Here is a 1,082,546-nt window from a genome sequence, read left to right on the forward strand (position 1 = left end):
GCTTTTTCGGCCAAGTTTGTTTTTTGGACTTGGGCTGTCCACCTGTTTCCGAAGACTGCCCCTGGGGTTGCTTCTTTTCTTTTTCCAGAAAAACTTTCGCACCCCTTGAATTGCGGCCAACCGTTTTATAAGCCGCCACAATTATTTTTGCCAGCTGACGGGGTTTCTCGGCATCGGGTACTAACGCCAGACCATTGGCCACCTGAAAGTTCATTGCATCCCCTTTTACATTGGCAAGGATAATACCGCAAACTGTCTCAAATGAACCGTTCAGGCGCATACCCAACTCAACCGCCGACTCAGGTCCGTGATCATCCTGAACACGCTTGAGGATCGCAGACAGGTTCGAAACTGACGGTGTGCCAAAGCACCTCGAGTAAACCGCTGCAAAAGTCTTACCCCATGTCTCACAGTCAGCAAGGTCCGGGGCTATTTCCTTCGGTAAACTAAGCGTAAGAATCCGGTGTTTTTCACTCGGAGTCGTATTAGGAAACACAGCCTCTAACTGGTCGAATTTCTCGGCTAGCCAGTAAGGAAATTCATCCGTACTATCTGGCTTTCTGCCCATAACGGAATTCACCAAGACAGGACTGATTTTCAAACCAGCCTGTTCTGCTCGAAGCTGCGCACCTGCGGGGGCTGCGCCTTGAATATTACGACTAATGTAATGAACAAGCGCTCTAATCACTTCAACCGAGACCTCATGTAGACGTCTCAGGTCGGCTACGTTACACGTGGCGCGATTAGGATGAGGAGTAAATCCACCCAAGGCGGGCCAATTTGTGCCCGGAATGGACAAAGGACCTAACCTCGTAGCGTTCAAAGAATGGGGTAGGGCGCCACCAAACCAAACACCGTGCTGCCAAGCGTCAATAGGTACTTCCAGTGCCCTGTACGGAGCGTAAGCTGCCGGTACTGCTGAGGCAGTGTATGTGTGATAGACACCCGAATTAGCGTCTACTTCCGGAAATGTCACCCAGGAATAAAACAATTCGTACGGGTACGCATGTTCCGCACTCACAACCAGAATCACAGCTAAGCCTTCAGCGGGTACATTATATCCCCGCAAGTGATCGCGAACCGCGACTCGGCTATGCTGCGCTATTTCCACTGCCATGTTAGCACAGGAAGATTAAAGACCAGACAAAGAACAGTTTGTAGCACAACTGGGTAGTAATTCAAAGAAACCGTTTTTAGAAGAATTCAAGCTTGAAAATACCTATCATATCAATAGGTAGGTTTTTCCGACACCACCGTTTTCCGGAAACGGGAATGAAGGTGTCAAGGTCTGAATGATATACTACTCGAGTGTCATGAAATACGGCCAACCAATCCGTTGGGCGCCATGTAGCAGGGTTTCCGTTCTCCCACAGAACTGTGCATAGAGATCTAGAACCTTAGTGAGTTAGGATGATCCAAAAACTCATCTCAGTGTCAGAAATCTAGTTACCTAGCTAGCTACAGTGTCTCATGGATCATTATGGAATGATACATGTATTAGACAAACCAGAACATGATCTTTAGAATACCTCAGGAGTCGTGGAACACATGAACACTCTTTCGTTCTATAATCATTTCAAACCAAAACTGAGAGTCAAAGAACACAAGTGCAAGTTTGAAATATTTATTATTCAATGCAAAGTTCTCAAACGCAGTATCTTGTATAATACCAAAATGCAGATTATAAAAATCAGAGTCAGCAGCATAGTCACTAATCCATAGTAAGCAAAAGGTGCTAGCATGTTATAATGCAATTTCTATAGAAATCTATATCACCTATATTTCGCGCACCCTATCTAGCATATTATATTATATCTAAGAAGGTCTCATTCGGGCTTTAGCAGGGCGACCCCATACCTCTCAATGTCAGTAGGAGCAGTTCACATCAGCATCTACCAGTTCTCTTCATGCGCAGCACCAAGTGTCTGCGTTCATTCCGTGTAACTCTATCTTAAACCCGCGTAGAGCCCAAAATGTTGGCATCAACATTATTTGTGTTATGTCTAATGTCTAATGTGGTGCGAGGATCAGACTTCCCAGCAACCTTGTGTTAGGTTAATCTTAGAGTGTGCAGCTCTCAGTGTGCAGACAGTTGTACCAAGTGTACAAGGCAAAGCTGATAGCTTAGGAATAACATATTATTCTCAAATAAAACACCTCACCACTTCTAGGCTGAAAGCTACAACAACAAGTACGTGTCGTGTGCAAAACTGAAGCCTGAAGGAAAAACGGCTGTTTAAACATGTAATACACTCATGCTAACTTAACGCAATATATGTAATGAAGTATCCATATGACAGTACCCTTAAGGAGCGCTGTAAAACTCACCAAGCGCCGTGTGTCCCTTCAAGCGCTCACCTGCGGTGCCGGCGAAGCGCCGAGATTGCCCCCGGGCGGCCCTCGGTGCCAGGAGAGGGCCGCCACCGTGTGCGTGTGGGCCGCGGCCGGCCCAAGACTCTGCCGTCCCTGCGCCGGCCTCCGGAGCTCTGGGAAGGCCGCTGCGACCATCGGCCAGGCTGTGTCACGACTGGTGGCCCCAGCCCCCGGGCCTAGTAAATTCCTGTCAGCGCGTCTGGGAGAAGGCCGCACTAGGCCCTGAAGCGGTCATCTTGCCTCACGTGACGGGGGGCTGCCAGACCGCGTCATTGGCCACGCCCCCTGCCATCAGTGGCCGTGAAAGGAGGAGAGGCTGCCTAGCCTCGCAGGCCGCGCTGTCATTGGCGGCTGCGGGCGCACCTCCCCTCCGCCTGCTGCGAGTGGTCCGCGGCCCGGGGAAGGCTGGGAGAAGCCCGGGCCTGTCCTGCTGCCGCCGCGAATGCTGCAGGTCCCCGACTGGTTCCGAGGCCCGGGACCGGTCCGTCGAGCAGCGAGGAGACCGCGGGAGGGCCGCAACCTCCAAACCAGCCTCGGGAATCACTGCAAGGGGCCCGGAGGAGGCCCGAAGAGTCCAGGTAAAAACCCAGGTGGAGGGCGGAAGATCATGGTAGATGCGGGGCCTCTCCGGAGTGAGCAGGAGGCCCCGGAACCGTCCCTCCCCTCGGGGAAAACTGTTGTTAGGCCCGGTGGCCATCATTAACTGCCGCAGAAGACAGAGAATTGGTGACTGGGCCCCGTTGGCCCTAATCTAGCCAAGGAAGGCCCTGAACTGGGCTAGGGCCCCCAAAAGCCACTGTGGGTCCTCAGCTAATGAAAGTTAACCCCTGGCTAGGGGTCTGGTACTGCATAGGAAAGTACTGGCTCATGTTGCCTGATGCCTGAGTTAATTGTTGAGTTAGGAAGTACCTTTGCTTGATGCATTATTTATTCTTAATGAGGAGCACATCGTACCTGATGCTGCGATGATATGAGGAAAATGTTTCATGCCTGCTAACCGAACTGTTAATTGAATGCCTTGTCCTGAATTTCTTGCAGGGGCGGGCTTCATGGAATAATTACGGAGATGTGCTATATTGCTTATTGACTTAGCCCCTTACTACTTCAATGAAATGGTTATTCTGGATGAAATGATTTAATGAAATGTTCTGCCTTTGAGTAATGCTAAGGTTACGGCGACAGGTTATATTGAATACTAAATTGCTCTCTGGATGAAGGAATCTAATGAAATGTTTATCTTTGATGCACTGCTCTAGATAAAATGATTTGATTTTTACTCAAGCTCACTGTTGTGGTCTCCATCCTTGCGTGTGCACTTATTGTGTCAGTGGGTGTGTGCTGTGTAGTCACTTAACACCTGAGCTTTCGGGTGCCTACCTGCTCGTGCCAGGCTACCCCCGGGGAATTGGTGACCCCAGTTCTTACATTGGTGCCGAGCGGTGGGATCCAGGACCTGTGACTATAGAGCACCCTCCAGTGGGACAGAGTGCGCTGCAATTAGATTGGACACCTATCATGCCTACAAGCTTACTCAATTGACCCCCCACTGTCTAGCCTGCAGAGTGTGTAGGGACCTATGTTGACCCAGTATTGTTACCTACGTCCTAGTATCTTTCCTTGATTTTATCTGGGTCCCCAACTGGCAAAATGGAGATCCAGCTAGCCGACCTGGAAGAGTACACAGTGGTGCAGCTTAGGGAATTTTGTCAGGGGATGGGAGTGCCGGTTGGGCGGAGAGCCGCAAAGGAAGAACTCCGCACCACCTTGAGAGCATGGGTAAGGGCCCACCCAGGGGAGAGAGAGGATGCGGAACAGGAGGGACAGGTCACACAAGGGGAGGCGGGCACTCCAGAAGACCCAGGCCTGCTCAACATTGATATGTCTGACAATGTGTTGCCAGGAAGACGTTCCGGGGCAGGGAGTAGTGTATCTTAGGGGAGTGCGTCGTCGCAGGAGTATGAGGACAGGAGGGAGGAGAGGCGATTGAAGTGGGAGCTTGCCAAGCTAGAGCACGAGAGGGAGAGAGAAAGGGAAGATAAGAAGTTTGCTTTGGAGAGAGAAAGGGAAGATAAGAAGTTTGCTTTGGAGAGAGAAAGATTAGCTATGGGGGAAAGGAAATTGGCGCACGAGCTCCAGCTGAAAGAAATGGAGCTGCAAGCATTGCAGTTGGGTGCGCCAGGAAGTCCTAATGGTGGCAGCATACCAGGGGCTTAGCAGGAGCCCAGATTCTGGTTACCCAAGGAGGTGATAGCGAGCTACACCAAGGGGGATGATATTGCTAGGTGGTTGAAGGCGTATGAAGTGGCCTTGAGCGCCCATGGGGAGCCTGAGAAACATTGGGGAGGTGGCCTGTACCGTTATATACCACCCGACGTCAGGGACACCCTCCTGTACTTGGAAAAGGCAGGATAGTTCAGGTATTCCCCCATGAAGGAGGCGCTCATTAAAAAGTTTCGCCTCAACCCCAAAAGGTATCGCCAGAAGTTCCGTGGCAGCCATAAGCTGTCCACGCAGAATTGGGTGGATTTTTTTGACTATGCCCGTAAGGCTCTGGATGGTTTGGTGCGTGGCAGCGAGGTGCATGATTACGAGGGCCTGTACAATATTTTTTTGAGAGAGCACCTCTTGGATAAGTGTTTTCCGGAGCTGCGCCACCATCTGGTGGACCGCAAGCTTACTGATCCCCGTGAGCTTGCGGAGGAGGCGGATACCTGGGTTAGCACCCGGGTGTCACACAAGGGCCCCAGGGGAGATGGCCCGAAAGGTGGACAGGGCGCCCGCAAGAAGAACGAGGGTGGAAATAAAAAGACGGAGTTCTCACGAGGCCCAGAAACTAGACAGTTTGGGAGAGGAGTAGGTACACCACCTCAGTCCCTTTCCCCAAAACCCACTTACCCCGACAAGAGTCAGCAGCCAAAAGTGGTCCGGTGCTATGAGTGCGGAGAGGTCGGACACTACAAGGGAGATGTCCAGTGCCGCAAACGACCCCCAGCCCCCAACTGGTGGCAAGAGTCCCGGGGTGGCTAGGGTAGCGCTTGGGATGGAGCTGCCCCTAGATAGGGAAGGGGAGTGGACAGGCCAGACCCTGGTTTCACTTGGGGATAGAGAGATGGTCCCAGTGACGCCCTTACCATTGAATACTGCTAAGTACCAGCAGAGGGTGAAGGTCAATGGGGAGGAGGTGGACGCTCTGAGGGACACAGGTGCCAGCATGACCACAGTAGTAAGGCGGCTGGTGTCCCCTGAGCAGGTAGTACCTGATGTGTTCCATCCGGCCGTGTTTGCTGATGGCAGTATGAGCTACTATCCCATGGCTCAGGTTCCCTTTGAGTGGGGAGGAGTTCGAGGCCCGTTGAGAGTTGCGATAAGCCCTGCCTTGCCTGTCTGCTAGGTAATGACCTGGAACATACCGCCTGGAAGGAAGTGGAGTTTAAGGCCCAGACTGAGATGCTAGGGTTACCAGGGTGGACTTGCATGGTCACGCGGTCCATGGCTGCCCGGCAAGAAGCTCAACCCGGGTTGGAGCCTGAGACAGAGGTCCAACCCAATGCTGGTCGTGAAGAGGAGAGTGTTGTGGAGGACACACCCCGTGTGATGGATGGGGAGCCCGCGGAGGTACCCCCGGAGTCCGTGGAGGTGGATGTCGTTCCCGTGGGGGACTTGCCGACCCTTGCCGAGTGGCATGTGGAAGGAAGGCCTACCCGGGAGGAATTCTGTCGGGCGCAGAGGGAGTGCCCCACGCTTGAAGGCATGCGGCGACAGGCCGAAGCCCAAGCGGCTGATCAAGAGACTGGCAGTTTTCACGTGTATTGGGAGAATGGCCTCCTTTACAGTGAACCTAAGGTTCCAGTGCATGGATCCTCGAGGGCCTTAGTGGTCCCCCAATGCTACCGGGCCTTTTTGTTGGAATTGGCGCATGAAATACCCTTGGCTGGACACCTGGGCCAGGACAAGATCTTTGCGAGGCTAGTCCCACATTTTTATTGGCCCAGGATGAGAGTTGCCTCTGACACCTACTGCAAAACCTGCAAGACTTGCCAGGCGAGTGGAAAGACGGGGACCAAAGTAAAGGCCCCTTTGGAACTGCTCCCGGTGGTTGGGACCCCTTTTGAGCGGGGCGGAATTGACATCGTTAGGCCGTTGGACCCTCCGACCTCTGCGGGACACAGGTTCATCTTGGTGTTAGTGGACCACACCACTCGGTACCCGGAGGCTATTCCTCTGAGGACCGTTACTGCACCCATGGTGGCGCGGGCCCTGATGGGGATATTTACCCGAGTGGGATTCCCCAAGGTCGTGGTGTCGGACAGGGGCACAAACTTCATGTCGGCCTACATGCAGGCCATGTGGAAGGAGTGCGGAGTGACATATCGGTTCTCCACTCCTTACCACCCCCAGACTAACTGGCTCATAGAGAGCTTCAACAAGACCTTGAAGGGGATGATCCGGAGCCTGCCAGAGGACTTGAGGCGGAAATGGGACATCCTCCTCCCTTGCCTGCTGTTTTCGTACCGCGAGGTACCGCAGAAGGGAGTCTGGTTCAGCCCCTTCGAACTGCTCTATGGCCATCCCCTTAGGAGACCCCTCAGCCTTGTCAAGGAGGGATGGGAGGAGACTTTGAAGAAGCTTCCCCGTGATGTCGTCAGCTACATGCTGGCATTCCCAGCCAGATGGCCAAGCTGTGGAAGGAAGCCTCAGACAACTTAGAGGCTAGCCAAGCCGTCATGAAGGAGTGGTTTGACCGCAACGCTCGGACCGTGGAGTTGGACGCTGGACAGAAGGTGTGGGTCATGGAGACTGGGGAGCTTAGTGCCTTCCAGGACTGGTGGACTGGTCCGTACGAGATTGTGGAGCCTGACCACCTACGTCGTGGATTTGAAGACCCCCCTCGTCAGCCCCATCGGGTGCTCCACGTCAACTGCCTGAAGCCTAACCATGAGCGATCAGAGCTTGCTCTCCTCATGGTGACAGATGGGAGTGAGGAGGAGAGTGAGCCTCTACCTGACCTTCTGGCGGCCCAGAAGAAGGATGGTTCAGTGGAGGGAGTTGTCCTCTCCCCATCCTTGACCCCAGAGAAACAGAGGAACTCCCACCAGATATTGGCGCAGCACGCCTCGTTGTTCTCCCTCACGCCTGGAATGACACATCTGTGTACCCATGATGTGGACACAGGGGACAGTCCGCCAGTAAAAGCTAAGTCTTACCGGCTGTCCGAGAAAGTGAAGAACAGCATCCAAGGTGAGGTGACCAAAATGCTGGAGCTGGGGGTGATCGGACCCTCCAGCAGCCCGTGGGATAGTCCGGTCATGCTGGTGCCGAAAGCGGCCCCACCGGGCACCACACCAGAACTTCGGGTTCTGTGTGGACTATTCGGGCTTGAACTCTGTCACCAAGACAGACGCTCACCCGATCCCATGGGCAGATGAGCTGATTGACCGGCTGGGAGCAGCCAAGTACCTCAGCACTATCGACTTGACCTCAGAGTACTGGCAGATTGCTATGGCTGATGGAGCCAAGGCCATACCTTTTTGGCTCTCACTTCCTAATTCAAACCGACCACCGACCCCTTCGCTGGCTCATGCAGATGAGAGGCGAAAACCCCTAGTTACTAAGGTGGTCCATTTCCCTACAGGGGACGGACTTTAGGGTGGAACATCGGCCCGGAGCTGACCACGCCAATGCTGACGGTCTTTCCCGGTTTTTTTTGCCTTAGTGACGAGAACTCCCTAGAGGCTGGGTAGCTCTCCCCTCTTTCGGCTGGGGGGGACGCATCTTAGACCTGTCAGCCCTAGAGTGGTCTTTCCCTATTTTTTCTGCCCTTGCCTCATTTTTCCCACCTTCTTTTTGTTGGCCCTTAGTCTCCGGGCACCTTTCCATGGCCAATCCATGTTAAGGTGCAGGTGCTCTCTACTCCAAACATGGCTGCCACTGGCCCCTGCTACTGCAGCGTGGTTTTTTTCTAGTAGCACCCTAGTTGCCAGGAACTGGCTGGGACCCCAGACATTGTTGCAATGCCAGCCTGCCATCGCCTGCCCATAGGAGTGGGGAAGCTTCAGGAACCTTCCAGAAGAAAGGCGGAGCCTATTTTTGCCGCCTTAGAGAGTGGTCACTTGACCTGGGTATATATAAGCAAGGGAGGGAACTTTTTGTAGTCAGTTGGGGCATTACTGACCTGGGGGACCCACGCAGGAGATTTAGGCGGTAGGGCCTAGTCAGGGACCTATGCCACTGGGAGTGACAGGTCTGAGGTGCTGCCTCCCAAGTAGAGTGACCTGAGAAACCTGACAAGCCTTCAACTCAACCCCCCCCCCTTTCTTAAGAAACAACCCAATAAGGGCACCAGCTTCACCAAGCACCAAGAAGACTACTTGCCTGTACTTCAGAGGACTTCTGGGGGATCGACCAGGTACTGGACTGTGCTGCCCCTGCGCACTCCCTTTCTCCACCTGGGCTGTAATCTGCCCCAGCTGAAGAGACTGCTGGGCGCTCGCCCTAGAACTGCCTCAAGCGCTTCCCGGCTGGACCCTTAAGGAACGCTGTCAACCCCCCAGGCGCGATCCTCACCAAGCGCCGTGTGTCCCTTCAGAAAAGGGGGTGGGGGTGGGAGATAAATAATGGTGATGGATCAAGCCCTGATCTTTGGACTGGGTAAGAGTGGTCTGCTTAATTCAGACACTCTGTTCATCACCACCCCCTTTTCTGAATCGTTTTTGGCCACTATAGGTTTGGCAGGGTATACTCAGACATGAGTCCCTTTCTCACTGCACCATCAGGATTCAAGCAAGCCGGGCCGAAGACGGCTGCAATGCCAGAAACCGGTCCCCGGTAGCTTGTCTCCTTTCTGGTGAAGAATTGGCTTGGTAGTTTAGTCTGCCCTGTTCCCATGATGCACTGGGCCCGGGACAGACTGATTTGCATATAGCCAGGTTCTGAGCTGGGATGTTGCAGTGAGATAAATAATGGTGATGGATCAAGCCCTGATCTTTGGACTGGATAAGAGTGGTCTGCTTAATTCAGACACTCTGTTCATCACCACCCCCTTTTCTGAATCGTTTTTGGCCACTATAGGTGTGGCAGGGTATACTCAGACATGAGTCCCTTTCTCATTGCACCATCAGAATTCAAACAATCCGGGCCGAAGACGGCTGCAATGCCAGAAACCGGTCCCCGGTAGCTTGTCTCCTTTCTGGTGAAGAATTGGCTTGGTAGTTTAGTCTGCCCTGTTCCTATGATGCACTGGGCCAGGGACAGACTGATTTGCATATAGCCAGGTTCTGAGCTGGGATGGTGCAGTGAGATAAATAATGGTGATGGATCAAGCCCTGATCTTTGGACTGGGTAAGAGTGGTCTGCTTAATTCAGACACTCTGTTCATCACCACCCCCTTTTCTGAATCGTTTTTGGCCACTATAGGTGTGGCAGGGTATACTCATACATGAGTCCCTTTCTCACTGCACCATCAGGATTCAAGCAAGCCGGGCCGAAGACGGCTGCAATGCCAGAAACCGGTCCCCGGTAGCTTGTCTCCTTTCTGGTGAAGAATTGGCTTGGTAGTTTAGTCTGCCCTGTTCCCATGATGCACTGGGCCAGGGACAGACTGATTAGCATATAGCCAGGTTCTGAGCTGGGATGGTGCAGTGAGATAAATAATGGTGATGGATCAAGCCCTGATCTTTGGACTGGGTAAGAGTGGTCTGCTTAATTCAGACACTCTGTTCATCACCACCCCCTTTTCTGAATCGTGTGTCCCTTCAAGCGCTCGCCTGCTGTGCCAGCTAAGCGCAGAGATTGCCCCCGGGCGGCCCTCGGTGCCAGGAGAGGGCCGCCGCAGTATGTGTGTGGGCCGCGGCCGGCCCGAGACTCTGCCGTCCCTGCGCCGGCCTCCGAAGCCCTAGGGAGGCCGCCCCGACCATCGCCCGGGCTGTGTCACGACTGGAGGCCCTACCCCCCGGGCCTAGTAAATTCCTGTCAGCGCGTCTGGGAGAAGGCCGCGCTAGGCCCTGAAGCTGTCATCTTGCCTCACGTGACGGGGGGCTGCCCGGCGGTCTCATCGGCCAAGCCCCCTGCCATCAGTGGCCGTGACTGGAGGAGAGGCTGCCTCGCCTCGCAGGCCACGCTGTCATTGGCGGCCGCGGGCGCGCCTCCCCTCCGCCTGCTGCGAGTGGTCCGCGGGCCCGGGGAAGGCTGGGAGAAGCCCGGGCCCGTCCTGCTGCCGCCGCGAACGCTGCTGGTCCCCGGCTGGTTCCGAGGCCTGGGACCAGTCCGTCGAGCAGCAAGGAGACCGCGGGAGGGCCGCAACCTCCCCACCAGCCTCGGGAATCACCGCAAGGGGCCCGGAGGAGGCCAGAAGAGTCCAGGTAAAGCCCGGGGGGAGGGCGGAAGATCCTGGTAGATGCGGGGCCTCCCCGGAGTGAGCAGGAGGCCCCGGTACCACCCCTCCCCTTGGGGAAAACTGTTGTTAGGCCCGGTGGCCTTCATTAACTTCTGCAGAAGACAGAGAATTGGTGACTAGGCCCCGTTTGCCCTAATCCAGCCAAGGAAGGCCCTGAACTGGGCTAGGGCCCCCAAAAGCCACCGTGGGTCCTCAGCTAATGAAAGTTAACCCCTGGTTAGGGGTCTGGTACCGCATAGGAAAGTACTGGCTCATGTTGCCTGATGCCTGACTTATTCTTAATGAGGAGCACATCGTACCTGATGCCGGATATGGGGAAAATGTTTCATGCCTGCTAACCGAACTGTTAATTGCATGCCTTGTCCTGAATTTCTTGCAGGGGCGGGCTTCATGGAATAATTATGGAGATGTGCTATATTGCTTATTGACTTAGCCCCTTACTACTTCAATGAAATGGTTATTCTGGATGAAATGATTTAATGAAATGTTCTGCCTTTGAGTAATGCTAAGGTTACGGCGACAGGTTATATTGAATACTAAATTGCTCTCTGGATGAAGGAATCTAATGAAATGTTTATCTTTGATGCACTGCTCTAGAAAATTGATTTGATTTTTACTCAAGCTCACTGTTGTGGTCTCCATCCTTGCGTGTGCACTTATTGTGTCAGTGGGTGTGTGCTGTGTAGTCACTTAACACCTGAGCTTTCGGGTGCCTACCTGCTCGTGCCAGGCTACCCCCGGGGAACTGGTGACCCCAGTTCTTACACAGGGGAAAGGCAACTCCCATGAAAAATCTGAAAATACATTTAATAAGGTAAAAGCGCCCACTGAATAACTGAGTTCTAGATGAGCAGAATAATTAAAGGGGTTTCTTCCAAATTAAAAACTAAGCGATACAGAGTGAATTCCACGAAGGTTCTTAATGAATAGGGCGATACAGAGAAATTAAATCTAAAAAAGTCCCAAATGGCCAGCAAAATCAAAAGAGAAAAAAATGCACCCCACCAGCATCTCGTCTTCAGAAAAATCTTCTGCCACACCTCTAAATCAAGACGTTTTAAATCTTATTTTGCGTATTAAATTAACAAACTGCAGAATTACTACGTTGAGATGAAAAAATGTTAAAATCTCAGGAAATCAGAGCACAATTCTAGTCAACGTCATATTGTCTTAACATCTAAGCACTATCCCACTACATGAATGATTATTCTACCCTCTATGCCAGTTGAAAGGATTATGGGGCTACCCAATAACCTTGTGTCCTGGGTGGGACAATAATTCAAAACAGAAATTAAGAAGGGAAATATAACCTTAGACTTCCAAGGCAATAGCTTGCAATAGTTACAAACAAACCTTCATTAAAAAGGTTGAATTTAAAGAAAATCATTTATTAGAGAAACCATCTTATTAAAATCAGGAACTTAATTGTAATTTGGTTCTCAGTTACATACACACATCAGGTACTTCTAAGGTGTAAAGATCCAAAAAACTGTTTAATTAATGATCCTATATGTCTGATGCGATACACTGCTGAGAATGACTTACTAACCAAGGTAAGTCACCACCACCGTCCAAAGATCCATGCGGAAGGCGCATATCCTTTGATGTAATGGAGTGGTATAACCTCTAATGCGATGTGCAGTGAACACTTACACAAGGTCAAAACACTAAAGAAAAAATCATATGTCTATTCCCAATTTGGTCATTTCAATGGCGCTGTGAAGAAATAGGAATGTGTCTTAGTGTTGTTATTATTGTGGTAACATTCAAACAGTGGTATCTACGGGAATACCAATACCAACAAGAAATTCAAATCATCTACAAACAAAAGAACAGTGTGAATACAGTAAGTCACTAAAAGGCAACCACTGGAGCTGCTGATTGAACACTCATCTGGCCATTTAAAATCCTATAAATTGCGCCCTTAGGCATGTGCCTAACATGTATTAGAACATTGGAATATGGAGCACTCTAATGAATACAATGGAGTGCTCCGTGCTTCTATGGCCCGCAGAGCAACATTCCAATGTTTTTTTAACAAAGGCCTCTCGGAGCCTGAGGGGATTTCAATCCCCTCTGGCTCGAGAGGCCTTTGTTTTATATGTTAGAACATTCTGCCCTCTAGTGGCAGAATGTTCTAATAGCCTCATAGACCTTCGTAGCTGGGCTATACCGGCTATTAAAGTTCCACTTTATAGTTAAAGGCCCTCGCCCTGGGCTCAGACATTTAAAGCTGGAGAGGGCCTTTAATAGCCGGTAAGCCCGCTACAGTGGGCTATAAGGCTACAGTAATGCAAATGCGGGGTAAAATATCTAATTTCATCTCTCAAAAAAATAGCGATAAAGCAGCCTTTGTGACTGGAACACTGCCAATAAACAGTAGATGTGCTGGCAGCTCATTCAACCAGGAAAACAATGTTACTCGAGTCTGATTAAACTTGTGAGTCCCAGTACTGAGCCGATACATGATAATTTCAGCCAGCGCATCCCAATGGAACCAGTATAGCCATGTGTCTTGAAGACTCTATACCCAGGTGACATGGGCTAATGCTTGAAAGTAAACAAAGAAGCTATATCAATCACTTCACTATAACCTCCAACAATAGAAACATTTTGTCACAGGAGCTCACCTCTGTTGGCAGAAAAGCGGTGAATTGTAGAAAGAATCTAAGGCCGACTATACATGAATTCCACAAAGCCAGGTTTCTCATGCATTGACTCAGGTATGCAGGCCTTATGATTCCAAGGCCGACAAGCATGCATGTGAGGAGCCTACCTTTTTAAATCTCTACACATGCATAGTGACGCCCGCCCGAGTCTTTTGTTACTAATGGCCTTTCAAAATTAGTTACCCAATACTAAATTCATGGTACCTAAATTATTGTGATAAATACCGGAAAACATAAAGAAAATAATTGACTAAGGGTGAAAAAGGCCTTTCAGAAAATGTCATAAACAAATGTATGTACACTTAAAAAATACTATCACCTCAGAAAACAAATGAGTCCTGTAAGGGAGGTGTAGTATTGTATTTACATTGAAAAAACACTGAGTATTAGGGGTATTGCCTATTGGAAATGTCACGCATTCAAAATCTGTTCTACGTGAGATTATGCAAACCCATTTGTCAATGTTGACATAAGTTAGAATCAGGAAGAACATAAATAATGCATGCTCTATTATAAAATACACATATAAAGGAATATACTGAGGAGGGAGCATAGCATAAGTGATGACCAAATGACCATCACTTTCAAAGGATAAAGCTCAACATTCAAAAAGATTGAATTTGTAATAACAACAACTGAATTTCTGTCATTGACCATTTTATACACTGCAATATTACAAATAATTTAGAGGATAGAACATTATATATGTTGACATTAGATGGCAAAACCTTTCCAAGGTCAGACTCAATGATCAAAAAGATGCATTTGTGAAGACAGAGCCAGTGAACTACTTTCAATAACCATCATATACACAAAGATTGAAGCATTCAAACGCTGCCTCCCTCCAATCTTCTATTGTGTTGAGGCAAGGAGTGATTGACTCCAGACACTTCTGCACAGCCAGAATCCTGCTCACACACCTCTCCCACATACAAAGAACCAGCTTTCCCCTACCTCGTGTCCAAAGCCTGGAACAACCTACCCCAACACATCTGATCTGCCTCCTCAGTACTTGCGATATGCAAGAAACTGAAAACAAGGCACTTCACCCAGAACAAGTCACAGTTACAGTGACATAACCCCTACTTTCTCAGCACCACAGTTCACAAATACCCTGAACATAACAAAGTTTGCCTTAGCATTATTGTTTAGGTGTTGTTCATAGATCTATCACTGGTGTCTCTTGTTTTATCTCCCTCTCTTTTCTTTTCCACCTCAGTCACACTCTCCTCATTTCTTTCTCATATTTGAAAATATGCTAAATTCTCTTTCACTACTATCTACCTTGTCTTTCTCTCTCTCGCTCTCTCTCCCGCTCTTTCTCTCTCTCTTCAATCGCTTCTCTCACTCCCGCTTGTCTCACTGTCAACCTCCCTTCCACCTTCTCTTCCTCACTCCCTATCAGGAAGATTAACCAGGGTGACAGACGTGTGATACCCCAACAGAATATTCACTGGTCCTGGTTCTTAGTCTCACAGAACCTCAGGTTTTACATTATAGGAATGAATGCCGAAAGAGTTCAACTCTGGCTGTGAACTGGCTCACAACTGTCTGCAATAGAGCTCAAATGCATACTTGGAAGGGATCAACTCTGTCTGCCCGGGCTGCAGTACTATGTATGCAGGAACTGAGCTCCAGCTCAATGAAAGAAATGACCTATTGGTATACAGTCTCTGATCTATTTGTGAATGGCTTTAGCACTATGTATGCAGGGACTTGGTCGCATCTGTGCTGGAGCCCAGCTCTATCTACAAAGGAATGAGTTCAGCTCTACAAGATGATAAGGTATTTTTGAGGCCCTAGCTCCACTCTCCCTGTATGCACAAGAACGTACATTTATCAGTGGAATTAATTTATTTCTTCTAAGTGTTTAACCCATCTCCAGAAGAACAGCCACTTCCTCTCTTTAATTTAAAAAAAAAGCACTGAAATGAGATTATATTTATAGATTCATACAGTGCACAGCTACCCAACAGGGTTTCCCGGCACTGAGCAGGACAATACACAAGCCACAGACTGCAGAAGGAGCACAAAGCGGGTTATGCTTATTACTAAAGGAAAGTCTTTAATTTCTTATAGAAGGCTTAAAGCGAATGACACAGCCTACGTTGCAACGGAAGAGAATTCCATAATTTGTGGCCAAGATAGGCGAACGAGCGACCTCTCAAATGAATTAGACGGACTCTGGGAACAAAAAACAGAGAAAGGCTCATTGAGCTCAGCTGTCGAGAGGGCACGTAGGGTTTGACCAGACTTTGTACGTAAGGGGTCATCAAACCATGTTTGATCCAGAACATGTAGCATAGGGCCTTGAACTCAACAGGTTTATTCACCTTGAGCCATTTGAGTTGATGGAGCAACGGTGAGACTGAGGCATGTCGAGGCAGCAGAAAAAGAAGGCGAGCGGCTGCGTTTTGAATGAGCTGTAAGCGATGGACAGAGGCTTTATCAGAGCCCAGGTACAAAATATTGCCATACTCAAGTCTGAAAATCACCAACGTCTGCATTACTGTTCTCTGGGCAGCAGGTGGATTTAACCAGAATATTTCTTTTAGCCACTTGAGAACTGCAAAGCAGGTTGTGGTGACCTTGGAGACCTGACTCTAGGGAGAGATTGTTGTCAATAATAAAACACAGGTTCTTAACTTTAAAGATCGGAGCATGTAAAGGTCTCAGAGTGTCAGGCCAATGGGTACTTCCCCATTGTTCTGGGTTGTTTCCCAGAATGAGGACCTCCATTTTAGAAATTTTCAGCTTCAGGGAATTTCTTGACATCCACAAAGAGATATTGCACAGTAGGAGCTGGAGAAAGGAAGAGTCCTGATGCCGAGCAGCTGATAGAGAGAAGATGATCTGGGTATCATCTGAGTAGGAAAACACTGTCAGTCCCGACTTCTACGCAATGTCCGCCAGAAGGCAAATGTAAAGATTAAAAAGCAGAGGCCTTAAAATCGAGCCCTGCGGCACTCCTGAAGTTAGAGCTACTGGATTTGATATAGTGGTATGTAAGAGGACTTAGAATGAGCGATCTTTAAAAAAAATTAGATCAGCCACCTCAAGGGCACACCCACAATGCCTGAGGCTTCAAGACGATCAAATAAGATGGAATGTGAGACAGTATCAAATGCTGCGCTCAAATCCAGTAAAAGGAGAGCTGCTGTGCCACCACGATCAAGCTGTAGCCTGAGATATTCAGTGACCCAAGCAGAGCTGATTCGGTGCTGTAGCCAGAACAAAAGCCAGATTTTGAGGGATGAAATAGATTGTGAGCAGCCACGTGAGAGGAGTCTTGGGAGTTGATATGCCTTTCCAAGACTTTATAGAAGTCAGAAAGGAGGGAAATAGGACGATAACTAGACCAGCAGAGAGGATCAAGATGGATCTTTTTCAGTAGGGGGAGCACCCGAGCGTGTTTCCAGTTCTGAGGATCTAGATGAGAGCTTAAAGAGGTGTTGAGAAGATTAAGAATCAGGCTAAGGGCCGAATTGTGAAGAAGTCTGAGCTTGGATGGGGTAAGAGGGTCAAGTGGGGAGCCAGACTTCAAAGTTCCCAACAAAGATTGCAGAGTAACCAAGTCTAGAGGGAGCCAGATCCCGATTTTTCGCGTCTCATCAGGTGAGGTAGCCTGAGGGAGTATATCAGCCTGATCAGCATGAAAAGTAGCAGGGAAGGTAAAGTTGACTTGATGGGAAGAATCTGAATCAAGCTGGCGGTAAATAGACTCTACTTCATTAACAAAGAATAATGCTCACTTGTTGCACTGATGTACTGAGAGTGAAGGAAAAGGTAGAAAAGTTCTAGATGCTGAAAGTTCTTTCACAACCTTAAATAGGGTTTTCTGGCAGTGTTGGGAATTCGTAATCCTTTCCGTAAAGAAAGTGGTGCGAGCTGATCTACACAGAGCATGGTATGTGTTCAGTGCAGTCAGGTAGGCTAACTTAGCCTTTGGTGCGTAGTACTTCCACGATTGTCTTTCTAAAGCTTTGCAATGTTTTTTATCTTGTTTGAGGGAGTCTGTGAAACAAGGGCGGGAGGATGTTCTCTGACTTGAGGTTTGGCTGATAGGGGGAGGGTAGATTCAATAGCCTCCGAAAGCCAATGATGCACAGAAAATTGATCAGGCTCGGGTTTGGATATGAGTAAGCCTGGGCGGAGTGCAAATAAAACTCTGACACGCTACGCGGAGCTCAGCAAGCTGCAGAGTGCGTTAGATAGATGCTGTTTTCAATGATTTTCAGTGCCAGGTGCTTGTACACACTGTGCAATCATCGTGAACAGCACCATGCACTGCGCAAGCGGGCACTTCTTCCTTTCTTCCGCTTGATTAGATTTTTACTCGAGCTGCAGCTTTCTCAATGTGAATGGATGGTTTCTCAATGCGAGTGGTTGCGGGCATATACCATCAATCACAATGAGAAATCTAACCTCCTGCGTTGAGAAATCTCACAGAGAGGTTGATTTTCCAAGCTCACACTCGCCAACTTGATGTTGACATTTGTGAATGAGGAAATATCTTGCCATGAAGTGGAGTTTTTTGGAACTCCACGTAACGCAGAGTGCGGAAAACTCTGCAAACTCCACAAGCCGAATGGAGTTCACCGGCCAGACTTAGATATAAGGCAAGGGATTGTGCTGAAGAGCCGCTCGAGTTTGGACCAATTCCTGGATTATGGCGATAAAGTTGGTCGAGTAAGAGAGACCAGGACAGAATTGATTATAAAAGGAACAGCAAAGTGGTCAGACCAACTGAGTTGAATAGGAAGTGCAGCAGACAAGGTAGACAGATTGGAAAAAAGGGGGTCCAAGAGGTGCCCGCTGAGTGAGTAGGTAAGGAATCAAAAAGCTTGAGGTTAAGAGTCTTCAAGTCTTCTACGAGAGCTAATGCCAATTTATTATTAGAGTCCTCAAGATGAAGGTTGAGGTCACCAAGCACTGGGAAATATATCACTCAGAGAATATGGGGGGGCAGTGAGTCTGCAAAAGCTGCGCCCCTACTGTTAGAAGGCTCAGCGGAGTGATAAATAAGAGCACCCGAAAAGGTGAATTTGGGGGAGAAAGGAATGGATAAGAGCATGGCTAGAAATCTGGAGTTCCACGATTTAACAATTGTGGAATTTCTTAAAGACAATGGCGATACAGCTGCCTATTTTATATCTAACAGCTCAAAGTTGTCAGGGAGTGCAGCAATCACATCAGGTAAGGACCCATTATGAAGCCTGGTTTTGTTTAAGAAAACCACATCAGGATCAGTATCAACAAGAAAGTTGATAGATGAAGCTGATGTTTGGGAAGAGAGCGGCAGTTGAGGCTGAAACAGCGAACTTTGTTAGATACCTAATAGATTTTATCCTTTTGAATGGTGATTTTTTTATTGACTTTGTGCTCTAAGAGTTTGGACAGATGGTGGTGATCTCTATTTAGCCTGTCTTCTTATCCCTTCTCAACAGTGCACCCTCTCCGTCCCAGAGTGCACTTTGTTGTGAACATCTTCTTAATATTCATTGCTTTTATATAATTTGGTATGCTGTTTTGATCTGCATTTGTTCTGAGGCAATTTAGGAAAAGCAGGAAAGACCAGGCTGCAACAAGGAGACAATGTTCATTATGGAACAAGACAAGGGTGGAATATATGGGGTGGAAATGAGCAGGTTGAGAAAAATTAAAAGGGAGGATGGCAGAGAATGGGAGAGAAGGCAGTGACATGTGGAGTGATGGTCAAGAGGGACACAGGCCAGGATGAACAGTGCTGAGGTTTAGGTGACTATCTATGGGACATGCAATGGAAGTTAAACTGCACTCTAGCACATGGGAATTAAAGAGTGGGCCTGAGAAGAAAAACAAAGTAAAACTCTTGTCTTGTGAACTCTGAAAAGACAGGAATCAAGTAGACCATGTGTCTGAAGTAGGTGTGTTAACCCATGGGACTACTCTTACTTGTTTGGATCCTTTGAGTTGTGAATGTGTCTTGGATTTGGAAGAGGCACTGTTCTCCCTTTCGCGTAAGGTTTTCCAACCACCAAATACCACATGCGGAGATGGTACAGATGATCAAGACTTAGAACAACACGAGGGCAGAGTTATCTGGGGAAACCATGCTCCTGTGGCAGAAAGCATCTGTTGTTCACAGATATACATGCATGCATTTGATAACAAGATGAGGTCTATACAGTGGTAGAAAGTTGTGAATGAGAGGAAAAGCTGGTAGCTGGTAAGATAGAGAGATTATTAAAGTAAGACGTGGAACAGTAAGCAGAAATTGGGAAGGAGGTCTAGAGAGAGAGCCATGTGTTTGTGTGAGAGAGAGACAGACGGTGTGAGAGGATTTGATGGAAGAGAAATAGTGTGAGAGGTAGAAAAAAGAGGGTAGCCAGAATGCAGCAAGAAATTTAGAGAGTTGAAGAAAAGGGAACAGAGGTGGACCAAGAGAAAGGGGATTTGTAGGTGTGAGATTAGGTACTGAAAGAGCAAGGTGGGATAGAGAGTGGTGATATATTGAGATAGATGCAAGGTGGAGAGAGAAATATGATAGAGGTGAAGGAGATTAGTTAGGTAGAAAAGGGACTGAGAGAAAGGTAAGTTAAACATGGAGAGAGAGGAGAGGTAGAGACATTTAAGGTTTTGTGATATGTGAAGCAGATGGAGGTGAGATAATGGGAGGTCAGACAGAAAAATTGTAGTGAAGGGCAGAGATGATGACGTGCAGAGTGTTGAGGTAGAGAGAGAGGTTTGAGGCACATAGATAGAGGCACAGAGTGTGATTGAGAGGGAGACAAGGTCATAAGAAAGAGGTAGGGAAAGATGAAATTGAATGACTTGGAATAAGTATACTTAGAGAGAAGGAGATAAATGTGAGGCAATGAAAGCAAAGCTAGAGAGAAAGGGGATGCGGGTATGTAGAGAAGTTAAGATAGACTAAGAGAAAGGCTGAGCAACAGAGTTAAGGTAGGAATAAGGTGAAGCACAGGCTTGAAGATGATCTTGGGAACTGGCAATCCTTTAAAACAACGCAGGAAAAGATGTCAGAAGATCTCCAGTGGAAGATGGAGGATTTTGAAAATCGTCAAAGGCGAAACAATGTCAGACTTTTGGGTGTGGCTGAGAGGCTGGAAGGGCAAGACATCAGGCCTTTTGTGATAAACCTACTTGAGGGTGCGTTCCCGGAGTCCCAGTGGCAGTGGGACAGGGCGATTCAGAGGGCACATAGGTTCCCTTTCACGCAGAAGAAAGTGCACGGCGCAGAAGGAGGAGGCCAGGCATCCTTTCCTAGAGCTATTCTAGTTTACGTAGGGAACTTTTTGTTACGACAAGAAATTATAGACAAGGCAAGACCTGATAGGAAGAGATCTTTTGAGGGTACCACATTTTTTGCCAGGCCAGATTTTTGCCATGTGACAGTTGAGAGAAGGTGGAGGTTGAGGCAGATGATTTCGCAATTTCAGGCACTGGGATCAGAGGCCTATCTACTGTTTCCTGCCAAACTCAAAGTAGTTACGAAAGGGAGAGTCAGAATGTTCTTATCAGAGGTTATAGCACAGAAATATTTGGAAGACTTGAAAAAATAGGAGGTACAAGGAACAGTTTGAATTGAATTGCTGGTTGGGTAGAGAAGTAGCAGCATTAAGACGCATCTGGGGCCAAGTAGGGTCATCGGTTGAGGAGGGGGAATTTCCCCTTTATTTATTTTTTTTCCTTTTTTTCTCTCTTCTTTTATTTTTTTTCTTCTCTTTTTGCCCTTCTTGAGGGGGGCTACTAGATGGCGGGTGATGATGGGGGAGGGGGGCGACCGACGCAACCCAGAAACAGTCACATATAGGTCATCTCTGACCTATTTGCCTGTAGCGGGGGGAGGACAGAAGGGGAGGATATGACAAGGGAGGGGGGTAGGGGTTTTAAAAACGGTTAAAATTGTTGGTTTTTCTAGTGTAATAACACACATTTTCACTGAGTGTCGGCTATACCATATGCAGCACAGGCATCACCACCGCTATTCACCTATTCCGATCTAGGATTGTCGAGGGAATTCTTGTTGCCGTGCAAAGGGTCCCATGTCCACTGCAATGGTGTGTTACATCCCGGCAATTGGCATGGCCCCGTTTGTTGTATTCGGTGTCGTACGACGCTGACCCCTGAGCCCCCTATGGAAATATCTGCAGATTCCCCTGTCATACGGGGCGGGTTAATTAATGCACGATCTCTCTCCAAGAATGCCCAGAATATTCATGACCTTATCGTCGAAACTAATCTTGACTGGCTTCTGGTCACCGAAACATGGTTAAAACCGTGGTGTAACCCCGACTTAGCCATAGCCCTTCCGCAGAACTTTCTTATCCAACATTTGGATAGACCTGAACTACGGGGAGGGGGTCTTGCTATCATTTACCGTAACACTCTTAAGTGCTCCACTCAAGAACTGACGGACATTAAGGGGGCAGAGGCGCTAGAATTTTCTTTGGGGATTCATGACTCCTTTGTCTTTTCCGGGGCTCTCATTTATCGCCCTCCGGGACCTCCATTGAAGTTCCTGGAAACTGTGGGCGATGCTCTGAGTGAACTGGCACTTAGATTCTCCCATTTTTCAGTACTGGGTGATTTAAATTTGCATCTAGATTCCCTTAAAGAACCTGGAGTAGGCTGCTTTATGGACATCATTGATGTGCTAGGACTTACGCTTTTGAATCGGGAACCCACTCATCAGGCGGGACATTTGTTGGATTGCATCTGCTCTAATTCCACCAGCCTGAGAGTCAAACCCCCTAGCCCTCAGACCTGGACCGATCATTTTTTTATTCCTTTTAACATCGTGTGGAACTCGACATCCATCGCCAACCCCATAATGAGCACAAAATATTCCAAAGCTAAACCCATTCCTAATTGGAAATCACTACCCAGTAGACCTGATGTGGTTGAACAGCTAAAAGCCAGTATACCAGCCCTATTTGACCTCACCTCTGTAGATAATCAGACTTTTTGTGACTGGATTGCTGGAGTGGGGGCCCTGTTAAGTTCACCCAGAAATAATAACTCAAGAACCATTAAGACCCAAAAAAATGCCCCTTGGTTCTCAATGGCCTTGAAACTAGAGCTGGGCGAGGTCAGAGCACTGGAAAGGAGGTGGCGTAGAAATGATGATGCCACCGCCCGTAATATCTATAGGGCAGCGAGACGGAAGTACCATGCTGGAATAAAATCCGCAAAGAAAACTCATTATTTACAGGCCCTATCCATGGCAGGCCAGGAACAAAAAGAAATCATCAAGATTGTAAAGGACTTTATGAATCCATCAGCTCTATCGCAGGAGATCCCTCCATCTCAAGATCTTTGCAATGCGATATCTGATTACTTTGACAACAAGATCCTTACCATCGTGAAGACTTTTCCACCAGGACCAATCGTGCTGGTGGTTTCTGAACAGACAGTGGAGATGAAGACCTCCACCCGTCTGGAGGAATTTGTCCCAGTATCTCTTAAAGACACCTCTAAGGCTATTTTGGCCAGCAAATCGGGATTCCCTTTTGACCCCTGTCCTCCTCCAGTGTTACACACCTTAGTAGAGATGGTTAATCCTATAATCAATAGGATCATTAATTCCTCTCTAACTACGGCAGACATTCCCAATGACTGGAAGCTTGCAGCTGTCAAGCCTCTCCAAAAAAAGGCACCTGCTGACCCTACCACTCTTTCCAACCTGCGCCCTATCTCCTTGCTTCCTGTCCTGTTCAAACTGACAGAAAAGTTCGTCAACAGTCAACTGACAAACTTTTTGGAGAAGAACAACATCCTCCATCCTAACCAGTCAGGGTTCAGGTCAAAACATTCTATTGAGATGGCCCTGCTTTTTACAGCAGAGACCCTACGGGCGGCCATAGATCAAGGAAAGAAGGCTGTCCTTATCCTACTTGACCTGTCGGCAGCCTTCGATACCGTCTCACATAACATCTTAGTGGACCGATTGGCTGCCGCAGGGGTAGGAGGGCAGGTCTTGGCCTGGCTTAGGAATTTCCTTAGCAACAGACGCCAAGTCACAGTGTTGGGTCAATGCCAGTCTGAGGCTAAAGCCGTCAGCTCAGGGGTCCCTCAGGGCTCGAGCCTAAGTCCCGTACTTTTCAACCTGTACATGGTACCCCTAGTGAAACTGATCGCGTCATTCCAGATCAGTTCTATTTCATACGCTGACGACACCCAACTCATTCTGGTGTTGGATAGGGAACGGCCAGGTGCCGAGGAAGATCTTAAGGAATGTCTAGCAGCAACTTTTAAATGGATGACCAACAATCATTTAAAATGCAACGCAGGAAAAACAGAAATTTTGCCATTCGGGAGTCATAATCTGTTTTCCCCAAAAATGTGCTGGCCGGTGGATGCAGAAGCCCCTCCCAACACAATTACATCTGCCCGCAATTTGGGCATCAAATTTGATGATCAATTATCTTTTAAACATCAGGCTTTGGCAGTAGCTGGGACGTGCTTCCAGATCATAAAAGCTCTGAGGAAGTTTTTTGATCTACTTCCGTTGTCGGCTAGGAAAACAGTTGCAGTGGCCTTAAAATAAAAATACGAAATAATAAGTTCCAGGTTGGACTATTGTAACGGTTTATATGCTGGAGCTAACAAAACCGTTCTCCACAGGTTACAAATGGTCCAAAATGTGGCGGCCCTCCTCGTACTGCGTTGGCCCCGTAGGTCTTCAGCCTCAGCAGCACTTAACACCCTCCACTGGCTGCCAATAGGTAAAAAAAAATTGTTTAAAATTCTCATAATTACCTTTAGGGCATTTCATCAGAAAGGCCCAAAATACCTATGCAATGGTTTCAAAAGATATCACCCGACACGTTGTCTGAGGTCTGCCAGTCAGAATTTACTTACACCTCCCCGATTCAAGCTGGCCACAAAAGGTGGTAAATCCCTTTTTGTGTTAGGTACTAAGGCCTGGAATAAGCTTCCGCCCCTTTTACGCTCACTATCCCAAGAAACATCTTTCAGGAAGGCATTAAAAACCTGGATCTTCTCTTTGCCCGATGCGGCATGTAGGGCGTTGGTGTAATTTGTGGTGTAGAGTGTAAGTCATCCTTTTCCCTCCAACTCTTCCATCTGGGTTGGGTGAGCACCAAGATACTCCTTGGAGTGAAAGTAGCGCTATAGAAATGTTTCTTACATTACATTACATGGTTTATGAGCAGAGACATGTTTGAAGGTTCTTAATGTCTTGTAAGATTGCTTCAATTAATGTATGTGGTCTTAATGGTTCTAATAAGAGATCGAAAGTTACGGGTTTGTTGAGAGCTCTCCAACTAGATCTGGCATGTCTTAAGGAGACTCATATTGAGGCACCACAGGTATATCTTTTGAATCACTTGGGGTTTGCAGTATTAGCAGCAAGCAAACAAGGACTAGAAGGGTGGCAATTTTGGGGAGGCACAGAGATGTTGTGGTCCATAGGAAGAAGGAGGATCAATGGGGTAGGTGGGTTATAGTGGAAATATGTTTTAAGGGGGTGAGGTTTACTTTAGTTACAATATATGGTTCCACCGATGACGATCCTGATGTTTGGCAGTTTATGGATACGGAACTTGCCCAGTGGCCAGAACCCATAGTATGCTGTGGGGACTTCAACATTCATGATCCAGATAGCTCTTTTACACAACCGGGGGGGTAGATATGTAGGGAGAAAGAAAAAGACATACAGTGCATTAGCCAATATGGTTCAGAACAACTCTTTAGCTGACCCTTGGGTGAAGCAACATCCCTTTTTGGATGGTAGTACTTTTTTTTCCGCCCCGCATAAAATCCTGGTTAGATTGGATTATTTTTTAGTTTCTAATTCTTTAATTCCGGGTGTGCAAGTGGAAAACAACCTAGGATCATCTCAGATCATAGTCCCCTGGTGTTAACTTTTAATATGCCTATGGTTCAGAGTAGGAACACACAGTGGACTTTTGAACGTGTTCTATTAAAAGATGGGGCTTATCAGAAGCATATTGAAGCTTGGATAAAGTTTTTCTGGGATATAAATAGAGGTTCGGCATCTCCAGGGGCGGTTTGGGACTGCTTCAAAGTTCGTATAAGAGGGGAGACGATGAGTTATGTGTTGGCAAGTCGAAAAAGGGAAAGAAATAAAATTGAAGAAATTCGACAAAGGCTAATTGTAGAGGAAGAAAAACTAGCCACAGCTATAAGACAGAATATCTCATTGGAGCCCTTCTTGCTTCAAATTATAGCCCTCAAAGGGGACGCTATAGAAGGCTTCAGTAGGAAAGCAGCTGAGAACTATTTGGTTAAAAAGCAGAATGCGTACGAACTGAGTGAGAGAGTTGGTCACATCCTGGTGGTGCGAACCAGGCAGCGTACAGCTGCAACCGATATAAAGGAGATTCTAGATTCATAGGGGGCTTCTGTTACAGATCCAGACCTGATAAAGGAAGTTTTTAGGAAATTTTATGATGATTTATACTCTCAATCAATTAATCAGGAGTTTGTTAAAGCGCGACTACTCACCCGTAAGGGTCTCAAGGCGCTAGGGGTGGGGGTTGCAGGTTCCATTCCATCAAGGAGGGGGTCTGTCGAAGAGCCAGGTTTTGAGGTTTCTTGCGAAGATGGGGAGCGATGTTGTCTGTCTGAGGCCAACCGGAAGGGCGTTCCATGCTTTGGCCGCGAGGAAGGAGAAGGAGCGGCCACCCGATCTGGTCTTTCTGGTGCGGGGGACCACGGCGTAGGAAAGCTGGGCTGATCGTAGGGTCCTTTGGGGTGCGTGGAATTTGAGTCGGCTGTTCAGGTATGCTGGTCCGGTGCCGTGGAGGGCCTTGTGTGCGTGGGTGAGCATCTTAAAGGTGATTCTCGCCTCTACGGGGAGCCAGTGGAATGTGCGCAGGTGCTGGGAGATGTGGCATTGTTTTGGCAGGTTGAGGACCAGTCTTGCGGCGGCGTTCTGGATGTTCTGTAGCTTGTGGATGAGGTTTTTGTTTATTCCGGCTTGGGGTGCGTTGCCGTAGGTGATGCAACGAGTCAGAACGAGATAGATAGATATCTTAGCCATATTCCTGCCCTTTCTTTGTCTTCTGAGGAGAAGGAGCTATTAGATGCCCCACTGCGTTTGGAGGAGCTTGCTGAAGCTCTGGGTAGCCTCCCCTCGGGGAAAGCAGCTGGGCCTGACCAAATCCCGGTTGAATTTTATAAAGTGTTTCAAAAAGTTTTACTGGTTGACATGTTTGATATTATGTTACATACACAACGGGGTGGGTTACCTCCAGAGACCTGGGGTGGTGCGGATATTATTGTCATGGCAAAAAAAGGGAAACCTGCAACACTTCCTGGTTCATACAGACCTATTACTTTGATGAACTCAGACGTCAAAATATATTCAAAAATGTTGGCAAAAAGGCTTGCAGGGAGTATTGAACAGCTGGTAAGCTCATTTCAACACGGCTTCATACCTGGGAAGGGCACGACCCAGCATGTTAGAATGGTTGTCACTATGTTCGATGCTGCAGGGGGCTTGGGCGACCCTATCGCGGCACTCTTTTTAGACGCCGAAAAGGCCTTTGATAGGGTCGCCTGGGAATTCCTATGTGCAGTTCTGAGGTGGAGTGGTATTGGTGAAGGTTTTATAACAGCTATTCAAGCCTTGTACAATGATCCCACCGCAAAGATCAGAGTGAATAGGGGACACTCAGAAGCAGTTAAAATTTTAAGGGGGACGAGGCAAGGGTGCCCGTCATCCCCACTGCTCTTTGCACTATATCTGGAGCCACTGCTACGAAGACTAGATAGAAATGAAGGGATTCCACCAATCAAACTGAATGGCTACACAGTCAAATCTTTAGCTTACGCTGATGATGTGGCTCTACTAACTCCGGACCCAGACACAGCTATCGGGGGGGGTAGACACAGAAGCTCATCTGTTTGGCCAAGTCTCGGGTTATAGCTTAAATAAATCCAAGACGCAAATTGTCATGAACAATTTCACGAGGAGTTTTGACAACAGGGGGGTTAGTTCAGCAACATATCTGGGGATTTTAATCTCCGCGAACTTGGATACTGTGGTTGAGTTCAATATGGCTCCGTTACTGGCTAAAGTTAAAAAAGATTTAGAAAGGATGAATAATTTGCATCTGTCTTTGGTGGGGTGTACTAATGTTTTGAAAATGATGATTTTACCTAGGTTTCTTTATTTATTTAGATCGATTCCCCCTTTTTGTTTTTTTAGACCAAATGGTTTAATATCATGGAAGGCACCTTAAATCGGCTTATGTGGGCTCATGGAAGAACTCGGAGGGGGTATAGATATATGTCTCTACCAAGAGAAAGAGGGGGTTGGGGCGCGCCGGACTTTAGGCTGTATTATCTGGCGGCTGCACTGCAATATATGCAGGGATTGATTGTAGGGGGTCGTCAGCTGCAGAAAATTACAACTATGTCCACAGAAATATATGCAGTAGTGCTAGGGCAAGAGGCAGAAAATTGTTTCTTATATTATACTGAGTTAGGTTACTTTAGAAGGAATCAATCTAAGACTATTAGTGCTGCCCTTAAAATATGGAATGCCTTTTTGAAAAAGATGGGACTGGGGAGACACAACAGGTATATTAAATTATATAATAATAAATCCTTTCCTTCAGAAATCTTCTCTGATTCAGTAATGGCTGCTTGGGAGGTTAAAGGAATTAGACAGATAGGCGACTTAAGGAATCATGAGGGAATAATGCAGTTTGGGGATCTTGTAAGTAAGTATAGTGTAGACAGAAGAGATTTTTTTAAGTTTCTACAGGTTAGGAGTTTTTTGAGCAATAAACAGGGGGGCCCAGCAGGGTATAATTGCAACGATTTTATGGACAATATAACTCGGGTGGTGAGTCTACGATCAGGTCAGCGTATGCGTTTTTAGTAAGTGGCAAGCCGGATGATATGGTTAAATACAGCAGTAAGTGGATAGAGAAAATAGGGGCTGAACCTGAAGCCTTTAAGGAGTCATTGGATCTGGGCCACACTATCCTGTGTTCATCACGCCTGCAATCCCAGCATTACAAGACCTTATATATTCACTTTACTACACGCCATCCAGGATTGCTAAATGGGGGGGCTCTGAGGAGACGACTTGCCCCAGGTGTAATTCCTCTGATGCAGATATTTTTCACATGTTCGCCACCTGTCCGCAACTTCACACTTTAATTAAAGACATAGAGGGGTTCCTGGACAGGTCATTAGGGATACAGATAATTTTAACCCCTATTTGGATCCTGTTGGGAATTGGATCAGAAGGAAGTAATTCTGCACAGGCTGACTTCTTGTTCTTAGTTATGGCAGTCTACAGATTAACGCTAGCAAGGGCTTGGCTTGACAGGATCCCCCCGACGATGCAATTTTGGTTGGCTAATGTAATAGCTGCATACAATTTGGAGAAACCTATATATGCTAGGAAGGGTAGCATAGGGAGAGCCCGAGGAGAAAGAATTTGGGAGCCTTTAGCTCGCTGGAGGCAAGGGATAGGGTAATATGACTATGATTAGGATTCTGTTTAAATTCTGATTTTGGTTTAAAAAAAAAATGGTGATTTATGAATAATGAAAAGTATAATGGTGTGGTTATCATTTTTTTTTTTGTTTTGTTTCTTTTCATTTCCTTTCTTCTTGCTGTAAACTGCGTGTGCTGTATTACCATAATGAATTTGTGTTTGTGGAGTAAACAAATTGTGGAATGTATAATGTGTGTGAACAGAAGTATAATAAAAAAATAATAAAAAATAAAAAAAAGGAATAAGGTGAAGCAATGAGGGAGAAATGATGCAGAAAGATCATCCTTCAATTTACTTGCCTTAATTTGTGAGGGTTAAGGCTAAGCAGGCTCATGGCAAAGGGCAGTTTTATTATTTTGTAGAGTACCAGAGCACAGCAACCAAAGTTGCCTTGTGCAAAATGGAGAAAGCAGCTGAAAGTTACATTTGTTAAAAATGGCCTGCTACTGTTCACTACTGCTATGCCTTGTGCTCAAACAGGGTGCCTATTGCCACACACAAGCTGTGCATCATGGTGCAGTTTTTTGCGTGGCTGTTTAGCATAGATGCACTCGAAGTATACAGTTGCAGTAGAAACTCTTAAGAGTAGACACATTGATAAACTTTACACTCATTGTGTATGTGGTGTACAGTGCACCACACGTTCAATGTAAGGAAATTTTGGCGAAATATATTTTTTTTCCATGTTAGTGCCTGTTTCAAGAAGGCATTATTGTTTTACCCAAAACCTGTTCTGGCTATTTAACTAGATCAGAGTTTGCCTCAGAAACTATTACTACTTGTGCTAATCTTATAAGCAATGAGACCCCCTTGACACAAATTGAGGGCAAATCAGTGGAAAGTGTTATTTGTGCAGAGAAAAAGGCACTTTTCAGCACAGAATACCTTTTTTAAAGTAAATACTGTTACAAAATTGTGTGCTGCTTTCCTTCACTTTGCTGGACTTTGCCTGGACACAAACCCCTAGTAAATGTAGCAGTAACTTTCTGTTAAGCTACACTCTGCTCACAAATTAGAAAAAAGCCTGCTTCTTTTTTATCAGCAATGTTTTTGAGGGATGATTTTTGACTGTAACACTCACTTTACCAGCGGCTCCTTGAAGGTTTGGGGCCCTGAGCTATTGTCCACTTTTCCCCTGCCTCAAAATATTTCTGAGCATAACATTTCACATGGACCATCAACACAGGATTGCTCCCACCCTTCTTCAATTTAAAAAAGAGTCAATTACACACTTCTATAAGGAACACTACGATGCAGTATATATTCTACAAGCAAAACACACAAGATGATGGACGGAATGTTGCACATTGGCAAAACATTCACCCCCAGTCACAGATCTGGGTTTAATACATTGTTATTTTGCTCACCACGCCACCCCAGTTCAGACATGGCCATATGCAAATCAGTCTTGACCCTGTGCATCATGGGAACAGTCCAGCCCGAACTGCCAAGCCATGTCTACCCTGGATTGTAATCAAGCATCCTAGGACTGGTTTCTGGCTATCAGCCGTTGTTAGCCAGGATAGCTTGACTCCAGTGGTGTAGTGAGCACGGGACCCACGTCTGGGCCTACCCTTCCCACATAGGGCAAACAGAAAAACAACCAAGATGATGGATGGAATGTTGCACATTGGCAAAACATTCACCCCCAGTCACAGATCTGGGTTTAGTCCATTGTTATTTTGCTCACCACGCCACTCCAGTTCAGACATGGCCATATGCAAATCAGTCTTGAGCCTGTGCCTCATGGGAACAGTCAAGCCCGAACTGCAAAGCCATGTCTTCCCTGGACCATAATCAAGCATCCTAGGACCGGTTTCTGGCTATAAGCCGTCATCAGCCAGGATAGCTTGACTCTAGTGGCATAGTGAGCACAGGACCCAAGTCTGGGCATACCCTTCCCATATAGGGTGAACACCAAACACACAAGATGATGGATGGAATGTTGCACATTAGTAAAACATTCATCCCCAGTCACAGATCTGGGTTTAATCCATCGTTATTTAGCTCACCACGCCACCCCAGTTCAGACATGGCCATGCAAATCAGTCTTGACCCTGTGCTTCATGGGAACAGTCCAGCCCGAACTGCCAAGCCAATGTCTTCCCTGGACCATAATCCAGCATCATAGGATCGGTTTCTGGCTATCAGCCATCATCAGCCAGGATAGCTTGACTCCAGTGGCGTACTGAGCACAGGACCTACGTCTGGGCATACCCTTCCCACATAGTGCGAACAGCAAAACACACAAGATGATGGACGGGATGTTGCACTTTGGCAAAACATTCACCCCAGACACAGATCTGGGTTTAATCCATTGTCATTTTGCTCATCACACCACCCCAGTTCAGACATGGCCATATGCAAATCAGTCTTGACCCGGTGCCTCATGGGAACAGTTCAGCCCGAACTGCCAAGCCATGTCTTCCCTGGACCGTAATCAAGCAACCTAGGACTGGATTCTGGCTATCAGCCGTCATCAGCCGGGATAGCTTGACTCCAGTGGCGTAGTGAGCACAGGAACCACGTCTGGGCATACCCTTCCCACATAGGGTGAACAGCAAAACACACAAGATGATGGACGGAATGTTGCACATTGGCAAAACATTCACCCCACAGTCACAGATCTGGGTTTTATCCATCGTTACCTTAGACACTCTTCCATGCTATCTCAGATGTTCTTCAATAGATATAATACCTCTGTTATATAGTTCTCCTTAGTTACATCAACTGTGTTGAAGGCTAGTTTATGGATACATGTATATATACGTTTTTTTATAAAGTCTGCCATATGGATATACCACCTTTGCTGGGAGTTGCTCCATGCAACACCACTTCTGCTAGGAGGTATTCCAAAGACACGGTGTCACGCACCATCCTTATCAGGAGCCTACTTGAGATAGGCATCCAAGAACCCACACTTTGCTGGGTCTGTTTCTTCATAATGGATATCGCACAAGCTGTCATCCTGGCATCTTACTTCTCTGAAGCTCGCAAACTCCTCTGCAGAATGCCACAGTGTTCACTGCTCAGCCCTACCCTCTTGAATGCATGCATGATCCCTCTGGTCAACTTCATCTGTGCGCACAACACCAACATCCTCTCCCACACAGACAGTGTGTAACTTTTACTCTCCCTCTCAGGCAAGACTTCCAACACAAGAAACAAGTTTACCGTCTGCATGACCCAAGTTGCTAACTGGTCGAAAGCAGTTGTCTCAATCTAAACACTGGCAAGACAAGAGTAGTGATCTTCAGCAAGAACACCTCACCATGGCATTCCAATTGGTGGCCGGCAAAACTCAGACCCACACCAGGAACCCAGAAATAATCATGGACAGCAAACTTTACATGATGACCACACAAGTCAACGCCGTCAATGCATCCTGCTTCCATATCCTGAGGATGTAGAAGATGATCTTCAAATGGCTTCCAAGCAACACTAAAAAAATTGTCACTAAGATTTTAGTCACCAATAAGTTGGACTATGGTAGCACACTTTATTCCGGGATCACCAATAAACTCACCAGAAGAAGACTAATCATCCAGACCTTGGCAGTCAGACTCATCCTCAACCTCCCACACAGAATGCACATCACACCACACCTCAGGAAACTCCACAAGCTCCTGCACACAAAAACACTCAGTACAAACTCTTCACACACACGTTCAAGGCACTACACAGGTCTCAGCTACCTGAACAGTCACATCTCTTTCCACCAACCACCCAGGCACCTCAACTCAGCAGGACTTCTACTCACACACCCCACACATACACACAGCCAGATCAGGAGAACAGGACTTCTCTTGCATTCCTCCTAAAGCATACATTTCTCCTATAGCGTGTAACAGCCTCACACTCCCCATGAGAGCCTCCTCCTCACTTCTTGAAATCTCAAGAAGCTGAAGACTTGGCTTTTCCATTAACCAACCAACCATAGGCAAGGCTAGTCACATACACCTGCTCAGTGCCAGGATACCCCCTCTAGTGCTGGCGCGCTTTACAAATACATACAGCACAACATGTCAGCCACAAGGATGAGTCAGTAATTTGAATGCCAGCCACTGTCAAAATGCAGTGCCTGGAGATCATGAGTTCAAATCCCAAAAGGTCGGATTAGCCTTCGATTCTTTCGTTGGTCAGTAAATTGTGTAATGATAACATATTTTATTTAGTGCACTTAGAAATGGAAGAGCTGCAGTATTTAGCACTATTTTTGACACAGATAAATATTATTTCTGAATCTTGAATCGTAATCAACTCAGAGAACAACGTACATATATGTTTTACCACAATATTGTTTCAGTGATCTTTTGGTGGAAAGTCTAACAGTGTTTTTCCCCCAAAGTGGTTTCAAGCCTTTGCAGCAGAACCCACGTTATGAGAAAACCTCCCTACACTGCGGGAGCTGTATTTGAATATAAGGGACTTTCTTCCACAAATATGGTGGGTTCAGGGACTCTGCTAGACTAGAGGATTGTAAAATTAAATAAGGCCAGAAATGATAAAACAAGAAAACAGAGTTAACCTACCTGAAACAGGTGTTTCATGGTACAGACACAGCACCAGCAGTGAGAAGAGTCCTGGCAGGCACGGAAGGGCCATCATTCTGTGAGAGGAGAAAGAACAAATCCCACAGGTTTCTCATAGAGATCACAGTGATGAACAAAACAATGCAATGAATGAAATAACTACACTTCTCACTAAGGGTTTAGTGTAGAAGGCTGCGATATTTGCTAAGAGTTGCCATGCTTATACTGGACCACAATATGGCAGATGTGCATTACCAAACACATCTTTACAATAAAAGTTAAAAAATACATTAAATTTACAAAATTAAAAATGAAACAAAATGTGAGATATTATTGTATGCAATGTCTGAACAATTTAACAAAATGAACAGAGATAGAAATTCATACTATTAGTTCAGATCACAATAATTTTATGCTTAGTATACAGCTCCCCAAAAAGCTACTAACTACACCTCTACTATTTTGCTTGAACAGATTCACTTAATTGTTACTCCTTAGTATTAACTATGGTATGAACTGCATATTGATTATTCCTCAGGATTCAGTCTAACAATAACAACACGTACAAGGTAAGGGTCCTCCCCACTGGGCCTGCGTTCAGCTCTGTTTATGGATTTGTAGAGTGCATGGCTGCCCAAAGGCTTCCCAGCACTAAGAGAAAGTTGGCATTACGGATGCAAGGATATTAAAGGAAGAGACAAGTTTTAAGTATTTTCCTGAATGCCAATTCATCAGTCAACAGATGCAGTTCCATAGGCAGGGCGTTTCACAGGCTAGGAGCTAGTTGCAAGAAGAATCTACCGCCCCACTTAGATCTCTTTATCCTAGTCTGTTTTGTGAGTAGATCTGCAGAGGATCTCAGGGGTCTGCCTGGGATATAGTGTGTGACAAGCTCTTCGATTAAGGCCGGACCTTTGTCATTCTTAGCTCCAAGGGCAATACTTAAGGACTTGAACTTGACTCTGGCCTGGATAGGGAGCCAGTGTAATGTCTTCAGGGCTGCCTTAGCTGACTTTTGTCTTGGGATGTGCAGTAATATCGTATTTGGGTGCGCCTAGATACAGAGTTACCATATTCCAGCTGCGACACCACTAGGGCCTGGACCATGGTTCCGCGAGTATGTTCAGGAATAAGAGGAAGGATCATCCGGAGCATGCACAGAAGTCCAAAGCATACACCTGATAGTTTCTTGACTTGAGTTTCCATGGACAGACTTTCGTCTAGCCATATTCCCAGATTTTTAACAGCATTCTTTGGGACAGGGGGTTCTTCCAATTCTGGAGGAGAGCTGATAATGTTGCTTGAGACCGCCTTATTGCCCAAGAACATGAGCTCTGTTTTTCCTCCATTCAGCTTTAGGCTACAGTTATTCATGCAATATGCTACTTGTACCATGCACGGTGCCAGGTTGTTGTGCAGGTATTGGGGGCCTTCCATCACTGATAGTATCAGCTGGGTGTCATCCGCATATGACAGTATGGATAATCCAGATTCTTGCACTATCTCTGCTAGTGGTTGCATATACAGGTTAAATAGTGTCGAGCTTATGCAGATCCCTGTGGGACTCCGCACGAGATTTGGAGGGTGTTAGATAGGTGCCCACCTTCCAGTAATTGGAAGGATCTATCTTCTAGAAATGAGGGTATACACATTAGCACAGAGCCTGTAATACCCTCTTCCTTTAGCCTGTGGATCATGGTATAGTGATCCACTGTATCAGACGCAGCGCTAAGATCGAGAAGCAGGATAGCTGCTGTGTACCCCCGGTCTAGGACTCCCTTTAGTTCCTCTGTGACCACCAACAGGGCTGACTCTGTGCTGTGTTGCAGTCAGAACCCATGTGAGTGGTATGCAACATCTGATTCCCTTCTAGATAATGGACAGGGTCTGATTGATGTGTTTTCCAGTTATTTTGCCTAACAGTGGCAAAAGTGATATTGGTTGATAATTCCCTGGCTCTTGCGGGTCTAAATGGGCCTTTTTCAGCAGTGGCTGGATTATGGTGTGTTTCCAGGTTTTTGGGATAATCCCTTGTGTAAGAGAGAGTGATATGAGTGCTGCAGTGGTAGACCTAGATCTTTTCCCTACCTGCAGCAAGATGTCTGGTGGAATCGGGTCTTGTGGAGAACCAGATTTAATCTTCTGCAGGATTGAGGTCATCTTCTTCACTTAGATCTGTGAAGTGATATAGGGCCCGATGTAGGTAAATGCCATTTACCGATTTTAAAATACCGAATCCTACCGATTCGGTATTTCAAAATCGGTAAATGGTATGTAGGTCCCAACATCTGGATTCGTTACCGAATCCTTAACAATTCTTTAATTACCGATTCGGTAAATACCGAATCGGTAATGCCCATTCATTCCTATGGGCTTTGAAGCCCATAGGAATGATTAGGCATTACCGATTCGGTATTTACCGAATCGGTAATTAAAGAATTCACAAGGGTGCAGGGGGTGTCACTTTGACACCCTCTGGCACCCACAAAACAGGCACAGGTGCCATGTGGCAGGCAGACCTGCCCTAAGGGCAGGTCTGCCTGTCACATGACATAGGTGTGCATGCACACATGTGCATGCACACCGGAATCGGTATTGTACCATGGATTTGTATTCCATGGTAAAATACCGATTCTGTAAGCCATGTGCAGAAGGTACATTGCCTACCTACATTGCATTTTCGGTAATTTTACCGAATCGGTAAATATTACCGAATCGGTAATTATTTTACCGATTCGGTACATATTACCGAATCGGTATATTTACCGATTCGGTAATGATACCGATTCGGTAAAATTACCGAAAATGTGCCCCTACATCTCGGTAGCCCTTTACCGATCGGAAACGGCCAAAAATCAGTATTTTCGGCCGATTCGGATCGGTAAAGGGCTACCTACATCGGGCCCATAGTCTCTGTTTTAATTCTCATGTTATCATTGATACTAGGATGAACATCAGCACTGTTTGGACTACTGTTTCTTTGCAGGGAGTTAAATATTATTTCCACCTTATTTTTGAAGAGTTTCGCCATCTGATTACATCTCTCTTTGAATGAGGAGTGCTTGTTTGTTTCCTGATCAGTGGAGGTTAAGGAGCGCACTACCTCAAATAGCTCTCTTGAGGAGTTACATGCTGAATTAATTTTTCCATCAAAATGTTTGGCTTGGCAAGTAGAGGATCTATGGTTAAATTATTTCAGTCTCTTATACAAAGCTGTTAAACCTGCTTGGTTAAGACACTACCAGCTCTTTACACTCCATCGGGCTTACCTTTCCCCCCAACGGCTTTCTAAATTCCAGCTAGGAAAGTGTTGTAATAAGTGCCTCCTCCCAGCAGCTTCCGACTTTCATATGTTTTGGGACTGTTCTGCTATAAGTGGCTACTGGGAAGAGGTAAGGGTCACCATGGAGTCAATTCTCAAATCCCTGATTTTCATTAGTCAGGCACTAATTATATTTGGACTCGAGGAAAGTATTAAGGGGTGAGAGAGGACCTTCCTTTTCTATGCAATTCTCCTTGCAAGAAGGCAAATTTGCAAACACTGGCTCGATTCCAACCCTCCAACCCATGCAGAATGGCTGTCATCCCTTTATGAAACATCAAAGATAGATACAGCTAGGTCTGGTAGTCCTATGAGTCTTGCCTTCTGGAATCTTTTAATCAATTGGAGTCGTTGAGTTAGTCGGGCCTTCGTGGGTTTTTTTTTTCCCCCCGAGTACGATGATTATGCCCTTCTACTCCATGGTCTAGAAGGGGTCTGCCAGACCACGACGAAACAAGGGCCACAGGCTGTGATAGGCCTTGATGGAGTTCAATCTCCCTGAAAGTACCTTCCGCCAAAGTCACATATCTGTCCGAGTACAGGAAGAGGTCATGTCTCTACTGCTCTCTCCTGGAAGGACAATAAGGTGGTTGAATACTTCTTGGACGAGGATACGGCAAATGAGGACAAAAAAAAAAAATGTTTGGCTTGGGCTTGGATCATCTCATTATCGTACTGTCTAATAGCCAGCTTGTATTGGCTTTTGATATCGGGATCATAGTTTTTCCTCCATTGTCTTTCTAATTTCTAATGCTCTCTAAACATAAATTAAATATTTACTCGCTGACTGAGTACAGGCAGTGTCATCTCTTTCAAGCAAAATCCTCTAATCATCTGTCTTTTTCACTGTGTAGATTCACATGGTCAGTATAAATATCCTTCACAGTTGTACAAAGATCAGCAATAGGTCCTACAAATCAATGCTTGTTACATAAATCTTTTCACCAAACTGTAGAGTACTTTCACCAGTCGCCTCTGCCTAGGCTCTCATCACACAATGTAGCAAGGCATTCACAGAATATAATTTGGAAATATAAACTACTTATTTCAATACCAAGTTAGTGAGACAAGAAGTGTAAACTTAAATAATGTGACTTTCTCATTGCTATAATCTGTCCTTGCATTCCCACACAGAACAAACTGAAACATTTATATTTTATTATAATAAAAAATCAGTCAATCATCTTTAAAAGATCATTAACACCGCAATGCTTTTACAAGTTAAAACATTCTGTGTGTGATATCTTCTAGAATGGATTCCAAGGACTTTGCCCTCAACCTGCGCTTGGTGCAAACACATATACGTTTTATCATTCCTATTGCTTACACGTTTCACGTATTCCTTAGCAAAGCTTGTTGTGCTTCTATTGAAAAAATCCTTGCAACTGTGCAAACATTAATTTTGAAGGAGGGAAAACATATATTTGTGGAGAAGTGTGGCTCAATGATTAGAGCGGCAGACCCTGATGCAGAGTTCTGGCCAGAGACCAGGGTTCGATTCCCGCCTCGGCGGGTCTCGGGCTCAATTTCCTTGGGCCTGTTAATTCTCGCCTCGGTGCCTATTCTAATCATGGGCGCCATGCTGCAACTCTGGGCAATAGCTTGCTTAGCCTCCACACCGGCCCCGATAGCGCTAAGGAGGCCTGGCTTCTCCCAGGAGTGGACATTTCACATGGAAAGCCAGGAGGGGTTCTACAGCGGTATGAGTATCAGCGCCAGGAAACCGAATAGGCAACACTGCAAGGTGACCGTCTGGGGACAGTGCGCTCTATAAGTACCATGACATTTACATTTACATTACATTTATATTTGTTTTTTTCTCCCGTACCAGCCCTAGAAGCAGCCACCAAGGCAAGCATTCCTAATGCTCATGCCATATACAAGAGATGGGTACAGTGGATGTAAAGTTTCAATATGATCCAACTCTTTGCACACAAGCTTTCCTTCTACATGCACAAGAAGTTATTCTGACTCCTGCTACTTTACCCATTGAGTCTTACCAGAGCATTTGCTATAATGATGGTTCTGCCCAACCTGCATTTGGTATGAAGTACAAAACTCCACGGCCTGTGCGGCTCTACAAGCTGTAGTGCATGATGATGAGTTCATCCCACAGCACACTCACACTAAAATCATAGGTGATAGCACTGCACAACATTCAGAATTACATGTCCTGTTACTTGCATTCAAAAGGCTGACTCATCTGTTCCCACACTTATTGTGTCCAATTCATCCTTTTGTGTGCAGGGTTACAAGGATTATTTCCAGCATTAGTGGTTGAATGGAATCAAGGATTCAAAGGGAAAACCTATAAATATTAAATAGCTCTGGGGAAGGAATCTATCTTACAAGACGAGCTTCCATTGGTCCATGTAAGGCACCATTGAGGCCATCAGTGTGAGGGCTTTCACGCTAAATGAAAGCTAGTGGCAAAAGCTGCATTTCAGACCGTCGGTGTAGCAGTCTTAACCAGATCTTAAACAAAGATCAACACAGATATTGAACAGCCATAAATGCAGCCAAGCAAGCAGGGAAGTCTCCTAAAGGCTTTACTCTAAAATACTCCTACAGCCTCAATTCAGATAACATTTCTGTGCTCACAATACCAGCAGTGGGAGACGTAATAATACCTAGTAGTCTGTCTAGTTTAGCTTTCATCAAAGAAGCAGATAAGCGGTGGGCTTCTGCCCATGCAGTAATTAAAGCAAATTTAGTAATGCTACAACAACCACACCTGGTAGCCCAGTTTATATAAACATATTATGGTCTATGTTAGACAGTATGAAATTTGTTAAAAGATTAAACACTCCACTGTAAAAATACTCTCGCCAATTCTCCTCATGATTTCAAATAGCCCCTTCTGCGTGATTTATTTGACCACATCGGTCTCTCAATCCAGCTAACCCATTCAAATATATTTTTGTAGCGAGTGATTTATGTTCTGAATTCCTATAGGTTTGGCCACAGAAGAAAGCTCTTCAGCAGTAGTAAAAGATTTGCAGTTTCTAGTGTCAATGGGGGCAGTTCATTCATTTTATTCAGATAACGGTCCTGCATTTGCCTCTAAGGCTTACATGGATTCAATGTCTGCTCTGAGAGTTTATCTGCAATTAAGCAGCCCATTCAAGGCTGAACCGAACAGCATTGCAGGGAGAATTCAACAGGCGATGACTGCTGGGAGCTAAGTTCAGGCTGTAGCTGGTACCACAATCTGCATGGAGTTCAGAGAGCATTAAATAAATTGCCTAGATGAGTATAGGGAGGATCACTTCATGTGAGTTTCTCTTCAAAGTTCCTATCTATGTGCCTGGCTTAAATAATTCTGTGAAGGTGGCAGTTAAAGATAAATTTGACATGGAGGAGCGTTTGGATGCTTTACATAGTATCCAAGACATCAGAGACATGCTGACTAATACAAACCACTCTGACGTCTCCACCTGTGAAGAGAAGGTTATCGGTGCTGCTGACGGTCGGTTCGCCAAAGTTATGGACTTAGGAGCATATTACCAAGCAGGGCGATAGGCAATTATCACCGCTTTAGCGGCCGTTTTCAGCCGCTAAGTGGCAATAATTCTATCGCCCTATTAGCAAGCTGTCGCTAACTGATGTTAGCGACAGCTTTTAGGCGATAGCGAGCGGTTTGGGGCCCGCTTTACATGTCAGCGATGTTTATTGCTAATAACATGCAAAGTGGGTGTACCCAACCAGTTAGCGACTGAAAGCAGTCGCTAACGTCGCTATCGCCTATTAGCAAGGCAGGCGTAGAGATGGAAATATTCGCGGTAAGCACGAATATCTCCAAATACTAACACCTGCCCAGACCAGTTCTTAGCCAGGTTATCCAATGGGAGGTGGATAGCATGGCTAAGAGCATTTCGTCGCTAATGCATAAATATCGCTGTATTCTCAGCGATATTCACACATTTCGCCGCTATCGCTGGATATTTTAGCACAATGGAGAAAAACGTTGCTAATAGCATGTTTTCTCTGCTAACATATCCAGCGATATGCAGCGATAAAAAAAAATGCGCTAAGCGCCTTTTGCGATAAATATCGCTATTCCTTGGTAATATGCCCCTTAGTTCATGAAAACCTCCATGGCAAGCAAGCTTTTGAACTATTCTACAGACCACCTGTCTCTGTTCTTGGGGGAAAAATGTAACAGGACTGTTATACTGCCTCCTTCGCCTGGATCAAGAAAAACCAGACAAGCGTCTATTGATCACGTTAAAAACACTGTTTGGCCAGTTCTCTACAGCAGACCACTGAAAGGCACCAAGAAAGGTTCAGAGTAGTGCCTCACAGCCTCTTCCTACTCTGAAGGCCTTATTCCATGGACAAAACATTAACATGACTGGCTTGATTTCCCGGCTGGGGATAATTGAGTGCAACACTCTACGCAAAACATTAAGTTCAACAAACAGAGATGATGCTGACAAAATGGCGAGTGTCTACCCTAATTCCATGGTTTTCTATGAAATTCAACCTGATGCAACATCATTTGAACTGGTACCCTTACAAGAGCCTCAAGAGACCAACAATATTTTAAATGACTCTGGATATTTCACAGATTTTTCAACCCTTTATACAGTCTCTTACCACCAAAGACTGCTTTGCATTTGTTAATGGTTTTTGGACAAGTTTTTGATTTCACTGTGGTCCTGCGCCTGGATCGCTTTGGGAAATGTTATTCTCCTTTTGTGGTTGATAATGATACTCATTGTTTAATGGACTTTTTATCCCTATAAGGACAGTAGCCTCACTCTTTATCTCTCAGAGCCCAAAGAAGTTGTAACATTGCAAACATTGCAGCTTAACCTGTGTCCCAGGGAATAGTATGGGAAAAGATTCCGTAACAGATTATGGAACCCTCTTAAATATTCCAATTGCCTTATGTGATAAAAGTTTCAATGAATGATGTGATAATTTCCATTTCTATATGAGATGATTGGGACATTGAGACTGTTAAAAGAATGATTTCTGATTTACAGGCATAAGCTACTTTGAATAATAAAGATCCTTATTTGAATTCAGCTAATTATAAGGAAATTGATTGTTATGACTACAACACACATAATTTCACACGTAGGTTATCTATCCTAGAGTAATTCACAAATGCACACAATAGGAACATTGTGAGGGGGAAACATCCTTTACAACGCAACTTTTACCACGCAGTGCTATTACAACGCAGGTTTTACAATGAAAACCATTACAACGCATTGCGCTGGGGGGCGCTCTAGGATAGGGAATAGATTTAATTTACTATCCAACACCTTTCCTAGTGTCCACGGGGACTGGAGTTGAAATAGTAAATTAAACTATTCACTATCCAGCACCCCAAAGGGCTATGCGTTGTAATGGTATGCGTAGTAAAACCTGCGTTGTAACAGCATGCTTGGTAAAAGCATGCGTTGTAACGTCATACATCCTTGTGAGGCCCTGCTTCCTGATAGTCATTCTAATTTCTTAAAGAAATCCCCCTATTTTCAGAGTGTTGACCAATCACATCCATCAGCCTACCATTTCACACAGAGACCACAACATCTTCCAAAAAATATAATCACTACCAACAAGCTGATTTACTCAACTGAGTATAGTCAAAATCTGGTTATTCAATGATGTGAGTCTTGAAAGTAAATGTTGATAAAAAAAGTATTTGGGGAACCACTTTTCTGCAGGCATATCTAATGCAAAAATGCCTCATTTTTGGCCATAATGATTCAGGAAGAAACAATCTTTCTAAACAAAACTATCCAACAGACTACCTGTCTGGGATGTGGAGCAATGAGGAATGTGAAGAAACCTTTTTTTTGTCTTTACCAAAGTCAACTTGACCATGTTGAATAATTGGCATCTCCAAATGAATATGTCTTTCTCTCACATAAATGAGATGATACAAAATGGAACCTATAATCCCACTCAATTGACTATTAAAGAATAGACTATGGCCTTTTGATTCTGACAGCTGTATGCACCATTTTCTTTCTAACACTCCTGGAACTAAAAGTAATCATCCAAATCAATGTTATCATGCACAGTCAGTCAGTCATAAATCTTTTATTCGGTTGCCACAATTTTATAGGAACCATAAAAAGTACAGAACAACAGACAATATATATTAAAAAAGGGGAATCACAAATATAAATGATGGGGAGGCTGATAATAAAGTGCAAGTGCATTAAAAACCAATTAATCCAGGTTACGACAATATTTTACACACATTTTAAGAAAGCATGCTACACATTTAGCGACAAAGACAGAGTCCAAATTTTGCAGCGCAAGAAGAGCAGGACGGCAAGTTCTCAAGCCCATGAATGAAAGTAAGGGGACAATCCAACGCTTGCGAGGAGATTCATAGAACCTGCAAGAAAAGATAACATGAAGTGTGGATTGTTCTGATGAATCATCACATGGGCATTTAACAATAGATTTAGACCAATCCTGCTTTTTCGGAAAAGAAATCATACGGAAAAAAGAATTAAAACGAAACCTAGTAAGGAGAAGTTTTTCAGAGGAATTCAAATTGAATTTCAGATAAGGTTGGATACCTAGAGTAGATTGTAAGGTTAGAATCTGAAGGTTAGTTGGCTTGCTAATTTCTTGGATCAAACGCAACTCTCTTAGATGTGAAAGACATTTAATTTTCAGATGTTTCCTTGAGATATTTAACAGGGAAGATGGATCATCGAAATACAGGTGCAAATCCAAATCCCTTAAAAATTCTTCACATAGACAAGCCAGGGAATTTGAGTCCAATATGCCAAGCCCAAACAATCCACAATAAGGGAGCGGGTCAAATGGCACTGCTCCGTGGTCCAGACCCGGTGCCATAAGAGAACGGGCTGAATTTTTATGTTGTCCATAATATAATCCATGCCCAGCTCAATATGTGTACCGTAAGATGGAGCACTTTTAGGAAGTGCCAACACATACTTGATAAAACCATTTTCAACAACCTGGAGTGCGTCTGCAGCAGCATAACCCCATACGCCAGCACCATAGACTGCCACGCTATGGCATATGGCGTAATAGATTTTCAAAAGTTCTCCCGGGGGTGGCTTGCCAAGCTTCCTCGAAAAAGCAATCAAAGCAGTGGTAGCTCGTAGAAACAATAATTTTCTACTGCAAATAGACTGTCTCCAGATTAATTTACTATCAATTAAGATACCCAGATATGGGTAAGTGTTGGTACAATGCAGCTTTGCGTTGGCAATTACAATCGGTTTAGGCTTCTTCATCCGCTTGCCCAGGTGCATAACAAATGTCTTTTTAATATTACCCAGGAGGTCCAAAGATGACATAAACTTACAATAGTTATTAAGAAGTAACTGCAACTGATTGGGGGTCCTAGTCATTAACACAGAATCATCTGCATATAATAATGCAGGAATTGGGCGATGACCAATTGTTGGGAGGTCCTGGCTCCCTTCCAGCATTGCCGGCTCTAGGCCGTTTCTGTAAAGGTTAAAAAGGAAGGGAGCCAGCACACAGACCTGCCTAACACCCCTAGTGACGGCACATGATGTAGTAATCTCACCATGGACCCCATATCTCACCCTCGCCGTGGCGTCCGAGTACAGCTCACGGAGAAATGTAATCAGAGGCTGGTCAACACCCAAATCTGTTAGGATAGTCCACAATTTTGAGTGGGACACGCAGTCAAATGCTACAGAAAGATCTACATAAACTAAATGCAGATTACCATTTTTTGCCCCCACATATTTTCCTATAAATAGGGAAAGATTTAACGCCTGCTCTACAGTGCCCAGGCCCTCCCGAAACTTTTATTGCAGGTCTGTCATGATTTTATTTGTCTCGGCCCAGTCGTGTAAACGCTAGAGAACCAGCCGACCTGCCACTTTGCCAAGGGAATCAAGGAGGGATATGGGCCTATAGCAGGCAGGATCATTACGATCACCCTTTTTGAAAATGGGGAGTAACGTGGACATTGACCATGAGTCGATTAGCCCAAATGTCATAACAGCCTCAAAAACCCGGGCCAAAATCAATGACCAAAGCTCCTGGTGATGAGTGAAAATGTCCAACGGTACCCCATCAGGGCTTTGTCAGGTTTTGAGGCTGCCAAGGCAGCGTTGACTTTGTTGTGGTCAAAAACCAAATGGATAGGGAATACTTTAGGTGCTGGAAAAGCAGCCACCCTAGCCTGCCCACTATCATTTGGTATTAAAGTTCCCCCAGAGAAAATTTTTGAAAAGTGCGTGACCCAGTTCTCCGCAGGAACTGCTACTTCTATACTTGGTGCTGAGATGGACTCTGAGAGAAAGGGAGATTTAATTACACGCCAAAATGCAGAGCTATCTTTGGCGCGACAGCTTTCATGGAGCTGTTCCTATAGATCCTGTTTTAGTTCACGCCTACGATTTTTTTAAGCCAAATTATATTCTTTTCTTAATTTTCTCACCAAAAGTAAATCCCTTTTAGGGTTATGTAGGGCCTCCTTCAGTGACGAAAGAGCCCTACGACATTGGGGGTTAATCAAGCCGTTCTTATTGGAGGGATTACGTTTTTGCTTACGAAATAATTCTTCTCTAATTATTTTGATAATCTCTACAAAGCTCAAAGGTCAAAACCGAATCTAAAGGGGACTGTAAATCTAAACAATTTTCCAGCTGGGGGAGGGCTTTTTTGATTATCTTTGATGACAGATTATTAGGGTCAACTCTTGACCATTTAACCGTGTAACCGTTCTCCCTGGCTAAGGTCAGGGCCTCTTGGTTAAGTAAACTGGCAATCCTAGGTTGGCAGAAAGTGTCTGGGATAGTGACTGTAAAACTGATCGAATAGTGATCACTACAGATATCTGTGCCTGTCACAAAATTTGACAAGTGAGGTTGCGAATTGTTGGTACTTAAAATAAAATCGATAACACTTGACAGTCCTCTCCCGTGGAAAGTGGGAGAAAATTCTACAGGGGGGCTACCAACTCATTAACAAAGCCCAAATCTAGCGAGAATAAGAGTTCATTAAGACTATTCCCTGGAATGGAATGGGTAAAATGGGTTATAGGACTCCCACTTTCGTCTATAATATCGCACTTAGTTAAATCATAGCTTGCACACAGGGGAATATTAAAATCGCCACCCCAAATCAGGTTAAAAGATGTTTTTAAAAGTTTTCCCTGTTGCTCCAATGAGAAATGTGACAATTCTTTTACGACATTAAGGAAATCCGACAAAGACAAATTATTATAAAAATTAACCAAAAAATATGTAGGCCCATTGGACACAATAAGTTTTAAAATTTGATAATTCACAGCTAATATCATTGCTGTAATATCCTTTAACGGAAGATCATCAGATAAATATGTAATTAAACCTCCTTTAGGTCTACCAGAGATGGAGGGACAGGCACTAGAGTAAAACATTTTATATCCCTGAATATGAATGGGAGAAGTCAGCCAGGTTTCCTGAAGACAGACTACAGAATGTTGACGAATTATTTCTGTCCAGGAAACCAAGTCGACTTTTGTGCGTAACCCTGCTATATTCTAGTAAATAATATTTAATGGTAGCTCATGGGGTAGAGTAATGGTAGAAGGGGAGGAAGGTACAAGACCTTCCGTTACGGACAGAGAATCAATGATAGGGAAATTATTGGAGGGATTAGGAAGGATCTCCTCCAATTCTAAATTATCTGCATCGGACACTTTAGCGGGGAAATGATAGGGGGTTTGAGTATATGAGCCACCTTGGTTGGGACCTCTAAGTACCCACCACTGTTATTAATAGGGCTTACAGGAACCTCCTGAGTTGTTTTGAACTTCGGGGACAATATATCCTCCTCCTGAAGTCAGTCTACCCCCTCTAAACTCGATAAGGCTGCAAAGCGGTTAGCAGTAATGATGTTAAACGATGGAGCAAGATTATTCAACGAGGTCATAGGTTTACAGTTGTCTACAAGGGGTCTCAGATAGAAGTAACTTAAAGTTTTGGTGGATAAACCTCCCTCGTCGCTGCTACTGTACCAATCTCTGATAAAAGAGGTAGCCCTATGATCTTTGAAATGTATGATTATAATGTCTCCATACATGTCCTTTGGTCTTTGACCCAGCCAGGGTAACCTCCTCACATTTAAAATGTTACCATCTATGCTTGCTGGTAGAGGCCTATTTATGCTTAGCCAGTGCATAACCTTGTTTTTTAGGGCCAGATAACTTTCAAGTTGGCCTGACTTCCGCTCCGGAACCCCTGTGAGCACTATTACATAGGGTTCTGCTTCCGGCGGAAGATTTACATGCAACACCTTCCCTCTTGAGTTTCCATGCACGGTAGGCCTTCCCCCAAGTGGATTATCCAGCTTCTGGTCAGGAATATTACTTTGATCTACACAAACACCTGCAATAGTTACCACATACAGAGTAAGTAAGCTGTGCCAATGATAGCTGTAAAGGAACCCTTTTACTTAATTAAGGAAAATATGGATTTTTCTGATTTCTTTCTGACCATGTTCTAAAAGAAATAAATGTTTCCTCACCACAGGAATATACACTATTTATAATGAATTAAATAACAATGCAGAAAAAGGTGCTGCAGAAAGAATAATGCAGTTAGACCAAGAAAACTACTGAATGCACACACTTTCTAAGAGAGTGCACTCATTAAACCAGATTTTGTCCACAGCCCTGTTTCAACCTTACAAAACTGAAGAGGCACCATACAGTTAGTGACACTCCAACTATCACTTGGCGTATGCATGTCTATGAATATGACTTTTTGCATAGCAGCACAGCAAATTACAGAAATCCTCTTTGATGCTCCCTTCTATGAGGCACCATATCCTTACACGGAATGTGTAGTGCTATAATGCCTGGGTTAAGCTGTGTTTTACCTGTTTCCCCATTGCCTCAATTCCTACTCATAAAGAACTCCTGAATAATGGTTCTCATTTATTTCTAGCAAATGTTACCTGCTGTGGGTTGGAGCTCAGACAGCGGTACCTGATAACAGTTACAGAAATTATTCAGTGTGGTGGAATGACCTTGTATCCACTGCCTTAAAAAGTATTTGGGTTTTGATAATTGAAACATGCTAATGACTGTTCTCTTGCAAAAAGATGTTCCTTTGACTTTAGAGACTGATGTTTATAATCATCTGCAGACAGACAGAATTGTTTCAGCAATGCAGGGGCTGTTACACATGCCAGAACCAACACATTTCGCAGACATTGTATGAGCAATGATTTATTCATCAGTGTTGTGCATCTTTTTTAAGAACATTGGATCTGGTTTGGTGACTTGGTTTGATGCAGTATCTGAAATGATTCTGTCATTTTTTCATTCTTTGTCCTCCAGCCTTCTTGGACCATTTCCGATCACAAGCTGTTAATCAGCTGAGGTATCATCATCTTTCTCCTGTTCAGACAAGGAATCAGCAACATGGAGTGCACGTATACACCTCAACTAACCTGCAGAGAGAGTCTAGCATGCTACTTGAGACATGCTTTGCTATCTGAACTCAGCGAGCACTGGATGCTCACCTTTTGCAAAATAGATCCTGCACAAGTAAAACCTGTGTTCTGGTGCATAACCTCACTGAAATAATCTTTGACTTTCAACTGGAACCTCACCCAGTGGCTTACCTTTCTATAGAAACAATCATTAAACCTCTAAATGAGCACTAGAGACAATGTTGATCAATTCACCTGTCCCATCTACAATATTCTATTTATGACAGAGCAAAATCACCAGTGGTACTTTCCGACGCAGCTCTTGATGAGTGGCTTGACTCATTGTTATGCTTCGAGCCCAATGGAGAGGAGTTTCAATCACCATTGAGTACCTCAGATGAGCAACCAATTTCTGGTCCATCATAAACACAAATTGTTAACAATGAACATGTTCTACATGGATTACCTAAAGACAACACGTATGCTACATGTGCACCTGACAATGTCGACATATCAACTGATGAGGAATTAACTCAACAAGTGAGTCAGCCAACAAACAGCAACAATATCAGTCTTGTCAGGCTTAGCGTGGTCTTCCCCAAAAACCTTTGCCTCTCGTACTTCATTTTGATGCTCTTATTTGAGTTGGCATTGGGACTTTAAACCATTGTGAAGTGCTTGTGATTCCTTCCCTAAAACCTAGTTAAATCGACTTATACCCAATTGGCATGTTTAATTTATTTGTTAGTCCCATGTAGAGTAGTATACCATGTACCCAGGGTCTGTAAATAAATCCTGCAAGTGGGCCTACATCCTTTATTGTTCCACCCACTTTAGTAGTACTTTAAAAACATGTCCCAGGCCTGTCATTGCAGCCTGAAAGAAGTTTTGAGATGCCATATTGACTTGGCATTAAAACACCCTTTTCAAGCCTTAAGCTCCCCTTCTATTACGCATACCTCACCCCTAAGGCAGCCCTTACGTAGTCCTTAGAGCAAGGTGCTGTGTAATGAAAAGTTTGAACATGTACTTTTAAGTTTTACAAGTCCCGGTAGCGAAAAACACCTAAACCTTTTTTCTCTACTGTATGGCCTACCACTACCACTCCTATAGGATGAAATTAAGGATTCCTTATTATATTTAATAAGTTATACATTCCAATTGGATGCAGGTAACTTGATGTCTATGAAATTGCAATGATAAACCATCTTTAGTGGTAAAGTCACATTTTTCATTACAATTTTGAAAAGTGAACTTTTAGAAAGTTGGCATGTTCCTGCCTTTACCCCTTTTTGTGCCTGGTTTGGGTCACATTACTGGGAGTAATTAACAGACTGTGTTAATGCCTCTCAGGCAGTAACACAATAAAGGGATTAAGTGTGCCTGGGTGGGCCATCTGATAGCAGGATGGGGCGGAGCTGAGCACAGTCCTATTTGCAACTGAATAGCTTATACTTTGCCAGGGCAGGGGAGTTAAGAAATCCCATGCACTTCAAAGCCACTGTCTAGAAGTGTCTCCCTCCTTCCATTACAAGGGCACACAGGTAATAAAGTAAGACCTCAGGCTCCAACTATTCAGTGCACTGCTGTGGATACTATGCCAGGAAGAAGGACTGCTGTGCTGCTAATAGGACTGATACTCTGCTGGACCGCTAATCTGCTGCTTCTTTGCTGTAATGTTTTCTTTCTGCCCTGATGTCCTCTTGCCTTGGGGAGAAGAAGAACACAACCTTCAACTTCATCCTGAACCCAGGGCTACCAGAGTGACTCCAATGTCTTGTCTGCTGGCCTCCTGCACTGAGCCTCAGAGACATAAAAGGCTTGTCAACATCATGCAGCATCAGCTGGACTAACCTAAAGTGAGTTCTTGACCCACAAGTTGTGCCCCTCAGGTCCTGGATGCTTGGTCTGGCTCTGAGAGCTGTATTCAAGCTTTTGGTTTCAACATTCATCCCAAGGGACATCGCTGGGATAGGATAGATGGAATAACTGTTTAGAATGGGATGTGGTAAATACTAGGTATTTAGGATTTAGAGCTAAAAAATCAGGTGTCACTACTTGAGTCCTGAAAGAACCACGTCTTCAGTTTTTTGTGAAACTCACATGATTTTCCATGAGAAAAAGTACTAGCAAGAGGTTGTTCCAGTGGGTAGCTCTAGGATAGGTGAAGGAGCAACCCCCTGTTCTGACTTTTCTGATGTGTGGAGTTTTGGCTAGGACGAGGCTGCCGGACCTAAGGTTGCGAGAGGGAACATAGAATTCCAGTTTGTCCTGCAATATTGTAGTTTATACCAACACTCTCTCTGTGCACATGGCATAGGAGCTTAAACACAGCTCTTTTTCTGATAGGAAGCCAATGTAAATCTTTCAGACAGGCCGAGGCTGAACTGTACTTAGTTTTGTTGCAAACCAGTTTGGCTGCTGCATTCTGAACAACCTGTAGGCAGGAAAAAATATAGACAGCCAAGCCAACATAATGCGCGTTTCGGTAGTCTAGATTGCAGGTAAGTAGGACCTGGGTAATGGTTTTCCTCCACTTTAAAGGGATCCACATGAAAAGTCTCCTGATTAGTTTTAGAGTAGCAATGCTTTTGCCACAGAGAGCTCGGACTTCGTCCTGCATGTTTAGTACATTATTTACCAGGATTCTCAGTTCTTTCACCACATATTTGGGCATAGGAACAGTGCCAAATTACTTGGGCCACCAAGTTGTGTCACAGACTGAAGATGCATAGCAGTATTGCTGATTTGTCTGCATTTAATTTTAGGCGGTGGGCTAACATCTAGTCCACAGTTTCTGAGAGGCAGTGGTTCAGATTACTTTTGATGGTCTCATAGTGAATGCAATCAATGACTGGGAATCATCGGCGTATGACCAGATGTTTAAATTCCATTTTCTACCAATCGTAGCCAGAGGAGAGACATACGCATTAAATAGAGATGGGCTGAGGGAGGCTCCCTGCGAAACACCGCATTTGATAGTTTTGGGGTTGGAGGAGAAGGAGCTCATTTGTACTGATTGGGTTCTATTCAGCAGAAAAGAGTTGAACCACTGAAAAGCCTTAGAATGAAGCCCTTTATTATGTAAAGTTCTTAGCAGTTGGTCATTTGAAACAGTGCCCAATGCCGCTGAAAGGTCCAAAAGGATCAAGGCAACAACTTTACCCTGATCTAGCAAAGGTCAGATGTTGTCTAATACAGCCAGTAGGGTAGCCTCAGTGCTGTTGGAATCACTAAAGCCAATCTGAGTAGGATCCCATAGCTCATTTATCTCAAAGTAGTTGATTAGCTGTTGGTTTACCAAATTCTCGAAAACTTTGGACAGGTTAGGAAGTTGGGAGATCGGTCTATATAATATTAGTAACCTCTATGCCAGCATTTTTTTGCCAGGGGGATACAATAGCTAGTTTCCAAGACTCAGGGAACATGGCTGTATCTAGTGACTGATAAAAAATGTGTGTAACGTAGGGGCAAAGAACTGGTATAAGACACACAATGATAAAATGTGGACGAGGATCGAGAGGAGAACCCGATTTGACCTTAAACATAGCTTTAGCAACTTGTTCCTCCGTGAAAGAGACACCATTTCTTAAGTGAGAGCAGGCACCAGGATGGGGTTCCAGAGATTCTCTGCCAGTCTCCTCAGGGGAAGGTTGTTTATTAAACGTAGAGTAGATTTGGATAATTTTGTCAGAGAAAAAGTTGCTAACAATCTCGAAGTTGTCTGTCGATGGGGTCAAATTTTGTGCCAGGCCCACTGGATTACATAGTTCCTTCACAATTTTGTACAGTTCCTTGATTGAATTGCTATTAGCTTTAATTTGTTTCAGAAAGTATGCTTTGTTTGCTTGTTTTAAGGCTATGTGGTAGTTCCTTAGTTCTGTTCTATAAGATAATTTGTCGTTCAGATCTTTACTAGATCTCCATTTATGTTCTAGCGACTTACATTTCCTTTTATGGAGCCTAATGTTAAGTGAGCAACACCTTTTGGAGCCTAATGTTAAGTGAGTAACACCTTTTGGAGCCTAATGTTAAGTGAGTAACACCTTTTGGAGCCTAATGTTAAGTGAGTAACACCTTTTGGAGCCTAATGTTAAGTGAGTAACACCTTTTGGAGCCTAATGTTAAGTGAGTAACACCGTTTGGAGCCTAATGTTAAGTGAGTAACACCTTTTGGAGCCTAATGTTAAGTGAGTAACACCTTTTGGAGCCTAATGTTAGGTGAGTAACACCTTTTGGAGCCTAATGTTAAGTGAGTAACACCTTTTGGAGCCTAATGTTAAGTGAGTAACACCGTTTGGAGCCTAATGTTAAGTGAGTAACACCTTTTGGAGCCTAATGTTAAGTGAGTAACACCTTTTGGAAGGTGATTTTCTTGTAAACTTATTTGCTATCTTCGGGGACACATACATCCACTGTCAAAATAATCACAGAGTCTAAGGTGTCGACCACTACCTGGACTGGAGGAGACCCTAAGAATGTCTGATCTCTTAGTGGAAAGTGTGAGGCAAACAGTTCAGGAGTGATAAGGTTCCAAGATCGCTTTACCCCTGTCGAGGGAATACCTCAGTTAGTTTTATTTGCCAGCAAAAAAATAATGTATTAAATAATGATCATTCCAAATGAGGGGCTTACTTTCTGTGATCATTAAAGACTCAATGTTGGAAAATAAAAGGCCTATGGTATGTCCAGCAACATAGGTGGGTTCTTTGACCCATTATTTGAGTTGTAAGATCTGCATATCATCTCTTAGTTGCGTTCGTAATGGATATTAAAGACAGCAATCACCAGAAAGTGGATTTGTTTCAGGCAGGAAGGATATAGTTGGGCTCGTAGGTTGGTGGTGAACTCGGGTTTATATCCAGGGGGGGGGGGGGAGGGGGGGGGAGGTTGGTGGACAATGGAATACAAATTATAAAATAGAAAAAAAATAAAAAAAATAACTTACCTACAGCTGGCCGTGTCACGCTCATTTGCAGGCTCCCAGATTCCACTGCAGCCAATCCTGATGCTGCTCTCATGTAGCTGGAAGCAGTATCAGGATTGGCCTGAGCACTCCGAATATAAATCTGGGCAGCGTCAAAAAGCAATGTGTATTGCAGTGGAGCACCCAAAGCAACAGCCGTTGCACGCATACTGATGCTCGTAAGGGGGCGTATTTAAAAGGCGGCGTTAAGCCACTTTAGTGCAGCTTTGTAAATATGGAGAGCGGCACAGTGCCACTAGAACGTTAGTAAAAGTGATTATACCCCCTAGTATTTTTATCTTGTGTACGTTTTCTTACTTCTTTGAAATAAGTCTTTGAGACACTCAGCCAGTCCAGATCCTGGGCATCAACCCTATTATTAGTTTAATTGGAGCATCAGCACTCTTATGTGCATTTTTATTTAGAGACCCAATTTTGAAAACGCTGCCTTCAAAATTGCCCACACTTTGCTTAACTTGTTATTCTCCCTTACATGGCATAATGATACCAATTTCAGCTCATGAGAAAATCTTGCTTTGCCAGGAACCTTAAGTTATGCCTTTCCTATCTCTTGATCCTTCTATTTTTGGACACCATGGTTCACATAGAGTTTGGCAAAGCAGTTGAATTGCCATAAATTTTGTGTTCACCTGCCCCTCCAAACTTGCAACTATACCGCCTAACAGAACATCGAGAAAAAACAATAGAACATCCAACCCCCACAACTTACAGCATATACAGCTTACACCAAACGAAGCCGAAAATGCGAACACTAGTACAAAAGAAAAACATCTGACCTGTCTACTACTCAACTGTCGATCAGCAACCAAACATGCATCGGACATAGCGGACCTCATCCTCAACAAGGACATTGACCTGGCAATCCTTACAGAAACATGGCTTACGGAATCTTCATCCCCAACCATGGATCTGTTAGTACCACCGCAATTCAACATTTTGAGACTTGATAGACCCATAAAGCTAGGGGGAGGGATAGCCTGTATTCATCGATCTGACATAGAGGTTAAACAAATTCAGGCTGACCCGCTAGAATCCTGTGAGTATCTTGGTCTTAACATAAGATCAACTAACATTCAACAATGCAACCTGCATACATTTTACCACCCACCAGGAGATAACGAAAAGTTTATAGTAGAGTTAATGGAGATCATAACAGCCAACTCTAACAACGCTGCCAATAACATATTTCTAGGCGACTTCAATCTTCACTGGGAGAACTGCAATGACAAACTGGTCAACATGCTGAAAGGCTTCCTCACTGAACTAAACCTCACTCAAGCGTGCACACTACCCACACACTCTAAAGGAGCGACGTTAGACTGGATTATCTCAAGAAACAATGCTGCAACAATCCACTCCATAACACCATGTGACTGGTCTGATCATCATGCCATAACTTTCATGATACCCACATTGAGAAAAGGTAGGACCAGGCAACCTTTCAAAGCCAAAATATGGACCCGGGACACAAAAGAAGCAAATATGGAACTACTGGTCGAAAGCTGCGAAAGAGACTTAAAGCCACCCAACAACCTGGAAAAAGTTAACGAGCTGACGGATCACTACATAGCAGCTGTTGAAACAAGGCGAGTTGGGAAACATTCGAACTATATGACCAACACACGATTGCTAAGACGCTCTCAGGAATCAAACCTAACAACCACTACCAAGACCCTCTGCCTGCAAAATGCGTAAAAGAAATCAATCACATCCTGATTCCAATATGGACCGAAATAATAAATGCGTCACTTTCACAAGGGATCCTTCCCGACTGCCTAAAAACAGGTCAAGTCGTTCCCATAATCAAAAAACCCACAGCGGATGCATCAGATCCAAATAACTTTCGCCCAGTGACCAACATCCCTTTACTGGCCAAGCTGATTGAGAAATGTGTGCAGAATCAACTGAGCCAACACATCACCAAATTCTCCTTGCTAGACGAATGTCAATCAGGATTCAGAGCAGGGCACAGCACGGAAACAGCGATTCTCCATATTATTGATGACGCGCTACAGGCCCTTGACCAAAATCAAGCATGCTTACTGATTCTCCTAGACCTGTCATCGGCATTTGATACGGTAAATCATGAAGCATTACTGACCAGGCTACGGGACAGGATGGGATTATCGGGAATTGTGCTGAAATGGTTCGATTCCTTTTTACAGAACAGAACGCAGCGCTTCCTGGTTAACCAATCAACCTCACTTCCGTGCCCTATCTCAATTGGAGTCCCTCAAGGATCGACACTATCCCCAGATCTGTTTAACCTATACGTCGAACCACTCACAGAAATTCTCCCAAAATCTCAAATATCTTATCACATGTATGCTGACGACACGCAAATATACTTAAAGATCGCATCCCTAAAAGATTTGGAATTAATGAATGAGACACTAAAAATGGCACTTCAATGGTTAACCACAAACCACCTGAAGCTGAATGCACATAAAACAGAGTTCCTACTAATTTCTCCACCAAGGAGCCATACAGAAATAAAGGAATGGACGAAAATCGTGACTGCTCTAAACTGCACCCCAACCCTTGTCAACTCAGCTAAATCTGTCACCCTAGACGAGAATCTAGACATGAAAGCCCACATTAACTCAATGGCGAAAAGTGCCCGCTTTCACTTGAACTACTTAAGAAAATTGAAACCATTCATCACAGAGTCTGACCTCAAAGTGGCAATCCAATCCTTAGTTATCTCGAGGATTGAATATGGTTGCACCACCTTGGCTGGATTACCAAAAACGTCCACAGCACCACTGAAAGCCTGCCTTAACACTGCGGCAAGACTTATCACCGGAACCAGGAAATATGATCATATATCCCCGCACCTGAAAGTATTAAACTGGCTACCGTATGAAGCAAGAATCCAAATGAAGATAGCATGCATCACACACAAAGCATTACACGACAACACCCCAAGATATCTAGCCAAGAAAATTCAGTTGTCCGGTGGCAACAGACCAGCTAGGAGTGCTGAGGAGTTGCTACTACGGCCAGCCTTCTTCCGAAAGAAAAAAACCTATGACAGAGCGTTCTCAGAGCTGCCCCCAGAATTTGGAACTCACTCCCTCCAAACATCAGGAAGATCCAGAATCTGGTAACATTCAAGCGTGATGTGAAGAGCCTGCTGATGAATAGATACATTACTTAGTACACTGTTCTTGGTTCGGATTTACTACTGCCAAGTACTGATTTGTACGCCATTAGAAAGGGAGGCATAGGCAATACTATAATGGAATACGTATCCCATGATATGAGAACAACCTAAAGGCCACTAGTAATGGTTATTTTGAGTGAACAGGAGAACAGCATCTTTCATGAACCTATTTCGAGCTACCTCATATTTGTGACATATACATGCTTTTGTTATTAATTTAGTCATAGCATATTTATTTACGCTAACGTTCACAGGTGTTACGAATATATATATCATCTACCTCACAGCGGTTGCTCGCTAACTGTTTATATATATGTTAACCCTTTTCCTCTCTCATGTTAAGCGCTCTGATACCCACGGGTCTTGTTCGCGCTATACAAAACTTTATAATAAATAAATAAATAAATAAATAAGGAGGATTTCCACTCTTAGAGCCCTTCATTGGAATCTCCAGCTGAAACCCTTGACCTAAAAAATAAAACATGGGCAAAAGGGTCACCCACCAAGCTTGTTTCTACTGGACCTGTTCTTAAAGGCATTTTAGGGTCTCCAGGGATTAGCAGAAAGTTGCAGCCTCCTTCTCTTTTCCTGCACCTGGTCTTAGAGATTCCTCCCTTACAAGTATTTAATTTAGGTTACATATGACTGTTTGCTCAACAATTCTTTACATTATGCAAACTAAATAGGTGCACATGTGTCAGATATATATGTATTTACTTTTATATGAGGCCTCCTTAGGTACCCCAAAACTTGACCTTTTGACCAGACTTATTGGTCTTTAAATGTTATCCTTTATCTAAAGTATTTTGTCTTTGTCCAGAATCTGATTCCAAGGGAGGTGGCGACCCTGGCCCACAAGTTTTGAAGAAGCTGCAACTTAGGGTCTGGTTACGAGTTTGGCAGTGCACAACACCAGACCTTTGTGCCCATTGCCCACCACATTATGAGTTTCCTTGTTTCTTGCATGCTTTTTTTGGCAGTCCCATGGCGGTGCCCCTGAAAACGCATAGTGCACTGGGAATGCTAAAAAAAGGCCTGCACGGCATGGACTGAGGCCATGCCTTGCAGGAACTGGAGTGCATGCACACAGGGGGGCACATGTTGTCTCCCCCCTGAATGCATCCCCACACACATGGGCAAAAGGGGCCCTGTAGGATTTCCTTTGTTTTAGGACTGTCAACGTTTTCATGGAGGAAAGACCGCCATGACACTGCGGGCAGTCTTGAGCCACAGCAGCACCACCAGTATATTACTGAGGCCCTGACTGTTGCACCACCGACAGGAAATGGCGGTTTCCTGGCAGCTGCAGTGGCGCAATGTCTATCTGACTTCCAAACTTGTATTGGGGTGGTGGGACTGCCTGTCTGGCAGTGGCTGGACAGCCACTGCCACGCCCACGACCTTGCGATTCTGACGATCTTCGAGAATCATAATTAGGGCGTTAGTATTGATGCACAGCTCATTTTAATGAACCTGCAACTCACATGCTGCTTCACAAGAGCTGTGCTGTTGCTGGCTGCACATGTGTCCTGCTGAATGGGGACGCTAATAACACTCACTGCCACACCAGCCTGCTGCTCCATACCAGCACAGTCCACGGGGGACTGCCACGCTACCCAAAGCACCCAGGACTCCATTTCCCAGATTCCCTGGGGGCGCCTACTTGCCGCATCATCCTTCTGTGCCAGAGGCGCTTTAAATCTCCTGCAGGACTCCCGCAGTGCGGGACGCGCGCGGGCCCGTACTTGCCGTTATCGCCTGGAAGAGGCTGGACTGGGCCACCCCTCTAACTTCTGGATTTTTGGGCTCCATATAAATACGTGAAATATAAGGTACTGTGAGTTTTTTAAGCCACTTGGTTGGTCCGCTGTTTGTGCAACTATTTTTTTAGTTTTTTTTGTGATGGCTCCACCAAATCCCCCTTTACGTACCCTGGGGAGACGTGCTTGTGCAGTCCAATCCACCTCCACCATTGGTGCCCACAGCAATTGACTTAATGATCCAGAAGGCGATAGGAGTTGTTACATCCGAAATAGAACTGACTGAAATACGTCATTCAATTACGTCCGATTGCTTTCTTTTGACCCCACCTGCTTTAACTGATCCAACAAACTTTTTAGAACAGAGTGATTGTCAAAATGTGGTTCCATCTAATAATGAACATATTTCCACACCAAGTATTGAGTCTAGAACTGAGGGTACTACTGCTATGGCCCGTAAATCTAGAAAAAGAAAACAAGGCAGTAATGGGGGCCCTAAAGGGAAAAAAGCAAGGGGAGGGTCTGCTAGAGGTATTGTGAAGCCAACCAATAGTGGAACTCCTCTGATCAATTCCTCCAAGTCCCCGCTACACCAGACCTATCCCCCCGGGGCCAAGTTCTAATGGTTGATTTTTTAGCCCAGTGTAGAGTGATCGTGAGGGAAGAGATTGACCCATTCTTCAACACCTACAGAACCTTGCACTCATTAAGAATCTACTGCAAGACCACCCTTACCAGGAAGTTACTGCTAATGCTACATCTCTCCTACATAACAATGGGCTTCTTATTATACAAGAATCACTTCCCAGTCGGGTATTGTGGCCATCTAAAGTCAGTAAATTGCCCCAAGATCGAGCTCTCCTAAATCTTGAAGTTAGTAGTGTAAATGACATTGGAGGGACTCCAGCCTGTGGACACGGGCCCGTCCGATCACCATTCCAAAGTCTGCAGGAGAAAAAACCCAATATTGTGAAGGCGCCCTCTATCCGCAATCCAACCATAGGCAGAAAAGTGTACTGTTATTGATACAAGTGTCCTGCCATCTGCTATAGGGAACGCAGGGGGAGGTGGTTGTGTGACTCAACAATCCTCTCTTCCTATAATCAATCTCCCCCCTGAGGCTGTCCCCTATGTAATTATTCTGGCAGGAAAACCGGAACTTAAGAAAGGGCATAAAGAATCACAGTTAGAACTACGCAATAAGATTCTGTTTCGGCTGGCTAAAAATAAGCAATTCTCATATGATAACGCAGGTGAGATTTTGATAGTAAGGAGGGTTGCTTGGGTGGGCCCCACACATACGTCCATCTGTGGGGATTGTGTGATTATTAATTTTAGACACCCAGAAATTCCCCAAAGATTAGCATTTCAATTCTTGTTCCCTATGGATCATCCCACGACTATCAGAGCCCTTACCCTAGATTGTTTCTACCCATGTTCCCGGAGGGTCGGCGTCTCTCAGTTTTCTAATGATTATGAAAGACGGGGTATGAATTCTTATATCACTCCTACTAGTTCCCATCAAAATTTTCCTTTCTTTAGTATCCCTGTATCTAATCGATATGCCCCACTGGAGGACGTAGATTGACTGGGAAGGCTGGATGCCTTAAATACAGGTAGATGTTCATCAAGCCCCACTGATAATCCACCCATAATGGTCAGATCATTAGTATCTCTGGGACTGGAATCAACTCACATAATAGGGATACTCCAATACATTTGGATGTAATAGGGCATGGTGCAACTGAAGGATTACATCAGTCATCTTTTGCTTTGCCTATATGGCCACACAGATAATTAAACTATCAATTCTGTTAGTGAAAATAATATTAGTCCTCCCATTGGACCAGCTACGATTACAAGGGTCTCAACTGATATTGGTGGAGTGCAGATGACATTTGACAATAAACTCACTATTCTGTCCTGGAACGTGGCAGGGCTCTCTAATAAATTATCCTTCCCCGATTGGGGACTTTTTATAGATCAGTTTGATGTCTGTCTGTTCCAGGAGACCTGGGCCAGGGACAATTTCTCTAGGCTGGGCTTTTTTTTGTAGAGTTTTATATAGCGCGAAATAGACCCGAACCGAATCAGGTATCAGAGCGCTTTACATAGCACAAGCTACGTTTTTACATGAGGACACACACTTTCATATTTATAGGCATGGGGAGATTAAGTGATTTGCCCAGAATCACAGGAGGTTTTTGGCTTCGTTACCGAGACTGGAACTCAGTTCCCCAGGTCTGAGTTCGAGCACCTTAGCGGTTAGGCCAACTCCATTTTGTCAGTCAATAATCTGGCTTCGATTTGTGAGAGGGGTACACCGTTTGGGGGTTTGTCCATCCTGATTGGTTTGCACTTAGGATGCACAGTAACGCAACTAGATACCCCAACCCTAGATCTTCAATGTATTAGCCTTTCCTTCTTGTCCAAATTTAGTGTGATCCTTATTAACGTCTATTCCCATCCCATTAGGTTGAGAAAAGAATCACCAACATTGGATATTTTAGATAATTTTATTTCTACAGTACAGGGGGTGAGCACTTTGAATGTCGCAGGGGATTTCAACTGCCAATATGAACCACTGCCGGTCATCATAGAATCTATTACTAGTGAGGAGGATTCGCTTTGGTCCATTCCAGATCTTTAAATACCTCTGATTAATGCATGGACACCACTAGCTCTTCAAATGAATTCCATCACTATGGCTCACTCTTTGAGAGCCTGTAATGGCCGTGCCCAATCTGACCTGGAGGGTAATACTACTTTCAACCGCTCAGGTCAGTCTTCCCGCATAGATTACATCTTGGTAGATGTAAGGACTTGGACTAAGTTCATTGACTTTGTGGTTCTTCCATGTCATGATAGTGACCATAATGCTTTGGTACTTGGCATAAGCCTTCCTGAGATGGGTTTAAAGATGGGGGATAGAGTGGATAACCGAGGGACACCCCTTCTTTCAAACGACAGAAGAAGGCTTAAATGGCAAATGGTGAAAAAGTCACCAGATAAAATGAGTTCTCTTTACCAAGTTGTCCATCAGGCGTTCTTTGAACTAAGTGGTCATATAATCCATGGGCAGGAAGTGTTCTTTAATCAAATTTATAATATACACACAGGTCTAGTGACTGCCCTCACTGAATTATTAAATCCACCAATGGTTAAACTCAGGAAGTATAGGAAGGCCTCTACATGGTTCGATTGCAACCGCAAGAAAGCTAAGGGGGCCCTCCTGGACTCAATTAAAACCCTGAACAGACCACTAATAAAATGCAGGAGGTTAGAATACAAGAAAGTGTTAACCGAGGCGAAACAGAACTGGGAAAATAGCAAATAGGATGCAATAAAAAACGCCCTGGGGAGTAGGGATATGAGGGAATTCTGGACAATAGTACGATCTGGCAGTAGGGACGGACAAAAGGCTGATGATCCAAATATCGCACCAGAGAGATGGGTTGAACACTATCAGATGCTGTATGCCCCTCTGGTAGAAGTCAATCCCTTTTATGATCCTTCTGCACAGCCATTGTCACAGAATACAGATGAGGCATAAAATTGTTTCCTCTATGATCCTCCCTTAGTCTATACTAACAATGAAAAATTAGATATTAAAGTAACATTGATGGAGGTCGAACTTGCTATAAAAGGCTCCCAGTAGGTAAGGCGCCTGGCCTCGACAAAATCCATGGAGATCTTTACAAGGACCAAACAGAGATATGGGTTCCATATCTCTGTTTGTTGTTCAATGCTATACTTCAGGGTTCTAAATTACCTGATACCTGGGTGGGTGCTGAGATTATACCAGTGTTCAAGAAAGGATCCCCACTAATCCCGGCTAACTATCGTGCGATCAGCCTGATCGATGTAAGTCAAAAACTATTTGCACGTATCATTCTTGATCAGCTCTAGAACTGGATGGAGGAACAGCTGATCCTGAGCCCCTATTAGGCCAGTTTTAGGGAAAAGACATCCACGGTCCAGTTACTAAGGCCCCAACTTTTGAATTGGAAAATTGTGAGAGTAGAGGGTGCGAGCCTCTACTTAATCTTTGTTGACCTTAAAACGGCCTTCGACTTGGTACCCCGTCAAATACTTTGGGCAGTATTGGAGGATATGGGGATGCCAGCATATCTTCTTAACATCATTAGGAGACTTAATTCGGATAATTTTGCCCAAGTTAGGAGTGGTAAATGGGGAGGTTTAACATCTAAATTCCCAGTCAATAGAGGAGTAAGACAGGGGTGTGTGTTGGCACCCACCCTATTCTGTCTTTTCGTCAATGCACTGGTTGCCCACCTCAAGGGGGTCAAAGACATCTATTGTCAAAATCGCCAATGGGAATCCAACGTGCCCTAGACAGCTTTGTCAATTTTTTTCATAAAGGGGGGTTGGATATTAACACACAAAAGACTAAGTTTATGGTCTGCAATCCACCAAAGACCAGATGTGCCAATCCCTCCCTGAATGGCATCGCTTTGGACAGGGTAACTGTATTTGAATACTTGGGTATGACCCTTACCAATAGAATGGATTGGGGCACACAACTTGCTAAGGTTAAACTCAGACTTGCTCAGACCACAGGTAGTATTTTAAAACTCCACAGGGAATCCACCTCTAAGCCAGTTGCTTCCATCAATGAAATATATAAAGCACAAGAACAGGTAGCAATTTTATATGGGGCAGAACTGTGGGGTCACTGTCCGGTAGAAGGTATCAGTAAGACTAAAAATCTATTTTTAAGATAACTGCTGGCTCTTCCAACTAGTACCCCTCCTATCCCCATGAGAATGGACATGGGTATTAGACCAATAGAAGAAGAAGTGGCTCTATGGCCCTTGACCTATTGGCGCAGGCTTTGGGTAATCCCTGAGCTGATGCATTTTAGATCTGAAACTGAAGAGATATTGGGCCTCCCTGGGACTGAGAAATTGCCCTGGTTTGCTTTTATAAAAAATGAAAGTATGAGGCTGGGTCTACCAGGTCTTTGGTCTAATACTGCAGTAGGCTGTGCTGAGTTGTCGCGCGCTGACTGGGTCAATTTGTATCGCCTAAATAGAATCACGGATACCCTTAGTAATTCTGGCCTGGGTTCACTTACACTTCAGTTTTTTTAATATAAAAGACGAATATAAAGTGGAGCCGTTCCTAGACGAGGTCCTACCCAGTGCAGTGAGAAAACTTTATTTGCAATTTAGATATGGCACACTCCCGCTTAGTGTCTTCACCTATAAATGGTCGTCCAACAAGTCAGTAGAATGTCCGGCTTGTGGGGCCAAGGTAGAGACTGAGTACCATGCTTTCTTCTTCTGCCCAAAGTATAAATCTGTTGTAAATGAAGTAACGAGGCGGCACACCAGCAAAGGGCGAATATAACAAAATCGCTACGGCAACGTTGGCTTGTCCAACTTTGCAGAAATCTGGGGTTTAGATATCATAATGAGGCCCTCAGAATACTTAAGTGTAACACCTCTACTCCTCTTGTATTCTCTGTTTCGCGCTTCATCGATGCTATGTGGCGCAGGAGAAGATCCTTTTTATAAAAAAATATTTTTTAATATATGTTCACCTCCCAGAAACTGACCAAGAATTAAAAACCTGTGTCCTTTTTAATGTTTTTATATTTCTTAAACTTTTAATATTTTTACATATTGTAACAATGGATTGTGCTCCTATTTTTAAGAAGTTGTAAATATTAGTAATGATGTTGATTGTATGTATGTATCTTTTATGGTCTACGACCGAAATAAAGATTATTAGACTGACTGACTTTACATTTTTCTGTAGCAGCAGCTCTAATTCTGCTATATGCTTTTAGTTATGCACACAATGGTTGCTTCCTACTTAGGCAAACTGTTGGACAATGAACTCTTAAACATAAATTGGACTGAATAAACTTTCTTATTTATGGATCACCTATTCATTTGTCACTACTTACAATACCTGTATGTATTTTAAAGCGCTGTATGTATCAGCTGTTCCCTCTTATCAAGCTTATTAATGGAGCATTGTATTTCCTCCCTATAAGTATTCACTTCTTCTTTGAACTCATCTGGCTCCTTCCTCAGGTGTGCCAACTGCTCACGTTCCTCCTGTTTGTTTCTCTCTTTTTCACTCAGCCCTGAATCCTCCATTAGACAAAAAGTGAAAGTTTGGGCTGGTGATTCAAAAGCATGTGGCATGTCTCTTTCAATTGATAAGTGCCCATTCAGGACTAGTATTCTAAAACTCCCTTCTCTGTTGCTAGTTGGCATGTTAGATACCCTAGTTAAATCACCTTCCAGAGATATGTGGAAATAGGAGACATGTGATAAGCCTCGTTTTGGAGCCAGTGCCTGCTTGTGTGTGTTATTTTTTTTCACAGTGTAAGTAGGGACCTGAAAGTGATAGGTAAATTCATTTTGCTGAAGGATGGGCTGAGAAATGAGGTGTAGGAGGAAGAGGCCCTGCAGAATGGATGCTTTGTCCTAATGTTGGGTGGCTGTTATCATTGCTGTCTCTATCTGTGCCCCAGGAATTAAATTCACTATTTGCATTCACTCTGTGTTATTTTCTTTCTTCCTCAGTAAACAAGAAAAACTCCTCCTCAGTCAATGTGCCACTGGTAATTTGCTCACTGTCTGCTCCTGCCCCCAGTTTGACATAAAGGCCTTAGAAAGGTAGCAGCGCAGCCCCATGGCATGGTACGCAGCCCCGCGGCATGAGACGTGCCCAGTCTGTACCTGAGCGAAGCCTGTGCCAAGGGCGGGCCTGTGCACACCCGTCAGAGCCCATAGGAGGCCGGGCTGGCCTGCCCTAATGTGTGTACATGAAGGAGGTTCATTTGCTCCACACTGTCGAACGGAGCGCCCAAAATGGGTAAGCGAAAGGCAATGAGTGAACTACAGGGGGGGCAATAGTTAATACCCTTGATGCTTTTTATGAAGGGCTGCAAACATTCTTTCTCAAGAGATAGAGCTTACTGAGCGTCGCCTCTCGTTGGAAGAGGGGAGGTGAAGCGAAGGCTTAACTACACTGCCATATGGTGAAATTAAATCTCCAAACCTGGCAAACCAGTGAGCACAGACAGTACAGAAGTATCAGGATCTGCCTTTGCTAGGAGGTACCCTGCCAATTAAGGCAGCAGAAGAGGACTTTGCTTGCTGTTTCACAAAAAGGATAAACACTTAGGGGCTGGTTATGAAGTCAGTCAGAAAGGGTCCAAACGGCATTTGGATTTCCCTAACCCGTGTCTGAAACTAAGTTTCCGACTGACTCGGATACATTTCAGACGGACCAATTATGATGGAAAGGTAACCATTATGTCATTACAAATAGGTTCTGAGTGGCATTCGGAGACTCTGAGTCGCAAGGAGTCGAATCATACAGGTCTATGGACTGCGTTTCCGACTGACATATTACAATGGCAGATTCGAACAGCCTTTCTGAATCAGTCTGGCTGTCACGGAATAGCTGTCGGAAACTGACTTTGGGGGCCCCTAGCAGGCCTCCCTTCACCTGGTGGCCTCCGGTTCAACCCTGTGGGGGTACCCATGGGACCCCTCTTTCCAACTAATGAGGAAATAATTATTAACTTCAGTGAGCTCTAGTCAGCATGACAAGACCTTAGCCTGCTGCTCTGACAATCATGATTTGTTGCAGAATAAAGGTATGTTTGTTTTATGTGAAAAAGCTTTTTACATGCTTCTGTGTTTTTCCATTGCAGAAATCATCAAAAATGAAGTCTCAACTCTTGTCTCTTTATAACAACAAAATGTTTAGTATTTGTACTAGTCCAAGAGTGAAGCATGTCTTTGTGTAACATGTTCAAGGCTGTTCAGTTTGGTCCTAATGTATTTGAATCAATTATTGCTCTCCTAGGTTTATTCTATGTTGACTCATATCCTAAATTAATTATGCAATGCCTTAACAAATTGGCCTATGAAAGGAAGTATGTGTCCAATGGGGCGTCAAATAGTATGATAAAATGATTTGAGAAAACACCTAAAAAATTGCTCAGCCAAACCTTCTACGTAATATAATGTAATGAATACTAGCGACTGGTGTTGTTGTAGAGGATTTGTATTTGCATTTTATAAAGCTCAACATTCATCCCAAGGGACATCACAGTTCTAGGATAAATGGAATAACTGTTTAGAATGGGATGTGGTAAATACTAGGCACTTCGGATTTAGAAATCAGAAGGTGTCACTACTTGAGTCCTGAAAAGAACCACGTCTTCAGTTGCTCTCTGAAACTCACATGCTTTTCCATGAGACAAAGCTCTAGCCGGAGGTTATTCCAGTGAGTAGCTGTCAGATAGGTGAAGGAGCGACCCCCCGTTCTGACTTTTGTGCTGTATGGAGTTTTGGCTAGAGCGAGGCTGCCCAACGTAAGGTCACAAGAGGGCACACAGAATTCCGGTTTGTCTTGCTGTATTCTGGGGCCAAGTTTATACAACGCTCTGTGTGCTTGGCTCCTTGTCTGATAGGTAGCCAATGTAAATCTTTCAGATAGGCCGTGGCCGAACTGTACTTAGCTTTGTTAAGAACCAGTTTGGCTGCAGCATTCTGAACAACCTATAGGCGAGAAAAAAGATAGTCAGACATGCTACTTAATGCGCGTTTCGGTTGTCTGGATTGCTGGTCAGTAGGACCTGGGTAATGGTTTACCTCCAGTTTAAAGGGATCCACCTGAAAAGTCTCCTGAGTATTTTTAGCGTAGCAAAGCTTTTGCCACAGAGAGCTTGCACGTGGTTATGCATGTTTAGTACATTATCTACCAGGATTCCCAAATTTTTCACCACACATTTGGGGAAGGGGACAGTGCCCAATTACTGGGGCCACCAAGTTGTGTCCCAGACTGAAGATGCATTGCCGAACAGCAGTATTTCTGATTTCTCTGCATTTAATTTTAGGCAGTGGGCGACATCCAGTTCACAGATTCTGAAAGGCAGTGGTCAGATTGCTTTTGATGGTGTCATAGTTCTCCATGAACGCAATCAACAACTGGGTATCATCGGCGTATGACCAGATGTTAAATTTCTATTTCCTACCAATCGTAGCCAGGGGAAAGACATACGCATTAAATAGGGATGGGCTGAGGGAGGTACCCTGCAGAATAACGCATTTGATAGTTTTGGGGTTGAAGGAGAAGGAGCCCATTTGTACTGATTGGGTTCTATTCAGCAGAAAAGTCTTATTTTGTAAAGTTCTTAGCAGTTGGTCTTGTGAAACATGGTCAAATGCCGCCGACAGGTGAAAAAGGATCAAGGCAGCAGCTTTACCCTGATGTAGCAAAAGTCTGATGTCGTCCACTAAGGCCAGTAGGGTAGCCTCGGTGCTGTTGGAAGCCCGAAAACTAGTCTGAGTAGGATCCAATAGCTCATTTATCTCAAAGTAGTCGATTAGTTGTCGGTTGACGAATTTCTCAAAAACCTTGGACAGGTAAGGAAGTTGGGAGATTGGTCTATAATTTTTTAGATCAGTGACTTCCATGCTAACTTTTTAAATGTGTATAACATAGGGGCATAGAACTGGTATAAGATGAGAAAAGATTAAATGTGGACAGGGATCAAAAGGAGAACCAGATTTGACCTCAGCATAGCTTTAACAACTTGTTCCTCAGTGAAAGAGACAACATGTTCTAAGTGGGAGTGGGCACCAGGATAGGGTTCCAGGGATTTCTTGTCAGTGTCCTCGGGGAAACGCTGTTTATTAAATGTAAAGTATATTTGGATAATTTTGTCAGAGAAAAAGTTGCTAACACTCTCACTAATGATGGGGTCAAAGTTTGTGCCAGGCCCACTGGATTACATAGTTCCTTCACAATTTTAAACAGTTCTTTGTTTGAATTGCTATTAGCTTCAATTAATTTCAGGAAGTATGCTTTGTTTGCTTGTTTAAGGGCTATGTGGTAGTTCCTTAGTTCAGTTCTATAAGATAATTTGTCATTCAGATCTGTAGTAGTTCTCTATTTATGTTCTAGCGACTTACATTTCTTTTTTTGGAGGGAAGGGTTAACTGAGTACCACCTTTTGGAAGGTGATTTTCTTGAAAACGTATTAGCTATCTTCAGGGCACATACATCCAGTGTCAAAGTAATCACAGAGTCGAAGGTGTCAACCACTACCTGGATAGGTGGAGACCCTAAGAATGCCTGATCTCTTAGTGGAAAGTGTGAGGCAGGCAAACCGTCAGGGTCAAGATGGCGGTCTGAGGACGCCACGGAGCAGTAGCTAGGCAGAGGTTCCCCATTTACCTTACCCGGTAGACCACTGAGATGCTCCCTTTCTCCCCGACGAATGGTGATTGGTGATTCTGTGGCTCGGTGGTTCTGTGGGCTATACAGGAACTGCGAGGATTCGACAGGGGAAAGCATTTGGAGCGGAACGGAGAAAGCGCTCTGATCCGAGCACTGCGATTGGCAAAACCTAGTACGGACCGGTGGAAACAGCGGCGGAGAGCTTCAGCCCGAGTGAGGGAGATTAAGCACGGAGAGAGGCCGCGTTGGGTTTCGGACCTGGATATCTGGTGAAAAACTCACTGTTCACTGCTTGGTTGAAGGTGCCGTGGGGTTCTTTATTTATCAGGATAACACCTAAAACTTTGTTTTACTCAGTCATGTTACAGCAGCTACTGATTTCAACCTGACCCGCACAGTAGATTCCGCGGATGCAGCGGCTGCATCGAGCTCCCTTTTGGACTGCACGGCAAATTATACTGTGGCTGGTCAGTAGCTCGACTTTTGGCTGGTCCGGGTTGTGGTGCCGACCCGCCTTGATCTCGCCTTCTACAACAAAGCGTACCGCACAGGCCATGTGGAGGTTACGGATATCAATGGCTCCTAAGAATGTGCCGAGATCCACCCGCGCCACTATTAAAAATGCAAAAGTGGAAGTTGAAGCGGTGGCACAGACCACGACCATCTCAACAACTGCAATCTCAACGAACACGACTCCATCGAATGTAGCTAAACAAATCATCGCTGCTCCCTCCCATTCAGTGGCTCCAGTGAACGCACTGGGAGGGTCCACCGTTACTCCATCGGGTAAGCAGATGCTTCAGCCACCCGTGCTTGTTGTGTCTGGGGTCTCCAGTATTTCTACAAGCAGGTCTATTAAGAACATTAAGAATAACAAGAGAGGGGTGGATATTGAGACTGGTGATAACACTGATGCAGTGGCAACAGCTGAGATAGATACCGGCATTGATACTACTGATTTGACAGTGGTCCCCGATGCAGAAAATGGTACTGAAACTCTCCAACTAATTGAACCAGCGCCCTCCGTACCACATGTTTTTGAGAAACTTACAGATCATAGTAGTCAGCCAGGTGTCGCCCCTCAGTCGGAGATCATCTCTGATGGGCTTTTAAACCAGGAAACTGAGAACACTACACGTTTGAACCTAGCTGTGGACAATGTAATCTCCGAGGCAACAGAGGTGCCCGAATCTGCTGTTATACCTACTGACTGCCTATTAGTTACCGAGGGAGATGCCTCTAATGGGGAGTATGAGGATTTAGTGGATACAGGATCTCCATCAGACACCGCTAAGTATCTGACTGACAGAAGATATAAAGCCAAACTAAAATCCAAGACTAAGACTAAGAATAGAAGAGGGAACTCACTTGGCTTAGTAAACGTACCATCTTTAATTTCCGCTCCACCTATTAGGAAATTCCATCCTGTAGAGAAAAGCCCCCTTACGAAATGGATACAGGCAAAGGGGTTGGTGAAAAATATGACTCTGAGACTGTCCGGTACGAGTCCATCAGACCAATATTCCACCAGAGACTCTTCGATTTTATTAGAGGATACTTCCCCCATATCTAATATCTGCCTGTTTCTTCCACAGTATTTATTGAGAACTCAGCCGCTGCACCCCCTACTAGTTTAACCATACCCACCTCTCCAACTTCATTTTTACCAACTCCTGTGGTACCACATTCTCCAACCATTGCACCTGGATCAAGTATACCAGGAGCACTAGGATCACAAGAGGCTGTTAGCTCTTCTCTTGACATTATTCTGCAGACTTTAAGCAACCACAGGCAGGAAGCACAAGAACATTTCCTATATTTGCGAGATGATAACAATAAGCTGCAGAATTCTCTGCAAGAGATTACACACAAGATGGGGGATATCACACGAAATGGAGGATTTACAATGCAGAGTGGTTATTATTGAAGAAGGGTCTGCTCGTACCGAAGTTACGGTGGATCAACACGAGTCCCAGATTGCGTCTTTACAATAAAAATCTTGAAGATCTAGATAATCGTCAAAGACAATCAAAACTGAGGCTTTTTGGTATTCCGGAGGGGGCAGAGGGAGCTTATCCCAGGGCTTACGTAGTTAATCTATTCCAAAAAGCATTCCCGGATTTAGCTGACTGGCATTGGGACTCCGAACTCCAGAGAGTCCATAGATTACCACCTGTTCTGCGGAACAAAGAGAGCAAATTTCCCCGCCCCTTTCTTATTTACTTCGGAAATTTTTTACTGAGACAGGCTGTTTCATTTAAGGCTAGGCCTAACTCACCCGTTAAAACTGAAAATCTCACTTTTTTTGTATGGTCTGACCTCAGCAAAGCCACTATGGACAGGCGCTGGCAGCTGCGTAAGCTTATTGATCCGTTTAAATCCCTAGGCGCGCAAGTGTTCCTACAGGAACCTGCACGCCTAAAAGTTATTAAGGGAGGTCGTACGCAGGGGCGTAACAAACGCCCCCGTAGCCCCCACATTGCGGGTGGGCCCACCAGGCTTCAGTAAATTAAGGGGGCCCCGGGGCCCCCCTCAGCTCATCTGAGAGCTGCGAGAGAGGCTTGCGCTGAAGCCTCTCTCCCTCTGAAGCAGGTGCAGGCTATCTGCAGCCTGCTCCGAGCCCCTCCCGCTGACTGAAGAGAAACAATGTTTCAACTGACATTGTTTCTCTTCAGTCAGAACTGAAGGCAGGCCCGGAACAAGGGTAGGGGTGGGGGCCGCAGAGACAGCATTTCCCACAGGGCTCTGCTCCTCTGAGAAGTATCAGCTACTCTCACTTCCCACAAGTGCCAGCTGCTCACTGCACCAGTCTCTCACACTCCCACCAGTGCCTGCCGCTCACTCTGCCACCAGTACCAGCCACTCACTCTGCCACCAGTGCCAGCCTCTCACTTCCCACAAGTGCCAGCCACTCACTCTGCCACCAGTGCCTGCCTCTCACTCTGCCACCAGTGCCACCTCCTCCCACTTCCCACCAGTGCCAGCCTCTCACTCTGCCACCAGTGCCAGCCTCTAACACAGCCACCAGTGCCAGCCTCTCACACAGCCACCAGTGCCAGCCTCTCACACAGCCATCAGTGCCAGCCTCTCACACAGCCACCAGTGCCAGCCTCTCACTATGCCACCAGTGCCAGCCTCTCACACTGCCACCAGTGCCAGCCTCTCACACAGCCACCAGTGCCAGCCTCTCACTCTGCCACCAGTGCCTGCCGCTCACTCTGTCACAAGTGCCTGCCACTCACTCTGCCACCAGTGCCTGCTGTTCACTCTGCCACCAGTGCCTGCCGCTCACTCTGTCACCAGTGCCTGCCACTCACTCTGCCACCAGGGCCAGCTTATCATACTGCCACCAGTGTCAGCCCCTCCCACTTCCCACCAGTGCCAGCCTCTTATTCCATCACCAGTGCCAGCCTCTCACACTCCCACCAGTACCAGCCTCTCACTCTGCCACCAGTGCCAGCCTCTCACACTGCCACCAGTGCCTGCCGCTCAGTCTGCCACCAGTACCAGCCTCTCACACTCCCACCTGTACCAGCCTCTCACTATGCCACCAGTGCCAGCCTCTTACACTGCCACCAGTGCCTGCCGCTCAGTCTGCCACCAGTGTCAGCTGCTCACTCTGCACCAGTGCCATCCTCTCACTCTGCACCAGTGTTAGCCTCTCCCTCTGCCACCAGTGCCAGCCTCTCACACTGCCACCAGTGTCAGCCCCTCCCACTTCCCACCAGTGCCAGCCTCTTATTCTATCACCAGTGCCAGCCTCTCACACTCCCACCAGTACCAGCATCTCACTCTGCCACCAGTGGCAGCCTCTCACACTGCACCAGTCTCTCACACTCCAACCAGTGCCTGCCGCTCACTCTGCCACCAGTGCCAGCCTCTCATTCTGCCACCAGTGCCAGCCTCTCACACTGCCACCAGTGTCAGCCCCTCCCACTTCCCACCAGTGCCAGTCGCTCATTCTGCACCAGTGTCAGCCTCTCACTCTGCCACCAGTTCCAGCCTCTCACTCTACCACCAGAGCCTGCCTCTCACACTGCCACCAGTGCCTGCCACTCATTCTGCCACCAGTGCCAGCCTATCACTCTGCCACCAGTGCCAGCCTCTCACACTGCCACCAGTGCCAGCTTCTCACACCAGTGCCTGCCTCTCATTCTACCACCAGTGCCACACTCTCACACTACCACCAGTGCCAGCTTCAGCCACTACCCACCAGTGCCTGACTATTACACTCCCACCAGTGCCTGCCACTCACACTACCACCAGTGCCAGCCTCTCACACTGCCACCAGTGCCAGCTGCTTACTCTGCCACCAGTTGCAGCCTCTCACTCTGCCACCAGTGCCAGCCTCTCACTCTGCCACCAGTGCCAGCCTCTCACACTGCCACCAGTGCCAGCCTCTCACTCTGCCACCAGTGCCAGCCTCTGACTCTGCACCAGTGCCAGCCTCTCCCACTCCCACCAGTGTCAGCCTCTTAAACTGCCACCTGTGGCAGCTGAGCTTTTCAGACTACCCACCAGTGCCAGCTTCAGTCACTACCCACTTGTGCCAGACTCACACTCTGTCACCAGTGACAGCCTCTTACACCACCAGTGCCAGCTGCTCACACTGCTCATGTTTGCTACACTCCTGCCCAGTGCCAGTTCTTGTACAGTGATGCCACCTATACCACACTGTGCACCAATGCTTAGCAGTGCCAGCTCCGTGCACTGCCCTCATGTGTACGTCAGTCCCCCTCAGGTAGTTGATGGAAAGGTTTAGACTCCTTGGCCAGCACTAATATTTGTTCACTGTCTCGCAGCTTATCTTTTTTAGCCTACGTTTTCACGTGAAATCCCCTTAACTCAGTGCCCAGAATGCATTTGAAAAGGTACAGTCAAAGCACTATAGCTTAAGATGCCTACTTCATTCCATAAACTTCTCACTACACAAAAGCCAAAACAATTATCTCCATTAAGTAGGGTTCGATGAAGCAGTTGGAGAAATTAAGACAATAAGGCACGCGGCTGTGAAATTCATTGGGGCCTCTTCGCAAAGGTAAGTTTACACATGTACATTTACTCAGGGCACATGTCCTAAAAAAAGAAGAAGGGGGGGTGCTGTCGTCATGACAGGAAGTGACGTCACGAAAGGTGGCTTGCACCATCAGACTCATTGCCTCCCCTCGCTCACCCCTTAGATGCGATTGCATCAGAGAAGCCAGCGCATGAGCAGTGTTCTGAATGAGCTCCGAACTCGCCCCAGAGAGGCCAAAAAGTAAATGTGTGGCTCCATTTGCTCCAGTTATCGAGATCCCGGTAAAATAAGTGGGGGGGACGCTGTCCACACGTGTGGTACCCCGACTCGAGCCCTGCATTTACTCCTGTAAACCCCTGCACCTAGGTGTAAATCTAAACCTTTTTGCCGTACAGCATTTCCTACTGTAGCTTTACACCTAAGTGTAAACTTACATGTTTCCACCCACTAGTGGACTTTCCTTCAATAGGATTTATGAGTTAAAATAACTACTAGTAACTTTTCACTCATAGGTAGTGATTTCCAACACTGTAGTGGAGATCTCCCTATGATGAAGTATAGGGAAATTATTAAAGCTTTTTTTTAATTTAAAAAAAAATGAAAATATTGAAATATAAAATATAAATGTACATTCATTTAGGATATTTATTATAACTCTAGATGTAATAAAATAAAATGTTGCAGGTGGAGAGACAGTGGAGAGAGTGGAGAGAGAGACAGTGGAGAGAGAGTAGAGAGAGTGGAGAGAGACAGTGGAGAGAGAGTAGAGAGAGCGGAGGGAGACACTGGAGGGAGAGTAGAGAGAGAGAGTGGAGAGAGAGAGTGGAGTGGCAGAGTGGAGAGAGAGTAGAGAGAGAGTTTGGGGAGAGAGAGTGGAGAGAGAGTGGAGAGAGAGAGAGACAGAGTGTAGAGAGAGAGAGAGAGAGACAGAGTGGAGAGAGAGAGAGAGAGACAGAGTGGAGAGAGAGAGAGAGAGAGAGAGAGAGAGAGAGTGGAGAGAGAGTGGAGAGAGACAGTGGAGAGAGAGACAGTGGAGAAAGAGTAGAGAGAGAGAGTGGAGATAGACAGTGTAGAGAGCGTGGAGAGACAGTGGAGAGAGTGAGCGAGAGAGAGTGGAGAGAGAGAGAGAGGAGAGAGAGCGTGGGGAGATAGTGGAGAGAGAGAGAGTGGAGAGAGAGGGAGTGGAGAGAGAGAGTGGAGAGAGAGTGGAGAGAGAGTTGAGAGAGAGTTTGGGGAGAGAGAGTGGAGAGAGAGAGAGACAGAGTGTAGAGAGAGAGAGAGAGAAAGAGTGGAGAGAGGGAGAGAGAGACAGAGTGGAGAGAGAGAGAGAGAGAGAGAGAGTGGAGAGAGAGTGGAGAGAGACAGTGGAGAGAGAGACAGTGGAGAAAGAGTAGAGAGAGAGAGTGGAGATAGACAGTGGAGAGAGCGTGGAGAGACAGTGGAGAGAGTGAGCGAGAGAGAGTGGAGAGAGAGAGAGAGGAGAGAGAGCGTGGAGAGATAGTGGAGAGAGAGAGAGTGGAGAGAGAGGGAGTGGAGAGAGAGAGTGGAGAGAGAGTGGAGAGAGAGTTGAGAGAGAGTGGAGAGAGAGAGTGGAGAGAAAGAGGGAGTGTAGAGAGAGTGGAGAGAGAGTGGAGGAAGACAGTGGAGAGAGAGTGGAGAGAGAGTACAGAGAGAGAGAGTGGAGAGATAATAGAGAGAGGGTGGAGAGAGAGTGGAGAGAGACAGTGGAGAGAGAGAGACAGTGGAGAGAGAGTAGAGAGAGAGAGAAGGGAGAGAGGGTGGAGAGAGAGAGTGGAGAGAGAGTGGAGAGAGTGGAGGGAGACAGTGGAGAGAGAGTGGAGACAGTGGCGTTACTAGGGTTGGTGTCACCCGGTGCGGATAACTCTTGGTGTCACCCTCTCACGACTTACCGCATGGACCTCCTCCAGTAGCCCCACCTAGTAACCACCGGCTCAAATTAAGCACTGCCCAAAGACCCGTAAAAGGTCATTAAGGAGAGCTCTGTTCTTCTACTTCCTGGAACGCTTCTGTGAATCAACCAGAGTTGTCTTTTACATTGTTCATTAAACGTGTAGAGAAATGGATAAATACACAAATTCTAGATAATGTGATCTATATATATGTAACAACATCTTGGAATATCAGGTTTAAGGCGGTAACAGTGGTTACCTAGAAAGCAGCAGGTGCTCGGCTGTCTGCGGAGGGATTATTTGCAACTGTGGTTTTGGCTAAATGTTGACAAATATGGTCTTGAGAGAAGTCACAAAACGGATAATTACTGCCTAAGCATTGTGAAGACAGCTCAGGGTCAATGACAAAGACATGCCAAGCACCAGGGCCGGTCGGTACAAAAGGTAATTCGTCTGTCCATCCCATCTCGACCAGCAGCGCTGTTTCCAAGGAGACTCTCCCACGGATCCGAGCGGCAGTAAATACAGACAATGCCGCAGTAAACCCAACCCTGAGGAATTATTGTGCTAGTGTATTTTCCCTTTCTTGCTCTCAGGAAATGCCACATCCCCAAAAAAAGAGGGCATTGTCCTACACCAGCAACCACCGGCTCAAATTAAGCACTGTGTACTGATTGCCAATGATCTCCACAGGCAACAGTGTGTGGACCTTTAGGGCAGGCATTCCTATGATCAGTTGTCTCCATAGGATTTGCAAGTCTTGGTTGACCCAGGCAGGAAAAAGAAAACACGCCCGGGGTGCGTTGAAAAAGTTCCCTGCTTGTCCAGGGACATTTGTCTTTTGTTTCTCAGAAGCAAACTCCAACGTTTGCGGTTTGCTACTATGAAACAAAAAAGAATTGTTGAGCAGTTGACCATGACGAAGTGGTGAAAGAACATCAGTTATGTCACTGGATGCAACGTAATCCTACATGTCGAGCCAGAGGGGCAAGGAACCAAAATATGTCAGGATGAGTTGAGTTTTGTACAGCACCAGTGGCCTGTAAACCTTCCTCAGGTCTACATGACCCTCTAAGAGTGACTTGCAAAGTATTTATTATGCACAACCATTGTGTTAGTCTGACACAAATGCAAATAAATTGTCCAAAAAGCTGCAATTTGTCTGTAAACGTGAATTGGAAAAGCTAGCAAGCTTCACAACGTTTTCCACAGACCATTGAAAAGGTTGAAAGAAACTTTGAACTTGACTCAACCCTACTCTGATTAAGAGGCAGAAGGCATATATATTGGGAAACCTTTGTTTATTTTTCAATACACTGCAATAGACTGTTGGCTTTAACAAACTGTGTCTGAGTAAAGTTTTATAGAGTGTCCCATCTGCATAGTCAAGGGAGGTGCTGCGAGGTATTGTAAGGTATGTGCCCACACAAGAAAGGTGTGCTGAAGTATCCATACTAAGACTGAGCCTATTTGTATTGTATTGTACTGTAATTGCATTTATATAGTGCTTACTAACCCTGATGAGGCGATAGAGCGCTTTTCAGCAAGTAGCACGCAAACCCAAAAAGGATTAGTGGATCAGTATAGTGAAATTTGTGTAATAAGAAAGAGCGCAACACGTGCCCTGGCAATCGGACTGTAATAATAATTTTACACCACTATAGTTACAGGTGTAGTGCCAAGTGAGAGAAACAGTGAGCTTTGTGTCATGGGTTTCCCGAACAGGGTGAGGTGGAGGTGTGGTGAGATCGCGCAAGCCATGATGATGCAGAAGAATCAATTCAGTGGTGTAGCGCCGATTTTCCCTAGCACCACACCAGGAGCTACACAGAGGGTGAAATAGTTCTAGATTATTACATATTATTCTAAGAAAGTAGGCTGGGAGAAACCGGGAGAAACTGCAGATAGGAGCTGCACGTGCTCTGGAATACTGCAATAAGGGTCAAAGACTGTAAGAGGTGAGGGGCCCTGGACATTTGAAGTGTCCAGCCCTCCCACCCCTATCACGAAGCAGTGAAACACAAAGAGTGATGTAAACGCATGACCCCCTTCTTGCTCTTTCAGTTAAGTGCCACGACACAGAAACCTTTGTGTTCCTAAACCAGGGCTCTCTGCCCCTCTTCCTCAGACACAAGGCGTTTTCATTGGTTTTTTAATATCACGCATCAGGAAACCTACCTAAAAATGGGCAAACTACCCTGGACTACTGATGGCAGGGACCCTGTAATGAATGGACCACCACCTATGATAGCCTGCTGGCAGACTAAGCCCAACCTTTAACTCCACCATCCAGTGTTACTTATAACAGCTGGATTGGTGACAGAGGCGTAACAATAGCCCCGCATGCCCTGCAGTATGGCGGGTCGCTGGCCTGACAGCTCTAGACTGGCACGGAGAATGGGAGGGGGGCCCCCTGCATGTAGTTTACAGGGGGGCCCCCTCAAGTTTCGTTACGCCACTGGTCGTACGTATTTTATTACTAACGAAAAGGAGGCTGAGAGTGTATTATCTACATTTGCTTAATTCAGAGAGATTGAGAATCTAGTTATTTAAACTTAACACCCATTTTTTTTTCCCTATTTGGGGTTTTTTATTTTTTGTTTGACTGGTTATTTTTTTTGCCTATTTATTTCTCTGACCACATATTTCCGGGTAAGGTAATGGGTTGAGCCCCCTGCTGCTCCCTAGGGTAGCTAGGAGCTTTGATGGAGGCACTAGGGAAAGGTTTATCTGTTTTAATTTTGCAGTATGGAAAGATACGCGTGAATAAAATTTTGGAATGTTACAGCTAACATGTTTGCCATGGAATGTTGCAGGTTTAAATAATAGGAACAAAAGACGCTTGGTTCGTGAAGAGTTAGCATTGCACGACCCACATTTTGTTTTTTTATCTGAGACTCATATCGCTTACAAAGATAAGAAACTATTGGGACAGCTAGGCTATGAAGTTATCATTTGTTCTTCCTTTATTCAATTAGGGGGGTTGCCATTCTTAAAGACCGACGTCGCAGAGTTGAAATTCATAAAACTATTTGTGATAAAAATCAGACGATGGGCTATTGTGCAATTATCAATTGAAAAATGTAAATTTGTATTCTGTGTGTTTTACGGTTCTAATTGTGATGATTATTATGTTTTTGACCAGCTGAATATTGAACTTTTGGATTGGGAGGGAGAATTAGTTATTATGGGTGATTTTAACTGTATTATGGATTACCAATTGGACACTACCAGACACGGTGCGTTCCAACGCATGCGCAGGTCTCGCGCTGCTATCTTAGAAATTGGACGAATTCATAATATTAAAGATGTCTGGCGTAGTATTCACCCCAACGATCCTGGTTACACTTACTATTCTGCCCCTCACAAACTGTGCTCTCGTATTGACATGGCCTGGGCATCTGATAATATATTGAATACTGGCTTTATAGCGTTATGTCCACGAATTACTTCCGATCATAATCCTATTTCTCCTTTATTTAATATCCAGCAAATTCAATAAAGCCCCAGGATGTTTTCTTTTCCTAGACATTTACTCACAAATCCAGTGTTTATTACTCAACTCAAGGCTCATATCACAGATTTTATTTTAAATAATCTTAATTCCACTTCTTGTATTATTGTGTGGGATGCTTGTAAAGCCAGCATCCGGGGGTTTACCCAGCAATATCTTTTTAGACAAAACTCTGAGCGCCGTACAACAAAACCTTAACTAATGATATTCTCTCTGCTGAACTTTTATTGGCCAACGCGTTACTCACATCTTCCCCTAATGTCATGGAACTGGGGCTTAAACTTGGACATTTAAAAGCTACTTTAAAATCATTACTTTGGGAAAAAAGCAACATCAAATTACATAAATCCCAAATTGCCCAGTATGAAAGCGGAGACAAGGTAGGGAAACCTCTCGCTTATAAAGCAGCCGACGAGAGAGCTAACACTCTGATTAAATACTTAAAGGGCCCTAATAATGTCATATTTGATCAACCCTTACAGATACTGGAACAGTTCGTACAATTCTATAAGAAACTGTATACACCGGAAAGCTCTCCTACTTTGGCTAGTATCCAGGCTTACCTGGATTGTCATATCTCTGAACAATCTGACCATTTTGAATTTGATCAACTGTCCGTACCTATCAGCCTTCTAGAGATACGGCAAGCCATTCTCTCTCTATCATCTGGGAAAGTGGCAGGGGAAGATACTCTACCCCTAGAGGTGTATAAGATCTGCATTGACGAGCTATTGCCTCTCTTCCACCAAGTTATTAGTTATATTGGTGAGAATGGGAAAGCTCCGAACTCTTGGAGCACTGCTAAACTGATTTTCTTTTTGAAAAAAGATAAGCCGGCTAATGAACGTGGCTCTTTTCGCCCTATCTCGCTTATAAACACGGATGCAAAGGTATTTGCGAAAGTGCTGGCCATGAGACTGGCCCCTTTGATACCCAAGTTAGTTAATCCACAGCACCATGGATTTGTAATTGGGAGAGATACCCTAACTCATATTAATATGACAAATACTGCCTTCGATATAATAGCAGAGACGAATCCCTCCCCACTCGGTATGATTCTTTTGGATGCTGAGAAGGCGTTTGACCGAGTGGGGTGGGATTATCTCTGGTCGGTAATGACAACTATGGGCTTTAACGGTCAGTTCTTAACATGGATCCAGTCTTTATATGATAATCCCACTGCGAGAATCAGTTATGCAGGGTTGATCTCTGCTACCTTCCCCACATCCCGGGGCACCCGTCAAGGCTGTCCTTTGTCACCTTTATTATTTGCTCTCTCAATGGAGCCATTTCTTCATGCTCTGCAATTGCAATCTTGTATAATACCTTTTTACACTGGTCCTCATTTATTGAAAATTACGGCATATACCGACGATATTGCTATTTATTCTACGGACATTGTAAAGGCCTTACATGGAATAACTATGGAAGCTAACAGATTTGGCAATGTCTCCGGCTATAAATTAAACATAAATAAAACCCAAATCATTGCTAATTATACACCAATAGCTACAGTACCGGGGCTATGTCACACAGCCACTTACTAGGAGTTAAAATTTCAGCAAAAATCACAGAGATAACATCAATCAATTACGATGCATTGATTAAAGCGACTTCCACTCAATTAAAGAAATGACATAAACTCCCCTTAAATATTATTGGTCGGATTAATTTAATTAAGATGAAAATACTTCCCAAATTTCTTTATTTATTTCGTTCCATTCCTCTTTCTCTTAGCAACTTTTTTTTTTAAAAACTAGATGGAATCTTTAGTAGTTTTATTTGGGGATATCGCAAAGCCCGTCGCTCCATGTTACTACTTAAAGGTTCCCTAGATAATGGGGGACTTAATTTCCCTGATTTCAAGCTTTATTTTTGAGCAACTTTTATTGGTCGTTTACGAAGCCTACTTAATACAGACAACCAACTTTATTTTCAAATTTTTATGATAAACTCGGATTCTAATATGTTCCTACTAAGAGTTAATGACCCTAACGATTTTAAAAGAGTCAAATTTAAGACTGCCAGGGATATGGTTAAGATATGGTTTAACATATTGGCTTTTTGTAAAACCTCTTTCTTTCATCCTAAATTGGTATTATGGGGTAATCCTGGACTTCCTGGGATTTTTAGCGATAATTTGACAAACATTTGGCGCACTCTCGGCATAAAGACATTGGGGGACCTATTCGGTACTCACGGTTTTCTGTGTTTTGAGACACTCAAAAATGTATATAACGCTACAGAATCAATGAGGTTCAAATATAGGCAAATTTATGATTTTTTTTTCGTAAGATGAGAATACGAGAAATATTGGATTCTGAAATTTGGGACTGTTTCTATTCATCAAAGAGTAAATCTATAATCAGCAACACCTATCGGTGCCTTACCTCTTATAAAACCAGTGATTGTTCAAAAATAGCAGGAAAATGGAGTGCTAAACTCAGGTCTAACATCACCTCTACCATGATTACTTCATCTTTTCATAATATTAATCACTTAGTTCACTCTTCAAGTCTAAGGCTACAGCAATTTAAAACCACCTGTATGCTTTATCATACGCCCGAAAGGATATCCAAATGGACCACCAATGTTCTGTTTAGTGACAGGACCAAATGCCCAAAATGCGGACTAGTGGCCGCGGATTTGGAACACATGCTATTTTCCTGCCCAGTTTTATCTGATCTTTGGTCTTCTTTGGATAAAATTCTGAAATTAAAACTGATTTGTCCCCCCCTCTCACAGTAGCTTCTGTATTACTCGACATTCATTTGCTACTCAACCCGCAACACGCAGTAGTCACTATTATATTATCTTGCGCCAAATTAGTAGTTGCACGTGCCTGGATCTCTCCTAAACCCCCGTATCTTATGGAATGGTGGTCATTGATAAATGCCATTTATTCCATGGAATTGGCCCTGGTCAAACTCAGAGGTACTCATTCTTTAATGAAATGTGATAAAATTTGGGGTTCTTTTTTCAATTGAATGGATTCTGAGACTTATTTTGCCGAATTTACTTGCAACATTCTTTGCTTTTTTGCTTTCTAGTAATTGTGCTTTATAATTGTTGTACTTGCCTCATCTTTGTGAATTTTGTTATTCCTTTTCCCTGTTTGCTCTGTGATACTTGATTTATAACTTTTTCTCTGTACCGAGTTGCGAAATAAAAATATATACAAAAAAAAAAGGAAAGTGAGAGGCAAACAGTTCAGGGGTGATAAGGTTCCAAGACTGCTTTACCCCTGTCGAGGGAGTACCTGAGTTAGTTTTATTTATTAAATAATGATCAGTCCAAATGAGGGGCTTAATTTCTGCGATCTTTAAAGACTCAATGTTGGAAAAAAAGGTCAAAGGTATGCCCATCAATATAGGTGGGTTCATCGCCCCATTGACCCATTGTTTGAGTTGTAAGATCTGCATATCGTCTCTTAGTTGCCCTTAGAGTCAGTCCTGTCTTTGTAATGGATATTAAAGTCAGCAATCACCATTAAGTGGTTTTGTTTCAGGCAGGAGGGAAATAATTGGGCTAGTAGGTTGGTGCTGAATTCGTGCTTATAGCCTGGAGGATTGTAAATGATTGTCCCTCCAAGCGTCCTAGTGGCTGGGCGTGGGGAGAAGGTTGGTAGACAAAGGAAGAAAAATGGTAAAATAGAAAAATAAATTTAAAAAAATAATCACCGACAGCTGGCTGTGTAACGCTCTTTTGTTTTTCTCCTCTGCAGGCTCCCAGCCTCCACTGCAGCCAATCCTGACAATGCTCTCATGCTGCTGGAAGCAGCATCACGATTGGCCTGAGCGCTCTGAATGTAAATCTGGGGCAGAGTCAATAAGCAATGTGTATTGTGGTGGAGCACCCAAAACAACAGCCATTGCACGCATACTGATGCATGTAAGGTGGCGTTAAGCCACTTTAGTGCAGCTTTGTAAATATGGAGAAGGGCACAGCGCCATTAGAGCATTAGTAAAAGTGATGATACCCTCTAGTATTCTTATCTTATGTAGGTTTTCTTACCGCCTTGAAATAAGTCTTTGAGAGACTCAGACAGTCCAGATCCTGGGCATCAACCCTATAACTAGTTTAATTGGAGCATCAACACTCTTATCTGTTTTTTTTATTCAGAGACCCAATTTTGAAAACGCTGCCTCCAAAACTGCCCACACTTTGTTTAACTTGTTATTCTCCCTTACATGGCATAATGATACCAATTTCAGCTCATGAGAAAATCTTGCCTTGCCAGGAACCTTAAGTTATGCCTTTTCTACCTCTTGATCCTTCTATTTTTGGACACCATGGTTCATATAGAGTTTGGCAAAGCAGTTGAACTGCCATAAATGTTGTTGTTCACCTGCCCCTCCAAACTTGCAATTCTACCTCCTTGTACTGAAGGTGGCTTTCCACTCATAGAGCCCTTCATTGGAATCTCCAGCTGAAACCCTTGACCTAAAAATTAAAACATGGGCAAAAGGGTCACCCTCCAAGCTTGATTCTACTGGACCTGTTCATATAGGCATTTTAGGGTCTCCAGGGATTAGCAGAAAGTTGCAGCCTCCTTCTCTTTTCCTGCACCGGGTCTTAGAGATTCCTCACTTACAAGTATTTAATTTAGGTTACATATGACTGTTTGCGCAACAATTCTTTAGATTATGCAAACTAAAGAGGTGCACATGTGTCAGATATATATGTACTTACTTTTATATGAGAAGACTTGGCCTCCTTGGGTACCTCTAAACTTGACCTTTTGACCAGACTTATTGGTCTTTAAATGTTCCCCTTTATCTAAAGCATTTTATCTTTGTCCAGAATCTGATTCCAAGGGAAGGGCTGCCCTGACCCACATGCTTTGATGAAGCTGCAGCTTAGGGCCTGATCATGAGTTTGGCCGTGCACAACACCAAACCTGTGTGCCCATCGCCCACCAGATTATGAGTTTCCGTGTCTCTGGCAGGCTTTTTTTGGCACTCCCGTGGCAGTGCCCCTGAAAATGGGCAGCACACTGAGAATGCTAAAAAAAGTCCTGCACGGTATGCATGAACTGGGGTGCATGCACACAGGGGAGCACGTGCTGTGCCCTCCTCCATGCATCCCTACGTACATGGGCAAGAGGGGGCCCTGAAGGATTCCCTTTGTTTTAGGACTGTCGACCTTTTCATGGAGGAAAGACCTCCATGACACCGCGGGCAGTCTTGAGCCGCAGCAGCACCACCAGCATATTTCTGAGGCCCTGCCTGTCGCATCACCGACAGGAAATGGTGGTTTCCTGGCGGCTGAAGCAGTGCAATGTCGGTCTGACTGCCCAAATTGTATTTGGTGGTCGGACCGCCGGTGTGGGGGTGGATAGGCCGCCATCGCCACTCCCTTGTGATTCTGATGATCCTCAAGACTTGTAATTAGGCCGTTAGTATTGATGCGCAGCTCATTTCAATGAACCTGCAACTCACATTCTGCTGCACAAGAGCTGTGCTGTTGCTGGCTGCGCATGTCCTGCTGCTCAAGAGCTGTGGTGTTGCTGCTGCACATGTCCTGCTGCTCAAGAGCTGTGCTGTTGCTGCTGCACATGTCCTGCTGCTCAAGAGCTGTGCTGTTGCTGCTGCACATGTCCTGCTGCTCAAGAGCTGTGCTGTTGCTGGCTGCACATGTCCTGCTGATTGTCTTTACATTTTTTCTGCAGCAGCAGCTCTAATGCTGCTAGATTTTGTTTATGATGCACACATTGATTGCTTCCTACTTAGGCAAGCTGTTCAACAATGAACTCCTAAACATAAATAGGACTGAATAAACCTTCTTCTTTATGGATCACCTATGCATTTGTCATCACTCACAATACCTGTATGTATTCTAAAGCAGGGGTACTCTAGACAATGCCACCCGGCTATTCGCACTCCCAAACCCTTTTTTCTCAGATACCTTCCCTTCTCCGGACTTTCTTTCTCTCATGCCAACGCTAATGTCACCATTTCTTATTATTATTGCAAGTTGTCCTTGTTAAATCTAAGGGGAAATCTGCTTTAAACTACTTTCCTTGTGTTTTTTTCAGTCTGTTTCACTCACACCCCTTCACAGGCTGCACCCTAAATGCAGGTATTTTAAATTATATAATTTTGAAGAGTAAATAATTAATTTTGTTTGACCTAATTTAGCACTAAAGTGTGTTACCTGTAAATATAACTCTCCATTTATTTATTTATTTTATTTTAGTTTCTTATATCGCGCTGGACTCAATCCCGTAAGGGTATCTCCGCGCTTTGCTGGTCAGAGCATTAACAGAGTCAGAAGGAGAAGATTAAAGAGTCTGAGATGCTTCCTGAAAAAGAAAAGTTTTTAATGCCTTTCTAAAGGACAGATGGTTGGTGGTCATTCTCAGGTCTGTTGGAAGTTTATTCCATAAGGCAGGGCCAACTGAGGAGAATGCTCGGTCTCCCTGTTTGATTTTTTTTGTTGCAGGGGGTTTCAAAAGAGCTTGGTTGCTTGAACGGAGTGACCGGCTGGGTTGATACAGCTCCAATGATTGAGACAGGTATTTAGGACTATCCCCATATAAGCACTTGTGGACCGTACAGCATATCTTGAAGCTGATACGCTGCCGTATAGGGAGCCAATGCAGCTCATCCAACGACGGCTTAGAGGGAGTCCTAGCCGGTGCACTCATGACCAAGCTGGCTGCAGTATTCTGAACTACCTGCAAACGGCCTACTGCATCTGCATTTGCTAATGTCAGTATCTTCAATCGCTGTGCTAAGCAAGACACCATATAAAGTCCAGTGAGTTTATAATTATGTTTGTGATAAAACAGCATAAACAACGTTTACATTGCTGGTTATTTCCATAAGTCTGATTTATTCTGAAAACCTGAATTGATTTTTCTATTCAGTGGCTTAGGAAGCCCTACCCGGCATCCCGGCAGATTCACTGGATCTTAAAGCACTTTTCAAAGTGAACAATGAAACCCATCTCCAATCATCAACAAGAGCTTTCCAGCAGAGGCAGCACAGGCCAGTAGGTGCTGCCCCAAGGTCGCCAGTCCCGCAGCACACATTAAACCGTGCTCTAGGCCATCATTTCTACATGAAGCTTCCTGGGAGACTATAGACGTCTTCATCTTGGGGAGGGCAGGGCGGCTGGATATAATGACAGAGCATTACAGTCACAAGAGCGAAACATTACCGTGTCCATCATGGGCTGTTAAGCAGGAGAAGTTAACAAGCAGCACCTCCATGAGGAATGAGGGAAAGGAGAAATTCAATAAATAAAGGGTGGGTTAAAGGCACAGTTTGCCCTCCTGATCATCCCTTTCCTCATCAGAATCCACACATTTAGGGCCCGATTCTGATGCGGTTTGAAGAGCTTCCCAACCAAATTGGTTTGAAAATGGTTTCCGACCCACTCAGATCGGGAGAATCCGACCAACCGAGTACGATGCATCCGGATACGATTTGGTTGGACTCCCATTGACTTCGATGGGAGCATATGTTCCTAACTGCATCGTAATTGGGCCCTGGATAGGAAAGCTTTCCTAACTACATCAGAATCAGTCCCTAATTGTTTGGGTAACATTGGCCTTGGACTTCATGAAGCAGCATTAGATATTTCACTAATGACTGCAATGCTGGATAGATAGCTCAGTGGGATAATGCATTATTGGCACAAATCTGTGTGTAAGGTGAAAGACACAGGTTCAAATCATTTTGTCGAGTCTTCTAACACTTTCATCCGTGCAAGGTTGCTAAAATGAGTACCATTTTCTTAATACAATAAGTACCATTTGCTTGGCTAATAAATAAATAGCATTAAGTACTACATACATATGGTCATTATGATTATAATAGCATTATAATTGTGACAATGCTGCTAATGTGTTCTTCCTTCGAGAGTGAGATCTAGGTCTCTCTAAGATGATCCATTTTGATAAAACAACAAAAGGTGTTGACAGATTGGTCACAGGTTCCTATACGCTGTCAGGGACAAGAACTGTTCTGCTAGATATGTCAATAACTGCATTGCCTGAGTAGGAAAATGAAATGACTTTATTGAGGGAAGAAGGGTGAGTACAAAGCAGATCTAAATCACTAAGAGATGCCTTATAAAATTCTATACACCTGCATCTCTTAATCTCTGCATCTATCGCTATATTTCAAATGCATCTCCATTTGTGATGCAGCCTTCTCTTTTTCCACTGTACCTGCATCCCTTGTTCTTCTGCACATTTTTACATTCTTTGTGCTGAAAAAAGGTAGAGTGCAAATGAAGGTATCAAAAGTAGTACAGAAACAAATATTTAAATCTGCACCCCGCGTGTACCACAGTAAAATGAGGCTAACACGCAGACAACCTATTGTCACCAAAATAGACGAAGCAGGTAGCTTGTGAAAGGAATTATTTAGACTCCTAAACATCTTTGTCAAACACCTAGCATTTTCTTCTGTTATTTCTGCCTCCCAGACTCTCTGGGACACCTTGGCAAGCCACTTTCAAACTATAATGGACAACATCTACCATAGTTTTCATTCCATGATTAACTCTTCAACTGACTGCAGCATCATTGATCTACCACAAAGCACTGCTACTGTGGTACTCAAAAGGTTTAAGCCTATTTCTTTAACTCAGATATTTGACTTGCTAGCTAAAGCAAAATCTGTCTCTCCTTCTAATCTGTGTCCTCCTGAGATCATTGCAACTCTATCTCCTCTTCTTTAACCTGTTACAACAGCATTGTGTAACCGGTCCCTGACCCAAGCCACTATCCCACGGCTCCTGAAAGGAGCTCATGTGACATCTATCCAGAAAAAAACAAATGCAGACCCTAAGGATCCAACTAACTATTATCCCATATCGTTCATCCTTCTGTTGGGTAAGGTTTTGGAGGCCCACGTCAACAAACAGCTCTTCACTTATTTGGAGAGCAATAGTTAGTTGGACATTTCTCAATTGGGCTTCAGACCTTCCCATAGCACCGAGATGGCTCTGCTTTCAGTGATAGACATTATCAGGTTACAGTTGGATACCAGAAACCCCACCACGCTGGTCCTGCTTGACTTATCAACGATGTTCGATATGATATCCCATTCCATCTTGGTGTAGCATCTTTAGCAGCTCCCTAGATGCACTAGGCTGGCTGATGGATTTCCCTAAGGACAGGGCCCAAACAGTTTCTATAGGCATGTTCCATTCTAAAATTATCACCTTGGAAAAGGGGGTTTCTGAGGGGTTCTACACTTTTCAACATTTACGTTTCCACCCTAGCCCAATAAGTTGAGCCCTGCTGGTTTGAAACTTTTTCTTATGATACTCAGTTGGTGATCTCATTTGGGCAAAACACTGAGAATGTCAAACAGCGATTTGTCACCTGCAGGAGAAAAATTGCCATTGGGATGTCCCTCAACTGTTTCCAACTGAATGAGGAAAAACAGAGATTATTCTGTTCTGCAAAGCCCAGCTATTGTGGACCGAGGATTGGTGGCCGTTGGAACTTGGCCCCGTCCCATTGTCCAGTAGAATTGCCAGGAACTTGGGCATACTTGTAGATGACAAACTATCTGTGAGAGGCTAGATCACCTCTGTCTGCAGTACCTGTTTTTGCACAATGAGCCTCCTCAAGAAAACCTTTCGGTGGCTTCCTTCGAGCTCCCGGATGACACTCACCCAGGCATTAACCATCAGCCACCTGGATTATTGCAATGCCCTAATTCTCGCTTTTAATACATCCTTTCTATCAGAATTGTAGGTTGTCCTAAAAGACCGCCACCCGTATGGTAAAGAACCTGCCTTCAAGGACACTGGCAGCCCGATGCTTAGAACCATACATTGGCTCCCCATTCGAAGCAGAGCACTGTCCACACTGCTCTGCCTGACCCACAAATCTTTGTCAGGCTGTGACCAAAGTACCTTTAAGACATATACACTCTGCACCTCACAAACAGGAATTTAAGATCTAGTTCTCAATTTCTTCTATGTCCCAGGCATATTCACTGAGCTATAATGTGTGCCCAAGCCTTTTGCTATCTTGGCCCGCACCATTGGAACAAGCTCCCCTGTGCATCAGTGCATGCAGCAGTTGTTGTAATGCTGCCTCCACTGCATCTAGCTGCTAGTCACAAGCTCCCAGATATCCCTTTGGGGAAGAGTCATGCGCTTTATCAAGACCTTAATAACATAACATTCCATTCTCAGGTTCCTCCTATACTGCTGCACCTGCACCTCCTCTCTTCAGCTGCACCTGCTGTGTCTCTGTTTCCACTGCACCTGCATCCCTTGTTCTGCTGCATCTCCATCATTGCCCCTCACCGTCTCAGCTCCTGAATCCCTCATCCTGCTGCACCTCTTGACATGCGACTTCAGCGGCGCTGTACGCCATTCTCTCAAGGCAATGGTGAACCTGTCAACCATGCGCTCTGTGACTCACTCACACATCCATCTAAGCATTGACTCAGCTGCACATTCCCCCAATCACATATTCACACAACTCACCAACCAAAAGACTTTCTTTAAAAAGGCCAGACGTATTATCTTTGCCAATGATTTTTATGTCTTTCTCCATGATCCTGTTGCAGAAACAGGGACTCTTGTCATGACTGTGTATAGTACTTTGCTGCTGCATACATACTTACCTCTGTCTAGACTCACCCTCTGATTCTGTCTCTGCCTTCCATCATATATGGTGCTCCTGTCTTTCTGCTAGAGTCACACAAACAACACACACTCACATACACAGCCTCTCCCATCTCAGAACCACCCGCCCTGCCTTCAATCATGTACGGAGCTCCACTGCCTTTCTGCTAGAGTCACACAAACACCCTACACTTACGTACACAGCCACCTCCCATCTCAGAACCCACCTACCTTCTTTCAAATATGTATGGTGCACTTCTGCCTTTTGACTAGAGTCTTTAAAACTCAGTAAGCGTATATCCCATCACTAAAGGAGAGGCCAAGGACTGAATGGGCATTGACCACTGGTTTAATCACCCTGGGTACAGAGGAGTTAAAGATTACTTGGTGGTGAAGTCAGAATACGTCTGTTTGTTGATTTTTCTTTCCGTCAGTAAATTTGTCTAGCTACTGAAGCCTGCATGTGTGATTTGTGACTGCCCTTGTGTGTTTTGGATCCGTTTGTCTATAGGGTTCTCTCTTTGAGCATTAAAGTGTTTGTCTGCATCAGTCAGTGACTGCATGTCTGGTAGTGGCTGCGTTCCATGTGCCCAGATATTTGTAGTGAAGTAGTGTGGCTCACTGGTTAGAGGCGGCAGACCCGAGAGCAGAGGACGGCCCGGGACCAGGGTTTGATTCCCGGCACGGCAGGTTTCTGGACAAGGGTCAGCGGACTTGATAATTCTCTCGCCTCGGTGCCCACTCTGATCAGCGATCACACTCGGCAACTCTGGGCATTAGCTTGCCTCATCTTCACTAACGGCCCCACCAGACCGCTGGGGATGCCTGGTCTCACCCTGGAGATACCCATTAAGGGACCATCTCCCAGGGAAGCCAAGAAGGGTTTCGCAACGGTCGAAGCGCCTTGGGACCCTACGGGTAAGTAGTGCGCTATATAAATGCCAATACATTTACATTACATTTAGGTCATGTGCGCACTGACACGTGTGTGCCTGGACTGTGTGTGCTTCTGTCTTTGTGGTGAACTGTGTGTGCATGAATGCATGCAGGTGTGCTGCTATAGGTGCGCTGTATGTCGATATGCATGTTCCTATACCTTTATATGGGTGTACATGTGTGTGATCTATGCCAATATATGCATGCACAGAACAAATGTCGGAGCTGTTGGCTTTGTCGATGCTTGTTAGAAAAGGCACTATAGATCGCGCTAATGGTTGCGAGGTCCATTTGTCTCCTGCTTAAGCATGGGCGGAAAATCCGTTTCGCTCGCGGATTTTGCGGATTTTCGGTAAATTCGCAATCCGCGAGATTCGCGAATCTCCCGCAAAATCCGCAAATCCGCGAGCAGCGGATTTTATGGCTTGCTCGCACTGTTTGCGTGAGTTCGCGGCTTCCCAGTACAACTTCGCGCCCCGCGAATAAGCGCTAAATTGCAGAAATACGATCTTAGCAAAACTGAAACTACTTACCAGGTTCAAAAGTTCAGGCTCATCATTAGTAGCCATTTCCTGTAGTGCTTCCTGAGGGGCCCCTCCAGAGTTCAGTTGCCTACTTGCAACTATTATGTGACCCAGCTCTGAACCTCAGAATAGTTACACATATGCCACAAAGGTCCTGAATTACAGCTAAGGGAGACAAGCAGGAGCCAGGCTGGAAGTTCAAATCCATTAATCAGCCCCTAATTCATTATTGTCAGTTGGGGCAGGGCAGGTGTTGTAACTAATTTTGCAACAATGAAAGCACTTAGCAAGCGCAAAAGATCACTAATCAGGAAGCACTAAGGAAGCAGGTGCCAGCTAAAAAAATATTCTGTGACACATTAATCAGCCCCAAATTAATTCAGGTCACTTGAGGCAGGGAAGGTGTGCTTTGCTTTGCCACAATAATGTACACTGACTGGACAACCAGAGGGTGCTGTGATGAAACAGAGGGTGGCATGGGTGGGCCAGAGGGTGGCATGAGTAGTCAGAGAGTGGCAGTGGTGACAGAGAGTGGCAGTGATGAAGAAGAGTGTCCCAAACAGGCTGGACACGTAGAAACAACAAGTTTGCAAAACTTGCGACCCGACAGGTAAGTTCGCGTTTTGCGAAATTGTACAAAACCCTCGCGAACTGGCAGAAACACGCGCGAACACAAAAAAAAAAATCCGCAAATTTGCGAGAATTCGCGGATTTTGCGAATTGCGAGTTCGCAAATCCGCAAAATTCGCGAACGCGAGATTCGCAAAATTCGCCCATGCTTACTCCTGCTGCCGGTATCCTTCCAGATTGCAACTCCCACTTGTTTTACACTTTGTTGCAGGGCCCGAGGTGAAGTGCTTTGCAGCCACAGCATGTCACGAGCTTGTCAGACTGCAGTTGGCTCTAAGACTCGTTTAGCAAAAGAAATGAGCGTGGCCTGGGAGGGACAAAAGTGCTCTGTGCTATTTTCACAACAGGTTTAAATATGCGCCATGAGATGCTTAAAACATGTAGGACATGCAATGAATGTTGATAAATGGTTACTCACCTGCCTGAAGACAAGAACCTCTCTGGGCTCAGGGACCAGGTGCAGCAAAGAAACTTCCCACAAGAGTGGCCAGGCTGCAGCTTTGGAATAAAAGGCAACAGCTGGGATCAAAGTCTGAATTCTGGCCTTGGGGGTGATTTCCACATGCGGACATGTAAACAGGGCAGTTTAGAGGAAGCAGGGTTAAATACACAGAGGGGCCGGGGCAGCCCCTGGAGTTCATGCCAGCTTGATTACAGCTTGTGTCTCCTCACAGGGAGGGATGGCTGTGCCCTCTGTGCCCTTGATGTGCTGAGGGGCTTCAGCTGCTGACCCTTCTCCAACAGTGCACCGGGAATGGGGCACATGTATGTGCATGTCCATGCCGCCTTCTTTCAGACCCCCCCCAGACCACCCCAGCCCCCACTGATTACAAAATGATGAAATCTCGTTTTCAAAGACTGGGATGAAATGAGGAATTACTGGGTGAATCAGACCCCGGATTGCTGTTTCCATCTCAATCCCTCGTGTCTTTGTGGCCCCTCAGGCTCCGGTTCATCAGGGATTCGATTTCCCTCCCCCTGATTTACGCCCCCCCTTATGGGTAACTCCAGGGTATGGACGGATTGGCCTGTTTTCTGAGTGACTTGTAACGAGGGCCTTTATTGTCAGAGTGAAGTCCCTGGCTGTGGGTGTCCTGCTGAGCACCGCGTGCCCCCCGGTGAGATGGAGGCCATGTCCATCAGAGAAAGAGAGAGTTTCCTCCTGAGCCCCCCTTCCCCCCCCCCCGCAGAATCAGAGATTACGGGGAAGTGATGCTTACCTAGGGGAGCCTATGATACTGGAGCTGCTGTGGTAGCTGCATCTGTCTGCGCAAAGGATTCAGTGTAAGAAGCCTTGGTGGAGTCTGAGAAGGAAATAGGTACCCCAGTAAACAAGCATTGGCAAAGCCAATAGGTCTGGCACTGGCTACCTAACTATTAGCTTTTCCACTGCTTGTTCCCTTTCAATCGTGTTTAGCAAAGTGTAACAAACATCATTCAAAGATGGCTGCATGCAGATGCACAGGTAGTGATCTCTGAATAACTTTAGGTTCCTAGATTTAAAGATTGGTGCTGCTAATAGTGCACACATGGGCAGGGCCACGGTGCAAGCACCAGCAAAGCTTGGTGAGTCTCTGACAGTCTTCAGAGAATAGAACAAGCCCTCTAAAGGACATTAGCTGTGACGTTTGCATGAAAATACACCCATCAAACGTAGCACCTTAATTTAATTATTAATCGACTATACTGAAAAACTAGTCGCAAACATTGAACACATTTTCATGCTGAGTGCAAATCCAAAATGCAAGGACTAATTGATTCTGCAAACCTTCCCATGATTTTATAATATTAGCCAAACTGTCTGGCTTTTCTGTAATGAAAGTTAAGTGACTTCCAATTTTTTCTATTTTGTATGTGTGCTGGCGCCATTCGGCCATCTAGCGGCCTGCCATGCTCTTGAAGCTGGCACCATCCATTGTATGTACCCTCTTGGCAGGAATAGAAGACATCTCTCTTTGTTCGTGTTTAGAAATAATGAAAGAATGATGCTACACCTGCTCCACACCCCCTCCACCAAGCTGTGTGAGTACAGTGTGTTAGTGGCTCAAACAGGATGTTGCTCATAATGCTGCAGAACTCCCCTTTACTGTTAGGGGGTGTGGTAATCAATCAATCACAATCGATGAGATTCAAAGAAGAAACTTACTTGCATTAAAAAAAAACAAGTATGAACCAGCGACAAAAGGTACACAATTATAGCATAGTTTTCCACTCGATATATCTTAGAAATGTGAAACAGCAAATATTTTATGGATTACTTTTCGAGGAAAAAAAATAATCAATACATCTTTTTTGTCCATATTTCTTTCTTGGCATCTAATTTTCCAGGACTAGAAATCCATCAGTAAAGGGATGCACTCGCATGGAGTTCCTTGCCTTCTGGGGCCTCGCACTGAAAGGAATTGTGCGCTTTTAAAATTCGTAAAACTCAGACTATGACTCAAGTGTCACCAAAAATGTACTGAGAATTAAAGGACATTTACATTAATCAAGATAACAGGATGAAACAGAAGAGATGCGCTACTCAAAGGCCACTTGAAATACAGTGGCATAAGAAGTGCCTCCAGCAATGGAATGTATGTGACACCCAGACACAGGCCAACACTCACATGCACTGGCCCAACAGGCCACTGCGCTGCGTCCTACCTAAGTATGCACATTTAAAGTGCCAATGTGGTACACAAGTACCAAAGTGACATCCCTTTGTGGTCACTAAGCACTCTTCTGGAGTTCACTTTTAGGTGTTAATTTACAACATGTGTTCAGAATATCAGAGTTCAGTTATGGGTTGTTGGAAGTTGTTTTGTTATGTGTGATTGATCTGCATTTACTCTGGGTCCGTCAGTTTGGCGGCGTGGAAGCGGGCTGCCACACCGGCGTCCGCTCCCACACCGTCAAACAGGGCTGCCGGACGCCCACCAGATTCTGAGTGTTATCGTGGTCTGGCGGCTGGAGTGAGCGGCACGCAGCAGTGCAGTTTAAAGGCTCATATGTGAGCCTTAAACTGCACCGCCGCGGGACCACCAGTGCACGCTTCTACACGGCATGGACTGTGCATTCGATGCCATGCAGGAATAGGGTGCATGCACACAGGGGGGCACAACATGTGCCTCCCAGTCTGCACCCCCATGCACAGGGCCAAGATGGGGCCCAGTAGGTCTGCCTTTCTTTCCTCCTTGCCAGCAATTTCATGGAGTAAGAACCTCTGGCGGTGAGGAAAGTTGTAATATGACCAAGCATATTGAAGTCCTCCTGGAGGTGGCGGCTATTCCATGGCTGTCCGGCCCCCCAAGTTGTAATCCAGCGGTCAGACTGCTGGTGCAGCGCTGGCTGGACCACCACCGTTGCTCCACCATGAGTTTGATGGTGTTGGGGTTGATGGCCTGCTGGGGTCAGCAGACCACCACGTCTATGTTTGCTTTTAAATAAAGCAAATTCTTTTCTTATTCACCCCATTTTTCTTGAGACCACTGCCTGCTCTTAAAAAGTATTTTTTCAACTTTCTCAAAGGGGAAGGGGTCCTTTGCGAGCGGATTACCACCAACTTTGAGTTGTTGGTAAAGTGAGAATGTTTTGCATCTGCATTTCGGTTGCAAAAGATTTGTGCATAATAATGTGAATTGGTATTTGGAAGGGACACCCTAAACATGCCCCTTCCTGATACCGAATCGCTGACCCAATTTGTGATTCGGTAATAGGTTACTGAATCACAAATAGGGCTGTGCACATTTTAAAATGCCTTTTTGCATTTGTAAATTGCCTGATTCTTCAAATTGGGCATTTGCAATAGAAAAAAACCTTTGTACATATGGCCCAAAATGAGCCCGGAAGCAGGTGGCCCAGGAATGTTGACCAGTATGACTGTATTTTGAACCTCTCTGCTATCCAACACTTTCCCTACTGTTGCACTCTCTGGAGTGAGAATAGTGTGTTGAACCCCTCCGCTATCCAACACTTTCCCTACTGTTGCGCTCTCTGGAGTGGGAATAATATTTTTTTTTCTTCGCTATCCCACACTTTCCCTTATGTTGCACTCACTGGAATAGGAATAGGAATTGTTATCCTTCGCTATCCAACACCTTCCCTACTGTGGCACTCACTGGAGTGGGAATAGTAATTCTTACCCCAACGCTATCCAACACTTTCCCTACTGTTGCACTCTCTGGAGTGGGAATAGTATTTTGAACCCCTCCGCTATCCAACACTTTCCCTACTGTTGCTCTCACTGCAGTGGGAATAGTAATATTTACTCCACCGCTATTCAACATTTTCCCTACTGTTGCACTCACTGGAGTAGGAATAGTAATGTTTAGCCCTCCGCTATCCAACACTTTCCCTACTGTTGCACTCACTGGAGTGGGAATAGTAATTATTTCCCCTCCGCTATCCAACACTTTCCCTACTGTTGCACTCACTGGAGTGCAAATAGTAATGTTCACCCCTACACTATCCAAATATTTTCATACCCTTGCACTCAATGAAGTGCAAAATGTACGTTTAAAAATGTATGAATATTTTAACAATTTATTGTATTATGTAATGTTTTTATTATTAGATTTTGTCTTATAGGTGTATGTATACACAAATATATATTTAAACATTAATTTTTATATATTTAAAATATTAAAAAAAAATAAAGTTATTAGTTTATTGTTTTAAAGTAAATATATACTTATACATTACATTTTATATATTTATGTTTACAGTTTTTCAAATAAATTTGTTTATTATATTTTTGTATATGTTCATTACACCTGTCATATTTTAAAAGAAAATTGTATTATTGCATTTATTTAACATGCTTTTATATATAAAAATGATATTTTTTACATCGATATTTTTACATCAATATTATTTTTTCAATACTTTTGTAATTTACCTTATAAGAATAGGATGTCGATATTTTAGCTATTGATATTTCTGCATCGATATTTGTGTAGGTAGATATTTTTGTGTTTGATAATATGTCAGTGATTCGTATATGAGTTCTCACCCTTTCCCTTTAGTGCCTGTGTGCATGACCGTGTATGTATCAGCCGTTCCCTCTTCTCTAGCTTATACTGGAGTTTATTAATGGAGCGTTGTATTCCCTCCCTATCAGTGTTCACATCTTCTTGGAACTCATCTGCCTCCTTTCTCAGGTGTGCCAACTCCTTGCCTTCCTCCTGGTTGTTTCTCTTTTCTTCACTCAGACAAAATGCGGAAGTTTGGGCTGGTGATTCTAAAGCATATGGCATGTCTCTTCCAACTGATAAGTGTCCATTCAGGACTGGTGTTCTAAAACTCTGTTGCTAGTTAACTTGTCAGCTACCGTAGTTAAATCACCTCCCAGAGATATGTGGAAATAAGTGACATGTGATAAGCCTGATTTTGTAGCCAGTGCCTGCTTGTGTGTGTTATTATTTTCACAGTGTATGTAGGGACCTGAAAATGATGGGTAAATTGACGTTGCTGGAGGAGGGGCTGAGAAATGAGGTGCAGGAGGAACAGGCCCTGCAGAATGAATGCTTTGTCCCAATGTTGGGTGGCTGTTATCATTGCAGTATCTATCTGTGACCCAGGAACTAAATTCACTATTTGCATTCACTCTCCGGTCTTTTCCTTTCTTCCTCAGTAAACAACAAAAACTCCTCCACAGTCAATGTACCACTACTATATTTGCTCACTGTCTGCCCCCTGTTGGACATGAAGGTCTTAGAAAGGTTGTAGAAAACAAACCAAAATTGATGCTGGAGAGGGGCCGAGAGCCATGCCAGACACCCAGACCGGTAGGGACTACATCTCCCATCACCCTCCAGCAGGTTTGACCTACAAAGGAAACAACACAGCCCAGCACCCTTTGTAGTAGAAAACAAACTGAAATTGACGCCTGAGAGGGGCTTAGAGCCATGCCTGACACCTGCATTGCTTGAGACTATATCTCCCATCACCCTCCGGGAACCTTGATCTACAAAGGACGCAACAAAGCCCTGTGGCATGGTACGCAGCCCTGAGGTGTGGAACGCACCCAGGCTACACCGGAGCAAGGCCTGTGCCAATAGCGGGCCCGTCCACACCCCTCGGAGCCCAAAAGAGGCCGGGCTGGCCCGCCCCTAACGTGTGAACTTGGAGGAGGTCCATTTGCTCTACACTGTCAAAAGGAGTGCCTCCAAAATGGGTAAGTGGAAGGCAATGGGTGAATAACAGGAGGGGCAATAGTTAATACACTTGATGCTTTTTTAACAAGGGCCGCAAATGATCTTTCTCAAGAGATAGAGCTTACTGAGCGCTGCCTCTCTTTTTGGAAGAGGGGAGTCAAAGCGCGTGCCTGCTGCGCTTTCGCGCGGTCTCCTCCATATATGGTGAAGTGGGAGGGAGGAGCAGCTGGGAGGCGGGAGCGGGGCGGCGAATGGGCGTCGGGGAAGCGGGTACAGAAGGAAAAAAAAGGGGCGGGCCCCCAGGGAGCAGCGACGGGGATCAGGGGGCAAAAAGCGGGAAAAAGAATCACTGGCAGAGCAAAAATGAATAAAGATACAGGCAGAACAACAGTGGTCTCAAACAAATGCAAAGGGGCACAGAACAGCAAAACACAAAATACTTAGGACGCAGGAGCAGCGGCAAACTCGCGGAAGCAGCGGTGGACTCCTGGAAACACACGGGAAGCTTTGCGGTGCATGGAGCGACCGGCCCTGCAAGCAGGGTCAAGGGTTACAGCTCACCACCGCATGGTCTCCTCCATATATGGCCAAGTGGGAGGGAGGAGCAGCTGGGAGGCGGGAGCGGGACGGCGAATTGGCGTCGGGGAAGCGGGTACAGAAGGAAAAAAGGGACGGGCCGCTGGGGAGCAGCGGCGGGGAGCGGGGGGGCACCAAGTGGGAAAAAACTATCACGGGCAGAGCAAAAATGAATAAAGATACAGGCAGAACAACAGTGTGCACAAACAAATGCAAAGGGGCACAGAACAGCAAAACACAAAATACTTAGGGCGCAGGAGCAGCGGCAAACTCGCGGATGCAGCGGTGAAGTCCTGGAAACACACGGGGAGCCGTGCGGTGCGTAGAGCGACCGGCCCTGCGAGCATGGTCAAGGGTCACATATATGCTGCCACTGTTTAAGAATTGGTAGGGGTTTTTCTGTTAATGAGGACAAATGAGACTTTAGTTTGCTGACACACAAAAGACATCAGGGCCCAGATTTACTGAGCGCTTGTATTGCCTTTGCATTGCCTTTGCATCATGCCTGACAACGCTAGGCATTGCAAGGGTTGTATGGCAGAGGCATGCATGGCTAAACCACACGTGCTTCTACTACGAGGCCCCATCAGTGAATGCGTATATACAACGCATTCCTTTACCACTCATGTATTTACCATGTATGCCTTTACCATGCAATTTTGTGGTAAAGGCATGACTGGTAAAGGGATGTGTGGTAGAGATCACACCCCAATCCTCCCGCCTTGAGCCCTAAACACTACCCCAACCCCTCTCAAGTCCAAAACACTACCCTGACCCCCCAAGCCCTGAACACCACCCAACCTGAGCCCTAAACATTACTCTGACCCCACCTGAGCCCTAAACACTATCCCAATACCACGCTAAGACCTACACACCATCTCGATTCCCCCTGTGCCCTATAAACTACCCCCCAATCCCAGAATCCAACCCCAATTACCTCACCATGTCCTCTCCTGATCCTTCCTGCTCCTGGGCCCTTCCATCCCAGCATCAAGACTGAGCACTACCTTAACCACGCATATGCAAAGGTAAGGCATATGCGTAGCTAAAGCATATGCGTAGCTAAGGCATAGCGTGGTTAAGTCATATGAGTAGCTAAGGCATAGCGTGGTTAAGTCATATGCGTAGCTAAGGTATATGAGAAGCTAAGGCATATGCGTAGCTAAGGCATATGAGTAGCTAAGGCACATGCGTGGTTAAGCCATATGCGTAGCTAAGGCATATGAGTAGCTAAGGCACATGCGTAGCTAAGGCATATGAGTAGCTAAGGCATATGTGTGGTTAAGTCATATGATTAGCTAAGGCACATGCGTGGTTAAGGCACGAGTGGTTGAGCTTGCGTTGTTACAGTCGTTTCCCCAATGCAAGGGCTTCATGATATTTCCTGAGCCCCTCAACGCCACCCTGTGTGAATTAGTGAATCCAGAGTGCGCAGGGCAGCGCCGTATACTCTCTTGCATAACTGTGCATTGCGAAGGTGTTCCATGGGTTCCCACGCAGCCACGCATGGATTTTGCACATTCCTAGAGTTACTAGGTTAATCAACCTGGGAATGCGACAAAATGATTCAGGATCCCAAAAGGCATAATGAGGAGAAGTATGTAATGCAGACACACTTGTACCATGGCGCCGGGGTGCCTGCATTGGGGCGAGGCAACACTCCGTATCTTAGGAACTACGGCCCATTTCTGCTCTCTCAATTTGACGTAACACAGCAAAATGTCTTGATGCGTTGCGTTGTGGTGCATCAAATGTTAGTAAATCTGCCCCACATGAATGATGTCCAGACAGTATCAATTTTTAAGGATGTTAATAATTTAGAACACTTAAGGTATATTTAGATTTCATCAAATTATTGGTGGATGGGTGATTTTTGTGGGCTATCTGGCACTTCCAGAGTCTCAGTGGAGAAGTGTGGCTCAATGGTTAGAGCGGCAGACCGTGTTGCAGAGGTCTGGCCCGGGACCAGGGTTCAATTCCCGCCTCGGCAGCTCTTGGGCTCAATTTCCCCGGACCTGATAATTCTCGCCTCGGTGCCTAGTTAAATCATGGGTCCCACTCTGCAACTCTGGGCAATAGCTTGCTTAATCTCCACAACGGTCCCAACAATGCTAGGATGTCTGGCTTCACCTTGGGGGTAAGCAGGAGTGGGCACTTCACAGGGAAAGGCCAAGAATGGTTCCTCAGCGGTATTCGTACAAGTGCCGAGATGCCTCATGGTGATTCGTGCGCTATACAAGTACCATTACATTACATTTTACATTCAATGTGCAGGAGAAAATGGGTAATAGCTCCCCAGCGAATACCAGAGATCACAAGAGTAATGAGAATATGGTGGATTTGATCTGCATCAAAACTCTCCTGCGATCATTAGTCTTTCATCATTCACTGCTGTCACCTAGGCCTTTCTGGGCTTTCCACTCCAAATTGGACAGCGCACAAGGGTTTAATGGGTTCTACTGTTCAACATCCATAAGCACTACCACATCCATCACTGATGCGAAAGCACCTTGAGTGCACCTCTAGAGAGTGTAAAAATGAGGTTTACAAGACACACAGGGGCATACACGGGCAGCGTAAATAGGAGCCAGCGCCATAATTTAGATTAGGGAAAACCAGGCCTTAAAAGTTGAAACAAAGAGTAAGGCTTTATTTCTCCTCGTTTTTGCTGTTTCCATGTGTGCCGCCTTGTGCAGCTCACATAGAAACTGCAAATTGCCTATGATAGTTTATGTGGAGGAAGTACCCTCTTCTACACATAGACAATACTTTTTTAAAAATTGCCATTTTGCAACTTCTATGTGTGCTGCATTAAGCAGCACACATGGAACTACAAAACGACATTTAACCCCTTGCATGCTCATGGCGGAGCCACTCCGTCACGAGCCGCGGTTGCGCTGTGCTCATGACGGAGCGGTTCCGTCATGGCCCTGCCGCTGCGCCTGCGCGGCGCTGATTTCGCGCCTGCGCGGCGCATTCTATTATGCGGGCGGGGCCATGACGGAACCGCTCCGTCATGAGCACAGCGCAACCGCGTTTCGTGACGGAGCGGCACCGTCAAGAGCATGCGGCCGCCGCTCTGCCCCCTTCCCCAGCGCTGCAGCGGAATTGCCGCCGCAGCGAAGGGGTTAATGATTGTTTATGTGCAGCAAGGGGGGCATTCCTGCCTATAAACAATCTTCCCCAATGCAGACACCCTTGCTCTACGGTACAAGGGGGCCTGCATTGGCGACAGGCAGCTGAACTCAGAGCCAGCGCTAGAGAGAACATAGGGGTGCGCTGCATTCTTGTGAATACAGCACATCCCTGTATTTTCAGAATGGAGAAGCGTGATGTTAGCAATGTTTGTGTTTTACGTGTATTTGCATGTTCGCTCCAACTTTCTGATCTTAAATAAAGATCTTACCTGTTACAACCCCATCGGACTCCCCTTCTTATTTCAGTTTGCCTAACACCACACTCCTCCATTCTGCCGTAAATATGCCCCCGTGCACTCTGAGTCTCCCTTTACTTTGCTTCTATTCTTTATTCCTTGATCAGGGAATCAAAAATGATTCTCAAAGTCAGCCTGTATGGTTCTGCTTGGCGCCTAGATACCTGCGGGTGATTGTCGCGCTTTATGAAATCTGTTTTCATTTCAGTACATTTAGAGTAGACTGTATCTTTGTGCTGTGTTTACAAAAGTGTTAAATAGAAGGACTCCGGCACCCGTCTCTTTCAACACGTCAATACATTTTTTCCATTTACCTGGTCTGGGAGACTTTGAATCCCAGTGAACAACAGATGATGTTTACCTCAGTTTGGAACATATGCGGCACCGTTCACTGTTGATTTAATGGTAGACAGAAGAAATGTGGCCAACCCTTAGCTGTACCAGCCAAGTAGAAACTCTATGGTGTGCAGTCAATAAAGGGCTGAATGGTCATACTGGGGGGGGGGGGGGGGTGCATTAGGTAGAGTAGGAATTCACTCACTGCCAGGAAATGATCACGTGACTTCAGAAAAATGAGCACGCATCTGGTTAGAGTTGCACAACATGAGAATGTTTGCCTTCCAGATAAGAGAACTCTGTCTTACATCAGTTTCTCTTTCAGGGTCATTATCCTGGAAACTATCCAGTAACTAGTTTTATTATTATTATTATTAAAATCTATAAGGCGCACAGCTACCCAGAGGTTTCCCGGCGCCAACAGACACAATACGAAAGAAAGAACAACATCTACTGATTAAATAGCCAAGTTTTAAGGCCCTTACAAACGTTTTTGTGACTGGTTTTGTGACTGAGAGGTGTGGGTAACGAACTCCACAGTACGGGGCCAGATACGAAAAGGACCGTCGGAAGATATGAATGGGCTAAGGAGCTCAGGTATTGGGGTGCTGTGCCCAGCTTGATCTTATGCATATAACATAAGGCCTTAAATTTAATGCGATTCTCTATTCTGATCCAGTGGAGGTCACGGAGAGCGCCTGAGGTAGAAGACTTTTTCGGTACATGACAGAGCAGTCAAGTCGTAGAGTTCTGAACAACTTGCAGTTTGCGAACGACCTCCTTATTTGCTCCTAGGTATAGGACGTTGCCATAGTCCAGCCTGGACATAATCATGGCCTGGATCACAGTTCTTTGTGTGGGACCAGGCAACATCCAAAGTATTTTATGGAGCCATTTTAGGATGGTGAAGCAAGTTGATGTGACCTTGACTGCTTGCTGCCTCATAGATAGCTGATCATCTATGGCAGGGGTCTCCAAACCGGTCCTGGAGGGCTGGATCCATGCCAGATTTTTGGGATATCCCCATTGAGATACATGCAGTTATTTTAAAAATCTGTCATGGATCCGGCCCTCCAGGACCGGTTTGGAGACCCCTGATCTATGGACACACACCTAGATTACGTGCTGTTCGCACCAGTTGAGGCAGAGTGCCCATTTGGGGGGGGGGCAGTAACTAGGGTCCCAAAGGTCTTTGTGGTTCCCCAGGATCAGAACCTCAGTTTTTCCACCATTTAACTTTAGCCAATTAGTGTGCATCCAGCTAGCTATCTTTTGCATCCCTACCTGTAAAGATGATACCGTTGATGGCTCGTTGGAGGATAAGGAGAAGATAAGCTGGGTGTCAACCGCATAAGAAAAGATAGACAACCCAGCTTTTTCCGCAATTGTAGCTAGAGGGCTAACATAGAGATTGAATAGCGCAGGGCTAAGGATCGAGCCCTGTGGTACACCATAAGGAGACGCATAGGTCTTAGAGCTAGTTTCAAACAATCAGACGTTATTTTACTGAACAAATCAATTTCCATTACAGACCAGAGACTATACATTTAGGTGCACATGCATCAAAGAAGTCAATAGTGATTCTTTAATTGCAATTTTTAAGGAATCACAATTAAAGAATCGCTATTGCCGATGTATGTTGGAATCGCAAACAAAATTGCGATTTCTACGAATTCCTTAATTGCGGCTCGCAAATTGTGAGTCAAAATTAAGGAATTGCTTCCCTTTCATTCATGAATGGGAATTGCACGCCTAATTTGCGAGTACTCAATAGGTACTCACAAATTGTGCATGCAATTTCAAGGGTGTAAGGGTGCCAAAAGGACACCCTGTTGCACCCCTGAAATTGTAATGTGAACACATGTTGCGCACACACATGCCCCAAGGGCATGTATGTGTGTGTGTAAGCAGGAACTTTGAAAAATACACTTTAGTGCATTTTTCAAAGTTTTTGCAAATTATCGTCAAGTTTCATTTGACGGTACTTTGCATCCCCTAAAAGTGAAATCGCTATTTTCAGTGGCATCATGCATTGCATCTGAGGCATCGCAATTTGCGACTCCTTAAATGCAATCGCAATTTAAGGAATCGCTACTTTTGCGATTCCTTAAATTGCAATTTTTTGCATTTGTGATGATGCATCCCAAACGCAAAAATACCGGTCACAAAGGGGCAGATTCTGAGAATCTGCCCGTCTGTGACCAGTTTTTCTTTTGATGCAAGTGGCCCTTAATGTCAACGTTTTTTTAGAATTTTTGATGCACAGAAGAGATTGCCTACATCCATTAACCAGCAAGTGCAACATTTTACTTTTATTTCCATGAAGTAATTGGAGTAATTTTGTTAATTTCACATTACTATTTGACATGTATTTACTTAAAAAGTAAGGGCCATATGTATGAAACTCAGATTTTACTAATCGCATTTTGAGAATTGCAAAACCCGATGTAATTAAAACTTGGCAAAAAGTTTGCGTTTCCCATAAATGTGCGAAATGTTATGCAAATACCAAATTTGCGATTCCTTAATTGCGAAATCGCAAATAAGGAATCGCAAATCGGCGAATCGGAAACTCAGGTGCAGCTTGATGACCAGGAACTGTGACTACCCATGCTGCACCTGATTTTCAGAAGCAGAGTGGGAGGCTGGAAGGATGGCTGAGGCACCAGTGCACTGCTACAGAGACGGGAGAAATGGCCACACAGGATAAGCAGCAGGGTGAAACAACCAGGAAGAGAAAACAGAAGTTCTCTGAAAGGGAGCAGGAGGTGCTTATCCAGGAGAAGGTGGTGAGCCATGAGCTGCTATTTGTGAAAAAATCCCTGCGTGTGCCAGAGACCCGCAAACGCAGAATCTGGGCTCACATCCAGGAAAAGGTCAACACAATTGGTGTCACCCACCGCAGCGTAGAAGACCTGCGAAAATGCTGGTACGACTTGCGCCAGCGGTCTAAAGAAAAGGTTGCTGCCAGGCTGGAGGGGGCAAGAAAGACCGGTGGTGGGACGTCCACTGCCACTGATTCAACGCCACTGGAGGAATTGGTCGAGGGGACCCTGCTGCTGGAGAGTGTGAGTGGCATGGCAGATCTTGACAGCTCTGAACCCCCAGACCCTAGACAAGGTAAGAAGCATGCCATCACACTCCTGATACCTCCCTACTTCACCCACACACCCAGGAGAGACCCAGGCACCCAACAGAAATGCATGTCAAGTGCATGCACACAAGCACACACAGCAATGCATTATGGGAGATGTAGTCACATGCACCAAACTGTGGAGCAGTGACAACCAGCAAGGGTCGATCAGTATGTGTGTATCACGAAAAGGCAAAATACAGACAATTAGGACCCATGTAACTCCAAACAGTGTGATTTATTGCATGACAAAAGCAAGGCAGGACACCAAATTAATGTGTGCATTTATGTCCACAGTACACCCAGAAACACAGGGACCAATGGCAGGAGGGGAGGACGAATCCCACAGGGCAGAAGTGTCACAGTAGCACCATTGCCACCACTGGAGTCAGAAACACCCAACACAGATTGAGGATGGGGAGCAAGTCCAGGACCAGTCTGACACACAACACAGAGCACAGTCCCCTGCACATCCCATTCCAGCTATTACAACCAGGCGCAGGGCACATCCTTACACAAGCACAGCTGCCACAGGAGAGGGCACAGTCTACTGAGGGCTTGAGGGCCACATGCTGGAGGCAAAGACAATAAAATCAATTCAGCGGCAAATGAGGGTGAGCTTCAAGGGCCTGATGGGTGCCCTGGAGGTACTGTGCACTGAGATGCGAGAGGACGTGCAGCCAGGTGCAGGGAGAGACAGCGCCTGCACTTACATACAAGGGCTGTGAACCGACTTGCCTCTGCCACCTCAGTGATGTCACGTCGCTGCATCAGCATGCAGCATGAATTGGCACACTGCAGCAAGGACGTGGCCAGGGGACTAGTACAAGCCACGTGCGGTGGACCACCTGCGGGCAGCAGCCACTGCTGGCACAGGAGCCCTCAGCTCACTGGAGGAGGAAGGGCAATTGAGGCGTAGCAGCATCACTCCACCCCTCCCAGAGGACAGGCGCCGTAGTGTTCCTCAGGGTAGGGCTGGCGATGCTTCAGGAAAAGGCACTGTGCACTCTGAGCGAAGGGCTACAAGCCGGCAACGCCGACTTTGAGGTGCCCTGACTAACACATGGCAATGGGTGAGTTAACCCATTGCACACAGACCCATGCTAAATATGATTTTTTTGCACTGTGTATTAAACATGTGCGGGGCATTTAAAACTATATAGTGTGCAACACCGGGTGTGATGTGAACCTCCCTGTGTGTAAGGAAATTAAAACACAGTCATAATTTCTCACCTAGAATTAGTTCTGTGTGATCTCATCTCGCCTTTGGCGACCACCAGCGCTCCAATGACACCAGCTGGCCTGCATCTTGGAGCTGGCCCCTCCTCATCAGATTATTCGGAATCGGTGAGCTCCTCTGGGGTGCCTTTCCTGGTGGCGATGTTGCGCAGCATGGCAAACGGAACCACAATCTTGCAACAGATCTCGGGGTTGTACTGTAGTGCCCATCCACTCTTGTGTAGGCAGCGGAAACAGCTCTTGAGTATCCCAAATGGTCCTCTCAATGGTACAGCGGGTGGCTGTGTGGGCACTGTTTACCTCCGCTACTCAGCGGTGACAGGATTCAGGTACGGGGTCAGTAAGTAGTCACGGACAGCATACGCACTGTCACCTGTAGGATGAGAAGAATCAGGTCAAACACTGTCCTGCAGCTGCTGCGCTTCAGTGGTGTGACCTTGTTACCAATGTGTTTACCTAGTAAGTAGCCATCAGCAAATTCACCATTTGTGAGTTGTCGGTGAATCCCACTGTGGCGAAAGATTAATGAGTCGTGGGTGCTGCCTGGGTATTTTGCTACAATGTCAGTGATAATATGCTTGGCATTGCACACTACCTGTATGTTCAGGGAATGGTAGGACTTCCAGTTCCTGAACACATACTCGTCTGAGAGGGGGGGTATATAGCAACATGGGTCCCATCTATGCAGTCAATGACGTGGGGGAATTGTGCTATCTGATAGAACTCCTGCTTGGTTTGGTCTAGTGCCTGTTGTGTGCTGGGGAATTGGAAGTGGTGATGCAGCCTCTGTAGCATTGCCTCAAGGAATGCTGGGAAAAAGTGCGACAGCGCACTCTGAGACACCCCTCCTGCTGTGGCTATCACACCCTGGAAACTCCCTCATGCCAGTATGTGTGGTGAGGACAAGTCCTGTACATAGGTGGGGCTGGTGTGTGTGTTGCGTGTGGGGTGTTCAAGTATGGGTTTGAGCTCCGCTATTAAGTCCAGGATGCTCTATTCATCCAGTCTGTAGTTTACATGGATCTCCTACACAGTCCACTGGAACAGGGTCATGCGCGGTCTAAAGATATTTTCCTGGTGTCTCCTTCTCTGTGCATCAGCTCTGATTCGCAGCCTCCTGGCTATCACATACAGCCCAGCCATTAAGGAAAAGGCCTGTGGCATTGTGGGCCTCTTTAAATAGGTTGTACATGGTTACCACCTGCTCTGACTTGGTGGTAATTGCGATTAGCAAAATTTCGGATTTCGGGAAATCGCAATTTGCGTTTTTTGATGCAATTTGTTTTGCGAAGTTGAAATATAGGATTTTATTTTTGCGATTTTCCCTGTTTGCGTGGCTGAGATAGCGATTCAGCAAATTTATTTGCAGAATCTTTTTCTCACAAAATTGCTAATCGCTAATTTTGAGATTGCAATTTCGCAATCACTATTGCTCTCATACATAGGGTACCACTGTTTTGCGATCGCAAAAACCTTTTTTTGCGAATCGCAGTGTTTGTGATCGCAAAACAGCTTCATAAGTATGGCCCTAAGTGATTACACAGGTTTGCATGATTATGAGTAATTTGGTACAAAGATCCTACTGCACAATCACAGGGCTAACGAATTTGGTGAATGTGAGCGGCTTCTGGCTGCTGCTGTTCATGTTCTGCTGCAGTTAGTGCTATTGTCTCAGCCTAAAATGCATCCTTTGGTCAATTTTAGATGTTAGGGTGCATTTTGTGCTAAAAAAAATAGTGCAAAATTTTTGGTTATGCTGTTCGCATAGTTCCATGTAATTTCACATAAATTTGAAGTAATTTTGTGTATTTACTCTAGAGCAAATTATGCAAGGAATGCCCACCCCTAGAAATTATTTTCCAACCTCCCCTATTGACGGTGTTACATGGATAGCATTCACCTATCACTTTTTGGGCCTCTCAGAGTGTTATTCTGCAGGCTGAGGCAGTCTGCTGTTTGAGGCAGTAACCGCACTATCTCTTAGCAATGAGGTTACATGACCTAAGGTATCTATGCTTGCATAGTTACTATATTCAAACATATATATCGGCCCAGTTGATATCGTAAAACTTGTGGCATTGCGCAATATATTAGTTTTTTTTTTTTCCATTGAGAGAGCATTCTGTAGCCTGTTGATCCAGTCTTAATAAGCTGATGGTGTAGGTATCTGCTATAGCTTGAGTTTCCCCTCAAGGCAGAAGGAAGAACTTCATTTGATGTGTTAAAAATAAGTCACTGTTTTTCCTTCATTGATTTCGCAGCCCCCCACATTCATATAGGTTTTGATTGCTGGCAAAGCATTCTTGATGTTGACTGAAGTTTTGGCTAGAAAAATAGGCAGATCATCTGCACATAACTTAATTCCTGACACGTAAGGTAAGGGAGGAGCTATCTTTGGGTTGGAGTGATGTATTGAGTGAGCGGTTCGATAAAAAGGGCAAAGAGCAAGGCGGAAAGGGGTCCGCCTTGCCGTGCGCCACATCTCAAACCAATTTGACCTGCAGAAGAAATATTAATAACAAGCAGTGCCAAGGCTTCTTGAAACAGTAGATGAATAGATCTCGTAAACAGAAAAGAAAACCTAAACATATGTAAATCTTAAATAAATACCTCCAGTCAACAAGGTCAAGGGCCTTCTCGGCATCAATAAGCATGATAACAGCAGGAATGGCATTCGTTGGGACCATCTCAATATAATCATTCATGAACTGTGTGTTGACATAGAGTCTCTGCCCACTGATGGAACCATTCTGATTTTTGGTTATGAGAAAAGGAGCAACCTTATCAATCCTATTAACCTAAACGTTTCTATAAATCTTACAGCCATACGATTATTGGTCTATAAGATCCCAGAGCTGTTGGTAATTTGTCTAGTTTCAAGAAATTCACCAAGGCCTCCATGCAGACGTAAACCAGAACCTTTACTCCCTCTAGCAATTGCTTAAAATGGATGTCCAAAGGGGATCTAAGAGTTGAAACAATGGTTTTGTAAAATTTGGGGCCAAACCCATCTTCTCCTAAGACTTTCCTGTTCAGGAGACATTTTATGATGTTTCCACCTCCTCTGTAATGGATCGGAACAAGACAGAGCCCGCTTCCGCCATCAAAGCAGGCAGTTGTATCTTTCCAAGGAAATCTGTCACCTGCTGAACCAGTGTGTCACTCCCTGCAAGTTCATCCTCATACAATCCCGAGTAATAGTTAGGGTAGGCATGTTTCATTTCCTCCAGCATTTCAGTACAGTGAGCCTTGGGATCGTAGATTTTAGAGATTCGATTTTGATTAGTCTTTTCTTTTGTCCACCAGGCTAAAAGGGTCCCATGGATTCCCTTCCTTGTACACCTGTTGTTAGAGGGTTTTATCATTGACTATTTCCCATTGAACGTAATACTCCCGAATTTTATCTTTTGACATTATACCACCCTTTATATGTGACTTCCAAACTATCCTATCCTAATGCTTGATAAGCTCTATCCACTTCCTTCTGTAGGGCTACCTTTGCTAAGCTAATTATATCCAGAACCTCTGGTTCCTCCACAATGATTTTATCTATCACCCACCTCTGAGTGTTCGTGGGTAGGGAGGCGTCACTCTATAAGATCACCCTCCGAGGATCAGTCAGCCCAATAATATGATGGGAAATCTCCAGAATCAAAAGAAACTGGGATCTCTCATTCTCTTTGTACTTAAATTTCAAAGACTTTCTCCAATTTTGTCAGAACGTCATCCCAGTATCCCCCCAAATGTGGGGCAGTACCACAGTAGATAAAACAGGGAATCTGTTGGCCCAAATCCACTCTAGCAGGAACCCTGTTTGGTCTTGTCCCACGTGGCTATTCTCTGAAGAGTGCTGTACCAATATGTTGCTATTTTACATTAAATTTCCCTCTCTTTGCTGTTACATGCAGCAACTAATGCCATCCGACATTGCAGCCAACCTATAACAGTCTGCCAAGAATTTATTTGCCTTGATCACCAATTGCACATATAGAGTCGCCCCATCAAGCTCGCCAAACCCAAACGTATCTCCAAACAACTGCATTGACCATGATGCCTAGGGGCCAACCTGCTGGGAGGTGAAGCAGTGTGAGCCCACATTTATTTCCTGTTTAAAAGGCTCCCTTGAGCCATTTGGGCTGACGAGCTCATGGAGAGGCTCCTCCGCACCTTGAGAGTTACTGAGAACCGAGAATATTTTGGCAGCCTGCTCAGCAACCCCTTTCATTCGGATTTCCTAATCTCTACTGATGACGGATAACAATCCAGAAACACATGTTTAGAGATGGCCAGCACTAATCTGCACCTACCTGGTGAAACACGCGAGAGACTTTGCAAGTACACACACTTGTCGACTGCATTGACCATGATGCCTAGGGGCGCACCTGCTGGGAAGTGAAGCAGTGTGATCTCTGACCCCCCACGAAGCTGCTTGGTGCCAGCGCATCTCTTAGCGGGAGGCAGGAAGGGGTACTTTTTACTCAAGCGTGCGCTATGAGACCATTCTGCAGCACACAATTTACAAATACCCTGTCAGAGAAGCATTCTTGAGTGCTTTAGCCAAATACTTGTACGCAAGAGCCGACGCTTCCTCGGCAGAAGTTTATAGTAGACATAAGGCTTCTCAGGACGCGTCAGTGATGAATGTAGGTGCAGCAGAGCTCGGTGATGGATCCCGCAGAGACAACCTACGGCCATCCGATAGTAGCTTTAATACTGTGCAGCTGGAAGACGTGGAGCCTGATGTAAAGGGGCTCCCATGCACATCCCTTCCATGGTTATGAACGCTTCTTGGGTTCTAGTATGGGCCCGCGTGTGTTTGGAGATGGCGTTAAGAGCAGGGCATTGCTTACACCGGCTGCGCCTCACAGCAGCAGCCCCGCCAGGCCCCTCCAGGTGTAAAGTCGGTTGCATACGCAGACTATTTAGAGGAATTCTTCAGGTTGACAAATTCACATCTAAAAGACACTTGCTCGGTGCTTTGTGGTGGTGACTGGCTTTGGTTTTTAACTTTTCTCTTCTGATTCCGGGGTTCGACCTGGCAGTGCCAAGCATCTGTACTTTAAAACACTGTTCACATTTTCACTGAATGCATTTTTCATGACAGTCTTTCTGGAGACTCCATGGATAGCAATAAAAGGCACGCTTTGGATTATTAGACGGTCTTTTACTTAAGGTAACCCTTGTCCTATAAGTGCAGCCACCTGCGGGAACATTTTCCCTCACATTTGTGCTGCCGGACATTGAGCTGCCTGACAAGGAAGGCGCACCACTGAGTGCAAAATAAAGAAATAGCAATTCCACCCGAACTCTCAACTCTAAAAACTGAAAAAAACTGTTGGAATCAAGCATTTGTGGTGCAATAGGTCTCACATTTGTTAAAGTTTGAGCTGTTGGCTTTGAAAAAGACAATGTTTTTTACTTGTGTGTTTCTGGTAGCAGTTAATTAATCATATTTGCATTGTGGAATTGCCATTGGTATACAAAGTTATTGAAAATGCTTGTTTTTTTCTTTTCACAAATGTAGTACTGACTGTGTCCTTGTCGCGCCTCTTTCCATCTCACAGCAACCCCTATATATCCCAGCAGTGCGGCCTCACCCTCGTCGCACCTCAGCAGCCGGAACACACTGTGGCTCAAACATCCAGCGCAAGGGACGGCTTCGGGGAAAACTTTATTCCCCATCGATAGGAGCGAGTGAGTAAAAAGCCCAGAATCATGTCATGCATCTGGATGAGGCACAATGACGAGTGGGTTAAACCTGGGCCTTTTAAAGATTGGCTAGTGTAGGATCAACTAGCCAGCCAGAATAGGACAGAGCTCGAGGCGTCTGAACAGATACTGAGTAAAAATAATAATTACGAAGAGTGAATTTTGACTAATTTGCTTGTGTTACAAATCATATTTTACTAATTAAGTGAAGTTGTTATTTTAATCCTGTGCACAAATGTCATAATCTTACCAAAATCTGTGTGTATATGCTTTTGTTATGTCTAATTGTGGCAGAAATGATGGAGAATGGTGAGTAAACCATGTTTATATGTGGCTAAATTGCTAGGTAATAACTAACAGCGTGATCTTAGAATGGGGGGGGGGAGGTAAACACAAAATTAATGTTTAATTGTGTTTGTTTCTATAATAGTTCCCATTATGGCCCATGCGGCCTCCAAAAAGATTGGGGGTTTCGAGACTCTGAGATTGTGTTGATGTGCGCATGCGCGACTGTGCTCGAGAGAAGTGCAAGCAGCCTGTGCCTGTACAGCGTGGGTCAAGGTCAACGTGGCCTGGACGTTCGAGCTAGTGCCAACAATTTTTATGTCCACATCATGAGCATGGGAAAATGATCTTAAATAACAATTTAAAGGACACAAGTGGAAATAACTGTTAAAGGACAATTGAGACTTTCTTTTTTTGTTTTAACAGTGACTTGGCGGAAATATGGACAAAGAGGAGAGGAGCTTATGCTCATCCACCCCTTAATTCGACCAATAAGAATGAATGAGGACCCTAAAAGTTTTGAATCTTAGATAGATAAATTAGGGAAAAAGGGTATAAAAGTGGACGTTTGGAAGTAAGAAAAAAGCTTGCTTTTCGATTTTATTTCGCACCATGACATGCTGTCAGAATGACAAACTTTTACTATGGTGCAAAGACTTTGACATTTTTCTAGACTTTAACTTTTGAAGGGGTGCGGAGTCCTGATGGGAGGTGAACATCAAGAAAGAATGGAAAGGTGGTTTTTGGGAACTGTTCTGTCCTTGTACTGATGTCCGTGTCCTGAAATCTTGGTAATATATTTTCAATTTATTTTCTGAACTGTTATGCTAATAAATATAAATGCTTGAATTTAACTTCTCTTTCTCTCTAGGTTATTAAATGTTTAAATGATTATTAAAATAGAGTGAATAAAAGTAAGGTCATGCTAGGAGATTTAATCTCTAAATAAAAATAATTAAATACATGGAGAATTAATCTGGTTTTATTGTCCATTAGTTAACTTTTACTAAGAGATGAATTGACATTAATAGTTTGGTGTTTAAATGTTTCTAGAAAATAAAACCATGGTAATATCGATAAACTGCAGATGTATAGTGTATACATTTTTAGTATGAAATAAGACACTCCGCTAAAATCCAGCAGCTCTCCTCTAAGTCTTCACCAATCCTGGGAGCAGGGTGAATGTATGTATACAGATGACTTGCAATGTTATTGGCCCCACTGAGTAATGCGTGAATATTTATTTTATTTATTTATTTTTACCATTTGTTGAGTCTGCTGTTACCGGGCGGTGTCCTGGCGCTGAAACGATACATTATCTCCAAGAGGCAAAGAAAGTTACTGGAGGTTAAAAAGCCATGTTTTGATATTTTTCCTGAAGGTCAGGAGATCATTGCTTTGTTTTAGGGTGAGAGGCAATTCATTCCAGATGTTAGATGCTCCGTGGAAGAAGCTACGGCCTCCCCAACGGGCTTTCCTAATACGGTTAGTCATGACCAGGCTTTTATTAGCAGATCTTAGTTGTCGCCCTGGTTTGTACAGTTGGAGGTGTTCTTGAAGGAAGGATGGACCTATTCCATTTACTGCCTTGAATACCATACAAAGAGCCTTAAACATGATACGTTTCCGTATTGGAAGCCAGTGTAGATTTTTTAATTCCTGAGCTACCGATGCAAACTTAGGTAGACCAGTAATCAGTCGGGCAGCAGCATTTTGTAGCGTTTGCAATTTGTTCAGAACTCCCTGCTGGGCCTCCAGATACATGCTATTGCAGTAGTCAAGGCGAGACAGCACAAGTGCTGTCACCACCGTTTTCCTGCTATCACTGGAGAGGAAAGGAAGGATTTTCCAAATAGTTTTTATTATCCAGTGAATGGAGGATGATAAGGCATTAGCCTGTGCTTTAAAGGAGAGTTGGGAGTCAATAATTACTCCCAGGTTTTTTACTGTAGTGGCTGGAATGGGTAGGGCTCCCATTTCGTGAGGCCACCAGTCGGGGGTCCAGAGATTGGTCACATTTCCAAAGAGAAGAACCTCAGTTTTAGAGGAATTCAATTTAAGGCAGTTCTTAGCCATCCATGAACTTACTGCCATCATGCAATCCTGGAATCTGGCCGCAATTCCTTCCTCTCGCCCCGGGAGCAGAGATACCACAATTTGAGTATCATCTGCATACGATGTTAATTCGAAGTTAATTCGAATAGCTCCTAGGGAGTATGGTAACGGATTTGCAGGGTTTGTCTGGAGCCGCGCTGGATCAGTAATCCTTGGTAGCAGAGTATTGGTTGCTATAGGTTAACTAGGATAAGTAATGTATAAAATGAATAGGGCAATGTATATAGAATTTTGATGAACAGAAATTAGGACTAACATTATATGTTGAGTCTGTATTGCGTTATATGTAATCCGGAATTTGAGGCTTCTGGGAAGTAGGAAGCTGGTTACTCTGCCTAGGAAGAGGAACGTGTGTCATGTAAGTCGCACTGTGTGGCATGTAAGTCACACTTCACATCTGTTTCAAAATTAGGACCCATGTAACTCCAAACAGTGTAATTTATTGAATGACAAAAGCAAGGCAGGACACCAAATTAATGTGTGCATTTATGTCCACAGCACACCCAGAAACACAGGGACCAATGGCAGGAGGGGAGGACGAATCCCACAGGGCAAAAGTGTCACAGTAGCACCATTGCCACCACTGGAGTCAGAAACACCCAACACAGATTGAGGATGGGGAGCAAGTCCAGGGCCAGTCTGACACACAACACAGAGCACAGTCCCCTGCACATACCATTCCAGCTATTACAACCAGGCGCAGGGCACATCCGTACACAAGCACAGCTGCCACAGGAGAGGACACAGTCTTCTGAGGGCTTGAGGGCCACATGCTGGAGGCAAAGACAATAAAATCAATTCAGCGGCAAATGAAGGTGAGCTTCAAGTGCCTGATGGGTGACCTAGAGGTACTGTGCACTGAGATGCGAGAGGACGTGCAGCCAGGTGCAGGGAGAGACAGCGCCTGCACTTACATAGGAGGGCTGTTAACCGGCTTGCCTCTGCCACCTCAGTGATGTCACTGTCGCTGGTGGGCGCCAAAGGCGAGATGAGATCACACAGAACTAATTCTAGGTGCGAAATGATGACACAATGCTGCAGATTGTTGTAAGACTGTGTTTTAATTTCCTTACAAACAGGGAGGTTCACATCACACAGCCTGTGTTGCACACTGTTAGACCTGTCAGCCCTAGGGTGGTCTTTCCCTGTGATTTTTTGCCCTTGCCTAATTTTTCCCACCTACTTTTTGTTGGCCCATAGGTCTTCGGGCACCTTTTCATGGCTAATCTGTGTTAGGGTGCAGGTGCTCTCTACTTCAAACATGGCTGCCACTGGCCCCTGCTACTACAGTGCGGTCTTTTAGTGTAGCACCCTAGCTGCCAGGAGCTGGCTGGATCCCTATACAATGTTGCAATGCCAGACACCCATCCCCTGTCCATAGGTAGAGTGGGGAAGCTCCTGGAACCTTCCAGAAGGAAGGCGGACCTGATTTTTGCCGCCTTAGAGAGTGGTCACCTGACCTGGGCATACTTAAGCAAGGGAGGGAACTTTTTCTAGTCAGTTGGGGCATCACTGACCTGGGGAACCCACGCAGGAGTTTTAGGCGGGAGGGCCTAGTTAGGAACCTATGCTACTGGGAGTGACAGGATTTAAGTGCTGCCACTTAAGCTGGGTGAGGTGTCCTAGACTAGCCCCCTGATCTGGCCCAGCGGTAGGGAACCCCAGGGTCCATCTGCAGTGACTGAGGAAAACTCATCAAGCCACCAAATCAACCCCCCCCCCCCCCTCACTAACTTCAAGAAACAAACATCTTAGGGCGCAGAACCATCCAAGCGTCAAGAAGTCTGCTTTTCTGTGACCAGAGACTGCTGGGGGATCAACCAGGTACTGGACTGTGCTGCCCTGCGCACCCCCCTGCCTGCAGTGGGCCCTCCTTGCCCCACTGGTCTCCCCCTGACTGAACTGCTCTGCTGTCCCTGTTGAACGGTGTGAAAAACGCTATATCCTGAGCCCCCCTGATCAGTGCTGTGGTTGAGACTGTCTGTCCTGTCAGGAGGCTGGAGGTCGCCTTCCCTCCTGCTGAGTGACTGTGAGAGAAACGCTCTATTCTGACCCCCACTGCTCAGCGCTGTGTCCGAAATTGTCCCTCGGGCCCCCCCCTGGAGACCCGCGCTGTGAAGCCCCAAGGGCTTCCCGGGACCGGCGCCCGCGCTGTACCGTGGCGCCTTGAGGCCCTTGAGGAGAGTTGCCCCTGCGGCATCAGCGCCGTTCATACGACGCCTCAGAGGCGCTGCTGGCCTGTCCTGTGGCCGCCTGCCCCGCGCTGTGACTAGCGCCGACATTGAGCCCCCTCGGCGGCCCCCGGTGCCAGAACAGAGCTGCCACATCGAGATCGCCGGGCCGCGTTAGGCCTGAAGCCTGCCTCGGCCCCGTCACATGAGCGGGAGCGCCGCCGCGTCATCAGCCGCGCCCCCTTCCCAAGCTGCACCACCATTGGCTGTTACCGCCGGGCCCCCCTGACAAGGCATGGCGCTTGGGGGAAGCCGCACCTCACCTCGGAGAAGCGTCGCGGATCCAGAGAGCCCCCTCCGGTTGTGTCCCACACGCTGATCTCGCTCCGGCCCCGGCGCTGGTGCCCCGAAGTCACCCCTGCACCACGCCGGGCTGAGTGAGGCACTAGGAGGGTCAAACACCCCTCCCCTTTACCGGCGACTACGCAAGGGCCCCGGAGGGCCGAACAACACAAGGTAACTCCTGGGGAGGAGGGCGGTAGGCCAGGTAAGGCCCCAAGGTCACCCCTCCCCCGGGGAGAACTGAGACTGGGCCCTGTTGCCCCCCCTTTTCATGTGCCTCGATACTTGGGAGGTTTGGGGGGAAAACAGATACTTTCCCTACTGAATGGATCTGCCTGCCAGTTTAGGCCTGAAGCCTGTCAATGGAACTGTGAGCTTATACTTGGTGATCAGGTATCCCTCATCAATGACTGTTGGTGTTCATTGGCCTGCATAGTTCATACCTATTAATGGAATGGTGATTTACTTCACTGTACTGAATTTCTTGCAGGGGCGGGCTTCTACAGTTCCTGATGGGGTCTAACTGAGATACTTATTGATTCATTGTAATGTTATTCAGATGATCTGATTTTGGTCGCAAGACCGTTGATATTTTCAACAGGAAATGCTCATGGTTGCTTCCTACAGGGTCATCCAGGGTTTATGAAAGTACCCTCTTAGCCTGCTGAAGAGTATAATGCGACAGGCTGTGTTATTTTATGTTTCACTGCTTAGATGAGCTGGTTATTACTTTAATGAAAAGTCTTACAGAAACTGCCTAATGAAATGCTTAAATGAAATACTAATGACTGTGTCCTCTCCTGTGGCAGCTGTGCTTGTGTACGGATGTGCCCTGCGCCTGGTTGTAATAGCTGGAATGGGATGTGCAGGGGACTGTGCTCTGTGTTGTGTGTCAGACTGGCCCTGGACTTGCTCCCCATCCTTAATCTGTGTTGGGTGTTTCTGACTCCAGTGGTGTCAATGGTGCTACTGTGACACTTTTGCCCTGTAGGATTCGTCCTCCCCTCCTGCCATTGGTCCCTGTGTTTCTGGGTGTGCTGTGGACATAAATGCACACATTAATTTGGTGTCCTGCCTTGCTTTTGTCATGCAATAAATTACACTGTTTGGAGTTACATGGGTCCTAATTGTCTGTATTTTGCCTTTTTGTGATACACACATACTGATTGACCCTTGCTGGTTGTCACTGCTCCAATGTTTGGTGCATGTGACTACATCTCCCATAATGCATTGCTGTGTGTGCTTGTGTGGATGCACTTGACATGCATTTCTGTTGGGTGCCTGGGTCTCTCCTGGGTGTGTGGGTGAAGTATTGAGGTATCAGGAGTGTGATGGCATGCTTCTTACCTTGTCTGAGGTCCGGGGGTTCGGAGCTGTCAAGATCTGCCACGCCACGCCACAAATTTCTGGCGAAGATGGCGGCAGTGGTAAATCTGCTGGTGAATCCCCTCCTGAATCTCTCTCTGAGTCAGGGGGTGGTCCCACCGGCCTGGAAACAGGCTAGGGTCATTCCCCTCATTAAGAAGCCTGGCTTAGGCCTATTTCTCTCCTTCCTGCATTGGCAAAGATCGTGGAGAAGAACGTGCACACTGTGCTTTCCAATTTTTTGGAATCACACGATCTGCTTCATTCCACTCAATCGGGCTTTCGCCCTAATCTTAGCACTGAGACGGCGCTGCTGGAGATGTCCGGGGCCATCAAGGAGACGCTGGACTCGGGTAGCAGAGCCATGCTGATAATGCTTGGCCTGTCGGAGGCCTTTGACACCGTCCCCCATGAGGGTCTTCTCGTCAGACTTCATGAGATCGGTCTGAGGGGGACGGTGCTTAGCTGGTTTAGATCTTTTTTGGCTGGCTGCCGACAAACGGTCTGGGCCTCCTTTAGCTCTGCTGAGATGCCGCCACTGGGAGTCGGAGTCCCGCAGGGCTCTGTGTTGAGCCCGACTCTCTTTAACATCTTTATGACCCCTCTGGTGGCATTGGCTGAGTCTTTCGGGGCCCAGATCGTATCCTATGCCGATGACACCCAGTTGCTCTTTACCTGTGGGAAAGGAGAGGATTTTGATGGAGAGAGTATCCGTGAGTGCCTTGGGGCTGTTTTCGAATGGCTCCAACTGAACAGCCTCAAGTGCAACTCAGATAAGTCGGAGGTACTCTTCTTCGGTTGTCAATCCGATCCAGACTGGCAGGTATGGTGGCCCGCTGACATGTCTCCTCTGGTGCGATCGTCTCAGTTGGCTAAGAATTTGGGGATCAAAATTGACAACGGCCTGACTTTAAGATCTCAGATCCTTGCCCTCACTGGCACCTGTTTTGGTCTCCTTCGTATGCTTCGGAAGTTTTTCCCTTTGCTATCTGAGGACCATAGGAGGACTACGGTACAGGCCTTAATTGGTTCAAGACTGGACTACTCCAACGTCCTATATCTTGGCCTGCCAGAATATCTCCTGCAACGGATGCAGGTGGTCCAGAATGCGGCAGCGCGAGCCATTTTTGGCCTGCACAGGCGAGTCAGAGTTTCTGGCTTGTTGCAGTCTCTTCATTGGCTGCCTATCCTGAAGCGGATAGTTTTCAAAACCCTAACTCTTGCACACAAGGCCCTCTATGCCTCCGGGGCTAAATACCTTAAAAAGGAGGCTCGCCTTCTATCGTCCGTCACAAACTCTGAGATCAGAGTCGATGTTTCTTGCCACTGTTCCTCGTGTGAAGAAGGCCCGTATTGGAGGTCGCTCCTTTATGTCCCGGGCTCCACAGCTTTGGAACTCTCTGCCCCTGACACTGCGCAGTACCTCAAATTTGCTGGCCTTCAGGAAGGGCCTGAAAACTTGGCTTTTTGCCTCTTACACTCCCTTTTTCTGCTGACTCCGTTTTCCTTTAATTTCTGTGTTGTGTTTGTCTTTTTCAGGCTGTCAATAAAGCGCCGGGACACTCTTTCGAGTAGCCGAGCGCTATAAAAGACATAATTAACATAACATAACATAACACTCACACTCTCCAGCAGCAGGGTCCCCTCGACCAATTCCTCCAGTGGTGTTGAATAAGTGGCAGTGGACGTCCCACCACCGGTCTTTCTTGCCCCCTCCAGCCTGGCAGCAACCTTTTCTTTAGACAATTGGCACAAGTCGTACCAGCGTTTTTGCAGGTCTTCTACGCTGCGGTGGATGACACAAATTGTGTTGACCTTTTCCTGGATGTCAGCCCAGATTCGGCGTTTGCGGGTCTCTGGCAAATGCAGGGATTTTTTCACAAATAGCAGCTCATGGCTCACCACCATCTCCTGGATGAGCACCTCCTGCTCCCTTTCAGAGAACTTCTGTTTTCTCTTCCTGGTTGTTTTCCCTCTGCTGCTTATCCTGTGTGGCCATTTCTCCCGTCTCTATAGCAGTGCACTGGTGCCTCAGCCATCCTTCCAGCCTCTCACTCTGTTTCTGAAAATCAGGTGCAGCATGGGTAGTCACAGTTCCTGGTCATCAAGCTGCACCTGAGTTTCCGATTCGCCGATTTGCGATTCCTTATTTGCGATTTAGCAATTAAGGAATCGCAATTTTGGTATTTGCATTACATTTCGCACATTTATGGGAATTGCAAACTTTTTGTGAAGTTTTAATTACATCGGGGTTTGCAATTCTCAAAATGTGATTCGTAAAATCTGAGTTTCATACATATGGCCCTTACTTTTTAAGTAAATACATGTCAAAAAGTAATGTGAAATTAACAAAATTACTCCAATTACTTCATGGAAATAAATTTTCACCAATGACTATAATTACATTTGGTTGATGAAGTAAATGTTGTACTTGCTGGTTAATGGATGTAGGCAATCTCTTCTGTGCATCAAAAATTCAAAAAAAACTTTGACATTAAGGGCCACTTGCATCAAAAGAAAAATCGGTCACAAACGGGCAGATTCTCAGAATCTGCCCCTTTGTGACCGGTATTTTTGCGTTTGGGATGCATCATCACAAATGCAAAAAATTGCAATTTAAGGAATCGCAAAAGTAGAGATTCCTTAAATTGCGATTGCATTTAAGGAGTCGCAAATTGCGATGCCTCAGATGCAATGCATGATGCCACTGAAAATAGCGAGTTCACTATTAGGGGATGCAAAGTACAGTCAAATGAAACTTGACGATAATTTGCAAAAACTTTCCTGCTTACACACACACACATGCCCTTGGGGCATGTGTGTGCGCAACATGTGTTCAAATTACAATTTCAGGGGTGCAACAGGGTGTCCTTTTGGCACCCTTACACCCTTGAAATTGCATGCACAATTTGTGAGTACCTATTGAGTACTCGCAAATTAAGCATGCAATTCCCATTCATGAAAGAAAGGGAAGCAATTGCTTAATTTTGACTCACAATTTATGAGTCGCAAATAAGGAATTTGTACAAATCAAAATGTTGTTTGCGATTCCAACATGCATCGGCAATAGCGATTCTTTAATTGTGATTCCTTAAAAATTGTAATTAAAGAATCACTATTGACTTCTTTGATGCATGTGCACCTAAATGTATAGTCTCTGGTCTGTAATGGAAATTGATTTGTTCAGTAAAATAATGTCTGATTGTTTGAAACTAGCTCTAAGACCTATGCGTCTCCTTATGGTGTACCACAGGGCTCGATCCTTAGCCCTGCGCTATTCAATCTCCATGTTAGCCCTCTAGCTACAAGTGCGGAAAAAGCTGGGTTGTCTATCTTTTCTTATGCGGTTGACACCCAGCTTATCTTCTCCTTATCCTCCAAGGAGCCATCAACGGTATCATCTTTACAGGTAGGGATGCAAAAGATATCTAGCTGGATGCACACTAATTGGCTAAAGTTAAACGGTGGAAAAACTGAGGTTCTGAACCCGGGGAACCACAAAGACCTTTGGGGCCATAGTCACTGCCCCCCCCCCCAATGGGCACTCTGCCTTAACTGGTGCAAACAGCACGTAATCTAGGTGTGTGATCATAGATGATCAGCTATCTATGAGGCAGCAAGCAGTCAAGGTCACATCAACTTGCTTCACCATCCTAAAATCGCTCCATGGATGTTGCCTGGTCCCACACAAAGAACTGTGATCCAGGCCCTGATTATGTCCAGGCTGGACTATGGCAATGTCCTATACCTAGGAGCAAATAAGGAGGTCGTTCGCAAACTGCAAGTTGTTCAGAACTCTATGACTAGACTTCTCTGTCATGTACCGAAAAAGTCTTCTACCTCAGGCGCTCTCCGTGACCTCCACTGTCTCAGAATAGAGAATCACACTAAATTTAAGGCATTATGTCATATGCATAAGATCAAGCTGGGCACAGCACCCCAATACCTGAGCTCCTTAGCCCATTCATATCTTCCGACGGTCCTTTTCGCATCTGGCCCTGTACTGTGGAGTTCGTACCCACACTTCTCAGTCACAAAACCAGTCACAAAAAGTTTGTAAGGGCCTTAAAACTTGGCTATTCAATCAGTAGATGTTGTTCTTTCTTTCGTATTGTGTCTGTTGGCGCCGGGAAACCTCTGGGTAGCTGTGCGCCTTATAGATTTTAATAATAATAATAATAAAACTAGTTACTGGATAGTTTCCAGGATAATGACCCTGAAAGAGAAACTGATGAAAGACAGAGTTCTCTTATCTGGAAGGCAAATATTCTCATGTTGTGCAACTCTAACCAGAAGAGTGCTAATTTTTCAGAAGTCATGTGATCATTTCCTGGTAGTGAGTGAATTCCTGCTCTACCTAAATCACCCCCCCAGCAAGGAATACACAAGGCATGACCATTCAGCCCTCAAAAAGGCTGCACACCATAGAGTTTCTACTTGGCTGATACAACTAAAGGTTGGCCATGTTTCTTCTCAACAGTGAAGGGTGCCGCATATGTTACAAACTGAGGTAAACATTATCTGTGGTGTACTGGGATTCAAAGTCCTTCAGACCAGGTAAATGGAAAAAATGTATTGACGTGTTGAAAGAGACGGGTGCCGGAGTCCTTTTATTTAACACTTTTATAAACACAGCACAGAGATACAGTCTACTCTAAATGTACTGAAATGAAAACAGATTTTATAAAGCGCGACAATCACCCGCAGGTATCTAGGCACCAAGCAGAACCTGACAGGCTGACTTTGAGAATCATTTTTTAGACCCTGATCAAGGAATAAAGAATAGAAGCAAAGTAAAGGGCGACTCAGAGTGCACTGGGGGCATATTTACATCAGAATGGAGGAGCGTGGTGTTAGGCAAACTGAAATAAGAAGGGGGAGTCAGTGGCGTTGTAACATGTAAGATCTTTATTTAAGATCAGAAAGTTGAAGCGAACCAGCAAATTCATGTATTACACAAACATTGCTAACATCACGCTTCTCCATTCTGAAAATACAGGGATGTGCTGTATTCACAAGAATGCAGCGCACCGCTATGTTCTCTCTAGCGCTGGCTCTGAGTTCAGCTGCCTAGCGCCAATGCAGTAACCCTTCCACCATAGAGCAAAGGTGTCTGCATTGGGGAAGATTGTTTATAGGCAGGAATGCCCCCCTTCCTGTACATAAACAATCATTAAATGTCGTTTTGTACTTCTAGGTGTGATGCTTAATGCAGCACACATACAAGTTGCAAAATGGCAATTTTTTAAAAAGTATTGTCTAAGTGTAGAGGAGGGTCCTTCCTCCACATAAACTATCATAGGTAATTTGCTGTTTCTATGTGTGCTGAACAAGGCAGCACACATGGAAACAGTAAAAACGAGGAGAAATAAAGCGTTTCTCTTTGTTTCACCTTTTAAGGCCAGGTTTTCCCTTATCTAAATGATGGCGCTGGCTCCTATTTACGCTGCCCTTGTATGCCCCTGTGTGTCTTGTAAACCTCAGTTTTACACTCTCTAGAGGTGCACTCAAGATGCTTTCGCATCAGTGATGGATGTGGTAGTGCTTATGGATGTTGAACAGTAGAACCCATTAAACCCTTGTGTGCTGTCCAATTTGGAGTGGAAAGCCCAGAAAGGCCTCGGTGACAGCAGTGAATGATGAAAGACTAATGATCGCAGGAGAGTTTTGATACAGATCGAATCCACCATATTCTCATTGCCTCTTGTGATCTCTGGTATTCGCTGGGGAGCTATTATCCATTTTCTCCAGCACATTGAATGTAAAATGTAATGTAATGTAATGGTACTTGTATAGCGCACGAATCACCATGAGGCAACTCGGCGCTTGTACGAATACCGCTGAGGAGCCCTTCATGGCTTTTCCCTGTGAAGTGCCCACTCCTGGGCACCCCCAAGGTGAAGCCAGGCATCCTAGCGTTGTTGGGGTCGTTGTGGAGATTAAGCAAGTTATTGCCCAGAGTTGCAGAGTGGGACCCATGATTAGAATAGGCACCGAGGCGAGAATTATCAGGTCCGGGGAAATTGAGCTCAAGAGCTGCCGAGGTGGGAATTGAACCCTGGTCCCCGGCCAGACCTCTGCATCAGGGTCTGTCGCTCTAACCATTGAGCCACACTTCTCCACTGAGACACTGGAAGTGCCAGCTAGCCCACAAAAATCACCCATCCACCAATAATTTGATGAAATCTAATTATACCTTAAGTGTTCTAAATTATCAACATCCTTAAAAATTTATACTGTCTGGACATCATTCAAGGGGGGCCAGATTTACTAACATGTGATGCAACACAACGCAATGCATCAAGACAATTTGCTGTGCTGAGTCAAATTGAGAGAGCAGAAATGGGCCGTAGTTACTAAGATACGGAGTGTTGCCTAGCCCCAATGCAGCCACCCTTGCGCCATGGTACAAGTGTGTCTGCATTACAGGCAGCTTTGTTTTTGTGCAGCAAGGGACGAATTCCTGCACAAAAACACTCCTCAGAGGCATTTTCCTCTTTCTATGTGTGCTGCCGACGAGGAATTCGAGAGCGGAAATAAACATATTTCTCCTCATTATGCCTTTTGAGATGCAGGTTGATTAACCTAGTAAATCTAGGAATGTGCCAAAATACATGCATGGCTGCGTGGGAACCCATGGAGCACCTTTGCAATGCAACGTAATGCAAGAGAGTATCGGCGCTGCCCTGCGCACTCGAAATTTACTAACTCACACAAGGTGGCTTTGAGGGGCTCAGGAAATATCAATAAGCCCTTGCATTGGGGAAATGACCTCAACAATGCAAGCTCAAACACTCGTGCCTTAACCACGCATGTGCCTTAGCTACTCATATGCCTTAGCTACGCATGTGCCTTAGCTACGCATATGCCTTAGCTACGCCTATGCCTAACCGTTGCATATGCGTGGTTAAGGTAGTGCTCAGTCTCGATGCTGAGATGGGAGGGCCAAGGAGCAGGAAGGATCGGGAAAGGACGTGGTGAGGTAATTGGGGTTGGATTCCAGGGGGTGGGGGTAGTTTATAGGGCTCAGGGGGGATCAGTGTGTAGGTCTTAGGGTGGTATTGGGATAGTGTTTAGGGCTCAGGTGGGGTCAGAGTAATGTTTAGGGCTCGGGTTGGGTGGTGTGTAGGGCTTGGGGGGTCAGGATAGTGTTTTGGACTCAAGGGGGGTTGTGCTAGTGTTTAGGGCTCAAGGCGGGAGGATTGGGGTGTGATCTTTACCACACATCCCTTTACCAGTCATGCCTTTACCACAAAATTGCATGGTAAAGGCATACATGGTAAATACATGAGTGGTAAAGGAATGCGTTGTATAGACTCATTCGCTGTTGGGGCCTCATAGTAGAAGCACGCGTGGTTTAGCCATGCATGCCTCTGCCATACAACCCTTGCATTGCATTGCATTGTCTAGCATGATGCAAAGCCAATGCAAAGGCAATGCAAGCGCTCAGTAATTCTGGGCCCTGATGTCTGTTGTGTGTCTGCAAACTAAAGTCTCATTTGTCCTCATTAACAGAAGAACCCCTAGCAATTCTTAAACAGTGGGAACATATATGTGACCCTTGACCATGCTCGCAGGGCCGGTCGCTCCACGCACCGCACAGCTTCCCGTGTGTTTCCAGGACTTCACCGCTGCTTCCGCGAGTTTGCCGCTGCTCCTGCGCCCTAAGTATTTTGAGTTTTGCTGTTCTGTGCCCCTTTGCATTTGTTTGTGACCACTGTTGTTCTGCCTGTATCTTTATTCATTTTTGCTCTGCCCGTGATTGTTTTTTCCCGCTTTGTGCCCCCCCGATCCCCGCCGCTGCTCCCCGGCGGCCCGCCCCTTTTTTTTCCTTCTGTACCCGCTTCTCCAATGCCCATTCGCCGCCCGCTCCCGCCTCCCAGCTGCTCCTCCCTCCCACTTCACCATATATGGAGGAGACCGCGCGGAAGCGCAGCGGGCACGCGCTTCGACTCCCCTCTTCCAAAAAGAGAGGCAGCGCTCAGTAAGCTCTATCTCTTGAGAAAGAACGTTTGCGGCCCTTGTTAAAAAAGCATCAAGTGTATTAACTATTGCCCCTACTGTTATTCACCAATTGCTTTCCACTTACCCATTTTGGAGGTGCTCCTTTTGACAGTGTAGAGCAAATGGGCCTCCTCCAGGTTCACACGTAAGGGGCGGGCCAGCCAGGCCTCTTTTGGGCTCCGACGGGTGTGGACGGGCCCGCCATTGGCACAGGCTTTGCTCCGGTTCAGCCTGGGCGTGTCCCACACCTCAGGGCTGCGTACCATGCCACAGGGCTTTGTTGCGTCCTTTGTAGATCAAGGTTCCTGGAGGGTGATGGGAGATATAGTCTTCGGCGATGCAGGTGTCAGGCATGGCTCTCAGCCCCTCTCAGGCGTCAATTTCAGTTTGTTTTCTACTACAAAGGGTGCTGGGCTGCGTTGATTCCTTTGTAGGTCAAGTCTGCTGGAGGGTGATGGGAAATGTAGTCCCTACCGGTTTGGGTGTCAGGCATGGCTCTCGGCCCCTCTCCAGCATCAATTTGGGTTTGTTTTCTACAACCTTTCTAAGAACTTCATGTCCAACAGGGGGCAGACAGTGAGCAAATAAGTAGTGGTACATTGACTGTGGAGGAGTTTTTGTTGTTTACTGAGGAAGAAAGGAAAAGACCGGAGAGTGAATGCAAATAGTGAATTTAGTTCCTGGGTCACAGATAGATACTGCAATGATAACAGCCACCCAACATTGGGACAAAGCATCCATTCTGCAGGGCCTGTTCCTCCTGCACCTCATTTCTCAGCCCCTCCTCCAGCAACATCAATTTACCCATCATTTTCAAGTCCCTACATACACTGTGAAAAGAATAAAACACACAAGCAGGCACTGGCTACAAAATCTGGCTTATAACATGTCACTTATTTCCACATATCTCTGGGAGTTGATTTAACTACGGTATCTGACAAGTTAACTAGCAACAGAGAAGGCAGTTTTAGAACACCAGTCCTGAATGGGCACTTACCAGTTGGAAGAGACATGCCACATGCTTTTGAATCACCAGCCCAAACTTCCACATTTTGTCTGAGTGAAGAAGAGAGAAACAACCAGGAGGAAGGCAAGGAGTTGGCACACCTGAGCAAGGAGGCAGATGAGTTCCAAGAAGATGTGAACACTGATAGGGAGGGAATACAACGCTCCATTAATAAACTCCAGTATAAGCTAGAGAAGAGGGAACGGCTGATACATACACGGTCATGCACACAGGCACTAAAGGGAAAGGGTGAGAACTCATATACGAATCACTGACATATTATTAAACACAAAAATATCTACCTACACAAATATCGATGCAGAAATATCAATAGCTAAAATATCGACATCCTATGCTTATAAGGTAAATTACAAAAATATTGAAAAAATAATATTGATGTAAAAAATATCGATGTAAAAAATATCATTTTTATATATAAATACATGTTAAATAAATGCAATAATAAAATTTACTTTTAAAATATGACAGGTGTAATGAACATATACAAAAATATATTAACAAATGTAAATTGAAAATCTTTAAACATACATATATAAAATGTAATGTATAAGTATATATTTACTTTAAAACAATAAACTAAGGGGCACATGCATCAAATTCCAAAATCACTTTTTGGGATGCATGAAACTTTTTTTTAGAAATCGCAATTTTTTGCGATTTCTAAAAATGCGATTGCATTTAAGGAATCGCATTTTTGCGATTCCTTAAATGCAATGCATGAATGTTTTCAAAAATGCGAATTTCCAAATAGGGGGAGCAAATTAACACAAGGGTGAACCCCGTGTTAATTTGCGAAATCTTTCAAATATGCTCAAAAAAGCATTTTTGAAAGTGTCATGTTACACACACACATGTCCTATGGACATGTGTGTGTGAGACTTGCACTTAAAATAACATTTCAAGGGTGCAGGAGGGGGTCCTTTGGACCCCCCTCAGCACCCTTGAAATGTATTAACAAATTGCGATTCGCAAAATGAAAATCGCAAAATGTTAATGCCTTTCCATTGATTCCTTTGGGCCTTTTGGCCCATAGGAGTCAATGGGAAGGTTTTCCTTAATTGCGATTCGCAAAATGGGAATCGCAATTAAGGAAAGTTAAGAATTTGCATAAATATTTGCGATTTTTTTGATGCATAGGAATTTGCAATTCCTAAATTGCGATTCCTTAATTTTCGCAATTTAGGAATCGCAAATTCCTACAATGATGCATGTGGCCCCTAATAACTTTATTTTTTTTAATATTTTAAATATATAAAAATTAATGCTTAAATATATATTTGTGTATACATACACCTATAAGACAAAATCTAATAATAAAAACATTACATAATACAATAAATTGTTAAAATATTTATACATTTTTAAACTTACATTTTGCACTTCATTGAGTGCAAGGGTATGAAAATTTTTGGATAGTGTAGGGGTGAACATTATTATTTTCACTCCAGTGAGTGCAACAGTAGGGAAAGTGTTGGATAGCGTAGGGGAAATAATTACTATTCCCATTCCAGTGAGTGCAACAGTAGGGAAAGTGTTGGATAGCGGAGGGCTAAAAATTACTATTCCTACTCCAGTGAGTGCAACAGTAGGGAAAATGTTGAATAGCGGTGGAGTAAATATTACTATTCCCACTGCAGTGAGAGAAACAGTAGGGAAAGTGTTTGAGAGCGGAGGGGTTCAAAATACTATTCCCACTCCAGAGAGTACAACAGTAGGGAAAGTGTTGGATAGCATTGGGGTAAGAATTACTATTCCCACTCCAGTGAGTGCAACAGTACCGAAAATGTTGTATAGCGTAAGTGAAAACATTACTATTCTCCCTCCAGTGAGTGCCACAGTAGGGAAGGTGTTGGATAGCGAAGAGTGACAATTCCTATTCCTATTCCAGTGAGTGCAACAGTAGGGAAAGTGTGGGATAGCGAAGGAAAAACATTATTATTCCCACTCCAGAGAGTGCAACAGTAGGGAAAGTGTTGGATAGCGGAGGGGTTCAAAATACTATTCCCACTCCAGAGATTGCAACAGTAGGGAACATGTTGGATAGCAGAGGGTTAAAATGTATATTTCCAAAATAATAAATTCTACATAAAATGAAACAAAATATACTACAATACAACATTGGTCAATAACACAAAAATAAAAAATATATATAAAATACTAAAAATTTCAAGAGGTAGAAACATAAAATGTTAAAAATACTAAACATTAACCACAAACATTAATTTATAAAAAATATTTTTAAAAAAACTATATTTAATATAAATTAGTTATAATCAAAAACATTAATTATTACACAAAACAATACTTTTTATTTCCCACTCTATAACCCTACACTTTTCATAACACACATCTACATTTCTATCAAAGTGTAGCCCTATAATTAATATAAATAATTATCAAATACACAATTATAATTAATAAGACATCTATTTTAAACATATAAAAATTAATTTGCGCACCAAACATTACCCTTATAACTTCATAATTCTTGCACAAAATAAAAGTAAACATTTAGAGTAAACATTTATAAATTAATAAATCAATAATAATTAGCAAATATGTTCTAATTAATAAATCTTTAAATAATTTCCACCCTCTACCAAACACACACATACAAATTATTACACAATTTCCATAACTAATTTAACACTATTACATTATTATCAATTAACAACTTATTAATTAATTAAAATTAATACACTCCCCACCCTTTACTACTATAAACCCCACAACACACATCTCTAATTAATTACACAATTTCCATATTTATTTTCAATCAATTAATTACCATTAATCAACAAATAATTACTAATTAATTTTAAATAAATAACTTCACACCCTATTCCCCTATAGCATAGGTCTTCAATCTATGGGGCGCGACCCCCAGGGGGGGCGTGGAGTCATTGGAAGGGGGTCGCGCATTCACCTGCCTCACTGCTGCCTACAATCCAAAACGTTTCCGTTCTCGCTTTGGATTCAAAATAATTACATCTCAGGATATCTCTGATTGGAGGACAGGGCAAAATAGGCCAATCATAATGTGAACACGTCAATAATGCCTGCCCTCCAATCAGAGAGAATGCAGCCAGGAAATGCCCACAAACTTTGTCCATAACGATGGAGCAGCACATTCGTAAAGCAGCGCCTTTACACGTTACTGCTGCCTTTCACTGGATCCAGTTTTTTTTTTCATGGCCGTTGCTGCTTTCACCTCTTAGAAAATATACTGCATGTTTTTGTTGCTGCAAACATGAAAGTGATGTTTCGAGACATTTTTCTACGAGTGCTCTGTGAAATGCGGCTGGGAGGGGAGGTGTGTGGGAAGCAGGCGGGCGTTTTTGTGCTGTCAGACAGCGGAAGGCCAAGGAGGGATCTTGATCTATTCATGTTATTTCTAGGCAGGTAGTGTTTACTGGCCCAACATACATGCATTCAAGTGTACTGAAAAAAACGGTTAGAAACGGTTTCAGCAATTGAAATCAAGGCCATATCGGTGATCCTTTCTGCAAGGCCCATCTTTCCTACTGAGCTATGGTTCACTAGACATGCTGAGGCAGCAGACTTTCGTATTATCAAAATAAAGGCAGTGATGCTAATTAAGATTTTTTTTAAAAACTTTCCGAGGCTGATTTGTCAGGGCTGTCCTTCATTAAACTGCCAGTATTACCCGTTATTGCTTAGAAAATATACTGTTTTACAAATATTTATAAAATGAGAAAGAGCCTATCAGCATGGTGACACTGTACTTTTTTGAAATGTATGTACACATAGCTTTTCAAGAAGAAACGGGAATCAGCCATGTTACAAGCTGCTCTACATGGCATTGCATGTTCAGTTTGATATGGTAAACAACGATAGTGGGATGATATAAACCTAATTTGGCCTCAGTGCACCTTACCGAAGTTCCATGAGAGCCCAACAGTGTATCTGCAGCCTTTTGTATTTACCCCTCAGTTACATGTATCAATACACACATTTCATAAATATTTAAAAGCAACGCCAAGCGTTAAAACTAACAGTTCTCAGCAGCAGTGGTTAGTTGCTCTCCACATGCCATATAAAATACATGTAAAGAACACAACCATGGGACCCAAATAACTGTAAACCCTTTCCTGGTTTGCACACTGCTTTGCTCATTTCAGATGCATTTTTTTACTTATTTGTAGATGGCAGAGTGCAAGGTTTTATTATTTGACTTGGATAGGGACAGCCACCTAATTTTGCCCAAGGTTATCTCAACCACGATGTATTGGAAGTGTAGTCATTTCTTCTAGGGAGCATGCTGAAAACTCCAATAACCTGCTACCAAACTAGTGTCTATGCAAGCCCAATACAGGTAGGCGCTATCTGGCATCAGTGGAGCTACGTAGTATTTGGCATGACTCACCCTTTCCACTCTGAGACATCGGCCTATTAGAGTTTTTTGGTAGGTTTCCCTAGTGGGTTAGACTGTCTCTCCACCAGTGGCAGTTCATATTGTTTAGGGGTTGGTACTGTGTAAGACAAAAAATATTTGCACAACTGTACATTCTGTCACAGCATCCACAAATTATCTGAACATAGTAAAAGGAAAAACAAACTTCTGAATTCCTTCATAAAGTAGAGCTTGCTCCAGGCATGTCATAGTATTTTTCAAGCAGCAGAGCTATCTACGTGACCTTGTGCCCCCAGCCACATAAATCTGAAGCATTCTTCTCTGCACATAACAAACACATAAGGGCAGTAATAATGAATGGATGGCAGATGAGAGACCATATTGCATATCTGATTGGACTTTACCCTACTCTGCTTTTAGAAGGAATCTGACTTATAACCATCCATTGCCCGAGCAGACCCTCCCAGTCTCCCCCAAAAACAAATTGCAAAACCCTTATTGGAAGTACTCAGGTGAGGCGAGAAAAGTGGGGTCTCTAAAAAGAATCTGGCCAACAAGGTTAGCTAGGAATCCTTTACAAAAAGTGTGGCCTGTGTGCTTATGCGTGTAGCCAAAAAAAGGTGACTTTGAATCCTATGCTTGTGCATCCATCAGAGTTTTCTGTTAGCGGATCTAGATACACCACAGCACAACAAAACAATGTTTGTTAGCCATGATTTTTATTTTTATTCAATATCACACAAATCTGTAACAATTCCCATTCTTCCCTCCACATCTTTTTCCTCTGCAATCAGCCCTACTCATACCAATGTCAGATGTTAGAGGATTTTACAACCCACGTACAGGAAATATTCCATAAGAAAATAAGGACTACCAGGTGTAGGAGTCACATGTTATCCATTCTGGTAGACATTATATTTTAAGAGTGCTTGATCAGGAGAAGTTGCAACTCACAATTTAAAATATTACCCAGTGGTTGGGGTTGGCTTTACTAACAATAATTTATTTGCAGCCAAACATGCCTTTTTTAGCAACCGTAGGGTAATGAAAGACTGGGGAAAACAAACCTATGTCTTGCATGCAGTGGTTTGTTGTCAGTTCATAGCTCACTGTGCTACATTAGGATCTTAACTTAGTAACAAACAGATCTCTGTGACAAAGGCAGTAACCCACTGAGCTAGCTATATACAGTATAATTCTGTGATCTGCATGGCAAATAACCAAGTTTACTCTTATCCAATTTCATAGTCCTCAATATACTGACCAAAGAAAGATGGAATGCAAAGATGTTTCTGCTCGTTAGCAGGTGCATGTCATCCACCTGTGTTATTTATTGCTATTCATACGTGTGCGTTCAGGGCAATGAGAATCATGGTAATAGCTCACACGGCCTGTCGAAAATTTGCGGTCAAGACACTTCTGCCTTTTAGCTCGTCATATTTATGTGAGATTGGGTTCTCAGCACTGGCAGTATTAAAGACAAAGTAAAGTTCAAGACTTGAAGTGGAGCACAACCTGAGGATGGCAGTAGCTTGGATACATACGCAGATTGACCGTCTCTCTGGAGAAAAACAGGCACACCCATCACACTGAATCCGAAAGGTGTTATCATCCAATTGAGTCAATTATGTTTTGCTTGTTTCTTAAAAATAAAGTACAGAACCATTTGTGCATTTTTGGGCAATTAGTTTTGGAGATTTTGTATTGGAGATGTGTACTAAGCCTCTGACACAGAAACACAGACACCCACAAACCTTTGATTTGCTAAACACGGTTTAATACTTTTTCCCCACCATGAAATGATTTGCGGTGGTAATTGGCGGGGCTTTTGGTTGTCTATGATGAGGAGTATGAAGTTCTCGAATTTTTTGTCGGAGGGGGTCCTTACCCCTAACATTTTTTGACAGGGGGGTCTTGGCATCAAAAAGTTTGAAGACCTCTGCCCTATAAACCTGCAAAGGACTCCTACATAATTGACACAATTAACATAATTACCAATTAATTATTAATAATTATTAAACAATTAATAGCTTATTAATTATAAATGAAATACCACCAACAACACTATAAAATATAAATTAAATAAATACTAATAAATCAAAAAAAGTAATTACTTTATTAAAACTAAATTAGTTCCCACCATATTCCCCAATAAACCCCAACCCGCTCATAAAAAATTACTAAAATTAACATCATTACAATTAATTATTTAATTATTTAAAATTAATAACCAATCAATAATTAATTAATACAAAATTAATTATAAATACTAATAAATAACAATTAAAAATTACCTTATTAGAATTAAATTACTTCCCACCCTACTCCTCTATAAACCCACAACCTGCTCCTAAATCAAATAACACAATTAATTTAATTATCAATTAATTAATAAAAACTAATAACCAATTAATAATTAATACAAATAAAAATATTCATAAATACTAATAAATACAAATTATAAATTACTTTATTATAATTAAATTACGTCCCACTCTATTCCCCTATAAACCCACAAACCACTCCTAGAAAAATATAACACTATTAAAATAATTATGAATTAATTAATTAATATATAATAATAAACAATGAATAATTAATGATAAAACATGATTTATGAATACTAATAAATAAAAAATCTTAAATACCTTATTATAATCAATATACTTCCCATCCTATTCCCCTATATACACACAACCCGCTACAGAACTAAAAAAAGCTACATTTCATTAACATAAAATTATTCACTTATACAAACAAATTAGATCACATACTTTTAAAATACAAACTAAAATACATAACACAAACATACAAATCGATATTATGAACAACTATATTTTTACAAACGTTATTACTGACTTCGATATTTAAAAAATATATATATTTCTTACCTTACTGTCGATATTCTGGGCCGTGACATTCTTGCAGTCGATATTCTTGTATTACGATATTTGCAACTTGATATTATGGTGGTTCGATAATCACAACTCGATATTCTGTCTCTGCACCCTCATATACTGATGACATATTATTAAACACTAAACTAACTGCACCAAGCTGGGGAACATGGCGGCCGCTAGTTAGCAACGGTTGCAAGCTCTCCGAAGCTGATGGTGGACTTGGCTAGCTAGAAGCAGCAGTTTGTGCTTACTGTAACTGATTTGGCGATGTAAACTTGGCGTGAGGATGCTGCTGGGTTAAATTTCTCTTTTTTTGGCAACATTTGGGTGTTTTTCTCTAGTTTCCTTGCCACGCTAGCCCCGTCATTTACGGCGGTGCTGCGCGGCGGAGGAGAATCGTTGGTGAGAAGCGGGGAGGAGTGTGGGCAGAGGCGGCAGCGTGGCTTGGGAGGAGTCGCTGTGCTGCAGCAAGGAACGGTTTCCCGCAAAGGAGCACCGACGGGCTGGGAATACTCAGCGCTGCCCAAGACTACGCAAAGGAGAAATGCCTTGAGAGGTGTATGCTTAAAAATCCTGCTTTGATCTCAAATCAGAAGGCGCAGGGAAATGCAAGTGGAACAACCCCGGTAAGGAGGCGTAGCAGGTCTCACCAGAGGATTCTGGTTCTGGAAAGTGGGCAAAAATTCCTGGTATGAACACAGTTAAAACAGGGAATAAGGTAAAACAGGTGAAAAAGGATAAGAGAGGGGAGTTTAAGGTAACAATAAGTAACAGTAATACCATAAACAGGTATACACTAAGAAGTAGAGGGGTTTGGGGTAGGGAGGATCTTACTTCAAGCATTGTGAATACAAAATCAAAAATCCAGGTGATCTCCAACCACGCAACCCGAATTTCTTCCAGATAACTCAGCTGCGTTTGCATCTGCACCAGACGTGAGTAAAGGGGCTGCATAGAATCAAGGACATAATAAATTCAAACAAACAAAGAAGGAGAAGCCCTGGAAAGTTAAAATCACTCCCTGTCTGCGTTAATATTTTAAGGTACAAACGAAGGAATCATCAACAAAAACAAGAGACTACTCCAGTCCAGGCTCACAACAACCCCCTAAGGCTGCACCAAATAGCCAGCAGGTGGAGGAGAGTATGGCTACTGCTACAGGCTCCAAGGAACTATCCATAATCCAAATAACAACAAAAAACAGCTTTAAACCATTAGTAGGTCTTGAAGACGGTTCAGACTTGTGTTCGGATAGCATAACTCCTAGGACCGAGCAGAGTCTGATCACTTCACAATCCCCTCAGGAACATCTGGCACCGGCTATGTTAGGAGAATCAGAAACGTTGCCAGCCCAGCCGAGTTTCCCCAATGTAGAGAACTTAATGACGACAATGGGAGAGGTTTTTATCTCTGAAACTAATCAACAAAAATTACAAGGGCATTGTGAATCAATGGAAGAAAAAAATCAATAGTTTAGTGGAACGAGTTGGAGCTATTGAACTCGCACATGAACAGCTCTCAACGAAGGTGGCAGATAATCAAGAGGAGATTCTGAAGTTAAAGAAAAACTAACAAGAATTGAGAAACAAGTTAGAAGCCCTTGCAAACAATGCAAGATGAAATAATATAGGAATTCTGAATGTTACTGAGGGGTCAGAAGGTGGGGATATTAAGGCCTCTGTAGTTTCCCTAATAATGGAGCAGAATAAGGATCTTGATCAAGCTTTACTGGAGGAAAATATACAGAGAGTTCATCTGGATCCCTTTGTACTGCGTATAGGTAGGAAGGCAGCGAGAAGGATCCTAGTAAACTTTAAAACCTAGATACTGAAAGAAAGTATCCTTACAGGAGCACTACAAGTGGGATCATACAGGAAAAATGACTGGTCATTCCGTATAAGGTCGGATATATCCCGTACAACACTGGATAGACAGTGGGAGCTTGGCCAATATATTCAGGAACTAAGAGTTCTTGGCGCCACTGTGAATATCCGGTTCTCCACAACCCTTAGGGTCATGAGGAATAATAAGATGCATAATTTCCGTGATCCAAATGATGTGAGAGTCTTTATAGAACAGATTAAAGCCCAAGGAGAGCTCAAAAAAGAGGTGTAACCAGTATACCTCAAGTTGTGAGGGAGGGTTACCCAGGGAGGGTGGGGTGGGTAATAGGCATAAAATCGAAATGTAGGAAAAAGCAAAAAAAATAAGAATCACAAGGTGGGGGAGCACGTGGGAAAAAAGTAAAAAATCCTCAAATGTCATTTATGTTTAATTTTTCTGTTAGTTTAGATGTCTTATGGCTGTCTTTATTATTTGAATTTTTACTCAAAAAATTACAGGAACGTTACCCATCTGAATGGCAGATTTAACGAAGTCTAGATGTCTGAAAATTCTGACATGAAACGTCAATTGGTTGAGGGTGATACCAACAAGGAGAAGGATATTAGAGTATTTGAAGTTGTGTGATTCAGATATTATTTTTATTCAAGAATCACATCTCTTAAAAGAAGAATGGTCGGAAATTTTAAATAGTCATCCATGGATAGGCCATTATATTTGTACCGCTCAAGCAGGTACAGTAAAAGGGGTTGCAATTGTGTTTAAGAAAGCTTCCCAATGTATTTTAAGTGAAACTTAGGTTGATCCATTAGGTAGATGGGTAATAGCAAAGGCAAATATCCAGGGAAACTGGGCCGCACTCGTAGGTTATTATGGGCCAAACCTGGATGACCCGACTCCCCTAAACACATTATTTTTTATGTTTAATTGAGATAAACAAACCCTTTATCATGGGGGGGATTTAATGTACCCTGTAACCTTGCGCAGGATACAACGTCTAAGAGGGCGGCTGTCACTACACCAAAATTGAGAGCGACCCTAACACAAATAATCCAAGACCTAGGTTTTGTTGTTATTTGGTCCTTAAAATGCGTAGAGTCGGGGTCAGAACCGGGAAGATATACTTTCCATAACAAAAAACACGGTCTCCGATCGAGGATAGATTTTTTCCTGGTAACAGCCGCTATTAGTGACCATCTTAAGAGTGTGGTACATATTCTGGAGCACTTATCCGATCATTCGGCAGTTTCACTGCAATTTTTGATGAAAGAAAAGTCAGCCGAAAGGTGCTGGACTTTGAACCAATTGCTGCTTTTAGATACTTTAATAATTGACAAATTGAAAACCTCTACGAACAAGTTTTTTTCTTTTTAACCTGGACTCAGCTCCCTTAAATGAGGTATATGGGACACATATAAAGCTTATATCAGAGGCACATTAGTTGGTTGTAATTTGTCACACAATAAAAAGGTTAAGAAGGAGAATACATTTTTAGAAGATACAATCAAAGCAATACAGAGGTGTAGCTCAAATCCAACAAATGGATTGGGTCTTGAAACAGAATTAGCAAAAGCGAAAATTCATTTAGTCTATTATCTGGAGATTAAGGTATAGCAAAAATGTGAAGCAAGTAAACTTGCTAACTATGAATATGGGGAAGGATGTGGCAAACTTTTGGCATGGAAATCGAAAGCAGATCAAACCAGAAATGCGATTAAATAAGTAAAATGCCAAACTACCGGGAATAGAATCACTGAAGATGGGGAGAATGAACAGGCGTTTGTCCAATTCTTCCAAGAACTCTACACAGAGGATACAAACCCGGACAGGGATTGAATAGCAGCCTTTTTTCAAGATATTGATCTTTAGAGAATTATCCGCCCCCTTCACAATAGAAGAAATTTATAGCGCAATAAAAAGCCTAAAGAAAGGCAAGGCTACAGGGCCTGATGCTCTCCCAAACGAAATCTATTCCCATCTGAAAGAAGAATTGGCTCCCATTTTGTTTGATCTTTTTAATTCAGCATATATTTTAAAACAAGAACTCCCTCCATCCTGGGACCTAGCCACAATAATCATCTTATTAAAACCTAATAAACATCCAAGGTTATGTGAATCATATAGGCCGATCTCCTTCTCAACAGTGATTATAAATTGTATACTCAGATAATTACGAAAAGGTTGGATCGGATGGTTTACCTCTTGATTCACAATGATCATAAGGGTTTTATAAAGGGTAGGCATTTACATGACTTAACCCATGAGTTGTTAGGCGCAATTGACTTAGCAATGGAAAGTGCCCGCCCCTAACTGTGATGACATGCGACGCAGCCAAAGCTTTTGATAGGGTTAGTTGGCATTTCTTTCAAGAGTTGATTCAGCGTTTTAACCTAGGTCACAATTTCATTTCTGCTATTAAGACTCTCGATAAAAATCCATCAGCCCGAGTTTTAGTAGATGGCACTTTATCTAAGCAGTTTACAATAGGCAGGGGTGCCCACATTCTCCCCGATTGTTTAATTTGTATATAGAGCCACTCGCCAATAAATTAAGGGCATTTAAGAATATCATACCATTCTCCTGTAACGGGTGGGCTAAGAAAATTGGCCTTTATGCAGATGACTTGATGATATTTACCAGCCATTTACAAGCCTCAATAGTAGCCATTTGGGAAACGTTAGAGAGATTGGGGGAAATACCTGGATATGCTGTTAATCCAGTCTAGACAGAGATTATGCAATGGAACACAAATTACAGGTGTGTCCTAGTCAGACATAGCATCAGGTATTTAGGGATCGAGGTGGTCAAGGGACTTGATTTATTAGCAAAAACAAATTTTGATAAAGTTACTTCTAAAGTCAGGAAACAATTACAACAGTGGGAATAGTTACCTCTATCTTTCCTAGGCAAGTCTAATCTCCTGAAAATGGCAATTGTACCTAAATATACCTTTTTATCATGCAAGGCTCCTGCATGAGGGCGTATGGGGCGGAGCACCACCAGTCTCGGAGGAAGGAGATTGACAGACTGGTCTGAGGCTGCAGCACTTATTCTGTCTTATAGCAGTGCAGTACGGCCGTGTACAAACACACGCTGCGCATGCGAGATGGACAACTTCAATATCGCCCAAATCACGCATGTGCAGTGTGTGTCTGTGAGGCAGTGGTGAGGGCAAACAGGCGCTACCTAAATCAGTTGTTTTTCCAGGACTTCGGTCAACAACTCGGCTCGCCCGGATATCTGACATAGCTCAGGACATTCTGCTAACATCCCGCCTCCTCCTCTGACTGGCTGACCCTTGAGATGGTCACCCTATGACAATAGGAGGCGGGATTTCAAGTACTGCTTCCTGTATTCTGTTCATATTTCCCTCCTTGCTTCAGCCCGGCCCGAGAGAAACCTCTAGGAGCAATGGCGTAATCAAGCTGAAAACACTGAGTACAGGTGAGTGAGCCTTGCCTCGTTAGTCAAACTGCCCTAAAGGCCTGGCGAGCGTCATCTCCATTCCATGGCTGCCACATTTACAGTCTGCAGTGAGCATAGGCGATTGTCCCCCCCCCCCCCCCCCCGTCTGCAGTTTGAGGGTTCAGCTTCAGTGAAGTGTCTGCGTGGCGAGGCCGATCTCAGCTGCGACTCTCTGCCCAGCCCAATAAAACGAACCACAAAACACTGCTGACTGTTTGCACCTCCAAAGGAAGAAATGCAGAATGCACTCCGACCTCAGCAACAGGAGCACAACCCATTCGAGCTGCCTTTTCGGTTGACAGTGTGTTAGCAAACTCCAGCGTTGGTCCAGGCAGAAACACTGCCACCCCCACAATAACAGCAGCCCTTTCAACCCTCCAGCCACCGCTTCTTGCAAACAGACATCATAAACAGTTATCACAAATTAACCTTAGGCACTTCTTTTAGCCAAGCACAAAAACCGTAAGTGCAACACTTCATCTTTCCAAAGAGTTTTTTTTAATATCAAACGAAAGCTAAACAAGTTCAGTTTTCCTTGTGTCTTTTTAGCATTGATAGACGATGCAAAAAGAACGAGAACACGTCATGAGCATAAAAAAAGAAATAGGGTTTGAGGTTGCAACAGCCCAGTTCTTTATGCAAAATAAAAACTGAAAGACAAGATTTAAATGAGATGCAGTGTTGGCAACCCCCGGAAACACTGCGACTACATTGCATACAAGCCCCAGTGTGCACCCGCTCTCGAAGTTAATCTGTTTCCCAATACAAAATAATGTTTTTTAAATCACTGGTCACCTCTCACTGAGACTTTAACCTGCACAAGCACACCTGTTGTGCACCTTTCGTTTACGTTGCTCTCGCAGAAATGGCAGAAATGGTGCCCATTTTCCAAGGAAAGGTGCAATTAAAAAATAAAAATCCCAACAGAAATTCATAAATAAATGTGTTTATTGTATAGCAGCCATTCAATTCCAGGTTTATGTTTTGCCTACCAGGTGGTTTCAGAATGTAATTGTCCCCATGCATTGGGTGTATTTTCCTTTCCCAACAGCATATAGATATGTGTCTTTTTTTAAATCTCTAGAACAAAACAACAATAGTAAGTATCCGTTTGACTCCATTATTTAGTGCACAAGGCCTCGTTACCTGCCTCTGTTAGATGCGATACTTGTTTGAATATTTCTTGTATGCTGGTAATACATACAAACTATCATCAAGACGTATTGGTTTGTTTCTAGGTTGTTTTTTCCACTAAACTCCTGAGCTAAAAAAAAAGTAGCCCTCTACAAAACACCGCAGGGATGACGCTTCAGTTGGAACAGGCTTGGATATAGTCTCCTGCTTGCTTCAACGCGCTACATTCATTCTCCTTGCGAGCCTCGCTTTCACACTTTCTGCTAATTGATTCCCACCAGCCTCCCCACTGACTCCCATCTCCCATCTCCCTTCTTCCATTTTCTTGCTTTGCTGGAGCAACACAGCTACAGAATGTGCTATATTATGCCACATTATTAGCTTTTTCTTGCCGCATAATAAACAAAACGCCTCTCCACTCTTAAAGTTCACCGGCCGCAACTGCTTTTTATTTAACTCTATTCCATTAGAGTTTAAGAAGGACTGGATAAAGAAAGTGCAAGGCGTTTTTTCTAGTTTCATATGGGGGCAAGAAAAGACCTAGAATAGCTTGGCAGATATTCAGGGAAAAAAAGGAAAATGGTGGAGTCCCAGACCTCCTTCAATACCAGAGAGCCTTCCATCAAAAAATTTCAGTCAACTATTAAGAGACACCGCTGACCTTTCACCGTTTTTTCAAGCTCTTACTTTCAGCCCTTCGGACTGATCCAGCTTTTTTCTTTTTAAATTTGGAGACCCGAAACTTTTTAAAAAGGTGAGACTGAAAATTCTTCAGGCACCATGTAAGGTATGGTTCCAAACGCGGGGGATATTGCATATCCCGTATTACCGCAACGACGACCCAATCTGGAAATCGCCTGGAACACAGGTTTGTTCACAAGACTCTCTTGCGGTTCGAATTAAAGAATAAGGAATTGACAGACGGGGCCAATTGTTAGAGGGCTCGGAACTAATTTCATGGCAGAAAATACAGGACATTACAGAAGGTTCTGTCTCCAAATCCAAATATTACCAGTTGCTAAGCTGGGCCAAAGAGTTGAGAAATGTGGAAAGGTTAATAATTTTTTTTGAGTCAAAATTAGTTTTGTCTCCACCAGGTCGAGAGGAAATATCAACATGGTACTGGATGTTGATACAGTCTCATGAAGATTCACAGCCTTGGTTTAAAGCACCTTGGAGGAAGGAGCTGCCGAGCTACGATTTGGACATACTATGGCAAGTATCTCTATCTTTTTCATGGCACAGTGTTAAGTTTGCACCTCTAAGAAAAAATCACATATTTATTATCCACAAGGCATATTGGACTCCGCGAAGGCTCTCCTAAAGGGGTTTACAAGTCATGAAGAAGTGACTAAAGTGCAGCAAAACAAATGCAAACGAAGCACATATGTTTTGGCCGTGTCCTTCCATCCAAGTCTTCTGGAAAAAAGTAGGTGCAACGATTTCCAGTATTGTGGGGCATGAAATTAAAGTGAGTCTAGCGCTGGTCATTTTCGGAGTAATTCCAGATGAAGACCCTATAATTAACATAACTAAACAATATAAAACCCTTATTTTTAGTTCATTTTACTGGTGCATAGAGAACTGTGCATTAAAAGGATTTCACCCGTTTCACCTTTAGAATGCAAATGGCTCAATTCTATACATAGAACTGCAAAATTAGACAGGGCAACATATAACACGAAAAAACAAAACTTTGGAACTTATGGGATAATTGGTGTAAGAATACACCTCCTTAAGTGGAATTTCTACAAGTATTCTTTTCCTATTTCTCTTTTTTTGTTTTTTCTCTTCTATGTTTTTTCCCTTTTTAGCTTTTTTTGTGTATATTATTTAGTCATATGATTAAGTAGCAGTAACGCAGGTTGTCAGGGACTGTCCAAGATGGATTGGTAGCCCTGGACCGGAAATCCGTATATACTTGTGGTAATGGAGAAAAAAGGAAAGCGGCTAGGCCAATAGAAGGTCGGAGATGTTGTACATCCCCTCCGTAAAGGAGAGATGGGACCCCTCATACATTTTTTGCCCAAAAAAAAGTGGAAAAGCTAATTTCTCATCTCCAAAATTTAACAATGACAAATGAGGAAAAAAAATATATAAAAACATAACTGCACCAAAAAAAGTGTTGGGGGGACAGCCATGCTAAAGCCATGGACCCAATGGAGACGACTTAGATGACTGAGGACTTGCTTGACCTGCTAACTGCCAGTGCGAAATACTATGAATGACTTCATAAAATACGTATTGCCTATATCCCCTCCCTCGAGATGTAAACATTTTATTAAAAAAGCATGTGGTTACAGATGGTCTTTGTTCTAAATTCCACAGGAACGAGATTGGACAATACTGACTAATAAAATAGATTGATAAATTGTTTAGAGCCTATCAGGGACACAAATAATGGCCTAGAAGTTAAACTTGGGGATTTTTCTCAGGTCACGGCCATGTCGCAGAAGCCTGGTGAGTCAGTGCCTGATTACATCTTAAGGTACAATGAAGTATGGGATAACAGTGCAGGGGTACCACACACAACAGAGGCGTATAAATTATTAGCTACTCAAACACTTATGAATGCATTGTTAGCTTCGGTGCCCATAGTTGTAAACTGCGCCACCCTGATTGGTCCACTAAAGAATATAAAGAGTTGTGCACACTTCTCACAACCATGGAAAGAGATATTGGGGCATATTCTCAACGGCCAGTGATAATTATCGCTGGCCGTGCTCACCGATAATTTTATTATCGCAGGCTATCTCTGGAATTTATCGCTCTGGTAGCGCATTATTAACAACGCGTTTCTCCAGGACGATAAAAATTCCAGAGATAGCGAGGTTATCGCCGTTTTTTTCAGGGAACATCGCTGGTTTTCCAGCGATGTTCCCTGCAAAACGGCAATAACCTTGCTGATACGACCCACAGGTTCGTATCAGCATAATCCACCCCAATGTTGGTGAGAGGTAAGTCTGTATTTTAGCAGACGTTAGTTTTTGGATAATACAGCGGTTTTCTCCAAAAACTAACGTTTGCTAAAATGTTGGGGCAGCCTTGTAAATATTGCAATGTGTACATCAGCGATATTTACAAGGTTGTCCATCTGGGGTATGCCCAGTGATCCCCAATGTGCATCTCTTTAGAGATGCAAAGGGAGGCATTGGGAAAAAGGGTGCTAACATGTGATTATGCATGTGAGCACCCTCTTGTAAATAGGGTGATATTTTAATCTCCGCTTTTTATAAATCCCTTGTAAATATGCCCCGGTGTTTTAAGGATAAGGAAGGGCACCACTAAAAATGACAAAAGAATGATGTTTCAGCAAGAACAAAGAGAGGAGGAGCCAGAGGGAATGTGCTATCAGGGGGCACAGCATAGACAGTATAATGGACAAGGACACCAGAGAAGAAACAAGAGTGGGGCTCATTGTTATGTTTGCCAAATATTCAAGCCCGATGCCAAGCGTCACCTACGGTGGAAAACAATGCCAAGGAAAATGCATTTCCTGCATGTATAAAGCATCATACTTAAGACATTTAAAAATTAGCATTTAAAAATTAGCAAGTGAACTGACATATTAGAATTTGATGATACCACAGGTAATTGTAACATAAGGGACAGACAGTTAGTAAGTAGGAACTGGACAGCTAAGGTACAAGGGAAACAAGTGAACTACACTTTACATTACTGGAGCATCATTGTAGATGGAGAGACACTATTAATAACACCTAATGGTATTCTATATATCCAATAATTGAGCAAAAGCATGATTATGCTAGGGCACCAAATGTGATTTCTAAAATATTAGAATATCCATCGTGGTCAGCTTGCTGCTTACACATGGCACAGTGGACAAATGTTACGCTTATAAATTCATCATGGAGCGGTTACAAATGGTGTGATCAATTTCAAAACACTTTTCCTGAAAGGGTATGCCTTCCTCTCAGTAAATATCTCACATTGGACACACAGTTACAGTGCGGTATGCAGTTTATTTGTGGCCCATGACGCATTAAATTTGGGGTATTTTGCTCACAGATTTTAAAGAGGCATACATGCGCCTATTCTGAAAGCTAGACAAGTTCTATTCTTTGAGGTAATACGTATATTATTTACTGGATATGGGGTTTATGATTTAGAATTGGCCCATGTTAACGTGTCTACTGAGCCAGCTTTAGCATTCAGTGCAACAAGAGATGCATTTCACCAGTTCCAGATGGAAATAAATTCTGTGGCTGCCATGACTATTCAACATAGAATTGCACTTGACCTCCTAACACAACAACAAGTAGGACTGTGTGTTTTATTGAATTCCTCTTGCTGTTATCTATACTACTATTATAAAGTAAGAACTTGCACCTTTGAGCCAGGTAAACTCGAAAACTACACCACCAATCTGAGCAGCCAAGACATCTTAGAAAACCTTAGGGCAAGCAGAAGGACATAGGCTACATAAAAATAAAAAATATACGTTGTTAACAAATTTTGAAAAAAAAAAAAAGTAGTCCCTTGCAAGTAGCGCCGGCCGTGACATCGGGAGCGCTGGGAGGAGCGGCGTTGAGGCAACAGGAAGAGCGTCATGGCGGACAAGCTGTGAGGAGCAGCGCGGGGAGGAGCGGCTGGTGAGGTAAGTCAAGCGCCACGGGTGCGCACCGAGGGACGGGCGGGAGCCGTCCAGGGGTGACAAGGCACGGGGGGCTGCAGTGTGCTTCAAGTCGGCTGCCCCCAGCCCCCTTCCGCCCCAGGCAACGCTGGGGCGGGCTGCTATCTTTAATAAAATGCTGACTCCCTGAAGCGTGGCCTGGCTGATAGTATTTATTAGAAGGTGTACCCTTTAGTTTCACTGCGTCACCACCGGTTGTTATTACGATTTGTGCATCCCCTAGCCTGGCTTTGCTACTTATGTTTATTAAAAGATGTGCTTCTTTTATTCCGGCTTTGATGTCTGTAATTATTAAAAGATGCGCATCCTTTGGTCTGAAGGTGTCATCATGATTAAAAGGTGTGAACTTTCTATCGCGGCCATATGAAAGTGGTTATTAAAAGGTGTGAACCTTTTATGCTGACTACACGTTTTATCATCAAAAAATGGTGTGCTGCTTTCAGTTTGACACTGCTCTTTGCCATCAGTCGGGGCTTGCTGCCTTTGAGTATTCAATGAAGTGCACTTTTAAATACAGCCTTAGCGCCTACTATAAATCCACCGGCTTAAGGCCGGAAGTCGGGTGTCCACTACCTGTTGACGCACAGGGTTGAGCGGTGCACCGCCAGTGCAGCTAGATCTGCAGCTGACACTACGCACTACTTTTGAGGTCTGGCACCACCAAGGCCTTTCTATCTGAAAACAATGCATACGAGAGGCTGCTACTCCACAAATACGTGCTGCAGTGCATTTAATGGGTGTCATTGTATGGAGTAATTTAGGGTTCAGGGGTGGGTGGTGCATAGGGGTAGTAAGGAGGGATTTAGGCTTCAGGGGCGGGTGGTGCATAGGGGTAGTAAGGAGGGATTTAGGGTTCAGTTGTGGGTAGTGCACATGGGTAGTAAGGGGTTTTAGGGTAAGAATGGGTGGTGTGTGCAGGTAGTAACGTGCTTTTAGGGTTCAAAGTTAGGTAGTGCTGATGCATAGTTGAAGTTTGCTTTCTTTAGGGAAGGTTAATGTTTGGGTCGTAAAGGGATTTTAGGATTTGGAAAAGTGCAGTGTTGATGAGTAGATTTAATTTATTTCTCTATCTCTACTTAAATGTGTATGCAATATTATGCGTTGCAAAGTAATGTGCAGTCATAGTTTGTATCGTGATGGCAAATTTCATTGCGGTGAATGAGAATGAGTAGTTGCTGTGGTGAGTGCGTGGTAAGTGTAGAGCGTGGTGATGGTGTTTGTTTTAGTTACCTATTTTCCACAGAGAGTTCTGGGTGGGAACATTTCAGCCTATGCGTCATCTGGGACATTAGCAAAGGAACAAATGATAAACGGAATACTGCACAATGCAAACATTCACCCCCAGTCATAAAGATCTGGCTTAAATCCATCTTTCTTTTGCTCACCATTCCACCCCAGTTTGGACCCAGCCATATGCACATCAGTCTTTATCCTGATCCTCATGGGAACAGTCCATTCCGATCTGCCAAACCAGGGGGCATATTACCAACAACTAGCGATATTTATCGCTAAATGGGCATAGCGAGTTTTTTTTTATCGCCAAGCCTCGCCGGATATTATCGCAGAGATAACGTGCTATTAGCAACGTTTATCTTTAAAGCGATAAAATATCCGGCGAAATGCGTGAATATCGCTGAGAATTCAGCGATATTCACGCATTAACACCAATAGGGTCTTAGCCATAATATCCACCTCCCATCTATATCTATACTACTATTGTAAAGAGAGAACTTGCACCTTTTGGCCAGGTAAACTCGGGAACCACAGCGCCAATCTACACACCCGATACATCTATGAAAATGTCAGGGTGTGTAGAAGGACATAGGCTATATAAATTTAAAAAAAAGTAAATTAAAAAAAATTAAGTTTGAAAACAAAGTAGTCCCCTGAAAGTAGCGCCAGCCGGGACCTAGCGCTGGCCGCGACACGACGTGCGTGATGACGACGTAGGAGGAGCGGCGGTGCAGTGACGAGCGGCTGTGCAGTGAGGAGCGGCGGCACAGGTAAGGAAAGGGAAAGTTTTCGAGCTTTTCCTAAACTCTCAGTGCGAGACTGTGTGATGCAGGGGGAGGCGTCCCAGGGGGTGGTGAAGTGAGGCAGTCGGAGCGGGAGTGAGTCGGGCGGGAGGGGAGCGGGAGTGAGTCGGGCGGGAGGGGGGCTGGAGGGAGTCTTGGCGGGAGGGGGGCCTGGTCCGTGTCCGTGCATGGGCATGCACGGACAATGTCGGGGCGGGCGGGGGCCTGGGCGGGTGGTTGGCCCTGAAGCCTCATTGCCCCCAGGCAACGCTGGGGCGGGCTGCTAGTTTTTTATATAATAGTGAACACATAGCAAGGGATGTGGCATGCAGTTCAAATATTCTGTGGAGCAGAGAAATTGACTGATTCTGATGATTGGTTCTGGCTATGGTCAGGGCTACCAGCAGGATAGTTAAAGAGCTTAGAGGCCTATTAGCATAGTGGGCGGATCACCACCGCCAGCCCGGCGGTGGCAATCCACCCGCCAAATTACCCATCTTCGCCCCGCCATATTAGCCTGGCGAGGGGCACCGCGGTAGATGGAAAGACCATGCAGCGCTTTCCGCCGGTTGGATTCCCGGCCGGGTGGAAAAGGCCCTCAATATGGTTGCGGTGCCTTGCAGGCACCGCTATCCATATTAGGATGTGTCGTTTTTAGGACCTTTCCATGGCGGAGACTCCGCCATGGAATGGCCTGTGGAGTTCACTTTGTGGGCCCGTTGCGGGCCCCCAGAGGGGTGAGGGGCTGTACTGGGGTGTACCCATGGTACCCCCCCCAACATTGGCATACACAAGGTGGCAGGTGGCAGGCACTACGTGGTTCCTGTCACGTTGTGCATGCCAATGTACAACATGCATATATTGCATTGTGGTGGGTGCTGCTAACAGCACCGCCCGCCAAATGTAAGATATGCGGGATGCCACCTCCCGGGTGGCATCCAAATTGCCATGGCAGGACCGCTACAACTCTGTGTACCACTACGTCCGCCTGCCATCATAATGAAACCCTTAGGGCACTATTACGATGTCCTTCCGCCACCGTAACAGTATGCGGGCCGCCCGCCAGGGGTGTGGCAGCCCCGCTGTGCACATTATGATGCGTCCGCCGCACTGGCGGGCGCAAACATTACAGGATGTAAAATCAGCATGTTGTGCATTTGCATGCAAAACATGACAGGCACCACGAGGTGCCTGCCACCTTGTATATGCCAATGTTGGGGGGTACAATGGATGCACAGCATATAGCACGGGGCAATGACTCAGCCTACTTGCACAATTGGCTTCTCTCCGGCATGTTTTGGTATATTAAATACCAAACTAATATGACTCTACCCTGTACGTCTTGTCTTTGTCCTTTGTGTTATCTGTAGTCAAGCTTGAGGGAATCCACCTCTAACAGTTATAGCGCCTTAGCGTGCGCTCCACTTAGCCAAAAGACAACACAACCACTTAAATTAAATTTTATTAGTTAATCTGCACGTTTTCACATATTAAAACGGTCCTGAGGAAAGCCAGCTTAAAATCTACAAGGCACTGGCTGAAAAATGTAGACCACACTAGACGCTGGAGGTCATAATTAGCACTCCAATATACATCTACCTGCCTTTTATCCGCTAACAGAGGCCCAGTTCATTAAAATATTTTACCCTCGGGTGCTGGGACCTACATTATAGCTTTTAATCTTCACCTTTCTCACCCTATTCACTGCACACTCAGCAACATACCAGCTCCGCAGTCACCTGGCGTTGAAGCACACCCGGGGCACATTCGGTGCCACTGTGGTGGGCCCGATGATGAAGCATGCCACCGACTAGGTCGGTGGGTGAGGGCTTTATAAGGAAAACAACGTTTCTCCTTATTTGACGTACTAACCTGAGTCTTCTACTTCCCTTAAACTAGCTAGTCCTTATTGATATACATACATAATCCAGGGGATACGGTCTAGCTTATCTAGTCCTCTCTCTCTCGTTGATTTAAGCGTAATTTTTCCCAAAAACATTTCTTCTTCCTTTACCGTTTTTTAATCTAGCAAGACTGGAGGGAAGGCAGCAGCATTGGCCGCATGCGTAGCCTGATTGTTATGAGCAAACAGTAGAATTACCCGACTGTATTCATTAGAGTGCCCACATAGCGAAGGACAGGCCTTGAGCATCTGCACTTTTTATTCCATTGCCATAAGTTGTTGGTTAATACTTGAACAGCTCAGCTAAATCTGACATAGCAAGGGTTAAACTAAAACATGTCAGTCATAGCCCCCCCATTACCACACTGACACATTTAAATCACCAATTCTCTGCTTGTTAGAATTGGGGGTCTCTGGTTGGCGCAAGTATTCACTTGTGACAAGCAGGGACCCTCTCCTCTAAGTCAGGGCGAAGGATGACCCCTTAGAATTACCCTTGCTCACCCTCTAGGTGCGTGGCGTGAGCAGCCAAGGCTATTCTTCAGGCATTATTGGGTTAAGCATTTGTAATCAAACACACAGTAAATGTACCAATCCCCCCACAAATGGACACCAGGCTGTGAATATGTGAAAATAGAGAAGCTGTAGGAGCGAGAAGCATATTCACAGAGAGGAAAATTTAATCAGACAACAGAGGAGAAATTTGGCCTGATCTTGCTGCTGGGCAAACGCGCTAAACAAGCGCTTCTCACCTGGGCACCTCGTCCCCCCCGCCGCCGCCTACAACTCGCGGCCGCCGAGCGGGGGGACTACATCCCCCAGAGTTCCCGGCGGACACGCCCACACACACCAGATGACGCGCACGGAGGCGTTCAAATCACCGGCGCTCCGCTGTAGGAGCGAGAAGCATATTCACGGAGAGGAAAATTTAATCAGACAACAGAGGAGAAATTTGGCCTGATCTTGCTGCTGGGCAAACGCGCTAAACAAGCGCTTCTCACCTGGGCACCTCGTCCCCCCCGCCGCCGCCTACAACTCGCGGCCGCTGAGCGGGGGGACTACATCCCCCAGAGTTCCCGGCGGACACGCCCACACACGCCAGGTGACGCGCACGGAGGCGCTCAAATCAACGGCGCTTCCCCCACATCGCGGGACGCGCGCGGGCGAGCCGGGCGAAGCCCGGGCAAAGGGCGGGCTGTCTGTGGCCGTCCGGGGACGTACAAGGACGGGACGGGCCACCCTATTAACATCTATGTTTATAATCCTCACATACAGGGCAATCCTAAGACAAGGAATACATCCGAATGCAAAGGCGGTAAGTGAACAATAAAGTCACTGAGAGTGAGGAAAAGGGTCACAGTGAATTGCGCTGAATTTACAATAGCAACCACAAATAAATTGTCTTGGAGAAAGCATTATTACTGATTACCAACAGGCCTACTCCAGGAAAGTGAAATGGGTTTCAAAAAATTAAGATCTCGCACAATATTTATGAAGCGAATGGGCACAGAGGAAGCAGTCAGGAAATCCTCTGATAAAGCAATAAAACATGGCCGGATAACTCGGACCCCGGCAATCAGCAATTACTTTTCTGCCTTACCATCAAAAAAGGAATCACTTACTAATATTCCGGAAATAGAAAATAACCTTGATCCTCTTGGAAGTATGGAGGAAAAATCGTTCTCTCCTATGAACCTTCAACCGACCCAAAATTTAAGCGAACTGGAATCAGAACTGAATAATAACATAAACCACTCCTCACAGGATTTACAATCCCCAGACCACGAGGCAAATCTTTTAAAATCCTCAACCCCAATAAAACGTTTTGGGAGCTCACATCACACCGAGGATTCCCGTGGAAACAACCTAAAATCAGTGGAAAGTAAACTAGAATTAAAGCTAACTCCAGACAAGTCTACCAATAGTCTTTCGAAAAAAACATTAGATCAAGATTTAGTACTTGATTCCTCTCTGGATCCTTTTTCACTTAAAAACAATAATTTTGCTAACTCTGTAACACCAATGTCAAAGGCTCTTTTCTCTTTACAGGAAATCTTGGAATCGGTTCTTTCCTTTTTAGGTCACATTTTAGAAAATTCTGATCAAACTTTAGATGTTCAAATTGGTATACTAAAGTTCTTAGTAGAAGAAAAAAGGAAAAAAGAAACCGCCGAAGCAGCGGAAAAAAAACAAACATCTGATACGATGCAATCGCAAAAGAATAACTTAATTAACATCAACAATATAATACCGATGCAAACAAAATGTGATTCTAGTACTCAGACATCAGAAACACTAAAAACAGAAAAACTAACAAAGGAAAAGTTGAAAATCCATAATGAATCCATAACATACTCCTTAAAAAAATTATTCAGAGGAGAACCACAAAAAACTGCCAAACAGTACCCAATGTTTTCATTTTTTTCAAATATGTGAAAATAGTATTTATATATATATATTCTCAAGAAGACTTATCACAAGACCCAGTAACGTTGTTCAAGTGGGCCACAATACTTATAAAATAAAGAGTTCTTTTAAAACCGTTCAAGCAGAGACCGTGCGATGCGGCAGCTAAAATGGCCGCTCCTTCGTGAGCTCCGCAACCTCGGCGGCGCTTCAAATACGGAGGACTCGCTTTTGAACGGCGTATCCTTCAAACAACGGTGGATTCTGACGTCGGAAATTCCCCTGTGACCCAGGGTATGCTTGCTGCTCTCTGCGCTTCTTTTTTCACGAAGAAATATGTGAAAAAGTAATTTCTCCGATAATGGCCGCCATTTTGTTTTTCTGTTCTTACTTCCGCTACCTCGGCGGCGCTTCAAACATGGAGCACTCGCTTTGGAACGGCTTATCCTTCAGACAACGGTGGTTTTAGATGTTGGAAATACCCCTGTGAGCTTGCTGCTCTTTGTGCTTACTTTTTCACGGAGTAACATGTGAAAAAGCGATTTTTCCGATAATGGCCACCATTTTGTTTTATTGTCCTTATTCACACTAGTTTTTTTAAACAATCAAGTGACTTTCTACTCCCATTCTTATTGCTATAGACTTTGTGCTCTCCTGCTCCTCTTTGCTGCACCTATATCTCTGCAAGTCCTGTTCTTTTGACTCCAGCAGCATATGAATTGCCCACACCTGTTTTGTCTTAGCCTCTTGTGGTGCTCTTTGTCATTGGACTTACGGAACAGTAATTGACTCTGCCATTTTCATGACCTCTTTGGTGCTGCTGCTCGATTTACATGTTCACACTGCTTTTTAAGGCAGTTTTTTTACTTTTTGCTGTGGCTCTCTTGGAATCTTCTGTCATTGGGGCATTTGTGTGAGGTGCTCGCTCATTTCTCTGCATTGAGCCCCCTGCCTCACCTGCAATGGACCATACGCAGAATTCAAAGGCTTCTTCTGCGACTCCAGCAGCGCGCAAGGACTCTACCTCTTCTGGTAAGCGCCTTAAAAAAGACCCTCCTTCACCTTCCAAGTCTCCACTTCCTGTAACGCTTGAGGATATTATGGAGGAACTTCGCCTTATTCGCCCCTTCATGGCGGATACCACCACAACTCTGCAGAGACTCGATGAAAAATGGTCTACCTTAGACAAAAGGATAACTGATGTTGAACAACAGATTAGTGATGTTCAGGATGTTGCCGCCAAGGTCGTCAGTCTCACTAAAGAAGTTGATATGCTTAAGAAAACTTCTGAGGACTTGGAAAATCGAAACAGGCGCAATAATCTGCGAATTTATGGTGTTCCAGAAAATTCAGAGGGGTCTGATATCATCCACTTCTTGTAGTCTCAAGTCCTGCCTATCACTGGTATCCCTAAACATTTGGACGTCAACATTCAGAGGGCACAACGCCCTGGCCCTAAAAATTCTTCTGCCTCCTCGAAACCCAGGGGTATCATTGCATATTTTCTCCTCTACTCAGACCTAATGACCATCCTTCATTCTGCTAAGCAGCATAAGCAGTTATTATGGTCTGGTCACAAATAATTTTTCACTCAAGATGTATCGAAGCTGACCGCTGCTCGTCGTAAAGAATTTTTGGACTTAAGACCCACGCTTCGCACCATGAATGCTAGATATGGGCTCATCCATCCGTGTTTCTTCAAGGTCACATATAAAGAAAGATCATTCAGCTTCGACGACCCAGCTGATCTTCGCAAGTTCATTAACACTCATAAGGAGGATACTATGGAACACAGCGGCTCTTAATGTTTAACTGTTTCTATTTTGTTGTCCTATGAATTTTTTTTTTTTTTTGCTGCAACTTTTCTTGTTATAACGTGCTGTTGTTCTCTTCCCTTGTTTTTTAGATATGTCTTCAAGTGTTTGATCCCACCTCTCCTTCGTTGTGTTGTCCCACCGTGCGATGTTTCTGTCACATCCCAGTATGCTGTCTCCCCTCATGGTTGTCTGGTAAGTCACCTTCGATTGTATTACATTGTCGGGCCTAGTCTCATTTTATTTGTCTTAGTTTATTTTACTTCTATGTTCCTTTTATATGGGGCTTTGCTTTCGACTTTCCCTTTTGTTGTGCGGCCGTCTTTCCCTGTTGCTCCTGCTCTCACTTTATTGTCTGTTTTGCTCTTGTTGTGTATGGCTAGAACCCTTTGGTTTTTCGCCATTCTGTTTTTCCCGTTTTACCTCATGGGAGTTTCTGTCTCCCGTTACTTTTTCTTTCTCTCTATCTTTCAGCTTCTTTCCCACTCTTTTCTATTACTTATGGCATTCGTTACTCACTTCTGCTTTCCTCTCTCCATTTTCCCTTGGCTTTCAATTCTAAACTCTGCTTCTTCCTTTCTACTTTCTTTATTCCTTACCTATTCTTTCTCTTTTTATAGTGGTAGTTATGTAACCCATTTTTTCACAATTGTTTCTCTTTCTGCAAGCATTTCTCCTTCCTCCTCTAAGCTTCTTATCTCTGGTCTCAATATGTCTTTCCTTTCCTCATCTTTCTTTATTTCTGTGCTTACTTTTTTCTCCAATCTTTAAATGACTGGTCTTCGAGTAATATCTTGGAATGTTAAGGGTCTCCGCAACCCGGTGAAAAAGCAAAGAGTTTTATCTCATTTAGCAAGATTAAAATGTCAGGTTGCTTTGTTACAGGAAATGCACCTCTCCCAGAAAGACCTATCCTCTTTACGTAAACAGTGGGTGGGAGAATTATTCTGTTCACCTTCAGTTAATAATAAGAATGGTGTTGTGATTTTGTTCCATAAGTCATTGTCTGTTCAGCTTACCAATGAGATATCAGATTCCAATGGTAGATGGTTGTACTTAGATGTATTAGTTAATAAGTCTGCTTTATCTTTTTGCAATGTTTATAGTCCTAATGGTATAGACCTTACTTTTTGGAATGATTTTTCAAAATTTTTATCCTCCCACTCAAGTGTTGACCTACTTGTGGGGGGTGACTGCAATCAACTAAAGGACCCTTTCCTGGACCGTAAATCACAGACCAGATATATTCCTAATAAGATGCAAAAATCATTTTCCAAAGCAATTTCTTCTAGAGGATTAATCGACTCCTGGAGGTTGTCACACCCTGATACCTTAGAATTTTCTTTTTTTTCCCCTGTTCATGCTTCTTACTCCTGAATTGATTATATTTTCCTTACTCAACATACTTTTCAATTCATGACAAAAATTGAAATCGGTTCAATACTTATTTCCGACCATGCTCCAGTCATTCTTGATATGGATCTTCCTTCTCACGCTCCTTCTTCCCGTCGCTGGCATTTTAACAATTCTCTCCTTCTGGATCCTCAATTCATTGATCAATTTACTCTTTTCTTGGATGAATTCTTTCATAATAATCTAAACTCCTCTTCCCAATTTCATTTTGTTTGGGGTGCTTTTAAAACCTCGGCTAGAGGATTTATCATTGACTTCGTCTCCCGTAAAAAGAGGCAGGCCCTATCCAAGTCCTCTGCTATACTAAAACAGATTAAAGATCTCGAGCACCTTTTTTATACATCTAACTCCCAAGAAGCCCTTGCCTCTCTTATTAAAGCTAAACTCCAATTTAATAAATTCTCTTGTGAAGCGGCCTGCAATCATCTTTTAAAATGTAATTCTAAAATGTATGGCGGGCGCAATAAAGCAGGTTGATCTCTTGCCAATTATATAAAAATCAAGAATTAAAAATCCAACATAGCTGTTATTACTGATTCGCATGGTACTCGCCATAGTACTGAATCGCACCCTTCCTGCTCTCAAATAGACTCTTTCTTTCTTAATATACCTAAATCTTCTTCTACAGATCTTGATTTCTCCCCGCTAGATGCCCCCATCTCTGAACAAGAAATTTTACAAGCAATCACTCTTTTACCCAAGGATAAGTCTCCTGGCCCTGATGGCTTCACTGTTCGTTTTTATTTTCAATTTAAAAAACATCTTATACCTCACCTCTGCTTCTTGATAGCTTCCTTCCTCGCCATAGGAGAATCCAAAGGCTCTTTCACCCAAGCCATGTTATGTTTACTCCCCAAAAAAGATAAAGATCCCTCGCTTTGCAAAAACTATCAACCCATTTCTTTAATCAATACTGATTGTAAAATATATGCAAAAATGTTGGCCTCTCGATTAAATACTGTTGTTCCAGATCTCATCAACATTTATCAATCCGGCTTCGTCAAAGTAGATCCATTACAGATAACTCCAGAACATTTCTCAATATTATTCACCTGGCTTCCAAGATGAAGGACCCCCTCGCGGCCATCACCCTTGATGCGGAAAAAGCCTTTGATAGAGTGAATTGTGACTTATGTTTGGGGCTTTACTATGGCATGGTTTCAGTCCTCACTTCATTAATCTAATTCAACTACTCTATTCTGCCCCCTCCACTTCCATATGGGGTAATGGCGCTCAGTCTTCTTACTTTCCCTTGCATAGGGGCACCAGACAGGGCTGTCCTCTGTCTCCCCTCCTTTTTATTCTAGCATTAGAACCTTTCCTTGAAAAGATCCGGCGCTCTACCTCTTACTCCGGTTTTGTTTATAAATCTTTAGATATTAAGTTTACAGCATATGCTGATGATATTTTACTTTATATTTCTAACCCTTCTACTTCCCTGCCTGCCCTATTTTCCTTACTCAAAGACTATTCCTCTGTCTCTGGTTACACGCTAAACATCGATAAATCCGAAGTTTTGCCCGTAAATAAGCACTGTCTTCCACATATGTTTCAGGATTCGGGTTTTGAATGGAATCCTATTAGTATCAAATGCTTGGGTGTTTTGTATTCTAATTCTATCAAAGAAACTATTAAGATGAATCCCAAAGATATTCTTTCCAAGCTCTCTGCTCTTATATAACGTTGGTCTCCATTATTTTTATCCTGGTGGGGAAGACTGTCAACTATTAAGATGATGCTTCTCCCTATTGTTAACTTCTACCTCTCTATGTTACCTATTTCCCTTCCTGCCTCCTTTTTTACACAAATTAATCTCATTCTTGTTCGCTTCCTCTGGAATAACCGCGAATCTAGGATTTCTCTCTCTCGTCTTCAGCATCCAAAGCACATGGGAGGGGTACATTTTCCGAATATTGTTTGTTTTCATTCTTCCTTCACTTTAAAACAAATTTGGCCATTTCTATCTGATTCGCTCTCTCTTCCTATTACTGCATGGAGTGCCTTGGAGTTGGCGCAACTCTCACCCTTCACCTTCCTCGCTGCCACTCATTTATCTCAACCCCCTAAACGCTTCCTTTCACCCACTTTCAAACTCTCCAGGGGGCTTTCCCTCTCCCTGTTTCGCTTCTCTTTTTCTCAAGCTCATTTGCATTCCCTCACACCGTTATGGTACAATGCCTCCCTTAAAATAAATAATAAAGCTCTCTTTTGGAAGGAATGGATCGATAAAGTCATTATACTTGCTGATCAGCTTTTATCACAAGGTTCTTTCATGGATTTTTCTGATATTTGTTCTTCTTTTTATCTATCTAATAAGTATTTCTCCCAGTTCCCAGCTTTTAGGCTTGCTTTATCCTCTCTTATCTCATACCATAACTCCCTCTCGGATGACATTCCATCACACTCTATTCATTTAGACTTTACCACCCCGCACAAAGCTGCTACTATTTATAAGATCCTCTCTCGTTCTATACCCGATCGCTCAAAATCCAAAACCGAACTTGCTTGGGAGAAGGATCTAGCACATGAATTTTCTTTTCCTGTCCGGGATTCCATCTGGTCTGGGATTCACTCTGTGTCCCGTTCAGCTAGCACTACTCAGACTCTGTTTTTCTTTTACAATCGACTTTTTCTTACCTCTTCTGACCTTCATAAGTTTAAAGCCTCAGACTCTAGTCAAAGCTGGTCATGTACTCATCCTGATAGTAACCTTTTCCACATGTTCTTTCAATGCCCCCTAGTTAATTCCCTATGGAAAAACATATGGTGCAAGCTGAATGATATTTTGATATTGCGCATATTTTTTTAGGTGGTTCCTCTCCTATATGGAATGTTTCTAATATTGTTCATAAATTTATAGACTTGTTTATAGCCATTTCCTTGCAGATTATTACCACGTACTGGAAAGACACTTCTAAAATCTCTTATACTGCATGGTGGAACCTGTTATGTCATCGCCATAGACTTGATCATGCCCTTGCAACGACTATCTCTCTTTTGATTAAAAGAGATTTGTTATGGTTACCATTAACTGAATTTCTTTCCAGATGTGTAACATAATATGCCTTACTGTTATTACTATGTTATATTTTTTACTCTAGTTCTCTTTTCTTTTTTTTCTCTTCTTTCTCCCCTTTTTCTCTCTCTCTCTCTTACTCATAAAAATTCTAAAAAAAAAAGCATTTTCTCTTAGTATAGGTATTAAGTTTTCCCTTCCCTTGGGGATTTCTAATCTTTTACACTTCTCACTTATAATGTACTTATTAGTTTTTTTTCTTCTTCATCCTTTAATATCTTTTCATTTTCTGTTTCTCATTGCTTTGTGAATCGTAAATTGTACTTATGTTTTACTTCGTATATTTGATCTAATAAAGCTTTTTAAACTTAAAAAAAAATAAAAGTTCAAGCAAGTGCAGTTCATTCAGCCATGGGGTAGTTCCTTTAAAAATCGTTATTCACAGGTTTCTAGATACGTGGTGCCAGCCTTAGGCCCGATGGATGGTTCGTAGCGCTTCTGGACACCTAAAACGGGAGTAATCACTGCACCCTACCAAGTCTCACGCATCTCGCGTGAGTCGCGTACACCGAGGCCCTACCAATCCTCATGCATCTCGCGTGAGACGGCGTACGCGGCGTACAGCTTCCAGGCAATGCAAAACAATGGTGCGAGCCGTACCCAGCTTGTGCGGCTCGTACTGCGGGGTGATTGCAGCGTACTTGTGAGAACTACAGCGCGCACAGCTCACAGTTCTCAGTGCACTCTTGTGAATGCGGAGCGTACAGGTCACAGCTAACCGTACAGTTCGCTTCCTTAACTGCGAAGCGCTCAATCTTTTCAATGCGCACCGTACATTGGTTCTGATGATATTGGCGAAGGTGAATGCGAGGCGCACAGCGGCTCCTAGGCAGAGCGAGGCTAGCGCCCGAGGCGTCCAGACTTCAGGGGGTCTGCTCTCTGGATCTTTGGGTCCGGTGGGGGCTTCAAGGGGGAGCGTGGGGGGCACATCAGCGAGCCTCCAGTGGCAAGGTGACAGGGCGGCCTGACACAGCGGGGGAAGAGCGGCTCAGGAGCGGGGCTCTTCCTCGGCAGGAACGGCCAAACAGCAGCAGTCACGGCCTCAAGGAGGGGCTGGAGGGTACCAGGGTCACGGCTCCGGTGGAGCAGAAATCCTCACAGTTACCTGCAGACGAGCAGGGAGCAGGTTGAGCCAGATGGTCCTGTGGCTCTGGTCAGGGGGCAAGCTCTCTTCCAAGCCCCTGGAGATAGTTGAAAAGCACAAGTTCTTTGTAGATAAACAAGATGCTGCAAGTCTTTAAAAGTTCCTCTCTGCTCTCCTTTGGCAGCAAGGTCACCACTGCTGGCCAGTCCCTAGGAGAGGGACAGTCTTCCTCCTTATAGCTTTCCTGGCGCCTCCTCCTCAGGCAGAGCTTCTTCTTGGCTTCAAACAGATCTTGTTTGTTAGGAGCAGGGCTCCTATATTTATACTCAGTTTCTTTTGTCTTTTCTGGCCAGGGGGGCCTTTGCATAGCCCATTTCTGTTTTGAAGCACTCTGTTGTGCTGTTCCTGGCTTTTCCTTTCAGTGTGAGGGGCAGGCACATCAGATGCTCCACAGGAGGTGGAGCCAGCATTGTGATGACAGGGGCAGCCAGGAGTACTCTGATGACAGTCCTCCCTCTTCCTGGGTCAGGTGTCGGGCTGAGTCATCAGTCGCTCCCCAGGAGGCAGAGCCAGCATTGTGGTGGCAGAGCACAGCCCTATTCAGAGTCCAGGGGTACTCCCACCTCCCACTAAGGTGTAATCCTTGCATTCACCACCTGTCATACCCCAGCCCTTTCACTCACATAACCCAGACAGTCAGATACACATCCTAGCAGAGGCGGGCTGAAATGGTTAGGCAAGCAAATGCTAGCTTTCTAAAAGTAGCATTTGCAAACACAGGATATTAAAATAACTTTAGTAAAATAAGTATTTTATTATTCTGAGTTCAGGCATACTAAACTTGACTTTCTACCATGTTCCCTGAGCCTGCTGGGATTTTAGGGTGTAATAATTCCAGCAGCCCATCTTGGCCTGTGAGAACAGGTAGCCTTACAATAGTGAAAAACGAAATTGGCTGTAATTCACTATTAGGACATGCCACACACATCAGGGCTTGTCCTACCTTACACTTACAATGCACCCTGCCCCAGGGCCTACCATAGGGGTGACTAATATGAAGCAAAGGAAATGTTTTTAGGCTGGCAAGTGTGTGCACTTACCCAGCCAGCATGACAGTACCAGACTGCACGCAGGTTCTGCAATGGCAGACCTTAGACACATTTTAAAAGGCTGCTTCTGTGGGTGGCGCAGCCAGCGCTGCAGGCCCACTAGCAGTATTGGCATTTACAAGCCCTGGCACCACTGGTGCACTTTACTGGGGACTGACAGTAAATCCAATGAACCAATAATGGACATCAATTATAGGTACACTTTGCACAGGGAGAGCATATGCACTTTAGCACTGGTCAGCAGTGGTAAAGTACCCAGAGTTATTAAACCAACAAAAACAGGTCAGAGAGAATATTGGAGGAAGGCAAAAAGTTCAGGGATGACCCTGCCAAGAGGGCCAAGTCCAACACAACCCTCTTCCAGCCAAAACGCAGGGTAGACCAATCAACACTGTGATGGACTTCCGGGCTTTGGGCGATAGAACATGGACCTGGCCCGCAACAGCAGGGGCACATTCCAGTTCTACGCCAATCTGAGCATATCTCAAATCCTCTGTCCATACTCTCAGGGTCCACCCAGCTAATCCATGGTGCATCCTTCTCTTCCTCTGTGGACACCACCTGTGCAGCATCTAACCTTAACTTGCTCATAGGTGTGTCCCAACAGATAGCCATCAAATCGCAGTGGCCACTGACAGTAGTCAGGGCTGAGACCCAGGCCTCATGCCTCTCAGGGCTCTCAAGCCTCTGTGGCCTCAGAGAGCGGGGAGCAGTAGCCCCAGGTGCTTGGCACCCTTTGTCCACTCTCCCTCCTGTCAGGTCAGGTATGTCATCCTGGCACTGATCCACCAGCCCCAGGCCTGTAGCTGGTGGCTGGACCAAAGACTGGGGTGGGCTCTCCCACACCCGGTCCTCCTCCTTGGGGCTCTGTACCCTCCCACCTGGAGTGGTACCCCCTTCCAAAATTGTCAGGTCACCTGTGGCAGGTGACCTGCACCATTCGCCCACCAGTTCAGGGGTGCTATCCTGCAACTGGGGCACCAGGTCAGGGGGGATACCCTGCAACTGGCCCTCTATCCTAGGATCTAAACCCTCAAACTGCACCGGGGTCAGAGGCAAGGACTCCCTCCCTCTGCACCCCCTTCCAGAGTACTGCCCACTCTCCACTGGAGTGGTACCCCTAGAAGTGACATAGGTCAGGACACTGATTACAGTGGTCCCGCCCTCCAGGTCAGACAACACTTGAGCCTGGCTCTCCAACTCAGGGACCCAACCCTGCAGTTGAACACTTGCCTGGCGCACCAAGACTTCCCGGGGAGCACCCATGCCCCCCCTGAGGGTGGCACGTAGCTAATGTGTCGTGCGACAGTCTGCCTGGCTCAGATCTTCCAACCCCTGTCCCTCTGACAGTGTGGGAAGATCTCCCAGGACAGAAGTGGTGTCCCCCTGGTCATTCACTGGGGATGCAGGCCTGCTGGCTGGCCCCTGACCCACTGGTTCTTCCACTGGGGACTCTTTCCTCCTCTCGCCCCTCTTTCTGGACTTCTGCACCCTCCCAACTGGAGGGGTATGGCCAGACACCAGAACTACTGGAGCTCTGTTTACAGAGTCTCCACGTTCTCTAGCCACTGGGGGATCCTCCTCAGCGGGTGACTCATCCGTACAGCCTAGGCTCGCCACCTGGTGTTCCCTTAAAGAACAATCCAGGCTCTGAGACTGAGGTGGGGCACTACCGGGACCAAACCCATTCTCACTCCTTCCCCTTAAGGACAGGACGTGAGGCCCTTCACCCCTCTCACTACTACAGGACCTAGCTGGGCTACTCTGAGCCACTTCCACCACTCTGGGCTGGAAGATACCTGAGCCACTCCCCACAGGATCACACCCCAATGCCTCTCCAGACCCTCTGGAATCCACCACAAGGTCTGCCTCCAGTGTGAGCTCCCTGGGGTCAGAGAACTCACTCTCTAACAGGTGTTGGCATAGCTCTGGAAAACTGGGACTTAAAGTGTGCTCGCCCACAATTGGATTACACAGCCCGCTAGCAGGGTTAACCAAACTATCCTTCACCTCTCCATCCAGTGCCTCACACACATACTCCACACCATTCTTCTGAGACTGGCCAGACAGTAGCAGACTGCCTCTGTCACACAACCCACACTCTTCTGGGCGGTCTTTACACTCACCCACCAGGACCTCAACCATGGGGGAATCCCTCCCATGACTAGGACCATGAACTCCAACGCCAGCTACCCTATTCCCTTCAGGGACGCTGCGCACTACTGGAACTACCTCATGCCCTTGAACCTCCTGGTGTATGTTAACCCCCTCCAAGTCAGGTGCCATATCTCTAGGTGTGCGCATTATGCTGTCAGCACTAGATACCCGAGTGTTGCTGCCACCAGCTGAGCTGGACTCCGCCTCCGACTCAGCAAAGCTCAATCTATTAGCTACACAAATCTCTGGATGTTGGGCTGAAGCCCTCCTGGCTTCAAGCTCCTTGAGCTCCAAATCAAGTTCTCTCATTTTCAAGTAGTGGTCTCTTTGGCGTTTTTGCGCCTCCATGGCTAATCTCTGTTTCTCCATTTCCATTTGTGCCTTTAATCTTGCCATCTCCATTTCATGTGCCCTGGTTGCTGCCCTGTCTGCCAACTCCTCTGGCGACAGACCTCTGGTTGCTGCCTTTTCCATCCTCACTGAACCAGGCATGACGTTTCACAAGCACATGGAGATCTCCCAGCAAAAGTTAAAAAACAATAAAATCTGTGGCTGCGTTATAGGTCTGCTCTCACTATGTGGTGATCAATAATTCACTGTATGTTAACTACAAATGCAAATTCGCAAATCCTTACCGCTGCGTCCAATGTTAGAATTGGGGGTCTCTGGTTGGCGCAAGTATTCAATTGTGAAAAGCAGGGACCCTCTCCTCTAAGTCAGGGCGAAGGAGGACCCCTTAGAATTACGCTTGCTCACCCTCTAGGTGCGTGGCGTGAGCAGCCAAGGCTATTCTTCAAGCGTTATTGGGTTAAGCATTTGTAATCACACACACAATAAATGTACCAATCCCCCCACAAATGGACACCCGGCTGTGGATATGTAAAAATAGTATTTATATATATATATTCTCAAGCAGACTTATCACAAGACCCAGTAACGTTGTTCAAGTGGGCCACAATACTTAATAAAGAGTTCTTTTAAAACCGTTCAAGCAAGTGCAGTTCATTCAGCCATGGGGTAGTTCCTTTAAAAATCATTATTCACAGGTTTCTAGATATGTGGGGCCAGCCTTGGGCCCGCTGGACGGTTCGTAGCACTTCTGGGCACCTAAAACGGGAGGAATCACTGCACCCTACCAAGTCTCACGCATCTCCCATGAGCTGCGTACATCGAGGCCCTATCAACCCTCACGCATCTCATGTGAGACGGGTTACGCGGCGTACAGCTTCCAGGCAATGCAAAACAATGGTGCGAGCCGTACCCATCTTGTGCGGCTCGTACTGCGGGGTGACTGCAGCGTACTTGTGAGAACTACGGCGCGCACAGCTCACAGTTCTCAGCGCACTCTTGTGAATGCGGGGCGCACAGGTCACAGCTAACCCGAAGCACACAGGGCTGCGAGATGCTTGCCGTACAGTTCGCTTCCTTTACTGCGAAGCGCTCAATCTTTTCAATGTGCACCGTACCTTGATTCTGATGATATCGGCGAAGGTGGAGGCGAGGCGCACAGCGGCTCCTGGGCAGAGCGAGGCTAGCCCCCGAGGTGTCCGGACTTCGGGGGGTTTGCTCTCTGGATCTTTGGGTCCGGTGGGGCTTCAAGCAATAGCGTGGGGGGCACACCAGCGAGCCTCCAGTGGTGAAGTGACAGGGGGGCCTGACACAGCGGGGGAAGAGCGGCTCAGCGGAGCGGGGCTCTTTCTCGGCAGGAACGGCCAAACAGCAGCAGTCACGGCCTCAAGGAGGGGCTGGGGGGCACCAGGGTCACGGCTCCGGCGGGGCAAAAATCCTCACACTTACCTGCAGACGAGCAGGGAGCAGGTTGAGCCAGATGGTCCTGTGGCTCAGGTCAGGGGGCAAGCTCTCTTCCAAGCCCTTGGAGATAGTTGAAAAGCACAAGTTCTTTGTAGATAAACAAGATGCAGCAAGTCTTTAAAAGTTCCTCTCTGCTCTCCTTTGGCAGCAAGGTCACCACTGCAGGCCAGTCTTCCTCCTTACAGCTTTCCTGGCGCCTCCTCCTCAGGCAGAGCTTCTTCTTGGCTTCAAGCAGCTCTTGTTTGTTAGGAGCAGGGCTCCTATATTTATACTCAGTTTCTTTTGTCTTTTCTGGCCAGGGGGGCCTTTGCATAGCCCATTTCCGTTTTGAAGCACTCTGTTGTGCTGTTCCTGGCTTTTCCTTTCAGTGTGAGGGGCAGGCACATCAGATGCTCCACAGGAGGTGGAGCCAGCATTGTGATGACAGGGGCAGCCAGGAGTACTCTGATGACAGTCCTCCCTCTTCATGGGCCAGGTGTCGGGCTAAGTCATCAGTCGCTCCCCAGGAGGCAGAGCCAGCATTGTGGTGGCAGAGCACAGCCCTATTCAGAGTCCAGGGGTACTCCCACCTCCCACTAAGGTGTAATCCTTGCATTCACCACCTGTCATCCCCCAGCCCTGTCACTCACATAACCCAGACAGTCAGATACACATCCTAGCAGAGGCGGGCTGAAATGGTTAGGCAAGCAAACGCTAGCTTTCTAAAAGTAGCATTTGCAAACACAGGATATTAAAATAACCTTTAGTAAAAGAAGTATTTTATTATTCTGAGTTCAAGCACACTAAACTTGACTTTCTACCATGTTCCCTGAGCCTGCTGGGATTATAGGGTGTAATAATTTCAGCAGCCCATATTGGCCTATGAGAACAGGTAGCCTTACAATTGTGAAAAACGAAATTGGCAGTAATTCACTATTAGGACATGCCACACACATCAGGGCTTGTACTACCATACACTTACAATGCACCCCGCCCTAGGGCCTACCATAGGGGTGACTAATAAGAAGCAAAGGGAAGGTTTTGAGGCTGGCAAGTGTGTGCACTTACCCAGCCAGCATGACAGTACCAGACTGCACGCATGTTTTGCAATGGCAGACCCTAGACACATTTTAAAAGGCTGCTTCTGTGGGTGGCACAACCAGCGCTGCAGGCCCACTAGCAGTAATGGCATTTACAAGCCCTGGCACCCCTGGTGCACTTTACTGGGGACTGACAGTAAATCCAATGAACCAATCATGGACATCAATTATAGGTACACTTTGCACAGGGAGAGCATATGCACTTTAGCACTGGTCAGCAGTGGTAAAGTGCCCAGAGTCATTAAACCAACAAAAACAGGGCAGAGAGAATATTGGAGGAAGACAAAAAGTTCAGGGATGACCCTGCCAAGAGGGCCAAGCCCAACACTGCTCCTTTAGCTAGACCCCTCCTTTTAAATCAGATTCATGTCATGTGGAAAATGGCAGTGGGCACTTATTTGTGCCCCTGACTGAAAGCATTAAGCAGCTGGGCCCTTCAAGATCTCCTTGTGATTAAAGAAAAGGCATGCATGCCAGGATAACTGCTGGGACACTTGTGATGTGGAGATGACCTCTAATCGAGAAAGTTGCTACTGCCTCTTGCAACTTCCTGCAGTCAGTGTCTGATTCTGATTGGTAAGTCATACTGGTCAACATTCCTGGGCCACCTGCTTCTGGGCTCATTTTGGGCCATATGTACACAGCTTTTTTTCTTTTGCAAATGCCCAATTTGAAGAATCAGGCAATTTACAAATGCAAAAAGGCATTTAAACTGTACACTCTATTCGTGATTCAGTAACCTATTACCGAATCACAAATTGGGTCTGCGATTCGGTATCAGGAAGGGGTGTGTTTAGGGTGTCCCTTCCAAATACCAATTCACATTATTATGCACAAATCTTTTCCAACCGAAATGCGGTTGCAAAACATTCTCACTTCACCAACAACTCAAAGTTGGTAGTAATCCGAAAGCAAATGGAAAGGGGTCCCATGTTTTTTAAGAGCAGGCAGTGGTCTCAAGAAAAATGGGGTGCATAACAAAATAATTTGCTTTATTTAAAAGCAAACGTAGACGTGGTGGTCTGCTGTCCCCAGCAGGCCTTCAACCCCAACACCATCAAACTCATTGTGGAGCAACAGTGGTGGTCCAGGCACCGCTGCACCAGCAGTCTGACCGCTGGATTACAACTTGGGGGCCGGACAGCCATGGAACAGCCGCCACCTCCAGGAGGGCTTCAATATGCTTGGTCATATTACAACTTTCCTCACCGCCAGCGGGATCATGGAGGTTCTTACTCCCTGAAATTGCTGGCAATTAGGAAAGACAGGCAGACCTACTGGGCCCCATCTTGGTCCTGTGCATGGGGGTGCAGACAGGGAGGCACATGGTGTGCCCCCCTGTGTGCATGCACCCCATTCCTGTATGGCATCGAATGCGCAGTCCATGCCGTGTAGTAGCGTGCACTGGTGGTCCCGCGGCGGTGCAGTTTAAGGCTCACATATGAGCCTTTAAACTGCACTGCTGCGTCCTGCTCACTCCAGCCGCCAGACCACGACAATACTCAGAATCTGGTGGGCGGCCGGCAGCCCTGTTTGACGGTGTGGGAGCGGCCCCGGTGTGGCAGCCCGCTTCCACGCCGCCAAACTGACGAACCGAGAGTAAATGCAGATCAATCACACATAACGAAACAACTTCCAGCAACCCATAACTGAACTCTGATATTCTGAACACATAGTGTAAATTAACACCTAAAAGTGAACTCCAGAAGAGTGCTTAGTGACAACAAAGGGATGTCATTTTGATACTTGTGTACCGTATTGGCACGTTAAATGTGCATATTTAGGTAGGACGCAGAGCAGTGGCCTGTTGCGCCAGTGCATGTGAGTGTTGGCCTGTGTCTGGGTGTCACATACATTCCATTACTGGAGGCACTTCTTATGCCACTGTATTTCCAGTGGCCTTTGAGTAGCGCGTCATTGCTGTTTCATCCTGTTATCTTGATTAATGTAAATGTCCTTTAATTCTCAGTACATTTTTGATGACACTTGAGTCATAGTCTGAGTTTTACGAATTTTAAAAGCGCACAATTCCTTTCAGTGCGAGGCCCCAGAAGGCAAGGAACTCCATGCGACTGCATTCCTATACTGCTGGATTTCTAGTCCTGGAAAATGAGATGCCAAGAAAGAAATATGGACAAAAGGATGTATTGATTATTTCTTTTCCTTGAAAAGTAATCCATAAAATATTTGCTGTTTCACATTTCTAAAATATATCGAGTGGAAAACTATGCTATAATTGTACACCTTTTGTCGCTGGTTCATAATTGTTTTTCTTTAATGCAGGTAAGTTTCTTCTTTAAATCCCATAGATTGTGATTCATTGATTACCACGCCACCTAACAGTAAAGGGGAGTTCTGCAGCATTAAGAGCAACATCCTGTTTGAGCCACTAACACACTGCACTCACACAGCTTGGTGGAGGGAGTGTGGAGCAGGCGTAGCATCATTCTTTCATTGTTTCTAAACACGAACAAAGAGAGATGTCTTCTATTCCTGCCAAGAGGGTACATACAATGGATGGTGCCAGCTTCAAGAGCATGGCAGGCTGCTAGATGGCCGAATGGAGCCAGCACACTTACAAAATAGCAAAAATTGGAAGTCACTTAACTTTCATTACAGAAAAGCCAGACAGATTGCCTAATATTTATGAAATCATGGGAAGGTTTGCAGAATCAATTGGTGGTTGATTTTGGATTTGCACTCAGCATGAAAATGTGTTCAATGTTTGTGACTAGTTTTTCAGTGTAGTCGATTAGTAATTAAATTAAGGTGCTACGTTTGATGGGTGTATTTTCATGCAAACGTCAGAGCTGTTGTCCTTTAGAGGACTTGTTCTATTCTCTGAAGACTGCCAGAGACTCACCAAGCTTTGCTGGTGCTTGCACCGTGGCCCTGCCCATGGGTGCACTATGAGCAGCACCAATCTTTAAATCTAGGAACCTAAAGTGATTCAGAGATCACTACCAGTGCATCTGTATGCAGCCATCTTTGAATGATGTTTGTTACACTTTGCTAAGCACGATTGAAAGGGAACAAGCAGTGGAAAAGCTAATAGTTAGGCAGCCAGTGCCAGACCTATTGGCTTTGCCAATGCTTGTTTACTGTGGTACCTATTTCCTTCTAAGACTCCACCAAGGCTTCTTACCCTGAATCCTTTGCGCAGACAGATGCAGGTACCACAGCAGCTCCAGTATCACAGGCTCCCCCTGGGAAAGCATCACTCCCCCCTAATCTCTGATTCTGCAGGGGAGGGGGGGGGGGGGGGTCAGGATGAAACTCTCTCTGTCTCTGATGGACATGGCCTCCATCTCACCAGGGGGCACGCGGTGCTCAGCAGGACACCCACAGCCAGGGGCTTCACTCTGACAATAAAGGCCCTCGTTACAAAGCGCTCAGAAAACAGACCAATCCGCCCATACCCTGGAGTTACCCATAGGGGGGGGGGGGGCGTAAATCAGGGGGAGAGAAATCGAATCCCTGGTGAACCGGAGCCTGAGGGGCCACAAAGACACGAGGGATTGAGATGGAAACAGCAATCCGGGTCTGATTCACCCAGTAATTCCTCATTTCATCCCAGTCTTTGAAAACGAGATTTCATCATTTTGTAATCAGTGGGGGACTGGGGGGGTCTGGGGGGGGGGGGGGGGCAGAAAGAAGGCGGCATGGACATGCACATACATGTGCCCCATTCTCGGTGCACTGTTGGAGAAGGGTCAGCAGCTGAAGCCCCTCAGCTCATCAAGGGCACAGAGGGCACAGCCATCCCTCCCTGTGAGGAGACAGAAGCTGCAATCAAGCTGGCATGAACTCCAGGGGGGGCTGCCCCGGCCCTTCTGTGTATTTAACCCCCTGCTTCCTCTAAACTGCACTGTTTACATTTCCATATGTGGAAATCACCCTGGAGGCCAGAATTCAGACTTTGATCCCAGCTGTTGCCTTTTATTCTAAAGCTGCAGCCTGGCCACACTTGTCAGAAGTGTCTTCGCTGCTCCTGGTCCCTGAGCCCAGAGAGGTTCTTGTCTTCAGGCAGGTGAGTGACCATTTATCAACATTCATTTCATGTCCTACATGTTGTAAGCATCTCATGGCGCATATTTAAACCTGTTGTGAAAACAGCACAAAGCACTTTTGTCCCTCCCAGGCCACCCTCATTTCTTTTGCTAAACGAGTCTTAGAGGCAACTGCTGCCTGACAAGCTCATGACATGCTGTGGCTGCAAAGCACTTCACCTCGGGCACTGCAACAAAGTGTAAAACAACTGGGAGTTACAATCTGGAGGGATACAGGCAGACAGGAGACAGATGGACCTGCAACCATTAGAGCGACCTATAGTGCCTTTTCTAACAAGCACCGACAAAGCCAACAGCTCCGACATTTGTTCTGTGCATGGATATATTGGCATAGATCACACACATGTAGACCCATATGAAGATAGCAACATGCATATCGATATACAGCGCACCTACAGCAAAACACCTGTATGCGGTCATGTAAACACAGTTCAACACAAAGACAGAAGCACACACAGTCCAGGCACACACGTATCAGTGCGCACATGAACTACAAATATCAGGGCACATGGAACCCAGACACTACCAGACATGCAGTCACTGACTGATGCACACAAACACTTTAATTCTCAAAGAGAGAACCCTATAGACACACACGGATCCACAACACACAAGGGCAGTCACAAATCACACATGCAGGCTTCAGTCTCTAGACAAATTTACTGACGGAAAGAGAAATCAACAAAGACACGTATTCTGACTTCACCACCATGTAATGTTTAACTCCTCTGTGCCCATTCAGTCCTTGGCCTCTCCTTTAGTGATGGGTTTGTTGCATGTAAGCATACTGAGTTTTAAAGACCCTAGCCAAACGGCAGAAATGCACCATACCTATTTGAAAGAAGGTAGGTGGGTTCTGAGAAGCGAGGTGGTTGAGCATGTACGTGTGGGGTGTTTCTGTAAGCCCAGCAAAATATGTATGATGTGTATGTACATGATAGAAGGCAGGGGGTCGGAACAGGAGAAAGATGATGATACCTCAGCTGATTAACAGTGTTGTGATTGGAAATGCTCCAAGAAGGCTGGAGGACAAAGAATGAAAAAATGAAAGAATCATTTCAAATACTGCATCAAACCAAGTCACCAGACCAGATCCAATGTTCTTTAAAAAGATGCACAAAACCGATGAATTAACTATCGTTCATGCGATATCTGCTAAATGTGTTGGGTCTTGCATGTGTAACAGCCCCTGAACTTCTGAAACAATTCTGTCTGTCTGTAGATTATAAACATCAGCCTCGAAAGTCAAAGGGACATCTTTTTGCAAGAGAACAGTTATTAACATGTTTCAATTATCAAAACACATAGACTTCAGGTTTATACTAGGCAAGGGATGCGACTAGTGCTATTTTAAGGCAGTGGATACAGGGTCATTCCACCACACTGAATAATTTCAGAAACTGTTATCAGGTACCATTTGCTAGAAATAAATGAGAACCATTATTCAGGTGTTCTTGATGAGTAGGAATGGAGGCAATGGGGGAAACAGGTAAAACACAGCTTAACCCTGGCATTAAAGCACTACACATTAGCTGTAAGGATATGGTGTCCCATAGAAGGGAGCATCCAAGAGGATTTCTGCAATTTGCTGTGCTGCTATGCAAAAAGTCATATTCATTTTCATTTAAACATATGTGAGAAAAAGGAAACTTCATTGAATAGAACAATTGTGCATTGTGCATAGTTTCAAACCAGCCAAAGGATTTATATTTCTGACCGTCATGAAAACAAAAGGTTTAAATGGGTAAGGAAATAAGCATGCATAAGCCAAGAGATAGTTGGAGTCTCACTAATGGTAAATGGTGCATCTTCAGTTTTGTAAGGCTGAAACAGGGCTGTGGACAGAATCAGGTTTAATGAGTGCACTCTCTTAGAAAGTGTGTGCATTCCATTGTTTTCTTGGTCTAACTGTCTAATTTCATTCTGCTGCACCTTTTTCTGAATATTTATTTCATTCATTATAAATAGTGTATATTCCTGTGGTGAGGAAACGTTTATTTCTTTTAGAACATGGTCAGAAAGAAATCTAAAAAATCCATATCATATTTTCCTTAATTAAGTAAAAGGGTTCCTTTCCAGCTATCATTGGCACAGCTTACTTACACTGTATGTGGTAACTATTACAGGTGTGTGTGTATGATAACACTGATCTGGATGATTGAATTTAGTTGGAATGAAAACGTTGCATATAGCGGTCAGAATCAAAAGGCCATAAATCTGTTCTTCAATAGTCAATTGAGTGGGATTATAGGCTCCATTTTGTATCATCTCATTTATGTGTGAGGAAAGACATATTCATTTGGATAGGCCAATTATTCAACACGGTCAAGTCGACTTTGGTAAAAAAACAATAAAAGGTTTCTCCAAGTTCCTCATTGCTCCGCATCCCAGACAGGTTGTCTGTTGGATAGTTTTGTTCAGAAAGATTGTTTCTTTCTGAATTATTCAGGCCCAAAATGAGGCCTCTTTTCATTAGATCTGCCTGCAAAAAAGGGGTTCCCCAAATACTTTTTTCATCAACATTTACTTTCAAGAATCATATCCTTGAAAGATTTTGACTAAACTCAGTTGAGTAAATCAGCTTGTTGGTAGTGATTATATTTTTTGGAAGCTGTTGTAGCCTCTGTGTGAAATGGTAGGCTGAAGGATGTGATCGGTCAGCACTCTGAAAATAGGGGGATTTCTTCAGGAAATTAGAAAGACTATCAGGGAGCAGGGCCTCACAATGTTCCTATTGTGTGCAATTGTGAATTACTCTAGGATAGATAGATAGATAGCCTATGTGTGAAATAATGGGCGTTGTGGTCATAACAATCAATTTCCTTATAATAAGGATCTTTATTATTCAAAGTAGCTTATTCCTGTAAATCAAAAATCATTCTTTTAAGAGTCTCAATGTCCCAATCATCTGATATAGAACCGGATATTATCACATCATTCATTGAAACTTTTATCACATAAGGCAATTGGAATATTTCAGAGGGTTCCCTAATCTGTTATGGAATCTTTTCCCATACTGGGGCACAGGATAAGCTGCAATTTTTCAAAGTAAAACCTTCTTTGGGTTCTGAGAGATTAAGAGTGAGGCTACCTACACTTCAAGAACCACAGGTGAGGCAATTGTCCTTACAGGGATAAAAAGTCCATTAAACAATGAATATCATTGTCAACCACAAAAGGAGAATAACATTTCCCAAAGTGATCCAGGCGCAGGACCGCAGTGAAATCAAAAACTTGTCCCAAAACCCTTAACAAATGCAAAGCAGTCTTTGGTGGTAAGAGACTGTATAAAGGGTTGAAAAATCTGTGAAATATCCAGAGTTATTTTAAATATTGTTGGCCTGTTGAGGCTCTTGAAAGGGTACTTTTCCAAATGATGTCGCATCAGATTGAATTTCATAGAAAACTATGGAATTAGGGTAGACAGTCACCACTGTCATGTTGTCAGCATCAGCTGTATATGTTGAACTCAATGTTCTATGTAGACTGTTGCACTCAATTATCCCCAGCCGGGAAATCAAGCCAGTCATGTTACTGCTTTATCCATGGAATACGGCATTCCGAGTCGGGAGAGGCTATGAGGCACTACTCTGAACCTTTCTTGGTCCCTTCCAGTGGTCTGCTGTAGAGAACTAGCCACATAGTGTTCTTTAATGTGATCAATAGACACTTGTCTGGTTATTCTTGATCCAGGCAAAGGAGGCAGTATAACAGTTCTGTTACCCTTTTCCCCCCAAGAACAGAGACAGGTGGTCTGTAGGGTGATTCAAAAGCTTGCTTGCCATGGAGTTTCTCATGAACTAAGTCCCAAACCTTGGGAAACTGACTGTCAGCAGCACTGATAACCTTCTCTTCCCAGGTGGAGACGTCAGAGTTGTTTGTATTAGACAGCATGTCTCTGATGTCTTGGATACTCTGTAAAACATTCAAACATTCCTCCATGTCAAATATATCTTTAACCGCCACCTTCTCAGGGACATACATAGGAACTTCAAAGAGAAACTCATATGAAGTGCTTCCTCCCAATACTCATCTGCAATTTATTTAATTCTCGCAGATTGTGGTACCAGCTACGACCTGAGCTTCTGTCCCCAGCAGGCATCGCCTGTTGTAAAATTCCACTGGCGCTTTCTGCAATGCTGTTCAGTTCAGCTTTGAATGGGCTGCTTAGTTGCAGATAAACTCTCAGAGCAGACATCGAAACCATGTAAGCCTTAGAGGCAAATGCAGGACCGTTATCTGAATAAAATGAATGAACTGCCCCCATTGACACTAGAAACTGCAAATCTTTTACTACTGCTGAAGAGCTTGCTTCTGTGGCCAAACCTATAGGAATTCAGAACATAAATCACTCGCTACCAACATATACTTGAATGGGTTAGCTGGATTGAGGGGACCGATGTGGTCAAATAAATCACCCAGAAGGGGCTATTCGAAATCATGAGGAGAATTGGCAATGGACAGTGGAGTGTTTAATCTTTCAACAAATGTCATACTGTCTAACATAGTCCATAGTATGTTTATATAAACTGGGCTACCAGGAGTGGTTGCTGTACCATTACTAAAGTTGCTTTAATTACTGCATGTGCAGAAGCCCACCGCTTATCTGCTTCTTTGATGAAAGCTAAACTAGACAGACTATTAGGGATTATTACGTCTCCCACTGTTGGTATTGTGAGCACAGAAATGTTATCTGAATTGAGGGTGTAGGAGTATTTGAGAGTAAAACCTTTAGGAGACTTCGCTGCTTGCTTGGTTGCATTTATGGCTGTTCAATATCTGTGTTGATCTTTGTTTAAGATCTGGTTAAGACTGCTACTCTGACAGTCTGAAATGCAGCTTTTGCCACTAGCTTTCCTTTAGCGTGAAAGCCCTCACACTGATGGCCTCAATGGTGCCTTACATGGACAAATGGAACTTGTCTTGTAAGATAGCTTCTTTCCCCAGAGCTGTTTATTCTTTATAGGTTTTCCCTTTGAATCTTTGATTCCATTCAACCACTAATGCTGGAAATCAACATTGTAACCCTGCACACAAAAGGATGAACTAGACACAATAAGTGTGGGAACAGATGAGTCAGCCTTTTGAATGCAAGTAACAGGGCATGTAATTCTGAATGTTGTGCAGTGCTATCACCTATGATTTTAGTGTGAGTGTGCTGTGGGATGAACTCATCATCATGCACTACATCTTGTAGAGCCGCACAGGCCGTGGAGTTTTGTACTTCATACCTAATGCAGGTTGGGCAGAACCATCATTATAGCAAATGCTCTGGTAAGACTCAATGGGTAAAGTAGCAGGAGTCAGAATAACTTCTTGTGCATGTAGAAGGAAAGCTTGTGTGCAAAGAGTTGGATCATATTGAAACTTTACATCCACTGTACCCATCTCTTGTATATGGCATGAGCATTAGGAATGCTTGCCTTGGTGGCTGCTTCTAGTGCTGGTACAGGAGAAAAAACAAATATATATTTTCCCTCCTTCAAAATAGATGTTTGCACAGCTGCAAGGATTTTTTCAATAGAAGCACAACAAGCTTTGCTAAGGAATACAAATGAAACTTGTAAGCAATAGAAGTGATAAAACGTATATGCGTTTGTACCAAGTGCAGTTTGGGGGCAAAGTCCTTGGAATCCATTCTAGAAGATATCACACATACAGAATGTTTTAACTTTTAAAAGCATTGCAGTGTAGATGATCTTTTAAAGATGATTGACTGATTTTTTATTATTATAACATATAAATGTTTGAGTTTGTTCTGTGTGGGAATGCAAGGACAGATTATAGCAATGAGAAAGTCACATTATTTAACTTTACACTTCTTGTCTCACTAACTTGGTATTGAAATAAGTAGTTTATATTTCCAAATTATATTCTGTGAATGCCTTGCCACATGGTGTGATGAGAGTCTAGGCAGAGGCGTCTGGTGAAAGTACTATACAGTTTGGTGAAAAGATTTATGTAACAAACATTGATTTGTAGGACCTATTAGTGATCTTTGTACAACTGTGAAGAATATTTATACTGACCAAGTGAATCTACACAGTAAAAAAAAAAAGAAAATTAGAGGATTTTGCTTGAAAGAGATGACAATGCCTGTACTCAGTCAGTGAGTAAATATTTCATTTATGTGTAGAGAGCATTAGAAATTAGAAAGACAATGGAGGAAAAACTATTTTGATGGAAAAATTAATTCAGCATGTAACTCCTCAAGAGAGCTATTTGAGGTAGTGCGCTCCTTAACCTCCACTGATCAGGAAACTAACAAGCACTCCTCATTCAAAGAGAGATGTAATCAGATGGGGAAACTCTTCAAAAATAAGGTGGAAATAATATTTAACTCCCTGCAAAGAAACAGTAGTCCAAACAGCGCTGATGTTCACCCTAGTATCAATGATAACATGAGAATTAAAACAGAGACTAGATCTAAGTGAACAAGATATGACCTCAATCCTGCAGAAGATTAAATCTGGTCTCCACAAGACCCGATTCCACCAGACATCTTGCTGCAGGTAGGGAAAAGATCTAGGTCTACCACTGCAGCACTCATATCACTCTCTCTTACACAAGGGATTATCCCCAAAACCTGGAAACACACCATAATCCAGACACTGCTGAAAAAGCCCCATTTTGACCCGGCAGAGCCAGGGAATTATCAACCAAGATCACTTTTGCCACTGTTAGGCAAAATAACTAAAAACACATCAATAAGGCCCTGTCCATAATCTAGAAGGGAATCAGGTGTTGCATACCACTCACATGGGTTCTGACTGCAACACAGCACAGAGTCAGCCTTGTTGGTGGTCGCAGAGGAACTAAAGGGAATCCTAGACCGGGGGTGCACAGCAGCTATCCTGCTTCTCGATCTTAGCGCTGCGTTTGACACAGTGGATCACTTTGCCATGATCCGCAGGCTAAAGGAAGAGGGTATTACAGGCTCTGTGCTAAAGTGGAAAACCTCATTTCTAGAAGATAGATCCTTCCAATTACTGGAAGGTGGGCACCTATCTAACACCCTCCGAATCTCGTGTGGAGTCCCACAGGGAACTGCATTAAGCCCGACACTATTTAACCTGTATATGCAACCACTAGCAGAGATAGTGCAAGAATTTGGATTATCCATACTGTTATATGCGATGACACTCAGCTGATACTATCAGTAATGAAAGGCCCCCAATCCATACACAACAACCTGGCACCGTGCATGGTACAAGTAGCATATTGCATGAATAAGTGTAGCCTAAAGCTGAATGGAGGAAAAACAGAGCTCATGTTCTTGGGCAATAAGGCGGTCGCAAGCAACATTATCAGCTGGCCTCCCGAATTGGAAGAACCCCCTGTCCCAAAGAATGCTGTTAAAAATCTGGGAATATGGCTAGACGAAAGTCTGTCCATGGAAACTCAAGTCAAGAAACTATCAGGTGTATGCTTTGGACTTCTGTGCATGCTCCGGATGATCCTTCCTCTTATTCCTGAACATACTCGCAGAACCATGGTCCAGGCCCTAGTGGTGTCGCAGCTGGATTATGGTAACTCTGTATCTTGGCGCACCCAAATACGATATTGCTGCACATCCCGAGACAAAAGTCAGCTAAGGCAGCCCTGAAGACATTACACTGGCTCCCTATCCAGGCCAGGGTCGAGTTCAAGTCAATAACTATTGACCATGGAGCTATGAATGACAAAGGTCCGGCCTTAATCGAAAAGCTTATCACACACTATATCCCAGGCAGACCCCTAAGATCCTCTGCAGATCTACTCACAAAACAGACTAGGATGAAGAGATCTAAGTGGGGCGGTAGATCCTTCTCGCAACTAGCTCCTAGCCTGGGAAACGCACTGCCTGTGGAACTGCGTCTGTTGACTGATGAATTGGCATTCAGGAAAATACTTAAAACTTGTCTTTTCCTTTAATATCCTTGCACCCGGACTGCCAACTTTCTCCTAGTGCTAGGAAGCCTTTGGGCATCCATGCGCTCTACAAATCCATAAACAGAGCTGAACGTAGGCCCAGTGGGGAGGACCCTTACTGTAGGAAGGTACATCCTGACTATGGTTGCCCCCAACTTTTTGCCCTGTGTTTTAGCTGGTTTTGGACATAGTCGACCTGTGACCCTGCCAATCAGGACCCCAGGCCTACTGCTCTCTCTTTAAAATGGATTCCATGTACCCTAGGTGCATTACCAATTGGTACTGGGCCACCTTATCAGACCCCGTAACGCAGGGCATAGGTGTACCCAGGGCCGCCAGGGGCTGCAGCATGTATTATGCCACCCCTGGCTGGCCTCCTAAATTTGACACAACTGGCTGCATGACAGCTGGGGCAAAGTCGTGTAATCACCCTTTGCTTTAGGTATAGTAGCTCTATATCTAACCATACAATGGACACCCGAGTTCCTATCAGTCACTCCTATGGCAGGCCTTGACAATCCTGAAGGCAGAGTGCGTGGGCTCGTGTGAACTAGGTTCTGGCCCGAGCCGAGCCCGGTTGCAGCTTGCGGAATCAAGACCCAATGGCTGTTCCATGATAACGCGTACCACATCGGTAACTTCGGTGTCGCGTTATCAAGGCATGTCGAGTAAGGTGTCATACGAATCGGGGTGCTGCCCTCTCACCAATGCTGGCGACGAGGTTAGCATTCCACCTTTCTAGAGGGACACGACATGTACGTAACTGTGAACCCCGGTTAAAGTTAACTAAAGCCTCAGCTCCACAAAATGGATGCTGCCACCACAGACACGAGTCTGACCTCCTGCTGCTGGGAGTCCTTCCAGCGAGGAGCGCTCGGACAAAGGGTTTCCTGTCAAGGGCGGTGTTCGCACCGTCCCAGACAGGGTTTGTGTATTCTGGGTAGGTAGGGCTTTTGCGAGAAGGTGACTGCGGAGTGGCACCCCGGTGCTCACTACGCATCTGCCGGTTAGAACCAGTTCCAGGGGCGACAGCCCTGGCCTGGGGAAAGTCCGGCAGGGGAGAGGGGTGTAACTACCCCCCTTCCTGGTCCCACCCTTAGGGCAGGACCTAGTCATGTACCCACCCCTTTCTTTAGGATAAAGGCCGGAGCGGGGACCCTTCCAAATTAGATCATCTTTGAATCAAGAATACTTTCTACGAAAGGACTTCAAGACTCTTCTCAAGATTTCTCCCTTGTGACTAAGGAGTAGTCACCCTGCATCAGCGGGCACCATCTAAGAACTCTGCGGTTTGCTGCAAGTCCTTCCTCAAGGATCCGACGGCCCAGCTCGACGAGAACCGGCTTCCCTGGCACCTCTGACCTCTACCCACGTCATCAGCTCAGCTGTGATCTGTGGGTGCGACGAGACCTCGAGGGACCGGCCATCATCAGAACCTGCACGCTCTTAAACCAGCACGACCATCGAGGTAACTCTCTGGTGAGTGCTCTGGGGTCCGAGAAGCCCCGACCCTGAGCCGCTCCAGCACCGAAGTGCAGTCTCCCAGCATCTCCACGATCTGCGTGGGGCCCTTCTGCTCGCTGCTCAGCACGTTGTCTGGTCACTAGCCGCTGGCTTGTGCCCGTCCTCGACGACGACCGACAAACAACTCTGCTGGTCTGGTTGCTCCAGACTGGCCCTTGCTTCCATCTTTGCGAGAAGCACCCCGGACCCTCCTGGTCCACTCAAGACGCCATCTTAGGCCCACCACGTGGCCCTGAGATTTGCCAAGGCTTGTTGCCCCATCCTGGGCCCAGCGACGCCGACAGCATCATCCTTCGTGGGACAGCTCGCACCTCCACCGTGGTCGCCGACAACGCCTCCTGGTCCGAGAGACTGCAGAGCCTAGCGTCGCCCACTCACCTGGTCGAGGTGACGGCCAACCGGTGCCCTCCTGGTACCCTCTGACTACTGGCTAGTAGTACGAACTTGGTCCCCTCTGCTTTCAGGTGTCAACGATCTCTGATCCAGGCTTGGATCTCTACGAACTATTCATCACTGGTCGCCGGCCAGCAACTCCTTTTCTTCCGGCTCCTGGCTCGTCAGCGAAGACCCCGACGCCTGTAAGACTTGTGCAGCCGCAGCCCTCGTGGCTAGGTAACTCGGCATTTCGGTGCCTGCATAGCCTCTTTACTCTAGGGTCCCGTGTCCCTCGCTTCCGACTTGCCTTATCGGGTCCGCCCGAGACCTTAAACTTTCCGTGTCCTCGGACACTTGTTTTAATTGTGCACTTGAAGTATTTTCCTAAGAGATTTGGTTTGTGCTTAGTACCCTGTCCTCATAAAGAGTACAGGGCTGTTGTGATTCTTAATAAATATACTGTTTATTTTCATAACACTTGTGTGGTGTCCTTTCACTGGGTGTTCAAGGGGTACATGTGTGGTAAACAGCTGGCTTAACGCGCCCTCTCGAGTCTTTAGCCTTAGACTGCTCGTATCCACGCTACTAGGATAGCTGGTCTATAGGTTGACTTACAACCAAACACCATAAGGGTCGTTGGAACGATACATAGCGGTCGCTAGAATAGCGAACGTTGCATATCGGGCCAACTTCTCACACTTACCTTGTATGTGTTGTTATTGTTAGACTGAATCCCGAGTAATAATCAATTTGCAGTTCATACCATAGTTAATACTAAGGAGTGACAGTGAGGTGAATCTGTTCAAGCAAAATAGTAGAGGTGTAGTTAGTAGCTTTTTGGGGGTATGTATACTAAGCATAAGATTATTGTGATCTGAACTAATAGTATGAATTTCTTTCTCTGTTCGTTTTGTTAAATTGTTAAGACATTGCATACAATAATATCTCACATTTTGTTTCTTTTTTAATTTTGTAAATTTAATGTATTTTTTAACTTTTATTGTAAAGATGTGTTTGGTAATGCACATCTGCCATATTGTGGTCCAGTATAAGCATGGCAACTCTTAGCAAATATTGCGCCTTCTACACTAAACCCTTAGTGAGAAGTGTAGTTATTTCATTCATTGCATTGTTTTGTTCATCACTGTGATCTCTATGAGAAACCTGTGGGATTTGTTCTTTCTCCTCTCACAGAATGATGGCCCTTCCGTGCCTGCCAGGACTCTTCTCACTGCTGGTGCTGTGTCTGTACCATGAAACACCTGCTTCAGGTAGGTTAACTCTGTTTTCTTGTTTTATAATTTCTGGCCTTATTTAATTTTACAATCCTCTAGTCTAGCAGAGTCCCTGAACCCACCATATTTGTGGAAGAAAGTCCCTCATATTCAAATACAGCTCCCGCAGTAAAGGGAGGTTTTCTCATAACGTGGGTTCTGCTGCAAAGGCTTGAAACCACTTTGGGGGAAACACACTGTTAGACTCTCCGCCAAAAGATCACTGAAACAATATTGTGGTAAAATATATATGTACGTTGTTCTCTGAACTGATTACGATTCCAGATTCAGAAATAATATGACTCTGTGTCAAATATAGTGCTAAATACTGCACTTCTTCCATTTCTAAGTGCACTAAATAAAATATTTTATCATTACACAATTTACTGACCAACGAAAGAATCGAAGGCTAATCCTACCTTTTGGGATTTGAACTCATGATCTCCAGGCACTGCAGTTTGACAGTGGCTGGCATTCAAATTACTGACTCGTCCATGTGGCTGACATGTTATGCTGTATGTATTTGTAAAGCGCACCAGCACTAGAGGAGGTATCCTGTCACTGAGGAAGTGTATGTGCCTAGCCTTGCCTATAGTTGGTTGGTTAATTGAAAAGCCAAGTCTTCAGCTTCTTGAGGAATTCAAGAAGAGAGGAGGAGGCTCTCTGTGGAGTGTGAGGCTGTTCCACGCTATAGGAGAAATGTATGCTTTAGGAGAAATGTAGGAGAAGTCATGTTCTCCTGATCTGGCTGTGTGTATGTGTGGGGTGTGTGTGAGTAGAAGTCCTGCTGAGTTGAGGTCCCTGGGTGGTTGGTGGAAAGAGATGTGACTGTTCAGGTAGCTGAGACCTGTGTAGTGCCTTGAACGTGTGTTTTTGTGTGTCAGGAGCTTGTGGAGTTTCCTGAGGTGTGGTGCGAGGTGCATTCTGTGTGGAGGTTGAGGATGAGTCTGACTGCCAAGTTCTGGATGATTAGTCTTCTTCTGGTGAGTTTATTGGTGATCCCTGAATAAAGTGTGCTACCAAAGTCCAACTTATTGGTGACTAAAATCTGAGTGACAATTTTTCTAGTGTTGCTTGGAAGCCATTTGAAGATCATCTTCTACATCCTCAGGATGTGGAAGCAGGATTCATTGACGGCGTTGACTTGTGTGGTCATCATGTAAAGTTTGCTGGCCATGATTATTTCTGGTTCCTGGTGTGGGATCTGGGTGTGGGTGTAGTTCTGAGTTTGGTGAGGTGCTCTTGCTGAAGATCACTACTCTTGTCTTGCCAGTGTTTAGATTGAGACAACTGCTTTCGACCAGTAAGCAACTTCGGTCATGCAGACGGTAAACTTGTTTCTTGTGTTGGAAGTCTTGTCCGAGAGGGAGAGTAAAAGTTACACACCGTCCGTGTGTAAGAGGATGTTGTTGTTGTGCGCACAGATGAAGTTGATAAGAGGGATCATGCATGCATTCAAGAGGGTAGGGCTGAGCAGTGAACACTGTGGCATTCTGCAGAGGAGTTTGCGAGCTTCAGAGAAGTAAGATGCCAGGATGACAGCTTGTGGGATATCCATTATGAAGAAGCAGACCCAGCCAAGTGTGGGTTCTTAGTTGCCTATCTCAAGTAGGCTCCTGATAAGGATGGTGCGTGAGACCGTGTCTTTGGAATACCTCCTAGCAGAAGTTGTGTTGCATGGAGCAACTCAAAGCAAAGGTGGTATATCCATATGGCAGACTTTATAAAAAACTTATATATATATATATAATTAAACTAGCCTCCAACACAGTTGATGTATCTAAGGAGAACTATATAACAGAGGTATTATATCTATAGAAAGAACATCTGAGATAGCATGGAAGAGTGTCTAAGGTAACAATGGATAAAACCCAGATCTGTGACTGTGGGGTGAATGTTTTGCCAATGTGCAACATTCCGTCCATCAGCTTGTGTGTTTTGCTGTTCACCCTATGTGGGAAGGGTATGCCCAGACGTGGTTCCTGTGCTCACTACGCCACTGGAGTCAAGCTATCCTGGCTGATGATGGCTGATAGCCAGAATCCAGTCCTAGGATGCTTGATTACGGGTCCAGGGAAGACATGCCTTGGCAATTCGGGCTGAACTGTTCCCATGAGGCACCGGGTCAAGACTGATTTGCATATAGCCATGTCTGAACTTGGGTGGTGTGATGAGCAAAATGACAATGGATTAAACCCAGATCTGTGTCTGGGGTGAATGTTTTGCCAATGTGCAACATTCCGTCCATCATCTTGTGTGTTTTGCTGTTCGCCCTATGTGGGAAGGGTATGCCCAGACTTAGGTCCTGTGCTCAGTACGCCACTGGAGCCAAGCTATCCTGGCTGATGATGGCTGATAGCCAGAAACCGATCCTAGGATGCTGGATTATGGTCCAGGGAAGACAGTGGCTTGGCAGTTCGGGCTGGACTGTTCCCATGAGGCACAGGGTCAAGACTGATTTGCATGGCCATGTCTGAACTGGGGTGGTGTGGTGAGCTAAATAACGATGGATTAAACCCAAATCTGTGACTGGGGATGAATGTTTTACCAATGTGCAACATTCCGTCCATCATCTTGTGTGTTTGGTGTTCACCATATGTGGGAAGGGTATGCCCAGACGTGGGTCTCATGCTCACTATGCCACTAGAGTCAAGCTATCCTGGCTGATGACGGCTCATAGCCAGAAACCGGTCCTAGGATGCTTGATTACGGTCCAGGGAAGACATGGCTTGGCAGTTCCGGCTTGAGTGTTCCCATGAGCCGCAGGGTCAAGACTGATTTGCATATGGCCATGTCTGAACTGGGGTGGCGTGGTGAGCAAAATAACAATGGACTAAACCCAGATCTGTCACTGGGGGTGAATGTTTTGTCAATGTGCAACATTCCATCCATCATCTTGGGTGTTTTTCTGTTTGCCCTATATGGGAAGGGTAGGCCCAGACGTGGGTCCTGTTCTCACTACGCCACTGGAGTCAAGCTATCCTGGCTGACAACGGCTGATAGCCAGAAACCAGTCCTAGGATGCTTGATTACGGTCCAGGGTAGACATGGCTTGGCAGTTCGGGCTGGACTGTTCCCATGAGGCACAGGGTCAAGACTGATTTGCATATGGCCATGTCTGAACTGGGGTGGCTTGGTGAGCAAAATAACAATGCATTAAACCCAGATCCGTGACTGGGGGTGAATGTTTTGCCAATGTGCAACATTCCGTCCATCATCTTGTGTGTTTTGCTTGTAGAATATATACTGCATCGTAGTGTTCCTTATAGAAGTGTGTAATTGACTCTTTTTTAAATTGAAGAAGGGTGGGGGCAATCCTGTGTTGATGGTCCATGTGAGATGTTATGCTCAGAAATATTTTGAGGCAGGGAAAAGTGGACAACTTTCATGGAGCCGCTGGTAAAGTGAGTGGTACAGTCAAAAATCATCCTACAAAAACATTGCTGATAAAATGCAGCAGGCTTTTTTCTAATTTGTGAGCAGAGTGTAGCTTAACAGAAAGTTACTGCTACATTTACTAGGGGTTTGTGTCAAGGCAAAGTCCAGCAAAGTAAGGGAAAGCAGATACAATTGTGTAACAGTATTTACTTTAAAGAAGGTATTCTGTGCTGAAAAGTGCATTTTTCTCTGCACAAATAACACTTTCCACTGATTTGCCCTCAATTTGTGTCAAGGGGGTCTCATTGCTTATAAGATTATCACAAGTAGTAATAGTTTCTGAGGCAAACTCTGATCTAGTTAAATAGCCAAAACAGGTTTTGGGTAAAACAATAATGCCTTCTTGAAACAGCCACTAACATGGAAAAAAAATATTTCGCCAAAATTTCCTTACATTGAATGTGTGGTGCACTGTAAACCACATACACAATGAGTGTAAAGTTTATCAATGTGTCTACTCATGAGTTTCTACTGCAACTGTATACTTCTAGTGCATCTATGCTAAACAGCCACACAAAAAACTGCACCATGATGCACAGCTTGTGTGTGGAAATAGGCAACCTGTTTGAGCACAAAGCATAGCAGTAGTGAACAGTAGCAGGCCATTTTTAACAAATGTAACTTTAAGCTGCTTTCTCCATTTTGCACAAACTTTGGTTGCTGTGCTCTGGTACACTACAAAATAATAAAACTACCCTTTGCCATAAGCCTGCTTAGCCTTAACCCTCACAAATTAAGGCAAGTAAATTGAAGGATGATCTTTCTGCATCATTTCTCCCTCATTGCTTCACCTTATTCCTACCTTAACTCTGTTGCTCAGCCTTTCTCTTAGTCTATCTTAACTTCTCTACATACCCGCATACCCTTTCTCTCTAGCTTTGCTTTCATTGTCTCACATTTATCTCCTTCTCTCTCAGTATACTTATTCCAAGTCATTCAATTTCATCTTTCCCTACCTCTTTCTTATGACCTTGTCTCACTCTCAATCACACTCTGTGCCTCTATCTATGTGCCTCAAACCTCTCTCTCCACCTCAACACTCTGCACGTCATCATCTCTGCCCTTCACTACAATTTTTCTGTCTGACCTCCCATTATCTCACCTCCATCTGCTTCACATATCACAAAACCTTAAATATCTCTACCTCTCCTCTCTCTCCATGTATAACTTACCTTTCTCTCAGTCACTTTTCTACCTAACTAATCTCCTTCACCTCTATCATATTTCACTCTCCACCTTGCATCTATCTCAATACATCACCACTCTCTATCCCACCTTGCTCTTTCAGTACCTAATCTCACACCTACAAATCCCCTTTCTCTTGCTCCACCTCTGTTCCTTTTTCTTCAACTCTCTAAATTTCTTGCTGCATTCTGGCTACCCTCTTTTTTCTACCTCTCACACTATTTCTCTTCCATCAAATCCTCTCACACCGTCTGTCCCTCTCTCACACAAACACATGGCTCTCTCTCTACACCTCCTTCCCAATTTCAGCTTACTGTTCCACGTCTTACTTTATTAATCTCTCTATCTCACCAGCTTTTCCTCGCATTCACAACTTTCTACCACTGTATAGACCTCATCTTGTTATCAAATGCATGCATGTATATCTGTGACCCACAGATGCTTTCTGCCACAGGAGCATGGTTTCCCCAGATAACTCTGCCCTCGTGTTGTTCTAAGTCTTGATCATCTGTACCATCTCCGCATGTGGTATTTGGTGTTTGGAAAACCTTACGCCAAAGGGAGAACAGTGCCTCTTCCAAATCTAAGATACGTTCACAACTCAAAGGATCCAAACAAGTAAGAGTAGTCCCATGGGTTAACACACCTACTTCAGACACATGGTCTACTTGATTCCTGACTTTTCAGAGTTCTCAAGACAAGAGTTTTACTTTGTTTTTCTTCTCAGGCCCACTTTTTAATTCCCATGTGCTAGAGTGCAGTTTAACTTCCATTGCATTTCCCAAAGATAGTCACCTAAACCTCAGCACTGTTCATCCTGGCCTGTGTCCCTCTTGACCATCACCCCACGTGTCGCTGTCTTCTCTCGCATTCTCTGTCATCCTCCCTTTTCATTTTCTCAACCTGCTCATTTCCAAACAATATATTCCACCCTTGTTTTGTTTCATAATGAACATTGTCTCCTTGTTGCAGCCTGGTCTTTCCTGCTTTTCCTAAATTGCTTCACTACAGATGCAGATCAAAAGAACATACCAAATTATATAAAAGCAATGAATATTAAGAAGATTTTCACAACAAAGTGCACTCTTGGACGGAGAGGGTGCACTGCTGAGAGGGAATAAGAAGACATGCTAAATAGAGATCACCACCATCTGTCCAAACTCTTAGAGCACAAAGTCAATAAAAAAATCACCATTCAAAAGGATAAAGTCGATTAGGTATCTAACAAGGTCCGCTGTTTCAGCCTCAACTGCCGCTCTCTTCCCAAACATCAGCTTCATCTATAACTTTCTTGTTGATACTGATCCTGATGTGGTTTTCTTAAACAAAACCTGGCTTCATGATGGATCCTTACCTGATGTGATTGCTGCACTCCCTGACAACTTTGCGCTGTTAGGTATTAATAGACCCCATAAAATAGCAGCTGTATTGCCATTGTCTTTAAGAAAATCCACAATTGTTAAATCGTGGAACTCCAGATTTCTAACTGCCGAGCCATGCTCTTATCCATTCCTTTCTCCCCCAAATTCACCTTTTCGGGTGCTCTTATTTATCACTCCCCTGAGCCTTCTAACAGTAGGGGCGCAGCTTTTGCAGACTCACTGGCCCCCCATATTCTCTGGGTGATATATTTTCCAGTGCCTGGTGACCTCAACCTTCATCTTGAGGACTCTAATAATAAATTGGCATTAGCTCTCATAGAAGACTTGAAGACTCTTAACCTCCAGCTTATTGATTCCTTACCTAGTCACTCAGTGGGGCACCTCTTGGACCCCATTTTTTCCAATCTGTCTACCTTGTCTGCTGCACTTCCTATTCAACTCAGTTGGTCTGGCCACTTTGCTGTTCCTTTCATAATCAATTCTGTCCTGGTCTCTCTTACTCGACCAACTTTATCGCAATGATCCAGGAATTTGTCCAAACTCGAACGGCTCTTAAGCACAATCCCTTGCCTTATATCTTTGTCTGGGCGGTGACGTCCATTCGGCTTGTGGAGTTTGCAGAGTTTTCCGCACTCGACGTTACGTGGAGTTCCCAAAAACTCGGCTCCATGGAGCAGATCGTAGTTTTTTTCCTCGCTTGCATTCGTCAACATCAAGTTGGCGAGTGAGGAAAATCCACTTCATGGCAAGATGTTTCCTCATTCACGAATGTCAACATCGAGTTGGCGAGCGTGAGCTTGGAAAATCAACCTCTCTGTGAGATTTCTGAACGCAGGAGGTTAGATTTCTCATTGTGAATGGTCGCATATGCTCGCAACCACTCGCATTGAGAAACCATCCATTCACATTGAGAAAGCTGCAGCTCAAGTAAAAGTCTACTCAAGCGGCAGAAAGGAAGAAGCGCCCGCTTGCGCAGTGCATGGTGCCGTTCGCGATGATTGCACAGTGTGTACAAGCACCTGCCACTGAAAATCATTGCAAACAGCATTTATCTAACGCACTCTGCAGCTTGCTGAGCTCCGCGTAACGTGGCAGAGTTTTATTTGCACTCCGCCCAGGCTTACTCATATCCCAACCTGACCCTGATAAATTTTCTGTGCATCATTGTCTTTCGGAGGCTATTGAATCTACCCTCCCCCTGTCAGCCAAACCTCAAGTCAGAGTACATCCTCCTGCCCTTGGTTCACAGACTTCCTCAAACAAGATAAAAAAACATTGCAAAGCTTTAGAAAGACAATGGTGGAAGTACTACGCACCAGAGGCTAAGTTAGCTTACCTGACTGCACTGAAAAAATACCATGCTCTGTGTAGATCAGCTCGCACCACTTTCTTTACGGAAAGGATTACGAATTCCCAACACTGCCAGAAAACCCTATTTAAGGTTGGGAAACAACTTTCAGCATCTAGTACTTTTCTGCCTTTTCCTTCACTCTCAGTACATCAGTGCAACGAGTTAGCATTGTTCTTTTTTAATGCAGTAGAGTCTATTTATCGCCAGCTTGATTCACATTCTTCCCATCAAGGCAACGTTACCTTCCCTGCTACTTTTCATGCTTATCAGGCTGATATACTCCCTCAGGCTACCTCACCTGATGAGACTCGAAACATCAGCATCTGGCTCCCTCTAGACTTGGTTACTCTTCAATCTTCGTTGGAAACTTTGAAGTCTGACTCCCCACTTGACCCTCTTACCCCATCCAAGATCAGACTTCTTCACAAGTCGGCCCTTAGCCTGATTCTTAATCTTCTCAACACCTCTTTAAGCTCTTATCTAGTTCCTCAGAACTGGAAACACGCTCGGGTGCTCCCCCTACTGAAAAAGATCCATCTTGATCCTCTCTGCTGGTCTAGTTATCGTCCTATTTCCCTCCTTTCTGTCTTCTATAAAGTCTTGGAAAGGCATATCAACTCCCAACACTCCTCCCACGTGGCTACTCACAATCTATTTCATCCATCACAATCTGGCTTTTGTTCTGGCTACAGCACTGAATCAGCTCTGCTTGGGTCACTGAATATCTCAGGCTACAGCTTGATCGTGGTGGTACAGCAGCTCTCCTTTTACTGGATTTGAGGGGGACATTTTCCAGCAGCGGAGCAGGACAGCAACAACCAGTCTTGGGGGCACTCACCTGCTCATAGCCTCGCCGCCTCTGGGGTGCTCACGCTGCAGCTCTCTCCCGCCGCAGTGGTCCAGCGAAACCTGTGGACGCCGCGGGGAGACTACAGCTCCCAGAGTGCTCGGCAAGAACTTCCGCCCACTTCCGCCTGCCAGCGCGCCCGGAGGCGCTTCAAAGGGCGAAGGCTCCATCTTCGGAGCGGTGACATTTTCCAGCAGCGGAGCAGGACAGCAACAACCAGTCTTGGGGGCACTCACCTGCTCGTAGCCTCGCCGCCTCTGGGGTGCTCACGCTGCAGCTCTCTCCCGCCGCAATGGTCCAGCGAAACCTGTGGACGCCGCGGGGAGACTACAGCTCCCAGAGTGCTCGGCAAGAACTTCCGCCCACTTCCGCCTGCCAGCGCGCCCGGAGGCGCTTCAAAGGGCGAAGGATCCATCTGAGGAGCGGGGTCATTTTCCAGCAGCGGAGCAGGACAGCAACAACCAGTCTTGGGGGCACTCACCTGCTCGTAGCCTCGCCGCCTCTGGGGTACTCACGCTGCAGCTCTCTCCCGCCGCAGTGGTCCAGCAAAACTTGTGGACGCCGCGGGGAGACTACAGCTCCCAGAGTGCTCGGCAAGAACTTCTGCCCACTTCCGCCTGCCAGCGCGCCCGGAGGCGCTTCAAAGGGCGAAGGATCCATCTGAGGAGCGGGGTCATTTTCCAGCAGCGGAGCAGGACAGCAACAACCAGTCTTGGGGCACTCACCTGCTCGTAGCCTCGCCGCCTCTGGGGTGCTCACGCTGCAGCTCTCTCCCGCCGCAGTGGTCCAGCAAAACTTGTGGACGCCGCGGGGAGACTACAGCTCCCAGAGTGCTCGGCAAGAACTTCCACCTGCCAGCGCGCCCGGAGGCGCTTCAAAGGGCAAAGGCTTCGTCCGCGTCGCGGGCGAGCGCCGGGCTAAGCCCGGGACAAGGGCGGGGCCGTCTGTGGCCGTCAGTGGACTTTAGCGGCCGGGCGGGCCACCCATCTGACATCTCTCATTAGGTGAGTGGAGTCCCATTGAACATGGAAACTATCACCACCATGCCCGCACCTGATGACTTCCCATTTCCGCCCCCCTCTTTTGAAACTCTATTAGAAAATGCTTTAAACATGGTGTCCAATGAAATCGCCAATACAGAAAGGAGAATGTCAATGAGCAATTCTAATATAAATCTTAAGGAGTTACCAACCCCTATTATCCCTATTTCCCCTGTGGTTTTGATTACAAAATCTATCTCCGGCTCTCTGCCACAGGAGCCATTACCGGACGAAACTGGCCCTGCCATAATTATTGATTCCCAGACTGACACTATTTCATCTAACCCGGTGAATGGAAGCACTAAACCGGCAGGGGAAAAACGTAAAAGGGCTTCCACCAAACCTTTTGCTAATAAAAGGAGACAACCCACTTGCAACAAGAACCAGCCCACACCGCAGAGTATGTGGTCTAAGCAGAAACAACAACCCTCCAGTGGGCCAACAATCTCCATAGCTGACTCGGAACTTGTTGATCTCGATGTTACTTCCACTCCTACTGACATTCCTATTGGTAACAACAATACAATATGGACACAGACTGCCCCAGTAGGGGATAATAACCCCGTAACTAAACAAAATGGGAACCTAATAGAGACTATTGTGGACACTATTTTTAAACGTTTAGAGAGTCAAATGATCGTACAGTTTAAGAATGTTTTTAAGAGATTGGATAGGTTGGAAAACTTGGTAAAAAATGAAGAAGCGAAAAGAAAGGGAACTGTTGCCCTTGATCAGATTAGGGGTGATCGTTTGCTGAAAGACTTGGAGACACTGAGTAACACCTTATCCACTGGGGGGCCTGCTACCTCTTGTACTAGCACTAAATCTGTCAGTGCATCCAGCACTGGCGGCACCCAGACACCTAGCCAACCACCCATCCCTCCAGTAAGAACTAACAGTGCCGGATATAATAAGGCTGCAACTAGTTTGCAAACTAAAACTATTACACCTAATGTCTCGAGCACTTCACACAGTGCCTGCCCTACCACTAGCAACCTGAAAGACTCTCAGACATCAGCAAGATCAGGGTCTAACTTGGCTAGTACTAGCAACATGGGTCGGTCCAGGGACAGTAGACCCATAAAACATCAGGGGCCTGCCTTGCATTTGCCCCCTGATGCCTGCCCTTATGTTTTGGTCTTGGCAGGCATTCCATCACTCAGAGAGGGACAAGGCGAATCATGGGTCCAGTTAAACAACAAATGTATTGACTGGCTGACAAAGCACAAAGGGGTTGGCTATGATATATCAAATGAGATCGTCTCAGCCCGTAGGGTTTCGTGGGTAGGCCCCATATTTAAAGACATTCAAGGTGACTGCATTGTCATTAACTTCAGGAACCCCGGCACAGTTAGATTTTTGCTTAACACAAACATGGCACGTCCAGGCCCATCCACCGTCGTAATTCCACTTCCTTTAAGTTATTTCTATAGACCACCAAAAAGGCCACTACATCCAGCTCTCTCTCCCTTTGGGTTATATAATAGGTTTGCACCTCTATCAGATCTGGATACTTTGGACTGACCACCAGTTGTTAAACTAGTATCCACCACAGTGACTGATCAGCTACAGTGCTAGCGAATCAAGAATTAGTACCAACGACCCCTGTGACCGTCTCACCCACTGTTGAGAATAAATTGTCATGCATCACAGAAACGTTAGGGCAGAATTCTGACCTGTCTCTTATGAGTTGGAATGTAGCCGGCCTTAGGTCGAAATTAAAAATCAAAGAATGGACCGATTGGATAAAAAGCTTTGATATACTAATGATGCAGGAGACCGGGTGTACCACCCCATTCACACTAGAAGGGTTTTGTTGCCACAATCAAATTGTAAATGCCCAGCATATGGGCCGACCAAGCGGGGGTCTTTCAATCTGGGTGAAGATTAAAGCTGGTGTGCAAACCAAATTGATTAAGAGTAATGCAAAGTGTTTTATGGCCTTGAAATATACCAACAGGTTAACGTTATGTTTAATTAATTTTTATAATAATGATTTTACATCTCATCCAAATAATTTTTTTTTAATATTGTTCAAATTTATTGACGATGTGATTGTCGGGCAAAAACATGGAATTTTTGATGGTATTTGTTTCGGTGGAGACTTTAATGCTCATATGCATCGTAGCAATTACACGTGTAGGAGTGGAGAAGAATTGAGGGACCATCTTGCCCCTCGTGCCTTATTAAATGCTATGGAAATTGCAGGTACTGAGGGGAATAGTGTCTCTACCCCCACATATATTGGTCAGGGGAGCCCCTCAACTATAGATTATATATTTGTCTCTCCAACATTGTGTGACATCTTGGAAAAAGCCGAGGTCGTTTGCTCTCCCTATAGTGACCATTACCCACTATTGATACAACTAAAAAACCATGGGATTAATCAAGATGAAATTAATAGGTTAACTGGAGTAAAAAACCTGGAAGCATCCACAGATGGGTTAAGGGTTGTATGGAAGGGAGTGGACAATAAAGGGCATTTTAGCAAATGTGATTCATAAACATCTCACACTAATTATGAACTGCCTGGCCTGTGACAAACCGGGGCACGTTATTATTGATTCCTTCTGTGAACTCTGTACTGCCATCAAAAGAGAGAGCTCTAAACCAGCACGGGCTAATAGAACTAGCAACCCAGCTGGTTCGATTTGTCGTGCTCCCGGGCTAACAGAGATCTGAGGGACGCTATTAAGACCATACCGAGAGATTTGGCACTTGTAAGAACATTGAGGGCCAGGTATAAGTCCACATTACGTACCCGCTCTGAAGCATTATTGAAGAATCATTGGGAGGCCCTTGTACGTACTGCAGTTTTAAAAGACACTACTGGGTTTTGGAGGGAGGTCAAGGCCCTTAGATTGCTTGGCTCCAATTTAACACCTATTAATTGTAATATCACGGGGGATACATGGGCCGAGCACTTTTCTAAAATGTATGCGGTATCAGGGCTCCCCTCTGACACTGTCTTCCCTGTCAGGCCTTTGAAGATTGAATTACACGAGATTGAGGATGCCATATCAGAAAGTGCGGGCAATAAAGCCCCTGGCCCTGGTGGTCTATCAATAGATCAAATCAAATCAGAAATTAGTTTCTGGGCACCCCTCCTCTGTAACCTTTTCAATAATGTATCTGACAACTCCATTCCAGATTCATGGTCTAACAGTGTTATCGTGCCAATATTCAAAAAAGGAGATAGATCAGACCCAGGCTGCTATCGCCCGATATCACTGATCGACAACACTTTAAAGGTTCTTGGGATGGTACTTTTTAAGAGGATAAGCAGTTGGCCTAACGATAATGATATTTTACACCAATGTCAGCTCGGTTTTAGATCTAACGTGGGCACTGTTAAACAATGTCTGAACTTGAATCTGTTAACAGCAAAATATACTATTGTAAAAAAGTCCCCCCTGTATTTTGGTTTTATGGATTTAAGTTCTGCCTTCGATTTTGTTAACCGTTCACGTTTGTGGTCACTGCTCCTTAAATATGGTTTAGATGATTCCTTGGTTTATTTTCTTTCCTACTTGCACAGGGACTTAATAGCCCGTGTTCGCATCAATTGTGAGGGTGAGGTCTCCAAGGACATTTTAATTGGCAGGGGGGTCAGACAGGGCTGCGTGCTCGCCCCCCTGCTTTTTATTTTGTATATTAATGAGCTGAGCAACACCCTATGCACTTTAACCAATGATGTTCCAATTGTTAATGGCACCCCCATCCCCGCCCTATTGTACGCGGATGACGCAGTGCTAATGGGCCGCACACCCAACGCCCTACATATTTTAATTTCAGGCTTTGTTTCCTTTATGGCAGATTTGGGTTTGTCGACCAACTTTAATAAATCGTACATTATGAGCTGCGGCCCTAAAAGATATAACATTACTACAATTAAATCTGGTGAAAATATTCTAAAAAGCACTAGCACTTTTCCATATTTGGGACTACTTTTCTCAAATTCTGGATCCTGGCAACCACATGTCGCTTATGGGAGAAATAAGATTGGCAAAACTATCAACTCGGTTCTCTCCCTTCGTCAACCTAGACATGCAGATGTTGTCTCCTCCCTTATAAAGATTTACCGCACCCAATGCCAACCTACTGGTACGTATGGCTCAGAGGTGTGGGGATATTCTAACTGTATCTCTATCCAAACTGAGGAAAATAGATTTTGCCGAAAGGTATTGGGGGGAGTCGTCTCTGCGGCAACATACATTTGCCATAAAGAACTTAATTTACCCTTCATAGAAGACTTCATCCGTTCAAGACCAGCGCTTTTCTGGCTAAAAATCTGGCTTAACTCTTCGGCCATCCTAACACGCAGCATACTAACTGACTGCCTTCAAAGTGATAGGTCCCACCATATTCCATGGTTGAACGCGGTTGAGAAAAGTTTGACTAGCGTGGGGTATGGCTCTTTATTTACTTCCCCTAACACCATAGACCACTCCCATAAGAATAAAATCAAAGGGGCCTTGTACAACCTTTATAACATGGAACGGACAAGACTTGAATATCTTAAGCCATCAGTTATCAAGTACTCTACCCTTCGCGACCCTAATGCTGGTTCATCAGTGTCACCACAGAGATATCTGCTTACTACATTAGGTAGATGGAATAGGAGTCTTCTGTTCCGTCTTCGGGACGGTAGTATTGATCATCTTGATAAGCTGGACTGTCCCTGTATGACGGGTGGTAAACAAAGCCTGGTACATTTCTTCTTTTTCTGTGGTTTTTATAGGCTGTACACCACTCGCTACTTAATGCCGTATTGTCGTAGATATGAACTTAGAGACTTTAATCTGGCATTAAAAACTTTTCGAATGTTAAGGTCGGACGAGGAGATATTCTGTGCAAGCAGCTTCCTTAAAGCTGCTGTCCGTTCCCGTGCTTCTATGGATTCACTTTGATGGAAAGAGTGAAATTGCATCCTTTGCACAATTTCTTTTTTGCACATTTTGATGGCTGTATGTTTACGATTGGACATGTGGAAGCTCTCCTCTATATGAAATGATATTTTAACTTTATATAACTTTTGTACTAACCATTATTTGGTTTTATTAATTGCACTAATATGATGTACCTGTTGTCTTAACTATGATCATTTTTAATGTATACTGTACTTTTATGGATGTATCTACTCCGAATAAAGATCATTTAACTTGACTTGACTACTGGATTTGAGCGCAGCATTTGAGACGGTCTCACATTCCATCTTGTTTGATCGTCTTGAAGCCTCAGGCATTGTGGGTGTGCCTTTGAGGTGGCTGATCTAATTTCTTTTTAGTGATCGCTCATTCCAAATCTTCTTACATACCACTAAATCAAATCCAGTAGCTCTAACTTCAGGAGTGCCGCAGGGCTCGATTTTAAGGCCTCTGCTTTTTAATCTTTTCATTTGCCTTCTGGCGGACATTGCAGACAAGTCGTGACTGACTGTGCTTTCCTACTCAGATGATACCCTGATCCTCTTCTCTCTTACAGCTGCTCAGCATCAGGACTCTTTCTTTCTCCAGCTCCTACTGTGCAATATCTCTTTGTGGATGTCAAGAAATTCCTTGAAGCTGAAAATTTCTAAAATGGAGGTCCTCATTCTGGGAAACAACCCCGAACAATGGGAAAGTACCCATTGGCCTGACACTCTGGTACCTTTACATGCTCCGGTCTCTAAAGTTAAGAACCTGTGTTTTATTATTGACAACAATCTCTCCCTAGAGCCCAGGTCTCCAAGGTCACCGCAACCTGCTTTGCAGTTCTCAAGTGACTAAAAGAAATATTCTGGTTAATTCCACCTGCTGCCCAGAGAACAGTAATGCAGACGTTGGTGATTGGCAGACTTGAGTATGGGGATGTTTTGTACCTGGGCTCTGATAAAGCCTCTGTCCATCGCTTACAGCTCATTCAAAACGCAGCCGCTCGCCTTCTTTTTCTGCTGCCTCGACATGCCTCAGTCTCACCGTTGCTCCATCAACTCCATTGGCTCAAGGTGAATAAACCCGTTGAGTTCAAGGCCCTATGCTACATGTTCTGGGGCAAACATGGTTTGATGACCCCTTACGTACAAAGTCTGGTCAAACTCTACGTGCCCTCTCGACAGCTGAGCTCAATGAGCCTTTCTCTGTTTTTTGTTCCCAGAGTCCGTCTAACTCATTTGAGAGGTCGCTCGTTCGCATATCTTGGCCCCAAATTATGGAATTCTCTTCCGTTGCAACTTAGGTTGTGTCATTCGCTTTAAGCCTTCTATAAGAAATTAAAGACTTTCCTTTACTAATAAGCATAACCCGCTTTCTGCTCCTTCTGCAGTCTGTTGCTTGCGTATTGTCCTGCTCAGTGCCGGGAAACCCGTTGGGTAGCTGTGCAATTTATAAATCTATAAATATAAGCTCATTTCAGTGCTTTTTTTTTTAATTAAAGAGAGGAAGTGGCTGTTCTTCTGGAGATGGGTTAAACACTTAGAAGGAATTAATTCCACTGATAAATGTACATTCTTGTACATATAGGGAGAGTGGAGCTAGGGCCTCAAAAATACCTTATCATCTTGTAGAGCTGAACTAATTCCTTTGCAGATTGAGCTGAGCTCCAGCACAGAGGCGGCCAAGTCCCTGCATACATAGTGCTAAATCCATGCACAAATAGAGCAGAGACTGTATACCAATAGGTCATTTCTTTCATTGAGCTGGAGCTCGGTTCAAGCATACATAGTACTGTAGCCCGGGCAGACAGAGTCGAGCTCTACCAAGTATGAATTTGAGCTCTATTGCAGACAGTTGTGAGCCACTTCACAGCCAGAGTTGAGCTCTTTCGGCATTCATTCCCATAACGTAAAACCTGAGGTTCTGTGAGAACTAAGAACCTGGACCACCGAATATTCTGTGGGGGTATCACACGTCTCTCACCCTGGCTAATCTTCCTGATAGGGAGTGAGGAAGAGAAGGTGGAAGGGAGGTTGACAGTGAGCGAAGCGGGAGTGAGAGAAATGATTGAAGAGAGAGAGAAAGAGAGAAAGACAAGGTAGATAGTAGTGAAAGAGAATTTAGCATATGTGCGAATATGATAAAGAAATGAGGAGAGTGTGACTGAGGTGGAAAAGAAAAGAGAGGGAGATAAAACAAGAGACACCAGTGATAGATCTATGAACAACACCTAAACAATAATGCTAAGGCAAACTTTATTATGCTCAGGGTATTTGTGAACTGCATAGCTCACCCTGGAGAGTATCCTGGTGCTGAGAAAGCAGGGGTTATGTCATCTGTAAATGTGACTTCATCATCAAAATGATTTATTCGTTATGCAGTGCACGACCATATAAGCAGATACAAATACACATGTTAAAATCATCACAGATACATAGATATTGATAATACTGCCAAGTTTGAAATAGAAAAGATGAGGAGACAAAACATCTATCTCTTGAGGCTTAAAGTGGATGTTATCACTAAAAAAGGATGAAATGATTTCATTATTATCATCAACTAGCAGCCCGCCCCAGCGTTGCCTGGGGCAGAAGGGGGCTGGGGGCTGCATTTTTACCCCGGGGCAGAAGGTGGCTGGGGAAGCATGTTCTCCGACTCCCCTCCCCCCCGCCCGCCTCCTGCCCGGACTCCATAAACATTAAAGCCCGCACTGGGCACCCGCCGACACCTCCCCCCTCCCGCCTCCCCCCTCCCCCCTCCCCCCTCCCGCCTCCGGCCCTAGCAACGTACCTCTCACTGCCACTGCTCCTCCGGTTATCCCAGCTCCTATCGGCGCTGTTGTCCTCCGCTCTTCCTGGTTCTGGCACCGCTCCTCCCCTCACGTCGCTCATGTCGTCGCCGCTCCTCCCCTCACGCAGACATTGCGGCCGGCGCTAGTTGCAAGGGACTACTTTTTAATATTTATTAATATTTTTTAAAACGTTTTTTTTTTTATGTAGTCTATGTCCTTCTGCTTGCCCTGAGGTTTTCTAAGATGTCTTGGGTGTGTGGATTGGCGCTGTAGTTCCCGAGTTTACCTTGCCTAAAGGTGCAAGTTCTCTCTTTATAATAGTAGTATAGATTGAAAGGTGTTCTCTTTAGTGTATGCACTCGGGCTAAGCATTGAGGGTGGTAACTTCAGGAAAAAGTGTTCTTTGCAGAGGAGGCTCATGAGTTTAGTGGGTAAAACAAGGCAAGAAATACAAACACACCAGCCAGCATAGGTCACAGAAAAATGGAAACCTCTAAATGCACCACTGACATCCATTTATGTGATTAATTTGGCTACCATACGTTGGAATGTTGAGCAATTGGTCATTAAGAAAGCACTTAAATGGATCAATACGTACTATTTCTGCACACACGTTCACCTCGAGAAAGGAACTACACATTATTGCTTTATGAAAACTGATTGGCTGATCGAGTTTCATTATGACGTAAACCAGTTTTAAACAATCCATTGGAATTCTTGTGCTTCTGTTCACAGCGCTGTGGCCTGCAGAAGTAGAACATGGCTATTGTGCATTAGCAAAGAAAATACCATTTAAGTATTTGTGTAGTTCTAAACTCTTTACATTGTTGTAATAACAGCAGCATGATTGCTTCATCTCGTTTCAAGCTCTTCTGCATCATCCCTAAAACAAAAATATTTAAATGTATTTTCCACAGGGATTACCAGTTAATACATTGGGAAGAGCTAATCAGTATAAGGCAGAAAAGAAAGCAGCCTCGGGGTGCCACCTAGTGGTTGCATTCGAATTACAATAAAAGACCAGACAACTATCTGCATATCATTGGGGAGTGCGCCAACCAAATTGCCTAGAATGCTGAAAATGCCTCCGCCTTTCCGTTAAGTCACGCTGGAGTAAGCAATGTTATGATCTAACATGCTCACATTATGGCACCTGGAGTCGGTGATTCGCCTCATCTTAGAACAGACATTAGTTTCATAACAGCAACTTTTGCTTTTGTAATTTGTTCACTTGTAAGGCCTCCCCCCTCCCGCCCCAGCAACGTACCTCTCACTGCCACTGCCCCATTGGTTATCCCAGCTCCTACCGGCGCTGTTGTCCTCCGCTCTTCCTGGTTCTGGCACCGCTCCTCCCCTCACGTCGCTCATGTCGTCGCCGCTCCTCCCCTCACGCAGACATTGCGTCCGGCGCTAGTTGCAAGGGACTACTTTTTTAAATTTATTAATATTTTCAAAAACGTTTTTTTTTTTTATGTAGCCTATGTCCTTCTGCTTGCCCTGAGGTTTTCTAAGATGTCTTGGGTGTGTGGATTGGCGCTGTAGTTCCCGAGTTTACCTTGCCTAAAAGTGAAAGTTCTCTCTTTATAATAGTAGTATAGATTGCAGGAATGACGGATATTCTTAGCAGGGAACATCGTGTGGAAATAGCAATAAAGTGCATTAGTCTAGGCTCAGCAATGTGCAAATTTCGCTTTTAGATACTTACAAAAGGTGCAAAATAAATATCTAAAAATAATTTAAAATTCAAATAAGTTGCATGAATGACAATTATTCTTAAAAATGAACGTCATATAAAAATAGAGGAATACAGTGCTTGAGGCATAGCTCAAAGATGTGCAAATTACGCTTTTAAGTGCCTACTGGAGATGAAAATTACACTGATTGCATCATGAGTGCCCCGCTTATAATATATACTGTGATATATAAGTTTCTCTAGAGACTTTCTTTAGTGACCTAGTAAAATTCATTAGAAGTTTTCCTGCTAGATCATGAAATACAAATTGCAATAACCTCTTAAAAACATTATTAGTCTGCTTTCTTAAAATGTTTCTTATCTAAATGTAAAGACATAATGTATAAAAACAAAATTTGTAAAACTAAGCTCAGACTACAGGTCAGTTCGATGTCGAATACAACATTTTAAAAACCTTGCCATATTTGTAGCTATAAACTCTGAGTCCAGCATTTGAGCCAGAAAGGCTGGTCGGCATTTACGTAAACCCATCAGTTTCAATAGCGGGATCAGCCAACGTTTTCTGGGTTCAGAATAAAATTTACAGAAAAGGGTTACATGGAGAAGAGACTGCACTGAGATACCATCACACGGGCATTGGATTAGCTGCTTTGACCAATCGTTTGTGGATGGAAAAGTTATAAGACGATGGAAAACATTTAGTCTAAATCTAGTCAGTAGGAATGTGTCGTAGTTAGATACTGTAAATGTGACTTGTTCTGGGTGAAGTGCCATGTTTTCACTTTCTTGCATATCGCAAGTACCGAGGAGGCAGATCAGATGTGTTGGGGTAGGTTGTTCCAGGCTTTGGGCACGAGGTAGGGGAAAGCTGGTTCTTTGTATGTGGGAGAGGTGTGTGAGCAGGATTCTGGCTGAGCAGAAGTGTCTGGAGTCAATCACTCCTGGCCTCAACACAATAGAAGATTGGAGGGAAGCAGCGTTTGAATACTTCAATCTTTGTGTAAATGATGGTAAATGAAAGTAGTTCACTGGCTCTGTCTTCCCAAATGCATCTTTTTGATCATTGGGTCTGACCTTGGAAAGGTTTGGCCATCTAATGTCAACCTATTTTATGTTACATCCTCTAAATTATTTGTAATATTGCAGTGTATAAAATGGTCAATGACAGAAATGAAGTTGTTGTTATTACAAAGGCAACCTTTTTGGATGTTGAGCTTTATCCTTTGAAAGAGTTGACGATTTGGTCATCACTCATACTATGCTCCCTCCTCAGTATATTCCTTTACATGTGTATTTTATAATAGAGCATCCATTATTTATGTTCTTCCTGATTCTAACTTATGTCAACATTGACAAATGGTTTGCATAATCTCACGTAGAATAGATTTTGAATGCGTGACATTTCCAATAGGGAATGCCCTTAATACTCTGTGATTTTTCAATGTAAAGACAATACTACACCTCCCTTACAGGACTCATTTGTTTTCTGAGGTGATAGTATTTTTAATGTGTACATACATTTGTTTATGACATTTTCTGAAAGGCCTTTTTCACCCTTAGTCAATTATTTCCTTTATGTTTTCCGGTATTTATCACAATAATTTAGGTACCATGAATTTAGTATTGGGTAACTAATTTTTGAAGGCCTTTAGTAACAAAAAACTCTGCTCTCATCGTGCAGGCGTCACTAGGCACGTGTAGAGATTTAAAAAGGTAGGCTCCTCACATTCATGCTTGTCGGGCTTGAAATCATAAGGCCTGCATACCTGAGCCAATGCATGAGACCCCTGGCTTTGTGGAATTCATGCATAGTCGGCCTTAGATTCTTTCTACAATTCACCGCTTGTCTGCCAACAGAGGTGAGCTCCCGTGACAAAATGTTTCTATTGTTAGGAGGTAATAGTGAAGTGATTGATGCCGCTTCTTTGTTTACTTGCAAGCATTAGCCCACGTCACCTGGGTATAGAGTCTTCAGGTCTCATGGTTCCATTGGGATGCGCTGGCTGCAATTATCATGTATCAGCTCACTACTGGGACTCTCAAGTTTAATCAGACCCGAGTAACATTGTTTTCCTGGTTAAATGAGCTGCCACCACATTTACTGTTTATTGGCTGTGTTCCAGTCACGAGGGCTGCTTTATCGCTACTTTTTTTGAGAGATTAAATAAGTTATTTTACCCCGCATTTGCATTAATGTAGCCTTATATCCCACTGTAGCGGGCTTACCGGCTATTAAAGGCCCGCTCCAGCGTGAAATGTCTGAGCCCAGGGCGAGGGACTTTAACTATAAAGTGGAACTTTAATAGCCGGTATAGCCCAGCTACGAACATTCTGCCTCTAGAGGGCAGAATGTTCTAACAAATAAAACAAAGGCTGCTCGAGCCCGAGGGGATTTACAGGCTCCGAGAGGCCTTTGTTAAAAAAAACATTGGAATGTTGATCTGCGGGCTTTTACCGGCCCATAAAATCACAGAGCACTCCATTGTATTCATTAGAGTGCTCCACATTCCAATGTTCTAATACATGTTAGGCACGTACCTAAGGGTGCAATCTATAGGATTTTAAATGGCCAGATGAGTATTCAATCAGCAGCCCCAGTGGTTGCCTTTTAGTGACTTACTGTATTCACACTGTCCTTTTGTTTGTAGATGATTTGAATTTCTTGTTGGTATTGGTATTCCTGTTGATACCACAGTTTGAATGTTACCACAATAATAACAACACTAAGACACATTCCTATTTCTTCACAGCCCCATTGAAATGATCAATTTGGGAATAGACATATGATCTTTTCTTTAGTGTTTTGAGCATGTGTAAGATACTGTAATATGACTTGTTCTGGGTGAAGTGCCATGTTTTCAGTTTCTTGCATATCGCAAGTACCGAGTAGGCAGATCAGATGTGTTGGGGTAGGTTGTTCCAGGCTTTGGGTATGAGGTAGGGGAAAGCTGGTTCTTTGTATGTGGGAGAGGTGTGTGAGCAGGATTCTGGCTGAGCAGAAGTGTCTGGAGTCAATCGCTCCTTGCCTCAACACAATAGAAGATTGGAGGGAAGCAGCGTTTGAATACTTCAATCTTTGTGTATATGATGGTTAATGAAAGTAGTTCACAGGCTCTCTCTTCCCAAATGCATCTTTTTGATCATTGAGTCTGACCTTGGAAAGGTTTGGCCATCTAATGTCAACCTATTTTATGTTACATCCTCTAAATTATTGGTAATATTGCAGTGTATAAAATGGTCAATGACAGAAATGAAGTTGTTGTTATTACAAATACAATCTTTTTGACTGTTGAGCTTTATCCTTTGAAAGAGTTGACGATTTGGTCATCACTCATACTATGCTCCCTCCACAGTATATTCCTTTACATGTGTATTTTATAATAGAGCATCCATTATTTATGTTCTTCCTGATTCTAACTTATGTCAACATTGACAAATGGTTTGCATTATCTCAAGTAGAATAGATTTTGAATGTGTGACATTTCCAATAGGGAATGCCCCTAATATTCTGTGATTTTTCAATGTAAATAAAATACTACACCTCCCTTACAGGACTCATTTGTTTTCTGAGGTGATAGTATTTTTAAAGTGTACATACATTTGTTTATGACATTTTCTGAAAGGCCTTTTTCACCCTTAGTCAATTATTTTCTTTATGTTTTCCGGTATTTATCACAATAACTTAGATACCATGAATTTAGTATTGGGTAACTCATTTTGGAAGGCCATTAGTAACAAAAGACTCTGTTCTCATTGTGCGGGCGTCACTAGGCACGGGTAGAGATTTAAAAAGATAGGCTCCTCACATTCATGCTTGTCGGCCTTGGAATCATAAGGCCTGCATACCTGAGTCAATGCATGAGACCCCTGGCTTTGTGGAATTCATGCATAGTTGCATGTTAAATGAGCTGCCAGCACATCTACTGTTTATTGGCAGTGTTACAGTCACAAGGGTGGCTTTGTCGCTATTTTTTTTGAGAGATCAAATTAGATTTTTTACCTTGCATTTGCATTGATGTAGCCTTATAGCCCACTGTAGCGGGCTTACTGGCTATTAAAGGCCCGCTCCAGCGTGAAATGTCTGAGCCCAGGGCGAGGGCCTTTAACTATAAAGTGGAACTTTAATAGCCGGTATAGCCCAGCTACGAACATTCTGCCTCTAGTGGGCAGAATGTTCTAACAAATAAAACAAAGGCTTCTCGAGCCCGAGGGGATTGAAATCCTTCAGGCTCCAAGAGACCTTTGTTAAAAAAACATTGGAATGTTGCTCTGCGGGCTTTTACCGGCCCATAGAATCACGGAGCACTCCATTGTATTCATTAGAGTGCTCCACATTCCAATGTTCTAATACATGTTAGGCACGTGCCTAAGGGTGCAATTTATAGGATTTTAAATGGCCAGATGAGTATTCAATCAGCAGCCCCAGTGGTTGCCTTTTAGTGACTTACTGTATTCACACTGTCCTTTTGTTTGTAGATGATTTGAATTTCTTGTTGGTATTGGTATTCCTGTAGATACCACTGTTTGAATGTTACCACAATAATAACAACACTAAGACACATTCCTATTTCTTCACAGCCCCATTGAAATGACCAATTTGGGAATAGACATATGATTTTTTCTTTAGTGTTTTAAGCTTGTGTAAGTGTTCACTGCACATCGCATTGGAGGTTATACCACTCCATTACATCAATGGATATGCGCCTTCCGCATGGATCTTTGGACGGTGGTGGTGACTTACCTAGTTAGTAAGTCATTCTCAGCAGTGTATCACATCAAACATATAGGCTCATTAATTAAACAGTTTTTTTGGATCTTTACACCTTAGAAGCACCTGATGTGTGTATGTAACTGAGAACAAAATTACAATTAATTTCCTGATTTTAATAAGATGGTTTCTCTAATAAATGATTTTCTTTAAATTCAACCTTTTTAATGAAGGTTTGTTCTTAACTATTGCAAGCTATTGCCTTGGAAGTCTAAGGTTATATTTCCCTTCTTAAGGAACATTTCTGTTTTGAATTATTGTCTCACCCAGGTAACAAGGTTATTGAGTAGCCCCATAATCCTTTCAATTGGCATAGAGGGCAGAAAATTCATTCATGTAGTGGGATAGTGCTTAGATGTTAAGACAATATGACATTGAATAGAATTGTGCTCTGATTTCCTGAGATTGTAACTTTTTTTCATCTCAACGCAGTAATTCTGCAGTTTGTTAATTTAATATGCAAAATAAGATATAAAACGTCTTGATTTAGAGGTGAGGCAGAAGAAGTTTCTGAAGACGAGATGCTGGTGGGTGCATTTTTAGGTTTCGACTTTTGGCGAGGGGCGAAGCCCCTCCCAGTCGAAATCTTTTGTCTTTAGTAGTGAGGTTAGGACAGCCTCTGTTTCCAATTGGCTAGCTCCATAAATGGAGGCTAGCAATTGGGAGGCAGAGGCTGTCAATCGCGCTTTCTCACGAAAACGCGATTCGGGGGCGTTTCTGGTGCTTTTTTTAAGCCCCGCCCCTTTGTCCCGGGCCGCGCTGCGATTGGCTGCCGGCCCGGGACACCCCCGTGATGTCATTCCCGGGCCGCGCTGTGATTGGCTGCCGGCCCGGGACACCCCCGTGACGTCAGCCAATCACAGCGCGGCCCGGGACCTGACTTGTTCTGATTGAGCCGTTGCACTAAAAAGTCTAGAAAAATTAAAGCAAATGGCATCCGCATCATACTGCTGGTGAACGTTTGTGTTCGAATACAAGAATCCGTCATAGGAAGGATGCAACTGCCTCGGCTCGCTCGTTTTTTTACGGTGCTGCAGAGGGTCCCAATGCATGTGGCAAAGCCAGTAAGTTCCAAAGTCGATAACGATTGGATTTGCAAATGCTTGCTCTAATTCGTGTCTCTCACAGTCTCTGCCTCCCCGCCCTCCCCGTAGCCCACTCCTCTTAGTACCTGCCCCTGTCCATCAGCCCTTCATTCGCACGCGCCCCTCCTGCTCGGGTCAGCCATTTCCATCACTTCATTCAATTCTTCTCCACATCACTCCACACTCTCCTGAGCACCAGTTACATCACACTAGGACTCCTTTCCATGTTTCCTCCTCAATATCCCCTCCGTCTCGCCCTCCGTCCCTTTCCCATTACTCTCTCTCATACCCAAGCCTTTCCATCCTTCTTTCTCTCACTTTCCCCTCTCCCACCTCCTCCGTGCCCCCATGTATTGCTCCTTACCCCCTCTGAGTCTCTATGCCTCCCCGGAGCTCAGGAGACCTCCCCGCCTCTGGTTTCACGCTGACCCCGGGGCCTGCTCCCCAGCCCTGTCTCCTGGATGTGTTTTGTTTCCTGCTGTCTGTGTTTGCAGAGTCGGGACGGGAGCCCGTTCCCCACGAGCATCATGGCCGGGCAGCGCCAGCATTGTGTGGCTGTTTATTTTTCTTATGGATGATGCATAGGTGCTTTCATTCCCCCAGTCGCTGAGCGCGAGCCGGAGGGGCTGCGGCATCGCCGAGTGGCGTTTCCAGTGCCTTGAAGACACTACCGCCTGGTTGCCTCGTTTTGAGACTTGCTGCAATATACGGAGCCTGGACTCATGGAGGCGGCTGTAAATCCAGAGACTACGGGCTACTGCTTACGACGCGGCACTTCATGACTTGTCCCAAGGCTCCTTGAGTATTTACAACGTGAGGACCCCTGGACTGACGCATTGGTCCTGTGATACGCTCTAGTCGTGCTCACAATGCTGGGGCACTTCCACAGTGTCCGTAATGCAGGGGTCACCGACCTCTTTCAACACTCTTAAAAAGCACTTTAGTGCTCACGACTCATGGACGCTTCCACGATGACCATCATTTAGGAGTGTCTGCAGCGTCTCAAGAAATCTAGGAAGCACTTAGGTGCCGAGAAAATGCGTGAACTCCTGTCCTGTTTCATGTTTTTTTTTTTTACGTATGCAGTGCTTCACATCGCAGACGAAATTGGACTGTACCAACTCCAAGACTCCTATGAAACCTTCAGGTGCCCACGTGCAATGGAGCTTTAAAATTCTTCAGTACTCACAGTGCAGAACCCACTAACCTGTGCAATGGTTCATATAATTTTTTCAGTGCTCACAATGAAGGGCCCAGTGCGGCATCTCGCCGTTCCTTTGAAACACGTTAGTGTTCACAGTTTCTAAAGATGTCCTATTTGTAAACTGCAAATCTACCAGAAAGATGGCGGAGTGCAGGTAGGGTTGCACTGGCCTATGGGGCAATCTAGCAGTACCCGAAAGTATGGTCTGAAAGTCAATGTGTGGGCCTATTATTTTAAGCATTTGTGTACCTGTTTCTGTTAAGGTGAGCAAGATTTTACTGTTGATTTCCCTGATAGTACTGCAAGCATTGCCTTAAGCAAGCACAACTGCATGCAAAGCACCTTTACAGCAGATCTTTCGAAATTCAAAAATGGCCTCATTTGCAAATATAGTCCCCAATTGTAGCTGTCCGGTCCGCTAATGAGGGCTAATTTTATTTTGGAGCTCATGTCTAGTTTTTCTCTCAGTCTGACCCTGTGTGTTGGGGAGGGTCATAGGCAAAAGACAGAATGAACTAGTGATTGGTGGATAGCTTGTTTTGTTTCCATAAGCATGAGCGGAATGTAACTGCATTGTCATATAGTCGTCTTAACCCCTCCCATGCTCGTGACGGAACCGTTCCGTCACGAGCCTCGGGTGGGTTGTGCTGGTGACGGAACGGTTCCGTCACGGCCCGCTCGCCGCGCCTGCGCTGATGTTCTAAAGAGCAAGCGGGGCCGTGACGGAACCGTTCCGTCACAAGCACAGCTCACCCGCGGGCCGTGACGGAGCGGTTCCATCACGAGTACAGGAGCGCCGCGTGGCCCTGCCTCCCCCTTAGCGCTGCGGCGGAATAACCGCCGCAGCAAAGGGGTTAAAGAGGCATGTCTTCAGCTGTTTCCTTTATTGGATTAGAACTGGGGAAGTCCTGATGGTAGTAGGGATGTTGGTCCAGATTCTGGTTTCATGGAAGAAGTGCATCTCTTGTCTTGTTTTTTAAACTTCTTTGTCTACAGTCTGATGTTGTTCTTGTCATTGGTGTCCCTGGAGCAAAGCTGCTGTAACAATATTTGGAGTGTGGGTCCTGCCTTCAAAACTCCCGTCCAGCCCCGTCCTGTGTGTGCGGGGGTGTTTGGCTGTGTGTACCTCCCGTCCAGCCCCGTCCTGTGTGTGCGGGGGTGTGTGGCTGTGTGTGTGTGGCTGTGTGTGTGTGTGTGTGTGTGTGTGTGGCTGTGGCTGTGTGGCTGTGTGTGTGGCTGTGTGTGTGTCTGTGTGTGTGTGTGTGTGTGGCTGTGTGTGGGTGTGGGTCTGTGTGTTTGTGTGTGGCATTTGCGAGAGATTGGCATTGTAAATGACAATGCCATTTATTTATCTATTTTCAAAACCAGCACAAAAATAAAAATTTTGTCATTTACAATGCCAATAGCTCGAACTTTTTTTTTCTTGGTACAAAGAGAGAGCGCGGAAGGGTAGGAGGAAGATCTAGGACAAAGAGACAACACTACCTCAAAGGTGCCCTGTGTGTAGCCAGAAAATAGATTACCACTTCTTCTCTGATCTAGAGCTGTTTGACTTCTTTTTCTTTCCCCAGTCTTATTTTTTTTTCTTTAAATTTTCAAGCTCCTTACTGTTTATAGGCGCCTTTTTTATTCCTTGAGTTAGTCACCCTCCCTCCCCACCTCTGGAGGTTTTTTTTATGTCTGACAACAGTCTTTGAAGATCCTCGACTTCAGAGTAAGCTACTGATGGGCTGGTTGTACTACAGAGGGAACAAGTGGCGCTGCACGGAGTGCGACCAACTGCTCCCGCCAAAGGCGAGTGCCGGCAGGGAGGATGTCGCTCCATGAGACGACAGGACGTGGATGATAAAAACCTGGTGCTGGCCATGCCCGGCTGTGCTCTCTCTCCGCTTCATCTGTTACGCGCTGGCTTGGCTCGCTTAGTCGCTAAGACTCTGACTCATGTGTTTGCTTCTTCCTCTGCTCTCACAGTTGTACCGTTAAGGCATGGCCTCTCTCTTGTGTCTCCCTTCTGCCGTCTTCAACCAGCGGACGTAGCCGCTCCGGGATGCCGGTTTGAAACTTTCGAGTTCGTATATTCCTCATGTAATGTACCTTTTGCTACCTCGTGTATTTTGTTTGCTCACAATTGTCACTTTTGCCTCATGTAACTTAACGTCTGCTTTTGTAATTTGTTCACTCGTAATCTTCTCATGTATCATTTCTGTTTCTATTGTGAAGCGCTGGATTTAGTAGTGTCACTGTTGTGTTATAGAACTCGTCTGCAAGTAATTGCTGTCTGCTGAGCTCGTCCAGTAGGGTACAATAGGTCTCACATTTGCGAGAGAAGAAGCTATTGGCAATGTAAATGACAATGCCATTTATTTATCTGTTTTCAAAACCAACACATAAATAAAAACAATTTCATTTACAATGCCAATAGCTCTAACTTTTGCAAAGGCGAAACCGTTGCATTGTAAATGCTTGTTTCTCTTTTGATTTTGCTGCCCATTTGGGACTTTTTTATATTTAATTTCTCTGTATTGCCCTATTCATTAAGAACCTTCGTGGAATTCACTCTGTATCGCTTAGTTTTTAAATTGTAATAAACCCCTTTAATTATTCTGCTCATCTGGAACTCGGTTATTGAGTGGGCGCTTTTACCTATTTAAATGTATTTTCAGATTTTTAATGGGAGTTGCCTTACCCCTGGAACACATTGCCTCATGAACTTCAGGTTTAGGACTGGTTCTGATTCATCGAATTGTTGGCGTTCTCTAATGTAAATTTGGTGTGCCATAATTATGGACTCGCCATACCCGTCCACACTACCTCACATTTTTCTATTTACTTTTCTGTTGTCCCTACCTCCTGTATGTTTTTACATACTCTTTATTTCTAACTCTTTTTCCCACTACTTTATATCTCTTGCTAAACTGTTCTATTTCTGTGTTTGTCTGTCTCCTCTATGCTGTCCTTCCCATTTCTCTTACTCAGCAGGGTCACAGGTGACTGTCTAGCCAGAGAAGTGCACACATACAAAGGGAAGAAGGAGGAAAAGGTTGGTAAAGAGAAATTATGAGAAAGTCATTAGATTAATGGAATAGGGAATATCCAGAGAGCAGTGCTTTGATTTTCAGTGTTTCATTAAGAATGCCAGGAGTGAGGGGGAATGTATTTGTGGGTACAGATCCTCAGAATCTAAAACTCCATTTCCAAGCGCTGTGGAATATGTTCTATTTTAGCATCATGCGCTAATTCACTAATCATTTAACAAGTCACCCTAAGCATATTGTTTTCTACATAGGGAGTAATAAGCTCGACACTGAATTCCAAATAAAATGTGGTGGTTGCACAAAATATTCTAGATCCAAACAAACAAAAAAAACACATAGCTCTATTTAGTTCAAGATTTAATTGCTACTGTTTGGCTGGCAGACGCAAGGCAGGTCGAGCTTTTGGCTGTTTTGTATATCCCATTTTCTACAGCTTTAAAATATCAATATTATTTGCATCAAAAGAGCTTGAATGAGCTAAGAAGAGGCAATACATTCAAAGTTGTTCAGAACAGGGGTCCAAAATATTAATTGCCCAGACCCCATAAATCCTTCAGATGTAGCTGGTTATACTGCACCAAAAATGGGCGATAGAGTAGGGTCTCTCTTGATAGACGAGGGTTGATTCCTCTCGCCCACGCATCGCTAGCTCACAGCTACACAAGTAGGAGAATGGTTATGTAGAACAGCAACATCTCTGAAAATAATACCCTATATTGGCAAACATTCATGCAATGCACAGCAACAAATAGAGTTGCTGCACTGCACTGCATGAACTGAAGATAGTTGGAAAACGATATATGTACACGGATACGGCGCTCTTCCGCTCTCTACAAGTGCTAGGAAACTTGTGGCTGCCTTGCACCATTGCAGGCCCCCTCGCACCATGGTTCAAAGGTGCCTGCATTACGGGCAGGATTTATTTTGTGCAGGAAGGAATACCTTCCTGCAATAAACATAATTCCAAAACTATCCAGAGACATATTCTTCTTTCATTGCATGATGCAGAATGCATCGCACATAGAAAGTGGAAGTAATGAGGAGAAATAAACATGTTTCTCCTCATTATCCCTTTCTGTGATAGGTGTACCAATTTCACTCAATTCCAGAATTGTAAACTTTAGTGTTAGACCTGACAGGCTTATGGTGGTCTTTCCCCCAACTTTTTGCCTGCCTCCATCTTTTTTTCTGATCTTGTTTATGCTGGTACTAGGAGTCTGTGCACTTTACCACTGCTTTTGCTCTCTCCCCTTAACATGGTAATATTGGCTCCTCCCCAGTTGGCATAATCAATTTATCCATAAGCCCTAGTAATGTGGTACCCCTTGCACCAGGGTCTGTAGATGAAATTATACTAGTGGATCTGCAGCACTAATTGTGCCACCCACATAATTAAACCTTTAACCATGTATCAGGCCTGCCACTGCAGAGCCTGTATGTACAGATTACACTGCCATTTTGGCCCGGCAAAACAAACCTCCTACCAGGCCTAAACCTTCCCTTTTTGTACATGTACTTTTAAGTTGTATATGTCCTGGTAGTCAAAAACTCCCAAAGTCCATTTTAACTCTTTCTAGGCCTATATCATAGGGTAACATTGTGATTACCTTATTATATTCTATAGGTGTCATTTCCGATTGGGAGGAGATGAGAACCCCAAGTCTAGTGTCTCTGGAATCACAATATAAAATCCCAACTCATAGTGAAGTTAGATTTTAAATTGCAATTCTGAAAACACCACTTTCTGAAAGTTCAAATGTACATATACTATACCCCCTCGACCATAGATTGATATTTCACTTTGTTTGATGTGTAACCCTTACCCGTACCATAGGGCAATTAAGGCCTCTGATCTGTTTCTTGATGTTCTCTTTCCCACTCCTCACTCTATGCCACCCATCACTCTCTAAAGATTCTAGTCTTTTAGTAGCATCTATATATATATCCCCTATATTATGTCAAATTAAATCTATACAATTAGGAGCAGTGAATGTGGTATGGCAAAGAAGACATTTGTTGATTTGTCACTGATTATTTTATTAAGGTTATTACATGTATAGAATAGTGTTACAGAAAGAAAACATATACTCATCTAATGTTTTTACAATTCAGACACATCTTACAACACGTCACTTACATATATTGTGTCTTTGCATCTATAACACTTAAACACACGCGTCCAACATACAATTCACAAACAATAGGTTTGGGGATGCATTACACTCCCTCAGACATTTGATCCTAAAGGTATCTTGTGGCCCTGTGTGGTAGGGGGAGACAGGGGTGGGGCTCTCCTAGCCTGTTTCTAGAATATATATTTTTTTCTCTTTATTTTTCACATATAGCATTTAATCTTTTAATGATGTTATTCCCCTCCTGACCACTTATTATAATATGCCGAAAAGTTTCAACCTTCACAAGGGGCCTCCTGGTTTGCACGAAGCTCTTCCTCAGGGCTGGGTAAGTGCTTTGATTTGACACAGTGTTCCATTTGGACTGGTCAGTATGTATCTCTAATCTTGGAATGCCTAGGCTGCCTCCTCAAGGAGTAATTAGTTCTGTACTTCCTATCTTAGGGCTGTTATCTTCTTTCTGTATTCACTTTGCGTAAAAACTGTTTTCTGGGAGTTACTCCCTCCTTGAAGTGGCAGTGAAATATCACTCTATGGTGGAGGGGGTTTAGTATAAGTACAATTGAGTTCCCCTTTACACTTCAAAAGGATTTTCTCTGTGTATGTTAGACTTTATGAAAGTTGGCAATTTCCTTACTAGCTATTTAGTGCCTGCTGCCTGTCTCTGTTTAGTCTGAGCTGGGAGAAAGCTGGGCTATGTGTATTCACTCTAGACAGCCACACATAAAAGGAGTAGGTGTGACTTGAAGGGCCATCCTGAGAGATATCAGGGGGGAGCTGGGTACAGCCTTGCACTTGCACCTGAATAGGCTGTGTGCTCTCTGCACATAAAGGGCAGCATACCCCGCTGTAGTGGGTCTGCAGCCAGAGCAGGAAAGGAGGACCTTTGTGGAGTTCAAAGACCATTCTTTGAAGTCCCCCCCACTTCAGTGGGACAACTGGGTATAAGTACTGGACCTCTGATATCATGACTTCAGTACACTTCTGGACCAGTGTCCATTCTCCAACGAAGAAGAATTGCTGAGATGCTAAAAAGACTACCGCTCTGCTAGACTCCTGTTTGCTGAACTACTGCTGTGTTGCCCAGCTACCTGCTGCTCTCTTTTGCCTGGGTGAGAAGGACTAGACTTGCATCATTTGGCTAGCTGACTGGCCACCTGATCTGAAATCTCAGGGACAAAAAAAACGTTCAATCTGCCGGCTCCAGCACTTGGACTCTACAGTCTGTGAGTCTGCTCTGCCAAGTGGTGGCACCCCAGCACTAGACCCTTAGAAGTGGGCCAATGTGTTTGCTCCACGGGAACGGTTACATTATTTGCTGCAACAGCATAATTGATGCAACAACACTGTTGCGGGAACAGGACCAGTGCATCGTACTTGGAACCAGTGCTTCATCATCATCATCATAAGCGCATTGTCACTATTGCATGGAGAAGATTGACACACCACCTCTACTGCGTGGAGTAACCTAGAGCATTACCTTCAGAACTGTCACATCTCAGAACCTTGGCATTGCCTTCTAAACATTTCACATTGCCGTTCTTGCATGGAGAAAATTGATGCATCAACCCGCTTGCACAGGGAACACAGACATATCGCATGACTGCACCGCATCCTTACCGATGCAATGCAAGGATTAAGGTACTCTTGTTCAGCAGGTCTCACTGGGGCGCTGCATCCGGCCCGTGCTCCCTCCTCAGCCAGCCTGAACTCTTGACTTTGTTTTGGTCTGACATGACCAGCTTAGTGCTCCTAAGCACAATTTTGCAGTTTATTTTAAAAAATATTAATGACTCTTGTTCTATTTATTTTGTTTTGATTTTGTTTTATCTATTAAATTCAGTTAGAGTTTTCTAACCTGGTGTGGTTCTTTTGTGTGTGGTGTTTTCACCGTTTTACTGTTTGAAGTTTTGCACAAATACTTTACATAGTGCCTCTAAGTTAAGCCTTATTGTTTTGTGTCAAGCTACCAGAGGGTGGGCTAAAGTTAATTTATGGTTGCCTGACCCTTACCCTGAGTCAGATTGTGGTTGCTGTTTGACTTAGGGTTACACCCCCAGTCAACGAACAACCAATTTGTAACACTTAGCAAATCTGGAATTGCGTGAAATCCATGGGTGGATCATGCTCCACGCATTAAACGCCTAAAACTCAAATTATAATGCAACACAGCTAAATCTGCTGCATTGTGTTACATTTCTTTGTAAAGCTTTACAAGCCCACACAAATTTGCCATTGCCTTGTAAATCCCAAAGAAGAATTTGCATTGCCCTGTGTCGCCTTGTGGGATGCAAGGGTGATGCAAACGCTTAGTACATCTGGCCTTAATGTCTGGTTATATTGTGTGCATTCCTTTCCCCTGCTCAGATTTTGTGGCAAATGAATGCTCCTGTGAAAGGCAGGGGTAGAAAGCCATTTATATAGGGAAAGTCAATATACAAATGTGGATTGCCATTGGGGTGTCACTATGGCAATGCCCACCACTGCCAGTGGCGGAAAATGATGTCTCCTTCCTGCTAGGGCGATATTGCACAGCTACCTGTTGTATAATGAAACCACCGTTTTAAAGAATTACCACTCAGGTGCAGAGAATATCAACCAATACATTTCATTTGGTTGTTGAAGGTTCAGGACACACATTGATGCGTTCAATGACACAATCTGCCTATAACAAGACCTATTAACGTGAATGAAAATAGGAATTTAGCTTAGATTTGTAAGAGTAGAAACTAAAACCCTTACAGAATAAAACATGCCGGGGCTGGCTCCTTCCAGTGTGCACCCTGTGAGCAGCACCACCTCTGCTTTATCATTGTGCTGATAGTTGTTATCTTCTGTTTTCCTTGACAGGTGCAGCTGTGCAGTCTGTGGAGGCGGTTGGGCCCAGTCAGCCCATGTGTGCCATTGTTGGTGGGGAGACCACACTTTCCTGCCATCTCAACCCCCCTGTTAGTGCAGTGGAAATGGAAGTCTACTGGGAACATCACAACTACGATGTGCATCTCTATGACAATGGGACGGAATATGATGATAAGCCAGATGAGCCGTATAAAGGGAGGACAAAAATGATAAAAAAAGACATTGCACAGGGAGGCGTGGCCGTGTCATTGACCAATCTCACCCGCTCCGATGCCGGACGATACAGGTGCGCCTTCAGAACTCGGGACATGGACACCTATGCGGAATTTGAGCTACAGGTAGCAGGTCAGTGCCCATGGAGTCATTTGTAGTTTTGTAATACTATAGGACTTGAAAATCATATGTACAGAATAGGATCCTTTGATAGAAAAATGTTGTGCTAATCTTCACATTGGCAAGAATGTCCCCCCCCCCATGCTCTTGTATTATGTTTTGTCATGGTTTTGTTTTAGTGCAATGTGACAATTCAGAGAAGCTCTTTTGATTCCACCATAAGCTTCCATGGACGTATAGTACTGTGATCTGTGTTAAAGAGTGATTGTGGCACCTCGTATGAACTCATTCTAAGTGTCAGAACTGCTCTGGACGGTTCCTATGAATGGACCAGTTCATGCTTTTTCATTCTTTGCCAATATGCAGTTTTTAATATATGTATGCATGTATGTGTATATGTGTGTGTGATGTCATTTTATAGCATAAACATAAGCAGAAGGCAGTAGTTTATTTAGTATTATCCTAGATTCAGTGTGACGGAGACTTGTGCCTGCTTTATATTCACTTCCCATATGGAGCCATTGCTTGTGGTAGGGGCAGGGGCAGGGTGGACTGGGACAAAAATAGGCCTGGACATCAAAATAAAAGCAGCCCCTGTTAGAAAAAGCAGATGGCTAAAATAGTGAACGTAGCAACGAAGGAGTATGCAGTTCCTATAGGGGAGGGATGCAAATGCCGGAGGCTGGATTGGTCAACACCCCTGCTCTAAAGCAGAGTCCGGGTCGCTCCCAATAAGGGATGTGGGGCCCTCACACACCCGGATGAGTGTCCTGCTTCATCATAGGGCTTGCTCCTCGTCAAGCTGGCGCTGCAATGCCTGACGGGCACCCTGTGAGGGGCTATTTGGCAGAGATCTTTTTCCCAAGCCGTATGGGTGAAGTGTGGGTGCGGGGCCTTGTGGTGTAGATGTGATAGGAAAATGTGTGGGAGAATAAAATGGGGTGAGATGGTGCTCCAAAATGAGTTTAATCTGCGATCCCACTCGTCTCAATAAAACAACATTGTATGCTGGACCTACAAGCGCCCCTTTCCCTTTTTGTACAAAAGCTAAAATAGTGACCCACATTTTGAATCAAGACCATTTAGAACTGTTGTAGATGCGCTGTATGGGTATTTTGCAAGGGATTGGACACTGCATGCATTTGTGTTTGATGCAGACAATGTTTGTGGTAATATCGGGGAAATCAACAGTCAAAACTGCCCCCTTGGTCATTTGGCCAAGAAACTACTAAATAAAAAGTCCCTACTGTAGAGGTGCTTCATGAACTACACGTGACACTAACCGTTGCCTCCTACGTGTGTAGCTTTGTCGTTGCATTGTTACAGAGTGAGTATTTGCTGAACAAGGGCTTTCTTTCTTAGTGACTGATTCTTTCTGTTTATTCCACCCATATACGGAGTGACTGAGACAAGTAGAAATCTTTCTAAATGTGCCTTTCCCAGACCCCCTTTTTCCCTATTTCATCCCGTGCCTATCTGGAGTTGTTATGAGTGGTTGAAGGGCTTCCCAGGCTTTCTATGTCAGTACATATTATTTATTTCTACGTTTTCTAGAGCACTTCTTGAATCAAATTGGTGTTAGTGTGCTTTACATAAAACAAAGTCATCTAACATGGAGTTGTTCTGAGTTTTAGAAGCATTTCCCATACTTCCCGTGCTAGTAACCTCTTGTTCCCCCTTTATCTGGTACCACTGTGGATGTTGGTTGTTACTGATGCGTTTTATCCCACGCGTACAGTGATTCCTTATGGGTAATAGAAAGTGCTTTCCATACTTCCGGTGCTAGTAACCTCTTGTTCTCTCTTCATCCGGTTCCCTTGTGGATGCTTCCTGGCACTGATGCTCTTGACCTGCCTTCTCCTATGTGGACACTGATTCCTTATGAGTAATAGAAAGTGTTTTCCATACTTCCCGTGCTAGTAACCTCTTGGTCCTCTTTATTCGGTACCCTTGTGGATGCTTCCTGGCACTGATGCTCTTGACCTGCCTTCTCCTATGTGGACACTGATTCCTTATGAGTAGTAGAAAGTGCTTTCCATACTTCATGTGCTAGTAACCTCTTGTTCTCTCTTCATCCGGTTCCCTTGTTGATGCTTCCTGGCACTGATGCTCTTGACCTGCCTTCTCCTATGTGGACACTGATTCCTTATGAGTAGTAGAAAGTGCTTTCCATACTTCCTGTGCTAGTAACCTCTTGTTCTCTCTTCATCCGGTACCCTTGTGGATGCTTCCTGGCACTGATGCTCTTGACCTGCTTTCTCCTATGTGGACACTGATTCCTTATGAGTAGTAGAAAGTGTTTTCCATACTTCCGGTGCTAGTAACCTCTTGTTCCCTCTTCATCCGGTACCCTTGTGGATGCTTCCTGGCACTGATGCTCTTGACCTGCCTTCTCCTATGTGGACAGTGATTCCTTATGGGTAGTAGAAAGTGTTCCCAATACTTCCGGTGCTAGTAATCTCTTCATCCGGTACCCTTGTGGATGCTTCCTGGTACTGATGCTCTTGACCTGCCTTCTCCTGTGTGGACAGTGATTCCTTATGGGTAGTAGAAAGTGTTTTCCATACTTCCGGTGCTAGTAACCTCTTGTTTCCTCTTCATCCGGTACCCTTGTGGATGCTTCCTGGCACTGATGCTCTTGACCTGCCTTCTCCTATGTGGACAGTGATTCCTTATGAGTAGTAGAAAGTGTTCCCAATACTTCCGGTGCTAGTAATCTCTTCATCCGGTACCCTTGTGGATGCTTCCTGGTACTGATGCTCTTGACCTGCCTTCTCCTGTGTGGACAGTGATTCCTTATGGGTAGTAGAAAGTGTTTCCTGCAGTTCCTGTACCTGCATCCGATGATTCTTGCTTCATCCTCAGCTCAGATAGGGCTAGATGTAGGTAACCCTAATTTACCGACTCATAAATACCGAATTTTACCGATTCGGTATTTATGAATCGGTAAATTAGAAGGAGGGAGATGTAGGTAATTTTTAATTTTTAATTACCGAATCGGTAACATTCGGTATTTACCCAATGGGTAAATACTGATTCGGTATTGCCCATTGATTCCTATGGGCCTTGAAGCCCATAGGAATCAATGGACAATACCGATTCGGTATTTACCAAATCGGTAAATACCGAATCCTGCAAGGGTGTAGGGGGTGTCACTTTGACACCCTCTATTACCCCAAGTACAGGCTTGTGTGACATGTGGCACACATACATGCCCTAAAGGCATGTCTGTGTGTCACATTGCACAGGTGGTAAAATACCGACTCTTAAGGGCCTGTGGCACTCTTAGGAGTATCAGCTACATATGGATTTACCGAATCGGTAAATATACCAATTCAGTATTTTACCGATTCTGTATATTTACCGATTCGGTAAATTTAGAGAATCGGTAAAATATAGGCCCCCTACATCAGAAAACCCTAATACCGGTTGGTAACGGCCGAATTCGGCCGTTTCCGACCGGTATTAGGGCTCCTACATCTGGCCCATAGCTATTTACACAATGGATTCCTTGTGCTCCCTGTGTTGCTTGTCTGTTGATGAGAATGCCTGTGTCTTTAAGAATTTGTGATTGACAGGTTGTATATTCTGACTTGCTCATTTTTTGATGTGGGACATATTGTGCTGTGTGGAATGTTGGGCATTGGAATGGCATGGGCACGTGGGTTCGAAGGTGGCAATAGGAAGTGATGTCGGTGGATGTCGGAAGGTGTCTGCACCGCTCCTTATGTCCACATCCAATGTTAAATAAACGTTGTATGTACCTAGACTTACATGCATAGATGCATTGACTTCTTAACAATGGTGATGATGGTGGCTTGGTTTGCAGTGGCATAGGTGGTCGTTCAAGTTTTCAGGTGTGCGCACCTTTACAGCGTTGTGTGCTACTTCGCACTACAGCTGCATTTATCGGTGATCAACTGCACCCTTAATTTATCTTCTGATCATGTCTGTGATAGGGAATGCAATTGTAGAGAATGGTAGTGAGTGTGAGTGGCTTTCAATTATTATGAGGATGTTGTATTGAGTGAGGGAGAAAAGTATGGGCAAGTTGTGTCTGAAACAGAGTGGATGCAGGAAATGGAAAAGGACATGGGGGCATATTACCAAGGGCCATTATCGCTGCCTTAGCGGGACTTTTTCCCGCTAGAGCGGCGATAATTTTATCGCCCTATTACCAAGCTGTCGCTAACACCAGTTAGCGACAGCTAATTGGAGATAGCGGTCATCTTGGCTCGCACTTTGCATGTCACCGATATTTATCGCTAATGACATGCAAAGTGGTCGTGCCAAGAGGTTAGCGACTGGAAACAGTCGCTAATATCGCTATCTCCAATTATCAACAAAGCCTTACTTTTGGAAATATTTGCGCTAAGCGCGAATATCTCCAAAAGCTAACGCCTGCCCAGAGCAGTTCTTAGCCATGTTATCCAATGGAAGGTGGATAACATGGCTAAGAGCATTGTCATGATAATGCATGAATATCGCAGATTTTTCAGCGATATTCATGCATTTTGCAGGATTTTTACCGCTTTTGAGATAAACCTTGATAATAGCAAGGTATCTCAGCGGTAAAATCGTCGGAGTGCGGCGATATAATTTTAGCCGCTAACCATGCATAGCGATAATTATCGCTAGTGCTTGGTAATATGCCCCATGATTTTGAAAGTGCTAAGAGAATATATTTTTCTGGAGGTTGGCCAGGGAAATCTCAATTGGGTGGAAAATGCAGTGCATTTTGGAAAATTAAAGATGAGCTATCTGTGGGCCATAATATTGTGTTGAGAGGAGACAAGATTGTACCCCCGAGTGGTGTGCATGAGAATATCATTAAAGAAGGTCGTGAGGGGAACGGAAAACTGTCGAGCACAAAGAGTATGCCATGATTATCATTGGGTAAGCAACTGCACACCCTGGCGTGCAAGGGATAGGGCTGTTAAACCACTTCATTTTCCCTCGACAACAGTGGAGTTAGCGTATGCACCATGGCATAAGTTGGCTGTAGACTTTATGGGGCCTTTTTTGAATTTATCTGCCATAGAGACATATGCAATTGTACTTATTGATTATTATTCAAAATGGCTGGAGGTACGTATGGTGAGCAAAATTACAACTGATGTAGTATTGAATTTCTTGAGGATGTCTTTTCAAGGAAGGGACTTCCTGAAGTCCTGGTATCTGATAATGGAGTGCAATTTACATCATAGAAGATGCAAGTGTTTTAAAAATGTCTGCAATTAAACATGTAAAAGTTTCCTTGTACAACCCAGACGGAATTGGTCAAGTGAAACACTTTAATCAGAGGTGGTGGTTGGAAGTGACTCCGGTAGATGTCGAAAGGTGTCTGCGTCGTGCCTTACATCCGCATCCAATGAAAAATGAACGTCATACCAAGAATTACCTGCAAGGACCCAAGGACTTCTTAACATTTGGCCACACTCAATTCTTCACCTATCTGGACTTCTCAATTTGTGAAAATGTCAGAATTGTTCCCTCTTCTAGGTGACACACTTAACCCAGAAACAAGTCACTCTAAGTCCCAGCAGGGTGTTCATCATTCCCAGTGTTCTGCACTTCTAGAACCTTAGTAGCTATGACACCAGGGACCGCGCATGGTAGCCAGAGAGCCCAGCGCCCAAGGTTCCATGCCTGGGATGATGCTGACATAGAGGAGTAAAACCTTGATTTCAATAGATCTGATCTTCATTTGCTCTTCCTGATATCGCAGGTAGGAAGGACCTTCAAAGCCAACACCTTGCCCCAGTAGAGCTTGAACATTTTACAAATATTCTTGTTTCATTTTACTCCATTCTTTCCCAACATTGCTCAGACTTCCTTTTCTGTGAATTAATCTTAATGTGTGTGTTTTTAATACAGTTTGTTGTGTAGCCTTGCTTTCATCCACTCTCTCTTTTAGGGGCTACTCTTTAGCTCTGCCAGCACCACCACAAAGAGGATTTGTAGGAAATGACTTTGCTTTGAAGACTGATAGGATGTTTCCTCTTGCAGGAAATTGTGTCCTGATAGTTGAGTTGCTATTAAATGGATCTATAATGGAATGCGCCGCTGTACATAGCTGCCAAGTTTTCAGAGTGCTCATGTGTGGCATTTTCATGGCTTCCGTGCAGTTACGAGTGACATTCAATGACCAAATGAATGACACTTAGGATGACATTTTTTCGCATGCAGCTCTTTTAAGGCTTCATAGCTCACTGTGCAATATTAGGATTGTAACTTTCGAACTGCAAGTACCAAAAGGAGCTCTGTGACAAAAGCAGTAACCCACTGAGGTATCCACATAACATACAGTTCTGTGATCTCCGTGGTACACGTACTTTGCAGCAGGCATATTAACCCACTGTGCTACCTTAGATGATTATAAACTGCCACTAAGCAAAACTCTAATCTCTCTCCAGCAGCGACATTTATCACCAGCGTTATCTTGAATTTTTAGGTCTCGGGCCTAGCGCAGCGGGAGCCTTTTCCGGGCGATTTGAAAATGGACCTTGGATTCCACAACGCTCGTGCCGTTGTGGAATCCAAGGTCCAATTTCATTGGCCTTCGGGTGCTTGCTGTTTTGAAACAGAACACGCGATAGGCCATAGACGGTCACGTAGTTCCCCCCATGGCCTATTGGTGTCTGTTATGCGCACCAGAGGCCTTATGTTTTGAATTATCGCGGCTGTCATTCAAAGCATATGCACGCAGTGGCGCGTGCGCACGCACCACTAGCGGGCATGTTTTGTGGGGGGTTTTTCGCGATCGGTTGAAGTGCCGCCTGTTTTTTAATATGACAGACCTTTCCGAAGAAGGGACAGACCGCAATAGTGCATTACGAGGGTGAGTGATGATTACGAAGAGAATTTGGATTTGTGGGAGTCACTTGGAATAATGCAACATCGTGTTTGTCACTAAAAAAAACACTTGCACGTCTTAGCACTGCACTCTTAAGCATTCATTGGTACGTTTAGTATATCAAGTGACACCGGTTAAAATGTCCAGTGGAGGTGCCCTTTGTAGACTCGCATCTGTTTGTCATAGCGCAATTATCCCAAGAATGAAGCGGGGAAGTTAGCGAGTGAAGGTGGTTACCTCTTTCTTACAGTGCAATTCATACTGCGCAGTACTTCGGATGTAGCCTCAGCCAAGACCCAACAAAGCAGGCATATAAATATTGATGGGTCCTCAGTGATCGGGGGGGGGGCTCAGGACCGATGTATGCCCCATATAGGTAGGAGGCTGGGCGCAGTGATAGGCACTCAATTCAATTCAATTAGACTTTATTTCGGATATATTTCAATCCATAAAAGCACAAAATCAATGAACATTTCATAATTAAAATAACCGTTACATCTGGACAAATAATACATATTTCATAAATCATACAATTTTCTTTGATGAGTAAGTAGGCAAAATCAAAATCACAGTTAAAGTGCAGGTAATACCGAAGTACAACAAAGTGCGTTAGTCCATCATCCTTCAGGGATATATAGTCACTCATCAAAACATTTTCTTATTCTCACAGTTAATTTTAAAAATTCTATCACCTGGAGGACACTGTCGCTGTGCAAAAGCGGTAAATGCATGAGTGCAGGTCTAATTTGATTAAAATTTAGTTTCTTTAAAAGGGTAACAAGATAGCGTTTACGGGGGTATTCATAAAATCTACATAAAAAAATAAAATGCAGCATGTCCTGTGGAGACTTCCCGTCGCAGCCACAGGGAGCTGCAGTTTTCTTAAAAATGTCCAACTTTGGTCTGATTAAAAGGTGATGAAAGATGTTAAACCTGAACCGTGTCAGCAAAAATTTTCCATGGGAAGTAAAGGAGCATGTTAGGTATAGTTCCATAGTATCACAAGTTCTTAACATGACATATTTCCTAACATTAGGTTTCAGTAGCTCAACTTCTTCTCTTTGGGCCCTTCTGTCCATATAAAAAGCCCTCTTAATTGCTGCCACATCACCCTTTACTATCTCAATCGGGTTTTCAAACATGTTCAAGCGTCCAAGCTTCAGGAATTAGGACTTCAAGTATTTAAGCCAGGGTACACACATTGCATTATCATGCGAAACAAGATCTTTCACTATCTGGTGGGTTAACGGAATATCATGATTTAACCATAATTTTACCCAACATGTCAGTGGTCTTAATCCAACGATGTCGGATAAGTATTGACTTCCCAGCTCTTCATTTACCGCTAAATTCGATGTACTGGCTGGGACACAGAGCAGACGCTTTAAGAAGTTGTTTTCAGTGATCTGTAGCTGATCGCCACTTGCATAACCCCATATCTCACTTATATAAACTGCAGTAGCTATCGATTTAGCGTTGTATAGTTTCATCATGGCAGCGTTTGGCTTTTTCCCCAGTTTAGTAGCAAAGTTAAAAATGGAGGCATTTACTCTAGTCATTTCCCCCTTCTTTCTTGCCACATGTGGGGCCCAACTGAGCTTTGTGTCAAATAAAACACCGAGATATGAAAATGTGTGAGTGATGGGGATCAGGATATCATTTTTGATTGACGGCCAACATGCATTATATATGATTTAGAATTGTTGACCTTAAGGTCCCTATTAGTCATAAAGTTGTTAAAAGCATTCAGGAGTACCTGGAGACCCTTTTCTGTTCTTGAAATTAAAACCGCATCATCTGCGTATAAAGGTACAGGAATACCCCTCCTGCCGACTCTAGGACAATCTGATTTTACCTCCTGTAGCACGGCATCTAAGTCATTGATATAAAAATTGAAAAGAAATGGGGCCAGGATACAGCCCTGGCGCACTCCCTTTTTAATACTAAAGTTTCCCGTGGTTTCCCCGTTGGATGAGAACCTAACATTGGCTCTGGTATCGCTGTGCAAATCCACCAAAAAGTCCACAATCCCCCTGTCAACACCTTTCTCCTTCATGGTCTGCCACAGCCTTCCCCTGTTAACACAGTCGAAGGCCGATGACAGATCCATGAAGGCAAGGTGTAATGCTCCCTTCTGTACAACAGTATATTTATTTAATATGAGAAACAGGTTAAGGCACTGTGTTATAGTAGAACGGCCTTCACAGAAGCCGTATTGGGAATTTGACATAATATTATTATCGGCAGTCCAATTTGTTAAACGCTGCAGTAAGATTCTCCCCATGATCTTAACCATAGAATCTATTAGTGATATTGGGCGATAGCAGAGAGCACTTCCGCTATCTCCTTTCTTGAAGACAGGGACAATAGTTGACAGTCCCCAAGATGTTGGACAACCCACTAAAGTGGCAGAATTAAATGCTGCCACCAGAATGGGTGCCCAAAAGTCTGGATCTGATTTATAGAGATCCGGTGGGATTCCATCAGGTCCAGGAGCTTTATTTGCTGTGAAACCCTCTATGGCATCCAATACCTCACTTTTGTCAAATTTAATATCGCCTCCCCTATCAGAGGAGGCAACATCAACGGTTATAGGATCCGCTGTATAGTACAGGTTTTTGAAATGACATTCCCACTCCTCCTTAGTTATGCAGCAGTCAAGTCCGTCACCTGGATCATCTACCAAAAAAGGTTTTTGACCAGTGCCCAGAACTTGGTGCTGCAATTCAAGGTGGAGGGGTCAAGTATTTCATCCCAGGCCTCTCTTCTTAAAAACTCCTTACGGGAAGCAATGACAACCTTGTATTCCTTTCTGCACAATTTTACATCCTCCCGGTTCCTCGGGGTAGCTGAAAAAGCAGACCTAAGTTTGCGTGCAGCTTTAGTGCAATCGTGGCTGAACCACCTCGGACCTACTTTCACCTGGTTCTTATTGGGGACAGATAATCATTCTGACACCTTCTCCGATATGTTTTGATAAGCAGCTAGGACCTGCCTGGGATCTCCCCCCCTCAGTGGTACAGTCTTTGATATCCTCCGCACAACTTTCAACAATGTTTTTATAGAGAATATCCGCAGAGACCATTGACCATTTAAGTCGCCTCCTCCCATCTGTTGTTCCCAGCCTACCTAGGCTACTATTCTTATTCACCTTTTTTACCCAGGAACCTTTTCAACAGATTATTAGAGGATTATGGTCACTGAATTCACTTGAGTCGATGCTGAACGAATCTAAGAAAGTTTGCATCGTCAGAGAGACAAATAGGTGGTCTATGAAGGTACCCCTGCCATGCCCTTTGAAAGTAGGGATATCAAAACATTTTAACGGGTCCCTGAGTGTCATAGCCAGGGAAAGGTCAAAGTTATTCAGCAAATCATTACATAATTCCCCCTCCTTAGTGTGTTCCATATGGAGACCACCCATACGTTCACAATACAATTCTGATAAACATTTCTTCAGCGGATCACCACAAGGGTGCACATTAAAATCCCCCATAATCATGAGGTTATGGCCCAGATCTTTCAAAAATCTAGAGACAAAAGAATTTTAAATAAAAATTTGATTCATGCCTGCACTATCTTGGTTAGCATTATAAAAATTCACCAGGCCAACCCGGCAGTTACCTCCGGATAAAACTAAGCCCATCACGCCTGTATGCTGTCATTCAATTCTTCGTACTTCACAGGATATTAAAATAGAAACAAAAATTACAAGTCCCCCCTTAGGCCTACCCCTTATCAAAGGTGTGGCTGGCACATAGAAGGCCTTCTACCCTTCCAGAAAAAGATCACACCCCACCACCCATGTTTCTTGTAGGCAGATGATCATAAATTGTTTTATATAGGTAACCCAATTTTCATCAGACATTTTGGCAGCCAGGCCTGCAATGTTCCATGAAACAACATGACATCCTGACACTATAACCTGAGGGTTTTCTATATGGATAGATTCACCTGTAGCCACAGTGCCCTGAGCCGCAGGTGCCTCCTGTCAGTCACACAGCTCAAGCCCAGATAGCACTTCGTACCTGTTCTGTGTGTTAACATTAGACTCATACTGATAGCGGCCAGCACTATTAATCCTGTTGTAGGTTTCGTTCAAACCACCTGAACCACAGGGATTGGTGATGTTGTATATAAATTGTGCATCCTGGACTGGTGTCTGTGGTTCAAACACCCGCCTAAGTAGTCTTTGTTGGGGTGTGGGTTTGCATAAATGTGCATAGAAGTATCCCAGTGGGCGCACGCAAATGCTATTCTCATTATAGACTAGTGAGGAGGCTCTCAAAAGGACAGTTGCCACATGCTGGGGATGTTTAAAGTTTATAACTATTCAATCCCCACTGCCTGTCTTTTTGGAAGGGCCTACCCAATTTACACGCCTTACTGCCATTATCTGTTCTGAGTAGGAAATGGGAAAGCCACAATTTTTATTAAGCCACGCCACTGCCTTATTTTTTAAGGAGGCGTGGGATTCATCATAAGGAGAGGCGGGATGGGTACCACAAGGTGGAACATTGGTCAATACTGCCACAAACGGTGCACAGTCAGGTGGTAGATTCAGGTATCGATTATACCTAGGAGGTCTAAGGGCTCTGCCACTTTGGGGGGCTATATTAGGTTGTGTCCGCGGAACAGCTGCCACAGGGGCGGCCGATGGATTTGATGCTTCAGTCCCAATGGCAGCTGTTGCAACAGTATTCCCCTTCCCCTTGTTCAGCTGGTCTTTGGCTTTCACTACTTCCTGCCCTTTTCCACCCGAATATGTGCTACCATTAGTTGGTGCACTCAGATGTGTACATAACAAACCACCAAACCTGGCCACTTCTGTGACCAGAGTCTCAATCTTGTTGGTTAGTGGTTTGATTAATTCCTCTATCTTCGTAGCTAGTTTTGCTTCTAGATTTTTAATGAGAGAAGCAAACTGATCAGAGTTCAAGTTAGGACCATTGTCATTATTTCCTGTAAATACAAAAGGGGTTATGGCAGGGCTATGAGGTACCTTCCCATCCTTTTTTTTTAGATTTAGCGTTATGCTTCCCCACCTCTTTTTGATGAGCTGTCCTATAAGTTCTCATCAGCCTGATTTTAGGCTGGGCCTTATTTGGCACACCCGCGTCCTCGCTTAGCAGGGCGTGTTGATCTGAGTGAACCTCAACACTCACTATAATGGGCAATGGTGGTTTTACTTCAGTAACACCACTCGAGTTTGCCTCAACGTCTAAGGTCATACTAGTGGGAGACAATTCTGGTAGGTCCACTATCAAAGTGCCCTTCCCTAAAGAGGCACGTCTTTCATTATTTATCTGGTTTACTTTCCTAACCAAATAGTTGTCCAGGGTGGCGGGACCCACTACAGCTTTATCCATTTTGGATTTAGACATTTTAGACAATAATGGCACACAGCTCACACACAGGAATAACCACTACTTACTCATAAGAAATGTCAGAAATATATGAAATAAAGTCTCACGTGCTGCAGCACAATGAAGGTCCAATTAAAATGGTGTAGAGTCCCTGGCCCAGTCCAATCTCCTTTGGCCTCTGAGGGCCACAGAGGGCCCGCCCTTTGCCCGGGCGTAGCCCCGGGCGCTCCTGCGCGCGTCTCGCGGGCGAGAGGCGTTCCTCTCTTTTGTGGCGCCTCCGGGCGCAGAGGTGGCGTCACGGACGTGATTCTGCCGCAGGGGCACCTGGAAGGTGTAGTTTCTGGGCCCCCCGGTGGCTGAGGTCGAAGTTGCGGCGTGGCCGCGACAGTCGTTCCCCTCACGGCGTCTCCCTCGCGCTGGTGGGGCAGCAAGAAGCAGCAGCCGTTCCCCTCACGGCAGGTGAGCAAAATTATCGGCACTCAAACGTTTTCCTCTCCAGCTTGATCTAGCATCCACAGCAATCTTACCCAGCTACAGATAGATGTCAGCGTGGCCGGTGGTGGGCCTAACATCCAGACTCCCTCCCAACAGCGCCACCGAGCCGGGCGCAACATGCCCCTTGTGATGTCAGTCGTGCGGAGAGGGCAATTAGGTGAGCACAATCTTCACTGGTGTCCAGCGGCGTCCACTGTCCCAGCCAAGCTCCTGCAGTTTCTCCTGTCTGGTCCTGGCAGCACCTTGCAGGTCTGGCTTTTCACGGCATCCGCGGCCGCACTCCAGCAGCATGCCACACTTGAGGAAGAGAGGCTGTTTTTTGCGTACATCGAGTTGTGAATACTGGCACTTACGAGCCGACAGCTCTCCCCGCCCAAACCCGGCAAAAAGGGTCACAGAACTGCTCCCTTGCTGCACAACGAGCGGTGTAAGCTGGGACTTTGCAGCCAAGGGCTCAGGGCACGTGCCAGGGCATGTCCAGCCACCAGCATGATCACAGGTGAAGTGGTACCGTCCAAAAAGGAAAAATGCCAGGGCGGGGGCAAGGACGCGCTGCTGCTGCCAACATAAATATTCGGGTTTCCTTTTGGCACACAGGGCTTTGGGGCACGTCTGTCAGCTGAGCTGCAGTTTGCATTTATGCAAACTATACCTGGGCTTGCACAAGATGAGGGGACTCCACGGATCAGGCATTGGAAGAGACGATGCTATCATACCACCCATGTCTCGTGGCATTCCATAACAAGACACCCACGAAGCGCATTCCCGGTCTGTTCCCATCAAACAAGCACGGGGACTCGTCTGCCGTCGCCCACGGTGCGCCGGAGAGCACACAAGGAGAGAGAAGGCAATACACGATTGTTATTTGTAGAGCAAATTTACCACAGTGCTTCACATAAAACATTTGCATACAATTGTGCATCACTGGTTCAAACCCTTTTTATCGACATCCAGGATGGCCTACCATTACACTAATCTGGAGATTCAAAATCTAGCTCTCAACTCACTTAACCCTCAATGTGGAACGGGTGCTGAAGTGCATCACCGCCCCGCGCGTGCCTTATTCCAAAATCCAGTCACACTTTAGTGCAAAGACGGGGGATTACCATTAATCGAGAAAAGTTTCATGTCTTGAGAGGCATCTGTGCTGTAAAATTGTGGTTTTACTATGTATCCAACCAACACATGGGGCTAGCAGCTTTTCCAATGCTGTCAACCTTTAGGAACGTGCTACTTTGAGCGACTATGGCTACACACTTGCCAGGTGCCCACAGGGGCATTGCTAATACTACTTTCTGTGTTCCATTCCTGTGCCAAGCAAAACCCCTACACAGGAGGCAGTTCTGATGCCATTTGCTTTTATAATCCTGCACCATGCGAAGCTTGATGGTTTCTTCCAAGTCTAAGTGACAGCATGAGTGACAGCAGAGTGAGTGTGACTGCAGAGTGAGAGTGACTGCAGAGTGAGAGTGACTGCAGAGTGAGAGTGACAGCAGAGTGAGAGTGACAGCAGAGTGAGAGTGAGAGTGACTGCAGAGTGAGAGTGACTGCAGAGTGAGAGTGACTGCAGAGTGAGAGTGACTGCAGAGTGAGAGTGACAGCAGAGTGAGAGTGACAGCAGAGTGAGAGTGACAGCAGAGTGAGAGTGACTGCAGAGTGAGAGTGAGAGTGACTGCAGAGTGAGAGTGACTGCAGAGTGAGAGTGACAGCAGAGTGAGAGTGACTGCAGAGTGAGAGTGAGAGTGACAGCAGAGTGAGAGTGACAGCAGAGTGAGAGTGACAGCAGAGTGAGAGTGACAGCAGAGTGAGAGTGACTGCAGAGTGAGAGTGACTGCAGAGTGAGAGTGAGAGTGACTGCAGAGTGAGAGTGACTGCAGAGTGAGAGTGACAGCAGAGTGAGAGTGAGAGTGACTGCAGAGTGAGAGTGACTGCAGAGTGAGTGTGACTGCAGAGTGAGAGTGACTGCAGAGTGAGAGTGACAGCAGAGTGAGAGTGACTGCAGAGTGAGAGTGAGAGTGACTGCAGAGTGAGAGTGAGAGTGACTGCAGAGTGAGAGTGACAGCAGAGTGAGAGTGACTGCAGAGTGAGAGTGAGAGTGACTGCAGAGTGAGAGTGACTGCAGAGTGAGTGTGACTGCAGAGTGAGAGTGACTGCAGAGTGAGAGTGACTGCAGAGTGAGTGTGACTGCAGAGTGAGTGTGACTGCAGAGTGAGTGTGACTGCAGAGTGAGAGTGACTGCAGAGTGAGAGTGACTGCAGAGTGAGAGTGAGAGTGACTGCAGAGTGAGAGTGAATGTGACTGCAGAGTGAGTGTGACTGCAGAGTGAGAGTGACTGCAGAGTGAGAGTGACTGAAGAGTGAGAGTGAGAGTGACTGCAGAGTGAGAGTGAATGTGACAGCAGAGTGAGTGTGACTGCAGAGTGAGTGTGACTGCAGAGTGAGAGTGACTGCAGAGTGAGAGTGACAGCAGAGTGAGTGTGACTGCAGAGTGAGAGTGACTGCAGAGTGAGAGTGACTGCAGAGTGAGAGTGAGAGTGACTGCAGAGTGAGAGTGAATGTGACTGCAGAGTGAGAGTGAATGTGACTGCAGAGTGAGAGTGACTGCAGAGTGAGAGTGACTGCAGAGTGAGAGTGACAGCATTGTGAGTGACTGCAGAGTGAGAGTGACTGCAAAGTGAGAGTGACAGCATGAGTGACTGCAGAGTGAGAGTGACAGCATGAGTGACTGCAGAGTGAGAGTGACAGCATGAGTGACTGCAGAGTGAGAGTGACAGCATGAGTGACAGCAGAGTGAGAGTGATAGCAGAGTGAGTGTGACTGCAGAGTGAGTGTGACTGCAGAGTGAGTGTGACTGCAGAGTGAGTGTGATTGCAGAGTGAGTGTGATTGCAGAGTGAGTGTGACTGCAGAGTGAATGTGACTGCAGAGTGAGAGTGACAGCAGAGTGAGAGTGACTGCAGAGTGAGAGGGACAGCATGAGTGACAGCATGAGTGACAGCAGAGTGAGTGACAGCATGAGTGACAGCATAGTGAGTGACAGCAGAGTGAGTGGCAGCAGAGTGAGTGTGACTGCAGAGTAAGTGTGACTGCAGAGTGAGTGTGACTGCAGAGTGAGTGTGACTGCAGAGTGAGTGTGACTGCAGAGTGAGTGTGAAAGCATGAGTGACAGCAGAGTGAGTGACAGCAGAGTGAGTAACAGCAGAGTGAGCATGCAGGGTGAGCAGTGTGTGAGCATGAAGGGTGAGCAGTGTGTGAGTATGCAGGGTTAACAGTGTGTGAGCGTGCAGGGTGAACATTGTGTGAGTGTGTAGGGTGAGCAGTGTGTGAGTGTGTAGGGTGAGCAGTGTGAGAGTGTGTAGGGGGAGCAGTGCGTGTGTGTGTAGGGTGAGCAGTGTGTGAGTGGGCAGGGTGAACATTGTGTGAGTGTGCAGGGTGAACATTGTGTGAGTGTGCAGGGTGAGCAGTGTGTGAGTGTGCAGGGTGAACATTGTGTGAGTGTGCAGGGTGAACATTGTGTGAGTTTGCAGGGTGAACAGTGTATGAGTGTGCAGGGTGAGCAGTGTGTAGGGGCAGTGTGTGAGTGTGTAGGGGCAGTGTGTGAGTGTGCAGGGTATGAAAACTCGAACTAAGTCCACCACACACACACATAAGACCACACACATAAGACCACAGACACACACACCACACACACACACCACCACACACACACTCTCACACCACACTCTCACCACCACACACTCACCACCACATACTCACCAGTGCATGCTTTCACCAGGCACAAACACCACCAGCCGTCAGTGCATGCTTTCACCGGGCACAAACACCACCAGCCGTCAGTGCACGCTTTCACCGGGCACAAACACCACCAGCCATCAGTGCAGGCTTCCACCAGGCACACACCACCAGACGTCAGTGCACGCTTTCAACAAACACACACACACCACCAGCCATCAGTGCACACTTTCACCATGCACACGCAACACAAGCCATAAGTGCACACTTTCACTAGGCACACACACCACCAGCCGGCTGTGCACGCTTCCACCAGGCACACACACCACCAGCCATCAGTGCACAATTTCTACAGGCACACACCACCAGCCATCAGTGCACACATCAATTGTTAACGCATCCACAACTAACTATTGTAGCAAACGCAGTATGGTGCACTTTACTTTTAAACATATTCATCTAAAGCGCAGCATGCCACCATTGCTACAATTCCAATCCAACCCACATAATTCCACTACACACCACATGCATACCACATGGCTAAAAGACATTCCCATTTACAATGCCATTAGCTCTAACTCAAATAAATCCGAGACCTATTGCATTTCTAATGCTTGTTTTATTGTTGCCTGAAAACAGCTGGACATGCAAGGAACTCTGTAGCAGGATCTGTAAAGCCCATAAGTTATTTCTAAAGAGCACCCCCCTCAGCTCAGCGCCAGGTAATGCCAGTGCACTGCTGCTCAGAGACTGGTCTTTGCCATTCTGGAGATCACAGATGGTGCTCCTCTCAGCTGGTTAGCGCTTAGAGGTCCGGTTAGAGCCGTCCATCATAGCATGGCACCTGCCTTCAGAGCAGTCCATCATAGCATGGCACCTGCCTTCAGAGCCGTTCATCATGGCATTGCACCTGCCTTCAGGGCTGTCCATCATAGCATGCACCTGCCTTCAGGGCTGTCCATCAATGCATGGCACCTGCCTTCAGAGCTGTCCATCATAGCATGGCACCTGCCTTCAGGGCTGTCCATCAATGAATGGCACCTGCCTTCAGAGCTGTCCATCATAGCATGACACCTGCCTTCAGAGCTGTCCATCAATGCATGGCACCTGCCTTCAGAGCTGTCCATCAATGCATGGCGCCTGCTTTCAGAGCTGTCCATCAATGCATGGCGCCTGCTTTCAGAGCTGTCCATCAATGAATGGCACCTGCCTTCAGAGCTGTCCATCATAGCATGACACCTGCCTTCAGAGCTGTCCATCAATGCCTGGCACCTGCCTTCAGAGCTGTCAATCAATGCATGGCACCTGCCTTCAGAGCTGTCCACCATAGCATGACACCTGCCTTCAGAGCTGTCCACCATAGCATGGCACCTGCCTTCAGAGCTGTCCACCATAGCATGGCACATGCCTTCAGGGCTGTCCATCAATGAATGGCACCTGCCTTCAGAGCTGTCCATCATAGCATGACACCTGCCTTCAGAGCTGTCCATCAATGTATGGCACCTGCCTTCAGAGCTGTCCATCAATGTATGGCACCTGCCTTCAGAGCTGTCCATCAATGCATGGCAACTGCCTTCAGAGCTGTCCATCATGGCATGTCACCTGCCTTTAGAGCTGTCCATCATGGCATGACACCTGCCTTCAGAGCTGTCCATCATAGCATGGCACCTGCCTTCAGAGCTGTCCATCATGGCATGGCACCTGCCTTCAGAGCTGTCCATCATGGCATGACGCCTGCCTTCAGAGCTGTCCATCATGGCATGGCGCCTGCCTTCAGAGCTGTCCATCATAGCATGGCGCCTGCCTTCAGAGCTGTCCATCATGGCATGGCACCTGCCTTCAGAGCTGTCCATCATGGCATGACACCTGCCTTCAGAGCTGTCCATCATGGCATGGCGCCTGCCTTCAGAGCTGTCCATCATAGCATGGCGCCTGCCTTCAGGGCTGTCCATCATAGCATGGCGCCTGCCTTCAGAGCTGTCCATCATAGCATGACACCTGCCTTCAGAGCTGTCCATCAAAACACCTGGCCTGTGCCGCCCGGACCTTCTCAATCCAGTCAGCAGGCAGCTGGCTATACTGCACAGTGGTGCAGTGACTGACTGCCATGAGGGATAGCGCGGCGCGTGCATCTGAGAGGTACTAGCCCCATTCTCTATCAGCGGACTCCATGAAACAAAGTTGTGCCCATCAGAATGCCCGCTACAGTAGGGTCAGTGACACTACACCTGTGGGGAGGCACCAGTTGCCGGAAAAACAATAACAAACAAGTTTCCATCTCCCGGATTCTCGCCTAAGGGCACTGCTGGGGTAATGACACTAACTTCATATCCATCTTAGGATGTCATACAGGCAGGTCAGATGACACAGGGTGATGACACTGACTACATATGCGTCTTATGATGTCATACAGGCAGGTCAGATGACACAGGGTGATGACACTGACTCCATATCCGTCTGATGATGTCATACAGGCAGGTCAGATGACACTGGGTAAGGACACTGAATGCAGATGGGCCATACAAATAGAACAGAATCTTTGTTGTGTATCTGGCCGAAGGCTAAGTTGGAGACCTGCAGGTTGATGGGCAGCCAGAAAAATTGTTTGAACGGCCGTAACAACATGGGCTGAGCGGAACTACGCTTGCCTTAACCACGCATGTGCGTGGTTAAGGCAGTGTACGGTCTAGATGCTGAGATGGATGGGCAAATGAATATGAAGGATTGGGAGAGGACGCGGACAGGTAAGTGGGGCTGAGGTACTTTTTAGGCCTCAGGGTTGGGGGTTGGGGTTAATTTCAGGTCTGGGGCAGGGTAGTTTTCATTGCTGGGGGAGGGTGGGTTGTTTTAGGGTCTCTGGGTCAAGGTAGTTTTTATGGATCAGGGTGAGTCGGGGTAGTTTTTAGGGCTTAGTACGGGGTAGTTTTTAGGCCTCCGGGGGGGGGGAGGGTCAGGAAGTTTTTGGGCTCAGGGTGGTTGGGGATGTTTTTAGGGCTCAGTGTGGGTCGGGTAGTTTTTTGGGCTCGGGGGGTGGTCAGGTTAGTTTTTAGGGCTCAGGCCTCTTGTGTGATCTTTACCACACATCCCGTTACTAGTCATACCTTTACCACGAAATAGCGTGGTAAAGGCATGCATGGTAAAGCCATACGAGGTAAAGGAATGCGTTGATCAGACACATTTGTTGTTTAGGCAGCTTAGTAGAGGCATGAGTGGTTTAGCCATGTGTGCCTCTGTCATACAACCACCTTAAAATGAAGCCTAGTGTTAGCACAAGGCCTTCCATAAAAAACAGTTACACTCTCAAAAATCATCAAAAAATACATCCTGAATAGCATCATGAACATAGAACTGACAACCTCTTGACAGGCCTATATAATTTAAGCTTTGGTCATAGCTCTATGTATTTATGCATATACAGCACAGAAACAAAAGAAGATAGACTCAATTCTATCTTTTTGAGCTATATTTATTTGTACAAAAAACATGGTTAATTTTTACTTTTTTTTAAATAAATGTATAAAAACACTTTTTATGAAAACATATATCCATTGGAATAATTTTGACTTTTTATAAACAAACAATTGAATCACAAAGTTTCTAACTAAAAAACTAAATCGGCCCCCACTGAAAATTGTATGAAAATCAAAAACCAGTCATTCTTGCAATCTCTCTCTCATTCATTCTGCTCATACATTCTAGGACTCATACTAAATGGGAAGTGTAAACGCAAAACCACATCTGAGAGAAACAACACATTCTACTATGTATTATTTAAACATGGGAGATCATTTTTCTATTTCTCAGACGTGTGTAGGAGGCCTACGTGTGTTTCGGTGAAAGCTGGATGTTGTCACCTTCATCAGGCACGGGTAATTATGGGTTCCAAAACATAGGAGATGGGGGTCTCTAAAAACATCTGGTTCTAACAGTGCAACATCACTGAAGGGTAGGATCTTAGCCTCTTAATGCCAGTTGGTCAAGGGGCAAGAAATTATTGAGTATCTTAATAGAAGAATAGATCGTTGGGGCCGCTCTTTGCAAAGACATTTTTCTGCACCTTGTACATAGCTACAATAAAAGATTAGATGGTGCCAAAATAGCCACTAGTACCAGGAAACCAGGATAAGCAGGACAGGGACTAGGAATTCCCAGGGGACCTGTACCAAGGGCACCCAGAAGACCAGAGCAAGGAGGACTAGGTTAACTAAAAGGATCATGACCAGGAGGACTGCCAAGTGGGGAAGAGCAAGGGGACTGGAAAGTGGTGGCCTGGAGGAACAGGTCTAAAATGACTAGGGTCAGGACGACCCGAACAAGAAGCACCTGGATCAATGGCTGCAGAATTACTAGGATTAAAATTACAAAGAAAAGATTCAGGACAACCCAAACCAGAAAAACAATGACTAAGAATGCCAGGATATGAGAGGCCAGATGGACATGGACCTGCTGCCTGAGGGCTCGGAGGTTCTGAGTGAGAAGAAGCAAGACAAGTTGACAAAGGTCAAGAGGGCCAGAAAGGAAAAGAGGGAGATGGGCCAAAACTGGGGGAACCAAGAAGGGCCAAGATGGCCAAAAGGCAAGGAGTTTGATAGCAAGCACAATAGGACAAGAAAGGCCAAGATGACCAGGACCATGGGGATTAAGGCAAGGGTGGTTAGTGAACCAGGTCCATGAGAACTAGGCACAGAAGACACCAAACTATAAGAAGGAGGACCAAGTGGAGCAGGACCAACAGGAACATAATCTCCAGCAGGACAAGGACTGTTAAAGACAAGAATAGCACAAATATTTCCAGGAGTGCTAGGCAGGTGAGTCCAGGGACGCAGTCAACCAGAGCCAGAAGGAAAAGTTATAAGAGGAACAGGAAACAAAGGACAAGGGGGGGAACGGAAGATCAGGGCAAAAAAGATCAGGACCTTGAGTACTAGGGTTAGGAGGTTCAGTACCAGGGACATCTGAACAAGGATAATCACAGCCTGAAAGTCCAGGCCACAGGGCTAGGAATAGGATACCCAGGAAGATACAAAACAGGGTGGCAAGGGCCTAGAGAACCACATAAAGGAGGACCGTGATCAGGAGCAGATCCAGGAAGACAGATCAAGGCTAATAGGACAAGGGGGCCAGAATAGGCAAGGAAGACGAGGATGGCAGTACCAGAAATACCATGAGGGCCAGGACTAGAGCAAGTAGGATTAGCAGGATTAGCACCAAGAGGACCAGGAACAAGCCTAGGAGTGCCAGAGTGACCGAAACCATAGGACTTTGACCCATAGTACCTAGTGGGGCAGAAAGACCAGGGCCTGGGGGTAGCAGGGCCAGGGAGAGGAATATCAGGTGGACCAGAGAAGTCAGATCCAGGAAGACTAAGGGAATTGGTCATGGATGTCCATGAGAACCAGGACCAAAATGACAAGGCTCTGAAGGACCCATACAAAGAAAACCAGGATCAAGAATGCCAATACCATTGGGTTCAAGGAGGACCATGAGACAAGGTTCAAGGCCAGGAGGATAAGGATGTTCTGAACCAGTAAGACAAGGGCTAAGTGGGCAAGGCCTGAGAGGGCCAGGACAAAGGGGACAGGGAGACCGAGGAGACCAGGTGGACCAGGAACTGATATACCTGGAATCAGATGAGCAGCATGAGAAGGGTCAGAAGAACCAGGCCAAAGGGTCAGGAAAGAAAAGGAAGAGCAAAGGGAAGGGGGGCTGTAGGGATCAGGATGGGCAGAAGGAGTATTAGGCATACATAGACCCAAACAAGCTGGGCAGAAACAAAAAGAGCATGTCTAGTGGGCAAACATCCAAGAAGAGAAAACAGACTGTTTCTGAGGACCAGGAGTAGGAAAACCAGACTGAGAGTGAGGACATTTAGGAGAACAGAGCCTGATGAATTAGGAGATGGCCAGGCAACTAAAGCCACCTTAACAAGGGATAAGAGGACTGGGGCAAGAATGACCAGAGGTCCTCAATCAAAGGGAAAAGGAAGTTCAAGTCACGGAGGCCAAAGGGTTTTAGGACCTGCCGTACTAGGACTTGCATGACCTGGGTGTGGAGGAAAAGGAGGAGACAAAGGATTTCAGGATGATAGGAGCCATAATGACCAAGCCGATGGCTAAGAACAAGATTTCCTGAACAAGGAGGATGAGGACAAAGTGGACAAGTTAGTCCAGGATGATAACGAGCAGGTGGACCAGGGCCAAGAGTATCATGACATAATGGAGGAGGACCTGGATAACTAGTCAAGTCAGGAGCAGGTGGGCCAGGGCCATTAGGACCAGGGACCAGATTGGGGAGGATTAGGTGACCTAGAAGCATCCGAAAAAGCAGTAACCGGGTTAGGAGGACCAGAGGGGTCAGAGCCAAGGACTACCACATGGAGCAGTAGGACTTGGAACTTAGGTATTAGGACCAGGCTGGAGAAGATCAGGAGAACTAGTACAACCAGAGCCAAAAGGAACAATGGGACCAGACGAGGACCAAAGTGACTAAGCCCAGCCCAAGAGGACCTAATAAAGAGGACCAGGACCACTGGATGCAGCACAAGGTGGACCAAAATGGCCAGTCCAAGAAGAATCATGGTGACCCACACCAGGATCACTAGCAGTGCTAGTTCTAGTAGAACCAGGTAACAGGGCTTGGTGGATAAGTTCCCAGCATCCCAGAAGGATTAGGGTGAGGCTCAGTAGTAACAGGATCAGGTGGTCCATGAAGGGCTAATACAAAGATGAGCCAGGAGTGGCGCCAGGCAGAGCAAGGTCATATAGGACTGCAACCAGGAGCAACAGATTCAGGAAACCAGTACCAAGGTGACCACAACTAGTTAGATCAAGGTCAGGATGATGATCAGGAGGACTCAAACATCCCAAAAAGGAGGACTTAGAACAGGGATGGATTGTACTTACCACCGGAACATGATCACAGGGAATCCCACACTGTTTTGATATAAGTGCAGTCAACCTATTTGATACACAATTGCCTACCTTGTAGCTTCCTTGCTGTTTTCAGCCACAAACCTATGTGACTATGCAACTGTATTGAGTGGAGCCCATCAGCCAAGACTGCAACTGAGTATTTTTTGCTTTTTCCAGGGGACTCCAAGAAAACTCTTAGATTCTCTATATCTTCTGGGTCAGTGAAACTTTAGATGCCACGGATTGCCAAACTGACTCCCAAGTTGGATTTATCAACGGCTGCTTCAAACTGAGCTGGAAGAGTTCATGAGAGGTCATTAGCATTCAGCACTGCATCCTGCAGATTACAGGTCACACACCCTAGCTTGTTTGTAAGCTTCTCCATTGCCTAGGTGGTGCGTCTACTCGCCAGATTTATAAATGACCATTAAGTTGGCAAGCATTTATAATGCATTGCCAGAAACTGCCGCTACAGCGGTTTCTGTCAATGTAATTCACTGTTTGGAGTTCGCTCCAATGGCAAGGGGAACGCATAGCAGTTTTTAATGCCTATTATAGCCAGGGATTTCCTTGCTGTGACAACTGACCTATAATTCTCTGCATCTAAACCAATTGGGCGGAATTCAGTATCTGCCTCCGACAGCCCCACTCTGCAAGGCTGTTGAAGGATTTAATAAAGGCGGAGATGGAATAGCCTCTGCTGTGATTAAACCTATAGTCTGCCTGCATCTTAATCAGGGATACAGACCCTTATCGTGGCAGGATAGATACTCCATTGCCGTTCAACTCGATGAATTTTATTCAAGATCTGGACCTCGAATGAGGTCCTCAGGAAAATAGACCGGAAAAGCAAATTACACTAATAACATTAACATACATTTAAAAAGCAATTTATAAAATGTAAACTTTTTGACAAGTTGGCAGATTTTTAGGAGAAAATAGAAATTGCAGAGCCTAAGTTGCAGTTTTAATATTACTTTTGAAAAACGTAATAACGAGCAGGTGGACCAGGGCCAAGAGTATCATGACATAATGGAGGAGGACCTGGATAACTAGTCAAGTCAGGAACAGGTGGGCCAGGGCCATTAAGACCATGGACCAGATTGGGGAGGATTGGGTGACCTAGAAGCACCTGAAAAAGCAGTAACCGGATTAGGAGGACCAGAGAGGTCAGAGCCAAGGACTACCACATGGAGCAGTAGGACTAGGAACTTAGGTATCAGGACCAGGCTGGAGAAGATCAGGAGAACTAGGACAACCAGAGCCAAGAGGAACATTGGGACCAGACGAGGACCAAAGTGACTAAGCCCAGCCCAAGAGGACCTAATAAAGAGGACCAGGACCAGTGGTTGCAGTACAAGGTGGACCAAAATGTCCAGTCCAAGAAGAATCAAGGTGACCCACTCCAGGATCACTAGCAGTGCTAGTTCTAGTAGAACCAGGTAACAGGGCTTGGTGGATAAGTTCCCAGCATCCCATGAGGATTAGGGTAAGGCTCAGTAGTAACAGGATCAGGTGGTCCCGGAAGGGCTAATACAAGGATGAGCCAGGAGCGGGGCCAGGCAGAGCAAGGTCATGTAGGACTGCAACCAGGAGTGACAGATTCAGAAAACCAGTACCAAGGTGACCAAAACTAGTTAGATCAAGGTCAGGATGATGATCAGGAGGACTCAAACATCCCAAAAAGGAGGACTTGGAACAGGGATAGGAGGAGAAAAACATCTAAAGGCACAGAAGGGCCCGAAAGAGAAGAACGGGAGCAAGAAAACACCAATGTGAGTCTTGGCCACATGCATTAGGGTATCTCTTTTGTAAATGGTTCTTCTTCACGCTTCCTATGCAGCCAATCCTAAGAAACACCCCACCTTTTCAGCTCACGTAGTAAAACTGATAAGAATATATTGAAAAATCAGAGCATGCAAAGGGAATAAAAAGCCAGGACTATTACACTTTGACCTCTGAGTGATAGAAGATAGAGTTTGCTACTGGTACAGCATTCTGGGGGTATTTCCGAGGACATAGGGACTGAAACTTGACAGAGGAGTTTAAAGGTGAATGAGTAAAAAAGGAGTGTGGTCTGTGAAGGATGGCAGAAAGGGTTTGAGAAGGTCAGATGGCTGAAGTCAGGAACAATGGTTAATGGCTAACATATTGCTAAAAGAGCTGGGGAAATCACGAAGGTGATCTCAGGATCAACAGAAGGTTCTGGTGAGCGTGGGGGAAGGAGGCTCGAAAAATGTGGTCTCAGATGGCCCAAAGGACCCCAGATCTTTACACTGATATTCTAAGTATGTTGTTGTGAACATATCTAGGATCCTAATTAAATATTCCCGATTCATGCCCTTATGTGGTTATAACAAATCATGTCCTTATAAAGGCATAAGAATCATATCTATATTTAGTCATAGCCAATGCAGTCCAAATGCAGTCCAAATCCCATAGTCTCCTAGAAAGTACAACGCGTTCTTTAAACAAACCAAGCCTCCAGCAGCCGGGAATTCCCCCTGCTTCTGTTTTGATTTGTCCTAGAACTCCTAGAGTCCTGAAAGAACTGCAAGTTCTTAGTGACGTCTTATGTCCAACCTTATGTCAAACTCGGCACCTTCCAGGTTCTTAATACCAGGTATTTGCACTATTTCTACTTTTTCAGACATGGTCCAACTTTCACCTACTGTTGTAGACCAATTCTTTTCACACCTATCTGAGATAATGTTCTCTCCTAACAACGAGAATAACTTTTAGAAGAAAAAACGAGCACACCCTGAACTCTGAATTCGGCCTTCAATTTTTGATAAACAAAACTTCTGAAAACATTTGAACAGTTTTTCTTCCAGAAAGCAAAATGTCTTCCCCATTTCGAAAATATTTACCTTTTTTTTGGCACATGAAACTCTGCTTAAAGTAGAACTATTCTTAGAGAACAGAACTTCTATTTTTAGAGAGTCTAGAGACAATATTTTGACTTAGTGTCTAGCACATGTACAGTCTTATATAAATATGTGATGAAATGGCCTCGACATTCTCTTCTGTATTAAGAGCCATTTCATGAATGTAATTTTCGCAAATCATTCAGCCGATATTTCATCGCACTATATATGTACTATCTGAATGATACCACTGCTTGAAAGCGTATAGTATAATACTCATTTTCGTGTATATACCATTTCAAATCTATTTTATGTATTTTGGGGGGGCTGGAAAACACATGCTTCGTTATATGTTTAGTATTGCTTAGTATTTAGTAATGATGGACATTATACGTGGAGTGGGTGTTGTGAACATATCTAGGATCCTAATTAAATATTCCCGATTCATGCCCTTATGTGGTTATAACAAATCATGTCCTTATAAAGGCATAAGAATCATATCCATATTTAGTCAAAGCCAATGCAGTCCAAATACGGCAAGGCTACTCCCAGAGACTCCTAGAAAGTACAACGCGTTCTTTAAACAAACCAAGCCTCCAGCAGCCCGGGAATTCCCCCAGCTTCTGTTTTGATTTGTCCTAGAACTCCTAGAGTCCTGAAAGAACTGCAAGTTCTTAGTGACGTCTTATGTCCAACCTTACGTCAAACTCGGCACCTTCCAGGTATAAATATACCAGCATTTGAATAAGCAAACACACAGTGGTTTGAACCAGATCGGCTATCTACTTCCCTGACGCCCTGCTGAAACGAGTGCTGAAGGAAGCCGACCCTCCCATTGACGCACTGAGAGAGACGCTGTCTTTTCTCCTGCCGAGAAATCCAGCTCCAGTGTTTTCCGGTCACCCTTGCGGGTTGCTGGGAGATCGAGTCCTGAGAGAGAGACACAAGACCTCCTTCATTCTATAACCAAGGTACGGAGCTGATTAGACCCTTAGAGAATTCTTGATTCAGATTCTTGGCAAAACCTATCTTGACTAAAACTATATCTCCCTTACTCCTTCCCAAGTACTAGGCTTAGGTTAAGGTACACCGGAGTAGGCGTATTTTAGAAACACCAGTTGGAGTACTTTTAGTCAACTTTTATCATTGTATGTATTTTATCCATTTTAACTATCTTATGGCTCAGAAACCATATCATTGCTTGTACAGTATTATTTCATAATACTCTTTCTTCTGTACGCACTTTACTTTATGACAAGTATTGCAGTTGTGGCAATCCACTTCTCTTGCATGAGAAAGAAGACTGCTCAATAAATTACAACTTTTATTGAAAACGCCTGTCTCTCTATTTCTCTGCATTCCTGGTGAAACTAAGCATGCACGATTGACTGAGTGAAATAAGTGTCTTTTGTTTTCACACGACTCTGGAGATATACTCCCTATTCTGGAGGGAGCAAAGTTGTCATGTTTATGCGGTTGTCAGAAACAAATCCCTTCTTGTCTATTCAGGAGAGTTAACCCCTTCCTGTTCACTCGAGAAAGTTTCTAGTGACCTCTGAGCTAGCTGACATTCATAATTAAGTCTAACATATTCAATAGAGACCTAGCCGACCTCAGTCCTACATCTAAACTATCGTTTGTTATTCCAATGCGCAGAGCCTATTGGGAATATTGGAACTACACTACATGGCGCCCAACCTTTGGTAAGGCAATAATCTAACGCAAGACATTAGAGTAACTCAGTCGTGCTTTTCACACAGACCCCCTTTTCCCGTCAAAAACTCCAATAGACGTCTGGAGTGGGTAAAAGGTTTATATCCACCAGAACTTAGTAGGAAGAGATTCCTATGTATTAGTTTTTGGTTTAATCAACGTTGAAGGATACAGTGTTCCAAAATATTGTGCACCTAATCTTTGTTTCCTTGAAACCTGTTATGCAAAACTCTCAAAAAACAGTTTCAGTCCAGAGGAAGGTCTCCTCAACGGAGAGATAGATCTCCAGAACGAAGGGACAAGTCTCCACAAAGGGAGCCCTCTGAAAGAAGATACAACCTTAGAAATAGGGACAATTTAAAAAACCTGACATATCAAAATAATGATACACGTCCCTCTCGATCCCAAGTATGATGGTGTTCACTCTTTTCAAGTGTGTCTTCAGGTCATCGTCTGTAAGATAGATGTCATCGACATATGATAGTGCCTCATCATCATACATTTGTAGTAACTCTGTTACCCTGGCTGAGAATAATCCTGGGCTATTCTTGAATCCCTGTGGGAGACGACAAAATTGCTTTTGGGCCCCCATACTGGAGAAAGCGGTCAAATACCTGCTTTCTGGTGCAATGTTTTGACAGAAGAAGCCATTTGAGATATCTAATGTCGTTTTATATTTTTTGTGCACAATGTTATTCATTAGTGCTGCACTGTGTGAGTTTTGTACTGCAAATGTTTTGCAACAAGAGTTTAGGTGTCTGTCGTCCAAAACTAGACGATATGAATTGTCTGGTTTGGAGACAGGAAACAAAGGATTGTTCATTTGTGAGGTGCATGTTTCAATCACCCCCTGATATTCAAGTTGATCTAAGATTTCCCTTACTTGCTTTTTAGCTTCTTGCTTAACAGGATACTGCCTTTGTGCAGTAGGTTAATTTTTTAACTGGATTTTGTGGCGAGGAGAATCTTCATCCCATCCTACATGATTTTTATATAATGCAGGTGCTTGGGCCACTGCCCATTTTCTTGCATATGTGTATTTTTTATGAATTGGAATGTTATTTGAGAAGGCAGGCATAATTATTTCTTCGCCACGCGGGCACTCCCTGACAAACTCCGGTACCCAGTCTTTTTCTGCTAGAAGGATGTCATAGCCTTCAGATAGGTTATCCCAAAAGAGACCCTTTATTTTCCTAGTTCTATCCCCCTCTATACGTAATGTTATTTCATATAATTTATGGGGTACACTAACCCTGGTGTCTGCAGTTTCCACTTGAATGTATTCATTCCTGTCCACTGTCTTCAGAAGATTCATCAGGATCTTGCGAACTATGGTCACGTCCGCTGCACTGTCTAGCATTGTCTTGGCCCATTCTCTATTTTTCAGTTGTGTCCTCAGAATCCTCTGCATGTTTTACTTTAATACTAGCTACCTTCTTTTTGGGAAATTTCAATTTTTTACTTTGATGAGCAGGTTCCTTGTCTTTGGACTTGACGCGCTCTTCTTTATGTTCTGACCGTCTTCTTCTTTCTGATTTCTGTGTGGAATTCTGAAAAGATTGAGAGGGACGTGTATCATTATTTGGATATCTGTCAGGTTTTTTCAAATTGTCCCTATTTCTAAGGTCCAGCCCGAATTGCCAAGCCATGTCTTCCCTGGACTGGACGGCTGTAATGACAGAAACAGGTCGTGGGAAGCTTGATTCCGGTCCAGGGAAGACATGGCTTGGCAGTTCGGGCTGGACTGTTCCAATGAGGCACAGGGTCAGACTGATTTGCATATTGCCATGTCTGAACTGGGGTGGCGGAGTGAGCTAAAGAACGGTGATGGATTAAACCCAGACCAGTTGACTGGGGGTGAGTGTTTGTATTGTCAACGCTTCGTCCATCATCACCTTTGGTTTTTCTTTGTTCGCCCTAAGTTGGCAGGGTATGTTCAGACGTGAGTCCCTTGCTCACTTTGCCACTGGAGTCAAGCAAGCCCGGCTGAAGATGGCTGTAATGCCAGAAACCGGTCCTGGGAAGCTTGATTCCGGTCCTGGGAAGACATGGCTTGGCAGTTCGGGCTGGACTGTTCCCATGAGGCACAGGGTCAGACTGATTTGCATATGGCCATGTCTGAACTGGGGTGGCGGAGTGAGCTAAAGAACGGTGATGGATTAAACCCAGATCAGTTGTCTGGGGGTGAGTGTTTGTATTGTCAACGCTCCGTAAATCATCAGCTTTGGTTTTTCTTTGTTTGCCCTAAATTAGCAGGGTATGTTCAGACGTGAGTCCCTTGCTCACTTTGCCACTGGAGTCAAGCAAGCCCGGCTGAAGACTGCTGTAATGCCAGAAACCGGTCTTGGGAAGCTTGATTCCGGTCCAGGGAAGACATGACTTGGCAGTTCGGGCTGTACTGTACTTTTGGTTTTTCTTTGTTAGCCAAATTTACAGAACATGATTATTTACAAGGTTCATCGAATTAAGAGGAAATGTATTGTTTTAATCATTATGGACATCACTATTTGCATAAATGTGCTAAACCTAGAAATGTTTTTACTTATAATCAATGGGAACATTGTCCAACACTGCCAAAAGGCAGTTCAAAAACATTTTATGACTAATTCCCATACTTCTCTGGGTTTATTAGCACTGATCCAGAAGCGTTTTATTTTAAAATAATGAATAAGACAGGAATGAAAAATATTTTGACAAATATTAAACTGATTTATTCTGAAAAATGGTATGAAAAAATGTCTACATTTGGTTTTGAATTTTGGAAAAACAACATTGAGACAAAAACAATCTGCTGTACAAAAGACTGGCAGGTACAAGGTCTAGAATCATTATTCAGAGCCTGCATGATCCCAGAACAGATAATATTCCTGAATGACACCATTCAACAAACAACCTGTCTTGGCCTAGCCAAGATAAAAGACTTGAATAAACCGTCTATTCCAATGCCCATACCTGATAGTAATAGAACTACAGAAGTGGAGATAGACGTATCCCATATATTACACCATAACAGATCTAATACTGATTGGAAAAAATGGTTGATCTGGCCCACAGACACTAATAACTGTCAAGATAGTTTCCTGGAAAAAACAAAAGGGTTCAAACAGACCAGGCCAAACCCAAGATTAGCATCCTTTGAAGCAGTCCTGAGCCTCTTCCCGAATTTCGTGCACTCTGTGTTCGGCGGCCTGCCTCTCATCTTGGGACTCGTAGCAGGAATTCTTTTTTTGTTCCTTCTGCTCCGATATGACAAGTCATGTCACAGACAAAACTCCGGCAACAATGGAAGACACGATCCTAGCAGTGAGATACCGAGAGCGGATCACTAAAGTCCTCGGCTTGGCTCGGGTAGGAGATCTGAATACCACCTGGTTTCTTTCATTCAGACCAATCTGGCAGGATTGCATCTTACCTGTTCTACGATGCCTGCTATGCGGAGAAGAATGCGTGTTGGACATCTGTCTTGCACTACCATCAGCAGTACCTATGGATATCAATACTTTGCTTGGTTCAGTAATGGCTCATGGGAGCCATTACTGAACTTGGTGGAGTTCATGGGAACTCCACCAAGGAGGAATCAAGATCCCTTGTTCCCATACACTTCAAAGGCCATGGCCAAGGCTGTCAGTAGACAATTTGTCAACTGCTCTCGAAAAATCTGCTCCCCCCACAGAATCCGATGTTCTTCAGGCAGACATAAATTTTCGAGACTGGCTCACTAACTCCTTGGATTCGGTTCTGCCTCTTAAACTCTGTACAAAAAAGAGCAATACGTTCAAATCTCCCTGGTTCTCGCCTGAACTAAGAGAACTCAGGAAAGAGTGCAAAAGAGCCGAGCGTGCCTGGCGCAAAGACTGGGCACCTATTCACAAAACCGCATACAAAGCAGCCCTTAAACTCTACAAACTAGGACGACAAAAATCTAAAGCTGCCTTTTTTGAAGAAAAAATTTGTCTCTCTTCTAATTCCTCCAGAGAAACATTCAAAATTGTGAACATGCTTCTTAAAGTCCCAGACCCCCCTTTGGTCCAGAATGACCCAGTACTGAGATGCAATCAGCTATCAGAATTTTTCGACACCAAAATTCGGAAAATCCTAGATAGCCTCCCTCAAACCTCCATCACTGAACTTGTCGAGATCCCTCCCCCTGACCCTACCTGTCCAAACTAGAGGCTTTCAGCCCCATATCCAAAGAAGATTTTTGTAATATCTTTTCCACTATTAAAAGCGGCTCTCCCTCAGACCCAGTCCCGATGCACATTCTTAAACAAACTTTAAACATCATTGCCCCGGTAGCCACGGAGTTACTCAACTCGTCGCTATCTTCGGGCATAGTGCCCCCGAGCTGGAAACAGGCCAGAGTCAAAACACTTTTAAAGAAACCAGGACTAGACACGTCCGATCTGGCCAACTTTCGCCCGATCTCGCTTCTACCTGGACTAAGCAAAGTGGCCGAAAAAGTGGTGAATAAGCAGATCTCCGAGTACCTAGAGGTTAACCATCTCCTCAGTGACTCTCAGACTGGTTTTCGTCCGGGTCAGGGCACAGACACCGCCCTTTTGGCGGTGACTGAAGAGGTAAGATGCATCTTGGATTCAGGGGGATCAGTAGCTCTGATCCTCCTGGATCTGAGTGCTGCATTCGATACTGTGGATCATGCTGTCCTGGCCCAACGCCTGGCCTTGCTGGGCATTTCAGGATCGGCCCTCAAATGGTTGCAGTCCTACTTGGAGGAGAGATCCTTCAGGATCTGGGAAAATGGGTCCATGTCAGAGCCCTTCCCTCTTCAGTGTGGGGTGCCGCAGGGCTCCTCCCTCAGCCCCACACTGTTTAATGTCTACATGGCCCCGCTGGAGAAGGTGATAGCCCCATTCGGGGTTAAAGCTATAAGTTATGCTGACGACACGCAGCTTGTCGTCTCACTGTCGCAACATGAGGGCAGCTCGGTTGATCTCCCAGATTGTCTTACAGCCATTTCCTCCTGGATGTCCAGTTCAAAACTTAAACTAAATGGATCTAAGACGGAGATCATGCTCCTAGGCAACCAATTCACCTCTCTGCCCCCTGAGATGTGGCCTGCCTGTATGGGAGATCTTCCCCCCCCTAAGCAGCAAATAAAAAGCCTCGGGATTTGGTTCGAACCCCAACTGACCTTCAAGACCCAGGTGCAGAAAGTGGTTGGAGGCTGCTTCGGCTTGCTCCGGGCAGCCCGGAAGGTACTCCCTCTCCTTCCGTTTCAATCTAGAAAGCTGTTAATCCAGGGCTTGATCTTGTCCAAACTGGACTATGGTAACTCCCTTTTCCTCGCAGCCCCTCTTGCTACCATCAAGACTCTTCAGCGAGCTCAGAATGCCGCAGCCAGGTTGCTGATGGGGGCGCCGAGACGGGCCTCAGCCAAACCATTGCTGAATGCCCTGCACTGGCTCCCCATCCAAGAGCGGGTCTCTTTCAAGTCTCTTTGTATTGCACATAAGACCCTGCAAGGTAAAGGCCCTCCAGCCTTGAGAGGTTTGATCCGACCTTACAAGTCGACCAGGGCCCTTCGCTCGGATGGAGAAAATCTGGCCATTGTCCCACGTGTGAGGGAAGCACGAACAGGAGGCCGACGGTTCTCTCTGAATGTGTCAAACAAATGGAATGCTCTCCCTAGAGAACTTCGAATGGAACCGGATCACTTGAAATTCAGGAGAGCACTTAAAACCTTTTTGTTCCCTACCACCCTCTAACCTTGCTTTGCTTGAGTTCACCAGGTTCAGATTAGGATTAGCGCTGGGACGCTCCAGGGCAGCCATGCGCTCTACAAGTCCAAATCAAATCAAATCAAATCAAATCAATCAACGTGTTGTCCCCAGCGGCTACCTATTCTGATGACGGCATTCGTTGAGACTTCACCATTACGATTAGGTGGCGGTGAAGTACGAGATGAAAGCGACACACAGGTACAACCTTCTGTGACCATTGCTGATGTAGACACCGATGACGGCAATGAATCTCACATTTGCACTATTTCTACTTTTTCAGACATGGCCCAACTTTCACCTACTGTTGTAGACCAATTCTTTTCAACCCTATCTGAGTTAATGTTCTCTCCTAATAACGAGAATAACTTTTAGAAGAAAAAACGAGCACACAGCGTTCCCTAAACTCTGAATTCGGCCTTCAATTTTTGATAAACAAAACTTCTGAAAACATTTGAACAGTTTTTCTTCCAGAAAGCAAAATGTCTTCCCCGTTTCGAAAATATTTACCTTTTTTTTGGCACATGAAACTCTGCTTAAAGTAGAACTATTCTTAGAGAACAGAACTTCTATTTTTAGAGAGTCTAGAGACAATATTTTGACTTAGCGTCTAGCACATGTACAGTCTTATATAAATATGTGATGAAATGGTCTCGACATTCTCTTCTGTATTAAGAGCCATTTCATGAATGTAATTTTCGCAAATCATTCAGCCGATATTTCATCGCACTATATATGTACTATCTGAATGATACCACTGCTTGAAAGCGTACAGTATAATACTCATTTTCGTGTATATACCATTTCAAATGTATTTCATGTATTTTGGGGGGGCTGGAAAACACATGCTTCGTTATATGTTTAGTATTGCTTAGTATTTAGTAATGATGAACATTATACGTGGAGTGGGTGTTGTGAACATATCTAGGATCCTAATTAAATATTCCCGATTCATGCCCTTATGTGGTTATAACAAATCATGTCCTTATAAAGGCATAAGAATCATATCCATATTTAGTCATAGCCAATGCAGTCCAAATACGGCAAGGCTACTCCCAGAGACTCCTAGAAAGTACAACGCGTTCTTTAAACAAACCAAGCCTCCAGCAGCCCGGGAATTCCCCCAGCTTCTGTTTTGATTTGTCCTAGAACTCCTAGAGTCCTGAAAGAACTGCAAGTTCTTAGTGACGTCTTATGTCCAACCTTACCAAACTCGGCACTTTCCAGGTATAAATATACCAGCATTTGCCTTAAGCAAACACACGGTGGTTTGGAGCAGATCGGATATCTACTTCCCCAACGCCCTGCTGAAACGAGTGCTGAAGGATGCCGACCCTCCCATTGACGCACTGAGAGAGACGCTGTCTTTTCTCCTGCCGAGAAATCCAGCTCCAGTGTTTTCCGGTCACCCTTGCGGGTTGCTGGGAGATCAAGTCCTGAGAGAGAGATACAAGACCTCCTTCATTCTATAACCAAGGTACGGAGCTGATTAGACCCTTAGAGAATTCTTGATTAAGATTCTTGGCAAAACCTATCTTGTCTAAAACTTTATCTCCCTTACTCCTTCCCACGTACTAGGCTTAGGTTAGGTACACCGGGGTAGGCGTATTTTAGAAACACCAGTTGAGTACTTTTAGTCAACTTTTATCATTGTATGTATTTTATCCATTTTAAGTATCTTATGGCTCCGAAACCATATCAATGCTTTTACAGTATTATTTCATAATACTCTTTCTACTGTACGCACTTTACTTTATTCAATTGTGGCAATCCACTTCTATTGCATGAGAAAGAAGACTGCTCAATAAATAACAACTTTTATTGAAAACGCCCGTCTCTCTATTTCTCTGCATTCCTGGTGAAACTAAGCATGCACGATTGACTGAGTGAAATAACTGTCTATTGTTTTCACACAACTCTGGATATATACTCCTTATTCTGGAGGGAGCAAAGTTGTCATGTTTATGCGGTTGTCGGAAACAAATTCCTTCTTGTCTATTCAGGAGAGTTAACCCCTTCCTGTTCACTCGAGAAAGTTTCTAGTGACCTCTGAGCTAGCTGGCGTTCATAATTAAGTCTAACATATTCAATAGAGACCTAGCCGACCTCAGTCCTACGTCTAAACTATCGTTTATGTTATTCCAATGCGCATAGCCTATTGGGAATATAGGAACTACGGGGAGCATCGTTTACAACGCGGTGTTTATGCCGCAGTGCCTTTACGACGATGCCATTACAACGCAAGTCGTTACTACGACTTGCGCTGGATGGCGCTTTTGGACAAGGAATGTTGTAATTTTATATTCCAACACCTTCCCTACTGTTACGGGGACTGGTGTTGGAATATAAAATTATAATATTCCAAAATCCGCGCCCTCCAACGCAAGTCGTTGTAACGACTTGCGTTGTAATGGCAGCGATATCAAGTACCGCGATCTGAAAGATCGCGTTGTACCGACATACATCCAGGAACTACACTACAATGTGTGCAGCATGTGTAGCATGTGTGCAGTAGTAAGACTTCCTATGTGATGTAAGTCTAAGTGCAGAGAACATCACCACCAGATTAGACCATATAAAAGAAGAAGCATGGTGTGTGCCTGGATCAACTAGAAAGGCAAGTCTTTGTGGTTGAAGATGCTCATACAACCACTAATGAACATCTTTGAAAATGGAAAAAGTTTTGAAGCTCATAAAAAACAGAGACTTGAAAGTTAGATCCAGGCGGAACAACATCTGCATAGTTGGACTCCCTGAAACCACCACCATGGACAAAATTGACACCTGGTGGAAACCATGCTGTATTCTTTGTTTGGTGAACACTTGTCCCCATTATTTCCAGTGGAATGGAGGAACCGATCCGTAGCCTTCCAGAGCTCTGGTGCAGCTAATAGTGGCCTGCCTTCTGAACTATAAGGACAGGGACAACGTCTTAAAAATGGCCAGGGACCCCAGAGACGTGCAATATCAAGGGAATGCAATATCTCTCTATCCTGATTTTACATTGTCGGCTGTCAGTTGAGTGTTTCTTACAGCCAAAAGGCTTCTCCAGAATGCTGGGCTGCCACATTTTTAATGATTTTCTCGACCAAACTCTGTGTTCCCCTGAATTTAAAATTTTTCATCGATCCCAAGGTTGTCTTAAAATTCCCCTACAATCTTGCCTCGGCTCAGAAAACTCATACAACCATGCCAATCCCTGACACAGAGGACTGACAACATCTTTGTCCTCACCTCCCAGAAACTGTTACATGCTAGTCCAGGCTCTAAGTGCTGGTGGCCTGCCACTCTTCGCCACCGCAGGCCTCTACATATATTTTCAGTTCTGGTCCAAACGGTCGGTGCACAGGCTGGATTGTACTTACCACCAGAACATGATCACAAGGAATCCCACACTGTTTTGATATAGGTGCAGTCAACCTATTTGATAGACAATTACCTATCCTGTAGCTTCATTGCTATTTTCAGCCACAACCCTATGCGACTATGCAACTGTATTGAGTGGCGCCCATCAGCCAAGACTGCAACTGAGTATTTTTTGCTTTTTCCAGGGGACTCTAAGAAAACTCTTAGATTCTCTATATCTTCTGGGTCAGTGAAACTTTAGAGGCCATGGATTGCCAAACTGACTCCCAAGTTGGACGTATCAACGGCTGCTTCAAACTGAGCTGGAAGAGTTCATGAGAGGTCATCAGCATTCAGCACTGCATCCTACAGATTACAGGTCACACACCCTAGCTTGTTTGTAAACTTCTCCATCGCCTAGGTGGTGCGTCTACCCGCCAGATTTATAAATGACCATTAAGTTGGCAAGCATTTATAAAGCATTGCCAGAAACTGCTGCTACAGCGGTTTCTGTCAATGTAATTCACTGTTTGGAGTTCGCTCCAATTACAAGGGGAACGCATAGCAGTTTTTAATGCCTATTATAGCCAGGGATTTCCTTGCTGTGACAACTGACCTCTAATTCTCTCCATCTAAACCAGGTGGGCGAAATTCAATATCTGCCTCCGACAGCCCCACTCCACAAGGCTGTAGAAGTATTTAATGAAGGCGGAGATGGAATAGCCTCTGCTGTAATTAAACCTATAGTCTGCCTGCATCTTAATCAGGAATACAGACCCTTATCGTGGCAGGATAGATACTCCATAGCCGTTCAACTCGATGAATTTTATTCAAGATCTGGACCTCGAATATTCGAGGTCCTCAGGAAAATAGACCGTAAAAGCAAATTACACTAATAACATTAACATACATTTAAAAAGCAATTTATAAAATGTCAAACTTTTTGACAAATTAGCTGATTTTTAGGAGAAAATAGAAATTGCAGAGCCTAAGTTGCAGTTTCAATATTACTTTTGAAAAAAGTGGTCTTAAAATATGATGGTGAGGAACGTACAGCGCAGAACAAACCTAAAATACATGATTAAGATCCTGAATATTGTTACTCCAAAGGTTACACAATGCATCCTTAACTATGGAGTTAGACTAGTTTGCTGTTTTGTCCAAAAATGATTGATTCCATGCTCTAGGTCTCAAGATAGATATTACTGAGCTTTGCGTCACTGACAGGAGGCGGTTAACACCTTAAATATTCTCCTTGATTCCCGCGCTTTAAAAAGCTTCAAGTTTAATATAAGAGAATTAGCCCCGCTGTTTCAGCTTTAGATCAGATTGATTTAGTGCAAAAAAATGAAGATAATATGTTCCTAACGTTGATTCAAGTATTTCTAAGTGCATAAAAAGACTCAGTGAAATCACCTTACCTTTCATAAACTGGTATCTCCACCAGATCACACTAGCCAGCCGTTCACATGATAACTTGCTAAGCCAATTTCTTCACTTAGTACATGTACCGGGCCAGACACTTTTTCGATCATGCCTAGCATTTTCTTTTTTTTCACAGGGTTGGACGATCCACTCTCAAATGCTGTGGAAAATTCTATGAAGGCAGCGTATAGAAGGGGCTCAATATAATGTTGGGCAGATCACCACCGACAGGCCATTGGTGGTGATCCGCCCAACAATCAGGGACGCGGACCAACTGCCTCATTACAGAATATATGTCATTATAATGCATGCGTTAAATCACATGCCATTACAACACGGTCGTTACAACGACCGCGTTGTTACATCGCAAATCATTACAATGACTTGCTGTAGGGGGCGTGCTGGATTTAGGAATAGAATAATATACTATTCCTACTCCAGATTGTACAACAGCAGGGAAGGTGTTGGATTGTAAATCCAACACCTTCTGCCCCCTACAGCAAGTCGTAGCAACAACTTGAGATGCAATTTGATGCGATGTAACAACGCAGTTATTGTGACGACCGCCATGTAATGGCATTCGATGTAACGCATGCGAAGTAAACAATGTCTCTCCTCATGTTGATGCCGGTGGTTGCAACAGAAACTGTCGGGGGAAAGACCACTGCTTCCGACAGGATCTACGATCCCACCGGGGTGACGGTCGTAATCATATTCCCTTAATGGCTGCGGTGCTCAGCAGACACCACCATAGAGATTATGATTACCATTTCCCAGAGCCTTTTCATGGCAGTCCGACTACCAAGAAAAGGTTGTCGAAAATGGTATTTGGGGGCCCCAAACAGGGCTGAAATGTGGCCCTGGGGACACATGTAGTGCCCCCACACACAAACATGCATGTGTGCCATGCACCACATGGTCATTCACCACATGGTGAATGGCACACGGTGCATGGATGTGAACATATTGTCCTTTTTCCTTGCGACATGTGCTGCAGCCTTTAAGCTGGGCCTCAGCACAAGCCACATTGGAAAAGAACAATTTCTCACCGTAACACCGGCGGTCATACCACAATATGCCTGCATGTCGGGCAATCTTCCGTCCGCCGTGATGTCGGGCTGCGGTCCCGCTGCCCGAAATCATAATCAGGCCTTAGTTTCAGCATAAAGATGCTATCTAGCATGCTGTAATTCTTCTCAAACCCCGCTTGTTTAACAGGGAGCATCTTTGGTCCTCAACCCACACTGAAAGATAACAAAAACATACTGAAATGGCAGTAAGGGATTTATCTGTTGCACCACCTGACTATACACTAGAGGTTTTTTAGTGAATATGTAATGTAATGATGTCTTGTAAAGCGCATGAATCACCCCACATGGGGTATCTCCACGCTGTAGACCACTGGGGAACCCGTCCTGGCTTTCCCTGTGAGATGGTCCCTACTGGGTATCTCCAAGGTGAAACCAGGCATCCCCGGCGTATGTGGGGGGCCGTTGTGGAGATGAGGCAAGCTAATGCCCAGAGTTGCCGAGTGTGATCCCTGGTTAGAGTAGGCACCGAGGCGAGAATTATCGAGTCCGCTGACCATGGTCCATGACCCTGCCGCGTCGGGAATTGAACCTTGGTCCCGGGCCGTCCTCTGCTTCCGGGTCTGCCGCCTCTAACCAGTGAGCCACACCACTCCACAAATGCTGCCCCCCTCGCTAGTCCACTGCCACAGGACTAAGCAATTATGAACAAACCAAAAAGCACACAGAGAGGCAGCAATAAAGATACTTATACAATGCTTAAATACATCCAATGAGACACATGTCCTTCTTTTGATATGAAAAAAAGTCCTTTTTATTATTGATATATCCTCTTGATAAAAGGATGTACAGATCGACAGCCGATATTCTCAATAAGTGAAAACCAAAGAAACAGCCAATGCGTTTCGCCCGTAGGCTTCTTCAGGGCTAATCCTCAAGGTAAGCACAGCTAGACTGGTTTCCACTTGAGTAACTATTCAAAACGTATCTGTTAGTAACAGAAACGATAAGGATGAAACGTGAGATCACAGGGCCGATGCTTCCAGTTTATTATGCCTCAATGGTACTTTCTAAATTCCCGTTAATATTTCACTGTTTAACAAGCGTATCGGCATTTCAGGCATATTTTTGGTTAGTACTATGATATGTACCACTCCCGTAGATCCAGTATTACTCAGACCATCCCAATGTGGTCCGTGGTCTCACAATTCATCAGTTCCTCGTAACAAATTTTGTGCAAAAAGATGACCACGTATACTTCTGTCAAATATTTTACTACCGCACCACCTATGGCAATTTGACTGCAACTAGAGGGGCGATTTTGGGACCCTTTTTATGTAAATGAACTAGAATGCTCCAGGCCAGAAAAGGGGAATTATGCTATGGTGGTAGCAGTGTACAACAAAAGGAGTAAGAAAAGTAGCCCAAAGTGAGTTCTCTATTTTAATGACGGAGAGGGTAATCTCATGGGGCACCATCTTCTCATCTCCCTTGAGACTCTCAGTCTCCCTATATTAGCCGCATCTCCTTTGTTTGTTGATTCAGGGCCAAATGCTGCTGCGGATATAGGAGGAAACGAGAAGGGCAATAGGCAACTCTACATCATAATTCCATGCATAAAGATCACACATGTAATGTGCCATTCACCTTCCTTAATTGGATTTGGAAAAGATTTTATTCTAGAACCAAAGCAGCTAGAAATGATCTCCCAAAATCTTTCTGTGTTCTTAAGGGAGGCACCTTCTTTTAGCTCAAACCATTTATGATCATACTTCTAAGGAGCAATTTGTAGTCTCTGCCTTCATCTTTTCAGGAGATTAATTAAGACATGAATTGACTTCTCACTAGTCTATGCATCTCCCTATTTAGGTGGCCAAAAGGATTATAATGGGTTCTTTGGGCGGAAAACAACGTGTTTTTTTTTTGGTTTAGCCACCAGGGACTTTTTATAGCTTTCAAATTCAAATAGTGGCTCTCTGTGCAGAAAATGGGACTCTGCAGTTAATGCGATAAAGATTCCTTCACTTTAGCAGTTCGCTTCATATTTCAATGAGTTCTACCATTTGATTTAGCAAATTTGACTGTTGTTTCTTTGAAGAGCCCTACTCCCTTTTGAACTAAATTGATCATAAAGGAGAGTGCTTTAAGATCACCAAGGGATTTATCATTGACATTCATATCACAAATAATACCAAAAGAAGCAAAAGGGACAGCTACATAGTCATTGAGCGGACAGCAAACAGTAGATTTAAGTGTAAAATGTGCAGGAATCTCATTCTCAATTCTTCCATTGAGTATTACGCATGACTTTTTTCATGGTACTTCAAAAGGAGAACACCTCTTTTATGAGTTTTACTATTGGTAGGGACGATTGAAGGGCTAATTTTTAATGCTATGTCTTTGTCCTCATTTGCAAATAACCTAAGGGCATGGGTGGATACTGTGGCATAAAGTCACCTACCAATATTACATATTTACATTCCTTTCACTCCCTAATGCCATAGATAAAGGTGACAAATGTGGTTACTGGACATGCACCGAGTCAGTGGGGATATATGGGTTCACCACCATAAGATACTCGTTGGTGTCTTGATGTCCTTGAAGTAGATTTTTATGGCAAGGATTACATTCCAATCATGGATGAAATGACTGCAAGTCAATTGTAATTATTGCTCAAAAGACATGCAGCACCACCCCTTGTATGCCCCCTCTTGGAGGGGATTGACACACAGTTTACAGCAAAGTACCCTTCTAGCACAAAACAGCTAGTTGACCAAGTTTACTGGGTGCTTGTTGTATCGGCCAGCAGCCTGTTCAGAAACACCATTTTATTACCATCACTCTGGTGTTCTGCTGTATTTCACAAAAGCAGTCTTTAGTTTTGACCATTACTAGGTGTGTTTATTGCTGTTTAACCCCATGTCACTCTTAGAATTAAGAATAACTGCTATACAATAGCGCCTCCCTGTCTCATCTTCTGTAGCCAGAGCTTCCCACCACCCCTCCTTTCCTGGCAGACATACACTCCTACCCTCTTTACCAGAGACAGCAGCAAAATTGTTAGATTCTCATTTAGCATGCATTACAGTGATGGTGATACTGTGAGGTTTGAAGGCCAAAATGTCTCACCAAGAGTTTTCTGGAGAAGGAGACTCTGCTATCCTCCTCCTAAAGGAATTACATCGATGACTCGACTGCATAGCGTGTCATAACTTCATAGAATTACATTTGATACCACTTTTGAATTGAAAAATACTCTGGCCCTGCTAGATGCACATGGGTTCTTAATTTGCCTGAGGCAAATAATAATTCTTTGAGCCATCTGCAATTCATCAATATTAGTAAAGCACTCTTAAGATTTCTTGGTCAAGATGCCAATACATTTCAATGAAAAAGGCAAATTCAAAACATTATAAAAGATGTTGGCCCCCACTTTTGCTCAACTATAAAATATATTGTGCACCAAATTGTAGGAAAATATCTTAACTTGTAGATTCAGGGAGATAAAGGAGACAGCTGGGGGAAGATATCCATTTGGAGAGGCCAGGATATCCTCAGCCTGTTGCCATGATGAATGGCTGGCAGCCTATTTTGGGGAAGAAACAACCACCCTTTCCAACATTTGCACATTGTCTTTTTTCTTAACTTCCACACCAGCATTGGCATTTAAGTTGAAGCAAAGTTTTTAGGGTTTAGCATGTTTTCTGCAGATGATACAATGTCCTAAGCTGTTTTATAATCCTCTTGTTTCTTTGTTTTTTGCCCCCTCTATTCTTCAGATCTTTCTTACCGCCCATTTTGTAGACACAGGCGCTTCTTCATTCACAGACATTAGGAAGAGATTGCTCATTTTACCCTTAATAGGGAGAGACGAGGGCCCAATTACTGATTCCATTGAGGAAGGCTCTAAGAGACTTTTCAGGGTGAAGAACAGCTATTCTCCTTCAAAATGTGCTCCAAACTCCCTGAATCGAGAGCTAGACAGAGGTACCCTACTTGATTTACCATGTTGGACAACTTGTTGTGAGGGACAGCAAAAGATTCCCTCCCGCTTTCTTTACTTGGAAGTGGTGGGGGGGGGCAGATAGTATTATCCGAAGAAACCCTTATATCCTGGGTCTAGGACTTTAATATGGTCAGGAGAGAATCTAAAATAGGATCTGAATTGCTGACAGATTTTTTCAAGTGAGCCGAATTAGAGGGCAGAATTCTCTCTAAAACCTGTAATGATTCAGAGTACTTTATGGATTAGAGCAGATATAACTCAAATGATAGTAGCAGACGTCTTTCAAGTGGTAAAGAGATTCTCACCGTACTATTAAAGAGCTGCATCCTAGGCTGCAGGATGTGGCCCACAGGAGTGCTTACCTCACAGGTGATGCAGTTGATATGCAGTGGCGTCTGCTCACGAGAAGCCGCAGTGGGGCGTGGATCGGGGAAAAGGGGAAGGCGGGTAAAAAACAAATGACTTACCTGCCAGCCGTCCATCCGGCCGCCAACTCTCCACCGTCCGCTCCGTCCACTTCCTGGCTTCTTCTGTGGAAACAGGAAGCACCCGAGCTCCCAGGATCCCCATAGCCAATCACAACTCTGCAATGCAGCGTTGTGATTGGTCTGAACGCTGTGCTTCGGTGCTCAGATAGGGAATGAGGGCCTGAGCATGTGCTCCATGCAGGGTGTAATCCAGCCTGCATAGAGAACATGAAAGAGCGCATAAAAGGCCAGTAAAACATTCATGTGCACTTATATAGTGCACCCCACTCCTCCCACTGCTCTGAGAGCAAATTCACCCCACCCCTTACTTAGAGTTCTTATTAGTTTCTCTTTCCTTTTTTTTCACTGCCAAAAGCAGTGGGGCAACGCTTCACCTCCCTGGCAGAGGAACCGCCACTGATTGATATGCGATGATGCTGGTTAAGGTCAATAACTAGGTCAAGGAGAGTAAAGTCTCCTATGGGAGGTGCTTGTTCCATGATCTCAAGGCTCTTGGAGTTCATGCACGCACCCTCGCCATCGGATAGCTCTTTGAGTAGATATGATTTCTGTAGCCACTCCACGCCGCACCGCCGGCTCTGCTTCCCAGTACCAGCATCCGCTCAGGTATGAACCTGGCATTAATAAGGTGCCACGTTGCCCAGATGTTAAAAATACCTGTTAAGATGGCAAAATAAAAGACAAAAAATACAGGAACATTGCCACTGTCATGTAAATCAGTCGTCCCCGCCACATAATTCTAGTGGCCCTGGATATACACTAACAAATATCACTCAGACGTACACTCTCCATTTTAGTGGTCCTAGGGTGGCTTCAGCGCATGATTCAACATTATGTTCCTGTAAACTGAATTTCAGCATATACTTTATATCATCTCTGGTTCTCATTTATTGGCTTGGGGGAGAGGGGGGGGGAGATAAAATTGTGCACATATGAACAACATATCACTATAAGTAAAATCATTTCCCAGAGTGCTGTAAGGTCTGTGTAGGCAGGCAAAGCCCATGGTACTCATAACTACTCTAAAAGGATTGGAACACAGGCAGATGCCAATGGAAACAAAACAATCTGTTGAATGGAAATTACTACTGAAAATGACTCTTTGCAGTCTTCTAGTTCATGACGTGGTGCTCATTATATCATTAGAGATAACAACCAAACATAGGCAAATCCTTCCTAATGCTTAAACAGCACCCCTAAACTCCCCCAGACACACTTTGACTTTGATGGGTCTATCTGTTGAGGTGCAGCATGATTCTGGGGCACAGCTGCATGGCCAGTATCGGTCACACCAGGACCGCTTAGGAATATGCTGCAGTGATACTTCCAATAGTCCTTTCTTCTGGTTTGCTGTTGGGGAGCTGTGAGCTTTACTCTTGTGAATTACATTTCAGTGTCTGGTGTCTGTTGTCCATGGTTCTCTTTTAACTGTGGGGAAGAAGAAGGGTGATGATGACTCGTATATGTGTGAATTCAGTGGATGCTCTTAGCGTTCACCCCCAAATGGGGAAAGTGGCCATGCATCTAATGTGAATGTTGTGTTTGAAATGTACCAGTGTGTGCTCACGTCTTCATCATGAGATAGAAACATTCCAAAGTAGATTGTGTCTGATATTTCTCTTCTCCCCTCAGGAGCCTCAGCCTGTGACCTGAAGAAGGAAAAAGGTAAATGACATATTAGTGAATTTGAATATTTATTAGCTAAATATGAAATCTGTGGAGATGGGGTCAAGTGTAAGCACATATGTTTTGATATGCTTCCACACTGAAGGAAGGAGTACATTTTAGAGGTGTTAGAAACTCATTTAGTTTGCTTTTGTGTGAATAAGTGACATTTCATAGGAATCATGCAAGATTATGCATAATTAAATGATGTACAAATTTGCACTAAATGTTAGCACAAAATTATTAATAGCGTAAATTTTTTATGTGAAGGAATCTTTTGTGCCAAAAAAAAGTGCCAAAAAAAGCACCATGAACAACACCCATTGTGTTCTGTTGTTCCTGTGTTTTCATTGTATATTTGAACCTGGAATGGCATAAAAAAAAGTGATGGATGGAATGCTTGAATTACTCTCACACAAATAGCTGATTTTCTCAAAACCAATATATTTAAGAAAACTGACAAACTACAGAAAGATTTGAAGTATTATTCGAAAGAACGAACCTATTCGTATCTGAAAAAAGATTTTTTCCAACAGGGTCAAGGACAATCACACTGGGCACCAAAACATATTACCTTTTCTGATACAGCATCGTCCAGTTCTGACGAGGGTGGTAGTAGAGGAAATAATCCCAACCAAGGGTTCGGAAGGGGTCAAGGACAGGGTAATTTTTTTAGCGAGAGGCCAGACACCACCACGGGGACGAGCACACACAGCCAGGAGGGGTTGGTACAGAAACCAATATACCCCAGGATTTCGGCAAACGAGGAACAATTACTACGAATGGTAGACGAAATAGACACACTACCAGATATCATGGCAGACAATCCCTCGTTGGAAGTAGTTCCTATTTTTAATCTCTCTAAACACGAGTTGAATAGGCAGGAACTAGAACTCCAAAGCTATGGATTATCCTTTGTTCCTACGAGTAGAAATGATCATTTCACCACCCAAATGGAAATCCATAGATTCTTCAGGACTCTTCAGCTTAGACACTATTTCAATAAAACCCCCACACAAAATCTGTCGTACAATGTCACAGGCCTTCGATGTCCTTCTACATTCTATCCAAGTAACAATCTTATGCCAAAAGATGTATTGACCTTTGAAAATGTAGTTCTAATTGAACTGGATCAGTTATTCAAAGGGAAAAGAAAATACGTAAAATATAACTTCACTAAAGAGCAACACCTAATACTTGACGCTCTAGCTAAACGTGAAGATATTTACATAAAACCTGCCGATAAGGGAGGTAGTATAATAGTGCAAGATAAACTTGATTATGACACGGAGGCCTTGTCACAATTGAACAAAACCCTATACTATACCAAACTTAGGGGTGACCCCACTGAAAGAATAAGAACAGAAATAATGACTATCAGTAAAGAGGGTCTGGATGGAATGTGGTTAAGCCAGAAAGAGTTTGACTATCTGAATAAAAAAGACTTCACGATTCCTGCATTCTATACACTCCCAAAGATCCATAAGAGTGCAGAACACCCCCCTGGGAGACCTATTGTGGCGGGGTGTGGATCTATATTGCAACCCCTGGCGGAGTATGTGGATTATTTCATAAAACCCTTTGTAGCGCTGACTAAATCTTATACTAAGGACAGCATTAGTGTGATCAATGCGTTGGAAGGGGAAGCTTTTGACTCTAATAATAACATCCTAGTGACAATGGATATTGAGAGTTTATACTCTAATATCCCACAAAATGAAGCCCTACATATCATCAATAAAGTATTGCAGAACCAAATTCTCCCTATGCAAGTTCCGGTGGAATTTGTGATCAAGTGTGCTAAGATAGCACTGGAACGTAATTACTTTATATTTAATGATGATTTCTATGGTCAACATAAAGGGGTGGCTATGGGGGCGATTTTCGCCCCTGATATAGCAAACCTGTACGTGGCAGATTTTGAGGAGAAAGTTATTTTCAATAACAACCCTTTTGGCACACAGGTCAAAAGATATCTGAAGTATATAGACGATGTCTGTTTAATTTTGGAAGGCCCGGTGGATCATCTCAATGAGCAAAACCCTAACTTACGTTTCACGATTGAGTACAGTAATCAGTCCATAAATTTCTTGGATCTGAATATCAAAAATGACAATGGTTCTTTGGTGGTGGACCTATATACGAAGCCCACAGCACGCAACACCTTGCTAAAATACTCGAGTCATCACCCGAGAAATCTAAGAGATAACCTCCCTTTTGGACAATTCTTACGAATCAAACGTAATTGTACCAAGAGGGAGGATTATTTCAGGGAGGCTAAGATTCTCCAACAAAAATTGAGTGCCAGACAATATCCATATAGGCTAGTTAAACGAGCACTCAAACGTGCGTGGTATTATGACCGTACGGCATTGCTGGATGAAAATAAGAGGAAGGAAGGAACAGACAACACCATTGCTTGTATAACTACTTTTGGCACAGAATCCAATCAGATCAAGAAAATTATTTCAAAAAATTGGCATCTGATACAAAAAGTTGAGCCCCAACTAAATCTCCCCAGGTTTGCGTTCAGGAGAGCAAGAAACCTTCGGGACCATTTGGTAAAAACCTATAGGGAACCCAAACCCATTACTCTACACAATCAATGGGGGCTTCCACCTATTGTAGGACATTACCCGTGTGGACAATGTGCCGCATGTGACACTACTACACCAACTAAAACCTGTGTACTCAATGGGAAACAAATTGATTTCAAGCATCATTCCAATTGCCTCACAAAGAATGTCATCTATTGCATAGAATGCCCATGCAAACTGTTGTACATAGGCTAAACCACTCAAGAAGTGAGGAAAAGAATAATCCAACATCAGTCCCGCATCAGGTGTAAAGTACTAACAGCCCCATTAGTTGAACATTATATACAACAATCTCATGGTCCAAGAGATATGAAATGGTATGTAATGGAGGTTGTCAAGGGCTTTAAAAGAAGAACCAATGTGGATCGTCTACTTACATTAAAAGAGAACAGATGGATTTGGACAGGAAAGACAGTGGAGTATGGTTTAAACCAATGTGTGGAGTGGCATAATTGAGCTACCCTGTAATGATGTCATACGGGAATAGTGTGCTTGATAATATGAATTTTGACCTTAATCTATGATATATAAAGCAACAATGACATTTTAGCGAGCTGTAGGTATTCTTTGACTGGTTCTGGTTTTGATGTTCACATATTTTGTTACTCCATCAAAGGACCTGAAGCCCTGTATTATTGTTTAATGTAGTGGTAATCGCATTGTATAGGGGGATTGAATCCCGTTTTATATGGTTATTTGATTATATTACACTCCTTTCTAAGATGGCCGCCATACGTGGGTTATCGAGTGCTACCATGTGCGCATGCGCATAGACCCGAGAGTGTTTACTGACGCTCACGAGCGAGGCATACGAACGCCGACGGAGACTTGAGTGATACGGTCACGTCTGTAGAGAGAGCTTTCCAAGTAAGTCCCCTGCTCATGGTCAGTCTCGGATATTATCGTGGGCTTTCCACTAGATGGTTGGATAAACTGACAGGATATTTTACGTTTGTTCCCCCCGCAGTTAAGATGGTTTGCAGGCTATTCAAGAGCCGATGTTTGCCCGTGTACACGTGATTCAAGGGCTATAAAAGAGAGTCAAAGTGAAATTACGGTGGAGGTAAGCTCCACACCTAATTTTGCTTAATATTATTGTCTGTAGGGTAGGACTCCAAACTTAATCCGTGCAATGTTTACCTAGGAGTGGTGTCGATAACCCTGAGAAGTAGTGGTGGATTGAGACTTTGGAAGACATCTTGTCTAGTGAGTATAGAGAGACACATGAAACCTTATACGAGGTGTTAAGGAGTTAAGGGTTGTATATATGTATATATCTAGTAAGGCTTTTGGTCACACTGGGTGTGGTGGTGGTATTTTAATGTAAGCAGACGATCATATATTGGACATAAGTAGATGGATCCCTTATACTGAATGTGTATATATTGTATACGTTTTTGTAGATACCATGTGCAACGCTTAGTCCTGAGGATGGTCTCGGTGAAAAGCATACAATAGAGACCGAAACGTCGACGCACATACACCGTTTGGTTCATAATCATCCAAGCAAGGATTTGTATATATTGGATTGATGGATTAGCTGACTGCATGTACAGGAGCACCCTATGTATAAATCTGTATATTACATATTGTACCAACGGTGTATCACACTACAGGAAATGTACAGGAAATTGTAGTGTTGTTTGTGTTGCCTATCATTTGGACTTCTAGAATCTTGTGAAAAACGAAAAGGATCATTTTCTAAACAATATAAAAATTTTGGAGATACCATGTTTCTTATGTTTTCTTTTGAAGTGAAGTACTTATATAAGACTTAATAGAAATTGTTGAGATATTGGAAATAATTCCTCAAGGAGCCTTCTTCTATTTAACTTATGTTACCCAGTTCCTTGGGGACTATTGGGTTGTCCTGTTTCTAGTGTATTAATTACTCTCAGGCACTGGCGATCACTCTGGGCCACATCCCAATCCACCATTTTCCCCCACCATTCCACCTCAGTTTGGACCCACTCATATGTAGATAATCTTTTACCCTCATCCAATCAGAACAGTCCAGCTGGACTGTGAGGCTAGGACCTCCCTCAACTGGAAAACAAGCGGCCCAGGACCGGTTTTGCCATTATTATGGGTTCGACCGCCAGGTATAGCTTGATTCCAGTAGCACGGAGAGCCCTGGACCCATGTCTGGGCATACCAGTCACACTTAGGGCATCAAAAGCAAAGCTTTGGATGAAAAGCTTGAATTCATTTAAACCACTGGCGATCTCTCTGGGCCGCATCTCAATCTTTCATTTCATGCCCGCCATGTCACTCTCATTTTGCACCCAGCCATTTGTATACCAGTCTTGACTCTGCTTCAAACAGTCCAGACCAAACTGCCAGGCCAGTTCCTCCCTGCAGTGGAACTCAGGCAACCCAGGACCGGTTTCACCTTTATTATGGGCTCATCAACCATGAACACCTTCATTTCGGTGACACAGTGAGCACGGAACCTCGTCTGGGCATACCTGTCACACTTAGGTCATCACATAACAAAGTGACGTATGGAAAGCCATGTCCAAATCCATAATTTTTTACCCACCGTGCCACCTGAGGCAAGACCCAAACATGCAAATCAGTCTTGACCCTGCTCCAATCAGAACAGTCCAGTTCCAAGTACCTAGGCAGGACCTCCCTTAACTGGGAAAAAAGCAACCGAGGACTGGTTCTGCCTTTATTATGGGCTTGTCAGCCAGGTATACCTTGATTCCGGTGGCACAGTGGGTACTGGGATCCAAGTTTAGGCACCCCGGTCTCACTTAGGGTATCGAAAAACAAAGTGATGGATGGAATGCCTGAATCAATCTCAGCGACTGGTGATCGCTCTGGACTGCATCCCAATCCATTGTTGATCACTTACCATGCCACCTCAGTTTAGACCCAGCCATTTTCAAATTAGTTTTGACCCTGCTCCAATCAGAACAGTCCAATCAGAATAGCGAGGTCTGCACTTGCCACAGGAAGGCGTTCCATGGTTGGAGTGTGGGTGCCTGCGTTGGCGCAGTAAGATAGCAGTGATGCGTCTTATCTTAGTAGATACATTGCATTCCTGTCCTCTCCCTGTCACACAACACTGTGCAGTAAGGTGTTGCGCTGTGTTGCGCTGTGTGACTTGTTAGCAAATCTGGCACTAAATACATAAATACATACAGGCTAGGTATATAAAAAGAAACCTAGGGATTATAATCATACAGGTTAGGGATATAAAAAGAAACCTAGGTATTATAATCATACATGCTAGGGATATTAAACAAAGCCCAGTTATTATAATCATACAGGCTAGGGACGTAAAAAGAAACCTAGGTATTTTAATCCTAGAGGCTACGGATGTAAAAAGAAACCTAGGTATTATAATTATACAGGCTAGGGATATAATTGTTACTAGTCCCTCAGGCTACACATACGTAGTTTTCAATGTGGGACAGACAACTCCTATAGCTTAAAATTTGCATTTGTATTCCGCAGTCGAAGCCCACTTCATTCTCATAAAGAAAATTATTATGTAGTGCACATGGCCAAATTGAAGGAGTGCCTTTGGCACAGCGGAAACTAATTATCATATGTCTCCTGTTCCTACACTGAAAGCGATGACAAAAGCAAGTATACCTAATCTTTACACTTTTTACCAGCAGTGGGCAGTTCACAGTTCACATTTGCAGTACTATATCAAAAATACTGATGGAAATAGCTACCTAAAGAATCTAAAATGATATGCAGCAACACGATATTGCAAACAAACAAATGTTGCCAACAAATAGACCTGCATAGAATCTTCTTGCTGGCTCTGAATAGAGGTTTGGAATAACTTGCCTTGATCATATCATATCAATCACAGCAGTAAACCAATATGCTAGTTGCTGCTGATTCATGCTCCAGATTCATGTGTTTGACCACAAAGAACTGCTGATGCCTGAGCAGTCATAAAAGACTTGCTATGACTAGTCGCAATTGGCGCACTTCATTCAGACAAATGTCCTGTGTTTGCAGCAAAGGCATTCAGGGATTCCATGGGCCTAATTCACAAAGCTAAACTTACACTTTTGGAGTAAGATTGTACTTGATCTCAATAGATCTGAGCCGGCAGAGAGAACATGTTTGACCTGTACACTCACTTTTATTGCAAAATGTCCAAGAAGTCAGAACCAGCCTATCTATTGTGAAGCCTTCCAAATCCACCACTGGTGAAGATAAGGTTTCTAAAGCGGCTGGAGGGTCAATCCCCAAAGTGGAAGTGCTAGCTCAAGAAAAGATCCCTGAAAAAGAAGTTTACATACCATCTTACAGACCACCCTTTCTAGTTCTTGAGGTAAAGACACAAATAGTAAACCTGCTTCGACTGCTTGGTTCAAAGAAAAACAGGAAGGTTCCATCTACCACCTCAAAAAGCATTAAGTGGTCGATTCTATTCAGCAGACCCCTCTTGACACCAAAATGTCTTCAGAGTAGAATCTCACAACGTCTCCCTCCCGCCTAGAAAAGAAGCACAGCCCTGTTGAAATTCTGAGTCTCATTCCGGGGACTCCAAATCCTTCTATGTCTCCAGCTTTACTCCAAGTGCCAGTTTCCATGGAGGGCCTTGATGCTGCAATTTCATCAATCCCAATGATTTAATCTACTGCTGTAGTTTATTATGAAAACTATACATGAAACTATCTATGAAATGTTCTATGAAACAATAACACACTCCAATGTGGGCCCAAATAGATTGATTGACTAAGGAGACATTGCCAAAGGACTATCAAAAGTCATTCCTATATTGACTAAATATTACTGTTCTCTGTATGTCTGTTTAATGGTTTGTACATTCAAGTTAAGTGTGTGTATTCATTTGGACATGTCGTCTTTATGTGAAGTGATCATTCTGTTTTCATTTGAAAATGACTTGTTGAGGCATATGGGCTGCAGACCATGATTACACTTTGTTGTTGTCTTGGAAGAGTATTTGTCTGCTGGATGACTCCTCCCTTAGATCGATCGTAGTGCTCATGGGCATCGACCCCATCTTCAGATTGTTTTTTTCCGCCATCGGGCTCGGATGTGTTCATCGTTCGTTCCCGTTACCGATCTCTTTTCGAATCCATAAATCAATCTACAAACATCGACATCGTCTTCGACACTGATTCCGGTTACCCGCGTTGAAGAAATGTTCCACTTCTCGATTCCAGCGTTCATCGGGGCCGTCGGGTCCAACTGCGCCATTGGGCCTTTGGCACATGGAAAGAACACCCTTCAAGAAGTGCCCTCAGTGTAGACACAAATTTCCCCACACTGACCTGCATGAGGTTTGCAACCTGTGCTTGTCTCCAGAGCACGAGAGTCGAGACTGTGAGGCCTGCGCTTCGTTCCGGTCCAAGAAAACAATCCGGAACCGTTGAGCTCGAAGATCCATGGAAAAGTCATTGTCGTCGACACCAGACCTCATCATCGACGAGAAACCGATCGAGGTAGACGCCGAAGAATAGCAAGAAGACGTCGCTTCCGAAGCAGAGGATTCAGCTTCCGGAGCCGAGGATCGATCCGAAGATGACAATCTTCTTCCAGCTGGTCAACAGGTCGTGAGTAAGAGCGTCGACCCTGTTTACCCCACCATACCGGGACAGGCTTCGGTTCCACCTTCACCTTCGGGTCCAGGTGCACACCGACCAAAACCTTCCGGCGCCCCGCCTTCAGGCTCAGCAGCGAAGAGTACTAAAAAACCTCCAGTCAACTCGGGCTCGAGTCAGTCTGTCGGTCCCGAAAAGCAGAAGGTGCCTAAGCCAAAGTCAACACCGGCACCAAAACATCCATCGGTACCGAAAACGGGCGAGCCGAAACCAAGTTCGGCGGCAAAAGATGTTCCCAAAGTTACCGAAACGAAAATAACCCTGGTTCCGAAAAAAGCAGACCCGAAGACAGTTCCAATACCGAAACATACTTCGGCTCCAAGAGCAGGTCAATCTAAACACCCGGGAACAAAACCTTCGGATCCAAAAAGCACAGATTCAAAGAAAAGACAATAAAAGTCTTCAGAACGGAAACCAAAAACCGTTCTTTTTTTTTTTTTTTTTTTTTTTAAATATTTTTATTGTAACATTTTTTTTAAAAAAAAATCTCCCCCCCCCGTATTACAGACATCAAATTTACAACACAAAATGCATATATTATATAACCTATATAATATAGAGTAAATTAAATACAGGGCAATGCATTCTTGCAGCAGTACTCCCCAAAATTTGTACTTAACAAAAAGAGAAAAAAAGAAAAGGATAGGCCATTCCTGCATACAACTATTTAGCCAACCCCTACCCTATTTTGCTTATGCTTCCACCTCGTAATGGGTTGCCATATCTCCTCTCCCAATTTTTTGCTCTTTTCCCCTTTCTCTCATATATAGCCTTCTCTAGGTTATATGACACTAGTAATCTAGCTATCCAGATTTGAAATGTAGGAGGTGTCTTATCAAGCCAAGCCTGTGCAATACAAATTCTATATACAGCTGCCACCATAAACAAAAACTTTGTAGAATCATTTTCTTCTTCCTCGGTCTTCACCCCCAACAATAATATTTTGTTGCTTAATTTTATCTTAATATCGAGAGCGTTCCCCAGGAATTCCCCTATGGCCGTTTTCAGGGTGTACAACTGTGGGCATTGGGCGAACATATGTACTATATCAGCTTCCGTAGAATTACATCTAGAGCATGTAGTACCTTCTGTCCCACCCCACTGCGCTATTTTTGCCGGCGTATAATAAAGACAATATAATGTTTTGTAGTGCTGTGACTGCAGCGTGGCCGAGCATAAAACCGTTCTTCCAAAATCTAAAGACTTCTGAAATCCTTCCGGGGGGGTCCCAACTTTTTCTGTCCATTTTTTTGAGAATTTCTCTCTGTCATCTACTTTGTATGCATACAATTCTGCATGTAGCTGCCGTATCTTACAATGTTTACTTTGTTCTATACAATCCAATAGCCTACAATGTTTAAAACCTATCCGTCCACCCTTTTTATCCCTCAAGTAGCTCCTCACCTGTAAATACTTAAAGAAAGTGTTAGTGGGTATTTCAAATCTGCTTTGTAATTCTACAAATTCTACTATTCCTCCTTCTATATCCAGGAGATCTCCTATTTTCCTGATGCCCCTCTCATTCCATATCTTCATCGTTCCATCCCTGAAGATGTCCCCCGGAAGGGTTTCATTATCTATTAACCTAGTATATCTGCTAAATCTGCCTATACCCACTTTTTTCCCCACAACTTTCCAGATCATGTATACAGCTTTTAGTGTTTTAAACCTGGTGTTCTTAAAGAGTCTATAATCAATTGTATTCAGAAGACCATCAACCGCGGCCTCCCCCATTATGGTTCTATACACATTTGTGTATTCCCGTCTCCCTCCGATTAGTCCTTGGAAGTATTGCAGAGCTGCGGCCCAATAATACGATTTGAAATCCGGTGCTCCCCATCCCCCTTTCTCCCGTGTAAGTGTCATATGTCTGTAGGCCCTTCTAGTTTTCCCTTGTGCCCATACTAGTCTATTGAGTATTTTTTCCAGCTTAGTAAACCAGAATTGTTCAAAAAAATAGAGGTATAGCCCTAAACAGATAAAGAAATTTCGGTAACGTGACCATTTTGATTACATTTATGCGTCCCAATAGTGTCAAGTGCAGGTTGTGAATTCTTTCTGTGTTGCTTTTTACCTTAGTTAATAACGGTTCCATATTTATTTTAACTAACTCCGCCAAGTCTGCTGACACTCTTACTCCTAGGTATACTGCCCCCTTTACCACTCTGGGATCCGCAAAGGGTGTATATTCATTCAAAATGATCTGGGTTTTCCCTTTATTAATTGAGTATCCTGATAAGCTCCCAAAAACTGCTGCTTCCTGCTCTATTTCCCTCAGGGCCCTTCCTGGTTCCGGAGTTATCAGTGCCACATCGTCTGCGTATGCGAACACTTTGTACTCTGCCTCCTGTATCACTGTTGGCGAGATGTTAATGTTACCTATTAGTCTCCTGAGAAACGGATCTAGATATAAGGCAAAAAGTAGGGGTGATGCCGGGCAGCCCTGTCTAGTTCCACGTGTGATCTTTACCGTTTTAGTATATGTCTTGTTTATTTTCACCCTCACCTTTGGCTGCAAATACAACACCTGTATAGCGCTAATAAAACCCTTTGCCTATGTCAAACCAGTCCATTACATTCCACAAAAATTGCCAGGAGACCCTGTCAAATGCTTTTTCAGCATCAAGGAATATGGCTGCGACAGGGTCTCCTGCTACCTCAGCTGCATCTAGTATAGTAATTAACTGTCTAGTATGCTGAGTAGTCCCTTTCCCGGGAATAAAGCCATGTTGTGTCTTGCTTACTAGTTTCTCGATAACTCGACTCATTCTTTGTGCTAAGGCTTTGGCATATAATTTTGCATCCGCATTCAGGAGAGTAATAGGTCTATATGACCCTGGGTCTAGTGGGGGTTTGTCCTTTTTCAGTATCACAATGATATTTGCATCATCCCAGGACTGTGGTGCTGATTTTTGCATCTGTGCCTGTCTAAAAGTCTCCAGCATATTTTCCCCAAGCCTTTCCCAGAATGTTTTATAAAATTCAGCTGGTATTTGATCTGGCCCTGTAGCCTTGCCTCCTGGTAAATTATTCACTGCCATTTTAATCTCCTGCAATGTTAGCGGTAGGTCTAATTTGTCTCTTTCTTCCCTGTCCAGTTTCTCATGTGGTATCCCTGTCAGATAGTCCCTGCACCCATCCCCTATATCCTCTGGTTTCTGAACATATAATTTCTCATAAAATTCTCTAAATGCCTCCTGAACCTCTTCTGCCTTGTTTACCACTATCCCATCGCTATTTCTAATTTCTTTGATTTCCCCTGCAGCCAGATTTTGTTTAATTCTAATAGCTAAGAGATGTCCTACTCTCTCACTGTACTCATAGCACTTTTCTTTCTTAGCAAGGTAATTCCCCGCCGCCTTTTCCAAAAGGGCTTCTCCCGTCTCTGCTTTCTTGACTTCTATTTCCAGTATAAGGTTCTCTATTTCAGTTGTGTTTTGTCTCCGCACTGCGCAACTTAATTGTTCTTCTAAACTATTCATCTCTTTTACCCATCTGTCCATCCTTGTTCTCTCCATCTTACTCTTTTTTAAAGTGTAGCTCAGGGTTTCCCCCCTTATTCCGGCCTTAAATGTATCCCAGACGATCTTAACTGGAGCCGATCCCCTATTTATTTCCCAGAACTGTGTGATCCATTTGTTCATCCTACTAATATATTCTTCCTCTTTCAGTAATCTTCTCTCAAATGTCCAAGTACAGGGTTTAATACTCCCTCTATCTATCCTGGGGATGGTTATTACCAAGATATTATGGTCCGAAATAATTCTCGGCAGTCGCTCTATCTGGCCCCCATTTATTATATCATTAGACACTATGATATAATCTAATCTAGCAGTCATTTTGTGGGGTGCCGAATAAAAGGTAGCCCCTGACCCGAATGGATTGCGTTTAGACCATAAATCTGAAAGAGCATTATTCTGCAACATATTGGTTACAGCATTACATATTTTCTTTTCCTGCCTACGTATCTCCCCCCTCCTAATCCCCCCAAACCATGCAAACCGTTTATATTGAAATCACCGCACAAAATTACCGGCTCTATCCAAAAACCGTTCTAAAGACAATAGACACTGCAAAGTCTAAGCCTGTCGGCTCCAAACAAGAAAAATCGGCGCCGAAAAAGGATTTAACAATAGAAGAGCTTTTCCAACCTGATTCAAGGCAAAAGACTCTTAAAATTCATCCAAAGACTGGACACATATACACAGTGTCTGAAAAGAGGAAAATGGACCAGCCTAAACCATCGCCAGTTCCTTCAAAAAAGCATGTTCAAACTTCCCCTATAAGAATTCCTTCACCTAAAGTACAAATGCCAGTAGATATCTCTCTTGTATATTCACCAGCTAGTACACATAGTCTTATACCTCAAGATGAGGATTATGGAGATACTTACTCACAAGAGGTAGGGAGAGAACATTAAATGGATGATATTAATGACCCAGATGATATGGCTGGGCTATCAGGTGACCCATGGGAAGATTATAATGCACCAGATGCACCAGATCTACCACAAGACGAGGCATACCCGTTTAGGCCATCTCCCCCTGATGATACCATTGGATTCACCCAGCTCATTCATAGAGCAGCCACTTTCCATGGAGTAGACTTACATACAGATCCAGTAGAAGAAGACTTTCTAATGGACACACTGTTAACATCACATAAGACCACAACCACACTGACAATACTTAATGGAGTGGTAAGACACGCACCACAAATATTTAAAGACCCAGTCAGAGCCAGGGTATTTAACCCCAGACTAGAAAAGAAGTACAAAGCGGCTTCAACTGATCCAGCATATATTAAAGGACAGTTGCCACTAGGCTCAATGGTAGTGTCAAATGCGAGAACGAGAGCTAACTCAGACAACAGGGGATGCTCCACAACCCGACAAAGAGTCTAAGCTTTTAGATGCCTCAGGAAAACGCACCATCTTACAAGAAGCCAATATATGGAGGATTGCTAACACTCAAGCCCTGTTAGCAAGATATGACAGAGCTCATTATGATGAGTTAGAGTCACTCATGCAACACTTGCCAGAACAATATAAGACTAGGGCTTCTGACCTAATACAAGAAGGCAAGGTTATAACAAATACCTCTATAAGATGCGCACTAGACGCTGCAGACACATCATCTAGAGCAGCAAATACAGGGATACTGTTGCGTTCAAACCAGAAGTACAGGCTAGTATCCTTAAGTTCAAAAGGATTTTATTGAAGTATTTTGTAGACAAAAGAAATAGACAAGTACAATACAAAAAGAATAAATCTTACATGCGTAAATGATTAAATGATGAGCATGAAATGCAGTAAGCCAAAAATGAAGAGTAAGGGAAAAGGGAGAAAAAAGGGGGGGAGGGGCGGGGGAGTGAACATATCATAGAATCATAAAATCATAAAATATAGAGTCACAATTAAATTGAATACAAAAAAGATGGTAAATAAGGAGAAATTAAGCACCAAAATTCATAAGAGAATACTTAATCATATCATTGCATAACATATGAATCAATAGGAGACCAAAAAGATTGAAATGACTGTGAATTGTGAATACCGCCTTTAAGAGACAGCTGAGCACCTCTTCTTGTAAAGGTAATCCACGACCACCAAGCATGAACTGAAAGAGAAGAAGCATCTTTCCAAAAAAAAGTAATGGACTTTAAAGCAGCTGTAATTAAAAAATTAAATAATTTTGCCTCTGACTCACTAAGAGGATGGGAAAGGGCAACCGATTTACATATTAACATAGCATAAGAAATATCATCATGTAAAGGCAAAATTTTCAAAATGACATTCCAAACATCCGACCAAAATTTCATAATAACTGGGCATTCAAATAACATATGAGGAAGTGACCCAGAACTTGAATTGCAGTGCCAACAAACATCAGATGGTAACAATTTTGCACGTCTTAATCGAGATGGGGTCCATAGAGCGTTAAATAAAATATAAGCATTAGTCTGATAAAGAGACACCGGAAGCCAACCAGAGATACTGTTGAGCCATATTGAGGACCATGAGTCATCTGATAGGGAAATGGAAAGTTCATTATTCCAAAAAGATGAGATTGCACCAACATTGGAGCCCTGGGAGGTGGTACATTTTTTATAAAAAACAGAGACAGCTTTGGGGGAAGACGTAACAGCCGTAAGGTAAATTAATAGGTCATTAGTGGTGGAAGAGGGAATACCATTGGGAAAAGAGTCCAAAATGATTTTAGGACTCTATATCAAACCAAATTGGATGTTTGACCACATGTGAATTTGTAAACCATAAGGAGCTTTGTTTTAAGATAAAAGCTTTATGGTAGAGGTAAAAGTCTGGAAGGGCAAATCCCGCCTGGGACGTTTTAATTTCCTGTAAGCAATACGAGGAACTTTGTTAGACCAAAGGAATTTAGATAACAGTTTATCAACATCTTTATAGAATTTTAGAGGAAATTGAGGGGGAATCATAGCCAAGGAGTAAAAGGTTTTTGGTGCAATATTCATTTTTACAGCCTCCATTCTCCCCCACCAGGTGAGATGAAGGGAAGACCACTTGGACGTTTTGTTTTTGATATAATCAAGTATAAAATTGCTATTTCGTTTTAATGTAGCAGGCAACGAGGAGGCAAATAGGATACCTAAGTACTTAAGCTTAATGTTTTGCCAAAGAATATCTGTGTTTGGTAACATATCCGAGGTACAAAAAGCATTCAAAGGAAAAAATTCAGTCTTACTTACATTTAATTTATAACCTGAAACCACAGAATAATTTGCAATGATGTCTAAGAGGGAGGGAACAGAGGAAAGAGGATTACTAATAAACAATAAAACATCATCTGCATAAGCTAAAATTTTAACAGTGACATCATTTATCGCAATACCCTGAATATTGTCACAGCAGCGGATATAATTAAGAAAAGGCTCAATTCCTAATACAAATAACAGTGGGGAAAGGGGACAACCCTGCCTAGTACCTCTAAAGAGAGGAAATTGAGTAGAAATTTGACCATTAATAAACAAACGAGCAGTAGGGGCAAAATATAAAGCAGAAATCATACGAATAAAATGGGCACCAAAATTAAAAGATAATAAAGTTTTAAATAAAAATTGACAATGAATTTTGCCAAATGCTTTTTCTGCATTAAAAGCCATCACTCCCGCAGGGGAAGTAAGGTAAGGGCTCTGTTCAATAACGTGTAAAAGTGTTCTGGTACTATTAGCAGAGTACCTATTTTTCATAAAACCAGATTGATCTGGATGAATGATGGAGTGAAGGACAGGAGCTAATCTAGTGGCAAGGATTTTAGCATAAAGCTTACAGTCCTGGTTTATTAGGGAGACGGGACGATAATTAGAAACCAGGGTAGGGTCTTTATCAGGCTTGGGCAAAACAATGATTAGAGCATCCGTAAAGGACCCCGAAATAGTACCAGAGGAACCAAAATGGGAAAAAAGTGCACTTAGATAAGGTAAAAGGTGAGACTGAAACTCTTTGTAAAATTCAGCTGGGATACCATGCGGGTCTGGGGATTTATTCTTAGGAAGTGATTTAATAGCAATTAAAATCTCATCACAAGTAATTGGAGAATCTAAACCTATTCTATCTGAGGGTGAAACGTGAGGTAAATTACACTTGTTTAAAAAGCAATCAATTAAAGAATCATCACAGGGGACTGGTTTACTATATAGGGTAGAATAAAAATTTAAAAATTCTTGAACGATGTCATTATGGGAAATAGCAACTTGGCCACGGGAACCGCGTATTGATGTTATTTGAGTTTTATCCCTCTTGATCCGTAAATAGTTTGCAAGGAGTTTCCCAGATCTATTGGTATTAAAGCAAAATTTAGCATTAGATTTTGCGAGTTGGATTCCTGCTCTAGTACTAAGTAAAGCATTGAATTTATAACAAAGCTTTTGTAGTTTAAATTTGTGTTGAGGGTCATTAGAAGAAATAAATAAACGTTCATATTTAGCAATTTGTGTTTCCAAATGTTTAACATTAGAGTTAAATTGTTTGTTCTCATGGGCCATAATAGAAATTGTGGTACCTCTAATGTAGGCCTTAAAGGCATCCCATCTATTGGCAATCGAAGTTGAACCTTCAGGGTTGAACAAAAAATAGTCTTGAATAGCTTGTAATAGTTTAGATTTATGCGTATCATTAAGTACAATCTTCATGTTCATACGCCACCTACTTTGTTTGGTAAAAGTAGAGGAAATGTTTAAAACAAAGGAAATTAAGGCATGGTCCGAAATATCAATATTACCTACAACAGGGTTGGTGGCTGATTGAAGTGATGAAGGCGAAAGCAAAAAATAATCAATCCTTGAATGAGAATTATGGGGATTAGAGAAAAAGGAAAACCATTTATCAGTAGGAAAGTGTAGCCTCCAAATATCAGCCAACTTGGTTGTGCGAAGGAAAGATTTAAAGGTATGAAAAACTTTAGGAGGTCGGAATTTTGTAGTGGAAAGCCTATCTAGCAACGGATCAATAATCACATAAAAATCCCCCCCAACAATCAAAGGAACTTGCCCCAACTTTAGAACTTCGGTAGTTATAGTAGACCAGAACAAAGGGTCATCAGCCGTAGGACCATAGATATTAAGCAAAAAGAAGGTTGAGTCATGAATTTTAACCTTAACCACAATATATCTACCTTCTGTGTCAGTGAACTTACTAAGAATCTGACAGTGCAACCTTTTAGCAAAGAAAATTGCAACACCATTTTTCTTCCCCAGCGCAGGAGAGGAAACAATATTATCTACCCACTTTTTCCTCATATATTGTAAAATTTTGTCATCAACATGCGTTTCTTGGAGAAAACAAATGTCAGCGGTGCACGCACCCAGGTAGTCCAAGATTTTAGTGCGTTTTACTGGATGCCGTAGACCCTTGACATTAAGTGAAACAATTTTAACATTATGAGTATTAGCCATTAGGAATTAGAAAGAAGAGGATAGAAAAAAGAATCAGAGGAAGAGGAAATGAAAAACAGCCATGGAGAAAGAGCAACTCTATGTAGAGAGCAAGAAAAGGAAAGACACAATAGGGAGAAACACAAAGGGAAGGAAAAAGGACAAACAAGAAACAGAACCATAAAGAAGAATATAGAGACGCACACCCGTTCCTCAAGCATGGCCATAAAACCGTTGGAGCCCGTGAAGAGAGAAATATTTAAATGCCAGGATAAATCAGACTATAAGCGTTCAAGTAACAGGATCATGAGTGTCCATTGACGGTGAAGCTCGTTGTTCCAGAAAAAGTCTTAGATCTTCAGGACGATGAAAAGATTTAGAGAAGGTGTCTTTCCAGACCCTCATCGTAGAAGGATCAAATAGACCATACTTAAAACCAAGGCTTCTCAGTTGTGGGCGATAAGAGGAAAATTCCTTGCGAATAGCAACCGTTTCCTTAGCAAAGTCTTGATGGATAAAGATTTTACAACCATTCACTGAGAGTGAGGGAATGTCTCTTGCTGCTTTCCTGATAAGGACCAAATGATGGTGTCGCAAAACCTTAAAAATCATTTGCCTGGGTTTAGTGTGGCGAAGATTCCTATGTGAGGGAATTCTGTGAGCCTTATCCACTTCAAATTGTTCGGGGAATTTGATATTTAGGAGGCCAAGTAGCAATGACTCCAGATATAAGCGACAATCAGATCCCTCAATCTCTTCAGGCAGATTGAAAATACGGAGATTGTATTGTCTATTACGGTTTTCCAACTCCAGCAATTGAGTATGCATTGGTACTATTTGATTCACCAAAGGTGTAAAAGAGTCCAACTTATTTTTATTGTTCTGAATTTTGATAGTATTATCAGACACTTTCATGGATATAGAAGCCATATCTTTGCGAACCTTTTTCACTTCAGTCGCAATAGTATCAGTATTCATGCGCAGCGCTTGAATTTCCTCCAAAATTAGAGCAAGTGACGGCTCGGAAGATTCAACAACGTTAGACTTAGATGGAGTAGGCGATATCTGCTTTTTCCTTTTATTAGCAGCCAAATTTTTATTTTCCATCTTGAGGTGAAAAAATACCCTTTTGCGTCAGTGAAATGTAGAATATGAAAAAACACCTCAAAATGTAATAAATATGAGGGAAAAAGGACGTAAAATTCCCCAAAAGCTCTTCAAAAGGACTGGTGCAGCAGCTAAACTGGGTCGTGGGTGTGGCCAGCCCCCTATGCAGAGCAAGCCGGCAGAAGCTGAAGCAGAGGCAGGGCTGAGGAACCAAAGAGCCAGCAGAAGCACTTCCCCACAGAGAAATCGTTCAAAATTCAAGCACAAGGTGGGAAATATGTATAAAATGCAAGCGCCGCCACAAATTGGTGATTCCTGACAGGAATATCGTCGTTTATCGGCTAATTGGGCCGATACACTTACGGAGCTCCGGTGGCGGCGGCCATCTTGGTCGACGCACTCGCGCGACTCTACATGCTAGTATCCTAAACCAACCATTCGACCAACAACATCTTTTCGGTCCAGCAGTGGACAGTGCACTAGAAAAGATGAAGAAGGATACGGACAAGGCAAAATCAATGGGAGCTTTACAGACGCAAGCCCTTAGACCTTCCTTTCGTCGCTCCTCATATAGGGGCGCCTCTAAAAGTTTCTTAACTGATAACACCTCCTCTTCTTACAAAGATACCAACCAAACTTCGCCCAGTAAGGGATATTATAGAGGAGGGTATAGGGGAAACAACAATAAGGGTAGCGTTAGAGGCAACAACAATCGCAACACCTCTGCCCCCAATAAGTGACTTCCCTTCCAACCCCCTAGACCATTCCACTCCTGTCGGGGGGAGATTACAACTGTTCCTACCTGTCTGGAACTCCATCACCACAGACAGGTGGGTGAGACAAATAATTCAGTCAGGTTATTGCCTGGAGCTCACTTCCACTCCTCTAACAATACCACCCAGACTGTGTCCCATGTCACGGGAACACCTCATACTATTAAGACAAGAGGCGGAATCTCTACTGCAAAAGAATGCAATAGAACCAGTCCCAAAACAGCATCAAAACACAGCGGTTTACTCTCTTCATTTTCTCATACTCAAAAAGGACGGATCCCTCAGACCTATTCTAGATCTGAGACCCCTAAACCTGTACACACAATCAGACCACTTTCATATGGTCACACTACAACAGGTTCTACCGTTACTAAGGAACTTCCTTGCCACATTAGACCTCAAGGACGCCTATTTCCACATTCCCATTCATCACTCTCACAGAAAGTACCTACGGTTCATACTAGAAGGTCAACACTACCAATTCAAGGTACTCCCTTTCGGAGTAACTACAGCACCTCGAGTGTTCACAAAGTGTCTAGCAATAGTAGCAGCACACTTAAGAAGGGACAACATTCATGTCTTCCCATATCTGGACGACTGGTTAATAAAATCCAAGTCATACAACCAATGTGTACAACACACGCATCATACAATCTGCCTGTTGCACAAATTAGGATTTACGGTAAATCAAAAGAAGTCACATCTCAAACTGTCCCTGTCTCAGCAGTATCTAGGTGCCACAATAGATACCTCCAAAGCAATAGCGTACCCCAACCCAACAAGAATACAAGCTATGCAGAATCTCATACAAAGATTCCAGCCACAACACTTGCTACAAGCTCGAGTGTTCATGCAACTAATAGGAATGATGGCATCTTGCATTTTCATAGTACCACACGTAAGACTACAAATGCGCCCCATACAAGAATGCTTGGCAAGGCAGTCGAATCGGCTCAGCAACAAATAACAGATCTGGTGGTGGTAGACGACCGGACACATCGCTCTCTGCAATGGTGGAACACCAAAAACCTTTCCACGGGTTGGCAGTTTATAGAACCTGTTCCACCAATGATACTAACCACAGACGCATCTCTCACAGCAGTGGTTCCCAAAGTGTGCGCCGCGGCGCCCCGGTGCGCCGTGATGAGAAGCCAGGGGCGCCGCCGCGCAGGATGTGGAAACTGCAGCCTAAGAAATGTTACATCCCTTCCCCTGTGAAGTGTGGACGGTGCACCCCGAGTGTCTTGATTAGGCCATAGTCTATGTTCCCTCTAACCTGGGCAGCCGCCACAGTGTAATAATCACCGTGCAGGGGGGCCTTAAGGAGCGCACAAAACAAAGGAATCTCCTGCTGACAGGAGAAGCGCTCTCGATGGCCTGCTAATTAGTAAGTGTGATGTTTTTCTCCTGAAGGTGCGACTCCCCTGCCCCACCATCGCCATTCTCTGAAGAGAATCAAGTGACAAACTGTTTTTGAGACGGCAATAGCAGACAAGATTAAAACAGGTTGCAAGCATTTTTGCGTATGTACTACCATTTTTATAATAAAAGCATAAGCTTTTACTTGATGCTTGTATTTAAAAGATGTTGCTGCTAAAAAAAAGCCTTGGCCGTTCCAAGAAAATAGTGTCATGTTCAACATTTAATTAGGGATGTAGAGAAATACCAAGCTGGAAAATGAGGCCGGTTGAAAATTACTGTCATAAAATAATCTGCCTCTCATACATGCTGTTCTCCACCTCTAGGAAACACATTTCCCTACTTATATTTTTAAGCTATCTGATACAACTGAGCAGTGTGCATTTTGAGGGGAAGATGAGCAGTGTACCAGTTTCAGTGTAGGGGGAGGGATGCAACTTTGTGAATTTACAGTGAGAGCAGGGTTAGTAATGGGCATAGTACACGCTGGAAGGAGTGAGAGTCATCAGAAGTGCATAGTGAAGTGATTGGATAAGTGCAAGGTGAATTGTGTGAATGTAGGGTCAGCAGTGTGCCTGTGTGAGAATGAGGAAGTGTTCATTCTGTGCAGGGTGAGCAAAGTATGTTTTGAGTGCAGGTTGAATAGTGTGTATTGTGAGTGCAGTGTTTGGGTGTGGCTTTATGACTATACAATGAGTTGTTTGCCTAAATGAGTGCAGTGAGTAATGTGAGGGCAGAGTGAGTGATATGCATAGGGAGATCAAGGTGAAAAGATTGCTTGCAGAGTGTAGACTGAGTGGTTTGTCTGTGTGAATGTATTGTAACTCGTGTCTGTGTAAGCGTGAAATAAGCAGTATGTCAGTGTGTGTACAGTGAATACAGGACCTGCCCATTAAAAAAAGCTTCAATTAGAACATTGCCTCAAAACATGATAAACATAGTGGCATGCCAGTTGATTGCCAGGACGTATCCTTCAGTACATCATTAGAGCAGTTGCCTTTGTATATATGGGATGATATAGACCAGTGGTTCCCAAAGTGTGTGCCGCGCCCTGGTGATCCCCCCTCCCTCCCACCGGCCCACCGGTAAAAAAAATTGTGGGGAGCCACGGCCAACTGCCAATTAGGTCAAGGGAGCCACGGGTCAAAAAAGTTTGGGAACCACTGTCTCACAGGATGGGGAGCGCATTTACAAAGACACACAGTACAAGGTACATGGACACTGCAACAAAAACTACTTCACATAAATCCTCGCGAGTTACTAGCGATTTTTCTAGCTCGAAAATCGTTTCAACATTACCTATCAAACAAAGCTGTACTAGTCGGAACAGACAATATGACAGCAATGTACTACATTCAAAAGCAAGGAGGGACTTACTCCCTACAGCTCTCCCGGCTGGCGCAGAGCATATCGAGGTGGCCCATTCCTCAAAACATGTTTCTGTTAGCAGAACATCTACCAGGAGTTCACAATCAAGTGGCAGATCTGTTAAGTCGTCAGAGACAACAGATACACGAATGGGAACTTCATCGTCAAGTTCTTCAGCCATTTTTTCAAAGATGGGGTCAACCAGAGATAGATCTGTTTGCTACACACCACAACTCCAAATGCTCAAGCTTCGCCGCCAGATATTACACCCATTATCCGAAGGCAATGCGGTATGGATGAACTGGTCAAACAAATTTGCGTACGCCTTTCCACCTCTCCCTTTAATTCCATTAGTGGTACACAAGCTACAGCAACATTCTCTCACATTGATTCTCATAGCACCAACGTGGGCAAGACAACCGTGGTACACCACGCTACTAGAGCTCTCAGTAGTACCACATCACAAACTAAAACTCTCCCCACATCTACTGACACAGAACCATGGAGAGATTATGCTTCCAGACCCAATGCAGCTCAATCTAGCGATCTGGCTCCTGAGGTCTTAGAATTTGGATATCTAAATTTACCTCCTGATTGCATGAATGTCATTAAAGAAACAAGACGTCCTACCACTAGAGCATGTTATGCAGAAAAGTGGAAAAGGTTAGTTGTGTTTTGTACAAATAACAACGTCAACCCTTTAGATGTTTCCATACAAAACATCATATGCTACCTGTTACATCTGCAAAGATCTAACTTAGCGTACTCCTCAATCAGGTTACATCTTGCTGCTATAGCGGCATATCTCCAAAACAGACAACATTTGTCATTGTTCAGAGTACCTGCAATCAATGCGTTTATGGAAGGACTCAAAAGAATAATTCCTACCAGAATACCACCCTCTCCAGTATGGAATTTAAATATTGTCCTCACCAGACTTTTGGGTCCACCTTTTGAACCATTACATATGTGTGAGTTACAATTTCTTACATGGAAAGTTGCTTTTCTTGTAGCAGTTACCTCACTAAGAAGAGTTAGTGAGATCCCGGCATCAACAATTCAAGAACCATTTATACAACTTCATCACAATAAAGTGGTTCTTAAAACAAATCCTAAGTTTCTGCCAAAGGTCATTTCACCGTTCCACCTCAACCAATCTATTAAGTTGCCAGTATTTTTTCCCCAACGGCAAACGGTTACAGAAAGAGCTCTACATACATTAGAGGTAAAAAGAGCACTTCTCTACTACATTGATAGGATAAAACCATTTCGGAAAAGTAAATAACTGTTTGTGTCCTTTTCACCTCCACATAAGGGCAATCCTATTTCTAAATCAGGCATTGCAAGATGGATTGTTAAGTGTATTCAATTTTGCTACCAAAAAGCAAAACGCACTCTATCCGTTCCTCCTAGGGCTCATTCTACCCGTAAGTTAGAAGCATCTAGGGCATTCTTAGGGAATATAACATTAGATGACATCTGACATCTGTAAAGCAGCTACATGGTCTACTCCGCACACATTTACAAAACACTACTGTGTAGATGTGCAGGCAAAACAACAAGCAAGTGTGGGCCAGGTTGTACTAAAAACATTATTTCAAACTATTGCAACAGATGCGGGTGGTTGCCGCTAAGGGAGAAACTGCTATGCAATCTATGCAATAGTGTGTGGTCTGCAGCACATATGCCTTGAATGGAAAATGCTACTTACCAGTATGCATCTGTTCTTGGCATGTAGGGCTGCAGAACCACACACGCCCACCCGCCTCCCCGGCTACCTGTATCTGTTCCAGTATTATCTTATTTAGATACACAACACATGGCCATCTTTATCTGTACTCATACAACTCCATCATTTGCCCAATGGCGAAAACAATCTGACAACAACAAAGTGTAATCATCCAGGCCCACCAACAGATGGTGATCTAATGCAATAGTGTGTGGTTCTGCAGCCCTACATGCCAAGAACAGATGCATACTGGTAAGTAGCATTTTCCTTTTGCATTTTTAACCTATATATATGTTCAGGTTACCAAAATATATGTTGATGCCGTGTTCTCTATCAAAATAAATAATAGGATAAGTAGAGAGCAAGTGCAAGCACACAGGGCTGTTTCTTTGTGTTTTACCAAAGGTTCAAGGGGGATTTGTTCTTCACGGTGTTGCTATTGATTATTCCACCTCCTGCCTTACAGGACCACACCCTTTTTCTTGTTTAGGTAGTGTAATATGAGCCATCCACTTAGCCAATGCCACTTCAAATGATGGCACTTCAGAAATTGCATGAGAATGGCATTGATACAGATTTTGCATTAAACATCATACACACACTCCACAGTTACTCAACGCCACCGAAGATTTATTGTTAGCTACTGGTTTTGAGATGGGTATGTCATTCCACGTGGTCCTATTTCTGGATTGCTACGTCTGGAGTATTTTCCACTTATTGTGGATTATCATGCTAATTGCAATCTTGTTGCTAATGAATGGAATTTACATTCCTGATAAAAATGCTGTTTACCATGGTTTAGGAATTGCAACCGCATTCTTCTCACAGAGCACTTTGGGATCATCTTGCTGTGAACATTGCTGCATAACCTGTGCTGGACGGTGTAATTTGGGGCAAGGTTCCCTATCTGATCCTGGGATCCACTGAGTTTCTTCAGATTTTATATGGTTCTAAAGTACATCTATATGATTTAATAACTCTTTCAATTATACACAATGCGAGGCGGTAACGTGGGCTTTGTGAATGGGAGCACTGCTAGGTTCTACCCATAAATAGCTATCGAAATGTTCGAGAGATTTCTTATTTCTGTGGTGCTGAAAGGTCAAACTCATCCGCTTGTATTGTTCCCAGAAACCATACATACTTTAAAACCACAAACTGATATATTGTACCCAGTTTCTTGACAATCAGCTATAAAGGGATATGAGAATTGAAAAGAAAACATTAATGAGAGAAAATATTTAAGGTACAATTTTGTTGTGGAGGCTTTATTTAGAACATACATATTACCCCCAAAAATAATTTTCCTGAATGAAACAGTTCAGCAGACAGCCTGCTTGGGATTTGTGTCTATTAGAGATTTGAAAACACCCTCTATTACAAACGTCAATTCAACACCGTTTTCAGGTTTGCAATGAAGACAGAAAGTTACAGATACAGATTTAAATGAAAGATCCAAAATAGCACTTATAACTTGACAGTGTTCTAGTCTAAAGGAAAAGCTCTGTGGCCAATTGATATGTGTGTACTCATTGGAGGCTGGCTTAGTATATGGTGTTCACTTATGTAATTGTAGCACCCTGCACTAATCCAGACAACCCTTATGGTGATTTTAGTTGTCTTAGAGAACAGAAGGTGTAGGTTAAACAAAAAATAACCACACAGTGTAGTTATAAAAATATGTATTTATTATCAACACTCACTTACACATTGCAATATCTCCCACCTGGTGATATAAACATCATACACAAAAATACTTTGGAAATAGAACACGTAAGTAGCATACATACACAGTGGGCTCCAGGAAGAGGCCAAACCATATACTAAAATAGTGGAATGTGAACCACGACTTAAGTCTAGACTGGACCCAGAAGACGGAGAAGAGTAGGGGACCCAAGGAACCACCCAAGGTGAGTATCTAGGAACCTCACGGAGGCTGTGTGCAGTGTGGGAACAGGACTGCGTGTTCAATGCTAGTCAAAGGGTAAGTTGCATTGCAGTTTTAAACAAGAAGAAGGCTTCCCAGCAGACCCTGAAGAAACCCCGTGGAATATGGAAGGTTGGAGAGTCACCCCATCTGTGGATACACCAGGAACCAGAATACCTACAATAGGGAAGCCGGGTGCATAGGTGCGAAGTGACGTCAGAAACCGACGTAGAAAACAATGGAGGACTTCAGAAAGGATGCCGCTGGAGAAGAAGGTGAAGGAGTCCGTTGGAACCCAAAGGTGGATTCAAGATGAGAGGTATCTCTAAGCAGAGGGGGCAGAGTCTATGCCATTTCAGGATTGTCCATGAGGCACGGAAGACGAATGCTCGCCAATGTCGGAGATGCAGGAAAGTTGACGGTGCCCTTGAAGGTGCAGCTGTGGGGACCAGGAGCCTTTCACAAGCTGTCCCAAGTTGGGTCTCAAGAGCCAAAGGGTCAGTATCCCGCGGGGGCACCAACAAGCCTTAGCAACGGCAATCAACATAGTCATAGAAAAAGGTGCAGTGTCGGGACCAGCAAGTTTCTTGTGACTCACCATGAGCAGGTAAGTAAGAGCAGGTACCGAGCAAGCAGGGGAGCCCACTGGAGCCAAAGAAGACCCTCAAGAGGACCCACAAGCCAGAGGAACAGGAGTTGCAGGAAGATGTGGAGCAGCTCAACAGAGGAAGAAGGACCATGGGGAAGAGGATGTGGTGCGGGCGGAGATCTTGACTGCAGGAGATGCTTGAGGTTGGAGCTTCTTGGAGCCTGAAGGTCACTGGAGTAGAGAATCAGCAGGCCTTGGCAACGGCAAGTCAACGCGATGCACAGGGGTACTGCTCCAGTGGTTCCAACAAGGGATACTGGCTTCAAACTTGCTGTGAAGACAGGGTGGGCCTTGAGGGAGTTGCAGAACTACAACCTGTGTTGTTGAGCCTTTTGGAGTCCATGGGAGCCCAGGATCAGCAGGCCGGTCAGCTGCACTGCGGTGCCGGCAAATGCAGGTGATTGACTGCTTCACTCCAAGGAAGATTTCTTTGCAGTGTCTTGGATGGCCACAGGCCCTGTGAAGAACCTGTATGGAGCACAGGCACAGACTTTGCAGAAGACTGGCAGGATGATGAGACCAGGAGCAGCAGGAGTCTTCCCAGTTGGGCGACTCGGTTCCCAAAGCGAAGTCCAGAGTACCCAGATGGTTGAAGTTGAAGTGGTTTCGGATCTGAATCTTGTCCCACATCGAATCCAGGGTCCCACCCACAGGTAAGCCCTCAAGTACCCTAAGGAAAGGGTTGGTATGATTCATGGGTCTCTCCCAGAGGAGGGGCTAAATAGTGGAGAGGATAATCCCATATAGTCGAGTTTCGCACCAGCACTGGTTTCAACTAGAGCATGCAAGGAGGGCACCAAATGTGCTCTTCAAAGCAGTCTTGTGGCGTTGGCAAGCGCCCCACCCTGCCCTAATACACTAACTCCTGTCTGGGAGGTGGTCACACCTCCCTGTGACAGGAAAACTGTTGTCCTGCTTTCCCCTGCTCGAGCTTTGCTCAGCAGCAGGAGGGCAGAATCGTATCTCTGGTCGGCAGCAGCCATAGCTTGCTGTCCGTGTCTAGAAGACTGGTAACGGGTGCACTGAGGGCCTCCCGAAGGGGCTTTACAGTCCACCAAATCATACCTCCAACACCATTTACAGTATTGGTGTATGATTCCAACATTTACAGCCAGTTTAGAGATAGCCATCCTGTAATGACGCATGGCCACTCAATATATTGTAATGGCTGATGCACTTACAACCCGGTAGAATGGACTTCGAAGGATGTAGGGGTGTCCTGCTCAGGCAAGGGCACCCTCACACTTAGAACCGAGCACCCTGACTTAAGGATTTAAAGGCCCTCCTTAGGGCTGACTCATAGGTTTTAAGTGCACTGAGCTCAGAAATAAAGAAACTTATATGTGTCATAAGTGGTGCTAGCACCAGCTTACACAGGCTGCAATGGCAGGCCTGTAATCACAATTTGAGTGCTCTCCCATGGGTGGCATAATTCATGCTTCAGCCCATGGGGGACCCTTAGTGTACCTATGTCCTGGGTACCTTAGTAACATATACTAGGGACTGACAAGGGTACATCAGTTGCCAATCTGGAGGGTACCCAAGTACTCACCATGCCCAATTTAGGAAAGAAACATCGAGAATGGGGCCCTGATTAGGAAGATCCCAGTCAGACTAGCCAGAAACAGCATAACACCAGGCAAGAAAGTAGTGGTAACCATGCCAGAAGGATCCTACCTTCCTACAGTACTTATGAATCTAGTTCTTTCTGAGACTCCTGGTCCAAATCACCCATTCCCCAGATATAATAAATACACACCAGTCATAAATACAGTGTGGGTCAGCTGTGCCAAAGATGACAAGCACACTAATGGGAATACATTGATTTGAATGATTATCTATACTGTCCACATCTTGATATAAATAAATGCTTTGCGCTGTTCTTAGGTTATGCCGTATATAAGTGCAGACTTATTCAGAAATAGAAGTGCTTGAAAGAATTAGAGAAACCGAATGAGCGATAATGCAAACCACATCTAAAGTTATTGAAAAAACTTCTAAGCATTGTGAAAATGGGTGTAACTATAAGCACTATAATGCCCTCACCTCTTAATCTCCTAAAAGAAAATGTAAGTCTTTTACAACCATTACATACTCAGATTACTAGGGTAAATTGGGCCTTACAAACGTTAGAATCTGCCAAGTGACAAGGCAGCTGATAAATCAGAGTGCTGTGTTTGAATGTGATCTTGTACGTTTTACCCAAAGGACAATGTCTACGAAAGAAGCCACCTACAACCTTTAAAGTATTGTAGTCGCACACCGACTAATTACTTGACTACACATTGGGTAATCCCCTTACGCATTACTGCGTTTCACTTCTGTGAGTGTCAAAACATAGGTCCTTGGGTTTATGAAAATTATACAACAATTTCCTTTTGCAGACATTGAAGTTTCTGTTCGAATTCCACTGTCCCATCCATTCCAATGCAGTGTCCATAAATACAGCTATATGTACCAAACCTCTACATCACTCATTCCTCTACAAACCCATCACTCTGCACGGAGCCTGTAACACTTTGACACGTTTAAGTTGTAAACTGCTAGTCTCACCTATTCCGTTAATCCCTTCCCTTAATACACTCCTAAGTAATGGTGCTTATTTGATAATGACAAATGAAACATGCTGCAGCATGGCCGCTGAGTTCTCCTGTGTGTTAACTGTACTAGAACATTTTGTGGTGTAATCTTGTATCTTCCCCCATGTAGGGTATTTGAAAATGCTCCTTGACCTCAAATAAATATGGAAGATATGCACCTGATTAATTAAACAAACTTGCATTGTATTGTTGTATTGCAGCATTTATCTAGTTCTAACTATCTCTTTGTGGGACATTGAACCACTTGCCCTCATGAGTATCAGGCTGCAGGGTGTGAGGTGTGTTGGTGGAAGGATGTTGTATTGTTTGGATCCTATCTGTGGAGTGTTTCCATGTCATGCGTGATGGCCGCCAAGGTGCAGTTCTCGTGTTATGGGGCACAGCACGCAACAGGGTGTTGGATGATTAAGTGTGAGAGACCGACCCCAATTGTATGGTTTTCAGTGTGCTGGTAGCTTCAAACGCATCTGGAGATCCCTTTAGGGTATTTCATGATATAGTCTGCTTAGCTGGTCCCTTGCACTGGGTTGTCCAAGCTGAGATGATGTGTATAGTTGTGGTCCCCAGCTGTCATGGTTGGAGAAGAAAGAAGTGGAGAGATCTGTTGGGTTGGGCATCATTTGATATCTGAGTGTCTTTGTGAGATATAAAGAAGCAGTCAGATTGTACTAATATTTTGGACCTGCAGTGGTGGAATATATTAACTCCTCAGATTTGTCCAGAAGTGGGAGACAGAGCTCTTGTACAATGCTGGTGATGGCCAACACCCATAAGAGATCTGCCTGTTTTTAATTTAAGGGGAAAAGGCTGACAGATGTGCATTATGGTTTTAGTATTATTGTGAGCGATAACCTTTTTATATGTACGTATAGATCTATATATAATGCCACAGAAAATCATAGTTCATCTCATCTCAGCTGATGGGCATCAAAATCCGTTTGCTGATTGGGTGCTGATTGGGTTGTTTTGAATTTGTGGGTTGTAATCTGAGGATTGCGTTTGAAGGTGCTTGACTGTAACTTGTAGGTATACCGGTTCTTTCCCTTAGGAGACTGGATAATGCAGAACTCCTTGAGCATTGCCCTTCTAGCTATAGGTAGTCAGTGGAGTGACTGCAGGACTGCAGTCAGGAGTTCTCTTGGATGAAGGCAGAGAAGAAGCCTTGCAGCAGCATTCTGGATGAGTTGTATTTTGTGTATAATGAATGCAAGTTCACCAAGGTATAGTCTTTTAACATAGCCAAAATTAGAGATTATGAGTGTGAGGATGGCTTGCAGTTTATGCTGGTGTGCAAGATTTAGGAAAAGGCAAAGTAATGTTTTCATTACATAAGAGGCACTCTTTGTGACATTTTTAGCATGTGGTATCAAGGAACGGTCCTAATTCTTGGTTACTATTAGGCCTCTAACTTCTCTTGATGTTGTTGGAGGTGCTTCAAGTTCCTTAAGCCACATGGCTGTAGGCTGCTGCTTTTTTTGTGCCATTGACGTTAGGTCATGATCTTTTTCTTGAAGGTTATTCATCATCCATGTGTTTATGAAATGAAGGCAGTCATTGAGCTGTGGATGGGAGAGTACTTCGGTGCTATATATTTTTTTACTGATTTAGGTGTCATCTGCATAGTTGAAACAAGTCACGTTGTATTATTTGATCAGATTAGATAAGGTGGGTAGGTAGAAATTGAATAATAAAGGGGTTATGATGGACACCTAAGGAACACCACAGTGTTATGTGGGAGGAGGTAATGTGAAGGCGGTAGGTAGACTACACTCTGCCCATCTGTGAGATAAGAAGCAAACCATTTTACAGCATTTTCATGGATTCTGATATTGTGAAGTCATCTGGTGGTGGACAATTTCAAATGCGGCTGATAAATCCAGAAGCAGCAAGGTAGTACTCGGTTATTGTTCACTGTAAATTCTAGATCATCTCGGATGGATGTGATCGCTGATTCTCTGCCTCTACCTGGTCTGAAATCAGACGGTTGGTCTGACAGTATGCCATAATGTTTGATAAAGTTAGAGAGTTGAGTAAACACTTGTTGCTGAAACATGAAATACCTTGAAAAAACAAGATAGAAGGTGCATTTGGCAAAACAGGAAAATTTAATTTAATTAAACAATGTGGTTGGGAGAACAGTAACAAGCATAGGGTCTGATGACTGTCCCAACTTGCAGCGATCTGAGATCTGTTTATATACAATTCATTGGATGCCATAAACAGTTCCGGCTATCCCTGTATGGTAAGTAATGTGAGTTGCTGCCTCTGGAGTTGTAAATTAATTTATTTGATGGGGAATCGAAGTGGGCTTCAACCTCACATTGACAGAGCATGTGATCACTGCATGAGCTGGGTCCTGTTTGGCTATATGTTCCTAACTTATGTGGCATCTGGCTGTCTGGTGTTTTGGGAGCACGCGCACCCTCTCACCCATGTGTGCTTTATTGGGCCCATCTCCCTGGACCATTGGGATGTTGCTGCACCCATCTGTGGAAATCATCTGGGGTTTCCTATTCGTGCATTTTTCTGCCACCAACATGCCACACCTGTGACCTGTCAATCAGTGACCTCCGACCTAGGTCTCAGAGCCTTCCTGACTATATATTTTCAAGTTGGTGTTGACGTGGAGCTCACAATAGGCACATTTATAAATAAAGATGTGATTTCGTTTTTTAAACATGAATGTATCGTTCTTCATATTGACATCCACTTTCTCAATATTAGCATACCTCCCCTCTAGTTGAATTTTTAACTACACTATCTAACCCATACTTCGTGACAGTTACTTTATTGGGGACCTGTTGTGATTTAAGCTTTAAGCTCGCTTTTGACAAATGCTACTTTCTTAGGTACTTGTAATCTGCCCAGTTTGAGGGCTGTGTTTTTTGTACAGATCCACACAAAAACAAGAACACAGTGAAAACCAGCAACAGTGATGTGCACAGGCCAGAGATCTACCAGGGTAGCCAGGAGAACCAATATGACAACCACTACTGCTCAGAGGCACCTACCTCCTCACGCATTTCTCTTTATAAATGGTGCAGTGCTTGGATGCTAAAAATCAATGTTCCATTGTCCATATTGTTCCCTGGAATAAATGTGCAGCAGGCTGCATCTATCTTGGCACACACCCCTTCCTCCATCACCCTCGTTAAGTCTAGCACATATCAATGCTGCATCACCATGAGGCAGTTTGCTCTCAGTTCTTCCTTGATTAAACTAAGGCCAAGCTCAGTGCTATTCATAATTTTAAGCATCTTCTACCTAGTTAATTGTAACCAGCGAGCGTTCACTTTAGTCTGTACCCTTAAGAAGAATAAAGCCCCTCCTGCCGATACTTGTGTGTCTGTAAACAGCCTGAATTCTCCTGAAATGTCCGTGTAATGAGCCCAGCGATAATAATACAGTGCTTTTTTCATGAGCCTGATCCAGCAAGGTTGTCTTCTTCCTTAGCGGATGCGGGTGCAATTCTTACAGTTTTTCGCCGGGAATGACCAGGTTCAAGGTGTGTATGGTTACAAGGAAGACAGAGGGCCATATTCTCACGGAGCTATCACCGAGTTATCGGCACTTTATCGCAGCCAAAGTCGAGATACATTTATCACCCCATTCACAAGCAGGTGTTAACAGCCCATAACACCAGTTTACCAGCCATAGCAGCTGCAAAAAACATTGCCACAAATGACCCCCGCAGCTATCGCTAATGAGATGCAATGTAGGTGTTCCTGTGCAAAAAGCAGCGAAAAAACCACACCGCACCATTCTCAACAACCAGCCAGATTTGAGATGAGAACACAAAACAGGCGATAAGGCGAATTAGCATCTGGAAACTAACACCTGCTCTTACCTGGTGTAAAGTCGGACAACAACCGGCACCAGACAAAGGAGCACAGCCCATAGCCAAACATGAAGAACAACAGATGCCATGGAGCCACTCATCATGCAGGCCGGAGCCCCAAGAGGGCAACAACACACACCGCCACCACCCCCAGGACCACCCCTCCCCACATCCCCTCTCCAGCTAATGACATGCAATATCAACTACATGGAATCACGTACCAAATGATCCTCCTGATCTCGCACAATAACATTTGTTGACATGCATGTGTCGTCACAATAATAAGCATCACCGATTCACTATCGATGTAACAAATGAACATTTATTCAAAGAAACACAGAACAGAAATGAAGACACATGTCGTCTCCCCTCGGGACAATCCGTGGGTTACAGACTGCAAGACAAAAACCATGATGAGAAGGTGTGTCTTGCGCACATCAAAGGACAGAGAGAGAGCAAAGGAGAGAAAAAGAGAGAAAGAGAGGGGGAGCGAGAGAAAGACGGACAGAGAGGGGGAGCGAGACACAGACAACAGAAGAGATGGACAGGGAGAGAGAGTGCCAACAATGTGCAACCAGGCCACACTGCTCACCTGCTGCCACTGGTGTGTCTCCTCCACGATCCTGTATGTAGTGCAGTACACCAGGTCACACATCTGAAACAGATCCGTCATCTGAAACATAGTACAGATACATGAATGGCCCTGCGTACCCGGGCAGATGCACCCCAGCCCTTCCCGCTGCCCAGCGGTGCATGCCCGCCCCTGCGCACCCAGGCAGATGCACCCCAGCCTCTTCCGCCACCCTGCGGTGCATGCCCACCCCTACGCACCCAGGCCTCACTTCTAACCTTCTGCCCTTATCGTGTAGCAACGAAGGCCCACCACGTGCTGCTGCAAGCCACATGCCCGGGGCCCACGGACATGGCACCGTCCACACCACGCAGCCCCGCTCCACAGGCCACCAGGTCTCACATTGGATGCTGGATCTTGATTGAAGTCCCACAACATGAGCAACATGGATGTGAGGTGCAATCATTGGCCCTAGATGCATTCATGCCTCCACACCTGCAAGATCATAGGCATGACACATCATTGTGAAAATTAATGTTTAGTGCTCTTTCAAGGTAGTGTTGTATGGGGATCAGTACAGAGACATGGAGAACCCACCTTGCAGCGTCGGACCGTGGCGGGCAAGCCAAAGCCCTTCTGTGAATGACATGTTCCTCAGTAGTGAAGGAGTTCAGTCCGCAGTCTGCTATCTGTGTCATGGGTGAGCAAAACGTCTATGGCAGTCCATGTCAAGGTCCGAGGTGAGTGTCGCAGAATACATCGGGGGACACTAGAAGAAGATGATGCTGAGGGCAGGACCAAGCAGTAACAGGCCAAATGACGGACATGGATGCTACAGCTTCCTTCTGACCATGAGGCCAGATTCATCTGCATCTTTGTCCACTGCTGTTTCAGGCGCCTCACATTTGGGTGGTGATGGTCTTTTTCCAGCACAGTGTGGCAGTGACACCGCCGGAGCTGGAGGCGAAATGTCCGCTGCACTGAGTGGCACTGACACATCAGGGACAGGAGATGTGGATGGAGCGGTAGCAGCAGCATACATCGGCGCCAGGCCTTGTGGCAGCAATGCCATGAGAATGTTCTTTGTCATTGAGGGACCCAGCCACCTCTCACTCGTGCGCAGCTGTGTCAGTCATTGTTTCCGCATGCTTACACCTGCTTTCCTCCATGTACCTCTGGATGAGTCCCAACTCCCGGGTGAGCTCGCTGGAGGCACTGTGACTGGACAGTAGTTCTTGCCTCTGAGTCAGGACCCTGGCGATGTCGTACATGGTTCTTTGAAGAGCATGGTTCGGACTGTCGGTGCCCGCCAAGGACTGTGAGTGGTCCCTGATGGGACTTAGACCCTGACGAATGTCGTCTAGACTATCTGCCATGCGGTCGAACCCCCCCCACCTGCATCTGTTTTGCTAGCTTCTCCTGGCACCCCAACACACGGAGTTGGAAGGCCATGTGTTGGTCGTGGGGGTCCTGGGAGGCAGCCGTGGTGGTGGATGCTGCCTGCTGTGTGTACTGTGCAGGGGGGTGGGTTCTGCTCATAGCAGCTTGGCTGCCCTGCTCCTGGGGGTGTGCTGCGGAGGCTGTCCACGAAGTGTTGGTGGGCGTTGGAGTCGAAGGTCTGGTTGTCCTCTTCGTCATCAGAGAAGAGAGGTTGAGACTGCCCTGCAGGAGGTGTTGAATTTCCCTCTGCAATGTGAAAGGTAGATGCAGTTTAACATTGTGTTCAAATGTATGTTGATGCATTGAACATGTTTGCATGACAGTGTACATTATGACTGTTTGTGGGGGCTGCCTATGTGGTGTGGGACAGTGGACATTTCAACCACTTCACGGATGTGTGTTTGTACTTGTACATTGTCAACTCACATTTCCCTGCAATGCCATATGTGATTGGATTGGCCAGGTACTGTACACAATTGGGACCAGTGGAGTCCACAGTGGTGTTGTGGACGTGTCGCAGATTGTGCCACATCGCTGTCAATGTTGATGTGCTCTGCATGTAATGTGTGTGCCACTTTTTGGGGGAGTTGCACCTGCAGCTCGGAGTTGGCTGCCCCTGCTCCCTTACATGCAGTATGCCTCTGCCTTCTGTGCTTCTACAGTGCTGGGTTGTGACATTCGTGGGTACAATGGTATCTTTGTGGGATTTGGGCGTCTGGGGCATGGTTTGTCTGATGATGTGCTGTGCTTGTTTGTGCATGTGTACCATTGTGCCCATCTCCCACTGTCCCCCTAGTCCCTGTTCGTTACTCACCCTGTTTCAATTGTGTCCAGTCCTGTTGAACAGTGTCCGGGCCCCCGACTCCTGCCACCGTCTCCCCACTGATGACTGTGGACACCAATTCTTCCATCTCGTCCAGCTCCTCCTGTGGCGCTGGACTGCCACCTCCAGTCTGCATTCCTGCCTTCCGGTTGTTGGAGAATTTCTGCTTGGTTTTGCGCTTGACATAATTTGAGCGCCTCTTGACCTCTTCCATTGACCTCTTCAGCACTCCGACTACATTCACCTTGTCCACGATGGTCTGCCATATTCCATTTTTAGTTGTCAGTGACACAGTGAAGGTGACGAACAGTAGTTGATGGTGTTCTGTCACCTCTGTTATCAGGATCCTGTTTTCCTGCGGACCGAACTTCACCTTCCTCTTCTTCTCCTCCTTGCCCTTCCCTGACCCCGAGGTTGCAGGCTGGTCCTCCAATGGGCTTGTGGGGTCCACCTGGTCCTCTGCACTCGGTCCTGGTGCATCCATGGTGCTACGCAGTTCATTGTTCGGTTTTTTATGTTTTGACTGCTTTTATTGTGCATTTTCCCGCATGAGACGTGGGCATTGCATGCCTGTCACTGGTTTTAGCTGATTTTTGTATTGCGATTGGTGTAATCACCGCTTTTTTTGCAATGGTGTTTTGCAATTGTTTGCAGTGTCGCATTGGATTTAACGCAGTAATTTGTCGCGTTATGGTGGAACTATCGCATGGTGCCGCCAGGTTGAAAATTCCACGTTTACACTGTGTTTCTTTCTTGCGATGTACTGCGATGTGAGAAGTTGCGTTAAGCTAAATTTGTGAAAATTAACACACGTTCTTGAGAATATGCACCAGAGTTTGCACCATCCAGGAAAAAGCTGAGTGTAGGCAAACTCGGCGCACTGCCAGTAAAAATTGTTCAGTGTGAATGTGTCCCATTGCATACCTCTGTGGTTCCCAAACTGTGCGCCGCGGCGCCCTGGTGCGCCGTTATCAGGAGCCAGGGGCGCGGCGCACGATGTGGGAAAGAAAGTGTGAAAGTCCGCACTAAGCATGTGTCACTTTCGCCCCTGCCCCCCCCCCCCCCCACCCCCCCGCCTCCGTGATGAATAGGTTGCCCTACCCCTAGTCTCTGCCTTTTCTGAAGCAGAGCATCACGGCGGCGGGGGGTGCACAAACAGCAGGAATCATGAGGCTAGCCAGCATTTGCAGTATTTTCTGCAACAATGTAGGTCTGCAGATTCTTACAAAAGTTGTGAAAGTGAATACTGAATCTACTTTCCAGCTCCCTTTTACAAATGCCACCAGGTAAAGAAGCGGGAGGCAATCCTACCACCCCCCCCCCCACTCCCCCGCCGCCCCTCCCCACCAAGCAGAAGAAGGTCTGCTTCACTGACCAGGCCATTTGCTGAACAGGTGACTGGAGAGTAAGAGGTTTCTTTTTCCTAGATCTATGGCGCACAGTGAGGTTTCTACTCTTGTCGGGGGAGAAAGATCCATTCAAGGAATCCGATCCTAGAGGCAAATACGTTTAGAAGAAGGCCATGACAATTATTATTACTCATCTACGGGGCATTTGAGGAATACCAAATAAAGGATGCAATGCCATTCTTAGAGGCAGACCGCTATTAGTGTAGTGATGGAAGCTTTCATCCAGGAAGTGAGGGAAGCTAACAAACTGATAGTTCGGGAACTTAAGGAAGCCCTGCAGCGTGATATTTTCTGTCTATCCTTCTAGAAAAAACAACTGTCACAACTGGGCTAGGTAAAAGTTGGTAGCATTAAGGAAAACTAAAATAAATCATCTTAATGTTTCTTCGCAGAACTGAATGAATATAGAAACAAGTTAGGGTAAGTAACAGGACATGGAGGCAATATCCCACAGAACTGAGCACCAACTTATATAAACGAGCCAGGAAAATGCACAGAAAACATCCTAAGAAACTATGAAATCTTCTTCAAATATTGCATTGTATTGTTATTGTATTTATAGAGCGCTTACTACCCCTGATGAGGAGTCGAAGCAGGGGCGAGACACAGGTCCCTGCAGCCCCCGCGGTGCGGGCGGCCCTCACCCTCCAGGGGGCTCGTCAGCACCGCACTTCTGCTGGGGAGCTCTAGATTGAGTCCGGAGGGGGGCCCTTTACGTACCCTGCAGGGGGGCCCCCTCAAGGTTCGTTACGCCACTGAAACAGCGCACACAGGACTCGGCTACAGACATAGCTGTGAGGTAGCTGTGAATGAAGATCCAGGCACTTCTTACTCAAAGGCAAAAGATGATGCCCATAATCCCGCATTTTGGCGCCTGGCAGTTCTAACCATTTAAAAAGGCAATCAACTCTTTCAGCTGCTGATGAGCTGTGAAAGAGATGCTGGTCAGTGGCAGAAAGGAAGGTGTTGCAGCACAGGAGGGGATCATGCTCCTTGTGGAGTCACGACCACCTTCGGTTATTTAGATGCAAATAGCATTGAAAGAGTAAATGAAACTAATTTTTTCATTTTTTTCCCCCTCAGTTTTTATATAGAGCATACCCAACCCAAACATATATGAGCACCAATGACATTTCATAAGGACATGTTCCTTTTTTAGATACGGAGAGATTAAGTGATTTGCCCAGGATCACAGGATGTTGAGCCAAAACCAGACTCAAACCTGATTCCTCAGTTCCAAAGTGGGTAGCTCCGACCTCAAGCTCCATCTTCTCCCCTCCTCTACCCATGCTCAGGACCTGTCCAGGGAGTACACTCTTAATATCTATGTCATACATGAAGCCTGTTTCAAAGTGCTGCCATATTGTCAAATCAGTAGATGAGGCACATGGAAATAATTATTTGCCCAGGATCAAACATTTGGTGGTTACATTAGTAGACCCATGAACAGCATTGCACTCCTACTTTGGGGAAAGGCTACAAATGTACCACTGAATTGCGTTTACATGACTATACCATGCGACTGGGCACCCTCTATTGTCTAAGGCAGTTGTTCCCAAACTGTGCGCCGCGGCCCCTGGTGCGCTGTTATCAGGAGCCAGGGTCCCGCGCACGATATGGCAAAGATAGCGTCTGGCCGTGTGTATATTATGCATTTTTGAGGCCCTACCAGGGCCTGAATGCAGGATGAACGTATTGCAGCTTATCCGGCACAAGATATGCAAAGTACAGGGGAGTTACAAATGCCACCTGCTTAATGCGGGTACAATGGTTTGTGTTTTCACAGACGTAGCCCTTGCCAAGTGCTTTTGACTTTTAGACTTTAGGCCCCCTGTGCAGCGATGTCAGAAGTGGAGAGGGCCAGAACACCAGAGTAATAGTGCACTATAAAAACAAACATGATCACACGCACACTCATGCATGAATAAACACACAAACGCCGCGCACAGGCTTCATTTGTAACAATCGAAGCCCCATTTTCTTTCTTTCTTTTCCCACCCGCCCACCGGTAAAAAAATGGTAGGGAGCCACAGCCAACTGCCAATTAGGTCAAGGGAGCCACGGGTTAAAAAAGTTTGGGAACCACTGGCATACCTGGAATGTGCACAATTTATTTTTTATATATTTTGAAAGCTTATAGAGTGCCCGAATCACCCCATAAGGGTATCTCTGCGCTAGGACCACCTAAGGAGCTGATGAAGGATGATAAGAACAATTATGTTTTCAGTAGTTTTCTGAATGCTAGGTAGTCTGTGCAATGACGCAGGTTCAGGGGAAGTTCGTTCCAGTAGTGTGGGGTCAGATGGTAGAAGGCCTTTCCACTTTTGCTGTTTTTTTGAAGCACGGGCCTTGGAGCAGAGCTTTGGTTCTGGAGCGGAGGGGTCCGGAGGGAACATTGTTAACAAATTTTTCATTTAGGTAGCTGGGGCCAAGTCTGTTTATAGCTTTGTATGCCATACAGCAGATCTTACATTTTATCCTTTTCCTAATTGATAGCCAGTGTAGTTTTTGAAGCAAAGGGAGGGAAGTGGTTCTTAGGGGGCATTGGTCACTAGTCGGGCCGCAGTGTTCTGGACCATTCGAAGTCTGTTTATGGCACTTTCTTTAGCTGAAATCAGTAGTGCATTACAGTAATCTAGGCCATTTAAGATTAGTGCCTGGATCACGGATTTATGGGTTAATAAAGACAGGAAGGGGAATACTCTTCTGAGCATGCTGAAGCTATGAAAGCAGGCTCCAACTGCGGAAGACACATGGTCTCCGAGCATGAGAATGTGGTCCAATCGGACCCCAAGGTTTTTTGCCACTTGTTTTGGACATGGGGTAGGACCTAATTCCTCTGGCCACCAGCTCGGTGATCATTTCACGGTGGCTTCGCCAAATGACATTATCTCCGACTTCGCTGTATTGAGTTGGAGAAAATTGACTTTCAGTCACTCTGCAATGGCCTTCATTCCTTCAGCGAAGGTGTTCTGATTATTGGCAGTTGGCTTTGTCAAAGGAGAGGAGTAGTTGGGTGTCATCTGCGTAGGATATGGGGATGAATCCCAGTTTCCACAACAGTCTTGCCAGGGGAGTAACGTAAATGTTAAACAAGGTGGGGCTCAGGCATGAGCCCTGTGGTACTTCCTTGGTCACCTTGGTTGTCTGTAAGTGGAATAGGCCTAGGTTAATGGTCTGAGTTCTGTTGGACAGAAAGTTAGACAGCCATTTTAGTGCATTTCCTGTGATGCCTATGTCTTCTAGTCTTCTGAGCAGAGTTTGGTGGGAGATGGTGTTGAATGCTGCGGAAAGGCCCAGCAGCACTAGAAGCACCGCTTGACCCTTATCCAGCAGCATCCTGATGTTGTCTTTGACTTCCACCAGGGCGGATTCAGTGCTGTATGTGGGACGGAAACCTGATTGTGAGGGGTCTAGGCAGTTATTGGATTTCGTGAAGTCTGAGAGGTGTTTGTTAAAGTGTTTTTCCAAAATTTTGGTGTGAAGGGGAAGAAGAGCAATGGGGGAATTTTTAGGATTCTCTCTAATCGGTAGGATCTGCACAGCTTTCTAATCCCGGGGAGGACCCCTTCCTGCAGGGAACTGTTTAAAATAGAGCAGATGGGATCGGCTAGTTGTTTGGACAGAGTTACAGTAGTTTTCGCAGGATTGAGGTCAAGTGGGGATCCGGATTCTGCGCATCTTAGTAGGGCTTCTCTTCCTTCTGGAGTGAGTAATCGGAAGTTCTCTAGCTTACGAGAGATGGGCGGGATAGGTGGTAGAGCAATTTCTGGATAAGTTGGAGAATCTTTCGTAGAGGTGATTTTATTATAGATCGTGTCAATTTTCGAAGTCAAGTGGCTAGCTAATGTCTGGGAGCCCACTGCAGTAATGTGCTGAAACCACGTGTTGTGCAAGAGGCGCTGTGTAGTGCATGCGGGATGCTAGTGCTTGGTGTAATTGTAAGTGACATGGGAGAGATCCCTGCACAAGCGCTGTGACAGTTTTTAAACAGACTTCATTTGCCAGGCAGTTCTTAAGCCTTAGCAGTATATAGGTGTGGCAGCCCCCAAAAAAGACGGAGGGAAAATAGAAGTGCAATAATATATAACTTATTGAACATTGTAGGTCCCTGTATGGATCCAGGAGAGGTGTCTGTGCTCCTCTTGCTGAGGAAATATAAATTTTATGGTCAAGTTGTGTTCCCTAGCGCGTACCCCACCGACTCCATGTACCAGCTTAAAGTGCATGTAACTTCCCTCCTGTGTCAGCTATGAAGACGCAAACACATTTGCGTCCAACGTTAACATGTCCTCTTTCAGATCCACCCTGAATGGATTGGATAGTCCGTTCCTAAGTATGCTATGCCAACGTCTTTTTGTAGTGTACCTTTTATGTTTTTCCTGCCTTGGCAAGGTAGGCCCTGAATCTCTGCCATCGAGCCACTTTTCTGGCTTCTGACTCTGACAGCCTCAGCCCAGGCTACCTCTGTACCCGTGAACTCTGACTTACTTCCAGCGCGGCCCCTCGCGCTCAGCTCAGCCTGCTGCCTGCCAAGACCGACTATAACCTTCGAGTTATCTGTTCCGCTCCTCGAAAATACATTCCTGCCTACTAGCTTCAGTAAACATCTTCCTCAGCTGCAGGGCCAAAAGGGCCGACCCGTCCCAATGCAAATGATTCATAGCTTCTGTTGCTATGCTCCCATGGAAGGCCCGTGCCCCCACGCTTCTCATGCAGACACTCAGGCGCTTATACACGCATCCACAGTTAGTATAGAATAGCTTCTGCCCCAGAGACCTTTCCGTCCAGATAATATGGTTCCTAAACATCAGATATCAGATATGATAGAAGTACAAGTTGATCTGACATGCCAGACTTCTGTCTCTTTCCGTCAGTTTGAATGTCAAGTCCCCTGCACCCCTCCAATCACACGTCATGCAGCTGCGCACGCATCCAAGCTTCCGATTTCTGCTGACATTGTAACAATTCTGTTAGCACCACCCCTTGGTGCCACCCACTTGCGTCACCTATCAGTGACGTTTCTAGCACACACCTCCAGTTCACGCCTAGTTCACGCCTTCTGATTACGTACTAGTAGCACGTGTATACTGTTATCTTGTCTTCTCTCAGCTGTTACGCCTCCTGCACTGTTTTATATGTCATGAATTAAGTATATAAGCTATGTACTGTTAATAAAAAGCGCTCTATCCCTTCTGACACCCTTGTGGTGGTCAGAATCAGATATCCTGGTCATGACCATTCCTTTTTAAGGAATAAAAACCCCTAAGAAACTCTAACACCACGGACTCTGTCTTCTTTCTCCGATCTGAGTTATTATTGATTAAGTACTTACCTGCATAGAAATTAAGAGAGTAAATTAATTATTTACGTCATTTTGGCGCCCGAATAGGGACCCCTCCCCCACCTCACGCGCCGGTTGGCGCATTGCAAGCTCTGTCCCCTGCCGTCAGTTAGACGGAATCTACGCGTACCGGCAGGATTTCCTGCATCTCCCTCTGACCCAAGGAGGTGACGAAGACTGCGATCAGTGCCCAGACGAGGCGGTGAGGAGTGCGGAGGATCCCGACCAGAGCCTAGCCGAAAGAAGCAAGGTCCGAGGTGTCAAGAGGCCCACCAGGTTTCCGAAGTTTTCCGAAGTTTTCCGAAGTTTTCCGAAGTATCGAGTCGAGTCCAGTCGAGTTTTCCGAGGCCTTCTATTTCCGTGCTTCCCGGTGAGTACCGTTGCTGGGACGTATCTAGACGGGTTTGGGTACACAAGTCCGGTCTGCACTGTTTTTAGGCAGTGTATCTGTACTGTTTAGCAGTATATCTAGTATTCCGAATTTCTGAATTTCTGCACTGTTACACCAGTGTATCTGTACTGTTGAGCAGTACATCCAGTATAGGGGATAGTCATCTATGTCTCAAATGTTTTTTATGTGATTAATGTCGTGGTATGAATGTGACTGTTTAAATGTGTATTATTGTGTTTCTCATATAAACTAGCTGTCAGCAGTATTAAGGAGTAAGGATTGAGCATTCAGTAATAAAGTAAATAAGATGCCGTTTTTCAACAAGTTAAAGCAGATAGGAACTAGGAAAGGGATACTGGAGGAAGAAATTCCTATTCCCCCTAGGGATACTCCAGGTAACTTTATGTACCACAAGCATGGCATAGATGCCATATTATATCTAGATTTATGGGCCGATTACACCAAGCATCTAGACGAAAGACACAGATGGCCCACTACCGGAACATGGGATGCCGAGTGCATCATGAAGGTAGAAGAAGCATTATGGAAAAAGAAAGCTAGACAATCTCAGAAAGACGCCATAGAATTTTGGCGTAAGGAAGCACATAAGCGTGCAGAGAAAGCACTCCGTAGAGAAGACAGACTTAAAGAATCAGAAAAAGCTCAAGAAAATGAATTAGTTATTGAGGGGATCCGAGTAAAAACAGAACAGATAGACCGTGCCCGAAACAATCTCGTAAACGGTATGTATCTCGCAGCCGAGGGTACACCTGAGGCCCTATCAGCAATACCGAAGAACTTACCGCCACCATTAGTTCCAACTAAAATAATGCATAAGACTACTAAAGACATATTCCTAAATTCTTATCTAGAGGATGTAGCACCGGCTTACACCAATCTGCCTGTTCGTGCCTTGTCTACTGACGGGGATGGGGGTGGCACCCCACCCCCAGACCATGTTCCGCCGGTACCGTGGCAGACCTCCCCCGTTCCGCCAGCCCCACCACTTCCCGCACCCAAAATAGACCTACCGAAATCACTTCTACCTGATCCTACTAAAGGACAAATTCAAGTTCAGGTACAGACTCCGCGGAGAGATAATGCCCAAGCTTCCGCCTCAGGGGGTGCGGAAAGGGGTTTCCAAACACCGCCGTTAACACACAGGTTACAGCTCGGGGATCTGCGGAACCCTTTTGCGTCCAAGTCACCTCGCCTTGACGCACTCAGAGAAAACATGTCAGTTTGCAGGTATGATCCAGTACCCGGAAAAAACGATCTAATGATATTGGCATCACTACGGTTAAGATCAGCTACTGATAGCTTGCTATGTTATGTAGGAATGAAGGACCGTCTAGATAGAATATATGAGTTTGTTCAGACAGGGAAAGACCCTGACAGTATTAAGGACGCCATGGAGAAACAGAAAGTTGACGTTCAAGCACAGATACTACGATTTTTCATAAATTGTCTAATAAGAGAACGAGACAGGCCTGGAACAGATCAGAGTGAATTAGATGCATTGAACAAGTGGGGTCAAAATATAGCTGAAGGAAAACATGACAAGGGGACTTGCATAGCCAGTATGTACAAGAAAATTAGAAAAACAGTGATAGCAGTACACCAGAAAGAGAAAGGAAAAGCTTCCTCCGAGGAGGAAGAAGAACTTGAAGAACCAGAAAGGACTACAGACACGATAGTTTTTCTCTCTGCTTTAACCAATCCGAATTCTTCTGAACATCAGTTCCAGGAAACTGATAAAAGACTTCGAGACCGAATGGGGTACCATGTACTCAATTCTATGGATGAACAAGAACTAGCCCGGTCCGCCATACTATGGGCCGAAAATCCAGACATGTATAATGATGATACATTAGCGCAGACATTCCTGAACCTTTCCCCAGAAGAGCAGAAAGTGGCAGGTGTATACATGATTCAGCACCTCCTCATCAAATACAGAAACCATCATTCTGATCCAGGTCCCTTACACGAAACATTAGAAGCATTGCTTATGGATAGATGGAGAGGTTTCAGTACCAAGTTAATACAAATAATTCTAGAACAACGACGTAAATATAACACTTTCGTAAGCTCTGAATATGTTCCCGCCCCGCCTCCAGAAAGGAAAATGTACCACATGCAATGTGGGAGTGGCATGGAAAGTCAGAACCCCTTACGAGAAGTACACCCAGTTATGGGTACAGATCATATCTTGAAACGTGTATATGTGCACACGCCACTGACTAAGTTAGAACTGTTAGAAATGAAGAAACTAGTCCCGTGTCATGATAAAGACCCTGCAGGTTTTCACAGAGAGCTTAAAGACATGTTACTTATGGGGGACTACACGTATGACGATATCATGAAAATGTTGAAGGTACTGTTGCCCACGGGCATCTTCGAGAAATTAAAGGAAAAAGAATGGGAGGTGGGGGACACCAAGATTGCATGGGCAGAAATAGAAGACGAAGAAAGGAAACGGGTCCCAGGGGTAGGCCTTGGGGATAAGACTAAAGCATTACCCGGTTTGATAGTACAGGTTCTGCCACGATTATTGGCAAGTAGAAAGGAAGATTGGGACGCCATCTCGTCCTGTAAACAGAAACACGATGAAGATACTAGTGACTTCTATTCAAGATTCGAGAAATGTTTCATTATTAATAGTGGCCTCAAACCAAGTAGCGAGTCATATCCGCATCTTTTTGTATCAAAATTAGTTGAGAATTCCCTACCATTAGTTAAAAACCGTGTGTACAAGGTTGAAAGTACTTGGCAGGCAAATACGCCATCCCAGATGTTACAAATGTTACAATACCATCAGAACAGAATTAGAGAAGAACAAGATCAGGAGCAGAAACGTATGAAAGACACAAAGATGAAAATGTTAGTAGCTCAGACGGTCCCAGCCGACGGTCAGAGGAAGGGTGGGACCCAGACAAGTCACAATACAGCTCCCGTTAAAGGGACATGTAATTACTGCAAACAGCCAGGTCATTACGTACATGAATGTCCCGTCCTGAAACATAACATAGCAACAGGTAAAACTAAAGAAAGACCGCATCCACCTAGACAGGACCATGGGCATCAACAGACCTCACAGAACGAACAGCCTATGCAGAACACACAGCCTATGCATGCTCCATCACACACAGCACAGACAGTAGCGGTACCACAGCCACAGCCCATTGCCGCGACTCAGCAAGTTTCACAACAGATGTACCAGTATGCCCAGTCTGCATATCCGGATTACCCCCGATATACATGAAACAGCCTAGAGAGGGAAGGTGGCTTGCCTCTTATTGAAATTCCTGTAGATCAAGAAGGTCCTTATGTACACAGTCAAGTATTGGGAAAAGATAGAAAGTTTTTAATTGACACAGGGGCAAGTCGCACCACAATCAGCCATGACGAAGTCCCAGGGGCACCCCTCTCAGGCTCACAGAATGTTTCCCTTGGTTTTTCAGGACAGCCCATTGTAAATGAGGTATTGCAACCCGTTCCCCTGGCTGTGGGTCCATTATCACGTATTACAGACTTGTTACTTACGAAATCATGCCCAGAAAATCTGTTAGGAATCAAAACACTGAAGGCTCTAGGAGCTATAATATGTTGTTCCCCGGAGGGGGTTAGACTCTTTCTGCGGGATTTCAAGGGTCATTATGTTTTACGAGAATTTGATGTCAGATTGAAAAATGTACCGGATTACTTATGGGCAAAAGGCCCAACAGATGTAGGTTGTATGCATATCACTCCATACCGTGTCACACTCAAGGCAGGTGTTGTTTTACCCAGAATCAGACAATACAAGTTACCACCCGATGCTGTAGTGGCTTTACTGAAAATCATTGAAGAGCTCATTGCCCAAGGAGTGGTCGTAGAGACCGACTCCAATGTCTGTAATTCGCCAATCATTCCGATTCTTAAACGTACAGACCCCAATGCACCGCCAGTATATCGGCTGGTGATTGATCTTCGAGAATTGAATAAATGCATTGTACCACAGTACCCTGTGGTCCCTGATATCTCTTCCTTATTGACTGCTATTGATTCTGAAGCGACGTTCTTTACTGTAATCGACCTCAAGAACGCCTTCTTTAGTGTACCTATTGACCCCGACAGCCAATATCTATTCGGATTCAGTTTAAATGGACGAAGTTTCAAATTTTCCCGCGCACCTCAAGGATTCACAGAAAGCCCCAGCATCTATAGTCAAGCACTGAAAAGACAACTAGATTGTATCCAAATGCCAGTTAACACCGCTTTACTGCAATACGTCGATGATCTACTGATCACCGCACGAAGTGAGCCCGAATGTGAACAAGCATCACTGACAGTTTTACATTTCCTGGCTGACAAGGGACACAAGGTGTCTCCTTCGAAGCTACAATTCTGTGTTCAGCAAGTTGTGTACTTGGGTCACTTGCTGTCCAAAGTGGGGAGACAGCTCACTCCCGATCGCATTCAGTTAATTGTAAATATGCCACGACCCCAGACACAGAAGGACGTGCGGGCCTTCATAGGCCTCACCTCGTACTGCAGACAATGGATTCCTCAATATGCATTTCTAGCTAAACCACTCATTCAGTTAACAACACAGGAGGCAGCAACTTCGATTGCCCTCCCTTGGACTCAGGAACATACACAAGCCTTTGAGGAATTAAAGAAAGCATTATGTCAAGCACCAGTTTTAGCGACACCATGTTACAGCAAACCGTTTACACTTTTTGTTACAGAACGTGATGGTACAGCGCTGTCTGTCCTCACTCAAGACCAAGCAGGTTCACATAAGCCTTGCGCTTATTTTTCAAGTACATTGGATTCAGTAGCCCTGATGGGCAGCCCTGCGTGCTTAAAGTCAGTAGCTGCAACAGCGTTAGCAATAAGACAAAGTGATTCAATTGTTTTAGGCCATCAGTTGACAGTACAAGTTCCACACTCTGTAGAGGTTCTTTTAAACAGAACCCAGACTCAACACTTGACTATAGCTCGACTGACAGGTTACGAATTAACACTATTCCAGCCACACATAGAAATCAGACGCTGCAGTATCTTGAACCCAGCAACACTGTTACCTACAAGTATGACAGATCCAGCCCCGCATGATTGCATAGAGATCATTAATGCAGTAACAAAACCCAGACGAGACTTAACAGATGTTCCATTGACAAACCCAGACCTGACACTTTATGTAGATGGTTGATGTATGAGAACAAGTACAGGAGAATTAGTGTCCGCGTATGCCGTGACCACTGAAACTGAAGTTAAAGAAACACATCGTATTGACACACTGTCCGCTCAAGCGGCAGAGCTTATTGCTCTGACCCGAGCTTGTATTCTAGCCAAGAACAGAAATGTCAACATATACACTGACTCCCGTTATGCGTTCGGAGTTGTACACGACTTCGGCATGTTATGGCAAGAGCGAGGTTTTCTGACCTCTCACGGTGCCAAGATCCAACACGGTCCCCTCATTCAAGCATTGTTAGAAGCAATACATCTGCCTTCAGCCATATCCGTCATGAAGTGTAAAGCACATACTAAAGTCACAGATTCTGTTTCCCAGGGTAACGACCTGGCAGATCAGACAGCAAAACATACAGCACTGACTCACACTCAGACAACTGATACGACAAAGACAACAGATCCGACAAAGTGTATGACAGTCAGGGATCCCACACTAGATGTAATCGATATTCAGACACATGCTACTCCAGAAGAAATAAAGAAATGGATTGAACTAGGAGGGATCCAGACAGATCAAGGTTGGATGACGAAGGGAAAATCTAAATGGTTTCTCCCTGACTCTATGATTCAAGTCATGATAAATACAGCACATAGCCCAGCACACCTAGGAGAGAAAGCGATGTTAGACAGTTTACAAAATCTTTGGAACAATAAACACTTACGAGCAGCAGCGAAACAGAAAGTGCGTACTTGCATGATCTGTTGTCAGTTCAATCCAGGAAAAAGCGTCCCTGTAGAGCAAGGTGGATTTCATCCTCCCGATCACCCTTTTGAAGTCCTCCAGATGGATTATATCCAGATGGACCGTTGTAGAGGATTCAAGTATGTCCTTGTAGTTGTTTGTGCTCTGTCCCGTTGGACCGAAGCATACCCAGTCCCAGATTACACTGCTCCGACCACTGCTAAGCAGCTGGTTCGTGAATTCTTCCCACGATACGGCTTGCCCCGTGTCGTCTACTCAGATAACGGACAGCCATTCTCGTCCGAGCTAATGAAGCAAGTTTCTTTACTGCTAGGATACCAGTGGAAATTCCATTGTGTCCGACATCCCGAAGCCGCAGGCCTTGTAGAAAGGCATAACCAGACACTAAAGATACGCCTTGCAAAGATATGTCAGGAGAAAGGGGTCGACTGGATAGTCGCCCTGCCCGTGGCACTATTCTACATGAGAATGGTTGCCCATTCGAGATCAGGGCTATCCCCGTACGAGGTGGTCTTTGGCAGACCACCGAATATGTGGGGGACGCCCATTCCTAAAAAGATCACTGATGTTGATTGTAACATGTTGACAGATTACCTTGCCTCCTTGATGTCTGCACTCCAATCATGTCGTTCACAGGTTGCCGCAGCCTTCCCCGACAACACTGATGTAAAGCCACACGACGTCCGTCCTGGCGACCTAATCTTGGTGCGCAACTTTGATAGAAAGAGTCCGTTGGAGCCCCGCTGGAAATCTCCGAAGACCGTTCTTCTCACCACAAGGACAGCCGTGAAGATCGAGGGGAGAAAGGGGTGGGTCCATACGAGTCATGTGAAGAAATTTTCTGGACTGAAACCTGATCGAGACTCGTCCACCCCCACCAAAGACTGTGTCGAGCCAAAAGACTTTACAGAATCTGAACGAGAAAAAACTCCCCAAGAAGAGTATCGCAAGAAACTCCGATCTAGCAAGTCAGACAGTTTAATTGTTTAAGTCCTCCCCTAGGTGAATCGGTTAAATAGTTTCTGACATGTATCCCCTAGATCGAGATAGAGAGAGAGAGAGACAAATTAAGAAAAGTGCATATTGCAAATCACTTCGTAGTCACTGTATAGTGACCCTATTAATAATGTTTATTTTGAGTATTTTAATTATCGTTGCCAGCATCGTTTTACCTGTCTACTGGCCTATTTTCAAGCGTGAACAATATGACTATAATGTATCTGCTGAACACACTTTTAGTGAGTTACCTTCACACGAACTCTCTTACAGACTTGCGCTGCGCAACAACACATTCATTAGTATGCTACACCATTCCCATCAAACTAACAATGCTACAGACTGCTGGATATGTGGCCGACTCCCTCCCTACCAGAATTACAAGGGAGCCCTGCCCCTTTTCCCGTATCCGTTCACTCACAATGGCTCCTGTGGTGCATGGTTTAAAATAATTAATTCCTTAGATCCTGATATTGCTGTTTTCGATGGGGGCTGGGTTTGGGGAAACCTGAACTTGGTTTTGCTCGACGTCTGTTACCCTGACAAGGAGGGCCTCCCCACTAGAATAGGAACTGATCTAGAAAATGAAGTGTATGGATTAGGTAATTACACAATTAGCCTTATGATTCTTACTGTTGAATCCGAAGCCGCACCTGTTATACCCACTATGTCAGTATTGCCAGTGACTGGTGAATTATGTATCAAGAAGAAAGGTTCAGTACACTTAGGTCATAGTAAATGTACTACTGTGGTCGAATTCAGTGATCATGGAAAATCGTCTTTTAAAGCTATTCGTCATTCTTACTTTGTTTGTGGTCATACCGCATACATACGTCTACCTCCAGATTGGGATGGTACCTGTTACATTGCATTCCTTCTGCCACCTGTTTTCCTAGCTCCCCCTGATTACCATAGAAATACCAATCTAGTAAAGAATAGACCCAGAAGAGATATCCCACTTGTCGACTACACAGAAACGGCATGGGAACAGTACACCGATTTTAATAAAGGATTCTTTTTCTTTTTAGGACCTGTTCAGAATAGTAAATTAATACGTAGATTAACTAGAACTCTTGAAGCAGTAGTTAATGAAACTACCTCCGCCTTAGGCAACTTAACAGAAGAGCAATCCGCTATGCGGGTTGTTGTCCTTCAGAACCGTCTTGTTATTGACGTCATCTTGGCAGATAGAGGTGGAGCTTGTAAGGTCATCGGGTCAAGTTGCTGTGTTTTCATCCCACAAAACGCACCATCTGTATATCAAGCTATTACACGTCTCCATAAAATTGCAAATCAGATACATCAGAATCCAGGCACCTGGACTTGGTCCGGTTGGTTCTGGACAACGTTAACTGCTTGGGGATGGAAGATCCTATCCTTCCTAGGCATTGGCCTAGTCCTAGTATTCAGTTGCTGCCTGTGCCTACAGTGTGGGCCAGCGATTTGTGGACTGTGTGCCACCTCTTGTATTGAACATTCCAGTTGTCTCTCAAAACGTAAACGAAAGAAAGAAGAACAAATGATGTTGCAAGAACAAACTGATCGATTCCTAAGGATAGATATATCATGAAGGGTCCGTAGGGAACAAGGAGGGAATGAGGAAATATAAATTTTATGGTCAAGTTGTGTTCCCTAGCGCGTACCCCACCGACTCCATGTACCAGCTTAAAGTGCATGTAACTTCCCTCCTGTGTCAGCTATGAAGACGCAAACACATTTGCGTCCAACGTTAACATGTCCTCTTTCAGATCCACCCTGAATGGATTGGATAGTCCGTTCCTAAGTATGCTATGCCAACGTCTTTTTGTAGTGTACCTTTTATGTTTTTCCTGCCTTGGCAAGGTAGGCCCTGAATCTCTGCCATCGAGCCACTTTTCTGGCTTCTGACTCTGACAGCCTCAGCCCAGGCTACCTCTGTACCCGTGAACTCTGACTTACTTCCAGCGCGGCCCCTCGCGCTCAGCTCAGCCTGCTGCCTGCCAAGACCGACTATAACCTTCGAGTTATCTGTTCCGCTCCTCGAAAATACATTCCTGCCTACTAGCTTCAGTAAACATCTTCCTCAGCTGCAGGGCCAAAAGGGCCGACCCGTCCCAATGCAAATGATTCATAGCTTCTGTTGCTATGCTCCCATGGAAGGCCCGTGCCCCCACGCTTCTCATGCAGACACTCAGGCGCTTATACACGCATCCACAGTTAGTATAGAATAGCTTCTGCCCCAGAGACCTTTCCGTCCAGATAATATGGTTCCTAAACATCAGATATCAGATATGATAGAAGTACAAGTTGATCTGACATGCCAGACTTCTGTCTCTTTCCGTCAGTTTGAATGTCAAGTCCCCTGCACCCCTCCAATCACACGTCATGCAGCTGCGCACGCATCCAAGCTTCCGATTTCTGCTGACATTGTAACAATTCTGTTAGCACCACCCCTTGGTGCCACCCACTTGCGTCACCTATCAGTGACGTTTCTAGCACACACCTCCAGTTCACGCCTAGTTCACGCCTTCTGATTACGTACTAGTAGCACGTGTATACTGTTATCTTGTCTTCTCTCAGCTGTTACGCCTCCTGCACTGTTTTATATGTCATGAATTAAGTATATAAGCTATGTACTGTTAATAAAAAGCGCTCTATCCCTTCTGACACCCTTGTGGTGGTCAGAATCAGATATCCTGGTCATGACCATTCCTTTTTAAGGAATAAAAACCCCTAAGAAACTCTAACACCACGGACTCTGTCTTTTTTCTCCGATCTGAGTTATTATTGATTAAGTACTTACCTGCATAGAAATTAAGAGAGTAAATTAATTATTTACGTCATTGCGACTAGGAGTTCCCTTTTAATAGTTCATAATCTTAATTCGTACACTTTGGATCCGTGCTGGGGTGTTGATGTGATAGCTGAAAGATGGTGCACTTTGAGATTATGTTGTAGACCTATTGGAGAAGCATTCTGTTCATTTTAATAATTCAGAAACATTACATGTGTGGCGTATTCAATGATTTTTCTGGGGTTCTTGTACTTCCCTTGGGGGTGTGCTCTCCCCACTCCACTAGTCACAATTTTAGTGAGGCACCGGAAGGAAGCCCTGGTAAGGGTATCTTTTTGATGGTTTAATATTAGATGTAACTTACTGGTAATCAGGTGGATTATTCTCTTTTAGGAGCCATGAGCACCCCCTTTCCTTCGTATTGAACTGGGCACTTTGACTAGTGCAAAATATTTATGGAGTGGTCTTGCGATCTTAGGAATGGATAGCATCAGTTTTTAGATAGGGTTCTATGGGCTCCACCAGCTTTCCAAGAACATGTCTGTCCTGGTGGGTGCCTGGAGGCACAGTCGGTGTGGGCTACGTCTTTCAACCTACACCTGCGCAGCACTGTGCAAGAAATGGGCGTCACTTTTATGTGTTGTTGGTTTTTGCAACGTGCCCCAAGATCACATGTATGTATCTCTCAGTTCCTGGCATGTGGTTTGCAGTGTGACTCTTCCTTGTGGTGCCTGATATCTCGACTCCCCGTCTATTTAAAGACTTCTTTTTGGGCTAACTTTTGGCTTCTTTTGTTGTTTTTAGGTATTTCCCTAGGTCTTGCAGGATCAGCTACCTTATTTATCGTGAGGCGGATGGGGTCGGAAATTTGATCCGTGGCCCAGTTGAACCCCTGATTATGCCATCTTGTCGTATTCAAGGTCTGGGTCTACTGCTTTTCCCAGATGGTGCATTGGAGGCTGGGTACATTGGTTAGTTGCTAGACCTGATATGGGATTGAGCTCATTTTGTGTTCAACTCAAGCTGGGGTGGACGCTGGGGATGCCTCATCCCCCTGGCACCCCCCTTTCCCTCGGTCCACGTGCTGCTTCCTTTTAGCACATTTAGACCAGCTGTTTCTGGCTTGCTGCGAGGGACTTCTGACAAGCGGACATGCTTCTGTTGTAATTGAATTGTGGAGGAGTGTGGTACGGTGGTCAGACTTGGAAAATTGTAAAAACCTGAGAAAAAAGAGAAAAAATAATACTTGGAACATAGAATGGGAAGAGCCCGGGGCTATGGTCAAAAACCTTTTGCTGAAGTCTGCCGAATATTGATGATGAACTGCTGCAGCAATTATGGGATGCCTAACTACTCTGTAGAAACCCCCCACCTAAGTGCTTTGACTTGACATAATGTGGACACTTTGCAGCTTATTGGTTCTTGTGCGTGCTTTGGATGGTGTAGGGCCTTCGTTATCCTAGGCGTACAGGAATCCTGGCTCCCGCTACTGGAGGACAGTTTCATTTTAGAAGTGAAATGGGGGCTTCCATTGGGTGGAGACCTCTGGTTTTTGGAGTCGCTGTTGGGGTTACGTGCCACAAATGAAACTTTGGTCCTGGGTGGAATGCCTGGGAATGGGGACACTTCGACTTGGTGCTTGGAAACTGCCCGTATCGATTTTTGTGCATGGGGACCTGGGTGCCTGTGTTTTGAGTACTTAATCTGGGAGCCACTCAGTCCCGATGTCAGACTGCCCTCCCGCTGGGGATCAGCAGCAGAGGGGGGTCTTGGCTCCCGCAGGTGCCCCTGAAGGCTCATTTTAGTGAGGATACCCGGCCGACAGAGCACATACAGCAGCCCTTGGTATTTCTGAATCCCTGAACGCAAGTAAAGGTTTGCATTCCCAGTGCTGTCTCATTGGTCCTTCTTTTGTCTTGATGCAGTTTTTGGGGCTGTGGGTGAAGTGGTCCTATTTATTCTGGGGATTTATCTTACTGCACATTTAGACCCTGCGCTTGTGTGAAGGCTTACCTCCCCAGACAGTAATCAATCCCTTCCGAGGTTTTGGCCCTGGTCCCTGTTGGGCTGAGTTCCCTGTCTGTGGTTGCTGCTGCCACATGTTTGTCCAACTACCTGATCTCCTCTGTGGGGTACAGCGGTTGATGAACCTCCCTTTGCCTGAACATAAGCTGCATTAGGGTGTCCTTCCACTATATCCATGTCATCTGGTTCGAAGTTTCCTTCCTCCGGCCAAGGTCTATCGTACTAGATTCTTTCTTTGATCCAGCATGCTTACAAGTGGCAGAATGGGCTCCCAAAGATCTTGCCTTCCTCTCTTTCTACTATCTCCCTTGTGGTCAGTTTATCCTTCCCGTGTGTTCGGGTGGAGCAGCTTAGGTACTTGTTGTTGCTCCCCACGTATGTGCGCTAAGATGCCATCTTCATTGTCCTGTGTCTTGGTTGGGTCAGTACCAGGCTGGCCTGCTCTCTTAATTCCCAGTCAGACCGTCTCCTAGGTTGAATGATTGGTGAGGCTCAGATCCCTGCCAGAAGCTTCCCATCTAATTCTATCTCTGATTTTTCCCCGATCGTTGCTCTGTACCCTGTATCTACAACGCTTCCCTAGGTGATAGGTGTGCTGCTCTGTTTTCTCTCTGTGCTTCTTAGGTGCAAGCTGTTCCTCTCTCTCTTCTTAGCCTGCACTTTTCTTCTTCTTCTCGTCTAGTTTGCCTCCTTCACTCTGAGCTATGCTGTGTTCTTTTTGGTCAGAATTCACCCTCAAATTAACTCTCTGTTGTTTCCTTGGCTACCTGGGAAAATCCTGTAGCCTCACCCTCATCATCATTTCCCGGGGGACTGGGGCTCCCTTCCTCGCCCACACTTGCTGTATCACTATCTAGAACCTCCACAAATCTCCATGTCACTCGTGTATGTTTGCCTGAACCAGTGGGAGTGTGTGCTCTCCATGCTGCTGGGGTTCTATGTGTCAGACACAACAGACAGGGGTATTTACTTTGTTTGTGTGTTCTCATATGTTCAATTGTGTTAGTTCAAAAGTTCCGTCCTTTGGCCAGAGAAATGTGTGTGCCTTCATGTGTGTGTTCCATTCTTGGTAAAACATATTCATTTTTTTAGGCTGTGTGTGGAACCTGGTTTGCATGTGTTTTAATGGGAAATCCATGATAAGTCTGGTAGTTTTAGTGGACAAAGTATGACTTAGCTCCTTTTTGGGGAATCTTTGTTTTGATCTAATCTTGGGGGAAAATGTGTGTGGTGCACTCTTATAATTTTGTTCTACGTGTTCAGCACTATCTACAGATGCATCAAACAATTTAGTATGAACACTTCAGCAACACAAATAACAATGCTTGTCAATGGTTGCAACATAGGTAAACAAGCATTTACAATGCAATACGTATCGCAGTTGCAGAGTTTGAGCTATTGGCATTGTAAATGACTATGCCTTTTATTTATGTGTTTTGAAGATCTGCAAGCGGTGCGTAAACATGCACTTTGTACCTAAAGTCGTTGCTTACGAGAAGCAAGATTGGAAGTAACTGAGCGTCTTTTACTGTCAGCCTTGCTTCTCGTATGCAACTACTATAAAAACAAATTGCGTGTTTAAGCACCGCTTACTCGTTTTCAAAACACATAAATAAAAAAAGTTGTCATTTACCATGCCAATAACTCAAACTCCCACAAATGCGACCTATTGCATTGAAAATGCTTGTTTTCTTTGCAGCATTTGATATCCTCCGTGTAGTTGGTGATCAAAAGCCGAAAGAAAGCGGGCGCAGCTGACAACTAAGACAACAGGTACAACATGTGAGTCACATCTGTAACTTATGTTCCAGCCCAACAGAAGAAACATGTATATGGCTCTTAAATAAACTAGTGGTTTGGACAGATAACCAGGCTTCGATTAACATGAATAAACTTTTCATTGTGAGATTTTAAATTATTACACATTTTATGTCCACTACAAAATGCAAGATAAATAATTAAATAGCAATAATATAAAAACACCCAAAGTCACTATATTATACGCTTGTCTTCAAGGAAGATAATGTAAAAAATATATATTTTGGACTTTTAAACAAAAAACTTTGATTTTCTCAGAGGCTACTGCAGCTGTTTTTACTTTGTTCAGTTCATGAACTTTAAGAACTGGGCTGGCAATGTTTTAATTTAGCACAAAGGAAAAAAAATTGTTTAGTACTAATTGCTGTCTCACAAGATTAAATTCTAGCTGAAATTGCAACAGATTTGTGCAATCTGAATAAGAGGAAGAGTTGATGAAAACAGTTGCCTTTCCTGGCCGGTAGTCAAATTTATTTTTTCAATGTGATCTCCGTGAAAGTCAATGATGGCATCAAGTCATAATCAACTACCATTGTCAGAGCAGTTATGTTTGGAGAGTTCAGAATCTGTAATAAAGTTTGAAAAGCAAAAATCTGAATTTGGGTGCTGCTCTTTTGACCTTTCACATGAGCTGTGGATTGACCTCTTACAGCCATCCAAACTCCTAGACATTTGTAGGAAGAAGCCCTCTAGAGTTTCTTTGTTTAAAAACCATGAGCTATTTTCAGTGGAATCTAATACAGCACTTGTGATGTCTGAAAGACCTGTTGTAATCTCTTCTGTAGGTTGTTGGCACACCCAGTATTGCCATTTGCTCAATGCTGGGCCATTCAAAAATACTGCCTTCTTATTGGTGCATTTGTTGTACTTGTCCCTCCTTTGGGTGTCTGGTTGACGCCCAGGTGATTTCACTCATTGTTCTTCCAGGTGAACCATCACTACGGGAGAATGGTTCCTCCTGGTCGGCCATCCCTTCTCAGGTGCGCTGTTCACTTTTATTTCGGCAGCTCGGCATCCGTGTGCATCATTTTGTAGTCCTTTGTTTGCTTCGTTTTTTGATGTTCAGCTCTGGCGCGTCATTCCGTAGTCCTTTGTTGGCTCGTACACGATTCTGGGCAGAGCTGGAAACACCGCACGGTACCAGGAACTGATACTTCGGCCGGCTAGATGCTGCATTGCCACACGCCTCTCTCTGACCCAGTCTCAGTCCCAGCCACCCTCTCCATGGGGTTCCTGCGAGGCCTCTCTCTGACCCCGTCTCAGCCCCAGCCACCCTCTCCATGGGGTCCCTGCGAGCCCTCTCTCTGACCCCGTCTCAGCCCCAGCCACCCTCTAAATGGGGTCCCTGCGAGGCCTCTCTCTGACCCAGTCTCAGCCCCAGCCACCCTCTCCATGGGGTCCCTGCGAGGCCTCTCTCTGACCCAGTCTCAGTCCCAGCCACCCTCCCCATGGGGTCTGTGCGAGGCCTCTCTCTGACCCCGTCTCAGTCCCAGCCACCTACTCCGTGGGGTCCCTGCGAGGCCTCTCTCTGATCCAGTCTCAGTCCCAGCCACCCTCTCCGTGGGGTCCCTGCGAGGCCTCTCTCTGACCCAGTCTGAGTCCTAGCCACCCTCTCCATGGGGTCCCTGCGAGGCCTCTCTCTGACCCCGTCTTAGTCCCAGCCACCCTCTCCATGGGGTCCCTGCGAGGACTCTCTCTGACCCCGTCTCAGCCCCAGCCACCCTCTCCATGGGGTCCCTGCGAGGCCTCTCTCTGACCCCGTCTCAGCCCCAGCCACCCTCTCCATGGGGTCCCTGCGAGGCCTCTCTCTGACCCCGTCTCAGTCCCAGCCACCCTCTCCGTGGGGTGCCTGTGAGGCCTCTCTCTGACCCCGTCTCAGCCCCAGCCCCCCTCTCCGTGGGGTCCTTGCGAGGCCTCTCTCTGACCCAGTCTCAGCCCCAGCCACCCTCTCCATGGGGTCCCTGCGAGGCCTCTCTCTGACCCAGTCTCAGCCCCAACCACCCTCTCCCTGGGGTCCCTGCGAGGCCTCTCTCTGACCCAGTCTTAGCCCCAGCCACCCTCTCCATGGGGTCCCTGCGAGGCCTCTCTCTGGCCCAGTCTGAGTCCCAGCCACCCTCTCCATGGGGTCCCTGCGAGGCCTCTCTCTGACCCCATCTCAGCCCCAGCCACCCTCTCCATGGGGTCCCTGCGAGGCCTCTCTCTGACCCAGTCTCAGCCCCAGCCACCCTCTCCATGGGGTCCCTGCGAGGCCTCTCTCTGACCCAGTCTTAGCCCCAGCCACCCTCTCCATGGGGTCCCTGCGAGGCCTCTCTCTGTCCCAGTCTGAGTCCCAGCCACCCTCTCCATGGGGTCCCTGCGAGTCCTCTCTCTGACCCCGTCTCAGCCCCAGCCGCCCTCTCCATGGGGTCCCTGCGAGGCCTCTTTTTGACCCAGTCTGAGTCCCAGCCACCCTCTTCATGGGGTCCCTGCGAGGCCTCTCTCTGACCCGTCTCAGTCCCAGCCACCCTCTCCATGGGGTCCCTGCGAGGCCTCTCTCTGACCCTGTCTGAGTCCCAGCCACCCTCTCCATGGGGTCCCTGCGAGGCCTCTCTCTGACCCCGTCTGAGTCCCAGCCACCCTCTCCATGGGGTCCCTGCGAGGCCTCTCTCTGACCCCATCTCAGTCCCAGCCACCCTCTCCGTGGGGTGCCTGTGAGGCCTCTCTCTGACCCCGTCTCAGCCCCAGCCCCCCTCTCCGTGGGGTCCTTGCGAGGCCTCTCTCTGACCCAGTCTCAGCCCCAGCCACCCTCTCCATGGGGTCCCTGCGAGGCCTCTCTCTGACCCAGTCTCAGCCCCAACCACCCTCTCCCTGGGGTCCCTGCGAGGCCTCTCTCTGACCCGTCTCAGTCCCAGCCACCCTCTCCATGGGGTCCCTGCGAGGCCTCTCTCTGACCCTGTCTGAGTCCCAGCCACCCTCTCCATGGGGTCCCTGCGAGGCCTCTCTCTGACCCCGTCTGAGTCCCAGCCACCCTCTCCATGGGGTCCCTGCGAGGCCTCTCTCTGACCCCGTCTGAGTCCCAGCCACCCTCTCCATGGGGTCCCTGTGAGGCCTCTCTCTGACCCCATCTCAGCCCCAGCCACCCTCTCCATGGGGTCCCTGCGAGGCCTCTCTCTGACCCCGTCTCAGCCCCAGCCACCCTCTCCATGGAGTCCCTGTGAGGCCTCTCTCTGACCCCGTCTCAGTCCCAGCCACCTTCTCCGTGGGGTCCCTGCGAGGCCTCTCTCTGATCCAGTCTCAGTCCCAGCCACCCTCTCCGTGGGGTCCCTGCGAGGCCTCTCTCTGACCCAGTCTGAGTCCTAGCCACCCTCTCCATGGGGTCCCTGCGAGGCCTCTCTCTGACCCCATCCGAGTCCCAGCCACCCTCTCCATGGGGTCCCTGCGAGGCCTCTCTCTGACCCCATCTCAGCCCCAGCCACCCTCTCCATGGGGTCCCTGCGAGGCCTCTCTCTGACCCAGTCTCAGCCCCAGCCACCCTCTCCATGGGGTCCCTGCGAGGCCTCTCTCTGACCCAGTCTTAGCCCCAGCCACCCTCTCCATGGGGTCCCTGCGAGGCCTCTCTCTGTCCCAGTCTGAGTCCCAGCCACCCTCTCCATGGGGTCCCTGCGAGTCCTCTCTCTGACCCCGTCTCAGCCCCAGCCGCCCTCTCCATGGGGTCCCTGCGAGGCCTCTTTTTGACCCAGTCTGAGTCCCAGCCACCCTCTTCATGGGGTCCCTGCGAGGCCTCTCTCTGACCCGTCTCAGTCCCAGCCACCCTCTCCATGGGGTCCCTGCGAGGCCTCTCTCTGACCCCGTCTGAGTCCCATCCACCCTCTCCATGGGGTCCCTGCGAGGCCTCTCTCTGACCCCATCTCAGCCCCAGCCACCCTCTCCATGGGGTCCCTGCGAGGCCTCTCTCTGACCCCGTCTCAGCCCCAGCCACCCTCTCCGTGGGGTCCCTGTGAGGCCTCTCTCTGACCCCGTCTCAGTCCCAGCCACCTTCTCCGTGGGGTCCCTGCGAGGCCTCTCTCTGATCCAGTCTCAGTCCCAGCCACCCTCTCCGTGGGGTCCCTGCGAGGCCTCTCTCTGACCCAGTCTGAGTCTTAGCCACCCTCTCCATGGGGTCCCTGCGAGGCCTCTCTCTGACCCCGTCCCAGTCCCAGCCACCCTCTCCATGGGGTCCCTGCGAGGCCTCTCTCTGACCCCGTCTCAGCCCCAGCCACCCTCTCCATGGGGTCCCTGCGAGGCCTCTCTCTGACCCCGTCTCAGCCCCAGCCACCCTCTCCATGGGGTCCCTGCGAGGCCTCTCTCTGACCCCGTCTCAGCCCCAGCCACCCTCTCCGTGGGGTCCCTGCGAGGCCTCTCTCTGATCCAGTCTCAGTCCCAGCCCCCCTCTCCATGGGGTCCCTGCGAGGCCTCTCTCTGACCCCGTCTCAGTCCCAGCCACCCTCTCCGTGGGGTGCCTGTGAGGCCTCTCTCTGACCCCGTCTCAGCCCCAGCCCCCCTCTCCGTGGGGTCCTTGCGAGGCCTCTCTCTGACCCAGTCTCAGCCCCAGCCACCCTCTCCATGGGGTCCCTGCGAGGCCTCTCTCTGACCCAGTCTCAGCCCCGCCACCCTCTCCCTCGGGTCCCTGCGAGGCCTCTCTCTGACCCAGTCTTAGCCCCAGCCACCCTCTCCATGGGGTCCCTGCGAGGCCTCTCTCTGGCCCAGTCTGAGCCCCAGCCACCCTCTCCGTGGGGTCCCTGCGAGGCCTCTCTCTGACCCCCTCTCAGTCCCAGCCACCCTCTCCATGGGGTCCCTGTGAGGGCTCTCTCTGACCCCGTCTCAGCCCCAGCCACCCTCTAAATGGGGTCCCTGCGAGGCCTCTCTCTGACCAAGTCTCAGCCCCAGCCACCCTCTCCATGGGGTCCCTGCGAGGCCTCCCTCTGACCCAGTCTCAGCCCCAGCCACCCTCTCCATGGGGTCCCTGCGAGGCCTCTCTCTGACCCCGTCTCAGCCCCAGCCACCCTCTCCATGGGGTCCCTGCGAGGCCTCTCTCTGACCCAGTCTCAGTCCCAGCCACCCTCCCCATGGGGTCCGTGCGAGGCCTCTCTCTGACCCCGTCTCAGTCCCAGCCACCTACTCCGTGGGGTCCCTGCGAGGCCTCTCTCTGATCCAGTCTCAGTCCCAGCCACCCTCTCCGTGGGGTCCCTGCGAGGCCTCTCTCTGACCCAGTCTGAGTCCTAGCCACCCTCTCCATGGGGTCCCTGCGAGGCCTCTCTCTGACCCCGTCTTAGTCCCAGCCACCCTCTCCATGGGGTCCCTGCGAGGACTCTCTCTGACCCCGTCTCAGCCCCAGCCACCCTCTCCATGGGGTCCCTGCGAGGCCTCTCTCTGACCCCGTCTCAGCCCCAGCCACCCTCTCCGTGGGGTCCCTGCGAGGCCTCTCTGATCCAGTCTCAGTCCCAGCCCCCCTCTCCATGGGGTCCCTGCGAGGCCTCTCTCTGACCCCGTCTCAGTCCCAGCCACCCTCTCCGTGGGGTGCCTGTGAGGCCTCTCTCTGACCCCGTCTCAGCCCCAGCCCCCCTCTCCGTGGGGTCCTTGCGAGGCCTCTCTCTGACCCAGTCTCAGCCCCAGCCACCCTCTCCATGGGGTCCCTGCGAGGCCTCTCTCTGACCCAGTCTCAGCCCCAACCACCCTCTCCCTGGGGTCCCTGCGAGGCCTCTCTCTGACCCAGTCTTAGCCCCAGCCACCCTCTCCATGGGGTCCCTGCGAGGCCTCTCTCTGGCCCAGTCTGAGTCCCAGCCACCCTCTCCATGGGGTCCCTGCGAGTCCTCTCTCTGACCCCGTCTCAGCCCCAGCCGCCCTCTCCATGGGGTCCCTGCGAGGCCTCTCTTTGACCCAGTCTGAGTCCCAGCCACCCTCTTCATGGGGTCCCTGCGAGGCCTCTCTCTGACCCGTCTCAGTCCCAGCCACCCTCTCCATGGGGTCCCTGCGAGGCCTCTCTCTGACCCTGTCTGAGTCCCAGCCACCCTCTCCATGGGGTCCCTGCGAGGCCTCTCTCTGACCCCGTCTGAGTCCCAGCCACCCTCTCCATGGGGTCCCTGCGAGGCCTCTCTCTGACCCTGTCTGAGTCCCAGCCACCCTCTCCATGGGGTCCCTGCGAGGCCTCTCTCTGACCCCATCTCAGCCCCAGCCACCCTCTCCATGGGGTCCCTGCGAGGCCTCTCTCTGACCCCGTCTCAGCCCCAGCCACCCTCTCCATGGAGTCCCTGTGAGGCCTCTCTCTGACCCCGTCTCAGTCCCAGCCACCTTCTCCGTGGGGTCCCTGCGAGGCCTCTCTCTGATCCAGTCTCAGTCCCAGCCACCCTCTCCGTGGGGTCCCTGCGAGGCCTCTCTCTGACCCAGTCTGAGTCCTAGCCACCCTCTCCATGGGGTCCCTGCGAGGCCTCTCTCTGACACCGTCCGAGTCCCAGCCACCCTCTCCATGGGGTCCCTGCGAGGCCTCTCTCTGACCCCATCTCAGCCCCCGCCACCCTCTCCATGGGGTCCCTGCGAGGCCTCTCTCTGACCCAGTCTCAGCCCCAGCCACCCTCTCCATGGGGTCCCTGCGAGGCCTCTCTCTGACCCAGTCTTAGCCCCAGCCACCCTCTCCATGGGGTCCCTGCGAGGCCTCTCTCTGTCCCAGTCTGAGTCCCAGCCACCCTCTCCATGGGGTCCCTGCGAGGCCTCTCTCTGACCCCATCTCAGCCCCAGCCACCCTCTCCATGGGGTCCCTGCGAGGCCTCTCTCTGACCCCGTCTCAGCCCCAGCCACCCTCTCCGTGGGGTCCCTGTGAGGCCTCTCTCTGACCCCGTCTCAGTCCCAGCCACCTTCTCCGTGGGGTCCCTGCGAGGCCTCTCTCTGATCCAGTCTCAGTCCCAGCCACCCTCTCCGTGGGGTCCCTGCGAGGCCTCTCTCTGACCCAGTCTGAGTCCTAGCCACCCTCTCCATGGGGTCCCTGCGAGGCCTCTCTCTGACCCCGTCCCAGTCCCAGCCACCCTCTCCATGGGGTCCCTGCGAGGCCTCTCTCTGACCCCGTCTCAGCCCCAGCCACCCTCTCCATGGGGTCCCTGCGAGGCCTCTCTCTGACCCCGTCTCAGCCCCAGCCACCCTCTCCATGCGGTCCCTGCGAGGCCTCTCTCTGACCCCGTCTCAGCCCCAGCCACCCTCTCCGTGGGGTCCCTGCGAGGCCTCTCTCTGATCCAGTCTCAGTCCCAGCCCCCCTCTCCATGGGGTCCCTGCGAGGCCTCTCTCTGACCCCGTCTCAGTCCCAGCCACCCTCTCCGTGGGGTGCCTGTGAGGCCTCTCTCTGACCCCGTCTCAGCCCCAGCCCCCCTCTCCGTGGGGTCCTTGCGAGGCCTCTCTCTGACCCAGTCTCAGCCCCAGCCACCCTCTCCATGGGGTCCCTGCGAGGCCTCTCTCTGACCCAGTCTCAGCCCCGCCACCCTCTCCCTGGGGTCCCTGCGAGGCCTCTCTCTGACCCAGTCTAAGCCCCAGCCACCCTCTCCATGGGGTCCCTGCGAGGCCTCTCTCTGGCCCAGTCTGAGTCCCAGCCACCCTCTCCGTGGGGTCCCTGCGAGGCCTCTCTCCGACCCCCTCTCAGTCCCAGCCACCCTCTCCATGGGGTCCCTGTGAGGGCTCTCTCTGACCCCGTCTCAGCCCCAGCCACCCTCTTCATGGGGTCCCTGCGAGGCCTCTCTCTGACCCAGTCACAGTCCCAGCCACCCTCTCCATGGGGTCCCTGCGAGGCCTCTCTCTGACCCAGTCTCAGTCCCAGCCGCCCTCTCCGTGGGGTCCCTGCGAGGCCTCTCTCTGAACCCGTCTCAGTCCCAGCCACCCTCTCCATGGGGTCCCTGCGAGTCCTCTCTCTGACCCCGTCTCAGCCCCAGCCGCCCACCCCATGGGGTCCCTGCGAGGCCTCTCTTTGACCCAGTCTGAGTCCCAGCCACACTCTTCATGGGGTCCCTGCGAGGCCTCTCTCTGACCCCGTCTCAGTCCCAGCCACCCTCTCCATGGAGTCCCTGCGAGGCCTCTCTCTGACCCTGTCTGAGTCCCAGCCACCCTCTCCATGGGGTCCCTGCGAGGCCTCTCTCTGACCCCGTCTGAGTCCCAGCCACCCTCTCCATGGGGTCCCTGCGAGGCCTCTCTCTGACCCCATCTCAGCCCCAGCCACCCTCTCCATGGGGTCCCTGCGAGGCCTCTCTCTGACCCCGTCTCAGCCCCAGCCACCCTCTCCGTGGGGTCCCTGTGAGGCCTCTCTCTGACCCTGTCTCAGCCCCAGCCACCCTCTCCGTGGGGTCCCTGCGAGGCCTCTCTCTGACCCAGTCTGAGTCCCAGCCACCCTCTCCATGGGGTCCCTGTGAGGCCTCTCTCTGACCCAGTCTCTGTCCCAGCCACCCTCTCCATGGGGTCCCTGCGAGGCCTCTCTCTGACCCAGTCTGAGTCCCAGCCACCCTCTCCATGGGGTCCCTGTGTGGGCTCTCTCTGACCCCGTCTCAGCCACAGCCACCCTCTCCATGGGGTCCCTGCGAGGCCTCTCTCTGACCCAGTCTCAGCCCCAGCCACCCTCTCCATGGGGTCCCTGCGAGGCTTCTCTCTGACCCCGTCTCAGCCCCAGCCCCCCTCTCCATGGGGTCCCTGCGAGGCCTCTCTCTGATCCATTCTCAGTCCCAGCCGCCCACTCCATGGGGTCCCTGCGAGGCCTCTCTTTGACCCAGTCTGAGTCCCAGCCACCCTCTTCATGGGGTCCCTGCGAGGCCTCTCTCTGACCCCGTCTCAGCCCCATCCACCCTCTCCATGGGGTCCCTGCGAGGCCTCTCTCTGACCCCGTCTCAGTCCCAGCCACCCTCTCCATGGGGTCCCTGTGAGGCCTCTCTCTGACCCCGTCTCAGTCCCAGCCACCCTCTCCATGGGGTCCCTGCGAGGCCTCTCTCTGACCCAGTCTGAGTCCCAGCCACCCTCTCCATGGGGTCCCTGCGAGGCCTCTCTCTGACCCCGTCTCAGCCCCAGCCACCCTCTCCATGGGGTCCCTGTGAGGGCTCTCTCTGACCCCGTCTCAGCCACAGCCGCCCTCTCCATGGGGTCCCTGCGAGGCCTCTCTCTGACCCAGTCTCAGCCCCAGCCACCCTCTCCATGGGGTCCCTGCGAGGCTTCTCTCTGACCCAGTCTCAGCCCCAGCCCCCCTCTCCGTGGGGTCCTTGCGAGGCCTCTCTCTGACCCAGTCTCAGCCCCAACCCCCCTCTCCATGGGGTCCTGCGAGGCCTCTCTCTGACCCCGTCTCAGCCCCAGCCCCCCTCTCCATGGGGTCCTGCGAGGCCTCTCTCTGACCCCGTCTCAGCCCCATCCCCCCTCTCCATGGGGTCCCTGCGAGGCCTCTCTCTGATCCAGTCTCAGTCCCAGCCCCCCTCTCCTTGGGGTCCCTGCGGGGCCTCTCTCTGACCCCGTCTCAGCCCCAGCCCCCCTCTCCATGGGGTCCCTGCGAGGCCTCTCTCTGACCCCGTCTCAGACCCAGCCACCCTCTCCGTGGGGTCCCTGCGAGGCCTCTCTGATACAGTCTCAGTCCCAGCCCCCCTCTCCATGGGGTCCCTGCGAGGCCTCTCTCTGACCCCGTCTCAGCCCCAGCCCCCCTCTCCGTGGGGTCCTTGCGAGGCCTCTCTCTGACCCAGTCTCAGCCACAGCCACCCTCTCCATGGGGTCCCTGCGAGGCCTCTCTCTGACCCAGTCTCAGCCCCAACCACCCTCTCCCTGGGGTCCCTGCGAGGCCTCTCTCTGACCCAGTCTTAGCCCCAGCCACCCTCTCCATGGGGTCCCTGCGAGGCCTCTCTCTGGCCCAGTCTGAGTCCCAGCCACCCTCTCCATGGGGTCCCTGTGAGTCCTCTCTCTGACCCCGTCTCAGCCCCAGCCGCCCTCTCCATGGGGTCCCTGCGAGGCCTCTCTTTGACCCAGTCTGAGTCCCAGCCACCCTCTTCATGGGGTCCCTGCGAGGCCTCTCTCTGACCCCGTCTGAGTCCCAGCCACCCTCTCCATGGGGTCCCTGCGAGGCCTCTCTCTGACCCCGTCCGAGTCCCAGCCACCCTCTCCATGGGGTCCCTGCGAGGCCTCTCTCTGACCCCATCTCAGCCCCAGCCACCCTCTCCATGGGGTCCCTGCGAGGCCTCTCTCTGACCCAGTCTCAGCCCCAGCCACCCTCTCCATGGGGTCCCTGCGAGGCCTCTCTCTGACCCAGTCTTAGCCCCAGCCACCCTCTCCATGGGGTCCCTGCGAGGCCTCTCTCTGTCCCAGTCTGAGTCCCAGCCACCCTCTCCATGGGGTCCCTGCGAGTCCTCTCTCTGACCCCGTCTCAGCCCCAGCCGCCCTCTCCATGGGGTCCCTGCGAGGCCTCTCTTTGACCCAGTCTGAGTCCCAGCCACCCTCTTCATGGGGTCCCTGCGAGGCCTCTCTCTGACCCGTCTCAGTCCCAGCCACCCTCTCCATGGGGTCCCTGCGAGGCCTCTCTCTGACCCTGTCTGAGTCCCAGCCACCCTCTCCATGGGGTCCCTGCGAGGCCTCTCTCTGACCCCGTCTGAGTCCCAGCCACCCTCTCCCTGGGGTCCCTGCGAGGCCTCTCTCTGACCCCATCTCAGCCCCAGCCACCCTCTCCATGGGGTCCCTGCGAGGCCTCTCTCTGACCCCGTCTCAGCCCCAGCCACCCTCTCCGTGGGGTCCCTGTGAGGCCTCTCTCTGACCCCGTCTCAATCCCAGCCACCTTCTCCGTGGGGTCCCTGCGAGGCCTCTCTCTGATCCAGTCTCAGTCCCAGCCACCCTCTCCGTGGGGTCCCTGCGAGGCCTCTCTCTGACCCAGTCTGAGTCCTAGCCACCCTCTCCATGGGGTCCCTGCGAGGCCTCTCTCTGACCCCGTCCCAGTCCCAGCCACCCTCTCCATGGGGTCCCTGCGAGGCCTCTCTCTGACCCCGTCTCAGCCCCAGCCACCCTCTCCATGGGGTCCCTGCGAGGCCTCTCTCTGACCCCGTCTCAGCCCCAGCCACCCTCTCCATGGGGTCCCTGCGAGGCCTCTCTCTGACCCCGTCTCAGCCCCAGCCACCCTCTCCGTGGGGTCCCTGCGAGGCCTCTCTCTGATCCAGTCTCAGTCCCAGCCCCCCTCTCCATGGGGTCCCTGCGAGGCCTCTCTCTGACCCCGTCTCAGTCCCAGCCACCCTCTCCGTGGGGTGCCTGTGAGGCCTCTCTCTGACCCCGTCTCAGCCCCAGCCCCCCTCTCCGTGGGGTCCTTGCGAGGCCTCTCTCTGACCCAGTCTCAGCCCCAGCCACCCTCTCCATGGGGTCCCTGCGAGGCCTCTCTCTGACCCAGTCTCAGCCCCGCCACCCTCTCCCTGGGGTCCCTGCGAGGCCTCCCTCTGACCCAGTCTTAGCCCCAGCCACCCTCTCCATGGGGTCCCTGCGAGGCCTCTCTCTGGCCCAGTCTGAGTCCCAGCCACCCTCTCCGTAGGGTCCCTGCGAGGCCTCTCTCTGACCCCCTCTCAGTCCCAGCCACCCTCTCCATGGGGTCCCTGTGAGGGCTCTCTCTGACCCCGTCTCAGCCCCAGCCACCCTCTTCATGGGGTCCCTGCGAGGCCTCTCTCTGACCCAGTCTCAGTCCCAGCCACCCTCTCCATGGGGTCCCTGCGAGGCCTCTCTCTGACCCAGTCTCAGTCCCAGCCGCCCTCTCCGTGGGGTCCCTGCGAGGCCTCTCTCTGACCCCGTCTCAGTCCCAGCCACCCTCTCCATGGGGTCCCTGCGAGTCCTCTCTCTGACCCCGTCTCAGCCCCAGCCGCCCACCCCATGGGGTCCCTGCGAGGCCTCTCTTTGACCCAGTCTGAGTCCCAGCCACACTCTTCATGGGGTCCCTGCGAGGCCTCTCTCTGACCCCGTCTCAGTCCCAGCCACCCTCTCCATGGAGTCCCTGCGAGGCCTCTCTCTGACCCTGTCTGAGTCCCAGCCACCCTCTCCATGGGGTCCCTGCGAGGCCTCTCTCTGACCCCGTCTGAGTCCCAGCCACCCTCTCCATGGGGTCCCTGCGAGGCCTCTCTCTGACCCCATCTCAGCCCCAGCCACCCTCTCCATGGGGTCCCTGCGAGGCCTCTCTCTGACCCCGTCTCAGCCCCAGCCACCCTCTCCGTGGGGTCCCTGTGAGGCCTCTCTCTGACCCTGTCTCAGCCCCAGCCACCCTCTCCGTGGGGTCCCTGCGAGGCCTCTCTCTGACCCAGTCTGAGTCCCAGCCACCCTCTCCATGGGGTCCCTGTGAGGCCTCTCTCTGACCCAGTCTCTGTCCCAGCCACCCTCTCCATGGGGTCCCTGCGAGGCCTCTCTCTGACCCAGTCTGAGTCCCAGCCACCCTCTCCATGGGGTCCCTGTGAGGGCTCTCTCTGACCCCGTCTCAGCCACAGCCACCCTCTCCATGGGGTCCCTGCGAGGCCTCTCTCTGACCCAGTCTCAGCCCCAGCCACCCTCTCCATGGGGTCCCTGCGAGGCTTCTCTCTGACCCCGTCTCAGCCCCAGCCCCCCTCTCCATGGGGTCCCTGCGAGGCCTCTCTCTGATCCAGTCTCAGTCCCAGCCGCCCACTCCATGGGGTCCCTGCGAGGCCTCTCTTTGACCCAGTCTGAGTCCCAGCCACCCTCTTCATGGGGTCCCTGCGAGGCCTCTCTCTGACCCCGTCTCAGCCCCATCCACCCTCTCCATGGGGTCCCTGCGAGGCCTCTCTCTGACCCCGTCTCAGTCCCAGCCACCCACTCCATGGGGTCTCTGTGAGGCCTCTCTCTGACCCCGTCTCAGTCCCAGCCACCCTCTCCATGGGGTCCCTGCGAGGCCTCTCTCTGACCCAGTCTGAGTCCCAGCCACCCTCTCCATGGGGTCCCTGCAAGGCCTCTCTCTGACCCCGTCTCAGCCCCAGCCACCCTCTCCATGGGGTCCCTGTGAGGGCTCTCTCTGACCCCGTCTCAGCCACAGCCACCCTCTCCATGGGGTCCCTGCGAGGCCTCTCTCTGACCCAGTCTCAGCCCCAGCCACCCTCTCCATGGGGTCCCTGCGAGGCTTCTCTCTGACCCAGTCTCAGCCCCAGCCCCCCTCTCCATGGGGTCCCTGCGAGGCCTCTCTCTGATCCAGTCTCAGTCCCAGCCCCCCTCTCCATGGGGTCCTGCGAGGCCTCTCTCTGACCCCGTCTCAGCCCCAGCCCCCCTCTCCATGGGGTCCTGCGAGGCCTCTCTCTGACCCCGTCTCAGCCCCATCCCCCCTCTCCATGGGGTCCCTGCGAGGCCTCTCTCTGATCCAGTCTCAGTCCCAGCCCCCCTCTCCATGGGGTCCCTGCGGGGCCTCTCTCTGACCCCGTCTCAGCCCCAGCCCCCCTCTCCATGGGGTCCCTGCGAGGCCTCTCTCTGACCCCGTCTCAGACCCAGCCACCCTCTCCATGGGGTCCTGCGAGGCCTCTCTCTGACCCGTCTCAGCCACAGCCACCCTCTCCATGGGGTCCCTGCGAGGCCTCTCTCTGACCCAGTCTCAGCCCCAGCCACCCTCTCTGTGGGGTCCCTGCGAGGCCTCTCTCTGACCCCGTCTCAGCCCCAGCCGCCCATCCCATGGGGTCCCTGCGAGGCCTCTCTTTGACCCAGTCTGAGTCCCAGCCACCCTCTTCATGGGGTCCCTGCGAGGCCTCTCTCCGACCCCTTCTCAGTCCCAGCCACCCTCTCCATGGGGTCCCTGCGAGGCCTCTCTCTGACCCTGTCTGAGTCCCAGCCACCCTCTCCATGGGGTCCCTGCGAGGCCTCTCTCTGACCCCGTCTGAGTCCCAGCCACCCTCTCCATGGTGTCCCTGCGAGGCCTCTCTCTGACCCCGTCTGAGTCCCAGCCACCCTTTCCATGGGGTCCCTGCGAGGCCTCTCTCTGACCCCATCTCAGCCCCAGCCACCCTCTCCATGGGGTCCCTGCGAGGCCTCTCTCTGACCCCGTCTCAGCCCCAGCCACCCTCTCTGTGGGGTCCCTGCGAGGCCTCTCTCTGACCCCGTCTCAGCCCCAGCCGCCCATCCCATGGGGTCCCTGCGAGGCCTCTCTCTGACCCAGTCTGAGTCCCAGCCACCCTCTCCATGGGGTCCCTGCGAGGCCTCTCTCTGACCCAGTCTCAGTCCCAGCCACCCTCTCCATGGGGTCCCAGCGAGGCCTCTCTCTGACCCCGTCTCAGCCCCAGCCACCCTCTCCATGGGGTCCCTGCGAGGCCTCTCTCTGACCCCGTCTCAGCCCCATCCACCCTCTCCATGGGGTCCCTGCGAGGCCTCTCTCTGACCCAGTCTGAGTCCCAGCCACCCTCTCCATGGGGTCCCTGTGAGGCCTCTCTCTGACCCCGTCTCAGTCCCAGCCACCCTCTCCATGGGGTCCCTTCGAGGCCTCTCTCTGACCCAGTCTGAGTCCCAGCCACCCTCTCCATGGGGTCCCTGCGAGGCCTCTCTCTGACCCCGTCTCAGCCCCAGCCACCCTCTCCATGGGGTCCCTGTGAGGGCTCTCTCTGACCCCGTCTCAGCCACAGCCACCCTCTCCATGGGGTCCCTGCGAGGCCTCTCTCTGACCCAGTCTCAGCCCCAGCCACCCTCTCCATGGGGTCCCTGCGAGGCCTCTCTCTGACCCCGTCTCAGCCCCAGCCCCCCTCTCCATGGGGTCCCTGCGAGGCCTCTCTCTGATCCAGTCTCAGTCCCAGCCACCCTCTCCATGGGGTCCTGCGAGGCCTCTCTCTGACCCGTCTCAGCCCCAGCCCCCCTCTCCGTGGGGTCCTTGCGAGGCCTCTCTCTGACCCAGTCTCAGCCCCAGCCACCCTCTCCATGGGGTCCCTGCGAGGCCTCTCTCTGACCCAGTCTCAGCCCCGCCACCCTCTCCCTGGGGTCCCTGCGAGGCCTCCCTCTGACCCAGTCTTAGCCCCAGCCACCCTCTCCATGGGGTCCCTGCGAGGCCTCTCTCTGGCCCAGTCTGAGTCCCAGCCACCCTCTCCGTAGGGTCCCTGCGAGGCCTCTCTCTGACCCCCTCTCAGTCCCAGCCACCCTCTCCATGGGGTCCCTGTGAGGGCTCTCTCTGACCCCGTCTCAGCCCCAGCCACCCTCTTCATGGGGTCCCTGCGAGGCCTCTCTCTGACCCAGTCTCAGTCCCAGCCACCCTCTCCATGGGGTCCCTGCGAGGCCTCTCTCTGACCCAGTCTCAGTCCCAGCCGCCCTCTCCGTGGGGTCCCTGCGAGGCCTCTCTCTGACCCCGTCTCAGTCCCAGCCACCCTCTCCATGGGGTCCCTGCGAGTCCTCTCTCTGACCCCGTCTCAGCCCCAGCCGCCCACCCCATGGGGTCCCTGCGAGGCCTCTCTTTGACCCAGTCTGAGTCCCAGCCACACTCTTCATGGGGTCCCTGCGAGGCCTCTCTCTGACCCCGTCTCAGTCCCAGCCACCCTCTCCATGGAGTCCCTGCGAGGCCTCTCTCTGACCCTGTCTGAGTCCCAGCCACCCTCTCCATGGGGTCCCTGCGAGGCCTCTCTCTGACCCCGTCTGAGTCCCAGCCACCCTCTCCATGGGGTCCCTGCGAGGCCTCTCTCTGACCCCATCTCAGCCCCAGCCACCCTCTCCATGGGGTCCCTGCGAGGCCTCTCTCTGACCCCGTCTCAGCCCCAGCCACCCTCTCCGTGGGGTCCCTGTGAGGCCTCTCTCTGACCCTGTCTCAGCCCCAGCCACCCTCTCCGTGGGGTCCCTGCGAGGCCTCTCTCTGACCCAGTCTGAGTCCCAGCCACCCTCTCCATGGGGTCCCTGTGAGGCCTCTCTCTGACCCAGTCTCTGTCCCAGCCACCCTCTCCATGGGGTCCCTGCGAGGCCTCTCTCTGACCCAGTCTGAGTCCCAGCCACCCTCTCCATGGGGTCCCTGTGAGGGCTCTCTCTGACCCCGTCTCAGCCACAGCCACCCTCTCCATGGGGTCCCTGCGAGGCCTCTCTCTGACCCAGTCTCAGCCCCAGCCACCCTCTCCATGGGGTCCCTGCGAGGCTTCTCTCTGACCCCGTCTCAGACCCAGCCCCCCTCTCCATGGGGTCCCTGCGAGGCCTCTCTCTGATCCAGTCTCAGTCCCAGCCGCCCACTCCATGGGGTCCCTGCGAGGCCTCTCTTTGACCCAGTCTGAGTCCCAGCCACCCTCTTCATGGGGTCCCTGCGAGGCCTCTCTCTGACCCCGTCTCAGCCCCATCCACCCTCTCCATGGGGTCCCTGCGAGGCCTCTCTCTGACCCCGTCTCAGTCCCAGCCACCCACTCCATGGGGTCTCTGTGAGGCCTCTCTCTGACCCCGTCTCAGTCCCAGCCACCCTCTCCATGGGGTCCCTGCGAGGCCTCTCTCTGACCCAGTCTGAGTCCCAGCCACCCTCTCCATGGGGTCCCTGCAAGGCCTCTCTCTGACCCCGTCTCAGCCCCAGCCACCCTCTCCATGGGGTCCCTGTGAGGGCTCTCTCTGACCCCGTCTCAGCCACAGCCACCCTCTCCATGGGGTCCCTGCGAGGCCTCTCTCTGACCCAGTCTCAGCCCCAGCCACCCTCTCCATGGGGTCCCTGCGAGGCTTCTCTCTGACCCAGTCTCAGCCCCAGCCCCCCTCTCCATGGGGTCCCTGCGAGGCCTCTCTCTGATCCAGTCTCAGTCCCAGCCCCCCTCTCCATGGGGTCCTGCGAGGCCTCTCTCTGACCCCGTCTCAGCCCCAGCCCCCCTCTCCATGGGGTCCTGCGAGGCCTCTCTCTGACCCCGTCTCAGCCCCATCCCCCCTCTCCATGGGGTCCCTGCGAGGCCTCTCTCTGATCCAGTCTCAGTCCCAGCCCCCCTCTCCATGGGGTCCCTGCGGGGCCTCTCTCTGACCCCGTCTCAGCCCCAGCCCCCCTCTCCATGGGGTCCCTGCGAGGCCTCTCTCTGACCCCGTCTCAGACCCAGCCACCCTCTCCATGGGGTCCTGCGAGGCCTCTCTCTGACCCGTCTCAGCCACAGCCACCCTCTCCATGGGGTCCCTGCGAGGCCTCTCTCTGACCCAGTCTCAGCCCCAGCCACCCTCTCTGTGGGGTCCCTGCGAGGCCTCTCTCTGACCCCGTCTCAGCCCCAGCCGCCCATCCCATGGGGTCCCTGCGAGGCCTCTCTTTGACCCAGTCTGAGTCCCAGCCACCCTCTTCATGGGGTCCCTGCGAGGCCTCTCTCTGACCCCTTCTCAGTCCCAGCCACCCTCTCCATGGGGTCCCTGCGAGGCCTCTCTCTGACCCTGTCTGAGTCCCAGCCACCCTCTCCATGGGGTCCCTGCGAGGCCTCTCTCTGACCCCGTCTGAGTCCCAGCCACCCTCTCCATGGTGTCCCTGCGAGGCCTCTCTCTGACCCCGTCTGAGTCCCAGCCACCCTTTCCATGGGGTCCCTGCGAGGCCTCTCTCTGACCCCATCTCAGCCCCAGCCACCCTCTCCATGGGGTCCCTGCGAGGCCTCTCTCTGACCCCGTCTCAGCCCCAGCCACCCTCTCTGTGGGGTCCCTGCGAGGCCTCTCTCTGACCCCGTCTCAGCCCCAGCCGCCCATCCCATGGGGTCCCTGCGAGGCCTCTCTCTGACCCAGTCTGAGTCCCAGCCACCCTCTCCATGGGGTCCCTGCGAGGCCTCTCTCTGACCCAGTCTCAGTCCCAGCCACCCTCTCCATGGGGTCCCTGTGAGGGCTCTCTCTGACCCCGTCTCAGCCACAGCCGCCCTCTCCATGGGGTCCCTGCGAGGCCTCTCTCTGACCCAGTCTCAGCCCCAGCCACCCTCTCCATGGGGTCCCTGCGAGGCTTCTCTCTGACCCAGTCTCAGCCCCAGCCCCCCTCTCCGTGGGGTCCTTGCGAGGCCTCTCTCTGACCCAGTCTCAGCCCCAACCCCCCTCTCCATGGGGTCCTGCGAGGCCTCTCTCTGACCCCGTCTCAGCCCCAGCCCCCCTCTCCATGGGGTCCTGCGAGGCCTCTCTCTGACCCCGTCTCAGCCCCATCCCCCCTCTCCATGGGGTCCCTGCGAGGCCTCTCTCTGATCCAGTCTCAGTCCCAGCCCCCCTCTCCTTGGGGTCCCTGCGGGGCCTCTCTCTGACCCCGTCTCAGCCCCAGCCCCCCTCTCCATGGGGTCCCTGCGAGGCCTCTCTCTGACCCCGTCTCAGACCCAGCCACCCTCTCCGTGGGGTCCCTGCGAGGCCTCTCTGATACAGTCTCAGTCCCAGCCCCCCTCTCCATGGGGTCCCTGCGAGGCCTCTCTCTGACCCCGTCTCAGCCCCAGCCCCCCTCTCCGTGGGGTCCTTGCGAGGCCTCTCTCTGACCCAGTCTCAGCCACAGCCACCCTCTCCATGGGGTCCCTGCGAGGCCTCTCTCTGACCCAGTCTCAGCCCCAACCACCCTCTCCCTGGGGTCCCTGCGAGGCCTCTCTCTGACCCAGTCTTAGCCCCAGCCACCCTCTCCATGGGGTCCCTGCGAGGCCTCTCTCTGGCCCAGTCTGAGTCCCAGCCACCCTCTCCATGGGGTCCCTGTGAGTCCTCTCTCTGACCCCGTCTCAGCCCCAGCCGCCCTCTCCATGGGGTCCCTGCGAGGCCTCTCTTTGACCCAGTCTGAGTCCCAGCCACCCTCTTCATGGGGTCCCTGCGAGGCCTCTCTCTGACCCCGTCTGAGTCCCAGCCACCCTCTCCATGGGGTCCCTGCGAGGCCTCTCTCTGACCCCGTCCGAGTCCCAGCCACCCTCTCCATGGGGTCCCTGCGAGGCCTCTCTCTGACCCCATCTCAGCCCCAGCCACCCTCTCCATGGGGTCCCTGCGAGGCCTCTCTCTGACCCAGTCTCAGCCCCAGCCACCCTCTCCATGGGGTCCCTGCGAGGCCTCTCTCTGACCCAGTCTTAGCCCCAGCCACCCTCTCCATGGGGTCCCTGCGAGGCCTCTCTCTGTCCCAGTCTGAGTCCCAGCCACCCTCTCCATGGGGTCCCTGCGAGTCCTCTCTCTGACCCCGTCTCAGCCCCAGCCGCCCTCTCCATGGGGTCCCTGCGAGGCCTCTCTTTGACCCAGTCTGAGTCCCAGCCACCCTCTTCATGGGGTCCCTGCGAGGCCTCTCTCTGACCCGTCTCAGTCCCAGCCACCCTCTCCATGGGGTCCCTGCGAGGCCTCTCTCTGACCCTGTCTGAGTCCCAGCCACCCTCTCCATGGGGTCCCTGCGAGGCCTCTCTCTGACCCCGTCTGAGTCCCAGCCACCCTCTCCATGGGGTCCCTGCGAGGCCTCTCTCTGACCCCATCTCAGCCCCAGCCACCCTCTCCATGGGGTCCCTGCGAGGCCTCTCTCTGACCCCGTCTCAGCCCCAGCCACCCTCTCCGTGGGGTCCCTGTGAGGCCTCTCTCTGACCCCGTCTCAATCCCAGCCACCTTCTCCGTGGGGTCCCTGCGAGGCCTCTCTCTGATCCAGTCTCAGTCCCAGCCACCCTCTCCGTGGGGTCCCTGCGAGGCCTCTCTCTGACCCAGTCTGAGTCCTAGCCACCCTCTCCATGGGGTCCCTGCGAGGCCTCTCTCTGACCCCGTCCCAGTCCCAGCCACCCTCTCCATGGGGTCCCTGCGAGGCCTCTCTCTGACCCCGTCTCAGCCCCAGCCACCCTCTCCATGGGGTCCCTGCGAGGCCTCTCTCTGACCCCGTCTCAGCCCCAGCCACCCTCTCCATGGGGTCCCTGCGAGGCCTCTCTCTGACCCCGTCTCAGCCCCAGCCACCCTCTCCGTGGGGTCCCTGCGAGGCCTCTCTCTGATCCAGTCTCAGTCCCAGCCCCCCTCTCCATGGGGTCCCTGCGAGGCCTCTCTCTGACCCCGTCTCAGTCCCAGCCACCCTCTCCGTGGGGTGCCTGTGAGGCCTCTCTCTGACCCCGTCTCAGCCCCAGCCCCCCTCTCCGTGGGGTCCTTGCGAGGCCTCTCTCTGACCCAGTCTCAGCCCCAGCCACCCTCTCCATGGGGTCCCTGCGAGGCCTCTCTCTGACCCAGTCTCAGCCCCGCCACCCTCTCCCTGGGGTCCCTGCGAGGCCTCCCTCTGACCCAGTCTTAGCCCCAGCCACCCTCTCCATGGGGTCCCTGCGAGGCCTCTCTCTGGCCCAGTCTGAGTCCCAGCCACCCTCTCCGTAGGGTCCCTGCGAGGCCTCTCTCTGACCCCCTCTCAGTCCCAGCCACCCTCTCCATGGGGTCCCTGTGAGGGCTCTCTCTGACCCCGTCTCAGCCCCAGCCACCCTCTTCATGGGGTCCCTGCGAGGCCTCTCTCTGACCCAGTCTCAGTCCCAGCCACCCTCTCCATGGGGTCCCTGCGAGGCCTCTCTCTGACCCAGTCTCAGTCCCAGCCGCCCTCTCCGTGGGGTCCCTGCGAGGCCTCTCTCTGACCCCGTCTCAGTCCCAGCCACCCTCTCCATGGGGTCCCTGCGAGTCCTCTCTCTGACCCCGTCTCAGCCCCAGCCGCCCACCCCATGGGGTCCCTGCGAGGCCTCTCTTTGACCCAGTCTGAGTCCCAGCCACACTCTTCATGGGGTCCCTGCGAGGCCTCTCTCTGACCCCGTCTCAGTCCCAGCCACCCTCTCCATGGAGTCCCTGCGAGGCCTCTCTCTGACCCTGTCTGAGTCCCAGCCACCCTCTCCATGGGGTCCCTGCGAGGCCTCTCTCTGACCCCGTCTGAGTCCCAGCCACCCTCTCCATGGGGTCCCTGCGAGGCCTCTCTCTGACCCCATCTCAGCCCCAGCCACCCTCTCCATGGGGTCCCTGCGAGGCCTCTCTCTGACCCCGTCTCAGCCCCAGCCACCCTCTCCGTGGGGTCCCTGTGAGGCCTCTCTCTGACCCTGTCTCAGCCCCAGCCACCCTCTCCGTGGGGTCCCTGCGAGGCCTCTCTCTGACCCAGTCTGAGTCCCAGCCACCCTCTCCATGGGGTCCCTGTGAGGCCTCTCTCTGACCCAGTCTCTGTCCCAGCCACCCTCTCCATGGGGTCCCTGCGAGGCCTCTCTCTGACCCAGTCTGAGTCCCAGCCACCCTCTCCATGGGGTCCCTGTGAGGGCTCTCTCTGACCCCGTCTCAGCCACAGCCACCCTCTCCATGGGGTCCCTGCGAGGCCTCTCTCTGACCCAGTCTCAGCCCCAGCCACCCTCTCCATGGGGTCCCTGCGAGGCTTCTCTCTGACCCCGTCTCAGCCCCAGCCCCCCTCTCCATGGGGTCCCTGCGAGGCCTCTCTCTGATCCAGTCTCAGTCCCAGCCGCCCACTCCATGGGGTCCCTGCGAGGCCTCTCTTTGACCCAGTCTGAGTCCCAGCCACCCTCTTCATGGGGTCCCTGCGAGGCCTCTCTCTGACCCCGTCTCAGCCCCATCCACCCTCTCCATGGGGTCCCTGCGAGGCCTCTCTCTGACCCCGTCTCAGTCCCAGCCACCCACTCCATGGGGTCTCTGTGAGGCCTCTCTCTGACCCCGTCTCAGTCCCAGCCACCCTCTCCATGGGGTCCCTGCGAGGCCTCTCTCTGACCCAGTCTGAGTCCCAGCCACCCTCTCCATGGGGTCCCTGCAAGGCCTCTCTCTGACCCCGTCTCAGCCCCAGCCACCCTCTCCATGGGGTCCCTGTGAGGGCTCTCTCTGACCCCGTCTCAGCCACAGCCACCCTCTCCATGGGGTCCCTGCGAGGCCTCTCTCTGACCCAGTCTCAGCCCCAGCCACCCTCTCCATGGGGTCCCTGCGAGGCTTCTCTCTGACCCAGTCTCAGCCCCAGCCCCCCTCTCCATGGGGTCCCTGCGAGGCCTCTCTCTGATCCAGTCTCAGTCCCAGCCCCCCTCTCCATGGGGTCCTGCGAGGCCTCTCTCTGACCCCGTCTCAGCCCCAGCCCCCCTCTCCATGGGGTCCTGCGAGGCCTCTCTCTGACCCCGTCTCAGCCCCATCCCCCCTCTCCATGGGGTCCCTGCGAGGCCTCTCTCTGATCCAGTCTCAGTCCCAGCCCCCCTCTCCATGGGGTCCCTGCGGGGCCTCTCTCTGACCCCGTCTCAGCCCCAGCCCCCCTCTCCATGGGGTCCCTGCGAGGCCTCTCTCTGACCCCGTCTCAGACCCAGCCACCCTCTCCATGGGGTCCTGCGAGGCCTCTCTCTGACCCGTCTCAGCCACAGCCACCCTCTCCATGGGGTCCCTGCGAGGCCTCTCTCTGACCCAGTCTCAGCCCCAGCCACCCTCTCTGTGGGGTCCCTGCGAGGCCTCTCTCTGACCCCGTCTCAGCCCCAGCCGCCCATCCCATGGGGTCCCTGCGAGGCCTCTCTTTGACCCAGTCTGAGTCCCAGCCACCCTCTTCATGGGGTCCCTGCGAGGCCTCTCTCCGACCCCTTCTCAGTCCCAGCCACCCTCTCCATGGGGTCCCTGCGAGGCCTCTCTCTGACCCTGTCTGAGTCCCAGCCACCCTCTCCATGGGGTCCCTGCGAGGCCTCTCTCTGACCCCGTCTGAGTCCCAGCCACCCTCTCCATGGTGTCCCTGCGAGGCCTCTCTCTGACCCCGTCTGAGTCCCAGCCACCCTTTCCATGGGGTCCCTGCGAGGCCTCTCTCTGACCCCATCTCAGCCCCAGCCACCCTCTCCATGGGGTCCCTGCGAGGCCTCTCTCTGACCCCGTCTCAGCCCCAGCCACCCTCTCTGTGGGGTCCCTGCGAGGCCTCTCTCTGACCCCGTCTCAGCCCCAGCCGCCCATCCCATGGGGTCCCTGCGAGGCCTCTCTCTGACCCAGTCTGAGTCCCAGCCACCCTCTCCATGGGGTCCCTGCGAGGCCTCTCTCTGACCCAGTCTCAGTCCCAGCCACCCTCTCCATGGGGTCCCAGCGAGGCCTCTCTCTGACCCCGTCTCAGCCCCAGCCACCCTCTCCATGGGGTCCCTGCGAGGCCTCTCTCTGACCCCGTCTCAGCCCCATCCACCCTCTCCATGGGGTCCCTGCGAGGCCTCTCTCTGACCCAGTCTGAGTCCCAGCCACCCTCTCCATGGGGTCCCTGTGAGGCCTCTCTCTGACCCCGTCTCAGTCCCAGCCACCCTCTCCATGGGGTCCCTTCGAGGCCTCTCTCTGACCCAGTCTGAGTCCCAGCCACCCTCTCCATGGGGTCCCTGCGAGGCCTCTCTCTGACCCCGTCTCAGCCCCAGCCACCCTCTCCATGGGGTCCCTGTGAGGGCTCTCTCTGACCCCGTCTCAGCCACAGCCACCCTCTCCATGGGGTCCCTGCGAGGCCTCTCTCTGACCCAGTCTCAGCCCCAGCCACCCTCTCCATGGGGTCCCTGCGAGGCCTCTCTCTGACCCCGTCTCAGCCCCAGCCCCCCTCTCCATGGGGTCCCTGCGAGGCCTCTCTCTGATCCAGTCTCAGTCCCAGCCACCCTCTCCATGGGGTCCTGCGAGGCCTCTCTCTGACCCGTCTCAGCCCCAGCCCCCCTCTCCGTGGGGTCCTTGCGAGGCCTCTCTCTGACCCAGTCTCAGCCCCAGCCACCCTCTCCATGGGGTCCCTGCGAGGCCTCTCTCTGACCCAGTCTCAGCCCCGCCACCCTCTCCCTGGGGTCCCTGCGAGGCCTCCCTCTGACCCAGTCTTAGCCCCAGCCACCCTCTCCATGGGGTCCCTGCGAGGCCTCTCTCTGGCCCAGTCTGAGTCCCAGCCACCCTCTCCGTAGGGTCCCTGCGAGGCCTCTCTCTGACCCCCTCTCAGTCCCAGCCACCCTCTCCATGGGGTCCCTGTGAGGGCTCTCTCTGACCCCGTCTCAGCCCCAGCCACCCTCTTCATGGGGTCCCTGCGAGGCCTCTCTCTGACCCAGTCTCAGTCCCAGCCACCCTCTCCATGGGGTCCCTGCGAGGCCTCTCTCTGACCCAGTCTCAGTCCCAGCCGCCCTCTCCGTGGGGTCCCTGCGAGGCCTCTCTCTGACCCCGTCTCAGTCCCAGCCACCCTCTCCATGGGGTCCCTGCGAGTCCTCTCTCTGACCCCGTCTCAGCCCCAGCCGCCCACCCCATGGGGTCCCTGCGAGGCCTCTCTTTGACCCAGTCTGAGTCCCAGCCACACTCTTCATGGGGTCCCTGCGAGGCCTCTCTCTGACCCCGTCTCAGTCCCAGCCACCCTCTCCATGGAGTCCCTGCGAGGCCTCTCTCTGACCCTGTCTGAGTCCCAGCCACCCTCTCCATGGGGTCCCTGCGAGGCCTCTCTCTGACCCCGTCTGAGTCCCAGCCACCCTCTCCATGGGGTCCCTGCGAGGCCTCTCTCTGACCCCATCTCAGCCCCAGCCACCCTCTCCATGGGGTCCCTGCGAGGCCTCTCTCTGACCCCGTCTCAGCCCCAGCCACCCTCTCCGTGGGGTCCCTGTGAGGCCTCTCTCTGACCCTGTCTCAGCCCCAGCCACCCTCTCCGTGGGGTCCCTGCGAGGCCTCTCTCTGACCCAGTCTGAGTCCCAGCCACCCTCTCCATGGGGTCCCTGTGAGGCCTCTCTCTGACCCAGTCTCTGTCCCAGCCACCCTCTCCATGGGGTCCCTGCGAGGCCTCTCTCTGACCCAGTCTGAGTCCCAGCCACCCTCTCCATGGGGTCCCTGTGAGGGCTCTCTCTGACCCCGTCTCAGCCACAGCCACCCTCTCCATGGGGTCCCTGCGAGGCCTCTCTCTGACCCAGTCTCAGCCCCAGCCACCCTCTCCATGGGGTCCCTGCGAGGCTTCTCTCTGACCCCGTCTCAGACCCAGCCCCCCTCTCCATGGGGTCCCTGCGAGGCCTCTCTCTGATCCAGTCTCAGTCCCAGCCGCCCACTCCATGGGGTCCCTGCGAGGCCTCTCTTTGACCCAGTCTGAGTCCCAGCCACCCTCTTCATGGGGTCCCTGCGAGGCCTCTCTCTGACCCCGTCTCAGCCCCATCCACCCTCTCCATGGGGTCCCTGCGAGGCCTCTCTCTGACCCCGTCTCAGTCCCAGCCACCCACTCCATGGGGTCTCTGTGAGGCCTCTCTCTGACCCCGTCTCAGTCCCAGCCACCCTCTCCATGGGGTCCCTGCGAGGCCTCTCTCTGACCCAGTCTGAGTCCCAGCCACCCTCTCCATGGGGTCCCTGCAAGGCCTCTCTCTGACCCCGTCTCAGCCCCAGCCACCCTCTCCATGGGGTCCCTGTGAGGGCTCTCTCTGACCCCGTCTCAGCCACAGCCACCCTCTCCATGGGGTCCCTGCGAGGCCTCTCTCTGACCCAGTCTCAGCCCCAGCCACCCTCTCCATGGGGTCCCTGCGAGGCTTCTCTCTGACCCAGTCTCAGCCCCAGCCCCCCTCTCCATGGGGTCCCTGCGAGGCCTCTCTCTGATCCAGTCTCAGTCCCAGCCCCCCTCTCCATGGGGTCCTGCGAGGCCTCTCTCTGACCCCGTCTCAGCCCCAGCCCCCCTCTCCATGGGGTCCTGCGAGGCCTCTCTCTGACCCCGTCTCAGCCCCATCCCCCCTCTCCATGGGGTCCCTGCGAGGCCTCTCTCTGATCCAGTCTCAGTCCCAGCCCCCCTCTCCATGGGGTCCCTGCGGGGCCTCTCTCTGACCCCGTCTCAGCCCCAGCCCCCCTCTCCATGGGGTCCCTGCGAGGCCTCTCTCTGACCCCGTCTCAGACCCAGCCACCCTCTCCATGGGGTCCTGCGAGGCCTCTCTCTGACCCGTCTCAGCCACAGCCACCCTCTCCATGGGGTCCCTGCGAGGCCTCTCTCTGACCCAGTCTCAGCCCCAGCCACCCTCTCTGTGGGGTCCCTGCGAGGCCTCTCTCTGACCCCGTCTCAGCCCCAGCCGCCCATCCCATGGGGTCCCTGCGAGGCCTCTCTTTGACCCAGTCTGAGTCCCAGCCACCCTCTTCATGGGGTCCCTGCGAGGCCTCTCTCTGACCCCTTCTCAGTCCCAGCCACCCTCTCCATGGGGTCCCTGCGAGGCCTCTCTCTGACCCTGTCTGAGTCCCAGCCACCCTCTCCATGGGGTCCCTGCGAGGCCTCTCTCTGACCCCGTCTGAGTCCCAGCCACCCTCTCCATGGTGTCCCTGCGAGGCCTCTCTCTGACCCCGTCTGAGTCCCAGCCACCCTTTCCATGGGGTCCCTGCGAGGCCTCTCTCTGACCCCATCTCAGCCCCAGCCACCCTCTCCATGGGGTCCCTGCGAGGCCTCTCTCTGACCCCGTCTCAGCCCCAGCCACCCTCTCTGTGGGGTCCCTGCGAGGCCTCTCTCTGACCCCGTCTCAGCCCCAGCCGCCCATCCCATGGGGTCCCTGCGAGGCCTCTCTCTGACCCAGTCTGAGTCCCAGCCACCCTCTCCATGGGGTCCCTGCGAGGCCTCTCTCTGACCCAGTCTCAGTCCCAGCCACCCTCTCCATGGGGTCCCAGCGAGGCCTCTCTCTGACCCCGTCTCAGCCCCAGCCACCCTCTCCATGGGGTCCCTGCGAGGCCTCTCTCTGACCCCGTCTCAGCCCCATCCACCCTCTCCATGGGGTCCCTGCGAGGCCTCTCTCTGACCCAGTCTGAGTCCCAGCCACCCTCTCCATGGGGTCCCTGTGAGGCCTCTCTCTGACCCCGTCTCAGTCCCAGCCACCCTCTCCATGGGGTCCCTTCGAGGCCTCTCTCTGACCCAGTCTGAGTCCCAGCCACCCTCTCCATGGGGTCCCTGCGAGGCCTCTCTCTGACCCCGTCTCAGCCCCAGCCACCCTCTCCATGGGGTCCCTGTGAGGGCTCTCTCTGACCCCGTCTCAGCCACAGCCACCCTCTCCATGGGGTCCCTGCGAGGCCTCTCTCTGACCCAGTCTCAGCCCCAGCCACCCTCTCCATGGGGTCCCTGCGAGGCCTCTCTCTGACCCCGTCTCAGCCCCAGCCCCCCTCTCCATGGGGTCCCTGCGAGGCCTCTCTCTGATCCAGTCTCAGTCCCAGCCACCCTCTCCATGGGGTCCTGCGAGGCCTCTCTCTGACCCGTCTCAGCCCCAGCCCCCCTCTCCATGGGGTCCTGCGAGGCATCTCTCTGACCCCGTCTCAGTTCCAGCCACCCTCTCCGTGGGGTCCCTGCGAGGCCTCTCTCTGACCCCGTCTCAGTCCCAGCCACCCTCTCCATGGGGTCCCTGCGAGGCCTCTCTCTGAACCAGTCTCAGTCCCAGCCCCCCTCTCCATGGGGTCCCTGCGAGGCCTCTCTCTGACCCCGTCTCAGCCCCAGCCACCCTCTCCATGGGGTCGTTGCGAGGCCTCTCTCTGACCCCGTCTCAGCCCCCTCCACCCTCTCCATGGGGTCCCTGCGAGGCCTCTCTCTGACACAGTCTCAGCCACAGCCACCCTCTCCATGGGGTCCTGCGAGGCCTCTCTCTGACCCGTCTCAGTCCCACACACCCTCTCCATGGGGTCCCTGCGAGGCCTCTCTCTGACCCCGTCTCAGCCCCCTCCACCCTCTCCATGGGGTCCTTGCGAGGCCTCTCTCTGACCCAGTCTCAGCCACAGCCACCCTCTCCATGGGGTCCCTGTGAGGCCTCTCTCTGACCCCGTCCCAGCCCCAGCCACCCTCTCCATGGGGTTCCTGCGAGGCCTCTCTCTGACCCCGTCTCAGCCCCAGCCACCCTCTCCGTGGGGTCCCTGTGAGGCCTCTCCCTGACCCCGTCTCAGCCCCAGCCACCCTCTCCATGGGGTCCTTGCGAGGCCTCTCTCTGACCCTGTCTCAGCCCCAGTCACCCTCTCCATGGGGTCCCTGCGAGGCCTCTCTCTGACCCAGTCTCAGCCCCAGCCACCCTCTCCATGGGGTCCTTGCGAGGCCTCTCTCTGACCCCGTCTCAGCCCCAGCCACCCTCTCCGTGGGGTCCCTGCGAGGCCTCTCTCTGACCCCGTCTCAGCCCCAGCCACCCTCTCCGTGGGGTTCCTGCGAGGCCTCTCTCTGACCCTGTCTCAGCCCCAGCCACCCTCTCCGTGGGGTCCCTGCGAGGCCTCTCTCTGACCCCGTCTCAGCCCCAGCCACCCTCTCCATGGGGTCCCTGCGAGGCCTCTCTCTGACCCCGTCTCAGACCCAACCACCCTCTCCATGGGGTCCCTGCGAGGCCTCTCTCTGACCCAGTCTCAGCCCCAGCCACCCTCTCCATGGGGTCCCTGCGAGGCCTCTCTCTGACCCCGTCTCAGCCCCAGCCGCCCATCCCATGGGGTCCCTGCGAGGCCTCTCTTTGACCCAGTCTGAGTCCCAGCCACCCTCTTCATGGGGTCCCTGCGAGGCCTCTCTCTGACCCCTTCTCAGTCCCAGCCACCCTCTCCATGGGGTCCCTGCGAGGCCTCTCTCTGACCCTGTCTGAGTCCCAGCCACCCTCTCCATGGGGTCCCTGCGAGGCCTCTCTCTGACCCCGTCTGAGTCCCAGCCACCCTCTCCATGGTGTCCCTGCGAGGCCTCTCTCTGACCCCGTCTGAGTCCCAGCCACCCTTTCCATGGGGTCCCTGCGAGGCCTCTCTCTGACCCCATCTCAGCCCCAGCCACCCTCTCCATGGGGTCCCTGCGAGGCCTCTCTCTGACCCCGTCTCAGCCCCAGCCACCCTCTCTGTGGGGTCCCTGCGAGGCCTCTCTCTGACCCCGTCTCAGCCCCAGCCGCCCATCCCATGGGGTCCCTGCGAGGCCTCTCTCTGACCCAGTCTGAGTCCCAGCCACCCTCTCCATGGGGTCCCTGCGAGGCCTCTCTCTGACCCAGTCTCAGTCCCAGCCACCCTCTCCATGGGGTCCCAGCGAGGCCTCTCTCTGACCCCGTCTCAGCCCCAGCCACCCTCTCCATGGGGTCCCTGCGAGGCCTCTCTCTGACCCCGTCTCAGCCCCATCCACCCTCTCCATGGGGTCCCTGCGAGGCCTCTCTCTGACCCAGTCTGAGTCCCAGCCACCCTCTCCATGGGGTCCCTGTGAGGCCTCTCTCTGACCCCGTCTCAGTCCCAGCCACCCTCTCCATGGGGTCCCTTCGAGGCCTCTCTCTGACCCAGTCTGAGTCCCAGCCACCCTCTCCATGGGGTCCCTGCGAGGCCTCTCTCTGACCCCGTCTCAGCCCCAGCCACCCTCTCCATGGGGTCCCTGTGAGGGCTCTCTCTGACCCCGTCTCAGCCACAGCCACCCTCTCCATGGGGTCCCTGCGAGGCCTCTCTCTGACCCAGTCTCAGCCCCAGCCACCCTCTCCATGGGGTCCCTGCGAGGCCTCTCTCTGACCCCGTCTCAGCCCCAGCCCCCCTCTCCATGGGGTCCCTGCGAGGCCTCTCTCTGATCCAGTCTCAGTCCCAGCCACCCTCTCCATGGGGTCCTGCGAGGCCTCTCTCTGACCCGTCTCAGCCCCAGCCCCCCTCTCCATGGGGTCCTGCGAGGCATCTCTCTGACCCCGTCTCAGTTCCAGCCACCCTCTCCGTGGGGTCCCTGCGAGGCCTCTCTCTGACCCCGTCTCAGTCCCAGCCACCCTCTCCATGGGGTCCCTGCGAGGCCTCTCTCTGAACCAGTCTCAGTCCCAGCCCCCCTCTCCATGGGGTCCCTGCGAGGCCTCTCTCTGACCCCGTCTCAGCCCCAGCCACCCTCTCCATGGGGTCGTTGCGAGGCCTCTCTCTGACCCCGTCTCAGCCCCCTCCACCCTCTCCATGGGGTCCCTGCGAGACCTCTCTCTGACACAGTCTCAGCCACAGCCACCCTCTCCATGGGGTCCTGCGAGGCCTCTCTCTGACCCGTCTCAGTCCCACACACCCTCTCCATGGGGTCCCTGCGAGGCCTCTCTCTGACCCCGTCTCAGCCCCCTCCACCCTCTCCATGGGGTCCTTGCGAGGCCTCTCTCTGACCCAGTCTCAGCCACAGCCACCCTCTCCATGGGGTCCCTGTGAGGCCTCTCTCTGACCCCGTCCCAGCCCCAGCCACCCTCTCCATGGGGTTCCTGCGAGGCCTCTCTCTGACCCCGTCTCAGCCCCAGCCACCCTCTCCGTGGGGTCCCTGTGAGGCCTCTCCCTGACCCCGTCTCAGCCCCAGCCACCCTCTCCATGGGGTCCTTGCGAGGCCTCTCTCTGACCCTGTCTCAGCCCCAGTCACCCTCTCCATGGGGTCCCTGCGAGGCCTCTCTCTGACCCAGTCTCAGCCCCAGCCACCCTCTCCATGGGGTCCTTGCGAGGCCTCTCTCTGACCCCGTCTCAGCCCCAGCCACCCTCTCCGTGGGGTCCCTGCGAGGCCTCTCTCTGACCCCGTCTCAGCCCCAGCCACCCTCTCCGTGGGGTTCCTGCGAGGCCTCTCTCTGACCCTGTCTCAGCCCCAGCCACCCTCTCCGTGGGGTCCCTGCGAGGCCTCTCTCTGACCCCGTCTCAGCCCCAGCCACCCTCTCCATGGGGTCCTTGCGAGGCCTCTCTCTGACCCCGTCTCAGACCCAACCACCCTCTCCATGGGGTCCCTGCGAGGCCTCTCTCTGACCCCGTCTCAGCCACAGCCACCCTCTCCATGGGGTCCCTGCGAGGCCTCTCTCTGACCCCGTCTCAGCCCCAGTCACCCTCTCCATGGGGTCCCTGCGAGACCTCTCTCTGACCCAGTCTCAGTCCCACCCACCCTCTCCATGGGGTCCCTGCGAGGCCTCTCTCTGACCCCGTCTCAGCCCCCTCCACCCTCTCCATGGGGTCCCTGCGAGGCTTCTCTCTGACCCCGTCTCAGCCCCAGCCCCCCTCTCCATGGGGTCCCTGCGAGGCCTCTCTCTGACCCCGTCTCAGCCCCAGCCACCCTCTCCATGGGGTCCCTGCGAGGCCTCTCTCTGACCCCGTCTCAGCCCCAGCCACCCTCTCCATGGGTCCCTGCGAGGCCTCTCTCTGACCCAGTCTCAGCCCCAGCCACCCTCTCCGTGGGGTCCCTGCGAGGCCTCTCTCTGACCCCGTCTCAGCCCCAGCCACCCTCTCCATGGGTCCCTGTGAGGACTCTCTCTGACCCCGTCTCAGCCCCAGCCACCCTCTCCATGGGGTCCCTGCAAGGCCTCTCTCTGACCCCGTCTCAGCCCCAGCCACCCTCTCCATGGGGTCCCTGCGAGGCCTCTCTCTGACCCAGTCTGAGTCCCAGCCACCCTCTCCATGGGGTCCCTGCGAGGCTCGGAGGATGTCTTTGTGGTGGTCCCTTGCCACCTGTAGGAGTCGTCACCGATATTTAGACAGGCCTGCACACACACTTTACTGCAAGCCCTTTTCAAAGGCGGACACGACAAAAAACGTGGCGCTGTTACTAATCTCTTAAGGAGACATGAGACACATCTGCTCTCATCCCAGTGTGTCCTTTCTTATTTTCTGTAAATGTATTTGTTTTATTTATTTATTCCCATGTTCTGCCGATCACATGTCGGGGGCTGCGTGTCAGTCAGTTCTCTCCCACACACTTACTGCATTCTCCATTTGTGTCAAAAACTCAAAAAAGGGATTTGTAAACATAAGGCAACAGAAGAGAAACATCCCCTCACTCAAGTTCCTGCAGTGACAAGAGAGATACATTTTACTTTCTCGACAGAGGTGCCTTGCAGATAAGTTGCAGAATTTAAGCATCTTTTCAATACATGATGGATTCCCCTTAAAACCACATAATTAAAAAATGCCATTTCTGCTGCTCGATGCCAGGTGGGAATTTTGTGGCTGTCCTAGGACAGGCAGCTCCCATGGCCCCAGCAGAGCACAAGAAAACACAGCTCAACCTTATTCAAGAAGAACATGTAAGGTCACATGTACAAAAGGAACAGCTCCTCCGGGGAAGCAGAGAACTTTGCCTTTTCTTCCGGTTCAGAGAAGCTTTGCTGAATATTTAGTGAATGAGAAAGCTTTGTTTGAAGCATCTTGGGAACACCAGTGCAGAAAGCTGCCGTGGGAGGGGGATGTTAGACACCCCCTTTCCACCAAGCCCTGGGACTGGGAGTCTGACAGGAGCTCAGATGCTGTCAGAGCCTGGCCAATGGGAGGGAAGGCAACTCAACATGACCTGCATCCTTCAGGAGACAACTCTAGACAGCCTCTACAAACAGAATAGGATATATTTCAAAGGCAGAGAGAACTGGCAAAAAACAGCAATCTGACACATTTGACAGTGTTCAGCAGAGTGATAATATTCAATACATCGCCGACAGTCGCTCACGTTGGTTTTTGTTTTCTTTTGCTGTACTTTACTATGGTTGTATATGTGGTGTCATGATCAAAATACTGACACGATTAGGGTAACACATTGCGTAGCATATGCAAAATTGAAAAATATAATCTATGGCTTATGGGGGTCTCTCACTTTAGGTGCAGAACATTCTATGTGTGAATTTACACCTGTGTAGATCAAGGCCAATTTATACTGCTTACTGCCGAACTATTTGTAAAAAAGAAGGCTTCATCATTAAGAAAGGGTAATTCACTCTGAATGCTGAATTTCATTCAAAGAAAAGGGTGTGAGTTCATTATGTTTTTCTCTTGCTCTAATATTATTTTACACCGAGATTCAAGAGGTGAAGTGCGGCCATATCAGAGCTGCTACCTCTGAGCTCTCGAACTATATGCATTTTTAGGTCGAGCCTCAACAGCGCTTGCGCTGTCTGTAAGACCTGTTGTAATCTCTTCTGTTGGCTTTTGGCACACCCATCATTACTATTCGTTCGATGCTCTGTGATCTCTGTCTGAAAGATTGTAGACTGGCAAATACCCCCTTTCTTGTTGGTGCACTTATGGGGTGCACTGCCACACTCTAGGCTTCAGCGCATTAATTTAGAGATTCTTTGTTCGGGGAAGGGCCCCAGAGTTAAGGATACAATACTAAGAGGCTGACTTTTTCCCCTTGCCACGGCTTCATTCCCTGCAGGCTAACAATATTCTTTCCAACAGGGGATCAAATAATCAGGTCCACTGTCATTACTCATATGGGTTTACTTAATCTCTTGTTTACAACACACCCGTGCACGCCAGCAGCACTGCACAGGCTGCAGTTAGTGTCTGCCTCGAGAGGCTTTGCAGTAGCTACTATACTGAGATTGGGGCCACAACCTCCATCAGTGCCCCTGTGCCCCAGCACACCTGGACTGGAGTCACTTCCGAGACCTGTCAATGGAGATGCCAGGTTTTAAGCCACAGTTGGGCACAGACCGTGTTCCTTCCACTGTTGTCATATAAAGAGCAGAGATTGAGAGTGGAACAATCAATTATATTAGCATTTTTGCACAATCATTCATCAACAGAGTAAATCAATGAAGATATAAAAACTGGACCCATTCATCAATGTTGAAGTATATAGTTTATATTAACAGCGCGATACGAAGATTCAACAAGTACTCCGAGTGCACATAGTAAAAGAATTTGCCATTTCCAATGCCAATAGCTCCAACTCCAACAAATGCAAGACCTACTGCATTTCCAATGCTTGTTGTTTAAAGCTAAAGCAAAACAAGCAAGAATCTTAAGTGGCGTGGCCTATCTTGCTGTTACCTTACTCTTTAATCTGGTATCTGAGTGAGTATATGTTTATTACAGCGTTCATTTGGGGTTGCGGAATTCCCCACTTGGCCAGTCTGGCCCAAAGATGGCCTCTGACATTCTGACAAGTTTAAAACCAATGAATGCAGCGTATGAACATGAATAATGGTGATATAAAATTAAAATGTAAGCCCAATCTGAATGAAGAGTTATAAGTAAAAGGCCTGTGTTAGAATTCTGTGGAGCCGTTGTTGTTGGCTGACCCTACTCCATGTTTAGGAGGGAAGGTATGTTACATTTGAGATTATGTTGCACCACTTTGTCAGACAAAATGAAGTTACAGTATGCCGTTTTGACTTTTAATTATGCAGTTAAATGTGATCCTGCCGAGTTAGAAAGTATAGTGTGTCATGTTAATGTATGACATGGCGTTTGCCTTACACAGAAACAAATATTTCCTCTTCAAACTTTGCGAATAATATCATTTCTCACTAACCTCAAATGTATCCACTCAAAACTCGTCTCTTAGGCCAGCTGCAGCCTCCCTGGAGTGCCAACCTGCAGAAGTAGCGCTGCATCTAACCCCTGCACAAGTAGCACCACATCTGACCCCTTTCAGAAGCACAAATATTGCCAACATCAATCTCAAAGGGAGCAAACATAAGAGTTGTAAGTGGAATCCCTCAACACCCTTTTTAGAACCAGAATCAGATACACAAGTGTGCGGTAGGCAGGCCGCTATTGTATGCGCAAATGTAGCGTAAGAATGACGCACTTTGGTTTAAGACTGTAAAAACAAGCATAATCAAATCCCAGCACCATCTCTCATTCACAATCCAGAGAACACTAATTTAAAAGCCGTATTTTTAAAGAGCGCCTACAATTGACCGAGAGACCATTTTTTATTAAGACACCAGTTGCTAGTTGATCGATTTAAGAAGTTAAGAAAGTCTCTGTCCCGTAGCGTTTGACTCAAGGGTGAAGCGACTCTGAGAATATGAAGTCCATTGCACTGCACTAGCAGGGGCCACAAGTGGAGCCAATACAGGCAGAAGAAAATGGAGGAAGCCACTGAGAGGGCAAGTATGCACAGACAGTGGCGTCGCAGTGCGCATGCGCCTTCTACGTAACCAACCATAGGAAGCTGAGGGAAAACGAGATGACTATTCCGGTGGCCATGTTTGTAGAGTTTGGACATGCAATAATTTGAGTTGTAGTTGTTCGGGAACCGAGTCTTGTGGCATATACCAAATCCTGATCGATCAAGAACCATGCCCTGTGTGTAAATAACTGTTCTTGTACACACAGTTAATGCAAATTGCATGATGCAGATGGGGTAGAGGTGCCACCCAAACAAACTCCTGCCGGGTACACGTGACATTTAGAAAATATGGAGATGGGGTGGAGGTGCTGAGAAAAGCCTGCGATGGGTGGAAAGTAACAATAAACAAAAGAGTTTCAGTAAAGGACAGGTAAAGAACACAAGTATAATTAAACTATAATTGACTGGTGCTAATCTGCTCTAAACAGAAGTGAGGTATTGACTGTGGCGGTAAAGTTAGGAGGCAGCAAAAAAGAGTGACACTGCAGTGAACATATGTCAAGCAGGAGGTGGGAAAGAGTAGCTTGTATTGAGCACAGCAGGTATTGCATACAGCGCACGTGCGCTGTCAAGGCTCAAAAAATGTCAAAAAACAGTATCCTATTGCCCCAAACTGCCTCCTGGGGGGGCAGAAAATCTGTGGCATTTTTTAGGGGGTTGGGGGCATTGGCATGCCCATTCTGGGCAGCCTTCCCATCCGAACTTTGGAGAGAAAAAAATCCCTGCTGCCTAGTGGACCTCCTGCCCACCCTGGAGGAGGCAGATAAGGGGCTATTGCCCCATCTGCCTCGGGGGGGGGGGGGGGCAGAAAGACTCACGCAATTTCTTTGAGGTGGGGGCATTGGTATGCCATTCTGGGCAGCCCCCACCCCTATGTATAAAAAAACATATTAATCCCTGGTGCCTAGTGGGATACTGCCTCGCCGGGGGCATATCATGGCTTACTGCCCCAATATGCCTCCTGGGGGGGCAGAAAGGGTCTGGGATTTTTTTTGGGGGGTGCGGCCGTTCTGAGCAGACTCCACCCTTATGCATAAAAAAACCAATTATCCCTGGCACCGAGTGTGCTTTCTGCCCCCAGGGGGGCAGATAAGGGCCATTACCCCATCTGCCTCCCGAGGGGGCAGAAAGACGGTGGCAATTCTTTCTGGGGTGAGGGAATTGGCATGCCCATTCTGGGTAGCCCCCATCCCTACGCATAATTTAAAAAAAATCCCTGGTGCCTAGTGGCTTTCTGTCCCCCCGGGGGCTCATCATGGGCTACTGCCACCATTTGCCTTCTGGGGGGGCAGAAAGACTGTGGCATTTTTCTGTGGGGGTGGGGCATTGACATGCCCATTCTGGGATGCCCCAATACCGAACTTTGAAAGAAGCAATCCCTGCTGCCTAGTGGGCTTTCTGCCCTTTTGGGGCAGATAAGGAGCTATTGCCCCATCTGCCTCCTACAGGCGGCAGAAAGACTGTGGCAATATTTTTGGGGGTGGGGCATTGGCATGCACATTCTGACCATCCCCCACCCCTATTTACTTTAAAAAATCCATGGTTTCTAGTGGGCAGATCAGGGGCTATGGCTCCCATCTGCCTCCTGGGGGGGCAGAAAGTATTGTGCCTTATTTGGGAGGAAGGGTGGGGGGATTGGCATGCACATTCGGGACAGCCCCTACCCCTGGCTTATAATAAAATAATCCCTGGCGTCTACGGTGCTTTCTGCCGGGAGCAGATTGGGACTACTGCCTCATCTGCCCCCCAGTGGGGTAGAAATACTGGTTGTGGCGGAATAAAATGGGGGAGCAAAGCCCTTGCCCAGGGGCTGCTCCCCCCTCCCTGGTGGCTAGTAGGTGGATCCCTGCATAGGGATCACCCTCCTGGGGCAAGGGATCCACTTGGGAAGGTTAGCATTGGAAAGGAGAGATTCTCCTCTTTCCATGCGGTTCGGTGCTCGGGGGGCTGAGATAGCACCATGAGCACATAGACTATGAAACTGAAACTAAGTTTTAGTTTTGTTTTCATATAATAACGACAGTGCGCCATGCGCATGATCGTCATTACATGGAAATCAACGAATATGGCTTGGGAGGTTGGAGAAGCTAATGATTTGGGATGATTTTACCCTGGGCCTCGATGGCGCTCACCAATTGCGGTTAGTATTAGATGTCTAAGTATTTTTTCACTTATGGGTGCTTAGGGTGGGGGCAATCATCCAACACCCCCAAAATCAGATCTGTTGATCCTATAACTTTGTTCAAGATCCTAGCACACCAATATGCAGATTTCAACAAGTTAATTACTTTAAATATACGACATAAACAACAACATCATATATGTTCTTAAATCTCTGGTTCAGGCTCCAGCCAATACGTGTTTCGCCGTTCGGGACAAGACACCCGCGACTTCCTCAGGGATGGAAAACATATACAGATAGTACAGTGTAAGCCTAAGTTACAGCGGGCCATAATGTTACAATATAAGGCGTTTTGCATTACACCCATGCAAGTAGCATAGGAAGTCCCTGCCAGTCAATTATGCAGCGGACCCACGAACGTGAGGGAAAAGTAATGATTAAAAGCATCCAAATAGATCCCTAAGTCCAAATCGTTATTTTAGAAAAAAGGGCTGATCAATGATGGTCGTGTTCGTGAGAGAAAGATAGAAATGAGCGGCTAGTGCATTACGTGGGAATTGGAAGTGGGTGGTGTAGTATTCAAACTTGCATTAATAAGTGCTATAGAACCCCCGTGTGATTGTGTCCAACACGTGATACAAGTACTGAGGCAAGCCCCAGACCTACCTTAGGGATGCTACCAGGGCAAAAAATGAAAAATAGGAAATATTTTTTGCACGTGCGCTCATGACGTAATGATTCCGTCATGCGCACACTTGCACTTGTGCTCATGACGGAACCATTTTGTCATGAGCACAGAAGGGGTCAAGCAATTTCAGTAGCAAAACCTTGTTCTCCAGATTTGTCACTCAATTTGCATTCATCTTATTTGATATCACCATAGAGAGCCAAGTTATATTTATTGCTGAAGTAGCAGATAAAGTCAGAGACCTCAGGCTTGTGAGCTGTGGAAAACATCTATGTAGCTGGGAGTTGGGATTGCTTACCATGAAAGAGTGATCTGCTGGTTAAGAGCATTGTTTCAAACTCAGGCGAAAGGTGGCACTTTATCTGGACACACTAAGGGACATTTTATCAAAAACGGCGTTAAAATTGACGGTTTGGCAGCAGAAAACTGCTGCTAAAGCTGCAGTAATGGGCTTGATAATATGCCCTGGAGAATTCCAATAGAAGCCCAGGTTCACACCAGAACATGGACTTCTATTGGAATTCTTAAGGGCATATTATCAAGACCATTATCGCCGTTTTAGCTGCAGTTTTCTGCCGCTAAACCGGCGATAATTTTTAACCCCGTCCTTGATAATATGCCCCCACGTATTCTTCAGGCACAACACCATGCCTCGTGAGGTCCCAATTACTAAAGTGTGATTTGTGGGTGCCAGTTGGTGGCAATTTTACACATCATGATGTAGGCAAACACCCCACCATAGGGTCTTTCTGGAGCTGACTTGGCCGGTGGTTCAGGCAACACAGAAGAAGGGAGAGTGTAAGACAGCACAGAGTGATACAGGCCATGAGATAAGGATGCAGTTGGGGAGGAGAGTTGTCCTTAACTTCAACAGTAGACACCTTTTCCTTAAAAACAGCCCATTCTGTGCCAGATATTCAAATCTCCTACAAACCCAGTTGCCACCTCATTTTATAGATCTTGTGCACACTATTTTGGTTCATCAAACATGACTGGCATAGCACACTTTTTTAAAGGTATTGAATCTGGCTTGTTGAGTGGTTTTTAGACTACTCTTTGGTTCCTTGTTCTCGGGCCAACTTGGTGGATTTTCAGCAACTCTTTTCCTCATTGATGGTGATGTTTTGGTCTCTTACTAGTGAAGAAAAAAAACGAGTCCAACCAACAACATGAATTACAACTATCCCACCAAGAAGCAGTGGCAGGAAAATGTGCCATTTTACCTTGGATTGGAATGGGTTATTTATCAAAGTTAACATCGAACTCTATCATTTCATAAGTTAAATGCTCCACAAGTGAGACCGGTCTTTTGGTGCATGAACTGTTTACAAGACAATCTTAGAAATACTGCAAGTGAAGGCCCTGATGGCGTCCATCAAGGTGAAAGAACTTCTTCTGCCATCAAGCCTAGTGTTGCTCATTGCAATTGGCAATATTTAAATTTGCTAAGTGGGCCATCTATATTTCCAATGTTCGAGCACTGAGCCACCTTCTGACAAGAATTAATTCAATGGCAATGCCTCCATCACTTGATTTCCTGGACATCGATGATCTGTTCCACTGCATATATACATCCACCCCATTAGAGATTACTGAATCAAGATTAAAAGGTCAATTTATAGACCATTCCTATGTCATTCAACCAAGCACGTACTCTTTTCTGGCAGTAAAACTTGGATTTCATGAACATTTCATGACATCATCATCACTGATTAGGAAAAAGTAGAAATGAATAAATTACCTTCTAGAACAAAAGTAAGAGACTGTTCCCTACTTTTTGGAGATAAAATGATGAAAATTGTGCCAAATGGCAGCTATTAACTTTTTATTTTTTAACCATTCCTTTTTCACTTAACGTCAATAGTGAAAAACAAATTAATTTTATGGCAAAACCGGAGGCTAAGATTATGCAATCTTCCTTTATTGCGCCACCCACAGCACCACCTTTGAAGAATATAGAACACAACCAAACTTCTAAGAAATCTAACAATGTGCCTGAGCCTGCAGTCATCTTCCTTCTTTTTTTTTTGCTGTTGCCCTTAAGATAAGTCTTGCGCGCGTTTGCTCTGATACTGATCCAGCGGTTTACCAGTTTGGATTACTTATAAACCATATACTCACCTGGGCCCATAAACATTTTTTACAAATAAGCTAGTGATTTACCGCTGAGATCGATTTTGATACTCCTGTGTGATGTATTTACCTTTGCCAATTCTTACCGACCTTATCTCGTTTGGGTATAATTTTCCTCTGATCAATAGATCTAATTAGTAGCAGAAAAGGTAGAAATAAAATTATGTTTATCCTTCAAATGAACACATACTCAAGAGAGTTTTAAAAGTTTATCTGATCAATAATTTTGTGAGTCAAACATCAAATATATGTTAATTCACCGTTTTCATCTGGAATTAAATCAAATTAGCTCAATATCAGTCACAGTTAGAATTCCTGCAATGACAGTACCTGAAGAGGGAGAAACAGAGGGCAGTACAAGGACATACTACATAGAATTATAGTTACCTAGAATGGTGTGAGGACCAACCCCTGACCAACGAGCTGGATAAGGACCACAGGACAAGTCAGGAGCCACAGGATCAGGATATGTTCAGGACAGGATAGGTGACCTCTTCTAGATGCAATGCCAGTGTTGCATCCTTCTCTGGCACTACTCTCATCGATTCCCTTCTGCAGGCCCTTTCTTGTATCTGCCTCCTCGATTTTCTTCCGTGATCCCCTTCTAGATGATTAGATTCTTCGATCAGCTCACGGGCAGTATCTCGGCATGCTCTTGTAGGGTCTGTGTCATCTGCAGCATCCCCCTCATCTGTGTGTCTAGCTAACTAAACTACCTCCTTTATACTATTCTACGTGTATGTTCCACCCCCAAATTTTTCAATATCGTGAAAACCCCTACTTCTGATAGGGCCAGGCAAGGGAAGAGGTCATCACACCAGTCTAAATGTAATGCTTTTTCTTTAGTCCTTTGCTTAATATTCCCGCCCTTAATTCAGTTTCCAACCCGCATTTCACATTATGATCAATACATTGTATGCAAATGTTATATTTCTCCTTCCACTCTTGGGTCAAGAGTAATGTTCCCAGGAGATTCTTGCTTGCGTGACCTTGGCTGAGTTTGAACGGTGTCATCATAGGTCAGGGCGGGTTTGGATACGTGTGAGCATAAGTCAGGTGGGGTAGGGATTTCAGTCACCCTCCAAGGCCCAAATAGGAACTAATAATAAAGTCAGAAAAATGCATGTTAAAATACAAAAATAAATGAATTCACTGTATACCACTTATCTCTACTCTAATCCCATTTACTTGTATATATATTTCTCATTAGCAATTTAGTAAAACTTCCAAGGCTTAGTTCAAGCATAGCATGCGCATTAACATATGAGTTTTAAGTGGCCATTTTGAGAGCTATTGCGCAGCTGCAAAGTTTTTCCCCAAGCATAGAGAACGTCATACTACGTAGATGCAGTAGACGTATGCGCAGTAAGAATCCCGCGTTTTGGGTGGCCATTTTAGTGACACTCAGGTTACTGGTTAGTAATACACACAGTCAAGCTTCCCCTAGATACAGTATAATGTGTGTAATGCAATATTAGTATTTACAAACAGGTTGATTATAGTGTCACACATTATTTGAGAGGATTGCGACCGAGCAAGTCTCTTTTATACAAGACCTTGCGCCATCAATCCCCTCTCTGATGGCATTTTATGCCATCACTAATTTCCACTACTAAATCAGATGCCAACATTTAGCACTTTTCCATTTCAATTTCTTCTTCAACTCTTTCATTTCTTTCCTTCTTCTTTTTTTTATTGTAAACCCCTCATGCTTTTGTAAATATCTCCTCCTATTTCTTCAAGCTGTATTTCATCATATTTTCTTTTCTTTCCCTTATCATTCACTTCATACATATTTTCCTGCAACATTTGTGCCAGAACATTACTACCAAAACTAATAAAGTTATGCCCATTATTGACATTAGTATTTGACCTAAAATACTCTTACCTAGGTTAGAAAACCAACTACCTATGGTGGTAATACTATTAGTTAGTTTCTTCCATACACTGTCAACTTCCATTGGTTTCAAGTCTTCCTCCAAATGTGTTATATTTTTGATATATCCTCCAATTTCAACACTTTCATCAGGAATGTAAGTGCAACAATGTTGCACTTTCAACATTTTACAGACTCCAACTTCTTTTGCCAATAATATATCAAGGGCAAGTTGATTTTTACAAACCCATAGATCTGACTGCAACTAATTCTGTGTTGATCTTCAAGAATCCTCTAGCAGTGTCAGTTGATAACCGATCAACTACTGTAGACAATTGACAGATTATTTGTGAATTTAGCAGAACTCCCACTGAAGGTATCAATGCACCAAATATGTCACCTAATATTTCTGCAAAACTAGCCCTTTTGCTGTGTGGTATTCCTCTATTGTCTTCATTGCTTCCAGTGATTCCTTTAACATGATATACTTTAGGGAATACTATTCCAAAATAGCAACTCCCATACCAATGACCAGGTAGCCTAAAATAGGCTTTGTTACCACACACATAATAGATTCCACGAAATACTGGATCTGTTCCTCCTTTAAAGTCCTCATCCCCTGTTTACTAAGAAATTATGTTCACACTCACTGGAACCAATAAATGCATTGTTATATTCTGTCATTAAACTATGGAGACAGATTTTCCCTTTCTTCTCAAAGCCCTGGGACATAGTAGCAGGAGTCTTGCCTGTAGCCATAAGGTCTTCCTTCTCAGCCCATTTAGGTGTCTGAGGTTTCGGATCAGTGGCCCTTCTTAGAAAATCCTGTCTTCTTTGCTCAACTAAATTCAGAAATATCTTTTCTTCTTCATGTAATGTACAAGTTAAATTGTGCTTCAGCTATATCTATTGTTCTCATTGTTGGAAAGTATTCACCCATGAATTGTGAGTCTCTAGTGCTAAGAACTGGGTTCATGGTCTTTCACATAGGAACCTCGGAAAAAATCATATCTACATTCGAATAATAATATTGTAACTTTCCGGTTCCATAAAACAAACTAGCTAAAACACTACATGAACTACCATATGCCAATGGTAAATGATGATATGTTACACCTTCTGCTACTGATGTTGGCAGTTTCATACATACAAAGCAGTCTCTAACGTCAATGGTTTCTACATAATGTACTGATAAATTTGCAAAAACAATAAAATCAGTGTCATTTTTATTTACAGTGTGATGTAAATCTGACTCATCTGGTGTTTCTAAGTCTACTCTATCTCCTTTAGTGTTAGCTACCCTTTCATGTGTGTTAGTACTATTCTGTTTGTCCGTAACCATCAACTAGGGAAGGGCCACTGTTAGCACTAACCACATCATAAGTACTAAAAATATGCTACAGACACATATTCTACATAATTTCTTTATACAGCTTTGTTTCTGTTTTCCAGCAGCTCTATTATCAGGCATTTTTGGGATAGCAAGATTTCTCTCCTTTAATTCAGAAATTTAGTATGAGATAACACCTTGGGTGTTTTCTTTTCTTTCAAGTTGGTCTCACTTCTTCGTCAATTTGCTCTGCATTTAATTCTTCATCACTTTCTTTATTTATTTCAGGATTATTAAAATCTTCAAGAATTACGTATATCCATTCAAGACCCCTGAATTTATTATTCAATGTTTTCAATCTTTGGTTTCTGCGTTTGGGAGTCTCAGTTCAAGGTCCAGACAGGCTGGATACTTTGTTTACTTGATCAGGCTCTTCTCTTATTGTTTTAATGTGATATTTTATTCTTTTGATAAAACTGGACCAATTATCGCCTTTTCTGACTCTTTTAGCTTGCACTGCACTTTCAGTTTCTTCAAGAGTTCTTTTGTTTTCATTTATTTGTGGCACAACGTGATCACCTTCGTCTACAGAACTCCTCTCTATCTGACCTTGTCCAGGGCTTATTACCTTAGCCTTTTCTGCCCGGATGTGTTCTTCTACCCTAATCTGAACCTGTTCAGGATTCGTTTCAATTTGTTTTTCTTCTTCTCCCTGAACTTGTTTTTCTTTGCCTATCTGGTCTTGTTCAGGTCTTTCTGCCTCTTGGTTTTCTTATGCCTGAAAGTGTACTCTAAGGACTATCTGCCCCTCCTCTGACTCGTGGACGGGGCGTTTATTCTCTTCTGTCTGAGTAGATTGCTCTTTGTTTGTCTGTTTCTGATTAGGTTTCCTAATAGCTGTATTTTTACTCAGCTGAGCTCGTTCTTCTAATCCTAACTGGTCCTCACTTCCTAATCTGGTTTGACTTCTTGTTCTTATGATTACTTCAGGTATGTCTACTACTGGGACCCAATCATCCTGACTGGTGCTTGGTTGTTCTTGGTCAGCTACCTCAGGATCTGTTATTCTAGATACTTCAACTGCACAACCTTCAGCAGCCACAAATGCTTGAGTCAGTTGAGGTTCTCCCTCTTCAGGAGCTGGCACTCTTTTTGTATGGCTTGCATGAATCCAATTAGGCAAGCCTGCACATTTTGCTGTTGTTGTAACCAATATAACCTGATGTGGTTTGTCCCACCTGGGTGTTAGGCACGATTCTCCGGTGTGATTCTTCACAACCACCCAGTCACCGAGATTCAGATCATGCGCTTTGTTCGGCTGCCTGGTGACTGCGTCTTCTTCAACCCGGTGAGAGATAGAACGCACTCGGGCAGCCAACTCTGCAGTACTCCAAAACGAAATCATCAGATATATTCAACAGCCTGTGTCCTGGTATACATGCTTGCCTCTTTCCCATACTGACCACTCTTCTCCTGCCTGGATTCATTTGTTGAAATGTTAAGCATCTCTGGCAAAGATTCTCTGCGACATTCCTGAACTTTGCATTAAACCAGTCTTGTCTGAAAAGTCTAATCATAGCATCCCTGCCTATATTGGTGTCTCCTTGATACATTCTAGCCATGGGTGCAAGCATACAGTGTAGCATTACTGGTCTGCCATCTAAATAGACCAACACACCATCTTCTGCCCTTCTTTGACAACCGACTTTTACCCACTACTCCTCTTCCTTTATCTCCACTTCATCTCTTGTAGATCTTTTACCTCCTCCCATGTTCCCAATCCTGAGAGTAGCATAAGTTGGCAGCTGAGTCCACAGGTTTCAATGTTCTTGTTTAATGCTATTGTATGCTTAGCACAGTGCTGGGCAACCTGGTCAGCATATTGCTTACCTGCTGTCACATAGTCATCTCCTGACTGGTGAGCAGCACACTTGACCACTGCCACTTCTTTTGCCAATTGGATTGCCTCAATCAATTCTTTTACAAAATGTCCATTTTAAATGGGGGATCCTGAAGAAGTCATGAAATCGCTCTGCATCCAGAGCCGGCCAAAGCCGTGCACATCCCCGTAACCATACTGACTGTCAGTGTAAATGGTTACTTTCCAATTTTTCCCGATTTTACATGCTTTAATTAAAGCTATCAATTTGGCTACATGTGCAGAATTGACTCCTGGTAAATAGGATGCTTCGACTATTCCAGCCATTGTACACACAGCATTAGCAGCACTCGATCCTCCTTCTTCATGGCACATACACATAGAACTCATGTTCGGCATCTTTCAAGGGTTCTTCCTGTATGTCTGGAGGGGTTTTGGTATTGAGTTCTGTCACGTCGAGACATTCATGTTCAACTTCATCTTTCACCTCTTCTTGGTATGAATCTGGCAACAAGGTAGCTGGGTTAAGAACAGTACAGCTTACTCGGGTCACGTTTTCAGCCCCTAATATACTTATTTCGTACTTTGTTAATCGACTAGGGGAAAGATACTGAGTTTGAGTTCTTGTTAAAAGAATCACACTTTTACAGGGTGTCCCATCACAATTGATTTGCTTTGTTCCAGACTAATGCACATTGTGGCTACAGCTTTTAGACAACCTGGCAATTCAGATGCGACAGGGTCTAGAGTAGCAGAAAAATATGCCACAGGAGGTTTGCATTAGACCATGACTCTGAGTTAGGACTGTTAGTGCACAATTATCCCTCTCGTAGCAGAATAATGCAAATTCTTTTGAATAATCTGGCATACCCAGGGCAGGTGCTTCACACAAACAGTTTCGCACTTTCACAAAAGCTCCCATGCTTTCATCATTCCACTGTATTGGGTCTTTTGCTCTCTTCTTGGTCATCTGTATCAAGGGTTTTGCCAGTAATAAAAACCCCACAATCCCCTGCCTGCAATATTCTACGACTCCAAGAAACATCCTTATTTCTTTTTGGGTTTGTGGCAATTGCATTTGTCATATTTTTTTTTTCTTTCAGCGGTCACTCTCCTAAGTCCTCGTTCTATTTGATGTCCCAAATATTTGACCACTATTCAGCAAAACTGTAGTTTCTCTGGGGACACTTTATGTCCGCCCTCAGCCAGGCGATTTAGCAAGGCAATGGAGTCAGTAACACAGTCTTCTCGTGTATTTGATGCGATCAATAGATCATCAATATATTGCACCAGGACTGAATGTCTGGGCAAAATTAGAGATTCAAGACATCTTTTCAGAATTTGGCTCAAAATTGAAGGAATTTCAGTATACCTTTGAGGCACATGATTCAACACGTAAACACGCTCCTCAAATTTGAACGAAAATAAAAACTGACAGGATGCAATGGAATGGAGAAAAATGCACCATTAATCAATTACAGTAAATGGTATCTGGTACAGAAACACAGCTGAGTTGGGCACTACAGGGCAATATGGCACAACAATCCTGTTGATCTTTAGCAGATCCTGAACCACCCTATATTTCCTGTTAGGTTTCCTAGTGCCAATTATGAGTGAGTTACAAGGACTGCTCATTATCTCTTTCAAAATTCCTTGCTCAACCAATCGATCAATTTCTGCTGCAACTCCTACTTTAATTTCCCGACTCATTTTGTATTGTCCAGTATTTGGATAAATGGCACCTTCTTTCACAGTCACTCTCACAGGATCTACATTTGCCATTATTCCGAAATCTCTTCCTGGAAAATTCCATACTTCAGGATTTACGGTTGCTTTGACCTCATCTTGTAACTCATCTTTTGTCATCAGGGATTACATTTCATCTACCTCTGTTCCTTGTTTGCTTAACATGAATTTGTAGACTCCGTCTTCATCTGGGGTCTGAATTGCAACACCGCCCGGCGTGCAGAATATCGTGCAATTCATTTTCCTCTTCCTAGTAAATTTACAGGACTGGAGTCACATACTACTTTCTTTAAGATTACCAATTCGTACCTCCATTGGTTTTGTGATAGGGGTCCTTATTTGTTTATTAGAAACGCCTACTACTTGGATTGTTTCTCCCGAGAGGGAGTAGAAAGAGTAGCACCAATGTCCAACAAGAAGGTAATGTCATTTCCTTCTACTTTACCCTCGATATATCGACCTGACTGATCTGCCAGTAGGGATGCACCAAGAACACCCTCCCCTTCCTCCCCCCCAGGCACTGTCATTGGGTGTCACCTACAAAATATGAATCCTGCAAAAGAAACTGTGATGTTACAATAATTTTTTTACCACTTCCTTCTTGAAATCTGGCGTCCACACTGTACCTGGCTTGACTCACAAAATTTGGCATAGTGGCAGTTGGCAATTGGCTCTGTAGATTTACAACCTGCTGCAGTTGACTCATTATCACCTAATTTTGCGTATGTTGATTTAAATTTTGATTTGGGCCATTATTAGTCTGTATGTTTTTACACTCGTGTTTCCAATGCCCCAATTTTCCGCACCCGTGTCAGAGGAACTTTTTCTTTGCCTCTTCTCTGCTCAATCGCCCTCTTGATTTACCCCCACTAATTTCACCTTGGCCTTGCCCCTTTCCTTGGTTTCCTGCCTGAATATTTTACTGGAGTTTTTGCTATTCTGCTAATTTGACTTGGGCCCACATTACCTCTTCTTCTAAAGTCTTTAGTCTGTTATCAATTTTATCTCTGCAGTACTTTGCGTACTTGAGGATCTCTTCTATGCGTTTTGATTGTCAGCACAGCCTGTGCTGCTTAATCATTTGAGATGTAGCCAACCTTAACCCAGACACAAACCGGTACACAAAATGTTTCATGTTCTGATCTCCAATACTCTCAAAACCACTGTACTGTTTGAACACCTGTAAAAGGCGCTCATAGTAGGCATGTACGGACTCGTCTTTTTTTTCTGGGTTGTTCTGTCTATTTTTATCCAATCAGTTACTTTTGGGGGAATTTTCCCTTTCAGGAAAATGATCACCTGGTGATATTTTTGTATTACTTCTTCTGACGGTGCTCCTGTCTTTTCATCCCCTGGGTACTCATCATTGGACCAATCTATGGTAATGTTACATTCTGTCCACAAATCAGCAGGTACCACTTTATTGAATAGACCATGCAGGTCTTGGAGTAACACCTTTAAAACCTTCACAAACCTTTCGACTTGTACCATTCCACAGGTTTTTCTCTCAACTTTGGAAAAACATTTGCAAAAGACAAAATATCCTGTCGGGTCCATGGGACATGTACATACCCCCCTCCTGGTACCTCTCTCATTGGACACAGTCTCTCAACCTTTTCTGTTTCTCTCATCATATATTCAGATGTCGTTCGATTTCCCTGTGCCTCTTCCTTTTTCTATGTCCACCTAGTTTTCTATCTGTCTAAATCTCCCCATTTTTGCAATAAAGACAATAATTCTTTAATCTGTAACTTTCTTCCCAAATCTTTATCAGAAAATTCTGCTCTATAGGATTTCTGCAACACTGTAGATCTCCCTATTTTAATTCCCATTTCAGAGGCCAAATTTGTAAATTTTTCATGAAATATTTTTGTATTGAACTAAAATTCATAACCTTCCTCTGCTACCAAGAAAACTGATCCAGCGGGTTACCAGCTTGGATTACTTGCAAACCATATACTCACCTGGGCCCATAAACATTCATACAAATAAGCTAATAATTTACGGCTGGGATCGACTTTGATACTCCTGCGTGATGTATTTACCTTTACCAATTCTTACCAGCCCTATCTCATTTGGGTATCATTTTCCTCTGGTCAATAGATCTAATTAGTAGTAGAAGAGGTAGAAATAACATTAAATTTATCCTTCAAATGACTAGAGACTCAAGGGAGTTTTAAAAGTTTATCTGATCAATAATGTTGTGAGTCAAACATCAAATACATGTTAATACACCGTTTTCATCAGGAAGTAAATCAAATTAGGTCAATATCAGTCACAGTTAGAATTCTTGTGATGACAGTACCTGAAGAGGGAGAAACAGAGAGCAGTACAAGGACATACTACACAGAATTATTGTTACCTAGAATGGTGTGAGGTCCAACCCCTGGCCAAGGAGCTGGATAAGGACCCCAGGACAAGTCAGGAGCCAAAGGATCAGGACAGGTTCAGGACAAGATAGATGACCTCTTCTAGATGCAACGGCAGCGTCACACCCCTCTCTGGCACTACTCTCCTTGATTCTCTTCCGCAGGCCCTTTCTTGTATGTGCCTCTTCGATTTTCTTCCGCCATCCCCTTCTAGATGATTGGATTCTTCGATCAGCTTACGGGAAGTATCTCGGCATGCCCTTGTAGGGGCTGTGTAATCTGCAACATCACCTTCATCTGTGTTTCCAACTAACTAAACTACCACTGTTATACTTTTCTATGTGTATGTTCCACCCCCAAATGTTTCAATATCGTGAAAACCCCTAATTCTGATTGGGCCTGGCAAGGGAAGAGGTCATCACACCATACTAAATGTAATGCTCTCTCTTTAGTCCTTTGTTTAATATTCCCACCCCTTAATTCACTTTCGCAAGCGTCCTTTCTGCATTTCACATTTTATGATCAATACATTTTATGCAAATGTTGTATTTCTCCTTCCCCTCTCTGGTCAAGAGGTAATTCTCCCAGGAGATTCTTGCTTGCGCGAACTTTGCTGAGTTTTAACAGTGTCATCATAGTTCAGGGCGGGTTTGGATATGCATTCGCATAAGTTAGGTGGGGTAGGAATTTCAGTCACCCTCCAAGGCCCAAATAGAGCTAATAATAAAGTCAGAAAAGACATGTTAAAATACAAAAATAAATGAGTTCACTGTATACCACTTATCTCTACTCTAATCCCATTTAATTTATATATCTTCCGCATTAGCAATTTAGTAAAACTTTCAAGGTTTAGTTCAAGCATAGCGTGTGCATTAACATGTGAGTTTCAAGCAGCCATTTTGAGAGCTATTTCGCAGCTGCAAAGATTTTCCCCCAAGCATAGAAAAAGCAGTAGATGCATGCGCAGTAAGAATCCTGCATTTTTAGCGGCCATTTTAGTGACAGTTGGGTTACTGGTTAGTAATACACATAGTCAAGCTTCCCCTAGATACTGTATAATGTGTGTAATACAATATTAGTATTAACAAACAGGTTGATTATAGTGTTACACATTATTTGAGAGGATTGCATCCAAGCAAGTCTCTTTTATACAAGACCTTGCTCCATCAATACTAACTTAATTAGAAACTGTTATGTTGCATTTTTATTGGCCAAGGTTTGTGTGAGTCTTTTATGACCATATCTATGAGATCACGAATATCTGAAATTCATCTATTGGCTTTCAAAGCAAAAGTAATGCCGGATTTCAGCACAAACCTCCATTGGAGGTCTTACTGGGGAGAAGTTGCCTTCATCTGGTCACTGTTCATGTTCCAGACTTGAACAAGCTGCTAGACTGTGAAAGGAAATAGCTAACTTGCTATTCCATAACAAACACGTTGTGTGAACCATCTTAAAAACTCAAGAAGAGACTCTCTATTTACTGCTCCAGCAAATTTAGCATATGACCTCAAAAATGCAAGAGGGAGTTAGGATGATTAGTGTTGTAATCTTCCTTGCTGTAGGATTTACCTAGAGTGATATGTTACACTTGGTATGCCCCCTTTCACCCCCCCCCTCCCTTTCCCCTGCCAGTGGTTTGCCCCTACTTTGGAATGTTAGTGAGGAGTTCACCTTATAATGTTGGAGTGAGGCAGTGTTGGTACTGAAGATCAGAGTTGAAATAAACTGCTCTTTCTTCCATTTTTGTGTCAGCGGTTTCTTAACATTTTGGCCACGCTGCTGTGCTGGGGGCAGCTTCTGATCCTCCCCCTGTTTCTCCTGTACCAACTGAGGTGATACCATCCAGCCAATTAATAAATACATCGTAACCGCTGTGGGATTTTCTTGGAGCCAGCGGTAACCCTTTGAAGATTGAGTTTGTTCCTTCTTGTGGGCTGCCTCCTTATAGTTTTGCCGCCTCATGACTTTTATTTTGGTAGCTGCTTAATTCAAGTGGTGGTCCGTTTTCATCCCTGCATGCAGAATGATTCTTGGCAGAAACTCCTTAACTTAATAATAATTCTATGACGCATTGTTTGAGTGCACGTTGTGCCTTTGAGTGCGTTCTGCCTCTTTCACTTGTCACATTTACGGTGAGCTCGTTGAGTGGTTCATGCCACTAGAGGCTGTGTTCCTCTTTTGGTTCTGCTCGCCTGAGGCGCAGTCCGAGAAGTTGAGAAGTGTGGTTCAATGATTAGAGTGGCAGACCCTGATGCAGAGGTCTAGCCCGGGACCAGGGTTCAATTCCCCGCCTCGGCGGGTCTTGGGCTCAAAATTCCACGGACCTGATAATTCTTGCCTCGGTGCATATTCCAATCATGGAGTCCCACTCTGCAACTCTAGGAAATAGCTTGCTTAATCTCCACAATGGCCCCCACAACGCTAAGGATGCCTGGCCTCCACCTTGGGGGTGCCCAGGAGTGGACGCCTCACAAGGAAAGCCAGGATGGGTTCCACAGCGGTATTCGTGCAAGCGCCTTGAGACCCTTGCGGGTGAGTAGTGCGCTATACAAGTATCAATTTAATTTACATTTAGTTCGACAACAATTTAGTGCCATTGCCCTTCTATTGGAACAAAGCAGCTGCTCCTTTCTGTGGATTCCTATGCGGTCCTGTTCGCCTGAGGCTAAGCCCTGCTCAGCTGCCCTGTCAGCTTGACTGTGTTGACGTCTCGATTCTCCGTCATTGTTCGCTCTCCGTGAACGTTTTGAGGAGAGTGTGGGACAGTTGTGTTTCTTCAGCTACAAGTGGCTCAGGGACCGTTTTGGGTGCTATTTCTCTCCACATCGTTTTCTGAGGAAAAAATATATATATATTATTTGGTGGTGTGTTTCAGCAGTCTGGAGTGCGGAGGTGCAGTTCCTCACATCCTCCACAGACGTCTCACCGAGAGGGAAAAGTCTAACCTCTGGGCGTCAGCATCACACAACAAAGTCACCACCAATCTAGCACAAACTAAATGCTGGCTACTCCACAAAACATACTGGACCCCTTCCCGCCTAGCGACAATAGGGCAACGTGACAGCGACGTGTGTTGGAACTGTAACAAACAAAAAGGGGACCTGGCACACTTAATCTTCAACTGCCCTAAGGTCAAACGATTCTGGATTAGAATAAACGACTTTATAAACAACGCTCTAGGTCTATCACTACAGCTAGATTTCCATGGGTTGGCCACGGACTTCATGGCACCGTCAATCCAATCCAAAGAAGACAGAGATCTGACTGACCTCCTACTCACAGCAGCAGTTAAGACTGTCCTAAATAACTGGAAAGACACAGGTAAAGCATCCTTCAGGAGTTGGTTCAACTGGATCACCTTCCTACGGGGGCCGACACCATAACCTCAAACCAAACACCAAACACCCGCACAAGGGGTGAAATGTGGCTCTCCCTAGATTTATACCTGTCCACACACAAGCCCCCATAGGCGGCCATCCAAGGGGTACAGCACCCCCACATACATCGTAGGGGCACAGCCTGGCCGACCCAATCGACACTTGAACCAGGTGTTCCTCCCGTACTCTCAATTTTCTTTTCCCACTTTCCTTCCCTCTCCTCGTCACCTGGGGGTAAATACACGAGCCGCTCACAACGACACACACCAAGTATACGAATGTCGCATGCATGCTCTAATAAGAGGCCGTATGTTACCCAACCGGCATATAATGTGATCAAGTTTTTTTTTTTCCTCAGGCGATCCACACTGTACTCCTGTATACTGTATTCTGTATATACAAACTTCTTCCTCAATAAAATTCACTTGAAATAAAAAAAAATTAAAAAAAAGAGAAGGCGCACTTGATTCATTATTGTTTGGTGCCCTCTAGTGGTACTTTTCCATAGCAACTCTGTGATTTTTCAGCGGTGGAAGCCTTACTTTTATTTTTTTCTCTCTCTTCAGTATTCTCAATGGCGTCATTTGCAATGTCTCAGCCTCCCCCATTTTTTAAGTGAAGAGGGGAACCTCTCATTCCGTGGAATAAGATGGATCAAATTGTTTGAATCATATCTAATTGCTATTGAGGGGGATAGATTTTCTTCAGTGCGCAAACAACATATTTTATTACACAATCTAGGAAAACAAGCTAGAGAAATCTGCGATGATTTACCTGACACTATCACAGTGGGTGAGGGAGGGAGTTAGGATGCCCATGGTGACCCTCAACGTGACGTATACCAAATTACTCTTAAAAAATTTGAAGCTCAAGTTGGAAAAAAAATAAATATAGTTTTAGATCGTCATAATTTCTTCTCCAGATCGCAAGGAAGAAATGAAAAAGTAGCAAATGACATTGCTGTACTGAGAGGTTTGGCAGCTACTTGTGATTTTGGACCTATTACTGAATTACTTATAAGAGATCAATTAGTGCGGTGCACAAGTGACAAGAAAATTCAAGAGAAGTTATTAGCGGATGCACCTGAATTGAAGCAGGCTATTGACATCGCAAAGGGTATAGAGCATACAGCGTTTTGTATGAATGAAATGAAGGATGCTATGGAAGTTAAACAAGTGAGTGATAATGAGGTACTAAAGGTGGTCGCAAAGGAAGATAGAAATAAAACACCTTCTTCTGTAAAATTCAAAACAAAAGGTAGATCATAGACAAAAGAATGTTGTGTCAAACCGTAAATGTTTTTGTTGTGGTGATCCTAAACATTTGGCTAATGATATAAGATGTCCAGCGAGGAGAGTGGTGTGTAGGAAATGCAACAAACGTGGACATTTTTCAAAAGTGTGTCATGACATGAAAGGTAATGTATCTCACATGGTGCATGGTGAGGACATACCCAATGCAGACATTATTTTCCATGTTGAGAACCTTCAGAATGTATCTAACATGAAGTATCCTGAGTGTAATATTTTTCTTGATGACATGCAGTACAAGGTTTATGCAGACTCCAGTTCCCCATATATTTTAATCAATGAAGCCACATTTAAGGCCAACTCATGAAACAAAGTATATGAGATGTTGACCCCAGATATTAACCCAGGTGGATATAACCATGACCCTATACCACTAGTGGTTATGCTTGTTATGCAAATTAACTTTAAAGACAGAGTTACTGTGTTTAAAATTGACATCACTAAACATGGATCGAACTTACTTGGATGGAGGCATCAAAAGGATCTTGGCATAACATTAGATCCTAATGCCTCTGAACCGGTGTATCTGGTGGAAAGAGGTTGAATTGGGAAAGAAGTTTATGATGAGTGACCTGAGGTGTTCTCTGATGAATTAGGCTTATTAAAAAGCTTTTTGCACAAAATCAAATTGAAGAAACAGTATAAACCCTGTGTTCACAAAGCCAGATCTATTCCTTGATCCATAACAGATCCCCTCATGAAAGAATTAGAGAAATTGGAGTCAATTGGGGTAATTGAAAAGATTGGAAGCTCGGAGTGGTTAGCTCCCATAGTAGTCGCATCCAAGGAAGGGGGTAGAGGTATTCGTTTATGTGTGGACCTGAGAGATTTAAATTCCAACATCTGGGTGGATAGACATCCCCTTCCTAGAATCAACAAAATGCTCAGTATCATACAGGGTGCTAAATTCATCAGTGTCCTTGACCTCCCCGCAGCTTACCACCAAGTTGCCCTCTACCCGGAGTCCAAAGCTTTGACTTCATTTATAACACCTTTTGGGGCATACCAATTCAATAGAATGCCGTTTGGGTTGGCATCAGCTGCGGCTGTAATTCAACAGATCATGCAACATATTTTAGGAGGTCTTAACAAAGTGTTGTGTTTCCAGGACGACATTTTAATCGATGGAGAGTCAGAAAGAGAACACAACAAGATTCTCAGGGATGTTTTAAACAAGCTAAGTAAAGCAGGTTTCACCACGCACAAAGACAAATGTAAGATAGGGGTGAAATCAGTAACATATCTAGGACACACTATATCTGAAGAAGGCATTAGACCTAAAACCAGTTTGGTAGACTCTGTGAAATTAGCCCCCCCTCCTACTAACAAGGAAGAACTTAAATCGTTTCTTGGCCTTGTAGAGTATATGTCGAAGTTTGAGGAGAATTTTGCGGGGCATGTACACTCCTTAAGAGACATATTAAAAAAAGTGTATTCCTTTATCTGGAGTTCTCAGTGTCAAGATGATTTTTACTACATCAAACAAGCCATTTCAAAAGCTCCCACGTTAGGCATGTTTGACCCCAACGCCAAAACTTCTCTAACCACTGACGGCAGCAAAAAGGGACTTGGGGCGTCCCTTACCCAAACTATTGATGGCAGTGAAAGAATAATTGCATTGGCGTCTAGAGCCTTAAAAGAACCTGAATATAATTACTCTACAATAGAGAAAGAAGCACTTGTGTGCTACTGGGCAATAAACCGCTTCAAATTTTTCATGTGGGGTATTCCTTTTATTTTGCGCACGGACCACAAACCCTTACTCCCCATTTTCTCTACAAAGAGCATAGAAAGAGCCACTCCACGCATCTCCAAATGGGTCTTAGCATTTCAAGGTTTTAACTATTCCATGTGTTTTGTAGCGGGTGAGAAAAACACTATAGCGGATTGTTTATCCAGACTCCCCATTTCTGATGATAGTTTCCAATGTAATCCTCCGGATGAAACTATTTTAGCCATTGATTGTAACCATGAAGAATGGGAGAAAGGTATACAGGAAGACTCTGTTCTAAAATAACTTAAAAATTTGATTTGTAATGGATGGCCTGATCCATCAATGGGATTACGGAGAGGTTGAATTCCTTGTGGGTGGTAAGAGATGAACTATCCATAATTGGTGATCATGTACATAGAGGGAATAAAAGTCTGCCACCTGCAAACATAAGAGAACGCATTATATTGATTGCACATGAAGGGCACCCAGGTAGAAGTATGACCCAAAGCAAGATTAGACAGTATTATTGGTTCCCCAATACGGATAGTAATGTTGAAAACACTGTGAAAGATTGCATAACCTGTGGAGCTAGTGACAAATCCAAAGTGGTACATAAAGCACCCTTGCTTCCTGTATCTGCTCCATCCAAAACCTTGTGTAGCAGGGATTCCGTTCTCCTACAGAACTGTGCATAGAGATCTAGAACCTCAGTGACTTAGGGTGACCCAAAACTCACCTCAGTATCCAAAATCCCCTTACCGAGCTAGCTACAGTGTCTCATTGGTCATAACAAACTCCCAATGACTTAGACAAACCAGAACATGAACTTAGGTTACCTCAGGTATCGTGGAACACATGACCACGCTTTCGCTCTTTAATCATTTCAAACCAGAACTTGGAGTAAATGAGGACACGTGCATATTTGAAATATTTATTAATCAATGCAATGTTCTCAAACGCAGTATCTTGTATAATACTAACAAACAGATTATAAGAATCAAAGTTATCAGCATAGTTACTAGTCCATAGTAAGCAAACGGTAATAGCATATTATAATGCTGAAATGAATAGGAATTAACAACACCTATTTCTCACCTCCCTATTTAGCATATTATATTATATTTATGACGGTCTCTTTTGGGTTTTAGCAGGGCGGGCCCATACCTCTAAATGTCAGGAGGATAGGATCACATCATCTGCCACCAGCTCTCTGCATGCGAAGCATCATCAAGTGTTTTCTTGCATTCCCTGTAACTCTATCTTAAACCCGCTTAGAGCCCAATGTTGGCAGCAACTGTATTTATGTTATGTCTAATGTGGTGCGAAGATCAGACCTCCCAGCAACCTTGTATCGAGTTATTCTTAGAGGGTTCAGCACTCACTGTTCAGACAGTGTACCAAGCAAACCTGATATCAGAGTAATAACATATTATTCTCAAATAAATCACATCGCTCTTCTAGGTTGAAAGCTTCAACAACAAGTATGTGTTGTGTGCAAACTGAAGCCGAAGGGAAAATGGTGTTTAAACATGTAATAAGCTCATGCTAACTTAACACAGTATATATAAAGAAGTATCTATATGACACTTGGGACAAGTTAGGGTTAGACATCATTGGTACTCTAAACTTCCTAGGACTCTCTAAGAAATTCATATTTGTTCTTGTGGACTACCAATCCCATTGGATTTCCACTAAAACGGTTTCTTCTATCACCACATCTGCTTTGATTGAATTCTTAAAAGACATTTTCTCGAAAGAGGGAATACCCAGTTCCCTAGTTACGGACAATGGGGTTTAATTTACATCTGACACTTTGACACAGTTTTCATCTAATTTGGCCATATCACATATAAGAACTCCTCTTTATTGTCCTAAGGCTAATGGGCTGGTTGAGAGAGTAAATAGAATGTTAAAGAACACCATTCAATTAGCTGTTACTGCACATGAACCTATTGATGATGCTATAAGGAAGATTTTATGGTTGTACGATTCTTCTCCTAATGCAGTCACTGGAGTTTCTCCCTTTTTGTCCCTCAAGGGGAGGAATCCAGGGACCAAACTTAACCCCAATTGGCTCAATGGGGGTAGTTCTGTCTGGGTGGATAAAGAATCAATTTTGGATAAAATTGGTCTCCATCAATCCAGTTACAAAATAAGATATGATCAGAAGTGGGGTACTAGGAATAGGCAATGGTGTGTAGGTCAGTGGATAGTGGTCAAGAGACCTCAAGTAGGTTGTGCAAGATTTTCATCATTCTCCAAACCTCAAAGGATTCAACGAGTAAATAATAATTTGGTTGTTTTAGAGGATGGTAGCACATGGAGCATGAACAATATATGTTGCTGCCCCAGTGTATGTATTCCCTTGTCTGCAAGAAGAGATAACCAAGAAGACATGCTTACCAAGAACCCACTGACTAGAGAGACCAGGTCACTCTTTCCTCCACGATGGCAAGAGGACTTTGTGATGTAATGACCATGCACAGAATATTCTGATGTTCCTCTTCTGTTGTAAATACTGTGTATAGAATATTTCACTTGTTCCATTTTTTCCCTACAGAAAGAGGTGTGTTGTAATCTTCCTCGCTGTGGGATTTACCTATAGTGATATGTTACACGTGGTATGCCCCCTTTTCCCTTTCCCCCCTCCCTTTCCCCTGCCCGTGGTTTGCCCCTACCTTGGAATGTTGGTGAGGAGTTCACCTTAGAATGTTGGAGTGAGGCAATGTTGGTACGGAGGATCAGAGTTGAAATAAATTGCTCTTTCTTCCACTTCTGTGTCAGCGGTTTCTTAACAATAAGGACTTAACATCGAATTTTTCCCTGCTGTTTCATATCACCATGACAGTATATATACTACATTTATTTTTACAGTCTGTGTTGTTAACCTTCAGAGTTTAGGTATTGAGTTATAAGTTTAAAATAAATATTTTTAAACACATGTCCTGTTTCTTAGTGGTTCTGAGTGTATTACTCATCAAAGAAAGAGGGGTTAGAGTTCGACTGTATCCCTGAAAATATCAGATATTGTAATGATTTGTCACTCCCTCGTTTCGAGAATGGCCTAATTAGAAACCCCAATAGGATTTCTTCCTTTCAATATTAGATAATGCTGCTGTGTTTATTAGCTACACCGGATACATAATAGCTGAGGATTTACATTTTAATCCTGACTTTAATTTTAGCAAGATTTCTTTTCAGTTCAAGTAAGCATAATAACATCTTAGTGTAGGATTCGTACAAGGGCAGGTGGCTGAACAGCATCCATTTCATTTTCTTTATTGACAAGCATCTGTAATACTTGGATTTCACAACAGACACATGTAAGCAATATAGGCTTGGGCCACAAGTTATACCTTATTGCTGCTGATGTGGGTGGACATAAGCATTACCTATGGTTTCAGCATATATAAGAAACAAATAGAAGAATGAGGCAGAGACAGATCTATGATGAAGGGATGGTCCCATGGTTATGATTTAAAGTATTAATATGTGGCATTATTTAAAAATATATTTTCTGCATCACATTATGAAGGCATCATGTAAGCTAAATGTGCATACAGACACAAAGGTTTTACACAGCCTCTAAAATGGTGCACATGGTTGTAGGTCTTGTATTTTTCAAAATGCAGATTTATCTGTTCTGGTCAATCCTGACTGTTGAATGCTCATTGTGGTGGGCATTTTCAATGTCACCATTTTCAACATCATGCCAGTAATGTTTGTGAATAGTTTGAATTGTGAGAATTTCACATGACCACAGTTGCCATAAGCATAGAATAACTCTTGAAAGTTTGCGTTTTACATTATTAACAATGGAGTTTTTAATCTGTACAAGTAACACATTTGTCTTCCCTTTTTCAGACACTCTTCAGAAGGAAAAAGGTATGTGAAATTTCATTGAAACAAGGGTGAGGATAAGGACGCATCTACTTAAGTTAGAGTACATATGTTAAACAACTTGTCTGTATATTGTTAGCTCCTGTCGTGGATCATTTGCTTTTGTTGAATTTGTGAACTATATTTTTCTCCACAGGGACCATTAGCTGAAATCTGTTTCCTTTATGCAAAACCATAAGTCCCCTACACAGTAAGCAAAGCAAGTCCCACTATGCACTGCAGCACTAAACACCAAGACACACACCAAGGGATTTTACTGAATTTAGACTCTTTGACTCCATCTTAAATATATTCATAAATTACATTTTCAAGTTCGAAAATCATTTGTTTGCTATTTGAGCAGACATATCTAAGAAAATATTTTCCAATTGATAGTACATCTAAAGAAAGAATTTCCAAATGAAATAGTTTTGAGGTTTACATCATGACCATTTTGTTTATAACATAACTTTGAAGCCTTTTTATAATCTACATTGAATGTATTACTATTTTACAAACCCCCTAACTACCATAGTGACAGACAACTTTAAGTCATATACTTCAACAAACCATGCCCATAATTAAAGGGCTATCGAAAAGTATAATAATCGTAAATGTGATAGGTCAGTTTCAAACATAGAAACTATTTATTATGACTATATGAACAGAAATATCTTATGTTTATCAAATTTTCAGATGTTTTGCAAAACAAAATTAGAATATTGAGAAAATCCTCCGAGAAAGATAATGCTACTCTTTCTGAGTTCTCTTTGTTTGTCTAGTTCCACCAGTGGGCAATGTAGAAATGAATTTCACATCCTCAAAGCAAGATTAAATTAGTCTTCTCTATAGCTTCTCAGATAGGTGATTTAATTAAAGCAAGAGGAAAGTTTCTAAATTGAGCTATAATAGATGGATCATATGGAAAAGCAAATTAAATGATTTTCCCCTGCCTTGGTAGTTGCAAAATCCATCTCCTATTATTTGCAGACAACACCCTCCTGATCTCAAAGACCCTAGTGGACTACAACGTTTGGTGAATACATCAATAAATCTAAAGACTTTTGCACTGAACAGTGGGCTTGTAATAAACCATTCTAAGGCCAAGTTTATGGTCATTACCCCTCACAAAACATTTAGGGGTTTGATAATGCTGGAGGGGTCGACCTCTGGATAGGATATGTGAGTTTGACTCTTTGGAGGTTAGGTTAAACAGATTTATGGTGTGGGCACCACATGTTGAGAATAGCAGCCTAAATTTAACTCCGCACTCGGCTGCAATTTTAAGACACTATTGGATATCCTGGACCAGGTGTATTTCTCCTGTACTCTAGGTATCCAGAGTTTTTTTTTATATCTTTTTTATTTGCATTTATACATATAGTGGGAAGATAACCAGCACAGTTACTGAAGTATAGCAAGAGCACGTTCACTACAGCATGTTTGGATTACAGCTAGGATAATAAGGATAATATTTCAGGTGCATCCTGCAAGGCAATCTTAGGTTTTAAGCTCAGTATCGCATACACATACAGTAATATAGGCGGCAAGAATTCCTGGCAGATACAAGCATCTTCGTAACAGTCAATTGTTATTAACTCCGATTCAGTGAGGAGTTGGTGAGCATCTATTTTTGTATCTTGTCGTCCATATACATATGGTTGTTGTCTACCTTACAATCTCTGCAGTATACACTCAATCAGTGCTAGGCTGATAAAAGACGCCATTCAAAAAAAGATAAACCATACAAAACAAAACAAACTTTGGATAGGATATGTGAGTTTGACTCTTTGAAGGTTAGGTTAACCAGATTTATGGTGTGGGCACCACATGTTGAGAAGAGCAGCATAAATTTTACTCCACACTCGGCTGCAATTTTAAGACATTATTGGATATCCCGGACCAGGTGTCCAGAGTTAAAGCCGAGGGCAGTGCCCTGTAGGGGGCTGAAGTATGGAGCACTTGGAATCTGACTAAACTTGAGGTAGAGGAGAATACATTCAGAGAGCACTGACTAACCTCCCGTATAATACTCCTCTAATACAATTAAGACGAGATCGGGACCTCAATTCAATGACATATGAGGCCTAATTGAGGCTGTTACATTATTGGAGAAGGTTGAAACACTATGCAGATCTTGATGACCATCTTGGACCCTTGGAGGAGCTATTATCACTGGACAGTCATGGTAGAATTAAGTGGTTATCTTATGTCCAAATGTTGCTAGTACACATCGGTTTAGGGGCCCCATGGGCCTACTCAGCATCCCCGACCTATCTATTCAAGACTACACCTAAGGATGCATTCTGGTACCATGAAAATTCCAGTATGTGCCCAAAGGGTTGCTTAGTACTCTATTTTTTTTATTTTAAACTTGAATTTCAATTTTAACCTTTCTTGGATATTATTAACCCATTAGCTGCAAAGTCCCTTACCTTACATTCCTCCAGGGAACTTTACCATTAATGTCTTTATTATCAAAGTGGAACCATCTAAATTCAATAAGTAGTGTATGTCCAGTTTGCTAACAGCTAGAGGAGTCACTAGTTAACATTATTTTATTCTGTTCTGGTTATACCTGGCCAAGAAAAACATGGATCATCCCTTTTTGGAAGCAATTTGGATGCCGTCTACCAGAGGTTACCACACGGTTCCTCTGTACAGTATCCTCTCAGTTAGTTACTTTGCGGTATCCAAGTACCTTCCTTGGAGTAGGTCCATCAGATACAGGGTGCTGGAGTTATTGGCTTTCACATTATGCGTTGTCTTTGTCTTAGCCTCCCTGTACCTATGTATTTGTTATATGATGCTTAGCATCGGTGTCCTTTATTTGTTGTATTTTAACTATATATATTTTTAAATGCCAATTGTAACTAATTATAAAGTATTTTATTTATTACAGTTTAAATGTCCACTTCCATTGATCATTTACATTTTGTAATGGCATGACACAGGACCGTGTTGTAAATTGAGTTTGTGTATCTTTAATTTTACATATGTGCTGTTATGTACTCTTATGGTTGAAAACTCCGAATAAAGTATTTGATGATGAAATATTTTACACATCTGAAAACAAAATGAAATTATTTTTCTCTACATTTTCTCTTATAGGTGATTTAATTAAAGAAAGAGGTAAGATTATAAATTGAGCAATCATAAATGGATCGTATATAAAAGTAAATCTGAAAGAAACATGTTAGTTATAGATTCCTTACCTTAGATTTAGCCCCAGGTGTCAGACTGGATCCGGAAAGTTTTTTCGTCAGCAGTACCCCTGCGTGTCGAAAGGTGGCGTCGGCCAGCTCTGTGATTGTCATTGGCATCGTGGTTGCCGGGATGACGTTGCGTCAGCTACTTAGACGCCGACTTCGCGAGCCAACATCAGGTCTTTCTTTTTCTGCGCTAGCCAGCGCAGATCAGGGAAGAGTGGTACCACTAGTACATTTTTTACTAATCTTTTTGCGACTTTTGTCGACTTCTTTTTCGAGTCGTATGACACCTGTTGTACGAGGGATGCCCAGTGTCTAGCAATGCAGTTCCTGTAATCTACTGATGTCAGTGACGGATCCGCACAGCATGTGTCTTTTTTGCCTGGAGCATGACCATGACCCCAAGTTGTGCTCTGACTGCCGGCCCATGGCTCGACGACTTTGCGGGAGCGGTCCCGTAAGTTACTCGAGGCTGGGCAGCTGGCTCCATGCCGCTCAAGGTCCTGGTCCCGTGGGAGGTCGAGGGACCGGTCGCGGAGTCATCATCATCACTCCTCCTTGATGTCTTTGCACTCAGGGCTCAGGTAAGTCGAAGCACAGGAAGAAGTCGAAGAAGCACCATCGCTCTTCGACTTCCTCTCAACCGTCGGCTGGCGCAGCGCACGGTGCGGGTGGTGCCACTCCCAATGCTCCGCATGTGGAACCTCCATGGTCGACTCTGGGCTTCCCTCCCTTTCTGGGATCGAGCTCGACCCCTGCCCAGCTTCGTCAGTTCTATGAATCGATGCACACCATTTTTGGGCGGCCCAATTCCGCCAGCGCTCTGTTGTGCCAGACGGAGCGGGGTGGGGCCATAGATCTTTGACGCCAGCGCCTCCGGCCCCGGCACCACAGGGCATCCTTGGATCCAGACCTGGTCTGGATCGGCGCCAGTAGTCCTTTGTGACACCTCCTCTGGGCCTGGCTTCACTACACCACATCCATAGCCGGCACCAGCTGGACCCCCTGCTGGCATTGACCCCAACCTCATCCCGGACATAGACACGGAACCAGACCGGCATCGCCCGATGCCAGATCTGGCACTGATGGGTAATTTTGCCTCTGTGTTCAGCCATGGCCCTTATCAGCCATTTTGGCAGCCAGGGGAGGATGGTGAGGAGTGGGAGGGTTATGGTGTCCCTTTATCTGACCAGAACTTGGATAAACAGGACTGGAGAGAGGAACTTGGGGAAGCCAATGGTCTAGATATATCCTCAGACATTGGCATATTGTCTCCTCCTACCGTGGCTACAGAGGAGCGTCTTACCCATTGGTGTCGCATAGGGCGGCCGAGGCCCTAACTCTCGAACTTCCTATGGTGGCAGTCAGGAATAAAGTCAGGATTGAAACACTATGCAGATCTTGATGACTATCGTGGACCCTTGGAGGAGCTATTATCACTGGACCATCATGGTAAAATTAAGTGGTTATCTTATGTCCAAATGTTGCTAGTACACATCGGTTTAGGGGGCCCATGGGCCTACTCAGCATCCCCGACCTATCTGTTTAAGACTACACCTGAGGCTGCATTCTGGTACCATGTAAATTCCTGAAAATTCCAGAATGTGTCCAAAGGGGTGCTTAGTACTCTTTTTTTAATTTTAAACTTGATTTTCAATTTGAACCCTTCTTGGATATTAATAACCCATAAGCTGCAAAGTCCCTTACCTTAATGTCCTCCAGGGAACTTTACCATTAATGTCTTTATTATCAAAGTGGAACCATTTATATTCAATAAGTACTGTATGTCCAGTTTGCCAACAGCTAGAGGGGTCACTAGTTAACAATATTTTATTCTGTTCTGGTTATACCTGGCCAAGAAAAACATGGATCATCCCTTTTTGGAAGCAATTTGGATGCCGTCTACTAGAGGTTACCACACGGTTCCTCTGTACAGTATCGTCTCAGTTAGTTGCTTTGCGGTATCCAAGTACCTTCCTTGGAGCAGGTCCATCAGATACAAGATTCTGGAATTATTGGCTTTCGCATTATGCTTTCTCTTTGTCTCAGTCTCCCAGTACCTATGTATTTGTTTTATGACGCTTAGCATCGGTGTCCTTTATTTGTTGTATTTTAACTATATATCTTTTTAAATGCCAATTGTAACTAATTATAAAGTATTTTATTTATAACAATTTAAAGGTACACTTCCATTGATCATTTAAATTTTGTAATGGCATGACTCAGCACCGTGTTGTGAATTGAGTTTGTGTATCTTTAGTTTTACATATGTATTGTAATGTACTCTTATAGTTGAAAACTCTGAATAAAGTATTTGATGATGAAATATTTTACAAATCTGAAAACAAAATTAAATTAGTTTTCTCGACATTTTCTCTTATAGGTGATTTAATTGAAGAAAGAGGTAAGTTTATAAATTGAGCAATCATAAATGGATCTTATATAAAAGTAAACCTGAAAGAAACATGTTAGTTATAGATTCCTTACCTTAGAATTACCCCCTGGTTTCAGACTGGATCCAGAAAGTTTTTCGTCAGCAGTACATCTGCGCATCGAAAGATGGCATCGGTCAGCTCTGCGATCGTCATTGGCATCGTGGTTGCCGGGATGACGTCACGGCAGCTACTTAGACGCCGCCCTCGTGAGCTGACATCAGTTCTTTCTTTTTCTGCGCTAGCCAGTGCAGATCAGGGAAGAGCGGTTCCTCTAGTACATTTGTTACTAATCTTTTTGAGACTTTTGTGGACTTCTTTTTCGAGTCATATGACACCTGGTGTACGAGAGATGCCCAGCAATGCAGTTCCTAGAAGCGACTGATGTCGGTGACGGATCTGCACCACATGTGTCTTTTTTGCCTGGAGGACGACTATGACCTCAAGTCGGGCTCTGACTGCCGGCCCATGGCCAACGCTCTTCGACTTCCTCTCAGCCGTCGGCTGGTGCAGCCCAGGGTGTTGGTGGTGCCACTCCCAAGGCTCCGCATGTGGAACCTCCATGGTCGACTCCGGGCTTCCCTCCCTTTCTGGGATCGAGCTCGACCCCTGCCCAACTTCATCAGTTCTATGAATCAATGCACGCCATTTTTGGGCACCCCGATTCCGCCGGTGCTCCGTTGTGCCACACAGAGCCGGGTGGGGCCATAGACCTTCGATGCCTGCCGCTCCGGCCCCGGCACCACAGGGCCCCCTTGGATCCAGACCTGGTCTGGATCGGCACCAGTAGACTTTTTGACACCTCCCGTGGTGCTGGCTTCACTGCACCATGTCCATAGCCAGCACCAGCTGGACCCCCTGCCGGCGGTGGCCCCAACCTCATCCCTGATCGTGGTTGCCGGGATGACGTCACGGCAGCTACTTAGATGCCGCCCTCGTGAGCTGACATCAGTTCTTTCTTTTTCTGCGCTAGCCAGTGCAGATCAGGGAAGAGCGGTTCCTCTAGTACATTTGTTACTAATCTTTTTGAGACTTTTGTGGACTTCTTTTTCGAGTCATATGACACCTGGTGTACGAGAGATGCCCAGCAATGCAGTTCCTAGAAGCGACTGATGTCGGTGACGGATCTGCACCACATGTGTCTTTTTTGCCTGGAGGACGACTATGACCTCAAGTCGGGCTCTGACTGCCGGCCCATGGCCCGAAGACTTTGCGGGAGCGATCCCGTAAGTTACTCGAGGCTGGGCAGCTGGCTCCATGCCGCTCAAGGTCTCGGTCCCATTGGAGGTCGAGGGACCGGTCGCGGAGTCATCAACATCACTCATCGTCAAAGTCTTCGCACTCGGGCTCAGGTAAGTCGAAGCACAGGAAGAAGTCGAAGAAGCGCCAACGCTCTTCGACTTCCTCTCAGCCGTCGGCTGGTGCAGCCCAGGGTGTTGGTGGTGCCACTCCCAAGGCTCCGCATGTGGAACCTCCATGGTCGACTCCGGGCTTCCCTCCCTTTCTGGGATCGAGCTCGACCCCTGCCCAACTTCGTCAGTTCTATGAATCAATGCACGCCATTTTTGGGCACCCCGATTCCGCCGGTGCTCCGTTGTGCCACACGGAGCCGGGTGGGGCCATAGACCTTCGATGCCTGCCGCTCCGGCCCCGGCAGCACAGGGCCCCCTTGGATCCAGACCTGGTCTGCATCGGCACCAGTAGACCTTTTGACACCTCCTGTGGTGCTGGCTTCACTGCACCATGTCCATAGCCAGCACCAGCTGGACCCCCTGCCGGCGGTGGCCCCAACCTCATCCCTGACATGGACACGGAGCCAGATATGCATCGCATGATGCCAGATCTGGCACTGATGGGTCATTTTGTCTCTGTGTTAACCCCTGGCCCTTATCAGCCATTTTGGCAGCCAGGGGAAGATGATAAGGACTGGGAGGGTTATGGTGTCCCTTTATCTGACCAGATCGTGGATGAACAGGACTGGAGAGAGGAACTGGGGGAGCCAATGGTCTAGATACATCCCCAGACCTTGGCATGTTTTCTCCTCCTATCATGGCTACAGAGGAGCGTCTTACCCAGTGGTGTTCCATAGGACGGCCGAGGCCCTAACCCTCGAACTTCTTATGGTGGCATTCAGGACTTACCCCCTGACAGAGGTGCTTCAGCCGTCAGCGAGCTCTTCGGAGTCCCTACAGCTGTTTAATGATGCCCTCACCAACATCCTTTCGAGCACCTGGTCCTGGCCCAACACAGGGGCTCCTGTGGATAGGATTGCTTGCCCGACGCCATCACCCGTCTCCAGGTGAACCCAATTTCCTCTGCCAACATCCCACCGTGAGAGCTTGGGGGTCCAAGCCTCAACTTCCAAAGGCGCATTCCCTAACGCACCACCTGATAGGGAATCCAAGAAGCTGGATCAGCTTGGGAAGAAGATAATTTCTCCCTCCAGCTTAGGACTGTAGTCCACAAACACTGCATGATTGTTGGGCTATTATTCCCACTCTGTGTGGGATACAGTGGTTCAGGTGCTGCCCAGTATCCCCAGGAGGCCCGGGCCGTACTCCGCGTACTGAGTCAGAGGGGAGAGAAGCAGCAAAGTTTATGATTCGCTGTGGACTGGACACTGCCGATTTACTGGGTAGGACCATTTCAACGTCGGTGGTGCTTCGCCGTCACACATGGTTGATAGCGACTGGCTTTTCAGGGGATGTCCAGAACTCTCTCATGGACACGCCCTTTGATGGCCATCGCCTGTTTGGCGACATAGCAGACAGTGCACTAAATCGTTTGAACCTCTCCACCACATGTCGCGCAGAGTCTGCTTTTTGCACCCTTCGTGGGTACGGAAGCGTGCCCCAACACGTCCCATTTCCAGCCACAGGCCGGCACAAGCTGTTCCGCCCCAGCGTGGCTAGGGACTTGGGAACAACCAACGTGGTTCTGGGGGCCAGCGGGCGGGCCAGTCTGCCACTGCCCCCCTGCAGCAGCCTCCAAGCCCTCCTAGTCCGATCTTTCGGGCCCATCAAACGCCAATGGGCGGCAGGATACACCATCACCTCCCCCACTGGTGCACCTTAACGTTGGACAGGCCGGTTTTGCAGATAGTCTGAAGGGGCTACTCCCTTCCTTTCGAGACCACCCCTCCAGCCATGCCACCCCAGTAACATTGCATGTCAGGGGATCATCTGGCACTTCTCCAATAGGAAGTTGCGGCTCACTTGGCCAAGGGAGCCATTAAGCACGTTCCTGCCCCAAAAGTAGGGTGTGGTTGTTATTCCCACTACTTTCTGGTGTCCAAGAAGGACAAGGGCCTGCGTCCTATCTTGGATCTCAGGAATGTCAACAGCTTCCTACAGAAGGAGAAGTTCAAAATGTTGACCCTTCGCTCAGGTCCTGTCTGCCCTCAACCGTGAAGACTGGATGGTAGCGTTGGACTTGCAGGACGCTTACTTTCACATCCCTATCCTGCCGGCCACTGGCGCTACCTACGGTTCAAGGTAGGCCAAAAGCATTTTAAGTTTACTGTGCTCCCCTTTGGCCTTACTAGTGTCCCTCGGGTGTTCATAAAAGTGATGGTGGTTGTCGCAGCTCCTCTGACCTCCTACTTTTGCTGGGGTTCTCCATCAACGTGTCAAAGTCATATCTGACTCCCTCTCAGAAGCTCCTTTTCATTGGCCGGGTTCTAGACACAATGCAGTTTCTGGATTATCCTCCTGAGCAGCGCGTCCGGGATATTCGGGCTATGATTCCGATCTTTCAGCCTCTATGCCAGGTTTTGGTCAGACTGACCCTCTGGATGCTGGGTCTGATGGCCTCCTGCATCCTGCTGGTAGATCATGCCAGATGGCAGATGCATACTCTGCAGTGGAACCTGAAGTTCCAGTGAAATTAAATGAAATTAATTCATACTTGTATAGCGCACTTATACCCTGAGGCGTCTTGGCACTGTACGCATATGCACTGTACGCATACCGCTGTGGAACCCTTCCTGGCTTCTCCCTTTGAAATGCCCACTCCTGGGCACCCCCAAGGTGAAGCCAGGCATCCCAGCACTGTTGGGGCCGTTGTGGAGATTAAGCAAGCTATTGCCCAGAGTTGCAGAGTGGGACCCATGATTAGAATAGGTACTGAGGCGAGAATTATCAGGTCCGAGGAAATTGAGCCTAAGACCCGCCGAGGTGGGAATTGAAACCTGGTCCCAGGCCAGATCTCTGCATCAGGGTCTGCCGCTCTAACCATTGAGCCACACTTCTCCACGTGGGCACAGCATCAGGGAAACCTGTCCAATTACGTCCAGATCCCAGAGGGCACTGCACACCAACTGCAGTGGTAGCTCACAAACCAGGATTGAAACACAATGCAGATCTTGATGACCATCGTGGACCCTTGGAGGAGCTATTATCACTGGACAGTCACGGTAAAATTAAGTCGTTATCCTATGTCCAAATGTTGCTAGTACATATCGGTTTAGGGGGCCCATGGGCCTACTCATTATCCCCGACCTATCTATTCAAGACTACACCTAAGGATGCATTCTGGTACCATGTAAATTCCAGAAAATTCTAGAATGTGTCCAAAGGGTTGCTTAGTACTCTTTTTTTTATTTTAAACTTGATTTTCATTTTGAACCCTTCTTGGATATTATTAACCCATTAGCTGCAAAGTCCCTTACCTTAAATTCCTCCAGGGAACTTTACCATTAATGTCTTTGTTATCAAAGTGGAACCCTTTAAATTCAATAAGTACTGTAGGTCCAGTTTGCCAACGGCTAGAGGAGTCACTAGTTAACATTATTTTATTCTGTTCTGGTTATACCTGGCCAAGAAAAACATGGATCATCCTGTTTTGGAAGGAATTTGGATGCTGTCTACTAGAGGTTGCCACACGGTTCCTCTGTACAGTATCCTCTCAGTTATTTGGTTTGCGGTATCCAAGTACCTTCCTTGGAGCAGGTCCATCAGATACAGGGTGCTGGAGTTATTGGCTTTCGCATTATGCTTTCTCTTTGTCTCAGTCTCCCAGTACCGATTTATTTGTTAGATAGCGCTTAGCATCGGTGTCCTTTATTTGTTGTATTTTAACTATATATCTTTTTAAATGCCAATTGTAACTAATTATAAAGTATTTTATTTATTACAGTTTAAATGTCCACTTCCATTGATCATTTAAATTTTGTAATGGCATGACACAGGACCGTGTTGTAAATTGAGTTTGTGTATCTTTAATTTTACATATGTACTGTAATGTACTCTTATGGTTGAAAACTCCGAATAAAGTATTTGATGATGAAATATTTTACACATCTGAAAACAAAATTAAATTATTTTTCTCTACATTTTCTTTTATAGGTGATTTAGTTAAAGAAAGAGGTAAGATTATAAATTGAGCAATCATAAATGGATCTTATATAAAAGTAAATCTGAAAGAAACATGTTAGGTATAGATTCCTTACCTTAGAATTACCCCCAGGCGTCAGACTGGATCTGGAAAGTTTTTTCGTCAGCAGTACCCCTGCGCATTGAAAGGTGGCGTCGGTCAGCTCTGCGATCATCATTAGCATCGTGTTTGCCGGGATGACGTCGCGGCAGCTAATTAGACGATGCCCTCGCGAGCTGACATCAGTTCTTTCTTTTTCTGCGCTAGCCAGTGCATATCAGGGAAGAGCGGTACCTCTAGTAAATTTTTGACTAATCTTTTTGCGACTTTTGTCGACTTCTTTTTCCAGTCGTATGACATCTGGTGTACGAGGGATGCCCAGTTTCAAGCAATGCAGTTCCTAGAAGCGACTGATGTCGGTGATGGATCCGCACCGCATGTGTCTTTTTTGCCTAAAGCACTACCATGACCCCAAGTCGTGCTCTGACTGCCGGCCCATGATCCAAAGACTTTGCGGGAGCGGTCCCGTAAGTTACTCGAGGCTGGGCAGCTGGCTCCATGCCGCTCAAGGTCCCGTTCTCGTGGGAGGTCGAGGGACCGGTCGCGGAGTCATCATCATCACTCCTCGTCGAAGTCTTCGCACTCGGGCTCAGGTAAGTCGAAGCACAGGAAGAAGTCGAAGAAGCTCCGTCGCTCTTCGACTTCCTCTCACCCGTTGGCTGGCAGGCGCAGAGTGTTGGTGGTGCCACTGCCAATGCTCCGAATGTGGAACCTCCATGGTCGACTCCGGGCTTCCCTCCCTTTCTGGGATCGAGCTCGACCCCTGGCCAGCTTCGTCAGTTCTATGAATCCATGCATGCCATTTTTGGGCAGCCGATTCCACCGGCGCTCCGTTGTGCCACATGAAGCCGGGTGGGGCCATGGACCTTCGTCACCAGTGGCTCCAGCCCCGGCACCACAGGGCCCCCTTGGATCCAGACCTGGTCCGGATCGGCACCAGCAGACAATGTGACACCTCCCCCGGTGCTGGCTTCACTGCACCATGTCCATAGCCGGCACCAGCTGGACCCCCTGCTGGCGTTGACCCCAACCTCATCCTTGACATGGACAGAGAGCCAGACCAGCATCGCCCGATGCCAGATCTAGCACGGATGGGAAATGTTGTCTCTATGTTCAGCCCAGGCCCTTATCAGCCATTTTGACAGCCAGGGGAGGATGATGAGGACTGGGAGGGTTATGGTGTCCCTTTATCTGACCAGATTGTGGATGAACAGGACTGGAGAGAGGAACTTGGGGGAGCCATTGGTCTAGATACATCCCCAGACCTTGGCATGGTGTCTCCTCCTACCGTGGCTACAGAGGAAGGAGCGTCTTACCCTGCGGTGTTGTATAGGGCGGCCGAGGCCCTAACCCTCGAGCTTCCTACTGTGGCAGTCAGGACAAACCCCCTGACAGAGGTGCTTCAGCCGTCAGTGAGCTCTTCCAAGTCAATACTTTTGTTCAATGATGCCATCACCAACATACTTTTGAGCACCTGGTCCTGGCCCAACACAGGGGCTCTTGTGGATAGGATTAATTGTCCGACTCCACCACCCGGCTCCAGGCGACCCCAATTTCCTCTGCCAACATCCCACCGTGAGAGCTTGGTGGTGCAAGCCTCAAGTTCCAAAGGTGCATTCCCTAATGCACCACCTTATAGGGAATCCAAGAAGCTGGATCAGCTTGGGAAGAAGATGATTTCTCCCTCCAGCTTGGGACTACAGTCTGCAAACACCGCATGTTTGTTGGGCCATTATTCCCACTCCATGTGAGATACAGTGGTGCAAGTTCTGCCCAGTATCCCTAGGAGGCCCGGGCCGTACTCTGCCGTACTGTGGCAGAAGGGAGAGAAGCAGCAAAGTTTATGATTCGTTGTGGACTGGACACTGCCGACTCACTGGGTTGGACCATTTCAACGTCGGTGGTGCTTCGCCGTCACGCCTGGTTGTTATCGACTGGCTTTTCAGGGGATGTCCAGAACTCTCTCATGGACAAGCCCTTTGATGGCCATCGCCTGTTTGGTGACAAAGCACACTGGCAACGCGTTTCAACCTCTCCACCACATGTCGCGCACAGTCTGCTTTTTGCCCCCTTCGTGGCAACGGAAGGGGTGCCCCAACACGTCCCTTTTCCAGGCCGGCACACGCTGTTCATCCCCAACGTGGCCGGGGACTTGGGAACAACCAACGTGGTTCTGGGGGCCAGCGGGCGGGTCAGTTTACCACTTCCCCCCTGCAGCATCCTTCAAGCCCTCCTAGTCTGACCTTTCAGGCCCATCAGACGCCAGTGGGAGGCAGGATCCGCCATCACCTCCCCCACTGGTGCACCAGAACGTTGGACAGGTCGGTTTTGCAGATAGTCTGAAGGGGCTACTCCCTCCCCTTCGAGTCCACCCCTCCAGCCATGCCACACCAGTACCATTGCTTGTCAGGGGATCATCTGGCACTTCTCCAATAGCAAGTTGCGGCTCTCTTGCCTAAGGGAGCCCTTGAGTGCGTTCCTGCCCCAAAAGTAGGTTGTGGTTGTTATTCCCTCTACTTTCTGCTGCCCAAGAAGGACAAGGGCCTGCGTCCTATCTTGGATCTCAGGCATGTCAACCGCTTCCTACGGAAGGAGAAGTTCAAAATGTTGACCCTCGCTCAAGTCCTGTCTGCCCTCGACCGTGGAGACTGGATGGTAGCGTTAGACTTGCAGGACGCTTACTTTCACATCCCTATCCTGCCGGCCACCGGCGCTACCTGCGGTTCACAGTAGGCCACAAGCATTTTAAGTTTACTGTGCTCCCCTTTGGCCTTACCAGTGTCCCTCGGGTGTTCACAAAAGTGTTGGCGGTGGTCGCAGCTCCTCTGCGCAGATCAGAGGTTCCAGTCTTCCCCTATCTCAACGACTGGTTGTTGAAGGCGGGCTTGCCACCTCCAGACTACATCCGACTTCCTTCATTCACTGGGGTACTCCATCAACGTGCCAAAGTCATATCTGACTCCCTCTCAGAAGCTCCTTTTCATTGGTCGGGTTCTGGACATGACGCAGTTTCTCTGGTCTCCAGCGGAGTCCGGGCTCCATATCAACCTTCTGGAGTTTCGGGCGATTCGTCTTGCATTCAAGGCATTCCTTCCCTCTGTCCGGGGAAGAGTAGTTCAGGTGTTCACAGACAACACCGCCCCATATGGTACGGTAACAGACAAGGTAGGGTGGGGTCCGTGGACCCTCTGTCAAGAGGCCCTCCGTCCTGGATATGGCTGGAACATCAGGGCATTGCCCTGGTGGTTCATCACCAGACAGGTTCACTGAACACTAGGGCGGACGAACTCAGCCGCAGGTGCATAATGTCTCACGCATGGCTTCTGAACTCGGAGGCGGTGCAAGGTCTCTTTCGACAGTGGGGAGAGCCTTGGTTAGATCTATTCACCTCCAAAGAGAACGCGCAATGTCAGCAATTCTGCGCGTTGGAATTTCCGAGGCGGCACTCGCTAAGTGACACTTTTCGTCACAAGTGGAGTTGTGGTCTTTATACGCCTTTCCGCCTATACCACTTCTGCCCAGAGTGCTGAAGTAGATCAAGTGTGACTGGGCCCAAGTCATCCTTGTGGCTCCAGACTGGGCATAGAGAGTCTGGCATCCCGAGCTCTTGAACATGGCCATTGATCGCCCGACTCTACTGCTTCTTCGGGCAGATCTTCTGTCGCAGCAGCAGGGGACGGTCCTCCACCCGAACCTGTCCAGCCTCCACCTCCTTGCGTGGAGATTGAGCGGCGACAGATGGCAGCTTTTGACCTTCCCCCCGAAGTCTGTGATGCGATCTTGGCCAGGCGTCCCTCCACAAAAAACTGTATACGCCTGCCGATAAAACAAATTTGTGGCATGGTGCACAGCAGAGGCTGTGGATCCCCTTTCTGCCCCTCTTTCTGAGGTTCTCTTGTTCCTCCTTTCTTTGGCCCAGCAGGGCTCTGCTCTGGACACCCTAAAGGGACACCTCTCGGCCATTTCAGCCTTTCTTAGGCTTACTGATCAGCCTTCTCTTTTCAAGTACCCTGTTGTAAATCACTTTCTTAAGGGCATTACTCATCTCTTTCCTCCTATTCCATTCGTAATGCCTCAGTGGGACTTGAACTTAGTTCTTACCTACCTTATGTGCGCTCCCTTTGAGCCGCTACAAAACTGTCTTTTTAGACTTTTGACACTAAAAATTGCCTTTCTCGTTGCCATCACCTCTCTACGCAGGGTGAGTGAGCTACAGGCTCTCTCCTCAAAACCTCCTTTTCCTGCTGTTCATCCAGACAAGGTTGTCCTTCGGACCGGTCTGTCCTTCCTGCCAAAGGTGGTCACTTCTTTTCACATTGGCCAAACCATCACTTTGCCCACCTTCTTTCCACCTCTGCACCCTTCAAAAGAAGAAGAGCGACTCCACCGTCTGCATCCAAAATGTGAGCTTTCATATTACTTGGATCGCACGAAACAATTCCAGGTGGATGACCTACTCTTTGTTGGCTTCGTGGGCGCCATGAAATTTCAGGCAGTGCACAAGCAGACCATTTCTCGGTGGGTCGTCTTGTGCCATCAAGGCTTGTTTCTCTTTGGCTAAGAAGGAGCTGTGGGGTTAGGAGCCTATTCTACCAGGGCGACGGCAGCTACCACTTCTCTGGGAGGTGAAGTTCCCCTTAATGACATCTTTCAGGCAGCTACGTGGGCATCACTGCACACATTCACTAAACACTACTGCCTGGACAGCTAAGTCCGGAGAGACAGCTTCTTTGGCCATTCTGTTCTCCAGGACTTTCTGGTGTGAACTTGGTTTGCAGACCCACCTCCAGGGTTGGTATTGCTCGGGTATCTATTCTAAGGTAAGGAATCTATAACTAACATGTTTCTTTCAGATGCACAAGTTACTCACCTTTGGTAACGATATTTTTGTAAGAAACATAAGTTACTTATAGATTCCTTACCACCCCACGCATCCTCCCCGTTCAGCGAACTGATTTCTAGGGTTAAGGTATCTCCTTTTCAGGGCCCTAGTATTGTGCACCAGTGGTCAGTGTCTTGTATGGCTCAGTGCTACTGACGTGGAAAGTTGTGTACAGAACTGACGTCAGCGCACAAGGGTGGCGTCTAAGCAGCTGCCACAATATCATCTCGGCGATCACGATGCCAACAATGATCGCGGAGCTGACCGTCACCACCTTTCCACGTGCAGGGGTACTGCTGACGAAAAAACTTTCCAGATCCAGGCTGAGCCTGAGGGCAATTCTAAGGTAAGGGATCTATAACTAACTTATGTTTCTTAAAGATATATTGTTACCGAAGGTAATTAACTTGTGCTTCTACTTATCTCATATTAATTTGTTTTTGTGTACACAATCTCCAACATGAAAAAGGGGAGTGTGATGGTATTTCTATTAATATAGTGGCATTGTACACAGTAGTTCATCTATCCCAGTTCAAGTTTGGAAATAGTTTTTTTGGCATCAATATCAGGGACCTTAGTGGCTTCTTGCATAAAGCTCTCAAATGTTGAAATCCTTCTACGCATTGATGATCTGATTCTGGAAAGTAAGGATATGACAGGGGACCAGGCAGGGCTGTCCCCTTTCGCCCCTTTTATTTTCCCTCTTCATCGAGCCATTGGCAATAAAAATACGAGTTAAAACGTCAAATCTGGCCCCTCTACCAGGGACGACAAAAATCGGGCTCTTTGCAGATGATTTCATATCTGAACTCAGATAAGGCAATTATCCAGTTGGCGCTTGGGGAAATTCAAGCATTTACAGATTATGGGGAATAAAAGGTCAACAAGTCCAAAATGGAGCTCCTCCTTTTTAATTCACCTGAGGTCAATCTTCCTTAAGGGTTAAAAGTTCGGCCATTAAGACCTATTAGATATCTGGGCTTATTTGTCAACACAGATTTCTCTCAACTGTTTCAATTAAACTACATAAAAACGCTCAATAAAATTAAAAATGTTTAGAAAAATTGTCGCTATTACCTCTGACAATAGTAGGCCTAGTCTCTTTAGTGAAGATGTCAATTCTTCCTCTGCTGATACTCTGTTTTTTTAATCTCCCCTTAAAAATACTGATTTTTTATTTTAACAAAGTAAACAAAACTCTATGGCAGGTTGTATGGACAAAAAAAGCCCAGGAACCAGCTTCTATTCTTCAACTAGACGTGGAGCAGGGAGGACTTGCCTTCCCTCATTTATCTATCTATTATCAAGCTGCATTGATGAGCTTATTAACGTAGCTGATGGTTCCTACCTCGAAATTTGACAACATATTTTTTAATCTGATGCTGGCAGAAACCGAAATTAAGTTACCAGCATTTCTGCGTACTGCGAAGCTACCCAAAAGAACAAGGTATAAGGTGGTGAACACTATGACTAACCGCAATCAACGGATCCATAAAGCTTACAATATTCCACTGTGCCACCAATTTATTCCCCTTAAAGACTGTGAGTTGTGGGGTCTCCAGGTTTCACAAAATGTATTGCCGTCCTATAATAGGCGAGGATTCCGTAAACTTGGAGATTCCTACAACGGTACCATTCTTATATTATGGGAGGTATTTGTATCACATTGTGCACTTCAGAGGGGCAATCTCAGGTTAAGTTTTAGACAGACAATTTGTTTCCTTACGAACAAGTATAAAATAATCATTGAGAGGGAAAGAATAATTCTGAAAGCAGCACAAGAGTTGAACTTAAGCAGAATTGGTAATTGGTATTGTTTATTACGACAAGGTTTGAATCAGGAGCTCATTGAATGAATGAATGAATGAATGAAAAAATAATTTATACAGCACACGTTCACCAACGGTTTCTTGGCGCTTTGGGACAGACTGGAGCTAACAGCGGAGCAGAAAGATTCTAATCAAATGCTTGTGCGAATAACCACGTTTTTAGGGCTTTCCTGAACACCTGGTAGGAAGGGATGAGGCGAAGGTCAGGTGGGAGGGAGTTCCAGAGGTGGTGGGCTTGTGAAGCAAATCTTAAGCCCACAAGCTTTTTACGCTTGAACAGGCAAGTGGAAAGCAAATTGAGGCCCGCCGACCGGAGTGCTCGGGAGGGGGTGTAACGGTGGAGCAAAGCGGCAATGAAGGAGGGGCCTTGGTTTTTGAGGGCTAGGTAGGTCATACAGCCCACCTTGAAAAGACTCCGCTGAACAACAGGAAGCCAGTGTAAGCTTCTCAGAAGCGGTTTCACAGAACAAGACCTACACTGCCGAAAGACCAGTCTGGCGGCCTGGTTTTTAGCCAGTTGGAGTTGATGGTACTGGTAAAGGGGGATCCCGATATAGAGAGAATTTGCATAATCAATGCGGGACACTACTAGACCCAGTATGACGTGGACGAGGGCATCATGGGTAAGGAATCTGCTAATCTTCTTGATGCGGCGCAGATAGAAAAAGCAGGCCGACATCACTGATTTAATTTGAGGTTTCATAGACAGATCCTTACTGATGGTAACACCAAGACTCTTAACCGAACTCGCCGGGCAGGGTGCGCCGCCCAGCGTGTGCAGCCAGAAACTAGGGTTCCAAGGAATATTCGGGTGACCAGTGAGCACCAGCTCAGTCTTGTCTGGGTTAAGCCTGAGCTGATTGTCCCTCATCCAGCAGCTGATAAGGGTCATAGTGTTCTGGAAATTCGCCACTGAGGAGGGGGAAGAATCAATATTGAAGATGAGCCGCATGTCATCTGCATAATTGAAAATAACCACAGGTTTCTCCCTGAGTTTGGCAATCAGTGGGAGGATGTAAAGGTTAAATAGCAAGGGGGAAAGGGAGGAGCCTTGGTGGACCCCACAAGTCAGGTCCTTCGCCTTGGACATGAAGGAGCCAAGACGAACTGCTTGCTTACGGTCTTGCAAAAATGAAGCAAGCCATCTAAGCGGGGTGCCCCTGATGCCGGCGTTCTTGATCCGCTGAATAAGGATGGAATGGTCAACGGTATCGAACGCCGGCGACAAATCAAGGAGCACCAAGGCCTGAGAGATGTTCCGGTCCGCCCCTTTCCTTAGTTCGTCGTGGACTGCCACCATGACCGACTCGGTTGAGTGCTGGGGTCTGAATCCTGCCTGGTGCTGGTCCAAAAAGTCTGAGCTTTCAATAAAGGTGCCCAGGCAGCTGGAAACATGGGCCTCCAGTAGTTTCCCCAGAAAGGGGAGCAGGGAAATCGGCCGATAGTTACTAAGGGTGGCTGGGTCAGCCCCAGGTTTTTTCAGGATAGGTGTAACAATGGCCGATTTGAAAGAACTGGGAACTATGCCCTGGCAAAGGGAGTTGTTCAGCAAGGAGAGGGGGAGGTCGAGAAAAATCTTCTGAGTAATAACTTCTTGCAATGGCAGTAGTCGGCCCTCCACTTACGCTCAGCTTGCCGAAGGGTAAGTTTCATATCAGAAAGATTTTTAGTAAACCAACGTTGGGCGTTGTGGGGGCGTTTAGACCGGAGTTTCTTTAGTGGGGCGAATGTGTCCCGGGCGTCTACCAACCAGGTGTGGATGTTATCAGCCTGAGCATTGACGGACAAGGGAAGACCAGTCTCCCCAATCAAAGGGGGGATCGTTGTAGTCAGCGAGAGACAGAGTGAGGGGAGGTTGACTCGGCCCCAGTTACGAGTTAAAGGGGGGTTGCAAGGGCACGCTGTGGTTGTTGGGGGCTTGGGGACCGTGAAAGAGAAAAAGAAATGGTGCGACCAAGCACATGGGGAGATCTGTACGTTAAGGATGTCCTGGTTTAGTGACCAGATCTGGTCAAGGGTGTGTCCCTTGACATGAGTAGGTGCATGGATGAACTGGAGAAAGTTGAGACCGGCTAGCAGGTCTGTGTACTCCCTAGAAAGGGCGCTTTCGTGCAGCGCGTTAGGCCAGAAGTTGAAGTCCCCAATAACGAGGATCCTGGCGTAGTTAACTGCCAGTTCAGCTATCATGCTGCCAAAGTGATGCAGAAAGCTGGGCGAGTGACTAGGGGGGCGGTAGAATAAAGCAAAAGTAAGAGGGAGGGTATCCAACTCAAGTTTAAAAATGATATAATCAGCAGAGGGTATCGGAAACATTGTGAGGGATTTGGATTTGTAGGAATGGGAGATGATGGCTGCCACCCCTCCTCCCATTTTGCTTCGGGCGCGATTGGCCTGAAGGACATAGTAGCCGTCAGGGACGGCTGCCAAGATGTCAGGAGAGGACTCTTCTGTGGGCCAAGTTTCAGACAGCAAAAGTATGTCTGGCTTTGCTGCATCTAGAAGATAAAATATCTCAACCTGGTGTTTAACCAACGATCGGGTGTTGAGATACCAGATGGACAGGCAGTCGAGTTTGACACCCGAGCTGTCTGAGGGCAGGTTGGTTAGTGATGGGACCAAGTTGAGGTCACTAGAAGACAGCGTGGCAGCAGCAGAGATAGGGGGGAGGGTTCCAGTGAGCTGGGGCATACATAGTTGTCTGAGGCAAGCATAAGCTTAGGAGGGGGCACTCTTCCGCGTAAGGCAAACATCTCCTCAGCCGAATACACCCTAGTAGATATCCGCGCAGCAGGGGGACTGGCCCCTGGTCCCGGCCGTGCATGGACGGGTGCAGACGGGCTTGCCTTAGGTGCGCCTTTGGCGTGCCATCGGCGCACCCGCTGCGCGTGTCCGCTGCGCGTCGTGGATTGCATAGGGTAATAAGGAAGAGAAGGAGGTCGGAGCGCTAGACCGCTCACCTCCTTCTACCGGAAGTGGGGAATCCCTAGCAAGTGTCGCGGCCAATGGGCTCCCTCCACATCAATCGAGCTTGCAATCAGCAAATTAAAATTACGGTAACAACCAGCGCACAGCCGCAAGCAGCAGCGCATCCCATTGAGGATTGAGGTATTTAAGGACAGTGCATTGAGGTAATGCTTCCAGAAATTGCCCAGGAAACTAACTGCTGTTTTAATAAAAAAATCGTCAGCGTCTATAAAAAAAAAGCACCACCCTACTGCTCTTACCTGTATGGGCTGCGGCTACTACTTAAGGCCTTCCTTGTGTGTCCCCAAAGTAAACATCCTGTACACTTCCCTTTTCTTCTGATATCTGTTGTCTTCACTTCCTCTAATCTGATGGATCGCCTCCAAAATAGTTAATTTGAAGCAATTTTCAGAATGTTCAAGTTGCGCCCAATGTTGTTTAAGAGGGGCAGGAATCTTATTATTGTGTTTAGCCAATTTCTGTTTACGGAACCTTACCCTAAATTCGCATCCCGCCTTACCTATATATCCCAAAGCGCATGAGCATGGACTCACTATATTAACAAAATAGAGCAACCCAATCATACCCAAGGAATTGTGTAAAATATAATTTTACTAGCAGCCCGCCCCAGCGTTGCCTGGGGCAGAAAGGGGCTGGGGGCAGCATTGTAAGCCTCTGTGCACCGCACCCCCCCCACCGACATTGCCCAGTCCGCATCCCTCCCGCCTCCCGCCCCGACATTGGCTATACCGCCTCCCGCTTTGAGCCCGCCGCCTGCCGCCCCCCGCCCGACCCGACCCGACATTGAGTTTTTTGCATTTTGCAATGAGCATAGCGCATAGCGCCTTCCGCCTTGCGCCTCGAGTCTCCCGCCCGCCTCGGCATTGTAAACCCTCCCCCCCAGGTCCCGACTTACCTCCCCACGCTGCCACTGCTCCTCCGCTTTCACCGCTCCGTATTGCGGTTGCACTCCGCTCCTCCCCTCACGCAAACGCTACTCATGTCCTCGCTCTTCCTGTTGCTGTGACGCTACTCCCCTCACGCATACGTCGCGGCCGGCGCTACTTGCAAGGGACTACTTTATTTTTATTTGTAAATATTTTAAAGAACGTTTATTTTTTATTTGTATGTAGCCTATGTCCTTCTGCTTGCCCTGAGGTTTTCTAAGATGTCTTGGGTGTTCAGATTGGTGGTGTAGTTTTCGAGTTTACCTTGCCCAAAGGTGCAAGTTCTCTCTTTATAATAGTAGTATTGATATAGATAACAAATCATATCCTTATACAGGCATAAGAATCATATCCATATTTAGTCATAGCCAATGCAGTCCAAATACGGCAAGGCTACTTCCCTAGACTCCTAGAAAGTACAACGCGTTCAATGTACACTCCTGATACCTGTGCTAAATGGCCAATATTATGTCAATGTATGATGCGTATGAAAAACTAATAAAAATGGTTTAAAAAAAAATAATCATCAGCACCAGTGCTTTTCATGAGCACCAGTTAAGGAGACATTCATTTACGGGGAAATTAAGTAATTTACCCTGAGTCACAGGATGTTGGACAGACACTGAGACTCGATTCCCCAGCTCCGAAGCCAGCATTTCTGGCCATTAGGCCACATCCTCTCCTCACTTTCATGGTTAGTAGCTGGTTCTTTTTTAGGCAGCATAACGGGAGAAAAGGTCTGGTGCGAGCTGCCTCCAGACGCGAGCCCCGGCATTTATTTATTTTTTACAAATTAACCTCTGGTTTAGAGTGGTGTTTGTCACTTATTTTTGTTGCTGCTCTCGCACCATCGGGTTCTTCACGCACATGGCCTCGGCTGCAGTGCACAGAGGAAAGAAATCTGAAGGACCATTGCACACTGCCTGAGAGTAGCTCCCGATCTAAAGAGCTGGTGATAGATACCGCTGTGGTCTGCACCCCCCTTGTTTTCACTCTGGCGAAATTGTGGTGAAGGCAGAAAATCTGCAGATCATTTTGAAAATTTCAAAAAGCTTCAGAAAATTAGACATTTCCAAAATCTGCAGAAAAGTAAGACATCTGCCAGAAATAATTAATCTTTGTTCTCTCGCAGAAGGTTGAACCTCCGATGTGTAGTTTCTCTACACATTGCTCCCACTTTACGCAGAGCACTACCAGGAGCATCCCATTACAAACTTTTCTGTCCAGGGGCATGCAGACAGACAGACAGCGGGCATCATGTTGAGAATGCAAGTCCCTTCGCAGCTTTCCAAGAATGCCCGCCGCTCCCTTTCCTGGCCCCTCCCGTGCCCTTTGGGGCACTGACACGGCGAGCGAAGGGTTAATGCCATGGGCGGAGGATGAGGTGGCAGGGGGCTGGGCAGGGCCTCGGATGCCCTGGTTTCCTGGGTGGGGCCCCATATCATTAGCAGCCTGTGTGAGGATGTGAGTCCCTGCTTTCCCAGCTTCCACATGAAGAGGAAGGGGCGATTAATCAGAGCGCGGGGCCCATTGTGTGCACAACACAGTGCGGAAGATTTACACCGCTCCGGGGTCAGAGGGCACCAGACAGCTCTAAATATCCCCTTCCAGGGGCAGGTCCCGCAGGCCCTGGCTGAGCGGGGCAGCCATTCCCAGGCAGGAGGCTGTGTTTGCAATAACAATAACTGCATTTTCATCGCATTTAATAGCGTAATCGTTGGGTTTCAACACCGCAACAGGTGTTAATGTCACAAATTCAACGGTCCTGAAATATATCGACCCTGAAAAGATTTAAGGCTGAGTTGGCCACATCGGGATTCGGAGTCGTCACCGATCCGTCTTGCTAGGGAGGATGTTTGTTATTGAATATGTTGTGTTTTGACTTACATTCCACGAAATTTAATGATGCTCAAAATAAATGCATTGATGTCGGAAAGATGAAATGCTGACCCGCTATACCGCCTCCCGCTTTGAGCCCGCCGACCCGACCCGACCCGACATTGAGCATTTTGCATTTTGCATTTTGCAATGCGCATAGCGCATAGCGCATAGCGCCTTCCGCCTCGCGCCTCGAGTCTCCCGCCTCAGCATTGTAAACCCTCCCCCCCAGGTCCAGACTTACCTCCCCACACTGCCACTGCTCCTCCGCTTTCACCGCTCCGTATTGCTGTTGCACTCCGCTCCTCCCCTCACGCAGACGCTACTCATGTCCTCGCTCTTCCTGTTGCTGTGACGCTACTCCCCTCACGCATACGTCGCGGCCGGCGCTACTTGCAAGGGACTACTTTATTTTTATTTGTAAATATTTTAAAGAACGTTTTTTTTTTATTTTTATGTAGCCTATGTCCTTCTGCTTGCCCTGAGGTTTTCTAAGATGTCTTGGGTGTTCAGATTGGTGGTGTAGTTTTCGAGTTTACCTTGCCCAAAGGTGCAAGTTCTCTCTTTATAATAGTAGTATAGATATACAAAATATCCCTTGAGGAATTGTTTATATCACAACCAAGATTGATTTTTACTCAAGGTCAATGATGTGATCCAAACCTTTAAAGAAGGAAGATTACATTCAAGGATGTATTCAAATATAAATGTCTTTACTTCATTCATATTATATTTCATTCATCTTACAGAACACTCATAATTATAAACAATATATACACAAAATACAAATAGACAAATATATGTCGCAACACTGCCACTACCAAAACAATCCCATTGAGTTTCTCAATTTTGTAATGGGATAGCAGGAAGTGTAATCACCTGTTTTCAAAATAGTATGGACAGTAAATATAATAGCCCAGACACTCCAAACATCGAATATTTACATCAGATAGAGAATGTTCACATCATGATATTCAAAAGAAATAAGGTTGTTTTGTCGACGTGTCAGTCCTTAAAAGCCATATGGGTCCGCAAGACCCTCCTCAGGACACAGTGTTGCACAAAAGATGATGACTTCTGAAAATACTAACAAAAGAAACTAATCAATACATCCATGATCTAATGTATCATCTGCTCACAAAAAGAACCATCAGTGACCATAATACCAAACCGTGTATCCACAATACTACCAGCATATTCTAAAAAAACAAAAACAAACACCATGAGTGTCTATTCGTGTTAAACAGCACATAGAGCAAGTTTGACCTAGTACATCATACCCAAAAATCTATTGAAACAGTATACCTTGCTGCCTTCTTATGAAGATTCAATGAGATTCCAATGATTCTAATTGTCCAATAATAAACAAAAACAACCAACGAAAAATAGAAGAACTAAAATCAGTCAAAGTGAACTGCCACCGAATGTGCTAGGAAGACTCATGGAAAATTATTGATTCTGTGTCCTTACCCGACTTCAAGGAAATTACAGTCATCTCTTCTACAAATTATAACAACAAACATAAAGTGACCACATGTTGCTAATTGGATGTAATGCAATCAAAGACCAGCTTCTAATAACTGATAAAGTTGGCATCTAGGGCGGTATGTACTTACTCGATTTAATTCAAACAAACAAATGGCTTACGGCGTCCAACTACTTCATATGACCAGCACACATTGTGCTTCTACAAGCCTAATATTAATCGACTCGGTTAACGTGCACAATTAGTAGGTCACGTGTGCCGGCCGCACAAAAGAGTCCGCCATCTTGATATTACCAGCGTATTATACCAACCAGTGTGTGGTGGTCTCCCAAAAAACTATGTTCACACAAAACTCCCAACATTTACTGTTAATACAGAGATTCCAAAAAAGTACTGCATCTATAAACGAAGCAGCAAAAAATCTTCACGGACACACTAGAGCGGAACTAAAAATGGGTGCCATTTTGACTTGGGACCAAAGATATAATTCACAGTTTATCACTACAGACAATAAATGGCCCACTGGACATCCAATTAGAACAATAATAAAACAATAATAATAATAATGATAAATGAAACTAAAACTAAACATACGCAACAAGAGCTCCAGATCTCACATAAGGAGATATTTTTCCCAATGGCCTGAACATACATGCTAGTGGAAAACAAAAAAGCACAAGGGCACTTTAAGGTACTCACCAATTCAGGTTCCTCAATACTGCGTAGGTTTTGGCTGACCAGATCCACCTGTTTTCCTTCAGTGTGAGCAGGCGATCAATATCACATCTACGTCTAGAACATTTAACCGACTTTAGTACAAACAATTTCATTTAATTCGGGCCTGAGCCATACTCATGTAATGTTCAACTGGGGGTGCAGTAATTATTTTACAATGTATACGCGATTGGTGTTGAATTATATGTTTCTTAACTTCTTCTGTTGTTTTTTCCATTTAGTACAGTGAACACAGACATTCAATGAAATACATTACATTCTTTGACAGACAGTTTGAATGATGTTTCAAAATCCACTTTTTATCATTAAGCATACATGTTTTCACTACTGATGTTGTAGCGCAAGCTGTACAATGGCCACTTGGATAATGACCCACTACAGGTGTCAAGCCCCAAAGCTGTTGTAATGAATTAGGTTGACAATTGTTGTAAGCTCTGACCAGATGATCTCTTAGATTTTTTAAATGCAAACAATTGTTTATCTCTCTGTGTGTCCACTTTCTGTATTACATTTTTAATATAATCTTTTTTATTCTCTTGGATTCTGTTCCAAATGTGGTCACACAAGTTGGTCTCTTTGATCGGATCCCTGATGTTCTTTTACTTTGAGCAAGGCATCACATGAGCATGGACTGACCACAGCTGCGTTCACTTCACCTACAACAAACCAAAACCCAGCATCCACTTCCAACCTACCCTGCAAAGGAACTGGAACAAAATCACCACGGACCAAATCTCCGCATCGCTCCTTCAAAACACCCCAGCCCTCTCTTCTAACGCTAACGAAGCCGCCGCCAACCTCACCCTATGGTTATCCAACACCGCTGACACCTTAGAACCACTGAAAAAACGTCAAAACAAACCTGGCAGCAAGAAGGCCTCATGGTTCAACGATGATCTCAAGAAGTCCAAGAAACTCTGCCGCTCCCTTGAAAAGGCCTGGAAAAAAGACCCAACCACCAGCACCAAGGACGCCTTCAAAAACGCCACCCGCACTCATCACCAACTAATCTGAACAGCCAAGAAAACAGCATTCAAGGATCGACTTGACAACAACGCTCACAACAGCAAGGAACTTTTTAACATTGTCAAGGAATTTTCCAATCCCTCGGCCAACTCCAACGACATCACCCCCTCTCAAACCCTCTGCGACTCCCTAGCCTCATTTTTCCACAACAAGATTGCAGACATCCACAACAGCTTTGACAACCAACCCGGAAACCAACCCACCCTACCATTTGCTGATCATCTTCCCCTCATGAACACCCTCAACGACTGGAACCCAATCTCCACTGAGGACACCATCCGCCTGATGAATTCCATCCACTCAGGATCCCCCACAGACCCATGTCCTCACCACATCTTCAACAAAGCAGACTCCGTCATAGCACCGCACCTCCGAGACGTCATCAACTGCTCCTTCAACTCCGCCACCTTCCCGGAAAGCTGGAAACACGCTGAACTCACCGCCCTTCTGAAAAAACCCACAGCGGACCCCACCGAACTCAAAAATTACCGCCCCATCTCGCTTCTTCCATTTCCGGCCAAAGTCATCGAGAAAGCTGTCAACAACCAGCTCGCCGCCTTCCTCGAAGCCAACAAATCCCTCGACCCCTCACAATCTGGCTTCCGAGCAAAACACAGCACTGAGACCGCCCTCATCGCAGCAACAGACGACATTCGAACTCTACTGGACAATGGAGACACAGTCGCCCTCATCCTCCTCGACCTCTCTGCAGCATTCGACACAGTCTGCCACAGCACCCTTTTACAACGCCTCAATAACATCGGAATCCAAGGAAAAGCACTTGAATGGATCACCTCGTTCCTCACCGGAAGAACCCAGAAAGTCCGCCTTCCACCGTTCAATTCCGAGGCCTCTGAACTCATCTGCGGCGTACCACAAGGATCCTCACTCAGTCCCACCCTCTTCAACGTATACATGAGCCCCCTCGCAGCCATCGCTCGCCAACACAACCTCAACATCATCTCGTACGCGGATGACACTCAACTGATCCTTTCCCTCACCAATGACCCCAGCACCGCCAAAACCAACCTACACGAAGGAATGAAAGAAGTTGCCGAATGGATGAAACAAAGCCGTCTGAAACTGAACTCAGACAAAACAGAAGTCCTCATCTTAGGCACATCCCCCTCTGCATGGGACGACTCCTGGTGGCCGGAAGCCCTCGGAAAAGCACCCATCCCGACAGACCACGCACGGAACCTAGGCGTCATCCTGGATTCTTCACTCTCAATGAACAGACAAGTCAGCGCCGTATCCTCTTCCTGCTTCAACATTCTTCGCATGCTCAGAAAAACATTTCGCTGGATCCCCTCCGAAACAAGGAAAACAGTCACCCACGCTCTGGTCACGAGCCGACTGGACTACGGAAACACCCTCTACGCAGGTACTACCGCAAAACTCCAGAAGAAACTCCAACGAATCCAAAACGCCTCAGCCAGACTCATATTAGACATCCCACGCAACGAACACATCTCTGGTCACCTTAAAGACCTTCACTGGCTACCCGTCAATAATAGGATCACTTTCCGACTACTTACCCACGCACACAAATCACTCTACGACATCGGTCCAGAATGCCTCAACTCACGACTATCCTTCTACACCCCCTCCCGCCAACTACGCTCTTCCAGCCAAGCCCTCGCCACTGTACCCCGCATCAACAAGACCACCATGGGAGGCAGATCCTTTTCATACCTGGCTGCTAATACATGGAACTCACTCCCCGCTTACCTTCGCCTTACCCAGAACCACCTAGCATTCAGAAAGCAACTTAAAACGTGGATATTTGACAAGTAATCCTCCTCCCCTTCCTAAGCGCCTTGAAACCCTCCGGGTATGTATAAATTCTATGACTTGACTTGACTTGACTTGACTTGACAATCGTAGTACCAGGGGCATTTGAGTGAGTGTTTCACAAGACGGTTAGGATAATCCCTCAAAACCAATTGGGACTTGAGGATTTTTAGCCTTTTTGAAATAGTCTTTCTTTTAGATATAGTTGCGTTTGATCCTCAAAAACTGCCCAAAAGAGAGATTATCTTTCAGATTATGAAGATGATAACTCGTGTATTTCAAAAGTGTGTTCCTAGCTGTAGGTTTTGTATATAGACTAAGTGATAAAGATCCTGAGTCATAACTAATATTTAAATCAAGAAAGCTTATTGACTGGTTATGGTAGTCTATAGTAAATTGAAAGTTATTGTTTTGTCAATTCAACCACAGATGGAAATCCATAGGTTCATCCACGGAACCGTGTCAATTCAAAAAGGCATCATCAATGTATCTTAGATATTTCTTCACAATATTTATAAAAGGGTTGTTATTGTAGATAACCTTATTTTCAAAGGAGGAGACATCAGATTGGCTGGGTTTTCTGGACATTGATGATCTGTTCCACTGCATATGCACATCCACCCCATTAGCGATTACTGAATCAAGAGTAAAAGGTCAATTTATAGACCATTCCTATGTCATTCAGCCAAGTACTTACTATCAACTGGCATTAACACTTGGATTTCAAGAATATTTCATGACAACATCATCATTGATTAGGAAAAAGTAGAAATGCATAAATACCTTCCAGAAGAGACTGTTCCCTACTTTTTGGAGATAAAATGAAGAAAATTGTGCCAAAGGGCAGCTATTAACTTTTTATTTTTTAACCATTCCTTTTTCCCTTTACGTTAATAGTGAAAGATAAATTAATTTGCTTAGCTTGCATTTTTATTGACCAATGTTGAGATATCACGAACATCTGAAATTCAGCTATTGGCTTTCGAAGCAAAAGTAATGCAGGATTGCAGCACAAATCTCAATTGGAGGTCTCACTGGGGATAAGTTGCCTTATCTGTCACTGTTTATGTTTCAGCCTTGCACAAGTTGCTAGGCTGTGAAAGGAAATAGCTAACTTGCAATTCCATAACAAAGCCATGTTGTGTGAACCATCTTAGAAACTCAAGAAGAGACTCACTCTTTCCTGCTCTAGCAAATTTAGCATATAACCTCAAAAAAGTAAGAGGGAGTTAGGGTGATAAGGACTCAACATCCATGTTAGAATTGTTCCTGCTGTTTCATCTCACCATGACAGTATTTACTACATTTCTTTTTATAGTCTGTATTGTTAACATTCAGAGTTTATGTATTGAGTGATAAGTTTAAAATAAATATTTTTATATACACGTCCTGTTTCTTAGTGTTTTTGAGTGTGTTACTCATCAATGAAAGAGGGGCTGGAGTTCGACTGTATCCCTGAAAATATCAGACATTGTAATGATTTGTCAGGAGGAGCCATTTAGTGGCAAAGGAAGTTTACAACAGCATATCCCCAATATACATCATACCATCTACGAGAGTTCCCATAGACCAACCTCCCTAGCAAACAAACAAGCCACATTAGATAAGCAACCCAGAATTCTGACGTCTGATCCGCCTGGTCCTTTAAGAACACCAGAGTTAAGAAATGCTATGGACCAGAACATGCCTCCAAATATAGTTTTTATGGTTAACGTCCCTAAACTTACGGAGGTGGCGAACCATTAATCAATAAATCTATTCATTGGATTTGCCACGTTGGTGGGTGTCGCTCCATTATAGGGAGGACATGATTAGAGCAAGAAGATGCACCATGCCCAATTCCGCATTGGATAATATTGAACTGACCGTGGCTAATCCCATGTTGGCGGAATACCTCATAGCATTAGAGTTCCGAACATCTTCTCCTGACTCTTCCCTCATACAGTTAAGGTGTTTTCCCATTATAAATATACAAGATAGAAGGTGGGATCCCACTTTAGTGGCAAATGGGATTGAGTGAAGCCTAGATATAAACGATTGACTTCATCAAGAACTCTCAAAAGCAGGGAATAGGAGCAGTTATTCCATCTGTAGTAGCTCTTCTGTTTTGACTAAGTCTGTGTCATCCCCAGTACATTTTGATAATATCCCACCAGTAAGTGTTATTCAAAAGGAAATAGTAAGTTCAACCCCAGAAGATCAATCTCATTTAAAAATCCTGTCCTGGAATATAGCAGGGCTAAAAAAAACTGCTATTGCCCCAGTGGAACGAGTATGTGAAAGCATTAGACATATGCCTATTCCAGGAGACTTGGAGCATAATTCCTTTACATAAATCTGGTTAGAACACTTTCTATGCTCCGGCAGTGTCTATAGGTAAGGGGCAGCCTTCAGGAGGATTGGTTGCATGGATTAGATTAGACCTAGGCTGGACGGTCTCCCTACATAACACCTCATCTTCCGATATTATGTAGTTAACAATAAAGGACACAAAGGGAGGAGAAATATTGGAGCTCTTTAATGTTTATATTAGAGGGACAGAGGATGGCAAGTCCTCACCCATCCTAGCACACCTGGAAGAAGAACTAAGTAATTGCCTCCCTCTCTCCAAAGTCATTGTGGCTGGCGATTTTAACTGTACATATGAGCCACTAAGTAGTGAAGACTTCCTAGGGATTATGGATGAGGATAGTAATTGGGAAGTGCCACCTTTATACTTGCCTCCTATAAAAAAAAGGACCCAGATCGTAATCCAAATAAATGCTCTAACAATAGAGTATGGTCTTAGAGCTGAGAATGGTAGAACTCCATCAGACATCCGGGGGTCTAACATTTTCAACAAACTTACATGTCCTTCCTGTATTGATTATATTTTGGTGGACTTGAATCTTTGGTCCGATGTTATAGATATGGAAGTGGGTCAAACCGTTGATAGCGACCATAATCCATTAATGCTTAAACTTAAGAACCTGTGGTCCCCATCTATAACAAATGTAGGTGTGACCCCTTTTTCTTACCATAAGGAGTTAATTCCCTTGAATTGTGGTAGGTGTTTAAGGTGGTCGAAGGTCGCGGGGCAAGATTTGAAACACAATAACATTTCTTCAATTTTACTGTTAAAGACAGCTGAACTCGAGGCAGCATCCTCTGAAGTCCGGGGGAGGGAGACGGTGCCTACAATATATCTAGAAACAATTGGCCAGATTGGTGCTTATTTCCTTGCTCGATCAAGTAATGGACACAAAAAGAGACCAACAAAATGTCCCCATACATGGTACACAAAGTCATGTAGAGGAAAAAGGCAGGCATTAGTTGCAGCAGTAAAAGATAAAAATCCCTCTAAGGTCTGAACAGCGAGGAAGGAGTATATCCAATCCTTGAAACAGGCAAAACTCAGTTGGGATGATGCCAACTGGCAGGATTTAAAAGATGCGTGCAGTGCAAGGGACTCCACCTCCTTTTGGGATTTAAACACAAAGGGAGAAAGGAGAGATAACATTGTAATCCCTAATCACATTACCATTTTGGCTTGGCAGGATCATTTCCCTCAATTGTACATGGAAGCGGATGACTGTCCCCACACAACTCCATCAAAAGCAGACACAGGTCCCACTAGCTATTGAAGCCACCAATCTCTTCCAATTGAAAGAAATTGAGGTGGCAATAAATTGTATCATTCCTGCAAAGGCAGCTGGACCCAATGGCATCCCAGGTGATGTAATTCTTGCAGAGCCGCAGAAGTGGGCCCATTATATTTTGCTCCTAATTAATTTTATATTAAAGGGACCTTAAGTCCCAAATTCTTGGAAGGGGCAGAGCTCGTACCTATATTTAAAAAGGGAGACTGCCAGGACCCTGCTAACTATAGGCCTATTAGCCTAATTGATGTTATTCAGAAAGTGGTCGGCAGAGCCCTTTTAAATAGGATTCAGAACTGGATGGAGGATGAGGGTATTCTCTCCAATTACCAAGCGGGTTTTAGGAAATGCACTAGCACGGTGGATCAGGTATTTAGACTACTTCTCCTTTATTGGAAAGTGGTCGTAATTGGCAAGGGAAGCCTCTACCTTGCTTTTATTGATCTTAAGACCACGTTTGATTTAGTCCTTCGTGAAAAGCTATGGGTAGTGCTCCAAGAAAATGACATCCCTTCCTATATCTTAAACTTTTTAATACGGCTCCATGAGGATATTTATGCCCGAGTCAGATGGGGAGAGCAGGGACAAACCACAGAGAGGATACCAGTTAACAGGGGGGTCCGCCAGGGCTGTGTGTTGGCTCCTACCCTCTTTTCACTTTATGTGAATGGAGTGGTTAGTTTTTTAAGAGAATACCCAACTGATGCCCCAACCCTGGCAGGAGGAAAAAAAATACCAACTCTCTGTGTTTGCCGACAATACTTTTCTTATGTCGAAAACCCTAGTAGGACTCCAGAAACTTCTCAGCCGCTTCCAATTGTTTTGCAGCTTAAGGGGCCTAACGATAAATACTTCTAAGACAAAGTTTATGGATTTTAACCCAGAAAAACGCTTTAGAAGCAAACTTACTCTAGATGGATCTTCATTAGAGAGAGTCCACACATTCGACTATCTGGGTATCAGGCTTTCCGATAATATGCAATGGCGGTCCCACTTGGACAAAATGTTACTCAATCACAAGCGGGTGTCGGGAGCTATTGGTAAAGACCAACGCTCATCTTCAAGCAGACTGGTAGCCCCAGCCATTGCAGTTTACGAAGGAAAGGCTGTGAGTTCAGCAATGTACGGTGCAGAACTCTGGGGTTTTGGAAAAAACGAAGAGATTGGTAGATCAGAAAATAAATTCTTTAGAGACTTTGTATCTCTCCCTATTAGCACACCACTTAAGCCTCTATTCTATGACATGGGCAGACGTCCCTTTAGCGATATGGCTAGAATTGCCCCCTATTATTTTGGGTAGGATTAAGGCGCACCCCAGAACTCATCAGCTATGCGACTGGCCTTACTGAGCTCATTACACTAGATACCAATAAAAGGGTCAAATGGCTCAGGGATCTAAGGAATATGTTGATAAACCTGGGTCTAGGCGAAGCCTGTGTAAACCAGCTCCCGCCGTCCAAGAATGAACTTAAAAGGATCTATTGGAACTGGGTCAACCAACAGGATTTACACAATCCAAAGCTCGGGAGATTAACCGAGGAGTTTCTGCAACATAAATTGGCCAGATCCTTTGAACTATATTTATATTTTATTAGGACGCCTAGAGACAAGGCACTGTATATGCAGTTTAGATTTCAACACTATATCTGCCAAATGGGACTCACCAAAACGCACTTTACCAAACTGCCCCTGCTGTGACGCTATCATTATTCCTTATTCTTGTATGCTCAGGACCACTTGTTGTTTTGAAAAATACTTGCTGTGACGCTCAGCAAGAAACTGTAGCTCACCTACTATTTGCCTGCCCTGCTTATATATGCAGTCAATTAGGTACTACAAACCATCTAGTTGCCCTACGTATTCCGAGAACTGATTCATCTATGTCTCTGCTTGTATGTGGAGTTGCCAAGTTTCTGGGCTGTGCCTGGATTGTTCGAACAAAAGTGATAAGCAATAAAGCCCTATAAGTAGTATCCAACTCATGGTTATTGGAGTAAGGCCTGGCATAGGATTGTGTTCCTCACGCTACTAGCGATTAATTAGTAATTGTGAGCCATACCTATTAGTAACATATATATTTTTATTCTTTTAAAAAAAGAGTTGTCTATTTATTAAATTGTCATGTATAGCAAGATTTTATTGTGTTTTAACTCAATGTAACTTTTAAATGTACACTCATACTATAATGTATGAGTGCAGAATGCTTTTGATACTTGATATTGCATAAAGCTAATTTGACTTGACTTGATTTGTCATTCCCCCCGTCTCTAGAATGGCATAAGCAGAAACCCCAATCAGGCTTCTTCCTTTCAGTATTAGATAAAGCTGCTGTATTACTTAGCTACCCTGATACCTAGTAGCTGAAGATTTACATTTTTGTACTGACTTTAATTTTAGCATTTCTTTTCAGTTCAAGTAAGCATAATACAATCTTAGTATAGGATTCGTACAAGGGTAGGTGGCTGAGCAGCATCCATTTCATTTTCTTCATTGACAAGCACCTGAAATATACCAGAATTCCACAACAAACACATCTGAGCAATGTAGGCTTGGGCCACAGGTTATACCTTATTGCTGCCAATGTGAGTGAACATAAGCATTACCTATGGTTACGGCATAAATAAGAAACAAATAGAAGAATGAGGCAGAGACAGATCTATGATGAAGGGATGGTCCCATGCTTATGATTTAAAGTAGTAATATGTGACTTTATTTAAAAATATATTTTCTGCATCCCATTATGAAGGCATCATGTAAGCTAAATGTGGGCACAGGCACAAAGGTTTTACACAGCCTCTAAGATGGTGCACATGGTTCTAGGTCTTGTAGTGTCCAAAATGCAGATACATCTGTTCTGTTCAATCCTGACTGTTGAATACTCATTGTGGTGGGCATTTTCAATCTCATCATTTTTAACAATTTTTGTGAATAGCTTGAATTGTGAGAATTTCACCCGACCACGGTTGCCATAAGCATGAAAGAACTCTTGAAAGTTTGCCCTTTACATTTTTAGCAATGAAGTATTTAATCTGCAGAAGTAACACATTTGTCATCCTTTTTTCAGACACTCTTCTGAAAGAAAAAGGTATGTGAAATTGCATTGAAACAAGGGTGAGGGCAAGGACACATCTACTTAAGTAAGAGTATGTATGTTAAACAATGTGTCTGTATATTGTTACTGCTTGTCGTGCATCATTTGCTTTTGATGAAGTTGAGAACTCTATTTTGTGATGCACAGGGACTATTAGCTGAACTGTGTTTCCTTTACACAAAACCATAAGTCCCCTAAACAGTGTGAAAAGCAAGTCCCACTCTGCACCGCAACACCAAACACTAAGACACACACCAAGGGTTTTTACTCATTTTAGACTATTCAACTCCATCTTAAAAATATTCATAAATGACCATTTTCATGTTCAAAAATCATTTCTTTGCTATTTGAGCAGACATATCTAGGAAAAGAATTTACAAATGATAGTACATCTAAAGAAAGAATTTCCAAATGAAATTTGAGGTTTACAACAATAACGTTTTGTTTGTTACACATATTTGAAGCATTTTTATAATCTACATTGAATTTATTACTATTATACAGACACCCTAACTACTATAGTGACAGACAACTTTATGTCATATACTTCAACAAGCCATGCCAATAATTGAAGGGCCATACAAAATTATAATAATCATAAATGTGATAGATCAATCATATAAACTAGTTATGACTATATGAACAGGAATATTTTATGAATATCACATTTTCATAATTTTTTTAAAAAATAAATTCGAATATTTAGAAAATCCCCTGAAATAGATAATGCTACTCTTTCTGAGTTTTCTTTGTCTGCCTAGTTTCACCAGTCGGCAATGTAGAAATAAATTGCACTTGCTCAAAGCAAGATTACATTAGTCTTCTCTATAGCTTCTCAGATAGGTGATTTAATTAAAGCAACAGGTAAGTTTATAAATTGAGCAATAATAGATGGATCTTTTTCTTTTTTTTAACCACATGTTGAGAAGAGCAGCCTAAATTTAACTCCACACTCGGCTGTAATTTAAAAAAATTATTGGATATCCCGGACCAGGTGTATTTCTCCCGTACTCTAGGTGTCCAGAGTTTTTTTTTTTTAAATATCTTTTTTATTGGCATTTATACATAAACCAGCACAGTTACTGAAGAAGAGCACTTTCACTACAGCACATTTGGATTACAGCTAGGATAAAATTTCAGGTGCATCCTGCAAGGCAATGTTAAGTTTTAAGCTCAGTATCGCATACACATACAATAATACTGGAGGCAAGAATTCCTGGCGGATACAAGCATCTTCGTAACAGTCAATTGTTATTAACTCCAGTTCAGAGGGGAGCTGGTGAGCATCTATTTTTGTATCTTGTCGCCCATATACATATGGTTGTTGTCTACCTTACCATTTCTGCAGTATACACTCAATCAGTGCCAGGTTGATAAAAGACGCCATTCAAAAAAAGATAAACCATACAAAACAAAACAAACTTTCAACTACAACTAAATCTAAACCACCAGAGGTCTGTGCATAAATACGATTGTCATTTAAAGAATCTCCATCAGTGTCTAACAGAAGAGGGGCGGGGGAAGCAGGTCCCAACATAGATAGGGGAAAGTGAATAGTCATGGTATCTAAATAAATACTTCTAGCTATCCGGCCGAGTAGGTCGAGGATGAAATCTAGGTCTGATCCGGTGTGTGTCTTTGTTCCCACATTTTAAACATATCCGCCCGGGGTTCTGCCAGTGGTTTACGCCGTTTTGTAATCCTATCTTCTTGAACAAAGCTTGTTCCTCTGCTCTAGCCCACCGAGTAACATTCTCCTCCCAAGCCACCACCAGCGGGGCATGTTTTGATTTCCACCCAAGAGTTATCTGTAGTCAGGCCAGGATGAAAGCCAAGTCTATAAACCTATGCCCTATTCTCTGTGGCTTGGGTCTCGGAAATAATCCCAGCAGACAAATCTCCGGGGAACACGCTGGTGATCTAGAGAAGACACCATTAAGCATACCCACAATTTTGCACCAGAATTCTACTAGCTGCCCACAGGACCAAATCATATGGTCGAAGTCTGCATCCAGTTGTTAGCACTGAGCACAAGCCTGGTCCTCCCTGGCATTTACCACATTTAACCTATGTGGGGTAAGGTAAGTTCTGTGTATAATGTTAAATTGCACTAGTTTAAAAGCTGTATTCCGGGATTTTTTTTGGGACTGCAGAAAATCCTCCCCCATTCTTTCTCAGTCAATTGTCTATTTAGCATGCTCTCCCATCGCTCTAGCAGTCTAGGCAATAATGGTGAAGCTAGTTCCCTTATTGCCAGGTACAACCACTTAACCAAATGCCCTGCCAAACCCAGAGTCGATAGTGCCTGTAGGGTGGGGTGGGTACCCGGTTCATTCTCTGCTATACCCCATAATTCTGTCATCGCCCCTCGAATGATATGGTAGTTTAAAAATTGTCCTGGTGGGAGTTCTTGATATTCAAGAAACTCATCTAACGGTAGCAATTCGCCATCTCTATAGTAATCACCAACTGTCCGTATGCCCACCTCTTCCCATCCCACCAATTGTCGGTCAGTAAGAGGAGGACCTCTTCCCACCTGAGGGATACCTGTAAGTGGAATCCCGGGTGCGTAGAGCACGGTTCCCTTGGAACGTGCTATGAAGGTGCAGTGAGCTAAAAAACGGTGATGGATAAAGCCCTGATCTTTGGACTGGGTAAGAGTGGTCTGCTTAATTCAGACACTCTGTTCATCACCACCCCCTTTTCTGAATCATTTTTGTCCACCATAAGCGTGGAAGGGTATACTCAGATGTGAGTCCCTTGCTCATTGCACCATCAGGATTCAAGCAAGCCGGGCCGAAGATGGCTGAAATGCCAGAAACCGGTCCCCGGAAGCTTGTTTCCTTCCCAGTATAAGAATTGGCTTGGTAGTTTGGTCTGCCCTGTTCCCATGATGCACTGGGCCAGGGTCAGACTAATTTGCATATAGCCACGTTCTGAGCTGGGATGGTGCAGTGAGCTAAAAAACGGTGATGGGTAAAGCCCTGATCTTTGGACTGGGTAAGAGTGGTCTGCTTAATTCAGACACTCTGTTCATCACCACCCCCTTTTCTGAATCATTTTTGTCCACCATAAGCGTGGAAGGGTATACTCAGATGTGAGTCCATTGCTCATTGCACCATCAGGATTCAAGCAAGCCGGGCCGAAGACGGCTGAAATGCCAGAAACCGGTCCCCGGAAGCTTGTTTCCTTCCCAGTATAAGAATTGGCTTGGTAGTTTGGTCTGCCCTGTTCCCATGATGCACTGGGCCAGGGTCAGACTAATTTGCATATAGCCACGTTCTGAGCTGGGATGGTGCAGTGAGCTAAAAAACGGTGATGGATAAAGCCCTGATCTTTGGACTGGGTAAGAGTGGTCTGCTTAATTCAGACACTCTGTTAATCACCACCCCCTTTTCTGAATCATGCATCTATCCCAGCAAGTCACCGCCACAGAGAGCAACACCCCAATTCGATTAATTCTCTGACGACAATTAAGCAACCTAGGGAGCATAGACATGTGTATAGTCTTAGGGGTAAATGATGATGTAGACAGGTCTCTCCGATCCAACCATCTAGCAAGCCACTGAAGCTGAGCCGCTAGATAGTAGGCCTCAAAGTCAGGGGCCCCCAGTCCGCCCGCCAACAGGAGCCTCATGGTCTGCAGCGACACTCTATTCCGAACACCATCCCACACAAAATCCCGCATTATCCCATCAAGAGTCTGGAACCAGTGTTTGGGCACCACAACTGGCAGGTTGACAAAGTAATATAAAAGTTGTGGCAGTTTTACCATTTTGGCTAATGCCATGCGAGCCATGACTGGAAGTTTGAGCGTACGTCAAAAGGCCACATTCGCCCTAAGTGTTCTCAAGGCATCCCCTAAATTACCGTCAAATAAATCAGTTTGTGTGTGATAAATCTAGCTCCCCAAGTATTTGAAGGAGACCAAAGCTCATTCTAGGCTAGGCGGTAATACTGGTGGCCTCGGGAGAGTGGGTTGCAGTGGTAATACAGAAGTTTTCTGCCGATTCAAGCGTAGACCAGAGAGTCCCGCAAATTCTTTCAATATGCGTTTCGCTGTGTGGATCCCACTGAGGCCATCCCGAAAATATATCAACACATCATCAGCATATAGTGACATTATGTGTTCGGCCCCATCGAGGCGGATCCCCAATATACTCCCTTCTTGTCTAAAGAGTTCCGCCAGTGGTTCCATCGCTAGTGAAAAAATCTGGGGCAACAGGGGACATCCCAGTCTGGTGCCTCTATGAATAAGATACAGAGTCGATATTACATGGCCAATACGCACACGTGCTCGAGGTTTTTTGTATAGAATACAAATCCACTTCTACCATCCTTCTCCCATCTGCATTTTCTCCATTACTGCTAGTTAAAAATCCCAGCGCAAAGAATCAAGAGCTTTTTCCAAATCTATCGCAACTACCAGCGCATCTGGGAAATTCCCTATATCCAAATGGAATATGACATGGTACAATCGCCGAAGGTTTTTGGAAGTGGATCGTGTAGGGTGTGGGAGGAGCCGGGCAAACATGGCGGCTGAGTTAACTCAGCCAGAGGTGGTCTTTCCCCAGAGATGGCAGCAATGGACTAATATACTTTGAATAACGGACCCGAATGGAGCTCTACCGCCACAACAATACTCCCATAACGGTGCAGAACTTACTCGAGATCCAGTGGGTAATTGTCGTAATCGCTAGGGTCACGGAGCGGCTCATCGCTGGATACTGTGGATTGGAGACGGAGCTGGCCCGGGTCCAGGGCGTTGGAAAGCAGCCGAAGGTAACTCCGATCAATTCTCAGGAGATGGTTACAAAGACGGGGATGAAGGGCAAAGGGCGGTCTGCAGCGGCAGAATCCCCAAGGCAGACCACATCTGAGAACCCGGCAGAATCGGATGTGGTTCCTGCCATACAGGGCCATAGGCAGCCGCGCCTGCGGACGGAGAACACCCAGGATGGAAAGGGGAGGAGTGCGGAAGCGCAGCCCCAGCAACTAAGAACCGCTACTATTGTCGATCTGTTCCGGGGGACTGCAGCGAAGGACCAGACATGTATCAATAAGGAGGAGGCTGTCAAAGGACAGAAAATTACCGGTAAGCCACCGGTGGGGGCTGGGGAAGTACAAGAATCTGGTCCCATTCAGATAACTACCTCGAAGCCCTTACTGGTACAAGCTGCAACCCCTATAAACGTAGCAAATGCTGTGGATGTGTGCACTGATGCTTTAGGAGCCGCTGGTACTTGTTCTGTTGATACAAGCAATGAAACTGGGGTACAGCAGGAGGAAAGTTTGGGTCTCCCGGTAACCCCAGATCTAGGGGTGAAAGAAAAAGAAGTAAAAAGGCCCCCCAAGTCTCATAAGGAGAGAGATGCAGACCCAGATGATTTTTACTCATTCTCCGATGCTACATGGTCCGGATTAGGCTCAGGGCAGGGGTTTAATACAGAGTCAAGTGAGGACGTGGATCGTGTAGGAATAAAACTGTTCTGGTCCTCATGAACCAAGCACCTCATATGAGGCAAGAGCCTAGTCCCCAGCGCCTTGCTCAGTATCTTAAAATCCATATTTAACATGGATGGTAGTCGAAACTCAGTCAATTGGGCATGTGTGTTTTTGGTTTTAGGCAGTAGGATCACTAATGTCTCATTAATTGAGGGCAGCAGTAGCTGTTCTTTAAGTGCAATGGCATACACCTGTGCTAGTTTTGGGGTTAGAATATCTACAAAGGTAGCGTAAAATTCAGCAGGGAGGCCATCAGGTCCCGGTGTTTTCCCTCTAGCCATATCTCTGATCGCCACTCTAATTTCTCCTGCTGTAACTGGTAGTGCCAACGAGCTTTCAGCGTCGCCTGTCCACGCTTGGCAGTTTCAAGCCTTCGAGACATAAAAGGGGTTCACCCTCCCGGCTCACCTCCAGCAACCCATAAAGCGACTCATAATAGGTATGAAACGCAGCTTTAATAGCCCTTGGAGAGGAAATTATCTGGCCCTGTCCATCCGTTATAATGGGAATAGGTGTATCCCTACTTTCCGGCCTAATCAACCAGGCCAGCAATCGTCCAGCTTTACCTCCCTCCATGTGTTGGTTCAATAGGTAGGTTTTGAGGTCTAATGCCCTCAATCTATCCCATGTGGAATTATAGAGGCTTTTCACTTCTGCCAATTTACCCTGCAAACAAGAATCACCTGCAATTTCCCTATCCAGTGTCAGGATTTGTCCTTCTAAGTCATATAGTTCCTGGGTCACCATCCTTCAGATCCCCACCTTCTGTCCCATACAGTGTCCCCAGATCACCACTTTAAACACTTCCCATTCCACTAATGAGGAGCTTGCTGTCCCTTGATTTTCGTCAAAGTAGTGTCCCAAAGCTGCAGAAAGGAGTTGGGGGAAACCATCATCCTCCAACAACGCTGGGTCTAGCCTCCACAAGGGAATGGGGGTCCTCTCAGAGGTGGGTGTAAATTGCAAGAGTAGGGGACTAGGATCAGAAAGGGATCTACCCAGATATTCCTCCCGTCACCACATTGGATAATGTGGCCGAGCAGAAGAACATATCCAATCTTGTGTGTAAATCATATAAATGTGAATAATAGGAGTATTAGCTGCATTGTGTATTTTGTAACCTCCATATGTCCAGCAAGTCCCATCCCGCAATCCAGCTAAGAAGAACCTTCGCCGTACCCTTTAGTGGAGGAGTCGATCTATCCTTCTCCACATCATACACACAATTGAAGTCTTCTCCCACTACTAAGTTTCCATGTGATATTCCTGCCAATTTACCCGATAAATGCTCGAGAAAGGGAAGCTGCTCCCAGTTAGCTGCATACACACTGCATACCGCTATCTCTTTCCCATTTAAAGTGCTGGTGATAACTACGAACCTCCCATCTGTGTCTATTATTTTCCGAGTGAGGGAGAAGGGAACCTCCGGGTGGATCCATATTAACACACCCTTGCAAAGGCCGAGTACGTGGTTGCAAAGAGTTGTCCTCTCCACCTACGTCTGAGTCTAGTGACCTCAATCTCTGAAAGGTGCGTCTCCTGTAGGAGGACCACTTGTGCACCCCTGCGTCTGATATAATTTTGGATACTGTAGCGTTTCAAGGATGAACCCATACCTCTAATATTCGACGTTAGAAATTTATACTCCTCCTCCATCAGCATTGCCAGCCATTAGCATGTACAGCCCCTTCCTTCCACTCCCCATCTGCCCGCAAAATCATGCCAGATCATACGGTGTATAGCAACAATCCCAACCATAAAACTCCCCAACCCACGAGCGGTCTGACAACTGTCAGATTCCCAAACTTACAGTAATACCACATAACAGTTACCTACAACAGGCAGTTAAGGCACCAGGCTACGAGTACCAGTGCCTACGGGGGAGCGTGGTCTTCCCTCTCAGCTTATTTAATAGTGAAAGAGCAGAAACATAAAATAGAAAGAGAGAAACATATCACAGGTCACATGAGCTCATCAGCCATTTGAGGAGTCACTACAGGCATAGAACCACTATCAACGTGTGAGTCATCAGTCTCAGAGTTCTCAGTTCTATATTTCGCTTCCGAGTCCCTGTCCAGGGAGGCGTCTCTGCTACGCATCATGACAGACATGGCCTTCAGTGCTTCAGCTCTCTCTATTGCTGTCTTAGAAGTACTTGGTTTCATTGTGGTATTTCATCTTTCGTCTCCTCAGTCGTTTCTCTTGGGTTACCGATTCAGGTCTGTGTTCCGAGCGCGGTCTGGGATTACCCTCTGTTTTATAGGCCTCAACCCATTCCCAGACCGTCTTGGGATCCTCATAGAAATCAGTTTCCCATCTAGCATTATTTTGAGTTTAGCCGGTAACATCAGTGCATACTGAATCCCCTCATCCCTCAGTGCTCTTTTTACTTCCAAAAAGGAGGTATGGAGTCTCTGGACTTCCGGGAATAGGAACACCTTGTTATTATCCACTTTGTAGGGCTCAACTGTTCATTCTCTCTTTAACAGTAGGTTCCCGTCTCAGAAAGGGAGAAATTTGGCCACCACAGCTCGCGGTGGGCACCCAGGAGCCGGTGATCTGGCTGGTACTCTGTGCACACGCTCCAAAGTGTAGAATCGCGAGAGTCCTTCAGGCGCCACTACCTCCCGGAGCCATGTCTCCAGATATTGGGCCATGTACGATCCTTTCACTCCTTGCAGAAGTCCAAGGACCCTTACATTGTTCCTCCTATTGCGTCCTTCTGTATCCTCTGCCCGCCTTTCTAGGACATTGACTCTGATGGTCAAGTCTCCTACCTGTGCAACGAGGGTCTGATGCGCAGGAGTAAGTGTACCCAAGGATTGTTCGGTTTGTTTCACTCTCTCCGAAAGTTTAGTGTGTTCAGCTCTTAACAACCCCAGACCCACTGCCACCGTACTGATGTCCTGGTGCAGGGTCTTCTTTGTGTCGGCGATAGCATCTAGTATTTTAGCAAATTGTTGGTGGATGGGCACTTCCGTTTGCTCTCCTCCGTCGTCAACTGTTACAGTGCCTTTCGTGTTCTCCTCTTGGTCTGGGGGGGACCTACCTGTTGCCCTCTAGGTTTCCCCATTTGCAACGCGGCGTGGGCTCTTGTGGATGAGTGAAGGCGCTGCTCCCCAGGGGGGCTCGACACACACGTCAGTGTCTCCGGCCCCACCACTCAGTTATCCGATCAGAACTTTCATGGGCTCTATGTATCTCAGCCTAGGTGGACTATTATTGTGCAACTACAGGGGTATATCTGAGGAATTACCGTGTGTGCCTTCCAGCTCCTGTAGAAAGATCACCTGCAAGGATGAGCTACCTCCAGAGTTACGTCAGCGTCCATCAACTATAGGGCCTCTCAGGCCACAAGTAATAGTCTCAGCGAGAGTACCCCTAAGTGTTGGTACATCCCCCTCTGGGCACTAGAGAGGTACCATGCAGCCACTATGAGTATCCTCCAACCTACCTAGTACCCCTATTCGATGTCGACACAGTGCACTGATGAATACAAACCAATGACCTTTAGTCCATGGGGGCCATTAGGTAAGGGTGAGCAATTTAACAGTCCCACCTCAAGACAGCGGCCAGTCTGTGTGTGTCTTTCCCACTCAGACAGGTACGTCAAGTAAGACAATGAGCAGCGGAGGGCGACGGGTGACAATTTGGGCCCAAATCCTGCAGAAAAGTACTTCATGCAATTTCCAAACTCACTCGCCCCTGGATAGTCCCTCCTCCACCTCACTGGCCAACCCAAAGGTACTCAAGCTCACCCGTTTTTGGAGTTTGTGGTGGCGGCGCAGGGAACGGAACCCCCTTCTCATGGAACCGCACTGATGACGGTGAGGGAAGAAGGTCGAGCAGCAACACCTCTCTCAATGGTGCAGATTCTCAACCCTCTCAATTGCTGGGGGAAGGTCCGATATTAGCTGTGTTCAGGCAGGTCCACGTGGCCCCACTCCTCGATCCTGACTCCCCCCACTCCACAAGGCCTCAGGAACCATGGGGATCTCGGCAAGCACTGCACAAGCCAGCATACGCCTCCCACCGACTGTGGGCCGCCGGTCTACTATCCGCTACGTTCTCTTCAAGCTATGGCGCATCCAACTGATCCTCCGACTTCGCAGCTGAGCGCTCATCTCATGCGCCACCCCAAGGCTGACGATCCTCCCGGTGCCTGTACTTCACTCACCGCTCTTCACTGAGGCCGCAGCGCTTTGTGAGCTTTCAGTACCCGTGTGATGTCTGAGCGCACTTCAAGGCTCGCCGTTCTTGCAGTCCCAAACTCAGCCTCGGTATCACACCAACTTCAGATGTAGTCCGTATTACTTTAATGTGCCTCCAGGCCATTGGATATGCCTGCCGGTCACCGCTGCCGGCCGGTACGTGTGACTCAGTACGATGTTCCGTGGTCCGTTTCTCCTCAGGCCGCCATTTTACTGCAGCGATCTCTGCTTGGATACGGTCATTTGGAAATTCTCAGCAGGTACTTGGGGTCAGCATACGCCAGCAGCCTCTCTAATAGTTCTCATGACGTGGGCCCCCAGTATTGCGCCCCCGGGACTGGGTGGAGTCACCTATATTCAGGATAATTAACCTGGCTGGTGTGGAGCTCTTAGCTCATGCGTCTGCCATAATTGGCTTCAAAGCCACGCCCCACCCCTAGGTGTCCAGGGTTAAAGCCAAGGGCAGTGCCCTGTAGGGGGCCGAAGTATGGGGCACTTGGAATCTGACTAAACTTGAGGTAGGGGAGAATACATTCTTGAGAGCACTGACTAACCTCCCATATAATACTCCGCTAATACAATTAAGACGAGATCAGGACCTCAATTCAATGACATATGAGACCTAATTGAGGTTGTTACATTATTGGAGAAGGTTGAAATACTATGCAGATCTTGACGACCATCGTGGACCCTTGGAGGAGCTAGTATTACTGGACAGTCATGATGAAATTAAGTGGTTATCTTATGTCCAAATATTACTAGTACACATCGCCTTTAGGGAACCCATGGGCCTACTCAGTATCCCCGACCTATCTATTCAAGACTACACCTAAGGATGCATTCTGAGACCATGTAAATTCCAGCAAATTCCAGAATGTGTCCGAAAGGTTGCTTAGTTCGCTTTATTTTTATTTTAAACCTGATTTTCAATTTGAACCCTTCTTGGATTTTATTAACCCATTTGCTGCAAAGTCCCTTTACCTTAAATCCCTCCTAGAAACTTTACCATTAATGTCTTTATTATCAAAGTGGAACCATTTAAATTCAATAAGTACTGTATGTCAAGTTTGCCAACAGCCAGAGGAGTCACTAGTGAACGTTATTTTATTCTGTTCTGGTTATACCTGGCCAAGAAAAACATGGATCATCCCTTTTTGGAAGCAATTTGGATGCCGTCTACTAGAGGTTACCACACGGTTCCTCTGTACAGTATACAGATACAGGGTGCTGGAGTGATTGACTTTCGAATTATGCTTTCTCTTTGTCTCAGTCTCCCAGTACATATGTATTTGTTATATGACCCTTAGCTTTGGTGTCCTTTGTTTGTTGTATTTTAACTACATATCTTTTTAAATGCCAATTGTAACTAATTATAAAATATTTTATTTATTACATTTTAAATGTCCACTTCCATTGATCATTTAAATTTTGTGATGGCATGACTCAGCACTGTGTTGTAAATTGAGTTTGTATATCTTTAGTTTTGCATATGTACTGTATATGTTTATGTACTTTTATGGTTGAAAACTCTGAATAAAGTATTTGATGATTAAATATTTTACACATCTGAAAACAAAATTAAATTAGTTTTCTCTACATTTTCTCTCATAGGTGATTTAATTAAAGAAAGAGGTAAGTTTATAAATTGAGCAATCATAAATAGATCTTATATAAAAGTAAATCTGAAAGAAACATATTAGTTATAGATAGATTCCTTACCTTAGAATTATCCCCAGGCGCCAGACTGGATCTGGGGAGTTTTTTTGTCAGCAGTACCCCTGCACGTCGAAAGGTGGCGTCGGTCAGCTCCGCGATCGTCATTTGCATCGTGGTTGCCGGGATGACGTGTGGCAGCTACTTAGACACCGCACTCGCGCGGTTACATCAGTTCTTTCTTTTTCTGCGCTAGCCAGTGCAGATCAGGGAAGAGCGGTACCTCTAGTACATTTTTGACTAATCTTTTTGCGACTTTTGTAAACTTCTTTTTAGAGTCATATGACACCTGGTGTACGAGGGATGCCCGGTTTCAAGCAATGCAGTTCCTGTAAGCGACTGATTTCGTTGATGGATCTGCACCGCATGTGTCTTTTTTGCCTGGAGCACAACCATGACCACAAGTTGTGATCTGACTGCCGGCCCATGGCCCCAAAGACTTTGCGGGAGCAGTCCCATAAGTTACTCGAGGTTCGGAAGTTGGCTCCATGCCGCTCAAGGTCCTGGTCCCGTGGGAGGTCGAGGGACCGGTCGCGGAGTCTTTATCATTACTCCTCGTCGAAGTCTTTGCACTCAGGGTCAGGTAAGTCGAAGCACAGGAAGAAGTCGAAGAAGCACCGTCGCTCTTCGACTTCCCCCACGCCTGTAGGCTGGCGCAGCACAGGGTGCGAGTGGTGCCAATCCCACAGCTCCGTGTGCAGAACCTCCAGGGTCAACTCCGGGCTTCCCTCCCTTTCCGGGATCGAGCTTGACAAGAGATACAAATAGACCCCATCCTCTGCTATGGTACAAACACTGACTTTGTCTGGCCAGAACAGCCCAGGACGTAAAGGCTGCTGCTCCAGTATCCCTTTCTGGCTTTGCAAACTCTTTTTATTTACCTATAGTCAGCATGCAATGATCCTGGAGAGGTACATCAGGAGCTCCGCAGTGGCTCATAGCTGTTGCAGAATGTGTCAGGAACCCTGGGACAATCCCATTCAGACTTTCCTATTTCCACCACGTTGTCCTTTCAGACGCTACAATTTCAACTTTTTGGGCTAATTTCAGTCTTTTTTAGTTTTTTTTCCTAGAAAGCGTGAAGTTTTAGAGCTACGAAAAAATACTAGAAATGTCTGCACCATATGCACCTGCTGTCTAGGATTGTATCAAAATGTTATCAATATCTTCTCACTATGATGATCGACATTGGTGCATTTGCAACAATGAGCATTTGTATTATTTTGATATAATCAGCAATCAAATACTATAAAAACCATATATCAGTCTTTAGCTAAATAGTAGCTTCCCTCCAGGGATATTGAGTCAGAGGTCATGGAGGCTGGTGGCAGAAACCTCAGTCGGAGGCAACCGCAGTGAGAAGTGGCCTTTAGCCGGTTGCTGTTTATGTTCCAGCTTCTGCGGCAACTCTGAGGGGGGGGCAGCCCAGACGAGGTATCATATTAGCACACATGGCAGGGCTCAGAATACCTGGACCTTTGAGTTGTTTTTCATGACACACTCAAAAAAACAATTACTACAGTATAAGGGAAACCTTTGTTGTAATATTTGGTACTTCCTTCATGTGAGATGGGGATCCCCCATTCACTGTAGCTCTTTGGAGTTTCACTTATAAAAGGCATATAAAAGTAATCCCCTTCTGTGATTTCTAAGTTTTGAATCCCATGTTTATTTAATCTGTTCAATACAAATGACACAACCTCTTGCAATAGGAACAAATTACAGGGCACAAGTTACAAAACATCTTCTTAACAGTGGCGTCCTTTAAAGAGGGCTTACAGTATCATACATTTCCTATACTAGAACGTGAGCAGTATTTGAGATGTCTAGAAATATTAGAAATTCCTGTACCATAAGTACCTGCTGAGCAGGATTGTTTATAAATGTTAACAGTGTCACTATGGTAAAGGAGTTGGCTCATTTGCTGCTTAATTGTCTTGTCCGATTCTTACTTTAATGTCTGAAAAACCTGTCATTGTTTTCAAAATAAAAAAGTACGATAAGATAAATTGGACGTCAGATAATATAGAAACTCAGATATTGGATCATGCATAAAGAGCGCCTTCGAGCCTTGGCTATCGAGGCAAATGTTATGTGGCAGTGAGGAGATGTGGCCTTCAGCTGGTGACGGTTTATGTTCTAGCCTCGCACACACTGCTAAGCGGTGATAGAAAATACCTAGGGGCATATTCTCAAGGACGTATCGCCGAGTTATCGCAACTTTAGTGCAGCTAATGTTGTGATAAGTTTTACGCACCATTCACAAGCTGGTGCTCACAGCCGATATCACCACTTTTCCTGCGGTAGCATCCGCAAAAAACATTGCCACGGATGACACCGGCAACTAAAGCTAATGAGATGCAGAGTAGGCGTTCCCGTGCAAAAAGCAGCGACAACACCACTTCACAACATTCTCAACGACCAACCAGATCTGTGATAAGATCACAAAACATGTGATAAGCAGTGTTCCCCGCAACGTGCATGGCTGCTTGCGCGCCCACGTCTGTTTCTCAGAGCGCGCAGTCTGCTTGTGGAGCGCGCACCCTCAGCAAATCCCGGGAGATCCTTCGCGCTGCCACTTTTATAATGTGAGCGGCGCAAAAAATGATCATTTTCTGGTTCCTGTGACTCCTGCACTTGCTGCATTTCCTTCCTAATGAAGCGCAGCTGGGGGCTGTTGGTGGTCCTTTGTGAAAATATTTGTTAATCGCAGCACCGTAATGCGCTGCAATTAACATAAATATTTTCACAATGGCCCACAATCAGCCCCCAGCAGTGCTTCTTTAAGAAATGCAGCAAGTCAGTGTTTGGCGCAAAAGTATGTCAAAGGCGCTTTTCAGGAATATTTGGAGCAAAAGTTTGTCAAAGGCGCTTTTCAGGAATATTTGGAGCATAAGTATGTCAAAGGCGGTTTTCAGGAATGTGGGGCTGGTGGCTGCAATCAAAATGATGCTGACGAAGTTCACATCTCTTTCACTCTCCGAGGCTGCAAAATGTGTCTGCCTTGCAAAAATTTTCCTGTTACAAAGACCCTGCCAATAGAAAAGTTTTCTGCGGGAGGATTTCTTTCCAAAACGTTTTCCTGCAGGAGAACTTTCCGGCTTGAAGTTGGCTTCATGGTTTGCCAATTTGTACAAAAATCTCAAATTTTAAGAAAGTGTAACATCCACAGCACTGCTGAAATCCGAGTTGCCCGGATCCACTACGCTTCCTTAGTACAAGTGTAACAGAATAAATAATATTCAGCATCCGTGAGCACAGCAACAGGTCTTGTGAATATTTCACATCTAGTTCATCTCGGGACACTACGAGGCCGGTGATGCAGCAGGGATCAAAGGGGAGGGGGGAAGAGATCTATGTCCGGGTCAGTTTGCAACAATTAGTCCCCATTTGTCGAAGTTCGCTCCCTAATGCGGCGATGGAAGGCTTATCAGAGGATCTTCGGGCGCGATCAATTCTCCTCCGTCGGCTGCTAATCATTCAGGCCGAATGCACATGCGATCAGCCTCGTGCGCTCAATACTCATTGGGTTCTGGCTGTGCAGGAAGCGCGCACCAGCATCTCCTTAGTCCTTGCACGTTTATCCGGCGGTGACGTCTGCATGCAATGGAGAGAGGGCATGAGCATGAGGCCCGCTGTGGGGTTTTTAAAGTCTGGGGGCATATACGTGCTTTACACGCCGTTATTTTGTGGAACCTATTTAAGTAATAACATGTCTCATGCCATGGCTCACGCAGGAGCTCATGCGACAGGTTTGATACTTAAAGAAAAACACACATAAATAAATAAGAATGTAACACATCTCCCTCTTAACAAAATAAAGTAAAAGGGATAAAAAGAAACATAGAAAAACAATATATACAGATAAACATAAATACAATGTTATGCATAAACTTAAGCAGCTGTAAGTTACATATCATCTGTAAACCTTGTAGGAACTTTAATAACTCTTTTAGAGACTTTAACTCTATGTGCAATGGAATCATTTGGAACATTTTGTACATATCTTCCTTCCACCTTCCTGTCCTCATCATGGGGTTGATGGCATTTTGCCAATCTACAAAAATTCCATATCATTTTTCACTAACAACATCTCCAATAGTTAAAACAAAATCCAAATCACACACTGTGCTGACTTCATCTTGTTTACAAGGTAACTGCGATAAACAATCCGCGGTGACATTCTTCTTCCCAGGCACGTACATTGTAACAAATTTGTACTCTTGTAATTTAGATGTTAACCTTGCAATTCTAGATGTAGAATTCAATCCTCCCCCTACCGACAAAATGTTAACCAAAGGTTTATGGTCGGTCCTAAGCGTAAACTGGGAACCCCACACATACAACCTAAAATGCTCTATTGCCCAAACACAAGCAAGAAGTTCTCTTTCGATGACAGCATATTTTCGTTCACATTCACTGAGAGTCCTTGAAGCAAAAGCAACATTCCACTCATCATCCCCTTCTCTTTGAGAAAGAACACTTCCCAAACCGTAAAGACTGGCATCAACTGTTATTATACATTCTTTGTTCATGCGAAATGGCTTAAGTGTGGGAGAATTTACAATGGCATGTTTGATCTCTTCAAATGCACGTTGTTGCACATCTAACCACTCATACTTTTCACCTTGCCTAAGTAATTTTCTTAACGGCTCCATCTTAGTAGCAAAATTGGTAACAAACTTACTATAATATTCACATAGACCAGCAAACGATAGTAACTGGTCTTTGTTTTCAGGTGCTGGGGCCTTAATGATAGCTTCGACATTCGACTTCTTAGAAACAACACCTTCACCAGAAAGGGTATGTCCTAGATACTCCACTGATTCTTTAAAAAGGTTACACTTGTGTGCTTTAAGAGTTAACCCACTTTGTTCTAACCTAGTACACACAATGTGTAAGTGTTGCTCATGCTCAACTATATTTTTTGAAAACACTAAAATGTCATCCTGGAAACATTTTACAAAACTATCAACATCTCTGAAAATTTGGAACATAACTCTCTGAAATACAGAGGCAGCGGAAGCGAGTCCAAATGGCATACGTTTATATTGAAATAAACCCTGTGGAGTTATAAACGCTGTGAGTTTCTTGGAGTCTTCTGTCAACCCGATCTGATGGTATGCAGACCGAAGACCTAGAGTTGAGAAAATGTGTGCACCATCAAATAAAGAGACTAATTCGTTAATATTCGGTAAAGGGTGGCAATCAATGACAATATTTGTATTCAAAGCTCTTAAATCCACACACACTCTCAACTTCTGATCAGGTTTTCTCACCAAAACTATGGGAGAAACCCATTTGGAGGACTCAATTGGCTCTATGATATCATCTTTTAAAAGCTCATCCAACATGCTTTTAAGTTCCTCTCTAATGTTAATTGGGACACCTCTAAGTTTTTGCCCTACAGGTGTGTGGTTACTCTTTAAAACAATCTTGTGTGAGAAATTCTTTAGTGTGCCTAATTTATCACAAATTACTCCTTTAAAATGATTAATTACCTTACATGCCTTTTCAGAATTGGTGGAGTTACATTCAGCAATGTTGCCAACTAATGAAGTTGATTCCATTAAATTTTCATCACATAAGGAAACTTGTTCCTTTCAACGAGGATTCAAAGTAATACCCAATTTCCATTGGTCTAACCATCCTAAGACATTCACACCTTTTTGTGAAATATACAATTTTATGTTAGTGTTCCTGTGTTTGAAATGCAAAATTATGTGGAAAAAACCAATGAAATCAATTCTATTACCACTAAAAATTTTAGCATCAATATCAGGCTGTTTGAGATCTACCATAGAAAGACTATTAGATAAAGTTACATTAAAATATTCAAGAGAAATGATGGTCCATGGTGAACCTGAGTCTACCATTAAACATAAATCAATTTCAAGAACTTGGAAAATGCATTTTGGGGATTTGAGAACTAAATTTGCATGGTCATCTATAATTGATACCACAAAACCTTCTCCCTCCCCCACGTCAACATCAGAGAAAGTGTTTACATTTTCTTCAGACATGGATGCAACTGCGCCTCTATTTTGTGAAAAAGGACGTTTATCTCTACACATGTTACTAAAGTGTCCAATTCTACTACAGTTCTTGCATTCTTTTTTTTAACGCAGGACAACCAGGAAAAGATGCATAGTGTGATCTATTACCACACCTAAAACACATAGGTTGAAAGTTAGAACGTTGTTGTTGGAAATATCTTGGCCCACTAAAATTAGATTTTGATGAGTAATTTGTTGAAAGTTTCTTTGCATCAAACTTGTTCTTAAGTACACAAACTTCCTCTCCTTGAGCTTTCTTAATGGTATCCTTTCTGACAGTGTCCATCCATAAATCTGATTGTTCCTGAGCCTTAGCAGTAGCAATAGTTTCACTAAGATTTGGATTTCCCATGACCCATAACTTATCCTGAATTTTTTTGCATTTTACATGGACAATGATTTGATCTCGTATCATTTCATCGGAAATAGTACTAAAGTTGCAGTGAACACTAAGGGATCTGAGAGCAGTTAAAAAATCATAGAACGATTCATCCTCTTTTTGTTTTCTGGTGTAGAATTTGAAGCGATTTAAAGCAATGCTAACATTAGGTTTGAACCTTTTTTCAAGTCTTGCTAATGCTTCAGAATAAACATTCAAAGAGTCACCACTACCATCAGAAGGTGAAACAATTTGAGGTAGTGATCTGAAAATGACTTGGCCTTCGGATCCTAAGCAATGAAGCAAAATGCTTTTTTTCCTTTCAGAACCCATTCTTTCTCCATCAATTGCTTTCATGTAAGTCAGAAATTCTTCCTTCCATTTGGACCATGGCATAGGAGGATCACCTTTGAGTTGAAGGAATTTAGCTGGTGGGTCAAATTGCATTATGTTTTGTGAAGCTTAATGTTAAAACAGTGAAAATAAGTGTATGTTCCTTTTCCAGTTGTATTGTAAAATTCAGCGAAATAAATTGGCCAAAGAAAGCTGGGTAAAGGATTTAACTTTAAAGAGTAAATGAAAGTTGTTTCCAAAAAATGTAAGTAAAATAACAAGAAAATGAAGCTTAAAACATTTGTGCCATAAATAGTGAAAATCGTGAAGGAATAAACTGTTTTGCACTTACTGGTGTTTGTCCGAAATAGCGAAGCGAGAAAATAATAAGCGTTGTCAAGGAAACACGAAGAAACACAAAGAAAATGGCTGACAGCGTCAGCGCGATGACGTAGGGCGTAGCGTCAGCGCGATGACGTAGGAGCGTACTTGCGTGTATGCTTCGTAAAGACGCTTCAAAGATCTCGGGGAGGAGAACGCCAGAAAGTTTGGTACGATGTTCCTTTTTAAATGAAATAAAAGGTTGGACAAATGTTAAACAGAAAAAATTCTGGTTTTTAAAAGAAGAGTTACAGTGCGAAAACCAAAAAGTATAGATGTTTCCGGTATAAATGAAGTATTTCGTCCAATATATTTTAAAATGCGAAGGCGTCAATATTTCTAAAAGAGAAAATACAGCTGCGGGTGCAATCAGAGCACGGAGAAATTAAAGACAGCCGCTGGTACTATCAAATGTACATTAAAATAAGTAAAATAAAACATACCAGGGAAAACTTCAGAAATCGTTCAAAAAGTGGAGGTCCTTTTCCAAGTACCACTCTTACTTCGTGCTGCAAAGTGGTTTAAATCGTTGCCAATTTGTAGGATAAATTCAATGAAGACTGAAGTAGGTTATATTGGGTTTTAATGCAGCACGGAAATACAAGACCAAGCAGAGCAGTGGCAAGGGTTCAACTGACTAAATTAACACTGTGCATAACCTAACTAACTCCACTGGAATGTGGAACCTATTTAAATAATAACATGTCTCATGCCATGGCTCACGCAGTAACTCATGCAGGTGCATGCGACAGGTTTGATACTTAAAAAAAAACACACATAAATAAATAAGAATGTAACACTCCTCTTCTAGCCAAACGAGGCAGGGGGAAAAGTCAATATCTCAGCCAAAAGCAAAAATAGGTCATCTCAACTACTACAAGATTTTCTTATTCACATAGAGCTAGCCACTGAAGTTCATAAGTATGTATGCTGATAGAACACAGGGTCTAGGGGCCCATTGTGTTATTTGTAGTGTGTTTGGAGCAGAATTTGCTTGCCTGGTTTGAGGTTTTAGCAAGTCCATATGGATTTACCTAAATGGGTTTGGCACTCTGTGTTTTGACTTTGCAGATTCAACTTTGTATCGGATGGTGAGCCTGGTCCTGTCCTAAATGTTGAGCCTGGTTCTTTTCTAATTTTTGATATTCACAATTTCCATTTGGTTCATTTAAGATCAAGGGGACACTCCCCCTTCTTTTTTCCTGATTTTTCTTCTTTTTTTAGTTATTTGGGTACACCCTCCTAATCTGATTGTTTCTATATTTTATATTTTCTTTCATTCCTTTACCCTGAAACAGGCACTTGATCGCTGCAACTGCAGTGCCCCCTTCTATCTGATCGCAAATAACATTGTCATTACTTATCTCTCCTTCCTACTAACTATCCCACTTACCTTCATTCTGCTCCTACTCTCTGCATCTCCAGATACCTGCCATGATCTACATTGCTTGTTGTGAAGGTGCTTCTGCTGTGGTGCTGTAGAACTGTCAATTAGTTGTTTTATTTACCTATCTCATTTCTCTGGAGGTTGTTTGCACCAGTGTTCCAGTGGTGGGGATGTGTGCTTCTTAATATAGGTTACAGTGAATAACAGTCGAACTGCCTGCATGTGTGTGGTATGTGGGCATTATACAGGGGCGGTGGGTGAGATTTTGAAGTGGTGAGGCGCAAAGTGATTTGCATACAGCACCGTAGCGAGCGAGCCCGAACCCCAAAAAGGGGGTTTGGCGGGGGTTACCCCCCCAGAAAATTTTGAAGAAAAATCGTGCATTTTCAAGCAAATTTGAGAAAGCAGGAAGGTTAATAAAGCAATTGTGAAAGTGCAGTTATTACATTAATAGATGGCATAACATAGGTAGCTGCTTATTCAGTATAACACAGAGCTTCATACATTCCATCCTATTATGCTCAGGTGCTGAATTCAGACTATAAGACTTTCATGGAAATCTCAGCTCTAAGAGTAGAAGAAGTTGCACAGCAGTGTAATGCTTGCCAGGCTCGTTCCGCAGGAGCGTCAGGAACTTGAAGAAAAGTCCACAGTCTTCCCCTATGGCCTTCCGACTCTATCAGACTCTAGAGTAACGAATGGCATGCCATGGTAAAACAGGGAAACAAAACAAGGAAAGGCGGGGGAAGAAAAACAGGTCTTGAGTGTGGGAACCTCTTCGTGAATTCTTGAAGAATAGGCACTGGCAGGCTGTAAAGGAAGGAAGATGTTACACTCTATTCTTATCTATACTACAGAGAGTATGAACACACTTGTATATACAACCTACACAGCTTTCAGTCTTGGTTCTAGTAGACAAATGGCAGGTTAACATAGGTTGTACCCCTGTGCAACAGAAGGATAAGATTATGAGCACTATGGTCCAACACAATGTCAGCATATACAATGATAAGGTATGTATGGCTCACCTTTCTATTCCCAGAGAGGCGCAAGAGGAGTGCGTATTCTTCTGTAGGTTATACGTACAAAGAATAATGTGCCAGGAGAGAGTGGTCATAAAGGTCACATGAAAGACTAACAATATACTGAATATAAAAGAGGCAGCGCAACGCGCTGTTACCGTGATTCTGGTTGAGCTGAGCTTTGTACACACACTTCACATAGGTCCACGCAAGTACCCCAAACATAAATGGTATAAAGGTTTTCACAAGTTGCCAAGGGGAAAGGTTTGATAGGCAACACAAGCAACGAATCGTTCACCCTGCGGGAGACAGGTCCGGCCAGTGAACAAAGGTGAGCAAATCTGTGTAGTCTCCAAATAGAACAAACACTACAAAACTTTTCAAATCAGAGATAACAATGCATTTCTTACCTCAATCAGAATTTTTTGTATTCAACAAACAAGTAGCAGCATTCACTTTTTGTAAATGAAATCAGCACATCTGTCTTTCAGTGTAGCAACCTTGTCAATTACTTTCATGTTGAAGTCCGGTATCTTTTGGACTAGCTTGCTCTCTACAGATAGCATCGCCAAAGCATTTAGTCTTTCCTCTAGCATGGTGTTCCTGAGGAATGTCTTTATGCGCTTTAAGGCTGAAAAACATCGTTCAGCTTCTACTGTTGTCATTGGAGTCGTAATCACAATTTTTAGTAAAGTCACTGTCTCTGTAAGTGAGTTTTCCATATGCAGTTTATGAATTAAACTCAGCAAACTCAAGGCGCTTGTGGCCTTCTGGTACACAGGCATTCCATACAGTACAGTCAACTCAGTTCTCAGCTGCTCTTTTTTGAGCATAGGATATGCTTCCACAGTCTGATTCAGAGCACGCTCAGGGAAGGATTCATCATATTGTGCAAACTCTGTACTTTGCAATGAAGTGGCACTCACCAAATGTTTCATGAATGAAAAACATTCTTATGCCTGCACAATTACAATGTCACATATCTCCTTTCCAATTCGAACCAGAGAGGTGATGTTTTGTCTGCGGTTTGCAAAAATAGAATGCTCCGGCAGTTGGCTTTCTAAATTGTCAACCCCATCTCTCACTTTCTTTATCTTTTGTACAAATGTAGATGTAGCGGCTTTCACAGAGACAGTATCTATGTCTTTTCGTTGTAACTGATTGTATAACGTATCAACATGACGCATTATGTCATGAAATAAAAACAGTAAGAACTGAAACTCTTTGTCTTGTAGTGTTCTAATAAAGCCATGGGCTTCATTCTGACTTGTGTGATCAAAGTCTTCTCTGGATGCTATGGCGACAAAACATTTCTCAAGGCCCTCCCTCTGTTCAAAGATTAAGTTGACTGTACGAATGTAAAAGTTCCAACGAGTTGAGGATCCCCTTGGTACGCTTTTGTCCACAATCTCATGAAGGGCTTCTGTTCTTTTGGGGGAACGTGTCAAACCCGGAGAACCCACGGACTACATCCCATCGTCTCAACAAGACAACAAGAGCCTACGAACAAAGGCAAGCGGATTGGCTTGCCTGTTTTGACGGACAGCGTACTCGGCGGCGGACCTTCCCACCTCTAACACTTTTTCCTTGACGCTTTGAAAGCACTCCCTTCTCGCGTCTGTTAACGCATACACCCGATTAGGACCGGGTTGGAATTATCACCGGTCCCACGATACAGCCCTCAGCCTAACTTCGACAGCCCTGAAGAGTCAAGGGTCTCCCCTGTTATTGACGAAACAAGTGTCGGCTGGTTTCTTGTGAAACAGACAAATTAAAAACAAATAAGATAACAATGGAGTTTTGATCTTATCCTTTCATTGAATGATACAAAACCTAACCTAGGAACTAACTCAGGTTGTGTGCGCTTGACTTTGCTTACATGTACACAGGAGGCAGAGCTCTTCTCCCCCTTCTTTTCTCCGAGACCAGGGTTATCTCTGACCAAGGAGCACCAACCACCTTAACCTCATAATTACTCTTTAACCACTACCTGTAGAGCGCCATCATATTTCTGGACACTCTCATAACCCTTCGCTGAACTTCGAACGTGTGAAGAATGCTGCTATGCCTCCGATATCCTGAAAGAAAACTCGTGTCTCTCTGATCTTTGATACCGCCTGTTGCATAATAAGATTGAGTTGGTGGGCGTAACAGTGCACAAAATGAGCATTAGGGTACACATCTCGAATTCGTTTCTGTACTCCACCAAGGCTTCCACTCATTACGTACGCACCATCATAGCTTTGTGCGATAAGTTTTTGTTTTTGAGGCAGGTCCGGGAAAATTAAGTCCAGTTGACACAGTATAGCTTCAGTGATGGTTGCTGCACTAGAGTCTCTTAAATGTGTGAAACCATAGAACCTCTCCACAACATTTCTGTCACTGTCAAGGTACCAAAACACTAACACAGACTGTGTTTTAGTGGCCACATCAGTGGTGTCATCAGACTGAATAGCCACAAAGTCTGTGTTTCGCAACTCTTGCACAATATGGCTTCTTATAATTTCGAGCATACAGTCAAGGAGTTCATTTTGTATTGTATTAGAGGTGCCCTTAAAGACTGTAGCACGTGCTAAATGTGTTTCCAAATCCTTGTCTATGGTTGACATTAAATCCACTAGGCCTCGGAAGATACCAGGTTTTGAGGAAGTTTCTGATTCGTCATGGCCTCGCAATGCCAGTTCGAAAGCACCACAGAAACGAATGCCATCAATGATCTTGGATAGATTTTGTCTGTTCTTATCAACAGCTTCATTGTGTTTTTGAATGGATTTGCGATATGCATCATTTATCTGCTGCTCAATTGGTGCGTCTTCCCCAAACATTCCCAGTCTTGTCAGGTTTTCCAGATGATTTCTTGTGAGTGCATGCTTCTTTATTTTTTCAGAGATGTGCTTCAGGTCAACCAAGCCTTGCCGTGTCCAAGAAAAGTCACTGCCAAACAGCAAGCAGGGGAAGCAGAACAGAGAATTTTTTATAGGGCACCCTGTAAGCCAATCAGCTTTTGTGTACCAGGCATTTGAGAATGTACGTTTTGACATTTTTCCTCGGTCCTGTGTAGTTTGCTGTAGGTTTATTTCAGGTTGATGAGGTCCTAATTGCTTTATCTGTAGTTTTTGTTCAAGTGGCCGTGCCTGGAATGACCTTGCAATCAGCTCTTGTACTGTATTCATGATGGTGTGTTGCTGGCCCTACCAATCTATATATTAAAGAAACCTGTCAATAATCAAAGTACAACCTATAAGGTGCAGTGCAATAATATCAAATTTCATTATAAATACATATATCTTGTGCATTATCGTAATACATCTCCAACAGGTCAGCTCCCCTTTCCACAAAATGACTGCTAAAATACAGCTGTACTGCCTCCTGCCTCTCTGTGCCATAGTGGTTGCTGGAGGCACTGTAAGAGACACTGCTTGAGGGCCTGGAGAGTGACCACATACATACATAGCCCTAACTCCCATGTAAAAAAATATATAGCATCAGTTTCCTTACCTTTAACACTGGTGTTTGCTGGGTTGTAGCCGGGGTGAAAGAGCAGCAAAGGAGGTTGGGATCCTCTTGTTGTTTGCGGAGAAATGGCCCCAAAATGCTGTAATGTTTCAGGTTGTCAGGTGCTGAAAATGAAAAGATAATAATTTATTTTTGAAACAGTAGGGTAATGAAACAAAGACTGTGGGGAAAAAAACATAACGCTCCAATATTTTCCTTGCAGTTTGCATCCAGCTCTTAGATGACAGTTAATAGCTTGCTGTTGTATGTTAGGATTTTAACTTAGAAACTGCAAGTAACAAAAGGATCTCTCTGACAAAAGAAGTGCCTCACAGACCTATTTACATCACATGTATTTTGTGATCTGCATCAGGTATATGCTCTTTGCAGCAGGCACATTAAGCTTCTGCGCTGCCGCCTGCTGCTAGTTCACTACTGGGACCACAAACATAGTCTGGCAGACTGCCAACGCTCCTAAATATATAGACCAACAACTGATGTTTCTATTTTTTGTTTTATATAGCGAAGTAGACCCGAGACATCGAGCATCAGAGCGCTTTACATGAGCACCAGTTTCGTAACATCACCATTATTGCCTAAATAAACATTAGAATAAAGCTTAACATCCATGCCGGGGTAATGTGGCCCAACATTGTCAGGAACGTGAAAACCAGAAATCAGATGAAACCAGGCAAGACATTCAATGGCACAGTTATAATTATTGTAACATTATTTCACTTGTAATGAAACCTACTTTATCATAAAGCCCTCTGACATCTTTGGGTAATGTCCGCGATATGTAAAAATGTATAAATAAATAAATGAATAAGCACTGTGTTGGATTTATCAGTGAAGCAAACACTATCATGGTAGCATTAAAGGATACAGGAGTGAAGGCACAGCGCAGGCGTGGATTCCATGCTCCAATCCTTGCCTGTGTAACTTGAGTCACGCTTGGGAGCAGACTGCTTGTATGGAGTTGGAAACTGTTCTCTGTAAAGCGCTGTGATATCTACTGGGTCTTGTTCGCGCTATATAAAGTCGCACAGTCTTCCATTGTAACAATAATAAACATCTATCATAGTAGTACTCACTAGAAGAAGTAAATAATGATGACGACGGGTCCAGAAAGAAGGGCACAGGCTTGCAAGGCAAGCACAGGCTGCCAGTGATGCGCACACTGTCTCCACTCCACACACCACGAGGCGAGTGAACCGGATCCAATGACAGCAGCGCCTCGCGCCGCAAAATGGCCAATCACTGCATGACTACATTAAGTCAGAGACAGTGATTGGCCATTGTGCAGTGCGGCTGAGCTACCACCACGCGCGGCATCCAATATGTGTTACCCTTGCTCTGCTGCGCGGTGACCGGCCAATCCTGGCGCTGCATGCAGCGCCAGGATTGGCTTGGAGGGCACACTAACTGCTCTCCCTGTCGCCCTTTTAACGCCAGGGGCTGCCACTGCCTGCACCCCCTGTCACTAGCTAATGTGGATTATGTGGGGGGACTTTATGCGCATGCTTGGGCAAGTTGCTGCCCCAAGCAGTACAAGCGCGTAGAATGAATATACTTGGAGAGTCGAATGTCAATCACACCAGCCCGCCCCCCCTGCGCACTCCCGTTTCAGTCAAGTGCTGCCCGGCGGCGCTTGGATAAATATCATGAAAATATTTAAAAAATACACAGTGAGTCTGGAACATTTCATTTAATTATTTTACTTGGCAGCCGCGGGTCCAAGGGCTGGTGGGGCTACGCCCCTACGCCCCAATGGACGCACCACGGCTGGCATTATATGCTTGGGGGCTGGTAGTCTTACACAAGACGTCCATGGGGTACGAGGGATTAACCATATGCTGGTTTTCAAGATGTCATCATTTGTTTCAGTCAGGGTGCACTGTATTAGTGTTATCATTGGGTAAGTATTTTTAGTGTTCTTTTCAGGATATACTGTAGTTTGCCATTAAAGAAACCACAGACTTCATTCTACAGGTCCCTCCTCAGACATGTTCACTCTTGGCAGCTGCTTCCTGACTCGTATTGAAGTTTCGCACCTCCGTAGCTCTGACTAGCCTAGAAGACCATAAGTGGTACCTTCAACTCCAAACACTTAGGCCCATTTGCATCCTTGCCTTCCCTTGTTTCCTGCGCCTGGTCCAAATTCAAAATCTGTTTGCATCTAATTCAGGGATAGTGACATGCTTATTTCAATATTTTAATGCAGCAGCAGCTTGCTAATATTATTGCAAATAATATTTGTGATCTCCTCCTATTTCTTATATGCGAAGTCCTGTTTTAATCTAAAATATGCCTTTTACGAATATTGCACGGTCATATAACTCACACTGAAAATAAATTAAAACTGTATTTACAACAATTTGTTTAAGAAATGTTCTAGGTCATCATGGCAAGACTCGCTACAGAACAGAGCTGTCTCTATCAGGGGGCTCCCTAAATGACTGCAGCCTTGGCCATAGCCCACTTTACCCATGCCTGAAAACATCTCTGACTTTCATGGTCAGTGCAATCCTGTGTGCACTCCCATGCTGTCATTGGCACACGTGCTGTGCCCTGTATAGAACGGGGTGGTCTTGTTTAACAGTTCCTAACCTTTAGGTTCGCAGCTTCCTTCCCTATAAGTGCACTAGAGTTACGGCACAGCAAACTGATTTACCAAGCGGGAGCATAGCTACCATTGATGCAGCAGCTGTAGCGGCACTGGGCCCAGAGCACTGAGGGTTCCATTGAACCCTGATAATGGCTGTGTTTTACTACCCTCAACAACAGTTAAAGGTGCCATTTCCCTGTTGACACCAAAGTCCATTCCATCCTTGCAACACATTTTAGTTCGAGCCTGGACATCGTAGTGCTGTTCTGCGGAGCATGCTTTATTGTGTTGTGACATAGAAGCTCCGGCCATTTCCTACCCATCTTTTTAATTGGCTTCAGTCCTTTCGAAATCGTTGCTTTTAATTTGTGAATAGGCTTAGTAGCCCCTCCTTGGTACCTCCTTGTCTGCATTTGTATCCTCTCATAACGACTGGACATTTTACTTTTGTTGTTACACGGTCTGCTTTATCTAGTGGGTGAGCACTGTTTTCTTTAAGGATCTTCTATATTCCACAAATGACGGCGCAGCAGGCCGCCAACTTTTATATCATGTAATTTACTCATGTATTTTTTAATTTCCAGCGCAGTCCGCTTTAACTACAGCAGCCGCGCTTATTTATTTAATTTACTGTGCAGTTAGCTTTCACTTGAGCAGCTGCGCTTATATATTTATTTATTTCCCAGCGCGACCGTTTTCACTTTAGTGGCTGCGCTACAAAAGCTTTCTTTGTTTCTTTATTTTCATTACACTTTGTGAAAAAGCGCTCCATAGGCACTTTCACTTTAATGTTGGCCGCTCCCTTTCTTTAGACGCTGCACCCACACGCGCGGTCTGGTTCCTGGTGCACATAATCTTGGCTGCAGCGCACGGAGACCTTACACTGCCGCACACAGAGGAAAAAAATTAGAGGGAACATTGGCGATAAGGCGTGTTAACAGCAGGGATTTCACATCTGCCTTTTACTGGTGGTAAGCAGGACTACTACCTGCAGCATGAAAGCGAGCCCAGCCAAGAGCCACATCTGAAGACCAACACAAGCAATGGAGACACTGATCATGCAGCTCGGTCACCCCAGAGGGCCACAACACCCACCACCACCACCCCCAGGACCCCCCCCCCTCCCCCGAGGCCCTACCCCAGGCACGCCTACCCCCCCCCCCCCGGAAAAAGATATTGCACATAAACATTACAAAATCATGAACAAAATAATTCCCATGATGTTGCATATTTTACAACAATTAACATTCATGTGTGGTCAGAAAAAGGAGAATCATTCATCCATCATTAAAATTCCAAACAAAATATTACATTAAAATTTTACTCAAAACAACTATTTAGAAGAGTCATGCTGGGTCTTCCCTGGACAATCTGTAGGTCCCAGCCCGCAAGACAAAATTCAAGTCAGTCAGTCATAAGCTTTTATTCGATATGCAAGATATCTTATAAGCACATATATAATACAAACATTGACATTGTACAAAAAAATACATCACTTTAAGAAGTCAGTATGAACTCATGTTAAAAAGAATAAAAGGACATAAGATGCCCATAATAATTTATCTAAAAAGAATTAAACCGCTACTGACAGTCTCTTGCAATGAATAAGCCAAAACTGTTTTAAAAATTTAGCTATTCCACATACAACTGGAGGGGATGTGTCCGTCATTAGGATGCGTAGAGCTACTAAGTAGCTGCGTGTGCCCATGTTTCGGCAAAGTGGTTTCAACCAAAAGCTCCTGGGCTTTGCATAGTCCGGGCATTCAAACAGGACATGCGAGATGGACTCTATCCTACTCGGACAACAAGCACAGTTAGGGGACAATTGAGCCGCTGATTTCCAGTTTGATACCACAGCTCCAAGCGGTAGAGAGCCAACTCTGAATTTAAAATATAAAGCTCGGTCAAAAGGGAGGGTAATAAGGTCCAAGTAGGGCTCGAATACCACAATGTCTTTAACTAGTAGAAAGGCGGCAGTAGACATACAATGGTTCGGGTTTGTAATTAAGTGCTCCGCCGTCCATTTCCAAAAAAGGCTCTTGACAACATCCTTCGGAGGAGCAGAGCGTGATGACCAGCAATCCCCCAGGCCGATTTTCTCCAGTAGCTTTTTAGTGTCTCTCAGCCATCTTATTTTTGCCCAGCCACCCATGCTCATTATTTCCCCCAGGCCATCCGCATAGGATTTTAGCTCCTCACCTCTCCAGATTCGTGTCCATAAGAGGAGAGGGCGAAGTTGGGATTGATCTGCGATGCTTTTGCAGCCTGTATCCAGCAACACTGGTATGGAAGGTGTGCTCAGGGGAATGGCGATGATGGATTTTAATAACTTGCTCTCCGCTGTCGCCAGGGTGTCCATACGACAGTGCCCCCACAGTTCTGCCCCATACAAGGCTGATGTGACTACCTTGGCCTTGTAAATGTCGATTACTGGGGTAAGCGATCTCCTGGATGAAGCCCGAAACTCCCTCAAGAGAGCTCCTCCTACTCTCTTATGGTTAAGGACCATCTTGTCGATATGTGGTGCCCACGTCATTCTGTCCGTTATCCGAATTCCGAGGTAGTCGAATTCGGATACTTTCTCTAGGGCAACAGAGTTGAGCATAGGTGGGCGGCCCAGTTTCTTTGGGGGGTTTAGAACCAGATATTTTGTTTTGTCCACATTAATTACTAAACCCTTTGCGGCACAAAATTCCTGAAAACGGGTTAGCAATTTCTGGAGGCCTTGTGGGGTCTTCGAGATCAAAAGCGTGTCGTCCGCAAAAAGCAGGGTGGGGATCCGCACTCCTCCAAGACAGGGGGTATCGGCTGGTTCTAATTGAAGATATTCTACCACCCCATTCACATATAGTGAGAATAGGGTGGGCGCCAAGACGCAGCCCTGTCTTACACCCCTGGACACCGGTATTTTTTCAGTAAGCTCTCCGTTTTTTCCCCAGCGAACCTGTGCGAAGGTATGGGCATGGAGGTTAATGAGGAGGGACAAGATATAAGGGGGTAAACCCAACTCCTAAAGTACCCTCCATAGTTCTTCCCGGGGGACTAGGTCAAAGGCAGTCTTCAGGTCTATAAAGGCCAAATAGAGACTGCCCTTGCCTAGTTCCACCACCTTCCACCCCAGAAGTGCCAACCTAAACACCTGCTCTATTGTCCCCATTCCAGCCCGAAAACCTGCCTGGAAGTCCGATAGTATCTTATTCTCCTCCACCCAATGGAGAATCCTCCCGAGTATAGCTTTACCTGCTATCTTTTGGGTGGAGTCTATCAGGCTTATGGGGCGGTAGTTCCCGGGGGATTCTCTACACCCTTTTTTGTAAATCGGGACCACCACCGCCCCTTTCCAGGATTCGGGTACTGACCCTCCCGTCATGATGTCATTGAGGAGAGCGGCGATAACCCTTCCCCACTCCACTGGGTAAGCCCTCATAAGGTCCCCTAGAAGGCCGTCTGGGCCAGCTGCCTTGCGTGGGGCTACCCACCCTATTACTTTTTCAATCTCTAAGGGGGTAAAGAGGTCATAGGTGTGAGGTTCAATTACTAGTTGCAAGTTCGTCCTGGCATTCAGTTCCCCTTCTGGCAGAAGGTATAGAGCCCCAAAGTGTTTGACCCAACTTTGAGGGGGGATGTTACAGGGTCTAATAGCTCCCTCGGGCCTATTCCGTATGGCTATAGCATTCCAAAAGGACCTTGGGTCCCTACTTTTACTAGCTTGGAGCAGGTCATCCCAGAATTTGTCTTCCCACTCCTCCCTAGCAGTTTTGAGGGATCTATTGTATGCCTTCCTTGCTTCCTGTATGTCACTGTGGGATTTATGCTTTACTGCCTCTACTAGCTTTGCCTTGTGCGACCTACATACTTGGGCATACCAGCCATCCTCTAGGTTTTTAGATTTCTTATTACCCGATTTACTAGAGTGAGTGGTGAACACGTTTGTCAGGGCCTCCACTAAGGAAACAAAAAGTCTACTCACTCCACCCACCCCTTCAAGGGGGGACCCCAGGGTTGACATCGCATGGTTTAAGAGGGATGAAATTTCCCCAACCCTTGCCTCAGAGAGGACCAATTTGGCCCATTTTAAATGTCTACCACAGGGCGAGACTTCAGACTCGTCGGGGGGTACAACTACCAAGTTATTATCACCCTTTCTTACTGGTCGCCACCAATAGTCCATGGTTAATGAAAGTGAGTTGTGGTCACTTTCAGTCGTGGCGACCACCAGCATATCCCTCACGTGTTTCCATAGATATACATCTATTAGCAGGTAATCTATCCTGGAGGTATGTCCTGGTCTATTGTATGTATGGGCCCCCCCCTGTCTGAGATTGTCCTCCCATTGGCTGCCCTTAGATTGAATTCAAGGGTCAGGGAGTATAGCTGAAGCGCCACTTCTGACCACCTCCTGACAGATGGGATGTCCAGTACAGGGACCCCCCAGCCTAGAATCCTCCTCATCTTGGTCAATGGCAACGTCCGACCCCAAAGGCTCGAACGTGCAGTTCATATCACCCGCTACCAGTGTACACATCTTATGTGGGGTTTTATTTAAGAGGGTTTCAAGGAGAGATAATACGGGTGACTTTCTCCCACCCTTAGTCCCACAAGCGTAGACGTTGAAAACATTTAGAATCAGTCTTCCCCTTTGATCTGTTAAGGTGATGTTTTGGATGTCAGGGCAGCCTGTGTAAAGCTCCTCACCACTGCAGTCAAGGGAGGCTGCAACCCAAATGAGTAGGCCGCCCGACGGTCGCCCTCTCCCTGTTTCCGAAGCTCGTGCAGGGACGGAATGAGAAGAGAATCCCACCCTGTGTACCGGCACCAGGCTCCACGTCTCTTGGAAGATGCACAAGAAGTGCTCGTCCACCCAAGCAGTAAAATCGGGTAGAGCCAACTTTCTTGCAATCCCTGCGACATTCCAGCTGAAAACCTTAAAAGCTAGGTCCGTCACAACTGGAATGTCGCTGGACGCAAGAGAATCCCTGTCTATGGCCCTCATCAAGGGTGCCTGAAGGGGGCAAGGATCTTGGGGAATACCTTTAAAGGTTGTCATCTCGCTAATATCATCAATTGAGAGAGGGACAGTTTGGGGGGATGGTACTCCAATTGGATCTACTCTACTCACAGATTCTTTATTCCTACTTATCCTGGGGTCAGCCTCCTCCAGTCAGTGGGACCCTGGTATCCACAAGGGATTCGCCTCTGGACCCCCAGCAGCTCCTGCCCAACATGTCTCCCAATTTTGGCCGAAACTGGGGGGGCTCAAACTTCCTCCAGTTAAGCTAACAATATGTCTGGGGTAAAAGTAGGATAAATCTACTACTTTAACCCCCGGAGCCCCCATGTTTCTAATTGGAGTACAGATGGAAGGGATTACTCTAGGGTCTTGAAAATGTATTATTATACAGTCCCCCTCCTGAGTTTTTTTACCCTGCCCTACCCATTCAACCCTGCGAACACTTAAGATGATCCCATCCACACCCAAAGGGATTGGCTTGTTTGACTTGAGCCAATGGATGCATTTATTTTTGAGGGATTGATGGTTTTCCATTTGGCCTTCCTTGAGGGGGGGTACATTTACCAAGACAGCAACGAAAGGTTGGCAGTCTGGCGGGAGGTTTACTGGGGGGATCCGTCGTACTGGATTTCTAGGGCCCGATAGGGTAGTAGTTGGAGATGTGGGTTGGGGGACAGGTCTTGTAGCTTTCCCGGGTGCTAGTTTTTGGGCTTTTTCACCTGTGCGTGATGTTTGAATGTCTTTCACTTTGCCGCTAGCTGTCTGTTGCTGTTTTTGTGGGGGTGGCTTAGACTTATTTGTAACAGCCTCTAAGTGTACTCGAGGTCCCTTAGGTTTTGGCCCTACTAAGGAGGTGGGAGAAGTTTTGGGAGCTGAGGTTTGTGCTCTATTACTTTCAACCTTATTTAAACATTTTGGGGGTTTAGGATCTTTCTGTGGTGGTAGTTCGCTCCCCCGCACACCCATATCAAGGTTTTCACTCGCTCTGGCTAGTTGTTTAAATGTAGTTTTGAGTGAATGGAACCCGTCAAGGGTTGATTGTTCAAGTTTATCTATCCTCGCCCCCAAGCCCTTAACCTGTATTAGTAGGGGCATCAGGAGACTATTTACCTTCTCCAGGATATTTTCGATAGTTACCGGGTTTGGGGGCTTGGAAACATCAGAGACATTAGCGGAGTTATCATTTATAGGTGGCCCCTTTGGAGAGACCACAACATCCCCCTCTATGTCCGCTTCGTTCTCTGTTGACCGGCCCCTAGGGATTTTCACACCAACTCCAGAAGGCTTTTTTGCTCTTTGGTAAAGAGCGGACTGTCTCACCAACCTACCCTGTTTACGTTTTCCTGCCTTTTTGTTTACGGACCTTTTATCCAGCCTAGTTTCAGGAGTTTGAATGTTAGGGGACACCCCTTCTGGCACCTCATCTGGTATTACTATGATTGGAGTGGGCAGTATTGGTGATAGAGGCTGGTTGGTGGCTACGTTTAGGGGTTTAGGTGATACTGGTGGCAATGATTTACTAAGACCACCCTCTTCCTCAGTGCCACTAGGTAGAAGCGCGGCCAGGAGTTCCAGCCTGTCTATATTTAGCCCTATTTCGACCAACTGGGGAGGGTCTGTAGAGTCTCCAGAAACGCCAGCGGGGGAGACGGAGTAAACCCGCTCACTGGCAGGTGTAAACGGCTGAGCAGCAGCCCCCAGGGAAGAACGTCTTGCAGGAAGGTAGACCTCCGATAGGCGCCGCTCAGACATAGCAATTTCCTTTTCTATCACAGCCGCCACCCTGGTAATAAAGCGGTCCATGGTTCCAATAACAGGGCTCCCGGTAATGGCTCCTCTTTCACCTTCACTCCTGAGAAGTTTTCCAGAGCGGGTAGACATAATTGTAGGGGACCCCAGGGGGCCTCACACGGGCCGTGTGAGCGCACTGCGTTGGATAGGAAAGGGACGTGGCCCAGCCCAGCCTTGACAGCCCCTGACTGCCACCGACTGCCCGCCCTTTGCCCGGGCTTAGCCCTGCGCCGCCCGCGCCCGTCCCGCGGTGCTGGATGCTGGATCTGTTTTTAATCACCTGTGGGGCGTGTCCTGGCGATGTCCTGGCGGTAGCACGCCTCTCAGCAGGCCAGGAGGTTTGTGGGCGGTGTAGTTTGCCTCACCCTGTGGCTCCTTTGACCCCCAGCTGCGAGCGTTTCCCGCAAAGTGGGAAACGCGAGGTGTGGCGCAGGGGTCCGCACGGACTGCAGGGGAACGAGGTTTCCTTTCAAAGTCTGCCCCCTCAAACTGTCTGTAAGTCAGCACGGCACAGTTCTCTCCCCCACAAAATTCAAGATCAGAAGGAGTGTCATGCGGTCATCAAAACACAGAGAGAGAGAAAGAGAGAGAGAGAGAGAGAGAGAAAGAGGGAGAGAAAGAGGGCGAGAGAGAGAGAAAGATGGAGAGAGAGAGAAAGAGGGGGAGAGAAAGAGAGAGAGATAGAGAGAGAGAGAGAGAGAGAGAGAGAGAGCGAGAGAGAGAGAGAGAAAGAGAAAGAGGGAGTGAGAGAGAGAGAGGTAGAGAGAGAAAGAGAGAGAGGGAGATACATTGTACAAGGAGTACAAGGCCAATTGGGCACTTGGCTCATACATTCCAACTGTTGTGTGTGTATCCCTATTGGTGCACCATAAGCCCAAGGCCTGGCCTCGATTGCAGCACGAAAGTTACATCACATTTCCAGAATGCAAGCAGTAGTCAGACTAACATTAGGGATGAAAGCTCCTTTGTCTCAATACTTAAGGCAGAAGGACATCTGCACCTCCAACCTTGGTCTTGAATGCGGCTCACGCCCCCTGAGAGAGATACCATACCAGAATATTACGACTCCCACACCACGCAAAGAGCTAATGAAAGACAAACGTATCCACACCACACACACGGAAGTCCCTGCAAGAGGTACCCTTGCATCGGATGCCCTTGACACTTATGTAAACAACAACCCATACGTCCAAACGTTGCACACACATATAACTCATTGCTCCGAGCTGTGGCATATCATCTACATAACTGCCCAGATCAGAAGAGTGCTGATTCCACGAGACCCATCAATACAATGGCAGGACATCCCGGGCACATGCACAACCCCCGTCACGTGTAGAGTGCACGTATGCTGCATCTGTTGGGAGCACTGCCACTGGCAGTCTTGTGCATCATTTACCGTCTGAGCTTCTGTCTTGCGTACATCACCTGCGTCCAGCCCAGGTTCCACTGTTGATCATGCATATTTGAGTGGGCCATGGATGTCTGCCTATCCAACACAACGGTAGCTGAACTGGATTATGACTTGTGTGTGGCCCCCTGTTGACCCACGACCAGGAGTGTAACCTTGATACCCGTGCATGGGATGCCTTGATATCTGGCGTATTTGCTGACAGTTGGGCATGGGAGATTGCACAAGTCCTCATGTGCAGTGACCACATCGATGCGCTTCCCTATTAGGATGTGTTGAAGATTGGTGAAACAGGGTGGACGGAGCACATCTGCCCGGACTACTTAATGGATTGGCTCTCCCTGGTGTTCGTTCCTTCAAGCTTCTGTTCCAGAGCGTTGGTATATAGAGTGAAAAGGAATGGCGCAAGAACACAACCTTGTCTCACCCCCCTATCCACAGTAAATGGCGCAGTACATTCCCCTTTGGAACCATAGCGCACCTTGGCAGTGGCCCCAGAATATAATTGCTTTAAAAACTGGACCAGTAAGGGGTCAATCTTCAGATTTGTTAGGATGTTCCACAGTTTATTATGTATGACACAGTCGAATGCGGCTGTAAGATCTACAAACGCCACATAAAGATTCCCACCCTTAGCCTGAGTGTACTTTCCTATTATATTAAGATTTAAAACTTGCTCATTTGTCCCTAACCCCTGTCTAAAACGATATTGCACATCACTTATAATATTGTTCTTGTCTGCCGAGGTTTGTAATTTGTTCAGGACGACCCTTCCCATTACCTTCAATCAAGATAACACGCCGGGTTTTCTCGTTCCCCTTTTTTAAAAATTGGCATTATTGCTGACTCCGACCAGGTCTTCATAAAGCCCTTCGTGCAACTAGCTTGAAGGACCATTGTTATCAGCGGTGACCGGAGTAGTGGGATAGATTTAAATAGGTCAATGGGGAGCCTATCGGTCCCTGGGGCCTTACCACCCTTTCTTGCATTTATTGCCCCAATTACCTCATCATGGGGGATTTGGAGGTCAATGAGTGAGAAAGTAGTAGAGTTTTCCACCTGTTGAGTTAGAAAGTCAGGAGTGATTTCCACCTTCCCCTGGGTGCTATAGACCTACGTAAAGTCTACCAATGTTTTTCCGTCTTTTGCGACCGCTATTGTCGCGACATCCTTGGTTTTAAAATACAGCGCATTTACTGCCCGGCAAAATATAGAACAATCTTTACTCAGTGATTCTTCGTGGAGTGCCACCCATGCTTGATTTTTTAGCTCTTTATTTTGGGTTCTTCGTGCCAAATTATAACACTTTCTACACTCTCTAACCTCGCCTTGGTCTCTCTCTGTCCTATGAAGGGCCTCCTTTAATCAAGAGTATGATTTTGTGCAATTTAAATCAAAGCACCCATTTTTGCGATTTCGTGTGCCCTTATTTTCAACTCTGAGCAGATTTTGAAGTCGAAGTAATCTGCGAAAAGGCATTCAAGGTTCTTTCGTGAGTGGTACCTTCCTGCAAGCATACTAAAATGGAGTCATAAGCTTTAGATCTGATTTGCTTATTCAGCTCGACCGAGTCACAACTGTCCCAATGCATGGTGTATCCATTTTGACGGGAGAGGGATACGCCCTGGGTCCAGACCAATTTATTATTTATTTGCTGATCAATGACGTCTGACAGTGCTATGCCAATACTTAGGGGCAAGTGGTCACTCATGACATTTGAGTGGATTTTATAATTTGCTACCCAGTTTGCATAACAATTTGGAACAATTATAAAAATCTATTGTAGATTGGAAGCCTCTACCTATAAAGGTATAGTCAAAGTTCACTCTAGGTGTACACAACCGGTTTGCAAAACCATAGTTGTGAGAAAACAGAAATTCATGGAACTTTCCCCCCCTTTCTGAATGATCAAAATGAGTTATTGGGTCGTCCTCTTAAGCCAAAGACATCTAGCCCTGCTTTTGAGCATAGGTTAACATTAAAATCTACCCCCAGATAGTAATCATATCTGTATCCATTGGAATCCTTAATTTACCAACATCATCACTAAGCTGTCCTAAAATGTCCCCCAGCTGGCCCTTCTCTATATTATTGTAAAAATGTATTACAGTTAAAATACATTTTGGGTCCACATGTATCAATACTATCTGGTAATAAATAGCAGATTTTATCAGGGTATTTTTTTGTACCTCCAGCAGATTTGAAATGTAGAGGCAAAGCCCCCTGTTGTGTCTGCCATATTTTGAGTGTATTGCTGGTGTGTGGTATGTCTTATATCCTTCGATGTGGCCTTCCTCTACCAACCAGGTCTCCTGGAAACACAAGATTTCAAATGTATCCAAAAGTCAAGCCAAGCTAAGTTATTTTCTTTACTCCGGGGGCCTGCTATATTCCAAAAGAACACACTAATAACCTTCTGAGAAATCGGTTTGTCCGGAATCATTATTTCCGGGGGAGAGTTGGTCTGGCAAGCCAGCTCAGGCCCCATACTCTCATCCCAATTTGGGACACTGGCCAGACTTAACTTTAATAGTCCACTAGTTCGAGGCCCGACCCAATATCTCCTTCCTTTATATCCATGTTCTCCCTCCTACCTGTCTTCTGGGTTTTTTTTATGATTGGTCCTACGTGCCTCATAGTCCATTAAGTTATCATAGTCCCTCAAATCAAACAACTGTTCTCTATTTACAGGTAGTTAATTGTTCTCATCTAGTTATTGGAGGGTCCCAAATCTCTTTGACACCTCCAGGTTATAGTACATTTGGGCAGTACTCTGTGCTCTAGGATGTCTCCCATTGTGTCTGTTAATCCAATTGGGTTGATAAAAGAAGCCCAAAGGGAGGACATTTATGCCTGTATCAGTGATGTTTTTATCTCCTACTCATTTCAACACTTCCCTAACCAGGGATGGTAAACCAAAGGAGAGAACAACACAATCCCCTACAAAAGTTGTTCTACCTTTTCCTACCCAAGGTTCACACCTTACCATCTTAAAAGCCCTAAACATTTCAGTAGACAGAACCACTGCTCCCCAGGCAGTGAATGGCCTTTTTCCTCAATGTGATCCATGTTTCAACTTCTCCTGGCTGGGGAGCGGGGACATTTGCCAAAATCACTGCAAAGGGGGTTGCTGCCGGGCAAAGATCTAGGTTATATACATGTTGTTGGCTTTCATGGGAGCTAGGTGTAATTGAGCGTGGTCTTATTTGCGTTTCGCATGCTAGACTACCCCCCTGATGTCTCTCTGGTGTTCTCTTCCCTAACATACGTGCCCCTCCAGCCTCTCTTGTAGTGCTACTATGTGTGCATACAGTAACATTCTTTTGTACCCCACCCCTTTCAGCTGGTTTTCTGGCCGTTCCTGAAGAGTTATCAGTAGAATTTGGGCTTTGGCATCTAGTTATGGTAAATGCGCTATTAATACTGCCCGGTTTGCGTATGCTCTCATTCTGTAGTATAGTGTTCTGGTTTTTAATAACCTTCTCTAGACCTATTTCAATTCAGTCTAATCTAGCTTCCAGACTGCCTATATAGTGTTTTACATAACTTGTTAGCTCTGTAAATAGATTTTCAATTTATTTACTATCAGTAATGGATTGTGCGCTGCATTTATTTTTTGAATGTGTAATATTGTCTTTTCCCTTTTGGTTCAGCCAGATACCCTTTTCCCATGTTGTTTAATCAGAATAGTCTTAGACGGGGCATTCACGAGGGGCTTGATATGTTTCTACCTGGATAGTTTTGGGGTTCTTTGACAGCTTTGGGTTACTTCGGTCTTTGGGGGGGGGGGGGGAAGGTATCAGTATCTTGATCACTGTTTGAAACATCATCTATATCATCAAATACAACTTGAATGCAGCCATTTCTTCTTTGCCCTAGACTCGGGTTTTCTGGTGGGCATTCCTCCACTGTCCCTTTACCAGGGATAGTTTTTTCTTGACTATTCCCCGTTAGCCCCTGCGATTCTACACTTAATGACTCTTCTACTGTGGAGATCTGTTTTTCGATGGCGCCCACTGCACCGGTGAGGTAGTTTAGCAGGGTAATTTTCTCATCTTTCGGATTGCTAAACTGTTTCTCTAATTTAGTACTGGATAATTTCCTTTTCCCCATTTTCAACATCCAATCTGCATGCAACGTCCTACTAGTAACTTACTTTATAACCACAAATTTCAGCGACCACCAGCTATTGTTAGAAGTTACACATACAGTTCAGACAATATCCAGAGCAACACCTCCACTCACAGTGTAATGAGACCAAGAGAGGGGGCCCCGCCCAGCCCAGCCCAGCCTCCTCCTGCCACTGCCATCCAGGGCGTGTCCCACGTCAGGGTGATTGTTGGCGCACTTTGAGTGTGCACGTGCAGTCTTACTCCTCCCCCTGGGAGTTGAGTGGATTCTGGGGATAGTAGTCCCCCCTGGGTGGTGCTGTACGGCTCCTGGCGAGTTGGTGGGGGTGCAAGGGTACCTGTTCGCCATAGGCCAGAATGGGCAGTTAGATCATTACATCTTATAATACTAACTGACTAAGGGACCATGGTAGAAATTCAAGTTTAGAGTGCCTGAACTCAGAATGATAAAATACATATTTTTGTGAAGTTGGTTTAACATTCTGTGTTTGAAAATACCACTTTTAGAAAGTAGGCATTTTCCTGTCTTACTATCTAAGCCTCCCTCTGCTAAGTTGTGCATTCCTTGTCTGGAGTTTGAGTGACAGGGCTGGGGGATTCCAGGAGACAGAATGAGTCAGCCCAGTGGTGAATAGAGAGATCTGCATCTCGATGGGTGGGAGGAGTTGCACCTGAACCTTGAATAGGGCTGTGCCTGCCTTCCACAATGCTGGCTCCACCTCCTGGGGTGCAGCTGATGTCTCTGCCCTGCACAGTGAAAAAAGAGAAGGAATACTGTCAACAAAGTGCTTCAAGACTTTGCTTTCCCTCAACAATGCTGGCTCCACCTCTGTGGGGTGTCTGATGTTTCTGCCCTGCACTGTGAAAGGAAAGAAGGAGTCCTGTAAACCAAGTGCTCAAGAACTGGTTTGGACTAGGCAAAGGCCCCTCTGCCCTCAGAGGAAAAACGATTTTGGGGTATAAGTATTGGGACCCTGATCCCAAGAATTTAGATCACTTTTGGACTACAAGAAGAAACCTTTGCTGAAGACAGGAATCTTAAGAAACTGAGGAGAGACTGAAGTGTTGCTTGGGGGATTGGCCTGCAGTGATGGCTTGACTGCCAAAGAAAGAAGAAAGGAATTTTGTGTATTTTCAACTTGTGAAGGATCTCTAAGGGCTTGGAAAAGAGCTTGCTTCCTGCTGAAGTCTCAGGGACAACAGACTTCAACCCCCAGCTCCCCAGAGTTCTTTGGAAGTGCTTGCTGCTGTTTTTGGGCCTTCTGAGGGACTGCGTGTCACAAAGAGGTGGAAGCGCCACTCAACGAGGAAGAAGCGTGTCGCCGTCGCTGCTGCTGCCGTCGCATCGTGAATGTCGGCGCCGTAGCTGTCGTATTGCACTGCATCGAGAGAAGCATCTTGCAACGAAGAGGAAGCGTGTCGCTGCAGCTGCCGTCGCATTGTGGATGTCAGCGCTGTCGCTGTCGTATTGCACCGCATCAAGAAAAGTGCCTCGCATCCCTGGAGAAGCGTGCAGCTATCGGATCTGCTGCCGTCGCATCTTGGATGTCGCCGCATTGTGCGGAAGGCTCTCGAAGCGTCCGAGAAGAGTGCTGCCGCCGAGGCTGTTGCCGTTGCATCGCTGAACAAGGGTGTCGCCGCTGCAGTCAATGCATCGAACCGAGACTGCTCGCATTGTCGGAGAAACATGCCGCCTCTGGAAGATCATCACTTCTTAATTTCTTTGCACCGGAACTTTGCCGCATTTCCATTGCTGCAACATTACTTGTTGTGGAAGCGCAACACATGGTAAGGTACATTGACGCCAATTGTTGCATCTGAAGGACTGAACTGAACTAAGCTAAAACTACCATTTTTAAGTATAGTATTGTGGATTTTTGTTGTTTGTGGTCTTGTGTTAAGTCTATATAAAGAATACTTATTTTTAATATAAACCTTGTGTGGTGTCCATTTGTAGTGTTGTCACTGGGTTACTGTATGTGGTCACACATGCTTTACACACTGCCTACGAGATAAGCCTGTCTGCTCGTGCTAAGCTACCAAGGGGGTGAGCAGGGGTTATTTTAGGAGTGTAGCCCCGTATCCGGACTAGAGGCAAGGGTCCCTATTTGTCACAAGTACCTACTGTGCCAACTAGAGACCCCCAAATCTAACAATAGACATGACACATCTGTGCGATTTGGAATGTTTTATTCACATTCTGTGGTGTGATTGAGCTGGAGCAGTACATGGCCATGCAAACCCCATATTACATGGTTGCCCAGTGGAGGGCCAACCAGAGTCCTTTGGGGAATGACAAGTTAATCGGAAAAGAGGAGGAGTTCAGTCTGCAGCCATGATTGCTGTGATTGATAACCAAAGCAGATATGGCAGTCATGTCGGGCTCCAGGTGAATGTCGCAGAGTGTTTCAGAGGGCAGTGGAGATGTTGTTCCAGGGCAGGATGCATAGTGCTGAACCAGGCAGGAGCAGGCCATATTGCGGGGATGAATGCTACAACCTCCTTTCTCACACAAAGTCATTACCATCCACATCTTACTCCTCTGATATGTTTTTTGTGTCGGTGTGTCAGGTTTGGGTGGTGGTGTAATGGCTGTATCACTGTGTGCCACTGACACATCAGGGGCAGAGGTGTAATGGCTGTATCATTGTGTGCCACTGACACATCAGGGGCGGAGGTGTAATGGCTGCATCACTGTGTGCCACTGACACATCAGGGGGGCGGAGGTGTAATGGCTGCATCACTGTGTGCTAAAGACACATCAGGGCGTAAAGTAAAGACAAGGGAACCCTACTCACAACTGAACCAGGGTGATTAAGTATTTTAAGGAAAACAGTGGCTCCTGTGGGAAAGATACTTAATAGTAATTTGAAAATAGGTGAACATTTGCATATATATGCAGGGATTGAAGTGAGATGCCAGATAGAAAGAGACGCAGACAGACTGATTCAGTTCTTCAATGATTATATTGAAATTAAGTTTTGCAGTGAAACAGTTTTTTACGAATAAAAAAGATTATTTACAGTTGTGTAGTGTGTCCCAAGTGAAAGTATGTATAACATTTGTGTGACAGTATGTGCAAGACTTCAAATAAATTTCGTGGTTTACAAAAGCGACCACTATCTTTTTTCAAAATACATAACATCTATATGATGATAGAATGCCAGTTACAATGGTTCGCCTTTTCTCAAATGTCGACAGAGTTTCGACCCTAATATGGATGTAGGGTCTCTTCAGGACCTACGATGTGGGGGACATTTAGGGAAATAGAGATATGTGTTTAGATTTGAGAGTTGGGATGGATTATGAGATGCTGCATTTAAAGTTTGGGGCAGGAAATATACCTGATTTGGGAATTGCTAGAATATAGGTGGTGTGCGTGACCAACCGTGGGCAGGTGAATTAAAATACTCACTAGGAATCCCAGTCGGGTTCTGTTAAGGAAGACAAAATCAAATAATTTAGATAGAGGAGGAAATGAAAACATGAGAAAAACAAGGATATGCTGGTGTAATCTTGTTGTACAACGGGTTCTAAATCACTTACCCCTAACAAGCATGTGAAAAATGACAATTCAGGGAAGCGCAATGGCTGTACTCTTGGTTCCCGGGCTTGATTGAAGATGTTTCGATAGCCGGATAATGATGACTCATTCAACGCGGGTGCTGATTAGCATTCACCGCGGAAGGGGTTGATTTCTGCGATAGGAAATCAGTCACCCATTAGCTGCTGTGTATTTACCCAAATTATGTCCAAATGTACAGTAAGATACCCATGTTTAAATTGTCTAAATCAATGGTCGGATGCATGAGGGCTGTCTCTAAAATATATTTATTTATACCAATGTCAGACACCATAAACAATGATGGTTTCTGTGACAAGAAACTAATTACTTATCAGTTCATGTCTCTTTATAAAAGATAAGCTGTTTATTAGCCGAGTTCCACATGTCTAAGGGATGATCAAATTTAAATAATGGTTAAGTAAAGAATTCCCTTTAACAGTAAAAGTATATCTGTACGCTAGTATACATAGTCTTGGCCACATGTCTAGGGAGTCTGATTGTTTATAAATAATGGTTAAGTAAAGAATTCCCTTTAACAGTAAAAGTACATCTGTACGCTAGTATACAGAGTCAAGGCCATGCATCTAACATAGCAAAACCAAAGGGGATGATGGACGGAGCGTTTGAGCAATGCAAACACTCACCTCCAGTCAACTGATCTGGGTTTAATCCATCATCGTTCTTTAACTCACTCCGCCACCCCAATTCAGACATGGCCATATGCAAATCAGTCTGACCCTGTGCCTCATGGGAACAGTCCAGCCCGAACTGCCAAGCCATGTCTTCCCTGGACCGGAAACAAGCATCCTGGGACCAGTTTCTAACATACCTTTCTTAAATTGATATTACAGCAAATGAACCGCATCCGTCAATTCTCCGGAGGTGCAATGACGCAGACCGTGCGAGTTCGGTATCTATTTAAGGCTTCCTCAAATACCAGTTAACTCCGGCTGCAGTCGCAGCGTGCACGGCGGTTGCCGCATACGGCTGTAGATACCGGGCACGTATGATGTGACCCGCGCCACGTATTTCCAAAAATGCATAGCCGAGTTTTAGTTGGTGTTTACAAAAAGCAATATCCCGTGGAAGATAAGAATTGAGAATATAGATAAGGGGAATTGTGAGAATAGGGGATAACAGATCGAGAAATAATAATGAAATTGAAAAAGAAGAGAAGAAATGTACAATAGTAAGGAAAAATGGAAAAAAGACTATGGAGGTTCAGTAAGTGAGCAATTTGTACCTGTAAACGAACAGCTGTTTAGATTGATTTATGGGCATAAAGGCATCAGGTATATTTCCTGCCCCAAACTTTAAATGCAGCATCTCAGAATCCATCCCAACTCTCAAATCTAAACACATATCTCTATTTCCCTAGATGTCCCCCGCATCGTAGGTCCTGAAGAGACCCTAAACCTATATCAGGGTCGAAACGCCGTTGACATTTGAGAAAAGGCGAACAATTGTAACTGGCATTCTATCATCATATAGATGTTATGTATTTTGAAAAAATATAGTGGTCGCTTTTGTAAACCACAAAGTTTATTTGAAACCTTGCACATACTGTCACACAAATGTTACTCTTATGTTTTAGTTCATACTTTCACTTGGGACACACTACACAACTGTAAATAATCTTTGTTATTCGTAAAAAACTGTTTCACTGCAAAACTTAATTTCAATATAATCATTGAAGAACTGAATTAGTATGTCTGAGTTTCTTTCTATCTGACATCTCACTTCAATCCCTGCATATATATGCAAATTTTCGCCTGTTTTCGAATTACTACTAAGTATCATTCCCACAGGAGCCACTGTTTTTCTTAAAATACTGACACATCAGGGGGCAGAGATGTGTGTTTCAACGTTCCTGCAGCAGACATCTGGGACAGGCTCTGTGGCAGCAATGGCAAGATGAGTATCTGCAGGGCGTGGAAGATCCCAGCTACATCTCACTGGTGTTCAGCCATGGCAGCCATCATTCCAGCATGCATTCGCTCTATGGTCTCAATTGTCCTCCGCATCTGTGCCAACTCTGTGCTGGCATCGCTGGAGCCTGTTCTCGTATCCGAGTGATGGCCCCAGCGAGGTCAGCCAAGGATTGTTGTAGAGCATGGAACAGACTGTGGGTGTCCGTTAGGAATGTAAGTGGTCCCTGATGGCAATGATGTCATAAAATTTGTCTGCCATGAGTTCGAAACCCAACCGCACCTGTTCAGCCAGCCCCCTGTGGCAGTCTAACACACAGCGTTGGAAGGCCATGTGTTTTTTTGTGAGATGCTGGGAGCCAGCCGTGATGATGGGTGCTTCCTGCTTTGTGGTCTGTGCAGGGGGTGGTATCACCTCGATGCAGCTAGGCTGCCCTGCTCCTGGAGGTGGGGTGCGGAAGCTGTCTACGAGCCATTGGAGGGTGTCGGAGCAGATGGCAAGGTTGTCCTCTTGATCATCACTGAAGAAATGTCTGGTCTGCTCTGCAGGAGGTGTTGATTGTCCCTCTGCAATGTTAATGGGCGATGCAGGTTAACAGTGTGTTCCATGTATGTTGACGCATTGTACATGTTTACATACAGACTGCATGACAATGTACATTGTGACTGTTTTTGAGGAGCTGGCTATTTGCGGGGAGGCAGTGGAAATTTCGACTGCATGACGGATGTGATGTTGCACTTGTACATTATCTTCTTACAGTTTCCTGCAATGCCTGATGTGATTGGCCAGTTTCTACGCACAAGCGGCAGCAGTTGTGTCCTCTGTTTATTGATGAAAGTGTTGCACTTTGTACCACATTGTCGTCGCTTTTGATGTCCTGTGATTGCTATGTGTGTGTGCTGCATTGTGGGAGAGTCGTCCCTGCAGCTCTGATTTATCAGCCCCTTATCCCTTTGAGGCGGTGTGCCTTTGACTTTTGTGCTTTTACAGTGCTGAGATGTTGGTGGCTTGGGTCATTTGTGCTCTTGGACGGTTTTTGTACTCGTGCATTGTTTGTCTGCAGATGTGTTGTTGAAGTCAGGGGTTGTATGTGTACATGGATGTGTGAGAGTGTGACCTGCTCCTTTGAGGATGTGATCCACACTGGCTCACCTCAGTGTCGTGTCATGCACCATGTCATGTATTTTGACTGCAGCGATGCTATCGGTAATGCAGTGTCACTTGAATTGTCAGTGTGGCTCACAGAGCTGCTGCTTTGCTCTATTCAGCAAATGTGCATGGGTAGGCTGTGGGATTGGTGATAGGGAGGGGTGCTTCTTTGTGATCATAATGGACGGGGGCCTAGTTGGTGTTTCTATGTGTGCTGCAGTGTGCCAGGGACATGTTCCACGATCATTGTGGGTGTGCAGTGTGCTACGTATAATTGTGCCCATCTTCCCCATCCCCCAGTCCCTGGTCGTTACTCACCCAGTTGTTGTTGGGCCAGGCCATATCGAGCTGTGTCTGGACCCCCAACTCCTTGCACTGTCTCCACACTGATGACCGTGGCCACCATTTCCTCCAGCTCATCCAGCTCCTCCTCCTCCTGTGGCGCAGGACTCCCACCTCCAGTCCCCGTTGCTGCCTTCCAGTTGTCAGCGAGTTTCTGCTTGGTTTGTCTTTACACAGCATGCCAGCGCCTCTTGACCTCCTCCATTGACCTCCTCAACACTCCAACGGCATTCACGTTGTTCACGATGGACCGCCATATTTCCGTTTGTGTTGCAAATGACACAGTGGAGGTGATGAACAGTTGTTGGTAGTGTTCTATCACCTACATGACCACAATCCGGGTTTCCTGCGGACTGAACACCGTCTTCCTCTTCTCCTTGCCCTTCCCTGACCCCGGGGTTCCTGGCTGGTCCTCCGTGGAGCTTGTGGGATTCGAGTTGCCCTCTGCACTCGGTCCGGGTGCATCCATGGTGCTATGCACTTTGTTTTGGTATTTTTGGGGGTGCTTTTATATTGCATTTTCCCGCATGACACGTGTGAATTGCAGGCCTGGCAAAGATTAACACTGATTTTTTTATCGCGGTTGGGCTCATCGCAACTTTTTTCACGTTGGGGGTTTAGATTTTTATCTCCGTCCCGGTGAATTTATCGTGGAGATGTGACGCATTATCGTGAGACTATCACATGGTACCGCCGTGTTGAGAATAGAACATTAACACAGCGCTATTTTCCCGCGATGGACTGCAGTATGCAAAGTTGTGTTAAGAAAATGTTGCGGTCATTATCACACGATCTTGAGAATATGTCCCCTAGCTTGCTATTCCCTACCAAAACCACAAGTATGTTGTGTGAAGCATCTTAGAAACCCAAGAATAGTCTTGCTATGTAGTGCTTTAGCAAAGTTAGCATAACACCTCTAAAAAGCAAGGGGGGCTCAATAACGATGGTTGAGATTTCCTTGCAGTTTTTTTCTGACCATGACATGGTTTACTGCATTTATTTTTTATATTCTGTGTTTTATGTACTAGGTAAGTAGTTTAAAATAAATATTTTAAAAAATATATCCTGTTTCTTAATGGTTTTGAGTGTGTTATTCACCAACGAAAGAGGGGTTGTAAAACCATTGTGTCCCTGAATTTATCTTGTCATACTTTTCATAACCATAAAACACTTCCTACCTACTACTGCTCACTTGGTTATGCTTGGGATACAGTCCAACTGGACATATAGTTCATACTAACACTGGAGTGTAGTTCCTATATTCCCAATAGGCTCTGCGCATTGGAATAATTTCTACTATAGTTTAGACGTAGGACTGTGGTCGACTAGGTCTCTATCGAGCATGTTAGACTTAATTGTGAGTGCCAGCTAGCTCAGAGGTCACTAGAAACTTTCTCGAATAAACAAGTAGGGATTCGTTTCTATCAACCGCATAAACATGACAACTTTGTTTCCCAATAATAAGAGTCGTGGAAACAATAGATATTTATTTCACTCAGTCAATCGTGCATGCTTCGTTTCACCAGAGGTGCAGAGAAATGGAAAGACGGGCGTTTTCAATAAAAAGTATTTATTGAACAGTCTTCTTTCTCATACAGAAGAAATTAACTGCTACAATCGTAATACTGGTTGCAAAGTACAATGCGTACAGTATGAAGAGTATTATGAAATAATACTGTAAAAGCATGATATGGTTTCTAAACCATAAAATACATAGAATATATACATAAATAATAAATACTAAAAGTACTCAACTCGTGTTTCTAAAATACGCCTACCCCGGTGTACCTAACCTAGGTTTAGTAGGAGGGAAGAAGTAAGTGTGATGTAGCTTAAGGTTTAATATTCTTTTGCCAAGAATCTATCCAAGATTTCTCTAAGGGTCTAATCAGCTCCGTACCTTGGTTTAGAATGAAGGAGGTCTGGTATCGCTCTCTCAGGACTCGATTTCCAAACAACCCGCAAGGGTAGCTTGGAAACACAGAAGCAGGATTTCTCGTCAGGAGAAAAGACAGTGTCTCTCCCAGTGCGTCTGCTGGAGGGTCGGCTTCCTTCGGCACTTGCTGTTGCAGGATGCGTTGGGCAAGTAGATAGTCGAACTTCTCTAAACCACCGTGTGTTTGCTAGGGCAAGTGTGAGCATATTTATACCTTGAAGGTGCCGAGTTTGACGTAAGGTTGGACATAATAACGTCATCAAAGGGTCTCAGTTCTTTGAAAACTCCATGAGTTCTTGGATAATTCAATACTCAAGCAGGGAGAAGTCCATGACTGCTGAAGGCGGGTTTTTCCAAGAAATCTTTGTAGATTTTCGGAACTAGTGGAAGTAGCCATGCCTTTTTAGGACTGCATGAGCTATGTCTTAATATGGTTATGATTTCTATGCCTAAATAAGGATATGGTAATTTATACCTATATAAGGGCATGAATCGGGAAAATTACACTAGGGTCCTAAAATGCTATACAACACCCACTCCACTTATTATGTTCGACATTACTAAATCTGTAAGCATCTAAAACATAACTAAAGCATGTGTTCACAATCCGACTCAAAAATACATAAAATGCATTCGAAAATGGTTGTACACATAAATGAGCATTTGTACTGCACGCATTTTTAAAAGCAATAGCTGTCATTCAAAGCATATTTAAGGACATTGGAAATGCTATCTGAATGAATCATGAAATGACATTTATGAAATGGCTCTAAGTTTACAGAAGAAGAAAGGTCGAGACCATTCCATAGCAGAATATATAAACTGTTATTGTTTTTGAGGACAAGGCCAAATATCGTCTCAAGGAAGTGTTCAAAAGAATTTATTGTTCTCTAAGAATGGTTCTACTTTAAGCAGATTGCTTTGTGCCAAAAAGTTTCAAATGTTGTGAAAAAATTAAAATCAAACAAAAGATAGAAAAAATAGAGTTCCAAAGTTAGAAGTTCTGTTTTGAAAAGCGAAGGTCGAATTCAGAGGTCATGGAACGCTGTGTGATAATTTCAAAAGTTATTCTCGTGTCAGGAGAAAACATCAAATCGTCTAAGCTGGAAAAGAAATCGTCTACCACAGTAGGTCAAAGTTGAACCACTTCATTAAGTAGATCAATTGTACACAGATGAGAATCATCGCCGTCAGCGTCAACCGCGCTAGCAACGTTCACAGTAGATGGTACCTGTTTGCCTGTTGATCCACGAATCTCACTAGCAGTAACTTGCGTCTGTGAGACTTTAATGAATGCCGTCATCAGGATCGGTAGCCATTGGGGACAACACAATGCATGAGCCGTTACCGGACCTAGCAAAGCGTCAACATCCGTTGGGTGTGCTGATGGAAGTGTCAAACAAACATCTAACACACACTCCTCGCCACAAAGTAGGCATCGTAGAACAGGTAAGATGCAATATTGTCGGATTGGTCTGAACGAAAGGAACCATGTGGTATTCAGATCTCTTAATTGAGCCAAGCCAAGAATCTGTGTTATTCGGTCACGATACTGCATTGCCAGAAGAGCACTTTCTGGGTAATCTGGGTATCGCTGGTGACTGGACTTGCCATATCGGAGCAGAAGAAATAAAAACAGTATCCCTGCTACGAGTCCCAAAATGAGAGGCAGACCGCCGAATACAGAGTGCACAAAATTTGGAAAAATGCCTAGGACTGCTTCAAAGGGTGCTAACAGTCCCAAAAAAATCGTCTTAAATACATGTGTCATACCACTGGTTTCAGACATGTTTAAGATACGACCTAACATTTCTGCGAAATGTATTTGGCAGTTTGTTGATAATAAGGCATGTATCTCCGCAGAGGACCTTGCAACTTGCAGATCATACGTCTCTTTGGACGAGGTCAGTGGCACAGTTTTTTGTAAAAGAATGGCTTTCATTCTGCTTAAAGTATAAATTCGAATAGAAGAGATGTTCAGTGAAGGCCAGAGCGGCAACTCCCCGTCTGTCTTCGTTTTTGGAAACAATACTTGCATACAACAAGTGACCCTGGCTGACACACTAACTAGATAGACTATACCTGGCATCATTCCATAACAGCTGTGATCATTCAACATTATGTAGCTACCATTGGATAGCTGCCTAAAAACTGGACTTATCACTGCTGCCGGGCAATCGTGCATGTGGCAAGAAAGGTTATTTGAAGAACCCTCACAGGCTCCATGAAAATTAATACCCTGACACAAAAGTGTAATGCTTAGTGAATGTTTGCAATTGTTCCCACTAAGAAATATTTCCTTTCCCCCACTCCAACATGACTGAGTGTATGGTAAATCCCAGGTCGACTTAATGTATTCTATACCCAACCTTTCATACAGGGCTGCTGGTATGAGTTTCAAGCAATACTGAAACTGGAAAATCGTCACTGGTATTGTGATGGTGCCATGTATTATCCATTCTATGGCTGGTTTCTCAGAAACGGTTAATGCTAATCTTTCCAGTTTTTCTATGCTCAGCACCGTATCGTCTGCTCCCCTCTTTGCCAAAGAGATTTGTTTATCTGTAAGGTTAAATGCGGAAAACAATGACGTAGTGTTGATTAGACGCCATGGCAGTAACCTGAATGGAGATTTTGTAACGTCCAGCCTAGCAGCATTATAGAACGTATTTGGGACTGACCATGTTGTATCATTAGCAAGTCCTGTTCCATTATGTCTATGGCAGAGGATACTATGCTATCCAAAGAGTAAATTCTGGATGACAGAGTTGTTAACCCATTGTCCACTACAGAGAGTGCTTTCTCCAAATTAATACGATACATTTCTCATATTCTTTCTACAGTTTCTATTTGCGAGATTTTCCAAGCTTCATTATAAGCAGCATATATACCGGCGTATATGAAACGTTTATGACATGGCTTATGAGGTCCCAATAGGAATTCTCTTAAATCAACGCCATCTTTAAGTGAAGATAAGTGTTGTTTAATTTCTAAAAGTGTGGATTTCTGTAGCCATTCTAGGAATAGTTTTCCTACACTGTATGTTGTTACTATCCCTGGATGTTGTCTCTGTATATACCTTGGATCTGGCCTGGTTATTGTAAATCCTTGTGTTTTGTTCAGGAATCTATCTTGACAGTTATTCGTGTCTGTGGGCCAGATTAACCATTTTTTCCAATCAGGATTAGTTCTGCTCTGCTGTAAAATATAGATTACGTCTACTTCCTCATCTGTAGTTCTATTACTGTCAGTTGTGGGTTTAGGAATGGACGGTTTGTTTAAATCTTTTATCTTAGCTAGGCTAAGACAAGATGTCTGTTGAATAGTGTCATTTAAAAACATTATTTGTTCCGGGATGATGCAGGCTCTGAATAAGGCTTCTAAACCTGGCACCTGCCAGTCTTTTGTTCCCCAGACAGTTTTTGTCTCAATGTTGTCTTTACAAAAGTTAAAGCCTATTGTAGACAGCTGAGAATAAAAAGCTGCAGAATAAATTTGCTTAGTATTGGTCAACATACTTTTCAATCCTGTCTTATTAACATTTTTAAAGAAAAAAGTTTCTGGATTTGTGACATCGAAGCCTGAAAGTATGGAAATTTTGCATAAAATGTTTTCGAGCTGCCTTTCGGAGGTGTTGGAAAATGTTCCCATTGATTATAAGTAAAAACAGTATTAGGATTTGCAGATTTATGCAAATAATGATGACCATAATGATTAAAACAATATATTTGTTCATAATTTGATGAACCTTCTAAGTATTCATGTTTTGTGAATTCTGCTGACATTTCTAAGTCTGCCATCATGTTATTAACAGTCTCAAAGTCACAATCATCAGAAAATGTGCTGTGTGAAACAAAGTCACTTAAAGAAACCTTAAATTGATGTGGAATCTTCAACAGCTCTACAGGGCCATAGATGTCATAATCAGTTCTGTCCCATGCTATACTACCTGGTATAGGAACGGCTGTGATGTTCACTGATGACAAGTCTCTTTTTTCACGATGAGATGATTTGTGTGGCTGCAGAAGCAAGTTGATATTCTTACTTGCTGTGTCCATTGTACTGTATTTTCCATCAATCAACTGTCCCCAACTTAAAACGAGAATGAGCCATAGTAGGAGAAAAAGTACACCTAACACAATTCAAAATACCCTAGCTGTAATAGATTGATTTATGTCATGTTTTTTTCTTTCCACTACCGCATTTCCCTCAGGATGGAATGGACTTGAGTACTGCAATTCAACGCCCAAACTAGCCATGGCCTCCTTGTGAGCTCGAGAGCTAAACGCAGGACCCTGGTCAGAATGTAGCGTGCCGATTGCGTATGTGCCGATAAAGACTCGCAAATCTTTTATAACAGTTCAGGCATCAGCCGAGCGCTGAGGCCACATCCAAATGAATTTTGTCCTAATAGTTGTGGGACCGCATCTGTCCATAAGGACGGCCGCATGTAGATAGTCTAATGCTGTCTAACAATGGTGTCTGTACTGGGCTGGCTACACTGTAGTCCGGTATCTGGTGGCTTTCTCTGCTGTGATCTCTGTTGCAGTCAGGGCAATTAATTACAAATGTGTGAATGTGGGCATTCATCCCTGGCCACCAGTATTTCTCCTTTAATTCTGTTATAGATTCGGAGATCCCTCGAATTATCAGACCCTCTCCCATATGTGCTTCTTGTATCAAAGCACCTCTCCGTCTCCTGTTTGGAATTACTCTTTCCCCCACTCCAGGGATCCGAGCAAAAGGAACAGAGTTTGCATCAAATATGTATCTGTATTTGAGTGGATAATTTTGAGGTAACGCTGCACCGCTGTTTTTGCTTGTGGCATTGACAGCTAGCATTGTTTCGCCATCTATTTCCGTTTTTGAACGAGTGATTGTAGCTACGGAAGCCGTTTGCACAGAAAGTAATGTATACTTTATTTGATAAAAAAAATATAATCATAAAAGTGAAGTACATACAAACATATACATAAATAAACAGTTAAAATGCCTCAGATGTGATGGAACTGCTTTTTTTTAAAAAGAATAAGAAAAAGGAAAAATGTATCAATATTGATACTAAAATCTAGCTTTACCCCATGTTGGTTTCTTTAAAAAAGCATTGGCAGGCCCTTCCGGTTACTGAGCAAAATTACGGTAAGCATAACAAATAAAAATTGTAAGGCCTATGTTTAAAGATATATTTTCAGGAGTCAGAGCTGCGATGATTGCCTGTCTACGGGTCCGGATTCCCAGCCTGTTCCACTCAATTTTCAATTTACGTCTGCACTGTGGCAGTAGAGCAGGGCAAAGACGTACTACATGCTCCAAAGTTTCAGCCGTCTTGCCACACCCTCTGCGCAATAGATCCTCTAATTTCGACGCCAGGAGGGTAAATCCTTTAAAAATTGCCAGTCACCCAATCTAAGGGCCATAAAGCTAAGTTTTAAGTACAAGGGATAAGTGCAGGACAGATAAGAAGGAGAGGCCAGCCCATAAGAATTCATTATTTCCCTTGCGTGTCTACTTTTAGCAAAGTGAGCTTTATCAGTGATTAGGGACCTCATTCAAATGCGTTTCTTAATGCTGATTTTAAATACTGCCTTGCTGGGGTTAAGATCCCATAGATCGCCCGCAGACATTTGCTGGACGGAGTCCTTAAAAAATCGGCCATAAGAGCCACCTGGGTTTTTCTGAGAAATGTCTAACCAAAGTAATGACTCCAAGGAACCTGGGTCTGCTTGCCTAAGTTTGTGGCACAGATTCAAATACGTGCCAGTGTTTGAAATTTCATAGTTTAGTAAGCCCAGTTCTAATCTGATCTGTGCGGCAGATGCGGCTTTAGGCATGTGAAGGACTTTTTTGTAAATTTTGGTCACATGTTGGTTTAACTTAGCATTTAGTTTTCCCCTAAAAATTTCAAAGCCATACGACAGGGTAGGCCCGATTTTTGCTCTCATAACTTCCAACAGTGGTGATAAACTCGGACCAGACAGTTTTTTTGAGAGCTTAGAAAGGTTCACCTGAAGGTTCATGGCTTTTATTGATATTTCGCTACGTTGTTTGGCGAAGATACCCCTAGAGTCAAAATTGACCCCTAAATATTTATATGTTTTTCCTATTGTAAGACTCATATTGTTGTATAGCCATCCACCACCATGGTTACGTTTTCTACCAAAGATAACCACTTGGGTTTTCTTTAGATTAACTTCTAAAGTATTCATGATGGTATAGCTATGTAGTTTATTTACTAGCCTTTGCAGCCCTACCCGGGTGAGACTAAAAAGGACCTAGTCATCAGCGTATAAAAGGTTACTTATTGCTGCACCACCAATCATGGGAGGGTGGCTGTTTATTTCTTCTAGGGTGGCTGGTAAGTCTGCTATAAACAATTTAAAGAGTAGTGGGGCTAGCACACATCCCTGTTTGACACCTCTAGTTGTCATGATTTTCCGAGAGAGATGTGTGCCAGTCCCCAGCTTGACTTGTATTCATGTGCCGGAGTGCAGTTGGATAATCGCCTCCAGACGTTTAGCTGGGATCCCCCATTTTTTTAGCTTTGCCCAGAGAGCAGCCCTGGGGACCCGGTCAAAGGCGGCTAAAAAATCTACAAAGCAGCAAAAAATAGCCCTAGATGTAATAAGTGCATTATCAACAGTTATAGACAGTGTCAGTAGGTTAGTCATGGCGCCAGAATTTGCAGTGAAGCCAGTTTAGTTCCTTCTGCTCTGCCCAGGTTCTCAGTTCCTCCAGTAGAACACCTGCGTAATACTTTGCCTCAATGTCTAAAAGGGCGATTAGTCTGTAGTTGTTTGGATACGCGTGAGAGCCTGATTTGTAGATCGGGTGGATTATTGCGCCTCGCCAAGAATCCAGTATGGTTGAACTTCTTAATGCAAAGTTGAAAAGATTAGTTAAATATCCTGACCAAAGGTTTATAATTGTTTTGAACAAAATCTGTGGTAGGCCATTTGGGCCAGGCGCTCCATCTGATCTTGCTTTTGTTAGTACTTTGGTGACCATTTCTTGGGAGAGCTGCAAATCTTCACTTGGAGATTCTGAAAGTTCAGTGGAACAGCTTCAGCCCTTACTCGGGCTTACTTTCATCAGATTGAGAGCACATATGTCTGTAGAGGCTGTTCCCTCTGTAGCCCATAAGTGGTCAATCAAAAAGGCAGACCAGTCGGCTTCTGCAATGTTTGCACACCCAGAGATGGATAATCTTGAGTTTTGACGATGGATTAAGGCCCAAAATCTTCTTGGGTTGCAATTTTTGCTCTCCCATAGTAGTTTACACCAGAATTGGCCTAAGTAAAGTTTTTGTCTTTTTTGGGGCGGTTTTGTACACATTCCAGAGCTCATTGTTCCCTGGAGATTTCTTAAAAGTGTGCAAGGCATTGTTTCTAGATTTCTTCAGTGCCATCGTTTGGCTTGAGATCGAAAACTGGGGACTGGAAGAAGCCTTATGGGAATGTGCTGGACTTGTAAAGTGATGTAAATGTAAATGTGCTGGACTTGTAAAGCGCACAGCTGCCCGTAAGCGTCCCGGCACTTGCTTAGGGAACCCGTCCTGGTATTCCCCTGTGAGAAACCACAGCAGGGTGTCCACAAGGTGAAAGCCAGGCATCCTGCCGCGAGGGGCCGTAGTGGAGATTAAGCAAGCTATTGCCCAGAGTCGCAGAGTGTGACCCCGTGAGTTGAGTAGGCACCAGAGCGAGAATTGTCGAGTCCGTAGAATTTTGAGCCCGAGACCCGCCAAGGCGGGGAATCGAACCCTGGTCCACGGTCGATCTCAGCTTCAGGGTCTGCCGCCTCTAACCACTGAGCCACGCTTCTCCACTGGTGTTTAGATGGAAAAAGGCTTACCAAGTGGGAACAGAAGATGGACCAGGAAACAGTGGGGGAGGCCGCCAAGTCAGTGCCTCCTGTTGTAAGGCCAAACATTCCTTCATAACGTTAGTGCAGATGTCTTCGCTCCATCTTAGTCGTTTAAGGTTTTCGGTGTAAATTCCTTTGCAAGTTATTGAGGCAGATTTGTGATACTCTGGCTTTACATTGAAGGTGGCGACTTGTGGGCGATGGTCGCTTTCCGATCGGGGGTGAATGCTATAGTTTGCGAAGTGTTGGAACAGGGCTAAGTTACAGATGGTATAATCAAGATAGGAGTGTTTGCGACCGTTTGTCCAAACCCACTTTGGTGGAATGTCTTTCGTGGATCTACCATTCATTACTAAAAAGCCGGCACTGTAAAATTGCAACACACAAAGCTCTCCTAGACCACAATATGCTTGGTTTGGTGGTTTGGACTGTGCCTCTACTTCTGTTGATATAGATGGTACAAGCCCTTCAAAGTCAGCAGAGTTCCCCTGAAAGAGGTTGGTGTTAAAGTCTCCGGTGATCATACAGTCTGAATGAGTATAATCCACAGCCAGGTCGCATACGTTTTTTTAGTAAGCGTGTTAAATGCTCCTTTTTCGAACGCGTGCTCGGGTTAATGTAAACATTAAGAAGTAAAATCGATCGCTGTTTGCTCCATGAACTGATTTTAACTCCGAGTAACCAGTCCTCAGCAAAATTCAATAGCTCGGTCGGGCCTTTTAGGTTGTTTGAAACATAGATCGACAGACCACCTTTGGGGTGGCCGTAAATACGGTCTCTAATTGCAGGTTTCAAGTATTCAATAAAGCCTATCACTGGACAATTGTGGGTGGCCCATGTTTCCTGAAATGGTATTAAATCGTGCCCAAATGTGAAGTTGTACATCTCCAAGTTGGTCATATTCTGGTGGAGACCACTGATGTTCCATGAACACAGAGTAAAGGATGACTGCGACTGGGGGTTTAAATGGTTTATGGGAGGTGATAATTGAGGTCTTGATTGCACCAAGTCATTGCAATTTGGGTCTGCAGAGTATTTTCCAAGTGGTCAGTCTGATTTTTTGCTGGGCAAGGCGGCCGGAAGCCAACCCCAATCTTGAGCTTTTTCAGGGTTAGGAGTTTTAGCCCATGAATTTTTAGTCAGTTGTGTTGACCCTAAGGCATTTTTTAGGATTGAATAAGGCCTGTTTTTAACACCATTCCTAGAGCATTGCGCTCTTGTCGGGATGGCTGGCTGCTTTAGTAGCACTGTGGGATAGCCTGGGGTAGAATAAGGGTGGATTTTGATTCCCCATTGCTGAAAAATATCCTTTTGGGCTAAGAATGTTCGTGCCCAAATAGCGGATCTAAATGTCACCAGGGTTACCTCAGAGGGTTGTAAGCCTCTTGGTGGAAGAATTTCAATGGACTCAATTTCGTCGGATGTCAGAGCCTCGAAACCGGGGGCACCGTTCACTAATTTGATTATGTTTGATCTGTTGAGGATATTGTGCTGACCTTGTGATTTATATTCAGGAGCAAGAAGTATTTTGGAGTGATGCAAGTCACTTTTGACACTCTGAGTGCTAGGGCTGGCTTAGGTTAGGCAGAATACATTTATCAGTTAAGGAGCCCAAGTCTGACACCCAGATGGAATTGGGGAGGATCTCGTGAACCTTGCCTGGATGTCTGCGTGTCTTTAAATGGAATTGATATATCATTAAACATTTATTTTAAGGGATTGGATCCAGTGTTTCATTTTTCAGGGTGAAGAAGACTTAAAGGGAAAGCTGGTTGGGGTTGAGTTATCGTATCTGTAGTCTTCATTGTGATCGGTGTGTTAGATTTACCACTTGTTTTTTCAGTACCAACCTGTGGCTCTAGTGCCACTATTTCCGCGGGTAAAGCATTTTGGTCGAGACGACACGCAGAAGTCTGTTGACTGGCATTTAAGGCTAAGTCGGCCATGGGGGAGCTTTGACAGAAACGTGTTGATATTGGTGGTGGTTGTGTGACACTTAAGGATTTTTTATTAGCAGCGGTTGAAAACAGTGGGAATAATTTAGGTAATTCGACTATTGGTTTTAGTCTTAATTTGTTTCTTTGTTTGCACTGACATTTACGCTCTCTCTTACTGCAGGCTGGCAAAGGGACAGGAAGCATTTCGGGGTTGGGTGCTGCAACAGCGGCTGGTTTAACAGAAAACCCTACCTCGTTGTTACCGGTTGTATGAGTTTGCCCACTCGCTGTCTGAGGGCTTAAAGCCGATGATGGAATAAATGACACTGAGGATAAAGGGCCTTGGTCTTGGTGGAGGTCTTGGAGGTGGTCAGTCTGTTTGGGGGAAGGTTTTACTTCCCCACTCACCAAAGACCCAGTTGTGGGTAAGATCAGAAAATTAGCCGGTTCTGAGTTGTGTGTTGGAAATTTTTGAGATGACTGGTCGAGGCATTCAGTTACTCGGCCTCCCTTCAACAGCTTAACTTTGTTTATGACACTGGTTAAAAAAGCTGGAAGCGGGGAGAGAGAATCTATGATAGGCGAACAACAGCAGACTGACTGTACTAATTTTGAGGACGATTGCGCTGCTATTATTAGAATATTCAGTTTTTCCAGCTTATTATCGATCCCTGCTGTAAAAATAGCTAAGGTACTCAATAGATCAATCTGCATATTCAATTTATCGGAGTGATAATTTAAGGCAGTGACTGTCAATTGGAAAGTTTGGAGTAATTGAGGTCAGATACTCGTTGTTGTAGAGTGGTCGGGGTGTAACTCAGATTTTAGTCTAGGATTAGGTGAGTTTTGAGAATTTTTAAAAAAGAAGGACAAGTCCGATAGCACTTGATCATTTGGGTCGGTTTTTTGTGAGAACTTTGAAAAAACTGTTACTGCTGCTGGAGGTGAGTTTGGTCATTGTTGGAGTTTAGTTGACTCTGAACTCCCCTCAAGGGGTCTTGACCCCTGTAGTGAGCGTGGACTGAATACATCAGAATTGGGTACAGAATCTTTTTGTGTATGAATTTATGGGAAAATTAAAAAAGAATTTTGTGGTAACGTAGTCGAACAATTCTCTGTTTGCAATGGTTGCAATGATTGGGGACTAGAGTTGTAAGTGGGAGTCGCGGTGGGTGGTTGGTTAGACCGGGCCTCTTGCTTGCAGGTGTCATGGGAGGGAAAAGAGTGACTTGGTGAAGGTTGGTGACTTGGTGAAAAATTTTGAGTGGCCCTCGTAAAGCACTCCAAAGCGGTGTTCTGATCATCAACTAATGATCCAAAGATAAAAACATCCGGTAATAAAGCAGGCTTGTTGGTTGACGTTTGAGGCGGTTGAAGCAAGAGCGTGCTTGGCTCAGTGGTTTGATCAGAGTCACAAAACTTAGTTGCCTCGGAGACTTGAGGGGGGGAGGGGTGCTTGACTCCACCAGGTGCTTTTTTGAAATAATCCAAAAGAGAAAAAGATTTTGAAGCGTTCGGGGATGGTACATGAGAGGGATGCATGTTGCTGTTATGATGCCATCCGTTGGACAAAGAGTTAGGAGCCTTCAATAAGACCGTAGGGGTCAGTGGTTTCGTAAGGTTCACTGGGGCACCCTCCATGTCTGTGGCCAGCCATTTTGATTTCTCTCATTTTAGTGACAAAGGTGCTTTTCTTATTTTCCCGGATCTCATAACTTCGGTTGTTGTGCGTAGTTATTCCAGGCTTGTGAAAACTAGTTCAGATGGTCCCTCTGCCGTCCAGTCTCTTGTTGCCAGAGGAACCAAGATGTAGTCCGGAAAGTCAGGGGAGGTCGTGAAGAACCAACTTAGCCCTGAATCCAGCAGTGCTGAATCTTATCTTATCCTGGGCAGCAAGGGCAGTTGGTGGTGGCCGTGGTGCGCAGGTACCCCCCACTCACTTTGTCCCGAAACAACCCCTTGTCATTCACTGCCCACAACCACCTATCCGCTACTCCTAAGGCTACTCCAAAGGCCTGACTCCTAGGCCTGACTCCTAGGCCCCCAATCCCAGTACTGCATTCACAGCTAGCAGGCTAGCAGGCCAAAGCCAAGGCCAAGGCCAGGTGGAGACGCAGTGTATGGGGGTACCGAGTGAGCCGCCACGGGCCAGTTCCTGTCTGGACAGTAGGGCCGGCAGTGACGGCAATGGGTAGGTGGGGGCGGGGGGAGCAGGACCAGGGCTGACAGGACCGGGCGAGCGAGCCCCCGAAAGCAGCAAGGCGGCAGGAGGTGGGGCGGAGAAGGGTGCAGAGCAGAGACTAGGGGCAGCTGGAACTGGGGCTGGGGCGTGCGGCTGGGCGAGAAACCGAGACGGGTCAGAGGCAATTCGGGAACAAGCGGGGGAAAAAGCAAGGTTCAGGGTTGGCTAGGAACACGATGTGCCGAGTAGAGAGGACGGGATCTGACTCGATGCCGACTCGATGCCGACTGTCATTGAAACGCAGCGCAGCACAACCGCACAGGGAGTCTGCGGTCTGAAGATCGACTCGGGACTCACCTTGGTTCGTTGGTCTGTGACAGCCGGACGTGAGCTACTCAATAACCACTCTCTCGGTCGACTTACTCGTCCCCGCCGTCACCCCTGCCTTCACTGCCTTCGCTGCCTCTACCGCCCTCACTCACCGCTGCCACCACCTCCGCAGCTGCAGCCGCCTCCACTCCGCTCTGCTCCGCTCCACCCACAGCCCGCGTCCTCACCACTGCTCATGCACGCTCACTCAACAGCAAGTCCTGACATCCGTAGTTCGCGGCCAACCACAGTAGAGCAGAGTTGTATTGTATTCTGGATGCAGTAACAGAAAGCTCAGGTAGGAACCAGAATACACAGCTGCCTTTGCGGCTTCATCAGCCAATGAATTCCCTGCAATGTAAACGTCATCAGGCTGATGACTCAGTGTATGGATCACGTGGGTCTTTTGTAGTTCTTTCTGTAATAGAACTACTTGTTCCCAAACCAATTTATGCTTGATTGTGCCACCTTTTGTGTTTTTGAAACCATTTTGAATCCAGCTCTGCAAATGTTGTTGTAAGATTGAATGCAAAAATACGAATCGCACACTATAAGTGTGGGGAATTCGTGACCAGCATGTTCAAGTGCCATCTTGAAAGCCTGTAGTTCAGCTTGCTGAGCTGTACAGTCTCCTAGTGATTGAGTTTTTGTGACTATTGGTCCGAATTTACCATCGTGCCAGCGACCTTTAACAATCGCACACGCAGCTCTATAAGCATGTTTGCCCCCAATGGCGCGCTGTGCTGATCCGTCTCTATAAATTATGCAGCCGTAATGTTCTAGAGGCAGAATCTCAATGGGCAGAGGACATTCTTGTTCATATTGTAGAAATTCTTGTGTTTTCAAGTAAGGGTCAAAAACATATTCAACGTCAGTTGCAGCAAGAGAATTAACCATTGTATCCATCTCGAATGTAAAGCTTTAATGCTTGCTTTTGTCACTGCCTCTAAGGCAGGTACAGGTGTAATGACCATTATGCGTTTTCCCTGTGCGAGGGCTCTCTCTTTTGCTACTGGAGTTTGAACCGCTGTCAGAATTTTGTCTGTTGAGGTGAATTTCATTTCAGCTTGTTTGTACAAGTGTGATTTATAAGCTATTGGTACTTTTTCACCTTCGTTAAAGGTTAGGTATGTTAATCCGCATCTCCCTGGGATGATTCGGATTACAAGATTGCGTACGTTGTCGTGTGTTTGTAACTGTGTTTTTGCTAACATGTCTGTTTGCACTGAACGCAGAATTTCTGTGTGTTCTTGAGAACAATTAGTTTGTTAGAAATCAGGTTTTATTAGTTCGTAGAGAGGTTTAACCCTTTCTGCGTAATTTAGAATGTAAGTTCTTCCAAAATTCAGGAAACCTAGAATTGACTGTAAGTTTTTAGGGTTTTTGGAGGTTGGGGCAGCACACATTTCTCTAGAAAGTTTGCTGCCAGGCTTTACCCTTCACTTGAAAGTTTGTATCCTAAGAATAGTGTAGGAAATGAGACCCCCGGCCGGCCAGGACTTGCACCCCAGCCAGTCAGAGACCACCACTCCTATGTAAAATCGACCCCTGCTCGCCCTCTAGGTAACGCGGCGCGGGCAGCCAGGCCTAACTCGGAGGACATGTGAAGCATTTGCGCACGCACCCACCAACAACAACATCCCCGGCCTCCCACAAAAGGAACTCCACACCATATATATATAAAAATAGTTTCTGTATTAAGCAGGACACATAGGAACATACATTGTACAAGGTGCCAGGGGCACGGGCAGGGGCTACAGGGAAGAAGGTACAGCGCAGGGCCAAGGGACCACTGCTAGGAATCACATACAGGGGACATCTGATATTCAGAGGGGGGCGAAGGAGGTCAAGGTACACAACATACAGGAGCACCGGTAGAGGTGCAACATAGAATACTTGTAGGGATCACTCTAGTCTTAGTCCATAGCCATCCACAGGCCAGCGGGCCTTTCTAGGGCAAGGGGCCCAGAGTCTCAATGTTCATGGCAGGGAGCCCAGGGCAAACCTAAACGTAGCAGTTGCCCACTAAGTGCTGGGCAACTGAGGGACGTCGTGTGGGCCTCGCCGACCCTGGGGACAAGGAGTGCCAACTGGAGGAGCCACTCGGGCTCGAGAACGAGGGGGGCGTTGGCACGGTGGAGCCTCGCAGGGCTCGGAAGTAAATGGGGCCAAAGGTGGAGCCTCGCCGGGCTCGGGAGTAAAGGGGGCCAAAGGTGGAGCCCCGCCGGGCTCGGGAGTAAAGGGGGCCAAAGGTGGAGCCTCGCCGGGCTCGGGAGTAAAGGGGGCCAAAGGTGGAGCCTCGCCGGGCTCGGAGAGGAAGGGGGCCAAGAGGGAGCCTCTCTGGGCTCAAGGAAGGAGGAGCCGTATGCGGAGCATCGTGGGAGTCCTTCCGGACTCTGGGACCCAGGGAGGAGGCCTCGCGGACCCACAGCACTCCCCCTGGCAGAGGAGCGTCTGCACTCACCGGCTGATAGAGGCGGCGGCTTCACGGGGCCTCAGCTTCTTGGCGTGGAGATGGCGGCGCTCCCTCCTCCGGGAGAGCCATAGACTGCCGGGTGCGCCTGGGGAAGCCCTCCAAGATCGGGCCAATCCCTGCGCGGCCCCGCAATGACGCGGTAGGAGTCCCGGCGGCCAGGACCAATGGCGGGACGGCAATGCTTTATCCGGGGCCGCCAATGGCAGCGCGGCCCTGGATAGGGAGGCGGGCACAGCGCCTCCACAGCCGACTCCGGGCTGCAGCGGTGAACTCGGGGAGGTAGCGAGGAGTAGGCTCCCTCGTAAATATGCCACGCAAGGGGGTAGGCGAGGTAGGCACTCGCTGGGCGTCTGGCAACTCCGTGGGGCAGGGCAAATGCCGGGTGGCACCGGCTCGATGAACCCAGCGCTCCCAAGCGCTAGGGTATAGATGCCGCGCTCTCAGCGCTGGGGGATCAGGAGAAAAGCGCTCCCCAGAGGCTAGATGAAGGTAGCAAAGTCCATAGGGAGTCTAGGACCTCAGGGGGAGCGTAGCCGCTCCTAGGAGGGGGAAAACCATCAGGAGTCCAGGAGTAGGGCAGGGCCCAGGGAGGCAAGCCAACCCTGAGCCCAAGCAGCAACAGCTCCTGGTAGATTCAAGTTGAGAACAAGAACAAGTCCAGAGTGTCACAGCACCCTTTTTATACACACATTCTTGGTCTGAAGGGGCAGGCAGGGGGAGAACCAGCTGGAACTGGTTATGGGGGGATTCTTTACACTGGCCAGGCTAGGAACATCAGCCGCACCCCAGGGGGTGGAGCCAGCATTGTCTGGGGAAAACCCAGCCTCATTCATGACACTCAAACCAGACAGTCAATCCACAAGCAGACCCAGGCTCACTCCTCCCCTCACATCAGCATGCTAAACACTCCATTCACCACCGGGGCAGACCCTCCCAGATCCTGGGAGCCAGGCTCACCAGCCAGCCCCGGCCAATCATACGCCAGGCACATATTCCACAAATATGCCAACTTCCAAAAGGGGGACTTCTACACTAGACACACTCATACCTCATATACCGTTGCGCAGCATTCAATCTCACGAGTTCATACATACCAGACTTGACCCTGCACACCCTACGCACCGGGAACTACCGAGGACTCATCCATTCCCCATGCATTCCTATGGAAGGGTAGGTCGCTCTCTCCTCACACTCACTCAGAGGGGAAATCACCCTCCCCAGGTTACATATACCATAAAAACTTCAGGGGCGGACCTGCCAGATGGGCCACGTCCAACACATGCCCCTCCCAGCCCAAACGCCGGGTAGACCAATCACTACCGTGATGGACTTCCCTGCTGCAGGGCGGTAGAACATGGACGTGGCTCGCGCTACCGAGACACCCTCCAGTTCGACGCCTACCTGGGCCGATAGACACACACAGGCTAAAAATCAAGAAAAATAAAAAAAATAAAAAAAAAATAAGAAAGACATAGGTCCAACCAGGCCACCCCCCTGGCACGCCTTAGTTGTCCGTGACTAGGACCAGGCCCTAGGCCACCCAGATACCACTGGTCCCTGCAAATCCGAAGTGGGGGGTGGTAACCCCGGGCCCACAATAGCCCTTCTCCACTCCCTTTCTCAGGGTAGCCACGACTACCACTGTTCCTTCCACCTAGGGTCCACACCCTCAGGCTTGCCAGAGGTCACGGGCAAGAATGCCCCACCCTACCTCTACTTCTGAGGTTCCGCGTTCTCCCAGGAGAAACACCCTCAGAACACACTTTCCTAACAGTCTTGGAACTTCCTTCCTCCACTGGTCTTCCACCTGGGAACTAAGCGTTCAGCTCTCCCCAAGGCAAGCCGCGGCCGAGCCAGCAGGTCTTCCTTGTCCGGGATACAACTCAACATAAATTCGACAAAACGAGCCGCGGCAGTACTAGCCGGTCTCAAGGTTCAGCTCTCCCCAAGGCAAGCCGCGGCCGGGCCAGCAGGTCTTCCTTGTCTGGGATACAACTAACATGAATTCAACAAAACGAGCCGCGGCCGTGCCAGCAGGTCTCGAGGTTCAGCTCTCCCCAAGGCAAGCCGCGGCCGAGCCAGCAGGTCTTCCTTGTCCGGGATACAACTACCATAACTTTAACAAAACGAGCTGCAGCAGTGCCAGCAGGTCTCAAGGTTCAGCTCTCCCCAAGGCAAGCCGCGGCCGAGCCAGCAGGTCTTCCTTGTCCGGGATACAACTTAACATAAATTCAGCCAGGGCGACACCTGACGCCTAAACCACATTCAGTGGGGTACGGAACGCATGATGCATCAAACACAATTAGCAGGGCAAAAAGGGGGGGGGGACACCTGACGCATCAACCACATTCAGCGGTGCACGGAACACATGCTGCCTCCAACACATTCATCAGGATAAGGAAGGACAAGATTAACGTTGATTCAGCAAGCTCCCCATCCCAGAGAACTTACACTCCATTACTCAGCATACCTCAACATTCATGCACATACCGTTCCCTAGACTGGTAGGACAGTTTTCCACCGCCCCTGATTCCTCAGCCTGACCCTCGGGGCACAGGTACCATTACTCTAGGGCAGGGACAAGGACCATACATATTTGAACTCAATTTTGCAACCACCACTGGATCCCACCCTTCTGGTGAATCCAGAAAACCATATTACACTAGGGAGATGATTTACCCTCCCAAGCTAGGGACACCTAACTCTCAGCATACATGTACATTTTTTTTCTACAGAACAGATATTTAAGTAACCCTTAAAACTTTCCACAGGACGGGTATTTCTAACAATCTTTAACATTTTTCACAGACATTTTTTAGCAACCTGACCTGACCCTATGTGGCACAGGTATCATTATTCTAAGGAATGGACAGGGACCATATACATTGAACATAATTATGCTGCCACCACTGGATCCCACCCTTCCGGTGAGTCCAGAAAACACATTGTACTAGGGAGTTGATCTACCCTCCCTAGCTAGGGCCATCTAACCAGAACACATCTTTCATAGGACGGACATTTACGTAAACTCTTAAAACAATAATCTCTTTTCTTTGCGACCATTTACAATACAGAGTTTTGTAGGGAGGCCAGTTATCATTGTGGTACTGCGCAAACACAAGTCCGGATCCCACCGCTAGCCACCAGTGTAGGAAATGAGACCCCCGGCCGGCCAGGACTTGCACCCCAGCCAGTCAGAGACCACCACTCCTATGTAAAATCGACCCCTGCTCGCCCTCTAGGTAACGCGGCGCGGGCAGCCAGGCCTAACTCGGAGGACATGTGAAGCATTTGCGCACGCACCCACCAACAACAACATCCCCGGCCTCCCACAAAAGGAACTCTACACCATATATATATAAAAATAGTTTCTGTATTAAGCAGGACACATAGGAACATACATTGTACAAGGTGCCAGGGGCACGGGCAGGGGCTACAGGGAAGAAGGTACAGCGCAGGGCCAAGGGACCACTGCTAGGAATCACATACAGGGGACATCTGATATTCAGAGGGGGGCGAAGGAGGTCAAGGTACACAACATACAGGAGCACCGGTAGAGGTGCAACATAGAATACTTGTAGGGATCACTCTAGTCTTAGTCCATAGCCATCCACAGGCCAGCGGGCCTTTCTAGGGCAAGGGGCCCAGAGTCTCAATGTTCATGGCAGGGAGCCCAGGGCAAACCTAAACGTAGCAGTTGCCCACTAAGTGCTGGGCAACTGAGGGACGTCGTGTGGGCCTCGCCGACCCTGGGGACAAGGAGTGCCAACTGGAGGAGCCACTCGGGCTCGAGAACGAGGGGGGCGTTGGCACGGTGGAGCCTCGCAGGGCTCGGAAGTAAATGGGGCCAAAGGTGGAGCCTCGCCGGGCTCGGGAGTAAAGGGGGCCAAAGGTGGAGCCCCGCCGGGCTCGGGAGTAAAGGGGGCCAAAGGTGGAGCCTCGCCGGGCTCGGGAGTAAAGGGGGCCAAAGGTGGAGCCTCGCCGGGCTCGGAGAGGAAGGGGGCCAAGAGGGAGCCTCTCTGGGCTCAAGGAAGGAGGAGCCGTATGCGGAGCATCGTGGGAGTCCTTCCGGACTCTGGGACCCAGGGAGGAGGCCTCGCGGACCCACAGCACTCCCCCTGGCAGAGGAGCGTCTGCACTCACCGGCTGATAGAGGCGGCGGCTTCACGGGGCCTCAGCTTCTTGGCGTGGAGATGGCGGCGCTCCCTCCTCCGGGAGAGCCATAGACTGCCGGGTGCGCCTGGGGAAGCCCTCCAAGATCGGGCCAATCCCTGCGCGGCCCCGCAATGACGCGGTAGGAGTCCCGGCGGCCAGGACCAATGGCGGGACGGCAATGCTTTATCCGGGGCCGCCAATGGCAGCGCGGCCCTGGATAGGGAGGCGGGCACAGCGCCTCCACAGCCGACTCCGGGCTGCAGCGGTGAACTCGGGGAGGTAGCGAGGAGTAGGCTCCCTCGTAAATATGCCACGCAAGGGGGTAGGCGAGGTAGGCACTCGCTGGGCGTCTGGCAACTCCGTGGGGCAGGGCAAATGCCGGGTGGCACCGGCTCGATGAACCCAGCGCTCCCAAGCGCTAGGGTATAGATGCCGCGCTCTCAGCGCTGGGGGATCAGGAGAAAAGCGCTCCCCAGAGGCTAGATGAAGGTAGCAAAGTCCATAGGGAGTCTAGGACCTCAGGGGGAGCGTAGCCGCTCCTAGGAGGGGGAAAACCATCAGGAGTCCAGGAGTAGGGCAGGGCCCAGGGAGGCAAGCCAACCCTGAGCCCAAGCAGCAACAGCTCCTGGTAGATTCAAGTTGAGAACAAGAACAAGTCCAGAGTGTCACAGCACCCTTTTTATACACACATTCTTGGTCTGAAGGGGCAGGCAGGGGGAGAACCAGCTGGAACTGGTTATGGGGGGATTCTTTACACTGGCCAGGCTAGGAACATCAGCCGCACCCCAGGGGGTGGAGCCAGCATTGTCTGGGGAAAACCCAGCCTCATTCATGACACTCAAACCAGACAGTCAATCCACAAGCAGACCCAGGCTCACTCCTCCCCTCACATCAGCATGCTAAACACTCCATTCACCACCGGGGCAGACCCTCCCAGATCCTGGGAGCCAGGCTCACCAGCCAGCCCCGGCCAATCATACGCCAGGCACATATTCCACAAATATGCCAACTTCCAAAAGGGGGACTTCTACACTAGACACACTCATACCTCATATACCGTTGCGCAGCATTCAATCTCACGAGTTCATACATACCAGACTTGACCCTGCACACCCTACGCACCGGGAACTACCGAGGACTCATCCATTCCCCATGCATTCCTATGGAAGGGTAGGTCGCTCTCTCCTCACACTCACTCAGAGGGGAAATCACCCTCCCCAGGTTACATATACCATAAAAACTTCAGGGGCGGACCTGCCAGATGGGCCACGTCCAACAAATAGGATGTTGAGGTGGGCAATTGCAATTCGTGATTTCTTAAAATTGAATGTATTCTGCTACACATAATAGCTTGTCCCGCATCGACTATTTCCTCACTTCGGGCGACGGCCAATTTACCATAGAAGACATGCAGATTAAACCTAGGGGAATATCAGATTATTCGCCACTGACTTTCCCTTTATCATGTCCGGAGAGGACCCGCAAAAGAATATATCAGATACGCCCGGGATATCTTAAGGTATCAGCTATAAGAAAGGAGCTGAAAAAGGCGACCCAGTACTATTTTGTAGAAAACGCGGCCTCAGTAGAGTCCCCCACGATACTATGGGAAGCCTACAAAGCAGTTTTGAGAGGACAAGCCAGGTTGACCATAGGGGGGTACAAATACACTCAAAGGAGGGAATTATCAGAACTAGAGTCAGACCTTACTGAGGCAAATATAGCACACATGGCGGACCCGACGACGGACACATTACACTCGCTTCAACTTTGTCAACAACTGCATGACGATCACCTAAAGCGACGGGCAATAGAAAGCATAGCGGCAACCACGCATAAAATATATGACGTGGGGGATAAGGCAAGTAAACTCTTGGCCTGGATGGAAAAAAAGAAGGGAGGTGGTAGGAGTATACTACAGCTGAAAGATAGGGACGGGATAATCCACATGCGCCCAGCAGCAATAAGTGAGACACTGGCAGACCACTTTCAGGAGGTGTATACCCCTGAAGGTGAGGTAACTGAGGAGATAGCAGTAGCGGCATTCTGTAATGTACCAACACCGACTCTGTCACAGGTAGCAGTAGATGAACATGACACAGACTTTACGGCAGAGGAAGTGCAAATGGCCATCAACGCGATACATTCCGGGAAGGCGATGGGCCCTAACGGAATCCCTATTGAATCGTACAAGACAATGCCAGAGACTCTAAGCCCGCCCCTACTGGCCATGTACAGAGAGAGCCTTGACCGGGAGATTCTACCTCTCTATCAACGACAAGCAACCATTGTGGCGATCCCGAAACCGGGCAAGCCACCCAATGAATGTGGGTCATATCGCCCGATATCGCTCCTCAACGCGGAGGCCAAAATTCTGGCGAAACTGATGGCCACCAGCTTAATGCCACACCTCACACAACTGATCCATCCAGACCAATCGGGCTTTATGCCACACAGGAGTACAGCGTTGAACCTCCGTAGAGTACATGGAGCGGTGGCGCGTGCGCCACTGCTGACAGAACCGGCGGCCATCCTATCCTTGGATGCCAGGATGGCATTCGATATGGTGGAATGGCAATATCTTTTTGCGGTGCTGGCCCACATGGGCTTCGGCTCTAAATTCATCTCTTGGATACGGCTCTTGTACAACAGTCCGGTGGCGCAAGTTACGGCTAACGGTCACATCTCCTGTGAAATACAGCTGAATAGAGGGACAAGGAAAGGATGCCCGCTCTCACCTTTGCTGTTCGCAATAGTCTTGGAGCCATTAGCCACAGTCCTTAGAACCACCCCATTACTTAGGGGGTTCCACTGGGGGAAAACTGGGAAGATGGAGTCTTTTCTATGCTGATGATATGCTGATCTATCTGACAGACCCAGAGAATGGTATCCCAGAACTTTTGGCGCTGTGTGAAAGGCATGGACATACGTCCGGATACAAGATCAACTGGACAAAATCAGTAATCTGTGAGCTGAGGGGTCCCTCTCCAATTCTTCCCAGTGATTGCCCACTAGCAATAGCGGACATCTCATTCAAATACTTGGGGATACAAGTAACCCGCAACGCTGCAGATTTCTATGAGCAGAATCTACTACCACCGCTAAACCGTTTGAGGAGTGATGTCGGACACTGGAAGACCCTTCCTCTAATGCTGCTAGGGAGGGCAGCACTGTATAAAATGATGGCACTGCCACGATTCTTGTACGTGCTGGAGAATGCACCAAGTTTGGTACCACCACGCTATCTCCAGAAGGTGACGGCAGTAGTGACTGGCTTGCTGTGGGGCGATCGCCCAGCTCGGATTGCGCATCTGAAGCTCAATAGAAGCTGGTACGACGGTGGGATAGCCCTGCCTACTATACAATTATATTACTGGGCGGCACAACTTAAAGTTCTCAACCAATGGATACATGCCCCGCAGGACGACCCCGGCCTACCTAGCGGACAGAGCACAGCTGGGCACACACAGTTTACTGGCGCCACTATACCACAAGGGATTGACGGCGAAACTATTGGGTCCAACAAGGCACACAGTAACACTATGGCACAGAGCGCAGGCGGGGCTTAAATGGGGGGGAGTCATAACGAAACTAACACCTTTGTGGGACTTTAGGGCGCTGGGCCATTTACGGCACAGCAAAGGATTCAATCAGTGGGACAATATAGGAAATTCCACAGTGGGGGACATGTGGTCGAAAGACGGGGTGGTCCCGCTCTCGCACCTCCAACAGCACTATAACCTGGGTCCCAACGAAACATACCGTATGTCCAAATTAGGCATGCGCTAATGGCAGCGATACCAGCAGGTACCAATGACCCGGAGTCCTCTCCACTAGAGTACCGCCTGCTAACGGACTATATGCAGACTAGTGCCACCTCCCTCACATACCGTAAACTATTGAATAACATGCCTGACCCCCTAGATAAGCTGCGGGAGAAATGGATGAGTGAACTGGGGGACATGGATGAGACGGGATGGAATGCTGCAATGGCGTCCCCGAGAGAAGCGGGCATTTCGGCAAGGTTTCGACTGGTGCAGCTTAAAATCCTACACCGAATATACTTCACGAGAACCACGCTACATAAGCTGCACAGGGCGGAACACACATATTGTCTTAGAGGCTGTGGAGAGGAAGGCACTTTCTTACATACACTGTGGGAGTGCCCAAATATAGCGAACTATTGGCGACAAGTGGCGCGCACCATCTCTCAAACTCTAGAAACAACACTATTACCCGACCCCTGTATATGCTTACTAAATGTGTGGGGCCCTAATGACCTGAAAAATCAGGGTCAATTATGGGCCATAGTGGGTTTCATGGTCACCAAACGAGATATAGCGCAAAAGTGGGGGGCGGTGGACACGCCGACTCTGACCCAGTGGTGTAGGAATATGGACACGCTTATGGTGACTGAAAGGGCGGTATATGAAATGAGAGCTAACCCGCGCAAATGGAATAAGGAGTGGTTGCCCTGGAATAGATACCAGGGAGACCTGTGTGAACCCCTGTCAGAAGAAGACTTAGAAAGCTCAGAAGATGAGGAGGAAGAGGGATGAAGAGCCCTGACTAATATTCAATAGCAATGTGAGACCGGATAGTCAGAAGCTAATGTAATGACCAGACGGACACACGAAGGGACACTCATGATAGGGTGGAGTGATGTAGGTGCCCAAACTGGACACAAGTAGGAAAGAACACGTAGCTAGGTGCGATACTATAAGAAATCTACAACACTATTGAGTCAAAAGTTTAGTTATGTTTGGAAAAACAAAAAAGTAAGAGGAAATTTGATTTTAATGATGGAAGGTAATGTTGTTTTTATTGCCATCATGGTTAAACTTGCTGCCGGACCGAAGGTTGTCGGCTGAATAGCTGTGTATCACGTATCCAGTGATGGTATCTAAGAATAGCAGCCGGCCTCAGGGTTGTAGGCATAATGCTGTGTGTTATTGGCAATTATCAATAAAACTTTTACGGACAAAAAAAAAAAAAATTGAATGTATACCCTTCAGAAGCAAACCCATGTATTATGGTGTTCACTTTTCAAGTGTACGTCCAAATCATCGTCTGTAAGATAGATGTCATCGACATAAGACAATGCCTCATCATCATACGTTTGTAGTAACTCTGTTACTCTGGCTGAAAATAACCCTGGACTATTCTTGAATCCCTGAGGGAGATGGCAAAATTGTCGCTGTGTCCCCATTATTGAGAAAGAGGTCAAATACCTGCTTTCTGGTGCAATGTTTTGACAGAAGAAACCGTTTGAAATATCAAACGTAGTTTTATATTTCTTGCGAACGATGTTAATCATTAGTGCTGCACTGTGTGCATTTTGTACTGCAAAAGTTTTGCAACAGGAGTTTAAGTGTCTGTAGTTCAAAACTAGACGATATGTATTGTCTGGTTTGGAGACAGGAAACAAAGGATTATTCATAGACGAGGTGCATGTTTCAATCACCCCTTGGTATTCAAGTTGATCTAAGATCTCCCTGACGTGTTTTTTAGCTTCTTGCTTAACTGGATACTGCCTCTGTGTAGTAGGTTGATTTTTTAACTGGATTTTATGGTGAGGAGAATTCTCATCCGATCCTACACGATTTTTATATATTGCTGGAGCCTGGGCTACTGCCCATTTTCTGGCATTGGTGTATTTTTTATGAATTGGAACATGATTTGAGAAGGCTGGCATAATGATCTCTTCGCCATGTGGGCACTCCTTGACAAATTCAGGTGGCCAGTCTTTTTCAGCTAGAAGAATGTCATAACCCTTAGATAGCTTCCCCCAAAAGAGTGCTTTTATTTTCCTAGTTATGTCCCCCTCCATTCGGGGCGTTACTTCATATAACTTATGGGGTACACTAACCCTGGTGTCGGCAGTTTCAACTTGAATGCATTCATTCAAGTCCACTGTCTCCAGATGATCCTTCAGGATCTTGCGAGCTATGGTAACCTATGCTGCGCTGTCCAGCATTGTCTGGGCCCACTCCCCATTCTTGAGTTGTGTCCTCAAGATCCTCGGCATGTCTGATTTTTAGACTTGCTACCTTTTTTTTGTGCATTGGGTTTTATAATTTTTCTGAACGATCTGATCGTCTTTGGACTTCACGCATTCTTCCTTTTGTTCTGACCGTCCTCTTCTTTTTGATTTCTGTGAGGAAGTCTGAAAGGAACGAGAGGAACGTGTATCACTATCTTGATATCTATCAGGTTTTTCCAAATTATCCCTATTTCTGAGGTTATACCTCTTTTCAGAGGTCTCCTTTTGAGGAGATCTTCCTCTGGACTGAGAGCGCTTCTCTTTAGGAAGTGTCTGTTTAGTGTTCTCTCACTTCTTTTTAGGAGTAGTGAGATTATTTCTAATAAAAGTTTTTTCAGAATTTTCTGTTAGTTGGGTTTATCTGGTTTCCCACCCAAGCTATCACTACCTAGTTCTTCATAGGATTTTTCAATAATTCTTGCAAGTTCATATCGTTGCTCAGTTACATCTATTTCTTTTAGCTTTTGGCGGATTGCCACAGATGCTGCTTCACCTTTAATGTTAGCTAATAGTATAGCCGAGACTTGTTTGAAATCTTTTAGGAATTTCATACAAAGATTCAAAGCAGGTTCTGGTCCGTATTCATTTTGAATCTGTCTTAGGACGTCTGGTATCACCGCCATAGACGGAACACCATGTGTTTTTGTGTAGATTGAAGCAAAGACTGTGCCCCAAGTGTCGCAGTTATCCACATGTGGTGCAATCCCCATTGGTAAACAGATTGTTAAAATACTATGTTTCTCATGAGGTGTACTATCGGGAAATACTGCCTCTATTTGAGTAATTGTTTGAGCTAACCAGAACAGAATTTGTTCCCGTTTTGCGGGCAATTTACCAATGACTGATTGTATAGTCTGTGGTGTAATTTTGTTTGTGTTCCGCTGGTGAGGGATGTGCTGTGGAATTCTTACTGCAGTTTGGACTGTTAAAGTCTGCATGACATATTGAACCCACTGTTTATGTATTTTAATTAACTGTTTCAGCTGAGCTAACAGTTCTGGACCTGTCAGTCTTTCAATGTCAGGATGCGGTGTATAGCTGGCTAGTACTGGCCATGTTGCTCCTGGTTTACCTAGTGGACCGAGCCTGGTAATGTGATTTTGATGTTGTAGGGCGCCTTTAAACCAGAGCTGATGCTCTTGGTATGTTAATGGAATTTCAATATCCTCGAAAGGAATGTATTCCGCTGGAGGTTCCTCCACTTTATAGTAGTGGAACTCATGTGTTACTTGATTTTCTGCAGGAAACAGAATTCATTAATACAATACCTCTGTCTGTCGATATTCATGTGCCTCTATTACAAATATTACTTTACCACCTCTCGATGATACTCCATTATTTATAAGTTTGTAATTTATAATTCTTCTTACATTTGCCGGGATGTCTATAGCATCCGGGTCATTTTCATTAAAACCTGTACTGTCCAGGTTTTGTGCAAGTGCTGCTGCTGCAGCTCTAGCCAATTCTTCGTCACTATTCGTCATTTTGTTTTATGTACGTTTGCAGAGCAAGTTTCAAGGAAACAAAAGATAAGGTGCACAATATTTTGGAACACTTTATCCTTCAACGTTAAAGAAGCCAAAAACGAATACATAGAATTTTTGTCCTACTCAGTTATGGCGGATATTATCCTTTCACCTACTCTAGACGTCTATTGGAGTTTTTACGGGAAAAAGGGGTGTGTGTGAAAAGCACGACTGAGTTACTCTAGTATCTAGCGTTAAATTAGTGGCTTACCAAATGTTGGGCGCCATGTAGTGTAGTTCCTATATTCCCAATAGGCTCTGCGCATTGGAATAATATCTCCTATAGTTTAGACGTAGGACTGAGGTCGACTAGGTCTCGATCGAACATATTAGACTTAATTGTGAGTGCCAGGTAGCTCAGAGGTCACTAGAAACTTTCTCGAAGAAACAAGAAGGGATTAGTTTCTGACGACCGCATAACATGACAACTTTGTTTCCCAAGAATAAGAAATGTATCTCTAGAGTCGTGGAAACAATAGATAGTTATTTCACTCAGTCAATCGTGCATGCTTCGTTTCACCAGAGGTGTAAAGAAATGGAAAGACGGTCGTTTTCAATAAAAATTATTCATTGAACAGTCTTCTTTCTCATACAGTTGAAATGAACTGCTACAATGGTAATACTGGTTGCAAAGTACAATGCGTAGAGTATGAAGAGTATTATGAAATAATACTGTAAAAGCATGATATGGTTTCTAAGCCATAAAATACATAGAATATATACATAAATAATAAATATTAAAAGTACTCAACTGGTGTTTCTAAAATACGCCTACCCCAGTGTACCTAACCTAGGTCTAGTACGAGGGAAGAAGTAAGTGTGGTGTAGCTTAAGGTTTAGTATTCTTTTGCCAAGAATCTATCCAAGATTTCGCTTAGAAATCTTAGAAAAAGAGCAAGAGAGAGAGAAAGAAAGAGAGGGAAAGAAAGAAAGGAAGAGAAAGAAAGTTAAAGGAAGAGAAAGAAAGAGAAAGAAAGTTAAAGAAAGAGAAAGAAAGAAGGAAAAAGTAAGAGAAAGAAAGAGGAATAAAGAGAGAGAAAGAAAGAAAGAAAGAAAGAAAGAAAGAAAGAAAGAAAGAAAGAAAGAAAGAAAGAAAGAAAGAAAGAAAGAAAGAAAGAAAGAAAGAAAGAAAGAGAGGAAAAGAAATTTAGAAAGAAAGAAAGAGAGAGAATGAAAGAGATAGAAATAGAGAGAAAGGAAGAGAAAGAAAGAAATAGAATGAGAAAGGAAAAAAAGAGAAAGAGAGAGAGAAAGAATGAGAGAAAGAATACGAAAGAAAGAAAAAGAAAGGAAGGAAAAGAAAGGAAGGAAGGAAAAGAAGGAAAGGAAGGAAGGAAAAGAAAGGAATGAAGGAAGGAAGAAAGAAAAAGAAAGAAACAGAGAGAAAGAAAGTAAGAAAAAGAGAAAGAGAGAAAGAAAGAGAAACAAAGGGAAATAAAAAGAAAGAAAGAAAGAGAAAGAAACAGAGATAAAGAAAGAGAGAGAGATAGAGAAAGAAAGAAGGAAAGAGAAAGAAAATGAAAGAATGAAAGAGAAAAAGAGAAAGAAAGAGAGAGAAAGAAAGAGAAAGAGACAGACAGAGAAGGAAAGACAGAGAATGAAAGAGAAAGAAAGTAAGAAAAAGTGAAAGAGAAAGAGAGAAAGAAAGAAATAGAGAAAGAAACAGAGAAAGAGAAGGAAAAAGAAAGGAAGGACGGAAGGGAAAGAAAGGTAGGAAGGAAGAAAGAAAAAGGAAGGAAGAAAGAAATAGATGTCAGACATCCAACCCTATGTGTGTGAGTGAATCCTCACCCCCCTCCCTATGGATGGGCGAGACCCACATCTATAGATGTCAGACATCCAAACCTATTCATGTGAACGAAACCTCAACCCCTTCTTGTTAGCGCATCGTTCACATGGTTAGGTCTCGCATATAGGCAACGCATGCGCTGTCTCTATGAGGCATTACGTAATCTGTATACTTTGGTGAAACTCCGCCTCTTGCCGGTAATTTCTCCTGCCGCTTGCCATTTGTTAACTGTGGTATTTATTTTGTTAGCGGGCTTATGGTTGGCTTACGGTCCAATGCAGCACTTCTGTTTTGCTTCTCTTAGGCCGGAAGCAGCACCGACCAACTACAGTTTTGTTCTGCTGCTCGGCGCTATCTGTTCCTGGAGGGACTACTTCCTTGTGTGGCCCATGATGCAGTCTCTGCTGGGAATCCTGTTGCACCCAGATCGCGGATTGCCATCTGGGGAGCAGCGCCTGTGCAGACGCTCCTCCCACTACCCCGGAGAAGACCTGCCGCTGCCCTGCGGCAGTTCCGTAGTTCCTGGGCGGCGCGAGACCATTGGCTTCCCCTGCTCTGCTTGTACGGCGAGATACTCCTCCATAACGCCTCCTGGATTGGACTTGCTAAAACTGCAGTCGCCAGCACCTACCTCCTACCTGCCCAACAGTCCTCACCCCCGCCCCACCTTCCTGTGATGTAGCGCATATCTGCCTTCTCCAGATGCACCCCTGCCACTCCCTCTCTATATACTCCCTCCAGCAGCGTATAGAATACCTTTCCTAGGCTGCACTTATCGCTCTTGTCACTTCAACCTATTCTTTTTCTTCCCCAGTTGAGCTACCGCCCTGGGTTAGTGAAAACGAAAGGCCGATGTGACAAGGGGGGGATCAGCCCTGCGTAGTGTAGTGACACCCGTCTTGATCTTCGGTGAAGAAATCAGCGGCTGCCCAAGGGATAAGAGCTCCAATGATTGTTTCATCGAGTTTGTAGAAAAATCGAATTATCACTGTCGCTAAAATGACCAACAAGAGAATTATTTGTGCTGTAGGGTTTGTTGTTGCTATGGTGGTTATGGCAGCAATTATGTGGTACATTGAGAAGGTGGCCCCTTCTCGACAGCTTTTCGTTGCCACCACTCCAGTACCAGTGGAACACCACTACTTCAGGCTTCCCCACCATGAGCAGAAGCATCGGCAATCTTACTTGAACAACACCTTTATTCAGATGTTGCACCACACGCATAATGCCACGAATACTATGAACTGTTGGGTGTGCGGGATGATACCTGCTCACCAGAAAAAGGGAGGAACACCTTTCATTCCTCATCCCTTCTCTCACAATGGTTCTTGTCAAGCTTGGTATGCCCTTTTGTTTACATCTGGAAAGCCTTCAGTAGGTGGGATTAACTTTCACCTTAATAAAGTATGCGACCAAGATAAAGAAGGTTATCCGCAAGCTAAAGGAACTAAATGGGAATGGTAAGAGTATCAACCTGACAATGTTTCGACACCATATGTCTTCACAAATGTAAGAAAAATCAAGAACACTGGACCTTTTGTGATTTCTGTAACAAGAGCTAAAGCAGATTTATGTATTAATAGTGTTGGAAGAATTCCAGTAGGAAGGGGGGAGTGTACAGTAGTACTGACTATTGAAGGTGCCAATACCAGCAGTTTCACAGCCTCGCACAATACGTATTTCGTGTGTGGAAATAAAGGATATTATCAACTACCTGTTGGGTGGTTAGGGATCTGCTATATATCTTTTCTGTTGCCCCCTGTGTTTCTGGCACCTGCATCGTATCACCGTGATTTTAAACTGTATAATGATATTTCCAAAAGTAGAAATAGGAGGACAATAAGTATGGACGAAGTTGACCAAGCTGATACTTCCCTACAACAATATGTCGACTTTAATTTAGGATTCTTCTTCTTTGTGGGTGCTGCATTGAACAGTAGAAAGATCAGGGTGTGGAGTCTGTTACCAATCAGACATAAATGGCACTTGGGAACATTACAGAGGAGCTACAAGTTACAAGAATTATAGCACTTCAGAACAGAAAGGTTTTAGACGTAGTATTGGCTGATCGAGGTGGTGCATGTCGCATCATTGGGAGTAGTTGCTGTGTTTTTATCCCAGATCACTCGCCTTCAGTATATGATGCAATCTCAAAACTGCATAAGATTGCGGCAGAAATTCACACAGAGACTGGTACATGGACATTTTCGAACTGGATATTAAGTATGGGCGTAAAATCAGTTCCGCTCGCGGAATTTGTGGATTTTTGGCAATTTCACGGTCCGCGAATCCTGCGAATTTGCATAAAAATCCGCAATTCGCAAGCTTGCGGATTTTTTTAATTTGGTCACACTTAAAAAATACAATCTTGCGCGCGCGGCCTTGACTTACCGTGATTGTGAGTTCGCCGAGTTGTTTTCCTCCCGTTTTTCGCGCGCTGCACCATTTTGGACTTTGCTGCGAGATTGCGCGAGACTTTTCAAACGCGATGACGTTATCGCGGCCCGCGATCTTGCACTGCGAGAGTTTGAGAACGCGATCACGTCATAAAGGCCCACGATCACGTATCGCGAGAGTAGACAATTGCGAACACGTAGATGCGACGAGCAGGTGACTTCCCGCGGGAGATTTGAGCAGCTCGCATTCCCGAAATTGCAACAATTGCAATTCTGCACAAGAAATCCACTACAGGCAGCATAAACCTTCTGAAATTAATGATTTTGATCAGAAAAACTCCTCAGATTGACAATTGGCTGCACTTTTTTGTGCAAGGAGTCCATTTTGGGGGGGGGGGGGTGGGAGGAAGGAAGTGCCCCAGAGACTCCAACTTCCTGTTCCTGTCCAGCAGGCTCCTCCCAGTGCTTTGTCCATGCCCTGGTCACTTTTCATTTGGATCTGGAGCTGGAAGGATTACTTTTTGTGGCTGCTGCTGGATATTTGTATTTGAGGACTTTTTGGACTTTGGGTCACTTTTGGATTTGAGATTTTACAAGTAAGTTGGTGTTGTTTGTTTGGGGCATTGCAGTTGGTGCAACTCCAATTTTAAAACTTTTAAGAAAATATATTGTGTGTAGGCACAGTATCCAGTAGGTCTCTAATAAAAGGGAGGGACCCCAGCAACCAAAGGGGTAGGGTTCCAAACGACAATATGTCAGATATAGTGTCCCCTTTGGACAATTTATAAGCTAGAAGAAACACTTTCAGTCTCACCAGACATCAATCAATTAAATCCATTCAATTTAAGCAAGAGCGAAGATGATGCAAACATAGTCAGAAATTAAAAAATGTACACAATTTATTATACCAACAATAAAAATCAAATTCAAAATGAAAATGATTGTACATATATCCGCTCACATTACATACAAATAATCATAACACAGTGGGAATAAAACATAAAAACGTTTCCAATAAAATAGAATGGGATACAATAGTCAGACTTAAATTAATCACACTCCAAATTTGTATAAATATATGTGAGATGGAGAAGTTGTGTAGTCCAATGACTTAGCGTATCACAATTCAAAATGGCATTTTAGGGAAGTCAGTGGTGCATGGACCAAGGCTTTCTATGAGATCTCTTGAATTTAAACATGATTGAGGCCATGGATGGCATTGGATTGTGGTGATTTTTGTGTTTTTTGTCAATATTTAGGGGGTGTTGTTGGGGCCTGGCCATGTGGGTAGGGGCCATTTTGAGGCCTGGTCCAGGCAGGGCCTGGCCATGTGGGTGGGGGTGAAGGGGCCATTTTAAAGCCAGCAGTGTGCTTTGTGCCATAGGCCTGCACCTAGTCTGCCTTGCTTTCGTCCAGTATGCACAGGGGTAGTCAGTGGTGCATGGACCAAGGCTTTCTGTGGGGTCTCTTGAATTTAAACATGATTGAGGGCATGGATGGCATCGGATTGTGGTGATTTTTGTGTTTTTTGTCGATTTTTTGGGGGTGTTGTTGGGGCCTGGCCATGTGGGTGGAGGACATTTTGAGGCCTGGTCCAGGCAGGGCCTGGCCATGTGGGTGGGGGTGAAGGGGCCATTTTGAAGCCAGCAGTGTGCTTTGTGCCATAGGCCTGCACCCAGTCTGCCTTGCTTTCGTCCAGTATGCACAGGGGTAGTCAGTGGTGCATGGACCAAGGCTTTCTGTGGGGTCTCTTGAATTTAAACATGATTGAGGGCATGGATGGCATCGGATTGTGGTGATTTTTGTGTTTTTTGTCGATTTTTTGGGGGTGTTGTTGGGGCCTGGCCATGTGGGTGGAGGACATTTTGAGGCCTGGTCCAGGCAGGGCCTGGCCATGTGGGTGGGGGTGAAGGGGCCATTTTGAAGCCAGCAGTGTGCTTTGTGCCATAGGCCTGCACCCAGTCTGCCTTGCTTTCTTCCAGTATGCCCAGGGGTAGTCAGTGGTGCATGGACCAAGGCTTTCTGTCGGGTCTCTTGAATTTAAACATGATTGAGGGCATGGATGGCATTGGATTGTGGTGATTTTTGTATTTGTTGTTGATTTTTTGGGGGTGTTGTTCGGGCCTGGCCATGTGAGTGGGGGCCATTTTGAGGCCTGGTCCAGGCAGGGCCTGGCCATGTGAGTGGGGGTGAAGGGGCCATTTTGAAGCCAGCAGTGTGCTTTGTGCCATTGGCCTGCACCCAGTCTGCCTTGCTTTCATCCAGTATGCCCAGGGGTAGTCAGTGGTGCATGGACCAAGGCTTTCTGTCGGGTCTCTTGAATTTAAACATGATTGAGGGCATGGATGGCATTGGATTGTGGTGATTTTTGTGTTTTTTGTCGATTTTTTGGGGGTGTTGTTCGGGCCTGGCCATGTGAGTGGGGGCCATTTTGAGACCTGGTCCAGGCAGGGCCTGGCCATGTGAGTGGGGGTGAAGGGGCCATTTTGAAGCCAGCAGTGTGCTTTGTGCCATTGGCCTGCACCCAGTCTGCCTTGCTTTCATCCAGTATGCCCAGGGGTAGTCAGTGGTGCATGGACCAAGGCTTTCTGTGGGGTCTCTTGTATTTAAACATGATTGAGGGCATGGATGGCATTGGATTGTGGTGATTTTTGTCGATTTTTTGGGGGTGTTGTTGGGGCATGGCAATGTGGGTGGGGGCCATTTTGAGGCCTGGTCCTGGCAGGGCCTGGCCACGTGGGTGGGGTGAAGGGGCCATTTTGAAGCCAGCAGTGTGCTTTGTGCCATAGGTCTGCACCCAGTTTGCCTTGCTTTCATCCAGTATGCCCAGGGGTAGTCAGTGGTGCATAAACCAAGGCTTTCTGTGGGGTCTCTTGAATGTCAACATGATTGAGGGCATGGATGGCATTGGATTGAGGTGATTTTTGTGTTTTTTGATGATTTTTTGGGGGTGTTGTTGGGGCCTAGCCATGTGGGTAGGGGCCATTTTGAGGCCTGGTCCAGGCAAGGCATGGCCATGTGGGTGGGGGTGAAGGGGGCATTTTAAAGCAAGCAAGCAGTGTACTTTGTGCCATAGGCCTGCACCCAGTCTGCTTTGCTTTCATCCATTATGCCCAGGGGTAGTCAGTGGTGCATGGACCAAGGCTTTCTGTGGGGTCTCTTGAATTTAAACATGATTGAGGGCATGGATGGCATTGGATTGTGGTGATTTTTGTCTGTTTTTCTACTTTTTGGGGTGTTCTTGGGGCCTGGCCATGTGGGTGGGGGCCATTTTGAGGCCTGGTCCAGGCAGGGCCTGGCCATGTGGTGGGTGTCAAGGGGCCATTTTGAAGCCAGACAGTGTGCTCAGGCCTGCACCCAGTTTGCCTTGCTTTCATCCATTATGCCCATGGGTACTCAGTGGTGCATGGACCAAGGCTTTCTGTGGGGCGTCTTGAATTTAAACATCATTGAGGGCATGGATGGCATTGGATTGTGGTGATTTGTGTCTGTTTTTCGACTTATTGTGGTGTTTAACTGATGTTCCTCTGGCTTCCTTTGCTCTTAGGTGCACAAGAGAACCACCAGTGCCAGGAAGAGGTCCTGCAGCGGTGTGTGCAGCACAACGTCACGTGACATCACGTGTGGCCACAGACAACTATGCAACTCGTGCAACTGCGGCCTGCTGTTCTGATATCTAAAGAAGATGGGCCCAAAGCAAAGGCGGCCGTGGCGCCTCTACGAAAAAAGTTGCCAGTGCCACTGCCAGTAAGAAGGAGCAGAAGAAGCAAGTGGCTCCACCTACCAAGGAGACTGGTGTGCCCACAAACACTTTTTTGGGGAAAAAAACCAATGCCTGCAGCAGCGGGGTCCACTGGGGACCAAGCTGGGAGCTGCACCTCCGCTTCATTGGCCTCTGTGCCACTACGCAAGGTTAGGTCCAAGGCCATGAGTGCTGCAGAGGCAGCCACTGTCTTTGCTCATTCACCATTGACCAGTGATGTTGGCTCATCGCAAGAAAGTAGCATCCAATCAATTCAGGGTTTAACTCATCTGACAAGTGTTCAACAACCACAGGTGCAACGACAACCACAGGTGCAACTAGTACAAGCGCAAGTACATGCGCAAAGTGAGGCGCAAGGACAAGTGCATGGAGAGGCGCAACTAGAGGCGCAACTAGAGGCTCATGGAGCGGCATAACTGCCCACAATGCTTGTTCCTCCAGAAGTAGGGGAACATCAGGAAATCGAGATTCAAGCGGAGGTATCATCCGAGGAAGCCACTCCTCCTATGATGATCCATTGTCTTCCAGATCCCCAGCAAGAAAAAGGTCAAGGAGGGCTACTACAAGTTCTTCTTCAAGCCCCCTTCCTTCTGATGACCTTGATGTTGATTGGAACCCAGCAATGCAGTCTGAGGGAGAGGCACGCCATGAGCCAACAAAGGTAGCTAAGCCGAAAAGCAAGGTCCCCGCAAGGCTTTCACTTATGGGTGATGATGACGACGAACAAGAAGTGGAGTATTCTGCTGCTGATGAACAGTCTGATGACGACCTAGTCATCACAGTCGTCACTCCAGCCGCAGCGGGCATGCGGCAAGATCTTTTGACCCTATCCCGAATTGCTGCTGAGCGGGATGTGGGCGGCGTGGCACTGGTACCACCACCAACGCAGTTAACTACTACAGCAACACGAACTACAGCTTCTATATAAGGGCCGGCAGGGACCTCCATCCAGCTCGACCTCCATTACCTCAAGTAGTGGTGCTGTAAGTGCACAACAGAGTCAAATTCAGCCACGCCCATCCTCCACTTCATCTGGCATTGAAACTGAAAGTAGCACCTCCACCACCAGCAGACATTTCCAGTCCCCAGTTTGGGACTTCTTTAGTGTTAGCAAAAAGGCAGAAAACATGGTCCTTTGTTCGATTTGTAAAATAGTAGTTAGTTGGGGTAAGCTTGGTACCAACTATGGTACCGGAGGCCAGAGAGATCATCTACAAAAACACCACACTATGATGTGGGAGGCGCACCTAAGAAAGATCCGGGAAGCCAAAAATAGAACAGATCCAAATGTATCCATTCATATTGCATCTGATGATGACGAGGGGCTGATCGTGCAGGGGGGAAGTCAAGAAGCGACCAACATTTTTTCTGGTACACCCAGTACCCCTGGCAGCAGCACTGCAGTGGTAGCGCCCACACCCTCTACCGCTGCAACATGTATGAGGCACACTAAGAGTCTGGGAGAGACACAATGCAAAAAGGTACATCAATGAACCTAACTGGTTTGAAGAAGTCTGCATCATCATCATCATCACTACGTATGAAAACGGTCCAGACCACCATTCGAAGCATGTTTTGGTCGGATGCACCATTTGAAAGCAACCACCCTACGGCACGTCTTTATAATGCAATGCTGGCTAAAATGTTAGCGCTGGACCTTCTCTCTTTTTCTTTCGTGGAAGGGGTGGGGTTTCTAGAATTTGTGGCAACAGTCTGCCCTAAATGGAAGGTCCCTAGCCGGTCTTATTTTGCCAGAGTTGCGGTTTCAGCACTACATCAAGATGTGCTGGAGGGGATTGGGGCAGCTTTGCAGAAGAGTGCTGTTCACACTATCCACCTGACAACAGACATGTGGACCAGTTGCCAAGCCCTTGATTACATGTGCATCACTGCACACTGGGTCTCTTTTGCAGGGGTTAGAGACAAGTTAAATGCAGGTGTTGACCCAGAAACAGTTTTTCAGGCTACTCGGAAACATGCAACAGTAGCCATGTTTGCCATGGAGAAATCTCATACTGCACAAAACCTTTTGGATGAGTTTCAGAATAAGGTCTATGAATGGCTGCATCAAAGAAAGCACATGATTGGTTATGTTTCCACCGATAATGGCAGTAATATAGTTAAGGCAATGCTTGATGGTAGCTATTTCAGAGTGCCGTGTTTGGCGCACGGTATTAACATTGTTGTGCAAGATTTCTTGAAAAAAGAAAACACAGTCAGCAAGTTACTGACCACCTGCAAAAGAATCTGCACACATTTCAGCCATTCTTTTAAGGCCTGGAAGCAGCTGAGGATCATGCAACGTGAACGTAGACTGACAGTCAAAGGACTCATCCAGGAGGTGGTATCACGTTGGAACTCAACCTTCTACATGCTTGAGCGTCTGTCTAAGCAGTGCATTGTAATCAATGAGTATGTCTTTCAATGCGGTTCTACTATGAAAGACATGAGGCTAGAGTTGGAGGAATGGAAGCTAGTTAAAAGCCTGACAGACATGCTTCGTCCTTTTGAGGTCTTCACGCGTGAAGCCAGCAGGAAGGACTGTACTTTGGGCAAAGCTATCCCATTGTTGCGCATGCTAGAGCACCAACTGAAGCGTGTGCCTTCAACGTTCCGAGATGATGCTGAAAAGCAAGACGCACATCAGTTGACAATGAAAGGCTTAAAAAAAATACATACAGAACAACATTACATTTGTGCCACTATTCTGGATCCACGGTACAAAAAGGCAGTGGCCAGCAAAGCATTCATTCCTTTTAATGAAGCTGATGTTTCAGAGTACAAACATTGGCTACCTCTGTCAGCCACTCGGTTAGATAAAGAGCGGCAGAAAATTGAAGGAACCGGCAGAAGTACTACTGAATCAGCAGGCCATCTGGCGTGAAGGTCCACTTCTGAATCTGTGTCCGAAGGGAATCACTTTCCCTCACAGCCGTTAACGACACCAGCAACCGTATCATCATCCTCACCTGCACCAGGCCCAGCCCTAATATTGTCGGAAGCGGATTGGCTAACTCATTAAGGGTTTGCTCGTTCCAGTGCGGCAAAGGCCACAAGTGGTACGCAAAGTGGAGCAGCCCTGGAGAACCTTGAGTCGATGGTGCAGGCCTATCTGGATTACCCAACAGAGGTCTTTGTTAATCAGAACCCATTGCTGTATTGGTATGGGAAAAGGCCTCTATGGCAACTGATCACCAACCTGGCTCTAAATTATTTGTCTTGCCCACTCGCAGGTGTGTCTTCTGAACGTGTTTTCAGTGCTGCTGGTGCCATTGTAACTTCAACAAGCATTTGCAATGCAATAGGTCTCGCATTATTTAAGTTTGAGCTATTAGCATTGTAAATGGCAATTGTTTTTTGCTTTGTGCTATAGTTTTTTTTTACATAAAAAGCTACATATAAAATATGTTTTATTAAAGTTATTTATGCAGTATCTAAATTTTGTTTGCATAAAAGAGTATAATAATATCTTAGTAAAAAAGTCAAATATTTTAATGGAAATTCACCAAATGTTCATTTATGTGTTGGTTTTGAAAATAGCTAAATTAATAGCTTTGTCATGTACAATGCCAATAGTTATAACTTTCGCAAATGTGACACCTATAGCATTTGTAATGCAACATTTGTATTTACGTGACTTAGATGTATTGATATTACAAATAACAATGGCTTTTAATTTTTTTTAATACTTAATAAAAGTGATTGTAATTTATAATGGCAATAGCTTAAACTTTTGTAAATAACTTTTGTGAAGATTATGTTCAGTGTATTTTATTGTAACGAAATCCAAGAACAGAAGTGAAATATGAACATCTTTTTGTGACATTTGTAATAAAGCTTGAAACATTGAGAGAACATATTTGTGCTGTGGTGGTGCTGAGTGATGCTGTGGTGGTGCTGAATGGGGCTGTGGTGATGCTGAGTGATGCTGTGGTGGTGCTGTGGTGGTGCTGTGGTGGTGCTGTGGTGGTGCTGAGTGATGCTGAGTGATGCTGTGGTGGTGCTGAGTGGTGCTGTGGTGGTTCTGAGTGATGCTGTGGTGGTTCTGAGTGATAATGTGGTGGTGCTGAGTGACTACTCACTGTCACTCTGCACTCACTGTCACTCTGCACTCACTGTCACTCTGCACTCACTGTCACTCTGCACTCACTGTCACTCTGCACTCACTCTGCACTCACTGTCACTCTGCTCTCACTGTCACTCTGCACTCACTGTCACTCTGCACTCACTCTGCACTCACTCTGCACTCACTGTCACTCTGCACTCACTGTCACTCTGCACTCACTGTCACTCTGCACTCACTGTCACTCTGCACTCACTGTCACTCTGCACGCACTCTGCACTCACTGTCACTCTGCACTCACTGTCACTCTGCACTCACTGTCACTCTGCACTCACTGTCACTGCACTCACTCTGCACTCACTGTCACTCTGCACTCACCATCACTCTGCACTCACCCTGCACTCACTGTCACTCTGCACGCACTCTGCACTCACTGTTTCTGCACGCACTCCGCCCTCACTGTCACTCTGCACTCACTGTCACTCTGCACTCACTCTGCACTCACTGTCACTCTGCACGCACTCTGCACTCACTGTCACTCTGCACGCACTCTGCACTTACTGTCACTCTGCATGCACTCTGCACGCACTGTCACTCTGCACGCACTGTCACTCTGCACGCACTGTCACTCTGCATGCACTGTCACTCTGCACACACTCTGCACTCACTGTCACTCTGCACTCACTGTCACTCTGCACTCACTGTCACTGCACTCACTCTGTACTCACTGTCACTCTGCACTCACTCTGACTCTGCACGCACTCTGCACTCACTGTCACTCTGCACTCACTGTCACTCTGCACTCACTGTCACTCTGCACTCACTGTCACTCTGCACTCACTGTCACTCTGCACTCACTGTCACTCCGCACTCACTGTCACTCTGCACTCACTCTGCACGCACTCTGCACTCACTGTCACTCTGCACTCACTGTCACTCTGCACTCACTGTCACTCTGCACTCACTGTCACTCTGCACTCACTGTCACTCTGCACGCACGGTCACTCTGCACTCACTGTCACTCCGCACTCACTGTCACTCCGCACTCACTGTCACTCTGCACTCACTGTCACTCTGCACTCACTCTGCATGCACTCTGCACTCACTGTTTCTGCACGCACTCTGCACTCACTGTCACTCTGCACTCACTGTCACTCTGCACTCACTGTCACTCTGCACTCACTGTCACTCTGCACTCACTCTGCACTCACTGTCACTCTGCACGCACTCTGCACTCACTGTCACTCTGCACGCACTCTGCACTTACTGTCACTCTGCACGCACTCTGCACGCACTGTCACTCTGCACGCACTGTCACTCTGCACGCACTGTCACTCTGCACGCACTGTCATTCTGCACGCACTCTGCACTCACTGTCACTCTGCACCCACTGTCACTCTGCACTCACTGTCACTCTGCACTCACTCTGCACTCACTGTCACTCTGCACTCACTGTCACTCTGCACTCACTGTCACTCTGCACTCACTGTCACTCTGCACTCACTGTCACTCTGCACTCACTGTCACTCTGCACTCACTGTCACTCTGCACGCACTCTGCACTCACTGTCACTCTGCACTCACTGTCACTCTGCACTCACTGTCACTGCACTCACTCTGCACTCACTGTCACTCTGCACTCACTGTCACTCTGCACTCACCCTGCACTCACTGTCACTCTGCACGCACTCTGCACTCACTGTTTCTGCACGCACTCTGCACTCACTGTCACTCTGCACTCACTGTCACTCTGCCCTCACTGTCACTCTGCACTCACTCTGCACTCACTGTCACTCTGCACGCACTCTGCACTCACTGTCTCTCTGCACGCACTCTGCACTTACTGTCACTCTGCATGCACTCTGCACGCACTGTCACTCTGCACGCACTGTCACTCTGCACGCACTGTCACTCTGCATGCACTGTCACTCTGCATGCACTCTGCACTCACTGTCACTCTGCACTCACTGTCACTCTGCACTCACTCTGCACTCACTGTCACTCTGCACTCACTGTCACTCTGCACTCACTGTCATTCTGCACTCACTCTGCACTCACTCTGCACTCACTGTCACTCTGCACTCACTGTCACTCTGCACTCACTGTCACTCTGCACTCACTGTCACTCTGCACTCACTGTCACTCTGCACTCACTGTCACTCTGCACGCACTCTGCACTCACTGTCACCCTGCACTCACTGTCACTCTGCACTCACTGTCACTCTGCACTCACTGTCACTGCACTCACTCTGCACTCACTGTCACTCTGCACTCACTGTCACTCTGCACTCACCCTGCACTCACTGTCACTCTGCACGCACTCTGCACTCACTGTTTCTGCACGCACTCTGCACTCACTGTCACTCTGCACTCACTGTCACTCTGCACTCACTGTCACTCTGCACTCACCCTGCACTCACTGTCACTCTGCACTCACTCTGCACTCACTGTCACTCTGCACGCACTCTGCACTCACTGTCACTCTGCACGCACTCTGCACTTACTGTCACTCTGTATGCACTCTGCATGCACTGTCACTCTGCACGCACTGTCACTCTGCACGCACTGTCACTCTGCATGCACTGTCACTCTGCACGCACTCTGCACTCACTGTCACTCTGCACTCACTATCACTCTGCACTCACTTTCACTGCACTCACTCTGTACTCACTGTCACTCTGCACTCACTCTGACTCTGCACGCACTCTGCACTCACTGTTTCTGCATGCACTCTGCACTCACTGTCACTCTGTGTTAGACGGACCGGGAGGGTCGGCCGAGATTACGGGGAGAGGTCTCCAGGGAGAGCCGTCTCCAACGACTGTACAGATAAGTAACTTCCCCCCCACAGACAGACACCACACAAGATTGAAGGTTAACGAGACTTTATATGCAATTCTTAGGTTACGTTGGTATGATACAAGGAGGTCTGGACTCAGGGGTCCCCTCGATTCGAGTCTGTGGTTGAGGAAAGGGGTAGCGGGACAGTCTTAGTTACCGGTGAGTTCAAAATAGCTCTCAATCCTCGAGCTCGGCGTTCTTGATGATCGGGCCGTGGAGGAGCCAAGCAGGTCCCGAGATGAAGGAAGGACGACGGTCCGCGGCGGAGCCTGCAGGTCCCGGTGAAAGATGACGGTTACAACGGTCCGCGGCCACGCCAGCAGATCCGGACGACGATGAAGAATGAAGGTTACGACGGCCGTGGCAGCGCCAACAGGCAGGACGATGGTGCACAGGACAGAGCTACGGCAGCGCCAGTAGTCCGTCCAGGATGAGTTCCTCTCTGCGTCTCTCGACTCCAAGATACAACTGCCTTCCTGCTCTGGAGCTGCCCCAGTTATAGGGCTGGCGTGCTTTGATGTCCGGACCCTCGCACTTGGAGGTCGGGAGGTCCGGGATGAGGGAGTCCAGACACCCAGCAGGGGGGTGGAGCCAGCGCCCGGGGAGGCGATGGGCGAGCGGCACTTGGTGGGGGAGAGCCATCGACACCTCCTTCTCCCATTGACTTGCCAAGTAGCCCGCTCACCTCCTGGGTGGATGGTGGTGCCGGGATGTCTGAGGCCTGGCCAGGCCCAGGGTTGAGGTCGGCCGGGGGCCAGGCGGCCACGTGGTGAAGTGTCCAAGATGGCGGCCCGGGCTGGGCGCGTGGGCCGGCAGTGGATCGGGCCCACGAGGTCGACATGCTCGAGGGCAGGGGTCCCTGAGGGGACGGAGGGCGTACAATGGTGGTGTGGGGTGCTTGTGTGACCGGGCTCGGGCCGGGTCGAGCCGGGGGAGAGCGGCCCTTCGTGTGGCCTGTCCAACATGCGTCCCCCCCAGCTGAAGGCGGGGAGAGTCACCCATCCTCTTGGGGACTCTCTTCGTCGAGGCGGAAAAATCGGGACAGGCCATCCGCGTTGGCGTGGTCGGACCCAGGCCGGTGTTCGACTGTGAAGTCCATACCCTGCAAGGATATGGACCAGCGTAGCAACTTGGGGTTTTCCCCCCGCATGTGCATCAGCCACTGCAGGGGTCGGTGGTCGGTCTGCACCCGAAAGTGGGTGCCGAAAAGGTAGGGCCGGAGCTTCTTGAGGGCCCATACCACAGCGAAGGCTTCCCTCTCTATGGTGCTCCAGCGTTGTTCCCTTGGTAGGAGTCTCCGGCTGATGAAGGCCACCGGTTGATCAAGGCCCTCGGTGTTCACTTGGGACAGGACCGCCCCAATGCCCTGGTCGGAGGCGTCCGTCTGGACGACGAACTCCCGGCTGTAGTCTGGGGCCTGGAGCACAGGAGCGGAACACATGGCGGCCTTCAATTGTTCGAATGCCGCTTGACACTCTGGGGTCCAGTTCACCTTCTTGGGCTGATTTTTTGACGTGAGCTCGGTGAGGGGGCCCACTATGGTACCATAGTCTTTCACGAACCTTCGGTAATAGCCCGTGAGGCCCAGGAAGGCTCGTACCTCGGTTTGGGTGATAGGGGGCTGCCAGTCCTGGATGGCGGCAATTTTCAGTTGTAGAGGGGCCACTAGGCCGCTTCCCACCTGGTGTCCGAGGTAGGTCACAGACCCTTGTCCAATTTGACACTTGCTGGCCTTGATCGTGAGGCCAGCTCGCTGAAGGGCTTGCAGCACTGCTCGGAGGTGGTGGAGGTGCTCGGTCCAATGGTGGCTGTACACAGCGATGTCGTCTAGGTAGGCGGCGCTGAACCCTTCGAGCCCCGCCAGGACCTGATTGACGAGCCGTTGGAAAGTCGCTGGGGCATTCTTCATACCGAAGGGCATGACCGTAAAATGGTAATGGCCATCGGGGGTGGAGAAGGCAGAACGTTCTTGTGCTCGGGGTGTGAGGCCGATCTGCCAATAACCTGCTGTCAGGTCGAAGATGCTAAGGTAGCGGGCAGCTCCCATTCGGTCGACCAGTTCATCTGCCCGGGGGATGGGATGTGCGTCCGTTCTGGTGACTTCATTCAGGCCCCGGTAGTCGACGCAGAACCGGAGTTCTGGTGTGGTTCCGGGGGCGGCTGCTTTGGGGACCAGTACGACCGGGCTGGCCCATGGGCTGTCTGAGGGCTCGATGACCCCGAGCGTGAGCATCTTAGCCACTTCCGCCTGGATGCAGGCCCGTACCCGATCAGGTACGCGGTAGGCCCGGTGGCGGATAGGAGGGCTGTCTCCGGTGTCTACATCGTGCACACACCAGGAAGTGACACCTGGGGTGAGGGAGAACAGACTGGCGAACCGTGACAGGAGGGCTTGGCACTCTTGGCGTTGTTCTCTGGTGAGGGTCTCCGAGAGTCGGACCCCATCTACGGAGCCGTCTTGCTCCTGGGTCCGCAGGAGGTCAGGGAGAGGCTCGGAGTCGTCTTCAACCCCATTGTCCGTGGCCATCAATAGGCTGAGTTCTGTTCGTGCAAAGTGGGGTTTCAGTCTGTTGGTGTGGAGGACTCGGAGGGGGTTCCGGGAGGACTCCATATCGATCAGATAGGTGGCAGGACCCTTGCGCTCGATCACCTTGAAGGGCCCCGTCCATTTGTCTTGGAGAGCGCATGGCTCCGTGGGGGACATGACCCATACCTGTTGCCCCGGTTCGAATTCAATGGATGAGGCGTTCTGGTCATACCATTTTTTCATGTCCTCTTGACTGGCCTCTAGGTTGGCTTTTGCTAGGTCTCTGAACCGCCGGGACTGGTTGCGGAGGGTGAGGAGGTACCGGAAGACATCTGGAGGGTTCTTGGTCGGAGGCATCTCCCAGCCTTCTTTGATCAGGCTGAGCGGCCCCCGCACTGGGTGCCCATAGAGCAGTTCGAATGGGCTGAAGCCTAGGGATTTCTGTGGGACCTCTCGGTAGGCGAAGAGGAGGCACGGCAGCAGCACGTCCCACTGGCGACGGAGGGGCTCTTCCAATCCCCCGATCATTCCTTTCAGCGTGCGGTTGAACCGTTCAACAAGTCCGTTCCCTTGGGGGTGATAGGGGGTCGTGAAGCGGTAGGTGACCCCACACTGTTGCCAGAGAGATTTCATGTATTTAGAGATAAAGTTCGTGCCTCTGTCGCTGACGACTTCTCGGGGGAACCCCACACGGGAGAAGATCCCCATCAGGGCCCGGCCGACCACTGGGGCTGTCACGGTCCGGAGAGGAACAGCCTCAGGGTAGCGGGTGGCGTGGTCCACTAGCACCAGAATGAAGCGATGTCCTTGTTTTGTACGCGGGTCCAGGGGTCCCACAATGTCTATTCCGACCCTCTCAAATGGGGTCGTGACTACTGGAAAAGGTTGCAAGGGGGCTTTTAGTTTGCGGCCGCTCTTCCCACTGGCTTGGCACGTGGGGCAAGATCGGCAATGCTGGTGCACATCGTTCCTCATTTCTCATTTTGGGCCAGAAGAAGTGGGTCACTAGGCGACTGTAAGTTTTATCTTGTCCTAGGTGCCCTGCTAGGGGGACATCGTGGGCCAGGTTTAACAGGAAGTCTCTAAAGCAGAGGGGCACTACTAGTACTCGGTCGGCCCCCAGCTCGGCGATTCGTTGCTCGCTGTATAACAGATCATTGTCCCAGTAGACCCAATGAGTTCCGGAGGTGTCCCCTGCGCTTTGGGCGAGCGCTTGTTGGCGGAGTCCCTCAAGGGAGGGACAGGTCTTCTGTTCCTGGCGAAATTGTTCTTGTGTGGGTCCCCCCTCTTGGGCCCACTGGTCAAGGTTAGCGAGGTCGGAAGGTTGAGCCGGTCCGAGGGGGGTGTCCTGGTCGGGGGTTTCGGCTGGGGCGACCGGAGGCGGTGGCGCCGGCCATTCTGGTTCTTCCGGGGGAGGGTTGGCACGGGCGGCCATGGACCGGGTGGTGACGCACGCCCAGTCCGGGACGCCCAACATCCCCAAGTGTTCTTTTCGCTCCACAGCGGCCCACGGGGAGCTCTCCAGGTCATTCCCGAGGAGGCAGTCCACGGGGGCGTCGTCTCGGACCGTCACCTTCAACATGCCGGAGACCCCTCCCCACTCAAAAGGGACGCAGGCCATCCGACACAGACTTTCCGAGTTGTCGGCTGAGCGTACAGGGCAGAGAATGTTCGGTAGATATTGTTCTGGGGTCACCAGGTGACAGCGGACGGCTGTCACACTGGCCCCGGTGTCCCGAAGGGCCTCGGCCCGTTGTCCATTGATGCTCACCCATTGGCTGTACTTCTGGGTGTTAGCGGGTAGGGGGACCCGCGGGACCATGTCTCTTCCCCCTAAGCACGCGAGAGTCATGGCGGCTGGCTCCCACTCTGGATACTCTTGTTCGTCTGTTTCTTGTTCCTCGGAGATCTGTTCTTCCCCTAGTGCTGCGGCGGCCACATGGCGGGGTTTTGGACTCTGATACTGCGGGCAGTTTGAGTCGTTTGCATAGTGGCCGACTCGTTGGCATCGGTGACACGTGACGTTTGCTCTGTACCCTGGTCGCGCCGGGGTGCTGCCCCGGTTGGCCGGGGGGGTGGTGCTGGTAACGGGGGCGGCCGGAGTGTTGTCTCTTCCCCGCCCTTGGCCTCCTCCTCCTCTGGGTCGGTGGTGACCATTGTTGTTCCTGTTTTGCTCGTAGGACCCATTCCGGCCCACTCTGGTGATCTCCCACCGGTCAGCTTCGGCTGCGAGCTGCCGGGGATCGGTTAACTTGCTGTCGAGGAGGTGTTGGCGTAGTTCAATGAAGCAATTGTTGGACAGATGCTCCCATACCATCAGATTGAACAGTTGCTCGTAGGTCGTGACGTTGTTCCCTTTGATCCAGCCTTCGAAAGCTCGGCTAAAGTACGTTACATAGTCCACCCAAGTTGTACCCGGGATGCGTGTGCAGTCTCGGAACCTCTGACGGTACATCTCGGGCGTGAGGCCATAGCGGGTGAGAAGGGCCGCTTTCATATGGTCGTAGGAGGTCATCTGGTGGTCTGGGAGCTGTAACAGGGTATCGCGGCCCTCATTGAGGAATCTGCCCCATAGGCCGGCTCCCCAATCGTTTCTATCGATCCGGTGCGCAGTCATAGCGATTTCATAAGCCTTAAACCATTGCTGGATATCGTCCTCTCGAAAATATTCTCGGACAACATCCTTGGGGATGTGTACTTTTTTCTCCGTGGTCCCGGGGGTGTGTGGTCCCTCGGGCACCCCCAACTCTTTATTCTGCTTGCGCAGGTTGATCTCGGCTAGGTTCCGTTCGTGCTCGTACGCTAGTTTCTTTTCCTCGAGCTCCCTTTGTCTCTGTTTCTCCTCTCTTTCTTCTCGGAGACGTAGGTGCTCTAAGTTTATCTTTTGTTCGGCCAACTTGAGTTCTACGTCCATCTTGAGTCGGGCCATTTCTAGCTCGTGTAGTCGGGTTTTTTCTCTTTCTTGGATCTCGTCTGGCGAGAGACCGGTTCTTTGCCCTTCAGGGGCCGTGTTGCTTTTTTTCGCGGTGCTTTGCTCAGGAGCTTCGGTATCCCCGGTCTCTGCCCAAGATTCTAGGGCATGCTTAAAATCGTCCTTGGTGCTTAGTCCGGTGGTAGCGATACCTAGTTCAATGCAGAACTGTTTTAGTTCACGATGGCTGTACTCCTCTAGTTTTTCCATTTGGAACTTCTCAGTTGATCCGCTCTCTTTAGTTGTCATTGTGGTTCGTTGTGGGGTGAGCTACTCTCTGTACGTATGCGGTGATTCGGATCGCGCCGCTGGCCACCAATGTTAGACGGACCGGGAGGGTCGGCCGAGATTACGGGGAGAGGTCTCCAGGGAGAGCCGTCTCCAACGACTGTACAGATAAGTAACTTCCCCCCCACAGACAGACACCACACAAGGTTAACGAGACTTTATATGCAATTCTTAGGTTACGTTGGTATGATACAAGGAGGTCTGGAGTCTGGACTCAGGGGTCCCCTCGATTCGAGTCTGTGGTTGAGGAAAGGGGTAGCGGGACAGTCTTAGTTACCGGTGAGTTCAAAATAGCTCTCAATCCTCGAGCTCGGCGTTCTTGATGATCGGGCCGTGGAGGAGCCAAGCAGGTCCCGAGATGAAGGAAGGACGACGGTCCGCGGCGGAGCCTGCAGGTCCCGGTGAAAGATGACGGTTACAACGGTCCGCGGCCACGCCAGCAGATCCGGACGACGATGAAGAATGAAGGTTACGACGGCCGTGGCAGCGCCAACAGGCAGGACGATGGTGCACAGGACAGAGCTACGGCAGCGCCAGTAGTCCGTCCAGGATGAGTTCCTCTCTGCGTCTCTCGACTCCAAGATACAACTGCCTTCCTGCTCTGGAGCTGCCCCAGTTATAGGGCTGGCGTGCTTTGATGTCCGGACCCTCGCACTTGGAGGTCGGGAGGTCCGGGATGAGGGAGTCCAGACACCCAGCAGGGGGGTGGAGCCAGCGCCCGGGGAGGCGATGGGCGAGCGGCACTTGGTGGGGGAGAGCCATCGACACCTCCTTCTCCCATTGACTTGCCAAGTAGCCCGCTCACCTCCTGGGTGGATGGTGGTGCCGGGATGTCTGAGGCCTGGCCAGGCCCAGGGTTGAGGTCGGCCGGGGGCCAGGTGGCCACGTGGTGAAGTGTCCAAGATGGCGGCCCGGGCTGGGCGCGTGGGCCGGCAGTGGATCGGGCCCACGAGGTCGACATGCTCGAGGGCAGGGGTCCCTGAGGGGACGGAGGGCGTACAATGGTGGTGTGGGGTGCTTGTGTGACCGGGCTCGGGCCGGGTCGAGCCGGGGGAGAGCGGCCCTTCGTGTGGCCTGTCCAACACTCTGCACTCACTGTCACTCTGCACTCACTGTCACTCTGCACTCACTGTCACTCTGCACTCACTGTCACTCCGCACTCACTGTCACTCTGCACTCACTCTGCACGCACTCTGCACTCACTGTCACTCTGCACTCACTGTCACTCTGCACTCACTGTCACTCTGCACTCACTGTCACTCTGCACGCACTGTCACTCTGCACTCACTGTCACTCCGCACTCACTGTCACTCCGCACTCACTGTCACTCTGCACTCACTGTCACTCTGCACTCACTGTCACTCCGCACTCACTGTCACTCCGCACTCACTGTCACTCTGCACTCACTGTCACTCTGCACTCACTCTGCACGCACTCTGCACTCACTGTTTCTGCATGCACTCTGCACTCACTGTCACTCTGCACTCACTGTCACTCTGCACTCACTGTCACTCTGCACTCACTGTCACTCTGCACTCACTGTCACTCCGCACTCACTGTCACTCTGCACTCACTCTGCACGCACTCTGCACTCACTGTCACTCTGCACTCACTGTCACTCTGCACTCACTGTCACTCTGCACTCACTGTCACTCTGCACGCACTGTCACTCTGCACTCACTGTCACTCCGCACTCACTATCACTCTGCACTCACTGTCACTCTGCACTCACTCTGCACGCACTCCGCACTCACTGTTTCTGCACGCACTCTGCACTCACTGTCACTCTGCACTCACTGTCACTCTGCACTCACTGTCACTCTGCACTCACTCTGCACTCACTGTCACTCTGCACGCACTCTGCACTCACTGTCACTCTGCACGCACTCTGCACTTACTGTCACTCTGCACGCACTCTGCACGCACTGTCACTCTGCACGCACTGTCACTCTGCACGCACTGTCACTCTGCACGCACTGTCACTGCACGCACTGTCATTCTGCACGCACTCTGCACTCACTGTCACTCTGCACCCACTGTCACTCTGCACTCACTGTCACTCTGCACTCACTCTGCACTCACTGTCACTCTGCACTCACTGTCACTCTGCACTCACTGTCACTCTGCACTCACTCTGCACTCACTCTGCACGCACTGTCACTCTGCACGCACTGTCACTCTGCACGCACTGTCACTGCACGCACTGTCATTCTGCACGCACTCTGCACTCACTGTCACTCTGCACCCACTGTCACTCTGCACTCACTGTCACTCTGCACTCACTCTGCACTCACTGTCACTCTGCACTCACTGTCACTCTGCACTCACTGTCACTCTGCACTCACTCTGCACTCACTCTGCACTCACTGTCACTCTGCACTCACTGTCACTCTGCACTCACTGTCACTCTGCACTCACTGTCACTCTGCACTCACTGTCACTCTGCACTCACTGTCACTCTGCACTCACTGTCACTCTGCACTCACTGTCACTCTGCACGCACTCTGCACTCACTGTCACTCTGCACTCACTGTCACTCTGCACTCACTGTCACTCTGCACTCACTGTCACTGCACTCACTCTGCACTCACTGTCACTCTGCACTCACTGTCACTCTGCACTCACCCTGCACTCACTGTCACTCTGCACGCACTCTGCACTCACTGTTTCTGCACGCACTCTGCACTCACTGTCACTCTGCACTCATTGTCACTCTGCCCTCACTGTCACTCTGCACTCACTCTGCACTCACTGTCACTCTGCACGCACTTTGCACTCACTGTCACTCTGCACGCACTCTGCACTTACTGTCACTCTGCATGCACTCAATGTGAACAACAAGGACCCCCTGTTCAAATACAGAATGTGTAATGCAGGGAAACAAACAATGTATAAAAAAAGAAAGTGCATTAAATAATAACTAGGGAAAAGGGCGATATGTAAGGCACAACAACAAAATAAAAATTACAAGTTTGATTTATTCAAGAGATTACAGTATCATAATTTTAAAAACACAATCAGTACATTATTTCTATAAAAATACACAAAATATGTATAAAAGAGTATTAATGACACAGTTATGCAAAAACACATATAAAGTACATAGGTGGCAAACAATAAAAAATCATCGACGCGCGTTTCGGCGTTAACACAACGCCTTCATCAGGAGCCACATTCAATCTGCAAGACATATATAAAAAGAGGTTAGAGACATATTGAGGTCATAGATACCTCATAACAGACAATCTATCATTAAAAACATATCGCTGTGCTTACATAACAAGTGAATCCCTACACGATGCAGCTACCAATTGTAGCTACAACTGATACAGACTAATTTTTGTATATTTGAGCAGTAATTATATCCATTGCTGGAGAGAGAGCTGCTTTACGGGGTAAATGACAGCAGAAAGTATGTTATTTGTGGAGCAGCAGTGGAAAATTTCTTTGGGATAATCTAATTTTCTTGAGCTCAAAAATGGCCCAGAGTTGACGGGGGTATTCCAATCTTTCCCCTCCCAACAACCTTGATATCGATCTCTTCTCTTTAGTCTTACCTATAGAACACAAGATAGGTGTTCTCTATTAGTGCTGGACAGAGTCTGACAGCTGTTCTTCTTGGCGGAACTCTATCTCGCCTGGCTAGAAATCTTGGTCTGCAAAAGATGTATTAATTAAACACAAAAAACACAAACCCTCTATTCTGAGTTCAGTTATAAAGGTAAATTCTTTAGAAGGGAAGAAGCCACTGTTTTACGTGAGTGGATACTGATATTTTTTATATATAATTATTGCACGATTTTGTGGTTTCCTAATTATTTCACACAGATTGGTTTTAAAAACATCTCTCTTTTTTGCAGAATTTTTATTCCCCTATAGAGATGTATGAAAAAAGTGTGTGCCCATATATCACAGTGTTCTAGAGAATATCAACTAAAAGGAGGTCGGCTAAATCCTCGCATGTAGCAGAGAATAGGTTATTGCTTATACATCTGCTAGAAAACAGCATGATTCCTATTTCTGTTATTTAGAAGTTCTTATTGTCTTAGATCAAATAAGGGCATGGAATATTGTGTATACATCAGGCAAGCAGACAGGAAATTTCTATAACTGTGGGAAACAGGTTGTCTCTAATCTGACCTGCAAGAAGCAATTTATTAAGCACAGGATCCATGCATCTGATAGCAATAGACAGGCTTACCGTTTCTGTTAAAATGTGAATTTATATTATCGATGTCCAAGCAATCACCACCCTTGATTCCTGAATACTCCAGGTGTGGTTTAAACGTGCTAAGGATAAAGGGTGCATCGTGTTACTATCAAGCGTGTCATAAACGGTGAATAGATTCAATGTAGCCTTGTAGCTTGCTTACCGAAGAAAGAAGAAAGGCAGGCCAAAAATGCCACAGTTTGTAGTCTTTTTCTGGCGCCTCGCAACCACTATTGTGTGTAAGTTTGTTCCTAGGAAAGGTAGAGAATGCCAACGTTACTTTACATTTCAAGCTAGTTCACCGGCTACCTCTATCGGCCACTTATGAATTTCATCAGACTCCAATACCGAGATTCTAAAAAGGAGCAGACCATAACTGTGCAAAAACGCAACTAGCGCGATAAAATTATTCACGGTACACGGGGATAAACATGAGATTCTAAAAAGGAGCAGACCGTAACTGTGCAAAAAACGCAACTAGTGCGATCAAATTATTTACGATACACGGGGATAAACAAAGACAAGCACAAGCATAAGGCGGCAACGGACGTCTAAGCCGGTTGCTTACCAAGTTATAGTTTGTGACGGCGTCTCGCTGCCGTTAGCTTGCACGTGTTTATTCCTAGAAAGGAATGTAAAACGAGAATAAATTATTTCCATCTAGGGTGCCGGTACCAAAAGCTAAACACGGCGGCGGCGTAAGTCTCAGCAGGTTGCTTACCGAAAGCAGATAAGGTTCGGACCGTGACATCAACCTGCGGGCGCCCCGTTAGAACCTTCGGTCGGCGTCCCGCAGCCGTTGGGAAAGGGTGATTAGTCAGCCGGAAGGGCTACCCTGCTTTAAGTACCCGGAACTAGGTGTAACCACAGTTCCTTAAAGGGCAAGCGACCGTTACTATCGGAACTCAGATATTTTGGTAACGGTACGTGATTTTAGTTCATGGTTCTCTAATGTTTCCATGAAAAACAATTCGAGTTTAAAAGACATCACGCATGCAACCACATAGTCGGTGAAGACTTAAATGGGTAAACAGCGGACGATGCAAGAAATGTCTGTTGCGAATGAACATTTATTTAATGCAAAATACCTTAGTCAGGAAATGTTTTTGTTTATTGAAAAGAACCTACGAACATATTTACGACTCATGACTAGTTAGTAGTCTTGTCGGGACCATCTTAAGTTTAACAGCTGTTACGCATGCAATTACATGGGGATATGTGGCTGCATAGTAGATGGAGACCCCAAAAAAATATACAGTGATCAATCTGAGCAGAAAAAACTGAGTTGGTAAAGCAAATACAAAAGGCCCTAAAAAATGGCATTCTCCCACGGAATTTCATTGTTTAAACCCTTTTTGTATGTATTCAAAACAAATATCCAAAAAACCTCACGTTTTTTGCGGATAGCACATCCACCTCTATTATCCGCAAGTTTAATCTTTTCCAAGACTCTCCAGTGAATATCATCTGGTTTGTGTTGGGCCTCTAGGAAATGTTTAACTAGTGGTGCATTCAGTTTCTTGGTATTGATAGCAGATCTGTGTTCCGTCAACCGTATTTGGATTGACCTGCATGTTTCGCCAACATAGCCCATTCCACACGGGCAGCTAATGAAATAGATCACATTCGCAGTTTTGCAGTTCCACAAGTCAGTCGCTTTGAAAGTGTAGCCATTGTGAGTGAACGATTCCCCTGCGATGATAGTTTTGCATGATTTGCAAGAGGAGTGTTGGACAGGCCACACGAAGGGCCGCTCTCCCCCGGCTCGACCAGGCCCGAGCCCGGTCACACAAGCACCCCACACCACCATTGCACGTCCTCCGTCCCCTCAGGGACCCCTGCCCTCGAGCATGTCGACCTCGTGGGCCCGATCCACTGCCGGCCCACGCGCCCAGCCCGGGCCGCCATCTTGGACACTTCACCACGTGGCCGCCTGGCCCCCGGCCGACCTCAACCCTGGGCCTGGCCAGGCCTCAGACATCCCGGCACCACCATCCACCCAGGAGGTGAGCGGGCTACTTGGCAAGTCAATGGGAGAAGGAGGTGTCGATGGCTCTCCCCCACCAAGTGCCGCTCGCCCATCGCCTCCCCGGGCGCTGGCTCCACCCCCCTGCTGGGTGTCTGGACTCCCTCATCCCGGACCTCCCGACCTCCAAGTGCGAGGGTCCGGACATCAAAGCACGCCAGCCCTATAACTGGGGCAGCTCCAGAGCAGGAAGGCAGTTGTATCTTGGAGTCGAGAGACGCAGAGAGGAACTCATCCTGGACGGACTACTGGCGCTGCCGTAGCTCTGTCCTGTGCACCATCGTCCTGCCTGTTGGCGCTGCCACGGCCGTCGTAACCTTCATTCTTCATCGTCGTCCGGATCTGCTGGCGTGGCCGCGGACCGTTGTAACCGTCATCTTTCACCGGGACCTGCAGGCTCCGCCGCGGACCGTCGTCCTTCCTTCATCTCGGGACCTGCTTGGCTCCTCCACGGCCCGATCATCAAGAACGCCGAGCTCGAGGATTGAGAGCTATTTTGAACTCACCGGTAACTAAGACTGTCCCGCTACCCCTTTCCTCAACCACAGACTCGAATCGAGGGGACCCCTGAGTCCAGACCTCCTTGTATCATACCAACGTAACCTAAGAATTGCATATAAAGTCTCGTTAACCTTCAATCTTGTGTGGTGTCTGTCTGTGGGGGGGAAGTTACTTATCTGTACAGTCGTTGGAGACGGCTCTCCCTGGAGACCTCTCCCCGTAATCTCGGCCGACCCTCCCGGTCCGTCTAACATTGGTGGCCAGCGGCGCGATCCGAATCACCGCATACGTACAGAGAGTAGCTCACCCCACAACGAACCACAATGACAACTAAAGAGAGCGGATCAACTGAGAAGTTCCAAATGGAAAAACTAGAGGAGTACAGCCATCGTGAACTAAAGCAGTTCTGCATTGAACTAGGTATCGCTACCACCGGACTAAGCACCAAGGACGATTTTAAGCATGCCCTAGAATCTTGGGCAGAGACCGGGGATACCGAAGCTCCTGAGCAAAGCACCGCGAAAAAAAGCAACACGGCCCCTGAAGGGCAAAGAACCGGTCTCTCGCCAGACGAGATCCAAGAAAGAGAAAAAACCCGACTACACGAGCTAGAAATGGCCCGACTCAAGATGGACGTAGAACTCAAGTTGGCCGAACAAAAGATAAACTTAGAGCACCTACGTCTCCGAGAAGAAAGAGAGGAGAAACAGAGACAAAGGGAGCTCGAGGAAAAGAAACTAGCGTACGAGCACGAACGGAACCTAGCCGAGATCAACCTGCGCAAGCAGAATAAAGAGTTGGGGGTGCCCGAGAGACCACACACCCCCGGGACCACGGAGAAAAAAGTACACATCCCCAAGGATGTTGTCCGAGAATATTTTCGAGAGGACGATATCCAGCAATGGTTTAAGGCTTATGAAATCGCTATGACTGCGCACCGGATCGATAGAAACGATTGGGGAGCCGGCCTATGGGGCAGATTCCTCAATGAGGGCCGCGATACCCTGTTACAGCTCCCAGACCACCAGATGACCTCCTACGACCATATGAAAGCGGCCCTTCTCACCCGCTATGGCCTCACGCCCGAGATGTACCGTCAGAGGTTCCGAGACTGCACACGCATCCCGGGTACAACTTGGGTGGACTATGTAACGTACTTTAGCCGAGCTTTCGAAGGCTGGATCAAAGGGAACAACGTCACGACCTACGAGCAACTGTTCAATCTGATGGTATGGGAGCATCTGTCCAACAATTGCTTCATTGAACTACGCCAACACCTCCTTGACAGCAAGTTAACCGATCCCCGGCAGCTCGCAGCCGAAGCTGACCGGTGGGAGATCACCAGAGTGGGCCGGAATGGGTCCTACGAGCAAAACAGGAACAACAATGGTCACCACCGACCCAGAGGAGGAGGAGGCCAAGGGCGGGGAAGAGACAACACTCCGGCCGCCCCCGTTACCAGCACCACCCCCCCGGCCAACCGGGGCAGCACCCCGGCGCGACCGGGGTACAGAGCAAACGTCACGTGTCACCGATGCCAACGAGTCGGCCACTATGCAAACGACCCAAGCTGCCCGCAGTATCAGAGTCCAAAACCCCGCCATGTGGCCGCCGCAGCACTAGGGGAAGAACAGATCTCCGAGGAACAAGAAACAGACGAGCAAGAGTATCCAGAGTGGGAGCCAGCCGCCATGACTCTCGCGTGCTTAGGGGGAAGAGACATGGTCCCGCGGGTCCCCCTACCCGCTAACACCCAGAAGTACAGCCAATGGGTGAGCATCAATGGACAACGGGCCGAGGCCCTTCGGGACACCGGGGCCAGTGTGACAGCCGTCCGCTGTCACCTGGTGACCCCAGAACAATATCTACCGAACATTCTCTGCCCTGTACGCTCAGCCGACAACTCGGAAAGTCTGTGTCGGATGGCCTGCGTCCCTTTTGAGTGGGGAGGGGTCTCCGGCATGTTGAAGGTGACGGTCCGAGACGACGCCCCCGTGGACTGCCTCCTCGGGAATGACCTGGAGAGCTCCCCGTGGGCCGCTGTGGAGCGAAAAGAACACTTGGGGATGTTGGGCGTCCCGGACTGGGCGTGCGTCACCACCCGGTCCATGGCCGCCCGTGCCAACCCTCCCCCGGAAGAACCAGAATGGCCGGCGCCACCGCCTCCGGTCGCCCCAGCCGAAACCCCCGACCAGGACACCCCCCTCGGACCGGCTCAACCTTCCGACCTCGCTAACCTTGACCAGTGGGCCCAAGAGGGGGGACCCACACAAGAACAATTTCGCCAGGAACAGAAGACCTGTCCCTCCCTTGAGGGACTCCGCCAACAAGCGCTCGCCCAAAGCGCAGGGGACACCTCCGGAACTCATTGGGTCTACTGGGACAATGATCTGTTATACAGCGAGCAACGAATCGCCGAGCTGGGGGCCGACCGAGTACTAGTAGTGCCCCTCTGCTTTAGAGACTTCCTGTTAAACCTGGCCCACGATGTCCCCCTAGCAGGGCACCTAGGACAAGATAAAACTTACAGTCGCCTAGTGACCCACTTCTTCTGGCCCAAAATGAGGAACGATGTGCACCAGCATTGCCGATCTTGCCCCACGTGCCAAGCCAGTGGGAAGAGCGGCCGCAAACTAAAAGCCCCCTTGCAACCTTTTCCAGTAGTCACGACCCCATTTGAGAGGGTCGGAATAGACATTGTGGGACCCCTGGACCCGCGTACAAAACAAGGACATCGCTTCATTCTGGTGCTAGTGGACCACGCCACCCGCTACCCTGAGGCTGTTCCTCTCCGGACCGTGACAGCCCCAGTGGTCGGCCGGGCCCTGATGGGGATCTTCTCCCGTGTGGGGTTCCCCCGAGAAGTCGTCAGCGACAGAGGCACGAACTTTATCTCTAAATACATGAAATCTCTCTGGCAACAGTGTGGGGTCACCTACCGCTTCACGACCCCCTATCACCCCCAAGGGAACGGACTTGTTGAGCGGTTCAACCGCACGCTGAAAGGAATGATCGGGGGATTGGAAGAGCCCCTCCGTCGCCAGTGGGATGTGCTGCTGCCGTGCCTCCTCTTCGCCTACCGAGAGGTCCCACAGAAATCCCTAGGCTTCAGCCCATTCGAACTGCTCTATGGGCACCCAGTGCGGGGGCCGCTCAGCCTGATCAAAGAAGGCTGGGAGATGCCTCCGACCAAGAACCCTCCAGATGTCTTCCGGTACCTCCTCACCCTCCGCAACCAGTCCCGGCGGTTCAGAGACCTAGCAAAAGCCAACCTAGAGGCCAGTCAAGAGGACATGAAAAAATGGTATGACCAGAACGCCTCATCCATTGAATTCGAACCGGGACAACAGGTATGGGTCATGTCCCCCACGGAGCCATGCGCTCTCCAAGACAAATGGACGGGACCCTTCAAGGTGATCGAGCGCAAGGGTCCTGCCACCTATCTGATCGATATGGAGTCCTCCCAGAACCCCCTCCGAGTCCTCCACACCAACAGACTGAAACCCCACTTTGCACGAACAGAACTCAGCCTATTGATGGCCACGGACAATGGGGTTGAAGACGACTCCGAGCCTCTCCCTGACCTCCTGCGGACCCAGGAGCAAGACGGCTCCGTAGATGGGGTCCGACTCTCGGAGACCCTCACCAGAGAACAACGCCAAGAGTGCCAAGCCCTCCTGTCACGGTTCGCCAGTCTGTTCTCCCTCACCCCAGGTGTCACTTCCTGGTGTGTGCACGATGTAGACACCGGAGACAGCCCTCCTATCCGCCACCGGGCCTACAGCGTACCTGATCGGGTACGGGCCTGCATCCAGGCGGAAGTGGCTAAGATGCTCACGCTCGGGGTCATCGAGCCCTCAGACAGTCCATGGGCCAGCCCGGTCGTACTGGTCCCCAAAGCAGCCGCCCCCGGAACCACACCAGAACTCCGGTTCTGCGTCGACTACCGGGGCCTGAATGAAGTCACCAGAACGGACGCACATCCCATCCCCCGGGCAGATGAACTGGTCGACCGAATGGGAGCTGCCCGCTACCTTAGCATCTTCGACCTGACAGCAGGTTATTGGCAGATCGGCCTCACACCCCGAGCACAAGAACGTTCTGCCTTCTCCACCCCCGATGGCCATTACCATTTTACAGTCATGCCCTTCGGTATGAAGAATGCCCCAGCGACTTTCCAACGGCTCGTCAATCAGGTCCTGGCGGGGCTCGAAGGGTTCAGCGCCGCCTACCTAGACGACATCGCTGTGTACAGCCACCATTGGACCGAGCACCTCCACCACCTCCGAGCAGTGCTGCAAGCCCTTCAGCGAGCTGGCCTCACGATCAAGGCCAGCAAGTGTCAAATTGGACAAGGGTCTGTGACCTACCTCGGACACCAGGTGGGAAGCGGCCTAGTGGCCCCTCTACAACTGAAAATTGCCGCCATCCAGGACTGGCAGCCCCCTATCACCCAAACCGAGGTACGAGCCTTCCTGGGCCTCACGGGCTATTACCGAAGGTTCGTGAAAGACTATGGTACCATAGTGGGCCCCCTCACCGAACTCACGTCAAAAAATCAGCCCAAGAAGGTGAACTGGACCCCCGAGTGTCAAGCGGCATTCGAACAATTGAAGGCCGCCATGTGTTCCGCTCCTGTGCTCCAGGCCCCAGACTACAGCCGGGAGTTCATCGTCCAGACGGACGCCTCCGACCAGGGCATTGGGGCGGTCCTGTCCCAAGTGAACACCGAGGGCCTTGATCAACCGGTGGCCTTCATCAGCCGGAGACTCCTACCACGGGAACAACGCTGGAGCACCATAGAGAGGGAAGCCTTCGCTGTGGTATGGGCCCTCAAGAAGCTCCGGCCCTACCTTTTCGGCACCCCCTTTCGGGTGCAGACCGACCACCGACCCCTGCAGTGGCTGATGCACATGCGGGGGGAAAACCCCAAGTTGCTACGCTGGTCCATATCCTTGCAGGGTATGGACTTCACAGTCGAACACCGGCCTGGGTCCGACCACGCCAACGCGGATGGCCTGTCCCGATTTTTCCGCCTCGACGAAGAGAGTCCCCAAGAGGATGGGTGACTCTCCCCGCCTTCAGCTGGGGGGGACGCATGTTGGACAGGCCACACGAAGGGCCGCTCTCCCCCGGCTCGACCAGGCCCGAGCCCGGTCACACAAGCACCCCACACCACCATTGCACGTCCTCCGTCCCCTCAGGGACCCCTGCCCTCGAGCATGTCGACCTCGTGGGCCCGATCCACTGCCGGCCCACGCGCCCAGCCCGGGCCGCCATCTTGGACACTTCACCACGTGGCCGCCTGGCCCCCGGCCGACCTCAACCCTGGGCCTGGCCAGGCCTCAGACATCCCGGCACCACCATCCACCCAGGAGGTGAGCGGGCTACTTGGCAAGTCAATGGGAGAAGGAGGTGTCGATGGCTCTCCCCCACCAAGTGCCGCTCGCCCATCGCCTCCCCGGGCGCTGGCTCCACCCCCCTGCTGGGTGTCTGGACTCCCTCATCCCGGACCTCCCGACCTCCAAGTGCGAGGGTCCGGACATCAAAGCACGCCAGCCCTATAACTGGGGCAGCTCCAGAGCAGGAAGGCAGTTGTATCTTGGAGTCGAGAGACGCAGAGAGGAACTCATCCTGGACGGACTACTGGCGCTGCCGTAGCTCTGTCCTGTGCACCATCGTCCTGCCTGTTGGCGCTGCCACGGCCGTCGTAACCTTCATTCTTCATCGTCGTCCGGATCTGCTGGCGTGGCCGCGGACCGTTGTAACCGTCATCTTTCACCGGGACCTGCAGGCTCCGCCGCGGACCGTCGTCCTTCCTTCATCTCGGGACCTGCTTGGCTCCTCCACGGCCCGATCATCAAGAACGCCGAGCTCGAGGATTGAGAGCTATTTTGAACTCACCGGTAACTAAGACTGTCCCGCTACCCCTTTCCTCAACCACAGACTCGAATCGAGGGGACCCCTGAGTCCAGACCTCCTTGTATCATACCAACGTAACCTAAGAATTGCATATAAAGTCTCGTTAACCTTCAATCTTGTGTGGTGTCTGTCTGTGGGGGGGAAGTTACTTATCTGTACAGTCGTTGGAGACGGCTCTCCCTGGAGACCTCTCCCCGTAATCTCGGCCGACCCTCCCGGTCCGTCTAACAAGGAGCATGGAACCGTACCTCTAACGGGCAGATTCGTCAGTATTGCTCTCTGAGTTTGGGGGGCGTTAGACAGTTTACAGTTAAATTTGGAGTGAACAATTTTGTCCTTTAAATTCCGGTTCCTCCTGTGGGCAAATAAGGGTTTCGCCAAGGCCGATGTGGAGGACGGATTGCAATTTAAGATATGCCAGTTCGCGTTGACAATCTGTCTTATGCGCTCGTTCATCGTTGAGTGGGTGGTCACACAAACGATGCGATCCTTAACTTGTTTCTCTTTGGGAACTAATAAAGCGTCACGGTCAAAATACCTTGCACGCTTGTAGGAGTCTCTTATTAGTCTGTGGGGGTAACCCCGATCCAGGAATTTTCTTCGCATAATTGCAGATTGCCTATCATAGTCTGCTAAATTTGTGCAGTTCCTGCGAACCCTAAGGAACTGTGAGAAAGGGATACTCTCTCGTTGGCATTTGGGATGGAAACTGCTGAAATGCAGGAGAGTATTCCGAGCAGTTTCCTTCACAAAAAGATCTACCTCTAACTTGTTGTCTTTAACTCTGATAAGAAGATCTAAAAATTCAACCTGATATTCATCATAATGGGCTGTGAATCTCAAATTTGCGTTTGTCAAGTTGATCCACTCCAAGAACTCAAGGAGAGTGTCTTTCCCATTGGTCCAGATAAAAAAGATGTCATCGATGTATCTGGACCAATGGGAAATGGATTCAAAAAAGGGGGCTATCTCGTTGTATATGAAGCTCTCTTCGAAAAAGGACATATAAATGTTAGCTATGGAAGGAGCGACTGATGCTCCCATGCTAACGCCTTTGAGTTGGCGGTAGATGTTGTCGCCAAACTCAAAAACATTCTCAGTGAGAACTATGAATAGACAGTCTATCAAGAACTGTTTAGGACAAGCAATATTGTGGTTGTCTATGAACCAATCTGTCGCTCTGATCGCTTCGTCTATTGGGATATTACTGTAGAGGGATTCGATATCCATCGTTACAAGTATATCTCTCCCTGTCATGAAATTTAGGTTCTCCACTGTATTAATCATATGGCAGGTGTCTTTGATGTATGATTTTATTTTAGGGATATGCGGTCTTAAGAAATGATCGACAAATTTGGAAAGTGGTTCTGTCGGAGTGCCAATCGTGGATACTATTGGTCTATATGGAGGGTTTTCCGAATCTTTATGTATTTTGGGGAGACCATAAATACATGCGGTTTTTAATTTATTAGTGTTCAGAAATTCATGATCTTTTTTATTGATGTCACCATTTACCAGGGCATCATTTGTTAAGGTGTTAATTTTTTTGATTATTGTATTGGTTGGATTATAGTTTATCTGTAAATAGGTGGAGCTGTCACTCAACATTCTTAACATGTTTACTTCATAGTCACTGGAATTTAGAACAACGATGCCTCCTCCCTTATCTGCTCCTTTGATCGTGAGATCTTTATTGTTCATCAACTCTTTCAAGGCTAACGATTGCTGCTGGTTTAAGTTGTATTTGGGTTTTGGAATGAATTCCAGAGTTTTTTCTATTTTCTTCATAACTACTAGCTCAAAAGCCGCTACTTCAGGTCCCAGCTGTTCTAAACCTGGGGTGAAAGTGGAGGGGGGTGAGATTTCATTTTTCCCTTGAATTATGGAGTCATCCATGTTGTTCTCTTTATCTTGGAAAAACTTTCTTAATCTAATTTTCCTAAAAAGTGCAATTATATCCCTGTGGAGTTCAAAGGTGTTCACAAAGGAATGTGGTACAAATGAGAGCCCTTTCGATAGTAGTGCTTCACTAGAATCATCAAGTCTTTTGGAGGACAGATTAAAGATAGGGATTATATCCCTTGACCCCAGTATTGCCTGTTGCGAGTCTCTCTGATGAATTGGGGTTCTTGCTGTTGATGTTGTTGGTGTTGTTGATGCTGTTGGTGTTGTAAATGCTGCTGATGTTGTACTTGGTGTGTATGTTGGTTTGTTTGAAAGTTCCCTCTCGATTGTCCCTGGTTCTGGAATCTCACCCTGGGGCGACCGCGTCGAGGCCCCCTGTTTGATAAAAAAGGGCGTCGTTGGGGCCTAGAATTGGGATATGCGAACCCCCCATCTGACTCGTAATAAGCATTGCTTTGACCCTCACCCTCTGAGTCTGATGAGTCGGTGAAATTGTTGATTCTCTGATGGGCATTGCCCGACTCATTAGTGTAATGGTTCTGTTGGTAAAAGTCAATGTGAAGATAGGGATAGGCAACCTCTTCTGAATAGAATCTTTTATCCTTATTGAGTTTGTCTGTTTTGCGTTTATTCAGGTAATTGCTGAATGATTCCAGATCTTTATTATATTCCTCTATCTTTCTAATGGCGTCATCAACTCCTGTGAGTTGTTTCAATTTTTCTTCTAAATCATCTATCTCTTTTTTTAGTTCTAGGGCCAGTTCCTTTGATGTAGCCACTATTAATATCATGAGATCTCGTGAACAACGGTTTGCTATGAAACTCCACTTTTCCAAAAATGGTCTGTGGTGCACGAAAAGACCTGGTATATTTCGTACCCTCAGGCCGTTTGGAATAACTCCTGATTTAAGATAAGCTATCATGAATTCCCCATGGGCTTCCATGCGAATTAATTTTTTCTTAAGGTCAACTAGTTTCTTACCTTCGTCCTGTCCTCTACTTGATGAGTTAGTATTGTTGGTGGGAATCGATGTACCAACTAAAGTTTCGAATTCCTCATCAGTAAATCCGAAAGTTTTCATGTTGGCCATCCCTGCTGGAGGTAGGGAGAAGACAGTAGAGGATAAGTAGCGGAAAGATTACAAATTACTGCTCAAATATAGTACAATCAATAACCAACCATGGATTGGAGAAAGTTGGGCCCTGCACAGACAAGCTGTGGGAAAATCAATGTGAACAACAAGGACCCCCTGTTCAAATACAGAATGTGTAATGCAGGGAAACAAACAATGTATAAAAAAAGAAAGTGCATTAAATAATAACTAGGGAAAAGGGCGATATGTAAGGCACAACAACAAAATAAAAATTACAAGTTTGATTTATTCAAGAGATTACAGTATCATAATTTTAAAAACACAATCAGTACATTATTTCTATAAAAATACACAAAATATGTATAAAAGAGTATTAATGACACAGTTATGCAAAAACACATATAAAGTACATAGGTGGCAAACAATAAAAAATCATCGACGCGCGTTTCGGCGTTAACACAACGCCTTCATCAGGAGCCACATTCAATCTGTAAGACATATATAAAAAGAGGTTAGAGACATATTGAGGTCATAGATACCTCATAACAGACAATCTATCATTAAAAACATATCGCTGTGCTTACATAACAAGTGAATCCCTACACGATGCAGCTACCAATTGTAGCTACAACTGATACAGACTAATTTTTGTATATTTGAGCAGTAATTATATCCATTGCTGGAGAGAGAGCTGCTTTACGGGGTAAATGACAGCAGAAAGTATGTAATTTGTGGAGCAGCAGTGGAAAATTTCTTTGGGATAATCTAATTTTCTTGAGCTCAAAAATGGCCCAGAGTTGACGGGGGTATTCCAATCTTTCCCCTCCCAACAACCTTGATATCGATCTCTTCTCTTTAGTCTTACCTATAGAACACAAGATAGGTGTTCTCTATTAGTGCTGGACAGAGTCTGACAGCTGTTCTTCTTGGCGGAACTCTATCTCGCCTGGCTAGAAATCTTGGTCTGCAAAAGATGTATTAATTAAACACAAAAAACACAAACCCTCTATTCTGAGTTCAGTTATAAAGGTAAATTCTTTAGAAGGGAAGAAGCCACTGTTTTACGTGAGTGGATACTGATATTGTTTATATATAATTATTGCACGATTTTGTGGTTTCCTAATTATTTCACACAGATTGGTTTTAAAAACATCTCTCTTTTTTGCAGAATTTTTATTCCCCTATAGAGATGTATGAAAAAAGTGTGTGCCCATATATCACAGTGTTCTAGAGAATATCAACTAAAAGGAGGTCGGCTAAATCCTCGCATGTAGCAGAGAATAGGTTATTGCTTATACATCTGCTAGAAAACAGCATGATTCCTATTTCTGTTATTTAGAAGTTCTTATTATCTGCATGCACTCTGCACGCACTGTCACTCTGCACGCACTGTCACTCTGCACGCACTGTCACTCTGCATGCACTGTCACTCTGCACGCACTCTGCACTCACTGTCACTCTGCACTCACTGTCACTCTGCACTCACTGTCACTCTGCACTCACTCTGCACTCACTGTCACTCTGCACTCACTGTCACTCTGCACTCACTGTCACTCTGCACTCACTCTGCACTCACTCTGCACTCACTGTCACTCTGCACTCACTGTCACTCTGCACTCACTGTCACTCTGCACTCACTGTCACTCTGCACTCACTGTCACTCTGCACTCACTGTCACTCTGCACGCACTCTGCACTCACTGTCACTCTGCACTCACTGTCACTCTGCACTCACTGTCACTCTGCACTCACTGTCACTGCACTCACTCTGCACTCACTGTCACTCTGCACTCACTGTCACTCTGCACTCACCCTGCACTCACTGTCACTCTGCACGCACTCTGCACTCACTGTTTCTGCACGCACTCTGCACTCACTGTCACTCTGCACTCACTGTCACTCTGCCCTCACTGTCACTCTGCACTCACTCTGCACTCACTCTGCACTCACTGTCACTCTGCACGCACTCTGCACTCACTGTCACTCTGCACGCACTCTGCACTTACTGTCACTCTGCATGCACTCTGCACTCACTGTCACTCTGCACTCACTCTGCACTCACTGTCACTCTGCTCTCACTGTCACTCTGCACTCACTGTCACTCTGCACTCACTCTGCACTCACTCTGCACTCACTGTCACTCTGCACTCACTGTCACTCTGCACTCACTGTCACTCTGCACTCACTGTCACTCTGCACTCACTGTCACTCTGCACGCACTCTGCACTCACTGTCACTCTGCACTCACTGTCACTCTGCACTCACTGTCACTCTGCACTCACTGTCACTGCACTCACTCTGCACTCACTGTCACTCTGCACTCACCATCACTCTGCACTCACCCTGCACTCACTGTCACTCTGCACGCACTCTGCACTCACTGTTTCTGCACGCACTCTGCACTCACTGTCACTCTGCACTCACTGTCACTCTGCCCTCACTGTCACTCTGCACTCACTCTGCACTCACTCTGCACTCACTGTCACTCTGCACGCACTCTGCACTCACTGTCACTCTGCACGCACTCTGCACTTACTGTCACTCTGCATGCACTCTGCACGCACTGTCACTCTGCACGCACTGTCACTCTGCACGCACTGTCACTCTGCATGCACTGTCACTCTGCACGCACTCTGCACTCACTGTCACTCTGCACTCACTGTCACTCTGCACTCACTGTCACTGCACTCACTCTGTACTCACTGTCACTCTGCACTCACTCTGACTCTGCACGCACTCTGCACTCACTGTCACTCTGCACTCACTGTCACTCTTCACTCACTGTCACTCTGCACTCACTGTCACTCTGCACTCACTGTCACTCTGCACTCACTGTCACTCCGCACTCACTGTCACTCTGCACTCACTCTGCACGCACTCTGCACTCACTGTCACTCTGCACTCACTGTCACTCTGCACTCACTGTCACTCTGCACTCACTGTCACTCTGCACTCACTGTCACTCTGCACGCACGGTCACTCTGCACTCACTGTCACTCCGCACTCACTGTCACTCCGCACTCACTGTCACTCTGCACTCACTGTCACTCTGCACTCACTCTGCACGCACTCTGCACTCACTGTTTCTGCACGCACTCTGCACTCACTGTCACTCTGCACTCACTGTCACTCTGCACTCACTGTCACTCTGCACTCACTGTCACTCTGCACTCACTCTGCACTCACTGTCACTCTGCACGCACTCTGCACTCACTGTCACTCTGCACGCACTCTGCACTTACTGTCACTCTGCACGCACTCTGCACGCACTGTCACTCTGCACGCACTGTCACTCTGCACGCACTGTCACTCTGCACGCACTGTCATTCTGCACGCACTCTGCACCCACTGTCACTCTGCACTCACTGTCACTCTGCACTCACTCTGCACTCACTGTCACTCTGCACTCACTGTCACTCTACACGCACTCTGCACTCACTATCACTCTGCACTCACTGTCACTCTGCACTCACTGTCACTGCACTCACTCTGCACTCACTGTCACTCTGCACTCACTGTCACTCTGCACTCACCCTGCACTCACTGTCACTCTGCACGCACTCTGCACTCACTGTTTCTGCACGCACTCTGCACTCACTGTCACTCTGCACTCACTGTCACTCTGCCCTCACTGTCACTCTGCACTCACTTTGCACTCACTGTCACTCTGCACGCACTCTGCACTCACTGTCTCTCTGCACGCACTCTGCACGCACTGTCACTCTGCATGCACTCTGCACGCACTGTCACTCTGCACGCACTGTCACTCTGCATGCACTGTCACTCTGCATGCACTGTCACTCTGCATGCACTCTGCACTCACTGTCACTCTGCACTCACTGTCACTCTGCACTCACTGTCACTCTGCACTCACTCTGCACTCACTGTCACTCTGCACTCACTGTCACTCTGCACTCACTGTCACTCTGCACTCACTCTGCACTCACTCTGCACTCACTGTCACTCTGCACTCACTGTCACTCTGCACTCACTGTCACTCTGCACTCACTGTCACTCTGCACTCACTGTCACTCTGCACTCACTGTCACTCTGCACGCACTCTGCACTCACTGTCACTCTGCATTCACTGTCACTCTGCACTCACTGTCACTCTGCACTCACTGTCACTGCACTCACTCTGCACTCACTGTCACTCTGCACTCACTGTCACTCTGCACTCACCCTGCACTCACTGTCACTCTGCACGCACTCTGCACTCACTGTTTCTGCACGCACTCTGCACTCACTGTCACTCTGCACTCACTGTCACTCTGCCCTCACTGTCACTCTGCACTCACTCTGCACTCACTCTGCACTCACTGTCACTCTGCACGCACTCTGCACTCACTGTCACTCTGCACGCACTCTGCACTTACTGTCACTCTGTATGCACTCTGCACGCACTGTCACTCTGCACGCACTGTCACTCTGCACGCACTGTCACTCTGCATGCACTGTCACTCTGCACGCACTCTGCACTCACTGTCACTCTGCACTCACTATCACTCTGCACTCACTGTCACTGCACTCACTCTGTACTCACTGTCACTCTGCACTCACTCTGACTCTGCACGCACTCTGCACTCACTGTTTCTGCATGCACTCTGCACTCACTGTCACTCTGCACTCACTGTCACTCTGCACTCACTGTCACTCTGCACTCACTGTCACTCCGCACTCACTGTCACTCTGCACTCACTCTGCACGCACTCTGCACTCACTGTCACTCTGCACTCACTGTCACTCTGCACTCACTGTCACTCTGCACTCACTGTCACTCTGCACGCACTGTCACTCTGCACTCACTGTCACTCCGCACTCACTGTCACTCCGCACTCACTGTCACTCTGCACTCACTGTCACTCTGCACTCACTGTCACTCCGCACTCACTGTCACTCCGCACTCACTGTCACTCTGCACTCACTGTCACTCTGCACTCACTCTGCACGCACTCTGCACTCACTGTTTCTGCACGCACTCTGCACTCACTGTCACTCTGCACTCACTGTCACTCTGCACTCACTGTCACTCTGCACTCACTGTCACTCTGCACTCACTGTCACTCTGCACTCACTGTCACTCCGCACTCACTGTCACTCTGCACTCACTCTGCACGCACTCTGCACTCACTGTCACTCTGCACTCACTGTCACTCTGCACTCACTGTCACTCTGCACTCACTGTCACTCTGCACTCACTGTCACTCTGCACGCACTGTCACTCTGCACTCACTGTCACTCCGCACTCACTGTCACTCTGCACTCACTGTCACTCTGCACTCACTCTGCACGCACTCTGCACTCACTGTTTCTGCACGCACTCTGCACTCACTGTCACTCTGCACTCACTGTCACTCTGCACTCACTGTCACTCTGCACTCACTGTCACTCTGCACGCACTCTGCACTCACTGTCACTCTGCACGCACTCTGCACTTACTGTCACTCTGCACGCACTCTGCACGCACTGTCACTCTGCACGCACTGTCACTCTGCACGCACTGTCACTCTGCACGCACTGTCACTGCACGCACTGTCATTCTGCACGCACTCTGCACTCACTGTCACTCTGCACCCACTGTCACTCTGCACTCACTGTCACTCTGCACTCACTCTGCACTCACTGTCACTCTGCACTCACTGTCACTCTGCACTCACTGTCACTCTGCACTCACTCTGCACTCACTCTGCACTCACTGTCACTCTGCACTCACTGTCACTCTGCACTCACTGTCACTCTGCACTCACTGTCACTCTGCACTCACTGTCACTCTGCACGCACTCAGCACTCACTGTCACTCTGCACTCACTGTCACTCTGCACTCACTGTCACTGCACTCACTCTGCACTCACTGTCACTCTGCACTCACTGTCACTCTGCACTCACCCTGCACTCACTGTCACTCTGCACGCACTCTGCACTCACTGTTTCTGCACGCACTCTGCACTCACTGTCACTCTGCACTCACTGTCACTCTGCCCTCACTGTCACTCTGCACTCACTCTGCACTCACTGTCACTCTGCACGCACTCTGCACTCACTGTCACTCTGCACGCACTCTGCACTTACTGTCACTCTGCATGCACTCTGCACGCACTGTCACTCTGCACGCACTGTCACTCTGCACGCACTGTCACTCTGCATGCACTGTCACTCTGCACGCACTCTGCACTCACTGTCACTCTGCACTCACTGTCACTCTGCACTCACTGTCACTCTGCACTCACTCTGCACTCACTGTCACTCTGCACTCACTGTCACTCTGCACTCACTGTCACTCTGCACTCACTCTGCACTCACTCTGCACTCACTGTCACTCTGCACTCACTGTCACTCTGCACTCACTGTCACTCTGCACTCACTGTCACTCTGCACGCACTCTGCACTCACTGTCACTCTGCACTCACTGTCACTCTGCACTCACTGTCACTCTGCACTCACTGTCACTGCACTCACTCTGCACTCACTGTCACTCTGCACTCACTGTCACTCTGCACTCACCCTGCACTCACTGTCACTCTGCACGCACTCTGCACTCACTGTTTCTGCACGCACTCTGCACTCACTGTCACTCTGCACTCACTGTCACTCTGCCCTCACTGTCACTCTGCACTCACTCTGCACTCACTCTGCACTCACTGTCACTCTGCACGCACTCTGCACTCACTGTCACTCTGCACGCACTCTGCACTTACTGTCACTCTGCATGCACTCTGCACGCACTGTCACTCTGCACGCACTGTCACTCTGCACGCACTGTCACTCTGCATGCACTGTCACTCTGCACGCACTCTGCACTCACTGTCACTCTGCACTCACTGTCACTCTGCACTCACTGTCACTGCACTCACACTGTACTCACTGTCACTCTGCACTCACTCTGACTCTGCACGCACTCTGCACTCACTGTTTCTGCATGCACTCTGCACTCACTGTCACTCTGCACTCACTGTCACTCTGCACTCACTGTCACTCTGCACTCACTGTCACTCTGCACTCACTGTCACTCTGCACTCACTCTGCACGCACTCTGCGCTCACTGTCACTCTGCACTCACTGTCACTCTGCACTCACTGTCACTCTGCACTCACTGTCACTCTGCACGCACTGTCACTCTGCACTCACTGTCACTCCGCACTCACTGTCACTCCGCACTCACTGTCACTCTGCACTCACTGTCACTCTGCACTCACTCTGCACGCACTCTGCACTCACTGTTTCTGCACGCACTCTGCACTCACTGTCACTCTGCACTCACTGTCACTCTGCACTCACTGTCACTCTGCACTCACTCTGCACTCACTGTCACTCTGCACGCACTCTGCACTCACTGTCACTCTGCACGCACTCTGCACTTACTGTCACTCTGCACGCACTCTGCACGCACTGTCACTCTGCACGCACTGTCACTCTGCACGCACTGTCACTCTGCACGCACTGTCATTCTGCACGCACTCTGCACTCACTGTCACTCTGCACCCACTGTCACTCTGCACGCACTCTGCACTCACTGTCACTCTGCACTCACTGTCACTGCACTCACTCTGCACTCACTGTCACTCTGCACTCACTGTCACTCTGCACTCACTGTCACTCTGCACTCACTGTCACTCTGCACTCACTGTCACTCCGCACTCACTGTCACTCACTCTGCACTTACTGTCACTCTGCATTCACTCTGCACTCAGTCATTCTGCACTCACTGTCACTCTGCACGCACTGTCACTCTGCACGCACTCTGCACTCACTGTCACTCCACACTCAGTGTCACTCCGCACTCACTGTCACTCTGCACTCACTCTGCACTCACTCTGCACTCTGCACGCACTCTGCACTCACTGTCAGGACTTCGATGTGGAACGAGACCTTGATCGTGTGCGGGATCTTGACTTGGATCGGCTGTAGCGGCTCCTGCTGCGGGATCTGGAGCGACTCCGACTGCGGGACCTCGACCGACGACGCCTCCTGGGACTGCGACTCCGGCGTCCATAACTTCCTCCACTGCCTCCATATCTTCAGGGTGGTGGTCCCCTGCGGCTATGGTGTGAGTCTGGTGGCCTTCCATAACGAGCCATCTGCACCCGAAGTTCGCGCCCATCCAGTTCGGCTCCGTCCATGGCGTCCATCGCATCCTCGGCATCACGTTTGTCATGGAATCTTACAAAGGCAAAACCGCGGCTCTCCTTCGTGTATCGGTCGCGGGGGATATAGACGTCGCCTACTCGTCCATACTTCTCTCTTCGAAGTGTTTCGGGCGACGTCCTGTAGGTAAGATTGTCCACCTTCAAGGACGTCATGCCTCCTACGTCAGGCGGCGGCCTGCCATAACTCATCTCCAGGGAACCCGTGAGAGGCGTCGGGCGGAACCTTAACTATTCAGAAGGTGAAAGTCAGCAGGCGTGGGCGCCTACACTGACAAGAGCTTTGGCCAAAGTTAGTTAAAATAAAAAAATAACCTGAATAAAGTAATTGAGAAGTCAGGCAGGCCGGGGGCGGTACTGCGGGACACCTCTGTGATGTCATTCCCGGGCCGCGCTCTGATTGGCTGCTGGCCCGGGACCTGACGTGCAACCAGGAAGAGGAGCCGGCAGCAGGAAGTGGCGTGAGCATTGCGGCCCCGGGGCTCCCGTGACCAGGAAGGAGCCCTGGATACCGTTTCCCTTTAAGTCCCGGTCCCGAGATGGGGGACCGGGTGAAGACCCGCGGGCGAAGCGGGCGCACTGAGGAGGCGGGGCTCCCATGTGGAGAGAGCCCCGCCGAGCGCTACCACCGCCCGGCCACAGACAAGCCTTCTGTCTAGCAGCGGGCCCCCGAGATGTGGGGAGAGCCTGCAGCTGCGGAGGAAGGGAAGGTGCCTGGAGACCCGGGGAGCGCCCGCCAGACACCGGTGAGTGGAGCCGGGAGGAGAGGGGCTGGTGTGTGTGGAGGGGTCTCTGTGTATGCGTGTAGGTGCGGCGGCGGCGACGGGGGGTGTGCCTGTGTATGCGTGTGTATGTGCGCATGCGTGAGTGCTGTGTATGCGTGTGGCTGTGATGTGCGCATGTGTGAATGTTGAGAGCCTGCAGCTGCGGAGGAAGGGAAGGAGCCTGGAGACCCGGGGAGCGCCCGCCAGACACCGGTGAGTGGAGCCGGGAGGAGAGGGGCTGGTGTGTGTGGAGGGGTCTCTGTGTATGCGTGTAGGTGCGGCGGCGGCGACGGGGGTGTGCCTGTGTATGCGTGTGTATGTGCGCATGTGTGAGTGCTGTGTATGCGTGTGGCTGTGATGTGCGCATGCGTGAATGTTGGTGCGCGTGCAAGCAGCTGAATCCAGCCGGGGAGAAGCGCGTGACAGTTTCTTGTCCGTCATTCCCCCGTGTCAGCTCGCTATAAGTCTCCAGCCTGGACGCATCCTTCGGATGCGATTTCCAGGCGAGACCTAAAAAGGACCCGCCTCTCGCCCAAAAATGTGGAGAGGTTAACAATGATCAAGATGAATCAGCACTACATACCACCAGATTACAAAATAGGTGAAAGCACGCAGGAAGAAGAGGACACCGACTTAGGTGACGGAAGTTCTTCTCTGTTAGCTGACCTACTCCCATCTCAATTCACAGAGTTTGAGGACGAGCTCTACTTCCCTGACACCGAGGCCTGAAAATGACTTCCTTTTTTTTCGTCCTTATTCACTTTTATTCCTGTATGTCTGTCTTTGTTTTGCAACTTTTACCACAACAAAACTCTAATCACCTAATCACAACAAGTCCATTAGCAGCACTGTCTTCATCTTATTTACTTATTGATTTGAAGGTGCCGCAGTCTGCATTCCTGAGGTTCATAAGTTCACAAGTTCCATCATGCTCCTCTATCCTCCTCCTCCAGACTCCCCCTATCCATTTCTCTCAAGGCAGATGGCTGGATTACGCAGAATCAAGAAACTTTGTCTTCGTAGACGAGTCCCCTGAAGTGGGACTGGAATTCCTGACTACATGCTGATTGCTGACAGTTACTTCTGTTACTGAGTGTTGATGATCAAAGTTAAATAATATATCTTTTTTCTTTACAGTCACTCACTGGGATGGATGGATCATCATCGTCGGTTTACGGAAGAACTATGGCCAATTCGTGATGTGAGTGGCAAACAGGTAAACCAGTCTACAACAACTACTACAGCATAACTACATGTTAGTCGTGGTATGGAGTGGTCGAGGCAGTGTAGTGTTGTTATGCCAGACAGAGTCCAGACAGCAGTTCATATAAAATTGGGCCTATGTGGCTTGCTGCATACAAAAGGAATTTGGTAGGGTTCCCGGAGTCTAGGGCTCAGGGCCTGATGCAGGCTCGTTCATAATGATGTTGGCAAGGTTTTAGGGGGGGGTTGGCGTTTTTTGGTAGAGAATTGGGCGAATTCTGGCCTTTTTTGGTGTTTTGAGGTTGTGTGTGTTTGTTAGGCCTCTGCAAGGTAGCAGTATTGCATGTTTTTGGGGGCTGTTTGGGGGTGTTCTAAATTTTTGGGGGTGGGTTGAGGGGTCTGGGAGCACTGCTGGTAATGTCTAATTTTGAATGCAAGTGGTTTGAAGAAAATCCATCGTGGAAAAAGGGGGTTTGGGCCTAGCTGCAGAGTGCGTTTTGGCATGATTCTAACTTAGGGCTCTGGGAAAAGCAGTGTTGCATGTTTTTGAGGACCTATTTGGGGGGGTACTACATTTTTGGGGGTGGGTTGAGGGGTCTGGGAGCACTGCTGGGAAGGTCTAATTTTGATTGCAAGTGGTTTGAAAAAAATCCATGGTGGAAAAGTTATTTTTTTTACCATTCTTGCATGTTTTTGGGGGTGTTCTAGATTCTTGGGGGTGGGTTGAGGGGTCTGGGAGCACTGCTGGGAATGTCTAATTTTGATTGCAACTGGTTTGAAGAAAATTCATGGTGGGAAAGGGGGGTTTGGGCCTAGCTGCAGAGCGCGTTTTGGCACGATTTTAACTTAGGCCTCTGGAGATAGCAGTGTTGCATGTTTTTGGGGGCCTGTTTGGGGGTGTTCTACATTTTTGGGGGTGGGTTAAGGGGTCTGGGAGCACTGCTGGGAAGGTCTAATTTTGATTGCAAGTGGTTTGAAGAAAATCCATGGTGGAAAAGAGGGGTTTGGGCCTAGCTGCAGAGTGCGTTTTGGCACGATTTTAACTTAGGCCTCTGGAGATAGCAGTGTTGCATGTTTTTGGGGGCCTGTTTGGGGGTGTTCTACATTTTTGGGGGTGGGTTAAGGGGTCTGGGAGCACTGCTGGGAAGGTCTAATTTTGATTGCAAGTGGTTTGAAGAAAATCCATGGTGGAAAAGTTTTTTTTTAGCACTCTTGCATGTTTTTGGGGGGCTCTTTAGGGTGTTCTAGATTCTTGGGGTGGGCTGAGGGGTCTGGGAGCACTGCTGGGAATGTCTAATTTTGATTGCAAGTGGTTTGAAGAAAATTCATGGCGGGAAAGGGGGGTTTGGGCCTAGCTGCAGAGAGCGTTTTGGCACGATTTTAACTTAGGCCTTTCTGGGGATAGCACTCTTGCATGTTTTTGGGGGGCTGTTTGGGGGTGTTCTACATTTTTGGGGGTGGGTTGAGGGGTCTGGGAGCACTGCTGGGAAGGTCTAATTTTGATTGCAAGTGGTTCGAAGAAAATCCATGGTGGAAAAGAGGGGTTTGGGCCTAGCTGCAGAATGCGTTTTGGCACGATTTTAACTTAGGCCTCTGGGGATAGCAGTGTTGCATGTTTTTGGGGGCCTGTTTGGGGGTGTTCTACATTTTTGGGGGTGGGTTAAGGGGTCTGGGAGCACTGCTGGGAAGGTCTAATTTTGATTGCAAGTGGTTTGAAGAAAATCCATGGTAGAAAAGGTTTTTTTTAGCACTCTTGCATGTTTTTGGGGGGCTCTTTAGGGGTGTTCTAGATTCTTGGGGTGGGCTGAGCAGTCTGGGAGCACTGCTGGGAATGTCTAATTTTGATTGCAAGGGGTTTGAAGAAAGTCCATGGTGGAAAAGGGGGGTTTGGGCCTAGTTGCAGAGAGCGTTTTGGCACGATTTTAACATAGGCCTTTCTGGGGATAGCACTCTTGCATGTTTTTGGGGGGCTGTTTGGGGTTGTTCTACATTTTTGGGGATGGGTTGAGGGGTCTGGGAGCACTGCTGGGAAGGTCTAATTTTGATTGCAAGTGGTTTGAAGAAAATCCATGGTGGAAAAGGGGGGTTTGCGCCTATCTGCAGAGTGCGTTTTGGCACGATTTTAACTTAGGCCTCTGGGGATAGCAGTGTTGCATGTTTTTGGGGGCCTGTTTGGGGGTGTTCTACATTTTTGGGGGTGGGTTGAGGGGCCTGGGAGCACTGCTGGGAAGGTCTAATTTTGATTGCAAGTGGTTTGAAGAAAATCAATGGTGGAAAAGGGGGGTTTGGGCTTAGCTGCAGAGTGCTTTTTGGCACGATTTTAACTTAGGCCTCTGGAGATAGCAGTGTTGCATGTTTTTGGGGGCCTGTTTGGGGGTCTTCTACATTTTTGGGGGTGGATTGAGGGGTCTGTGAGCACTGCTGGGAAGGTCTCATTTTGATTGCAGGTGGTTTGAAGAAAATCTATGGTGGAAAAGGTTTTTTTTAGCACTCGTGCATGTTTTTGGGGGGCTGTTTGGGGGTGTTCTATATTCTTGGGGGTGGGTTGAGGGGTCTGGGAGCACTGCTGGGAATGACTAATTTTGATTGCAATTGGTTTGAAGAAAATCCATGGTGGAAAAGTGAGGCTTGGGCCTAGTTGCAGGGAGCGTTTTCGCACGATTGTAACGTAGGACTCTCTGGGGATAGCACTCTTGCATGTTTTTGGGGGGCTGTTTGGGGGTGTTCTAGATTTTTGGGGATAGGTTGAGGGGTCTGGGAGCACTGCTGGGAAGGTCTAATTTTTATTGCAAGAGGTTTGAAGAAAATCCATGGTGGAAAAGGGGGGTTTGGGCCTATCTGCAGAGTGCGGTTTGGCACGATTTTAACTTAGGCCTCTGGGGATAGCAGTGTTGCATGTTTTTGGGGGCCTGTTTGGGGGAGTTCTACATTTTTTGGGGGTGGGTTGAGGGGTCTGGTAGCACTGCTGGGAAGGTCTAATTTTGATTGCAAGTGGTTTGAAGAAAATCCATGATGGAAAAGGTTTTTTTTTTAGCACTCTTGTATGTTTTTGGGGGGCTGTTTGGGGGTGTTCTAGATTCTTGGGGGTGGGTTGAAGGGTCTGGGAGCACTGCTGGGAATGTCTAATTTTGATTGTAAGTGGTTTGAAGAAAATCTATGGTGGAAAAGGGGGGCTTGGGCCTAGTTGCAGAGAGCTTTTTGCCACAATTTTAACATAGGCCTCTCTGGGGATAGCACTCTTGCATGTTTTTGGGGGGCTGTTTGGAGGTGTTCCAGATTTTTGGGGATAGGTTGAGGGGTCTGGGAGCACTGCTGGGAAGGTCTAATTTTGATTGCAAGTGGTTTGAAGAAAATCCATGGTGGAAAAGGGATGTTTTGGACCTACTTTCAGAGTGCTTTTTGGCACGATTTTAACTTAGGCCTCTGCAATGTAGCAGTATTGCACGTTTTTGGGAGGGTAATGTGGGGTGTTCCAGATTTTTGGGAGTGGGTTTAGGGGTCTGGGAGCACTGCTGGGAAGGTCTACTTGTGTGTCCAAACAGCAGTTTGGTCGTAGGTTGAGGGGGAAGGTGATTTGGCCCTGTTTCTAAGGTGCATTTCGGCCCATAGGCTAACATTGCCAGTAATGCGTTATTGCAGATGCCACTGGAGACAACTCTTCTGGCACTTTACGCAGCTGTAGTGTAGGAAAAGCACTACACATTTACCCAACGAGGTAGCACTTACTGGATTAGCCAGTAGAAAGTACTCCAGTAATAGATATGGAAATCGCAAAAAAATCTGCGAGTTTGTGGGAAAATCCGCGAATTTGCAGACTTTTTTGCGATTTCGCGTGAATTTGCGGACCGCAGCTCCGCAAAATTCACCCATACTTTTACACACTAAATGAAACTCAAGTGTACTCTTTTACCTTGTTTAATACAAATTGTACTTCTACTGCAGGGGCCAGCCAATACGTTGCATTTTTCAATATGAAAAATTTCCTTGGACTCACTGTGTGTGTAGACAGTGACTGGCTGCATTGAACAACATTGCGTTTGCCATTTTACCATGATGATGATGATGAGTCTTGATGATCAAAATTACATATTCTCTTTAATCTTTACACAGTCACCCACTGGGATGGATGGATCATCATCATTGTCGGTTTACGGGAGAAATATGGCCGTTTCGTCAGTGGCAAACAACAGGTAAACAAGTCAACACCAACCACAGCAGACCTACATGTCTGTCTAGTCGTGGTATGGGATTGGTTGAGCCAATGTAGTGTATGACAGAGACCAGACAGCAGTTCATGTAAAATTGCAGCTATGTGGCTTGCTGCATAAAATTAGATATGCTTTGTCTGTCTGTGTCAAAGAGGTATGCTACATCATCAGGTTGGTTCACTCAGTGGTGCCTGCCTTGACCGTCTGCATGGCCCTGGCCAGCTGTGTGCAATTAGTTACTATCCTTGAAAAGGAGACTCGGAGTACGCACTTTAGAAATTATGCCTGTATGTAATACTGTCGCCGCTGAAAGTGTTGTTTTTGCACTACACACCGTACCTTATATTTTTTTCTCAGTGCTGTTTTAATATCCCTTCCTGTTTTTCCATCAACAATTGCAGGCCGGCTTTTACCTTGTGCCATGGGAACAAGTCAACATTAACTCAGGCTTACCAGCAATCCGCAATTCCGCATCCACCAGGCAGGCAGTAGACAGTGTGTCTGGTTACCAAGATTGATCGACGGAGCGTCAGATGGAATGGAGGAGTACCGCGAAGAAGAGGAATGGCTGGATGCATGCAACTACCCAAATTGAACAGGACAACAACAACATACAGTTACAGTATCCTCTTCACTTCTCCTTATCTTTTAAATAACTTATTTTGTGAACTTCTATGAGTGCGACTCTCTGCTTCAAATTCATCCCTACAGCTATTTCATAACTTTCTTTGCTATTTTGAAAACTAATGTAATGTACTACTAAGTCATTCTCTCTGAGTGAAATTGCGTAATTACCGCAGCCCTGTACTGTGTAATAGTTTAGTACTACTTAGTAAGTTGTAGTTAGTACTACTTTTCAGTAACCGAACCATCCATTTAGCAAACAACTTCATGCATGCACTTCCTTTATGTCCCTTAAAAGATTTATGGATATCTTCGTATCCAAAGATTTGTTTTTCTTCATTTGTTGTTTGTACATGCTGTGTTTTTTTTCCTCTCTCCACAAACCTTTCCCAAAAACCCCCATTCCCATCCAATTTTCAAACCCAAACCCTCTTCCCCCAGGCTGTGAGGTTTTCATTGAGGTGTGACTAAATGACAACAATAATTCCACACACTTGCGGGGGAGGATAAGGTCAAAGCAACAGAAAATCAATTTCAAGGCTGGTGAAGGAATCCGAGGATATATTCTTTTTCTTATTCAGCTTGACACAGACCCATAACTATTTGCAAATCAAATCTGATTTTCATGTGCGCCATCAACTGGATTGATCATCAAGAACATCCTTCTCCTACACGTGGCGAATGATTACGCTGCTGTGTCCTTCACCTTCAGTACTATTTCTTGTAGTAGCCAAAACTCCACGCAACTAGTAGTTATACTCTGAATACTTTAGCATTTGTTAGGCTAAATTATGGCACTGTTCTTGTATACTGTACTATCTATCGTACTGTTCTAATGCTCCACTCAGGCCACTCAAGATTTCATTTTTTTTCATATGCTGCTACTGCCACTGTGTACCACCACTACTACCACCACAATGATGCCATTTCATCCGCCCAGGATTGCCAACCGTAATCACCATCTGCCATGCAGCCAGCCATGTGCCTAGCCCTATTCTCAAACACGAATCACAGGTAAGATAAGCATTTGGGGGAGGAAGAATAATGGAGTAGAAGGAGAGAGGAGAGACTGACGGTAGTACTAGTAAAGTAGTAGGACAATTGAATTCACTAACTCTGTGAGTGGCACTTTTGTAAACATTTGGGCGATTACTTAGACAATTTGAATCAAGCAGCCAGTTAAGTTTCAGGAAAACAAACGCACAGTTAACCCCCGCCTCCCCCGCAAAACAGTAAAAGCGCGTATGCTATGTTTAAGTTGAAAATAAATTATTATTTTTATCCCTAACAAAAATAAACTGTCCCACAAGACCCGACCCACCCCCCTCCATAACCCCAACGAATGCCCATGAAATAAAAGTCCCCAAAGTCCAAGAACAAAAACCAACTCCCAATTCCCACCCCCCAAAAGTCTTTAAAAAAGGGGCAAGGGACAGTCTCTCCTCCTCTACTGCCGCCGGCGGTGTCCTTTGGACAGGTGGTCCCGATGCTCCCTGCGGAGGTCCTTGAGCAGGGTTTTAAGTCTCTCCACCTCCTGCTCAAGGTTGGACACCCTGAGGGTTAGGCGGTGCATGCGTGCCTTGCACCTGCTGTGGGGGGCAGCTGATTTTTTGGCTGCTTGGCGGTGGCGGGTGGCTGCGGTACCACAGCTCCGTACCGCTGGAGGCTTGCGCTGACTGGCTGACCCAGGGTGCGCGGAGGAGGATGCAGCTCTGGTGGTGGATGTTGTGGACTGAGACTTCGTGTCCTCTGCCTCCTGGGCCACCAGCCGCCAATATTCGGCGACAATCGCCTCCAGCTTCCTTTGCTGGGCCCGTCTAGCCAGCTCCTTCCGTGTTGGTTTGGAAGGAGCATCTATATGAAGAAAGAAAAACATGCAGTAACCAATGCTCTTTAAGATTAACACAAAATAATTCAGCTGAAAGTTGTGTCACAGTAACACTAGCAACTTGCAAGCACAGTACATAACATTTGTGGCCTGTATCTATCTAACCTCCCACTTCGTCGGCCTCTGCTCTAACATTAGTGGGAATTTCAGGAATCAATTCTACTAGCACTATATGGACTCACTACATTAGACTCAGTCAGTACACCAGTCTTCTTCTTCTTCTTCTTCTCTCTTGTTTAGCGAAATTGGTACGTAAACTTCTGGAAGCCGGCATAATGGAAGCGCAGTCAACTTGCACCCGAGAAAAACAGACGCAAGCCATGATGACACAGACTTGCGTTACTGAACCACTCTAATACATGCAGGTGGTGAAGCTCATACTTTTCTATTGCGGGTTGCACTGGCCATACTCTGTTACAAGGGCTACTGTTTAATTAATTTAACTTTCACCCTGCAGTGCCAATGACTACTAGAAAAGGAAAATGAAGAAGATAAATAATATGATTATCTATCCCTTCACAGGATATTTGCTTACATATGGGATGCTTTGTTTTTTATTGAGTGAACACTGATAGGCCACATATGAATGACAGAGTTGTAATAAAATTATTAACAGAGGTAGTGAGTGGCCCCCGTAATGGCAGAATATATGCTGTGCTTACAAACTACTGTTACTAGTCATGGTAGTATTCTGAAAAATTACAACTTCTTATCCTCGCCTTTGCTACACTGGAACGGATGTGCGGGTGCGGTTTTAAATGCTCTTCAAAGTAACACTTACTTCATCCAGTGTCTGTCTACTCTGTCTACATACACCTATGCTATCTATGAGTAAGATAGTACCATGATCCAGGCATCCATCCATTCAAAGTAAATGTCAATCATTCTTCCTAATGTCTCTTAACTGGACAAACCTTAGTTTTTCTCACGGAAAAACAACCTTTTTATTTTATTTTGGAAACCGCCAGCCACACATCCGTGCTTGACTTGCATTTGAATTTGAACCAAAGTATATATTGAGCACACATACAGTTTCTGTTTCCCCCACCCAGGCAGTGCACTTCCCTTTCTCCTTCCACCCATCCTTCCTTCAGCCTTAAACCGGCTATGCATCATATTCCCAGCCACCTCGGACAGCATTCAAAAACACGTATCATTCTTTGCCAGTCATTACTTTTAACTCACTCGTCCTTCCTTACACCCTTCTTTCCCTTTTCGTTCATCCCATCCATCAAGTTCATCTCTGATCTGACTTGGCTTCTCGATAAAACTTTCACAGCCGAGTTGAAGTCAAATTTAAAGGAGGCCATTGGTTTCTCGTCAACTCCCGCCGCTAATGCTATTGCTCATGCGAAGTCAAGGGTGAATGTCTTCTACCTGGTTGACAAAAACTTACTTCTAAATTTGTAAGTCTTCTTAACAGTAAAGTGTACTTGTACTGTACAACATATACACCCGTGCAGAGAGCACACTCTGCAGTCTGCAATCTCAATAAGTAAGGAATATAATAGCTTACCACTGCCCGCCACTACCATGGCGTCCCCCACATCAGTTCTCGATGGCTGTTGCACCGCCTCCGCCCCAGGAGTGCCCACCTCCGCGCTGGCCCCGGCAATGGTGGATGGCTGTGCCAATGTTTCGCATAGAAAATACATTTCATATTCTTGGATGCCATATACACCACTCCCTATTTTGTCTGGGAATGAAACAATTTTACTAGTACTACATTACATAAACAAATTTAATAATTTGAGACTCTCTATACTCTAAACTACAAATTTCCCTTTCTTCAGGGAAAGATTATTTTTATTTTTTCTTAGCCGTAACATGTCTTGCTACACTTTTATGTATGAAAAATAGGGGTTGTGTCCTGTAATGTGGCCGGGTAGGACAACATAAAATGCTTAAGGATAAGAAGGACCCGGTCACTGTTTTGTTCTGCCTGTATTTTATTTTACGCAGAATCACACCATAAGGTAATTAATCCTTGGATGTTTTAACTTTCAAGTAGTTACAAATTTCAGCACATTTTTTCAGAAAATTTGAAACAAAGTCTGAGGTTACGTTGTCATGCACAGAACATGTATTTGCATATACTATAACCTTATTCACAATGAACACAATAGAAATTTATAAATAAATACATTTTTCACAATTTCTACAAAACATTTATCACAAACAAATATTTCTAGCTTCAAGGTTGTACCCTGCTTAATGGTTCCACCAGGTTTTGAAAAGAAAAACTTTTTGAATTTAGTATAAACCTGGTAACACAAAGGCTTTAAGCTAAATGTACGTTTTTTTATGCCATTGAACTCATGGAGATGTGTAACAAAGCCTTTTGCGCAAAACGCATTCAGTTTTTGCGAATGTCTCAAAGCTGATGCGTTTCCAAGTCCGTCATTAATTTATCGGACTTTTCTTCAGGGCTTAATAGCTGGGTACCTGTATTGAAGTAAGGGGAGGACATACTTTAATGTCTGACCTTCACATGTATTGTCACCTACAAGATCGTTGTTTGGTGTATGCTTATTACCTTCTTGTACTGTATGGTCGAGTCTGTTGTATTTGTCTAAGACTCTTGACTGGCGTTTAAATTTTACTCTGCAAAAATGAAAAACAAGGGATGTATCTCTTTAGTGTAGGGGACACCATGTTACTACTTCTGTTGGATTGCCCAGAGTGATTAGGGTAACTTACATTTTTCAATGACTCGTGTTTTTGCCACCGCATGTCCTTTACGCAGATCCGGTGCGGGTTTAAATTGTTGAGAAGCTCGTCGAGTGCTGTAATGTTACAACAGCGCGGGTTTAGTTAGAGGGCTCACAATGTTTAACGTATGCAGCATTTTGAGGATTCAACAACTTTACTTAAGTAAAATTAAAACGCCAGTCAAGTGTCTTAAACAAATACAACAGGCTCGACCATACAGTACAAGAAGGTAATAAGCATACACCAAACAACGATCTTGTAGGTGACAATACATGTGAAGGTCAGACATTAAAGTATGTCCTCCCCTTACCTCAATACAGGTACCCAGCTATTAAGCCCTGAAGAAAAGTCCGATAAATGAATGACGGACTTGGAAACGCGTCGGCTTTGAGACATTCGCAAAAAACGAATGCGTTTTGCGCAAAAGGCTTTGTTAAACATCTCCATGAGTTCAATGGCATAAAAAACGTACATTTAGCTTAAAGCCTTTGTGTTACCAGGTTTATACTAAATTCAAAAAGTTTTTCTTTTCAAAACCTGGTGGAACCATTAAGCAGGGTACAACCTTGAAGCTAGAAATATTTGTTTGTGATAAATGTTTTGTAGAAATTGTGAAAAATGTATTTATTTATAATTTTCTATTGTGTTCATTGTGAATAAGGTTATAGTATATGCAAATACATGTTCTGTGCACGACAACGTAACCTCAGACTTTGTTTCAAATTTTCTGAAAAAATGTGCTGAAATTTGTAACTACTTGAAAGTTAAAACATCCAAGGATTAATTACCTTAGGGTGTGATTCTGCGCAAAGTAAAATACAGGCAGAACAAAACAGTGACCGGGTCCTTCTTATCCTTAAGCATTGCTACACTTTTTGGCACAACTGATGAATGCTTGCTTTTTAACAAGCACCATTTTTCTCATAACAGACAGAAGCTTCCCTTCTAAGAACAAGAGCAAGATCAGATCATCATCACTTGGAGTCAGCAACGATTCATCCCCACAAAAAAGACTTGAAGTTCCAACCAGGTGAGGGCTCTCCCACAATTAATGTGTGAAATCAGCCACTTTTCAGTTTTGAATCCTTCACCGTTTATCTTATATGATGAAGTTGATTTTAATAAATGTTTTTACTTTTAATAAAGCTTTAAAACTTACATAGACTCTGGTTTTTGGTCATGAGTGAGTGAGCGAAAGGGTTTGCAATTTGCAAGCATGAGTACATGGTTCAGAGAGGTCGGGACTCTGACTCCGTAGTCGTATGTCCGGGGTTGTATTATCATTGAGGATCAATCATCGCTGCATTCAGGAGCTAAATAAGGACTCTGACACACTGGCTAGTCAGTAAGGAGATTGGGGGTTCAACTTCTGCTATGACTGAGGTGTGTCGAAAGTCTAACTGCGCCTATTATAATTTATAACCAATGCCCTATTTCTTGTCCATAGTTCTGTTTCTGCAGAATAGTCCCTGCAACAGTAGTAGTATGGATTGTCCTCCTATCCAATCAAAAAGTAAACTAGTATCTTATTCTTGGTGGCCATTGACATTGTTGGGAATTGTCAAAGCATAAACATTTAGAAGACTTCAATAGACATTAAGGACAACCCAGAGGACTGCACTCAGTGCATAGAGCTGTTGCTGAATAGAATAGGAGTTTTGTTAAACACCTTTTGCCAACTCTGCAAGCTTAGTTAGCTACACAGACAGACACATAATAATCTAGTAGTACCACAGGGAGTCATACTAGAGGCAGGTTAAGAATTTAGAAACAGTCTTAAAGAAGATCAAAGACGATTTAGGAAAAAATAGAATGAGGAACGTTTGGAAAAAATACAGGTGCTGTAAACGATAGGGAAGTATAATTATTAATATTAACAGGAAAACTTACTGGGGCCAGCAGAGGAGCCCTCGCCGGACCGATCCTGGCCGTCCTGCTGTTGTCCCTGCTCCGCCTGTACCGCTACCTCCCCCTGTGTCCCCTTGCCCCTGGGGGAAGCTGATGTACAACATGAAAGGAAGACACAAACATGGATGATTGTTGTCAACCACATCAAACATAAATAAAAAACAATAACAAATTATTTCGGGGAAATAGACAACAATTGCACTAAATTTATTGACCTTTCTGATGTGATCTGCTAGGATATTGCTGGATTCGCGGACCGTCTACTTGGAAAGTTATGTTACTCACCAAACCAACTACAAAAAGGTTCTACTAGGACTGGCAGGCAGCACTCCGCAGCACGCGAAGTGACAGACACAGTCTGTCGTGATCACCACCACTATCTCTTCTTAGTGGCAGGAGTACAAAGGAAGGACTGGACTTGAGTCTCTAATGTCTAGCATTACGCACTTCTGTAAAGTACACTGATACATAATCATCACCCAGGCCAAAATTGAAAAAAAGTAAGCATAGTAGCACCGCCAGTGAGCAGGCCAGCACCTGCAATCACAGAAGCTTTTGAAACATAATTTACCTGCAATGTAATTGGCAGCATTCTTGCCCTTCGGAAAAATCAAGCATTTGCAATATGATAACATAGAGCAGGAGAAAACAGAGTAGTGAATAAATAGCTACTACTTCTCACCAAGCCCTGGGATCTCGACGCCTAGCAAGTCGAGCAGGTCGTGTTTCCGGCCCAGGATGTCGGCCCACCGGTGCGTCGCCTGGTTGTAGGTGCGCCAGACTTCCGATACCTTCCCCCATAGCTGGCGATGCTCCCAGAGCCCGTACCCGGTGCCGGGCCTGCCGCCTGCCACGATGGTCTTGGGGAGGTGGCGCTGAATGAAGAAAATCAGTGCGGCCACCTCCACTGCGCTGAAAATCTCCTGGGCTATTACTGCTTCCCCCCTTAAGTGCCCGCATGGGAGCCAGGTACGGGGTGCAGGACCCTTCCCCTTGCTCTTCCCGGCTCCCTTTGCCATGGTCCTGGACAGCTGAAAAAAAAATAGGAAAGAATAGGGAAAAAGTAAAGAAAAGAAAAGAGTTAAAAAAAAGTAGCTTTAAAGTAACCAAAAGTAGAAAAAGCACAAAATATAGAAGTAGAAAAAGAGAGGGATAGATAATGAGTAAAAAAGATCCCAAAAAAGTTCAAAGAAACAAAGGATTGCAAAGATTAGGGGAGGATTGAAAACGCATGCCCAGAACCATAGCAATGAATGAAAAACAAGATGGCCGCTCCCATTGAGGACCGCATGGGTAAGTTTGCGCTATATTCCCCCCGCGAGCAGGCAAAACCGCACGCCAACATGTAATCGCGCCCCGCACACAACGCAAGCCTGCAAATAGCGCCCGGAAACGGAAATACGCAACGCGAACAAGATGGCCCGCCCAAGTACGACCGCATGGGTAACTTTGTGGTCGATGCACTGCAAGCGGCCCGCGAACACGCAAAAAAAATCCTCAAATTCGCACGAATTCGCGGATTTTGTGGATCGCGAAATCGCTTTCGTGCCAATTCGCGTACCGCGAATTCGCAAATTTCACCCATACTTACTGGATCTGGACATTCTTTATTACTTGGGGCTGGAAGCTACCAACTATTCTATGTATACTACTGGTGATACTATTTACATGCTGTACTTGTATGCAATGTGGTCCTATGCTGTGCTCCATGTGTATCACTGCTTGTACATCTGCCAAAAGAAATTTTTATGAAATAAAAGCCCAACAAATGTTGAATAAAGAAGTCACCGAAATAATGCTAATTGATGTGCAAGATGCGTATCTAGATTACCCCAGAAAAACGAATGTCTTCAGCTAATGCTGAAAGGGTTGTCTGTTGTAATTTGGCAGCAATTAGGTTAAGCATTAGCAGAAGACATCCTGTATTTAGAGACTATCTTGTCCGTTTTGTGGAATCCATTTTGTATTTCTGTCAGCCATTTTGTTTGCCATGTGCTACCATGTGCTAGCCATGTGCTCTGTCCTAACTTCCAGTTAACTGCTCTTGAAATCTGCCAAGAGACGAGATATATTAAGCCTTTTCTGCTTTGCACATGCTGAGTTGAGCTTGCAGCTGTCCCCAGTCTGTAACTGTCAGGATGTGTCCATCAGAATTATCCAACTGTTAGCCACTCTCACTTGTTGCCTGTACACTTTCTGTATGACCTTATATGTACCTACAACCAGCATTTTGTACTTGTACCGCCTTCATTTTAACACCCTGTGTGAGTATAAAAGGACCAAGCTCCTTCTATTCAGTCTGCTAATTCATACATTACCGAAGGATGCTGTGTGAATGTAGTTCCACCTCATGAGGTTTAATAAACTCTGTCTTTTCTATTCCAGTTTCTGTGCCAACTTCTTCCTATTGGTCTGAGGACTCTGTGCAGAGAAGGGCGAATCCCTTGCACTGGTAGGCTTGCTGAGGCCCACTACTACAGAGCCCCCTATAATGGGCAATTGTGACGGGTGTTTGTGCACATGTGTGTGTGTGTGTGTACACACATCTGTACTCACGCACATACAAAGATATAGTAATTGCACTCACAAAACGCTGTCAGTTACAGACTCATGCATTTCCTCTGTCACTGATTTACAGTGAGAGTTACTTGGACAACATGGGAAAGAACAGATATAAATTGTTTTTCACCATCACTGATGCTAACACACCGAGTGCCAGCTGAAGTGCACAGCCTTTCAAAGCAACATTCGCATTCCATAGCTTGTTAGGTTTATTTTGAAGATGCTATATGAAAGCTGGCGCAAGATGAGGCTGGTTGCACTTAAAGTTTGTGCTGTCACAGAGATTGCGCCCTGTGAAGCAAGGCTGCTTATTTTTTCTGTCCACCTCTTGTAAGTTTGCTGAGCTCTTAAGCTTATAAGCAGCTACCATATTTGGGTTAACTATATCCATTGTTGGTGTGTTTCTGTTTTCATTTCAGCCGAAGGATGCCAGGAAGGGGAAGTTTATAAACAAAATGGAACGAGCCTACTGGTGAGATCGGAGTTGTGGGGGACTTAAACTCCCTGGTTGAGGCACTTTGACACTATGAACCATCTGGAATGTTCCCTACTGGAGCCAGCGGAACGCTCTCTCTGGTCTCTGTTTTGGCACTCAGCAATCTGGTTCTAGGGAGATGGACTGCCCTTGAGTGATGATTCATTTTACTTTGCTTCCCCAAGCATGCATCTAACATGGGAACAATACAAATATTCCACCCATATCTGCGTACAGTGAGTATGACACCCCACATCTGTGCGTCATGAGCGAGCATCCTAACACCCACAGACTGCATCAAACCCACACACAACCCCTGTGCGTTGTGATTGTGCACCTCAAATTCATCGTACTCATTGAGACTACTTCAGCGTCACATCTGAAGTCTACTCCCTTTGTATCAGGCAAGAGTCAGTGTGTATGAACGGCACATGCTATTGTTAGCTAATTTACACCATTATCTGCTCTTTTAACTTTAAAGTTATGTCGCAGGGATTCTGCTCCTACACAGAACTGTGCACAGAGACCCAGGACCTCAGTGAATTGTGGTGTACCAAAAAACCCACCTTAGTGCCTAGAAACCCTAACCAGATAGCATCAGTGTCACATTAGCTCTTCGTCCTATAGCAAAAGAACCAATGATTAGACAACCCAAAACATGTGACTTAGGTTATACTCAGGAATGGTGGGAAGCAAGAACACTCTTTCGTTATACTCTCGTACCAGTCCACAACAGGAGTAAACAAGCATTGGCATAGCCAATAGGACTCGCCTCTGGGACCTTATAAGTGTTTAGTCATGCAACGGTTGATATTATAACACCAAGGATATTGTGCTGCATAACTAAATACTTATAAGGTCCCAAAAGTGCGACCTATTGGTTATGCCAGAGCTTGTTTCCCGTGTCACGTCATTTCTAGCCTTTATAAAGGGCTGCAAACCTTTGGGAATCTCAATAGTTCAGAACCTGCCACTGCAAAGGGGCCCTGGGAGGAAGTGCAGAGGAAGGCTTAAGTTTCAGCAGCAGCACCCACAGAAAGGAGGGGCAGGAAGGCAAGGACCCGAAGATGCCAAGGAGCAGCCTCTGTAGCCGTGTGCGCTTGACTTTCGTCTTCCTCTTCCTTCTGGGAGAGACCACTTCTTTCCCCAACTCTTCCCCCCTGCTCATGAACCCAGGGTGGTCAAACCCGAACAGGCTGATGCACCTCTACACCGCCAAAGGCAAAAACAGCTTCCACCTGCAGATCAACCGCGATGGGCACGTGGACGGGGCACCCTTCAAACCATTTACAGTAAGTGTTCCGACGTGAGCATAGGCGTGCTGCTGTACACAGCGCTTGCTATCTGATTTGGGGGTTTCGTAGCACTGAGGCCTGCTTACATACGCGTCTCGCTGAATGTTTGCCATATTTCTAGATTACGTGGGTGTGCACTGGTACAGGTTAGCACCGACATGCTAGCTACAGGAGACGATCAGTGACCATGTCTACTTTGAACTTGCCAGTGCAAATCTTAAAGTTGTACCGGTGAGTATCTGTGAGTAGATGTGAACTCCAGTGCAGTATTGTCCTGGCGCCAATGGCACCTCGTATAATAAATCGCCTTCGGTTTTTGTAAATCCACTGGTACCATTTAGTAACCTTGGTAGTATGAATAGCTAGGATAGCCCCACTTGGGTTTAAACCTATATGTTTGAGACTGCGCGCTCACTTCTGCGTCTGATAAGTTAAACCACTGTTACTTTCTAAAGCCCGAATTTGCATTTTGTGTGACTGTGGAACAAGTAGCAGACTTTAGCTATTTCACGTGCACCAGTTGGGCTTAGACCCTTGAAATTCGCGAAGAGGCTAGGCAAGCATAATTTTAGCTGATGGAGAACAGCAGAGGGTGTGTGTAGAACTGATGCCAATATATATTATGTCAACAGCGACGATTGGCGAGCCACAATTTTGGCTCGATATATAACACTCTAATGTATTTTAAAGGACTCGTTTTAGCAAACAGCATGGTGCCACTAAAAAGGGGAAAAAAGAGTCTGAAATGGTAGTCGATCGTACGTCATTGTTCTGTAACTTTCTTTCCTGATATGATTGTATATGAATCAAGTATTGGAGTGCCTTTCTTCTATGTGCTTTAAAAAAATCCCGCAGATAAAATAAACGAGGCGCAGGGAAGTTTGGTACCCAGAATCACACATCTTGTGTGATGTGAAGTGGGAAATAGAAGCCAGACCCCTGGTTCCAAGAATGGCTGCAGTGCTACCACAGGAGGCACTAAGGGTGCTGAGGCGTTGATTGTGGCAATTATTAAAGGGTGCAGCATGCAGAGGGTGGTGGTACCCGGGCCACTTTATGCAGCAGCCGTGCGCCGGTAATGTGCTTCTTTTTATCAATGCTGATGAAGGGATAGTTAGAAAAAGTTTTGTCCCGGTGCTGACACTGTGCGTAAATGAATACTGTTTTGTTATTCTGCATGAAAGGGGACACGTGACACACATGCGTAGGATTACGTAAAAAAACTGCAGCCTACGTCATTAACTATTTTGTGCACGTGCTTCTGGGTGTTTTATGTATTGAACATGTCTAATTATACCCAAGTTTTCACAGCCTATTTAACGCTCGTCCCATGACGCGAGTCCATTCCTTTGCTCTCATTATAAAGGCGGATTGTAAATAAACACACCAGAGCTCATTGTATCGACTCCAGAAGGCTAAAAAGCACGGCAGGTCTGCCGGTAGCAGGAGGAGGCGCGCGCGCGCCTCCCGCGGCAGTGAAAGTGGCAGGCTAGCAGCAGGGGGAGGGGGCATGGGCGATTTCCTTTGGGGAGCGTGCAACCATATGGCGCCACCATATGGCGCCGCGCGCTCCCGAAAGGAAATCGCCAAGATGGGCACGCGTTGCATTGCAATGTGACATGTGCACTTCTTTGCTGCAAAAGCTCTGACAATGGCATTAGGTCCCCTCCTATGCAACGCATGCGCGTTGCATAGGACGAGACCTAAAAAGAGGCACGGGAAAGGTTAAAATATTTATTTTAATGACGTGCTCTCAGATGCAGTATCTTGGTTAATATAAGCAGACATATAGTCAGAAATAATATGGTTAGCATTGTTACAATTCCATAAAACACATATGGAGAAATCATATTACAATGATGGTGAAAACGGGTCTTATAGTGCCTAGTATAACACCCTCCCTAGATAGGAACTATGGTTTATAAAATATAGAAGGTCTCTTAGGCTTGTTTGGGGGACCCCATACCTCTAAGATCAGCAGGTGTGAATCACATCAGGATCTGCCAAAGCTCTCTGTCTCTCTGGAAAAACCGGCTTCTTCCAAGTGTCTGAAATCATGCTTACAGTGCATTATTAAAGGCGCCAGAAATCACGCTGGCTGCAGCTGCATGTATGTTAGGGCTAAAACGTGAGCTGATCAGCCTGAACAACAGCTACCTTGTTATGATAACCTTGGAGGCTTTAGCTCTCAGTGTGCAGACTAGAGTCACAATGTAAGTCTAGGGATGCTGAAAACAAGCCATTCTCATGTGAAGCATTTCACGCAGCCGAACTTACAGCAACAGTTATATGCAGTGTTGTGTGCAAAAGCAGCAAAATGGTAAAATGGCGTTTAAACTTCTAATAAGCACATGCTAACCTAGCAGCATAAGAAGGCACAGCCCTCACTACAGTTGCAATTGTCTTCCTTTACATTGAAGGCCACCGACATTCTCGACACACGTATGATCTTAGGGGTGTGGCTTAATGGCTAAAGCGGCCGACCTCAGAGCCGGGGAACCAGGCTCGAGTCAGGCGGCAGGCTAAAACAGCGCTTTACATGGGCACCATTTGCATTACAGATGTACACATTCATTTTTAGGCACGGGGAATTGCAGGGATTTGCCCAGAATCAGAGGATGCTTGAGCCTCCGGTCAGGCTCGAACTTGCTTCCTCAGCTCCAATGTTGGCCGCCCTAGTACTTTAAGCCAGACTCTGTCCCTGCGTCTAAAGAAAAGAATATATCAGTCTGTAACGCTACTTGTGCTGGTGTAAATCGCTGTGATACCGTAACGTCGGGTTTGCACTATATAAAACTAAAAAGAAATGCAGCCCGTAGAACGACACCTAAAAATACTGTGAAAGGCACCACAAACCCCAGCTCAGTTAGGGGACTTTAAAAATACATTTAATGCAACCATGTATGCCTTTCTGTCCACGCCACCCCCTTTCAGGAAACACTCTCCCCACGGAAAAATGCCAGCTAAGCAGCTTGAAGCCCAAAACCTTTCACTAGTAGCTGCAAAGCTACTTCCGCAGCCACACCCCCACAGCCCTCCCCCTACTCACACGGCCACCTCCAAGCAGGAATAATTAACCAGAGAAAGGAGAGACCCCTCCTACCTTCCAAATGTCATTGGACCCCTGGTGCCCAACTCCCTAAGGCAATCCGTGCATCCGGCTCCACAGGGACCCCTGCCACCTCGGTGCAGCAGGTGCAGGAGCACCAGGGCCCCCATGACCCGACAAGTGCTCCCCTTCTGCACCCCAAAAGTAGGGGGCACCTCTTGCTTGCACCTATACATCTTGCAGCATTGCTAACACTAAAGATTTACAAACACATTCTTGCCTCTTGTCTAGCAGATCTTATATGGCACAGAGGGTACAATTGTGCTCCTGCTACTCCATTAAAGTCCGGGACCTCTTGAATGTTGCTGCCTGATGCTCTGTCGTCTTACCACAGATTACCCTCTAAACTCCACAGTCTTGTGCTTAGTAGTGAGGGTGAGGAGCAGTGAGAAGAGGGGAGGACTGACCCTCCAAGCACGGTAGGCCCTGTGGCACTGAGCCCACGGGAGATGACCGGCAGGCGCTCACCGCCCTACTTACATTACACGCCCTGCATACCTCTCAGCAGTGCAGGGGTGTGCTGGCCGTTGTGGCACCGGGCAAACCTCCGTCGCGCCGCTAGGGTGTGGGCCAGTTTTGGGCCCCTTGGGCCGTTTTTGTTACAGGGCCGTTTTTGCAGCATAGCTGCAAAACCGTCCCTGTAACGAAATCGGCTGAAACCCGGCCCCGGCAAAGAGCTCGGTCGCACCCCAACCTTGTTGGGGGGGCTGGCCGAGCACTTTGACAGGGCCGGTTTTGGTTCCCAGTCGTGCCCTGGATGTGCTGGGGCCTATTCCGCACCAGGGCAATCATAGTACAAAGTCTGTACTGCCTCCTGGAGCATGACACCCGCACCCCTGCACGTTGCCCCCTAATCGCCGTGTCTTATGCAACCTAGTGTTCAGACCCACACACACACACACACCATATTCTTTCGGGGAAGCTCCATGCTTAGTGCTTCAGCAATAAAAGCGCTACATCTACCACACATCTACAACATCACTATCCTAGGGCGGCCACTCCTCGATATTCGCTTGTACCACCTAATGCTCTCTGCACCTCTACCCCCGCCCCATTGTGCCATCTCACCCCAGCACCTTATAATATGCCATGGTCACCACTTACTGCACTGTATTCTTTGGTCTCCAATCACAGTGGAGAAGTGTGGCTCAGGTTTTAGAGGCGGCAGACCCGGAAGCTGAGATCGGTCCTGGACCAGGGTTCAATTCCCCGCCTCAGCGAGTCTTGGGCTAAAAATTCCACGGACTCGATAATTCTCGCTCCGGTGCCTTCTCGACTCACTGGTTCACACTCTGCGACTCTGGGCAATAGCTTGCTTAATCTCCACAATGGCCCCTCGCGGCGGGATGCCTGACTTTCACCTTGTGGATACCCTGCTGGGGCTATCAAACAGGGGAATATCAGGACGGGTTCCCTAAGCATGCGCCGGGAAACCCACTGCGGGTAGCTGTGCGCTATATAAGCTCAACTACATTTACATTTACAATCGCAGGCAGTAGCCCACCCCTCTCCCCTGCACTGATTCCAGCACTTTCTCTGAACCAGGCAAAAGTTCAGAAATAATCCATCCTCGTCAAGACGCAGTCACTGGTTCCGGCTTGTTGGACTATTTTAGCCGAGCCTTCGAGGGCTGGATCAAAGGAAGCAATGTCACAACTTACGAACAACTATTCAATCTCATGGTGTGGGAGCATCTATCAAACAATTGCTTCATTGAGCTCCGGCAACACCTCCTCGACAGCAAATTGACTGATCCACGGCAGCTCGCAGCCGAAGCTGACCGGTGGGAAATCACCAGAGTGGGCCGAAATGGGTCCTATGAACAGAACCGGAACAACAACAGTCAGCACCGTCCCCGAGGAGGAGGAGGGGGCCAAGGACGAGGAAGAGACAACGCTCCGGTCGCCCCCGCTACCAGCACCACCCCCCCGGCCAACCGGGGCAGCACCCCGGCGCGACCGGGATACAGAGCCAATGTCACGTGTCACCGATGCCAACGAGTCGGCCACTAAGCAAACGACCCAAATTGCCCGCAGTACCAAAGCCCAAGACCCCGCCAAGTGGCCGCTGCTGCTCTGGGGGAAGAACAGATCTCCGAGGAACAGGAAGAATATGAGCAAGAGCATCAAGAATGGGAGCCAGCCGCCATGGCTCTAGCATGCTTAGGGGGGAAAGACATGGTCCCGCGGATCCCCCTACCCGCTAACACCCGGAAGTACAGCCAATGGGTGAGCATCAATGGACGCCAGGCCGAAGCTCTCCGCGACACCGGGGCCAGTGTAACAGCCGTCCGCTGTCACCTGGTGACCCCAGAACAGTTCCTACCAAACATTCTCTGCCCTGTCCGTTCAGCCGATAACTCGGAAAGTTTGTGCCGGATGGCCTGCGTCCCTTTCGAATGGGGAGGGGTCTCCGGCATGTTGAAAGTGACGGTCCGGGATGATGCCCCCGTGGACTGCCTCCTGGGAAATGACCTTGAAAGCTCTCCATGGGCAGCCGTAGAACGAAGAGAACACCTGGGGATGTTGGGCATCCCGGACTGGGCGTGCGTCACCACCCGGTCCATGGCCACCCGTGCCAATCCCCGACCGGAAGAGCCCGAATGGCCGGCGCCTCCTCCCCCAGTCGCCCCAGTCGAAGACACCGACCGTGCCGTCCCCCCAGAACCAGCTCAACCTCCGGACCTCGCTGGCCTCGACCAGTGGCATCAAGAGGGGGGGCCCACTCAGGAGCAGTTTCGACAAGAGCAGAAGACCTGCCCCTCCCTCGAGGGACTCCGCCAACAAGCCCTCGCCCAGAGCGCAGGGGATACCTCCGGAACGCATTGGATTTACTGGGACAATGATCTGCTATACAGTGAGCAAAGGATCGCGGAGCTGGGGGCCAGCCGAGTGCTAGTGGTACCCCTCCGTTTTAGAGACTTCTTGCTAAACCTGGCCCACGATGTCCCCCTGGCTGGACACCTGGGTCAAGATAAAACCTACAGCCGCCTAGTGACCCACTTCTTCTGGCCTAAAATGAGGAATGATGTACTCCAGCATTGCCGATCTTGCCCCACGTGCCAAGCCAGTGGGAAGAGCGGCCGCAAACTAAAAGCCCCCCTGCAACCATTTCCCGTGGTCACCACCCCGTTCGAGAGGGTCGGGATAGACATTGTGGGGCCCCTGGACCCCCGCACAGCACAAGGACATCGGTTCATCCTAGTACTGGTGGACCACGCCACCCGCTACCCCGAGGCTGTTCCCCTGCGAACTGTGACAGCCCCGGTAGTCGGCCGGGCCCTGATGGGGATCTTCTCCCGTGTGGGCTTCCCCCGAGAAGTCGTCAGCGACAGAGGCACGAACTTTATTTCTAAATATATGAAGTCCCTCTGGCAACAATGTGGGGTCACCTACTGATTCACGACCCCCTATCACCCTCAAGGAAACGGACTCGTTGAGCGGTTCAACCGCACGCTCAAAGGGATGATTGGGGGGTTGGAAGAGCCCCTCCGTCGCCAGTGGGATGTGCTACTGCCGTGCCTCCTCTTCGCATATCGAGAAGTCCCCCAGAAGTCCCTCGGCTTCAGCCCGTTTGAACTGTTGTATGGACACCCCGTACGGGGCCCGCTCAGCCTAGTCAAGGAAGGCTGGGAAATGCCCCCTCTAAAGAACCCTCCAGATGTCTTCAAATACCTCCTCACCCTCCGCAACCAGACCCGACGGTTCAGAGAACTGGCGAAAGCAAACTTGGAGGCCAGTCAAGAGGACATGAAAAAGTGGTATGACCAAAATGCCTCCTCCATCGAATTTGAACCCGGCCAACAAGTATGGGTGATGTCCCCCACCGAACCATGCGCCTTGCAAGACAGGTGGACAGGGCCCTTCAAAGTGGTCGAGCGCAAGGGCCCCGTCACCTATCTCATCGACATGGAATCTTCACGGAACCCCCTCCGAGTCCTCCACGCTAACAGACTGAAACCCCACTTTGTACGTTCAGAACTCAGCCTCCTGATGGCCACAGACAATGGAGCCGAAGGGGACTCCGAACCCCTCCCTGACCTCCTACGGACTCGGGAGAAAGATGGCTCTGTGGATGGGGTCCGACTCTCGGAGGCCCTCACCCTGGAACAACGCCAAGAGTGTCAAGACCTTCTGTTGCAGTTTGCCGGCCTGTTTTCCCTCACCCCAGGTGTCACTTCCTGGTGTATGCACGACGTGGACATGGGGGACAACCCCCCTATCCGCCACCGAGCCTACCGCGTACCAGATCGGGTACGGGCCTGCATCCAGGAAGAAATAACCAAAATGCTCACGCTCGGGGTCATTGAGCCCTCAGACAGCCCCTGGGCCAGCCCAGTAGTACTGGTCCCCAAAGCAGCCCCTCCCGGCACCACACCGGAACTCCGGTTCTGCGTCGACTACCGGGGCTTGAATGCGGTCACCAAAACGGACGCACACCCCATCCCCCGGGCAGATGAGCTAATCGACCGCATGGGAGCTGCCCGCTACCTCAGTATTTTCGACCTGACGGCGGGCTATTGGCAGATCGGCCTCACACCCCGGGCCCAAGAACGATCTGCATTTTCCACTCCTGATGGCCATTATCATTTCAAGGTCATGCCCTTTGGCATGAAGAATGCTCCAGCAACATTTCAGCGGCTCGTCAATCAGGTCTTGGCCGGGCTCGAAGGATTCAGCGCCGCCTACCTAGACGACATCGCTGTGTACAGCCACCATTGGTCCGACCACCTCCACCACCTCCGAGCGGTGCTACAGGCCCTTCAGCGAGCTGGCCTCACGATCAAGGCCAGCAAATGCCAAATTGGCCAGGGGTCCGTAACCTACCTCGGACACCAGGTGGGAAGCGGCCTGGTGGCCCCTCTGCAGCTCAAGATTGCCGCCATCCAGTCCTGGCAGCCCCCCATCACCCAGACCGAGGTACGCGCCTTTCTGGGACTCACGGGCTATTACAGACGGTTCGTGAAAGACTATGGTACCATAGTGGGGCCCCTCACCGAACTCACGTCCAAAAATCAACCCAAGAAGGTCAACTGGACCCCAGATTGTCAAACAGCCTTCGAACAACTGAAGGCCGCCATGTGCTCCGCCCCTGTGCTCCAGGCCCCCGACTACAGCCGGGAATTCGTCGTCCAGACGGATGCCTCCGACCACGGCATTGGGGCGGTCCTGTCTCAATTGAACACCGAAGGCCTTGATCAGCCAGTGGCCTTCATCAGCAGGCGACTCCTACCTCGAGAACAACGCTGGAGCACCATCGAGAGGGAGGCCTTCGCTGTGGTATGGGCCCTCAAGAAGCTCCGGCCCTACCTCTTTGGCACCCACTTCTGGGTGCAGACCGACCACCGACCCCTGCAGTGGCTGATGCAGATGCGAGGGGAGAACCCAAAACTACTACGTTGGTCCATCTCCCTCCAAGGGATGGACTTCACTGTTGAACACCGGCCTGGGCCAGATCACGCCAACGCGGATGGCCTGTCCCGCTTTTTCCGCCTCGACGAGGAGAGTCCCCAAGAGGATGGGTGACTCTCCCCGCCTTCAGCTGGGGGGGACGCCTGTTGGACAGGCCACGTGAAGGGCCGCTCCCCCTCTGCCCGACCGGGCCCGAGCCCGGCCCCTCAAGTGTCACACACCACCACTTCACGTTTTCCGTCCCCTCCGGGACCCTTGCCTCTGAACATTTCGACCTCGTGGGCCCGATCCACTTCCGGCCCGCGCCCCCAGCCTGGGCGCCATCTTGGACCCTCCACCACGAGGCCGCGTGGCTCCCGATCGACCCCAACCCTGGGCCTGGCCAGGCCTCCGACATCCCGGCACCACCATCCACCCAGGAGGTGAGTGGACTACTTGGCAGGTCAATGGGAGAAAGAGGTGTCGATGGCTCTCCCCCGCCAGGTACCGCTCGCCCACAACCTCCCCGGGCGCTGGCTCCACCCCCCTGCTGGGTGTCTGGACTCCTCCATCCCGGACCCCCCGACCCCCAAGTGCGAGGGTCCGGACATCAAAGGGCACCAGCCCTATAACTGGGGCAGCTCCAGAGCAGGAGGGCAGTGGTATCCTGGAGTCGAGAGACGCAGAGAAGAACTCATCCTTGACGGGCTATTGGCGCTGCCGTAGCTCTGCCTTGCGAACTACCGTCCTGCCTGTTGGCGCTACCGCAACCTTCGTAAACCTTTATCGTCGTCGGGACCTGCTGGCGTGGCCGCGGACCGTTTGTAACCACCATCTTCATCGGGACCTGCTGGCTCCGCCGCGGACCGTCGCTTCCTTCATCCATCTCGGGACCTGCTGGCTCCGCCGCGGCCCGTCCATCTAGAACGCCGAGCTCGAGGATTGAGAGCTATTCCATCTATTGGTAACAAGACTGTCCCGCTACCCTTTTCCCAAATCAAGAGACCATAATCGAGGGGACCCCTGAGTCCAGACCTCCTTGTACCATTTCACAGTACTTAAAGAATTGCTTATAAAGTATCGTTAAACCTTATCCTGGTGTGGTGTCCGTCTGTGGGGGGGAAGTTACTTGTCTGTACGATCGCTGGAGACGGCTCTCCCCGGAGACCTCTCCCCTTATCCTCGGCCGACCCTCCCGGTCCGTCTAACACGGCTGATCTTAAGAGCTGTTGGCGCCCCGAGGCTTGCTTCAACTCCTTGTTTTTGGGTGTCAAAATTGCTCCAAATGAGGTAGTGTTAACCTGTAAAATTGCCAACGTTAGGAGTTAATGCTAACACAAAATGTGCTGCCTTATGCTGCAGAATTACCTTTTCTTTGTGCCTAATTTAGTTAGACCTATCGCATAATTTGGTCCACCCCTAACGCATATGTTCAGTGGCCCTACTCATAGGTAATGTAAATACCAACTCTGGGGCACTCACCATTTTAAATGCTGCAGTCCTGTCACTGCACCACCTGTTATGCACTCCTGAACTGCACGTATGTGTCATTGAAGTGAGCAGTGCTTGTAGACATTAACCCTAAATGAATGTCACAAAATACCCATAATCCAACACAGCTGTTAATTAGCTAAAAAAGGAATTTTCCTCGAGGCACTCCACATTTAACAGGACGCCTGGCCACAGCATTGCGTCTCGCTTCCTAAGTTTTCAACTATCGCTTCTAAGTTTAGAAAACATAGGACATAAATGAAATGCTAAATTAAATTGTAGATGAGAACCTAATTTCTAGGGATATTTATTTCAATCAATCAATCATATCATTTGTAAAGCGCACTACTCACTACAAGGCGCTGGGGTGGGGAATGCTGCTACTGCTCAAAAAGCCAGGTCTTGAGGAGTTTTCTGAAGGTCAGCAGGTCTTGGGTCTGCCGTAGGTGGGGGGCAGAATGTTACAGGTCTTGGCAGCAAGGTGGGAGAATGATCTGCTGCCGGAGGTCGCTCTTCGGAAGCAGGGGACTGTGGCGAGGGTGAGGTCGGTGGAGCAGAGCTGGCGGGTGGGGGTGTAGAACCTGAGTTTTCTGTTGAGGTACATTAGTACGGTGTTGTGGAGTTCCTTGGGGGCGTGGGTGAGGAGTTTGAAGGTTATCCTCTTGTTGACCGGGGGCTAGTGCAGGTCTCTCAGGTGGGGTGTGATGTGGCCGCCGCGAGGGATGTCGAGGATCAGGCGTGTAGAGGCGTTCTGGATTTGTTGGAGCCGTCTCAGGAGTTTGGCCGAGGCTCCTGCGTAGAGGGCGTTTCCATAGTCCAACCTGCTGCTGATGAGGGCCTGGGTGACCATTCTTCTCGTTTCAGTGGGGATCCACTTGTAGATCCTGCGGAGCATGCGGAGGGTGTTGAAGCAGATGGAAGAGACGGCATTGACCTGTTTAGTCATGGAGAGGGTGGAGTCGAGGATGACCCCTAGGTTGTGTGCGTGGTCGGTGGGTGTTGGAGCGGTTCCCAGTGTGGTCGGCCACCAGGAGTCATCCTAGGCCGAAGGGGTGGATCCGAGGATGAGGACCTCTGTCTTGTCCGAGTTCAGCCTCATCCAGTTAGCAACAGCCTTCATTCCTTTGTGAAGGTTGGTTTTGGCGGTGTGAGGCTCCTTGGTGAGGGAGAGGATCAGCTGGGTCTCATTGGCGTAGGAGATGATGTTGAGGTCGTGCCGACGGGCGACGTGGGAGAGCGGTGCCATGTAGATGTTGAACAGAGTTGGGCTGAAGGATGAGCCCTGGGGTACGCCATGATCTCGGTGGCTTCGGAGCAGAAGGGGGAAGGCGGACGCACTGTGTTCTACCGGAGAGGAAGGAGATGGTCCAGTCCAGGGCCTTCTCTGTGGAGGCGTGTTTGTAGTGTGTGGTGGCAGACGGTGTCGAAGGCGGCTGACAGGTTCAGGAGGAGGAGGGCCGCCGTTTCTCCATTGTCCAGCAGGGACTTGATGTCATCAGTGGCGGCGATGAGGGCAGTCTCGGTGCTGTGGTTGTTGTGGAACCCGGACTGGGAAAGGTCCAGGATGTTGTTCTCCTCGAGGTGGCGGGTCAGTTGTTCGTTGACGGTCTTCTTGATGACCTTTGCTGGGAACGGGAGCAGGGAGATGGGCTGGAAGTTCTTGAGGTCCTTGGGGTCCGCCTTGGGTTTCTTCAGTAAGGCGTTGATCTCGGCGTGGTTCCAGCTCTCCGGGAAGGTTTCTGTCTCAAAGGAGGTGTTGATGACTTTCCGGAGATGGGGTGCGATGGCTGTGTTGGGTTTATGAAGATGCGGTGTGGGCATGGGTCTGCCGGAGATCCGGAGTGGATGGTGTTCATGATCTTGATGGTGTGGTCGTCGTTGATGTTGGTCCAGGAGAGCAGGCGGTTGGTGCGGATGGTGGATGTGGGGGTGGAGGTCTCAGTGGTTTTTGGGGAAGTCGTGGCATTGAAGCTGTTGTGGATTTCTGCGATCTTGCGGTGGAAGAAGGTGGCCAGCGAGTCGCACAGGTCTTGCAAGGGTGGGACGTCGTTGGTGTTGGAACTGGGGTTGGAGAGCTCCTTTATATTGTTGAAGAGCTCTTTGCTGTTGAGTACATTGTTGTCTCGGCGGTCTTTGAAGGAGGCTCTTTTGGCGCATCTGATGAGGTGATGGTGTCTGCGGGTGGTGTTCTTCTGGGCTGCGTGGCTGTCCGGTGTTCATTCACAGAGCCAGACCTTTTCCAGCTTTCGGCAGGTTTGCTTGGAGGCCTGGAGGTCTTCAGTGAACCAGCTGGCTTTCTTGTTTTTGTGACTGTTGGAGGGTTTCTTGATCGGTGCGAGGGTGTTGGCGCAGTCGTTGATCTACTGTCTGAGGTTGTGGGTGGCGGTGTCGGGGTCGGTGGGGTCAGCGGGTGGGCTCTGGGCAAAGGTGGTGGTTAGCTGGTCTTTGGTGACTGTGCTCCAGCAGCGGCAAGGAATCTGTTGGGTGCAGTGGTGCATGGTGGGTTTCTTGAAGGTGAAGTGGATGCAGCGATGGTTGTTCCAGTGGAGTTCGGTGGTGTGGTTGAAGGAGACGTGGGGGCTTGTGGAGAAAATGGGGGTCAAGCGTGTGACCGGCAGAGTGGGTGGGTGTTGTGACGAGTTGTCTGAGTCCGAGGTGTGCTAGGTTGTCGATCAGGGTGGTGGAGTTGGTGTTGTTGTTGTTCTCAAGGCGGAAGTTCAGGTCCCCGAGGAAGATGTAGTCCGTGGAGGCGAGGGCGTGTGTGCTGACGAAGTCGGCGATGGCGTCGCTGAACTGTGGTCAGGGTCTGGGGGATCTGTAGATGAGGGTTCCTCTGAGGGTGGTGTTGGGGTCGGTGTGGATCTGGAAGTGCAGGTGTTCGGCGGGGCTGAGGGTGTTGTCGGTGTTGGTCTTGACTCTGAGAGTGTTCCTGTGGATGATGGCGATACCTCCTCCTGCTCCATTGGTGCGGTCCCTGTGGGTGATCTTGTAGCCTTCTGGGGACGGCTATGGCTATGTCGGGTGCTGAGGCGGGGTTCAGCCAGGTCTCCGTCAGGAAGGCGACATCTGGGGAGGTTGAGTCGAGTAGGTTCCAGAGTTCAACGGTGTGTTTGCGGGCGGAGCGGGTGTTGAGAAGGATGCATCTGAGGTGGTTGGGTTCTTTCCTGGTAGGCAGCATGGTTTGTCGGATGCTTGTGAAGCAGCAGTTCCGCCAGGTGAAAGCTCCGTGGGTGCGCTTCTGGGCGGCCAGGAAGCAGGTGTGTGATCGTCCGGTGTTGAGTGCATGGAGGGTTCTGGAATCGTAGCGGTGTCGGGCGTCGTGGCGTTCGCGGAGTCCAGGCACTGAGCACGGTCAAGGCATGGACGGGCGCAGCCACTGCGTCGCCTCCATATGAGGAGATGTGGGAGGGAGAAGCAGCTGGGAGGCGGGAGAGGGGCGTAAAATGGGATTGCAGGGGGCGGAGCCACAGGGACGCAGCGCTGGGAAAATGGACGGGTGCCACAGGAAAACTGGGCACAGGAAGGAAAAACAAGTTTAGGCAAGAAAACAAGTACAGGCACAGAGGAATAAAACACGTCTGGGCAAGAAAGCAAGTACAGGCACAGAGGAATAAAAACTAGTCTTGGCAAGAAAGCAAGTACAGGCACAGAGGAATAAAAACAAGTATGTGCAAGAAAGCAAGTTAGGCACAGAGGAATAAAAACAAGTCTGGACAAGAAAGCAAGTTAGGCACAGAGGAATAAAAACAAGTCTGGGCAAGAAAGCAAGTACAGGCACAGAGGAATAAAAACAAGTCTGGGCAAAAAAGCAAGTACAGGCACAGAGGAATAAAAACAAGTCTGGGCAAGAAAGCAAGTACAGACATAGAGGAATAAAAACAAGTCTGGGCAAGAAAGCAAGTTAGGCACAGGGGAAAAATACAAGATTAGGCAAAATCAATGCAGGCAGAGCCATGAAGCAGCGTGGGGAGCAACCTGCCTGCGAGCCGGGTCAGAGGTCGCTCTCAATATTTGTCAATATCTTTGTGAATGGGATTGCAGGGGGCGGGCCGCAGGGACGCAGCGGTGGGAAAAATGGGCGGGTGCTGCAGGAAACCGGGCACAGGAAGGAAAAACAAGTTTAGGCAAGAAAACAAGTACAGGCACAGAGGAATAAAAACAAGTCTGGGCAAGAAAGCAAGTACAGGCACAGAGGAATAAAAACTAGTCTGGGCAAGAAAGCAAGTGCAGGCACAGAGGAATAAAAACAAGTCTGTGCAAGGAAGCAAGTTAGGCACAGAGGATTAAAAACAAGTCTGGGCACTAAAGGGGAAAAATACAAGATTAGGCAAAATCAATGCAGGCAGAGCTGTGCAGCAGCGTGGGGAGCGACCTGCCTGCGAGAAGGGTCAGAGGTCGCTGTCTATATTTGTCAATATCTTTGCCGCTTATGCAGTTTCTATAGTTCCACTATGTCTGCTGGTTTATATGTTGTGACTCTGATCTCAAAAACAAATTCAGAAGCAGGGCTTAGACATGGCATATAATTACAATTGGGCTTAAGTTCTGGGAAAGTAAGATTTAGAACAGGAGAACCGATATGTCAACCTAAAAAAAAAAAAAATCATAGTATGAAGAACAATACTCGTACAGCATTACTGGCCTCCTTCTGCCTCTACTCCACTCCACTCCAATCCACTCCACTCCACTCCTTTCCTGCCTTTCATAGATACAATCTTTTAGTCCTCTTTTCTCTCTCATTCTTCTTCATTACATCCACGCTCTAACACATTATGTCCTTCCTTTTCATCAGATATTACTTGCTTACAGTTGCTTCATACCTCGCTCCTTCTCTTCCTTCTCTTCCTTCACTCCTTTCACTTTTCCTTACCTCCTTCCCTTCTCTTCATTACTTACATCACCTCAACCCCACTCTTCTTCTCCTCATACTCCCTGTCCTTCTCATGTACCAATTCCTTTTTTTGTCTCCTTTCTTTTCTTCCTTCGCTAAACCTCTTCATACACAAACTACCTATCCCTCTCATTCTTACTTTCTATGTATTTTATACAGCTCTCATTCCTATCTATTCACAATACCACATATTTACAACACACAAATACACTACATACCACAGAATTCCACCTCACACAATTCAACAACCAATAATTCCATTCAAACCACATAATTCCACTTCAAACAACATACATCCAGTCCACTCCAAACACCTAAACATAAATAAAAAAACAAAATCATTTACAACACCAAAAATTCAAACTTCCACAATTGCAATTGCTTGTTTGGCGATGGCCGCTATCGAAACCTTAGTGTGTGAGTGAGACTGCAACTCCCAAGGAGGCGTGAGATCCAAATCTCCTACATATGGCAGACATCCGGCCCTCGGTATGTGAGACCACAACCCAAAAGCATTGCGCGAGGTCCATATCTATCTAGGATGTCGGCCAAGGAGCCCTATACATGTGAGTGAGACCTCAGCTCCCACGGGTGGTGTGAGATCCACATCTCTTACATATGTCAGACATCCAGCCCTGTGTGTGTGTGTGTGTGTGTGTGTGTGTGTGAGTAAGACCTCAACTGCCAGCGAGTCAACCCTGGTTTTGCTATGTGAGTGAGACCCCAACCCATATCTCTCGACGGTGCCGGTAATCGAACCCTGTGTGTGTGAGTGAGACTGCAACTCCCTGGGGGAGGGAGGCGTGATAGACACATTTACTGCACATCCCAGAAATGCAACCCTGGGTGGGTGAGACCCAGGTCCATATCTATTCAGAATGTCGGCCATCTAGTTCTGTGTAAGAGAAGACCTCAGCTCCCACGGGAGGTGTGAGTTCCATACCTCCTACATATGTCAGACATCCAGCCCTGGGTATGTGACACCCCCAGCCCTCAGGGGTGGTGCGAGCTCCACATTTCCTGAGGGTGCCATACACCCTGCCCCTGGTATGTGAGTGATACACCTACCCCCTGTGACGGCATTAGATACAAGTCTACCACGTATGTGAAACATCCAGCCCCAGGTATGTGAGGATTCATTCCCCAGGGATGACGCACGGCCTATAGATCACGAGGATGTCAGCTATCGAACCCAGTGTATGGCATGAGATCCACATCTCCTACACGTGCCAGACATCCAGCCTTGGGTACGTGAGTGCACCCACCCCCAGAGATGGCATGAGATCCACATCTCCTACATATGGCAGACACCCAGCCCTGGGTACGTGAGGGCCACTTCTACCGACAGAGATGGCGTGAGATCCACATCTCCTACATATGTCAGACACCCAGCCCTGGGTACGTTAGTGTCACTTCTACCGGCAGAGATGGAGTGAGATCCACAGCTCCCAAATATGTCACACATCCAATACTGGGTTTGCGAGACCACAACCTCCAGGGATGACGCGAGGTCCATAGCTCCTGGAGATGTCGGCCATCGAACCTTGTGTAATGTGAGTGAGACCCCATACCCGAGGGAGTGTGTGAGGTCCATATCTCACAGGGATGTCGCTCATCGAGCCATGTGTGTGAGAGTGAGACATACATGCCAGGGTAGTGCAGAGGGATAGATGCAAAAAGGCTAGTCCGGGAGTCATCAGAGCCGGATCATTGAATTTTTGAATGTTTTAATCAGTTTGAGATTAATAACCGGCCATTAATCTTGGCGTAACTAATCCTCTATATGATATTTTGTTTTTTCAATAATGTCTGACCATCTTGTTTCGGGAAAATCTAACAGATAACTCTGAGATTCCTTTTTTTTCTTCTGTTCCCAAGGGCAGACCGCCGTACCCCACATCCCTTACCTACCCCTACATTTTGGCATACCTCTCATCCTGGTGCTATTCCTACGGGGCAACCTATTGCGAATTGTCTCTTAGCCCCGCCATCTGCCCCCAAACCGTACTTTGGAACCCACTTTTCATTGTTTCTACACCCCACACCCCAGTAGAATGGATAATGCTATCACCTTAAGCAGAGAGATGGTGGTTCTTACTGAAAGCCCAGAGGTCGCAGTGTCTCACCCTGCTCCCTCGTGTCATCCAGCTCCCTAGGATCTCACCCTCCACTCCAACCTCCCCAGTGATGGGGAACCAGAATCCTCCCTGGTGATGGTCATCTTAGCCTTCTTCCCTCCTTCCACTAGCGATAGTCTCACCCTTCCTCTAGCGTGTGGGCTCCTCTCCAGCTGTTACGGGGTCGCCATCTTCCCCAGTGATTGGGGTCTCACCCTCATTGCCATTAGTTAATGTATCTTCCTCCTCCCCAATCCTATCCTCATTACCAATAGTTGTGATGGTATTCCTACACAGAGTAGGGAAGAAGCTACAGCGCCTTGAAGACGGGGTTCAGCGATGCGCTTCTGGGTATCCTCGTCCTCAGACATTTCGATCCCACTTTGCTGCGGGCAATACGTCAAGCGATAGCTCGGTGGGTTGTAGCTCCTTCCGCTCACTCCTCAGGGTATCTCGAGGGAGACGGGATAAAAATCCTGGCAGGGCTGTTATACGCGGAAGGAAATAAAATATACATCTGTTGCCACCAAGCGCAATTCCTGTTATTTCTTAGCACCGCCATCAAACAGCGCTTGGATGTCCAGGACTATAGCGCCAACTAAGAAGGCGAGGCTTTCATCATTTCCACGGTCATAAAATTGATGTAATTGTTGTGAGTGAGGATTTCAAGGCTTCAGCCCTGAGGCAAGATTGGATGTGGGGAGCAAAGGAATTCTGATATTAAAGGCACAAACTGTAGGTGTATTCAGCTGACTTTAATACAGTTACGTATTTCATGTATTTTTTCCAAGAGCTGCGTGCTGTGTTTCGACTCCTCTCTAAGCGCTCTGGGAGGAATAGAGAAGCCAGTAATGGTGACAGACAATTGTAAACGTCTACAATCCAGTGCTTTATGTTTAGACGGTTTTGTACAGTGCTGTGCACTGCAGCTTCAGGGCGCTCGACTGGACAAGAGAGTACGTGCTGAACAATAAGGATTTATATGGGGACTGACCCCCTAGGCAGGCGTGTCTATATCACTCTCTCATTGTGTGACGTGATTATGCGAAAACCAGTGCGCACGGCCAGTTTTCACCAGTCCCTCGAGCCTAAGACAGCCCGGTGGGTTCAGCCAGAGATGTAGTTATCGGCGTTCCACTTCCAGAGGCCCCAGACCCCATCTCGAGAACCCTCTCCAATCTGCATTTGATTCTTGAACCTCCGCGTGTCCCCGCACTGCTGCAGGCACCTGTAAGACACATATTTGAAAAGAAGCGCTTTGGCCAGGGACTGCCAGAGGACCCCCACCCTTCCGTTAACCAACATTATTAACCAGGACATGAGAGGGTTTTTTTTTGGAGGGGGGGTCGTACAACAACACCCAGCCGTATTTATTAAAAACATACAAATAGGTCAAAAATTGAAATAAACAATATTTACACAATTACACAGAAAACGTTCCATGACATTCTATTACAATTGATATATACAGATATCAGATGGCTAACCTTAACATACTTCTAGTACAAGGTATTTCCTATCCGAATCTAACGTAACAGACACATTATACAATATTTGTTTTCTGCATATCATATTTGGGCCTACGGCAAGGTCACTAACTGGTGTCAGATCCTTATCACTTAAACCACGCCCTCCTGTCGGAGCACACATGTGCAGAGAGCCCGTTTACTGTGGGGGTACACCCCCTCCCCGGTTACCCCCGTACGCCCTATTAACCATGCCCTCCTGTGGGAGTGCGCATACGCAGAGGGCCTGTTTACCGTGGGGGTACACCCCCTCCCCGGTTACCCCTGTATGCTCTATTAACCACACCCTTCTGTCGAAGTGCGCATGCGCAGACCTGAGGGCTCGATCCTCCACGGACCTATGAATCGATGTATTTTTCCATTGTGATGAGTATATGTACCCTATATTGAGGAGTTCAAAGTTCATCAGAGCCATTTCCTCACCCAGCTAGAGAGAAAACAAGCATCAATCTCTTGCCTTTATGGGGCCATGTGTTTAACCACTTGCCTGCGGGGCTCATTCCCCTGCCGTGCTGGGGGGAGGAGGGGCGCGCACAGCTTCCCGGTGCTCATGATGAGCTCAGCTCGTCATGAGCCACGGTTCTCGTGTGCTCATGACGAGCTGAGCTTGTCATGACCACGCCCGTTCCTTAGAACGCCCAGCAAAGCAGGGGAATTAGCCCCGCGTGTGAGCGTTCTAACGGTCATGACGAGCTCCGCTCGTCATGAGCACACGAGAACCGTGGCTCATGGGAAGGGTTAAACACATGGCCCCCTAAAGGTAAGAAAGTGCTTCAAACAGACGTGAAGCAGGGAACCCAGTCCGATCGCAAGCCAAAGGGCGGCAACCAAAAACCCTCATTTTCAATAGTAGGCCACCATTTAGCATAAACGGTGACTCCGGAAAATGGAAATGAGGGGCAAGGCTTTCTGCCCTGCAACACACGCGAGACCTAAAAATGAAAAATGTGCATTTTTCTAGGGAATTTCAAATTACCACCAACTTGAAGTTGGTGGTTATTTGCGATTCCTTAAAGTTATATTGCAATTTGCGATGGCTACTAGAATAGCATTTAGGGAATCGCAAATTGCGATCCTTTAAATGCGTGCGCAAAATAGGGAATTGCAAATTTTGCGATTCCTGATTTTGCAAGTGGGTTTTTTCTTCCCTACTTTGCACACTACGATATTCAGATCGTAAATGATGAAATTGTGCAAATTTCACCATTTGCAATTGCAATTTTGCTTGATACATCTTACCCAAAAACATTAAAGATAAACTGATGCGAGCAAACACCCAAGTGAAGAAACCAAAGCACTCTATCCAGAGCATTTGTCCCTTCCCCCCATTAAAGGGCATCACTGATGCGGAAATTATACCTCGTGCGCGAATACAAATGAAGGCGACAAATTTGAATATAGCTGAAGAATTACCACACATGAAGAGTTAACCAACTGCATCACGCCTAATGTAATCTATTCCGTTTGTGGTAATTCATGGTCTGGGAGGTAATTAATTGCAGAGATGTTATTTTGATTCCAGCCTCTTCAGTCCGTAACAGAATTACTCCCCTTTAGGAGATACAAATGTCAAAAATGTAACATGAATGGGCTTGTTGAGCATCTCCGCCCACACGTTGGATTCCGCAGAATCTCGCTGAGTTTTTGGGCTGCTCTGCAGAATTCCGGTTAGTAGAACTCCATGAGCTCCCCCCAGGCCTATTTTTGAGTATCAATATTTCATTGTGTGTGTTATTTATGTCATCTATTGCTCTTTTCTTATTTTAATCATAATATTGTAAAAAATATGTTTCTAGGTGCAATTTTATGCATGCATCATGTAAGTTGATTTTGCGCACATACACAATTTTCTTTCACAGTCCCTGAGATGGTGCACACTGTTTAGGTCTTGTAATGTTCCAAATGCAGATTCATTTGTTCTGTTTAACCCTGCCTGTCAAATGTTCATTGTGGTGGGAAGTTTTCAATCTCATCATTTTTAACATCATACTGCAATGTTTGTGAATAGCTTGAGTTCAGGGAATTACACTCAAACATTGTTGTCGTAATATTCAAGTGTGAAATAACTCTTGGAATTTTACCTATGAAATTGTGAATAATTGAGTATAAAATCTGCACAAGTAACACATTTGTTGTCCCTATTTCAGACACTCTCCAGAAGGACAAAGGTATGTGATATTGCATTGAACGAAGAGTGGGGGAGAACTATATTTTGCTCTATAGAGAGACTATTAGCTAGACTATGTCTCCTATATACAACAACAGAAGTCCTCTATCCAGTGAGTAAGGCAATGCCTACTCTACACAGCAACACAAAACAAAAAAAGTCTCTTTGACGCCAGTTTGAAAATCTTCAGAAATGCCCGCTTTGAAATTCATAACCTATTGTTGTCTGTCAGAGCAGACATATCAAAAGAAATAATGTGAAAATGACAGTAGGGTTTATAAAAATAGCTGTAAGGTTTATAAATTCTGCACATATTGTTTATTACATATCTTAGAAACCTTTTTATAATCTGCATTGACATTGAATTTAGTTCTATTTTACAGACTTCTAACCATTATAGTGCAAGGCAACTGATATGATATACTTCAAAATACCATGCCAATGATTGAGGGATTTTAGAAAGGTATAATTAATGTAAACATGATGGGTTTGTTTGAAAAGTGTAAAATATATATGCTTTATCAACAGAAATATTTTATGAATATCACATTTCAGACATTTTGTTTTGCAAAAAGTAATTTGAATATTTAAAAATCCTCCCAGAAAGCCAATACTACCCTTTCTGGGTTTTCCTTTATCTGTCTAATTTCAATGATAGGCAATGTAGAAATCAATTGCACATCCTCAAAATAAGATTATAATATTCTTCTCTATATATTCTCCGATAGGTGATTTAATTAAAGCAGTGAAAGGTAAGTGTATAAATTGAGCAAGAATTGATGGATCTTATAAAAGAAAATTCTAGTGAACTCATATTAATTTGTTTTTGTGCACACAGACCTTCTCCCAAAAGAAAAAGGTCTTTCTCTCAATATAGCAATTATGATCTCTTTAAGTGGTATTTTGCTGTAACTTTAACAGAAAAACATCGATTCCAGTTCATTTTTTCAAGCTTGGGAGCAGTTTCTGTGGCATCAAAATCAGGAACCTTAGTGACTTCTTGTCTAAAGATCTAAAATGTGGAAATCCTTCCATGACTAGATGCCAGGCCAGTTGCCTGAAGTATATTTTTAGAGAGTTATGGCCCCTGGCTATCTCCAATCATTAAAAATGTGAACTGTTGGTATGATCTTTCCCAAATATCTGTAGAGAAAACAGACATTATTCAGGGTTTTAAAGCACACAATACTTTTTGGTCATTGTTGATGTACTTATATTTGAAGGAATACATGGATTTTTTTAGGTACATTTCATAGCACACTCAATCAACTTTCCAGACTCTACCCTGAATTATGCAGCACACCATGGCCCTACAGACAGTGGATTTTTAGCCTTGAGAAAGCCTCAGGCCTGTGTGCCTAAAAAGGCAAAACATGATGACTTCCTTTCCTATGAGGCTCCAAAATATTTTTGTTAGAACTATGAATGTAATATGTGCAAATAAACAACTGTAAAAATATAAAATTCACAGAAACAAATTTCTTGTGAACTTCAAAGCACAATATGGTCATTGTCAAAAGTGTCTACAACTGTAGTACCGACTACCCTATATCTTTTTTTTGTAATGTACTGTTTTCTGTTTGCTGTTCATGCCATATATAGAAAAACAGGGAGTGACCCCACTATACAAGAGACAGGGTACCACAGGTAATAATCAAAGCAAGCTCTCTTGGACCAGATTAAAGAAATATTTTTCTCGAATTTCACTCAACAATATTCCTACTGCCAACTATAAAGACACTTCAGTACCTCACATTGATCACAAACATTGACCCAGTAAACAATTGTAAAAACACAAAGATAGAATCTATAACTATTATTACAAAAACAATGTATTTTTTTAATTATCAATAGTTCATCATAGAATAAAATTCTCCTTGTTAAAATATATGAGAGACAAATGACACGTGAAACATTAAAAACATCATAGGGTGGTTATCCCAACAAGAATCAATAGAATGTCTAGAAGTCCACTGTTCAGTAATTAGGTAGGGCCACGAAAGTTCCTTGGATATAACTCTCAACACACAAAGCGTTGACGCGTTTCGTTGTTAACAAAACAGTTTATACGACCACCTTCATCAGGACACGGTTAATAAGTAGTCTCTCCTATTGTTGACACAGTTTTATTGCACCTATTTAAAAACACAAAATTTTAAAAATCATAACTATATATTGTTACATCAATCATAGTTATATCTGAACAAAAACCAACTTTCAACCTATGCAGACTCTCTTTACAATGCGTGGTCTCTAAGCAAAAAGAACAAGCATTTGTCAAAGTGTTCTCACAATTGTTTATTTTCGGTGTGTGAGAGCTTCCCTTTGGAAAGTGGGAATGGTCCTGGAACTCTGGCAAAAATGGGGTTGTGTACAGGAAAGGGTTTCCCCAAGAGCAAATATATTTTTCTGGTGGAGAAAAAAGGCAACAGCAAATACAAGTTCTTCATTATGAAAAAGAAAACCAGTTGTTGGGTAAATACTTTTTAATGTAACTAGGGCCTTCATTTACCTTTATTCTTTTCTTCCTTTGGTGACAGGTAATATCTAAACCCAATGTTAGTTGAGCTCTGAAAATTATCTTATCTGCTTGTAGGAAGAGCTAAAGGAAAAATCATAGACCTTGATTCTCCAAAATACAAGAGGTAGCAGAAGTGACATCTTGCTAGGCATGAGCGGATTTTGCGGATTGGCAATCCGCGAATTTGCGGATTTGCGAACTCGCAATCCGCAAAATCCGCGAATTCCCGCGAATTTGCGGATTTTTTTTTTTTTTGTGTTCGCCCGTGTTTCTGCCAGTTCGCGAGGGTTTTTACAATTTCGCAATTTGCGAACTTACCTGTCGGGTCGCAAGTTTTGCGAACTTGTTGTTTCTACGTGTCCAACCTGTTTGGGACACTCTTCTTCATCACTGCCACTCTCTGTCACCACTGCCACTCTCTGACTACTCATGCCACCCTCTGGCCCACCCATGCCACCCTCTGTTTCATCACCACACCCTCTGGTTGTCCAGTGTACATTATTTTCGGCAAAGCAAAGCACACCTTCCCTGCCTCAAGTGACCTGAATTAATTTGGGGCTGATTAATGTGTCACAGAATATTTTTTTAGCTGGCACCTGCTTCCTTAGTGCGCCCTGATTAGTGATCTTTTGCACTTGCTAAGTGCTTTCATTGTTGCAAAATTAGTTACAACACCTGCCCTGCCCCAACTGACAATAATGAATTAGGGGCTGATTAATGGATTTTAACTTCCAGCCTGGCTCCTGCTTGTCTCCCTTAGCTGTAATTCATGACCTTTGTGGCATATGTGTAACTATTCTGAGGTTCAGAGCAGGGTCACATAATAGTTTCAACTGGCAACTGAACTCTGGAGGGGCCCCTCAGGAAGCACTACAGGAAATGGCTAATAATGATGTGCCTGAACTTTTGAACCTGGTAAGTAGTTACTTTCAGTTTTGCTTAGATCGTATTTCTGCAATTTCGCACTTATTCGCGGGGCGCGAACTCACGCGAACAGTGCGAGCAGTGCGAGCAAAATCCGCTGCTCGCGGATTTGCGGATTTTGCAGGAAATTTGCAAATCTCGCGGATTGCGGATTACCCGAAAATCCGCAAAATCCGCGAGCGGAACGGATTTTCCGCCCACCCCTACATCTTGCCCTTTGACTTCAGTGACTTCAGTGACATCATAGGAATTGTCATCATATGACCTTTGGCCACAGTCATCCCAGAAAATGACTTCACATGACCTTTGACCACATGCCATCACAGAAATTGACATACATATTAAGAACTGCATAATAAGAGCCAGATTAGTAGTTAGTAAGGCACAATGCATTTTTCAAGACTCCTACATTTTAACTAGGGTATCAACATGATATTCCAGAGACTCAGTAATCACATGCCCAGATACAGCCGCTCTATGCCTGAAACAGGTATTTACAGTTACAGCCTAAAACACCCAGACACAGCCATATTATGTCCAGCCCTTTATTGCTCACTGGTTCTTGCCAGTATTTAATTGTAATTCAGGTGCTACTCCTTCATCGAATGTTCAGTACAACCTACGCTCCTGCCTCCATTGCTCAAGTCCAACATCCAGAGCCTGTTACATCAACCCCATCCTTTCAGAAGTGGGGAAGCAAACAGTCCACCATGGAGATATTTATATAAGGAACAAACATGTAACAAATAGAGTACTGGAGACCATCACGGCCTGATTCACAAAGGTAAAGTTAGACCAAAATTGTAACTTTATTACTTTTCGGTATTCACAAAGGTAAGTTACTACTAGTAACTTTACTACAAGTAAACTTACTAGTAGTAACTTTTCAACTAGAAACTAGTACTAAATTTACTAGTAGTAAATTACATTTGTGAATACTGAAAAGTAGCAAAGTTAGACCTATGGTCTTAGTTAGACTTTTGGTCAAACTTTACCTTTGTGAATCAAGCCGTAGACCCAGGTCTAAACTTAGACTTCAGGTGTAAATTTAAACTTGTGGTGTATGTAGGAGAGTAGGGTCTGCTTCCTATGGTTACCCCCACTTTTTGCTGTGATTCTCTGGTTTTTCGATTTTAGTATGGTTGTGGCCCTGCTAATCAGGCCCACAGCATGGCTGTTCTCTCTCTGAATTGATACCATGTACTTTGGGGACGTATCAGATTGGTTACTGGGTCACCCTTGTGAGCTCCTGTATAGTGTACCGTACGTACCCATGGCACAGGTGTACCCTAGGCCTACCAGGGGCTGCAGCATGTATTGTGCAACCCCTGGTTAGCCTTCCAAACTGACACAACAGGTCTGTAATTTCAGCCTCGGTAAGGTGGTGTAATCACCCCTTACTTAGATATAGTATACCTATATCTATATATACATATAGACAGCGCCTATATGCTCCCCCCCACAGTTATGTCCCCCCCAGTTACCTGGTAATACTGTTATACAAACTGTACAGACCCCGATCCTACGCCACCAAGGCGGGAACTCACGTACCCACTATTACTCTCCTTTCTCCCTTACGGAGCACGATTACAGTATCCCAGCCTGAAGACATATCTGATTGATTTGTACTGTTTAATGGAGGAAATATCAATTTCCACAAGTTTGCATACAAAAATGTTGCGCGCACGGCTGACCATGGCTGCATGTTGACACCACGCCAGCAGATGATCCACTATGCACCCAGGTTCTATAATGCAACAATAAAAACAAATTAAAAAAATATATATATATATACATATAGACACATATTAACCTATAAGTCACTCTTATGGCAGGCCTTGGCAATCCTGGAGGCAGAGTGCTTAGTTTTGTGTGAGAGGGTGCCCTAGCATGAGCTGAGCCCCTTTGCAGCTTTCAGAACCATCTCCTTATAGCTGTTCTATGATATAGCCATACCATATACTCTTAAGTGCATTATAATCCTTGCGGTTAATGCTAACTTTCGTTTGGCTTTATCAAAACATGTTGTGTAAGGTGTCAAACACTTTGAAATTCTACCCCCCCCCTGCCAGTTCTGGCGGCGGAGGTAGGATTCCACCCTTCTAGAGGGAGAAGACATGTAGTTACTGGTTTACCGGTTAAAGTTAAACAGAGCCCCAGCATCACAAAATGGATGCTGCTGCCACAGACACGAGTCTGCCCTCCTCCTACTGGACGAAACTCTGGCAGGGGAGGCCTGGACAATAGGTTTCCTGTCCAGGGAGGTGTTAGCACCTCCCCAGACATGCTTTAGTGTATTGGGGCAGGGTGGGTTGTATTCAGTGAATGCTTTTCAGACACTGCCTGGGGCACAAAAGGTGCTCCATGCATTTCCCAGTTCAAACCGGTTGCTAGGGCACTCAGACCCAGCTCTGGCGTGAAACTGGACAAAGGGGAAGGGGTGTAACCACCCCCTCCCCAGGTCCACCCTTAGGAGGAACCTTAGAGTTAGTCCAACCCCTAAACTTGCTATAAGTATAGAACACCAGTCCCTAGGACTTTAGATTACCCTGGACGAAACTCTGCAACATATGTCCTGGACCTTTGACATTCCATATCGACTGGAAGACTGAAGAAATCTCCCTTGTGGTCAAGGAGTGACCACCCTGTTCAAACAGGCACCAACTGCATCTATGCCGGTCTGCATTTTTGAGGCTCCCGCCGGATCCCAAAGAATATGCGACTCGGGTCATGGACTTCTAGACATCTCTGGTGCATGCTCCCAGCAAAGCTGAGACCTGTGGCGGACACGAGAGATGTGGGACCGGAACTCCTGGAAAACCAGCATTTTGCAACCTGCACCTACTTCCCGAGGTATCCCGAAGTTGTGCATTGGGGAGCTTGAAGCCCCAGCCCGAGCACCTTTTGCACCGAAGCCCGCTTTGTGCATTTCATCTTGACGCGTCTTTGCGGTTCCTAGTCCATTGGCTAGTGAGATAACCAGGAAGACCAATCTTGAAACTACTTTGCTTTCCTGGTTGCTCCAGGCTTGCTCCAGCTTCCCTGCAAAGGAGAAGCACCCCTGACCTTGCTGGTCTGCACCGAAGCCAATCTCGACATCTTGCGTGGATTGCGTTTGCCAAGGCTTGTTGGGTCCAATCCGGATACCAACACCGCAGTCAACTAGATCCTTTGTGGTACAGCTGAAATCCAGCTCATGGTCATCGTCGACACCTCCTGGTCCTCGGGGCTGAAGAGACAAACTTCACCTTTTCACCTGAAATCACCCGACATCTGGTGGCATCTTCCTATCGCCGCCCTGGTCATTGGCTAGTGGCCCAGACTCTGTCTTCTCTGCTTTCAGGTTCTTCACATCTCCGATCCACCCTTGGATCTACCCAGAGACTTTTCCTCTGGTCGCCTACAGCACTTCTTTGCAGCTCTCCATTGGAATCGACGACAAAACCCGACACGAAAAGACACCTATGCACCCGGCTTCCCTGGGTGAGGTAACACGAGTATTCTGGTGCTCCCGTGGGTATTGACTCTCCCGTGGGCCTCCTACATCCTAACCTTTGGTTGTTCCTAGAAGCCCCAGCAATTCCCCAGGCCCTAGGCCTGCTTTCTATTCTTCATATGGTTCTTATACCACTATTTTAGTATATGGTTTGTGAGGCCCCTAGGGCAAAACGTATACTGTGCAACTTATCGTATGCTAATTAAGTTCCTTGTATTGTACTTTTACCTCTGACCTCATAAAGAGTGCAGAGGGGTTGTGTTTAGAATAAATACATATATATTTGAGATATACCTTGTGTGGTGTGCTTTCATTTGGTACTCAAGAGATTATAAATGGTAAAACAACTTGCTTAACTCGTCTCCAAGTCTTAGCCTGAAGGCTGCTCTCCACAGCTACCACTAGGATAGCTTTGTATAAGGTTGACTTTATAACCTAACATCAATAAGGGTTGATTGGACTGGTGCAATGTGCCCACTAGAATAGTGGACATCATATACCAGGCCAACTTCTCACAGTGTAAAGTTAGACTTTAGATCTAAACTTAGACTTGTGAATCGAGCCCTAAGTAGGTAACAATTTAGAGCAGCTCCATGTCTTGATAAGTTTTTAAAGCAAACACAAGGAGAACGCCCAAAACCAGTCCTAGTATGCTTGTTTCCTGTCCAGGGAGGACCTGGGCTGGCAATTCGGGCTGGACTGTTCCCATTGGGTGCAGGGTTAAGACTGATTTGCATATGGATGGGTCTAAACTGGAATGGTGAGCAAAAAAAATGGATTTAGGCCCAGATCCCTGTACTGGGGGGAATGTACGACATTGTTCTGCATTCTTTCCATCATTTTTTCTTTTTGTCACCCCAAGTGGGATGGGTATGCCCAGATGTGCTTCATGTGCTCTCTATGCCACTGGAATCAAGCTATCCTGGCTGATGAGGGCTGAAAGCCCAAAACCGGTCCTATGATGCTTGTTTCCAGTCCAGGGAGGACCTGGGCTGGCAGTTCGTGCTGGACTGTTCCCATTGGGCGCAGGGTCAAGACTGATTTGCATATGGCTGGGTCCTAACTGGAATGGCATGTTGAGCAAAACAACAATGGACTAAGGCCCAGCTCTCCGTACTGGGGTGAATGTATGACATTGTTCTGCATTCTGTCTATCAATTGTTCTTTTTGCATTTGTCACACCGAATGCGACGTGTATGCCGAGACGTGGGTCCCGTGTTCTCCATGCCATTGGAGTCAAGCTATCCTGGCTGATGAGGGCTGAAAGCCCGAAACCAGTCCTTGGATGCTTGTTTCCAGTCCAGGGAGAACCTGGGCTGGCAGTTAGGCTGCACTGTTCCCATTGGGCGCAGGGTCAAGACTGATTTGCATATGGCTGGATCTAAACTGGAATGACATGGTGAGTAAAAAAACGACGGATTTAGGCCCAGATCTCTGTACTGGGGTGAATGTATGACATTGTTCTGCATTCTGTCCATCATTTGTTCTTTTTGCATTTAGCACCCCGAGTGGGACGGGTATGCCCAGACGTGGGTCCTGTGCTCTCCATGCCACTGGAGTCAAGCTATCCCTGATGATGAGGGCTGAAAGCCCGAAACAGGTCATAGGGTGCTTGTTTCCAGTCCAGGGAGGACCTGGGCTGGCAGTAAAGGCTGGACTGTTCCCATTGGATGCAGGGTCAAGACTGATTTGCATATGGCTGGGTCCAAACTGAAATGGCATGCTGAGCAAAAAAAACAATGGATTTAGGCCCAGATCTCTGTACTGGGGTGAATGTATGACATAGTTCTGCATTCAGTCCATCAATTGTTCTTTTTGCATTGATTAGTTTTTGGCATGCCTTGAGATGTGGGTCCGAGGTCCCATTGACTCCTTGCATTCCCTCTGACGGTGCAGAGGGAATTGGAGATGATGGGACTGCCTAGGCGTGTCTTCTAATCTCCATTTTTCCTGTTCCGGCCCACCCTCATGTTCATGCTTTTGGCAGTGGGAAATGGCAGCCGTGGTAGGCTGCTTGGACCCACGCTATGGGCTTGACCGTGGCAGTTTCAGTGGCTTTGACAACGCAGCCTCAGTGCTTCTGGTATTGTCACTTTGCCATTCTCCTTGCGAATCAATAACAGGGTAAGTTGCCATATTAGAGAGCCCGCTGAAGCTGGAGGAAGCCAGCCCTGGAGCACAGAGGCATATATCTTGTGAATGAGGGATAAGGGATACCGCCTGGCAACGCCAGGGAGCAAACATTGCTTCTTGTTGTTTGCTTTGAATTCTGGGCCACTGTCATATTTCAATTCGAATCAAGCTTACGAACCCTACCGATTGACTGAAGGCTGAAAAATTCATTTAAACAACGAGCTAACTTCGCCTGCCGGCCTGAATTGGGTTCAGTGTCCGAGCACTCCCTGCTCTGCGCGTCTCAGATTCAGTCCTTCATTACTTCGCCATAAATGTGAGCTGCCTCCATACCTGAACGCTCTCCGAAGGCACACGCCCTCAGTCCTGTTCTGCATATACTGCAGGGTTGACTGCGAACTACACTATACCTACACTACGGCAATCTTTGTGCCCCCGTGCAGAATCTTTCCCCCAGTCCCTGTCCTGATGAGAACCTAGAACATCCAGGTTCGAAACGCGTTGACACTACCACCCTGTGGCAACAATAAAGGGTGCCGCTAGGATATAAATTACATCACAATTTTGGACCCTAGTGTTGCAACCCCATAGAAACATCACACCACAGGCTCTTGTAGACAGGCAGGCTTGGTTTTTCGATCTCAAACCCGCTTGTCTCTTGGTTGTTTAGTTCCTAGGACTGGTGCTTGTTCTTTGTTTATGTATTTTTTTCACTGTATATAATTGCAATTCAATTGGACCATTATATATTCTAATGTTTTTGTTGGTGTGTTCAATCAAATCTGCTTAATTCACTGTTGCAATTTTGTAAGTGTGTATGTTTGTAGATACTGTATATATGAACCTTTTGATCTGACAGAGGTTCTGTTTGTGCCTGTTTTTCGTAAATAGTGTGTGGAAATTATGTGAAAAAGAAAATAAATTTGTTTGGAATACAAATCCAGTGGTCACACGGTACATATTGGCTGTGTGATTGGGGAATGGTTTTGTGAATAATCCTGTCCAGCCACCTTGTTCTGTTTTTTCCAACTAATTAAAGTGGGCACCTGGTACCAGTCCAAACAACCCCTTATGGTGATTAGGTAAAAGACAACCTTTATTGAAAGCTATCCTAGAGGTAGCCATGGAGAGCACCCTTCAGGCTAAGTCTTGAAGGAATGTAAAGCAACTTGTTTTACCAGTCTATAATCTCCTGAATGACCAAATGAAAGAGATCGACACCAGGTATATACATAAAATATATGTATTTATTACTAAACACACCCCTCTAGTCTCTTTATGAGGCTTGAGTTCGAAGTACATAAGTTTCAAGTCAGTTATCTACAGTAAAAACACAAATACACGTCTGTGCCCTAGGGGCGTACCAGACCAAATACCAATAAAGCGGTATAAGAACCACAACTGAACTAGACACAGGGCCTAGAGCCTTTAGAAGTGCTTGAACCCGAAGGAACCACCCAATATAGTGACACAGGGGACCCACTGGGACACGTACATTGTGAGAACACACCTATGAATCGCCGTTAACTTCTAGGGGGAAAGTCGCTGTTGGAAATTAAGAGTTTAAGGACACTGAGAGGACGACTATATGCAAACCCTTTCAGAATTAGAGGGGTGTAGGGCCAACACCCACGGGAGCCCCAGAGTACTCAAGTTACCTCACCTATGGAAGCTGGGAGCATAGGAGTCAAATGGTGTCGGGTTGCAGCATCATTTTCAATGGGAGCTGAACAAGCCTGGATCGGACATGGAAGGAACCTGAAAGCAGAGGGGACAGAGTCTGGGTCACTAGCCAGTGAACAGGGGCACGATAGGCGAATGCCCACCGATGTCGGTGCTTCAGGTGAGTTGACATGTGTCTTGTCTCTTCAGCCACAAGGTTCAGGAGGTGTCGACGATGACCAGGAGCTGGATTTGAACTGTCCCACAAAGTTTGACGAGTGCTGCGGTGTCAGCAACCGGATTGGCCCCAACAAGCCTTGGCAATGGCAAGTCACTTGGAATCAGAGTTTTGATGATGGTGCAGACCAGAAAGGTCTGGAACACTCACCCAGCAATTAGGAAATCCCAATCAGAAGAGGAGTTGCCTTTGGGGGGACCCACTAGCCAATGGACTAGAGATCGCAAAGGAGCCTCAAGCGGTTGCACTAGAACCCGGCCCTTGGGTCACTTGTGGAGTGGAGGCCAGAGATCTTCAGTGCAGTTGGTGCTTGGGACTGGGGCTACTCGGAGACCAAAGCACACCTTTGAGGGAGCCCAAAAAAATCATGTACCAGCAAAAGTTCATGGTGTCCAGCGGTCACAGTTCCTCGTCACCCACGGTAGCCGCGGACTTCAGCTTTGCTGTGGACTCAGGGTAGCCTCGGAAAATTCTGGAAATCTACCTCTGGTGATGCAAAGACTTCGGCGTACAGCTGGAGCTTTAGTGATGCAGACTGGACAGTTGCTTCTTTGGTGCCTGCCAAGCATGGAAATCACTCCTTGACCCCAAGGGAGATTTCTTCAGTCATCTAGTCAAAATAGAATGTCGAAGGTCCAGGATCTATATTGCAGAGTTTTGTCCAGGGTAATGTAAAGTCCTAAGGACAGGGTCCCTATACTTATACTAAGATAGCGGGTTGGACATACTCTGGGGACCCGTCAATGGGAGGGTTTGGAAAGAGGGGTGACTACACCCATTTCCTTTGTCCAGTTTTGCACCAGAGCAGGGGCTGGTAGCCCCTGCAACCAGTTTGAACTGGACTATGCACAGGAACACCAAATGTGGCCCAGTGCAGGACTTCAAAGCACCAGAGAGTGCTCCCGCACAGCCCCAAAACACATCTGCCTGTCTGGGGAGGTGGTTACCCAGGAAACCTATTGTCCAGGCCTCCCCTGCCGGAGTTTTGGTCAGCAGCAGGAGGCCAGACCCGTGTCTGTTGCAGCGGAATCAATTTTGTGATGCCAGGGCTCAGTCAAGCTGGTACCGGGTGTACCGGTAAAGTCATGTCTCTCCCTCTAGAAGGGCGGAATCATACCTCCTAACTGGCGGGGAGGTATGATTCCAAGGTGTTTGACACCAAACACAACATGTTTTTGTGCAGCCATTCCAAAGTTAGCATTTACCGCAAGTTTATAATGCACTTAAGAGTATATGGTCAGGTGCACCACAAACAGCATCAGAGGAGGTTCTCTGAACGGTGCAGAGGGGCTCTGCTCATGCAGGGGCACCTTCTCACATAAAAACCAAGCACTCTGCCTTCTAACTAGGTATGGACCCGTGACATGATACAACTGACCTTTATGTTAAGTCCGATACCACTTGGTATTAAAAAACAGTGTGGAGGCAAGGGGAGCTAGTACCCCATCACCACTCAAACCGTCAACATGTTTCTGCCTGTTGGCTCATAAGAGTCTGTGGCATTGGCAGGACAGAAACACAGTTTCTTTTGCCGCAAATACCACTGTACATGCCACTATTAATGGAGGGCTGACATTTGTCGACCCTCTCAGTTACCAGGTCCCTAAGTCCCTGTAAAACAACAATAATACAATTGTACTAAATCATTTCGCATATGGTGACAATCAAGGACAAGCGAGCATCAAGAGAATGCATCATTTGCATGCAATGTGAGAGTGACACTGCACTCATGTATCACATATTAACAACTGTTATACAATGAGCCCAGCTCACAGCCTCTTAGCCTAAATTTGGGTCATCTGAGCCCCCATGGAGAAAGGGCTTAGGCATCCCTGTAGTCACCCATTATATATAAGGGAGGCAATAGAGAATATGACATCTGCCCCATTACATAAACAGGGGGTGGCACTGTAAGAGGACCCTGCCTCCCACCACAACCCACTTACTACATCCAGGTGCTTCCCTTCTTTGTTCTCCTACTGGTACTGGCTCCTTCCTCCTGTTGATTAAGGGAGTCATTGTAAGACTGATTTAAATATCCATACTACTCAATCTGATTGGAGGGCAGCTTTTCCTTCTAACCCTGTGCCACTGTGTTTATAAAGCATGCGTGAGAATCCGAAATGCAGCCCCTTGCCATCAGACGTGTTGTTTTTTGATCAGGCTCTCCGTCCAATCGACTGCAGCTGTGTCGTGTCAACATGGGCTGTGCCACAGCTGCTAATGCTAAGTGGGGTAAACAATCTTAGATGTTTTGAGAAGGTGCCCAATTACTCACTACTTGCCACACGGCTATTGCAGATCGCCGCATCAATCTAAACTTCATATATTCAATGCATTTTTCTGCAGCTGCAATATGACTGCAGCTTGTTGCAGAGGATACGTCCTGTCGCCCGCGACCCGGGTAGACCTAATGGCAGTTCGCGTCAGCGTGTGACGTTGCATGTAAAGGTTGGTTACAGCGCAAAGAAATTGTGTGAAGTATTGTCTGCCTGGAGGGAAGTTTACCTAGAGAAGGAAAACAGACTGGGCAGAGGGGCTTTATGGAAATAAAGCATTTTGCTGGAGGTGTGGACATCTCTGACAGCACCCATAGGAGTTCCCCCTACATATACACCCAACTGAGGGTCTGATAAGTTTGTTCTCGGTACGAACCACGTGTTCTCATATGGAATATGCTCCCACCTGAAGGTCCCTGTGAGGAGGGGTGTCCAAATATTTCCAAGAAGGCAAAAAGTTTATTAAAACCGCCACAACGGGACAAAAACACTTCTAAATGAAAAGGTGCATATCAGAACCTAGGAAAAGATGGGAGGTGCACACATGCTTAGACCAAATTGGCACCGATTCCCCATGAATCTATTCCCAGACAGTCCGTTTGCGTGCCACAATCACTAGGGACTGCTTTCTAATCAGTCTGAATGTGGTCTACTCATTGTCCAGGCCCATATTCATAATTGTAGCCATAGTATCTCATCATTGAGGCCGCTTTCCCATGTTTTGTGATGGTACACCCATCTCTGTTCATGTGCAAACAGTTTCTTGGTTATATTAGGGATATTAGCTGCCACTCTTTCAATTACCATCCAGGCTATGTCTGCATCATTATGGTTAGCTTCCAGGTAGTAGTGTGTCAATTCAGTATTATTCTTCTTGCAGTGTATGGTGCTCTGATTATGTTTATGTGAATCTTCAGTTTCTGAGTCGTAGTGCCAACATAGAACAGGCCACACGGGCAGGTGATAAGGTACACTACATTCTCGCAATGGTAGTTTGTCAAAGCTTTCAATACCCATGGTCTCCCTGATGTGTACTTCTTTCATTGGTTTGGTAAAGTGGCAAGCTACACAACTGACGCAGGGATAATGACCAACACGGTGTTGATTAGTCCAGAGGGTTGTCTGTGGTGGATTTACAGTTGACTGAGTTTTGGTTTCCGCAAGCAAATCATGTATGTTTTTTGTTCCGTTTGAATGCAAAGAATGGATGGGATCACTGTTTAGTTCCACTCTCCAGTATCCGCCAATGTTTCCTGATGTTTTATTTGAAATGGGACAGTACGTAGTGACACAAGCAATTCTCTCAGTCTCTGGTTTCTGATTAGTCTCCAAAAGTGCCTCTTTGTTATTATTCTTCACCATTTTACATGCCTTCCTCACTGTCTTTTTAGGGTAGTGGCCTGCCAGTAGTTTTTCTTTAAGAGTAGTAGCCTGTGTTTCAAAAGTTACTAGAGTGGAGCAGTTGCGCTTCATTCGCAGGAACTGTCCCACTGGGAAATTCTCACGTAGGGCCCTAGGATGAAAACTGTCATATAGCAGCAGGCTACTTTTGTCTGTGGTCTTACTTTAACCCTCGTTTTAATGCCACTCTGCCCTATGCTGATCACTAAATTCAAAAGCACTACCTCTTGTTTACATATTGCGTGAGTGAACCTCAAGTGTTTGTCTCTGGAGTTAATCCAATTAGCGAAATCCTCGGCTGCTGCTCACTTTCATGCCATACTATCAGTATATCATTGATGTACCAACACCACAATTTAATATTATCTTTGTAAGGGTTCTCCTGTGTGAACATACGGTTCGCATCAAATTGGTGCACATAGAGGCAGGTGATGCTTGGGGCAAATGTACTCCCCATTAATGTTCCCTGTATCTGATGGATTATCACTTCCTCAAACTCAAAGAAGTTCTCAGTAATTACTGGCTCAGCACATTCCATCATGATGCTCTTTGGAGTCCTAATATTCCTCTCTTTTTCTGTCAGAATGCCCTCTACAACCTCCTGGGTGCTACTGCTCCTAACATTGCCTGAATTGAAGGTCCAGTTAAGAGGAGCTGGTCTGAATGATGGACGTTTCTGTAATTGCGAAGTCTGTGGTTTTTCGTAATACTCATCAGTTGGATATAGGAACACTCTCTCATGACTGAATTTCTGCACATCTTTCCTCAACTTTGTGAGTTTAGGATGAGTAAGGAAATCCCTATACTGTGATTGATCTGTATTCATTTCCTCCAATGTCTTTTTGAATACCAAGATGTGTACAAAGGATTTCAGATTATTTTCTCTGGGCTGGATTTCAAACAGAAGGAGATCTTCTAGCTTTCTCGCTGTATTTATGATCTGTACCAGCCGATCGCTTGTACACTTCCAGGCAATGAATGACCAGTTCCTTCTAAATTAATTGCTGTTTGTTAGAAATGGGGGTCTCTAGTTGGCAGAGGTAGGTACCTTTGTCCAAATAGGGATGCGTGCTTCTAGTCAGGGTAAGGGGGACACACTCCTAAAATAACTCCTGCACACCCTCTTGGTAGCTTGGCACAAGCAGACAGGCTTTTGTCAGAGCATAGGCAGTGTGTAAAGCATTTGTGAACACAGATATTATTACAGTGAAAACACAACAAATGGACACCACACCAGTTTTGAAAAATAAGTAACCTTTATCTAAACCAAAACAAGACCAAACGACCAAAACAAGACCAAACAACAAAAATCCACAATACAGTAAGCATGGGCGAATTTTGCGGATCTCGCGTTCGCGGATTTTGCGGATTTACGAACTCGCAATCCGCAAAATCCGCGAATTCTCGCGAATTTGCGGATTTTTTTTTTTATGTTCGCACGGGTTTCTGCAAGTTCGCAAGGGTTTTGTACAATGTCGCAAATTGCGAAATTGTACAAAACGCGTGCGAACTTGCAGCAACCAGTGCGAACACAAGAATATGAAGAGAAAGAAGCTCCTGGTCACAGGAACAGCACGGGGATTGCGCTCATGAAAGTCAAGGATGCAAAGGCCTCTACCCAGCATCACAGCTGACTTTCCACTGTAGATTTGGGAAGAGGCACACCTGTCCAGCCTCGAAGACGCTCATGATTGTTTTTGGGCTAATGAATGAGTCACTGAATTTGAGCATCAACTAGTTCGAGCGACCATGTGTGTGTTACTATGCAATCGCCCCGAAGGGCGCAGGGGTCCCTTGAGTGAGCTGTCCAGTCCATCATAGTGGGTGAAGGGCGGGAAGACGGTGCAAACCGCGAGTGTGTGCGCGGGGCCAAACGTGCGGGGCTTCCATGCGAGTTCACATGCCTCTTGTGTGCATAAAAGGTCAGAGAAAGATCAGTTCAGCAGATGAAGAGAAAAGGGTCACAGGAAGGGCATTTGTAAATATTTTAGGATGGCGCCGGCAAGCTGCCAGCGCCATCCTAAAATACTTACTAAATTAGCTTCAACAGGAAGCTCTAATAGATAAAATAAAGCAGTTGCGAGCACCTGCTTTATTTTATCTATTAGAGCTTCCTGTTGAAGCTAACTTAGTAACTATTTTAGGATGGCGCTGGCAGCTTGCCGGCGCCATCCTAAAATAGTTACAAGCAACAGGGCAGGCTTGAACTTTTGCCCCCGGAAAAATCCGCCGCTCGCGGATTTGCGGATTTTCGGTAAATTCGCGGGAGTTCGCGGATTGCGAATTTACCGAAAATCCGCAAAATCCGCGAGCGAAACGGATTTTCCGCCCATGCTTACAATATAGTAATAAAAATGTGACTTTCAGATGGTATAAATTGTTCAGTTCAAAGCAAATTGCAGATGCAACACTTTTCACACAAAGTACCTGGGACACGTCATGTAAACAAACAAAACAGGCTGCAGGGAAGGTGATGCGTTGGTTCTTTACACTCAGGAAAGGTAATGCGTCAGTTCCTTTTTACTGGGGAAGTGATGTGTTGGTTCCTTACTGCTGCGCAGGGGATGTGATGCATCTGTTCCTTATTGGAGAGGAGGTGATGCGTTGGTTTCTTACTGCGTGAGGAGGTGACGCGTCGATTTCTTACTGCGTCCCCCAATGATGCAACAAACTTGGCGCCTCGATTTGACGATCCGGGACAATGCATGGATTCTTCCAGCTCCTAGCGGAAAACAGTCTCTAGAGGTCCAAAAGAACTTCAGGCACCTCTTTGCAGGTCAGAACTCCCAGCAAGGAAGTAAAGGGGAGCTGGTGGTGAAGTCTTTGTGTCCCTGAGACTTCAGAACAGGAGGCAAGCTCGGTTTCAAGCCCTTGGAGATCTTCCTCAAGCAGGGGACACAGCAAACAGCAAAGCCCTTTACTTCCTTCCTTGGCAGCAAGTAGCCACTGCAGGCCAACCCCAGACAGCAAACAGCACAGGGGCAGTATTCTTACTCAGCTTCTCCGGCTCTTCTCTTTGGCAAAGGTTCCTTGTGATTTCCCATAAGTGATCTTTGAAGTCTTTTCTATGCCTAAGACTTCCAACAGGAGGCATTCTCTACTTCAAGCCCTTGGACAAAACTCAAGCAGCAGGATGATGAAAGCACAGTCCAGTCCTTTCCCTACCCAAGACAGAAGCAACCACTGCAGGCAAACCCCAACAGCACACAGCACACAGCACAGTGGCTGTACTCCTCCTCCAGCTTTACCAGTCCTTCTTCCTGGCAGGTTCCTTAGTTCAGCAGTGATCTAAAAGTCTGGGGTCTGGGCCCCTCTTTTTCTATACAATAATCCTTTTGATCTGTGAAGGCAGAGAGTGTCTGTACCCAGCCAAAACCAGTTCTGTGGGGCACTTTGCAAGTGCACAACAACCTCCATTGTCAGTTTGCACCCTGGCTCCAAACACACCAAAGGGCGGCAGAGCCATCATTGTGTAAAGCATGCACAGCCCTATTCAGGTGCAGGTGCTACTCCTCCCTCCACTCCAAATGAAGACCAGGCCTAATCAGCCCAACTCTGACTCATCTGGATCTCTGGAGACATCGCTCCTCCCCAGCACCTGACAATCGAGAGCCAGACATGCAATACACAAACCCAGCAGAGGCATATGGATGGCTAAGCAAGAAATACCTTCTTTCTAAAAGTGGTATTTTCAAACATAGAATGTAAATATCACCCTCACTTAAAGATGCCTTCTAACATTCTGAGTTCAGGCATAGCAAACTTCATTTTCCTACCTTGTTCCCATGTTTATAAGATGTTATAGACAAACTTCCCATTCTATCCTATGGGAGCAGGTAGCCTTGCAATAGTGAAAAATGAAATTGGCAGTATTTCACTATCAGGGAACGCCCCACACATCAGGGCAAGTCCTACCTTTCACATACAATGCACTCTGCCCAAAGGGGAACCGTGGGCCTACCTTAGGGGTGACTAACATGTAAGAAAGGGGAAGGTTAGGGACTGGCAAGTTTGTGCACTTGCCAAGTTGACATGGCAGTACTGGACTGCACATAGGCTCTACAATGGCAAGCCAGAGTTACATTTTACAGGCTGCTTCTGTGGGTGGCACAATCAGTGCTGCAAGCCCACTAGCAGCATTTGATTTACAGGCCCTGGGCACACACAGTGCAGTGTGACTCGTAATTAACTTTCCAATCATGGAAACACCAATTCATTACAACAATTTAAAGGGAGAACATAAGCACTTTAGCACTGATCAGCAGTGATAAAGTCCCCAGAGTCATAAAACCACCAACAAGAGGTCAGAAAAAATACAGGAGGAAGGCAAAAAGTTCTGGGATGACCCTACAAAAAGGGCCATATCCAACACGATTCATAAAAAATCGGGGCTCATTAGTGGCAAATTGCATTCTTCCTCAGATAATCAGTCATAAATGCTCCTTATAAAGATGTTCCAATCTGTTTGTTCTTAATGTTGGTGAGTGATTCCCAGTAGTCTGATCCCACCCAAGACTGAGTGACAATAATACAATAATTGTATTATGTCACAGGTCCTTAACTAGTTAAATGTGCCTCCTGACTCCAGGGGGTAGGCCAACTCTTCATCAAACCAGGTTTTTGAAGAGCGAGGGAGTCCTATAATGAAGGATGATACCTGGGTGTGTGTGGGGAAATACCTTCACATTTTTGTGTTTGCCCAGTGATAGGCAGCTGTAAGATGAAGCATTGTTTTTGAATATTTACTCAGGTGGCTTAGTTGTGTTAACAATCAATCAATCAATCAATCATAGCATTTATATAGCGCACTACTCACCCGGAGGGTCTCAAGGCGCTTGGGGAGGGGGCGGGTCCGAACAGCCAGGTCTTGAGCTGCTTCCTGAAGGCGAGGTGGTCTTGGGTCAGGCGGAGGTAGGTCGGGAGGGAGTTCCAGGTCTTGGCGACCAGGTGGGAGAAGGATCTTCCTCCTGTTGTGGCTCTTCGGATGCGGGGGACGGCGGCGAGGGCGTGGCTGGTCGATCGAAGGTGGTGTGTGGTAGCGTAGAAGTTGAGGCGGCTGTTGAGGTAGCTCGGGCCTTGGTTGTGCAGGGCTTTGTGTGCGTGGGTGAGGAGGCGGAAGGTGATTCTCTTGTTGACCGGGAGCCAGTGCAGGTCTCTCAGGTGTCTGGAGATGTGGCTTCGTCTGGGGATGTCAAGGATGAGTCTTGCTGAGGCGTTCTGGATTCGCTGGAGTCTCTTCTGGAGCTTGGCGGTGGTTCCGGCGTAGAGGGCGTTGCCGTAGTCCAGACGGCTGGTGACGAGGGCCTGGGTGACCGTCTTCCTGGTCTCGGTGGGGATCCACCGGAAGATCTTACGTAGCATGCGCAGGATGTTGAAACAAGACGAGGAGACGGCGTTGACTTGTCTGGTCATGGAGAGGGAGGAGTCCAGGATGAAGCCCAGGTTGCGTGCGTGGTCTGTTGGTTTGGGTGCGGCGCCCAGGGCGGGTGGCCACCAGGAGTCGTCCCAGGCATCCACGTGTTTCATCCCTTCGTGTAGGTCGGCTCTGGCGGTGGCGGGGTCGTTGGTCAGGGAGAGGATCAGCTGTGTGTTGTCAGCGTAGGAGATGATGCTGAGGTTGTGCTGGCGTGCGATGGCCGCAAGGGGGCTCATGTAGACATTGAAGAGGGTGGGGCTGAGGGAGGAGCCTTGAGGAACGCCGCAGATGACTTCGGTGGCCTCTGACCTGAACAGGGGTAGGCGGACTCTCGGTGTTCTTCCAGCGAGGAAGGAGATGCTCCATTCCAGTGCCTTCTCCTGGATTCCGACATTCCTGATGCGTTGCACTAGGGTGCGGTGGCAGACAGTGTCGAATGCCGCGGAGAGGTCTAGGAGGATGAGGGCCGCTGTTTCTCCATTGCCAAACAGGGCACGGATGTCATCGGTGGCAGCGATGAGAGCGGTCTCGGTGCTGTGGTTGGCCCTGAAGCCCGACTGTGAGGGGTCGAGGGATCCATTTGTCTCGAGGAAGGCGGCCAGCTGCTTGTTGACTGTCTTCTCAATGACTTTGGCTGGAAACGGGAGGAGCGAGATGGGGCGGTAGTTCTTGAGTTCGGTGGGGTCTGCTGTTGGTTTCTTTAGTAGAGCGCTGAGTTCGGCGGGCTTCCAGCTCTCAGGGAAGGTTGCGGTGTTGAAGGAGGCATTGATGATGTCCCGTAGCTGGGGTGCGATGGCGGCGTCGGCTTTGTTGAAGATGTGGTTAGGGCAGGGGTCGGTTGGAGATCCGGAGTGGATGGAGTTCATTGTGCGGATGGTGTCTTCGGTGTTGATTGGGGTCCAGGCGCTGAGGGTGGTGGTGGGGGGTGTTTTTTGCGGTCGTGGGGAGCGTTGGTTGTGTGCTGAAGCTGTTGTGTATGTCAGCGATCTTGTTGTGGAAGTAGTAGGCGAGGGAGTTGCAGAGGTCTTGTGATGGGGTGATGTAGTTGATTCCGGCGTTGGGGTTGGAGAGCTCTTTCACGATGTTGAAGAGTTCCTTGCTGTTGTGTGTGTTGTTGTCCAGTCTTTACTTGAATGCTGTTTTCTTGGTGGCGCGAATCAGTTGATGGTGTTTTCGAGTGACGAGCTTGAGGGTGGTCCTGTTGTCCGGTGTTGGGTCTCTTCTCCATGCTTTCTCGAGAGCTCGGCAGTTCTTCTTGGAGCTCTTGAGTTCGTCGGTGAACCAGGATGCTTTCTTGCTGCCGGGTCTGCTGGGCGGGGTCCTCAGTGGGGCGAGGTCGTCTGCGCAGTTGCTGATCCACTTCATGAGGTTGTCGGCGGCCTGGCTGGGGTTCGCAGAGCTGGCGGGAGGGTGCTGGCTCAGGGCTGCGGTGAGCTGGTCGGCCGTGATCTTGCTCCAGCTTCTTCGTGCAACCTGTTGCTGGTGGTGGTGGATCGTGGTCCTTCTGAAGCTGAAGTGGACGCAGCTGTGGTCCGTCCAGTGGAGTCCGGTGGCGTGGCTGAAGGTGATGTATTTTCTGGATGAGAAGACGGCATCGAGTGTGTGTCCGGCGAGGTGGGTGGGGGTGGTCACCAGCTGCTTGAGTCCGAGGTTGGCGAGGTTGTCCAGCAGGGTGGTGGTATTGCGGTCATTGTTGTTCTCCAGGTGGAAGTTGAGGTCCCCGAGGAGGATGTAGTTAGCAGAGGGGAGGGTGTGCGGGCTGATGAAGTCGGCGATGTCTTCACTGAATTGTGTGCGGGGTCCTAGGGGACGATAGATCAGGGTGCCTCTGAGGGTGGTCTTGGGGTCGGTGTGGATCTGGAAGTGCAGGTGTTCGGCGGTTGTCAGGGTGTCGTCGGGGTTGGTCGTGATGCGGATGGTGTTCCTGTGGATGATGGCGATGCCTCCTCCCGTCTGGTTGACGCGGTCCCTCCGGGTGATCTTGTATCTGTCCGGGATGGCGATGGCGATGTCGGGCGCTGAGGAGGCGTTCATCCAGGTTTCCGTGAGGAAGGCGACGTCTGGAGATGTGGTGTCGAGGAGGTTCCAGAGTTGAACGGCGTGTCTGTGGACGGAGCGGGTGTTGAGCAGGATGCACTTCAGGTGGTTGCTGCTGGTGTTCGGCTTGGTGGGTGCTGGTGTAGTGCAGGTCCGGATGCAAGTGAACTTGCAGGCGTGGCAGCTGAAGGGTCCGTGGGTGCGTCTCGGAGTGGCTCGGTAGCATCCCGGGGCTCGGCCGGTGTTGAGTGCGTTGAGGGTGGCGGCGTCGTACTTCCGGCGGGAGGGGTGGCCTCTGCGGGGGCCAGGGGTCCTGGCACTGGGCGCGGTCCAGGCGCGGACGGGCGTAGACGGGCTTACCTTTGGTGCACCTTCGGCGCTCAATCGGTGCTTCCGCTGCGCGCGTCCGCTGCGCGGTCGCTCTGGGGACGTCATAAGAAGGGAGCCAGTCGGGAGGGTCTGCGGGGAGGCGGGAGCGAGAGCCAATTGGCTGGCGGGGGATGGGGCCGCGGGCTAGGGTGGCAGGAAAAGCTGGAGCGGGCTTGGCGGCCCTCGGGTGGCTGGGGCTGCGGGAGCAGGCACAGGCACAGGAGCGTGGGGGTGACCAGGCCGGAGGGCGCTGTGGTCACTCCCTGGTTCTAGTCAGGCTCCCCTTAGGAAGGGAGCCGGTCGGGAGGGTCTGCGGGGAGGTGGGAGCGAGAGCCAATCGGCTGGCGGGGAGCGGGCCGCGGGCTAGGGCGGCGGGAAAAGCTGGAGCGGGCTTGGCGGCCCTCGGGTGGCTGGGGCAGCGGGAGCAGGCACAGGCACAGGAGCGTGGGGGTGACCAGGCCGGAGGGCGCAGTTTGACTGGAGGCCAGCTCACCCTTGAGGCCCCATAGCCTCTAGTTCCCCATCATGGATAGTGTCCTTGGTTTTCTGTGTTGAATCTTGTGGTATGTAGTTGGTGCTCCTGTTGAGTGCTCATTATTCCCCCATGAAATCACATTCAATATGTGGATGCAGAATACCAGCTGTACAAAAGCCTGGTGTGCTTGATTTAATAGACTATAATGTTGGTGTATGTTTGTGCCACATACAGGGTTTACATGACAGCTTTATTGCCTCTTTGTTCATTAAGACATATTACACTACAGGTTATAACTTATGTCCAGTCCCAACCTCTCTGTATTGCTTCTTCCCGCTTCCAACTCCCTGGTCCGCTTCCTCTTCCCTTCCCTCTTCACTCCATCTTGCTTCGCCCTCTCCTAAACTTTGTGTTACTTCTTCCCCCTCCCACCTCCCTGGTACTTTTCTTCTTTCTCCTTCTACTCCACTCTTTCTTGCTTTACCCCTCCCAGCCTCTGTCTGTGTTGCTTCTTCCATCTCCCACCTCCCTGGACCTTTTCTTCTTCCCCTTCCACTCTGCTCTTCCCTGCTTCACCCCCTCCCAACCCTTGTCTGTGTTGCTTCTTCCCCCTCCCACCTCCTTGGTCTGTTTCATCTTCTCCTCCCACTCCACTCTATTTTGCTACACCCCTTCCAACCTCTATCTGTGTTGCCTCTACCCCCTCCGCAGCTGCCTGGTCTGTTTCTTCTTCTCTTCCCACTTTACTCTTTTTTTGCTTCACCCCTCCCATCCTCTGTACCTGTTGCTTCTTACCCTTCGAACCTCCCTGGTCCCTTTTTTCTTCCCCATTCCATTCCAATCTTTCTTGCTTCATCCCCTCTCAACCCTTGTCCATTTTGCTTCTTCCCCCTCACAACTCTCTGGCCCATTTCTTCTTCCCCTTCCCCGTCCCCTTCCAATCCACTCTTTCTTTCTTTACCCCGTCCCAACCCGTGTCCATGTTGCTTCTTCCCCTTCACACCTCCCTGGTCCACTTCTTCTTCCACTCCCTCTCCACTCTTTGTAACTTCATCTCTCCCAATCTCTGTCTGTGTTGCTTCTCCCCCCTCCCACCTTCCCGGTCCTTTTCTTTTTCCAATCCCATTCCACTCTCTCTCCACTCTATCTTGCTTTGCCCCCTCCCAAACTATGTCTTTGTTGCTTCTTCCCCCTCACACCTCCCTGGTTAATTTCTTCTTCCCCTCCATCTTCTCTCTATCTTACTTCGCCATCTCCCAAACTCTGACTGTGTTGCTTCTTCCACCTCACAACTCCTTGGTCCATTTCTTCTTCCCCTTCCCTCCCACTCCACTCTTTGTTGCAATGCCCCTCCCAACCCTTGTCCATGTTGCTTCTTCACCCTTCCACCTCCCTGGTCCATTTCTTCTTCCCCTCCCACTCCACTCTTTGTTACTTCACCTCTCCCAATCTCTGTCTGTGTTGCTTCTCCCCCCTCCCACCTTCCCGGTCCTTTTCTTCTTCCCATTCCATTCCACTCTTTCTTGCTTCATCCCCTCCCAACCCTTGTCTGTGTTGCTTCTCCCCCCTCCCACCTCCCCAGTCATTTTCCTCTTCCCCTTCCACTCCACTCTTTCTTGCTTCACCCCATCTCAAGCTCTGTCTGTGTTGCTTATTCCCCATCCCACCTCCCCAGTCCTTTTCTTCTTCCCCTTCCATTCCACTCTTTCTTGCTTTGCCCCTCCTAACCCTTGTCTGTGTTGCTTCTTCGTCTCAAAACCTCCACCCCTCACCGTCTTGTTTCTTACCCTGAAAACTGCCCTCTATGCAGCACATTAGCCTGGGTGCTGAAACATCTACTGTTCTTTAACATGGAGGAAAAGTAAGCACCAAACTGCGTGACACGCCAGGTATAGGAACACATGGAGAGAAATATTGCCTATCAGCTAGGAATGGTATAGTCCAAAGCCCTGCTTTTAATAGAAAATCAGGGCCTTCAGTTGTCATATCACTGAGAATACAAGATTTGAAAAAAATATTATTGTCTACGGGTGCTCGTGGAAGACAATTTCTATGGACTGGGATCTAGAGAATGCTAAAGTTATTCTGCTATTTTACTGACCTCTGCTGGTCGTTTTCTATCAAGCAAGTTAGATAAAGGCAGTTGCTAGAAAAATAAAAATAAGAAAGTCCCTCAGCAGAAAGCAATTCTGGTATTTTACTGACCTCTACTGGTCGTTTTTTTATTAAGACAGTTAAATAGAGGCAGTCGAACAGAAAATAAAGTCCCTAAGCGGAAGCAGACAAGTCATAGGGCTGATCTCCAGAGCCCCCAAAATACATACACATATAAGTATATACTAAAGTTTATACAAGAGGTCTCGAATGCTCAACCTAAAAATGGTAATATTACGAGATCGACTGTTACGTTAAATGTATAAATGTAATATCTATATTAGGCATTTCCTACAGCACAAAAGTTGCAAGACAACTTAGCACACTAGGGTTCATCGACACTCCTTGTAATTAACACTCACTTCTAAATATTCCATTTAATGTTAAGGAAATTAATGCTCAACCTTTGAACCTGACCGCTTAGTATGTAAACATCATCAGTCTGATCTTTATACTTTAGGTGACATTCGGCCTATAGTTGTGTCCTTACATGTCACAAACATGCCTAGAGAGACTTACGTCAGACCCCAGGTCAACACTGAGGAGATGTGGAAGCTAAGGAAAGTCAGATCTATCTGAGAGCCACAGGCAGTCATCAACCGGATACAGAAAGCGTGTGCTGTAGATTGCATACAGTCTACAGTGAGGCAGCTATATCTGTCTACCACATGGGTACTCGCAAATATTTTCCCAAGGGCCACAAATTTTGGTCTTTTATGTGACTGAGGACTGCATCGATGGCAGCAAGGTGGCAATCGGGGGCAAAGGGGGGGGGATGCAGTTTTGATGCAAGATAGCTTTGAAACTCAAGGTGTTACTAAAGTTAAGTGGTTCAGGGCAATGTAGTAATTTCCTTTCTTTAACTTCAATTAACCTTTAAATAAAAGCTTGCATGTATATTTAACATCTTTTAATGTTGGTGCTAACTAGATTGAACAGCAGCCCAATGCTGCTGTTGTTCAGCAGACTGCATGTAAAGGTCAGGAGAGAAGCATGCGGCCCCCGGGCTGTACTTAGAGTATCACTGGTCTAAAACCTTGTAGGTCACTTCAAAGACCCGCATGCACTCTGTGTTGTGCATCACAGGCACAGCAGATGCAGTCTGCAGTCTACCATGTCTAAGAATCTTGATACCCGTTTATTAGAGGGACAGCAGACCATATACCCGAAGACTCACATGGACGGGGCGTATGCTTACAGACAGTGCTTACTTTGTACAAGAAAGTGTCGGTGCCTGAAGCTCTGGCCAGACGTACGTGGCTGTTACAATTAAATGTCTGCACACATCATAGCAAGACTGAAAGTCTTAAAACCACCAAATATGTCTTTTATCCATCACCAGAAACTCTTTGCCGCTTTATCTCTCAGCTGCAGTTGCCCGTTTTCATACTTTGTGACATTTTTTCTGACTTTCTCTTCCTACGTATATTTTTACCTCTCTTAATTTCTGGGAATATCTGATGCAGAAAAATAAGTTTCACTCCCCAAAAATGAGTGCTGGGGTGCCCCTCTTGCACACAATAAGCACTGGTCATGTCTCCTCTAGGGAGCCAACAGGAATTGTAGTGTATATCAAGTGATACAGCTCTCTGCAATGGCCTACTAGGCTTTACTACTTGTCAAAACACGGGAAACTAAAGAATCAATGCAAACAGTAGACAGGACTTTTAAGATGGTGACGCGGATTATGACATAAATGAGAAAGGTGTCACAACTCTCACATTCACTCACTCATCCACCTATGCACTCCTCTCAGTGAATGAAAAAAGAGCCCCAAAGATCATTCTTTAATGCACGTCACTTATGCCTTAGCTGTATATATTCTGAACTTGCTGCCTTAAGTGAGGGGGGAAAGTTTGCTTTCCTACTGCCATGTTGCATGAAGTACAGCTTGCACTGCTGCTGCTTGAGTTGTGCATGTTCAGTGATGGGAAAAGCTTGCACTGCTGCGGCTCTAGTTCTACCTGTCCCTGAAGATAAGAAGCTTGTACTGTGTCTGTCAAAAGTGTGCCAGTTCATGAAGAAGGGGTCTTTCCACTGCTGTTGCCCAATATAATAAACAAAGGAAACATTGTATGCACTTGTATAACATATCCTCTAAACTTAGTATTGTTTCACAAAGCCTTATGGGAGATTCCCAGACATATAGTCCTGAGGAATGCGCCTGACCCCACAGGTGCAATGAGCAGGGTCCAAAGCTTGACCCTCTTATTAGGTCGAGCCTAGACAGCGCATGCGCTGTCGCAAGACCTGAAGTAAACAGTATAGGGAGAGTAATCCCGCCTGCTGGTTTCAATTTGGTTATTTGTGCGTCACTGTGATTGCCGGCCTCTCTATTGGTTACTGCTCCGATTCATTCCTTCCGTTTTTATCAGAAGCAGTACCGACTAACTACAGTTTTATTTCGCTGCATCTGTAGGTATGTCATGTTTAGGGACTACTTGTTCATCATGGCACATAGTGTGGTGTAGTGTAGTTCCTATTTTCCCTATAGGCCCTGCGCATTTGGAATAACATAAACAGCAGTGTAGACGTAGGACTGAGGTCTTCTAGGTCTCTACTGACTATGTTAGACTTAATTTAGGTTTGCGCCAGCTAGCTCAGAGGTCACTGGAAACTTTCTTGACTGAATAGGAAGTGATCAGCTTCCCTGGCTCAGACAAGAAGGGATTCAGTTTTCCGACAACTGCATAAACATGACAACTTTGCTCCTCAGATTAAGAGTCAATCTCTAGTCGTGTGAAACAATAGACAGTTATTTCACTCAGTCAGTTGTGCAGTTTTACTTTCACCAGGATGCAGAGAATAGAGAGACAGGCGTTTTCAATAAAAGATATTATTTATTGAGCAGTCTTCCTTCTCATGGAAGAGAAATGAATTGCCACAATTGCAAGACTTGTTATTATGAAAAGTGCGTACAGTAAAAGGAGTATCACGAAGTAATACTGTAAAAGCATTGATATGGTTTCTTAGCCATAAGGTTGTTTAAGATGGATAAAATATATACAATATATACATTCATATATACATTGGCTAACGAGCTCAACTGGTGCTTCTAACTACGCCTACCCCGGTGTACCTGACCTAAGCCTAATACGTGGGAGGGAGTAAGTAAGTAGCAGTTTAATTTAAGTTGGTTTTGCCAAGAGTTTGTTTCAATAATTCTCTCTAAGGGTTTAGTCAGCACCGTACCTCTGGAATAGAATGTTGGAGGTCTGGTATCTCCTCTCAGGACCCGATATCCCAGTCACTCACAAGGGTAGGAATGGAAACGCCGGAGCTGGATTTTCTCGGCAGGAGAAAAGACAGCGTCTTTCTCAGCGTGTCAAAAGAGGAGGGGCAGCGTCCGTGGGCTTCTCGCATCTGCTGGGCTTTCTGCAAGGGGACAGCTGTTCTGCTTCAGTATTCACCACCACCGTGTGTTTGCTTAAGGCAACGTTGGTGTATTTATACCTGAAAGGTGCCGAGTTTGACGTAGGTTTTTGGACATAAGAGAAGTGTGGCTCACTGGTTAGAGGAGGCAGACCTGGAAGCAGGGGTCAGCCCGAGACCAGGGTTCAATTCCCGGCTCGGCGGGGTCTTGAGTCCTAAAATGTCCATGGACTCGACAATTCTCGCTCTGGTGCCTACTCGATTCACGGGTTCACACTCTGCGACTCTGGGCAATAGCTTGCTTAATCTCCACAACGGCCCCTCGCAGCGGGATGCCTGGCTTTCACCTTGCGGATACCCTGCCGGGGTTATCTCACAGGGGAATACTAGGACGGGTTCCCTAAGCAAGCGCTTAGAAACCGCTTGGTGATTTGCGCTATATAAATTCCTGTACATTTATATTTACATTTACATAAGACGTCAATAAAGATGTCACTAAGAACTGGTCATTCTTACTGTGCTTGCAGGAGTTCTATTACAAATCAAAACAAAGCAAGCAGGGCTTTCCCAGGTTGCTGGGGGTTTGATGTGTCGAAAGAACTCGGTGTGCTATCTAGGAATCTAAGGAAGTGGCTTCTGCTGTGTCATGGACTGCAGAGGCGACTTGCTGAAATATGGCTCTGATTATTATGCCATTATAGGGATATATATTGATTATAGCCGAATAGGGGTATAAGGTCACAATATTGATCGGGGGTTCTAGATAAAACACATCACCCACTCCACGGTTTTATGTCCATCAATTACTAAAAACTTATGCAATAAGATGCATGTGTATTTATACCCACCCCAAAATACATTTTGCATTTGAAACGGTGTATACGAAATACATGAAAATGATAATAGGTACTGTACGTTTTAAGCAGAGTAATCATTCAAAAAAATCTTTTGCATATATATTCAGTCGAACGATTTTACGAAAAAATTACACTTGAAATGTCTCTTAATACAGTAAAGAAGGGCAAAACTATTTCATCACATACAAATACAATTGCTGTAAAATGTGCTAGAGGCTGAGGTAAAATTTTGTCTCTAGATCTACTAAAAATAGAAGCTCTGTTCTTTATGAATAGTTCTACTTTAAGCAAAATACGTGTGCCAGAAAAAAGGAAAATATTTTGGATTTTTTTAGGAAAAAAATAGTTTCATGATGAGCGGTGCAAAAATAGTTCCAAACGCTTTTCAGTAGCTTTTGTTTATCAAAGCCGAAGGCCGAATTCAGAGTTCCTGGGGACGCTGTGTGCCGGATTTGTTTTTCCAAAAGTTATTGTTTCTGTTCAGGGGAGAACATCATGTCAGTCAGACTCGCAAAAAATTGGTCTACATATTCAGGTGACAGTTCGACCAAGTTTGATAATGCTGTAATCTGGCAGTTGTGAGAATGATTGCTATCATCAGTGTCAGGATCAGCAATGCTCACAGAAGGTCGTACCTGGGTGATGTCGCTTTCATCTCTTGCTTCACTGCCACCACCTAATCGTAGTGCAGGAGTCTCAACGAATTCCGTCATCGGGATTGCTAACCGCTGGGGACAACACGATGCATGAGCCGTTACTGGACTTAGCAAAGTATCGATATCCATTGGTACTGCTGATTGTAGTGCAAGAAAGGTGTCTAACACGCATTCTTCTCCGCATAGCATACAATCGAAGCACAGGTAAGATGCAGGTCTGCCATATAGGTCTGAATGAAAGAAACCAGGTCATGTTCAGATCTCTCAGCCGGGCCAGTCCAAGGACTTTAGTTATGCGGTCCCGGTAGCGCATTGCTAGGATCGTTTCTTCCATCCTTGCCGGAGTCATGTCTGCGTTTTGGCTTGCCATATCGGAGCAGAATGGTCAAAAATAAAATCCCTGCTACGAGTCCCAAAAGAAGTGGTAGGCCGCCAAAGACTGAATGGACAAAATTGTGAATAATGCCCAGAACTGCTTTGAATGGTGTTAACAGTCCCGAAAAAATTGTCTTAAATATGTTTGAGATACCAATGGCATCCGACATATTTAGGATTTGGCTTAACATTTCTACGAAATGCACGGGGCAATTTGTTGATAAAAGTGCATGTATCTCTGCACTTGTCCTTGCAACTTGGAGATCATACGTCTATTTTGATGACGAGATGGGCACTGTTGTCTGCAAAAGCACAGACTTCAATCTGCTTAAAGTATCAATTCGTATAGAAGAGATATTCGAAGGAGGCCAAATCGGAGTCTCTGAGTCTCCAGGGCCATTTGGAAACCATGCTTGCATACAGCAAGTGACCATGGAAGTCACGCTTAAGAGATATGCTTTCCCTGGCATCAAGCCACAACAGCTGTGGTCCGTTATTAGAATGTAACTCCCGTTAGAAAGCTGTCTAAAGAAAGGCTCTATCTGTGTTGCAGGTGTGATGTGCTGGTGGCATGAAAGGTTGTTTGAAGTCCCTTCACAGGCCCCATGTAAATTAATACCCTGGCACAAAAGTATACCGCTTAGTGAATGTTTGCAATTCTCACCACTAAGAAATACATTTTTGTCGTTGTCACTACAGCATGTGTGTGTATAAGGTTATTTCCTTGACCACTTAATGTATCCTTTACCCAACCTTTCATACTGGCCTGCTGGTATATACTCAAGGCAATTTTTAAACTGGAAAGTTGTTATCGGAATTGTGATAATCCCGTGTATTATCCATTCAATGACAGGTCTTTCTGACATTGTCAATGGTAATCTCTCAAGTTTTTCAATGCTCAGAATTGTATAGTCTGCTCCTTTTTGTGCCAAACTGATTTGTTTATCAGTAAGGTTAAAGACAGAAAACAATGACGTTGTGTTGATTAAACGCCATGGCACATAGCCCGAACGCAGGTTTTGCAACGTCCAGCCTAGCTGTACAATAGAACGTTATTGGGACTGGCCATATTGTAACATTAGCAAGTCTTGATCTATTATATCGATGGCAGATGATACAATACTGTCTGTTAGAACTGGGGTTCTCTAGTTGGCAGAGGTAGGTACCACTGTCCAAATAGGGACCCTTGCTTCTAGTCAGGGCAAGGAGATAACCCTCTTAGATAACCCCTGCTCGCCCTCAAGGTAGCTTGGCCTGAGCAGTCTAGGCTAACCAGAGGCAATGCGTAAAGTATTTGTACCAACACTCACAGTAACACAGTGTAAACACCACAAACTGATTCCACAACAGTTTAGGAAAATAAAGATAATTATTCTAAACTACACAAGACCAAAACGGCAAAAATCCAACATACACAAGCAAGGTTACGGTTTCAAAATAGAGTTCTTCAGGTTGTAATCAAAGTTCTTTAAGTTGCGATCAAATAATCCACGGATGCGTGAAAAGTTCACAGTTGCGTCACGTTGACTCACAGTACCTTTTAGATGCAACAAAGTTCCACAAGCAGGAAGCTGGTGCGGTGGAAACAAGCGATGCGTTACTCCTGAGACCCTGGGGAGGCGATGCGACAGCCCCGCTGCAGCAGCGGGCGTGCGGCGACGAATCCGGTCTGTATGGGGAGGAAGGCAGCTTGCGTAGATTCCGGTGCGTAGGTTCCGTAGGAAGTCTGTTCTCGCAAAGGCACGGTGCGATGATCTCGTAGGGGCTGCGACGATCTCCGGGGCGACGATGCGCGTCCAGCGGTGACCCTCTCTCTCGCAGCTCCTCGATGAGATGTTTCTGCGACGATGTTCGCAGCGACGTGATGCGGTCCGCAAGCAAGCGGCGCGGCGATCTCACCCAGGCGACAGGCTCTGCGACGACACTCGCAGCGATGTTCGATTCTCCCGCACCGGGCTGGTGCGTCCCGCAAACGAAGGGTGCGACGGCTCCGGCAGCGATGTCAGGCGCTGCGCCGATCTCGACCTTCGTAGCGGCGGGAAACTTCTCGCACTGTCGGGGATGCGCTCCGCAAGCGAGCGATGCGACACTTTTCAGCTTCACAAGTTTCTCAGCTTAGTCTCAAGCTTCCCAGCTCAGGTTCAACTTCTAGAGGCCCCACAACTGGATCAAGCACTCTACGAAGGACAGAACTCTCTCAGCAGAGTTCAGGGAGACTGGGGGTGTAGTCCTTTTGTTCCTGGGACTTCGGAAACAGGGAGCCAGCTCTTCTCAGGCCCTTGGAGATTCCTTCAAGACAGGGGACACAGCTCACAGCAAAGTCCTTCCCCTCTCCTTGGCAGCAAAGCAACAACAGGTCAGTCCAGCAGAGCAACAGCAGGACAGTCTTCCTTCTTCCACGTCAGCTTTCTCCTTGGCAGAGGTTCCATCTTGATTTCCAGGATGATCTAATTTTCTGTTGTCAGGGGTCCTGTACTTATACCCCTAAAGTCTTTGTTCTCTCAGTGCATGTGGGCCCTGAGCCCGGTCTGAACCAGTTCTGGGTGGATCCTGAGCACTTTGTTTTGCTGGCTGCATCTTTCCTTTCAGAGTGAGGGGCAGGGTCCTCAGCCGCCCAGCAGGAGGTGGAGCCAGCATTGTGGCAGGCAGGCACAGCCCTTTCAGCCCAGGTGCTAACTCCTCCCACCACTCAGGTTGCAATTGCTTCATTCAGCCTAGTGCTAACTCATCCAGCCTCTGGGGGAATTCCCCAGCCCCTGTCACTCACAAACCAGACAGTCAATACACAAACAGGCCCAGGCACACAGAAGGGTCAGACAAGAGAACAGCAACTTTCTAAAAGTGCGGTTCTCAAACACAGGATTTAAAATCCACCTTTCCTAAAAGATGTATTATTAAATTCTGAGTTCAGGGATACTAGATACTTATGTCCTATCTTGTTCCTATGGGAAGAATTGCTGTTAACCACTGTAGCCAGCATCCCCCATGTTAACCTATGGAGCAAGATAGCCTTATAATAGTGAAAAACGAAAATGGCTGTAATTCACTACCAGAGCATGTCACCTGCACTAGTACATGCTCTACCTTTCGCATACACGGCACCCTGCCCAGGGGGGTACCTTGGGCCTTCCATAGGGGTGACTGATGTGCACGAAAAGGGAAGGGTTAGGCCTGGTCAGCGGGGACACGGACCAGGAGGCATGGCAGTTCTAAACTGCCCATAGGCGCTGCAGTGGCAGGCCCGAGACACCATTTTAGAGCTACTCCTGTGGGTGGCACAATCAGTGCTGCAGGCCCACTAGTACCATTTGTCATCACCAGCCCTGGCACACCCAGTGCACTTTACTAGGGACTTCATGGTGATACAAATATGCCAAACATGTATGTTCAATCAGAATACCAATTTACATAGGGAGCACTTACACTCTGGCACTGATCAGCAGTGGCAGAGTGTCCAAAGCATCTAAACCAGCAAAAACGAATCCAGCACAGCATCAAAAATAACAGGAGGTAGAGGCAAAAAGATAAGGGTAATCACGCCAAAGATGCCAGGTCTAACACGTGTCCCCTCCAGCTGAAAGCGGGGAGAACTACCCACCCTCTTGGGAGTTCTCTTCACTAAGGCGGAAAAACCTGGACAGACCATCAGCGTTGGCGTGTTCTGTACCAGGGCGGTGTTCCACCGTAAAGTCCATTCCCTGTAGGGAGATGGACCACCTCAACAGTTTTGGGTTTTCACCCCTCATGTGCATTAACCACCTGAGGGGCCTGTGGTCGGTCTGAACACGGAAGTGAGTCCCAAACAGGTAGGGCCTCAACTTCTTCAGAGCCCAGACCACAGCAAAAGCCACACTTTCAATCGCACTCCACTCCTGTTCCCTGGGGAGTAGCCTCCGACTAATGAAAGCTACTGGCTGGTCTCCATTCTCCTCAGTGGCTTGTGAGAGTACTGCTCCCACACCATGCTCTGAAGCGTCCGTCTGAACTATGAACTCACTGGAAAAGTCAGGTGCCTTGAGCACCGGTGCTGTGCACATCGCAGTTTTCAGGGCATCAAAAGCAGTTTGGCAGGCGTCAGTCCAGTCAACTCTTTTGGGCAACTTCTTGGAAGTGAGTTCTGTCAAGGGTGCGACGATGGTGCCATATCCCTTGACGAACCGTCTGTAATACCCGGTGAGTCCTAAAAAGGCTCTCACCTCTGTCTGGGTCTTGGGGGGCTCCCAAGCCAGAATGGTATCAATCTTTGCCTGTAGGGGCGCCACCTGGCCTCTCCCCACCTGGTGTCCCAAATACACCACAGATCCCTGCCCTATCTGGCACTTGCTGGCCTTGATAGTAAGGCCTGCCTTTTGCAGAGCCTTCAACACTTCGCAGAGGTGTTGCAGGTGTTCCTCCCACGTGGAGCTGAACACCGCAATGTCATCCAGGTATGCAGCGCTGAATTCCTCCAGCCCGGACAGTACCTGGTTAACCAGTCTCTGGAACGTGGCATGGGCATTCTTCAACCCAAAGGGCATGACACGGAACTGGAAGTGCCCCTCTGGCGTTGAAAATGCTGACCTCTCCTTGGCCCCATCAGTTAAGGCAATCTGCCAGTACCCCGAAGTCAAATCAAATGTACTGAGGTACTTGGCAGCTCCCAACCGATCCACGAGCTCATCAGCTCTGGGGATGGGGTGCGCGTCAGTCTTCGTGACCGCATTGAGCCCACGGTAGTCCACGCAGAACCGGAGTTCTGGAGGGCCACCGGGGGTAGCAGCTTTCTTGGGGACCAAGACCACTGGGCTAGCCCAGGGGCTGCTGGAGGGCTCAATCACCCCTAGCGCCAACATCTTGGAAACTTCTTCCTTGATGCTGGCCCTGACCTTGTCAGCTACCCTGTAAAATTTTTGCTTCACAGGCAGACTGTCTCCAGTGTCCACATCATGGACGCACCAGTTGGTGACTCCTGGGGTCAGGGAGAACAGAGAGGAGAACTGACCCAACACTTGGCGACAGTCATTTTGCTGTTCTGGGGTCAGGGTGGGCGAGAGGACCACACCATCCACTGACCTGTCTTGCTCTTTGACTGCCAGGAGGTCAGGGAGAGGATCGCTATCCTCTTCCATCCCTGCATCTGTAGCCATGAGCATGGTTACTTCAGACCTCTCAAAGTGTGGTTTGAGGCGGTTCACATGCAAGACTCTCAGGGGCTGCCTGGGAGTCTCCAGGTCAACCGGGTAGGTTACCTCACTCTTCCTTTCCACCACCTTGTATGGCCCAGACCACTTGTCTTGGAGCGCGCAAGGCTCCACTGGTGCCATCATCCACACTTTCTGCCCAGGTTGAAACTCGACCAGAGTGGTATTCTGGTCATACCATCTTTTCATTTCTTCCTGGCTTGCTTCCAGGTTCGCCTGAGCGAGTTTCCTGAAGCGTTGTGTCTGGTTGCGGATGGCCAGCACATAGCTGAACACATCCTGGGGGGTTTTCCCACGGGACTTTTCCCAACCCTCCTTCACCAGCGAGAGAGGTCCTCTGACAGGGTGGCCATACAGGAGTTCGAAGGGACTGAACCCTAAGGACTTCTGAGGCACCTCCCTGTAGGCAACCAACAGGCATGGTAACAAGACGTCCCACTTACGTCTCATGGGCTCCGCTAGGCCCATAATCATACCTTTCAGGGTCCGGTTGAACCTTTCAACCAGCCCATTTCCTTGAAGGTGGTAAGGAGTGGTGAACTTATAAGTTACTCCACACTCCTCCCACAGAGACTTCATGTACCTAGAGATGAAGTTGGTACCCCGGTCGGAGACCACCTCTCTGGGGAACCCCACACGGGAAAAGATCCCCATCAATGCACGGCCCACCACGGGTGCTGTGATTGTCCTGAGAGGGACTGCTTCCGGGTACCGGGTGGCATGGTCCACCAAGACCAGGATGAACCTGTTGCCTAAGGCTGTCTTGGGGTCCAGGGGCCCTACGATATCTATGCCCACCCGCTCGAAAGGGGTGCTCACCACTGGGAAGGGTTGAAGGGGGGCCTTCAACTTCATGCCAGTCTTGCCACTAGCTTGACAGGTTTGGCAAGATCTGCAAAAGGAACCAACGTGCTTTCTCATCTGGGGCCAGTGGAAGTGGGTGACAAGCCGGTTCAGGGTCTTGTCTTGCCCCAGATGTCCTGCGAGAGGCACGTCATGAGCCAGACCCATTAGGAAGTTTCTGAAGCGCTCGGGTACCACCAGCACACGGGCTGCACCGGGCTCAGCAAACTTAGGCTCGCTATAAAGTAGGTCACCTTCCCAGTAAACATAGTGATCTTTGACTGCTCCACCTGCTGCCTGATCTACAGCCTGTTGCCATAGACCAATGAGGGAAGGGCATTCCTTCTGCGCCTGGCAGAACTCCTCCCTGGAGGGACCACCCTCTTGCTGCCAATGGGTCAGCTCAGGTAGGTCGCCCAGTTCGGCCACCTGTTCCCCTGTAGGTTCCAGGGCATCCCCCTCAGGTTCTGCTTCCTCTTGGACCGTGGGAACGGCTGGGGCTGGTTTCCCGCGCCCTCTGCCTCTTCCTCTCCTGACAGGTCTCTGGGCCACTGTTTCAGGCTCCAGTTCTGCTGATTCACCCTTACTGGCTGCCATAGCACTGCCATAGCACGCGTGGTCACGCAGATCCACGCAGGCAGACCCAACATCTCCAAGTGAGTTCGGTGTTCCATGGAGAACTCTCCAGGTCGTTGCCTAACAGACAGTCTACAGGCAAGGCATCACTGACAACTACCTCCAAAAGACCAGAGACTCCTCCCCATTCAAAGGAAACCTTTGCTAGCTTGCAGAGGCGCACTGAGCTGTCAACGGCCACTACAGGGCGGAGTACGCCAGGGATGATTTGCTCTTCAGACACCCACTGACACCTCACGGATGTCACGCTCGCTCCGGTGTCTCTCAGTGCCTCAACCTCCCTCCCATTGATGGTCACCTTCTGCCCATATTTCTTAGTGTTAGAGGGCAGTAAGGTTTACGGGACCATCTCTCGGTCTCCTAGCGAGACAAGGGTCATGACTGCTAGCTCTCCCCAATCACTAGAAACCAAATCCCCACCCAAAGCTACACTAGCTAACGCTGGGGCGGGAGCACCAGTGGGTGCGGGCTTCTTCTTGGGACATTTCGGAGCAATATGGCCCACCTCATTGCAGTGATAGCAGGTAGGGGGACCCTGGTTATTCCTCCTGTCTCTATTGTCCCACCTGCCCTTAGAGGGCCATGGCTGTTTTGATTTGGGGGGTTGGGAATCCTTTTCCTGGGAACTATTTTGGGGCCCTTGTGAGAACTCCTTTTGGTTACCCTTGTCCCCCCCACTCTTCTGCTGGGGACCCTGCCCACCTTTGGCTGTGGTACCCACAATTCCTCTGTGGACCCTGGTACTGGTCCAGCGGTCCGCCTCCTTAGCAAGCTCAATGGGGTCTGTCAGCTTGCTGTCTAAAAGATGCTGGCGCAGCTCTGGAACACAAAGACTACTCAAGTGCTCCCAACTGATTAAATGCAACAACCCCTTAAAATCAGTTACTTTACTGCCCTTCATCCAACCTTCCAGTGCACGCGAGTACCCATTCACACACTCCATCCAAGTCTCAGACTCTTTCTTCTTGGAGTTTCTAAACTGCAGTCTGTACTGCTCTGGAGTAAGGCCATACCTGAGACATAAGGCCTCCTTCATATTGGGGTAGGTCATGGCACCTGCCATCTCTAAGGGCTCTAGAGCACTCCTCCCAGAAGCCTCAAAATTTTTCCACAGGCCCGCCCCCCAATACTTATCAGGCACACCATTTATCTTCAATGCAATTTCATACGAAGTGAACCAGGCATAAATATCCTCACTCCTATGGTAATTCTGTACCAAGTCTTTGGGAATATATACTTTACCCCCATGCACTGGCTGCGCACTGCCACCATTTGAACTGGCATCCACCTCCTTGTTCTTTAGATCCAGTTCTTTTATTCTCAACTCGTGAGCCAAAAGCAATTTCTTTTCCTCTAGGGCACGGGCTTCTCTCTTGTCTTCCGCTGCCCTTTCTTTCTCCAATTCCAATTGCCTCAGTTTCATTTTCATGACTTCCAAGTCATATTCTCTTATTCTTTGATTTTCCTGTAACTCTTCTGGGGTGAGGCCCCTACTGGAGTGGTTGCTGCCAGCTCCTGAGCCTACTCCGCCCACTGGCAGATCTTTGCCTTGAAAAGCATTTGTTACATCCACAACATTATTTCCTTCTTGGGCTTCCCAATGGGTTTTCAAGATTTTCTGCAGCTCCTCCTTCCTGTAGGCGCTCTTTATGGGGCACTCAAACTGCTGGCAGAAGTACCTAAGATGCTTTACCGGGTAGGAGTACAGATCTCCGATCGAGAATTCCAAATCTATCTCTGCCTCCGCACTGGGCGCCTTCTCATTCAGAGACATGATGCTTTTCGAAGAGTTACTCAAAAATAGAACTCAAAAACCAATAGTATGCGGTGGCGTAGTGGTCTGCACTCACTAGTGATGTACACCAATTACTGTGGGTCAAGTACAAATACAAGTTCAAATCCCACCGCCTGACCACCAATGTTAGAACTGGGGGTCTCTAGTTGGCAGAGGTAGGTACCACTGTCCAAATAGGGACCCTTGCTTCTAGTCAGGGCAAGGAGATAACCCTCTTAGATAACCCCTGCTCGCCCTCAAGGTAGCTTGGCCTTAGCAGTCTAGGCTAACCAGAGGCAATGCGTAAAGTATTTGTACCAACACTCACAGTAACACAGTGAAAACACCACAAACTGATTCCACAACAGTTTAGGAAAATAAAGATATTTATTCTAAACTACACAAGACCAAAACGGCAAAAATCCAACATACACATGCAAGGTTACGGTTTCAAAATAGAGTTCTTCAGGTTGTAATCAAAGTTCTTTAAGTTGCGATCAAATAATCCACGGATGCGTGAAAATTTCACAGTTGCGTCACGTTGACTCACAGTACCTTTTAGATGCAACAAAGTTCCACAAGCAGGAAGCTGGTGCGGTGGAAACAAGCGATGCGTTACTCCTGAGACCCTGGGGAGGCGATGCGACAGCCCCGCTGCAGCAGCGGGCGTGCGGCGACGAATCCGGTCTGTATGGGGAGGAAGGCAGCTTGCGTAGATTCCGGTGCGTAGGTTCCGTAGGAAGTCTGTTCTCGCAAAGGCACGGTGCGATGATCTCGTAGGGGCTGCGACGATCTCCGGGGCGACGATGCGCGTCCAGCGGTGACCCTCTCTCTCGCAGCTCCTCGATGAGATGTTTCTGCGACGATGTTCGCAGCGACGTGATGCGGTCCGCAAGCAAGCGGCGCGGCGATCTCACCCAGGCGACAGGCTCTGCGACGACACTCGCAGCGATGTTCGATTCTCCCGCACCGGGCTGGTGCGTCCCGCAAACGAAGGGTGCGACGGCTCCGGCAGTGATGTCAGGCGCTGCGCCGATCTCGACCTTCGTAGCGGCGGGAAACTTCTCGCACTGTCGGGGATGCGCTCCGCAAGCGAGCGATGCGACACTTTTCAGCTTCACAAGTTTCTCAGCTTAGTCTCAAGCTTCCCAGCTCAGGTTCAACTTCTAGAGGCCCCACAACTGGATCAAGCACTCTACGAAGGACAGAACTCTCTCAGCAGAGTTCAGGGAGACTGGGGGTGAAGTCCTTTTGTTCCTGGGACTTCGGAAACAGGGAGCCAGCTCATCTCAGGCCCTTGGAGATTCCTTCAAGACAGGGGACACAGCTCACAGCAAAGTCCTTCCCATCTCCTTGGCAGCAAAGCAACAGCAGGTCAGTCCAGCAGAGCAACAGCAGGACAGTCTTCCTTCTTCCACGTCAGCTTTCTCCTTGGCAGAGGTTCCTTCTTGATTTCCAGGATAATCTAATTTTCTGTTGTCAGGGGTCCTGTACTTATACCCCTAAAGTCTTTGTTCTCTCAGTGCATGTGGGCCCTGAGCCCGGTCTGAACCAGTTCTGGGTGGATCCTGAGCACTTTGTTTTGCTGGCTGCATCTTTCCTTTCAGAGTGAGGGGCAGGGTCCTCAGCCGCCCAGCAGGAGGTGGAGCCAGCATTGTGGCAGGCAGGCACAGCCCTTTCAGCCCAGGTGCTAACTCCTCCCACCACTCAGGTTGCAATTGCTTCATTCAGCCTAGTGCTGACTCATCCAGCCTCTGGGGGAATTCCCCAGCCCCTGTCACTCACAAACCAGACAGTCAATACACAAACAGGCCCAGGCACACAAAGGGTCAGACAAGAGAACAGCAACTTTCTAAAAGTGCGGTTCTCAAACACAGGATTTAAAATCCACTTTTCCTAAAAGATGTATTATTAAATTCTGAGTTCAGGGATACTAGATACTTATGTCCTATCTTGTTCCTATGGGAAGAATTGCTGTTAACCACTGTAGCCAGCATCCCCCATGTTAACCTATGGAGCAAGATAGCCTTAAAATAGTGCAAAAACGAAAATGGCTGTAATTCACTACCAGAGCATGTCACCTGCACTAGTACATGCTCTACCTTTCGCATACACAGCACCCTGCCCAGGGGGGGTACCTTGGGCCTTCCATAGGGGTGACTGATGTGCACGAAAAGGGAAGGGTTAGGCCTGGTCAGCGGGGACGCGGACCAGGAGGACATGGCAGTTCTAAACTGCCCATAGGCGCTGCAGTGGCAGGCCCGAGACACCATTTTAGAGCTACTCCTGTGGGTGGCACAATCAGTGCTGCAGGCCCACTAGTAGCATTTGTCATCACCAGCCCTGGCACACCCAGTGCACTTTACTAGGGACTTCATGGTGATACAAATATGCCAAACATGTATATTCAATCAGAATACCAATTTCCATAGGGAGCACTTACACTCTGGCACTGATCAGCAGTGGCAGAGTGTCCAAAGCATCTAAACCAGCAAAAACGAATCCAGCACAGCATCAAAAATAACAGGAGGTAGAGGCAAAAAGATAGGGGTAATCACGCCAAAGATGCCAGGTCTAACACTGTCCAGTGAATATATTCTGGAAGACAGAGTCATTAACCCATTGTCCACAACAGAATGTGATTTTTCCAAATTAATACGATCAATTTCTCGTATTTTTTCTGCTGTTTCAATTTGCATTACTTTCCATGCCTCGTTGTATGCCACATATACACTCGCCGCTATGAAACATTTTTGACGCTGTTTGCGTGGTCCCATAATGAAATCACGCAAGTGTGCACCGTCTTTAAGTAAAGATAGATGTTGCTTAATTTCTGCCAGTGTGGATGTTTCTAGCCATTCAAGGCACAGCTTCCCTACACTGTATGTTGTTACAATCCCTGGATGTTGTCTTTGGGAGTATCTAGGGTCTGGTCTGGTCATTTTCAACCCCTGTATTTTGTTCAGGAATCTATCTTGACAGTTATTAGTGTCTGTTGGCCAGATTAACCACTTTTTCCAATCAGGATATGTTCTGTTTTGATGTAAAATTTGGGATATGTCTATTTCAATATCTGTGGTTGCATTATCAGGTATTGGCTTTGGTATAGACGGTTTGTTAAGGTCCTTAATCTTAGCTAGGCCAAGACAGGTTGTTTGTTGAATTGTGTCATTTAAGAACATTATTTGTTCTGGGATCATGCAGGCTCGAAATAATGCTTCTAGGCCTTGTACCTGCCAATCTTTTGTACCCCAGATAGTTTTTGTTTCAAAGTTGTTTTTCCAGAAGTCAAAACCAAATGTAATAATTTTTTCATAAAATGCTTCCGAATATATCAATTTAGTGTTTGTCAGCATAGTTTTTGTACCTGTTTTATCTAACAGTTTGTAATAAAATGTTTCAGCAACACTTGTGTTAAACCCTGAGAGTATGGGAATTTCTCATAAAATGTTTTCGAACTGCTTTTGGGCGGTGTAGCACAATGTTCCCATTGGTTATATTTAAAGACATTTCTAGGTTGAGCAGATTTATGCAAATAGTGGTCTGCGTAATGGGTAAAACAATACATTTGTTCATAATTTGATGAACCTTGCAAGTAATCATGATCTGTAAATTTTGCTGACAGAACTAAATTCGACATCATAATTTTTATACTTTCAAAGTCCCAATCATCAGAAAATGTACTTGGTTTTATAAAGTCACTCAATGAAACTTTAAACTGATGTGGATACTTCAACAGCTCGACCGGGCCATATATTTCATAATCCGTTTTGTCCCACACTACCCACCGGGCATTGGAATGGCTGTGACATTCACTAATGATAGTTCTCTTTTCTCGATGTGAGATGATTTGTGTGGCTTCAGAACTAAGTTGATGTTCTGACTTGCTGTGTCCATTGGACTGTATTTTCCTTCAATGAATTTCCCCAAACAAAGTACCATTATTAGCCAAAGCAGGAGGAAAAGTACACCTAACACAAACCAAAATTTAATCCATGGAGAAATGAGATAGGTTTCTTTGAGTAGATGACAGAGTTCAATTGCTTTGTCTTTTAATGTTTTTCTTTTCGGCATTTCTTCTGGTTTGCTTGGATCTTCAGAAAAGTTGTCGAAATTGATTAAGTAGCCAGATGCAGTTCTGTCAATTGTTGGAATTGTTTTTTCAATTTTCCTTTCATCAGCACATTCTGACGCTACATCGTTGTAGACTGGTGTTTCTTGACGAACTGTTTCAATTTGGGTCTCAAGAGGCACAAGTTCCATGGCATTGTTGCATAGTCCTTTTTTATTCACTTCAGGTTTATGAAATGTGATTAGTCTCTCAGTTTGAACCTCTTGGATTGTAGCAAATTTGGGTATTCTGTTATTTCTTGGGAGTCCAACGGGCCTACTATTTAATATTGGCCACATGATTGTGGTTTCACCAGGTCGATGGATACAACTCGGTTCTCCTTTTTACCAGCAAGGGGCGGTAGTACAACTGATCTTGTTCCGTTGATGCCTAAGACAGGTACTGCTTTTCTGTAAGAAGGCCCAAATTCCTTCTTCACCGCGATCTTTTCTCTGACCAGATCCCCAATCTTTGGAATCCAGACAGGTCTTGCTGGGACAGGTGGTGTGTCTTCAGTGGTTGTTGGCTGTTGTTTTAGCTTTATGTTGCTCAGGGCTTTTCTTGTTTCATTTAAGTCCTGTAAAACAGCCAAACGATCTTTGATGTCAAAGTCTTTATTCTTATCCTCTACCACTGAAGCCTGACTATCTAAGTCCTGAAAATACATTCTAGTTCTGAACAATAGTTCATACGGGCTGAAACCTTTTAGAGAATTTCTTGGCAAGTTATTAAGACTACGTTGGACACTTGTTAAATGTTGGACCCACCCATCACCCGAACCTAATACCTTTGCCGTTATAGATTGCTTTATGTCTCGGTTTTTTCTTTCCACTACCCAGTTTCCCTCAGGATGGAAGGGACAAGAGAACCGCAACCCAATGCCCATGCTGGTCATGGCCTCCTTATAAGCTCGAGAGCTAAAAGCAGGACCATGGTCAGAATGAAACATGGCTATTGCGTATGTGCCGATAAAGACTCACAAATCTTTTATAACAGTTCTGGCGTCAGCTGAGCGCTGGGGCCACATTTTTTAAGTGAATGTAGTTTTAAATGATTAATAGGACGCTGGATTTCGTGTTTAGATGGCCCTATGCTGCCTTCATAAATGGCCATGGCATTACTCTGCTTGACTCATTGCTGCGATCTCTATCGCAGTCCGGGCAGTTCTTTACATATTTATAGTGGTGCAGGCTCATCCCCGGCCACCAGTACTCTGATTGTAATTCAGTCAGAGATTCCTTCATCTGTTTGTGTCTCGGACCCAATCCCATGTGTGCGTCTGCTATTAAAAAGATTCTCCGATTCGTGTTTAGAATTACCCTATCCCCCACTCCAGGGATTCGAGCAAAAGGAACGGAGTTTGCGTCGATTACGTATGTATAATTGAGTGGATAGTTCATGGGTAGTGCTGCACAGCTGCCTTTTGAGGACGTTTTTACCACCAGCATGGTTTCCCCGTCTATGTATTTTTCTGAACGCTTTTTTGTGGCTACGGAAGCCGGTTTAGTTGCTTCCGCCGTGGCTGTATTAGCCAATGAATTCCCTGCAACGTGAACGCCATCACGTTGATGACTCAGAGTGTGTATCACGTGAGTCTTTTGTAGTTCTTTCTGTAAAAGAACTTCTTGTTTCCAAAGCATTTTATGCTTGATTGTGGCACCTGTGTCATCTTTGTAATCTTTTTGAACCCAGTTCTGTAACTCATTATTGTAATAATTGACGCAAAAATGCGAATCGCACACGATTAGTATTGGGAATTCACGTTCGGCATTTTCAAGCGCCAACTTTAAAGATCTGATTTCAGCTCGCTGAGCCTAACATTTTCTCAGTGATTGAGTTTTTGTTATTTTCGGTATGAATTTATCGCAGAGCCAGCGACCTTTAACAATCGCGCAGGCTGCATTGTAGGATTTATCATCTACATTGTAGTGTTGTACACATCTGTCTGTATAGATTATACAAGAGTACTGTTGGAGTGGCAGAATTTCGATTGGCAGAGGATATTCTTTTTCATATTTTAAATCATTCAGTTTTTTCATGTTCGGGACATAATAGTATTTCACTTTTTCAGGTTCAAGAGAATTTTCCCACTGTAACCATTTAGGATCTAGTGCCACTGATTTTAGATTCACTAGGCTGAATAGCGCCTCGAAGGCTGATTCTGCTGTAAAAACAGTTATTCCTTTACCTTGTGCTTGTGATCTTTCTCTTGCTACAGCTGTCTGAACTGCCTTTACAGTATTTTCTGTAAGACTGAATGTTTTTTCCGCTTGTGTGTACAAATGTGATTTGTAAGTTATTGGTACAGTTTCTCCCTCATTAGAGGTCAGGTACGTGAATCCGCATCTTCCTGGGATGACCCGGATTACAAGGTTGCGTGTATTGTCACGTGTTTCTAATCTTGTTTTAGCTAACATGTCTGTTTGCAGTGATCTCAAAATTTCTGTGTGTTTTTGAGTCCAATTGATTGGTTTAAAATCAGATTTTATTAATTCATAGAGAGGTTTAACCCTCTCTGCATAGTTTAGAATGTAGGTTCTCCCGAAATTCAGGAAGCCTAGAATCTATTGTAAGTTCTTCAGCGTTTTTGGTGCTTGGAGTACAGCGCACTTCTCTAAGAAGTTGTCCGCTAGGCTTTTGCCTTCACTTGATAATTCGTATCCTAAAAATAGGACAGTTAGATGGGCAATTCGTGACTTTTTAAAGTTGAATTTGTAACCCTCTGCTGCAAACCCAAGTATTATGGTGTTTACTCTCTTCAAGTGAGTATCCAAGTCGTCGTCTGTGAGATAGATATCATCAACATAAGATAATGCCTCATCATCATACATTTGTAGTAACTCTGTTACCCTGGCTGAAAATAATCCTGGGCTGTTCTTGAATCCCTGTGGGAGTCGACAGAAATTTTTCTGTGAACCCATTATTGAGAAAGCGGTCAAATACCTGCTTTCGGGTGCAATGTTTTGACAAAAGAATCCATTAGAAATTTCTAATGTTGTTTTGTATTTTTTGCGAACTATGTTATTCATCAGTGCCGCACTGTGCGAGTTCTGTACCGGAAATGTTTTGCAACACGAGTTAAGATGTCTGTAGTCCAAGACTAGACGATACGAGTTGTCTGGCTTGGAGACAGGTAACAAAGGATTGTTCATTTGAGAGGTGCATATTTCAATCACCCCTTGGTATTCAAGTTGATCTAAAATCTCCCTGACCTGTTTTTTAGCTTCTTGCTTAATTGGATACTGCCTTTGTGCAGTAGGTTGACTTTTTAACTGCATTTTGTGAGGAAGAGAGTCCTCATCCCATCCTACATGATTCTTATATAATGCCGGTGCCTGGGCTACTGCCCATTTCCTTGCATATATATATTTAGTGTGAATTGGAATGTGATTTGAGAAGGCAGGCATAATCATTTCTTCGCCATGAGGGCACTCCCTGACAAACTCCGGGGGCCAATCTTTCTCGGCTAACAGGATGTCATAGCCTTTTGAGAGGTTATGCCAAAATAGACCCCTTATTTTCCTAGTCGTATCTCCCTCTATACGCAGTGTTATTTCGTATATCTTATGAGGTTTGCTAACTCTGGTGTCTGCAATCTCCACTTGAATGTATTCATTTGTGTCCACTGTCTCCAGATAACTCATCAGGATCTTGCGAGCTATGCCGATTTCTGCTGCACTGTCTAGCATTGTCTGTGCCCACTCTCTGTTTTTCAGCTGTGTCCTCAGTATTCTCGGCATGTTCGATTACTCTAATGCTGGCTACCTTCTTTCTTGGAAATTGTAACTTTTTACTTTGAGCAGGTTCCTTGTCTTTGGACTTGGTGTGCTCTTCCCTTGGTTCTGATCGTCCTCTTCTTTCCGATTTCTGCGAAAAAAGATCGAGAGGGACGTGTATCAACACTTTGATATCTATCAGGTTTCTCCAAGTTATCCCTATTTCTAAGGTTATATCTTTTCTCAGAGGGCTCCCTCTGGGGAGACTGGTGTTCTCGATTCGGAGTTCTTTCCATCCGCCGAGGAGACATTCCTCTTGACTGGAAAACTTTTTCCTTGGGAGTGGATTGTTTATTTCCATCCCAATTTCTCTTTGGAGTATTTTGATTATTTGTATTAAATATTTTTTCAGGATTTTCAAGTAGTTGGGGTTTTACTGGTTTCCCACCCAAACTATCTCTACCTAGTTCCTCATAGCATTTTTCTATGATTCTGACAAGTTCAATTGGTTGATCTGTTATATCTGTTTCTTTCAATTTCTGGCGGATCACCACAGATGCTGCTTCTCCTTTTATGTTGGCTAGTAATATAGCTGAGACCTGCTTGAAGTCTTTCAGTAATTTCATACCAAGAGTTAAAGCAGGTTCTGGACCGTATTCATTCTGAATTTGTTTCAGCACATCCGGTATTACCGCCATGGACGGAACACCATGTGTTTTAGTGTAAATGGAAGCAAAGACTGTACCCCAAGTGTCACAGTCCTCCACATGTGGTGCGACCCCCATTGGAAGGCAGATAGTCAGAATTCTGTGTTTCTCAATAGGGGTAGTATTCGGGAATACTGCCTCTATTTGAGTAATTTTCTGTGCTAACCAGAAAGGAATTTGTTCCCGTTTTATGGGTGTTTTACCAAGACATGATTGAATGTTCTGTGGTGTAATTTTATTTGTGTTTCCCTGATGAGGGCTTTGCTGTGGAGGATTAACAGCTGTTTGGACTGTTGCAGTCCGCATTACATATTGGACTAACTGTCTGTGTATTTTAATTAATATTTTTAGCTGTGCTAAAAGTTCTTCTCTTGACATTTTATCAATTTCTGGATGTGGTGTGTAGCTGGCTAGAACCGGCCACGTTGCTCCTGGTCTACCTAGTGGACCGAGCCTGGTAATGTGATCATTATGTTTTAGGGTGCCTTTAAACCAGAGCAGGTGCTCTTGGTATTTTAATGGAATTTCAATCTCCTCGAAAGGAGCATACTCTTCCGGAGGTTCCTCTATTTTGTAATAGTGGAATTTGTATGTTGTAGCGTTTGCCGCTGGAAAGTTTATCCATGAATAGAATACCTCTGTCTGCCGATATTCGTGTGCCTCTATCACGAAAATGACTGTACTACCTCGCGATGTCAGTCCATTTTCTATAAGTTTTGAAGTTATAGATTTTCTTATGTTGACCGGAATGAGGATTGCGTTCCGGTGATTCAGTAGGAGACTTGTGTCATCCTCTTGGAGTTGATTTGCTATTCTCAAAGCCTCCGTTTCTTCCGCACCTTCTACCATTCTACTGGAGAAGTTTTTGTTGCAGATCAGGTTTCAAGGAAACAAAGATTAGGTGCACAATATTTTAGAACACTGTATCCTTCAACGTTGAATAAACCAGAAACTCTACATAGGAATCTCTTCCTACTAAGTTCCGGCAGATTTTAACCTTTCACCCACTCCAGACGTCTATTGGAGTATTTACGGGAGAAAGGGTCTGTGTGAAAAAGCACGACTGAGTTACTCTAACGTCTTGCGTTAGATTTATCGCCTACCAAACGTTGGGCGCCATGTAGTGTAGTTCCTATTTTCCCTATAGGCCCTGCGCATTGGAATAACATAAACAGCAGTGTAGACGTAGGACTGAGGTCTTCTAGGTCTCTACTTTCTATGTTAGACTTAATTTAGGTTTGCGCCAGCTAGCTCAGAGGTCACTGGAAACTTTCTTGACTGAATAGGAAGTGATCAGCTTCCCTGGCTCAGACAAGAAGGGATTCAGTTTTCCGACAACCACATAAACATGACAACTTTGCTCCTCAGAATAAGAGTCAATCTCTAGAGTTGTGTGAAACAATAGACAGTTATTTCACTCAGTCAGTTGTGCAGTTTTACTTTCACCAGGATGCAGAGAATAGAGAGACGGGCGTTTTCAATAAAAGATATTATTTATTGAGCAGTCTTCCTTCTCATGCAAGAGAAATGAATTGCCACAATTGCAAGACTTGTTATTATAAAAAGTGCGTACAGTAAAAGGAGTATCACAAAGTAATACTGTAAAAGCATTGATATGGTTTCTTAGCCATAAGGTTGTTTAAGATAGATAAAATATATACAATATATACATTCATATATACATTGGCTAACGAGCTCAACTGGTGCTTCTAACTACGCCTACCGGTGTACCTCACCTAAGCCTAATACGTGGGAGGGAGTAAGTAAGTAGCAGTTTAAGTTAAGTTGGTTTTGCCAAGAGTTTGTTTCAAGAATTCTCTCTAAGGGTTTAGTCAGCACCGTACCTCTGGAATAGAATGTTGGAGGTCTGGTATCTCCTCTCAGGACCCGATATCCCAGTCACCCGCAAGGGTAGACTAGAAATGCTGGAGCTGGATTTTCTCGGCAGGAGAAAAGACAGCGTCTTTCTCAGCGCGTCAAAAGAGGAGGGGCAGCATCCGTGGGCTTCTCGCATCTGCTGGGCTTTCTGCAAGGGGACAGCTGTTCTGCTCCAGTATTCACCACCACCGTGTGTTTGCTTAAGGCAACATTGGTGTATTTATAGCTGAAAGGTGCCGAGTTTGACGTACGTTTTTGGACATAAGACGTCAATAAAGATGTCACTAAGAACTGGTCGTTCTTACAGTGCTCGCAGGAGTTCTATTACAAATCAAAACAAAGCAAGCGGGGCTTTCCCAGGTTGCTTGGGGTTTGGTGTGTCGAAAGAACTCGGTGTGCTATCTAGGAATCTAAGGAAGTGGCTTCTGCTGTGTCATGGACTGTCATGGACTGCAGAGGCGACTTGCTGAAATATGGCTCTGATTATTATGCCATTATAGGGATATGTATTGATTATAGCCGTATAGGGGCATAAGGTCACAATATTGATCGGGGTTCTAAATAAAACACATCAGTGGTGCCTGGTCTCATGATTTTTTTTTTCACCATGGCGCCAGCTTCACAGGACGCCATGTGCATACTCACGTAGCCTTGTCTGCACCACAACTAAGGACTTCACCATTTTCCTAGTGTCCACAGAAGATGCACAAGCTGCAGTGGGGAGGAAAAGACATGCTTATCGTTCAGTTGTATAACCCGGACCCCCTTATCCCCAGGCAGTACGCGTTACAGCTTACACCGGCCTGCGCCACCCATTCGCTCTTTATATGAAAAGCTTAGAGCGGGAGGCGCCCTCCCCTGAGCACCTGGCAACTCACCCTGAGGGCAGCACCTTAGCATGCATCAAAGGCAGTGAAAAGCTGTCCTTTCTCGAAGAAATTCACCGATTTACAGCTCTGACGAAGAGCAATTATCTCGGAAGAGCCTTCCTGGGAGCAGGGCCATTGGACCTTTATCATTGACCATTTAAGTTGATGGTAAATGGGCTGTGGGGGTGGGCTTATGTTTAAGATCATGGACATTTGATGAGGGCGGCGCAGGCAAGTTTCAACTTTAAGTTAATTGCTCAAACACCATATTTCTACTTCAGGTGTGGGGTTTACCCGCTGCAAAGAAGAAACTAACCAGAACCGACAAACCACGAACTTACACTGCACCACTGTAGAAAGTGGGACATTGAAATCTGTTCTAATCTGCAACCCATGCGGCACTAGCCCGCTCTACAGCTTGCAAGCCAATGCAATAGCTAAAACAAGAAATAGTATACATATGTACCTTTATCAGTGGGATCCCTGGTTTTTCAATTCAGCATAACTGTTACTGCATTTGTCTTCACTTCATGCCTCACTGTGATGCACTCAAAATGCACTATCAGAAGAGAAAGACGGTACTTCTTGAGGCAATGCTTGGCTGCGGTGCCCTACTCGCAATGTGGCCTCCTACTTGCTATGATGGCTATATGTGGGAAGCGTTTTACTTGTGTGCGTGAATTACCAGAGTGGCACTCTTATCCTGTCTAGGCGTGCATCGGTGTGAAAAGAAAATGAAAGAAAAGTAACTCAGCCAGACCTGGTGTTTTCTTAGGTTTTGATACAAAAAGGTTTAAAAACAAAACGATAACTGGAACTACAAGTACCAGAATGCACAGCAAGAACTCTGACAGTACACAAGCTACATGAGTGGGATCGGAGACTTCGATAGCTCTCCGCATACACCTCAGTTCTGAGTCGTCTCTCTGCATTTGTTTATTAGGACGCTGGATTCCAAACTAAATGTGCACGTGACATTACCCCCAGGTCCCTACGTCCTCGACACCTTCATAACAAAGTGAGATAATCCATCTCGCTGACAGAAAAAAAGAACGAAGGAATGCTGGACCTACCCTTACCCTCCCGCTGGAAGTACATAAGCGTACAGGTACCAGAATTCCCTCTGTTCTTTTTTTCTGTCATTCTGACAGGGATCTTGGACGTGACAGGAGCGTGGGCGCTCCTGTGTTTGCTGTACTTACGTGGAGGCGGGGCCGATGTTTGGTCCCTCCGGTGGTGATTGCCTCTTCCTCCCTGCTGGGCTTGGGGGGAGTGGCGTGGGCTGTAATGGATGTTTCCCAAGCCGCGCGGCGGTGGTAATACCGCGTGGGCTCTGAATTTGCCCGATGGCCGCCCCTCCTGGTCTGCCGGGCTTACTGGGGGGTGCGGCCTCTCCGTGTCTCAGGATTGGCTGGTGGTTGATGACGCCTTCCGGATTGATGGTGCCTGACTTCCTTCTGGACGAGGATCAGGCGCTTCATTTCCCGGCGGTTTTGCTCCTAATGAAACCAGGTCGGTGGGGTGAGTACCGCGTAGCGGTCTTTTTGCTCCTGCATTCTGTTCCTGTGCTTCTGGTGGCGAGCGCTGGATTTTGGGTGCTGTTTCGCCATGACTGTGCGTGTCGTTGATGTTCCTGGTAGTGGCGGGGACCTTGTTGTGCTGTTGGCCCCCGCTCTGGATGTTTTTTCGCTGTGCTGGTGCCTCGATGCGCAAGGGGGACGCCTGGGGATGCCGGGATTTGAACCCGGGGCCTCATACATGTTGTGCATGCGCTCTGCCGCTGATCTACATCCCCGCATCGGCTCCCGCGGCAGCCTCCTGGTGCTCTGTTCTTATGGTTCAGGGAGGTGGTGTGGCGCTGTGGCCGTGGCGTCTGCCGCCGGATGCTGGGGCTCGCGGTTCGTTCCCTGGCACCGGTGGCGGGTCGGCCCAGTTCCATGTGTCTCTGGGCATTGGCTTGCTTGATCTTCCTGATGTCCCCCGCGCCAGGATACCTGCGGGTGGCTGTACGCTTTGCAATTACTGGCTTTACATTTCTACTGCCCTGCGCGGGCAGTCGACGTGTCGCCGGCGTTGGTTGTCTCCCGTGGCCTTCAGCACCTCGAGTGTGACTTGAAAATGATTCTTTTTTTCACTTACTCTTGATCAGGGTTTACATTCATGCTTGTCCTGCTGCTGCCTCCGCTCCCCCGCTGCTCCCAGGGGTTGGTTGCCCTGGTCGGTTGTGCCTTCGGTTGGGTCTGTACTTCCTGTGTGGACTCCATCCTGGTGATCTATGGTGCTCTCTGCCCCGCCCCTGACTTGGGTGGTTGTGCCTGTTCGTGTGGTGCTGCCCTGCCCGTGTCTTGGCGCTGGCCGTCTGCCTTTGGTGCTTCTTGTTCATGCTCGCTGGTGGTGGGGTATGGCGCTGCTGTCATGGGTTCCCTTACAGCCAAGTGCAGTGGTTCAGGGTTCGGTGCTTTTTGTTGGCGCTGGTTCCTGGGCTCTTCTCCCTTGGTCTCCGGGGCCTGCGGCCTTGCCTCCTGCTCACCCCTGCTCTCTTTTGTTCTAGGGGGTGGGCCCGACGGGGGTCTTCTGACTTTGGGTCGCTTCTTCCTACCTAGGAATGGCATGGGTTCCTGTCACCTTGTGGTGGCTTGTTCCTTTTTTGGCTGGCTCTGCTTGGGCTTGCTTCTTGGGTTCCCAGTGTTGTTGGTGTCTCCCTGCCTGCTTGCTTATGCCTTGTCCTCTGCTGCTCTTGTGTCTTCATTGCCTCTCGCTTCTTCGGCGGCGGCCTTTTGGGAGTGCAGCTTTGTTCCCTCCTACTTCTGGCTCCTCCGCGGATGCCTTCCCCCTGCTGGTGGTGGGTCGGTGTTTCTGCTGCTTGGGCCGCTGGAGAGGGCCTGTTGCCTCCCCTGGGTTCTTGTTGGCCTGCCGCGGTTTTCTCCGCTTTCTTTGCTGCCCCTCTGCATCCCTGCTTCTCGGGGTATCGCGGGTGCTGGTGTCCTGGCTTTGGGTGTGCTGTGTGCACCGTTTTTTCTGTTGCCCTTCCCTCCGCGGAGGGCTGGCTGTTGTGGCCCCTGCTCCGCTTGGGTGTCCTGGTTCTTCGCCTCTGCTTCCTGGCTTCTGCTTGGTTGGTTGGGCCTCGGTCGGGTTGGCATTGTGGTCTCGGGAGCCAGATTGCTCTTCGGCATAGCTGAGCCTTCTGGTATCCTTGGTCTTGGGGTTCCTGGTTCCTGGCTTTGTTGGTTTGCGCCTGGTTCCTCCTGCTCCTTCCTGGGTTTCTCCCTCGCTCCGGCCTGGGGCTTTGGGTGTTTGGCCCGGGGTCTTCTGTGTGCTTGGGTTGCTTCTGGGGTCTGGCTGCTTCTGCCCTGGCTCTTCCTGTGCTTGCCTTTGGCTTGCTTCTGGTGTTCCTGGCCACCCCTCCTGGTTCTGTCTTAGTTCCTGTCTGGTTTTTCCTGGCTGGGGTGCCTCCTGAGGGTGTCGGTTGGAGGTTTTTTTCTGGCTGGTGTGGCTGGGTGCCTGCTCTTCTTTTCCTTGCCGTCCTGCCCTCCCCCCCCCAGTTTGTTTTTCGTTGGTGGTTCGCCTTTTGGTCCCTAGGATTCGCGCTGCTGCTGTCTGGGCCTGGATGTCTTTTGCTGCTTCCTTGCCCAGGCGTGCCACCTGTTTTTCCTCTTCTGCAGTTCTCCGGGTTGATGGCCTGTGGCCTTGTTCCCCTTTGTGAGCTGGCTTTCGTCTGCTCTGTTTTTTCATATGGACAGGCCGGGTTGGTCCCTGCCTGGCCTCCTGGGGCTGCCGGGTGCTGTTGGTTTCTTGTTCCGTCTGCACTCGGGTGTGTTTGCTCCCTGGGTTGTTCTGGTCTCATCTGGTTCCCGTGCCTGGGTGTCTGCTGGGGCTTTTCCGCTCCTTGTCGGGCTCTGCTTCCTTGCCTGGGGTCTCTTTTGAGTCCTGGTGGGGTGCTCTGCTGTTGTGGCAGCATTCTGGTGGGTCCTTCTGGGGTCCTGTGGCTCCGGGTCTGAGGGCTTCCTGCTGGTTCGGGCTGGCCTTGGGCTGTGCCTCCTGGGTTTTCCGGCTGTGCTGCCCCTTTACGGGCTGCTGTTGGGAGTGTTTTGTTGTACGTTTCCGGGTTTTTCCTGGTTCTGGTGTCCTTGCTCGCTTCTACCTCCCTTGCTTCCACGGGCTTTGTTCCCGGTGTAGGTCTGTTTGGATGCCCCCCTCCCTCTACGGTTGGGGTGCGGTTCTGTGGTGCTCTTGCCTCTGTGGGTCCCTCCCTCCTGGCTGCGGGTTGTCTGGGGTTTTCATGTCGCTTGGCCCTTTGCCTTTTCTGCTTCCTCCTGCTTCCGCTTTGGCCTTCCGTGTGGTCCTGTGGTGTTGTGCTGGTGGTTCCCGGTTCCTCCTGCCCTTTGTTTTGGTCTGGGCGCTGCATGGGCTCCTTCTGGGGTTTGTTGGCCCTGCAGGTCCTTCTGCGTGGTCGGGTTGTTTGGCTCTTGTCCTGGCTTCCTGGTTCCTTTGGCGTTTGTTGCTCTGCTTTTTGCTGTTTGCTTGGCTCCTCTCTGGTGTTGCTGGATTCGGGCCTTGTGGTTGTGGTCTGGGTGTTGTGCTTCCTGGGTCTTTCTTTTTTCCGCCGCTCCAGCTCTTGCGGCTTGCCTGTCCTGGGTGTGGGGTTCCTGGGCGGTCCTATGCCGTTTGGGTGCCTTATTTTTGTGCTGCCCTCTGTGCCTGGTTTGGGGGCTGCTGGGGTTCCCCGGTTGCTCTGTGCTCCCCTCCTGCCTTGTATTCCCTCCCTTTTGGGGTTGGGGTTTTCTGGGGGTTGTGGCCCGTGGCTCTGTGCCCGCCCTTGTTTGGCTTCTTTGTTGTCGGTTTCTGGTCTTGTTGGCCTCTCCTTGCTTGGTCGGCTTTCGGCTGGTTTCTGGTGGCGTCTCTGTGCTGTGGTCTTTTGGTTGGCCTCCTCTGCCAGTGCTGTTCTGGGTTTGGTGGTCTTCCTGGTTTGGTTGGTGGCCCTCCTTCCCTGTGAGGTTTTTATGCCCTTCTTGGGTTTTGGGGTTCTTTCCCCTTCCCTGTCGGTTTGGTTCGGATTCTCGCTCCTGTTCGACTCCTGGGTTCTTGTTGCTTCCTGGGCCTCCTCGGCCGGGTTTCCTCCTCTGGTCTCTTTGGGGCCAAGACTTTTGGTTTGATGGGGTGGGCCTGTTTCTGGCCTGAGCTTCTCCTTCCTTTTTGGTCTGGGTGCTTGTGCCTGCGCTCTGTTGCCCGTTTCTTCCTTTGGCATTCTTAGGGGATGTCTCGGTTTCCTTGTGGGTCTGCCGGGTCCTGTGGGCCTTCCTGCTGGTTCTGGGCTTGTTGGCCTTTTCCGGTGGGTTGTTTTGGCGTGTCCTTTGGATCCTGGTTACGGTTGCCCTTTCTCCGGTTTCTCGGGTTGGCGGCCTCCTTTTTTTGGAGCCCTGGCCTTCTGTTTGTCTCCAGTCCTTGTCCCTGCTGTCCTGATCTGGGTTGTGGGCCGATTGTTTCCTGCGATCTTCCTTTTCCCTCCTTCTCGGTGCTCCCTTGGGTTGCTGATTGTTTTGGTTCCTGGGTGTGCTTGTGGGTGCGGAAGCCCGGTTTTCTGCTTTAGTATTTCTCACTTTGTTATGAAGGTGTCGAGGACGTAGGGACCTGGGGAAAATGTCCTATTACTTACCGGTAACCTTCATTACTTCGGGTCCCGTAGTCCTCAACACCTTCATGACTTCCCTCCCTCCCTCCCTCCCGATCTGCCGGCCTTCCTCCATGGCTTGGTATTTCAGAGGGAATGCTGGGACCTGTACGCTTATGTACTCCCAGAGGGAGGGGGAGGGGAGGTCCAGCATTCCTTCGTTCTTTTTTTCTGTCAGTGAGATGGATTATCTCACTTTGTTATGAAGGTGTCGAGGACTACGGGATCCGGAGTAATGAAGATTACCGGTAAGTAATAGGACATTTATCACCACCGCGCTTAGAGGGAAAAAATGTAAAAGTAAGTGTAGCAGAATGTTGGGTTTGAAAGCCGTGCTACTCTTCCACTACAACTACTCGAAGCCATTTATGCCCCTTCCCAATAGCACTTTGCTTGTGGGGGTTTTCAGTCACTGATGACACTGTTAAAAGCAAAACTGTTTGCTCCACAATGCAACATGATGTTGGCTGAAAATCCAGGAACACATGATGTTAATGTTTCACAGTGCCACTTGGCAGAACTTTGAAATGCAAAATAAAATGTAGTTGCTGAACTTCTGCCAGTTTCTTGTTAGCAATAATGGGTTAAGGAGCCAAGTGGCTGACAGGGCAGAAATAGTCTTTCAAACAGATGCCGGCATCTCACTTCTGATTGACGAACAGTCACACTCCTTGGAGAAACAAACAGCAGACTAAAAGCTTTCTACCCTGATGCAAGCAGCAGCTGACTGTGTGGGAAGAGGCACTGGGAAAGGAAAAACTACTTTCTGGTGTCCTTGTCCCTCTTCATGTATCAATTCTGCCTCTAGAGGTTGGTGGGGTTGAGGTGGAGACCCTGAAACACCCCAGTGATGCCCCCTACCTTGAACAGATGCAACACAGACTGCAAAGTCTGCCCTGTGAGGACCCCCAGCGAGATTAAGGACAGCAGTGAGGCTGCAGTCTATCTTGTTCCAGGAGGCCCTGATATCTGTTTATTGCAGATACACACTGCCACATATTGGAAAGACAGAAGGTTCTAAGAGATACAAGGTGTTGTGTAGCACAGGGACAGGGTTGCCAGTCTCAAGTCAGTTGTGTTCCAGAGGACACCGAGAAGGACTTTGTGGTGTATATCGAAGAGATTGGAGGTTCCATCTCAACCTGCCCTTTGCTGTGTGCTTGAAGAGATTAAGAGGGACAGTGTGTTGTGCATCATGCTGACAGGTGAAGATGTCTACTCCTGGCCATGACACAGAGGACACTGAGAGGAGCTGTTGTCTTTCAGGCCAAAATTGGGCTGTGGGTGTCTATCTACAGCCTACTCTGTACCAGGCAGCTCCAGCAGGGGCTGTGTGTTGTGCATCAGAGGGGAGGTCGCCTATTTATCAAACCTGCCTTACACAAGAGGACACAGAGTGGACCAGGCGTGGCCTGCTGGACCGGTATCTGCATGTCAGATGGACATGAGCGTCAGTCTACAGCCTTCTATGTACAAGAGGAGGAGGAAAGGGGAGTGATATCTGTATATCAGGGGTCAAGAGTGTGAGATGTAGATCACAGGGGCAAAGGAGTGCCTGCAGCCTTAAGTGTCCAATAGGACCCCAAGATGTATTTATTGCAGAGACAGGACACTTTGCTTACCTCATCAATGACATGTAAACAAGGACAGAGGCTGACAAATACATTTCACAGGAGCATGTGAAATGACCACACCTCATAAGGCATTGACAGGCGCCGTGCATGGGGCATCACACGGTCAGGTCAAAAAGCAGCAGTGATTTATGGCTGTCGAGCATGGGCACCAGAGGTCCCACGAGTCCCCAAAAGATCAGCAGTGCGGGGGCAGGGGCCCATCCAGCCCTGGGGAGAGGGTGTCATACACAACAGATTATTCTATATCAGGAACGGTGACATCAGACTCAGAGGTTTCTATCTGTACCCCTCAGTTTTATAAACTAGTATCTGTTGTATGTTTTGTCGTAGACAGAGAAGATTACACCTATAGCCTAACCTTACCATAAACACAGGACTGCCAGCCATAAATCTCTGTGAGCAGTGTACCTGCCTACAGCTCGTTACCATGGACCAGAGAAGGCAGGACATATATCAGAAAAGATTTCGATCTGTAGCCTAACCCTACAAAAGACCTGAGACTGTGGCATGTGCCTGAGAGGAACATGTGTTTATATAACTTATTCCGGGCCCCCCTAGCCATATATTACAGTGAGAGGTGTGTCTGTCTATAGGAAATTACAATAGAGCAGTGGTTATGGGACATATCACAGGGAAAGGGGGCTCTATCTGTGAACTACCTTCATGACAAACAAAGTACTGTGCATGATAAGGTCGGTGATTGCACTTATATCCCATCATTATCATAAACCGAGAACTATCAATAATTCATCTCTGCAAAATGTTTGTCTGTCTGAACGCATTACCATACATCGGTGACCGTGGGATGAACATCAGAGAGGTTTTTGTCTATATTCAAACATTGGCAGACATTTACAGTGACTCCATCCACAGCCCAATATGAACACAACTCAGGGGCAGCCAGACGTGTGTGGAAAGGACTGCGGGCTCCAGATGCCTCACGCTGCCATAAACCACTCCCTCCATCTATTGCCCCCATTATCATAAACCAGGGACTATGGGCCATTGACAGAGACCAGCATGGTCTAATCAACAAGCGCGAGGGCTGCGTGTGGTCTCAGCTGCACGTGCCTCCTCTGCAGCCAAACACCTCCACACAGGGGAGACTGATGGATCGATATCACAGGAGGAGACTTGTCAAGTACAGGAAGCCGAAAGAACACAGCAGCAGCAAACACTGCACGCTGTGTGTCAGACCACGAGACACTACCTGAAAAGCGAGTCAGGGGTGTAACGAAACTTGAGGGGGCCCCCTGAAAGGTACGTGGAGGGCCCCCTCCAGACTCTATCAGGAGCTCTCTGGCCGAAGTGAAGGTTGGGGGCCCCCCTGCACCGCGGTGGCTGCGGGGGCCTGTGTTACGCCCCTAGAGCGAGTACATCAGACACAGGCTGAGGGCGGTGCATGCAGCATGTCAGCTGTGACCCTCAAGAACGTCACCAAGAATATCGAGTGAAGGAGAGAAGAGCTGGAAGGGCCGGGGATACACCACAAGACAACCTTTTCAAATGACTTTAGTGCAAGAGTGACATAAAGGCTGAAGGGGACTGTCCAAGGAACTTGTAGCGTGCAATCTGAGCGCCTCAGCTGTCAATCACAGACACAATTCATTCCAGGTGCCTGGGTCTTTTAAAACACACTGCAACAATCTCACATCAGCAACCTGGGGGAAACCGATCTCACTTGTAAATGGCAAAACCTTCCCTTTCTTGGCCACACAAAAGAGGAAGGGGTGCCCTGTTCAGCTTTCAGAATAAATGTTCCCGCTCACACTCACCTGTCCTCACGGACAAACGCCCCTGGGAACCCGCTGTCTGTCCTCTCGGCGCTTCCCACTCAACTTCTAGCGCACACTTTCCCCTCGACAGAGATGCCCATCTGCCTGCTGCACCATAGCGTTGTACCAGAAGTGGGGTTTGGGGGGAGGCTTCTTCCTTCGCCTGGGGCACAGCCATCCCTCATCTAACGGCAAAGAATTGGCAGGGGCGGGGGTGGGGAGGTTTCTCCCCTCACCTGGGGCACCTCCATCCCTTATCTAATGCCAAAGGACCGGCAGGGGCGGGGGTCTCCATTGTGGCCAGCTGAGTTTCCAGCGTCTGTCTGGCAGCGCTGGGTTTCTGCTGCCGGAAGTCCAGCTGGTCCTAATGACTGGTTTCACTCCCTCCGGCCTCCTCCCCTCTCATTCCGAGTCTCAGCGAGGAAGCGACAGGGCGAGGGCGGCAGCATTACAAACGGGAGTGTGGGTGGGCAAGAATAGCACCCTGCTTTCCCTTCAGTAAAGTTGCTTCATTTCAAGGCCCAATGTATTTGTTCTACATTGTATGCATTCAAATGTGAATGAAGTCATTTTTTGTAAATTAAGTGAGTGTTGATTAATAGTGTGCCAACTGTTAGCGTCAGTTGGGGGGCAAAGGTTATTATGGGCTGGTGTACCCCTCAAAAATGACCTCCCCCCACCCTCTGGCCCCCTGTGGCTATAGCCCTGCTAGATCCTCTGATTCTGGAATATTCTCTAGAAAGGCATTAACATGTTCTGAAACAAGAACTATAATGAAAGAATGGATTGTGAGAGCTGGAGGAATACAATACAGATGTCCTCTTCTCTTGATTGATTTCATGCTAAGAGTGGAGGGTCCCAAGGCTGCCTTGCCTTCTTCTCTGGTGTTCACATCACTTAGATGTATTGACATCACTGTTTTTGTGTTCAACTAGATGTGCACCAAGACTTCTTATGGAAACTTCCAAACCTGCTTATGATTATATGGGTCCCTTCCACTGCGACGATGTATTTTCCATCTGACAAGGTCTGAGTCCTGTGTGTCCTGTGGCTGCCTTGCCTATATATTTAATAAGCATTTCTCTGACCTTGTAAACTTGGCCATATCTGGCTTGCTGTGCAAGAACATCTTTCTGATCACCTGCAGCTTACAGATGGACACAGAGAGGTGTCATTTACAGTTTGGCAGATACTGGGAACCACCAGAACTTGGCAAGTGCTCCACCATGCCAGTCTTGTGAATCCCTGTGATTTAGAGTTGGCTCCCCTTGTTGAAAACCTTGGCCTGGTGGCCTACCTGTCACTGGGTCACCAGGTCATAGTTATGGAAGCCATGCAATATTTAGAGGATAGCTGCAGTCGCTACATTTACCTTCTCAGAAGACTCGCGCGCGGCACCACAGTCCTCAGTGTGTAAATCCATAAATGGCTCAGTGCATAGGGACAAACCTCCCTGTGCCTCATAGTCGGTGATTTTCCATTAACAAACTTCCACTTTTGGAGACATTTATTTAAATGCTAAAACCATTTATGACCGGGCTCAAGAAATCCATTGCCGCTCTGTAGAGTTCTCTATCTTCAGTTTAATAATCAGTCAGTAGCGGCATTGAAGGATTAAGATGGGTATTTCCAATTAGGAACAGCGGCCCTTCACCAGGGAAGCCTCGGCCATAGACTCTGCTGAGTCATTAGGCCCGTATGACACATATAAACCCCATAAATTAAGAGATGCACAGCGAGTGCAACAAGTATGTAATACTTCAGATGTCCGAAACGAAAGGGACAATTGCCAACGATGGCCTTTGCAGTGTAAGCAACGACGCTCCGAATCATTGAAATGTTCCCAAGGATAGTCTTACCCAGGGGTTGATCGTTCAATCTGTGTGATGCACAGCGAACCAAGCGAACAACTCCTCCCACTTATTTCAGATGTCAACAGTGTTAAGAAAGCAGTAGCACTGAGAAAACCCCTTTAGACTAAAAAGTAAGATTAAAGTGCCAGCCCTATCTCACAACCAGGGCCCATGTGTACCATCTGTATGATGCCCAGGGTTCAAACGAACAACCTCAACTCTGTATCACACTCAGGGGATAAGCAAACCATCTGTATGACGCCCATCATTTCAAACAAACAACTCAACCCTGTATCACACCCAGGGGACAAGCGTACCATCTGTATGATGCCCAGCGGTTCAAACAAACCACGTCAACCCTGTATCACACTCAGGAGACAAGTGTACCATCTGTATGATGCCCAGCGGTTCAAACAAACCACGTCAACCCTGTATCACACTCAGGAGACAAGCGTACCATCTGTATGATGCCCAGCGGTTCAAACAAACAACATCAACCCTGTATCACACCCAGGGGACAAGCGTACCACCTGTATGATGCCCAGTGGTACAAGCAAACAACACCTTCCCTGTTTCACACCCAGGCAACAAGTGTACCATCTGTATGATGCCCAGTGGTACAAGCGAACAACACCTTCCCTGTTTCACACCCAGGCAACAAGCGTACCATCTGTATGATGCCCAGTGGTACAAGCGAACAACACTTTCTCTGTATCACACTCAGGGGACAAGCCATCTGTATGACACCCAGCATTTCAAAAGAACAACTTCAACCCTGTATCACACCCAGGGGACAAGCGTACCACCTGTATGATGCCCTGCGGTTCAAACAAACGTCAACCCTGTATCAAACCTAGGGGACAAGCGTACCACCTGTATGATGCCCAGCATTTCAAAAGAACAACTTCAACCCTGTATCACACCTAGGGGACAAGCGTACCACCTGTATGATGCCCAGCGGTTCAAACAAACAATGTCAACCCTGTATCACACCCAGGGGACAAGTGTACCATCTGTATGATGCCCTGTGGTCTAAGTGAACAATACTTTTACCTTTCCTAGCCATGCTAACTATCGAAAAAAGGTGACCTGTGCTCGAACGCCTCCAAGGCCTTCCTGCAACCACTCAATTTGGACACATGGAGTGGGTGCTATGGCAGACTTCTTTCAGTGGCAGGGCGCTCAGGTAAAATTTTTATGCTTCCCCCTAGTTTGCTATGCACCAATTGCTGGATCCAATGCTCTGATATAGTCTCTTACCCTCTGACAATGGCTTAAGGATGGACCTCCGCCACGCAGATTAAGCAGAACTTCCAGTCAACTGTGGCGTCTGCTCACCTTCCTTTCTGCGCAAATGTGACTCAGTTGGGGCGGTGTCCCTTTCCTTCAGCTGCAGTCGGGTTTGTGGTACCAATCAATTCCTATTTGGCTCACCAAATGTTGCTGAAATGGGAATTTACCTTGAAAGAATTAAAGACAGGAGGCGCTTGGCAAACAGTTGGTTTAATCAAACACTTTGGCTGGGACACAACTTCAGATCGGGTCTTCGGCCGTCTCAAAGAACAATTGTTCTGAACACAGTTTTATACATTTTCCTGGCATCATAAAACAATATCAGCATTCCTTTTTAGGTAAAAGAATGTGGGCAGTTGTATTTGTGTCGTAAAAAGGTCCCGGATAACAAATTCGGGTGGGCTGAGGCCTTGCATGGACACAATGAGAACCAATGGGTTACATGTCCAGATGTCCAGCATGGAGGGTGCGTGATCACTCCGTGTACTGTGTGTGTTGTGTTCTAAGTGTCCCTAACTACATGTGGTGTCATGTGTTCCCTGCATGGCCCCTTGTAGTTTTACCAATATAAGCCTAATTGCGCATGTTGTAGGCCTTATTTCCTTTGCGCATTTTACAAAAAACGCGCCTGCCTTAGTGTCACATTGTACCTTCACACGAAACCTGCATATGTTTTCGCATTCTGTTCTTTTCCTGGGATTTAGTCTGAGCACCACCCACAAGGTCAAACAATGTTCCTGGTTATTCGTTCTAGCCAGACTCTAGCACCTGCACATAACACAAGAATGCAGCTGTTGTTTATGTGCAACATGACCTAGCATATAGATGAGTACATGAGCTTCAAAGAGACACATGGATAGAGGGTTCTTAGACAAGAGCACTGCGTCTGCTGAGATGTAGAGCATCCATCTGTGTATGCTAAGGTAGGGGAGTTAGGGTACTCTGTCCTATAAACTGATAGGGATTTTCATAGTGCATTGATTATTAACCATGCTGGCAGTATTTTTATTATTCGTTTGTTTTCTAATTGTGGCAAGTAAGCTGCATTTCAAAGCACGATAGTTTGTATAAATACTCAAAACTTTCCTCATGACTCCTTACTATCTTGTTGTGTGGATTCGGGCCACCTTATGCGTGTATATTATGTTAGCATGGCTTTTCTGAATTTAAACGCCATCTTTTTCCACTGGCTGCTTTTGCGCACGACACTGCTGCTAGTTGTTTTTGCGAGTTAGCTTTTTAGAAGGTTCTCACATGGGAAAGAGTTTGCTTTTCCCTTCCCTAGACATACATCCTACCCTCAGTCTGTACAGTGAGTGCTGAGCCGCCAAGGTCATTATAACGTGTGAGCCTGTTTTTCGGCATGCCGGTGTAACACTTTCTAGAAACACTATTTTGGCAGCTGCGAGCTGAGTGAGATTCTGCTGCGTTTATCATAGCACACTTGACATGATCTCATACACTTGGAAGAATCCAGGGATGCAGAGAGACATATGCTGATCCTGATGTAATTTACATTTACTAGGCGGAAAGGTAAATGGGGTCCCCCGATACTCACGAGACCTTCTATATTTTATAATAATACTGATCCTATATAGGGAGGGTGTATAACTAGGCATTATATTTTGCCTGTTTGCACTACTATTGTAATATGGTTCCTCCTTTTGTGTTTTATGGAATTGTAACCCTGCTAATCACAATATTACTTATAGTATGTTTGCTTGTGTTGTATAAGATACTACGAATTCGGACACGTCGTTAAAATAAAGATTTTAACCTTACAGTGTCTCTTTATTATTCCAGTTACGGACTACTATGAGTGTAACCAAAGAGTGTCCTCACTTCCCACTATTCCTGAGATAGTCCTAAGTCGCATGTTCTGGGTTGTCTAATCATTGGTTTCTTTGCTATAGGATGAAGTTCTAATGTGACACTGATTGCTAGCTGTAAGGGTTTTGTTAGGTACGGAGGTGAGTTTTTGGCACACTATAATTCACTAATGTCCTAATGCTCTGTGCACAGTTCTGTATATGAGCAGAAATCCATGCAACAATCTCATTGTGGACAAGTACAAGTGAGAGAGCAAAGGGGTGTGTCCTGTTAATGCGATTCCAGAGATGGTCGAGAGTGCTATGTTCTTGGGCTGCCAATTCACGTGTTTCTCTAGTATGTATAGGAGTTCAAGTGAGGCACTTGGCTCATAGATACTGAGGTTGCATGGTGATTCTGTCCCTATTTACTGATGTTCTATGGTCCCAAGCATAGTTTTGTTCTAGAGCAGGTTCCCTGCAACAGTGGCATCTGACTTTATGGTGTTCTAGGAACAAACGCACCCCTCCGGCCATGTGTGCTCTATTGGGGCAAATCGCCCCGGACCATTGTGGTGTCGCTGCGCCCATCTGTGGGATTGATCTGAGTTTCATGTTCACACGTTTGTCTGTCGGCTACGTAACATCCTACCTGTGACCTGTCAACCAGGAATCGTAGACCTAGGCCTCGGAACTTGCTAGACCACTTAGTTCTGAGTCAGGATTGATGGAGAGTGCATGACAGGTGAATTAGAAAAAAGAGATGCAGTTTCATTTCTATACACACGTATCATTGTGCACATCTGCACTGATTTTTCTAATATCAACATTAATACAGTGTACTGACAGATACAGTAAACCATGGAGTAACTGTCACTCTGTACCACCTCATACAGTGTGCTGACTAGTACAGTATACTTTCTAGTAGCTCTGTCACTCAGTTACATCTAATACAGTGTACTGACTAGTACACTATACCTTTCTAGTAGTTTTGGCGCTATATTCCATCTAATACACTGCACTGAATAGTCCAGTACACCTTCTAATAGCTCTGTCTTTCTGTACTATCTAATGCAGTGTACTGACTAGTACAGCATACCTTGGAGTTGCTCTGTTACTCTGCACCACCTAATACAGTGTACTGACTAGGACAGTATGCCTCCTAGTAGCTCTGGCACTCTATTCCATCTACTACAGTGTACTGACTAGTAAAGCATACCTTAGAGTATCTGTGTCACTCTGTACCATCTAATGCAGTGTATGGATTAGTACAGTAGGCCTTCTAGTAGCTCTGTTACTCTGAACCATTTAATGCAGTGTACTGAGTAGTACAGCATACCTCCTCATAGCTCTTTCACTCTGTACATATATTGCAATGTACTGACAAGTTCTGAATACCTTAGAGTGGCTGATGGTTACTCTCTTCAATTTAATGCAGTGTAATATCTAACAGAGCATACCTTGAAGTAGCTATGTTACTCTGTGCCACCTGATACATTGTACGGATTAGTATGGTATATCTTGGAATAGCCCTGTCACTCTGTATCATCTAATGAAGTGTACTGACTAGTACAGAATACCTTGGAGTAGCTCAGTTACTCTGTACCATATGATACAGTGTATTGACTAGTACAGTACTCCTTCGGGTAGCTCTGTCACTCTGTACCATCTAATACAATGTACTGACTAGTCCAGTACTCCTTCGGGTAGCTCTGTCACACTGTGCCATCTAATGCAGTGTACTCACTAGTACAGTATACCTTTTAATAGCTCTGTCGCTCTGTTACATTGAATGCAGTGTACTGACTAGCACAGTATACCTGCTGCAGGAAAGTGCCCCTGACATGGTTAGCCCTTCACATTTTGTCTAATGTCTGATGTAATTTCGACTGTGAGTGCACTGAATCGCTTCTGACCAGCTTCCCAGTGCCAGATCTCGTTTTTTCTAAAACTGTACCATGATTGGCACACATTCTGTTGCCTTTGTAAGCCCCAGTAAAAGATACTCCCAGTACCCGGGGCATAAGGACAGAAGATGGTCTCCTAAGGACCCCTCACCCAATTCCGGTGGTGCTATCATAGGCCGAGTGCCAAGGTGCAGGGCACACCAAAGAGACGACATGGCACACAGCCCTGTTAGTCATGCCAACCCCACACTGCATAAGATATAGGTAAGCACCCCCTACTGCAGGCCTTTTTGCCTAAGGCAGTGTGCACTATACACTATGAGAGGGCCCACCAGCATAAGCAGATCAGGCCCTACAATATCCAGTCCATGCTAGCAATTGCAAGTGAACAGAGAAGCCATAGAGAATACATGCTACGACTGGTTCTACCCCCACCCTGCACCTGAAAACACAGGGAAACGGTGTATAAAAGAGGGGCTGTGACCCCATGAAAATGATCTTGTTCTGGTTGCTGTCTTAAATCTACCAGGGGCGTGCTGCTGCTTGGGCCCAGTAGAAGGCTTGCCTCCCCTGGGCCCTGCCCAGCCCCTGGCTTGCTGATGGACCCCTGAAGGACTTGCTACTTGCTGTTGCCCTAGCGCCTTGGGGTGCTTTTCATTGACCCCTGGCGCATGAGAGTGCTATTTTGTGTGCCTAGCGCTTAGGAGCGCTTTATTTTGCTTATAGCGCTTGGGGAGCGCTTTATTTGCCTTTTAGCGCTGGGAGCGCTTCTCTTATATCCCTAGCGCCTGGGAGCGCTTATTCTTCGCAAACTAGCGCTGGAAGCGCTTTATTTGTAAAGGCCGGTGCCTACCCGGCATTGTCTTTTTCCCCTAATTTAGCGAGGAAAATCTCCCCTGCTCTCAGCAGCGCGACCCGGAGCCTGGGGGCTCGTCTGTGGGGCCGCGCTGCTATTGGCCGCCCCCACAGGAAGTCAGACAGCACGTGGGCGGGGCCAGAAGACAGGAGGTAGCAGGAAGCAGCCTGCGGTGTCCTCCCCGAGAGAAGGGAGAGCCCCGGGAAAAGAGATGAGTCCGGCCGGACAGTGAGAAGAGCGGCGACGAAAGGTGCAGGCGGGGCTCCGTTGCCAGAAGGAGAGCCCCGGCGCCCAGGAGAGCGAGCCGCCGCAGAGCACAGCTTGCAGAAAGCCGGTGAGTGCAGGTCGTCCCAGAGGAGAGGGGGGCGTCGGGGCACATTGCAGGTGCCCGCCCCCCTCCAGAGCAAAGGCCCCAGTTGTGTTCGAGCCCCGAGAGGCTCTAGAGGGCTTCCCTTTGCTCCCGAGCCCAGCAAGGCTCCAGAGACGGCCGCATTCTTGTTCAGAGCCACGAAGATCCTGGGGGAATTTTTGAAATTCAGAGCCCGAGAGGCTCAAGGCGCCATCTGTTGTCGAGGAGCCCTGAGAGGCTCAGGGGGCACCTTTGTTCCTGCGTAGTAGAGCGGCCCCGGAAGGCAGCGGGTCGCTCCCACCTTGCCCCCCCAGTGTTGCTTAGAGCCACGGAGGCTCTAGGGGGCAGTCAGTGTTCAGAGCCCCGAGAGGCTCACGCCGCACCTTTGGTTGTTTAAGAGCCCAGAGAGTCTCTTGGGGGCATTGCTTGGTGTTTGAGCCCTGAGAGGCTCCAAGTGCCCACATTGTGTTGCGAGCCCAGAGAGGCTCATGGGGGCATTTTGTTGTGCAGAGCCCCGAGGCTCACAGCCTGCAATTGTTTGTGAAGAGCCCAGCGAGGCTCAAAGGGGCCAGTCATTTGGTTAGAGCTCTGAGAGGCTCAGGGGGACATTTTATTTGTCCAGAGCCTGCGAGGCTCCCCCATCGCCTTTGACCCCATCATTGTTTTACAGCTGCCCAGCACTTTGTGGGCAGCTGCCACGTTTAGACCCCCTGACACTGGAACACAGGGCGTCCTAGCACCAACGAGGCCAGTTGGCCTAGGGACAGTCACAGGTGGTGACTAATGGGATTTTTGCGCAATTGTGTTCTTTGATGCACCTCTGAATGTGTTTTTATGCGTCATGTGCCTTGTTCCTTACACCTCTGAATGTGTTGTTTATGCATCATGTGTTTTCCTTCCTTACACCGCTGAATGTAGGTTCTGCATTATGTGTTCCTTTCCTGCACCTCTGAATGTTTTTAGGCATCATGTGTAATGTGCTTATACCCCTACAGGTATTGTGATACTTAGGTGGTTGTTTTCTTGCTAGTACAGGTGGTGCTAGTGAGGTCCTGGTTCCCTGCGTGACCTGTTCCTAAGGTGGTTAGGATTGCGTAGGTGGTACTTACCGGTTACCAGTGATTACTGGTTGTGTGCTTTATGTTCTATTTTGTGCAACAGTGATTTATATTCTATGTTCTAAGTGCTAATTCTACCTAGTGCTAAGTTCTAAAGTGCTGATTCCTGACAGTGGTCCATGTGGCCCTGTCTTGTACATATCCCCTGTAAATTCTGCCCGTGCCTGTTGGCACATTGTAAAGTGTGTGTTTCATCTAATGTGTTTTGGTGTAATACAAAGGCTATTTTTATATATAACCTTGTGTGGAGTTTCCTTTGTGGTGGGCCTTGGGTGTTGTTGCTGGGGTGCGTGCACAAATACTTAACTCACATCGCCTCCAAGTTTAGCCTTGCAGCTCGCGCCACGTTACCTAGAGGGTGAGCAGGGGTTATCTTGGCGTGTAACTCCCTTGCCCTAACTTAGGAGTGGTGGTCTCTGACTGACTTTGGCACAAGCCCTGGCCAGCCAGGGATCCCATTTCTAACACTTACCTTATCTGACACCGAAAGCATCACCAGCTCAGTGCTAATATGAGCCCTAAACCCGGCTTGCTGGGCATGTAACAGCTGGTGATCTTCCAAAAAGGACAAGAGCACTCGAAGCACATGTTGATCGAGAACCTTAGCATAAAAGGAAGCCTAGAAATATGTCTGAATTTATTTAAATTCTAAGTGTCTGCCCCTGGTTTTATTTAATAAAGGAATCACCATTGCTTCTTTGAACTTATGTGGGACTTTCCCTGTAGTCAAAGACAGGTTTAATAGGGACAGTACCTCTGGCCCAGTTACAAGAAGGCTAATTTTGAACAATCCTGGAGGACAGGGATCCTCTGGAGACCCCCATTCAAATGTAGCTGTCATGAAGGCTAAGTAATTAGGATCAAGGACAGGGAAGACCAGAGTGTGCCACCCTGAAAGTCTGGTAGATCTAAAAGAGGAAAGGGACAAGGGCTTAGACGGGTGCTGCCTATTTCCCGAATGATATCTTGGACTTTAACTAAGAAGAAATCTTTATTTTTCTAACACTCATCCTGACTGATGACAGCCCTAGGTTTTTTCTTATGGCTTAGCTCTTTCAGTGCTTATTGCCTCCTTGATCTTTAATTCATAGTATACAGATTTAGTTGTCATAATTAGATCTTTGAAGGAGGCTAATTTTATTTTATATTTCTCATACTCTTCTGCATTGTATCGCTTCCGCCACTGCCTTTCACATTTACAAAGGGCCTGTTTTTCCTGTCTTAATTCTTGTGAGTACCATGAGGCTCCCTTAGATCTATTCAATAGTCTTTCCCTCCGAACAGGGGTCACAATATCAATAGCAGTCCTCAGCCATTGAGTAAGTTTCTCATACTCCTGATCTGGGTCCCTAACCTGAGTCCCTGAGTGGACTGTCTCGCTCAATGCAGGCCTTAGGCTGATGTCCTCTATCTTACGCCAGTTTCGTACTGTTCTCCACACTGGAGGTAGGTAAGCTGGTTTACTATGTACCAATATTTCAAAGTTATTCTGATATTGGTCTGACCAACTACAAGGTCCACACTCTGTCAGTGACTGTAAGGATCCGGTCGCAGTTTCCGCAGGAGTGCCAGGAGCCGATGAGAACCCCAACCCTTCCCCCCTACACCTCCTGTGCCTATCAAACACTAGGACACAAGGGTGATATGGAGGGAAAGGAGGGAACAAAACAAGGAAAGTAGGGGGAGACAAAACACTGGACTTTTCGGACACTGCTCTCTTCTGCTTCTTTCGGAAGATGAAGCTGAGAGCGCAAGGGTGTGTCAATGAAAGCAACTAGGACATCTTCTGGAAACATACATGTGAATATGAAACTTATGGATATCCAATATGGCCTAACCAGAACCACCTCTCGTCTAAAGGGTCTTGTATGGTAAAAAGTTGGGATCACAGAAGTAGTGGCCGGTTCTTCTTGTCCCTGTACTGTGATGAATGCCAGAATCCGAGAAGTCCAGAGAACGAACAAATAATATGGCAAAGTAATTCACGGTGACACCGGGGTAAGAGAGCCGCCACTGAGCGAGGAAAGGAATGAGAAGTAGAACTCACGTTAAACAGGACACGAGGGTTTACCAGGAATGAGGCAGAAAACTTCTGTACTACCCCTGAGGAGAATACACCGAAGACAGCTCTCGGCGTGCGGTAAACAGGAAGGAAGGAGCTTCTGCAAAGGAATCAGGTAAGCGGCACCAGATACAGGAATGACCGCCATGGAGTACGGGTGATAGGTAAGGTCTGTAATACCGTGACCCCAAGCCAGGACTAAACAAATAAACAAAAGTGCACGGCAAAGGAACTCTGTGCCTCAAATCAAGGATGTGCGCCCACGAACAAACATGGGCGTGTAACGGGAAGAGGCCAAGCGGAAGTGACGACTCTGAAGAGAAGAAACTAGAGCGCAAAGCGCTGGGCGCCTGGGGAAGCGAGCTTAAGTTCCGGCTCGGACCCTCGCACATGCGCAGTACTGCGAGGCCATTTTGGATTGGTCTCGGTAGTTCGTCTTTAAGTTCCGCGGAGGCTAGGCAGATGTGACAGTACATCCCCCTACGGATCCCCCCACAGGTTTAGGCTTATTGGGATGTTGTCTGTGAAACAGTTTCACTAATCTGGGTGAGTGTACTTGACTAGCTGGTTCCCAGGTCCTGTCTTCCACACCATACCCCTTCCAATGTTTGAGATACTGCAATCTTTTCCTGACTCGTCTAGAGTCTATGATGGCCTCAACCTCACATTCCAACCCATCATCCACTTCCAGAGGTGGAGGAGTGGACGGTAAAACCGTCCCTGGTGCCACAAGCTTCAGTAAGGAGACATGGAATACAGGATGGATTTTCATCGTATGGGGGAGGTCAAGTTTCATGGCCACTGGATTTATGACCTTTGTGATCCTATAAGGTCCAATGTACCTGGGCTTAAACTTACAAGTCCCTTTTAAACTAATGTGTTTTGAGGATAACCAAACCTCATCCCCTTCTTTGTAAGTGGGTTCCTGTCGTCTGTGCGAATCTTCTCCCTTCTTGTACCTCTTCTTGGCCTGTTCCAAGTTATCTTGTGCAAGCTTATGGTTGCGTTGGAGGTCTTGTACTAAATCACTAGCTGCAGGGGTTGTGCGTGGTGAAGGAGAACGAGGGAGGATTCGAGGGTGGTAACCATACGTACAAAAGAAAGGTGTAAAATCGGTGGATGTGTGATGACTGTTGTTATATGCCATTTCGGCCAACCAAACCAACTCATCCCATTCAGTTAACGACTGAAGAGCTTGACATCTGATATACTGCTCAAAACATTGACTTACTCTCTCCGTCTGTCCATCTGTCTGTGGGTGGCGGCTAGATGAGAGACGTACATCAACAGACAGAAGAGCACATACACCCTTCCAGAATCGAGACACAAACTGGGACCCTCTGTCTGAGATCAATACTGAAGGCAGAGCATGCAATCTAACTATCTGTCTCAAAAACACAGAGGCCATGGTCTTGGCTGTAGGTAGCCCAGTCAATGGTATGAAGTGTGCTAATTTAGTGAAGGTATCCACCACCACCAGCAGCGTGTTGTGCCCCTTTGTCGTGACAGGTAATTCAACGATAAAGTCCAGGGACACTGTGTGCCAGGGACCTGGGGGTGTTGGTAAAGGCCGCAATAATCCCACAGGGTTTTGATGTGACACCTTACTCTGAGCACAGATGTCACAAGATTGTATGTACCTTTCCGTGTCCTTTCCCATTCCTGGCCACCAGAAATGACTCCTCAACGATTCTAATGTCTTTTTGCAACCCGGATGTCCAGCCAAGGGATGAGAATGACACCATGTGAGGGCTTGGCCTTGCAATTCTGTAGAGGGGAGGACTAACCCACAATCTACATAGTAATAATCTCCCACCCGGACTGTTTCATGTGAGTTTTCAATATGTTCCATCCTATCTGACCTTTGTTCTTGCCTCACTGTGTCAAGGAAATCATCTTCAGAGCTGACCCCTCCTATGAATCTGTCTGGGGCAAAAATGGTTGGTGACTCTTTAGGTTCTTCAATGGTAACATACCCTAAACGGGATAAGGCGTCTGCCTTCCCATTCTTGTGTCCTGCGCGGTACATAATCACGAAATCAAAGTCGCTAAAGAATTGAGTCCATCTAAGCTGACGCATAGATAAAGCCCTGGCAGACATAAGAAACTGTAGATTGCGATGATCCGTTAAGACGGTCACCGTGTGGTTTGCCCCTAATAAATACTGCCTCAATTCTTCAAATGCCTTCTTAATGGCCAACAATTCCTTGTCTCCTGTACATTAATTCATCTCGGCAGGATTACATTTACGCGAGAAATATGCCACTGGGTGACTGCTTCCTGTTTCAGGGTCTGGCTGGGAAAGAACACCCCCCACTGCCTTTTCGGAGGCGTCCGCCTCCACCAAGAATGGGTTAGCTGGATCAGGATGTCGTAGGATAGGGGCTCGAGTAAATGCCTCTTTTAAGGTGGCAAAAGCGGCATCAGCTGTAGGAGTCCATTGGAGAGGAATACCTTTCTTTAGCAAAGAGGTGATAGGCACTACCAACTTCGAAAAACCGTCGATAAAACGACGATAAAAATTGGCAAAGCCCAATAAGCTCTGCACTTCTTTAATGCAGTGAGGAGTGGGCCATTGGTGAATGGCTTCCACCTTCTGGGGATCCATCCGGAGGCCAGAGGAAGACACTATAAATCCTAAAAAGGCCACCTCAGGAACATGAAAAAAGCATTTCTCAAGTTTACAAAACAGTCTGTTTTCCTGCAGTTTCTCCAGTACTTTTCTCACATGACCCTTGTGTTCAGCCATTGAGGAAGAAAAAATGAGTAGATGGTCAATATAGACGGTTACAAACTCATCTATTAGATCCCTTAACACCTCGTTGATAAAGAATTGAAATGCTGCAGGGGCATTACAGAGTCCAAACGGCATCACTAAATACTCATATAGACCGAACTTCGTACAGAAGGCCGTCTTCCACTCATCCCCCTCCTTGACTCTCACCAGATGGTATGCTCGGCGAAGATCTAACTTAGTGAAAACGGTGGCGGGCTTTATTCTGTCAAGGAGGGATGAAATCAAGGAGAGTGGGTATCTGTTCTTTATAGTGATGCCGTTTAGAGATCTATAGTCAATACAACACCTCAAGCCACCCTCTCGCTTTGGGATAAAAAAAAGAGATGAGGAGGCGGGAGAACGAGAGGGCCGTATAAACCCTATCTTAAGCATGTTATCTAGATAATCCCGAAGATATACATTCTCTTTCTCCGTGAGGGAATACACCCTACTACATGGTATTTTAGCCCCTGCCTGGAGGTCAATTTGGCTGTCATATTGCCTATGGGGGGGAAGACTAGTTGCTTGCACCTCATCGAAGACAATGCGTAAATCTACATAATCTGAGGGTAAGTCAGGAGGATTGGTAGAAGCAAGTGTGTTACCATTCCCTCTCTCACCCATGTGTTCCTTACATGTGTCACTACAAAACTCCAACGTACCAGTACCCCAATCCACCCGTGGGTTATGTGTACGTAGCCATGGTAACCCCAATAATACAGGGAACTGAGGGGATTTGATTAAATCAAAAGATAGATCCTCATGATGTTCTTGTCCTAGTGTTAGATGTAAGGGTATAGTCTGATGAGTGATAGGCCCTGATTTCAGCACGCTACCATCGATAGTGGTGACATCTTCCCACGCCTCTTTATCTATTGACTCTATAGCATGGTATCTAGCCCAATCAGTGTCCATGAAATTTCCGGTCGCCCCGGAATCCAACATGATAAGCACCACTGCTCCCGCAAATACCGGCCGTTCGGCGGGACCTTAGTCCGGCCCAATGACGGGTCCGCAAGAAACAGGGCGAAGTAATTCACGGTGACACCGGGGTAAGACAGCCGGCACTGAGCGAGGAAAAGAATGAGAAGTAGAACTCACGTCAAACAGGACACGAGGGTTACCAGGAATGAGGCAGAAAACTTCTGTACTATCCCTGAGGAGAATACACCGAAGACAGCTCTCGGCGTGCGGTAAACAGGAAGGAAGGAGCTTCGGCAAAGGAATCAGGTAAGCGGCACCAGATACAGGAATGGCTGCTCTGGAGTCCGGGTGATAGGTAAGGTCTGTAATACTGTGACCCCAAGCCAGGACTAAACAAATAAACAAAAGGGCACGGCAAAGGAACGCTGTGCCTCAAATCAAGGACGTGCGCCCACGAACAAACATGGGCGTGTAACGGGAAGAGGCCAAGTGGAAGTGACGACTCTGAAGAGAAGAAACTAGAGCGCAAAGACCTGGGCGCCTGGGGAAGCGAGCTTAAGTTCCGTCTCGGACCCCTTGCGCATGCGCAGTACTGCGAGGCCATTTTGGATTGGTCTCGGTAGTTCGTTTTTAAGTTCCGCGGAGGATAGGCAGGCGTGACAGTGACACAGCTGAGGACGTAATCCAGATGAGGTCTAAAGTATGGCCCTTCTCATGGGTAGGGATCTCCACAATTTGATTCAGCCCCAACATGGTTATGACCTCTTCAAACCCCCTTGCCACATAATCTCTATGCGTCGGATCCCGGTAGTAGTTAAAATCCCCTACCACAAGGATCTCTTGATACCTTGAGCGGAGGTCACTCATCACTTCCTGAAACAGACCATTAAACAGTGGAGTTGACTGCAGTGGGCGGTATACCACCACTCCTATTAAACAGGATGAGTTAAGCCCCAGTTTGATCCCTAGAACTTCAACCCATCAAGACTTTCCTCAATTATCTTCTCTGTAGTCATAACCCTGCGGTAAAACACTGCAACCCTACCCCCCCTTCTGCCCCCCCTGCCGATTATAAGTCAGGGGGGAGGGAGGCCACTATGACGGAACCGGAGTTGTCCTCAAGCCAAGTCTCTGCTGTCCCTAATCTCGCTGGCGGTCCTCTCAGGGCAGAGTCTGCAGTCTGTGCTGCATCTGTTCAAGGTAGGGGGCATCACTGGGGTGTTTCAGGGTCTCCACCCGAATCCCACCAACCTCTAGATGGAGAACAGACACATGAAGAGGAAGAAGGACACCAGAAAGTTGGTTTTCCTTGCCCAGTGTCTTTGCCCACACGGTCAGCTGCTGCTTGCATCAGGGTAGAAAGCTTTTAGTCTGCTGTTTGTTTCTCCAAGGAGTGTGAATGTTCATCAATCAGAAGTGAGATGCCGGCATCTGTTTGAAAGACTATTTCTGCCCTGTCCGCCACTTGGCTCCTTAACCCATTATTGCTGACAAGAAAAAGGCAGAAGGTCGGAAACTTATTTTGCATTTCAAAGTTCTGCCAAGTGGCACTGTGGAACATCAACATCATCTGTACTGGATTTTCAGCCAACATCATGTTACATTGTGGAGCAAACAGTTTTGCTTTTAACAGTGTCATCAGTGACTGAAAACCCCACAAGCAAAGTGCTATTGGCTGAAATGCCAGAACTGGTCAAAAGTGTTAAACATGAGATGGAGCCATTTGTCAGCTATGTTTTAAAGTGTTACAAAGTGATCTAGAGCGTTTGCATAAAATATGTGAATAAAGTAAATGTCAGATACTAGGCCGTGGCAGCCCTCAACATTCTGAACAGGTTGAGCGCTGAAGCTGGGATTGCACAGTGCCTAGAGGAATGCATAGGTGGATGAGTGACTGAATGTGAGAGTTGTGACACTTTTCTCATTTATGTCATAATCCGCGTCACCATCCCAAAAGTCCTGGCTACTGTTTGCATTGATTCTTTAGTTTCCCATGTGTTGACAAGTAGTAAAGCCTAGTAGGCAATTGTTATTTGAAGCAGCCCAGCAGCAGCCGTAGTAACTATTCTTTACCCAAGCACACAGGCGCAAACGTCTTTGAAAACGTTTTCAATGCACATGCTAGGCACTGTGCCATCTCAGCCTCAGCGCTCAACCTGTTCAGAATGTTGAGGGCGGCCACTGCCTCTTATCTACAAGGCACTATCCCTGCCAATGCTCTCTGGCACGTGGCAGACTGAAGACCAGGGCCGGACTGGTATGTGCGGGCACCGGGCAATCCCCCGGTAGGCTGGATGGGGTGGGCGCCGGTTTTCTGAAACGGGGGCTGGTTTTGTGGCTGGGGCCGATTTTCGGTCCCTAAGTGAGTGACGTGATGTGAGTCACTTCAGAGAGAAGTTTGACTAACTGTCTGTCTAAGTCTGACAGACTGACAGTCTGTGTCAGACTCAGACAGACAGTCAGTCAGACTTCCTGAGACTCAGTCTCCTACTCCGAGTCTGCTCTCTCCGTCTGCCGTGTCTCTGCTCGCTCCCTGGTGCCGGAGTGGACAGCCTGCAGGGAAAACAGCACAGCCTGATTGACCCGTGCAGTGCCCACCACTAATCAGGAGAAGGAGGAGGTGCCTGTGCGCAGCGCGCAGAATGATGCACTGTCCCCTCCCACGCCGCGTCTGCGCAGCACTCTTAGGGTGGGGCTGATGTCCTCATGCCGCATACGCATTGGGCCTCGCGCAATTAAAAGTGCGTGTAACTGCCTGCAGCATCACGAGTGACGACTGAGACAGAGGCCCTGTGAGCACTTGACCGGAGCTTGCAGGCAGCCGTGATTTAATTATTCATAGGCTAGCCCCCCCTGACTGCCGCCAACAGCAGGTGAGTTTTTCCCTCCACTGCAGTCATTGGCAATTAATGATCCATGGTGGCACAGTTGGCACAGGGCTGGCGTCACGCTGAGCGCAGTGATGGAGTCAATTTTATTTGATTCGAGTTACTTGTTGTGAACAAGGCGGAGGGTGGAAGCAGGGCGGACCGAGGTGGCCTCACTGGCCTGAGTTGCGCGCTCAGCTTCTCACAGGACCGTCGCGGGTGCAGGCAATAAATCAAAATTTGTAAATATGATGATGAATCAATCACCATCATGATTACCAGACCGCGATTAAAGTAGAACTTGTGGTGTCCTGGGCTAAGGCTGGTCTAGGGCCTAGGAATTAGCGTTGCAGGACACACGTGCTACGTTTGTGGCTAGTAGCTAACTGACCACGCCCAGGGTCCCGGGCTCTTTATTAACAGAGGCACGTTCACGCTCACGTATGGGCTATACCAAAGCCCCTTCACGCCTGAGGGGCGAAACATGCATAGACAGGGGGAGGGGGCGTGTGCTGCAGTGGTACACCCCACTGGCAGCAACACTACATTCCTCCTTTACCTAGGGATAAAAGGAAAAAAAGAACAGGAAACAACACACAAAAGTTCAGTAGTCTATCAGGTCAGCAAAACATGCTGTGAGGGTTGGTTGCGGAACGCAAACAAGTTCACCAAATGTCTCGGGATCAGTCTCTGCTCAAGTGGTGGCAAATATAACATTTCAAAGATCAAACAAAACGGAACAGTCTTACTTTAATCTCGGCGGGGTCAGCCATCTCGATCAGCTCAACGCCAGCACTGTGCCACAAAGTCACGATACCTCTGGGAAGGCTTTGGACATGGACGCAGGCTGTACCTTGCTTGGCTTCGGCCTTCTCCTGTAGCTGGGGGTGGCTCTTCTGTGTTCCTGTTGTCGTTGACGTTGGACTCGTCCTCTGTTCTCTCCGTGGTTTGGATACTCGGGGTGGTGTCTTCGGCTCGATCCGTTGCGGCGTCAGTTTCATCCGGTCCTGATGGTCGCATCTGGGGGGTTGGTTGCCACTCGTCCTGGTCAGGGTCAGGGTCCGGTACTTGCTTGAAAGACGAGATGTTTCTTGTAACAGACTCCCCATTCCTGACAGCAGTGACCATGGTTCCCTTGATCTCTGTCACAGTCCATGGGTTTAACTCGAAGGGCAGACGGAATTTTCCTCCGGGATGGCGGTCTTTCACTAGAACCTTGTCTCCGACTTGTATCGGGCTGTCCGATGCTCTTCTCCGCCTGGATGCTTCTTGGTTGGTTCTGGTGCGTTGCTCCATGGACCGGTTCCTCGGGTTTGGGGCGAGCTCCCATGCTGGGTGATGCGGGATGGTGTCTGCCATGACTCTATTAAATGAGAGTCGGCTCGGGGAGACTCCTGTGGTGCAATGTGGGGTCAGGCGGTATTCTCGGAGGAATTGGTAGATGGCTAGCTCCAGGCACTGGCCATCAGCAATTTCAATTTGTATTGTTTTGTTCAGTGTTCTCATTAGTCTCTCGACCTCTCCATTGGCCTGAGGCCACCTTGGCGTGATTTGTCTGTGTTTCACGCTTTGGCTCTGGAGATATTCTGTGAATTTGTTGCCGTTGAACGGCGGACCGTTGTCTGTACGGACTTCCTTCATGAGCCCATGGGTGGCAATTATCTTTTCAAATTTTGGTATCACTTCTGAGGCTGCTGTCGACGATACAATTTCTACTTCCGGGTAGCGGGAGAAATCGTCCACCACAACGAGCATGTACTTGCCCCCAGGGAGGCTGCCAAAGTCTGCACTCACACGCACCCACGAGGACGTGGGGCCTTCTTCGGTCATCACTGGCGCCGGAGGGTTTGGAAGACTTGTCGCGAGACACACTGGACACCTGTGGATCACCACTTCGACTGCTCTGTCGAGCCCGGGGAACCACACCTTGCTCCGGAGCCTGCTCTTGGATTTGACGATCCCTTGGTGCGATCCGTGTGCCAGCAAGGCGGCTTGTTGGGTCAGGCTGCTGGGTAGTACCAGGCGGGGGCCTCTCAGGAGACATCCTTCCGTGGAGACAGACAGCTCATGTCGGATCTGGTACAGGGCCTTCAGGATTGCTTGGGCGTCAGAGGTGCGAAAGGACACAGGGCTCTGGAGCGCCTTCCAGTCCCCGCACTCCACGGCATGGATCGCAATCTGGAGGCAGTCATCGTCTTTAGTGGCTCTTGAAACCTCTTCTAGGGACATGGGACGTGGCCTCGACCTTTCGACGATCAGCGGGACGTACTCCTCCGTGGCCGCTGCTTCGGCGGCTTCCGCGTCGGTAACAGGCCGGGCGTGTCTGGACAGGTAGTCTGCAGGATTGCGTGTACCGGGTCTGTATTCCACAGAGAACTGGAACTCTTGCAGCTGCAGCACCCACTTCTCAATCCTTGGGGGTGGGCGGGAGGAAGAGCCTTGGAAGAGCGGTATGAGGGGCTTGTGGTCGGTGATGACTGAAAAAGGGTGGCCGTAGAGGTAAATGTGGAAATGGCGGCAACCCCACAGAATAGCAATGGCCTCCCGCTCAATTTGGGAGTAGCGTTGTTCGGTAGGCGTGAGGGTACGGCTGGCATACGCAACGGGGGCCCATTCTCTGCAGGATTGCTTTTGTGACAGGACGGCTCCCAGACCGGTAGGGCTGGCGTCGACCAGCAGTTGAGACTCATTCCGTGGGTTGAAATATGCCAGCGTCGTGTCCGCTGACAGGGCTGCTTTCGTGTTCAAAAAGGATTCATGCTGCTCCGGGCCCCACTTCCAGGTGGCATTCGACTTCGTGAGGTCGCGGAGTGGTCCAGTTAGGTCGGACAGGTCTTTTATGAAACGTCCACAGTCACCATGCCCAAGAAACTGCGGACTGCTGTTACGGAGGTGGGCGCCGGTGCGTCGTGGATGTCCCTTAGTTTTTCTGGGTCAGGTCCCACGCCTTGATCGGAGAACTTGTACCCGAAGAAGCTTATGTCTTTGCGCAAGAACTCGCACTTGTCTTTGTGGAGCGTCAGTCCTCTATCTTTTAGACGGTTGAACACAGCTTGGAGTCATCTGATGTGTTCTTCTAGCGTCGGGGCATGCACCAGGATATCGTCGCTCACATTCAATACCCCATCGAGGCCTTGGAGGACGTTGTGGATGATATTTTGAAACACCTCGGCTGCGCTTGAGATGCTGAAGTTGAGTCTCGTGTACCTCCACAGGCCGGCATGTGTGGAGAAAGTCGTGATTGGGCGTGAATCCGGGTGAAGCGGGATCTGATGGTACCCCGATCTCAGGTCCATCTTAGAGAACCACTTGGATCCTGCGAGCTCCCCGATGATGTCATCGATGGTTGGCGTCAGATGACGTTCTCTTTTGATGGCCAGGTTGGGGAGGCGCATATCCACGCATATCCTTACTGCGTCAGGTTGCTTCGGCTTCTTGGCCACGGCAATGGGGGACACCCAAGGGGTGGGGCCAGTCACCCGTTCTATGATCCCGGCTTGCTCTAACATCTTCAGTTCAGCTTCCACTTTGGGTCGGAGGTGGAATGCAATCCGCCGGTGTCGGAGGGCTACTGGGGCCACTGACTGGTCAATGTGGAGCCGGACTGGAGGGCCTCGTAGGCACCCAATACCTTTGAACAACGAGGAGTGTTCTGGGACCAGATGATCTAGACCTTGAGCCTGCACCGTTAGGGCAAAGTGAATGAGACCAAGTTCACGTGCGGTCTTGCAGCCAAGGAGGAACCCTGATCCTTCTTGGGATATGTAGATCTTTGTCTGCAGCTGCGTGGAGTCATGGGACACAGTTGTCCGGAACTCTCCGCACAGGCGCAATGGGCGCCGGGTCCCGTAGGCGAACACTTGCACTCTGGTGGGGTGAAGTGTGGGGGCATCCTCCAGGCACTGGTACACACTGGCAGCCATGAGATTTATCGTTGCGCCGGTGTTGATGAGGGCTCTGAGTGCTTGGCCATGGACTTGGACGGTGCACATTGGTTCGTTTGACGACGTGGCAGCCAGGGTGTTGAGCATGCGGACCACGTGGACTGACGCAGCGTCCTCTTCGTCGTCGTCCATGTCGTCGCTGTTTGACGTGTTCGGTAATGGCGCTACCTGTCGCGCCTTCCTGGGCGGGCCGCTTTGCTTCTTCCGTTGCGACGACAGGCAGACGCTTGCAAAGTGGTTGGCTTTCCCACACGCGCTGCAGATTTTACCTTGGGCAGGGCAGGCGCCTTTGTGTGGGGCGGCACCTCCGCACCAAATGCATGATCGGTCGCGTGAGGACTTGGGCTGATGAGGTTGGTCCTTCTTCTGAGGCCTAGTCCGGTTGTCTGGACGTTGTGACTTGACCGCGCACACTGGTTCAGTCTTGACCTTGACTGCTGGGCCTGGCTCCATGTGGGCTGCTCGAGCCTTGGAGAGCTCTTTAGAGCGTCCTAAAGCGAGGATGTCGCGCATGGGCATGGCGTCCTTTTCTAGCACTCTCTCTCTCAGCTTCAGAGAGGAACATCCCTGTATGAATTGGGCGCGAATTTCGTCTTCCGCTTCCGGGAGTCTGCACGTGCTGGCTAGTTTCTTCAAACGCGCGTAGAATACATCAACTGACTCTTCAGGGAGCTGGCGAGCTTGTCGGAGCAGGAAGCGTTCATAGTCCGCCCTAGTGAAAGGTTCGAAATATCTTGTAATGGCGTCTCGCAGGGTGGCGTAGGTGTGTGGTGGGTCTCCTTCTGTGATGTCCTTGGAGATGTCGTGAATAGCCTCTCTTCCTAGGTGTAGCAACATGGCGCGACACCGCGCCACTGCAATGTCAGCTGCGATAAAGTAGTTTTCCAAGCGTTCAACCCACTTGCGCCACCGTGTAGCCTGCGAGGGGGGCGTCCCCGTGATGGAGAAGGGCTCCAGGGGGGGTACATTGGCCATGGCGGCTGAAGCAGGGTACTGTGGGACGTCCGGGCACTCCTAGTAGGCAGGGAAGGAGGCTGTGTGGCTTCCACAATACTGTGGAGTGGAGTTCAGGAGTCAGCAGGACGTCTGGGCACTCCCTGCAGGCAGGGGGAGACTGTGTGGTATCCACAACACAGTGGAATGAAACCGGCACTATATAGACGCACCTTGGCGCTGGTCCACCGGAAGCGTGAGGGTTAATAGGGTCCGCGGGGCCGAGGACACGCGAGATGCGTGAGGAAACGCTGTGGCGTCGGAAGCGTGTGGCTGGGTGCACGCTGCGCATGCGCAGGAACACCGGGGGTGTCGCGCTGGGCCGGCGTCTCCAGGGGTGTGAAGGCCGTGGCGCTGGGGCCGCAGGAGCCTATGGGGCACACCGCTGCTAGTACCTGGGGTGACTCTCCGGTCACGTCGACGAGGGCGGCTGCTGGACGGCTCCGGAGGCAGGCGGGAGCCGGGCAGGAGTGCTGGAGGGCAGCGCGGGCTGCTGGCACATGCAGGCGGGCCGCTTCCACTGCAAGGCGGACTGGGTGAGTCTGGGCGGCGCGGCCGGGCCGGTGATCCAGGGCGCCGGGGCAGAGTGCCGTGAGCGGGGCCGCTCGTGGTTGGGCTGCAGGGCAGCGGGGACGCCGATGACAGGGCGCGCAGGTGTAGGGCACGCGGTGGGGGAAGATGAGACCACCGCTTCGTCGCCAATGTGGTGTCCTGGGCTAAGGCTGGTCTAGGGCCTAGGAATTAGCGTTGCAGGACACACGTGCTACGTTTGTGGCTAGTAGCTAACTGACCACGCCCAGGGTCCCGGGCTCTTTATTAACAGAGGCACGTTCACGCTCACGTATGGGCTATACCAAAGCCCCTTCATGCCTGAGGGGCGAAACATGCATAGACAGTGGGAGGGGGCGTGTGCTGCAGTGGTACACCCCACTGGCAGCAACACTACAGAACTGAACTAAGCTAATGCTTGGAGAAGTGTGGCTCAATGGTTAGAGGAGGCATACCCAGAAGCTGAGGTCAGAACCGGGACCAGGGTTCAATTCCCGACGCGGCAGGGTCTTGAGCCCAAGTGTCCATGGACTCGATAATTCTCTCACTTCGGTGCCTGACCTAATCATGGGTTCACACTCTGCAACTCTGGGCATTAAGCTTGCTTAATCTCCACAACGGCCCCCCGCGGCGGGATGCCTGGCTTTCACCTTGGGGATGCCCAGTACGGGTTATCTCACAGGGAAAAGCCAGGACGGGTTCCCAGTGGAAGCGCCGGGACACCCCGTTGGGGTAGCCGTGCGCTATATAAAATACACTTAAAAAAAAAAATGCAGGCTGGCTGCTTCGTTTGCTCTCCTACTTTAATCGCGGCCTACTGTGATTGCTGCCTCAGCCTCTCGGGGGCTGCTTGGGGTGGCCGCAGCCAATGAAAGTAAATTACAGGCCCAATGAATTGTTTTGCACATAACATCAGATTGGGGCCTAATCTGACGGTTGTGCAGAAAAAAAAGAAACGGAGCAAACACTATTCATGGCATGTGGAATCGTTGTCAATTATTACAAGAAAGAAATGAGTTCGAGAGACGCATGGTAACACACAGCCTTGCTACAAGCACAGCTTGAATGTAAGGGTCTCCCGTGTTTCTGGACAGGCATCGAGCACGCAGACGGCTCCCTTCTGTAAATGGCTGAGCTCCCACTGGAGGCGAGCTGAGAACAAGGAAAATAGCAGCCGTTGTTTTGTCCCAGACAGAAAACCTAGTGTTGCGTCAATCGGTTCAGAAGAAACAAGCTATTGCCTTTTGCAATATTTGTGGCCCTGTTGCACAGGAGCGCGGCTTCTGCGCATCGGATTCATCGCTGAAAATTGAGAAGAAAAAAGCTATATCTATGTAGCCTGCTTGTGAGAGAGCAGGGAGAGAGACGTCTCAGATGGAGGGAAGTAGTAAAGCATGGAGGGCATAATGACTTCCACCCCTGACCCCGCATTCCCAGAATCAAACTGTGATTTGCGCCCAGCATGGCCGCCCACACTCACTCCACTCCACTGTGCAGCGCAGAACCAGGATGACTCATTTCCACCGACAGGACCAGGCCAGAGCCGACAGTGGTCTGTGGAGAGATGTTACCAGGAATCATTTTCACGGGCAGTAACAGACCGGGGCTGTGGATAAATGTTCCCAGAGCATTAATAATCATTTCCACCGTCAGGACCAGGCCAGAGCCGACTGTGGTCTGTGGAGAGATGTTCCCAGGAATCATCTTCACAGGCAGTAACAGACCGGGGCTGTGGATAAATGTTCCCAGAGCATTAATAATCCTTTCCACAGGCAGGAACAGACCGGGGCTGTGGATAAATGTTCCCAGAGCATTAATAATCATTTCCACCGTCAGGACCAGGCCAGAGCCGACTGTGGTCTGTGGAGAGATGTTACCAGGAATCATCTTCACAAGCAGTAACAGACCGGGGCTGTGGATAAATGTTCCCAGAGCATTAATAATCATTTCCACAGGCAGGAACAGGCCAGGCTGAGGTCTGGTAGTGAAGTTTTGGCTATGGTACACTCTGGGTGTGGTAGATGTTATTGTGACAGTGGTGTCTTTGGCAGCAACAGGTGTGTGCATGCCACAGATGTGTGTTTTGCTGTGATGTGGCCACTGCTGCATCCCTGTGCTGTTTGGTGTCCATCACTGTCCGTGCTGCGCGTCATGACTTATGTGCTTGGTACCACTATGCGCCTGCCCTGTACTGCGTGTAGTGTGACTGTTATCTGTGCTATATCATTGTGCTTTTGATCTGTGTTGCACTGTATCTGTGCTGTATTCTGCAGTGTCACCATGTGCGTGTTTTATGTCATTGTGTATGTATTGTCTGACACTGTGTCTTTGCTGTGTGCCACTTTGGTTCCGTGCTGTATGTACATCTGATTGACAGCATGTGTTTGACTTGTATATCACTGTGCCATTGTGTGTGTTGTTAATACATATTAAGAGTAAGTAATTTACGCTGCTCACATCTCTGCTTTGGGCTGGACGACGCAGCAGGGTTGCACTTCACACCATGGTCCGGAGCTGGGAGGAAGGCGGGTTGGAGTCTCCGAGGTTTGACTTGTATTACTATGTGACACAACTGCTGCCGGCAGTACGGTGGTTCGCGGAAGCGAACAGTTGGGAGCTGCAACTCTTGGCCAGGAGAGCCGATGAGCGGACGTTACAGGTCGCATTAATGAAGGGAAGGAGAGCAGATGTATCCCTGCCGTATGTAGTGCGCCACACAGCCGGCATCTGGCAGAGGTTCGTAGAGAGGGTATTGAGACGGGCACCCTTTCTCAGGGAGCTACCGGTTTGGATCTTAGCACCTTTATGGAAGAGCACATGTCCTTTAGGGATTGGCGGGCGGGAGGTTGTGCGACCCTGGCTGACCTCTACCCCGGCGAATCCTTTTTATCGTTTGAAGAGGCTGAGGAGGCCTTCGGATCGGGTGGGGGACAATATTTACACTACCGTGGCCTCCAGGACATGGTAAAGGCGGCCTGGCCCCAGTTCCCGAGACGCCCCCGATTTCCCATACTCTGAACATCATTCTCTCCTGCGGTAGGGGTCGTAGATTGATTTCCTTGCTTTATCCGCAATGCGTCAGGATTCGGTCCCACCGGTCCAACCCTCATGGGGCGCCTGGGAGGTGGATCTGGGCACGGCCCTGGACAAGGGGCAGCGCAAGCGCATAGGGAGCCTCACGCGTAAAGTATCATACAATGCACGGTTTAAGCTCACACACTTTAATTTTATGCATCGTACATATCTGACTCCGGTGTCATTGTAGCGCATTTCAGGCGATGGGGAGGACACCTGTCCAGATGTGGGGCGGAGAGGGCGGGGTTCCTGCACTTGGCCTGGGACTGTACTTTGCTGAGGAGCTTCTGGACAGATGTGGTGGGACGTATAGCCGCCACTACCGACTTTAACATAGAACTGACACCACTCCTCTGCCTACTGGCTCTGGTTCCCAAGCCTAAAAAGAGGAATCTCTCCTATAAGCTTCTGCAGCTCATGTTAGTCCTGGCGCGATGCAGAGTGGCCATTACCTGGATGGGGCGGAGGGCTCCGGAAGTCTCCGCATGGCTCAAGGACGTCCGCGAGTGGTCTCTGGCGGAGGAGACTCATATGCAGCATGTGCGTAGGGATGTGAAGATCCAAGACGACCTATTAGCCTTTACAAGTGCAAACATAATAATAATAATAGCCTGGAGGGTCATGTGTAATGCGGGTCTAGCCCTGAGTGATTCGGAGGGGACTAGTGAGGAACTGTTCACGCCGGAAGGGTCGGGGTCTGATGGGGAGGGGAGGGTGTAGGGGTCTGCTAGGTTTGATGCTTCCTCATGTTCATATTCTTCCTATCCTATATTAATATGCTGCTTTCATTTCCCGTGACCAATGTTTCCCCGGTGATGCCTGTACCCCGAAGTGCCATAATGAGGTCATCGATCTGTATGCAAATTTTTTTTTTTTTTAATTGAAGCCATTTGTGGGGGGGAATGTTTCTATACATGTTGTATAACTAAAATAAAGTAAAAAAAAAGAGTAAGTAATTTATTCGATCAATTTATGATCATTTACATCACCAAGTAAAACATACTCATAAAAATAAAAATTTAAAAGAAACATTTTACAGCATCATTAATTTCAAAATTACTATACAGAATAAAAAATACATTTCACTATGTCATTAATATAAAATTCAGCTATGCAAAAAAGACAATTGCAGTAGTTTCCAAACTACTTAATAACCATGAGGAGAGTAGTTCTCTTGGGTAGCTAACATTTTACTTACTTACATATTAATGTATTTCTTGGGATATAACCGTATCACTATTTTTCTGGCTGTGACGTGTATGTGTGTCTGTTACAGTGTGTACACTGTCTCTGTGTGATTGCATCCGTCTGGATCTTTGTGTCTAGCTTCATTGTGTGCTAAAATGGCACCACCATGACTTTGTCTGCCTCTGTGCCAGTGTCTAAATGCTTGTCTGACAGAGTTTCCATGTGTAATGTAATTAAATGTCAGATTGTCTCTTGTTTGCCTTTCTGCACGCATGGTTATTTTTGTGTATCTGTCTGGTGCTGTCATCTCTGATTGTTTAAGCACATTTGAATGGGATGATAGTATAGATAAAGAATATTTGATTGATGGTATTAGCCGATACTCACGTTCTATACAGCTATGGCTACATTCTTCAGTACAGCCAGGGGAACATTCTGTGGTACAAAAATGCACATTTACTACAGTAGGATACCAGCATGTTTTGCGGTGCATTGATGCCTATTCTGTAGAGGAATAATAGTCATTCTCTGAAGTGAAATGATGGCATAGTCTCTAGTACAGTTGTGGCCTCATTCCTGTAGGAGAGTGATTGCATTAGTAATACAATTATACCATATTCTGTAGAGTACAGTCATGGGACCATTCTGTAGTACAATAATGAACATATACCATCATATGAATCATCATTACCTTAATGCCCATTCTACAGTGCACTAATAGCCTTATTCTTTAGTGAAATTATGACATATTCTGTAGTACAATAGCCTCATTCGGTAGGGTAGCAAGGACATTCTATAATACACTTATAGCATATTCTGTACTACAATCATTGCATATTTTGGAGTACAGAAGCACAGAGATGGTGGTCATATTCGGTACAAAGTTGGCTACACCCGGAAGTACAGTCAAGGGGACATTCTGTACGGGACATTCTGTACTACATTAATGGGCATATACTGCCGTACCGTAATGACATGTTATCTGTTGGACTTGGCCCTTCTGGCAGGTTCACCACTAAACTTTTTGCTTTGTGAATGTGAATTGGTGGTAGTGATTTTTGGTTTCTGCGCACTTTCACTGTGTCCCAGTGGAAAGTGCGTGCACACTCTGAGTGCGTGGAGTCAGGTTGGCCTGCCCTCCCATAGGAATGCATGGGGAATTTCTGTGTCCCTGGTAGTTCCTGATGCGTGAGGTGTGCAGGCTCAAGTTTGATATGTGCAGACTCGTGTGATTGAATGCTGCGCAATGATGTATGCGGCATGTATGTGTCCAGTGTAGAAGTGCCACTTCTAGACAAGGATGTGCGTATGCAGTGAGTGTGCTGGCACGTGATTGGCTGGATCTGGCTGGTGAGCCTGGCTCCAGGAGTCTGGATGGGTCTGCCCGGTGGTGAGTGTGGAGATTAGCATGCTGATGGCTGGGGAGGAGTGCACCTGGGTCCTGAATAGGGCTGGGCTTTCCCCACACAATGCTGGCTCTGCCCCATGTGGTGCGACTGATGACCCTAGCCCTTCCAGTGAATAGAGTGAGGGGCTGAGCACATCAAGGGTGCTCCCAGACCAGCTGTGACTGGTTTTTCCCCTCACCCTGAAGCCAGACAAAGGTAAAAGGTGTATAAAAGAGGGGCTGTGACCCCATGAAAATGTTCTGTTCCTGATCCTACAGAGGGGGGCTGCTGCTGGGCGCCAGGAGGAACCGCCACTTGGGACTGCCTTCCTGCCTGGAGGCCCAGTGAGCTGGCGCCTGGCCTAGCCTTCCCCCCCCTACCTTGCTCTGCTGAGGGACCTTTTGCTGGACTTTTAGCTCCCTATAGTGCTTGGAGCGCTCTACCTTGTCCCTAGCGCCTGGAAGCACTTTATCTTGCCCTAGCACTCAGAGTGCTTTATTTTTAGACTAGCGGCTGCCCACACCGCATAATGCCGTGTCTTTTTGCCCTTGTGTGACCCCTGATGGGTGCCCACCCCGCCAAGGACCTGGTGCTGATTTGTGCCTCTTTACGGGAGTCCACCCCGTGTTATTTCATCACTTAATCCCGGGAGCCTACCCCGGATATTGCCCAGAAGAAGTCACCACCGCCGGCCCGGGAGATTTCGGGCCGAGGGCTGTGCCCGCCCCCTTCGTGCTGGGATTGGTCCCTGGGCCGCGAGGACTCCCGCATCATCATACCTGGGCCGCGCAGGGATTGGATCAGCCTCAGGGGCTTCCCCGCGCGCACCCAGGAAGCCAGGCACAAGCAGAGGACCTGGGCGAAGCCGGCAATCAGGCCGGAAAAGAGGAGACCAGCCGACTCCTTCCTTCGAAGGTCTGGGGAAGCCAAGCAGAGTCCGCACTCGGGAGAGCAAAGAGAGCCTGCCGCAACCGAGAAACAGGAGGAGCCCCCCGCCACAGGACTGGGTGAGTGGGGCCGCTGTATCTATCTGGGAAGAGGGGGAGGCGTCGGGGCACATTGCCGGTGCCCCCCCCCCTCCGCGGTGTGGCCTTCAGTTTGGGGGCACTCTGCATTTTTCACGTAGAGCCTGCGAGGCTAAGGGGGCATTTTGTGTTCAGAGCCCCGTGGCTCCGGCATTGGCATCTTGTACTTCAAGTCCCCAGAGGGGGGACTCCAACGGCCGGCCATACTTGTGGAAGAGCCCAGTGGGGCTCAGGGGGCATACTGGTGTTACGAGCCTGAGAGGCTCTAAAAGGCGGCATTTCGTGTGCGAGCCCAGAGAGGCTCGTGGGGGCATATTTGTTGAGCCCTGTGAGGCTCCCAGTCCACAGTTGTTCCAGAGTCCCCAGAGAGGGACTCCCCCATCCCGGGGGCAGTTCTTTGCCACATTGATTTCTTAGAGCCCACGAGGGGCTCAGGCGCATTATTGTTGGCTGAGCCAGAGAGGCTCAGGGGGACATTTTATTTCTTCAGAGCCTGCGAGGCTCCAGCGTTGGCCCCATTGTCTTCACAGCTGCCCAGCACTTAGTGGGCAACTGCTCCGTTTAGGCCCCTGACTTTGGGACACAGGGCGTCCTAGCCCCAACAAGGCCAGTTGGCCTAGGGACAGTCACAGGTGGTGACTTATGTGAGTTTGGCGCAATTGTGTGTTGCTGCACCTCTGAATGTGTTGTGATGCATCATGTGTAATGTTCTTATACCCCTACAGGTATTGTGATACTTAGGTGGTTGTTTTTCTCCTAGTACAGGTGTTGCTAGTGAGGTCCTGGTTCCCTGCGTGACCTGTTCCTAAGGTGGTTAGGGTTGCGTAGGTGGTACTTACCTGTTACCAGTAGTTACTGGTTATGTTCTATTTTGTGCTACAGTGATTGCTATTGTATGTGCTAAGTGCTAATTCTACCCAGTGCTAAGTTCTAAAAGTGCTGATTCCTGACAGTGGTCCATGTGGCCCTGTCTTGTACATATCCCCTGTAAATTCTGCCCGTGCCTGTTGGCACCTTGTAAAGTGTGTGTTTTTATCTAATGTGTTTTGGTGTAATACAAAGGGTATTTTTATATAACCTTGTGTGGAGCTTCCTTTGTGGTGGACCTTGGGTGTGGTTGCTGGGGTGCGTGCGCAAATACTTAACTCATATCGCCTCCAAGTTTAGCCTTGCAGCTCGCGCCACGTTACCTAGAGGGTGAGCAGGGGTTATCTTGGCGTGTAACTCCCTTACCCTGACGTGGGAATGGTGGTCTCTGACTGACTTTGGCGCAAGCCCAGGCCAGCCAGGGATCCCATTTCTAACATTATCCAGTAAGTTGTTACCCGTTTTGCTATAATACAATAAGATCTATATTACCTACTTCAACTATTCCCTTGTTCTGTAGTGAAAGAATATTGCATGATGCGGAATAACAACGGCGCTTTGGTGTAGTGAGAGTAAAATTATAAGTAAATTAGTGGTGTGTTCTGTAGTGAAGTTATGGAAATGTCTCTTTCTCTCTCTTTCTCTCTCTTTCTCTCTCTCTCTTTCTCTCTCTCTCTCTCTCTCTCTTTCTTTCCCCCTTTCTCTCTCTCTCTCTCTCTCTCTCTCTCTCTCTCTCCCCTTTCTCTCTCTCTCTCTCTCTCTCTCTCTCTCTTTTCTCTCTCTCTCTCTCTCCTTCTATCTCTCCCTCTCTCTTCTTCCCTCTCTCGCTCCCTCTCCTTCTCTCTTTTTCTATCCCTCTCTCACTCTCCCACTTTCTCTGTCTCTTTCTCTCTTACGCCCCCTCTCTTTCGCCCTCCCTCTCTTGCCCTCTCTCTCTTTCTTTCTCTCGCCCCCTTTCTCTCTCTCTCCCTCTCTTGCTCCCTCCCTCCCTCACTCTCTCTATCCCTCTCTCTCTTTCTCTATCACTCTCTCTCTCTCCCTTTTCTCTCTCTCTCTCCATTTTCTCTCTCTCTCTCTCTCTCTCTCTTTTCTCTCTCTCTCTCTCTCTCTCTCCTTCTATCTCTCCCTCTCTCTTCTTCCCTCTCTCTCTCCCTCTCCTTCTCTCTTTTTCTATCCCTCTCTCACTCTCCCACTCTCTCTTTCTCTCTTACGCCCCCTCTCTTTCGCCCTCCCTCTCTTGCCCTCTCTCTCTTTCTTTCTCTCGCCCCCTCTCCCTTTCTCTCTCTCTCCCTCTCTTGCTCCCTCCCTCCCTCACTCTCTCTCTCTATCCCTCTCTCTCTTTCTCTATCACTCTCTCTCGCTCCCTCGCACGCTCTCTATTTATCTCGACAACCTCGCCAATCTTGGACTCAAGCAGCTGGTGTCCACCCCCACCCACCTCGCCGGACACACACTCGACGCAGTCTTCTCCTCCAGCACAGACATCGACTTCAGCCACGCCACAGAGCTTCAATGGACGGACCACAGCTGCGTCCACTTCACCTTCAAGAGAACGACGACCCACCACCACCAGCATCAGGCCGCCCGCAGAAGATGGAACAAGATCACAGCAGACCAGCTCGCCGCTTCCCTGAGCCAGCACCCTCCCGCCAACTCAGCGAACCCCAGCCAGGCCGCCGACAACCTCACGAAGTGGATCAACAACTGCGCGGACGAACTCGCCCCGCTGAGAACCCCGCCCAGCAGATCCGGCAGCAAGAAAGCCCCGTGGTTCACCGACTAACTCAAGAGCTCCAAGAAGAACTGCCGAGCCCTCGAGAAAGTCTGGAGAAGGGAACCTACACCAGACAACAGGACCACCTTCAAGCTGGCCACCCGGAAGCACCACCAGCTGATCCGCGCCGCCAAGAAAACTGCTTTCAAGGACCGGCTGGACAACAACGCACACAACTGCAAAGAACTCTTCAACATCGTGAAAGAGCTATCCAACCCCAGCGCAGGAAACAACGACATCACCCCATCGCAAGACCTCTGCAACTCCCTCGCTTCATACTTCCACAACAAGATCGCGGACATACACAACAGCTTCAACAACCAACCAACGAACACCAAGACCGAACAGCCACCCCCCACCACCACCCTCCACGCCTGGACCCCGATCAGCACCGAAGACACCATCCGCACGATGAACTCCATCCACTCCGGATCACCGACTGACCCCTGCCCTCACCACATCTTCAACAAGGCTGACGCTGTCATCGCACCCCACCTGCGAGACATCATCAACACATCCTTCGACACCGCCACCTTCCCTGAGAGCTGGAAGCACGCCGAACTCAGCGCTCTTCTCAAGAAACCCACAGCGGACCCCACCGAACTCAAGAACTACCGCCCCATCTCGCTCCTCCCGTTTCCAGCCAAAGTCATCGAGAAGACCGTCAACAAGCAGATGGCCGCCTTCCTCGAGACGAACGGATCCCTCGACCCCTCACAGTCCGGCTTCCGAGCCAATCACAGCACCGAGACCGCCCTCATCGCCGCCACCGATGACATACGAGCCCTGATGGACAACGGAGAAACAGCGGCCCTCATCCTCCTAGACCTCTCCGCGGTATTCGACACTGTCTGCCACCGCACCCTAGTACAGCGCCTCAGCAACGTCGGAATCCAGGACAAGGCGCTGGAATGGATCATCTCCTTCCTCGACGGAAGAACACAGAGAGTCCGTCTATCACCGTACAAGTCAGAGGCCACCGAAGTCATCTGCGGCGTCCCTCAAGGATCCTCTCTGAGCCCCACCCTCTTCAACGTCTACATGAGCCCCCTCGCGGCCATCGCACGCCAGCACAACCTCAACATAATCTCCTACGCCGACGACACCCAGCTGATCCTCTCCCTGACCAACGACCCCGCCGCCGCCAGAGCCAACCTGCACGAAGGGATGAAAGAGGTAGCCGAGTGGATGACGACCAGCCGCCTGAAACTGAACTCGGACAAGACGGAGGTCCTCATCCTGGGCTCCTCACCCTCCGCCTGGGACGACTCCTGGTGGCCTCCCGCCCTGGGCACCGCACCCAAACCGACAGACCATGCGCGCAACCTGGGCTTCATCCTGGACTCCTCCCTCTCCATGACCAGGCAAGTCAACAACGTCTCATCGGCATGCTTCAACATCCTTCGCATGCTACGGAAGATCTTCTGGTGGATCCCCACCGAGACCAGGAAGACCGTCACCCAGGCCCTCATCACCAGCCGACTGGACTACGGCAACGCCCTCTACGCCGGTACCACCGCCAAGCTCCAGAAGAGACTCCAGCGGATCCAGAACGCCTCAGCCAGACTCATCCTCGACATCCCACGAACCAGCCACATCTCCGGACATCTGAGAGACCTTCACTGGCTCCCCGTCAACAAAAGAATCACCTTCCGCCTCCTCACCCACGCACACAAAGCCCTACACGACCAAGGCCCGAGCTACCTCAACAGCCGAGTCAACTTCTACGCTCCCAAACGCCACCTCCGATCAGCCAACCACGCCCTCGCCGACGTCCCCCGCATCCGAAGAGCGACTACAGGAGGAAGGTCCTTTTCCTACCTGGCCGCCAAGACCTGGAACTCCCTCCCTCCCGACCTGCGCCTGACCCAAGACCACCTCTCCTTCAGGAAGAAGCTGAAGACCTGGCTGTTCGAGCAGTAGCGGCACCCCCCCCCCCCCCCCCCCAGCGCCTTGAGACCCTACGGGTATGTAGCGCGCTCTATAAATGTCATTGATTGATTGATTGATTGATCCCTCTATCGCTCTCAATCTCTCTCTATACCTATCCCTCTCTTGCGCTCTCACTCTCTCTCTTTCACCCTCTATCCCCCTCTCTCCCTCTCTATCACCATATCTCTCTCTCTTCCTCTCTCATTCTCTATCCCTTTCCCTCTATCCTTTTTTCTCTCTCCCTCTCTCTCCCTCTCTCTCTCTTTTCTATCCCTGTATTTCACTCCCTCTCTCACACCCTCCCTCTCTCTCTCTTCCTCTCTCATTCTCTATCCCTTTCCCTCTATCCTTTTCTCTCTCTCTCTCTCTCTCTCTCTCTCTCTCTCTCTCTCCCCTTTCGCTCTCTCTCTCTCTTTTCTCTCTCTCTCTCTCTTCTTCCATCTCTCACTCTGCATCCCTCTCTCTCTCCCTCTCCTTCTCTCTTTTTCTATCCCTCTCTCACTCTCCCACTCCCTCTGTCTCTTTCTCTCTTACGCCCCCTCTCTTTTGCCCTCCCTCTCTTGCCCTCTCTCTCTTTCATTCTCTTGCCCCCTCTCCCTTTCTTTCTCTCTCCCTCTCTTGCTCTCTCCCTCCCTCACTCTCTATCTCTATCCCTCTCTCTCTTTCTCTATCACTCTCTCTCGCGCGCTCTCTATTTATCCCTCTCTCACTCTCAATCTCTCTCTTTCACCCTCTATCCCCCTCTCTCCCTCTCTATCACCATATCTCTCTCTCTTCCTCTCTCATTCTCTATCCCTTTCCCTCTATCCTTTTTTCTCTCTCCCTCTCTCTCCCTCTCTCTCTCTTTTCTATCCCTGTATTTCACTCCCTCTCTCTCTCACGCCCTCCCTCTCTCTCTCTCTTCCTCTCTCATTCTCTATCCCTTTCCCTCTATCCTTTTTTTCTCTCTCCCTCTCTCTCCCTCTCTCTCTCTCTCTCTCCCTGTCTCCCTCTCTCTCTCACCCTCCCTCTCTCTCTCTTTTCTATCCCTGTATTTCACTCCCTCTCTCTCTCACACCCTCCCTCTCTCTCTCCCTGTCTCCCTCTCTCTCCCTGTCTCCCTCTCTCTCCCTCTCTCTCTCTCTCACACCCTCCCTCTCTCTCTCCCTGTCTCCCGCTCTCTCTCTGTCTCTCTCTCTCTCTCTCCCTCTCTCTCTCTCTCCCTGTCTCCCTCTCTCTCTCACCCTCCCTCTCTCTCTCCCTGTCTCCCGCTCTCTCTCTGTCTCTCTCTCTCTCTCTCTCTCTCTCTCTCTCTCTCTCTCTCTCTCTCTCTCTCTCTGTCTCTCTCTCTCTCTCTCTCTCTCTCTCTCTGTCTCTCTCTCTCTCTCTCCCTCCCTCTCTCTCTCTCTCTCTCCCCCCTCTCTCTCCACCTTTTCTCTCCCTCCGCTCTCTCTCTGTCTCTCTCTCTCCTGTCTCCCTCTCTCTCACCCTCCCTCTCGCTCCCTGTCTCCCTCTCTCTCCCTGTCTCCCTCTCTCTCCCTGTCTCTCTCTCTCCCTGTCTCTCTCTCTCCCTGTCTCCCTCTCTCTCCCTGTCTCCCTCCCCCTCCCTCTCTCTCTCTCTCCCTCTCTCTCTCTCTCTCCCTCCCTCTCTCTCTCCCTCCCTCTCTCTCTCCCTGTCTCCCTCTCTCTCCCTGTCTCCCTCTCTCTCCCTGTCTCTCTCTCTCCCTCTCTCTCCCTGTCTCTCTCTCTCTCCCTGTCCTTCTCTCGCTTTCCTACTCTCATCCCCCTCTCTCTCCACCTTTCTCTCCCTCCGCTCTCTCTCTCTCCCTCCCTCTCTCTCTTGTCCCTCTCTCTATCGCCCCCTCTCTCTCTTTCCATCCCTCTCCCCTTCTTTCTCTCATTCCTCTCCATCCTCTATCTCGCAATCTCTTTTTCTCCCTTTCTCTGCTTCTGTCTTCTTCTGTTTCTATAGAATATTTTTGGTCAATGAATGTATTATGCAGAAGTCTTCATTTTTTTTCATGAGTGTTCAGACGTCTTGGCAGATCCGCCTGGGGGTTGGGGTAGAGGGGGCAGGGCGCCTCATCACTATTCAGAACACGTGTACCCGGATCAACTGATCTTGCACAAACTGCTTAAATTCAGAGGAATAATTTTAATCAGTATTAAGACTTACACTGCATGGGTGTGATATTTCCACAGTTTCTGGCCTCAGTGGCTGGGTGGGTAACCTGGTGCTCTTTAATGTCATCATCTACTATTTACTGTGCTTTGAAAGTTGATACAATTGAATAGGTAATGAAAAATGTGCTGTAAAATTCCCCATTTTGGTCTGTCCAAAATCTACTTGCAGTCGGGCTCGCTCGCTACACTCCCTCACTGCGCTCCGGACGGGGGCTGGTCTGGCAAAATTTGCCAAGGCTGCTTTCAGTTCCTAGTCCGGCCATAATGCCAGTATTGGATTTATTAATACATTCACACAGGAGACCCTACCAGAGGGTCCCCTGAAACCTACCAAACACTGGTGTTTGGTTAAATAGGATGTGGGTCTACCTTCACCCTGCACCACCCCTCAGGTGAAGCAGACGAGGTAGACCCCACTCTTTACTATCCAACCTTTTGTCAATGGAGATATTAGCCAATTAGAGATCAGGGTATGCCCACCCCTACGTGAGGTGAGTGTATAGAGGTTGTAAATACCGTACAGGTAGATAAACCATTGGATACTTCCTGGCCTATTGACTGACGCTAGAAACAGCCCCACTCCAGAGAGCTGAACCCTCTTGCCGGTGACTCAGACTGCATACTGCAGCAACATTGGCATGACCTTCTACTCCGTGACAGTCCGCTCTGCATCACATCTGTGGGCTGCCTGCTGCTAGTGAACTTCAAACTCCTTGGCGAAATTCTCCTTCCAGTGTCGGCAAGGGTATCTGAGTTAGCGGTCCTTCACTATCCTAATCTACACTGCTTTCGAGCAACTGTGACAGCTAGGTTGGCGATGTTCAGCATCCATTGACCTACAGAGATCTGCTGTTGGTGGCCTCGATGGTAACTGTGTTGGCGGTCTACTAAACTCTATTCAAACCATAAGGTTCTATTGCTTTCTCCGACAACTGCAATGGTAAATATCTGAAGGTATCAAGAGCCGAGGGCCCAGATACCAAAAGTACTGCAAACTTTAAACGGCACTGCAATTTCTCTCTGTGATTGAAAGCCTACAAAGTATTTATTGAAGTATCAAACTGTATAAAGTATATTTCCGATATTATGCCTTCCTTATCAAAACACATATAAAGATAGTGTTATTTTTATACAAATTAGTCTTGTATTTATTCCAGAATATGTGTCTCATTGATTGTCTCTGTGAGTACAACAAATTCTTTACACTGTCCTGTGATAAGCCTAAATGCTCTCCCACACTACCACAAAAAGAGAGATAGTATGATCTACTTACGGCCTCTATCTTCCTCTGGGGATACCTTGCACTCTTTACACAGTGTACTTCATTTTAGTGCACTGTACAGAGAGGCAGTATCTTACACTTGCTGATAGCTTTGTCATTCTGAACCATTCATTACAGTACACTGACTAGCACAGTATACTTGAGTAGCTCTGTATGATCTAATACAGCGTACTGAGTAGTGCAGTGTAACTTGGAGTAGGTGTCAGTTAGTCTGTACTATCTCATACAGTGTACTGACTAGTACAGTATACGTTCTAGTAGCTCTGGCCCTCTATTCTATCTAATACAGTGTACTGATTAGTATAGCATACCTTTAAGTAGCCCTGTCACTCTGTACCATCTAATACAGTGTACTGACTAGCTCAGTATCCCTTGGAGTAGCTCTGTCACTCTGTACCGGGGAACATCCTTTTCTACGCGGATTTTACCCCGCAGTACTTTTAGAACGCGTCCTTTACAACGCAAGTCGTAACCACGACTTACGCTGGAGGGCGCTAGAGGATAAAGAATAGTAAATTTACTATTCCAACACCTTCCCTAGTATCCACGGGGACTGGTGTTAGAATAATAATGACCTCGGACCCAATTATTTGAAAAAACGAGTCTCAATATCCCACTCCATCAGATCCCTGAGATCCAACGATCTCCGCCTTCTGATCTCTCCCCGTTTTAGACTCACCAGAATGGGCGGCAGAGGGTTCAGTGTTATCGTGGCAAAATTGTGGAACGCTCTGCCAATCGATCTTAGATTCTGCCCTTCTGAATCCATCTTCCGGGCCAGACTCAAAACTTGGCTCTTTTCTGTACTCTGATTTTATTCCTGCTGACTCCCTCCCTGCTCTTTTCTTCTCCCCCGGAGGTTCAGGTTCTAGCGCCGGGACACCCCCTCGGGGGTAGCTGCGCGCTCTACAAACTATATAAATAAATAAATAGTAAATTATATTATTTACTATCCGCGCCCCCAACGCAAGTCGTTGTTACGACTTGCGTTGTAAAAGATGCGTTGTAAAAGCACGCGTTGTGACGGTACGCGTTGTACCGTCATACATCCCTCTGTACCATCTAATACAGTGTACTGACTAGCTCAGTATCCCTTGGAGTAGCTCTGTCACTCTGTAGCATCTAATACAGTGTACTGACTAGTAAAGTGCACTTTGGTGTAGCTCTGATACTCAGTACCATCTAATAAACTGTACTGATTAGTACGGTATACAATGGAGTAGCCCTGTAACTCTGTGCCATCTAATACAATGTGCGGACTAGTACGGTATACCTTGGAGTAGCTATGTCACTCTGTACCATCTAATGAAGTGTACTGACTAGTACGGTATAGTTTGGAATAGCCCTTCCACTTTGTACCATCTAGTAGTGTACTGAGTAGTACAGTATACCTCGGAGTAGCTCAGTTACTCCTAACTTTTTAATACAGTGGATTTATTACAACAGTATAGGAAACATGTTTTATCCCACAGTCTTAACAATGACATGCCTTTACAATGCAGTCCCTACCACGACCACGCGTTACTGTACCACTCAAGTCAATACAATGACTTGTTTTAGGAAATGCCTTGTTGGACTGGTGTTGGATTTTAAGTCCAACACCTTCTCTACTGATGCACAAACTGGAGTTGTAATAGTAATTTATGCTATTCCCAAGTGCAACGCCCCCCTAACGACTGGCGTGGTAAATTAATGAGTAGTAACGTTGCAGTCGGGGTAGTGACTGCATTGCAAAGGCATGCGTGGTAAATGCATGAGGGGTTCTGTCACACATTCATACGGTATAACAGAGTAGCCCTGTCACTTTGACCCAAATAATGGGGTAAAGTATACCTTCTAGTAGCTCCCTCACTTTGCCCCATTGTTAGACTTGGCATCGTTTGGAGTGTTTCCCTGAGTTTTTGCTTTTTGCCCTCCCGGTTTTGACTCTGATTTTGCTGGCGTAGTGTTTCTGAGCATTTTTCACACTGCTGATCAGTAGTAACGTGCAAGTGCACCTGTGGTAAAGTATGGTATGGATTAGTGTTTCCATGATTGGCTGTTTGGTTTTCTTGTCAGCCCCTAGTAATGTGCACTGAGTGTGCAAGGGCCTGGGAACCAAATACTAAGCGTGGGCCTGCAGCACGGATTGTGCCACCCACGTGAGTAGCCCGGAAAAGGTACCTCAGACCTGCCATTGCAGAATCCGCGCAAAGTTTGTAACGGTCATGTCAACTTGGCCCGTGCACACACTGGCCAGTCCCCAACGTTCCCTTTTCTTACATGTCAAGCACTCCTATGGTAGGCCCAAAGTACCCCTGTGGGCAGGGTGCAGTGTATGCGAAAGGTATGACATGCCATGGTGTGTGTGGCATGTCAAGATAGTGAATTATAGCCCATTTACGTTTTTTCACTATTGCAAGGCTATCTGATCCCCATAGGACAGAATGGGACATTTGTTTATAACATCTTATAAACATAACTGGCCCTGGGAACTAGGTGGTATAAAAATGAGTATGCCTGATCTCAGAATCTAATGATTAATCTTTTATCAAAGGTGATTTTTACACTCTGTCTTTGAAAATACCACTTTTGGGTAGTAGGTATTTTCTTGCTCAGTCATCCTGTGTGCCTCTGCTGGAATGTGGATTGCCTGTCTGGGTTTTGGACGACAGATGGCTAGGAAGCAAGGGTGGCTCCCGATAGTCTAGGCAGCTCAGGAAAGGGCTGAATAGACTTGGGCTGCGATGGGGAAAGAGGGAGGAGATTTCCGTGCACCTCAAAGGGCCTGGTCTGCCTCTGACAATGCCGTCTCCAACCCCTGCCGGGAAATCACACAAGAGTAGGCAGAACTGGTTCTGCCTAGAGGATCAAAGGATTTATGGATACAAATACTGGGGCCCAGACCCCTGAACTTTAGAACTCTTTTGGATCAAGAAGACTGCCAAGAAAAAGAGCTGGAGAAGCTGTGAGGCTGGACTACCACTTTGCTGTGTGCTTTGCTGTGTTGGCCTACAGTGGCTGCTTCTGTCATGGGCTGAACTTCCTGCAATCTACTTTTGTGAGTTTCTCCAAGGGATTGAGGTAGTGCTTGCCCCCTGTTCAAGAAGTCTCAGAAACAACAAAGACTTCAAGCTCTTTTGCCCTCAGCACTGGGGACTGTGTGTTTTGTGCTGCGACAGCAAAAAAGCAACTCAACGACGTCTACGACGCTGCTGCTTACTCTGTGTCCTGAAGGCACCGCAGGGGGCACCGCCGCACAGCTACCCTGGTCTCACCGATGACGCCTGCTGGTGCAGTCACCGAGCCGCTGCTCACACCACAACCTATGGGCAGCGCATTCTGCACCGCCTCGCTTCACGCCAAAGCCTGGGCACTGCAGAGAGCACCGCTGCAACACCGCACAGTGACCCTGGTCTCACTGACGATGCCTGCTGATGCCACCACCGAGCTGTTGCTCGCACCGCGACCTGTGGGTTTCGCACTCCACACCACCTCGCTTCATGATGATGCCTTGGCCTCCCCGACGGCATTGCTCCATGCCAAAATTGACTCCGCTGCTTGCACCGTGGTTCGAGGGCACCGCTCAAAGTTACACGACGCACCCCCCTCATACCAGGCCGCAGCCTTGGCCCACTGACGCCGGCACCATTGATTCCCGTTCGTCAGCCGACTATAGCGCTTCAGCAACGACAATGCCGCTGCACTGCGACCATGGTCTCACCGACTACGCCATCTGATGCTGCCACCGAGCCACTGCTCGCGCGGCGACCTGAGGGCAACGCACGCCGCGCCACTGCACTTCACACTGCAGCACCCGATGCCAGCGCTCCTGATCCCAACAGAAAGGAGCTTGGCCAGCAACGCGAGTGACATCAAGGGCCTCGGTGCCCTGCATCTCTAACAGGTGCTGTTTGCGGGTCTTCCCGACACCGTAGCTGTTCATCGACGCCGCGACCAGCCTGAACTGTTTGGATTTGTTTGCTCATGACGCCGTGATAGCCCCAGACGGTGCTATCGACATCAAGGAACAGTTATTAAAGCGTATTTTGATAACTGTAGATTTTTAAGGACCGTAGTGTGGATTCTTCTCGTTTTTGGTCTTGTATATAAAAATATTGTCAATTTTTCTAAACTGGTGTGGTGTCCTTTTGTAGTGCTTACACTGTATTACACACTGCCTCTAATATAAGCCTGACTGCTTGTGCCAAGCTACCAAGGAGGAGGTTATTTTAGGAGAGTAACTCCATTTTAATGACTAGGAACAAGGGTCCCTACTTGGACAAAGGGTCCAAACCCTTGCCAACTAGAGATCCTCATTTCTAACATTAGTTGTCAGTGGTGAGGATAGGACTTGCGTTTGCACTTGACTTACAGTGATTGGTGTGCACTACTGCCATATCACAGACCATTACGTGCCACATACTAGTCCTTTTTCTTTTTGGCCTATTTTTTGATCTGACAGTTTGAACTTGCTACTTCGTCATGCCGGAATCAAGAGCATCATCCGTTGCATCCCTGGAAATTGCCTTTGAGGAGGATAGGTTGGAACTCTACAATGTTAGGGAATTGAAATCCATTTACAAGAGCCTAAAAGTCCAAGTCAGAGGCTTCACTAGAAAGGACGAGCTACAAAGGTGCTGAGGGCCTGGGTAGCAGCCAGAAATGCAAGTGGGCAATCTGGCGATCATAGTGGGGAGGCGGAGGGGCATATTCCAAGGGTGGATGTGCTTCTGGGAGTGGGGAAGCCTTCCAGGCCAGGCAGCAGTAGCCTGTCCCCAGAGGAGCTGGAGGATAGGCAGGAAGCAAGAAGTTCGAGTTGAAAGTCTCAGGATGGAAAGTGAGAGGGAATACAAAAGAATAGCCATGGAGGAAAGAAAGATGATGTTAGACCATGAGTGAGGTCTTAAGGAGCTGGAGCTAAGGAGTAGGCAGCATGATGGCAGCAACTCGTCAAGACAGGCAGACAGAATCATGCACATCCCTAAGAATGTGAGCAAGGAATTCAAGAAGGGGGATGACATACAAAGGTGGATTCAGGGGCTCGAGGCAGCAATCCACATGAATGGGGTCCATGAGGAGAGTTGGGGAGCAGGATTGTGGCCTCTCTTCCCTGAAGAAGCGAGGGACACTTTATTAGCTTTGGGTAAGGGGTATCACCTCACCCATCCAGACATGAAGGACGCCCTCCTCACTAAGTATGGTCTTACTCCTGAAGAGTACTGGGATCATTTCACGTCCAGTAAGAAGTCTGATGCCAACACTTGGTTGGAATGTGTGGTTGGGTTTTGCCGGCCACTGGATAGTTGGGTGAAGGGCAGTAATGTGAGAGATTATCAGGGGCTCTACAATTTGATTGCATTGGAGCACTTGTCCAGTCTATGTTTTGCAGATCTGCGCCACCACCTAATTGATAGTAAGCTGACTGACCCTAGGAAGCTTACTATGGAGGCTGACTGCTGAGTGAGTACCGGGGTCCACAAGAAAGCGTTTGGGGGTTTTCTAAAGGGCCCCAAACTAACACCCAGGGGAAAGGTTCCCATCCCCCTGGAGATAAGAAACAAGGGGTCTCGTCAGGAAATACTGCTGAGACCGGCCCCCGCAAATGTTTTGCATGTGACCAGGTGGGGCACATGAAGGCGGACTCCAGGTGCTCCAAGGGGGCACAGCCATCTACTGATGGACAGTACAAGGTGTTGGCTAGTGTAGCGCTTGGGGAGGAGGAGGAGTACCCACAGGAGGGTGGGGACCCCCAGAAATGACCCTTGTCTCACTAGGGGACAGTGAGATGGTCTGAGGGACCCAGATGCCCCCTAACTCAAAGAAATACAGCACCTGGGTGACCATCCATGGGAGAAGGGTAGAAGCTCTCAGGGATACTGGAGCCAATGTGACCTCAGTCCGGTTACCTGGTCTCTGAGGAACAGGTAGTCCCCGGGGCATTCCACCAAGTAATTGCAGTCAACAATTCAGAGCGCCAGTGTCTGGTGGCACAGATTCCCTTCGAATGGTGGGGGTCGCAGGTCCCTTGAGGGTGGTTGTGAGCCCTTCCATGCCTGTAGATTGTCTGCTAGGTAACGACTAGGAGCAGTCCTTGTGGAAGGATGTTGAGGTCAGGTCCCACTTGGAGATGCTTGGGTTGCCAGAGTGGGCATGCATGTCCACTCAGTCCATGGCGGCCTGAGAGGGTGATCAGAGGGACCTGGAGCCTGAAACAGTGGCCCAGGTCCCTGCCAAGAGAAAGGGCAAGGGGCACGGGAAACTGGCCCGTAAAGTTCCCGCGGCACAGGAGGAGGCAGACCTTTAGGGGGACGCCCCGCTGCCTACAGGAGAATAGGTAGCCGAACTGGGGGACATCACTGAGCTGACCCATTGGCAGCAAGAAGGGGGTCCCACCAGGGAGGAGTTCTGCCGGGAGCAGAAAGAGTGCCCTTCTCTGGAGGGTCTGCAGCGGCAGGCCGCAGCCCAGGTGACTGGTAATCAGTGCGGATCACATTGGATCTAATGGGAGAAAGATCTCCTGTCTAGCGAGCCTAAGGTCGCAGGTGGGACCTGTTAGATCTGGGGGTCTCTAGTTGGCAATGGTTATCACCCCTGTCCAAATAGAGACCCTTACTTCTAAGTCAGGATAAGGGGATTACACTCCTTTAATAACCCCTGCTCACCCCCTTGGTAGCTTGGCACGAGCAGACAGGCTTATCTCAGAGGCAGTGTGTTAAGCATTTGTGAATATACACAGTAATACAGTGATAACACTACCAATGGAGACAACACAGGTTAAAAATAAGTATTCTTTATATAGACTTAAACACAAGACCACAAACGATAAAAATCCACAATACTACACTTAAGATTACTTAAAAGATGATTAAAGTCTCTTAGTTCAAGTTGATGGTAGATGCGACAAAGTTCTCAACAAAGTACCTGGATGCGTAACGCAAAGTAAACAAAAGGACTCACAGAAGGGGAGATGCGTCGGTTCCGTGACCCGGGGGAGCGGTTCCGTCCTTCCTCCATGCTTGCGCAGAGTAGGGGACATGCCGTGAGCCTTACCGGTTCGGAGGTGATACGTAGATTCTCGACCTGTTGCGGTGCGCAAGATGGCCCCCTGATGCAATCGATGATGATGGGATGATCCAGTTGCGATGCGAGAAGATGGCGCCCTTGATGCGGCGATGTGATTACGATGCGATGATGCCCTGGCAGCCTTGCGACGACTCTGTACTTTGGAGCCGCGACAGGCCCTGCGACGGGCTTCTCCGGCGATGTGATGGCGACTCTCTCTATGGCATCACGCTTCTCCGGTGATGCGACAGCAGGCAGCTTCGATGAACCCACGCTTCCAGGGGGATGCGACGAAGGCTCGCTTCTCCGGCGTTGCGATGATTTCAGCTGCAGCCGCGACACGCTAATTCTCGATGTGTCGCGCTTCCAGCTCCCAGCGGCACGCAAGTGACTGGAGTCAGAATTCTCAGCAAGCAAATTCAGGAGGGAGCTGGAGGTGAAGTCTTTTGGCCCTGAGACTTCAGCAGGAGGCAAGCACAGTTCAAGCACCTGGAGAATATTCTTTAGATGAAAGTCCTTACAAAGTTCCTTCTCCTTTCCCTTGGTAATGAAGCAACCACTGCAGGCCAACCCAGCAAACAGCACACTGGTAGAGGGGCAGTTCAACTCCTGCAGCTTCCTTGGTTCTTCTCCTTGGCAGAAAGGATTCTTGTTCCAGAAGTGATCTAAAGTCTGTGGGACTGGATCCCAAGTCGACATGGCAGTGCTAGACTGCACACAAGCTGCTTCTGTGGATGGCACAACCAGTGCTGCAAGCCCACCAGCAGCATTTGATCTACAAGCCCTGGGCACACAGGGTGCACTGTACTAGGGGTTGACAGTAAATCAAATAACCCAATTGTGGAATAACCAATCAGTACATCAATTTAACATAGGGAGCACTTTCACTGTGGCACTGATTAGCAGTGGCACAGTGCCCAAAGCATAAATCCAGCAAAAACATATCCAAACAGAGGAGGCAATCTGTCAAAAATGGAAGGGAGACTCACGCCAATGATGTCAGGTCTAACAGGACCCCCGGTGCTTCAGGACTTTCCTACTGGGTCTGGCTCATAACGTGCCTTTGGCAGGACATTTGTGACAAAACAAGACCTTTGATCGGCTTGTCGCCCACTTCTTCTGGCCCCAAATGCAAAGGCAGTCAGATGTACATTGCCGGTCTTGCCCAACTTGCCAGGCAAGTGGTAAGAGTGGGCGGAAGGTCAAATCTCCTCTCTAACCATTCCCTGTTGTTGTGACACCCTGTGAAAGGGTAGGGATGGACATTGTGGGGCCACTGGATCCCAAGACAGCCGTGGACAATAGGTACATCCTGGTCTTGGTGGACCATGCCACGTGGTACCCGGAGGCAATCCCTCTCAGGACAACGACAGTACCAATGGTGTTACAGGCGTTTATGGGGATCTTTTCCCATGTGGGGTTTCCCTGAGAGGTGGTTTCTGACAGGTGGACCAATTTCATATCAAACTATATGACATCCCTGTGGTAGGAGTGTGGTGTCACTTACAAGTTCGCCACTCCTTACCACCCACAAGGTAACGGTCTGGTAGAAAGGTTCAACCAGACCTTTAAGGGCATGATTAAGGGTCTAACAGAACCCATGAGGTGTAAGTGGGATGTCCTCTTGCCGTGCCTTCTCTTTGCCTACAGGGAGGTACCCCAGAAGTCTCTTGGGTTCAGTCCCTTTGAGCTTCTGTATGGTCACCCTGTGAGAGGACCTCTGAGCTTGGTGAAGGAAGGCTGGAAGGCAGCTTCCAGGAAAACTCCCCAGGATGTTTTTAGTTACATGCTGGGCCTCCGGAACCAAACTGCCCACTTCAGGAAACTCGCTCAGGCGAACCTCGAGAGCAGCCAGGAAGAAATGAAGAAGTGGTATGACCAGAATGCCACTCTGGTCGAGTTTCATCCTGGTCAAATAGTGTGGGTCATGGCCCCAGAGGAACCTTGTGCCTTACAGGACAAATGGACTGGGCCGTTTGAGGTGGTTGAGCGCAAAAGTGAGGTCACCTACCTGGTGGATTTGCAGGCTACCAGGAACCCTTTGCGGGTCCTCCACATGAACCGCCTCAAACCCCACTTTGAGAGGTTCGAAGTGAGCATGCTCTTGACGACAGATGACAGGGCGGAAGAGGATAGTGAGCCTCTCTCCGATCTCCTGTCTGCCAAGGGAGGTGATGGGTCAGTGCAAGGTGTGATCCTCTCCCCAACACTGGCCGCCAAGCAGCAGAGCGATTGTCACCAGTTGCTGGGACAGTTTGCCCGGCTGTTCTCCCTGACCCCTGGTGTTACTCACTGCTGTACCCATGACGTGGACACCGGTGACAGCCCCCCTGTGAAGCACAAAATTTACAAGTTGGCTGACCGGGTCAAATCCAGCATCAAGGAGGAGGTCTCTAAGATGTTGGCGTTAGGGGTGGTTGAGCCGTCCAGTAGTCCGTGGGCCAGCCCAGTGGTCTTGGTCCCACACGCTGCTGCACCCAGGGCTACTCCAGAACTGCGGTATTGTGTGGACTACCATGGACTCAATGCCGTCACCAGGACTGACGCACACCCCATCCCCAGAGCTGATGAGCTCATTGATTGGTTGGGAGCTGCCAAGTTCCTCAGCACATTTGATTTAAAGTCTGGGTACTGGCAGATTGCCTTAACCGACGGGGCCAAGAAAAGGTCAGAATTTTCAATCCCAGAAGGACATTACCTGTTCCGGGTGATGCCCTTTGGGTTGAAGAATGCCCCTATCACCTTTCAGAGGTTGGTTGGGCTGGAGGATTTCAGTGCCGCCCACCTGGATGACATTGCAGTGTTCAGTTCCAGCTGGGAAGAACACTTGCAGCACCTTGGTGAAGTGTTGAAGGTGCTGCAGAGGGCAGGCCTTACAATCTAGGCCAGAAAGTGCCAGACCGGGCAGGGTTGTGTGGTGTACTTGGGACACCAGGTAGGGAGTGGCCAGGTGGCACCCCTACAACCCAAGATTGACACCATTCCAGCTTGGAAGCCCCCAAGACCCAGACAGAGGTGAGGGCCTTATTGGGACTCAACGGGTACTACCGGTGATTTGTTAAGGGTTATGGCACCATTGTTGCCCCCTTAACCGAGCTGACTTCCAGGAAGTAGCCAAAGAAGGTGATCTGGACTGAATCCTACCAGAAGGCTTTTGATGCCCTGAAGGCTGACATGTGCAGGGCACCGTGCTCAAGGCACCCGACTTCTCCATAGAATTCATCATGAAGACTGACGCTTCAGAGCATGGTGTGGCAGCGGTGCTCTCACAGCTCAACGAAGAGGGCCTAGACCAGTTGGTAGTGTTCCGTAGCAGGTGACTACTCCCCAGGGAAGGGAACAGAGGTGGAGTGCCATAGAAAGGGAAGCTTTCGCTGTGGTCTGGGCACTGAAGAAGCTGAGATCATACCTGTTTAGGACCCACTTCCGGGTTCAGACAGACCACAGGCCCCTCAGGGGGTTTATGCAAATGAGGGGTGAGAATCCAAAACTGCTGAGGTGGTCCATCTCCCTACAAGGAGTGGTGGAACACCGTCCTGGCACAGAACATGCCAATGCAGATGATCTGTCCAGGTTCTCCTGCCTTAGTGAAGGGAACTCCCAGGAGGTTGGGTAGTTCTCCCTACTTTCAGCTGGAGGGGAAAAGCAGACAGTCATTGTGAAGAGTAAGAAGCGCTGGCAGCAACACCGGCAGGGACTCAGGCTTGGCACCTCCAGGGGCCCTCCGGCCATGACCCCTGCCACGAAAGGGCTGCGAAGCACCCCGAACAGTAGGCACAACGGTAGCCAAAACCACGCCCGAGAAGGAGGACGGACCGGAGCCACAAGCTTGCAGTCCTCTGCTGACTCCTTGACCATCTCTTCAAGTTGAGGCCCGAACATTTTGGAACCCACAAAGGGCAACTTCTGCAGGACCGACTTCCGAGAAGACTCAGCTTTCCAGGACCGCATCCAGATATGACGCCTCGCAGCTATCGAAGCACCAGAAGCAGCAGCAACGGCACTCAAATTGTCAAAGGAAATATCCGACAAGAATCGCACCTGCAACTCCATGAGTGCCAAGATAAAGGAGGCATCCTCCCCATCCTGCAAAAGAGGAGACAGTGCCAGAAAATCCTTGAGGAGGGACTGGACCATGTAATTAGAATAGGCAGTCACCCTGACAAAAAAATTGGAAGCAGCATAGGAACGCTTCACCGCCACTTTAAAATGCTTATCCACAGCTTCCGCAGGAAGGGCATCATCTGACAGGACCAAACCTTGAGAGGAAAGACCAGCCATCAAATTGCCAACCTTGACGGCCTGCTTTAATTCAGCAGCAAAACCCTCCAAAGGATAACGCTTAGACAGAAAGCGAGGGAAGGCGGATGTATCCACTTCCTTCCACTCATGATCCAGCACCTTGCGCACAGCACATGCAAGGGGAAGGACTCAGGAGTCGGCTGGTGATATTGCGTAAAGAAGTCATCCTCCAGGACATCGGACACATGAGGAGTGAAACCCAAATTATCACGCACATGGGCGAACAAGTCAGAGAGCTCCGCACCCTGAACAAAGCGTCCCCAAACACATTTCTCCTCATCAGGACCCAACGCGCCATCAGGAGCGCCCAGCGGATCTACAGACCCACGAGGCACCTTGGCAGGAGGGCCAACAGCCTCCCGAGCCCGGAAGGTAGCAGCCACCGCCTCATTAATCAACAGGCGCAGGGAATCAAGAGGAGCGGATGAAGAGACACAGAGTCCATGACAGCTACTTCGGGGATCAGCAACACTTACAAACACAGCTAAATGCCACCAGAACAGGCACTCACAGAGGACGGGTGCATGAGGAAGAGGACCCAATTTAAAACAAACGAAGTCCCGAAGGTCCCGAGCTCACGTGGGACCAGGAAAAGGGGCCGGCGAATAAAAAAGCAGCCGGCCGCCGAAATTTTTGCCCCAGAGAACCAGCAACAACGCAGACCACTCGCGCCGCATGAAATCACCACCAAGACTTCTAGTAGTTCTATTACTGTTTACCATCCAAAGGAGTGTACTGATTACTACTGTATGCCTTGGAGTGTTTTTATTAAATTGATGTTTTTTTTTACCAATATTCAGCAACTATTCAAACATACATAGTATATCATAAATTCAGCATTGGTTTTGTAATGGACCACAACAACAACATTTGTATAGCATTGAAAAGATTAACAGGTACTGCCTGTACTCTGCACTGTAGCATATATCCATAGGCAGTGTCTGCTTATGAAGTACATTCATGTATTATCTGTGGTCATTCATGCATATCGTTGCCTTAGTGAATAGCATTTGCCAGTGCTATTGTTTGTAGCTGCGCAGTGTCTCGTGACTTTGGAAGGCGGGTGATAAGTTAACAGGGACAACTTACATCATAACGGGTGTTATATAACAGGTTCAAAGCCTTCCCCCGATTCCCCCACCTAATTCACTTCGTATGCTGGTATGTGTAAAGATCAGTTTAACATTTGTTTGTTCATTGGATGTGATTGGGATGCAATCATGTTTGTCACCTACTACTTCTACTCTGCCTATTGCGTTAGGGGTTTTCCTGCTTTTCGTGCTTGCATTCCTAATCTGCAGCACTATGAACTTGCGAAAGCGCGGTCAACATCGCATCCCAGCTTGGGGCAATCAGGGTCTTACGCATACCCATGGTGTCCTCTATGTGGAGCGCGATACTCTCTGCTTTGGCCCACACGAGCATGGAGTGTCTCCATGCTAGTATATGAGGTGGGTCCTGAGCCTTCCATTTCCTAGTGATTAGTCTCTAAGCTACCACCATACCCAGATCTAGGAATCTAGAAGTTACTTTATTATTCCGGTGCCTACGATATAGATGTTGAATGTAAATATGCCATTTAAATGGAACTGTGTGATCCGTGCATGTGGCCAGTGTGTCTGCAATTTCCTTCCAGTATGTGTATAGACGGGGGTTACACACCTGGCTTTCTAGCCCTGAGGTCCACTAGGTGTCTGTGAGTGGGCGACCAATGTCTTGTTCCCAGCTGTGTCGAGCGCCATTAGATTAGCTGCTGTGTGCTGCCTCAACAAGGTTACGAACCACCCCGTGAGGTGTCTGCCTTGCCCCATAACGTGCATGTATTGTATGGTAAGGAGGGTTTGAGGCTCATTCGTTAGGTCGCCCCATTCAGACATTAGGGCGGTTATTAGTGAACTGTGTAGCAGGAATTGGCCTGGTGGTAACTCATCTTCATCTATTAATGTCATGTATGTGATTAGTCTGCCATCTCAGTATAAAACTCCCATGCATTGAATACCCGCCTCGTGCCAGCTTCATAGTTTAGCTTCTGTAACCGTCATTTGGCCCCTGGGTGTTCCTTCCAAAGGTAACCCCGGTGCTTATGGCGTGATATGTCGGTTTAGGTACAGACTTCTGCTGAAGCTTCTATACGCCACTTTGAGTAGCAATGTTTCCAGTTGTCTTGTGTTCACATCGGAATAATGGGAGGATCACCATTTTAGTGAGAGCTACTCTGCCTGTCACTACTAGTGGGAGCTGGCTCCAGAACGTCTGGGAACGGATGGCGGTTAATGCTCTGCCCAGGTTGTCATCAAACAAGTCTGTTGACTGCCTGTACACTCTTATGCCTAAGTACCGGAATGTGTCTGCCCTCCACTGTACTCGTAGCCCATTGAGGATGTATACCGGGTCTTGGTTTGCTTCGTTAAAAGGGTAAAGGTAGGACTTAGCAGTGTTAACTTTCAGACCCAAAATAGCAGTGAAATATTGTAAGATACGTGCTTCTAAATGCTCAGCATGTTCTGCGCGCATGTTCGCTGCATCTCCCACATCTGTCACAGCACTTGTTTTGTGTCGCAGTAACTGTCTCTCTATTTTATTAAGTGAGTCAGTCAGTTGCTACCATATGTTCCAGGCAGCACCCAGGAAGAGCCCTCTCGTGGTTACTTTGAAGGTGTCCCATTCCAGCAGGGTGTCATCTATAGTCCCCTTGTTTGCCTCAAAGCATTCCAAGAATTCAGTCTCAAAAGATTATCTGAATGCTTTGTCATCCAGCGCCGCTGGATGTAGACGCCATGTAGGAATTGGGGGGCCTACCTCCCAGGTGAGTTGTAGTGGTTGAGAATTGTGATCATAGTGTCTGTGTCCTAGGTACTCGATCTTCTTGATAAATGGGGAGAGGACGTGTGATCCTACTATGCAATCCAGTCTTACATGTACCCGTGTACGGCTGAGTAGAACGATTAAATACTTGTGTTGGGACTGAGGGTGCGCCAGATCTCTTTTAGTGATCAGTGAGCTAACCACTCTGCCAATGCCTGTGCTTTGGATCTTGCTGTGATTCTCGTCAGGGGCGGGATTGATCTGTCTAGGTCTACATTTAGTACCGAGTTAAAATCCTCCCTGTTGGCCACGGTATTCCACTCCATCTAACTCCTCCTGTTTCACGTATGGAACCCCGGCTTTTATCTATATTAAGGCCCCACGTGCTTGGGAAGAATACTTATTGCCATATACTTGCGCCCTCCCCCGTTGCTCCATTTCCATTTGTGTCAGGTGTATTTCCTGCAATAGGGCTATGCTTGTGGTTCTGAGCTGAAAATATGGAGTATCGGCATGCTGGTGTGTGTATTCCCCTCATGTTCCACATGATTATGTTAGCCCGAGCCGTGTATTGGCGGTGTTTTCTCTGTTGTGTGGAAAGACAGGTGCCTGGCGGAGGGTTGGGAGGTCATTGAAAGCTCTCTGAGGTGTCCAAACTATTATTGAAACAGGGGGTTTACCTGTATTGTGCATAACTGTATGAGTGCAAACTCGCTGTTGATGTTTGTGCAAACTAGGATGCCCAACCTGGGCAACAACTATACTTCTTTGCAACTAGGTATGCATGTGCGTGGTATGGACCTGTGTGTTTTGGCTATCCCTCGGTGCTCTATCAAGGTAGTTAGTGATCCCTTCTAGCCTGTTAATATGGGAGTTCATGTGACATATTTAGTGCATATGTCAGGTTTCGTGTCGGTGGTGTGTTTGGCGGTGCGTAGTCAGGCCCCCCCCACATACTAACTGTGTATTCGTTTGTGCAACTGGTTGAGGCATGTCAGATTAATGTTTATATGCTATATAGTAACAGCCCTTATGCGGTGCTCTCATCCACGAACTGCGGAGACAGCACGCCTTCTGGAAATAACTCCCTTAGCCACCACTCTACATATTTCACTGGATTATGTATTTCTTCTCCTTGAGGAATACCCACTGCGCATATAGTATTGCAGCATTAACACCCTTCTGCGTCTTCCAGTGTATCTCATAGCGTGTGCACTCGATCCAGGACATCCTGCAGGGCTGCCGTGTGACTGTGTGTAATTGGTTTCAGGTGCGTTGAGTAACATTTCGTTGTCTTGAACCTTGTCTGACAATTTATGATGGTCAGCCCGTAGTAATATAAAGTCTGATGTGACCTTGTCTATCTTGGACTCTAGGGAGGTCCGCGTTTGGTCCCCTATCTTCTCCAATGCCGCCAAGACTGGGTCCAGTTTAGTGGAAAGACCTGAGTGCAGCTTGTCTTTGAATCCATGCCCCTCTGCATGTGTTACACAAAAGTGAGCAACCCAATATACCCTTGAGGGTTTGGACAATAGATATGTTATGGTAATTGGACCTTCAAGGGCTTTAATTGTCTTAATGTTTCAAATATTATTTTAAACTAGCAGCCCGCCCCAGCGTTGCCTGGGGTAGAAGGGGGCTGGGGGCTGCATTTCAGGTTTGCGTGCTCTCCCGCCCAGGCCCACGCCCGCCACAACATTGTCTGTGTCTGTGTCCCGGACAATGTTGTGGCGGGCGGGGGCCGGGGCGGGAGAGCACGCAAGTCTGAACTGCTGGCTTCCCCTACCCCCGCCTGCCCTGACATTCCCCAGCAGCCCGTGCCCCCGGCCGCCCCGACCCTGGCTGCCCTGGATTCTTACCTTGCCTCTGCTGCTCACACCGCCAGTCCATATTTCTCCGCTCCGCCGCTCTGCCACTCACCACCTGTCCTCCGCCACTCCTCCCCGCGCCATGTCCGCCTCTCTGCTCCGCCGCTGGCCTCACTTTTTGTAAAAATTTAACTTTTTATATAACGTTTATTTTTAAAAATTTTAAAGCCTATGACCATCTACACACCCTGCCGATTTCAACGGTGTATCGGATGTGTAGATTGGCGCTGTGGTTCCCGAGTTTACCTGGCTCAAAGGTGCAAGTTCTCTCTTTATAATAGTAGTATAGATATCTACAATTGTACGACCTGATATATTTGATGCCGTTAATGCACAACAACTGTGACAAATGTCTTTTTAAGTCAATTTCTGTTTGTCACTGAACAGTGATCTTTTTGAGACAAAAGAGAGCAAAAGAAAGGGTGTATATGAAAAAGTATTCAGATTTAATATTTCTTACAAGGGTACATGATAGATATACAACGTTGTAAGAGAACATACAAATAAATTGATCTACAAAAATTCTCTATACAACAATTGCAGGAGCTTTTCTACCTATTTACATTCTAATTTATTATCCGGTAGAAAAGCAATCGTCGACGTTTCGGTCTCTATTCTTGCGTTTCCGAGACCATCCTCAGGACATAAAAAATCATTTCTTGGGAGACCCTCAATCACGAAAATTCTGAATATAGTGGAAATGTGAGACACAGCATAAATCAAAATGATTGTATCTCTCTTAGTAGAATAACCTGTTTGAAGTCCTTATTCGCCTGACTTCATAGATGTACAGAAAAGGAATTGGGCAGATAAAATATCTAAGAAAATTGTGAAAATCTCCTATCGTATTATTCTGGCGTTTGTAGTTACAACGTTGAGTCTATCACAGTCAGCTCTCAACAACTGAAATTAGTTTGCTGCAGCCCGTCACTTCCAAGTCAGTTCAGTTGCTCCTGCAATTGTTGTATAGAGAATTTTTGTAGATCAATTTATTTGTATGTTCTCTTACAACGTTGTATATCTATCATGTACCCTTGTACACCCTTTCTTTTGCTCTCTTTTGTCTCAAAAAGATCACTGTTCAGTGACAAACAGAAATTGACTTAAAAAGACATTTGTCACAGTTGTTGTGCATTAACGGCATCAAATATATCAGGTCGTACAATTGTAGATATTTAAAATAATATTTGAAACATTAAGACAATTAAAACCCTTGAAGGTCCAATTACCATAACACCTCTGCATGTGTGGCTTCTTGGGCTTCGGGACGCCTGGTGGCTTGTTGCAAATTGGTGCGCAGTCGACCTACGGCCAGATTTTGTGCTGAGTGCATTCAATAGGCAGTGCTGGCGCTTGCCTGGGATCTGGTCTCTATGTTGGATCAGTTGGATCTGAGCATGAGTGGTGACGTGTTTGTTGTTGCTATTGTGGAGGCAGTGAAGCTGTCACGTCGGACCTCACCTCTACGCCGCTCCTGTGGGGTGGATCCTGCCACCTAGTGCCGGAGGGTGAGATGAGAGGTATGCAATGTGTCCCGGATGAGCCACTGCTCCCCGCTCCTGGCTTGTCTTGTCTGCTGCGTGATATGTGCCCGAGCCAGTCTCCATATCTGTGGAAGTCTTGCTTGGTCTCATTTTGGGCAGAAGGGTGAGATGAGGGGCCCATGGGGTGCCCCAGATGCGTTTCCTCCTCCCTGCACCAGGCCTGGTTTTTTTGTTACTTGTTTTGGATACGAGCCAGCCGTGGGATACTCATAGGCCTGTCTAGGCCTTAATGTATCTCCCCTCAGGGTGCTGATCGCAGCTGTGTGGTGTGCCCCTGCTGACTCCCGCAGTGTCGCCTCCTTAGTCCTGACGCCTGACCATTATAAAGCCTCATTCGCGTGCGACCTAGGCCTGGGCAGGACCCTGAATCATTATAGGCCTGATTAGGCTGCAATGTAAGTGGAGGGGTGAGGCGTGCTCCGTGCTGGGTCCTTCTTGTTTGCTTTGTGAACTGGGCCTGTTCCAGCTCCCAGATCACTACAGGCCTAACTAGGCCTCGGTGCGTTTCCCCTTAGGATGTGTGAAGCAGTTCTGACATTCCTCGTGTGGTGTGCCCCCATATCCTCCTGCAGTTCATTGGCCTGGGTGCTCGATCACCTTCCTCCCCTTCTTGTGCGCTCTGCTTTAGAGGACCTGGGCAGCGCTACGTGGCCCATGTAAACTCCAGTGGGGAAGGCCCAATCTCCATTCCGTCCCTATGCCTTGGCCCAGCCCCTACTTCGATGCACTTTCTCTGTTCTTGCAGTGCCCCCAACTTGTGACGGATCAAGGCCCCAGGCCTGCTGCTCGAGAGCTGCCGATCACCGCTCCCCGCCGGCCATCTTGTTAGCGCTCATGTCACTGATGGCGGGTGACTACTTTGGTCTTTTACCTGCTCCGCTTCCTTTGGGTTCCTGGACTGGCACTCCTACTCAGCGATGTCCTGTGTGGGCGGTTCCCGTCCAGTGCAACCCTTTCTGCCAATGCCTGGGGTCATGTCCGGCAGAGCCCGCGCACCTGCGATCTCCCGGGTGGTGCAAGGGCCGCTTCTCCTCACCACCTCCCAGCCGACGACCCTCGATCCCCCCGGCACTGCTCTCGAAGTCCGTTGCCTGCGTTTGGGTCTTTCACTCTTCGTCCATGCTCAATGCCTCTCTCGTGGTATCCCCGCAGTCCACTTCTGCAGTGATGGTTGAGTTTTTTGATGGCAAGGCCCTGGGTAATTTCTCACCTCCATCCTTCGCCATACAACCATACTGTTCACCAGTCCATATCAGCTCACACTCCGGAGCCTAATGTGACTTGTTTTGTAGTCCTCTGGATAAGAATTCAATAGTTTTTCAGTATAATAGAGGGTTTGTGCGCTTAGCGGTAGGAACTCGCTTCTGCCATGTTGGCTGGCTGGCCACTCTCCCCCTTGGAGTGGCTTTGTTACTCTGTAACATCTAATGCAGAGTACTGACTAGTAAATTATACTTTCGAGCAGCTCTGTCACTCTGTACCTTCTAATGTAGTGTACTGACTATTACAGTACACCTCTAGTAGCTCTATCAAGCTGAGTCATCCGAGGCAGTGTACTGACTAGTACAGTATAACTTCTGGTAGCTCTGTCCCTCTGTCGCATCTAATAGAGTGCACTAACTAGTACTGTATACCTTGGAGTAGCTCAGTCACTCTGTGGCATCTAATCACGTGTACTGACCAATACCATATACCTTCTAGGACCTCTCTTACTGTTCAAAATCTAATATAGAGTACTGGCTAGTATGGTATGCCTTGGAGTAACTCTCCTACTCTGTATGATCTAATGCAGTGCACTGACTAGTACAGTTAACCTTCTAGTAGCTCTGCCACACTTTACCATCTAATACAGTATACTGGCTAGTACAGTACATCTACTTGCAGCTGTGTCACTCTGTACCATCTAATGCAGTGGACTGAGTGGTACAGTATTCCTTAGAGTAACTCTGTTACTCTGTACCATCTAATCCAGTGTACTGATCAGTACAGTGGGCTTTCTAGTAGTTCTCTTACTCTGTACTATCCAATACAGTGTAGTGACTAGTACAGTATACCTTCTAGTAGCCCTGTTACTCTGCACCCTCCAATGCAGAGTTTACTGGCTAGTACTGTATACCTTCTAATAGCTCTCTTTGTCTGTACAATCTAATATAGAGTACTGAGGAGTAGGGCATACCTTGGAGTATCTCTGTCACTTTGTGCCATGTAGTGTAGTATACTGACTAGTACTGTATACCTTCTAGTTCTGCCGCTCTGTACCATCTAATACAGTGTACTGATTAGTACACTACACCTTCTAGTAGCTCTCTTACTCAGTTCCATGCCATGCAGTGTACTGGCTAGGACAGTATTCATTCTGCTAGCTCTGCCACTCTATGCCATCTAATACAGTGTACTAACTAGTAAGTACACCTGAGAGTGCTCTGTCATTCTGTAACACGTGATGCAATGCACTGAGAAGGACTCTATACCTGGGAGTAGCTCTGTCACTCTGTACTATCTAATGCAGTGTACTGGCTAGTACAATGTGCCTTGCAGTAGATCTGTTAATCGGTATCATCTAATACTGAGTACTGATTGGAGCAGTATACCTTCGAGTATGTCTGTCACTATGTACCGTCTAATACATTGTACTCACTAGTACTGTATACCTTCTAGTACCTCTCTTACTCTGTACCATCTGTTGCAGTGTACTGACTAGTATAGTATATCTTTGAGTAACTCTATTCCATCCTATCCAGTGAACTCACTAGTACAGTATACCTTCTAGTAGCTCTCTCACACTGCAACACCTAATAAATTGTACTGCCGACTAGTACAGTATACCTTCTAGTAGCTCTGTCACACTGTACTATCTAATGCAGTGTACTGACTAGTACAGTATATCTTTGAATAATTCTGTGCAATCTTACGCATTTAACCCACTAGTACAGTACACCTTCTAGTAGCTCTGTCACCCTGTACAGTCTAATGCTTTATGCTGAGTATAACTGAATACCTTGGAGTGGCCCGGTCAATCTATACAGTGCTCCTTTGGGAAGGTCTGTCACTCTGTGCCATCTGATGCAGTATCCTGAACAGTACTGTATACCTTCTAGTAGCGCTCTCATTCCGTATCATGTAATACAGTATACTCACTAGTAATGTATATCGTGGAGTAGCTCAGTTACTCTGTGCTGTCTATTATAGAGTACTGACTAGTACAGCATGCTTTGGAGTAGGTCTGCCACTCTGTGCCATGTAATTCAGTGTACTGACTAGTACTGTTTACCCTGTTGTAGCTCTCTCACTCTGCACCATCTAATCCAGTGTACTAACTATTACTGTTTTCCTTGTAGTAGCTCTGTTACTCTGTACCATTAAATGGAGAGTACTGACTAGTACTGAACACTTCTAGGTCCTCTGTCACTCCGTGACATGTACCGCAGTGTACTGACTAGTATGCTATACCTTCTTGTAGCTCGGTCACTCCGCACCATCTGATGCAGTGTATTGACTAGTACTGTACATTTCTAGTACCTCTCTTACTCTGTGCCATCTCTTGCAGAGTACTGACTAATACTGTATTAATTATAGCAGCTCTCACTCTGTATAATCTAATCCAGAGTACTGACTAGTACTGTTTTTCGTGTTGCAGCTCTGTCACTCTGTACTATCTAATGCACTGTACTGAGTAGTACTGTATTAATTCTACCTGCTCTCTCATGCCATACAATCTAACCCAGTGTACTGACTAGTACTGTTGTCCTTGTAGTAGCTCAGTTACTCTGTATCATTTAATGGAGTGTACTGACAAGAACTGAACACTTCTAGTACCTCATGTATTGCAATGTACTGACTAGTACTGATAAGCTTGGAGTAAATCTGTTACTCTGTGCCATCTAATACAGTGTACTAACTAGTACTGTTTACCCTGTAGTAGCTCTCTCACTCTGTACAATCTAATCCAGTGTACTATTACTGTTTTCCTTGTAGCAGCTCTGTTACTCGGTACTATCTAATGCACTGTACTGAGTAGTACTGTATTAATTCTTCGAGCTCTCTCACGCCGTACAATCTAATCCAGTGTACTGACTAGTACTGTTTTCCTTGTAGTAGCTCAGTTACTCTGTATCATTTAATTGAGTATACTGACAAGAACTGAACACTTCTAGTACCTCATGTATTGCAGTGTACTGACTAGTACTGTATAACTTGGAGTAAATCTGTTACTCTGTGCCATCTAATGTAGTGTACTGAATAGTACTGTATGCCTTCCAGTAGCTCGGCCACTCAGTACCATCTAATGCAGTGTTCTGACTAGTACTGTATACCTTATTGTAGGTCTCCTACTTTACACTATTCAATGCGGTGAACTGACTAGTACAATATACCTTGGAGTAGCTCTGTCAATCTGTACCATCTTATGGTGTGTACTGACTAGTACAGTACACTTCTAGTACCTCTGTCTCTTTGTGACATCTATTGCAGTGTACTGACTAGTACTGTATAACTTGGAGTAAATCTGTTACTCTGTGCCATCTAATGTAGTGTACTGAATAGAACAGTATGCCTTCCAGTAGCTCGGCCATTCAGTACCATCTAATGCAGTGTACTGACTAGTACTGTAAACCTTCTAGTAGCTCTCCTACTCTGCACCATTCAATGCAGAAAAGTGCCTAGTACTGTATACTTTGGAATAACTCTGTTACTCTCTGTCATATAACACAGTGTACTGACTAGTACAGTATGCCTTGGAGTAGCTCTGTCACTCTGTACCATCTAATGTAGTGCACTGACTAGTACAATATACCTTCTGATAGCTCAGTCACTTTGTACCTTCTAATGTAGTGTGCTGAATAGTACAGGACACTTCAGTACCTCTGTTACTCTGTGCCATCTAATGCAGTGTACTGACTATTACTGTATACCTTCTAGTACCTCTCCTACTCTGCACCATCCAATGCAGAGTAGTGGCTAGTACTGTGTGCTTTGGAGTAGCTCTGCTACTCTCTATCATATAAAACCAATCAATCAATCAATGACATTTATAGAGCGCGCTACATACCCGTGGGTCTCAAGGCGCTGGGGTCGGTCGGGAGGGAGTTCCAGGTCTTGGCGGCCAGGTAGGAGAAGGACCTTCCTCCTGTAGTCGCTCTTCGGATGCGGGGGACGTCGGCGAGGGCGTGGTTGGCTGATCGGAGGTGGCGTTTGGGAGCGTAGAAGTTGACTCGGCTGTTGAGGTAGCTCGGGCCTTGGTCGTGTAGGGCTTTGTGTGCGTGGGTGAGGAGGCGGAAGGTGATTCTTTTGTTGACGGGGAGCCAGTGAAGGTCTCTCAGATGTCCGGAGATGTGGCTGGTTCGTGGGATGTCGAGGATGAGTCTGGCTGAGGCGTTCTGGATCCGCTGGAGTCTCTTCTGGAGCTTGGCGGTGGTACCGGCGTAGAGGGCGTTGCCGTAGTCCAGTCGGCTGGTGACGAGGGCCTGGGTGACGGTCTTCCTGGTCTCGGTGGGGATCCACCAGAAGATCTTCCGTAGCATGCGAAGGATGTTGAAGCATGCCGATGAGACGTTGTTGACTTGCCTGGTCATGGAGAGGGAGGAGTCCAGGATGAAGCCCAGGTTGCGCGCATGGTCTGTCGGTTTGGGTGCGGTGCCCAGGGCGGGAGGCCACCAGGAGTCGTCCCAGGCGGAGGGTGAGGAGCCCAGGATGAGGACCTCCATCTTGTCCGAGTTCAGTTTCAGGCGGCTGGTCGTCATCCACTCGGCTACCTCTTTCATCCCTTCGTGCAGGTTGGCTCTGGCGGCGGCGGGGTCGTTGGTCAGGGAGAGGATCAGCTGGGTGTCGTCGGCGTAGGAGATTATGTTGAGGTTGTGCTGGCGTGCGATGGCCGCGAGGGGGCTCATGTAGACGTTGAAGAGGGTGGGGCTCAGAGAGGATCCTTGAGGGACGCCGCAGATGACTTCGGTGGCCTCTGACTTGTACGGTGATAGACGGACTCTCTGTGTTCTTCCGTCGAGGAAGGAGATGATCCATTCCAGCGCCTTGTCCTGGATTCCGACGTTGCTGAGGCGCTGTACTAGGGTGCGGTGGCAGACAGTGTCGAATGCCGCGGAGAGGTCTAGGAGGATGAGGGCCGCTGTTTCTCCGTTGTCCATCAGGGCTCGGATGTCATCGGTGGCGGCGATGAGGGCGGTCTCGGTGCTGTGATTGGCTCGGAAGCCGGACTGTGAGGGGTCGAGGGATCCGTTCGTCTTGAGGAAGGCGGCCATCTGCTTGTTGACGGTCTTCTCGATGACTTTGGCTGGAAACGGGAGGAGCGAGATGGGGCGGTAGTTCTTGAGTTCGGTGGGGTCCGCTGTGGGTTTCTTGAGAAGAGCGCTGAGTTTGGCGTGCTTCCAGCTCTCAGGGAAGGTGGCGGTGTCGAAGGATGTGTTGATGATGTCTCGCAGGTGGGGTGCGATGACAGCGTCAGCCTTGTTGAAGATGTGGTGAGGGCAGGGGTCAGTCGGTGATCCGGAGTGGATGGAGTTCATCGTGCGGATGGTGTCTTCGGTGCTGATCGGGGTCCAGGCGTGGAGGGTAGTGGTGGGGGGTGGCTGTTCGGACTTGGTGTTCGTTGGTTGGTTGTTGAAGCTGTTGTGTATGTCCGCGATCTTGTTGTGGAAGTATGAAGCGAGGGAGTTGCAGAGGTCTTGCGATGGGGTGATGTCGTTGTTTCCTGCGCTGGGGTTGGATAGCTCTTTCACGATGTTGAAGAGTTCTTTGCAGTTGTGTGTACAGTGTATACAGTGAACCTTCTAGTAGCTCTGTCACTCAGAGCCATATATTGCAGTGTACTGACTAGAAAGAGATGCCTTGGAGTTGCTTCATCACTCAGTACCATCTTATGAAGTGTACTGACTAGAAACACTGTGGTGGATTCGAGGGACCCTGCCATTGCCTTGCCTCATTGCCAGACCGGACCCGTGGGTACAGGGGCTCGCCTCCCGCTGCCGCACTCAACACCTAAGGAGCGGCGCCGAGTGGAGCGCGGGCCTGCTGGACTCCAATTTCCAGCAGCCCTAGCGCCCGGAAACCGCGCCAGGGGCGCATAAATTACAGCGACAGCTCCGGCAGAGCGGGGAAACACTGTGGTGGATTCGAGGGACCCTGCCATTGCCTTGCCTCATTGCCAGACCGGACCCGTGGGTACAGGGGCCCAACTCACAATCGGTTTGATCCCAACAACAACATCCCAACTCACAATCGGTTTGAATATGCTTTTTCAAACCTAGATGAACAGGTCTGACTGGATAAAATGGATGGTAGTCACACTGGAAGTATTGATATAAGTAACGAAAACAAGGGTTACCCACCAATAGCAGAAGAAATATCAACCCAGAACAGAGCAGCCGATGACATGGATGTCAATAGTGGCCACCCAGCAGCTGATAATATAAGCAAGGAACGACCATCAGTAATGTTAGCCAACGCCACCTGGGATACACCGACACATGACCACACTGCCACCTCTCTGGCCACACATGAGTACAAACACAAAACCCCCACACTATTAGAACACGATGTGAATATAGTGAGGAGTGCTGGGAGCAAGCCCACTACATACCGCAGCCATCGTGGGTTATCAATTCTTAGCTGGAACGTGGCTGGGCTAGAACCTAGGCTCTGGGCCTAGATAATTGATGGCATAGACATTGTCATGTTTCAGGAAACTTGGGCTACTGGAAACCTACACATAGAGGGTTACCACTGTTTCAGTATAACATCACCCAAACCTAGTTTTGGCCGAGCAGTGGGTGGTTTGTTCATTGGGATCAAGATTTTGGCTGGTGGATCAATCAGAGATCTGTCTAGTGGGAATCTCAATATTCAAATCCTTGAATTGAGGTACCGGGTTTTTAGGAACCCGGTGGTGCCAGGGGGAACACCCAGAAACCTCTTGAGTTCTTCCTGTTCTGGACCACAGAAACACAGAGTCTTCTAGGTGATGTCAAGGATCGAGTTTTATTGGCTGCAACCAAGTAACAAGCGTCCTAGAAGTACAACAGCATGGTGTGTATATTCTCAGGAGACTGTTCGTTTTTACAGAACCAGCCTTCTCCTTTTATACAAAAATATTACCTTCGGGCAAGAATTGGGGGGATGCAACTGGGCTTCTTGCATCCCCCCAAGCCCAATATTGCTCCCATTGTCTTTTGTTTGGATTTGGATCAGAGCAACATTCTAATTGTGACTACCTAAACATACTAAATTCTACATTATGTCTACCAGGGGCACAAGGAGTAAAACAGCAGCTGGGGGGGCTCCAATGATAGGCCCTATAGACAATTTCATAACAAGGGCCAACGATGCCATAGATCAGGGCATTTTACTCCTGAAGCGCAGGGTTTCGCAAGACCTAGCCCTAGCTAAACGATCATCCCTTGGACTCATTGCATCGGCTATAACACCTATCCAGGTTAGAACTAGTATCACTAGTCCAACAACTGATGCTCGTGCTGATATTCATAGCATACCAAATGAGGTGAATCTATCAGCATCGATCCCCCTAACAGACTCTGATTCAGAACCCAGTATGGATTTGGAAAGAACTCCTAATCTGTCCATTAACCCTACACCAGAAGAAGTAGCTACAGACAGTACGAGGCAATTAAGGGGCAGGCGGGAGGGTGCCATACAAAAACAAGTAAAACACACAACAAAGCATTGAACGTCTAAGGTTAGAAAGCATATCGCGCCTAAGCGGAAACCTAGGAAGGGCGCCAACCCACACTCACACCCAGATACAGGTGGAACAAACGCAACCATAGAGATAGGTAGCGAGGAGCCTCAGGGGAGGCTGCCGGGCACAGAGGACAAATCTGATGCAAATGATCAGCTGCTGGAAAGAATGGGCGAACTTCTCAGCATCTATCTGTCCCCGATAGAATGTAGACTCGCACATATTGAAAAGCAATTAGCCGAATTAAGCGTCCCCAATAAAAACATCTCCAGAGATGGGTCGCTTACTGGCGTGGGAGCTAAACTAAGCTCCTCACAACCTACATGTTCTAAACTTAAGAATCCCACTGTTCCAATTACAATTGCAAAGCTTAAAACCCCACAGGTTCCAGCCAAAGGGACTACAGCCAATCATTTGGCAGCAAATCCCAGCACTAATCCCGTGGTTACCCCTCATACTACCAATGTAGTCCTAGAGTCACGGAAGGGTCAAAACATCGAACAGAGCAAGGGGATTCCAACGAGCCAAATTCACAACCCTACTCAAAATTTCCCTACAGCTCAGCCCGCCCAAAATATGGTATCTAATACGAGGCAGATCCCACCACGTATCAACTTGCCGCCTGAATACGGGGCGTATGTGTTGGTTCTAGTTAATGTTTCCAAACTTAGGAAGGATCAAGAAGAAACCCCCATATCCCTTAAAAATAAGACCCTACATTGGCTAATCGCAAACTGCAACTTCCCAATGGAAGGGACAAGGGAGATTATCCACACTCAGAGAGTAGGATGGATAGGCCCGCTGAGGAAAAGGTTTGAGGGATATTGTATAACTATAAATTTCAAGAATCCCCAATGGGCCGAAAAAACCCTGGCTAGTGCACCATTACCCTCACCATGGGAATTTAAGACCACCCTGCTCCCACTGGGCTACTTTTATAGACACCTGATTTCCCCTAAGTTGAACATGGTGAACAACTTTGTTGCACCTTATCAGGATTTAAACTTTAGTGCTAGGACTAAGTCTCCACTCTTTTATCAGAAACAAGATTTTACTCATTTGAATGGTCCCGCCCAGCACCACCAGGCCCCAATGCTAGCATATCCTTCGCACTACCCCCAATTCCCAATAATGCCCCATCATGACCATAGGGAAAGGTCATATCCCGCACCCATTTCAAATCATTATAAGCAGTTGAACGAAGTCAAGCCATTATTTAACATCCCAACTCACAATCGGTTTGAATATGCTTTTTCAAACCTAGATGAACAGGTCTGACTGGATAAAATGGATGGTAGTCACACTGGAAGTATTGATATAAGTAACGAAAACAAGGGTTACCCACCAATAGCAGAAGAAATATCAACCCAGAACAGAGCAGCCGATGACATGGATGTCAATAGTGGCCACCCAGCAGCTGATAATATAAGCAAGGAATGACCATCAGTAATGTTAGCCAACGCCACCTGGGATACACCGACACATGACCACACTGCCACCTCTCTGGCCACACATGAGTACAAACACAAAACCCCCACACTATTAGAACACGATGTGAATATAGTGAGGAGTGCTGGGAGCAAGCCCACTACATACCGCAGCCATCGTGGGTTATCAATTCTTAGCTGGAACGTGGCTGGGCTAGAACCTAGGCTCTGGGCCTAGATAATTGATGGCATAGACATTGTCATGTTTCAGGAAACTTGGGCTACTGGAAACCTACACATAGAGGGTTACCACTGTTTCAGTATAACATCACCCAAACCTAGTTTTGGCCGAGCAGTGGGTGGTTTGTTCATTGGGATCAAGATTTTGGCTGGTGGATTAATCAGAGATCTGTCTAGTGGGAATCTCAATATTCAAATCCTTGAATTGAGGTACCGGGTTTTTAGGAACCCGGTGGTGCCAGGGGGAACACCCAGAAACCTCTTGAGTTCTTCCTGTTCTGGACCACAGAAACACAGAGTCTTCTAGGTGATGTCAAGGATCGAGTTTTATTGGCTGCAACCAAGTAACAAGCGTCCTAGAAGTACAACAGCATGGTGTGTATATTCTCAGGAGACTGTTCGTTTTTACAGAACCAGCCATCTCCTTTTATACAAAAATATTACCTTCGGGCAAGAATTCTTTAGTTTACAGTATGGTCATATACATATTTTCACAACAATGGAAAAGCAAAGTCATGATGGCCAGCCTACATTTTCGTGTGTCCAGTTTGTGATAGATTACCCAGCTAGGCCCAGAACTCCCATCAGATATCGATGAAACCCCAATAAAATCGGGCACCTCCTCCTTGTAAAACTAGCCATAAAGAAGATACAGGGACAGGTGTGTGTTTGATAAAGCGTGATTTGTATGCGGTAAATGGTTTATGACATGTTGTGCCTTGATGCTAATCTCACTCGGCCAGTGGGATGGGGACTGCCCGAACAGGTTTGGCTGGAGGCAGTGAAGGCAGCTCGCCCAGGTCAGAGAAGAGTCAGGAAAGGTGGACGTGTCATTTCAGCTCGAATTCGGCCTTGGTCAATTGACTATGTAAGGGCAATCGCAAGATGGATGCCGCTCACAAAATGGAACCTCGAGGGTTCAAGGCAGAAACCACTGTTTTAAGGTGATTGCATTGCTCGATCACGACGCAAATGCACAGGTATAATTTCCTAATAATTACCGGTCTGCCGATACCAAATTCGTCATGGTATGATGATATTTTGTGACACGAGTGTTGGGCCTCGGTACCATATTATAGCAGGGTCCAGATTTTTCAGAACTACAGACCCTCCTTTTGCCCTTATATAGGCAATAACTCATGCTAATCTGAGTCCAAATCTGTATTCATGAAGTCATGAAGATGCTGCTGTAGCATCATCCTGTTGCTCAGTTCGTCCCTGGACACAGGCTTCCTTGAGTTTGAGTTTGAGTTTAAAAATATTTATATAGCGCACTTTCACCAGCGGTTTCATGGCGCTGCAACAGACAGATCCCCAGAGTAGGAGTAACAGAAAATAATAAGAAAAAAAAAACAAAAACAGCAAGTGATCTAGTTAAAAGATTTAGCAAATAAATGGGCTTTGAGTTTTTTCTGGAATTGAGGGTAAAGAGTTAGAGATCTAAGCTCTAAAGGCAGGGAATTCCACAGGACTGGGGCAAGGGTCGCAAACTTCGATCCTCCCCATTTCTTCATCCGGAAACGGGAGACTGACAACAGGGATTGCGTGGATGAGCTTTGTTCCCTAGTTGGAACATAGGGAACGATCTCAGATGTAATAAAGGCCGGGGCCGCGCCCAGTCGTGCTTGAAAGGTGATAGAAGCAAGCTTAAACTGGACGCGTTCACGGACAGGGAGCCAGTGTAAGGATTTGAGAAGGGGTGTTACGTGGTGGGATTTTGGAAGATTGAACACCAACCGTGCCGCCTGGTTCTGGATCAGCTGCAAGCGCCTTAAACTATATGCAGGTATACCTGCATATAGGGCGTTGCCATAATCCAGGCGGGAAATAACCATCGCCAAGATGATCAATTTCAAGGCATCGAAGGAAAAAAAGCTGGATACCTTGCGGATGGTGCGTAGTGACAGGAAAGAAGAGGACACCACAGAACTAACCTGGGAGTGAAGAGTGAGCTGAGAATTAAGTTTGATACCTAAAGTTTTAACTGAGGTAGAAGGAACCGGGGGAGAACCTAGGGAAGGGGGCCAAAAAAGTGAAGACCAGGGACTGGAGCAACCACCCGTCAACACCAGCTCGGTCTTATCCGGGTTAAGTTTCAAGTGGTTGTAGTTCATCCAGTCCCGGATGAAAATCATAATAGACTGGAAGTTTGAGATGGAAGCAGAGGAAGAAGACAGATTGAAAACAAGTTGGAGGTCATCCGCATAATTGTATACGCTGACCTCCATTTGCTGCAACGAAAAAATAAGGGGGGCAATATAGAGGTTAAACAAAAGAGGTGAAAGGGAGGAACCTTGGGGGACCCCGCACTGAACTTTCCGGAAGTCCGCAGAAAAATCACCCAGGCGAACAGCCTGGGCCCGGTCCCTCAGGAAGGAGGATAACCATACCAGGGCGGTACCCCGAATCCCCGCCGCCCCGACACGGGAAAGCAAGATGGTATGGTCAACCGTGTCAAAGGCGGCTGAGAGATCGAGGAGGACCAAAGCCTGGGCCTGGTTGGTATCCATTCCCTCCCTGAGGTTGTCAAGGACCGAGAGTACTACGGACTCCGTAGAGTGTGCGGGGTGGAAGCCGGCCTGGAGGGGAGCCAAAACCCCATACTCCTCCACAAAAGTGCTCAAAGACCTGGTAACATGGCGTTCGAGCACCTTAGCCAAAAATGGTAGGAGGGAGATGGGGCGATAATTGGCGGGGACCGAAGTGTCTGCGCCGGGCTTCTTTAAGATGGGAACAATAACAGCTGTTTTCAGTGAATTGGCTACAACCCCCTGGGAAAGAGAACTGTTGAGGAAGTGAAGAGGGGGATCTGGACAAGTTGTATAAATGTGGCGAAGGATGTGCGCGGGGCAAGTGTCCAATGGGGAGCCGGATTTAACAAGGGGAATTATCGAGGTCAAGGATTCCTTAGTCAGGGGGGGAAGGGCATTGAGTTGTCCCTTAGGTGGAGGACACTGAGGGTCAACAAAAGTCGGGGGGGTGAGGGAATGTTGGCTTTGATAATAGCAATCTTCTCAATAAAGAAATTATTTAAGGAGTGACAAAGGTCCTGGGAAGGGGAGGGCTTAAGAGATGTCCTATCGGAGAATGCCAAATTGTGGACAATCGAGAAAATTTCCCTCGGTTGATTCTCAGCTGCAAGAATCTTTGAGGAGAAGTAGGCCGTTTTTGCAGCCAAGATGGCCTTCTTATATTGAGCCAGGAGAGTGGCGAACTTAGATCTGAGTAAGGGACAATAATTCCTCCTCCAGGCACGCTCGGCTCGGCGTACCGCTAGTTTGATGGTCTTAAAATCCTCGTTAAACCACAAGTTGGCATCCTTCTCCCGCTTTGAAGTCACCCGCTTCAGCTGGGCAATGGAATCACAGCCTGAGGAGAGCCAATGTTCAATGGCAACGGCCTGAGAAAGAGTGGATAGGCCTTGTAGGATAGGGTAGGAAGAGGTTAATAATGCGGATAGATTCTCCGGATCCACTCGGCTCCATGAGCGGACCCAAACATTCTTTGGGAGCGGGGGCCTAACAGTAGGGTTAATGGGAAGGGTAAACTAAATCAAATGATGGTCAGACCAGGTGCAGGGTAAGATGGACAGGGAGTCTACTGGACAGTTCAAGGACCAAATCTGATCTAAGATATGTCCTTTGACGTGAGTGGGAGAATGAACATGTGACACAAAATTGAGGGATTGAAGTGTATCTGAGAACTCTCTTGAGGACGGACATTCCGCTGGATCTGAAGGCCAAAAGTTAAAGTCTCCCAATAATAAGATGGAAGAGTTATTGACCGTAAGTGTGGCCAGTACCTCCTGAAAATCAGAGAGAAAGAGTAAGGGTGACTGTGGGGTACGGTAAGTGAGAACACAAGCAAGAGGGGGGGTGGTAGATGTAGTACGAATGGCAAGGTACTCTGTTGTGGCGAAATCTGGCAAAGATAGAAGTTGGAAGGCGAGGTCAGCCCGGGTCCTACCAGCAGAACGGTCTGCTCGTCGAGCATAGTATGGAGCAGGAAGAGTGGCCAATAAGGCAGGGAGAGAATCATCACTAAACCAAGTCTCTGTTAGGAAGAGGAGATCAGGTGCGTAAAGGTCCAGCAGCACCGACAGTTCGTGTGAGTGGGCCACTGCTGACCGGGTGTTAAGATAATAGGCCGAGAGAGTCCTAAGTGATACTAGGCTGGCATCCTCTCTGGGGAAATGAAAGGGAGTGGGGGGAGCGAGAGGGCGGGAAGATAAAGAGGCAGGGAACTGATCAAGTGAAGATATGCAAGAGCAAGTGGAGGCGGGCAAAGGCCACGGGCCATGAAGACTGCGGAGTTGGGAGGAAGTGTAAGTGATGATTTGGGCAGAGTGAAGTGCCCCTAGCCCCGGTCGGCCGCGGACGGGCGCAGATGGGCTTAACTTAGGCGCAACTTCGGCGCACCTTCGTCGCGCCCGCTGCGCCCGTCCGCTGCGCCGCCGGAAAAGAGGAGCCATTATGTAGGGACACATGAGGGAGGAGGGTCAAGGGGGTGGAGGAGCCAGAGAACTGCCGCGCCGAGCCCAGACCCGCCCAAGATGGAGGAGCTGCCCGTCCCACTCCGAGAGCCAGGCAAGGAGGGGGCGATCAGCGGAGGCGGTCTGGCGGTCTGGGTCGCGTGCAGGCGAGAGGGCAGCCAGGGAGGAACTGAGCGCTGGGTCCTGAGCACTTATGGCCGTACAGATGTGCAGGTGAGCAAAGTCTAAAAGTCACAAGTAAAAAGAAACATTGCTCCCGGTGAAGCCTCGGGAGGTCTGCAGGTTAAGGCGAGCAGACAGGAATGAGCCTTTAACTGATTGCCAGGGGGGGAGGAGCCAGAGAACTGCCGCGCCGAGCCCAGACCCACCCAAGATGGAGGAGCCACCCGTCCCACTCCGAGAGCAAGGCAAGGAGGGGGCGATCCTTACACATGATGTAGCACAGAGGCCACATATTGCAGGAGCGCACTGCACACACAGGCAGAACAAGAACAGAATGGCTAAGATCATTCCAATGAATATCAGAATTTTCCACCCCCAGGCAGATATCAGTTCCCAGAACCACCCCAGCAAGGACCAGTCGCCTTTGTCCACATGAATGGACTCAGAGATCTTGTGCAGTTTGGAGATGGCCTGATACACTGTCGGAGCATTGTCAGGAATGAAAATGCAGCAACTGGATTGGATCACTTTACATACCCCACCACGGTCTGCAAGTATGACATCTAGGGCAACCCTGCTTTGAAGAGTCATAAGGCGGTCTGACTGGAGCTCTGCAGTCAAGTTACTAAGGGCACCAGCCGTTTCAGTCACGGCGGATTCAACTACCCTCGTCAACTGGCGAATGTTCCTGCTGTTCACCATAGGCCCCCAAAATGGCAGAAAACCTTTCGCGAAATCTCCAAACTCCTGTTCCGCAGTGTCGTCTTTACTGACAACACCTCTAACTGTCCTTGTCCGGTGGTAATCTGCCTCGGCCGTGTAGGTGGGTGGCAGCAGAAACGAGATAAAGCATGTGCCCGGGAAGTCAGGGGGCAACCATGTATATGCTCTGTCGTGGCAGACGAAGTAGGTACCCTTAGCTGCTAGAAATGAGGGAGAGGTCTGAGACGAGAAAACGTAAGTCTGAGTACAGACACTCTTCCCTAACTGAGCTCTAGGGTTTTTGCTATTTCCCTGCAGACACAGGTGACCTTGATGGGGTACTATCCAGATTGGGGAGGATTTCTTTGCTTTCTGGCTCTCAGCTAAGGAAATCCCATACTTAGTTATGTTCCATCTACTGTATGGTATAAGCTCATCTTTTGGAATCGTTCTAACCGTGTCGATATCCCTACTCATATTTCTGATTCCTGCCACTAGTGCCTTGTTGCTTGAATTTCTTCCTGTGGGACGCGGGGGGTACGGTTCTATGGCAAACAGGAATATGGTCTGGAAAGCCCACAGAGAACCATAATAACTAAATGGCAGGACAAAATACGGGATACCCTTATCTGTTGTGTGTGGCATAAGTCCACATACCCAACAATTCGTGGTGTTTACTACAGACTGGTGCTGGTGTAGGAGCTGGACAAATGAGTTATTTACAAACTCTAATCTTCTGGCAGACTCGTGTTCAGGTAGGGGGTGAAAAGAATGCGGGGAAACAGTAGGAGGAGGTGCGGGCTGAGTGTCGTGTACAAATGTGAACAGAGTATAGCCCACCAAAAACATCATTATGCTGCACAACATTAAAATGCATATTACTAAAAATTGTTTTCTTGCCATCACAGTGCATATTGTCTTTGCAAAATTCGTAGATCTGGCAGGTCTCTCCATCTTTGGAAACTCCATCCTCTAATTTGCTGCCAGCGGTGGGAGATTGATTCTGCTAAGGAGTGCTTCTGTTCAGTCCAGGGTAATTCCCTTAGACCAACCGGATCACTGACAGAATTTCGACCTCATAAATATCGACCTACAAGAATATCGAGTCAACAATATCGATGGCAAAAATATCGACATCCTATCTACAACATGGTAAGTACAAAAATATCGAAAAAATAATATAGATGTAAAAAATATCGATGTTAAAAATATCGATTTTTTTTTCTTTTAATATATAAATGTAAAATTAACTATATATCACTAATAAATAAAATATACATATTTAAAAGTATCTAATAATGTTTAAAATTAATAATTAATACATATATATTAATAATACATTAATTAAATATATACAATATATACACTAAATATATAATATATATGTACAGAACAATAAGTATTAATAATTATTTTGCTAATTTATAAATTAATAAAATATATTCTAATTTACTAATTAACATTTACAAACATAAAACAATAACATAAATAAAATGTAAGTAATAAAAAATAAAAATAAATACTTTTTTTACAATTAATTATATAAAACGTTGGATAGCGTAAGGGTAAAAATTACTATTCCTACTCCAGAGAGTGCAACAGTAGGGAAAGCGTTTGATAGCGTGGGGGTAAAATTACTATTCCCCCTCCAGAGAGTGCAACAGTAGGGAAAGCGTTGGATAGCGTAGGAGTAAAAATTACTATTCCCACTCCAGAGAGTGCAACAGTAGGGAAAGCGTTGGATAGCGTAGGGGTAAAAATTACTATTCCCACTCCAGAGAGTGCAACAGTAGGGAAAGCGTCGGATTGCGTAGGGGCACAAATTACTATTCCCACTCCAGAGAGTGCAACAGTAGGGAAAGCGTTGGATAGCGTAGGGGTAAAAATTACTATTCCCACTCCAGAGAGTGCAACAGTAGGGAAAGCGTTGGATAGCGTTGGGGTAAAAATTACTATTCCCACTCCAGAGAGTGCATCAGTAGGGAAAGCGTTGGATAGCGTAGGGGTAAAAATTACTATTCCCACTCCAGAGAGTGCTACAGTAGGGAAAGCGTTGGATTGCGTAGGGGTACAAATTACTATTCCCACTCCAGAGAGTGCAACAGTAGGGAAAGCGTTGGATAGCGTAGGGGTAAAAATTACTATTCCCACTCCAGAGAGTGCAACAATAGGGAAAGCGTTGGATAGCGTAGGGGTAAGAATTACTATTCCTACTCCAGAGAGTGCAACAGTAGGGAAAGCGTTGGATAGCGTAGGGGTAAAAATTACTATTCCCACTCCAGAGAGTGCAACAGTAGGGAAAGCGTTGGATAGCGTAGGGGTAAAAATTACTATTCCCACTCCAGAGAGTGCAACAGTAGGGAAAGCGTTGGATAGCGTAGGGGTAAAAATTACTATTCCCACTCCAGAGAGTGCAACAGTAGGGAAAGCGTTGGATAGCGTAGGGGTAAACATTACTATTCCCACTCCAGAGAGTGCTACAGTAGGGAAAGCGTTGGATTGCGTAGGGGTACAAATTACTATTCCCACTCCAGAGAGTGCAACAGTAGGGAAAGCGTTGGATAGCGTAGGGGTAAAAATTACTATTCCCACTCCAGAGAGTGCAACAGTAGGGAAAGCGTTGGATAGCGTAGGGGTTAAAATTACTATTGCCACTCCAGAGAGTGCAACAGAAGGGAAAGCGTTGGATAGCGTAGGGGTAAAAATTACTATTCCCACTCCAGAGAGTGCAACAGTAGGGAAAGCGTTGGATAGCGTAGGGGTAAAAATTACTATTCCCACTTCAGAGAGTGCTACAGTAGGGAAAGCGTTGGATTGCGTAGGGGTACAAATTACTTTTCCTACTCCAGAGAGTGCAACAGTAGGGAAAGCGTTGGATAACGTAGGGGTAAAAATTACTATTCCCACTCCAGAGAGTACAACAGTAGGGAAAGCGTTGGATAGCGTAGGGGTTAAAATTACTATTCCCACTCCAGAGAGTGCAACAGTAGGGAAAGCGTTGGATAGCGTAGGGGTAAAAATTACTATTCCCACTCCAGAGAGTGCAACAGTAGGGAAGGCGTTGGATAGTATAAGGGTTAAAATAACATACTTATAAATAAACGACTTTTGTAATTATAAATAAATAAACTATTACATAAATATAAACCATATACAATACCTATACTTAATTATAAAACACATGCTTAGCAAAATATATTTTACCTAAAATTAAAGTAAATTAATACCATTTAATATTTAATTACCAATTAATAATTAATTAACAATTATATTATTAACAATACAATTAGTTTTAATACATTATTAATTATTTAAATTTTCTTTACTTCCCACCATAATTCCCTATAAAACCACTACCCATAATATAACACATTTATCCAATAATAAATTAATGAAAAATAATTAGAAAATAATTGAAATTAATTAAGTATTAATTAAAATTAATTACCAATTAATTAAATTTATTTTATAATTCCTACTAATTATTAAATAATTAACCCTAATTAAATTACTCCCCACCCTATTCCCCTATAAACCCACATCCCGCAACAGAAAATATATATCAATTATTCAATTAATTTATTTTATTTTCCAATTAATTATTAATAATTAGCAATTAATTATAATTAATTAATTAATCCTACTAATTATTAATCAATTACCATAATTAAATTACTTCCCACCCTTTTCCCCTATAAACCCACAACCCGCTCCGGTACTAAAACATAAAATTTTCTTATAAATTAATTTATTATTATATAAAATAATACACATATAATAGTAATTATTTTAAATAATTAAATTAAACATATAACACATACATAATAAAAAACTATAAAATAATACAAATATCAATATTAGTGTCATCGAAATTAGTAACATCGATATATATGCTATCGATATTACTAACTTCGATATTACTTACATCGATATTAAGAATTTCGATATTAATTACCTTGGGTCGATATTCTGTCCTGCGATATTCTTGACTTCGATATTATGCTCCTTCGATATTTCAGACTCGATATTATGGTAGGTCGATATTTCCAACTCGATATTTTGACTGTGTACCAGACCAACCAGAACTGTCGACCTAACCGTCTCCAGCTGCACTCCAAAGACTGTGGCAACCGCGACCCTCGCAGCAGAACCGGATGGTGGTTCGAAAATCAAAAATGAGCAAGTTTCCTGGATGAGAGAGCTGCGCAATCAAAAATAGTTCTTGGGGGAAAGGAAAACTTTATTAGTTCATTTTTATTAGTTCGTTTTTCTTGGCCTCAAATTATACCGCTGTTTTCCTGGTATGGTGTCGTCTTCAAACAAGATTTCAGGTTCTGTGGTGTCCAACTGCATTGATGGTGGCACAAATCCTTGCAGAGTATTATCACTCTCCTTTTTTGTAGCAGTTCCTTTCAAACGTGCATCACTGAAGGGTAAGAAACGAGGCACAGACTCAGTCTCTGAGTCGGCGACACCCTCCTGGACCCACCGGTCATAGGGCAGAGGCAGAGGGATCCGTTTGCAATGGATCCCGTGTATCCAGTTCTTCTTTCCTTCCACCCGAACGGCTGATCTTGTGGAAAGAAGGACGAGGTGTGGGCCGGTCCACCTGGGCTGTTCGTTCTTTGTTCGCTGAAAGTTTCGCACCAGAACCCAGGTTCAATTGTGTGGCCTGGATCATCAGACGCTGGCGGAGAGGAACTGTGGACCTTTTGGTGTAAAACACGCAATTTAGTTGTCCATTTGTGCAAGTAGTCAAGCAGTACACGATGCTCTATCTCGCTGAGCTTTTTGGGCCTTGGCACTCCCCATATTTTGGCTGGTCGGCCAAACACGATTTCGTGGGGACTAAGTCCCATTCTAGAATGAACAGTCATTCTGGTAGATAGGAGTGCCAAGGGCAGGGCGTCAGGCCATTTAAGGCCTGTGCTGGCTTGGATCTTGTCTAATTTCAACTTGAGGGTGCCGTTGTAGCACTCTACCAATCCAGCTGATTGGGGGTGATTTGCAGCGTGGAACTTCTGGTGTATGCCTAGACTCTCACACACTCTCTTCATCACTCATCCCACGAATTCACTCCCATTATCACTCCAGACCACTTGAGGCATTCCGAACCTGGGGAAAAATTCTTTGACCAGGGCTTTGGCTGTGGACAAGGCAGTATTGTCCTTAAGGGGATACGCCTCCACCCACCTGGAAAAGGCACAAACAACAACGAGTACGTATTTCAGGTTGTTGCACCTTTCCATGTGGATGAAATCTAGCTGCAAAACCTCGAACGGATACGTTGGAGGCGCAAAATGACCAGCTGGAGTTGGGGTTCCCCTACCAGGATTGTACTTCAAACACACCATACAGTTCTTGACCACATTCTCTGCACATTTTGGGATGCCACTATTCTGCCATACCGGAGCCAACAACTTACAGATCCCTTTCACACTGATGTGAGCCATTCCATGAGCCATTGTCACCACTGCAAGCGCGTACGCATTGGGTAGCAGCCATCTCTGATGCTCTGACAATTCGACCCAACAACCATTCGCATCCAATCTACCCTTGCTTTCTCTCCATTCATTCACCTCTTTCTCAGTGGCCTCGGATTGTATAGACTTCACACTTTCAATCGTGTCTTCACACATACCCACATCACAAATCCATCTCGCGGGACCTGCAACATACATTCGACTCATCACGTTCCTTGCAGTCTCTTTCGCAACTTCATCTGCAAATGCATTCCCACGACCAACATCATCTTGAATCTTTTTGTGTGCACTGCATTTCACAATCGCAACTTGTAGTGGCAAGGTCAGTGACTCGAGAAGCTCATTAACTAGCTGACCATGTTGAATTTTTGTGCCATGCGATGTCAGGAACCCACGTTCACGCAACAATCGTCCAAAACTGTGAGCCACGCCAAAGGCGTATTGGCTGTCTGTGTACACATTCACTCGTTTTCCTTTTGCCAACACACATGCTCTTGTAAGTGCAATTAACTCAGCTGCTTGCGCAGAATTGTGTGGGATACGTGCAGTTTCTACAATCGTGTGTAATGTTGTCACAGCATATGCTGCAGTCGTATCACCATTTGGCAACTTGAAGCATGAACCATCAACCCATAAAGCATCATTACATTCAGGAAGGGGAGTGTCCTGTAAGTCTACTCTCCCTTTTGTCTTTTCTTCTGTCCTAAAGCAGCAATCATGTTTTTCGACCTCATCTGTCTCTGCTGGAATGGGCAATAACGTCGCTGGGTTGAGTGTATCACACCTCTTTATGTGTATGTGACTCGCTAACAGTGTCAGCTCATAACTTGACAGACGAGCACTAGTTAAGTGCTGTGTCTTTGTTCTGTTTAGCAAAATGTCTACTGCGTGTGGGACCATAACTATCAGTGTGTTATTCATTACTAACCCAGCAGACTGTCGAATACAGACAGCCGCTGCAGCAGTGGCCCTTAAGCAACTTGGTAATGCCTTAGCTACGGGATCTAGAGTTGCTGAAAAGTACGCGCATGGACGCTGCTTGTCCCCAAAACATTGTGTCAGGACTGATAATGTGCAACCTTCCTTTTCATGCACATATAATGTAAAATGCTTACTGTAGTCGGGGTTACCCAAAACAGGAGCCGAACACAATGCATCACGCAATTCGTGAAAACTTTTCTGACAATCTTCAGACCATGGAATGGGTTTCGGTGTATCCTTGCAAGTTAATGCCACCAAAGGTTTGACCAATAATGAGAAATTTGGTATCCATTGCCTGCAATATGATGTAATGCCCAAGAAAGCACGCACTTCTCTCTGTGTCCTTGGGACACCCAATTTTGCAATTGCCTGTATTCTCTCTGGGGTCAGCTTTCTTCCCTCCTTCGATAAGATGTGACCTAAGTAGGTCACTTCTTGTCGACAAAATTGCAATTTCGAAAGAGAGACTTTGTGCTTCATGTCACATAAATGGCACAACAATGATAAAGTGGCTTGCTTGCAAATCTCCTCAGTATCTGCAGCGAGTAGCAAATCGTCTACATACTGAATAAGTGTCGCACCATCAGGTAAAACAATTGTGTCAAGCTGTGATTTCAGAGCCTGGCTGAATATAGATGGACTTTCACAGTAGCCCTGAGGAGCGCGTTTGAAGCGGAAGCTTCGGCCTCCTAAATTGAAGCCAAAAATATCTCTGCTCTCCTCGGCAATCGGTATACTGAAGAAAGCATTCTTCAAGTCAATCACCGAGAACCAAGTCGCTGAAGCTGGAACCATAGTCAATAAGGCAGTGATATCAGGAACAACTAGAAACTGTGGCACATCGATCTTGTTAACTTCTCTAAGATCAATCACAAATCTGTACACAGGTGGCTGAAACGGATCAGTACGCTTTAAAACTGGCAGAACAGGACTGTTACAAACGTTACCTGTTGTCTCTTCAATGACATCTTTCTCAATTAGATCATAAATGATTGCTAACAATGCCTTTTCACCTTCGCTAGAGATCTTGTATTGGGGAATACGTGGCAACCTAACATTGGCTTTCAATGTTATGGCATATGGCGCTATCTCCAAAAGACCCACATCATTAGAACCAGTAGCCCAAAGTATATCCGGAAGAGATGACAATTCTGTTGGAATATTCTCCCTTGACAAATACATTGGAGAAACCACTTTCTTACCTAGCGTAAGTTGTACTCCCGAAGGAGAACAGTACAAAGTCGCATATAATCTCTTTAACAGATCCAATCCCAACAAGTTTTCACCACAACCTGTTGTAAGAATGAGGGGTGCTTCCAATTCACATGGCCCAACAGAAAGGGGCATGGGACTAGAAATCGGGTTCCTAACCGGGGCGCCAGAAAAACCTACTGAAACATTCATTTCGCCAGACAAAGGTGCGCCAGGAAGTTTTGAGTGCATAATGGAACTCTTTGTAGCACCAGTATCCAGCAGAAAAGGCTCTGACACACCTGATGTAATCACCTCAAAATAAGGTCCATTCTGATCTACTGGAACTGAAACAACTCCCTCTCTTTGTCCATGGCTGTCCTAGCAATCATTACCCTCACTCTCGTTTTCTGCAAAGTAGTCATCAGCATAGTACTGAGCTGTCCTAGAGAACGCATTATTCTGTTGATCAAAGCTGTTCATAGATTTCCGAGGCGGAAAAGAAGGAGCATTCTGGGGGACATTTCTACGGCCCCTACCTCTAGGAGCCAGTTGAACACCTCTACCTCTTGCACCAGAAACACCATTCAAACGTCGCAATAAAGCCGGACAACTATTCTTGAAATGACCCTCTTCCTTGCAATATGCACACTGATTCGGACCATACGGTAAACGCTGTTGAGAAGACTCATTTCTTTGCGAGTTCCTCGAATACTGCTGTGGTTGCTGATAATCTTGCTGATTATTATCACGAGGTGGATAAGCTTGCTGGAGAAGGACTTTAGTTTTCAAATCTTTAGTCTTTTTGTCTGCCTTCTCTAGCTCATCCTTGCGCCTATTTTCGTAGTACTGGGCTGTAGCTAAAATCTGCGCTGGCGTGGAAACAGCCCAAGCACTCTCTGAATCTTTCAATTTATTACACAGTTCAGGAAGCAGATTATGTACAAACTTGTCAACAAACAATCTTTGGCCACCCTCAGTAGCCATATCCTGACCACTATGATCGATGAATGTCTCTTCAAACCTCGTGAAAAAGTCAGACACATTCTCATCTTTCTTCTGCTTGCATGCAGACAACTTGTCCCAATTCACACGCAATTCAGGCATTAAAGTCTTCATATACGTGATAAGGCTCGGGCTTGGAGCCACCAACTTGTCTAGCATCAGCAGCAGCAATATTAGCCCATGTATCACCCAACTCTTGATCATGATCTGCATGACGAATCTTACCCCATAAAGGCTGTGGAACAACATTACCAAACAACATGTCTACATCGGCTAAATTCATTATACATGAACTGGCAGTCTGTGATAACTCTTTATAATACCCTGCAGGATTTTTGCGAGGATCAGGTAATGTCTGCTTGAGCGCTAAAACTTCAGATCTTTTCCAGGGGACATGTACCCATACACGCTGGAAATGTGGCGGAATTGCTGGATTCGCATTCGCATCACCTTCCCTCCAAACTGGAGGAACTTCCCTCATGGGATTCTGTCGCGCTTTCTTCCTATCTGGCATGCCCTGCTCATACAGTGATCTAGAATTACTTCTAGACAACAACATTTCTATTGCTTGTTCAACATCGGCACCTACAATCATGCCTTCTGCGAACTTGAATCGCATACGAAGTAATTCAGTCATGTCATATTCTGGATCATTTCCCCTCACATCTTCACGGAGATATAGGCACATTTGCTCAAATACATATCTCTGTGTAGATGCTTCCCACTGACTGAAAACTTCCATAACGGACTGAACATCATACTTTACAGTATCAGTTACCCATTTACGTGCCAACTCATTCAGCACTTCTCTTTCCTGATAGTCAGGCAGTCGACTTCGCAACTGTCTACGTTCTGTATTAGGGGTCGTTTAGGCGACCCAAAGACAGGTGAGAAAAGACCAGTTACAGTGTTTGTCACTCTCTGTCGAACAGAAGGAGAAGCTGGTGGAAGGGCAGAAATGCCAGAAAAGACAGGCTGATGTAAAGTAGAAGTCGAGGCAATAGCAGAAAGAGTATCAGGATAAGCAATTGGAGTAGTAGGCGAAGTTGTAGAAAAAGCAGATGGAGTATTTGCAAAGGCGGCGGCCCTTGAGAGGGCTGCGCCAGAGAAGTAGAAACCAGCTGAAGATGAGCTGGTGCTTGTGTAAGAACTGGAGTTCGTGCGCCGGGGCGCGGTATAACAAAGCGTTGCGGGGGTGCAGTAGCACTTTGTGCATAGGGAGGTGGTGAACTCAGTAAGTGAGACAGTAAAGGATCCTTCTCAGGTGTCCCTTTTGATCCTTGTCCTTCACGTGGCAACACTGGGTAGCATTTGTCTACTGCTAACTTCTTGCTTCTGAGCATTTGTTCACTCTCTTGCTCTTCCTCGTTATCCCTGTATGCAACGGCAGCTTGTACCATTGACATACCTCTTTTATTTTTCTTTGCTAATTTCATTTCTTTCTGTTTGGCTTCCTTGCGCCATAGGCGAAAAGAGTCAAACATCGCCGGCCGGGCTTTCTTCTTGAACAGTTTGACCTCGAGATTATCTAAGATTTCTGTGTCAAAGCTACCATATTGGGGCCATTTTAAAACACCATCTTTTCTGGTGTATTTTATCCACACTTCATTATATGTGATGGGGCCTACTCCGTGCTTTATATAGAGCTCATATGTTGGAGTTCCAATCGGAGGAACCGTACACGAATCCTCTAATCGGGAGTCCTTACTACAACCAAGACAAAACAAGTTTCCAAGTCTGCTAAAACCAGGCATCTTCGCTCACTAGTCTAGCTTCAAACTTCAAAGGATTATCGAATACGATATTCTCGTGAATACACGAGTCCTTCGGCTTTGGCGCTTGCAAGTTCCAAATCAAAGTGTATCTCAAGGATACCAAAACTAAGAACAAAACTAAGGACTGGGAGACGCTCCACTTATACTTAACTGAAGTATTGATGATCGATGACGTCACTAGAAGACTCGTCTATCGTTTCGCTCTACCAAGTATCGATGGGTCCAAAACAGGGGGATAGTCAGGGCAGCAGTCCTTTGTAGCCGTCGGGATGCGGGGAACCTCGCAGCAAAGACCTTCGGAACCACGTTGACATTCAGGGGTCGCTGAAGTGGCTGGACGTCCTCTGGAATTTTCACACGAAGCTCCTCACGAACATCTGGCTTGGACCGACACCGCTTGATACCGCCCCGAGTTGGGCGCCAAACTGAGGTACCGGGTTTTTAGGAACCCGGTGGTGCCAGGGGGAACACCCAGAAACCTCTTGAGTTCTTCCTGTTCTGGACTACAGAAACACAGAGTCTTCTAGGTGATGTCAAGGATCGAGTTTTATTGGCTGCAACTAAGTAACAAGCGTCCTAGAAGTGCAACAGCACAGTGTGTATATTCTCAGGAGACTGTTCGTTTTTACAGAACCAGCCTTCTCCTTTTATACAAAAATCTTACCTTCAGGCAAGAATTCTTTAGTTTACAGTTTGGTCATATACATATTTTCACAACAATCGAAAAGCAAAGTCATGATGGCCAGCCTACATTTTCGTGTGTTCAGTTTGTGATAGATTACCCAGCCAGGCCCAGAACTCCCATCAGATATCGATGAAATCCCAATAAAATCAGGGACAGGTGTGTGTATGATAAGGCGTGGTTTGTATGCGGTAAACGGTTTATGACATGTTGTGCCTTGATGCTAATCTCACTCGGCCAGTGGGATGGGGACTGCCCGAACAGGTTTGGCTGGAGGCAGTGAAGGCAGCTCGCCCAGGTCAGAGAAGAGTCAGGAAAGGTGGACGTGTCCTTTCAGCTCGAATTCAGCCTTGGTCGATTGACTATGTACGGGCAACCACAAGATGGATGCCGCTCACAAAATGGAACCTCGAGGGTCCGAGACAGAAACTACTGTTTTAAGGTGATTGCATTGCTCGATCACGACGCAAATGCACAGGTATAATGTCCTAATAATTACCGGTCTGCCGATACCAAATTCGTCATGGTATGATGATATTTTGTGACACGAGTGTTGGGCCTCAGTACCATATTATAACAGGGTCCAGATTTTTCAGAACCACAGAATACAAGTTTAAGCTAAAGACCCTGATTTATTTAATTAATTTTTATAATAATGATTTTTACTGTGTACCTAATAAGAACTTTGAGGCACTGTCAAGGACTTTACACAACCTGGAATCCAGCCCAGTGACTGATGCCGGGGCAGGGATTCTAATTGGGGGTGACTTTAATGCAAAGCTATTAAAGAATTATGGGACTGTGGATAGGATCCACTTGAACCAAGCGGAACGGAGGGGTATCGAACTAGCTAATATAATAACTGAATTTACCCTTGGTGATGCTATGACAACAGATGACAGCCCTAGCGCCCCTCATGCCCCCACGTTTAGAAGTAGGGACAGCAGTTCCATTATTGACTATATCTTTATGTCGCCCCACTTAATAGATTGTGTAGTAAAGTCCACAGTGATGGAGACATCATTTGGCGACCATAACCCACTAATAGTAATTTTGAACCTTGCCCCTAGTTCGGTTTATATGAACCTTAACGGTGCAAGGGATATCACACCCTCGAATGACTGATTGCGATTAAAATGGAGGGGGGTTCACGGTGGGGCAATCTTGGATAGTGTACAAATTAAATACCCGCTTCTGATTAAGTCCTGCTCACTTATGGACGGCAATCACCATAGGATAATTGCCGACTTTGGTAAACTGTGCTCAACCATAAAAACTCTCTTGTCAGTCCCGTTACCTAAGGAAGGGAAAGAACCAAGGTGGTTTGATTCAGCTTGCTCACTGGCAAATAGAGAAGTAAGAAGGGCACTTAACACTAAACTGTGGTATTGAAGCTGACAGGACAACAGGATAGCTTGCAGAGTTGGTTTATTCAGCTTAGGAGAAGCACAGCGACAGGGAACAGGCAAAGCTATCAACTGCCAGAAGGCAACATTCTACTACATAGCCATAGAACAAACAAGCACAGGGGTTCCAACTACAGGTGCCAGGAAGGCACAATACAGTGAATACTACATTATCCTCTTTTCTGTAAAACAAAAGAAGAAGAGTTCGTACCTGGAGAAAGAGGAGAGAAAAGAAGAAAAGGAAAGAAAAGGAAAGAAAAGAAAAGAGGAGGAAAAGGAAAAGAGAAGCGAAGTAACCAAAAAATTAGGAAGGGAAGTAAGAGGAGAAGGAAAACACAACTGGTTGTGAAGGAGAGGAGCAGAAGCAAAAGGCTATCTGAACCTGGCAGGAATCTTACACACTCTATGACTCCTGCGAGGTCCTGGTACAGAAACATCAACAACATTTCTGCCATTTCCATTAATAACAACAGTACTGAAACGTTTGTCACTTGAAACAGAGCTGGGTTTGGACTGAAAAGCACCAGAGGAAGTATCATCACTACTAACTTTAACAACTTTACAGATGTTCCACCAATCCTTATTATTCACACGTACAGCATTTCCACAGACCTTATCAACTACAAGTGGCTGAGAGAATTTGCTCCTACCCTTGGTGACATGAACAGGATTCTTAATGCGAACCACATCACCAACACAAATGTCATGGGCAGCGGATCTCTTCCGTTCATCAAAATAGGTTTTCTGCTTCTTTTGAGCTTCAGAAACATTGTCTCTGACCAAATCATCAATTCCATCCATAACATTCATTTTTACCCACTTCGACATCCAACCCGGACAAATTTTGGTAGAGGGTTTCCTACCCCTCAGGAGCTCAAAGGGGGAGACCCCAGTAGAAGAATGAGCTGTTGTACGATAAAACCATAACATGGAACGCACAGCATTCTCAACCACACACTTACTGGCAATGGCCCACTGGATACAACTGTTGAGAACGCGGTTCATCCTCTCAACGAGGCCATTGGCCTGGGGGTGGTAAAGGGAACTTTTCTTATGTGTCACACCACCTTGTTTAAGGAAAGATTCAAATTCACAACTGACAAATTGGACACCATTGTCAGTCATGACAACTGAAGGAAACCCCTCTCTCAAGAAGATGTCCTTCAAAAAGGAAATTACACTGGCAGAGGAGGCTTCACTGATGAAGCGAATTTCCGGCCATTTGGAGTAGTAATCAATGGCAAAAATGGCAAAACGGGAACTAGGAGGTAAAAGGTAAAAAGGGCCAACCAGGTCAACCCCAATCTTTTCCCACGCCCTTTCCGGAAGTTGAACAGGCTCCATAGGGGGAGACCTAACCTTATGACTTTTGTCTGAGGACTTGCAAATGACACAGTTGTCAACCAGGGAATCCACACACACGTCCATCTGCGGCCACCAGAACACATCTCTCAACCTACGTTTGGTGAAAGTCTTCCCCAAATGCCCTTCATGAGCACCATCCACCAGACGCTTCCGCAAGCTCTCAGGGGGAATAAGCCTGCCACACCGCATGAGAATGCCATCTTCAACAGTGAGTTCATCAGCAACCTTGACAAAAGTTTGGAAAAGACCAGAAACATTCTTTTCTTTGGGCCACCCAGACTTCAGATAGTTGACAACCTGTAGGAGAACCACATCCTTCAATAACTCTTTTCTCCACTCAACCTCACTGATTGCACACATTCCTTCAAGATCCAAAGCCGCAACAAAACAATCCTCAAGATCTTCATCTTTTTCAACCTCGGAGTCATTATCAGTTAAGGGGAAACGAGAAAAATAGTCGGCTCTGACATTCTTTGAGCCCGGCAGATAAACAACCTCAAAGTCATACTGAAGAAGCTTAGTGGACAACCTAGCAATTCTAGGGGTATGCTCCTTAATCTTCTCCCCGAACAAAATAGAAACTAGGGGACTGTGATCTGTGCGAATAGTGAAATGACTTCCCCAGAGATAAGGATTAAACTTCCTGACCGCCCACCAACAAGCCAAGAGCTCTTTCTCAATAACAGAGAAGTTAACTTCTGCCCCACGCAGAACCCTTGAGGCATATGCGATGGTGTTGTCAATCTGTCCATTCCTCTGAGTAAGAACAGCCCCAAGACCAAACCCACTTGCATCCACAGTCACAACACACTCCTTGTTGGGATCAAAGGGTTTGAGAATGCTTTCCCCAACAAGCTGTGATTTGATCCACTTGAAAATTTCTTGACAATTTTCATCCCAAACAAAAGGCACAGTTTTCTTTAACATGTTAGTCAAAGGTTGAACTTTTGACGCATAGTCTTTGATAAACCTTGAGTAAAATTCACTGAGTCCAATGAAAGATTTTAACCCAGATTTGTCGGCAGGTGGAGGAGCATCAACAATGGCTTTCACTAAGCCAGGACGTGGTTCCACACCTGCATGGGAAACAACGTGCCCCAGAAACTCCATCTTTTCTTTCAAGAAAACACATTTCTCTTTCTTCAATACAATCCCCTTTTCCTGCATGATTTCCAGGACCTGATTCAAGGAAAAGTCATGATCCGCCTTGTTCTCGCCAAAAATTAAAACATCATCCTGGAAGACAATTACTCCAGGGGTGTCCCTAAACATCTGACTCATCAACCTTTGGAAAACTGCAGCCGCTGACGCAAGGCCAAACGGCATCCTACAGTACTGAAAACTGCCAAAGGGAGAGACAAACGCAGTCAGATGTCTAGAGGATTGACTCAACACCACCTGGTGGTAAGCGGAGGCCAAGTCCAGCTTTGTGTACCACCTTGCCCCTCTGGTAAGGGACAACAAATCTGTGATTTTAGGTAAGGGGTGAGAATCAATCCAGATGTTCTTATTGAGGCTGCGCAAATCCACACAGACGCGCAAATCCCCATTCCTTTTTCTGGCGACAACAAGAGGTGACAACCACAAGGACGACTCGATGGGTTCTATGACCCCTTTTCTGCACAAACCCATCAACTCCTTTTCAAGATCATCCCTCACGCTGAAAGGAACACTCCTCACCTTATGTTTTACGGGAATGGCACCATCCTTTACTCTAATTTCGTGGTTGAAACCCTTAATGATACCAAGGCTGTTTCCGAAGACTCTGGGGAATCTGGAAATTAAACTCTCAATATTGTCGCCTGAGACAATAACTGCTAAACTCTCTACATTATCACAAGATTCTTCAATACTGATCTGTTCTTTGGACCCGGGTCTAAGGATCATCTTGAACAAACCCTGGTGGAACCAACCCAAAATGTTTAGACCCTTCAATGAAACGTATACTTTACCAAAGATCCTCCTTCCCCTCAACTGAATAATGCCTTCAAAAAACCCAAGAAGAGCAATTCTACGCCCTTCATAAGAGACAGGAGTCCTGTCAGGTGGTAGAAGGTTCCTTTCCGGCCAGGTTACATCAAACAATTCTTGTGTAATCATAGTTACTCTAGCCCCAGAGTCTACTAAAAGGGTAATAATCTTGTCACCCACACCAAAGTCTTCAAGAGGATCAACACAATCAGAAGGATCTCCAATAATGACCCCATCGTCCCGTACTACTACGACCATGTCTCTAAGGTCATCTTGGATGCCGTTCATAGAGTCAGAGTCATCAGCAGTATCTCCATAGGACTCTGAGACATTCCCAATAGTGTTGACGGTACTCAGACTCTGGGACTTGTTGCTGAAAGCAGGATTTCCCTGTTTAGAGACTTGGCAAATTTTCGCGAAATGCCCAAACTTTCCACAGTTCCGACATGTAGAGTTCCTGGCAGGACAAAACTTGTTGTTTTTATTATGGGAAGGATTTCCACATCTGTAACAAATGTCATTTCTTGAAAAAGCATTTCTCTCAAAACGCTGAGAACCAGGAGTGTTGTTTCTGTCGAAACGTTGACTGCCAACCACTTTATTGTCTCTATTCTCCTTGGTTCTAACAATTGAAACTCCCTCATCACATTTCTTTTCAAGTTCCTTTACTTCTTTTTTTGACAGTTCTATACTCTTGGCCATACGAATAGTCTCTTCAAGTGTAGGGTTGCCCAAAGTTAGAAGCTTCTGCTGAATCGACTTATCAGAGCACTTACAAACGTATTGATCCCTAATTAATTGCTCTCGAAAACCTTCAAATTCACATTCAGCACTTAGTTGTCTTAGACAAGAAACATACGTCTCAACATCCTCCCCAGGTAGTTGTTCCCTTTTGAAGAATTTGTGTCTTATAACAACAAGACTCGGTTTGACATCAAATCGTAACTCAAGTCTCAACCTTGTCTCTGTGTATTCATCTACATCCTCTTCAGCGTTGTTTCTTACTAAGGGAGGTAAATGCTTGAAGATTTCTCTACCCTCGAAGCCCAAAGAATGCAGTAGAAGACACTTCTTCCTTTCAGCGCGATATCTGGACGCGCCTATAGCCCCCAAATAAGTCTCAAAGGCATCAAACCATTTTCTCCAGATTATGGGAGGATTGCCTGGGGTCTCGAGAAAAGGAGGAGGAGGAGAAACAGATTGCATACTGGTAAAGATTAGGGATATTACCCTTTATTGACTCTGTCGCTGTGCAAATGAAGTTGAGTATGCAAAAGAATATATTTTCCTTGAAAAAGGACCATGTAGTAATTTTTTCCGCCACTAGATGGCACCGACGTGTAGAGTTAAAGTCAAACAAACACTAATGCAATGCCTTTCTTTTCCTATGTTTAGGCGTTTTCTTTTCCTTTAAACAGACGGCGCCAGCATGAGGATGGTGAAGAGCGCTTTCAAGGACTTCAGTCCGGCAAGACACAAGTAGGTTCAACACGCGTTGTCAGTCCGCTATGAAATGGACTGGAATCGGCAAGACGCGAACAGGCTCAGAGACGCGTTGTCAAGGAGACGCGTCTGGCTTGAAGAGCGCGCGTCTGGCTGGAAGAGCGAGCGTCAGGCGATTGTCAAGGAGACGCGTCAGGTGGTTGCGTTGGCAACAGAGCGAAGCAGAGTTTAGCGCTGGCATCAATGACGTGGCGCGCTCGCGCTGGGAAAGACGTAGCAGCCTCCTCGAGCCTCCTCGTTAAAAGCCTCGCGCAAACACCAATGACATGACGCGCTCGCGCTGGAATGACGTTGTAGCCTCAACGTAATTAAAGTAGATTAATGAGCCATAAATTAGTTAAATTCGCGCAGAAAAGGCAGCGGACCACTTATCTTGCCAATGGTCTTCACCAGAGAGTTGAAACAGCTGCTCTTCATATACACTCGATCCACAGTGTACTGTCCACAGGAATACGAGGAAAGGAGAGGTAAGGCAGGTTCTTTTATCTTCTCCTAAGCAGCATCGTCGCCAACAAATTTGTGGTATTGAAGCTGACAGGACAACAGGATAGCTTGCAGAGTTGGTTTATTCAGCTTAGGAGAAGCACAGCGACAGGGAACAGGCAAAGCTATCAACTGCCAGAAGGCAACATTCTACTACATAGCCATAGAACAAACAAGCACAGGGGTTCCAACTACAGGTGCCAGGAAGGCACAATACAGTGAATACTACAGAAGTAAGAAGGGCACTTAACACTAAACCCAGGTGCAAAATGACTGTCCAGATAGCCAGGAAACAATATAAACTTAAAATAATAGAAAGAAAGGCTGCACTACTTTCCGATCAGTGGGAATCTCTTGTCGCCAGCGCGAATCTGGGGGGCAGCGGGCCTTTCTGGTCTGCAGTCAGAAAAAACAAGGGAAATGGGTAAAAAGCTTACACCAATTAGCTGCAACATAACTAGCAGTGTATGGGAGACCCATTTCTCAAAAATCTATGTAGCACCGTCTGAGGAGTTGAAGACTCCTACCCCAGGACAGTTGCGCGGCCTACAGATTGAAGCCCATGAAGTAGAAACAGCCATAAAAGAGAGCCTTGGAAACAAGGCGCCTGGTCCTGATGGTTTGCCTATTGATATCATTAAGCATAATCCAGCCCTATGGGCACCAATCCTTCTTAATGTCTTCAACAGTCTGCCATCAGCGGCTATGCCCGTTACCTGGGCAACTAGTATTATCGTCCCAATCTTCAAAAAGGGAGACAGGTCGGATCCAGTCAACTACCGCCCAATCTCCCTCTTGGATAACACCTTAAAAATTTTGGGACGAGTAATCTATAACAGGGTGCTTGAATGGACTGAAGACACAGACTTACTGGACCCGTGCCAGATGGGATTCAGGAGCGGGGTGGGGACAGTGGAGCAATGCCTGAACCTAAAACTGATAATTGATAAGTATAGCATCGCTCGATCATCCCCCACTTACCTTGCTTTTATGGATCTCTCATCCGCCTTTGATCTAGTGAATAGATCAAAACTCTGGACAATTTATTGAATTATGGGCTAGACGATGCACTCGTTGGCTTCCTGGCCTATCTCCATACTGATCTGAAAGCACAGGTCAGGATCGGGATGGGCGGAGAAGTTTCCGGAGCAATTGATATTGGCAGGAGGGTGAGACAGGGGTGCATTTTAGCACCCCTGCTGTTCATTATCTACATTAATGGGCTATCCAGAAGTCTCAAACAAGTAACTAGTGACGTTCCGACAATCCTGGGGAAACCCCTACCAGTGCTATTATACGCAGATGATGCAGTGCTCATGGGCCGCACACCAAATGCCCTCTGCCTACTTGTTCAAAGTTTTGTCCAATATATGGAGGGATTAGATCTGCGTGTACATTTAAAAAAATCTTTTATCATGTCATGTGGCCCCGGGAAACAGAAGCTCAATACCATACAGATAGGTACAGATAAACTCGAATCTGTCCCTACATTCCCATACCTTGGACTGGTTTTCGCTGCGAACGGCTCGTGGAGTGGGCATTTGGCCCACGCCACGAGCAAGTTCTCGAAAGCCACCAATTCTATTCTGAGCTTGCTCCGCCCGAAGAAAATAGAGCTATTTTAAAAAAAAATCAGATTACAGTGCCTACCAGTCGCCTCATATGGAGCTGAGGTTTGGGGGTTTTGAAGCAGCACATGCATACAGCGGGAAGAAAGCCGTTTCTGCAGGAAAATACTGGGCGCTCCAATCTCATCCTCTGATTACATTTGTCATAATGAATTAATTCTTCCCTATGTAAGCGACTTCATTAGAGCCAGACCAGCACTTTTCTGGATTAGGGTTTGGAGGAACAATTCAGCTACCCTCACACAAAATATTATAAAGGATTGCTTAAACTGTGATCATGGCATGGCGATTCCATGGCTTTCAGGAGTTTCCAAAACACTAAGCGCCGTGGACAGAGGCAATCTTTTTTCAGACCCCACCAGGATTGAGCCTAAGGACAATGTTGAGGTCAAACATGCACTATATACACTTTATAAATCTGAACGGATGGGAAGAGAGTCATCGAAATCAATTGTTGCAAAATACCTGGGAAATGAACTGTGTAGACAACCACTCCCGCCCTATCTCACCCTACCCATGACCAGCTGGGAGAGATCGCTCTTGTTCCGCTTAAGAGCAGGTTCAGTGAAATTTCTGTTGTCTTTCCCACTGGGTTATCAACACAGTACTGACTATAACCCATGCCCGTGTGATGGTGTTAGCCCACAGGATGACTTGCACTTCCTATTCCTTTGTAAATTTTATTTAAGATATATTAAATGGCTTTTAATCCCATATTTTAAGAAACGCAGATCTCTTTCGCTCAAGGAGTCCTTATAATGTTGGTTTCCCTGGATTCAGATGAATTAATTTTTCGCACTAGCACTTTTCTGAGACTGATAACACAAGTGCGCAAAATGATGGAAAATCCTTGAAATTAGCCTCATTAGAATAGAATTGTATTACATTTTAATCATGACATTTTCTGTACTGATGTGTAATGTAAATGAATTGTTTTTTATTGTGGTACTTTTATGAATTTTATGAAATTCGAATAAAGGTCTTTTGAACTTGAACTTTTGAACTTGAACTTGGACTAGTACAGTACACTTCTAGTACCTCTGTCACTTTGTGACACCTATTGCACTGTACTGACCAGTACAATATACCTTCTAATAGCTCTGTCACTCCGTACCTTCTAATGTAGTGTGCCTAATAGTACAGTACACTTCAGTACCTCTGTTACTCTGTGCTATCTAATGCAGTGAACTGACTATTACTGGATACCTTCTAGTACCTCTCCTACTCTGCACCATCCAATGCAGAAAGGTGCCTAGTGCTGTATACCTTGGAGTAGATCTATCACTCTTTACCATCTAATGTGGTGTTCTGTCTAGTAAAATATACCATGGAATAGGTCTGTCATTCTGTACGTCCTAATGGAGAGTACTGACTAGTACTGTGTACATCCAGCACCTCTGTCACTCTGTGACATGAAATGAAGTGTACTGACTAGTACTGGATACCTGCTAGTAGCTCTCTCACTCTGTACAATATAACCCAGTGTACTGACTAGTGCTATTTTCCTTGTAGTAGCTCTGTTACTCTGTGACATGTATTGCAATGTACTGATTAGTACCATAGACCTTGGAGTAGGTCTGTCACTCTGTACCATCTAAAGCGCTGTACTGACTAGTGCAGTGAACCTTCTGGTAGCCCTGTCCCTCATTACCTACTAATGCAGTGTACTGACTATTACTGTACATTTCTAGTACCTCTGTCACTCTGTACCATCTAATGCAGTATATTGACTAGTACAGTACACTTGTAGTACCTATCTTACTCTGTGCCATCTCATGCAGTGCATTGACTAGCACTGTATACCTTCTAGTACCTGTCACTTTGTGACATCTATTCCAGTGTACTGACTAGTACAATATACCGTCTAGTAGCTTTGTCACTCTGTACCTTCTAATGTAGTGTACTGAATAGTTCAGTACACTTCAGTACCTCTGTTTCTCTCTTTCATCTAATACAGTACACTGACTAGTACTGTAAACCTTCTAGTAGCTCTCCTACTCTGCACCATCCAATGCAGAGAAGTGCCTAGTACTGTATACTTTGGAGTAACTCTGTTACTCTGTCATATAACACAGTGTACGGACTAGTACAGTACACTTTTGAGTAGCTATTTCACTCAGTACGATCTATTGCAGGCTACCGACTAGTACTGTTACCTTTTAGTAGTTCTCCTAATCTTCACCATCCATTGCAGTGTACTGACTAGTACTATATAACTTGTAGTAGCTCTGTCACTCTGTACCTTCTAATGCAGTGTACTAACTAGTACAGTGAACCTTCAAGTAGCTGTGTCACTCAGAGCTATATATTGCAGTGTACTGACTAGAAAGAGATGCCTTTTGAGTAGCTCTGTCACTCAGTACCATCTAATGGAGTGTAATGACTAGTACAGTACACTTCTAGAGCTCTGTCACTTTGTGACACCTATTGCAGTGTACTGACTAGTACAATATACCATCTAGTACCTTTGTCACTCCGTACCTTCTAATGTGGTGTACTGACTAGTACAATATTCCTTCTAGTAGCTCTGTCACTCCGTACTTTCTAATGTACTGAATAGTCCTGTATACCTCTAGCAGCTCTCTCACTCTGGCCAATCTAATACAGTGTACTGAATAGTTGTTTTTCCTTGTAGTGGCTCTGTCACTCTGTACCATCTAATGCACTGTACTGAGTAGTACTGTATACCTTGGAGTTGCTTTGTTACTCAGTACCATCTAATGGAGTGTACTGACTAGTACAGCATACTTTGGAGTAGCTAGTACAGTGCCCTACCTGCTGCAGTGTTCAGTCTAATGTGGTGTTATGTAGTATGCTGTAATGGTGCAATGCAGTGAGTAGTGCAGTGAGCACTGAGTGTGTAATATGCTGTGTGATGAAGTGTGGTGTTAAGTAGAATTTCCTGTCTATTTAGTGCTGTTTGGTGTAGCTTGTGCAAGCTGCAGTGTAGTGTTTGCTGTGGATGAATGCACGCTTTAGTGTAGTGAGCGGTGTAGTGTGCAGTAGAATGTCCTCTATGTAGTGCTGTTTAGTGTAGCGTGTGCTGTAAATGAATGCACGCTGCAGTGTAGTGACTGCGAGCAGTGTGTGTAGTGCAGTGTAGTGGGCAGTAGAATATCCTCTATGTAGTGTTGTTTGGTGTAGTGTGTGCTGTGGATGAATGCGCGCTTTAGTTTAGTGAGCGGTGTAGTGCTGCACGCTTTAGTGTAGTGAGCTGTCTAGTGCTGCGCGCTTTAGGGTAGTGAGCAGTCTAGTGCTGCACGCTTTAGTGTAGTGAGCTGTCTAGTGCTGCGCGCTTTAGTGTAGTGAGCAGTCTAGTGCAGCACGCTTTAGTGTAGTGAGCGTTCTAGTGTCGCGCTCTCTTGCGCTGCGTGCTCCTTCCAGATGTGGTGTAAATCAATCATATGTAAAACAGAAGCAGTAATTACAGCCTTTCTTTGCGTCTTTAAATCTCTAATTGTGAATCTCTTCTCTGCAGTGATGGTGACTCTGGATCCTGACACGGCTCAGCCTCGCCTCCTCCTGTCTGAGAGGGGGAGACGAGTGAAAGACACCGGCACAGAACAGACCCTGCCGGACACCCCCAAGAGATTCACCTTCCTCTACCCCTGTGTGCTGGGGAGCAAGAGGTTCACCTCCGGCAGACATTACTGGGAGGTGCAGCTGCTGCAGGAGGGAGGGTGGCGTGTGGGGGTCGCAGCAGAGTCTGTGGACAGGAAGGGCTTCTTCCCACGGTCACCTGAGGGGGGAGTCTGGGCTGTGGAGAGGTGGTTGGGTCGGTACAAGGCTCTCACCTCCCCTGAGACCCGTCTGTCCCCTCGTGAGAAGCCCCTGAAGCTGGGGGTGTATCTGGACTACGAGGGGGGGCGGCTGTCCCTGTACAATGCTGACTCCATGGAGCTTCTCTTCTCCTACCCGCAGGCCCCCTTCACACAGAGGCTCTTCCCGTACTTCTGTCTCTGGGGAGGAGCGGAGCTGAGGCTGGTGTGAGAGCTGCAGGGAGCTTCAGACCCTCATCCTTCCCTCCCACTCCCCTAGAGGGGAGGAGCGGAGCTGAGGCTGGTGTGAGCCCCCCCTCGCCCCCCCTCAACTGTCATCCACAGTTCAAAGCCCAACATTCCAAAGAACCTTCCTCACAATGACCCTCTCATCTGTTTCCATGACAACCAGAAGCCTCAGTGAAACTATGTATCTCGTTTCCTTGTACATTTTTAAAACAAGGGCAGAGAATGTTTGCCGTGAATCATGCACCAAACAACATGTAACATATAATAAAGTCTCTGCAGAATCAAACAAGCATTGGCGTAGCCAATTGGTCTCGCATTTCAGACCTTATTAGTCCTTAGCCAGACTATTGGCTTTGGCAATGTTTCTAAGGCATGTTGTAGAGCAGTGTGGCTGCTGTGCTCCGTACTACAAACTTGGTGTCCAGTGCAGTGACGTGGGTCAGTGGCATGGTGTTGTGTTATAAGGTATGTGTTGGTGGGATGCATGTGGGTAGTGTGCTGGGGTGCATCTTTACAACAAAAATCACCAATTGTAATTAGATTAATAATGCTTGTCTGAAAACTATTGAAAGGGCATCAAGGGTAAATGTAATATGCATAGCTCCATGGCCCAATCTAACATGTTTATAATAGTAAAATACCGATTGAAAACAACGAAACTACCGGCCTCTCTGTAACTCTTACGTTTACTCTTTGTGTTTCCAAATTGTTCAATCCCTAACCACATCGATTAGCGGCAATTTCCCAGAACCTACAGTCACTCATTGCAATGATCTAGCAACTTTTTTTTTAAAATCTCTGAAATGCACTGTTCCCTATGAAGTACAATAAATAAACCAAATTCTACCCCAAAGAGAAAGACTCTGGACTCACCCACTGTTTACCTCACAAACTCCCCCTCCCATTACAAAATAAACTCTTCCAACACTTTTTAGTAAAGTGAAATCTAGTTCCGCTGTAGACCCCGCACCTCCCCACATACTCCTTCAAGGATACAGCCACTAGATACAACTTCCTTCTCTCTCACCAACGAACCTTAATCGCCAAAGTTACATTTACATTTTTATTGTCGCCTGAAAACCTCTGAACACACAAGGAAATGCTCTTTGCAGCAGGCATCTTAATCCTCTGCGAAACTTTAGCATAACTGGAAACAGCCATTGGATAAAACTCCGATCTGTCTCCTTCAGGAACATTAATTCCAAAGTTAACTTTACATTTTTATTGTTGCCTCAAAATCACAGCAAACACAAGAACATGTTCTTTGCAGCAGGCATATTCATAATTTGCGCTACTTTAGCACGAGTCAAAACAGCCTCAAGATAATACTTCCAATCTCTCTCTCACAGAAACATTATTTGCCAAGTTTACCTTTACATTTTTATTGTTGCCTAAAAACCTCTAGACACACAAGGACATGTTCTTTGCAGCAGGTATATTAATCCACTGCATCACTTTAACATGAGTCGGAACAGCCACTAGATAAAACTCTAATGTCTCTCACCAGCAGGAACTTTAATCGCCAAAGTTCCCTTTACATTTTTAATTTTGCCTGGAAACCTCTGAACACACAAGAACATGTTCTTTGCAGCAGGTATCTTAATCCTCTGCGCTACTTTAGCATGAGTGGAAACAGCCACTAGATACAACTCCCATCTCTGTATAGCAGCAACATTAATCGTCAAAGTTAACTTTACATTTTTATTGTTGCCTGAAAACCTCTGAACACATAAGGAAATGTTCTTTGCAGCAGGCATCCTCTGCGAAACTTTAGCTTGAGTGGAAACAGCCACTGGATAAACTCTGATCTGTCTCCTGCAGGAACATTGATTTCCAAAGTTAACTGTACATTTTTATTGTTGCCTCAAAATCTCAGGACACACAAGAACATGTTCTTTGCAGCAGGCATCTTAATCCTCTGTGCTTGAGTGGAAACAGCCACTAGATAAAACTTCCTATCTCTCTCTGGCAGGAAAATTAATTGCCAAGGTTACCTTTACATTTTTATTGTTGCCTGAAAACCTCTGGACACACAAGGAGATGTTCTTTGCAGCAGGCATCTTAATCCTCTGCGCTACTGCAGCATGAGTGAAAACAGCCACTTGATAAAACTCCCATCTCTCTCCAGCATAAACATTAATCGCTAAAGTAACCTTAAACATTTTTATTGTTGCTTGGATACCTCTGACCACACAAGGACATCTTCTTTGCAGCCGGCATCTTAATCCTCTGCCTCACTTTAACAAAAGTCGAAACAGCCACTAGATAAAAGTCCGATCTCTCCCCAGGTGGAACATTGATAGCCAAAGATACCTTTAAGTTTTTATTTTTGCATAAAACTCCCAACTCTCTCCAGCATAATCGCTAAAGTAACCTTAAATATTTTTATTGTTACTTGAAAAGATCTGAACACACAAGGATATGTTCCTTGCAGCAGGCATCTTAATCCTCTGCACTACTGTAGCATGAGTGAATACAGCCACCGGAAAAAAAACTCCCATCTCTCTCCAGCATAAACATTAATCGCTAAATTTACTGTCACATTGTTATTGTAGCCTGAAAACCTCTGAATTCACAAGGGCATGTTTCTTTGCAGCAGGCATCTTAATCCTCTGCACTAATTTAGCATCAATGGGAACAGCCACTAGATAAAACGTCCGAACTCTCTCCAGCAGAAGTATTAATCGCCAAAGTTACCTTTACATTTTTATTGTTGCCTGAAAACCGTTGAACACACAAGGACCTGTACTTTGCAGCACGCATCTAAATACTCTGCATCTCTTTAACATGAGTCGAAACAGCAACTGGATAACACTCTAATCTCTCTCTCCAGCAGGAACCTTATTTGCCAAAGTAACCTTCACATTTTTATTGTTGCCTGAAAAACTTCAAACACACCAGCACATGTCCTTTGTAGCAGCAATCTGAATCCTCTGCACTACTTCAGCATGAGTGGAAACAGCCACTGGATGGGGCCGTGGCTTGACCGGCAATGATGGCGGTCGTGTAGAGCGTGAGCTCCGACCAGCCGTCCTGTATCCTGCACTGTAATCCTGGCCCTGAGCATCTGAAGTGGGCGCAGATTGCGGCCCCCGGGGGAATGCAGGTCGACAGACTAGTCTTCCCCCGGGGTATTCGCGCGAGGACACGGCGGGCGGATGTGAGGTAGGGGGTTTAGGTCAGGGGTGGGAGGGGTTAAATAGGAGGTTATTTAAGGGGGACAGGAAGGGAACGACTTCCTTTCCTGTCCCCGGTGCCTCAGGGGAAAGTTAGGTTTTGTGTTAGGCGGTGTGTGACTTAGTTAGGCGGTGTGTGATTTGGGACGGGTCCGTTTCCCTGGTGTCCCAGGGCGACGTGCTGTGCAGGTCAGTTTCCGCGGCGCGGTTAGGCAGAGGGTGATTTAGCGGTTTTCATTCATTCTCGGAGCGGGAGCTCCGGGCGGCGAGCGGAGGGTGCCAAACGTCACGCATCTCGCGGACGTTTAGGTCGGGTGCCGATCCTCACGCATCTCGCGGAGGGTGTTTTTGGCCCGTTTTTCGCAATGGCTGTTCCTGATGCAGAGGCAGTTAGGGCTGCTTTGTTAGTTCTTGGCAGGGCTGGGAGGGCTGATCTCCTCCAGCCAGGGGTGCTGGACCAGGCTTGGGTGGGCATGACCCGCACGCCCAGGGCTGCGTCGGCGGGGGTGGCAGCTGTGGTAGCTGCCTGCAAGGATGAGCCTGCTGGGTCAAGGGATGGAGGGAACAAGAAGGGGAAGGCCAAAAAGGTTCAAGAGCTTCCGAAGGCGGGAGGGGGCAGTCTGGTTCTCCCGGCTGAGGCTGGGGCTACGGGGGAATTGGTCCAGGAGGGGTTTGGGGAGGCGGGGGGCCCCGAGCTGGGGGCGGTTGAGCAAGTGCAGGTGTCTGGGTACGGGGGGAGCGGTGCTGGCAGTGGGGGGGAGGACCCTGAGGAGTGGGAGGTGGCGGCTGGGGGCGATTTTGCCCTCTTGCTGTCGGGCGAGGAGTCTGGGGGGGAGGCTAGTTTCTCGGCTGAGGAGCAGCCGGTCGACCTGTCCAGGGGGCGTAAAGGAGGCGGGGGGTCCCAGGGTTCGAAGGGCAAGGGCCCCGCCAAGGTACAGCAGCGGGGTGGGGCAGGACGCGGTGCGGGTGGGGCTGTGGCACCCGGGCTCGGGAGCGGGAAGGGAGGGCCGGGGCAGACACACATGTTTGAACGTTGGGCCCGGATGACAGAGGAGGAGAGGGCGAGGGACCAGCGGCGGGTCATTGAGGAGTATGAAAGGGAGTGGCAGCGCCTGTGCGACGCCCGGGAGGAGAAGTTGGGTGGGGTGCCTGTGGGCAATGGGGCCCAGGCATCAGGGCGAGGCGGGGTGTCGGCCGTTGGCCGTGGTAGGGGGGCTCCTGGGGCACGCGGCCAGTGGGTGTGGGTGGAGTCTGCAGGGACTGCCTTGACGGATCAGAGACCTGGTGGCACCGGGGCCTCCTCGAGCGCATACGGCTCGGGGGGGGGAGGGGTCAAGCCAGCAGGGTCGGCTGGCAGAGGCCGGGGTGGGCCGGCGGGGCGCAAAACGGCCTCCAAACGCCGGGACGAAGATGCAGGGGGGTCCGCGGCGGCCTGCCCTCCACCGAGGGAGCGGGCACCGACCTTGTTGGAGTGTGAATTTACGCCTGGTATGAAAGGGAAGGGTGCTAAACGAGTCGTGACTGAGGTTGTGCCGCTGGATGTCCAAGATGAATGGTTGGATTACGAGGAGGATGAGGATGAGTTGGAAGAGGGTGAGTTGCGTGAGCCTGAGCGAGTGTGCAGGGCTAAAGGGGCAGCTACCAAGGTTGGTGCTTCTCAGGAGGCACGAGATGGCGCCGGTCGGGCCACCAGCGGGATGTCGAGGCCGGCGGACGCACGGCGACAGGAGCGTGGGGCTCCTGCGACTTTGTCAGGTGAGGGCTCTTGGTGGGACGCCTGGCTGGATGGGGGGAGCGGGGGGAGGAAGAAGCCCTGCCGGTCGGTGGGGGTGGGGGATGGGTCTGTGCGGGCTGGAGCCCTGGGTGATGGGGAGCCGGTGAAGGCTGTTGGGGGCAAGCAGGTCGCGACGGCCGGTGCGCAGACGGACAAGGTGGAAGATCTGGAGGGTGTGTCCGGGGTGGAGAAACTGAGGAAGAAGTTGCCATACATGGGGCTGGGTGTGCCTCTGGGGTCTCATTTGTCGGAGAAGACGAGGGCAAGGATTTGGAAACATGAGTATGTGGATGTGTTCAAGCTGTTGCACAGGGAGGTCCAGGCGAAGGAGGGGTCTAAGGAGGAGGAATGGGAGCTGACTAGGCGGCCGAGGGTTCCGGTTACTATGGAGAATTGGACTTCTGCCTTTCTGATTTATGCGAGTATCTATTGCGAGAAGCATGGGGATCGGGCTATCGCTTTGTTTAAGTACATGGACGTGATAAGGAAGGCACAGATGCACTTCGGGGGTTTCGCTTGTTGAGCTATGACGAGGAGTTCAGGGCTCGGGTCAGTGTTAACCCGGATAAGCCATGGGGGGATGTGGATCAGGAGCTGTGGCTCCAGTGGATGTCCTCGACGCAGGCGGCGGCGTCTACTCATACGGCCAGCGGTCTCCCGGTCACGTATCGGTCTTTTCAGCAGCGTCCCGCCCAATCTGGGGCGGGTAGCCATGGTGCCACAAGTGGTCATGGGGCCCAGCCCGTGTGGTCCGGGTCAGCGGGTCAGCAATACAAGCCGGTCGCTTCGGGAGCATGCTGGGGGTTTAACAGAGGTTTCTGCAATCGCCCCTCCTGTAAGTTCAAGCATGAGTGTTCTAAGTGTGGGGGACGCCACCCGGTCACGCAGTGCCTCACCCTGGCTTCGCCGTCAGAACAGTGGAAATTTGCCAAGGGTAGGGGGCAGCCTGGGCCGAAGGGCCCGTACTCCGGTTAAAGTGGAGGCCATGGGTCCATGGCTCTCCCGGTACCCTGATAAGGAGGCGGCATTGCGACTGTACTGGGGGTTTGTGGAAGGATTTCGGATTGGCTATCAGGGGCCCAGGGAGAGGCGGTGGGCTGAGAACTTGCGGTCAGCTAAGGAGTTGCCGGGGGTGGTGGCGTGTAAATTGGAGAAGGAGGTGTCGGAGGGCAGGATTGCGGGTCCTTTCTCGGAGTGGCCCTTGGCGGATCTCATCGTGTCACCGTTGGGAGTAGTGCCCAAGAAGGAGCAGGGGGAGTACCGGTTGATCCATCATTTGTCCTGGCCGGAAGGCGGGTCGGTGAATGATTTCATTGCTGAGGAGGACTCGAAGGTGTTGTATGCTTCGGTGGATGATGCCATTGGGTTGGTGCGGTTGTGTGGGAGGGGGGCGGAGATGGCCAAGTGTGACATCAAGTCGGCCTTTCGGCTTCTTCCCATTCATCCGGCGGATTTCTCTCTCCTGGGTATGCAGTTTGATGGGGCCATTTTTGTGGACATGGTGCTGCCGATGGGTTGTGCGATTTCCTGCGCGCTCTTCGAGACTTTTAGCTCTTTTTTGCAGTGGGCCTTTGTGGACCGCAGTGGGCACCGGCTGGTGTCTCACTATCTGGATGATTTTCTGTTTGTGGGTTCTGGACGTTCGGGTGATTGTGGTCAGGCACTGAGGCAGTTTCAGTTGTTGGCTGAGGATTTTGGGGTGCCTTTGGCGCCGGAGAAGACTGCGGGGCCCAGTTGTTGTCTGACGTTCCTCGGAATTGAATTGGATTCGGTGGCTTGGCGGGCGCGCTTGCCGGCGGGGAAGGTGGTTGAGATGCAGGAGGCTTTGAGGAGTGCGATTGCGGTGCAGAAGCTGGATTTGAGATCTGTGCAGCGCTTGCTGGGTTTGTTGAACTTTGCCTGTAGAGTGGTGAGGGCGGGGAGGACTTTCTGTAGGCGACTCGGCATGGCCATGTCGGGCGTGGCCCTCCCACATCACAGGGTCAGGATCACGCTGGGGGTCCGGTCGGACTTGCGGGTGTGGCTGGTCTTTCTCGAGGATTTCAATGGTGTGTCGCTGGATTTTGCGCGTGACAAGATGGTGTGGCAGGTTCAGCTCTACTCGGATGCAGCAGGGGCGGCTGGTTTTGGAATTTTCTGGGACGGTCGCTGGTGCGCAGAACGATGGCCGGATCATTGGCTGCGGCAGGGCAGGAGCATTGCTTTCCTGGAGTTCTTTCCCTTGTTGGTGGCGTTGCTGGTGTGGGGCCCGGAATTCATGAACAGGTCTGTGTTGTTTCACGTGGACAATATGACGGTGGTGGACTTGGTCAACAACCAGAAAGCGAGAGATGTGAGGGTGCTGCGCTTGCTGCGAAGTTTCATGCTGCTATGTCTGCGTTACAATGTGCTGTTTCGCGCGCAACATGTGCCTGGCGCGAGTAACGAAATTGCTGATGCGTTATCTCGTTCGCAGTGGCTGCGCTTCAGAGAGTTGGCGCCGGGAGCGGAGGCTTGCAAGACCAAGGTGCCGGAGGGTATCTGGGCGTGGGGGGAGTGAGAGTGGTGGGGTTGGTGGAACGGTCGCTGGCGGTGTCTACCAGGCGGGCGTACAGGTTGGCTTGGAATGAGTTTGGCGAGTCTGTGGGTCTGGGAGCTGGGGTGTTGGGTTTGCCGAGAGACGAGTGCGAGAGGCGGGTTGTGCGCTTTGTGCTGGACTGCATGGATAAAGGGCTATCACAGACAACGATTGCTGGCAAGTTGGCGGGTGTGTCTTTTTACTGCTTGTTGTACTTGGGTTTTGATCCGGCTAGTTCGGATTTACTGAGCAGAATGTTGAAGGGTTGGGGGCGGGTGCGGGCTGAGTTGGGGGGCGGGGAGTTGCCCAGGGAGGCAGTCACGTTTGACCTTTTGAAGTTGATTTTACAGGAATTGGGTTTTTGTTGCTATGATGAAAGGGAATTGGCGCTTTTTCGCCTATGCATGATCTGGATGTTTTTTGGAGCATTTCGGGTGTCTGAGCTGCTTGGGGCGCGGGGGGCTCCGGGTAGGCTGTTTGATGATGTGCGGGTGGACGGGCTTCGTCTGGGCATTTGGTTGGGGCGGTCCAAGACTGATCAGCTGGGTCGGGGTAAATGGGTGTGGTTGTCGGTGAGTGGGTGTGCGGGTGTGTGTCCGGTGAGGGAGTGGCTGTGTTTTCAGCAGAAAGTGCAGCGGACAGAAGGGGAGATTTTTGTGCATGTGTCACAGAAGCGTTTGACGTCGAGTCAGTTGTTGGCTGTGCTGCGAATGGCTTTGCGGAGGCTGGGTAGGGACCCGGCCCGTTTTGGCACGCATTCCTTTCGAATTGGGGCGGCTACTGCGGCGGCGGGTTTGGGTTGGTCATGGGAGGAGATCAGGAGGATTGGTCGCTGGAGGTCGCGGTGCTGCGAACGCTACGTGCGTAAGTAGGGGAGGGAGCGCTACGCTTGGACGGCGACGCTGCTTGGCGTAGTTTCTTGTCTGCCTTGGTATTAATACCTTTTTCTTCGTAGGTTGCGTTCGGGGGCCAGGGGCCAAGACGGTCACTTGGATCGTGGGACACTCGTTTGTTCATTGGGCTTCGAGGTATGCTGCCAGGCAGGTGTACGGTCGTAGCCTGGGCCTGAGGAGCAGCCATCATGAAGTGCATTGGTGGGGTAAGAGCGGGATGAGATGGGGTGAACTGTTACCTTGGCTGACAAAGAAAGTGTCGCAGCTGGGCTGCCCGGATTTGATCATCATTCACCTGGGGGAAAATGATTTGGTGAGACAATCGGGGGTGTCATTGACCTATTTGATGCAGAGGGACTTGGAGGTTATGAAGAACAATCTGGCTGGCGCCTGCATTGTGTGGACTGCTTTTGTGCCAAGAAGGATTTGGAGGGGTGCACTTAAGCCTGCGGCTGTGGAAAGGGCCCGCAGGAAACTGAATAGGGCCATGAGCCTTTTTTGCGCAGATCGAGGGATTAAAGTGCTGGCTCATGACGGGCTCCAGCTGGAACAACCTCTTCTTTTCAGGGACGACGGCGTGCACCTTTCTCACATGGGAAATGCATTCTACCTTATGGAGCTGCGGGACTTGATTAGTGGTCTGTGGAACGAGTCCATCTGGTGCGTGAGAGTTTGAGTTCGAAAGGTGCACGCTTGGTGGGGCAGGTAACCGCCCTCCGGGGGTTCCCTGGGTGGCGGGAACCGGGAGGGGTGGGGAGTCCATGACGGGCAGAATCACCCTTACAGGGAGGGGGTTACAGGCGCAGGATGGGAGAGAGTGGTAGACGGGAGTGCGATGGACAGAAATGACCGAGGAGTCGGGAAGTGGAAAGGGGGAAGTGAATGGGATGCAAAGAGGTTGTGGTGTGATTTGGGAATGGATGGTGGAGCACGTGAGTGAATGACGGTTGAAAGGCAGAATGTTGGGGGGATTGTTAAAGTTGATAAGTTGATAATGTTATGTTTTGATAATCTGTCATGCCTGTCCTAATAAATGGCCTTTTACGCAAAACTGATGCGTGGAGTGGTTCATTGCGCGATGCGGCCCCCGGGGGAATGCAGGTCGACAGACTAGTCTTCCCCCGGGGTATTCGCGCGAGGACACGGCGGGCGGATGTGAGGTAGGGGGTTTAGGTCAGGGGTGGGAGGGGTTAAATAGGAGGTTATTTAAGGGGGACAGGAAGGGAACGACTTCCTTTCCTGTCCCCGGTGCCTCAGGGGAAAGTTAGGTTTTGCCACCCGCCCACCCTACAAGGAGAAGGGTTTTTGGGTGCGGTGTTTTTTCTGGTTGCCGTGTTGGGCAACGTGCCAGTTTAGGACAGGATGGCAAGGGGGAGACGTTCCGGGAACCGGGAGGGGTGGGGAGTCCATGACGGGCAGAATCACCCTTACAGGGAGGGGGTTACAGGCGCAGGATGGGAGAGAGTGGTAGACGGGAGTGCGATGGACAGAAATGACCGAGGAGTCGGGAAGTGGAAAGGGGGAAGTGAATGGGATGCAAAGAGGTTGTGGTGTGATTTGGGAATGGATGGTGGAGCACGTGAGTGAATGACGGTTGAAAGGCAGAATGTTGGGGGGATTGTTAAAGTTGATAAGTTGATAATGTTATGTTTTGATAATCTGTCATGCCTGTCCTAATAAATGGCCTTTTACGCAAAACTGATGCGTGGAGTGGTTCATTGCGCGAGACTCCTGTGGTGTCCCCCGATCTGGGGGCATCGTCCGGTGGCGGTGGATGCGTGAGGACAGACCGGGTGCCGCGAGGAAGCCCCGGTGACAGAAGGTGGCCGGTGGAGCCTGGCGGGGCCCAAAGCCGGGATCTAAATTTACGCGACACTGTCCTGGGACACATACTAGGCAGCTCCCGCGGGGCTGTGCAGCGGACCCAGACGGGGCGTGGCTTGTCCTGCTGCCTGGGCCCGATCGCGCCGGATATTCCGAGCAGTGAGGGGGCAATATTGCTGCTGAAGAGCTGGCGACGGCGGGAAGGCGCCTGTAGAGACGGTGTGCAGCCCTTCCCCAAGGGGCGCTGCAGCCGCCATCTTGCGCAATTCGAGGATCATTCGGTGAGCCTGGTGAGAGGAAAGAGCCTGGGACTCTGAAGTTTGGTGACCTGTATTTTTTGACGGAGATGGCGGTGGCGGCGTGGTGAGCCCCGTGGGGGTCCCAGATGCTGCGGTGAGTGGGGAGGGCACATAGGGAGCTGTGGGGCGCGAGGGAAGAACCCCCCTCTCTCTTTCCTTCATCAGATCCAATGGACTATAGCCCTTCCCTATAACTGCTGGGCTCGGGGTCAAATCGGGCCCCGGTGGGAGGTTGATGGACCTCAGGATCCAGTGCAGTGGTGTGTGGGCCTGTGGCTCGTCGGAGCTGTTGCTTGAACTGGCTGACATCCTGATATGCGGCCCCAAACCTAGTGGGCTCTGTGGAAGTGCGGGGGGCCTGTCGGCAGTAACTGCGAGCACGGGAGCTGAGTAACCTGTTGCCTTCAGGGGCCCCCATTGTGCTGGACTATCCTGTGGGTGGTGCCGTCCTTGGCCGCACTTGCGACGGCGGACTATGGAGAGGAGTGGCATATTGCCCGGGGTGACCTGCATTGACACGATGACGCGGGCCATACTGGAGGTGGCCACACTAAGCAGGGGACTCTGGATAAATTTATTGAGGCGGGCCAAGGGTCTGGCGGCAGTGGGGGCTCCCAAACCGCCGCACTGGACAATGCGGCCTTGCTGGCGGCTATAACGCAGTCCAGGGACATGCTGGACGCCAAGATTTTTGCTGTCGGGCTGATGTCACGCTGCTCCGCCAAGACCTGAGAAACGCGGTGGAGCGGATCACCGGCGCGGAGACCCAAATATCTGAGGTGGAGGATGACGTGTCCGTATTGAAAAAGAAGGTGGCGGCCATGGAGAAGCTACAAAAGGGCCTGGCCATGAGGGTCGAGGATGCGGAAGGACGGGCCCGACGGAATAACCTTCGCTTCGTGGGATTTCCGGAGGGCTGTGAGGGGGACAATGTGGAGCACTTTCTGGCCCAGTGGCTGGAGGGCTGGCTTCCCCCGGACATGCTGTCATGTTGCTTTGTGGTGGAAAGGGCCCACCGGGCTCTTATGCAGAAACCCCCAGTAGGCGCACGCCAGCGACCGATTATTGCCAAGTTTCTAAATTACTCTGATCGGGGCGTCATCCTGAGGCAGGCGCGAGTGAAGGCCTCTCTCACGTGCAACAACACAACTATCCTCATCTTCCCGGATTACACACGGTTAGTGCAGCAGCAGCGCCAATCCTTCCTGGCTGCAAAGGCTCGCCTACGCGGCCTCAAGCTTCAGTACGCCTTGCTTTATCCAGGGTGGCTTCGTGTCATCTACAAATCCCGTATACTGATCTTCGATACTCCGGAGGAGGTGTTCCACTGGACAGACGAAACAGTGAAAATTCGAGTCAATGCAGCCCTGGGGGTAGAATCGGACTCCTCGTCGAGAGGGGCTCAGGAGTCAGAAGCGTCATCGCAGGAGATCGAGGTCTGGGCGCAGCTCGCGTTCTGGTTCGGTGTCTCGCCAAGGGGAACCGGCGCTGACGGAACAGTTGGACTCGTTATGATGCTTGGGACTGTTCCATAAAACTGTATGTATGGCATTCATGGATGCTCAGGTGCACAGCTTATAAGGGCTGGGAGCCTGACCCAACAGGTGTGGGTGGGAGGGAGTGAGAGCCCAGTTTTAATGGGCTATTGCTTGGGGATCCATTGGAGGGTGTGGTGCTTGTTCCCCCGTTGGGGACTGGGCCGCGATCCGACCGCGACAGGTGCTTCCACATTTGGGAGGTACGGGGTGGGGGGTGGAGGGGTGGGTTGGGGTTGGGGTTTGGTGTTGGGGGGTCTGTTTGCACTTTGTGTGCTGCTGTGTATCCCTTACATTCTTTGCACGCCACGTCTTGGTGGCACTCATAGTTTGCTTTGCAATGCTGTCATATGTCCACTGCTGAGGCGGGAGGGCGGGTAGGCCCTGGTGCTTTGCGTATTTTGAGTTGGAATGTGTGGGACAAGGTTCTCCAGTACGCTTCACCTTGTTGGACAAGGTGAAGCGAGGGGCAGTTCTCCAGTACGCCAAAAGGGCGGTGGTCGATGTCCTACTGCTTCAAGAGACTCATCTACTAGGTACCAAAGCATTATGTCTCCGACCGTTTGGATTTGCTCAAGTGTACCACTCGGGATTCACGAGGGGATCTAGGGGGGTTGCTATCCTTATACACCAGAGAGTGTCCTACGTACATGATAGGCTTTGGACTGATCCACAGGGCAGGTACGTCTTTGTGCTGGGCAGGGTAGGGGCTACTCTGGAATGTGTCTATGCCCCGCCGCGGCTACAGTGGCCGTTGGTGGAGAAACTCATGTCCCTCTGGTGTGCTATACCTGATGCCCTCTCTATAGTAGGGGGGGACTGGAATGATGTCATGGATCTGGATAGTGACAGGTGGCGGAGTGGGGTGGCAAGTGAGGGAGGGGGGTGGGGGGTCCCACCACCAAACTACATGCCCTGGTGACGGGTCTTGACTGGACAGACGCCCGGCGATATAAACATGGCCCACGTAGGGAATACACGTATCTTTCCACTGTCCATGACTCGTTCTCTAGGCTGGACTACGTCTTTGTCCCACGGGGGCTAGCCCATAGAGTACTGTCAACTGATATTTTGCCACAGGCCCTGTCCGATCGCTCCCCGGTCGCTCTTACATTTAGCGTCAGCCCGGCCAGGCAGCCTTTTCGGTAGCGGCTGTCGGGGTGGCATCTGCTGCAGGATGGCTACAGGGACCATATGGCCAAAGAAATAGATCACTACCTGTCCTCCAACACGGGCTCGGTCGACTCCCCGATTACCCTTTGGGAAGCTATGAAGCCCACCCTCCGGGGGGTGGACATTTCTTGGTGCGCGGCAGCCCGTAGGAAGCGACGGAGGGCCTTAGTGCAGCGCGTGGTGGCTCTGGAGAATTTGGAGCGCTGGGGCCGTGAGGTGGGTGGGGCCCCCGCTAGACGGCAGTTGGTCTTGGCCCAACAACAGTATACAGCAGTCTTGATGGAGGAGGTTAAGCAGGCTTGGCTGGCTACTCGTAGCCGAGTGTATCAGTGGCGAGACAAATCGTGCAAGATGTTACAACCCCTGTGTCAGGGTATTTTACACGCCCAGCCGCTGCCTTGTACTATGATGGGCTGTATGCCACCCAGGAATGCTTGGCAGTTGATGTAATCCAGCGCTTTATTGACGATCTTCCCCCGCGGGTGCTCTCGGACGAGGTGTGGGATTGTCTTGACGTACCCCTGACCGATGATGAATTGGGTGTGGCCCTGGGTGAGCTGAACCCTGGAAAGGCACCGGGCCCAAATGGCTTCCCATGCGAATTATTCCGGTGATTTAATGTGCAGCTGGGTCCACAACTCCGCCCGGTCGTGGAAGAGGCATGCGAGGGCGGAGTGCTCCCTCCGGATTGGCAGCACATGGAGGTTGTGGTCTTCCTGAAGCCGGGTAGACCCCCTGAGAGCCATGCGTCGTACCGCCCGATCTTGCTGCTTAACACGGAAGCCAAAGTCTTGGCTAAGGCTTTGGCCAATAGACTTAAGCCTCACATCACAGATCTGGTCCACCCGGACCAGGCGGGCTTTATGCCTCGGCGGGCCACTCGTCATAATATTCGGCGTGCCCATGTTGCGGTATCTGCCTGGAGGGGTTTGGGGGAGCAGGCAGCCCTTTTTCTGGCGGAAATGGACCATGCGTTTGACTCCCATAGCTGACATATCTGTTTGCCTTGCTGCGATGGCTAAACCTGGGCCCACGCTTCTTGGCGTACATACAGCTGCTTTACACTGAGCTTACAGCTTTGGTACGGGTGCGGGTCGCAGTGTCCTGATCTTTCTCGGTGCGACGGGGGACGCATCAGGGCTGTCCCCTCTCCCCCTATTTGTTTGCGCTGGCTATGGAGCCCCTTGCGGCGTGGGTGCGCATCGATGCCCAACTTAAAGGCTTTCGATGGTCGGCGGGTTTAACTGATAAAATAGCGTTGTATGCTGATGATGTCCTGTTCTTTCTTACAGACTTGGAGCGCTCGGGGCCGCGGCTGCTGCGCATACTGAAGATTTTCGGCAAAACGTCTGGCCTCTATATGAATCAGGGTAAGTCCACGCTTTGGATACTCAGGGGCCAGCAGCAGGTGGGAGGGTGGGGGTCTTCCTATCGGAGGACACAGTGGCCTCCCGGGAGCGCAATCTTGCCCCGGTATGGGATCGCACGCATGAGGACATAAAGGTGTGGTCCCGCATGCCACGGACCATCTATGGCAGGTCCACAATTTTTAAGATGGTAGCGCTTCCTCGTCTGGTTTATCAACTACAAAATCATCCACATCGGATTCCGCCCCGCTGGTTTCAGCAAGTTAATTCGACACTGGGGGCGTTTCTGTGGGCCAGGGGAGCTGTGCGCGTGGCGCTGCAAACGTGTTTTCTATCCTCATATACCGGGGGGCTGGCCACGTCTGACGTGCTTTCATACTACCAGGCGGCGCACTTGATGGTTCTAAATGATTGGTGGTATGGTGATAGGGGTGACCCGGCCTATGCGGTGGAACCGTTCTTCATGGGCTCCACGTCTGTGTATAGACTGCTGTACTCGGCACCGCTAAGAGGGTGCCTTCCTGCGGCCACCCAGGTGGTGTTCCACGTTTGGAGGGCTACGCCACGCAGGATGGGATGGTGGAACGTGCTTACTCAGGAGACCCCCCTTTGGCGCAATGGTCGCCTGCCCCACCTAGACGCGTTACTGGGCTTCAGAGGGTGGGATGCAATTGGTATTTCCAATCTAGGCGACGTGATGTCAGGTCTCTCCCTGAAGTCATTTCAGAATCTCCAGGATGAATATGGGATGACCCGCTCACAGTTTTTTAAATACCTCCAGTTCCGACATGCTTTGACGCCCTACTTGGCAGACCTGGAGAGCCTTCCCGAATTTAGTCCCCTGGAGGCCAAGCTGTTCATTGAGGAACTGCCAGATAAGAAGCTCTCCCGTATTTATCAGACGCTAGTCCATCATTGCTCTTCCGACTTGCACAGACTTCAGTCCGCGTGGGAGGGGGACATGGGGGACTTGGAGGATGAGGATTGGGCGGAGGCCCTGGCAAGCCCGAGGGGGGCAGCAATCTCTACACGCTTGCAACTTATTCAGTTCAAGTACCTCCATCGCACATACTTCACCCGACAGCGGTTGTGGAGGGCGGGAATGGTTGGCTCCCCTGAATGTCTCCGCTGTGGTTCGGAAGTGGGTATGCTTTTACACACTGTATGGGGGTGCTCAGCGCTATCTAGATTCTAGACTGGGGTGTTTAACTGTTTATCCGAAGTGCTGGCCTGGGAGCTTCCCTGCGACCCCAAACTGGCGTTGCTGCATGTTATGGAGGGGATTGGGGGTAACACCGACAAACGTCATCTACTACTCCTGGGTTCTACCTTAGCCAAACAAGACATTGCCAGGGCTTGGAAGGCGCCCAGCACCCCGTCGCTGGCGGCCTGGAGGAATGGAATATACTTCTGCATGGGATTGGAGCAGCCTGTGTTCTTGGCCAGGGGGTGCCCTCGCAAACATTTTAAAATCTGGAAGAGTTGGGCTGATTACCGAGGGCTGGACTTGGACCCTCCGCCTGAGAGGGCTGCCCTTCCGACACTTTGATAGCTGGAACGTTGGATACTTTGTGAAGTGTATTGCAGGAGTGGGCATGTTTCTTTACAGATTCACTATTGTATATGTGAACTGGCAGCGGCGCAATTGGGAGAGAGGGGGGGAGGGGTGTTTGGGTGTTAAGTAGAAGTCTGTTGACTTTATCGTTTGCCTCTTGTTGCTGATGACTCTGGGTTTCAGAGCTCTGCATTATATGTGCGTACAGACAAATAAAATCTGTTTTAAAATAAACAGCCACTGGATACAAATCTGATCTCTCTCCACCAGGAACATTATTCGCCAGTTACCTTTACATTTTTAATATTGCCTGGAAACTTCTGAACACACAAGGACATGTTCTTTGCAGCAGGCATCTTAATCCACCGCGCTACTTTAGCTTCACTGGAAACAGCCACTAGGTAAAACTCCCATCTCTCTCCAGCTGGAACATTGATAGCCAAAGTTAATTGTGACTCAAGAACTTTGGTGGGTTCCATGAGCAACCATATGCGGTGTCGAAGACTAATGGCAGCCGAAGACTAATGACGGCGGTGAGGCTGTACATGGATAGACATCGAGCAGCCGGGGTCGGTGCACTTAAGAGACCATCGAACTCTAAAGTGTACTAGGAGACCTGACTAGAATCTACTCAGTATGTGGGGGGCTGGAGGTGTAGGATCAGCCTGTGATGCGTGAAGCGTGCGTTGTAAGTAGGTGCGATAGATGCACCAAATGTCACAGGATCTGGAGGTTGGAGTGAGGCGTAGATTTCAGATTGTACATTGCAGTACGCCAAACTCCAGAGCCAGGCCCCCCAAAGAGTAGCGATCTCGCGCTTCGCCAGTAGTAAGGCAATGGCTGTAAAACACCTGTAGCACAGTTTAATTCGATTAACCAGTCCCAGCAGTCCCAACTCCAGAGAGATTACCCGAGCAGTTTCTATTATCTGAGCCAGCACAGCAAACACTTCTTGCCAATATGGGGACAGGACCAGGACATATGCGCAAAATCGGCGTTGAGGGTCTTACACTTCGGACAATATGTTTGCTTAGAAGGGTCAAATTTGGCCGGTTGGATAGGGGTTACGTAAATTCTATGGCTACATTTAAAATGGCGCAATTTATGCCTGTATTAGGGGGAACCCTGTGGTTTTGCTCTAGGCAGTAGGCCCAGTCTTTGTCATTCAATGGATGCCCAAAGTCAGCCTCCCAGCGTCCGCGCCCCTAGTAACATTAATCGCCAAAGTTAACTTTTCATTATTTTGTTTGCCTGAAAACCTCTGGACACACAAGGACATGTTCTTTGCAGCAGGCATCTTAATCCTCTATGAAACTTTATCTTGAGTGGAAACAGCCACTGGATAACACTCAGATCTCTCTCAAGCAGAAGCATTAATTGCCAAAGTTACCTTTACATTTTTATTTTTGCTTGAAAATCTCTGGACACACAGGGACATATTCTTTGCAGAACGTCCTTGTGTCTCTCTCAAGCAGGAGCTGAGAGAAGTTGGCCTGGTATATGCTGTCCACTAGTTTTAGTGGGCACCTTGTACCAGTCCAAACATCCCCTTATTGATGATAGGTTAAAGACAACCTTTATTGAAAGCTATCCTAGTGGTAGCTATGGAGAGCAGCCTTCAGGCTAAGTCGTGAAGGAATGTAAAGCAGCTGTTTTTTTAACAGACTCTAAACTCTGGAATGGCTAAATGAAAGACAACCACACCAGGTATTTATATAAAATATATGTATTCATTTCTATACACACCGTCCTAGTCTCTTTAGGAGGCTAGAGGTCAAAACACATAAGTTATACTTCAAACATAACAGTAAAATAGCACAAATACATGTCAGGCCCAAGGGGCGAGCCTAACCATATACCAAAATCGTGGTATAAGAACCACAACTGAACTAGACACAAGGCCTAGAGCCTTTCAAAGTGCTTGGACCACAAGAAACCACCCAAGGTAGTGTCACAAGGGACCCACGGGGGATGCGTGCAGTGTGAGAACGCAGCCTCGAATCACCGTTATCTTCTATGGGAAAAGTCGCGGTTGGAATTTTAACGTTTAAGTTCAGTTAGGTGATTACTAGAAGCAAACCCTTTTGAACTTAGAGGTGTCTAGGGATAGCACCCACAGGAGCACCGGAGTACTCGAGTTACCTAACCCAGGGGAGCCGGATGCATAGGTGCTAAATGGTGTTGGGTGCGGCGTCATTTCCAATGGAAGCTGGCAAAGGAGTGCTGCTGCCGGGAAGATGCAAAGTGTCCGAAGAGATCTAAGCCTGGATCGAAGGTGAGAAGAACCTCAAAGCAGAGGGGACAGAGTCTGGGTCACTTACCAGTGATCAGGGGCACAATAGACATATGCCCACCGATGTCGGGTGCTTCAGGTGAGTTGACGGAAAGCTTGTCTCTTCAGCCACGAGGACCAGGAGGCGTCGATGACAACCAGGAGCTGGATTCGAGCTGTCCCACAAAGGATGTTGAGTGCTGCAGCGTTGGTGCCCCAATTGGACACAGCAAGCCTTGGCAACAGCACCTCACGCAGGAAGAGAATAAAGGCTTTGGTGCAGACCAGCGAGGTCTGAGGGTCTCACCCAGCGAGGGCGAGTGAGGGCACGTCTGGAGCAATGAGGAAAGCCCAAAGGAAAACAGAGTTGCCTTCACAGGGACCCACAAGTCGACGGACAAGGGATCGCGAAGGTACCGTGAGCGGAATCACAAAATGGCGGCCCACAGGTCACTCGGAGTGGGTAGGCCAGCAATCTTTAGTGGATTCTCTGCTCAGGGTCTGGGCTATGAATAACCCAAAGCACAGCTTCGAGAGTTGTCAGGAAGGTGATTCACTTGCAAATGTGCATGGTGTCCAGGGGTTCCGGTTGCACATCACCCACAACAGCTACGGGCTTCAGCGCTGCTGGGGACTCAGGACAGCCTCGGAGAAGTCTGGAAATCCACCTCTGGTGTCGCAAAGTCTTCGACGTCCAGTGGGAGCTTCAGCGATGCAGACTGGACAGATGCTTTGTTGGTGCCTGCCAAGCAGGGGCGTCACTCCTTGACTCCAAGGGAGATTCTTCAGTCCTCTAGTCTTGTGTAGAACATCAAAGGTCCAGGATTTGCATTCAGAGTTTCGTCCAGGGCTATCTAAAGTCCTAGGGTCTGAGGTTCCTTACTTATACCTAAGGAAGGGGTTGGACTAACTCAGGGGACCCTCCTGTGGGAGGGTTTGGAAAGAGGGGTGGCTACACTTATTTCCTTTGTCCAGTTTCACGCCAGAGCAGGGGCTAGTAGCCCCTGCATTCGGTTTGAACTGAACTATGCACATTGACACCACATGTGCCCCCAGTGCAGGACTTCAAAGCACTTTGAGAATGCTCCCACCCAGCCCCAAAACACACCATTCTCTCTGGTATGGGGGAGTGTGCCCAACTATAATGCCTCAGCAAACACCTCCAGGAGCTGAGGCACCAACATTTCTTTATACGCCTTGAAGAATACTTCAGTCCAGCAGGAACCTTAATCGCCAAAGTTACCTTTACATTTTTATTGTTGCCTGAAAACCTTTAAACACACAAAGATATGTTCATTGCCGAAGGTATCTTAATCCTCTGCACTACTTCAGCATGAGTGGAAACAGCCACTAGATAAAACTCTAATCTCTCTTCAGCAGGAGCATTAATCGCCAAAGTTACATTTACATTTTTATTGTTGCCTGAAAACCTCTGAACACACAAGGACATGTTTTGTGCAGCAGGCATCTTAATCCTCTGCGCTACTTTAGCATAAGTGGAAACAGCCACAAAAGAAAACCCTGCTCTCTCTCCAGAAGAATCATTATTTGCTAGAGTTACCTTTACATTTTTATTGTCGCCTGAAAACCTCTGATTACACAAGGACATGTCCTTTGCAGTAGGCATCTTCATCCTCTGTGTTACTTTAGTATCAGTGGAAACAGCCATTAGATAAAACTATGATCTCTGTCCCGCAGAAACATTAATTGCCAAAGTCACCTTTACATTTTTATTGTTGCCTGAAAACCTCTGGACACTCAAGGGCATGTTCTTTGCAGCAGACATGTTAATCCACTGTGCTACTTTAGCATGAGTGGAAATAGCCACTAGATAAAATTCTGATATCTCTCCAGCAGGGACAATAATCACCAAAGTTACCTTTGTCAGGTGCCCATGGGGACATTTTCGTGTTCGATACGTTGGCATGAGCACGCTGCAGAATGCCCACTGCTTTGCGCACGTTACTATAAGTCTTTATTTTTGCTACTGTTTCTATTGTCGTTTTCACATGAGAACTTATCGCTGTGCTCACACTCTGCAGGTTCCTGGGATTTCGTCTGAACATTGTGGACATGGTCGAACCACAATGCCCATTTGTTATTTTGTTCTGGCCAGGCATTAGCACCTAGACAAAACATACCGATGCAGCTGTGGTTTGGGACAACACACTTTGGTCTTATTGGGATGCACAAATAGGCAGCACACATTTGAAGATGGGACCTTTCCAGGGAGAAGAGCGAGACAGCACCTATGATGTAGATCTACTCTCAATAGGCTAAGGTATGGGGATAGCTGACAAAGCCCAGAGAACATCTAATATATAATAATACTATTCCTGTGCAAGGGGAGGGAGGTTAGGCTATACTGTCTTTTCACAATTACATCCCCGTTCATGATTATGGACTAACTGCAATGCTGACGGCATTTGTATTATGGCTTTTTCTGCTTGTGGCACATATACAGCATATTAGAGCATGTTAGTTAAAAGAAATATTTTAAACTTGTTTGTGTCTCTGTCAAATCGTATTGTGGACAAGTACAAGAGTGCGAGCGAAAGGGTGTCTTGTTACCGCGATTCCTGAGAGATCTGGGAGTGTTGTGTTCTCCGGCGTCCAATCACTTGTTTTTCTGTGAGTGAGTAGGAGAGCAAGTGAGACACTATAGCTAGTTCTGTTTTTGGACAGAATCCCTGCAGCACCTTTACATTTTTATTGTTGCCTGGAAACCTCTGAACTCACAGAAACATGTTCCTTCAAGCAGACATTTCAATGCTCAGCGCTACTTTACCATGAGTGGAAAGAGCCACTCGCTAAAACTACGATCTCTCTCACCCAGGACCATTAAACGCCAAAGGTACTGTTAAATTTTTATTGTTGCCTGAAAACCTCAGAACACGCAAGGTTATGTTATTTTCAGCAGGCATCTTAATACTTTGCGCTACTTTAACATGAGTGGAAACAGCCACTAGATACATTTCCCATCTCCCTCTCCAGCAGGAACATTATAATCGTCAAAGATACCTTTACATTTTTATTGTTGCCAGAAAAACCTCTGAGCACACAAAGATATGTTCTTTGCAGGAGGCATTTTAATCCAATGCACTACTATAGCATGAGTGGAAACAACCACTAGATACTCCGATCTCTCTCCTGCAGGAACATTAATCACCAAAGTTACCTTTACATTTTTATTGTCGCCTGAAAACGTCTGAACATACAAGGACATGTTTGCAGGAGGCATCTTCATCCTATATGCTACTTTAGCATGAGTGGAACTAGCCATTAGTTAAAACTCTGATCCAGGCTACCTCATCAGCTCTCCAATTTAAGTTTCAGGTTTTTTCTCCCTCGCTAAATTAGCGAATCCCTTGGCCGGTCCAGGTTGGGGCTAATCAATTCTCCTTCTGGGGTGAGTGTTCTGATGGGGTGATTTGTATGGGACACAAGCGGTGGTGCACCTCTGCAGGGGGAGCACCATCACATCCCTCCGCAGGACAGCCCACTACCACCAGACGTACCACCACGTGGCACCGCCATAAGATCATCGAATAAATGCATGATTATTTGGAATATGGTATTGTACGCACATGGACCTATTGTTCAATGTTTTATCTACACCAAATATGTTTTTATTCTTTGTCCTACGCAGATGATCCCTCCTTGTCTTCCCCCACCCTCCACGGCCTCATGGTTTCTCTAGCTTTGTTACTGTGGCTACTTAACCATATTGTATGTTTGTTTTATTCCTTCCATCTGCCTTTTTCCAGAAGGTGCATACTCTAACCTCTTGTTTTCACCACTAAATCGGACTACAGTTGGAGTCCAGGCTTTAGGGGACGTGACTTCATTTCTTTTTTTATATAGTCAATGCCGTCCCTCACGAGTGGATGAGGATACTTTGGTAATGGAGAAATGTCTATATCCACTTGAACTGTAGAGGGTATGAAACATGTCGATCCCCTGCACATCTTACGCATTGGTTTGACCTGAAGAGTGCAGAATTCCCCCTCTCCACGACTTACCAGTCGGTGTTTTAAAGCATGGCACAGGAACCCAGTGAATAAACTACACTTGGAGATCCTCGTAGATATTTTTAAATCACACTTACACCATCCCATCTCTACTCCCTACACATAAGAACCCTCCACAAATTCTTTAGCTTCACAATTGCAACCAGAGAAGACCTCTGGCAAAGAGCCCCCTCGCGTGGCCCGTCGGGCATTGCAGCGCCGGCCCAACGAGGAGCTGCACTATGATGAAGCATGACACCCTTCAGGGTGTGTGAGGGCCCTTGCTCCTTATTGGAGCTATCTCCTATGATGAAGCATGACACCCTCGGGTGTGTGAGGGCCCTTGCTCCTTATTGGAGCTGCCCTATGATGAAGCATGACACTCCTGGGGGTGTGTGAGGGCCCTTGCTCCTTATTGGAGCTATCCCCTATGATGAAGCATGACACCCTTCGGGTGTGTGAGGGCCCTTGCTCCTTATTGGAGCTGCTCTATGATGAAGCATGACACCCTTCGGGTGTGTGAGGGCCCTTGCTCCTTATTGGAGCTGCTCTATGATGAAGCATGACACCCTTCGGGTGTGTGAGGGCCCTTGCTCCTTATTGGAGCTGCTCTATGATGAAGCATGACACCCTTCGGGTGTGTGAGGGCCCTTGCTCCTTATTGGAGCTGCCCTATGAGGAAGCATGACACCCTTCGGGTGTGTGAGGGCCCTTGCTCCTTATTGGAGCTGCTCTATGATGAAGCATGACACCCTTCGGGTGTGTGAGGGCCCTTGCTCCTTATTGGAGCTGCTCTATGATGAAGCATGACACCCTTCGGGTGTGTGAGGGCCCTTGCTCCTTATTGGAGCTGCTCTATGATGAAGCATGACACCCTTCGGGTGTGTGAGGGCCCTTGCTCCTTATTGGAGCTGCCCTATGAGGAAGCATGACACCCTTCGGGTGTGTGAGGGCCCTTGCTCCTTATTGGAGCTGCTCTATGATGAAGCATGACACCCTTCAGGGTGTGTGAGGGCCCTTGCTCCTTATTGGAGCTGCCCTATGATGAAGCATGACACCCTTCGGGTGTGTGAGGGCCCTTGCTCCTTATTGGAGCTGCCCTATGATGAAGCATGACACTCCTGGGGGTGTGTGAGGGCCCTTGCTCCTTATTGGAGCTCCCCTATGAGGAAGCATGACACCCCTCGGGTGTGTGAGGGCCCTTGCTCCTTATTGGAGCTCCCCTATGATGAAGCATGACACTCCTGGGGGTGTGTGAGGGCCCTTGCTCCATACTGGAGCTGCCCTATGATGAAGCATGACACTCCTGGGGGTGTGTGAGGGCCCTTGCTCCTTATTGGAGCTCCCCTACGATGAAGCATGACACCCCTCGGGTGTGTGAGGGCCCTTGCTCCTTATTGGAGCTGCCCTGTGATGAAGCATGACACCCTTCGGGGTGTGTGAGTGCCCTTGCTCCTTATTGGAGCTGCCCTATGATGAAGCATGACACCCCTTGGGTGTGTGAGGGCCCTTGCTCCTTATTGGAGCTCCCCTATGATGAAGCATGACACCCCTCGGGTGTGTGAGGGCCCTTGCTCCTTATTGGAGCTCCCCTATGATGAAGCATGACACCCCTCTGGGTGTGTGAGGGCCCTTGCTCCTTATTGGAGCTCCCCTATGATGAAGCATGACACCCCTGTGGGTGTGTGAGGGCCCTTGCTCCTTATTGGAGCTGCCCTATGATGAAGCATGACACCCTTCGGGTGTGTGAGGGCCCTTGCTCCTTATTGGAGCTCCCCTATGATGAAGAATGACACCCCTCAGGGTGTGTGAGGACCCTTGATTCTTATTGGAGCTCCCCTATGATGAAGTATGACACCCTTCGGGTGTGTGAGGGCCCTTGCTCCGTATTGGAGCTCCCCTATGATGAAGCATGACACCCTCGGGGTGTGTGAGGACCCTTGCTCCTTATTGGAGCCGCCCTATGATGAAGCATGACACCCTTCGGGTGCATCAGGGCGCTTGCTTCTTATTGGAGCTCCCCTATGATGAAGCATGACACCCATCCGGTGTGTGAGGGCCCTTGCTCCTTATTGGAGCTGATCTATGATCAAGCCTGACACCCTTCGGGTGTGTGAGGGCCCTTGCTTCTTATTGGAGCTATCCCCTATGATGAAGCATGACACCCTTCGGGTGCATCAGGGCGCTTGCTTCTTATTGGAGCTGCCCTATGATGAAGCATGACACCCCTCGGCTGTGTGAGGGCCCTTGCTTCTTATTGGAGCTCCCCTATGATGAAGCATGACACCCCTCGAGGTGTGTGAGGGCCCTTGATTCGTATTGGAGCTCCCCTATGATAAAGCATGACACCCTCGGGGTGTGTGAGGGCCCTTGCTCCTTATTGGAGCTCCCCTATGAAGAAGCATGACACTCCTGGGGGTGTGTGAGGGCCCTTGATTCTTATTGGAGCTGCCCTGTGATGAAGCATGACACCCTTCGGGTGTGTGAGGGCCCTTGCTCCTTATTGGAGCTGCCCTATGATGAAGCTTGACACCCTTCGGGTGTGTGAGGGCCCTTGCTTCTTATTGGAGCTATCCCCTATGATGAAGCATGACACCCTTCGGGTGCATCAGGGCGCTTGCTCCGTATTGGAGCTGCCCTATGATGAAGCATGACACCCTCGGGTGTGTGAGGGCCCTTGCTACTTATTGGAGCTGCCCTATGATGAAGCATGACACCCTTGGGGTATGTGAGGGCCCTTGCTACTTATTGGAGATCCCCTATGATGAAGCATGACACCCTCGGGGTGTGTGAGGGCCCTTGCTCCTTATTGGAGCTCCCCTATGATGAAGCATGACACCCTCGGGGTGTGTGAGGGCCCTTGCTACTTATTGGAGCTCCCCTATGATGAAGCATGACACCCTTGGGGTGTGTGAGGGCCCTTGCTACTTATTGGAGCTGCCCTATGATGAAGCATGACACCCTCGGGGTGTGTGAGGGCCCTTGCTACTTATTGGAGCTCCCCTATGATGAAGCATGACACCCTTGGGGTGTGTGAGGGCCCTTGCTACTTATTGGAGCTGCCCTATGATGAAGCATGACACCCTTCGGGTGTGTGAGGGCCCTTGCTCCTTATCGGAGGTGCCCTATGATGAAGCATGACACCCTTCGGGTGTGTGAGGGCCCTTGCTCCGTATTGGAGCTCCCCTATGATGAAGCATGGCACCCTTCGGGTGTGTGAGGGCCCTTGCTCCTTATTGGAGCTGCCATATTATGAAGCATGACACTCCTGGGGGTGTGTGAGGGCCCTTGCTCCTTATTGGAGCTTCCCTATGATGAAGCATGACACCCATCGGGTGTGTGAGGGCCCTGGCTCCTTATTGGAGCTGATCTATGATCAAGCCTGACACCCTTCGGGTGTGTGAGGGCCCTTGCTTCTTATTGGAGCTATCCCCTATGATGAAGCATGGCACCCTTCGGGTGCATCAGGGCGCTTGCTTCTTATTGGAGCTGCCCTATGATGAAGCATGACACCCTTCGGGTGCATCAGGGCGCTTGCTTCTTATTGGAGCTATCCCCTATGATGAAGCATGACACTCCTGGGGGTGTGTGAGGGCCCTTGCTCCTTGTTGGAGCTGCCCTATGATGAAGCACGAAACCCTCGGGGTGTGTGAGGGCCCTTGCTCCTTATTGGAGCTCCCCTATGATGAAGCATGACACTCCTGGGGGTGTGTGAGGGCCCTTGATTCTTATTGGAGCTGCCCTATGATGAAGCTTGACACCCTTCGAGGTGTGTGAGGGCCCTTGCTTCTTATTGGAGCTATCCCCTATGATGAAGCATGACACCCTTCGGGTGCATCAGGGCGCTTGCTCCGTATTGGAGCTGCCCTATGATGAAGCATGACACCCTCGGGTGTGTGAGGGCCCTTGCTACTTATTGGAGCTGCCCTATGATGAAGTATGACACCCTTCGGGTGTGTGAGGGCCCTTGCTCCGTATTGGAGCTCACCTATGATGAAGCATGACACCCTCGGGGTGTGTGAGGATCCTTGCTCCTTATTGGAGCCGCCCTATGATGAAGCATGACACCCTTCGGGTGCATCAGGGCGCTTGCTTCTTATTGGAGCTCCCCTATGATGAAGCATGGCACCCTTCGGGTGTGTGAGGGCACTTGCTCCTTATTGGAGCTGCCCTATGATGAAGCATGACACTCCTGGGGGTGTGTGAGGGCCCTTGCTCCTTATTGGAGCTGCCCTAGGATGAAGCATGACACCCATCGGGTGTGTGAGGGCCCTTGCTCCTTATTGGAGGTGCCCTATGATGAAGCATGACACCCTTCGGGTGTGTGAGGGCCCTTGCTCCGTATTGGAGCTCCCCTATGATGAAGCATGGCACCCTTCGGGTGTGTGAGGGCCCTTGCTCCTTATTGAAGCTGCCCTATGATGAATCATGACACTCCTGGCGGTCTGTGAGGGCCCTTGCTCCTTATTGGAGCTGCCCTATGATGAAGCATGACACCCATCGGGTGTGTGAGGGCCCTTGCTCCTTATTGGAGCTGATCTATGATCAAGCCTGACACCCTTCGGGTGTGTGAGGGCCCTAGCTTCTTATTGGAGCTATCCCCTATGATGAAGCATGACACCCTTCGGGTGCATCAGGGCGCTTGCTTCTTATTGGAGCTGCCCTATGATGAAGCATGACACCCTTCGGGTGCATCAGGGCGCTTGCTTCTTATTGGAGCTGCCCTATGATGAAGCATAACACCCCTCGGGTGCATCAGGGCGCTTGCTTCTTATTGGAGCTGCCCTATGATGAAGCATGACACCCTTCGGGTGCATCAGGGCGCTTGCTTCTTATTGGAGCTGCCCTATGATGAAGCATGACACTCCTGGGGGTGTGTGAGGGCCCTTGCTCCTTATTGGAGCTCCCCTATGATGAAGCATGACACCCCTCGAGGTGTGTGAGGGCCCTTGATTCTTATTGGAGCTATCCCCTATGATGAAGCATGACACTCCTGGGGGTGTGTGAGGGCCCTTGCTCCTTATTGGAGCTGCCCTATGATGAAGCATGACACCCTCGGGGTGTGTGAGGGCCCTTGCTCCTTATTGGAGCTCCCCTATGAAGAAGCATGACACTCCTGGGGGTGTGTGAGGGCCCTTGCTCCTTATTGGAGCTGCCCTATGATGAAGCTTGACACCCTTCGGGTGTGTGAGGGCCCTTGCTTCTTATTGGAGCTATCCCCTATGATGAAGCATGACACCCTTCGGGTGCATCAGGGCGCTTGCTCCGTATTGGAGCTGCCCTATGATGAAGCATGACACCCTCGGGTGTGTGAGGGCCCTTACTCCTTATTGGAGCTGCCCTATGATGAAGCATGACACCCTCGGGGTGTGTGAGGGCCCTTGCTCCTTATTGGAGCTCCCCTATGATGAAGCATGACACCCTTCGGGTGTGTGAGGGCCCTTGCTCCTTATTGGAGCTAACCTATGATGAAGCATGACACCCTTCGGGTGTGTGAGGGCCCTTACTCCTTATTGGAGCTGCCCTATGATGAAGCATGACACCCCTCGGGTGTGTGAGGGCCCTTGCTCCTTATTGGAGCTGCCCTATGATGAAGCATGACACCCTCGGGGTGTGTGAGGGCCCTTGCTCCTTATTGGAGCTGCCCTATGATGAAGCATGACACCCTCGGGTGTGTGAGGGCCCTTGCTACTTATTGGAGCTGCCCTATGATGAAGCATGACACCCTCGGGGTGTGTGAGGGCCCTTGCTACTTATTGGAGCTCCCCTATGATGAAGCATGACACCCTCGGGGTGTGTGAGGGCCCTTGCTACTTATTGGAGCTCCCCTATGATGAAGCATGACACCCTCGGGGTGTGTGAGGGCCCTTGCTCCTTATTGGAGCTCCCCTAGGATGAAGCATGACACCCTCGGGGTGTGTGAGGGCCCTTGCTACTTATTGGAGCTCCCCTATGATGAAGCATGACACCCCTCGGGTGTGTGAGGGCCCTTGCTCCTTATTGGAGCTCCCCTATGATGAAGCATGACACCCTCGGGGTGTATGAGGGCCCTTGCTACTTATTGGAGCTCCCCTATGATGAAGCATGACACCCTCGGGGTGTGTGAGGGCCCTTGCTACTTATTGGAGCTCCCCTATGATGAAGCATGACACCCCTCGGGGTGTGTGAGGTCCCTTGCTTCTTATTGGAGCTGCCCTGTGATGAAGCATGACACCCTTCGGGTGTGTGAGGGCCTTTGCTTCTTTTTGGAGCTCTCCCCTATGATGAAGCATGACACCCCTCGGGTGTGTGAGGGCCCTTGCTCCGTATTGGAGCTCCCCTATGATGAAGCATGACACCCTTCGGGTGCATCAGGGCGCTTGCTACTTATTGGAGCTGCCCTATGATGAAGCATGACACCTTCGGGGTGTGTGAGGGCCCTTGCTACTTTTTGGAGCTCCCCTATGATGAAGCATGACACCCCTCGGGGTGTGTGAGGGCCCTTGCCCCTTTTTGGAGCTGCCCTATGATGAAGCATGACACCCTTCGGGTGTGTGAGGGCCCTTGCTCCTTATTGGAGCTCCCCTATGATGAAGCATGACACCCTCGGGTGTGTGAGGGCCCTTGCTCCTTATTGGAGTTGCCCTATGATGAAGCATGACACTCCTGGGGGTGTGTGAGGGCCCTTGCTCCTTATTGGAGCTGCCCTATGATGAAGCATGACACTCCTGGGGGTGTGTGAGGGCCCTTGCTTCTTATTGGCGCTAACCCCTATGATGAAGCATGACACCCTTCGGGTGCATCAGGGCCCTTGCTCCTTATTGGGGCTCTCCCGTTGCAATCACGCATTCTCTCCTTTTAGCGCCTGGTTGTAACTTCCATACCATCCTCATTCCTTTTCCCTCCTTCCCCCTTTTTCCTTCCCCTACTCCCACATAGCAACAGCATTCTCTTCTTGTTTTATCACAATGGACACTCTAGTCACCGAGGCCAAAACATCCAGCGTATCTGGGAGAAAATAGAAGGGGTTGTGTAATTGTGGGCGATGCTTCCACCCCTTATTATGGATTGATTTGCCGTATTTAAGATCGCGGCCCTGCCACGTCTGATTTCTGCTCCATAATTTTCTCTTCACTATTCCACACTCTTTTGCCCAAAGCATAAATTCCACATTACAGTTTTATATGGAACCAGGGATTTGTTTTACCAGGATAGCTCTTACTAAATGCTATATGTCCACTTATGATGGGGAGATGGGGGGGGGGGGCAGAGAACTGCCGTCCCTGATGATATATCTTACTACAGAGTGACCCACCTACAGATAATTCATGAATGGTGGTCCGATGCTGGAGGCAACCCCGACCTTGCATGTGAAAAGTGGGCTATGCAGGGGGTGTAAATACTTTGTCCATGGTGTTAAATTAAAGCCTCTGCTTGACCCCAGCAATTATGCAGGTCATTAAAAAAAGGAGAGGCCCCCTTGAAGACATAATCTGGGGACTTCAACGCACAAAGGAAATACCACTGTGGGAAGAGACACAGCTGCCACACATAGCAAAACCAAAGGGATTCAAACAGTGGGATCTATTTGGGATCTCCACTTTGGGTGCAGTAATGCTGGGAATGACCCGAAAGTCCTTCCAAGAACCACAGAAGCAGTATGACCTTCAATCCCCTGGAAGCAGAGTTATGATTGAGTGACCTGGGATCCCATTCAATAGGGCAGATATTCTGCCCTCTAGTCATTAATGTGCCACTTTCATTTGAAAGGTTGCACCAAAGAGACCCTGAACTTGTCCGGGATCTCCGGTGATGATGTTGGTTAACTCAGGTTAAATTCCCCACTAAGCGTGTATCTCCACTGACACAAATTGTGGAAGACAGGGGATGTAAATTCCCCATCATGTTTGAGATGCACGTCTAGGGTTGAGCACTTGACGCACAGTTTGTGGATGTGGATTGCTTTCTACCTCCTAAGAGGGTGTTTTCTCTACTTTGGAGAAGGTGCTGAGGTTGACAGTACCTAGAGATCCCAATCTCATTATCCTACATATTGCCCTGGATTTGATGCCAACTGGCACAAGAGGGAGTTGTTGTGGTTGGCACTGATTGTGGTGAAAAGGGACATTGATTTCACATGGAAAGGCACTATGTCCCCATTGCTGGGGGAAGGGGGGGGGTAGAAGAAGGGACTGAACCACTGCATGAGCATGAATAAGCCCATATATAAAGAAGGTGGTTGTCCACAGAACTCTTCTAAGATCTGGTCAGACTGGAGGCAGTACAGAGGGACTGTGCTGGATCCGATCGCCCCATTAACACTTTATTTAACTCTGAGGTTAGAGTATGACAAATGACGATCAGTCCCAGGTCTGCTCTATTTTGACAAACTCCAGTGGACTTATGTCCCTCTGCCAGGGGTCGACACCAGGGTTTCGGGGGAGTGTCGAGAAATGTAAGGAGGACAAGATGTTTTGTTTTTTTTAAATCTGCATTTTCTGTTTGTAATATCAATGCTTAATTACTTATTATTATTGCATTTTGCCCACAATGTTGTGGGAATAAAAATCTATAAAAAAGTGCTGTTAAAAAGTAATGACATTTCCACTGATGGAGTGGAGTATAACCAACCATCAATACAGAATATTAGAAATGGGGGTAGTTTATAAAACAGTCTTCTCCTTCCAGGACCTGATGCAGAAGAGGGAAAGGTGGAGTTACATACTAAGAATGATGGTTAGTTCCCAAAACATATTGATGTTTCCACAAAGAAATACACAGTCGAAGGTGCAACTGCAAATTTCCTGGTCTGGTTGTCTGTATGGATATGTGGCAGATAGCCAGGAACTTGAAAAGCACCCTTTTCGCTACAGTTCGCCAAAAAAAATGTAAAAGATGAGGAAATCCTTTCACACCAAGAAAGACCTAGTACAAAATTGGATATAACATTCTGAAAGACTTGCAGTTTCCCTTAGTGGAAAACAACAAATTAATATATAAAGAATTCCTGTGGTTCAGCGGGTAAACAGACACCACCACCACCACCATGGCCACTTTTTGCAGCAGCCATTCAAGAAGAATAAAACACGTTACACCACAAACATTTACAACGCATGCCTTTACAGCACTTTTTTTACATCACAATTATCCATTGCAACGCATGATTTTCAACAAATGCCATCACAACGTATTTTTAGAAACTACACTTACAACGCATTCCATTACAACGTATACCATTACAAAGCATAATACTTTTAGTGTAACAGTAGTGTAAGTGTTGGATAGTGTAGGGGCAAAAATTACTATTCCCACTCCAGTGAGTGCAACAGTAGGGTAAGTGTTGGATAGTGTAGGGGTAAGCATTACTATTTTCCATTACTTACCTTATAATGCTTTGTAATGGCATGCGTTGTAATGGCATGCGTTGAAGTGACATGCGTTGTAATGGCATGCGTTGAAGTGACATGTGATATAATGGTTGCATTGTAATGACTGCGTTGTAAAGGTAGTGCGTTGTAATGACTGCGTTGTAATGGTTGTTTCCCATTCAAGAACAGAGGAAGAATTTTATAAAGTGTTTTTAGAACAGTAAAATAGTTTCAATGGAATCGATTGATTAATCTGCATAAGTAAAAGATCGAGAACAAATACTAAATTCTCCGCAGGTTGAGTTGATGTAGGAGAAATTGGCATGTACGCAGGCTGTCAAGAATACGTCTAGTGGAGGTGGGGGTGACACAGCACTCCCATCTTGTGCTTATTGCTGTTAATCTTTAAGGATATCTAGTTTATCCATTGCTAGGTGGCTGCCTGACAACAGTCATCAAAACAATGTTGCATGAATCCCAACTTAACATTGATCCTTACGCCGAGCTGGGTATCATTAGTATTACAATAAAATATAAAAATGCAAGGATCTGATGAATGGAGTTACTTTGGAGATAAATACGGTGGCGCCCACACAACACAGGGTCATGATAGGACAGAGAAACTCACTGTATGTGCTTTTCAAGAAAGGACCTCAGTCATGCTGGCATTCTGACTCAACCCAACATAAAACAGTTGATTAAGTATTGAGTAAAAGACAGTACAGAGGCGCCTGATCGAACTAAAATGCCAAGGGCAACCATTGTCATGGAGAAGCATCAACTCATCCATGGCTGCCAGGAGGGTGGACTCTCCACCATGAAGGGAAGGAACCAGACTGAGACGCATCCAAGAGTTTCTTCTACTCTACATAGGAGTAAAGATTGAAATGCGCCATCGTCACTATTCCCCCACCACCTCTCCTGACATGAGCAGTACGATGGCGTAGTTTGTGAAGTTTGGCTATGTGGAACTCTGCGAAGTGACAAAAAAACTCTGCGGAGTTCCGCAAGTGGTGGAGTGCATTGCAAACTGCGGTTCACGCTGATCTTCCTGCCGTTCTGGTGGAAATTCTACTTGAGGGGTAGCTCACGCTCGCCAACTTACTGTTCACAAGCGCTAGTGGGAAAATCATCCTCTGCACTACGCGGAGTGGAGTTTTCTGCACTTCATGAGTTTTGCGGAGCACAAAGTGCAGAAAACGCCACAAACTCAGCAAACGGAGCCGAGGTCACCGCACAGGCCTAGCAGATAGTTGTTATGCTAATGAGGATCTGTATTAAAAAATGTCATAAAACAGAGGGTCCACTGTGGCCCTTTTCAAGATTATTGAAGCAACTCCTGAATGTAGTGATGTTTGTACTCAGAGTGGGAGTTACAGCATTTACCACCCATTTTAAAATGTTCGCTGCATGGGGATCTAGAGAGAACAAGACAAACAAGAAACTGACAAATTTGAGGAATGGCAAGTAAGGAATGTAAACAGAAGCTATACTAGAAGTGCAGATAAATTGCTATTAGTAGTCTCTGGATCCCACCATATTCTCATTGTGTAAATGTTAACGAGAAACGCCCCATTCACAGAAAAGACATTCTGGTTGAAGTCCAGGGAGTAAAGATGCCCAACGACATTGAAGGATTCACTGGTAGAGAGAATTTTGTTGACGCAAAAATGAGTTAGTAAAACAGTTCATTAAAAACATAAAATATTTTTCTTTTGAAATAATAAAATATTTAAAACTATTTTCGATTTTTTTTAAACTTCAAGATGTACTCATTAAAACAGATAAACGCTTTTGTTTGATTCTTTTAATAGGGTCAAATTCTTTGAAGTACTCAAAATCAATAAAAACTTATCGAAATGAAAATGAAAAAATAGAGGCAATTTCATAAAGTGACTGTACTATCTAATTATTACAACTCGCAGCATCACTTACTATCTCGACCACGAACGCAGTTTCTTTTCTTGTTCAATGCTGAGTCCAATGAGATGCTTTCACTTTAGCTCAGACACTTCATTTTAGGACCCAACATCTGCTTTTGAAACGGCGCTGCCATAATATTATTATGGAAAAAGATCGCCACATGGGAGGTCCATCTTAAAAGGCAAATGATGGAACACAGAAAGGCATGAGTGGACGAGCAACAACTCCAGAACGCGACCTTTCAGAGAGCAGGTAACCAGATAAACGAGTCCTAGAACCAAATAACAGAGTAGTTGGTAACTTCTGGTCTTGACGGGAGACAAATTCTGAGCATGGGCAGGATGAAGGCAGCATCTTTGCCCCTCAGGCATAGCACGGGCAAGATGAAGGCAGCATCTTCTCCCCCTCAGGCATAGCAGGGCAAGATGAAGGCAGCATCTTCTCCCCCACAGGCATAGCAGGGAAAGATGAAGGCAGCATCTTCTCCCCCTCAGGCATAGCAGGGCAAGATGAAGGCAGCACCTTTACCCCTCAGGCATAGCACGGTAAAGATGACGGCAGCATCTTTACCCCTCAGGCATAGCATGGGCAAGATGAAGGCAGCATCTATTCCCCCTCCGGCATAGCAGGGCAAGATGAAGGCAGCATCTTTACCCCTTAGGCATAGCATGAGCAAGATGAAGGCAGCATCTTTACCCCTTAGGCATAGCATGGGCAAGATCAAGGCAGCATCTTTTTCCCTCAGGCATAGCACGGGCAAGATGAAGGCAGCATCTTCTCCCCTCAGGCATAGCAGGGCAAGATGAAGGCAGCATCTTTACCCCTCAGGCATAGCAGGGCAAGATGAAGGCAGCATATTTACCCCTCAGGCATAGCACGAGCAAGATGAAGGCAGCATCTTCTCCCCCTCAGGCATAGCAGGGCAAGATGAAGGCAGCATCTTCTCCCCCTCAGGCATAGCACGAGGAAGATGAAAGCAGCATCTCCCCCCCTCAGGCCTTGCACGGGCAAGATGACGGCAGCATCTTCTCCACTCAGGCATAGCATGGGCAAGATGACGGCAGCATCTTCTCCACTCAGGCATAGCAGGGCAAGATAAAGGCAGCATATTTACCGCCTCAGGCATAGCAGGGCAAGATGAAGGCAGCATCTTTACCCCCTCAGGCATAGCAGGGCAAGATGAAGGCAGCGTCGTTTTTGCCCTCAGGCATAGCAGGGCAAGATGACGGTAGCATCTATTTCCCCTCAGCCATAGTGGGCAAGATGAAGGCAGCATCTCTCCCCCTAAGGCCTAGCAGGGCAAGATGACGGCATCATCTCTCCCCCTAAGGCCTAGCAGGGCAAGATGAAGGCAGCATCTTCTCCCCCTCAGGCATAGCAGGGCAAGGTGACGGCAGCATCTCTGCCACTAAGGCCGAGCAGGGCAAGATGACGGCAGCATCTTCTCCCCCTCAGGCATAGCACGGGCAGGATGAAGGCAGCATCTTCTCCCCCTCAGGCATTGCATGGGCAAGATGAAGGCAGCATATTCTCCCCCTCAGGCATAGCACTGGCAAGATGAAGGCAGCATCTCCCCCCCCTCAGGCATTGCACGGGCAAGATGACGGCAGCATCTTCTCCCCCTCAGGCATCGCATGGGCAAGATGACGGCAGCATCTTGTCCCACTCAGGCACAGCAGGGAAAGATGAAGGCAGCATCTTTACCCCCTCAGGCATAGCAGGGCAAGATGAAGGCATCATCTTTATCCCCTCAGGCATAGCAGGGCAAGATGAAGGCAGCGTTTTTTCACCCTCAGGCATAGCAGGGCAAGATGAAGGCAGCATCTTCTCCCCTCAGGCATAGCAGGGCAAGATGAAGGCAGCATATTTAACCCCTCAGGCATAGCAGGGCAAGATGAAGGCAGCTTCTTTACCCCCTCAGGCATAGCAGGGCAAGATGAAGGCAGTGTCTTTTTTTCCCTCAGGCATAGCAGGGCAAGATGACAGCAGCATCTATTTCCCCTCAGGCATAGCGGGCAAGATGAAGGCAGCATCATCTCCCCCTCGGGCATAGCATGGGCAAGATGAAGGCATCATCTCTCCCCCCCCTCAGGCATAGCAGAGCAAGATGAAGGCAGCATCTTCTCCCCCTCAGGCATAGCACGGGCAAGATGAAGGCAGCAGCTTCTCCCCCTCAGGCATAGCAGGGCAAGATGAAGGCAGCATCTTCTCCCCCTCAGGCATAGCATGGGCAAGATGAAGGCAGCATCTTCTCCCCCTCAGGCATAGCAGGGCAAGATGAAGGCAGCATCTTCTCCCCCTCAGGCATAGCACTGGCAAGATGAAAGCCAGCATCTTCCCCCCCTCAGGCATAGCAGGGCAAGATGAAGGCAGCAAATTCCCTCCCTCAGGCATAGCATGGGCAAGATGAAGGCAGCATCTTTACCCCTCAGGCATAGCATGGGCAAGATGAAGGCAGCAAATGAAACTTGGAAGTATTTAGACTGGGAGACAAACTTCACAATTGCCGAACCTGGCAGCTAGACAACAAGGACGATTTAAAATAAAACAAATAACCGACAAAGGAGGTGACATGAAGATTAGCGCCTAGAGAGCTTCATGAAGATATGTTTAAAGGACACCCAAAGCGATTCCCAGCAATAACAGATCACTCTTTCAACTACATGGAGTACGACTGACACAAATATTCAATATCCCTCAGGCATTGCGGGGCAAGATGAAGGCAGCAACTTCCCTCCCTCAGGCATAGCTGGGCAAGATGAAGGCAGCATCTTTACCCCCTCAGGCATAGCAGGGCAAGATGAAGGCAGCACCTTTACCCCCTCAGGCATAGCAGGGCAAGATGAAGGCAGCACCTTTACCCCCTCAGGCATAGCATGAGCAAGATGAAGGCAGCAGATTTACCCCTCAGGCATAGCAGGGCAAGATGAAGGCAGCAACTTCCCTCCCTCAGGCATAGCAGGGCAAGATGAAGGCAGCAACTCCCCCCCCCTTTCAGGCATAGCACGAGGAAGATGAAAGCAGCATCTCCCCCCCCCTTTCAGGCATAGCACGGGCAAGATGAAGGCAACATCTTCTCCGCCTCAGGCACAGCAGGGCAAGATGAAGGCAGCATCTTTACCCCCTCAGGCATAGCATGGGCAAGATGAAGGCAGCAAATGAAACTTGGAAGTATTTAGACTAGGAGACAAACTTCACAATTGCCGAACCAGGCAGCTAGACAACAAGGACGATTTAAAATAAAACAAATAACCAACAAAGGAGGTGACATGAAGATTAGCGCCTAGAGAGCTTCATGAAGATATGTTTAAAGGACACCCAAAGCGATTCCCAGCAATAACAGATCACTCTTTCAACTATGTGGAGTACGACGGAGACAAATATTCAATATCCCTCAGGCATAGCAGGGCAAGATGAAGGCAGCAACTTCCCTCCCTCAGGCATAGCTGGGCAAGATGAAGGTAGCATCTTTACCCCCTCAGGCATAACACAGGCAAGATGAAGGTAGCATCTCCCCCCCCTCCTCAGGCATAGCAGGGCAAGATGAAGGCAGCATCTTCTCCCTCTTGGGCATAGCAGGGCAAGATGAAGGCAGCATCTTTACCCCCTCAGGCATAGCATGGGTAAGATGAAGGACTAATCTCCCCCCCCCCCCTCAGACATAGCACAGGCAAGATGAGGGCAGCATCTGTTGCCCTCAGGCATAGCAGGGCAAGATGAAGGCAGCATCTTCTCCCCCTCGGGCATAGCAGGGCAAGATGAAGGCATCTTTTCCCCTCAGGCATAGCAGGGCCAGATGAAGGCAGTATCTTTTCCCCTCAGGCATAGCAGGGCAAGATTAAGGCAGCATCTTTTCCCCCTCAGGCATAGCAGGGCAAGATGAAGGCAGCGACTTTTTTTCCCTCAGGCATAGCAGGGCAAGATGACGGCAGCATCTTTACCCCTCAGGCAAAGCACAGGCAAGAGGAAGGCAGCATCTCTACTCTTCCCCCACCACCCCCCTCAGGCATAGCACAGGCAAGATGACGCAGCATCTTCTCCCCCTCAGGCATAGCAGGGAAAGATGAAGGCAGCATCTTTAGCCCCTCAGGCATAACACAGGCAAGAGGAAGGCAGTATCCCCCCCCTCAAGCATAGCAGGAAAAGATGAAGGCAGCATCTTTACCCCCTCATGGCATAGCACAGGCAAGATGACGGCAGCATCTTCTCCAGTGGTTTCTGACCATACAGACCTACGCGCAGGAAAACCAAGACCCAGGAAAGAGCGGTGTACCGACCATTACCTATCACCCTAAATCTTCCGAAAGACTAGCTATAGAATCACATCCCCCCTCCTATAAAACATACAAGAAGATATGTGATAACTTTGATGACCCAGAGCACGTTCGATTCTCCTCAGGAATCGTGGGAGTGAAACACTCTTTCGTATTCTCACACCTGTCCACAACAAGAATTGCAAGAGTCACTGAGATAGTTCAAAATGTTTATTTTATCTATAATGATCTGCAATATATTATGTGGCCCACTACCATAAGCAAAATATACAGGATTAAGACAGTCACCATGGTTACAATTCCATAGAATACAAAAGGGGAAACCATTTGGTATTGATTGGGAAAACATTAGGATCTCCCTCCCCTGGCTAGTAAGATATTTATATGATATAAGGGCGATCTCTGAGCATTTCTTAGCAGACCCCCTCACCTGCAAGCATCAAGGACTCTATCACATCCTAGTGACTCCACAGGACAGCTCCAGGGAAAGGCTCTTTGCAAGGGTCCCCATAACAGAATGTCTGCAATATTAAAGGCTTAACTTTTTCAGGTTTGATCCGTTTTTAATCTGCTTTTAACCACGAGGGGAACAGAGGGAGGAGAGCGATTAGGCTCCCTCCGTGACTTTGTTTGTTTTATTTTACTAGTGCTCATCCCGACTGTAGAGGTCTTCTGGCAGTCACCCCGGAGACATTTTTAAAATCTGCGGGTGGCACCACTGTTCTGCCGAGGTCTCCTACCTAAAGGCAGCAGCTTGGCACAGGGGGGCTGGTCTAGTTTCCTTCCTACCCCCCCTGTTCTGACGCCGGTGACTAGCACCGTTCGAGCAGAGGGAGTGGAAGGTCCGAGCCAGCCACTTCCGGTGGGCGGGGGAGGACAGGCAGCACTCTAGTGTTGCGAGGCACTGGGGGTGTTAAAAGGCGGATGTGTGCTCGGCAGCGCAGCGGACGAGCGCAGCGGGGCGCCGAAGGCGAGCCCGTCTGCGCCCGTCTGCGGCCGGGCGCGAGCCAGGGCCCCAACCCCTGGTCCGATGGGAGTGCGCACGGTGTGGAGCAGAGATCAACTCCTCAGTCTCCTCACTTTGAACCCTAACCCGTGCTTACATCGCATGAGAGTGGAGGAGAATGTGAGTTGCAAACACTGTCAGTATGTTTGTAGCACAGGGGGAGAGGACAAGCAGGAGCACCCCAGTTTAAACTGTGGGCTGCTTAACGTCAGATCCCTGCGCAAACACAGGCTAGACATCTGTGACCTGCTTACGGAAAAACATCTGGATCTCCTGTTTCTAACAGAAACATGGCTAGACGAGGACTCGGATCCAGATGTCATTGAGGCCTTACAGAGGGGTATCTGATGGCTAGGCTAGACAGGCCCATCGGCAGGGGCGGGGGCATTGCTATTGCATTCAAGCAACCGCTTACCTGCCAATTGGAGCACATGACTATTACGGACAGTGAGGCAGGGGCCTTTACCATTAGGGTAAATGGTGCACCACTGTGAAGGGCTTCTTGATTTATAGGGCTCTGGGTCCCTATTCCAGGTTTATAGACAGCCTGGTAGAGGGAATTACCGAAGCCGCTCTTCGACGGGATAAGCTCCTTGTGCTAGGAGATATGAATATGCACCTGGACGATCCCTTGGATAGAGGGGCTGCAGGGTTGTGTCAAGAACTGCTGGCACTCCAGCTGGAACAGAGAGTGAAGGCCCCCACTCACCAGCAGGGCCATCTACTGGACCCGATATTCGCTAATTGGGGAAATGTAGAGACCAAACCCAGTATCCCGGTGCCTTGGACAGACCATCTTCTTGTGCCCTTCGTGGTGCAAATACCAGGTGCTGGGACATGGGAACAGGCACCCTTGAACTATCCCAGCCGGAAGTGGGCAAAATTCTCTCAGGCGAGTTTTGATGAGGCACTCACTAAAGGAGGGAGGCCGGGTGGGATGGATGCTGAAACAGCCAGTAGCAACCTCGACAAGCGTATCTTAGAGGTGCTGGACTGCACTGCCCCACTCTGTTTGGTCAAGCCGGGCCGCCGCACACATAGAACGTCTCCGTGGTACAGCGATGAGCTGCGGTTGGCAAAGTCGGAATGTAAGCGTACGGAGAGGCAGTGGAGGGTGGCATTTTCGAGCCAAACCAGACAGGATCACTTAGTGAAGAGGCGGGCTTACCATGGGTTGATTAGGAAATAAAAAGCAGCCTATTATGCAGAAAGGATTAGGGAGGCGGAGAATTCCACGAAGGAGCTGTTTAAAATCTATAAATCCATCTCGGTAGCTAAATCCTCCGTGGTACAGGGGGACTGCTCGTTGGATTCATGCAACCGTATTGCGGATTACTTTGCGGAAAAAGTTGTAAATATCTATCTGTCCTTCCCTGCCCAAACTACAACTGGGGCTGAGTTTGTTGAAGCTACCGGGGGAGATAGGGGACAGTGTGGCTTAGCTAACCTCACTACCCCCCCTCGGGAGGCGCTTATACAGATCTGCAGATCAGTAAAGTCTGGCTCCCCGAGGGATCCTGCACCACCCAAATGGCTCGTTGAAAGCCTGGTGATCCTGGAGCCCTATATTAGGCATCTGTTGGATGTTTCTTTTAGGACTCACACTGTACCCATAGGGTGGAAACAGGCGGTAGTACTCCCCCTACAAAAGAAACCGAACATCAGTTTTGAGAAACTGGAGAACCTCCTCCCCATATCACTCCTACCCTATATGGCCAAAGTAGCGAAGAAGGTCGTGAATATCCAGCTGATGGAATTCGTGGAGGAGGCGGCCCTCCTTCACGCCACTCAGTTTGGATTCCGGCCTCGACACTCCACTGAGTCGGCCCTACTTATGGCAGTCGAGACCCTCAGACAGGGGGTGGATGAGGGCCAAATCATGGCCCTGATTCTGCTGGATCTAAGTGCAGCGTTCGATACTGTAGCACATACCACCTTGCTACAGTGTCTGAATGAAGGCGGGATCTCAGGCGCTGCTCTGAAATGGATCCAGTCCTTCCTGGTAGATAGGGGTTTTCAGGTTAGTCAGGGGGACTGCTATTCTAGAGTGGTCAACTTGGGCCAGGGCGTTCCACAGGGTTCGTCCCTGAGCCCAACCCTATTCAGCCTGTATGTTTCCCCGGTGGCTACCATTGTGGAGGGCCATGGGCTGCGCATAGTGTCCTATGCTGATGACACGCAGCTGGTCATATCCCTATCGCGCGCGCCGGGTCTTGCTGCGGACAGTTTCAGAGCATGCATGCAGGAGCTTGCAGCCTGGATGTCTTCCAACTGCCTGAGGCTGAACGGCAGCAAGACAGAGGTGCTCGTGGTGGGGGGGCCCGTCTGTGTGGAACTCAGCATGGTGGCCACCCTGTCTGGGGCAGGCACCGATACCTTGTCAGGAAGCCAAAAATCTTAGTATCTGGCTTGATACTGACCTGACATTTAGGCCTCAGATTAATAGAGTGGTGGGGGTGTGCTTTTGTGTCTTGAAGGGCCGACGGAAGGTTCTTGAGCTCCTACCCACAGAGGCCCGAAGGACGCTGGTGCATGCCTAGGTAACAGCACAATTGGATTATGGCAATCTCCTCTATTGGGGGGCCACAGAAAGGAGTCTTGACCGTCTCCAGGTAGTACAGAACTCTGCGGCCCGCCTGGTCCTGAGGTTGCCTAGGGGATCGGCCTCGAAGGCAGCGCTCCGAGCTCTTCATTGGCTTCCGGTGAGGAGCCGAATTGAGTTCAAGGCTCTGTGTACGTGCCACCGCATTATGGGTGGAAAGGCACCGGTGCCATTACAGTACCTTGTGACCCGCTATGAGCCACCCCGAGCACTGAGATCTGCTGGCTCTGGGCTACTGAAGATCCCCAGAGTGAGAAAGGCTCGTATGGGGGGCAGGTCTTTTAGGTTCCTGGCGGCAAAAAGCTGGAATAAATTCCCGCTGGAACTGCGCCTAGAACCCTCAGAGTCAAGTTTTAGGGGCAGACTTAAAACTCATCTTTTTGTTCGGTAGACTGGTGCTGTGTTAAGTTGTGAGTCTGCCGCTACCACCCACTATAGCGCGGAGACACGCCTTGAGGGTATTCAGGCGCTTTATAAACCTGCCTATTATTATTATTATTATTATTATTATTAGGTGTGCGTCTATGGTGCTGAGAGCACAATATTATAGCTATGTACGGAAGGCTAACCGGAAATAGAATTATGAGTGTAAGACAACAAGGACAGTGCTATGGTTTTGCACCCACATGTACAGACAGGTGTTCAGGGGAACGCTAGGAACAGAAAAACAATTTACATTAGGCAGAGGCTGTCGACTGGGGTTGACTGCATGTGACGTGTGCAAAGCAAAGGCAGGAAAAACTCACGGCAACCTAGCAATGAACCCCAGAACCACAATCTCCAGACTACATTCCCCTGGGAAACAACAGTCCTTTCATCCTCAGCTACAATGACCCAAACATCCTTTACAACCTCAGACTCTGCCAGGGTGGTTAGAATTGCAAACCTGTCACTGGCGCGGGTCCGAAACCTTCACTTTTACTAATTGATACTTATAAAGAATTATTGCTGTGTAATTTGACAATCTTACCAAATGTAAACTATCTGAAACACTGAAGGCTGCGTGAAATACTTTCCATTCCATTAAAACAAAACTGATTCAAACTCAAGGGAGACAAGAAGTCCCGATCAGCACAAACATTGGACCTGGGGTTCCTGTGGTTTCCAACCTCTATAAACAAGCATTGGCAGAGCCGCTGGGTGTAGCCTGTGACAGCTGTTACATTTTACAATCCTATACAGTCTCAAAGGGCTGCAGTCCAGACGCGCATATATGCTGGCCATCTTTCAAGGATATTTCTTAAAATAAAAGAAAATTCCAAGATGGCCAGGGTGCATTGCGCACAGGTAGGTGGCAGCCAGATGTGATTTTGTTTTCTTTTGTTTGAAGAAAGATCATTTCACGTTGCCCTTTGTGAAGGAAAAACAAAAGTTGCACATTGTGTATGCCCGCTCGCAGGAGGAATCCGCGGTTAGATAGAAAACCCATCAGAAAGAGCCTCACCGAAGGGAAGCGCACCTGTGCTTCTGATGGACAGGGCCCAGGGAGCGCCTTCAATGTATACCTGTGCTTCTGATGGACAGGGCCCAGGGAGCGTCTTCAATGTATACCTGTGCTTCTGATGGACAGGGCCCAGGGAGCGTCTTCAATGTATACCTGTGCTTCTGATGGACAGGGCCCAGGGAGCGTCTTCAATGTATACCTGTGCTTCTGATGGACAGGGCCCAGGGAGCGTCTTCAATGTATACCTGTGCTTCTGATGGACAGGGCCCAGGGAGCGTCTTCAATGTATACCTGTGCTTCTGATGGACAGGGCCCAGGGAGCGTCTTCAATGTATACCTGTGCTTCTGATGGACAGGGCCCAGGGAGCGTCTTCAATGTATACCTGTGCTTCTGATGGACAGGGCCCAGGGAGCGTCTTCAATGTATACCTGTGCTTCTGATGGACAGGGCCCAGGGAGCGTCTTCAATGTATACCTGTGCTTCTGATGGACAGGGCCCAGGGAGCGTCTTCAATGTATACCTGTGCTTCTGATGGACAGGGCCCAGGGAGCGTCTTCAATGTGTACATGTGCTTCTGATGGACAGGGCCCAGGGGGCGTCTTCAATGTGTGCCTGTGCTTCTGATGGACAGGGCCCAGGGAGCGCCTTCAATGTGCACCTGTGCTTCTGATGGACAGGGCCCAGGGAGCGTCTTCAACGTGTACCTGTGCTTCTGATGTAGAGGGCCCAGGGAGCGTCTTCAATGTGTACCTGTGCTTCTGATGGACAGGGCCCAGGGGGCGTCTTCAATGTGTACATGTGCTTCTGATGGACAGGGCCCAGGGGGCGTCTTCAATGTGTGCCTGTGCATCTGATGGACAGGGCCCAGGGAGCGTCTTCAATGTGTACCTGTGCTTCTGATGGACAGGGCCCAGGGAGCGTCTTCAACGTGTACCTGTGCTTCTGATGGAGAGGGCCCAGGGAGCGTCTTCAATGTGGACCTGTGCTTCTGAAGAACAGGGCCCCGGGAGCGTCTTCAATGTGTACCTGTGCTTCTGATGGACAGGGCCCAGGGAGCGTCTTCAATGTGTACCTGTGCTTCTGATGGACAGGGCCCAGGGAGCGTCTTCAACGTGTACCTGTGCTTCTGATGGAGAGGGCCCAGGGAGCGTCTTCAATGTGTACCTGTGCTTCTGATGGACAGGGCCCAGGGGGCGTCTTCAATGTGTACATGTGCTTCTGATGGACAGGGCCCAGGGGGCGTCTTCAATGTGTGCCTGTGCTTCTGATGGACAGGGCCCAGGGAGCGTCTTCAATGTGTACCTGTGCTTCTGATGGACAGGGCCCAGGGGGCGTCTTCAATGTGTACCTGTGCTTCTGATGGACAGGGCCCAGGGGGCGTCTTCAATGTGTACATGTGCTTCTGATGGACAGGGCCCAGGGGGCGTCTTCAATGTGTGCCTGTGCTTCTGATGGACAGGGCCCAGGGAGCGCCTTCAATGTGCACCTGTGCTTCTGATGGACAGGGCCCAGGGAGCGTCTTCAACGTGTACCTGTGCTTCTGATGGAGAGGGCCCAGGGAGCGTCTTCAATGTGTACCTGTGCTTCTGATGGACAGGGCCCAGGGGGCGTCTTCAATGTGTACATGTGCTTCTGATGGACAGGGCCCAGGGGGCGTCTTCAATGTGTGCCTGTGCATCTGATGGACAGGGCCCAGGGAGCGTCTTCAATGTGTACCTGTGCTTCTGATGGACAGGGCCCAGGGGGCGTCTTCAATGTGTACCTGTGCTTCTGATGGACAGGGCCCAGGGGGCGTCTTCAATGTGCACCTGTGCTTCTGATGGACAGGGCCCAGGGGGCGTCTTCAATGTGTACCTATGCTTCTGATGAACAGGGCCCAGGGAGCGTCTTCAATGTGTACCTGTGCTTCTGATGGACAGGGCCCAGGGAGCGTCTTCAATGTGCACCTGTGCTTCTGATGGACAGGGCCCAGGTAGCGTTCAATGTGTACCTGTGCTTCTGATGGACAGGGCCCAGGGGGCGTCTTCAATGTGTACCTGTGCTTCTGATGGACAGGGCCCAGGGAGCGTCTTCAATGTGTACCTGTGCTTCTGATGGACAGGGCCCTGGGAGCGCCTTCAATGTGTACCTGTACTTCTGATGGACAGGGCCCAGGGGGCGTCTTCAATGTGTACCTGTGCTTCTGATGGACAGGGCCCTGGGAGCGCCTTCAATGTGTACATGCGCTTCTGATGGACAGGGCCCAGGGGGCGTTTCAATGTGTACCTGTGCTTCTGATGGACAGGGCCCAGGGAGCGTTCAATGTGTACCTGTGCTTCTGATGGACAGGGCTCGACAGGGCTCAGGGGGCGTCTTCAATGTGTACCTGTGCTTCTGATGGACAGGCCCAGGAGGTGTCTTCAATGTGTGCCTGTTCTTCTGATGGACAGGGCCCAGGGAGCGTCTTCAATGTGTACCTGTGCTTCTGATGGACAGGGCCCAGGGAGCGTCTTCAATGTGTACCTGTGCTTCTGATGGACAGGGCCCAGGGAGCGTCTTCAATGTGTACCTGCTCTTCTGATGGACAGGGTCCAGGGGCCATCTTCAATGTGTACCTGTGCTTCTGATGGACAGGGCCAGGGGAGCGCCTTCAATGTGTACCTGTGCATCTGATGGACAGGGCCCAGGGAGCGTCTTCAATGTGTACCTGTGCTTCTGATGGACAGGGCCCAGGGGGCGTCTTCAATGAGTACCTGTGCTTCTGATGGACAGGGCCCAGGGGGCGTCTTCAATGTGCACCTGTGCTTCTGATGGACAGGGCCCAGGGGGCGTCTTCAATGTGTACCTGTGCTTCTGATGGACAGGGCCCAGGGGGCGTCTTCAATGTGTACCTGTTCTTCTGATGGACAGGGCCCAGGTGGCGTCTTCAATGTGTACCTGTGCTTCTGATGGACAGGGCCCAGGGAGCGTCTTCAATGTGCACCTGTGCTTCTGATGGACAGGGCCCAGGGAGCGCCTTCAATGTGCACCTGTGCTTCTGATGGACAGGGCCCAGGGAGCGTCTTCAACGTGTACCTGTGCTTCTGATGGAGAGGGCCCAGGGAGCGTCTTCAATGTGTACCTGTGCTTCTGATGGACAGGGCCCAGGGGGCGTCTTCAACGTGTACATGTGCTTCTGATGGACAGGGCCCAGGGGGCGTCTTCAATGTGTGCCTGTGCTTCTGATGGACAGGGCCCAGGGAGCGTCTTCAATGTGTACCTGTGCTTCTGATGGACAGGGCCCAGGGGGCGTCTTCAATGTGTACCTGTGCTTCTGATGGACAGGGCCCAGGGGGCGTCTTCAATGTGCACCTGTGCTTCTGATGGACAGGGCCCAGGGGGCGTCTTCAATGTGTACCTATGCTTCTGATGAACAGGGCCCAGGGAGCGTCTTCAATGTGTACCTGTGCTTCTGATGGACAGGGCCCAGGGAGCGTCTTCAATGTGCACCTGTGCTTCTGATGGACAGGGCCCAGGTAGCGTTCAATGTGTACCTGTGCTTCTGATGGACAGGGCCCAGGGGGCGTCTTCAATGTGTACCTGTGCTTCTCATGGACAGGGCCCAGGGAGCGTCTTCAATGTGTACCTGTGCTTCTGATGGACAGGGCCCTGGGAGCGCCTTCAATGTGTACCTGTACTTCTGATGGACAGGGCCCAGGGGGCGTCTTCAATGTGTACCTGTGCTTCTGATGGACAGGGCCCTGGGAGCGCCTTCAATGTGTACATGCGCTTCTGATGGACAGGGCCCAGGGGGCGTTTCAATGTGTACCTGTGCTTCTGATGGACAGGGCCCAGGGAGCGTTCAATGTGTACCTGTGCTTCTGATGGACAGGGCTCGACAGGGCTCAGGGGGCGTCTTCAATGTGTACCTGTGCTTCTGATGGACAGGCCCAGGAGGTGTCTTCAATGTGTGCCTGTTCTTCTGATGGACAGGGCCCAGGGAGCGTCTTCAATGTGTACCTGTGCTTCTGATGGACAGGGCCCAGGGAGCGTCTTCAATGTGTACCTGTGCTTCTGATGGACAGGGCCCTGGGAGCGTCTTCAATGTGTACCTGTGCTTCTGATGGACATGTGTACCTGTTCTTCTGATGGACAGGGCCCAGGGAGCGTCTTCAATGTGTACCTGCTCTTCTGATGGACAGGGTCCAGGGGCCATCTTCAATGTGTACCTGTGCTTCTGATGGACAGGGCCAGGGGAGCGCCTTCAATGTGTACCTGTGCATCTGATGGACAGGGCCCAGGGAGCGTCTTCAATGTGTACCTGTGCTTCTGATGGACAGGGCCCAGGAAGCGTCTTCAATGTGTACCTGTGCTTCTGATGGACAGGGCCCAGGGGGCGTCTTCAATGTGTACCTGTTCTTCTGATGGACAGGGCCCAGGTGGCGTCTTCAATGTGTACCTGTGCTTCTGATGGACAGGGCCCAGGGAGCGTCTTCAATGTGCACCTGAGCTTCTGATGGACAGGGCCAGGGGAGCGCCTTCAATGTGCACCTGTGCTTCTGATGGACAGGGCCCAGGGGGCGTCTTCAATGTGTACCTGTGCTTCTGATGGACAGGGCCCAGGGGGCGTCTTCAATGTGCACCTGTGCTTCTGATGGACAGGGCCCAGGGGGCGTTCAATGTGTACCTGTGCTTCTGATGGACAGGGCCCAGGGAGCGTCTTCAATGTGTACCTGTGCTTCTGATGGACAGGGCCCAGGGGGCGCCTTCAATGTGTACCTGTGCTTCTGATGGACAGGGCCCAGGGGGCGTCTTCAATGTGTACCTGTGCTTCTGATGGACAGGGCCCAGGGAGCGTCTTCATTGTGTACCTGTGCTTCTGATGGACAGGGCCCAGGGAGCGTTCAATGTGTACCTGTGCTTCTAATGGACAGGGCCCAGGGAGCGTCTTCATTGTGTACCTGTGCTTCTGATGGACAGGGCCCAGGGAGCGTCTTCAATGTGTACCTGTGCTTCTGAAGAACAGGGCCCAGGGGGCGTCTTCAATGTGTACCTGTGCTTCTGATGGACAGGGCCCAGGGGGCGTCTTCAATGTGCACCTGTGCTTCTGATGGACAGGGCCCAGGGGGCGTTCAATGTGTACCTGTGCTTCTGATGGACAGGGCCCAGGGGGCGTCTTCAATGTGTACCTGTGCTTCTGATGGACAGGGCCCAGGGGGCGCCTTCAATGTGTACCTGTGCTTCTGATGGACAGGGCCCAGGGGGCGTCTTCAATGTGTACCTGTGCTTCTGATGGACAGGGCCCAGGGAGCGTCTTCATTGTGTACCTGTGCTTCTGATGGACAGGGCCCAGGGAGCGTCTTCAATGTGGACCTGTGCTTCTGAAGAACAGGGCCCAGGGGGCGTCTTCAATGTGTACATGTGCTTCTGATGGACAGGGCCCATGGGGCGTTCAATGTGTACCTGTGCATCTGAAGGACAGGGCCCAGGGAGCGTCTTCAATGTGTACCTGTGCTTCTGATGGACAGGGCCCAGGTAGCGTTCAATGTGTACCTGTGCTTCTGATGGACAGGGCCCAGGGGGCGTCTTCAATGTGTACCTGTGCTTCTGATGGACAGGGCCCAGGGGGCTTTCAATGTGTGCCTGTGCATCTGATGGACAGGGCCCAGGGAGCGTCTTCAATGTGTACCTGTGCTTCTGATGGACAGGGCCCAGGTAGCGTTCAATGTGTACCCGTGCTTCTGATGGACAGGGCCCAGGGAGCGTCTTCAATGTGTACCTGTGCTTCTGATGGACAGGGCCCAGGGAGCGTCTTCAATGTGTACCTGTGCTTCTGATGGACAGGGTCCAGGGAGCGTCTTCAATGTGTACCTGTGCTTCTGATGGACAGGGCCCAGGGAGCATCTTCAATGCTTCCATCAATCTGGAGACGGTCGTCCCAGGTCCCTGCCTGGGCTTCGCCAGACCCTCCAGGGTTCCTTCAGGCCGCCCTCCTTCCTCCAGGATGAACTCTCAGGCAGGTCTGTTTTGGAGGCAGAAGTCCCTGCCTTCTGCACAAGGGCTGATAGAGGGGGTGATTCTCAAGGAAAGGGGCAGGAATTGAACTCACTTTGCTCATTGGTAACAAGGAGGGCAGGGGTCTGATACCCATCCTGATTGGTCTCAAGGAGGGCAGGGGTCTGATACCTATCCTCATTGGTCACAAGGAGGGCAGGGGTCTGATACCCATCCTCATTGGTAACAAGGAGGGCAGGGGTCTGATACCCATCCTGATTGGTCACAAGGAGGGCAGAGGTCTGATACCCATCCTGATTGGTCACAAGTAGGGCAGGGGTCTGATACCCATCCTTATTGGTCTCAAGGAGGGCAGGGGTCTGATACCCATCCTCATTGGTCTCAAGGAGGGCAGGGGTCTGATACCCATCCTGATTGGTCACAAGGAGGGCAGGGGTCTGATACCCATCCTTATTGGTCACAAGGAGGGCAGGGGTCTGATATCCATCCTCATTGGTCTCAAGGAGGGCAGGGGTCTGATACCCATCCTAATTGGTCTCAAGGAGGGCAGGGGTCTGATACCCATCCACATTGGTCACAAGGAGGGCAGAGATCTGATATCCATCCTCATTGGTCACAAGGGTTGCAGGGGTCTGATACCCATCCTCATTGGTCACAAGGAGGGTAGGGGTCTGATACCCATCCTCATTGGTCACAAGGAGGGCAGGGGCCTGATACCTATCGTCATTGGTCACAAGGAGGGCAGGGGTCTGATAGCCATCCTCATTGGTCACAAGGAGGGCAGGGGTCTGATACCCATCCTTATTGGTCACTGGAAGGGCAGGGGTCTGATACCCACCCTCAACCTTCAACTCTTGGCGCGGGACAAGTTCATGGTGTCCGCGCCAAGGACTCTTACTTTCATCAACCAGTCTTCCTTGACCACAGACCTCACTCAAAGATGAGGGTGGATTCCAGCACGAGCACTTCATGGTCTTGCCGCTTCGCCTGGCGAGAGCGCCATGAGATTTCACAGACATGTTGGCAGTCGGGGCAGCTTGACTGCGGGGGTCAGAAGCCCAGATACTTTTATACTTGGAATTCTTACTGGTGAAGGCAAGGTCTCTGGCGCTGGTCAAGAAACATCTTTGGTGCACCAGGACTCTTCTTCTCAAGTTGGGCTTTCCTATCAAGAGCGAGAAGTTGAACCTTATACTCCTGAAGGGGCTGATCTTATCGGGGCGTTCCTGCATAAAAATGTGGAGAGACTTTCTATTTTCCTCATCCTCAGAGGATCGCAGATATTCAGGATATGATTCTGATCTTTCAGATTCAGAGAGCGGTCCAGTTCTGCAAGTCCTGATCCTACTGGGTTGCATGACCCTGTGCATCCTATTGGTGCAGCCCCTGGATGTCTAAGGCGAGCCCCCCAGCAATGCCTACAGCTCCAACACCGAGGAGTCTCCTGCCTCAGGTGCAAACACTGGAGTCAGTCCATTCAGACCTACACCGGTGCATGTGTCCCTGTCATCTGTGGGTGGATTATCCCGGCAATCCTCTGCAGGTACAGGCAATGTTCATGGAAACCTTTTTGGGCTGGAGCACACATCTAGGCAACACGACAGCACAAAGTACTGATAGTGCATGGGGGCAAAGGTTAAACATTAACATGTAGAGCTAAGTCATTTTTGCTATGATTGCCTTCCTCCCTTCCATCTGATAGAGCATGAGTCAGGATCCAGCAACACCACTTTCCATCATATCACCAGACAGGGGTGTGTGGAGTTGAAGCCCCTGGCTCTAGGGTGGTGGACCCAGCAACAGGCCATTGAGCCAGGAGCAGCACTTCTTGAGCCTCTCTCAATGTGACAATTGACTCTCCTTGGAGGACCAAGCGATGGAACCTTTTCTTAGCAGACAGACATCTTTTCCAGATTAGAGTGTCAATGTGTGAACATCTTTGCCACAGCCCAGAGCAGGAAGTGCCCTCTGTTTTGTGCCATACTCTTCCCTCTGAGAGGTTCTCCTCAGGATACCTCCAGGTTCAGATGACCAAGGGGCCTGCTTTACTATTTGAATGATCCCTCTCCTGTCAGGTGCAAGAACATCAACATAGCCAATCCCAACTGCCCCAGACTTGACAAGGATGCTTTGATAGGCTAACCTGTTGACACTCAGCATCCCCCTTTCTCTCTGCTGCTCAGAAGGTGGGCCTTTGTGCAGCTGCAGGTCAGGTCTTTCACCCTGGATCCCAGACAGTGCTGCTGCATGCCTTGAGATTGAATGGTGCCAGCTAGAGTTGTTTTTCTTACCTTCTGATATTGCAAACATCATAGAAAATAAACATTTCTCTAAGGAGTTCTTGGATTACTTGGGAGTGGATAAGCAAAAAATAGGAGTTGAAAACATGACGAATGGTGTAAACTTTATAAAAATACATTTTTAAACGATGGAGTATGTCAAAGGACATTTTCAGTTTTGGAACAAGCTATATTAGGATCTATCAGAAAATCCACACAAAATCAATGCAGTTCATTGGAAAAAGTTTGTTTAATGAAGTGAGTTAGAAGGGCTGAACTCATTTCAATCACACCTTTCCAAAGTTCTGCGCTTCACAGGGTCTCGTGCCGAGCAGTACTTAGTACTGTGTACAGTAAAAGCTTATTTAGCTGCCCTAACCTACCAACATGTCTCTCCCTGACTAGTCTTCTCTATTTAAGGTGCCACACTTTCTATAAGATTTATACTATAGCCTTATAGCCTGCCAGGCTATACCAGCTATTAAAAGCCCGCTACTGCGTTAAAGACCCAAACCGAAGACGAGGGACTTTAACAAGGTAGTGGAACTTTTATAGCTGGTATAGCCCTGCTACGAAGGGCTATTAGAATATTCTGCCACTAGATGGCAGAATGTTCTAACAAATAAAACACAGGCCTCTAGAAGCTTGAGGCGATTTAAATCCCCTCGAGCTCTGAGAGGCCTTTGTAAGACATTGGAATGTTGCTCTGCAGGCCTTTACCGGCCCGTAGAAGCATGGAGCACTCCATTGTCTTCAATGGAGCTCCCAACATTCCAATGTTCCAAATATATGTTTCCTCCCATTCTGTTTGTTTCTCAGTAGGAACTGAATGTTGTGCTGAACTCCAGTCAAGTCATCTCAATTGGAGCAGATGGACAATTGCCCGGTTCAACTTTTTGTTCTGAAGACAGTCTTCCTGACGGCCATGATGAGCGCATTACTTACCTTCTGTAACACTCTTTCTGGTGGATCCTCTAATCACAGATTCCTCACCTATAGAATATCCCCAAACGCCAGACTGGATCAGGTAGATTTCTCTGCATAGCAGGTGGATACAGTTTGGTGGCTTTGTGGAGCTCTGCGCACCCCCGCCCCCCTCTGGAAATGAAAGCTTGAGACCCATGTAAGCGCCACCTAAACATACTGTTGACGGTTTCTTTCTCAAAACCGTCTGCACCCCTGGGAAACAGAGCTCACAATACAGACCTCCAATTTCGTGCTTTTTAAATTAAAAGAGTCCACTTCAGGGAATAGGGAGGCACAAAGGCAGGGATGAATCTACTGTCAGAGTATCCAGTATTATTCGTATTATTTTATGAAAACTGTATTTGCTGATATTTTATGTCTTTTATCAGTTTGTTTTTTAAAGTGTTGATTGATTCGATAAATTGGAGTTGTTTGTATCTGTTTTTATGTAGAACTCCTTGCAGCTCCAAATCATAATAAATAGTTGAATTGAATCTTCCTTTCACACATTGATGTCAAGTCAGTGATGCTTTATGAACATGTGCACGGATGTCCAAATTGCAGCCTTACAAGTACCCAGGACAGGCGCTCCGAGAGTCAGCGCAATGATAACAGCTGTGGCCCCGGTGGAATAGGCCTCAATTCTTCTGGAGGCCGGTTCTTAGTCAAAGCATAGCAGATCTTAATGCAGAGCCTATACACCTTGATAAAGTTCTTTTCTGAACTGCCTTGCCTTTCTTTGCCCCAGAGAACCTACAATGAGCAGATTGTCCACCAAATGGACTTTGCATGACTAATGTAAAAGCTCAGTGCTCTTCTGGGGTCCAAATGATGGAAGTCTCCCTTTTTCTTGAGGGGAGGGGTGGGGCAAAGATGGTCTGAAGTGTTATTGACTGTCCGACATACAAACCTCTGGTATAAAGCCCACTCTAGTCCTCAGCACTAGTTAGTCTGGAAGTAAAGGTGGTGTAGGGTGGCTGGACCATTGGAGGTTGAAGCTCACTCATGTGAATGGCTGAAGTTACTGCGATGAAAAAACCCCTCTGGGTGGTCAGGAGATGTAGTGGACAGCAGAGTTAATGGCTTAAAAGGATGCACATAAAGGACCAAACAAAGGTCCAACTGTGGCATCAGAAAGGGCTTAGGAGGAATCAGGTGGAGTAAACATTTGAGAAAGCACAACAGGCGATATGAACAAAGAAGGTTTGTCCGGTAAAGGCAAAAAGACTAAAAGGGCAAACCCATAACCTTTAACCATGCCCACTGCAAATCTTTGCTGGGTCAAAAATAAAACAAATAAGACCGCTTGGCCTTCAGTTCAGTTCAAAGCTTTATTCGAATTGAATTTACAATTCATAAAAGTATACAGATAAAATCACAATTAATATTCCATCTTTATCACTCAAGCTTTAAGCAGCACTAAAAATATATATTTTTTAAAAATATTAAAAGGGTTAAAAGAGAAGTATAAAACAATACAATCGGGTTGCAAACATATTGATTATTTATAGTAAATTGGCTATTGCTATTCCATAATTATGGTCCTTCTCACTCTTAGGATTGCATTCAAATAGGAGCTCACTGTACTAATGGTAAGGCAATCATCTAAAGTCCTTAATCTATTGTAGGCATCTCTGGCTTTTCTTAATCCCCAGACTAATAAGAGAGGTTTCAAAATGTGTCGCCTGGGGTGGCTGTATAAAGTGCAAAAAAGAGTGCAATGAATATTTGATTAGTATGATTTATCATCACAAGGACAGCGTCTTTTTTCTCTCGCCCAATCATTACATGTCGGGAATGTTACAAGTCTGTAAAAGGTTTCCAGGCGGAAGTACGTCAGGAGCCTACGATGATGCAGGGGTTGGTCTAATACAAGATACAGCTGAGTGCCCCTTTGGGAGGTCACCTCATCGTGGCTCATGACAGTTATTTTAGTCCTTTCAGCCTTCCATCTTTGCAATTCCAAAAGAGTCTTTTTTAGCATGAGTCGCGAGAGCTGTTCCAGTGAAACCGGATTGGAGAAATATTCAGGGTGACCAATCTCGCTGACAAAATTCTTGATGTACCTGAACCATTTAATGTTTTTTGTCCCCTCACAGGCTAAACAGTCCTCTATAATGGATCTATTCAATCCTGTGGCTGGGTTAGTCCAGACATTATGCCAGAGTAAAACAGGGGCTAATTCTATAGTATCCCTGATATGAAGGAGGGCAACTTCAGCGTGTAACACATATATGGAGGTACTCTTTGGTGTGGCTATTAAGAATCGCAGAAACCTGTTCTCGATTCGCTGTATTGCATCTACTTGCTGCCAGCCCCAAATACCCGCCCCATAAGTACCAGTGGTCACGCATTTGGATTTGAATATTTGGAATAGCTCCCTAACTGGCCTGGTCCCTATTTTTTTTGCAAAATTCAGAAGAGCACCAGTTGCTCTATTAAATGCTATGGCCCTTGCATTCACAGCGGGTTCCACGTACCCCGCCTATCGAAGTGCACGCCTAAATAGCAAAAAATGTCGGCTAATTCCGCCCGTCTATCATCTAAGATAATTGGACATGGTGTTCTTTGTTTGTTTGGGCCACATGACATGGTAAATGTCTTAGAGACATTTACACGTAGACCCCTGAGCTTCATAAAATTTGAGAAGCACTCTACCGCTTTTTGGAGGCCTCCTTTCTTCCTTCTGGCCAGGCGACACGATAGTTTCGCCTTGCCATTTGTACCTGTGGTCTATCTATTGGTGTAACATGCAGAGCTTGTTTAAGTTCCCTCAGAGCCCTAGTGCAATTTGGGTCAAACCACCCAGGGGTTCTCTTAACTACATTGCGCGGGATTCTGGTCAAAAGCTGTTTAATTGAGGAGCAGATTTTTTTAAAGGAATCCAAGATGAGCTCTTCATCCTCTTCTAAGGTCAGGCATGTGTTAATTTCCTTAAGGGAGCTAGTTACTAGGTTTTTTAGAAAAGTAGCTGGGATTAACTTCTCCCATTTAATGCAAAATCCATTTTGCTGACCAAGGATGGGATTAAGGTCATAGTTACAGTGAGTATTATAATGTTGCACTTCCCGGTTTAATTTAAAAGTAACTGAGATCGGATAGTGATCACTTATACCACTAGTAAGTGTCTCCCAATTAGTAACTAGTGGAACATAACGGGACGAAAGTAGAGTAAAATCAATGATTGTTTTTGCCCCTCTTGCATTGAAGGTAGGGGTAAATAATTTAGGCAGGGAGCAGGCCTCATTAATAAATGCCAGTGAATGATCTGCTAGTAGAATATTAAGCATATCCCCTAGTTTTGTGTGGACAAAATGGCTAGAAGCCCCCTGGTTTTCATCTTCCCAACAGCACACTCCGTATAAGCTCATCGGACATAATGGACAATTAAAATCCCCTACCCACAGAAGAGCCATGTCCCCCGGGCAGTTATCATAGATGTTCTTGAGGGTGCCTGACAATTCCTTAATGACAGTTTCCAGGTGTGCCATGGGGATATTGTTATAAAAATTAACAATAGCAAGATTTTTTAAAGAACCCCATGTTACCATTAGTATTTGATAATAAATCCTATCCAAAAAGCTCTTAAGGACAGTGGGGCCGGTGTGAATCGACGAATATATAGACAATCCTCCCTTATGTCTACACCTTTTGCTAGGGACTGCCAAAGTAAAAAAGGTTTTATATCCTAGCAAATGGGCTTGCTCGATGGCCCATGTTTCCTGAAGGGCTATGATAGAGTGGGTCATAGTTATTGATTTCCAGGCCGCGTCATTGATTTTTGAGGCGAGGCCCGCTGTATTCCATGAGATTATGCTACCGGGAGTTTCAGTATTGATTAACCATGGTGAATTAGTAGATGTTAGAGAAGCCAACTCCGATGAAAGTCAAGTCAAGTCAAGTCAAGAGATTTATATAGCGCGCTACATACCCAGAGGGTCTCAAGGCGCTTGAAGAAGGGTGGGGAATTACTTCTCGAATATCCATGTTTTAAGTTGCTTTCTGAATGCTAGGTGGTTCTGAGTAAGGCGAAGGTGAGTGGGAAGTGAGTTCCAGGTTTTAGCTGCCAGGTAGGAGAAGGATCTCCCTCCCATGGTGGTTTTGTTGATGCGAGGTACAGTGGCAAGGGCTTGGTTTGAGGATCGTAGCTGGTGGGAGGGGGTGTAGAAGGACAGTCGTGTGTTGAGGCATTCGGGTCCAATTTTGTAAAGTGCTTTGTGTGCGTGGGTTAGGAGACGGAAAGTAATCCTCTTATTGATGGGGAGCCAGTGGAGGTTTTTCAGGTGCCCAGAGATGTGTTTTTTACGCGGGATGTCTAATATGAGCCTGGCTGAAGCGTTCTGGATGCGTTGGAGTTTTTTCTGGAGTTTTGCGGTGGTACCGGCGTATAGGGTGTTTCCGTAGTCCAGGCGGCTCGTGACCAGTGCGTGGGTGACTGTTTTTCTAGTTTCGGTGGGGATCCAACGAAATGTTTTTTTGAGCATGCGAAGAATGTTGAAGCAAGATGAAGAAACGGCGTTGACTTGTCTGTTCATCGAGAGTGAGGAATCTAGGATGACTCCCAGGTTCCGTGCGTGGTCAGTCGGGATGGGTGCTTTTCCAAGGGCCTCCGGCCACCAAGAGTCATCCCAGGCGGAGGGGGAGGTGCCTAGGATGAGGACTTCTGTTTTGTCTGAGTTCAGTTTCAGACGGCTGTGCTTCATCCATTCGGCTACTTCTTTCATTCCTTCATGCAGGTTGGTTTTGGCAGTGTTAGGGTCTCTGGTGAGAGATGGGATCAGTTGAGTGTCATCGGCGTAGGAGATGATGTTGAGGTAGTGTTGGCGTGCGATGGTCGCGAGGGGGCTCATGTATACGTTGAAGAGGGTGGGGCTGAGTGAAGATCCTTGTGGTACGCCGCAGATGACTTCAGAGGCCTCTGACTTGAGTGGTGGAAGGCGGACTCTCTGGGTTCTTCCGGTGAGGAATGAGGTGATCCATTCCAGTGCTTTTCCTTGGATTCCGACGTTTTTGAGGCGCTGTAGAAGGGTGCTATGACAGACTGTGTCGAAGGCAGCGGAGAGGTCGAGGAGGATGAGGGCGACTGTGTCTCCATTGTCCAGTAGAGTTCGAATGTCGTCTGTTGCTGCGATGAGGGCGGTTTCAGTGCTGTGTTTGGCTCGGAAGCCGGACTGTGAGGAGTCGAGGGATTTGTTGGTTTCGAGGAAGGCGGCGAGCTGGTTGTTGACCGCTTTCTCGATGACTTTGGCCGGGAATGGAAGGAGCGAGATAGGGCGGTAGTTTTTGAGTTCGGTGGGGTCTGCTGTGGGTTTCTTCAGAAGGGCGCTGAGTTCGGCGTGTTTCCAACTTTCCGGGAAGGTTGCGGAGTTGAGGGAGCAATTGATGACGTCTCAGAGGTGTGGTGCTATAATGGAGTCTGCTTTGTTAAAGATGTGGTGAGGGCATGGGTCTGTGGGGGATCCTGAGTGGATAGAGTTCATCAGATGGATGGTGTCTTCAGTGGAGATAGGGTTCCAGTCATTGAGGGTGTTCAAGGAGGGTGGGGGTCCTGCAGAGGGTTGGGTGGGTTGGTCTTCGGGTCGGTTGTCGAAGCTGTTGTGGATGTCTGCAATTTTGTTGTGGAAGAATGAGGCTAGGGAGTCGCAGAGGGCTTGAGAGGGGGTGATGTCGTTGGAGTTGGCTGAGGGGTTGGTAAATTCCTTGACGATGTTGAATAATTCCTTGCTGTTGTGGGCGTCCTTGAAAGCGGCTTTCTTGGCATTCCGGATCAGTTGGTGGTGTATGCGGGTGGCGTTTTTGAAGGCGTCTTTGGTGCTGGTGTTTGGGTCTTTTTTCCAGGCCTTCTCAAGGAAGCGACAGAGTTTCTTGGATTTCTTAAGATCATCGTTGAACCAGGAGGCCTTCTTGCTGCCTAGTTTGATTTGTCGTTTTTTCCGTGGAGCTAGGATGTCGGCACTGTTGGATAACCATTGGGTGAAGTTAGTGGCTGCTTGGTCGGGGTTTGAGGAGTGGACGGGGGGGTATTGAAGAAGCGATGAGGAGATCTGGTTGATGGTGACTTTGTTCCAGTTTCTTCGCAGAGTGGGTTGGGGATGGTTGTTGAATGTTGACTTGTTGTAGGTAAAGTGAACGCAGCTGTGGTCAGTCCAGAGGAGAGCTGTGGTGTGGCTGAAGGAGACATGTTTGCTGGAGGTGAAGATAGGGTCAAGTGTGTGACCTGCGATGTGGGTGGGGGTAGTGACAAGTTGTTTAAGTCCGAGATTGGCGAGGTTGTCCAAGAGGGAGGTGGTGTTGCGGTCGTTGTTCTTTTCAAGGTGAAAGTTGAGGTCTCCCAAAAGGATGTAATCCTCTGAGGGGAGCGCGTGTGGAGTGATGAAGTCCGTGATGTCTTCACTAAATTGTTCGCGGGGTCCTGGTGGCCTGTAGAAGAGGGTGCCTCTGAGTGTGGTCTTGGGGTCGATGTGGATCTTGAAGTGAAGGTGTTCAGTGTTGGCGAGATTGACGTCTGAGCTGGTTGAGATGCGGATGGATTTCTTATGGACAATAGCGATGCCTCCTCCTGTTTGGTCGGACCGGTCCTTACGGATGATTTTATAGCCTTCCGGGTTGGCAATGGTGATGTCTGGGGCTGAGGAGGCGTTCATCCATGTTTCTGTTAGGAAGGCGACGTCCGGAGAGATGGTGTCTAGTAGATTCCAGAGGTTGATGGCGTGCCTGTGGACTGAGCGGGTGTTGAGCAGGATGCATTTTAGGTGGTTGGGGTCGGATGTCTGTTGTGTGTTCGTAGATGAGGAGTTGTTCTTGGTGCCGTCGAACTTGCAGGAGTTGCAAGAGAAGGGTCCATGGGTGTGTCCAGGAGCGGCTTGGATGCAGTTGGGGGAACGGCCGGGGTTAAGGGCTAGGAGGGTGGTGGCATCATAAGTAATGCGGGAGGGGTGGGTGGTACGGGGGCCAGGGGGTCTGGTGCTGGGCGCGGTCCAGGCGCGGACGGGCGTAGACAGGCTTACCTTTGGCGATGATGGTATTTCTTCCCCTAATAGTTGTGTTTGAGGCTGAGGGACTTTCTTGTTGTAAGATTCCTGTATACATGTGATTTGTACAGGTACCAAGGTTTGTTCTTGGGAGTTTAATTTAGCTTTTATATCTTTATTCTCACCAGTCGGAGACATGTTAATAGAGAACCCCGTCCGTCATTCACAGTCATCAAAACCTGAAAAGACTTCGAATCTGTTAGGAACTTCCAGTGGAGTGAATGGCAGCAAGTGATCCATTCTCCTGTTTTCTTGCAGGTGGACCATGTTCCTAATACCATTACTATGTCCCCTGTAGGGTACAGTGTCCCACTCAAATACATTTTTAACAGTCATAGGATTGGACATTATAGGTACCACCAGGGATCTTTGGTAAAAATAGGTCAGTTCACAGGGAACAATGGAATTACCAACGTTCCCTGGGATCCAATTTAGAATATGTCTCACCGCTCCGGTATCTCTAAAGTTTATAACTATTAAGTCACCCTTGATATTTTTCTCTTGGCTCCCCAACCAGGAGACTCGACGAACATGCATAATCTCGCCTTTGATGTTAAAAGGGAGCGGTCTGTTCAGGCTGAGCCAATGCATGGTGTTATTTTTTAGCTGGGTGTACCCTTCCCTTCTGCCCTCCTCTAATGTGGGAACACCCGTGAGCACAAATACAAATGGGACCGCTTCTGGGGGTAATTCAACTTGGCGGTCCCTGTGTTTCTCTGCTCTAACCGGGCTTGCCCTCCCCCTTATCTCCCGCTTATTCCCAGTGTCGAAGTTTCCCCCCCCCCTTCGGGGTTTCGCTAATAACAAGCGGCACTGGATGGTGGACTGTTTTAGGAGGATTTGCCCTCTGCTGGTTTCGATTCATGGGTTTACTAGCTGGATTTAGGCCCTTTTGGACAACAGGGGTAGTAGGTATCTTTGTAGTTACAGGGGGTAGGGCTAGTTTCACATTATCTTTGGGTAACCTAGCTTTGTTACTAATGGTCAGTTCCAAGTCCCCCAGCCGTTGCTCTACCCTCTTCAGCCTCTCTAATATGGGTAGTGTGAATGATCTGAGTAGATGTTCAATACTTTCAAGGGAGACGGCAGACAATGGTTCATTGGACGTACAAATCAACGAATTTGCTAAACCATGTGTGAGTGGAGTCAATGTAGGGGTATTTGGGGTTAATGTTATTTCTTGGGGAACCATTTGGGTTGAATCAGGTATTAATCTTACCTTTGGTGTGGGTACAGATGTTACACTGACCTTTGTAGCTTTGCCAAAATCAGAATGGCTGATCTTGCCTCTTTGTGGGACGCCACCCCTCCTCCTTCTTTTATTTGGTGGCTGACCATGGACTTTGGGCACAACTCATTTCCTGACCTTCTTTTTGGTCGTCTCAATTACTACTCGAGATGACTCGGGTATGACATCTATCCCCATGCTAGGGTTACTAACAATAGTTACATTGGTTATGTCCATATTATTAAGTGCATCCGGTGTGGGGGGCGTATCTCTCAAAAGTATGGGAATGCCCTGTGTATATTAAGGATCCTCTTTTTCTGTGGCCAGGCCTGCACCAGATGGACTAATCTGAGGTGCTAGGGCCAAAGGAGGTCTACTTTTAATACATTCAATAGAGCGGCGTCGCTCCGCCCTGCGCTCAGCCAATGCGCACTCCCTTTCCGTATCAAAGGTGAACTTTATGAAATATTTATCAAGTGTGCCTTGACTATTTCCCCCCACATTTGCAGGTGTAGTTATTTCAGAAATAGTATCCATGGTAAATGATCAACCAGATGTTATTCCCAACTTAATTTTAGAGCGGGGCTGAAGATGTTTTTATACTTCTTCTAAGTTACTTTCCTCCAGCACAAGCCGCGTGCAGTGGTGGTAAATCAAGACCCCAAGTGATCTCCCCTCAGCGGCGACGCTCAGCTTGTGAAGTGTACTGAGGAAGGCAGCAGGGAGGGCGGACAGGGAAAATGTCAACAGTGTGGGGTGATCTTTGAAAATTAGTTTCAACAGATGGACGTATCAGGGCAGTAGTTTGAATGGGAGCAAGAGAGTGGCCCCAGCCCGGCCTCCTTCGGCCAACGAACGGCCAAAAAACGGCCCGCCCTTTGCCCAGGCTTCGCCCGTTGTTATAGCGCCTCCTGGCGTGAACTCTGGCGGAAACGGCACTCTGGCCGCAAGGGCACCTGGATAGTGTAGTTTGCCCCTCGGTCCCCCCCCACTGCGGATTTGCACGAGTGTTGCTTGCTGCGGCGGAAGGGAGAGACTGGTTACGGCGTTGGGCGTTGGGCTTGGCGAATTCAAATTCGGGGCAAAAGATTCTCCGGCAGCAGGATGCCCAAAGGTAAAGTAAGTTCAATGAGGCCCCCGCTCCACCAAGGGGGTGTTCGTTGTTATAGCGCCTCCTGGCACGACCTCCGGCAGGAAACGGCACTCTGGCCGCAAGGGCACCTGGATAGTGTAGTTTGCCCCTCGGTCCCCCCCCCCACTCCGGCCGCACACGAGTGTTGCTTGCTGCGGCGGCCGGGAGAGACCGGTTACGGCGTTGGGCTTGGCGAATTCAAATGCGGGCCAAAAGATTCTCCGGCAGCAGGATGCCCAAAGGGAAAGTAAGTTCAATAAGGCCCCCGCTCCACCAAGGGGGTGCTCGTTGTTATAGCGCCTCCTGGCGCGACCTCCGGCAGAAACGGCACTCTGGCCGCAAGGGCACCTGGATAGTGTAGTTTGCCCGTCGGCCCCCCCCCCCACTGCGGCCGCGCACGAGTGTTGCTTGCTGCGGCGGCAGGGAGAGACCGGTTACGGCATTGGGCGTTGGGCTTGGCGAATTCAAATGCAGGCCAAAAGATTCTCCGGCAGCAGGATGCCCAAAGGGAAAGTTAGTTCAATAAGGCCCCCGCTCCACCAAGGGGGTGTTCGTTGTTATAGCGCCTCCTGGCGCGACCTCCGGCGGAAACGGCACTCTGGCCGCAAGGGCACCTGGATAGTGTAGTTTGCCCCTCGGTCCCCCCCCCACTGCCGCCGTGCACGAGTGTTGCTTGCTGCGGCGGCAGGGAGAGACCGGTTACGGCGTAGGGCGTTGGGGGTGGCGAATACAAATGCGGGCCAAAAGGTTCTCCGGCAGCAGGATGCCCAAAGAGAAAGTAAGTTCAATAAGGCCCCCGCTCCACCAAGGGGGTGTTCGTTGTTATAGCGCCTCCTGGCACGACCTCCAGCAGAAACGCTCTCTGGCCGCAAGGGCACCTGGATAGTGTAGTTTGCCCCTCGGTCCCCCCCCACTGCGGCCGCGCATGAGTGTTGCTAGCTGCGGCGGCAGGGAGAGAACGGTTACGGCGTTGGGCGTTGGGCTTGGCGAATTCAAATGCGGGCCAAAAGATTCTCCGGCAGCAGGATGCCCAAAGGGAAAGTAAGTTCAATAAATTGGAGTTGTTTGTATCTGTTTTTATGTAGAACTCCTTGCAGCTCCAAATCATAATAAATAGTTGAATTGAATCTTCCTTTCACACATTGATGTCAAGTCAGTGATGCTTTATGAACATGTGCACGGATGTCCAAATTGCAGCCTTACAAGTACCCAGGACAGGCGCTCCGAGAGTCAGCGCAATGATAACAGCTGTGGCCCCGGTGGAATAGGCCTCAATTCTTCTGGAGGCCGGTTCTTAGTCAAAGCATAGCAGATCTTAATGCAGAGCCTATACACCTTGATAAAGTTCTTTTCTGAACTGCCTTGCCTTTCTTTGCCCCAGAGAACCTACAATGAGCAGATTGTCCACCAAATGGACTTTGCATGACTAATGTAAAAGCTCAGTGCTCTTCTGGGGTCCAAATGATGGAAGTCTCCTTTTTTCTTGAGGGGAGGGGTGGGGCAAAGATGGTCTGAAGTGTTATTGACTGTCCGACATACAAACCTCTGGTATAAAGCCCACTCTAGTCCTCAGCACTAGTTAGTCTGGAAGTAAAGGTGGTGTAGGGTGGCTGGACCATTGGAGGTTGAAGCTCACTCATGTGAATGGCTGAAGTTACTGCGATGAAAAAACCCCTCTGGATGGTCAGGAGATGTAGTGGACAGCAGAGTTAATGGCTCAAATGGATGCACATAAAGGACCAAACAAAGGTCCAACTGTGGCATCAGAAAGGGCTTAGGAGGAATCAGGTGGAGTAAACATTTGAGAAAGCACAACAGGCGATATGAACAAAGAAGGTTTGTCCGGTAAAGGCAAAAAGACTAAAAGGGCAAACCCATAACCTTTAACCATGCCCACTGCAAATCTTTGCTGGGTCAAAAATAAAACAAATAAGACCGCTTGGCCTACAATGTGTCCATATTGCGGATGCCACATCAAACCACAAACTTACCCAGAGTTCAGCATGAACATTTTGTAGAAGGAATTCTGGCCACAAGGATGACATCAACATCTTTTGGGAGAAGAATGGATGCAGTCAAATGCCATGGCTCAATCTTCACGCAAGAAGATGTAAACTGTGCAGGTCCAAGAAGATCCTACCAAAGCAGCAGTCTGATGTAAGGGAACATGCTCATTCCCAGAAGTTTGAGGTACCACACTCTGCTGGTCAAACCCGCAGCCACTAGTATGACTTGGGACCAGTGGCTCTTGATCTTCTTCAGAAATTGAGGCAGCGGTGGAAAAGCATACAGAGTCCCAAGCTCCACTCCAGGCAGAAGGAGTCTCTGAGACAGAGACTTCTTGGGAACTCTGGTGCACAATAGTGCTGACATTGAGCGTTCTCAGCTGTAGAAAAGAGATCGATTCAGGGTTCTGCCCACTGCAGGAAGATGCCCTCACCATCTTTGGGTGCAACTTTCCCTCCTAGCGATGAGCACCCTGTCGGCTCCACGACTTCGGAAATTCTGGGACACTATCATTACCACCCACATGGGGACAAGCAGTGGGGCTCCCTGTACAAGACATCACCAAATTTAACCGATCCATGTTTCTGAGAAAAGCCCACTACAAAATGATGTACGACGGGTATCTTTATCCCCAGAAACTGCACTATATTGTTCCCTAGCACTTCAAATAAATGCTGGAGGGGCTGCGGTTTGCTGGGAGACTTCTGCCACATTTGGGGGGACTGCCCCTCTATCCAACCGTTTTGGAACAAAGTACCCTTGCAAATCAAACCGATTCTAGGCTACCCTTCCCCAGACAACATTGAACACACTCTCCTGCGAATGCAGGATCCTAGTCTGAAATACTAAATACAAGGGGATCGCTCTAGTGTGTGGCTATGCCTGGGAGCGGCCAAAATGGCAATAGCCGCAGCCTGTAAAAGAGCAGAGTCCCCTCCCTTACGCAATGGCATTCTAGGCTATGGTGGCTCTAGCCCCTGAAAAAATCAAGGATATCGTAGAGGACACAAGCGAGGGGTTTGACTAGAGCTGGACCCCGCTGCTGGGATATTCATCAGAGGGGTGGCCCCTGTTTGCTTATGGCCGCAGACTGAGAGCCCTCTACCTCTTTCAAATATAAAGGATCAAGGGACTCCTCTGGTTCCCAGAGGGTAAAGCCCTCCTGGTGCACCTTTCATATTTCGCCCAGCACGGCACCAGCTTACTCTGACTCGCGTCTTCCTCCTTCCCACAGGCGCTGCCCTTCCTAACTTGTCCCTGCCTTCGTTAAACGCGTTCCAGGTAACTATTCTATCATGTGTGCCTGCTGCAATTGACCTGCCTTCCCCAGGCCTTTACTTCAATTGTCCTCCTTTCCCTTAGATTGCTCTTCGATTGCCCTCGCCCATTGACCTATGAACATCAGGGCCATCGGCTCTTTCACAAGTATGTTTTACCTTTTTTGTCGCGCACCAGCCCGCCCGAGGTAGCTTCCTAGTACTCACCCTCTGCTTCTCTTATAGCACAGACGGGACTCACTCTAAATTCCAGGGCACCCACCCAGACCAGCCAGCAGCCCGCCTCTCTCTCACAATTACAAGGTAAAACTTCCTTTTTTTCCCCCTCCCCCCCATCACCCCCAGCCACGGGGACACCCTAGCACCTAGCACCCCCTGGGCATTTTATATCACGATTCACTTGCCCAATCTGTAGTTACACTCATTTTTCACTGCACTTACTACGCGCTATGACTCTTAGACCTCTGTCACAGCCCCCCACACTCTTTACATGCTCACCATTCGTCGGGTTGTCAGCTCACGCTGACACCCTTTATGTGTACTCCTGTCCCCCTGGCATGTCATCCACCAGCTTCACACCCACTGACGCAATTTCCTCCTACCTCCCATGGTTCCGACTAAAGGCTACCTAACCACCATCATGCATGCAGACCCTATCTAGGACATTCCTTCCCACTCCCCTACCTTTCTGCCACCCAGCCCCCCCTATCCAAACCCCCTTTTCACCCTCCCTGACCTGACCCTTTTTCCCCGCAGCACTTCCTGAACCCGACAACCCTGTCCTCAAGACAATCCCGACTCACGGGGATCGAAACGCCGTTGACATCACAGCGCAACTCTATGGCGCATCTAACATCTTTGGCTCTTGAAAAATGTTGAAACCATGACCTAAGTGACCAAAAACTAAGTCTCGCTGAGCCAACACTGTATATTTCTTTGTCACCTTGCGCCGTTCACGCTGTTCACGTTCAGCACTTGCATCATCACCTTTCACTTATTGTATATATCACTACTCACCAAGTGCCTTCGGGTTGTCACATGATTTCTTCTGTACAGTGCTGCCAAACTGTATTTCCATGTGAAACGCCCTTTTTTGAATTTGTGAATTACAAGCTCTTAAACCGCATGAGTCTCCTGGCCTCTTTCTCATGTAATGCTGACTGCATACATCATTGAACTGCCTTAAATTGATACCTGTTGGGAATTGTTTTTATAAGCATCCTACACCCATCCCGATGTGGTTTATGGGTTTTACTCCTGTTATTTTTTCACATGTTTTATTCTGGCTGCAGTGACGCGTTGCGTATGGGTGCGCAAGCAATAATCATATTTGCTTCCCGAATCGATGTAAGTTGTGCATGTGTAGCCCTGCTGGGCTGGACTTATGTTGTGGGATTGAATTGACACTCTACCTTGCTGCCGACCTCGCTGGGGACAGAGAAGCGAGTACTGCACTGCCCACAAACGCTGCCAGATACCGCCACCAGTCAATCCACGCCGCCGCAGCCTCTCCACTCGTGCGCGGCCGCTGTGATTGGAGGACCGAGGGGAGCTGGGAACTACACATCCCAAGCTCCTTTGCGGCCCTGACAAGGGGGATTTCGCGCCAGGAGGCGCCATAAAACCGACGTCACCCCCGGTGGAGAGAGGGATTAAATTGACACCCTACCTTGCTGCCGACCTCGCTGGGGACAGAGAAGCGAGTACTGCACTGCCCACAAATGCTGCCAGATACCGCCACCGGTCACTCCACACCGCCGCAGCCTCTCCACTCGTGCGCGGCCGCTGTGATTGGAGGACCGAGGGGAGCTGGGAACTACACATCCCAAGCTCCCTCGCGGCCCTGACAAGGGGGATTTTGCGCCAGGAGGCGCCATAAAACCGACATCACCCCCGCTTCGCGGGAGCGCCAGGCGAAGCCCGGGCAAAGGGCAGGCCCTCTACAGCCCTCAGATGCCGGAAGAGGCTGGGCTGGGGCACCCCCTAAATCCTTCCTACTGTCACATAAAAGGCATCACTGCAACCAGATCATTAAACGGATACTCAAGCTGCCCACGCTGTGTCTAACTGGTGATTGAGTATGAGGAAGGTATCCAAAAGCTCCAGGATGCCCACCCTAAGATCTAGTACCAAACAAAAGGTGGACACCCCACAGCCAGTACCTACACTCACAGCAATTGATAAAATGCTACAGCAGACAATAGGGGTTGTAGCCAATGCGATAGCAAATACAGAGAGAAGGATGTCCCTACCACCAATGACAATTATCCAAGATACACAAAAAGCGGCACCTGATCTGTCAGTAGTCACTTTAGATGCTACAGACGACCCAGACACTAGCCTCGGTGTCACTTCCTCCTTTGCTGAGCTTCCATGTGCCCAGGCCCCCACTGAGACCACGAGGGATACAGTGAATATCCATACCAATTTAAGCACCATATGTGACACTGAAAAGGCGATCTCAAATAATATGGAAGAAAAAAGGTCCAGAGAAGGTCAAAAACAGGGAAAAAAAGGGACAAAACAAAATAATAAATCATAATTTAGTAGCACCCATAATCACCTCCACACCAGGAATACCCTGCCGGGTTGCAAATATGGTAGCCGACCTGAAAGCAGACCTAGAAGACACAATCATTGCCCAAATCAAGCCCCTTATGTCAAAAATCGACAGACTAACATCTTTAATAAACAATAAGGGGGTTGGCCCCACTAGGCAACTGGGACAGGATAATGCACTATCCAAAGCGGGACAAGACGGGGGCATGTCCAACAAGACACCAAAAACAAGGCAGCGCTAGCTAATGAATCTACTGCAAACAAACTAAAGAAAGTCAGGCAAATGAATACCCCAATAGTACAAAAAGCCCCAATACCCTCTAACCCTTGCAGCTCTAATGAGACAACACAGAGCCAAACAAAACAATGCAAAAGAACTCCCCAAGTTTCAATTGAAAAAACAGATCAAACCCCAAAAGAAAAGACTACCGCAAACCCCCGTCCTTCAAAGAATGCACCTGAAAAAATTAGATCAACCCAATTTCGGTCAATCAATCTTCCACCAGAAGCTTTGCCCTTTGTGGTCATATTGACAGGAGTTCCACCACTAAAAGAAGGAAAAAGGGAAACACACTTGGAACTAAGAAATAAATGTGTGCAATGGCTGCAGATAAATAGACCTCTACCTCCAAATATCTGTGGCGAAATACTTACAGTAAGAAGGGGAGAGTGGATCGGGAGAGGAATAAAAACAATAGCAGGGGACATAATAACAGTCAACTTTAGAGACATTGCAGCAGTGAATTATATATGCAATGCACCCCCTAGTGGATCTCATACACAAATTCACCCCTTACATTTATCGTTTTTTTACCCGTATACACCCCAAAGACCAGTGCAGACAAATAGAATCCCTATGAGCAGGGTTCCACAGATGGAACCTCAGTATAGACCCACCCAATGGCAAATGCCTTACCAAGCCACTCCAGTTTATGACCCTTTCCTACCTCAACATGTGCACTTGAACAGGTTCAGTGCCCTTCAGCCATGCCACCGGACTCCACTGGACGGACCACAGCTGCGTCCACTTCAGCTTCAGAAGGACCACGATCCACCACCACCAGCAACAGGTTGCACGCAGAAGCTGGAACAAGATCACAGCCGACCAGCTTCCGACCTCCCTGAGCATGAACCCTCCCACCAGCGCAACAAACCCAAGCCAGGCGGCCACCAACCTCGCGAAGTGGATCAGCAACTGCGCAGACGACCTCGCCCCTCTGAAGACCCCGCCTAGCAGACCCGGTAGCAAGAAAGCCCCATGGTCCACCGACAAACTCAAGAGCTCCAAGAAGAACTGCCGAGCCCTCGAGAGAACATGGCGCAGAGACCCAACACCGGACAACATGACTGCCCTCAAGCTCGCCACCCAAAAACACCACCAACTCATCCACGCCACCAAGAAAACCGCATTCAAGGAATGACTGGATAACAACACACACAACAGCAAGGAACTCTTCAACATCGTTAAAGAGCTCTCCAACCCCAACGCCGGAAGCAACGACATCACCCCTTCGCAAGACCTCTGCAACTTCCTCGCCTCCTACTTCCACAACAAGATCGCGGACATACACAACAGCTTCAGCACTCAACCAACGCACGCCACGACCGAACCACCGCCCCCCACCACCACCCTCCGCGCCTGGACCCCGATCAGCACCGAAGACACCGTCCGCACAATGAACTCCGTCCACTCCTGATCTCCTACCGACCCCTGCCCTCACCACGTCTTCAACAAGGCCGACGCTGTTATCGCACCCCACCTGTGGGACATCATCAACACCTCCTTCGACACCGCTACCTTCCCAGAGAGCTGGAAGCACGCCGAACTCAGCGCTCTACTAAAGAAGCCATCAGCCGACCCCACCGACCTCAAGAACTACCGCCCCATCTCGCTGCTCCCGTTTCCTGCTAAAGTCATCGAGAAGACCGTCAACAAGCAGCTGGCCGCCTTCCTCGAGACGAACGGATCCCTCGACCTCTCGCAGTCTGGCTTCCGGGCCAACCACAGCACCGAGACCTCCCTGATCGCAGCCACCGATGACATTCGAGCACTGCTTGAAAACTGAGAAACAGCAGCCCTCATCCTCCTAGACCTCTCCGAGGCCTTCGACACAGTCTGCCACCGTACACTAGTGCAGCGACTCAGCAACGTCGGAATCCAGGAGAAGGCACTGAAGTGGATCATCTTCTTCCTCGCCGGAAGGACACAGAGAGTCCGCCTCCCCCGTTCAGATCTGAAGCCACCGAAGTCATCTGCGGCGTTCCTCAAGGCTCCTCGCTCAGTCCAACCCTCTTCAACGTCTACATGAGCCCCCTCACAGACATCGCACGCCAGCACAACCTCAACATCATCTCCTACGCCGACGACACCCAGCTGATTCTCTCCCTCACCAACGACCCCGCCACCACCAGAGCCAACCTTCACGAAGGGATGAAAGAGGTAGCCGAATGGATGAAACTGAACTCGGACAAGACGGAAGTCCTCATCCTGGGATCCTCACCCTCCGCCTGGGATGACTCCTGGTGGCCCCCCGCCCTAGGCAGCGCACCCAAACCAACAGACCACGCACGCAACCTGGGCTTCATCCTGGACTCCTCCCTCTCCATGACCAGACAAGGCAACGCCGTCTCCTCGTCGTGCTTCAACATCCTGCGCATGCTACGTAAGATCTTCCGATGGTTCCCCACAGAGACCAGGAAGACGGTCACCCAGGCCCTCGTCACCAGCCGTCTGGACTACGGCAACTCCCTCTCCGCCGGAACCACCGCCAAACTCCAGAAGAGACTCCAGCGGATCCAGAATGCCTCAGCACGACTCATCCTGGACATCCCCCGTCGCAGCCACATCTCCGGACACCTGAGAGACCTGCACTGGCTCCCGGTCAACAAGAGAATCACCTTCCGACTCCTCACCCATGCACACAAAGCCCTACACAACCAAGGCCCAGGATACCTCAACAGCCGCCTCAACTTCTACACTCCCAAACGCCAACTTCGATTGACCGGCCACGCCCTCGCCGCCGTCCTCCGCATCCGAAGAGCCACCACAGGGGGACGGTCCTTCTCCTACCTCGCCGCCAAGACATGGAACTCCCTCCCCACCCACCTCCGCCTGACCCAGGACCACCTCGCCTTCAGGAAGCAACTCAAGACCTGGCTGTTCGAGCAGTAGCGGACCCCCCTCCCCCAGCGCCTTGAGACCCTCTGGGTGAGTAGTGCGCTATATAAATGCTTTGATTGATTGATTGATTGATTGATTGATTGATTGATTGATTGATTGATTGATTGAAGAGGTGGACTGACTTGCACTGGAGGAAACTAGCACTTTCGACCCCATAATGAGATTAGAGGAGGAAGGGTCCACTGGAATAGGAATTGGTACACTGAGTACTTCAGGACATAGTGATGGTAGGGGAGTCAGTAAAAAGAATTTGAAAATAAAAAAGGGGGAAAGAAAATAATAGAGCAATTAGATCAAAAGACAACCCCCGATCGAATTAGACGGAACAGTGATATTACACCAGAACTCCGCACTAATATAACATCTATAGAGGAAGATAAGGAAGAGCATTCACTAAGGGGCTTAAAAGAGCTTCCCCTGGGAGATAATCATGATAATCTTCAAATTATATCCTGGAATATTGCAGGACTAGCAGCTAAATTTGATTCCCAGGAATGGCGGAACTACATAAATAACTTCCAAATCATATGCCTGCAAGAAACATGGGCGGTTGACCCAAATATGTATAGTATAGAGGGGTACAAATGTTTGTCTGCCCCGGCCATAAAATCACCATCGGGAGAGCGATTGGGGGACTAATAATGTATGTTGACCTCCACATGCAAGGAACTTGGTTTAATTATAACTGGGATTCACGAAACATCCAAGCGGTAGGGTATCGTTTTAAAAGGTTCAATCTTCTTTTACTTAATTGGTATAACGCTGTAGGCACGATGGGAAAGGGGACCGTCACAAAAGAATTGGACTCCCGCCTAGATAAGCAGGATCTATTAAATAAGACACCAAACTCCCCCAGTATAATACTTATGGGGGATTTTAATTGTCATCTTTGTGACAACCTAAAACCATTTAATAAAGATTGGTCACGATGCACTGTAGCAAAAGGCCCACATTTTGCACACACAATTGAGGGATGGGACTTAGAGAAACTAACAAAAAGGCACAACCTGGCCCATACTATGGACCTGATAGAGTTAGGTGGAAATGGAGACCTCAACCCAACATTTATAGGCAGAGGCTGTCATTCGTATATTGACTTTATCTTAGCCTCACCCCTCATAAAGAGAAGCATTAGCAGTATGGCCATAGATATAAGCATCTTTAGCGACCACAACCCTTTGACTCTAGTATTAAAAGGCTTTAATTTTAAAAAACCCATACGTAGAACAGATATTATAGAAAAGGCAGTGGACCAGGGAAGGAGGATCAAGTGGGCCAAGATAGACGGAGATAAATTCTACAGAAGACTAATAACAGAAGGACAAAATGATATAAACACATGTCTCGATCCCAGCGTGGGGGGAGTAAAAGTGGTCAGTGCATTTGAAGAAATCGCACGCCATGTAGATAACTTATAAAACACCTCTAAAGACAGTAAAGCACCCTCTACCCCGCACTGGTTCGACTCTGATTGTACCAAGGCGCATAAAAACCTCAAACTTAGTCTCCAGTCTAAACCTAGGGACAATCTTAAAATAGTACAGTATAGAACTGAATATAAAAAAGCACTGAGATCCCGCAAAAAGAGCTTACAAATACAAGCTTGGGAGGATCTAAGGGAGGCGGCAGAAAGGCGAGATATCTCAGGATTCTGGAAAGTCATTAATACCCCATGCTTCCAGGACCCAGGAGCACCCAAAATAATAAACACTATTTTACCTGAACAATGGCAGACCCATTTCCGGAGCCTCTATAACCACACAGGACAATTAATCCAGAGTGAAGGACCAAGGCTAAACCCAAATACACAATTGAACTTTTCCCTGGAAGATGGAACTGGCAATAGCAGGACTGAGTAAGAACAAAGCACCCGGCCCTGATGGCATACCCCCGACGTCTACCTGAGCAGTATAGATCTTTGGGCCCCATTGCTCACGAGGGTTCTGAACGAGGCAGTGGTGGCAGGACTACCTCGTTCCTGGTCGACGGCAACCATAGTCCCGATTTATAAAAAAGGGAATCGCTATGACCCCCAATGTTATCGCCCCATATCCCTCATAGATGTGACGGCCAAGGTATTGGGCCGTGATATTTTACATCGCTTGCAGGAATGGGCGGAGGAGAACAGGTTTTGACAGATATCCAATATGGGTTTACGGAGGGCAGATCTACCACTGATCAATGCTTGAACCTGTACCTCCTGACAGCTAAATACACCATCGCTGGCAGGGGGGCTATATATATGGGGTTCATGGACCTCTCCGCGGCCTTTGACCGTGTAAATAGAGAAAAACTCTGGAGCCTATTATTAAACCTAGGAGTGGATCAACCACTGGTAGACGTCCTAAAAATAGTTTACACTGGAACACTTCCGCAACAGTGAGATACAATCAAGAGGGAAGTAGGACTGAGCCTTTTTATGCACCAGTGGAGTGAGGCAGTGTTGCATTCTAGCGCCCTTCCTGTTCTCTATATACATTAATCTCCTGGACAAAGACCTAATCAAATTGCATGTGGACTCACCCCAAATTGGACATCGAGCGGTGCCGGTATTACTCTATGCCGACGACACAGTATTGTTAGCCAGAACTCCATTGGGGCTACAAAAGTTGATCGATGGTTTTGTCGACTTTATGGTTAAACTCGACTTATCGACAAACCTGGAAAAATCTTACGTCATGTCAGCAGGAGTTAAAGAAAAAGGGAAATTCACTTATAAAATTGGGTCACACAAGATTGGACAGGTCAAGACTTTCTCGTACCTTGGTGTATTGTTTGACGATCAACTGAATTTTAACCCCCTGGTGGACAAACAGGCAGCGAAATTGGCGGCGTCATCAGGGGCCATCATGGGGTACGGGAGAAGACTTGGCAGATGGTCCCCAGAGCAAATGCTAAACCTGTACAGATCGATATGCTGCGCTAAGGTCACCTACGGAGCAGAAGTATGGGGCTTTATAGACAAACAATTGCAGCAGATCCAGGTGGAAAAAAATAAATTCCTTGGAAGAATCTTGAAATTGCCGCAGAGCACCCCGGCCTTCATCATTCATGAGGAAGTAGGGGAGCCCTACATTGATGACCGTATTAAAATTAAACCTCTCCTTGCTTGGATTAAAATCTGGATTAATCCAGAAGCGGACCTTACAAGACAAATTTTAAAAGACTGTTTGAAACGTGACAGAGGGGGTCACATACCATGGCTGAAGTATGTAAAGGACTCCATGGAGGCAATTGGCTGTAAAAATCTCTTTACAGACCCAGAATCCTTAACCTGCGAGAATAAAACAATGGTTAAAAAACTTTTTTCAGAATGGTCACTCATGACTAGGGCTGAGGTGGAAAGATGTAAGCCTACTGTTTTATCTTACTGCTTACTAACAAAGAAACAAGGAATTGAACCATACCTCACTGTGATGCATAACGCCCAGGATCGATTCTATATGACTCGATTCAGACTAAATATGCTGCATCATCTACATGCTGTTCCCTCTGGGTTCACTCTCACAGTGGAGGCGAAGGGTACCTGCGGCTGCGACTCTAGGTCTCCGCAGGATACCCTTCACTTTGTTCTGTTATGCCCCTTTTATTCTGTCCCAAGACGTAAGTTTTTAGTAGGGATACTGAAAGAAACCAAACTTAGACAAGCAAAAATGGCCCTGAGGTTTCTTCAGGAAGCCTCAGATGCTCATACGTTGTTTTGTACTGTAAGTTTTATCAGGGTTGCAATGCGGTTAAGGAACGCAAGAGAAATAATTGACTCTAATGCTATTTAAATAGAGCCCCATGTAAGGAAATTTCCTCTAACCCCTTCGTTCATGAAATGCATTTTTAGCCCATTTTTTTAACTCACTTTTTAAATCTGTTTTTAATATGTGTATATATTGTGTATGTACTTTTATGGTGTCTTTTTAAGTGCCGAATAAAGATTTATAATGAATTAATTGACTTATATTGTAGGGATGATAAAAGATGGACACTAAGTCCTGCCAAGACCTTGTGAACATGCTGTATTTTCTTTGTGACCCCTGTAACTCTTGGCTACGAACAGTGCACATGGCAGCTATCATTATTGAGTGTTGTTTAAAACCAATAAAACGATTTTGAAATGAAGGGACCGTCTTTTGAAGGAGGTCAGAACCCAAGAAGACATCAGGAAGGGTTGTTCTAGAATTGTTGCTGCCGATGGGAAATTGGGGGTTGTGGGCCCGGGGCCCTCATGCCAATAAAGGAGTGACACATATACTTTGATATGGTATAAACAACTGGCCCAGGGCACGTGCGGCCGGCCTCTTTTATTGGCAGTGACTCCTGTGCTGGATGGGTGTGGGATGAGTGTGAAAGCAGCCCTCGGGGAGTGGCTGGTACACCAGTCCCTTGCCAAACACTGGAACATGCCCAGCAAGACTCTACGTCCCTTCCAAACTTTATTTAAAAAAAAAACAAGCACAACCTGTGGAAATTAATAAAGAACAAAACACCACAGAGCCTCTCAGTCTGTTCAGGCAGTCCGCAGGACAGTACAGGATTAGTGGACAGGTGCAGCTGCGAGCACCTGGCATCCCGGTGCGCATCTGTAATTTATCCAGATGATTCTGAGCATGAACACGGTGTGCTTGTACTCTGGCTCCCTAGGCAGCATGTCCCTCTGGTTACAGTCCTCCTATTAGAGGTTGTTCAGCCCCGCCTGCTCTCATGGTGTTGGAATTGATTTAAAGAGTTCAAACTGGGGGGGGGCGGGGTTGAATGTTATGTTATGTTAAAAAGATTTATATAGCGCACGTCTACCTGTGCGTGTCTTGGCGCTTACTGAGCCTGAACATGCTGAGGGGAGCCACTAGTTGTTAAACAGCCACACTCTAAGCTCCTTGCTAAAGAAGAGCGGGGGAGATGGCTCTAAGATGTGGAGGGAGAGTGTTCCAGAGCCTGGCAGTGCGGGTGCAAAGCTCCTTCCTCCCCAGTTCACTTTCTTGCATCAAGTAGTGGAGATCATTCTGGCTGTAGCCGATCGCAGATGTCGGTTAGGAGTGTACCACTTAAGATGATCCCAAATCAAGGCCCTTTCTGTGGCTCACAAAGACATGATGCAGGTCTATGTGAGCCACACAGAGGGCCTTGAATTTAATTTGCCTGTGAACTGGGAGCCAGTGCAGCTCTTGAATACCTGAGGAGATCGAATGAGATTTTGGGAGATTAAGAATCATTCTGGATGCTGCATTTTGGACCAATTGAAGTTTTCTAATCAGTTTTCCCTGTACATTCATATACAATCAGTTGCAGTAGTCAAATTGTGAGAGGACTAATTCTGAAACCACGATTTTCCTGGTCTTGCAGGGAATGAAATGGAGGATTTTCTTTATCACCCTAATGGTATGGAAGGATGACAAGATTACCTTAGATACTTGTGCTCCAAATTTGAGTTTATAATCAATAATAAAGCCCAAGACCTTAGCCACCCCGCTTTTTGGCTCCGATAGATTTGGTACATTGTGGAATACTAAGGGATTCGATAAGTGGGATCTCATCAGCATTTCGAAGGTGGGAGACCTCTGGGTTAAGGGACAGGTGAAATCGTTTGTGGCCCTGCGGGTGGAGTTTGAATTGGGAGAGACGGAGTGCTTCCGATATGCTCAGGTCCGCCATGCCTTGATGTCAGTCTTCCCAGAAGGGGAGCTGATACCGGAGTCTACCCCGCTGGAAGATCGGGTGTTGGATGGCCATATGCCAGATAGTCCCATCTTCCTGGTATATAAAAAATTGATTAATGATAGGACAGACCTTCTGCTCCATTTACGTGATCTATTGACCCGCGACGGCCATGAACTGGACGATGAGGACTGGCAATCTGCGATCTCCTCTCCCAAGGAGGTAGCGATTCCAGCGAGACTCAGATTGGTTCAACTCAAGATTTTGCTCAGGGTATATGTCACGGGCCCCCGTCTGGGTTTTTCCGAGGAGGGTCTGTGTAAGCGGGGTTGTGGATTGTTGGGGAAGTTTCTCCATCTTATTTGGGAGTGTCTGGAAGTCGCTGACTACTGTAAAAAGGTCCATGAGGTGATGGAAGAGGTTACAGGTGTTGCTCTCTTGCCGGAGGCCAGGCGCTGCCTCCTGAATGTTTGGGAACCAACCGACTATAATGTTGCCCAGACTCAGTGGGTGACCCTGGGGGCCATGATCGCCAAACGTAACATTGCGAAACTGTGGGGGTCCCAGAGGACTCCTACTCTTGAGGTGTGGATGGAATACATGGACTGGTGCATGTTTAGGGAAAAAACTGTATATCTGGCCCGGGGCCGCCCTCGGAAATGGCATAGAGTGTGGGGTCCCTGGAACCGGTATCGAGGAGACATATGTGTGCCACCAGCAACTACTGTCATTGATGTCCAGCTCTCCCGCTGGCCCCACATTGATACTGCATTGTTGTGCAGCTGTTGATTTGCCTTCTCCCCTCCCCATTAAGGTGCTATTTCTATTATTGTATGCTGTGTGGTTTTTCCACCCCGGTGTGGACGGTGCACGTAGTATTTTACATTGTTGCCTTGCTTGTTATAAAAAAAAATTCTCAATAAAAAGAAATATAAAAAATAATAATAATAAAGCCCAAGTTTTTGGTTTTTGTCAGAGGTAAGGGTGACGGACCTAGACTATCAGTCCACCAGGCTGGGGACCATGCAATCAGGAATCAGGAATCAGGAGCATTGGTGGAGTCCGCTGCGGACATTTCTTTTGATGTGCCCTGACTCCATGAAAGGCAAACTCTGTGAAAAAGGCACCCCCATATATATGTTAGGTCTGGGAGCAGGGGGAAAATACACAATTCAATATTGTCACAAGAACAGGCTCCCACCCAACCTATATCTATTTACCATTTACTCTAAATGCAACTGTTGCAATGTATATTATGTAATTTGTAGGGTAAGAAGATCCAGTAGTCGTAGGTATTCTTGAAAGGGTGTTTATTAGTTAAAAGCTGGTAAATAGGTAAATAGGAAGGAGGCCCCACCGGGAGCAGCATCCAGCTGCTCAGCCCACTCAATCAAACTGACCACACATTCAAACCATGCACACAGGAACATTCCAATGACATCACACACACAGGCTGAGCAGCAGGGAAAGAGATAAACAGGATATAACACATCTCCCTCTTTTAAAACAATGAAAACAAAAGAGAGAGAGTGAAACTAAATACAGTAAGTCCCGATGGTGACAAAATCAGGATTTCAAATAAACAGTCATCCTAGAAAATGAATAACTGTAAATAATATCATGAAATAGCAATATATCAACATGAAAGATACATAGAGAGGAAAAATATCTTTTCGCACACAACCAGGAATAATATCTTCTCGCACAAAACGGAGAGAGAAATCACATACAACCATCCCCCATCTCAAAGAAAACCCCAAAATATTACCAATCATGCCAGTTGGCCAGACTGTCACGAAAAGCAATACTAGGGAATCAAACTAAACAAAATGGCGTCCCAATAGAATAACAAATTTAGGACGTAGGAGTTACCACGCTGTCCAAAATCACTTAAATAAAGTATAAAGAACAAAGCGCATAACACCTAATGCATGGGTACATGGCTACCTAACGACTCTCTGTAACTGAACACCTCTAACTGAAAAGAGCACTTGCGTGGTTCAGGAAAATAAACATGAATAAACAGAACTGAGGACTTTGCAGCCTCATAAAATTTGATCATAAGGAAATGGAGCACCTCAAACCATGAGCACGTATGTGGCTCCGCAACATATGCATCATAAAATTCCAAACTGGAGAACTAAACTTCAGGAAATACAGGAGCGCCTCAAACCATGAGCACGTATGTGGCTCCGCAGAATATGTAAACTACAAATCCAAAAATACACACTAGCATTGAACTCCTCAAAGTTCAAGAAAATACACACTAACATTGAACTCCTCAAAGTTCAAGCAATAAATGTAGACTGTAGACTCTTCGCAGTAAAATGTGAACTCCTCAAAGTTCAAGCAATAAATGTAGACTCTTTGCAGTACAACGTGAACTCCTCTATCTAAAATAGAGCACTGTTAAATAAGTGGTTCATCAAAAATCAGTATAATAAATCTCAACACTTAATGAACACCTCAAATTAATTGAGCACAAATGTGGTTCATTTTCATAAATAAATTCAAACATTGCCAGAACTCAGCATATCAAAACTTGACCATTAAAATCGACCTTTAAAGCAAAGTGTAAATAAATTAGTTCATAAATTTCAGGATATAACAGTCCCAAGTAGTGTAAGAAAATAAGTAAATCACTCATAACAGTTCCATAAATCACTTAGAACACAACATGTACATCAATTTATATATAAATAGTGACTGATGGAAAATAAGAAACTAAAATAATAAAAGTAGTCACCGTTGTCATATCAGATGTTGTGAATTGCGAGACCTGAATAGAAAAACAGTACCTTGTCTCTTGAAATATAAATGAAAACATCTCAGGGACTTGCAGGGTTTAAAAACAACATAGCGTGCCAGTCGCTGTGACACGATGATGAAAACAATGGCAGAAACCCACAAAAGCAAAGCATTAAGGCAGAAACGCTGTAGAAATGAAAACGTTTGATCCACGACCACCTCAGTGCATTAAGAACTCATCAGTGTCCTTCACATCGGGAAGCGCCTGATTAACGACGACAGCACGCAGCAAACATCACGCTGTCAGTCACGTCTTCGCCCGATGGCTCATGGCGAAAATGCGCTTCAACAAAGGCGGTGACTCATCAGCGGTGACTCATCGGCTGACGTCAGCAGCAGAGCGCGAGGAGAGCTTCACATCGCCAACTCCTCGGAACCCTCAGAAGACGTCATCACAAAGGCTGAAGCAGGGAAAGGACAAGGATGGCTGCAAACCAACTGACAACTCAACCGTCATCCCCAAACAGGACGGTGAGTGTCAGAGTTTTAAATGAAAAACGAAGAAAGTACAATGAATGTTACAGCTCGGTTGAGTTGAGCGCGCTGGCACCTGTTAAGTTGATGGCGCTGGCAGTCAATTACCTCCCAAACACTGCTCAAATTAATTTCTGATTATAAAGAAAAACGGAAGCCTCAAAGTGGAAACAAAAATCGCAGCGTGTACACATGCTTGCAGATAATGAATTGAAAAGGCAGTTATCTTTCCATGAACGCAGCGCTCATTTGTTTCACAGCTGCAATTTACTTTTAAATAGTCCAGATATCTGTCACAATTATCTTCACAGGTTATAGACCAAATGAAAGCAGCCGCCTCAAATAAAATGCTTAAAAGTTCACATCTTTGCCCTTGAATTATAAATAGTCATTTTAGATTGCTGAAAGGTTCACATCTTTGCCCTTACAAAAATAGATAGTTAATTAAAGTTGGGCTCTGAAAATCTTGACGAAATATATTTAAGTTTTCCACCGTTTCTCTCTGACAACAGTCATAACTCGAAATTTTGACGCTCTTGCCAATAAATCTCCTAGTTTAAAATTCAATAATCTGCACAAAGACCAACGCTTGAAACATACCTTTATTGATGTTTCCTGTAGGCTGTCAGATGTGACATGACACCGGTGGGGCATCAAAAGCGTTGTTTGTCTTCTTTTAAAATTTTCATTTTCCATCTCTTCAGTTCCATGTTTCAAAAGTAATTTCTGCACACGTAGTTCTTTCTCGCTCGTCGCCATTGTTGCAATGTATATTATGTAATTTGTAGGGTAAGAAGATCCAGTAGTCGTAGGTATTCTTGAAAGGGTGTTTATTAGTTAAAAGCTGGTAAATAGGTAAATAGGAAGGAGGCCCCACCGGGAGCAGCATCCAGCTGCTCAGCCCACTCAATCAAACTGACCACACATTCAAACCATGCACACAGGAACATTCCAATGACATCACACACACAGGCTGAGCAGCAGGGAAAGAGATAAACAGGATATAACAGCAACTTTATGGAGTCTAGGGCAATTTCCAAATATTATCTCAATATATCAGTTTCTTTAGATTTGTTTCCTTTTTTCTTTATTTATATATATTTTTATACAAAAATAAGTCCTATATACATGTGTTTAGTAATATAAATATTTTCAAATACATTTTTCCATAATGACACAATTCTCGATAGGTTTGATCAAAATAATGCATAATATCAATTAATCATACTGTACAATTTCAAATGTCCACTTAGTGCATACAATAGATAAATATAACAATATAACAAATACAGTCCCCTTCATACATAACCCATTCTATACTACTCTACAGTCATACTACACACTCTCACAATCATACTAACACCCAGACCAACACTACATGCACAGATGAACAAACACAGGGGGGGTGAAATCCTCCCTCTTGGGCTCCGCTGGAATCTGGAATATCAGACACTCCAGGAGTGCACTAAGTGGATATTTTGTATCAAAAAAATATATAAATAAAGAAAGAAGGAAAAAAATCTAAAGAAACTGATGTCTGGACATAATCTTTGGAGATTGCCCTAGACTCTATAAAGTGGTATTTAGAGTAAATGGTAAAGAGTTATAGGTCGGGTGGGAGCCTGTTCTTGTGACAATATTGAATCCATGAAAGGCAAATCCTCAAAGGCTAGGACAACATTGATGGTGTTCGTACGTCTTCCTCTGAGGCCCGGAAACTTCTAGTACCTAGTGGTGGAGCAGCTTTGACATATCTCTCGTGCTGGCCTTCTGAGGAACTGCGTGCCACAAGGAAGTGGAAGCATGACTCATCGAGAAGAAGCGTATCGCCGTCGCTGTGCCTGCCGTCGTAACTCCGGAGAAAGGAAGGTGTCGCCGTTGGAACTGTTGCACTGCACTGCATCGGAGAGAAGCGTGCCGCAGCGAAGAGGAAGCGTGTCGCCGTCGCTGCTGCTGCCATCGCAACTCCGAAGAAGGAGGGTGTCGCCGCTGGAACTGTCGCACTGCACCGCATCGACCAAGAGCACCTCGCATCCCCCGAGAAGCACGCTGCTATCGGAGCCGCTGCCGTCGTATCCTGGATGTCGCCACTGTAGTTGTCACATCGTGAGGAAGCCTCACACATCGTGGGAGAAGAGCGTCGCTGCTGGAGCTGTTGCCGTCGCATCATAAGGGTGTCTCCGTTGCAGTCCACGCATCAAACCGGGAACTTCTCGCATCCCCGAGAAGCGTGCCGCATCTGGAAGATCTTCACGTCTTTATTTCTTTGCACCTGAACTTTGCCGCATTTCCCATTGCTGCGACATTGCTTGTCGTGAAAGGGCAAGGCAACCTAAGGTACATTGACGCAGAGTGTCGCATCTGAGAACTGAACTGAACTAAGCTTAAATCTACCATCTGAAAGCAATAGTACTGTGTATTTTTGCAGTTTACAGTCTCTATATAAAGCCTACTTATTTTTATATATAAAACCTGTGTGGTGTCCATTTGTAGTGTTGTCACTGGGTTACTGTTTGTGGTCACAACTGCTTAACTTACAACCCCTCTGAAATAAGCCTTGACTGCTCACGCCACGCAGCCTAGAGGGTGAGCAGGGGTTATTTTGGGTGTGTAATCCCCTTGTCTTGACTAAAGGAGAGGGTCCCTGCTTGTCACAAGTACCTACCTGTGCCAACCAGAGACCCCCAAATCTAACAGAAGCTACAAACGAACCTTGCCTTTTTAGGGACGTTGAAGCGGCCGACATCTAACTTGTCCCACATGTGCATGCCTTTTTGAAGTAAACATTGCACAATTGTCATTGTCACTGGAAACGGATACTGAGAAAGTCTTTGTCGATGATTTGGACGATGGTTGACTTTGTTTGGTGTCGAGTTGCCTCAGTTGGTTTGACTGATTGGCCTTGTGGGAGCGCGTCTATGGTCACTGAGGTAGAGTTTGGTTGGCCATTTTGTCTTCATGCTGTGACACACTTGCTTTTCTCTTCACCTTGCATGTTGTCACAAAATGGTTTGTTTTACCAATGCTAATTCATATTTGTCCAATGGCTGGACATATACCTTCGTGTGGAAACAACAGTCCACATCTATTAAAAGTTTTCTTTGGAGACATCGCCTTGTGTCCCTCAGGCTTATAATTTGGCTCACTTTTCATGCTCATGACTGATGCATTTTGGGTACCTCCATGTCAGTTGCTTAACATTCAGCACACTCTTCAGCGCCGGATGCCTTGAGGACTTGTTCTAAGCTCAAAGTTTCCACCAGCATTCGTCGTTGCCTCACCAAAACATCCAGTCTCTCAACAAACTCATCAAATTGTTTTGCCTAGTCTCTGGTATTCTTGGCTGAATATGTATCTTTCATAATCAACATTTGGCACTGGATTAAATTTGATATTCAAGGTGGTATTGATAGATAGTACGTCACTACACCTTCTTGTGGTATCTTTTTCATAGCCTCTTTCATTCCTGCACCTGCCATGTTCTTTTGCTTAACAGTCAGCACACTCTTCAGCGCCGGATGCCTTGAGGACTTGTTCTAAGCTCAAAGTTTCCACCAGCATTCGTCGTTGCCTCACCAAAACATCCAGTCTCTCAACAAACTCATTACATTTTCTTCCCTAGTCTCTGGTATCCTTGGCTGAATATGTATCTTTTATAATCAACATTTGGCACTGGATTAAATTTGATATTCAAGGCGGTTTTGATTAGATCGTACGTCACTACACCTTCTTGTGGTATCTTTTTTATAGCCTCTTTCATTCCTGTACCTGCCATGTTCTTCAGATATTTTTTTACATTTTTATCCTCCTTTTCATCTATTGCATCTATGAAGTCTTCAAAAGTCTCTATCCATGCGGTCCATCTATTGCCAATATTGTGTTTCTTGGCTGTATTAAATGCAGCTGCCAAATATACTTTGGTGGAAAGTAGTGGTCTCGCAGGAGCTTCTTGTTGACTTAAGCAAGCACAGTCTCTCTAGCGCCTTGTGAGGTGCTGGCTTCTGGGTCGGCCATAACAACTTTTGGACCTTGGATCTCATCCTTGCTCTCCATTGGAGCATTTACTTGATGGTGGTCTGTGAAGTTGTTCTGGGCCCCACTGCGCTAGCTCTTTCATGGGAACAGCTCCATCTCTGCCTGGCTCTCCTTTCAAGCTCTTTATCTTAAGGCATTGTTCTGGGCCCCACTGCGCTAGCTTTAGTGAGGGGGTCGCTCTTTCGGGGGAACAGCTTTATCTCGTTCTGGCTCTCCTTTGGAGCTCTTTATCTTGAAGAGTTGTTCTGGACCCCTCTGCTGCAGTTTTGGTGGTGCTGTGGCTTCTTCGGGTATAGCAGCTCCACAAGTACCACCCTGACCCTCCCTCCAGAGCTACTTCAAAGCATGTTGTGGCCCGACGATTCGCAAGTGGTTTTGATAAGTAGATAAGCCTTGTATTCTGATAGTCCATGAAAGCAGATAACGTTATGATATTTGGTCAGCTTTATGATTAAATGTTTCTTCACAAATACCTGGTTAATCTCAGCTTCGTAGCACATGAATTTCAATTTGATTTGGACTGAAATGTTGCTATGCTCTGCCTTTGTAACCTGGTTGCATCCGCCTTTAGCGTTCTTACTCTGTGTAGTGTATGGCATTAATTTGTGTAATGAAGCAGAACCTTTCATTTGCGGCTGTTTCATTTGGTTCCTGGCCACCGACATGTAGACTTTCGACGTCAATTTCTTTCGCTTCAAGCATTTTATACAGGCTGGCGTTGTGCTGAAACTCCCCCGATGCGATGGCTGAATCTGTACTTCAATTGCGGTACACATGGCATGCACGAGTAGGTTGCTAGACCCCGGCAATCTCTTTGGAACACCGCTTTCAGCGAGCGGGCTTCGTATCCCATATCTCGTCACCATTTGTAATGTCCTGCCAGCCTAGGTTCTCACCAATAACCACACCACACAGAGAGTAATTTTACACGTCTTTAGTCTACTGGCGTGTAAGTCAGCACTCAACATTCTAAGCCTGCCTTCAACTCATCTCTTCAACGCTAACATCATAGACATAAGTTGTAAAGTGGGAATCAAAAGAGTTCCTGCATTATTTTATTCACAAGACACTACACGGCGGGTGCTGCTCAAGGAAAGAAACAGGAAAAAAGATAAACAAAGAGGCTTGCTGTGAATGGTGGGGCTTTAGGACGGCCAGTAATACTTTGAAGCAAGACCACTGACTCATTGTCAGTGAAATTGCTCTCCCTCCCTCGCAGCTCCACCATTAAGTGAGGCCTTCCCCCGAGCCCAGCACTCTTGAGTGTAGGTGTTCGAAGCCCTCCTCCACCCGCAGGTTTAACCTGTGCCTCATCCCTGGTGGTCCAGTGGACCTCTGTCTCCATTCTCTTGCTCAGCTTTTTCTCTACTTTTTTACTCGTTTTTTCCCTCACTTCTATCTCTCCCCTTCACTCTCCTTCTCGGTATTAACCTCCATTTTCTGTTGTTTTCCCCTAATTTCAATTTCCCCCCTTCACTCTCCTTATGTGTCTTTCCTCCGTTTTTCACTCATTTTTTGCCCTCATCTCAATCTCCCCCTTTCACTCTCCTGTGTCCTCTGTGTCTTTCCTGAACTCTTTCTTGCACTTTTTCTGTTGTTTTCCCCTCATTTGAAGCTCCCCCGACTCTTCTTCTGTTTCTTTCCTCAGTTTTTCACTAATTTTTTACAGTCATCTCAATCTCTTCCTTTCACTCTCCTGTGTCCTCTGTGTCATTCCTCCACACTTTCTTGCACTTTTTCTGTCGTTTTCCCCTCATTTCAAGCTCCCCCTAACTCTCCTTCTGTGTCTTTCCTCAGTTTTTTACTCATTTTTTACCCTCATCTCAATCTCCTCCTCTTATTCTCCTGAATCCACTGTCTTTCCTTCACTCCTTATTGCACTTTATCTGTTGTTTTCCTCTCTTTTCAAGCTCCCCCTAAATGTCCTTCTGTGTCCTTCCTCCGGTTTTCACTCGTTTCTTACCCTCATCTCAATCTCCCCCTTTCACTCTCCTGTGTCCGCTGTCTTTCCTCCACCTTTCTAACACTTTTTCTGTTGTTTTCTCCTCATTTCAAGGTCCCCCTAACCAGGGGCGGGTGGTGACATTTGAAAGTGGTGGTTCGCAAACTGATTTGCATACTGCACCATAGCGAGCGAGCGTGCCCGAACCCCATAAGGGGGGTTTGGGGGGATAACCCCCCCATGAAAATTTTGGAAAAAGAGAAGAAAAATCGTGCATTTTCCAAGCAAATTTGAGAAAGCAGGAAGGTTAATAAAGCAATTGTGAAAGTGCAGTTATTACATTAATAGATGGCATAACATAGGTAGCTGCTTATACAGTATAACCACAGACCTTCATACATTCCGTCCTATTACGCTGCTGAATTCAGACTATAAGACTTGCATGAAAATCTCAGCTCTAAGAGTAGAAGAAGTTGCACAGCAGTTGGGAGACAGCCTTTACAAAGCCCTCTGCCCCACTCGTTTTTTGTACCTTTCTGCCCTCTGTCCCACTCGTTTTTTGTACCTTTCTGCCCCCTGTTCCACTCTTTTTTGTGCCCTTCTGCCCGGGGGTATCAAAGTACGCAAATGACTGATGCTACCCCTGGCTTCTTTTAATTGGCATCAATGACAGTGCCTCGTGCACACAGGCAGTAATATCTGCACGGAAGAGCTTGTGAAAGCCTTATGCATGCATGGCTCGAGAGCACAATCTAATTTATATTGGGGACTAAGACAAAATGTAACATAAAGCCGTACCCGAAGCTCTCTACAGGGAATAAAGCATATAGGCTATAGAACTTCATGCAAGATTACAGGCAAAAGAACCAAGGTACGCACTTTAGTGAAAAAAGGTCTCAGTTCACTGGTCACTGTATTAAAAATTGCTACTATATTTCTGAAACAAATCATTGGGTGAGAATCACCAAACCGCTATAAACTCGACTTTAAATCTTAAGCAATTTCGACCACTGCTGCCCACATAATGTGCTTAAAAATGAACATTTGATTTTTGTCCAATTTTGGATCCCAACACCTCCTTCCCTGACTCAGTAGGCCTTCCCTCAATTCACAAAAGAACTTTTTACATGGTCCCCCACACTCCAACCCTGCAGGCGGTACTTAATATAAAAAAAAAACATAAGTTTGGGGCCACACCCGAACAGTAAGGCATACAATGGTCAACATCAGTGTGTGGTAAAAGATGGCGAGCTTGGGAGAGCAGCATAATCCCTTTAAGAGGTCCGGGGTAATGAAAAGGGACATGCCCCCTTTCTATCTCTTCTGTCCGTCATTCCTGTGATTTGTAGCAACATTATAGTGACATAAAACACTACAGAACTAAGCAAAATAACCCAACGTTGCCTGACTCAAACTTGACAATAGCCATTAAGGAGACGCTGCACGAATGATCTGACAAACAATATTGGAAATGTTAGGCGGCAGGCTCCTGACCTCCATGGGATCTCTTTGCTGTAGCCTGGTACCTCTGGAATCCTGTAGAGCGGTTCCCAACTATTTCACACCTGATTCTGCTCATGATCACTCATTGCTCTCCCTTCCCCCTCTGATACCGCCCTTCCACTCATCTTCTCTTCTGCCCTCTCCTCCTTCTTACCCTAACTGCCCCTCTGTCATGTATACATGTCTGACAGGGCCCTGTGACATTTCCTCCTTCTCGTTGTGTACTTCAGCTGACTGCCTACCGGAGAGTCCACCTGTAAATGCACGGTGGAAACGTGAATCTGCACGTTCAGATGTTTACATTATTTTACCCACAGAGCATTTCTTTTTTCCATATGGAGAAACCTCTTGCCATTGCCAATCACCCCAAGAAATACAGGGTTGCTCCGTTTTTTTCCCACCTAAAAAGCGTCAATTACTCATGCATATTTACACGATCAGTTTTATGTTTGTTCCAGGGTGCGTATTTATAAGGATAAATGAAACATCTTGTAAGTGTTTTCTACATAATCCTTAATTAAGTACAGAAAGAAAATGAAAATCTAGGCCACTCTTCACACCGGAGTTGCTGAACAAAGCACGACCATACACAGGTCTAGAATATGTTTTCGATTTTTTGTATTTTTTTTAGGAGGTCAATGTCTTCACAGACTTCACTTTACCAACTATAAAAAACGTGCAATGCTTTACATTATTCGAAGAAGTTACCAAAATGTGGATCTTGACTGGAGCCAAATAGCGCTATTTTCATGGCGTGCCAGAGACTCCAGGTTATGCCCTGGGCTTCAGATTGATTGTGCAGATTGCTGGGAGGCAGCTAACCCTGGTAAACACTCTGCATATGGCTCACACTTTGGTAGGGGGCCCTGATGTGCCATCTTTACTCCTCATTAAACTTCCTAATCTAACTAGAAACCTCGCAGGTTGTCAAAATGAGGAACGTGTAAAGGGCATACATACCTACTCTGTACTCATCCTCTACTCGGTCCCTAAGTTTCCTTGGCAGTTGGCACGCGCACTCTCCGGACCTCCTCAGCGCTCCTTGCCGCCTCGGTGGCCTGTGTGATGATGACACGAATACACACTGTGCCCCCCTAGCCAATCCTGGCTCTGCATGCAGTGCCAGGATTGGCTAGGGGGGCACAGTCTGTATTCGCCCTGAATCGCCGTGAATCCTCCTGGCCCTGGCGGCCTGAGCAGCACCTGCTGGGACCCGCTGGTACAGTGCACTGCGCATGCTCGAGCTTGCTATAGCCCTGTGTCACTCAACTTGAGTGACACAGGGCTACACCAGCCCGAGACTTAGATGCTGGCCCACAGCTCAGTCGCCCCACCCCCTGGCTTCAGCGGCAAAGGAGTCAAGGACCTTTCCGAACTGAAGGAGCACTGGCAAATGCAATTGTATTTTGCCTGCTTAGCGGGCGGCTAAGCAGGCAAAAATACAATCGCTTTTCTTTTGCCAATAGCGTGCATGCGTGCGTCCATGTGGCTTAGTGGGGCTATGCCCCCATGCCCCAATGGACGCACCGCGCCTGCCCCTAACTCTCCTTCTGTGTCTTTCCTCCGTTATTAACTCGTTTTTTACCGTCATCTCAATCTCCCACTTTCACTCTCCTGTGTACTCTGTGTCGTTCCTCTGCTCTTTCTTGCACTTTTTCTGCCTTACTTGCACTTTTCTCTCTCTTTTTGCCATTTTCCTTTTGCCTTTTTTTGCCTGATTTTCCCTGCTGCTACTGCCCCCGCGGCCCTTTCCCCCCCAGCACGACCAGTGCAACCGGCCCAATCCAGCTCCCCTCCCCGCTCCCGCCTCCCAGCTGTCCAGACCTCCCAAACCCCTACTTAATGGAGGCCACTGCATGCCACGCCGCCGAGGTGCCAAAGGCAAGCCGGTCTGCGCCTGTCCGCGTTCCGACTGCGACCAGCGCCAGGAACCCTGGATCTCTGCACTGCCAATGCTACGACCCAGTGGCACTCCACGCTCTCAACCCAGGCCGCAACAACAACTGCAAGCTAGCATCACCAGTCGACACCAACGGACCCTTCAGCTGTCACCTCTGCCAGCACACCTGCAGCACCACCAAGACCACTGACCCAGTGCAATGCGCCCGCAAGAACACAACCGAACCCAAGACCCTGCAATGCATCCTCCTCAATGTCGGATCCCTCCACAAACAAGCCACCAAAATATAAGACCTCCTTGACAGCACTACCCCGGACATAGCATTCTTTACCGAAACCTGGACTAACACCACCTCAGGACCGGACATCGCCATCACCATTCCCCAAGGATACAAGATCTCCAGGAAGGACCACCACACCCGCCCTGGAGGAGGAATCGCCTTCGCCAACAAATCCACCCTCCGCCTGAGCACACTCCTGACTAGCCCACAGACCTGATGGACCACCTTCACTTCAAGATACTGGTCAGCCCTACCTCCACCCTCCGACGAGCCCTCATCTACGGACCCCCTGGACCCCACAGACTTTTTGCCAACTCCATCACAGACATCATCTCCCCACATGCCATCGCATCCACCAACTACACCCTACTGGGAGACCTCAACTTCCACCTCGACAACCAACTGGACCTCAGCACCACATCCCTCCTGGACAACCTCCACAACATTGGACTCCGCCAGATCGTGGCTGAAATGACGCACTCAGCAGAACACGCCCTCGACCCCCTCTTCACAACAGGAAACTCCATCACCTTCAGCCACACCACCGAACTCCCATGGACTGACCATCGATGCGTCCACTACACCTTCAGAACACCCACCATCCACAGACACCAGCACCAGCTCCCACAAAGAAAGTGGACCAAAATCACCAACGACCAGCTAACCTCATCATAGAGCAACTCCACCCCAACCATCGCGGAAAATGACAATGCGAACACCGCAGCCCTAACCCTGCACAGATGGATCTCCGACAGTGCCAACACCATAGCCGCCCTCAAGAAAAACAACACCCACGCCAACAAAGCTAGATGGTTCACCACCGAACTTCGAGAGTACAGGCACACTTGCCGCCACCTCGAAAAGGCCTGGAGGAACACCAAATCAACAGAAGCCCACCACCAATGTCCACCACCAACTCATCAGAAAAACGAGGAAAAAGGAGATTGAAGACTCATGCACACAACAGCAAAGAACTCTTCAACATCATCAAGGAGTTCTCCCAACCCACCAGCGAGTCCACCGACATCCCTCCCTCACAAGACCTCTGCGACAAACTCAGCACCTTTTTCCACCACAAAATCAAGAGCATCTACGACAACTTTGACGAAGACAACCAACACACTGAACCCTCACCAACCACCCCCGAGACACTGAAGCCAGTGATCGACAACTGGACAACCCTCACCACCAAAGACACACTGAAGACGATGAAGTCAATCCACTCCGGGGCCCCCACGGACCCATGCCCCCACCACATTTTCAACATCTCCGCCGACACCATCGCACTCATGCTCTGCCACACCATCAACCGCTACCTGGCAACCGCCTCGTTCCCTGATGACTGCAAACATGCTGAGATCAACCCCCTCCTAAAGAAACCCTCGGCGGACCCCACCTCCCTCAAAAACTATAGACCCATCTCCCTGCTCCCGTTCCCAGCGAAAGTCATTGAGAAAGCCATCAACAGCCAACTCACCACATTCATTGAAGAGCACAACATCCTCGACTCCTCTCAATCTGGCTTCAGAAAAAAACACAGCCTTTACAGCCCAATGGTTTTTGTGCACCTGTGCCTGCATTGTGTGCTAGTCAGCACACAGTGTGCCAGGCCAAGGAGAGAGCATAAGCGTTCCATATCTTGTAAATATGAAGCATTTCTGCTCTCTCAATTTCATGCAACTGAGTGCAAGAACTTTGCTTGCTCCATTGTGGTGCGCCAAAGTTTAGTAAATATGTCCCTGGGTTCAGAAGAAGTAACCAAAGTACATCAAACTTGCACTTAGCATCTGAGTACAGTACATGCAGTCACAGTGCACGCTTCTCACTCACATACAGAATACGGCACCAGCACCGACAATGCAAGCTTCTAATGCACACAGAGTACATACATGCAGGCACAGTGCAATCTTCTTGTTTATACAATCTGAGCAGAGCACATGTCATCAGAGTGCAAGACTCTCCCTTACATAAAAGTTAAGTGCAGTAGCAGCAGTGCTCACACACTGAGCAGGGACAGTGCAAGATCATACAGGTAGAACAAGCTTCTTTTACACACCTGATGGATACAGCGGCAATGCAGACTTCCCTTATATATGGAACAGTCACAATCAGGACAGTCATACTTGCCACATCTGGGAATACTCAAGAGGCAGATTTTAAAGCACAAGGCATATAAAATCAGTCCCTGGCTTGAATTTGAGAAAGTGATAGCTTTTACAGGAGAAAAATATCCAAAATATGAAAATGTCGACTTTACATTCAAAAAAGGTACACAAGGCACACGCAACGATGATTTAAGTTCCCCTCAAACACAGAACAGGTTAATTACAGGCAGTAGGAGTTCATGCGTTCACTCCACAGGTGCACTATAGGCAACTGAGGTGCATCAGAGACAATAAAACGCAGTGCAAGCTTCCCTCCCACAGAAGAGGCACATCACAGACACCAGCAGTGTAAGCTTCCCTCACACAGAAGAGGTGTTGCACAGACACCAGCAGTGCAAGCTTCCCTCACACAGAAGAGGTGCAGCACAGACACTAGCAGTGCAAGCTTCCCTCACACATAAGAGGTGTAGCACAGACACCAGCAGTGCAAGCTTCCCTCACACAGAAGAGGTGTAGCACAGACACCAGCAGTGCAAGCTTCCCTCACACAGAAGAGGTGCAGCACAGACACTAGCAGTGCAAGCTTCCCTCACACAGAAGAGGTGCCGCACAGACACCAGCAGTGCAAGCTTCCCTCACACAGAAGAGGTGCACCACAAGCAACAACAGTGGAGGCTTCCTTCACACAGAAAAGCTGCAGCACAGACAACAGCAGTGCAAGCTTCCCTCCTACAGAAGAGGGAACACAGACACCCGCAGTACAGGTTTGCCTCACACAAAAGAAATGCTGCACATATACCAGCAGTACAAGTCTACCTCACACAGAAGAGGTGCAGCACACACACCAGCAGTGCAAGCTTCCTTCACACACAAGAGGTGCTGCACAGATACCAGCAGTACAAGTCTACCTCACACAGAAGAGGTGCAGCACAGACAGCAGAAGTACAAGTCTACCTCACACAAAAGAGGTGCAGCACAGACACCAGCAGTGCAAGCTTCCTTCACACAGAAGAGGTGCAATACAGACACCAGCAGTGCAAGCTTTCCTCACACAGAAGAGGTGCAGCACAGACACCAGCAGTGCAAGCTTCCTTCACACAGAAGAGGTGCAGCACAGACAACAGCAGTGCAAGCTTCCCTCACACAGAAGAGGGGCAGCACAGACACAAGCAGTGCAAGCATCATTCACACAGAAGAGCTACAGCACAGACATCAGCAGTACAAGTCTATCTCACACAAAAGAGGTGCAGCACAGACACCAGCAGTGCAAGCTTCCTTCACACAGAAGAGGTGCAGCACAGACACCAGCAGGGCAAGCTTCCCTCACACAGAGGAGGTGCTGCACAGATACCAGCAGCACAAGTCTACCTCACACAGAAGAGGTGCAGCACACACACCAGCAGTGTAAGCTTCCTTCACACACAAGAGGTGCCGCACAGATACCAGCAGTACAAGTGAGTGAGTGAGTGAGTACATTCTTCTATAGCGCATTGCCACCCTAAGGCATCCCAGCGCTGTGTGACCTGAGAGCTGATGGAAACTCAATGGAACAAGAATGTCTTCAATCGCTTCCTAAAGGCCAGATGGTTGGTCTCAAGCCTGATGTTATCCCGGAGTAGGTTCCAAAATTTGGCCACTTGAAAGGAGAGATGGCGGCCCCCCATGCACGCCCGCTTCACCCTAGGAACTACTAGGAGATTACGCTGATTAGATCTCAAAGGTCTAAGAGATTGATGTCGCTGGAATAGGGGAGCCTGAATAGTGGGGCTGGTGTTAGAGATTGATTTATGCGCCATAACCATGGTTTTAAACAAGATCCTTTCCTGGATGGGCAGCCAGTGAAGGGACCGAAGTGAGGCTTTCGCCGAGCTGCGTCTCGGAACGTTCATGATTAGCCAGGCAGCACAATTCTGCACTACTTGCAGTATTTGGATGGTAGCTGCGGGGGCCCCCGAGATAGACAGCATTCGCATAATCCAGCCGTGATAAAATCAACGACTAGACCAGCAAGCGTCTGGCCTCGAAAGGCAGCCGAGTCAAAACCTTCCTAAGGATCCGAAGCAGACCATAGCAAGTCGCCGCAACCTTTTTGGCCTGAACTTGGAAACCCAAAGTGGAGTCTAGCCAGACCCCGAGGCTCTTAATCTGGTTCTTAGGGACTGGAGGAGAGCCCAGACTGGTTAACCACCAAGGGTCAAAATTAATGGGGGGTTTATATCCAAAGAGCATGATGTCAGTTTTGGACCAATTTAGCTTGAGGAAAGAGGCAGTCATCCACTCTAACACCTTGGAGAGGCAGGGTGTCAGATTATTCATCTCCAGGTCTGTGGTACTCTCCCTTGACAGGGAGACAACCAACTGCGTATCATCGGCGTAGGTAACCGGATGAATTCCCCAGGGAAGAACCACCTCAGCCAATGGTCTCATATAGATATTAAACAAGGTTGGACTGAGAGAAGATCCCTGGGGAACGCCGTGACGCAGTGATAGTTGTTCAGATGACACCTCATCCTCAAAGACCGAAAAAGATCTCCCAGATAGAAAGGACCGGAGCCACTTCAGAGCAGTTCCGGCTACTCCTGCCTGGCTCAACCGCTGGATCAGGAGGGGATGGTTTACCGTGTCGAAGGCCGCGCTGAGGTCAAGTAGGACCACTGCAGCGCAGCCTCCGGCATCTACAATCCTCCTGGTCGCCTCCACCACTGACACAAGGGCAGTCCCCGTCCCTTGTTTGGCTCTAAAACCCGTCTGAGTGGGATAAAGGGCTCCCTTAGACTCTACAAAGGAGGATAGAACCTGATTTACGTGTTTTTCAGCTATTTTACTTATCCCTGGCAACAGCGAAATGGGCTTATAGTTAGATAGATCCTCAGGGTCAAGGTTAGGCTTTTTTAAAAGCGCCTTGACTCTGGCCAGCTTCCAGGCCGGAGGCACCACGCCTGCAGCCAGGGAAGAGTTTACAACCTGCAATATGACAGGACAGACCGTCCCGGAGACCTGTCTGAGGGCCGAAGGTGGGGCTACATCTAACGGGGAGCCCGACTTAAGGTTGTCAACAAGTCTCTCAACAGAGGCCAGGTCAAGCAACGGAAAGGCGTTGAGGGTTCCCGAGGGGTCAGTGGCAACGTTAGAGGGCATCATGTCCTCAAAATTGGTTGCACTAGGGACATGGACCACTGGCAAAAAACCAGAGTAGATGTTCGTTACCTTGGCTGCAAAGAATGAGGCAAGGTCGTTGCAGCGTTTCGGGGGATCAGGAGCTGCACTGCTAGGACAGGGGGGGTGACCAATGCTTGAAAAATTTAAAAAAGTTCTCTAGGCTTGTTGGCAGCATCCAGAATTTTCTCCTCAAAATAACCAGATTGCGCAATTTTGAGCTGATTTTTATAGGTTCTAAGCGCTAATCTGTATTCAATTTTTCTAGTAGCTGAGTAATCCTTCCTCCAGTTCCTTTCCGCCCGTTTGCAATGTTGTTTCAGACCTTTTAGTTCCCTGGAATACCAGGGCTTCTTATTAGGGCCCGTTCGATGGCACATTTCTTTCTTGGGCAGAATGGAATCTAGAGTGGTATCTAACCACTTATTGAAAATTGTGTTGGCTATTGCAGGGTTATCATGATAAGCTGGAGGGGACATTTTCAATGCATATGCCCATGCCTCCGGGGAAAGCTTAGACCAAGTCCGGTTCAGTTTACTGGAAAGCTTCACTATGTGAATTTGGTCATATGGGGTCCTGACAAAAGAGAGCAGAGCATGGTCAGACCACGGAACAAATAAGGGCTGATCACCTTTAATATTTTCCAAATTGGTAAAAAATGGTCGATTAGATGCCCTGCAAGATGCGTGGAGCCAGCAACGATTTGTTTCAGTTGGACTACCCCAAGTGTGTCCAATAGAGCTTGCGCTGAGTGGGCCTCAGGGTTGCCAAGGTGAATATTAAAATCACCTAAAATGGTGAAATTAGATTTGCTACTAGTAGACAGGGTGATCTTGTCCAGGAGATTGGTACAAAAACTATTATGGGCTCCTGGTGGTCTATAAACCAGGATGCCTGAAAAAGTACAGCTGGGGGAAAAAGATATGGAGAACCCTAAGCTCTCACATTCCGAAAGAGGGCTATCTGAGACTCTGCACTGGAATGTGTTCTCATAAATAATCGCCAACCCTCCCCCTCAACCCTTTTTACGGTCACACCTACTAATTAGGAAGCTGCGTGGGAGTGCACGGACTACATCTGGATAAGACGTTTCCGTTAACCACGTCTCAGTCAAAAAGAGAACATCAGGGTCTCGCTCCTCCAAAAGCGGATTTCCACCGCATGCTTTGGAAGGGAGCGACTATTTATCAAAGCCAAAGAATAGGATTTGGTTTTACCATTCCGTGGGACACTTAAACTACATAGTGGACACAAGACCCTCACCTCCTCTAGCGGTGTACAGCTAGGGCAGCAAACGGTAGATCTATCTCTCAAGGTCCGAAGCTGATCGCCACTATAACAGACCTTCTCCTGTACAGAGGCTCCCATTTCCCCTGTCCCAGAGCCCAGCCTGGCACGGACGGGCACAGACGGGCTTTCCTTGGTCGCTCCTTCGGCGCAGTAGGGCGCGTACGCACAGTAAGGGTTGGAGCCCATTCCTGGCATGTGACACGTGTCACTCTGTCATGTGGCATATGCCACAGCTGATGTGACATATGCCACTGATTTTTTACATGGTCTTTTATGATTATCAGTTGAGGATTTCGAAATGACTATCTTTCACTCTGCTAAAATAAATAAATTCTTTAAAAAAAGAAAAGCAATATAAAAAAAAAAGAAAAATTAAAAAAACGATTTTCCCCAGCTGGAGTTTGAACCCTGGTCAAAACTCACTCACATCCCCTGTGAACTAACAGTGAGATATCTATTTTGCTGAAATTTCCCCAGCCAAAGGCATATTTGTCATAGAAAAATGATGTTGGTCCTTCCTCTATCTCTATTGTGTTTGGACTTTAAATACCAGAAATCTTCTCTCGATTTACATTCTTTAAATACAAATAGCCCTTCCTTTCATACAGTCTGCCACTAGCCCCATGCATTCATTATTGTTACACAAGCATCCCCAAATTCTCATTCCACTAAAAAAGTGATTTCTTTCATAGCAAACCTGTCCCCCCTCCACATGCCACACAGCATGCCATCAATGCCTGACATGCACTATGACTAAGGAGGCCATATTTCTCCCAGATACTGCTAGGGGGTGATTTACAAAGGCACAGTTTTCATTTGTGGAATTTAGAAAACAAATAAAAAAAAAAAAAAAGATTTTCCCCAACTGGGGTTTGAACCCTGGTCAAAACTCACTCAAAGCCCCTGTGAACTAACAGTGAGCCATCTATTTTGCTGAAATTTCCCCAGACAAAGGCATATTTGTCATAGAATAATCCTGTCGGTCCCTTCTCTATTTCTATTTTCTTTGGACTTTAAATACCAGAAATCTCCTCTCGATTTACATTCTTTAAATACAAATAGCCCTTCCTTTCATACAGTCTGCCACTAGCCCCATGCATTTATTATTGTTACACAATCATCCCCAAATTCTCATTCCACTAAATAAGTGATTTGTTTCATAGCAAACCTGTCCCCCCTATCCACATGCCACACAGCATGCCATCAATGCCTGACATGCACTATGACTAAGGAGGCCATATTTCTCCCAGATACTGCTAGGGGGTGATTTACAAAGGCACAGCCTTCATTTGTGGAATTTAGAAAACAAATAAAGATTTTTTTAAAAAAAAAACAATTTTCCCTAGCTGTGCTTTGAACTCTGGTCAAAAGCCCTCACTGACCCTGTGATCTGTCAGTGAGGTATCTATTTTGCTGAAAGTACCTATAAATCCTTAAACTTAAGAGTGTAGACAACCTTTAGAAACATTTTTTTTTCTGAAGGTGGCAGTTTGCTCACGTGTTTCAATGAGCACTCCTTAAAAACATCACATTTCAAATGATTACATTTAGCTGTTACATGTTGTGAACAATAATTTCTAATGTTATGTGGCATCTTGTAGAAATCTGTGCCCTGCATATTATGGTTTATCAAATATAGCTAATGCCTGTATGCACTTTAATATAATATATTCATGCTGCTATTTTCTTACTGTATTTTTTTTTTGTTGTCAAATCTTTTTATTTCACCCCCATAATAGGGAGTTGCAATGGAGTGACTTGTACACTGCGTTAAGCCTACAACCCAACAGGGCCGGCCGCGTTATAGCATGAGAAAATGGAAGACCATTGACAGTACTCAAGCTCAAGGTTATACACAGCATTTTACCTACAACCCATAAGGGCCGGTCACGTCATACTCAGTCAAAAGATCCTGTGTAGTCACTGCCCAAGATAACCCGATCCCCGAAACATCTGGAACCATTAAACCCAGAGGGTTAGAACTATAAGACCAAGATGGTCATAACTTCAGTAGAGTGACAGGAAAGGGGACAGCAAAGTAGAGAAGACAGTAGGAGTAGACGGAAAGAGGAGACTAAGAGAGAGAGGAGCCTCTAGACGCCAAGAGTGGGGACTGAGAGGGGGGATGGAGGGGCACTGCATCAGCCGTCGGGGCAATCAATGTCATTGACAAGGCCTTCAATCCTGCAGGCTTAATACCCAGTAGTATCGTACAAGTGACTTCAGGCAGAGGAAGCCCCAGTACCCCCCTGATGTGGCTCAAGACCTCCTTCCAGAAGAGGGTCAGCAAGGGACAAGTCCACCATATGTGCAGGAAATCCCCAGTCGCAGATCGGCACCTCCAACACACGGGAGAAGAGTTCGGGAACATTCTATGCAATCGCTGCGGTGTGTAATACCACTGAGTCATCATTTTATATGCATTCTCCTGTTGGGGTATACTACGGTAAATCCGGAGTATGTCACGCCATAGTCTGGACCACTGTGCCGGGGTGATGTCCACGCCCGAGAGGGAGTGCCATTGTTTCTGGTATGGTAGGGAAGGCGGAGTGTGCGGGTGCTGTAAAATCTGGTAGATTTTGGAGATCAGTCCCTTCGTCTCTGTAAAGGAGCGAGCCAATCGCTCAAACGGAGTAAAGACGTGTGTGGCCGCATGATATGTATCGTCGGCTAGCACCCAGTGCTTCAGTTGAGCGTATTGCAGTCCGGCCGCAACTGGCACTCGGAATTCCTCTCTGCAGTCCACAAAAGTCTTGAGGGAGCCTCCATCAAACAGATCCGTGAGCACCCAACATTTGCCTTGAGGCCACTTACGGAAAGCCCCAGTCCGATGTGCTGGGGGAAAACTTGGATTCCCTTCGATAGGGGTATGAGGCAAGGGGAAGGTGGTAAGGCCCTTACGGACCGCTATTTTGTCCCAAATCTCTAGCAATGTTTTCGTGGGCACCGCCCGGTACGCGCTCGGAGATCGTCCTGCCCTAGGCTTCCATGCCAGATCCCATATGGTGCGCCCGGTCATGGCCCTATCCATATGAAGCCACCCTTTTTCGCTCTCCGTTACACCCCACTCCACTAGGCACCGAAGGTGCGCAGCCCAGTAATATTCCAACAGATTGGGGAAGGCCAAACCCCCCCGGTCCCTCGGCGCCATCAGGAGAGCTAGAGAGAAGCGAGGTCTCTTCCCCCCCAGATGAAGTTTGTTAGATCTCGCTGGAGTCCTCTGATGCTATGCAGCGGTATAGGGGTAGGAAGACACTGAAACAGATTCAGGATTTTGGGCAGGATGGACATCTTGACAGCGTTGATTCTGCCCAGCCAGGATGGTACAAGCGGTCTCCACCGCCTTAGGTCCTCGAGGACCGATCGCCGATTGTCTTTCCAGTTGGCTTGTGTCCAGCCGTCCAACGAGGGGGTCAATGTCAGGCCCAGCTACCGGATGTGCTGGGTAGACCATTTATAAAGGACAACTACACTTATGTGGGGAAAAATAGACCAAAGAAAGAAGGTGGAGGTATAGCCATAATCTATAACAGATTACACTCCTGCAAATGGGAAGACTCTGCAATGCCTAACTGTGAGGCCGGTCTGTTTAAGCTCTCGCTCTCCCCCAACTTTACTCTCTCTGGGCTACTCATCTACCGCCCCCCGGCCTCAGGGATTTCTTGTGCAACCTCCCTCCCCGACTATATAGCACCACTAATTCAGACCTCAACAAATTTCTCCATTATCGGTGACCTCAATCTGCACCTGAACGACCCCTCATGTACCTCCAGTAGCAATCTCTTACAGGATTTGGCTGCTTTAAACATCTATTTACATAACTCTGGCCCCACGCAGAAAGCAGGGAACCTTTTGGACCCCATCCTCTCTAACCTGGAGGCCATTGACTGTAAGGCTCCATTACCTATTGTATGGTCCGACCATTATATGGTGACCTTCACCATTAAACTAGGTCAGCAAATTAACACCCCCCCTAACCCCGCAGAACCTAGATTATCCAGAAATTGGAATAAATTGGACTTAAACAAATTTAACACCTATCGTGAAAATACTAGACCTCTCATGGAAGACTCTAGCATTGCAATGTCTGCTACTATAAACACCTGGCTCGCACAGGCTGCTGATGCATGCCTACCTTTGCGCACGCAATTGCACAACTATCATCATCCACCTGCACCCTGGTTCACTGAAGCCTTAAAAAAAGAAAAAAACATTTGCAAAAACCTGGAGCGCAAATGGCGTATAAAATATGACTCATGTTCTAAACAAAACTATAAAGTCGCCTTAATGAAATACCATTCCCTATGTAAAGCTGCCAACGCTGAACATGTTAACCACACTATCCTTGAAGCAAGAAATCGCCCAAAGACACTCTTCAAGGTAGTGCAAAAACTCTCGGGAGCACTATGCCAGCCCAAAGTTCCCTGTCTTAACACATCTCAATGTAATTCACTGGCTGAAATCTTCATCGCCAAAATTGATACCATCTACTCCAACTTTGGGATCTTATCCCCCCTCCCTTCTTTATCTAATTCACCGGCCCCAATCTCATCTCTCGAGCAAGAGACACCAGAGGACAACAGCCCACCGACTCCTTGCCGACTCCATCTCCGCCATCCACGCCTTCCCATGACTCTAGGCTCACATCTGGTACCTGTCCGCCGATCGCTCAGTTGATCGACACATGGGATCCACTCAACATCGAGACCCTCTCTGACATCATCTGCATTATTAAATCCGGTTCCCCACTAGACCCCATCCCCCCCCAAATTCTAAAAAAGATGGATAACACCTCCCTAGAACTCATCATGGAGCTTTTAAACTCCTCCCTAAGAGAAGCTACTGTACCCTACGCATGGAAACATGCGATGATAATGCCTCTACTGAAAAAACGCTAATGCTGATCCCAGCATTTTAGCTAATTTCCACCCCATCTCGCTTATCCCAGTATGTTCTAAAATTTTAGAAAAGCACATTAATTCTCAACTTTCCACCTATGTTGAGCAAAGGGGAATCCTACATCCATCACAGTCAGGCTTCAGATCCGGTTTCTCAACGGAATCTACCTTGTTGGGAGTCTCGGAAAACATCAGTTTCCGAGTCAACAGGGGGGAAACCATGGCACTCATTCTGCTGGATTTGAGTGCCGCATTCGACACGGTTTCCAACACCATCATTGTCAATGCCCTCCGATCATCGGGCATTACCGGATCAGCTTTCAACTGGCTTGTTAGCTTCCTATCCAACCGCACCTTCCAATCTACCTCCCAATCCTTTACATCTGCGTATGGAGTCCCACAGGGTTCCATCCTGAGCCCCTTGCTCTTCAACTTATACGTCAGACCTCTGGCGTCCATTGCGGAGCAAGCTGGGCTCACAATTTACTCCTACGCAGATGACACCCAGATCATCTATTCCCTCTCCTCAGACCCTCATGCCCCCTCTTCCGCCCTCCGTTCAAGACTGAGCAGCATCGCAGCATCGCAGCCTGGATGTTGGACAACAAACTCCAACTGAATGGGGGAAAAACAGAACTTCTGCTGTTTGGACATAATACCACTTTATGGGCCCCCAACACTGGCCAACTCAAATGGGCACTCCACCCACTCCTTCTAAATCAGCTCGCAACTTAGGCGTGATCTTTGATGATCAGCTATCCATGAAAAGCCATGTGATCAAAACTTCCTCCACCTGTATCACAATTATCAAATGGCTACGTAAGATCATCTGGATGCTGCCTGTGGATACCCAGAAAACTGTTGTCCAGGCTCTAATTACTTCGAGACTGGATTACAGTAACATCCTTCTCCTGGGCGCCAGCAAAGAGGTAACCCGAAAACTTCAAACTGTTCAGAACATGGCAGCACGGCTGCTCTGCAAACGACCCAATACTTCCCCCACCTCTAACTCTCTCCGCACACTACACTGGCTCCGCATTGAAAATCGCACGAAATGTAAAGCTCTCTGCATTATGCACAAAATAAACAATGGCCTGGCCCCACCATATCTTACTTCCTTGGTCCATCACCACTGTCCCCCCGCACTTTACGTTCATCTAATCAACACCTTTTTTCAGTGCCTAGAATCAGAAAAGCCAGAATGGGAGGCCGTTCATTTGCCTGGCTAGCCCCTTCACTTTGGAACTCTCTCCCCCTTCAGTCACGAGAAGAACCCAATTATCTCAGATTCCGCAAACAAGTGAAACATTGGCTATTCAATATGTAAGCTTCCTTCCCTCTGTCCTCCCCTCTGTCTATGTTGATTTTAGCGCTGGGAAACCTACGGGTAGCTGAGCGCTCTACAAAATTAAATATATTATAATAATAGGGTCTGACGCCCCCCTGCCTGATGCCAGACCTGCACAAGATTGCCACTCCTGCTGTCTTGGTGTCAGCTGCAGCCCAAAACTGAAGCAGATATTTAGGGTGAGCCATGCGCACAGTATCAGCCTGCATGAGGTGTGTTTCTTGGAGAAATATGATGTCAGGGTGTTGCCGTAGGAGATATTGCCAAACCTGCTTACGCTTATTAGGTGAGTTAAGGCCCTTCACGTTAAGCGTCAGGACCTTCAAAGGGCTAGGAGCATTTACTGCCATATCTGGTTCTGATCGCCACCCGGCCACAATCGCACATCACACATTAAGCGCACTACAGCCACACAGCCGCATCACCTCACCCAAACCCATCAACCGACGTCTCCACCCCGCACCCTCCAGGAAAGATAGAGAAGAGAGAGCGTAGAATAGTAGGAAACAGGAAAAGTAGAGTAAAGGAGGAAAAGCAAGGAGCAGCCAGAGATGCCACTCATCGATAAACAACAACTGCTGCCAACAGGGCCTCACTGTACTGTCCCCGGTACAGAGCATCCTACACCCACAGGTTTGGACGCTCTCTGGGATGCAACTCCCTGAGGGACAGTCAAAGACGGGGGGTTGTGACAGTCTTAGAAATTCTGCATTCAAGGAGCTCCCACGGGCACCCAGCCCTGTACATCAGGAGCCAGGGTGAAATGTGAGACAGCACGAAGCCCTGGTGTAGGGCCCCCCAGTACTAGGAAAAGTGGAGTGCTAACACGCCGCAAGTCAAGGCGTCGGGGAGCGCCCACCATGCTCCTCTTTGTCCCCCTCAAGGGATCGAATATGAGCAATGATGTCCTGCTTGGCCTGTGAGGGCGATTGCTCAACGTCGGACGACGGGCGGTGCTGCCGGCGCACAGTAGTCCACGAGGGCGCTGCCGCCTTTCTCTCCCGCTTATGAGACGGTGTCGGGCTCGCCGGCGGGGTCATCTGCAATCGGATGAGTTGCGCCGCTTCTGTGTAAGTCTGTATGACTCTCCGCTTGGATTCCCACTGGAATATCAGAGCGAACGGGTGACCCCATTGATATTCAATGCCCATACTGCGCAATTTCTCAGTCACCGGCCGGAACGCTCGTCTCCTCTTAAGGGTGTTGGGCACCAGGTCCTGGAAAATCTGGATTTTGTGGCCTCTGTATCGGTGGTCTGGCTTATCCCGCGCGGCTTTCCAGATTGCCTCTTTCTCGGTGAAGAAAGGGACCTGCGTTATTATGTCCGTTAGGAGTACTGATCTGCCCGCCGGAGTGGACACTCGATGCGCCCGATCCAGTGCCGGTGGAGTAGCCTTGTCGTCCCCCCAGATCTCATGGAAGAGCTGCGTCATGTATCCCATGGCGTCTTACCCCTCTTCCCCAAGAGGAATTCCCCGGATACGGAGGTTGTTGCGGCGACTCCTGTTCTCCAAATCCTCCTGCTTCACTTGGAGCTCGATGTTCTGCTCCTCGAGGGTCGCCAGGCGCTGCCATGGGTGTTCCTGGTCTTCCGTGCCCGCATCCATCGTCCGCTCCAACCCGTCTACACGGTCTCCAAGTTCCGTGACCTCCTCCCGCAGCTCCTTCACGCACGAGTGTACTTCAGTCCGCAATGATCCTATCTCCATTTTCAATTCAGACATGAAGGTGGACATGAATGCCTGCGTGACCGGCGGGGACTCCTCAGCAGCTCGCGATGACCCTTCCCGGCCAGCCGTCGCCCTAGTCTTTCCCCACATCGCTACAACAGTGTTGTCCTTGGGGGCCGCTGAAGAGTCAGCCTTGCTCCCTTTGTTGGAGCGCGTCATTGCTAGCGACAACCGCCTGAAGTCGAGAGTCACAGGCACTCCTCGCTGCGTCGCAGATGCCAAAGTGGGGCACAGAGGGCTGTGCAGAGATCGAAGCTAGGGTCCGGTTCTGATCCCGCGCCTCCCACAACACACCAGTCCAGCAATTCCTCCCCTCCACCCACAGTACCCAAGCCTACAACACAGGGACACTAGCAGCACTGCCAAAGCCCGGAGGGTGTGAGGCCAGAGGGGGAGGTCCGGCCAGCGACCACCCCACAAGGAAAGAGCACCAGCAGTATACCTCACAAGTGCCTCCAGGCTGTGATCAGCACCCTCCCGTGTCCGTTTACAAAGAACTCACAGCTTTGCCCCAAGGGACCTCCCCAGACACCTCCTCCAGCAACCTACTGCCCAACCGCCCACCAAGAGGGTCAGGGGGTCGCAAAAATGGGGTGAGGCACAGTCAACGATCAAGTGTCCACTCAACCCTAAGGCCTTTGTTCCAGCCACCAGGTTTCCCCGGGTAGTCCCACAGAGTCAATGGAAGAGGGCGGTTCGCACTGTCCACCACCCCTCAGCTCCCAGGGACCACACTTCTCACCTGGAATGGCCGACACCGTACCTGCTCACACCCTTAGGTAGTGGTGCCTCGGAGGTCCAGTCCCTTCAGCAGCAGGTGTCCGCCGGCTCAGGCCCCTACACCACTGAGTGGGGCCCCCAGAGAGCCGCACTCGCCACAGGCCGCCCACGAGCCCGTAGGTTGACGGTTGCCCGCCACGGGGGGGAGTCGCCAAGCTCAGGCCACTACTTGCAGGGACCCAGCTCCTCAAACCCCCGAGTGACTCCCTCGCCGGTTCCGCTGCAGGCTGCACTCCACTCCGCACTACAGATCCTCTCCACAGTCAAAATAGGAGCGCCGTCCACTCTACAGGAGCCCCCCGGCGCCCAGGCCCGTACCTCTGAGTCTCAAAATGGCGGGTCACAGCTTTCACTCCCACCGGAGTAATGCACTCACATCTATCAAGCTGACCGTGCAGCTTCACGATCACAAGGACGGAGGGCGGGCCACGCTCTCGCCTCCACTCCGCTCAACGGTCCTCGCCTCACACCCAGGCGGCCAACTCCTTTCCAGCTTGTATCTCTGGCAATGGGGCAGCGGGGTCATATACCACCCCCGCAACAGGCGACTCTCCGCACCGCCAGGCACAACCCCCAGTGAGCAGCAGGGGTTCAGGCGCGCAGGTATTCAAGGGCCCCTCAAACGGCCAAGCCGCTGTCACCAAGCCATACCTCCGGGCCCCGGGTATTCAAAATGGCGGACCACAGCTCCCCCGTCTCCCTCGTCTGCCGGCCTCTGTGTGTGGGGGAGTCACACCACAGGCGCTGCGCCCAAAACGGCTTCACCAGTACTGCTCCGATGTCACCTCTGTCCCTGTGAGAGGGGGGAAAGGCAGCCGCTCCGCCCCGCGTCATCAGTAGGATGCCGCCGGTCAGGGCGTCTGTGGTCTCAGCCGCCAACCGCCACTGTGCACCGTCTCGTCGGGGCAGAAACCAGCAGATCCACACGGGGGCTCCGACAGGGGCCCCCCTCAGCAACAGAGCCCCACCTTCACTGGAATCCCGGGCACAGTACCCGCCAAGGGATGCGGTCCCATCTGATCCCACCGGCAGCCAGAGGGCAGCGCAAATCGCAGGTAAAGAAAATGGCGGGCTCCGCTCAAGACCTTCAAGCAGCCCCAGCCAGGTAGTCACCGCTGTGCGGGGGGCCAGGACTCCTCGCGCCCCGCAATCGAGTCTTCACTATGGGCAGTCCCTCGCCTAAAGAGCACGTCAGTGTCCGGGGGGCCAACCACTCGCCTCCTGAGCCGCAATCAAAGCCCCAGGGCACAGGGCTCAAGATGGCGGTCACTCTGACTGGGCGGCCGTGCCGTCGCCGCTCAGCGTCCCCTGGAGCCTCCCGGGGTCCCGGGCACCTCGTCCCTCGCAGCGCTGGAGTCAGTAGGTCCTCGACACTTCCCGGGTGGCAGGTAAGTGCCCTGGCTCCGCATTAATCGCCTATAACAGCAGTGTGCAGCGGGAGCTCCTCTGGAGCACATCTCACCGCATTGCCGTCTTGGCCACGCCCCCCTTCCTACTGTATTTTAACATATTACGCAGTGCTGTTATTTGTCTGTTTCTGATTGCCCGCATTTTTGCACTTATTAATCTATGCTGCTATAGTCAAGAAAAACTGACCAATTTAAAGGAGTGGTCGTCTTATATATTTACCGCTCTTTTATAATATCAATTTTTAGTCCTTGTTATTTATTGTCATTTATTGATTTTTTATCGAAAAAGATTTTAACGTGACCTGTGTATTTATTGATATTAAGTATCCGAAAAAAGATTATTTTAATTGAATTGAATTGGAATATAACACAAATGCATAGATCCACTACTGCATTTCATTTCCCACCACATCGTCCACCCCAACAAATAGATTCCATCACCATATAGCTGGGCCCTTAACTAAGAGGCCCGCATAACAACATTGATACATATGCATCCACTGGGGGCACCGGGTCCAAATTTAGTCCTCGGTTGTCTGCCCATCTTTTCCAGATTTTGGGGTGCTTTTGTGGGCAACCCCTGGCCTTGAATATTGGGATCTCTAACCCCATGCAACAAGTCCAGCCCATTTTTACATGACGAGAGAGAAGATGGAGCCGTTGCCTTCCACAGCCTTACTACCTTCCTTTTACCCAATGTCAGCCCCAACAATAACAAGTGCCTCTTCTATACTTTACCTCTTATGCCCTCCGGGATATGTAAAATTGCCAATCTTATTGAAGATGGGAGCTCCCACCCCAACACTTCTGCAAGACTGGCCAGAACCAGTCTCCAAACTTTTGTGAGTACTGTACAATGCCAAATTTTCTGTATTTTGGACCCCTCCTCCCGACCACACCGCCGGCATATAGGGGATGACTCTAAGCCTGCCCTCCACAGCCAGATCCTGGTTTACTAAACCCGGTGGAGGTATTTAAATGTATTAATATGTAGGGGTATTGCTATCACTGCTGCCCTAGGTAAGGACAGTATTTCCATCCAATCATCTCCGTCTATTTATCGAATATCAACAGCCCATGCTTCTCTAAGTTTATCCAATGTAGTGAAGCTATTGGTCACCAGTGACTGATAGATCTTCAAGATTTTATGGTTCTGTAAATGGCCCATGAAGACCTTGGCTTCAATCAAACTGAATTTGTGAATAGCCTCTAACCCTGACATACTAGGATAAATTGCATGCCAAAATTGAAGGTATTTATAAAATGTAGTTTTTGGCATCTGGTACTCTTGTTGAAGATCTTGGAATGATTTTAGAACCAAGCTTCGCAATACGTCTCCTAATGTGTAAACTCCTATATTATCCCACCCTCCATGTCCGGATAATGCAGCTAGCTATGGCAAATGACCGTTGTGGCACAGTGGGGTTTCCCCAGTAAATTTATTCCACCACTCCATCCTGCGGAGAGACTGTTTCCACACCTAGAATACCAGCAGGCGTTTAAGAATTGCGTAGAGGCGCCAAATACAGTATGCTATGTAGGGTGACTCTTGTATACACCTTTGCTCCACTGCATGAGCGGTGTCCTTCCTGTCCCCATACCACCATTCATTCGGCACCAAAAGATGCAATGCCATATAGTACGATTTGAGATCCGACATGGCCATCCCCGCAATACGTCGACTGACAGCAAGTCCTCAGCGCCACTCTGGAGGTCCCTCCTGTCAAGAGAAATTGACCCAGCGCTGCGTTCACGGGGCAAAACCACATATGGAGTATCTGATAGGGATGGTTCTGCAATTGGTAGAGCAGGCCCGGCAATGACACCATTTTAAAACAAGCACTGGCATAGCCATTAGGTCTAGCCTTTTTGGACCTTATAAGTGTTTATCAATGCAGTACATTATCACCCACTGGCATGCCCACACACTCTTAACATCTTTGAATAACCATACAAGTTTTTTTTCTTTATTTAATGTCGATATGACGAAGGAGAAGGTGTGGTGTAACGGCCAAAGCAGCCAACTTTGGAGTGGAGGTGACGATGTCCGAGCCTCCTCGTTGGCTCAACAACCTGTGATTCTGAGCAAATCACTTTTCTCCCCATGCCCCCCCTCTAAAACAAGTTGAGCTATTTACATATAAATGTAAAGTAAAAGTGGGCTGTTCATAAGTGATTAAAGGCACGCTGTCTGCTATAGAGGAAATCCAACAAAAAACACTGCAAGTAGTCAAATTCAAAGTGAAAATGCAGCTGTGTGCGCCCATGATCTGTTGGAGGTGGGAGAGGTGTCATTTGAAGGCAAGCCATGAAAAAAATTTAACATACAGGCGACAATAATAAAATAACGGTGCACAATAGCGCTGCTCGATGTTGTGTATTAGGTAGGAGTGGTCTGCTTTTGAGCCAAAGAGCAGTTAAAAACAATTATACTGGAGCTCAGACAGAGCTTGTCCTGTGTTTGTGGAGGATTGAGCACCATCCAGGTGCTGGGAGCGCGTGCAGCCACCTTGCTTTTAATAAACATCATGATAGTGGCTTACAGTGGAGAGCACACAAAGCGAACAGGGAGGCATTTGTTGCAGGCACACATCCAGGACCGCAGTTAATAAATAAAGGCACACAGCAAGCAGAGCTCAATGCTGTGTATAAAAAAACATGTGGTTGCTGATAATAAATAAATGAATATGCGTCATGAGCGCTGCTCTATGCTTTGTTAGGGCTTGGTTCTGCTTTTGAAGCAATGCAAGACAAGCCACGTTGCGAAAGTGAACTCGACCGTTCTCTGTTTAATGACCAATGACGAGGAATTCAGCTGGCACTCTGTGCGATGCTGCTCGCTCCTGACAGATGGATGCCGTGGGAGTGAACATTTACAGAATATGTTGGACATGCACCCACCTTTGGCCAATTGTGTGCCTACATTTTTCAAAGCCACATGCAAGGAAGTTATCTGAAGCTGCCTCGACTTCGGCTGTCTTGACACTAATATTGAGGAGATGTTCTATAGTTTTTGGTCCTCTCCTGCGACCTTGGGCCATCTTAGACGCCTACCACAATTAGAGAGAATTAACTCCTTTGTGCAGATGAGGTAATTCCCAATGGTATTAGATTTTTAGTTGGGAGGGGCCCATTGATTCTTTAATTCTAACATTAGAGGGTTGTGGTCACTGTAAATAGTTAGGCCCACTTCCATGTCAATGACATCGGCCCAGAGGCGTAAGTCGACCAAGATATAATCATTGCGGTAAGGGCATGCAAGTTTATTGTAAGTATTTTTCCCCCTGATGTCGGATAGGGTTCTGCCATTTGTGGCTTTTAGGCCATATTCTAGTATTATAGCACTAACTTGGATTACAATCTCAGACCATCTTTTTACTGGTGGTAAGACTTGGGGGGCACTGCCCATTTGCTATCCTCTTCATTTATCCCTAGGAGATCTTCACTGCTTAGTGGCTCGAATGTGCAGTTAAAGTCGCCGGCCACAATGATTTTAGTAGACGGGGGCACTTGTTTATTTGATTTTCTAGCTGAGTTAAGATGGTCGAGGACTTGCCATTTACTGTCCCTCTTATATAGACATTAAAGAGCTCCAATAGATCTCCTCCCTTCGGACCTTTTATTGTAAGTCACATAATGTCGGAACTTCCTGTGTCATGTAGGAGGTCTGAGCAGCCCAGATCTAATCTGATCCAAGCTGTTAGTCCTCCAGACGGCCTGCCATTTCCCGTAGACACTGCCGGGATATGGAATGTACTGTAGCGGGATTTATACAGTGCAGTTACACTCCAGGTCTCCTGGGATAAACATATACCATGAGTTTCTACAAACTTGTTCCACAAGGGAACTGACATATTTTTCTTTAACCTAGCTATGTTCCAGGAGAGGATGTTTAAGTGGGTTTGATCAACGGAAGTGAGCTTTGAGGTTTCCTTATGTGTAACATTTTCTTGTGGAATAAGAATGGGCGGCGTCAAAGGTAGCCCTTGGTTGGTCAGAGAAGGAGTGCTGTGACAGAAGGATTTGTGACTCCTCTCCCCTTCTTCAGGTGGATTCTGATAGAGTCAATCGTTAGCGTCCAAGTTTGACCTAGGACCTTCAATTCCTAGAGCATGTTCCTTTACCCCACCACTTACAGTTGCAGTTAGAATGGGACGGCGCCATAATTGTATACGGGATGAATCAGGGAGGACGTTCTATACTCGAATGCTACCAGGTTTTCAGCCAGACTAGCATCTGCCAGTGTTAATTCAATTCTATCTAATGTCTTATTGGGGATTATACATCTTCTTCCTTTAGTTATGTCTTCCCTAATGATGAAACGACACCCTCGTACATGATGAATCTAATGGATTGATTTATTAATCAGTGATTCGCCATTTTCAGGGCTTCTAGTCTCAGTGAGTTTGGGGACATTAACCATGAAAACTACATTTGTAGGTGTGTTTTGGTTCTCACAATTTCTAAGGCCTGAGTTTGTTAGAGGAACTAACAGAGTATGAGTTCTATTGTGTATGCCCGGTGATGCTTGTTTGTTTACTAGGAGATAGGATCCATCTGCACTGTCTTTGGTATAAACGGGTCTATTAATTCTGTGATGTAGTGAGCCTCCTTTCCCCCTGAGTGATTCGGACATAAACCTCGCAGCGTCTGGAATGTTTTTGCTTGGGTCCCCTTGGTTGCATGTGGTTTCCTGAGCTGCATGGGGGACCAATCCAACTTGACTTATATTTGTTTTAAGGTTAAGTGTAGAGTTGACTGTTACACGGAGCTCGGTGAACATGCTTTTCCTCTGTTCGATCTCCCCTCCAAGTGCCATTATAACTGCTACAGGGTCCCCAATATATTGATTACATGGGAAACTTTGCACCTTCTCGGGTATATCAGGCAATAATAGTGTTAATATCGAGTGAGAGTGTACACTTATCGTATCAAGGGAGGCAAATCTGTTGGAACATTGGTCAATAAAGCCCACCTGATTTGGCAGCCTACTCTCTTCTTGGGCGATCAAAGACTCATGATCATGGGGATTCGCTTCAGGCTGGGACAGACTCGCAGCCTCCCCTTTTTTTTCCCCGATTTGATTTATTAGAAATTGATGGAATTACCGCTTTTTGGGGGGGGACTACAGGGCTCTTAATTGGGGGTTCATTGACAGGAGTACTACGTTAATTAACTAGGATTTTTTCACATTCTTGTATTAAGTTGTCTATCCCATCCATCACACAGTTAGCACCTGCATTTTTTAGGAGTTTACTCTGTCTCTTTTTCTTCCTTTGCTCTATTGGCATACCATTACATCCCCCAGCTCCCTCCATTGCTTTCCTTTTGCCCATTTTTGGTTTGAGTAGACCTTATAGGTTGTTTTTTTATGACACAATGTACTAAGAATTAAAGTCAAAGAGTGCTGTGGCACAAGCGTAAGGTATCATTTCGAATCAAATATAGATGGCAACCAAGGAGCTTATATCAGTCACTAGATTGAAACAGACAGTACCTAGTGGGTTGTGCTCCAAGGCAAATGAAAGTTGAAAGGGACCAGGCTCAGCCCTGCCTCTTCCTGGCTCGGACGGGCGCAGACAGGCCCGCCCTGCAGGAGAGCAACGCTGGCTTTAAGCCCCTTCGGCGCCCTCTGCTGACGCGCTCAAACAGCGACCAGCAGGGCACCCTGTGAGCGGTAGTCCTGGTGACGGCTGGCTCCCTATTCGATGATGGCAACAGCGGGGGTCCGGCGAGCAGGGCAGGGGGCGATGAATGAAGCCGTTTCCCTCACGGCAGCGGCGACCTAGCTTGGTGAGTCCCGTGCTGCAGGAGAGCAATGCTGGCTTTGAGCCCCTTCGGCGCCCTCTGCTGACGCGCTCAAACAGTGACCAGCAGGGCACCCTGGAAGCAGTAGTCCTGGTGATGGCCGGCTCCCTTTTCAAAGATGGCAACAGCGGGGGTCCGGCGAGCAGGGAAGGGGGCAACGAATGAATAGTTTCCCTCACGGCAGCGGCGAGCTGGCTTGGTGAGTCCCCCGTTGCTGGAGAGCAACGCTGGCTTTGAGCCCCTTCGGCGCCCTCTGCTGACGCGCTCAAACAGCGACCAGCAGGGCACCCTGGGAGCTGTAGTCCTGGTGACGTCCGGCTCCCTTTTCGATGATGGCATCAGCGGCGGTCCGGTGAGCAGGGCAGGGGGCGATGAATGAAGCAGTTTCCCTCAAAGCAGCGGCGAGCTGGCTTGGTGAGTCCCCCATTCACATTCTTCGTGGAATTCCACAAAGCGTTGGTTTTTACTCCTAGCCCTGCCCTCCGTGTCTTCCACCCACGAGGGCAGACCCCTGGTGATCGTCTCCAACTTTTTTCTGCAAGGTAGCGATCAAATCCTCCACTCTCTGGACCCTGATCTCAGTCTCAGTAATGCGCTCCACCTCATTCCACAGATCCTGTCTTAGAAGCATGACATTGGAGCCCACCTCTCCAATCTTCTCTTCCAATGTGTCCCTGGACTGTGTGATGGCCTCCATGAGTGCGGCATTCTCCGGAATCCCTCCCTGTGCACCTCCCTGGTCTGTTGTCAAGGCCCATGTTACGGTGTAGTGGTCCAACAAGCTCTGCTTAGCAGTTCCTACTGCCGTTTTATCATTTGTTATGGTGCAATCTTGATGGTCATCCCTCATGATGGCGGTTCTATAACCACCAAGACTAGCCTCCTGTACGAACCACACCTGCACAGCCTTTGCCACATACATCTTCCCCCTTGCGTTAATGGTTGTCAATATCTGTCGCTACTTTGAACCTCTTGAATATCGGGACTTGGGTGGATACCTCCTGCCCACAAGCGGCAGTGAGTGCTAACCCGCCTGCTTCTGCAGATAGTTGTGTCCCCCCTACTCGGTTTCACCCTGAAAACTCAAGCGCTGCCTCCAGCTGACCTGGGCAGTATATCTCACACCCTGCATTGGGTTCCACATTCTGCATGAAGCCTAGGCCTGGCTCCTTGCTTGGTAAAAGTCAGTAGCATATATGGGTCCAGCAATCACAAGCCGGCATTCATGCCGTAGGTCCACTATTTGCCACTGCCACAAGAACTACAAATGTCCATGTAGGGCTGTTCACTGCTTCACAGGGCTCTTTTTACCTCACATCAGCTAAGGGCCCTGTGCTCGGCACCGCTTCCCAGTGCTTCCAATGGCACTCTTCCCCTGCAGTCACGGGCAATACATCACAGGGCTCAAGTCGTAACACTATTGTACGTAAAAAGGGTCAGAGTGTCCCTCCACTGAGTGGATATATATGCCTTGTGGAGCCCAACACCTCCTGTGCCAGTCCCTATTCTGCAGGCCCTAATGCTACATCCGCCGGTAAGCAGAGTAACATGAGCCGGCCCACGGCCCTACAATTGGGCCCGGCGCAGTCCCAATGGCCCCCCACAGGCTGTCCGGACCCCAGCAGGCAATTCACTCGACTCCAACCCCCGGTTAGTCTGCGGGACACCCCATCCCCGCGGCCTGATCTGACCTCTAGAATCAATGTAGAAGCTTGGTGGAGGGGAGATGATCAACAACAATCATCGGGTCACTACTGGGGACCTCCCGGTCACATATGTACCGTTGCTGCAACAACACGCACGCCAGGCCATCGACCAGGAGCCAATTCTGCACTCGGCCAGCGCTTCCGCCCTCGGAGCACACTAGCGGTGCCGCACCCGTCGTTCTCTGCTCCGGCTGCCGTCCAGAAGGCTCCACTGGCATCTTGCCCACTAGGCCTCTGATGCCACACTCCACCTCAGCCACTGCAAACTCTCCTGTCATGGCTGTCTATGGTGAGAAACACTGCAACAAGGTTCACAACAGCTATGGTAGACTTGGAAATGTAGGTTATCCAATGAAACAGGATCAATCACATATTAGTATCTTTGTTATTGTAGTGTTCTGCTGAACACAGAACTTAGCTACCGTTCCTTAGCGGCTTTATTGACACCCACCCCATCTATCACATGCATTACCAGTTAGGTGACACTGCTATTAAAACGTTCTGGGTGCACAAGTTTATGTCAAGTTCCACAATGTAATATGTGCCACTTTATTCACTAGCATATAGTCTGAGAGTCAACAACACGATAGTCATGACACTAAGGGGCACATTACGATATGGCTCCGAAGGCGAGCTGCATCATAATTGGTCGGTTCGATTTCTTTCGGATCTCCTCATTTTGATGGAGGAGTTTGGAATGGAATATGCCCGTTTATTCCGGCTGGCTTTCGCCTGGCTTGGAGAGTCTGTCTGCCAGTCGGAATGCAGCCTGTAAACTAAAGTGTGGCTCTTTCTGCCCTTGAGATTACGATCATGGTTTCCGACATCGTTTCCATGCTGGTCTGTCCAAGATGGAAACCATGTTGAAAAGCGTGTTTTGGGTGCCCCAGCTGGGCCACCTTTGGTTCACAACCTCCCGTTTGAGGCTGAGAAAACACCTTTAGTTACCTATGGGAGCATGTATTATGTCCGGTTTATGGCCAGAAGGCATGCTCCCATAGTAAATTATAACAAGGCAACACAACAAGGTCTGTTCGCATCGTAATAGGGCGGTCAGGGCTGATGACTGGGATTCGGTAGGTCCTATGACTGAGTCAGTATCTGGCAGAAGTGATTCTGTCCAAAATCGTCATGAACCCCGAAAGCTTTTCCGAGTTTGGTAACTGTCTGTCAAAAATTATGTCTGCTGTTCACAAAGCTTTTTGTACCTTCAGGGGACACATTGTTACAGCTTTCCCTCTGAAGGCACAGAGATCATTGCTGGGCTTGAGGGTAACTCTAAATCTGTTGTGCTGTAGTACATCATAGTGGTGTAAGAAATTTCTTCCACCACCCTGACTGACAGACTACTGCCTATCAAACTATAAATTGCGCCCTTAAAGTTTAGGGATCTTACGCTAGTTTTATTCTGACATCATGCCACATTTTATTTATAATTTTGTTCTGCACTGAAAGACACAGACACTGTATGTAATATAATGTTTTTAGACTGGATACTAATACTTCATTCCAGGTGTAAGCCCTGAGCTCTGAGGAGCTCTTAATGTGTTCTTACTTAAGTATTGAAGCTTCTATCTTCTTTGTTGTTTCACAGAAGAGTTTAAAGTTGCTATGCACTGGTGTGTGTTTAGGCATTATTTATAACAGTCCATTTGAAACTTTTATAAACTCTGAGATTGTGTGCATCTCTGAGAATCCAGCAGTTGCATAGCAGGTTGAGGGAATGTAGTATAGAAAAGAACTCCATAGGGTACCTGTAAGAAAATGAATTAATACTTTCGGGGGGGGGTTATTAGGTTAGCAAAGTAATAAAGTCACAAACCTTTTTGGTCCAAGCTTATATTTCATTAATTTAAACCTAAACTAACCCCCTGCTAGATATAGCACAGAGCAAACACTGTTAAATTACAGAAAATGTGCAAAGCATTTCAAATATCCCAAAAACTTAAAAAGTTTAAAACACAACACACTAATAATCTAACTCCAATTTGAAAAAATAATTTAAAATTGAATAAACAGATTTACTTCAAAATAATGATATACCAATAAGGGGAACCTGAGATATTATATTTTCAAAAGAAAGTGTGTCAAGAATAATTCACTGTTCTTGGGGGACCTGGACCTAGGTGTAATTTGAGGTGTACTGAGATAAAATGCTGTCAGATATATCAATAGGTTAAGTCAGGTTGAATGTTTTACCTTACGACTTGGAAATTAAAGTGGAGATCCTTGACTGTGCTAAGGTTGCAGACCATATCTGATGAAGTTTTCTGGAAGCATGATTGTTTTTAGTGCGAGGTCCTGCTGAAGCTCTTGGTTTTGGAGGGAAACGGCCTAGGTGGGAGCTGTTTGAATTTTGCGTGCAAGAAAGTAATTTTGTTAGGCGGTTCAAGATTTATAAGTTTGTACTTAGTGCCTGATTATGAGTTTGATGGTGTGAGAGCACGACACCACACCACCGCCCCCTCCCACACTGCCATACCTTACAGCCGTCCACCCGCAAGATTAAGAGTTATTGTGTAGTCTGGCAGGTGGTCCTTTGGCATTGCCACGGTGGTGCCTATAAAAAAGGCCTAGCAATGTGAAGGACCGGGTTTTAGAACCCAGCGGCGTCAGGGAGAACGCCTGAAACCTTTGAGTTCACCTGTCTTGGAAAACAGAGACACGGGATACTTCTTGATGACGTCAAAGACCAAAGTTTATTGGCTGCAACCAGGAACAGAGATCTACGAAGCACACACGGGTGATTCGTCAGAGACTGCACAAATTCAATAAGCGGAGCATGGTCTTTTATGCCAAAAATCAGGCCTCAGGCAACATTTCAAATTTACATTCGGTGTATACAAACTGACCAATGACAGTGTAACATTTCAAAAGTAGCGTATGACGACAATCTCAATTAATCCCATTTTCCGTTGTCCAGCCCACTAGAAATGACCAAGCGAATTCCAAGTTTCCTGTTTGATCAGGCCGGACAAACCCATCATAAAGCCTTCAACCCAAATCAATGATTATGTCGTAAAGGAAGGAGCAGAAACAGATTGGAAACAAGATAGAAAGGTGGGTGCAGTGTACCATAAACTCGGGCACGTCCTGCTCTTTGATCTTTATCAGACCAGCTGCTGGACAAGGAACTGGCTCAGCGGGATCAGCCTCGGGCAAGGAGTCAGTTCGGCCAGGTCACCCAGGAGTCAGCTAAGGCGTATGTGTCTCAAGGACTCGTTCGGCCACAGTCATCGGGCCTATGTTAGGCAACCACACAAAATGGCTGCCGTATACAAAATGGAACCCGGAGGTTCAAACTAAATCCTTGAATACAGAGTGTTCTCCTATATCGATTCATACGAAAACACTCAGACACGCTACACACGTCATTTGCGGTCTGCCGACGCCAAAATCGTCCATTTCCGACGATCATTATTAAACGGGTTCGGAACCCTCGAACCCAGTTCGAGAACCACGGAACCACAGACCCACCTTTTGCCCTTACATAGGCAACAGACCCAAACCCATGTTAATCTGAATCCGGATCTATATTCATCAGATCATCGATATGTTGCTGTAGCATCATCCTATTACTTAGTACCTCTCTCTGAACAGGTCTCCTTACACATGAAGTAGCACAAAGGCCACAAATAGCAGGAGCACACTGTACACAGAGACAGAACAGGAAAAGGACAGCTAAGACCATCCCAATGACCAACAAAATCTTCCAACCCCAAGTGAATATCAATCCCCATAACCATCCCATCAAAGACCAATCCCCTTCGTCCAAATTGACAGAATCGGAGATTTTATGCAATTTAGAAATGGCCTGGAAGACTGATGGAGCGTTGTCTGGAATGAAAACACAGCAGCTTGATTGAATCAGCTTGCAAACTCTACCTCGATCTGCTAGAATAACATCAAGGGCAACCCTACTTTGAAGCGTCATAAGTCTATCCGACTGTAGTTCAGCAGTCAGGTTACCAAGGGCACCAGCAGTTTCGACTATGGTGGACTCAACCACTCTCGTCAACTGGCGAATATTCCTACTGTTAGCCATAGGTCCCCAGAACGGCAGAAAACCCTTGAAGAAATCTCCCAATTCTTGTCCTGCAGTGTCTTCTTGGCTAAAGACACCTCTAGCAACTTTCGTCTTATGGTAATCTGCCGCAGCTGTGAAAGTGGGAGGTAACAGAAAGGAAACAAAACATGTGCCCGAAAAGTCGGGAGGTAACCACGTATACGCTTTGTCATAGCAGACAAAGGAGGTACCCTTAGCAGCTAGGAACGCTGGGAAGACTGAGACGCAAATACATAAGTCTCAGCACAAACACTCTTTCCTAACTGAGCCTTCGGATTCTTGCTGTTGCCCTGCAGACAATAATGGCCCTGATGGGGCACTATCCAAATCGGTGGAGAACTCTTCGCTCGCTGGTTAACACTCAGACTAACTCCATATCCAGTAACATTCCAACCAATGTAAGCTAACGTCTCGTCTCTCGGAATAGTCTCATACGAGCTAATCCCTTTAATCATGTCAACAATGCCCTTAACTATAGCACTGTTCTTTGGGTTGTCTTTCAGTGTACGTTGAGGGTAGGCACTATGAACATAGATAAACATCGTTCTATAAGCCCAAATCGAACCATTTAAACTAAAGGTCAAAACTAAAATAGGGAATACCCTTATCGGTTGTATGAGGCATCAAACCACAAATCCAACAATTTGTCGTATTCATCACTAACTGGTGTTGGTGCAGGAGTTGGATGAAGGAATTGTTAGCAAATTCCAATCGTCTAACTACCTCATGCTCAGGCAAAGGATGGAAAGAATGAGAAGAAATAGTAGGTGAAGGTGTAGGTTGCCCAGTGGGATAAGACGTCATTTTAAAAACAAATGTTACATAACCAACTATAAATATCACAAAACTCAATAGTAAAAATAAGCAGGGTATCAAAAAACTTTTCTTCGATATTATTTTACATATTCGTTTTCTAAAGGTCAATGTCTGTACAGGTCTCTCCAACTCAAAGAAATCCATCCTAAACTAAATGCGCTGCCCGCGGTGGTAGGTTGTTTCTGCTCCGGAATGCCTCTGCTAACCCAGAAAGGCTGCCTTGGGCCAACAGAACCCTCGACCTAGTCACTCAGGCTTGCACTCCAAAGACTGGTGGCAACCGCGACCCTAGCAGCAAGAACCGGATGGCGGTTCGAAAAAACAAAAATGAGTAGATCCTTGGTGGAGAGTTAACCTGCAAACAGGAAAAAACCATCAAACTTTATTAGTCTTTATTTATTTGTCCGTAACTCTCGGTCTCAAGTTATAGCGATTCTTTCCAGCTAATTCTTGATCAACGAACAAAAGGTGAGGTTCTGTAGTGTCCAATCGATCTGCAGGAGGTACTGATGCTTGCAGAATTCTATCACTCTCTTTCTCCGAGTTCGTTCCAATCAGTCGAGCATCGCTAAACGGTATAAACCGTGGGACAACTTCTGTTTCAGAGTCTGCAAGGCCCTCCTGGACCCACTTATCGTATGGCAAGGGCAGAGATGCCCTTTTTGTATGAGATCCGTGGATCCAATTACGCTTGCCTCGCACTCGGACCGCAGATCTTGGTGACAGGAGTACTTGATAGGGCCCCGTCCAACGGGGCTGTTCGTTCTTGGTCCGCTGAAAGTTACGTACAAAAATCCACGATCCAGGTTCAATGGAATGGCCTGGATCCTCTGCAGCTTGTGGAAGGCTGTCATGCACCTGTTGGCGTAAAACACTCATTTTAGTTGTCAGTTCTCGCAAATAGTCAAGCAACACAGGATACTCGAGGTCACTAAACCTCGTTGGTCTTGGTACGCCCCAAATATTCGCCGGGCGACCAAACACAACCTCATACGGACTCAAACCCATTCGTGTATGCACAGTCATCCTTGTAGACAGAAGTGCTAATGGCAAGGCATCTGGCCATTGCAAACCAGTGCTCGCTTGGATTTTGGCCAACTTTAATTTAAGAGTGCCGTTATAGCACTCGACTAAACCAGCTGATTGGGGGTGATTTGCAGCGTGGAATTTCTGCCTAATGCCGAGACCCTCACACACTCTCTTCATAACTTTACCCACAAATTTACTCCCGTTATCACTCCAGATAATTCTCGGCATTCCAAACGTCGGGAAAAATTCTTTTATCAAGGCCTTTGCTGTGGACAAGGCAGTATTGTCCTTAAGGGGGTAAGCTTCTACCCATCTAGAAAAGGAGCAAACAACCACTAACACATATTTCAAGTTGTTGCATCTCTACATATGGATGAAATCTAGTTGCAAAGCCTCGAACGGAGGGAACTTCTTGTCGGCAAAATTGCAGTTTGGAGAGAGAAACTTTATGATGACAATCAGATAAGTGGCGTAATAATGACAAAGTGGCATCCTTGCAAATCCCCTCAGTATCAGCGGCAACTAACAAATCATCAACGTACTGAATAAGAGCTGCACCTTCAGGTAAGACCAACAGATCAAGTTGTGTCTTTAAAGCTTGACTGTAAATCGATGGACTCTCACAATAGCCTTGAGGAGCACGCTTAAAGCGGAAACTTCGTCCTCCTAGAGAGAATCCAAAGATATCCCTACTCTCCATGGCAATCAGGATGCTGAAGAAAGCATTCTTCAAGTCGATCACCGAAAACCAGGTGGCAGAAGCCGGAATCAAAGTCAATAATGCAGTAATATCAGGCACAACAGGAAATTGTGGAACAACAATCTTGTTCACTTCCCGAAGATCGATGACAAATCTGTATACAGGAGGCTGTGAAGAATCAGTTCTCTTCAGAACAGGCAAAACAGGACTATTGCACACATTAACTCGCGTCTCTTCAATAACACCCTTGTCTATCAGATCATAAATGATCGCTAGAAGTGCACGCTCACCATCACTCGAAATACGATATTGTGGAATGCGCGGTAATTTAGCATTTGCCTTCAAGGTCACAACATACGGGGGAATGTCCAAAAGGCCCACATCATTTGGACCCGTAGCCCACAATGAATCTGGTAACAAAGACAACTCCGATGGAAGGCAATCCTTCGATATATACATCGGAGAGTTCACACTCTCACCCAATGTAAGATGTACTCCTGCCGGAGAACAATACAAAGTTGCATACAATCGCTTCAACAAATCCAATCCCAACAAATTCTCATTACAACCTGTAGTCAAAAAAAGGGGTGCTTCAAACCTACGAGGACCAACAGAAAGGGGCAATGGAGCAGAAATTGGATTCGTAACGGGGGCGCCAGAAAAACCTACAGAAACATTATTAAAGCCAGACAAAGGTGCGCCAGGGAGTTTAGAATGCATAATAGTACTCTTCGTAGCACCAGTGTCTAGCAGAAAAGGCTCTGACACACCTGATGCAATCACTTCAACATAAGGTCCACTCTGATCTACTGGAACTGAAACAACTCCCTCTCTTTGTCCATGGCTGTCCTAGCAATCATTACCATGTGCCTCGTCACCTTCAACATAATAATCATCCACGTAGTACTGTGCTGTCCTACCAGACGAATTCTGCTGCTGGTCGAAACTATTCATCGAGTTCTGTGGAGGCAAAGAACGTACGTTCTGTCCACGACCTCTACCTCTAGGTGCTTGCTGAGCACCTCTACCTCTCACACCAGGAGCACTATTCGCTCGCTGTAACAAGACCGGACAACTATTCTTAGAATGACCTTCTTCTTTACAATATGCACATTGATTAGGGCCATACGGAAAACGCTGTTGAGAAGGCTCATCTCTTTGCGAGTTTCTCGAATTTTGTTGAGGCTGCTGATAATCACGCTGACTATTAACACGGGGTGGATAAGCTTGTTGTAGAAGAACTTTGGTCTTCAATTCCTTAGTCTTCTTATCCGCTTTCTCTAACTCATCCTTACGTCTATTCTCATAGTACTGAGCCGTAGCTAAAATCTGCGCTGACATAGAAACAGGCCAAGCACTCTCAGAATCCTTCAACTTAGTGCATAACTCAGGAAGAAGATTGTGTACAAACTTGTCGATGAACAACCTCTGGCCACCCTCGGTAGCCATATCCTGCCCACTATGATCGAAAAAAGTTTCTTCGAAACGCGAGAAAAAATCTGACACAGTCTCATCCATCTTCTGCTTACATGCAGACAATTTGTCCCAATTAACACGTACTTCAGGCATCAGAGTCTTCATAAAAACAATAATCCTACCAGGAAGTTCTGTAATGATATTTTCAGGCTTAGCACCTCCAACTTGTCTATCATTCGCAGCAACAAGATTCACCCATGAATCACCCAATTCATTATCATGATCCGTATGTCGAATGACATTCCAGATGGGCTGTGGAACAACATTCCCAAACAACATATCTATGTCCGCCAAATTCATGACGCACAAACTCACAGTTTGCGTAAGCTCTTTATAATATCCCGCAGGATTCTTCCGCGGATCAGGCAAAGTCTGCTTGAGCCTAGAACTTCCGCACGCTTCCATGGAACATGTACCCATACTCGCTGAAAGTGTGCAGCAACAGGCGGAACAGCAGCGGCATCAGCAGGTCTCCAAACCGGAGGAACCTCTCGCATCGGATACTGACGCGCTTTCCTCGCAACTAACGAATCGGGCTCAAACAGCCGTTCAGAAGAAGCATTATTTCGAAATGACAATAAAGTCGACACCGCTCTCTCGATGTCGAAGAGACTCACAACCGTTCCCTGCGCAAACTCGGAACGCAATCAATACAACTCTTCAGGAGGTTTACCCACTTCGTCCATCCATTGGTCATGGAGGAACGCACACATAGTCTCAAAAATATACCATTGCTTAGGAGCTTCCCATTGCCGAAAGACATACATAATACCCTCAAGGTCGTACTGAGACGTGTATGTAACCCATCTACATGCCATGTGATCCAAAACCACTCGTTCATCCGTATCAGGCAACTGACTACGCAATTGCCTATGCTCACTTACAGGAGACATACCCAATTGTCCCAACCAAGGAGTCAGAAAACCAAAAAAGGCAGCAGTCATTCGCTGTCTAGGAGAAGGAGTAGTCGGAAGGATAAGGGAAGACGAAACAGTAGTAGAAGAATCCAGAGTCGGTACTAAAGAAGTATTAGGGACAGACGCAGAAGTAGCAGTCAAAGGAGGAGTCAAAGTTGGCGGCCCCTGAGGAGGCTGCGCCAAAGGAACAGTAGCCAACGGAAAAGAGCTGGCTGTGGAGAAATTACAGGAGGCACAATAACCGGCAATTGCACAGCCACCACTGGTGGCGGTGGTGCCGTAACATCCTGCGCATAAGGTGGCGGTGAATTTAACAGATGCGACATTAAAGGATCTTTCGCAACAGCTTTCTCGTCTTTCTGCTCTTTAGGCGGCAAGACTGGGTAGCATCTATCTACCGCTAACTTCCTCACTCTAAGCATCTGTTCACTTTCTTGTTCTTCTTCATAATCTCTGTATGCAATGGCAGCTTGACATACCTCGTTCTCGCTTATTCTTTTTCGCTAATTTCATTTCTTTCTGTTTGGCTTCTTTGCGCCATATGCGGAAAGAGTCAAACATCACCGGCCGGGCTTTCTTCTTGAACAACTTCACCTCGAGGTTATCTAGAATTTCAGTTTCAAAACTACCGTAACGGGGCCACTGTAGAACACCGTCACTCTTTGTATATTTTACCCAGATCTCATTATAACTAATAGGGCCCACACCATGTTTCCCTTTACAACTCGTATGTAGGAGTTCCGATCGGAGGAACCGGACACGAATCCTATAACCGGGAGTCCCTCATTGAACCACAACTAAACAAGTTTCTAAAACTGCTAAAACCAGGCATCTTGCTCACTAGTCTAGTTTCAAACAACAAGGGGAATCCTCAAAACGATAGTCTCGTGAATACACGAATCCCTTGGCTTTGGGGCCTGCAGGTACCAAATCAAAGCGATCCACTAAATGATACCAAACAAACTAAGGACTGGGAGACGCTCCGCTCATACTTAACTGAAATGTCGATGGCGTCACCAGAAGACCCGTCAATCGTCTCACTCTACAAACGTCTAAGGCTCCAAAACAGGGCGACAGTCAGGGCAGCAGTCCTTTGTAGCCGTCGGAAAGCGGGAAACCTCGCAGCAAAGACTTTCGGACCACGACGACATACAGGGGTCGATGAAGTGGCTGGCCTTCCTCCAGAATTTCCACACGAAGCTTCTCACGAACCTCTGGCTTGGACCGGTACCGCTGAAGTCGCCCCACGTTGGGCGCCAACTGAAGGACCGGGTTTTAGAACCCAGAGGCGTCAGGGAGAACGCCTGAAACCTTCGAGTTCACCTGTCTTGGAAAACAGAGACACGGGATACTTCTTGATGACGTCAAAGACCGAAATTTATTGGCTGCAACCAGGAACAGAGATCTACGAAGCACACACGGGTGGTTCGTCAGAGACTGCACAAATTCAGTAAGCGGAGCATGGTCTTTTATGCCAAAAATCAGGCCTCAGGCAACATTTCAAATTTACATTCGGTGTATACAAACTGACCAATGACAGTGTAACATTTCAAAAGTAGCGTATGACGACAATCTCAGATAATCCCATTTTCAGTTGTCCAGCCCACTAGAAATGACCAAGCGAATTCCAAGTTTCCTGTTTGATCAGGCCGGATAAACCCATCATAAAGCCTTCAACCCAAATCAATGATTATGTTGTAAAGGAAGGAGCAGAAACAGATTGGAAACAAGATAGAAAGGTGGGTGCAGTGTACCATAAACTCGGGCACGTCCCGCTCTTTGATCTTTATCAGACCAGCTGCTGGACAAGGAACTGGCTGAGCGGGATCAGCCTCGGACAAGGAGTCAGTTCGGCCAGGTCAACCAGGAGTCATCTAAGGCGTACGTGTCTCAAGGACTCGTTCGGCCACAGTCATCGGGCCTATGTTAGGGCAACCACACAAAATTGCTGCCGTATACAAAATGGAACCAAGAGGTTCAAACTAAATCCTTGAATACAGCGTGTTCTCCTATATCAATTCATACGAAAACACTCAGACACGCTACACTCGCCATTTGCGGTCTGCCGACGCCAAAATCGTCTATTTCCGACGATCTTTATTAAACGGGTTCGGAACCCTCAAACCCAGTTCGAGAACCACGGAACCACAAATGTCAATGCTAAAGCCCATTCATTCACGGCATATACTGTAAAGTCCATGGTTTGCAGTAAAGGGGGTGCATGCACACATGAGTGCACACCATGTGCCCCCCTGGATGGTGCTCATGGCCCTGTTGAACAGGGTGCCCAGTAAGGCCCCCTAGGTGTTCTCACTGCCACCTTTTTTATGGGGGACTCACCTCCATTTAAAGGTTGGATGTTAGGAAACTAGTAACATGCTTGGCGGTGCTGCAGTGGTACTTTCAGCTTATTGCGGCCCTCAGACTACTGATCAACCCCCAGGGATCGCAGAGCCCTGGTTGTTGTGGCATCCTATGGTGATCTGAATGCTATACTTGTAATGCAGCAGTCGGACAACTGGTGTGGCGCTTACTGCACTGCCACTGTGGGTTTGGTGGTCCACAAATCTGCCAAACTCATAACCAATCCCTAAGTCTTTTTTTCTCAGAGGTCACAATCATCCACCTGACAAGGCTAAATGTTCTATCTGATGATGAGTCTGGAAACATGGGGCCTGGATAACTTCTCATAGAGGACCAGCTGAAACAGATTTGCTGCTGCAGAGAAGCTCCTTGCACAAGAAACCTTTTTCTTCAGCCCAGTGAAGACGCAATATTGTGGGATTTGCTCAGATGGAATGGTCTTAGTTCTCCTATGGCAGGGAGTTCAAAGCCATTTTCTGTACACACTTTTTAGAGATTGCAGCAGAATTCAACCAAGTGTCTCATGATCTCACGGACAGCACTTAGAAGTTTAGGCTCAGACTTCAAATCCAATTTAGGGTTGGAAAGCCACTTGAGGACCAATTTGCCTCACCTTGGGTGACTCTGTATAATAACACCAAAAAAATCACATTGGGTACACTGTGAAGGGTTGACCTTACAATGGGTGGAGCATGAGCATTCCCATACACCCACCCTTGTATTTTAATGCATTCCTAAATTATTGAAGGTAATAAACTACTTTTAATGTGACAATCGTGCACCTGCCAGGTAAAGCAGTAATAGTGAGAAAAAGCTTAATTTTGCTTTGTTACTTCCTTTTTTAATATGTGCTTTATTCTGTAGCACACATATTACAAGGAATATGCCTTTAAGTATGGTTTTTCTGCTGGGAGTATGTCTTCCGATAGAAAAACAATAACTGCCCATATTATATTCACCTTTGCATCCTGGTGCAAGTCTGCATGAGTTGGTGCACGTTCACCAGCGTAGGTAGAGAGCTGAAATGCGCCATATGTTTGTAAGGTGGCACTGTTCTGTTCTTTTCCATTCTTGTATCACAGCCCAACAACATTTCTTGCTGCATTATGTTGTGTGCTTTTTTATGAAAATCTGCCAATACACTTTGAAATGTCCTACTTTTAAAAACATTGTATTCTGCTTTATGGGTAGAATGGCCTTCATAGGCGTGATGTGTTAATATTTAGAAAGAAAGTTCTGACCATTGAAAAGGGGTTACTTTGATAGTTTGAATTGTAATATTTAAACTGCCACACTCAGGCTATAATGGTAGTGTAGGGAAGTGCCGCTTTCTGTATAGTCACCCCAACCTCATTGCTCTAAAGGCTGATGGATATGACAAGTGAACATGAGTCTGGTGCCTATACACCAGTGCATGTCCTCTCTCCCACAATTGCTATCTTCCACTTGGTAATCCAAAATTGGCAAACATTTTACCACCTTATGACTTTTAAGCCTATGGTACCCAGAGTACCCAGGGCATTGGTAGTAAAGGAGTCACCAGGGCTTCAACACATTTTATGCCACCCTGGGTGACCTATGTAAACTAAAGACAGCAGGCCTGTTATTGTAGAAGCAGTACAAAGTACACACATTCTTCTGTGCCCTCACAATGTGTGGCACAAACACCTACACAGCCTTTACTTTATCACAGACACTCCTTAATGTAGGGCCCCTCAGCCCAGGCATCAGGGTTCATTGTATTAAAGATGTGAACAAATAAGGGCAAGCCTATATGTCCCTATAGTAGCATTCCCCATTGTAAATTAGTATATATGTTAGCGGTCAATAGCATGACGTGGGTTGCCAACCGGACACTATCAAAATTGGCTGTTCCATTATTGGTGCCACTAGAATAAGTAATCTTTGGTAGCAAACAAAAGTGCCTTCTCACCGCGGACACAATTCTTGTGCCCTGGGTGATGTGGCAAGCACCCATTTGGCACCTTAGAGTTTACCCATATCTCTACTGTTCTTGGCTTACCCTGCCTGATGTAGCCAAGACAGGAGGTGGCACCTCCCCCATCCCCAGCAGCCTAGTGAATTGGCACATCAGAGCAGTGAGCTTCAAAGGCTGCCCCTCCTCTGATATGGAGCTGTGATGAAAGAACACTCCCTATACCCCAGGCGCACTTGCAATGGGGAAAGCTTGGAAATTAGCTATGCAGGAGTCACTCACACAGAGGAAAGCTGGCCATACCTCTAATTTGGGAAACATGTTCTGTCCCCCTAAAATTAAATTCTTTTATCTTTAGATGGGCAGAAATAGTGTTTTCTGGGTAGATAAGGTGGCCTCCACCACAAGATGATGTCACTTCAAAGGCAGACTAGCTGCAGAGGCTAGCATTGGCTCCTAGCTCCCACATCCCTACATTCCCTAAATTTAGGATTTCAGGGACCCCCATGACACCAGAATCTTGGATCTGTACACATTTCTTTTAAAAGGGTCCAATAGGAGACCCGTGTTGCCAATAACAGATCTTTGCCCACCAGTCAAAAGCAAATGGCAAAAAACTTTGAACTTATTGAAAGACCCCTGTCCATGGCTAGAACGCAACACCCCTCAAAATGGGTGCCCCTGGTCAAGCCAGACACACCCTCAGTCTACCCTGGATTAGAAAAACTACTCCCCTACAAACTGCATTTAGAAACAATCACTGACTCCAAATAATTCTTTGCTATTGGGCCTTCTGAGGGATTGCCTAAATCAAGGTGGTCCAGTGCATTGTGGGATATGTAGTCTCACCTGCCCCAAAATTTCACACCACTATGTTACTGACCCAATGAGGTTCCTGAGGCTTTTCATTGTGTTTGCTGCAGCCGACACATGTTAGTCACCAATCTGGAAATCAACGCACAAAGCTTACGCTGTATCTACAGAGAACGGTGTGCAACCAACATCCAACATCAGCTGTGTGTGCCTGTTGTGCTTTCACATTTTCCTTCTTGCCGCTCTGCGTAAGCAGTAAAATCAGGGGTAACACAGTGTGTCCTGTTCTGCATCCAGAAAGCGCCAGGACAACTATGCACCTCGGGCTATGTAAAAAGTATCTGACTGTTATGGCCTGGTCCCAAGTCTTTAAATTGTACTTTGTTCCAAGGAATTAGACCCAGTGGTGGCTGCTGCAGAACTAGGGTTTTGTGGGATGAAAAAAATACTCACCTGTGTACGGCTATTGCCCTCCTCCATCCTCTTTTCTTCTTTTCTTCTTGGTTTCATGGAACAGAAACACACAGGCTTCTACACTTCCCTAAGCCAATCCCAACTCTGCTGTCACCAGCAACACAGCAGTATCGAGATTAGTCTGAGCTTCTTGTTTGTCTGCTCAGGCAGTGCCTGAAAGCCTAGGACAGTTCTTCACCTGGCTGGCAGGCCAAACTGACATGTGCACTAATGTAAGACATATTTTCTCCTCCCACTGGCTCAGATAACCCAGCCCGCCCCACCCTAACCTGGCTCTGAGTTCACACTGAAAAATAACTGATAATAACATTGAGCAAAAACAGCAGTGGGGTGACTATGTTCCACTTTGCTCGAGGAGCCGCTGCAGACTCGACCTGCAAGTGACCTATTGTCACTAGAGGATTTTGCAATTGACTTCAATGTTATTTTGTCTATGTATTTTCCAGCACTGATTGACTATTGCTTTAAAAATCTATAACTCTTATTATAAGTATGCTATTCTGTTATTTTTGGTCTCTACATTAAGATAATATTACCCTTACTTTACATAGATTAATGTTGGATTTCTTACAAATTGTGTTAATTACATGTTCCTCTAGTTAAGCCTGATTTCTTTTAGCCACTCTACTTACTAGGACCGAAAAAAATAAGTATTACTGTGAATTCAAGGATCATCTTTGGGGTATAAATATAACATTACAAGGTAAGGCTCCCCAGCCACAATATTTTCTATTGCACTTTTCTACAGCTAGTCCCAAAGCTTTGTTGTACACCATCAGGTTATTGGATGGAACACTCGGTGCTACAGTCCAACAGTGACATTTCAACTTGGAGGCCTTAAGTACACTTTGTGAACAAGACTAGGGGCTTAGAAGTAAGATTTAATATGCCAAATTACAATGAACTAATTTCATCATATTGAAAGGATGAGCACAGGCACATCATAACTGGGAGGCAGGTTTAACGTATAGAGAGTAGTACACCCAGCAGTAACTGATATGGTAAGACTTTGGGTATATGTAATGCAAAAGATGTTCATTTCCTGAAGTAAATTCATGTTTTTTTTCTTAAACTGAACTGTTTCTTTCCATAAAGTCCACTACATTTTTTGTCCTTTTTAATTTTGACAGACATTAGGCTTATTTTCCAGCCTTTTCGAAAAAATCTACACAGCAATTAAGTGCATTCTATATTAATAGCATTTTAAATTACTAATAACATGAAATTGTAGTTGATGTAAAATCCGAATGTTAAAATTGCACTATATGGTAGTCATTTTAATTTCTATGTTCATCAAACCAAAAATGATGTACAATAAGATTCTTATTGTTTATGAATACAAATTCTTTGTGTGAATTGTTGAGAAATATTCTATGTTGAAAAGAAGCATAATCATAATAGGCATGACAAAGAATATCTTCATTGTATTTTTATCTCATTAGTAAAAATACCTCCATTTATTTAGCTTTTATGTTTAATTCAACCACAGTAAACAGTTATACATATTATATTTTAGTTAATAAATAGTTTTCGTAACAATTCTTTTAGTAAAGTTACATTTAATAATAAACACCATTTGACATAAACATACAATTTAATTTTTCAATGTAATGAACAAGACAATCTTTTAAAAAAGTTATTTCCGTGAGCCCATTTTCACTTTTTTCAATGTTTGAACTTCATCTACTTCATCATCATTGGAGCCTAGGAAGTACCCTCTCATCAGTACAAGTTCTGCTTCATATCTATTTAACTCTTCATGTTTTTGGAGAATTTTGATTGTCATCTGCAATAAGAAAATTAAGAACTTTTAAATCAGCATACTTTTAGCTTTAAAGCTTACATGGAAAGTATTCATACCATATAAACATTCCGTACAGGAATTACAGTCCTCTGTTATTTCATTTTTCAGTAATGTACATTAATAAGATGGATTTATTGTCTGGTGTGAAGTGTGTACACTTATTTTATATTTTCAAAACTTTGATTCAAAATCGATGTTTTAAAGTAGCATTTTCCAATATGATAAGCTGCTTACTTTTTACTCTTTCCATGCAAACATTTTTTTTTCATGTTCTACGAAAAAACACAGTTAAATGGACAACTATTTCAGATTTTAAGTATGGCTTATCTTTTGTTGTCTTTCATCATTTTTATATTTAGTATTACACTTGCTACCTACATTTGTGAACATGTTACAAGTTGTCTGGTTACACCAATTTTAAACATACAAGGATATCCATTTGCCTATTGTGTTTGTTTTTGGAAAATGCCTGGTTACTTTAAAGTTTCAATTTTTTACAGTCTTTGGCTGAATAATCAAACTCTACATACTTTCAGGTTTATGTGCATACACTTTTAAATATCACATTTAAAGTTATAGTTCTTTAAGTGATGATAGATGTTTTAGTTGAAATGTTATTTAGGTTTCATATAATGAATTATTGGCAGTTTTCTGAATAATGTGTGTAGTATAGGCACACCACTATCCCCTCCCTCCCTCTCTCAAATTCGTCTGGCACCACCCACTAACAGCTCATAATAAAATGCATTGCACTAGCTACTTCCAAGTTTCAAAGCTTATACATGCACCCTACGATGCAGGGACCACAGTCAGTGTAAGTCGACAATAGGGGAGAGTGAGGACAGGTATTATATAATAAGACAGTTGCTAAGTCCGAGCTACCGGCACTGTCGGCGGAGCCAAACCTTGAACGCCTACAGGATACTGTCCCAGTCTTAAGAGATACATTTTTTTCACAAGCCCTGGGCTTCCTGGGGGAGCAGCCGACTTCCACCTCATCGTAATGGATTGCTTAGTCAGGAGTAAAGCCAAGTCTATAAAGCGAAGTTGTTCTTATTGCGCCTTAGGGAGGCGCATCAATCCCAAAAGGCATACTGCAGGAGTGCCCGGAATGGGGACACCAACCGCAGCTGCTATCAGGGATAACAATTCTAACCAGTAAGACATAAGCATGGGGCATTGCCATAACATATATAGCAGGTTAGCGTCTTCTAATTTACATCTAGGACAGCAGGGCTGTGTGGCTGGGAAGATACGCTGCAGTCGGTGCGGGGTGAGATATGCCCTCTGCAAAAACATGTATTGAATGAAGTTGAATTTGGTGTTCTGTGGGATTCTCCAAGGGTATGCCAAGGCCCTGCTCCAGTCCCCTTCCGTCAGGTCTGTACCCAAGTCTTCGGACCATTTGTTGCGTAAAACATTCAGCGGAATTCTTGTGTGAGTAGTAATGCCTCTGTAAAGCCAGTTGGTGAGGTGTCGGCTATTTCCTATCAGGTAGGTCATGAAGACCATTTCATGGCGGGGAGGTTTACCCCTGTGGGGGGACCAATGTTTCTTTACATATTGCAGAAGTGTGGCATGTAGTAAATCTAATGCATCCGTGACTCCTTTGTTCCAGACAAAATTGTCGTGATCAATAAGTGTGACGTTGGCAAATAGATCTCCCACTGTAGCTACACCGCCTTCCGCCCAGGGGAGCAGTCTCAGTTTAGTGAGGAGGCCATTTGGGGTCAGGATCCCAAGTAGTGGTATGGTGTCAGAGTAAGGAAGGCAGCCACGTGTGTAGTGTGTGGATTTTTTATAATAAATAAGAGCTGTGCCTCAGAGCAGCGGGGCATCGGTTGAAATCTTAGCCTCTGGTAGGATCAGAGTATGAACCCGTCTGCGATCCACATCGGCAGGTGAATAATTTATTTCAAGTAAGTTACGCCCTGCCAGCCAGTATGAGAGCCACTGTAACTAGCTTGCGTAGCAATAGGCCCGGAAATCTGGGGCACCTAGTCCCCTTTATCAGTGTCCAGTTGCAGCTTAGTCAGTCCTACTCTGCAGCGGCAACTTCACCAAATCAAAGCGGAAAGAGTGTTGTTCAGAGCTAAGCAGTGGGGTCGGGATCACAACCGGCAAATTGGTTAAAAAATACAGTAGCAGGGGGAGGACTACCATTTTTTAAATCGCCACTCGGCCCATCTCTGATAGCGATAGGGAGGACCAGAAGGTGACATGTGAGTATAGCGAGCATATAGCCTTATCTAGGTTACCCTCAATGAGGTTTGGTGTTGAGCGATAAATTTGCATACCCAGATATTTAAAAGTATGTGCCGCGACTTGTAAAGAACAAGGACCAAACTGAACCATCTCTGGGCAATCCTATTGCAGAAAAAAAAGGCACAATACTTACTGACATTAATTCTAATGCCGGAAAGCCCAGCAAAAGCATCAAAAATGCCTGTGGCGAGTGATAGAAAGGTGAGGTCTTCAGCATACAGAATGATGTTGTCCGTGTATGCGGAGATAATGAGTGTTGTTTGTCCGATACGTATGCCCTGTTGTGCTGCCGATAACCGTACCATAAGGGCTAAGGCTCCAATTCCAGCACAAACAACAGAGGAGACAGTGGGCAACCCTGCTGTGTGCCTTTTCAAACCGGGTACTCCTCCGAGATATGTCGCCCTGTACCGGCCTTTGCCGTGGGCTCAATGTACAGGAGCCTGACCCACTTTAAATAACCCGGCGGGATGCCCATTTGTTCAAGTGCTCGGAATATGTGGTCCCATATGAGCAAATCGAATGCCTGTCTCAGATCCAAGGTGATACAACCTGCGTATGTTCTCTCCTTGGGGGTCGCAGTAATAACATGGTAAAACATCCTGATGTTAAGTGAGGTGCTCTGCGCGGGTACAAACCCACATTGATCTGGGTGATTAGGTTGTGTAAGTATGGAAGTAGGCGGCCAGCCAGTACTTTACCGAATATCTTGTAGTCTGTAGTGAGAAGAGATAGTGGTGTGTACCCTAACAGATCCATTGCCTGGCGTCCTGGTTTGGAGAGAGACACTACCAGTGCCTGTCTCGTGGAGGAGGGCAATGAGCCCAAGAACAGCTCGGTATTATACAGTTTCTCTAGTTGTGGCACCAGAGTATCCAAAGAACGTGGCAAAGAATTCAGACGGGAGGCCATCCAGACCTGGGGCCTTGTTTTGGGGGAGGCTCGTGATGGCTGGCTTGATTTCGGACCTTGTGATAGTGCCAGAGAGAGCGTGCTGCGCTGTTTTTTCAAGTTGTGGGAACTGTGCGCCAGTTAAAAAGGCATCAAGGGCCTCTTCCACCATTTGGGGGGGCGCCCGGTACAAGTCTTGGCAATATTCACAAAAGGCTGCATTTATATCCCATTGTGTATTCACTGTATCCCCAGCGCTAGTGGTTATCTCATGGATCGGGGGATGTGGGGGGTCCTCTCTGAGAATACGTGCTAATAGCGGACCAGCCTTATCAGCATCAACATGTTTAGCATGTGTTTAAGCGGTGTAGTCTATGTGTCGAAGTGTTTCTAGCAGCTCCGCATGTTTTATTCAGGCGTCTTGTAAAAGTCGTCCTTTTGTGTGGTCATTCGCTGCGTCTTGTTCAAGACTATCCAGGGAGTTTTCGACCTCTTTAAGGTTATTATGTATTTCATGATGTGCCCCTGCTGTAGTGCTGATAGCTATGCCACTGATCACTGTCTTGAAAGCATCCAGCTCCAGTTGAGGTGTGGATGCAGTCCCCGTGTTTTCAACAAAATAATAATCTATGCCAGTTGCCAGTGCCTCCCAAAAGACAGAGTCCTCAAGCATAAGAGGCCACAGTTTCCAGGTAGAAACAGGGGTGGGGATTCTGCCCCAGTTGAGTGAGATCTCCAGTGGGTTATGGTCAGAAAGCATCTTGCCCAAGTATGTTGCATGCGTCACCTGAGTCGTAATGTGTTTACTACAAAACAAACTGTCTATGCAGGTGTGAAGTTGGTGTGGATGTGAGAAGAATGAATATTCTCTGCTGGTGGGGTTTTTCAAGCACCAAACATCCCCAGACCCCATCCCTCCGCCCATCTGCACCACGCCTCCGCCTGGCAGACAGTACTGGTGCCTCCAAGGGGGGTAGGGGGGTGGGGGGGATGGGTGTGACCTATCAATGGAGGGGTCCAGGACAGCATTATAGTCCCCCCACCCAGTATCCATGAACATGCAGCCTAAAGCTCTAGCACAGGGATGAGGCTGAAAAGGTATTGTTCCTGCTCGTAACTTGGCGAGTATACACTACAAATGAAAATTTGTGTACCATCTAGTGTGCCCCTCACTAGGATATATCTGCCCAATGGATCAACCCGTTGTTCCAGAGCTATAAAAGGGACCCCACTCTGGACCCATATGGACGCGCCCCTAGCAAATGCAGAATATGACGTGGAAAAAACCTGACCTCTCCATTTTTTGCGGAGTTTGACGGCTTCGGCTGCGGTCAGGTGGGATTCTTGCAGAAATACTATATGTGCGAGACACCGATTCAACTGTGCGTTCACTCTGTGTCGTTTGTGGACTGACCCAAATCCCCGTACATTCCAAGTAATCACGTTGTAGCTATCCTGCATCAATATCTAAGGTATACCAATATGTAGCGCTAGCACAATAGCAGGGTAGCAGCAATTCTCCAGAGAGTGTAAGTGGTGGGCCAGAACCTAAAAAGATCAAAACTCCATTCGCCAATAATCGGGGAAGCTATCCAAACATTGCTATTCCAAACCATATGCACTACGGTGCAAACGGAAAACAATGCGACTAAGTTAGGACGTTACGAGCTCCGCGCGACCCAGACCGCCTTTGTTACTATTGCAGTTTGCAGTTTCAGGACTAGAGACATGATAATTAAGTGCAAGACATACATGAGCAAAAAAAGGATAAAGTTGCTATACATCGTGCCCCAGCATGAACCAAAGCCCACCATTATCCCAAATATCCATCAGCAGTTTGAGGTGTAATATTGCTAAATAAGTTAATGCTAGAGCCTGAGTCTGAATTGTTCTATTATTCATCTGAGGAGTCCGACAGAACTGGATGGGCGGCATCCCTGAAACTGATGGCTGTCTCAAGGGCCTCTGCCTGTTCAAGCAGGGCCTGCTACGGAGCCAGGAACCCAGATTTTGCTGCAAGCCCCTCCCCTCGGAGGCGTTTTGATTTGCATACTCTGTGGGGCTTCGGAGAGGGAGGGAACGCCTGCGAAGAGGGTCCCGATCCACCGGGGGAACATAATTTCAAGCCAGTCTGGCATCTCATCCAGGGATTAAAAAAACTGTGTTTTGTGATCATGGAACACCATCAACTTAGTAACGCATATTTGATATTTACTCTCCTGGTTTTTTTTTCCACATCTTGATAATGAGAACATTGACGCTGGACCAGAGCTGTGTAGTGCGGGTACAGGGATATCCGCTGATACTCATAGTGGATATTGGACAGCTGACTCGCCTTTTGCAACAGAATGTCTTGGTCTCTGAAATGGACGACTTTAACAATCAAGGACCGGGGGCAGGCCACCAGACTGCCTGTTGGTATCCTGTGTGTCCTTTCCACACAGAATAAATCCGAGAGGCCCTCAGGGGCCACGTCATCCTCGAGTCACTGCTCCATGAACTTAGTAGTGCCCCTTCCCTCGCATCCCTCCGGCAGGCCTATGGCGCAAATGTTATTGCGCCGAGCGCGCCCCTCTGCATCATCCGCCCTTTCCTGTAGACCTGCAACCTGCTTCTGGAGCTGCGCTATCTGGCGCCATGCTCCCTGTGTTGTGGCGCCAACTCAAGTATTGCGACTTTGGTTTCTTTGACAACCGCAGCTAGCTTGTCATGGTCAGCTTTAAGAACGGTGAATCCCATTGTCAAAGTCCCAAGCTGTCTCTGAATGGCCTGATGGGAGTCACGTACCTCCATCAGGATTAGGTCCAGCTAATACGGAGAAGTCCCCAAGTCTGTGAGCGAAAACGCCAGTGAGTGGCTGTGTGGGGGGCGTAGAGTCATCAGTCTGTTGGCCACCCACAGCTCCAGAATCAGTTCCCCTGAACCTGTGGCGGTCCATTGTAGCTCGGTACTTTAGTGTTAGCTGCTGGCTCAGGGAGACGTCTGACAGGAATTCACTCAGCTACCACAGGCGTTCTCTCTACTTCCTTGGAGGACTGCCAGTGAATGGCCGTATGAAGGCCCACTACTATCTTGCCCTCACCAACAGTTCCAATTCTTACAGTGTCGCCTCCCGAGCAGCAGCCAAAGAGAGAGGTTCAGGCGGGGGGGTGGCACACGACCCTGACCCAGTTGGCCCCAACAGGTCCCCTCTCAGGAAGGACAAGTGTGTACAGAGCATTCCGCACACTCAGCCCTACAGTAGATCCCGGCGGTACCTGCTGTGTCGTGTGGGGGGGCGGGGTTAGATAGGCAATGCGTGCGTCCGGGACACGATCAGCGGGTCTTAGCAATTCAAGTGCGGGACCTCCAGCCCCGGGTAGGGTGTTGTCCACTTCACTAGGGTGGCTCGGTATATCCAGACCTGCATGCGCCCAGCCCCCCAAGCCAGACCAGGCCCACGGCGACCTTCCGTCAGCAAGAGCGTCCAATACCGATCCTTGTGCTCTCTAAGATATTGTGGGAATGGGGGGCACCAGAGACCATCAGCAATCATCTAGTCAGTTGGATCAGGAGAACTAAAGGGCCACATGCATCGCTCCCACAGGCGATGTCTACCGTGCGGCTGCCGCGCTTCAGCAGAGTACGCCAGTGAGACACGTTAAGGACAGGCACCGGCCAGGCATCCCAGGCTGCCAAAGTTCACAGGGCGGCCGGACTGGAGGGGAGACAGGGAAGCGGGCCCCAAGCGTGGCGAGGATATGCTGGTATCGCCACACTCACCCGGCAGCACAGGGTAGCATAGTTTCTTTGGCAGATGTCCGCGGCTACATTCGCAGCACCACTCCTCCCAGACCAGCACCGGGATCCACAGCACGGCTGCAAGTGTCAGTACATACCACGGCACAGGGTTGCACATGCTCTCCAGGCAGCCAAGGGGTCCTCCGAGAGGAGGCTCAGCAGGATAGCCTATTGCACAGGCATCAGGAGAATGCAGGCCCGTCCTGTCCTCAGCGCCTTCCACTCCTCCCCGGTCGCCCCCTCTTCCTCATTCGGGGGGGTTCACAGCAACAGCGGGAGCACAGGTTGTCACAGTAGCTCTAATCCTGGCCTCCGGCACTCCTTCTCGATCCCGGAGACAGGCCTCTGGCTCAGCAGCCCGCACCCAGAAGCCAAGCCCACCTCATTGTCCAGGCGGGACCGGCAGCACGCAGCGGCGATTTCACTGGGTAAGTGCCAGCCCGGTCCAGGGAGGTTCTCTTGTATTTAGAGTTGGAATCAGTCAGAAGCCAATACCGCCAGGATTATCCAGGATTCTTCAGATCTGGGCGCGGAGCTTGCTCACATTGCGGCAGCCATGCTTTGCAGTCAGCCACGCCCCCATCTACTAGGATGATGTTAATAAAGAAAAATTTAATGCCAATGTACGCCAGGATATATTTGCGTATAACAGCAAACTCACATTGCTGTAGTCAAATCTTCCCAATATGACCTACCCATCAACCCTGAGTCAGAAATACATGGTCAGGAAGTCCCAGTGACCAAGGTCTGGAGCAACTGAATAACAGATCAGAAGTGGTGTGACACGTAGCCCATAGACAAATGATTGAACAGGGACAATCTAGATCAGTCTGCCAGAAGGTAGCAACACTGCAAAGGTCTGAGAAGGTTGTCCCCAATAACATTTGTTTGGCCAGAGGGATGCACATTCCCAAAACAAACATAAAGATAAATGCCACATATAGTTAGGAACACTCAGCCAATCAGAACACCATATTTACACTGCACACAGAAAACTGTCCTGCATTGTGTCCACGCAAGGTTGAGACCAAGCTGGACTCCTTATCGGGAGATCAAATATACAGTCCTGTGAATATTCCCGCAATTCCTGTTAAAAAATAATGTACAAATTGCTTCATAACAAGTTGTAAAATGTATAAAAGAAGAGCCAACACCAATGTACTTTGAGACTGCTTCAGACCGCAACTCAGCTACTGTTCTCTTCTTGATGCGATTAATTAAAACAACAGTTCTAGTTTTGCAAAATGCCTCTTTAGTTTTATTTTTTATGTTAAATCCACATTCTAGCTACAAGGACCTGCAGCTCTTAGTGTGCCAGTCAGTTAAGTAGCCTCCTTAAACATGCCCCATGCCTTCCATTGCAGCCTGATTGGCGTTTTATAAGCTGTGTCTACCCTTAAACTCCACTTTCATTATATATAAGTAACCCATAAATTAGACCTTAGCTAGCACATAGGTAAGGGTTCATTATAATTCATAGTTTGGACATGTGCTTTTACATTTTACTTGTCCTTGTCGTCAAAAATCTCCTAAAATCAATTTCATTACTGTGAGGCATACCTCTTGTAAAGGACGACATAGGGTTGCCTTATTACATGTAATAAATGCTAACTTTTAATCGGGAAGAATAATACTTTTCATGTTTTGTGTCTGAGAAATGTGTTTCACCTATCAGCCTTAGGCTGGTCTCCCACTAACTTTTGCCCACTTCCAACTTCAGACTATACCGTTTTGTTGGACTTAGGACTCTGGGCACCTTCAACTGCTAAGGTTCGGTTACTCTCCCCTAAAATATGGTGATATTGGCAAACCTGCATCCGGCATCAGGCCTCTGCCATTGCAGTGGGGCTGACCCCTCCATAGTCCAGCCTTAGAAATGCCCTTATATCCCTTAAAGTGATAAATCCTGCGTAGTAAGGTGTAGATATATCATGTTTGGTATGGTTAGAATCATCATGAGAAATCCTCCCTGTTGGTATATTGGGTTTTACCCTTACTGGCAAAAATGACACTTTCAAAAAGTGGACATTTCTCTGTCCTTCCATAAACTCTGTGTACCTGCTGCCTGCCCCAATCCACGTCTGGCCCAGGGTAGCAGTCCTATACTTGCATACTACCAACACTCTCCCAAACACAGGAAGGGCTGCCACATCAACAATCTGATGGCCTTCTTGTGCTGAGAGGAGGGAGTAATGATTCACACTCATATCTGAATAGCCTGAGCCGGCCACCACACAATAGGCTTTACGACTTTGCTTTGTCAGGGTAGACAAGTCAGGTGAGACAGGGGAGCCCCAAAACCTCAAAGCCCTCTCCAATAGCTTCTGGTCTCTTCTAGTACATGGGCACAAGGGTACAATAATAGGGCCCCAAACCCACATCTGTGTGAAAAAAACTGGACCTGCATGAAACTCTGCTTCACTAAAGGCTGCTGAGTGGGAAGGATTGCCTCTTTGCTGTGTCTGACTATTCACAGGAACTGTTGTCCTGCTTTGTGGAGCCGCCCTCCTGCCAACGGACATCTGCCCTGCAAGCAAGGCACAAAGAATTGCCTCAAGAGTGACTTCTGGGGGGTTGTCAACTGCCCTTGTTAACCCTACTGGGCTTCGGAACACAACTAGCCTTGCCAGTCTTGCACGCAATGTCAACTTCAGTGCTGTCCAGGCACACGGGGCCTAGCGCGCTGTGGATCGCCTCAAGACTGTGCCCTTGCCATGTGACAGCATCAACCTGCATCCGAGAATGGAGTGCCTCCCTTTGCGCAGTTGTCAGGACTACACCACAGCAGAGCACTTGGGCCACGGACGTGCCGCCCAACACCGACAGGTTTCGAGGTCGTGGCCTCCTACCCGTGCCAATTTACCTGCAGTTCGCCATGATCTGTGTGTCTTTTGCCTCGCTCTAAGTGCATCGGCTATGCCCAGACATGGGTCCTGGGCTCACTGGGCCACTGGCTTCAAGCTAGCCTGGCTGATGAGGGGTGAAACCACGAAACAGGTCCCAGGAGGCTTGTTCATGTTCCAGGGAGGACCTGCCTTGGCAGTTCATGTTGGACTGTTCACATGAAGCACAGGGTGGAGACTGATTTGCATTTGGATGTGTCAAAACTGTGGTGGCACAATAGATCTATTGAATGGGGTAGAATGTTTGAATCGCTCTGCATTCCGTCTGTCATCTCTGTGTCTTTAACTTTTAGAATAAACACATGTTTCTGCAGAATTTGATGCCTGCTGCCTGCTCTTAGGCCATGTGAATGGGTGTTGTTGGCAGCTGGACTTTGTTTATTCCTCCCAGATAAACACAGATTAGAGGTATTAGGTGAACCAGGATTGGCCAAAAAAATGGCAGGATGGGGACAACCTGGGCACAGACTCATTTGGAACTAAACATATAGTGTTTTGAGGGTGGACTTGAAATATCACAAGTTGGAGGCAAGATGGTGCTCAAGAAACATCCTCGCTGCAATGCTCACCTTATTGCAAACCCCTATCACTGCTAAACTAATCTTGAATACCTTCTACGCTCCTCCGATAACTATGCAGTATCATGGAAAGCAAATATAATGCACCTAAAAAATAAACAAAGGATGGTAAAAGTTTCCATTGTTTTCACGCAGAGACTCACGCTCTCACCTCTTCCAAACCTCGAGGACGCCTGCACGAGTTGGGATTCTCAGATTACTCCTGACCTGCGTGATCTCCCATCGGTGCGATCGGAATGCAGAAGCTCAGCGAGGACATTCAGCGTGCTGTCTGCTAAACGTGAAGCCACAAAGATTACACAGTGCTTGGGACAGGTCTCCAATCTTCTGAGAACTGAAATCGCAACAGTGGTACTTTGTTGCATCGTCTAAAACCACCACAAACAAGTAAGGATGGCTGGCAGGGGGAGTAAAAACATCAAAGGGAAAATGTTTTCGCGCCCAGTGCTCAGTCACAAGCAGCCTCACATACCATTACAGCGCTGTCCGCTGCCAGGTAAAAAAGGTTGGAAACAAGGGGTGCGAGAAGATAAGCAGGGGAAGGGAAAGGGGAGAAGGGTGAGTGTGTGGATAAAAACAGCACATTTGAAACCAAGCCAGAAAATATCGAGACTGCTAAACCACACAGAGAGACCAGCTATTCTCAAATGCTGATTACAAGCACTTTTGGTACAACAGGGGGGGGGCTGGAACTTTGCAAGAGTCTGTAGACGAAGATCCAAGGTTGACAACAGAAAAGCTGGGGCAGATTGAAGGAGCACTGACTGACTCAAATTAGCCAGCTGCGTTTTATGTAATAGGGCCACCAGGTACTCCCCTCCCTATAGATCAGGGTGAGAAAAAAGTCCCGGAGGTCGATTCTACACCTGTAAGACAGCCAGATGAGGGTTGCTTGGAGGTCAAAGTGGAAAGATCTGGCAGTAAAAGAAGTAGCTCAAATGATTGTGCAAATATCACTGGTGGAATTGTAGAACCCGCAGTAACTCCACAAGCTGCAAGCAGCTCTCTTCTAATCCACTCATTGAAAACACCGGAGAATAAAGACAAATACTATTCATTAACAGATGAATCAGAGCTGTCAGACACAAGCATCTCTGTGTCAAGCAGACAGAACGGTCCCAAATGGTACAGCAGCTCTTACAAGGATCACCGAAAAAAGAAACATGATATCCTAGACAAAGAAAGAGGTACAGATCTGAGGTAGGATCATTCTGATACTCAGCTTGCAGTATTATCTGACTCTATGGTCACCTCAGGTGGTAATAGAACTATAACAGGTAGCCTAAATGGAGATAGGGGAGGACCAAAGCGCGACCCTGCGCTGGAGGTTGTTCTTCAATCTATCAAAAGCTTCCAGGAGGAAGCCAAGGATGACAGCCGTAGATCATGCCTGGCCGCCAAGAAACTACAAGGGGCTGTCAGAAGGGTTGGCAAAACCTGCGCTGAAATTGCAGATCAGATGGCTTCTGTGGAGGAAAAGACACAGCATTTAGAGACAGATATAGCCACCCTTAAAACCCAAACAGAAGAACATGAGAGTGCGGTCAAAGATCGCATGTGGAAGATGGTGGAGCAGCAAAATAGGCAGCGGCGCAACAATCTCTGCTTCCTAGGGATCCCGGAAGAAGTGGAAAAAGAGTACCCCAGAATCTTCATGATCACATTCCTTAAAGGGGCTTTTCAAGAGCTACATTCCTGGGATTGGGACAAAGAAGTTCAGAGAGTGCACAGATTTCCGCTTTCCCTTGCCAAGCGTATCCCATCAGCGCAGCAACATCCTTGTGCCATGCTACTGTTTTTTGTCAAATTTCTCCTCCGTCAAGCTCTTTATGATCTGGCAAGGCCCACGAATCCAAGATCCTGTGATGGAACAACTTTTTTCACTAGACCTGACTTTGTGCATGCCACAGTGGAACGCAGATGGAGGCTCAGGCAGCTCTTTGCTCCTTTTCAAAAGCTGAGAGACGATGTATACCTTCAGAATCCTGCCAGAATTAAAATTGTATATAAAGGGCCCACTCATAGCTTTTTCTCGGAGATCATGGCTGAAAAATACTTAGAGGAAGTCTCTGGAAATAAATAATGGTAACAGTAATAGGATGCTCTTAAAAACACTAAGGACATCTCTCCTGTCTTTAGGGAAAGCCATGCAGTTGCATTTGCGCAGAAAGTAGTTCTTAACGATGTTGCTAATTACTTTTTTATTTGTTTATCTTTTATCTTTTTTCTTTTCTTGTTTTGGCACATTTAGGTCAACTTTGGCTTTTCTGGGGTTTTGATTATATAGGCTTGAAGGTGCTATTTATGAGGGGTAAGATCCAGTGAATACGCAGGGATATGTTGCCTCGGATGTCAAACACCTGGCCTCCGTAGTAAAGTACACTTTGTGTGTCCAGGACCTGTAAATTAAATGCTACCAGTGGGCCTGCAACAATGATAGTGCCACCAATATGTGTAGGCCTTCAGCCATGTCTCAGATCTGTCACTGCAGTGTCTGTGTGTGCCATTTAGAACTGCCATGTCAACCTGGCAAGTACCCACTTGCCAGGGCCAAAACCTTTGCTTTTACTACATGTAAGATACCCCTAAGGTAGGGCCGAGGTAGCCCAATGAGCAGGGTGTAGTGTAGATGAAAGGTAGGAAATGTATTTGAGTCAGGGGAGTAACACAAGCCTACGCAGCCCCCGCGTTGCGGGGGGGCCCCGCGCTCCCGGGGGCCCCGGGCCCCTCACTGTAATGATGCATCATTGATCATTCATGATATTGATTTTGGATGGTCTGTCGTGCACGCTGCGCACGGCACGTCCGGCTCTGACAAAATGGTGCACTGCGGGGGCCCCTGCAAGTCTTAGAAATGGTGGGGGGGCCCCTCCGGGGCCCCTCGAGTCTTAGAAATGGTGCGGGTGGAGTCGTAGAAATGGTGCGGGCGGGCCGGGGCCCGTGATGAGTGGCAGTAGTGCACTTTAGTATATTATCATTATGGCCTGGGCCCCGGACAGTCCGGGCTCCCCCTGAGGCTCTTGAAGACTGGTGGTGCCAGGGCCCCTGAAATTGATACAAATGGTAGGCGGGCCCCGGCCGGGTGACATGGTGTGTGACTATTAGTCTTGATGGTGCAGGTGCGCTTATTAAAGGACTGGATGGACGGGGGCGCGGCAGCGGGGACCCCGGCCCAGCGCCGGGGCCCCTGAGGCAAATATAAATAGAGCGTGGGAGGGCCCCGGCCGGGGTCCTGTGGCTCTTGAGCGGGCTCTTTAGTCTTTACAATCAATGGCGGCGGGACAGGGTGGGCGCGGCGCGCACTTCGGTTTACTCCTCACTCCTGACTTTCACTTTCTGTGTGCCTTCCGGGATGCGTATGCGCGCCGTGGGGGGCGGGGGCAGGGAGCGGTGACCAATGCCCTCATTACATTTAGACAGTAAGGGTTGGAGCCCAAGTCTGGCATGTGACACGTGTCACTCTGTCATGTGGCATATGCCACATCTGATGTGACATATGCCATAGATTTTCTACTTGGTCTTTCATTATTATCAGTTGAGCATTTCCAAAGGACCATGTTTCACTCTGCTAAAATAAATAAATTGTTTAAAAAAATAAAAATAATATTAAAAAATAATTTTCCGAGGTGGGGTTTGAACCCTGGTCAAAACTCACTTAAAGCCCCTGTACATTAACAGTGAGCTACCTACTCTGCTGAAAGTTCCCCAGCCAAAGGTATCTATGTCATCGAATAAGGTTGTCAGTCCTTCCTCTATTTCTATTGTCTTTGGACTGTAGATAGCAGAAATCTTCTCTCGATTTACATTCTTTAAATACAAATAGCCCTTCCTTTCATACAGTCTGCCACTAGCCCCATGCATTTCCAATTCTTACACAATCATCCCCAAATTCTCATTCCACTAAATAAGTGATTTCTTTCATAGCAAACCTGTCCCCCCTATCCACGTGCCACCCAGCATGCCATTATCAATGCCTGACATGCACTATGAGTAAGGAGGCCATAGTTCTCCCAGATACTGCTAGGGGGTCATTTACAAAGGCACAGCTTTCATTTGTGGAATTTAGAAATAAAAAAATAAAAAATAAAAAAAACGATTTCCCCCACTGGGGGATTGAACCCTGGTCAAAACTCACTCAGAGCCCCTGCACATACACAGTGAGCCACCTACTCTGCTGAAAATTCCCCAGCCAAAGGCATTTATGTCATAGAATAAGGATGTCAGTCCTTCCTCTATTTCTATTGTCTTTGGACTGTAGATACCAGAAATCTTCTCTCGATTTACATTCTTTAAATACAAATAGCCCTTCCTTTCATACAGTCTGCCACTAGCCCCATGCATTTCCAATTCTTACACAATCATCCCCAAATTCTCATTCCACTAAATAAGTGATTTCTTTCATAGCAAACCTGTCCCCCCTATCCACATGCCACACAGCATGGCATCATCAATGCCTCACATGCACTATGACTAAGGAGGCCATAGTTCTCCCAGACACTGCTAGGGGGTGATTTACAAAGATATAAAAGGATGTCGTCAGTTTAGAGCGAAATGCGATCCTCAAACTCCGGGGTCCAGCTGATACCACTCATCGAGGGCTGCCAACGCAGCCAGGCAGCGAGCGGTTCCAAGGCCAGAGCAAAGAGGAGAGGGGACAAAGGGCATCCCTGTCGCGTGCCTCTCCCCAGTACAAAGGGGCCAGAGACTTTGCCATTCACCACTACCTGGGCCAGCGGCTCCTTGTATAACAGTTTTACCCATCTGATAAATCCCAGGCCGAAACTAAACTTTGCCAGCGCGGCCCAAAGGTATGGCCACTCCACCGTATCGAAGGCCATCATTGCATCCAGGGATGCCAAGATGGCCGGCTCACGTATGGACGCCACTCTCGCGAGGACTCCATGGAGACGCCGCAGGTTCAGTGTGGTATTGCGATGTGGAATAAAGCCGGACTCATCAGGATGGACTAAATCACCAATGACTGTTATCAGGCGATTCGCCAGAACCTTAGCCAGAATCTTAGGCTCGGCGTTCAAAAGTGAAATGGGCCTATAGGATGTACAATGGTTTCGCGGCTTTCCCTCTTTGTGGATAACTGCAATGGTTGCGAGCCTTTGATCACGGGGGAGGAGGCCCGCATCATGCGATTCAAGAAACATAGCCCGGCGTTATGGCGCTATCTTGTCGGGTCTTAGTTTGTACAGTTCAATAGGGAGCCCGTTTGGTCCCATCGCTTTGACTGAACGCACTGAACGGATTGCCAGCGCAATCTCATCAGCAGTCAGTACAGCATCGATCAATTCCCTGTCTTCGTCAGCTAGGCGGGGTAAAGCTATGTCTCGCAACAACAAGTGTGAGTCGTCAAAAGTAACTTTATTTCGATTGAATTTACAATCATAAAAAGTGCATTTAAAAACGAATATTTACAACAGTATAAAAAATCCCATTTGCTCATTAATTACTAAAGAAAGCGGAGCGCTATTGCTTCAAAACAATAAGAAATCGTTCAAGTTCAACTAAACACTGACACTCTATGCACAAATATATTATCACAGTAGTCATTTGCGCGGAAATGAAGTCTTAAGGAGCAGTGGTCAGTAATTGGGAATGGATTTTCAAGCAGGCTTTGAGGTAGCAGGCTACAGTTTTGGCAACATACGGGGTGTCTAAGTATTGAAGTGCCAAAAGAGCCGGTCTGCATCTTCTCAATCCTAAGTGCCGGAGAAGTGGGACCAGCCAACGTTTCCGCGGGGTCTCATAAAGACTGCAGAAGAAGGTTACATGCAGGGTTGACTGGCGAGTATGACCATCACATGGACAGTTAGCTATTTCACGTGACCAATCAGAGGGCACAGGCAGTGAGACAAGGCGATAAAATACATCAAACCGAAATCTGGTTAAAACATATCTCTCATAATTAGACAAAAAAAAAAGACAGATAAGGTTGAATGCCATAGGAGGATTGAATCATCGTTAAATGAACATTTGACTTTTTACCAAGTTCTGAACACAAACGTAAATCGCTTAAATGGGCGACACATAGTTTTTTCAAAGTTTTTCTAGGTATAGCCAATAGAGATTCAGGGTCAGTGAAATATGCAGGGCAATTCAGATCATTCAAAAATGTAAAAACATATAACAGCCAGGGAATCTTTTTCCAATAGGTCAGTGTGAGACAGTCAGATATTAGTGACCTAGTAAGATGACATTGCTCCTGAGTCCATATACGATGCCATAGGAGAATCGGCTGGTACCTAATGATGTCAGTTAGATACTCCCAGCCGAGCTCCATATGGGTGCCGTAAGTAGGAGCACTTCGGGGAAGGGCTAATATATATTTCAAAAAGTCATTTTCGATAATTTGAAGCTCATCTGCGGGCGTATAGCCCCATACACCAGCCCCGTACGTGGCCACGCTCATGCATTTAGCTTGGTAGATCTTCAAAATCACAGCAGGGGCGGGCTTGCCCAGTTTCCTTGAGAATGAAGTCAACGCCGATGTTGTGCGTTGAAACTGCAATTTCTTGCTGGAAATGGCAGGTTTCCAGGACAGATGCTTATCAATGAGATAAGGGTAGGTGTTAGCAGTTTCTAACCTGGTCTTCTCAATAAAAGGAGATTTGCATTTTTGGGCTTTCTTGCCAATATTCATAACAAAAGTCTTGGACTTATTAACTTTAAGTCCAAGAGAAAGCATGAATTGGCAGTATTTATCTAGTTGAATCTGTAGTTGGTTAGGTGTCCTTGCTAGGATGACAGAATCGTCTGCATATAATAATGCAGGGATTGGGCGGGTGTTTATGCAGGGGAGATCTTTACTATCAACTAGCACCGCTTGCTCCAGTCCATTAGTGTAGATGTTAAATAAGAATGGAGCAAGGACGCAACCCTGCCTAACGCCTTTTGCAATGTTAAAGGATTCAGAAAGCTCCCCTTTGATGCCGTATCTCACACAAGCTTTTGCATCCGAGTATAACTCTCGGAGGAAATTCAGCAGTGCAAGATCTATGCCCAGATTACTCAAGATCGCCCATAGTTTGGAATGAATTACGCAGTCGAATGCGGAACTCAAGTCCACATAGACTAGGTAAAGATTACCGCCTTTGGCCCAGGCGTATTTACCCATAAGCAGAGTCAGGTTTAAGGCCTGTTCTACAGTGCCCAGACCCTCCTGGAAACCAAACTGTAAGTCGGTTAAGATCTTATTCTCTGTGGCCCAGTCCCGTAGTCGCTCCAGAATTAATCTGCCAGCGACCTTGCCCAGAGAATCCAAGAGGGAGATGGGCTTGTAGCAGGCTGGGTTGTCCCGTTCTCCCTTTTTAAATATGGGTAGGAGCACAGAAGTGGACCAAGAATCAATAAGGCCGATCTGAGTCACTGCGGACATGACCTGCGTAACAATTGGGGACCATAGGTCTATGTTGCTAACAAAGATGTCTAAGGGGACACCATCAGGACCGGGCGCTTTACCGGTCTTTGAGGAGGTCAGCGCCGCGGTCACCTCCACTATATCGAAGTGGAGGTCAATAGGGTAGATATTGTTACTAGTGACAGCTGCGGCCTCTAGTCTAGGAGCCTCAGTTGTCAAGGTGGGGTCCCCGAAGATCTGCGAGTAGTGTGCTACCCATTTATCAGCGGGTACTGCCACGTCAAGATGCCGTACAGCAGTTGCATCAGCTAGGAAAGGGGCCTTAACTGTTCTCCAAAACAGGGTACAGTCCTTGCTTAGTGTGCTCTGGTGTAGTTGGGCCCAGAGATTATTTTTTATTTCCCGTTTACGGGATTTTTGTGCCATCTTATAGTTTTTTCTTAAAGACGCAATTAGGGGCTGGTCCCTGACTTGATTGTGTAGAGCGTTTTATAGTGCACGCTGGGCTTTACGGCAATGGGAATCAAACCACCCACTGGAATCCTTATCGTTATCGTGAGTCTTATGTTGGCGAGTAAGCTCTTGTCTGATGGCTTCTAAGATTTTAACGAAGCTAGAGAGGATCAGCTGAGGGGATGATGACATCTCCAAACAGTGATAGATTAAGGGAAGGGTTTTTTGGATGATCTTGCTAGTGGCCTCTGAGGGATTGATCATCGACCATTTGAGAGTATAGCCATTAATTTTACTCATCTCCAGGGAATGCTGCATTAAGAGGCTTGTTTTTGGACAGGCTGAGGATGGGGTATTTAATACTATAGTGGTGCTGTTTGAGTAGTGATCGCTTGAGGGATCGGTACCAGTTGTAAAGTGTTTCAATCGGTTGTTTAAAGATTGGGAACATAAGATAAAATCAATAATTGTGCTAAATCCTCTACCGTGAAAAGTCGTCTTGAACTCAACAGCAGGACTCACTAAAATGTTCGCGAATTCAAGTTCTAGAGCAAAAATACAGTTATTTAAAGCGTCACCAACACCACTGTGGGCGAAGTGGGCCAGGGGGGCGTCGTGCTCGTCTTGGAGCCCACAAATACCTTTGTTATAGTTGTTACACAAATAAACATTGAAATCCCCACCCCACACAACATGGCATTGTAGCTGTTGGTTCTTGGCTTTCTGATCTTGTAAATATAAAGTGATTTCCAACAAAGATTTTACACAGTCACCAGGCGTGGAATTGTTGTACATATTGATGAAATAATAACAAGAACTATTGTCTGGAACTAATTTGAGAATTTGAAAGATTGGAAAGACTAACGGGACTTCCGTGGTCGTAAAAGGAATTAAGTTGGAAATGTAAATGGCTAAGCCACCCTTGGGTCTTCCATGAGTGGACGGTATGGCCGGAAGATGGAATGTTTTGAAGCCCTGGATGTGAATAGGATCAATTGCCCAGGTTTCTTGAAGGCAGATTAGCTTATATTTATTGGTCACTTCTAGCCAGGACTGGAGATGGATTTTGGATCTAAGGCCAGCTACGTTCCAGTATATGACTGGAAGATCCTGGGTTGATGAAAAAATAGGGTTTGAAAACTGAGGTTCAGCAGAGGAGTGTGGGGGTTGGGACAAGGACTGAGTGGTTGGGACGGAAAGGGAGAGGGTAGGTTTTGGATCACTGAGTTGAAGAATAATAGGTTGTTGGCTCAGAGGTGAGTCAACTGGGGTAGCTGACAAAGTGTGACACAAATCCTGGTGAGTAGAAGTTGACGGCTGTTGGGTCAAGGGTTGCTGGGGAGGACAAGACTCGGGCTGGGTACCAGACAGGGGTGGCAAAATAGAGCCGACCGCCCGAGTGCTCTTACAGGAGTGTTTGGGGTTGGGCGGAACATTGTTGGGGCCACTGTCTGAGATGGGTAGAGTTGGTGGTCAGTCCACCATATCCAAACAGTCATATCTATTGGATAATGGTGGGCCTCTCCAGTTGTTAAAGTTGTTAAAGTGGCCTGGTGGTGGATTGCTAAAACCGTACCCAGACCACTGGTCTTGATCTCTAATCCCACCCCAGTTCCCTACCCTTGTCCAGGACCACGGAGGACCAGCGTTATGTCGTGTAGTCGGGGGATAGAAGTACGACAGATTGTGAGTGGCTATCCCTTCATTAGAGGTATGATCACCCCAGGAGCAGATATGCTCGACTGTATTGTGATCTGCAAAGTTTACTATAATGCAGTCGCCCTGGATGTTTTTCGGTTCGTTGCCTAGCCAAGGCACTCTGCGCACTGTAGTAACTCTGTTGTCCATAAAGATTGGAAGAGGTATATTGCTGGACAACCAGTATATTACTTTGTTTTTTAAAGACCATACCGGTTCGTCTTGGTTTGGGGAGAGTTCCGGAACACCAGTCATTATTACTACATATGGAGAAGCCTCGGGTGGGAGATGAATAGGGGGAGTCCTTCTCTTATGGTTTTTCGGAATGGTATTGAATCCAGTAGAGTTTTTGGGATGGGGGGGGGCAGGAGTGGGGACTGCGGTGGTAGAAAGGGAAGAAAGAGGATTTAAATGGGTAGATGATGTTGGGTTGGGATTGTTTGCAGAATGTGACGGTAAGGGATTAGTGGATTTGGGAGGTGGTTGCGGCTTGTTTGTAGGTGCTAAAGAATGTTTTTGAGTAGGCTTCTCTGGGGCTTTTTGTTTGTTGGTGTTGGGATTCTGCGCAGAGGTTACAGGCTTTGATGTTTTTACGTTTAAAGTAGTGGGCCTACCTTGCGCCAAGTTGGAATCCTTCTTGTTTCCCTTACTTTGGTTTAGTCCTAGAGACAGTTGAGTTAGTTGGGACTGAACCAAGTGTAGAGCCTTTTCCATTGGTTCCAAGTGGGATTTAAATAAATCTCCAATTCTGGTAAGCAGTAAGCTATCGTTGCTACATGTGTTAGTTGTAAGGTTACCATTTTCCATGTCTCCTCCACTGTCATAGCTACTGGAGCTAGTACAGCTGATATTCGGGTTAACAGAGATAGGATCCACTGCTTGTGCACTTGACAGTGAAGGAGAATGGTGGGGGTTGAAGGGTTAAAGATCTGCGGGGGAGGATCAGAGACAGAAGGAGTTGCAAGGATAGTTGTAGAAGAAGGAATGGTGGAGTGGTGGGACTTAGTAGTTGCCTTCTTCTTCAATTTTTTGGGAATTGCTCCTTCTCGTATACCCCTGGCTATTAGGGAGGAGGGGGGATTATCTGGTTGGGTAACAAAAATAACTGGAGATTTTTCAAGAGAGGAATGGGATTCGGAAAGATCTAGGGATGCAGATAGGTCCACTGTGCGGGGGACGGTGTGCATTTCTGCATGTGCTGTCACTGGAGGGGGCAGATCAACAGGACGAAGGTTTTTTTTTGCAGTGGCCAGTAGGCCCATTGAAGAGCGTCTGTCAATCATCAGGTCCTGTGAGATCCTCCGGTCCAATAGAATGATACCCTGCTCAATGGCATCGTTAGCTTTCGTTATAAATTGGTCTATTGGCCCAATGACCTCAGCTGCAGATTGAGCCTGCTTTTTAACAGTATTCCTGGTGGTTCTCGGACACATTGTACCATAAGGATCGTAACAGTAGTAAGGTACAATGAAACTTCTAAGGCCAAATAGCAAAAACTGGCGGGACCTAAATAGATGTTTTGTCAGTGGCAAAATATAAAAGCAAACTGAAAATAGGGTGGCCCAGTCCAGTCCTGCCCGGTCTTGAACAGGCTTAAACGGGCCCGCCCTTGGCCCGGGCTTCGCCCGCGCTTCGCCCCGCGCCCGTCCCGCGGTGCGTTTGGGTCTGTTCAATTTATGGTGAGCTAGTTAGGGGGCGTGGCCGCCGGGGGAAGAGGCACCAGCTGTTAGGTGTAGAGGCTGCTGGTCCTCGCAGTCCCCCGGTGGAGCCAACAGGTAGCCTCAAGGTCTAGTGCACGCTGGGAGCGTGCAGGCTGTCCGCCGATTGCGGAGAAGCTCCCACCAGCGGCGCGACCTTTCCTGTGCAGATTAGGTGTTGCAAAGCGCCCTCAAAGCGCCCTCCCAGTTCAGCGTTCAGGTATCCTCCTTGTTGGCAAGTAGAGTTTAAGCAAATGAGCGGCACCCGTGAAGCGGGTGTCGCGAAAAGTAAGTAGGCAAATGGGGGGGCGTGGCCGCCGGGGGAAGAGGCACCAGCTGTTAGGTGTAGAGGCTGCTGGTCCTCGCAGTCCCCCGGTGGAGCCAACAGGTAGCCTCAAGGTCTAGTGCATGCTGGGAGCGTGCAGGCTGTCCGCCGATTGCGGAGAAGCTCCCACCAGCGGCGCGACCTTTCCTGTGCAGATTAGGTGTTGCAAAGCTCCCTCCCAGTTCAGCGTTCAGGTATCCTCCTTGTTGGCAAGTAGAGTTTAAGCAAATGAGCGGCACCCGCGAAGCGGGTGTCGCGAAAAGTAAATAGGCAAATGGGGGGGCGTGGCCACCGGGGGAAGAGGCACCAGCTGTTAGGTGTAGAGGCTGCTGGTCCTCGCAGTCCCCCGGTGGAGCCAACAGGTAGCCTCAAGGTCTAGTGCACGCTGGGAGCGTGCAGGCTGTCCGCCGATTGCGGAGAAGCTCCCACCAGCGGCGCGACCTTTCCTGTGCAGATTAGGTGTTGCAAAGCGCCCTCCCAGTTCAGCGTTCAGGTATCCTCCTTGTTGGCAAGTAGAGTTTAAGCAAATGAGCGGCACCCGCGAAGCGGCACCCGCGAAGCGGGTGTCGCGAAAAGTAAATAGGCAAATGGGGGGGCGTGGCCGCCGGGGGAAGAGGCACCAGCTGTTAGGTGTAGAGGCTGCTGGTCCTCGCAGTCCTCCGGTGGAGCCAACAGGTAGCCTCAAGGTCTAGTGCACGCTGGGAGCGTGCAGGCTGTCCGCCGATTGCGGAGAAGCTCCCACCAGCGGCGCGACCTTTCCTGTGCAGATTAGGTGTTGCAAAGCGCCCTCCCAGTTCAGCGTTCAGGTATCCTCCTTGTTGGCAAGTAGAGTTTAAGCAAATGAGCGGCACCCGCGAAGCGGGTGTCGCGAAAAGTAAATAGGCAAATGGGGGGGCGTGGCCGCCGGGGGAAGAGGCACCAGCTGTTAGGTGTAGAGGCTGCTGGTCCTCGCAGTCCCCCGGTGGAGCCAACAGGTAGCCTCAAGGTCTAGTGCACGCTGGGAGCGTGCAGGCTGTCCGCCGATTGCGGAGAAGCTCCCACCAGCGGCGCGACCTTTCCTGTGCAGATTAGGTGTTGCAAAGCACCATCCCAGTTCAGCGTTCAGGTATCCTCCTTGTTGGCAAGTAGAGTTTAAGCAAATGAGCGGCACCTGCGAAGCGGGTGTCGCGAAAAGTAAATAGGCAAATGGGGGGGCGTGGCCGCCGGGGGAAGAGGCACCAGCTGTTAGGTGTAGAGGCTGCTGGTCCTCGCAGTCCCCCGGTGGAGCCAACAGGTAGCCTCAAGGTCTAGTGCACGCTGGGAGCGTGCAGGCTGTCCGCCGATTGCGGAGAAGCTCCCACCAGCGGCGCGACCTTTCCTGTGCAGATTAGGTGTTGCAAAGCGCCCTCCCAGTTCAGCGTTCAGGTATCCTCCTTGTTGGCAAGTAGAGTTTAAGCAAATGAGCGGCAAATGCGAGTCCTCTTCGGGTCTGTCCGATACGGGAGAATAAACCCCCTGAAAATATTCTGCGAAGCGTTCCACTATTTCCACTGGGTCAGTAACTCTCATACCACTCTGACTTTCAATCACCGGAACCACCCGACTCGCTCTCTCCTTCTTGTCCAGCCATGCAATCAATTTACCTGCCTTATCCCCAACATCATACAAACGCCCCTGCTGCTCTCTACTCATGGATCTGGCAGCGTCAGTGACCAGTGCTTTATAATCACTCTGTTTGAGACTAAGAGCATGAAATTTCTCCTGAGTAACATCATGTTCCAAATCTTCTTCCAACTCGTCTATTTCGGATTCAAGTCGGATTACTTCTTCATGTTTACTCCTCTTGGCACAGGAAATCAACGACAAAGCCTGCCCACGGATAACTGTTTTGAAAGCCTCCCAAAGTGAAACAGCAGAAGACACTGACCCCAAGTTTTCAAGTAAATAGTGCTCTATAGACTTAACCAATGCTGCACGGGTCCTAGGGTTGCGGAGGTACCATGGGTTTATGGGAGCTAACCTCCCTTCTGCTCCAACACCAGTATCCAACACCATGAGTAGCGGGTAGTGATCTGAAATGCCACGAGGCAGATGTCTAACCTCCTTAACCATCATGGCCTGCGCCGCTGGCATCAGTACATAATCAAGCCTAGCGAGGCTGCCATGTGCCCGGAGTGGAAGGTGTATTGTGTCTGCCCAGGGTGTAGCAAGCGCCGACAATCTACTAATCCCAAAGTGTCCATAAGCCTACTCAGCCAAGTCTTTGATCCCGGCAGGTCCCTAGGTGGATAACGATCTTCCCTCCCACAAACAACCGAAATAAAGTCACCACCCACTATCAGGAATCCTTCCGGGAGATTCAGAAATACTTTACCGATATCTTCAAATGTGGACTATTGCAGACTAGGTGGGACATAAACAGACATTAGAAGTATGGTCTTTACCTCCCATCTGCCCACTATTACTGCATAACGTCCCCTGTCATCATAAATCACCTCGTCAATTTCCAAGGGGAGGGAGGCTCTGATCATTACCCCCACCCCGAGACCCGGAGGTGAAGCCCGAATGAGCGACAAGACGATAACCTCGTCTGCTCATGGATGAGCAGGAATTTTCTATAAGGTGTGTCTCTTGTAGCAGGACCACATCTGGTGACATTCTCTTGAGTAGTTGAACCACCCCTCTTTTAATTCTGTCCCCGAGACCATTGACATTCCATGACATTAGTCTCAACCCCCTATCTCCCATCGCAATAGTGACCACCACCCCATCCCAGAGAAAGACGCATCACCAGCGGACAATAAGCAAACGATACGGCACCTTGTGTTAAACCAAATCAAACCCCAACACCCAACCCCCGCCCCCCAACCAGAAAACCAAGCATCAACCCCCCTCCCTGCATTCTGCGTCTGACCCATCAGCCACCCCAACTTGCAGTGTGCCTGTCGCCCCATTCACTAACTAGTCTACAGAAAGAAACCCCAGAGGAGGAGGAGTCCCTGTCCCTCCTGCCACCTCGTAGAAGCTGCAAAACATATTTATACATACGATATGCGACCCCCAGCAGTACACTATGCAATAGTTCAGTGAACCTAGTCAATATTCCTTATTCTTGCGCCGATCCGCCGTCTTCCGTATCCCCAGAGCGGTCTGCCGGATCTCTTCTCACGGGCAGAGTGTCAAGCCAGTCACTAACTACATCTGGGCGGTCAAAGAAAAAGGCCTTGTCCTCATATTCAACCCGCAACCGTGCAGGTAAGAGCATAGCGTACTTCAAATCCATGTCTCGCATTCGCCTTTTTACTCCTTGAAAGGCCAATCGTTGTTTTTGGACAGATTGAGTGACGTCCGGGTAGAAGCTCACTGTAGTATTCTCAAACTTGACGGGTCCACCCACTCTCGAGGCCTGCAAAATAGCGTCTCTATCGCGGAAGTTGAAAATCCTAGCGATAATAGGACTTGGTGGGGCACCCGGCTTCGGCCTCCCGCCCGGCACTCTGTGCGCCTGTTCCACCGCGAAGAATTTACTCAAGCCTTTGGGGGCAAGATGATTGAGGGCCAGATCTTCCACAAAAAGATCCGTTGCGGTTTCTTCTGATTTTTCTGGAATACCAATAATGCGTATGTTATTCCGCCTTGCACGCCTTTCGGAATCCTCCAATCGGCGGGCAAACTATTCGTTGGCAGTTTGCAAATTACGGACCTCCGTTTGCAAGTCAGAAATGTCGGAAGTGAGACTGGCTGTGGCCAAATCTAGGGATTTTACCTTCTCGTTCGTTTTGTAGAGGTCCGCCCTGATTAAGGTGACATTCACAGCCACGGTATCCAACTTTAAAGCCAGAGCCTCGTATTGTTGTCCGATTGAAGTTTTCATGCCAGCAATGGCGCCCATGACGACTTGGAGGCTCAATTCCTCTGGGTCTTCAAAAGTCACATTCGCCCCTCCGGTAGTTTTAGGGATGGTACCGGGTGATCCCCTCGGCTGGGTGAATCGTTCGATACTATCCGCCTGCGTCACACTGCCCCTGCCGGTGATCTTGGTCTTCCGCCGGTCTCCGTCTTGCTTGCCCCCCATATTGGGTTCTGTGCCCCGGAGGGCCCTGTGCGACCTGGTGTCAATATCCGCACTTTGTAGCCCACTAGAATTCAAATGTTCAGGTTGAGAAAGGGTTTCTCCCGGTCCGCACCAAGTACTTGTGGTAGATACACTGCAGAGTGAAGCGCCCAGCGGAGGCGGATGATCAATCTGTCGATAACACCCTCGCTCACCAGTGAGGTCTCAAAAACGAAACCGAAAGTTGACCAGGGGCATCGATCCCACTGCAGCTAGCCGTTGTTCTTCAACTACTGCCTGGGTATTGGTGCCACTTGAGCTCCATGCCCTTCCACCCCTGTGGGCCAGAAAGTTGCGATCGGTGTAATTCATTTTCCCAATGTCCAAATCGATTTTGGAAAGCAGCTAGTGCCTCTGCCGGGTCTGCACTTCAATATTCCATCCGAATAATCCGGATTCGTTTCAGTATATATGTAGGAGGCAGCGAGGGTCTCGGGAGCTCTTAGCTCACGCGGCCATCTCGGATGCTCGCGAAGCTTTTCCCCATGTACCAATCTTAACTGAAGACATTAACCCTCCAACGCATTCAGGTGAAATTGTGTACGTGGCAGCCCAACAGCTGTGTTAATTAAACACAGCTCATCATTACATACCCCTCTTTGCTCGCTGACTCGCAGCATGGTACACTGTATGAATCTACTCTTAACAGTTGACGTCTCACAAAAAGATATATGCTTTAATAATTCCAAAAATCCGATAATGTAACCAGCAATCCTCCAAACTCCCAATCTGAGATAACATTCAAAACAATCCTGGGTGGTGCGCTGCAAACTGCTATACTTTAGAGTACAGTCCTCGTTTCTAGCGTCTCAGGGGCTCCCCATGCGCAGGCAACATACAATATAGTTGGGGCAAACTTCAAATGTTAACTCAGCAATATTTCACAAATCAGCAATAAAATATACGTTTCAGTCGTACCGGTTCCCTCATGTATTTCAGTGTTCAACACAGTATTGAGAAAATACTGTGGATTAGTAACAGCGTGCATCCCAGGTGTCTACGCGTCTAGCAACAGCATTCCCCCACAAATACACCCCAATACCTCAATTTATAGTCCATACAAATACAGGAGCTTGCAGCGTTTATGCAATCAAGTACGCCGTCTGCTGGTTGACATCCACTTTTCCTACTGAATCCTGCGAATTCTGTAGGCCATATATCTGTTCGTCATCACTAGACATGTCTCATTGGCTGGATTTAGATGCATTCTCTTCATCGGGGAACCCCTGATCTCTGCAACTGCCTGCATGGTGTCTTGCTGTCAGCTCAGGATCAGCTCCGAGCGTGGACCCACAAGTGGCAAAGGCGGTGTCATTATTCTCGTATAACGTTACTCTCTCCACCAGTTGCGAAAAGGGCCTTTAATTTTCGATAGCCTTGTTGTTGTGGCCATGTCCCGAGGCCCGCACATTGGTGAAGGTTTCCAGCCAGTCCTCCACCTGATGCTGATAAGGCTGGCCCGCTATTAGCACGTATTCTCAGAGATTACCCCCCACATCCCCTGATCCATGAGATAACCACTAGCGCTGGGGATACCCTGAATATACAATGGGATATAAATGCAGCATTTTGTGAATATTGCCAAGACTTGTAACAGTCCCCCCCCCCCCCCACCATTGGTGGAAGACCCCTTGATGCCATTTTGAATAGGCGCACAGTTCCCACAATTTGAAAAAACAGCCCAGGACGCTCTATCTGGCACTATCACAAGGTCCAAAATCAAGGCAGCCATCAGGAGCCTCCTTCAAAACAAGGACCCAGGTCTGGACGGCCTCCCGTCCGAATTCAATGCCACGTTTGCGGATACTCTTGTGCCACAACTAGAGAAACTGTGTAATGCTGCGCTGTTCTCGGGGTCATTGCCACCCACCATGAGACAGGCACTCTTAATGTCTCTCTCCAAACCAGCACGCCAGGCAATGCATCTTTCAGAGTTCCCCCCAACTATCTCTAATCACTACAGACTACAATCTATTCAGTAAAGTACTGGCTGGCTGCCTACTTCCATATTTACACAACCTAATCCAACCAGATCAATGTGGGTTTGTACCAGTGCAGTGCACTTCACTTAACATCAGCAGGTTTTACCATGTTATGACTGCAACCCCCAAGGAGAGAGCCCACGCAGGTTGTATCACCTTGGATCTGAGACAGGCATTCAATATGCTCATATTGGACTACATATTCCCTGCACTTGAACTACTTGGCATCCCGCCGGGTTATTTAATGTGGGTCAGGCTCCTGTACAAGGACCCCAGGGCAAGGGCCCGTACAGGGCGACATATCTCGGAGGAGTACCCGGTTTGAAAAGGCACACGGCAGGGTTGCACACTGTCTCCTCTGTTGTTTGTGCTGGCCCTGGAGCCTTAGCCCTTAGGGTACGGTTATCGGCTGTACAACCGGCCATACGTATCGGCCAAACAACACACATTATCTCCGCATACACGGATGACATCATTCTGTATGCTTAAGACCTCACCTCTCTATCACTGGCCACAGGCATTTTTTATGCTTTTGCGTTGCTTTCGGGCATCAGAATTAATGTCAGTATGTATTATGCCTTTTTTTCCCGGCAAGTGGATTGCCCAGAGATGGTTCAGTTCGGCCCTCATTCTTTAAAAGTCTCAGCACATACTTTAAAATATCTGGGTATACAGATTTATCGCTCAACACCAAACCTCATTGACGTTAACCTAGGTAAGGCTATGCGCTCGCTACACTCACATGTAACCTTCTGGTCCTCCCTACTGCTATCATAGATGGGCCGAGTGGCAATTTCGAAAATGGTAGCCCTCCCCTTGCTACTGTATTTCTTAACCAATTTGCCGGTTGTGATCCCGACCCTGCTGCTTAACTATGAACATCACTCTTTCTTTTTTGATTTGGGGAAGTGGCCACCGCAGAGTAGGACTGAATAAGCTGCAACTGGACACTGGTAAAGGGGACTAGGTTACAGTGGCTCTCAGATTGGCTGTCAGGGCGTAACTTACATTAAATTAAATTATTCACCTGCCGATGTGGATCGCGGATGGGTTCATACTCTGATCCTACCAGAGGCTAAGATTCCGACCGATGCTCGCTGCTTTTACGCACAGCTCTCATTTATTATAAATAATCCACACACTACACACGTGGCTGCCTCCCTTACTCTGACACCATACCACTACTTGGGATCCTGACCCCAAATGGCCTCCTCACTAAACTGAGAATGCTCCCCTGGGCTGAAGGCGGTTTAGCTAGAGTGGGAGACCTATTTCACAACAGCACATTTATGGAACACGACAATTTTGTCTGGAGCAAAGGAGTCACGGATGCATTAGATTTACTACATGCCACACTTCTGCAATATGTAAAGAAACATTCGTCCCCCCACAGGGAGAAACCTCCCCACCATGAAATGGTCTTCATAACCTACCTGATAGTGAATGGCCGACACCTCACCAACTGGCTTTACAGATGCATAACTAACCAAACTAGAATTTCACAGAATGTTTTAAGCAACAAATGCACCGAAGACTTGGGTACAGACATGATGTATGGGGACTGGAGCAGGTCCTTGGCATACCCTTTGAGAATCCCACGGAATGCCAAATTCAACTTCATTCAATACATTTTTTTGCAGAGGGCATATCTCACCCTGCACCTTCTGCAGCGTATCTTCCCAGCCACACAGCACTGCTGTCCTAGATGTAAAATATAAGATGCTAACCTGCTATGTATGTTATGTCAATGCACCGTGATTATGTCTTACTGGTTAGAATTGTTATCACTGATATCAGCTATGGTTGGTTTCCCCATTCCGCGTACTCCTGCAGTATTCCTTTTGGGATTGATGCGGCTCCATAAGGAGCAGAAAGAACAACTTCGGTTTACAGACTTGCCTCTACTCCTGACTAAGCAATCCATTACGATGAGGTGGAGGTCGGCTGGTCCCCCACAGCTTCATGGCTGCCATGGGGTAGTGGTGTAATGAAGCGGGTCAGAGAGTGCTGCTATCCGCCTGGAGGAAGACCTGGGTTTGTGAACAAAAAATATCACTTTAGACTGTGTCAGTATCCTGGAGTCGTTGAAGGCTCTGGCCCCGCTGCCATTGCATGTAGCTCGAAATTAGCACCTGTCTTATTATATACAGCATCGCCGTACAATCCCCTCCCCACTCGCCACCCCGCTCCCGCCTCCCAGCTGCTCCTCCCTCGATACGCCCTCGCCACTATCTACTTATGACAGATGCATTTTCGCGCAGCGGGCGCGCCCTAAGTAAGCCCGTCTACGTCCATCCGCGCCTTGACCGCGCCTAGCGGAAGACCCCCTGGCCCCCGCAAAAACCACTCCACCCGCCTAACGTACGATGTCGCAACCCTCTCTGCACTTAACACCGGCCGACTACCCGACTGCCACCGAGCCGCCCCAGGACGCACCCATGGAGCCTTCACCTGCCAATCCTGCAAGTTCTGCTGCATCAGGACCCACACTGCAACCACTACCGCCAAACAGAGCCCAAACAACAACCACCTAAAGTGGATCCTGCTCAACACGCGCTCGATCCCCAAACACGCCATTGAACTATGGAACCTACTCAACACCACATCACCGGACGTTGCCTTTCTTACAGAAACCTGGATGAACGCCTCATCAGCGCCCGACATCTCCGTAGCCATCCCGGACGGATACAAGATCATCCGAAAGGACCGCATCAACCAAACAGGAGGAGGTATTGCCATCGTTCAAAAGAACTCCATCCGCATCACGACCAGCTCCGACGACACCCTCACAGCTGCCGAACACCTTCACTTCCAGATACACACCGACCCCAAGACCACACTTAGAGGCACCCTCATCTACAGACCACCAGGACCCCGCACACAATTCAGCGAAGACATCACCGACTTTATCAGCCCACACGCCCTCCCCTCCGAGGACTACATTCTCCTAGGGGACCTCAACTTCCACCTGTAGAAGAACAACGACAGCAACACCACCACCCTTCTGGACAACCTCGCTAATCTTGGACTCAAACAACTGGTAAACACCCCCACCACCACGCTGGACACACGCTGGACCCAATCGTCTCCTCCAGCAAGCACGTTTCCTTCAACCACGCCACATGACTCCACTGGACAGACCACAGCTGCGTCCACTTCAACTTTAGAAAGACCACGACCCACCACCACCCACAACAAGTCCCCCGCAGAAACTGGAACATAATTACCACCGACCAACTCACCACATCGCTAAACCAAAACCCTCCCGCCAAATCATCGGACCCAAATCAAGCAGCCGTCAATCTCGCACAATGGATCACCCACTGCGCTGACGAATTAGCACCCCTGAAAAACCATCACAACAACAAAGGTAGCAAAAAAGCCTCCTTGTTCAATGACGACCTCAAGAACTCCAAAAAGAACTGCCGCACCCTCGAGAAAACGTTGCGAAAAAACCCAACCACAGACAACATGACCGCCCTCAAGGACGCCACCCGCAAAGACCACCAGCTGATCCGATCCTCCAAGAAATCAGCATTCCAGGATCGAATCCACAACAACGCCCACAACAGCAAGGAACTCTTCAGCATCGTCAAATAGTTTACCAATCCCAGCGCCGTCTCCAGCGACATCACTCCCTCTCAAGACCTCTGTGACTCACAAGCATCATTCTTCCACAGCAAAATCGCTGACATACATAACATCTTCGGCGACCAGTCCACCCCCCTTACTACCGAACTGAAGCCCCCCACCACCACCCTTTGCACCTGGAACCCGATCAGCACCGAAGACACCATCCGCTTGATGAACTCCATACACTCCGGATCACCAACCGACCCATGCCCCCACCACATCTTCAAACAGGCTGACTCCATCATAGCACCCCATCTCGGGGATATCATCAACTGCTCCCTCAACACCGCCACCTTCCAGGAAAGCTGGAAACATGCCGAACTCAGTGCCCTACTAAAGAAACCTACAGCAGACCCCACTGAACTTAAGAACTACCGCACCATCTCGCTCCTCTCTTTCCCTGCCAAATTCATAGAGAAGACCGTCAACAGTCAGCTCGCCGCCTTCCTCGAGTCCAACGGCTCCCTCGACCCCTCTCAGTCTGGCTTCCGAGCCAAACACAGCACCGAGACCGCCCTCGTCGCAGCCAAAGACGACATCAGAACACTACTCGACAACGGGGAAACAGCTGCCCTCATCCTCCTGGACCTCTCTGCAGCGTTTGACACGGTCTGTCATAGCACCCTAGTACAACGCCTCAGTAACGCCGCGATACAAGGAAACGCATTGGATTGGATCATCTCTTTCCTCGCCGGAAGAACCCAAAGAGTCCGCCTCCCCCTTTCAGGTCAGAGGCCACCGAAGTCATCTGCGGCGTACCACAAGGATCATCGCTCAGCCCCACCCTCTCCAACGTCTACATGAGCCCCCTCACATCCATCGCACGCCAACACAACCTCAACATCATCTCCTACAGCTGATCCTCTCCCTCACCAAAGACCCAAACGTCGCCAAAACCAACCTACACGAAGGGATTAAAGACGTAGCCGAATGGATGAAGAACAGCCGATTGAAACTGAATTCTGACAAGACGGAAGTCCTCATCCTAGGATCATCCCCCTCCGCATGGGACAACTCATGGTGGCCACCGACACTGGGCAGCGCACCCAAAGCAACGGACCATGCTCACGACCTGGGATTCATTCTAGACTCCTCCCTCTCGATGACCAGACAAGTCAATGCCGTCTCATCATCATGCTTTAACATATTACGTATGCTCAAAAAGATCTTCCTTTGGATCCCCACCGAAACAAGAAAGACAGTCACCCAAGCACTTGTCACAAGCCGACTGGACTACGGAAACACCCTCTACGCCGGAACCACAGCCAAATTACAGTAAAGAATTCCAACGCATTCAGAACGCCTCCGCCCGACTCATCCTAAACATACCCCGCCACAAGCACATATCCGGTCACCTGAGAGACCTCCACTGGCTCCCCGTAAACAAGAGAATAATGTTCCGTCTCCTCAGCCACGCACACAAGGCTCTCTACGACCTAGGACCTAAATACCTCAACTCGCGCCTGACCTTCTACACCCCCACCCACCAACTCCGATCTTCCAATCAAGCACTCGCCGCGATTCCACGCTTCTGAAGAACTACCATGGGAGGAAGGATCTTTCTCCTACTTAGCGGCCAAAACCTGGAATTCTCTCCCCACCCACCTCCGCCTCACACAGAAACAACTCTCTTTCAGAAAACAACTCAAAACTTGGCTGTTTGATAAGTAGCGAACACCCCCTCCTCAAGCGCCTTGAGACCCTCTGGGTCAGGAGAGCGCTATACAAATTTTAACTTGACTTAACTTGACTTGGATCGGCCATCGATGTGTCTCAAACCCTGCAATGCCATGAAACACACAGCCTTATTGGATCTTAGATCCAGCAACAGAAATCCATGCAAAGTAACTCTGCATATAACTTGCCTTAATGGCGTAAGTTACAACCCTACCATGTCAAACCCAGGTGCGGCTGGTGTACACGGGCAAGATGGGCGTCGCCCTCCCACCCTGTGGGGGACTGTGGGGGACTAACAAAATGCATGATGGAACACTGAGCAGTTAGCAATGCATTTTGCTGGCTGCTTGTGCTCGGTAAACAAACATGTTCAAATGTTGTTTTTTTAAGGGGGTGGTGGAGGATTGCCTTTGTTCTGCACATGCTTTTGGCTGGTCGAAGATTTCTTCGACCTGGAGCCATAAAGCAGGGCAGTGACGACACACTGGAGCGTGCAGCCTGTGTCTCACTGCCAGAATAGCATTTATATTTGGGCGTTATTCCTTTGGCCCAGGGAGGAGTTGGAGGCCCTCCATTAGTTTCAATGGCTGAGGGCGGGACAGTCCGGGCGGCTTTGATTTTGTGGGGGTGTGGCAGTGGCCATTGCCTCTTCCACCAGACCTAGCAACAGTTTGTTGTTTTGCATGTGATTGGTTTGCTGGGGTCTGGGGGAGGAGTCCAAAGACCACCAAATTCCAGTATTTCCCAGTTTTACTTTTGGCTTGCTTCGTCGTGGCTGGCTTGTGCGTGCTATCATTGCTATTGCCATGCTGTGTACTGCAGTCAGGGCACAAGTCCTAAAAAAAGAAGTGGGGGGACGCACCAAGTTAGGTGGTGTCACCGGAATTGACGTCACAACAGCAAGTGACGCCACGAAATTTACTGTCTCCGTCTGAAATGCGTGAATACATACAAGATACATGTAGAAGTATAATACTGCAGTAAGTGGCAGTCACTCAAAACACAAGAACACACTATACACAAGACCCATTCCTGAGATTACACGGTTATTACAGACGGCACTACGGGCATCTGTCGGTGTCCCTGGAAGTAACATGCTCGGCGTGTTGACGGCGCAGCTCCTTGAAGCCTTGGCGCCTCGTCTGTGCTCTGAGAAATGCTGGCAAGGGGAGGGCGTGAGGTGGAAGGGGAGATTAGTCTGAGGCTTGGGTGCATTTAGAAGGCTCTCATTCGCGAGCAGGTGCAGACTCAGGCACCCGTTCCATCTTTTGGGCAGGGGGGACGGCGTCCACCCGGTAAAAACACAGTAAAATAAGTGGTGAGACGCCGTCCACCCGCGTGGTACCCTGACTCGAGCCCTGACTGCAGTCCTCCTGGTATTGAGTCGAGACGAGGAGCCTGACGAGGAGCCTTGAGAAGCGAACGTCGAGGTCAGGGCAGGTCACGGTAACTACAACACACTGGTAAGTGAAAGCGATCCCGCCACCACCCACAACAACCTCCTAATTATATTTATAGGGGCTGTTGTGTTTTTAATTTTGTCGCTGCAGCCTGCGTTAATTATGTACTTGTGTCTTACACTTAACTTTAGTAGTACTCTACTGACTGCGCGACACCTGGGGGATGGGCCACTGCCGGTAGGGGGTGACTTTGATTCGATCCATAGAGCCCGAGGCGGCGAGGCCTTGCCCTGGTGGCGTACGTTGTTTTTGGTTGGCTACTGGGCTTTTTGTTTTGTTTCTGGCACTGGGACTCCGGCAGCAGACAGTTTAAGCAGGGCTTTAAGTAGGATGAAAAAACTGGGGGGTCTCTCAAAGGGGCGTGGCCAGTGTACTTAGGGGCGTGGCTTTAAAACACTTACTCTAAAAATCTGTGCTTAGCATAATGTGATACCCGACTTGTATTTTGCGGTTCCTGTCATTGCATCCAGATATGTGATACAACAAGTAACATCATACCTACAATAAGTCAGGACTATTGGCTTTGTCAATGGTTATTAGTTGCATAGGATAAATAAGCTGTAACTATGGCTTGTTACATATAATATTGAAAAAGTTTCCAATTAAAGCATTGTTGACCCTACCACAATGTTGCTGCTCTTGCGTTTCAGAAAGAGAAGGGAAATCCAGAAAGAAAATGACTCTTTAACCGCATCGCTGGTGCGGTTATTTTTGCGCTGTGCGGCTGTTTTCTTAAAACCGCGTTACATGACGAGCTCAGCTCGTCATCAGCATCGAAGTGGTTAAAGGATTTCCCTTCCCCCACAACGCTCACCTGACATGATGTCATGCCGTCACTTCTCCACTAGTGAGTAGTGAGAAGTGAGCAGTGTGGGAAGTGCACAACCACGTGCTTACTGTCTCCAAAAGGGTCTTTATCAAATGTTTTGCACCCTGCACTTTTTTCCAGACTGCAGTGACAGCAAACTGCTGTCACTGCAGTCCGGAAAAAACAGACCGCCTGTACCAGGGCTCAAAACAGAGCCCGATAGAGACCTGTTTCGAGGTCCCCTGAAAAAAGCTGCCGGTGCTCAGACCCCTTGAGACCCGGCCCACTTAAACTCCTGAGTTTAAGCCTCTGTGGGCCTTTGTGTGCAGTGCAGAGTACACACCCCCACTTGGTAGGTGGGGGTGGTGGCACTTAGTTTACTAGTGTATGTTACAGACACGCAGGTTCAGGTTTATTTTATTTAATTTTTATTTAATGCATTTTTATGCAGCGCAGACTTTACCCGAAGGTGTCAGAGCGCTGTACAATAGAAGAAGTCGTCGTTCGTGCAGACGCAAGGCTGGTCCCAGGCACTTGCGGAAACACGCAATCCCTGGCTCCCGGTGCTGTTTTCAGACTAAATGCATGCCCGAAAGAGTATGTGCAATCAATGGCCATGACAGCAAGAATAGCGCCCTGAAGACCAGTATCTGGCAGGTAAGGGCTGTGACACTGAACCGCTTAAATACGGGGGTGCTTCCAGGAGACTAAAGGACTAACCCTGGGTTGGTAGATGACTGACGTGCTCATCTGGGGCAGGCAATGTCAGTTACCTCTCAGACAAGTGCTTTTGAAAGGGGCACTTGTCTGAGAGGGTTGTTGTTCATGCCAGGCATGCCTAACCCCCGGCTCCCCTGAGCGCAGAACCCACTTCACTTGGCTTCAATTGCTTTACTGACAGCAAACACCCGAAAATCCAGGGGAAAAGAAATTATACGTGAAGGACAAAGCAATTCTTTAAATCAATAAAATCGGAAATCAACGCAATAGGCGCTCCTGTATTTGACCGTACAGGCCCAGTTTTTGGACGTATGTCCCGGTGTTCTGACACCTTTCTCCCAGGGGTGTTACACAGGCCCACGCAGCCCCCGCAGTGCGGGGGGCCCTGGGCTTCAGGGGCCCGCGGGGCCCCCTCACTCAGCAAAGCTAGCAACCAAGCGTCTTCGTTGCGCGCATGCCATGGCCTCTTCTTTAATGAAATGGTGCTGTGCGCACGCACTGCCAGCCGGCCTCTTAATTATTGAAATAGTTGGTGCCCATGCGCACGCCCGGGCTCTGGCGTAACAGATGCCACTGCTAACCCAGGACTGGGACCCACCTCGTGCAGCCCAGATCAGACAGTGGATGAATTTATTGAGGGGCCCCACGCCCCCACATCCAAGGAGTGTGGCTTAGGAGAGGGGGAGGGAGGCTGCCTAGGTTAAGGCAGGCCCAGCCAGGAGCAGCAGGAGCGGTGGCACGTGATCCAAAGGACGCAGTGGGAGTGAGGTATTAAGTTAAGTTTATTTTTAATTTTATTGACATTACTGTGTCGCTCCCCCCTTGCGCCGCCCCACCCCCTCTTGCCAGCCGCGACGGGACCCCTGGAACGGAAGGCCTCTGAGGCCCAGAGAACTGAAGGATGTAAGGAGAGAAAAAGAGAGACCCCATTTATTTATTATTAACTAAAAACAGGGAGGCAGAAAAAGAATGATGTCACCGGTCACCGCCATGGTCCAAGTCTAGTGCTACGGAGCTCAAGTCAAGTGTAGGTAGCTCTGCGCAGCCCGCATCCGAGGCTGACTGCGCGGCTCACATCCGAGTCTGAAGGTGAAGCACCTGCTGTGGCTCTCAGGGCCGGGCCAATGCTGCACGCACAGTGGCGCCTCCGGTGCTGTGAGGCTCAGGTACGGCTCTGCGGCGGGATTCGGGCATGAGCTGTCTGTGTGATATACAGGCCCAGGGCTAGAAGATGAAGAGAAGGCGCGCTAGGAATAGACACAAAAAATGCCCGGATTAAAAGTTTAAACACTTCAATTCAGCACAGCAACTTCCCCACCCATTCCTTCCTTCTCATTCTTGGGATTGTATTTAGATGTTGTTACAAGATATAAAAGTTGTGTTAAGTGTGCGTATAGTGGACTTCGACAAGTTTATCACACACATTCTATTTTTCTAACCAATTTTCCTAATGCAAACTTTTAAGAAAATTCTTGCAAAATGTGCGTGGTGAAAAGTAAAACAATTCAAGAGTTTGGGAACTCCACAAAACGTGTAGTCTGACTACCGCTTCTGGAGGAAACCCCTTTTGCACAGGAATTGGGAATACAACGGGACACGGAATATGCCCTAAAGTCGACTCTCAAAATCCTGATAACTGAAAGTGCAACAACAATTACTGAATTAGTAAGACGCTGTAACGCCCTAGGAATACATGTGTACACAGCTGGTGCTACAGGGGATTTACATACCACCTGATAGTTAAGTGGCATAGCAGGGTGCCTTTGGCCCTATTGTGTGAATGCTAATGAGCCCCCAGACCACTGCAGATAGGTGGGAATATCCTTCATTATTCAGGATGCAGTGGGCGCCACAGGCCAATGGCCCTGGTGCCACCGCACCTGCTGCGCCATTGGCAGAATGCTAGCTCATGTGAGAGGCTTATGTCAATCCTGCTCAGACAACCAGCCCCTTTATTCGTGTGGGATAATTCATGTGACATTACATTGCTCACTAGTGCCTGTTTAATTGAAGTGTGTAGTGTAATATCACATGCAACAGTACAGTAAAGTATCACACCTTGGAGAGCAATAGGCCCTACTTATTATCCATGGGGGATATATTTACTCTTACTCTGCCAACTGCTGCCGCCTATACGTAACGAGTAGTTAACAGGTGCAATATACCACACCTAATCTCGCTGCTGAGTGAAGTAGAAACACCTTCATTACTTAGGCACTCTCAACACACAAACATCACAAAGAACACAGGTGACAACACACGAGTGCTATTTCATTCAAAATAAGCATTTCCATCTATGTATTGTCTTTGTTAATGTTTATTCTTTATTTTAGTGTCCCCTCCCACGAGTTCTGTCACCTGCTGCACTGGTGCAGCAGGAGCATTGACACCGATGCTCAGTGTGTGATAGTTCACCCTTATTTATTTATTTTCCAACAAAACAGGAGGTGGGTGTGGTAATTTCAGTTCTTACATTAGGGCACCCAGTGTCCTTGGGAGCCGCATCTCTGTTGTAAGAAGAAGGTACGCTGGGAAAACCGATTACAACTTTCTCCTAACAGAATAAACATTAGTGCTGCTGACCTCACGGGAAAGAAATCTTCAGAAACATGCATTTTATAACTGAATGTTTTTTATGGGAAAAAGCCGATTTCAAGGCGGTGAAGACAGTGATCGTAAAACGTGCCGCAGACTCTGAATGGCAGCTTCTTCCACTGAACCCCCTGTGCCAATTAAGGAACCAGAGTCTCCGTAGGGAGTAGGGGGGCATTTAACAGGAATTGAGCCTGACAGCTGTGCACGAATCTAAAAACTGCCACTGATAAAACACAGCTCAACAATGGGCGTTTTCTCCTCCGCGAAGTGCAATCATTGGCACTGGCGGACTCGAAGGAGGTCCATCATAGATTCATGGATTCGGGATAAGTCGTGAGGGGGTGACACCACGAGTTACCCGCACTGGGTGACACCAACGCTAGTGACACCGCTGATAGGAGGGAAATAGTGAACTGTAGGGTACAGGAGGGCCACACAACCATAGGGTGCAAGAAGGGAGACAGGGCCGAGGGGAGCACAGATAGACAGACAGCCATAACAGGTCCCAGGACCGATCGGTGCAGGACAACAAGAGAACTGAAAGGTCCAGAGGCCCAAAGAAGCTCATGGTGCTGGGAGAGAGAGAGAACCGAAAGTCGCAAGGGCCCCGAGAACCAAAGAGTGCAGGGGCCAAGAGAACTGAAGGGCCCAGTGGTGAGTAGAACCGATGGGTGGAGGGGCCCAGAGAACCGAAGGGTGCACGGGTCGGGGAACTGAAGGGTAGAGGGGTTTAGAAAACTTCAAAGAGAGCAAATGGAACCAAAAATTGTAGAGGGGGAAAGGTGAAAGCTGCATAGGCCCACTGTACTAAAGGGAGTGGGGCGACAGAGAAAGAGAGGGACTGAAAATCCGAAGGCTCAAGTAAGAGAACTGCAAGATGCAGAGGGAGGGGGTGAGAGAACCCAAGGGCAAGGGTGGAGGGGCCTAGCGTACCAGAGGATGCAAGGAAAGAGAGAGTGAGATGAATGGGCCGTGGGCACAGAGAAACAGAGATTGCAGGAGGGAGACTGAAATGGAGGCCCCAGGGAGAGAGGCCCAAATGGTCCCAAGAAGGAAGGTGAAGGGCCTAGGGCTAGGAGAACTGAACGGCCCAGAGACCCAGAGCATCCCATGGTGCAGGAAGAGGTACAAGGACGCTTAGAATAGAAGGTTACAGAGACCAGGAGAATCCAAGGGTGTAGAGGGGCACAGAGAACTGAAGCATAAAGGGCGAAGAGAAGCGAATAGCGCAGAGAAAAGCACAGGGAGGAAACAGTACAAAAGAGGGCAGAGGGTAAGGACAAGGGAACAAAGGGTGTGCGGAACAAGAGTTCTGAATCATGAAAGGGCACAGAGACTGTTGGTTTGTTTCCAGTTCAAAATTGTCTGACTGTCGTCCACTTTTCCTCGTAATGACAGACTCACATGGATTCAGTTATCAGCCAGGGGGTAATGCCGAAAACACTCACGCACCTCTGGCGTGGACAGATGCAGATTGTTCAGCATAGGCTAGTGAACTCCGAGCACGAACGAGTGCGCTCTTAACAGCTGCTTGCACACAAGGATCTGAAATGAACCCATTTTTCTGACACTATACTGAGCGGAATGTGTGGAACACAAAATGAAGAAAGGCTGAGATAAATCACCTCCATGACATCTTCAGACCCTGAGAATAAATCCAGATTCGAGCTCAGCTAACCGGTTTTACTGCAGAACAGAGGCGAGCTGCAACTCCAAACACTTGTACACGTTTGCAACTTAAGTAATGTTCTCGCTGCCGTGCTTTGAATGTGCTGTGTAGAGGTTGAGTGCTGTTGGATGGGAACACTGAAAGAAATTCAAATGTACTACAACGAGTTAATCTGCAATTGTAAAGGTTGGTTGGGAGCTGGGTATTGGGAAATTGGCATTTATTGATCAAATCACTCCAAGGTTTGTGGCAAATATTTATTGCTTTTGAGCATCAGTAAAAAGAGTTTACAACTGAGCTGTAAAGTGAGTGTGTGCTTTTAATTGTAAGTGTGTGTATATATATAGCCTTTACTACCCCTGACCAGGTATGGAAGGGACTGTTATGTTAAATAAAATATGCATTAATAGTACCCTGTTAGCTCGGAATCTTGCGTACCCCAAACACATGATGCATATAACTTATAAGGGAACGATTTTCAGTATGTGTAGCTGACTTCCTTATGTATTTATATCTGTATTGCTGCACTAAGCACAATACATAGATAGTTCAGTGTGCAACTGACTGTATGTTAGGCTGCATGTCACACACATATTTTACAGCATTTTAGTTTTAGAAACACGTGCACCTATGCTCGGAGCAGTGGGCGGCATGACCTTGGGTATACTGAATAAGCAGCTACCTTTGTTGTTGAGGGATATCGCTTTAAAAATTTATTCAACAAAAGCAGGGACTGTGGGGCGTGTTTAACGACGTCCACGTACAAGCCCCAAAATGACTAGTAAGCAAAGAGAGTACGAAGTTCCTCTGTGTGTGGTTGGTAGAGGACCAAGATGGGGCAAAGCATAGTGAGTCCAACGGGACCACTCCGTGTTTGCAGGGACAAGGGAGATCATAACTAGGGCTCTCACACACCCAGCAAGCTAGGTGTCATGCTTCATCATATGAGCCTGCCCCTCGTCAGGTCGGCGCTGCAATACCTGACGGGCACCCAAACCGTTGGCTCCTTGTCGGGGATCTTTTGTTCCTGCCGGTGTCGGTGGCAGGGTAGGTCTTAAGGCAAGAAGCGTTAACTCGCCGGACCCAACTATTGTCCTTTTTCATACCGCCGACTCACTGTAGCGAGTATATCTCACATACAGACCAGGTCAACTACCTGGGTTCTGGGTACGTATAATTTTACTTACCTCTTTATTGTAGATAGCGTTTTATTCAATCTTGAGGAAGTGCCCTGATCCATACGACAATAATGGCACGAAACATGTTGATCACTTGAGAGCTGGACATACACTACTAGATACATCATTACTAGTCCTGTGCCCCTCTCACTCTTTTAACTAGGCAGTTTACCACTCCCAATAAAATTGTTTTAGGACTAACACCCACTGCACCCACCGGCAGGAACAAAAGATCCCCGACAAAGAGCCCCGGTTTGGGTGCCCTTCAGGTATTGCAGCACCGACCTGATGAGGGGCAGGCTCATATGATGAAGCATGACACCTAGCTTCTGGATGTGTCAGAGCCCTAGTTATGATAAGGGAATCCCCCCTCCCTTGTCCCTGCACACACGGAGTGGACCCGTTGGACTCACTATGCTTTTCCCCCTCTTGGTCCTCTACCAACCATACATCTCTTTAATAATGTAATAACTGCACTTTCACAATTGCTTTCTTAACCTTCCTGCTTTCTCAAATTTGCTTGAAAATGCACCATTTGTCCACTCTTTTTTCACAATTTTCTCGGGTGACAACCCCGAACCCCATGTAGGTTGTTCGGACTCACTCACTCGCCACAGTGCAGTACAACATTAATTTTACGCCCCATGACTTTCAAATGTCACCAGCGCCACTGGTTACTACTTAAATTTCCCTTGCCAGTTTCAGACTACCTTTAAATGTAGAGAGTTGATGATGCATTCATTGTTCATAAACCACTTGGACACCTGCACCCCGCGAGTGCCACTTTTTGCACACTCTTATGCTCAGGCGGGTCTCAGCATAGGGGCACAATGCACAAAGGCGCAGCCAGAGCTGCGTGGGTGGGTTTTCTGTAGTCCTAAATTTACTGTTTAAGGCATACAAAGGCTCCTCCACAGAGAGGTAGCAGGTACCACCGGAGGGGCTGGAGTTATGCCGAGTGTGACATATAAACTTTGCCAGTGGCGTGTCCGACCATGAGTGTGCAGATAACAACGTGTATTTGAAAAGCACACTTTCACCCAATTGTATATTTGCACTGAATAAAAGATGTTTATCATTACCCAACTCAATGGGACTCATTTTATCAACCTCAGAAGGATAAAAGGCCCGCTGGAATTTGAACCTGTGAACACAAGAACACAGGCCCCTACAGTGGATGTATTAATCCACTAAGCCACTCGGCTTCAGTTAGTTAAGGGGGCACAGGCATGGACTAGGGTGTAAACAAGGAACCAACAGGGCCATGCACATTTGCGTAGTGGGTAGAAAAGGGGTGGGAAAGGACCAACGCACAATGCACAAAGCCTTACCACTGACACTGCGCATGTGTAGGGTCTGGGGCAGTCGGGCAACTAGAGACAAATTTTGGGGGGCTGATTCTTCCAGCCATATGCAGAATGGCTCCAAGAAGGAGTGAAAACACAACAAAAGCCTCATTAACAAGTAAATGGCCTTTTAAAGACCTGTGAAGTACTCGGGTGCGGCTGCAATTCAAGGGTTGCCAGCCGGCGAAGCTGTCTCAGCCGGGCTAACACACACGCCGGGGGCAGGGGGTGACTAAAGCAAGGTGAGCCCAATTGGTGCTGCACGCCTGGTCTGGGGACTCACTCAGCCGGGAGCCTGCCAATCTACTCATTCTGGAGATTTTTCGGGCATAGTCCGGAATATTTCTGTGAAACCACAAAAAACAAATACATCGGTTCAATCTCACCAGTGAAATGTAAACCTCGCAGACGTAATCTATACCTTGTTAATGGAGACCTTCGGGAATATATTGTGGGCGGACATTGTCCGTTCATTGCCGGGGGGGCTGTGTGGGCGTCCAAAGAGGTAGGGGGGAAGTATCTGGGTGCCTGGTGAAATTTCATTGATATTCCTTCAACACAGCTTATATAAGCAGTTACTAACTTAGATTGAGTTACAACAAATTTAATATGTGTATATTAAACATAAAAGTGACTCCTACTTAACAGAAAATATAAAGGAGACAATTGGTATATAGTTGCGACCTCCTTGGCTGAGGAGTGAGTGGGGTAAAATTAAACTTACATTTCCACCGTCCGGGTCCAGCATATTCTCTGCTCCTGACCCTGGCAGTAACATGAACTAAAATCAGGCAGTCAGAGTCCCTTCAATAAAGCAATCATAGTACTCCAAGCAGCATTTTGATTGTTGCAGATGCCGCCAAGCCAGCGGCTTATAGAGAGGCCATGTTCTACATGCTGCCTTGCAGCATGCATGGAGCAGGACAGAGTGTGCATGACTAGTTTGGGTAGCCCCAGGGGGCTGAAAAAACAGTCTTTGCACATTAAATAGTGCTCAGGCACACCGCTCCTCCCCTTCCTTTTGCAGAGCCCACTCCGCCCACCCATCCTCAAGCAAAAAAACATAAATTGATAATAAAACAAAGCTATTACTATTTTATGTTTCTGCTTCTAGAACTGTGTGAAAGCAGTAAGGCAACACTACTCCTCCCTAGTAGAGGAGCTCCCTCTGTTAAAGTAAGCATACATTTTCATCAGGACTGATACACAAAACCTTTGATATGATTATATGTAGAATGTTTCTGCAAAATACCTGGTTTACTCTTGAGTTACATGTATAAGTTGTCTTACTCCTAACGTACTCCATGTGTGTGAAAGTCAAGAGTAACTTAGTTCTTTATTTTTTGAGCTTGTGCTCATATTAAAGAAAGTTGATTTTTTACAAGTCTTTTCAATAAGTACAATGAAGTAGAGCTGACTGTATTTATAATGTATAGTTGGTTAGTTAAAGACAGCTGACAACAAAACTTTAGGACATTCTCTGCTACTTGCCAAATGATAATACGGTCAAATTTGAGAAACATTGATTTGTCTAATTGTTGATTTGTGTTTTATCGTTAATAGGAACATGCAAACAATATTATAAAGGGTAAAAAGAAATCAAATAGAATGTTTCTTTTCTCAAACCCTACATTTATGCCGAAATTAAAACAAGAATTAAATAGGAGGATGACAATATTCAATGAAAATGATGTGAGTAAAGTATTATCTTTATCAACCACACTTTGTAATTGAATTATTATATGAAACAACGTCGCTAATACCAATACTATAACTATTTTGTATTGCAGGCAAGAAGTGTAACGGAACAAATAAAGAAAGTTCTAAATTTTTCAATAATTAGCCGAAACACATCACTCATGATTGATGTGTTATTACCAGAGGTGAGAGTTTTCGGTAATGAAATGATCACTGCTTTTCTAAATTGTGAATTTAATAAACGAAATAAATAATTTAAAAGTGTGTTTAAAACTTATTTGTGGTTAAGTATAAGAAATATAAGTAAATGCATATAAAATGCAAATAAAAAGTAGTTACATTGTTAGCCCACACAAATGACAAATCTGAGGTGAAGAAGTTGATTTTAAGATGGGAAACGTTAGATTTTATAGCACCTCATGAAATGCAGACGTGTGAATTAAATAACGCATTAACATGTGGATTGAATTGCACCTTCATAAGCATTGTGCAAATTGTTTATATTTTTATTTACTGACAAAAATGTCATAAAATCTACATAAGAAAGTAAGATTAATACAATGAGAAGATATGAACGACTGAAGATGATATAATGGAGAACGAGACCGCCCGCCATAAAGGCGGGGATCCAGTTGGGGGAATTAGGATGTGCCCGCCGCAGTGGCGGGCACACCCTTCAATTGTGCCCGCCGCAGTGGCGGGCACACCCTTCAATTTTAGCATTGTGGCGAGAGGCCTAGCCTGCTCGGGAAGAAGGGGCAGAACTTTACGCAACATGCGAAGCAGCATCATGCACGTGGACGTGATCTTGTTCACGTGCATGTCCAGCTGCAAATAGGGCCAAATATAACCACCAGGTTGCGAGCCGACTCGGCGGCTGACACAGTCTCGGGGAACAACGGGGGCCAGAAGTTCGCCGGGAGAACACGAGGAACCCGGTCCGAGGAGCAGTACAGTACCTCAGTCTTGGTACTGTTAAACTGCAACGAGTTAGAACTGAGCCAGTCAGCTGTGGCTGACATGTATCGATGGAAAGTCTCCAGTGGGACCGCGTTCTTCCCTTCCAGCAAAAAGACCAACTGGGTATCAATCACATAATTAAATGCCGAGATACCAAATGATTTAATTAGTTGGACCAGAGGGCGGAGGTAAAGGTTAAAGAGTATAGGGCTGATGGCCGAGCCCTGTGGCACCCCATGCCCCACTCTCCGCACCTCCGAGCTGAAAGGTGGTAACGCCACCACCTGATGCCGGTTGTCCCTTGCACTTGCCGTGACACCACACTCCTCCAGCCTCCTGATAAGGGTAGGATGGCTGACCGTTTCGAACGCGGCCAACATGTCGAGCAGCACCAAAAAGGCTGCCCGACCACTGTCGACGCGCGACCGCAAGTTGTCAAGCACGGTCACCAGCGCGGATTCCGTCCCATCTGCTGGGCGAAAGCCAAACTGTGCCTCATCAAACCAGATGTTTTCTTCCAGGAAGGCAGACAAGGAGCGGGTCACTAACTTCTCCATGATCTTAATGGGGAAGGGAAGAAAGGAAATGGGTCGGTAATTAGACAAGCTGGCGGGGTCCAAGGTGGATTTCTTAAGGAGAGGTGATACCACTGCCAGTTTCCAGCACTCCGGGAACGTTGCAGTATCAAACGACAATAGACAGATGGAGTACAAGGGCTGGAAAAGTTCGTCCTGAAACACCTTCCAAAATTTAGGAGGGAGTGGATCAAGCGGGGAGCCAGATGACACCGTCTGTGCCAGACTACAGAACTCCTCAAAGTAGGGGATGGGAAAGCAGCTCAGCTGGGGTCGACTGGACACAACGTCCGGAGCTCCCAAGCTGAGAGCAAGACCCCTCAGCTGGGATCGACTGGACGAGTCCGCCGGAGATACCAAACTGAGGGCATGACCACTCAGCTGGGGTCGACTGGACGACACATCCGGAACTCCCAAACTGAGGGCAGGGCCACTCAGCCGGGGTCGACGGGGCGGTACGTCCAGAGCTCACAAACTGAGGGCAGGGCCACCCGGCTGGGGTCGACTGGGAGGCAAGTCTGGAGCTCCCAAACCGAGAGCAGGACCACACAGCTGGGGTCGACTGGGCGAGCCGTCCGGAGCTCCCGAACCGGGGGAGGAAGGTACTGGGCTCAGTAAACCTTCCAAGATCTTAACGATCTTCTCCTCGAAGGCGCAGGCCAGGGAGTCGCACAAGACCTGCGACGCAGGAACATTATTGACCGTGCATGAAGGATGAGTCAGGTCCCTAACAATTTTAAACAGTGCTTGCAACTTGTTGGAAGCCTGATTCAAGGTGGCTTCCAGATAGGACGCCTTAGCCACCTTAATCTGTGTCTTATATTCCTGCAGGGACTGCCTAAAGATAGCCTTCGCCGAGTCAGAATACTGCTTCCTCCACGTCCTTTCGGCGCATTTGCATCTAAGGTTTAACTGCCGCAGGGCGTTTGTATACCAGGGGCTCGACCGATTCAGCCTGCCCCTTGACCTACGGAGTGGCGCTACCTTGTCCAAAGAGTTCGAGATGGACTGACACAAGGTGGTATAGCTCTCTTCCACTGAGTCACTCAAACTGAAGTTGCCCGGTAGTAGTCTGGGCAGAGGCGAGGCTTTTAGGAGTCGAGACCAAGGTCTGCCCAACTTAGCCTGTCTAGATCCAGCTTCCACCGAGGAGTGATCCCCCAAATAGAGGGAGAAAGCAACCATCGAGTGATCCATCCAGTATTGACACAAGATGTCATCCACCGACACAAGTTGGGTGTCTGCGAAAACTAGGTCCAGAACGTGGCCCTTCCGATGTGTGGCTGACCGGACCAGCTGTTGCAGCTGGATGTCATTGCAGGCTTGGGACAGAGTGGAAAGCGCACTGTCCAGCGGGCCACCCGACCACAGGTTAAAATCCCCTAAGACCACTAGCTTAGAGGGGGTGTTAGAGAGGTCGTAAATCAGGTCAATGAAGTCATGGAGGGAAGGTACATTGCCAGGCGGACGGTAGCACAAAACGCCCGAGCAAAAAGTCTTCTCGTGATTTTTAAGAGAAAACCCCATCAATTCAAAGCCCGACACCTTTCTAATCTTAAGCTGGGAGAGAGCTAGCGTGTCTCAATAAATTAATCCAATCCCACCACCCCGGTTCTTCACACGAGGGGTATGGTTGATTTTAAACCCTGGAGGCTAGGCCAAAAACCCAGTTCAACCTCACAGTCCTCCCGCGTCCAGGTTTCCGTTAGAACCTGAACATCGAGCCCCGCGGACTCGATGAGGAAGGCGATGTCCGTGTGGTGCTTACAAAGGGACCGGACATTAAGCAGCCCATAGGAGATGTGACAAGACATCTGAGAGGTGAATCTACATCTGAGATTGCTTTTTATGCATGTATGCTGTCATTGAGCATGGGGCTGTGAAAAAATGCCTTGAAATTTAAGAGGGATAAAACACATCTTCTGACTTAGAACCTTTGTCAATAACTGAAAATAGTAATTGATGCGCTTCTACTTTGAAATGGGCTTCTACACTGGCACTTAATCTGATATAGCACTGTCTTTCTTCATTAAATTTTAGTTGACTTTCTAAAAGCAAGTAAATTTAAATTTAGTGTCCTGTTTTTTCTTTTTGGCTTGCAAACCTGGGTATGAAACATAGTGCTACCATTCTTTCTCGGGTAAACTAATGCAATGCACTACATTTGGCTTCTTTCTTAAATGTTTGGCCCTGTTTGCAACATGTTCAGAAAAAGGCAGTTAAGATTCCACTTGCTGTAAATTGACACAACACGGTCACCCAGACATAGTCCACAGTTTACACTGTCCAGCATTAACTAAGATAAAATCCAAACCAATCTTTAATATCGGCTGATGCCCTGTTACTGGATATTCCTCAAATTAAGTTTGCGCGTAAGGGAAGGAGATCATTAGCTTTTCAGAACCAACGAGGTATGTAAGACCATTGCACCTGCAGGTTGAGCACAATAACCTACAAATATTTAAGTTTCCGAAAACTGGTATGTTCAAAAAAGTAGTTGTGTCTATAGTCCAAGGCATTCTTTATTGTATATATTTTGTACAAATAGTTTTTCTCTACTAAAAGGCACAAGCATCTTTCTGAAAAATGTCAAAGTAAAGATTATATACTTTTATTTGTGACTATTGACAGGTAATTAGTACTAAATTGATGCAAAGAGTTTACATTTATATGTAATATTTTGCAAATATTTATTTAAAACAATCTTTATAAGGTTTACTTACCTGTTCCCAACCTAAAACCCAGGGATGCTAATTTGCATTAGCTATCCGGCAAATGCCAAGTCACTCCTTTGAATTTGAAAAGTGTGAAAACTTCTCACAGTGCAGTAAAAACGGACTTGCATGACCTTTTGTGATTACTGACAATTTTGTTGGTATTATGTTTACAGTGGCATAATAAAGTTTAATACAGCTTAAATAAAGGCTTCCCCAAAGTCATTATTGGATAATGGAAGCTTCAAATGCCATATTGTTAGTAATCATGCTATATTTGTGGCCATTTATATCATATTTATGACTAATCTTGGAATAATAATGTCTATGACTGACATGTTGTGATGGATGTTATCATTATGATGGACATACATTGAAAAGTTGTGTACCTGACAAAACAGTGGGCTTCCTTGAATAAAGTAGTCATCTTGAGCATTATTGAATAAAAATCTGGCATGTGAAAAACTAAACCTGGTCAGGCCAAGCAGAAAGTTTTAATGAGATTAGTTCGCATTATGAGAATCACAAGCGGGCAAATAGGGGTTATACTTGAAAAATGTTTCTGAATTAAAAATGTAGTTTACTTTTATGCCAAAACATTATTTAATTTGAGTGTGTTTAACCGTTATAAGATGTTCATATTAAAAAAGAAATATAATGCATTGTTATTGAAAGGGATAAAACTATGAGTTGGTGTTTAGCCATCTTCTGTGATCAGGTGGCCAATATGAATATTTGGGCACGTGGTGCATGAAAATGTGGTTATACACTTATAAGGGTATTGGGAAAGTTTCCAAAAACATAAATGTGCACAAATTATTTACCCCTTCTCTTTACAAGACATACCTTAGAATTTGTGATTATTATGATAACTGCCAATAATTCATTACATGTCACCTAAATAGCATTTCATCTAAAACATATATCATTGCATAAAATAATATAAATTAAAATGTGCTATTTAACAGTGTATGCACATTAACCTGAAAGTATGTAGGGTTCGATTATTTAGCCAACGATGGTAAAACATTGAAAATTAAAATAACCAGGCATTTTCCATTCAGAAACACAAAAGGCAAACGGATGTCCTTGTATGTTTAAATTTGGTGTAATCAGACAACTTGTAACAGGTTCAAAACTTTAGGTAGGAAGGGTAATACTAAATATAGAAATGATGAAAGACAACAAAAGATAAGCAATATTTAAAATCTGAAATAGTTGTACATTTAAAAGTGTCTTTTCGTATAACCTGAAATAAAAATGTTTGCAAGAAAAGAATAAAAATTAAGAAGCTTATCTTATTAGAAAAAGCTAATTTGCAACATTTATTTTGCATGAAAGTTTTGAAAACAGAAAATAAGTGTACACACTTAACACCTGCTTCTTAATACATCTTAAAAATGTATAGTTCTGAAAAATAAAATAAAATAGGAAAGTAATTATTGTATGGAATGTTTATATGGTATGATTACTTTCCATGTAAGCTTTAAAGCTAAAAGTATGTTGCTTTAAAAGTCAATTTTTTCTCTTTGCAGATGACAATCAAAATTCTACAAAAACATGAAGATTTAAATAGATATGAAGCAGAACTTGTACTGATGAGAGGGGACTTCCTAGACTCTTATGCGGATGAAGTAGATGATGTTGAGACATTTGAAAAATTGAAAATGGGCGCACTGAAATACATTTTTTGAATGATTGTCTTGTTTATTAAAGTGAATAATTTAATTGTAATTTTTTGACAAATTGAGTAAATTATTACATGTAACTTTAATAAAAAAAAATTTAAAATATTTATTGACTAAAATACAATATGTATAACTGTTTACTGAGGTTCAATTATAAATAAAAGCTTAAAAAGTTGAGTTCTTTTTAGTAATGAGATAAAAATACTATGAAGATATTGTCTGTGATGCCTATTGTGATTATGCTTCATTTCAACATAGAATATTTATAAACAATTGAAACAAAGAACTTGTAACCATAAACAATAAGAATTGTATTGAACATCATTTTTGATTTGATGAACATAGAAATTAAAATGAATACCAGATTGTGCAATGTTATCATTAGGATTCTACATCAACTACAATTTCATATTATTGCTAATTGAAAATACTATTAATTTAGAATGCACTGAATTGCTGTGTATATTTGTTCAAAAAAGCTGGCAAATAAAGCTAATGTCTGTCAAAATTAAGAAGAACAACAAATCTAGTGGACTTTATGGAAATAAACAGTGCAGTGTAAAAAAATAACCTGCGATTTATCTTCAGGAGTTTTACATCTTTTGCATTACATATACCCAAAGTCTTACCATATCGGTTACTGTTGGGTGTACTACTCTATACGTTAAACATGACTCACAGTTAAGATGAGCCTGTGCTCCTATTTTCAATACGATGAAATTGATTGATTTTATTTTGACATATTTAACCTTACTTCTAAGCCCCTAGTGTTGTGCACAAATTGTACACAAGGCCTTCAAGTTAAATGTCACTGTTGGACTGCAGCACTGTGTTTCCCATCCACTAAACTTAAGGTTTAAAAAAGAAAATGTGTGACTACCTGTAGAAAAGTGCAATAGAAAATATTATTGCTGGGGAGCCTTACCAAATAATGTTATATTTATATCCAAAAGATGGTCCTTGAATTCACAGTAATACTTATTTTTCTCGGTCCTATGAAGTGAGTGGCTAGAAGAAATAAGGCTTAACTAGAGGAACATGTAATTAACACACTTTCCAAGAAATCCAGCATCAATCTATGTACAGTAAGCTTAATGTTATCTTAATGTAGCGACCAAAAATAACAGAATTGCATGTTTATAATAAGAGTTATAGATTTTTAAAGGAACAAAAAATCAGTGCTGAAAAAGAAAGTGACAAAATAGCATTGAAGTCAATTGCAAAATCCACTAGTGACAATAGGTCACTTGCAGGTCGAGACTGCAGCGGCTCCTCCAGCAGAGTGAAACAGAGTGACCACACTGCTGTTTGAGCAGCGCAAAAAAAAAAAAAAAAAAAAACTCAATGTTATTATCAGTTATTTTTCAGTGTGAACTCAGAGCAAGGTTAGGGTGGTGCGGGGCTGGGCTATATGAGCCAGTGGGAGGAGAAAATATGTACAACATTACTGCACATGTCAGTTTAGCCTGCCAGCCAGGTGAAGAACTGTCCTAGGCTTCCATGCACTGCCTGAGCAGCCAAACAGGGCGCTCAGACTAATCTCGAAACTGCTATATTGCTGGTGACAGCAGAGTTGTGATTGGCTTAGGGGATTGTGTGAGCCTGTGTGCTTCTGTTCCATGAAGCCAAGAAGACAAGACGAGAAGAGTTTGGAGTGTAACTGCACTGTAAAAACCTGTCTAAAGTACATTGCATATCCTGGCAGTGTGTACGGGAAAGTGCAGGCCTTCTAGAGGAATAACAGCTTGGATCAGATTAGATCTGGGCTGCTAATCCCTCCTACATGAGACCAGAAGTCCCGACATTATGTGGCTTAAAATAAAAGGTCAGAAGGGTGGTGATGTATTGTAGCTCTTTAAAGTCTATATAAGAGGGAAAGCAAATGGCAATTAATCGACCATAGAAAGACAGCTAGAAAATCAAATAAACAAGTGCCCCTCATTTGATAAAATCATGGCGGCCGGTGACTTTAACTGCACATTCGAGCCACTAAGCAGTGAAGATCTCCTAGGGATAATTGAAGAGGATAGCAAATGGTCAGTGCCCCCCCCCCCCTAGTCTTACCACCGGTTAAAAGATGGTCTGAGATTGTAATACAAGTTAATACTATAATACTAGAATATGGCATAAGAGGCACAAATGGCAGAACCCTATCCAACATCAGGGGGAAAAATACTTACAATGAACTTGCTTGCCCTTCCAGCATTGATTATATCTTGGTCGACTTACGCCTCTGGCCCGATGTCATGAACATGGAATTGGGCCTAACTAACTATTGACAGTAACCACAACCATCTAATATTAAACTGAAAAAATCAATGGGCCCATCCCAACAAAAATTCTAATACCATTGGGAATTACCTCGTATCCACAAAGGAGTTAATTCTATCTAATTGTGGTAGGCGTCTAAGATGGCCCAAGGTCGCAGGAGAGGACCAAAAACAAAAGAACATCTCCTCAATATTAGTGTCAAAAACAGCCGAAGTCAAGGCAGCTTGAGATAATGTCCGGGGGGGGGGGGGGAATATCCACATAATACGCCACGAGACAATTGCTCCGATTGCAGTGGCCCCACTAGGAGCCGAACAAAAAGCTCCAATTCATGGGACACTGAGTCTTGCAGGGAGAAAAGGAGCAAGTAATAATATATTCGGAAAAGGAGAAAAAACACACAATAGTAAAAATAGCGAGGATGGACTACAACATATCAGTAAAGCAAGGAAAACGTGATTGGGAAGAGGTACATTAGGAGGACATGAAAGATTACTGTTTCAAGAGGGATTACGCCTCCTTTTGGGCTCTAATCAAGATGAGAAATAGGAGGGACAACATCCCAATCACGAACCATATTGGTGATGAGGCCTGGTGGGATGACTTTTCCCAACTGGACACGGAAGAACTAGAGGCCCTACCTACCTCTCAGTTGAAGAGAATTCAGGTTCCACTTACAATTGAAGATACCAAACTCTTCCAAATGAAAGAGATTGCGAATGCAATTAAGTGTACTATTCCTGCAAAGGCAGCAGCCCAAGATGGTATACTGGGTGACTTGCTGTAATTAGAACTACAGAAGTGGGCCCAATATATCCTGCTTTTAATCAACAATATAATGAAAGGAGCAGAAGTCGCTATATCTAGGAAAGGAGCAGAGGTCATAACTATATATAAAAAGGGAGACGGCGAGGACACTAACAAATACAGGGCTATCACCCTAATAGATACCATGCAGAAAGTGGTTGGCAAAGCCCTTGTAAATAGGATTCAAAATTGGATGGAGGAGGAAGATGATCTTTCCACCTATCAAACAGGTTTTAGTAAAGGTACCAGTACAGGACTGTTTACATTACTTTGTTATATTGGAAAGTAGTCATAATTGTCATGGGAAGTCTTTACTTGCGTTCATTGAGCTTAAAACCATTTATGATTTAGTGCTGCGAGAGAAGCTATGGTCAGTGCTCCAGGAAATTGGCTTACCCTCATACCTTTTAAATATTTTAATACGCCTCCATGATGAAACCTATGCCCGAGTTAGATGGGGGCTCATGGGAAAAGTAAAGACAAGATACAGTTCTACAGGCGGTTTGCCAGGGCTGTGTGATGGCTCCTACCCTCTTTTCACTTTATGTGAATGGAGTGGTTAGTTTTTTTAGCCAATTTCAAAAATAAAATTGATCCAATTTTTGAAGGGGAAAAAAACCATACCCTACTGTTGGCCGACGACACTATTTTAATATCGAAAACCCCAATGGGCCTCCGGGAACTCCACACCCACTTTCAATTTTTCCTGTACACAAAGGGGCCTAATGATAAACATCACAAAGACTACGTTTATGGCTTTCAATGTGGGCAAACATTTTAATAACACTCTCACTAACAATGGTTTACCCCTTAGAGAGAGTCCATTCCTTTGATTATCTGGGTATTAGGTTATAAAATAAAATGCAATGGGGGACTCACATGAACAAAATGTTACTGAACCATAAGAGGGTGGTGGATGCCATTGGTAGGGACCAAAGGTTAACGTCAAGTAGACTGGTAGCTCCTTCACTAGTAGTCTATAAAGGTAAAGCTGTGAGGTCAAGAATTTATGGCGCTGAACTTTGGGGCTTCGAAAAAAATAATGAGATTGGACGATCAAAGAGTAAATTCTTTAGAGATCTGGTATCCGTCCCTACCAATACACCACTCAAGCCCATACTCTCTGACATGGGCAGACACACTTTTAGCGAGGTGGATATACTTTGCCCTATTCTATACTTGATAAGACTAAGACGCACCCCAGAACTCCATAGCTATGCGACGGTCCTTTCTGAGCTAATTACCCTTGATAACAACAAAGGTGTTAAGTGGCTTAAAGATCTAAAGGAATTACTGACCAAGCTGGGCTTAGCCAAAGCTTGGGCCAAGCAGGTCACTCCGACTAAGAGAGAGTTAAAAAAGAATTACTGGAACTGGGTAAATCACCAGGTCTTACATAAACCAATGCTTGTCTGACTATTTGAAGAGTTCATCCAGCATAAATCAGTTTGATCCCTGGAACGTTATCTAGATTTTATCAGGAAACACAGAGACAGGGCACTATATATGCAGTTTACATTAGGGTCAGTAAGGCTAAATACCAAACTGGCAAAATGGGACCCAACAACATCCAACCTATATAACTGCCCCTGCTGTGATGCACAACAAGAAACTGTAGACCATGTAGTCTTTGCTTGCCCAGCCTACAAGCAAGCAAGGGCCAAATGGATCAAGCCTATATGTATTATATTTGGGCACTAGAAACCTCCTTGATGCTCTACGAATCATGAGAAGTGACTCAAGTAGGTCCTCGCTAGTATGTGGTGTTACAAAGTACCTGTGGATTATCCGTATAAGGGCACAATTAAGGAGTAATGTGCAAATAAATACCATCTAATCTGTGGATCTGAGAGATAATTTACACATAGGAATTATTTGCAAAGTACTGAAGATTAACTGTTTTGTATGGGACATGTGTTTTAGCTAATCTGTAATTTTAAACCTAATGAGCAAATGCCAATTAAGATATTAAGCGTAAATTTAGAGTGGACGGTATAGCCAGGTTTTAAAAACTTGTTTTTACTATATGAAATATTCATTTTATATACTTTTATGTGACTGTGAAATGCTTTTATGATAATTGCTATCGAATAAAGCTTATGCAAAATGAATTGGGAACATGGAAGAGTTCCTGACTAAGTGGCTCACCGGCTGGCTACTTCCATAGTTGTTGTCCTATTATTTTGTTGTAGAAAGGGCACACAGGGCCATGATGCAGAAGTCGCCCCGGGAAGCCAGACCAAGTCCTTTCATTGCAAAGATTTTGAATAAGCACAACAGCGGAGACATGATTTGAAATCAATCCAGACAAAGAACACCTGATGTTCAAAAAAACTTGCATCCTCAAATGTCATGAGTACACAAGACTAGTCCAGCAGAAGCAACAGTAATTTATGGCAGACAAGGCCCAACTAGGTGAGCAGAAACTTCCCTATGCATTGCTGCATCTAGCCAAGCTGAGGGTGGTGTACCAATCCCGTATGCTATTCTTTGTGGCACCAGAAGTATACGTACACATGACAGGATTGCCCCATACTTTGTAGTACAATGGCATTTTAAACAAGCATTTGCAATTCAATAGGTCTGGCATTTACGCAAGTTTAAGCAATTGACATTGCAAATAACTGGCTTTTATTTATGTTTTCTTTTTTAAAACATAAATAAAATGCATTGTCATTTACAATGCCACTAGCTTAAACTCGTGTAAATGTGAGACCTATTGCATTGCAAATGCTTTGACTGGTATGGCTCACACGGTTCCCCGCTGTGTGCCAAGCATACGTTGTATAAATTGATGTGAATACTGTAAGTGCTGGACGGGCTCACTCTGGAAGAGAACTGGGCCTTGTCATGAGAAATGAGGCTTTAGACTGGAGGAGAGCGGTCCACGGGACACCCGACGGGGGTGCTGACCTCACTGATGAAGGCCGCCTGCGTGTACGTGTGTCGGCTGAAGGTGTCAGCTCAACACAGCTGGACACTCTGAGGCAAAAAAAGCTGATAAGTCAACAAAAGAGTGATTTCGAAAGAAAGGTAGCTCTGAAAATGCGTTTTCATTTTGGAGGCGGCCTGACAGGAGTCATTAATGAACTTGGTGCGTGCAGGAATCGCTTAGGAGCAACTGCTAGAAAGAGCAGGGGGATTTTTCGCTCTGCAACGAAAATGCAATTGCATCTGCCCAATGATCCTGTAGACAACTAGTAAGGGCCAGTCTCCAACGCCGTCCTCTCCAAGCTGCCTCGTCAAACACGCAGCTCTCACCTAATTAATGCAGCACTTGGACCCAGTGTCTCGCCGCTATGCTTTTCCTTGGCTTGTCGTAGGTCTCTATTGCATAGCTCGTCTTCAGGGCCGGACGTCGAGCTGTAACTCATAATCAGGTATAGGCTTGGTAGGCTTCTTCCTCAGCTGCTCATCAAGGGCTATGCCACGTACCCTCTTCTACTACGTTTGCTTTCCCTGGTTCCGGAAAGGACTCCGCACTGTAGTCTCAGCGTTGAGCTCCACGATTGAAAACAAAAGGAAAGGGAAAGAGCAGTGCACGCTGGAGGCAAGCCGTGACCGTGCACATCGGCGTGGCCTGCAACTCGTGCCCAGTGGCGAGGCGTAGAACTCGGTGAAGAAGGAGAGATCGGTTGTCGGTGTCCAAGATGACCAGTGGGTCTTTTTGTGAGTACATGCTGGCCCAGCCGAGGACCCAGAGGAGCCACAGCACATGCATCATTCTACCAGTAACAGCGCTGCAGGGAGGGAAGAAGACCAGCCATAGAGAAGGAGGAGGGAGGGAAAGAAAAAGCATGCAATGTTTGTTGGTGAGGGAGAGGGGGGGTGGGTGGGGGTGGAGGGTGTGTGTGAGTGTGTGTGCATGTGTGTGTGCGTGTGTGAGTATGGGCACGCACATTCTGCCATCAATGAGGGTCATTTGGACTGGTGCTAGGTGCCCACTAGAATAGTGGACAGCATATACCAAGCCAACGTCTCACAACAGCTACAGGAGTGCTGTGTGTTTTCTGATTGGAGCAGCTGTAGCAGCACTGTGCTCTAACAATGGCTGTGAGGGCACTGTCCTTTACGGGATGGGGCAGCTGTGAGGGTGCCATTCCTCCCATCCCGTGAAGTAACAGTAGATGCTGTAGCACCCAGGATAATGTGCTGCATGGCCAAATAATTATAAGGTCCCAAAGGCACGACATATTGGCTATGCCAATGCTTTTTCACGGAGTGTTGGCGTGACGGGCAACACACAAAGATAAGAACAGAAACAAGCATTTGACAAAGCGACCACAAGTGGTTTGCCTGTTATACCTAAGGTAACAATACCATTATTTCATGCATTGCAAGTTATGAAGTAGAAGATGGCAGCCACTTCACATTTGATATAATTGTTTTCAACAGCAAAATGTAAAAAAATGAATATGCAGTGACCCTGATAGTGTGGAGCGCTTTTGTAGGCCTGAGCATGAAATTCTACTTCGCTCATTGATTTTGCGGAGTTTTTCCCACTCCACGCTCCACGTAGCACGCGGATTTCTGAAAAACTCCGCAGAGCAGAGTTTTTACTTACTTGCGCTCACCAACATTAAGTTTGCAAGCGGGGAGAATTTTACCCCAGACCACCTCCCGGCGATATCTTTCAATGCTGGCAGTGTGGATGGTCGCTACCGCTTGCATTGAGAAACCTTACATTCGCGCTGAGGAAGCTGCTGCTCTAGTAGAACATCAACTCGAGCAGCAGAAAGAAGCTGCACCCTCTTGCGCTGTGCGTGGACCTTTTGCACTGATTTTATAGCACGGGTCAAACTCCAAGTTCTAAAAATCAGTGCGAATGGTGCAACGTAACGCACTCTGCTGCTTGCCAAAGTCCGCGCAGCACAGCAGAGTTTTTCAGTCATGCGGAACTCCACGAACTCCGCCAAGGCCTACTCATTAGCAGTTGCTAACAGACAGCTGCAGCTGTCTGTAGCCAAACACTATCAATAGTGCACTGCTTGACCTGCTGCTTTTGCTCAGTTGGTGGCTCTGGGGACTCACACATTTAACTGCAGAGATCTGTGTTTGACTTCAGGGTCACGGGTTCAAAGGCTGGTAAGTTGACTCAGCCTTTCATCTTTCTGTGGTTAATAAAAGGAGCACTATTGAGTTAGAGAACAATGAACATCTGTTTTTCAGTACCAATGTACTTTTCAGGGTGAAAATGTGCTTTACAATTCCTACTGCTCCAACTGGGGAAAGTAGGGAATGTGACCTGAGCTCACCATGTAAATCACCAGTCCCCCCAGCAATACTGTAATAAGAGAGGAGTTTTTTGAAAGATACATGGTTATTATGAAAGATGTGCTGGAGACTCACCCACAGTAACCTGAGTCCTACTTCATGTTAGGATTATATTTAAATGTACAGATTGTGTCCACCTTAGAAGAGTGAGAGGCTGGGTAGCTCCTATGTGAATTCAAAAGGGCAATCTACAGTTTATTTACATTATTCTGCAGTAAACTGAGCCTTTGAGTAACCGTAACTGGACTGGGATGTGTAACCTGGAGATCACAAGCAGACCTGTGCAGCTGGCTCAGTCACCTTTAACTATACTTTAGGGATTAGAGCCTGCAGCTTGTAGGTTGCAGTGTATTATGTAGTAGGCACAGTAACAAGTTCAACAACCTTAATGTAATGAGGACATGAACTCACAGGAAGAGTAAACTTGACTCTGTGCATCAAGCAAATCAAGCCCTTAGGTGTCTGATTACGTGCCAGGCATGAATGTGGCATCCCCAGCAGGGGGACTGGCCTAGTTAGTGAGATTCAGGGGGGGCTCAAATTTCCCAATTAAAAAAGCAGTCAGCTGCAGGGTGGACAGGTAAGATGATCAAGGCCCAGATCAGTTGACTGGGGGTGAGTGCTTGCAACGTTCAACACTCGGTCCATCATCCCCTTTGGTTTTGCTTTGTTTCCTAAGTCGGCAGGGTGTGCCCAGACTTGGGTCCCTTGCTCACTTTGCCACTGGATTCAAGCTAGGCTGGCTGATGATGGCTGATTATCCAGAAACCAGTTCCAGGATGTTTTTTTCAGGTACAGGGAAGACATGGCTTGGCAGTTTGGGCTGGACTGTTCCCATGAGGCACAGGGTCAGACTGATTTGCATATGGCCATGTCTGAACTGGGGTGGGAGAGTGGGCTAAAGAATGGTGATGGATTAAACCCAGATCAGCTGACTGGGGGTGAGTGTTTGATTCGCTCAAACGCTCCGTCCATCATCCCCTTTTGTATCGCAATTGTTAAAGTAGTCATTTAAATGCTAAACGTGTCCTAGATTCTTATTATAGAAGGCACAACATTATAGATTATTAAATCAAGCATAAGAGGTGGTTTTACAGCGCACAACTTGAAGTAGTTAGAATTGTGCCTATGTAGGATAATAAAGAAAAAGGAGGCTCCAAAATAAAAGATTTGTTTAGGATCACACAATTTAAAGAAGCAGGGAAGCAGGTATTGATTTAAGTTTATCTGGTTTCACATTTTGAAATTCAGTCTCCATTTGCATATCTCTGGCACTAATTCACATAAAAGGTTAATCTTTTGTCTTTTATTCTCGGGTCAAAACCAGAAAAACACATCGATAGCAGACCCGACACAGGGCCCTGAGCCCAAATGCCAAGTAATGAATGCAATAATTTGGGAGGGTGTCACGCCCCCAAACAACCCCCTTGAAGCTATGCCCTGATCTCCAGGCAGCAACTTCAGAACACTTTCTGGACCTGAGGACGAACTGAAGAGGACTGGACCTGCTGTCTTTGACCTGAGAGGAGCCATGAAGGACTGGACTGCTCTTCTTGTACTCAGGAGAAAGAAGTAGTGGGTGCATAATCCCACTCTATGTTCATGGGATGGGGGAGTGCAACCTAGAATACACCCTCACACACTTTTAATCACTCATTCTTTTACGTCTAGTTACTGGTGAACGTGGGAGTGATGAGTAGGGGTGTGGAGTAAATCTGATGACGGAGCTTGTACGTGTGTCCACTAATTTTATCATATATATGGTTTTATTTGCTATTTATTGTATTGGGCATCGCTTTAAATGGGCAAGTACTCTGTCCGGTACTGAGTACCTGCACTTCTTCCATTTGAAAGGGTGAGTACGTGCACTTCTCCGCAGTGCTGCCAGTGCACTTCTCAGGAGCAAGCAGAATAACAGATACTGTAAATAGCGAGCACCTTCACTTCTATAGTGCCATTTAATGCACTGGCGTAGAAGCATTTTCGAGTATATTGGTCAGAATTACTGAGAGATGAAAATGGCCCTTAAAGTGACTGCACAAAATAGGTTTATCAAAGTATAAATAACACACGTCCTGATACAGAGCTCTCTGTGCATGTGGGGCCCCTGCTCTATTGCCGGTAAGTCTCACAGACGTGGGAGGTAAGAAGTGTTCTTATGGGTCCTTCTGGTTCTGCTGTTAATTCCTTCTCTGCTGTTCAGTGAGTGGGTTTTAATAGAGCGGTCCCTTTAAAAGTGTACTTGAAAGCCCTATGCTGCTCTGGTGGCAGCTCTGAGCACTAAGAATTGGAATATGAGAAAGATGCAATAACATACAAAGTGGCTAGTTGGTCTAGGGGAATGATTCTTGCTTAGGGTGTGAGAGGTCCCGGGTTCAAAGCCTGGATGAGGCCATTTTACTTCTTATTTATCTCATATTCAAATTTTTTAATTTTTATTCAATGCGTTTGAAATAAGGAAAAAGGTTTTTTTTTCATCTTTCTGAAGTGTATTTCAGTGCCCCTATTTTAAACAAAAAAATCTTAAAATCAAAAGATAGCTCGTCTGGGATTTGACCCAGGACCTCTCACACCCAAAGCAAGAATCATACCCGTAGACCAACATGCCACTGGGAAGTTCATTTACCAATAGGGTTTAGATGTCTGTACACGTAGAGCTCGTGCTCTATATTTTCGCACCAGTTATGCACATTGCACTGGAAGTGGCAAAAATTAGATCTTGTTGAGGGAAGATGGTTTAAGGCACAAACAGTGACTTCTTTTAGAAAATGTTCACGTCCTTTTATTTCAAACGATTTACAACAAGAAGACATTAATTTAAAAAAAAAAAATGGATTACACTCATTTCCCTTGCACAAGGTTGTTTCAAATTTGTGAATAGAATATAGTAAGTTTGTTACATTTATAAGATGCAAAACAGAAGTATCTGATAATGAGCAGAGATGTCAACGAGCGGAAGCCCGAGTGGGATCCGGCTGCACACCGACTGCACTTCCGATTATCACTCGTTGAAACCGGTGCACAGTGACAGACAGACAGGAGGTGGCGCTACGGAGACAACATTGAATATCGAAAAGGAGAGCAATTAGCGAATTCCAAGCTTAAAGAACTTGCAAAGATTATTGCTACTAGGAGCGTTGGCCTTTAAGAACAAAAATAGAAATCATAGATGTTAAAAAAAGTAAAATAAACAAAAAGCCTGGGGACTTGAACCCTGGTCCCTCAGATTAAAAGCCTGATACTCTACCGACTGAGCTATCCAGGCTCATTTGAAAATTGGCAGGCTTGTAATTATATATGGAAAAAAAAATGGCGTCCCCACACTGCTGTTTTCTTTGTTTCATAGTTTTCCTCTGTTTCCTGAGCCCTTCAGATCAATCCAGACAGGATCCATCAGAGAGTTTCACACTCTGAGTGTCTCCCCCGCACTGTGCTCACCACGCATTCTGCCTGCAGAATGAAGGAGCTGTTTGCATGCCATCACATTCACATAACATTAGTGGAAGAGCTCGAGTGCTCCTATGTGCGACTGCTTGTGAGTAGAGTGTGCACATGCATAAGTGTGACTGCTCGTGAGTGGAGTGTGCGACTGCTCGTGAGTGGAGTTTGCGCTTGAATTTGTGTAACTGCTTGTGAGTGGAGTGTGTGCGACTGCTCGTGAGTCGAGTGTGCATGTGTGTGACTGCTATTGAGTGGAGTTTGTGCTTGCATGTGTGTGACTGCTTGTTGGAAATGGCCCTGTTTGCAGGGTTATCCCCAAATATTTAGATTTTTCCTCCTATTATTTCCTGACATGTGTGCATTGGTTTTAGGACTATGGGCACTTAACCACTCCAAATCAGTGATAAAGTATGCTCTCTGTGTAAACTGTTTTATGGATTGGTTTTTTCATGATTGGCTATTTGATTCATGTGTCAGTCCCTAGTAAAGTGCACTGCGAGTGCCAGGGCATATAAATCAAATGCTGTTGGTGGGCTGCAGCACTGGATTGTGCCACCCACGCAAACAGCCTGTAAAGTGTAACTCTGGCCTGCCATTGCGTAGCCTGTCCACAGCCTAGGGCTGCCATGTCGAATTGGCAAGTGCACACACTTGCAAGTCCCTAAACCTTCCCTTTTCTACATGTAAGTCGCCCCGAGGTAGGTCCAATGTACCCCCATGGGCAGGGTGCACTGTATGTGAAAGGTAGGACATGCGCTGGTGTGTGTGGCATGTCCTGATAGTGAATTTAATTTATTTTTATTTATTTTAAAAGTTTTATAGAGCGCGAACAAGATCCTTACGGGTATCAGAGCTCTTTACATACAGAATGGGATAAAAAGGCAAGGAGTAATAATTAAACAAAACATTTTGTGCAAAGATGAGCAAATTGTTACAAAAAAAGAAACAAGGTAAGGTAGCAACGGTGCATAGGTGGTCAATATACATAGTCACAGGAGGAAGAGTACTGAGTTACGAGATTACATTAGTCAAAGTTCAGGTAACTTTAGCTAATAGGAGAGATTTTACTTCTTTTTTGAAGGATGCCAAGGATGAGATAAGTCTGATTTCTGGAGGGAGGGCATTCCAGATCCTGGGCGCCATCCCTGAGAAGGAGCATTTATAGGTTTTTTCTTGTGAAATCTCTGAGGTTTCAAAAGAAGATTGTCTGCACTTCTTGTCACTCTTGAGCCACCCGAGATTGTCAGTTTCTGAGCGAGGTAGCTGGGGGAGTTGTGGTGTATAACCTTGTGGGTCATGCAGGCGATTTTCAGATGTATTCTAGCTTTGTAAGGCAGCCAGTTCAAAGCTTTTAGATCAGGAGAAATGTGTGAAAGTTTTCTGGAGCCCGTGATTAGTCTGTCTGCAGCATTAATAGAGGCTTTTATTGGTGCGGTTGTCGATATGGGGAGACCACAGAGGGCAACACTTCCATAATCCACTCGAGGGATGACTAGGGCTTGGACTGCAGTTCTGAAGTCATTGAGAGGAAGGAAAGTTTTCAATTTCCGCAATGTGTTGATTTGGAAATTAGCTCCCTTCGTTGCATTGCTGATGTGATGATGCATATTGAGATTGCAGTCAAGGGTTATGCCTAAAGATTTCGCTGAGTCCACAATAGTAGGTTGAACGTTGAGTACAATGAGATGGTTAAGCCAGGACTGAGTGAGGGGGACTTTGGTGGGAGGCGCTATTAGGAGGAATTCCGTTTTTTGAAGGTTAAGTTTGAGGTGACTCTCTGCCAGCCAAGTCTGCATGTTCCTAAGCGTTGTGTTGAGTATTTTGATGTCATCAAGGGTGTGTATTTTAAGGTAGAGCTGGGTATTGTCTGCGTACATGTGAAATTGAACATTAGATGCTTGAAGTAGTGCGGTAAGTGGTTCCATGAGTATATTGAACAGAGTAGGGGAGAGGGAGGATCCTTGAGGGACACTCAGTGTTACAGGAATTGGTGTGGACATAGTATTGTTAATCTTGAATTTCGCTGGGGACGCACTGAGGTAGTGCTTGATCCTTGTGTGCGCCACCCCATTGCTACAGCCTGGTCCTGCTGGATGGGAGATCGGGAGCGGAATGGCAGTGACCTGAAGAGCGACCAGGAGGCGCGCTACTGAGCGGAGGTACCCGTATACGATCCTTGGTGCTCCCCTGCGGTGGTCGCTGAGTGCCTGGTCTGCTGGCTCTGCGTAAGGACAGGATGTCGAAATCCACTCAGCCTAATAGTATCACACAGTATACAACCCAGCGTCTGCCGTCGCAACGGATTACGGGGCAGAGAGGTCAAGAGGAGTGCGCGGATGTGCCGGCGGAGCCTTCCCGGGCGGAGTTGCTGAAGGCCATACAGGGCTCCCATTCTGCGCTGGAGCGGCAGATAGAGACTGTATCGCTTGATGTCAACCTCCTGCGAACGGATCTTCGCAAAGTGGCGGATAAGGTATCGGTGGCTTCCCTCCAGAAGACAGTCATGCAACTCACCTCTATGAAGCACGCATTGGAACGAAGAGCTGAGGACGCGGAGGGTAGGGCGCGCCGCAGCAACATTAGAGTCCTGGGTGTGCCGGAGCGATTGGAGGCGGGGAATGCCGAGCGCTTCCTGGAGGACTGCATTCAGACTCAACTGTGCCCGCATGGGCTATCAAATGTATTTGTCATCGAACGGGCGCATAGGGCCATGGTACCCCCCGCACCCGGGGGAGCCTCCGAGGGCATTGATTGCGAAGATCCTGAACTATATAGTCTGGGATTGCATTCTGAAGGCGGCGAGGTAGACGGAGTCTCTCACCATTGAGAACAGCCGCATATGCATCTATCCTGATTACACCCAACAGGTGCAAGAGCAGCGGAAGTCCTACCTGGGAGTCAAGCAGAAGCTCCAGGAGATGAAGCTACAATATATGCTGTTATATCCGGCCAAGGTCAAGGTGATATCTCAGGGCCGGGCGCATTTCTTCGAATAGCCCGCTGAGGTGTGGGAGTGGCAGGAGATACAGGGGTGACGACATGCCCTCAGGAGAGTGAGGGGGGCCCCGTGAGACCTGGGGGAACCATCCCCAGAGACGACGATGCGGAAGGCGGAGACGTTGGGACCTTCCTTGGCGAGGGATGGTCCAGAGTCCTCGGGCGCATCCGCCCCTGGGGACGTGTTGGTTCCAGATACCCTGCAGGACATTGTGTCAGGTACAGACTCTACGGCTCCGGTGATCCCAGAGACTGGAATGTCTGAACTGCTGCAGGGGACGGCTCTGTCGTAAGGTACTGTTGGAGTGAAGAGTGTTGTGCTCTGCTTTGGGGGCTTTAGTGCTGGGCCTTGAGTTTGTATGAGGTACCTGGGAGCCGTGCTGTTCGAGCTTGAATGACAGAGAGGAGCGTAGGACCTGTATCCCGTTGGAACGACCTTATGTGGCGGTGTCTGTCTTTATTTTGGCTGGGGAGGGCCCTGCTTTGGGACTGATGCCGGCGGCCAAGCCCAGGTTCATTCCTGTACGTCTGGGTCCCATGGGGAGCTAGAAGGGGGGTGGGTGGTGTTTGGTTGGGTGTGTGTGTGTGTGTGTATTGGATGGGACGAATAGGGTGGCTGTGTACATCCTGGCACCAGCAGGGGGAGGGCAGGATAGCGTGTTTTGTTGTTGCTGTCATCTTGCTCGTGGGTGGGGGTGGGGGTAGATGTTATGGGGGGTTGTGGGGTTGGGGGGGCTTGGGGGGTTGGTGGGGTTGGGAGGGGAAATTGTTGCTGGCATCGAGAGTACTGTGTTTCTGTTTTTTGAATGGCTGATCAGATGGGCTAGGTCCCCCGGCCTGGATGCTGGTTGGGCCCGTGGGTGGCGGAACACGCTGTTTGTAATATATGGCCAGGTTGGGCGTGATCTCCTGTCATGAGGTTTAAATTCTTAACTTGGAACGTGCGTGGATTGGGCACTTGCACTAAAAGATACAGGGTCCTTTCATTCCTCCGACGCCATGGCGTCTCCATTGCGTGCCTCCAGGAGACCCACTTGAACGAAGAGGGTGCCCAGAAGCTGTCCTAAAAATGGCGGGCCAGATGTTTCATTCATCCTATTCTACCTATGCCAGGGGGGTCCTAATCTGGGTGGCACCTGGGGTTCCCTGTGCCGTGATTGTGTAACAATAATAAATGCATGGGGCTAGTGGCAGACTGTATGAAAGGAAATGCTATTTGTATTTAAAGAATGTAAATCAAGAGAAGATTTCTGGTATCTAAAGTCCAAAGGCAATAGAAATAGAGGAAGGACCAACATCATTATTTTATGACATATACACCTTTGGCTGGGGAACATTCAGCAGAGTAGGTGGCGCACTGTGAATGTGCAGGGGCTTTGAGTGAGTTTTGACCAGGGTTCAAACCCCAGCTGGAGAAAATTGGTTTTTTTTTTTTTTCATTTTATTTCTAAATTCCACAAATGAAAGCTGTGCCTTTGTAAATGACCCCCTAGCAGTATCTGGGAGAACTATGGCCTCCTTAGTCATAGTGCATGTCAGGCATTGATAATGGCATGCTGTGTGGCACGTGGATAGGGGGGACAGGTTTGCTATGAAAGAAATCACTTATTTAGTGGAATGAGAATTTGGGGATGATTGTGTAAGAATTGGAAATGCATGGGGCTAGTGGCAGACTGTATGAAAGGAAGGACTATTTGTATTTAAAGAATGTAAATCGAGAGAAGATTTCCAGAGTAGGTGGCTCACTGTGAATGTGCAGGGGCTTTGAGGGAGTTTTGACCAGGGTTCAAACCCCAGCTGGGGAAAATCGTTTTTTTTTTTTTCATTTTATTTCTAAATTCCACAAATGAAAGCTGTGCCTTTGTAAATGACCCCCTAGCAGTATCTGGGAGAACTATGGCCTCCTTAGTCATAGTGCATGTCAGGCATTGATAATGGCATACTGTGTGGCACGTGGATAGGGGGGACAGGTTTGCTATGAAAGAAATCACTTATTTAGTGGAATGAGAATTTGGGGATGATTGTGTAAGAATTGGAAATGCATGGGGCTAGTGGCAGACTGTATGAAAGGAAGGGCTATTTGTATTTTTAAAGAATGTAAATCGAGAGAAGATTTCTGGTATCTACAGTCCAAAGACAATAGAAATAGAGGAAGGACTGACAACCTTATTCTATGACATAGATACCTTTGGCTGGGGAACTTTCAGCAGAGTAGGTGGCTCACTGTGACTGTACAGGGGCTTTGAGTGAGTTTTGACCAGTGTTCAAACCCCAGCTGGGAAAAATCGTTTTTTTTTTCATTTTATTTCTAAATTCCACAAATGAAAGCTGTGCCTTTGTAAATGACCCCCTAGCAGTATCTGGGAGAACTATGGCCTCCTTAGTCATAGTGCATGTCAGGCATTGATAATGGCATGCTGTGTGGCACGTGGATAGGGGGGACAGGTTTGCTATGAAAGAAATCACTTATTTAGTGGAATGAGAATTTGGGGATGATTGTGTAAGAATTGGAAATGCATGGGGCTAGTGGCAGACTGTATGAAAGGAAGGGCTATTTGTATTTAAAGAATGTAAATCGAGAGAAGATTTCTGGTATCTACAGTCCAAAGACAATAGAAATAGAGGAAGGACTGACAACCTTATTCTATGACATAGATACCTTTGGCTGGGGAAGTTTCAGCAGAGTAGGTGGCTCACTGTGACTGTACAGGGGCTTTGAGTGAGTTTTGACCAGAGTTCAAACCCCACCTCGGGAAATTATTTTTTAATATTATTTTTATTTTTTTAAACAATTTATTTATTTTAGCAGAGTGAAACATAGTCCTTTGGAAATGCTCAACTGATAATAATGAAAGACCAAGTAGAAAATCTATGGCATATGTCACATCAGATGTGGCATATGCCACATGACAGAGTGACACGTGTCACATGCCAGACTTAGGCTCCAACCCCTTCTCCATTTAGAGGGAGACATGGACAACACATGCGCATTGCGCAATGAGCTCACCGCTCAATAAAAAATGTGTCCGTTACAGTAAGGTGTGGCATCAGGGGCGCGCGGCATAGAAGAGAAGACAAAGCCACGCCCAGGTCAGGACTGTCCGAAGTCCATCACCGGCGGGGCCTTTATTTACAATAATTGTAATTGCCCGCCCCCTACCTGGGCCCTGGCTAGTATTTCGCTGCCCCCCCCCTCCTCTCAGCTGCCCTGCCTGCCTTCTGCCCATCCGCTCGCCTCGTGACGGCAGGCCCCCAGCCCTGAGCCCTCAGGTCAGGTGAGTGCGTCTCGTGACGAGTTCTGCAGTAAGGCGGTGACCCTGGCCTGTTGTAGAACAGTAGAACGTTAGTGTGCTGAACTGGTGTGCTGGTTGTGTCTCATCTCTTTTGCCAATGCTCGTTTAAGGTATTGTTGCCCACGGCCCCTCCCCCCTTTGATATGCCTGACGCATCTTTCAAGTCGTCGTTTACTGGTGTCCTCAACAGCAACTTAATCTTGTTCGATAGTTCCATGCTGGTACTGTTGCATCATTACCGGAGAGAAGCAAACGGAACGACGCCGGTCAAATTCAAAATCACAGAGGACAGATCCCATGTGAGGGGAGAATCTTTACCTACCGACAGGGAAAGAGAAACTTAATGACAGATAAAAACTGGCACGTGGTGACATGATACACAGCCACCGTTGTTTAGGCATGCGCCTGCGTGGGTCACACTGATGACTGTGCAAAGAACATTTTGTCTGGTGCGGATCAGTGAGTAAAGAAGTGCCTCGTGCATCAGTAACTCAAGATCAAGAAAGCAAACACTCTGCAGGCATTTCAGCGCTACTACGTAAAATGAAACCTGACCAACAACCTGATCTGTGTTTGACACTTTAAGTGCTTAACTTGCTGAGTTTCTGCCTTTGTCCGGCGAATTATTCTTGGTGTTTTGATCCCAATTCGGCATGTTTGACCTCTGGCTACAAATATGTTTTTGTTCTTACGAAGTAGAGATTTCTTCTGTGGTTCTTTGGTGGGGCAAACTAGTTTAATGTACGTCCCTATATGGGGGGCGCTGAGTAGTGGAATAGTTTAATTTACTATTCCAACTCCAGTCCCCGTGGATAGTAGGGAAGGTGTTGGATAGTAAATTAAACTATTCCCTATCCTACAGTGCCCTCCAGCACAAGTCATTGTAACAAATTTCGTTGTAAAACCTGCATGGTAACAGTACCGGGTTGTAAAAGATTTGTGGTAAAGGATGTTCCCCATTCCCGCATTTGTAGAGGTCGCTGCTTCTGTGGGCCCCAGCCCCTGGCCCTTTGGCTCAGTGACCTGCAGTGATTGGGTCTGGCAAGTCCTTTGTGGAACTTTCAGCTGATGACCTGCAAACGGTTTCTGCAGCACCCAGTTGCTTTTAAATGGGCTACTGGAAATATGAAGAAATAATACGAAGTCTAGTTCAATATTGTTATATTTTGGTGTTGGTTATTTTAGTCCAATTTTGTGTGTTGGATCTGTTTATATTTTGTATTTGCCATTAAAATCTCCCTTGGTTTCTTTAACGTTGGAACCTATTACCTCATGTGGGTTCAGATAAAAACCATACGTGTAAGTCCGATGCCTGAAGCCCACCGGTCTCAACTTGGACCAAGTGAGATGTCCATAGGGGTTAACTGTTCCACCTCGCCCCCTGGCGGGTCCCAGCTATCCGTACCGGATGGATAATAGCAAAGCATTACTTCCACTCTCCTGAAATATTGTAGGAGAGATGTAATACTGGACGCATTCTCAAAGGCATGCAGGAGTAGGTAAAACACACTTCTGTAGTACTCTGTTACAAACTCTTCTATGTATTTCTGAATTGACACCAACACTTCTAAACAAGGAATAGTTCGGGGATATTAATGCACAATTAGTTCAAATGGAAAGGGCCATGTGCCCTGTGCACTTTTACGGATAAGGAGTCGTACCTTTTGGGCTGATTAACAAATGCACCTAAGAGTACATAAAAGGATAGAACAGGAGCATGTTTAATCACACCAGTTTGCCTGTGTAAATTGAACCCAGTGTCTTTAAACTGCACGGCGTGGATGCAGGAGGCCTCAGTCCCGGCTTCATCCTTGGTTTTTTGGTTCCATTTCACGACGAAGCATCTAATGAAAACAACCACTGATGTCTTTTAAAAGGTGTGTGCTGAGCCGCGATCCCACAACCCGAGCTCAGCTCGGTTTTTAACGTTGCAAACTTTTCAAAGTTTGTGAAGCCTGGAGGTTTGTGAACATCTTTTAGAAAGTTTACAGGCAAAAACTTCGCAATGTTGCACACCTCAGTGCACAGCTACTCGAATTTCTTGTTTACTTAGCCAGAGATCTGTGTGCTCAGTGCCTGCACACACTGAGCACACAAAGGGAACACAACCTTCAAGTATCCTTTTAAACTGTGGGCATACCTGTGTACCCCTCTCTAAATACCAGAAATCTTCTCTCGATTTACATTCTTTAAATACAAATAGCCCTTCCTTTCATACAGTCTGCCACTAGCCCCATGCATTCATTATTGTTACACAATCATCCCCAAATTCTCATTCCACTGAATAAGTGATTTCTTTCATAGCAAACCTGTCCCCCCTATCCACATGCCACACATATCATGCCATCAATGCCTGACATGCACTATGACTAAGGAGGCCATCATTCTCCCAGATACTGATAGGGGGTGATTTACAAAGGCACAGCTTTCATTTGTGGAATTTAGAAATCAAATAAAAAAATAAATAAATAAAAACGATTTTTCCCAGCTGGGGTTTGAACCCTGGTCAAAAAGCACTCACAGCCCCTGTGAACTAACAGTGAGCCATATATTTCACTGGAAGTCAACCCAGCCAAATGCCTATTCGTCATGGAAAAATTATGGTGGTCCCTCCTCTTGATTTCAATGCTTAATAAACAAATAACCCTCCCTCTGTTTCACTCTGATACCAGCCCATAAATGTATGCTTCTCACAAACTCTTTTATAAATTCTGCCAAAATTTTACATGGATGTTAAATGCCTCAAGGACAATTCCCTTTCCTTTCCTCCTTTTCACTGTGCCACCAGTCCCCACCTTTTCAGTCTTAATATTTTTTTCTTTTTGCTTTTCAAGTCTCTTAACTGCAAAATTGTTCTCTATTTATTTATTTATTTTATTTATTTATTTACTGACATTTATAGAGCGCGAACGAATACCCGTAGGCGTCTCGGCGCTAGACTACAGTAATGTCCCTCCCCAGTGGCTGAAGCTCACGCGGAATGGTGTGCTGTGTTATTGGTTAAATAACCATGTCTTCAGACTCTATGCATTCTATACAATATGGTTTCTAAAAATTTTCAATTATGTACGAAAATCTCATTTGCAATATTCCACTGGTTAGTCTAGAACCCTATATTACCTTCAATCTGCTTTTTAGTTCCTGTATTTAGTCACAGTATTCTGTATGCAATAACATGACTGTAGTCCCTTTTCTATTTTCAATGTGTAGTGAAATTCATTGATAGGCCCTCCTCTAAACCATGTGACACCACTTGTTTTCCAATATGTTGCCATACAGTGGAATAATCTCCCTTATCAACTATCCATTTCTACCAACTTAACCATTGAAATTTGCAGTTTTTGTCACTCATCCTGGGAGAACTGCTGACAGAAACAGGATTTTGACAAAGCCACTCCACTTTTTGCCATTAAGATAAGGTAAGCAGAAGCATGGGCCTTGATCTGGGGCTGTGTGGGTCTTAAAGATTACTGTCCAAAACCTTCACAATCATCAAGTAGTTTTTGTGTAATATGTAATGTCCTAAATGTGAACCTATCATACACAGGTTGTAAAACTGAAACTGAAATGTACTGGTCAGTGCTTCATTTAACTTTATGGCATGAGGTGGGTCATAAAGCCACTTTCTTTTTGGTTAAAGGGAAACTATTTTTAATTGGGCTTTGACCAAGGAAGGAATGTGAAAATCCAAGGAAGGAATAGAAACACAGGAAATAGTGGGAAAGAGAGAAAGCAAAAATCAAATTGTTGTTTAGTTCAGCTTTATTGTAATGATACATGGTGATGTATAGAAAATCGTAAGGAGAGCACTAGTAGCAGTGCATAATTTGTAAAATACTGAGAGCTGATAACCGCTACTTTTATGAGAAGCCCATGTGACATCCAATTAAAAGTTTGTGCGTCGAATACTAAATCTCATAGTCTTAACACTCATGATACATCTTTATTTCACTGACAGATATATCTGCCCATTTATTTTACTCTAGCCTCTCCTGCGTTTCCCCTTTGTGATTTTCTCATCTTTCTCTTCCTCCATCTTTCCCCTTTTTTCCCTCTTTTCCCGCTTGAAATTATAGATGTGGAAAAATAAGTGCTGGTCCCCAAAAATAAGTGCTAGTGGCTCACACCGGCAACCCCCATATCAATTGAAGCACTAACTGGTAGGAGGCTAGTCTTCCTTTCGGTATCACACAACTATCATGGGTCAATGAATGATTTGTGAAAAGCAGCTTGCCAAAAGCAAGAGGTCTATAATATACTGCCCATACATATAACTTTATGGAATCTTACATTTTAAGGATGACACACAACAGAAGTTAGGCAGGTTTAGTATTTTATGTTGACACACTTTGTACTGCATGTACATGGATTTGCTAATCATTCACATTCATGATAAAGTGTGCAAATAACACACAATATAGGAATGATTGCACACATTTGCATTTTACTAGCATTTGTATTCTACTTCCTATTTGACTCATTAAATCTAGTTTGGCTGATTATGTATACCATGAGTTACGATTCTTGTCAACATATTAATTTAATTGTGTACATGTTTACAAGCTACATTCATATTGGAGCTTGTAATACTAAAGCAGCGCATAAAAATTCACACAAATCCTGTCATACATTTCACAGATTGTTGTTTTCTTTGTTTAGAGTTGAAATACTATCAATATAAAAAAATACATTGAATTGGAGCTGAAATTCACAGGGGACAGGGGTATTAAGAAAGTGTTGGAATGGGGTATCTAGTGTGCTGTAGTTTGCACCTGTCCAAGTACAGACCATCACTCTAGTCAGGGAAGGGGGATTACACTGCTAACATAACCCCTGCCCACCTCCTTAGTAGTTTGGTGCGAGCAGTAAAACTTATATTAGAGGTAATGTGTAAAGCATTTGTACATACAAACACAGTAACACAGTGAAAACACTACGAAAGGACATCACACCAGTTGACAAAAATAACCAATATTTATCTGAATAAAGCACCAAAAATCCTGCATATAAGGTAAAGATATCACTTTTAAAAGGTTCTAAATCATCCAGTCCATAGGAAACAGGAACTTTAAGCACAAAGTACCTGTGATGGGCTAAAATCAATGCAGAAAACAGGCTCAGCTGAGGTGGAGCGCAGTAAAAGCAAAGGTTTGCATTGCTTCCTTACTACCAGGGAAGGTAATGCCTCAGTTCCTTACTGCCAGGGGATGTGATGTGTCAGTTTCTAACTGCAGTGCAGGGGAGATAATGCATTTGTTCCTCATGGTCAGGGAAGGTGATGTGTTTGTTCCTTACTGTCAGGGGAGGTGATGTGTCGAACACTTGAAAAACAGCCTCGGTTCCTTACTCGGTTCCTTACTGCTGTGCCATGTTGATGAAGAACTTGGCTCATAGAGACGATGCAATGAAAATCAATACCCGCTGTGTCAATGTGGAGGAGCAGGCATTGCATCGATATAACAGCTGCGAAGCATGTGATGTGTTGATTTCTATACCTGCGCATCTGGGCCAGATTTTGAGCGTGCACCACGGACGTCTGTTATTTATTTATTTTTTTAAATATCTTTATTACATTTTATCTTTTCTGTTACATTAATCATTAAGCATTGATACATGGAAACATCATCCCTTGTTCCTTAACTATATGCATATAAATCAAAGTATTTCTTTCTGACATTGTCAGTGTCGTCCATGTCTGCAATGTAAGGTTGCTCAAGCATTTATAAGTCGCCTTGGGCTTCCACAGGCCGCACATTCTGTCATCTCCGACTGATGGTCAAAGTGAAGGTGTTTAGTATTTCTCTGCATGACAGTGAACAATGTGTCTTGAAAACATCAATTCATACAGACAATGGCTAATCATATTGGGACTCCGCTGTTGGAGTACTTCACATAATGTTTCATAAGCAATTGGGTCAATACATATGTAAACGTTGAGTCCGTACATTAGATATTATTTTTTTATAGCAAGTCAACCATATTCAGCAACAGTACATAATAAATCAATCAAAACAAAACAAAAGAGACTTCAAATAACTGAGGATGTATGTACCCAGCATCTAGTGTGCTATCTGGGTGAGGTCACAGCTAGGCTAGCGTGCTAGTTTTGCATGTGGGCTGCTGCTTCTGTTTTCCATGCGGTTGCATGGATATTAAGGCATCGCCTTGCAGGAGCTACTACCATATAATGTATTTTACGGAATGTGAGGTCGTTCCCTAGTCTAACAGCTTCAGTGGTGGTGACACCCAGAGGCAACGCATCGCTAGTGTCCAGGTAACTTATCGGGTGTTAGTTCACGCCCTTTGCGCAGGATGTGTTTGCAGTGTGGCCGTAGATTGTATGAGAGTCCTGAGCATATTCTCCCAGGTCTGTGCAATGGTATACTTGCGCATCCCCGCCGCTTCTTCCCTGTTTAGGGATTGTACTCTCTGCCTGTGTCCAGACCCCATTGGACTTTGCCCAGTGTGATACCTCTGGAGGGTCCCTGTGCTTCCATCTTTTACTGATGAGTCGCTTTGCTGTTATGATGCCCAGGTCTAGAAACCTTGAGTTCACCTTGTTGGCCTTGGTCCTCCTATAAAACCCCAGGATGCAGACTTCCCATGTAGTAGGTACCTCAGTGTTAGTGCAGTTGGTAAGTGTTTCTGAGATCACGGGCCAATAATGTAAAAGCAGGGGACAAGACCACAACATGTGTAACAGGCCAGCGCCTAGGTGACGGCACCTTGGGCATTCCTAAGTATTGATGTTAAAGTATTGATTGATCTTGTCTGCTGAGAGATACGCCCTGTGTAATATGTATGTTTGTATGAATCTTAATTTTGAATTTTGCAGTATGTGCTTGGCACTAGCTAAAACGCGTTCCCACTCTTTATCATTCCAGGGACGGCCTCTGTCTTCAGTCCAATATGTGCAAAGTCTCTGCATAGGCTTCAATACATGAACGAGCAGGGCCTGGGCCAGCCAGTGTATCACATGCAATCCCTCCCCATCACATGCAGATATTGCAATAACTGGTGTGTCGGCAGCTTGTTGGTCATGTCGCCCCATGCTAGCGTAAATGTTCGCGTAATGGTTCTGTGTGGAAGGAACTGGCCCGCTGGTAATCCAGTATCTGCTGTTAGTGTCCCCAAAGGCATTAAAGTGCCGTCCGCGTACAGGTCTCTGAGAGTCTCCAGTTCCGCCTCAACCCAGGGCGCTAATGCCATGTCCGTTATGGGGTCTCTGGCTCTGTGCGTCCTGAGTAGTGGTAGTACCGGGGCATATTGAATTGTGTCTTTGTGAAGCGAAGGCTTCTCCTAAAACACCTATGCACCAGCTCAACATGTATTTGTGTCTGTCGAGAAAGCTTCGGTAGCGGTTGGAACAATCTGCATATCTGGGTCTGCGTCCAAGCTGTCTTCTCGATCACCGTGTCTGCCAGATTCCTGCTGCTTAGCCACTTTGCAACCCACTGTAATTGTGCAGCTAAATAATACAGTTCCAGATGAGGAACCACCAAGCCTCCAATTTCCGGGGGTGCATATAGTTTCTGCAGCGCTATCCTGAGCCGGCCTGCATTCTAACTCATGCCACATATCAACCCTCCAATTCTCTAAAGAACCTCATTGGGACATACACCGGAAGATTCGCAAAACAGTACAGTAACCTTGGCAGTACTATCAATTTTATAGTGGTGACAAGGCCCATCACATTGAGCGGTAAGGCCCACCAGAACTGCATCTGTGCTCTTATTGAGGAGATGGCGCGAACCAGATTGCCTTTCAGTATATCTGTTGGGACCTGTAAATATATATTCCTAGGTACCTAAACGTGGTCGGATACCAGTCAAGTGCTATTACATTGATGATTATATCGGTTGCAACTACATCTTTGCGAAAAGAGTAAGCACCTGACTTAGCCCAGTTTACCCTGAGTCCCGATATTGCCTCGAATCTACAGAACAGTGGCGATATCTCTGGCGGCACGGCATGAAGGTCACGTACGTACAATAACAGGGCGTCCGCATATAGGGACACTGTATGTAGACCATTGCTTAAGGGGATGCCACAGTCTGGCTCCATAGCTAAGGAGACAAGGGGCAACCCTGTCTAGTTCCTCGTCTCACCCTGATTTCGTCAGATAAGAGCTTGCCCGTACGAGCCCGAACTGTGGGACGCTGATACAGCAACTGCACCATTTCTAGATAGTCATCACCCAGCTCATATTTACGTAAGACCGCTGCAAGATAGGGCCAATCCAGTGAATCAAAGGCCTTCTCCAGGTTTAACACTAGACAGCCATATCTAGGCCAGTTTTCCATTGCATACTGTTGGATTCTAAATAGCCTTTGAATATTGAGGGAGGTTCTTCTAGCGGACACAAATCCGTTCTGGTCGGCATGGACCAGAGTCGGCACAAATGGGTCAATGCGTTTGGCCAGGAATGAGGCGAGTATTTTATATTCTGTGTTCTACAGGGCCAGTGGACGGTAAGAGCCTAGAAATTCAGGGTTCCTACCCGGCTTAAAAGAGAGACCAGCGTTGCCTCGTGTTGTGTTGGGGTGAGTGTTGAATACTCCAGTGTCGCCTCATATACTCACAGCAGTTCCGACACTAGAACCTCTAAGTATGCCTTGTAAAATTCAGCCGGTAGTCCATCAGGACCCGGCGTCTTTCCATTTGACAGAGAGTAGATACCATCCCTTATGTCTTCCAGTAACAGACGAGCACCCACTTCCCCTTGCTGGTAGTCTGTTAGCAGTGTTAGTGTGGAGAGGAAGTCCTGTATTTCTGTGACCGTGGCTATTAAATAAGATCTGTATATTGTAGAGTAATGTTCCACAAAAGCATGATGTATATTGCTTTGGGTATGCATTGTGACAGCCTGCGTATTCTGTATTGCTGTTACAGGCACAATATCCATGTCTTGCCGTATCAGCGACGACAACAATCTACCTGGCTTGTATCCCATGTGATGGGTGCGCTCTGAGTGTGCGGCGCAGTTTAGATTACGGAGTCTGTCTAATAATCTAGTGTGTTCCTCCCCCGAGCACCTCTCCCTCCCCTTGGAGCAGTTCAGTTTCAAGGTGTGTAAGATCTGCCTCCAACTGTCACTGCATGCCCGCCTGGGCACCGAGGCAGGCCCCTCTAATCACATCCTTGAACACGTCACACTCCACCTGAGGCATTGTGGCCGTCCCGACATTATCTTTAAAATACCGAGGGACATTTGCAGCCAGTAGGGTACGGAAGGGTGTGTCCAATAGGAGATCCAGCTGTAGCCACCATGTTGGGGATTGTCGGACAAGGGCGCGCCCACAACATTTCCAAGACATGCGGGTTGTGGTCAGAGTGCGTCCGACTTAAATAATAAACCGCAGCTATGTGGGGGAGCAGTGCGTCTTAGAGCATATAGCGATCTAACCACACATTCAGGTCATGAGCCCCTGAATAATAAGAGTGTACTCTATAATTGGGATGACGGTGTCCCCAGGCATCCTTCAAATGCCTTTCTGTTGCCCAATTCGTCAACGCCTTCATATCATGGTGTGTGTTTGTACCCATAAGTGTTGGAAAGGACCCGTCCAATGACACGTTAAGGACGCTGTTGTAATCACCACCTAATAACATGGGTATGTCGATCCATGGCGCAAGAATGTGTGATATCTTGTCGACAAATGCAGCCTGCTCTCTGTTAGGAGTGTATATCTATGCAAGTACTATTTGTCGGCCATCCAGCGAGCCCCTAGCTTTCACATACCTCCCCTCTGTGTCTACCAGCGACTGTGTAATTGTCAACGGAACACCTGCCCTCACCCATATCAGCACACCCTGTGCAAAAGCTGAATACCCTGTGGCAAACAATTGGCTGTGCCAGCGACGTTGTAAACGTTGTATCTCTATTTTGGTTACGTGGGTCTCTTCCAGTAGGGCGATTTCTATATGATGTTGCTTGAGGTATGAGTAGATCAGATACCTACGTGACGGCGAATATATACCCCTCACATTCCATGTACCAATCTTAACTGAAGACATTAACCCTCCAACGCATCGGGTGAAAATGTGTACGTGGCAGCCCAACAGCCATGTGCATTAAACACAGCTCATCATTACATACTCCACCTAGCTCGCTGACTCGCAGAGTGGGACGCTGTATGAATCTACTCGTAACAGATGACGCCTCCCAAAAAAACTCAGAAAAAGATACATGCATGAATAATACCAAAAGGACAATAATGCAACCAGCAATCGTCCAAACTCCCAATCTGAGATAACAGTGAAAACAATCCTGGGGGGTGCGCTGAAAATTGCTATACTTTAGAGTGCAGTCCTCGTGTCTAGCGTCACAGGGGCTCCCCATGCGCAGGCAACATACAACATAGTTGGGTCAAACTGCATATGTTAACTCAGGAACATTCCACAAATCAGGAATAAAATATATGTTTGAGTCCTACCGCCTCCCTTGTGTATTTCAGTATTGAACACAGTAGTGAGCAAATACTGTGGAGTCATAACAGCGTGCATCCCAGGTGTCTACGCATCCAGCAACAGCATGCCCCCACACATACACCCCAATACCTCAATTCGTAGTCCTTACAAATACAGGAGCTTGCGGCGTTTATGCAATCAAGTCCGCCGTCTGCGGGGTGACATCCTGTTGTCCGTTTGAGTCCTGCGAATTCTGTAGGCCATATATCTGTTCGTCATCACTCGACATGTCTCCTTGGCTGGAGTTAGATGCATTCTCGTCCTCGGGGAACCGCTGATCTCTGCCACTGCCTGTATGGTGTCTTGCTGTCCACTCAGGATCAGCTCTGAGCGTGGACCCACAAGTGGCAAAGGCGGGGTCCCTATTCTCGTACACCTGCGCTCTCTCCGCCGGTGGCGAAAAGGGCCTTTCAGTTTCGGTAGCCTTGCGGTTGCGGCCCTGACCCGATGCCCCACATTGGTGAAGGTGTCCAGCCAGTCCTCCGGCTCCTCCGATGTGTTAAAGAAGTGTGTTTTTTTGCTGGCAACCACACACAGCCGCGCAGGTAACAACAGAGAATATTTCATGTTATTTTGTAGAAGACGTTTCTTCACTGCCATGAACGAAAGCCTCTGGAGCTGTACCAGGATGGTATAGTCCAGGAAAAACATTATCTTGTTATTATCAATGTGGATATCCTGGAGCTTCCTGGTTTTCTTCAAGACCGAGTCTCGATCTCTGTAGTTAAGGATTCGAAGCAGCAGGGGCCGCGGATTGAATCCCATAGTATGTGGCCTAGTCGGGACCCGATGGGCACGCTTTATTACGAAGTGTGGTGATAGGGACCCTTCCGGCAGTGCATCTCCTAAAAAAATTCTCCATGTGCAAGGCATGCTGTGCCCCTTCCCACCATTCCGGTACACCTACTATGTGGACATTGTTTCGTCGGTCCCTCCCTTCGTCATCCTCGGCTCTGTCTTCCAGAAATTCTACATGGTTTACCAAGTCTTGTACATGTTTATCCGTTTGCGTCACCTGTGGATTGGTGTCAGCAAGCGTGGATTCCAATGCCGTGGTGCGGTCCGTTAATTTCAGATGGTCTGCGTGTAGATCAGTGAGGTTGATGGCCACCTTGTGTATTTTGTATTCCAGGGAATGTGGGTTTGATTGATGGTTTCCTCCAGACGGTCCATTGCAGCAAGTACCACATCCAATTTGCTTGCGGTCTGATCCGCCGACCCCTGCTTCGCCATCCTGTCCAATTTGGCCTTTGACAGCGGCGGCATGGCTTGATCTCCACCAGTACCAATCCACACTCGAGTACCCCCCGACATCAGGTGCAGGACCTATTCACCTAAATTGCCTTTTCGCTCAGGGAGAACTCAGCACGGGGCCACCAGGTCTTCGGTATCGCTATCGTCCCCTCCTCAGCTCCGACCGGTTGCAACCAGTAGACACTCCACGTCTCCCAGCTAAGACGATGGGGCCACGTTCACTACTTCCTCGTATTCTTTTCGCAGCTCCGTCGTCAACCATTAGCTCCCAGCCACTCAGGTCTCAGCGGGTAGAGGTGCCATGGTGTGCTCCCTGGTGAGAGACCACACCAGGCTGTGCCCCTTCCCACCATTCCGGTACACCTACTATGTGGACATTGTTTCGTCGGTCCCTCCCTTCGTCATCCTCGGCTCTGTCTTCCAGGAATTCTACATGGTTTACCAAGTCTTGTACATGTTTATCCATTTGCGTCACCTGTGGATTCGTGTCAGCAAGCGTGGATTCCAATGCCGTGGTGCGGTCCGTTAATTTCTGATGGTCTGCGTGTAGATCAGTGAGGCTGATGGCTACCTTGTGTATTTTGTATTCCAGGGAAATGTGGGTTTGATTGAAGGTTTCCTCCAGATGGTCCATTGCAGTAAGTACCACATCCAACTTGCTTGCGGTCTGATCCGCCGACCTCTGCTTCGCCATCTTGTCCAATTTGGCCTTTGACAGCGGTGGCATGGCTTGATCTCCACCAGTACCAATCCACACTCGAGTACCCCCCGACATCAGGTGCAGGACCTATTCACCTAAATTGCCTTTTCGCTCAGGGAGAACTCAGCACGGCGCCACCAGGTCTCCGGTATTGCTATCGTCCCCTCCTCAGCTCCGACCGGTCGCAACCAGCAGACACTCCACGTCTCCCAGCTAAGACGATGGGGTCACGTTCACTACTTCCTCGTATTCTTTTCGCAGCTCCGTCGTCAACCATTAGCTCCCAGCCACTCAGGTCCCAGTGGGTAGAGGTGCCATGGTGTGCTCCCTGGTGAGAGACCACGCCAGGCTAAGATTGGTGACGCATCTATCTGTGTACATCAACGAACTCACCCCTCAGAAGGCCACTCAGGTAGAGCATGCTGGGCGTGCAGAAGTGCCCCGGCTGGGCAGCAGTGTGTACACTTTGACTGTGTAGTGGATGCCAGGACAACGGCAGAGAACTTGTAGTGTAGTTCCTATATTCCCAATAGACTCTGCGCAGTGGAATAATATATACTGTAGTTTAGACATAGGACTGAGGTCGACTAGGTCTCTATCGAATATATTCAACTTAATTGTGAGTGCCAGTTAGCTCAGAGGACACAAGAAACTTTCTTGAATTCACAAGAAGGGATTAGTTTCTGACAACCGCATAAACATGACAACTTTGTTTCCCAATAATACGAAATCGATCTCTAGAGTTGCGGAAACAATAGATAGCTATTTTACTCAGTCAATCGTGCATGCTTCGTTTCACCACAGGTTCTGAGAAAATAGAGAGACGGGCGTTTTCAATAAAAGGTATTTTATTGAACAGTCTTCTTTCTCAAGCATAAGAAATGTACTGCTACAATCGTAATACTGGTTATAAAGTACAATCCATAAAGTACAAAGAGTATTATGAAATAATACTGTAAAAGCTTGGTATTGTTTCTAAGCCATATAAAATAACATATAATACATACATTAATAAATAATGACTAAAAGTACTCAACTGGTGCTTGTAATATACGTCGACCCCTGTCTACCTAACCTAGGTCTAGTACAAGGGAAGAAGTACGCGAGGTGTTGCTTAAGTTTAGTATTCTTTTGCCAAGAATCTATTCCAAGAATTCTCTAAGGGTCTAATCAGACGGAGGCGGTGGAGTTGTCACGAAGCTTTAATGTAGAGAACAGGTGCTGCGCAGCAGCTCACAGCAAGGCAAGCAGGCAACTGTCACAAGCAATTTAAAAAGCATTCTGTAAAAGAACATAGTGGACACAGGAAAGAACGGGAGGGCAAAGATTCTAGAAAGACTAGAAAGGGAACATAGACAGAAACCAAGGCAGAACACTACATTATCTTCTCCTCTTAAAAGGGAAAAGAAAGAAAGAACAACAGAAGAAAAAGATGGAAAAGTAAAATCAGGGGTGTGGAATTTTCCAAATAATCTAGTTGTCCAAGGGACAAAATGCCACTGAGATCTACATGTCCTGTAAAATCCACTTGTCCCACCTACTCCCGCCCCACATCAAACATAAGGGCTCCGGCTGACCGAGAAATATTAATATATTTTTGCTTTATTAAAATCAGTAAAGCTGTGCAATAATAATGCTAAAGGAAAACTTGACAAGCGATATTATCCCTTTTATCCAAACATATAGAAATTGAATAGAAATACAAAAATAAACGATTATGCATGGCAGGATGCTCTAATATTAGCAATACTTCAACAGTTATGATAGATGTGGCCTTTTATGTCCGCACACATGCTTTGTGCCTCCTTTTGTAAGCCAGAGATCAATAGCTCTGCTGGGGTCATAATCCTCAAAGTTGGGTCCTTCTACCTTAAGAAGCATTAGGTCTTGGAGAACATCTTGATTTAACCGTGTTCTTAGTGGGTTCTTAATGATATTCATGGCAGAAAACACACGTTCAGCTTCTGCTGTAGATACACTGAATGTGAACATCATCTCCACAAGCTTCAATATATTAGTCAACGAGTAAGGTTTTGTTGCTAGCAGGGTGGAATATGCAGGCAATACAGGAATACCTTTGGTCTGAAAGCTTTTCATATGGGTTTTAAGTCCACAAAACTCCTCTACAATTGCCAACCTCTCGTCTGTGGTGAAAAGTACCTCAAAATGTTGTACAATTGCCTCAATGTCAGAGAGCCCATATGTATAGAGCTCCTCTCTACTTTCTGGCCACAGTGTATAATCGAATGCCTGAAAACCTTGAACCGGCATGCAATTAAAATTTTCAAATCTCTTATCAATGTACTTAACCATACTGTCAATGAGCTCACTGTCACTTTGGATTGTTGCTGCTGGTGGGCAGTGTCCTGATAACTTTATTTCCCAGCCATCAGTAGAAATGTGTCCAAACTTCTTTTCTTCCGGGTGGTACAGTTTTTTAAACTGCTGCATATATTCACCCAGCTCACTCTTTAGGCCTACTAGGGTCAATGCACACTTCTCTACAGCAGGTGGTACATGCAATAAAAGCAGTTCATTAGACTGAAAGAATTCTGAAAGCTGAGACACTGGCTTCAGAACATCTCTCAGACTGTAAAGGTTTTTTATGAATGTAAAACTAGTAACAACTGAGAGGTACTTTTTTGCCTTAGCAGCAGAATCATCACTACCAGCTGCGACCTGTCCCAAGTGTAGAACCACTGTCTGCAGGTTTTGTTGCATGGCTGCCAAAGCCCTGGTTTTGCTGGATACCCATCTAACCTGTTTAATATCAGTGAAATGAGCAAAGTTTTCATCAATTATTCTTGAAATTTCTTTGGCATCTCTTCGCCTCTTAGGACTATACCAATAGAATTTGAAAATCCATTTCAAAGTTTGCTCAAACTGACCAATAGAGGGATGGGATTTTACAGCATCTAGAATCCCAAGCTGAAGCTTGTGAGCTACACAGTGGAATGGGAGAAGAAAAGGAATGTCTTTCTTCAGGAGTGCTGCAACCCCTCCCTTAGATCCCATCATAACTGCAGCACCATCGAAATTGACAGCGATTAGTGATGGACCCGGATGTTCTGTAGACCTCATATCTACTAAATCCAAAGATAACCTTTTGATTCCTTTAACTATACCGTCCAGGACTCCTGGAGCATGTGCATGTTCAAGTGGAACAAGATCTGCAAATAGAGTGTAGGGTTTTCCACCATTGACTACTCTGACCAGTACAGTTTCCTGTTCAGTGATGGCACTATCTGTGCTTCCGTCAGCAATAATGCAGATGAAGCGAGAATTTGAAACAATTTTTTTGATGTCCTGTCGAAGTATATCCGCCTCACATCTAATGAACTCTGAGGCTTTTTCGCGGTTTGCATAATTTTCTCCTATATCTACACCTGCTTTCTTCATAGCCCTACATAGGGTGTCCATGTCTGAGAGTGGCTTTCCTTGTTTTGCAATTAGGTAAGCATTGTTAAACAAGATGGTCAGTTTCTTTCTTTCTGTTTCCTTCAGTTTTTGCAGTGCTTGCATGATGAGGGGCTGCTCTGTAGGGACACTGGATGTTGAGGTACTGGCTGTAGGAGTCTGACATTGCAAAGTGGTTTCTTTCATTTCCTGGCGGTGCCATGAAACACATGTCATATGTGCCTTACTAGTTTCATGAGCTCTGATTGGTTCAATGCGCAACTGGTCACATCCACTTAAGAATGCATTCCTACCGGAACCCGAATAGCTGACTGCTATAGTAGGATATTTTTGGCAAATAGTGCAGTAGATTTTTGGTCCTTCCCCCTCTGGACTTTCCTTCAGGGCTAGCCATGGCCAGGATTCCACCCAGTGTGACTGAAAAACTCGTTTTCTTTTTTCAGCGTCATACTTTTTGTTCTTAGTTATGTTAGGATTCTGTGCAGTGGTAGGCCCAACTTCAGTTGTTGTTTTTTGGTTTCCTTCTCCTGGACTATCTTTATCACTGTCTTTATGTTTTTTGAATCCAAAGCTGAATAGACTTTGTTGAGACATATTTGCCTGTCAACTGGACAAAGTAATCAAGTATGAGACTATACTTAATTCAGTTTTAAACTCACTGTCCAGAAATGTTGAGCTTTTTATAGCAACAGACTTTTCACAGACAGGAAATTACACTAAATCTTGAATGATGCAGGTTTCCTCCTACACTTGTCCAAACTCTTCGAGAACCAAGGGTTGCGGCTGCCTGCTGCAATGAACCTCTATGCTGCCTCTACGCTTCGTAGTGATTCTGTTCAAGCCAAGTTGTGAACGCACAGCTGGTGCTACACTGGTTGGCACTCTAGACCTAGAAGCCAAGAAAATATGTAACACTAAGAACAAGGATTTGAGCTTTGGAAAAGTACAAGCTTACATAAAGGTGATTCAAATCTACCATCCATACCAATAAAAAAATCAATGAAAAACATTAGAAATCGTGTGTAACTGACTGCTCGACAAAGATGATTGATGGATAAAATAAAGGAAATAATGAACAGAAAGGAATAAAATGAAAGGTAAAAGAAAATAAGGCGAAAGGAAAGAAAAATAAAGAATGAAGGAAGGTAATAAAGAAAGGAAAGGAAAAAGGGAAAATAAACAGGAAAGGCAGAAAAGAGAAAGAAGGAAGACAAAAAGGCAAGAAAGAAAATGGAAAAAGGGTACTTAGTATAAAGAAATATTGGATACTAAAAACCAAGTTACATTACCCCACCTTTATTTCAATAAAAGTACAGCAAATTAAACACCATAAAATGTGTTTTTTCCCTGGGCAAAAGTTGCAAATAACCACTGGTGAAAGAGAGTCCGGGAATGCCATGAAAGAACAGCAGTCCACTTCAAAAAGCATTTACAACAGCACTGGAAGGAGATAGAACTGATTGACTTTAGACTCCACTCCCTCACCCTCCCCCCCCCTCGTGTGTGTCAGCCTGGGCTGAGACAGCTTAGCACACACGCAGCTGCAACCAAGTACTTCACAGGTCTTTCAAAGACCATTCGCTTGTTAACGAAGCTTTTTATTATGTTTTCACCCCTTCTTAGAGCCCCTGCATCCACTCTCTGCCTATAGTTGGAAAATTAGCCCGCCACCCCAAATGGGCCTCAGTCTAGTTGCGTCTCTGCTGTCTGGCTTATTGACTTTAAAAAACATTAATCCACTATGCAGATGATCAAATGCGCTATACAAATATGTATTTATTTTACATGTTTTAAACATTTTACCAGTACCTAACCCTCGGTGCACAGTGTAGTCATCATGGTATCCCGCTGAATATAACGGTGAAAAAACAACAGCTTGCAAAATGCAACCCCAAGTTTCACACACACTAACTTTGGTCAGGCCCAGTAGATAAAAACTTGAAAACATGAAACCCGTTTTAATACAAGTGCTTAAGCATGTTACTTTTGAATATTCCTGTGTAAAACTCACTTTTTTTGCAGTTTTTCTTCAGGCCATACAGCACCCTCTCTTGCCAGATATCGGCTGTATACATTCAAACACCAACACTTTCCGGTTTAATTGTTTTGTCCATGTTGTGGCTATGCGGGCAGTATCTGCTCCATTACTTCCTTTGAGGAAGAAGGAATTCAGTCTGGGTACTTCACATTCGAGGATGAGGTCACCCCCGCTGATTTGCGGCTTTGGGTGGCAGGAGGCCTTTGCCTGGGATTGTTTCAATTAAGTCGCCTCTCTCAGGGTGTTTTTTGCTGGTGGGTATGTCAGAGCCTTCCCTCTGAAGACTAGATTGATTACAACCTTGCCTGCAGAAAACCCGTTACTGAATACACCGACCCCCATCCCAAAGCTGGCAAATGAGTCATCAACTTCCTTGTGTTTTTTATGCTCCGTGCATCAAAAGAATTTCGGCCTCTGAAGTACTTTGAAAACCTGACTCGGATCACAGTGTAACTGAATGACGCATCCACCGAGCCCGCCACCCAGAGGCCCTTCATATTTATCTTCACTGTACTTCTGTCGAAGAACTCTCGGTTTTTGGGGTCACTAAACACTTCTGAAGCCTCTGCAATCACCATTAAGCTGTCCTCAGAGGCTGGCTCCTTATTTTTGTCACGGTGGTGGCGCAGCGCGCCTGCTTGCAATACGCTTTTTTGACGTCCTCTTCTGAGGCGCCACGGTGGGCCAGGGCCTAGGCTTTTAAAGTTATTAATCTTTTTACCCATTAGAAGGCATCCAAAATGACATTATTGCTGTGAGAAAGGGAGCATACATGCGATAAAATGTAATTTTGCCTGCGGCCTCCGAAAGTCTTTGCACTATCTGACTGCAACTGGAGATAAATCCTGCGAATCGAGCACACTTAAAGTCACTGTTGCCCAGAAAGAACTCCAGCACTGACTATAAAAATATCCACTTTCCCTTCACCTACACATTCTCCTTATTGCCACCTTGGAGCCCCTCCAGAGAAAAGATTTTTCAAAGCCAGGCCCAAATGACATTTCTGCGCTTGGTCAGTGATGAACAACATTATCATTATTACACATATTAACATGATGATTCATTAAACTCATGCAAATGCATCCGATTAGGATCCGAAATATTTATATATTTGTATATTTATTTTCGCAGCCAGGCCCAGCGGCCTTCTGACTGGCTCACTCACCGGCGGTGCGTGCGCTGTCTCTGATTGACTGCTCAAGTCACTCACGAGTCACAACCTCACCTGCTGCTGCCTGCTGCTGTGAGGTACGTACGACGACCCTGACGACCACCGGCCAGACCCAGGCCTCAGGCCTGACCACGGCTATGCTGTTTTGGCTCGTTCGAGCCTTGTGGTGCTGCTGTGCTGGGGAGAGCGGGCCGGCGCCGGCGGGAGACGTTGTCGGGACCGGTCCGGGGAATCCGTGTGGCACTGGCAGGTGGCAGCTTCAGACCAGGGTAATTAATTATTACAATAATTTTTCTTTTTTGTTTTCTCTTGGGCCCCGGTGTTCTTCCCCTCGCCCATTCCCTTGCCCAGGTGACCTCTACATACCGTCTTGCAGAGGTGTCCGATGCCCCGGATCTTGAAGGAGCCCGTGGGCTGTGCGTTGTCCAGCTTGAGGTAGATGCTGGTGCCCGCCCTCTTGATGAGGGGCACGCTGTCCCTCAGTGGGCTGTCCACGTGCAGGCTCCTCTGGCGCGGCATGACCTGGCTGTGGGAAGGGGTCAAACAAAGAAAGGGCTCGTGAACAGAGCCGCCTGAACATACGGTGCCGGGTCACGGAACAACGCCTCAGTGCGCTCAACAAGTAAAGCAAAACAATAGAGTCAGGTGGGCACTAAAACACAGTATGCTACCACTAGAAGTTATTAAACAGTAAAATAATATATTCTACCTCCTTCGCCACCTCTTCCCATAAATATAATATGTTTCGAGTCAAGGGCCCTGTGCTGTACGGTGCATGAGGCCCGTTAATCTTTCATGTGTTTACTCCATCGAGTAGAGCGCCGTTTGTCTTGCTGGACGAGCTACATATAGTTTTATTCATTCAAGGTTGCCCCCAATCTACAGCTGGGACGGGGTCGATTCTTCGTGAACTTCGCCCTCACTAGGGCACAGGTCACTGGGTCACACTGGTACGCTTTGCATGCATTGGACTGCTATCCGTGATCTGGGGACCATTGATTATTTATTTAAATTATTTTCAAACGTATAATCCCAGCGCGCTCTATAAAGTAGCCGGGGATGTAATCCTTTTACAGAGACGTGTCTGGTACCAGGGAGGTTCGCAGTAGAACTCTAGCTGTCCTGCTCGGAAGGCACCTGCCCTATGGGGGTAAAGCGTGTGTGTGTGAGGGGGTGGGGGTTCTTTCGTAGCCATAGGGAGGCAGCATGGGTGAAGCGCGTCTCTTACCTTGGACACGTTCAATGCTCGCCCGGATGCCTTCGCTCAGTGCTGCTGCAGAGGACGGGGACCGCCTCGGTATCTGTGGTCAACGCCGCTTGGTTACTGTCGTTGCAGATCCCGGCACCGCAGCAGTGTGGTTTGCTCCGCAGTTGAACTTTGCCGCCTCGCCTGTCCCGGATAATTATTATGGGCAAAGGCCGGGGCCCTGGGGGAGGCGGGAGCAGCGCGCAAGGCCGACACACACAGTCCGTCCCGTCCCCAGCGCGCCGAGAGAGAAGGTGGCACTGTGCGCCGTGCTGGCGTCACCGTCACTGGCCTGCCCTCCCTGGCCGAAGCTCTGCTCGTGGATTGGCCAAGATTTGTTCCCCAGGGCCGTCATTGGTAGCGCTATCCCAGCGCTACAAGATTGACGGCCCTGGGGACCCGCTCTTCTACACACACACACGCCATAATTAATAATAATTCTTATCTAGGGGTGTGCGCCGCTCGGCCGGGCTAACTAACCTGACGCAACACAACAAGCATCAGGAAATGCAAACGTTACATCAGCAGGCCTGGTGGTGGCCAGAGGTGCGCTTTCGCTTCACTTTGCACTGAGTCCAGACAGACTCCCAACAAAATGCCGCCCTCTGGATTAGTTTAATGCGAGCATCCAACCTCACACTTACAAATACGAGCAATGCTGAAGCGGGCAAAGCTGCTTAATTTACCTGACTGCGAGCTGCGCGACGGCCACGGACTTCTGTGCATAGGCTGAGTGACGTTTCACCCCCCCCAGCCAATCACTGGCTAGAGCCCTGTGATGGACTGCTAGCCAATCAGATGCCTCCATAGACTATCTGCACGCTTCGGATTGGCTGTGAGCCCCAGAGTGCCCACAGCCTGTTGTTTTAACGTGATTTAATGTCTACATGTCCGTCGGACATAATAGACAATAAATCTTCTTGCCCTGCAATAAAAACAACATGGTTCGGGCGTCGGGCGATATGATTCCCCCACCCCTGCCCCCAACACAAGTCGTTGTAACAACTTGCGTTGTAAAACCTGTGTTGTAACGGTACGCATGGTAATACCACGCGTTGTAACAACATACATCCGCGGGAGTGCTTTCACCAAGTCTAAGACCCTTCCTACGCCGAGTGTGTTGCGTCATGCGGAAAATGAATGGCACTGCACGTGGCCGCACGCCCCGCAACCTGTGCCCCAGTAAAAACTTATCATCAACAAAAAGATGGGGGCCACATGTGAGCAAGCACTTTCATCAGCTCTTAAGGGACCCTCAATCGCAGGGCCCGACCCTCATGGAACACCTTTTACTGCACCTATAGTTCAATACAATGTTATGATCTCCTGAAACCAATGAACACTCAACAATTTGAAATGTGAAAGACGAGTTGCTTAGAGCTCCACAATAATGTGACATACATACAAAACACACCGCACAAACACTTGACTCGCAAATACGATGCACAAACACGTACTACGGCATACAATCACAACAGGCATTCAAATAAACACATGCATGAGCACGCATGCAAATACACACACATAAAAATCAATGCAAACAAATAACTACATATAAACAAATGAAGTTACAGATAAACCACACATAGATTGTCTGCAAATACATCAATAAAACAAGGGGTTAGTTTCTAGTTCCTCCAGTAATGCACTGTTAGCTCCCTCGTGTATTTTGTTTGCTCACAATTGTCACTTTTACCTCATGTAACTTAACGTTTGCTTTTGTAATTTGTTCACTTGTAATTTTCTCCTCATGTATCATTACTGTTCCTATTGTGAAGCGACCTGACGCCTTCGGGTAAAGTCTGCGCTATATAAAAACGCATAAATAAAATACAACAAAATAAATAGGTATGGGCATGCTGGGGGCTGGGCCGCTGGGCCTGGCGTGGCCTGGGGCCGAGGCTGGTGTCGGCTTCAGTTTGCCTACCTTTGCTGAGTAAGTGCGTCACCGTGTCTTCAGTCTTGTGCTCTTCAGGGGCTGGGGCTGGGTCTGGGCCTGAGTGCTGCTGCAAGGTGACTGTAGTGTGTGGACTGGGTGGGCGGAAGCGTCCGGCAGCAGCAGTGTGACACACGAGCGTCACGACTCACGAGTCCTCTCCTCCTCCCAACCTCCGCTCCTCTCCAGCAAGCAGCCCGGGCCGTCACATCGGTTGGCTCCTGCCCCTCTCCGTCACGCTAGGGGCGCGGCTTGTTTCCAACCTATTTCATCCTGCAGTTGCGCTTGTTTCCCAATGGGTGGACCCCCGGCGCGTGCCAGGAGCCGGTACCCGCCATGCCACATCAGAGGCTCGCGCTCCTGCCGGGCTGGTATCGGCGACCTGGACTGGAGCCTGAACACGGTGTCCTTCCGGGGCTGCGCCGCACACGGCCGCATCAAGGAGGTGGTGGTGAGCGACGAGTGCCGCGGCCGGCAGCTGGGCAAGGGTGTGTGTGCGTGTGTGTCTGTGTGTGCGTGTGTCTGTCTGTCTCTGTGTGCGTGTGTGTTTGTGTCTGTGCGCGCATGCGTCTGTGTGAACAGCATGCCGGAATCGGAGCGCGTGTTCATGCTCGCGACCTGATCCGATTCCGGCGTGCTGTGCGTGCCCATCTGTTGTCTCCCTCTTGGATCGTTGTAAGCAGAGCCGACAGCAATAGGGTCTCGCTGCAACAGGGCTTTCGCCCTGTGTCGCAGGTGTGAGATCTAAAAACCATCTAAAAACGTAAGCCAAATTATTTTAACACGAGAATTCCCCACAGGACAACCTTCCTAGCATGCATAAAAGTGCACAACAGATCTGCTCAGCCTACTAACGCCGTTCATTCTCTAAGTTCTATACATTCTAGGACCAGCACTTACTTGTAAAGTAGTATAGGCAGGGGGGCAATGCTTTACTTGGGAGCCCACTGCTTTACTATCAAACACCAGGGTTGCCAAATGAACAAGCTGCTAGTCTTGATTCTGTCTACCTGGTGCCTCTTCTTTCACATTCATTACTTTCTTTTAATCTCGCGATTGCAGGTTCTTTTTCATCTCTGCTTTCTACTTATGTGACTGATCTCTGTCTTTCTATTATTCGTGCTTTCTCCATGCCTTGCTTTTCCCTCTCTTGCTCTGGGTCAAAGTCTGATAATGAGAAATAAGTCCCAGTCGCCAAAAATGTGCACCGGTGCCCACCACCTGCAACCTAAGGTATTATTAGGGCCATCTTCAGAGAAAACATGCATAGTATTCAACAACCAAATTTACCCATGCGCCAACAGGAAACCCAAGAACGACAGTATCAACATCACGCTGTAAAAGGGCCCTGAAGAAACAGAACCTGCAAGTCGACATGGCAGTACCCCCACACAGTGAGGGTTTCCAAACCACCAGTCACTGTGGACCACACTAAAAGCCATGCCCCGCTAAACAAATCTCTGTTAAAATAGCACACCATAAAATAACATAGCATGACCTAACATAACAAAACAAATAAATTGATATAAAAGCAATGGTACCAAGATGTCTCACTTAAAATGTTAAAGATATATTACAGGAAAGGGAGACTCGGACTATAAATAGGCGAGTATGCTGTGGATTCATCTGTTAACATTATGAAATATGCATTGATCATTTGACAGATTTTTATTAAACACCAAGGTTTACACAACAGCACAATGACAGGACGGTGCAGAGATGGATAGAAGGCTTCTACATGATTGGTGTCTCAAGGTTTACACAACAGCACAAAGACAGGACAGTGCAGAGATGGATAGAAGGCTTCTACATGATTGGTATCTCAAGGTTTACACAACAGCACAATGACAGGACGGTGCAGAGATGGATAGAAGGCTTCTACATGATTGGTGTCTCAAGGTTTACACAACAGCACAAAGACAGGACGGTGCAGAGATGGATAGAAGGCTTCTACATGATTGGTATCTCAAGGTCTACACAACAGCACAAAGACAGGACAGTGCAGAGATGGATAGAAGGCTTCTACATGATTGGTATCTCAAGGTTTACACAACAGCACAATGACAGGACAGTGCAGAGATGGATAGAAGGCTTCTACATGATTGGTATCTCAAGGTTTACACAACAGCACAATGACAGGACGGTGCAGAGATGGATAGAAGGCTTCTACATGATTGATATCTCAAGGTTTACACAACAGCACAATGACAGGACAGTGCAGAGATGGATGGAAGGCTTCTACATGATTGGTTTCTCAAGGTTTACACAACAGCAGAATGACAGGACAGTGCAGAGATGGATAGAAGGCTTCTACATGATTGGTATCTCAAGGTCTACACAACAGCACAATGACAGGACGGTGCAGAGATGAATGGAAGGCTTCTACATGATTGGTATCTCAAGGTTTACACAACAGCACAATGACAGGACGGTGCAGAGATGAATGGAAGGCTTCTACATGATTGGTATCTCAAGGTTTACACAACAGCACAATGACAGGACGGTGCAGAGATGGATAGAAGGCTTCTACATGATTGGTATCTCAAGGTTTACACAACAGCACAATGACAGGACGGTGCAGAGATGGATAGAAGGCTTCTACATGATTGGTGTCTCAAGGTTTACACAACAGCACAATGACAGGACGGTGCAGAGATGGATGGAAGGCTTCTACATGATTGGTATCTTATTCTGAATTGGAAGTATCAATGAAGAATAACATGTTCTAAATTTCTGCCATGCGAAGGAATATGCTCTGCGCCTCCACTTGTGCGTGCCACCACCGTAGTCTAACTGCTTCAGCTTATGTATAAAATGCTAATATGTAACACGTTAGCCATTTAGATATGTTTGATTGTTTTGCTAAACATTTTTACACACTGCTGGGATAAATGCTCACTTCTAGAGCTCAAGTTATGCAGATTGCAATACTTGCTAGAATTTGTACTCTGACACCACCCACCCCTCTACTGTGAAAAAGTGCTTTTTATGTGGGGTGAATCTTGTGGTCACTATCTTGCTAGGTCCAGTTAAAGGGTTCATTCAATTAAACCTGAGCTTAACCCTTGGAAGCTGAGCAGACTGGCTTAATTTAGAGAAAACTTAGAGAAAGTGTTTAAACACTTAGAAATACTAAAAGACCTAAAAAGTCTAAAACTCAACACAACTGTACCCAACACCAACAAAGGTGTAACCTATATATAGCACAGTCGCCACTGCAAAGTTATATGTAAGTAGAGTTGTCATTAAAATAGCATTGTGCCTTTTGCTAATAGTTTTGGGTTCATCCACCACAGCTCCTTCCAAGAAGGTTTTGTGCTGATCCAAAAAGCAAGGGCTGAGAAAAAGGGGGGGTCCTAAAACATGTTTCCCCATAAAATTTCCCTTAGGACTTTTCAACGATGATACAGCGAAAAGGGCTGAACAAAATTATACCGAATTTGTCAGAAAGAAAGATCTTTACCCAACAAGTGTGTTTGTTTTCTAATTTGCTGAAAATATTTTCATGGGTTTCTGAGAAATTAAGATTTAAACATTAGACGTACTTAGTCCCACAAGAATCCAGAGGCACCAAATGTGTTAAAATTCAAGCGTTCTAGCCTTGGGGGATTTTTTTCCTACTGGCCAATTTGATCTAGGGAGACTGAAACTGTAACTGCAAGGATATGTGCTCTGATTGGCTGGCCACAACAAGAAGAACTGTTACAGTCACCATTACAGGACTCAGGGACTTGATCCCTGTATCCTAAAAAAAGTATTTAAAATACACTAAGGGGTACTTAACATTGCTTTTTGTTTTTTACTAAGAGACGCATAGCTGACTTAGTAAATCCTGAAAAATATTTTGTGTCAAAGCTGCATCAAAAAAGTGATAAAACACTGATGCAAAATGTTAGTAAATCTGGGTTTTGGAGTTTTAATTTCTTTACTGCAAAAAATGCAGCTAACACAGGATTTGTTCTTGAGGATATCTCTGTAACTTGACTGGTTAACAGTTTTCTAGGAGTTGTAGTCAGTCTCTCTGAGAATTCTAAATTCATGGAAGTTCATGTTTTGAATAGAATTAAAAATGCAGTGAGCAATAGCTAAGGAATGTTTAATTCCTCTCAAGTACAAGTTGCAATGAAATAGGTCAAAAATACAAGATTCATTCCTAGTTAAAGAATGCTCTTTGTCAAATACTGCCCACTGGAATATCATGCTCATGCTGGTAATGCTTACTACTCCTTCTCTATCTAGGCATTAACAGATTATTGGAAAATTATCCGCTCTAAAGGGTCATCCCAACATTTTGTCTTCCTCCTACTACTTTGTGCTGACTTCGTTTTTGCTCGCTTTAACTGCAAATATTTAACTTTTTCACAACCAGTGAGTCTTCTGCTGAGATTTCAATAGTGTGGGAGGCATTTAAATGCACCATCCGAGGGGAGTTGATTTCCCTACGAGCTTATTAGAGGCAGAAATGGAGGCAGAAAGGGGTCGCCCTACAGGGGGAAGAAGACAGAGCTTATAAAGCATTAGGATCGCATAGTTTGGAAGCCATGTATGAGAGGTGATCTAATACCAAGCAGAAATGTAGGGAGTATTATATCCAGAGGGAAACGTCAATGATAGAACCTTCCAACTGCAGGTGTACGAGGAAGGGGAATCTTTGGGATGCTTTTCATCCTGGCGGCAACAGAGAAGACTAATCAAAATCGAATCTCCAAAATCTGGGATCCCCAAGCGAACAAACACGGAAAGCTGGAAAAAATGAAATGCGTCTTCCTGGACTATTACTCAAGATTGTATGAGGACAAACTAGCAGGGAGTGAGTCGCTGGTATTGCAGGTGACAAATTCCCTTGAAAAGATTCAACTGCCTCCTTTGATGGAGGAACCTGTCTCTATTTTATGAAGATCCACAACAGAGGAGGAGGTGGAAGACACCAGAAAGTGTCTCCCTAACGGGAAAGCCTCAGGAGGATATGGAGTTGCCCCAAATTTACAAGACCTTAGTTTAAACTCTTAGATTTGCTTTGCCCATACTTTTTAAACATTTGCTAGGGGGAGGAAATGTTCTGTATTCCTTCAATAGAGGGGTCCTTATGACTTTTTTGAAACCAGGCACATTACCCACAGATCTGGGATCTTATAGAATGAAAACCTTATAAAACTATGACTATAAGAGGTATGCAAACATTTTACCTAATAGGGTTAATAAGGTTGCCCCTTTTCCCATGACCAAAGATCCGAAAGGTTTCATCAGCAGGCGAGCCTCTATGCCAACACACAATGAATGAATTCATTGACTTGGTCACGGCGGATGCTATTCCTGCTGTGATCCTGCTGATTGATGGTGAGACGTCTTTTAATTGTTGACTAGAGGTGTTTAAGATTTTAGATAGATTTCGGTTTCCTTTTCAGTTTACGAGATCTATTCAGCACCTGAATCAAGTAGCGTTGGTACTGCTAGTTATTAATAATTCTCCTGCAGGTCAGGTTGGCTTGAGACATGGCACAGGCAAGGCTGTCCCCTTTCATCCTTGCTGTTTGCGCTTTTTATCGTACATTACAGCTGCTCCAACCCGGAGACAGCTCCTCCCTTACCTGCGTTGTCAAGAATTAAGTTATTTACAGATGATCTGGCTCTTTTTTTAGCCCCAAATTCAGGCAACACGAATGTGGGGAGGGCTACAAGATCAATGAAGGGAAAACAGGGTGCCCGCTTCTTCACACCTCAGTAGAGGCTCTCATTACCACCTTTAAAGAAAATGATAGCCTTGTAACTATTCAAGCTATAGTAGGTACGTGAGGTAAACATGCACCCCTAGCTTACCGGGACTGGATCAACAGGCTGAGGAATACTCTCTCAATGGGGAAAATATCACACAATATATTGAGCAACACCACAACTCTTACCAGATCAACTGGGCCCATATATCTCAAAGCTGTGATGTGGATCTAGAGAGCTACACCAGCCTAGCTACCTCAGATCATGTGACCTCACACCTCAGAGGCAGTCACAGTTACTGCTTGAAACAGCAGCTAGCATCAGCCTGCAGGACTGAAGCAGTGGGGCCCTGAAAGGAAACTGAACGCTGTCCATATAAGGCCATCAATGGGGCGGGGGAGGGTTGAAGAATAATTACTAGGGGTGGGCATTACATGCATAATTTGATCTAGTGTAATTACACGAAATTACAGAAAATCTATGCGAAATTACACAGATTTGTGCGAGCAGTGTAACCCAACAGATTTTCTTAGTACGAAATGCCCCTCACGCCTAAAACCGACCAGAGGATGCACTTTGAGCTAAGAAAAGAGCGCAAACTGCAACAGAACAAGATCCGCAGCAGCCCCAGCTGCTCGCACTCGCTGAGTTTGCTGGTCCTGGGATCATGCAGTAGGATTTAAGTGTCAAATTACTCATAATTATGCAAGCCGGTGTAATCATTACATTTTTTACTATATTTGTGTCAAAAGAGTAACAAGAAATTAACAAAATGACTCTGAATACTTTTTGTAAATATATGTCACCAATGCCCAATCATTACAGGTGGTTGATGAAGGCAATGCTGCACTCGCTGGTAATGGATGTAGGCAAAGTCTTCTGCGCATGAAAACCTAAAATAAAAACGAACATAAATGTAGAGTCGCTGACTGGTAATGGAAATTGATTTGTTCTGATTGTTTAAACTGCTGAGTGCATAGTTTCCAGGGTAATGACCCTGAAAGAGAAACTGATGGAAGGCAGAGTGCTGTTACCTAGAAGGCACATGTTTACATGTTGTGCAACTCTATTCGGATGAAAGCTTATTTTTCATAAGTCATGTGATCATTTCCTAGCAGTGAGTTAATTCCTGTTGTACCTGATGCACCACCCCCACTCAGGGATACACAAGGCGTGGCCACTCAGCCCTTAAAATGGCTGCCCTCACCCTAGAGTGTCCACCTGTGTGGTACAGCTGAAGGTTCATCAAGAGTATGGCAGAATGCACGCCAATTGGAATAGTCTTCAGATTTTATGATGGCCAAAGGCAGATGTGTAGGGCGTGCAACCCTGGCCCGCGCTCCATCTGTGTGTGTGAATATCTGTAAAGAAGCTGGAGCTTCCTCTGGTCCCTGAAGCGCCTGGAGGCACAGCAAAGAAAAAGGACAGTCAAATAAGTTCAAACTTCTTCTTCCTTTTTAATCTTGTTAAATCCATTTGCACTCCATTTTCTTCCATACATTGTTCATACCATTCATCATAAGTTCCAACAGGTGCCTATCAGGCTTTCTCCAAAACGCACACATTAATTCAATGATCTTCATAGAGCAATGTAGGAAATATCAACCCAATGCATTTCGGGAAAAACTGCCCTTCCTCAGGGGTAGATTGGATGAAATACCTCCCACCATAACCAACAACTACCATCTTGAAATCAAACATACTATGCTATACTCTAGCCTCCATTGTAGGCAGTCAATACATCCAATGGCTGCTCATGGTTCTCTTGCTGCAGGCAGATTGCATTTTTTAAGTATGGCCACTTTAAGTTACTAACCTTAAATGTTCTGTTAAATGATGGGTTGTGGTTGAACACATCAGTGTTTTCATGTATACTTGGAGCATGTTGTTGCTGAGAGGTCTCGGCACAGAGCATGTTCACTTATGGTTGGGTAGAAACAAGAAAGCACACCATTTAATATTTTCTAAGGTTTTATGTTACGTTTTTTTAGGCTGCACAGATCATGTGAGTGTGTTACTTTTGTTCAGCAGGGGTTTGATTGGCCCCAAGATTCTTCTACATCAGTGATAGGTGTGATGTGATGGTGCTTTTGGATGTTGAACAGTAGAACCCTTTGAATCCTCCTCATCTGCTGTCCAATGAGGAGTGGAGAGCCCAGAGAGGCCTAGGCGACAGCAGCAAATGTTGAAAGATCAATGATGGCAGCAGAGCTCTGTGACAGATATATCAATCAATCAGGTGTTTGTTAAGCGCAACTAATCACCTGTAAGGGTCTCAAGGTGCTTGGGGGAGGAGGGGGGCAGGTTCTAATCCATCAAGGAGGAGGTCTGTCGAAGAGCCAGGTTTTGAGGTTTCTTGAGAAGATGGGGAGCGATGTTGTCTGTCTGAGGTGGAGCGGAATGTTGTTCCAGGCTCTGGCCGCAAGGAAGGAGAAGGAGCGGCCTCCCGATCTAGTATTTCTGGCGCATGGGACCACGGCGTAGGAGAGCTGAGCTGATCGTAGGGTCCTCTGGGTTGTGTGAAATTTGAGTTGGCTGTTCAGGTATGCTGGTCCGGTGTCGTGGAGGGCCTTGTGAGTGTGGGTTAGCATCTTGAAGGTGATACTCTAGCTTCAATGGGAGCCAGTGGACTGTGCGCAGGTGCTGGGAGATGTGGCAGTGTCTTGGTATTTTGAGGACCAGTCTTGTGGCGGCCATTTGGATGTTCTGTAGCTTGCGGGTGAGGTTTTTGTTTATTCCGGTGTAAAGTGTTGCTGTAGTCGAGTCTGCTGGTGACAAGGGTGTGAGTGACAGTCTTTCTGTATTTGAGGGGGATCCATTTGAAAGTCTTGCCTAGAAGGTCAGAGGGTGTGGAAGCAGGAGGAAGAGACAGAGTTGAACTGGTGGTCCATTTTGAGCTCTGAGTCCAGGATGATTCCCAGGTTGCGTGCATGGTCTGTGGGGGTGGGCGGGCTTCCGGGGGCCGGGGACCACCAGGTGTCGTTCCAGGCATTGGGGTTTGGGCCTATGATGAGTACCTCCGTTTTGTTGGTGATTAGTTGTAGGCAGCTATTTTTCATACATTTGGTGATGGCTTCCATGCCTTCTCGAAAGTTGTGTCTGGCGGTGTTGGGTACGTTGGATAGGGAGAGGATGAGTTGGGTGTCGCCTGTGTATGACTCAATGTTGAGTCCGTAGGTTCTGATGATGGGGGCGAGTGGAGCCATGTATAGGTTGAAGAGCGTTGGGCTGAGGGAGGAGCCCGGGGGGGACTCCGCAGGTGGTAGGTGTAGGGTCCAAGATGAAAGGGGGCTTCTGACCTGCTGCGTTCTGCCATAAAGGATGGAGAGGATCCAGTAGAGGGCCTGGTCTTGTATCCCTGCATCGTGGAGGCTGCGTATTAGGGTGCGGTGAGAGACTGTGTTGAATGCTGCAGAGAGGTAGAGGAGGATGAGGGCTGCTATTTCTCCTTAGTCCAGTAAGGTGCGGATGTCATCTGTTGCGGGGAGGAGGACAGTTTCCATAATGTGTTTTTTTCTAAAGCCGTATTCAGAGAAGTTGAGGATGTTGTGCTCTTCGATGAAAGTGGCGAGTTGGCTGTTGATGGCTTTCTCGATGACTTTCACTGTGAAAGGGAGCAGGGAGATGGGTCTGTAGTTTTTGCGGTTGGTAGGGTCCGCCAAGGGTTTCTTCAAGAGGCGGTTGCCAGGGAGCGGTTGATGGTATGGCAGATCATGGCTGCGATGGTGTTGGCTGTTATGTTGAAGATGTGGTGGGGGCAGGGGTCTGCGGGGGCTCTGGAGTGGATTGACTTCATCGTCTTCAGAGTGTTTTCGGTGGTCAGGGCTGTCCAGTTGTCGATCGTCGGCTTCAGGGTGTCAGGGTGGTCGGTGAGGGTTCAATGTGTTGGTTATCTTTGTCGAAGTTGTTGTAGATGCTCTTGATTTTGTGGTGGAAAAAGGTGCTGAGTTTGTCACAGAGGTCTTGTGAGGGAAGGATGTCGGTGAACTCGCTGGTGTGTTGGGCGAACTCCTTGATGATGTTGAAGAGTTCTTTGCTGTTGTGTGCATGAGTGGAAAATCTGTCTTCAATTGCTTTTTTTCTCATTTCTCGGATGAGTTGGTATATATCATTGGTGGCGGCTCTGAAGTTGTTGTGGGCTTTTGTGGATTTGGTGTTCCTCCAGGCCTTTTCGAGGCGGCGGCAAATGTGTTTGGACTCTCGAAGTTTGTTGGTAAACCATCTGGCTTTCTTGGCACTGGTGGTGTTGTTTTTATTGAGGTGGGCTATGGTGTTGGCGCTGTTGGAGATCGCTTCGTGCAGGGTTCGGGCTGCAGTGTTGGGTTTGTCATTTTCCGTGATAGTTGGGGTGGAGTTGCTGAGTGAGGAGGTTAGCTGGTGATCAGTGATTCTGGTCCAGTTTCTTCGTTGGAGCAGGTGCTGGTGTTTGTGGACGGTGAGTGTTTTGAAGGTGAAGTGGATGCATCAATGATCAGTCCATGGGAGTTCAATGTGTGGCTGAAGGTGAAGGAGTTTCCTGTTGTGAAGAGAGGGTTGAGGGTGTGTCCTGCTGAGTGCATGGGTTCGGTCACAATCTGCTGGAGTCCACAACTGATGCAGTGCTGGGGTCCAATTGGTTGTCGAGGTGGAAGTTGATGTCTCCCAGCAGTGTATAGTTGGTGGACACGATGGGATGTGGGGAGATGATGTCCGTGATGGTGTCGGTGAAAGGTCCGCAGGGTCCAGGGGGTCGGTAGATGAGGGTTCCTTGGAGGTTGGAGGTAGGGCTGGCCAATATCTTGAAGTGAAGGTGTTCCACCAGGTATGTGGGCTTGTCGGGGAGTGTGCTCAGGTGGAGGGTGGATTTGAGGACAATGGTGATTCCTCCTCCTGGGTGGGTGGGGCGGTCCTTCCTGGAGATCTTGTATCCTTGGGGAATGGCGATGGCCAAGTCCGGCCCGAGGTGGCATTGGCCCAAGTTTCGGTGAAGAATGCTACATCCAGGGTGGTGCTTTCGAGGAGGTCCCAGATTTCGGTGGCGTGTTTGTGGAGAGATCGGACATTGAGGAGGATGCATTGCAGGGTCTTCGGTTCGGTTGTGTTCTTGCGGGTAGGTTGTGCTTGGTCTGTGGTCTTGGTGGTGCTGAAGGTGTGCCAACAGCGGAGACAGCTGAAGGGTCCGTGGGTGTCGGCTGGTGATGCAAGTTTGCAGTTGTTGTTGGGGCCTGGGTTGAGAGCATGGAGTGCCACTGGGTTCCAGCATTGCTGGGGCAGAGATCCAGGGTTCCTGGTGCTGGTTGCGGTCAGGTCGCGGGCGGTCGTGGGCGGGCGCAGACAAGCTTGCCTTTGGTGCGCCTGTGGCACGCTCACTGCAAGGTCACGCATCGTCTGGCATTATATGGGGGAGGAGGGAGGGAGGCACAGCTGGGAGGTGGGAGCAAGGACAGCGGAGGGGAGGGGCCATGGGGCAGCAGCGGCGGGAGGAGGGAGCGTGGAAAGAGAAGCAGGAAAAAAAGAAAGGGCAAAAACAGCACGAATGAGCAGTGGGGCACAACAATCACTGTGCAAACCGAGGGGCACAGTAATTACAATAAGAAAACAAGCATTTGCATAGCCAATAGGTCTTGCCTTTGGGACCTTATAAGTGTTTAGTTATCCAGCACAATATCCTTGGTGCAACAGCATCAAGTGTTGCATGGCTAAACACTTATAAGGTCCCAAAGGCGAGACCTATTGGCTATGCCAATGCTTGTTTTGAGTGAGTGGCTCACGCAGGTATGCCACTGTGAGGTAGAGATGCTCCGAGTGCTTTTACAGGAGCCGCTGTGACATTGTCCCACTTCAAAATGTATCTTGGTTCTGGTGTAATACTTCTAGCCCCTATTCCTGTCTTCTCGCACCCAAAGCATCCTTAAATGTCCCATGTACAGCTGGGGTTGACACTCCTATTGCCCCTGCCCTCCACCTGTCACGGGTGGAGGTGGTGGTGGTGGATGTGGTGGTGGTGGATATGGTGATGGTGGTGGTGGACGTGGTGATGGTGATGGAGGTGATGGACGTGGTGGTGGTGGACATGGTGGTGGTGGACGTGTTGGTAGATGTGGTGGTGGTGGCCGTGGTGGTGGTGGTGGACATGATGGTGGTGGATATAGTGGTGGGGACGTGGTGGTTGTGGATGTGGTGGTGTTCATGGTGGTGGTGGACGTGGTGGTGGTAGTGGACATGGTGGTGGACACGGTGGTGGTGAAGGTGGTAGTGGGGGACGTGGTGGACTTAGTGGTGGTGGTGGTGGACATGGTGGTGGGGGACGTGGTGGAGGTGGTAGTGGTGGACGTGGTGGTGGGGGATGTGGTGGACGTGGTGGTGGTGGACGTGGTGGTGGACATGGTGGTGGTGGACGTGGTGGTGGTGGTGGTGGTGGACGTGGTGTTGGATGTGGTGGTGGTGGTGGTGGACATGGTGGTGGTGGTGGTGGATGTAGTGGTGGTGGATTTGGGGGTGGTGGTGCTGGTGGACATGGTGGTGAATGTGGTGGACATGGTGGTGGATGTGGTGGTGGTTGTGGTGGACGTGGTGGACATGGTGAAAGTGGTGGACATGGTGGACATGGTGGACATGGTGGTGGCAGTGGACATGACATGGTGGTAGTGGACATGGTGGTGGTGGTGGACATGGTCGTGGTGGTGGACGATTATTGGGTAGGAGGGTGCTGGCAGAATGAGGAAGGATAGTAGGATCTCGAAGGGGGCACATGGGAAAGTCTGTTTTTTGGTTATTTACAATAGAATGAATGCTGTCACCGAGACGGGAAAAGTCGCAGGATGTGGTTTCAAAACCACAACACTTTGCTCCTAGCAGCTAACTGAGTGCACACAGTGGATGCTGTTAAAGATAAGGTTACCAGATTCACCACCCAGACAGCAAACAAAGTGCTGGGGGACGTGTCTGTCTGGTAAGAAGTATATAGGTAGGCATACTTTTACCAGCTGGCACATAATTCTGGAATGTACTAAAGGTGCCTAAAAATGGCATTGTAGCTCCTGCATACACCCAAAAAATATATACTGCTTTGACAAAGAAAGCGCAGTTAGGGTATTGCATTATAAAAGCAAACTAGGGAGAACTTTGGCTAAACACTTGTAAGTTGTGGTTTCAGAGAGGAAGAGGAGTTTGTAAACAGCCCGGCCCCAAAATTTAACAAAATATAGCTTCGACAAAGAAGCACAGTTATATCGATTGATGTAGATTACAGTGGGAGCTGTAAGCGGGATACCATAGCATAGACACTATTCAAAAGCCATACAGCAACGATCAGTGGTCTTCACTTTTGAAGCACTGCACTCGTGCTTGTGGCGGCATCCACCTTGCGGGAGTGAGTAGTGGCCATATGTTTGTAATTAACGTGGCCGCGCTGCTGCTCGCTACCGCAAAGTGAATGCCACCACAGGCACGAGTGCAGTGCTTCAAAAGTGAAGACCGATGGCTAAAGGACCTCATAGGCCAGCGCATGTGCGCTGCCTATGCGAGAACTAAAAAGGCTCTGTCCCTTAATTTCCCTAACCCTCTATCGCATCTATATTCATCCACAGGGATACACATGCATTTACCTCCTGTACAGAGCCAGTGGTAAATATATGTAGCAAAACTGTATGTTATAGGGGATTCTTTTTGGTTTATCATCTGAATAATCACTCCAACACAGTAATACCCGTTCATGGTGTTTTACTGGTTTTTACATGGTATATTGGGGGGTTCCTCTTTGTGTTAGTCGTACACTTGCTTATGATTTTACTATGTTCTTGTAACATGCAACTTAGAATCGTGATGTAAACTTGCTATAATGCTTAGAAAACAGTTAGACCTCTGACGAATCAATGCTATAGTTTGAGTGAATGCATAATGTAACCAGTAAGGGTGCAGGGGTAGGGATCATATGACCTGTAATATTGTATTAAGTTAATAAAATGTGTAAACAAGTGTTTTGGTGCATCAGGGAGCCGACCTTAACTTTTACGTTCTTTCTACCCTGAATGGGGCTAGTTTATTGACAATCAAGCCCATGGCATCATTGAAGTTCTCGGTGTTATCATCTACAGGAAAGCAATGAGGGTTTGCAGCAGACATAGTTGCAAGCTCTTAACGATTCCTCTTCGATCCTAAACCCATGTCTTCCCTCATAGCCATCCCTTAATTTCATAATGGTCAGCTCAGTCTATCAGTAGGCGTCCTCTGCGAGAACATCATCCTTCCAGGTAATCTCATTTCAATATATGTGGGTTGGAGTCAGTGTTGAGTCAAATCATTCTCCCGCACGAAGGATGCCATAAAAGAGGATGGATGAAAACTCCAGAAAAGATGTCATTCTTATGAGCCAAAGTCAGTTACAGTGTTATGGGGTCAATGATGAGCTTCTGTGGCCAAGAAAGGATGGGTCCATCATGTGAATTCTGGCCATGGGCTTACGTTCAACAGTGAGACACTGAAAAATGGGAGATCTTCAGATGCCTTTAGCCAACAGGTCTTGTTGAGGGGATCACTGAAACAATATCGACGGACCGAATATCGACTACTAAAATTATCGACGTAATAATATCGAGTACAAAAATATCGACTCACAATACTTAAACATAAAAATACAAAAATATCAACACTAAATTATCGCATTAAATAAACATCGAAAACAACATTATCGATCTGACAAAATATTGCTAATATAAATTATCGACTTTCAATACACATATAGACATAATCAAAAATATCGAATACAAAAATATAGACCAGTACAATATCGAAATTTTGAATTATCGACTGCAGTATACATAATTAATATACGATTGTATCTAAAATAAACCACTTTATTCGTAACGTTATTCTGCATATTTTTAAATAATGTAACATACTAACATTAAACAATAAATTAACAACAACATTTATAACATATTAAACATTTTTATAAAACAATCCATTCACATAATATAATGGTATTAAACATTAGACTGCTCACATTACAAAACAATATTAAATAAAATTAATGCAAAATAAATGCAACACAATATAAAACCATTACCTACCATCTACAAAATGATTCACTAAACTACCAAAAAAATTCAAATTTTCTGTAACAACCAATAAGAAACATCTAACAATTTAATTGACCAATCAAATCAACCAGCACATATTTCAAACACTATATAAAGAAAGAAAACACACAATTAGATACCACTAGTTACTACAAAAGGTGAAGAAGGAGAAACTCTGCCAAATTTTCTACAGAACAGAAAACTTCTACTTTGAACGAAAAGATAAAGAATAGCAAAGTAAATAATTGACTTTAAATACTAGGCTTAGCACTACAAACTACTAATATTAAAATAAACAATAAACTAATGTTTCTCTTTCATTTTTAAAATTTATTGCAGATATGCCACAATTAAAGAAAAAAAGGCCAAGATTTGCTAAACTATCAACTCTAAAAACAAAGTGAGTATACAAACTGAACTGACAGAAACTAGTTATAAACGGAAACTTAGAAAGTAAACTTCCAAGGGAAAAGGAATCCAATACTTGTAAACCAAACATATACAATAATTTATTTTTCTTTCACCAACAGAATACATCAAGAAAAGAAACCGAGAAGAAAAGCATCAAAACACAGACCACAGCCGTCCAAACAACAAAAAACAGGGAAATATACTGTGCAAATGTGATAAATGTAATGATAAAGGTAAAACAAACCTAAATTTCTCTATGTAACAGTTATTTAATATAGAAAGAAAGAAGAACAATGACAGAGGAAGCTAAATTTGTAACTTTACAAAAAGGGAAAATGCTTCTGTGTTATATGGGCTACACATATACCCAAGAAAAACAACATATATTGAAAGTGTTTTGGAAATGTACAAAATATTACAGTAATAAATGTTATGGTCGTGCTATAACTCAAGAAACAACTGTAACTAACACAACAGAACATAACCACCCTCCCAACGTTACAGAAATAGAAATTAGACAATGCTTGACTCACTAAAAGAAGCAAGCACTAAAACAGACCGCCCATCTACAACTATTCCTAAAGACCATCTAAGAACTCTTCCCCAACATGCTTCAAGTCAACTCCCTTCTATAGACTCTCTAAAAAGGACTATAGCTAGGCAAAAAAGATTAACCACATCTACACCGCCTGCCCCAAAAACATTTGAGGAAGTCCAAATACCCCCTGAACTAGCAATAACCCATAATAACGATCCTTTCATAATATATGACAATGCATGTACAGAAAAAAAGGATTATAATGTTTGCTACAGCTGACAATATGGTGAAATTACACCAATGCGACACATGGATGATGGATGGTACATTCTCAGTGTGCCCACAACAATTCTACCAATTATACACCATCCATGGACACTGCAATATCCCCTTCATATATGCCCTACTACCCAACAAACAACAAACAACCTATACTGAGATACTAAATAAAATAAAAGACCCAACTAATAATTACTTCCCCCAAAAAATTATCGTTGACTTTGAAAAAGCAATGATTAATTCAATTTTAAAAACCTACCCTCACACAGCAATTCAAGGTTGTGACTACCATTTTATTAAATGTATATGGAAACATATACAAAAATCTGCCCTAAGCACCGAATACTGTACTGACAGTACTTTTGCCTACCAGGTAAAAAAATTAATAGCACTGGCCTATGTTCCAGTTACAAATGTGGCGGAACATTACAACCTAATGATAGACAGTCCCTATTATAAAAAAAATTAAACAAAACTAAGCCCTCTCTTAGATTATTTCGAAGATACCTGGGTAGGGAGACTACACAGATCAGGACACAGAAGGCAACCCAAATTCCAAATCCCCTGGTGGAACGTCTATCTAAGTCCACTAAATAAACAAGCTAAAAGCAACAACGCTGTCGAAGGATGGCGCAATGCTTTCCAAGCAGGTACAGGCAGAGGTTCCCTAACCCTACATAAACTCCTGCAAGCATTACAAAAAGAACAAAGCCACCAAGAACTCCGAATGGAGCAATCTATAACACAAATAGGCCCAAAATTAACTAAAGAAACGAAAAAAATGTACAACACCTTACAAAGCCAAGTAACACTATACCCAACTACCAGAGACCTACCATACCTTTCTACCATAGCTAAAACAATTCTTTAAACATAATTCACATACATAGACTATTCAAATAAGAAACATAAAATATAGACATTAAACACATGTTAAAAACTGAAACTAAATTATTTAAATATATTTAATCTATTTATTTAAATATATCTAAATAATTTCCCTACAATTTATAACATATCCCATAATTTTTCATGAAATATAACAAAACAATCCCACCCAATAAAATAAATATAAAATACTTACTCACTTTGTTGCAGAAGAAAAACCTTGGCAACCCAAAAAATCATTCCTTCGAAGAAATCCACCCAAACAATCCAAACAAGATAATCCAAAAATAACCCTATTTAGAACAAAAATCTGCTCCAACACAATCCGCTAGGAACCCTTAAAAAACCAGAAAATAGTTCATAAAAATATTTAAAAAACGCTCCATGGAAATGTAATATAAATAAAAGGTTAAAAAATAAATCCATAACGATTCTTCTCCATGACGGATCCAAGGATAAGCCATAAAAAACCCAAAAATAGTGTAAAAGTACAAAAAACGCTCCAGGAAAACCCAAAAACAATAGAAAGCGTGTCTCTAACATATTAAAAAATAATAGAGATACTTCTTAAGATAAAAAAACGCAATCTTTTACCAAACACGACATCCACATAAAGTACCTGTAAACTAGAAATAATACATACCCACCCGCACACAATACACCCCAACATTCAATATAAAACATTATATAACACAATACAAAACATGATATTACATTTCTAAAGATATTCCTACCTCGCCAACATACTAATGCCAAACGGGTAAACCGGAACAAAAATTATAATCGTAACTACCGCCTAAATGACACACATACTACAACTACCAAACAATATAACACTTACACACACTCCACAAACACTCCAACTAAACATATAACTCATATAAATTACTTAAAATTAAACTTACCCTTCCACACGCGAAGCAAGCTCCAACCGCGACCTCTTCCAAATCGAAATGACCCAAAATAACATGGCGCGGTTACAAAATAGACCCAAACAAACAAATACTCCCATTTCTATTCACATTAAATAACATTCAAAAATTGTTTTACACATGGTACAATATACATTTTGTAACTAAAGTATTTTTTTAATTGAAACAAAAATGTAACATTGTTATAAAAATTATTGCAATGTACTATATGTTATTTTGTATGACTTTATATTAAATAAACAAACATTTATGTAATTTAAAATTACTTACATGACTATATGAATATTCAATACTGTTATTAAAATTACTCTTATTTACTGTTTGTATAAAATAATATTTTACCTACAAACATTATCAATGTATCTGCAAAAATTATTATTATTAATAAATTATATATTAATAATAATAATTTATTTCCAAAAATTCACATGTAAATACTACAACAATGTTAACAAAACCTTCCTTTTTGTAATAATGTTTATAAATATGTGTAGTATAAAAATTGTTTAGAAATACTACCACAATGTTAAAAAATTGTAATCAATTTTATTATATATCACTTGTCAAATAGTTTTTTTTAAAACTGTGAAATAAACAAAAACATGTACACTGAATAAATATTAATTTACTTCTAAAAAATTGTATAAATGGTGTTTGCACAAATATTTTATTAAAATAAATTTGCAACATAAATAAAAATGTCAAAATTATTTTATGTATTTAATGGAAATAAAAATGTACAGATAAAATTGAAAAATGTCAATACCATTATTTTCTGTATTCTTATTTTACAACATATATTTTGAAATTAATAAAATATTTCAAACATGCAGTGACTTTTATTTTCTGAATAACTAACAATTTCAATAATTAATTAACACAGTTATAAGAATTTTACCATATACTACTAGTACAACATATTTAATAACATTATATATTATTTCACAAATTACTAAACTTTAATATATTATTACTAGGGGCCCCATTAGGATGGCGGTCGGAAAACCACCCCGAACGCCGTGGAGGCGGAAATCAACTGCCCGCAATGACCGCGGAAAAACCGCCATGCGAATTAGGATCAACCGCCACGATAAACCGACTGGGGCGGTAGCTGGCAAAATAAAACCGCCCGACGCGTGCGGTGATGGCAAAACTCCGACCACGGCGGCGGGAAAGCAGCGGATAACACAAAACCATCCACAGGTCCATCGGAGACACCGCACGGGAAATTACGATAACGCCGAGGGTGTTGCGGGCGGAACCGCCCACTCCGACCGCCGCGGACGCACCCAGGAGTGATTCGGAGAAATGGCGGACATGAAGCAGCAAAGCCACCGCTGCGGACGAACATGATAAACATGGCGGACGATGTGAAAACACCGCAGTGATGCCTAACACTGCATAAACAAAGTAGCCCTGCACCCAATACATACAACACACATACACAGAAACAGAAATAAAGAAAATAACACACAGAACCACTCCCACAACACACATGACCACCTAAATCCTATTGGACACACCCACACAGCTGAGTACAAAGCCACCCCCTGCACTGACCACAATCCTTTGCATCACTCTAGAAGACAAGGCCATACACCACATCTGACAGGAGAGGCAAAATAGCACAGCACACCCATCCACCAACCACCATCCCCACCACCACCACACCATCACAAACAAAACTCCACAACACCCCACACACATCATCACCACACCCCTGCACCCAAAAACACCTCAACCCCCCCACACCATGACAGCACAAAAAATGCCCAAATTCACCGAGACTGAGTTGACAGTCATGGTGAACGAGATTCTAAGAGTAGAGCCACAACTATTTGGTAGCCTGGTCCAACAGACTCCATTAGCCACCAGGACACAAATGTGCCAAAGGATAGTCCAAAGGGTGAATGCAGTAGGGGCCACCCCAAGATCCAAGAAGGAGATCCAGAAGCGGTGGAATGATCTCAAGAGGGTGGTCAAGGAGAAGAGGAGCAAGAACTGGACGCTGGCAAACGTGACTGGCAGTGGCCCTCCCATCCCACCGAAAACATTCACACCATGGGAGGAGAAAGTGCTTGCTATCCTACTACCTGAGAGTCTCACAGGAGTAGCCGGGGGAGCGGAGGCTGGTAAGTACAGACAAATGTCCTACACCACAATGACAATTACCTCCTTGCAATACCCAAACACCATTTTCATGTCCATCCCCACCCAACTTGTAGCCAGCCACCCTGCTCAGGAGGCCTGTATGGGCGAGGGAGGTCTGTACAACAACTCACACCATACCCCCTGTATCAAAGCAGAGCATCATGGTGGCCTCCCCCACCCAGCAGCATGTGTCAGCCATTGCACTGTTAGACAAACAGACTCACAGGTTGGTAGCCATCATCACTGGGAGTGTGTGGAAGGGAGGGAGGCCTGCACTACTACTCCCACAATCCCCCCTGTTCCACACCCCAGCATCATGGAGGCCTCCCCCACCCAGCAGCATGTGTCAGCCATTACACTGTTTGACAAACAGACTCACAGGTTGGTAGCCATCTTGTATTGGAGCACTGTTTACAGATGGGAGGGTTGCATCACAACTGGACACCTTCCCCCCTGTTCCACACCCCAGCATCATGGAGGCCTCCCCCACCCAGCAGCATGTGTCAGCCATTGCACTGTTAGACAAACAGACTCACAGGTTGGTAGCCATTGTCACTGGGAGTGTGTGGAAGGGAGGGAGGCCTGCACTACTACTCCCAGAAACCCCCCAGTTCCACACCCCAGCATCATGGAGGCCTCCCCCACCCAGCAGCATGTGTCAGCCATTGCACTGTTAGACAAACAGACTCACAGGTTGGTAGCCATCATCACTGGGAGTGTGTGGAAGGGAGGGAGGCCTGCACTACTACTCCCACAATCCCCCCTGTTCCAAACCCAAGCATCATGGAGGTCTCCCCCACCCAGCAGCATGTGTCAGCCATTGCACTGTTTGACAAACAGACTCACAGGTTGGTAGCCATCTTGTATTGGAGCACTGTTTACAGATGGGAGGGTTGTATCACAACTGCCACCATTCCCCCTGTTCCACACCCCAGCATCATGGAGGCCTACCCCACCCAGCAGCATGTGTCAGCCATTGCACTGTTTGACAAACAGACTCACAGGTTAGTAGCCATCTTGTATTGGAGCACTGTAAGTCCAATTGGTCGCACACTGCTTGTCCTATCAGCGTGCTGCCCCAAAGCATTGTGGTCCATGAAGTAAGCATCAGCGTGTGCGTCTCTGCCAGGGTCTTGAGCAAAAAACTCACAGTCGCGTTGGCCATCCCTGGACACGTGTTTCGAGGTTGTTACCTCTCGTCAGCAGGGAATAGGCATATATGTAGGGGTGCTGCGTAGGCTGCCATAAAATATCCTCAGGTCCGGTACCACTCGTGGCACGTAGGTGCGTAACCCGGGCTCGTCAGCCCCACCAGCTCAAGAGAGCTTGAATATAAAAGTAAGTCCAATTGGTCGCACACTGCTTGTCCTATCAGCGTGTTGCCCCAAAGCATTGTGGTCCATGAAGTAAGCATCAGCGGGTGCGCCTCTGCCAGAGTCGAGCAAAAAATCACAGTTGCGTTGGCCATCCCTGGACACGTGTTTCGAGGTTGTTACCTCTCGTCAGCAGGGAATAGGCATATATGTAGGGGTGCTGCGTAGGCTGCCATAAAATATCCTCAGGTCCGGTACCACTCGTGGCACGCAGGTGCGTAACCCTGGCTCGTCAGCCCCACCAGCTCAAGAGAGCTTAAATATTAAAGTAAGTCCAATTGGTCGCACACTGCTTGTCCTATCAGCGTGTTGCCCCAAAGCATTGTGGTCCATGAAGTAAGCATCAGCGGGTGCGCCTCTGCCAGGGTCTTGAGCAAAAAATCACAGTCGCGTTGGCCATCCCTGGACACGTGTTTCGAGGTTGTTACCTCTCGTCAGCAGGGAATAGGCATATATGTAGGGGTGCTGCGTAGGCTGCCATAAAATATCCTCAGGTCCGGTACCACTCGTGGCACGCAGGTGTGTAACCCGGGCTCGTCAGCCCCACCAGCTCAAGAGAGCTTGAATATAAAAGTAAGTCCAATTGGTCGCACACTGCTTGTCCTATCAGCGTGTTGCCCCAAAGCATTGCGGTCCATGAAGTAAGCATCAGCGGGTGCGCCTCTGCCAGGGTCTTGAGCAAAAAATCACAGTCGCGTTGGCATCCCTGGACACGTGTTTCGAGGTTGTTACCTCTCGTCAGCAGGGAATAGGCATATATGTAGGGGTGCTGCGTAGGCTGCCATAAAATATCCTCAGGTCCGGTACCACTCGTGGCACGCAGGTGCGTAACCCGGGCTCATCAGCCCCACCAGCTCATGAGAGCTTGAATATAAAAGTAAGTCCAATTGGTCGCACACTGCTTGTCCTATCAGCGTGTTGCCCCAAAGCATTGTGGTCCATGAAGTAAGCATCAGCGGGTGCACCTCTGCCAGGGTCTTGAGCAAAAAATCACAGTCGCGTTGGCCATCCCTGGACACGTGTTTCGAGGTTGTTACCTCTCGTCAGCAGGGAATAGGCATATATGTAGGGGTGCTGCGTAGGCTGCCATAAAATATCCTCAGGTCCGGTACCACTCGTGGCACGCAGGTGCGTAACCCGGGCTCGTCAGCCCCAACAACTCAAGAGAGCTTGAATATAAAAGTAAGTCCAATTGGTCGCACACTGCTTGTCCTATCAGCGTGTTGCCCCAAAGCATTGTGGTCCATGAAGTAAGCATCAGCGGGTGCGCCTCTGCCAGGGTCTTGAGCAAAAAATCACAGTCGCGTTGGCCATCCCTGGACACGTGTTTCGAGGTTGTTACCTCTCGTCAGCAGGGAATAGGCATATATGTAGGGGTGCTGCGTAGGCTGCCATAAAATATCCTCAGGTCCGGTACCACTCGTGGCACGCAGGTGCGTAACCCGGGCTCGTCAGCCCCACCAGCTCAAGAGAGCTTGAATATAAAAGTAAGTCCAATTGGTCGCACACTGCTTGTCCTATCAGCGTGTTGCCCCAAAGCATTGTGGTCCATGAAGTAAGCATCAGCGGGTGCGCCTCTGCCAGGGTCTTGAGCAAAAAATCACAGTCGCGTTGGCCATCCCTGGACACGTGTTTCGAGGTTGTTACCTCTCGTCAGCAGGGAATAGGCATATATGTAGGGGTGCTGCATAGGCTGCAATAAAATATCCTCAGGTCCGGTACCACTCGTGGCACGCAGGTGCTTAACCCGGGCTCGTCAGCCCCTCCAGCTCAAGAGAGCTTGAATATAAAAGTGAGTCCAATTGGTCGCACACTGCTTGTCCTATCAGCGTGTTGCCCCAAAGCATTGTGGTCCATGAAGTAAGCATCAGCGGGTGCGCCTCTGCCAGGGTCTTGAGCAAAAAATCACAGTCGCGTTGGCCATCCCTGGACACGTGTTTCGAGGTTGTTACCTCTCGTCAGCAGGGAATAGGCATATATGTAGGGGTGCTGCGTAGGCTGCCATAAAATATCCTCCGGTCCAGTACCACTCGTGGCACGCAGGTGCGTAACCCGGGCTCGTCAGCCCCACCAGCTCAAGAGAGCTTGAATATAAAAGTGAGTCCAATTGGTCGCACACTGCTTGTCCTATCAGCGTGTTGCCCCAAAGCATTGTGGTCCATGAAGTAAGCATCAGCGGGTGCGCCTCTGCCAGGGTCTTGAGCAAAAAATCACAGTCGCGTTGGCCATCCCTGGACACGTGTTTCGAGGTTGTTACCTCTCGTCAGCAGGGAATAGGCATATATGTAGGGGTGCTGCTTAGGCTGCCATAAAATATCCTCCGGTCCGGTACCACTCGTGGCACGCAGGTGCCTAACCCGGGCTCATCAGCCCCACCAGCTCAAGAGAGCTTGAATATAAAAGTAAGTCCAATTAGTCGCACACTGCTTGTCCTATCAGCGTGTTGCCCCAAAGCATTGTGGTCCATGAAGTAAGCATCAGCGGGTGCGCCTCTGCCAGGGTCTTGAGCAAAAAATCACAGTCGCGTTGGCCATCCCTGGACACGTGTTTCGAGGTTGTTACCTCTCGTCAGCAGGGAATAGGCATATATGTAGGGGTGCTGCGTAGGCTGCCATAAAATATCCTCAGGTCCGATACCACTCGTGGCACGCAGGTGCGTAACCCGGGCTCGTCAGCCCCACCAGCTCAAGAGAGCTTGAATATAAAAGTAAGTCCAATTGGTCGCACACTGCTTGTCCTATCAGCGTGTTGCCCCAAAGCATTGTGGTCCATGAAGTAAGCATCAGCGGGTGCGCCTCTGCCAGGGTCTTGAGCAAAAAATCACAGTCGCGTTGGCCATCCCTGGACACGTGTTTCGAGGTTGTTACCTCTCGTCAGAAGGGAATAGGCATATATGTAGGGGTGCTGCGTAGGCTGCCATAAAATATCCTCAGGTCCGGTACCACTCATGGCACGCAGGTGCGTAACCCGGGCTCGTCAGCCCCACCAGCTCAAGAGAGCTTGAATATAAAAGTAAGGCGATGCACCTCCGCGCCCGAGAGGCAACGAAGCCTGGATTGTTTGCAGCCTCTTAACCACCCCGAATTCATCTCTACTGATGACGGATACTATCCAGAAACGCGAGCCATGTCTCGCTTCTAGAGACATCAGATACTAGCACCTGCTGGCACCAACTTGGTGTTATACCCACGAACTTTATCCTGAGGCGTATGAACTGCATTGACCATAATGCGAAGGGGCGACCCGGTTAAGCGGTCAGGAGTGTGCTCCCTCCCTGTTTCCTGTTTCTGGGGCTCCCTCGAGCCTCCTTAGCTGACGAGCTATAGGCGATGCACCTCCGCGCCCGAGAGGCAACGAAGCCTGGATTGTTTGCAGCCTCTTAACCACCCCGAATTTATCTCTACTGATGACGGATACTATCCAGAAACGCGAGCCATGTCTTGCGTCTAGAGACATCAGACACTAGCACCTGCTGGCACCAACTTGGTGTTATACCCACAAACTTTATCCTGAGGCGTATGAACTGCATTGACCATAATGCGAAGGGGCAAGAGGTCAGGAGTGTGCTCCCTCCCTGTTTCCTGTTTCTGGGGCTCCCTCGAGCCTCCTTAGCTGACGAGCTATAGGCGATGCACCTCCGCGCCCGAGAGGCAACGAAGCCTGGATTGTTTGCAGCCTCTTAACCACCCCGAATTTATCTCTACTGATGACGGATACTATCCAGAAACGCGAGCCATGTCTCGCATCTAGAGACATCAGATACTAGCACCTGCTGGCACCAACTTGGTGTTATACCCACAAACTTTATCCTGAGGCGTATGAACTGCATTGACCATAATGCGAAGGGGCGACCCGGTTAAGAGGTCAGGAGTGTGCTTTCTCCCTGTTTCTTGTATTGGAGCACTGTTTACAGATGGGAGGGTTGTATCACAACTGCCACCATCCCCCCTGTTCCACACCCCAGCATCATGGAGGCCTCCCCCACCCAGCAGCATGTGTCAGCCATTGGCTCCTGCACAGTGACTTAACAGGTACGTATCTAAAGTAAATCCACATGAAGTGTGTGTGTGACCTGCATCCAGTAAACCTACAACAATCTAACCCAAAGCATTGACAACCAATATGTATGACTCCATGATGTCCCCCAGCACTATTAAATGTTAGACGGTGTTGCCATTATTACTAAATGTAAATGTAAATGTACATGTATTTATATAGCGCAAATCACCCACACCGCAGGTATCTAAGCGCTTGCTTAGGGAACCCGTCCTGGTATTCCCCTGTGAGATACCCTAGCAGGGTATCCACAAGGTGAAAGCCAGGCATCCCACCGCGAGGGGCCGTTGTGGAGATTAAGCAAGCTATTGCCCAGAGTCGCACAGTGTGAACCCGTGAGTTGAGAAGGCACCGGAGCGAGAATTATCGAGTCCGTGGAATTATTGAGCCCAAGCCCCGTCGAGGCGGGGAATTGAACCCTGGTCCAGGGCCGATCTCAGCTTCAGGGTCTGCCGCCTCTAACCCCTGAGCCACACTTCTCCACTAAAACTGATGACTGCACATGTAAGTAGTGTACAGACAGATGATGATATGCAGATGACACTAACACTGACCACTCCCCATCTACTCCACAGGTGATGAAAAACTCACTGCTGAGGACAACACCAACGACCAGCAGAGCCAGTCTCCACCCCCGGCCCATGGACTCTCAGAAGAGGACTCCCAGGACAGTTTGGATGATGAGCTCCAGGCCGGCCCATCAGGTGTGCCACAGACCCAGAGGTCCCATGACCCCATCCTCCCCACCACCACCTCTGCTGCCACTACAACGCAGCAGACCCCTGCAGCCACGACCTCTACCACTGCAACCACCACAGCCAACACCGCCACTGCCACCAACACCACCAGGACCACCAGTACCACCTGCAGCAACCTCCCTGTCCCCAGGGACGACCAACCCACACCAACAGCTGTGGAGGGCAGGGAGATAGTGCGTGGTCCCCCAGTGGCGAGGGAAGAGGTCCGTGGCGGCAGAACAAGTGGGAGGGCCAGGGTCACCACCAGACCTCGGGAGGAGTGGACACCATCCCTGGACCACTTCACCAGAGTTGTGGAGGCCTGCCAAGAGGTCCAGGGACAAAGTGGCCGGTCCGATGAATTGATGAGGGAGCTCATCCTGCTGATGAGGTCCATCGATAACCGTCTGGGACAGATGGTGGACCTCATGGGCCAGCAAGTGGCGTTGCAGAGGGACAGGCCTGTGTCCCAACCACCACCTCCGTCCCCTCCTGTTGTGCCGCAGGATGACAGTGCTCTATCCTGCCCTGCGCCAACAGAGAGGGACGAGTCCCCTGACGTCGCTGGCCAATCAGCAGGCCCCCCCCCAAAAGATCTAGGGGCGTCCTAAGAAGAGCCTGGGAGTCTCTGGAGGCAATGCACCTACCACACGCCAGTCACGGAGCCAGCCGTGAAGACAACCCTCTTCCCAACTGCATTCACAGTTTGGACTATCCTTCCCCACATTGCCCTGGCAATGGCACCTCACTGTTGGACTGGGTCACCACATCCATGTGGTCTCTACTCTTACAACTCATTGAACTGGACTGTCAACTCAGTGCTCATTCCACACCTTCCTGTAAATATCACCGCACCAATCACATGTACACTCCAAAAATAAAATACCTGATGCCCAAGATTTTTTATTGTGATTTTTATAGTGCAGCATTTACATAGTTGCAGATGTCCATGATATGTACCAATGATGTACAGTATGCAGGGCAGGAACCCTCTGTAGCACCTAGGGAGACACAACAGAACAACAGTCACTGGTGTCATTGTGGCAACACACAGATCACAGCACACAAAATAACCTAAACTTCACAGCCATGTTACACAATGTCTAGCAGATGTGCACAAATACAGTCCTATACACATCTCGGCACTGAACTTCCATTTCACAAACTACACACATGGGTGACAGTACATGTGGCCATTGGTTACTGCCACGCATAGGCATTTATGACAAGAACAACAACATCAGACAATGTTCACGTTGTACCTCGTCAGCCACCTTCAAGTGAAATAGCGTTCAATGAGCTGTTGGCGCTGATCAACTCCTTCCTCCTCTCCACTGTCCTCATCACTGGATTCTGGTCCCTGAGCAGGTTGTGGCCTTGGGTCATCACAATCATCCAGGAGCAGGGGGAACCTCCTGTGGATGGCCAGGTTGTGCAGCATACAGCAAGCCACGAAGATCTTGCACACCTTCCCAGGGGAATATGCCAGTGCGCCTCCGGTCCTGTCAAGGCACCGGAACCTTGACTTAAGCAGTCCGAAAGTCCGCTCAATCACCCGTCGTGTCCTGCCATGGGCATCATTGTAGCGGATGTCTGCTGGTGTCCGGGGATTCCGTAGTGGGCTCAACAGCCATGGTCGACTGGGATATGCTGAGTCACCTGTGAACGGAAAACACACATTGCAATGTTGTACAGCCAGAATGCAGCAAGTGACACACAGCACGCCATTGCAGTAGTGAAACTCACCCACAATCCAGGCACATCCGGGATGCAGATTCTCCATCATCCGTGGCACCATGCTGTTCCTCATGATGTAAGAATCATGGGCCGAACCGGGAAACTTAGCACACACATGTGAAATTGTCATGTCTGCAAGGCACACCACCTGCACATTCATGGAGTGGTAGTGTTTTGGATTCCGATAAATGTGTTCCGTTGCATGGGGTGGCAACAGACCAACATGTGTGCAATCGATGGCACCGACTACATGTGGGATGCCCCCAAGGGCATAGAAGTCACCCTTCACAGCAGCCAATTCACGTCCCCTGGGGAAATGTATGTATCGATTGCGATACATTATCATGGCCGCAAGCACATCCCGCAGCACCATGCTGAACATGGGCTGCGACATCCCCCCAGCGTTGGTCACGGTCTCCTGGAAGGAACCAGTCGCAAAAAAGTGGAGTGCCGCCATCACCTTGTAGGTGGGTGTGAATGCCGTAGGATAGTGACGGCGAGGCTGCAGGTGGGGCTCCAATAGATCACACAGGATCTTCAGTGTTGGTCTGTCCAGCCTGAATTTTCTGATGATTGCCTCATCCTCCATGTCCTGCAGCACTGTCAGGTGACGGAGTAGATTTGGCCTCCTCCTCGTCAAGGAGTGAAATGAAAATGTCAGTGACAAGCAACATGTGACGAGCATGGCACAGAGCATAAATGATGTAATGTGACACAAAGGAGTACCAGATAGATGCATGGCACTTCAGGTGACTTGGCTGGCCAATAGCTACACACAGAGGGCACGCCTCTCCAGTGACAATACACAAGTGCCACAAACACATCTGGGACAGTGGAAGTGGAATTAATGGAAGAACAATTCACATGTGCATACAAGGTGCAGCAAGACCCGCCAATTTATTGTGATTCGCCATGTCTATCATACCCATCTGGTGTACCTGCCACACCTCAAAGCATCATGTGACGTCGGAAGACATTCATCAACAAAATGTACACAGTAGCAGGGACACATCCGGATGTGAGCATGAGCAGTTGTGAAAGCAGAAGTCTTGTCCAATACAATGCAGTGACAACATCCAGGTGAAGGTCTGAAATGAGCCACAACACATTACACGTCACTACACCATTTACACCAGCTGGAGTCTGTCAATCATCATCAGCCATAAAATCCCACACTAATATGGATGAACAACAGGCCTAAGTGTCTCACACTGAACGTGCGTCCACCTGTGGATGACATGGCTGTGTGGCATCGTGTGTACAATGATGTGCCCTTCACCATGTTGCTGCAGGGTGCTGATACAGTGGCCCTGAATGTAATACACAGCAATGTGTACGAACATGGCAGTACCTACCGCCGGTCGCCGGCGGTGTGACCCCAGCACCACCCCCTTCACGAGTGTGTTTGCCAATGGCATATGGACATGTGACTATGGCGCTGGCATGCTCCGCCGCATGATTCGCGGAACCTACCGCCGGACCCCGGCGGTGTGACCCCAGCACCACCCCCTTCACGAGTGTGTTTGCCAATGGCATATGGACATGTGACTATGGCGCTGGCATGCTCCGCCGCATGATTCGCGGAACCTACCGCCGGACCCCGGCGGTGTGACCCCAGCACCACCCCCTTCACGAGTGTGTTTGCCAATGGCATATGGACATGTGACTATGGCGCTGGCATGCTCCGCCGCATGATTCGCGGAACCTACCGCCGGACCCCGGCGGTGTGACCCAAGCACCACCCCCTTCACGAGTGTGTTTGCCAATGGCATATGGACATGTGACTATGGTGCTGGCATGCCCCGCCGCATGATTCGCGGAACCTACCGCCGGCCCCGGCGGTGTGACCCCAGCACCACCCCCTTCACGAGTGTGTTTGCCAATGGCATATGGACATGTGACTATGGCGCTGGCATGCTCCGCCGCATGATTCGCGGAACCTACCGCCGGACCCCGGGGGTGTGACCCCAGCACCACCCCCTTCACGAGTGTGTTTGCCAATGGCATATGGACATGTGACTATGGCGCTGGCATGCTCCGCCGCATGATTCGCGGAACCGGTGTGACCCCAGCACCACCCCCTTCACGAGTGTGTTTGCCAATGGCATATGAACATGTGACTATGGCGCTGGCATGCTCCGCCGCATGATTCGCGGAACCTACCGCCAGACCCCGGCGGTGTGACCCCAGCACCATCCCCTTCACGAGTGTGTTTGCCAATGGCATATGGACATGTGACTATGACGCTGGCATGCTCCGCGGCATGATTCGCGGAACCTACCGCCGGACCCCGGCGGTGTGACCCCAGCACCACCCCTTCACGAGTGTGTTTGCCAATGGCATATGGACATGTGACTATGGCGCTGGCATGCTCCGCCGCATGATTCGCGGAACCTACCGCCGGGCCCCGGCGGTGCATCACCGCCGTGGATCATTGAATCCAGCCAATGGCATCGATGATGCCGTTGGCATGATGCAGATTTGAAAGTCGCGGAAGGAGTGCTCCACTACCGCGGAAGCGGTAATTGGATACTTCTAAATGATGCACCATCGCGGAAGCGCACTCCGGGCGCCCGTGGAGCGTGACCGCCGCGGAGCATTGCATCCAGCCAATGCCATCGATGATGGCGTTGCCAAGATGCAGATTTGAAAGTCGCGGGAGGTGTGCTCCGCTACCGCGGAGGCGGTCATTAGATGCTTTTGAATGAGGCAGACCAGGACAACCAATTGTAGCAGCTTTCAAGCTGCCTAACGACCACAGGGGGCTATAAATCTGTGGTAGTGAGCCTCACATTCCCACTGCTTCGAGAGCCTGCTGCCTGAGACCCTGACCTGCTGCCTGAGACCCTGTCCTGCTGCCTGGGACCCTGTCCTGCTGCCTCGGACCCTGTCCTGCTGCTTCAAGAGCCTGCTGCCTGAGACCCTGTCCTGCTGCCTGGGACCCTGTCCTGCTGCTGCTTCAGGAGCCTGCTGCCTGGGACCCCTCACAACTCACTTCCGCCACAGGTCTGCCATATCCACAGTGATGTCAAGAACAGAGAAGATCCGTGCCAGTCCATTCACGAGTGAGCTGGATGTCCTTGTGGACGGGGTGCTGGCACAGTACCCACGGCTGTTTGGTGGTCCCAATGTTGTGGTAAGTCGCCATGAAGGGAGCTGCAGGTCAGGGTGGTGTCAGACGTGTAGTCGTGATGCTGCAGTACATGCTTGGGGATGTGGGGTGATGAGTTACACTGACAGACAGGCTGTTTCCTGCTCGAGGTAGTGTGTGTGTTGCTATGTGAGTCTTTCCTAGGCCTGTACTCGTATGTGTGAGTGGGGGGTGTTACATTTCCGCCCATACAGTACCAACGGTTGTTAGCCTTTTAGATGCCAGGACAGTGAACGCTTGAGAGGATATTTAAGGGTGCCCCTGTAGTCAGAGTCAGTGTGAGCCACAGAGTGGGTTCAGTGGCAGCATAGCCAAACCTTGAACATCAGCCAACTTACATGCTACAGTTGCTTCACACTCATTAGTAGAAACACCCCATCGGTGCCCTGGGCAATTTCCGATTTACACACTGCTGTCAATGCATTTGTGTTGAGGCATTATGCCTCTGTGTGCATACCATGGAGACTAGGAACCACAATGTGTGCATGCATACACTAATGTTTATGCCATGCAGAGGGTACTCCCAGTTCTGGAGGGAGGGAGGTTACTGTGACTCCAGAGTCTGTGTCTGGCTGCTGTGATGATAGATGCTGACATCTTACATTGTCTAAATGTTCTTTTGCCCTTCTTTGCTCTCATGCCTGCAGCTCAAGGTACACCAACGTAAGGCCGTGTGGAGGGCCATTGCAGCAAGGGTGCGAGCCCTGGGGGTATCAAACAGACGACACACACACTGTCACAAGAGGTGGGACGACATCAGCCGACTGGCTAAGCAAGTGGCAGAGATGACCTTGGGTATGGTACCACGCACAGGGCGTTTGGCACGTCGCACCATGACTCCGCTGATGGGACGCATACTGGCGGTGACCAATCCAGACCTGGATGAACGTCCGAAGGGACATCAGCAGCAAGACAGAGATGGTGAGTATCTGGGGAGGGAGAGTTTGTCTGGGAGTGGATGCATGTGTACAGGGCCTGTGCCAGCGGTGACACATGTGATGTGCGTGTGTTGCCATGCTGCGTCATGTGATGTGAGTGGCGACTGTGATGTGTGCCTGTATGAGGCATTGGCCCACCATGGCCTTACTGTTCTGCCCATGCATGCAGTTCTCAGTCCTTGACAGATTTTTTGTGTCCACATGGTCTCTCTGCTCTGTGATGGTGTGTGGAGTCCATATTGTGCCGAACTGCAGTGTCCATTTGATGAGTGTGACACCATGTCTGTCTACTTTGCATGCATCCATGATGTTTGAGGCCCACACATCCAACGAAAATGTGTAGCCTGATTGCCACATGGTGTTTGCTATGGCCTAGTTGGCATTGTGGCATGTGTAGTCAATACAGGTGTGTGTGGCCCCTCTGGTTCCCTGTAGGGATGTCAGTGGTGATGTGTGTTGTGGCTACATCATGTCCATGGGGCTGGTCACTGTGGGCTGGGAGAAGTCCATCCATGGGCAGGGTGTGGTGCTGTGTGGCATCGACATGCCTCACTCCTGGAAGTTTGTCTGTATGACAGGCACTGTTGTGGTCTGAATCGTGTGTAGTTGCACAGTGTTTGCAGGGTGTGGTGGTTATCATGTAGCTCTAGGCCTCTACTGTGCTGAATTGATCTGCAATGATGTGTAGAGATGATGACACTTACACAAACATGTTTCTCTCACTAATGCAGATTCACAAGACACCACACCGGTACATGATCCTGAAACAAGTGGTGGCGAGACCAGCACGACAGCGGCAGCGGGGGCAAGTGAGACTGAGCCAAGTGACACTGAGAACACCAGCGCTCCTGAGGGTGACAGGAGTATGCATGAGGAATCTGTAGCTGAGACACAAAGTACCACTTCTTCTGATGGCGGCGCGGATGCATCCCTGTTTGCAGGCACAGGGGATGTGGAGTGTGCTCCAGTATCTGACACCCACTGTGGTATTGGGTTCCCAAGGCCTACATGCTCTGCAGAAATACCCACTTACACCAAAAGAACTGTTGGCACGGAAACTGAAAAGTACAAAAGACAAGTTTATTAAGACCCCATGGGGTGGTGGTACATTCCTACAGCACCCTTCGGCAATGCAAGAAGTATCACACCGAACGTTGGTGTGAGTCCTTCTTTTATACAATTTATAGGTAATAAAAGGAAGGCGGTACAAGGTTACAGAGTTTAGGTACATATATGGTCATTTTTGGAACACAGCCAACTCATGGGAGGGGTTACAACTCCACTGGTCAGTTTTGGCGGAACATTCCTGAGGGGTGACTGGTCGACGGGGACTGCGCATGTACAGGCTTGACCGTTACTAAAAATAGCCTGTTGCTGGGCAAACTCGAGTGGTCAGCGGCACGGACAAAGGACTAAAGGGCATGTTGACCACGAGGCCGCTCATTCCCTAAAATGCCCGCCGTAACATACAAAATGGTGTTTTCAAATAAGGCCAAGTTAAGGGAAATAACGTGTAGCAAAGCTAAGCAATAACCCGGCCATTGTCAAATTACGACAGACGACCCTTTTAGCGTTTAGCTGAAGCTACCTCATAGTGGACGTAGTCGGGATATTCATCTTCGATATCAATTGACATTATTTGAGCTACTTCTTTATGAAGCATCAATTCTTTTTGGGCAAGAGCTCGTCTAGATGGAATACAAGCTGATAAACACATAGAACATAATGCAGAGCCACATTGTATACATAAACACACAAAGAATAGTATCCCAACTATGATACATAAAATCGTTAGTAGCTTCCAGCCCCAAGTACTAAGCATTGACCAGAACCACCCCGAAAGGGTCCATGTACCATTGTCCGGGTGTATTTCAGCAGCGATTTTGTGAAGTTTGGAAATGGCATCATATACAGATGGCGAGTTATCAGGCACGTAAACACAGCTGCTACTTCCGATAATTCTACATGCCCCCCCCTCGATCAGCTAGAACCACATCAAGAACCATTCGGTTCTGAAGCATAACAATTCTGGATATTTGAAGTTCTTCCGTTATATTCCCCAATGCAAAAGCAGTATCATTTGCTACAGCCTCAACAACATGGGTCAGTCGTCGTATTTTCCGACTATTCAGAGCAGCCCCCACAAAGGAGAACAATCCCAAATTGAAATCTACATATTGTTGTAAGGCAGTATCGGTCTGGTCAATATCATCCAAGACCACAGCACGTCTAACTCTATTTAACACAAAATCGTGGTATAGGACATAATCATTATGGTACATTGGTGGGGCAATGAATACAGGGGGCAATACAAAAGAGATATAGCATGTACCTAGCCATCCTAACGGGAGCTGATGATAACCTTTATTACCACAAATGAAGTATGTATTTCGGGATGCCACAAATGATATGCCATTCGGACTGTCAAATGTAAGTGTGGTGTTACATTCACTTTTCCCAACCGGGATGGTACCTTTATTTCGTATACACAGATCAGCCTTAGTATCTATGACATTAATGACATGCGAGCTGGACATATTAATGTTCCGTTGATTGCTGTAAATTCGGGGTGCAGACACGTTATCGGGGCGGTACTCTTCCCATTTGAATCGAGTACCCTCAGCCTGTGGATAGCCATCCCGATCATGATAACATATCTTGTTTAAACGGAAAAGCACCCCCCCTTTTGTTGGCCATCGCAGAGTGAATAGAAGAGTGTACCAGGCATTACAGGAACCATTGTGGGAAAACGGGAGTGGGATGAGCGGTGTGCCCCCTTTCTTCTGATGTCCAGGCAACATCCCACACACCCAACAATTAGAAGTGTTCGTCATATTATGAGTATGATGCAAGATTTGAATAAAACTATTGTTCAAATAAGTCTGTCGGTGCCGTTCTTCATGATAGGGTAGGGTGAAGTGAAAATGTTCAGATGGAGCCGGGGTAGTCGGCAGCAAATGTTCTCGTACAGGCACCACAAGTTCTACTACCCAGGCTATCACCGCTATCACCACAATTGTCAATACGAACAAGATGGCACCGAGAATTCTCTTGTCTCGCGATGCAGTAGACGCCATAGTTCAAAAGTTCACAATGTCTCAAATACACAACTACAAAAAAATAAAAACGTTAGTGCTGAGCTCCGAGCCGTTGTTTTCTTCTCCGGGGTGAAGACGGGTGTCGCTACTCTTGGCAGAGCTGATCCCCCCCGTTGAGATTCCCGGCTTCCGTTTCACAAACCCCAGAGCGGTAACCAACCAGTCTCGCACAAAAAAAAAATCTTCTTCCTATCTTGCCCGCAGATCGTAGCGCTGTCGTCCAGAAACAGTGTGGTCCGGGAAGGCTCCCTCTGATTCGGCCGACGTCACAGCTGGGCTCTTTTCTTTGTCCAAGATCTCTTTGTAGTCGGACAACACAGTAGGATTCACCAGGTCCGGAGAGACGCGACGGCAGTGAGTTGAATGCACCCACCGCTTTCTTTTGGTCACTCGCACAGCCGTTCGAGTCGCCAGAAGAACTTGCTCGGTGCCACGCCACCTCGGTTCCAAGCTGTTCGCTCTCTCAAACGACTTCACCATGACATAATCTCCAGGACGGAGATTATGAGCCTCTCCAATGGAATTGTCAGGGAGCGCTTCTCGAACCTGTTGATGAATAGAAAGCAAATCATTTGTTAATCGTGCCAAATAATCGTTCATCATTATACAAGGCACATCATGTAACAATCGCGGCTTAGGAACTCCCCATATATTCATAGGCCTTCCAAACACCACTTCATATGGTGTGAGGCCAGTTCGAGAGTGGGGCACTGATCTAAGAGAGAGTAATGCTAGCGGCAAGGCATCCAGCCACTTCAATGACGTAGACTCCACAATCTTAGCCAGTTTTAATTTCAATGTAGCATTGTACCGCTCGACAAGACCTGCTGACTGAGGGTGGAACACAGCATGAAACTTCTGCTGGATCCCCAGCCCCTTTAGCACATATTCCACAATTTTCCCAACAAAATGAGGACCATTATCGCTCCACAAAAATTTGCAAACTCCAAATCGAGGAAAGTACTCTTTGAGCAGAACCTTTGCTGTTGTCAAAGCTGTATTATCTTTCGTGGGGAAGGCCTCAACCCATTTGCTAAAGGCACACACCACCACTAGGACATACTTAAGGTTATTGCAGCGCTCAAGCTGGATGTAATCCATTTGAAGTACCTCGAATGGTGCGGAAGGTGGAACGAACCCTCCTTTCGGAGTATGCGTCCCTTTTGCAGGATTGTGCTGTAAACATATCAAACAGGTCTGCACTACTCTCTTTGCGGTATTGGCAATCTCAGGATGCTCCCACACTCGTGTTAACAATCGAGTGATTGCAAGAGCCCCCACATGTGCCAACCCATGTGTCATCTGGACCATCGCTTGCAAGTAAGCTGCAGGCAATTTCCATCTCTCCATGTCCTTGCTCCTCCAACAACCCTCGTCATCCAGTACCCCTTCTGCTGCCCATGCTACAAGTTCTGCTTCAGTCGCTGATTTTTGGATATCTAGTATCTCTGCTCTAGCATCATGCCATCGCTCGGCCTGCGACTTCGTTACATACATGGGGGAGTCATTTCGAGACATAGCTGTTTGTGTTGCTATACTGTCTGCAAAGGCATTGCCTTGTCCCACTTTGTCAGTGACCTTTTTATGTGCACTGCATTTAATTATCGCTACTTTCTTTGGGCAAAGCAACGCGTTTAGGAGATCACGCACTAGTTCTCCGTGCATAATGTGTACTCCATGAGAGGTCAAAAACCCACGCTCTTTCCAGAGTAGGCCAAAGTCATGCGCTACTCCGAAGGCGTACCGGCTGTCTGTGTAGATATTCACACATAGGCCAGCACTCAGTTCGCAGGCTCTTGTCAAGGCTATCAGCTCTGCTGCTTGGGCTGATTTCTGGGGTATTCGTGCTGTTTCTACCACCGTCTTAAGTGTCGTAATCGCATATGCTGCAGAGGTCGTGCCATCTGGCAGCCTCAAACACGATCCATCAACCCACAGTTCCCCATCCACATCTGGAAGTGGCATATCCTGTAAGTCGACACAACCCTTTGTTTGTTCCTCAGTCAGGAAAACACAATCATGATGTTTTTCCTCCTGGCCCTCTTCGACCGGATAAGGCAATAAAGTGGCAGGGTTCAGGGTAGCACATCTTTTCAGTGTAATATGTGGCGCCAGGAGTGTGAGCTCATATCCTGTTAAACGTGCGCTCGTAAGATATTGAGTCTTTGTTTGATTTAACAGGGCATCTACTGCATGGGGAACTAGCACCAATAGTTTGTGCGATAAAACTATTCCCTCACTCTGTCGTATAGCTACTGCTGTTGCTGCAACTGCTCGGAAACACCTAGGTAACCCTCGTGCTACAGGATCAAGGATGGCTGAGAAATACGCGCATGGCCTCTGCTTGTCCCCGTGTGCTTGCACTAACACTGATAACGAGCACCCATCTTTCTCGTGCATGTACAATGTGAAAATCTTTGTGTAATCTGGTGTACCTAACACGGGTGCAGAGCAAAGGGCCTGTCTCAGTTGTTCAAAAGCATTCTGACATTCATCTGTCCATTCAAGGGGCATTGGTGTAGTTTTGGACAGTAACGCTAACAAAGGTTTGATAATGTACGAAAACCCCATAATCCACTGTCTACAAAAGGACGTTAGTCCTATGAAAGCGCGTACATCTCTCTGAGTGCGGGGGACTGGCGTATCTAGAATTGCTTGAATTCGATCTGATGTTAATGCACGCCCCTCCTTAGACAAAAGATGACCGAGGTAGGTCACCTTGGGTCTACAGTATTGTGGCTTTTTCTTAGAGACTTTATGGTTGTTCTGAGCCAAAAAGGAAAGCAAAGCAAGCGTACTCTCCTCACATTGTGCATAAGTGTCTGCAGCCAACAGGAGGTCGTCAAAATACTGTATAAGTGCTACTCCAGATTGCAATTCAAAAGAGTCAAGCTGTCTTTTCAAAGCCTGGCTATAGATGCTAGGACTCTCTGTATAACCTTGAGGAACACGACAAAATCTATACGATTTATTATTTAACGTGAAGCCAAATAGGTATCTGCTGTCGGGATGAATGGGAATGGAAAAGAATGCATTTTTAAGATCAACGACAGAAAAGGTCGTTGCTGTGGGAGGGACCAATGTGAGCAATGTCGTGATATCAGACACCACCGGGTATTGGGGAATGACAATTTTGTTAATTTCTCTCAAATCAATAATAAATCGATAAACTTTGTCGTCAGTGTCTTTCTTAAGGATCGGAAGAATGGGGCTGTTACAGACATTGTAAGGAACTTCCTACACTACTCCTGCAATGATCAAATCCTGAACAATGTGCGTCAGAGCAATTTCACCTTCCCTAGAGATCTCATACTGAGGTACACGTGGCAAACGAACTCCCTCCTTGACAGTAATTCGAATAGGTGGAATAAGCATCTGTCCCACATCCGTATCTGAGGTCGCCCACAACGTATGCAGGAGAGAGGCTAATGCTTCGATTTCCTTCATTGTACAAAATCTGTCTGAATCTGGGTAATTGTCATTCAAAATAACCCGCACTCCTTCAGGAGCGCAGGAAATCGTTGCTCGAAAGTATTTGAGCAAATCAATGCCCATAATGTTATCTGGAGTGTGAGGCGACAACAAAAATGGACAAAAACTGAAAAATTTGTGAATGCAAAATGCAAGAGGTTGTGATAGTGGGCTAGGAGAGGGTGTGCCATCAAACCCTATACATGTTTTCGTTTCGCCGGACAGGGGAGCCCTTGGAACCAAGTTTTTGGACAAAGCACTACGAGTAGCTCCTGTGTCAACTAAAAACTGATCAGTAGAACCCAAAATGCCCGCTGATACATATGGCCCTCTTTGATCTACTGGCACTTCAACTGATTCCGTACCCCATCCTACGCAGTCCTATGCATGCACATAATCCTGATGCTCCACATTCTCACCCTCCGATATCTGATATTCATTTCGTCTATCAAAAGTATTTCGTTCATCCTGACCACGGCCCCTCACTTCAAACCTACCACGATCACTTCCGCCACCTCTCGCTCCCGAATAACCATTCCTCGACCTTCCACCTCCTCGACCACGCTGACTACGTTGCTCACGAAGCACCGGACAATCTTCAGCCCAATGCCCAAACTCTTTCCAATATGCACATTGGTCCTCAGCAATGTCGGTGCGACCGTACGACGTATTACCCCCTCCTCGCCTGCCTCTATCATTCCCTCTCGATTGCGCACCACGAACCTGTGCCAACATCACCTTCGTTTTAAATTCCTTCGCTTTCTTATCAACACTTTCTTTAGCCTCTAATTCCTGCCGTTCATAATACTGAGCCATAGTTAACAAAGACGCAGGGGTCGCAGTGGTCCAGGAACTTTCACTCGTTTTTAACCGCTTTGCAATCTCCGGTAGGAGATTAGCCACATACTTATCAACAAACAGATGCCTACCCGTATCATCTGTTAACGATTGACCACTGTAATCATGAAACGCTTCTTCAAAACGTGTAAAGAAATCTGATACCGATTCGTCTGGCTTTTGTTTGCACAAAGCTAACATAGTCCAATCGATCTTTTTAGGAGGAACAAGCGTTTTTAGTTTGTTCAAAATAGCCGCTGGGAGTTCTAAAATTAAGTCACATGGTTTGCATGCAGGTTCCCTGTCTAAGTCAGCCTGGCTTATCTCTTTCCAAGTTGCCCCAAACATCGTTTGATCATTAGTCTTACGAATCGACCTCCACATATCAGGCGGAAGAATTAACCCAAAGAAGAGATCTATATCAACAAGAGTCATAACACAAGAGGAAATGGCCCCCTCCACCCCTTCATAGAATGCGGCTGAATTTTTACGAAGATCAGGTAAAGCGTTTTTCAATGCCATAACATCTGCTCTGTTCCAAGGCGTATACACCCAATTATATATAAAATACCCCTTTGCATTTGCCGATGTTTTATCCTCATCTGTACCGGCCCCTTTAGGGGGAACATACAAAGGTGCAGCTTCACGCATAGGCATAACATGCACGTTAGAATTCTTATCTGAACCCAGGATAGAACACTGTTTGGACTGCTCCGTCGACCCCGGCACGGACTCCTTATCTTTTTTCCCTTCTTCCCGCAACCTGGACGCCTCATCCCGTAGCTGGAGCAGTTGTTTGAAAAGGTCATCGACATCTGCAAGAACAAATAAACCTTTATCCAAATTCTCACGATGGACCGACACAACCTTAGGCTCTAACGTCTCTGAATGTTTGCGAAATCGAGTAACAACTTCATCTGCAAAAGTATTCAAAAAACACATCAATTCTCGTTCTGTCCATTTACTCCTTTCGGCTACAACGTCTGACACAGTTATATGATTCAAATTTAATTTTCTAGCATAACTACGCAAATCTGCGGCTCTCTCCGCAGATAACCTGACACTTGATTTATCCTTCCCATCCGACTTATCCCATTCTTCATCACCAGAATCTTCAGTCGGAGCCGTAGGCTGAACATACGGAGGCGGAGATCGATCTAATAACGAAAAATCATCAATCTCATTATTAAGGACAGAATAAAGCGGTCGTCGAATAGGAAATTGACCGGTCGTTTGCAAATTACGTTCACGTGCCTCCCTCTCTTTTCCTGCGCCTCTTTTTCCTCAAGCTGTAAAGCTTTATCTCGAGCAGCCTTGCGCTGCTCTTTGTCCGCCAAGGCAACTTCACGCTTCATACGTTCACGCACCGCTTTCTCCCACATTCGCACACAATCAAACATATCCTGTCTAGACCTGCGCTGAAACAAACATTGCTCCACAAACTGAACCTTTCGCAAATCAAACGACCCATGTAGTGGCCATTGCAACTCGGGATCGGTTCTAGTGTATTTATGCCATAATTTACTGTACAGTATAGGGGGAAGGCCAAATTTCACATACATCTCACGATTGGGAGTTCCCTCTGGGGGAGCCGGCTGAGATTCCGTTAACCTAATTGTGGTACCATTTCCAAGACAGCACATCCCTCGGAGTGTGCTTAAAACAGGCATGTTCAAAAAGTACCACGAAAGCGTGATACCATAAAAATGGCACTTACAGTACTTCACACAAATGTGCCGCTCAGAGTACAAACAAAATTAGAGAAACATCTGTACATGCCTGCCTATGTGAAGTGCACTACACATATATTTTCAAAGTTCACAAAGTCAAAATTTTAGCTAACTCAAATCATAGTCACAATCATAGAACTTCAGTAAGCGTCCGTAGACTACCTTACCAGTCACAAATCTTACCCAATCTCAAATATCCAGATTCCAACTGCCAAGGTCTTTAATCGAATCAGCCAAACGGGCACTGTACAGCAACGCAGACGATCAGGATCTCAGTCGGAGACCGGCGCCACCTGGAAGGTCAGTTCAGAAGGAAAGGAAGAAAACACCGTGGGTGCCAAGACTCGGGTCACTCAGTGGCAGCGTACGTGTCCATGGCGAGTTTCCAATCCTTCGTCACGACCTCTCCTTCGGGCATCCGAGTCGCCGATGAGTCCCTTCGTGGTCGCCAATTTGTGGTATTGGGTTCCCAAGGCCTACATGCTCCGCAGAAATACCCACTTACACCAAAAGAACTGTTGGCACGGAAACTGAAAAGTACAAAAGACAAGTTTATTAAGACCCCATGGGGTGGTGGTACATTCCTACAGCACCCTTCGGCAATGCAAGAAGTATCACACCGAACGTTGGTGTGAGTCCTTCTTTTATACAATTTACAGGTAATAAAAGGTAGGCGGTACCAGGTTACAGAGTTTAGGTACATATATGGTCATTTTTGGAACACAGCCAACTCATGGGAGGGGTTACAACTCCACTGGTCAGTTTTGGCAGAACATTCCTGAGGGGTGACTGGTCGGCGGGGACTGCGCATGTACAGGCTTGACCGTTACTAAAAATAGCCTGTTGCTGGGCAAACTCGAGTGGTCAGCGGCACGGACAAAGGACTAAAGGGCATGTTGACCACGAGGCCGCTCAGTCCCTAAAATGGCCGCCGTAACATACAAAATGGCGTTTTCAAATAAGGCTAAGTTAAGGGAAATAACGTGTAGCAAAGCTAAGCGCTAACCCGGCCATTGTCAAATTACGACACCAGCGGCCAGTGCCCAGCCTCCCATCCACTTCCTCTGGTGCTGCCCGTATCCATGTTACTAAGAGGGGTCGTGTGACATTCACACATGGCACCGCAGACCCTGCACCTGTCCCCCCTGCTGCCCTCAGTGCAGAGTGCGTAGAGCTCCTGCGCCAACTTTGTGTGGGCCAGACCGCCCTGCTTAATGCCTTCAGTGCCCACGAGAACAAATTAGGCTAGGTTCTAGCATTCATGGAGGGCATACACTCTGACGTGGGTGGGCTACACCGCACAGTCCAATCATTGTCAGCCAGTGTCACAACAGCCCTCCAACAGGCACATGGTCCCATTGCAGCTCAGGTGCCAGTGACGACCACCCATTCAGTGGCCACATCAGATGACAGTGTCCACTTGGGACCTACGTCTAGTAAACGGTACAACACTAGGAGCACAGGTCAGACACAAAGCAAACAATCCCGTCCACAGACTCCATCCCCAAAGAAGAGCAGGCCCCCCCCAATATGCACGGACAAGGTGAAGTCACAGAAGAGTAAGGCCAGAAGATCATTGTGCCAAACATCAGGCTCACATGCTGCAATGGCATCACCAGAATATGACTCACCTATGCCCACAGAGGATGTGTGGCATGTCATGGCTACACCTGGGGAGGGCACAGGGCACAACCACCCACCACATCGACACCAATACAAAGTACATCGAGGCAGGTGGTGGAGGGCCCTGTTGGGAGCAGCCCAATCATTATGGCAGAGGAGAGCCCTGTTGTGACCAGCCCAATGGTTAAGGCAGGGGAGCCCAGTGTTGTGACCAGCCCTGGCAAGGAGGGAGGGGAGGGCACTGTGGCCACCAACCCTGGGGGAAGTGGTAAGGTGGTCACTGTAAGGGATACACCTTCCGGAGAGGGTAAGGTGGTCCGGAGGCGTAGCCAGCCAAAGCGTCCTGCAGGATCAAGCACATCACCTGAGGGAGTGCCAGTGTCTGCCCCTGATGTGGGACAGTTGGTGTGTGTGCCTATTATGCCATATCCACTTCCCATCAACCCCAAGACAGGCAAGCCTTTTCATGTACCAAAAAAGTGGAAGGGCACCCCTCCAACATCTCCTACCCACACTGTGTCAAGGGTGTGCATGACTCCACCTCCATGTGCCACAGTGCCACCTGGTCCACATAGCCCTCCACCTTGCAGGCCCTCTGTAATTGCCACATCACATGGCCCTCTGTCACACCAGTCAAGTAGACCTGCTTTCCATGACACGCAGCCAGGTCCCAGTCCGCATGACAGCCAGGAGTGAGTTGTCAACCCCCTCATACGCTTGTGCCACACACAGGTGTACTAGTCAGGACCATTGTTTGCACCCTGGGTGTGTTGCTAACCCTGTTGATCTAATGTGCTGCGCTCTCCCCTGCCAAGGACTCTGGGCCTGTTGCTCTGATGTGCTGTGCTCTCCCCTGCCAAGGACTCTGGGCCTGTTGCTCTGATGTGCTGTGCTCTCCCCTGTGCAGCCTCTCATGTACTTGCTGTCTCCCCTGCCAAGGACTCTGCAGTTCCTGTTAATGTATGACCTCTGCATAGTCTCTGCCATTTGTACATGGTTGTGTGGCTTGCTGTTGTCTACAAATGTTGTATTGCTACATCTGTGCAATATATGAATAAATTCTGAAACTTCTGGCCCTCTGTCACACCGGTCAAGCAGACCTGCTGTCCATGACACGCAGCCAGGTCCCAGTCCGCATGACAGCCAGGAGTGAGTTGTCAACCCCCTCATACGCTTGTGCCACACACAGGTGTACTAGTCAGGACCATTGTTTGCACCCTGGGTATGTTGCTAACCCTGTTGCTCTGATGTGCTGCGCTCTCCCCTGCCAAGGACTCTGGGCCTGTTGCTCTGATGTGCTGTGCTCTCCCCTGCCAAGGACTCTGGGCCTGTTGCTTTGATGTGCTGTGCTCTCCCCTGGCAAGGACTCTGGGCCTGTTGCTCTGATGTGCTGTGCTCTCCCCTGTGCAGCCTCTCATGTACTTGCTGTCTCCCCTGGCAAGCACTCTGGGCCTGTTGCTCTGATGTGCTGTGCTCTCCCCTGCCAAGGACTCTGGGCCTGTTGCTCTGATGTGCTGTGCTCTCCCCTGCCAATGATTCTGGGCCTGTTGCTCTGATGTGCTGTGCTCTCCCCTGTGCAGCCTCTCATGTACTTGCTGTCTCCCCTGGCAAGGACTCTGGGCCTGCTGCTCTGATGTGCTGTGCTCTCCCCTGTGCAGCCTCTCATGTACTTGCTGTCTCCCCTGGCAAGGACTCTGGGCCTGTTGCTCTGATGTGCTGTGCTCTCCCCTTCCAAGGACTCTGGGCCTGTTGCTCTGATGTGCTGTGCTCTCCCCTGCCAAGGACTCTGGGCCTGTTGCTCTGATGTGCTGTGCTCTCCCCTGCCAAGGACTCTGGGCCTGTTGCTCTGATGTGCTGTGCTCTCCCCTGCCACGGACTCTGGGCCTGTTGCTCTGATGTGCTGTGCTCTCCCCTGTGCAGCCTCTCATGTACTTGCTGTCTCCCCTGCCAAGGACTCTGCAGTTCCTGTTAATGTATGACCTCTGCATAGTCTCTGCCATTTGTACATGGTTGTGTGGCTTGATGTTGTCTACAAATGTTGTATTGCTACATCTGTGCAATATATGAATACATTCTGAAACTTCTGGCCCTCTGTCACACCAGTCAAGTAGACCTCCTGTCCATGACATGCAGCCAGGTCCCAGTCCGCATGACAGCCAGGAGTGAGTTGTCAAACCCCTCATACGCTTGTGCCACACACAGGTGTACTAGTCAGGACCATTGTTTGCAACCTGGGTGTGTTGCTAACCCTGTTGCTCTGATGTGCTGCGCTCTCCCCTGCCAAGGACTCTGGGCCTGTTGCTCTGATGTGCTGTGCTCTCCCCTTCCAAGGACTCTGGGCCTGTTGCTCTGATGTGCTGTGCTCTCCCCTGCCAAGGACTCTGGGCCTGTTGCTCTGATGTGCTGTGCTCTCCCCTGCCAATGACTCAGGGCCTGTTGCTCTGATGTGCTGTGCTCTCCCCTGCCAAGGACTCTGGGCCTGTTGCTCTGATGTGCTGTGCTCTCCCCTTCCAAGGACTCTGGGCATGTTGCTCTGATGTGCAGTGCTCTCCCCTGCCAAGGACTCTGGGCCTGTTGCTCTGATGTGCTGTGCTCTCCCCTGCCAAGGACTCTGGGCCTGTTGCTCTGAAGTGCTGTGCTCTCCCCTGCCAAGGACTCTGGGCCTATTGCTCTGATGTGCTGTGCTCTCCCCTGCCAAGGACTCTGGGCCTGTTGCTCTGATGTGCTGTGCTCTCCCCTGTGCAGCCTCTCATGTACTTGCTGTCTCCCCTGCCAAGGACTCTGCAGTTCCTGTTAATGTATGACCTCTGCATAGTCTCTGCCATTTGTACATGGTTGTGTGGCTTGCTGTTGTCTACAAATGTTGTATTGCTACATCTGTGCAATATATGAATAAATTCTGAAACTTCTGGTGTGTGTTTCCTCAATCTCGTTGCTGATTGACATCCTTTTCTTGTTAGCATTTGCTTGACTGTTTACCATGCTCTATTTTCAGTTCTACATTGCTAGGCTCTTTGTGGCCATCTTATTATTATACAGGGGTGACAGGCTCTTCAATCCATTCTGGGCCAGCTGATGTTGTTCTCTGTAATGGCTATTTCACAGACAATGCAACTTTCCTGTTGGGGATTTGCTACTGCTGCATACACTGTTCACAGGTCACCTTGGGAGGACACTGGCAGCACAGGGTGTGCAGCTGTTCAGTGGTTTTGTAGCTGTGTGTGATGTCATGGGGTATGTGTGTGTTTTCCTTTCAGTGTGCCCAGTCGTGTATGTGTATGGTCATCTTGTGTTGGCCCTTAGTCCAGGTGGCATGGCTTACATGGCATGTGTGGTGTTGGGTGTGGCAGAGGTGTGCAGTGTTAAGGGTCTTGGTTTGTGGTGTATGTCTGTGTGCCCCTGTATGGTGTGAGACACACATGTATGAGGCAGGAGTTGTATGCCTGTTTTTGGTTTTGTCTTGCCCTGTGTGAATGATTGTTTGCAATTGTGTGGGCTATAGGGAGTGCACTGGTGTTGTGTGTTAATTCTCAGCCACTCCTGCATTGCCTGTGTCCCTGGTTGTGTGTTGTGTGTAGCAGTGTGTGTGTTTTGTGCTTCTTGTTGCTGTGCTTGTTGGTGTGCATGGGGGTGCACAGGATTAGTACCTGGCCTGTGGCTTGCTCGGGTGGTGTGCAGTGTGGTTTGGGGTGGTGTGTTTCAGTGATGTCAGTGCCCTGGCCATGCCTTGGTGTGGCCCTGCCTTCAGCATTGTGCGCATGTGTCGACCGCGGCGGTACCGTGACCGGGGCGTTCCTGCTGGTTGGCGGTCGTTCTGTGTTCCGGATGGAGTGGATTGGCTTGTAGTGAGGTAGGTGATGTGTGGGTGCCCATGTGGATGTGTTGTGTCCCCTAGCAGGATGCCAGTGTGGTGCTGGGGCCCTGTGTCGGCATGTGTGTTGTGCGGTGCATATGTGTAGTGGCGTACCTGTGGCGGCGTCCACGGCGGCCCATCTGGCGATAGTGTTGCAGCAGGTACATGACCGGATGCATGTGGAGGGCTGGGTCCATGGGGTTCATGTTGGGTCTCGGCGTTCGTGCTCCGCTGTTGACTTTCCGCCTGCTTCAGCTGTGCGGTGTGGCCGCTGCGGTGCGTCTGCTTGCTTGGCCCATCCTAATGTGTCGGACGGGCCGGACGTCATCGGGCGCGGCGGAGGCTTTCGATTGGCTCCCACTGCCGCGCTGGTGGGCGCTGTTTGATGGCGGTGCGCGGCGCGCCGCGGCGGACGGGAAATTACCTGTGTTTACCTATCCTAATGTTGTGGACGTGAGTTCCGCAGCTCGCGGGTGGAAAAAGCATTTTTTCCGCCCTGCCACCACCACGGTGGTGCCACCGCCCGACATCCTAATGGGCCCCTAAGTATTCCCACTACAACAACTATATATTCCACCCAAATAGTAAATATACCAACAAAATAATTTTTCATTCACACTCCACCAAGTACAAAGTCTAACTAGATGTTGAACACTAAACCCATATAATTTACTATTACCACTCCACCAAGTATAAACTCAGGGAAGGTGCTGGACACAAAAGCCATATAATTTACTATTACCACTCCACCAAGTATAAACTCAGGGAATGTGCTGGACACAAAACCCATATAATTTACTATTACCACTCCACCAAGTACAACATCAGGGAAGGTGCTGGACACAAAACCCATATAATTTACTATTACCACTCCACCAAGTATAAACTCAGGGAAGGTGCTGGACACAAAACCCATATAATTTACTATTACCACTCCACCAAGTATAAACTCAGGGAAGGTGCTGGACACAAAACCCATATAATTTACTATTACCACTCCACCAAGTATAAACTCAGGCAAGATGCTGGACACAAAACCCATAAAATTTACTATTACCACTCCACCAAGTATAAACTCTAAGAAGGTACTGGACACTAAACCCATATAATTTACTATTACCACTCCACCAAGTACAACATCAGGGAAGTTGCTGGACACAAAACTCATATAATTTACTATTACCACTCCACCAAGTATAAACTCAGGGAAGGTGCTGGACACAAACCCCATATAATTTACTATTACCACTCCACCAAGTATAAACTCTGAGAAAGTAATGGACACAAAACTCAAATATTTTACTATTACCACTCCACCAAGTACAACAACAGCAAAGGTGCTGGACACAAAACCCATATAATTTACTAATACCACTCCACCAAGTATAAACTCAGGGAAGGTGCTGGACACAAAACCCATATAATTCACAATTACCACTCCACCAAGTATTAACTCAAGGAAGGTGCTGAACACAAAACCCATATAATTTACTATTACCACTCCACCAAGTATAAACTCTGAGAAGGTAATGGACACAAAACCCATATAATTTACTATTACCACTCCACCAAGTACAACATCTGGGAAGGTGCTGGACACAAAACCCATTTAATTTACTATTACCACTCCACCAAGTATAAACACAGGGAAGGTGCTGGACACAAAACCCATATAATTTACTATTACCACTCCACCAAGTATAAACTCTGAGAAGGTACTGGACACTAAACCCATATCATTTACTATTACCACTCCAACAAGTACAACATCAGGGAAGGTGCTGTACACAAAAGCCATATAATTTACTATTACCGCTCCACCAAGTATAAACTCAGGGAAGGTGCTGGACACAAAACCCATATAATTTACTATTAACACTCCTTCAAGTATAAACTCTTAAAAGTAATGGACACAAAACCCATATAATTTACTATTACCACTCCACCAAGTACAACATCAGGGAAGGTGCTGGACACAAAACCCATATAATTTACTATTACCACTCCACCAAGTATAAACTCAGGGAAGGTGCTGGACACAAAACCCATATAATTTACTATTACCACTCCACCAAGTATTAACTCAGGGAAGGTGCTGGACACAAAACCCATATAATTTACTATTACCACTCCACCAAGTATAAACTCAGGGAAGGTGCTGGACACAAAACCCATATAATTTACTATTACCACTCCACCAATTACAACATCAGGGAAGGTGCTGCACACAAAAGCCATATAATTTACTATTACCACTCCACCAAGTATAAACTCAGGGAAGGTGCTGGACACAAAACCCATATAATTTACTATTACCACTCCACCAAGAATAAACTCTGAGAAGGTAATGGACACAAAACCAATATAATTTACTATTACCACTCCACCAAGTACAACATCTGGGAAGGTGCTGGACACAAAACGCATATAATTTACTACTAACACTCCACCAGATATAAACACAGGGAAGGTGCTAGACACAAAACCCATATAATTTACTATTACCACTCCACCAAGTATAAACTCTGAGAAGGTACTGGACACAAAACACATATAATTTACTATTACCACTTCACCAAGTACAAACTTAAAGAAGATGCTGGACACAAAAACCAAAAAATGTACTATTCTCGTTCCAACAAGTACAAAATGAGGGAAGGTTCTGGACACAAAACCCATATAATGAACTATTAACACTCCACCAAATATTAAATAAATAAAGATGCTTCACAATAAAACATTATTATTACAAAATCCAACAACAACAAGAACAAACTGTGTTAATGTAGTTTAGACAAAACCATCATATTTCCAAAATGTTTTAATTTTGTGTTTTGTTTTAAATGTAACATTTTTTTATACACTGTAAAAATATCAAATTTTTCTCTAATCCAACAACCTATACCCATAAGTACACACATTAAATATATAAATTGAACTACATTTTATATATTTTTTTAATAAAATATAAAATTATATATATTTTTTTAAAAATATAAAATATTTCATATTATATTGTACATAAAAATACCTCTATATTACCATTAAAAAGACACATACCATTCTTGAATGTAGATAAAAAAAATCAAATTTTAATTTGTTCAATAACTTTAATGAAATTAAATTAAAAAAAAGGAAATTATTTATAATTAAAATCCACACCCTATTCCCCTAAAAACACACATCCAAATAATAATTATTTTAATGTTAATTTTTAAAAATATTTTATTTAAAATGTATTTATTTTTTTTACTTTTTTTTCAAAAAATGTATTTTTTTATGAAAAATGTACACAAAATTGACTTAAGAAACCACATCCCACTCATAATATTTTTTCTAATTTTAAAAATGTAAACATTTTATTTTAATGTTTATATTCTAATTTTTAATTTATAAAATATATGTTTTAATACACTCCCCACACTATTCACCTTAAAACACATATCCCACTCTAAAATATTATTATTATTTTTTTTTATTATTTTTTTTTAAATTTCAAATTGAAATTTAAAACAAAATCCCCACCCTATTCCCCTAAAAACTCATATCGCACTCTTAAATTTTATTATGCATATTTTTTTAAAAAATGTAAATTTTATAATTTTAAATTATTTTATAAATTTTTTTTACTTTTTTAAAACACTACCCACCCTATTCCCCTAAAGATACACATCCCGCTCCTAAATTTCATTATGCATTTTTAAAAATATATTTTACCTTTTAACTTTGAATATTTAAGAAAAAAAATTTTTACATCTCTTTTTTAAAACACTCCCCACCCTATTCCCCTATAAACCCACATCCCGCTCCTAAACTTTAACATATTTTTTTTAAAATTTTTTATTAAAATGATATATGTATATTAAAATTTATTTAAACATTCTATTTAATATTTTACAATCTAAAAAAAATTATAAAAATATTCTAACACTCTATAACTTTTTTGGGGGATATTTTGACTTTCTATATTTTAACATTCGATATTTTTACACTCTATATTTTTACATTCGATATTATAACATTCTATATTTTTACATTAGATATTCTGACTTTCTATATTTTTTAATTTGATATTCCAACATTTCATATTTCTTTTTTCGATATTACTTTAATTATACCAAATTCGATATTTTACACTATCGATATTTGCAACTCGATATTACTAACTTCGATATTTTTTTTAAACTAAAATTATCGATATTACTTACCTCGATATTACTGACCTCGATATTATTTCAGACTCGATATTTCTGACTCGATATTAGATCCATTCGATAAAAAAAACTCAATATTTAGACTGCATACCTTGTTGAGGGAAGTGGATGGAATGAGCAGAGGGCGGGAAGCTTCTCGAAGCCATGTCTCTGTCGGAATCAAAAGATCAATGACCGTGTGCAATCTCGATTTGACCACTATCGATACTTGTGGAGTTTATATAGAGACATCGAGGGAACGATGGTTTCATAAGAAGAAGAGGTTTGGAGGCGTTTGCATGAGATTTTTGGGATCATTATGACGGGGTCTAACCAGACCTGGCATGTTGTTAATCTGTTTACCACTGCACCACAACTCATCCTATTTACTCGTCGAACTCTCTTGTTAGCTTGGGTATCTCTGATTGATCAGCATCCTTCCCTTGCAATCCTAGCCAGCTCTAGAACACTTTCTCGACATCTGTACAGTCTTGGTCTCTGCTGCTTAACAATACCCACATAATAAAAGCAAGCTTTAGCATAGCCAATAGATCTCGCCTTTGGGACCTTATAAGTATTTAGTTATGCAGCAGAATATCCTTGGTGCAACAACATCAACTGTTGCACGGCTAAACACTTAGAAGGTCCCAAAGGCGAGACCTGTTGGCTATGCCAATGCTTGTTATCATATTGCATATTTCTGGTGTTCAACAATGTAATTGGCATTTAAGTATCCAAAGTACAGAACCAAGATGCATAGGCCTTGCGTCAAACACACTTAAGAAATTAAACTATAAGGCTGCCCTCCAGGCATACCATTTTGCCTGTGACACCGCCAGAGCTAATCATGCAAACAGTATCATACTTAAGGCACAAAATAGACCAAAGGCTCTGTTTAAATTAGTGAAAGATCTTTCTGGCAGGTCCTCTGCACCAAAAGATCCCTCCTTGGATACTTCACAATGCAATGCTTTAGCAAAATTCTTTTTGGATAAAATTGATAAAATCTATGCTGTCCTTGGCGCCACTCCCAATGTTCTTACCATCCCTGAGCCCGTACTTCCTTCCCCCAGTTTCGCCACTGCCGCTGATGGTATCCACACTATTTCTACACTCCACTCCTGGGAGCCGATATCTCCTCTGCTCCTCCATAAATACTTACATGAAATAAAATCGGGATCTCCCCTTGACCCTCTGCCCCCTCAAATACTGTGCACTCTGGATCCAGACCTTCTTCAGATCATCTTAGATATGTTGAATGCCTCATTGGGGGAGGCTACAGTCCCTAGCGAATGGAAACACGCGATGGTGGTTCCATTGCTAAAAAAGGCCAATGCGGACCCTAATAACCCTTCTAACTTTCGTCCTATCTCTCTCCTCTCCTGTTATTCTAAAATTCTCGAAAAACATGTAAATTCTCTTCTTACATCTTACGTTGAATCTTCTCACCTTCTCCACTGTTCTCAATCTGGTTTCAGGGCTGGCTTCTCCACGGAGACCACGCTTCTTGGTGTGTCTGAGACCATCAGAAAACAGGTGGACAGCGGGGAGACTGTGGCACTCATCCTGCTGGATTTGAGTGCCGCATTTGACACGGTCTCCCATTCCATCCTGCTGTCCACCTTGCAATCCGTGGGGATTGATGGTACAGCCCTGGCCTGGATCGCTAGTTTTCTTTCTAACCGCACCTTTCAAGTCTTTTCCTCTACTTCTGTTTCTTCTATCCATTCCTCCCCTCACGGTGTTCCCCAGGGATCGATTCTTAGTCCCCTCTTTTTTAACCTCTATGTGAGACCTCTTGCTTTCTTGGCAGAGCAAGCGGGCCTCACAATATACTCGTACGCTGACGATACTCAAATCGTCTACTCACTTTCCACTAAGAATCACTCCCCCACCTCCTCCTTACAGTCTGGTCTGGAACAGATTTCCAACTGGATGCATAGACACACATTAAAATTAAATGGGGACAAAACGGAGCTGCTCCTATTCGGTCCCAATACATCCTTGTGGGGCCCGCAACATTGGCCTCCGCAGATGGGCCCGCTACCTACTCCCTCTGATTCAGCCCGTAATCTCGGGGTTTTGCTTGACAACCAGCTGTCACTGAAGCAACATGTTGTAAAGGTCTCTGCCACCTGTACTACCATCATCAGGTGGCTTAGAAAAATCACATGGATGCTTCCAGCTGACACCCTGAGAACCGTGGTTCAAGCCCTTGTCACCTCACGGATGGACTACGGGAACGTCCTACTTCTGGGCGCCTGTAAGGAGGTAATAAAGAAACTTCAGGTGGTCCAGAACATGGCTGTCCGTCTGATCTGTAACCTACCTGCTAGGTCTTCGGCTACTACCCATCTGCGCAAACTGCATTGGCTGCAAATTGAGAACCGTATCAAATTGAAAGCCCTATGCATTATGCACCGGATTAAAATGGATAAAGCTCCAAAATATCTGTCCTCTCTGGTTCAGCAATATGTCCCCTCCCGTACACTAAGATCCTCTACCCAAAACAAATTTCAAATTCCACGGGTCAACAGAGCTAAAATGGGCGGACGTTCGTTCGCCTTACTGGCTCCTTCCCTTTGGAACTCTATGCCCCAATCCCTTCGCTCGGAAATCTGCTATATGACATTCCGCAAAGGTATCAAGACCTGGCTGTTTAACATCTAACTTCCATGCTCATAGTTTTCTCTCCTGGTTCACTCTCTGTTTGCTCTAGCGCCGGGAAACCTCCGGGTAGCTGTGCGCTCAATAAATGTAATTATAATAATAATAATAATAACAAGACGTAGACATAGTACCAAAGAGTTCATTACAGTACCCATGTGGTGCATTTCTTAGTTGTAGAGAAGTGGAGGACAGAAGCCTTTAAAACACATCCCTGCTGACACCACTCAAATCCCTGCTGATACCACACACATCCCCGCTGACACCACACACATCCCTGCTGATACCACACACATCCCTGCTGATACCACACACATCCCTGCTGACTCCACACACATCCCTGCTGAAACCACACACATCCCTGCTGACACCACACACATCCCTGAACAACACACATCCCTGCTGACACCACACACATCCCTGCTGACACCACACACATCCCTGCTGACACCACACACATCCCTGCTGACACCACACACATCCCTGCTGACACCACACACATCCCTACTGACACCACACACATCCCTGCTGACACCACACACATCCCTGCTGACACCGCACACATCCTGCTGACACCACACACATCCCTGCTGACACCACACACATCCCTGCTGACACCACACACATCCCTGCTGACACCACACACGCGTCAGCGGAGCAGATTTCCAGATCACCTGGTCAGCATATCTTTTTACAAATAATGCGCGGCCCTCAAGGCAATGGCCTTAGTTCAATGCAGGCTGGCTGTTTCAAGCAGTCTGTCCTGGATAGCCTTTGACTCCCGGCCAGCATTGCAAAGGAGACGAGGGAACGCCCTGCAAATGGGTACAGTGAGTGACTGCCCCGCCTTGCAGGGGGTCTCTGGGGGGCACACGGGACCCCCCTTTCAGAGGCATTCTTGGAGGTTAAACTGACTGCGCCACTTCTTTGTGGTGCACACTAAGGGGTCGATTAGGATCGCGAACGGAAACGTGTTCCGTCCGCCAAGGAAGGTGGCAAGATACTCCGGACCGCTCCGCGGAGAAACCGCCATAGCGATTAGGATAATATGTGAACGAAACTCCAATCGCGGCAGACGGAGCACACCAAACTCCGTCCGCGGCGGTCGGAGTACACCTGAGACCGCCGCGAGTGGACGCAAACGATGAAACACCGGCCTCCGCGTACGCACATGACCGCGTGAACAGCCACAACTCCTGCTATACCTACGGAGGCTCCGTGTCCGCGATTAGGATAACACCGCCTGTACCGCGGTACGCACCGCAATCCACGTCCGCTGCGGTTAGAGCAGGCAGACCCTGAAGCAGAGGTCAGACCCGGGACCAGGGTTCAATTCCCGACGCGGCAGGGTCTTGAGCTCAAATGTCCATGGACTCGATAATTCTCGCTTCGGTGCCTGACCTAATCATGGGTTCACACTCTGCAACTCTGGGCATTAGGCTTGCTTAATCTCCACAACGGCCCCCCTGCGGCGGGATGCCTGGCTTTCACCTTGGGGATGCCCTGTAGGGGCTATCTCACAGGGAAAAGGTCAGTACGGGTTCCTAAGGCAAGCGCGGAGATACCCCTTCGGGGGTCAATTCTGGCGCTATATAAGAAACATAATAATAAGAAACATAATAATAATAACGAGAAACCGTGCATCACAGCGGAAGCCCAACATGAACAACATCCCTACCGTCAAACCAATGACAAACAGTGCGACGGAAGTAAATAGCAAACACAGGAAACTAAACTACCACCCACCTGAAACATCAAAACCAATCACAAGACACAATGACCCACCCCCACAGGGAGGGCGGTGGTGGTGGGTGGGGTGTGTGAGGTCACCAGTACAAGTCAAGTCAAGTCAAGTCAAAAGGATTATATAGCGCGCTACATACCCAGAGGGTCTCAAGGCGCTTGAAGAAGGGTGGGGAGTTACTTGTCGAATATCCACGTTTTGAGTTGCTTTCTGAATGCTAGGTGGTTCTGAGTAAGGCGAAGGTGAGTGGGAAGTGAGTTCCAAGTTTTTGCTGCTAGGTAGGAGAAGGATCTACCTCCCATGGTGGTTTTGTTGATGCGAGGTACAGTGGCAAGGGCTTGGTTGGAGGATCGTAGCTGGCGGGAGGGGGTGGAGAAGGATAGTCGTGTGTTGAGGCATTCGGGTCCGATTTCGTAGAGTGCTTTGTGTGCGTGGGTTAGGAGCCCGAAAGTGATCCTCCTATTGACGGGGAGCCAGTGGAGGTTTTTCAGGTGATCAGAGATGTGTTCTTTACGCAGGATGTCTAATATGAGCCTGGCTGAGGCGTTCTGGATGCGTTGTAGTTTTTTCTGGAGTTTTGCGGTGGTGCCGGCGTAGAGGGTGTTTCCGTAGTCCAGTCGGCTCGTGACCAGAGCGTGAGTGACTGTTTTTCTAGTTTCGGTAGGGATCCAGCGAAATGTTTTTTTGAGCATGCGAAGAATGTTGAAGCAAGATGAAGAAACGGCGTTGACTTGTCTGTTCATCGAGAGTGAGGAATCCAGGATGACGCCCAGGTTCCGTGCGTGGTCCGTCGGGATGGGTGCTTTTCCAAGGGCCTCTGGCCACCAAGAGTCGTCCCAGGCGGAGGGGGAGGTACCTAAGATGAGGACTTCTGTTTTGTCTGAGTTCAGTTTCAGACGGCTGTGCTTCATCCATTCGGCTACTTCTTTCATTCCTTCGTGTAGGTTGGTTTTGGCCGTATTAGGGTCTCTGGTGAGTGATAGGATCAGTTGAGTGTCGTCGGCGTAGGAGATGATGTTGAGGTTATGTTGACGTGCGATGGCCGCGAGGGGGCTCATGTAAACGTTGAAGAGGGTGGGACTGAGTGAGGACCCTTGAGGTACGCCGCAGATGACTTCAGTGACCTCTGACTTGAATGGTGGAAGGCGGACTCTCTGGGTTCTTCCGGAGAGGAACGAGGTGATCCATTCCAGTTCTTTTCCTTGGATTCCGATGTTTTTGAGGCGCTGTAGAAGGGTGCTATGGCAGACTGTGTCGAAGGCTGCGGAGAGGTCGAGGAGGATGAGGGCGACTGTGTCTCCATTGTCCAGTAGAGTTCGAATGTCGTCTGTTGCTGCGATGAGGGCGGTTTCGGTGCTGTGCTTGGCTCGGAAGCCGGACTGTGAGGAGTCAAGGGATTTGTTGGTTTCGAGGAATGCGGCGAGCTGGTTGTTGACAGCTTTCTCGATGACTTTGGCCGGGAATGGAAGGAGTAAGATAGGGCGATAGTTTTTGAGTTCGGTGGGGTCAGCTGTGGGTTTCTTCAGGAGGGCGCTGAGTTCGGCATGTTTCCAGCTTTCCGGGAAGGTTGCGGAGTTGAGGGAGCAGTTGATGACGTCTCGGAGGTGCGGTGCAATAATGGAGACTGCTTTGTTAAAGATGTGGTGAGGGCAAGGGTCTGTGGGGGATCCTGAGTGGATAGAGTTCATCAGACGGATGGTGTCCTCAGTGGAGATTGGCTTCCAGTCATTGAGGATGTTCGGGGGGGTGGGGGTCCTGCAGGGGATTGGGTGGGTTGGTCTCCGGGTTGGTTGTCGAAGCTGTTGTGGATGTCTGCAATTTTGTTGTGGAAGAATGAGGCTAGGGAGTCGCAGAGGGCTTGAGAGGGGGTGATGTCGTTGGAGTTGGCTGAGGGGTTGGTAAATTCCTTGATGATGTTGAATAATTCCTTGCTGTTGTGGGCGTTGTTATCTAGACGGTCCTTGAAGGCTGCTTTCTTGGCATTTCGGATTAGTTGGTGGTGTATGCGGGTGGCGTTTTTGAAGGCGTCCTTGGTGCTGGTGGTTGGGTCTTTTTTCCAGGCCTTCTCGAGGGAGCGACAGAGTTTCTTGGATTTCTTAAGGACATCGTTGAACCAGGAGGCCTTTTTGCTGCCTAGTTTGATTTGTCGTATTTTCAGTGGTGCTAGGATGTCGGCGCTGTTGGATAACCATTGGGTGAGGTTGGTGGCTGCTTGGTCTGGGTTTGAGGAGTGGGCTGGGGGCTTTTGAAGAAGCGATGAGGAGATCTGGTCGATGGTGATTTTGTTCCAGTTTCTTTGCAGAGTGGGTTGGGGGTGGTTGTTGGATGTGGGCTTGTTGTAGGTGAATTGAACGCAGCTGTGGTCAGTCCAAAGGAGAGCTGTGGTGTGGCTGAAGGAAACATGCTTGCTGGAGGTGAAGATAGGGTCGAGTGTGTGACCTGCGATGTGGGTGGGGGTAGTGACAAGTTGTTTAAGTCCGAGGTTTGCGAGGTTGTCCAAAAGGGTGGTGGTGTTGCGGTCGTTGTTCTTTTCAAGGTGAAAGTTGAGGTCTCCCAAGAGGATGTAGTCTTCGGAGGGGAGCGCGTGTGGAGTGATGAAGTCCGTGATGTCTTCACTAAATTGTGCGCGGGGTCCTGGTGGCCTGTAAAGGAGGGTGCCTCTGAGTGTGGTCTTGGAGTCGATGTGGATCTGGAATTGAAGGTGTTCAGAGTTGGCGAGATTGACGTCTGAGCTGGTTGAGATGCGGATGGATTTCTTATGGACGATAGCGATGCCTCCTCCTGTGTGGCCGGTACGGTCCTTGCGAATGATCTTATAGCCTTCCGGGATGGCAATGGTGATGTCTGGGGCTGAAGAGGCGTTCATCCATGTTTCTGTTAGGAAGGCGACGTCCAGAGAGATGGTGTCGAGTAGATTCCAGAGGTCAATGGCGTGTCTGTGGACCGAGCGGGTGTTGAGCAGGATGCATTGTAATTGGTTGGGATCGGATATCTGTTGTGTGTTCGTAGATGAGGAGTTGTTCTTGGTGCCGTCGAACTTGCAGGAGTTGCAGGAAAAGGGTCCATAGGTGTGTCCTGGAGCGGCTTGGACGCAGATGGGGGAGCGGCCAGGGTTAAGGGCTAGGAGGGTGGTGGCATCGTAAGTAATGCGGGAGGGGTGGGCATTACGAGGACCAGGGGGTCTGGCGCTGGGCACGGTCCAGGCGCGGACGGGCGTAGACGGGCTTACCTTTGGCGCACCTTCGGCGCGGCCGTAGCGCGTGGACGCTGCGCGTGGGGGCATTGGCCATAAATGGATGGTGGAGGGGGCGGAGCGTGGGAGGGTCAGCTGGGAGGCGGGGTCTGGGAGGAGTCATGTTAAAAGTAAAACAAACTCAAATGGCCGCCCGGTGAGAAATCGAAACTGGGGCACAGCCGGAGCTTCAGTCAATAAATCTTGATATAAAGTATCCAAAGAGACGCTTCATTAACAGTTACATCCGCCGCTATACAGTAAATCACAATGAGGCAGTGTGAGCAAAGAGGAGACTAAGCGCTCATCAGCTATGTATTCAATTAGAGTGAAATGCGGGTAAAAACGATGCTAAGCGCACAACAGCTGTGTAATTAATTAGATAAATCAATGCGAGTAAAGACGATGCTAAGCGCACAACAGCTATGTAATTAATTTGATTAAATCAATGCGAGCAAAACAAAACGATACCAAGCGCTGAGGAATGAGCGCTGTAACAGGGCGGCAGGCAGCAGGTATCAGGGAGAGCGAGGCAGGCAGCGAAGAGAAGGCTTCCGTTTTGCGGGTGGAGTGCTGGGGGAGCGACCGTAATGGAGAGAATCCAGACGGTCAACTCCCAACAGGCCCCCATGTCCACAGGGAGGGCGGTGGTGGTGGGTGGGCTGTGTGAGAGGACAGAACCACAACTCCCAACAGGCCCCCATGTCCGCAGGGAGGGCGGTGGTGGTGGGTGGGATGTGTGAGAGGATGGCACTACAACTCCCAACAGGCCCCCATGTCCACAGGGAGGGCAGTGGTGGTGGGTGGGGTGTGTGTGCCGTCACCAGTACAACTCCCAACAGGCCCCCACGTCCACAGGGAGGGCGGTGGTGGTGGGTGGGGTGTGTGTGAGGTCACCAGTACAACTCCCAACAGGCCCCCATGTCCACAGGGAGGGCGGTGGTGGTGGGTGGGGTGTGTGTGAGGTCACCCGTACAACTCCAAACAGGACCCCATGTCCACAGGGAGGAACGGTGGTGGTGGGTGGGGTGTGTGCGACTGGACACTGAAATGTCATCAATTTGAAAAGAACACGTAATGTCCACAGTACTGACCTGCACAATCTTATTCCCCAGGTGATCGTAATCTCACTGGTGGAACCACCATCCGGCCTCAAGACTCGCCTCACACCGAACTCTCTGGGGACGATGCCACAGCCAGCTCTGGTGCGGAGGATGGTGCGGGCCCAAGCAGGCTGCCAGGGCCATCTGGCTCCCAGGAGATTCCAGCCCGAATACTACCGCCTGTGCTATTCCTGCTACACCGGCCACAGTGACCTGCACAGCCACCACCACCACCTCCACCACCACCAGTACCACCACTCCTGCCGCTGCCACCCTGCCTAACCCACCGCACGACGCAGGGCCTGCGCCATCCCAGCCACGCAGGGAGAGTGGGCGTCAAACAAGAGATCCAAGGCCACATCAGCCAGGCAGGAGTGCTACGCAACGTCGTGCAGAGGAAGGACACCCACCCCATCCTGTGGCACAGTCACTGGAAGCCCTAGCCAGGGTCCAGGCTAACTACGAGCGTGGCCAGGCACAGGCAGATCGTGCCCACCAGGACTCAGTGGACAACACCAACATGTTGCAGGCCATTGAGAGCCGGCTTGGGCAAATTGTAGACATCATGGCCCAGCAGTCAACCATGTGGAGGGAATGGATTGCCCGCAACACCTCCACCGCCAACCCCCTCAACCAACGCCACGGGCAGCAACACCACCGCCACCGCCACCTGCGCCCCTGCCGACGGATGTGGCACCGGAGCAACCTGCCCCCCCAGCTGACTCTGTCCCGCCTCCAAGACGGAGGGGCCGTCCGAGGCGGGAAGTGGGGGAGAGCAGTGGGGATGCTCCTTCCACACGCCCCAAGAGGGGCCGTCAATGACTGAGACACTGCCAGAGCCCACCATTCACCCAGCAAACTATCCTGTCCCACATTGCCAATCATTGGCACAGGTCTGCTGGACTAGCCACACACCACCCAATGTGGTGACAGCACAGACATTTCATCTGCCATTACCTTAAACTCACACTCCCCCACCCCACACTTCTTTGTAAATATGCACCCGCACCAATGCACAATCTGTAAATAAATACCACTTACTCACTCAATTATGTGTTGGCTCCATGTTTATTCACATGATTGTATGAGAAACAGACGTTACCAGGTTCAGGGATCAAAGTCATACATAATCATGCCGCAGCTGGAGTGACCTAGGGAAAAACAGAGGCAGCAAAGACACGTCAGGAAACAGAATCACACCCATCACAACACACTGCAGTTCAACATTCCACAAACCACACTCATCACAAAATCATGGAGACTTGCATGTCCAAATAAATAAACACACACACACATGCAAACATCACATAGCAGAACACACAGATGATGCACACCACAACCACACAACACCAGCAAACATACACAAGGCATACACAACCAGCACAAGAGGTGCTCACTCACATTCAAGGGAAGTAGTGATCAATGAGCTGGCGCCTCTGGTCCACACCTTCCTCCTCACCACTATCCTCATCAGTCGACATGGGTGGGTTGGGAGGGCGAGGAACTTGTTGTTCATCAGGGTCCAAGAGCAGTTCTATGTAATTGCGCACAGCCAGGTTGTGGAGCATGCAGCAGGCAATCACGATCCTGCATACCTTGCCTGGTGAGTAAGGCAGGCCCCTCCGGTCCTATCCAGGCACCAAAACCTAGACTTCAGCAGTCCAAAAGTACGTTCAGCCACTCTACGTGTCCTTTCATGGGCATCATTGTATCGCATCTCACCCGCTGTTGTAGGATTACGTATGGGACTCAGCAGCCAAGGCCTGTTTGGGTAAGCCGAGTCGCCTATGTTGGGGGAAGAGAGAGACAGAAATATCACTACCAGAATTGGTGGGCACACCATGCCACATAGATATCACTCCTGTCATCACAGCATACTCACCAACAAGCCACGCTTGTGCTGGACGCAGATTTGCCCTCAGTTGGGGGACAATGCTGTTCCGCATGATGTGGGAGCCATGTGCAGAGCCAGGAAATCTTGCATACACATGGGATATGATGTTGTCGGCCTGGCACACCACCTGCACGTTGAGGGAATGGAAGTGCTTCCGATTCCTATACACCTGCTCACGTGCCCGTGGTGCAATGAGAGCGACATGTGTGCCATCAATGGAACCCACTACGTGTGGTATCTGGCCCAGTGCATAGAAGTCTGGTTTGACTGCTGCCAACTCTGCCGGCTGCGGGAAATGGATGTAGTCATCCTTGTACAGCATCATGGCTTTTAGAACATCCCGAAGTACCATGCTGAACATGGACTGTGACATCCCCCCGGCATGTCCAACTGTGTACTGAAAGGTGCCAGTTGCAAAGAAGTGTAGTGCCGCCATCACCTTTGCTGTGGGTGTAATGGAATCTGGATAGGTTCTTTGTGGTTGCAGGTGAGGAGACAATTGGTGTACAAGCTCCATCAATCGACGTCGATCCAGCCGGAATTTCCTGATCACCTCCTCGTCAACCATATCCTCCAGCACAGTGTATGGGCGATGGACATTTGGAGCCCTCCTGTGTGGGAGTAGATGGAATGGAAGTCAATTCACATACAACGCATGTCTGTGCAACTCACTCACATGTCAACGAACTCTACCAACAAGTAAAATGTAGTGGATAATTGTCATATGTGTGACATCTCTGATTGTCACGACAACATGGAGTGCCGTAGCAACAATGTGCAGCCACTAGCAACATGATGTGTCTCAACATGTGCAATGCTACTTAGTCTCAGGTCAACATTACTGCCAACATGACATGTGTCATTACCCAAATGTGTAGAAGCCACATCACAGACACACATGCAAGTGCATGCACACAAACGATAAAGAAACACACACACCATCTCATCATGCACCAATGGCAACAGCAATAATGGTGGGCATACGTACATTACATGCATGGTGACACAACAGGCAACACACATACACTGAATACATGTGTACCCCCACCATAGTTGGTACTTCACATAAACGACACACTCACAACAGAATCAGAATGTGGCGATACATCCGGGATGTACTGTGTAGATGTGAAGAACTAGAAACGTGTGTAGGGAAATACCCGACGTCAACACGTCAACATGCACATGTGTTGCACATTGTTTGCACACCGATGGGCATAGTATGGACACACATAGAATAGAGCATGACAGATGAAGTCACGCAATCATGCACACAACCGTCATCACTCAACTGCAGACAATACAACACGGTGCATCGTCATAAAATATACAATCATTGGCGCCGCCATGGCGGTGCACTGCTTCCGATGTTTACGAATGGCCATACGCGTGCCGCGTTCCCTCTTCCCATTGGCTGCATGTGCACGGACCCTCACGGTCACACATCGGCAACCGCATGTGCTAGCCTCTGGGACGTATGCTTCAATTGTAACAATGTTCAATCACTGGCGCCACCATGGCGGGGCACGTATTCGGCGGGGGAGTTGCAGGCCAACACATCCATTAGCTGATGTCAATGGACATGGCAGTTCATAACCCCCCTTACAGTCACATTGCATCATCAACCGTACACCGGCCGGGCCAGCCCGGCCCAGGACCGGCCTGGCGGCCATGTCAACCACCGCCGTTTCAGGCCCCGTCCACTACCGCCGTGCCAGGCCCGGCCCAGGACCGGCCTGGCGGCGATGTCAACCACCGCTGTTTCAGGCCCCGTCCACTACCGCCGTGCCAGGCCCGGCCCAGGACCGGCAGGGCGGCCATGTCAACCACCGCCGTTTCAGGCCCCGTCCACTACCGCCGTACCAGGCCCGGCCCAGGATCGGCCTGGCGGCCATGTCAACCACCAACGTTGACATGGCCTGGCACGGCGTTGGTGGACGGGGCCTGGCATGGCGGTGGTGGACGGGGCCTGGCACGGCAGTTGGGCACTAGGGATGACTCCAAGAACGCCACGTCTGGCCTGACGCTCAATGAGCCCTCTCATGCACCGTATCATTGCTGTGACGCACCCTGACCTGTCCGACAGGCTGCGTGTGGATCAACAGCAAAGTAGCGGTAAGCATACTGTCTGTGTATGTTGCTTGTGAGTGCAATGCATGTATTGTTGCCCAGACACATTAGTGACTTCTGTGTAGCGTATGTATCGTTGCAATGGCATGCTGGTGACATTGGCGGAGTCAAATGTCACTTACAGTCCGGCATGTTGACACGCCACTCGCTAAGCAGTTGAGTGTTGATGCACATGCTGTAGTGGTCCGTCACCCCATGGCAAGACATGTGTGCAGATGTACGTGCTCCTGCCCTGTCCGCATGCTGTACATGTTTCACGGCCAACACCGCTAATTTCATGTGAGGATGACTGGTAGGGGTGGGCCGTGTGCAGGATGGGGGCTAGATGTACTTTGTCAGCAATGGCATTAGGGATTTCTTGTCCTACTGTACGTGAGTGTGCCCATGACTTACACCAATTTTCTGTGCATTTCAGCTTTGGCAGAGGGCACTCAGCCACAGACGGCGGAGATGATTGGAGGCAATGCATCCGGATCAGACTTCGCGCACACGCAGACTGACACAGAAGAGGGTAGCGCCGGAGAGGGGGACAGGACAGTCCCTGAGGACTCTCATGTGGAGACACCATCGTCCTCATCTTCCGCAGGGTTGGTGAGTCAGCACTGTTGTCACAGACTGGGAGTGGGCAATCAACACCTTCGGTCAGGACACAGCACACAGGGCCCACACTGCCGCCAACTGCACCATGTACTTTTCGTGCACGCAGGAGTAGGGGGAGCAGAGTGGCGTTCGGTGTCGACACCGCTGCCCCAGCCTCAGTGAGCCAAAATGCACTTTGTGCTGAGGCTGTTGATCTGCTGCGACAGCTGTGTGTGGGGCAGACCAATATGATAAATGCTTTCCAAGACCACGATAGGAAGTTGGGGCAGGTGGTGGCATTCATGGAAGGGATGCATGGTGATCTTGCAGGTCTACACAGGACAGTTCAGTCATTGGCTAGCAGTGTGTCGTCTGCCATTGTACAGTCGCATGGACTGGGTGCTACTTCTGTTTCCCCATCTACAACACTGGATGTCTCAGGGGGGAGTGAATATTCTGACCAGGACTCAAATACAGGTTATTGCACTAGAAGCAGCGTCAGCCAGCACGTCAAGGCACGGAGGGCTCAGACACCATCCCCTAGGTCAGCAAAATCAGTTCACAAAGACAACGTCAGATACACTGGAGTACACACACGGGATCCACAAGTGGTGTTGGGGGAAATGCCTTCACATGCTACACAGGCATCCCACACAAAAGGTACTCCCAAGGCAAGGGTTACTCCCAGTTCCATGGACACTACCTCGGACAAGGACAGTCAGAAGACAAAGGCACCTCATAAGAGCAGGGACACTCCCAAGGACAGGGACACTAGGAAGGAAGGAGCCACTCCCAAGGGCAGGGACACTAGTAAGGAAGGAACGACTCCCAAGGGCAGGGACACTAGTAAGGAAGGAACCACTCCCAAGGGCAGGGAGACTAGGAAGGTAGGAGCCACTCCCAAGGGCAGGGACACTAGTAAGGAAGGAGCCACTCCCAAGGGCAGGGACACTAGTAAGGAAGGAGCCACTCCCAAGGGCAGGGACATTTGTAATGTAGGAGCCACTCCCAAGGGCAGGGACAAGGACAGTCAAAAGACAAAGGCACCTAAGAAGAGCAGGGACACTCCCAAGGGCAGGGACACACACAGGGAGAAGGTGTGTTCTGGAGACAGGTACACCACAGACGACAAGTCTGCTGCCAGGAACAGGGCACCATCCAGGGAACAGGGAAAGTCCACAGACAACATTCCTACTACGGAAAAGGAACATCCAAGGGACAAGGCTTCTCCCATGGTCACTGGCGCTATCAAGGACAGGCATACATCACCCCTTGCTGCACTGAGGCTGATGTTGTTGAGGGAACGGAATACAGATGTCTCCGCGGTGGAGTCACCCCTTACCTCCACTCCCATCAGGGCCTGTCAGGAGCAGAGGAAGGTGGACCCTGTTGTAGCATCCCCCATGACACATTTTGCAGAGGCCAGAAGGCAGCCACACAGCAAATGACAAGCAGGCTCCAGCACGTCCCCAGAGAGCATACCCACGGCAGCAGATGCACCACCCATGGTGGGTGATATTTCATTTCAGTCCGAACCACTTGCCAGTCCTGTCCTGTCCAGGGTGCACTCACATATCCCCAAGAGACGTAGACACACACCATTGACACATGCCCACCCCGATGTCGGTCAAGTGCAACTATCCCCCGCTCCCAGAGCCACCCTGCCTCCTGGCCCATACAGCCCTGTGGCTCATCATTTCAGTGGTCCCAGTGGCGCAGCTGCAGTTGAATCGCATGTGTCAGATGTTGGCACTGTGTCTGTTGTTTGCTGTCATGCATCATGTAGTAGCACTGTATCAGTTGTGCCCTCTCCTGTTTCTGGTGCTGGCCGTGTGTCTGGGTCTATGGCCCATGTGTCAGTCACTCGAGCTGTGGCTGTGTCTCACACTCCTTTATCAGGTGCTGGCAGTGTATCTGGGTCTGTGGCGCATGTGTCAGTCACTCGAGCTGTGGCTGTGTCTCACACTCCTGTATCAGGTGCTGGCAGTGTATCTGGGTCTGTGGCGCATGTGTCAGTCACTCGAGCTGTGGCTGTGTCTCACACTCCTGTTTCAGGTGCTGGCAGTGTATCTGGGTCTGTGGCTCACTTGTCAGTCACTCGAGCTGTGGCTGTGTCTCACACTCCTGTTTCAGGTGCTGGCAGTGTATCTGGGTCTGTGTCTCACGTGTCAGTCACTACATCTGTGGCTGTGTGTCACACTCCTGTTTGTGGTGCTGGCAGTGTGTCTGGGTCTCTGACCCATGTGTCAGTCACTCGGGCTGTGGCTGTGTCTCACACTCCAGTTTCTGGTGCTGGCAGTCTGTCCGATGCAGGTACTTCACGCAATCCACCTGATAGTGTGATGTGAGGTGCTGTTCACTTCACTCACATGTCATTGTACATGGTGTGTACATTGTCCATTGTAAACAGACTTCCACTGCCGTGGTCCTTGGGACGGGTTGCTTGTAATACGTACTTGTGCTGCCTCTGATGTACCTGCTCTGGTGTCCACAATGCCCTGTTGCCTTATCTGATAATGCATTCTGCCCTGTCGTTTGCTGCCTCTGATGTACCTGCTCTGGTGTCCACAATGCCCTGTTGCCTTATCTGATAATGCATTCTGCCCTGTCGTTTGCTGCCTCTGATGTACCTGCTCTGGTGTCCACAATGCCCTGTTGCCTTATCTGATAATGCATTCTGCCCACTCATGTGCTGCCTCTGATGTACCTGCTCTGGTGTCCACAATGCCCTGTTGCCTTATCTGATAATGCATTCTGCCCTGTCATTTGCTGCCTCTGATGTACCTGTTCTGGTGTCCACAATGCCCTGTTGCCTTATCTGATAATGCATTCTGCCCTCTCATGTGCTGCCTCTGATGTACCTGCTCTGGTGTCCACAATGCCCTGTTGCCTTATCTGATAATGCATTCTGCCCTGTCGTTTGCTGCCTCTGATGTACCTGTTCTGGTGTCCACAATGCCCTGTTGCCTTATCTGATAATGCATTCTGCCCTCTCATGTGCTGCCTATGATGTACCTGCTCTGGTATCCACAATGCCCTGTTGCCTTATCTGATAATGCATTCTGCCCTCTCATGTGCTGCCTCTGATGTACCTGTTCTGGTGTCCACAATGCCCTGTTGCTGTTCTGATAATGCCTTCTGCCCTCTCATGTGCTGCCTCTGATGTACCTGCTCTGGTGTCCACAATGTCCTGTTGCCATATCTGATATTGCAGTCTGCCCTCTCATGTGCTGCCTTTGATGTACCTGCTCTGGTGTCCAAAATGCCCTGTTGCCTTATCTGATAATGCATTCTGCCCTGTCGTTTGCTGCCTCTGATGTACCTGCTCTGGTGTCCACAATGCCCTGTTGCCTTATCTGATAATGCATTCTGCCCTCTCATGTGCTGCCTCTGATGTACCTGTGCAGTGCAATGGACTGTTGATGCACTTGGCCCCTCTCCTGTGCTGCCTCTGATGTACCTGTGCAGTGCAATGGACTGTTGATGCACTTGGCCCCTCTTCTGTGCTGCATCTGATGTACCTGTGCAGTGCAATGGACTGTTGATGCACTTGGCCCCTCTCCTGTGCTGCCTCTGATTTACCTGTGCAGTGCAATGGACTGTTGATGCACTTGGCCCCTCTCCTCTGCTGCCTCTGATGTACCTGTGCAGTGCAATGGTCTGTTGATGCACTTGGCCCCTCTCGTGTGCTGCCTCTGATGTACCTGTGCAGTGCAATGGACTGTTGATGCACTTGGCCCCTCTCCTGTGCTGCCTCTGATGTACCTATGCAGTGCAATGGACTGTTGATGCACTTAGCCCCTCTCATGTGCTGCCTCTGATGTACCTGCTCTAGTGTCCACAATGCCCTGTTGCCTTATCTGATGATGCTGTCTGCCCTCTCATGTGCTGCCTCTGATGTACCAGCTGTGGTGGCCACAATGCCCATGCTCAAGCCTACACTGTGATGATACCCCGATTATGTGTAATAAAGCAAGTCAATCATGTTTCGTGATTTGTCGGAGTCATTCCTGCGTGTGTGATACAGGTGTGTATTTGTATTTGCTTCAAATCAGTGCGTTCAGATACATGACACTCCCCCTCCCAACGTCATGACCCTTGCAGGTACTCCCCTCCAGACAGCGAATGGTTTGTAGCATACCTGCGTCGTCCTCGATAGTGGGCCAAGACTAGGACGTGGTGGATCGCGAAGAGTATCGGGTAAGCGTGTAGTGCTGGGTCCATGTCGGCGAGCGGCTCATGGTGGGTATGTTCGCTGTGGGGCATCCGCAGTGTTCAGGCAGGTTGTTTTTCTGGAGCGCTTTTATGTGTATTTTCCGCCATCTTGATTTGGGGGACGGTCCTAGACGTCAGTCCATACGGCGGAGTCTCTGGATTGGTTACGTCCGCCGCGTGGTCGGATGTAGTTGGGCGGCGGAGCGAGTTCTTCCGTCGCGGACGGATTTTGGCCCATCTTTCCTATCCTGATCTGGCGGACGGAGTGACCGCGACAGGCGGACGCAGAAAGGGCATGTTCCGCATACTCCAGGGCTGCGGAGGCACTTCCGTCCGCCATCCTAATGAGCCCCTAAGTGTGCCTCCTGAGAACCACTTGAGCTCTGCACTTACATCTATAGTTCAGTGCAATCTCAGAGGCAGTGTTCCCCTGATCTGCATGGGGCGATGCCCCCACACATTGAGAGAGTGCCCCTTTAGTATTATCCTAGGGATACACCTTCCCCAGCATGATCTGTATTATAAACGTTATAAACATTTACGGCTCATTCTGTAATATCAAAGTACCCAAGGACACAGGAAGCAGGCACACATGCCTGGTATGCCCCAGGGCACTTCATGTAACGCAGCCCCTGGTGGAGGAAACACTGCTGCCAAAATGCTTCCCTCTGCTGGAGAACAAGCCCTGCTGTTGTTACAGGTTTCTCTACACTTGGAACAGCTCGTTCACTGCAGTTAAGATTGTTTTGATACCTGTTGCAGGGTGGGCGGGGCTCTCTCAAGGCCTCTGTGTTTCTGATGCAGGTCCTCATATTTCTGTCACTCTCTTGCTGTCACTCTCTTGCTGTCCCTCTCTTGCTGTCACTTGACACGGGTGGTGTTTGTATTGCCATAGTGTTGCAGTGTCCTTAGCATGTTGATGGAATGACACGCAGCAAGTTGTTTCTAAAGTGAGTTGTGATAATGTAAATGTACATGTATTTATATAGCGCAAATCACCCACATCGCAGGTATCTAAGCGCTTGCTTAGGGAACCCGTCCTGGTATTCCCCTGTGAGATAACCCCGGCAGGGTATCCACAAGGTGAAAGCCAGGCATCCCGCCACGAGGGGCCGTTGTGGAGATTAACCAAGCTATTGCCCAGAGTCGCAGAGTGTGAACCCGTGAGTCGAGTAGGCACCGGAGCGAGAATTATTGAGTCCGTGGAATTATTGAGCCCAAACCCCGTCGAGGCGGGGAATTGAACCCTGGTCATAGTATAGTCTACTCTCCCTCCATAATAAAATAAATATTCAACTTGTCTCTCTTTGAACTATGCTGTCAGGCTTTACACATGAGAAATGTAAGGCTTTCACCAGCGAGACAACAAAGAGGTACCAGGATTTTCAGACAAGTGTGGACAGAAGCCTTTGAATATATTTATAGGAGTCGCCACCACAGAGAGTAAAAAAACATCTAAAAATGTAGAAAAATTATTTTAACACGAGAATTCCCCACAGTCCAACCTTCCCAGCATGCATAAAAGTGCACAACAGATGTGCTCGGCCCACTAACACCGTTCACTCTCTAAGTTCTATACATTCTCGGACCAGCACTTCATTGTAAAGTAGTAAGTGCAGGGGGCAATGCTTTACTCGGGAGCCCACTGCTTTACTGTCAAACTCCAGGGTTTCCAAATGAAAAGGCTGCTAGTCTTGATTCTGTCTACCTCCTGCCTCTTTCTTCCACATTCATTACTTTCTTTTAATCTCGCGATTGCAGGTTGTTTTTCATCTCTGCTTATGTCACTGATTTCTGTCTTTCTCTTATTCGTGCTTTCTCCATGCCTTGCTTCTCCCTCTCTTGCTCTGGGTCAAAGTCTGATAATGAGAAATAAGTCCCAAACGCCAAAAATGTGCACTGGTGCCCACCACCTGCAACCTAAGCTATTACTAGGGCCAACTTCAGAGAAAACATGCACAGTATTCAACAACCAAATTCACCCATGCACCAACAGGAAACCCAAGAACGACAGAGTCAACATCACGCTGTAAAAGGGCTCTGAAGAAACAGAGACTGCAAGTCGACATGGCAGTACCCAAACCACCATCACTGTGGATCACTCTAAAAGCCACGCCCCCTAAACAAATCTCTGTTAAAATAGCAAAGCATAAAATAACATAACATGACCTAACATAACAAAAGAAATACATTGATATATAAGCAATGGAACCAAGAGGTCTCGCTTAAGATTTTAAAGAGATGTTACAGGGAAGGGAGACTCAGACTCTAAACAGGCGAGTATGCTGTGTATGCCTCTGTTAACATGATGAAACATGCATTGATCATTTGACAGATTTGTATTAAACACCAAGGTTTACACAACAGCACAATGACAGGACGGTGCAGAGATGGATGGAAGGCTTCTACATGATTGGTATCTCAAGGTTTACACAACAGCACAATGACAGGACGGTGCAGAGATGGATAGAAGGCTTCTACATGATTGGTATCTCAAGGTTTACACAACAGCACAATGACAGGACAGTGCAGAGATGGATAGAAGGCTTCTACATGATTGGTGTCTCAAGGTTTACACAACAGCACAATGACAGGACAGTGCAGAGATGGATAGAAGGCTTCTACATGATTGGTATCTCAAGGTTTACACAACAGCACAAAGACAGGACAGTGCAGAGATGGATGGAAGGCTTCTACATGATTGGTATCTCAAGGTCTACACAACAGCACAATGACAGGACGGTGCAGAGATGGATGGAAGGCTTCTACATGATTGGTGTCTCAAGGTTTACACAACAGTACAATGACAGGACGGTGCAGAGATGGATAGAAGGCTTCTACATGATTGGTATCTCAAGGTTTACACAACAGCACAATGACAGGACGGTGCAGAGATGGATAGAAGGCTTCTACATGATTGGTATCTCAAGGTTTACACAACAGCACAATGACAGGACAGTGCAGAGATGGATGGAAGGCTTCTACATGATTGATATCTCAAGGTTTACACAACAGCACAATGACAGGACGGTGCAGAGATGGATAGAAGGCTTCTACATGATTGGTATCTCAAGGTTTACACAACAGCACAAAGACAGGACAGTGCAGAGATGGATAGAAGGCTTCTACATGATTGGTATCTCAAGGTCTACACAACAGCACAATGACAGGACGGTGCAGAGATGGATGGAAGGCTTCTACATGATTGGTATCTTATTCTGAATTGGAAGTATCAATGAAGAATAACATGTTCTAAATTTCTGCCATGCGAAGGAATATGCTCTGCGCCTCCACTTGTGCACGACAGGCAATTCCTGGAAGCAGCTTCCCGTGTGCAGCTGTAGAAAACAAAGGAGGCGCGTGCATGAAGCAACGACGCGCATGGGCCTACTTCAAGGGAGCTGGCGGAGCCCTCACTGCCTGGGACGCTCAGACCGCTCTGACGGCCAGTAGAGGAACTGTGGGCGGAGAATCAGGGGGCGGGAATAAACAGAGGCTTGGATTAGTGGGCGGGGTCAGAGATGTGGCTAGAAATAGCAAGACATACCAATTTTTAGTACGTTTGGCATTTCACTGACCAGTTACAGCTTATAACGTTATTTAATTCAAACAATGGATAAATATGTTTATTTGACGTTTAATATATAAGTTGTTTATATTATATTTAATTCATTTACAATGTGGGACATGTTTCCAATCACAGAATATTCCAAAATACACTTACAAGTGGAATCATACGCCATTTGTCTCCGAGCCACGCAGTTTCTTTCATTGGCACTTTTCCCTTTTTCTAACCATTTCTGCTCTCCATTGGCAAATAGATATCATATGTTTTGGAGCTCTTCTTTTCCTGGAATCATATAATCAGCCATGCAGCCAATGATAGCAACAACACAACTTCTACAAAAAAACAATTTGGACAATTCCAGGCCCCCAAAGAATGGGCTGGGTTTAGGAAATAGTAATTTTTAATGTATAGTGACTTAATAATCATCTGTTGTTTTGATCATCTTTAAATTAGCCAGACGGCGCCACTTTGTGGCAGACTGTCACATGTGCAGGTGTTGACAATTAAGTGCTAGTTCAGAGCACCAAAAACAACCTGCTCAAATTAAGCACTGAAGCACACTATACAAATGTCCCGATTTATAGAAATCCGATATCTGACTATTATCTTTCATTATTTAGTGAGCCTCGCTGGCACACTACTTCCTGGCTCACACTGTTGCAGGGAACATTCCCTGGCCCTGCCTTCTAAGTGCATAGGCACCTTGCACACTGGTTGGAAGTTTGTGGTCCATCTTTGTACTATGAAGTAGTTATGCATTTCAACAGTCAGCCCTGCGAGTCGTTCTTGCCAGTTCTGTCCCTTTGGTTATTTTACTCAGACTGATTCAACTAAGATCTTTATCACAAGATATTAGCAGGAAGGTGAGGGTAAGCAAGAGTTCTGATAACCTTTCGAGCAAACAATAGGCCATGGAAGGGTATGTGGTTAACTCCCCAGTTTCAAGGGTTTCTTTGTCTCCTCTTCCACACCCACACGTTTGTTCCAGTACAAAGGATCACTGCACTGCCCTGGAAGAGCCCTGGAATACACATCTGCTGTCTGGCTTCGCTCCATCCCTTCATCTTAGATACCACTTGTAGCAAATACTAAATGGATTCCAGCATGGCGTGGTACAGTGCAGTCTCTGATGTTTGTGAAACAGATACTTCTATGTACAGAGGCCTCGGTTTCTTCTAACCTCCCACTCTGTAAAAACACAAACCGATAGAAATTTTCAGGTTTTTGAGGGAAACACCACCTCCACTAGCAGACCCCTGGACTGCGGAGTTCCGCAGGGCTCCTCGCTCAGCCCGACGTTGTTTAACGTATATATGAGGCCGCTGGCTGGGATCGTCCACCCATATGGTATCAAGATCGTGACCTATGCGGACGATACCCAGCTGGTGGTCTCTCTGACGCGGGCCGAGGACCCTGCGGGCACGGTGGACCTAGTGGGCTGTCTATGAAGTCAACAGCTGGATGACCCTGTCTTGTCTCAAACCTAACGGGGACAAGACAGAGGTCATGCTGTTGGGACGCTCGGCTCCATCTGCGGTTGGCCAGATCTGGCCAGCCTGCTTGGGCCCTCCTCCAGTCCCCAAGGATGCTATTAAGAGCTTAGGCATTTGGCTGGATAAGTCCCTAACAACTGATCATCAAGCTGTCGTGCTATTCGCCACCTGTTTTGGCCTCATTAGAATGTTGAGGAAGATCCTCCCCCTACTACCATTTGAGGCTAAACAAACTGTTGTACAGGGATTGATTCTCTCCAGATTAGACTTTGGAAATGCCCTTTATCTTGGAGCCCCAGACTTCACATTGAGGAAATTACAGGTGATCCAAAATTGTGCAGCCCGGACCCTGCTTCAAATCCCCCGTAGGACTTCCGCAAACCCGGTTTAATAAGACTGCACTGGCTCCCTGTTAGGGATAGGATTAGCTTTAAATCCCTCTGTGTTGCCCATCAGTCATTCTGGGAAACTGGCCCAGTGATTAGTCGCTCCTTAATCATTCCTTACCTCCATAGCAGACAGCTACGGTCTACCAATGCTTTTTGTGCTGTTGTGCCAAAGGTCAAAAGGTCCAGATCGGGAGGCCGTTCCTTTTCCCTGAATGCTGCTAGGCTATGGAACAGCATACCCCTGTATTTAAGGTCCAACTCAGATCTCACTTCCTTTAGGAAGCATCTGAAAACTTGTTTGTTCAATAAATAGACCCGTTTTCCTGGTTTCTGTCATTTGCCCAGATGTTTGTACACGATCAGTCATAGCGCTTGGACGCCTCTGGGCAGCTATCTGCGCTTTACAAAACACATTTTCATTTCATTTAATTTCATTTCAAGTACAGGTATGATCCGATGCCCCTGATAAGTGTATGGCCAGTGCATGCCTATGCTTTTACACTCTGAGAGAAACTGCAAGGCTCAGTATCTTTTGCGATCAATTAAAGTTTTTGTGAGGCTAATATGTCCCAAAGAATGCTACTGGGATATGGCACATAGATGGGTCACTCACTGTGCACAGCCTTGAGCTTGGTTTCTATACTGGCAGGGAAAGAGCAGAACTTATTCAATTTGCAAGCTAAGCCAATGAGCATGTGCTGTAGGGCCAAAAGTGATCACACTCAAATACCAAACCTCCAAACGTTACCAAATAGAGGTACTGATGAAGAAATCTGATACAGGAAACTGGAAACAGTGTGCCATCTGGGCTTGTACCTTAATATCATCAATCTAGAAACATCCTATCTATTTAAGATGAAAAACTGGTGCCAAGTAAATGACTGGATTACTAGCTGTATTTATTTGCATGGAGAAGAAAAGTAGTAAGCACTGAACAGCACAGTAACTACAGCACAGAAAAAAACAATACCAAACAAGCATTAATAATAAAAATGCAATAGGTCTTGCCTTTCATTAAGTTTAAAGCCATTTGCTTTGCTATACAATACCATTAGCAAAGCAAATGGCTTTAACTTAATCAAAGGTGAGATCTATTGCATTTTCAATGCTTGTTCAGTTCTGGCTAGCTGGAAAGCAGATTTACAGCAATCCACAAAGCCCTCAGTGAAGCTCTTTTATTTTTTCCGGTGGCGTCAAAGGGCGGCACCACCAAAGTATTCTGATGGTCACAGTGGGGGCAGGCAGGACGCGTCCTCACTAAATGAGGTGTGAATCACGGGCTGACCGCAGCAGCAGGGCCATCAGAGGCAGCTAAGACTGGTGGCCCGTTCAGTGTCACTTTGCAGACCCCTGGGCACAGAGGGGAAGGGGAGGAGGCCAGGCGCACTGCAGAGGCCTTCTTCGATCTGCACGGTGCACCAAACAGGTTGAAAAATAAAGTTGTACTTTTAAAGTAGGGCTAATCCTGCAGCCCCGGTGCACTCTTAAAACAAAGAAGTAGGGGAACGGACTAACATAATTTTTAAAAGTAGGGGCACGCCGTGCCCTTCCAATCCCGCCCACTTCTAACACTGGTAAACATGCATTTCGCTTTGAGTACGGTGGAGAGGCCCGTCTGAACTCTCTTGAGGAGATGAGGTGGATTTCTGGTCACTCCTCACAGGACGAGTGCTAGGTGAATAATTGTACAAAAGGACCTGTTTTCCTCCCACGCGAGCCTGAGTCACGCATGTACCGCATCTGGAGTGACACCCTCACGCATGTACCACATCTGGAGTGACCCCCTTTGAGGTGACCATGTACAGGTGCCACTTCAAAGGTTTCCGTGTTAGAATTTAGACGCCTGCTGTTTGGGATACGTAAAGGAAAACTAATGTTTGTGACTCGCACCTCTGGACGCGAGGACAGGAACTATTCTTTTCATTTAATGACTCGTGATCTAATCAAATCAAATCAAATCAAAACCACTTTATTTCGATTAATAAAAATCATAAAAGTATACTATACAACATCTTTACCACATAATGCATAGCATATCATTAAAAACGTTTAAAACAAGCTAAAAAAATCTTGTAAGCAATTTCATCAGTTTGTTAAAAATTACATCAAATGATAGGAAGATTCCTGCAAGCGGTCAGTCTAGCTTTCCTTTGTCGAGAGGCAACGACAAAAAAAATTGCCACACTGAACATAATGAGTGGAGAACCCATTAACTGTAAGAACAAAAGTGCTGGTTTAGCCTGTATGAACCCTTTTCCCTTTAACAAAGGTACAATAAACTTGTTCCTACTTTCTTTATAAAAAACACAAAAGAAGGTAAAATGCATTGTATCCTGGATAGAGAATCCATCGCATTTACAGGGGGCCGCAGTCTCTGGTCTACACCACCCAGCAGTTTCACTCAGGATAAAGTGCATCTTATTAAATCGAAATTTAGATAGTAACCATCCATGGAATGGTTTGGTCACTGTACAGAGGTAAGGTTGGATTGATAAACATGAGATTAACAAGTAGTGGGCCCTTACCATTGGTTTCCTCAACTGTTCAGCTTCCCGCTCCTGCTCTCTAAACCTGAGGAAGTTGGACTTTACCCAATTTATGTCAGCCCTCCTAAGAGCCTCTGGGTTTGAAAATATCTCTGGGCGCCCCAGCTTCTCAGCGGTTACTCTTATGTAAGATAACCACTTTATTTCTTTTACTTTCTCAAGTGACATACAGTCCCTCAGTAATTTATGATAGAGGGTAAGCTTAGTATTCAACCATGTTTTAATCCACAATACAATAGGGCCCATGCTTGTTATGTCAGACACATAGCCCATACCTAATTCAAGGTGAACCGCATAGGAAGGTGTCGACTGAGGGAGGGCAAGGACGGCACAAAGGAATTTATTTTCTTCTATCTGGATGTGGTCAGTTTGTTTGTAACCCCAGATTCCTGCCCCATACCTTACCATAGATATAGATTTCCCTTTATATATTGCTAAAATTGCAGCACTCGGATTCCCACCTAAACGTTTTGCAAAACCAAGTGTACCAGCCTCAACAAACCCGCTTGAAGGGGCTAATGTTGTATTGGGGGGCACTGGAATAGATGGACAAATAGGGGCAGCGGGGTTACACATTAAATTTGATGTTGTAACAGGTAGCCCAGTATGACCCCCCGTAGCAAGTTGCTGTTAACAGGATTAAGTGTAGGACATGATTCGAGATGCAAGAGTTTTTCCTCTATTAAAGAGAGACTTTCAAGAAGTGGTGAAATAGATAATGTGATTAAGGCTCCCATTTTCACCCCCCAAAAGTCACCTCCAACTAGAGGTAAATGAGCATCCACCATGTCTGAATTGGACATGCCCATTAGAAGAGTTGGTAACCGAGTCTCCAGTATATGTGGTGTTAATGTACACTCCCTCACATCAGATCTAGTAGATTTTTTAATTTTAGCGTTTTTAGTATTTTTTTGCCTCTGGGGGCCCAGCCCCGCTTTCTCTTTGTTGCAGGTTCCGGCAGTTGGGCCGTGCCTTGCAAGAAGGAGCTACAAGCATTCCTCGATAAAGGATGAGGAGGTGTGCTACAAACAAACTCCTTAGCTACCGGGACAACAAGCGAGGTGATAGATGCGGGTTCCAATGAAAAAGAAGTGTTAGCTGAGCTCTCTGGGCCCTGCAAAGACTGATGGCTGCCTCCTGCCACGATGATAGGGTTAATGGCCGAGTCCGTGGATTGCTCAAGTGGCCTTGCATGCATTAGCCCACCCAGAGATGATCGTTTTGATAGCATGGGGTCCAATGATATACGCCGTGCAGTTAGGGCTACTTCGTGGGCCAATACTAATGTTGCTCTAATTAAGAACTGGTTCAATGTCCCCACCACTCTCCAACCCGTAGCAGAGTTCCTCCCCTTTCCTCCTTTGGTAGGCATAGATGTATTCCAACTCAGCAACTTATCCAAAAGTCGAAATGCCGGATAAGAATAATAACACAAAAGTGTACAATTCAATTATTAGGCGCTGACCTTATAATACTGGTTAGGTCAGAGGGGGAGCCCGGCCTGACCTCTTCTGATCTCGGGCGGGCCCGCCCTTGGCTCGGGCTTCGCCCGGCACGCACCAGCGCACGTACCGTGCAGCGGATGCTTTGAGGCGTTAAGTAGAGGCTGGTGGGGGGCGCCTCAGGTGGTGTGAGCAAGAGGCTCCTGGGACCTGAAGTCCGTCTCCAATGTGGCAGGTATTCCCCTGACAAAAACACCTCCAGCGATGCGGCAGATTCTGGAAATCAAATATTTCAGACTAATGGGTTCTTCAGCTTGTAAATGACGGAAACAAAATAGACCCAAAAGTCGAGTCAGGGTAACTAGATACACCATTGAAATAACCTGTGCTCACCCTCTGGTAGCGTGGTGCAGAGCAGTCAGGTTTATCAAGAGAAGCAATGTGTAAAGTATGTGTGCAACCAACACATGCTTGCACACACGTAGTTGTACACACCACACACACACAATAAGCCACAAAAAGAGTCCACACAACTTTTACAAGAATACCATAATATATCTATGCTACTATTATAAAGGAAGAACTTTGAACCTTTGAGGCGGGTAAACTCGGGAACCACAGCGCCAATCCACACACCCGATACATCGTTGTAATCGTCAGGGTGTGCAGATGGACATGGGCTATATAAACTTAATAAATATGCGTTATTAAAAAAATTTACCGAAAAAAAAGTAGTCCCTTGGAAGAAGCACCGGCCGCGACGTGCGTGCCCGCCGTGAGGGGCGCGGGGAGGAGCGGTGTCCAGGAGCGCGAGGAGGACCGGCGGACATGGCACGTGGAGGAGCGGTGAGGAGCGGTGGACAGGTGGTGAGGAGCGGAGGCCAGGCGGTGAGGAGCGGGCGGACAGGCGGGGAGGAGCGGTGAGCGGCGGATGAGGTAGGTTATTTATTTATTTATTTAGGAGCGGTGAGCGGCGGACAAATTAAGCAAAAATGAAAATCGTGAGCAAGAGGAAGCAAACGGAGCATTAGAAAAGTGAGCCAAATGGTGCATTACAGGAGGAAAAAGTTACGTGTGCAGGTTACAAAAGCGTACATCGTGAGTAAGAGGAAGCAAACGGAGCATTACAAAGGTGGGCCAAACGGTGCATTACAGGAGGAAAAAGTTACATGTGCAGGTTACAAAAGTGTAGAAAGTAAACATAGAGGTATAGGAGGAAAAAGCGACGTGTGCAGGTAGCAAGAGGAAGCAAACGGAGCATTAAAAAAGTGAGCCAACGAAGCATTACAAAAGTGGGCCAAACGGTGCATTACAGGAGGAAAAAGGTACGTGTGCAGGTTACAAAAGCATAGAAAGTAAACATAGAGGTAAAGGAGGAAAAAGTGACGTGTGCAGGTAGCAAGAGGAAGCAAACGGAGCATTAAAAAAGTGAGCCAAAAGGTGATTACAGGGGGAAAAAGTTATGTGTGCAGGTTACAAAAGCGTACAAAGTAAACATAGAGGTATAATACTGCAATATATGGAGGAAGGCTCCGGGGGACCCACGGACACATCGGGCGGGCGGGGGCACTGAAGCCTAATTGCTCCCGGACAACGTCGGGACGAGCTGCTAGTTCTGAATAAATTAGGACCAAAACAACAAAATTCACATGTATACTTTTGAAGATATGCACGTCTAAAAATAGCTGGTAATCTCTGCATTGAGAGAGCCTTTGCGCTCCTCTTCTGATGCTTATGGTCTGAGGGTCTGGTTTACACCATTTACAGTTTTACACACATGTTTAGGTAAGAAGCACATGCACTTTAGCACTGATTAGCATCGGTAAAGTGCTCAAAGTCCAAAGGACAACAAAAAGATACAGGAAACATGGAGGTAAAACGCAAAGGGTTTGGGGGAATCCCACCACAAGGGCGCAATACTCCAACTGCAGAAGAGAAGGGTAAAGGCTTCCGCTTTTTAATATTTTTGGTACAAAAGTCTTCAGGAGAATTTTAACCAGTTCTGGATCTACAAGCTGTGGACACTTAGGGGCCCATTAGGATAGCGTGCGGAAAACCACCCCAACCGCCATGAGGCGGAAATCAACCGCCCGCCATGACCGCGGCAAAACCGGCATGCGAATTAGGAGCACCCGCCACGAAAAACCGGCCACGGCGGTCGCTGCCTATAAAAAACCGCCCGACGCGTGCGGTGATGGCAAAAATCCGACCGGGGCGGACGGAAAAGCAGAGGATAACACAAAACCGTACACAGGTCCATCGGAGACACCGCATGGGAAATTAGTATAACTCCGAGGGTGTTGCGGGCGGAACCGCCCACACTGACTGCAGCGGTCGCACCCAGGAGTGAATCGGAGAAATGGCGGACAAGCAGCAGCAAAGCCACCGCTACGGACGAACATGATAAACATGGCGGATGATGTGAAAAGACCGCAGTCATGCCTAACACTGCACAAACAAAATAGCCCTGCACCCAAAACATACAACACACATACACAGAAACATAAACAACAACAATAATACACAGAACCACTCCCACAACACACCTGACCACCTAAATCCCATTGGACACACCCACACAGCTGAGTATAAAGCCACCCCCTGCACTGACCACAATCCTTTGCATCACTCCAGAAGACAAGGCCATACACCACATCTGAAAGGAGAGGCAAAAGACCACAGCACACCCATCCACCAACAACCACCACCACCACCATCACACCATCACAAACAAACCCCCACCACACAACACCCCACAAACATCATCACCACACCCCTGCACCCACACACCCTGGAACCCACAAACACCTCAACCCCCACACACCATGACAGCACAAAAAATGCTAACATTCACCGACACTGAGTTGACAGTCATGGTCAACGAGATTATAAGAGTAGAGCCACAACTATTTGGTAGCCTGGTCCAACAGACACCATTAGCCACCAGGACAAAAATGTGGGAAAGGATAGTCCAAAGGGTGAATGCAGTAGGGGCTGCCCCAAGATCGGAGATCCAGAAGCGGTGGCATGATCTCAAGAGGGTTGTCAAGGAGAAGAGGAGCAAGAACTGGACGCTGGCAAACGTGACTGGCAGTGGCCCTCCCGTCCCACAAAAGACATTCACACCATGGGAGGAGAAGGTGCTTGCCATCCTTCTACCTGAGAGTCTCACAGGAGTAGCCGGGGGAGCGGAGGCTGGTAAGTACACACAAATGTCCCACACCACAATGACAATTAGCTCCTTGCAATACCCAAACACCATTTGAATGTCCATCCCCACCCAACATGTAGCCAGCCACCATGCTTAGGAGGCCTGTATGGGCGAGGGAGGTCTGTACAACAACTCACACCATCCCCCCTGTATCAAAGCTGAGCAGCATGGAGGCCTCCCCCACCCAGCAGCATGTGTCATCCATTGCACTGTTTGACAAACAGACTTACAGGTTGGTAGCCATCTTCACTGGGAGTGTGTGGAAGGGAGGGAGGGAGGGAGGTCTGTACAACAACTCACACCATCCCCCCTGTATCAAAGCTGAGCAGCATGGAGGCCTCCCCCACCCAGCAGCATGTTTCAGCCATTGCACTGTTTGACAAACAGACTTACAGGTTGGTAGCCATCTTCACTGGGAGTGTGTGGAAGGGAGGGAGGGAGGTCTGTACAACAACTCACACCATCCCCCCTGTATCAAAGCTGAGCAGCACGGAGGTCTCCCCCACCCAGCAGCATGTGTCAGCCATTGCACTGTTTGACAAACAGACTTACAGGTTGGTAGCCATCTTGTATTGGAGCACTGTTTTCGGGTGGGAGGGTTGTATCACAACTCCCACCACCCCCCCCCTGTGCCACACCCCAGCATCATGGAGGCCTCCCCCACCCAGCAGCATGTGTCAGCCATTGCACTGTTTGACAAACAGACTTACCGGTTGGTAGCCATCTTCACTGGGAGTGTGTGGAAGGGAGGGAGGGAGGTCTGTTCAACAACTCACACCATCCCCCCTTGTATCACAGCTGAACAGCATGGAGGCCTCCCCCACCCAGCACCATGTGTCAGCCATTGCACTGTTTGACAAACAGACTTACCGGTTGGTAGCCATCTTCACTGGGAGTGTGTGGAAGGGAGGGATGGAGGGAGGTCTGTACAACAACTCACACCATCCGCCCTGTATCAAAGCTGAGCAGCATGGAGGCCTCCCCCACCCAGCAGCATGTGTCAGCCATTGCACTGTTTGACAAACAGACTTACAGGTTGGTAGCCATCTTGTATTGGAGCACTGTTTTCAGGTGGGAGGGTTGTATCACAACTCCCACCATCCCCCCTGTGCCACACCCCAGCATCATGGAGGCCTCCCCCACCCAGCAGCATGTGTCAGCCATTGCCTCCTGCACAGTTACTTAACAGGTACGTATGTACAGTAAATCCACATGAAGTGTGTGTGTGACCTGCATCCAGAAAACCGACAACAATCCAACCCAAAGCATTGAGAATCAATATGTATGACTCCATGATGTCCCCCAACACTATTAAATGCCAGACGGTGTAGCCATTATTACTACAACTGATGAATGCACATGTAAGTAGTGTACAGGCAGATGATGATACGCAGATTACACTAACACTGACCACTCCCCATCTACACCACAGGTGACGAAGAACTCACTGCTGAGGACAACACCAATGACCAGCAGGGCCAGTCTCCACCCCCGGCTCATGGACTCTCAGGAGTGGAATCCCAGGACAGCTTGGACGATGAGCTCCAGCCCGGCCCATCAGGTGTGCCACAGACCCAGAGGTCCCATGACCCCATCCTCCCCACCACCACCTCTGCTGCCACTACAACGCAGCAGACCCCTGCAGCCACGGCCTCTACCACCGCAACCACCACAGTCACCATCGCCACTGCCACCAACACCACCAGGACCACCAGTACCACCTGCAGTAACGTCCCTGTCCCCAAGGACGAAGAACCCACACCAACTGCTGTGGAGGGGAGGGAGAGAGTGCGTGGTCCCCCAGTGGCGAGGGAAGAGGTCCGTGGATGCCTACCAAGAGGTCCAGGGACAAAGTGGCCAGTCAGATGAATTCATGAGGGAGCTCATCCAGCTGATGAGGTCCATCGATAACCGTCTGGGACAGATGGTGGACCTCATGGGCCAGCAAGTGGCGTTGCAGAGGGATAGGCCTGTGTCTCAACCACCACCTCCGTCCCCTCCTGTTGTGCCGCATGATGACAGTGCTCCATCCTCCCCTGCGCCAACAGAGATGGACGAGTCCCCTGACACCGCTGGCCAATCAGCTGCCCCCCCCCCAAAAGAACCAGGGGGCGTCCTAAGAAGAGCCTGGGAGTCTCTGGAGGCAATGCACCTACCACACGCCAGTCACGGAGCCAGCCGTGAAGACAACCCTCTTCCCAACTGCATTCACACTTTGGACTATCCTTCCCCACATTGCCCTGGCAATGGCACCTCACCGTTGGACTGGGTGACCACATCCATGTGGTCTCTACTCGTACAACTCATTGAACTGGACTGTCAACTCAGTGCACATTCCACACCTTCCTGTAAATATCACCGCACCAATCACATGTACACTTCAAAAATAAAATACCTGATGCACAAGATTTTGTGTTGTGATTTTTATAGTGCAGTATTTACATAGTTCCAGATGTCCATGATGTGTACCAATGATGTACAGTATGCAGGCCAGGAACCCTCTGTGGCACCTAGGGAGACACAACAGAACAACAGTCACTGGTGTCATTGTGGCAACACACAGATCACAGCACACAAAATAACCTAAACTTCACAGCCAAATTACACAATGTCTAGCAGATGTGCACAAATAAAGTCCAATACACATCTCAGCACTGAAATGCCATTTCACAAAATACACACATGGGTGACAGTACATGTGGCCATTGGTCATTGCCACGCATAGCCATTCATAACAAGAACAATAACATCAGACCATGTTCACATTGTACCTAGTCACCCACCTTCAAGTGAAGTAGCGTTCGATGAGCTGCTGGCGCTGGTCAACTCCTTCCTCCTCTCCACTGTCCTCATCACTGGATTCTGGGCCCTGAGCAGGTTGTGGCCTTGGGTCATCACCATCATCCAGGAGCAGGGGGACCCTCCTGTGGATGGCCAGGTTGTGCAGCATACAGCATGCCATGAATATCTGGCACACCTTCCCAGGCGAATATGCCAGTGTGCCACCGGTCCTGTCAAGGCACCGAAACCTTGACTTAAGCAGTCCAAAAGTCCGCTCGATCACCCGTCGGGTCCTGCCATGGGCATCATTGTAGCGGATGTCTGCTGGTGTCCGGGGATTCCGTAGTGGGCTCAACAGCCATGGGCGACTGGGATATGCTGAGTCACCTGTGAATGGAAAACACACATTGCAATGTTGTACAGCCAGAGTGCAGCAAGTGACACACAGCACGCCATTGCAGTAGTGAAACTCACCCACAATCCAGGCACGTTCAGGATACATATTCTCCATCATCCATGGCACCATGCTGTTCCTCATGATGTAAGAATCATGGGCCGAACCGGGAAACTTAGCACACACATGTGAAATTGTCATGTCTGCAAGGCACACCACCTGCACATTCATCGAGTGGTAGTGTTTGCGATTACCATAAATGTGCTCTGCCGCCTGCGGTGGCAACAGACTGACATATGTGCAATCAATGGCACCGACTACATGTGGGATGGCCCCAAGGGCATAAAAGTCCGCCTTCACAGCAGCTAATTCACGTCCCCTGGGGAAATGTATGTACCGATTGCGATAGATCATCATGGCCGCAAGCACATCCCGCAGCACCATGCTGAACATGGGTAATCAGACATTATATCGAAAAAAAAATATCGTAAAGACAAAATATCGAAGATAATATATCGAAGGTCAATAATATTGGGAAACATACATTTCGGATACAAAAATATCGTAATAGCTAAGTATTATAAAATATAGAAATCAATAATATCGTATGACAAAATATCGACAATACAAAATATCGTTTTGTAATGGAAAAAAAAATAAAGTAGTTTAAAAAATTACAGAAATTAGTATAAAAAGTAATGATAAAATGTAAAAATAAAATTAGACAAAAATATCTAATAAATATAAATTATAAAAATACATATCTAGTTTTAGGAGCGGGTTATTGGGTTTATAGGGAATAAGGGTGGGGAGTGTATTAAAATGTATGTAACAAAAATTTAAAAAATTACAAATATAACAATACATTTTTTTTAACCAACATTTTTAAAACATTTTAAAATAATATAAAATTTAATATTAGATATCTAGTTTTAGGAGCGGGTTATTGGGTTTATAGGGGATAAGGGTGGGGAGTGTATTAAAATGTATGTTAAAAATAATATATTTATATAAAAAAAAGTATTATTATTTAATAAAATGGAATTAATTAGTGTCCAGCACCTACATCTATTTTTTGTTAATTGGAGTAGGAATAGTAGTAAATTATTAATTAGTGTTCAGCACCTACATCTAATTATCGTTAATTGGAGTAGGAATAGACTTAATTAATTAATTAGTGTCCAGCACCTACATCAAAATAATTTAAATTGGAGTAGGATTAGTAATTATTAATTAATTAGTCTCCAGCACCTACTCCAATGTAATGTAGACTCGAGTTGGAATAGTAATTATTAATTAATTAGTGTCCAACATCTACTCCAATTTAATGTAGACTGAAGTTGGAATATTAATTATTAATTAATTAGTGTCCAGCACCTACTCCAATTTAATGTAGACTGGAGTGTGAATATTAATTAATAATTAATTAGTATCCAGCACCTACTCCAATTTAATGTAGACTGGAGTTGGAATATTATTATTAATTAATTAGTGTCCAGCACCTACTCCAATTTAATGTAGACTGGAGTTGGAATATTAATTATTAATTAATTAGTGTCCAGCACCTACTGTAATTTAATGTAGACAGGAGTTGGAATATTAATTAATAATTAATTAGTGTCCAGCACCTACTCAAATTTAATGTAGACTGGAGTTGGAATGTTAATAATTCATTAATTAGTGTCCAGCAACTACTCAATTTTAATGTAGACTGGAGTTGGAATAGTAATTATTAATTATTTACTGTCCAGCACCTACTCTAATTTAATGTACACTGGAGTTGCAATATTAATTATTAATTATTAATTAGTGTCCAGCACCTACTCCAATTTAATGTAGACTGGAGTAGGAATATTAATTATTAATTAATTACGGTCCGGCACCTACTCCAATTTAATGTAGACTGGAGTTGGAATATTAATTATTATTTAATTAGTGTCCAGCACCTATTCCAATTTAATGTAGACTGGAGTTGGAATATTAATTATTCATTAATTAGTGTCCAGCACCTACTCACATTTAATGTAGACTGGAGTGGGAATATTAATTAATAAATAATTAGTGTCCAGCACCTACAAAAAATAAATGTAGACTGGAGTTGGAATAGTAATTATTAATTAATTAATGTCCAGCACCTATTCCAATTTAATGTAGACTGGAGTTGGAATATTATTTTTTAATTATTTTGTGTCCAGCACCTACTCCAATTTAATGTAGATTGGAGTTAGAATAGTAATTATTAAATAATTAGTGTCCAGCACCTAATGTAATTGAATGTAGAGTGGAGTTGGAATATTAATTAATAATTATTTAGTGTCCAGCACAAACTCCAATTTAATGTAGACTGGAGTTGGAATATTAATTAATAATTAATTAGTGTCCAGCACCTACTCCAATTTAATGTAGACCGGAGTTGGAATATAAATTAATAATTAATTAGTGTCCAGCACCTACTCCAATTTAATGTAGACTGGGGTTGGAATATTAATTATTAAATAATTAGTGTCCAGCACCTACTCCAATTTAATGTAGACTGGAGTTGGAATATTAATTATAAAATAAATAGTGTCTAGCACCTACTCCAATTTAATGTAGACTGGAGTTGGAATATTAATTAATAATTATTTAGTGTCCAGCACCTACTCCAATTTAATGTAGACTGGAGTTGGAATATTAATTATTAATTAATTAGTGTCCAGCACCTACTACAATTTAATGTAGACTGGAGTGTGAATATTAATTAATAATTAATTAGTGTCCAGCACCTACTCCAATTTAATGTAGACTGGAGTTGGAATATTAATTATTAATTAATTAGTGTCCAGCACCTACTCCAATTTAATGTAGACTGGAGTTGGAATATTAATTATTAATTAATTAGTGTCCAGCACCTACTGTAAATTGATGTAGACAGGAGTTGGAATATTAATGAATAATTAATTAGTGTCCAGCACCTACTCAAATTTAATGTAGACTGGAGTTGGAATATTAATATATCATTAATTATTGTCCAGCAACTACTCAAATTTAATGTAGACTGGAGTTGGAATAGTAATTATTAATGATTTACTGTCCATCACCTACTCTAATTTAATGTACACTGGAGTTGCAATATTAATTATTAATTATTGTCCAGCACCTACTCTAATTTTATGTAGACTGGAGTAGGAATATTAATTATTAATTAATTACTGTCCAGCACCTACTCCATTTTAATGTAGACTGGAGTTGGAATATTAATTATTATTTAATTAGTGTCCAGCACCTACTCCAATTTAATGTAGACTGGAGTTGGAATATTAATTATTAATTAATTAGTGTCCAGCACCTACTCACATTTAATGTAGACTGGAGTGGGAATATTAATTAATAAATAATTAGTGTCCAGCACCTACAAAAAATAAATGTAGACTGGAGTTGGAATAGTAATTATTAAATAATTAGTGTCCAACACCTAATGTAATTGAATGTAGACTGGAGTTGGAATATTAATTATTAATTATTTAGTGTCCAGCACCTACTCCAATTTAATGTAGACTGGAGTTGGAATTTTAATTAATAATTAATCAGTGTCCAGCACCTACTCCAATTTAATGTAGACTGGAGTTGGAATATTAATTATTAATTAATTAGTGTCAAGCACCTACTCCAATTTAATGTAGACTGGAGTTGGAATATTAATTATTAATTAATTAGTGTCCAGCACCTACTTCAATTTAATGTAGACTGGAGTTGGAATAGTAATTATTAATTAATTCCTGTCCAGCATTTACTGTAATTTAATGTAGACTGGAGTTGGAATATTATTTAATAATTAATTAGTGTTCAGCACCTACTCCAATTTAATGTAGATTGGAGTTGGAACATTATTTATTAATTAATTAGTGTCCAGCACCTACTCCAATTTAATGTAGACTGGAGTTGGAATATTAATTATTAATTAATTAGTGTCCAGCACCTACTCCAATGTAATGTAGACTGGAGTTAGAATAGTAATTATTAATTAATTAGTGTCCAACATCTACTCAAATTTTATATACATTGGACATTTTCTATATAGTAAGATTGTTACATTATAGTAAGACAATAATAAAAATAGTTCAACATGATTGTACAAACAAAATTTATTATGTATTTTATTTTAATCATAACAAATTCACATCTATGAAACTTTGGCTTTTATGATCATATTTTCTAAACACAATGACAAGCAAATTTACAGAAGCATTATATATTTTTACATTATTTTTATTAATATGTAATATTATTTTGTATACTTTTACATATTGTACATTTAAAAAAAATGTAGTAATAACAATTTTTTTATTCAAATAAATTATTTTCAGCTTCATTTCTAAACATAAAACATTTATAATATAAGTCACAAATTTTGTTAACACATTTTTAACATTTTTGTATTTTGTGACAATCTAGTAATATTTCTATACATTGTTTAAATAAATGTTATTCTTTTCATAATATTTATTTATTACGTTTTTATACATATTTGTAAATCAAATCAGAGTAGGACAAAAGTAAATATTTTTTCACAATAATAGCTATTTTTTATTTATTTTTGGCAATTTAGTAAAGTATTGATATTATATTTAATGCTTTGGACTATTTTATTGCTTTTGGGTTCTTTATTTTGTAACCGGGTTAGGTCGTTTTGGGTGATTTGGATGAAGAGCTGCTCGCGGTTGGGAGACACTTCACGTCGCTTCAGGTAAGGTTTATTTTATATGTTTTATGTGTCTTTTAATGATGTTTTGAGAGTAGTGACCTTATATTTAGTGTTGTTAAATGTGAGGGAGTTGTGTTTTAGATTTAGAAAACGAATATTTCCGTGTGGTACATACACGTAGTTTTACTTAGTTAACTGATTGTTTATAGAGTTAATTTTTGTAAGTTTACAGTATATGTACTAGCTAAATCATGTTTTTTACAATGTTAGTACTTAATTATGTGTTAATTTATCTGGGTGGGAATGTCTGTTTTCTATGTTTTTGTCATAGGCTTACGCTACATCGGAAGTTCCGGTTTTTTTTAAGGAAGTGTTTGTTTGTTTTATTCACCACTGCTTTACAAACACTTCTTTACATTTTTCGGTTTTCCTGGAGCGATTCTTAAATTTTTCTACTTTTTCGGGTTTTTTATGGTTATTCGATGGCTCTTCACAACGTGGATTTCTTATTTTGGGAACAGTTGTATTTTGACATTTGTTTTGGGTTACTTTTGCACTACCTGGATTACTTTGGTGGAGAAGGACATCATTGTATTTACAACATGATTGGTAAGTTATTTCTTTGTTATCTTTTGTGGGTGGGTAATGTGAATATTAATATGGAATTGTTTTCTAGTTGTGATTTTGTTTTAATGTGTGCATATATGTGAATAATATCTCTATATATTGCATACATTAAATACTTTTGAAGCTCACGTTTGATATGTTTTGCATAGTTAGGTGATAGTTTTAGGGCTTTATTTATTTTTGGTAATTAATCAGAGTAGCGTTTTAGCAATGATGTTTAAGTATTCTATGCCTTTGTTACTAGGGTACGGTTTTACTTGTTCTTCTAGGTATTTGTACATTTGCTTATCTTGTTTTGACGTTTTAGGGACTAGTTCAGTTATAGATTGGTCCATTCTGAATTCCTGGTAGCTTTGTTCTTTCTGTAGGCATTTAATAAAATGTTCTAGAGTAGGCGTTGTTCTGCCAGTTGATTGTACAAATGCATTGTGCCAACCTTCTACTGCGTTGTTAGTTTAAGATTCTCCATTTAAGGTGCTTCTGTAAACGTTCCACCAGGGTATTAGGAATTTGGGGTTTCTTCTGTGGCCAGATCTGTGGAGTCTGCCTACCCAGGTGTCTTCAAAGTAGTCGAGAAATGGACTTAACTGAGCTTCATTTTGTTTGTAGAAGGGGCTGTCTATAAGAATGTTGTAGTGTTCTGCTACGTCTGTTTCTGGGATATAAGCAAGTGCAATGAGTTTTTTAATTTGGAAAGCAAAAGATGAGTTAGTAGCATATTCTACAGTTAGGGTAGTTTTTTGTAGATGTCTCCATAAACACTGGTTTAAATGACAGTAGCAGCCTTGAATGCAGGTATGGGGGTGGATTTTTAGGATTGTTGAGAGCATTACTTGCTCAAAATCTAGAATTATTTTTTCTGGAGAAAAATCATTTGTTTTTTGTTTAATAATATTTAATAATTCCATATATGTGGAATTATTTTTGTTTGGTAATAGTGCATATAGTAGTGGTATGTTGCAGTTGTGGTAGAGGCCATGTACTGTGTATAATTGGAAAAATGGTTTGGGACAGATGTTAAATGTTCCATCCATCATCCAATATTGGCTTTGCTGAAGTTTAACTAAATTCATATTTGTACCAAAAATTATAAGTCTTTTGTCATTGTTTTCGTTGTCGTAAACTATAAATGGTTGTTTGTTCAAAGTTATAATTTGGTTAGCATTTAAGTTTATATCTTGATATGTTCTGGGAGGTGGTGTGGTAGTAGTAGTAGCTTTTTTAGTTCGTGCTATAGTTCTTTTTAAGGAGAGAATATTTGGCATTTGGGTTGTGGCAGTTTTAGGGATTTTAGGAATGGCTTCTTTTAATATGACATTTGTTTGCTTTTGGGAACCTGTACTTGCCTCTTTTATATTTTCCAAAGCTGTTCTAACTTCTATTTCAGTAACATTTGGTAGATGATTGTGTTCCCTAGTATACAGTACTGTAGCTTCTCTAGTTGTTGCTCTTCCATAGCACTTGTTAGAATAATATTTACAACATTTCCAATTAACTTTCATGCCATATTGCTTTTCTTGTGTATAAGTGTAACCCATGTTGCACAGTAATAGTTTTCCTTTCTGGCTGGTAACAAATTCAGCTCCTTCTGTCATTTTGTACTTTGTATATTTAAAAAAATATATACATAATAGTTAATGTCAAATAAAATGTGATAATTAATCTAAGTTAGTGATAAGTAGGAATGTATATACTTACGTGTTTTATAATTCCCTGCAAAATTAGGATCTGCTTTATTCTTTTGTTGGGGATACTGGTTTGTGATGTTGTTGTAGCTGTTATGAAAAACATGAAAATAGTATATTACTAAAAAAAATGTGTGTATATTTACAATGTTACAGCTAATTTCGACTACAAAAGTGGATACTAATAAGTGTAGATTTATGATTTACATTGTGAAGATACTTACATTTTTATTTTTGTTGGTCTTTGCCAGTATAGTTGTTTCTTCGGCTTATGGAGAGTAGTTTATAGTGTTATCTTAAAAAAATAAGGAACATATGTGTTAGAATATTCACCATGTTGGAAAGTTTTTAACAGATTATCGGGTAATTATGTGCTTTAATATACTTACTTAGTGAATTGTATATTTATTATTCCGAATTTGGAGATCTGTATAATTTCTGTATATCTATTTGTAGTGTTAGCTCTGTAAAAAAACAATATATAATACAAACTGATTAGAACAAGTGAAAATGTTTGTAGGTTATTTCCACCTTTATTTCAGTTTACAAATACTTACTTCGTAAAATGTAATGTAGAAATAGTAATGATGTCCTTAGTTCATTAGTAGTGCAGTTTTCAGTAGTAGAATCTGGAGAATAAAATGAAATATGTGGGAATAATGTCATACTTTCAGTGTGTTTAGATTTATTTACAAATAATTAAAAATTTACTTACATAGTTATTATAATCTGTATTCCTATGCTTTTGTTCACAGTTATTGTGTGTAGAATATTCTGTAGTCGTAGTATCTATAAAAAATTGTTATATATAATTTATTTGCATGTTAAGTAGTACGAATAGAAAAGGAGCACTGGGTATTTAGCAGGTAAGTAAGTAGTAGTAGCAATTAATGCAGTTTCAATTTTATTTACTTACTTTGAAGATGTAATTGTAGGTTGATAGTCTTGATTTTCTTGTTGTTGTGCAGCAATTCAGAGAGAGATGAATCTCCTTCAGTGACTTTTAGCAAGTAGTTTGTGTTTAGAGTTTAATTGTTTATATAGGGGAGTGTCATTAGTAATTAGTTTGCTATTGGTTTATTTAAAAAATCTGGGTTGTGATTGGTTAGTTAGTATATTTGAATTTCAGTTGTGATTACTTTGTAATAGAAGAGAAAAATCAAATACATTATAAAATTATAAAAATAGCATAGAATATTTTTATATGTGTAGGTGATATAATGATACAAATAGCATAGTTTAGAAGATGTAATAGTGTTACAATAGTCTTTATTTAAGTAGTGTGTGTTTATTTAGATGTTAAAACATATAAAAAGTTAAATAAGTGTGCAAAGAGATGTATATAAAATGTCGATATTGTAGAAAATCTGATATGTTAGTTCACGATATTTTTGATGTCGATATTATATTTAATGTCTATATATTTTTTAGAAAGCGATATTTATGTTTACCGATGTAAAAGTAGTCGATATCAATGTAAACGATGTTTGTGTATGTCGATATTAAGATATCAATATTTTTGTACATATCTAGTCAAGTATAGGAAGTCGATAATAGTGATTTCGATATTTTTGTTCCGATATTATTGTATCTCGATAATCTGAATTTCGATAATTTGTCAGACATTCCTGAACATGGGCTGCGACATCCCCCCAGCGTTGGCCACGGTCTCCTGGAAGGAACCAGTCGCAAAAAAGTGGAGTGCCACCATCATCTTGTAGGTGGGTGTGAATGCCGTAGGATAGTGATGGCGAGGCTGCAGGTGGGGCTTCAATAGATGACACAGGATCTTCAGTGTTGGTCTGTCCAGCCTGAATTTTCTGACGATTGCCTCATCCTCCATGTCCTGCAGCACTGTCAGGTGACGGAGTAGATTCGGCCTCCTCCCAGTGAAGGAGTGAAATGCAAATGTCAGTGACAAGCAACATGTGATGAGCATGGCACAGAGCATAAATGATGTAATGTGAAACAAAGGAGTACCCAGAGAGATGCATGGCACTTCAGGTGACTTGGCTGGCCAATAGCTACACACAGAGAGCACGCCTCTCCAGTGACAATACACAAGTGCCACAAACACATCTGGGACAGTGGAAGTGGAAATTATGGAAGAACAATTCACATGTGCATACAAGATGCAGCTAGACTCGCAAATTTATAGTGATTCGCCATGTCTATCATACCCATCTGGTGTACCAGCAACACCTCAAAGCATCATGTGAGGTCGGAACAGATTCATCAACACAATGATCACAGTAGCAGGGACACATCTGGTTGTGTGCATCAGCAGTTGTGAAAGCAGAAGTCTTGTCCGATACAATGCAGTGACAACTTCCAGGTGAAGGTCTAAAATGAGCCACAACACAGTAAACGTCACTACAACATTCACAGCAGCTGGAGTCTGTCAATCATCATCAGCCATCAAATTCCACACTAATATGGATGAACAACAGGCCAAAGTGTATCACACAGAACGTGCGTCCACCTGTGGATGACATGGCTGTGTGGCATTGTGTGTACAATGATGTGCCCTTCACCATGTTGCTGCAGGGTGCTGATACAGTGGCCCTGATTGTAATACACAGCAATGTGTACAAACATGGCAGTGACTACCGCCGGGCCCCGGCGGTGTGACCCCAGCACCACCCCCTTCAGGAGTGTGTCAGCCATTGGCATATTGACATGTCAACATGGCGCTGGCATGCTCCGCAGCATGACTCGCGGTAACTACCGCCGGTCCCCGGCGGTGTGACCCCAGCACCACCCCCTTCAGGAGTGTGTCAGCCATTGGCATATGGACATGTCAACATGGCGCTGGCATGCTCCGCAGCATGACTCGCGGTAACTACCGCCGGTCCCCGGCGGTGTGACCCCAGCACCACCCCCTTCAGGAGTGTGTCAGCCATTGGCATAAGGACATGTCAACATGGCGCTGGCATGCTCCGCAGCATGACTCGCGGTAACTACCGCCGGTCCCCGGCGGTTTGACCCCAGCACCACCCCCTTCAGGAGTGTGTCAGTCATTGGCATATGGACATGTCAACATGGCGCTGGCATGCTCCGCAGCATGACTCGCGGTAACTACCGCAGGGCCCCGGCGGTGTGACCCCAGCACCACCCCCTTAAGGAGTGTGTCAGCCATTGGCATATGGACATGTCAACATGGCGCTGGCATGCTCCGCAGCATGACTCGCGTTAACTACCGCCGGTCCCAGGCAATGTGACCCCAGCACCACCCCCTTCAGGAGTGTGTCAGCCATTGGCATATGGACATGTCAACATGGCGCTGGCATGCTCCGCAGCATGACTCGCGGTAACTACCGCCGGGCCCCGGCGTTGTGACCCCAGCACCACCCCCTTCAGGAGTGTGTCAGCCATTGGCATATGGACATGTCAACATGGCGCTGGCATGCTCCGCAGCATGACTCGTGGTAACTACCGCCGGGCCCCGGCGGTGTGACCCAAGCACCACCCCCTTCAGGAGTGTGTCAGCCATTGGCATATGGACATGTCAACATGGCGCTGGCATGCTCCGCAGCATGACTCGCGGTAACTACCGCCGGGCCCCGGCGGTGCATCACCGCCGTGGAGCTTTGCATCCAGCCAATGGCATCGATGATGGCGTTGTCATGATGCAGATTTTAAAGTCGCAGGAGGTGTGCTCCGCTACCGCGGAGGCGGTCATTGGATGCTTTTGAATGATGCACCATCGCGGAAGCGCACTCCGGACGCCCGCGGAGCGTGACCGCCGTGGAGCTTTGCATTCAGCCAATAGCATCGATGATTGCGTTGGCATGATGCAGATTTGAAAGTCGCAGGAGGTGTGCTCCGCTATCGCGGAGGCGGTCATTGGATGCTTTTGAATGAATCACACCGGGACTACCAATTGAAGCAGCTTTCAAGATTCCTAACGACCACAGGGGGCTATAAATCTGTGGGAGTGACCTTACATTCCCACTGCTCCAAGAGCCTGCTGCCTGCGACTATCTCCTGCTGCCTGAGACCCTGTCCTGCTGCCTGGGACCCTGTCCTGCTGCCTTGGACCCTGTCCTGCTGCCTGAGACCCTGTCCTGCTGCCTGGGACCCTGTCCTGCTGCCTGAGACCCTGTCCTGCTGCCTTGGACCCTGTCCTGCTGCCTGAGACCCTGTCCTGCTGCCTGGGACCCTGTCCTGCTGCCTTGGACCCTGTCCTGCTGCCTGAGACCCTGTCTTGCTGCCTGAGACCCTGTCCTGCTGCCTGAGACCCTGTCCTGCTGCCTTGGACCCTGTCCTGCTGCCTGAGACCCTGTCCTGCTACCTGAGACCCTTTCCCGCTGCCTGAGACCCTGTCCTGCTGCCTGGGACCCTGTCCTGCTGCCTGGGACCCTATCCTGCTGCCTTGGACCCTGTACTGCTACCTGAGACCCTGTCCTGCTGCCTGAGACCTTGTCCTGCTGCCTTGGACCCTGTCCTGCTGCCTGAGACCCTGTCCTGCTGCCTGAGACCCTGTCCTGCTGCCTTGGACCCTGTCCTGCTGCCTGAGACCCTGTCCTGCTGCCTTGGACCATGTCCTGCTGCCTTGGACCCTGTCCTGCTGCCTGGGACCCTGTCCTGCTGCTCCAAGAGACTGCTGCCTGGGACCCCTCACAACTCACTTCCGCCACAGGTCTGCCATTTACACAGTGATGTCGAGAACAGAGAAGATCCATGCCAGTCCATTCACAAGTGAGGAGCTGGATGTCCTTGTGGACGGGGTGCTGGCACAGTACCCACGGCTGTTTGGTGGTCCCAATGTTGTGGTAAGTCGCCATGAAGGGAGCTGCAGGGCAGGGTGGTGTCAGACGTGTAGTCGTGATGCTGCAGTACATGCTTGGGGATGTGGGGTGATGACTTACACTGACAGACAGGCTGTTTCCTGCTCGAGGCAGTGTGTGTGTTGCAATGTGAGTCTTTCCTAGGCCTGTACTCGTATATGTGAGGGGGGGGGGTGTTACATTGGCGCCCATGCAGAACCAACAGTTGTTAGCCTTTTAGATGCCAGGACAGGGAACGCTTTTGGTGAAATTTAAGGGTGCCCCTGTAGTTAGAGTCAGTGTGAGCCACAGAGAGGGTTCAGTGGCAGCATAGCCAAACCGTGGGGGATAGGCCGAGCGAGTGAGGTCAGGCAGGAACGGACTTGTGCCTTTTCCACCTCAGGGGCTCTTCGGGTCGCGGGAAGCGGGATGCGGGTTGCGGTTTGCAGGTACAAGCTGCGGTTTGCTTGGGGTGAGTGGGGGGAGCGAGGGAAAGGAAGGGGAGCCGTACCAACCTGCTCAACCCTGTCCAAAGCGCCGCCACCTCCTCCACTCGACTGCGGGTCTTTTCCTCGCCGTCTCTTGTCTTTTCCGCAGCGGCTTGCTTCGATCCCCGCAGCCCCGTAGTTCCGCTCCGCTCCGCTCCGCTCCGCTATGCACCTCCTCTGGTCACCTGACCTCTGGTCACCTGGTCACCTGGTCAGCCTGGTCAGGAACAATGACTTTAAATGCACCTGTCCAGTGATCCATCTGAGCAGGGCGGGATGCCGAGTAAAGTCACAATGGCCTGAACTGGCTCAGATTAAATTAGATTGGAATAAAATACTTGTAAAGCGCATGGCTGCCTCGGCAAAGAGGCGTCCCAGCGGGCTCCGACAGTTAAAGGTTTGATAGGGCTTGGCTTTAAAGACCTACGAAGGATGAAATGCAAAAAGGATTGATTCAAACCTGCGACCTGCAGGTCACCGCAGGGGTTCAGCCCCAGGCTAAAGAGGCTGGGTCGGGGCAAATTGTCGAAGGAGGAACACAAGCAAGGGTCAGGGTAAACCTGTAATCCCTCCTGGCAGTCCCTGCCTCTTTGCAAGTTAATTAAAGAGCAGTAAATAGGTTCTCAAAGTGCTTCCGGGGAAGTTATAGCTAATTAAGTTAAAGTGGAGAGTGTCTTGTAATTTAAAACTTGTTTCTATGTCTAGTATTGGAAAACACTGGCCACTCACGACCATTGGTACCACAATCCACTCTCGGAACATCACAAAGCTCACTTTTGGCATAAACCAGCTATGCTCTCATTAGGAGCTGCACTCTGAAAGATGGTGTGGTGTGATAGAATGAAAGATGGTGTGGTGTGATAGAAGGAAAGATGGTGTGGTGTGATAGAAGGAAAGATGGTGTGGTGTGATAGAATGAAAGATGTTGTGGTGTGATAGAAGGAATAAAAGATGGTGTGGTGTGATAGAAGGAAAGATTGTGTGGTGTGATAGAAGGAAAGATGATGTGGTGTGATAGAATGAAAGATGGTGTGGTGTGATAGAATGAAAGATGGTGCGGTATGGTGTGATGGAAAGAATGATGGTGTGGGGTGGTGTGATAGAATGAAAGATGGTGTGGTGTGATAGAATGAAAGATGGTGTGCTGGGATAGAATGAAAGATGGTGTGCTGGGATAGAATAAAAGATGGTGTGGTGTGATAGAAGGAAAGATGGTCTGATGTGATAGAATGAAAGATGGTGTGGTGTGATAGAATGAAAGATGGTGTGGTGTGATAGAATGAAAGATTGTGTGGTGTGATAGAAGGAAAGATGGTGTGGTGTGATAGAAGGAAAGATGGTGTGGTGTGATAGAAGGAAAGATGGCATGGTGTTATGGAATGAAAGATGGCGTGGTATGATAGAATGAAAGATTGGGTGGTGTGATAGAATGAAATATGATGTGGTGTGATGGAAGGAAAGATGGTGTGGTGTGATAGAAGGAAAGATGGTGTGGTGTGATAGAAGGAAAGATGGTGTGGTGTGATAGAAGGAAAGATGGTGTGGTGTGATAGAATGAAAGATTGTGTGGTGTGATAGAAGGAAAGATGGTGTGGTGTGATAGAAGGAAAGATGGTGTGGTGTGATAGAAGGAAAGATGGCGTGGTGTTATGGAATGAAAGATGGCGTGGTGTGATAGAATGAAAGATGGCGTGGTGTGATAGAATGAAAGATGGTGTGGTGTGATGGAAGGAAAGATGGTGTGGTGTGATAGAATGAAAGATGGTGTGGTGTGAAAGAAGGAAAGATGGTGTGGTGTGATAGAATGAAAGATGGTGTGGTGTGATAGAATGAAAGATGGTGTGGTGTGATAGAAGGAAAGGTGGTGTGGTGTGATAGAAGGAAAGATGGTGTGGTGTGATAGAATGAAAGATGGTGTGATATGATAGAATGAAAGATGGTGTGCTGTGATAGAATGAAAGATGGTGTGCTGTGATAGAATGAAAGATGGTGTGGTGTGATAGAATAAAAGTTGGTGTGGTGTGATAGAAAGAAAGATGGTGTAGTGTGATAGAAGGAAAGATGGTGTGGTGTGATAGAAGGAAAGATGATGTGCTGTAATAGAAGGAAGAAATTGTGTGCTGTGATCGAATGAAAGATGGTGTGGTGTGATAGAAGGAAAGATGGTGCGTTGTGATAGAAGGAAAGAAGGTGTGCTATGATAGAAGGAAAGATGGTGTGGTGTGATAGAAGGAAAGATTGTGTGGTGTGATAGAAGGAAAGATGATGTGGTGTGATAGAATGAAAGATGGTGTGGTGTGATAGAATGAAAGATGGTGTGGTATGATAGAATGAAAGATGGTCTGCTGGGATAGAATGAAAGATGGTGTGGTGTGATAGAATAAAAGATGATGTGGTGTGATAGAATGAAAGAAGGTGTGGTATGATAACATGACAGATGGTGTGCTGTGATAGAATGAAAGATGGTGTGGTGTGATAGAATGAAAGATGGTGTGGTGTGATAGAATAAAAGATGGTGTGGTGTGATAGAAGGAAAGATGGTGTGGTGTGATAGAAGGAAAGATGGTGTGCTGTGACAGAAGGAAATATGGTGTGGTGTGATCGAATGAAAGATGGTGTGGTGTGATAGAAGGAAAGATGGTGTGGTGTTATGGAATGAAAGATGGTGTGGTGTGATAGAAGGAAAGATGGTGTGGTGTGATAGAAGGAAAGATGATGTGGTGTGATAGAATGAAAGAAGGTGTGGTATGATAACATGAAAGATGGTGTGCTGTGATAGAATGAAAGATGGTGTGGTGTGATAGAATGAAAGATGGTGTGGTGTGATAGAATAAAAGATGGTGTGGTGTGATAGAATGAAAGATGGTGTGGTGTGATAGAATAAAAGATGGTGTGGTGTGATAGAAGGAAAGATGGTGTGGTGTGATAGAAGGAAAGATGATGTCCTGTGATAGAAGGAAAAATGGTGTGGTGTGATCGAATGAAAGATGGTGTGGTGTGATAGAAGGAAAGATGGTGCGTTGTGATAGAAGGAAAGAAGGGGTGCTGTAATAGAAGGAAAGCTGGTGTGGTGTGATAGAAGGAAGCCACAATTGTACCCTACAGCCACAGGGTCAAAAGTTCTTCCACCCACTCAAAATAATTCACAGTACAAGAATGTGCACTATTCAGACAAGTGGAAGAAAATAGACCTTGGCAGTCACGTTTGAACAATCTAGCGCGATATTAGAGCTGTAGAGAGAAAGAGGGTGCAATAAACCCTGAACTTGGACTCTAAGCCCCATATTTAAAAGGGATTAGAGTGCTTTCACACGAGATATCAATGTGGCAGTCAAGAGGTTTACGAGAGGAACTGCAGAGCAAGAGCAGGATTCTGGAAAGAAGTGAGCGAACCCCTCCCATTCAATGGAGTCTATTTAAGAGTCCAGGATGTATGGACTTCAGTGGGAGCAGCAGCGGAGAGCCATAGAGGTGTGTTAAAATGAGGAGCGGGTGGGGGTGGTAACTTAAGCAGCGCTGAGATAATTGCAGCATATGAAGGAGATACAACAAGGGGGGGGACGCACATGACGGCGAGCACAGCAGGTGGGGCGGGGAGAGAGCAAATCAGGATTAAGGCTGAAATTGCGATTACTTAAATTGCTATTGCATTTAAGTAATCTCAAATTGAGATTCCTTGTATGCAATGCATTAAAGTAAAAAAAATTGCGATTTCACGAATAGGGGGAGCAAATTACCATGAAGTGGAACTTCTTGGTAATTAGCAAAAAACTTTAAAAAATTCAATAAAGTGCATTTTTCAAAGTTCCATTTTACACACACACATACCCTTGGAGCATGTGTATGTGCAAGATGTACTCATATGCAGATTTCAGGGATGCAAGAGAGTGTCCTTTTGACACCCCGGCACCCTTGAAATTGCATTCTCAATTTGCGATTCTCTAATTGAGAATCGCAAATTGAGAATGTCTTCCAATTCATTCCTATTGGCCGCTAGGTGCATAGGAATGAATGGGGTGGTATTCCTTAATTGCGACTCGCAATTTGCGAGTCGCAGTTAAGGAATGTTTAGAAATCGCTATTTTTTTGCGATTTCTACATGCATAGCCTTTTGCTATTCCTTATTAGCGAATCCTTATTTTCTGCTAATAAGTAATCGCAAATGGCATTGTTGATGCATGTGGGCATAAGATCTCAGCGTATACCTAAGGGGAGGCAAATCAAGTATCAAACAGCAGACCCAAAGCCAGTGGTTATGCATCGGGAGAAACAACTCACATCATAGCCGAGAAACCCTGGTACTAATTAATACAGCTGTAATAACCTTCCATAAAAGCAAAAACTTAATATACACTGACAGAAACAAGAAACAAAGCTGGAACTGCAACCGCAAAGATCAAAGCTGGAGCGCGGCGGCCGGGAACAAAGCAGTGTTTACGTGCAGCCTTTAGGGCACGCAGGGGCTTGTTTTCTTTTTGTTAAGCTTGTGCATGATGTATGTTTTCCTGAAGTTTGTGCATGATGGTTCATGGTTTTAATTTTAAAATGTGCTAACTTGTCAGCGTGACGCGTGCTATAAAGGCCCATATGTATTTAAGGGAAAGAAATGCCTTATTGCGACTCGCAGTTTGCGAGTCGCAATTAAGGAATTTGTATGAGTCGCAATTTTATTTGCGATTCCTACATGCATAGGCAATAACGATTCTTTAATTGCGATTCCTTAAAAATTGCAATTGAAGAATCACTATTGACTTGTTTGTTGCATGTGCACCTAAATGTATAGTCTCTGGTTTGTAATGGAAACTGATTTGTTCTGTAAAGTGACATCTGAGTGTTTGAAACTAGTGACTGGAGAGTTTCCAGGATAATGACCCTGAAAGAGAAACTGATGGAAGACAGAGTTCTCTTATCTGGAAGGCAAATATTCTCATGTTGTGCAACTCTAACCAGATGCGTGCTCATTTTTCTGAAGTCACGTGATCATTTCCTGGCAGTGAGTGAATTCCTGCTCTACCTAATGCACCCCCCCCCCCAGTAAGGGATACCCAAGGCATGACCATTCAGCCCAAAGGCTGCACACCATAGAGTTTCTACTTGGCTGATATAGCTAAGGGTTGGCCATGTTTCTTCTCTCTACCATTAAATCAACTGCGAAGGGTGCCGCATATGTTCTACACTGAGGTAAACATTATCTGTTGTGTACTGGGATTCAAGGTCCCCCAGACCAGGTAAATGGAAGAAATGTTTTGATGTGTTGAAAGAGACGGGTGCCGGAGTCCTTCTATTTAACACTTTTGTAAACACAGCACTAAGATACAGTCTTCTCTAAAATGTACTGAAATGAAAACAGAATTTATAAAGTGCGACAATCACCCGCGGGTATCTAGGCCCTAAGCAGAACTTGACAGGCTGACTTTGAGAATCATTTTTGAGACCCCAATCAAGGAATAAAGAATAGAAGCAAAGTAAAGGGAGACTCAGATTGCACTGGGGGCATATTTACAGCAGAATGGAGAAGCGTGGTTTTAGGCAAACATTGCTAACATCACGCTTCTCCATTCTGAAAATACAAGGATGTGCTGTATTCACAAGAATGCAGCACACCCCTATGTTCTCTCTAGCGCTGGCTCGGAGTTCAGCTGCCTGTCGCCAATGCAGGCCCCCTTGCACCGTAGATCAAGGGTATCTGCATTGGGGAAGATTGTTTATTGGCAGGAGTGTCCCCCTTCCTGTACATAAACAATCACTAAATGTTGTTTTGTACTTCAATGTGAGCTGCTTAATGCAGCACACATACAAGTTGCAAAACTGCAATTTTTAAAAAAAATATTGATTATGTGTAGAAGAGGGACCTTCCTCCACATAAACTATCATAGGCAATTTGCTGTTTCTATGTGTGCTGCACAAGGCAGCACACATGGAAAACAACAAAAACGAGGAGAAATAAAGCCTTACTCTTTGTTTCACCTTTTAAGGCCTGGTTTTCCCTAATCTAAATGATGGCGCTGGCTCCTATTTACGCTGCCCTTGTATGCCCCTGCGTGTCTTGTAAACCTCATTTTTACACTCTCTAGAGGTGCACTCAAGATGTGTTCGCATCAGTGATGGATGTGGTAGCGCTTATGGATGTTGAACAGTAGAACCCATTAAGCCCTTGTGTGCTGTCCAATTTGGAGTGGAAAGCCCAGGAAGGCCTGAGTGACAGCAGTGAATGATGAAAGTCTAATGATCGCAGGAGAGTTTTGATACAGATCGAATCCACCATTTTCTCATTGCCTCTTGTGATCTCTGGTATTCGCTAGGGCTCTATTATTACCCATTTTCTCCTGCACATCGAGACGCTGCAAGTGCCAGCTAGCACACAAAAATCACCCAGCAGCAATAGGTTAATGAAATCTAATGATACCTTAAGTGTTCTAAATTATCAACATCCTTGAAAATGTTTACTGTCTGGACATCATTCACTGGGGGCCAGATTTACTAACATTTGATGCAACACAACGCAATGCATCAAGACAAGTTGCTGTGCTGCGTCATATTGAGAGAGCAGAAATGGGGCCGTAGTTACTAAGATACGGAGTGTTGCCTCGCCCCAATGCAGGCACCCTGGCGCCATGGTACAAGTGTGTCTGCATTACAGGCAGCTTTGTTTCTGTGCAGCAACGGACACATTCCTGCACAAAAACACTCCTCAGAGGCATTTTCCTCTTTCTATGTGTGCTGCAGAAGAGGAATTCGAGAGAGAAATAAACATATTTCTCCTCATTATGCCTTTTGGGATGCCGTAGCATTTTGACGCATTCCCAGGTTGATTAACCTAGTAACTCTAGGAATGTGCAAAATCCATGCGTGGCTGCGTGGGAACCCATGGAGCACCTTCGCAAAGCACAGTAATGCAAGAGAGTATACGGTCTGCCCTGCGCACTCGGAATTCACTAACTCACAAAAGGTGGTTCTGAGGGGCTCAGGAAATATCATGAAGCCTTTGCATTGGGGAAATGACCTTAACAACGCAAGCTCAACCACTCGTGCCTTCAGCACACATCTGCCTTTGCTACTCATATGACCTAACCACGCATATGCCTTAGCTACGCATATGCCTTAGCTACGCATATGCCTTAACCACGCATTTGCCTTAGCAACGCATATGCCTTAGCTTTGCATATGCCTTAGCTACGCATATGCCTTAGCTACGCATATGCCTTAACCACGCATTTGCCTTAGCAACGCATGTGCCTTAGCTACGCATATGCCTTAGCTACGCATATGCCTTAGCTACGCATATGCCTTAGCTACGCATATGCCTTAACCAAGCATTTGCCTTAGCAACGCATATGCCTTAGCTTTGCATATGCGTGGTTAAGGCAGTGCTCAGTCTCGATGCTGGGATGGGAGGGCCCAGGAGCAGGAAGGATCGGGAGAGGACGTGGTGAGGTAATTGGGGTTGGATTCTGGGGGGTGGGGGCAGTTTTTAGGGCTCAGGGGGAATCGGGATGGTGTGTAGGTCTTATTGTGGTATTGGGACAGTGTTAGGGCTCAGGTGGGGTCAGAGTAATGTTTAGGGCTCCGTTTGGGTGGTGTTCAGGGCTTGGGGGGGGTCAGGGTAGTGTTTTGGACTTGAGAGGGGTTGGGGTAGTGTTTAGGGCTCAAGGCGGGAGGATTTGGGTGTGATCTCTACCACGCATCCCTTTACCAGTCATGCCTTTACCACAAAATTGCATGGTAAAGGCATACATGGTAAATACATGAGTGGTAAAGGAATGCGTTGCATAGACGCATTCGCTGTTGGGGCCTCATAGTAGAAGCACGCGTGGTTTAGCCATGCATGCCTCTGCCATACAACCCTTGCAATGCCTAGCGTTGTCAGGCATGATGCAAAGGCAATGCAAGGGCTCAGTAAATCTGGGCCCTGATGTCTGTTGTGTGTCTGCAAACTAAAGTCTCATTTGTCCTCATTAACAGAAGAACCTCTAGCAATTCTTAAACAGTGGGAACATATATGGGTTCTTTCAACATCTCTGTCCTAGTATGGCTTTCGTTACCCATTATGCATTTTTATACTATATGGTGTATTAATTGATTTTAGTACTTAGTACTTCTTGCGAAATGTGTGCTTTGTTGGAAATAATGATATTTCAAATTTATTTTATGCAACATGTGTATTGTTATGTCACAATATAAATGCAAAGTGCATTGTACGGAAATTATAAAGTGCTCTTTTATTTTTTAGTATATAAAGAACATAAAGTGCAATGTGGGACAGTATAACTTTTTACTGTCAGGATTCTGCATCTACAGTGTTTATTTTCACACGCTGGGAATGAATGATTGGTGAACGCTTGTATCAGTGATAGGCCTGCAAGGTTGAGCTTTTCAGGTGCTCTGATTAATGCTCTGAGAGCGGCGCTGTCATTGTGAACAAATTTCTTTTTTTCACAATCCCCGGAAGAAAGATGAAATTGTGTGTTATTAATCTATTTAACATTTTTATAATGTAAAGTGAATATCGGGAAATAGTTCACAATTAAGACTTTTTTTCGGTGGCGTTTAGTGTCACAACCCAAAATAGGTAAGATGACATGCAGATTGAACAATTTGGCTTGATATATGACGTTACAACGCATTCTTTTACAACGCATGCCTTTAAAACGCATTTTTTACAATGCAACATCCATTACAACGCATTCCATTACAACGCATGCCATTACAACGAATTTCCTGAAACTACCATTACAACGCATTCCACTATAACGCATACTACTTTACAACGCATACCATTACAACGCATACCATTACAACGCATGTTTGGTAAGTATTGGATAGTATAGGGGTAAAAATTACTATTCTAACTCCAGGGGGTGCAACAGTAGGGTAAGTATTGGATAGTGTAGGGGTAAAAATTACTATTCTAACTCCATGGGGTGCAACAGTAGGGTAAGTGTTGGATACTGTAGGGGTAAAAATTACTATTCTAACTCCAGGGGGTGCAACAGTAGGGTAAGTGTTGGATAGTGTAGGGGTAAAAATTACTATTCTAACTCCAGGGGGTGCAATAGTAGGGTAAGTGTTGGATAGTGTAAGGGTACTGTGCGTTGTGATGGTATGCGTTGTAATGGTATGCATTGTAATGACTGGGTTGTAATGACATGCGTTGTAATGGTATGTGTTGTAGTGTCATGTGTTGTAATGGTTGCGTTGTAATGACATGAGTTGTAATGGATCTTGCATTGTAAAAGTTTCGTTGTAATGGTAGTGCATTGTCAAAGTTGCGTTGTAAAGGTTGTTTCCCATTTGGCTCAGCGAAACAAGCCACTACGACTCACTAAAATTAACCTAACGCTCTCAGAAGAACCAAATGGTAAATTGTTCTCTATAAGTGTGCACAAGCTGAAGATCCGGCACAGGTGATTGGCAGGGACACTATTCTGTTAACCCCTTGCACGTGGTGTTAATTCTCCCGCTGTGCGGGAGAATTTGCAAGTGGGCAGGATTCGGACAGCCCTTGGCTATCATGCGCACATGCCCACCGTGTCGTGCGACAGCTGGGGTCCGTCGTGAGCACCGAAGGGGTTAACATTGGCCCTGATATGTAATCATAAACCACCATAGTCTAATTGCTTCAGCATATGTATAAAATGCTAATATGTAACACGTTAGCCATTTAGATATGTTTGATTGTTTTGCTAAAAATTGTTACACACTGCTGGGATAAATGCTCACTTCTAGAGCTCACATGATGCAGACTGCAATACTTGCTAGAATTTATACTCTGACACCACCCACCCCTCTACTGTGAAAAAGTGTTTTTTTATGTGGGGCGAATCTTGTGGTCACTATCTTGTTAGGTCCAGTTAAAGGTTTCATTAGATTAAACCTGAGCTTAACCCTTGGAAGCTGAGCAGACTGGCTTAAGTTAGAGAAAACTTAGAGAAAATTTTTAAACATACTAAAACTCCTAAAAAGTCTAAAACTCAACACAGCTGTACCCAACTCCAACAAAGGTGTAACCTATATATTGCACAGTCGCCCCTGCATAGTTATACGTAAGAGAAGCTAACCAGTGGAGTGATTTATCCAGCAGCTGTTCTGTTGATTCCTCCTGCCCCTCTTCCAACACCGTAACATTTGCCAAAACCAGAACACAAGGGGAAGCAGCAGGGGTGCGAGCTAATGTTTCGTACCACTACCTGTGTTCCCTACTCCTCCTCCTGCTGACCTCAGGGCCTCAACCGTCTGTGTTTCCCCTGAGGTCATTTGTGCTCTGGGCTACATTTGCTCTAATTAGATCAATATTTCCCCTCTGCCGATTTCTCAAGCTGCCAGGGAGGTTGGAGAACTAGAGGGGGTTGATGAAGTGGGACAGCAAGTGGGAGCGGGACCAGGACTATAGGTGGGTTTGGTGAATTATGGATCTTTTCCCCCCTAACACTCTCCCTAGTGTTCACTGTACACACCCTGGGGTTGGCTAAATATTCAGATCCCTTACCCCTGTAAACTCGGTTTTACCACGGGATTCTATGCTTTCCTCTATCCTCGTTAGTCTATGTTCTAATTGTTGGATGAGAAGAGTAACCACATTATCAAGTCTAAACCATACATCCTCATCCTTCATCAACAAGGAAAGTTTAGCAAAGGGAGTCTGATCCATTTCGCTCCTTCTATCGGTGCAGACACTCCCTTAGCTCTCGTGACTTTTGTGGGTTTAGGCTTTATATTTTTCCAGCCCTTTTTCCTCTTGACCACTGGTTGGATATTTGTTTTAGATAGCGAAGGGAACTCGTCTTCGAGCAAAGTCACAGAAGAGCTATTAAGCGGGGTATTACATGCATCTCAGTACAAACCTCGGGTGTGGTTAAAGTAAAGCCCGCGTTTTGATTCCCCTCTTCCAACGAGAGGCGGTGCTCAGTAAGCTCTATCTCTTGAGAAAGAACATTTGAGGCCCTTTTAAAAAAGCATCAATTGTATTAACTATTGCCCCTCCTGTTATTCCCCCATTGCCTCCCACTTATCCATTTTGGAGGCGCTCCATTTGACAGTGTAGACCAAATGGAGCTCCTCCAAGTTCACACGTTAGGGGCGGGCCAGCCCAGCCTCTTTTGGGCTCCGGCGGGTGTGGACGGGCCCACCCTAGGCACAGACTTTTCTCTGGTGCAGCCTGGGCGCGTCCCACACCTCAGGGATGCGTACCATGCCACAGGGCTTTGTTGCGTCCTTTGTAGATCCAGGTTCCTGGAGGGTGATGTAAGATATAAACAAATTTAATATAAAAAACTTTAAACATACATATATAAAATGTAATGCATAAGAATATATTTACTTTAAAACAATAAACTAATAACTTTATATTATCAAGTCTAAACCGTACATCATCATCATTCATCAACAAGGAAAGTTTAGCAAAGGGCGTCTGATCCATTTCGCTCTTTCTGTCAGTACAGACACTCCCTTAGCTCTTGTGACTTTTGTGGGTTTAGGCTTTATATTTTTCAAACCCCTTTTCCTCTTGACCACTAGTTGGATATTTGTTTTAGATAGCGAAGGGGACTCGTCTTAGAGCAAAGTCACAGAAGAGCTATTAAGCGGGGTATTACATGCATCTCAGTATAAACCTCGGTGTGTGGTTAAAGTAAAGCCCGCGCTTTGATTCCCCTCTTCCAGTGAGAGAAATGTTGGATAGCAGAGGGTTAAATTTCCAAAATAATACATTCTACATAAAAAAGAAACAAAATATCAACTACAATACAACATTTGTCAATAACACAAAAATAAAAAATATATATAAAATATTAAAAATTACAAGAGATAGAAACATAAAATGTTAAAAATACTAAACATTAACCACAAACATTAATTTATAAAAAATGTAAAAATATTTTTAAAACTATATTTAATATAAATGAGTTATAATCAAAAACATAAATTATTACACAAAATAATACTTTTTATTTCCCACCCTATAACCCTACACCTTTCATAACACACATCTACATTTCTATCAAAGTGTAGCTCTATAATAATTAATTAATTATCAAATAAACAATTATTATTAATCAAAAATGTATTTTAAACATATAAAAGTTAATTTGCGCACCAAACATTACCCCAATAAATTCATAATACCTGTACAAAATAAAAGTAAACATTTACCATAAAAATGTATAATTTAATAAATCAAAAATAATTAGCAAATATTTACTAATGAAGAAGTCTTTAAATAATTTCCACCCTCTACCCCAACACACATACAAATTATTACACAATTTCCATAACTAATTTAACACTATTAAATTATTATCAATGAACAACTTATTAATTAATTAAAATTAATACACTCCCCACCTTTTACTACTATAAACCCCACAACTCACATCTCTAACTAATTACACAATTTCCATATTTAATTTCCAATCAATTAATTACCATTAATCAACAATTAATTATTAATTAATTTTAAATGAATAACTTCACATCCTATTCCCCTAAAACCTGCAAACGACTCCTACATAATTGACACAATTAACATAATTACCAATTAATTAATATTAATTATCAAACAATTAATAGCTAATTAATAATAAATGAACTACCACAAACAACACTATAAAATATAAATTAAATAAATACTAATAAATAAAAAAATGGAATTACTTTATTAAAATAAAATTTGTTCCCACCCTATTCCCCTATAAACGCCAACCTGCTCCTAAAAAATTACCACAATTAACATCATTATAAATTAATTAATTAATTAAAATTAATAACCAATCAATAATTAATTAATACAAAATTAATCATAAATACTAATAAATAACAATTATTAATTACCTTATTAGAATTACATTACTTTCCATCCTACTCCCCCATAAGCCCACAACCTGCTCCTAAAACAAATAACACAATTAATGTAATTATCAATTAATTAATACAAATTAATAACCAATTAATAATTAGTACAAATAAAAATAATTATAAATACTAATAAATACAAATTATTAATTATTTTATTATAATTAAATTACTTTCCACCCTATTCCCCTATAAACCCACAACCCACTCCTAAAAAAAAACCATTAAATAATTATGAATTAATTAAATAATATATATTAATAAACAATTAATAATTCATTATACAAAATATTTTATGAATACTAATAAATAAAAAATCTTAAATACCTTATTATTATCAAGATAATTTCCATCCTATTCCTCTATGCACACACAACCCGCTACAGAACAAAAAAACACAAAATGTAAATAACATAAAATTATTCACCTATACAAACAAATTAGATCACATACTTTTAAAATACAAACTAAAATACATCACACTAATATACAAATCGATATTATAAACAACTATATTTTTACAAACGTTATTACTGACTTCGATATTTAAAAAAAAAATATTTCTTACATTACTGTCGATATTCTGGGCCACGATATTCTTGCAGTCGATATTCTTGTATTACAATATTTGCAACTCGATATTATGGTAGTTCGATAATCACAACTTGATATTCTGTCTGTGCACCCTCATATACTGATGACATATTATTAAACACTAAAATAACTGCCCCAAGCTGGGGAACATCGAGGCCGCTAGATAGCAAAGGTCGCAAGCTCTCCGAAACTGATGGTGGACTTGGCTAGCTAGAAGCAGCAGTTTGTGCTTACTGTAACTGATTTGGCGATGTAAACTTGGCGTGAGGATGCTGCTGGGTTAAATTTCTCTTTTTTTTGCAATATTTGGGTGTTTTTCTCTAGTTTCCTTGCCAAGGAGAAATGCTTTGAGAAATGTATGCTTAAAAATCCTGCTTTGATCTCTAATCAGAAGGCGCAGGGAAATGCAAGCGGAACAACCCCGGTAAGGAGGCGGGACAGGTCTCACCAGAGGATTCTGATTCTGGAAAGGGGGCAGAAAATCCTGATATGAACACAGTTAAAACAGGGAATAAGGTAAAATAGGCGAAAAAGGATAAGAGAGGGGAGTTTAAGATAACAACAAGTAACAGTAATACCATAAACAGGTATACACTAAGGAGTCGAGGGGTTTGGGGTAAGGAAGATCTTACTTTAAGCATTGCAAATACAAAATCAAAAATCCAGGTGATCTCCAAACATGCGACCCAAATTTCTTCCAGATAACGCAGCTGCGTTTGCATCTGCACCAGACGTGAGTAAAGGGGCTGCATAGAATCAAGGACATAATACATCCAAACAAATAAAGAAGGAGAAGCCCAGGAAAGTTAAAATCACTCCCTCTCTGCGTTAATATTTTAAGGTACAAACGCAGGAATCATCAACAAAAACAAGAGATTACTCCAGTCCAGGCTCACAACAACCCTCTAAGGCTTCACCAAATAGCCAGAAGGCGGAGGAGAGTATGGCTACTGCTACAGGCTCCAAGGAACTATCCATAATCCAAATAAGCCGCCAGAACGCACTTCAAAGCTATGTGCATTGTGCACAAAGCATTTCACCGAACAGGCCCAGCTATCCTGCGCTCTTTGGTTGTACCCTACACTCCATCGAGAACCCTTCACTCCAGCGCCCTGCATCTCGCCACCACAACTAAAGTCAATAAGGCTCGCTGGGGAGGCCGGGCTTTTTCACACATGGCGGCGAAGATGTGGAACTCGCTCCCGCCGAATATGCGGGAGATTAGCGACCGGATGGTCTTCAGGAAAACATTAAAAACTCACCTGTTTGCTAAAGTGTGCTAAATATGCTATTGCTCACCACATTATTCAGTTCAAGCGCTGCGAGGCCTTTGGGTATGTACGCGCTATATAGATATAATTTTTCATTTCATTTTCATTTCATTTAATTTCATTTCATTTCAAATAACAACAAAAAACAGCTTTAACCCATTAGTAGGTCTTAAAGACGGTTCAGACCTGTGTTCGGATAGCATAACTCCTAGGACCGAGCAGAGTCTGATTCACTTCACAATCCCCTCAGGAACATCTGACACCAGTTACGTTAGGAGAATCAGAAACATTGCCAGCCCAGCCGAGCTTCCCCAATTTAGAGAACTTAATGAGGACAATGCTATCCAAAATAAGGGAGGGGCTTGTTATCTCTGAAACTAATCACCCAAAAATACAAAGGCATTGTGAATCAATGGAAGAAAAAAATCAATAGTTTTGTGGAACGAGTTGGAGCTATTGAACTCGCACACGAGCAGCTCTCAACGAAGGTGGCAGATAATCAAGAGGAGATTCTAAAGTTAAAGAAAAAATAACAAGAATTGAGAAACAAGTTAGAAGCCCTTGCAAACAATGCGAGATGAAATAATATAAGAATTCAGAATTTTACTGAGGGGTTAGAAGGTGGGGATATTAAGGCCTTCGTAGTTTCCCTAATAATGGAGCAGAATCAGGATCTTGATCAAGCTTTACTGGAGGAAGATATACAGAGAGTTCATCAAGATCCCTTTGTACTGCGTATAGGTAGGAAGGCAGCGAGAAGTATCCTAGTAAAATTTAAAACCTACATACTGAAAGAAAGTATCCTTACAGGAGCACTACAAGATCATACAGGAAAAATGACTGGTCATTCCCTATAAGGTCGGATATATCCCTCACAACACTGGACAATGGGAGCTTGGCAAATATATTCAGGAACTAAGAGTTCTTGGCGCCACAGTGAATATCCAGTTCCCCGCAACCCTAAGGCTCATGAGGAATAATTAGATGCATAATTTCCGTGATCCAAATCTTTATACAACAGATTAAAGCACAAGCGGTAGAAAAGTGATATATATAAGTCCATCAGGAGGTAGGAGAGCTAAAAAAAGAGGTGTAACCAGTATATCTCAAGTTGTGAGGGAGGGTTACCCAGGGAGGGTGGGTTGGGTAATAAGCATAAAATCGAAATTTATGAAAAAGCAAAAAAAATAGGAATCACAAAAGGTGGGGGAGTATGTGGGAAAAAAGTAAAAAAATCCTCAAATGTCATTTATGTTTAATTTTTTAGTTAGTTTAGATGTGTCATGGCTGTCTTTATTATTTGAATTTTTGAAGGTACTCAAAAAATTAGAGAAACGTTGCCCATCTGAATGGTAGATCTAATTAAGTCTAGGGGGCTTATTAGGATGACGCCCGCCATCCTGTCGGAATTCGGGACCGCGGGGTCCCGTGGGGGGTATTAGGATGTGCCCACTACAGTGGCGGGCACATCCTGTATTTTTAGCATTGTGGCGGGCGGTGCTCTCTGCACCGCCCGCCACAATGCTAAAAATGCATTGATGCATTTGCATAAAGAAAGTGGCAGGCACCGCATGGTGCCTGCTGCTTTGTTTATGCAAATGAAGGGGGGTATCACAGGTACCCCCCCGTATGCACCCCCACTTCTCCTTCACTCTGGGGGCCCGCAAGACCACATGTCTTTCCGTGGCGACATCGCCGCTGCGGAAAGGCACCTACAGACACCCATCATAATATGGCTGGTGGTGTCTGATAGACACTGCCACCATATTATTCCTTTTCCGCCACGGCCGCAAGGCGCCCGGGGGCAGAAAAGCGGTGGACGGTCTTTCTGTGCGCTGAGGCTCCCCCTCCATACTAATATGGCGGGGGGTTAAACGAGTGTGGATGTCGGGCGGATTGCCCCCTCCTGGCTGGCGGTAGCTATACTTTCCTTAACAAAAAACTTGGTCACCGATCGAGGATAGATTTTTTCCTGGTAACAGCCACTATTAGTGACCATCTTAAGAGTGTGGTACATATTCTGGAGCACCTATCCGATCATTCGGCAGTTTCACTGCAATTTTCGATGAAATAAAAGTCAGCCGAAAGTTGCTGGACTTTGAACAAATCGGTGCTTTAAGATACTTTAATAATTTAAAAATTTTAAAACTCTACGAACAAGTTTTTTTCTTTTTAACCTGGACTCAGCTCCTTTAAATGAGGTATATGGGACACATATAAAGTTTACATCAGAGGCATATTAGTTGGTTGTAATTTGTCACACAACAAAAAGGTTAAGAAGGAGATTACATTTTAGAAGATACAATCAAAGCAATACAGAGGAACATATGGTGTAGTTCAAATCCAACAAATGGATTGGGTCTTGAAACAGAATTAGCAAAAGCAAAAATTAATTTAGTCCATTATCTGGAGATTAAGGTATAGCAAAAATATGAAGCAAGTAAACTTGCTAACTATGGATATGGGGAAGGATGTGGCAAACTTTTGGCATGGAAGGCGAAAGCAGATCAAACCAGAAATGCGATTAAATAAGTAAAATATCAAACTACCGGGAATAGAATCACTGAAGATGGGGAGACTGAACAGGCGTTTGTCCAATTCTTCCAAGAACTCTCACAGAGGATACACACCCGGACAGGGATTGAATAGCAGCCTTTTTTCAAGATATTGATCTTTAGAGAATTATCCGCCCCCTTCACAATAGAAGAAATTTATAGCGCAATAAAAAGCCTAAAGAAAGGCAAGGCTGCAGGACCTGCTGCTCTCCCAAACAAAATCTATTCCCATCTGAAAGAAGAATTGGCTCACATTTTCCTTGATCTTTTTAATTCGGCATATATTTTAAAACAAGAACTCCCTCCATCCTGGGACCTAGCCACAATAATCATCTAAATAAAACCTAATAAAGATCCAAGGTTATGTGAATCATATAGGCCGATCTCCTTCTCAACAGTGATTATAAATTGTATACTCAGATAATTAGGAAAAGGTTGGATCGGATGGTTTACCTCTTGATTCACAATGATCATAAGGGTTTTATAAAGGGTAGGCATTTACATGACTTAACCCATGAGTTGATAGGCGCAATTGACTTAGCAATGGAAAGTGTCAGCCCCTAACGGTGATGACATGCGACGCAGCCAAAGCGTTTGATAGGGTTAGTTGGCATTTCTTTCAAGAGTTGATTCAACATTTTAACCTAGGTCACAGTTTCATTTCTGCAATTAAGACTCTCTATAAAAATCCATCAGCCCAAGTTTTAGTAGATGGCATTTTATCTAAGGAGGTCACAATAGGCAGGGGTGCCCACATTCTCCCCGATTGTTTAATTTGTATATAGAGCTACTCTCCATTAAATTAAGGGCATGTAAGAATATCATACCATTCTCCTGTAACGGGTGGGCTAAGAAAATAGGCCTTTATGCGGATGACTTGGTGATATTTACCGGCCATTTACTGGATTCAATAGTAGCCATTTGAGAAACGTTAGAGATTGGTGGAAATATCTGGATATGCTGTCAATCCAGCCTAGACAGAGATTATGCAATGGAACACAAATTACAGGTGTGACCTAGTGGGACATAGCATCAGGTATTTAGGGTTCGAGGTGGTCCAGGAACTTGATTTATTAGCAAAAACAAATTTTGATAAAGTTACTTCTAAGATATGGAAACAATTACAACAGTGGAAATCGCTACCTCTATCTTTCCTAGGCAAGTCTAATCTCCTGAAAATGGCAATTGTACCTAAATATACCTTTTTATCATGCGAGGCTCCTGCATGAGGGGGTATGGGGCGGAGCACCACCAGTCTCGGAAGAAGGAGATTGACAGACTGGTCTGAGGCTGCAGCACTTATTCTGTCTTGTAGCAGTGCAGCACGGCCGTGTACAAACACACGCTGCGCATGCGAGATGGACGACTTCAATATCGCCCCAATCACGCATGTGCAGTGTGTGTCTGCGAGGCAGTGGTGAGGGCAAACAGGCGCTACCTAAATCAGCTGTTTTTCCAGGACTTCGGTCGAAAACTCGGCTCGCCTGGATATCTGACATAGCTCAGGACATTCTGCTAACATCCCGCCTCCTCCTCTGACTGGCTGACCCTTGAGACGGTCACCCTATGACAATAGGAGGCGGGATTTCAAGTACTGCTTCCTGTATTTTGTTCGTATTTCCTTCCTTGCTTCAGCCAGGCCCGAGAGAAACCTCTGGGAGAAATGCCTCTGGCCGCGCGACACAGAGGGGAGCATGGGCGAGAGAAACCTCTGGAAGAAATGCCGCTGGCCGCGCGACACAGAGGGGAGCCTGGGCGGGACAGCGTCTTATATTGGTGGGAATTCTTTTATAGTTTCAGGCAGCACTGCAGAAACTACATTTGGGTTTGAACGCTATGCATTTTCCCATGATTTGGTACAAGGCTGTAAATCATATAATCCCTTATAAAAGACAACTAGACAGAAAAGGCCATTCAATACTTCTCATTTTGACATGTCCAAATAAAAAAAAACATTGAATTCTCGCCAAAGTTGTCAAAGTTGAATTTACAATTGGCTTTCGTGGCTACACAGCTGCATTTTAATCACACAGTGCTCAGCAGTGGGGTGTCCGGAACGTAAAATTTGTGGTAAGGCAGAGGCGTAATTTATCCACTGGTACTGCCCACGCTGGTGCGACCAGAGCTGCTTAACTGGATGAGCAGAGGTATTGTTCGGAAGGCTTAGGAACCCGAGGGGCAGGAAGGTGATGCTAGCTATTGAAAGCCTTGAACTGCTTCCACTCACAGACGGTGCTCAGATCTTGCCTCACTGTTTGCCTCATTCTTGCCCGAAAATCAGCAGCTCCGAGAATCAATTTCATGAACTTCCATTTATAATCTACTAATCATAACTTTTGTTTTCATACAGCACTCGCTACTCCATGTTTTAATCAAGTTTTCGACGCCTTGTCAGGGTAGTAATTGCTATATAAATACAATGTACATTATTGTACATAACAAACAAGTGCTGTCAGTGTTTCTCAATTTGTTAACTTCGGAATATAAGGCTGAGGCCGCCCTGCTGTGACTCAAATCTGTAACATAGGGGTTACTTAGTGATCTCTGAATCAAGTATATTTTCTCAGTATAAACTCTTTGACCACCCAGTGGCAATCTATCTCAGAGAGATGACCTTGCAGCGATATTCCATAGCCAAGCAACCAATCCAAACACGCTGACGCAATTTGATAGAGCATTAAGACAGCCCCAATAAGTGGTGTTGAATTTTGCATAATAAACCATAATTCTGTCGCATTTCACCGCAATTTCTCATAAGTGCTTGAATGCAGATCGCGAGACGTCCAAGCATTCCTTACTGTAGGTTCCAACCCCTTACTTCTACATGACGCATTTGAGTTCCAGTCTTACTTCCCCAAGGTTGCCTTATGACACCGCGGGTCGAGTTTAGGGAATGTCCAACTACTTCCACTGCGGCTCTCCACTACGAGGATAGTGCACATGCGATTGCAATCCAATCGTATTAAAGAGTTGATCCACTGGTTCTGTTCAAATGGGAACTGCACTGTTGGTGACACAAGGGGTGCTGGATTGCAGTGGACTGGTGGCTGCCCCTAGCTTTGGCCTGTGGACGTGGCGTCATACCGCAAGATCCTTAGTTATTTGTGCCATTAATTCGCGCACAGCCTTAGCAAGGATATTTAGTATCCCTCAACGGTTGGAACAGCAATTGGAGATTGCAAACGAGATTGGTAATAGGAGCAAATGCATGTGCTTTTATCGTGTGTTAAACTTGTTGGAATGTCTTTGAGTTACTTCGATATGCGTCGTAGTACTAAATCTGCAACCTCCATTTATCCACGGTGTTTGGATGGAAAGAAGACCCAAATGCTTCTTTACTTCTTTCGGTGTGCAAATTTTATAATTTTCATCACTTCAAAGTTGTCCACTTTCACTGTTTTGGTCCTTAAATGAATGCCTTGACTCACATCTTGTAAGCTGAGCTGCACATTTGTGATACAGCCTTCATCGGTATGATGGAGAGTGAGATATGAAACCGTAAACCATCGCAGCTTCTTTTACACTTCCCTTCCAATAAAATCTATCTGCTGTGAAGTTCAACTATTGTGGTAAAATCAATTACCTATACTTAATTTGTAATCAATAATCAATAAGAATAACTCAGAGAAATAAGAGGCAAAATCCGGGATATTGAGGTTAACTCAAAAGGGTTTTATTCCTGTAAAAGGAATTGGGTTATTGGCTCGAGCCAAGGTGGCATAACCATTCCATCACCACACAGGTTCAGGAAGGGGCAGACAGACAACATATTGTTTACAGAAGTACATATATATAGTCAATGCATTACAATGTATGAGCATGTAGTAGGCGTAACAGCTGGAAAAGAAGAGATAAAACATGGAAACGTCATTAAAAAAGGCGTTACAATAGGCGTGCATGAAGGCGTGTACTAGAAACGTCACTTGTCATGAGGTCACAAGTAGGTGGATCCATAGAAGAATCCTGCGATGTCAGCAGAAATATATGGCAGAGATGCGCGCGCAGCAGCTTGACGTGATTCTGACGTGTAACTGGAGGGCGAAGGGGACTTGACATTTAGCACTACAAGGGTAGACATAAGTCGTGCAAATGTAGACATAAGTCTAGGATGTCAGATCAACCTAATCCCAAATCGTATCTGATATCATATGTTTAAGGAACTGTAGTATCTGGAAGGGAAAAGGTCTCTCGGGCGGAGACTACTCTATACTGTCTGCATGTATATGCGTCTACGTGTTGGCATGCGGGGTGAGGGGGCATGGGCCTACCATGGCAACGGAGTCTATGAATTACTTGCACGGAGACAGAAGAACCGGGCCCTCTGCTCCTGCAGCTGGAAGGATGTTTACTTGAGCTACGAGACAGGAATGTGTTTTCGAGGAGTGGAGCAGATAATTCGAAGGTTGAATACAGTCTTGGCAGGCAGAGGTTAGGCTATGCGCCGGAGCCGCGCAAGGAGTAAGGTGGGGGCTACTGGTACAGAGGTAGCCTGGGCTGAGGCCCTCGGAGTCAGGAAGCAGGAGAAAGGCTCGAAAAAGCTCGATGGCATAATCTGGGCCTACTTCGCCAGAGCTGAAAAACGTGAAAAGTGTACCACAAAAAGACGGTGGCACAGCATACATAGGAACTGAATATACAATCCGTTCATGGCGGATCTGAAAGAGGACATGTTAAAGATGGACGCAAATGTATTTGCGTCTTCATAGCTGGCACAGGAGGGAAATTACATGCACTGCAAGCTAGTACATGGAGACGGTGGGGTACTCGCTGGGGAACACTACTCGATCAAAAATTATATTTCCTCATTCCCTCCTTGTTCCCCACGGACCCTTCATGATACATCGATTCTCATCAATTGATCAATCTGTTCACTTAACATCAATTGCTCTTCTTGCTTTTCGCATTTTGAATGGGAACTTGGATGTGGTACGCATGAAGTGGCACACAGGCCGCAAATTGCCGGTCCACATTGGAGACACAGGCAACAACTGAATACTACGAGAAAACCAATACCTAGGAGGGATAGGATCTTCCACCCCCAGGCCGATAGCGTTGTCCAGAACCAACCGGACCAAGTCCAGGTGCCTGGAGTCTGATGTATTAGACTTGCAATTTTATGGAGACGAGTAATAGCTTTGTACACGGTTGGCGTGTTATTTGGGATGAAAACACAGCAGCTTGACCCGATGACCTTACAAGCTCCACCCCTATCTGCCAAGATGACGTCAATAACGAGACGATTTTGAAGAACAACAACCCGCATAGCGGACTGCTCCTCCGTTAAGTTACCTAGGGCTGAAGTAGTCTCAAGCACCACTGCTTCGAGGGTTCTGGTTAATCTACGGATTAGTTTACTATTTGAAACAGTACCTAGGTAGGGGAAGAAACCTTTATTGAAATCTGTATATTGTTCCCATGTAGTTTCAGTATAATCGACAAGTGGGAGGTCTCGTTGATATCGATGCTTAATCAGGTTAGTGTTTCTATGATAGTCAGGAGGGGCTAGGAAAACAGGCGGCAGAAGGAATGCAATGTAACAGGTACCATCCCAATCTAGAGGCAAACGGACATATGCAGTATGACCACAAACAAAATAGGAATGACGTAAAGCCCTAAACGTGGATTTACCATGATCACTGAAATCGACTACAGTAGTACATTTACTATGACCTACGTGTACAGAACCATTCTTGCGAACACATAGTTCACCAGTAACTGGTAATACTGCCATAGCAGGTAGAACAGGAGCAGCTTCGGATTCGACAGATAATATCATGAATGTGACTGTGTAATTACCTAATCCATATACTTCATTTTCTAGATCAGTTCCAGTATCTACGGGAAGTCCCTCCTTGTCAGGGTAACATACTTTAAGCAAGACTAAGTTCAGGTTTCCCCAAACCCAGTTACCTTCATAAATAGCAGCAGTAGAAACTAGGGAATTGAGCATTTTAAACCATGCACCACACGTGCCATTGTGAGTGAACGGGTACGGGAAAAGGGGCAAAACACCCTTGTTTTCTTGGTAAGGAGGGAGTCGACCACATATCCAACAATTAGTAGCATTGGTAGACTGATGGGAGTGGTGTAACATACTAATAAAAGTGTTATTGCACAGCGCAAGTCTGTATGATAACTCATGAGGCGGTAATTCACTAAAAGAATGTTCAGCAGTAGCATTATAAGCAGAATGTGCACGCTTGAATATAGGGTAGTATATGTGTAACAAAATACTAGCAGTAATAACCAGCAAACATAGAAAAAACATAACAAGTAGTGTCACTATACAGCGACTACGCAGTGATTTGCAATATGCGTTCTTTTTATGTTGTCTTTGTCTATCTCTCTCTCTATCTCGATCTAGGGGATACATGTCAGAAACTAATTTAACCGATTCACCTAGGGGAGGACTTAAACAATTAAACTGTCTGACTTGCTAGATCGTAATTTCAGTCTGTAATTTTCTGAAGCAGTTTTCTCAACCAAAGGGAGTTTCGTGTCAGTTTGTGGAGGAGGGCAGGGCTTAGAGTCCAAGTCCGAAGGAAGTCCGAAGAATTTTTTAATATGACTGGAATGCAGCCATCCCTTCCTGCCCTCTATCTTAACAGCTGTCCTCGTCGTGAGCAGAACCAACTTCGGGGATTGCCAGCGGGGCTCCAATGGGCTCTTCCGATCAAAATTCCTGACGAAAACGTAGTCACCAGGAACCACCTCATGGGGCTTCGTCTCGGTGTTGTCGGGAAAGGCTGCAGCTACCTGTGAACGACAAGATTGTAGTGCAGACATCAAGGAGGCAAGGTAATCTGTCAGCATAAGACAATCAACATCAGTTATTTTACGTGGAATAGGCGTCCCCCACATATTCGGTGGCCTACCAAAAACCACTTCATACGGGGATAGCCCAGAACGGGAATGGACCACCATCCTCATATAGAAGAGGGCGACCGGCAAGGCAACTATCCAGTCTATACCTTTGTCTCTACAAATCTTGGAAAGTCGGATTTTCAGTGTCTGATTATGGCGCTCCACGAGACCTGCTGCCTCGGGATGCCGAACACAATGGAACTTCCACTGGTAACCTAACAGGAGTGTAATGTGTTCCATTAGCTTGGATGAGAATGGCTGGCCATTATCTGAGTACACGATGCGGGGCAAACCATACCGTGGGAAGTATTCACGAACCAGTTGCTTGGCAGTGGTCGGAGCAGTGTAATCGGGAACTGGGTATGCCTCTATCCATCGGGAAAGAGCACACACAACTACGAGGACATACTTGAATCCTCGACAACGTTCCATCTGGATATAATCCATCTGGAGGATTTCAAAAGGGTGGTCGGGAGGCTGAAATCCACCTTGCTCTACGGGGATGCTTTTACCTGGATTGAACTGACCACAAATCATGCAAGTACGCACTTTCTGTTTGGCTGCTGCCCGTAAGTTTTTATTGGACCATATGTGTTGAATACTGTCTAGCATTGCCTTCTCTCCAAGGTGTGCGGGACTATGTATTGTGTTAATGATGACTTGTACCATAGAATCGGGGAGAAACCATGTAGATTTTCCCTTCGTCATCCATCCCTGGTCTGTTTGGACCCCTCCTAGTTTCGTCCATTCCTTAATTTCATCTGGTGTTGCATGTGACTGTATGTCGATCACATCATGTGCGGGATCCCTAACGGTCATGCAGTGTGATGGTACCACTATCTGTGTCTGGTCAGTTACATGAGTTCGGTTCTGAGCAGTTTGCTTTGCTGTTCGGTCTGCCAGGTCGTTACCCTGGGAAATGACATCAGTAACCTTGGTATGTGCCTTGCATTTCATGATAGAGATTGCAGTAGGTAGATGTATTGCATCTAACAGAGCTTGAATGAGGGGGCCATGTTGGATGTTGGCACCGTGAGAAGTTAAGTAACCCCTCTCTCGCCAGAGGACTCCAAAGTCGTGAACGACTCCGAATGCATAACGTGAATCAGTATATATGTTGACTCTCTTATTTCTGGCTTGAATACATGCTTGTGTCAGAGCAATAAGCTCTGCTGCTTGGGCTGACAAGGTGTCAATACAATTGGTTTCAATGACTTCCGTGTCTGTCGTGACCGCATAGGCTGCCACTAATTCACCTGTCTTTGTTCTCATACATGAACCATCCACATAAAGTGTCAGGTCTGGATCTGGTAACGGAACATCTGTCAAGTCTTGTCTGGGCTTTGTTGTAATAGTGATAACTTCAATGCAATCATGTGCTAATGGATCTACTCCATTTATTGGCAATAACGTGGCTGGATTTAACGTGCTGCAGCGTCTGATTTCGATGTGTGGTTGAAACAATGTCAGTTCGTAACCTGTCAATCTTGCTATAGTCAGGTGTTGGGTCTGAGTTCGATTTAAAAGAACTTCTACAGAATGTGGAACCTGTACTGTCAATGGATGTCCTAACACAATAGAATCACTCTGTCTAATTGCTAAAGCTGTGGCTGCAACTGATTTCAAACATGCTGGAAGGGCTTGTGCTACTGGGTCTAATGTACTAGAAAAATAAGCACAAGGCTTGTGTGAACCTGCTTGTTCCTGAGTGAGGACTGACAGAGCAGTACCCTCACGTTCTGTGACAAAAAGTGAAAAAGGCTTACTGTAACATGGTGTTGCTAAAACAGGTGCTTGACATAAGGCTTTCTTTAAGTCTTCAAAAGCTTGTGTATGTTCCTGAGTCCAAGGGAGGACAGTCGAAGTCGCTGCCTCCTGTGTCGTTAACTGAATGAGTGGCTTTGCTAAAAATGCGTATTGGGGAATCCATTGTCTACAGTATGAGGTGAGGCCTATAAAAGCCCGCACCTCCTTTTGTGTTCTGGGTGGTGACATGTTTGCGATTAGCTGAATGCGATCAGGTGTGAGCTGTCTCCCCACTTTGGACAGCAAGTGACCCAGGTACACAACTTGCTGAACACAGAATTGTAGCTTCGAAGGAGACACTTTGTGTCCCTTGTCGGCCAGGAAGTTCAAAACGATCAGGGATGCATTCTCACATTCGGGTTCGCTTCGCGCGGTGATCAGCAGATCATCGACATACTGAAGCAGGGCAGTGTGAACTGGCATGTGGATACTGTCTAGTTGTTTTTTCAATGCTTGACTATAGATGCTGGGGCTTTCTGTGAATCCTTGAGGTGCACGGGCAAATTTGAAAGATCGTCCATTTAAACTGAATCCGAACAAATATTGGCTTGCCGGATCAATAGGGACACTGAAGAAAGCATTCTTGAGATCAATTACAGTAAAGAACGCTGCTTCGGAATCAATGGCTGTCAGTAACGAAGAGATATCTGGGACCACAGGGTACTGTGGCACAATACATTTATTCAATTCGCGCAGATCAATAACCAATCGATAAACAGGTGGAGCATTTGGGTCAGTACGTTTAAGAACAGGAATGATAGGAGAATTACACACATTAGAGTCGGTTTCCACAACCACTCCTTGTGCAATTAGCTCGTCAATTATTCTCAGTAAAGCCACTACAGCATCTGGGGGTAACTTGTATTGTCGAATTCGTGGTAATACCACTCCTGCCTTGAGTGTGACTCGATATGGGGTAATGTGCATGCAACCTACATCAGTGGGGCCCTGAGCCCACAAATGTGCAGGGACGTTCTGTAGTCGGGGATCCATATCTCTCAATACATAATGGCCTTTGAAATCTCGCAAAAACAATCGTACTCCCTCAGGAGAACAGCATATAATAGCTCCTAGAGCCTTCAATGTCTTTATACCTAACAGGTTTTCTGGACATGATTTCGTGAGCAATAAATCTGTAGTCCGCGTCAGAGGACCTACTGCAAGAGGGAGAGGTTGTGATACTTCATTAATAATGGGTTTTCCTGAAAATCCAAGGGACACGTTCTGTGAGCCTGAGAGGGGTGCCCCTGGTACTTCACTGTGGCTTATCGTTGTTCTGCTTGCCCCTGTATCAATGAGAAACTTTCTGTCTTTCCCTAATACTTGACTATGTACATAGGGACCATTTTGATCTACAGGAACTTCAATAAGAGGCAAGCGGAATTCCCTCTCTAGGCTGTTTCATGTGTATCGCTGGTAATCAGGGTAATCGTTCTGTGCATACTGATACATTTGCTGTGTCGTGGTTTGTGTTGCAGTAACGGGTTGTTGCTGAGGTATCGCTACGGTCTGTGTAGATGCTGGCATGGGTGCAATATGTTGTATATTCTGGGGTACTTGTTGTGAAGTCTGATCTTGTCTAGGAGGACGCGGTCTCTCTTTAGTTTTACCCGTGGCGATATTGTGTTTCAGAACTGCACAATCGTTTATATAATGACCTGGCTGTTTGCAATAGTTACATACACCCTTTACAGGAACTGACGGATTACTAGGTTGGTTCGCACCCTTTTTCTGACCATCGGCGGGAACTGACTGAGCAACTAACATTTTCATTTTCGTATCTTTCATACGTCTTTGTTCATGTTCTTGTTCTTCTCTAAGTCTATTCTGGTGATACTGTAACATTTGTAACATTTGCGAAGGGGTGTTAGCTTGCCAAGTACTTTCTACTTTCAGTACTCTGTTCTTAACCTGGGGTAAGGAATTCTCGACTAATTTCGTTACAAAAAGATGTGGATATGACTCGCTACTTGCTTTCAGACCGCTATTTATACCAAAACATTTCTCAAATCGTGTATAAAAATCGCTAGTATCCTCATCAGGTTTCTGTTTGCATGCTGAAATTGCTCCCCAATCTTCCTTTTTCGTACTCAATAAACGTGGCAACACTTGTACCAATAAACCTGGTAACGCTTTAACTTTATCTTCAAGCCCTAGGCCGGGCACTCGGGTATTCTCTTCATCTTGTAATGCAGCCCAATCAATCTTTGCGTCTCCCACCTCCCACTCTTTTTCTTTGAGTTTCTCATATATGCCTGGAGGTAGTAATACTTTCAGTATTTTCATAAGGTCGGGATAAGTATAATCGCCCATTAATAACATGTCTTTTATTTCGCGGTGAAAACCTGCAGGATCCTTATCATGACTGGGTACTAATTTTTTCATTTCCAATAATTCCATTTTAGTTACAGGTGTATACACGAACACGCGTCTAAGCGTGTGGTCTGCGTTCTGTACGGGGTGCACTTCTCGCAACGGATTCTGTCTATCCATATAATACATGGTTTTTCGTTCCATAACGGGTGCTGAATTGATCTGCGGACATAGGAATGTACTATACTTGTGACGGTGTTCTAGGATTACTTTAATTAGATCAGTACTTAGACCTTTCCATCTGTTCGTGACCAGTTCTATTAGTATGTCAGGCAGAGGACCTGGATCAGAACGTTGGCTTTTATACAATAAGAGCAGATGTTGTATCATGTACATACCAGCTAAGCGCTGTTCACTTGGTGTCAAGTTCAGAAACGTATGTGCTAACGCATCATCACCATATTTCTCAGAGCTGTCAGCCCATTGCACGGCTGACCTGGCTAATTCTTGTTCATCCATAGAATCGAGTACATGGTACCCCATGCGCTCTTGAAGTATTCTGTCAGTGGCTTGGAATAAGTGTTCAGGAGTTCTAGGATTACACATGGCTTCCTGATATATTCTTTTACTTTCCGGGCGCACTGGGCGCATCGAATTATTAAATGGTCTTCCTTTACCTACATACGCTATCATTTCTCTAGCTGGCAACTGTGTTTGTTCTGGTGTCTCGGCTTCCTCCTCCGCCTCCTCCTCTGTGGATTCATGTTTGTCGGAATCTACTTCCGGTACGGGCTGTCTTCTCTCATGCATCTTATTAATTGCAGTTCTGATTCTTCGGTACATATTATCTATACAAGCCTCTTTGTCATGCTGTCCATCTGCTATATTCTGACCCCATCTATGGAGTGCCTTTACATCTTCCGGGTTCATACCCGGCCTATCTACTTCTCTAATGAAGCAGTTTATAAGAAACCGCAATAACTTGGCTTTAGTATCCACTTTCTGATAGGCCATGGCCTCTTTGATACTGTCAGGCCCTACTCCTGTCTGAACAAACTTATATATTCGATCCAAGTGATCTGTCATTTCAGGTAGTGTCATTAGGAAGTTCGTGACTCGTCGTAAACGTACTGATGCGAGTAACATTCTCTCGTCACTCTTTCTACCAGGTACAGGATCATATCTGCAGTCTGCAAGGCGATCCCCAAGAATTGTAATATCTGTTCTAGGTGTACGCTGTTGCGCTATTTCTCTAAAACTCAAGCGATGGAGTTGTGGCGGAGTCTGGAAACCTATCCCTCCGGACGCGCCTCCTGAGGCGCCGGCTCCGAAAGGGTTAGTCAGATTCGTGTCAAGGGAAGTAGGAGGTGGAGGAAGATCAGGAGCAGGAATCCGGGGAGGAGTAGCTTGTCGGGGAGGAAGAGCATAAGGATTCTGACCGTTAGGCGCAGGCACTGGTGGCAATGCGGTATTAGCATATGTGGGAGCTACATCGTCTAAATAAGAAGAAAGGAAAACGTCCTTTGCTGTCTTCTGGTGTGTTTTAGTCGGGAGCAATGGGGGTGGGAGGTCCTTTGGTACTTCTGGAGAGGCCTTTGGCAGGCCTTTTGACAAGATGGGGAACATGCCATTCATAAGTGTATTTCGCTGTCTGTCTACTTGTTCTAATTTTACTCTGATACCTTCCTCAACTAATGCGTTTTCTTGGGCCTTGTCAGGCTCCTCCTTACTCTTTTCTTCTAGTCTATGTGCTTTTTCTGTGCGTCTATGCGACTCTTTACGCCATAGCTCGATGGCATCTTTCTGTGACTGTCTGGCTTTCTTTTTCCATAATGCTTCTTCTACTCTCATGATGCAATCCGCATCCCATGTCCCAGCAGCGGGCCATCTCTGATTCTCTGACAGTTCTTTAGTGTAATCCACCCATAAGTCGAGAAACAAAACGGCATCTAGGCCGTGCTTATGGTACATAAAGTACCCTGGAGTATCCCTAGGTGGTATGGGAACAGCTTCTTCTAGAACCCCCTTACGGGTTTTTATTTGTCTTAGTTTAGAGAACAACGGCATTCTGAAATCAGGCTACTTGATTCTTTCGTCAGATATGAACATGAACAAACTACACATAAAACACGTATAAGCACAATAATGAGGGTCGAACATTCACTCACACCACGACATTTGAATGACACATTAAAACACTTCAAGAACGAACCACATTAATCAATTACAATTAAAAACCTACCAACCACGTGAAACAGGATGCACCGCTAAACGGCACAGATACACCTTTTACAGATGCAGACTAGATATACTGCTAAACAGTATAGATACACTGCTAGACAGTGCAGACCAGGCTCGTGTACCCGAACCCGTCTTGACCGGCACAAACTAATGCGCACGTCAGGATGCGTCCCTAGCAACGGTACTCACCAGGAAGCACGGAAACAGAAGGCCTCGGAAACTCTGGACTGGACTCGGTTCGGACTGGATTCGGACTCGACGCAGGTACTTCGGAATCTGGTGGGCCTCGGTATACCACGGATCTTGCTCTCTCAGCTAGGCTCAGGTCGGGATCCTCCGCACTCCTCACCGCCTCGTCTGGGTGTCGATCGCAGCCTCAGTCACCTCCGTTGGCCTGAGGAAGATACAGGAAATCCTGCGGATACGCGTAGTTGTCCGTCCGGCTGTGGCAGGGGGCTAGGCCTGCAACGCACCTCCGGCGCGTGGGGTGGGGGAGGGGTCCCTATTCGGGCGCCAGAACTGTGGTAAAATCAATTACCTATACTTAATTTGTAATCAATAATCAATAAGAATAACTCAGAGAAATAAGAGGCAAAATCCGGGATATTGAGGTTAACTCAAAAGGGTTTTATTCCTGTAAAAGGAATTGGGTTATTGGCTCGAGCCAAGGTGGCATAACCATTCCATCACCACACAGGTTCAGGAAGGGGCAGACAGACAACATATTGTTTACAGAAGTACATATATATAGTCAATGCATTACAATGTATGAGCATGTAGTAGGCGTAACAGCTGGAAAAGAAGAGATAAAACATGGAAACGTCATTAAAAAAGGCGTTACAATAGGCGTGCATGAAGGCGTGTACTAGAAACGTCACTTGTCATGAGGTCACAAGTAGGTGGATCCATAGAAGAATCCTGCGATGTCAGCAGAAATATATGGCAGAGATGCGCGCGCAGCAGCTTGACGTGATTCTGACGTGTAACTGGAGGGCGAAGGGGACTTGACATTTAGCACTACAAGGGTAGACATAAGTCGTGCAAATGTAGACATAAGTCTAGGATGTCAGATCAACCTAATCCCAAATCGTATCTGATATCATATGTTTAAGGAACTGTAGTATCTGGAAGGGAAAAGGTCTCTCGGGCGGAGACTACTCTATACTGTCTGCATGTATATGCGTCTACGTGTTGGCATGCGGGGTGAGGGGGCATGGGCCTACCATGGCAACGGAGTCTATGAATTACTTGCACGGAGACAGAAGAACCGGGCCCTCTGCTCCTGCAGCTGGAAGGATGTTTACTTGAGCTACGAGACAGGAATGTGTTTTCGAGGAGTGGAGCAGATAATTCGAAGGTTGAATACAGTCTTGGCAGGCAGAGGTTAGGCTATGCGCCGGAGCCGCGCAAGGAGTAAGGTGGGGGCTACTGGTACAGAGGTAGCCTGGGCTGAGGCCCTCGGAGTCAGGAAGCAGGAGAAAGGCTCGAAAAAGCTCGATGGCATAATCTGGGCCTACTTCGCCAGAGCTGAAAAACGTGAAAAGTGTACCACAAAAAGACGGTGGCACAGCATACATAGGAACTGAATATACAATCCGTTCATGGCGGATCTGAAAGAGGACATGTTAAAGATGGACGCAAATGTATTTGCGTCTTCATAGCTGGCCCAGGAGGGAAATTACATGCACTGCAAGCTAGTACATGGAGACGGTGGGGTACTCGCTGGGGAACACTACTCGATCAAAAATTATATTTCCTCATTATGCGAATGTAACTTCAAGCAATATAACTTAATAGATCTGGTGGGTGAACGTAGCCATAACAGATATTTAAGACAACGGACAGCTATGGTGTAGGTCACGTGAAAAAATATTTTAAAGGGTGATTGCAGGTTTCTTTAATTCTGCAGGCATAAATCCAAATGTGTCTAACTCACACATGTAATCCTAAACGGCACTGCAGTATTATGCAGTAAACCACATCACTTTCAGGATTGTCCATTTCGGATGTTTTGACATATCAATGCAATATCATTCAACAAAACGAGCCAACATTCTGAAATAGCACTCTATCCTCAAAGTATATTTTGCCCTTAGTTTAGTCCGGGTCCAATGCCACCGAAAGCATCGCAACATCCACCAGGAAACCATTATGACGCAATGGTGCCTTCATGTTTTAAAGGCATCATAAAGTTACGTTTGGTATAATTCATACTTATGTCAGTAACACAATTGCTAAGATTTTCTGTAAGGTGAGATGACTGTTGTGGCCTATGCCCTTAACATTCTGGCACCTTACGGAGCTGGAATTGAGGTAATGAATCGTAACAAGCGATGTGTATATGACAATTCAGGCTAGCTTATGTGTCTTGCTAACTAAGAGAACCGTTACTGACTACGTCACACATCTGCTGTAGTTTTAATTTAACAGTTCCATCGTTAGTCGGAGTGAGTTTATGTATACATTAAGAATGCACCCATTGTGAGGAGTGAGCTCTGGTGGTACATGTATATATCTGGTTGTACTAGCAGTGCACAGACAGGCTCAAAAAAGTTGGAATTGTGGTCATATTGTAATGTCGTTTAAGGGCGCCAGTCGAAACAGCCCCTGAACTTGTTTCCATCAATGAAGCAATACATGCCCGACAAGGCTTCGTGGTGAACAACTATAATAGCTCACTGTCGCCACCTTCTGGCTATCTGGCTATCAGCCCCTTACAGAGAAGGAATTTGTTTTAACACACATATATTCAAATATGATAGTAAAGATTCTGAACACCAAGTGCTCTAGCAGGAGGCACAGCCCCTTTCCTGGCTCTCACAAAAAAAAAAAAAATCGACTATGCAATGCATGGTCGACAAACACGTCATCCTGAATGGGGCGGTCCTTCATTTGCTCGAGGTCAACTTTTTGTTCATTTAATTCATTTATGCGTTTAAAAAAAAAAAAAAAAATTATATAGCACGGACGTTACCCGAAGGCGTGAGCTCTTTACAATAGGTACAAGAAATGACAGGTAATAATCGTACAAAAGCGGACGTGAGGTTACATGAGGTAAAGTGACAATTGTGAAGCAAACAAAATACATGAGGGATAAGTGATAAGTGTGCAGGTTACAAGAGAGACAAAGTACAATTGGAGGTAAAATACTGCAATACTTGTGCAAGCAGCAAAGGCGAACAACATGTGAGAAGTAGCAAACTGTGTGTTACAAGAGGAAATGGCGGGTGCATGTTACAAAACAGTACTAAACGCAGGTACAAGGACAATGCTGCAATAAATGGCAGATACTCCACAGGGACTTAAGAGAGGCATGCCTGCTCACTCTATATATAAGTGCAGGCACTCTAAGAGTACCAGATGTCTTTGTCTGCCCTGTACTTTCCCATAGCCAATGATAATCTCAATTAGCAGAGGCACTGTAAGATTCCAGATGTCTTTGTCTGTCCCTTGTCCTACCCAATTAACGGGCATATCCAGCGGAACAAGGAAAAGTGAACAAATATGTCAATTTTCAGTAACCTCCTTTCAAGTACAGAATGAGGAAGAGTTAATTAATCAGACTTCAGGCGAGCAAAGACATAACTTCTGAGAAGAACCAGAAAGCGAATTTCTGAGTGTTAAATTTCAAACTGGGGTAATCATAAATGCTTAGAACCCTGGAGTTGACAGTACCCCTATTATTTTGGGCAGGCGAAGGGAGTGCAGGTTAAGAGCCACCCAAATACGCAATGGGGATGGGTGGAATGTTGCAATTTGTCTAACCATGGCAGTCGCTCTGGGTAGTAGTTGAAGCCATAGGCTTTTTTGACCACCATGCCACTTTTAGATTGGGTGGGGCAACGGATCCAGGCAAAAGTTGATGGAAAAGGGAAGCGTGGGGTCCTTAGACATGCACTCCTGCCAGAAGAACTGGAGGGTATCGTGTAGGAGGACATGGTAGCAGTGGGCAACAGGTTAGGAGCGGGCGAGTTCCTGTGGTCTGAGGGTGGCACTCGCAGGGCCAGATCACCGGTAGCGATAGAGCATGCCGCAGGATGGTCAACGGACCCATGCAGATGTTAGTTGGAGGGAGGTCGGGGTGGTACCATTACAAGAGAAACTGAGGGGTACCACTACAAGACAGGGTACACTTGACTGCACTGGGGGTGAACATATCCCTCCTGGATGTACAAGTGGTACGAAACAGCGTTGTGAAGTAGCTAGGTGGGTGGGGGGCTCTGTCATCGACGTGGGCCTCCTCCAGAGCTGTGGCGGAGTGCACGGTGATCTGGAAGCAGATGGACAGTAGGGGTACCTCTGCGGCAGAAGGATACAGTCTAAATACCTCTGCCTGGCACAGTAAGGGTGCCTGAGCCAAGAACCTGGAGCTGAGGGGGTTCCAGGAAACAGCGCCGGCGCCCGGTTAGTCCTTCGGGCGGTCGGGGGGCCTGAACCGACCGGGGGTGCACCTCATCCCTCCTCCCTGACAGGGGGGGCGGGAGTATAACGAAATAAAGTGATAATTTACTGCACCATCAGAGCATCGACTCGCCGTGCAAGATGGCTCCTTAGGCATGCGGGTCAGCGAGGGGCTGCCGCATTGGATCGCCTGTAAGATGACCCACCTTATCAGCTGCTTGTTGTACGAAATAAACCTGCACCACTGCTTTCCCACAAGTATGTCTCATGAGTTTCCTTGGTATATAAGTGTTAACGTGCGCAGTGCGGAGCGAGCGCTGGCAGTGTGGGCACTATGCCGCTGGCCGCGCGACACAGAGGGGAGCATGGGCGGGACAGCGTCTTAGTCCCACACATCGCGCTAGAGGAGCATGCAGCGCGCCAACCCCCCTGAGCCGCCCTCCTAGCCAACGGCCAATAGGGAGGGCTCGCCTAGGGATGGGGGCGTTCCCGGGGTATATAGCAGGCCCAGCAACTTTGCTCGGCCTCTCCTTCCCGCGTTGGTTCCTTGGGCTGCTTTGCGCTGTTCCCACCCTAACCCTGACCCAGCTGCAGAGCGGAGGGCGAAAGTTGTGAACTTTTAATGGTCATGTTTTGTGTTGCAGGCGGAGTCACAGGGCGATCTGGAAGCAGATGGACAGTAGGGGTACCTCTGCGGCAGAAGGATACAGTCTAAATATCTCTGCCTGGCACAGTAAGGGTGCCTGAGCCAAGAACCTGGAGCCGAGGGGGTTCCAGGAAACAGCGTCGGCGCCCCGTTAGTCCTTCGGGCGGTCGGGGCGCCTGAACCGACCGGGGGTGTGCCTCATCGCTCCGCCCTGACAGGGGGGGCGGGAGTATAACGAAATAAAGTGATAATTTACTGCACCGTCAGAGCATCGACTCGCCGTGCAAGATGGCTCCTTAGGCATGCGGGTCAGCGAGGGGCTGCCGCATTGGATCGCCTGTAAGATGACCCACCTTATCAGCTACTTGTTGTACGAAATAAACCTGCACCACTGCTTTCCCACAAGTATGTCTCATGAGTTTCCTTGGTATATAAGTGTTAACGTGCGCAGTGCGGAGCGAGCGCTGGCGGTGTGGGCACTATGGCGTAATCAAGCTGAAAACACTGAGTACAGGTGAGTGAGCCTTGCCTCGTTAGTCAAACTGCCCTAAAGGCCTGGCGAGCGTCATCTCCATTCCATGGCTGCCAAATTTGCAGTCTGCAGTGAGCATAGGCGATTGTCCCCCCCGCCCCCGTCTGCAGTTTGGGGGTTCAGCTTCAGTGAAGTGTCTGTGTGGCGAGGCCGATCTCAGCTGTCACTCTCTGCCCAGCCCAATAAAACGAACCACAAAACACTGCTGACTGTTTGCACCTCCAAAGGAAGAAATGCAGAATGCACTCCGACCTCAGCAACAAGAGCACAACCCACTCGAACTGCCTCTTCGGTTGACAGTGTTTTAGCAAACTCCAGCGTTGGTCCAGGCAGAAACACTGCCACCCCCACAATAACAGCAGCCCTTTCAACCCTCCAGCCACCGCTTCTTGCAAACAGACATCATAAACAGTTATCACAAATTAACCTTAGGCACTTCTTTTAGCCAAGCACAAAAACCGTAAGTGCAACATCTTCATCTTTCCAAAGAGTTTTTTTTTAATATCAAACGAAAGCTAAACAAGTTCAGTTTTCCTTGTGTCTTTTTAGCATTGATAGACGATGCAAAAAGAACGAGAACACGTCATGAGCATAAAAAAAGAAATAGGGTTTGAGGTTGCAACAGCCCAGTTCTTTATGCAGAATAAAAACTGAAAGACAAGATTTAAATGAGATGCAGTGTTGGCAACCCCCGGAAACACTGCGACTACATTGCATAAAAGCCCCAGTGTCCACCCGCTCTCGAAGTTAATCTGTTTCCCAATACAAAATAATGTTTTTTTAAATCACTGGTCACCTCTCACTGAGACTTTAAACTGCACAAGCACACCTTTCGTTTACGTTGCTCTCGCAGAAATGGTGCTCATTTTCCAAGGAAAGGTGCAATTTAAAAATAAAAATCCCCAACAGAAATTCATAAATAAATGTGGTGTTTAGTGTATAGCAGCCATTTCATTCCAGGTTTAAGTTTTGCCTACCAGGTGGTTTCAGAATACAATTGTCCCCATGCATTGGGCGTATTTTCTTTTCCCAACAGCATATAGATATGTGTCTTTTTTAAATCTCTAGAACAAAACAACAATAGTAAGTATCCGTTTGACTCCATTATTTAGTGCACAAGGCCTCGTTACCTGCCTCTGTTAGATGCGATACATGTTTGAATATTTCTTGTATGCTGGTAATACATACAAACTATCATTAAGACGTATTCGTTTGTTTTTAGGTTGTTTTTTTCCATTAAACTCCTGAGCTAAAAAAAAAGTAGCCCTCTACAAAACACCGCAGGGATGACTCTTCTGTTGGAACAGGCTTGGATCATCCCCCAGATGCATCAAGCATCCATTTTGCAATTCCTTATTAGCGAAAAACAAGGATTCGCTAATAAGGAATAGCAAAAGGCTATTCATGAAGAAATCGCTAAAAAAATTGCGATTTCTTAATATTCCTTATTTGCGACTCACAAATTGCGACTCGCAATTAAGGAATACCTCCCCATTCATTCCTATGAGCCTAGAGGCCCATAGGAATGAATGGGAAGACATTCTCAATTTGTGATTCGCAATTAGCGAATCGCAAAATGAGAATGCAATTTCAAGGAAGCAGGGGTGTCCAAACGACACCCTGTTGCACCCCTGAAATTAATCTGTGCACATATGTTGCGCACACACATGTCCTAAGGGTATGTGTGTGCGCAACATGAAACTTTAAAAAATCCACAAAAGTGCATTTTACAAAGTTTTTGCAAATTACCATGAAGTTCAACTTCATGCTAATTTGCTCCCCCCATTAGCGAAATCGCAATTCTTTTTACTTTGTTGCATTGCATTTAAGGAATCTCAATATGGGATTCCTTAAATGCAATCGCAATTTAAGGAATCTCAATTTAGAGATTCCTTAAATTGCGATTTTTGCATTTGGGATGATGCAAGACATTTGCCGTATTTCGTATCTTACACCGAACATTTCAATCGTGATGCACATTGCAGCCCATGACCCATTAAATATGGGGTGTTTTGCTAACAGATTTTAAAGAGAGAGTTCCAACTTTCTCGAGGCCAACCAGGCCGGCTTCAGACCCGGCCACTCTACGGAGACAGTAATCTTGGCCGTGCTGGATGCCTTGAGAGACGGGGTTGACAAGGGTACCCCCCAGGCCCTGGTATTATTAGATCTGTCGGCCGCCTTCGACACGGTGGATCATAACATCCTTTTCCGCCGTGTCGAGCAGGCTGGCATCCAGGGCCTGGCGCTGGCCTGGGTCAAATCCTTCCTGGCCGGCAGGTCTCAGACCCTCAGTCTGGGCACTTTCAGGGCTCCAAGGGAGCACTCGCCATGCGGGGTCCCCCAGGGCTCTTCTCTATCCCCTCTTCTTTTCAATCTCTATCTTTGCCCCCTTCTTCTTTCTCTTAGGCAGTGGGACGTCACCGTGTTTAATTACGCGGACGACCTGCAACTCATCTTTCCTCTTACCTCCTCTTCTGCTATCCCCAATTTCCAGGCAGTCATGTCCCACATTCTCCAGTGGATGGGCCACAACCAGTTAAAATTGAACCCCGGCAAGACGGAGCTCCTCCTCCTGGGGGCCACAATTTTGGCCGGCGGAACTTGGTCCCCCTCCCACCCCCGCGACCTCGGTGAAGAGTCTAGGGGTCACAATTGACTCCGGCTTATCCCTTGGGCCACAGGTAGGGACAGTGGTCTCGTCCTGTATTTACCAGCTACGCAGGATCAGGAAAGTGGCATCCCTCTTTACACCTGATGCCCTCCTGCAGGTCATCATGGCCCTTGTCCTCTCCCGCTTAGATTTCTCCAATGCGATTTATCACGGTTTGCCCAAAACATCGGTGGCCAGACTGCAAGTGATTCAAAATCAAGCGGCGAGATTGGCCCTAGGGATCCCGAAGTGGCAATCCGCCAGGCCCCTTCTTGCCAAACTCCACTGGCTCCCGGTCACCGCAAGGGCGGCTTTCAAGGTCGGCTGCCTTACTTTTAAATCGTTGACCGGGCCTTGTCCCGCCTTTGTGAAATCTCTTATTAGACCCTATTGCCCATCCCGGAATCTGAGATCCACTCATCTTCACCTCTTGACTGTCCCCCCCTACAAGCTTTGCAGATCTGGAGGCCGGAGATTTGCACACCTGGCCCCCAAACTTTGGAACTCTTTCCCTCTGTCTCTCAAAACTTCTAACTCTCTGATACTTTTTCGCAAGTCCTTAAAAACTTGGCTTTTCCCTCAATCCGGTTAGTCCCTCTGTCCTCTCTCTGTCCAACCAGCGCCAGGAAACCCATGGTGTCAGTGCGCTCTATAAGCACCCCTAAATAGAAATAGAAATAGAAATATACATGCGCCTATTCTGGAGGCTAGACAAGTTCTATTCTTTGAGGTAATGCGTATATTATGTACTGGATATGGGGTTTATGATTTAGAATTGGCCCATGTTAACGTGTCTGCTGAGCCAGCTTTAGCATTCAGTGCAACAAGAGATGCATTTCACCAGTTCCAGGTGGAAATAAATTCCGTGGCTGTCATGAATATTCAACATAGAAATGCACTTGTCCTCCTAACACTACAACAAGTAGGACTGTGTGTTTTATTGAATTTCTCTTGCTGTTATTTTTTAAATAATAGTGAAAAAAAAGCAAGGGATGCGGCACAAATTAAGCATGCATTTCAAATATTCTGTGGAGCAGAGAAAATGACTGATTCTGATGATTGGTTCTGGCCATGGTCATGGCTACCAACAGGATGGTTAAAGAACTTATAGGCCTATTAGCATAGTGGGCGGATCACCACCGCCAAATTACCCATCTTCGCCCCCGCCATATTAGCCTGGCAAGAGGCACCGCTGCAGACGGAAAGACCATGCGCCGCTTTCCGCCTGTTGGATTCCCGGCCGGGTGGAAAAGACCCTCAATATGGTGACCATATTAAGATGTGCCATTTTGAGGAACTTTCCATGGCGGAGACTCTGCCATGGAATGGCCTGCGAAGTTTACTTTACAGGTGGCAGGTGGCAGGCACCACGCGGTACCTGCCACTTTGTGCATGCCAATGCACAACATGCATATATTGCATTGTGGCAGGAGCTGCTAACAGCACCGCCCGCCGATTGTGATATATGCGGGATGCCACCGCCCGGGTGGCGGTGACATCCAAATTGCCATGGCAGGACCTCCCCAACTCTGGCGGGGGGTTCCGTGTACCATTAAGTCCGCCTGCCATCATAATGAAACCCTTAGGGCACTATTACGATGTCCTTCCGCCACCGTAAAAGTATGCGGGCCGCCCGCCAGAGGTGTGGCAGCCGGCTGTGCACATTATGATGCGCCTGCCACACTGGCGGGTGCAAACATTGCAGGATGTAAAATGTAATGTAAAATCAGCATGTTGTGCATTTGCATGCACAACATGACAGGCACCGCGCGGTGCCTGCCACCTTGTGTATGCCAATGTTGGGGGGTACCATGGGTGCCCAGCATATAGCACCGGGCATTGACTCAGCCTACTAGAACAACTGGCTTCTCTCCCAGTGAGTGATGGCATTTTGGAAAAAGTACACATCAGCTTTGAAGGAAGTCCCCTTCAGTGTCTTGTCTTTGGAGCAAATGTGTAATCTTTCCCAAAAACATTTCTTCTTCCTTTACCGTTCTTTTTATCTAGCAGGACTGGAGGGAAGGCAGCAGCATTGGCCGCATGCGGAGCCTGATTGTTATGAGCAAACAGCAGAATTACTCGACTGTATTCATTAGAGTGCCCACACAACGAAGGCCACTGTTATCTGGGGAGACAGGCCTTGAGAATCTGCACTTTTTATTCCATTGCCATAAGTTGTTGGTTAATACGTGAACAGCTCAGCTAAATCTGACATATCAAGGGTTAAACTAAAACATTCAATCGTAGCCCCCCCATTACCAGACTGACACATTTAAAGCACCAATTCTCTGCTCCTTTAGCTAGACCCCTGCTTTTAAATCAGGTTCATGGCATGTGGAAAATGGCAGTGGGCACTTATTTGTGCCGCTGACTGAAAGCATTAAGCTGCTGGGCTCTTCAAGATCTCCTTGTGATTAAAGAAAAGGCAGGCATGCCAGGATAACTGCTGGTACACTTGTGATGTGGAGATGACCTCTAATCGGAAGAGTTGCTACTGCCTCTTGTAACTTCCTGCAGTCAGTGTCTGATTCTGATTGGTAAGTCATACTGGTCAACATTCCTGGGCCACCTGTTATGGGCTCATTTTGGGCCATATGTACAAAGGTTTTTTCCTTTTGCAAATGCACAATTTGACGATTCAGGCAATTTACAAATGCAAAAAGGCATTTTAAACTGTACACTCTATTTGTGATTCAGTAACCTATTACCGAATCACAAATTGGGTCTGCGATTCGGTATCAGGAAGGGGCGTGTTTAGGGTGTTCCTTCCAAATAACAATTCACATTATTATGCACAAACCTTTTGCAAACGAAATGTGGTTACAAAACATTCTCACTTTATCAACAACTCAAAGTTGGTGGTAACCCGCTCGCAAATGGAAAGGGGTCCCTTAGGGACCCCTTCCCCTTTGAGAAAGTTGAAAACATATTTTTTAAGATCAGGCAGTGGTCTTGAGAAAAATGGGGTGCATAAAAAAAGATTTTGCTTCATTTAAAAGCAAACATAGACATTGGGGTCTGCTGACCCCACCATCAAACTCATGGTGGAGCAACGGTGGTGGTCCAGCTACCGCTGCACCAGCAGTCTGACCGCTGGATTACAACTTGGGTGGCCGGACAGCCATGGAATAGCCGCCACCTCCAGGAGGACATCAATATGCTTGGTCATATTACAACTTACTTCTGACGGACCCAGAGTAAATGCAGATCTGTCACACATAACGAAACAACTTCCAACAACCCATAACTGAACTCTGATATTCTGAACACACATTGTAAATTAACACCTGAAAGTGAACTCCAGAAGAGTGCTTAGTGACCACAAATAGATGTCACTTTGATACTTGTGTACCACATTGGCGCTTTAAATGTGCATATTTAGGTAGGACGCAGAGCAGTGGCCTGTTGGGCCAGTGCATGTGAGTGTTGGGCTGTGTCTGGCTGTCACATACATTCCATTGCTGGAGGCACTTCTTGTGCTACTGTATTTCAAGTGGCCTTTGAGTAGAGCATCTTTGCTGTTTCATCCTGTTATCTTGATTAATGTAAATGTCCTTTAATTCTCAGTAAATTTTTGATGACACTTGAGTCAAAGTCTGAGTTTTACGAATTTTAAAAGCGCACAATTCCTTTCAGTGCGAGGCACCAGAAGGCAAGGAACTCCATGCAACTACATTCCTACACTGCTGGATTTCTAGTCCTGGAAAATGAGATGCCAAAAAAGAAATATGGACAAAAGAATGTATTGATTATTTCTTTTCCTTGAAAAGTAATCCATAAAATATTTGCTGTTTTACATTTCTAAGATATATCGAGTGGAAAACTATGCTATAATTGTATACCTTTTGTCGCTGGTTCATAATTGTTTTTCTTTAAAGCAGGTAAGTTTCTTCTTTGAATCTCATAGGTTGTGATTCATTGATTACCACACCCCCTAACAGTAAAGGGGAGTTCTGCAGCATTAAGAGCAACATCCTGTTTGAGCCACTAACACACTGTACTCACACAGCTTGGTGGAGGGAGTGTGGAGCAGGCAGAGCATCATTCTTTCATTATTTCTAAACACGAACAAAGAGAGATGTCT

General features: G+C 47.1%; 3 protein-coding genes, 1 long non-coding RNA gene and 2 pseudogenes across 10 annotated transcripts in view; 2 read left to right on the forward strand and 4 right to left on the reverse strand.

Annotated features, from left to right (window-relative positions):
- LOC147710076 (erythroid membrane-associated protein-like) overlaps positions 1-43,123 on the reverse strand; it is a 470,315-nt gene extending 427,192 nt beyond the window's left edge. For 5 of the 6 annotated variants that reach the window (XM_086920782.1, XM_086920781.1, XM_086920784.1 and 2 more), the window contains exons 1-2: positions 43,017-43,123; positions 33,472-33,548 (exon numbers count right to left, since the gene is read on the reverse strand). In XM_086920782.1, the coding sequence (XP_086776908.1) occupies positions 33,472-33,548; positions 43,017-43,108 (169 nt within the window). In that variant the 5' untranslated portion in view covers positions 43,109-43,123. The remainder of the gene's footprint in view (positions 1-33,471; positions 33,549-43,016) is intronic. The other variant, XM_086920778.1, reaches the window with a different exon arrangement.
- Positions 43,124-104,637: 61,514 nt separating this feature from the next.
- Positions 104,638-112,405, forward strand: LOC147710078 (t-SNARE domain-containing protein 1-like). The gene is made up of 2 exons (XM_086919937.1): positions 104,638-105,092; positions 111,909-112,405. The coding sequence occupies exons 1-2, from the start codon at positions 104,666-104,668 to the stop codon at positions 112,040-112,042; spliced, it is 561 nt and encodes a 186-aa protein (XP_086776063.1). The 5' UTR covers positions 104,638-104,665; the 3' UTR covers positions 112,043-112,405.
- A 57,096-nt stretch (positions 112,406-169,501) lies between these two features.
- Positions 169,502-722,468, forward strand: LOC147710079 (butyrophilin subfamily 2 member A1-like). 2 transcript variants are annotated; one of them, XM_086920785.1, is made up of 13 exons: positions 169,502-169,630; positions 180,675-180,751; positions 214,469-214,822; positions 260,411-260,443; positions 375,440-375,460; positions 378,566-378,586; positions 381,047-381,067; positions 386,441-386,461; positions 410,772-410,792; positions 422,126-422,146; positions 568,446-568,466; positions 569,194-569,217; positions 721,856-722,468. In XM_086920785.1, exons 2-13 carry the CDS (start codon positions 180,676-180,678, stop codon positions 722,365-722,367), a joined length of 1,146 nt encoding a protein of 381 aa, XP_086776911.1. In that variant the 5' UTR covers positions 169,502-169,630; position 180,675; the 3' UTR covers positions 722,368-722,468. The 2 variants fall into 2 exon arrangements, with proteins under 2 accessions (XP_086776911.1, XP_086776912.1); XM_086920786.1 differs by lacking the exon at positions 422,126-422,146.
- LOC147710080 (uncharacterized) lies at positions 509,302-510,802 on the reverse strand. The gene is made up of 4 exons (XR_015295841.1): positions 510,711-510,802; positions 510,539-510,627; positions 509,895-509,993; positions 509,302-509,517 (listed from the first exon to the last, which is right to left on the reverse strand). It is a non-coding gene; the product is annotated as an uncharacterized LOC147710080 (long non-coding RNA).
- On the reverse strand, positions 529,836-530,327 carry LOC147710081 (serine/arginine-rich splicing factor 2 pseudogene; annotated as a pseudogene).
- Positions 722,469-1,032,989: 310,521 nt separating the features above from the next.
- On the reverse strand, positions 1,032,990-1,034,393 carry LOC147710082 (uncharacterized; annotated as a pseudogene).
- Between the last annotated feature and the right edge of the window lie 48,153 nt (positions 1,034,394-1,082,546).

The sequence above is a fragment of the Lissotriton vulgaris genome, chromosome 5 (assembly GCF_964263255.1).
Source record: "Lissotriton vulgaris chromosome 5, aLisVul1.2, whole genome shotgun sequence".
Taxonomy (NCBI): domain Eukaryota; kingdom Metazoa; phylum Chordata; class Amphibia; order Caudata; family Salamandridae; genus Lissotriton; species Lissotriton vulgaris.

Coding starts and splice junctions, on each gene's coding strand:
- LOC147710079 (XM_086920785.1), top strand. CDS start 180,676: ATGATGGCCCTTCCGTGCCTGCCAGGACTCTTCTCACTGCTGGTGCTG. Junction 180,752..214,468: donor CCATGAAACACCTGCTTCAG/GTAGGTTAACTC, acceptor TTTCCTTGACAG/GTGCAGCTGTGCAGTCTGTG. Junction 378,587..381,046: donor TGATTTAATTAAAGAAAGAG/GTAAGATTATAA, acceptor TTTCTCTTATAG/GTGATTTAATTGAAGAAAGA.
- LOC147710078 (XM_086919937.1), top strand. CDS start 104,666: ATGGCCACACAGGATAAGCAGCAGGGTGAAACAACCAGGAAGAGAAAA. Junction 105,093..111,908: donor ACCCCCAGACCCTAGACAAG/GTAAGAAGCATG, acceptor TCCATCTCACAG/CAACCCCTATATATCCCAGC.